Genomic DNA, 941,377 nt, shown 5'->3' with positions numbered 1-941,377 from the left:
GCAGCTCCCACGGCTGAAGAGATCGGAGTCCTGCCGCCCTCAGAGGAGGTTTGGGTCGCGCTCCCAGCTCCTGGCTCAGGTCCCCGCCTGTTGCAGAAGTTTGGAAAGTGAAACAACAGTTTGGAGCTCACTCTCTCTCTCTGCCTGTGTCTCTGCCTCTCCAATAAATAAAAACAAAATAAAAATTTTGCTTTTTACTATCTTTCATCATAAATATAGATGATTTCAACTAATTGTGGGTTAAATTATCTTTCTTAAGATTATTTGTGAATATAATTACTATTAACAAAACCATTTTTAGAGAAAACTTATTCTGATTTCAAACAAGTAGCTTAAAAGCCTTTGAAATGCAGTTCAATTTCAACACAAGAATTTTCTGCAATTGAAAAACAGATAGATACATTAGAGGCTATTTTGTTTATAATAGAAAAAGATTTGTTACTTAATAGAATAATTTATCATGGAATCTCTAAATAACACAATCTTCCCAATGCATTTACTTTATGATTCAATTACAAAGCATTTAGGCACAGGAGTAGTTACAAATGGATTGGGGATAAACACAGATAAAGCCTGAGTAAATCAAAGAGTTTGGAAGAACTACACACCTTCAGAATTATGTTAATTCCACTAAGTGCACATCTATCTGAAATATCCCTACTTGCAATCAAAATGACTGTGAAGACTAATTACAATGAGAAATATGTAACCTTCAAGTAAGTTCCTAGAATTCTTCAATAATTATGAAAATGAACAAAGTTTGAGGTCTCAAAATCCTGATAAACACAATGGTGTGGGACTGGCATTAAGCCAACATATAGGCAAATGGTATAAAAAAGAGAGCCCAGAAATCCTCACACACATGGTCAAATGAAATCTAATTATTTGTATGGAAAGACCATTCAATGAGGAGAAATAACAGTCTTTTTAATAAACAATGTTGGGAAAAGTGCAAAAGAATGAACATGGATCCTTATCTTATTCCACCTACAAAAATGAACTCAAAATTTATCAAAGACTTAAATAAAGACCTAAAACTGTAAAACTCTTGGAAAAATAAGGGTGAAAATCTCCATCCCATTGCACTTGACAATGAGTTCTTGGATATGACTCTAAAAGCAGAGACAAAAAAAGAAAAATTAGGTAAATGAGACTACATTAAATTTACAACTTCTGCACATCAAAGGACAAACTGACAAAGTGAAAAGACAACCTATGGAAAGTAGAAACATTTTCTAATCAAATGTCTGTTAGGGGATTAATATCCATAATTTATAAAGAATTCCTAACACACAACAACAAAAACAAACAATATGACTAAACAAATGAGTGAAGAAAAAAAAAGACATTCCTCTAAAGAAGATACACAAATGGCCAATAAATACATGAAAAGATGCTCAACATCGCTAATCTTTTTTTTTTTTTTTTTTGACAGGCAGAGTGGACAGTGAGAGAGAGAGACAGAGAGAAAGGTCTTCCTTTGCCGTTGGTTCACCCTCCAATGGCCGCTGCGGCCGGCGCACCGCGCTGATCCGATGGCAGGAGCCAGGAGTCAGGTGCTTTTCCTGGTCTCCCATGGGGTGCAGGGCCCAAGCACCTGGGCCATCCTCCACTGCACTCCCTGGCCACAGCAGAGGGCTGGCCTGGAAGAGGGGCAACCGGGACAGAATCCGGCGCCCCGACCGGGACTAGAACCCGGTGTGCCGGCGCCGCTAGGCGGAGGATTAGCCTAGTGAGCCGCGGCGCCGGCAACATCGCTAATCTTTAAGGAAAAGCCAGTGAGACACATCTTGAACTCACTAGGCTGGCTATTGTTAAAACATCAGATAATAACTGTTGGCAATAACAGAGAGAGATTGGAACACCTGCAAACTGTTAATGGAATGTAAAATGTGCAACTACTAAGGAGAACATGAAGATTCCTCAAAAAATTAAAAATAGAGCTGCCATATGATCCAGCAATTCCACTCCTGGGCATATACTCAAAAGAGCTGAAAGCAGAGACCTGAAGAGGTATTTGCATAGCTATGATCATAGCAGCATTGTTTACAGTGGCCAGAAGGTGGAAACCATCCAAGATCCTTCAGGGGTAATGAGTGAAGAAAATGTGATGCACACACTGGAATATCACTCAGCTTCCAACAAAGGAGATTCTGACACAGGCTGCACCATGGAAGAATCTGAGGGCATTATGCTAAGTGAAATAAGCCAGTCACAAAAGGACAAATACTGTGAGAGGCTAAATCCAGAGACAGGAAGTAGAGTGGTGATTGTCTGCCAGGGGTGGGAGGGAGGAGGAACGGGGAGTTATTGTTTAATTGGCTGCAGAATTTTAGTTTTGCTAAAGGAAGAGTTCTATGGCTGGATGGTGGTGCTGACAGCTTAATGTGACTGTACTTAATGTTACTTTACTGTGCATTTCAAAATGATTAAGATGCTAATTTTTATGTTATGTGTATTGTACCACAATTTTAAAAAGGAAGCATGTCACGAAATAATACACACAATAAAATTCCACTTATAGAAAATTTAAAAGGCAGGCAAAACTATGCATTCATAGATAGTCGAACTGCAAAGAAAATCTTGGAAATAATTCTTACAAATTTAAATTTTGTGCAGTATACAGAAGCTCTAAGACTCATGCCTAGGTAATATTGTAGACCTAACATGTAGAAAATTCTCCTCCGAAGAACTTCTAGCCATGCTGGTAAGAATAGAGCAAATATTCTCTAAAAGGCAGAGCTGAGTGCTCATGGAAACACTACCTAGAGAGGAACCCAGAAGTACAAACCAGAGCTGTGGGCATAGGGCATGAGGAAGCAGCCACCCAGTGCCCCAGTGTGGCTTGCACTGCAAGGACTTGGGTTGAACTGTACTGCAGGCAAAACAGGTGGCTCTGGGGCCTGCTGCCGCCTGGAGGTAAAAATTGATATTCCCTTGTGAATCTGAGACCCTGGTAAGACAGGAACCTTAGTGAAAAACATTAGGAAAACACCATGGTCCCAGCTCAGTGGCACCTTTCTTAGCTTGGGGATATCTGGACCATAGAATATGTTTACCTTAACAGACTCTCACTGAAAGAATCAGATGATTTTCCTCTTCAAGAAGAAGAAAATTATGCTCAGAAGGAAAGACCAATTTACAAGAATAAATAGGGAGGCCTGCACTGTGGCACAGAGAGTAAAGCCACTGCCTGCAGTGCTGGCATTCCAGATGGGCGCCAGTTGAGTCCCGGCTGCCTCACTTCCGATCCAGCTCTCTGCTGTGGCCTGGGAAAGCAGTAGAAGATGGCCCAAGTCCTTGGGCCCCTGCACCCACATGGGAGACCTGGAAGAAGCTCCTGGTTCCTGGCTTCGGATTGGTGCAGCTCCGGCCATTGCAGCCATCTGGGGAGTGAACTAGCAGATGGAAGACACCTCTCTCTCTGTCTCTCTCTCTCTCTCTGCCTCTGCCTCTACCTCTCTGTAACTCTACCTTCAAACAAATAAATAAATCTTAAAATAGAAAAAGAATAAATAGAAAGCAATGTTTAAATTTTGGCCAAATCTATGGTGCTGTGGCATAGAAGGTTAATCCTCCGCCTGCAGCGCTGGCATCCCATATGGGCACCGGTTTGTGTCCTGGCTGCTCCTTTTCTGATCCAGCTCTCTGCTAATGCATCTGGGAAAACAGCAGAAGATGCCCCAAGTACCAGGGCCCATGCTGCCCAGGTGGGAGGCTCAGATGGAGCTCCTGGCTCCTGGCTTCAGCCCGGTCCATCCCTGGCCATCGTGGCCATTTGGAGAGCTAACCGGTGGATGGAAGATTCTCTGTCCCTCCATCTCTGTCACTCTACCCTTCAAGTATATAAAATAAATCATAAAAAATTAGGATGGTAAAAATAAATCCAATATACTGGTAGTTATAACAAATATAACTGAGCTTAGCATCAGTCAAAACTTATAAAATTCTTGTTATATTCTGTTAGAGACATTTATTGAAAGCAAATATATACAAAGAGTCCTCAAAAAGTTCATGGAAAATGTGTATGAAACAACTATGTGTGGATTTCAAAATTTTTTCATGAACTTTTGGAGATATTCTCATACTATGTAAAAACAGACAAAACCTCGTGGGCTATACCATTCCCAGGCCACCAGAAGTTAAAGACAAAGGTGTTATTGGAGACAAGGAAAATAGAAATTACCAGCAAGAAGGAATTTGCCTAAAAATGCAATTCTGAAATCATATGCACCTAATAACACAGCCTCAAATATAAAATGCAAACGTTGAAGGAAATGTGTGAGAAATAAACAAAACAACCACTATAATAAAAGGATTTTAGGCACAACACTTTGTGTAATTGATAGGTCAAGAAAATAAAAGTTTAGTTAAGATATTTAATGTTTTAATAACACAACAGCCAGGAAACAATGGCAATATAAAAAATTCTATGCCACACAATTAGAAAATAGATGTAATTTTTAGGCATTCATCCTACAGGTTAAGGTCACAAAGGAAATACTAAAAAAAATCAAAACATTTTTTGGCAATAATATTTTAATTGAAAAATCATAATAAATAAAATCAGAAATAAAAATATAATATTGAACAATGATGTTTCAATAAATGTATACAATGTGGAATCATTGAATCAGTCTAATTAAGATACCTGTCACTTCACTTACTTTGCATTTTCTTGTGGGGATACATTTGAAATGTACTCTATTATTTTTAGATATGTAATAACATTGTTATTGAGTGCAGTCATCCACCTGTGCAACGACCTCAGAACGTAGTCCTTAGTGACTTTGTGCACTTCAACCAGCACCTCCCCATCCCGCCCCTCTTCCCACTTCCCCAGCCTCTGGTGACCACTGGTCTCCACACTTCTGTGAATTCACTTCTTAAAGACTTCCACCTGTAAGTGTTATCATGATTTTTTTGTCTGCCTCTGCCTGGCATAGTGTCCTCTAGATTCACTCGTGTTGTCACAAATCACACATTTTTGTTCTATTATTTCAAGGCTGAATAATATCCCACGGTGTATATATGCCACATTTTCTTTATCCTTTCCTCCACTGATGGTCTGATTTCATTTCGTGCCTATTGTGAGTAATGTTGCAACAAACATGGGAGTGCCGATACCCCTTCTACATACTGAGCTCCATGAACTTTTGAGACTGATGGATCAAATAGTGGTTCTATTTTTAGTTTTTTGAGGAATCCACATACCATTTTCCATAATGGCTGTACTGATCCACATTCTCCACATCCTTGCCAGCACTGGCTATCTTTCATCTCCTTGATAAAAAGTTATCCTATCAAGTGTAAGGTCATAGCTCACTGTGGCTTTAATTTGTATTTCCCTAATGGTTAGTGGTGCTGAGCATTTTTTCACGAACCTGTTGGCCATTGGTGTATGAATTATCTTTCTGGGTCCTATATATCCATTTTTAAGTTGGGTCATTTGTTTTCTTGTTATTGAGTTCCTTATGCATTTTGGATAATAACCACATACCAAGTATATTATTTGCAAATATTCCATTCCACTTTATGAATTGTCTCTTCACTTTTTAAATTGTTTTTTTTGTTGTTGTTGTTGTTGTTTTTTATTTTTATTTTTTGCTGTACAAGATTTTTGGTCTGATGTAATCTCATTTGTCTATTTTTGCTTTTGTTGCCTGAGCATGCAGAGTCATATCCAAAAAAAAAAAATCCTTGCCTGAATCACAATCACCATCATAGAAATTTTCCACTATGTTTTCTCCTAGCAGGTTTAGCTTTTTATTATTATTTAAGTGTCAGGGAGGAAGAGAGACACAGAGAGAGCACCCATCCATTGATTCACTTCCCAAATGCCCACAATGGCTGAGACCAAAATCTGGAGCTGGGAACTAAAGTCAGGTCTTCCACAAGGGTGGCAGCCATCGCTGCTGTCTCCCCGGGTCTGTGTCAGCAGGAAGCTGGAGTCAGGAGGCGGAGCCAGGATGAAGCTCAAGTACTCTGAACTGGAACACAGGCATCTCAGCTGCTAAGAACTCTTGTCCCACTTCTAGCAGTTTTACAGGTTTGGGTCTTATGTTCTAGTCTTCGATCTGTTTTTAATTGATGTTTGTGCATGGTATAAGACAAGGGTGTAAAATGATTCTGCTGCCTGTGGATAAGTAGTTTTCCCAGCACCATTAATCACAGAGATAGTCCTTTATGTACTGTATGATCGTGATACCATTGTCAAAAAAAAAAAAAAAAAAAGGACTATACATGCTTGAGTTTATTTCAGATGTTTTTTACCCTATTTCATTGGATGATGAGTCTGTTTTCATGCCAATATCATACTATTTTGACTACAATTGCTTTGTAGTAGTATACAATTGCTTGAATTTATTTTTATATTGTTTATATTTTGTATTATACTACTTTATAGTAGTATACAATTGCTTTAATATAGTATAAAATTGCTTTTTTGAAATCAGGTAGTGAGATGCTTCCAGTTTTGTTCTTTTTGCTCAAGATTGGTTTTTGCTTTCTCTTTTTCCTTTTGTTTACTATTTGGACCTTCTGTGATCCCACATGAATTCAAGGATTATTTTTTATAGTCCTGTGAAAAATGACGTTGGAGCTTTGCTAGGAATCAAGACATTTTTATCATATTGGCCACATTCTCTTACTTAAATACAATTAATTTTAAATGGATAAAAATGGACAATAAAGTCTTTAACTTTTTAAATTAAAAAAATATTTATTTATTTGAAAGACAGAGTTACAGAGAGAGAGAGAGAGAGAGAGAGAGACAGAGAGATCCTTTATTCACTGGTTCACTCTCCAAGTGGCCACAATAGCCAGGGCTAGACAAGGCTGAAGCAGGAGCCAGCAGCTTCTTCTGGGTCTCCCACGTGGGTGCAGGGCCCAAGCACTTGGGCTACCTTTCGCTGCTTTTCCTAGGCCATTAGCAGGGAGCTGGATCAGAAGTGGAGCTTCGGGGACACAAAGGGGCAACTATATGGGATGCCAGTGTCACAGGCAGTGTCTTAACCTGATATGCCACCAATGCCAGTCCCAAAAGCAAGCTTCTAAGATCTAAGGGATAAAATCTACTCGTCATCAGTAATAACTGCTAGCAGTAATTGAGCATTTACTACGTGCCAGATACTCTTCTGTGCATTTTACATGATTGGCCAATTTAATCCTCATAACAACCCCATCCAGTAAGAACTATTTTTCTATCCAATTTACAGATAATAAAACTGAGGCACAGAATGATTCGACAAGTTGTCTTAAAGGTAGAATACATCCTTTTTATCCCAACCCAAAGCTACTCATTCACTTGGAAAATAAGTAAGTGAATGATTGTGAAAATAACACACATACGGCCGGTGCCGCGGCTCACTGGGCTAATCCTCCGCCTGCGGCGCCGGCACACAGGGTTCTAGTCCCGGTCGGGGCGCCGGATTCTGTCCGGATTGCCCCTCTTCCAGTCCAGCTCTCTGCTGTGGCCAGGGAGTGCAGTGGAGGATGGCCCAAGTGCTTGGGCCCTGCACCCCAAGGGAGACCAGGATAAGTACCTGGCTCCTGGCTTCAGATCAGTGCGAGGCGCCGGCCGCAGCGTGCCGGCCGCGGCAGCCATTGGAGGGTGAACCAACGGCAAAGGAAGACCTTTCTCTCTGTATCTCTCTCTCTCACTGTCCACTCTGCCTGTCAAACAAAACAAAACAAACAAACAAAAAAAAACACACATAAAAATGTGTGGGATACATCAAGAGTGGAGTAAGTGGAAATGTATAATCATACTTGCTTCTGTCTTAGCAAAAAAGAAAAGGTTGAAAACGAATGAGATAATCGCTCAACAGAGTAAACCCTCAAAATGTGGAGGCCAGAAATTAATACGAGAGCATAACTTGATGAAACAGAAAACAAGGCAGTAGAGAAGATCATGAAACCCAAAGATGGCTTCCTATAAAAACTAATAAACTGGAAAGAGCTTCAAGAAAAACTGAGCTGGAAAAAATGAGATAAATCACACACATAACTGAGACTTACTACCAAAGAGAGAGTACAGGTTTTGAAATCCATAAGAGAATACTGTTCACAATTTAATGACAATAAATGAAAGAAAATATAAAATAGGTATTTTTCTAAAATGATATAAGTTACCAAAAGGGGCTTGAAAAGGAGCAGAAATCCTGCCTATATCAATAATCATGGAAAAATTTTATTAGTAGCTAAAAACCAACCCACCAAAAACCCAGTCCTGGGAGTTAAGTGTCTAACAAATGATGTTGAGAGTGATATAAAGCTCTTTTTAAATAGGAAAAGAAGGCATGTTTCTCAACTCATTTAATGAATTAATGCAGTCTTGTACAAGATTGGAAACTGTCAAGAACAGTATGAGAAAGGAAAATTGCAAACCAATATCATTTGTGAATATAACAAAAAAAAAAGATAAATTGTGGCAAATGGAGTTTCAGCAATATATAAATAAAAGAATACATCATGAGCAAGTTGGATTTACTCTAGAGAGCAGAGAGATTTTAAAATTAGAAAATTGTGCTTGTTATTTGTCATATAACAGATTAAAAGAGAAAAAACAAGAGCATCTCGGAAAACACAGAAATAGTTTTTCATAAAATTCAACATCAATTTACATCTTCTAAGAAAAAAACTCTGAAGCACATTTGACAAAATGTCAAATAAAGCCGAGTAGTGTTTGAGATGTTATACAATAAATATATAAAGGACTCAAAGTACTGGGAAATTGAAAAAAGAGGTGAACTCTTACAAGAAATAAAAAAGGAAAAATAATGACAATAAAAAAGGTATATGAAAAGTAGAATGAAACAAAATGATGATTTGAATCTAGTAGAATAGAATTATGGAAAGAATAAAATTAAATGTACTTAAACCCAAGTTAAGCTCTGGTTTTCAATATTCCCACTATGAAAGTGTATTAAAAACCAATACAATATTTCTGATTACCTGATTATGTAAAAGTAAAATAATACCATAAAAGGGTACTATTATTTCTTGCTTTCTTCATACAAGGTTTTGCTCATGTAATGACTGAATATTTGTGAGTAAATATAAATCCTATTTTTGATTCAATGGCACATAATTAATGAACTATACTGATAATTTCCAAATTTTAATATTTATAGACATCTGTCACTTTATATTTTAAGATAGTCTTACCACATGTGCTTTCTATTAATTCTAGTGATTAAAGTTTAGGAATATATATACTCTGAAACTCTGAAAATGTAGCTATAATGCCATCAGATTTGTTTTTGAAAGCTTTCTTGCTTTTTTTTTTTTTTTTTTTTTTGACAGGCAGAGTTAGATAGTGAGAGAGACAGAGAGAAAGGTCTTCCTTCTGTTGGTTCACTCCCCAAGTGGCCACTACGGCCAGCGAGGCAGGCGGAGGATTAGCCCGTTGAGCCGAGGCGCCGGCCTCTTGCTGATAATTTTTAAATTTTTTTAAAGATTTATTTGAGGCTGGCGGCGCAGCTCAATAGGCTAATCCTCTGCCTGTGGCGCCGGCACCCCAGGGTTTTAGTCCCGGTTGGGGCGCCGGATTCTGTTCCGGTTGCTCCTCTTCTAGTCCAGCTCTCTGCTGTGGCCCAGGAGTGCAGTGGAGGATGGTCCAAGTCCTTGGGCCCTACACCCACATGGGAGACCAGGAGAAGCACCTGGCTCCTGGCTTTGGATCAGCGTGGTGCGCTGGCCGCAGCGGCCATTGGGGGGTGAACCAACAGAAAAGGAAGACCTTTCTCTCTGTCTCTCTCTCTCACTGTCCACTCTGCCTGTCAAAACAAAACAAAAACAAAAACAAAATATCAGTTTCTTCCTCTTCAGGCCAGGGTGTTAACCACTGCGCCACAGTGCGGGCCCCAGTTTTTTCTTTCCATGAAGGTGCAGCGTCCACACTGATTATTGTGACGCTGATCTGGCTAGAGTTGTTTTTGTCTTCTTGAGCCTGTCTTGAGTATTACCACAGATTGAATTTGATTCTCTAAATCCAGATTGGATTTTAATCAGCCCTTAAGAGAGTATGAATCCTGCACACTTCTAAAAAAGAGGGTGCAGCAAAGACAGTGGTTCCCCAACTATTCTTGAAAGTCTCTTTCTTGGTGTAAGTTAGGGAAAGGAGACTCAACCAATCCAGAATGGAACGTACAGATAACGGTCAGATCATGTACAAGAAACAGCTCCCACCCACAAGGGCAGCGCCCAGTGCAGGGAGCCCTCCTGCTCTCGGTCAGACTTACAGGAAGTCAGACTACCATGCCCAGTAACAACGCCGGAAGTCAAAGTCACCTCTGTTACAACTGGCCCAAAGTGTCCGGGGCTTGATTAATAACTGACAACTTCCCTAAATTTTGTACCCACTTCCAACCTATGACTAACCAGCGAAATTCAAATGTGTGCCCCTAACCAATCTCTCGGGATGCCCCAATTCTAGTTAGCCTGCAGTTTCCACCGACCGACAGCCTCCAGCCAAGGCGCACCTGAATCCTTCCCTGTTTTCCACTGTAAGTGTTCCCTGCTCCTCTGCCTGCCTCTGCCACAACGCCAGTAACGGAGGCTGAGTCCCTGGCCACTGCACGTTCTGAATAAACAGCCTTCGCTTGTTCTCCTTTGGTTGGTCTGTATTTAATTTCCACACCATCAATACGTTCAGCATATATTAGATGTCCTTTCTGAACGTGCATTCTGGTGAAAGAGACCCGAGGTCTAGACCCAACAGAGCAGATATCCCAGTTGGAAAGTTGGTAACATGGCAAAATGTCATGTGCAGCTAAGCAGTTTTTGAGATGATAGCAGAAAACGAGGCTGACATAAACTGGGACTGATTTTTTGATACGTCATGGACTTCTTTATGGTGGATGTTATAACAAAACCCTCAAACAAACAGAAACGAGAGGCTCTTGTTTCACACAAGTGCTGTGTTTATTTGGGTACGGCTTCCAGCTGGCCAGACTGAGGGGAAACTGCGTCAGCAGCAGTCTCTCCTCTGTAGCACCTGGGTTGGTTCCTTTCCCAGGTGTTTACAGTGGCATCTCCTGACCCCGATTTCCAGAAGCTCTGGACGTCAACATCCCGGTTGTGAGATGCCGCATTGCTAGGCCACGGCAAGTTTCATGGCCTTGGGCACCACACTCAATGCAGAATGCAAGGCTTTCTTTCCCAGAAGCTTTAGCCAAGTGGTCTGAAGTCCTCTTAGCTCCAGCTGGCTTACAGCCCCACCCTTGAACTAATCACGGGGCAAGGGAGGGGAGAAGTGGTGATGGCCGGAGCTGCTGTGAGCTCATTCCTGCACTCAGAGGTCTAACCCGCCCCATGTAAAACTCATGAGTAATCCCAAGACCCCTGTTTTCTACAGGTCATGGCTAACAGGAAATGATGTTCCAGAAATGGGCTCTCTGGTAGCAAGAAGAGCAATGGAAAGAAGCCAGATGGCACATTGCGGTAAGGACAGTGGGTATGGAAAGACAGCCAGGGGAGACCTATGGAGGTTGTCGCTCCCCCTCTTCGCGGAGGAACGACACTGGACCCTGCACTGTTCTTTTGTCTGCTTGGCCCTCCCTGGGTTTGCTGCTGGTCCTTCCTGGGTTGGCTGCCGATCCTTCCATCTCCGTGGAAGGGCAGCTCCCCCTGCCACTTTCCCCACTTCCGCGGGGGAGCGGCACACCACCGGCCGGCTCTCTCGGGGGCTGCTCAGGTGTTCCTTCAGATAGATGTTCCTGGTGCATGTTGTCTCTCTCCTCCTTTATAGTCCTCTTCCACCAATCCCAACTCTGCTACCCACACGCTGAGTACGCTGCTCTCCTCCAATCAGGAGCAGGATCAGCTCCTGGAGGTCATCACTCAAGTTGGTGAGAGGCAGCTGCGTAGAAGTTGTTTACTCCCTTCTCAGCGCCATATTGTGGGAGAGCAGATGTATAGAATAAGTCTTAATTCCAGTAACTTAGTCTAGTCCGAGTTGCTCCCCACAATTCCCCCTTTCTGTTTATTTTTTGGCGTTGATACACGCCTGTCTTCGGTGCCCCGCGGTGCACACTCTGCTCTGCTTGCTAGAGTTGCCCACAGGTGCTTACAAGCCCTACCAATCAGGCAAACCAAAACCGGGTCCTCTCTTCGCCATGTTGTGAGGAGGTTTTTAGGCGCTGATGCATGCCTGTGTTCGGTGCCCTGCAGTGCATGTTCTGCTCGAGCTGCCTGCAAGTGCTTATCGCCTTAATCAGGCAGACTAAATCTGAGCTCTCTCATTGCCGTATTGTGGGGAGACTTATTGGTGTTGATAACGTGCCTGTCTTCGGTGACCTGCGGCGCATAAGCTGCTAGCCGCCCGCAGGTGCTCACCGCCTCCCTAATCAGGCAGACCGAATCCAAGCTCTCTCATTGCCATGTTGTGGGGAGGCCTTATTTTTCTCTATTTCTCTATCTCTGGGCATTCCTATCTCTCCTATTTTACTTCTATCTGCCAGCATTCCTATTTCTCTCATTTTACTTCTAAACTTCTGTTTCTCTTATCTGCGCGGCTTCCCGGCTTCGCGCGCTCGCGGTCTCCATGCCCCTTCGCGCCCGCACCACAGCCTCCGCGCCAGCCCTGCACTTCCTATCTACTCGCGCCCCATGCGCTCTCTCCGCTCGTGCCCTGTGCGCTTTCTCTGCGCGCAGCTGCTTCCGCGAATCACAGCCTAGATCACGTTTCCGCCATCGGTTGGTTTAGTTTTCAGTCTAAGTTCCCCGGGCTAACCTGACGAAATCCAACCTAGCTTACGTCTCCGCTTCTGGTTTTAGTTTTTCACCTTTTGCTCCCCGGGCTGACTTGACAAATCCCAACCTAGCTTACGTCTCCACTTTGGCCTGCCCCCGCGGCTTCATCCTCCCTAACATTTTTATCTACCTGGTATGTTTCCTAACTTTTCTTCCAACAATATTCCCCTCTCATTTCTCCTGGCTTCTCCCCACAGTCCATATCCGACTCTAAGTTTCTTCTAGCTTTCACTTTCGCTTTCAACCATAGATTTCTCCTAACTTCCCCGCCATAGTCCATATCCGAGTCTATGTTTCTTCCAGCTTTCACTTTCACTTTCAATCCTAACTTCTTCCGGCACTTTTTCCGTCCGGCTTTTCCCTAGGCTCTCTCTAATCTCTCTCCAGTATTTTCCCACTTCTTCCCGCTTCTTCCCTCCTAGGTTTCCTATCCGAGTCACGGCACCATTATGCCTCCTAGCTTTCCTATCCAAGTCACGGCACCATTATGTCGCTCCCCCTCTTCACGGAGGAACGACACTAGACCCTGCGCTGTTCTTTCGCCTGCTTGGCCCTTCCCGGGTTTGCTGCTGGTTCTTCCCGGGTTGGCTGCCGATCCCTCCACCTCCGTGGAGGGGCGGGCCCCCCTGCCACTTTCCCCACTTCCATGGGGGAGCGGCACACCGCCGGCCAGCTCTCTTGGGGGCTGCTTAGATGTTATCCGGATGTTCCCCTTAGATGTTCCTGGTGCATGTTGTCTCTCTCCTCCTTTATAGTCCTCTTCCACCAATCCCAACTCTGCTACCCACACGCCGAGTACGCTGCTCTCCTCCAATCAGGAGCAGCTCCTGCAGCTTGTCAAGTTGGCGAGAGGCAGCTGTTTAGAAGTTGTTTACTCCTCTCCCAGCACCATATTGTGGGAGAGCAGATGCATAGAATAAGTCTTAATCCCAGTAACTTAGTCTAGTCCGAGTTGCTCCCCACAGAGGTGGCTAGCAGAACATGGTGATTAAAGGGACAACTTAAATGGGCAGCCAATAAGGGAACTGCTCAGAAGCTGTCCTAAAAATCTTAATGCAACTTTAAGCTTTAAAGAGAGATCAAGAATGAATGATCTGGGCAGCGGGGGGAAGGAGGGGTTTGCTGTGCCAGCATCTCATAATGGTGCCGGTTTGAGTGCTGGCTGCTCCACTTTTTTTTTTTTTTTTTTTTTTACAGGCAGAGTGGACAGTGAGAGAGAGAGAGAGAGAGAGAAAGGTCTTCCTTTTGCTGTTGGTTCACCCTCCAATGGCCGCCGTGGCTGGCACATCACACTGATCTGAAGGCAGGAGCCAGGTGTTTTCTCCTGGTCTTCCATGGGGTGCAGGGCCCAAGCACTTGGGCCATCCTCCTCTGCACTCCCGGGTTACAGCAGAGAGCTGGACTGGAAGAGGGCCAACCGGGACAGAATCCGGCGCCGCAAGGCGGAGGATTAGCCTATTGAGCCACGGCACCGGCTCTTTGATACAGCTCTTTGCTATGGCCTGGGAAAGCAATGGAAGATGGCCCAGGTCCTTGGGCCCCTGCACCCACGTGGGAGACCTGGAGGAAGCTCCTGGCTCCTGGCTTTGGATTGGTGCAGCTCCAGCCATTGAAGCCACCTGGAGAGTGAGCCAGTGGATGGAAGACCCCTCTCTCTCACCCTCTCTCTCTCTCTGTGTCTCTCTCTCCTTCTGCCTCTCTGTAACTCTGCCTTTTAAATAAATATTTTTTTTAAGAATGATCAGGAGGCCAATTCTGCTACCCCCAATAAAAAGTTATAATTTCTTGTCCAATCTCAGGACATCAGCCAGTTCTTCAACCAAGAACTCACTGACTAAAGAATAGGGCAGGTCCTCCTGAAGAAGGACTCAGTGATGTAATGTCTGAAGTAGAATCTACACAGTACTGATCCACCAGGGCTTCCCAGCAGAAACCATGGCATCCACATGGGTGCTGTGCACTGGCCTGAGGGGAACACTCAGGTCTCATATCCAGGTCTCTCAGATATAGTGAAATCCAGGGAACCAAATGCCACTGTGACTTCCCTGTTAGAGTAGGGAACTGTGTGGGAACAAAATGAAGTCCTGGATAAAGTGTCTCACACTAGGCCCATGAATCTTGTCAACCCCCTAACTGGCACCATCCTCTAAGAGTCCTGCCTACCCCTCAGCCCCAGGAACCATTTCCTTGGTTCCAGAATACATAATCAGGATGACCACACTTGGCAGCTGGCAGGTCCTTATGTTAATTCCTGGACTGTAGAGTAAGTTATCATGGGAGAAACGGGCACAGGGAAGCTCCTAAAATGACCCACTTTGATCACGATAGCAAATAGGGCATTCTGAGAACAGTTGAGCTTGGGGCTCCCTTGAAGACTTAAATAACCAAAGGCAGCAGTCCTCCTAAAAACCTTATTAATTTACAAGTCTGATCTCTGCAGAATCTGAATGTCACGTCAGGTGCAGTAGACGATTGCAAACTTAATCACACAGCACTCTGATTCTAGCTGCGGTTCTGGATCTGCTGTCTCTACCAGAACGGATTAACCCTGAGTGGGCATGAGTTAGCAATTACTAACCTGGAAAGCACATTCTTGCAACGTCTGTCAGGAAGGAGGGCTGGTTCCCATGTACGAGGGGTGCAGTAGGGTTCGATCTCACCGACTTGCCCCAGCACTCTCTCACTCTCCCGTTCTAGTTACTTCCAGTGGGTTTCAGGTTTCCAGGAATGACAGCATGTATCTGATGACTTGTCAGCTCATTCAGCATATTAAGATACAGCACAAACTTTGAAAACGTGATGAGCCTTTTAGCTAACATGTACACTCACCACCCTGTTGGATAGTAAGCCGACAAACCTGTCACAGTCAAGCTGTAAGGCTGAGAGTTTCGATCTGCAAGACGATAGCAATTATGTCTCCATTAAATTACTGGCAACAAGTCACTGGAAATCATAGGTCAATTGTGATGGGTGCTAACGATGCCTTGAAACTTGTCTAAAGACTTTGAAACTCACGTGATCACACTTCTTTAAGTAGCCAGCGTACTTCAATGCACGAAAGCTGACTACAGTCCTTGGCCCTTTCTTTACACACTGGGTACTTTGTGGTAACAATCTGATCCTATTGACATATTCCACTATTTTTATTTTATTTTATTTTATTTTATTCTATTTATTTATTTGACAGGTAGAGTTATAGACAATGAGAGAGACCGAGAGAAAAATCTTCTTTCCGTTGGTTCACCCCCCAAATGGCTGCTATGGCTGGCACTGTGCCGATCTGAAGCCAGGAGCCAGGTGCTTCCTCCTGGTCTCCCATGTGGGTGCAGGGCCCAAGCACTTGGGCCATCCTCCACTGCCCTCCAGGGCCACAGCAGAGAGCTGGACTGGAAGAGGAACAGCCGGGACTAGAATCTGGTGCCCATATGGGATGCTGGCACCGCAGGCGGAGGATTAGCCAAGTGAGCCACAGCATCAGCCCTCCTCCAACATTTAATTGACATTGAAAAACATCTTTTCATCTCTGCTAGCTCTTCTCCACAACCAAGTAGCAGATGAGTTAGCATTTAGGTGTAGCCTCTTATTTACGTTCTCTCCCTTCCCTGGTTCATGCACAGCTCTGAGCCTAAAGCCCCTGAGGTGACAGTCCTACGGCTCACAAAATAATCACTAATGAAGCCAGAGAATACCTGTTTATCTCGTGTAGATTTTCAGAGTCAAATAGGATCAAAAGCCATAGATCATTTCTCCCAAGGATGGATCGGGCATATGCCAGGAACACAACTGTGTTCTGTTCTCCTGTCCAAATTTTCTGAGAGACATGTCCCAGCAGGAGGATGTGGTAGTAATTACTCTTCCACTTTGTCTGCCATTGGTCAGCTATGGCATTCACCAGTGGCCTATGACAGGCACTGTGCCATGAACTCGTCTGCCTTCTCTTTATGGACAATATTGACCATTAACTTCAGGGATGGTTTTCTGTTTCTCTCTTCCTTTTTTGAAAGGCAGAGTTACAGAGAGGGGGCGAGAGAGAGAGGGGTGGGGGAGAGAGAGAGAGAGAGAGAGAGAGTCTTCCAACTGCTGGTTCACTCTCCAGATGGCTGCAACTGAGCCGATCCGAAGCCAGGAGTCAGGAACTTCCTCTGGGTCTCCTACTTGGGTGCAGGGGCCCAAGTCCTTGGGCCATCTTCTACTGCTTTCCCAGGCCACAGCAAAGAGCTGGATTGGAAGTGGAGCAGCCAGGTTACGTTATGTTATGGTTAAGTTACCAATCCCTGTTACTGCCACTATTTTTTTTTTTTTTTTTTTTTTTTACAGGCAGAGTGGACAGTGAGAGAGAGAGACAGAGAGAAAGGTCTTCCATTTGCCATTGGTTCACCCTCCAGTGGCCGCCACGGCTGGTGCGCTGCGGCCGGCGCACCGCACTGATCCGAAGGCAGGAGCCAGGTGCTTATCCTGGTCTCCCATGGGGTGCAGGGCCCAAGCACTTGGGCCATCCTCCTCTGCACTCCCGGGTTACAGCAGAGAGCTGGCCTGGAAGAGGGGCAACCGGGAAAAAATCCGGCGCCCCAACTGGGACTAGAACCTGGTGTACCAGCGCCTAGTGAGCCGTGGCGCCGGCACTGCCACTACTTCTTTTCTGCCCTTATTGACACAATCAATAAGCTTCATACTTGAAAGCAGTAGTTTGTTTTTATTGCTGATATGGATGCTAGAAAGTTCATTGCCCTTGTTTGAAAATGATGCAAAAGTTTGGGTGGCTTTGTGCCAGCGTGTGACCAAATGCCATTACAGTCCATGCATCAGAGACAAAAAGTGAATGGTTCATTTGTCAAACGAAATCCAATTTTCAGATATTCATCATCCTACATCCTATTCACACTTGTCTTTTCCGGTGCTTGTGTGAAATCATCGCCCTCACAGAAGCAATTGCCTCAGCATGTACAAATTCTCATTCTGTATTTGCACTGAAGTCTTATTCATTATATATGTGTATGAAGCTATTCTGAGTTGTAGCATGGATGCTGCTGCTTCACGATTTTTATGCCTCAGTAAACCATTCTGAGCCATGAATCTGCTTTTGTGAAATGGAGCTACAGTGCAGCATGAGAGTAAAATAAAAAGGCACATTTAATAAAGAAAACAGTATCATGCAAATGATTTGGAAACACATAAAGCAGAAGGTAGCATATCCTATTTACTGGGTGGTGGCTCCCTCTAAAATGATCAATATGGTTTATAGCTTGTGTGCAGCCTCTAAATCCATAATTGTTTTTAGTACTTTAATGGCATTTCTGTGAAAATCACTGTATATCTTGCATTTTAAATTTATGGCAGGTGTAAGAACAAAATTGACTTACAGCTTTTCTTCTGAAGCTTTAAGCTCGATAGATTTCTAGGGACAACTTGTGGTGTGTGAGCCACACTGCTCTGGGGTTTCTGCCTTTCCCATCCCAGAGATTATAGAAATATTTACCTACATTAAAAAATGTTTTCAAAGCTCCAACTTTTACATTTAATTTTTTTCTGGACTTTATTTTGGCATATCATGTGAGGCCATCACTCCCCACCAGAGTTAACATATTATCATTTGTTGCTTGAATGAAAAATTATTTGACAGGCAGAGAGACAGAAAGAAACAGTGAGCTCCTATCCACTGGTTCACTCTCCAAATGCCCACAATAACTGGGGCTGGGCAGGGGCTAAAGTTGGAAGCCAGATAATTCAATCCAGGTCTGCCATGTGGGTGGCAAGAACTCAACTACTCAAGCTATCACCACTACCTCCCAGGGTCTGCAGGAGCAGGAAATTGGAGCAAGGAGCCGGAGCCAGGAATTGAACCCAGGCACATTGACACAGGACTCAGGTATCTTAATCAGTGTCTTTTTTTTTTTTTTTTGGACAGGCAAAGTTGGCCAGTGAGAGAGACAAAGAGAAAGGCCTTCCTTCCGTTGGTTCACTTCCAAATGGCCTCCATGGCCGGCGCTGTGCTGATCCGAAGCCAGGAGCCAGGTACTTATCCTGGTCTCCCATGGGGTGCAGGCCCCAAGCACTTGGGCCATCCTCCACTGCCTTCCCGGGCCACAGCAGAGAGCTGGACTGGAAGAGGAGCAACTGGGACTAGAACCTGGTGCCCAAATGGGATGCCGGCACTGCAGGTGGAGGATTAACCAAGTGAGCATGGTGCCAGCCCCTTAACCAGCATCTTAACTGCTAGGTCAAATGCCTTCCCTAACATTTCCTAGTATTAGTTATTGAATAATTTAAGTTTTCTTCTCTTACCTCAAATGCCATGTTGATCATGTACACTGTCTTAATGCTTTTGGTACAATTTCAGGGGCTCCATTTATACCAGCTCTGTAGGTGGATCTTTCTTTACTTCTTTCCTACTCATTGATCCTGTCTTCTATACTGTTTCTGCACTATACTATCCTACTTGATATGTTTTAATATTTGGCGGTGCCAGATACACCCAAATTCTCTTTTATTTTCAAAATTTGATTGGCTGTTCTTTTCTGAGAATGTGTGTCCTACTACGTGTTTTGGTTTTATTTTTATGCACAAGGCTTTGGGATAAGTGAAAGACATTCTACAGGTTTGAATATTTTTGGTAGTCTTATTACTACTAACAGGCAGTTTTTTGTTTTGCTATATTTTTGAAAGATTTACTTATTTATTTGAAAGGCAAAGAGAGAGCGAGAGAGAGAGAGAGATCTTCCACCAGCTGGTTCACTCCCCAAATGGCTGTAACAGCCAGAGCTGGGCCAGGCTGCAGCCAGCAACCAGAAATTCCATCTGGAGCTCCCACATGGGTGGCAGGAGACCAAATACATGGCTGTCTTCCACTGCTTTCCCAGGCGCATTAGCAGGAGGCTGGGTGAGACGCAGATATGGGATGTATGCATTGCAAGCTGCATTGAACCCACTGCACCACAAACACCAGACTCATTGGGGGCAGTTTTAATAAACAGAAAAACTCTTTAATTTTTGCCATCTAGGTTTTTACAGTGCTACCAGTATGATACGTTGTAAGAACCCCTTCATGCTGGACACCATGTTTTTTTAGTCTGGATGGCCGAGGAAAAATGAACTAATATGGTTTAATAACGAAGGCAATGGGCCAATTCTTTTCTCCAAAGGATGGTGGAGGCATTGCCACCGTATATGGATGAAAACAATTAGGATCCAGACTACATTTCTAGGATATAAAAATTGCCAGTTGAAAAGTAAGCAGTTTAGTAAGCCACTCTGTTTCTAGGATTTTAAGCAAACAACTTCTCATATTCCACCCCTGAACTGAATTCATTAAGGCAGAAACTTTTGTTAGAGTGTTGGAAAGGTAGGACTTTAAAGTAACATATTATTCAAACACACACACACACACACACACACACACCCCACACACCCCCCTGTGGGTCTTGCTAAGAGTTTACATACTTGAAGCATAGATTGGCAGCACACGTGCACACATCTTAGCAATCCAGATGGTTTGCGAAGCATACTGTGGTTAAGTGATCTGAAGCAAAGGACCCCTTGGTGGCCTTGTATTGTTACTAGGTCAATATGATACGGCTTCTGTAGTCGGAATTCACAAAGTGAAACGGAGCAGGTACTATGCGTGTAATTCTCTTGCCAAGTCAGGCTTCTCGGTGGACCTCAAGACAATTTTTCAAATGTTGTTTTATTATATTTGTAATTAGCCCTTGTGAAGAAAGGCTCTTTTAGTTCCTGCAATAATGCATTGCAGCCCTCATTATAACAAATACCCTGACCCCTGGTGCCTCCCTGTAAACAATGATAGTTACTAGCCTCATTAGGAGAATAGCAGATGGCTTATAAAGTCCTCTTCGGAGTTTCAACCCATTTGTGGCTTGCAGCACAAATGTTTATCTTTCAACAGTGTAAAATATGTCAGAAGGGGTCTGCAGCCTGTTTTCATTAGCATTAATGCATTCTGATCAGAACAAGGACAATTTATTTGATTACACTTTTTTGTTTGTTCACTCACTCTACGTGAACTGATTCTGAGAATCCTTTCTGGCTTCTGACCTTTTAGGACAAAAAGTTTTGTTAACTTCTATTTTGTATCTTTTACTCATTCTATCAAGATGTATTTGAACTCCTACTATGAGCCAGGTTAACATTAAAGATACAGTGATGAATACAATAGACACTCAGTAAATACTTGCCAAAGACTCAAACTAAACACCTGTTTTATGTTATATAATGAGGCTCCCCAGCTAAGCAGTCTTGTAGTACTATTCTTAGAAAATACATCACATTACTTTTGTCTTTAAGTATTTCTTTTGATTTACAAAATGTTGGAAATTGGTGAAAGTATTCTGCACCAGTTTGAGACTTTTCTTAAGCTAGTATAAAGTTTTCAGTGCTAACAGTTACCCAGACAAAATAATATGGAACACTCTTTGAGTGCTTATTCTATGCCTCTGCTTAGCTGTGCTAGAAATTTGGTTACATCATTTAATTCTGTGACGTCTAAACAGTCCACTGGGAAGGTACTATTTTCTCATTTTGATAGGAACTCCAGGGGCCCCTGAAAAGGAAGGAAGAAATATAAATGGAGTAACCCTCCAGGAGGGGAGAAGGGAGAAAATCTGCAACGTAATCTTTAGATGTTGCATCTGCAAAACATCTTGAACCTGATGGAACACTCTGCAAACTTCCGTGCAAAATAGGCTGCTCTGATGTCAGTCCCCTGATTGGTTCACATAGAGTCCCTCATTAGCATATTTCTTCTTCCTCCTCCTCCCCCTCTTCCTCCTCCTTCTTCTCTGCTTCTTTCAATAAACGTCTTTTGCTTTGCTCACTCTTCCTTGTCTGTGTGCCTCATTCTTTGTGGTCATGAGACAGTGAACCTGGCAGAGAAGAGGATCTGCAACACAAAAGGACGCAACACTCTCAAGGAACCTGAGACTGAGGAGAAGCTGTGACCCAATGGGAGAGGAGAGGCTGCGACACAAGGAACCGTGACGTGGGAGTTGTGCCATTTCTCAAGACCCTGGGGAAAGAAGAACTTGCCACATCTCTTGGGGACGAGACACAGACTCCAGTGATTGGAGCTGCAGACTTCTCCTGCCGCCACTCCTGCAGCAATTCACAGACGAGATCAAGGCTGAAAATGTTTAAGATCAAGTTGCCCAAATTCTCCTAAGTGAAATGTGCAGAGTCCTGATTCAAATGGAGATAACCTGGTTCCAGACCCCACACGACTTCTGACTGTTAGGGGTTAATTCCAATACATTTCACACCTAGACACTCACATCCTGCGATGGTTTGTTGCTACCCGGGGTCATTTGGGAGGCTGACTACATTAATTGTATAGGTTGCTTGGCGCCAATCTTGCCTCTGCCAGGTAAAGCTGTGTGTGACTTTGGGCAAGTGCCCTGATCTCACTGTGCCTTGTTTTCCTCATCTAAAGGCGGAAGCTATAATCACAGTTTCCACCTCATAGGACTTCGGTGAGGGCAAAATGATGTAATGTGTGCAGAGCATCTAAAAGGGCCATAGTGTGCACCATTTTATATGACTAGCCATGACTGTTATGACGACCAGTTTGTTAGACAGTCAATTTTGCTCCTATTTGAGTTCAATGGGTCCACATGTTACCACCTCTTCTGATTTTTAGCGAGATGAGAATCTAGAATTGCTGAAATGCAAAGTTTTCCAAAAATGTCAGCACCTACTGAAAAGTTTCAAAACTGTGGAGTGCGGCAGAGAAAGTGTGTCCGGGCACCATATGCAGCCCACCAGAGCCAGCCAGTCTGTGAGCTTTGCAGGAGGAACTGTACTAAAGAGCTATGGGATAGGGAACAGAGAAGGCAGAGTCACCAGTGGGCCGGGGATGTGCCATCGGGGATAGCCCGTGACTAAGGAGACTCTGAGACACAGTCACAGGACCGCCTGGCCTGCGGGTGGGCTTGGTGGCATTGTGCTGCTAGCTGGTAAGAATCCTGTTGGGTACCATGGCCCTCAGGTTGCCTTCTCTTCAATACAAGTCGTTGAGTTGAAGACTTACAACAGACAAGAGGAGTGGGATGATGAGGGGAGGTTGCAAAACGTCCATTTCCAGAAAACAAGCTCCTCAAATTATCCACAGAGCTGTCATCAGAACATGTAAATCAGGGTCTGTTTCCTTAGAAATGTGAGTGGTCGGGGCTGGCGTGGTGGCACAGCAGGTAAAGGTGCCGCCTGAGATGCCAGCATCCTGTGTCAGAACCAATCAGAGTCCCAGCTGCTCCACTTCCAATCCAGCTCCCTGCTAATGGCCTGGGAAGAGCAGCAGCAGATAATCCAAGTGCCTGGACCCCTGCTACCCACAGGGAGGCCTGGTGAAGTGCCTGGATCCTGGCTTTGGCCTGGCCCAGCTCTGGCCATTGCAGCCATCTGAGAGTGAACCAGTGGATGGAATCTCTCTCTCTCTCTCTCTCTGTGTTCTTCCGTCATCCTTGTAACTCTTTAAAATAAATAAATCTTTTTTAAAAAATGTGAATGATACTGTTCTATGATGGTTCTGCAAGTGTACTTAGGCTGTCAGGATAGTCTGTGGCCTATGAAACAACGCTTACGTTTCAGATACGATCAAAAGCAGAAGTTTATGAATTCACCAGGCATTCCACGTCACCTGAGTCCCTCAGGACCTGCTGTCAGCACCCACAGCAGTAATCACCGTGGCCTGGGCACCTGCTCCCAGCACTGACCACACCCCACCCCTCCACGCCTCATTCCAGCTTCTCTGACAGCTGGCCAGGGATGCACTCCAGCAGAGAACAATATTCACACACACACACACACACAGTTTGAAAGACTCATAGTTAACGAGTATGCATGTTATCTTACACAAATTAATACCCGAACCAATTTTAAAGCAGGATTCATAAGAAATCAAGAACACCCAGCGGCCAGAGAGGCCGTGGAAGGGAGTAGAATGGTCTGCGTGTGATCACCAGGCTTCCCACGTGTTGTCCGGGAAGGCTGAATCTTCCTGCCCCTCCACAGAGGAAAGCAGAGCCTGGGCTCCAGTCCCTCTCCTCTCGGCTGAAGGATGCCACACACAGCACTGCGTCTTGATGGGCAGTCACTTGCTCCCCTCAACCACTTGTTAACTCATTTGTGAAATAGTTACTGATGTCCCATCTTGTCCCCGGCACCACAGTGGGGACGCTGAGGAGACAATTGGGAACCGAATTCAGCCCCTGCCGGTGGGCAGCTCGGGAGCTGGTAGGGGAACCCTGTGAGTGAAGAGCTGGGCCCGAGCAATCCAGGAAGGCTTCACAGATGAGGAGGCATCTCTACCTTGCCCTGCAGTCTGTGTCCTCAGTTACTAGTTCCTGTGGTTTGAAGGGAGAAGGGAGCCGGAACCGGAGGGAAGGATCTCCCACGAAGGAACAGAGGAGCGAAACCCGCAGGACTCCCCGTTTCCTGGGGGCCAGGGCTTGTGCCCGTAGCTTCCCGGATGTTCGTCTCCGCCTGTCTCTGGCCCCTGAGCCCCTCCTCTCTCCCTTTGGGCTTCCTCTCCAGCCGCCACTCACGGGGGTGCTCAGGATGGCGCATTTCCCTCCAGGTCTGGGGGTGGCCGGAGGTCCTGAGCGGCTGCGCTGAGCTGCTGGGACTCTGCCATCCTCAGGGGAGGGGCGGCCTTGCAGGTGGCTTGGGTTGGGTCTCTCGCCTTGGAGGGAGGTATGGCAGAGGAAGGGGAGCGGCGGAGCGCTGCGCAGGTTGAGAAACACAGAGTCCAGGCAGTCAACACATCAACTGCGGGCACTGCCCACAGGGGAAAGGCTAATGTGCTTGTCACACTCCGAATACCCTTGTGCCCCGGCCCTGGGAGAAGGGGGCGCGGGCCTGGGCCTGTTTCAGAACAAGTGCCTTGCAGCCCACAGCTTTACCTCTAGGCACCACAACAGGGCCTGGCGGCGAATGACTGGAAGTGGGCTGCTGACCGATGACCGGAGCTGGAGCGAAGACAGCAGCGAGAGGCTTTGTACTCAGTCTCCGTCCCCTTGAAGCATACCCTGTGGGAGCCGTGCATAATGGACAGGACCACGCGGCCGGCGGGCTGCATGGGCACGCCAGCACGGATGAAGACTTTTTCATCTTCATTGCACTTTTCAAGGGTGCCAGGAAGCATTAAAAGTTCATAAAAGGAAATGGCTTGGCACAGGTGCGACTGATCTCAGACCTGAAAAGCTCACAGCCATCTGCGCTTCCTGGGACCGTCCCATTTTTCACTATCTGTGGTCCCAGATGTCCGTGCGTTCCAGATAAGCCCTTGGGTCTGGCTATTGGCTTTTACCAGAAGTAATGTAGTCCTGGGAAACTAAATCCAACTGGGTTCCAGAAATATTTTGCAAGTGAAAGTGCACATTGGTAAATAGGATGCTGACTTTGTCGGCTGATGAGTATTTATTATATCAAGCATTATCGATTGGCATCCTAAGCTTCAAATTTATCCCTCAAATTGCTGCCATAGAGTGGACCACACAGTAGCCAAGCCTTTTCTGAGCTCATAGCTCCTGCCGCTGTAGCCAACTGTGCTGAATTTTTTCTGTTCAAAAGCAAACAGGCACAAATCTGTGCTCACACGATTGGGAGGGAAATAGGTGACTAGCCCTTTAATAAAGAATTCCAGTTAGTCCCGCTTCTTCCTCTCAAGTCCACTGGAGCCAAGTGAGGAGGACACCTCCAGCCAATAGCATTGAAAGTAGGTTTGCTGAAGTTCAGCTGTGCGCGGTTGCACTTAGCCCCCGCAGGTGGGCGGCGGCCAGGGCTAGGGAGAAGTGAGTGGAAAAGCATTGCATCCCGGCTCAAGGGTGGCTCCACGGTGTGGACACAGGCCACCGTCCTGGGGGGTCACCTGCCCGCAGTGAAGCTGGGGAGAGCTGGGAGCGACCCTGCATGGTGTGCAATCACTGTGATTTCAGTGCCCTTGTTACCTTAGCGCATCATTGTCTACACACACTAATGGGCTCTGTTTATCTTTTTCTAAAGCAACAGGAAAGCCACAGGTCAACAGCCCTTTCTTGTGCCGCTATGACATACCAGGGTCACAGCAGGGACCCCTCTCCCAAGGGAGCACTCTTTCTCCGGGAGGTCTGACTCAGCATTCACAGCCCCCTGGGGAGCTGTTACACCCCAAACTCAAGGCTCGTGACAATCCAACTCGGGAATATCTGCCACCCACCACCCACGCTGGTAGAGGAAGCCTTGGCTCAGATGCCAGACACTCAGATTAGCTTTTGATATTTAACGCCATCTAGTCTTGTCTGCTGATTGAGAATGACTGACTTTCTTAGTTTTAAGGACGTACTAACACTAAAGTACATTTTGTACTTCACTGCAAGATGATTATCTCTGGAAACTACACATCTTTTGAAGTCATTTTACATTCATTTTCTTCCCAAATTAGGCTGCCATCACCCCTGCTGCTTCCGTCACCAAACTGCCAAAGCACCCCCAGCCTTGCACCGACTCCACGAACAAGCCACGTTCAAAAACTCCCCTTTCCTTTGGCTGCAGCAGAGCAGAGCGCATTCATCTTCCGCGGAAGTGTCTCTGAGAGGCTTATTGTCTTCTAATTCTCCTGGGCTGTGTGCCTGATGGAGCCCACCCTCAGAGACAAAGAACAGCCTCTGTATCGCTGGTATCCTCCCATGGAACTTAAATAAAGAACAGTGAAACTTGGTTGGCAAAGGAAGTAGAAGAGAGTGATTAATATATTCGGTTTCTCAAGAGCAAAGAAATTTCCGTGAGCTGTAAAGTTTGAGTGTGCGCGTAACTTTTTATTTTCCCTCGACATACCATTAGGTTTCCTCGCTCTTCATATTTAACGTTTACACAGCGGTGGTTGTAGTACATTTTATATTCATTTGCAAATTAGCTTTCAATCCAGTTTATCTCTAGAAAAGGGAACAAAACCCTATGAAGGAATATGAACTAGCTCATATAAACCAGAATCTTCTCTTTTTGATGGAAACTGAAGGGAAGAGGGAGAGATGAGAACTTGAGATTTGCTAAGCCTTGTAGTAGGACGGGCATTTGCTCCCGAGACACATACGTGGTCACTTAATTCCCGCTACGACCTTGAAGGTGGAAATTATCCCCATTTCACAGGTGAAGATACTGAGCCTTGAGAAAGCATTTTAATTAGCCAGCTGATCCTGCTAGGGGAGGGTGGAGTTGGCAAGTAGACCTAGAGCCTCCTGCTGTTTCGCATGGTCTCTGAACATGGTAGCCAGAGAGGGCACAGACCACACTCAGTACGAGGAATCTGTTGCCCGTCTCCCACCCTGGTCTTTGGTTCCTCAGCTGCTCCTTGGGATCTTCACTGGCAAAAAGGCTCCAAGGGCACGTGCAGTAGCGCTTTTCCTACAGCTGATTGGAGCCACCTGGCGTGAGACGCTCTCCAGGGCCAAGCCTCAAAGGCCCTGCCTCTCTCCACTGTGCCCAGCCCGCAGCCCATCCGTGCATTGGTGCCAGCTGAGTGTGCTGGTCACCCACTGCTCTGGAGGCATCGGCACCAAGGGTGAGGAAGGTTGAAGACTTTCCAGAAAACGAAACTAATCTTCTGGTCGACCTGAAGATTCCGGGTGGGATTTGAAACTTCACTCCTGTGAATTCAGGGTTCTGCCCGTGCTTTACCCAGGTAGACTGCAGAGTGGCTGCCATGACTGAATGCCTTGTGTTATTTCCCCACCCTTGACAGAGCACGATTCAAAGCATGTGTCCTCTGGAATATGGATGTGTTCAGTTATCACTTGAAAAATCACATCGGTTGGGGCAGGCGTTTGGCTTAGTGACAGAGACACCTGTGCTCCACGTAGGAGTGCCTGCGTTCAGTCCCCAGCTCTGGCTCCTCGTTCCGCATGCCTGCTGATGTCGACCCTGGGAGGCAACAGGTAGTGGCTCAAGTAATTGGGTCCCTGCCACCCACAAGGGAGACCTGGACTGAATCCCTGGCTCCTAGCTTTGGACCCCTACATCATTATGGATAAGTGGGAAGTAAACCAGCAGGTGAGAAATCTCTTTCCCCGCTCTTTCTCACTCTTTCTCCGTCTCTCCGCCCCACTCTGTATTTCTCTGCCCTTGAAAAACAAATGACATCAACTTTAGTCCTCAGAGCAAAACATTTTTGAAAGCAAAAGCTAAAGAAGAGAGCTTCAATATCCCATGTCTTCCCTGCATTATACCTGACACGGCCGTGTTCTCACTACCTTCTGTCTTTGCCTTGAAGGAGGGAAAGGACTGGTTAAGATTCTAAGGATAAAGGAAGAGCCATGCCCATGGAAGACGGAAAACTGTACATTTAGGTCATTCACTAACACACTTAACAGAAAATGTTTCCAGCGACCATAAATAATTGGATTTCTTACGGGGGCACACAATGCTTCAGATAACTCCCTTCCCCTTTATCTGGGTGTTTGATACCTGGGAGGAGGGAACAGGGGAGAGACACTTCGCAGGGGATGGCGGGAGATAAAAGGGAGAGATCTGACAGTTGCCTTTATTGCTGTGCCGTATCATTTACCTCAGCCAGGAGTCCCCGACACGCCGGGTCACCCCCGGGGTCGAGGGCAAGACAAGGAGCTCGCACAGTTCCGTCGGGTGCCTTGCTGGCCAGGGGCACACATCAAAGTGGGACAACAAACATGAGAGGAAGATTTGTTCAGGGACAGAGATCAAGATCCGGTCGCGGCCAGCACTTTGTGGAAGGGCTGTTTTGGGTTTCAACATGGGTTCTCCCTGAGCTTTGCGAGCGGGAGCTAAACCGTAGAAGGGTGCGGAGAAGCGCCCTCCTCAGACTCGCTGTTTCACTAACGCCTTCTGCTCTACTAACTCCACGTCGGAAACGAACGCGCTAAAGTGTACATTTTTTTTTTTTTGACAGGCAGAGTGGACAGTGAGAGAGAGAGACAGAGAGAAAGGTCTTCCTTTTGCCGTTGGTTCACCCTCCAATGGCCGCCATGGCTGGCGCCCTGCAGCCGGCGCACCGCGCTACTCCGAAGGCAGGAGCCAGGTGCTTTTCCTGGTCTCCCATGGGGTGCAGGGCCCAAGGACTTGGGCCATCCTCCACTGCACTCCCTGGCCACAGCAGAGAGCTGGCCTGAAAGAGGGGCAACCGGGACAGAATCTGGCGCCCCGACCGGGACTAGAACCCGGGGTGCCGGCGCCGCAAGGCGGAGGATTAGCCTAGTGAGCTGTGGCGCCGGCCGCTAAAGTGTACATTCTAGAAAACGTGTCCGTCCCACGGTATTGACATGCACTGTTCAGTGGCATTAAGGACATTTGCAGTGTTGTGTAGCCATCATCGCCACCCCCTCCAGAACTTCTTCATTCTCCCCACCCGAAACCCTGCACCCATTAAATGCTAACTCCCTTTCCTTCCCACCCCCACTGTTCTACTTTGTATCTCTGTAGCCACTGTTTAAGTTCTATTTCTATGAACTTGACTGTTTCTAAGTAGTATCTCACAGTATTTGTGCTATTGTGATCAACTCATTTCTCTTAGTGTAATGTCCTCAAGGTTCATCCATGCTGTAGCCTATGTCAGAATTTCCTTCCTGGAAAATGCTCCATGATGTTATTATTTGTATAGGCCATCTGCCCATTGATGGACACAGGTTGCTTCCAAATTTTAGCTATTGAGAATGATGCTGCCTGGAAATGGGCATACACACATATCTCTTTGAAGTTTACTTTCAGTTCTGTCCACACCCAGAAGTGGAATTGTTGGATCCTAAAACAGTAATCTCTAATTTTTAAATAAGCCAACAATGACTGCACCAGTTTCCATTCCCTTTAACAACACACATCTTTGTCACACTTGCTGTTGTCTGGTTTGTTTTTTTTTTTTTTTTTGATAGTAGCCATGCTGGTGTAGTTTGTATTATAGTTTTTATTTGCATTTCCCTAATACTTATTGATGTTGAGCACATTTTCAGGTGTTTATTGGCCATTTGTAAAAATCTATTTTCTTGGGGCCGATGCTGTGGTGTAGTGGGAAAAGCTGCCCCCTGCAGCGCCAGCATCCCATATGGATTCCAGTTCAAGTCCCGGCTGCTCCACTTCTGATCCAGCTCTCTGCTGTGGCCTGGGAAAGCAGTAGAAGTTGGCCCAAGTCCTTGGGCCCCTGCACCCACGTGGGAGACCTGGAAGAAGCTCCTGGCTCCGGCTTCGCATTGGTGCAACTCCGGCCATTGCAGCCAATTGGGGAGTGAACCAATGGAAGGAAGACCTGTCCCTCTCTCTCTGCCTCTCCTTCTCTCTCTGTAACTCTGACTTCCAACAAATATTTTTTAAAAATCTATTTTCTTTGGAGAAATATCTACTTAAGTCCTTTTCCCAGTTTTTAATTGAGTTGTTTTTTTTTTATTTAGTAAATATAAATTTCCAAAGTACAGTTTATGGATTACAATGGCTTTCCTCCCCCATAATTTCCCTCTCACTCGCATCCCTCCCATCTCCCGCTCCCTCTCCCATTCCATTCACATCAACATTCATTTTCAATTATCTTTATATACAGAAGATCAATTCAGTATATATTAAGTAAAGATTTCATCAGTTTGCACCCACACAGAAACACAAAGTGTAAAATACTGTTTCAGTACTACTTATAGCATTACTTCACATTAGACAACATATTAAGGACAGATCCCATATGAGAAGTAAGTACACAGTGACTCCTGTTGTTGACTTAACAATTTGACACTCTTGTTTATGGTGTCAGTAATCTCCCTAGGCTCTAGTCATGAGTTGCCAAGGCTATGGAAGCCTTTTGAGTTCGCCGACTTCGATCTTATTCCAACAGGGTCATAGTCAAAGTGGAAGTTCTCTCCTCCCTTCAGAGAAAGGTACCTCCTTCTTTGATGGCCCCATTCTTTCCACTGGGATCTCACTTGCAGAGATCTTTCATTTAAGTCTTTTCTTTTTTTTTTTTTCTCCAGGGTGTCTTGGCTTTAAATGCCTAAAATACTCTCATGGGCTCTTCAGCCAGATCCAAATACCTTAAGGGCTGATTCTGAGGCCAGAGTGCTGTTTAGGACATCTGCCATTCTATGAGTCTGCTGTGTATCCCGCTTTCCATGATGGATCGTTTTCTCCCTTTTTGATTCTATCAGCTAGTATTAGCAGACACTAGACTTGTTTGTGTGATCCCTTTGACTCTTAGACCTATCAGTGTGATCAATTGTGAACTGAAATTGATCACTTGGACTAGTGAGATGGCATTGGTAGATGCCACCTTGATGGGATTGTATTGGAATCCCCTGGCATGTTTCTAACTCCACCATTTGGGGTAAGTCCGATTGATCATGTCCCAAATTGTACATCTCCACCCTCTCTTATTCCCACTCTTATATTTAACAGGGATCACTTTTCAGTTACATTTAAACACCTAAGAATAACTGTGTGTTAATCACAGAGTTCAACCAATAGTACTAGAACAAAACAAAGAGAAAATACTAAAATGGATAAAGTATTACATTGTACATCAACAGGACAACAGCTGATCAAGTCACTGTTTCTCATGGTGGCCATTTCACTTCACTTGATCTTAGCCAAAAGGCCGAGAAGCGATGGCCATTTCACTTCAACAGGTTTCCCCTTTGGTGCTCAGTTAGTTGTCATCAATCAGGGAAAACATATGATATTTGTCCCTCTAGGACTGGCTTAATTCACTCAGCATGATGTTTTCCAGATTCCTCCATCTTGTTGCAAATGACTGGATTTCATTGTTTTTGACTGCTGTATAGTATTCTATAGAGTACATGTCCATAATTTCTTTATCCAGTCTACTGTTGATGGGCATTTGGGTTGGTTCCAGGTCTTAGCTATTGTGAATGGAGCTGCAATAAACATTCATGTGCAGACAGCTTTTTTGTTTGCCAATTTAATTTCCTTTGGGTAAATTCCAAGGAGTGGGATGGCTGGGTTGAATGGTAGGGTTATATTCAGGTTTCTAAGGAATCTCCAGACTGACTTCCATAGTGGCTTAACCAGTTTGCATTCCCACCAACAGTGGGTTAGTGTCCCTTTTTCCCACATCCTCTCCAGCATCTGTTGTTGGTAGATTTCTGAATGTGAGCCATTCTAACTGGGGTGAGGTGAAACCTCATTGTGGTTTTGATTTGCATTTCCCTGATTGCTAGTGATCTTGAACATTTTTTCATGTGCCTGTTGGCCATTTGGATTTCCTCTTTTGAAAAATGTCTATTGAGGTCCTTGGCCCATCTCTTAAGTGGGTTGTTTGTTTTGATGTTGTGGAGTTTCTTGATTTCTTTGTAGATTCTGGTTATCAACCCTTTACCTGTTGCATAGTTTGCAAATATTTTTTCCCATTCTGTCAGTTGCCTCTTCACTTTCCTGACTGTTTCTTTTGAAGTACAGAAACTTCTCAATTTGATGCAATTCCAAATGTTAATTTTGGCTTTGACGGCCTGTGCTTCTGGGGTCTTTTCCAAGAAGTCTTTGCCAGTACCTATATCTTGCAGGGTTTCTCCAATGCTCTCTAATAATTTGATGGTGTCAGGTCATATATTTAAGTCTTTAATCCATGTTGAATGAATTTTTGTGTAAGGTGAAAGGTAGGGGTCTTGCTTCATGATTCTGCACGTGGAAATCCAATTTTCCCAGCACCAATTATTGAATAGACTGTCCTTACTCCAGGGATTGGTTTTGGATTCTTGATCAAATATAACCCCATTGGCCCAACTAACTAAAAGAATAAGGGAAAAGACCCAAATCAATAAAATCAGAGATGAAAAAGGAAACGTAACAACAGACACCACAGAAATAAAAAGAATCATCAGAAATTACTACAAAGACTTGTATGCCAACAAATAGGGAAATCTATCAGAAATGGATAGATTCCTGGACACATGCAACCTACCTAAATTGAACCAGGAAGACATCGAAAACCTAAACAGACCCATAACTGAGACAGAAATTGAAACAGTAATAAAGGCCTTCCCAACAAAGAAAAGCCCAGGACCAGATGGATTCACTGCTGAATTCTACCAGACATTTAAAGAAGAACTGACTCCAATTCTTCTCAAACTATTCAGAACAATCGAAAAAAAGGGAGTCCTCCCAAATTCTTTTTATGAAGCCAGTATCACCTTAATTCCTAAGCCGGAAAAAGATGCAGCATTGAAAGAGAATTATAGACCAATATCCCTGATGAACATAGATGCAAAAATCCTCAATAAAATTCTCGCCAATAGAATGCAACAACACATCAGAAAGATCATCCACCCAGACCAAGTGGGATTTATCCCTGGTATGCAGGGATGGTTCAATGTTCGCAAAACAATCAATGTGATACACCGCATTAACAGACTGCATAAGAAAAACCATATGATTATCTCAATAGACGCCGAGAAAGCATTTGATAAAATACAACACCCGTTCATGATGAAAAACCTAAGCAAACTGGGTATGGAAGGAACATTCCTCAATACAATCAAAGCAATTTATGAAAAACCCACGGCCAACATCCTATTGAATGGGGAAAAGTTGGAAGCATTTCCACTGAGATCTGGTACCAGACAGGGATGCCCACTTTCACCACTGCTATTCAATATAGTTCTGGAAGTTTTAGCCAGAGCCATTAGTCAAGAAAAAGAAATTAAAGGGATACAAATTGGAAAGGAAGAAGTCAAACTATCCCTCTTTGCAGTTGATATGATTCTTTATTTAGGGGATCCAAAGAACTCTACTAAGAGACTATTGGAACTCATAGAAGAGTTTGGCAAAGTAGCAGGATATAAAAGCAATGCACAAAAATCAACAGCCTTTGTGTACACAGACAATGCCACGGCTGAGGAAGAACTTCTAAGATCAATCCCATTCACAATAGCTACAAAAACAATCAAATACCTTGGAATAAACTTAACCAAGGACATTAAGGATCTCTACGATGAAAATTACAAAACCTTAAAGAAAGAAATAGAAGAGGATACCAAGAAATGGAAAAATCTTCCATGCTCATGGATTGGAAGAATCAATATCATCAAAATGTCCATTCTCCCAAAAGCAATTTACAGATTCAATGCAATACCAATCAAAATACCAAAGACATTCTTCTCAGATCTAGAAAAAATGATGCTGAAATTCATATGGAGACACAGGAGACCTTGAATAGCTAAAGCAATGTTGTACAACAAAAACAAAGCCGGAGGCATTACAATACCAGATTTCAGGACATACTACAGGGCAGTTGTTATCAAAACAGCATGGTACTGGTGTAGAAACAGATGGATAGACCAATGGAACAGAATAAAAACACCAGAAATCAATCCAAACATCTACAGCCAACTTATATTTGATCAAGGATCCAAAACTAATCCCTGTTGTTGGGTTTTAAGAATTCTTTTTTTTGTTTTGTTATTTTTCAACTTTTATTTAATACAAATTTTCAAAGTACAATTTTTGAATTATAATGGCTTTTCCTCCCATAACCTCCCTCCCACCCGCAACCATCCCACCTCCCCCTCCCTCTGCCATCCCATTCACATCAAGGTTCATTTTCAATTATCTTTATATACAGAAGATCAACTTAGTATACACTAAGTAAAGATTTCAAAAGTTTGCACCCACACAGACACACAAAGTATAGAGTACTGTTTGAGTAGTAGTTTTACCATTAATTCGCCTAGTACACCGCATTAAGGACAGAGATCCTACATGGGACGCGCAGTGATTCCCGTTGTTGATTTAAAATTGACACTCTTATTTATGGAATCAGTAATCACCCAAGGCTCTTGTTATCAGCTACCAAGGCTGTGAAAGCCTCTTGAGTTAATCAACTCCTATCTTATTTAGACAAGGTCATAGTCAAAGTGGAAGTTCTCTCCTCCCTTCAGAGAAAGGTACCTCCTTCTTTGATGGCCTGTTCTTTCCGCTGGGATCTCACTCACAGAGATCTTTCATTTAGGTCATTTTTTTCCCACAGTGTCTTGCCTTTCCATGCCTGTGAAACTCTCATGGGCTTTTTAGCCAGATCTGAATGCCTTAAGGCCTGATTCTGAGGCTAGAGTGCTGTTTAAGGCATTTGCCATTCTATGAGTCTGCTGTGTATCCCACTTCCCAGGTAGGATCATTCTCTCCTTTTAAATTCTATCAATTATTTGCAGGCACTGGTCTTATTTATGTAATTCCTTTGACACTTAATCCTATCTTTTTGATCAATTATTAACTTAAACTGATCACTTTAATGAGAATTCTTATATTTCTGTTTATTAATCCATTATCAGAAATATGATTTACAAATACTTTCTCCATTCTGTGGATTGTCTTTTTACTCTGTTAGTACAGACTTTTTTATTTTTTCATTTTACTTGAAAGGCAGAGAGGAAGAATGAGATTTTTCCATCCTCTGGTCACTTCCCAAATGCCTGTAACAGCCATGGCTGGGTGAGGCTGGAGCCAGGAGCCAGGATCCAGAAACTCAATCTGGGTCTCTCATGTGGATGGCAGGGAACTAGGAATTGAGGCTTCACAGGGTGTTTTTTTCCCCACTGTTGCCTTCCCATGGTGTCCATTAGGAAAAAGCTAAATGAGCAGCAGAACCAGGACTCCTAGTAGGCACTCCAAAATCAGATGCAGGCATCCCAAGTGATGTCTTAACCAATATGCCAAACACCCTCCCATGTTGGTACAGGTTTTTGATGTACAAAATGTTTAGATTTTTGAAGTCTGATTTTTTTTTCTTTGATTGCCTGTGACTTTGGTGTTATAACAAAAACCCAATTCAGTGTCATGGAGTTTTGTTCTGTTTTCCTCTACCAGTTTTATAGTTTTAAGTCTTGCATTTAGGTCTTTGACCTATTTTGGATTAGTTTTTGCATTCAGTGTTAAGTCAGGGTTCAAGTTTTTCTTTTGCATTCAGATACCCAATTCTTCTGGCACCATTTACTAAGAAGACTATCTTTTCCCATTAGGTGGTCTTGGTATCCTAGTCAAAAAATCATTTGACCATAAGTTGTTTATTTCTGGGGTTTCTATTAGATTCCATTGGTCTACAAGAATATTTCTATCTTATTCAAATATTTCCTTGCTTATAATGCTGTATAGTTTTATAGTAAGATTTGAAATCAGAAAGTGTGAATATTTCAGCTTTTCCTCTTTTTTTTGGGGGGGGGTGGTGATTTGGAATCCTTCGAGATTCCATATCAATTCTGGAATGGATTTTTTCTATTTCTAAAAAAACCACCAGGATTTTGGATTTTGATGGGATTTCATTAATCTATAGATTGCTTCAGGTGGTATTAACATCTGTGTATTATTAAATCTTCCAATCCGCAAACATTAGATATTTTTCCATGTTTCTTGTCTTTTAAATTTGTTTCAGTAATATTTGTAGTTTTCATCATAGAAATCTTTTGCTGCCTTCTTTAATTCCCGTTATTTTTTCTTCTGATATTATTGTAAGCAGAGTTGTTTTCATGATTTCCTTCTCAGATTGTTCAGTGTTACTATGCAGAAATGCAACTGAGTTTTGCATGTAGACTTTGTATCCTGATACTTTGCTGACTTTGTTTATTAGTATTAACAGCTTTTTCCTGTGTGGAATCTCCAGGGTTTTTTATATATATATAAGATCATATTATCTATAAGCAGACATAATTTTTTTCTTTCTAATTTAAATGGTTTTTATTTGTTTTCCTTGAATGGGTGCTCTTACTAGAATTTCCACTATTATGTTGACTAGAAGTGGCCAAAGTGGAATCTTTGCCTTGCCTTTGATCTTACAGGGAAGATTTCAGTCTTTCATCATTGAGTTGGATGTTTTCTGACATGACTTTTTTAGTATTGAGGTACTGCTATGTTTCAAATATAGTCTGTTCCCCTTTAAAACTCATGTTGAAATGATTGCCATCGTGGTGGTGTTGGGAGGCTGGGCCTTTGGAGAGAGTTAATGCCCTTCCCTTGGGACTCAGTTACTGCTCTCAGGAGTGAGTTCTGTTCTTGCAGGACTGGATTAATTTCCCTGAGAGAGGGTTGTTGTAAAGCAAGGCTTCCCTTTGTGTCTGGCCGCCTCTGAGTGCTCCTGCTTGCCTTTCCATTTCCCACCATGAGTTGAAGCAACGCTAAGCCCTCGCCAGGTGTGGCTGCCTAAGCTTACACTTCATCGCCTCCGGAATTATGAGCTGAATAATCCTCTTTTCTTTATAAATAACCCAGTCTCAAATGTTCTGGCATAGCAAAGGAAAATAGATAGACAGGTACTTTCCTTCTATTTCTAGCTTGTTGAGTGCTTTTTTTTTTTTTATCATGAAAAGATGTTAAGTTCAGTGATTTTTTTCTGCATCAATTGAAATGATTGCATAGCTTCTTAAAAAAATTCAGGGTGGTGGAGTGGGTAAAACTGCTTTCTGCAGTGCCGGCATCCCACATGGGTGCTGGTTCATGTCCTGGCTGCTCCACTTCTGATCCAGCTCCCTGCTAATGGCTTGGGAAAGCAGCAGAGAATGGCCCAAATCCTTGCACCCACATGGGAGACCTGGAAGAATCTCCTGATCTGCCCCGGCCATTGTAGGCATTTTAAACCAATGGATGAAATCTCTCTCTCTCTCTCTCTCGTTCTCACTCTTCCTCTCTTTCTCTGTAATTCTAGCTTTCAAAGACATCAATAAATCTTTAAGAAAAAAATAAAAAATTCAGAGACAGAACACACACACAGAGAAACAGACTGAGAGCCAAACTCCATCTGTTGGCTCCCTCTCCAAATGACTTCAATGGCCAGGACTGAAGCCAGGAGCTGATAATTCAATCTAGGTCTCTCATGTAGGTCGCAAGAACCCAATTACTTGGGATCATCTGCTGCCTCCCCAGGTCAGCATTGTTAAGAAGATGGAACCAAGAGCCAGAGCTGAGAATTGAACCCAGGCACTCAGGTGAGGGATGTGGAGTCTTAACCAGCATCTTTTTTTTTTTTTTTTTTTTTGACAGGCAGAGTGGACAGTGAGAGAGAGACAGAGAGAGAAAGGTCTTCCTTTGCCGTTGGTTCACCCTCCAATGGCCGCCGCTGCAGCCGGCGCACCGCGCTGATCCTGGCAGGAGCCAGGAGCCAGGTGCTTTTCCTGGTCTCCCATGGGGTGCAGGGCCCAAGCACCTGGGCCATCCTCCACTGCACTCCCTGGCCATAGCAGAGAGCTGGCCTGGAAGAGGGGCAACCGGGACAGAATCCGGCGCCCCAACCGGGACTAGAACCCGGTGTGCCGGCGCCGCAAGGTGGAGGATTAGCCTATTGAGCCACGGCGCCGGCTATTAACCAGCATCTTAACTAATTCGATGTGAGTAAGCAGGCAGCTAGTTAAGTCTTGGTGAGCTGGAAGCCTTGAAGCCCTACAGTATAATGTGTCAGTCAAAGATGCCCTCTTTTCCAAGATTCCCCTTATCTCATTCAGAACCAAGAAAGGGGAGATACCCTACCACGTGAAGGTGCCATACAATTCCAGGATGGCTTCACTCATGCTAAAGCACCATACCCTACCTCATAAAAGAGGCTGAAAATGAAGGCAAACTCTGCTTTTGCCAGAGACCGCAGTTGGGGGTGTTATTCAGGCTTTTCCCTCTCTGCCTCTTTGGGCAATCCTCTGGCACACTTATGAGGGGTATTTCTCCACATGGCATAGGTGAATGTGTGCTTTCTTTACCCACAGGCATAGGTGAATGTGTGCACTGTCAAAGAAATCCTGTTCCTACTTGCACACCTAATGAAGTCTTCACTTAGAATGCTTATCTTTGTGTGAGACAAGAACCTGGAATGGAAGTTAATATGCTTATGCCCACATCATTAACCACTAGATCAACTGCCTGCCCCTATATAACTTTAAAAAAACTTCATTCTGTCAATGTGATATGTTACATTTGATCAGTTTTTGTTTGTTGAATCATCCTTGTATTTCTGGAATAAATCCCACATGGTCATAAACTATAATCCTTTTAATACTCTGCTGAATTCAGTTTGATGTTGTGCTTGGTTGAGGACTTTTTCCATCAATGTTCATAATATCTGTCTGTAGTGTTTGAGTTGTATCTTTGGCTTTGGTGTCAGGGTAGCGCTAGCTTCGTAATAGACAGTGTTTCCTCCTTTTCAGTGTTTTAGGACCAGTTTGAGGAGAGCTGCCATTAGCTCCTCTTTAGATGTTTGGTGGAGTTCACTTGGGAGTTCATCAGATTCAGCACTTCCCTTTGCTGGGAGACTGTTGATACTATGTCAATCTCCTTAGTAGTTCTGTCTATTCAGATTCTCCATTTCTTTCTGATTTAGTCTTGGTAGACTTTGTTTCTAGTGATTTAGAAATGCATCCATTTAATCTGCCCAGTTTTTGTGATTACAATTCTTCACTGCATTCTCTTATACCCCTTTATCTCTGTACTATCAGTAGTAATGTCCCCACATTCACTTCCAAGTTTGTCAGTTGAGTCTTTTCTCTTTTTCCTTTGTCCGTCTAGCTAAACCTTTGTCAATCTTGTTGAAGCAATGATTGATTTCATTGATTTTTTTTCCCTATTGTTTTTCTATCCTTAACTTATCTCTGCCTTAATTTTTATTATTTCCTCCCTTTTGCCAGCTTTGGTTATGGTTCTCCCTTTTCTACTTCTTTGGTTGTAAAATTAAATTAGGTTATTGCTTTGGGATCTTTCTTGATTTGCTTATTGAAATGTTTATTTTAATGTCAAATAATTATATAGATCTTCTAGTATTCTCTTCCACAGTAGGCTGATGTAACTATTTTCAAAAAGCTAGAAAAAAGCATTTGGGATGTTTTCGCCATACAGAAATAATAAATGTTTAAGGAGATGGATATGTTTATCTTGATTTGGACACTACACAATGTTTACATGTATGAAAACATCATGTGGTATCCCATAAATATGCATGATTTTCATGTCTGTTAGAAATAAAAGTAAATGCCAATAAAATTCAAACAGGAAAAAAAATCATATATATTTATGAGGTATAATGTGATGTTTTGAGATATCTCACACACTGTGGAGTGATAATAGCAAGCTAATTTTTAAAATTTTAATTGCTTTATGAATTTGCCTGTCATCCTTACAACAGAGCCATGCTAATATTCTTCGTGTTGTTCCAAATATATATTCCAAGCCTGCTTTCAATTCTGTTGGGTATATACTCAAAAGTGGAATTTTTGGATCCTATGGTGATTCTGTTTAATTTTAAAGAAACCGCGCGATTGTACTTTCTTTTGGCACCTTAAACCAATGCTGCTCTTTTATTGGGCATTACATGAAAATATTTTTGAAGGTAAAATGATTCTGTAAGCTAAATATTTTTGAAGCAGATTATACTTTTCTTTTTTGTTATCTTTTTTTTTTTTTTTTTTTTTTGGACAGGCAGAGTGGACAGTGAGAGAGAGAGACAGAGAGAAAGGTCTTCCTTTGCTGTTGGTTCACACTCCAATGGCCTCCAATGGTGCACCACGTTGAACCGAAGCCAGGAGCCAGGTGCTTCTCCTGGTCTCCCATTGGGTGCAGGGCCCAAGCACTTGGGCCATCCTCCAGTGCACTCCCAGGCCACAGCAGAGAGCTGGCCTGGAAGAGAGGCAACCAGGACAGAATCTGGCGCCCCAACCGGGGCTAGAACCCAGGGTGCCGGTGCCACCGGCGGAGGATTAACCTGTTGAGCTGCAGCGCTGACCAAAGAGCATTTTTTAATTAGCTGAGATCTTGGCTAGGCTCATAGTGGAACAAGTTGGTCCTGGGAAACCTTGACTTGCATTCAGGTCTCTGATGGTTCATTTGTTCAACATTGTGGGCAAGTATTTGTGTTTTGTTTCTGAGGTTGCTTAACTTGATATGATGAGTAGTTTGACTTTAAACACCCTCAATATTCTGGGATTAAGAAAACCAGTGGATAAGCGTGTCCACTGCATTACGGAGGTAAGGACATAGCTGAGTAATAAAACTACAGTGCTCTTGATAGGGAGGGGGTGCTTAATCGTGTTACACCAACATTTAACCCACAAAAAAAATATACAACACATACATATGTACAAAAGACTGACGTGTCAGGGCCGGCGCTGTGGTGTAGCAGGCTAAGCCTCTATCTGCGGCACCAGCATCCCAGATGGGCGCTGGTTCGAGTCCTGGCTGCTCCTCTTCCAATCCAGCTCTCTGCTGGTGGCCTGGGAAAACAGTGGGAGGTGGCCCAGGTGTTTGGGCCCCTGTACCCGTGTGAGAGACCTGGAGGAGGCTGCTAGCTCCTGGCTCTGGATCAGCTCAGCTCCAACCATTGCGACCATCTAGGGAGTGAACCAGTGGATGGACGACCTTTCCCTCTGTCTCTCCCTCTCTCTGTCAGTAAGTCTACCTCTCAAATAAACAAAATAAAAAAAAAAAAAAGGCTGATGTACCATCCATCACCAAAATGAAGCAATTGAACCTCACTGTGTTCCTTGAGAGCCCTTGTGACCTCCTTAAGCACATCGTGTTCCCATTCCCCTTAAGCAGTGGTTTATAACCCTGGCTGCTCATTACATTCACCTGGGTGAAACCTTGTGCCCCCGCCCCCCATGCCAATGCTGGTTACACGTTGCACTGAGGGGAGTCCACAAGTATGTATTATGTATTTGTGTGCGTATAAAATGTGTGTATATATTATATATAATCAGTATATTCAATTTTTTGAGAGGTAGAGGGACAGGGATAGAGAGAGAGGCAGACAGAGCCCTCATTCACTTGTCCACCCCTTAAATACTTGTAATGGTTGGAGGCCAAGGCTGAGAGCCAGGCATGTAATCTAGGTCTCCCATAAAAGTGGAGGAAGCAACAGCTGAGCCATCACTGCTGTCTCTCAGGGTCTGCACAAGTAGGAAGCAAGACTCAGGAACTGGAACAGGGTGCTGACTCAGGCGCCATGATACAGGATTCAGGCATCCCAACCAGTATCCCTATTGCCAGGCAAATGTCTGGCCCTATGATCAGTTTTGATTCCAATATGGAGCTAGGGATAAAACCAATGCACTGTAGAATTATTTGCAAACTTTAGTGCGTATACAAACCACCTAAAGTCTTGTTAAAATGACACCCAGCAAATCTACTCTCAGCAAATTTCTGGCTACAATATCATTAACTGTAGTCCTCACGTTGCAGATTACGCAGCCCACAGAACTGTGGCTTTGAAACCTTTCGCCTCCATCTTCCCGTTCCTTCTGTCTCCGCTAACCACAATTCCAATCTCTGTTTCTTTGTATTAAACTTAAGAAAATGTTTGACATATAAAATGAAATCATGCAGTGCTTCTTTTTTTTTAATGGATGGTTTGTTTCAGCCAGCGTAATGTCCTCCTTTCATGCTATCAAAAATGCCAGGATCTCCTGATTTTTAGAGGATGAACAATATTCCATGTTGTATGTAGACTTGAGGTGCTCACACCACAGAAATGTTACCTATGTGAGATGATGGATCTCTTAGCTTGCTTGATTGTGACACTCATTTCACTATGTATATGTGTTTCAAAACAGACTGTGTACCTACTATTCATTATGGTTATCTATTGTCACCCTCCGGTGCATTAAAACACCACAGCTTCTTTGCCCTATCTAACTATGACTGAGTACCCATTAATCACCCTTCCCCGCTCCCGTTTCCCCCTTACTATTCCCAGTCTCTGGCAACCACCCTTCTGCATTCAACTTCTATGAAATCAATTTTTTAGATTCCACACTTGGGTGAGATCTTGTGGTATCTGTCTTTCTGTGCCTAGCTAATTTCACTTAACAAAGTGACTTTCAGTTGCATTCATATCCTGGCAAATGACAAGATTTCATTCATTTTTAGGGCTGAATGCTATTCCATTGTGTATTACCACATTTTCTTTATTCTTTACTGGATGAACACTGAGGTTGTTTCCATTTCTTGGCTACTGTGAAAGTGCTATAATAATAAACATAGGAGTGCAGATGTCTCTTCACCACATTGGGGTAATGGGCTTGCTGGATCTTAATGGTAGTTCTATTTTTACTTTTTTTTTTTTTTTTGAAACTTCATTCTGTATTCCACAGTGGCTGTATTAATTTACATTCCCACTAATAGTATATGGGTCTCCTTTTCTCCACATTTTTGCCAGCTCTTGTTTTCTTTTATCTTTTTGATAAATGCCATTCTGGCTGGAGTGATGTGATATCTTACGGCAAATTGGATTTTCATTTCCCAGCGACTAGTGATGTTAAGCATTTTTTCATGTACCTGTTGTTCATTTGTATGTCTTCCTTTAAAAAAAGAAACCAGTCTATCCAGATCTATCGCCCATTTTTAAATTGTATTATTCGTTTTTATGCTACTGAATTAAGTTTTTATTTTTAAAGATTTACATATTAATTTGAAAGTCAGAGTTACACAGAGAAGGAGAGGCAGAAAGAGAGAGAGAGAGAGAGAGAAAGTCTTCCATCCGCTGGTTCACTCTCCAAATGACCGAAATGTCTGGAGCTGAGCCAATCTGAAGCCAAGAGTTAGGAGCTTCTCCCAAGCAGGTGCAGGGGCCCAAAGACTTGAGCCATCTTTTACTGCTTTCCCAGGCCACAGCAGAGAGCTGGATCAGAAGTGGAGCAACCAGGACTGAAAAACTGTCGCCCGTATGGGATGCCGGCATCACAGGTGTGGCTTTACCCTCTACGCCACAGTGCCAGTCCCTAAATTAAGTTCTTTATATATTTTGATTATTAACTCCTTGCCAGATGTATAGTTTGCAAATATTTTCTCCTATTCTGTAGTTTGTCTCTTCAATTTGCTGATTGCTTCCCTTGATGCACGGAAGCTTTTTATTTTGATGAAACCCCTTATGTCAATTTTTGGTTTGTAGCCTGTACTTCTGGGGTCTTGTCCATAAAATCCTTGCCTATCACAATGTCCTGAAGCATTTCCTATAAGTTTTGTCTTAATAGGTTCATGGTTTCAGGGCTTACGTTTAGGTATTTAATCCATTTGAGTGTTTTTAATGTGGTAAAAGGTAGGGTTCTCATTTCGTTATTCCACATGTGGATATGTCATTTTCCCAACATCATTTATTGAAAACACTGTCCTTTCTCTAGCGCATGTTCTTAGCACCTTTGTCAAAGGTCAGCTGACTGTAGATATGCATTTATTTCTAGGCTCTCTGCTCCGTGGGTTTTGTATGTTAAGATATTTTCTTTTTACTTACTGACATCTTTTCCTTTGTTGACATCTTTTTCTTTATCTTGAACTCCCTTTAGCATAACCTGAAGGACAGGTCTGGTGGCGATAAATTCTTTCTGTTTTTGTTTGTTTGGGGTGTCTTTACTTCTCCTTCCCATCTAAAGGGGAGCTTTGCTTGGTGCAGTGCTCTTAGATGGCAACTTTTATGCTTCAGTACTGCAAAATCTTCATGTCGCTCTCTCCCAGCCTATAAGATTTCTGCTAAAAAGCCTGCTGTCAGCCAAGTTGGGACATGCTTGTGTGTTAATTGCTTCTTTTCTATTATGACTGTGAGAATCCTTTATTACAGTTAACCTTGAAGAGCTAGGTTATATTATGTCTTGGAGTAGACGTGGTTGAGTGGGCTCTGACAGGTGACCTCTGACCTTTCTAAACCTGGGTAGTTGCATCTTTAGATTTGAGAAGTTTTCTGTAATTATATCTTTGAATATGTTTTTATTCATTTGGCCTTCTCAAGACCCTCCTGAGCCTCCAGTAACTCAGGTATTTGTTTTTTCAATGCTGTCTCAAATTTCCTGTATGTTTTCTTCATTCCTCCTTATTCATTTTCCTTTCGTCTTCTCTGGATGTGTTTTCAAATAACCTTTGAGCTCACTAATTCATTCTTCTGTTTGATCTGTTATGCTTCTGATACCTTCTAAAATGTTTTAAGTTCTGTTCAATAAAGTTTTCAGCTCAAGACTTTGATTTATTTATTTATTTTTTGACAGGCAGAGTTAGAGAGAGAGACAGAGAGAAAGGTCTTCCTTTTTTTGTTGGTTCACCGCCGCCCCCCCCCCCCAATGGCCACTATGGCCAGTGCACTGCACTGATCCGAAAGCAGGAGCCGGGTGCTTCCTCCTAGTCTCCCATGCGGGTGCAGGGCCCAAGCACTTGGGCCATCCTCCACTGCCTTCCCAGCCACAGCAGAGAACTGGACTGGAAGAGGAGCAACCGGGACAGAACCGGCGCCCCAAATGGGACTAGAACTTGGAGTGCTGGCGCCGCAGGTGGAGGATTAGCCTAGTGAGCTGTGGCGCAAGCCCAAGACTGATTTTTTAAAATTACTTCTATCCCTCTGTTCTGATTCTCTGTTCCAGTAGTGAATACTTTCTCCATATTTTCCTGAATCTTTCTGAGTTTTCTTAAGACAGCTATTTAAAATTCTATATCTGAAAATTTGCATATATCAGTTGCTGTCTACTCAGTTTCTTACACCTTGTTTTGTCCATTAGGTGAGTTCATGGTTCCCTGACAAGTCCTCATGCTTGTTGGCATACAACATCATATGAGCACCGAACGGTTGGAAATTCTTTCCTGTCTGGTGTAATCTGATTCTGTGCCTGCCTTCCAGAAGTTCTGAGCAGCCTGCTTGTTTCTCTGAGCCTTTGGAAGCTCCTATTTCCGTATTCCAGAATTGAGGTCTATCTACTCCATCTGCTGTTCATGTGTTGTCTCCGTTTCAGCACTAGAGGGAGCCACTGATCTAAGATATTTGGAAATCTGCAGTTTCTGTGTTCAGAATGAACTGACAGAGGCTCCCTCTGTGAGCGCAGGCCTGGATGTGGAAGCCTCGGGGCTTTCAATGGTGCTGGGTCCCCCACAGCAGGGCTGGACCAGATCCGCCAGGCAAAATCCTATACGACGTTCTCACCCTGCTCCCCAGCGGCTGGAGCCGCGCTCCTCTGGGGAAGGGACTGGGGAAAGGCAGTGGAGGCATCTCTGGCTGCTTGGCCAAGGGAGTTCCACAGGTTCGGGCTGCAAGTAACGGCTTGGGTGCAGGGGCCAGAGTGACCTGTGTGGCACTGGGTATTACTGTGTTGGGTCTGGTGCTGGGTGTCAGGTCTATGGACTGTACTTAACTCCCTTGCTCTCCCACAAGTGGGAGGCACGGAGAAACACCGCTTGGAGTAGGGGTAGGAGGGGACTGTAACACAGCAACTCTTTCCTTCCTGCCTTCTGCAATGTATCTTTTTTTTTTTTTTAATGATCACCCATTTTAATAAAATGTTTCTGTTATGGATAGTAATTTCCTTCTTACACACCCTGACTCAAAATTATGTCACCTAAACCTGATTCTCCTCGATGCTAACCATTGTCCAACAAAGTCACTTTATGTGACAATGGGAATGACAATGCCATTTTTAAAACTTCACATACATCTTCTAGGAGCCAGGAAAAGGATGGGACAGTGCTAGTTCCAGGCGATGAAACTTCGGGTTAATGTATTTGACAAGAAATGAGGCTTCTTAAGTCAGCTCCTGTCATACTCAGACCAGGTGAGAAACATGGTGAGGGCAGAAGGAGGTGGCAGGGTTGATGTGGGAATTCTGAGGAACCATGGGACTTTGCTGGAATCCAACTCACCCACACCACCACTGAACCCCGGGCCCTGCATCCTCCAATGCCTCTTATTATAGTACTAAAACCAGGCACTGTAGTCCGTCAGTTGGCTTCCTTAATTCTGGTACAGGCAGCTTTGTGCATGAATAGCTGTTCAAACTGGTGTCTCTGGGGGCTGTGCTGTGCCATAGTGGATGAAGCCGCCGCCTGCAGTCCCAGCATCCCATATGCCTGCCGGTTTGTGTCCCAGCTGCTCCTCTTCCGATCCAGCTCCCTGCTATGGCCTGGGAAAGTAGAAGATGGCCCAAGTCCTTTTTTTCTGATGGCAGGAGCCAGGTACTTATCCTGGTCTCCCATGGGATGCAGGGCCCAAGCACCTGGGCCATCCTCCACTGCACTCCCGGGCCACAGCAGAGAGCTGGCCTGGAAGAGGGGCAACCGGGACAGAATCCGGCGCCCCAACCGGGACTAGAACCCGGTGTGCCAGCGCTGCAAGGCGGAGGATTAGCCTAGTGAGCCGCGGCGCCGGCCGTGAATGATATCTTAATCAATGTTGCCCATGCATTAAAACATTGCTTTTTTAAAAAAAAAAATACTTTATGTATTTGACAGAGTTACAGAGAGAGGTAGAGATGGAGAGAGATGTCTTCCATCCACTGGTTTAGTCCCCAAATGGCTGCAACAGCTAGAGCTGAGTTGATCCAAAGCCAAGAGCCAGGAGCTGCTTCTGGGTGCAAGGGCACAAAGACTTGGGCCATTTTCCACTGCTTCCCAGGCGCGTTAGCTGGGAGCTGAATCAGAAGTGGAGCAGCTGGGACTCAGATCAGCATCTATATGGGATGCTGGTGCTGCAGGCTGGGGCGTTAAGCCACTATACCACAGCACCAGCCCCCTGAAGTATTGCTTTTTGTAGACTGATATTATTCAACAAATATGCTGTACACTCTTGCTAGGAAGTTGCAGATTATGGAGTTTTCTTCGTAAACAGTTGTATTGCCTTGAAAAGAATAACAATTTTATTTTCTTCTATTCAATCCTCCTATATTTTTCTTTTCTTTTCTCTTTTTTCTTTTTCTTGATTTACTGCAGGGCTAGGCCCTCCAAACAATTTTTTTTTTTTACCAAAAAAAACCCATTATTTATTTATTTGAAAAGTAGGGGGCTGGCACTGTGGCATAGCAGGTAAAGCTGCCACCTGCAGTGCTGGCATCCCATATGGGCACTGGTTTGAGTCCCAGCTGCTCCACTTCCAATCCCACTCTCTGCTATGGCCTGGGAAAGCAACAGAAGATGGCCCAAGTCCTTGGGCCCCTGCACCCATGTCAGAGACCCAGAAGAAGCTCCTGGTTTCTGGCTTCGGATCGGTGCAGCTTCGGCTGTCACGGTCGTCTGGGGAGTGGACCAGCAGCAGGAAGACCTCTGTTTCTCTGCCTCTGCCTCTGTATCTCTGTAACTCCGCCTTTCAAATAAATAAATAAATCTCTAAAAAAAGCAAAAGTAGGAGTGAAGCATAGAGAGAGGGAGACAGAGATAGAAACAGGTTTTCCACTCCCCAAATAGCCATTCCTGCCAGGGCTGGGCCAGGCTGAAGTTGGGTACCAGGACCTCATCTGGGTCTCCCACGTGGGTAGCAGAGGCTCCAGCCCTTGGAACATCTTCCTCTGTCTTCCTGGGTGCATAAGCAGGAAGCTGGAGGAAAAGTGGAGCGGCTGGACTGAAACCAGCACTCCTACATGGAATGCTGGCCCAGCAAGTAGTGGTTTAACCCACTGGGTCCCAACACCTTCCCTACATCGGCCCCCAAACAGTCTTTAAGAAAAGGTTGGGCCAGCGCCGTGGCTCATTAGGCTAATCCTCCACCTTGCGGCGCTGGCACACCGGGTTCTAGTCCCGGTCGGGGCGCCGGATTCTGTCCCGGTTGCCCCTCTTCTAGGCTAGCTCTCTGCTGTGGCCAGGGAGTGCAGTGGAGGATGGCCCAAGTGCTTGGGCCCTGCATCCCATGGGAGACCAGGAGAAGCACCTGGCTCCTGGCTTCGGATCAGCTCAGTGCGCCGGCCGCAGCGCGCCGGCCGTGGCGGCTATTGGAGGGTGAACCAATGGCAAAGGAAGACCTTTCTCTCTGTCTCTCTCTCTCACTGTCTAACTGCCTGTCAAAAAAAAAAAAAAAAGACAAAAAAAGAAAAGGTTGGGCCAGCGTTGTGGTGCACTAGGTTAATCCTCCACCCGCGGTGCCTGCATCCCATATGGGTGCCAGTTCTAGTCCCGGTTGCCCTTCTTCCAGTCCAGCCCTTTGCTGTGGCCCAGGAGGGCAGTGGAGGATGGCCCAAGTGTTTGGGTCCCTGCACCCACATGGGAGACCTAGAAGAAGCACCTGGCTCCTGGCTTCGGATCAGCGCAGCTCTGGCCGTTGTAGCCATTTGGGAGTGAACCAACGGATGGAAGCCCTTTCTCTTTGTCTCTCTCTCACTGTCTGTAACTCTACCTGTCAAATATATAAATAAAAATCTTTTAAAAAAAGTTTAATGGCAGATATTATGTCTTATTTTTTTATTTTAAAGAGAATGCTTTCAACATTTCACAATTATATATCATGTTTTTCTGTGTTGTGTCTTTCTTAGTCTCTTGTAGAAGTTAAGGAAGTTGTTTTCTATTCTCAACTTGCTAATTTTTTCCTTTAAAGATCTGCTATTAGGGTGAATTATGTTTATTGCTTTTGAATTTCTAGGATGAATCAAATAAAGCAATCAGGCATTGTCTTTGTAGTGCATTGCTGCATCTGGTTTGCTGATATTTTGTGCAAGATTTTTATTTCTATGTCAAGCTAGGCTCACAATCTCTTTCCATTCTCTGGAAACAACTGAAATACGTGTTCCTTGAAATATTTGGTAGAACTAGAATGAGCTAGTTGAGCCTGCTGTTTTCTTTGTGATAAGGATTTTAAACTACATATTCAGTTTTGTTAATGGTCGGGATTTTTTATAGCTTCTGTGCTTGTTTGCTAGGGTTGTCGTAAAGAAAGTACCACAGACAGGATGGCTTAAAAATCGACAGCTATTTTCCTAAAATTTTTTTTTATTTTTTATTTATTTATTTTTTTTTGACAGGCAGAGTGGACAGTGAGAGAGAGAGACAGAGAGAAAGGTCTTCCTTTGCCGTTGGTTCACCCTCCAATGGCCGCCGCGGCCGGCGCACCGCGCTGATCCGATGGCAGGAGCCAGGAGCCTGGTGCTTTTCCTGGTCTCCCATGGGGTGCAGGGCCCAAGCACCTGGGCCATCCTCCACTGCACTCCCTGGCCACAGCAGAGAGCTGGCCTGGAAGAGGGGCAACCGGGACAGAATCCGGCGCCCCAACCGGGACTAGAACCCGGTGTGCCGGCGCCGCTAGGTGGAGGATTAGCCTAGTGAGCCGTGGCGCCGGCCTAAAGTTTTGAAAGCTGGAAATCTGAGGTTGGGGTGCTGGCAGGTTTGGTTTCTTCTGAGGCCTCTATCATCCTCTCTGTGTCTGTGTCCCAATCCCTTCCTTTGATAGCATTCCTGTTGAGTTACAGCCCACCCTCATAGTCTCATTTATGTCTAAAGGTTCTATATCCAGGGGCCGGTGCTGTGGCATAGTGGGTAAAGCTGCCGCATGCAGTGCCAACATCCCAAATGGGCACTGGTTCAAGTCCCAGATGCTCCACTTCTGATCCAGCTCTCTGCTATGGCCTGGGAAAGCAGTAGAACATGGCCCAAGTCTCTGCACCCTTGTGGGAGACCTGGAAGAAGCTCCTGGCTCCTGGCTTTGGATCAGCCCAGCTCTGGCCATTGCAGCCACGTGGGGAGTGAACCAGTGGATGGAAGATCTCTCCCCGTCTCCTTCTCTCTGGCTGTAACTCCACTTATCAAATAAAATAAATCTTTAAAAAAAAAAGATGCTATCTCCAAATACAGTCACATTCTGAGGTCCTGGGGGTTAAGACTTCAACACTTATTTTGGGGTCAGCACTATGGCATAGTTAAGCCTCCACCTGCAGTGCCAACTTCCCATATGGGTGCCAGTTCAAGTCCTGGCTGTTCCTCTTCCAATACAGCACCCTACTAATAGCCGGGGTAAGCAGTGGAAGATGGTCCAAGTCTCTGCACCTGCTGAGAGACTCAGAAAAAGCTCCTTGCCCCTGGCTTCAGATGGGCCCAGCTCCGGCTGTTGCAGCCATGTGGGGAATGAACCAGAGGATGGAAGATTTCTCTGTCTCTCCCTCTCTCTGTCTGTAACTCTGCATCTCAAATAAATAAATCTTTAAAGAAAAAAGCCCACAAACTTGGGGGAAACACAGTTCAACCCGTAGTAGGTTGTATGTGTCTCCTGAAGATTTTCAAACTGATTGACCCAGATTTTTCCAAATCTTAGCTTCTTAGCTATACTGGCACTCTTGTCAAAGGTTAGCTGTATACACTTGTGGGTCTTTGTTTTTGCACTCCATACCTGTAGTAATGATCTGCATATCTATGGTTGTACTAAAGGTATGCTGTCTCAGTTACTCTTGTTTTACAGTAAACCTTGAGCAAGTCCTTCAACTTTGTTCGACTTTTTCAAAATAATTTTGGCTCTTCTGGATCTTTTCATGTCCTAGTACATTTTTTTTTTTTTTTTTTTTTTTTTTTGACAGGCAGAGTGGACAGTGAGAGAGAGACAGAGAGAGAAAGGTCTTCCTTTGCCGTTGGTTCACCCTCCAATGGCCGCCGCTGCAGCCGGCGCACCGCGCTGATCCTGGCAGGAGCCAGGAGCCAGGTGCTTTTCCTGGTCTCCCATGGGGTGCAGGGCCCAAGCACCTGGGCCATCCTCCACTGCACTCCCTGGCCATAGCAGAGAGCTGGCCTGGAAGAGGGGCAACCGGGACAGAATCCGGCGCCCCAACCGGGACTAGAACCCGGTGTGCCGGCGCCGCAAGGTGGAGGATTAGCCTATTGAGCCACGGCGCCGGCCTGTCCTAGTACATTTTAGAACCAGTTTGTCAATTTCTACAAAAGAAGAGTTTTCGGGGACTCTGATTGTGCTTATCCTATAGAAACATTTGAGGAGTATTACTACTGTGGGGAGCAACTGGGACTAGACTGTTACTCAAATTAAGACTTATTCTATGCATCTGCTCTCCCACAATATGGCGCTGGGAGAGGAGGAAACAGCTTCTACACAGCTGCCTCCAGTTCAACCAATAAGCAGCAGGACCTGCTCCTGATTGGAGGAGAGCAGCGTACTCAGCGTGCGGGTAGCAGAGTTGGGATTGGTGGAAGAGGACTATAAAGGAGGAGAGAGACAACATGCACGAGGAACATCTATCTGAAGGAACACCTGAGCAGCCCCCGAGAGAGCCGGCCGGCGGTGTGCTGCTCCCCCGCAGAAGTGGGGAAAGTGGCAGGGGGAACTGCCCTTCCACGGAGGTGGAAGGGTCAGTAGCCAACCCGGGAAGAACCAGCAGCAAACCCGGGAAGGGCTGAGCAGACAAAAGAACAGCGCAGGGTCCTGTGTCATTTCTCCATGAAGAGGGGGAGCGACATAATGGTGCCGTGACTCGGATATGAAGCCTAGGCAGGGTTTAGTGTCGTTCCTCCGCGAAGAGGGGGAGCAACAAATACCTCAACCATATCCAGTACATGAACAGGTACACCTCTCCATTGAATAAGATAGATAATTTTTCTTAGTAGTGGTTTATATATTTTAATATGTATAAAATATGCCTTGCATGTGTCTTATTACATTCATCCTGAAGTATTTTATTTTTATGTGATTGTGAATAGCATTATTTTAAAATTCCACTTCCAGCTGTTTGTTGTAGTAATACAGTAATAACAGTAGAAACACAGTTGTTTCTGAGGTATTGATATTTCCCATGACCTTGATACATTAATCATTCACAGATGATATTTTTGTAAATCCTTAGCAGATGATCCTAATACCTGCTAATAAGGACAGTTTTATTTTTCCCACTCCAATTTACATGTTTCTTTTTTGTTCTTGCCTTATTGTACCTTCTAGGACACCCAGAAAAATGTTGACTATGTAAGAGAGGATGTTGAGAAAGGATATATTTGCCTGGTCCCTGATACTGGAGGTAACCTTGAATATTAAACCATCAGCATGATGTCAGTGGTTGATATTTTTGTAGACACGTTAATCAGATTGAGGAAGTTTCCTTCTATTCCTAGTTTGATAAACATTTTTTAAAATCATCAGTTGGTGTTGAATTTTGACAGAGTTTTTAAAAATCTGTTGAGATGATCATATGTTTGTTTTCTTCCATTCCTTGATTACAGTGAATTACATTGATTTTTTTTAAAGATTTATTTATTTGAAAGGCAAAGTGACAGAGAAAGAGGGAGAGACAGAGAAAAAGATCTTCCATGTGCTGGTTCACTCCCCAATTTGCCACAATGGCTGGGGCCGGGGCTGGGCCTAGCCAAAGTCAGGAGCCAGGAGCCAGGAACTCCATCCCAGTCTCTGATGTGGGTGTCAGGGGCCCAATTATTTGGGCCATCTTCTGTTGCCTTCCCAAGTGCAGTAGCAGGAAGCTGGATCGGAAGAAGAAAGGCCAGGGCTTGAACCAGTGCTCTGACATGGGATGCTGGCAGCAGCTTAGTCTGCTGCACCACAATACTGGTCTGTACATTGATTTTTTAAATTAAATCAACCTTGCCTTTCTGGAATAAATCCCATTTGTTCACAGTGCATTATCCAGGTTCTAGTCCCGGTTGGGGCACCGGATTCTGTCCCGGTTGTTCCTCTTCCAGTCCAGCTCTCTGCTGTGGCCCAGGAGTGCAGTGGAGGATGGCCCAAGTCCTTGGGCCCTGCACCCGCATGGGAGACCAGGAGAAGCACCTGGCTCCTGGCTTCGAATCGGCGCAGTGCGCCGGCCATGGAGGCCATTTGGGGGTTGAACCAACGGAAGGAAGACCTTTCTCTCTGTCTCTCTCTCTCTCACTGTCTAACTCTGCCTGTCCAAAAAAAAAAAAAAAAAAAAAAAAAAAATCCCCCTCCTCGAAGGGATTTAAGCTGCTTCCTATCATTGCAGCATACATAGTAAAGTGGATCATTTTATTTATTTATTTATTTATTTTTTATTTTTTGACAGGCAGAGTAGACAGTGAGAGAGAGAGACAGAGAGTAAGGTCTTCCTTTGCCGTTGCTTCACCCTCCAATGGCCGCCGAGGCCGGTGCGCTGCGGCCAGCGCACCGCACTGATCCAATGGCAGGAGCCAGGTGCTTCTCCTGGTCTCCCAAGGGGTGCAGGGCCCAAGTGCTTGGGCCATCCTCAAAGTGGATCATTTTAGAGAGCAATGATGGAATGAAGGATTTGGAAGAGAAAAAGAGAGAAGGTGACTTGGCCAAATAAACAAAAAATCCACTCCAGCAGTGGGTGTTTAGCCCCCTGGTTACCCACGTCCCACTTCAGGGTGTGTGAATTTGATCCCAGCTCCGGCTCCTGACTGCAGCCTCCTGCTAATGCAGCCCCTGGGAGGCAGCCGTGACGGCTCAAGGAATTCTGTCCCTGCCACCCAGATGGGAGACACGAATTGCTCCTGGCCTCAGCCCCACCCTGGTCCTTGCCATTGTTGGCATCTGGCGAGTGACCGTGGATGGGAGCACTCTCTCTCTCTCTCTCTCTCTGTCTCTCTCTGTCTCTCAAATAAATTAAAAAGTTGAAAAGCAAAAAACCATTCTAGGAATTGCTACAAGTTGATAATAGAACTTGACTGAGCCTTCTTCTTAGTTGTACGTATTGAAGTCCTAGTTAATAATAAGTGCATGAAGTTTTCACTTCAAAGTGAGGGTCGTTCTTAGCAAATCTCTGTGAACTGCGTCAGGTCTCAGTTTATAAAACTACTCCAGTATATTGTTATATAAAGACCCCTGGCTGAGAGGAGGGTTAAGATTGTGGTGTTCAGAGTGGGAAGGCTCATGAGCAAGGTCATTTACAAAGCTACTCAGCTGTCACCTCTCATGTTTTGCTCCACAAGTGAGGCTACTTCAAAGAGATAGTGGGAAAATGGAATGAAAAGATAGGTTGAGCTTAATGTAAGGATTTTTGGGAACCTCTGTATAGTTTTTCCACACTGTACGCTAGGAGTTTTTTTTAATATCCCTCATATTAATTTGTTTTTAGTTTTCTCTTTTCCAAGTTAATGATTAGTTTTTTCTCCAAAATGTTTTATTTTTCATTTTTATTTATTTGAAAGGCAAAGTGACAGAGAGAGAGGGAGGGAGAGAACCTGCACCTGCTGGTTCACTTCCCAAATGACCACAGTAGGGTCTGAGCCAGACCAAAGCCAGGAGACTTACTTGGTGCTTGAGCCATCCTCCACTGCTTTGCCAGCTGTGCCAGCTGCGAGTGGGATTGGAAGCATAGCAGCCAGAACTTGAACTGATGGCCTCATATGGGATGCTGCATTGTAGGCAGTGGCCTAACCTGCTGTGCCACGAGGCTGGCCCCATTAATTATTAATTTAACAATGGGTTTCCAGTGTGACTGACTATGGTAAAGAAAATCCATCTTTGCAGTCCATACATTTTCGTAGATCCCACCTTCCACATATATGTCAGACCAGATTCAGATTTTAAAAGAAAATTTCAGCATTGAGAGACCTTATCAAAACTGTTTTTGATATAAATTTTCTTTCAGTTCTTAAAATAAAAACCAGTAAAGCATTTTAAGATACATGATGTTGCCAATTATTTTTCAGTTGTTAAGGAAATTCAGTTGCATTAGAGTTCGGTCAGAATATATGTAGAATGTATGCTTTGGATATAATATCATTTACTTTTATTTTATTCATAGATCTTGGTGAGGGGTAAACAGGATTTATCGAGAGTTACACAGAAGAGAAAATTATTAAATTATTACTTGCCAGGTCTCTTCTTTCATACCTGTTCTGGAGGAAAATTGTCAATTCAGAATTTCTGTTATGGGTCTCTGAAGCCAGTAACTTATTGAACACAGAAAATGTCTTCTTTGAACTTATATGCATGTGAAAAATCTCTTCTTAGAAAGCCTCTGGTGTGCTCTGACACACACCGTATGCAATGGCGATGGGCACACACAACTATATTTATAGGGATGCTTAGGTATATATTCTTGAGCTTCCCCACATGTCTTCAAGAATTTTCCTTCTGAGGCCCATCCCAGGACTTTCAGTTTAGACTAAGGCCAAGAGGACGCCTTGGCTGTCACGAACACTCTTCATTGTTGATGTGTTTCAGTCTCAAACGCTAATCTGAAAAAGCAAAATGTGCCCCTTTCTCGCCCAAGCATTAGAAAGAGCCCCAAGGCATCGCACTGGGGACGGAGACACTGTATTTGTAGATTATTGCTTGAAACTGGTAAATCAAGAGCTTGGTTTTACCTGCATAACCTTGCCATCGTGGGTGCTACAGATACTTGATGGAATTCTACTGTCTTGGATAATGAAATCATGATTCAAGGTTACTGTTTGTTTAGGGCACACAGGAAGAGAAGGTGAGATGAATCTGTGCCGTGTTTTTGATTTGCAGCCACCAGGCTCTGCTGTGAATCTATAGGATCAAGATTCATTTATGTAAAAATGTGCATCTAGCAGGAACTAATCCCTCTGTAATGTCACCTTATTTCACAGAATATTAGTAATAGGAAGTAGAGTTGCATGTGGTTTTATATTGGATTCTGACTATCTAAGCTTTTTTTGTCCATAAACAAATAAAAAGGGTTTTAAGACTGTAATGTAATTTCAGCAACCCCAGAAACTTTCTAGAAATAAGAATACATATTCAAAAGCATTGACCCTTCCTCGCTATGCTCAGACACTTTAAAATAGTCCTCCAGGAGAGTCCTAGACGCTTTCAAAAAGTGTCTCTGCACATGAGCCAAACACTAATGGGAAAACAGGAGTTTCCTCCACTTTTCATGATATGAAAAGGAACACTGGGACTTGTTGTCCGTGAAAGTCGTCACATGTCACAGTGCCAGGGAATTTGCTCGATCAACCTTGTGCACATGGACCACATTGGCCCGTGAAGCAGTGAAAGAACTCCTGAGTGCTAGGATCCAACCAAGGGGAGAATCCCTTATCCAGCATCCTCGGGGCCAGAAGTGTCTTGAATTTCAGATTTGCTTTTCAGATTTTGAAATATTTGATTATATAAGGCATATATAAGGTATATTATATAAGGTATAATATATATAGGTCCCAAGGCTATATACATGTATTTATATTTCATGTGCATCTCATACACATGGAGGCAATTTTGTATAATATTCTTAATAATTTCACACAGGAAACAAAGTCTGTGCACACTGAACCATCAGAAAACAAAGGTGTCGCTATCTTAGCCGCCCATGTGGCAGCACCATCATACATGTGAGCGATCTTCACACTGCAAGGCAGAGACCAAGCTGAGAGCATGGAAATTAGTGTGCGGAGGTCTTGGCCCCTGTGTGTGGCGTCTCTGTCCTGCACCCTAATCCAGGGTGTGTTCACGTGGGGAATCTGGGCATTCGTGGAAATGATGTTTCACAGCTGAGGGAGTGGGAGGGTCTTCTCTGCCTTGCAGGTGCTGAATAAGCTGTGTCTTGCGCACCTGCACCTGGCCTGCAGCCTGCTGCCTGCAGTCAGAGTGGGATTTTTCACTTGTGGCATCATGTTGGTGCTCAAAAATTTTGAATTTTGGAGCATTTTGGATTTTAGATTTTTCAGATTAGGGATGCTGCACCTGTACTCACCTACAGTAGACTTTTTGTGAAAATTAACTTCAGCCTTGTTGTCTCCATTGAGAGAATGGTTCCCAGCTCTTTTTCAATGAGATAACTGATCATAGGGTTGCAAATAACTGGGAAGAATTGTTCCCTGAGAAGTGCGTGTGATGCTGGAGAAGACGGTGCATGGGGCATGGCTGGGCGATGGACAGATGGGCCCTTTCCCTTGTCACGTAACTGCTTTAAATCCTTTTGGCTTCTGAGGGGGATTTTCCTGCTCACTGACCAATACTGCAAGCCATACCTTTGGAGGAAGGATTTACCTCCCTCAACTACACATTGGATGGGACAGTGTAAGAAGAATAAAAAGAGCAGCTTTCTTTCCTTCGTGATTCTAGAGAGCAGTATTTTAGTTAATTAGTACTTCCTGCTGTAGCAAAGGACACAAAACTGTGGTGAGTCCAAGACAGCAGTTTAGAGGCCCGCACTGAGGCACAGTGGGTAAAGCCACCACCTGCAACACTGGCATCCCTTATGAGCAACAGTTCAAGTCCTGGCTGTTCCACTTCCACTCCAGCTCCCAGTGTATGGGAAGCTGGGAAGCAAAAAGAATGGCCCAAGTTCCATATAGAAGACCCAGACAGAATCCTACTCTCCAGACTTTTGCCTGGCCCAGCTCCGACCATTGCAACCATTTGGGGAGTAAACCAGCAGATGGAAGATCTCGCTTCTCTCCCTGTGCCTTTGTAACCCTGCCTTTCAACAAATAAATACATATTTTAAAAAGATAGCAGTTGATTTTTCCATTCCAGTCTCTGCTCGGGGCATGTGTTGTGAGAGGGTCACCAGGTGATTATCCACTGTGTGTCATTCAGGAACTCGGGCTGACAGTGTCCCTTACAAAAGTATTATTACAAATAATACTTACTTGGCCAGCGCCACAGCTCAATAGGCTAATCCTCTGCCTGCGGCACCAGCACACTGGGTTCTAGTCCCAGTTGGGGCACCAGATTCTGTCCCGGTCACTCCTCTTCCAGTTCAGCTCTCTTCTGTGGCCCGGGAAGGCAGTGGAGGATGGCCCAAGTCCTTGGGCCCTGCACCTGCATGGGAGACCAGGAGAAGCACCTGGCTCCTGGCTTCGGATCAGTGCGGTGCACCGGCTGCAGCAGCCATTGGGGAGTGAACCAACGGAAAAAGGAAGACCATTTTCTCTCTCTCTCTCTCTCTCTCTCTCACTGTCCACTCTGCCTGTCAAAAAAAAAAAAAATACTTACTTAAAAAGTATTATCAGCTTTTTAAAATTTGGCCATTTTAGCTGTATGTAATTATATCCCATTGTGGTTTTAATTTGAATTTCCCTGAAAATTAATGAGGTTACATAGCATTTCATAAATTTATTTGTCCTTTAAATATCCTCTTTTGTGAATGGTCCAATTAAAACTCTTGTCTACTTTTGGAATGTTTTGTTAATCTTTTTCTTACTGATCTGCAGGAGTCCTGGAAACAATATCCCAGTTGGTTATGTGTATATATAATCTCCCTTTATTCAGCTTTTTGAAGTCTCTCAATGAGATTGTAAACTGTTTTATATATTTACTTTCATTTTTATTTATTTGAAAGGCAGAAAAAGTGATGCGGGGACATTCAATCTGGGTTTCCCACATGGTGGCCGGAGGCCAACTCTTTCAGCCATCACCAGCTGCCTCTCAAGGTGTGCATTAGCAGGAAGCTGGACTCAGAAGTGGAGCTGGGGGGCCAGTGCTGTGGCATAGCAGGTAAAGCCGCCACCTGCAGTGCTGGTATCCCTTATGGACACTGGTTCGAGTCCCAGATGCTCCACTTCCAATCCAGCTCTCTGCTATGGCCTGGGAAAGCAGTAGAGGATGGCCCAAGTCCTTGGGCCCCTGCACCCATGTGGGAGACCTGAAGGAAGCTCCTGGTTTCTGGCTTCGGATCGGCGCAGCTTGAGCTGTTGCAGCCAATTGGAGAGTAAACCAGCAGATGGAAGACCTCTCTCTTTCTCTCTCTGTGTAACTCTTACTTTCAAAGAAACAAATAAATCTTAAAAAAAAAAAAAAAAAAAAAGTGGAGCTGGGACTCACACCCAGGCCCTCTGATATCTTAACTGCGGGGCCAAATGCTGGCCTCTCAGTAAGATATTTTGATAACCAGAAATTCTTGTTATTAATATCCACTCTCAATCTTTGTTTTTATAATTTTTTGAAAATTTTCATTTATTTCTTTGGGAGACAGAGGGAGAGAAAGAGAGTACTCCCATCCACCACTTCAGTCCCCAAACATCTACAATGGCTGGGACTGGACTTAGGCCAAAGCCAGAAGCTAGGAGTTCAATCAAGGACTCCTGCTTGGTTGCAGGAACTGAATTACTTGAGTCATCACTGCTACTTCCCAGGGTCTACATTAGCAGGGGACCGGAGTTAGGACTCATAGCCAGGTACCCCAATATGGGGTACAGGCATCCCAAGTTTCAGCTTAACCTGCTGTACCAAATACCAGCTCCAGTATGTGGGCATCTTAACAGCTAAGCCATATGCCTGCCTCTGGCTTAGCAATATTTTATCTCATGTTGCTGCCTTCTAGGTACTATCCAAGAAATATTTCCTTACCTACAGGTCATGAAGAAATGCTCACTCTTTCAAATAAATAAAGTGTACAAAAACAAATGAAAATGCATATCCACATGCATCAAGATGCATTAATGTACTTTTTCAAAAAAAAAAAAAAAAACAGAAGAAGAATGACAGGGGCTGGTGCTGTGGCAGAGTAAGTTAAGTCTCTGCCTGTGGCGCCGGCATCCCAAATGAGCTCCAGTTCAAGTCCCAGCTGCTCCACTTCTGATCCAGCTCTCTGCTATGGCCTGGGAAAGTGCTGGAAGATGGCCCAAGTCCTTGGGTCCCTGCACCCGCATGAGAGACCTGGAGGAAGCTCCTGGCTCCTGGCTTTGGAAATGTCCAGCTTCAGAAGTTGTGGCCATTTGGGGAGTGAAGCAGTGGATGGAAGACCTTTCTCTTTGTCTCTTCCTCTCTCTAGCTCTACCTCTCAAATAAATAAAATCTTTAAAACTGATTATAAACATTTTTAAAGATTTATTTTATTTGAAAGGCAGAGTTACACAGAGAGGGAGAGACAGAGAGAAAGAGAGATCTTCCATCTGTTGATTCACTCCTGAAATGGCTTCAATGGCCAGGGCTTCGCCAGGGCTGGGCCAGGCTGAAGCCAAGAGCCAGGAGTTCCATCGGGTTCTCCCACATGGATGCAGGGACCCAAACACTTTGGCAATCCTCCACTGCCCTCCCTGGCACATCAGCAGGGAGCTGGATCAGAAGTGAAGCAAGGGCTGGCGCTGTGGTGTAGCAGGTAAAGCTGCCGCCTGTAGTGCTGGCATCCCATATGGACACCGGTTCGAGTCCTGGCTGCTTCACTTCTGATCCAACCCTCTACTATGGCCTGGGAAAGCAGTAGAAGATGGCTCAAGTCCTTGGGCCCCTGCACCCACGTGGGAGACCTGGAAGAAGCTCCTGGCTCCTGGCTTCAGATGGGCCCAGCTCTAGCCATTGTGGCCATTTGGAGAGTGAAGCAACAGATGAAAGACCTCTCTCTCCCTCTGTCCTTTCTCTCTCTCTCTCTCTCTGCCCCGCCTCTCTGTAATTCTTTCAAGTAAATTTAAAAAAGAGAAACTCTACCCACAAATTGGAGCTCATTTGGGGTACCAGCATTGCAAGCGGTGGCTTTACCCACTATACCACAATGCTGGCTCCTATAAACTTCTTTTAATGATTTGTTTGTTATTTATTTGAAAGGCATAGAACCAGAGAGAGAGAGAGAAAGATCTTCCATCTGCTGGTTTTCACTCACATACCCACTACAGCTGGGGCTGATTCAGGTTGAGGCAAAAAGCCTGGAACCCAACCTGCGTTTCCCACGTGGGTAGCAGGCACCCAGTCGCTTGAGTCCTCACGGCTACGTCCCAGCGTGTGCACCATCAGGAAGCTGGAATCAGAAGCAGAGCTGGGTCTGCAACCCAAGCCCTCTGATGCAGGATGCAGGATGCAGGGGTCCCAGGTGGCCCCCTAACCAGTGTCAAACCCCGACACTGATGTTCTTACACTAGTCAGCTGGAACAAGAAGCAAACAGCCACCTCTGATAGAATGGATGACTAAGTTGTGGATGTATTCACTGGCTGTAATTCAAGTTATAATTCATGAAGCTGAACTTCTACAATCCGCCCACCTTTCTACACAGTGAGTATTGCTATACTTCGTGTTCTCACGTGCTGCCTATGCTGCACGTCAACTTAAAAAATGTACCTTGGGGTTTTCTTTTTTATAAACCCGAGGCTCTGGATGTGAACCCCATTTCAGCTGAAAGACACACATCATTAATACTTTGGGTTAAGTGCTCAAAGCCTCTACTAATTTTATTTTACAGCAGCTTTAAAAAAATTTTGAGATTTTTTAAAGGCACAAACGAACACATTTATAGGTGAATCTGAGTACCTAGAAGTGCAAAACATGGACGAATGTCACAGGGCTGCACCTGTCCTCTCCCATCCAGCCACGGTGATGATTGACAAGATCCCAGAGGAAGTTTCCTCTCTTTCTTACTCAGTTTTTGAACTCTGGGTTACTTTTCAACTTGGCAAATTACTGCGAAGCACATCCCAGCATTAAGTACATTAACATTCCTCAGAACAAATGTCAGAGTGAATACAAAACCTGTCCTCTTACCTAGAACATATGGTTTTAACAACAACAGTGATAATTTTTCATGTACCAGAGATGAACAGTTTGGCTTGTGCCTTTTTTATGAATTCAATCTGTTCCTGGTCCCAAGCTTGTAGTATGCCTCTTTCTTTCTGAATGGCTCTCAGAAACGCAATGACAGTCTGTAGCTGTTTCCCTTCGCCACCAAGGGTACTAATTTTTTGGAAGACGTGGGAACAGATGAAAGTACTTGGTTCTGCAGATGGAAACTGCAGATGGATGACTCCCATTGCGGTGAGCCTCACTGGTATTTTCTATTGAGCCATTAGCCTTTGCCTGGATGGAAAAGCTTCTCACCACGTCCTGAGGGGAACAAGGCAATGTGATGTGGGGTTTTATTTATTCCAACAGGACAACTATTTTGTATTTCCAGTCTCTTCTAATTTCAGGTTGGGGCATTCTTCTGCCAAAGACGATGGTTTTCCACATCCAAGGCTAAGGCTCTGTCTGCCTGCCTATGTCTGTGTCCACACAACTTATATCCCTGATCCTGGGGCTTGAGTACAAACGTGAATACAAGCAACTATGTATTGGGGATGTTTATTTCATTAATTTGTTTTATTAAATATTAAGGCTCCAACTAATTTAATTTTAATGTGACAGAAGCTGCAAACCAGAATATTGCGTGACAAAATGCTATAAAGGATGTAACTCATTTGCAGCCTTACTCTTCGTAAATATATCACACACGCACAATACGAATCACCAGGTGTCTCTTATTTTGGTAGATGCTGTCATTTGTCAAAAGTAAGCAGACATGCAAGTAAAAAATACTAAAAAAGGCTTCTTTGTTTTATGAAATGGACCAAAATATTGACAACACACCTCCTCTCTGTGGATGCTCTCAGACCTTTTAGAATCAAGCAGAGTGAAATACCACCAACTATTCTGTGTCCCTCCGTTGACAGAGTCCTGGCTTGGCCAAACTTTAGTCAGGCTCCTGAACCTTCCTGTAGGGCCACTGTGCACTTTCTTCTAAGATCTGGTTTCAGCAGGCGAACCCTGGAAAGCCGGCTTAGCCAGAGCCGGACACTCTGTAGCTGCCTATTGTTGGTGTCTGTTCAGGTTCCTCCTCTGCCACCGTCCCCCAGGAGGTCACTTGCTAACCTCCTCAGCGAGAAGCTTCTAGTCAGGTCAGCCAGGATCCCCCTGACCTTGCCTGTGACCTCTTGGTAATTTTCCACTCACGACTCCTGGGCTGTAAATGCCCTCTCGCCCACCTGTTTCCAGGTGGAGCCCAATCGCTCCTCCATCATAATGGTCCTGAATTCAGTCTGCCTTATCATGCTTTAACAAGCATAAATGGGTAGGTAGTTGTTCTTCAACACTTTACCTTTAAAAGGCTGTGCACTACTACTCAGACATGCAAACAACACACAGCTTCACAGCTTATTTTCCATCATTGAGATCACTGGTGTTCAGACCTCCGGTCTCTGCACGTGGTACGTTTGTGAGGGGGAGAGAAAAGGCTTCCGAGTAAAGCTATCTTCTAGTTGAAATACTCTGGGCCACGTAAATGCTCAGGTGGTCAGCATTGTTCCGCTCGCCCATCTCCTCCCCAGGATTGTGCTTGTGGTTAGACTGGTCCTCCCTTATCTGAGGGCACATATGCCAGACCCCCAGCAGGTGACTGAGACCGCAGACAATACTGAACCCTACATATACTCAGTTTTTTTTTCCTATACACACATATCCATGGTAAAGTTTGACTTGTAAATTAGATGAGCAAGCAATTAACAATGACTAATAATGAAATAAAATAATTACAACAACATCTGCAATAATAGCTATGTGAACATGTTCTCTCAAAATTTGTTATTTTATTGTACTCACACTTCTTGTGGTGATGTGAAATGCTGTTGTGGTGAGATGGAGTGAGGTGGATTGTGTAGGCATTGGTGTGCAGCAGTAGCTACTAAGTAAGAGTTACTTAAACACAAGGACTGCAATGGTGGATCTGATAACTGAGACAGGTACTAAGTGGCTAACAGGCAGGTAGCACATACAGCATGGATACACTGGACAAAAGGACAATTTGCATCCTGGGCGGGACGGAGCAGGATGGCACAAGATTTCATCCTACTACTCAGAAGTGTGCAATTTGAAAATATGACTTGTTTATTTCTGGAATTTTCCATGTAATGTTTTTGTACTGCAGTTTTCCATGGGTAATAGGACAGAACCACAGAAAATAAAACTAGCTATTGAGTATTACTGTAAAAGGGACCTTAGTGAGGTCCACCTCAGGATGGCCAGGAGAGAAGTCCTCCGTGCTGAAGCTCAGCACCTGTGCTGCCTTCTGGGCCTTTGCTGGCCTCAGTGTTGATGCCCTTGGACACCTGCTTGCTCTGTGCTGCCTGCGTTCACTGTTGACTCCTGAGGCTCACAAATTTGTGGTCTGTTCTCTTGGATGTTCAGGGCCCAAGGGACCTCGCTACATCCCTCAGTCCTAGCTCAGCTCCTGCTGACTTTACTCACAGCTGTGCTATTATTTCCTTTGTCAGAGGGGAAAAAGAGTTGTCTATCTTCACAGCTCTTAACTCTCACTCCTTATAATAAAATACATATTGACAAAAGAAAGAAAAAAACTAGAATACCTCACAGATACATGGGAGAAGACCTGGAGAAATGAAGAAATCTCCAGAGTAAAATTCAAAGAAGGAGTTTACACTCAGGGTTAAATGCTGTCCTTGTCTGAAACAAGAAAAGGATGGTGTGGAGAAAGGAATGGCCAGGAAAAGCCCCTGAAACAGAGGTCAGGTTTGCTCCACAGATTTCAGGCACTGCCTTCTCTATTTGGATTTCTAGAGGGTTCGTCCCTTTCTTCTGTGTGGACAGACAGATGCCCTTGCACGTGGAGATTTCCTTTACCGATGTAACTTACAAATGGTCCACTTTTCAGAGCCTCTTCTGCGTCTGCGGTTTCTCAAGATACCTGGCTCCACGTAAACAACTTGCCAAAAAGGCATATTTTTGGTGTATTGTGATCTCCTGCAGCCGTATTTCGGGGTGATGCGTCCCGAGTGCTGTCACTTCTAACGTTTCTTGCTTCTCCTTCTTTTTCTTTCTCCTTCCTCCAGTTTCCTCTCCTTCCCTTCTTTGTCCTGTTCCGCTAACTTTTATTGACTACCTACTATGTGGAAGACTCTGTATTAGGCACATGGAAATCACCAAGATCCCAGCTCCTTGGAGCTTGTGCTTTAATGGGGGGGGGGGGTGTCACACAATGAGCAAGAAGCAGAAATATCTATTAGAAGGTAATGAATTCTATGAAAATAAAAATAAAGGAAAAATGGAAGCAGGTTCAAGGAGATCAGGAGTGCTGAGCTGGGGGCACAGGGCAGGTTAAAAAGAATGGTTGAGCGGGGCAGCCAGGTTTGGTGGAGCCAAAGGGTTACACAATTTGGGGGCCCCTCCTTCAAGAATACAAATAAAACATTTTGTAATGTATTTTGGGTGAGAGGCAGAGAGAAAGAGACAGAAAGATTTATTTTCTGGTTCAATCAAATGCGTGCAACAGCCAGGATTAAGCTGGGCTGAAGTCAGACCTCCCTGTTGGGTGTAAGAACCCAGCTGTTTGAGCTTCCTAGGGTCTGCATCAGTGGGAAGCGGGAGTCAGGAGTTGGAGCCAGATAGTGATTCCAGGTAATCTGATATGGAAAGTGGGCTTCTTAATGGCTATACACCTGACCTGAAAAAATCAAAATTTTGAATTAAAAAACAAGTCCTGGGGCCAGCGTTGTGGTGTAGCCAGTAGAGCCGCTGCCAGCAACACTGGCATCCTATATGTGTACTGGTTCAAGTCCTGGCTGCTTCACTTCCGACCCAGCTCCCTGCTAATGCACCTGGGAAAGCAGTGGAAGATGGCTCAAGTGCTTGGACCCCTGCACCCACATGGGAGACCTGGAAGAAGCTCGTGGCTCCTGGTTTTGGCCTGGTCCAGCCCCAGTTGTTGTGGCCATCTAGGGTGTGAACCAGCAGATGGAAGATCTCTCTCTCCCTCTCTCATTAATTCTGCCTTTCAAATAAATAAAGCAAAAAAAAGTTTCTAAATTGAATATTCATTCAGTAAAATGTGAAAGATTTATGCCACCTGAAGAGAAACTAAATGAATATGTATGAGGAGGAAACATTGCAAGAAACCACTAGAACGTTGACATTACAGGCCCGCATCTCCTAATGAAGAGGTTTAGCACAAATATTAATAGAAACGCTACCTAATCCTAACTGGCCTCCTTCCTTCAAACCCTACAACTGCCAGCAACCTACAGCACGCAAGGGACGTGGGAGTGACGTTTCCTCAAACTTGAGTCTCACTAGTCTCACAGACACATTTGCCTTTGCAGCTGTGTCTCACAGGGAAACGATTTATCCAGGATTCTAAGACAGAGTTAGCCAAGGGCATGAATAGCAGGAAGCAGAGCATTCCAGATAGAGGGAACCACTAGAGTAAATCCCTCCATCTGTGCCACAATGGCTGCTCTGTTCCCGGGCACACCTGCAAGCCGGGTGTGGGCTAGTTAGTCCCAGCTGGGTGGGGCACCTGCTGCCTCATTGCTGCATCCTCTTCTGCGGCTCCAGCTCTCGACTGGGCGTTTCCATGTGATGCAAAGATCTGCACGTCTCTTTCCCCTGTCCCCTCTTCCCCGTTTTCCAGTCTCCAAGCCCTTCACCAACCAACCCAAAGCCCTGGAAGATGCCACTAAGAGACTATGTATATGTGTACCTTGAACTGCTTTCCTCTCAACAGAGAGGAATCACTGGAACAGGGCCCAGACTTTGCCCAGCTGGAGGATGTCCCCCTCCCTGGTCCTTCAGAGTCCTCCAAAGCAGGTCGCTCGTGCAGCCACCACCCATTTTTTAGCTCATGTCAGCTTAGCGCATTGGCTCATCATAGCATCCGGCCGTATTTCCCTCTGCTAACTGGCCATGGGTGTGAGATGAGGGACAGATGATGGTGTACAGATCAGTTTCCTAGGGCTATCATCACAAAATGCCACAAACGGAGTGGCTCAGAATGACAGAAATGTATCCTCTTGCTGCTGTGGAAACTAAATGCTTGAAGTCAAGGCATCAGCAGGCCCGTGCTCCTCTGAGACTCTGTGCTTGCTCCAGTTGCTGGTGGTTTCTGCTGTGTCGTGGTCTGTTTTGTGCTGCTATAACGTAATACTTGACGCTGGGGAATTCATAAAGTACAGAGATTTATTTCCTGCAGTTCTGGCGTCTGTGATGTCCAAGAGCAAGGGGCCCAGGTCTGGTGAGGACCTTCCTGTTGTGTCGTTACATGGAGGAAGGTGGAAGGGCAAGAAAGCACATACAACAGAGAATGAGAGAGGGCTGAGCTTGCCTTTATAACAAAGCCACTCCCCTGGCAACATTAATCTAATCACATCTTAAGCACTGCTTCCCCCTCCCTCCCTCCCCCATACACCTGTATACACTGTTGAATTGGGAATTAAGTTCCCAGTATGTGAACTTCGGGGCATACACTGAAACCACAGCATAGTGTTCCTTACCTTATGGTAACATGGCTTCCAGTTCCTCCTGCATCGTCACATGGTCTTCTTCTTTTTTTTGACAGAGAGAGACAGAGAGAAAGGTCTTCCTTCCATTGGTTCACTCCCCAAATGGCTGCTACGGCCAGCGCTACACCAATCCGAAGCCAGGAGCCAGGTGCCTCCTCCTGGTCTCCCATGCAGGTGCAGGGCCCAAGGACTTGGGCCATCCTCCACTCCCTCCTGGGTCACAGCAGAGAGTTGGACTGGAAGAGAAGCAACTGGGACTAGAACCTGGTGTGCTGGTGCCACAGGCAGAGGATTAGCCTAGTGAGCCGCGGCTCCGGCCACATATGTTCTTCTTGGAAGGGCATCATTCATGGATGTAGGGCCTACTCTAATCCAATATGACCACATCCTAGCTAATTTCATCTGCAAAGACCCCTATTTCCAAATAAAGTCACATCCTGATGGATACCCATGGATGCGGAAGGAAATTATTCAGCCCATTATAGCCCAGTATGGGTTAAGTAACCTCATGGGCTGTTTCACCATGGTTTTCAGTGCACCATGGCCCCTGTACCGGATCAAGCCCTATCTCAGATGCACTGTTCCTGTCATACGATGGATTCCTGCCAGGATCACCAACCATTTGCCGTGGCAGGTTTGGCAGCTCTGGCTTCGGCAGCACTTGGTGTCTTATCTGAGACACTCAGTTTTTACCAGAGCCTGTTAGCGTGACAGATGCTGCTCTCCGAGTGGCGCACACTTCTATGCTGCAGATGCCATGGCCTTGCTCCAGAACGCCAGGGTTCTGTGCTGACTCTCTTCCATTCGGGATTTCCAGAGACTTCAGATGGCATCTTTATCCACCACAGATAGTTCCAGGACCCAGGGCTCTCCCAGGACATATGGCCCACGCAGCAGGCCTGTTCATACCACAGGCTGAATCAGCTGTACCGCGCTCTCTCCATCCTGACTTCAGCCAGTGAATCTGTCACAGTGGTAATCCCAGGCACGGAGCCTGCCGCCTCTGAAACCAAAGCAGTTACAAAGTGCTGCACTTGTTTTGTAGTGGTCACAGATGCAAGGTGTGATAACTTGAGGGGGGTGTTTCACATGCCCCCAACTGCTGGAAGCCTAGACACTTCATCACTGTTGTGTTAGGCCTTTGACCTTTCATAGTTTATCTCTTACCTCTTATTAGGGCAAACACATCTGAGGTGCTTGGAAAAGTGCCTGGGAAATGGAATTAAATGATGCTCATTTGATGCAAAATATTGTAAAATCCATGTATACAGTTTCCAAGAAGTTCATGGAAATTCATATTATGAAAAAAACCATGGACTTCAAAACACTTCTGCACCAAAATAAACTTATTTTTTACTTCCATTTTTTCCACAAACTATCTGAAGTACCCTTGTCTATGTTACCAGAGCATGTAGAGTATTTATACTTCTAGCATATTGGGTCTGATTGACCTGATGCCATCAATATAGTGGGCCAGTGTGGGGGTGTGTCCTGTGTGATGTCCTGACAAACAGCAGCTCCTCTTACTGTAACATGACAGAGAGCAGGAGAACTAACCTCGCCACGGGACAGGGCCATGAGTATGTACTCTCCTCCCTCGCAGGTGGGTAAACGCTGCTTCTCAGCCTGCTTTCTGATGGGTATTAAAAAGAACACATTGGGCTGGTGCTGCGGCTCACTAGGCTAATCCTCTGCCTGCAGCACTGGCACCCCGGGTTCTAGTCCTGGTTGGGGCGCCGGATTCTGTCCCGGTTGCTCCTCTTCCAGGCCAGCTCTCTGCTGTGGCCCGGGAAGGCAGTGGAGGATGGCCCAAGTGCTTGGACCCTGCACCCCATGGGAGACCAGGAGAAGTACCTGGCTCCTGGCTTCAGATCAGCGCAGCGCGCCGGCAGTAGTGGCCATTTTGGGGGGTGAACCAATGAAAGGAAGACCTTTCTCTCTGTCTCTCTCTCTCTCTCTCTGTCTCTCTCACTCTCACTAACTGCCTGTCAAAAAAAAAAAAAAACAACACACACACACACATTGGAAAACACTCTGTTGACACATTCTGCAGAGATCACTTAGGAGCCATCTGGTGTTTCACAGGCGCTAGACTGGTAATAAAGTGAGGGTATAAGGGAGACCACCATTCTTGTTTCCTTTAAGTCCCTGAAAATTGAGTTCTGATCTCTGCCATTCTGTCTACTATTCAACATAAATTTTTAGTTACCCCATCATGCTACAGTAGTTCTTACTTTGAGCCCCAGAATCGGTGTGTAGACTGTAACACCCATAATCAGGGCCACTCCTGGACCAGGACAGTGACTCCCACTGTGAGATGGACTTGGCCAGCGCTCCATGTCCTCCCCCACCCTGCCCCGCCCCCAGCGTGGCTGCGCCTTGGATACGGGAGCACGATGACACGTTGCACCCTTCACTCAGCTGACGTGGTCCTCTGCTCAGCCATTCCTGATGTGACTGCACGTGTCGAGGAAGCAACACGTCATTGACTGCACTTGTTTCAGACTTCTGGGAACACCAGTCGACCATCTCCTGCGACCCCTGTGGGTCCCACCTTGCAGCTCATTATGGTAATTACATCCACTTTGCCGCTTGCCATTAAGTGCTGCTGCCTGACCGCTTCTCTACAATCCTGTCATTCCCAATGATGAATAGAATCTATTTTCATAACAGTATATTCTACCATCAGCTTGGCAACCGCAAAGAAGGGCAACCACGGTTAAGTGTCTCACCAGGGCATTCCCTGTCACTTCAGTGGTCCCTCAAAGAACAGTGTCAGCTGGTGGTTTCGCCATTCCTTCTGGACTTTTCGGCCCCTCCCTTGATACTCTGCTGTGGCAGTTGTGGCACCACACCTTTTTTTTTTTTTTTAATGGCGGAGTTAGACAGTGAGAGAGAGACAGAGAGAAAGGTCTTCCTTCCATTGGTTCATCCCCCAAAAGGCCGCCATGGCGGTGCACTGCGCTGATCCAAAACCAAAAGCCAGGTGCTGCTTCCTGGTCTCCCATGTGGATGCAGGGGCCAAGCACTTGGGCCATCCTCCACTGCACTCCCGGGCCACAGCAGAGAGCTGGCCTGGAAGAGGAGCAAGCGGGACTAGAACCCAGGGTGCCGGCACCACAGGAGGAGGATTAGCCAAGTGAGCCACCACACCTTGTTTAATAAGGGCTGCAATGTTTTTCTAAGCTTCTAAAGGCTATCTCAGCAGATAAGGGTCCTAGGGATCCTTACCAAAACATCCAATCCTGAGCCACCAGAAAGTGACCCCCTTCTCTGAAAACATCCTTGTTCTGCCTTATATTCTGCGTCATCCCCTGGTTCTGGAAAAGTTGAGACACAGGGTACATCCAAAAGTTTGTGGAAAATAGAATTTAAAAATGCATTTGTTGCAAGAAATTTTCTGAAATGCATGTGCAGTTTTTCCTGATATGCATTTTCCATGAAATCTAATGCGGAAAACTGGTAGCAAGGAGAGGTCTTGTTACTGCTCCTCAGGACGTGGAGGATCTTTGGAGTTGGTTTCCCAGAAAAGGCCGTAAGCATTTGGAGGAGCTGGCTAGAGGAAGCCTGGAGTGCCGTAGGGTGTGCATAAGAGCGATTCCAGCGAGGGCTTAGAAGACCAGAATGCCGATAACAATGTGGACAGTAAAGCCCATGCTGAAAAGGCTTTAGACGGAAATGAAGATGCCACTGGGAACTAGACTAAAGGCCACCCTTGCTAGACTGTGGCCAAGAACCTGGCTTTATGATGCTCACGTCCTGATATTTTGTGGGGAGCTGAGCCTCACTATGGTAGGATGAGTTTGTTAGAGAAGACTTCCGGCAGCACAGCTCAGGCTGTGTCGTGATGTCATTGATTGCCATTAGCAAATTTTACAGTGAGAATCAGGAGTGTAAACAAGTAGAGCAGAAAGATTTGAAAAATTCACAGTCTGGCCAGGGAAGCAAGAAATATAAAGTCAGTTTGGACAGAATATGGTGAAAAACTACTTGCTAAAGAGATTAGGTAAAAGGGAGCCCCCGGCTAATAGGCAAGACAATGGAAGAAAGACCCCGCAGGCATTGTGGAGGTTTTGCAGGTTTCCTTTCTCTTGGCAGGCTGAAAGGTCTGGAAGGGCAGAATTGTTTTGTGCAGCTCCAGGACACTTTCCAAGAGCTCACCCGAGACCATCTTGGGATTGCTTCCGCTGCTTTCTGCCAGAGCAGGGCTCCCCGGGTAGAGCTGTGGTTCAGGTGGGCCCAGGTGAGGCTTGTGCCGGCGGCATTCCTTGGTGTTGGCACCCACACAATGCTGGTTTTGCAGGTGTGCAAAATGCATGAGTTCTGGGGTCATGCCAGCTTCCTAGAGACTTCAGGCAGAGTTGTCCCACAGGGTTAGAGCTGGGATGATGCCTAGTGAAGCCCTCAAAGAGACCCCTGGGAGACAGAGGCTACAGAAAGTTGAGATATGCACCAAGGAAACTGCAAGCAGTGTGCCAGGCAGCCCTGAGCGAGCCTTGGATGGACAGCGGGCAGCCAGGTGACCAACAGAGCTGTGGAGGCATGGAGGCCTCCACCAAGATTTCAGAGAATATCTTGGACAACCTGGGAATCCAAGCAGATACTTTTAGCAGGAGAAGGCTTTCTGAAGAGAGCTCATACCAGGGCAATGGCCAAGCTGAAATGTGGGATTGGAATTGATGCAGAGTCTGCACCAGGCAGCTAGCTAGAGGAGCTGTAGAAACTCTGCCTATGAGAACTGAGGCATGAGCCATGACCAGCAAAACCACAGGAGGAGGCTGCCCAAGGTCATGGAAGGTCATCTTCCACCTCAGTGTGCTTGGATGCTATGTTTCGTATTTTACATTTAGGTCCACAAATCCACTTTCAGTTGATTTTTGTGAATCCTATAAGGTCTACTCTTGATTCACTTTTTGCATGCATATGTCCAGATGTTTAGCACCATTTTCTGAAAAGACTGTCTTTTTTTTTTCCACTATGTTGCCATTGCTCCTTTGCCAAGGATTAGATAGCTACATTTATGTGGGTCTATTTCTGGACGCTTTGTTCCATTGATCTACTTGTCTATTTGTTTGCAAATATCACACTGTGTCAGTGTGTGTAGCTTCATTGTAAGACTTGAGGTTGGGTAGCATCAGTCCTCACCCTTTGTTCTTTACCTTCAATATTATGTGGGCTCTTCGGGGTTATTTGCCTGTACATATAAACTTTAGAATTCATTTGCAGTCTCCACAAGGTAACTTGCTGGAATTTTGATTAAGATTGTATCAAATCCACAAATCAAGTTGGGAAGAACTTATGTCTTATTTTTTTTTTCAAAAAAGATTTTATTTATTTATTTGAGAGGTGGAGTTACAAATAGAGAGAGGGAGAGACAGAGAGAAAAGTCTTCCTTCCATTGGTTCACTCCCCAAATGGCTGCCATGGCCAGAGCTGGGCCAATCCGGAGCTGGGCTGATCTGAAGCCAGGAGCCAGGAGCTTCTTTCGGGTCTCTTGGGCAGGTGCAGGGGCCTATGCACTTGGGTCATCTTTGACTGCTTTCCCAGGCCATAGCAGAGAGCTGGATCGAGGGAGGAGCAGCCAGTACACAAACCAGTGCCTATATGGGATGCCAGTGCCGCAGTTGGCAGCTTAGCCTACTACACCACAGCACCAGCCTCAAAGAATCTGTATCTTGACAACAGTAATTTTTCTATCCATGTTGGATTTTGCCAAATGCTTTTCTAAATTTATTGATACGATCATAAATTATGTCAATTGATTTCAAATGTTGAGCCAGCCTTGTTCATCTGAAATAAATCTGACTTGGTCATAGTGCATAATGCTTTTCAAATTTGTTAGATTTGACTTGCTAACATCCTGTTGAGGATTTTTGTGTCTGCATTCATGAGAGACATTCATCTGTAGTTTCTTTTTTTTTTTTTTTTTTTGACAGGCAGAGTGGACAGTGAGAGAGAGAGACAGAGAGAAAGGTCTTCCTTTGCGGTTGGTTCACCCTCCAATGGCCACCGCGGCTGGCGCGCTGTGGCCGGCGCACCGCGCTGATCCGGAGGCAGGAGCCAGGTGCTTCTCCTGGTCTCCCATGGGGTGCAGGGCCCAAGTACTTGGGCCATCCTCCACTGCACTCCCTGGCCACAGCAGAGAGCTGGCCTGGAAGAGGGGCAACCGGGACAGAATCTGGCGCCCCGACCGGGACTAGAACCTGGTGTGCCGGCGCTGCACGGCGGAGGATTAGCCTAGTGAGCCGCGGTGCTGGCCATCTGTAGTTTCTTATCTTTGCTTTGTCTGGTTTGGTATTGAAGTGATGCCCATAGCATAAATTAGGAAATATTTCCTCTGCTTGCCTCTTCTGAAAGAGTCTGTAGAAAACGGTTCATTTCTTTCTTAAATGTTTGGTGGGATTCACTAGTGAGCCCCTGTGCCTGGTGCTTTCTAATTAGGAGAGTTATTAATTACTGACTCAGCTTCTGTTGTAGAGGTAGCCCTGGTCAGATCATCAATTTATTCTCCTGGGTGTTTTGCCACATTGTGTCTTTTAAGGAAATGGTCAACTTCATACAAGTTATGTGGACAGATTTGTTCACAGTATTTCTTTACTATTCTTTTAGTTTTCATGGCACAGTGATATTTCCTCTTTCATTTTTTATATTAATAATTTTTTCTTAGCCTAACTAGAGGTTTACCAATTTTATTGATCTTTTCAGAGGAGGAAATTTGGTTTCATTGATTTTCTATACTATTTTCCTGTTTTACTTTCATTGATTTCTGCTCTAATTTTTACAATCACTTTTTTTTTTTTTGCTCTTCTTTGTCAGTTTCTTAGGCTGAAAACTTAGATTTTGAATTTAAATCTTTCTTGGGGCTGGCGCTGTGGCACAGCAGGTAAAGCCAATGCCTGCAGTACCGGCATCCCATGTGGGTGCCATTTCAAGTCCCGGATGTTCCACTTCTGATCCAGTTCTCTGCTATGGCCTGGGAAAGCAGTAGAGGATGGCCCAAGTTCTTGGGTCCCTGCACCCGTATGGGAGATCTGGAAGAAACTCCTGGCTCCTGGTTTCGGATCAGCACAGCTCCGGCTGTTGTGGCCATCTGGGGAGTGAACCAGTAGATGGAAGACCTCTCTCTGTCTCTCTCTCTCTCTGCCTCTGCCTCTCTCTAACTCTGCCTTTCAAATAAATAAATAAACCTTTAAAAATTTTTTTCTTACTTTCTAATAAAGTCCTGCATCCCCTGGGATACCTAATCCTCACATGCTTTGAGTTCCTTACGTGAAATGGTGTAGTGTATTTGCATATCGCCTGCACATATCCTTCCATATAATTTCTGTTATCTCTAGATTTCTTCTAATACCTAATACAATGTAAATTCTATGTGAGTAGTTGTTATGCTTCATTGTTTGCAGGAAACTACAGGAAAAAATCTTGTACATGTTCAGTACAGATATAATACACATTCAGTGCTATAAACATACCTCAAAGCACTGCTTTGGCTGTATCTCCCAAATTTTAATAAGTTGTGTTTTTGTTTTTACTTAGTTGAAAATATTTTAAAAATTTCTCATGATTTCTTCTTTAATGAGTTCCTTAGAAGTATCTTGAGTGATTTTTTTTGAGTGTTTCAGAATTTTCCAATTATGTTTCTGTTATTAATTCCTAGTTTAATTGTATTGTGATATGACAGTAGACAGTGTATAACTTCTTTTTTTTTTGAAATGTATTGAGAGAGCTGGGTCTTTTTTTAAGATTTATTTATTTATTTGAAAGGTAGAGTTAGAGGCAGAGGCAGAGAGAGAGAGAGGTCTTCCATCAGCTGGTTCACTCCCCAGATGGCTGCAATGGCCGGAGCTGGGCTGATCCAAAGCCAGGAGCCAGGAACCAGGAACTTTGTCAGGGTTTCCCACATGGTTGCAGGGGCCCAAGTGCTTGGGCCATTTCCCACTGCTTTTCTAGGCCATATCCGAGAGCTGGATTGGAAGTGGAGCAGCTGAGAACGGAACCAGTGCCCATATGGGATGCCAGTACTGCAAGTGGCAGCTTTACCTGCTACATCACAGCACCCGGCCCCTAACTTCTTTTTAAGAGCACTTATTTATTTGAGAGGAAGACAGAGACTGAGACAGATTGAGGTTTCATCTTCTGGTTCACTTTCCAAATGCCCACAATGGCAGTTACTGGCCAGGGCCAGAGCCAGGAGCACAATCAAGGGCTCCCACATGGGTGGCAAGGACCCCATTCCTTGAGCTTCTAAGAGTCTACTTCTAGAGTCTGTGTTAACAGGAAGCTGGAGTCAGGAGCCAGAGCCAGGAATTGAACTCAAGTTCTCCAACATGGAATATGTGTATCTTGATAAGATAAATGCTACCCCAATGTATAACTTCTATTCTTTTAAAATTGTTATGGCCGGGGCTGGTGCTGTGGCTTAGCAAGTTAAAACCACAGCCTGCAGTGCCAACATCCCATATGGGCACCAGTTTCATTCTTGGCTGCTCTACTTCTGATCCAGCTCCCTGCTAATTAGCCTGGGAAAGCGGCAGGGGGTGGGCCCCTGCACCCACATGGGAGACCTGGAAGAAGCTCCTGGCTCCCGGCTTTGGACAGCTCAGCTCTGGCCTTTGTGGCCATTTGGGAAGTGACTCAGTGGATGGAAGACCTTTCTCTCTCTCTGTCTTTATCTCTCTCTGTAACTCTGTCTTTCAAATAAATCAAATGAATTTAAAAAAAGTTGTTATGGTGCATTTTATGGCCTGGAATGTGGTCTATCTTGGTGAATGTTCCATATTAGTTTAAGAAGAATGTATAATTTGCCAGTGTTGGATGAAATAACTTATATCAATTATATCCAGTTGATTGATGGGATTATTGAATGCGACTATGTCTTTACTTTTTTGCCTACTGAATCTGTCCATTTGTGACAGAGGGATATTGACATCTCCAACTACAATAGAGATTTCATCAATTTCTCCTGACAATTTTGTCCATTATTGGACCATTGAGCTGTCCTCATGGGGTCTTCAGCAATTCACCAATTGTAGTTCAGGTTTTCCTATCCCTGCACTATTTCTTGGGGAGGTTTCTTCTCTAAGTTAGGACTCTGGGTATCCACCTCTCTGTCTCTGCAATTCGGGGGCATAAGTTTTTGGATTAAGTAAAGTTGCTGATTTCTTAGTGTGCTCAGTTTTTTTATGTTATGTTGGGACAGCATATCCAAGCTTCCTGCAAGCCCAAGTGGGTGCCATTTGTGTGACTGCTGTTTTTCACCTAATGCTTGTTACTTATTTTATGGCTATAAAACTACTTAGAATTGTTTTAGTATTTTTTGTTTGAACATAAAGTACATAAGATGTATACATATGAAACAGAAGATTCAGGCGAACATTCACAAATTTGGGTACAGCCTTTGATCCACAGCTTGTTTTGTTGCTATGTGGTTTTAAGTTATTCAACTATATATGTCCTACTATTGGTGTTGTCAGGATCCTACCCCTCATGTCTGAGAAGATAATATTATATCTCCCACAACATTTCTGAGATTCTCACACAGATTCAAGTCCAATAACTGACTTCTTTATTCTCCCCAGCTGAAAATTTCCACCCATTCTTTGACATGCTTTTCTTTTCTAACATTCAAGATTCTTCTTTTATGTTATGTTGCACCTGTAGCTTTCTGTTTCTCTGTGCCACTAGCCTGCTTGACATTAGATCCTTGCAAGCGTGTCCTGATTGGTCTTAACTTCAATACCTACTCTTTCCATTTAACCTCTCTATTGCTCTTACACAGTTTTCCCTAAAATTCCCCTTTCATGATGTCATTAACTTGGCCAGGATTGTGGTGCCCTCTCATCTCTAGAAGAAATCTTAAAATATGTTTGATTGTATATATATTAATAAAAGTATTTAAACATGCATCCCTGATTCTTATGTACTTATCTATATATTATACACACACCCTTATTCATTCATACATTTAATATTAGCTAAGCCTAATTTTTTTAAAAAAAGTTTTATTTGTTTGAAAGGCAGAGTCAGAGAGAGAGAGAGAGAGAGAGAGAGGTCTTCTACTTACTGGTTCACTCCCCAAATGGTTTCAAAGACCAGGGCTGGGCCAGACCAAAACCAGATGCCAGAAGCTTCTTCTGGGTTTCTGATGTGGGAGCAGGGTCCCAAATACTTGGACCATCCTCTGCTGCTTTCTCAGGTGCATTAGCAGAGAGCTAGAGCAGAAGTGGAGCAGCTAGATCTTGAACCCATAACCATATGGGATGCTGGCATCACAGGCAGTGGCTTTACCTGCTATACAACAATGTCAGCCCCCAGCTAAGCTTAACTTTATTTTTTTAAAGATACAAGTAATTATAAATGGGAGTTCTAATAATATGGGATATGAAATGTATTTACTGTCCATGGTGCTGAACCATAACTACACACTACCTGATAACTGTGTCTTCTGGCTTTCAAATTCTGGATACTCCTTTTGGACTTTTCCCAAAATTAATGAAACAAAGGAAAATGCTATAGCCTGTAATCTCTGTAGGATTTCAGTTCCTAAAAGGGAATTCCAGAGGATCGAAATGAAGATTCTCCGTGCACCATGCTTGATAATGAAAAGAAATGGAGGATTTAAGAAAGTCTTTGGGACTGGCACTGTGGTGTAAGGGGTAAAATCTCCACCTGTGGCACAGGCATCCCATATGGGTGCTGGTTCAATTCCCAGCTGCTCCACTTCCAATCCAGCTCCTTGCTAATGTGCCTGGGACAGCAGCAGAGGATGGCCCAAGGCCTTGGGTCCCTGCACCTACATGGGAGACCCAGAAGAAGTTCCTGGTTCCTGACTTTGGTCTGGTCCAGCTCCAGCTGTTGTGGGCATCTGGAGAGTGAACCAGTGGATGGATGATTTCTCTTTCTGTCTCTCCTTCTCTCTGTAACTCTGCCTTTCAAATAAAAAATAAATAAATCTTTAGAGAAAAGTCTTTTTATTATTTCCAAGTAATTTCATATTTCTGTTGATAAAACATAGACAAGAAAAATGCTAAAAGTAGTCTGATCTTCATGTTTTTGTACTTTTTTAGCTTCAGAACCAAGAATTATTGAAAACAGGAGAAGGAGTTACTGTCAAACATTGGAGAGTACAACAAAGTTGTACGGTGAATTTCAGGAATATAAATGTTAGCAGGTACATGAATACTTCCGTGACTGTTGGCTCTTGGATGCAAGGCTAAATTTCTGCCTTGAGGAAGATTCTGATGATATATAAAGTGACAACTGGTGCTGTCACAAATCAGTGATTCATATGAATCTCATAAAGATTATAGAACCTGCAGCACTTGTTGATGAAAGTGTATTTCCTCTTTAAATCTCCAGCTCCCTACATTTCAGCTGAATGCAAATTAGAAAGCTTAAGTGATGCCCATAGTGTTGAAAAATAGGTTTCTTGTAAGGTGAAAATATGCTGAGAACCGAGAGAAACAGAGTATTTTTTACTGCTGGTTCTGTCATAAAGCCACTGGGGAATTCACAACCAATGCAGCAACATTCTGTAGATCTTTTGTTTTTAATTTTTTAAAATTATTTTTATTTAAATTGACAATTAAAAGTATATATTTATGGTATATAACAAGTTTTGATATATGTATCTATAATGGAATGACTAAATCAAGCTATTGAACATATTACTTTGCAAACATAGTTTTTGTGTGGTGAGAACATTTAAAACTTACTCTCTTGCAATTTTCAAGTGTTATTAATCCTAGTCACCATGATGTACAATAGATCTCTTGAACTTATCCCTCTTAACTGAAACTTCATGTCCTTTGACCAACATCTCTACAATACCTCACCCCCAGCTTCTGGTAGCCACCTTTGTAGACCATTCTGCAATTTCATTTTCAGGTTTTTTTTTTATTATTATTCGACAGATATAGTTAGACAATAAGAGAGAGACACAGAGAGAAAGGTCTTCCTTCCATTAGTTCACCCTCCAAATGGCTGCTATGGCCAGAGCTATGCTAATCCGAAGTGAGGAGCCAGGTGCTTCCTCCTGGTCTCCCATGCGGTTGCAGGGCCCAAGCACTTGGGCCATCCTCCACTGCCTTCCCGGACCACAGCAGAGAGCTGGACTGGAAGAGGAGCAACTGGGACTAGAACCCAGTGCCCATATGGGATGCAGATGCCACAGGCAGAGGATTAACCAAGTGAGCCACGGCACCGGCCCGCCCTTCCTTCCTTCCTCCCTCCCTCCCTCCCTCCCTCCCTTCCTTCCTTCGATTTATTTATTTGAAAGAGTTACATGGGGTGGGTAGGGGAGGGAGGGAAGGAGAGAGAGAGAGGAGTCTCCCATCTTCTGGTTCACTCCCCAGATGGCCACAACAGCTGGGGCTGGAGCCAGGCTGAAGCCACAAGCCAGGAGCTTCTTCCAGATCTCCCACATGGGTGGCAGGGGCCCAAGCATTTGGGTCATCTTCCGCTGCTTTTCCCAGGCCATTAGCAGGGAGCTGGATCAGAAGTGGAATAGCTGGGACACAAACTGGTAACTATATGGAATGCTGGCATTGCAGGCATCAGCTTGACCTGCTACACCACCACAGAAGCCCCTCATTTTCACTTTCAATGGGAACTAACCTCTGGCCAATTGGTGCTCAGGAAAATGAATATTTAATTGTGGGTGTTACCATTAATGTTAAACTTTAATAATTATAGTTGAATGTTCCAATAGATTGAAAGTTGTCTTCAATATAAATTTTAATATATAGTTCTCTTTAATAAATGTCTGGCACATGTTATATGCCAGGCCTCGTGGTTATGGAGATAAAGACAGAGTCCTAAAACTAATTGAAAATAGATGTTAGTGAAAAATAAGAATGGGAATAGGAGAGGGAGGAGGATAAAGGGTGGGAGGAATCACTATGTTCCTCAAGTTGTATAATAAATAAATAAATACAAACATAACACTACCACCCCCCCCCCAAAAAAAAAGAAGAGTGCTGATACATAGGAATTTCACAATCCAGTGACAAACACAGACAAAAAGACAAGTTGCTATCATTCTATTCTGTTACTTGATGGATACTTAAGCAGAAAAGGATGTCAGCACATAGCGAGACACCTACCCAGGTTGACACAGTGAGCAGTCTTCCCAGATGAGAGGATTGGTGAGCTAACGCTTTCAAGTACAGTAGGCATCAGCTAGCTAGGCAAGTGGAAGGAAGGCAATCCAGAGAATGAAAGCAGTATATGAAAAAGCAAAGAGATTTGGAGATTAAATGTGGTCCATTATGGTGGCACAATGGATGTGAATGGGCAAAGGACAAGACATGTAAGGGCTTTGTAGATCACTGTAAGAAACCTGGATTTTCCCTTGACAGTAAAGGGGGGGGTACTAAAGGAATCTGAGCAGTGAATGGACATAATATTAATTTCACATTAAGAAAATCATTCTTACAGTAAGTTAAAGAGTAGATTCACAAATAGTATACAAAAGAGGGAGACAGTTTTGGAATATTCCTAGAAATACTGAGTCATCATCCAAGTCATTTTCTGTAAAGATGGAGAAAGAAGATTTAAAAGATATTTAAGGATGGGCATTTGATGTAATGGTTAAAGCACCACTTGCGAAGCCCACATCCATACCACAGTGCCCAGATTTGAGTCCTGGCTCTGCTTTTAGTTCCAGCTTCCTGCTAATGTGCTCCCTGACACATAGCACATGGCAGTAGATCAATCAGTTGGGTTCCTGCCACCCTTCTGAAAGACCTGGATAAAGTTCCTGGACCCCATCTTTGGCCTGACCCTGCCCTGCTATTGTGGGTGTTTGGAGAGTGAACCAAGGGTGACAGCTCTTACTGTCTGTCTCTGTCTCTCTGCTTTTCAAATGAATAAGAATAATACAGGAATATAGATATGTAAGAGAATCAATAGGACTCATTACTGAGCAATTGATTTTAGGGTAAGGAAGAGCAAGAAGTCTCAGATATTTTCAAAATTTCATTTTGGGAAAAGGATGCTGCATGCTGATCATGGGACTGCAGAAGCAGGAACGTTTAGGGGAAATGTTGTGCTTGAGGCTTCCCTGGGTGAAACAAGGGAGCTTTGCAACGTTTATGGAAGATGTGCGTTTTCTTCTAATTCCATTTTCCTTTGAATTCTTCGAAGCTCCCTCACAAGAGCAGAGATGTCCAACAGGAAATATACTTGATAGTGAAGTTCTGAGGCACAGTCTTGGCCCAAAGTAGATATTTGGAAGTCATTACTGGTACCTGAAGCAATGGGTGAGGTAGAGTGAGTGAGTGAGCAAGCAAGCGAGAGAGGCGGAGAAGAGTGAAGAGTGGAGATAGAACGAGGTAAAGAATTCAGGGAAAGATAACGTCTGAGTAGTGATGGGAGGAAAAGGGATCATCAACAGAGAGTAAAGTCAAGCAGACGAGTCCAGAAGAAACCTAAGAGAGTGTGTATCACGGCCGCCAGAGGCGGAAGGGTCTTGAAAAGCAAATATAAATCCACAGTGAGCAGGACGACTAAGGAAGTCTGAGGCTTCACCACCCCACTGCCATTTTCGGTCAATTTAATATTTATTTGTATTATATATATATATGTGTGGTATACATATGCAGTTAAATACTATATAAATGCATATAAGCCTAAGTAACTATACAAAATCTACACTGACATTTAATAGATAGTATTGCTAGCAATTATGTCCATATAAAGGGACATCTTTCCTTTCTTTACAGTTGTGCTTGAAGCAGAGCCTGGAAGCACATAAAACACTATTTTTGTTGTTCCCCAAGTATAAAAATTAAATTTTATGTTATGGATGTGAACTCTAATATATGGCTAGATATATGACTGAATCCTTTTGAGAGATACATTATAATGCTATAATATTACTACTTTGAAGTCACAAGTCTAGCTGTTCAGGGTTTTGTATTTGTCATGATGTCAAAAATTACCCTGAGGTGTCCAGAGAGTACTTTGTTGGAAACATATTCTTAGTTTTCAACACTGTCACCTAAACATTGAACCTAAATAATTCAAAGAGAATTCATTTTAAAAGGCTCATTCCATAAATTAAAACCTTAACATTTCATTGGTATGTGGGTGTCCCAAGTGACACCTTAACCTCTACACTAAACTTCTGTCCCCCGTGCTGTGTTTGAATGTTTAAGCGTGTGTGAGAAGTATAGAAATGACTATTTCAAAACTGTTAAAAGCAATTTGGCAAAGAGTAATTATCTGTTGAGCCTAATAATAAAAACTTGGACCTTGTATTTCATCTATCTTTTATTTTTTCTAGAAGTTAAATGTTATTAGATTGACAAAAATAAAGGATTTATCATGTTCTGATTGTGGAGAACACTCTAGTCATTATCCACAGGTTACTTGAGAGCCACTTCTCTAGACCAGTGTCTGTAGTGAATCCATGGCAGAAACATTTCCGGAAGAACACCTGCATCCTATATGGTAGTAGCCGGGTTCGAGTCCTGGCTCTGCTGCTGATTCTAGCTTTCCTGCTAATGTGTATCCCAGGAGGCAGCAGTGATAGCTCAAGTTTCTGGGTCCCTGCCACCCACATGGAAGACCCAGATCAAGTTCCTGGGTTCCATCTTTGACCTGGCCCTAACCTGGCCAATGCAGGCATTTGGGGAGTGAAACAGCAGATCTTGCTCTGTTTTCTCTCGATCTTTCAAATAAATAAATAAATACATACATACATACATACATAAGTAAATAAATAGGCAGCCACTGGTTCATGGACCACACTTTGGTCCAAAAAGTGGTGCAAATTATTTCCTTTATTTCATATTGGTTCTCATCACCTTATTCACAGTCAGCTGAACTTCCTAGGAGAAGTTCTCTCAAACTTTCTCTCTCCTTTTCTGCCTTTCTGTTACAACTGATCCTGCTGGGCTCTCCTGCAAGGTCAAGGCCATGGAAAAGTCGGTTATGCATGGGAAGGTCTTGGGGACACTTCTTGTACTCTGTAAAAGAAGATTTCTCCAATTCTCAGCTTCCTCTGAGGAAGCATCCACAAGATGGATCACTTTCTCTCTTGCTGGATTGACAGCATGCCGTGTTTGACTGTGGCTCACTCTCATGTTTCTACAGCTCTCCCTCCGCTGCTGCTTTCATGTCAGCTGGCCATGGGCATTAACTGGCAGTGTGGGAGATGAGGTTGGAATAACAGCGTTCCGAGTGCAGAAGCTTCTCCACCATGTGGAAGGGCAAGTGGAAGGGCAGAGAGATTGGCAGATTCCAGGAGTGGAGTCATCTTTTGAAGAGCATCAGTCTCAAGATCTAAATAATCTGATGGAATAAACCTTTCCCAGGGAAGCGACTATTGAAAGAGTATGTTTAGTTTATTGCCCAATAATAAATCCAAAATTGAAGGCCAATAATTTTTATGCACTTGCAAACTCAGAGGGTATGGCAAGGAGGATGGCCAGTACTCACAATTTCTCACTGTTACCTGGACAATCATCTTTACCCTCTCACCTATCTCACAAATAATATGTAGCAAGTGGTCCCTGTTTGGAGTCTGTTTTATGAGGCTGGATTTTCCTGATACTAGTCTAAGTGGATTAGAAACAGTATAAGAAGTCAATACGGGGGCCAGCACTGTGGCGCAGTGGGTTAACGCCCTGGCCTGAAGCGCCAGCATCCCATATGGGTGCTGGTTCTAGTCCCGGCTGCTCCACTTCTGATCTGGCTCTCTGCTATGGCCTGGGAAGGCAGTGGAGGATGGTCCAGGTCCTTGGGCCCCTGCACCTGTGTGGGAGACCCAGAGGAGGCTCCTGGCTCCTGGCTTCGGATCAGCACAGTTCCGGCCATTGCGGCCAATTGGGGAGTGAACCATTGGATGGAAGACCTCTCTCTCTGCCTCTCCTCTCTCTGTGTAACTCTGACTCTCAAGCAAAAAAAAAATAAATCTTAAAAAAAAAAAAAAGAAGTCAATATGCCATAGTGGTAATTCCACACCAGCGTGCCCTATTGCAGCGAGGAAGCATCAGTTTGACCGGGGTACCTGGTTCCTGGAAGAGGTGATGAATGTGCCACTCCTATTCTCTTGGGTGACCAGAAAGACAGTGCTCCAGGAACAAAGAGGAATCTTTTGTGTGGTCAGCTGTAACAGATGTAGCAAGTCTTGTATTGGTCTAAAGAGATTACTTTGAAACAGCTGATTCCAGGGAAACATGGTCCCATCAATAATCTGACTTTTGGCTGAGCCCAAAATATGCTGAAGTGTTGGAGGAGGGAAGGTACTGTGTTATTTGGCCACAGGAATTGAGCTAAGGGAACACTGGTATTGCATATGAAAGAAGGGAAAACCAAGGAACAAATTTCCTGAGAAGGGGTGGGACCAAGAGAACGCACAGAGAGACTGGCCTTGGTTAGAAAAGGAAGCTGTTTCCTTCATGGGACAAAATAGACAGTGGCCTAGGTGCAGGGGCGTTTGTAAACCTGCCAGTGAGAAGGAGAGGGAGGGATTCTCTGATGGGGTAATCATGGAGGAGGATGTCTGGAGGTCTGAGAAGAGAAGCAATGGTTTCCTCAGAGGCAGCAACCATGATCGTATTAGCAGAAAAGCCTTGGATTGTTGCGTTATGAGAAAAATCCACTTAGGGTGTGGGATCATGAATTTTAAAGCAAAACCTGTTCAAAGGGAAATGAGTTAAACCTCTGGGTGGGTGTGGACATGGAACTGATGGGTGTCTGGATCTGGGCATCACGTGATGGAGAGGGAGAAGGTCCTGGAGTCTGGTCTGGAGAAGCAACACGAAGAGAAGGAAGGAGCTGGGGAAACCACAGATTTTATATCATGAAAAGGTGAAACGGGGAGGGAGCACTTGCTCGCATCATGCAGTAGAGCAGAGTTGTAGTTAATGCAGTAATGGTACAGAGGTGAGGCGCATTTGTAGATGTGTGTACCATCATGGGAGACAGCAGCAATACAGAGTGGATACAAGGGTCCTTTTTCAGCCATAGGAAGCCAGGGAACTGATTGCCAGGATGTTGGGAAGGTCATCGTGTAGACTTTGAAGCTACCAGGAAAGATGGTGGGAGTGGGAATGAGGGACATGTGAGCAAGAGACCAGGAGGAGAACGTGGTGTTCACAGGTACTGGGGTCTCCAGGGGAGAGATGGTCTGGAGTGGCAATTTCTCCTTCTACAGAGGAGCTCATGTCAGTCTGGTTTCAGCTAGGTCGGAAATGGGGTGAGAATGCAGGGGGCTGAGGCTGGAGGGAGAGGTTTGCACCTCTGCATGGAGCTTCCAGAGGGCCCAGGATATTTGACACAGCAGTATGTTTTTTGTTTGTTTGTTTGTTTTGCCAGGCAGAGTTATACAGTGAGAGAGAGAGAGAGAGAGTCATAGACAGTGAGAGAGAGACAGAGAGAAAGGTCTTACTTCTGTTGGTTCATTCCCCTAATGGCCGCTATGGCCGGCACTGCAGCAATCTGAAGCCAGGAACCGGGTACTTCCTCCCAGTCTCCCATGCGGGTGCAGGGACCCAAGCACTTGGGCCATCCTCACTGCCTACCTGGACCACAGCAGAGAGCTGGACTTGAAGAGGAGCAACTGGGACTAGTACCTGGCGCCCCAACCGGGACTAGAACCCAGGGTGCCGGCGCCACAGGTGGAGGATTAGCCAGCCAAGTGAGCCACGGTGCCTGCCAACACAGCAGTATGTTGGTCCTAGTCTTGACCCCTCTACACGTGTGCATACCTCTATGTGTATGCACGTATATATTACACACATGAACATGACATTGGGAACATAATTTAGTGTCCTGAGTCACAATACAGCATAGTGGTCTATAACGTGAACTCTGAAGTCAAACTGACCAAGGTTCAAATCCTGACTCTGCCATTTGTTAGCTGTGTGATCTTGGCCAAGTAGCTTAAATCTCTGACTCAGTTTCTATGTTTGTAAAATGAAGATAATAATGAATTAATTATGCCATCAGTTAATAAATATTAAATGAGATAGTATGTACACACACATACACACACAGGAATATTTTAAAAATTCATGGAAAATGGAATTAAAACTAGGTTTATTTTGGTGCAAAATGTTTTGAAATCCATGCAGAATTTTTCATAATATACATTTCCATGAACTTTTTGAAGCCGTGTGTGTGTGTGTGTGTGTGTGTGTATAGCAACTTAGTACAAGCTACCCCAACAGGAAGTACTCCATAAAAATGTTTTACTTTTTAGAAACATATTACGAACTTTTCTCATATTATTACATATTCTTAAAATACAGAATTCTTTGTTACTTAATATTAATTACACTGATGTGCTTTATGTCCACCCTTTTTGTTGACAGCATAATATAGAGATGAAGGCAGCATGGTAGAGTGAAAGGCTTGAGTCAAATGGACTGGACTTTCGGCCCCAGCACGTCTCCACGTAACCTGGGTGAGTTACTTTACCTTGATTTTCTAATCTGTGCGTTATGTTTTCCAAGTGGTTTGTCCCCTCCAAAACTCATGAGGCACTTTGGTCCCAGAAGGAATGGTGTTGAGAGGTGGTGGGACTGTTAAGAGGTAATTAAGACATGGGGCTCCACCCTCTTGAAGGGATGAATGGAGTTCACTCAAGAGCACCACATACAAGCAGATGGTTATACAGTGAACTTGGCACCTGCCAAGTCACACACGTGCTCCTCCCACATGCACCTGCTTCCCCTTTCTGCTTCTCCATTGCAGTAGGGCACAGCACAAGGCCCTCACCAGATGCCCAGCAGATGCTGGCACTGTGTTATTGGGCCTCAAGAACTCTGAGATAAACAAGCCTCTTTGGTTTATAAATTACCCAGCCTCAGGTATTTTGTTATAGCCACAGAAAACACTCTAAAACACCAGGAAATGGGGATAATTATGTCTCTTCTGAGATTTTTGATAATTTCTTTAAAGATGTATTTATTTATTTGAAAGTCAGAATTACACAGAGAGAAGGAGAGGCAGAGAGAGGGAGAGAGAGAGAAAGGGAGGGAGGGAAGGAGGGAGGGAGAGAGGGGGGAGAGAGGGAGGGAGAGAGGGGACTTCCATCCGTTCGTTCACTCCCCAATTGGCCACAATGGCCGGAGCTACGCCGATCTGAAGTCAGGAACCAAGAGCTTCTTCCAGGTCTCTCAAATGGGTGCAGGGGCCCAAGGGCTTGGGCCATCTTCCACTGCTTTCCCAGGCTATAGCCGAAAGCTAGATCGGAAGAAGAGCAGCCAGGACTCGAACCAGCGCCCATATGGAATGCTGGCACTGCAGGTGGCAGCTTTACCTGCTACGCCACGCCACAGCGCTGGCCCCAAGATTTTGTGATAATTAACTGATATAACACATGCAAATTGCTCGCTAACTCTAAGTGATGATGACAATGATAGCATTTCCAAGCATTAAAATGTTTCTGATGTATGCCAGCTGTATCCATTGGTTTATAATTTCTATAATGTAGGATTAACTAAAAGTGTAGAATTTAGAGAAGGAAGAGCTCTGGTTGCCTGATACACAAAATATGTTTCAAATTCTGAAAGTGCAAGTAAAATAAGGCTTGTGTGATAACAGTCTTTCATAGTTTTTTGGTAAGACTTTTATAAAATTAATTAATTAATTTTAAAAGCGAAGAGAGAGAGAGAGAGAGAGAGAGATCTTTCATCTGCTGGTTCACTCCCCAAAGGGCCACAAAGCCAGGGATGGGAGAGGTAAAAGCCAGAAGCCAGGAACTCCATTCAGGTCTCCCACATGGGTAGGTGGCAGGGACCCAAGTACTTGGGCCATCTTCTGCTTTTCCAGGTGCATTAGCAGGGAGCTGAGTTGGAAGCAGAGTAGCCAGGACTCTCACCGGCACTCCAAGAATGCAATGTGGGTGTCGCAAGCAGTGGCTTAACTCAGTGCGTCTCAATGCCAATCCCTGGTAAAATGATTCAACGAAGAAAAAAGCAAAACACTTTGTTCAAGAAAGAGGGCATGTAATTTGCTTGTAAAGTAACGAGTCAGACTCCACAACAGTCAATCTTATTATTTTAGAGTCACCCCTAGGATGTTTACTCTCTGCTGTAAATAGGAAGCTTTGCCAAACCCAATGATTATGTCACTAGATGTCAGTTTCTGATAAGCAAAAGTACACATACATTTATTAATATTCTCTATGGCTTCAAGCCCTGATACTAGAAATGTGACCTAGCTTGTGCCACACTGGTTTTCATGGGATCACTAAACTCATTCTTTTCCCCAGATATAATCTTCTGTTTGATAACTCAAGTTCTAATGAATTCAGCACAATATCTATTATTGTCAGAGAAAAATCCTTGTGCATTTTTAGTTATTATCTATGTTGATAATACAGCTCTGAATTCAAACACGCAATCCAAATTCTTTTGAAGCTGGATGAGATATGTTTGCTTCATCTCCTGCGCCATGCATGAAAAATTAGCATTGGTTATGCTAATCAAACCCTTTCCTGTGTTAAGAAAAGTATTCCAACTGTTTTCAAACTAAATTGATTATGTTAAAATCGTAGAGCTGGGACTATAAAAATTAGTAAAAGGTAAAACCTGGCCAAGAGCAGTGTAACAAAGACATTTAAAAATCTGCCTGTCTATCAAGAGTTGGTGCTAAATTAGAGGGTTGGGGGAAGAGATTATAGTCCTTTCTCGCCCTTCTTTTTGATAGGTCTTTTGACAGAATATCAGTGGAAAGGATTTGTGCCTAATGATGAAGCTTGTGTCTATGTGAAAGGAGGAATTTGATGAAATTATTCACATTCTGTAGACTACTGTGTACCACAATCTAGAAAAGTACAAAAAAAAATTTTTAGTGATTTTTAATGATTATAAGAGGACTCTGTAAGAGCTCTCCATGAACTCAACACAGAGTATGTTCTCAGGGAGGAGGAGAGGCAGGCAGAGACATGGGAGTGTGTGGTTATGGGTGAGCAGCTGTTGGGCAGAGGAATGGGAGCTGCGGAGCCAGGGCCCCAGGCCACATCCTAGGTGTGTGCTTCTAGAACTTGTCTCTCTAGAGCCCTTAGGAGGGCTTCATGACTGCAGCTACTGTCTAAGTACATTTTGTTGACTCTCAGGTTTATTTATTTATTTATTTTTAATTTATTTGACAGGTAGAGTTATAGACAGTGAGAGGGAGAGAGAAAGGTCTTCCTTCCGTTGGTTCACTCCCCAAATGGCAGCCATAGCCAGCGCTGCGCCAATCCGAAGCCAGGAGCCAGGTGCTTCCTCCTGGTCTCCCATGCAAGTACAGGGCCCAAGCACTTGGGCCATCCTCCACTGCACTCCCGGGCCACAGCAGAGAGCTGGACTGGAAGAGGAACAACTGGGACTAGAACCTGGCACTCATATGGGATGCCGGCGCCTCAGGCAGAGGATTACAGGTTTATGTTTTTTATCTGATTTCCCGCCTTTGGAAACAAACAAACAAACAAACAAACAAACAAACAAAAACCACACTGGGCCCGGAGCTGTGGTGCAGCGGGTTAACACCCTTGCCTAAGTGCTGGCATCCCATATGGGCGCCGGTTCTAGTTCCGGCTGTTCCTCTTCTGATCCAGCTCTCTGCTCTGGCCTGGGAAAGCAGTAGAAGATGGCCCAAGTCCTTGGGCCCCTGCACCCGCATGGGAGACCCGGAGGAAGCTCCTGGCTCCTGGCTTTGGATCGGCGCAGCTCCAGCCATTGCGGCCAATTGGGGAGTGAACCATTGGATGGAAGACCTCTCTCTCTCTCTCTCTCTCTCTGCCTCTCCTCTCTCTGTGTAACTCTGACTTTTGAATAAATAAATAAATCTTAAACTCTCAGTTTTCCATATTTGCAGGTTGTACTTATTTTTCTCTATTGCCACCACTTAAGGTAGGCTTTATGACATCCCCTTGTGCGGGGAATATGAACAATGCCCTGTTTTTATACAAATATTTGACAAATGTCTGCACCTATAGTCCACGTCAGGCCTGAACCTAGTTAAACTGTGAGTGTCCAATCACCATATATAGATCCAGCACACAGGCTTTCAACACACAGGACTGTAGCAGAGTCCTCCCAGGTGAAGACAGTTCCTTATCCCTGCTATGATCATTGACCACCTGAAAGTTGTTTGCATTTTCCCCAAAGAAAAGTTCCTGTTGGAAATGTGTGTGATATTGACATGTACCTCCTGTGAGGATCACAAGAGCAGACTACTTCAGGGGCCACACGTATATAGGCAGAAGAAAGACATGGCAAGGACAGTGCCTCCTCCTGGATCTAGCATCAGCTTCCATGCCTACGTGAATCCCTTCGCTGACCCAAAGGGAAATGTAATTTGGAGACAGAGACCTTACCTCATTTTTCAGTTGGTTGTGCAAATAATACTCTCCTTTTGCAAATACTGGGGTCTGTACGCTTGGTTTGTGGAGAGCACCAGGCGAAAGGCCCCCTTGAGCTAGTCTGACACCAGTATTTCCCATCTTTCCTGCGCCCCGCACCAGTCCTGCAAAGAAGGCAGCACAAGTCTTACCTCCAAGTTGCACAGGAAGAAAACGGGACAGAAATGCAACATGGGGGCAAGTCGCTGTGGTTGTCAGGAGTAGAACCAGAAGCTGACCTCACTGGCCAGCTTCTCCTCACCCAGGCTCCAGCACAGAGCAGCAAGAGTTTGGAGTACATCCCCTCCTCCCAGGTGCCTTTAAGGTGTTCAGTGCATTGGAACTGAAGTGCACGCCCAGCCTGGGCTTCGAGTCTCCGCAGCATCAGCCCCTGGCCACAAGTCTACGAACCCGTAGGAGAGTGATGGAGTGTGAGAGCTCCCAGTGCACACTGTGCACCTGTGCATGGTTCCGGGGAGTCTTCAGAGCTACCAGCAGCTTCTCAAAGTTCCCCTAAGCACTCTGCCCTACGTCAGTCCTACGTCTAAATCTTTCGGGGGGGTCCAGATTTCCAGGCTTCGCGCTGATACGAGACGCGGGTTATTAGTGAAATCCCATGATTTCAGCTCCATGTGATGTTTCTTTGCACCAGAATTGTATTGCAATAAATGCATGAGCAACTCCTAGTCAACAGAATTGTGAGGATGAACAAAGCCAGTGCTTTGTTTCACAGGGCTATGGCGAGTGTTGCTGTGGATAGCAGAGGAATCAGACCTAAAAGACTGGTGCTCAGTGCAGTCAGTTACCAGTGACAAGCCCCTGGAGAACCTGCTGCAACTTCAGATTCCCAGGCCCCACCCCAGGTCTACTGACTTAGATACTCTGAGGGTAAGACCTTGTCATCTGCATTTTATTTAATTTTTTAAAGGCTTTGCATTTAAAAAATTTTTTTTGACAGGCAGAGTTAGACAGTGAGAGAGAGACAGAGAGAAAGGTCTTCCTTCTGTTGGTTCACCCCCCAAATGGCTGCTACGGCTGGCACTGCACTGATCTGAAGCCAAGAGCCAGGTGCTTCCTCCTAGTCTCCCATGCAGGTGCAGGGGCCCAAGCACTTGGGCCATCCTCCACTGCCTTCCCGGGCCACAGCAGAGAGCTGGACTGGAAGAGGAGCAACCAGGACAGAACCAGCGCCCCAACCGGGACTAGAACCCAGGGTACCGGCGCCGCAGGCAGAGGATTAGCCTAGTGAGCCGTGGTGCCGGCCTTTGCATTTAAATTTTTTTAGGCCTTATTTATTTGAGAGGCAGACAGGCAAAGAGAACTCTCATCTGTTTATTCATTCCTCAAATGTCCACAGCAGCCAGGGCTGAGACAGAACTGGGGAGCCTGGTGGTCAGTCTGCGCATCCCACCCAGGTGGCAGAAACACAGTCACGGGTTATCACTGCTGACCCCCCAAGGTCTGCATTAATAGGCAGCTGGAGGCAGGAACTAGAGCCCCAGCACTCCGACATGGGATGTGGGCAACTTAACCGGTATCTTAACTGCTCACCCAAATGCCTGCTCTGTCACCGCATTTTGTTTTATAAAGATGTATTTATTTGTTTGAAAGGCAGAGTGACAGGGAAGGAGACACACACACACACACACACACACACACAGATCTTCTGTCTACTGATTCACTCTGCAAATGGCTGCAACGACCTGGGGTGGGTCAGGCTGAAGCCAGGAGCCAGGAACTCCATCCAGATCTCCACCGTGGTGGCAGGAACACAGATACTTGAGCCATCATCTGCTGCCTCCCAGGTGCATCAGCGGGAAGATGGATCGGAAGCACAAAGTAGCCAGGACACAAACCACACAGTTTGGTGTGAGTGGTTCCCAAGGTGTTCCAAATGGCAGCTTAACCGGCCATGCCACAATGCCCACCTCTGCATTTAAAATGATGACCTAGAGTAACCCTGATGCTTGCCAGGAGTCTGTATAACAGAGGAAAAAGTACGATGAAGGCAGTGTTCTCATTTCAGGTATCTCTCCCTACACATAAAAAAATTAATTTCAAAGATTGTTATTGAAATAAAACCACACACTGGGAAACGCACAGCATAAACAAATGACTCAATGAATTCCGGGCGGGAAGCCGCTGGGTAATCACCATCCAGGTCAGCAAATAGAATGGTGCTGGCCTCCCAGGGGACACCCACCCCACGCCTCCCAAAGCGCATTCCCTCCTTTCTCTTTAACAGTGCACTGGTTTTGCCCGTTTTCGAATTTTACATAAATTGAATCATACGCTATCATTTTGTGTGGGGTAGCCACACCAGTTATTTTAACAGAGATAATTTAAGGTAATGAATTGCTAACTGGGTATCGGGTAACTGAGAAAGCCAAGAGAGATACTAAGGTATGGTTGAGGCAGAAACCTCAGGATGCAGTTACCGCCTCCAGGGCTGGGGACACAAAGGGAAGAAGTTGGATTATTGAAATTGAGAAGATGAAGAGGGAGGCTGCGAGGAGGCCTGCGGCGACGCTGTGAGCTCAAGCTCTCACCTTGGAGAGGGTGCAGTGGAGCTTTCTCTGGGGTGGAGGAAAAACTGGAAACAGCTGACGTTGCAGAAAGCACCGTGTCCCTTCTCCTCTTCCAGACTTGCTAGCTCCCTCTACTGCCCCCTATTGATAGCACCTAGCAGGGAGCCAGGTAGCAAAGCAAGAGTCCCAGTCCCAGCCTTGCAGCAGGGAAGCCAAGGGCTGGCAGCTGAAAGACAACTAAATAACTGGCAGTTGCCTTAGCCCAATATGATGTCTGTGAGACTCATTCATGTTACGTGAATCAGTAGTGCATTTATTTTGATTGCTACATAGTTTTTGTTGTGTTAACACGCCACCATTTATATTTAGCATTTGTTTTCTCTTTCTTGACTACTATGAATAATAAAAAGAATGAGTGTTCTGAAGCATGCCTTTTGGTGCACGTGTGTGCACGTCTCTGTGGGCACATGCCTAGCAACGGAACTGCTTGGTCACAGGGGACACATATATTCAGTTTAGCACATAAAGGCGACAGTTGTCCAAAGTGATTACAGCACCGTGCACACCTGCCAAGCAGTGTATGACAGTTCCCAGTTCCTACTCACTCAAGTCAGGCCTGGTGCTGTCACTCCTTCACATTTCAACCAATCAAGCCCTGATGACTAATGATACCGAGAGCACTTTATGTATATGTTTACCAGTCATTTTTCTTGTTTTATCTGTAGTAAGCATCCCCAGCTTTTATTTATTTATTTTATGTTGTATTGTTTAATGTTTTAAGGAATGTGATAATACATTTGATTCTCAGGGTCACAGCATTATTAGTCATTTTCATACCATCTTTTGTAAAGTGTCTGCTTAAATCTCTCACACACTTTTTTTTATTTCTGTTAAGCCTGATAGAATTTTATTTTTTAATTTTTAAAAGGTTTATTTAATTGAAAGGCAGAGTTACAGGGAGAGAGAAGGAGGCAGAGAGAGAGAGACATGGTGGGGGGTGGGGCGGGAATCTTTCATCTACTGGTTCACTCCATGAGCGGCCAGTGGCTGGGGCTGGGACAGGCCAAAGCCAGGAGCTAGGAGCTTCTTTGGGGTCTCCCACGTAGGTGCAGGGCCCCAAGCCCTTGGCCATCTTCCAGTGCTTTCCCAGGTGCACTAGCAGGGAGCTGGGTCAGAAGTGGCACAGCCAGAACTTCAACCAGTGTCCACACCTCACGCACTTTTCTATGGGCTTTCTCTTATTGATTTGCAGGAATTCTTTTTATATAGTGAATAGGTCTTTTATAAGCTATTTAAGGTACTTTTTTCTTTGCTATAACTTACCTTTCCTTTAATGAAAAACAAGTTCTTAGTTTTAATGAAACACACGGTATCACTTTCCCCTTAAATATTACCTTAAGTTAATACTCTTTGAATTTTAGGAATCTTTTCCTAAGACAGGTCACAAGAATGTTTTCTTAATTTATCTTCTAGATTTGCACTGTCCAATACAGTAGCCACTGGCCATATAGAACTATTTAACTTTAACTTCCATTTAAAATACAAGGGCCTAGCGCTGTGGTGCAGTGGGTTAAGCAGCCGTCTGCAGCGCCGGCATCCCATATGGGCACTGGTTCGAGTCCTGGCTGCTCCACTTCCGATCCAGCTCTCTGCTAATGGCCTTGGAAATCAGCAGAGGATGGCCCAAGTCCTTGGACCCCTGCACCTCCATGGGAGACACAGAAGCAGCTCTGGCTTCTGGCTTTGGCCTGGTCCAGCCTTGGCTGTTGAGGCCATTTTGGGAGTGAACCAGCAGATAGAAGGTTTCTCTCTAATCTCACCCTCTCTCTCTGTAACTCTGGCTTTCAAATAATAAAAACAAATCTTTAAAAAATAATAACATACAGTTTCTCAGTTGTATAGCCACATTTCAAATGCTCTGTGGTCTTAGGTGAGTTAGTGGCTATTCAGACAATGCAGAGTTGTAGACCAGTTCCACCATCATAGAACGTTCTCTTGGACAGCACCAACCTAGAAGTTTCACTGGTTTCTTTTCACATTTGGATCTGCATTCCACCTGAAATTGATGTGTGTGCATGGGTTTGGTAGTGGTCAGTTGTGATTTGTTCCCTATGGACTGACGACTAACCCAGTACTACTTAATGTTCTCTCCACCGTTCTGCGAGATTGACATGATAATCTGTGACATCTCCATTTATAAGTGGGCCTGTTTATGCTTTCCTCATTCTGTCCCGTCAGTACATTTCTCTACCTTTGGGCCAACAATCACCACATGCTCTTAAGTTTCTTTTAATTATTTTTTATTTATTTAAAAGGGAGGGAGAGAAAGAAAATGAATCCAGGGCTCCCACATAGGTAGTAGGAACACTACTTGAGCCATTACCATCGCCTCCCAGATCTGCATTGGCAGCCAGAGACAGGAGCTGGAATCTGTACTCAAACCCAGGTACTCCAATGTACGATGCAGGCATCTTAACTCTTAGGCTAAACACCTGCTCCCAGTACCACATGGTCTGAATTACTCTACCTTTAAAATGTCTGGTAAAGTAACTGCACTCGGCTTGTTCCTGAGCTGTCTTGGCTATGCATATTATATTTCCATATATGTTTTAATTTTGTTTTTTAATTTTTTTAATTTTTGGGTGAGTGTTCACCACAGGGGTTAAGCTGCTACATGGAACATCCACATCCCATTTTGGTGTCCCTGGGTTTGAGTTCTGATTCTGCTTCCAATTGCAGCTTCCTGCTAATGCACGGCCTGGGAGGCAGCAGGAGATGCCTCAAGTGTTAACGTCCCTGTTACCCACATGGGAGACTTGGATTGAGTTCCTGAACCCTGGCTTTGGGCTGGCCCAGCCCCAAGCTGTTGTGGGCATGTGGAGAGTGAACCAGCAAATGGGAGGCCTCTCTCTCTCTCTCTCTTTTAAACTAAATAAATAAACTAAAAAATTATTAACAATTTCAAAACAACCTCAGATTCAACAGAAGTTTCATTTACAGGACAAAAACCTCTTCTTTCTGAGTCATTTGAGAGCAAGTTGCCCCCTCACGCATGAATACTTGAGTGCATTTGTTTAAATGAGGTCACCCTCCCACGGAACCACACAGCCATCGAAACCAGGGAATTTTTATTTTTTTATTTTAATGTTTTATTTTTTGACAGGCAGAGTGGACAGTGAGAGAGATAGAGAGAAAGGTCTTCCTTTGCCGTTGGTTCACCCCCCAATGGCTGCTTCGGCCGGCGTACTGTGCTGATCCGAAGCCCGGAGCCAGGTACTTCTCCTAGTCTCCCATGCGGGTGCAGGGCCCAAGGACTTGGGCCATCCTCCACTACACTCCCGGGCCACAGCAGAGAGCTGGCCTGGAAGAGGAGCAACAGGGACAGAATCTGGCGCCCCGACCGGGACTAGAACCCGGAAACCAGGGAATTAACAAGGAGCCATTGTTGCCATTCGTCCTAGACTTCCCTGAAGTCTTACCAGTCCCCCTGAGGATTCAATCCAGGGCTGCACATTGCATTCTTCAGCTGTCTCATTAGGGAGTATCAATCTAGGACAGTTCCTCCGTATTTTCTTGAAATTTATGCCCTTGACACTGACAGAACATTGGTTTTGTAGAATGCTCTCCAGTCTGGATTTGGTCACGTTGGATAATGATTAGGTTCAGATGACTCGTCTTTGCAGACAATCACAGAACTGATGCTCGGTTTTCACATTCTCTTCAGTGGCTCACGATTGGGCGTGTGACATCATAGGCCACGTGGACTAGACTGCCCGAGGAAGGGAGTGTCTTCCAGGATTCGCCGCCACTGAGTCACTCTCCGCCCTCTCAGTTTGGATTAAGGATTCTTGGCGAAGGTACTTTGAAGTTAGGAGAATATTACAGTTTCAATGTATTTATTTATATCAGTTTGGACTGATAGTATTCATTTTACCTAGGGGACTGTGGTTGGTGTCGCTCCCCATCTTCGTGGAGGAACGACACAGGACCCTGCGCTGTTCTTTCGTCTGCTCGGCCCTCCCCGGGTTTGCTGCTGGTTCTTCCCGGGTTGGCTACCGTCCCTTCCACCTCCGTGGAAGGGCGGTTCCCCCTGCCACTTTCCCCACTTCCGCGGGGGAGCGGCACACCGCTGGCTGGCTCTCTCGGGGGCTGCACAGGTGTTCCTTCAGATATTCCTGGTGCATGTCGTCTCTCTCCTCCTTTATAGTCCTCTTTCACCAATCCCAACTCTGCTACCCACACGCCGAGTACGCTGCTCTCCTCCAATCAGGAGCAGGTCCTGCTAAGCAGCAGCTGTGTAGAAGCTGTTTCCTCCTCTCCCAGCGCCATATTGTGGGAGAGCAGATGCATAGAATAAGTCTTAATTCCAGTAACAGTCTAGTCCGAGTTGCTCCCCACAGTTGGTTCTTATTTATTGTGATGCTCAACCTGCCCCAGATTTGGCTGAATATAGATAGAGAAGCAAATGGACATGTGTGTGCCTGCGTGTACAGGTATTCGCAAGCTCTGTCATCTGGGAGGTTTTGGGAGTAGGGACATCCCAGTAGCAGTAAGCACCAAATTCTGGGCTCTGGTTTTCCTAATTGCTATGTCGGGTAATTATGTATATTGAAAATAATGAGTTTACATTGATATCTTTAATTGCAATTCAATACCACAGGGTTCATTCTAGTTTCCTGTCTGCACACTTATAACTCGCTTCTCTGACAGTGAGAAAACTGGCTCTCATTATTCTTAATTAATTAATTAGTTTAGATTAATTATCCAGTAAATAATAAATCTCCCATTGTCACGGCCAGCCTCTGTCTCATTCTGTTTGTTGCTGTAACGAAACGCCAATGGTTGAGTGAGATGTACAGAAAACAGGTTTATTTGGCTCACAATCCTGGTGGCTGGAAAGCCCAAACACATGGCTCTCCTGTGGATGAAGGCCCCCAGGCTGCATCCCAACTTGGTGGCCAAGCAGAGTTGTGCAAAAGGAGCACACGCAAAGGAGGGGGCGGATGCAAAGAAGAACCGAGCTTGCTTTATAATAAGCCATGCTTGCAGGAACTAACCCAGTCCCACTAGACCTTGGACCCGGCCCACCCCTGTGAGGATTAAGCCACCGCAGAGGTGGGATCCTCAGGACTCAGTCACCATTGCAGATGCACCACTTCTCACCACGCTTACAAACTTCCAGCACATGGACCTCTGTGGGAGAAATCACCCAACCCACAGCAACCCCTCCTCACAGATTCCTTAGTCTGTCTGGGTTCCAACACATGGTCTGTGCTGGGCACCCCCAACCCCACCCCACTGTCCTCCTCACCCCTTCAGGCCTGTCCTCTGTGCCAGGCCCCCCTCACCTCACACTGGGCCAGGCCTCCTCACCTGTGCCCCTCTCCACGTGCCTTGCTCCCCTGCCCATGGATTCCATGCCCTCCACCAGGCTCCCCTAATCCATGGCTGCCTACCTCATCCTGCAGGGGTTTCAGCACCCGGCGCTGGGCCCACCCCTCTGCCCGATGTGGGGGTTCCCTTCACCCACCCCAGCTCGGCTGCCTCCTTCTGAGGATGTCCTGCTTTCTCCACTTGGGAAGGCTTACTCAGCCTACCTGAAAGCTTATCTGCTACGCTAGGGCAGAAGGGAGGGAGGAAAAGGGGAAGAGAAAGAGAGAGAGGAGCAAGCAGTTTGTCCAAGCCCACAGCAACGCTGTTGGGATTGTGATGGGGATTACATTGGCTCTAATTTCAACTGGGAGAGAACTGACATCTTTATGTTATTGAATCTTCCAGCCCATGAACATGCTATAAATTCTTTCATTTATTTAGGTCTTTTTTAATGTCTCCCAGGAAGGTTTTTTAGTTCTGAGTATAGACGTCTTGTATGCCTTGTATTAGATTTAATTTTTAAGGCATTTGGTGGATTTCTCGTCACTTTATACCATATATTTATACATTATTTTTGCTTTTTATTATAGCACTACAGAAATTCAAATGTTTTTTTGATGTTTGCAAGAACACCTATTGCAATTTTTTAGTTACATAGTAATATCTGCTAATTTTAAAGATTTCATTTTGGACAGTTTTTAACATTTGACTTGCCTAAAGAAATATTCAAATATGGAATATATGGAATAACAGGCTTAAAGAACATCGGCCATAGAAAGGTCTTGGAGGAGAACTTGACTCACAGAAAAATCCAGGTCTGTGCCTAAATACATGGACTCGGTTTTGCAAATGGTCCAGGGGCACAGGAGTTTAGTCTCCCGAAGTGTATCCAGTAGCCATGGTCTCGTCTAGACGGATCCCTGACTTTAGGTTAAAACCTCTGCTGGGTTGGTGTTGTGGCACCAACAATGCCGGCATCCCATCTAGGTACCCATTCAAGTCCTGCTGCTCCACTTCTGATCCAGCTCCCTGTTAACAGCCTGGGAAAGCAGTGGGAAATGGTCCAAGCGCTTGGGACCCTGAGCTCAACGTGGGAGACTCAGATGAAACTCCGGGCTTTGGCCTGGCCCAGCTCTGGCATTGCCGCCATCTGGGGAGCAAACCATCAGATCAAGACCTTTCTCTGTCTCTCTCTCTTTCTCTGTAACTCTGCCTTTCCAATAAGTAAATAAATCTTAAAAAAAAAAAATAAAAATAAAAAGAACCTCTGCCAACAGCTTCCTCTGAAAGGAGAGGAAATGAAGGTGTCCCCTCTCCCTCCCTGAGCAGCTGAGTTCTCTTTCAGAACAGACACCGCAGTGGCGTTTGGTGCCGTGGTTCAGGCAGTGTGTGGGATGCCCGCGTCCCACATCAGAGTGTGTGGGTTTCAGTCCCGGCTCTGCTTCCACCTTCAGCTTCCTGCTAATGAGCACCGTGAGAGGCAGCAGGCAATGTAGGTATGGGGTTCCCCGCCTCCCTGAGGGAGGCTTGAATTGAGTTCCCAACTCCCAACTCTGGCTTGGTCCTGCCTCAGTCGCTGTGGGCATCAGCTAATGGGGGCACATGATTTCTTTGATTCTCCCTGCCTTTCAGATAAATGAGTTTAAAAAGTAAAGATGCGGGGTGTGTTTAGTTGTTTCCATGGATCTATATTTTGTTCCCTGTATTATGTCAAGCCCTTTGCATTTAAGAACTGTGCCATGCAGCCCATTCAGAAATCTCCATCAAGCCTTCTACAGTGGTCTTCCTGGAACCACCTTCATCTTTCTTTTTTTATTTATTTTTTTGACAGGCAGAGTTAGACAGTGAGAGAGACAGACAGAGAGAAAGGTCTTCCTTCTGTTGGTTCACCCCCGAAATGGGCGCTACTGCTGGCACACTGCACCGATCCGAAGCCAGGAGCCAGGTGCTTCCTCCTGATCTCCCATGCAGGTGCAGGGCCCAAGCACTTGGGCCATCCTCCACTCCCTCCCGGGCCACAGCAGAGAGCTGGACTGGAAGAGGAGCAACTGGGACAGAATCTGGTGCCCCAAACGGGACTAGAACCCAGGGTGCCAGTGCCGCAGGTGTAGGATTAGCCTAGTGAGCAGCGGCACCGGCATACCTTCATCTTTCTTTCTCCCTGTTGGCTTCCCCAAGTGTTTTTGTCTTCCTTGCTCCATCTTGGTCTAGGCTCTTCCTAGAGAAGTTCTCTTTTGAATTTTGTTTTTCTTAATCAACAAAATTATGGGGCCAGCACTGTGGTATAGTAGGCTAAGACCTCTGCCTTTGGTGCCGGCATCCCCTATGGGCATTGGTTTGAGTCCCAACTGCTCCACTTCTGATCCACCTCCCTGCTATGGCCTGGGAAAGCAATGGAGGATGGCCAAGTCCTTGGGCCCCTGTACCTGCATGGGAGATCCAGAAGAAGCTTCTGGCTCCTGGCTTCAGATCGGCCCAGCTCCAGCTATTGCAGCCATTAGGAGTGAACCAGATGATGGAAGACTTTTTTTTTTTTCTCTCTCTATCTCTCTGTAACTCTGCCTCTCACATAAATAAATCTTTAACAAAAAAATAAATAAATAAAATGAATGTCAAAGCTAGGAGGAGCTCTGAGGTATGGGAAATGGGGGCAGGGCTAAGGATGCCCTGCAGCCTGGGCCCTGGCTGGCTGGTCTGACTACAGAGGCATCACTTAGACACATGTGTGGGGAGTCAGGCTCCTCATCACAGGACTGGGTACCCTACGGCCCAGGGCCAACGCAGGTCACTGCTTGTGCACAGCCTCCCTGCCTGCTTTTGTGTGACCCTTGACTCAGAATCGTTTTTGCATTTTAAATGGCTAAAATGAAACCAAAAGAAGAACAACATTTTGAGGCATGTGAGAATTCTAGGAAACCCACATTACAGGGGCCATAAAGTTTTTTTTGCAGAAGGCTACTCTCGTTTGTGTTCCTGCTGCCTTGGACTGTCCTCCCACGGCAGCAGCAGAGTCCAACAGGTGACAAATGTTGCAGCAACCACGTGGCTCTCAAAGCCTAAACTATGAGGGCATTTCACAAAGTTCATGGGAAACTGCACATTACGAAAGCACCATGCAGGGATTTCAAATGTTTTTTGAATCACAAGAAAATTATTGCTTTTTTTCTTCTATTTTTTTCTTGGCTAACCTTGTTAGACATGCACTGATTTTATTAGTCTTTAATTAGTTAATTAGTGAACCGTTTGCTGGTTGACTCCTCAGATGCCCACAACAGCCAGGCCTGTGCCCCACCAAAGCTGGGAACTCAGTCACAATCTCCCAGGGACAGAAACTCATGGTTTGAAGTTGTGATCTGCTGTCTCCAGGGTTATAGGATGCTGGAATCTGCAACAAAGCAGGACTCAAATCCAGGCAATACTGTATGGGATGCTGTCATCCCAAGTGGTGTCTTAACCACAGGTTCAAGTACACCCCCCCCCATCTTATCTCTTCATTACATTTTCCACAAGCTTTTTTTTTGTTTGTTTGACAGGCAGAGTGGACAGTGAGAGAGAGAGAGAGAGAAAGGTCTTCCTTTGCCGTTGGTTCACCCTCCAATGGCCGCCGTGGATGGCGCCCTGCGGCCTGTGCATTGCGCTGAGCCAAAGTCAGGAGCCAGGTGCTTCTCCTCGTCTCCCATGGGGCGCAGGGCCCAAGTACTTGGGCCATCCTCCACTGCACTCCCTGGCCACAGCAGAGAGCTGGCCTGGAAGAGGGGCAACTGGGACAGAATCCGGCGCCCCGATCGGGACTAGAACCCTGTATGCCGGCGCCACAAGGCGGAGGATTAGCCTAGTGAGCCACGGCGCCGGCCCCACAAGCTTTTTGAAATGCTCTTGTATGTACCCCTCTGGCCCTTTCCAGGTAAAAGTTGTCAACCTCTATCTTATCTGGCCAAAAAATAAAAATAAATAAAAGCAGTGAAGGACTCATACATTAGTCCTACATTAGGAGGTTTTGGTGAAGATGAAATGAACACTGTAGGTAAAACGGGGATTGCACCTGAAACCCGCAGGAGTTTGAGCAATGGTTTACTTCGCGCAAGCCTGAGAGTTGAACTTTATCACCTTCCCTAAAGCCGTGCTTTTCTCTCCCGTTATCACCTGCGCATAGCACAGAGTATTTGCATAGTCAGATGCAGCAGCTAACTGCAGTCCATGTTCTGCGTGGCGGTCTTTCACCAAGGAACCTCCTAGAATTGTGGGAGGCCTCATTTACACCTACACGCTTCCCCCTGACGCACAGCAGAGAAATGGCGCTTCTGAACCTCACGATGTACAGGTTTCACGAGCACAACAGCTGAGAAACCCACACTTGCACCTAAACCGCTCCCACGGATCCAGGAGAGATGGGTTGCAGAGGGGGAAGAGTCTCTGCCTGGCTTTTCCAAGACAGCTGGAATCCTCATCGCAGCAGCTGCTGCGTGTGGAATCCGCCTGCATTCGCCTGGCCACTAGAGAGCACTTTGAGACTAAGAGAGCGTGGTCTGTGCTCCCAGGCCCCCTGCGACCGCGGGGCTGTGTGTTTGGTCACTGCGCCATCTAGCTACCAGCGGCCGCTGACAAAGGGCTCTGGAGGCTGATGGATGCATTTTGTGAAGCTTAGTGACCTGTGCTAGTGATAATGAAGTATTCTGAAGCTCAGACAACATTTTCTGCTGTCACTGTGGTGTTCCGCCTCTGGTGACATCACTGATTTGTACCGCTTTGCCGCGGGTTTCGGAGGCAGGCATTTTAGCCGGGGTCCCAGTTTCCTTATTGCTCCTACTCTTTTCTGTCAGATTGAATTTCTCTCAAAGAGAAAATATTGCTTGATATTGATTCCAGCGCACGGGATAATTTCAGGTTCTCACTCTGCAGTTCATCCAGAGCCCTGTTTAAAATCTTGAAGAGGTTTTCCAAGGCTAAGAGGCTCAGTTCAAAAGAACAGTTCTTAAATGCGTTTAAAAGACCCTTGGCTACATTTTCTGATGTTTCATCGGCAGTTTGCACTGATACACTCTCCATTGTTATTACAACTGAACCATAGCACAGGGAGTTGTACCAGCAAGACCATCAAGCTTTCTCAAAAGCTATAAAGCTTTTGATGTTTTCTGGCCTATTTCTTACTGTGCTCTTAAAAATGTTTAGCGTCTGCTGAGCCAAATGTGTACCTCCAAAGGCGTATGCGCTTCAACACTCTTCCCGCATCTCAGTTGCCGCTGCAATATCTGTACATGCAGCAGGAGGGTGGGATTCTGCCTGGCTGGAGCAAAGGGGGAGTGCTTCGTGGTGCGCATTGAGAATGAATAATACTGACCTTCAGCTGGGCCCTGGCCCATCAGCACCGGGCTCTAGTTGTGGATAGTGAAGAAAAATCTACTTTCCTGACCACTGCTTACCAGCCCTTCCCAAAGCCATTCGCTTCTGGTAGTATTGTGTGCATCAAAGGGAAATCAAAGGCATCCGTTCCTGCCCTGATTCCTAAACTGATTGAGGCATTTACAGGCTCAGTTTTTCAAGGAATGTCTTTGATTTTTAAAAAAAAAATCCTAAATAATTTCTCCTCTTTTGAATGGCACTTGACTTTCAAGTAAAGAATATTTCTGCATGTGAAATGTCAGTCTGTCTAATAATAACCTGCTTAATGTGCCACTGCGATCACTAATAGAATTTGCCACCATTTTTATAAAATGAAGTTACTTCCTCAGTACAGGCACCCGCACCCTAGAAGCTGGCTAGAACAAACAAAATGGATTACTTCCTAATGAACTTGCACTCTAAATGTAAACTTGCTTCTTCACCTTTCGCCAATACACGCCATTTGTGCTGTGGCATGAGAACAGCAAGACAGCAAATAGGCTATTAACAAAGACTTGCAAGAAATGTACTCGTCTGGGCTTCACAGGGAGCTGGGAACAAGGGAACATAAAGGAGTAGAAGGCAAGATAAGGAGTTTCCGTGGAGGGGGATGCATTGTTGTGGAGATACTGTGGGTTTCCGGCAGCCACACTTCATCTTTCACTATCAGTCTCAAAACCAGATGCAGCCACCTTCTTCTCCAGTCCTGGAGGGGATGCTGCGTGTTCTTGTTGCCTGACTTCATGTGATGCTTTCCGCGTGAGTGACACAATAGAATTTAATATCAAAGATAACGTGATCCTTGGAATTTCAACAAGGATTGCATTAAGTAATACAATGCAGAAAGATCATGCACATGTTTATGTATGTGTATTTATTTGACTGAAACTCTATGGTTCTTGGGGTCTGTGACTGTGCTGAGGACAGGAGAGGGGTCTTTAAAAATGTTATGTTCGCCGGCGCCGCGGCTCACTAGGCTAATCCTCCGCCTTGCAGCGCCAGCACACCGGGTTCTAGTCCTGGTCGGGGCGCTGGATTCTGTCCCGGTTGCCCCTCTTCCAGGCCAGCTCTCTGCTGTGGCCAGGGAGTGCAGTGGAGGATGGCCCAAGTGCTTGGGCCCTGCATCCCATGGGAGACCAGGAGAAGCACCCGGCTCTTGCCATCGGATCAGCGCGGTGCGCCGGCAGCAGCGCACCAGCTATGGCAGCCATTGGAGGGTGAACCAACGACAAAGGAAGACCTTTCTCTCTGTCTCTCTCTCTCTGTGGGGAGCAACTGGGACTAGACTAAGTTACTCGAATTAAGACTTATTCTATGCATCTGCTCTCCCACAATATGGCGCTGGAAGAGGAGGAAACAGCTTCTACACAGCTGCCTCCAGTTCAACCAATAAACTGTAGGACCTGCTCCTGATTGGAGGAGAGCAGCGTACTCGGCGTGTGGGTAGCAGAGTTGGGATTGGTGGAAGAGGACTATAAAGGAGGAGAGAGACAACATGCACCAGGAACATCTATCTGAAGGAACACCTGAGCAGCCCCCGAGAGAGCCGGCCGGTGGTGTGCCGCTCCCCTGCGGAAGTGGGGAAAGTGGCAGGGGGAACCGCCCTTCCACGGAGGTGGAAGGGACGGTAGCCAACCCGGGAAGAACCAGCAGCAAACCCGGGGAGGGCTGAGCAGACAAAAGAACAGCGCAGGGTCCTGTGTCGTTCCTCCACGAGGAGGGGGAGCGACATAATGGTGCCGTGACTTGGATAGGAAACCTAGGCAGGGTTTAGTGTCGTTCCTTCACGAAGACGGGGAGCGACACTCTCACTGTCCACTCTGCCTGTCAAAAAAAATGTTATGGTCAATGTGTCTTGGGAAAAAATTGTGTGATTTTTTTTGTACCACAGTAAATTTATTTAATTTCATTTTTCATGAATTTTTTGAAATTCCCACATTTTAACATTTAATATTTGGTGAACACAAAGAGAGAGCACTCCCTCTTCCTTTTCTGGGCCTTATTCCAGAAACTCACGCTCAGTTGGAATTGTTTCCTTGGGTTGTGCAGGGCTACACATAGAGCAGCTGCTTACATTCAAGGTTGAGATGCGAATGACGCAGTCTGTCCATATCTTTGGATCCATGTTCTTTGGATCCTGCATAACTTGGACTTCTTCCAACTCAGAACCTGGGGTAGAAATACCTGTGCATCTACGATCTACACCATTGGTGGGGCAGAAAGGGTAGACACACAAAATCTATGTTGTGCCCTGGGACAGCTCTTGGATGTTGTCTAACACTGCTGCTTTAGTCACCGGGTGCAGGCAGCACCTGCTCTCGGGCTGTGAGAGAGAGGGCAAGAACTGGCTCAGCTTTCCTGTTGCTCCCTAGCAGACTGCCTTCCACGGTGGCTCTCAGGGAACAGCAGTGGCCCGAGGCATGAACTCTAAGAGTGGGCACGAGTGGCGTGCATGGAGGAAATCTCACCAGCCCGCTGTGTGAACTGGAGCAAGTAGTCTTTCTGGGCCACTCTTTCCTCATCTGGAAAAAGAAGGGGCTGGACTCAGTGATTGCTAAGGTCACTTCCAGCTCTGTAAGTTCTATGCTTTTAAAAAAATGCTCGGCTCCTGAGAGGAGCGCTTCTTCCTGGTTTCCCGACAAAAGAGCCCAGGGCGCATGTGTGTCTGACCTCCTACCACACTCTTTCTACTCTAATGAAGCCGGGTGTATTCTTCGCTGAAATGGCTCAGCTCCAGGAGCCCTTGGTGTGATTCTAACACTGTGTAGATATTGATTTTTTCTTGCAGGATAGCGGTTACTGTAACCACCAAACTATTAAATCTCGCTTCTTCTCTTAGGGATGATCTCACGAGTGCTGTCCCACTCCCTTTCGTTGATATTTAACTCAGTCCAGGGCTAATTTGAAAATGGCGTTACTAGCATCAAAGTATCTTCAAGTGCTTCACGGCTGACAGCTCTCTACCGTCCATCATCTTTGGGTTGTCCATCAAACACAGCAGCAGAGAGAGGTTGGTCAAATGGGACACCTTTGGAGCTCTCTGGCTTGTTAGAGCTGTGTTGTGCTCCATCACCTCTTGTATTCATGCTCGGAATGTCTCACCGCTAACAGTTATTCAAATAGGACAGGCTTCCTACCTTATCTTGTTTGTTCACGCCTCTTCCTCCTGGCATTAATGACAGATGGTTGTTGTGAGGGCAGGGCTGCAGCCATTACTTTCAATACACACAGACATGGTGAGCTGTAAGAGGAAAATATTAATTTGATTCTTGCCTTCTTGTTTGAGAAGCTTTCCAGTTAGCTTGGGGAAGGCACAACATGTCAAGCAGATTATGATAGCCATTAACTTCCAAATGCAAGTTCACAGGGCCTTTCGTTTATACTCAGTCCCAGGCATTCACCTTGCTCCACCAGTTAAAGTACACACTACAACACGAGTGGTGATTGTGATGTCAATAAATAATTCTGTAGCCCACACCATGATACCTTGTTGATTACCCTTCTGGAGGTTCCTGGTGACCCTCGAGTAGAGGATATAATTTAATGACATCGTTAATATTTCTATAAAACCAGCAATCTGATAAATTCTCTTTGGGTAGGCACTTTCACAGAACTAGCGTAAGTGACTGTTCCACACGAAGCATTATCTTTTCTTGTACAACACTGAAAGCTTACATGCTGCTTGACAAATCTGAATTTTAAAAAGTAGGAATGATTGGCACATGGTAACTTACACAGAAATATAAAGTGCTACAAGAAAATTGCCCATTTCTCTTAGATTTACATTTTATGTATTTTTTTCTTTTAAGAAGTGATAAGGCATGTAATTTCCATCAACTTCAACCGGTTATGTATGAAAGAAGCTATGCGTTCAGCTCTGTAGAGGAAAAGCAAGTCATGGAGAGAGCTGACATGCCACAGAGAAACAGAGCACCTTCCCTCTTGCCTTCCATCCTGGTTCCTATGCATGGTCATTTTGGGGAACAAGACCAAAATTCTAAGCATGGGATCCTTACCTCTTTTTTTTTTTCTTAAAGATGTATTTATTTGAAAGACAGAGTTAGAGAAAGGAGGGAGGGAGGGAGGGAGGGAGGGAGAGAGATCTTCCATTTGCTGGTTCACACTTTAAATGGCTGCAATGGTTGGTGCTGGGCCAGGCTGAAGTCAGGAGCCAGGAGCCAAGAGCTTCTTCCAGGTCTCCTACGTGGGTGCAGGGGCCCAAGCAATTGGGCCATCCTCCACTGCTTTCCCAGGCACATTAGCAGGGAGCTGGACTGGAATGGAGCAGCTGGGACTCAACCGGTACCCATATGGGATGCCAGCACTGCAGACAGCAGCTTAACTTGCTCTGGTTGTCTGGACCACCAGCCCCAATGTCTCACTTCACAAAGTTCTCTCCAAGTCTTCAGAAGGCATAGGGAGAAGGGAGGCAGAAAGAGAGGTGTAGCTGGAGTTTGCCATTGAAGACTTCTCTTTAATGGGTTGGATGCTCCAAACAATTTCCATCAAGCAATTATTTCCTATTCATTCATTTTAGTCAATAAAATACTTTCCAATATTTAATAACAAAGCACTCAGCTCTGGCATACTCTGACTTAACATTTCCTTACTGACCTTTATTATAATTTTACAGATGTCTAATGATAAAAATAATTGGCAGCCTCAACTTAGCAAAATAAGCTATTTAGGAATCCTGATTTTGTTTGATAGGAAAAATCTTTTTTATAAGAAAGTATTCATTTATTTGAGAGGCAGACACACACACACACACAGAATACACTCCCATCCATTTGTCTACTCCCCAAATGCCCTCAATGGCTAATGTTGGGCCAGGGCCAAAGACAGGAACAGGGACTGCAATCCAGGTCTCCCCATCAAGGTGGCAGAAACCCAATTACTATTGCCATTCCAAGTGCTTCCTAAAGTCTGCATTAGTGGGAATATGGAATCAGGAATCTAAGACTCTGATGTGGGATGCAGGCAATTTATATGCCCACTCTCTGACAGTAATATTGTCTCCTGGCAGTCTGTGATTTGTATGCCTTTCATTGAACACAAAAAACTGACCTCATGCTCTGATACACCTATAAAAATACATGTGGGGGCCGGCACTGTGGTGTAGCAGGTAAAGCTGCCACCTGCAGTGCTGGCATCCCATATGGGTGCTGATTTGAGTCCCACCTGCTCCCCTTCTAATCCAGCTCTCTGCTATGGCCCGGGAAAGCAGTAGAAGATGGCCCAAGTGCTTGGGCCCCTGCACCCCCATGTAAGACCTAGAAGAAGCTCCTGGCTCCTGGCTTCATATCTGCTCAGCTCTGGTGGTTTCAGCCATCTGGGGAGTGAACCGACAGATGGAAGACCTCTCTCTCTCTCTCTCTCTTTCTCTTTCTGTGTGTTTGTCTCTCTGTCTCTCTCTCTGTCTCTGTCTCTTTGGTGGTTTCAGCCACCTGGGGAGTGAACCAGCAGATGGAAGACACCTCTCTCTCTCTCTCTCACTCACTCTCTCTGCCTCTCTGTAACTCTGCCTTTCAAATAAGTAAATAAATATTTTTTTTAACAATTGGTGTACAAACTGAACTACCACAGTATTGGAACTCAGAAACACACACATTCCCATATTCCGAATCCAGAACCCTCTCCATCCTATGATCTGTTCCTTAAGCAACTGTCAAGTGACATACCTATGATCCCAGAGCACCAGGTAAGCTCCTTTTGAGGAGCACTGGGCTGCTAACTGTGCTGGCTTCAAGCACGTCAGTAACTTTGCTCTTCTCCAACTCCCATCTCCATTTGGACCACCAAGGTCAGCTTCCTGTAAACTTCAATCCAGCTCTCTGCTAATTTTCCTGGGAAAACAGCAGATGATAATCCAAGTGCTTAGGTCCTTGCCACCCAACTAGGAGACCCAAATGGAGTTTCTAGTTCCTGGTTCTGGCCTGGCCCAGCCTGACTACTGTGGCCATTTGGGGTGTAAACCAACAGATAGAAAAAATCTCTCTCTCTCTCTCTCTCTCTCTCTCTCATCTTACCCCAAAAAAGGGAAAAGTTAAGTATTTCCTCTAGTTTGGACTGCAGGATGGAAACATAAACAACTCTTCTTTTGAAAAACATTAGAAATAGTACTTCCCCTCTAATTGCATGTGTTAGCCTATGAAAATAAGTTTTTGGCCTTGTTGGCTGAAATAAAGAACAGAGAAAGAAGACATTCCTGCAGGCGACTTAGAATTACATTTATTATGTTAACTGAACCAGCAACCAGGTTCATTTATTCCGCATTTCTTTGGTGGGGAGGAGTCCTATGGGGACAAGAATGGGTTTATCTTATTCATTGTGATATTTGCAGCGCTGCAAGTGGCAGAGAATTTTAAAGTGGCTGAACGAATGAATGTTGTTGGTTTTACAGAGACCACAGGCATGCTAAGTACCTTCTGAAGGCCACTTGGGTTACAGGAAGTAGACTCAAGATTCGAAGTCTGCTCTGACAACAAGGCTTGTGTGCAGTTTCCAGAGACGATCTTGATGTACTGAGTGGCTGCTCCTCAGACACGCATCTGTCTCAGTTCCCCCAGTGACCGCTCAGTGTCCTGTCTCCACAATGTGAGGAGGTAGGAAAAACAGCAGGTGGTATGTTGGTAGGGCAGAAGAATTTTACTTCGATGCATGGCTTTTAAATTTGAATCTCCCATGCCCAAGACCCTGAAATATTTTCCAAATTTAGCTACACGCTAGACACAGGAAACACACATGCCTGCAGACACAGAAGCCAAGACACAGCCTGTTACAACCATCCTTACAAATGTACTCACAGTTAGGCTAATCCTCCACCTTGCGGCGCTGGCACACCGGGTTCTAGTCCCGGTCGGGGCACCGGATTCTGTCCCGGTTGCCCCTCTTCCAGGCCAGCTCTCTGCTGTGGCCCGGGAGTGCAGTGGAGGATGGCCCAAGTGCTTGGGTCCTGCACCCCATGGGAGACCAGGAGAAGCACCTGGCTCCTGCCTCCGGATCAGCGCGGTGCGCCGGCCACAGCCCACTGGCCGCGGCGGCCATTGGAGGGTGAACCAACGGCAAAGGAAGACCTTTCTCTCGGTCTCTCTCTCTCTCACTGTCCACTCTGCCTGTCAAAACAAAAAAACAAACAAACAAACAAACAAAAAAATGTACTCACAGGGTTTCCCTCATATGAAGTCTCTGCTTCTTGCTCAAGGAAACATGACATAGTTATGGCTGAAGGCACAGCAAACCTGCATATCTGTGGTTAGGTAGGTAAAGATCCTCAATTATAAACCAAAATACAAGGTAGTAACAAGAGAGATTTAACACCTGCAGTCACACTTAAGAGAGTTACAAGGTGTTAATGAGCAAGATATACCAAGGAATGTTTTTTCCCATTGGCCACCTGGTTTTGCTGTTAGTACAGAATATTTGAAACCTCAGTTGTGAAACTATGAATCAGGAGGGTTCCCATCTCTAGGATGAGAGACTTTCAGTGAAACGCAGGAACATTCCGGGTAATGTGTTTGCAGCAAGCAGGATGTTGAATTTATTGCAGAGGGGAGTGTGTGCGTTGACCAAAATGGAGAATGATGAGAAGTAACTAAATTATGTATGACAGTCTTCACGGAGCGGAGGAAGGAAGCAAGCTTAATGATGTTGTGGTTGAAGGACCAGCAGCAATTGGTGATGTATTGGTTGGAAGTTGGTCACAAGAGAAATGGATCTAAGAAGACCCAAAGACTCCAGATGGGTGTGACAAGGACAAGCAGTGGATTTGGGAGGGGAAGAGAAAGCAGGGGCTCGGGATTTAATTCACTTTAGTGGCAACAAGACAGCCAAGTAAAGTCAACTTGACATTAAAAACCATCATCTTAATCTATGTCGCGCTCTCAAGCTTGACTCTTATCACAGCAAAAAAAAAAAAAAAATTATGGCTAACGATGAAGTATTTTCCCCCCTTGCTTTCCCAGCATCTACCAAGAGCAGTACATAATTTAATTATTGAATCTACAGGCTGGACCATGGAGATGAAGAACGATATGTCTGCTGTAGTGAGAAATTAGATAGAACTGCCTGTTTATTCTCATCATTCTTCCCTCCGTTAGGCTAAATTAATATAGTTAACAAGCTTTTGTTTGGATTAGCTGCTCAGATCCAGGATGTGCAGATCAGAATTCATGATTATTACAATAGCCATCCTTTATGGAGGCTGACAGCTCACTCAAGTCCCACGTGCAGAGCAGAAGGGGCTTCTCTCAGTCTCTGTGGTGGAACCAATGTTGCACCGGAGCTAGGGGCTAGCCGTCTGCCCAGACTAATGCATTAATGCAGTTCAAGAAAATCAGATTTAGTACCTTGGGGCATCTGACCTCAAAAACACCTCTTAGAGTCTTTTCCTACTTTGCTGTTTATGTAGCCTTTTTTTTAACAGTTGTAACGAAATGTGCACAATTTTAGTGGGCAAATCTCACCGGAGGAATACCCACTGGAGTGTGAGTGCAGTGATGGGGCTGGTGTGTGTGTGTGCGCGCGTGTGTGTCTCTTTAGCAAACACCTCAGGCTCTTGCACACAGTTTGAGCAGAAACCGTAGATCAGTCATGCAAAGCACAGATGCAAATACAACTTCGAGGCACGTGTGCCTCCAGGCACAGCGCCCCCACTCTACGCCCCCAGTAGGACACTGTGACGCAGGCTGTTGCTGCTCACTGGTCCCCCACAGGGGTACTGCAGGCTCATTCCAGACATCAAAACCGTGTCTGAGTGGCCGGCTTTCGGTGCAGCCCTTGAGACGCCTTTGGGACGCAGGCATCCCATGTCTGAATGCCTGGCTTCCAGTCTGGCTCGCTTCTGATCCAGCTCCCTTCTAATGCGCATCCGGAGAGGCAGCAGGGGTTGGCTCAGACACTGGGGCCCCTGCTACCCATGCGGGACGCCCTGCTGGAGTTCCTGGCTCTTGGCTTGGGCTTTGTGGGCATTTGTGTAGTGGACCAGCGTTTCTCTCTGCCCCTTCTCCCCCCTTCCACTCCCACATGTTATACATGTATAACAGCAGCTTTGCAGAGCTGATGGCAGATTGAGGGCATACATGGTGAGGGGGGGGTTCACCAACAACAAAGGAGCCCGGGCAACCGACTCTCCCCTCAACACAAGCAGACGCGACCCCCACCCCTACCCCTGCCCCCCGAGGAGACACTGAGTGTGCTCCGTCAGGTGCTCCAGCCATGAGCGTCCCCAGCCAGGGCGAGAACTGGGCACCGTAAACAGAAGCGATTACGCAGCAGCCCTCCGCAGGGCGCGCGGCCGGCCGACCCCTCCCCCGCGCGCCACCGCCACCTTCCGGCCGGGCGGCGGTCCCGCCTCCTCCCCGACTTCCTGCCCCGGAGGCGCGCGGCGGCGGCGGCGGCGGCGGCGGGGAGACTGGCGTCCAGGCCGGCGGACGCGGAGCGGAGCGCGCGCAGCGGGTCGGCGGTGCGGGTACGCGGCCCGCGCGCCACGTGGCGCCGCTGGGGCGCGGAGCGGGAGGCCGGGCTGGCGGCCGCCGAGCCCTGAGGAGCCCTCCTCGGAGTGAAAGCTTGCGTGGGGCGGACGGGGGCGGGCGGGGAGCGCCCGCGTGCCTCGCGGTCGCGCCGGGGTCATTTCTCCGAGAGCGCGTGGCGTCGGCGGGACGCGCTCCGTCAGCACGGCCGGAGAGGGTAGTCTGCGGCCCTTCCTGCGCCCACACGTGGGGAGGGGATGCGGGTTGGTCCCTGAGTCGGGGGTGAGGGGTGGCGAGCAGCGTGGGTGACTGGGATGTAGCTTTGGTCGCCTCGCGGTGTCCTAACCCCGCTTCCCCGCCCTGTTTCAGTCCCGGATGGATGCGTGTAACTTTAAGAACTAAAGTTCTGCGCAGAGAAACTGCCCAGGGGAGTGCGCCTCCCTCCTGCATACAGTAGGCGCTTATTTAGCACCCTGCAGCCATTATGGATACCAACAGCTCATCAGCCTCCCAGGATTTGCACTACTGCTGGCCTGCTGTTACCCTCTCAGACTCTGGGCCCAGTGCTGCTCCTCATCTTGGGCGTGAGCTCAAAGTCTGGAGCCCGAAGGGAGAGCTTTGGGAAATCCTCATCTTCCTTTAGGTTGGATGTCTGGCTTTCCCAAGGGGCCGCAGTGGTACCTGCCAGTACTTGGGTTGCCTTCTTTCCTTGCTAAGGATCCCCCTACCTGAAGTTCTAGGCCACCTTTCGTGGTCTGGCCCTATTGGAGACACAGCCTGCACCTGCACCTTGGGAGGACAAGCTTACCTGAGTAATAACGCTTGCTACTCTTCGCAGCCTCTCCTGTGAGTCTGCACTCAGGGCTGATAACTTCTGTCCTGTCCGAAGTAGCCACGAAGAAGGAGCAGGGGCCCATTCTTGGTTCATATCAGAATTGGGAGTGCCTCAGCTGTTTCCTTGGTGACCCAGCTGGGGTAGGTAGTAATCCTGTGCCGTTTAGGGCACGGTCCCTGGCTTCCCTGAGTCACCTTAAGATGGGCTGTTGCTCTGTGCCCTGGCTGACGGTGTCTGGGATCTGTCAGATGGTCCAGAAAGGTTTCTGTTCTCTTCCCGCACCCTCCTCTGCCAGCTTCACTTTGTAAGCGAGGGAGCGAGGTGGAGGACAACAGTTTGTAGGCAGTCGTGTGTCGTCGTAAACCGTGCCATGAGCAAGCTGCAAACAGGTGAAGGATTTAGGAAGGGGAGGTGCTAGTGCCAACTCTGACCTTCTGAAACAGGGAACTTCTTAACTTTTAAAAGATGGGACGGTGTGGAGCCCATGTTTTGTGATTGCTCATTGGTAAATGTGGCTGACGTGGCCTGTGTTTACAGATCCAAAGTTCATTGCGGTTGGGTTGAATTGGAAAGCAGATCTATCAGAGGACTTTTCTTTTTTTTTAAGATTTATTTATTTATTTATTTTTTGAAAGTTACACAGAGAGGAGAGGCGCAGAGAGAGGTCTTCCATCCACTGGCTCACTCCCCAGTTGGCCGTGACAATCTGAAGCCAGGAGCCAGGAGCTTCCTCGGGTCTCCCACGTGGGTGCAGGGGCCCAAGGACTTGGGCCGTCCTATACTGCTTTCTCAGAGGGCTTTTCTTAACAACCATCTTACCATGTTTTCCCTCTAGACCCATCATGAGCGAGGTTTCCTGCAGAAAACGGGAGGACTATTTGGAGTGGCCTGAGTATTTCATGGCAGTGGCCTTCCTATCAGCACAGAGAAGCAAAGATCCGAATTCCCAGGTAAATGAGTTTCAGAGGAGAGCGGTTGGACACCCACAGACAAGGAAATGCCCACCAAGGAGCAAATTAGGAAGGAGGGCCGCCAGACTAATGCAGAGTGAATCTGTGTGCTCCCGTCTTGCTGTGAGGAAGTCACTTGACACATGCCACGGTTACCTGCCTCTTGTGCCCCCTCTGTCTGGGGCCAGGAGTGCGCTTCCCGAGGCTTCTGGGAGCTGTCACTGGAAACCGGCCAGCAGACAGAGCTCTCAGCGCCTCCAGCAGCTGGAAGTCCGTTCGGAGCTCTGCATTCCCTGTGACTTCATTTGCTGCCTCCCCAGGGGCAGGAAAGCCATGTGCAGTCCCCAAGCCTCTGGACGTGTCTCCCTGTAGGTCGGGGCCTGCATCGTGAACGCGGAGAACAAGATTGTCGGGATCGGGTACAATGGCATGCCGAATGGGTGCAGCGACGACCTGTTGCCTTGGAGGAGGACGGCAGAGAACAAGCTGGATACCAAGTACCCTTACGGTGAGGCATGGCCTGGTGATGTTCCTTTCCGCTTAGCTCTGGGCCTGGGGAGTGCTTAGTTAACAGAGTTGCAGGTGCAGAGGGCATCAGTTGCAGAGTTCTGCAGCTCAGTAAGGTGATTATCGTTCATGATAATTTACTGTGTATCTCGGAATACCTAGAAGAGAGGATTTTTAGCATAGCCAACACAAAGAAATGATACGTTTGCAGTGACAGATATGCTAATTATCCTGATTTGATCATCATATGCGTATCAAAATACCACACTGTACCCCACAAATGCTTACAGTTATTATGTATCTGTTTTTAAAAAGGGGAAGTTGGTCAGAGGCTTTGTCTTTTCATTCAAAGAAAGAACCCTTCCTGAACTATCACAGTTTCCTGTGCCCGTCCCTTCAGTCCCAAAGAGGCCCCTCGGTGGAAGCGCGGAGTGGCCACACAGGCTGGTCCTGCCGTCCCGAGCTCTGCTGCCTGTGGTGGGCCTGGCATGCATCCCTGGCGGCCTCTCTTTCTTGTTGGTGGGCATCTCTGCAGCCCCTTGCAGACAGCACACGGGCACGTGCAGGGCTCTGTAGGTTGTTTCTTTACTACTTGGAAGCAGGGTCCGTGAGCCGAGTGCTGCCTGGGGCTTTCTTCTGATGAGAAGCAGGCCTCAGCTCCTGTGCCTGATGAGTTCATCTGTCTGAAGCTCTTCTCTGGGAAGCAGGAATCAAACTGTGAGCTGGACATGAGGATACGGGAGATGCGGTTGCTGCCTTCTGTCCCAGGGGGTGCTGCATTCCACGGCCGCCTGTGATCAGACTCAAAGCCAGAAGAGTGGAACCAAAAACGTTTGGTTTGGCTGTGTCCAGGTTTTTACCTTGAATTAGGGAAGGGTGCTTCTTAAAAAAAAGTTGCCAGGCAGAGCGCCAGGGAGAGTCCCTTGAGAGATTGCCCAGCAGGGGCGGGCACAGCTTCACTTTCCCTTTTATTCCCTGGCCCTTGTGCAACTAATGCCATAAAAGAGGCAAAGTGGGTTGCACGTGCTGGTTGCTGGTTTTTCCTAATGCTCAGCCCTCTATTCACGTCTGAAACGAACAGACTGCTCTCTTGGCGTAAAGTAGATTGAGGCCATCCAGATGGGAGAGATTGTGCCTTCAGGAAACCAAGGTTAAGGCACGATTTAAGACCTTTCTTCTTTGTTGACTCTTCCCTGGTAGGTGTCCCCTGGGGTTTTCTCATGAAGAATTCCACGTCTACGTTTAGTCCCATTTATGTATTTTTACTAATGTTCCTGGGCCCTAATCATGTTAACCATCAGGCTCTTTGTAAGCTGCTTAAGGGCAACTCCTCCATGTTCGAAGGAAAAAGAAAAAAAAGGTTCCTGGAGGAAGAGGAGAGCTGGAGGAAGGCAGGTGGGGAGGGCTGCAGGGCGCGCAGGTCTCTTGGGGTGTTGGTGATTAAGGGGGTGTAACAGGTAGGCAGTGTGACTTCAGCCCTGGTAGCAGTAGCGTCAGCATGGGCAGGATGTAAAAGCTGTCTGCTGAGCCCAGTTTTAGAGTGGATGGTAGTAAGAGGTGAGAATAATGTGCTGACGTATTTTGTAAACTTCTTGCCATCCCAACTTCGATTCTGTAAGCTTTTGATGGTAAGAAGGGAAATTATTAGTTGCTTTTAAATCTATGCAAATATATAATTTTTTAAAAATTACATTTTAGTTATATTTCTATTTTTTTTTTTAGATTTATTTATTTATTTGAGATATAGAGTTACAGGGTGAGACAGAGAGAGAGGTCTTCTGTCTTCTGGTTCACTCCTAGATGGCCACAACAGCTGGAGCTGGGCCATTCCAAAGCCAGGAGCCAGGAGCTTCTTCTAGGTCTCCCACGAGGGTGCAAGGGCCCAAGGACTTGAGCCATCTTCCACTGCTTTCCCAGGCAATAGCAGAGAGCTGCATTGAAAGAGAAGCACCTAGGACTCAAACCGGCACCCATATGGGATGCCAGTGCTGCAGGCGGAGGCTTAGTGCACTATGCCACAGTGCAGGCCCCACAAGTATAAATTTTGACAGTACAGGTCAGTGTACTGTATCAAAACAGAGGGTGTGAGAGAGTTGGTTTGTTACAGATCTCCACTGAAATGAGTGACTGCCCCAGGCAGTATTTCACCAGATCAAAACAGTGAAGTGTTGGTCCTTGAGTTGAACTCTGGTACGGAGGGATTCTTGGAAAATGTGTGTCCTACTCAGGTTGATGTCAGTAAATTCTAGTGGGGCTGGTGTTTGATGGAGCAGGAGGATGCTGCGAGTGTGTGTGTGGGGTGGGGGAGGTGCCTGCATCCCATAATGGAGTGCCTGGTTCGAGTCCTGACTGTTCCACTTGTGCTCCAGTTTCCTGGTAATATGCCCTGGGAAGCCGCAGGTGACGACTCAAGTACTTGGGCCCCTCCCATCCACATGGGAGACCTGGATGGAGTTCCAGGCTCCTGGCTTCAGCCTGACCCAGCCCTGGCTATTACAGGCGCTTGGGGAGTGAACCAGCAAACAGAAAATATCTCTTTGCCTCTCTTTGATTTTCTCTGCCTTTGAAATAAAAATAAATACATGGGCTGGCGCCGTGGCTCACTTGGTTAATCCTCTGCCTGTGGCACCTGCATCCCATATTGGCACTGGGTTCTAGTCCCGGTTGCTTCTCTTCGAGTCCAGCTCTCTGCTGTGGCCCGGGAGGGCAGTGGAGGATGGCCCAAGTGCTTGGGCCCTGCACCCGCATGGGAGACCAGGAGGAAGCACCTGGTTCCTGGCTTCAGATCAGTGGTGCAGCACCAGCCGTAGTGGCCATTTGGGAAGTGAACCAACGGAAGGAAGACCTTTCTCTCTGTCTCTTTCTCTCACTGTCTATCTCTACCTGTTACAAAAAAAAAAAAAAAAAAAAAAAAGGTGCCAGTGACCAGAACAGCAGTAGAGTGGGCTTCAGTGGTCACTGAGCAGCTCTCCCAGTGGGACCTGTACCTCTTTTTTTTTTTTTTTTTTAAGATTTACTTTATTTATTTGAAAGGCGGAATTAGAGAGAATGAGATAGAGAGTTCCTTCATTCACTGATTCACTCCCCAAATGGCCACAACAGCCAGGACCCAGGAGTTTCATCCAGGTCTTCCACATGGTGGTAGGGTCGATCACTTGGGCCATCATTTGCTGCTTCCTGGGGTACATTAACAGGGAACTGGGTTGGAGGTGGAGCAGCTGGGACTGAAGCTGGTGCTCGTGTGGGATGCCCGTGTTGCAGGACACAGCTTAACCTGCTGCACTGCAGCACTGGCCCCTGCCCTGTGTGTACCTTCTTTAATCACAGTGAGCCCCAGGGGAAATGTGTGGTGGTGACTTAGATACCAAAGGCCTTGCAGTACATTTGCAGTCCCCCACCCCTCGTTCCCCAGCGGTCAGTATCTTCTCAAGTAGCTGGTTTTAGGAGACACTGTCCTCGTCCAAGCTGGGAAGAGTCCTTTCAGAGCTGCTTTCTGGAGGAATGAAACACATACACAGACAGGTGTGTGTCCAGCTTCACTGATTGTTTTTGTTGTATAATTTTGCTGAGTTTCTGGGTGCTGGTTGTCTGTCCGGATTGTATTTTTTTTTTATCATCCCTATGATATCTCTAGGTTTTCAAAACTCTTTGCTCTTACTCATCAATTATTCATTTTCTGTGTAGCTAAGGCAGAATATAGGCAATTTTCTTTCATCAGAGTAAGCTTGTAATTTGGTGCACTCCACAAGTTGTAGAAAGTGTTAAATGGTTTTTAAAAGGCATTTAGAACTACAGTCGACTGTGTGTAAAGATTGGCTCTAAGTATTACTTGTGACTGTATAAAGTGTACCCTCATTCTTGTCTTTTCAAGGCTTTTCAGCTCATAGAAATACAAGGGTACTTCAAAAAATTCATGGAAAAATGGAATTAAAAGGTATAAGTTTATTTTGGTGCAAAAGTTTTAAAAATTTGTTCTTTTCATAATACTCCATTCTCCATGAACTTTATAAATTATAGACTCCATGTATGCATGGATTTCAAAAAATTTTTCACCAAAATGAATGTCCTTTTTTTCCCCTCAAAGAAACCTTTTATTTAAGGAATACAAACTTCATGCATTTCATAAGTACATCTTTAGGAGTAGTGCTTCTTCCCACCATACCTGCCCTCCCACACCTCCTCCTCCTCCCTCTCCCATTCCCAGCCTCATTCTCCACTAAGATCCATTTCCAATTAACTTTATACACAGAAGACCAACTCTATACTAAGTAAAGAGTTCAACAGTTTGCACACACACACACACACACGCATACACTGGCAAACTGTTCCTCAACAGTTGAGACAAGGATGAACATCCTTTTAATTCCAATTTCTACAGACTTTTTGATGTGCCCTCATAAATGTTTGGATCGCCTGTGATGCAACAGAAATATTTAGTGACTATTGTCTAAAATGAAAATTCTTTTGCTTCTATTTTTAAAAAATTTGCACAAAAAAGTAAGGCACTGGTGTGTAGAGTTGCATATCTGAGCTATTTCTGTCCACGCCCACACTGGCGGCAGCTGTGCTGCCCTGACAGGTTGGCGATGAGCCACGTACAGGAGCTTTAGAGGCGATCTACCGCGGAGACCGGTGAGTCTCCTCTCTTTGTTTTACAGATTTTTGTTTCGTTTGTTTGGAAGCTAGATAGAGCACACACACTCTCCCCCATCTACTGGTAACTCCCCAAATGGCTACATTGGCCTGGGCACTAATCCCATTCACAAAGGCTCCACTTTCACGGCCTGACCACCTTCCACCCACCTCTCAATCCATCACTTTGAGATTAAGGTTTCAGCATACGAATTGGGCGGCCATGCATTCAAGCCAGTGCTCTCCCCTTTGAAGAAAGGTTCCGTTCAGTCAAGTGTAAGTAGCTTCTGTTGGATGCTCAGGGCAGGCCACCATCCCCACTCTCAAGTCTGACGAGTTACTTCATCTAAGCCTCGGCCCTCGGCTCCAGATGAGATGATCACCATCTCAGAAAAGCTCAAATCCTGGGCTCCACAGGAGATCCACAGTGGGGCCGCAGAAGGAGCACTGATCTTAGAATTAGATGTCCCCCTGCATGTGTCACAACACAGAAGCCTGTTAAAAGAGGGTAGGGGGGCAGGAGGGCGGGGGTTTTTGGTAGCGGTTAAGGTGCTGGCATCCCACACTGGACTACCAGCTCCACTCCTGATTCCAGCTTCTTGCCAATTGAGACTCTGGGAGGCAGTGGTTTTTGGCTCAAGTTGGGCTCTTACCGCCCACACAGGACACTTAGATTGAGTTCCTGGCTCCCTACTTTGGCCCGGCCCAGCACCAGCCATTGCAGGCATTTGGGTTCTCTTTCAGATTTTTAAAAAAATTAAACAGGGTTGGTGGTGTGGGCTTAGATCCTCTGGGCACAGAATCCTGATGCACTACTGATGTGTTAGAAGTAGTCCGAGCATGATCCACAGCTGGATAAATGTCACATCCAGCACACAGAAACATGTTTCTAAATTCATGTAAAAGTTATTTGTTTAAAAAAAGCTCAGATTAATATAAAGTGTTACTGATATGAAGTAGTTGGTTAGCATGGATTTTCTTACTCAAAAGATACTGAGAGTTTAACATTGTGTAGCAGTCCTGAGAGTTCTCTTGACATTTACAAGAAGGCTTTGTAAATCCAAAAGAGTTGAGTGGGCCAGGGTTGTAGCACAGCAGGTCCAGCTGCCGTCTGCAACGCCAGCATCCCATACCAGAGCACCGATTGGAGTCCTGGCTGCTCCACTTCTGAACCAGCTCCCTGCTCATGCACCTGGAAAAGCAGTGGAAGACAGCCCATGTGCTGGGGCCTCTGCTACCATGTGGGAGACCAGATAGAGTCCTGGCTCCTGGCTTCAGCTTGGCCCAGCTCTGGCTATTGTGGCCAACTGGGGAGTGAACCAGCGGATAGAAGAGCTCTCTCTTGCCCTTTCCCTCTCTGTCTCTCCTTCTCTCACTCAGCCTTTCAAATAAGCAAATAAATTAATCTTTAAAAAAAACAAAAGGACCCCAAGGAGGGCGGTTTACAGGAAGTTGGGTCCTCAGCCTGAGCACGCTGGCTGCTGGTCTCCAGCCTCCACCCTGCAGGGCTGTGGGGTGTAAGTAAGTTTCTGCGGAGCAGAGACCACCAGTCTGGTACCTTAGTGCGGCAGCCTCCACCCACCAAGAAAGGGAGCTTGAGGACTGGGTCTGGTGGAGTTTACCAGTGCCGTACAGTGGAGTTCTGCTCTGTCCGTTCTGCAAGTTCGGCCGCCGTCTGTCTTGGTGGACGGCATGGAGGAGGAGGAGGAGGGGAACAGCCTCCCCGGAGCACAGCAGATGGAGCTTCTTCCGGGCTGTGTCTCTGGAGAGGCGTTCTTCAGCAGTGTTTTTGTTCTGACGGCTATAGGATCAAAACGTCATGAAGCTATTTGATTATGTGTGGTATTAATAAGGAAGATGAAAATTCCCTTTGCTAAAGAAACTGCTTTCTATTTCATCCTTTGCCTCAGAAATCCAAGACAGTGTGATGTTGGTGAGGGTAAGTGGCAGGAGGAAGGCAGCGCTACTGTAATGAGAACCTTTTCAGATGAATGACAATTACAACTCAGGGAAGCGGATTTTGTGTAATTTACCATAAAAAAGACGTTGGAAGGTTTTTATTTTTATCGGGGTGGGTTGCTAAAACCCATGACGGAGAGGAGAGTTGACAGTTTTAGTTTCTGAAGCACGTTTAATCAAAATATCAATTTTATCAAATGGAGGTAAAAATACTCATAATTCAGATGTCAGTCTTTGGGGTTCTGTAGCCGGCGTAGGTGGTAGAGCTTACAGACTGGGGCAGGCGCAGCTCCCTCCCACTGTGGCACTTCAGGGGGTTTGGGGTAAGACTCCCTGCATTGTCCTGTGGTGTCCAGGGTTGCACTGCCTGCTGCACCACGCTGCCGCGCCATGCTCTTGCTATCCCCAGGAGCGGCTGTCACTCTCCTGGCTGCTTTGGGCTAAGATGGAGACTGGGGCTCTTGCCAGAGGCAGTTCTTTATCTGTAGAAATGCCCTAAGAATACCAGCGCCGGGGAGGGCTGCTGCAGACCTGGAGTGCGTGAAGTGCGAGTTCGGCCTGCCGGGTGGCCAGCGTGCGGCAGTGCTTCTTTGCATTCCGTGTTGAAACGGAATGGTTACTTTTGAGACTTAGCATGTGTTAAGCATGCACAGGTGTCGTGTTGGTGATCACTGAGCCAGTTGCCTTACCCCCTTGAACACTGACATTTTCCTGACTGCCATGCAGTGATATATTTCTTTGGCATGCAAAAGGTTAGTCTTGAGAAACTAATTTATCAAGAAGTTGGGAGGCTGATCCTCCCTAAGCTGTGCCTTCCTCACAGCTTGTAAGAGGCTCTTCGTGATGAAGATCTAGTCTGCTCTTTCAGCCAGTGATGTTGACTGCCCCCTGGTTTTGTTGGGCAGATATGCGGATTTGATGGCTTGCTCTTTCTCTTTCTGCGGAATTTAATTTCACTTACAGCTTCCTGCCATTCCTCGCCTGCCTGGTCTTCTAGCTCTGATCTGATCGTGGGTCTGATGAGGGACTTTTCCACAGAATAAGTGATGTAATCGGTGGAGAAGACCCTGAGCAGGGGCAGACTTAGGGTTTGGTTGTGGTGGTTTACATAAACAAAGGAATGAAGTGGTGTGTGTTTGAATCCTCTTAACCCTTTACAGCGTAAGAGCATTCCACCTTAAGGGGCAGTTTTTCATAACCAGTCTTCTGGAAAGGATAAATCAGGATCTTTTTGTTAATTTGCCTATGTGCTTTATAGACAAAAGGGTTAATTAATTTTTTAAAAAGACATTTATTTATTTGCAAGGCAGAGTTATAGAGAAGAAGAGGCAGAGAGAGAGAGTCTTCCATCCGCTGGTTCACTCCTTAGATGGCCACAACGGCCAGAGCTGTGTTGATCCGAAGCCAGGAGCCGAGAGCTTCCTCCAGGTCTCCACGAGGGTGCAGGGGTCCATCTTCACTGCTTTCCTAGGCCATTCCAGAGAGCTGGATCTGAAGTGGAGCAGCCGGGACTTGAACCGGCGCCCATGTGGAATGCTGGCACTGCAGGTCACGGCTTTACCCGCTACGCCACAGTGCTGGCCCCGGCTTAATGATTTTTAAAGTGTTGGAGATATGGGGTGGGTGTTATGTCAGTTAAGATCCTGTGTGAGATGCCCACATCCATAATGGAGTATCTGGGTTCAAGTCCCTGCTGTGCTCCCAATTCCAGCTTCCTGCTACTGCATTCCCTGGGTGGCAGCAGATGATGGCTCAAGAACTTGGGCCCTTGCCACCCTTGTGGGACAACTTTATTGAGTTCTGGGCTCTAGGTTTTGGTCTGGCTTAGCCCTGGCTGTGGTGGGCATTTGAGGGGTAACTTAATGAATGGGGGATTGTGTGTATGTGTCTGTCTGTATTTCATTATGAAGAGCTGCACAGGATGGTTAGTAACAAAAATTACCCTGTCCTGAAGAGTAGAAGGCAGGAAAAGCTAAAGTGCTCATCTGCAGGGATCTAACCCACCCACGAAAGTACATCTGTATGTCTCCTTTTTATAAGGCATTTCTCATAGAAGTCTGAAATAAAAAATTCAGGCTTACAGAAGAGGCTGACATGTATCTCTATACTATGTCAGAATGGAAGATTTGTTGAAAAATTAATAGCCTCACGAAAATTTCAGGATGACTGGCATTGTGGTGCAGTGGGGTAAGCCAAGGCTTGCAACACCTGCATCCCCTATTGGAGTGCTGATTCCAGGGCTGGTTGCTAGCTTCCTGCTAATGCACCTGAGAAGGTAGAGGGTGATGACCCCAGTACTTGGGCCCCTGCTGCCCACGGGAGACAAGGATGGGGTTCCTGGCTCCTGGCTTTGGCCTGGCCAGGCATAACTATGGCAGCAATTTGGGGAGTGAACCAGCAGTTGAAGAGTTCTTTCTGACTTTCTTTTTTTTTTTATTTATTTATTTTTTATTTTTATTTATTTATTTATTTTTTTTTGACAGGCAGAGTGGACAGTGAGAGAGAGAGAGACAGAAAGAAAGGTCTTCCTTTCTGCCGTTGGTTCACCCTCCAATGGCCGCCGCGGCCAGCGTGCTGCGGCCGGCGCACCGCGCTGATCCGATGGCAGGAGCCAGGAGCCAGGTGCTTTTCCTGGTCTCCCATGGGGTGCAGGGCCCAAGCACTTGGGCCATCCTCCACTGCACTCCCGGGCCACAGCAGAGAGCTGGCCTGGAAGAGGGGCAACGGGACAGAATCCAGCGTCCCGACCGGGACTAGAACCCGGTGTGCCGGCGTCGCTAGGCGGAGGATTAGCCTAGTGAGCCGCGGCGCCGGCCTCTTTCTGACTTTCCCTTTCTGTCACTCTGCCTTTCAGATAAATAAATTCTTAAAAAAAATTTTTTTTTGGGAGCACATTCAACCTATTGTAGAAAACAGTTGTATTAAGTATTTGAGCACCAAATGGTCTGTAGTGCAAATGGATATGTCTAATGACAAATACAGTTTCTTTAATTCTTTAAGTTTGCTAAGTCTGTCCTGAGAAATGCTAGGTCCATTCAGTATGGTGAAGGTGGGCACCTGACAATAAGTTTAATAGTCTTTATTCACATGTGCCAATTTTGACTCATCTTTTTGAAATTTGTCTGAATTTCTAAGGTTTTATTTTGAGTTTTTTTTTTTTTTTTTTTTAATCTGAATCTCCCTTGCAAAGCTTTGATAATGCTGGTATGTTAAGAGAACATGTATCTTGTTTACTCTGATAAACCTGCGTTAAAACCTAACTCTTAGCAGCCGGTGCCACAGCTCAATAGGCTAATCCTGTGCCTAGTGGCGCCGGCACACCGAGTTCTAGTCCCGGTCGGGACGCCGGATTCTGTCCCGGTTGCCCCTCTTCCAGGCCAGCTCTCTGCTGTGGCCAGGGAGTGCAGTGGAGGATGGCCCAGGTGCTTGGGTCCTGCACCCCATGGGAGACCAGGATAAGTACCTGGCTCCTGCCTTCGGATCAGCACAGCGCGCCGGCTGCGGCGGCCACTGGAGGGTGAACCAACAGCAAAGGAAGACCTTTCTCTCTGTCTCTCTCTCTCTCACTGTCCACTCTGCCTGTCAAAAACAAAACAAAACAAAAAAAAACTAGCTCTTAGAGGTTTTTACAGATGTTTATATTGCTTTTTACTTTTACTTTCTTGTTTTCTTATTTTTTTATCTATATTTTTCTTCCTTCTGTTTTCTTAGAATTCTGTTCTTCCTCTACATGCTTTTTTTAAAAGTTATAAATAAATATATGTACATATATAAATAAATATGTGTGTATATATTTGAAAGGCAGAGTGTCAGAGAGGGAGAGACACAGAGAGATCTTTCATCTGCTGTTTCACTCCCAAAATATCCCCCAAAGCAAGGACTGACCCAGGCTGCAGTTAGGAGCCAGGAACTCCACCCCAGGCTCCACACAGGTGGCAGGAGCCCAAGCACCGTCCCAGGTGTGTTAGCAGGGAGCTGGACTGCCAGCAGAGCAGCCAAGACTTGAACCAGCGCTTGCTCTAATATTGGATGCTGGTGTTGCAGGTGGTACACCCATCGCACCACAGTGCCTGCCCCCTTTTACTTTGATATTTGGATGTGGATAGGTGTGTCTGTAGCACACGTATTAACTAGGTACACGCCCACAGCACTTAAACTGATGATCACCTTCACACGGAAGTGATTAGAGTCCTGGATGGGCAGTTCCAGATCTGGTAGGTTGTATCCAGTGAGGGTGGGGTTTTGAGATTCACCATTTGACATTTATTTCTCAGTGTCTTTATGAGATAAATTATCACTGAGGAGTTCTCCAGTGCTGTAATTCTAAAGCACACACACATACACACTCACACACACATACACACAGATAATCAGTAGCCGTGATTGCACTGGGTTATCATCAGTTTTCCTGCTTAGGGAGTTGTGAAAGCTTCTTGGGCAAAGCTGCAAGGCTGTGAGAAGCTGTTAGTGGCAGTGACAGAGGTTGAGCATGCATAGGTACATGTGAGTAAATTAGGAGACAGGCTTCATCCATTCCTTCTCTTCCGGGATTTAAGTCTGTACATTTCCTCAGTGAATGTAAACCAGATAGGGAGAGCGTGCACAAATGGGAGAGGTAGTTAGAGTGCAGGTTACCCCACAGACATGGAGCTGAAAAGACATGGGATGAAAAAAAAAAGGATAACAGCCATGAAGCAAAGGCTCCCGTGTCCAGTGAAAAACTGAATATACTCAGTATACCTGGAGCTCTTGGGAGACAAAAGGTTCTTGTAAGACTAAATAGACAGAAAGAACAATATTTATTGAAATGCAGATACTTGCATAGCATTGGGCGGCCCTCTGATAAACACTGATATTTATGAAAACAGGAGAGAATTCGAGGGAAGGTACACGCCACTCAGGCCGGCTGAGGGGTTGATGCTGGCCAGTTCTTGGAGGTGTAAATTTTATCTCTTTGCTTCTCTCCAATGATAGATGCTATAGTAAATTTAGAATATTGAGTATGATAACTGAGCATGAATTTTTTAATTCTGCAATTAAAAGACTTAGTTCAGAATGCCATTAATTTCGAGTTTAGGTGAATGAAGGGAAGCAGAATTGCTCTTTGTCGTTTTTCCGTTAGCAAGTGAGTTACCACTTTTTAGGAATTGAAGTAAATGCTAATGAGTCATCTATTCTTTTACCTGCTTCAGTCGTCTGCTGGTGATGAGGGCATTCTCTTGAGTCATCTTGTTTCCTTTTTTAAAAAATTACAACTATATTTTATAATGCATGAAAGAGATTTGGTTTTTAATTGTTTTAAAGGCAGAGTGATGGGGAGAGGAAGAAATAGAGAGGGCTCCCATCTGCTGAGTCACTCCCCAAATGGCCACAACAGCCAGAGCTGGGCCAGGCCAAAACCTGGAGCCAGGAAGTGCGTCTGGGTCTCTCACGTGGGTGACAAAGGCCCAAGCACTTGGACCATCTCCTGCTTTCTCAGGCACATTAGCTGGTGAGGAGTTGGATCGGCGGCAGAGCAATAGCTGCGCTCAGACTGGTGCTCCGATATGGGATGCTGGCGGCAGTCTAGGTGGTGGCAACCTGCTGTGCCACAAGGCTGCACCCACCGAACAGCTCTGGCTGCCACACCTGGGTAGGCATACGGAGGTGAGGGACTGCAGGAGGCCCAGAGTTTGAGGAAGTTCAAGGAAGATTTGGACCTGTGAGAGCTCCCAGGAGAAGTATCAGGTAGTTGCGGGGGGAGGGGCAGGGGTGTATGAGTTCAGGGAGGGATCAAGGCTGGAGGTGCCAGTGCTGGTATGTTGGGCATTTGGATGCATCAGTGCCATGGATATGGGTGAGCCAACCAAGGGAGCACGTCAGACACAGAAGGCCCTGGCCTGACTCCTCAGAACCCCAGCATTTGGAGAGTGGGTGGCGGAAGAAGGGCCTGCAAAGTAGAAGCCTGAGGGGCTGGCATTTGGGCTCGTGGTTAAGATGCCCACATCCCATATCAGAGTCTCTGACTGCCAATGCAGACTGAACCTGATAGGTGGCTCAAGTTATTGGATCTTTGCCACCCATGTGGAAGACCTGGATTGAGTTCCTGGCTCTTCGCTATAGTGCTGGTCCAGCCCCTGCAGTTGCCACGTACTTGAGTAGTGAACCAGTAGATAAGAGTTCTCTCTCTTCTCTCTCTCGCCATCTCTCAAATAAATAAAAATACATCGTTTTAAAAAAACAAACAGAACATGACATCGTGGGGCCCATGGAGCAGTCAGCTGTGTCCAAGGCCAGTAAAAAGGCTGAGGGGGTTAAAAAACACCTGTGGGCCGGCGCCGCAGCTCACTAGGCTAATCCTCCGCCTAGCGGCGCCGGCACACCGAGTTCTAGTCCCGGTCGGGGTGCCGGATTCTGTCCCGGTTGCCCCTCTTCCAGGCCAGCTCTCTGCTGTGGCCCGGGAGTGCAGTGGAGGATGGCCCAAGTGCTTGGGCCCTGCACCCCTTGGGAGACCAGGAAAAGCACCTGGCTCCTGGCTCCTGCCATCGGATCAGTGCGGTGCGCCGGCCGCAGCGCGCCGGCTGCGGCGGCCATTGGAGGGTGACCCAACGGCAAAGGAAGACCTTTCTCTCTGTCTCTCTCTCTCACTGTCCACTCTGCCTGTCAAAAAAAAAAAAAAAAAAAAAAAAAAAACCTGTGACGTTATCAACCTAGAGGTCGCTGTGGACAGGGTCAAGAGCCATTTCAGCAGTGATGAGATTGGAAGCCAAATTGGAAACGGTTGAAGGAAGAAAAGAAAATGAAGAAATGGGAGTGTTGTTTAGACCCAGTTTTGAGGTACGTGGCTGTATAGAGAGCAGAATGATAGAGAAGAAGGCCAGGAGAGGAGATGGGGCCAAGAGAAAGGTTCATATTTGTAAGATAGAAAAATCATCTTTTTAAGTTTTATTTATTTATTTGAAAGACAGAGAGGGAGAGACAGAGATCTTCCATCTGCTGGTTCACTCCCCAAACACCTATATATAACACCCAGGGCTGGGCCAGGCCAAAAGCAGAGGCCAGGAACTCCATCGAGATCTCCCATGTGGGTGGCAGAAGCCCAAGCACTTGGGCCACCTTCTGCCAACTCCCAAGCACATCAGCAAGAAGCTGGATCAGAATTGGAGGCAGGACTTGATCCCTGGCATTCTGCTATGGGATGCAGGTGTAAGACGGGAGAATCATTTTGTTTTTTTGCTTTATCTTGCAAATGTTTGTTATATAATGCAATGATCAGAGAGAGAGAGAGAGAGAGAGAGAGCGCGCGCATAGAGTCAAGAAAGGGAGAAGAAAGGCAAAATGTTTAGGGATGGGAGAGGGGATGGGTGGGGTCAAACTGGTTAGTAACCGGAGGGTGTGCAGAGGACCACAGGGGCTGGAGATGGGATCAGATTTGTGCAGAGTTTTCTCTGAAGGATGCAGCAAGGTTACAGCTGCAGGAGCGGGCAGTGACCAGGGAGAGAGGAAGAGGCGCTTGTTGTACTAGAGAAATGTCCTCTGAATGTAGGGCATTGCCAAGAGCATGCACTTTATCTGAGAATCCTGGTTAATCTCCATCTTCTCCATACCCAAATGGATCAGTGAGTTGCCTGAGGCAGGCCCAGTGGAGCTGGGATTAATTAGAATGCACATACCCTGACTCCTATTCCAGTGCTCAGTGCTCTGGTCCCAGGCCACCCTTTAAAAGCGATTAACGCTGGAGGGAGGTTCCCAAGCTTTGCGTATGTGTTTGCATTACATGTGTCTGGCTCTGGTGCATGTTCCTTCTCCCTGGGTTCCTTTGGAGTGCCTGTACACATCATACATGTATTTCCTATGCATGGGGAGGACTTGGGCATGGCTGACCATGGATGAAAGGCAGTTGTTGCCACATCCTTCCCCTCCTGACATGGAGGGAAGCAGCGTAATTAGAGTTCGGGGGGCTTTATGATCAATAATGGAAGCACTGCATCAGAAATCTCTTTAGCCCCAAGTGCTACCATTGGGGCTAAATGGCTCCCTTGGGTGCTATGAGATGCTGCCAGCAGCTTTAGCAAGGGCAGCAAGGAAGGGGGTAGGATGGGGAACAGTGGGGGAGAGAGAAAAGCAGCCACAGATTCCCGTGGCCAGGCTGAACCTGCAGCCCAGGCCTCCCTGGTGTCAGGCGGCAGCAGGGGAGAGGGTTGGAATCACTGACACCAGTCAGGCTGATCTTCTGAGCCCTATCCTGGATGTACTCCAGTCTCGATGTTCTCAGAGTGAGGGATTCTTCTCCCCATTTCACAGATGGGGAGGCTGAGACTTGAGCAGGTGCGTAAGGAGACAAGCATTGCAGCATAGTGGATAAAGCTGCTGTTTGCATCTCATATTGGAATGCAGTGAAAGATGGCCCAAGTGCTGGCCCCTGCCTCCCACATGAGGGACCAGGATGGGGTTCCTGGCTCCTGGCTTTGGCCTGCCCAAACCCTGGCTGTTGCAGACATTTGAGGATTTCATTAGCTGATGTAAGATCTCTTCCTCTTTGTCTTTCCCCCTCCTTCCCCACTCTTTTCCCTTTCAAATAAATCTTTTTTTTTTTTTTTTTTAAGATTTTGAGGTTATTGAACTGATGGGTGTGGGAAGCCAAGTGCGAGGAGGCAGCCCTTTCCCTTTCCCTTTCCTTTCCTTTTCTTTTCCCATTCCCTCCCCACCCCCCTCTCTTCCCTTCCCTTCCAAGATTTATTTATTTGCAAAGCAAAGTGACAAAGGGGAGACACAGAGAGAGATCGTCCATCTCCTGGTGGCTGCAATGGCAGAGGCTGGGCCAGACTGAAGCCAGTATCCAGGAACTCCATCCGTGTCTCCCGAGTGGGTGCAGGGGTCCATCTTCCGCTGCTTTCCCAGGTGCATAAGCAGGGAGCTGGATAGGAAGTGGAGCAGCCAGGACTTGAACCTGTGCTCTGATATGGGATGTCAGTGACGCAGGGAGTGGCTTAAACTGCTCCGGTATGTTCTGTCTCTGTTTTTACACAGAAACTGATGTTGTGATGTCTCCAGTAGTGTTGTGGGCACCTCAGTGGCAGAGGTAGTATGGCACCCATTCACTTGATTTCAGGATAGAGAAGCCCCTCATGCAGGGGGCTGGGCTGGGCGGGGCAGGGGTTCTCTGTTCTCAGCACAGGTAGAGTCGATTGGTGGGAGCATGGTCAGGTGTGCCCAGGTTGCCTGTTGCCACCATCGCTGGCCCCTGACGTCCCCAGCCCCTCGTCACAGCGAGGGCCAGCTGTGCTTCCTCCGAAGATGTGTCCAGTTCTGAGGAGCGGTAGGCACAACCTCGTCTCATGGTTCTGTGTTGTTCAGAGAGCGTATTCCTGCCACGGACCCCTGTGTGATGGGACAGGGAGGGCATTGTTCCTACTGCAGCTGAGAGAGGCTGGGGCTGAACAAGATGTCACCTCTGTGTGGGCTGCTCCCAGGGTTCAGCCCCTTTGTTCTGGAGAGGCATTTGTAATTCAAATTCATCTTCCGCATATTCAGTCTCCCCTGCAAACTGTGCATCCAACCCCGCGTGTCCTGAGCTTTCCCAGTGCTTCTTCAGGAGCCCTTCTCTTGTGCCTGTGGCTTCTGCTTGGGCGTCTCCCCCTGTAGCCCAGCGCAGTGTTGCCCCTCCCTCAGTGGTGAGAGGTGGGAGGGTGGGGCTGAGGCTGAGAAGCCGTGGAGTGAGGTAGGGTGAGGAGCAGGGAGCAGAGGCTGGGAAGAATGGGCCTTAGAGAGGCGATGTCACTGTTGAAGCCTGAGTTGGTTCTCCCTTCCCACAGGCTCACCTTGATTTCAGGTCACTGGAAAACCCTGATCGCGTGATCTCACTGTGCTATAACAGATACAGGAGCTTCCCATAGAGGAGGTAAAATAGTGGCAGTGTTTGGGACCATTGCTTTGACTTGGGAGGTAGCTGGAAGTGTGAACACTTTGTAACCGGGGATGGGGGTTGGGTGGCACCTGGGGAAGATGCAGGGGGAGCCTCACATTGAAGCTGTTCTGTTGTTAAATTATTGACTTGAAGGGTAGATACTTTGGAGGTTGGCAGTGACATATGAAGCCTTGACAGGGCATCTTTCAATAATTAAGAAATAAGTAGTTGAAATTCCATTTTAGTTCTGGAAGCATTGAAGCAGACCCTTAAATGGATCTGTTAGGGAAGTGAGTGCCACCCTCCCCTCCCCCACCCCACCGTCGCCCTTGCTGGAAGTTTCCATCAAGATTGTACTGGGCAGTGAGGATGGGGCGCGGGTGCCCAGGCTCCAGGAGATGTGCTCGGGTTTCATGATTCTGATACCTGTACCACCCCCAAAATGACACTAAAACCCTAATCTCAAGAAGACAAGAAGCTTTGTCATCAGAGAAGGGGAATATCTTGTAAGTTAGCATCGAGTTATTTTCTTTAAAAGGTGCAGGCCAACCTTGAACTTGGGTGTCCTGTTTCATGTCAGTTACTAACTGCAGGGTGAGAGCCCAGTGCAGAGAATACAGGTGACGCTTCCCACTGTTTCACTCCATAAGGTGGTGAGCAGACGCCTCTTGGCTCTCGAGCCCTGACCCTTGCCTTGTCGGTGAACCCAGCTGTCCATGCCCCCATCGATTCAGTGTGCCGTGGCGGCAGGAGGCCGTGCGGGGCAGTGCTGAGTGGCAACAGGGGCTGTGCATCTGCCTTCTGACCCTGACCCTAATAGGCGCTGCCCACTGCCCCTCAGACCTGAGGAAGGCGTCCTCAAGCAAAATCCTGTATTGCTAGAAATGAGGGTTTTTCAGCAACTCAGAGGGGGTATTCTTTTTGTTTTGTTTAAGAGACTTGGTTTTCCTGTCTACAAATTTGATCAGGCCCCAGGATTTGCCACCATGTCTCAGGAGCAGGTGACGATCAGTTGAGGGTAGAGGGACACTAACTGCTAAATTATTTGTGTGGAAATTAGAATTTGCTTATTAGCATTTTCAGTTTTTTTTTCTTTTTTAGCTTATTTGGGTAACCTTAATATTACTATCTAAAAATAGATATTGTATTAGCCTTACATCAAATGAGATGAAAGTCAAATCTATAAAATGTTGAGTCTCTTAAATCTAACTGAGGATGGAATATATCCTGTTAATTTGTCAAACTTCTGGAGAACCGCCTACATGAGACAGTAGGGATTAATCAAGCTCTAGTATGAGAGAATTTGAAAAATACAGTTTTCTAATTATACAGTCTCTTCTCAGTGGTCCAAGGTTAATGCAGTTCTGAATTCTGACAGTTAGTAATAGAAAAGAAAAAAAAAAAAAGAAACCAAAGCATACGAATTGTCTTATAATTACCTGAAACAGGTTCTCTGGCAATCAAGGCCTTGATAAGCATTAATCTGATGTTTTCGGCGTTGGATTCTTTTTCTTTTGAACAATGTTGGGAATAATTGGAGGGTTTTGTGTTGCTCATGGTGCTTATCAAATGTACACAAAGTATTTGGAGGTTTCTTTTGCTTATTGCCTAGCCATAGATGTGTAACTCTAGGTAAATAGTTGGAAAATTTGTCTTTTTTTTTTTTTTTTGGACATTTAAACTACCTTATGAAACTTCCTGGATGTAGAGTAAGGGTTAAGTGTGCTACTATGAATATAAAAACTGTTCAAATGTAATGTGCCCTTGGCATAGGGGAGCAGTAGCCAGCTGAGGAGTGCCAACACCTGCACCGCAGCTCCTCCTGCACATGGACACACATCCTCCACCCCCGTGCACCGCCAGGCCCCACCTGCTTCCATGCAGACCATAGCGGCTGGCAGTGCCCGCCATGACCTTTAGTTCATTATAATGTCACCATCATAAAATTGCTATGGCTGACACTCCCAGCCCCATCATGCACCTGACACTGGGATACTCCCAAGAATTCCTGAGAACGGCAAGAAAAATGGCGGTACTCCAGTCCTGCCCCAAACTCTGCCTCCTTTGAATATTCAGTTAAGCCCTGCTCTAGACACCACCGTGTCCCCAGACTCTATAAAATGTCGGCTCCGAACCCTGGTGATTGCAGCTCTTTCTCACTTGAGCTTTGCACGGTCATTCCCTGACCTTGCACTTTTACTTTAAGTAAATCTTGTCCTTCTTGTGATGGAGACAGGAGGCTGGGCCAAGCCTGGCCAGAGACCACCCACAATACCCTCTCTGTGATTGGTTTTTACACTCAGGTTTGATTATAGCTCTGCTACAGTTCTTAGGTACCACACAGAATAAAAATGTTAGCACTAGAGAAAATAGAATTTATTCTGTAGCTTATTGCCGTTAAGTATCTGTAGCCTGTTCCTCATAGTGAGAAAAGAAGCCCCAGACTGCCCAAAGAAAAGATGGGCTGGAAACATAGATTTCAGGGTTTTACAAATAGATCTGACATGAGAAGCTGTGAGTAGATGGGTTCTTTTTTTTTTTTTTTTTTTTTTTTAGGATTTATTTTATTTGTTTGAAAGACAGAGTTACAGAGAAATGGAGACAGAGAGAGAGGTCTTCCCATCCACTGGTTCACTCCCTAGATGGCTGCAATGGCCAGAGCTGCGCTGATCTGAAGCCAGGAGCCAGGAGCTTCTTCCGGGTCTCCCATGCGAGTATAGTGGCCCAAGGACTTGGCCCATCTTTTACTGCTTTCCCAGGCCATAGCTGAGAGCTGGATCGGAAGAGGAGCAGCCAGGACTTGAACTAGTGCCTATATGGAATGCCGGTGCTTCAGACCAGGGCTTTAACCCACTGCACCACAGCGCCAGCCCCAGAGTAGATGGGTTCTTAAAGTCAGTGACTAGGAGAAAATGTGTAGACTGGAACTGTGTCTTGGAACATGCCCAGGAAGGTGAGTGAGAGCAAAGGGCCCCAGAAAAGCAGGAGGCAGTGTGGTTCTGCGGGGTCCTGGAGTGGAGAGCAGCCCACTGACCACGGGCCAGCGGGCACGGGAGTCCAGCGATGACAACCACAAAGAGACTTGGGGTTTGGGTAATGATACAGCCACCCGGAGGTGTGAGGGAGCTCGCTCCTGCCCCCTCCCACAACTGATTGTGCAGGCTGAGAACTTCAGATTGGTCATGTGAGAGTATTTACACTGTAGAAATTGGCAGGCACGGCAACTCAGGGCTTTTTAATGAAAGCCCTGACTGTAAAGGTTTGTCAGCTTGCGACAGGCCAGGTGCCCTGGGGTAGTGACTCACAAACCTTTTATGTGATGACCTAGCCAACAGCTTGCACCTGGGATGTAGCTTTTCACAGCAGTACTTAACCTTCCGCGTGGGTGCATCCTGATCTCTGCCCTTCTTAGTTTAACTCAAAAAGAAACAAACAAAAATGTAGTTGTAACTTGACCAAGTGCATGACTTGTAGTTGGAAAAACCTGCTTTGAGAGAAAGCCAGAGGTTACATCTACATTACGAAGTCAGGAGACACTTAAGGAAAGAGTAGGATGGTGGTTGCACACAGGATGATTTCATCTTGAAGAAGAAAAGAGATCTTGGGGCCAGTGCTGTGGCATAGTGGGTAAAGCTGCTGCGTGCAGTGCCGGCATCCCATATGGGTGCTGGTTCGAGTCCAGGCTGCTCCACTTCTGATTTAGCTCCCTGCTAATGGCCTAGGAAAAGCAGAGGAGGATGGCCCAGGTGCTTGGGCCTCTGCACCCACGTGGGAGACCTGGAAGAAGCTCCTGTCTCCTGGCTTTGGCCTGGCCCAGCATAGGCCATCGAGGCTATCTGGGGAGTGAATCAGCAGATGAGAGACCTGTCTCTGTCTCTCCCTCTCTCTCAAGCAAATAAATCTTTTAATAACAGAAAAAGAGACCTCAAATACTGAGGAGTGAAACTAAGAGTGCACATTTGAAGAAGACAAATGCAGCAGGGAGCAGCCAGTGCTGGTGGACAGTGGCAGTGGGAGCCGGGAACGAGGCTCCTGTGTTCTTACTGAGAGCTTGTTTTGGACAAGGTCAGCTGTTCGGGAGGATCGAGGGATGAAACTGGAAACATGAGGAAGAAGCTAGAAATTGGCTGCCGTTGATATCTTAAAGATTGCTTTATTTTGGTTAGGTGGGAGTGCAGACTGAAAGAGCCCTGTGTACCTTGTCGAGGGCCTAGGACTTCCAGGTGGCCCAGTGGGCTTCTGAACCTCAGAGTTGCAGAGCTCTCTCTGTGCTCCCTGCCACATGGAAGTCCAGAGGAGAACGGGCCTGGCCTGGCGTCAGGCTAGCCTGGGCCATGCCACGCCACGCTGGCCTCAGGCTGGACTGGTCAGTGCTCGATGCCCTGGGTGGTCTGTCACAGCACTGTCTGTCCCCTGGTATTGGATCAGTGTGGATGGCTGGTCCCAGTGCAGGAGTTGCCAGGCTCTACTCTGAGCCATTTCAGCAAATTGGATGGACGGTCATCTCGTTGGTCTGCCCCAGTTTCCCATTTGTGGACAGTCTGGGAGGTCCAAGGCCTGAGCCCCAACTGGGGAGCTGGGGCTGCACTGACTGTGAGGGTCCTGGATCTGGCATCAGGCCAGAAGGTGACGGCAGGTCCCAGGTCCGGATGGAGGGGGCCTGGGGAGTTAGAAAAGTCAGAGTGAGGTGTCGACTGCTTGGGAGTTCTGCCCTCCACCCTTTGGGTGCTGACCAGGGAAGCTGGTGTCCATCAGACAGGGTTTGTGCTTTAGGGGACACTGGTGGAGGGGAGTGGGTGTGGAAGGGGTGCAGGAATAAGTCAGTGAGGGCTTGATCTTTACTCTCTAGACGGGCGCTGAAGTTCTGTTTTTGTCATTGATGAGTTTTGCATGTGTGTGATTGTGGTTTGTGCACTGTCTCGGGCATACCTGCACCACACTGCTGTTCAGATCACCAAACACACCTCATCTTTCTTTTAACAAGGAGCTTTCTTCTTTCACCTTGTGGTTTACTTATTTATTTAAGTTGAGAGAAAGGAAGTCTGTTTATAATCCTGGGTGTTATTTCTGTATAAACCACTGTCTATACAAGGATGTCAGGTGCTGCCCAAGAGAATCTTTTTCATATGGTAATTCTCACTAATGAATCCAGGCCTATAATGTGAAATTTTGCCCCAGACTGCCTCGGATGAACTAGAGGAAGGTATCCACAGTCAGTGTGACAATTCCCTGAGATTCAAAGGAGAACCCCGTGATGGTGTTTCATAACAGAATCAGAGATGCTGTACGTCAGAATACTGATACCAGCAGCATCAAAACAAGTAATTGTTAGATGGGAAAGTGTATTTTTGATACTTGAATTGAAGAGGACTCTCGATATGTCCCAGCGTCACCATCAGTAATTGGAATCTGCACTTCCTCCTTTATTCACTCAGTAAATATTTAACACCCATTATGTTCACAGCACTGCATTAGACTCTGGGGGAGTTACAAAGAACCTAGAAGGCTTGCCTCTGCCCCACAGGGGAAGTAAAAGAACAGTGACATCTAATTGTCATTTACACCGGGCGGCATTCACCCCAGCTGCCAAATACCTTGGTCGCCGGGGGACAGAGGCGAGGCAGCTCCCCAGGGCCAGGGCCCATTGGCCCCTTCAGCCCTTCCTGATCTCGGAGCTTTTGCGTCTTGTCTTTTCCCATCTTCCCAGCGAGTTTGAGAGGCTGTGGCTCAGGACCCACTGTGGCCAGCAGGATTATTCTCTGAGGGGCTGTGATCTGTGCAGCCTGTTTGTTTCTTAGCTTTTCCTGTGATGCCATTTCCCACGACCAAGATCCCCTAATGCATGGCGTTCGCAATCGAGAAGGAGGACGTACACACTACTGTGTTTACTGAAAGAGCTCCTCTGCCTGCAGCCCTGCAGAGCTGCTGCAGGGCGCACACACATGCAGGTGGATGGCTGCAGGGCCACCGCAAAACAGGACAGCGGCCGAGGTGCTGGGCCAGGTCGTCGTCCGTCTGACCGAGTAGCATCTCAGTAAATGTGCATTGACTGAGTGAGGCCGTGGTGACAAAAATGTACAAGAGCTGACTTTAGGCTGCTGTTCATTGAAGGCCTCAAAATGCCTGGGAGAAGGTGTTCAGTTTGCAAGGTTGGTGATTGGAGAGGGTAGGGGAGATCTTTGAAGGGCCTCATGTTTATATTCCCAACGTTTTGTGTGATGTGGCCCGCAGCCAGAAATTCATGCATTAATGCAGCCAGTAAACGTTCTCTACCCTTGTGTGCAGAGCAGTGTTGGGGGACCTGGGGGAGCCCAGGGGGCAGTGCTGCCCCAGCTTGGCTGCCCAAGCCCAGAACACACCCCAGATGGTTGCACTTGCCAGATTTAGGACACAGATATTCAGTATTTTGGAAGCTCCTTGGGGCCTTCTGAGATACAGACAACTTTGCAGGTCAACAACCATAGGAGTTTATCATCCAGTTTTTATATAATAACACTTACAGAACCTCCGTGGCAGGGTGAGGGATGCAGGCCAAGTGTGTGCTGTGAGTCCCGTGAGGAGCAGTGCCCACCATGGGTCAGGCAGGAGGGGTGTCTGGCCACAGGAAGCCCAGGACATGGATGAGACAGGCAGTGCCCTCTTTGACCTTGAAGCCAGGTGAATTAGGATGAGCCTGGATCACATTTGGGGGTTATTGGGGAAGCAGGACCGTGTATGAAGACCTTGCCTTTTATTGCCATCAGGAACATGAATGTTTCCTTTTAAAAGTCAGACTAGCGCTATGGCTGGCGTTCTTGTGAATATGCAGGCTGAGAACCGAGACACAGCGGCTCCCTCAGGGAAGGAATGCTCAGCTTCCCTTCTGGGTTCTCTAGCTCTTAAAATTGCTCCCTGCCCTGACGGCCACAGTGAATATCCCTGTGTGTGCATCTCAACAAACAAATGAGCCATTTTATGGGGGCAGTTTAGTGCCCCAGGGTCTAACGGAGCGCTGAGCCAGTGCTGTGCTTAGGATGGGTAAGGGTGCTTGACCTCAGCCGCTCTGGGTGCTGGCAGACTGAGGGTAGCTGTGGTAAATGGGTTCCCTCCTGGTCACCAGCCAATCAGACTACATGGCCCTCCTTTGAAATTCTCAGTACTTGCTGTTTCTAGTCAGTGTTTTGTTTTTAATTGAGTCTGTTCTGTGAGGGTACTTCAAAAAGTTCATGGAAAATGGAATTAAAAGATAACGTTAAAGATGGGCATTTGGCCTTGAGATTAAGACCCTTGCATCCTGAATCAGAGGACCTGAGGTTCATTCCTGGCTCTGGCTCCTCACTCCAGCTTCCTGGTGATGATGGCTCCAGTAACTGGGTCCGTGCCACCCACGTGGGAGGCCTGGTCTGCCTTCGTGGCTCCTAGCTTTCTGCCTCTGCATAGCTGCCAGGCTGTTACAGGCATTGGAGAGTAAACTAAGGATGGGCATGCTCTTTCTCACTGTATCACTCTCTGCCTCTCAAATTTTTACACTGATCTTAGCAAAAAATGTCTATTTTCAGGCAAGCATTGTGGGGAGCAGGTTAGGCTATCACGTGGGACACTTGCGTCCCATTTTAGAGTGCTTGAGATCAGGTCCCACCTCTGCTTCTGATCCAGCTTCCTGCTCATGCACCAGGGAGGCAACAGGTAATGGCTTAAGTACTCGAGTCCCTGCCACCCCATGGAAAACCTGGAGGGAGTTTCTGGCTCCTGACCTTGTCCTGCCCAGCCCTTGCTGTGCAGGTATTTGAAGAGTGAACCAGTAGATGAAAGATAGATTGATCAATCTCTCTCTCTCTGCCTTTCAAATAAGTAAATAAATAAATTTGTTTAAAAATATTTATTTTGGGGGCTACAGCTGTGGCATAGCAGGTTAAGCTATGGCCTGCAGTGCCAGCATCCTATAATGACACCAGTTTGAGTCTGAACTGCTGTGCTTCTGATCCAGCTCCCTGCTAACGCTCTAGGAAGGCAGTGGAAGAAGGTCCAACTGTGTGGGCCCCTGCTTCCTCATGGGAGACCCAAATGAAGCTCTTGGCTCCTGGCTTCAACCTGACCCATCCCCAGCTGTTGTAGCCATTTGAGGAGTGAACCAGCAGGTAGAAGATCTCTCTCTCTCTCTGTCTCTCCCTCTCTCTCTCTCTGTAACTTTGCTTTTTTTTTTTTTTTAAATAAATACAATAAATATTTTAATTAATTTATTTATTTGAAAGAGTTACACAGAGAGAGGAGAGGCAGAGAGAGAGAGAGAGTGAGAGAGAGGTCTTCCATCTGATGGTTCACTCCCCAGTTGGCCGCAACAGCCGGAGCTGCGCTGATCCAAGGCCAGGAGCCAGGAGCTTCCTTCAGTTCTTCCACGTGGGTGCAGGGGCCCAAGCACTTGGGCCATCTTCTGCTGCTTTCCCAGACTATAGCAGAAAGCTGGAATGGAATTGGAGCAGCCGGGTCTTGAACTGGTGCCCATATGGGGTGCTGGCACTTCAGGCCAGGGCTTTAACCTGCTGCACCACAGTGCCGGCCCCTCAATAAATATTTTTAAAAATAGTTATTTGGTGCAAGAAAATTTTGAAATCCATGTATAGTTTTTTTGTAATGTGCATTTTCCATGAACTTTCTGAACATCGCACCTGCACCCCAGAATGTCGTTAGAGGGGTGGATGGAATACCACTTGATACATTCTACGTGAGCATGAGCTGCAGTCCGAGCTTTTCCCTGTCTCTTTCAAACCTGCAGTGTGCCATGCGGAGCTGAATGCCATCATGAACAAAAACTCAGCTGATGTGAAAGGCTGCAGTATGTACGTCGCCTTGTTCCCGTGTAACGAGTGTGCTAAGCTCATCATCCAGGCAGGTAGGAACCAGGCCTTGCCATTTGTCACATTTGCATCGCTGCCTGCTCATCAGTAGCTCATTGCAGATGCGTTTGATCTTAAATTGCTATTGTTTAGATCTAAATTAATTGCACTATCAACTTTGCAAGATATTCCCCGTGTTTTGTTTTTGAATGGTGCCAGGTATGGGAAGACTAATTGCATCCTCTGTGATTCTTAGCATGTTTTTAATTTAGTTTGCAACTTTTTAAACTGCAAGCTGCCAAAAAGCAACACAGGCATTGCATATAATTACTGTCAATTTACTATTCTCTGACATATTGTGCATAGATTAGAGGGGAGGGAGAGAAATGAACTTCTGTCAGAAACAAGGTCAGCTGGGAGTCTGTATATGAAATTTTAATTTGTATCTAATACATGGAAGATATTTGAGGATCTAAACATATTTTTGCATATAAATGTCACAAGACTCAAATGGTTACTTTGAGTTTTTCTTGTTACAGTTGCCATAAATCTACAGCATTGTATTCTGAACGTCTTACCTTTTTCCAACTGTCACATCAAAGATTCAGCTGTCCTTTATCTCCATAAAACTCTCGGTGTGAGATTTAGAGACTTACCCTGTCGAGCCGGATGTGTGGTTTAAAGGGGCTGTTTATCACCCGCCCCACAGCACTCAGCAGGGGCGGGCTGCTGCCGTCCAGGAACAGTGTGGGCTTTGCGTCCTTCTGCTGTGCCGTCCTCGGCCGCCCTCCAGTGTGTGCCTGGGAAGAGCAGTGCGTGCTCTCTGGGCTGGCTTCCTTGTCCCTTGCAAGGCCAGGCCCTCAGGTCAGTGCTGGTGAGTTCGGGAGGAGACAGGTCTGCCGTCCACAGAGCTGGCTGAACTTCTGGAAAGCCACGCACAGCAGCACTTACCTCTGAACTGGCCGCCAGCCTGTGCTCCCCCCATTAGCCTTCTGAGTTTAGAGTAGTTGCCTTGTGAATAAAAACATTTGATTACCTGAAGGAAAGAAAATTTGTTAATCGGATCAAGGCTTGACTACTTGACATGTTTTCACTTTGTAATTGTTAAAAAAAAAAAAAACCATAAAGACTGGAGGGCAGATTAAATATAATCCACCCTCTGCTGTATTAGAAAGCAGCAGATACACAACACCCCCCTATTTCAGTAACTGGACATTGTCTGCAAGCACACTCGGAAAAGGTAATTAATCACAGCCACGACGAGGGCTCCATCTGCCTCTGCGTGTCTTTGACGGGATCTGGATGTGCGGATACTAATGAGGCTCCCATTGTTGCCTTGTAAGGTATAAAAGAAGTTATTTTCATGTCTGACAAATACCACGACAGTGATGAGACCACAGCGGCAAGGCTCATGTTTGATATGGCTGGGGTTGCATTCAGGTAAGCAGGGCAGCCCTAGGGGAACGGGCCATACGAAGGGGCTGATGGAGAAACCTTTTTGACCCTCCCTGCTGATGAATTTCTCCTTGTGAGGCCCGACTTCCACCCTTGGAAGCGTCTGCGGAAATGTGATTGCCTAAGGATCTAAAGATTATTTTAGGGGTAGATTTTAAAGCGCTGTGACAGAAGCCGTCTGAAGACAGTCTGTTTAATGACTGTACTTTAATATCAGGAACTTTCTGGGGCTTAACCTAATGATTCAAGTAGGGAGAAATTTTTTTTTTAACATCTATTTTATTTATTTGAAAGAGTTACAGAGAGAGAGGTCTTCCATCCGCTGGTCCACTCCCCAGATGGCCACAATGGCCAGAGCTACACTGATCTGAAGCCAGTAGCCAGGAGCTTCTTCCAGGTCTCTCACACGGGTGCAGGGGCCCAAGGACCTGGGCCATCCTCCACTGCTATCCCAGGCCACAACAGAGAGCTGGATCGGAAGAGGAGCAGCCGGGTCTTGAACCGGCTCGCATATGGGATGCCGGCGCTCAGGGCCAGGGCTTTAACCCACTGCGCCATAGCACCGGCTTCAAGCAGGGAGAAATTTAAAACCCTCACAAGTTTTGTAATAGTTAACAGCAAACCGTTGTCAATTTTACAAATATAAAAACTGTGCCATAGAAAATTCAGGATGAAAGTAACCTGCCGGGTTGAAACACCAGGAATTCTTTCTCCAGCAACATTTTAAATGGAGATTCAAAATCTTGGCTTTTTACGATTACCTCTGCTGAGCGGATATTGTGATGGTTTGTTTTGCTTGCAAGTAAATTCAGCCACCTTTGATTCATGGCAGAGAATTCTTTTGAGACAGGGAAGCTTTTCCAGGCTCTGCTGTGATCAGCAGTGGAGGACTGTAATACTGGGTAACGTGCCCACCCCGCGGGCTCATCCTTAGGAACGCAGGTCTCTCAAGCTAAACTGAGCCTTGCGAGATTTTACAATCCAAATTATGTACGTGTTCTCTTATTGACTGATTAGAAAAAAAGTGGTTAATCCCCAAATACTGTATTTGTCATAGAAGTAGTAGTGACTGAAAGTTAATGAGTAAAAATAATAATGGGTTTATTTTACGCTTGTATTTTTGGAGCACGATTTTAAGCTATTAAGCTTAACCTCTTAAGCTATATGAGTGGTTTTTGCTGTGGCTAAGCAGCAAAAGGAAATGCACTTTTACTTTCGAGCAGTTCCAGGCTGACTAGAAATTTCCTAGAGAAGAAAGTGAGTGATGGGCAAACTAGCACTTGCATGTCCTGTTGTGTGACTGACTTGTTAGAAGGCCTTTGAGTCTGGGTCAGTCTTGAACTCAGGTAGCTGGAGCACAGACGCGCCAAGCCGCCCTTGCATGCGGGTCGTCTCAGTGTCTCTGTGTGGTGCACATAGAGTGAGCGTCAGCCGAGTCCCGGGACGTTTCTTTTCTCCACACAGAGAATACAGGTTAAGCCAAAGTAAGCAAATTGCTCTACCTACTCACTGGATAATATCTTTCTATTGCTTGTGTATTTTTTTATCTTTAGGAAATTCACACCCAAGTGCAGCAAGATTGTCATCGACTTTGATTCAATTAACAGCAGGCCAAGTAAGACGCTTCAGTGAGTTACGTCTCATGAAAACGCCAGAAGATTGGGACTGTCCCCTTCTAAGGAGCTGCCGATGCCTTCCATCTTGAAGCCAGCACGGCGAGAGCGGATAGAAAGCCTGCAGGACGTGAAGCCTCAAATCTTCCTTCGTCCCTCGCGGCGCACGGACTCTGCCAATGCTACAGAACCCATGGAGGTGGCTTGGAGGGAGCCTGGGGCCAGCCGGCCGGGGCGGGGGCCCTGCACAGGGGCACGGCCATCTGTCCTCCGCCCCACTGTGGCCTGGGCTGAGGGATGGACGGACTGACGGAGGAGTGAGGCTGGCTGTGCGGGATGCACCACACATCGACAAGGACATCTGGCCCAAATGAAGCATGAGCGCCGTGCCCCGGGGGGCCGCCACCGCTCGCACCAGGCCTCAGCCCCAGACCAGGCGCCTCCCCGAGCCGAAGTACCTTCTCCGTGCCTGCTGCCCTGCCACAAGGAAGAGACCCCTCCATGGGGGCCTCGGCAGCTGTGACATTGAGCTGTTCCCAGAGGAGACAGCTCACTTCCCACCAGGCCACGCCCTGCTGTGCTAGCTGAGAGGCGTGGCTGGGGCGGGGCATGCACGCAGGGGCGGGGCCTCCTGCAGGCACACACACTAGCCCGCTTCATTTCCGCGGGGAACACTGGTTTCTGCGCCCCTGGAGGCTGCTGGTGATGGAGCTGCTGGTGGCTGGCACTCCTCCACGCTCCTTGGCTCCTGGCACTGCGCCTTCATCTGCGTGAATATCAGCTTCCTAATCACCGGGGCTTGGGGACTGTGGGCCTGTGCACCTTGTCTTTAATCTCATTTAATTTTTTATTAAGCACGCTCAGGACCTCTGCTGCAAAAATGGTTTCTTTATCCTAAAGATTATTACCTTTTTAAAGTGCTCTTAGACTTTCATGAGTTTTTATTTTGTCTCTGAGGTTTCGTACTCCATATTCTAGGGCATTTTGTAATTTGGCTCCTTACCAATTTTATTAAAATCTTATTAAGATGTGCCGCACGGAAGTGTGTTCGTTTTATGTTGTAATTATATGCTTAACTCTCCATTTCTGTCATTTCTGTGTTGTCTGTGAGGCACACTACCTATGTTCTCATGCTCAGAGAACAGTTTGAGATTGCAAGCTCTGTGCTTTGCCCAGGGCTCATGGGTGGCGGCCTTTGTAGCCCAGTTTCAACATGCTGGGGGGAGGCTCTGCGCGCTGTCCGGTCGGCTCCCCTGCCCCGCCTCTCAGAGGGGCCGTTTGGTAGCTCCCAGGCCTCTTTCACGACCAGACTCTCTCAGTCCCGCTAGCGTCCTCTGCTGCTCTTACCTTATTTTCCAGGTCTCTTTCTCTAGAATTTTTTATTTATTTAAGAGGTGAGAGAGAGACAGATAGAAGACAGTTTTCTATTTGCTGGTTCCTTCCCCAAATAACTGCAACGGCTGGAGCTGGGCTAAAGCCAAAAGCCAGGAACTCCAGGCAGTCTCTCACATGGGTCGCAGTGACACAGTTGAAATATTACCTGCTGCCTCCCAGGATCTGCATTAGTGAGAAGCTGGCGTCAGGAGCCAGACCCAAGTGTGGAAACCCAGAGCTGTTATGGTGTGCAGATGGCGTAACCATTAGCTTAGACCCCCACCCCTAAATACCTCGTCTTTGCTCTCCTCAGTTTCTCTTTCCTCCTCCAAATCCTTTGCCCCTTGTTTGCTCCAGAACACACAAATCAGAAAGCATGTAGAGCAAAGAACCCTGGGGGTTGGCAGGGACTAAATTGCTGCTCGGGTGCCCGCGTGCTGGTGGAGTGTGCAGGTCGAGTCCCAGCTCTTCCACTTCAGGTCCAGCCTTCAGCTGATGCACACGCTGGGAGGCAACACGATGGCTAAGTGCTTGCTTGCATTCTTGCCAACCACCTGGGAGACCCAGATTTAATTCTTGGCTCCTGGCTTTGTCCTAGCTCAGCTGTTTGTGGGCATTTGGGGAGTAAACCAGTGGATGAGCGATCTGTTTCAATCTGTGTCTCTGTTTCTTTGCCTTTCAAATAAATGAAAATAATGTAAAAGAGAGAGAGACATACTTAGTTGCCCACATTATGGCGCAGTGAGTGAAGCAGCAGAAGATGGCCCGAGTGCCTGGGCCCCTGCTGCCCACATTGGTGTGCTGGATGGAGTTTCAGGCTCCTGGCTTCAACCTCTCCCAGCCCTGACCGTTGCATCCATTTGGGGAATGAACCAGTAGATAGACCCCCAACCCCCCAATCTCTCCCTGACTGCCTATCGGATAAGTAAATACGTTTTTTAAAAGACTCCATGCTAGAAACTAGGTTTACAAGTTGTGAGCCCTGTCAGTAAGGAGTGTGTAATTTTTATGTATGTCATATTTATGTCTAGGGGCTGTAACAGTAGTGCATCTAATTTATTTAATTTTTATACTACCTAATATTTTTCTCAGCTTGTTAAATTGAGTTTTAGTGAAAAGTCCCACTTTGGGGGGAGGTGCAGGCACTGACAGCCTGTGGTTGGCTTGCTGGGGGCCGGTGATGCTGTCAGTGTAGGTGGAAGGGGCTCCAACCTGTGAACTGTGCAGAACCTGACTTCCTGATGACTGCAGTGTGAGGAATTACGTCTTGGTCTCTGCTGTCACCGCTGAGTGGCGGAACTGTCCAGTCCGGAGAATTCTGCACATGTCAGGGTTCCCGTTAATAGAGCTTTGCTTTGAACTTTGCCTTGGGGAGAAACATTCCAGAAGGGAGGCGTTTTGAGCAGTCTTTTGCCTTGCAGGCATTACTAGATAATTGTGGTGCAGGGAGCCCGTATCTGAGGGCAGGGTTGCTGCCTGTCATGGCTAATAAATGACAATAAGGAAAGCAGCTTCCCTGACTGCTGGCGGAAGAACGATGTTTAACAGGCAAAATCTGAGAGTGAAATGATAGGAACTGCATTTCCCCAACACATGTTATGCCTTTCTTTTTGTTTGTTTGTTTTAGGAATCTGTCCTTATGACCCCTGAAGCCCCACAAGACCCAGCACTGAGAGTTATCTAGCACATTAGCGCTGTCTTCCCCACTTCAAAATACAGCGAAGTAAGACAGCAAGCGCAAAGCTGAGACGCGCTCCTGAACGCAGCTGTCGGCTTCTATGGCCAGTGATGTGAAGGTCCCCAGGGGCAGGTGCTTGCTGGTCTCCCAAGGCCCACTTCCACTTGAGTGTTGAACATACCTAGGTTAAGAAATAGATTGTTGCAAAAGGGCTGAAGGAAGGCTAGGAGATCATTTTGAATTGATTGATTGATTTATTTTTTTTAATTGGAAAGAACTCTCATCTGCTGGTTCACTTCTACAACAGTCAGGGCTGCATCAGGCTGAAGCCAGGAGCCAGGAACTCAGTTTCCCCTGTGGGTGGCAGGGATCCAAGTACTTGAATCATCACCTGCTGCCCCCCAGAGTCTGCAGTAGCAGGAAGCTGGAATCATAAGTGGAGCAAAGACTTGAACCCAGGCTCTCTGGTGTGAGATGCAGGAATCCCAAGTCACCCCCTGACCATTGCACCGAATGCTTGCCCCATTGTTTTCTGTCTCCACTTTCTTTTACCCCAAATTTTTTTTCAAGGAGTTTTCTTTCCTCCTTAGGACCGGTAAATAGAATATGTTCAGGTGTTGTTTGATTTGGGTTGATATGTCCAAATATATAGTACAGTTTTTTTTTAAAGGTTTATTTATTGTAAGGTTGATTTCTTTGAAAGAGTGTTAGAGGGTGGGCATGGGGGAGAGAGATCTTCTATCTGCTGGTTCACTCCTCAAATGATCAGGGCTGGGCCAGTCCAAAGCTAGGAGCTTGCAACTCCATCCAGTCTCCTGTGGGTGGCAGCGGCCCAAGTGCTTGGGCCATCTTCTGTTGCTTTTGCAGGCACATTAGCAGGAGCTGGATTAGAAGTGGAGCCCTGATAAAACATTTGAATGTTACAGTTAACCTCTTTTTTTTTTTTTTTTTTTTTTTTTTTTTTTTTTTTAAGTAGGGCCATTCTAAACATCGTAGTTTCTGCAAATCGGTTCTTAGGAGGCCTGCCTGAAGGTCAGGGGAAGGACCCTCACTCAGAGGAGGGGCGGAGCCTTTGCAAACGTCCTTCCTGCAGGGGAACCATGCTGACTGGAGCGTGAGTGTTGGCTGTGGGGGTCCAGGCAAAATAACCTGCAGCCCAGGACGTTCCAGAGCCGGGACAACAGGTGAGGGCTGCCCCAGAATTTGCGAAGACCTATGTGTGGCTTGCCTTACAACTGGTGAGGGAGCCTAACGCCATTTCATCATGAGAGTACATCAGTCTCCAAACAGTAGCTGAGGGCCTGCCATGTATTCGCATCTCTGGTGATCCTGGTTCCGGGTTAGCATGGATTTAGATGGCTAAATACCAGAAATGTTAGATCGGCTTTACCAACCCCTTTAGTAAGCTAACTTAACGCGTCCCACGTAGCTGAGCCATGAAGGTGCGACCTACACTTCACTTCCTCTGTGAGCGGGATGCCTGCCTTTTATGTCCACATCCATTGGAGTAAGGCCAGTGGGGAGAAGGTAGGAGCCCGTGTGAACTGCACAGGAGCCTGCTTCTTTTTTATTTTATTTATTTGAAAGGGAAAGGGAGACAGAAAGATCTGTCTTTATTCTCCAAATGCCCACAATAGCCAGGCCTGGCCCAAGCCTGGAGCTATGAACTTAATCTGGGGCTCCCACGTAAATGGCAGGGACCAAACTACTTGAGCCATCACCTGTGACATGGGTATTTCATGCCAAACACCCAGGACCTCACCTGGTTCTTTCAGAGGGAGAAGGAGGACACATTCTGAAGTCCTTCATTTAAAAGTGAGTTCAGGCGGCCGGCGCTGTGGCACAGCAGGTTAAAGCCCTGGCCTGAAGCGTCTGCACCCCACGTGGGGCCGTTTCTAGTCCCGGCTGCTCCTCTTCTGATCCAGCTCTCTGCTATGGCCTGGGATAGCAGTAGAAGATGGCTGAAGTCCTTGGGCCCCTGCACCCGCATGGGAGAACTGGAAGAAGCTTCTGGCTCCTGGCTTTGAATTGAAACAGCTCCTGCCGATGTGGCCATTTGGGGAGTGAACCAAAGGATGGAAGTACCGCTCTCTCCCCTTCTCTCTGTAACTCTGCCTCAAATAAATAAATAAATCTTAAAAAACATTTCCAGAACTCTTTGCATCTTGCAAAACTGACACTTCTACAAGACAACTCCCACTTCCCCCTTGGACTTTCTGTGTGGATTTGACTGCTGCCAAGTACCTTGTACAGGTGGAATCAGAACTGCCTCTTTGTGAGTGGGTATTTCACTTGGCATCATGTCCTCAATGTCCTCGGCTTGTGGCACTTGTCAGAATTGCTTTCCTTTTGAAGGCTAAAGAAGCTGTTCAGACGCTGTCTCCCCCCCCCCCCCCCCCCCCGCTTCCTGTGACCACCCACCGGCTCCCATGCACCTTTCAAGACCAAGCTGGGGCCCCGCCTCTGGGTCAGCCTCCCCAGACCTCCTGGCTGCAAGGGACCTTCTCTCCTTTGAAATCCTGTGCCGGTTATTGTCAGCAACGATCTTTTTGACAGTGAATCCTGTGCTGTTTTATGACATCTTTCCCCTGTCTAGAACCGTTATTGAAACATTTCATTGAACTTTTCACATGTGTCTCTCTCTGCTCTAACTCCATTGTAGACTCCACAGGTGCGTGTATGGCGACTTGTGTGCCTACCCTCCCCGCACTGTTTCCTCGGTGGCTTCTGCAGGGGGATGGAATCCACATTTTAAAAATATTTCTACATAAAAGTTATGCACCTGATTGCACTTTAATTCAGTGAAGTAGCTGATCAGGAGCCAGCTTCCTAAATTATTTTTTTCCATGCCGATTTCCTTGTGAATGGCTTGAAAAAAAATTGTCATTTAGAATGTACAAGAAAGAAATCTTCCTGTTAGCATCCAGGGTTAATGGACACATTTGTCTTTGAGAGAGAAGGGCAATTACTATTTAAATGTCTCATATGTAACTTGTGGGTTTCAGTGGAAGCATTCTTGGGCATGGTTTTGAATTAGGGATTTGGCAACAATGTACACTCCTGGCGGAAGACCCAGTAGAGATGTTGCCACCGAAGCCGATCTGATTACAGGATGTCTGCACTTTGCCTGTCTTAAATCACTACAGAATGCTGGGGCTGGAGGCCTTGATTTTAACTGTTGGTAAGGAAAGCTGTTGCAGCTTGGTGTGGTTAAAAGCTTGTCGGTGCTCCAGGTTGTAAGCGGGAGTTCTGTTTGGGAGGAGGCTCCTCTGCATAGCGCTGCTTTGCCTGGTTCGTGCTCCTGTTTTGTGTTTTTTTCTGCCTTTCCCCCTTTTCCAGGTCAGAAGCCACCCATGGGTTTGCAGCTGTGAGTACCAGACACCTGACTCCCTGGTTAGACAAACAGTGTTTTCCTTTTTGCTCATGTAATAAAAAGTACAGTAGTGGGAATTTGCTGGAGTTGGTTTAGCTGCTGGGGGATAGTAGCAGAGATCCAGGTGTGCTTTATTTCAGTTAGCTACCTTTAGCTTTATGTTTTCAATCACTCTGTCAAGCTCAAGGCACCCTCTCTGTAATGAAAGCAAGAAGGAGACAGACAGCATTTGGGCTGGGAGTAAGACTTGTCCCTTCCTGTGTGCCTTCGATCAGGAAAGCAGAAACTTTCCCAGGAGCCCCAGCAAATAGTCTATTCTGTCTCCCTGGCCACAGGTGCATCACGTGGCCATACCCTAGATACAAGGGAGGCTGCTGGGGTCCTTGGCATCCCAGTGAGGGCTGCAAGGGAAAAAGAGACGAGTAAGGACCATTACCCAAGATGCTGTCCTTAACGTGCTCCTTGCTTGGAAGATGTGTGAAACACTCATGGGCGTTTCTCCTCGCCGCTCTTCACATCCGCAGTTTGTTGAATTGAAACTGAAACTCGTCTCCTGGCAATTTTGTGACCTTGGTGTTGATGGAGTAAGGAAGGACAAATGCATTAGATCTATTTTGGTCCCTTGGCTACATGACTGACACCCTGAGTTGTTGGTCAACCAGCTCAGCCCTGCCTCGATTGTTGGCCACGCCACTATCTTAAGGGTTCAGCCATGAGCCCAAGCCCTGCCTATTTTCTCAAGAGCTCAGCTTTAGCCCAAACCTTCCCAACTCTTAAGTGTCCAGTCTTAGCCCAAGCCCCTGCTCCCCACCATCTTAGGCTGTGTAAGCTTCTGGCTCGTGTGAGAATGTGCTCTGTGCCATGTGCTTGCTGGTAGTGAGCCCCTCTCAGGTTTATCTCTGAATAAGCGTGTTCTGGCTGCGAGTTCACAGTTCCTGGCTCTTCTTTGTCTTGTTCTTCTAACCTTACGGGCATTGACTTTCAACTCCTGTGTAGAAAACTTAGTTTCTTAGTTGGTCAGAGCTGTAAAAGAGTTAACATTTTCATTATTTGAGAGTAAGAAATATCATGGCCTTTGGCCTCTAAAAACTAAAAATAGGAGTATTTTCCTATTTGGCTATAGTGTATTGACTTTATAAATTTACAATACTTTATGTCAATCAGCTCGGTAGTTTTCTGTCTAACGTCTTCAGTTCAGGATCCAGTTCAAGGCTGGGTGTTACCTTTAGTTATCATGTTTCCATAGCTTCTTTAATCCACAGTGGCACTGCTGTCTTACGATGAGCGTCCTTAGAATCAGCAGCTCTCTCAGTGCCCCTTTATTGATATTTTCCATATTCAAAATTAAAACTGAGAAGTTTTAAAAATACTTTAATTCATTTAAAATATGACCTCTTTGCATGTTAACACAAATAGCATGCTTTTGTGAAAAAAATCACTATTTTACAGAAAACAAAATTTAGTGCAAATAGTGAGAAGAGCAGTGACTTACATTTTAATGTGTGGCTTAATAGAAAACTGCTGATTTTTCCTTCTGTATGTGCTTTCTATCTGCTATGTTGTTTTGGCTGAAGTATCGAAAGAAAATCTAGCAATACACAGATATATAGTTGGAAAAGGAAGGCATATTTTAATAGCATTAACAGAAGTAGGGACATTCTCTTTTTAAAGATTTACTTATTTATTTATTTGAAAGCTAGAGTTACAGAGAGAGGTGAGGCGTCTGCTGGTTCACTCCCCAGGTGGCCACAATGGCCAGCACTGGGCCAGGCCAAAGCCAGGGGATCTTCATCTGGGTCCCCCACGTAGATAGTAGGGGCCCAAGTACTTAAGCCATTTTCCACTGCTTTTCCAGGTGTGTTAGCAGAGAGCTGGATTGGACGTGAAGCAGCCAGGACACAAACCAGTACCCATACATGATGCCAGTGTTGCAGGTAGTAGCTTAATCCGCTGTGCCACAATGTCTACCCAGGGGTATTCTTTGATTCCACATCAGAGCTTGATGAGTTGGTATTTTCATAAAGGTTACACTGGGAAATCTGAAACTGTATCAATGAACGGTTGATACTGTCTTACATTAAAATCCATTGGTCTAATTGCTGTTTTCCATGTACACTATACAATAACATGCATTGGTCATTTGGAAAATACTGGCTCCCTGAGTTATGCAGATTGTCCAAACGTTGACAGATTTCATTATACAATATCCAAAAATCAGTCTTGTAAACATCATCATGGGTCTCATCAGAAAAATCTTTTTAAGTGTGGAGAGGCTGTCAAGCTCACAGTGACAGATAACAATCTGTCCAAAGTTCTAATTTTATCTTGAAAGTTTAAATTTTATCTGTCATTTCATGTGCCTTGAAGCGATAGGCTTTGTTCACTTTCAAGAAAATGTCATATATCCAAACCTGAGTACCCATAGTTTGTCAGTCTTTCTTTTAAATGAAAATGGAATTCCATTAATACAGTGGGTAGTTTAGCTTGCAACTCAAACAGCGGTGCAGCTGTCACCCCTGGCTGTGCTGCAGAAGTGCTTTCTGCCTATTTCCCATCTCAGCGCAGGGACTTTTAAAAACATGTCTACTCATGGTACAAATAACACTTCTCCATCATCATTAAGGATATTCTTAGTGAAACTGGCCTTTTTCCTCCCTCCCTCACTCCGTTCCTCCCTTCCTTCCTGAATGGCACTGGAGTACTAGTTAGTGTACTGCCTTCGATGTGTGCCTTGATTCATTCTTCAACATTTTACTCACCATTGATTTTGTTGCAGTGCAAACGTCGACAGTGAAAAAGGCAGGACAGGCCGGCGCCGTGGCTCAATAGGCTAATCCTCCACCTTGCGGCGCCGGCACACCGGGTTCTAGTCCCGGTTGGGGCGCCGGATTCTGTCCCGGTTGCCCCTCTTCCAGGCCAGCTCTCTGCTGTGGCCAGGGAGTGCAGTGGAGGATGGCCCAGGTGCTTGGGCCCTGCACCCCATGGGAGACCAGGAAAAGCACCTGGCTCCTGGCTCCTGCCAGGATCAGCGCGGTGCGCCGGCTGCAGCGGCGGCCATTGGAGGGTGAACCAACGGCAAAGGAAGACCTTTCTCTCTCTGTCTCTCTCTCTCACTGTCCACTCTGCCTGTCAAAAAAAAAAAAAAAAAAAAAAAAAAAAAAAAAAAAAAAAAAGAAAAAGAAAAAGGCAGGACACGCCTGTAAGGATGAGATTGGTGTTGACGATGAGACCCCTTGGAAGAGTCTGCAGAACAGAACCGTGCTTGGCGAGCCAGCTGCCTTAGATGGCAGTGTGCTTCCAGCATGCCGAGAGCCGCTTTGGAAACATTGATTTGCCCCTTTCTCTTTATGCATGTCTTGGCCTTGGTGACCTTATATGAGGAGGGGAAAATAAGATTCTTAGAAATGTTTTTCTTATTTGTTTGAGAGGCAAAGAGACAGACTTTCTGTCTGCTGGTTCACTCTCCAGATGTCTGCAACAGCCAGGCTGGGCCAGACTGAAGCTGGGAGCCATGAACTCCATCTGGGTGTTGCACATGAGTGGCTGGAACCCAAACACTTGGGCCATCCCTGCTTCCTTCTAGGGTGGCAGGGAGCTGGCATAGGGAGCAGAGCTGAATCCAGGCACCCCACTATGAGTGTGGACATCCCAGCAGAGTCAACCACCAGCCCTGAGATTTTTTTAAAGAGCTGATCATTTTTTCCCATCTGTAATTTTTTTAAAGATTTATTTTTAGTTTGAAACAGGGAGAGTTAAAGAGTGGGGCGGCAGGGGTGGGGGGAGGGGAGATACCTTCCGTCCATTGGCATATTCCCCAAATGGTCATGATGCCAAAGGCCAGGAACCTGGAACTCCATCTGGGTCTCCCACATGGGTGGTGGCAGGGGCCCTGGCACTTGGGCAATCTTCTATGCTTTGCGAAGCACATTAGTAGGGAACAGGATTGGAAGTGGAATAGCTGGTCTTAAACTGGTGCCCTTATGGGATGCTGACATTGCAGGTGGTGGCTTAACCCTCTGTGGCACAACCCCAGCCCCTCTCATCTGTGATTTACTGCCTATAATACAGTGACTGTGAGAGGTATGATTAATACTGTTGTTTTAAGAAACAAGTAGGAAAACTTTTGATAAACACTAGACCATCTTGGTTTGTGGCAGCTGCACAAATGAAACAGTTTGCTGTGATTTTATAAATTAGAACATCACAGATGCTTATTTAGTGCCTCTGTGTTTGACTGCTAGGATGAGAGGCTGGCGTTGTGGCATAGTGAGTAAAGCCACCGCCTGCAGCACCCGCATCCCATGTGGGTGCTGGTTCAAGTCCCGGCTGCTCCACTTCCGATCCAGCTCCCTGCTCACAGCCTGGGAAAGCAGGGGAGAATGGCCTGAGTGCTTGGGCCCCTGCCATACACATGGGAGATAACGGCAGAGTTCCAGGCTCCTGGCTTCAGCCTGGCGCAGCCCTGGATACTGTAGCCATTTGCGGGTGGATAAATGGAAGATCTCTCTCTCTTTCTCTCTCTCCCTCTCTGTCCCTACCACCCCCTTCTCTCTGTAACTTGTTTGCTTTTCAAATAATAATTTTTTAAGAAAGTTGAGAGGGCCAATTGAATCCTGGCACAGTGGTCTCTCTCCAGAGGATGACCTGGTCAGTGGAACCAGCAGCCCAGGCAAACTCCTGGGTTCTGATTAACAACTCATCCACGTCCTGGGGGCCTGGTGTTTCTCGCTTCCTTTCTGTTGCGAGGGGGCAATGGCTTTTCTGTCAGATGAGGCTGATTGGCCCTCTTCACAGCAGAAATTTCTTTTTCTTTGAAAGATTTATTTATTTATTTGAGAGGCAGAGTTACAGACAGAGGGAGAGACAGAGAGAGAGAGGTCTTCTATCCACTAGTTTACTCCAAAATGGCCCCAAAGGCTGGAGCTGGGCCAGTCTGAAGCCAGGAGCCAGCAGCTTCTTCCAGGTCTTCCACAAAGGTGCAGGAGCCCAAGCACTTGGGCCACCTTCTGCTGCTTTCACAGACACATTAGCAGGGAGCTGGATTGGAAGTGGAGCAGCCAGGACTGGAACCGGTGCCCATATGGGATGCCGGCACTGCAGACCGAGGATTCACCTGCTATGCACAGTGCCAGTTCCGAGAGCTTTTTGTTATCTGCCAGCTCTAGAAAAGGCAATGAGCGACCCAGCAGCTGACGTGCTCAGCCGTGCTCAGCCGTCGCAGCCCCAACTGAGGAGGCCAAGGTTACCCCAAGGCCCAGGTAGCACAGCCACCATCCAGACGGCTGCGTCCACCAGGCAGCTGCCTCACAGGTGCTGCTGCCCTCTGGAACAGGGGCTGGCAAGGTGGGAGGCTCAAGCCAGCAGCCAGTGTGGGCCTTTTGTGTTTTAAACCAAACAAAATAAAAACAGGCCCTGTGCTGCCCCACCCTCTGTGATCCCTCGCTAGGAATATCAGCCTGCTATGTAATTTGTCAGTCATTTGGTGGTTAACTTATGAAAATGCCTCATGATTTATTAGCATTTTTATAACAAGCAGCATTGAATATCCATTAATGAGAGTTCATGCGGACCCGCTATTTAATTTCTTGGTCAAAATGAAGCAGAAAAGGATCGCTGAGAACAAACTGCACCCAGAGATGTGGGCCCTGTGTCTGGTGACCTTGAGTCTTGAGTGTTATTGGAGGAGTGAGGAACGGAGCTGATTTTAGCCCTGGTACCGGCGGCACTAACTTCCAAGATGGACCAGGAGCAGGGCACAGAGGGGTCTTTCATTTAGTTCCACCAACATCACGAACCAATGACGACTAACTCCCGGCTTCCCTGCCCTTTTCTTGGTCAATTACCCCCAGGGCTGTTTCTAAAGCAGGTCGACCCCCATGCCACACAGCAGCAAGGGTCAACCGGCTTAAGAAAAGTGTGCAAGAAAAAGACATTTAAATAGGTCAGCCCCGTGCTGCCTGCTAGGAACACCGGTTTTCCTTGGCACGCGTTGATTAAGCCGCTACTGATACTTGTGAAGGGGGGAGGAGGGGTGGCTGCCAATGGAAGGTTTTGCAAGGGGTTCCAGCTGACTAAATTGACAGGCTGCAGCCTTGCACCCTGGGACTTCCCCCTCCCCCCAACCCCTCGGGGTCCCTAACCAGACAGCAGCAGCACCTGGGTTTAAAAGCCAATTCTCCAGGCATACAGGAGAGCAGTACAGAAAGGGTCACCCACGGAGCGTGCGGCTCCTTCAAGGAAACATCGGCCGTGGGTGGTACGCAGGGAGGGGCAAATTGAGCAGTCAGTCAGCACCCTGCGCCCCAGTGCCGGGTCCAAGCAGCACCCGTGGGAGGCCTGGGCCTGGGCTCCCAGTTCCCTGGGTTCTCGGCCCTGGCTGTGGGTCTCTGAGCGGCTCCAGGGAGGGCCCAAGAGCTGCCTTGGAAACAGCTGAATTGATTAAAGGATTAGTTGTTTTCAGCCTCGCTGGTGGTGGTGGCGCAAGAGAACTTCAGAACCCTGGAGGTGCTGTGGCCCGATTAGGAAGTCAGCTGGAGGCTCCGGGCGCAGGCGGCCGTGCTACCTGCTGTCTGATGTTGTGCCAACTTGCTTCCATGCAGTCACTCCGCCGCACGGGGATGATGTTTCAATCTAGTCTGCTGCTCAGTCAGGACTCTTAGGAGGCCCATTGTCTTCCAGTGGGCTTCCTGCCTGTTACCGCTCTCCTCCTGCCTCTCCTCTCTTGGACACGACCGTGACATTGCTCACTGGACAAATAAGTTGTCAGTGTCCCCGTGCTGAGGGTTGGCAGGCTTCCCCTCTCGGCAAGACTTGCGGGCGAAAATCTGGCGCTCTTTTAACGGCAAGCTTGGTGCCTCGGCGTCTGGGGTCCCGGAGTTCTTTGTGGGTTCGCTTTCGTGGGTGAGCAGCGTTGCCCGAAATCTGTTTTGAATTGTCTTGTGTCCAGCCTTGGTTCTGTGGCTAGGGACACAGAGTTCAGAGCCTGACCCAGGCTTGTCTGGTTTTCTTCCGGAGCTGGGTGAGAACTCGGGCTTCCTGACTGGGGGGTGCTGCCCTGAGGAAGCTCAGGTCTCGGAGCGAAGGCAGGCAGGTGGGCAGCAGGCTCTGCTCCACCAGAGAGAGAGAGAGAGAGGTGTCTTCCATCCGCTGGTTCACTCTCCAAATGGCCACAACAGCCAGAGCTGGGCTGACCTGAAGCCAGGAGCCAGGAGCTTCTTCTGGGTCTCCCACGTGGGTACAGGGGCCCAAGGACTTGGGCCATCTTCTGCTTTCCCAGGCCATAGCAGAGAGCTGGATCAGAAGTGGAACAGCCAGGACTCGAACCGGTGCCCATATGGGATGCCAGCACTGCAGACGGCGGCTTTACCCACTACACCACTGCAGCAGCCCCGACCGGCCTGTTCTGCTTCTTGACCGTTCCTTGTGAGACTGCAGCCGCTGTGCTCACTGTTCCTCCTTCCCGGGTGAGGCTTGCCTCCCCCCACCCCCAGCTCCTCCCCTACTTTACTCTTTGCACCTGCAGGACTGCAGCTCAGGCCTCGCTCTTCAGAGGCGCTTCCCATGGCCCAGCCTGGCTGACACCCAGGGCCCTACCTCCCACTGACTGTTCTGTCACCTCCACTTCTTTCCATCGCAACTGTTTTGCTGATGTATTGGGTTTATTATTTTTCTGGTGTGTCCTCCTTTCTTAGTCTGGGTGACTAATAAACGAAAGGACTTGACTTCTCCCTGTCCTGGAAGCTGGCAAGTCCACTGTCAAGAGGCTGGGTCTGGGAAGTGCGGTCTCCCTGCAGCCCCCCTTGGGGGAGGCACAAGGATATGACAGGGTGGCCAGGGAAGGGGTGACGCTCCCTTTGTGTGAGGAGTTTGGTCCTTTGTGACAGGGCTGAGCCATTCATGGTGGCAGAGCTCTCATGGCCTGATTATCTTTTTTTTTTTTTTTTTTTTTTTTGACAGAGTGGACAGTGAGAGAGAGAGAGAGACAGAGAGAAAGGTCTTCCTTTTGCCACTGGTTCATCCTCCAATGGCCGCCACGACCGGTGCGCTGCGGCTGGCACATCACGCTGATCCGAAGCCAGGAGCCAGGTGCTTCTCCTGGTCTCCCATGGGGTATAGGGCCCAAGCACTTGGGCCATCCCCCACTGCACTCCCGGGCCACAGCAGAGAGCTGGCCTGGAAGAGGGGCAACCGGGACAGAATCCAGCGCCCTGACCGGGACTAGAACCTGGTGTGCCGGCGCCGCAAGGCGGAGGATTAGCCTATTGAGTCACGGCGCCGGCCGGCCTGATTATCTTTGAATTTTTATTTGAAAGGCAGAGTCCCAGAGAGAGAAGAGATAGACAGAGAAAGGTATCTCCCAGCTGCTGGTTCACTTCCCAAGTGGCCGCAATGGCTGGGGGTGGGCCAGGAGCTTTTTCTGGGTCTCCCATGCGGGTGCAGGGACTCAAACACGTGGGCCGACCTCTGCTGCTTTCTCAGGGCCTTTAGCAGGGATCTGGATAGGAAGTGGAGCAGCCAGGCCTCGAAGCGGTGTCCATATGGGATGCCGGCACCGCAGGTGGTGGTTTTACCTGTTTTGCCACAACACTGGCCAGGCCTAATCACCTTTGAGAGGTCCCATCTGCTGGCACTGTTGCACTGGGGCTGATGTTTTTAACGTGTGGACTTCAGGGGATGCATTAAAACCAGGGCACCCATTAAAACCAGGGCACCTTCCCCCGACCCCCACAACAGCAGGCGCCAGGCTTGTCTGATTCCCTGCTGACTCGGGCATTCCTGGAACAGGGCCTGGCCCAGGAGTGGTTTGGCCCAGCGGGTAGTGACTGAGTGAAGAGATGAGCTTGATCTATGGAAGCTTTGGTCACAGAAGCTCTGGGTGAGGCAGCCACACACCAGCTCTGGGCGCCAAAGGGCCACACTGCACCTGGAGGGAAGATAGGCACGGACCCCGCCCGCCCTGCTCAGCGTGCTTCCCAGGGAGAGAGAGAGAGAGAGAGACAGAGGGCTCCTGTGGCCCTCCCTCGCGGGTGCACAATGGAGGCAGCACGCTGTGTAGACACAGTGCACCGCTCAGAAGCTTTCTGACCTTGGAGGGCGGCTGGTGTGCTTGGGCTTGCTGCAAGGAGCAGACTGAAGTTCTGGACGCTGGACTCGGGTCCTCTCCTGGGTACAGGCCCTGTGTCAGAATCAGCGTGCTGTTAGTGACGGGAGAAACTGTGTTGGAGGAAGGGGCTGAGCACGTGATGCGAGAGTGCTTTCCTGTAAGCCTAAGGCCGGGTGACAAACCCTCCGTGTTCTGTGATGCCAATAACGAGTTCTTAGATGCCTGGGGGGTTGGGCCTCCAGACATCTGCGTTCACCCAGGTGGACCCCAGGACCACCTGCAAATTCTGCCGTTGGGTCGGGTGCATCAGTTCCCCTCTGGATGGGGGATAGAGGCTACCTTGCCAGTCTATTGCAAAGAGGATCTTGCAATCGGGGAACATCTGTGAATGGGAAAAGGGCCTGCTTGGCATGACTCAGCCGGAGAGATTGAGGGTGGAAACCAGGGAGGCTGGTGGCAAGTTCCACGGCTGTGGGAGGAACGGAGAAGAGCACTGTTCTTTTTTTTTTTTTTTTTGACAGGCAAAGTGGACAGTGAGAGAGAGACAGAGAGAAAGGTCTTCCTTTGCCGTTGGTTCACCCTCCAATGGCCGCCACAGCCAGCACGCTGCGGCCGACGCACCACGCTGATCCGATGGCAGGAGCCAGGTGCTTCTCCTGGTCTCCCATGGGGTGCAGGGCCCAAGCACTTGGGCCATCCTCCACTGCACTCCCTGGCCACAGCAGAGAGCTGGCCTGGAAGAGGGGCAACCGGGACAGAATCCGGTGCCCTGACTGGGACTAGAACCCGGTGTGCCGGCACCGCAAGGCGGAGGATTAGCCTAGTGAGCCGTGGCGCCGGCCTGAAGAGCGATGTTCTTGAAGGCTCAGCAGGCCAGAGTGCAGAGGATGTGGGGACCCAGGGCAGCCCTGGTCAGGTGTAGGGAGTCAGGCAGCGGGCAGGGACACCTTACGAGTGAAGAATCCCTGTCTGATCTCAGTCCTAATGTCCGCTGTCTCCTTTATGGAACAGCCTGTCCACAGCTACTCTCACAACAGCCCGGAGAGGGAGGCCACCCACGGGTCCATCAGTGGATAAGTGCACACACAAAATGCGGTCCACACAGGCGACGGGATGGGATTCGGTCTGCAGAAGGAAGGGCATGCAGACCCCCGCTGCAGCGGGGATGACCCTTGGGGATGCTATGCTGAGGGAAATGCGCCCGGCACGAAAGCACAGGCGTCCTATGCGTCCACTTGCAGGACGTTCCTGGAGTTGTCAAGCTCGTAGCGACAGGCAGCGAGTGGTGGCTGCCGGGGCTGGGGCGAAAGGCAGATGGGAGTCACGGAACAGACTTAGAGCTTCGGTGTTGTACAGGTATGAGCACTGGCGTTATGGGTTTAATAATGCCAAACTGTGTGCACAGAAATGGTTAATTAAGGTGATCAAATTCCTGTCGCATGTTTTTTACCACAGTTAAAGCTGAAAAACACGTCACCCCTGCCCACCAGGGACCACGTGGGGGTGACTTTCCTCATCAGGTTCCGTACGTTCTGAGCTGCGTCACCTGGCTCCGACCCCACGCCTCGCTCTGTCTCTATAATTGCTCTGTCACCTGTCATCCTGCCTTAGCTCAGGCTGGTACAAAATACCATGGACTGTGTGGCTTAAGCAATGACATTTATTTCTCACTGTTCCACAGGCTGCCAGCAAGGTTGGGTTCTGATGAGAGCCCTCTTCCTGACTTGTAGAGGGCTGCCTTCTCCTTGTGTGTTCACTTGGGAGACAGAGGGACGCCCAAGCTCTCTGGGGTGTCCCTCTCCTCCCCTTCCTCTCTCCCCTCCCTCCCCCCCCTCTATGTCTCCCTCCCTCCCTCTGTCTCTCTCCCCTCACTTTGTTTTATTTGAGAGGCAAAGGGAGAGGCATAGGTAGTGATAGAACTCCCATTCACTGCTCTGTCACTCTCCAAAATGCCTGAGACGGCCTGGGGTGGGTCAGGCCAAAGCCAGAAGTTTGGAACAAGATCCAGGTTTTCCATGAGAGCAGCAGGAACCCAATACCTGAGCCATCACCTGCTGCCTCCCAGGCACTGCACTGCACTGGCAGGAATCTGGTGTTGGAAGCTGGAGCTGGGAATTGAACACAGGTGCTCCAAGATGGGATTCAGGCATCGTAACCTCGAGGTCAAACACCTGCTCCTCTGGTCTCTTCCAATCAGGACACTAATCTCATCACCAAGACCCCACCCTCATGGCCTCATTCAACCCACGTGACTCCCCCCCCCCCCCCCCCGCAAAGCTCCACCTCCAGATGGAGAGTGACATAGATTCTAAGGGGACACACTTCACTCCGAGGCACCCCCTCTCCCCCAGGTCAGGAGTTCTAAGAGGCTTCCAGCATCGTGGCCCTCACGCCTCACGCAGCCCACCTGGGTCTTTGACCTAGAACCTGGCCAGATGTCCCACTCTTGTGGCATACACAGTATTGTAAAAGGCTGCCTGCAGAAGCTGGGCCCGCTCTGGGCCTGTGCTCTGGAAAATTCAAGGCAGAGCAGCGTCTCTGTTACCACTTAGTAATTGGAGTTTTGCAGGCCTGGGATTATTGCTAATACAAAGCAAATGGGCTAAGAATCGGGAAAGAAGCACTTAAATAGCCAGCAGCACTCAGGAAAGCCAAGAAGTTGTTGTGCCACTTAACGTGGCTGGAGATCATCGTTGGTTCTGCCACAGCACCCATTGCTGCCTAAGACCAGGCTGTGCCCCTGGGCAGGAGAGACACTGGGCGTCGCCTTTGCTGCCCGCCGTCTCTCTGGTGCTGGATGCTCGGAGGAGCTCTCGGAGCCCGGAGCACCCGCTGTGTGTTCCCCGCCAGCCTCACTCAGCCCTCTTGCCAACTGGGGCTCGGACAACAGGCAGTGACAGGCCCGGGATGGGGCTTCTGTGGGCGAGGAGCCCAGAACACTGGATCTTGAGGAGAGAGAACTGGCTGCACAGGGTGACGGTTCCCAGGGTTTGCTGACCCGCGGGCCCCCAGCCACTCTGGCTCTTTCTCCTCGGTGGGGTGGTGTCAGCCGGCATGCATTTACATGAGAGGCCTTTTCTGCACGCAGCACACCACCCGCTTCCCAGTGGCTAACAGGCCGTTTAATATGCAGCGGCTCTGCCAGGACCGCGTTAGGTTATGACACGAGGAAAGGGAAAAAAATCCTAAGCCCCAACTCTGCCCTTCAGTTGTCCTCCTGAGAGAGCTGCCGCCGCCAAGGACAGAGCAGGCAGTGCCGCGGCTTCTGGGTGCGGCTAACAGGAGGGAAACTGAGGCAGCTCAGCTGTTCGCAAGAGGCTGTACACTTGCAGGCGTTTTCCTGCCCCAGTTGGTCTGGACTTGAGGGGCTTGGTGCTTTGCTCCCTCTCGCTGGCGGATGCTGGCAAATTCCCAGACAGCGTGTCTCAGAGGTGGGGAGGTGAGACAGGAGAGGAGCCCTGCTCTCTGTCCCCAGGCCCTTGGAAAGGTGCCTCCCTCCACTCACCGGCGACTGCCTCGCTTAGCCATGAAATGTCACCGCAGTCCGCTTGCACAGTTAGAGGAGCTACGTCTCACGGGAAAAAAAAGGGGGGTGAAATGGAAGAGGTTGTGAAGTGACATTTTTTTCCAGCAGGTTTGTCCCATCTCCTGCATGGATGAAAATTGCTTTCTGTAAATTCTGGTCCCATGGAACAAACCACCTATTTCTTTCCAGTTGGGGTGACGAGCCGTTGTCGTCAGCATAATGAAGGGACTGTGAGCTGTGACTTTTAGAAAGTCTGAGGGAAACCAACCTGCAATCTTGGCAGATATGATCTTTCCGGAATGTACTGTTCGTTTACGGCATTGAGAGACCTCAATTAATTTACGAGTGGGGACAGCAGGATGTGACCCCTTGTGTGCAGGCTAGGTGGAGCTGTCCCTGTCTGAATTTATGTTCTGGTAATTTAAAAAGATTTATATTAAGCTTTTCTTTCATTTTGAGAGTAGATTAAAATTCTAATGGAAACCATTTGTATGCATTTGTTGAATTGAATAGTATTTATGGCTGTGTTTAAAAAAATGCTGCAAAATTCTGCCGATAATAAAGTCAGTGAAGCAAGAATAAGTGTAAAAACAGGAAGGAAATACTCAGTAGAAACCATACTGTATTATACAAGCGTAATGAGGGAAGGAAGCCGAGCAGAACCGGGCAGGGATTAGGCCCCCGGATGGGATAGTTTTCCTTATTTAGTGGAAGGTTTTTATAGCCCCTTGATGACTTCAAACCAAATGTAAATTTCGCAAGAGGCCAGCAGGGTCCTCCCAGGCCCCATGGCTACATTGTCCTTTCCCATCATGCCTGGACTCCTGTTGCTGTCCAGGACAAGCGGGCAGGAAAGAAAATGCAAGCTGCATCTCAGAAAATATGCTGACGGCAGGAAAAGCAGACATCCTTCGCAGGAGGGGGCCAGAGGTTAGTGAGCGCAGTAAAACTCTGCGCCCAGGAACGCAGGTGCAAGGGAGGCGGCTCCGGCACTTTCCCTGCCAGACTGAAGTCATAGTGCCAGTCATGGCGACCCTGGCACCCAGTGGCAGCCACCCCATCATCTCCATGGCTGAGGGCAAGGTGCCTGTGCCACGGCCAGCCCTGTCGGTGGCCTTTTGCCAGGCTGGGGAAGAGTGAGCACGGTGGGATGATTGACAAGCACAGCCATCCAGAGTGAGGGTACCCAAGGCTACCCACCATACATGTTGTTGATGGAGAGAAGAGGCCGTGTGGCTGGGGTGTCCCTCTGGGTGCTAAGAGCTTCATGGGGACACCTGTAGGCGCTCAGAAGAGCAGCTGGACCGTGTCCTGCAAACACTGAGCATGCGGGGCAAGGATGCTAAGAGTGGAGAACAGGGAAACTGTGTGTGCCTGTGGCTCTGTGCCTGTGGTGGTGTTGGTGCCCCCCCCCCCCCGTAGGCATGATGTTGAACACGCACCACGCCGCACTGGGGCAGAGCCGATTTCACAGGTGGCAAGTGGTGCCGCAGTCGACACAAACCCGCGTGCTACAGGAGGAAACGGCCCAGAAAGAACCCTGAGATGCGGTTCTGGCCTGGGCGTTTTCTGAGGCCAGTAACTTCCCCATCCCGCCCACGGGCAGGCCCCTTCCCGCCTCCTGAGTCTTATTGGCTCCAACTGCAGGCCCCTGTACTTACTCAGTTGGCGTCGCATCTGTGAGAGTGTGCAATCCGCTTGTACCCTGGCATTTAGCATAGTTCCTAGCACTTGGTAGACATTGAATATATTTTGTTGAGCAAATCACTGTGTTCTAGGGCACATGGGAGATGTAATAAGGGGACAATAGTGCACCTGTTGACTAGGGGAGGAGGAGCTAAGCCAGGCTGGGCAGTGCCTCCATCCAGTAAGCACTTAGCTTGGTGTTCAGCTCAGTTGTTAATTTCTAAGGACAAATTTCAAAACTGTTCTCGACCCCCTAATACCACAGCACAACTTGGTGTAATCTAATGAATTTCTACTATAAGCCAAGCAGTAAATGATTTAGCTATTTTTTTTTTAATCCTTATTGGGCACCCAAATTAATCCTAGGAAGCAAGTGACATTACTAATACCAATCCATTCACAGATGAGAAAAGAGCCATGGAGAGATTTCATAAGCAGCCAAGTGGGAGGGCAGAGCTGGGATTCCTATTTGATGCCGAGGCCGGTTCTCATTCCTGTGTCCATCTGCTCACTGAACATTCACTGAGCATCTGTATTCACTGAACATCCGCTCTGCCTGGCACAGTGCTAGGGAAGGCGGAGGTCACCCTACGCTGGCTCTACCCTTAAACTCTGAAGTTGTTAGGAAAAACCTGTATGTAGACAAAGAGATTACCACTGAGGATGCCACGTGTGGGGACAGTGGGAGCCTCACCCGGGAACGCCACACGATAAATAGCGAATGCGCTAAGACAGCAAGTGGCAGCCTCGAGCCAGGGCCCTGAGGACTGGGAGATCTGAAATGCGAGTGCAGGGGCTACGCAGTGAGCTGAGGTGGGGAAGCAAACGGCGGGGGAGCGGACGCCACAGTATTCCACGCCTTATCCTGCAGGGTGGGAGGCCTCCTGAAGGCTTTGTGTAGTGTCCTACAGGCATAATCTTGGTGGCTTCCTGCTCTTTACATAGTTCAAGAAATTTCCTGATGATTATTAAAGGTTAGCAACATAGGGGCCAGCATTGCGGTGCGAAGCCGGAGTCCTGTACTGCCACCCCTGCCGCTCCGCTTCCAACCCAGATCCCGACAGAGGATGGTGCAAGTGCTTGAGCCCCTGCCACCCATGTGGGAATCCTGATGCAATCCATGGCTCCTAGCTTTGGCCTGGACCAGCCCCAGCCATGGCGGCCGTTTGGGGAGTGAACCAGTAGCTGGAAGATCTCTCTCTCTGTGTCACTCTCCCCTTCAAATAGATAAGTAAATTTTTAAAAGCTAAAGATACATAGGAACATGGACAACAAAAGCTGCTCAATCTCATTTCCTAGATCCAGCCACTGTTAATATTTTGGTGCCAATTATATTTCATATAAACTAGCTTTTTTACCTAATGTGAATTTCTCTACCAACATTACATATTCTCCTAGAAACATGGTATTTAATGTTGACATAGTGTTCTTTTTTAAAAAAGATTTATTTATTTGAAAGAGTTACAGAACAAGAGAAGCAGAGACAGCGCACGTGCACGCCAAAGAGCTCTTCCATCGGCTGGTTCCCTCCCCAGATGGCCACAAAGGCTGGAGCCGGGCCAATCAGGAACCAGAAGCTTCTTTTGGGTCTCCCACATGAGTGCCAGGGCCCAAGGACTCGGGCCATCCTCTGTTGCTTTCCCAGGTGCATTAGCTGGGAGCTAGATCAGAAGTGGAATAGCCGAGACTTGAACTGGCACCCATGTGGGATGCTGGCACTGCAGGCAGTGGCTTAACTGGCTGCACCACAGCGCCGGCCCCTAAATCTCCCTTCTTGACCCTGCTGGGATCCTGCATCAAATGCTTGTTGGCCCTTAGCCCTCTTGTGCCCAGCAACCAGCCTCTACTAGACTCGGGATGGCAGTCAGCCAGCCAATCACCATATTTTATGCTGCCTTATCACACCATGAAATTGCTTCTGGAAGCAGCTGCCCACCAAGAGACAATAGTTCTCAGCTCCACTTGCCCTGGGCGGAAGCCTCGTGGCTGAATCTCACCCAGGAAGAACCTGAGCCAGGATGTTTTAGAGTCAGGTATGGTGGGACCCTGAATCCCCGTAAGGGGAAGCTGTGGCCACCCAGGAACCCCGCATTGGACTGTCGAGTGAGAGCTAGGAAGGTGTCCTGCCCTCGAAACGCTGGGGTTTATTTATCATGACAGCTAGTTAACAACCTCCCAAACACCTCCAGGTGCTTGTTTAATAAAAGCCAAAGAAGAATGAAATGAGTAATGGGTGAGAAGGACTTCAGAGGATTCCAGAGGAACATAATTGCAAAAATGGTAGGAGATAACCCGTTCCTCTCCTAGGTGTGTCTCCAAGAGAAATGAAAAGTTACGGCCACGTGACAACTTGCATGTGAACGCTTACAGCAGCCATAGACACAGTAGCCAAAAAGTGGGTACCCAAGTGTCCATCAAGTGGTGAACAGATAAGCAAAATGCAATCTTTCCATACAACGTTATTTGGCAATGAAAAGGAACGAAGCACTGATCCAGGATCTACTGCGGACAAATCTTGAAAACATGGTGCTAGATGGAAGAATCCAGTCACAAAGGCCACATGTTGCATGATTGCATTTATATGAAATATCCAGAATCGGCAAATCCTAGATTGGTAGCTTCCTGGGGAGTAGGGGACTAGACTAGGAGGAAGTGGGGAGTGATGGCTAATGGGTGTGCAGGTTCTTTTCAGCGTGACAAAAATGTGCTACAGAGCAGGGTGGTGATGGTTGCACAATATTGAGGGTACTAAACACTGCTGAATTGTACGCCTTAAATAGACTAATTGTATGATGTGTGACCGAGAGAGAAAAGCACAGGCGATAACAAGGTGGGATAACGATGGAGTGGCTCCACTTGTGCTAGCAACCCAGCGTCTCACAGGACAAAGAGAAAGCAAAGTGACAGCTCCCAACAAAACAGAGCCTGAAAAACTAAGTCCAAAACTTGCCTTACAGCCAGCGTAAACACTTGCTGGGTTCCAAAACTTGATTTCCAAATAAAGTACAAGTGTAAATATGACAACCAAAGGGCCGTTGACCAAGGGCCAATCCCCAGAAGTTCCAAGAGGCCCTGGATCTTTGCTGGCCACAGTCTTAAAACTGAAAGGAGGCCGGCGCCGCGGCTCACTAGGCTAATCCTCTGCCTTGCGGCGCCGGCACACCAGGTTCTAGACCCGGTCGGGGTGCCGGTTCTGTCCCGGTTGGCCCTCTTCCAGGCCAGCTCTCTGCTGTGGCCCGGGAGTGCAGTGGAGGATGGCCCAAGTGCTTGGGCCCTGCACCCCATGGGAGACCAGGAGAAGCACCTGGCTCCTGGCTTCGGATCAGCGCGGTGCGCCGGCCACAGCACGCTGGCTGCGGCGGCCATTGGAGGGTGAAGCAACGGCAAAGGAAGACCTTTCTCTCTGTCTCTCTCTCTCACTGTCCACTCTGCCTGTCAAAAAAACAAAAAACAAAAAAACTGAAAGGATCAAACTAAAGGTGCGTCACAGGAAGCTGACATGAGGAGCAACACGAGCTGGTCGGTGTGGCGGGGGTGGAGAGGAGATTGCTGTTGGCTGGGAGAAGTCTGCGTGTTAGGAATGCTCGAGGCAAGCGGAACCCAGATGCCCATCAGAGGGAGGCTCAGAGAAAAACCCATACAGTGCTCTCCAGTGGGAGTGTGATTAGATTTGTGAAAATAATTTCCATTTGAAGGGAAAGGGGAAAACAAATGAACAGAAAAAGCCAAAAGGGCCTTTAAATATTCTACTGTGAATTTGTTAAAGAGTTGGCAAGTGCTGGTGACTTGTTCTGGGGAACATTCACCTGCCCCCAGTCGGTGAAGCTGGAGCCTCCTGCCTGCCCACCGCGCACACCGTCCAGGGCCTTGGTGCTGAGCCTCGTGCTCACAAGGTGGGGCTTCTGAACTTTGGAGCAGAACACCGGCTCATTAAATGCAATTCCTGCTTTGTGGTGCGAGCTGCTCACCAAGCTCTGATCGATCCAGATAAGCAATCCTGGAAGATTCTGGCAGAAGACAGAGGCAGGCAGCACTGGTAGCGAGGTTGAGGTTTGGTGAAAGTCAGAAGGAGAAGGAGAAGGACTGGCTTCGTTCCTGACAACTGCGCACTTTTTATGGGTTTTGCAGTTTCTCTGGAGAAGGCATATCTTGTGCCTTTCTGGGTGAAGAATCTCGGTTTTACTGCGAGGGGAGAAAGCACACCACGCCAGCGGCTCTCTGGCCGGTCAGGCATAATTTTATAAACGAGGAGACTGGGACTCAGACATGTTTTTTAACTCTCCCTGGGTCCCCATAGTGAGTGAGTGCCCAGATCTGACTTCCAAGTTCATTGTCTTTCAATCGCTCCCCACGGCCACCTGAGAAAAATGGCTTGCCCTCGAACCCCCCACAACCCCCAAAATGAGTTTCTCGTGTGTCCCCTAGGGAGAATGGTGAGGATAAAATTCCTACAGTATTCCTGTGTTTGAGTGGATTATTCATGCTGCTGGTCGCACTGAATTATCTTGATGGGTCCGGGCGTCTGACATACAGAGACTTTTATTTCTGGATCATTTTTCTGGTGCATGTTGAAGGTGAAGTTGCTGTCAGTTCTCTTTGGTTCCCTCAGATGCTGAGCAGGACGAGAGCTGAAGGGAGGCTGCCTAGGCAGTGGGATTCAGACTTACCATTTGCCGCTGCTGGTCCTTGTGCTGGTGCTCGAGTTGGTGGGAGAAGTCTGGGGCACGGGGATTCGCATTTCTGGGACTTGGGTCTGTGTTAGAAGAAGGTGGAGTGTGGCGTATTTAGGGTGGGAAAGCCTGCCCCCTGCCCTACGCCCCAGGGTGTGACCAACAGTGTCTCCGGCGGTGCCTGCCTCACTCAGCCCGTCTTGTGCTGTTTCTCTGGAGCCAGTGCTTATTGCTTTTCCTCCCTGAGCCTCTGTGGCCCACTTTTGCCATAAACAACAAAAACGTGGTTTCAAATCCAGGAGTCTTAAGGACTGAGCTTGTGGAGCAGTAGTGAAGACGCGGCTTGGGCGCTTGTGTCAGGGCGTCAGTGACTGCTGTAGGTCCTGGCTACCCTGCTTCAGAGTCAGCTTCTTGCTCATGGGCACTGGAGGCTCAGGTGCTGGGTCCCTGATACCCACATGGGTTGAATTTCTGGCTCTTAGCTTTTTTTTTTTTTTACTTATTTGACAGGTGGAGTTAGACAGTGAGAGAGAGAGAGAGAGAGAGAGAGAGAAAGGTCTTCCTTCTGTTGGTTCACCACCCAAATGGCTGCTACAACCGGCGCTGTGCCGATCTGAAGCCAGGAGCCAGGTGCTTCCTCCTGGTCTCCCATGGGGTGCAGGGCCCAAGCACTTGGGCCATCCTCTACTGCACTCCCGGGCCACAGCAGAGAGCTGGACTGGAAGAGGAGCAGTCGGGACTAGAACCTGGGGTGCCGGTGCCACGGGTGGAGGATTAGCCAAGTGAGCCATGGGGCTGGTGCTTACACCATGGTGTTTACAGTGCTTACACCTGGCCAACCCTGGCTGTTGTGAGCTGTTGGAGAGTGAACCAGTAGATGGAAGCTCTCTCTCTCTGTCTCTGCTTTTCAAATAAAATGAAGGGGGGAAAAAGGAATGCAGGGATTCTTGGACTTTTTTTTTTTTTTTTTGCTTGAGGAAACTTTTTGGCTGTATAATGGACCCCTTTTCAGAATATTTTTAAGTGTGTAAATTAAATGAATAGTATTATAATAGAAACCAAAAAAAAGCTTCACTTGCAATCAAGTATATATGTTTGTTTGTTTATTTATTTATTTATTTTGTTTTTTTGACAGGCAGAGTGGACAGTGAGAGAGACAGAGAGAAAGGTCTTCCTTTGTCGTTGGTTCACCCTCCAATGGCTGCCGCGGCCGGCGTGCTGCGGCCTGCGCACCGCACTGATCCGATGGCAGGAGCCAGGTACTTATCCTGGTCTCCCATGGGGTGCAGGGCCCAAGCACTTGGGCCATCCTCCACTGCACTCCCTGGCCACAGCAGAGAGCTGGCCTGGAAGAGGGGCAACCGGGACAGAATCCGGCGTCCCGACCGGGTCTAGAACCCGGTGTGCCGGCACTGCAAGGCGGAGGATTAGCCTAGTGAGCTGGGGCACCTGCCCAAGTATATATGTTTATTATTCATGTGTTAAACAGCAAGACTTGGCACAGTTTTAGTAATCACCATGATATTGAAGTAGTGATCAAAGAGCAGTCATATTTCAAGACAGTTGCAGCACCTGATCATGCCATAGGAAAATATCTGTGATTTCTACTGGAAACAAACCACAGGACCTGCTCATGCTCCTGAGGCTCAGTGCCCACGCTTAGAATTAAAGGAAAGGGCAGTGAAAAAAATGACGGGGTGTCTCTCTGTCCAAGTTTAGAATCCCCAAACTCACAGGTCTCCTGAATTCCTGAAAAGGGAAAGCCAGACTTTCTACCAGCAAGATTTAGGGAAACAATGCATTGATGATGGGCGATCCTGGTGCGTTGCATTTTTCAATTCTTTGAATTTCCCAGTGACTTTGATTCCTTTACTTCATTCTCTCTGCAGTCTCAAATTCCTTCCTTGATCATTTTTTTTTCTTTTTAAAGATTTATTCATTTATTTGAAAGGCAAAGCTCCAGAGAGAGAGAGAGAGAGAGAGAGAGAGAGAGCATTCATCTGCTGCTTCATTCCCCAAATGGCCACAAGTTCAAGTGATGGCTCAAGTATTTGGGTCCCTTCCACCCGTGTGGGAGACTGAATTCTTGGCTCCTGGCTTTCACCTGGTCCAGCCATGGCTGGTACAGGAAACTGATGACTGATTCCATCAAAGCTGCCCATGCCCATGACCAGACGGGCTTGGGTTTCATGGCAGACTCATCCCATGTGGGCTTTGGTTTCGTGCAAGATTCATGACCCTCTTTTGGATTCTTCTCTTCATATGCCATGACCTCCTCATTTTGTGCAGACCTACTGTGCGCCGAACACTGTGCTGGCTGCTGGGGCAGAGACAGCCCCTGTTTCCGTCCCCTATGCAGATGGCAGCAGGGAAGAGAGGGGTCCAGCTCAGGCTGGGCTGGCGGCAGGTGTGGCCAGGGGGATGGCAAGGGCTCCTGTGGACAGGGTGTTCACGCTGATGTCTGAAGAGCAGGCACAAGCAAGCCAGAGGGGGCCCACAGCATGCCCAATCCGCCAACCCAGGCACAGGGCAGGCCACTGCGAGGCAGTGTAAGCCACCTGTCTACATCGCAGAGAAACAGAACTATGCAGGCCACACTCTAAAATGAGTGACTAATGTTGAATTATGGTCCAGACCTCTTAGCTGGAAGGCCAGAGCAGCCACTCCCCTTCACGAGAGGCGCTGTTTATCCTGGCATGTTTCAATTTCAAGGCCTTTAATCACTGTCAATTAATTAAGCTTCGAAAGATGCCTGACTACAAGGTAGAATTATCTCCGGCTTCAGGGGTGGGGCTGGGGTGGGGAGTTAGCCTCTGGTCGGCCAGGGCGGCTCCAGCTCAGGATGCTGCCTTTGGGTGGGTGAGCGCGGTGGCAGCTTCCCACAGGCCTCCCAGGTCCTGCCTAACAGAGCTGCCAGGTCTGGGGCAGCCACTTTTCATGGAGAGAGAGAAAGAGAGAGAGAGAGAGAGAGAGAGAGAGAGAGAGAGAGAGAGAGAGAGAGAACGGCTCTGGCAGAGGTGCAGCCGCCACCAGGGCTGCAGAGGAGTTGCCTGCCCAGCAGCTGGGGCAGCTGAGCCTGGCGCCTTTGTTCTTGAATTGCTTTTCTTGCCTGAACTTGGAACAGCCAGGCCCGGTCCCAGGAGAACTCTTTTCCCAAGAGGGGGCTAAACTTCTTGGCTTTGTTTTCAAATAAGACTTGCTCTGCTTTCACAGAGCTAAGTGGAAACCCCACAGGTAGGATCAGCTCTTTCCAAACGGACAGGAGGGACAAGAGGGCTCAGGCCTGGCAGAGAGGGAGAGGAGAGAGCTGGCGGAGTGGCCAGTCACTGCCTGGGGGGCTGCTGGAGCCAGGGGCCGAGGCCAAGGCAGCAGGGGAGGGCGGTGGATACCTGGGAGGGGGTGCACTTGCATTGAGGGAACATAAGCAGCCAGGGTGGCTTTTGCCATTTTGTCTGATAAAGAGGGTCAGCTGGCACTCAGCATGTGTCTCCTTTAATTTCTGATTTGCTGGATTAGCTGCCTTTTGGAGGAGGAGAGAACTGAGAACGACTCAACTGCCAGTGGCTGTGCAGTCAGAGCCGCCGCTCAGCCAGAAGCCAGTCGCTGGCATGGGGGCCGGGGAGCAGCAGCCTCTGTCTGGTGTCCCAGCTGCGGGGAGCAGGCTGGCTGTGGTGTGCAACCTGCAGGGTCCTAACGTGGCTGCCAACAGATGTGGCTGCAGGTGTGAGCACAGGGCTGGATGGGGGGGGTCTTTCCTGTCTCATCGCCTGCCCATGGCTGATCACCACGATGTGCTTGCAAATGGTCCTCCCCAGGAGATGGGCATGGATTGGGATAAGATGGGACCCCACACGCCCTTGTAGGCTGTTCTTTGCTAATGTTCACAGCGTTGACAAAGCATCTCCCAGCACTCCCTGCAGAGTAGGTGCACTGTCAGTATTCATGAACCAGATAGCAAATTAAAATAGATGGCACTGTGATAGCAATATGTCAGCCTTGGAAATAAGGGCCCCCTCTCTTTAATCTACCCTGTGAGCCCCTGGCATGCCAGAATGGAAATCCTCTAATATTTTTGATGATGGTGATAATGATGATGATGATGGCAAATTCTGTGCCTATGTTCTCTCATCTCAAGAATAATGGCATAGTGGACTGGAAAGGCAAGAGTGGTGTGTCTCCGTCAGGAGAATTGGGACAGAGACTTTGAAACATAGCATCCTGGGAAATGCCCGGCTGAGCCTCGGCCTGCTGCCATGATGGTCTCCCAGCAAAGCAGCCGACGTGGTAAGCCCACAACCTGGGAGTCCCCCAGAGAACACGCGGGCCATTCCTCGATGCCAGGTTATCCCCTGAGTTCCAAGCTGTGAGGGGAGCGTGCATGCGTTTCCTAGGCTGCCATGACAAGGTACCCAGGACTGGGGCTTAAACCACAGGAGGCCACAGGGGCTGATTCAAGACCTGGCTGCTCCACTTCTGATCCAGCTCCCCGTTGGCCTGCTGGTGGCCTGGGAAGGCAGTGGAGGATGGGGGAAGCGCCTGGCCCTCTGCATCCATGAGGGAGCTCCAGAGGAAGCTCTTGGCTCCTGGCTTCAGCCTGGCCCAGCCCTGGTTGGTGTGGTCATTTGGAGAGTGAACCAGTTGAAGGAAGACCTCTCTTTCTTTGTTTCTCCCTCTCTCTCTGTCACTCTGCCTTTCAAATAAATAAAATAAATCTTAAAAAATAAACACCTATATCTTTATAAAAAAAAAGTAAGTTATTTATTTGAAAGGCAGAGAGAAAGAGAGAGTGAGCGAGCTTCCATCTTCTGATTCACTCCCCAAATAGCTGCGATGGCCAGGACTGGGCCAGGCTGAAGCCAGGAGCTCAATAGAGGTTTCCCATGTGGTTGTAGCAGCCCTAGCACTTGAGCTATCTTCCGCTACCTTTCCAGTGACGTGGATTGGAAGTGGAGCAGCCAGGACTCCAACTGGATATGGGATGCCGGCACTGCAGGTGGTGGCTTGTGCCACAACGTGGGTTGCTGCTAGTAACCCCTGCTTGCCTGGGCTTGAGGAAGCCTCACTGCAGACTCCATCCCCATGCTCTCCTCCAGGTCTGTGTCCAATTCCCCTTTCAACAGGGACACCAGTCCTAATGGGTGAGGGACCCACCATCCTCTGCGATGACCTCCTCTAAGCTTCGCCTTACTTCCAGGTCAGGTCATATTCCGAGGCTCTGGAGGTTAGGATTTCAGTGTAAGGAGGGTGAAGGGACACAACCCAGCCTCTGACAGGGCAGGTGCATTCTGACATGAAGGGCACTGAGGGAGGAGGGATAGGGAATGAAGGGAAGGAGGCAGCAGGGGCAGGCACGGTGGGCAGAGAGAGAAGCACAAGGGCCGAAGCTCCGGACACAGTGGGTGTCGTGGGCCTGCCTGCCTCCGTGTGTTCATTCATTCATGCATGCATGCATGCATTCATTCCTGTTTGCCAGGCACTAGATGCACTGCACATAACATGCAGTAGACACACTACACCTGAGTTCACAACACCTGGCTGGTAGATGAAGGGGGGACCCAGAGCTGTGCTGTCTAGTATAGTAGCTGCTGGCCACGTGTGGCCACTTAAACTCAGATTGGGGTGAGCATCTGGCTTGTTGTTATGGAGCTGCCTGGGATACCCACATTGCTTCTCCGAGGGCCTGGGTTCAAGTCCTGGCTCTGCTCCTGATTCCATTTACCTGCTAATGCTGACCCCAGGGAGGCAGTGGCCCAAGTGATTGCACCACACATGTGGGAGACTTGGATTGACTTCCCAGCTCCCTGCTTTGACCTGCCCCAGCCCCAGCTGTTGTAGGCATATGGGGAGTGAACCAGTGGGTGGGAGATCTCTCTCTCCCCACCCCCATCCCTGGCTCTCTGCTTTTCAAATAAATCAACAAATAAGTAAACTTAGGCTGCAGATGAACATCCAGCTTCTCATTTTCACCAGCCTTGTGTCAGGTATGGCTTGTTGTCATATTGGGCAGGGCAGTTAGGGGGCACTGCTGGCCTCACAAAAGAGGCCTATGCCAGCAGCGTGGGTGCAGGAAATTGTGCAAGGTCAACTGGGGATTTGGGGGGCAGGTGCTCGGGGATGGTTAGGAGTAGGAATGTGAGGGAGGAAAGGATGCAACTGGAAGAAAGATCATTGGGCTAAAAGGCAGGAGAATATTCCAGTCAGGGCCATGGCTGGCTCAGAACTCCAGAGGCAGAGTGTGCAGTGTTTGGAGTTCAGGGAGGAAAGCCACCTACCCCGAGAGTGCTTGCCTGGAGTGACAGGCTGGGAGGTGCGTGACCTTGGAGTCGGCCTTTGGCTTAGAGTCCGCTGCTGAGACGTTGTACTCTATCGCTGTTAGTAGTGATGCTCTCCAAAGGCCCCTGTGCCCTGTAGTCTGGGAAACGCTGGCCCAAAGCAGAGCCGGGCAGGAGTGAGTACTGGGAACTGACGGGCTGGCTGTCCCTTGAGGAAGAGGAGGTCTGCATTCTGGGGCTCTCCATGGGGATAGAGGAGGCAGGGCGCCCCCTTTCTCATGTGCCTGCAAATGCCTGCAAGGACAAGAGCAGCCTGGGCTGGTTCCGTTAGATAAACGTCTGAGGACAGCGAGCTGTCTTTCTGTAAGCGCATGGACAGCAGGCTCGTAAGGACGGGATTCTAGCTACTCTATGCACCCCCAGGTGAGAGACGGTGCAGCAGATAAAACCTGGGGCACGACCAGGCCGCCATGCTGCCCGAGGACTGACAGAGCCAGCCGAGTGGCCAGGATGAACCAGGTAGGACACTGGACCACCGGGGAGCAACCTTTGGCTGTGACACTCAGAGGAGGTCAGGCTTGGTGACAGGACGTGGTGCCCTGCTTTGCTCTCTGAATTTTTACAAGCAATAAAGTAAAACAGCAACAAATCAAAAGCAGAATGAGCAAAGGTTACCAAAGTGTTGGAAGTTTAACTCGTAAAGGTGAAATGGAAGAAGCACCCACTGTGGAGCCTTAGTCTGGGGTGTGGAGAGCAGCTCCGGCCAGGAGAGCGGGAGCCCCTTCAACTCCACAGAGGACGGCAGAGGTCAGACAGCACTGCCGTTCCTCATGGAAAGGATGATTGAATGCTGTAAGCCCGAAGATTGTTAACATTTTAATTAATAACCTTCTCCTAGGGAGAGGTTAAGCTGTGGGCTAGCCAGAGGCAGGCGCCTGGGCTAGCCTGCACAATGCCCAGCCACAAACACTTTTGAGTCCTCAAGTGATCAGAGGTTCTCCACTGTGATCACCAGCCTCTTGCACGACCCAGCACCACCTTTTCTCTGCCTGGGGCAAGATGCCTGCTCTCCACTTCTGATGCTGCCTTCCTTGCCAAGGAGGCTCAGTTCATACAAGTTCTGGCCTCTCTCTGCTCCTTTACTCTTTTTTTTAACAGGCAGAGAGAGAGAGAGAGAGAGAGAGATCTTCCTTTGCCGTTGGTTCACCCTTCAATGGCCGCAGCGCGCCTGCTGCACCTAACCGAAGGCAGGAGCCAGGTACTTCTCCTGCTCTCCCATGGGGTGCAGGGCCCAAGCACTTGGGCCATCCTCCACTGCACTCCCTGGCCACAGCAGAGAGCTGGCCTGGAAGAGGGGCAACCGGGACAGAATCCGGCGCCCCAAACGGGACTAGAACCCGGTGTGCTGGCACCACAAGGCGGAGGATTAGCCTACTGAGCCGCGGCGCCGGCCCCCTTTACTCTTGCACCCTGGGCTGGGCTGTTGGTGAGTTTCGGGAGCTCTCACTGGGCCTGTGGCAGCTCAGCCTTGCTCCTCTGCCTCTCAGCAGCACAGCCTGCAGGGAGCTGAGTCCTCTGTGGATGCTCCAAGGGTGCTTCTCCTCCATGGGGCTGGGGGGCTGGGGTGCTGGGGCCTGACCCATGCTAGGGGTCAGGAATTGGAGGACTTCGGCTCTTCTTATCCAACCTGATTGATAAAGTGAATGGTATTTTAACCTCCCACCATTGTTCCTTTGTTTATTCCCAGTGATTTCAAATTCAGGCAAGAAAGAGGAGCAGTATTTTAGGGGACCCCATTCAAGACCCTGGCAACCTGCTGCAATAATGTCACAGCAATTTTTGCATGTTTGCTTCCCTAGAATCCATCCCCAATGCCTGTGGGTGATTTTCAAAATGCAAATTGGATTATGTTGGCTTTTGCTTGAAGTCCTCCTCTGGGTCCCCAGCACACCTGCAATGAGACTGAACTCGTTTTCATGACCACAGTGTTACGGGATGATGAAGGCAACCTCGGTTCTTGTCTCATGTTGAAGAAGAATTTTCATATATACAGGGACAATGAGCGAAGCCCAGGAAACCTGGGGGTACTGGCTCCTTTATGTGCAAAGTGGTGCTCTCGGATTGGCCCTAGATTTAGCCAATCAGGGGGAAAGCAGAATAAAATAGCCAACAGTTATTCAGAGGACTAGAATAACAACCAATCCAGAAGCGGAGAAAAACCCATCAGAGGACTGGAACTAGCAGTCCTGTCTAGCCTGTTTCCATGTAAAAAACCTAAGTGTTGCTAAAGGCAGTCTCTGGGAAGAAGCAAGCATTTTGTCCACTCTTAAAGGGACCCTGCCCCTTTGCTCATTCTGACAGGAACATGACCTAACGCCTATTAGCCCATCTAGCTTCTCACATCCCCCTTAGAAGAATGGACCCTAACTGCTGCTAGGGGTACGTGGCAACTCCTCCCTTGGAGCTTCACTCTTGGCTGCGGTGGCAGGCGGCCTCTCATCTCAATAAATCTTGCTTTGCTCACTGTCCTTGTCTGTGTGGAAATTCTTTGATGTGAGACAAGAACCGAAATCACCTTCCTCATCCTGTGGCACCAGGATACGGCCTTCTCTTTGGCTGTGATTCAGGTCATTCTCATCCATGCAGTCAGGGCCCCTACTGTACTACACTTGCTAGGAAAAGAGGCACAGGACAGAGAGGAGGCAGTGAATGCATTTACAGCCAGAGCGAATTTATTCAGAGAAGATAAATCCGTAGAGGTGGGTGACCAACTGCCCGCGTGCACATGACGGAACACATGGCAGAAGGCCCTGACCCCAAGCGCTGGGGCTGGGGGTGTGGTAGGGGGCAGCAGGCAGAGGAGAATTCCTGGAACTGGTCTTTCAGGTGTTCAGAGTAACTGGTCTTTAAGGTGGCTGTTGGGGGTGAGGTATGAAGGCAATAGGGTGTGAGGCCCAACTGAGATTCAAGGGCAAGGAATACACTCCAATGTTTATCTCCTTGGGGCAATGAGGGAGAATGGCTGAGGCTTATGTCCTTGTTCCATCACTATTCCCGAGGGCCTTGGCTATTGTTGGTAGCTTCCCATGTATGAAATGTTCTTTTTTGTGCTTCTGCTTGCCTCCCCAGGAAGGCTTCCCTTATGTGTTTCAAACTGGCCCCTACCTGCTTCTTTCCCATGACCCATTGTTCTCTGAATAGCTGGAGGAGCTGCTATATAACCCCCAAACCTGGATCTACTGGCCCAGTCATTGACATCAGGATGGTGAAAGAAAGTAGGTGTATATTTTGAAGTGCAGAGCAGGGGCAGGCACCTTTTACTGACTTCCTGGGCTCCGAGGAGATCTGGGTGAAGGTTTGTAAAGGAGATTGGGACTGAGAGGGGCATGATCAGCTTGTGTCCAGGTTGCTGGTGGGTCAGTGGTGTTTGTGACCTCCCTTTGCTTGGTCAGTGATGCTGTGCTCTTCCGGGAATTTGATGGACAGGTGGGCTCCAGGGGGTTACACCAAGGTGGCACTTACATTTTTTCAGGACCTGGAATTGACTTAAACAAACCCCTTCAGACAATATTGGCCATCAAAGTTCTTATCTGTTGGAGAAGAAAATGACTCCTTGAGTCTGGTGATTAGAACCTTGTGGCTGTGTTCCCTCAAGTCAGGGAATTTCTTTTGATAAAGGACAGGCAAGGGCACCTTGGATAAGGGAGACAGACAAGAGGCTGGGTCCTGCTTTTATATTATAGGGGTTTGGTTGCAAAAGAAAATGAGAGTTTATGTGCAATGGAACAAGGAAACAATCCTTGAGAGCAGACCAGCATTTATACATCTTGTCCTTGTTCCATAGCTTTGTTGGGTGGGTCTCTTGTGTGGCTGAACGTAGAAGCAAGCCTAACCAGCTTGGTAGGTCCCAACCTTCTCCCAGGGGCAGCTTAGGGGAATCCTCCCCACCCTAGACCAAGGGGACTGTTAGGTCTGTTACAAAGTTCTGGGCGGAATTTCAGGAACTCTATGTCCACAAAACCCTCCACCCAACAATATTCCAGGAAGAGGGAGGGGGGAGGTGAAACAAGGCCACACCCCTATCCGTGGGAACTCCAGTCGGATGCACACTGGGCTCATAGTTCTCTCTCAGATGCCCCCTGATCTGTTGGATATATTTCTCGTCATTAAACGTCTCACTCTTTTCTTGCTCTTCTGTGTCCCTTCTTTCTAGGACCCACTCGTGCTTCGGCCTTACACGCATGCATCTGTCTCCCCGTGAAAACAGGAAACCTTCCCAAGGGAAGGTCCATCCCTATCCTCGGAGTATACTTGGTGCCTAGTGTGGAGCAGGCATCCGTACACACCTGTGCAGTGAGTGTGGGAGCAACGCGTAGGGGATGCGCAGTGTGGTAAACAGAACAGGCCCTCTGCTGGGACCCACGAGGTGTCAGGGGCTGGACTTGGCTCCCACAGACGAATGGTGTGGCCTGTGCTTGCCATTTCCCACTCATTTCCCCACTGCCTTCACATCTGCAACAGGAGGCTTCATGCCCTCCTGGGTGGACTCTGTTGGGAGACCCTCGGGAAGGCCAGGGTCCCTGGTTCTGCTGTCCCTGCTCAGATGCACGGCCTCTTGGGAAATGTTGCTTCCGGGCCCAGTACTCTTAAACTGGCTCGTCCGTGGTGCTTGGTGCAGCAGCTGAATTCTTGCACCATAGAAGTGTTCAGTGACCAAGTTTGAAGGGAAAATAAGAGAGCAAATGAGGCAGCGCTGTTTGTATCGTTCTTTTCGCTGCTGGCCATCCTAGAGCTTTTATTTTTCTTGGGCATCTTGACTCTACCAACACAAAGAGGAAAACAAATCACACACGCAAATCAAACCCCCAGAGCTGAACAGGAGTGGTTTTAAATGAGAGGATTATAGTGGCAGGTTATAGAGCAGGAGGGAGAAACAGTTGTCCGGATGGCAGTGCCAAATGCCCCTCGTCACCCCGGAAAAGAGTATTATTTTAATGTTAAACACAGTCAATTGCAAACTAGTGGAGTCGCATCCACACGTGCCTCCCCTCTGGTTGTCTCTGGCAGGCACCCGCATTAATAAGTTTCCTCCTTAGAGTGGTGGAGGGTGTGTGCGTGGTGGTGGTGGTTGGCGGGGTCTCACGGCCTTCATCTCCTTTTACTACCTATCCTCAAACCATGCAGTAAAGTCTTTTTTCTCAGGTACAATGAGTTTGCCCCATCCTTATCCTTCTGGTGCTTTTATGGCTCACAACTGACAAAGGCCTCACTAATGGAAATGCAGATTTCCTACCTGTCAAAGTCCCTGCAGAAAGTACCTGCTTCAGAAGTCCCTGCAGAAAGCACATTAGCGGCTGGCGCTGCGGCTCACTAAGCTAATCCTCCGCCTGCGGTGCTGGTACCCCGGGTTCTAGTCCTGGTTGGGGTGCCAGGGTCTGTCCCGGTTGCCCCTCTTCCAGTCCAGCTCTCTGCTGTGGCCCGGGAAGACAGTGAAGGATGGCCCAAGTGCTTGGGCCCCTGCACCCGCACGGGAGACCAGGAGAAGCACCTGGCTCCTGGCTTCGGATCAGCTCGGCGACGGCCATAGCGGCCATTTGGGGGGTGAACCAACAGAAGGAAGACCTTTCTCTCTCTCTCTCTCACTGTCTAACTCTGCCTGTCAAAATAAATAAAATAAAATAAAATAAAATAATAAAAAAAGCACATTAGCGGGCCGACGCCATGGCTCAATAGGTTAATCCTCCACCTTGCGGCGCCGGCATACCGGGTTCTAGTCCTGGTCAGGGCACTGGATTCTGTCCCGGTTGCCCCTCTTCCAGGCCAGCTCTCTGCTGTGGCCAGGGAGTGCAGTGGAGGATGGCCCAAGTACTTGGGTCCTGCACCCCATGGGAGACCAGGAGAAGCACCTGGCTCCTGGCTTCGGATCAGCGCGGTGTGCCAGCCGCAGCACACCGGCCGTGGTGGCCATTGGAGGGTGACCCAATGGCAAAGGAAGACCTTTCTCTCTGTCTCTCTCTCTCACTGTCCACTCTGCCTGTCAAAAATAAATAAATAAATAAAAACACATTAACACCTACATAGGAGAGGAGACATTTGTGGAATAAAAATGTTTATTTGATGCTGGGATAGAAACAAATCTCCCATGCACATGGGACAACACCTTGGGAATTTTGAACTTTTTTTTTTATCTCTTTGGTTGCAGTGCATGAATTATTTGAGTTTAATCACCTGATATTTTTTATTTTTTAAAATATTTATTTGAATGGCAGAGTTAAAGCAGAGAGAGAAAGTCTCCCATCCCCTGGTTCACTCCCCACTTGGCTGCAACGGCCAGAGCTGGGCCAATCCAAAGGCAACAGCCAGGAACTTCTTCCAGGCCTCCCATAGGGATGCAGAGGCCCGAGAACCTGACCATCTTCTGCTTTCCCAGGCCATAGCAGAGAGCTGGATCAGAAGAGGAGCAGCCAGGACTTGAACCAAAACCCGTATGGGATGCCGGCACTGCAGGCGGTGGCTTTACCCACTATGCCACAGTGCCAGCCCCTATTTATTTTAAATTTATTTGAATCGGGGCAGGAAGTTCAGATGCCCTGGGTCTTCCTCCCTTCTCCTTTGTTCTTTGCTGTGTGAAGCTGAGCTGAAGGTCCAACCGCCGCAGCACTGAAGTGGCCACTGTCCTCCTCTTGCACATGGCTGTCCTTGGTCTGCTGCTGTTATGGTTGTGCTACTGTGTGTGTGTGTGTGTGTGTGTGTGAGTGAAGAACAGGGAGCACACACAGCATCTCCCTGGGGCTTCGTGGTGAGCAGCCCTGGATGGATCCCCACGAGCAGCGCTGGCTGCCTGTTTGCTGTCACACAATCCCACAGACCTGTGGCTCAGAGGACAGGAATTTGTCCTCAGCTCTGGAGCCTATGAGTCAACACCGGAAGTTGTTTCTTGTGAGGGCTGTGAGGGAAGGGTCTGCTCTAGGCCATTTTCTCCCTGTGTCTTCACACCACCTTCCCCCCGTGCCCATCTCTGTGCCCGAGTCGCCCCCTTGGGTGAGGATGAGGGCCCCGATGTCCCACTAAAGGGATGCTCCATGGTACTCAGGGTTAGGCCTTGTACAGGGCTGGGAGGAGACAGGTGCAGCCCAGCACACTGCCCATCTGGACATGAGCACAGGGCTCTGACATTCAAGGAGAATGGACAGAGGTGTCCCCTGCCCTTGGCCTCCTGTTCCCTGTCACTGCAGCCTGCCTCTGGGGTGACTGAAGCTTTCCAAGGACCCAATTATGGGCTTCTCCTTAGTGGCTCAGCGCAAGGCCTAATGTTCAACACAACCTTTTAATTACTTTCTAAGTGCACCCTGATCACAGTGACACTGGCAGAGAGCCTGACAAAGTGACTTTCCCTGCACAGGGCCATTCTCTGCAAGAGAAGGCTGCTCTTGGGGATGGAGGAAGAGGCTAAAACTCGGGTCTTTCAAGGGAGGTGAGGGCAGGTCGTCCACACACCACGGGGGCAGCTGCCTCCTTGGGGATTGCTTCTCCCTGGCTTAAAGGGTGCAAAGATGGGGGACACAGCTCAGTGCATGCCATGCCGCCCACAGCCGGGCTGGCTGCGGTGTGCTCAGTGGTACACAGGCCATGTCCGCGCCCCCGAGACAGTGGTCTGTCAACAAGTTAGAGTGATGGAAAATAGGAACTAGATCTCATGTACTTTGCCATGGCCTCATCAATAGTAAGAAAAGAGAGATTGTCCCCTTCCTTCAAAACTGGCTTAACACACTTAATTATATTGTCTCATGGCTGTGCAGTCCGGCTGTCTGAGATTGAGCTGTGAGCAGGGCCATGTCGCCTCTGAAATAAGAGGGGTTTCCTTCCTTGCCTCTCCCTGGCTTCTGGGACTTGCTGGCTGTCTTCCACACTCCTCCATCATCGCCCTCGGCCTCCTCCCGTGGCCTTCTCTGTGTCATAGCTTCACGTGGGCCATTTTTTTTCTAAATGACCCAGGATGTTACTTTAAGATGTCTGAGACCAGAGGCTGAATGCTGGTGACCTACAAGCCAAATTTAGATACTGTTTCTATTTTTATGAAGTAAATGCAAACGCATTTGGGGAATGCATCTGCTCCAGTTTACCACAGAATCCGCTACTCCTTACTGTCCTACTAGCTACCCTCTGGTCCTGGATGTTGAGATTCTAACCTCTAAAGCTGTGGGGGCGGCAATGGCTGATTTAGGTTAGTGAAGAGCAGTGGTTGGTTTGTCCAGGGAAGGCAGCAGCGGTGGGCGGTGGTGATGGCTAGCATCCTAGAGCGCCAGGCCTCAGTGAGCGCTCTGAGAGGTCGTGGCAGCCCCCAGGGAGGTCTGGTGGGAGACTGGGGTATTGGAGACAGGATGCAGGAGCAGAGGAGCCCTGTGCCTGGGGCTCGTCAATGAATCTCTACAAACCCAAAGGGGCTACAGACCAAAGTCATCTTCAAGGTTCCTCAACTGCAGAAACCCTGGAGAATGCATGTACGACACTAAGAAAGGCCTGGGCCCCAGAAAAATGGCTGAGAGATGAGGGACTGGTGAGCCCAGCCAGATCTAGTTAGATGTATTTTATTGATTCCTATCACATATATTTTATAATTAGATTAGTTTATATACAATGTGTTGATTATATAACATTAGAATGTTTATTGTAATATGGCATATTTAGAATTGAATAACAAAGTAAATTTAGCCCTGAGGGATTTTTTGAACAAACGCACAAACAGACAAAGAGAATGATGTGTTCTCAGCACTCATCGATGATGGCAGTTCCTTTGTACTCACTTATCGCCTTGCCTGCCTCCACTGGACTCCAGGCAGGGCGTGACCTGCCCGTGAATTGATGGGGTCTCCTCTTCTGGTGTGGAAGAGCCAGAGAAGACCCTCCCCTGAGTCCCAGGCTGATAGCCCGAGGCCCCCACAGGCCCCCTGTGAGTGAGGGTGGAAGGGAGGCTGTGACCTCTGGCCTCCTCTGTCATCCACAGCCCAGCCAGCCTCTTGGCTGCCCAGCGGGAGTTGCGAGGAACAGGAATGGCCACCTAGTTCATTGGTCTCCAAGCAAAAGGTCTTTTTGCAAAATTGGGCAGAAAAGTAAGGATTTTACTCGAGTCCGTATTTCCAGCGCTCCTTCAACTGTAAGGGGTGAGATCAGCAACGCTGTCCTCGCTCACCCCGTGAATGTTGAGCCACTGGGAGGTGACCAAAGCCAGTTCATCTGTACTTGGGAAGAGTCGCGGCCCCCGGCAGTTGTGGGCAGTGTCTCCTCCCTCAACCTCCCTCCCAGGCGCTGTGTTCTATGGAAGCACGTCTCTCGCTGACTGCTGACTAATGCGTACAAATACACGCCTTGCACCTGTGTGCTCACTGCCTTCCCGGGGAGATGCACTCTGAGACACACTCGCGAGTGTTCAGGCCGCAGGGCTCAGTCAAGCCGCAGACCCTCTGCTGAACGTCTTTGTGGGGGCAGGGGGTGAGGGGTAAGGTTCCAGACTCGTTTCTGCCCCAGGGATCTCAGGGCTCACAACCCCCACGTGTCGTCCCTAAAAGTGCAGGGGGCCTGTCTCTAGGCAACCCCATACCTCCAACACCACCCAGTCACAAGGGGAATATAACTTCTTTGGTTTTTAAAAGATGTATTTTTTTTTTTATTTGAAAGGCAGAGTTACAGATAAAGAGATGAGAGAGAGAGAGAGAATCTTCCATCTGCTGGTTCATTCCCCAAATAGCCATAGCTGCCAGGGCTGGGCCAGGCCAAAGGCAGGAGCCCGGAACTCCCACCCAAGTCTCCCACATAGGTGCAGGGGCCCAAACACTTGGCCATTTTCTGCTGCTTTCCCAAGCCATTTGCAAGGAACTGGATCGGAAGTGGAGCATTCTTCAACTTCCCCGAGAAGAGTGGTCCCCAAGGCTGCCAACCCCCAAACTGCCTCTCCTCCTTCTCTGCCTCCACACCCCGCCCTGCCCCCATTCTCTGCCCTATCCCCACACTCCCCCTGCTCCACTCTTGTCTCCATGGTTACTTGGTTAGAGGGCTAAAGAGTTGAGGTGGGGGGGTTTGCTCCTGACCCCTTGTAGGTGGCTGCCTGGCCTGGCTGGAGCAGAGAGAGGGGATGGAAAGGGAGCCGGGAGCATGTCCTCGCACGTGGCCAGAGCTGGGTGACCTAATTGGCCTTTGGTGTCTCCTATGTCTTTGCTTGTCTGGCTATCGATTTCAGTTTGCAACTGTCACTTATGACTAATGTGGCTCCGGTGATGAACATGTTTTGAAAGGGAAAACAAACAGGGGACAATTGACTTGTTACTGAAAATTAATTAAAACCACATTCCAGCAGTGGGGAGAGGAGAAAGATGTCAGAATAATTTAGAGCCATGGCCCAGGTGAATCATGGAACACTGGGTTTCCCAGCGTGTTCGGTCACCATCATGGGGGCAGGCGGGAAGGGAACGTGACCTTGTCAGAACCCGCCCGGTGCCTCCATGGCAAGCAAGGGGTGTCTCCCCGTGGTGGGCCTGGGTACCACTTCTGCTGACTTCACCTCTGCACCCTGGTCACTTCATCCTAAACTGCATTCGGGCTCAGCCTCAGCTACAGCTGTCGCGTGGATGAACTCTGCCAGCCCTGTAGAGAATTCTGAGGAACGGGCCTCTTGCACGAGTGGGAAATTAAAGGATGTCTCTGCACCCCACAGGAACGGATCAGAGCCTCACCTTTCCTCTCTCCTCCCCTCCACCCTCCTCTCCTTTCCTCCGCTCTCCTCCTCTCCTCCTCTCCTTCCCCTCCCTTCTCTTCCCCCTCCCCTCCCTACCTCTCCCCTCTCCCCACCCCTCCCTATCTCTCCCTTTCCCTCCCCCTCCCCTTCTCCTCCCCTCCCCTCCCCTCTCCTTCCCTCCCCTCTCTTTCCCACTCTCCTTCCTCCCTCCCTCCCTCCTCCCCTCCACCCTCCTCTCCTTTACTCTGCTCTCCTCCTCTCCTTCTCCTCCCTTCCCCCTTCCTCTCCCCTCCCCTCCCCTCTGTCTTTCCCACTCTTCCTCCTCCCTCCCTCCCTCCTTCCCTTCCCTCCTTTTGAAAGGCAGAGGATCAGAGAAAGGGAGAGCATTTGCGGCCAGGTGTTACGACAGCCCTAGGAATCCAGGAAAGTCACGAGAGGGAAGCATGGGCTTTGTGCCCGTGCTGCCCAGCCGCTGTCCAGCTCCCTGTGGGCAGGTCAACACCACAATGAAGGCAGTTCTAGAGTTCTTTGCTCTCGCGTCAGCACCTAAACAGTGCCTAGCTCTACCGTTATAGGCTTCCAAACGTGCCAGAATGAATAAATCAGTAAATAAAAGACGAAATGAACAGTATAACCGTGCTTTGAGGCAGTAGGGTGAAACTGGGGCAGGTGTTTGGTGTAGCGGTTAAGCTGCTGCTTAGAACATCTGTATCCCGTATCAGAGTGCTCGGATCGGTCTCACCTCTGTTTCCTGCTGCTGCACATCCTGGGAAGTGGCACGTGATGGCTCAGATGCTTGTGTTCCGGCCACCCACACGGGGCTCCTGGCTCACCCTGACCCACCCTGGCTGTTACAGGCATTTGGGGAGGGACCCAGAGGATGCACGATCTCCCTCTGTCTCCCTCTGTCTCTTTTTCTGTGTACTCATCCTCTCACAGTTCTGGGGTCTGGAAGTCTGAAGGTCAAGGTGCCCGCAGGACCAGGCAGGCTGGTTCTGAAGGCTCTGGAGGAGTCCTCCTTGCCTCGGCCGGCCTCCAGTGGGAGCCAGCACTCCCTGGCTTTTACTCACGCAGGCACCACTGCCACCTCCGGCCCCTCCTCCCTGTGGAGCACGTCCCTTCCGGTGTGTCTCCTGTTCTCAGGACAGCAGGCACACTGTGGGGAAGCCCCACTAATCCAGCATGCCCTCATGTTCACTTGGACCCTATTTCCAAATAAGACTGCGTTCATGGCTTCTGGGTGGACAAGCCATGTGTGTGTGTGTGTGCACGTGCAATCCGCTGTGAGGACAAGAAAATGAGCTGAGGGACGGTGAGGCAGGGTGTGCTGCTGTTGCTAGGGGATGGATGGAACTGGGGCTGGGGTGAGACTGTGGCCCTGGAGCTCACAGGGAAAGACAATAGGATGTCAGCCCCCAGAGGAGCCTTCACTTCCCGGGGTAAATTGCTTCTCAGACAATTGACTTTCACTCCAAGCTAGGTCAGCTCCACGCAGACAATGGGAAGCTGAGAAAATACGTATGCTGCTTCTCAGACCTCATCAGAGTCCCTGGTATCGGCCCCAACTGGAGCCCCCCCCCCCGCCCCCGGGGGATTCTAGTCTGGAATCAGGACTGGGAGCCCCAGTAAAGCCCACCCCACAAGGGGGTCACATCTCCCAAACGTGGACATTCTCATCTGATCCTTTAATGAAATGTTCCTGACGCTAGGCCCAGGGGTTGGATATTTGGGGTGGGGGTGCAGCCTGGACATCAGGATTTTTTGAGCTCCCCCGGTGACCCTAGCATGTCCTGCCTAGCTCTGGCTGCTTCCTGAAGATGTTCGGGGGCGAGGCATGGGGTTAAGGTAAACATTGGACTTCCGTGGCTCCAGGAGTGTGACGCTTTGGAATCCTGAGGGCCCCTGCCTGGAGAGCTGTAGAGAGAGGGAAGCGGAGGAGACGGGGTGGGAGGGGTGGGGGTGCTCCAAAGTGCAAGGGCTCAGAGCAGGGGCCCTGATGCTGCGCGGCTTGAATCCAAAGTCCAGCTCTTTCCATATGGCGCCGTCTGTGACCTTGAGCAAGCCCTTTAACCTCTTTAGCTTCAGTTTGCTCATCTAGGAAATGAAAATATTAGCAGCACCTGGAACACAGGGTTGTTGTACAGGAAATGCAGGAAACACGGAGAGCATTTGCAGAGAGGCCCAGGGCTCTAAGTGCTTAGTAAACAGGCACCAGGACGTTCAACGGGAAGCACTTGTCAACACCCTGTGCTCTCACTGAGTGCCCTGGAAGCTGCAGAACCTCAGCAGGTCTTGGGCGTCCAGCAGCTGGCGCACTCAGCCTGTCACCATACCAGTTAGGTCGGGGCTGCTCAGTGCTGGACAGTGAGTCCCTCGGAGAGGGGAGCCGGTGCAGGGCCGGGGGGGGATTACCAGAGGAACGTAGACTCCCTGTGGGCCCCAACATGCTCCTCCCCCATTTGCAAGCTAGCAGGATGACTGTGAAAGGAGAAAGGGTAGTTGGTTGGAACAGGTGAGTAGGGGAAGACCGTGGGTCCTGAAACCCTTAGGCATTGTTCCGTCACAGACTGGTAGTTAGCTTTCGTTGGTTAAAATGGGAAAAGAAGGGAAGGGAAGATGTCTTTGTTACAGTTACGAGCTCAGGATGCAGATCCCCTGGGTTTCAGGTTTCGCTGGGGGTGGCCTTTGCAGCCTCACCAACACCTGCGAAGCCTCCAGAGCGGGGACCGGCTGTGCCTTGCAGGACCCTAGAGCTTTAAACTTCAGATGGAGCTTGACCTTGGCCTTGCTGCACTGTCCATGGTGGGGGAATCTGGCCAGCTAGGAGTGATGTGGGCAAGGGTATGTTTATTTTTACTCCAGGGTCTTGTTACAGACATGTAGAAGTGATAGCAAAGTTTATCCAAAAGGTGAGAAAGTGAACACATACACACATGTGAGCATGGCTTTCTCCACACAGAGAAATACCATGAGTGGGGCGGTGGGCCAGAGGGCTACCCTATGGGAGGAGAGGCAGAGAGGGCGCCTGTGCGGCACCTGCAGCTGTGGGCTGTGGGGAAAGAGCTCCCTCCCCCACCAGACGTGCAGCCATCTGGGGATTTTATAGTTCCCGTGTGGAGCTTGATTTCCATATTTTCATGGCATCCCTCACTTAGTCCTGGATGAAGCAGGTGCATCCTGGGAAAGGGGGTGTTTTGATTGACAAGGAGGAGGATGGGAGCACCTGTCAGCACCGGGCCTGGCCAGCAGGGCTCCCTGGGTGGACAGGTGAGTCTCCCTGAGCAGCTCAGTCCCACCCAGCGAGCACGGGTGGCATGAGGGCTGTGGAGACGCCCTGTCCCGAGGCCCGCATACAGGGCTCTGCCTCTGGCCAGGCTCTGGGGCCGAGCTGCCTCTCGGAGCCGGTACCGAGTAACGTTAATAAAGCTGAGCTGTCTCTTCCCTCAGCATGCCGCATCTGTCTTCATTGAAGCATGCTCTCGGTAATTTCATTGTGGGGTTTTCCATTAAAAAGTTTGATTAATTCCATAAATATTAAAATAAGACAGATAATTAGAATCCAGGTACTCACTGTTACACAAAAGCAGTAAAGTCTGCACTAAATTATTATTATTAATAATAAGCACTCATCTAGAGCTGGTAATAAGTGCAGAGGAAAAGAGATTCACAGTCATTGCTATTAATATTGATCCTCCCAAGACAGTCAGGGGTAGCGGTAGCGGCCGCGGCTGCGGCTTGCTCCGTGTCGGCGAGCGAGCTCGGGTGATTGGCTAAGACCAGGGGTCCCATAGCGGGCAGGGCTGTAGCCTCTCGGGCAGCTTTTTGTGCTCACCCACCGAACGGGCTTGCCTGCTTCCGGTCCGGGGAGACTTCGGCTTCTCGGGCTCGCTCCTGCCCCACTCGCTCCGGTGTGGGGAAGCCCTGTTTGCCGCGCTTTGTGTGCTGGCCCAGCTCCCGGGATGATGCGAGAGCCGGGGGGGAAGAGGCGAAGCACTGGGTCCCGCGGGTGTTTGCTGAGGAGCTGAATAATAAGTGCCTCCCGGCCTCTCTATAAATCATGTGGACAAGTTTAAGCCATGAATCACGGGCAGGGGGGTGGGGCACGCGAATCGATAGACAGCAAAGGAAGGGGAAACTGGGCTGCGCTGTGGCCCGTGTGCGGGGTCTGCTGTGCCGGCTGCCGCGCGATCCCCACCGAGAGCTGCAGAGTGGATCCCCGGAGTGGCCGAGGGTCAACTCCGCGAACCATACAGAACGCGTTACCCCTTCCTCTTTTCAAAGATGTTGTTACAAAAAGGTCTTCTCAGCAGCTGACCAGAGAACCCGTGTGCCCCTGTGCCCTGACGTTAGCCACAGATGGCGCAGCCTTGAGGCCAGGCCCAGTGGAGACAGGAGGGCTCCGTATTTGGAGGCAGCTGTGTGCATTTCTTGTGGCAGAAGCAGTGGGGGGCGGGGGGAGGCTAATGTTGCACCTTCTTGGAAGGTTCCAGAACATATGAGGGGAGCTACTGCTGTGAGCCCGCTTGTGCCCAGCGAGAGTGCGATGGACGTGATGGAAAGCTTGGACAAGGTGTCTGTGCTCTGAGAGGCCTGGTGGTCAGCAGGCAGGGCGCTCATGGCCCGAGGAAGGGTTGCAGAAGCAGGAGGCTCCCTTGACGGGCTCCAAGAGGGAAGACGGACAGGAGCAGTGCCAGGGTGGTGGTGCTGGGAGCAACATGAATGTGCACCTTGCCCCTGAGATGTTCAATGAAAAATGACTAAAATGGCCAACTGATGTTATGTGGATTTTACCACTGTTTAAAAAAAAACCATTTTGGGGCATATTGGAGCCTGAGGCAAAAGGAAAAATCAGTAGCACCAAAACAATTTTCTTAGAAGATCAATTTTGTTTATTTGAAAGGCAGTGACAGAGGGAAAGACAGGAAGAGAGAGAGACTGATGCCATCTGCTTATTCACTTCCTGAATGTTCACAATAGCCAAAAGCCTGAAATTCCACTCAGGTCTCCCACATGGGTGACAAGGACACAGGACTTGGGCCATCGTCTGCTGTCTTCCCAGGCTCATTAGCAGGGAGTTGGAGCAGAAGTGGAGCAGCTGGGACTTGAACCAGCACTTTGATATGGGATGCTGGCATCACAAACCCTGGCTTAATGCACTTAACTACAATGCTGGCGCCTAATTAAAAATTTTGGTATTTTGTTCATTAAGAATCCTTTGCCCAAGATTTTTAAAAATTACAGTAGTCCCACCTAAACCACAGTTTTGCTTTCCATGGATTCAGCCACCCAAGGTCAACCGCAGTGTGAAAACATTAAATGGAAAATTCCAGAAGTAAACAATTCACACGTATTTTTTAAAGATATATTTATTTATTTGAGTGGTAGAGTTACAGAGAGGGAGAGACAGAGAAAGAGACAGGTCTTCCATCTGCTGATTCACTCCCCAAATGGCCACAATGACTGGGGCTGGGCCTGTCTGAAGCCAGGAGTCTGGAGCTTCTTCGGGGTCTCCCACATGGATACAGGGGCCCAAGGACTTGGGCCATGTTTCACTGCTTTCCCAGGCTATTAGCAGGGAGCTGGATTGGAAGTGGAGCATCTGGGACTTGAACCGGCATCCACTTTGGATACCAACGCTGCAGACGGAGGTTTAACCTACTACGCCACAGTGCCAGGCCCAATTCACGAGTTTTAAATAACTTTTATTAGAGCATATTGTTAGAGTTGTTCAGTTTTACCATGAGTTATTATTGTTCATCTTTTCCTGTGCCTCATCTGTGAACAAAGCCCTGTTAGAATATGTGGGTATAGGAAAACACAAACGTAGGGTTCCGTTCTACCCACAGTTGCAGGCATCCACTGGGGGCCCTGGATTGTATCCCCCAAAGATAAAGGAAGATGACTGTATTGCAGTCAAACTATTGATTTTGATCCTGCGCCTCGTGGCAGCCCCTTACATTGTGTATTGTAATCCCGGTCGTGTGCAGGGGGGATGGGCGGCTCTCAAAAGCTGACTCTGATGGGTCCTTCGCTGCCTGATTTAGAGGCAGTGGGATGGAGGAGGCATCCGCAGAAGCCGTGAGAACTGCACAGGGGCCTGCAGGAGCAGCTCAGGTTTACAAAGCGCAGGAAGATGGGCCCCTCTCGAAGGTCATTGCCAGCTGGCAGATGAACTTGCACGAGGCCTGCCAGAAGATGGATGAACTGAGGTGGTCCAGAGGGGTTTGAGACCTGCCAAGGGGCCTCAACAGTTGCACACGATGGGGGAGAGAGTGTCTAACGTAGCTGCCTACTTTGAAGGATGTTTGTGCAGTGCAGGGGCTTGTCCACATCTGCTTCTTGTCTAGGGAAGGAACCTGCAGGCGGAAAACGCGGACGATGCCTGGAGAAGAGGAAAATGAGCCTTGAGACAGGGGTGGGGGTTGCAGAGAGTCCTTGATTGCTCTGATGTGCTCTTGCCCTCCGGGGGCTGGCCCTGCGCCATGCTGAGTGTATCCCGCCACACTTAGGTCGGTAGGCCAAGTTGAACATAAATTGATGGCTGTTTAAATGGGTGGGTGTCCAGAGGAGAGTGATTGCATGACGAAAGAGCCAAGGGCTGACCTGGTGGTGGTGGCTGCTGTGGGTAGTGGTGGGAAGACAGGATGACCCAGATGCTTGTAGAAGAGGAACAAGATAATGCCATGTGGCCCCAGGGAGCCAATGAAGACCGGAGGTGGGACGTTACTGGCATGTTTTGGGCCAAGCCAGGCCAGATGCTCCTAACCTAACCTTGGCTACTGGCCAGCAATGAACTGGGAGGTTTAATGAGACTTAGGATGGTGGCTGGTCCCCAGTTGGTACAGAATCAGCAGACCATTGCTAGGTATTATGTTAGGAGTTCCATTAACTGCCACTAGGGGGAGAGCTGGCCCAGTTTCTGTCTTGGGGTCCTGTTGCATTCCAGAAAAAAATGAGTGATGGTGAAAAGAAGCAAAGAGAGGGAAGGTAGATGAGATTCCCTGGGGATTCGAGGCATTTGCAGAACCAGCTGGCAGAGACTGGGGGATGAGTGAGGAAGGCACCTTCGGGACAAGCTGGCCGTAAGCAGGAACCCGTCCCTGGACACTGATTTGCCGGCCCTGTCCAGCCTTCTCCCTGGGTTCCACACACTTCAGTGAGTAGGGATGTTCACGGAGAACGTCTAAAGAAAGAGAATTCTGTGAAAGCTTCAATCTATTGATTTCAATCTATTGATTTGTTGGGAAATACATGCTTGCTATGAAGTCTCTGTGTGTATGACTGTGTTTTGCAAGCCTGGGGCAGAAGGAAGCACTCAGCAGTCTGGTTAGGATGATGCCAAATATTGGAACTGGGAGCCACAGCCAGCAGAGAGAGTTCTCCAGGCATTTACCCCTCTCCGCCCAAACCCCGCTCTCCCGGTCCTGCCTCTGCCTTCACACAGTCCTGCGGGCTCACGACTCAGCAAATTGCATTTCTCCCCAGCCAGCTGACTCAGAGTGGGAGCCAAGGAGGCTGAGGCAGGAGGGGAGAGGCACTTCCTGTTTGTCTGCTGTTCCCGTCATTTTTGCTCCAACCTTGGCATTGTGTCCTGTCCTGGTGACAGCAGCCGTTCATTCTAGCCGCCAGCCTCCATCTAAGCTCCCAGAACAGGAGCCACATCATAGGGACCTTCCCGGTCCCTGTTAGTGGCAGTGGGGAGCTCCCCCGGCCTGCAGTCAGCACGGCTGTGCTGAGAGGCCCAGTTCCTTCCCATCGCTCCCGCAGCTCAAGGGGCTGTGGCTGCCTCCCTATCTTTGTTCTCTGTTGTGCTTCAGTGTCTCTCAAACCCACCCTCTTTGGGACCAATTGCCTATGTTAAATTCTCTCTGTGGAGATACCTGTTTTCCTGACTGGGCTCTGCTACAGTTTTGGACTCTTCTTGATGGAACTGGTTGACACCAGGATTACCTGTGTGAAGTCGCTAACAGGTACTGTGCTTGTGGGGGGAATTGCCCAAGGGCTGGGAGGAAGCAGGTGCAGAGGGGGACCCGGTGCACCCAAACAGATTCTACTGTTTTGTAATTTTGTCGAAGGGAAGGGTGGGCAAGTGGCATCCATGCCCTAGCAGGGGTGCCAGGAGCAGTTTGAAAGATTATGGAATCTACTTCCCAAAAAAGTAGTTCTGTTTCTCACGTGATAACAAAGATGAGAATAAGAACAAGAAGGGGGGGGGGATGGAGATGTACTCTTGCAAACTCTTCTCCTTTTAGTATACTTTAATTTGTAGAGCAGTTTTAAGTTTGCAATGAAACTGAGAGGAAGAAAGTTCCCAATCACCCCTGTCCCCACACAGGCAAAGCCTCTCCAATGTTCAATATGCCCCACCAGAATGGCACATTTGTAACGATCTGTGAATGTGTACTGGTGTGTTATCACTCAAACACAATGGTTTCTCTTTTTGAAAAAAAATCTTATTTAAGTTATACAAGTTTCGTGTATTTTATATATACAGATTTAGGAACATAGTGATGCCCCCCCCTCCAACCCTTCTTCCTCCTCCCTCTCATGTTCCCCCTCTTAATTTTTGCAAAGATCTATGTTCAGTCTACATTATGCTCTGCTCTCGAGTTTGGACAAATGTGTAAATCATGTATCGCCCGTCACTGTATCACATGCAGCTGTCCTGCCTCTGTGCTCTGCTAATTGATCCTTCCATCCCTGCTGACCCTGGGAAATCACTGATCTCCTCAGTGTCTCTGTAGTTTGACTTTTCCAAAATGTCATGTGGCTAACAACCACACAGGAAGTAGCCTTTCAGGTCAACCTCTCTCACTTAGTAACAGGAGTGTAAGGTTCCTCCATGTCTATTCATGCCTTGAAGGCTCATTTCTTTCAAAGGCGGAATAAAATTGCATTGTCTTAATGGACCACATTTTTTTATCCATTCACCTTCTGATGGACATCTTAGTGGTTTCCAAGTTTTTACAAGTAGGAATAAAGCTGCCAGGAACACCTGCGTGCAGGTTTTGTTGGTTGTAAATTTCCAGTTCCTTTGGGAAAATAATAAGGAGGGCAATTGCTGGATCATATGGTAAACATATGCTTAGATTTTTAAGAAGCTGTGACGCCATCTTCCAAAGTGGCTGTGCCATTCTGCATTCTCTGCAGCAATGAATGGGAGTTCCCATTGCTCCACACCCACACCAGCACTTGATGAGGTCTGTGTGCTGCATTTTGGTTATTCTAAGAAGTATAGAGTGGCATCTGTTTGGTTTTTAAGATTTATTTATTTATTTGAAAGGCAGAATTACAAGGAGGCAGAGGGAGGGAGGGAGGGAGGGAGGGAGGAAAGAAGAGAGAGAGAAAGAGAGAGAGAGTGAGTTCTTCCATTCACTGGTTCACTCTCCAAATGGCTGCAATGGCTGGAGCTGGTTGATCCAAAACCAAGAGCCAGGAGCTTTTTAGGGGTTTCCCACGTGGGTTCAGGGGCCCAAAGACTTGGGCCGTATTCTACCACTTTCCCAGGCCGTAGCAGAGAGCTGGATGGAAAGTGGAGCAACTGGAACTCAAACCAGCAGCCATAAGGGATGCTGGCACTGCAGGTGGCGGCTTCATCTGCTTCACCACAGCACTGGCCCCATCTGATTGATGTTTTAACTTGAAGTTCCCTGATGACATGCAATGGGAGAGCCTGTTCTTGTGCTTATTTGTCATCTGTATGGCTTCTTTGGTGCACTATCTTTTAAGGCCTTTATCTCATTTTTTGAATTGAGTAGTTTGTTAATGTTGAATTTTAAGAGTTCTTTATATATTATAGATAATAACAATCATTTGTCAGATATGTCTTCTGCAAATATTTTCTCCTAGTCTGTAGCTTGTCTTTTCATTCTCTTCATCCATTTGGCCTTCTCCACCGTGATACTTTGCTTTCTTTATTATCACCATAGAAAAGCAAAATGTTGTGAGGATTCCTTTCTCAGGTTCACCTTCAGGAGAATAGAGACTTAGAGGAGAGAGAGTAAAAGTTGTCAGGGACCACAGAGCTCTGAGGCCAAGGCTGGGAGTTGGGGGGAGGTCCAGGCAGAGGGCAGCACGGAGGCTCTGGACTCCTGCGAGGCAGAAGGAAGACACCAGGGCTCGAGGGAGGTCTGGGTGCTGGGGAGGAGCCATGCAAGAGCGGTTCTCCTTTGAAATTTTGCTCTGGTGTTGCGTCCTCTCCTTCTGGATATAAGAAATTTAACAACATAATAGATTATTTTTAAAAGACCAGATGTAAAATGACTTCTACCACGTAGTTTCTAAGATACCCAATCTGGAATTCTTCTGCATTTGTATGAACAAAAATAAATGGCGCAGGGAGGAGTTGGGGGGGCTGGTGCTCGCCTCTGGCCATGGTCATCCATGCTAGGTGCTAGGAAAGCAGTCTGATTGAATGGATTTGAAGTGGAGGCCTTGACTGGCGCTCACGTGGCCTTCCCTGCCATCACCGTTGCTGCCTTGGTGTTACAGACATCCTGAAAGAGAAGCGTGGCGAGGAGTGCTCTTGGGTTTAGTGCTGGGGAATCCATCTTCAGAGATCCAGGCCTGGGGTCTGGAGAAGAGCAGCTGGGCCACCGGACTGGGTGGACCCCAGGAATGCTTGTGTGTCTCTGTAAAAGGCACCCTAATTGCAGTCATTTAGGTGAATTGATTACCATTTAGGCCTAAGTGCCAGTAGCTCAGTAATGATTCTGCCTATCATTATGTATGTGCCAGATGAAGTTGACTGTAAGCTTGATTTGATTACCACAATAAATTCTCTCTAGCTCGGTCTCTGTAGACGCAGGCTTTTGCTAAGTGCCTCTTGCGACCAGGGCCTGTCACCCACACCCAGGGTGGCCCTGTGGGGAGGGGTGGGAGAGTTGCTGTCCTGTTCCCTCCCTCCCTCCCCTGGCTGGCCTCTTCTCTGGCTTGTGACAAAGCCCTGAAGCTGGGGTCTCCTGCGCTTGGCCCACCCTCTGGCCAGGCTGAGCTGTTGCTTGGCCATCAGAGGAAGCCTGTCTGTCTCTGAACAAAGCATCCTGACTGAGCACGGGGCCCAGGGGGGATGTGTAGGTAGATTACTCGGAACCGAGTCACTCTGTTTTATATGAAAATATTCTGTTAATTATGTCAGGGCCTGTCATGTTTGTGTCACGGCACTATATAAAAGATACACAAACCTCAGCCCCATAGCGTCTTGGGGCCAAAATGCATACAAGGCCCAGAGTGTTCAGTGGGACCTGGAAAGACCAGAACACCTTAAGGGCATCAAAGGCCCAGCCCTGTGAGTCTCTCGGTGTGAGATGAGGTCACGTAGAGCAGGCCACGAAGGCGCAATGGGCTCATTCACTAACAATTGATTAGTAGGTAGAGATGTGAAGGTTTCTCCACCCAGAGAGGCCTCCAATACAAGTCATAAGTGAATCCCCAGCCTGGGGGTCCACTCTGCAGCCCTGTGGATTTCCCCAACACAGTCCGGGCCCAGAATCCCAGGCTCAGCTCCTGCAGGGGCCTAGGGCCACTGTTGTGCTGCGGCAGGGTGGGGTGGGGGGGGTGGGTCAGATGCTGGGCATCCCAGAGGGCTCCCCAGGGGAGCAGCAACTTATAACCAATCCACTCCCCCATCCCAACCCCTGCCCCGCCAGGGGACAGCTCAGGAGGCTCTGTCGCTAACCCCAAACTGGGCATTTTCATCAGCCTCCAACTCCCTCCCCCGGGCCCCAAGCACTGGTCAGGATGGAGGCTGGGGGGCCAGGGAAGCTGATATTCCATGTCTAGATGGGGGTTTCCTTCCCTCTGTGGGAACCCCACCTGCAGACCTAACTGACAGCTTAGACACCCACACGGCACTCCCACAGCTTCCTCAGGGCAACGCCCTTGGCGTTAGGCTTCCTTCTGGGGTCTGAAGGTGCAGGTGCTCTTGGCGGGAGGGGGTCAGTGGGTGTGAGTGAGTGTGGAGTGAAGTCAGAGTCGGTCCTCGCTGCTTGCTGTTCCGGCAAACTCCTGTCCACCTGAAACCTGAGGGTGTGGTCTTGACTGTCAGGTCTTTGCAGAGGGAGTCAAGATAAGACCAGGTCTTCCTGGATTCGGGTGGGCCCTCCTTCACTGACCGCTGTCCTCATAAGCAGAAGACAGACCCAGAGACACACTGGGGTCAGGTGCAGGTGCAGTGAGTCTACAAGCCAATGGTCTCCGGCCACCGAGAGAACCAGGCAAGGAAAGACCTCTCCTAGGGTCTCTGGGAGGAGCAAGGCCTCTACTCCTGGGAGCTGGTGCATTTCTGTTGCATGAAACCACCTCTGTGGTGGTGCTTTGTCCCGGGCAGCCTAGGGAACTGGTGCCTCTCCGGCACGCCCCTCTTCCCCTCCCCCTGCTGGAGGGGCAGGTGTGCTGAGTGCACAGGCCCCCATCTAGGTCAGGGTTTCCCACAGTCCAAGGGTTGTCCAATTTGGCGCGCACACAAGCAAAGCAAAACAAAGCAGGATGCTTGCTTACATCTGAATTTCAGATCAACATCGAGCCAACTTTTTCTTAGCTTGAATATGTCCCAAATACTGCCTGGGACGCACTAATAAATTATTTGCTGTTGATCTGAAATTCAACTGGACATGAGCCTCCTGCCTTTTATCCTGCGACCTTAGCTCCTGTACTCTGGCCTCTCCCCCATTGTCTCTGGGCTCCTGGCTCACGGAAGGGCCCCTGTGGCGGGTTGGCATGGTGGGTACTGAGCCAGAGCAGGGTCTCTCCTCCACCCAGGAGCACGGCTCCCTCCCGGCTCCCTGCACGCTGCCAGCAGCCGGCGGTCTGAACATCATCTCCAGCAGCTGCGTGCAAGTCTGGCAGGGTCTGAACAGACGGAGAAGCTGCGAGGGCCAGGCGGAGCCGGCCGGGGGAGGCCTTCCAGCAGGAGGAACTGGAGCCTCCTGGTGATGCCTGCTGAGCAGCACTTGGCATCAGCTGCTGCACTTTGATTTCTTCTATTTTAAGCTGACTTCAATTTCCCTCCTGGGGGGAAGCGCGAGGGACGAGGGGAGGTGGGGGTGTGGAGGGCGTCGGAATCGGGGCACTTCGGAGTGGTCGGAAAACCAGAAGCCCCTTGGCAGGGTTGTGTAGCATTCCGTGGAACAGGAATTCCAGAGCAAAAGCCACGAGGCACGAGGTCTTGCAAGGAAGCCAGGGTTAGGAGGCAGCCTGGGGGCCCCAGAGCGCAGAGCGGGAGAAAAATCCCAGGCCAGGCTGGGAGAGGCGGGGGTGGGGTGGGGTGGGGAGCATTGGAAGGCAGCGTAGAGCTGGCTCTGAGGGCCCAGTGCGAAGTGAAGGCGTCCATCCACCTTCAGGGGCTGGGGCTGGCGGTTCCTGCAGCTGCTGGGGTGACCAGGCCACGCTACCGACCTTCAGAGCTGCGGACAGAGGAGCTGGCCCCTTCCCGGCGGGACAAGAACACGCCCCATCCGCAGCAGCGCTCATGAGAGGGTGCCCTCTGTCGGTGGGGGATCAGAGCAAGGGCGCTGGGAAAAGGGCTGCCCGGTTCTGGAAAAAGAGCAACTGGGCAGCTCTCTGCAGGGGCAAGAGCCCTGTGTCCCGGGCCAGTAGGGACAGAGTTTCTGGGGAAGGAGGAGGCTTTGCTGTGTCATCCGGGAAGGTTCAATAATCAGGGAGACAGTTCTTTCATTCATTGCTTATTGACTTCGTTACCCAACATGAGGTCCTATCACGTGCCCACTGCCGTGCTGGGGGCTGCTCGCGCAAACCCCAGTGGTCCCTTGGGGTTCAGAGGCTGGGGTCAGGTGTGGAAACCGACATGCATTGTGTCACCATGGTCATGGGCGGCCACAGAGGGGAAGGTTTCGTGCTTGGGGGCCACACATAGCTGAGTTTGCATCCTGACGCGCTTCTCACTACAGCGCATTTAGCTCCAGTTTCTCATCTGTAAATGGGGAGATGATGGAATCTGCCTGTCAGCATTGTTATCACGGGGTCAGAGACCCTCTAGATTACCCCACACAGCTCACAGCACAGAGTAGGCCCTCGGGGGGGTGGGGGGTGGGGAGGAGCCATGGGGGAGATGTGTGCAGAGCACAGTGAGGACCTTGACAGCACCGGGAGGACCTCGTATTGGAGTTGGATTGTGAAAGCTGGTTGGATTTTATGAGGGTTTTATCTTGACAAAATGAGGGCCTGGAGGTCTCTAGTATTGGGCCTTACTTAGTCCTCACATCAAATGTTGGGGGCAGTTTAGTTGGAGTCAGAGCTGCTTGGGTTCAAACTCCGGCTTTGATATCTGTGCTGTGTGACCATGGACAAGTTACCTCACCCCTCTGTGCCCCAGACTCTGCAGCATTGGGAAGGGGATCCTAATATCTCTGTGGATAGGGATTTGGGGGAGAGGGAGGGGAACTCAGAAATGCAAAGCATTTGGAACACTGGCCAGCACACAATGTGTGCCATAAATGCTTCTGTGATTGCGATGTTATGCACACTGCCCAAGGACGAAACAGCCCAGTGGGATCCCACACCAGGCCCTCAGCCCCAGCAGACCAGGGAGCTGGAATCCCCCTGGGCTCTGCAGCTCAGACACCCACGCTCACCCTTCCTGACTGCCCGGGGGCCTGATCCAGAGCCAGCCCCACTGGAAGAGGCAGTGTGGGGACGTGGTGAGGGGAGGCCATCTCTTTACCGTGTACCTGCTCCCCAAGGGGTGTAATGCAAGCAGAGGGGAGGCTAACGTGGGGTCCCAGGGCAGCAGCTGATGGGGGAGTTCTCCAGGAGAGAGAGGAGGTGGAGAAAGGGGCTGGGTGCCAGAGGGAGGCAGGATTGCAAGGAGAAAGAGCTGGAGGGGAAGCAGCCCTTCAGGAGTGGGACTGGGGCAGGCCCTGTGTTTGGTGACCAGGACGTTAAGCGATCGGGCAGCAGCAGAAGGAAGGCTCAGCCATGAAGGAGCAGGGGTGACCTCATGGAGACGAGAGCAAGCCCTTGTAGGAGACCTGGTGCAGAGAGGGCGGAGGCATGGAGGCTGGCTCGGTAGCACCTGAGGTCAGCTGGAGGAGAGCCGGTCCCACAGGCCACGTGGTCTTGGGCGCTGATGCCTCTGTTTATTTCCTTTTTTTTTTTTTAACATTTATTTTATTTATTTGAAAGGCAGAGTGACAGGGTGATGAAAAAGATCTTCCATCTGCTAGTTCACTTCCCAGATGGCCACAATGGCCATGGTGGGGCCAAGCTAAAGTTAGGATCCCAGAATTCCATCCTGGTCTCCCACGTGGGTGCAGGGGCCCAAGCTCTCGGGCCATCTTGAACCGCTTTCCCAAGGGCAGCAGCAGGGCGCTGGGTCCTGCAGCCAGGGCTCTAACTGGTGCTTCTATGTGGCATGCCAGTGTCACCAGCAGGGGCTTAACCTGCTGCCCCCAGCCCCAGTGCCCTTATTTTGGATAAAGCCAGGTTGGAGAATGTTTTCTGTTCAAGGATTCCCATCTCAGCTGGGAGAATTAAGCAAAGGCCATGGGCACAGCAGGTTGCTTGCGCTGTCTTACAAGCATGTTGGTGGCGCAAGCCTGAATGGGACACTCTCCCTGGACCTGTGTCTGTGCCGCCTCAGTGCTGGCCTGAGGGAATGAGTGAAATTAACAGAGAAAAAAGACCCACAGCTGAAATCCAAGCAAAGCAGGACCAAGGGGGCTCGAGGGGGCCTGAGACCCTGGTCCTCTGCAGGGCCCCATGGGCTTCCTAGCTCTCCGGGATGGAGACGGGGTGACAGCACGTGGGGCTCTGGGACCTCCTCAGCTGTTCCTCCTTGTCCCAGCCCCCCCCCCCCCAGCCGTGAACCAAGACAGGCAGGAAGAAAGGGGGTGCCAGCCCTGGGACCACGCAGGAGCTCACTGGGTCTGGAAGGGAGGCCGATCTCGGGTCAGTTGAGCCCCAGAAGCTTCGAGCGGCAGCACCAGGCACCCTGTCACCCAGTTTTAGAGAGAGAGAGCATTTTTATCTACTGACTTTGGAAAATAAAAAAAGGACACCAAACTCTGGCATGTCGACGGAAACAATAGCCCGCTCCTGCCTCTTGGGACCAACCGGGGAGAGAGGGAGGAGAGGAGAGAGACAAACGGGGAGCAGCCAGGGAGAGAGCCTTCTCCACACTGAAAGCCAGCCCTCAGGAGCCCCAGCACCCGGATGGGGGTGGATGTGTTGGGGTTGGGACCAGCGCAGGCTCCTCACACCCCACTTGCAACAACCTGTGGGCACCACAGGAACCTGTCACCTGCCACAGCTTGGCTTTGAACTTTAATTACCTCTTTAATAATTCAGGCCATTTCTTCCTGTGCCATAAATGGCTGACGTTTTAAAAGCTAAAGTTTATTTTTGAAATAAGGGCCAATTTTCCAGAGGCATTCTGGCTGTTTTGCGGAGTGGAAGCTGCTTAGCATTTTGGAATGTGAATGGAACACAGACCTTGGTGGCACTTTCCAAACCACAGAGCCTGACTGCCCCAGGGCACATGGGTGCCAAACAGCTGTACTTGCTGGCAGCTTGGGCAGCATCCAGTGTACCCACCAGACTCAAACTGGCTATGGCGGCATGAAGCTGGAGTCGGGGACCTGGGTGTGGTGTGACCAGAGGCCCCAGGGCCAGGCAGGCACTGGGAACAGCGGGTGTGTGGGCTCTGGGATGTGAGGGGGGTATTTCTTAGAATAGCCTTTCAGGGTGTGCCCATCACAGCTGCCATTGGAGAGGCCAGAGAGGGACTGGAGTGGGCACCTGAATCTGCTCAAGACCTGTGTGTGGACCTTGGAGCTTGGATGTTGGCTTCCATGGGCTTTGGAGTGGGATGGGTTGGAACGTGAGCCCCAGCCCTCTCTGCACTAGTTGTGCATCTGGGGCAGGTCCCTAACCTGTTGGAGGCAGGAGAGCTGCCCCAGAACCCAGGGGCCACGAGTTGCAGCCAACTGGCCAGGGAGAGCAGCTGGGACCAGAGCAGCTGGATATGGCCCCCGGAGGATGTATTCAGGGGCCCTACCCACATAGGCAATCTGTGCCTGCCTGCTGGTTACACACTTGGGATCTGGGAACGTGGGTGGAGAACCAGCAAGAGTAGTGTTTAGAGGCTGGGTTCCAGGCAGCACGGAACACATTGTGGCCGCGACTGTACCATAAGGAGCCGTACAGGGCAAACCCTTAAGGAGGATTCCAGGGCACTGCCCCAAGAGGTTAGCATGCATTGATTGACTTAATCTACAAGAGCCCTGTAGGGACATGATCCTGCACTTACAAAAAAAGGAAAGCGAGGTACAGAGACTCTGAGTAACTCACCCAGGTTTATGCGGCTCCTGCGTGGCAGAACTGGCTCAGGAGACTCTGCCTTGACCTTGACCTGTACCCAACTCTACGTAGCCTCCCTCTCCTGCCCTTGGCCACTGCTGCCAACCCTTCAAGCCTTAGCTCAGCCTCACCTGCTCCAGGTAGGACTGCTTGGTCTGTGCTGACTGCAGGCATCGCTGTGTTCAGAAAGAACCTGTGACTGCTTCCCAAGGGCACATGGGCTCCTCGAGGCCAGGAGTCTGTCTTTCCTGCACCTCCCACAGCCCATCTCTCCTGCTCGCAGCCCCACACCCACTCTGACTTCAATCCCAGCCGTCAGGCCTTTGTCTGGGTTTCAGGTGGGATTTAATCGGCAAAAACGACCCACGGGGAAAAAGCAGTTGCAAACCGTGGACTGAGGAGGGTCTCGCAGGAGCCTCAGACCTTGCCCTCTTCTGGCTTCCTTCCCCTGTGGCTGAAGTGCCTGGGCTGGTGAAAGGACAGAGGCTCGGGGCCTCCCGGCGGCCTCCTCGGCTCCATCTCCCTCCTGACAGTGGCAGGCCCCAGGGATGGGCTCAGCTTGCAGCGCCTCCACGAGGGTCCCTGTCTCTGGACAACAGAAGACCCACACGTGGAGAAAGCAGGCTGAGACTGCAAGCGGATGTCTCACGTCGGGCAGGCAGGAAGGCGTGTGTGTGTGTGTGTGTGTGTGTGTGTGGGCTGCTGAGACAGAAAGCAGATGTAGCTAAGACAGAGGCGTCTTCTCAGACTCAGGGCAGCCCTTCTGCAGGGCAGAGGGGCACTGGGGGCTATGGCCAGGCCCAGCTGAAAGGCAGCTGGGGGCGGCGGTTGCCAGGGCCAGCCACTCCAGGGGCCTGGGCACTGCCCGTGCAGATTCTAAGCTTTCACTCTCAGCCCTGGGCTGAGTATCTTGGTCTGAGCCCAGAAACTGGGGAAGCTGGGCGCTGGCTGTGTGCCGAGGGGCACATGTGGCTGAGCTGGACCCTCACGGGGCCTTCGTCCCTTCTGTGATCCGTGCTTCCGAAGCGCCTTTGTGAAGCACATGGCACAGGCTGGGGGCCCTCGCTGGGGACTCTCTTGCCCCTGCCTGTGCCTGTTTTTCCCCTATGGAGGTATGTGAGGGCTGTGCCAGGCTTGAAGCCAAGTTAGGGCCTACGCTAGTTACTGCTTCCTTCCCCAGTAAACAGCAGCTGGACAGAAGCGTCTGGATCCCTGTCTTCTCTGGAGCCCTGGGAGATCAGCCTATGCCATAAATGTCTCCTGGTTCTTTTGTCTTTTACATTGTCTTTATTTGAAAGGCAGAGTGACAGAGGCAGACACAGATCTCTTCTATCTACTGGTTGGCTCCGCAAATGCCCATAACAGCTGGGGCCTGGCCAGGCCTACATTGGAAGGCCAGACCTTGATCCAAGTCTCCTCCATGAGTGGCAGGGACCCAAGTTCTGTTCTGTTCTTTACAAAGATTTTATTTATTTATTTGAGAGGTAGAGTTGCAGAGAGAGAGAGGGAGAGACAGAGAGAGAGGTCTTCCACCAGCTGGTTCACTCCCCAAATGGCTGCAACTGCCGGAGCTGGGCTGATCTGAAGCCAGGAGCCAGGCGCTTCTTATGGGTCTCCCATGTGGGTGGGTGCAGGGACCCAAGCACCTGGGCCATCCTCCACTGCTTTCCCAGGCCATAGTAGAGAGCTGGATCGGAAGAGGAGCAACCCATATGGGGTGCCAGTGCCCACTGTGCAGCGGTACCAGCCCCTGGAGACATTGCTTGTTGCCTGCCAGGGCGCACATCTGCAGGAAGCTGAGATCAGGAGCAGAGCCGGGACGCATTTCCAGGTGCTCTGATAGGGGATGCAGGCGTCCCAAGTGCTATCTTTACTGCTGTGCCACACACCCACACCCCGCAGCGCTTGGTGGTCATGTGATGCTGCTAGCAGCCCTGTCCCCTCAGCCCTGGATTCAGGGGCCATGATCATGGGCATGTGAATTGCCAGGAACCTTGAGCGGAATGTTGAGCTGGAGCACCCCATGTGGGGCTCTGGAGAAGCCCCAGGGCAGGTAGGTGAGTCCTCCTGGGTCACTGTTTCTGCTGTTGAAGCCTGCCAGGCAACGGGGACCAAGTTGTGCACCATCAAGCAGGGGGCGTGCACCCAAGGATGCTGTGTCACTGTCTTTAGCCCCTTTCTCTCGCTCACTCAGTCTCCTTTTCTAGAACTGGATCAGGCAGGGGGTGCTGGCCTCGGGCAGTGGTTTGAAGGTGTGTGTATTGTTCTTAGTATTCTACATGGGATTATGAACAGTCATACCCATGTTCAAACAGGGAGCAGTGAGGGCCAGGGTGGGGAGAAGGAGCTGTCATTCTAGGCTCTTCCCTGCAGGAAAGTGTGGCTCTCGGCCAGGAGGCGCCAGGGAGCGCTGCGTGCTGTGTATGGGTTCCTGACCCTGCTGCCACCAGAGCAGCCAGGGGAACTTTCCCCTCCTTCCCTCTCGGGAGGACCCCAGCACTGAGCCGTGAGGCTGCGCTCCCCGGACGTTCGGGAACTTTCTCAGCACATGTTGAGAGAAGTGTGAGCATGAGTCTTCAAACGGCCAGGAGGGGCGGCCACCGCTGCTTTAGGACACCTGTGTCTCATTCCACGGCCCACACAGCACCGGGGGTGGAGGCCTGGCTCTGCTCCTGACTCTAGCTTCCTGCTAGCGCACCGTGGGAGGCAACAGGTGGTGGTTCAAGTACCCTCAAGGGAGGCCTGGATTGCCCTGGTTCCTGGCTTTGCAGGCCTTGCAGGCATCTGGGGGAGTGAACTAGAGGATGGGAGCTCTTTTTGTCTCTCAAATTAAAAAAATTCACCATAGGATCTTTTCCCAGCTTTCTCTCCCTTCCCAACATTTGAGGGTACTTCTAAGAGTTTGTGGAAATATGGAATTTAAAAGATAAGTTTGGTACAAACAAAACTTTGAAAGCCAGGCACAGTGTTTTCATTGTGTGTGTTTTTCATGAATTTTGGAAGGCAGTATGCACACCTGCACACAGCTGTACAAGTGGGCGTGCAAGGGCGGGAAGGAGCAGCTCAGGGGCGGAGGTTTGGGCCCACTCTGAAGATGGAGAAAACCAAAGTACAGAGCCGGCGAGCAGCTGTCCGCCCCGGACAGGCCAGCTGGGACTCCAGCAGTCTCTGCTGCTCTGGGCTTCTCCCAGCTGCACGCCTCCCCAGGGAATGGCTAAGTCTGATTAACTATGGCGCTAATTGGCGGAGGCTGCAGCAAGAGCCCTGCGTGGCGGCCAGAACTGGGCCTGTTTCCCTTTGATTTACACAAGCCCCGCCAAGCCTGCCGTCCACGTCCTAAAGAGCGCAGGGTAACTGGGGCGTAATTGTCTCCACCCACTCCACGCCCTGGCTCCCCTCCCCATGCAGACAAGCCCAGGCCACTCGGGTCTGGCAGTGGGGGTGAAGAGGGGCTCATCCTGGGAGCAGCGGGATGACATGGGACCTTCCAACCCAACCTCGAGGCCACCCGACTGTGCTTGGGAGGTAGGGACTTGTGTTTAGGGACTGAGTACCAACCCGGCTGTCAGAGCAGGAAGGAGGTGCTTGAGGTCACTGGTGGAGACCTACTCCTCCTTGACAAGGCGGGAGGAGGGAGGCAGTGTGGCCTGTGGCAATGTCAGGGGAACCCCAGGGCCCTGAGGCCTGGTGTGATGGTCTCCATCCAGGTCCCACCAGCTCCCCTGTGTCTCTTGGCACACGGGTGTGTGTGTGTGTGTGTGTGTGTGTGAGAAATTTGATGCCTCGTTGTCATTATGGGGACAGAAAGGCAGTGGCCTCAGGTGCTGTTCCTGGTGAGTTAGGAAAGATGAACTAGGCCTTGGGGAGCCCTTCTCTTGGTGACTGGCTGCCCCAAAAGACAGACACTGGCTGGCTGGGTCTGTGAGCCAGGTGCGGGGTGTGGAGCTAACCCTGCATCCGAGTAGTAGGCCGTTTTGGTTTCCTTGTGAAGCCACAACTGTCCAGTCTGGTCTCTAACTCAGGGTGATACTTCCTGGTCTTCTTTCTGTCACTGAGAACTTGGGTAGTAAAAGGGTCTGTGGATTGGGTCCCAGCAGGCCTCCAAAAATGCTAGTTGGGCCGGTTTCTGTAGGCAGACGACTGGCACTGGCCGACATTTTAAATCAGCAGCCCAGGGCCCAGCCCAGGTAAGATAAGTCGGAGCCCCTGATTTTCGCTCCACGTGGAAGAAGAGGGACATTGGATTTCACCCGGCTGTGGGGGACGAGCTGGGGGGGTCTGGGGGCTGGCGGGGAGTCGGGAGGGGGTTCGCTTTCCAGCCTGTGGCTCCAGCACTTTCCGTGAGCGCCTGGCGCCCTCAGAAATACCGCTGCCTCTCTGAATTTAAATGGTGGTCTCCTTCTGGGAAATTCTCGGCCTCGACAGGGCTGTTAACATGAAAAGTAAAAGGGAAACGGTGTGATAGCTCAGAAAGCTCTGTTTTCGGGGGGCTGCACAACTCAAATAGCCCGCGGTCAGTCCCCGGGAGGACGGGCCTCGGTTTGATCTGCCAGGCGCGAGCAGCGCGGCCTGACAAAGGCGCTGCCTGACGTGCGGGGCGCTCTGACGGGAGCGATTTCCGCGAGGCCCGGGCCTCAGTGAGGTGGTGCGTGAAGCAGAAGTAATCGCTTTACGTGTGAAACTCTGTGGGCAGAGCGCCGCCGGGAGAAGAGAGGACGGGTGGACGGAGCTCCGCCGCTGAGAGGGGGCGCGGGGTCGAGGCGGGCGGCCCAGGACGCTGTTTCTGGTCCCGGGCGCCGCGCGCAGCACTAGGGGGCGCTGCAGCCCTTCCGGAAAGGGCCTCACCTGCAGGCATGGCCAGCGACCAGCCCGGAGGCCCAGGCCTCTCTGACCAGCCCTCCTGGGCATTTCAGGAGGCGCAGGCGTCCTACAGACACGGTCCGCTGGGCCTCCAGATGTTCGGGGCCTCTCGTTCCCTCAGAAGCCAGAGAGCCCCAGGAGATCAAGGGGAAGGCAGGAGGGAAGCCCTGAATGGAGGCCACCGGCATGGGCCGCCTGCCCAACTGTCCCTTCCCCTGCCCCGCGGCGTCACCGCTGTGCGGATGCCTCAGGCCTCTCCTCTTCCCTCCTCACCCACCACCCCCTTTTTTGAACTTGGAAATGCCTGTCACAGCTAAAGGGAGGAGAATTGAAACCGTGCTTGTTTAGAACCCCTTGTGGGCAAGTTGGAGACGAGGACACTGGTTCCCTGTGATGCCCTGAGTAATTAGTTGAAGCCCATCTGGTCTACCAGGGGAGCCCTAGGATTTCCCTTCTAAGTCTTAGAAGCCCCCCGCATCACCATCTGACAACATCTGCGTGGGAAATCCAGAGAGAAGGGGCATCATAGATGTAGGGACAGGCGTCCTGGAGACAATTTCTGTAGCACTTCTTTAGGACAGGTAGACTGGAATCTCCCGGGTTTTAATTAGGGGGTAGGGTGGGACTTGGGGTTGGGCAGTTTCTTCACTTAGGCTGCCATTAATCTCTTGGGTGATGGGAGCCCCAGGTGGGAGCCAGCGATTGGCATGCTTTCTCAGGCTTCCGCTGAGTGGTTTCATTTTCAGCCTCTCAGGCCTGTCAAAGAACTTGTCATCTTAACTCCTTGGACATTTGTGCTCCCCTCACACCCCATTGTTCAAGATAACTTGTGAAAATGTTAAAGAACTCATTTTGACCCAGTGGGCCGCTTGCGAATCCTGTCAGTTCTGTGGCTGCGAGTTCTGCCATGTAGCCAATGCCATTGTGGGTGGAATTCAGGGAATCCCTGCGCACGCCTAAGATTTCCCTTCCTAATGCAGGCTGAGTGCCTGTGGCCAGCGTCTGCTAAAGCCCCGCTCACAGTTCACTCTGTAAGCAGGAAGACTGTAACCAAGCCACTCTGCTGCCCAAGAAGTCACAATTTATGCTTCTAATTTTAATTTTCCTCAGCTTAGATCCCAGAAGGATTTATTAAATTTGCTTTGTGGAGCCCATTAACTCTAAACTGAATAATGATGTTACTTACTCTAGGCTTGCAATCAGTTTCTCATAAATTCTCCACACACAAGACTCTAGGAACTCTATATTCCTCCATGACAGACTTTTAAGTTGGTTCATAAATGAAAAGGTTTACTCAATTTACCTAAAAGTTATTCGTAATTAACTGATACCAAGAGACTGTTGCGTGCCATGGTGGTAAGCAGCAAATGAGGTCTGTGGCAGAGACGATATGCATTCGGCGGCTTCACCTGGAAGGCGGAAGACTCGGAAGCTTTAACGGTGCCTCACTGGTGCTCTAGCTTAGCTCTGCTTGAAATGGGTAATAAGGACTTACAGTTCATTGTCATTTCATTCATGGGCGTGGGGGGATGGCCCGAGCCAAATGGATGGCTGTAAAAACCCAGGTAAACAGCCCATTGGTCGGGCTTGTGGAAGTTATGGACAGATATTAACTTTACATGGCAGATTAGCTTATGGGCGATGGTGGCAGGCAGAGGGGAGCTTCAAACACATGCCTTGGTGGTGGGTGGTGGAGGCATCCTTATGTAAGGAAAACTGCATATTATGACTAAGTTACGGCAGCTTTTGGGAAGATTGAGTGTCGTGGCGAGAAGGAGTCTTCTATACTTTTACGGGCAGGTTACCTGGACATGAAGTGATGCAGTGGATAGCACTGACGGCAACTCTCTGCTCACCTTGGCTTGAACCACTTCTGTGAGCCTGGCCACCTCCAGCTTCTAGAACATAGTGCATTTTGTGGACTGGGGTGCTGCCAGCAGTTTACTCCTCTAAAGCAAAATGGGAGAGGGTTTGGGTGTCTGTGGAAGGGGTGAAATCTTGCTAAGTTGCCCTATGAGGCTTCCTGGGGGTGGGCTTGTCCCACTCTGCTGGAGCCCTGATGACAACCTATTCCACTCAAGGTGGGTAAGGCGGTTCTCAGTCTGGCTGGACCTTGTCATTCTCTGCACTACAGCAAGTGAGGTGCTGCGGGCCCTACCCAGGGCTTTACCCTGGACAGAACGTGAAGTGGATTGGTGGTGCCTTCTGGCTGCCTCTTGGGGCTTCCTCCACTCCCCAGAGCACCGTGGACAGCTGATGAGCTGTTCAGGAGCGGAAAGAAGCAACTGCAGTCAGTAGACTGGGATAGGAGGAGACAGGAAAGATGGGGAACAGAGATCAGTGGGCATGGCGAGGGAGTTTGTCCAGCGCAGAATCTTCTCCCTTTTTAAAGTGTTTGTGGACTGGTCTTGGTCTGAGGTGCTTAGATCCAAGTGTTGTACTTGTGATCAGGTCCAGCAGTTAAGCCCCATGCAACCATTAGGTCATGGGTGGAGAATGTAAACAGATGAGGGCGAATTTTGTAGGAAGTGGCGGCAGCCCATCCCGTACCCAGAACAATTATTTCTAAGATAGAATTTTTACCCATACACTTTGTCTTTGTGCGTTCATGATTTTTAAGGAAAGCAGAGGAGCGAGCCTGTTTTTCTGAATTTCTTGTGCATGTTAAACTCTAATCTGAAGAGAAGAAAATGGACCAGTTTGCCAAGTGGAGTGACCCGATTCTTGTTGGATCAACATGTTATCAAGTTGAGGCTGTCACTACAAAGCAAGTGTGAGGCAGCCTGCCTGTTCACACTAAAATCAAAGCCTGGCCTGCCAGCCAGGAATTGCTGAGCTCAGCGTTCCCTAATCAGCCGGTCTATATGTAGATTTAGACATCTCCAGGAGGCTGCCAGCCTATCAGGCCCAACCTGATTATTCTAATCAAGTGTTTTAATTAAGCACACTTATTGCCAGGATCACAGCAAACAGGCCTCCTCTCTAGTAGTAATGGGTGTTTTTGTTGTTTTTTTCCCCTTTCCTTCTTCCTGGTGCGTGTTAGGCTTTGTCAGGGTGTTTAACGGTTCTCTAAAGTAGGCCACGGGGGAGTCCCCGGGGTCAGGGAAGTGCACTCTCCCGAGCTGGCATTCTGGCCAGTGGACCAAAAATCTCGATGAGAGAAAAGGTATGGCCAGGCGGGTCGCCCATGAATCACTACCCCCACAACTGTGTCTCAGCACCCTCCACAGGGTGCACAGACGCAATACCGGCTAGCTCAAGTTTTGAAAAAATGTATAAACACGCACACATTGGGTTGGCTTTTATTGGAATGCCTAGATGCAATCTATAGTCATCAAGTTATGGAAAATTCAGGTCACATATAAAGTTAAGAAGGCAAATTAAAAGAACAATACAAATCAGACAAAAATTACATCTCAAAATATCATGAAAGCATTTTGACTGGCTTTGCCTAAAATACTTTGAATATCAATTTCTTTTTTTTTTTCTGTAAGCGAATTCTTTTCATTTATACAGTCCCCCACCCACACCCCCAACTCTTAGAAAAAGATCTTTTGTTTACATATTACCCAAGGTCACTATTTCTTGTAAAAGCATGTCCAGATCACAAGTCTTTTTAGAAAGAAATAGGCTCATATTACCTACTAACAAGACACTAATTGGGTTGATTTGACTTCAACTAAAATAAGCACCAGGAGATACTCCAAATCTGTGATTTATGGTGCCTGTGGAACGACCAGTCCATGTTAAGAAGAGGTGCAGACTATGGTTATCCCTTCTGTCGTGTGGCACAAGCTTTTCAGGGTCAACACATCAGAAATGCTTCTGAGAACTCAGAGTCAGAGCCTATTTCACCCAAAAGTACTTACAGCATGCTAAACACAGTCCTGTGGAAGTTCCTCTGAACAGAACTGCAAATACCTAAGTTAACAGTTAGAAAAGAAAATGTAAAACAGAGCCATGTTTATGTGGTTTGAAATCTCATGGTTTTCTAAATTTGGGCTTTGTAGTACTTGCCAAAGGATTTCCAGGATAAAAAATATTAATGCTAATCTGTGCTTTCATTCTAATAAAATATCAGCATTCATTAGAAGATTAATTACCTTGGTATGCTCTACCAAATACACAAAGACAGTAATAGCACTGATACTGTAAATTCAGTAGCTATTTTGAAACTTTCCCAGCCAATCTGTTTAATAAACACGCCTACTGTGCAATTTAGAGTATGTGATACATACAAAGCAGTTAGAAAAGTATTTTCAATACATCACTTGAACCTCTCTATTTACGACATGTTCACTTGCTATATTTTATCACCATTATAACATAGAGGAAAACAGTGTGTACTATAGCTCAATGAACTGAGAAATATTTTCTAAAAATATTTTTGTGGCTGAATGTAGTGCTCGAAAGAGATTCGTTAGGGCGGCTGAGCCGGCACGGAAGTGCAGATGGCTGCCACGCGCGCCCAGCGCTCAAGCACACGTGCAGGAGGGCAGGGCTGTCAAGTTCACTTCCAGCTGGGTCTGCCACCCCCCAGAGCGAGCAGAGGCTGCCATTCAAACCAGCTCCCAAGACGGCTGGGTCACTTGGGGTCAGGGAGCTTTTGTTCTCCCCACCTGCCAACTTTTTTCTTTTCTTTTCTTTTTTTCCTTTCTGTCCCTCTGATTGCCCTCAGGGTCCAAAGCCATGATCAGCAGAGTGACCCTGCCAGGTTCCCTCTGGCTTGCTCAGCACTGCCCCGTTTCGGTAATCTTTGCTAGCTCTTAAGACACATGCTTGTGGTCACATCGCCATCGGAACGTTTTCTTCCCACAAATGGTTCCCAGACATCCGATGTGGTCCCGCCTCCATCAGGAAATGGAGCTTCAAGGAACGGTAACAGTAACAGCTCTGCCGCTGATCCTATCAACTCCCCTTTGACTAGGGGCTGAGAGAGGGCCAGAGAACCCCTCCTCCCCAGTTCTTTTCGGCCTTCGTCTACATTCCACCAGCCTTGATGTTGTCCTGTGCCTCTGAGTGGGTCATGTTCGAGGACACTGGCTCAGTGAAAAAGAGAAGAAGGAGAAAGGAGCGGATCTCGGATTGGCCACCCACTTAGGATTGCACTGTCCTACCCATCTAGTGATAGAAAGTTGCACATTTTTTTCAACCTAATACAAAAATATTAACACTTCTGGACATTATAGGCATAAGTTGTTATATCTCTACAATATAATAATTTATACTGTACAGCTATAACAGATAACAAAAGGTGCAATCCTTTTAAAAAAATCACACAGTTCACATGTTTTTATCATTTTATTTTTTAAGTATAAACTTTTTAAACACTTTACATAAATTAACTCCTCTGAGACTAATATTTGATGTACAGTAAATTGTAATTCATATAAAAATCCATAAACAACTTGTCTCACATAATTTACAAAAAAATCAGGGTTTCCTTTGCTTATCAGTGATAAGGATTCTATTTGCCAGTTTTCTCCCCAAGGCAAACCACGTCAGCATTGTAAAATCCATTATTAAATCCCCCGCCGTAGCAGAAGTCACTTGTGCCAATGTCCTTTCACAAAGCAGCACAGAGAGCACAACTGGGTTGTCTATAAACAGCAACTTTGCCCCACATGTTAAAATGAACAGAGATATATATCACATCCTACGCAGAGACTACTTCTTGTAAGCAAAGGTCGACAACGCCATACTATTTGGAAACACTGTATGCATTTTGTACTTGGTTAAATACAGTGCCGCAAAGGAACCCACGGCCCGCAGCGAAACGTGTAGGCCTTTCTTCCTTTACGATTTTGTTTTCTCTTAATACTTTCAGTCCAACTGAGTGCAGCGATATGCATATGTAAACATATTCTTTAAAGCCCATCACCTTGAAGGTCATTCAGAAAAACAAAAAAGTGGTCTTTGTTTCTGTTTTTATTCGTGAGTGTGTGGGTTGTTTTTGTTTTGTTAACGGTATCAGTTCTCCTGGAAGGCTCTTCTGCGTCGGAGAGTCCAGTCGGGATTGTGCTACAGAAAGCTCTGCGCGAGGGTGTGTGGTTTAGGCTCAAGAGAAATGCAGCAAAGCAGTGAGGTCGGCTCCGCGGCGGCCGGCGCGAGGCCCGGCCGTTACCTCTTGCCGATCTCGCTTTGGCGGAGGAACTGGATGTTGTTGGCGCTGTCGGCCAGCTCCGGGTACTGCTCCACCGAGAGTACGTAGTACCCGTCGTAGCCCTGCACCTTGCCGGCGCTCAGCAGCTGCCGCTTCTCGCCCTCCGTCCAGAGGCGCGCGCCCTCCTCGCCGTCGCGCACGCGCTGCTGCTCGCGCGCCCAGGCCCGGGCGAGCGCGCGCTGGCGCGCCTGCTCCAGGATGCGCGCCTTCTCCTCGTCCAGGGTCATGCCGTAGCGCACGTGCAGCGCCAGCGCGCCGAACTGCATCTCGACGTCGGCGAACCTGCGAGTCCTGCCGTTGACCACGGTGGTGGACTGCGACACGGTCACGTTGATGCCGTTCTCCAGCGCCTTGCGGCCGCTTGTCAGGCGCAGCGTGCCCAGGTCGCTCTCGGGCGTGGTGGTCTTGATGAAGTAGTGCGTGTCCTTGCCCTCGATGGTGAAGTGCAGGTTCTCCAGGTAGAAGGCGTTGTTGAGCACGGCCGCCACCTTGATGCAGTCCTCGTTGGCGATGTTGAGCACGTTGGTCTGCACGCGGCCCTGGCTGACGGCCAGCATGACGCCCTTGCCGATGAGCGACTTGACCGTGGCGAACCAGAGCCATGACTGCTCGCCGCCGGCCTTGCGCCTGCTCACCTGCACCTCGGCCATCTTCCCCAGCGACAGGAAGGCCTTGGCTTGCCTCGCCACTTGCTGCTGCACACCGAAAATGGGCTGAAAAGCGAAACACAACAGGGGGGATAGTTGAAAGAACACGTGTGTAGCCCTCAGAGGCCAGCGCGCCAGGCTTCGTGGCCACCATCCTGCTCTTGACCCAGGGCCACGAGGGCGTTGGGGCCTCGGAGGCTGGGTGCCCAGGCCTCCAAGGCCCACTCCCCAGAAGGGGAGCCAAATGGGTATTTCATTTTTTTTTTTTTATTAAGCTCTCACATTTGTTGGATGTTGTTCCCCTGGCCCACCCCAAGAGGACAGCCCAGTTTGCATGGTCCTAGGTCCCAGCAGTTTTGTCCATGGTAGGCAGCCGAGAAGGCACCACACACAGAGATGGGGCTGGTGGTGCTAGGGCCGGATTGCTTGGTCCCTCCTCATAGGCTCTGACATTTAAGTCAACTCTGTACTCTCTCCTGGGCAACAGTTTTGGGTTGAAAATCGCGAGTATTTGCACATCCGAAACGTGCATGGACGAGTGGACAATGGGGCAGTTGGAGATGGGTATTTATTACTTTGGGAAAACAGTTATTTTCCGCAGGCTTAGAGACAGCAGACCATCGACACCGGCCATTTCTTACACCACCAGATGTCTGGCCAGTGTTTCCCAAAGGCACACATCTGTCTCATTTGCTGCGGGAGGAAGAAACGCCTGCTTTTCTGCCCTTGGGGCAGCCTCGGTGTCTTTGCCGTTGATTCCCTTAAGCTGCCTGACGGCCCGCTTCTCTTGACAGAGAAAATGAACCATATTTAAAGGGCCGCCTAGGAAAAAGAGTGGGCCAGTGCATTTGTGCAGTTAGACTCCAGTGTGTTCACACATGTTGGACGGTCATGTAGGATTAGGACGGGTATGTTCAAGTGCATTAGGGAACTTCGGTATGTCTTCATGGTGCTTTATCAGTGTAGATGTATTCCTGATTAGAGCTGCTAAAATGGCTCCCAGATGCTGGAAATCTGATGGGTTTTGACTTTTAAATGTAAAGGTGACATGTGAAGAAAAATGCTTTTATACAAAATATGAAACACATTCCAGAAAACAGAGGTATTGACATTGTATATAGAGTGTGTGTGTGTGTGTATGTGTGTGTCTCTGTGAATCACGCTTGACTTTTTTCTTTGTATTCATTGAAATTATAGGAAATTGCTTGGAGGGGGGAATTAATCTTTCGAAGAAACTCTGCACTCTCTTCTCCTTATCATTATGGGGTAACCCAATTTCTTGATCTCTAATTATTCTTGCTTTAAGCTAGAAATCCTGGGGTTTTGTTGTGCGTTTCTTTCTGATCTCTGAATGGTGGGAATGAAAGGTGCCACTTTCTGAAATGGCAGCTTTGACTTTGCCATTTTCCGTTCTGTTTCTTTTATTTTTCCTAACAGTTACAGGGCTCCTGTTGTTTTCAGGACAATTCCGTGAACACCTGGTTGTAGGTGGGGCCTCCCCAGAAGACAGTTTTATTTTTAATATTTTCCTGGGAAACACTGCTAATGTTTTCAAGAAAATCAAAATCGGTGGCATTGTTTGTGGGCTGCTAATTTGTAATATGAATCCCTGGCCTTCCTGTTTATAGTATCTTTGCCTTCAGGTCCCAAGTGCCATAAATGTGCTTTCATAGGGTTCTCTGCAGAAACTCGGCACTCAAAAATGAGCTTGTGCATTTTATTACCTTTTGAGAATATCTTTCTATGTTTTTATTGGCATCGGTAAAACCTGAGTTAAGCCTGTTTAACAGGCCCTGGTTTGCTGAACAGAAAAGCAGAGAAGGGGGGTGCTTTTCTTCCCTAAAAGGGACAAGAAATTAAAAAACTGTCTCGGTACTGTTTTCACAGAGTAGTTGGATTAGATATGGGTAAAGACAAGTACGCCATGTCTCGCCCTCCCATGGTTTTGTTGCTTTCTTACCGGTATATCATCCCACTGCTGACTCTTTAGAAGTTCATAGGAGGGTTCTGTTAAATCGAATTTGGGAACAGGGAATCCAGGAATAGCATTGTGCAGATGGAAGCCAAATGTCACCAGCCAGCTGTTAACATCTAGGAGAAGAATGTTCAAAATGAAAGGTGTTAGAGTTTATTTTGTGCTTTCATAGATTTAAATTCCTACCTTTGGAAAAAAAAAAAACCACAATCTCAACCAGTAATAACCCGAGAGAAAGCACATGTTGGCTTTATCATGCAATTCAAAACCCACTCTGTTTTTAGCCATGAAGACAATGACCTCGATAGCAGCCCTGTGGTAAATGACACAGAAAACACAGAAAACGCAGAGCAACAGATACTCAGACTGCATAAACTGTCATAGGTGCCAAGTTGCATCCTGTGTGAGGAATACTGATACCAAGTGTAGCAACAATGCTAGGCAGTGTGGCAAAGACACAGTTGTGGGGAGCAAGTGAAATGTGCTTTGTAGTTAGCAAGACTGGCCTTAACTACAAGTCGTGTCTTGTTAGCTTTCTAAAGTGATTGCCCAAGGATACGTGGACGTCCACAACCCATTTTCTATGAACAAAAGCCCTAAATGGAGAGTATTAAAATCAACAACTGACTCCTAATGAAAGATGAATGCCAAAAGCTGGTGAAACTGGCCAAGAGCACAGGAGTTCTGATTACCATCGGTTACAGCTTCAAAGGCTCGCTGTGCACAGGTGGAGACAAACTTTTGGGGAAAAGAACCTGGAAACCTTTAAAATGGAATTTTTAAAATATTGCCATATGACTCCGAAAAGCCATTAAGCCCAGAATAGGGCTTTTATTCTCTTCTGGAGGTTCTAATGTGGCAGCGGTGCTCAGCAGGCTTGCAGCTTTACGAGTACAGTTGGGTGTAGATTATTTTATATATTAAGCGTATTGCTGGAAAATTTGAAATTGCATTGCACCTAATATATTTTATGCCATTCCATCTTTCTTTTGATGTGTTCCAGAAAATGCTGCTACGGCATTCCCCGCAGCCCATGTTGCTAGGAGAGGATGCACCCAGGAGCTGTGGGCCTTCAAGCCTTTCTCAGCGAGCCCCTGTCAACACCCCTTAAATCACCGGTTGTAAGCTGCCTGTCAGGATGATGGAGAGCCACTTGTTTCCTGCTTCCTTCTCTAGGCACCGACGCTCGCCTCATTGCCGGGCCAGTAGGTCCTTCGTCCAGGCATCTTACGGCTATACAACCTGTGATATTCTCCTTCCTTTAAATGGAGCGGTGCCAGTAGTGGTGGGGAGAAAAACAAGTTCCAGGTTGTTCTTGTGGGATGGAGAGGGATTATTTAAGATTATAGGTGGGTCTTTACTTTCTCTCCAAGGTTGCAGTTTTGGGGGCAAAGGTCCTCTTACACCAAACAAGTCTGTGTAACAGTGAAATTGGGACAGTCTTAAATACTGAAAGGCACTGATAGAACAGTGCGATTTGGGTGCAGATGTGTAGTGAAAAAGCCTGGAGTGAGGACAGCATCAGGATGCCGGCGAGTTGGGCTGCTGCAGGAAGGGACTTGAGGTGGTTCACAGCGGAGAGAGGCTTGGAAAGCTTTAGGCAGAGTGGAAAGGTACACCATCTGTGAGGGCAGCCTTTTAAGAGCTGTACTGAGACCAGAGAGAGCAGAGTCTCAGTATGCCTCAAACACTGAGCTGGATGGAGCTCCGGACACCAGCCAAATCAAATCGAAACAGAACAGAAAAACCAATCAAAGAAAACAGGAAAGAACCTTCTTCCTGGAAAAATTAATGTGGGAGGTTCAATTGTGGCAGCCTAGTTAAGGAATGGAAGGTAGAAGCCGAAGGATTCAGAGTTCTTGCAGCTGAGAACGAGGGAAGAATCAGCTCATTAGAGGGGATCATGGTAGTGCCTGCAAGGATTTTGTGGCTGTTTTATATCCTGGTGGTTCTATGGTGGCCAAAGTGGGATCTGGTGTTTTCGGTCTTACAAAACTAAAAGAGTAGGTGCACTGAACTTGGAAAGATCTTAAATCTACAAAGCCAGAAAAAAATCACCCCATAGTGGCAGAGAATCTAGTGGTACATCAGTCCTGTCACTGTGCAAGAACTGCACTAGATGGCAGTGAGAACTGTGTGTGTGAGGATGGAGTGGAAACAGAAAAAGGATCCACTGGCTAAGCAACTGAAGTTGCTCCATTGTGGTCCTAGGGTGATGGTGGTGAAGACAGGGTTAGACATCTCCCAGGGCTGGAGGACACATGTGCCACACTAGATCGTCCCCATTAGAGCTTTATACCTGTATTTTGAAAGTCCAGCATCACACATTTGTCAGCTATTACTTAATGGAGAACTGTATCCATTCTTGTGTTTTATGCCATAAAGTGAGCAGGCACAATTATCCCCATTTTATAGTTGAGATAACTGAGACTCGAAGTCATGTGACTTTCCTGTAAAGCCATGCAACTTGAAGGGGAGACGCTGGGATTAGAACTGCAGTCTGAGGACTCTGAGTTCAGCGTGGTTCCTGCTCTCCCCCTCCACGTCACTTCCCTTCCTTAAATGATGAGACTCCCTGTCATTTCTAAAACCCTACGGCATTGGGCATTGTGATGCAGACTAGGAAGTAACCATGTCTCACTGTGCCTTTGTTGTTTTGTCTATGGTTCCATAGAGAAACAAGTACTCCTAAGGTTACACATGAGGGAAGATAATTCTAGTTATTTTGTGTATTAATCTATTGATTGCAATAATTCAGCACTTGGAAAGAACAACAACAAAAAATCTGCTAACCTGTGATGTAGTCTTTCACATCATGGATTTTGCTTGCAGGGTTGTTATTCCTAAACATGTACAGATTAAAAGGAGCTGGGTCCTTGCCAATTCTTTTCCAGATTTCTATGTCAGGTGTTGTCCATCGCCCTGCCAAAATATCATAATCTCTTTCTCCAAAGTGGATTAATTTGGTGAGTGGGTCATACAAGCCACCATGAAATCCAATTACCAGCTGAAAGTCGATATTGGAGTCAAAGTAGATTTCGCCATACGCAGTGTACTGAATCTGTTTGAGCATCAGCCCATTGCTACTGAAGACAGCCAGTGGCGTCCCTGTGTTATCGGATGCGATGTAGAATTCATCCCCACTGCTGATTTCCATGGCAAAAAGATGTCCTTGGAGATCATAATAAAGGGAGGTGATTTCTGAGCTTGAGTGGTTATAGACATGAGTAATCCTGGTAGGATAAGTGAGGTCAGCGTAAAAAAACTGCAGGTGCTGCCCTAGGCTGGTTTTGCTAGAAACCCGTCTCCCCAGGCCGTCATAGCGATAGATCACTGTCCAGCCACTGCCTTTACTATAGACTCGGGTTAGAAGCCCCTTGGAGCTGTATTCAAAGATTTCTGTGCCTCTTTGACGTAGGAAACCATCCTCATCCAGCCGGTACTGAACATCTCCCAGGCGGGTGATTCTGTCCCGCAGGTCGTAGCGGAGGGGCGTCAGACGTGCGCTGTTGCTCGGGTTCAGTAAGTGCAGGTTTCCATTCAGGTCGTAGTTGTACCGCCACATGATCTTTTCATTGAGGTACACTGTTTGCAGCTGCCCGTCGACATCATACTCGTAAGCATATTTGGTGGTGTTGGCAAAGGGCCCTATTTTAATCTCTCTCTTGGTTACCCGACCCATGTTATCATATTGAATTGTAATCCAGTACATGAGTGACCTGAATATCTCATACTGAATTTCCTTGATGCGGCCGTGAGCGTCGAAGTGCTTTGTGTAAGTCATCACGGCTGTGGATATGATCTGATTAATATCATAGTATATTACTCCAAATTTTCCAAACTGCTCAACTTTGCCAGAAATGTCATCAAACTGATAGAGATCAATGGGCAGTGGGGTTTCATTGATGACGCCCTGCATGCTGGTCACTCGAAAGCTGTTGTCATAGCTGTAGTCAAATCTTGCGTTTACCATCCCATCTTCACTGAAGCGGAAAATCTGTCTGTCAATCAGGGGGCCGATTTGCCTGTATCTAATGGTGCAAATAAAACCATCACTCTGGAGGTTTACTGTTTTGAGGACTCCTGCTGTTTCATCATAGGTAAAGCTGACTCTTGTACTATCATATAAAATTTCCGAGAGCCTCGTCTGCCTTCTGTATTTGAATAAGACCCTGCGGCTGGTCCCCAGGAAAGCGGTTTGCAGGAGCAGCCCTTCCTCGTTGTAGTCGGTGATGATGGAGGCGTTGCTCTCTGGGGGGTTGTATATGTTGCGGTAGTAGCCGATGGAGCGGATGGTCTGCATGGTGTGGCGAGCCACGCTGGGCATGGTGATGGCGGACAGGCGGTCCCACATGTCGTATTCGAAGATGTACTGCCGCTGGCTGTGCAGCAGGAGAACCATGGACTGTAAAGAGGGAACACACGTTGTTACCCAATGCTCGGGAAATGGGGGAAGTGCACACAGGTTTGGTGACCGAGAACACACAAAAATTCTGCTTGAAAAATGATTGTCATTTGCACCGAGTTATCCCTGACCTTCCATGTCCCTAACGATTCCCTGCCCGATCTGCCTGGATGCTTAATTGTGTGGGGTTGTGAGGTTAGTGGCTCAAGATTCATGGTGTGCTACTCGTCATGACTGTACCATTCTCTTCCCAGGCACTCAGAGCCAACCAGCAGATTGTCAATGGATTTGGATAAGTCATAATACAGGCACAAGCAAGCTGCTGCTTTAAAGACAATATTTCAAGGAGAAAATAGCATCTGGGAAATGCAATCCTACCCATAATTAGCGATTATTTAGTAAGGTGGCTTTTCCCCCTCATTTGATTGAAGAGCCACTTAAATCACATTTTAATTTCCAGTGTGTTTGGGGGAGGAGAAAATCATCCAACATATTATTTTATGAAGAAGAGACATAAAATTAGCCAAAAATGGGTAACATGTACATAGAGCGCCAATGTCAACAAACACCGCTAAATTAATCACGTGGCGAATCACGGCTGTAAAGGCCCTTAACAGAAATAGGAGTTTAGATTTCTCTCTCTTTTTTTTTTTTTTTTCTGGTGTGTTCTCACAAGGCATCTGCACTGACAATAAAAATGTACATTTTGGGCTAAATTCTAAGTAAATCTGTAAATGGGAATTGGCTTGGATGTTTTGCAAGGAATTGCAGAAGGAGAGATTTGTTAGGTCCAGCTGAGCGGTCACACAGGGCTTGGGTGGGTCCTCCCTCTGAGCAAGCTTCCTTGGTCCCTGTGAGACCAGCTCCAGCAAGTAGGAAACACCCTAATCACCTGCATTCTTCCAAGGGCGGCTGGGACTAGGCTGAATTCACAGGCATTAGGGTCTCGTGTTGTAGCTCTTTAAAAGCCTAGCTGATGGTAGTATGCTATGACCTGTTTTGTGGTGAACACGCCGGGGCTTCCTGTGCCCGTTCTAGCCAGGAAATGGTGACTGCGTGGATTTTAGGGGCTTGGGAGAGACGGTGAGAAAGGATTCACTGGAGTATTGATGCGTGAAGGTGATCTTGGTTACTGCCGGCATCTGCCCGTGACAGCGGCTTTTATATCAAGATCCACACTTCGGCTCCCTTTAAACCTTTTCAGTCACCTGGTGATCACACTATCATTACATTTCTGACTCTTCCCTGTAACACAATTAGGGAGACTGTTCCAGATTGAAGCGGGGATCTCCTCCTGCTTGAAGAAGTGGCCTTGGGTCTTGTTAGGTTGGGCAGGGCGGGGGTGGGTGGATATTTTCCGTGTGTCAGCAGTCAGCAAAGTGTGGTGTAGGAGACCTAGGCTGGAGTCTGTCGACAGATGACCAGTTGAGTAGCTCACTAGAGGGGAATGGTCAGGCTGGGGCAGGGGCCTTGTTAGCTAACAGCAGGAGTCCGCTGTCCCGAGGGGGAGTCTCTGGGAAGCAGAGCTGGCAGGTGGGTTTGCAAGATGGGGTCCTGGCCGGGGGCAGGGGCGTGTGCTCCTGGAAGCACTCTGGGGCTGGAGGTGCCTGAAGGGAGACAGCATGGCGCAGCGAGCTTGGAGTCTGAAACTGCTGCTTGGGCAGAGAATGCTGGGTGCGAGCCAGCCGGGATGATCTGATGGAGTGGCTCAGGTGTAGGGGTTAGGGGGACACTGAAGCATTCCATGGGGCATGGGTGAGGAAGGAGATTGCGTGAGGTGAGCACAGCAACAACAGGGATGTGATTTTTTGGTGTCTGATGTGTGGGGTGGAGGCTGTTAGCTGTGGCTGCCGTGTAACTGGTGGTGGAATGCTTTGAGGTTTGAGAGACAGCAGAGCTTAAAATGGAAGCATTTTCTAGTGCTAATGTTTGCTTTAAAGGGAAAGGAAACACTTCATGAATATGCTGTTGGTTGCATTACATTTCTTACATAAGGAGAACATCCTTTCTCTTCCTTCTTCTCTTTCACTCCCTCCTGACACCAGTCAATAACCCAAGACACCACCCATCACACAGCATAGCCTTCTGCACGTGCGATACTAAGTCTCCATACCGGTACTGCATGGAGTTCTCAAGATTAGGGCATGCTCACCTTTTACAGTTAGAGGGGAGAGATGCTACCGACTATCTGAAACTGTGGCTTTCTAGGAAAACAACCTCTTTTGGTTAATAATGCATAGATAGGCGCTCCATGCTTTTTATGGTTATGTTGACGCTCTGCCAGGAGCAACACAAAACTGACAGCTTTAACTGTGCTAATGTAAGGCTCTCTCTTAAATGAAAGAGCTAGCCTGGAAATTATTTACAAATGACTTACAAGCTCAAGGTCTAATTTGTGGATGTTGTCAGTGTATAAGCTTGGCAGGTGGACCCAGTGAGGGCTTGTTTGTTTACGACATAAATCACTTAAAGGGTTTCAGATAGAACTTAACTAAGGAGGAACTACTTTGCTAATGTGGAAATTCATCACTGCTGTACCCATGTGACTTTCACATGGCTGCTTAGAATGATGCACAGAACTCCAGTCCTGTGCCTGTTTTTGCCCGCCCACCCCGCGGTGCTCTGGGCGGTTTCCTATGTGTTCCTTTGGGTGCAGGCGTACCTTCTCTAAGTACGTGTAGCTCCATGTTTTACCGTCCGCAAAGACCCGAGACACAATCCGCCCCTGGCCGTCGTAATCGACTTTCTCACTCGTAGTTCCTCTCTGGATGCTGGCAATTTGGCCTGTGGAGGAGTAGGTGACGTTGACGGCCATCAGCTTGCTGCTTGGCAGCCAGAGCGTCGGGTGCCCCGACGAGTCGTAGGCGATCCTCAGGAGGAATTTACGGTGGTCGTCATAGATCTTCTCCGTCTTGGTGGTTCGATCGAAGTCCACCGAGAGGAGGTTCCTGCCGTTAACCTGTTCCAGCACAAGCGAGAGGATCAAATAAATCACGTGACCCCCAGCACCAGTTGCTCATTCCTCTGCAGAGTAATCTTCAGTATTGTTTAAACACCATTTATGATGATTGATTCTCTCTGTCAGTAAATTAATTTAGCAACTTCTTGGGTACAAATGCAAGGCAGTAGATTAACTGCTCTTTTAAAAGGTTTTATTAAGCAGAAAGACAGCCTGGCGTTTGTTCAAAACCTTTCCAATTAAATTTTGTAAACCAAAGCAGCTGATAAGGAGAATACCAAACGTATTTGCTGGGAAGTTTGTTCAGAAGACCCGAAGGTGACAAAATGACATCTATGTAAATTACTCCAGGCTCCTCCCCCAATAAGGTTGAAAATTAACTGCTTAGGAAATTAATCATGGCTATATTCAGTAAGACACAGTGGTAACTGTGACTGCGGCCCTTTGAAGAGCGGTTAAGTACAAGTTGGAACCCATACAACTGTAAATCATTAATGAGTTTAAATAGCAGGAGCTTACAAACACCATCATTGTTCTTGGCCCAGTGCTGAAATGTCACAATTTTTTTCAGGACGCCTTTTCCTTTTGATAACATCTGGTTAGCTGGCAGGGACTTCAGAGGCCTTCACTACCGCATACACACAGTCTGAACATCGGGCTTAATTTACACAGCCAGCACCATGCTGTTGTAATAGGGTTCCGTGTATGGCCACGGGCCACGTCCAGAAACTCTCACTAGATCTGGCTGTTACTGTCTGTGGTCCAAGGCACGCACGGGCAGGCATTCGTGAGAGCAGTGGCGATGTGGCCTTGAGTTACTCCTGCTGTACACACAGCAGGCAGTGTTTGCAGACTGTGAGCCCCTGGCCTGCTTTGTGGGGGCAGCACGTGCTAAAATGCTCATTTACTTGCGGTTTGGATGGCTAAAAATTAAGTAGGAAATATCTTAATTTTACATGAGCAGGTCCTAGCTAGAAACTTCCAAACTGTGATAGCTCCAGGTGATTATGCATAAACATAAAATATACTATTTTGATTTCTAAAAAGTTGAAACCCATATAGTAATTTTCCCCCACCATAATTTGCATTTTTCACGAACTTTTTGAAGACCACCCTTATATGCATGGATTTTCCACCAAAATAGACATCTTTTAATTCCATTTTCCATAAACTTTTAAAGGTATATATGCAAGGATATGTGTATGTACGTATATAACACACTTGTATGCCTGTATAAAATCTGGGATAAGACTAATTTTTGTATTTTATCATCGAATTAAACATGTATCATAGAAAAATACTCCTAAGCTCAAAATTTCCCAGTTTGCTGTTCAAGGGAGTACTGTGAAGTTCATGGAAAGGCAATGACAAAACTCAAAAGCAAGTGATCTGGGGAGGAAATAACTCAGAGATGACTTATAGAAAACAGGAAAAGGCTAGGGCCTTGGATGGAAACAGATTTTTAAACAATTCTAAGACATTTATTTATGGGAGAGAGCGAGTTCCCATCTACTGGTTCATTCCCTAAGTGCCCACAGCTGGTAGGGCTGGGCTGAGGACAAAGTCAGCAGTGGGGAACCCAGTCCAGAACTCCCTTGTGAGTGGCAGCAATTTACTTGAGCCGTCCCCTGCTGCCTGCCAGGGTGCATATTAACGGGAAGCAGGAATCACGACCCCGAGCCAGGGACGGAACCAAGGCCCACATGGGTGTCTTAACCGCTCAGGCCAAACATCCACCCTCCTTGAGGGATCTTAATTTTTCAGATTTATCCTTATAGATTGAACTGAACTGGGAAAGAGTCCAATGCTGCACCACAGGAGAAATTAGTGTGTGCTCCTGTGTGTGTGTGTGCGCATGTGTGAAATAGGGTGGGCAGGATATACCTGACGGGGCCCAGAAGCAGCATGACTTTGGGCTTTCAACCTTTCTGAATCTGTTTTTGTCCATCTGTAAATAAAGAGGTTGGACCAGCTCCCTGAGGCTCTTTCAATGATTTCATCTGATTCTGCCCAGCCAGCTGGAGGCCTTCTGAGCGTATAGGTTCCCATGTGGCAATGTCTGCGTATTCAGACATTTAGTGAATTCTGTGAAACTTAATGAGTTCAGGCTTGTAGTATGCTTTGTGTACCTTGGAAAGAAGCTACCAGCTAGTGTTACAAATATATGTTTTCAAATCTGTGGGGAGCTTGGATAGTCAGTGAACTTGGTAACCGGTGGTCAAGCTCTTCCGCTTGCATTAGCTCTACATTTCTGACGCTCTCTGAAGAGGTCTCGCACGATGTAAATGGCTTCTGTAGGGCTGTTGGGTTTCTCAGAGTGCATTTTGAAAGAAAAACTCCCTGACTGTTCAGGCTTGCCCTCTTTATTCCTCCTGTAGGCTATTCCAGGCTTCAAGTAACCGGGACAGGTGGACTGTGTAGCTTCTGCGGACGACGGTACCCGCGGTACAGCTCCATCTGCCTGTGTCTTACTTTGCATCCAGTTTAGTGTGTGTTTGAAATCTCTACTGCTTAGCCCTCCTTTGCCTTTGCAGTATTTCCTCAGGCTGCTGGGGTGGGAACCTTTTCTCTGCCAGGGGCCATGTGGATATTTATAACATCATTCACAGGCCGTACACTCGTCCACGGAAAACTGAGCCTGCTGTAGACTGAATTTCGCGCCCCTCCTGCAGTTGCCTTGGAAGGGCCGGGACACAGGATTTTGTAGACCCGATACACTCCCCACCCCTGGTAGAGCATCAGGTATGTGGGTTACAGAGCCGGTGGGACTGGATATTGTAGGGAGAGGGCAAAACCTCCAGTCTGAAGCCACCTCTTCTTAGTGTCTGTCCCCTGCTCTCGTGTGTGAGTCTGACCACACCCCCAAAGGCAGAGGTGAAACTCGGATGATGCGTGGCTGCCACTGTGTGAGACGCCACAGCAAACACGTCACCACATGCAAGTGGTGTGCGACCACACCGTGGGATGCAAGTTACAGTTTTGCTTTTCACACAAATGTTTTGTGTGATATCTTTCTTGTCTCCTCAAACGGAAGGGATGAGGAAAGACTTAGAACGCGGCCATGTTTTTTTCCCACATTCCCAGCACCAGCTAAGGCTTCCGCCATTCTCACCATTTCCAGACACCAGCAGCTGTTACTACTCAATATGCAAAATGTCAAAAGATACTAAGGGAGCTCATGTTTTTTCCATCCCTCCCAAACTCGTCCAGGCTTTCTCCTGTGGGTATTAGAAACCAAGTGTGGCTGTCAAGGGACATTCTCTTGCTAGGACATGGTCTTACCTCGCTGCACCTTGCTGAAATCACAGCAGCTTTTCAATCTTATTATTTTTTTTGACAGGCAGAGTGTACAGTGAGAGAGACAGAGAGAAAGGTCTTCCTTTGCCGTTGGTTCACCCTCCAATGGCCACCGCAGCCGGCGCACCGCGCCTATCCGATGGCAGGAGCCAGGTACTTAGCCTGGTCTCCCATGGGGTGCAGGGCCCAAGCACTTGGGCCATCCTCCACTGCACTCCCTGGCCACAGCAGACAGCTGGCCTGGAAGAGGGGCAACCGGGACAGAATCTGGCGCCCAGACCAGGACTAGAACCCGGTGTGCCGGCGCCGCAAGGCGGAGGATTAGCCTAGTGAGCCGTGGTGCCGGCCAATCTTACTAAATAGTCATAAAGCACCAGCGTTACCATGCCCCAGTGGCCTTTTAATACACATTTTTTATTTTTTTTTTTATTTGACAGGCAGAGTTAGTAAGAGAGAGACACAGAAAGGTCTTCCTTCTGTTGGTTCACCCCCCAAATGGCCACTAAGGCTGGCACTGCGCCGATCCAAAGCCAGGAGCCAGGTGCTTCCTCCTGGTCTCCCATGCGGGTGCAGGGCCCAAGCACTTGGGCCATCCTCCACTGCCTTCCCGGGCCACAGCAGAGAGCTGGACTGGAGAGGAACAACTGGGACTAGAACCCAGTGCCCATGTGGGATGCCGGCATCGCAGGCAGAGGATTAACCAAGTGAGCCACGGTGCTGGCCGTTAATACACATTTTTAATTATTATAAAAAATATCAAGCTAAGTCAAATAACCTAAAGATGAAAAGCCTTCTATCAGATTGTTACTGTACTTCCAGCTATATAAAAAAGAATCCAAATGTTGTGTATAGATAAGAGATGTCCATGAATTCCTTTGTGCAGTTCAGTATTTCTTTCAAATAAGCATGGAAAAATCTCCATGTTCAAAGGTCATGTCCACAATGACTGTAATTAATTCCAGTGTCCCTTTGATATTGGGAGGGCAGCAGCTGTAATTTTTCCCTCTGGAATGCTTGAAAAACGAAGTCATGATGCCATTAAGCAACTTCCCAGAGAGGTGCCAGCACCGTCAGATCACCCCCACTTATCTAGACCGTTACGGACAGCCGTGAGGAGCACATGTAGCGGCAACGTCAAGTCTGCCTCGAGTCCTTGTTTGAGCAACAACGTGGCTAAAGTGTTGTGTCCCTGCCCTCGGCTGGCCAGTGCTGGCTGCACAGGCCCACTCAGTGCCACTGGGTGGGAGTGAGGAAGAGGACATCACTCAGGTGTGAGTGGCATGGCACGATTTAAATGTGCCATCATACTTAACGCGTGCCTGTAAACACACTTCCGGCTCTTGCCAGTCTTTCAGAATTTGTGTTTTCAGTTATCCACTGTACTTTTTCCTTAAGCATCTCCGTTCTGAGCAAGTTTCAGGAGATGCGTTCTATTATTAGAACACCAGCTTTCTGTGCCTGGTTCTCAAGTCCAGCATGGATAAAAGGAAGATTTACCGAACCACGCATGTATCTGCCTGAATCAGTCACAAGCAAGCAAGCTGTGGTGTCCTCCTGTCTTTCCTCTGCCAGGCTTTTCCCCACTGCTATCAGGATTTTTTTTTTTTTTTTAATTTATTTGACAGAGAAAGAGAGAAAGGTCTTCGTTCGTTGGTTCACTCCCCAAATGGCCACAACGGCCGGCGCTGCACCCATTCGAAGCCAGGAGCCAGGTGCTTCCTCCTGGTCTCCCATGCGGGTGCAGGGCCCAAGCACTTGGGCCATCCTCCACTGCCTTCCCCAGGCCACAGCAGAGAGCTGGACTGGAAGAGGAGCAACCGGGACTAGAACCCGGTGCCCATGTGGGATGCTGGTACCGCAGGCGGAGGATTAACCAAGTGAGGCACGGCGCCGGCCCTGCTATCAGGATTTCAAGAGCTGACCTTTTCCTGTGGGATCCATACCCCTGTCCCTCAGCGCGTCACTTCTCAGACAGGGCTTGTTTCTTATATTACAAACTTTCTAATTTGTACCCTGGGCCCTTTCATCTGGTATATGCATACATAGAAAACATACGCGCACACTCATGCAGGGTCATGTGCACATATGTAGTTAGCCCGTGGTGTCTGTAGGATCTGGTGGGAGGTTTGTGTACGGCAGTCAGATGTCTGCAGGGATGAGCTGTTCACGCAGCTCCTCTCTCAGGAAGCTCCGGATGTAAGACACACCCGGACCCGTGTTGTGTGAGGCTGGCTTCTCTCATTCTTTCATTCAAACCTGAGCTTGCACCACGTGTCAGGCACAGTGACATCTGGGTCACAAACACAATTTACAATGAACTTTCTGCTAGGAAGTAATGGAAGGGAAGAGGAGAAACCCTCTGCCCCGGCAAGGGGGGCTGGGGCTGGGGCTGGGGCTGGGGCTGGGGCTGGGGCTGGGGCTGGTCCTGGCGGCCTCAGGCCCCCACCCCCCGCACCCCCACCTTCCCTTCCCTTCCCTGTGCTGACTGACTCCAGGTTTAATCCTTACACCAGACTTTGCTGCCATCGCTTTCTCCCTAGAATCCCTCCTCAGATCCCCAAAGGAATGAAGTCAGCAGTCCGGGCTGGCACATCCAGTCTTAGGTTAAAGGTAAGAAGCCAGGCCTTGTGAACCTGGCCCTGTCTCTGGGAGAGCAATCCCACATACGCGCTGGGAGCATGCTCGCATGGGGACTGAATGGTCCTTTGCGCCCGTGTGCAGCATGCCCCCTCCCTCAGGGGAGGCCCTGTCTCCACTCACACACGGGGAGGGGAAAGTCCTGCCCTGCCCTGCCCTGCCCAGGCGAGTCTGGGCGGGGCTTGCAATGCAACTTGTGTTCAGCAGGCTAATTTTTAAATTGCTCATTCTGCATGGCCAGCAAATGATGTTATAAAGATCCATACTAGCTCTGGGCAGAAAAAGGGTTCCCTGCCCCTGACAGGAGGCAGAGAACTAGAAGTTTCTGATTGGGTTTCCTCTCTTCTCCCCAGTCTCTTTGAGAAAGCAGTGTCCCAGAGAAAAACAAGACGGCCTGAGATCGAACTTGCTTCAGAGAACAGCAGGGACTATGTCTCGTGGTCAGCTTCTGGGTGAAGCGTCTCCCACTTCTCCCTCTTTCCACTTCCGGTTTCCTCTCCGGCAAGCTGATGGCGCTTCCGTTCCTCTGCTGTGCATGCAGGAAGGCCCAGGATTGGCTTATGTGCCTGAGGTCAAGGTTAAGGTTGGGGAGCATATAACCCTGCCTTTTATCTTCAAACACCATTGCACGGTTTTGTTTGATTCTGGTGATGATTGTGTGGCACACAGGCAGTGTAGGGTAAATTTTATTTTATCTGCGTCAGGTGTATATAATGTCCAGATCACGGTGCTGTGATGCTGTCCAGATAATATTCTATGCTCTCTGTATCATAGAGATAGGACGACGGAGATAAGGAAACTGAATTTCAGGGACGTTACACTTTTCCCATGAGGTTTGCTCTTGGTCAAAAGTTGAGTCTGATGAGGAACCCGTATGTGTGGGGTGCTACTTAAGTGCCATGTCATCTTTGAGGTGTGCAAACAGTGCCTCTGGGCCTTGTGATGAAGTGTGTGTGCATGTGCGCGTGCACAGTACCCCTGCCTCAGGGATCATTGAACAAGACAGAGCTTGAGAACTAGCTTGCAGCTGGCAATGGTCCATGAAAGCAGGGGCCAGGGAAGCAGTCAGGGGTGGTAGTGGCAGATGGGGATGCAGCCGACCACTGACTCCTAGGTTCAGTATGAGAAAAGGTGGGAGCTCGAGTGGATTCTGGCACAGATCATGCCCTGTGAAAGTGATCCCACAGAAGTCTAGAGCCCTTATCCCTGCCCATTACTTTCCCTTCAACCCTGACCCTGTTTCTCCTTCCAGTGTTTCATTGTGTTTTCTTGCCAATCCTCCGCTGGCCCAGGAGGGACCAGAGGAAAAGCAGGCTGGCTCCTGCAGCATGTCCTGTGGTTGAAGCGCAATCAGAATACAGCCCAGGAGCTGCCCACAGTCTGTTTCATTCACCCATTGGTCCTTTTTTTTTTCCTTTTCTATTTCCTTGGAAATGGCTAGAAACAACATTTAGTAAGAGCTTGTTAAGGTGAAGGATGGCCTAGGTAAATGATATTGGCTTGTGTTGATGATAATATAACATTTGGGGTACAGAAAAAAGGACATGAACAAGAGAAGGTTCCTATTTTGTTCTTCCTCCCTGATTTTAAATAGTTTTTTTTTTTCTAATGGTAAGGGAAGTGATGTTAGCGGGAATTATCTACATTTATCTGAGAAGCTAAAATTTGTTTTCTAATAGAAGGAATGAATCAGGAATCAGGTTCAGTGTCTGGTGGTTGAAGGTGGCTTCTTGCAGCCTGTGTTTCAGTACTTAATCGACTCTGTCTTTACCAAATAGCTGTCATAAATCACGGCTTGCTGTCTGGATATATTTGGCCCATAATGTGAGAGAACATTTTGCAAAGCTCAATTACACCAGCGTCATCAGAAATATCACATTGCTCATAAAGGAATATAAATTGGGGTTTTTCCATCAATAGTGAAGATGTAGCAGTCAGACTGTGAGGTGACCATTGTGACTGTGGCTCCAACCTGTAGCTACAAATACCCTTCAATGGCTGAGCACACACGTGTGATCTGGACAGCGTTCACTGTTTAGACCAGTTCTCTCATCCTGCCCACCACATTAACTGAGTAGGTCAAGCACAAGCACAAGGGCCGGCGCTGTAGCATAGTGGGTTAAGCTGCCACCTGCAGTGCTGGCATCCCATATGGGTGCCAGTTCGAGTCCCAGCTGCTCCACTTCCGCTCTTTGCTGTGGCTTTCTGGCTTTGGATCAGCACAGCTCCAACTGCTGAGGTCAACTGGGGAGGAACCAGTGGATGGAAGACCTTTCTCTCTCTGCCTCTCTGTAACTCTGCCTCTCAAGTAAATAAATCTTTATATATATAAAAAAAAGGACAGCACGAGATTATTAAGATAATAATAGCTAAGTAAGGATCAACTGACATAAGGGACTGTGCTATATGCAATTTCCTAATTTCCCAGGGAAGAATTTATTTTTAATCATAGTTACATTGAGAAAAACATTTTCTCAAATAAGTGGCTTTTATTATGGACAGTCTTAAGGGCTTGGTAGTTCGTTGGGCATGAGTCATCCTCCAAGGTAGGCTGTTACACGTCCCCATGAGTGTGGCACTCACACTTGGAGTTGACGGGTGAGGGTGAAGACAAGATAAATCCTGCCCCAACAGATGGGCTGGCTACATGGCACAGAGGACTGGATAGCCCCATCCTTCCCTCCAATAACTACTTACCCTAAGTTTCCGACCAAAGACATTCACTTTTCCTTGGGCTTGCTCTTTTCGGAATCTCCACTCCACCAAATTTTGGCCATTCTCACCAGGAAGAGTCATATTTCTTTTGGCAACTGTTGGATTGGCTGTGCCAGCCAGAACATGTGGTTCTGTTTGGTAGTGTGAATCCAGACCACTGGCGTAGATTATTCGAAGCGAGCCATCATAACCAATCTGGTAGCTGTTTCTTAATTGATCTGAGAAACAAGAAGTAGAAAACAGGTACTATTAGATATGAATTACATACTTGGCTAGCTGTGCAGTGAGAAGCGTCATACATTCCTAAACTGTCGACTGAACCCCTTGTATAGAGAAAAAGGGTACTTGATGATGTCCCTTTTGAAAATAACAAAACAATTTTGATTTCTAGCCTTTCTTGCTGCCAAAGGCTTGGTTTAATGTTAGGGACAAATTTGATGGGAATCCCAAGTCCTTCCCTACTTCAGGTTTCTCTTCCTCGCTTGATGAAATGAGGGGTCGGCCTCTGTGGCTTGTGCAGTAAACAGTTTGTGAGGAGCTACGGATGTGGGCCTTTAGGAGGCAGATGCACCCAAGTCCAAGGTCTCAGGTGCCTCCTCTCCCCTCCATCCATCCCTGGATCTTTCCTCAAAAATCCTTGGAAAGGGTTAGTGTCTACACCCTGTAGTACCAAAAATAAACCTAAAACTGGCTGCAAAACAGGGAGCCATCTTACATTTTGTGCATATTATACTGCCTCAATTAAAAATTTTAGGAGATAGGACCATTTGGGAAAGAAACAAACTCAAATACCAGTTTTAGATGATTACACAGATTACCAAATGGAACAGGATTAAGAAAAAAAGAATCAAAGAAGTTTAACCCAGATTTTAGCATTTATTCCTATAGCTGTGACCTCAAAATTGTGAGTACCACTGTCAGTAGGTTTTTCCAAGGTTAGTATAATAAAGAATATGGTGAGAGGTTCTTTTATGGAGATACTGGATCTATATGGCCAAAGAGTGAATGAAAAAACCACAAAGTACAAATACTACATAAATGGACACTTGAATAAAACTTCCATGCAATGCACACTGCGATACCACGTCACACACAGCGTCAAAGCACTGCGTCCCAAACTCCCGCACTGAGGGGACAGTGAGGGGGCAGCAGCGTGCTCTGGAGAGCTGTGTCAGACTGACTCGGAAACAGGCTGAGGACGCACGGGCAGAGCTGGAATTCCGGCATGTTATTCAATGGGAATGGGAAAAGACTTTCTAGGTTAACACTATTATGTATGTGATTTTAATATGTAGGCATAGCTATATATTATATGTAGATGCTAGTTTACTCTCTATGTCTCTCCAAATTCCTAGCTCCACCTCCCCTTTCCTGGTCCCTCTTTGAAAGTGAGGGTTGCCCCGTTCTACTTGGGGGCCAGTAGTATTTTAAAATTATCAATTCAAAGTTGGGTTTACCTTGAACCATGGTGTAGAAAGAATCGATTGAGGACAGATTCGAAGTGATGCTGACGTCTTCTTCCCGGCTGGATGACTCAATGTCCACCGTGATGGCCTTGTCCATGTCCCCATGAAGGTTTGTGACCACTCCGGTTGGAAACGTCACATTTGTCAGGCGACCCTCACTGTCATAGCTACAGAAAAGAGGCATTGGCTGTGCATTCAGTAGGAGACTGCGGGCTCTTCTGACTTGTGACTATCACGTGCAGCAGTACTAGCTGCACGTTAATTTGGAAGGGTGTTTGTCTTTGTGCATGAGCTATGCAGAGTGAGGACATCAAACATGCTTTGAAGTAATCAAAAGCCTGTTTAACATAGAAAAACCTCACCGGTGAGAGCAAAAGTAAACAGGGTAGCTCTCCATCTCAGCATATTATTCTTTGAAGTGTGACCAAAATCCTCCCGCACATCTAATTTGCTGTTTCAAAGGGAACATGTTTGCTGATATTAAATTCCTTAGTACGCCTCCATATTTTCTGCAGAGTAGATTTGGCTCACTGTTGTATCAGTTTTTACAGTTTTACTAATTTATGCCCTCTACAGCAATGCAAAATGGATACATACATATACACAGATACATGTATGTAATTTTGTAAAACAGTAAATATACATACACATATGAGGGTGTCTAAGAAAGTTCATGGAAAATATGTACTTTGAAAATACACATGTATTTCAATTTTTTTCCCACCAAAATGAACTTATCTTTTAATTCCATTTTCCGTGAACTTCTTGAAGTTCATATGTGTGTGTATCTGCATATTCTGCATATTTTAAAATATTATTTTAGGATCTTGGGACATCAACAAATTATAGGTATCATTTTTTTAAAAAATTTATTTGACAGGTAGGATTATAGACAGTGAGAGAGAGACAGAGAGAAAGGTCTTCCTTTCATTGGTTCACTCCCCAAATGGCCACAATGGCTGGTGCTGTGCCGATCTGAAGCCAGGAGCCAGGAGCTTCCTTCCGGTATCCCATATGGGTGCAGGGGCCCAAGCACTTGGGCCATCCTCCACTGCCTTCCCGGGCCACAGCAGAGAGCTGGACTGGAAGAGGAGCAACCGGGACTAGAACGTAGTGCCCATATGGGATGCCGGTGCCGCAGGCGGAGGATTAACCAAGTGAGCCATGGCGCCAGCCCTGGGACATCAACAAATTAATAAAAGCCTTTTAAAGACTTGATTTTTCAGAGATTGGCTTACTTTCTGAAGGTAAACTGAGACCCATATGCTGGTGTGAGTGGTGATGACTTACGTTTATCTTAATAACTGAATGATGATTTATTATGTTTCCTGAGATAAGGTGTAGTACTTCCTGACACTTCATGATTATTTTTATTATAAAACTGTTCTGTTTAAGCATATAAATATAAGAGGAACTTAGTACTTCAGTATTAAAATATATTTTCAAGGCTTTCCTGTGCTCAAAGTTTGACTGAAGAGTTTTTATGGCAGCCAACAAGAGAAATTCTGAAAAATGGCAGTATCAGCTGAAGAAAGACAAAACAAAATGCAGAATAAAGGGCGAACGCTGGAGGATCTGGACAGCGACACCTTTAAGGCTGGATTCCAGATGCACACCAAGGCTGCCTCACGGGCGCCAGGTTTCACGTGAAATGGAGATGGGGACCACGTGCTAGCGACATGAGCCCAGAAGCTGAATGAGGAAGAAAGGATGGAATTAGAGAAACAAAAGAAGGAAGAAAGAGGACATACAAGAGGTGTATATGTGGGGAAGCCTGGGAGGAAGGTGTCAAAAGATTTCAGTGATATTGTGGAATAAAAAAGATGAGAGTGGGGGAAAAAACCCACATGGTGAGTAATTAGGATATCGCAGGCAACAATGGCAGAGAGGATTCTGGGAGGGCAATGACGCTCCCAGAGAGGGAAGAGGAGTGTGAGGTCTGTACAGCCGGGGCTCAGCTGATCCGGCTAATTCTGAGGAAACAGTACCAGTCTGATGATGGAGGTGACTGATGAGACCTGCCCACCTGCCCACCTGCCAGGGGGCTCAGCCAGCAGCAGGAATGGGGACTGAGTAAGGGGATGTGAGAGATGGAGGAGAGAAGCAAATGCACCATTACGTGTAATCATTGTTTGGACTCGGAACAGGCGGCTGGGGGAACAAAGCCGATGTCCTTGCCCTCTCCACCAGCCCAAATGCCCTGGAAGATTAAGGCATAAAATGAAGAAATCCAACATAGTTTATTGCTGTCATTGCTTTTCAGAAGAAATCATTGCTCTTGAAGAAACAACATGTGTGGGCTTATTTATATAGCAAACCCGAGTTACAGAACTATCAAGGAAACCAGCCTCAAGTTCACCAATAAACTTGGTATAATTCTTGCATCCCATTACACTTTACCATAGTATAATGTCAAGAATATGCTACTGGGTCTTTAAAAAAAAACTAACATCCTTTTGAATGCACCAATGGAACAGATGGAAAAGTGAAAATAAGCTGTGGCTAGGTGACCTGGTCAGGTTCTCACTGGAGCCCACGACTGGGACCTTTATGCACCTGACCCCGGGTCCATCCGCCCATCTGCGAATCCCAGTGCCTGCCTGAAAGCTTTCTGTACATGATGCCACCTGCCAGCAGCTCGCGGACACGTTCTCACTGCTGGTGCCGACCTGCCCTTTGAGGACCCCTCTGCTGGTTTATGTTTTCCAGCTCCATTCAATCCACAGCAGAGCCTTCACCTTTGTCCTGTGGAAAGCGTTTTCCCAACCTTTGACTTCGCTCTTTCACTGGCCTGCCTCCCGTCCCACTGCCTGCTGAGCAGGTGCTCTGTATCACAGGATGCCGCGCACCGAGATACCGCCCAGGAGGCTGAGCAGTCAGACGCTGACCTGTTAGCCTCGGGTTCTTTGGGAAATGAAAATCTGAGCGACCTCGCAGCGAGGACCATTCAAATGATACAGGGAGAAGCTGGGATCTTCGTGGCTCAGCCTAACCATTCGGCCCTGGAAGTTGGGAGTTTGTGCCTTCTGAGGAGTAGCTGGGTGTAAGTGAAGGAGTGTTTGCACGAGGCCAGGAAAGCTGTGACGGTGTTAGGCCAGTCATTTCCTAGTTCCCGCACAACCTCTAGGTACAACCCGAGGTGTGGGGGGACTGTGAATACAGGGTTTAAGAAGCGTGACTGCAGAGAGAAGTCGTGCCTGTGAAGACGTTAACTACTGAAAAGGAGTGTCCTTGGGAGGGTCACAGACTGGCAAGGCGACCAGGGTGTGGACAGAGAGGTTTTCATGCCGCAGGAGCTGGCGTGGAGGCATATCCAGGCGCCGATCTCAGCCAGGTCTTGAAATAGGCGTGGGACTTTAGCCAGGGATTCATGTGGGCAGCGGGGCACGGAAAGGGCGAGGCTGGGCGGCTGGGAAGGAGGTCGGCGAGCACATGGGCCCGGCCGAGAACAGGGGCTGAGGAGGGCAGTTTCCTGGCAGAGGGAGGCCTTGGGCCGGTTTTGTCAGTGGGGATTACGCAGTGCTGAGGGAGACTTTGAAGCAAAGTAAGGCTTTTGAATAAGGCTTCAGGGACAGCGGCGGCGTGGAAGGAGCCGGAGGCAGGGGTGACAGGTCAGGGAGTGGCTCCCAGCCTTGCTGATTTTATGAGCCAGGAAAAAAACCGTATCAGGGATATTTATTTAAAAGCATCACTGACACCTGCTACCCCCACCATGTCACAAAGGCCATTGAAGTTTACCAAATGTAAGAATGACTTAATTTCAGAGTGAGGGATGTTTCTTTAAAAGGAATACTGGTACAAGGATGAAAAGGTTAGAAGTGGCTGACAATGCAAGACAGGTTAGCAAGAGAAAAGTCAGTAAGAACTCATCAAAGGTTTATGTGCTATGAGAGCCTTCAAAAATAAGGACTCAGGGCAGGGGTCTGTGTTGGGGTCCTGGCTCTGCACCTGATTTCAGCTTCCTGCTGATGCACACCCTGGGATGCACCTGGTGACGGCGCAAGCATTTGGTTCACTGCCTCCCGCGTTGGGAGACCCGGATGGAGTTCTGGGCTCCTGACTTCAGCCTGGCCCAGCCTTGGCTACTGTGGGCATTTGGGAAGTGAATCAGCAGGTGGAAGATCTCTGGTTCTTTCTCTGCCTTTCAAATTAATATAGAATAAATCAATAAAAAGAAGACCCAGAGGCCCTGGGAAAGTGGTGTATTTTTATGCTGAGGTTCGATGGTGGAGGGACAGCCAGGTAGGAATGGGATTTACAGCCAGGGCTGATCTGACTGTAAGCAAGGTGGGCAGCAGGGCCTGCCTGCTAGGTCTTCTTGGCCTTCATATGGAGCATTGCCCACGCCACACCCCCAACACAGTCCGGTTCGAGACTGGGCCCCCTGCAGTGAGGCTGTCAAGGCTACTTGCAGGGGAGGTCTGAGAGCGACCTCTCTAGGAGTTAGGCTTGCTCTGGGGGAGAGAGCTCAAGTTTCTATAGCCCTCCCTGGGGAAGAGGCGCTCTGGTGAGTACGGCTGCTTCTGGGGAGAAAGGGGAGACGGTCACAGAGGCCCCTGGCTTCTGAGGCCCGTCCAGTCTCCTCTAGTAGCAGGTACTCAGCACTCAACCTTGGAGTACCATGTTACAATCTGCAATGAAAGGTTTATGACAAGAAAAAGCTGTTCACCATCCTTAGTTTGTTCACTTTTGCGCAGATTGGTGAAAAAATTCTGAGATCAGCACCTTTGTGAACCAAACTGAAAACAAGATGGATGAGAGACTTCAAAGACCAGGGGACTCTGGATAAGGGAGTGAGGTCCTCAGGCATCAAAGGTGGCTTCTGGGTTCTTCCAGAAACGGTAGGCTTGCTGCCACAAGCGTCTAGCAAATGACCACCATCCTCAGGAATGCACTGAGACCTCTCCATGAGCCACACCTGCCTCTAGAGCCCTGTGGCTCAGCTTCCTGTTGCTAGGCCTGGGTGGTGAAGGAGCCCCACCCAGCTTGTGTATTTGAGATGTGGTTTGCTTTGATAGCTTTTGGAATTCACAATGCAGTTGGCTCTAGGGAATGTGACTGCAGCATCAGCTCTCCATTCTGCTCGCCTGGGCTCAGCCTCCTAGCTTCAGATTCCTCCCGCAGCTGTTCTTCGCTGCTCTCGGCTGACCCCCTTCACAAAGGACTCTGGCTGGAAAAGACAAACCCCTCAGGCCCTCGCTGACCTCCTGCACTTTCGCTGATGGGATGCTCTTACTTGATGTGTATCTATTTGTTCATCTTTAATTTTGATTGCATTTTTTGCCTAGGCTTGCTGTTTTAGCCTTTGTGGTCTATTTTGAAATCTCTTTTTAAGTTGCCTGAGCGGTGGGATTACGGACAAATGCCCCAGAGTGAGTTGCAGCCTGTCATTCTCACTTGAAAATGCCCTATTCATCCTGACGTGAAGTCCTTCTCTTTCTCTCTTACAGAATGGAAAATCTCAGCTCTTCATTTTTCTTTCATAATGCTTCTCGGATATTTATCTTTCTATTCCCACAGTTGCCCTAGATAGTTAAAATGGTATACCTGCCTCTTCCCCATTACTCTCTGATAACCAAATTAATCTTCTGAAACACAATTAGAATCCTTCTCTGCTTAAATATCTTCAGTAGATCCTCAACTGAGAGAAAAATCGATTGACTGAGGCTGTTACCAACCCGATGTCAATACACTATGGAGATTGCAGATTTACTCAAGTGGAAGCAATTTGCATTTCTCAAAAACTTTAAGACTTGACAATGGCATTATTTATTGTCTTCACTGCTTCCTCCCAAAATGGTTTCTTTAATGAGCTTATTTTCTGCTTTTGAGGGAGATAAGTGTCACTCAAGCAGAGAAGCACTTGAGCCATGAAACCGTCACAGTTGTAACTTGGGAGCTGTGGGGCTACTCTGAGGAGTGACATGCCCCGAGTCCCTTCGGCCAATGGTCAGCGTCTAACAGCGATTCAGCTTGATATCAATTTGCTCCAAAGGATGAGCCCAATTGATGTATTTGCCCAAACACTGTTGGCAATGCCTTCCCACAAACTTCTGTCCTCTTCACTGCAGAAAATGTGTGGGAACCACGTGAATGTGTGTTTATCACGTGGACTGGGTTCTTCTGCCAAAGACAGGATACATGTTGGTTTGGGTACAAGTTGGAGGCCTCTGGATGAGATCAGTATTTGAATTTCGCCTTTCCTCATCTTCTCCAGGGCCATTCCAGGATTAGCCTGTTCAGACAACTACTTAGTGGAGTATCAGTTTACCACAGACTTGAATCACAGTGAGGGCGCCCATGGAAGACATACCTGGCCTGGTTTTCACTATCGCTCAGACACCCAGGGACAATCTTTGCTTCTACGTAACAGCTCCTTAGGTTCAAATTTGCTTGCACAATCAACAATAGCAACAAAATTCTCTCAATCTCTCCCTCTGTTATAGCAATGATTTTTGCCCAATGCTAATCCATAACAGCGTGCCATCGTGGTCCAACAGAACAAATTCCCAACCCTAGCATAACTACATACATGTGTATAAATCACTCCACAACCCCGTTTCCTGACGAAGGACGCGTGTGCTAACAGAAAAGACAGAACCGAACCTGATCTGAACTCGTGGCGATGGATCTGGAATCCACGTGATTTGGCACATGTCTACCAAAAGGTCTTACGTGTAAGTACTCTGGGAATGAGCTTGAGGTTTATGTGTTTTAACAGCCATCTCACAGAAAAAGCATACTTTCTGTGGACTCAGTAGCAATGTTTTCAGTAAGAAGTCCTCCAAAATCAGGTTCTAGGTAGAAAATGCAGGTGAGCAGAGCAGTCAGCTTCCTCCCCAGTCAGGGGCCACCTAGCACTCCGTCCACGGCTACCCACGTCCTGTGGGACATGGCACCTTGGAAAGTGCAACATAGGAAAGACAAAGGGAAATACTATTCCACGTGATTTCATCTCTAGTGCTGAAGGGGTCTTGATGAGAAAAGGGATGAGAATCTTATGGGGGGCAGTTAACACCAGTTTAAATTTCTTTGCTGCTGTTGCACTTGGTTGAGAGGTCTTGATGATGGAGCAGATTCTAACTTGTGCGTTGTTCTTTGAAACCAGAGAGGGTCGCGGTGTGCAAGCAAGCTGCTGTTTCTCCCCACCACTGCCCAGACACTCCCGACAGCGTGAGCCCAGAGGACAAGGACTTGGGCAGAGCTTTCCTCCCTCCTCTCCAGGCCGGCCCTTTGAACACTGAGCACGGTGATAGATGGCCACAGAAAGGAGACTTTTTTTTTTTTTTTTCCCCAAGGATCAAATTCAAGAAAAGTGACCCAGTGCCTCTTTCCTTCCATGGTCATTACCCCATCAGGGAGACCTGACCCAGCGATCTTGCTTCTGAAATTCCCAGGCCTGGAGATAAAGGCCCTCCAGAATGAGTCCCCGGGGGATGGATTCTGGGTTAGCCGTCTTGAGAAGGCAGCGCAGAGTAAAGCAGTCTTTGTTAATTGTTCAGTGGCGGCAGAAAGCTGACCTGAGTGGTACCGGTCTTCAGGTCCTGAAATACAGAACTGCTACTTCACTACTGGCCAGCGCCATCTTTGCTCTGTGCGATCTGTGAGCCAGGACTGTGCAGGCGCCACTCCGCCTGCACTGACTCCAGGGGCTCTGGAGAGAACAAACCTCGCCTCCTCTTTTGTCCCCTCCCTGTACTCTGGTGCTCTGCAGCCACACAAAGACCCATGCCCAGGAAATGGCTGCTGAGAGAGGACGAGGGCGGGGTGGGGTGGTGGGGGTTTAGGGGCTCACAGTACGTTGAAGAGAGTAAAAAGCAGGTGGCCCATTTGGAAAGGGCGATTTTCTTTATGAACTGCTGTTGCTACCACACACCCAAGTATTACTGAGGATACTAGGCTGGAGGGAAAGGCAACACAGCCCAGACTGAGCCAAGGGAGTGCCCCAGCTTCTGCTGCTTATTGTCCCTCCTTGGAATAAGCCCTGACGGGGGCCTAGGGGAAGCTGGGAGCAACAGCAGAAGCACAGATTTCTGGAGAGCAGGAAGAAATTTTCAATTGCTAAGGGCCTTTCCCTCTGTAGGTGAGGGCACAGAAGTCCAGAGAGGGGCTGTGACTTGCCCAAGAACACACAGGTAGGCTAAGTGACAAAATTCAGAAATCGGGACAGAGTCCCAGGTTTGCAGTTTAGTTCAGTGCCTTTTCCACCCAGCCTCGGTGCCTCTCAAAAAGAAAAGAGAGAAAGGCGCATCGAGGGATGAATGTCAGTGAGTTGGCCCGCTGAAGAGGATGAGAAAAAAATAAGAGGAAAAACAGCAGGATTGGATAAGAAAATGTAGGATAAGGGAATATTGAGCCCAAAATATTCAAGGCATGAGAAGTAAAGATCTGAGCTCGGGCAGTTGAGGAGCCAAGGCAGTACAGAACAAAAAAAAGTGGCATCACGGCCAAGCCAGAGGCACAGGCGTGGCAGGCCACAGGGTCCAGCAGAAAGGGGTGCCCAGTCTGTGACCACAGCTCTCAGCTTTACCTGTGAGCCACGCGCGACTCCCGGCTGTGATGGAGACATGCACACATTTCCCCACTCACACCCAGTGTGGCTTCCTCCACACTCTCAGCTTCGGTTCTCTCAAAGGCCTCACGTCCGCCTCTCTCAAAGGGTTTCCTCCTAAATCCCAACCGGACGTTGTGGACCACGTGCTGGACTGCTGGATGGTCATTTCCAAGTCGATGTCCTCTTCCCCCTGTATTTCCTCATCTCCTTAGCTCCCTGAACTGGGAAAACGGACACTCATCCGAGTTCCTCTCCCTCCCTCTTTTCCTGCAGTCACGCAGTGCCAGCTTCCCTGCAAATGCAGTGCCCGGCCCTGGTTCAGCCCTTCACTTCTTCACTAGATTTACTAGTTCCTTCCTGTGCTGTTTCCCTAACCGCTCACTCTCCTCCCTTAAATGCAATGCTCCCCCATGCGGCTCCTGGGACCGGGCCCGGCAGGCAGTCCAGCGTTCTGTCTGCCAGTACAAGGCCCGATCTGAGCACAGCTGTGACCCCCTCTTCTCCCTTCCGGTCTCATCTTCCTCATCCCCGCATGCATGCCAGCCCCTCATCACCTGGCCTGCGTGTTCTCCCCAAGCCTGCTGGGCTCTGCCTCCCGAGTAAGCGCTTCCCTCTGGTCTGGAACACTCTGCCTCTTGGAGCCCACTTTCCTTCACATCCTCCGAGACTGAGCCTGCAAACGACCTCCGGGGAAGCCGGCCTGCCTCATCCCTGCCCCCGTGGTCAGCTGCAGCTGCAGCTCTCTCCACAGTCACCATTCTTCCAGCGGGGCTGGGGAACCTTTGTTCTGTCCAGCACCACTTACGTTTTATTCACAGCATTTGTGGGCCACACAACACCATCAACTTGAGATAAGGCCACTGTCGACTGCCTGAACTTCAAGTCCTGCCTGGATAGCCTTGGCAGGGTTAGACCAAACCACTGCCCCTGCGCCCGCCCTTCCCCACCCCTTAGTTACTTCTCTGCCTCCCCTAGGGGACTTCAACCTCCTTGAAAGGACGGAACATGCATCCTCCAGTGTCTAAAGGCCCGTCAGTCCCTGGCCAGTACGACACCCTGAGTGAGAGAATGGATGCAAGAGTGAATGAATGAATTCCAGGAAATGTGTGCGTAAACAGGAAATGTCTGACGACTAAAGGCACAGACAAAATTCCCGCCTTCTCAAAGCCTCACCAGCTTGAAACGATGCAATAATCTGCCAATCTGTTTTCCTTTTTAAGTGCTGCACTTAAAAGATGTGCATTATCGTCTGGGTGGCATAAATGCTCTTGGAAATAGTCCTCCGGGGAAGGGGGAGGGGCTGGCGGTGTGGATCAGTCCCACGTATGTCTACCCTGCCAGTGTGAAGGCCTTGGAGTGAAGGGGATGGGATGTGCTTTACAAATGAAGTTTAACAAAAGAACGCTCTATTAAATTGCGATGAGGGATCCGTCAACGGCTCTTCAGTCGGATGTGCACATGCAGGTATGTGCAGGAAGATGAACTTCTGGGGGTAACCTTTCTCGTTTGCTCTAAATTATAAATAACCACTGTCTCCACTCACTCTGACCTTCCTTAGGTTTTAAAGGGTGAGTCATTCTGAGTATTTGCTGATTTCTCCAGCAGTGGTCTGATGCATTCAGATACTTGGCTGTTTTGCCCCTCCAGACTCTAACAGTCTTGACATCTTTTTTATGATTATTCCTCTATCCCATCTAGCTTAGAAACACTACCTCTGTGTACTTCCTTCTGATTTCACGTGGCGCTCATGCTGCCTTTATTAGAACTTGCTCCCTCTTTTCTAGGTTTGAAATAGAACGTCTTTCTTCTACCTGATGCTTGACTTCAGTTCGTCAATGGCTTAAATGAGTCGATTAATTGTTTCCTTTGAATAGACTACACCTCTTCCAGCCTTGGCTTGTGATACACCGCTTTGTATTAAAGGCCCGGAGATCTTAATTCCTATCAGAGTCACATTCTCAAAACAGATTTTAAAGGGAAGAAAAAAGCTCAAGTTTTCAGACAAAGTGAGGAACTGGTATTTTTGTACCTCCCTGTTTCTCAGAAGCTTGAGATCTCACTGGAAGAATGAGATTCATCAAACGTTGGAATAATCTGAAAGCTGGGGACTCTGTTCTGAAGTGTGTGCGTGTGAGGGGTGGTGGCGGTGAGGGGCGGCGGTCTGCCTGGTGAGGACTGAGAGGCTGTGGTCTGCTGGGGAAGTGCCGCCCCCTACGCCAGCGGGGTGTCCGTTGATGGGTGTCTGGTTGCACGTTTGCAACCGCCAGGACCCTGGAATGCGGACACCGGCCCTTCTGTGTGTTGAGCACCTCCCCAGCAGGCTGAGCACCGAGGGCGGCCAGGAGTGCGGCTGCTGCAGTGGCTTTTATTGTCATATCACAGGGATGAATCAGAGATGCCAAGATGCTCTAGAAAATAGCTCGTCGCCAATCTTCAGTTTGGTGATTGGAAAAAAAAAATTGAAAGTTGTCATGCAGTGGCTGTCAGTGTGCAAATGTCATGCGTTATTACCAATCATTTAAGATGGCTGGTGTCGTAACTCAGTCTTGGGATGACTCATATGAAAATCACTGTGTCGGGCAAGCTGATGACGCATGCAGCTGAGGCCATCAGACCATCTATCTAACTTCGACAGTTACGTAATTAGTTTAAAGAGGGAATCTGACACTTCTGGAAGCTGCATTTACTCCCTTTTTCACAGCCAGAGTGGGGAAAATGCTTGCCTCTGGAACATCCTCTCACTAAATGGAACGCACCGAAAGAGTTAAGGCAGCCTCGAAGCTGTTGATACACTCCAAGGGCAAAGCCGATACACGGAGAAAATGACTGATCTGTTTTCCTATTTTTCTGGGATTCTTCAAGTAAGCTGAATTAACATATGATTTCCCCATTTCCCGTTCTCCTTTGAAACTTGGACAGATCTAATTATTTTTTAAAACTAGGCTGCAGAAGGGAATTGGAATAAATCAAGTATTAATAAAAGTATTGCCTTAATAGTGTTCAGGTTAATGTGTGAAATGTACAGCAGCTACTTTATTCAATTGCCTACACATTTTTTATGGATGTCCCTGGGAATACTCATTCTGTTAAAAATTTAAAGTAAAATTATTAAACAATTAAGCAAAAATGGAAATCAGCCTTAGAATTTTCCCATGCTTTCAAACGATCTGCTGATAAAAATCTCGTATAAATCCTTCTGGATGTCCTTTCTTTCCTCCATGAAGAAAGAAAAAGGAAAATGAAGGAGGGGAGCTGAGCATCTTTGTATGATAGGTATTTATGAAATGGGTTGCTTAGGGATTTTTTTGTCTATTTATTTATTTTTTAAGATTTATTTATGGGACCAACGCTGTGGCATAGCAGGTTAAGTGGCTGCCTGCAGCACTTGTGTCCTATAGGCACATTGGTTCGAATCCCAGCTGCTCCACTTCTGATCCAGCTCCTTGCTAATGCATCTGGGAAAGCAGCGGAAGATGGCCCAAGTTCTTGGGCCCTTGTACCCTCGTGGGAAACCTGGATGAAACTCTTGGCTTTGGCCTGGCCCAGCAGTAGCCGTTGTGGCCATTTGGGGAATGAGCCAGAAGATGGAAGACCTCTCTCTCTGCCTCTGTGTTGCTCTCTGTAACTCTGCCTTTCAAACAGATAAGTAAATCTTTCTAACTAACTGTTGAGTTAGCCTTCTTATCTCTGAACTCCCCTTCTGTTGACTTTCATTCATAACGCTATGAACTGACCACATTCATAGCGGATGCTGGTGCTGTGGGTGGCAGCTTAGTCCCCTGTGCCTCAGAGTCAGCTCTGACTGCATAGTTCTGAAAGCAGGTTAGGGTAGAATAACAATGACGCTGTTTCAGTGCCTGAGTGTTTAGGATTGGGTGTCAGGAGCCTGTCAAAGGAGAGGACAGCCTCTCAGGTCACGAGGAAGATGCCTCCATAAATCTTGGCACATCCGAAGCCATTACAGTGATACCCAGGTGAGAAACCCAGCATAGCACAGCTGTCAGGCCATTTACATGTGATTCAGTGTCGGCAAACACGGACACATCTTTTCTAATTTGGAATAATTACCACTGAGTTTTCCTACAATCTCTGTGCTTCTGGCACACTGCATGGAATTTGACATTTGTCTTAGGTGCAGCGCAAGTAGTATTTAGTCTGCCTGTCTCCCTCCTCTGAGACCCTCTCTCTGATCTTCTCCTAGCTGTATCAGAACGGATGTTAGCGGGAATCATGGGTTTGCCATGGGCGCAGAGTTAAGTTCATTATACAGAAATGGCTCAAAAGCTCATTCTGAAATTGCAAAGCTTGAATGAGGGACAATAAAGCACCCAAATGAGAAGCTAGAGACCCATATACACCTACATAAGTGTGGAAAAGCTGAAACTCATTTATTTGCTCTGTGAATCTGAATATAGCTCACAAAAGATCACAGAGTCAGCTCCACAGATACAGAGCTGTGAATATGCAAAGTCCCAAAAAAAGAAAAACTGCCGTCGCCAGGCTGCCGGTGTGCATGTCCACAGCAGCCGGAGTTCAGAGCTTTTATTCATGTTGTCTTCTTTAACCAGACACAAGAGCCTGTAGATATGCCCAGACGGTTAGCATTTTATGGGGGTAAGTAAGCAGAGAGCTGCGAAATGCCATTTACTATTAAATAATTTATTCTATGGCTCATTCAATACACTGGAGTTGCTTTTGTGTGCATTCAAGTAGAAGAACTGTGGTTTCATTTTGGGTATGAACTTTTTAAATAATACATTTTTAGCAGGTGAGAACTTTTTGGTCTCCCTCGAGTTACTTCAGCTAAGGAATTGTAATGTGTGGCAACTGTTTTCAAGAGGTGGGAAGAGTGGTATAGAAGAGGCCCCAATACTGAGTGAAGAGAGACACTGTCTTTCGGTGTCATCACTCCAGGGGACCCCATTAACTAGCTGCATGGCCTCTCTACTGCCTAGCAAGTCAACAGAAGGGGAGTTCAGAGATAAGAAGGCTAACTCAGCAGTGACACATAACTAGCTCACGAAACATGTTAGTCTACCTTGGTGATTTCAAAGCTGAGTTGAAACTTTCTGATAACCTGCTGTAGTCTTCTTGTTATACCATCCAGGAACATGTCTACTAGTCACTTCGCTAATAGATCATGACAGGTACATAACAATTGCAAGGAGAAAGGAGAAAAATGGCTGCCAAGAAGGTAGTATCTCTAGATTTTGAAATGAAAGTTGTCCAGTGCATGAAAAATCACCCATGTGTCCTAAAGACTCACTCTACCTACTTTGTTTACTTAATGATTTACTTATTTACTGAGAGAGAGGGGGAGAGACAGAATGCAACTGATCTTCCATCTGCTGGTTTATTCCCCAAATGGTTGCAATAGCTAGATCTGGGCCAGGCTGAAGACAGGAGCCAGGAACTCCATTTGGGTCTCCCACATGGGTGGCAGGGGCCCAAGTGCTTGGACTGTAATCCACTGCCCTTCTGGGCACATGAGCAAGGAGCTGGATCAGAAGTGGAGCAGCTGGGACTCAACCAGGCTGCCTGCGTCTCAAGTGGCTGGCTTAACCTGCTCAGCCACACAGCCGGCCTGACCCCGCCTCCTTTGTTGTTGACTGATAAGGACTTCAAGATAGAATCAGGTTTTCTTTTTGTAGATCAACATCTCTGTTTCAGATTTATTTATTTATTTGAAAACGTTACAGAGAGAAGGAGAGACAAAAAATGTGCTTCCATCTGTTGGTTCACCCCCCAAATGACCACAACAGCCAGGGCTGGGCCAGGCTGAAGCCAGGAGCTTCATGGGAGTCTTCTACATGGGTGCAGGCGCCCAAGCACTTGGGCCATTTTCCACTGCTTTCCTGGTGCATTAGCAGGGAGCTGGGGCAGAAGCAGGGCAGCCAGGACTCCAAATGGTGCCTGTAGGGGATGCCAGCATTGCAGGTGGTGGCTTAACCTACTATGCCATAACGCCGACAACGCTGGCCCTGTAGAATCCTCTCTGATATGAGGTACAATACACTTTAAATGTATTTGTGTTTTTCTGTTTTTACTCTTTAATGTCAACATTTCAGAATAAAGTGCTGTTGTGGAATGAGAAGGCCATGCCAAGATGGCTGTTGGCAAGCGAGCGTCAGTTACTCAGGAATGGCTTTGAAACCCGCCTGGCAACAGACTGTGATTGGTTAGGGCCCAGACCACCCCTTGACCGGATTGGCTGTTTTGGCTACATAAGCTGTTGTAGCAACTGACATAAATGAGTCTGCGGGCTGCTCGCCTCAGGCCTTTCACCTGACTCCCGGGGTCTGTGTGGTGACTCCGCGCCTCTTGTCCCCACCATGCTCCTCCTCTCAGGAACGAATCCACAGCAACAAAGTGCTATTAATATGAAGTCACTTTTCTTGGTTTAATTATTTGAGATCAACTGAGGAAGTCTTTATATGTTTGCTCACTTTCCTTTGATTTATAATCTTTGGTAAATATATTAAAATCAACATAAAAATGGGAACTGTTAATATCTTCAGCATGAATTTATTGGTACAGAGGTTTGAATATACCAGAAGGCAAGAGAGCATTTATATGGCATTCTTTCAGTGGAACCTTGGCAAGAGGAGGCTATGGGTTTTATAAGATTGTTTTTTATACATCTTCATCTGTCTACATCTTTGGATTATTCCTCTATTCCTTCATTCAGCAAGTAGTTACTGGGAGCGTTATATGAGAAAGTTCATGGAAAACTAAGAGATAAGCTTATTTTGGTACAAAAAGTTGTGAAATCCATGTATGCGTGGGATCTTTAAAAATTCATGGAAATGCATATTATGAAAAAACTACGCTGGATTTCAAACATTTTTTGCACCCGAATAAACTTACCTTTTCCTTCCATTTTTTTGAAGTGGCCTCGTATAGGTACTGCAACATTCCTGTAGTTAAGGGAGCCCACAAAGATAAGGAAACAGTTTGCATTTTATAGAATATGTTCACATTTCATTTGGTATTCACCCCAATATGGCAACATGCAAACGGTACACTACAGTCTGTAGTAATAAAAAATGAAAAAAGGGGAGGTGTAATTTGAGCTAATTCTCTTTTAAAATTGCTTCAGAAGGAACTCTGGCAACTGTGTTTCTATCAGCATACCAGTTTTTTGTTTTAAGTGTTTTCCCATCTATTTCTATCCCATAAAAGCTTTAATCTCAAGGGTTATTTCACTAGGCTCCTAGGATGCTAGCCACAGATAGATGGGAATTGGGCTGAAAAGTTTAAGTTCTGTGCAAGGCATTTATGCAGAAAGGTGATAACAGAGCCAGTATCAGCTCAAGGGCCTGGTGCCATGGAAGTTAGAGAAAACTGGTGGTTTCTAGTTGGCAATGGTGATTTCTTTTTTTTCCCCACAAGCTCGTATGTTTTCGGCAAAAATCTGGCCACTGTCAAACTTATTAAATTTTCGTTATGAATCTACCACATACCCTTACTAAACCAGACATACAGTGCCACAAAACTATGAAGGGAAAATATTACAGATCCATGCTAATATTATGGGAGTCAGCCAGCTCACCAAGAATACAAAGGTCTGACGGGGATTCAGAGGCCCTGAGGCCACACCCACATCAGGACCCACTGCACAGAGGCTGATGTGCAGATGCTGATGAGCGGGGAAAGCAGTGGAGGTTGCCCAACTTACACGCTGAGACTCGCGCATGAGCTGCTCTGACAGGACAGAGGGCGGCTCTGGAGGCGCTGCCTGACGATGGCCGCCCCCCTCCTCTGGGGCACTTCCTTTCCAATGTGTGTTAACGTTCCTGACCCTTGGAAGAGGCAAACCTGTGCTCTGTCACAGCCACATTCTAAGAATGTGTGCAAAGAAAAGAAAAATGACCATTTGTCATTCTGACATGCTGGTTCTGATCCCCTGGGTTAAGTCCTCTATTTTAATGCATTCTTGCAAAATACATGAATATTCCTTAGACATTTTTGGGAGGTCTTTTCTGAAAATATCTAGAGGAAAATGAATAGAAGCACTGCTTTTTTAAAAAAAAAATAACAATATTTTGGCTAATTTTATTAGAAATTTTTTCAAACACTGGTTTGTTAATCCAGTATATTCATTATATGTTTTATAAAATTGTGTTCTATTTGGAAAAAATATTTTAATTATGGTTTTTGGACTCATCACCTTTAATGTAATGACAGATATACTTTAATGAGTTTGTACTAGTGAATATGATTCTGATTTGTTTCAATTACTTAAGACCTTCCCTTTAAAATGATGCCTTCCAGATGTCCTAAACAGCACTCTGGCCTCAGAATCAGCCCTTAAGGCATTCGGATCTGGCTGAAGACCCCATGAGAGTATTTTAGGCATGGAATGCCAAGACACTCTGGCAAACAACAACAACAACAAAACCCTAAATGAAAGATCTCTGCGAGTGAGATCCCAGTGGAAAGAACGGGCCATCAAAGGAGGTACCTTTCTCTGAAGGGAGGAGAGAACTTCCACTTTGACTATGACCCTGTCTAAATAAGATTGGAGTCAGCAAACTCAAAAGGCTTCCATAGCCTTGGCAACTCATGACAAGAGCCTAGGGTGATTAAACAACAGTGTCAGTTGTTAACAACAGGAGTCACTGTGCACTTACTCCTCATGTAGGATCTCTGTCCTTAATGTGTTGCCCAATGTGAATTAGTGCTATAACTAGTACTCAAACAGTACTCTATACTTTGTGTTTCTGTGTGGGTGCAAACTGTTGAAATCTTTATTTAGTAAGAGTTGATCTTCTGGGGCTGGCGCTGCGGCTCAATAGGCTAATCCTCTGCCTAGCGGTGCCAGCACAACGGGTTCTAGTCCCAGTTGGGGTGACGGATTCTGTCCCAGTTGCCCCTCTTCCAGGCCAGCTGTCTGCTATGGCCCGGGAGTGCAGTGGAGGATGGCCCAAGAGCTTGGGCCCTGCACCCCATGGGAGACCAGGAGAAGCACCTGGCTCCTGCCATCGGATCAGCGCAGTGCGCCGGCCACGGCGGCCATTGGAGGGTGAACCAACGGCAAAAGGAAGACCTTTCTCTCTGTCTCTCTCTCACTGTCCACTCTGCCTGTCAAAAAAAAAAAAAAAAAAAAAAAAAAAGAGTTGATCTTCTGTATATAAAGATAATTGAAAATGAACCTTGATGTGAATGGAATGGGAGAGGGAAGCCATTGTAATCCATAAGCTGTACTTTGGAATTTTATATTTGTTAGATTAAAAAAAAATGATGCCTTCCCATTATATTCAAAAGGTTGGCTTGCCAACCCAACCCTTACTTTAGCCATCCTGCTGATTCCTGTCTGAGTGAGAAAGCCTTGGAAGGTATCTGTTAGAAAAAATAATAGCACACAAAGACCTGTATTTGCAGTAAGAGTAAAAAATCCCAACTAGTTTATGCTATCCCATATCAACTCTACCAAGTAGAGGATCCTTTTCCCTAACTTTCCAAATTTGATTCAAAATTCATCTGTAGGTCGTGAGGAAACCAGTGTATCCGTTGCAAGAAGTTCATGGGTCAGCAGCAGCCTGCACCATGAACTTCGGTGCAGTGTCAATTTCCAAGAACAAATAAGGGCGCATTCAAAAGTGGCCCATGGAGCAGGCCTTCAGTTCTAGACTATTCAGAAAACTTAATTCTCTATTTTCCCCCCTGCTTTCAACTAAACTGAAACCCTACCAATGCCACCATCAATTCCTGAAGATCTTAAAAATCAGAGCAGCTCTCCTGGCCAGTCTCATCTGATGGTGGCACTTTCCCTGTGGTCTTTTTGCCTCTTTGGCAACCTAGCCTGCTATCACTTTGAAAATGGTGCAAAGAAGTGCTTTCCATTAACTTCCAATTTATTCCTTTCCTATTGCGATCCTAAAATGAGCAAAAGGAATGTCAAGAACAGAATTTTAATGTCATACAACTGAAAAGGTTTGTTCCTCCGACAAAATCATGCTGCTGGGTAACATTCATTTTATTAAAAGGGAGTCTGTCAAAGAAGAAAAGCAATTCAAGCCACAGGAGAACTATGCTTTATGTATAAGATCCATTCCAGAAAAGTTGTGCAGAAAATATTTGTATATTGAATCAGTTTTTCTTCTGACTTTCATTATAATTTTAGAGGTGTGCTCCTACAGAAAATACTTTCGCCTCAGCATCTCATTGTAAAAAAATCACACCAAGGAGCTCAATATTCATTTCAAGGACTATTTTGCATTTGTCAACATGCCATCTCTGTTCATCTAATTTCCCCTCATGGCTTGTGCAATGCTAGTCAAGTGAACAAGCAATTAAAAATGATTTTACACATGCACTCCTTGCCAAGCACACACACCATGATCTATACAAAGGCTAATTTTCATTTCATCCCCGCTGACCTCACAAAACGTGACTATTCAGAGCGGGCCTGGCCTGGCCTGGGCCTCCACCCCGCCTATTTGTTAGAAAACCTTTGCTCCATGAGCCTCAGACCTTTCCCATGCTTTCAATGGCGACCAGCAATTCCTGATGTGCACTTGGTTGTAAGGTTCTTTTTAGGGCAGTTGAGCTTCTCCAATAACTGATTATAAAACAGTAAGCCTGTCTTTTTGATAAGAACAGTGTGTCTAGTACCAACGGAATCAGCAGAGTTCACTAAAAATGTTTACAGAGTTTCTCCAATAAAAGCTCCACATCACAGCTTTAGCAAGTGAGCAAATCCAAGCTCAAAGGATTCATGCTTAAAACCAAGGTAACTAGTATGTTACTTGGAGTGGTTGCTGCCGATAAACGAGGTCTGTGTGAAGTAAAAATGTTAATCCTTAGGCAGGGTGGATTTACCATGATGCTAATTCAGATTTCCAGGTTTCTCACCTGTAAGTCTGTCTGAATCTCCTAATTTTGTCATCTTTTTCAGAAAGAGGGACCCAAACAAAAATTACAGGAGCTTTAGGCTCTCAAAAAAAAAAACCTGGACTCTTCTGGCCTTGAAGAGGATACTTTTTACTATAGACTACAGCATTACGCCACAGTATTTTATGACCACAGAATTTTCATGTACTTACTCAAAAAATGTTGTCCATCCAGTTTCGTCACTTTTCGTGGCTAACAGGCCACTGTTGCCATGGTAAGTAAACAAAACTAATTCCAGTCCTTGGGCAGTCATGCTTTTCAAACATCCATTTGTTCCTATTGTCAACCATATCACTTGGTTATCCGGAGACACCACTCGAACAGGCATCCGATTCGGGTCCCTTCTGATTCTAAGAGTATTGCCATTGCTGTCTGTCACAGCGGTGATATCATTGTCGTTGCTGTAGCTGAAATTGTACAGGTAGTCGCCGGTGACTAAGCTTACGGTATACTGGTGAGTACCGTTGATGTCAAAGATGTAGAGCTCCTGATCCGTGGGAGAGGCGACTTCATAGAAGCTCATCGAGTTCAGCAGAGGCTTATTCTTGGACACGGCTCGGATCCGGATGTTCCCCAGGTCGGCGATATACAGTGTGCCGTCCGGGGAAGCTGCTAGGGAGGACGGAGCATTGAGTTTGGCATCTTTGGCATAGCCATCTCCGCTCTGGTAACAGTCACAGTTGGCATCGTTTTTGCAGTCGCACTCTGAAGGTATTCCAGCCACCAAGGAGATTTCCCCATCCGTTGTGACCTGCCGTATTCGGTTAATTTTCTTTTCGTCCGTCTCAGTAATGTACAGGACCCCGCTGTAGGACACAGCAATGGCAGTGGCTGATTCCAGGGTCGTCTGCACAGCATGCTTCCCCACAGGGTATTCCACTCCGGGAACCTGACAGTGCATGGGCCGCCCAGCAGCGATGCGAACTTGACGGTTTTCAGTGATCTGTAACACCACGTTATTATCCAGGACATAAATGGAGTTATCCATAGGGTTAATGGCTAGGTCAGTGGGCCACTCCAGACGCACCTTAGCACAAGGAGAAATGGTCTGGTTAGTCAGTTACTGCACTCCAGTTAATTTGCCAGAAGAGTAAATTAGACCTTTCAAGGAAATGAGCTTTGCTTTGATAAACTGTTTTAAATCTAAATATTTTGAATGGAGACAAATGGCAGAAATAACATTTTATTAGAAAAAAATGCAGCTAACTGAAAGATTTGCTAGTTAAAGCCAAACAGCAAATGAACCTCTAAGTAGCGAGTCAACAGACATCAATGAGATAGGAACACATATGAGAATGTTCTCGATAGCAGTAATAAACACCAAATGTCGGGGTTTCCTAGGTTATGAGCACATTAGTATTCTGTTGTGTTTTTAGTCAAGCCAACAGCAGAGTTCCTAATGCTATGGATGGGTCTCTTGGGACTAATCGTGGCGGGTTCTCTCCACAGCTGAAGGAGCTCATGCAAAGGTTAGAGTGAAGGTGGTGTGGTCTTCTGGAGCATCTGCATGCGGCTGCTTTCCTGGTGTTGAGCTACAAGTGCTTAGGGCTTCTTACGTGTTGATTGTCCTGGATCTCCCTGACTTCACCAAGTACAGGATTACAGGGGAAGGCAACTCTTTCCCAGCAGCTTTGTCCTAACCACTGGCACACACTATCTGTGCGGTTTCATATGGAGCCGTCACAGTGTACTGACATAGTCAGAAGAAAAGCAAACAGTTCAGCTTCGTATTTTCACTACCTGGCTGATGTGCATGCTCGTGTCACATGTTAAAGGTCTGGCTGACGTCAGATCGTTGGAGCCCAGCAGAGTTGATATGATGCCGTTCTGATCCACTTTTCTAATCATGGTTCCGTCAACAAAGTAGATCAGTCCATTCTTATCAATCGCCATTCCTTTTTCCAAGAGAAGGAAGTGTTAGTAATTTTTTAAAACATTAATTTTGATCACACAGTTGGGCCCATCACTAAACGCAACACTGAGGCCTAGCGATCACATGGATTACAGGGAGCGGGTAGGGCTGCCAACTACAAATGCTTTTGGAAAAAATCAGCATAGGCGTTTATAAATACCATTAAATTTAAACTGCACTAAAGAAAGAATCCAGATTTGAAAGACCCTTCAAATAGTGTATGAATCACATCAGTAGTACCTGTATGTTTCAAATTTAAGATTATGTTTATATAATGTTATGGCCTATAAATTATAGAAACAAGCTGAAATTCTGCTACAGTGAACTTTAGTAATGATATTCTTCCAACAAAAGTAGATCCAAGCCAAGGTTAGTGTTTTCTTGACTTTGTTAAAATGAAATTTGCTAATATGAATAATTCAGTACAACAAATGCTTGTTTCCAGTCCTTGTTCATATAAGAGTTACTGGTATGATTAAAAAACATTGTAATAAACAGCATAAACAGGAGCAAGGAGTCAGTCCTGGCTAGTTTAAAAGCCTTTCTCAGACAGAATTTTAGCCCTAGTTACCTCCAAAAATTCCTCCCAGCAAGCATTTTTCTCATGGCACAGAAATAAAAGTATAACAGCAACAAAGTGGGTGAGGGCTAACAGGGTTGCTTAGTTTTAAAGAGGCCTGGGACTCAGTCATGACAAAGAAATTCCAGGACAATGAAAGAATGTGAATACTTCCTTGAAGTTTAACAAGATGTGACCTGAATAATATAGTTTCCTCATTCTTTGCAAAGTTGAAAAATATGATGATGATTAACAAAATGCCAAGAACCTGATATTTACTGTAAAATCAAGTTAGGATTCTAGCACTTTCTTGCTAAATGGCTTTTAAAAAACACTAGATGTAAAACAGCTTTCCAGAACAGAGTTGAAGGGAAAATGTTAGACTCAGCATTAACTACAACTGGATTGCTAACTTTTGTTTGTTTCATAAAAAGAAATACTCAGATTGACAACCATCAGTACCTTTGGGACTCATAAGCGTTGCTTCCACCGCCTTCCCTCCATCCCCACATCTGGCTTCATCAAATGGGAGGCACTGCTCTCCGGTTCCTGCAACCACTTCTGCATTTTTAGTCAAGTCTTTGGCTCCTGTAAGTGACTTTGGGCGATAAATTCTTCGGGTGTTAGTGTCAGAAACGTACAAATCTCCTGTGACTGGATCAGTCGCAAGGTAGTATCTATGGGCTGGGTTACTGCTGTAAAAGGATCAGACATAAGCATCGCATGAGGTGACTGCCAATACCCAGAGGCAAATATACAAGCAAAATAAAACAGATCAGGAGATGCTGGTCCCAACCCACGACCAAAGGTTGGGAGAAAAAAAAGGTGTATTTAATAAGGATTTCAAAGAATATGATCACAGGTAGGAAGTCTCTGATACTGCTGTTTTCCTTTCTTTCTTGATGATTCAACCACCTATTAACAAACATCTTAAAAATAACTGCCACTCGAAGGGAATACACTTAAAGCCTAAAACAAAGTAGCACGGTCTCTCCATCTTTCTGGCTCAATGCAAAGCCACAAGTAAGCTGCCCTTGAGTGACAGACATTTCTATCAGGGGAAGGATGTCTCTACTGCATTCTCTAGAGAGATGTGACAACTACTTGCTGTACTCATACCTCATCTGGGAAATGCTTGTTGCTACAGCATCAAATCAAGCTGAAGACCTCCCTCTGAAAACATGGGGCATCGGGTCCATCTTGGTTGCCCCAGCACAGTCCAGAAAAGTAACTGATGCATTGCCGTGCCTGTTCTGAGCTAGGGGTTTAGTTACTAGAATGAGGTCTAGGAGGTCCTTCAGGGGTAGGAGGCAGTCAGCTGGTTGACTGGCCATAGTGAGTCAGGATGCTCATCTGTCAGTTTCATTGTTCAAGTTTATAAACTGAGCTACACTGAAACCTGTGCATGAACTTGAGATACAGATTTGTTCATAAAGAGTCATTCCTCAATTTCGTAATGATAAAGCAATGCAAATGTAGACCATTTAATATGTCACTACCTGTAAAATAAGACTAAGATTATCAAGGAATGAATGAACTCCTACGTTTAGTTCAAATGCAAAAGCTAATTTCTTTATAAACATGCAGCACCACATTCTTAACAAACACTATAATTTTGTTCCATGTGCCAATATTGCCTCCTGAAAAAAAAAAATCTAAGAAGACTTGAGATGATTTAGTGTCTCAAGAAAGATGTCAGTTGACAGCAACCCATCAGATTTCACGAATCTTTTGATGACAAACTTGGTAATTCATTGTCATTCCTCCCTCTCTCAACAGATACACACACACACCCCTGTATGTATGTTTCCTTCTATTTTATAGGTAAGCATCTGAAATATGTAGTAGACACATGACTGTATGAATGTTTTACTCCTGCTAGAGGTGCAGCAGCTTTCTCACTACTTCATCCTCTTCCTTTCAGGTGTGGCGTGTACGAACCTTACTGCTCTTGTGCGAGAGTCTATGCCTAGACAACAGGTGACGGCTCCCATGAACACTCCTTGCACTGATATGGTCTGTAGGGACTTCGGGAGTGCCACGTGCTCTAAGGTAATCGTGCTGGTCTGATGAACTACTGAGAAATGCAGGTATGTTCCCAGACCCGAGCACCCTCAGTTTTTGGGTCTCCTTTCTTTCTAATTTTTTTTTTAAGAACAGGAGGGCTTGAGTATATAAATACAGTATGTGTAAAGGGGAAAAATGGGAAACTCAGAAAGTAATGCAAGTTATATGGAACTATAGTTATATAATAGGATCAACTTGCCCCAAAGTCTAAATCTTGTTATATCCTAAGCTGATGCCTAAAATTTTAAACGAGCAAGTCATATTATGTTCCTTCATGTGGTAGTTTATTACTTTGTAATGAAGTGAAGAGTTACATCTCAATATAACATTCAGAGCAATTTTACAGTTTTTTTTTTCCTGTAAGCAGTCTGACATTGATGAAGCTGGTGTTGAAAGCACAGTTGGTACAGAGTTGTGCATCAACCAAGGTAGGTCTGTTTTGAAAGACATGATGTTAGAGAGACTTCTCTAGTCTTTGCTATCTCCCTGATTCCACAGTAGTTATTAGTTGTATTATGTGTGTGTACACATACAACCGTTTGTTTTGCCTTGTCATTTGTATACTTATGAGTATGAGCTCTGGACCACGTTGTGAGGGCTTGAATCCCAGTGTCATCACTTACTAAATGAGTATATTGGTTAAGTTACCAACTTATCTGGGCCTCAGATTTCTTAACTGGAAAGTGATGAAAATCATTTAATAGGATGCTGAGAGAATTACCTGAACCAATGCATGTAAAATCCCTAGACCAGAGCCAAGGGGTACCGCATCCTCAGTAACAATCAGCTGTTTTTAGTAATTGCTTCTGTCCTATGTCCTCTCACATTCTAGTCTGTCTTTTGTCTTATGAGTATAAAGTTTAGAATGCAATACTTATCACTGACTAACTGAAGCATGACAATTTCTGACAATGTTAAACACAGAAGAAAATGTTCTAGAACTGGCTAGGCTCAACATTTCTTAATCCTACTGTTGTAAGAACAGTTTATAATATCCAGTCCTATCGAGATTGTGGCCCTCTCTTAAGATATCCACTTTACGTTGTTTCAAGACTACTGATGATATTGGTAAAGGGACCATGCATGTTTCTTCATGCGAGGCACCTGCTTGAGTGGCGATGGCGCACAATTCAGCCGTGGGGCACAAGTTTTCCTGGTACAAACCCAACGGGCATTGAAATCCTAAGCTTTGTCTTTACTGCCACTGGTTTGATTCTAGTGGGACAGTAAAAAGAGAAAGTCCACAGAGTGCTTATATTTGCCTAGTTACTGCCCCCAAACATCTACAAAATTCTAAAGCAAGCAACATACATCAGCGGTTTTAAATACATTTATCAATGAAAGCTCTAATTTTGTGAAAAAATTCTGTTCAGAAGAACAAATGCCAAAGAGTATGTGGCCCTGGAGGAGAGAATTAGCCTCTGGGGATAGTCCCACAGACCGGCAGTAATTGAGAACTGGATAAAATTGCTTGCAGGACAATTTAGGGCTGCGGGTTCTTAGATCCCAGCCCCTCCTAAATGAGAAGAGGGGTCAGGATGGAAGTAAAGAAAAGAGGGCTTGGAAAGTTGTGGCTGCCAGCAGCCTAGAGGCTGAGGCTGAGGCTGTGAGCTGTTTCCGCGCCAGGATGGAATTCAAGGTCGCCTAATTTGAGCAGGGAAACTGCCACTTGTTTTTCAACACATTACAGAGGCTGGTGTGTTGGTGCAAGAGAGTGGCGGGCTTTTAGGTCCGTGAGCTACCCAGAGTGAGAACGGGAGCCTCCACAACCATAAACAGTCTGCAGCTGGAGCACAGGGACTCTCAAAATGCACGGTTTGGGGAACTCTCGGTTCAGCAGAAGCCCCACAGCCTTCCTGTGTGATTGATGATCTGAGATTTTGCCATCAGAGAAGGGTTTTGAATAACATTGCAACTCTAATTGCAGCAAAACCAGAACAACTGAGATCAAGTCAAGAACCCTTGGTCTATACTATGCCCTGATTCGTAATTCTTCCTGAATCGCAATTATCCAGCTATCTTCTCTGCAGTCTTATTCAATTAGACACAGCCCCACTGGTAAGTGCAGGCTGGATTGGCTCATTTACTTTGTCATAATTCAACCTTCTTAGATGAGAGAAATATTTGTAGAGAACAAGCCACAGAATAGACATTATGAGCACTTTTATCTTTTCAGTTGGAAACTGTGCCATAGCCCTTAGCACACAAAGCATTTGAAGAAGCATAACAAATTATATTTATGTATAAAAGTAAAACTGCCTATTTTAGAGTAACCAAGGGACTGTTCAGATTATTGCAAACAGGGACTCGGTGTGTGATATTTCTGTGCCTATTTGACTTTTAAATATTAAGTCAATAAGGAGTGCTGAATCAAGGTTTTACCATTTTGTATCTAAACTTTAATTGACTCAAATTCACAGACCTGTGATTGACACTTTCTTTGATCCTTAAATTGGTAGTATAGTCCTACATGTTTAAGTGCCCCTTAGCTGGTATTAATTAAGTTCTTTTATTTTGGAATTTTAAAAAATTGGAATACGGATGAGCTAAAATTTACTACCTATTAAGGGGTTTGTTAGCAAACTACGACTATAAACATCACAGGGGGAGATGTTTAGCACATCTAAGAGAAATACATTTTTAAAGCACTTTAAAAGCATCTATTTATGTAAAAATTTAATGTTGATTGAGTCGTATTTATATCTACTCATTAAAGTATAGCTAAGGACTTAAATATCCTGGCAGTACTTATTAACTTGATATAACGGAATACTCTCTCAATTTTAAAATAAGACTTTTTATTCAATGTTTTTATGATTTCCCCATTAGCCAGTTAGAGAGACTACTGATAGTATATACAATACAGTATGATAAGAAATACGCTTTTTATGTTTCCCTTTATCACTTACAACTGACAGTGCTGTTCATTTTCATGGATTCAGACCCAGTTTTCTATCTCTTCCTACCACCTACTTTGAAGTCTCTCATGACATTTGTGAGAGAGGAAAGGAGAAAGCGAGGTAGGATCTTTTTAATCAGTAGACGGAAGGTGATAAAAGGCAGGCAAATAGGAAGAAACATCCGAGAAGAATGTAAATCCTTTAAGTTAAATGTAGAAGCACCAATGAATTAAAATGTTATTTTTGCTAGGTTGATTTGAATTAGTTGGTTGTTAAGCAAACAGAATCCCTATTTTTGTCTGTCAGATGACAGATAGAGAACATCAGCCTCTGCCTCCTCTGCCTGTTGGTATCTTGTTGGTTGATTCCCTTCACTGCTAGGCATCCTATTTTTAGGTGCCGATACCTCATGGTCTGGTGTTCACGCTTTCCTAGCAGATCTTTCTTATCTGCTCAGATGCCTCTTGCTCAAGATCCTGAATTGGTTCCCCGCTGCCATCCTGCAGGACACAGCAGTAACTCCTTCGCACACCCAAGGCCCTAAGAGTCTGAGCGGAGCAGGCCTCTCCACCCTGTATTTCTCATCATCATCAGTGCGAGTCCCTTGTTTCCCTCTTCCCCAGACCCCAGTAACTCTAGTTGCACCTTTTCTATGACTGCCTTCCTTTCTTCTTGCTGTTCTGTTGAAGCAAACATCATTTTAGACCTAGTTCAAATCTAGAAAACCTTACCCTACAACACGCCCATCTTCCCATAATGTCTCTACTTCCATGAAGTTACCTTCACAGTACGAGCCATGCATAGGGGTAAGCATCAAAGAATGATACTGAAAATGGCGTTTAGTTTGTCGTTTACTCATATAAACCTTATTTTCCCTACTAGCTTCCAGAGTCCTGAGACTATCTGTCAAAGTGCCTTGCGAGTGATCATTTGACATTCAATTATTTAATGCCGATGGATATCAATATTTTACATGCATAACACAAAGAAATGCAGAAGTCCAAAATTAGATGATACACGCAGGAGAAAGATCCTGAAAGAGGTAAGTGCTACAAGTATCACCGCCAAACACCACCTGTTGTAGAGAACTGTTAATAACAATGTAGCCACAGCTTCACAGGTAATTCCCACCCCCCACCCTGAGAAAGAGATTACAGTTCTAAGTAATTTGCAAAATGACTATAAATCCAGGGAATCACCTCATCATCTGGACACAAAAACTGGCTGGCTGGCGTAGTGGAAAGGACATTCAAACCCTACTTCCCACTTCTTGGTTCTGTATCTCAGGGAAGATACATACCATATTTGGCACGGAGCCTGGAATGGAATAGGCCAGCTTGTGAAAAGGTGGCTGCTTTGACAGTGTTTCCTCTATTGCCTACAGCAGTGTGTTCGCCTGTTTGTCTTTCCTCTTTAGGGCTGCCAGGACAACTGTGATACCCCACTGTGGTTTCCAGTAGGAGAGGTTGCTTTGTGTGCTCAGTATTCTGGGGTAGATGGAGTGTTAACCTTTGCATGTGACTGAGCTATTAGCTGAAAGTGCAAGACTGGTAAGGCTATCTGAGGAAAAGGGCGTGGGACTCTGCCTGGCCAGTGCGATGTGTGACAGCTATACTCCTCTCAGCAGTACTTCGGTTTTCAATCTAATTTTATTAGATATTTTCATGGCCAGACTACACCTAGCATGTCCAATTGGTCTTGCACTTTTGCTAGATTTACTTTCAAATGCTGTAGTGAAGTTTTTCAGTCAAAAGTGTCTATAAAAGTCTACTTTCTCTAGCTAAGATAGTATACACTGCAAATAGATGAACTTGTGAGCCCTTATATCTGCTTCAATTATATTCAACCTTAGTTTTGAAGGACATCTTGTCCTCTATGATATGGCAATGAAAGTACTACCCTCTTAAATCTAGTAACTCTCCCAGCTGAGGAAAAACACAAACTATAAGCAGAGATGAGCTTCACCTGGCAATATGTTCACACAACCATGTGTTTAAAAATTTGCATAAGTAAAGTAATTTTAAATTTTGAGTCTCCCAAATGGAAGAAGATCTAGAGTTCATAAAATCGAGATCTGCCACAATATTGGTCAAACAATGTGCACAACCTTAATCTTGCTTACTGTTTCCAATTTTGTTCTAGTCATATGACTTCAGTTACGGGAGTCCCTAACTGAAGCCTCTTTTTGTGATACAGAGATATTCACCTCTTTGTTTTTGTAACCCAACTTGAAAATGTATTTCTCATTATATTGCATGATGTAATTGGCAAGATACTACATAATAAAAGCTCAATTAAGCAGTTCTAATTCCTTAAATGTTCTGTGATACTAAGTTTCCGCTCTCATGACATTTTACTAGAAAACAATTTGAGTTGGGGTAAAATGTAAAAATGACATTTGAAAATATATAATAACCTTTCGGCAAGATGCTTACCTATGTCTAAAATCTTTATTTCTTGGTGGAAGCAGATAAAAAAGAGGTAAAAAGAGAAAGCACAGTTAGAAAAGCTTTTTAACATAGAATGAGTGGAATACTGAGATTTTAATCATTTGTATGGAAAATTGCCAACTTAAGCAGAAATGACACTGGAAATGAATTTTGCAGGCCAAGGCTTATCAAATAATTTTGATAATCACATTTTAAATAAACATAGCAAAGGAACAAAAATGTTACTTTTGTTACTGCGTTAGGACCAATGGTTTAAACCAATGTGAGGATCCAACACTCTCCCTAGTACAATGAGCTAAGGCTATAGTTTCTATCATGTTCTGATACTGTAGGAGAATATTACAGACCTTAATTTCAAACACTATGAAATAAGAGTGGCAACCACATGACAGCATTATTTTAAAGAAAATGAAAGATTTGGAAATCATAGTTCTAGCTTCACTGGAATCAGTGACATTTTATATATTAGGTGACTTTAAAAAATTATTTGTCGTAAAGATGACAGAGAAAGAAACACACACACCGAGAGAGATACAGATGTACAGAGACAGCTCCCATTTGCTGGTTCACTCTCCAGATGTCCACAATGGCTGGGACCAGGAGCCAGGCACTGAGCTGAGGTACTCTCACATGGGAAGTGCACATCTTAACTGCTGAGCTAAACCAGCTGCACCATTGTATTAGGTGACTTTTTTTTAAAATATATTTGTGGTACTAATATGTGTCATGCTTCTTGTAACTTTAATCACAAACTGACTGCTTTCTAGGGAGCATTTTAAATACTGAGGAGGTATATTTAAATAACTAAGTACATTATATAAAACATTTTTAAAAAGGGATAATTTTCTTTTGGGCAGTGAATAGGATCTCTTTCTAGTTCAAATAAATAAATACATATATACAACCATAAGTGGGCACTAACACTGCCAAATAACCTTTCTCTACGTCTCTGGTAAACTCACAGTTCCACTGTTGAAGAAATCAAGTGTAAGTTGTATTTGGATCAGTTCTTTGGGAGACACCTTGCTGATGGCATTAAATAGATGTTTAAGGGGGGCTGGCACTGTGGTATAGCAGGTAAAGCCACTGCCTGTGGTGCCGGCATCCCACATTGGTACTAGTTCAAGTCCCTGCTGCTCCACTTCTGATCCAGCTCCCTGATAATGCACTTGGGAGAATAGCAGAAGATGGTCTAAGTGCTTGGGCCTCTGCACCCACATGGGAGACCCGGAGGAAGCTCCTAACTTCGGCCTGGCCGGGCCCAGCTCCAACCCTTGCAGCCACCGGGGAGTGAACCAATGGGTGGAAGATCTCTGTAACTCTGCCTTTCAAATCAATCAATCTTGAAAACAATAAGTAAATTAAATAGTTGCTTAGAAAGAATGCCTTTGTGATCTACTTTCTTCCTACCCTCGATAATCATGGTGTATCATCATGGTGCAAATAGAGGAGGCAAAAAAAACCTGTCAGTTGCATTTGTAAACTAAAAAATGCCAAAACAAATAATTTATATTAAAGGAAGACATACCTTAGTTCCAAAACACTTGTTACGTTTCCAGAAGGGAATATGCGCCGAACATAGTTGAAATCTCCTACATACAGACTGCCATCGATCCCACAAGCCAAGGCAACGGGAGCCAAGAGTTTGTTACCATCAGCTTGACCGTTGCAACTTGGGCATGATATGCTGCGTCTTCGTCCATTGCCCATGATACTACTGACAACTGGAGGCTGTTGCGAAATAAACTGATTTTCTCCATTTCCCTTGTATAGTATACCTAGAAGAAAAAATGCATTTTTCTTATGATAAGAAGTATGAAAATAGAGAATGAACATGTTCACTGTACTTGAAACAACAATTCAGTGCCTTTTAGATTCCGATTGGGAAACTGTTATGTGAAAGGTCAATTGGAAAGCATTCTATACAATTATAAAACAGTTTGTGGCCAAGTACATGGGACACATACAAAAAGTGCTTCTGTCATGAATTCAAAGACTGTTTGGTGAGAGGGACTAAGGAGGAAATTTTAAAGCCCAAATTCTCAGCATCAGTGATTCTCACTCTTGTCTACACACTGGAACTGTCTGAGGAGTTATAAAAATATTGATGCCTAGCTCTAACCCCCAAGAGATTCTGATTTAATTGGTCTGGGGTATAGCCTCAGCATCAAAATTTTTTAAAAACTCTCTAGGTGCTCTTAATATGCAACCAAGTTTGTGAACCATGCTCTACCTAATATTCTTTAGGGAAAAACATTTGCTAAATGTTAGTGTTACTCCAAGTAATAAAAGTGTGTACCAGGAATATACATTTCTTAAGAATTTATTGTTAATTTAAAAGGGTTAAAGATACTTTATGGAAAACACAAGTACAAAATGCATATCAAATTTTGGAGGCTCATTTTAAACTACTGCTGGAGAATATTCTGCTTGCTTGCACTCCCATCTTATATGAGAATGTGTATATATGCAAGCATTAAAAAACAGCAAGGCCAACTTAAAGTGAATTTTACGTTACAGCAGCAAAGTGCCAATAATTTTACAAAGACTAAAGCTCTAGTCTAACTCTTAGGATCCATCAAAATCTGAGAAATAATTTCAAGTGGATATTAAATATTTTCAGTTTGAACTCGATGTGCATGGAGATTCAGAGTCTCCCTGTTGTTCTGACACACCCTGGATGGTCAGCTGCTATTATTCTGTGTACATTTTATGATACTTCTCACTGTGCTGTTATCTGTATAAACCACCTGCTGCTTTGACTTTAGAGCTGCATATATTATATTTATTGGGTGCTCTATGCTTCAAAGCAATTCTCAGAGTTAATGACTATACTTCTTCACAGATATACTGGTAAAAAAAAATCTCAAACAGGAAACTTGAGAATGTTTTTCCCCCACTTTGGGATAATTTTAAAGTGAAGAGATCAGAATAATTATGTTCCCCTTATAGCTCAGCATATTTTAGGTGCATTCCATGATTACTTTTTAATGCTTTGGTTTGCTATTTGGGTGATGTAATAATCACAGCGAATTTACATAAAGAAATCAAGAAAGATAAAATAGGTTTACTCAAATTTAAGGAAAAATAATCTAAATAAGGCTGGATCATAACAAGAGATGAAATTCACTTTTGCCCTGAATATTCAAAGAATACATTAATGATACCTAAGATTCCTCTTTCTGTGATTATGTTGTTCGACAATTATGGAACTATAATTTCCTATAAGAGCCAGTTCTGCAATTTTCATCAGAAGAATCCTACAAGTCAGCCTACTGCTCTACTGCATCTGATTTATGCAGTCATTACTTTGAACGATTGGCCCTTCATGATTCTCTTCCATTATGACAGAACAGAAAGATGAACATTAGAATATTTATTTCCATGTTTCAGGGTGCCTGCACAAACACCTGTCACTGTCTATGTTTTTGACTTCTCTTCTTCCATAATATATTTCTATAGCTTATCCACCGTGTCATGATTACAAATCACTTTGCTTATTCAATTAGACACATGTCACTTTGGAGAGCCATTACTTATCAAACTGTTCTGGGATAACATTCAAAACTACAATCAGTTTATCCTGTGACTTAGATAACATGTATTTTATAACAGTTTTTGGAAGACATAATTTTGGGTGGTTCAGTTTTTATATCTGACCTGCTATTTTAACAGTTCTAGTTTAGAATATGTGTGTCTGCATGTATTTATTTATTCATTTATGTTATACATACACAGAGTATCTAGTGATTTCCACATCTACTTGAATATGATACTACATGTTGGGAATTCTGAAGGAATATAGAAATAGGTTCAAACTGTGTGAAATACAATTTTTATTAGTTCAACCAAGAGTAACTTTAGGATGGTTGGCACATGGCTTTGCATTCTAAAAGACTGGGATGAAGCCTTGATTACTAACATATTAGATGGAAACTACCATTGCTTCCTACAGCAACCTCAGATAAGCTCTGAGATAACCTGTGGAGCGTACTCCGTGGTTGGGTGTCCCACGTTTGGAGTATGTGCTGCATGTAGCAATTATTATCCCAACTTCTGGGGTGCAAACCGAACCACATCCTGCTGTCCATGACATAATTGGAAAAGCAGTAGAGCTTAATCTGGATATAGAGAGGTGAAGCTGTAAAGGGCCTCTCTCCCTCCCGCTCTTTGTAGGCATCGTTTATTTTTCTTACTAGTGATTGGCTCAGTAGAATCACCTCTCGGAGATAAGGCAAGAGTATTTTCAAGTTCTGGCTTGGAAACTAGACTGAGCGTATTTGGAAGATTAACAGACATTCTAATATAAAAATTTTTAAAGAAAAAACTAGTATCAAACCATGAGAAAAGGAGGCCATTCATCATGATTTGACATTTAATTATATTATAAGCTCAATTCAACATTCCATACCTTCCAAAAACCTCAGCAAAGTCCAAAGCTAGTTTACTTCATCGAGCTGTGAAATTTTCTTCTGTGGTTATTTGTACATGGAGAGTAGAGTTAGTAGCATGGTATGGGTTAGGATAGAAGCCTAAGATAGGAAAGCAAAACCTTAGGGTAACCTAACAAAGCATCTTTAAATCATCTAAGATGCAGACAGTATGTGGGCAAAATGTTAGAAACAGTGTAGACAGCAGAATCTGTTCAATACAATAAATCCTTGAGATTAAGCTGGTAATATTATGCCAGTAATTCATCCCTTTTAGTTTCTGACATTTGAAACCTGTTTCTTCAGAGCATATTCAATTATATGATTGAGTCTGCTAGAAGAAGTACTTTTAATTTCCCCCTTTTTCTCCAATTATTATTTCTTACTAAGTATTTATAAAATCAAGAAACAGATTATGTAAAATGGGAGAATATTTTGTTTCTTAAATACCATCTAAACAAAAGTGAAAAAATCTAGATACTCAAAACAGATTCTCCAAGAATTAAATATCTTTTATAAATAGTTTGGTAAAATCATATGGATTATTTTTTTCCTTCCTTAACAAAAATGCCACTCCTTCCATTTTTGACGAACTTTTCTAAAGTATTTTGGGTCACACGTATTGACTTATTGTGGAATTTGACACTCCGTGATGAGTTGTAGTGACACCTTCCCCATAAAGATTGCTCATGGCAATATGGCAGTCTCATCTGAATGGGAAAACTATTCTGGTGATGAACCTATGAACCTTTTTAAAGTTCATTAAAAAAGTGTTGTGCAGTTGTCACTTTGGGTTTTTACAGCCTTTAAAAATACACCTTGACTTTTCCTGTATCTCTTGACTAATCCTAATCCCACGGCATGCACAGGATGAAATGCCGCAGTGTCATTTGATGGAAGGTGAGCATGCTCAGCCACCTGTGACCAGATCTTACCATTCTGAACATCCAGGACATGATGCTTATCCAGTGTCCAGCCGCCCATGTTGGAAGCATCTAATTCATAGCCTTGCAGAATGGCAGTTCTCTTTTCCCACAGAGTCAGGTCCAAGCATGACTCATATTCATATCCAACTGACACTGGAATCAAAACAAATCACAGTTCATGTTCTCAACTATAGGCAGGAATGCCATTTATCTTATTTTGGAAAATCTGCTTTTTTCACAATTATTTTTTTAAGATTTATTTATTTATTTGAAAGGGATAGCCAGAGAGAGAGAGAGAGAATGTTTCAGCTGCTTGTTCACTCCCCAAATGGCTGCAACCACCAGGGCTGGGCCAGGCTGAAGCCAGGAACCTGAAACTCCATCTGGGTCTCCTATGTGGGTGACAGGGGCCTAAGCACTATGGGCAATCATCCACTGCTTCCTCAGGTGCACTAGTAGGGGGCTGGATTGGAAGTGGAGCAGTGGGACTTGAAACAGCATTCACATGGGATGCCATTGTTGCAGGCAGTGGCTTAACACACTATGCCACAATGGCAGCCCCCACAGTTATGTTCTGATACTATATTTCCACTGGTGTATATAACTAGTATATTTATTTTATGAGAAGTTTATTTAAAAATTTTATTTGAGAGGCAGAGAGAGTGAGCACCCATTTGCTGATTCACTTTCCAATTGGAAGCTGGAAGCCAGGAACTCAATCCAAGTCTACCAGGTGGGAGAACCCAACTACTTACGCCATCATCACTGCTTCCCAAAGTATACATTGACAGGAAGCTGGTATTAGAAGCCTGTGCCATGGATTAAACCCTGAGACCTTGATATGGGACATGAGCATCCTATCCACTTTTTTTTAACGCAAGACTTGATAATACAAGATTTTTAAAAAAAGCTTATCTTTGAATATTCTTTTCTACTGATTTTATACAAAATGAGTGATTTTTTTCCATTATATTGTCTCACAGGGGATTCACAACACAAATGAAGTCCAGGCTGGGCAACCAGTTGAGTAACTGTCAGATAAGTCAGCCTCAAATGGTGATTAGATGAGAACAACTAAATATAAAGCTTGCTATCTGAATAATTAGAGAAGTTCTGCTCCCAAGAACAGTAAATTATGGAAAATACAATGGGTAAAAAACCAAAAAAGATAGCAATATTATGACACTGTTTACACTTATTATAAGGAATAAACAAAACTTAGTGGAAAATCAATTTGAATTAACCACAGGTGCAAAACTTTGCAGAATTCACAATCAATGTAAAATGTAGAAAAAAGGAAAGGCAGAAGTGGCGGCTATTCTGATTGATTTGAACCAGTTCAGGCCCAAATTACAAATTAATTTCAGAACAGAATCATCTATTTTAGGTTAAAATGACTAAAACAGAATACAAGCTTTCCCTTGGTTTCTGATGTTTTGAACTGTGCTTGAAGCTGTATCTCAGCATGTCAAACTGTGATGGCACTGTCCGTTCAGTGAAATAAGTGACTTGATGTTTTACGATTGTCCTTCCACTGAAATGACTCCTAGTCAAAAGAGTGGAAATAGTTCTTGGACACAAATGTTGTCTGATATCCTGTTAAATATCATTGTGAGTTGCAACAACATTAGTGTCAGCTACAGAAAGCTTAATCAAGAGGATAAGAAAAGCTTTGGAGATAAAGATATAAAGAAAAGGAGGAAATGAAAAAAGGAAGGGACATATTATGGAAAAAAATGAAAAAAAATAAAAGGATATGACAACCTGAAATCCTATTCAGAGCATTTCTCTGCTACAATTTTAGCCAGGAGAAAACCTGCTATTTTTTTCTTCTTGCTGTGTGGCATACATTCCTTTGCCCATGGGAAATCTAAGCCAGCCGGCTTACAACTTCCACAGCGCAACCTGTCTTACCTCATGTGTGCAACTGACGTTCCATAGGTTACAATTAATTCTATGACAGTTCTAACTTCAAGACAATTTTTCAGTGTAGGAGAGATTTATATGGACTTACCAACAGCTTCAGAGAGACCATAGACCTTCTGGTTATACGCATCTGTTTTATCCCATATAAAAGTATATGCCAAGTTTGGTGAGGCAGGAAACCACTTTTGAAAGAGCCTTCCTACGACGGCCACCATAAGATGAACCTTCATTAAATTAAAAGGTATCACGGACTGGGTCATGGTGATCTTGAGAACTGACTTATACCCCGCAGCTCTGGAACTCAGGTAGGAAAGTTTCAGATCTGTTCCTGGAATTGTGGTTTCTTCATGGAGCACCTAGGTTGGAAAAGAATGGAAGCTTCAAAGTGTGATCATGTATAACCATCAGAGGAAAAATCTGGTTTAAAAATCTAATCGAGCATCCAAGACATCAGAGAGTCACTATTCACAAATACACATTTCAGCTATTATTGTATTCGATAATTAAACATAACTCTGCTGTGAGCATAGTTTTCACCTCCTAAAAGCCCTTTGCCATTTGTTCTGAGTGAATCATACCTCGGGTGCTACTCCTCATACAGGAAACACTGTGACAGCTCCATCAGGCTGACATGCACTGACTTGTGAATTTAGTAGTCACAGTGGAGTCTCACTAACCCATCTTTCACCCCAAGCACCCTGGAGGATTAGAGCAGACGTTTGAAAGATGGTTAGCTCAGAACAGGGATGCAATGGAGGCCAAATATCTGGCCTACACCAGCTGGCTCATTTAGGGATTAAACCTATGCCTACAGCCTCATCAGCCTATTTGCAGGTCACAGCCTACAAAGACAGGAATGATAACAGAAAAGAGCAATTCATCTTGGTTCAATTGTGGGAAATGCCATTTCCATGTGGAGAGGGAATGTAGCAACAGCATAGTCTCACACTTAAACACTGAGCTACGACTTAGCACCGATTTCTGATATCATGGTGAATGAGCAAATGTTTTCAAGCTTCATGCCATCTTTCCCAGAGAACAACTAACGCATTACTGAAAGCACACAGAAGACACTCAATGCATGGTTTTGATTTGAAACTGGATTATATAAAGTAGATATAATTACGTAAGGATAATCTCCTCTACCAATTCAAAACATCATATCATGCCAAAAAATTTATACTGACATATGAAATATATATTCTATGTAGCAGCTAAATTTTCCAGAGTTTGGATTTCCTTTGTCAATGCTCCTCTTAGTCTGGGGAATCACAACAGCCCTTTATAAGCTCACTGCATAACCTGTAAAGGACTGCCTGTGTTTAAGTGCCAGGAACTGACCACTCTCTCCTAAGAATTAAACAGCATTCTCAAGGGCTTTCTCATATTTCCTATCAAGATTCATTATTCAGACATAAAGGACAGCCTTTTCATGTGAGAAAAATCCTAGACTAGTGGTTCAGTGTTTAGTTGTGTTTCCCTTCCCCCCAACACCCAGACAGACCACTTAGGGAATAACTCATAGCTGCCTTTTCAAATCTTATTAATTCAAGTAAAATCCTTGACACTGAGGGTATGGTCATCATTTCAGTGTAAACAACCAACCGTTGAATGGACTAAACTTCCATTTTGGTCTGTGAGTCAGTATCGGCATGAAGATGGATGTGACACGATACATGTAGAACGCATTGATGTAACAGATACACCAAGTTATTACGACTGGGATTTTCCTGATCAAATACACAGAATTTGGACACAGGATGTCTTAAGCAAAAATATTTGTAAGCATATAACAACTTTTCAGAATGCTATTAGATCCAGGGAAATCATGGAATTTAACAATGACAGTACTCTAAGGCTGCAGCGTATTAGGGTGAATACAGAGACTTCATCTGTTCAAGGTGAACTATCAGTGGATTAGTCTGACAAATACATTCTGTGACTCCTGAGCCCTAATGTACATATTTTCTATTTTCAAAGTAATTTCCCATAAATTTGGTAGGATTTCTAATTGTAGGTGAATCTTTCACCAAGATGCATTTCCTGTGACCTGACAGGAATTGCTTCTCTGCTTCAAAATATCATGTGTTCCTCCTAATTTTAATAACTGGTTATTGTCTCTGTCATCGTTAACCTACTTCACGGAACAAATATCTGCAATTTAGTTCATTAAAGCACGGCACTTCTCGTATGTAATTTAACTTGACCGTGTTCTTCTGCGTTATTACAAAAAGTAAATCCTGCCAAAATGAGAAAGTGAGCCAGGGAGCCTTCCCTTGCCAGCTGCATGGCCTCATCAGCCCCGTTCCTGACCCCACGAGGCCTCCAGCGAGAGGCCACACTGCCGCCAAGCCCGTGGACCGCCGGTGGGGTGCCCTGGCCCACCGTGGTGCTGCCGGCGCCAGGTCCGGGAGGGAGACAGGGCCATCTGGGTATGGTAACAGCACGAGTCACATCCCTACAGAGTCCCCGGCTGGACGGTCCAGGACTTGCAGCGCTTGGACTCCTTGGCGGCGGTCCTGTGTATTTGCAAACAGAAGCCATTACAGATATTCTAGGCAGGGCGTTGAGCCAGGTAGGGGGAGAGGATTTCATGCAGACGTCGAAGACTCTCTCAGGACTTCTAATTCTTAAGAGGGAACTGGTGAGGCTGGCGGTCGGTAGCTGTTCCTGGCCGGTCCACATCTCTCCCTCCCACAGCTGCAAGTATGAGGCGAAGGCGGGAGAGGTGGGGGTCACGGTCCCGCCATCCGAGGCTTCAAGGAGGAGGCAGCAGTGGCTTGCGCTGACAGACTCCCCTCCTCCCGGCCTTGCTGACCTGGTGGTAAGCAGACAGCCTCTTACCGTCCTAAGGACGCCCCGCTGCTAAATACTGCTCTTGATTTTCCTAACCGGTTGTGTGGTGTGAGCATCCGAATTGTAACACTTTTTGGGGGTTAAAAAAATAGCCTTTACATGGACAGGGTTTTCTTTGTTCAGTGGATTTGCTGTTATTCAGTGTATTTCAGTTCTGTCAAAAAGCATAAATGTCAAAAATATATATATATAACGTTCTGCTGATTCCATCTTCCAAGTCTCTCTGCTCCTGCTCTGCTTTCCTGCCATCGTGTCTGTCAGCCCCTCTCCATGTGAGCTAGGCCTGGGTCTGCAAAGGCAGTTAACAACAGTCCCTTCATGGATTCCTCTGTATCCTTTTACTGTGCATTTTGCCCCTCTCAGTTCCAGAGAAACCGAGTCCATGGGTTCCACCTTGGCTTAAGAGTCAAGGGCTCCATTGCACAGCGTTTCAGGCCCTTTTATCATTCAGCCCCAGCATCCTCTTCTGCCTACCCCCCCCCCCCCCCGGCTCCACAGTTAGACTGTTCTCCAGGTTTTACACAACATGGCTGGTCTTTGCCACTGCACTCTTGGGTGCACATTTTCTTCCATCTGGGCATGTCTTCCTCCCCTTTCTGCCTAATCACTCTTCAAGGTCAACCTCACTATGCCTTTCTTGGTTTACTTAGGAGTCAGCCTCTCCCCTGAACCTCCAGAGTTCTTCATTCAAATCTTTATCACGGTTACAGCAGCAGGATCTGTGTTGTTGTCATCGTCTTATCCTAATGGAGGACCTTGTACACAAGAAGCTCCCAGTAACTTTTTACTGAATATTTGCCTGCTGTATGAATGAATGGAAAGGGGCGCCCTGTGTTCATGAAATCGCTCACTGTTTGCAGCCCATTTCAATGTCCTGCTTTGCTAGAGATTTGCCACTTTTGGAAAGATACTGCCTCCAGGTAAAGTCTGTTTTAAGATGGACTAAGAAGTTCAGAGTTGCTGCAAGAGGGCCCTGGGGAGGAAGTACTAAGAGGAATATGTTTACAATACACTTAAAGCTTCAGCTCGAAGTCTGCTAGTCTGCCATACAGCTGACCATTCTGCTGTCCATTCTGCATTGTATCTGCCTGGGAGTCTTTCTGACTTTTGGAAGCCCACACCTTGGCTCGCCTCTTCTTATCTCTATGTCCATCCGCCCCCCCCGCCCCCAGGTGATCTCATCCCATGCTGATGACTTCCAAATTGGCACCTGCAGTTTCCCCCTCTTCTCTCGGCTCCAGTCCTGTGTGCCCACTTCTTAGCACGTGGAACCCACTCGCCTTTGTCCAAGCCACTGTCACTTCTCCTGTGGATCCTGTTACAGTTGCTTCCTAACCAGCATGTTTTCTGCAACCCTTGCTCAATAGAGAACACTCCCTGCACAGTAACTAGAGTGATCCCTTTAAGAAGGAGACTGGTGTTACTTCTCTGCTTAAACACCTTCAATGACTTCCGGTGACTCAAAGTAGAACGTTCTCTCTGCCACACAGTCTTCCATGATTTGTGTCGTAGCCACCCCTACCTTCCCTGCAGCCACACTGGCTGGCCCCTCCGTCGTTCCTGGAAGAAGCCAAGCACATTCTTCATGGCAGCGTCGAAACTTGCTCTCTGTTCTGCCTGGAATGCCTCTCTATTTTCAGAGCACTCTTGCACTTTTCTTAATGGTGCTGAAGTGGCACCACATCAACGAGATCTTCCTGGACGCCAGAAAAGGGCATCTCTTCCACTCCACCCCACTTCCTTATTTTTAAGTAAGTCTAGCACAGCCTGACAAATATTTGTTGTTTATGTCTCTTTCCACTCATTAGTTGATAAGACAGCGGGTGCTTTATCCAACTGCTTCACTACTTTGTCCCTACATAACAACGCCTGCCACAGAAGAGGTCTGCAATAAATATTTGAAGATTTGGTGTGACAAAGCTGCTCCGTATTGCTGTATCTTAAGACCACATATTTTTATGTAGCTATTTTTAAATGAAGTGTACCTAATGTCCTACCTTTAGATCTGAAAGTTACTTTTAATTGGAAACACATGAGAAGGAAAACAGTTCCTCCCAACCCCCACTATTACAGAAGATAAAATGAACTGTCAAAATATGGCTGTTTCTTAAAAAGGTAGAGACACATGTTTTCCTGTGGGGAAAGGAGACCTTATAAACTAAATTATTAGAGCTTAATGCATGATACCAACTGTTTTAAAAAATAATGTTAAGAAAATTAATCAGTATTTTCTGTCAAAGACTATCTCTGGCCAAAACATGTTTCATTTACAGTAATAACTATAGAGTAAGTTACTCAGAGGAATTAACATGTACAATAGCACTTGGTACAGTATAAATCAGATTATCAGATATGTAGGCGCTAAACATTTTTTGGTTGTGAATGATCAAACGTTTGATTAATGGTTAAACTAAAGTTATTTTCCTATTTGTTTATAAATAAATACAACTATAGCCCAAAGAAAAAAGTATTTTGAATAGATTTTTAAGAAATAACTAGACATCCTACTATAATAGCTTGTTCTGTAGCACATACACACCATATTCTATATTTAGCGCTATAGAATTATTATGATTGCACTGGAATTCTCTAATCCTTTTAAAAGATTCTTTGGCAACCACATGATCTGAAAATCTTTTATTTTACCTGTGTTTCAGGAATAATGGGACTGTCTTCAGGAGAAGATCTGAAAAAGGTGGATAATGGTGATGACACAATGATGGGATTTGGCCTCACAAACCCACTCAGGTCACAGCTGGGGATGTCATTCTCTTCTTTCTTCATGACTAGGGTATCCATCACATAAAAGACATTCCATGGAATCCACACAGTGTGATACTGAGTGAGGAATGGGGATCTTTCAAATACCAAAGTTAGAGAAGCCCCACCATTTGCCACCAAGTCAAACCTAAGAAAAAACAAGATATACCTAGTGAATTGTCTGGATCCCAAAAAACGACCAACATTCACCTCCTTAAATTCACCTGATTTATAAAGAAAATCAACTTTTTTCTCCCAACTTTTATATTAGATATCTTCAAATCTAAGGAATATTAAGAGAATTATACTATGAACCCTCATAGCTTCCCTATCTGTTTAGTGATCAGGTAACATCGTCCCAAATTTGCTTTCTAGCTCTTCTTTCTTTGGAACATCTGAGCTTCAGTTGAAGACATCATGAAATACTGCCTCTAAATATTTCAATATGCATCTTCTGAGACGAAGAACATTTTCCTAGAAAACGCCAGCATTGTATCTTGCCTTAGAAAATGAAATACACTTTCAAAAGAAGTACAGGGACTCATGACTTTAAATCTCCGCCACATGTACTGTCGCAGGTTTCTGGAGTCTCAAGGAGCAATGCAAGAATGTCTAGTCGTCATACTTTACAATACTGCAAACAGACAGATTGTGATGGGACGGACTCACATGCCATCCTGACGGGTAATGGTATATCCATATTCTGGGTAATGGAAAAATGAGACATTGACTCCAATGAGGGGAGTTCCATCAGCAGTCAGCACTTGGCCTCTGATGACGGATGCCAGGCTGTGGGAAAAGTAAAAGTCAGAATGAAGACCTGTTTTCTCAGGCCAGCATTAATATGATTTATAGATAATGCAACCTAAACAGAAAATAACACTATCACGTGCTATTGGTTGTAATTTGCAAAAACCAGACTGGAAATACACCCAAGACAGAAAAGCCCCCTTTTAACTCATTGTAATGTACCTTCTCTAAATGCTTTGTGTTTACCCAGGATTTTTAATTTGTTGCAATCTGATTTTTGGAGCATTATCAAGACCAGTAATTTAGAGATGAAGTATTAAAATTACAAACTGTGCTTTTTTCATAAGTCATATATCTTGGGCCTTACATGAAGAAAAGTATATTTTCCAATTAATTCTGAGCAATCTGTAAATCTGCAGGGACCAGGAAGTACAAGATTTAAGGGGGCAATAAGGAACATTTGTGCAACAACTTTTAATCAACTGCTGGGTCTAACTGCATTAATGCTGTTAAATTACTGCAGACCCAGGAGTTCCAGTGTAAATCATCTTCTTTTGCTCATGCGACATGAGACACCTGCTTTCACTTACTGGTTTATTTTCAGGTCATTACTGCCCTGGAAAGCACCAAACAGCTTATGCAATCTTACTGCCATGCCGTTAGCAGTTCCATTACATTAATTCATAATTTATACTATTTAGTGAGCTCAGCTAAAAAAAGAGTGCACTTCTGTTTTGCCTTTTGGGGTCTTTTCATTGCTTCTTCTGAAACATTTCCAACTGTGCCAACAAAAATCAACTCGTTAAAATGAAGATTTATGGACTCCCTAATGGAATGTCCTGTTATGTCTCAGGTCCTGGAAATTGACGAAGTATGTGAACTGTGTCAAAAATGCTTGAAATGTGAAGTTTGGTGAAGTATTTTCCAAGACAAAAAGCTGTATTGAAAAGGGGCACTTTCCTCACATTCCCAGTCGTCAGCATTGCACCTGTGTAACTGCTGGTACCATCAATGCAGGTCTATGTAAGGAAAAGACGCATTCACCTCTTGTTGAAAGGACTTTCTCCAGGTATAACGTGGGTGCTATCAGATCCTATAAGAAAGCTGATTCGATCATAGAAGGACTTGGCAGCTTGCTGAGACGGTGACTGCAAGCTTTGGCTAATGATATCCTGAGGATCTGGCAAGCCACGGCAGTAGGGCTGATTTTGGCAAGAACTCTGTAGGCAGCAATCAGGATCCATACAGTCGATGAGCCCATCTGTAGAGAGCAGCAAATGTAAACCAGTATGAGAATCCACCTTTTAAAGCCATGATGTAGAATAAATATTGTTTGTTGGTTGGTTTTTATTCACAGCAAACAACTTCTCACTTCCTATCTGATAGTAATTTTTAAAAAAAGATTATTTTATTTGAAAGGCAGAGTTACAGAGATAGAGGGACAGATGGATGGAGATGGAGGGGGAGGGGGAGAGAGAAAGAGGGAGAGTGGGAGACAGGGAGAGAGCCAGGGAGGGAGGGAGGGAGGGAGGGAGGGAGGGAGGGAGTCTTCCATCTGTCAAGTCACTCCCCAAATAGCTGCGATGGCTGGGGCTGGGCCAGGCTGAAGCCAGGAGCCAGGAACCTCTTCTGGGTCTCCCACATGGGTGCAGGGGCTGAGGGATGTGGGTAGTATCTTCTGCTGCTTTCCCAGGCACATTTGCAGGGAGCTGGATCATAAGTGGAGCAGCCAGACACAAACCGGCACCCATATGGGGTGCTGGAGTCACAGGTGATGGCTTAACTCGCTATATCAGAATGCTGGCTCACAGGCCAGAGGAAATACAATATAATGCATGTGACTACTTCCATAGAGGGTAAATATTTGGATTGAATATGGCTGAAAAGAATCATATGATGTTCATTGCAAGATACAAAAACTTACTGATTAGAACAATATTATTAGTAGCACGAAGGAATATGTATTAGTTATAATTACTCACACCTTCTTTATATTAGAGAAACTGCACTAGGAGTGAATAGTATGCACATGACAAATGGAAAAGGACTTCAGAGGTTGAAGCTCGAAAATGAGGGAAAGGCCGTAAAATTAAAGTTCGTGAAGTGAGGCAAATATGGATAAAAAATGTGTGAGACTGGCCAGTCACCTTTCTATGAAACAGCTCTCCCAAGGTAAAGTGTGTTCTGGATAAAATTAAGACATTTCCCTAATTTTAAAGAGGAGCCTGAGGTCCTTGCCCACCTCCCCTAAAATGGACATATTAACAAAAATTGCAGCAAATGTAAATCAGCCATGATACTGAACATTTTAAGAAACTCATCATGAAAAACTAACCTATGGTTTTGGTGACGTACGGGAGTTACGCACAGAACGAATTTACCAGCACCTTTTCCAGGGACATCAACAGGAAAGGACAGTCATGCACATATAAGACACAGCATATACAATGACGTACCATACATAACACCTGCTAATAAATGACTGTTACTGGCTTAGGTAGTCACTATTCTATACTTTTTATCACTGTTTTCAGGTGTTCACCTACTTATTTTTACAAGGAAGTTTACCATAACACTATATACTGTGTCACGCTGGCAGCAGCCCCATACAGCTCATGTTCAGAGTCGACGCACTGTATCAAGAGGCTGTGCCCAGGGAGCACCCTGTGCCACCCCAGATTGTGTAAGTGCACACTGTGATGTGCGCACAGCGACGGGTGGGCCGACAATGCGTTCCTTAGAATGCAGTCCAGTTGTTAAATGATGCACAGCTGTGGTGTCTTGGAAACAGGGCCAGTGCATGAGTGGTGGCTGTGCCGGGTCCCGAGGGCTTGATGACATGTCCTTTACAGCCATTATTTACTGACAGGCTGAACGGATGGATTTTAGTCTGCTTGTATTTATGTTTCTCAGGATAGATTAATAAAAATAGTAGTTTCTGCAGATTTTAATTGCTCTTGGGGAAAACTGAAAAAGGAAACTATATCTTCAAACTTAAGTATCGGGTCTTGACATGGTAAGCTCCGCTGAAATCAACCAGATGATCTCTGTGATTTACTTACACAAGTATTCTTCAGTAATTTTTATTTTTTAAAGACAAGATTAACCATTTATTTGCTTTAGAATATTAGCTTGCCCCTTCACTGTCGGGCAGCAAATTGAGATGAAAGAAAATAGACGGAGTTGAATGAAATCATCCAGCCTGGAAAGTAGGTCAGCAACACGGATAAGCTAAGAACGGAGGGCTGAGGAGGCCGGATCAGTGCTGGGAAGCATTTTGCCAATGCAGTGAACACTGGTGGTTTCTCCTAACACCCATCCCCCTTTCTCTGGGCAAGAGCTCAAATTTGCATTTTAGTGTCCAGGCCTCCCCAATTCTCAGTCCAAGTGCATGTCCCCACTTCGTGGGCCAGCATGTTGAAACAGAGTAAATTTCAGGAAGTAGCTGAAAAAGAGATGCTCTGTCCTCTCTCTGCAGGTACTCTGTCCCCCCTTTCTCCCCTCCTCCAGGCCTGAGCTGAAGGCTGTGAGGCTGGGGTTGCCGCAGCCACCCTGCTGCCACTAAGAACCCATCTTGGCAGTGGAGTAGGCCCAGAAAAAGCAGAGCAAGAGCTGGAAAAAAAAAACCCTCTAGGTCATACACGGGGACATTCTTGGGGTTTTTGCAGTAAGCTGCACTTGACCTCCTCGGCTTTCCAGTTACAGAGGCTAAGGCATTTCTTTTTTTCCTTAAGCCTGTTTGAGTTGGATTTTCTGTCACTTGAATCTGAAAGAGATTTAGCTTATCAGAGACAGCTTACCTAAAAATCTCTTCAGTATTTCCTTTACAGATGGAAGAAAAAAGCTTATTAAGTAAAAAATTACACTAAGCTGGGGGTGGCTCATTAATTGTGACAAATATACTGTTATGAGATGTTAATGATAGAGCAAGTGGGGTGTGCGGTATATGGGAACTCCTTGTTCTGTAAATTTAAAACTATTTTGAAATGTTAATTTGTTTACTTGTTTACTTGTAGAACAGAAAGAGAGAGAGAGAGAGAGTGTATTTCCAACTGCTGGTTCACTCTCCAAGTGCCCACAACAGCTGAGTCTGGGCCTGGACTCAATCCAGATCTCCCGTGTGGTTGTCAACAACTTGCTGTGGTACTCAACAACTTGAGGCATCACTGCCGCCTCCCAGGGTCTGCATTGGCAGGTGGCTGGAGTTGAGAGGTGGATGTTAAACACGGGCACTCAGATGTAGGAATGTGGGTGTCCTAACCAGCATGGTAACCACGAGGCCACATGCCCTCCCCTGCTGGACTCTTTCTATTAATCTTGTAAGTTTTTTGATGCCATAATTTCTCTTCCCATAAGAGTGTATGGATCAGAACTTGATGAGATTTCACTGCATATTTTTTGCTTATGACAGTTCACGTTTCCTTTTTTTTTTTTTTTTTGACAGGCAGAGTGGACAGTGAGAGAGAGAGACAGAGAGAAAGGTCTTCCTTTGCCGTTGCTTCACCCTCCAATGGCCGCCGCGTCTGGCGCACTGCAGCCGGTGCACCACGCTGATCCAATGGCAGGAACCAGGTACTTATCCTGGTCTCCCATGGGGTGCAGGGCCCAAGGACTTGAGCCATCCTCCACTGCACTCCCGGGCCACAGCAGAGAGCTGGCCTGGAAGAGGGGCAACCAGGACAGAATCCGGTGCCCTGACCGAGACTAGAACCTGGTGTGCCGGCGCCGCAAGGCGGAGATTAGCTTAGTGAGCCACGGCGCTGGCTTTTTTTTTTTTTTTTTAATGACAGTTCACATTTTCATGTAGATGACTATTATCCAAAATTATTCCTTAAGAAAACATAACAAAGCTGGATTTGGAATTTCGTAAAATATTACTTTCTTAGCTAAAAGGTCATGAAAATGAAAAATAGTTCTCAACAGTTCCAGTGCAAGAAAGAGGAAATTAAGCTATAGACTTATTTTTCATAAAGTATGCAATCATGGGAACCATTTTTCTCCATCACTCTCAAAGAAATAGCATAGTTTTTAAGACTCAAATTTCAAAAGTGGTTGACTATTGCCCTAGTATTTTTTTTTTTTTTTGACAGGCAGAGTTAGAAAGTGAGAGAGAGAGAGAGAAAGGTCTTCCTTCTGTTGGTTCACCCCCAAATGGCTGCTACAGCTGGTGCGCTGCGCCGATCAGAAGCCAGGAGCCAGGTGCTTCCTCCTGGTCTCCCATGTGGGTGCAGGGCCCAAGCACTTGGGCCATCCTCCACTGCACTCCCGGGCCACAGCAGAGAGCTGGATTGGAAGAGGAGGAACCTGTTCAGAGCCGGTGCTCCAACCAGGACTAGAACCTGGAGTACCGGCGCCGCAGGCAGAGGATTAGCCTAGAGAGCTGCGGCGCCGGCCCATTTTTGATTTCTGAGAAGTAACTCCCTCCCAGTCCTTTCAGTAAGCAGTTCCTGATTATATGCTGAGATTTTATAGAGACTCTTTAATACAAGTTTTGTGACATTTCATTTAGCAGTTCTCACTGGGTGGGTTTAGTATGGATTTACATGCACTTGGGGGAATAATTTCACACAAATATTTGATATTCTTGCAAATTTCCCCCTTATATTCATTAATGTAAGAAGACACTACTATTAGGGGGAAAACTTCCAAATGTTGTATTTCGTCTCTATTAATCTGGTAAATTAAGGGTTAAATTCTCCTCCCCTGTCTTCCTCTCCCTACAACACTCCCTCTGTGTGTACCCTTAGGCAATATATGGTACAGTTGCCAAAGAGGAATGCTCAAATTTAGTCATTCATCTTTGTTAGTTTATAAAAAGCAAATGTACATCTGGCGTGTAGTCTGCAGGTCATAAAACTGCATGAGATTGACACCTTCTGAACTAATCAGTTGGAAATGCATTTTTACAAGCCTCTCTGCTAACATCAATCACAGAAAGAATCTCATTTTCAGCAGCCAAGATGCAGGGACACACTGTTTGTTATTTTTCTGCAGAGTTTATCAGTAACTTGCCCAAGCAAGTGACGGATAGTTATGAATCTGGCTCCCTATCACTTGAGAAAACATTTTTCATTTTTTGTACTCATATAGCAGCTAGGCCTATCCAGTACAACTAAGTTGATTACCCACTTGCCCAAATGTATAGTGTAGTAAAATTGTCTTCATGGAATAGCTTCTCAAAATCACTGAGATTCTATTTTAGTCTCAGGAATATTTTGGCTGGCTTAAATTTATTTTGGCACAGAAGCCCCATCTAATAGCACTAATCATAAAAAACCTAAACAGAATCAGAAATGTTCAAAGGCCATTAAATAACACTTCAATTATCAAGCTTGCTTTCTTCGGTTTAGACATTAACACAGAGTGGTACTGTGATGTAAAGTAGATAACAGAACTTATGCTTCCCTCCACCCAGTCCTTTCTATCACTGTTCCAGCTAGCTTTTCTGTCTATATGTTAAAGTGTCCTTAGGCATTTTATGGTCTTTAATAGCAGTTGGCAAACTTCCTTTGTTAAGGGCCACAGAGTCAGTATTTTAGGCTTTGTGGGCCACAGTGTCTCCATTACACCTATACAGGTGCTAACAGAGTTACAGATAGTACATAAATGAATGGATGTGCCTGCCCCAGTAAAGCTTTACAAACATCTGGCTCGGATCCAGGGTTGTAACTGGCTAACCCCTGGTTTTGCCTCCAGGTTTCTGCATTGCCCTATTTCCTTTATACTGCCCTTGATATTGTTTTCTGGCAAATTTAAAGAGTGTACAATTTGTCAGATTATTAAAACCTTGACTCCACGTCTCTTCTCAGGTTTCCCTCTGAGCTGGCTTTGCTCTGCCTTTCAAAACTCTTTACTTTTTCCTTTCAAGGACTATGCATTTTTTTCAAAACTTTGATTTTCTGAGTATATATAAAGTCATGGACTTTATTTTACACTCCAAAGATAATGAATGTCTACTGCCCACCCCTGCAGTACTTGGAGGCCCCCACCTCAGAGTTCCAGGTAAATTCTGATACAATGTTTTGTTTGTGGATTTTGGGAGTGTTTAAAGAGTATAATACAGGTGTACCTTTTGTTATTCCTTGTTGTCACTATTCTGGATTATGCATGAAATTCATTTATTCGTTATTCAGCAACTGGGATCCTGCTTGTTTTTCTGTGCATTCTCTGTTAGATTATGCCAATGTTCTCTTGGTGGCTTCAGTCCCCATGTTTCTATCATTTCAAGGCTAATGACTTCCCGCGTGATCATCTCCTGAACTACAAACCCATCAGTAACATTCTAGATACTTCCATTTGGATATTACATCAGTATTTCACACTCAACATGTCTAAGCCCCAAGAAATACGATCTTCTCCTCCACACACAGTGTTTCCCCTGTATTTCCCATGTCAACAAACTATCTCCCCACATACCCATCCGGCTTTTCAAAGTAGAAACTGGAACAACACCTTTGACTTCTCCTTCCTTGTAGCTCATCAGTTACCAGTTTGTTCTTCCTTCACTCTAAACATCTTTGGAAACACCTATTTCTTTCCATTTCTTTAATCCTCTCTCTCACCAAGATCTCAACAACAGCAGCGTTTCCTAGACTGCAACTGGGCCCAAACTACCATTGTCTATTAGCCATAATAATTGTTGGAGAAATAGGATGGGATTATTTTACTTCTCCAGCTAAAATACATCCTGGTGCCCACCATCTGCTGAGTGATGCCTGACTCAGCATGGCTGGCAAGACCCTTCATGACTATGGGCTCCTCTGCCTGGAGATCTCTGAGCTTCTCTACTACTTCCAGCCATCACCCTCTTCATATCCTTCAACAATCAGCTGTGACCACTGTCCCATGCAGAACCTGGGGGGCTGACTTAGTTCTCAGCATCTAGTATACTCCTTGGTGCCAAGAAAGCACTGGAGAATGAGTAAGTTCGGAGAGACTGTGAGATCTAAACAAGTCAACATGATTATCTTAGAAGCATCACTAGAGGAGAAGGGGAGTCACTTTGGCACAGCAGGTTAAGCTCTGCTTGGGGTGCCCACATCCCACACTGCAGGCCTAGGATCACATCCCACCTCTGCTTCTGATCCACCTTCCTGGGAGACAATAGATGCTGTCTCAAGGACTTGGGTTCCTGCCACCCACACGAGAGATCTGTACGGAGTTCCTGGCTTCAGCCTGGCTCAACCCCAGCAGTTACAGAAACTTTGGGTGTGAATCAGTGGACTGAATCAAGGACTCTTATCTCCTTGTCTTCCTGTTTCTTGACCTTTCAAATAAAAAAAAACTAGATACTGCCAATAAATTAAAAGGCTATAGTTTTCTGGAAAGATTTATTTATTTACTTGAAAGGCAGAGTTATAGAGAGGAGTAGGAGACAGGGGCTGGGCCAGGCCGAAGTCAGCAGTCAGGAGCTTCTTCTGGGTCTCCCACAGGGGTGCAGGGACCCAAGCACTTGGGACATCCTCCACTGCTATTGTGGGTACACTGGCAGGTAGATGGATTGGAAGTGGAGCAGCTGGGACCTGAACCAGCACTCAGGCCGTAGCTTAACCCACTGCACCACAGCAGTGGCTCCAAAATACTATAAAATTTAAAATACCCTTTAAACCAGAAATTCCACCATTCTTACACAAAGTTTTATGTGCTCTCAATCAATGAGTCTCTGGGACAGGGCTTGAGTCCCAATGCTTCAGGTTTCCATAGGGGAGCTACCCACTGGAGGCCCAGGCAAAGCATTGAAAGACACTGACTCCCTCATGAGAAGAAAGATGGGAACATGATAGCAAGCGCCAGAGATAACACATTTTGGAAAAACCTTGTTAATAAGTAGCTCAGGCTTCTTAAAAGAAAGAATTATCTGTGGCAAGTCATTGCATTTTGATGCTTGAATACTGGGACCACCATATGTGGAGCTACCTAAAGTCATTCCCCCAGTGACAGACTCATAGCGGTAGGCTAGGTAAAAAGTAACGATGCTTACAGAAATACAGAAGGAGAATGAGACAGGTGCCTTGCCAATCTTGGCCATGGAAAGGCCTCATTATTGACTTGCCTGTTAAGTGACAGGACTGTAACGTGGGGGAATGGAGGAGGCAGAGAATTGAAGATTTCTAAGGTATGAAGCTACGTGAAACAGTTATTGGAATATATTGTCTGATTATACTAAGACTAAATGCAATGGAGGGCCACGGATATTCCTCTAATAGAATCTGTTTTTCTTGTCTGCTCAACAACCATATCCCTCTCTCCTGGAGACAGCACTTACATTTCCCTTTTGGTAGGTGACTACTTCAGACCAGTGAGGGTGAGGCCTGGACGCAGGCCTCAGGTTCGCACTGAAGAAAGTGTTCTCTTCATACGGGGGCAGTTATGCTGAGGGAAGGTAAGCCTAGAGCTGCTGGTGGTCATTTTGGGGCTGAGATGGCCTGAGAGTGGTTCTAACAGAAGAAAGCAGAGTCAGCAGAGGAATACATCCAAATTTCTGGTGTTGTGGTTTGAATCCTTGGATATAGCTGTGCCTGAACTTTTCAGTTGCATATGATAGTCATTTTTTTTTAAGCATAAGATTGTATGAGTTGGATGTCTTTTATAAGCAACCAAGTTTCTCCTGGGAAGAATGACTGGGTAGAATCTTTTTTTTTTTTTTTTTTGAAAAGCAGAGTGGACAGTGAGAGAGAGAGACAGAGAGAAAGGTCTTGCTTTGCCGTTGGTTCACCCTCCAATGGCTGCCACGGCCGGTGAGCTGTGGCTGGCGCATTGCGCTGATCCGAAGCCAGGAGCCAGGTGCTTCTCCTGGTCTCCCATGTGAGTGCAGGGCCCAAGCGCTTGGGCCATCCTCCACTGCACTCCCTGGCCACAGCAGAGAGCTGGCCTGGAAGAGGAGCAACCGGGACAGAATCTGGTGCCCCGACTGGGACTAGAACCTGGGGTGCCGGCGCCGCCTGCGGCGTTGGCCTGGATAGAATCTTTTAGAACAGAAAGGATTTTCTTACTGGGAGGAGGTGAGCCTGTGAGACATACTGAACATCATTCCAGATGGCTGGCCAAAGGAAGTGCTCCAGGAACTAAAGGGTAGGGCAGTATAGGGTCACTGTCTTAAATCTCACTTAAACCTCACACATCATTAATAGTGACCAGTCCCTGTCTCTTCATCTTTTTTTTCTCTGATCTTAGCAACTTCATGCTCATAGTCAGGGGGATATGAACAAGAAATGGCTCAATTTAGAGAGGTATTGACCTTTGAAACTGAAGTTGCAGTGGAAGAAAAAGTATTTATCAACCAAGTCTAGGCATGTACTATTGATCATTTGTTCTGAAAGCTTGCTCAACCAGGACAGGATGGCAACTAGTTGCTCCCAAAGTGCCCTGTCTGGAGATGTTATCCACAATTATCTGGTCCAATGACCATTTCTTTCTGACTTCCACTGAGTGATCCAAAAAAATCTATGGTTTCATTCCCTGCCTTTGTTCAAATGATCTGCTCCAACAACCTCTATCTGATACCTGGAGCTGGATTTGAGAATCAGATGGGGGAGGCAGCTTGTCGATTCATATAGAGTGGAGATCTTTGTCTCATGCACCTTAAAGTTATTTGTTTGAACATAAGGACACAAGATCCAACTGGATAGCAAGTTTACTTCTTATGGATTTGGAGGTGTTAAAACAGTAGCTAAAGATGCATTGCTCCTATCTATTTTATTAGTAGACCATTGCATTCCTCCTCCTCTTATGGAATCCCAACCCCCTCCCCCTTTTAAAAAGATTTATTTATTTATTTGAAGGGCAAAGTTAAAGAGAGAGAGAGAGACAGACAGACAGACACGAGAGACAGACAGACAGAGCACACTTCCATCTACTGGTTCACTACCCAAATGACCAGGACAGCCAGGGCTGGGCCAGGCTGAAGCCAGGAGCCAGGAATTTCTTCTGGGTCTCCCACATGGGTGCAGGGGCCCAAGCACTTGGACCATTTTCTGCTGCTTTCCCAGGTGCATTAGCAGGGAGCTGGATCAGAAATGGAACAGCTGGGACTTGAACCAGCACCCATACGGGATGTCAGTGTCACAGACGGTGGCTTCCCCTGCTATGCTACAAAGCCAGCCCTCAGAATTCCCTTCTAAAGCTGCTTTTCCTTAAGCATTTCAGAGATAAATGAGGAGCAGGATCCATCAAGGCAAAGAGAGATTTCTATTTGATAAGATCCAGATACTGGGGATCTGTGGAATTAGACAGTGGTGATGGGGCAAATGTCAAAAGATATTTAACTCTTTCTCAGTATGTAGCTGTCTTTTCTAAAAATTTTAAATCTATTTCCTTCAGTTCTGGGAATGCTAAGCTACGTTCTGCTTAGTTGCTTAAACGGGACTATACCAGCTACTTCTGTGAAATGTTGAATTTTTGATTAGGGCCAAATCACCCTCTCTTCCTTCTTAGATACTTGAGATGCTAATCTAGTAAGTTAGCTATTTTCTGGCTAATTTACCTTTTTGACATAAAACTTAGTTTAGATAATGCATCTATAGCACTATAGTCACCATATGTCTTAGAATTTCAGGCACAGTTTTTATTTCAAATATTGTGTTCTATTGTTCTCATATAATGATAATCTTGATTGTCAGATTGGGGGTTTGGTATGCAAAATACTATCTCCACACACACAGCCCATGCTTAAGAACAAAGAATTTCCTGGTTTAGGTTATATGGCATCCAGGTGACAATCTCAGGGCACAATAAGGCTGGCATTGAGATTCCTTCTTAGAAGATCAACAAAATTAGGTTAGGGACAAGAATACAAATTATGTGAGATAAGTTGAGAATCCACAAGAGGTCTTCTATCAGCTTAGATTTCCCCTTAGAGAGGGAAGCCCAGACATAGCATAGTTTCATGCTAATAAGAATAAACAAAGGGGAATGAGGCCAATTCACAGTTGATAAATTTTGAGGAAAAGGAAAAACCTCCTTCACTGATAACCATACTGAAGAGTTGATTAGCCCCTCAATTACTTTGCAGTGTCTCTGCAGACTTGGCTCTCCAGTCTGCTTCCCTCCGAGAGAGTCTGTAGCCTCCTCAATGTAATCTCCTTTTAGAAGACACAATCTGAACTACATCATCAAGGAGAAAAAGCAGCTCTGCTTCCTCCCCGGGCAACAGAAACAATGGGGTACGGGACTCTTTGGGGGAAGGTAATGAGGGAGGCTGCCATCTGGGCTGTGGTTTAGAGAGAATTAAAGCTGCCATTCCTTTGGGGCGCGTGATGAAGCAGAGAGTCGGGGCAGCAAGGTATTATTAGACAGGAGAAGGAGGGAGCGCTAAGGACAGCCGAAATCTATCAGGAGCAGAAAGCAGAGGCAGCCTGAGCTCGGAATTTGTGGCTCAAGTTTCTTGACAGTACTAGCTAAAAGAAAGGGAGGACGGTGAGCAGTCTGCCTCAGACGGACGGGGAGGACTGCAGCTCCTTGTTGAAGACACAAACAGCATCTGGGCTGGAAAGACTGCAGGTCTGTGTGCCTGTGTGCCTGTGTGCTCTGGGGTGGGCGGCAGGGGGAGGGGCGGGTTCTGGTCACTGTGCTGCCTGGAGAACAGTATTGGGGTGGCTCAGGATGCAGAAGAGGTAGGGCTTCTCTGACAACCTCCTGGGAATCTCAACTGAGAAGAGCACTTCGGAAGGAACACCGGATAATAATAGTGGCCACTTACAGCATGCTATGTGCCCAGCAATAGCCTGTGCACGTTGCATACAATTCCTCTTTTAATCCTTTCAAAGACTTTCATTCTTTTTTTCCAGATGAAGCAACTGAGGTTCAAGGAGATTACAAATCTTGTGTAACATCACATCATCACTACACAGTGGAGCAAAGAGCTCCCTGACTTCAAAACCCTCACTCCCCAACCTCCCATGTGTTGTCGGTGCAGGTGGTACCCAGGAGCAGGTGGAATGGAGGAAGAAGTTGGAAAACACATCACAACCCACAGGGCAGGTGGCCAGAGAGGTCCAAATAGTGACCAGAACCTTTCTGGTAACTCAGTCTTAAAGATAGGCCACAGTTGCACAGCTGGGGCTGGTGTTGTGGCGCAGTGGGTTAAGCTGCTGCCTATCATGCCTATGTCCATATTGAAGCACAGGTTCAAGTCTTGGCTGATCCACTTCCCATCCAGCTCCCTGCAAATGTGCCTGGGAAGGTAGCAGAAGATGGCCCCAAGTGCTACCTGCCACTTACGTGGAGTTACAGGCTCCTGGCTTCAGTCTGGCCCAACCTTCACTATTGTGGCTATTTGGGGAGTGAACCAGCAGAAGGGAGATACCGTTTTCTCTTAGTCTCTCCCTATTATTTGTCACTCTACTTTCCAAATAAAAGATCTTAAAAAAATAGATTGTGGGACTGGTGCTGTGGTATAGTGGATAAAGCCGCCACCTGCAGTGCCAGCATCCCATATGGGCACTGGTTCAAGTCCTGGCTGCTCCACTTCTGATCCAGCTCTCAGCTATGGCCTGGGAAAGCAGTAGAAGATGGCCCAAGTCCTTGGGCCGCTGTGCCCGTGTGGGAGACCAGGGAAGAAGCTCCTGGCTCCTGGCTTCAGATCAGCCCAGCTCTGACCATTGCAGCCATTTGGGGAGTGAACCAGAGGATGGAAGACCTCTCTCTCTTTCTCCTTTCTCTCTCTCTTCCTCAGCCTCTCTGTAACTCTGCCTTTCAAATAAATAAACCTTTTTTTAACTTTTATTTAACAAGTATAAATTTCCAAAGTACTAAATCTTTTTTTTTTTAAGATTTTATTTATTTGAGAGGTAGAGTTATAGACAATGAGAGAAAGACAGAGAGAAAGGTTTTCCTTCCATTGGTTCACTTCCCAAATGGCAGCAATGGCGGGAGCTGCACCGATGCGAAGCCAGGAGCCAGGTGCTTCCTCCTGGTCTCCCATGCGGGTGCAGGGCCCAAGGACTTGGGCCATTCTCCATTGCCCTCCTGGGCCACATCAGAGAGCTGGATTGGAAGAGGAGCAACCAGGACTAGAACCGGTGCCCATATGGGATGCCAGCACCCACAGGCGGAGGATTAACCTAGTGCGCCATGGCACCAGCCCCAGTAAATAAATCTTTAAAAAATAAATTGCACGGCTCTCAGGAGGCACTATTCCATCACTGGAGAAGTGGTCTCCAACTGTCATTCTCATGTCTCTGAAATTAAAAGCTAGTAGCATGGGGGATGTACCCAGTGGGGAAGGTAATTCTTCTTAACCAAATGCTTACATAGGGCGGGATATCACAATCTTTACAGATTGTAGAGTTAAGGATTTAAAAGAAAATAACCAAAAGCCAGAGGTAGGCATTTAGCCCAGTGGTTCAGAGTCCTGTATCCTATATCAGAGTATCTAGGTTTGATTCCCAGCTCTGGTTCCTGATTCCAGCTTCCTGCCAAAGCAGGCTCTGAGAGGCAGCCGTGATGGTGCCTGCCACTCACAGGGCTCTCCTGGACTGAGTCCCTGGCTCCCAGCTTTGGTCTAGAGCAGCCTGGCCATTTGCAGGCATTTGGGGGAATGAACAGTGGATGGAGCTCGCTCGCTCGCTCGCTTGCTCCCTCCCCCCCCCTCCCTCCCCCCCTTCCTCCCCCATCTGTATCTATTTCTCTTTGCTTTTATTTTATTTATTTATTTTTTAAAGATTTATTTGAAAAGCAGAGTTACAGAGAGGTGCAGGCAGAGAGAGGTCTTCCATCTGTCAGTTCACTCTCTAAATGGCCGCAATGGCCAGAGCTTGGCTGATCTGAAGCCAGGAGCCTTGAGCTTCTTCTGGGTCTCTCACGTGGGTGCAGGGGCCCAAGGACTTGGGCCATCCTTGACTGCTCTCCCAGACCACAGAAGAGAGCTGAATTGGAAGTGGAGCAGCCGGGACTCGAACCGGTGCCCATAGGGGATGCCAGCATGGCAGGCGGTGGCTTTATCTGCTATGCCTCAGCACCAGCCCCTCTTTGCTTTTCTAATAAATAAAACAGTAAAAGGGAGTACAGCTTTAAGGGGACTGTTTTGTTACTGGTTTATTTTTTCCATCCATGCCTTTCAACAGAAGAGCTTACAAAAATGCCTCGCATCTTTTGGAATACTTGGCCATTAAAACAGTGCCTTAGAGCTCCCAATTCATCCAATCCTAAACACTGCAGCTGAGGAGGACACTGACCTTGGGGTTGGAAAAAGGAATGGGGAACAATGGACGTCCTGCAGTAGCTTGGTTCCCACGCCTTTTCCTTGAATGATAATAATCTTGCATTTGTTTCAGGATAAACAAGGAGCAAAATCATTCCATCAGCACTCATCCATATTTCAATCAGTCTAATCTGTGGGGATCGTATTTGTTTTTGGCACAGGTAACTATGCGCTCGTGTGACTGACGGACCTGGGCTCTGGTGCGTGCTTGTCTCCACGCTCAGCATTTCTTACCTCCTTCATTGTCCTTGCTATCTGTGCACAGGGTCTCCATGGCTACATCGCAGCCTGCTCCTCTCCACCCTGGCTGGCAAACACAATGCCAGCCGTTTTGGTCCAGTGTACACCTTCCATTGCTGTTGCAGAGACCAGGGCAGCCTTCTGTCAAGACAAAGAAGGAAAACACCAGTGATTTGAGTATTGACGGCTTGTGTACCTAAAATAAACAGATAAGGGACACTTAGTGGGAACAGGCCTTTATAAACAGCACAAAAACTGTAATTGCACATGGATAGAAACAGCAACATTATCTAAGGAATCTAATTCTTATCCAAGTGGCATCTTTGATTGGCCTGATCCTTGAGACACCACTTACCTGCACAGGACAGAAATATATGCAACGATCCACTAAATATCCACAGGCCAGACAAAATTAACTTAATTTTTTTTTCCTTTAGCAAAGCAACAAGGTATACAAGGTATATGGTGTGAAAAAACATCCCAACACAATAGTTTCAGAATCCCTAAATTTTTAATCTGTTGTAAACATTACTGGTCACTTATCAGGACATGCCTTCTTAAAGCACCTTGTTGCTTTAAAAAATTCCCTCTAAATTCAAGAGCATGAACGTGGGTATGAGGATGTGAATGATGTTAAAAGAGAACATTAATTTTATCTGGCCTCAGAGTTGCCGTATATTCATGTGAAATTACAGTGCATTAAATAATTGCACAAAGTATAGGCCAGTATTAATGACTATACTTTATGCCAAGAGTACATTCCTTTTCACAGAATAAGCAAAGCCCAGGAAATAGTGAAGCAGCTTAGCGTCTATTCTAACAAACATTAGGATTCAGGCTGCATACGATGGGACAGGACCGACAGGATTTCCAACTAAATGTAATAGCTGTGCATATTTGATTACTTAGGACGGACAAAATGAAATACCATAAGGACCACAATAAAACATTGATAGACTGAACAAAAACACGGTAGTGACGTGCTTCAAGACAGATAGCGAAGAGTGATATTTTGTGACAATCTCCCTGAGGCTTTTATGCTGTTACCTTTATATCCTATCTTGTCTGCTTTTATGGGCAAGGAGGGAAAATTTGGGAAACAATTAAAATAATTTAATATATCCAAAATCTATAATTGTTTCAGTCTAACATGACATTTTTTTTTAAAAAAACAATTATTTTTTTTTTTTGCCACTTCGTACTGATGATATCTGGCATGCAGCCAACATGATCTGTTTATGAGGATGACACTTAGGTAGATCCTAGAGTTTTGGTTTATGAGTGTGATATGAGGCTGATAGAAGCAAGGCTGTAAAGGCTCTCAAGTTCTCTGAATCGCTGGCTGTTATACTGATCTCTGGACAGAGTCATTTATAATTTGGTATAAAATATAATATTAACGCTTGCTACAGCACTTGGGTTTTGTTACACAGCTTCTTAGAACGCTACTCTTGTTCCAGTGGACAAAATTTAAGGGAATAATGTGCTTAAGAGGTTGAAGTCTGTATTAAAAGAATTATTCATCTATTTGCCTCCCCTCCTCCACTGTGGAACTTGCAAAGGAAATATCTCAGAGAGAGGTTGTGTCTCTTAAGATCAGCGTTAACAGAACCAAGAGTGTTTTGACAGTCCTTGTGGCAGAGGATAAAGAACTGTACTTAAGGTTAAGGATAGCATCAGGTCGGGAAGAGATTGATTTTACTGCTGCTTTTCTTTAGACAATTACCATCTTTATTTATGGCTTATTCAACATCTAAAAGGTGAATTTGCCTTATGGATGAATTTCTTCTTGTTTTAATGAAAAAGACAGACTTAACTGCCCCACTGGTAGAGAGGTGCAGCAGTTGTCTGCATGCACACTGGAATTATTATATGAAAGCCTGGATATTGCCATGAATATTTTCATATTCTAATGAACAGCACAAACAGGGAATAGAAAATAGGTAATCTGAGGAGAAAGGGAAGGGAATTTTCTCTTCTGAAAAAAAAAATCTTCCATCTCTACAACAACTGAAGACCTGAGATCTGCTGTTTTCTGTTGAGCAGTGTATTGGCTCTGTTCTCATGGGATGCACACAGTTTTTAATTTTCAAAAGTAGCAAAGCATAAATGATGATCTCACATATGTTTCTGAAACATCTAGAAAAATCAAAGAAGTTTCCATGAGGATCAATGAGATTTTTTTCAACATATTAACCAGAATCTTCTCTAGAATAAGTTTCTTATTCTGTGATAAGACTATTTATGATTCTTTAACTTAGAATTTGAATCTCATTAGCTGAATTGCCAACAAAGATATTAAAGCAAAAAAAGTAAAACATAAACAAAAAACAGCAAATGTACTGTTATCTTCAGTTTTTGTTCCAGTGAGAACTAATGTTTTTACATAGGAATGATATCTGTGATAACCCAAAATTATAGAAATGAGACACAGACATTTAAGTCTCAATACTTTAAATCCAAGGCATTTCACATAATGTAAGCCTGATTTATAATTTACAAAAATATGCAAGTAAAACAGTCTATTGTCATACCTAGTGCAATCAGATACACGGTCATATAGATAGATATGTAGATATGTCAACAAAGAGCAAGTATACAGTACCTTTAACTATCTTATCCAAATAGTGAGCTTGGGAAATTAAAAAGGAAAAAAGAACAGACAGACATTTCAGAAATGTCACATGGGACAAGGAAATTTTCAGAATTTACATGCAAATCGAGTAGCTGCAGCTGACATAAGACATCACATGACAGAGATGCACTTCGTATCTTTGAAAAATGCAAACTATTCAAATTTTAGCACATATAACCACGATTCCAGGAAATCCTTAGCACTTTCAAGAAAAGTACACAGGTAAACTAACACTACCTTTCACAGATTGTTTGGAATACACTCCACCCTCATCCTTGTGAAGATTTTACTTTATAACAGCTATGAACAACATACGGAATCAATTCTTAACTACTAGAGAATTTTGGAAATTTAAAACGATAAGATCTATCAATAACCAAACTTTAACAGTTAATAAATAAGTACAGAAAGAAAAGAAATGAAGAATCCTTGAGGAAGCGCACTAAGTGTACATATGTATGTGAGCCAGGCCTGAGTGAGTTCTGTGGAAAATGAAGGCTCAGTGGCCAGAGTACAGAATGGATCACACACAAGGTCCATCAGGAAGCAGGGAGTGTTCTACGATCCTGTTTCCCTTCAGGAATCACACCGGAATAGGTTCTGTTTCTCACCAAAGCTTGCAGGAATTAGATGAAGACTGAATTTCTTACTGTTCCTGTCCCTGCTCCTGTCCATTTACCTTTCATGTGGTTACAATTAAGCTACACCTTTCCTCTTGAACAGAGACATAAATGCCTCTTTGCCTTCACTCAACATACAGACCTAATATATTCTTAATAAGTCTCAAATCTCCTTGCTTTGTCAAAATTCATACATCTTTAATGACCTAAAATTGCTTTTCAAAGATGCTCATGTTGATTATTTTTCACTACTGACACAGGCAAGTGGTAGCAGAACTCTCAACAGAATGATTTAAACTGTAACTTTCAGCTGAGCCACTGAGGTCTGGTAGCTTTGTCATGTGCGTAACCAAAACCCTAAGTGGTTCTGACACATCTGGACGGTGCATGTAAAAGGATTCTTCCCTTGGCCACAGAACTCCATTAGAGGCTTCTGAGTTGCACTTAAAAATAAGTGTGTTTACAGCTAATTGGCAGTAGATTGCAGGGGAAGTTAAGGTGAGGAAGGCATAGCACTAGGCACTACTCTGAAATTATAACTTATTAAAAATAATCCACCATTTGAACATTAAAAATGTATGACTGCATATCCTTCATATAATTTCTTAATAATTCCTTCCAAACATTACAGAGTCTAGTAGAGCTTCCTAACAGCTTAGCTGATGATGTGACCATAAATAAAGTGACATTAAAAATTCTAGAGTTTCTGAATCAGGCTAATGTTTCTGTGGAGATTCCTAGTATATAAAATCAGTAGCACTCAGCATAGTTGGAGAGTAGACCCTTTGCTTTAACATTAGGTCCACTTCATCTAGCACAAGAAAAATAAAGAATGCAACTCAATTCTTATCTGGGTTAGTAGTTTCAAGGCAGGACTACAATAATTCGCATTAGCCAATCCAATTATTTTAGCAAACAGAATAAATAATGCAAAAACATGGATCACAGGTAGAGTTAGGTTTGTCACTGGGTCAAGAGGACACTGAAAGTGGAGTTGAAATTAGAAAATACATTTGAGATATACTGCAGGTCAAAATTAACATAACATTTTAAATATTAAAAATATTTGCAAAAATTTTGTGAAAAGATTAAGCCAACCACCTGAAAAAAAAATCTGTGATGATAAAAAGATACTAAAATTTGTCATTTGTATTTATAGAGAATAACACGAGGCTGACGGCTTAAAACCTGGAGATCAGGAGAAAAGCAACAACTTACATTTTAGCACTGAAGAGTAAAATTTCTGATAACACAAAAAGCTGGTTCAAAATGATGAAGTTAAAAGGGGATGTCGAAATAGGAGGTTCAAATACTTATTAAGATGATTGCAACAATGAAACATCATCACATGAGGCACCACAAGAAATAATCAGACACACACAGGCATATTCTAAGAAGCTATTAAGAACAATAAGTGTAAAAATACAATATACTTAAAAATGAATAAACCTAACACTTGCTGAAATGCATATTAAGTTGCAAAAACCTATTGTGAAAACAAACAAGTATGTTCTGACACTAAAGAGAAGTCACTCCTATTAGATCTACCAAGTTTTAAATGTTTCTTAGAGTAGAACTCTTATAAAGATGGTGCTAAACAGAATGGAGTTCCTTAAAAAAGCTATTTCCCAGAAAAATATTGTAATCATAGAATACTTTCCTTGGGACAGTCATTAAGAAGACACACGTGGCATACAGGGTGTGCATATAACCGTCTTTGCTGTAAGATGCTGATTCTCAGCCTACATCTTCACAGACACAAATGCTACCCTTTGGTTCCAGGTCTTCCGTGAACCCAAGTTCTTTGCCTGACAGATTATAAGCACCTGGTTAATGTAGTAATGATTCTCCAATTTCTGGCTCTCACCTAGGCCTCTCTCTTCTTGTTCATAATGATCCAGGGAACACACAGCCCTGCTCCCCAAGGACGAGAAAGGTTCCTTTTCGCCAGTCGCTGTTTTGAGTGCTCTATATAATTCTCTCATTGAGTCCTCAACACAACCTTATGATATAAGGGAGACTGCAGGCACGGATGAAGAAACCGTGAAGAAGACTGGGAATACCTTGCATGGGTCACAAACTAGCAATCAGGGCTGTCTGGCTTCAGAGCTTGCTCTTAACCACTCTGTTGTGATGCCTTCTCTAGGAAATTTAGAAACAAGATTTTTTTTTTTTTTTCAGTAGCAAAAACTGATGAGCAGAGCTCAGAAGTGCTATACAATTGTTCCTGATCTAACAATTTTTTTTTTTTGACAGGCAGATGTAGACAGTGAGAGAGACAGAGAGAAAGATCCTCCTTCCATTGGTTCACCCCCCAAATTGCCGCCATGGCAGGCGCTGTGCTGATCTGAAGCCAGGAGCCAGGTGCTTCTTCCTGGTCTCCCATGTGGGTGCAGGGCCCAAGCACTTGGGCCATCCTCTACTGTACTCCCAGGCCACAGCAGAGAGCTGGACTGGAAGAGGAGCAACTGGGACAGAATCTGGCACCCCAACCAGGACTAGAACCCTGGATGCTGGTGCCGCAGGCGGAGGATTAGCCAAGTGAGCCACAGCACCGGCCAGATCTAACACATTTTAACCAGACGCTTCTTTCCCCAAAGCTGGAGCGTAGTACTGCCACCTCTTAGATGTCTTCTACGTGGCCTCCTTGGGAAAGTGCAAGGTAGACCTACTTTAAGTGCCAGAATTCAGGTGTCTTTTAAATGCTGGAACTAATTCTTGACCTTAGCTGTTTCTCTTCCCGCTCAGATACAAAGCCATCCCTGGTTCATAACCAAGAAACACCTGCTCAAATGTCCCATCTACTCACTGAAGGTCTTTGATCTACCTGCTGGTACAGAAGGGGCAAAGACTCAGGGAAATTTTGGATTTGGAAGAAAAGTTTGGCTCATCGAAATACGTCAATAAATTTTTAATATTAGCAAAACAAATGCCCAGTCCCATGCTCTTTCTAAGCACTTCCCTTCTATTAGCTTCATTTTACAAAGAATTCTTTTTGAGGCCCTCCTTCTCTGTTTGGGGGGAGATGGGTAGAAGCGGGCAAAAAGAATGATTTGCTGTTAACTGTACCTGTTAACAATGGGCCTGGGCTGGCGCCGCGGCTCACTAGGCTAATCCTCCGCCTAGCGGCAACGGCACACCGGGTTCTAGTCCCGGTTGGGGCGCCGGATTCTGTCCCGGTTGCCCCTCTTCCAGGGCAGCTCTCTGCTGTGGCCAGGGAGTGCAGTGGAGGATGGCCCAGGTGCTTGGGCCCTGCACCCCATGGGAGACCAGGAGAAGTACCTGGCTCCTGCCATCGGATCAGCGCGGTGTGCCGGCTGCGGCGGCCATTGGAGGGTGAACCTTTCTTTCTGTCTCTCTCTCTCACTGTCCACTCTGCCTGTCAAAAAAAAAAAAATTAAAAAACAACAACAACAACAACAATGGGCCTGGACTCCACTGGCCCCTAGTTGGCCCTTGCTCATGGGCAGTCTTGCCGTGCCATATTGAATTCCTCACACGTAGAGTGGGGAGAAGTTTATCTTTACAGAAATCCTATCTACAGCTGAGCAGCCTTCCTCCCTCCATAGTCTCTTCTCTCTTTCTCCCTTTTTCCTCCTGAATACATCTCAGAGATGGAGTCTTGGAGGATGGACATTAGGGTACATGTAAGAGAGAAGAATCAAGAACTAGCTGGGATTACCACAGCAAAGAGATGCCACGAAAACAAAGGATTCAATGAACATCACGGACACGTGTGACAAGGTGTAAATCATCTCCATTCAAACCTACGCTCCATGGCCATGCTAATCCCAGCATTTCCACTGCCTGATGAATAGGGTAGGCCGACGGTCTGTTGCACACATGATTAAAGGGACTTATGATGGTAGGCTGAGTATGTCCTACATGTGTTTATGCTTTCTGAAGAAACTGTATGCATAATACAGAGGCTACTTTTTGAGAAAGATGTCAATATGGGAAATACCTCAATTACACCATCCTCCCCCCTTCACCCCTCTGCTCCCCAATATTACTACATACATACAGTACTATTAACAACAACTACCATTTACTGACTCTTACTGTGTGCTTAAAACTATGCTAAGCATTTAATATAAACTGGATGATTTAATTTTACCACCTTATGGGGTAACAGGTAATATTACTATCTTTCCTGTTTCACAAATGAAGAAATTGGGGCATAGGAAATCAAGTAACTTTCCTGTGATCAAAATGCTAGCAAGCGGTAGAGCCAACTTACAACCAGGCAGTCTAATGCTAAAGTTTATACTCTTTATAAATAAGATACATGTCAGAAGAACCAGGATTGTATACTTCTGTAAGGTAGACTAGAAGCATCATCTGTTTATGGACTGGTTGATGAGGTCATTTGAATGAAAAGAATTACAGAAATCCTTACTAAAATGTTGACAATTAAAGGAAGAAAGAAGAATAAAGTACAAACTATTAATCTTCTGATACGGCTTCATAAATGGCAAACTAATGAAAGCTTTATGATAAGAACGGTTGTAAACTGTCCTAAAAACACAACATTTGGAAAACCAGTGGACAAGATGGTAAAACTTGGAAAAAGGAAAACAAAAGAGTTTTAGAAAAAAACAGGGGCTGGCATATCCCATATCCCACATCAGAGCCTCGGGCTGAGGCCTGGCTGCTTGGCTTCTGATTCATGTTCACGCACCTGGGAAGGAGTGACCCAAGTATTTGGGCTCCTGCCACTTGTGTGGGAGACCCAGCGGTAGTTCTGGCCCTGGCTGTAGTGGCCATTTGGGGAGTGAACTAGTGGATGGAAGATTTCTCTCTCTCTGCCTTTCAAACAAATCTTAAAAGATAAACAGAATCAGTTCCGTTGATGTGTAAGTGTTGTACAAGAAATTATCTGCTGAGTAGTAGTTCCAAAGAAGACTGCTCATTTAAAAATGAGGTCACAGGAGTCTGTGTACCTGCATTGGGGAGAAACTGGGCTATCTGAAGGCCTATACAGAATATGATTAATTCTGCATTTGCTTTCCTTTTACCATCAAACTCTCATAAACACAGAGAAGAAACGAAGCAAACCAAGTTGGTTATATATACACATTAGGCAGCTCACAAGGGAAAATAAAAATGGTTTGACCGTGTCCACATAATTGCTGACGTGTATGGTTACGAACTATTCACGCTGTTTTTGCTGTCGACAATGTGCTTGGCTGAAGCATATTAAATAGTACAGTGTTTTCACTGGGCTACTGAACTGACTCTTGGGGATAGTGTAGACACAGGCAAATAACACAGAATCCAGAATGCTGGAATATTTCTCAATTTAATTACAACAATAAAATCTTAGAGACTCATCTTTAGAAGAGGATAATTCAATCAGATGAGTACATAATAAAATATAGGAGCACTCTTTTCTACGGCAATTACTGCAAAGTCCTTGAAGCAGAGGACAGCTTTTTATTTAGCCTTGTGTGTTTCATAATATTTTATAACATGAACTTTAAAAAATGATTCACATTAGTATCTTATTAAAGTTGTAAGTAGGTATCACTCTTAGGTTATTCACGTACCAGTTCCGTTAGGATGACAGAAAAGCTACAGTCTGCAAATAAGTACATATTAAACCCATTTATTCCAATCAGCAACTATTTAAATCAGCATACGAGCTGCATACCCATTGATTTGATGTTCCTTAATTGGTACTCACTGCACTGTTTTATTACTGATTACTACACCATAAAGGATGATGACAGCGACATAATTTTAAATACCATAAAATAATTTTATATTCTTCAGAGTTTACTCAGGCCTCTTATAATGTGTTCTCTCTTACTACAGAATTCTCATCTAAAATTATAATATTCTAAATAGGATACAACTCTATCCTATTTAGTAAAGTCAATTAATTTGAATTGTAACAACCAGGAAGTGAGGTGGCATCAACAGAGAAAAAGAGTTTGTGTGTGTGCATGTGCACATGTTGCTTTAAAAAGCATTTGCTCCCCTATAATTGGCAACACCATTTTAAAAAAAAACCTGCTTCAAATAATTAAAGTTCGCATATTTTTATTTTTATTACTTCTAGTTTGGAAACTAGGTGTAAGATTTAGCTATATAAATACACTGCTTCTTATATGCACCTATCCAACCAAAATACCATACTTCAGTTTGGAGCATTATTTATATCCCAGCATTCCAAAAGAGTTAAATAATATTTTTCCTGATTTAAGTCAGCCCAGAAAAATCCAAGATTCTATGGAAAAGGTGCTTTGAGATAAACCACATTTTATAAAGTCAGGGCGGCTGAAAAAGTGCCATTCTAAGTTACAGAGCTTTATACAGAGTCGTACTGCGTATTTTTCCTCGGTGTGGCATTTCTAGGCTTACCACGGACTACGTAGACGCAGCGGAATTAGCACCAGCCCACTCAGGTGCAGACTCCCTGAGGCCAGCGTGTTCCCTGTGTGGTAGGTGATGCCTGGGTTTTGTGGTACTCTTTGCACATGGCATGGTTTCTACTGGACCACATACATCAACATGTTAGTCACAGGTGTCTTCCATAGGTTTTATTCCTTGTTTGAGTTTATTGAGGGACACAAAAAGAAACATGTTTTAACATTTCCTAGGTTAAAAAAAAGTTGAGCTGGCGCCGCGGCTCCTAGGCTAATCCTCCGCCTGCGGCACCGGCACACCGGGTTCTAGTCCTGGTTGGGGCGCCGGATTCTGTCCCGGTTGCCCCTCTTCCAGGCCAGCTCTCTGCTGTGGCCAGGGAGTGCAGTGGAGGATGGCCCAAGTGCTTGGGCCCTGCACCCCATGGGAGACCAGGATAAGTACCTGGCTCTTGCCATCGGATCAGCGCGGTGCGCCGGCCGCAGCGGCCATTGGAGGGTGAAGCAACGGCAAAGGAAGACCTTTCTCTCTGTCTCTCTCTCTCACTGTCCACTCTGTCAAAAAAAAAAAAAAAAAAGTTGGGTGTATTTTTAGTACTCTAATTTGGCAAAGAATAGAGCCAGAGACACATCTTAATATTAATAAACAAGAATTAGAACATAAATTTCTTGTACTAAGTGAACACCTGAATATTTAAGATTTTGAAATAATGAACTTGGTTGTAATAATTTTTGAGTGGTGCCTGATTAGTGCTAGCAAATTTAAGCACAAGAAACTCTAACCATGATCTACTGATGAGCTCATGTCAATGACTGTAATTCCTGCCAACATTTATTATTTTGTCTATTCAGGAAATTTCATAGTTAACGGAAGTATACAGAATAAGACTTGAAATAGGTAAGTAAAATACAATGGGTCTTTCTCTTGTTGGTTTCCTAGAAAATATCAGGAAAAATAATCAACAAAAGTGAAAAAGTTTAACTCTTCTGGGATAAACTTTAATAGTTTTATCGGAGTAGCTGATAAATGATTCTCTTTTCAAGAGAAAGTCATTTTTTGTATTTGTGAGTGAAGGAGAGTATGCATACGTGTTTTACTGCTTGTTTTTTGGGGCTCACACTTTTCTCCATCTGTGTTCCTGAGTTGATACTGGGGACGTAAGTAGTCTACCTAGTTTCCCTGTTTTCCAGTGGCCAATGTCAATACAGTATTCATTCTACTAATTTCAGTTGACAGGAAAATGAGATACAAACATAAATTTTAGAGGGAGGTATGTATAGTTTTCAAGAGTTTATAGCTTTCTTAAATCCTTCATGATATAAACTGATATAAACTGTTTTGTGTTGTTGTAATTGTTAATTTTGGCAGGCTATCAGTTCTGTCATCAGCTAAAATTTAAATTCTTCTGAATTAAATAAAGTGCCACTTTCTAACTGAAACATCACTGACGTCATTGCTACTGCATCTGTTTCTATGGCAATCTAATCTTTTGTGGGGGGTACATATATATGAATTTATATTTATCATAGAAAAATACAATTTTCCCCCATTCCATTACATATAAATATACAGAAACAATTAAAGAATTTAGGAGGTAGCAGTCCAGTGCTTAAGACCAGGGGCTTGAGGATGGATGGCTCACGTGGTTCTGTGGCTTACTAGTCATGCAACCATGGAAAAGTCAGGTAGCCTCTCCCAGCCTCAGTATCCTGGATGGATACCAGCTTCTATCTGGTCAGACTGCTGTGACGATTAAATAGAATAATGCATGTAGAGAGCTGTGCATTGTACCTTAGAATGAAGTAAACAGTAAATATGTATATTGGGTATCATTAATTCATGCCATTAAGACAGTTTATAATTTAGAAAGAAATATAGACGTAACTGGTATTTTTGAAATTGTGAAGGAAGAAGTCTGACTCTAAGCAAAGGAAGTTGGGACTGACTGCCAATAGCTGTTGTCATTAGCCACGAAGGGCACTCTGCTCCCATAATTCCAAGAGAAGCCCCTTCATGTTCCACTTTCCAGGATATATTCCCTTTAAAAATTAAGAATTTATCTGAAAGGCAGAGTAATAGGGAGAGATAGAGATAAAATGATTTTCCATCCACTGGCTCACTCACCAATGCCCCCAACAGCTGGAGCCAGGTTAGGCCAAAGCCAGGAATCTGAAAGTGGATCTTGGTCTCCCATGTAGGTGGCAGGGAGCCAAGAACTTAGGCCATCATCTGCTAACACCGAAGCCCATCAGCAGGAAGTTGGACAGGAGGTGAAGTATCCAGGACTTGTACAGGCTCTCTGACATGGAATGCAGCCACTCCAAGCACAGGCCTAACCCACTGCACTGTAAGGGCTGCACCAGAAAATGCTCCTTTTGATGGGAACAGTCTTCACATGAACTAGCTACTTCCCGGAGTGGGGACACTTCCATCCCTGTGTCAGCAAGATTTTTCTTCGTTCTTGTCTGTCATAAACCCTGTGCTAGTTTAGACACACAATTCCAAACCAAAGCATGATTTAGCTTTCTGGAATAAGAAACACATCACAACTTATACATTTCGTACTTGAGCAAGGTAAATTAGTATTTTCTCAAGCAGTATAAATATCCACATAAATATCCATATCCTCAGAACTAAATTTTCAGAAATATAAGTTACTTTTACAGTAACTATTGGGAAATAAAAGATATTGAAATGCATGTTACATATGTATCCCCACCCCTATATCGTGATTTTTCTGAAATTTTTTTCCTTTTATTTTTCCTTATGGAAGGTACCGAGCTGATGGAATATGTACCGTCACCTTTTAGGGCCAAATGCGCCAGTCAGTGTTCACAGTTTCTGAAAACAAGAGGGTCCCACCTTCAGCTGGGGTGTCTCCCTGGTTGGCAGCTATGGGTGACCCATGCACATGTCGTCATAACAGCATATTTAGAACTTCACTGTGTGGCTTATGCTCAGCAAAGATGACAGTGCAGAGCACAGCATTTTGGGAGTGCACAGGAAAGAGTTAAGGTGTGTGAAATAACCTCACAGGTAACTTTCTCTTGGCTTTTTATGTCAGCAATATGGTGATCTTCTCCCCTGCATATACCAATATATTTGGAGACAATTACTCACATGCATAATCTTCACTCCTGGGGCTCATGTGAAAAGCCAAGAGTTGGGTGGTATGTGAATAGCAATAGTTTACACCCCATTCTTCACGTGGGGACTAATTAATGAATACCTAATGCCATTAATTCACAATTAGATCACTTATGTTTAACCACATGCTTTCTATGCATACATATATAAATATTAATTTTGGACAGGATGATAATCATTCAGCGCCATAACAATTAAACAGCTGTAACCTGTCTCCCGTGTTAAGTGAGGGAGCTGCAGGCGTGCTCCATAAGCAGATGGTCTTACCCACCCATGCTTAATGTTAAAGACTTTTTTTAAAAACGAGGTGTTGACAAATCAGAACAAGTAGGCATAGTTTTAATGCAAATCGGCCAATTTGCAATGTAGATTACCCTAAAAACTAATTTGGTGTATAGGAAAAAATTAAGCTCTGTTGTTAAAGGAAGACGTTATATCACATTTGGATATAGTCGATTCCCCACCAACATAATTATTTACTAATTTCACTCAACCAACAGAGTTTAATGGAAAAGCAGCTGGCAAAGTATTCATATTTATGGACCTCCTTTGACTGCTCCTTAATTTATCCACGGCACATGCCTGTTAAATCCCAGCAATGATAGTCATATTTCAGACAGCTGTTTTCCAGCTTCATTAAAGAGGCACTCAAACAGGAGAGGGTCATTGAACCCATCATGAAGAAGAGTGATAGAAAAAACACTGGCTCTGGGCACTCCATAGTCTGCGACTTCGCTAACTATGAAAAGGGGGGAAGAGCCGTGGCTTGAGGGAGAGCTGGTACTATAACCAAACCTGAACTGTAAAAACAGTGAGGTGGAAAAGGAGCTGCTCTCAATAAAAAGAGGCCATTTTCAGTTTGTCATATTCAAGACATATTTGTCATATTCAAGATTCTGCCTCTGTAAAAAATATGAATGTACTATTGGGGGAGAAGTAATGCTGTTTCTTATAATGGTGGGCTTATTTCTACTCTTCCATTAGACGAAAGCAAAGTTCTGACTTTTCACTTGTTCCACAAGGATCTCAACATGTAAGAAAAGCTACTTAAAATCCACATTAGCACTTCACTGGCTGCCTGAGACCCTACAGTTACCTGGCTCAAGTTTTAGGAGGAACATGGCAACTTTATAAACCAGCACAAGCTGTCATCTTTCTCTCCCTCATAGTACCATACAACGGCCCACAACGCCTTATTTTGCATCCAATTCCACCCCTAAATGCTGGGGATCTCAACTTTTCAGTAAAAGATGCCTGATGAAAGTAAGAATGAAAGGAAGCACTTTTCATCTTTATTTCTGGATAAATTGTATATCCAGTCAATTGATTTTTAAAACCTCCCATATAAAAGGTTTGGTCCTTAAGAGCATAGACAGTTTTTAAAAGGTGAAACCACTGAGGTGTTCCAGACTGAAAAAGATATTCCAGTATATCAGTAAATGAACAAAAAGTAAGCTTTTTCACAAAACAATATATTTTGACAACTAACCATAATTTGACATCTAACTTCACTGACTTTTATTCAGATAATATGTCTCTCAACTTTTAAGAAACAATTTAAATTGACTTAAGATGAAAATGTAGTTTAAGGAAGAAATATGGATATCCAAAGCATGGGCATATTCAAATTTAAAATTCTGTCATGGTATATAACATTTTAAGTCAAACTAATGGGTGCAAAAATTCCTTATGAGATAATAATTATGATTTATAAGTTGCTTCCCTAAGACACAGGGCACTTGCACAGCAAGTTATTTTTGAGACTTTAAAAAATTATCTAGCAAACCACTACGGTCACAGGGGGGAATAAACATAAGACAGTAAGAAAGGAAGGAATCAAGGCTTGTCAAGCTGTGAGAAATCGGGGCATAATTCAATGACACCCAAGTGATCATAAAACGATACAAATCAGCAGCACTTTCTCATATGCTGCTCCCACTTGAGAAAAATGATAGTGGCTTTAGCCTTCCAGTCTTTCTGAACACAGCTGTTTTTAAAGCTGGTGGGCCTTACAGTAAGCTGGGTAGGAAAAAAGCTTAATTTAACAGAAGCTATTGAAACCCAAGTTATACCACAGGAGGTAGATCTGAGAGAAATTTGTGCACAAATAACCACCCTAGTACAGAATTCATTTATCATATGACTCTAAATAAATATGTGAAGCATATTTTTTCTAAAAGACTCAGATATTCTCATCCTCATAGGCTATGTGTATATTATGTAAGTGGAAAGATGTATGTTCAATCCAGATACACTCATTTTACAAAACAATGACTATATTCAGAATTCAGTTTTGGAAGCCCTTAAAAATGCTCCTTTTCTAAAGTATATAAGAACACATTTAACATTTCCACAAATGATACACCTGCCACAGAAATTTACATTTCAGTAGCACTGTTGCCAATGGATTTGAAACTCTCAAGGCTTTAGCTGATGACTAAGTGCCTCTGTCCTTAGTGAGGATAAATCACAGCATGAAGGACACAACAGAGAGAAAGGGGACTCAAATGCCTGCTGTCAGCAGTGAAAGCTGTTTAGGCCAGGGCCTGTGCTGTGGCATACTGGTGACCAGCAACTCACATCTGGGTGCCGGTTCTAGTCCAGGTTGTTTCACTTCCAATCCAGCTCCCTGCTGATGCACCTGGGAAAGCAGCAGAAGATGGCCTGAATGCGTGGGCCCTACTGCCCGTGGAAGACCCAGATGAAGCTCCTGGCTCCTGGCTTGAATCTGGCCTAGCCCTGGCCATTTGGGGAGTGAACCTGCAGATGGAAGATCTCTCTCTTTCACACACTCACTCACTCTCTTTCTCTCTCTGTCCTCTGCCTCTCCTTCTCTGTAATCCTGACTTTCAAATATATAAATAAATATTTTTTAAAAAAGAAAGTTGTTTATGTCTACATTTATTCCCATTCTTAGGGATAAACTGGTGCCTTGGAGAATTTTTTATTGGGAAATAAATTGTCAACATGATTAGAGAACCTGTCTCATGATGGCTCTTGGGATTAGCATTTCACTGACACACAGCAAGTCAGGTGCAGAGGTAAGTGAAGACTCTATTTCAAGCTCTCGAGAAGACGTGTCTGACTTGAGGATATAAGTCTGATGGGGATTTTGGATATATTTTACAAGGACACTTCAAAAATGTTCATGGAAAAATAAAAAGAGTAAGTGTATTTGTGTACAAATAAATTTCATATGCAGGCATAGTTTTTTTTTTTTTTCACACTATGCCTTTTCATCAAACTTTTTGAAGTTAGGCTTGTATTCCAGAAGTTTTTGGTGCCAAAATACTCTTATCTTTTAATTCCATTTCCACAAACTTTTTAAGTCCTCTCAATTGACTTGAGCAGGCAGGTTAAGAAGATAAAGAAGAGTGTGATATCACAAGGTTAAAGACACACACATCAGAATCCAGACTAGTAACAACTCTGAAACTTTACAGGTAATGGGTTGTAAAAGGTGGAAGGTGAATGATTCCAGAATGACAGAAACCCAGAGTCAGACTTACTCAAGTTTCACATTTAGACCACTAAATTAGTTTTTGTTGCTTGATTACTCTCGCTCAACAGGTTAAATAACATTGAGTGAAAGACTAATTTGACTTAAAGTGCAGATCTGCCATTGCTTGCAACACAGGCTGCAATTAAGCTGAAACCGTGACTTTGTGTCCTTTAATGATGAAATCGGTACATGTGAAGAGGAAAACCACTTGAAGGATAGCCACCGTTACCGTACACAACAAACCATCCATCATCCAAGCCCCTCCTCACAAAAACCCAACCAAACCAAATACTGTTTCAGACTTGGAAACCATTATCTTTGTGGCAGTTTTCAAAACATGGAAAGGGAGAATGGAGCACTGACAACTTAAGAACACAGGGCCTGCATCCTTTGGAAGGATTCAGGAGAGCGAGGTTTGCCATTTGTAGAAAGAGATTAAATGACTTCATTAAAAGAAGACCAATTCTGAAGGGGATTCCAGGGGACAGAGCACTGTCTATAAAACCGTTAACTGAACAAATGAGAGTACAGTGAGAAAAATCATATTGAGCCACCTTGAATGATACTGTTATCTCAATGGAAGAAACAGAGGCTTTAAAATCAACCCGATTTTCAGAACATGGGTGGTACTCAAATGGGCTCTGAAGGGGGCTGTCAGTGGTTCTTTCAGGAATCACAATCTCCTCTGTTGAATCATGTTTTTATTTTTTATTTTTAAAGATTTATTTATTTGAAAGGCAAAGTTACAAAGAGGCAGAGAGAAGTCTTCCATCTGCTGGTTCACTTCCCAGATGGCCAAAATGGCGGGAGCTGTGCTGATCTGAAGCCAGGAGCTTCTTCCGGGTCTCCCATGCAGGTGCAGGGGCTCAAGGACTTGGGCCATCTTCCACTGCTATCCCAGGCCATAGCAGAAAGCTGGATTGGAAGTGGAGCAGCTGGGACTCAAACCGGTGCCAACATGGGATGCTGGCACTGCAGGTGGTGGTTTTACCTGCTATGGCACAGTGCTGCCTGAACCATGGTTCTTAACATATGCTTAGAATCACTAGGACTGTACAGCAGCAGGAGGAATACCCCACACCCTGCCATCACCACCAGTTCTCTTCTGCTTGCTTCCTGGAAGCTGGCTTAGCAGGTCTGGATCTTTACAATCAACACAAGTCAGCTTGGGACAATTTCCTTGTACTGGGCTCCGAGCCTAGTAAGCGCCTGAGGACATGCCCTCCACTGTGTATGACAGCACGTCTGGAGGCGTCTGTCCACACTCTGAATGTGTGGGGAAGCGGGTGGCATTATTTCTCCCTGTACCCAGCATCACTACTGCTTTTATATGTAGAGGCTGATGTTCTCTGCATAAAGAAGGGAAGAATTAATCACAGTTTCTATTAATTTCAGTCCAAATACCCTAGCAACAACAATAGTAATAAGTCACATCTATGGTGTTTACTTTATGCTTAGAACTCTGCTATGTGCTCTTCTATGTGTTCTAACCCATTTAACACCCTCAGCAACTCTATTTTTACTCCCACTTTATGGATGAGGAAACTCAGGTACAGAGGGCACAAGTGACTTCCCATAATCTCACAGATAGCCAGTGACAGAGCTGGGACTAGGTGCAGATCCAGGCTCTGTGGGGCTGGTAACTTACATAATCGGGGAGGGGGGACCTAACAGTATAAATTCCAGGGTGGGCACTGAGGTTCAGTAGCTTAAGCTGCACTGGTTGGAATGCCCGAATCCCATATTTGAGAGTGCTTCGAGTCACAGGCACTCTGCTTCTGATCCAGCTTCCTGCTAATGTGCCTGGGAAGAAAGTGGATGATGCCCAAGTACTTGGGTCCCTGCCACCAACATGGAAGACATGGATGGGGTTCCAGTTTCCTGGCTTTGGCTTAACCCAGCTCTGCCTGCTGTGGGCAGCTTGTTGAAGAAGGTGTTGTGTCCCTGGTACAGACTTCTCTAAGCTGTGACTTGGTGTTCCTGAGCTGCTGGTACTCCCGGGTCTGCTGCTCAGTGTCAACAGCACTTCGCCCAGCTCAACTTCAAAACCACTGGTCAACGTCTGCATCTACAACAGCTGGGATCTGAAGTAGGCCCCTTCCACTGGGCGGCTTTTATGCTGAACTCTAGCTTAAGACCCTGGAGGGCAGGCAGCAGGTCAGTGCCCTTGGACTTGCTCACAGGCAGAGCTACTCCATAGCTGAGGACCTCCAGGTTCAGCTGGTAGACTAGGCTTCAGCCTCCTCCTCAGTGTTCTCAGCCATGACCTCAGATGAGCTTCTCTTGATGCTCAAGATCTTGGCTAGGCCAGTGTCTGGAGTAGAATCCACTTCCACTCTGACCTAGCCACCCATTTAGCCCTTTAGGGCACTGACTACCTCTGGGTAGGTCAGCTCCTTCTTCAAGCCTTCGATCTGAATCTCCAGGTGGGTCCTGGCCTGGGTCAGCTGGTCTAGCACCCTGCTCAAGCCACTGATGCTGGCCTCCATGCTCAGACACAGGGTCTGCTCTATCTCAAATTTAGTTTAGAAGTCATCAGTTCTTGATGGTGCACCTCATCCCACAGGTCCTTCCTTGTGGTCTGGAAGTAGTGGTAGGAATCATGGGAGGGTCCAGGCCCTGGCTTCTGGTACCAGTTTTTTATGGATCTGCATAGCCAGCCCTCCAGTGGCCTGTTCCAGGGCGTACGCCTGGTCTTGGCATAGGCAGGAGGGCGGGTGGTTGGTGATCTCATTGTCCATGGGCAGCTTGTCAGACCCGGCCAGGGCACCTGCACAGCTCCTTCTATAATCCTCTGAGGAGGACAAGGACATGAAGCAGCTGCAACACTGGGTGTGAGTACAGGGAGCCACTGCCTAGGCTCCCACAGGACTAGGTCACTGACGCTGGTAGTTTCTGGGGGAAGTCATGGTCAGGTAAGAGATGTGACACTGGCCTGAGGAACTGCCATCGCAGAAGAAGTCAAACCCTCTGTTTTGATTAATCATTTTCTGTATCTGATGATGAGAAGAATTTTCAACAGACTAGGTTCAGCTTCAGTACAATTCAAACCTGTACTACCCAACCTGCTTGAGTGGGACCAGCTGTGGAAGACCAAGCTGTGCCTCCATACGCTGTCAGAGCCTGTGCCCGCCTGTCTGTCATCAGGCAGGCCAGTGGGTGGCAGGAATACTGCTGGAAGGCCAGCAGCAACAACAACCCACAGAGAAGAATGCCAGCGCATCTCATAGCCGTACCCAAGAACTCCAACGCAGGCCCGCTGCAGCTACTCCAGCATCACCCTGAGCAGGACGGCGTGGTGGAAAGGAGGCCAGAGCAGGAGAGGCAGAGGTGTCAGCTGACCTCGGATTAACCAGGTCAGATGAGCAAGACCAGATGAGCACGTGGTGCCTGCGGGGATCTCAGAAGGGTCTGGTGCAAGTGAAGAACCAAACACTCCCAAGTACGGTGTCTTGGCTCACTAGCACTGAACTAAAGGAAACAGGGAGGCAGTATGCCTCAGAACCAAAGACTTTCTAACTTCCTCTCTTTTCCTCCCTAACAGCAGGGAGGGGCTCACTCTGAAATGCCCTCAATCTGATTGAGGAGACGTCTTCCAAAAGAATGTGTTTTGTTTTCAACACTCTCCCTAGGGATCTCCTTAGAGAAGTGGGAGAGATTAGCTGACAGAGGACAGGAGAGCAGACTAAGTCAGCGCACAGCCTGGCTCGACTTCACCCCTCAGGAGTGGAGGACCACGTCTCTGCCAAGGGCTATTCAGACATTTACATCATCATTCGAGTGCCATACAAAACCATCAACTTAAAAATCACCCCGCTGCAGACTTAACGACTGTTGAGTCCTTCTTGTGTTTGCCTTGGCAGGGCCAGACCCAATGACTTCCCGGGCCTTGCACAGACCCAGGGCTGGACGTTCCCCACCCTGAGACCACCCTGTTGACAGTGATGGTCCACCTGTCACCTTCCCATAATCTGTTCAAGAGCTCTGCCAGATGGTTGTCTATTCTTTGGGCCCATTCATTTTCCCTGAAAATCATTTGCTACCCCGAGTTGTCCACATATGCATTTCCTTCTCCAGCACGAACTTGTGACGCTTCCATGCACACTAATAATGCGTGCAGGCCTTTTTCTCCTTTTAATGAGCTTACTGACGGATCACTTCAGCAAAACTTCCGAGTGTGAAAGGGAAATTTTCCTTGGTTCCTATTTGACCCTGATCCTTAAACTTGAGGCTCACGGTATGTATGTTTCTGGCCTGGTGGAGACCCAGATAGTAGATACTCTAAGTCCTTTCATAGGGTTCCTTTTCCTAGGATACTGACCGATATACCAATAAACTGACTGAGTGACTCCCAGAGCAGTCATTTGTAGGTGTAATGTCATACCCTCTATCTACTTGATATGGGGGAATCATAAATAAAAAGTGAATGAAGATATATTTTTAATAAAGATATTTTTTGGAATTTCATGTTTTATTATGAATATGATTCTCAATTGGGGGAACATTATAAGAGAAACAAATATTGATTTTCCTAATCTAAATGAACCATCTATTATTTTTTATTTGTTTTCAAAATTGTCACCTATTTTATTATTTAACAGTTCAAACAGTATTCCTTCACCATTATCTGGCATAAGAGAACACCTAGCTTAAGCTCTTGCACACTGATACAAGTTTGGCTTTCTACCCCACCCCATGTTGCTTAGTAGACAAGTCCCCAGCTGTGTGCATTTCATTTTCAGTTTCTAATCTCCAGCATGCCAAAACCCAGAGCAACCATGGTATTTAACAGAGGTGTGCTGGGCACTGTATGTCTAAGTTTTGTCTGAGCAAACAAAGCATGTCTTTGTGATCATTAATAATCTTGTTTCCCAACGTACTGAAGAATTAGAATAAAAACAAATAGCTGGTCTTTCGTAGCTTAAAGGAATTAGGATTTCCCTTAGGCCACATTTCCATTTGAATTGCCTGAAAGTACATGAAAATCAATGTAGCTCAATAAACAACTCTGTGTTTGAGACATTACTAGAAGGAAAATACCACAATATACTCTACCTTTCTTTCATCATCATGATTTTAACAAACAATTCTAACCCCAACCCAAATATAGGAGCTTCTTGTTAAGCAATACCCATTCGGAGACTAGGTTGTATTTCATAACAAAGACAAAGAAATCTCATTAACTCTTTAACGTAAATGCCTTGGACAGAATTCTTGTTTTACTTTCTTTTAAGATTAGTATCACAGACATTGTCTAGTTTAATTTTCTCTTACACCAAGTAACAAAAACTAATTTATTGAGCACTACTTGCCTGCCACTTTATTAAGTGCTTTACATTCTAGTACTTCAGTTAATTCTAACAAACCTGTGAGGTATGAAATAGTCACATCTCATGTAAGGGGAGACATACTTAGGTTAAATGACTGGCCCAGGGTCATCAATGGCATAGCAAGGATTCAAATTCTAAAATCTCTTAGAGTATCCTGCTTCAAATCTCACATAAAACTTACTATAGCCATTTTATATCCCATAAAAAAGCATAACTGTGGCCAAGAACAGCTAAGATACAAGGTATAGAAAATAAATCACAGAATAAAAACATAACTTTTTAAAATTTCAAAGCCCACGTTTTTCTCACTATGTTACACTGACTTTTATAAAAATGGTACTCAGTATCATAGAGAAAGTGTTCAATAATTGCATAATGGACAAAGAAATGAATTAATTAGGAAATGAAAAGTAACTGAGGTATGCCAAATGTGGCATCCTACAAAACAGGCCCTAAAGTGATCTGAAAACGTGAAGATTTGTTGCCATTTCTATTGCACAGGAAAAATGAAAATCCATGTTAAATGAAATTGGGAACCAAAAAGTAACCCTATGTTAAAATGTAGTAAAGCATTCAAATAGAGCAGAAATATTAACAGTAAACAAATTGTAGCATAAAATCACTACCCGAGAGACTTAATATTTTGGGACAACTGAAGGGAAGAAGTTAAAAAATATACTTTTGCGAAAAAAAAAAAAAAACACAAGCTAACAATAAGAAAAAAATAAAAACCTCTAAGTAATTATGGTATTATTAAATTAATGAAAGCTTAAACATTTCCTTGGGGAATGGGTGTTGCAGTGCTGTGTTAAGCCACGGCTTGGGTCACCCAAGTTTTTGCTACCCCACACTTTATACAACTTCCTGCTAAGAGACCTGAGAGGCAGCAGATGATGGCCCAACTACTTAGGTTTCTGTCACCCATGTGGGAGAGCCAGCTGGAGTTCCAGGCTCCTGGCCTTGGCCTGGCCCAGCCCCAGCTATTGAAGGTATTTTAGGAGTCAATCAACAGATGAGAGAACCAGTGAGCGAGAGCCAGGCCTTCATTTTCTTCCTAACTCTCAATGGTAGTCAACAATCAAGTGTACATTCAAGCGCTTTCCCCCTTCAGGTCTCAATTTCGACTAACACCTTTGGTACTTTCAGATGAAATGGATGATTTAAGGGGTGAATCTTTTCTTTTTGCTTTAAGATTTATTTATTTACTTATCTGAGAAAGACTGTGTGTGTGTGTGTGTGTGTGTGAGAGAGAGAGAGAGAGACAGACAGACAGACAGAGACAGAGAGCGAGTGAGAGAGAGTATGAACTATCTTCTTTCTGCTTTTCACCCCCAAAATGGCCACAACCGCTAGGGCTGGGCCAGGTTGAAGCCAGGAGGCAGGAAATCCATCTGGATAGCAGAACTCAAGTACTTGAGCCATCCACTGCTACCTCCCAGGCACATTAGCAGGGAGTTGGATTGGAAGCAGAGTAGCCAGGATTTGATCTAGCACTCTGATATGGTAAATCTTTTCAATAAATGCTAACAAGAATGGTTCTTGTGAACATTACAAGTGAACATTAGTGAAAATTTGGTACTTAGGATTCTTCTACACCCAGGACTCATAAGTATATAGTATTACATTTAAAAGTTGCTGATTCTGGGGTTGGCGTTCTGGCACAGCAGGTTAAGCCTGGGATACCTCCAGTACCCCATGCTGCTTCTGATCCACCTTCCTGCTGATGTATCTGAGAAGTAGCAGATGGTGGCCTAAGCACTAGGGGTTCCTGACACCCACTTGGGAGACCCAGATGGAATTTCTGGCTCCTGGGTTTAACCTGGCTTAGCCCTGGCTGTTGCAGGATTTAGGGAAGAAGATCAGGAGATGGAAGATATCGCTTTCTTTCTATCTCTTGATCTCTCCATCTCTCTCTTTTTCTGTCACTCTGTCTTTCAAACAAATAAAATTTAAAAAATACTCTAAATTCATTCTGGGGTAGGTGTTTTGATTTAGCAGTTAAGACACAGGTTAACGTGTCAGCACTGTGGCATAGCTGGTAAAGCCAATGCCTGTGACACTGGCATCCCATATGGGTGCTGGCTTGTGTTCTAGCTGCTCCACTTTTGATTCTGCTCCCTACTAATAGCCTGGGAAAACAGCAGAAGTGTTTGGGTCCCTGATACCCACACAGGAGACCCAGAAGAAGGCTTCAGCCTGGCCCACCTGGCAGTTGTAGCCATCTGGGGGGTAGACCAGTGGATGGTAGATCTCTCTCTGTCTCTCTAACCCTGACTTTCAAATAAATAGATAAATCTAAAAAAGAGACATAAGTTAACATACCTGTAGCCATAATGAAATGTCTGGGTTTGAGCCTGGTTCTGTCTCCTGAGTCAAGCTTTCTGCTACTGCAGGCCCTGGGAGGCAACAGGTGATGGCTGAAGTCAAGTTCCCACCACCCATGGAGGAGACCTAGACTGAGTTCCTGACTTTGCCCTGGCCCAGTCCCAGCCATTATGTGCACCTGGGGAGTGAACCAACAGATAAAAGCTCCTTGTCTCTGTCTCTCCATCTCTCAAATAGGGAAGGGAAGGGAAGGGAAGGGAAGGGGAAGGGAAGGGGAAGGGAGGGGAGGGGAGGGGAGGGGAGGGGAGGGGAGGGGAGGCAAAGGTTACTGATTCTGCCTACAAACATCTCAGCAGAGGCTTGCGTGGTATTTGCATTGCTTCTACGGGCAGTTACCTCCAGCACAGCCTTTCCTCCTCTTTTTTCTAAGCAAAAAGAAAGAGAAGCAAACCAAATGAGTTGCTTTACATCACTACAGATTCTGATTTCAGTTAAATAATTTAATAAGGAGCATACTGAATTAGGTCATGACTAGTAACTCCCAGTAAAAAATCTGATCTGGAGCCACCTCAACTCTTAGAATGCAGACACAGCATTATAATATTCTGTCAACCATTACTTATAAAACATTTAACTATATTCATTTTTTTTTAACTTGCCTCTGGATCCACAAATATCCTTTCATCCTTCCTGCCTCGTGAGAAACAAAGGCAGGCACATGAGGCTGATAATCACTGACCCTGTTTGGAAGGGCCACATGTACAGAAGGTATCACTGTAGCTGAGCATCTCTATCAGTACTATTACTATTAAATGATGTTAGAGGTAAGTACTGGTGCTTATCTAATGTGGTTCAGTCATGTCACTTCTCTTTTATAAAAAATCATAATCATAAAATCTTTCTGGGGAAGAAAGGAGAAAATCTGTTAATCACAAGACTGCTGAAAGTAGATTCCCTCCTGTTTCATTTTCTATCTGCATGCATCACTGGTCAAAGTCTAACTCAAGAAAGTAAAAGGAACTGGGACAATGAAGCTGCAGATGAATACGCCTAATGTGTGGAATACATGATTCACAACAAGAGGAAAATACGAACATACTAATAAAAACATCAGGATGGGATCCTCCCAGGTAACAGAGTGTTCAGTGAACACTCTACATTCATACCTATTTTTACTATCAAAATGCCTATGGTTTTAAGAAAGCATGAGCAGTTTATGAGGACGGTAAGATGACTAATGAAGAATATCTTTGTGCGTTCCATTAGGAACTTTCGTTAGCTTCTGTTTCATGTCTCCTCTCTCTCTTTTAATTAACCTCCCTGTTTGTATTCATTGAGTTGGCATGTAATTTGGTGAAGGAAAAATCTTGCTAATTTATGAGTATTTTGTCATAAAGTGGCAGCTTCTTTCAGCCAGATACGCAACTGTTGAAACTGAGAGGAAATGCTTCGGACAGTAAGCATTCCACATGAGAAAAGTCACCACAGTTCTCTGGGTTGCTGAACCAGTGGCTCACAAATGGCCCCTTACTCTTCATTGTGGACATATATAGAGGTTCTGAGTGGGCAGGGGGAAAGCAACTGGATTTTTGGATGCCAAAATTTGGAATGACTAATTTTAACAATATAAAAGAGCGGGGCCAGTGTTGTGGTGTGCCTGGGAAAGCAGTGGAAGATGGCCCAAGTGCTTTGGCCCCTGTACCTGCATGAGGGATCCAGAGGAAGCTCCTGGCTCCTGGCTTTGGATTGACCTGGCTCTGGCCACTGTGGCCACTTGGGGAGTGAACCAGTGGATGGAAGACCTTTCTCTCTGTCTGTAGCTCTACATCTCAAATAAAAATAAAATCTTTAAAAAAATATAAAAGAGCACAATAATGATTTAAAGGTTCTACAGTCTTTTAAAGGGTTCATGACCTAGCTTTACTTTTAAATGAAGGAGATCCTTTATTTCCCACACTGTGAAAATATGTAGTATAAAACATAAAAACTGAAAAGAATAGAATGTGGAATTGTTGAGAACTACAGCAAGCATTAAATTGAAATAAAAAAGTTTGCTGCTAATAAAAATCTTGTTTCCCAACAATGAGAAAGTTGCTCAAGAACAGCCCATCTACGGGTAGTGATGAACTATGTACTGCTTCAGTGAGAACAATTGAATGATTCATTGGGTAGCTGTTAGAGTAACAACCGCCTACACATAACTTTTTGATATACTTTCTGGTTTTCAAAAGTTTATATAATGTTTGTTTTACTTCCTAAATACAAAGTCATATACATATATTTTTTCTCTCCCAGTTAGAATCAATTCATTTCTTCTGACTAGGTATTGGGAGAATATGGTTAGAAAACATATTTGTTTGTTTGTTTTCCCTTCTTGCCTTACACCTGTGATATGGGAATTCCAAGATTTAAGGCATAGGGCTGTCTGGTCACTGGGGTACTGGACTCTACTTTGTATGTCCACAGGACACACAATTCCTGCTGGTCAACTTTTTTTCTGACTTAATGTAGTTCACATGAATGCCACACCTCCATTTCCTGAGGAGCCTGTCTTCTTAAACAGCAGTGGAGGGGGAAGCCATACCAGAAGTGTGGGGGTGAGTCCTCTGCAGGTGCTGAGTTGGTGCACATTTGCAGTGCTGTCAACGTCAGCAGAAAGCATGCACGCTTCCCAGTTGTAAGCAGTAAGCTCACACTCATCAGAGGAGATCCTCTGGGTGTTGTCCAGTTAAGGGTTCATACAGCAGGCCTGCTCTATAGAAACTTGTAGGGTGGGCCCTTGGCTTCTGGAAATCTGGATATTTCTCCTATGTTGACAAGATTATTTTGGCCACTTGGAGCTCTAAACACTCGTTTTTCTTTTGGGAATCTGGAATGTTGGTAGTAGTGCTCAGGGATACCTCCTTGTACATCCCCGATGAAAACCTTGGATTCCCGAGCCTCCAGTGGGCATCCCTAGGCAGAAATACTGCCTGCACGTTGATGCATTTCTCCGTTGGAGACCCAGGTCCATGTGCTCTCTCCCAGTGGGAGAGATAGCTTGTGCGTGAATTCCTCCAGACTTTGCCTGATGTGTCTTGTTCCCTATCCGATCAATGTAATAAACTGCAACTATGAGCCCAACAACAGGTTGCCAAACATGGGAGTGGCAATGGTACCCTCCAAACAGAGGTCAGGAATGGCCATAAGATTAGAATGAACTTTATAGGAAAATTACAAAGATGCAAGGGTGGCAATTTATAAAGCACATGATTTTAATTTTCCCAAGATGAAATTCCTGGCTCACCAATTCCTGTAAGCAAACAAGTGAAGTATGTCACACTTACAGATATACTGGAAGACTGAAGATGCAAACACTGCCCCCAATGGAAAGCTTTATCAAACTTTACCCTATGGGTACAAAATAATGTGGACAAATACTGTACCTCAAATTCTGAAATGTTTTGGAGGACTCTGCCATTAGTAATTAATGCTGTACACTCTCACTGAAATGAGGTGGAAATTTATTCCTTATTTTTGTTGTATTTTTTAAACTGAAGATTTGAATTTCACAACTCAAATGGTAAAAGCAAAGACACTGATTATCTTGAAAATAAGGGCCTATCCCCTTATATATTCTGAATATTTTATGGTCACATTAAATACCACTTACGTACTAAGATTTTTATCTTAAACACCTATTTGTTTTGTTTATATCATCTCATTCTTTAAAAGTGTTAAGCATATAGATGTAAGAACAGTTGGACTTGTATATTTTATTCTACTTCATTTATCATGATACTACAAAGTAACATCATAAAAAGTCAAACTTCTTTGGAGACTTAATATACTGACAAGTCTATGTGTGACTATGGAATTGATAGAGGCCAACAAGGCCATCTAGTTGAAAAAAATTTCAAACCATGACTGTTATTAAAACATGGCAATATGGAATGCTAATATTCCATAGGCAAAATTCCACGAAAGTTAATTTATAAATGAGAAGTGGCCATCACCAAGAACAATGAATAAGAAAATTCTTATGATGGTTGCTCTATAAAAGAACTGATTTGTCATTAGAAAATGACAACCACAAACAAGGATTCCTTTAAGAAAGATGAGTAAAACGTAACGTAAAGCAAGAAGGTTTGCCCACGTTGACCCCAGCGCCCCTCCCAGCGCCCCTCCCGGCGCCCCTCCCGGCGGGCACAGACACGCAGGCGCAGTGAGCCTACCGATGGTGCAGTGCTCTCCGTTCCAGCCCTGGCTGCACTCGCACTTGCCGTCCTTGCAGGTCCCGTGCTCCGCACAGCGGGGGTGGCAAGCTCTCTGATTACACGCTGGGCCCGTCCAGCCCTCCTCACAGCGACAAGTGCCCCCCATGCACACACCGTGGGAGCCACAGTCCACGGAACAGATTTCTAAATTGAAAAAAACACAGGAGAGAAGGGTAACGGACGGTGAGGTGGGGGGTGAACAAGCAGTGCTCTATCCTCAGGTCAAATGTGGCAAAGTGAAGAACAAAACCACTGGGCATAAATCAGAAGTGTCTGCATCTGACAAGCTCAGCACTGATCACTAGAGGTTATGAACAGGGGAATTTTACTTCTTTACCCGTCATTTAATTTTGTATGCTGCTGGAGTGGTGCATAAAATACACATGACAGTTTTGTTATGAATAATTTCTTTATAGGTAAAATAGTATATATAGGTAAAATATCACATAGGAAGAATATTCATATATATATCAATATGTATCAGTATCTGTTGGCAGCTCAGAAAACACATATACACCAAATTAATGAAATAATTTCAGTAAGCATCTCTAGTATCTGACAGGTCAAATAGCAAGATGTGAAAAGGGATTATTCATAATGCCTCTGTTTAGATTTTTAAAACATTCGGAAACTTTCATTTAAGAAGAATCTATTACAGAAAGTAAATCTAGCTTGCTTCTGACACACACATGCTGGTTAAATAACAGAAATTGTTGTTTTCCTATTCAGTAACCACCGTTGTGTTGACAGATACAAATTGCTCAGCCCACATAGTAGAAAACCAGTTTAATAACATATAGATAAAACTATTCACTCTGTCATTCAAAAAAAAACCGAAGTTTTCAACAGCTGGATTACTGAAGGTAGCACATGTGAACTAGTGACTTCAGAAAGTACAACACCTGGTTAGCTCCTGAAAAATGATACACGTCTACAAGTATTTTTTTTTCTTAAAGCTTTCTTCAAAGCTTTAATTTGATTAAGCTGAGACAGAGCAAGAGAGAGAATAAGAAATTTGGAAGAGCATTTTATTTTTTGTTCTTTACATATAAAGTTAAGTACAGTTTTTTTCCTAAGATCATAATTCTACTATTTAGTTTTGTTTTTCTGGCAAAAATAAAAATGCTGAATAATAAAAACCTGAAATCACATCCAACAAATGGAAAATGGACGGTAGTCCTTTCTGTTTATGTGGTCCCATGCTTCTGTTTTCCCCCATTTCTTTCCCCAATAACATTTCTTGTCATTGTAATTCTCTATCTCACAGGCTCACTTTAAACACCACTGTGGCACTATGAGAGCTGTAACATTTCTAATAAACAATACCCAGAACCATCTACTGGAAGAGAATAGTGTGTGAGCGTGTGCGTGCATGCATGCGTGCCTGTGTGTGTGTGTGTGTATTTAGGTATATTTACCACATTTTCTATCTCCTTTGAATCAGACTTTTGATTAAGAGATCCAAGATGGTTTGATTAACTTCAGAGCAACACAACATCAACTCAGTTCCAGAAAGCAGAGGTTTCTGAGGTACCCTTTTTATTCAATCTAATCAATTTTTCATTAGGGTGAAGGTGTTTATCAGCATTTAGCACACTAGCTTTGAGCAAGGTGCGTCAATCTTTGTAATGAACTTATTAATTAGAGTTAATTTAATTGAAGTGGAATTGAAGGGCTAATTAATGGACAAACTGCTGATGAAGATAGAGGAAAGCCCTGTTGCTTTCAAACCTATAAACTTCCTGATGGAAATAATTCATCTCTTCTCTTTCAGCAGCTTAAGCAAATGTTTCTTCAGGTGTGAAAATGTACTCTTATTGAATTTAGATATCTGAAGGTCACTTCCAAAACAGAAGAGGTAGCTAGTAAAGTGCTTTCTTTGAGAATTCATCTAGTTAGCAATTCAGAATTATCCCACCAGTCTATTTTAAGCCACAGATACAAATTTTTTTATTTATTTTTATTTTTTCATAGGTAGAGTGGACAGTGAGAGAGAGAGACAGAGAGAAAGGTCCTCCCTCCATTGGTTCACTTGCCAAATAGCTGCCACGGCCGGCGCTGCGCTGATCAGAAGCCAGGAGCCAGGTGCTTCTTCCTGGTCTCCCACGTGAGTGCAGGGGCCCAAGCACTTGGGCCATCCTCTACTGCCCTTCCGGGCCACATCAGAGAGCTGGACTGGAAGAGGAGCAGCCAGGACTAGAACCCAGTGCCCATATGGGATGCCGGTGCAGCAGGTGGAGGATTAACCAAGTTGAGCCACGGTGCTGGCCCCAGGCCACAGATATAAATTAACAATAATATTTTTATAAGCTGTACATGAGGATTGTACAACAGTTAGATAAGAGGGAGGCACAAGAGACCAGATAGCTTCACAGGTTGACTGTACGCAAGTCTGAGATCTTTACTATTCATTCTAAGTAAGTTTTCTTTATGCAGTTACTAGAAAAGTTTAATGAATTTTTTTCTGCACTTAATTTTTTCCTCCTAAAGAAGAGCGCTATATATACTGATGGTTAAATGTTAAGTTCTTGGTTTGCATTGGGGATAGAAAGGTAAATAGGATGAATACTCCACTCCCTATTACTAAACATCATTTTGCCTACAGGTGAAATTAGATTTTCAACTAGCAAATTAGATTTTCAACTAGCAAAACAATTATACTAGTATGAAAAATATCTAGTCTGAATATGCAAAATAATACATAATTTTGGCTGCTAATTTCATGTTTTAATTAACATTTATATCTTTCTAAAAAGCTGTTCATAGCAGTATCATTTTATGAAGAGCACTGAATTACCAATTGAGCTATTTAGTATCAATTACAAAATACTCTTTATAAAATAATTCAGGTAAGGTATTATAATAGCTTTATATGGCAAAAAAGAGGGATATTATGCTTGTTCCTACTTGGATAATTGTGGGAAGTAAATCAGAATGCTAATATTTCAAGCCAGCATTATTTTATGGCTAGTACTATATGCCTGTTTTACTGATGGAGGCAGAAGAGACCTGAACCAAGTAGCTTTATTATACAAGTAATCATATCTATAAAACTTAGTTGGAGATTTTTTTTTGGAGAATGCATTTGGTAAAGCCAGAAATATAAATAAAACTCCGAAAGTAACTAAATGCCTGTTTTGACTTTTCTAAATTACAAAATACATTTTTAAGAACAGAGAACGCAAGTTAATATGTTACTGAGACCAATGCTGGAACCTGTGCTTGATGAACACTGGCTGGTGATGATTTCCTGACTCCTCAGCGAGCTATCAAAGCCCTCTCTAAGCTAGACCTCAATTTATATTTTTATTCTGTTTATACTCTACATGTCATTTCCTGTGCAGATACACATTCTCTAACCAGAGTCTCTGGCTCCTCAAGCTATCTGAATCAACCAATGCTCTGATGGAGGAGTAATAAACAAGGTATGCACCTGCTGCCTCCAGAGGCATGTGGCCTGGACTTGGAGGGAGGAAGACTAACAAGGAAGAAGGCAGAGGAGGGAGGGAGGGAGGACCATTGGAAGGAAAGGTGGGAAGGAGGAACGGAAGGGAAGAAGTGGGACTGGGAAGGAGAAGGAAGGAAATTCACCTTGTAAGAAACAAAGAAAGGAAAATATATTGTCTCTTTAAATAACATACAGGTTCAAGAGAAATGTTTCGTCAGCTTTACCAATTAGCCTATAAAATCTTTTCTAGTTTGGGCTTCTAAGATTCAATTTGTAGTAAATAAAGGAGAGCAGATAAATCTGTCATGCTGTTATTGATTCACGGGTGGCAGGGATACAACCCAAGTAGCTCAAAATGCCAGGAAAGAGCAACTTATGAAAACTCTCAGTTTTTTAAAAAAGATTTATTTGTTTACTTGAAAGGCAGAGTTAAAGAGAGAAGATGAGACACAGAAAGCGAGATCTTGCAGCTGCTGGGTCACTCCCCAAATTGTTGTAACAGCCAAGGATGAGCCAGGCAGAAGCCAGGAGCAAGAAACTCTAACCGGGTCTCTACTTGGGTGGCATGCCCAAGTACTTGGGCCATCTTCCAGTGCTTTCCCAGCGCATTAGCAGGGCACTGGATCAGAAGTGGAGCAGCTGAGACTCATATGGGATGTTGGCATCTCACACAGTGGCTTAACCCATTGTGCCACAATGTTGGCTCCATGAAAACTACCAGTTTTTTTTTTTTTTTAAATAAGCATGTGAATTAGATACCAAGCAAGATCTCATTTAGTTTTATGCATTTAGGTCATATTAATAAATGAAACAAATTAAACTTCATAAATTTCACATTTGAGGAACCACATCCAATCAATACTTTTATGTGGAAGTCCTCTGAATCAATGAGGAATTAAGTATGACAAATCACAATTAACTTCCAGAATACTACTTCCACAATATCTATGATCACCACAACCATTACTTTTATTAATGGTTAATACTTATTGAGTACTTATTTTGTATAAGGGACTATTCTAAGTATGTTTCCCATACTAACTCATTTAGTCTTTACTATAATTGCATAAGGGAGTCCAGAGAAGTTAAATAACTGGCCAGTCCAGTTATTTAGTGAATGGCCAGTCCAAAATCTCAACCTAAGCTGTTTGCTCCAGCGTCTACGTTCTTAACCATGTACTGCTGAACAGCAGGTGCAGAGAAGGGGGTCAGCAGCGAGAGCCATCAGGACCAAATGCAGAAGGATCTCGTCCCTGACCCTACACTCCTACACTTAGGCACAGTGATTTCCTGAGTCACCACTGCCAGCCACACTGTCCACTCTCTCCTGCTTCTCCCTCTCTCTTCTCTTCCTGCTCCTCTATTTCTTTTTCTCCTTCTTCTGTTTCTCATTCTGCCTTTTCTTTCTTCTCTTCCTTTGTACTATTTGTCTTTGTTTAGACAGGGTGAGAACCCAACAGAATTCATCATCTTCTCTATTTCTCACTTGTCTGTCTCCTCTTACATCAACCTCCCCCTTTCCCACTTTCTTTGCCTCATTCAGTGACTCACTGACATTAACCCCAATCCTGGTTTCAGACGTACATCTCTTCTCATCAAATTTCGATATTCTGTATTCTCAGGAAACCTTTTCTGTTTTTTCTTTGAAACGTCACTCATATTTATTATTTTTATTTCCACTCACAACAAATTAATTCCAGTCCTCATTACCTCGCATTTCTGGGCAGGTCCTCTAACTTGTCTTTCAGCCATCAAAGTCACACTGTTCCCATCCTCTGACACAGACTCCATGTAACAGTTCTACACTACCTCAGCACGTTAGAGAGTCTACCATTACTATCCGTGAATTCGCCACTGACTAAAACACCAATTTTATTTTTGAAATTTTATTTTGAAAATAAAAAGTTATTTGAAAGGCAGAGTTGCTGAGAGAGAGAGAGAAAGGGAGAGACAGAGAGCGAGCGAGCAAGTGAGAGCGAGAGTGAGAGATAGATCTTCCATCCAGTGGTTCTCTCCCCAAATGGCTGTGATGGCTGAGGCTGGGCCAGGCTTCTACTGAGTCTCCCATGTGGGGGCAGGGACCCTGGCACTTGGGCCATCCTCTGCTGTTTCCCAGGTACATTAGCAGGGAGCTGGATCAGAAGTGGAACAGCCAGAACTCGAACCAGCGCCCATATGGGATCCCAGAGTTGCAGGCGGCAGTTTAACCTGCTGCACCACAGTGTTGGCCCTTAAAATACCATTTTCAAATGACATCCCTCAGAAAGGAGCCTACCTTGATTCTTAATTCCAAATACTCTACCTTTCTGTCACTGTCTCATGTATATGATAATGGTATTTCTTATACTTGGATTTTTGTCAATGGTAGGAGCAGCAGTGACGGTGGTAGTGATAGAAGCTATATTTAGAATTTATTTTGGGACAAACATTGTACTTAACTACTGAATGTGCATTAATTCAGGTAATTTCCATAGCATCTCTATGAAGAATGTCCTATAGTATAGATGGGTGAACTGTGGCATGTAGTAATTTGTCTAAGGCTACATAGCTATGAAGGCACAGAGATAGGATAAGAACCTATGCATCTGACTTCAGTCTATACTTTCTAATACGATTCCCCTACCCAAAAGATACACTTCCTTCCTTTCCCAGATGGCCATGTTTAAATAAAAGCAAGAAATGTTAATAAAAGTCTCCTTGAAAACTTTCAATACTCTTCTAATAGGATCATTCCTCTGAATGTCCCCTGAATTTAGTATATTATTCCATGTACTACTCAATATAATATTAAACTGGAATGCATTGCTATCTAATTATTTCATCTTACTGCCCTAATTAAATGATAATCTAGATGAAAATGACATCTTCTCAAACTGTTGACTATAGAGTGGGTCATGGAATTAATTACTGGGTTGCAACTAGTATTTAAGAAAAAAAAAAATTTGAAAAGAAACCATTAATGTATATAACTCTGTAAAACTGTTTCCCCTGTGCGAGTCCTACATGTATAGGTATATAAAGTCACAATGTACAAATTTAAGACTCAAGGTCACAAAAGCTACAGTTCTACAGGGCAAGCATAATTCATTATTCTTTTATTTCTACAGGGCCTACCACAGGCCATGCACATAGTGGGTGCTCTTAACAACATGGTTGATTGAGTAAAATTACTACCTGCAATTTCTGTTATATTCAAATTACTATAAAAACTCACTGTATAATCATTATACATACTGTAAATGTTTATATATGTATACTCTTTATTTAATCATGTTTGGCCTCGTGTTGCCAAACAAGTTTTTTAATTGAGGCTTTGTTGTTTATCAGATATAATGTACTTATATCCCAAAGCTATGCATAGGCCCATAGGCAGGACAGTTTAAATCAGCAGTTACATAAAATGAGACAAGGTATCTTATGCAAATGAAAAATTTTTCTTCCCAATAATACTGAAAGGTAAATTTCAATGAAAAATTGGCAAAACTTGTTTCCTTTTCACAAGACAGCTGTGTTTCATTATTTCTCATTTATTTCTATAAATAACTTTACTAAAATTTGTATCAAGTTTAAAATGCATTTCTAAAATAAAATTATCATAACTCTTAGCTAAATAACAGTAAGGATGCAATTGTACTGCATTTATTAAGCTCACCATTTGAGCAGTCTGGGCCAGTCCAGTTAGGGTCACACGTACAGGAGCCACTTTCTTGGAGATACGTTCCGTGACCAGAGCACTGGTCTGGGCACATGGTCTTTAGTATTTCACAATTGTTACCACCCCATCCTGGGTTGCAGTGACATTCCCCATGGATACACACACCATGATTAGAACATCCAGGGTCTAGACAGTCAGCTAGCATAAAGGAAGGAGAAGAATTTTATTAGATCTAGATGATAGCATACAAATGTAGAATACAGAAGTACATCCTAATAACACAATAATGCATTAAAAATCAGCCCAATGCCATTTAGGTAACTGAGACTCCGGCAAGGATGTGTGATTTTCCTGAATCACACAAAGTGCTCTAGGGGTTACAGACTACTGCTCTCTGTTCTGCCTATGCCATCCCAAACTCTGCATCAGCTGACCTGCTCCACCAGCACTGGGCACTGACAGCTGCATGGGATCCTCAAACTGTTTGAGAAATAAATGAGTTGCACACTCTCTATCCTTCCTAATTCACTCTAATGTGCTTTAGATGATGAGATTTAATTTAGCAATTTGACTCAATAAAACTTTACACTTGTAGGGTCAATGGCCTGAAAATTTAATTCCAGAGACTTAATTGCATTACTTTGTGAGTGCAGATCAATAAAATCAATTTGATTGAAGAACGGAAATGGTGCTTTTTTTGCTTTTTGAAAAAACAATTCACTGCACTTTATAGTATAGTATCTTGACTCTCATCATTATATACAGTTGTGGAACAAATCCATGATGCCTTACTATTTTCACTAGAATTTTATGCTCAATATTCTTCCTAAAGACACAAAAATGCTTGAATTAGCAGCTGCCACCTATGTGGAAAACTGAAGGGTGGAAAATACCAAAAATAAACAAACAAGCAAAAAACTCTGACAGTTCACAGTTGGTTTCTAGGTACAAACATTTGCTTACTTTTTTTTCAGAATAATTAAAAAAAAAAGAATTATTCATGATACTGAAAAGGAGCGGAGGAGTTCCTTGGTATTTGTTCTTTTTATTAGTTAAAATGTTAATGACACAATGCATTCATAAATATGGAAATCAAAATTACTTTCATAAGGAAGCATAAAAGGATTCACCTGCCAAATTCAAGATTACAGATATAATCTGCTTCTTTATGAAGACAACAATAGACTTCTGCAAATATTGACATGTTTACCTTCTTCACAGTTTTCTCCTTTGTATCCTGAGTTGCAAGCACAAGAGCCCATGATACAAATCCCACGCCCCCCACACTGTGGGTCAATGCACTGGGTAGTTGGCACGTCACACTCGGTCCCCTTCCAGCCGCTGAAACAGAGGCAGCGGCCCTTGGAATACTGCCCATTGCCACTGCATAGCACTGGACAGGCTGCTGTGAAATGGAACACGACAGAAGAATTAATGGCCACATTTGCCACGGAACTTTCGAAAGAAAAGACACATCGCTGAGACAACTAATAAGCTCATTTCTCCCCCTTCTTTCCTGTCTTGGTGCTTTTCTGAATTACTTGTGTTTCTACAGCGTATTTAAATCGGCTTAAGAAAAACATCTGACTTGCATACCTCTTGAACAGTCTGGACCCAGAAAGCCTGGAAAACAATGGCAAGTTCCAGAAACGCACTCTCCGTTGCCATGGCAATTCCGGGGGCACTCCACCACTGACTCTGAAAAGACAAGGAGAGAACACTTGTTGTACAGCCGGCCTCTTGAAGAGGGTGAACCATCATCTGACCATTTTAGCTAGGAGCTGAAGCAAGTAGGGGGTGGCTTAGTCCACAACTGAAACTCAAAGGAGGCATTGCTACCAGATGATTTACAGAGTAAAGCCAAGAACCCCCACTTCACATGCAAATTTTTCAAGTGCTTTCATGATGCACTCTCCTCCCCCAAGGTAATTCCAAATGATGTTTTCTTTGGGTGTTTTGTGGTTTGGCACATATTCACAGATAAATAATTTCAAAATATCTGTTTCATGTTATCTAGGCTTTAACATCCCAAGAATCCCTCAACGCTGGTGAGGACAATTTCACTGCTAATCAACACAGCATTCAGGCTTCAGCTTTGAAGACTGTTCTTACCTATAACAATGGTATTAAAAGACACTTGCTCTGCATTTTTCCCATCATTGTAAAAAGCCAGATGCCAGATTCCAGAATCCAAGTACTGGATAAAGCCAGCCTCATGAAGGCTGATGGATCTTGCCTGCCGCCCTGCTCTTTCAGACTCCAGGAGGTTCCGCTGCTCCCTCGCAATCAGCCTGCTGCCATCCAGGAGCTCCACAAAGTCATACTGGGGACGAGGCAAAGGAACAACGTTTAAGTCAGGAAGATGACAATGCGGCTGCTTCGCTATTGTATTTCTTCAAGCTTTTCTCCTCTGCTCTAATAAATACCAGTGGTGGAGGGAAGTCCCTGATGGACAGGTCCAAACAGCCAAAGTCTCAGAAACTACCACTGAACACTGTTGCTTTTTTCCCTTCATAGGTCACTTTGCTTTCCAACAGTATTCAATTCTCCTGATTGGGTAACAAGTTTGATGACTGTAGGCTGTTTGGGTATAAAAACACAAAATCTGCATGAACTCACATTCCAAACTCAGCAGCCTTATTTAGTGAGGCCATTAGGTAAATCTATTAAGGTCTTTATTTAATACTCATGTAGTAACAAACTGTAGTAACAATGACTGTCCAATACTTACTCTGTGCTTAAATAACTTTTAATCCTGATAGGAACCTTTTTAGGAGGGCATTAATATTTACACTTTAAAGACGAAGGAAACAGAGTCTGGAGGAGCTTCGGCAGGGTCAGACAGCTGGTAGGTAGTGGAGCTGGTATGTAGGCCACTTGCTCTGGGGTGTGGGTCCTTTCTGCCATAGACTCTCCTACATGGGTGGCAGGAACCTAATCTCTTGAGCAATCACAGATGCCTCCCAGGGATTGCACTAGCAGGAAGCTGGAATCAGGACCCGGAGACATTCCAAAATGGGACGTGGGTGTTCCAACTGGTGGTTTAACCACTAGGCTAAATGTCCACTTTTAGTATTTATTTATTTTTTTTTAAAGTTTGGATTAGCATACGCTACTTGTGCAAATCTATAGATCATAGAGATATTTCAACCACATACATAGCATAAACTGATCAGACCAGGCAATGAGCCTCTCCATTTTTTTATCTTAGTGTTTGGAATCTATCAGTTCCTGTCTTCCAATTGTTGGGATTTCTCAGAATCACAGTTAAGTAGGTTGCTGTTGGCTCTACTACTGCTACTGGACAGACGTAGAATATCTGTTTCAGATTTATTAACATTTTTATTTAAATATAAATGCATTTTTGTTCTTTCCTGTAGGAAAGCTGCATTGCAACATAATTCAGCAGTGAGAAATACATACAAAAAAGATTTAATTTGATTAGCACTCAAAACATTTTTTATATTTATATCTTAAAAGAATGGAAATAATGACTGGTGTGAATATATAACCTGCAAACATTTCACTGTACTCCATACTTGTCAGAGGAAAACTAATTCAGCAGTTTTGAAGACTGTCGCAATCTCAAAAAAGTTCATTCATTTCCTCATCAGATTTAAATATTAAAATAGCATGGCAAAATGACAGGGAAAAGTTCTTTTTTAGGTCTGAGGTGTATAACTATTTTCTTCCCCTAATATTAAACAAAGTAACTGAAAAAGTTAAAGGGAGGAAATTTTGAGTTTTAATGGGCTTTTAAAGCCTGTAATCAAAGTCATCATCTTTACCACAGAAATCACCATTCACATCACACTATGAACACTACAGTATGGCTGGTGGGAGGTAAGGTGGGGCTGGGGGCATACCTGGCAAGGTTTGGGTATTTATCCAGTTCTAGGTTCTTCTGTAAGGGGTTTCCTATTTAACACTAAAAACCATCTCTTTCCAAAATTACCAAATTAAATGGGATGGAAATATTTAATAACCTCTGTTCTATGGGCATAATGTGACCACCTAGGGACAAACCTAAATTTTACTTTGGTATACCTACTCATAAGATACTCAAAGATAGATTTTTTTTCCTTTGGCAGGAAGGGGTGGCAGTCTTAGGATCTTACACTATTTTAGGATAAAAGTCAATGAACTAACTCTTCACTCTCACTACTCTGGGGGAGTTATCACGACACAAAGCTTATATTTGACAAAGATCTCATATAAATTGGAACCGCCTCAGTGTAAAAGCTCCCTTTAAAGGTAGTTTTTCTTTTGTTCAAAGGTTCACTGGGAATGTTTTTAAGTTTATTTTTATTTGAAAGGAAGCAGGATGGTGAGGGAGGAAAGGGAGATATATATAGAGAGATCTTTCATCCATAGGTTTGCTCCCCAAATGCCTATGTAACAGCCCGGGTTGGGCCAGGCTGAAGCCAGGAGTCAAGAACTCTATCTGGGTCTCCCATGTGGATGTCAAGGACCCAGGTACTTGAGCCATCAACTGCTGTTCCCAGGGTACACTGCAGCAGGAAGCTGAATGGGAAGCAGAGGTGGGACTAAAATGGTGTCTTTTCAGGTGATTTTCATGTGATGTGATTTATATTAACTTTAAAAATTCTTTGTATTTAAAGATGCTTTAAATGTATTTACAAAGTCCTTCGTAAAATTAATATAAGAAGTTTGTCCATGTTAAGTACTTTTATTGATTATCTAATACGTGATTTAAAAATGCAAATAGACCCTTTTTCAAGTATCTTGATAGTTCATTTGTGAACAGTTAGGATCATCCATGTTTAACTCAGTTGTTATTAAATTGATGACAACCCAGTCTATGACTGCATAACTGTGTCCTCCGATCAAGCTTCTGGTAGTAGCATAGTCTTGTTATATCTCACTGGAAGACAGTGAAGGAAGAGATTTTAGAGATCAGCTCATCTAATTCACTCATTTTGTCAGCTCAGAGAAGTTATGTGACTTCTGTGGGTCACAAAGTCAGAAAGTAGCAACAGTGTGCACAGAACCTAGGTTCCTAACTCCTTTTCTAAGACAGCTTTCATGTAAATGTGCTAAGATGCCAAAGCACACTTAACTGTAAAATCTTGACTGGCTTCTTTAGGCTTCTATCTGTCCAGGAAAAAGAATTGGGCACCAGGGAGAAGAAAGTCATTGATTCCTTGGCAACAATCAAATGAATGGTTTTATAAAGGGTCACAAAGACTTTCAAAACTCAAGTGACTATTCTGAATGGCTGGCCAATTTTAATTATTTCAGGTTGACTTATTTAATGCTCCCCAGGAACAGAGAAATGTTCAATTTGGGCTGCTTTATAGCATATTTCATGTTTAAACACTGAACTCAGAAACAGTTGTTTGCTCTACTGATCTTGAATAAACCAGAGATAGGAATTCTAATAACTGTGAAGCTCTAAGAAGTGCATAACCTACTTAAATCCATTTATTGTAGCAGAAAAGAAAAGTAGATATCATGTGTATTATATTTAAATATTAGAATTATGAGAAAACCTGACACTGCCCCTTTTATTTCCTTAATCTTTTATGTTATACATAACTTTCAAAAAGTCAACCATCTATCTTTAAAGAAACCTTTCAAGTGTACAACACAAAAGACGATTTTTAACTGAAATTGTTTTCTGGAATTTACTCTAAGTTGCACACTCATGGTTGTGTTTAGCTCAGAGGTATACTTCTTGAACTGCAGAAAATTAATTCTGCATGTGGTTTCAGTGTAAAACTATTTTTTCATATAGTATTGGACCACTGCTACAAATGCAATCTATCTGCTATAACTGAAGTTACTGAAACACAATGCATTTAAGAAAATCTAGTTATTACATCTGAGTGTTACCTATCAGAATAACTGGAATCAAACCTAATTTAAAATTGGACACTAGTACATAAGAAGTACTTGATGGGGAAGGATCCAAGGCATTTTCTTTAATAAGACAGATATTAAAATTAAGAAAAGTGAACCCACTAAAGCGTGCTTTTTAAACATTTCATAGTCAGAAAATGTATGTATGTCTATGAACCCAACCCCCCATGATGACATTACAGAAAGATGCTGAAATTATCTCTTTCTTTAGAGTGATTTCTTTTTTAAAAAAATAGTTGGGCCAGGATGAAGCCAGGAGCTGGGCGCTCTATCTGGGTCTCCCATGTAGGTGGCAGAAATCCAAGTACTGGAGCCACCACAGGGTGCACATTGGTCAAAGGCAGGCACTTTGATATGGGACACAGGCATCCAAAGCAGTGTCTCAACTGCTTTCAATTGCCCACCCAAGATGTGATTTCTTTATTAGCATGTAATCAACTTTTCTTTGTAATTTATGTTCCTAGGTTACAGAAAAAAGCATTTCTTGTAAATTATTAAACATGAGTACACACAAAAATTCTGTAGTACTTATTAAAACTAAAATCAGGATGAAGTTCCATGGGTAAAGAAACTTATTAGACACAACTCAAAGCTCATGTAATTGCCAGTTTTACCTAACCAGTTATTACTGATTTGAAATTCCTCTGTTTATTAACATAACAGCTGATTCTGGGAAAAGTCTAAATTCCTATTTTTTTTTTTTTTTTGACAGGCAGAGTGGACAGTGAGAGAGAGAGACAGAGAGAAAGGTCTTCCTTTGCCGTTGGTTCACCCTCCAATGGCCACCGCGCCCGGCGCGCTGCGGCCGGCGCACCACGCTGATCCGACGGCAGGAGCCAGGAGCCAGGTGCTTATCCTGGTCTCCCATGGGTTGCAGGGCCCAAGCACCTGGGCCATCCTCCACTGCACTCCCGGGCCACAGCAGAGAGCTGGCCTGGAAGAGGGGCAACCGGGACAGAATCCGCCGCCCTGACCGGGACTAGAACCCAGTGTGCCGGCGCCGCTAGGCGGAGGATTAGCCTAGTGAGCCGTGGCACCGGCCTAAATTCCTATTTTTATGGCAGGTAATTTAAATAAAATTATTTCTTCTAGAGATCATTGAGCTTAGTTTATATTGTTTATTTATTTTAAATCTTCTTTCTTTACTTGAGAGGCAGAGAGTCAGAGAGTCAGAGAGAGTTCCCATTTGACAATTCACTCCTCAAATGCTTGGAATGGCCAGAGATATGGAATTAGGAGCCAGAAACTGAATTCAGGTCACCCACATGGGAGGCAGGGACCCAATCATTTTGAGGCATTACTGTTGCCTCTCAAGGTCTGCATTAGCAGGAAGCTGGAGTCAGGAACCAGAAATGGGAATTGAACTCAGGCACTCCAGTGTGCGATGCAGCCATCCTAACTACCAGGCTAAACACCTGCTTCCCATGACCCGGCAGTAGATTATGAGGTCATCTATGGAGTTAATGACAGCAGTTTGCTACACATGGTTGTTACTGTTACAGTGAGGGGGTTTTTACACAAGAGAAGGGACTTAAAGCTCCTCAGTCTGTGATACAGGTATCTGAATGATGTTGAATACCACACTAATGTGATCTTACTTGCAGGCTCTTTTGCCTCTTTAGCTTATCACTTTGCTTTTTATCTCTTTGTCTCATCATTTTAGAAGAGGAATAGTAGCTTGAGTTGATGATAAAGTTCATACTACCATATGCATGGTAATGGTAATTTCTTTAAAATTTTAAAAACGTATTTTCAACAGAATGAATACATGTTGGAGATGACCAGGTTATGCATCTATTATAAGAAGGAATACGATCATCCAAAATTGCCACAAAATCCTTGTGAAACATTTGGAAAATGCAAGGTCAAATGATGCTCAAGTTACAACATTTAGCAAATTGTATTCAATCAGTGATCAAAACAAGTCAGGAAGAAAATATACTTCCTGCTGCTGATTCAAGCCTTCAAAACAAGTGTAACCTACCTTCAAAATTCTTTCTACTGTAATGGATGAATTTAAAAGTGGTCAGTTAACCAAACAGCTGCATGTAAGTAACAGATAACATTCAGAAAGGCCACCTAGCCATTTTCCTGTGATTGACAGCATAGCCAGCTCTTACCTGAGTATGGGAAGGTGGTAAGCCTTTTCGGCCGTATACTCCAATCAATGCATCCTTCTGAAGAGAGATATTGAATTTAAGAAACTGTGGCTGATCAATAAAGAGCTGTGATCTCCAGAAGATCCCGGGAGGAACTTCTTGAATTGCTCTTCGGCCAATATCAAGTTCTCCGGAATCTATGGTGTTATTTTCTTGTGTAAATCCACCTAATTTTCCTGAATGTAAGAGATCCGTTGATGAACGATGAAAAAGTAAAACAAAACAGTTTTCCTTTCAAAAGGCACTTTTTTTTTTCCACTAAATGCTCAATTCATCTGCTTCTGATAAACGAAATGCTCTCATGTATTTTTTTAAAGCTTTAATTGTAAGATGTTGTTATTTTCACCAGTTTTGATTTCACATATTCTTTTAAGATATTTAGATCAAAATCCTTTCACTTCCCCCAAGGTATGCCTATTACTGAAGCTGTTTTCACACCTACAGTCTTTCTTGATCACTTGAAATATAATTATCTTACAAATTATATGTCTTGTTATTTCTTGGGAGAGATTAAGTCTGATACTTATCAGTTATTTGAAACATACTATAACACTGCAAAGTGTACATTAAGGCAGAATGGATTATGAAGATTTTGAAATCAATCCTTAAGCAAATAACAACGAAATCAGTCAATGGCACTGATTCATGAAGTTCTCTCTAAAGTATATACCAGAATGAATGGAGAATCAGATAAGCGAGGCAGAGAAGGAGTAACAGGGCTATGTGAGGGAAAGGGAAGGATGGCTAAATTTAAGTTCTCACAAAGCTTCTTGTTTTTAAGGTGGGAGTGGGGAAGTGTGTGTGCGTGGAGTGGGCGGGAGAGAGAGTAAAGGAGTGCACAGGCTCCTGCCCACTTGCTCACTGCCTCCAATGACCTGGGCAAGGAGGGGACAGGGCCAAAGCTGGGAGCTGAGAACTTCCAGGTCTGCCATGTGGGTGGCAGGCACCCAATCTTTTGAGATGTTACAGCTGCTTCCCAGGGTCTGTATTAGCAGGAAGCTGGAATGGGGAGCCAGAGCTGGGCACGGAATCCAGGTACTGGTATGAGACACAGACATCTCAATGGTTGTCTTTACTCCAGGCTAATGGACCACCCTTCAAACAGTTTTGGATACAGGCTGTCACAACTTTCCTCTGAGTTTCAGTCATGGACAGCACACCGTGTCACTTCTCCCAGTGATCTTTAATGTGTAGCAACAAAAATTCTCTGCTCTTTCTACACGGCCTGGTTCTAGAAAACTTTCTTTCTGATATGGTGTTTTCCTTTTCCCTCTTTGCCAAGGTTCCTTCTCAATTACTCCAAGGGGGTAACTGATAGGAAAAGTTTATATTGTGTCATTAATTAGGTAATATAATCCCATTATCTTTTATGCACAAAAAGTTCTTCAAGGCTGAAAAACAGAATGAAATTGGGTAAATTATCCTTTATCAATTCAATCCTATCCAAGTGATAACAGAGTCGACCCACTACCGATTCTGTCTTAAAAAAAAAAAAAAAACTAAATCTGTCCTCCAGAGAAGTTGTTACTTCAAATTTGAGGGGACTTAACTTCGAACCTGAGAGCTGTACACTCTATAGAACAGAGGAGTCGTCTATCTTTGAAGAGTTATTAACTTAACACTGAGTTCACTTTTATTGAGTGTCTGCTAGGGACACAGAACTGAGAGAGAATAATAGAAATCATCCTATAAACCAAAGAGTAGAATCATAGAGATTATCTAGTCTGACTAGCAGAGCTTCTACCATCTGACTAGGGAGACAACATCCACAACTGAGAAATTAAATGATGCCCTAAAGCAATGCATGATTAAGGGACAGAGAAAGGCAAAACCATGCAGGCTGGAGGTTGAAGGGTTTCATAGCAGCGTTAAGTTTGGAGGTAGATTTTGAAGGACAAGTAGGAGAAGGTTTCTGAGTTGAGATAAACATCATGATAAACATGACAGCGGAACTGGGTGCTAGTGAGCAGACATATCCTTCTGGCTAGAAAAGGAATTCAGAAAACTGATTTGGGACCCCGAGAAACCTGGGTTGGAATCCTGGATTTGTCACTAAGCAGCTGAATGACCTCAAGGAAGATGCTAAGCTGTATGTGGGGAATGGGGAGAGTTCCGCAACCACTGGGCTACTGTAATGAAGACGCGAGGAATGATGAAGTGCTTGTTGCAGTGCTTGGCCTTTAGTAGGTACTGAATGAGTGGAAGACCCATTATGTCCCATGTCCTATATATATATATATATATATATACACACACACACACACACACATATACATATATATATATATAGTGCACCTATAAAGACATAAATTGAGCAATCAAAATGCCACTTATGGTAACTGGGAAATAAATATTGCATGGCTGAAATATTTGCAGAATTAAAAACTTGGCACTTAATGCATTTGTCTTGAGAGTAAAGGGATAAAAGGTGGGAAAGGAAAATGAGGTGAGTTTGTAGAGGGCCTTAAATACCAGGTTGAAAAATATGGTCTTTATACCCTGTGCTGGTAATCTGTTTTCAATTTGGTAAAACATTTGCTTTACCAAGAGGAGTCATAACGCCCTTTCCCTGGAAGATGTATATATTTATCAGCAACAGGTTACTGTGCAAGTCATTTACGGTATACTTTCAATAGAAACTTGAAGACGACTTATAGGTAATGCATTTCAGTGGCACAAAGGCAAGTGTTCTTTGTGTTGTGTGTGTATGTAATCAAGAGAGACAGAATTCAAGATTGCTGAGGAACCTGCCCTGTATCACGGGTGAGTAAGGCAGACGCCCAGTTTCTGGCTGACACAGTCTGGTGCACATCACAACACATTCACACCTACAGATACAGGTAAGGTTTGAGGGAGAGTATCCTGCAGTGAATGTCAGGAATGCCTTCCACCTGGGCTGCTGTATCCTACCAGGACACATGTGCTGAAGGTTGCAAAGGAAAGCCAAAGCTAAATGGACACCCATTACAGGTTCTGAGCAGGCTAAAGGTGAAGTGAAATCGCTGTTTCAAGACCTCCAAAATGCAGTCTTGTGGGAAGCCTGAAACAACGGATGCTATAGCTGCAGTAACGCAGGGATGAGGCAGACGGGGGCTGCACAGGAACTGTTAATAAAAAGTTGTTCTTTACATTGTCACTGCTCTCTCCTTTCTTAATGTCCATAATCACGGCAGTTAACTCTTCTGCTATCAGATCTATTTTTCTTGAGCCAATTTAACTATATAAAATGCTCCAAGGAATAACATTACAAAATTGGGTGATAGTAATCATTATAATGTTCCATGCGTCAACTCAGATTATAACCTGCTCATCCTTCATGAAAATTTTAAATATTTATAGTATTAACACAAATTCATTTAGAAAGTTGGAAAAAAATATATAATCCAATCACCCAGAGATTTTTTACTTTCTATCTAAAAAGACCTTTGTTTTACTCATAGAAATTTCTAAATATAAGAGATCAAGTTCTAGTTTGCATTTAGGATGAAGTATAAAACTACTGTTTTAAATTTGCCCCTTTCCTTTTATTTATTTATTTGAAAGGCAGAATGACAGAAAGAGAGAGAGAGATATCTCCATCTGCTGGTTCACTTCCCAAATGCTGTCAACAAGGTTGGACCAGGCCAAAACTGGGAGCCTAGAACTTAGTCCGTATCTCCCATGTGTATGGCAGGGACCCAAGAACTCAATCCATATTGCCCACATGCATGGCAGGGACCCAAGTACTTGATCCATCGCCTGCCAACTCCCAAGAGCAACATTAGCACAAAACTGGATCGGAAGCAGTGTAGCCCAGACTTGAACCAGGCACTCCGATTTGGGATGCGGATGTCCCAAGCAGTGGCTTAACTACTGTACCACAATGCCTGCCACCCCCCATTAGTCTATTTCAAATAAATAAGATGAACTAACTCACTGAAGCAAAAGAAAAAAGAATCTAGTGAGTTTATACTTTTAGGAAGTAAAGTTATACTTAATAATTAGGAATAATTAGGACCAATTTCCAGAAAATAAAAACAGTATTCTCCACATCAATTCATAATACATTCCTAGTAAGTTTTTGTCTTCTGGCTGACTTTCACATGAAAGAATTTTTAAAATGCTGATTACAGAAGTAGTCCTTTTCCACACTCAGAACAGTTAGTACACAGGTCCTACTTAAAATATGGATATAGTTCATATTTGGACTCGCTCAACCAGTGCACACATTTTTACATATGGTTATTAGTGTGTGAAGCTTCTGTAATCTAATCTCTCTGATGCTGATCCTATCTATTGTTGCTTTAAATGACTTTTGGTTTTAACAGCATACTTGTGCTTTGAAAATAAGCATAAAGCCCAGAATTTGTTTTCACCAAAAACATCATGTTTACCAAAAACATCAGCTTTGTTAACAGGTGATCAAGTTCTGACTTTTAGGAGTTAAGGTTTCATTATCTCAAAGTGTTTGACAGCTAGGCATGTTTTACTTTGTTCCTTTCTCCACATACTGATTTTGAGGGGTTATGATCTTTCTCACTGAAATGACAGGGGGACTCGTTGTGTCAGGAAGTGTGCCACCTTACAAAACAACCGATTTATAGTTTTTTTTTTTTTTCTCAGAAGAGTTCTTTCATTTGAAAAAAAAAATCACCAACAACCAACTTTGGATATGCTTGAATGGGATGGTACTAATTGTGATAATTTTTTCTCCCCTTAATGAAAAAGCCTAATTAAACCATGTGATCATAGAATCTAGGAGTTTAGTGTCCATGTAGGTCATCTAGTCCAGGGATCTTCAAACAGGGGTGGCCATACCCCCAGGGTTTATCTAGACCCTGGATCATGTTAAGGGGATTGATTTCCAGAAATGCAAGAACTTCAATGTGTATAATTCAAAGAAAATTTATTTATTTATTTACTTAATTAAATGGGGTGAAGGGCGAGAGAATATTCCACCTGTGAGTTCACTGCCCAAAGACCCATAACAATTTGGCTGGGCCAGCCCAATGCCAGGAGCCCTGAGTTCAACTGGTACTACCATTTGGGTGGCAGGAACTGAACTACTTGGGCCATCACCTGCTGCCTCCCAGAGTATACACGAGCAGGAAGATGGATGGGAAGCAGAGCAAGAGTCATACCCAGGGACTCCCGATGTGGGCTGCAGGCATCCCCAGCAGCGTCTCAACTGTTGCAGCAAACACCTGCTCTATCCATGTGTGGGCGTTTATAGTGGAGAGGCACACTTTCCACATGTCCAAAATCTTACTATGACACCCTATCTTGGAGCAGAAAGCTTCCAGTGTGCCAAGCAAAAGCAAAATTCACAGCACTTCTGTTGGCAAAGCATCTTTTATTCAAGACACCATTAGTCCAAGGTAGGGCTCCAGTGTCTTTCCCTTCTTTAGATGTATCTCCATCACAGGCAAAGGGTGGAGGTAACCATGGACACACAGGACTCTCGCCACACTTTGACATCAGACTTATCAAAGGGAGGGGGAACCGTTTTGTTTAGTGACCTGACCACAGATTTCCAACCACTGTCACAGAATACTTTTGTCCTGTAGAATTATGTCATAATGACAAAGAAAGCATCAGTAAAGTAAGAAACATTAAATGCAGCGATCCTTACTTATTCTAATTGTCAATGCTATGGCAAAGATTACTGCTTCATCTCTCTCCCTCTCTCCCTACAGCAGGAATCCAGGATTGAGATGGTTGTGACAAAATGGAGATTAATCTATTTGAACTGAAAAAGCTCAGACTTTCTTTGACAGAAGGTTTGATGCTAATGAGTGCTGCTTCTTCCAGTTAAATTATATAGCCAGTTTCCCCCGTAATTTAAATGGGCCAATGAAATAAACCTGAGGCATATGTAAGATGAGAGCATTCAAAAAATACTATAGTAGCAAAGGTGAATTAAAGTGAATAGTCCCATTTTCTACCCAATTCTGAGTGGACAAGATTAATCAAAGTGTTACTAAGTAAAACAACAGGTCTAATTAGTATTTGGCTAAACCTTGGCAAAGCCTTTTCTGGATACAGAAACTGAGGAGTGCATTGACTGAGTAATCTGCGTAAAAAATCCTTCTCAGAGTGGGTAGCTGCCCACCATTTGTGTTCAATAGAACCGAAGGAGAAATGTGATAGAACTGGCGGCGTGTAAATTACTAAACAGACTTTATGAGAAACAGATCACGATGTGATTTCTGTCACATAAATAAGGATCTCAAAGAACTGAAAAGTATTACTCTAACAAAACTCCTCCCATTCTCATGTATTTCACAGCCAAATTTCTACGTCACGTTTGTAAAAAAAAAAAAAAGGAATAGAAATGATACTGAACTTTGCTTTATTCTTATAAGTAATATTTATCTATAAATATATAAACAATTTGCATTTGTCTAATTCAGAGAGGGATGTTCAAAACATTTTCACATCTTGTTTCATAATTATCAAAATGTTTAACGTATTTATGTGATAAATAGGTTGTTTTCAGTGAACTGTGTAAACATAAGTCCACATAGAAGAAATCAAGTTTTTAACTACATTATTATATGATCTCAGGAAGGAAAAGAAACTTAAATTTGTATTTGCTTAGTGTGGAAGAACAGACAAGTGAAGATCACTAATCCACTCTGGTTTTACCGATGAAATACGAATCCCACCTCTAAGTGCCTGTCAACTTCTATTTGCTTCAAATCATTACTTTATTTAGAACGAGTTTACTTTGAATTAAAGTCTAAGAATGTGTCTCTTCTCCAAGGTAGACGCAGACCCGACCGCTTGCTGTCCTCGGTGACGCAGAGATGTCGGGACACGGCTGGTTTTTCTCTGCCTAAATCCACTGAAGCCACAGTGTGCCTTAGTGCAGCGTTCCCGCCTAACGCTCCGCCCTGAATGCCCAGGGACTAGGGATTCGTGAAGCGCTCTTGTCCTTTTAAATTCTGGACCGCTGCTTTCCTAGGGTCAGGGATCTTCTCTAATTTAGCCAAGGCAAGTGTGGTCATTCTTGCTAGTGTTTTCCAATGCTCTTTATTGACAGTAAGCATCCCTGGAAGTCAGCGAGCCACTGACATGGTTTGATAAACGTGTAAATGCCTGTGCAACCCCTTCCTCTGCCGCTCATCAGGACTCTTGGGTAAAAGCCTGGAGACCCAAGTCTTTCACCAGGTTTGAAACTGCAGAAAACCTTGGCTTCAGAGGGGATAAAAGGAGGGCCAGTTCCAGCGCTCCCATCCTCCCTCACTCAGCTCACCGTGTTCATACAGCCCGCCTCCCCCTCCCGCCTCGGCCTGTACTTGGGAACCATCACAGGAAACAAACACTAAGGTTGTCGCTAGGTCCTACCAAGAAAAAGTGGAGGGCAGGAGACAGGAGAACACAGGGCACTGTAGTCACCGCAGACACAAAGCTGGCCGCTTAGGAATACAACCCCTTAAAGAGTGAGATGCACAAACACAATAGGGTGTCATCTTGGAGGCTTTGTTTCAGCTCATCCTGTTGTGCCAGATGTGGGAGTCACTATCCGGCTGTTGACCTACTAACTGAGTTTTTCTTTCATCCCTAAGCATGTGTCACAACAATCTAAATGTCTTAAAACACAGCTGTCAGAGTGTGAGAGCATAAAGAGGCCCTGGACACAAGCAATTGTTTTTCCTTTCCCTAGGTGAGACCCAGTTCCTAAGAAAACACCCATTAAAGGAGCATCTCTGAGAAAGGAAAGTTCTTTGAATTCTAAGATGTATTTTATAAAAATGCTAACCAACCAGAACCGTTATAAGGACAAAACAGTATTTGCAATCATAGTGTTAAGTACCAGGTTCGATATCTGTTTGAAAAATACTTTATGACACCAGCAAATCACTGAGAGTTACAAAATACTAAATATTGTGCCATATATATTATGTATTTGTCACTTGCATGTGATGTCAGCAAACAAGCCTATTACGAAAATGGAAAGGCAGAAAAAAAAATACCATTGCAATAGTTTCAGTGCAGTTGCTGAGGATGGTAAATGAGAATGTGATTTTGAGTCCTACAGAGGCACTAACAATTAAGACATCAGGAAGCAAGGTTAGGCATTTATAGACGATCAATAGGCCAACCTCCAAATCCTCCAATGCTCTGACCTCCCCTTGGATCCATGCTCTGACTCTGAGACAACTGCATGCCACAGCTTACCCCTGTGGATGCAGGTGTGACAGCATACGGGAAAGAAAGCATGGCTACGTCGCAAAGTTTAATGGGCAAAATCAATATTGCATCTCATTAAGGAACTATCATATACTACAACACAAATGTTATAAATAAAACTGAGTGAAACTCAATGCTCTTGCAGACTGGGTAATCTCATTTCTTCATTCCCAGGTAATCTTTAATCTGCTATAAAATCTAACTTCCCTGAAGTTGTTTCGTAGTTGAAAAAACTGGTACATGGAGACCAATCTTGTTAAATTTAAAAAGCAACTGCGATTATTTTCTTTAAATGGGATGAGTTATGATTTTGCATACATACACATGCCTAGACTTTTGACATTTACTGATACAAAAGGAGTTTTTAAAAAAATTTTTTAATTGGAAAAATCATTTGCCATAGCATGAGCATTTGTCTCACTGGCTCTTTCAAATAAAGTTGGTGTTGAAGTATCTTGCTGTGGTGCTCCCTACTTTTCTTTACTGCACATTTTCTAATTCCTTGCACTGCTGGCTGGATTCCTGTCTTGCCTAGCAATTCACATGCTTTGGGAACTACTATGACTGCTCTTCTTTTTTTTTTCATTACTGTTATATTCCCAGAACCTTACTCACTGCATAGCACATAATACATGCTATTATTTATTGAAACATATGTAAAATGAATGAATATGATGCATTTAAAACAGATTAAGGATAAGATTCCTTTTACAATATCCACATAGTTAAAATAAAAATAACAAATGATGGGGATTTCTATTGTGCAGGAATGGGGAATCCTTCTTCTGCCAAGGGCCATTTGGATATGTATAACATCGTTCACGGGCCACACAAAATTATCAATTTAAAAATCAGCCTGCTGTAGATTTATTTATTTTTATTTTTTAAGCTGGCTGGATTTATTTTTTTTATTATTTTATTTAATGAACATAAATTTCCAAAGTACAGCTTATGGATTACAATAGCTTCCCCCCCCCGCCCATAACTTCCCTCCCACCCACAACACTCCCCTCTCCCACTCCCTCTCCCCTTCCATTCACATCAAGATTAATTTTCAATTATCTTTATATACAGAAGATCAATTTAGCATATATTAAGTAAAGATTTCAACAGTTTGCACCCACACAGAAACACAAAGTGTAAAATACTATTTGAGTACTAGTTATAGCATTAATTAAACACCTAAGAGTAATTGTGTATTAATTACAGAGTTCAACCAGTAGTTTTAAGTAGAACATAAAAAATACTAAAAGGGTAAAGTATTAAGTTCTTTTTTCTTTTTCTTTTTTTGTTATATAGTTTTTTTTTGTTTAATAAATGTGAATTTACAAAGTGCAACTTTTGTATTGTTGTTGCTGTAGATTTATTAAATTTCACATCCTACTCATGATTACCTCCGGAAGGCCAGACCAAATGATTTTTGCAGGCCTTATAATAATGGTCTGCAGCTTGGACATGCCCTACCACTGCTTTAGAGGATATTATTAATGCTAATTTAAGGCTCTATTTTTAAGAATTTCACTATAAACAATAAATATATAATCTTACATTGCAGAATAAGAACAAACTAATTACTGATACACACTGAATATATGTGTTTCCACCCTGGCTTCATACCGTACATGCATTACCTGATTTAAACCTCACTACTACCTTATGAAGAGACAGGAAGTTAGAGAGGGTAATTTGCTTAAAAGCAGCCAGCCTGCTGGTGGCAGAGCTTTCACTTTTTCTTTCTTTTTTTTTTTTTTTTTACAGGCAAAGTGGACAGTGAGAGAGAGAGAGAGAAAGGTCTTCCTTTTCCGTTGGTTCATCCCCCAAGCAGCCGCTACGGCGGCGCCCCGACCGAGACTAGAACCCGGTGTGCCGGCACCGCAGGCGGAGGATTAGCCTAGTGAACCGCAGCGCCGGCCAGAGCTTTCGTTTTCAACCATTGCTCTATACCAACATCTGCTTTGCATATGCTTTATGTAAGGCACTGTGCTGGCCCTATACATTCTCTGTATATCATATCATATCATTTAGGGGTACTTTTTTCATACATTTGGAAAAACACTTCATGAGCTGCTGCTGTAGGCCAATATTCGTGCTAAGAACTTAAGAGTAGTGGGAACACAGAAACAATCCTTAATCCTTGCCTTATACTTTGGCAAAGAAGGCATATAATAAACAGTAATAGTGATAACCACTATCATTTCCTAGGAATTTACTCTGTACTAGATATGATTTAAAATACTTACATTGAATACTCAAACCATTCTATGAGGTGAATACTATTAGTGCCTTTAAAAATTTTATTTATTTATTTGAGAGGCAGAGAGACAGAGATAGACATAGCAAGCATGCTCCTACCTGCTGGTTCACCCCCAGAGTGACCACAAAGGAAGGGGATGGGCCAAGGTTGAAGTCAGGAACCGGGCACTCAACCCAGGTCTCTCATGTGGGTGGCAAGAAGCCAACTCAATTACTTGAAGCATAACCACTGCCTACCATCTGCATTAGCAGGAAACTAGAGCCAAGAATGAAACCCACGTACTCTGACGTGAGACAAGTGTCTTGACTGGTAGGCTATGTCTGCCCCAGTGGAGAAAACTTAAGCACAAAGACTATTCCACATTGGGGTGCCTGGGTTCGATATCCAGCTTTAGCTCCTCACTTTACCTTCCTGCTAGTGCAGACCCTAAAAGGCAGGTGATGGCTCAAGTAACTGGGTTTCTGCCACTCACGTGGGAGACCTGGATTGAGTTCTCAGGCCTGGCTTTGAACCTGTTCCAGTATTGGCCACTGAAGGCATTTAGAGAGTGAACCAGCAGATGGAAGCAAACACACATGCACACACACACTCTCTCTTTCTCTCCATCCCTATCTCCCTTCCTCTCGAATAATTTCAGAAAAAAATCATAACTTGCCCCAAGTAACATAGGCATTCATGATCAGAATGAGGCTCAAGAGTTTATACTCTTTTTCTCTGTGCTATATTGTCATTGTATTATGTATGCTGTGATGAACAGACTGTGGAGCGTCACTTAAAGGGATGCAACTAGAATCGAGATCACTGAAGGAAGGGGTCAGGTAATGTATTGCTATCTCAAATCTGTGTGTGAAAAATAGATGAGAAAGACTGGAGACGGCCCAGACAGAAAGGAGCTGCTATCACCTAGGTGGGAGATGATGGAATTCAAAATAGATTGCAGGGGCTGGCATCTCGTGTGGGTGCCAGTTTGTGTCCACTTCTGAATCAGATCCCTGCTAATGGCCTGGGAAAAGCAGTGGACGATGGTCCAAGTGCTTGAGCCTCTGCTATCCATGTGGGAGACCTGGATGAAGCTCCTGGCTACTGGCTTTGGATGGCCCGGCCTGACTCTGGCAATTGCAGCCATCTGAGAGTGAACCAGTGGATGGAATCTCTCTCTCTCTCTCTTGCTCTCGTTCTCTCACTCCCTCTCTCAGTGTAACTCTGACTTTCAAATAAATAAACAAACCTTTAAAAACAAAAGACATTATGGAGGTGGAATTGACTGGGAGGTGGAAGGGTGGGAGGGTCAAACATGATGACATTTCCTTATGAGAACTCCCTGAAAGAGGCAAATTTTGAAAGAAAGATGATGTGGCAAAAAAATCTATCTTCCATGTCAGGTGTCCTTGTGCAAGACGGCCTTGTCATTTTCTTGGGAGTTTAATTCCCCTTCCCATGAATCTAAACTACTTAGTGACTTTTTGACCAAAGGAAGGAAACTGACATCCTAGACTGTCCAATACTGGGTTATAAGAAGTTCTAGAATCTCCTGTCTGGGTCTCTTGGAACATTTCGCCTGGCGACACTTCTATGTAGAATCCAATGACATATTCTGGGATGCCAAAGTCTCATGGAAGGCCATGTTTAGGTGCCCTCAATGACAGCCACAGTTGAGGTTCAAGAACTATAAGGGATAATAAACTCTTTTCTGGACGCTGAGTTTTGTTATGGTTTATTTTCCACAATAGATAATTGAAGCAGTTTTAGACTCGTGCGGTTTCAGATGCTTGGAAGACACCCAAGTGGAGATGTTCCAAAGCAACTTGGACAGATTTTATGTAGTTGGTGTCCGGAGCGGAAAAGAGAGATCTATGTTGGGCTTATTGATTTGGGAGTCAACAGCACAGAGAATGTAACTGACACAAGAAGAGTCAGGACAGAACACAGAGGGATTATATTGTGAGAGGACAAAGAACTAAGAGACACCAACGTTTAGGGATCCAATAGATGGGGATGGGCCAAGTAAGCAAAGACATCACTGCCGAAATAATCAGGAAGAAAATCAAGGTGAATGTGCTGTCACAGAAGCTAGGGAAAGATTATTTTAATTAGGAAGGAGAGGTTAACTATTCAAGCTCCCAAGAACTCAACTATGATAAAGAGTGAAAAGTATTCACTGACATACTAATAGACAACTCTGGAAGACATCGGTTTCAGTGAGTGGTGTCACCAGAGCACAGTTCTGAGAAAGGAGTATGGCAGAAGCCAGACTGCAACAGGGGCAAGTGGAAGGTAAAGAAATAAACACAGTTCATGGAGGTTTCTGTTCCAGAGGGCTGGGTACAGGAAGGAAGAACGGGTAGAGCTGCAGTAGAAGGCCCAGTGTGGGGATTTTTTTTTTCACCCCAAGATGTGAGAAACCTTGGAATGCTCAAATGTTGACTGGAAAGTGCCAGTAGAGTGGAGACATTCTCAAGATGCAGCATGGGGTCAGGAATAACCATGGGGCAGGTGTTCGGCACAACAGTCAAGTTGCTACTGGCGATGCCTACACTGCACTATCAGAGTGCGTGGTTCACAACCTGGCTTCTCCACTTTCAAGTCAACTACTGCTAATACACACACTGTGAGGGAACAAGTGATGGCTCAAGTACTTGGGTCACTGCTACCCAGGTGGGAGACTTGGACTGAGTTCTGGACTTCTGGCCTCATCCTGGTCTAGTCTTGGCTGTTGTGGATATTTGGGGAGTAAACCAGCAGAGAGATGGATCTCTGTATTTCTCTCTTTCTCTCAAAGCATGGTGGGGCAGAGTGGGTGGGAAGAATACCCATGGAATGATTAAGTTTGAATAAGGGGAGAAAATGGTGAAAGAATGCATACACACAGAGGAAATTAGAGTTCCTTCTGTAGCTTTCTGTATTTTTGTTGAATAGGATGCAACATAATCTGCTAATAAAGAGGTGTTTTTTAATACACTAGGAACATTTGAAATAAATGTTGAGAGTATAGGGGAGAGAAGTTTGCAAAGGGAATAAGATCCCCAGACTGCTGAAGCTGGTGAGCAAATAGATGTGTATTATTATTATTATTATTATTATTATTAATTTATTTGACAGGTAGAGTTACAGACAGTGAGAGAGAGACATAAAGGTCTTCCTTTACGTAGGTTCACCCTGCAATGGCCGCAGCGGCCGGCGCAATGCGCTGATCCGAAACCAGGAGCCAGGTGCTTCTCCTGGTCTCCCATGCGGATGCAGGGCCCAAGCACTTGGGCCATCCTCCACTGCCTTCCCGGGCCACAGCAGAGAGCTGGACTGGAAGAGGAGCAACCGGGACTAGAACCCAGCGCCCATATGGGATGCCAGAGCCGCAGGCGCAGGATTAACCTAGTGCGCCATGGCACCGGCCCCAAAGATGCGCATTATTATGACTTCCTCTCTGTACATGAGAAAATTGGGGTCAAAGAGGTTGAACAATTTGCTCAAAGTTACAAAGTCAACAAATGAAGGAGCCAGGATTTGAGTACAGGCGTGAGTCCTTCTTTTCAGAATGCAAAGCTAAACGAATGCTTTGTTCCTGGGGAATAATTTTCATTTCTGAAATGAGACTGATGTTTGAGTTACAAACCTCATTCTTCCCTCCTCCTTCATTTTGTCACATTCCATGAGTTTTGCCTGAGACCCCTAGACTTCTGCTATATTATCTTTCTAAAATTTTTAGTCAAAGAAGATTTCAAGTGCAGTCAGTAAAGTATTCTGGCATTTAATAGAAATTCTTCTTTTAGCTATGAAATATCATTTAGAGACTTTAATTGAGATTACTTTAAAGGTAAGAGGAGAGTTTACCGAACCCTTTTAATCCTTAGAATTCTATTTACAAAATTAGAAAATAGAACTGCATAAATAAGAATTTTGCATTTGAGGCTGTGAAGTCATATCCTCATTACGCTCAGCATAGTTAATTCCCCTAGTGAGCTTTCTTCAGAATTCTAAACCTTTCTTAAGGGTTGCAATCTCCTGGAATTTCTAAAGAAATGATGTGATCTGTTTCTCTGAAGAGCTCACAAAACCGAAGTATGTAGTGGGTGATGGGGCATGGATACTGCATGTTCATCATGGGCCCTAAAATCAGTGGTTTTTAGGTACCTCTCTTCTTGCAAAAAGACTCTCCTCAAGCCTCCCTGTATCCTAAGTCTGCAAGTATTTAGGAAACAGGTAGTAAGAACCTTTATGTGGAAAAACGGAAATAAGAATTTCTTGCAATTCAGGAGTTCATGGGCTACTGGAAAAATAATACAGAAGAGGGGCCGGCGCTGTGGCATAATGGGTTAATGCCCTGGCCTGAAGTGTCACCATCCCATATGAGCGCCAGCTCTAGTCCTGGCTGCTCCTCTTCCAAATCAGCTCTCTGCTATGGTCTGGGAAAGCAGTAAAAGATGGCCCAATTCCTTGGGCCCCTGCACCCGTGTGGGAGACCTGGAAGAAGCTCCTGGCTCCTGGCTTTGCTAATAGGCGCAGCTCCGGCCATTGCGGTCATCTGGGGAGTGAACCATCAGATGGAAGATCTCTCTCTGCCTCTCCTCTCTCTGTGTAACTCTGCCTTTCAAATAAATAAATCTTTAAAAAAATAAAAAATAAAAATAAAAATAATACACAAGAAATGTTTAGGTCATATTTTGGATAAGGGCTGAGCCCAGAAAGAGCTTTCCCCCAAATCCCCAGCCCCTTTTTAATGACAGGTTCTGCCTACAAATCCCCTAGTGCAGGCTGGAGAGAACCCCTTCTCCTCTGGTGCAACTGAATGATGCTGGGGCATTTGGCAACCGTCCTCCACGTGGGATATTCCTTCCATGGCTGGGAAGATGGTGGTTTGAATGCACGGGGACACAGTTACTCTATAGGCACACATCAACTGCATGCAATGCTCTTTAAGATCATGTGGAGGCCTTCAGTCCCGCTTAGAGAACCAGTCTATCAGAGCTGTGGTTCTGAAATGCAGGCCACAATCCTTTGCAAACTATCAAGTTATTTTAGTAGGTTATGACTAGCATTTGTTAAAAATGGGCACAACTGGGAGTGGGTTAAGCTGCAGTCTACAGTGCCAACATCCCATATGGGCCTCAGTTTGAGTCCCAGCTGCTCCACTTCTGACCCAGCTCCCTGCTTATGGCCTAGGAAAGCAGTACAAGATGGCCCAAGTGCTTGGGCCCCTGTATCCATGTGGGAGACCCAGAAGAAGCTCCTGGCTCTTGGCTTCAGATTGCCCCAGTTTGGCCACCGCAGTCATTTGGGGAGTGAACCAGAGGATGGAAGACCTCTCTGTTTCTAACTTTGCCTTTCAAATAAAAAAAAAAAAAACTTAAAAAAAATGGACACAGCAATAAAATGGGAAATGAAATATTAGGGTGCATTTAACAAAATAAGGACAATATTCTGTGAAATATTTCAGATAGATGTATGTGTATGGTGGTTTGATATAAAATGTTTTCCTTATTGCAGTCATGGTCAATAAGTTTCTGTTTTAGAGGACTCCATTCCATAGGATTTCTGTTTTAGAGGACTCCATTCCATAGGATTTCTTAAAAAAAAAAAAAATGACTTATTTGAAAGGCAGAGTTGGGGGTGGGGGAGAGAGGGAGAGAGAGAGAGAGAGAGGGAGGGAGGGAGAGAGGGAGGGAGGGAAAGAGAGAGAAGGAGGGAGGGAGGGAGGGGGGAGGGAGAGAGGGAGGGAGGGAGAGAGGGAGATTGATTGATCTTCTATCTGCTGATTCACTCCCCAGATGGCTGCAACAGCTAGGTCTGGGCCAGACTGAAGTGAAGAGTTTCTCCTCAGTCTCCTGCAGGGGTGGCAGGGGCCCAAGCCCTTGGGCCATCTTCTACTGCTTTTCCAGGCACATTAGCAGGGAGCTGGATCAGAACTGCAGCAGAGGGATACCCACTCTGCAGGCAGTGGCTTTACTGCTACTGCACAAGTTAGCTCCTCCTTAGAGATTTCTGAAGCCACATTCATGTGATATTCTTCTAAATTTCTGAAGTTGATGTGATCCTAGACAGTGTATTCCAGGGATCCTAAACTGTTTTCACAGATCTTAATGTCTGTGCACTTTGCCCTGAGTTACCAATAAATAGGTAGGAGCTAGCATTTTAATATGGGCTTGTGTGAGCTGAGGAATGCTGATGAGAGTGATGGCATTCCCTGGCAAAACTCAAGGAGCAACCAGGAGGCTGCGGGAATACCTCTCAGTCCACAGCTTTCACAGGGTCATGCTTTTCAAGTACTGTGAAACCGATCGGCCACGCTGTACTTTCACTTTGATCGTAATAAAAGGTTGGGATGTTGTAAAATAAATAAAACATCCCTAAGACACATTTATTTCTTCAGTATAATTAAATTCTCTACATGTGTGGTTAATAAGGACAACAGGAACTTCACTGTAAGAGACAGTCTAAATTTAAATCAACAAAAAAACTAAAAAGAAGTACTGATGATTTCTGATCATGGTTAATTGACCTTTTATATGCATGCTATCAATATATATAAAAAATAAAAATACTTGTTTAAGGCAATTAAAATTTAGTTAATTAGAATTTCTGACCTACAGTTTCAACTAGAAAAACTTTTCTTTGCTTCACTTTAATCCATGGCACAGTGACCGCCACTGTCTGCTTCTGACATGCTGACACATCACTCATCAGCTCCTAGCTCTTGGGAAACATGTGGGTCTTTGTTATGAAAAGGCTTTTATGGGAGAGGAGGGCCTTCATTATTATTATGAAAATCTAAGGTCTTGGGAAATTCCTTAACCTCCCTGAGGAAGAAGAGATGTACTAAAGGATTGCTGTTAAATAAAAGAAAAGAAGATGGGAAGGCAAAGAACAAAACAGCATTAAAAAGAGTTAGTCACAGTAAATGGAAAGATGTAAAATAGCAGCTTATAAGAGGGCAGTTCCGTTGGTACAGACAAATGGAATTAAAAGGTAAGTTTATCCTGGTTTGAAAAGATGTTTTAAAATAATTATTTATTGGGGCCCATGCTGTGGCGTAGTGGGTAAAGCCGCCACCTGCAGTACCAACATCCCATATGGGCACTGGTTTGAGTTCTGGCTGCTCCACTTCTGATCCAGCTCTCTGCTATGGCCTGGGAAAGCAGTGGAAGATGGCCCAAGTCCTTGGGCCCCTGCACCTGTGTGGGAGACCCTGAAGAAGCTCCTGGGTCCTGGCTTTGGACTGTCTCAGCTCCGGCCACTGTGGCCGTCTGGGGAGTGAATTAGCGGATGGAAGACCTTTTTCTCTCTCTGCCTCTCTGTAACTCTGCCTTTCAAATAATAAATAAATCTTTGAAAAATATTTACTTATTTGAACAGGAGAGAGAGAGAGACAGGCAGGCAGGCAGGCAGATATCATCTTCCATCTGCTGGTTCACTCCCCAAATGGCTACAACCACCAGGTCTGGGCCAGGCTGAAACCAGCAGTGAGGATGTGAGGATTCCATCCAGGTCTCCCACAGGGTGGCAAGGGCCCAAGTACTTGGATCATTTTCTGATAACTACACACACCAGCAGGAAACTGGAAGTAGAGCAGCTGGGACTTGGACTGGCACTCTTTTTGGGGTGCTGGCATTGTAGATGGCAGCCTAATCTGCTTTAAAATGTTGGTCCCTGGTACAAAATTTTTTGAAATCTAGGGGTATTTTCTTTATAATGTCTGCTTTCCATGAACTTTAAAAAATTTATTTGAAAAGCATGTAGACAGAGACAGATAAAGTGAGATCACTCCCCAAACACCTGCTACAGCCAAAGCTGTGCCAGGATGGAGCCAGGAGCCTGGAACTGAATCTAGGTCACCCCTGTGGGTGGCAGGGATCCAGGCAGGGACCCAAGTATTTGAGCTACTACCTGTTGCCTACCAGGGCACACATTAGCAAGAAGCTGATTTGGAAGCAGAGGCAGGACTCAAACCCCAGCACTTCTGATATGGAACTTGGATGTTCCAAGCAGCATTTTAACCACAGATAAATGCTCATTACTCTATGAACTTTTTGAATACCTCCTAGTACATATGCATGCATTTCAAATGTTCTTTGCACCAAAATAAACTTACCTTTTAATTTGATTTCCTATGAATTTTTTCAAGTACACTTATTAAATGTACAATAGCTTCTTTCTAGTCTTGCAAAGAAACCAGGGGCGGGCTGGCACGGTGGCTTAGCAAGTAAAGCCACCACTTGCAGTGTGCCGGTATCCCATATGGGTGCTGGTTCAAGTCCTAGCTGTTCCAATTTTGATCTAGTGCTCTGCTATGGTCTGAGAAATCAAGAGAAGAGGGCCCAAGTCCTTGGGCCTCTGCACCCATGTGGGTAACCTGGAAGAAGCTCCTGGCTCCTAGCCTTGGATTGGCCCGCTCTGACCACTGTAGCTGTTTATGGAGTGAACCAGCTGATGGAAGACTTTCTATCTCTCTCTTTTTCTGCCTCTCTGTAACTTTGGCCTTCAAATAAATCAAATAAATAAGTCTTAAAAACAAAAAAAGAAACCGATGACAACAAGATAGACATAATTGGTACCCAAATAGAATATAAATCTACTACATAAAAAGAAACAAGGAGGAAGAAGAGGTAGGAAAATGTTTAGAGGCAAACTATTTATCAGGAGAAAGCAGTGTCTTGATCAGGCTGCCTTGAGATATAAAATATTGTGATATTTTGCAAAAAGTGAGAGGACAACAGTGCCAAAATCTCTATGTATATGTGTGTGTATATATAATGTACATAATACATAATATATATTTTATATATACACATATACAGATATGCATATAATATAAATATACATGTGAACGTATACATTTTTCTGAGTGTTTATGTTGAAAAAATGAAATACAGCATTCTACAACCACTTGAATTTCATTCTTAATTTAAAACCAGTAGATTTCAAAGACTGACAGCTTAAAGAACAAACTCCCAAAGTTTTAAAGAAAGGGCAACCGGAAGGTCAACAAATTATTCTGTTCTCATGTATTTTGTATTTAAAAGGTTGTATAAGAAAATTAATATAGTACTCCAATTTCATACACAAGTTGACTGAAGAAAAATATATTCAAGGTGATATATGATATATATAAGAGATGAATTATAATCTACTTGTAGAGTAAAAATGAAACAATGTATACTTGTAAGAAGGAACGGCAGGCATAAAAATCTAGCTATCAAATCATAAGGCAGAAAGTCATATTATTCTTATAGAAATGTGAATTTTCAACATTTCAAGTAAGTTAATAACAAAACTCTCACAAAAAGATGTTATGTGTAATTTCAAAGCCTTTCTTTCTCCCATATAAATCAGATATAAGCATCAATAAAAATAAATTTATGGAAAAAGGACGTTAAAAGTAAAGCACAGGATACATAATCATTTCTCTTACCACTGTCGCCAGAAGGTAATGATACTGTGTTTGTTGGCATGGTATCAGAATTCACTTTTCCATTTTCAAATGTATCATTTTCAGTCTGCTGTAACTGCCAGTTGAGGCCAAATAGATGCATTGCTAGGGATAAAGAATACAAGTTGTTTAAAGGTCTGCTACTTTTAGCTGCAAGAGCAAATGTAAGCATGTTTTTAACAGGAGTCACACATAAAATTAAAGTTTTCATTTTTGGAAATGCCAAAGATAATTGCACAATAAAAAATCGTGACACAGAATGCTTTTCAAACAAATGCAATTTATAAGGAATACAGTGCTGTATGGCAGCATTTAATAATGACTTGACATCACTCAGTTAATCGATACCAGAAAACTTAAGAACAAATCATTAGTTGCTCTAATTCGCCTGCGTTCCACTTCTTACCATCATCTCGGGAAGTGTCAGGATGCTCTGTAATAGTATTTGTCAAACTTGCTTGACCACAGATTACTTGGAAATTTACAACACTGTGGTGCAATACCTACAGGCTCTCAGGAGACCCCACTGTATTGAGATGAAGGTGAAAGCAAACAGTGATTCACAGATGAATCTGTGAGGAAATGAAATGAGCAGAATGGGTCCAGATACGCAAAGCACAATAGAATTTAAACATCCTAAATTTGGCATGAATCATTTTTGAATTTATAACATATAACAGTAATTGCAAGCATCAAATAACATGTATCTGTGTCAGGTAATTTCATGTGAGCTCTGATGTGGGGACAATATTTTCATATATATTAAAAAACCCAAAAAGCTTTATTAATTTTATTTAAAACATTTAGAAAACATAAATTTAACTACACATTCATAAATGTAATCTAGTTTAAACATATTACCTATTTTTTAATTTAAAATATCTAGAATATGTTACTGTGATATGAACCATCAACACTTACTAAGCATCAACACAGAATACAATTTAGAAATCCATCCATGAGGAAGGCTGAATATCCACAGTGAACACAAGCAATGAATTATACTATCACAAAGAGAGACTTGTGTTGCCAGGTTTTGCCATTACTTTACTCATTATTACATGCTGGAATTTACCAGAGAGATAAGGAAAGAGAGAACTGCTATGCAAGTACTGCTGGTGGCAGCGTGCCTTTATTAAATATCCAACCAATCTAGGAATACAATTAAATTGGCACCATAGAAAGAGCAAGGACTTTGGATGAAGTTAGATTTTGGTTCAATGCTTAGTGTAAGATTCAACCATGCACAAATTATGTAACACTGCTTAAAACACTAGGTTCAAGTGAAAAAAATGAGGCTTGTTAAGTCAATCTTTGTAAGGCATCTGAGGATGGCTGGCACTTAGCAAGACAACTCTGACCAGATGGACACTTTATTCATTCTGGACTCCAGATGACTGACCTATTTGGAGTCACCTGACCAGATCAAGGCACCTCTCAATAGTCCATTCTGTCCGCAAAGTTCCCCCACCCACTGTAAAATGCCCATTAGTCTCTCAGATAGTAGCTGTTAACTTCTTGGAGAAATCTACTCTGTGACTGCATTGAGGCATCTTTCCTATGACTGTTCCAGCTCACTTTGGCATCCCCATTTGTATTATCTGCATAAATATGTAGGAGGATACAGTGCCTGAGACCTGCCGGGCCTCAGTAAGTACCTGCAAAGTCAACCAAAGTTTGACAACTTCTATTTTCTCAGATTTAAAAATGCATGAGATCACCACTGTGGATAAAAATACTGTAACTTAAAGGATAAGGTAATAAATATAAAATATGTAAATAGCTATGAATGGATAACATACTTGGATTACTAATAATTAATGACAGGTTGGCACTGTCACCTGCAGGACCAATATCCCATCTGAGTGCTGGTTCAAGACCCAGCTGCTCCACTTTCGATCCAGCTCTCTTCTATGGCCTGGGAAAGCAGTAGAAGACGGCTGAAGTGCTTGGGCCCCTAAACCAGAGTGGGAGATCAGGAAGAAGCTCCTGGCTCCTGGCTTCAGATTGGCCCAGCTCTGGCCATTGCAGCCATTTGGGGAGTGAACCAGCAGATGGAAGAGCTCTAGCTTTCTGTAACTCTGCCTTCCAAATAAATAAATAAATAAATCTTTAAAAAAAAATCAATGACTCCTTTAAGTATATTGCTGTACAAAAAACAGTTCAGTGAAATTCCACTATTACTATATATAACTGGTGTCATTTTTAAAATTCAAGAGTTTTTGGGTTTTCTATTATCAGCCCCACATTCTTTTGTTAGTAATACCTGACTGACAAAAAAGGATGTTTTAGTAAGCAAGATAGTATAGATAACAAAATACATAAGTAGCTCCATCTACCTTGCACATCCGTAAGTTTTATATATATGCAAACTTCTTGCTTAAATTATATTCTATTAGAAATTCATTCTAAACTCTGATTTTTCATGGATTAAAATACAGGTTATTGAATTCTTGAATTTACAGGTTGTCATCTTGTAAAGAGCCATAATTTCATATGCCATTTGCATTAAATTATGTAGCTTTTTTTTTTTTTTTTAGTTTATTTGAAAGGCAGAGTTACAGGGAGGTAGGGAGAGACAGAGAGAAAGATCTTCTGTCTGCTGATTCACTCCCCAGTTGGCCACAAGGTCACAGGTGAGTCAATCTGAAGCCAGGAGCTTCTTCTGGGTCTCCCATGTGGGTGCCGGGGCCCAAGCAGTAGGGCCATCTGCTACTGCTTTCCCAGGCACATTAGCAAGGAGGTGGAGCAGCCAAGACTCGAACTGGCACCCATAAGGGATGCTGGTACTGCAGACAGTGGCTTTACCTGCTATGCCACAGCGCAGGGCCCCCAGGAGCTTTCTATGCATTTCTTGCTTCATACATTTTTCAAGGTTTCATATATGTCAGCAATGTTTAAAGAAACTAATTGAGATAGTTCTGCATTCAGAAGTTTGAAAGACATACTTTGGCGTAGCAACAATAAATACGAACAATCGCTAACTTGCAATGGTTCATTTTAGGACGTCAACTTTATGATGCTACGAAAGCAACAGACATTCAGCAGTAACCTTCCCTCAAATTCTGAATCGTGATCTTTTCATGGGCTATTGGTATGCAGTATGATCCTCTCTTGTGACACTGTGCAGTGGCAATGAGCCCCCAGCAGGTCTGCCATCACAGGGGAACAACCCATTCTCTACAGTGCACTGCGCTGCTAGGCTGTGAGGTGGGGGTTAGGTGGATTACGTGCATTTTCAACTTACGAGTGGTTTAGCCTCATAGTCAGTTGAGAAGCATGTGTACTCCACACAGGGTCAAGTTCCCATGGAAAATAATTTATCATCATCCTGATCTTTCAGCAGAAAGTTTTCTTGAATGATAGATTTGCTCCTATTATTGGGTTTCATACAATTTAAAGAGAAGAGACAATCCATGGGACTGCACACAGATGTTAAATATTTAAAATGAAGAATGCGATGTTTGTATTAGAACAATTTTATTTTTTTTCCAGATGGGCAACAGCTTTGTTATAGGTATATTTTTATATTTATTTATTATAGAAAACCTCAGTAAAATGGAATTCTGTTTCTATTTAAGATGCTATATAATGAGAACCGCAAAATTACATCTTGTTTAATACTGCATTGAAAACAGACCAATAAGTTGTTTGGGCTTAGGACATTATCTACTTTGAAATCATGGTATTTGGTGTATAGGGAAAGTCTTGATGCTCATTGTATGTAATTTAAGATTTTCATATAAATGTAGGGTGTTATTGCAACTGATTCCAAAGTTAACAAGGGAGAAGGACAGGCAGCAAAGTGAAAAACAAAAAACAAAAAACCAAGAATGCTAAGAAATTACTAAGCAGTGGTATAATAAAACTACATGGGGCATCTTGGCAGACAAATAAAGGGGAAATTTGCTAAATAAAATACATATGCAAATAAAGTAGGACAAACCCAATTCTTCAATGCCTGAGCTGGAAAGCAGACTTGAACCCACGTGAAAGTATTCAGTGCCACTACTTGTGGATGGTACATTGGAGCCATAGTTTTATGCATGTCCCAGATGGGGAGTAGAAGTAGAGGAGTGAGAGTGGCTGGAAGCTTTGTGCTCCTTTGTGACCTTCGTTTGGGGATCAGCCTAGGTGAGAAGGAACACACGAGGGGCCACCTGGAGCAACCTCAGCCATATGTAGTAAGCTGTTCAAACGTCATGACACTTTTTTTTTTTTGTTTTTTTATTCACTGAACAGACACTTGCCTTGTGCCGGGGACTGTGCTAGTGGTTCACTCTCATCTTTTAAGCTTTGCAAAGATTCTCCTGAATAGTCACTATTTTTTTCTTTCTCTGTCTTCATTTTAATTTTGAGAAGTGGAAGCTTTTTAAAATTTAAGCTTCCAAGCCAGTAAGCAGTGGACCTTGGCCTTATACCTAGACCTTCTGCTGTCAAAAGGCACACTTCTCTATCATTGAGAGGGTGGGAAGTGGGGTGTGAAAGTTCATACAGAGGGAGGTAGGATAGAACCTCCATGAGGCTTCTTTATCATCTCCAGGAAACTGAAGGCAGAGACATTATTAGAGTGAGGGGAGGGCACAGGGCAGGCAGGGTATTAGTAACCTAATATTAGTTAAAATTAATTAAGAAGTGTTCCAGGCACTGTTCTTCTATGCAAAAAATTTACAAGTACTTTACCACTAAATTATGATGTCTTCAATATTCACAGTAACATCATGATGATGATGAAGAAATTGAGAACAAGCTATTTTACTGAGATTCTTAAAAAATAATTTAAAAATTATGTAAGTAAACATTACCCTTGTGAGTTTTGAAATCAAACAAACAGTAGTTGCATAGATTTAATATTTCAAAAATTTCTATTGGTGATCCTTGTTTCATGGCTGCATAATGTCATTTCAATATATTTGGTGATTTTAATGAGGAGAGGTGGACTGAATTCAAATCCAAAATGTTACCCAAGGCAGAATGGAATTTGCAGAGGACAGCAATAAATGTATTTCTGTTCAGTGTGTTTTTCACATTTTAAAATACTTTGATGTCTATTATCGTCTAATAATGTAGTATGTGACAAGGATCATTATCTCTGCTGCATAGGGAAGAAATAGAAGCAGAGAGAGGGTCAGTGACCCACCTAATCAATGTCTTTTAAAAAGTTAGTCTATAAAGAGGACTCAGGATATCAGATTTCCTGACCTTACCTTAGGATTCCTTTACCTACACTGTGCCATTTTGCTACTTATCTCAAATGTTCCAAATTAAAACTGTGCACTCACATTAAATAAATTTTTAAAAAATTTAACACAAATTGTTAATTTATCTATTTACAGTGGGAAATATAACCAGAAGTTGTCCATATGTTAAAATTGGCTTCTAAATGTGAAAATATATTTTGCAAGACCATTTGTAAGTTGGTTATTTGAAACTGAAATGAATTTTCTCATATTAAAAATCTTAGAAACAGTGGTTAAGTCTCCAGTTGGTATACAAAAGTCTGTGGTTAAGCCTCCAGTTGGCATACAAACGTCTGTTTATATATATATTCAATAGAAATATGTATACACGTAGCACCAAAAGGCATTAAAAAGAATGTCCACAGAAGTCGTACTTCCAGCATCCCCAAACCATAAACTACACCAAAGTCTGCCAGCAGTACACTGGATAAACCAATGGCAGTACAGATTCACAATGAAATCCTATACAGCAATGTAAGTGAATGAGTCACTGCAAGATACAACCATACAGATGGCTGTCTCAAACACAGTATTGAGTAGAAGAACCCTGTCATGAAGAACACATGGGTGCTGCATAAGCCCACATGTATAAAATTCACAGGAAGGCAAAATCAGCGGTGAGGAAGGTGCAGGTACTGACTAGAAGAGTCCACTGGAGTTTGTGGAGTCCAGATAATATTCTGTATGGGAATTGGTTCCGCTAGCATGTTCACCATGGGCTGTATACTTTTCTAAATGTATATACTGGGGCCGGCGCTGTGGTGTAGTGGGCGAAGCTGCTGCCTGCAGTGCTGGCATCACATATGGGCGCCTGTTCGAGTTTCTGCTGCTCCACTTCTGATCCAGCTCTCTTCTATGGCCTGAGAAAGCAGCAGAAGATGGCCCAAGTCCTTGGGCTCCTGTACCCATGTGGGAGATCCAGAAGAAGCTCCTGGCTTTGGATCAGTGCAGCTCTAGCTGTTGCGGCCAATTGGGGAGTGAACCAGTGGGTGGAGGATCTCTCTCTCTTTCAAATAAATAAATAAATAAATAATTTTAAAAAAATGTATATACTTGAATTAAATCACTGAAAAGTAATCCATCTGACACCTAGCATAGCTAAAGGATGTGTGCTTTTTACCCTTCCTGGAAGTGCTTTTCTTTACAAGGCTACCAGACTTTCCTCCACAAGACAGCAAGTGAAGCAGTTCCTATGTCACAGTCCCATGAGATAACTAACATAGGTAAGTACACAGAGGTACAGAGGATGGTCAATGACTCCATCAGGTTGGGGTAAAAGGTCAGAGAACAGGCTTCCTTAGTGAGAATCTCAGGTGTTGGGAGGAAAGCACTATGATCCAATAAATGCCATGTAGCTGTCAGTGACTGTCAGCCCATGGTCTTCTCAGATTGATGTGCAGGGTAAACAGTGCGGCCTGTCCTAGAACAAGAACCTGAAACCCTTGTATTCTGTTGGTGAGGTGGTTGCATGGTTCAAGCACAATGAAAAACATTATGGCAATTCCTCCTCCAACATTAGAACTGGAACTACCATACAATCTAGCAATGCCACTGCTGGCTAGATACTCAAAAGAATGGGAACTAAGGTCTCAAATGCCATTTGCATACTCATGTTAATAACAGCACTGTTTACAACAGTCACAGGTGGAAGCAACCCAAATGTCCATCAGTGAAAGAATGGATAAACCCAGTGCGGTATGTACACACTGTGGCATCTTAGCCTTAAAAAGGAAGGAAATCCTGCCATGTGCTACAGCATGGATGCATCTTGAGGACATTACATTTAGTGAAATAAGCTAGCCACAGAAAGACACTCTATGATTCTGCTTATATGGACTGTCCTGAGTGGTCACACTCCTGGAAACAGCACAGTGGTTACCATGGCTCGCGTGAGGGAGGCATGGGGAGCAGCTATTTGGTCTGTATGGAGTTTCAGGTTTTATTTCTGCACAACGATGTGAATACACCTAGAGGTACTGAACTTAAAAATGGTTACGATGATATATTTTGGGTACTTAATACCACAATTTAAAAATACGTATTGTGACTCATAGCCCTGCAGAAAATCCCTGCTGTCAAGATGAAGAAATATGGCTCTGTCAGAAACAACGACTTAATCCAGAGATCACTGAGTCATCTGCATCTGACTGTCCACAGAAGGTTTCTGAGTGAGGCCCTTCTACTGAAACAAGCTCACCAATGATTTGGATAAAGACGGAAAAACCAATGTTACCAAAGCATGCAGGTTACACAGAACTTTGGGGGAAGATTTAAATATCATGTTATGTTACACCATCAGAATGTTAAAATATCTTTTAATAAATGCACAGCTTTACAAAGCTTGTCATGCAAAATCTGAGTAGTCAACTGGCTCATCTCATGGTTCCACTCCTCAGACAAAACCAGTCTTGATTCTTTGCTCTGGTTCATACTCCTTGTATTGGAGTAACATTCTTGTAATGTCTTCCAGTTTGAGGTACTCTGCCGAATTTGAGCTTGGAAGAAGCCTTCCTTACCTGCAGCTACTTTCCCTGTTCCACTTTCTGTCCATTCCACACACAGTTGCTGGAGTTATTGTCCCAAAGGATATCTCAGATAATCTGATACTGATCTTCTTACTGGTAGTCATTAATGTATTTTCTGCTGCCTCCTCTCACAGACTCTGTGAGCTGGTCATATTTATCTTTCCACCACTTAAATCATGTCCTGAGTTTTCTTGCTTCTGTGTCTTTGTTCTTTCAATCCATCCAAAGCTCTGGCTGATGAAATCTCACTAATATCTAAGTCAGGTTCAAATGACATTTCTGTTATGTAGACTTTCTGGAATTAATAACTATTCTGCACTTCCACAGTACTTTGTATTATTTTACTTAAAACATCTCATATTTGAATTTCTTCCACAACCTAGGGTATAAGGAGTGGAGGTTGTTCAAAAAATAGAAATTTTTTTTTTTTTGCAGTTAGGGGGTAAAAATAGGTTCTTTGATGGCAGAGAGAAAGATGAGGTTGGGAGGAAAGGGAATAAATGTACAGAATTTCAGCTGTGGGAAATGAGAGAAAATAAAGGCAAAATTTAATATATAACTAAGAGTTTTCAATGTTTTGATTAGAGTTGATCTTGGAAGCCTGGATCTCCAGCTGAACTGATTTCAGTGAACTTTCAGTGATAAAGAGAAAAACTTAGACTCTTAACAGTTTGAAGGAGCCTTAGATGGCCCCTCATATAATAGCTCCCTTTTTTTCCAGGGCAGGAACACACAGATTTTTGAGATGAGTCCTAAATAGTCAACACTTCTTTTAAATAAGTTGTAACATCTGACATTGGTCATTGACAAAATTAGTGAGTATTTTTTTAATATTATCATCCAAGTTGGGGCTGGTGCTATGGCACCATGGGTTATCGCCCAGGCCTGAAGCGCCAGTATCCCATATTGGGCGCTGGTTCAAGACCCAGCTGCTCCACTTCCGATCCAACTCTCTGCTATGGCCTGGGAAAGCAGTAAAAGATGGCTCAAGTCCTTGGCCCCCTGCACCCATGTGGGAGACCCGGAAGAAGCTCCCGGCTCCACGCTTTGGATCAGTGCAGCTCTGGCTGTTGCAGCCATCTTGGGAGTGAACCAGCAAATGGAAGACATCTCTTTCTCTCTGTATCTCCTTCTCTAACTTTCAAATAAATAAATAAATCTTTAAAAATATATCATCCAAGTCAATGATTAAACATTTATGCTATCAGCTCTGGGAGCGGTACACACAGGTGTTCAGTTGCTGACTCCTCCTGAACCCTGCCACTTCCAGCCAAGTACTTCCAGATTCTGCTTTCTCAGGTGTCCTACACTGTTCTTGGACTGTTACTAATTTTAAGATGTTGAAAATTAAAACTTTTGAAATATATTTTAAAAGCATTCATTCTGTAACCTTTTGGTTTTCCATAGATCTTTCTAATAAATGTTAAGAAATAAACCTCATTTCAAAGAATTCCGAGACAATACTGCTGTAAAGATGCAAGTAAAACCGCTGAAGGAACTTTCGTTCAGATTCGAAGACCATTCAGGCAAGAGGAACTAGAGCACCTGTGTCTTTTACTTTGCAAGGCTGATGGAGAGGAAGGTGATCCATAGTATTAGAGTTATTTCACTCCCTCTCCATAAAATTGGGAGACTTGCCACTGTTTTTGACCAGTAGATGTTGGGTCGACATTAAGTGTGGAACACTTGAAACTGAAAACGTGTAATTAAAGAAAATTATATACAACCAAGTAGTGAATTCGGCGCCATTTTTTAGTTCTGTGTTGAGGAAAAAAAGGTGCCAAACTTGGATCTTGTCTCTGGGGACCATGCCACTGAAGTTGTTACCACAGCTACTATTATTTCTACTGGCATGCCTGAGTTCTCAGACGCTGCCAAGTATGGCTGGGAAGGCGGGGTGGTGACAGCTGGTGACAGCGTCCAGCAATCTGCCAGAACCTTGGAGCAAATTACAGGAGATGTTGTGAAGGGAACGCAGAAGCAAGCACCCTTGCCATCAGTAACCTGAATGCAGCTTGTGCCACCAGAATCCTGAAGGGAACGCTCTGAGCTTCTGGCAGCATGCAGCACAGTTCTTAGCAGGCATGCCATTATTGGCTAAATGCTGCTTAATATTACAAGGGCAAATGAACCCCCTCACAAAGACAGAAGTACGAGATACTATGGGAACCAGGGCCTGGTAAGAAGAACTGACTTTAAAAATATAAACCTGAAAACATCTGCAATTGCATTTTGCTTATCCTCCAGAACCTGGAGTGTTCACCTAAGCAAGCGGAGGTCTGCAGTTTCCTCTGCTTATCATATCCCCCAGGATCCATCACGGTATTCTTTCCCCCAAATAGTCTTTTTTGAGAAAGATTCATGAAGAACATGCTATCAAAAGTTGCAGGAAAACAAAGATCAGAATGGGCATTTTTTCAAGTCAAGGGTTCTGCTTTTATCTCAAGTCATCTGTGGCATCCCTTGCAGATCGCTTTTTCTATTAAGAGACCTGAGCGCCATCTGGGTTCGGCTCTAGTGAGCCATGGAACTTTGGGAAATCTCTGGGCCTTCCTGAAGCTCAGCAACAGGATCTCTACCCCCTCTTCCACATCTATAACATCTATGTCAATATATTTTAAAGCATAAATATTTAGGTTAAATCACTGAGCACTGAAAATCATGTCTGGCATCAGTAAGATAGCAACATATTAGAAGACCAATGTTGTTATTCCTTTGTTTCATTTAAAAAAACTTTTGCATAGGATCATACTATCTTTTAATACATATGATTCCTTGGGTCGCTTGGGTTTTGAAAGCAGTTTTTGTCATTTTATGTTTCAATTTTATGAATATATAAATAAATGTGATGCACATGTGGCATGATTAGATTTTATAGGAAAAAATTTAAAAATGCTCTTAAATACAGAGCAATGATTTGATTTGATACTCGCTTCCAGAGTGCAACCAAATTCTCAATGTAAAATGAAAGTATCTCATGTAAAGACTGCAGTTTGTAACTTGGACCCCTACTGGTCTAAACTGTCATTAGGAATACATAGTTTTCCATAAATTAGCTTTTGTTTTGGATTTCCTGCTGTGTTCATATACATATTGAATGAATGTGTTAGGCAATATTTTGGCATTATAATTCATTATTACTTGTTATTAACTTTTAAGGGTAATGTTATTTCAACAATCTGTACCTTGCTGACCCAAATATGGTTAAGTTAAAATGCATATTTCTTTTGAAAGTTTTCATATTAATATGGATTCTACTGTCATTAAGACAAAGAGCATTATGCTTTGATAACTATAGGACCTTTTGATATCCAAAGGAACTAACACTTGACACAAGACACCATTCTGAAACAAAAGTACTACAGAGTTTTCTGAGGGGAGAGACCAGGTAAAGAACGGCTGTCAATATGCTATATTTTGATGCTGTTTTTCCTTTCCACCCTTTTTTTCTCCCCAAATAATATCAATAATATCATTAACAGGAATGGGTTTGTTTCTGCCAGAATATGTGACTCATATTCTTTTATAAATGTTAATATTTAAAACATTTGACTTTTAAGTTTCATTGCATGTTTTTCTTTTATTATCCCAGCAGATGCGGGGTAAGACATCTATGGATGCAGCTTAGGAAACAGTAATTCCAGCTGTTCCACTGACAGCCAGCGCTGAAGCTGACAACGGCTTGCAAAAATCAAGCTGTTGTTTCTGAGGAAATTCAGTTAGGATGTCGCAAGCGTGCTGCTTTCCTAATGTTTCATTAGTTTTCTCTTGTCTCTGTAGTTTGTTCTCCAAATAAGGAAGCATTCCCTCCAATCTACTGGAAAGGAGGATGCCTTAACCATCACCGCCAGTCATTACCATTAGCTAGAGAATCTTCAAGGTGACAGCTATCAACATCAAAGAACATAGGAAGAGGAATTATTTCATGAACACTCACAATGCAGAATGAAGTCATTTATATGATTTGTATACTATTCTGTGCATGCCAAAATGCCAAGTCTGCTATGAGAGATACATGCACAGGATTCATTAGTGGCAGATAGCTGAGGCTTTGCCAGTGAAAGCCTGTGGATGTGGCTTATTATTCAGACTTGTAGCACTGAATCAGTTTTCATGTGGCTTCCTTAGGCTTAGGAACTAACTACACACTACCTTTTTTTCCTTTTGTCATTTGACAGGCAAAGAGACAGTGAGAGAGAAAGATGCAGAGAGAGATAAGTCTCTTTCATCAGCTAGTTCACTCTCCTAATGCCTCTAACAGCCACCACCAGGCTTAAGCTAGGAGTTTGGAACTCCTTCTGGATCTCCCACATGGGTGACCGGGGTATAACTTCTCGAGACATCACCTCCTGCCTCCCAAGATGCTCATGAGCAGGAAGCTAGATTGGAAGTGTAGTAGCCAGGACTCAAACCAGGCACTCTGAAAACGGGATGCGGCCATCCCAAGGGGCAACGTACACCGTTCAGCAAATGCCTGCCCTATATACTATTTTTATGTAATAAATGTTTTTGTATGCTAGTGACCTGCTTAAGCACATTGTTTTTCTTGTTTTGGCTTTCTAAAGAAAGTAGCAGAACACAGGACCTGAAAAACTATTCCTTGAAATCCTGATACTTTAATCCCTATTTAAAAAAAGATTCAACCAATCACATCATGGAAATTTTTAGATGAACGTGAGTATATCAAAACATGGCAAAACTCAGAAAAAACAGACCCTTCACAATAGTGCAGTCTTCCTGTAGGAGATAATATGTGAGAGTATATGACTTGTGAGGGTTTGTGTGTGTGTGTGTGTGTCTGTGGTATGTGCCTGTGGTTGTCAAGTGGAAACTTTTAACAAAATCAATGACCAAGGACTTGCTCACCCTGTTCTTGCTTCTGCGTTGCGTGGTCTCAGTTTCCTTTCCTAAAAATAAATGGCCCACTTTCCCACTTTAAACATCCACTGCTTCTCTAGATGTGATTCTTTTCTAAGATCAGAAAGGATTTTTTTGAAGAAGTAAAAAGCATCTAAAAATACTATTACCCTAAAAATAGACAACAATGATAAAATTTGTGATTACTTGAATGGCTACAATAATTTGCTTGGGTTTATTTTATAAATTCTATGTAACTCATATAGGCTCAGTAACTACACCATGCAGTTAGTTTGTTAAAACAAGAAATGTAGTTAAATGAAAAGATTAAGGATCTAGAATGAGACTAAGAAACCCAAGGGGAAAGACCTACAGGGTTTTCAGACTGCTTGGCAGTGATCCCACCACATTTTATTAAAGTGTGATCACTTCTATGATATAATTTGAGACTCCTATAATGTTATTCTATAAATAAGTGCATGTACCTATTTAATTTTTTCTGTGCAATGACTGAGTTAAAAAATTCAATATGTTTTAATTTTAAAAGAAAATTTTATAACATTATCTTAAAGGAAAATCAGTATCTCTGATACAAACAGAAGACAACAGTAAGAACAAATGGAGTGAAACATAAGCTAAGTTATTAAAAGAAGGTTCAAACTGTTGTCAGGAAAATTATTCTTTTTTGAGAAAGAAGTTTTAGTAGGCTGGTGTCAGAAGCATTCTACTATCTACTGAGACTTTCCTCATGGCATAACCAGATATAACAGAGGAGGATTCATTTTTTTTTTTTTTTTTTTTGACAGGCAGAGTGGACAGTGAGAGAGAGAGACAGAGAGAAAGGTCTTCCTTTGCCGTTGGTTCACCCTCCAATGGCCGCCATGGCTGGCATGCTGTGGCCGGCGCACCGCGCTGATCCGATGGCAGGAGCCAGGTGCTTATCCTGGTCTCCCATGGGGTGCAGGGCCGAAGCACTTGGGCCATCCTCCACTGCACTCCCTGGCCACAGCAGAGAGCTGGCCTGGAAGAGGGGCAACCGGGACAGAATCCGGCGCCCTGACCGGGACTAGAACCCGGTGTGCTGGCGCCGCAAGGCAGAGGGTTAGCTTAGTGAGCTGTGGCGCCGGCCTAGAAGGATTCAAAAGGGAGTAAATTCTCCTTTTGCCATCCAACTTTATTTATTATCCTATCCATGGACCATCTTTAAATTAATAAATCTTACAAGAAATTCCCTGTACTGTAGTTGGGGAAAGCTACAGACTCAAAATAAGGTCTGGATTATGGATCACTTTAAAATATCTACTGGACACAATACTGAAAAACAACTCACTGATTCTTTGGGCTTAAGATTTTTTTTAAAGCTTTTTATTTATTTATTTGAAAGTCAGAGTTACACAGAGAGAGGAGAGGCAGAGAGAGAGAAGGAGAGAGGGAGGGAGAGAGAGAGAGGGGGGTCTTCCATCCAATGGTTCACTCCCCAATTCCCCAATTTTTTTGGCCGCAATGGCTGGAGCTGTGCTGATCCAAAGCAAGGAGCCAGGAGCTTCTTCTGGGTCTCCCACGTGGGTGCAGGAGCCCAAGGACTTGAGCCATCTTCTTCTGCACTCCCAGGCCATAGCAGAGAGCTGGATTGGAAGTGGAGCAGCCGGGACTCGAACCAGCACCCACATGGGATGCCGGCACTTCAGGCCAGGGTGTTAACCTGCTGCGCCACAGCGCCGGCCCCTTAAGATTTTTCTTTCTAAAAATTATGGATAACAATATTTGCTTTACCAAGTGGTGAAGAGGAACACTACTGATAGCAGGGTCAAAGGATTGATATCCAGAATATGCAATGAGCTCAAGAAACTCAACAATAACAAAACGCACGATCCTGTTAAGAAATGGGCAAAGGATATGAAAAGGCAGTTTTCAAAGGATGAAATGCAATGGTAAACACACACATGAAAAATTGCTCAGGATCACTCGTCATCAGGGAAATGTAAAACAAACAAACAAACAACCAAAAAAGCAACCCACAAAAAGGTTTTACCTCACCCCAGTTAGAATGATTATTATCCAAAAATCAAGAAGTAACAAATGCTGGTGAGGATGTGGAGAAAAAAATACCATAATATGCTGTTGGTGGGAATGTAAATTAGTACAACCATTATGAAAACAGTATGGAGATTCCTCAGAAATCTGAAAATTGATCTACCATATGACCCAGCCATCCCACTCCTGGGAATTTACCCAAAGGAAATGAATCAGCACATGGAAGAGTTATCTGCACCCCTGTGTTTCTAGCAGCTCAAAACACAATAGCTAAGATATGGAATCAACCCAGATGTCATCTGCTGATGACTAGATAAAGAAAATGTGACAAATACACACAATGGAACACTACTCAGCCATAAAAGAGAATGAAATCCTGCCTTTTCGAGTAAAATGGATGCAACTGGAGAGCGTTATGGCTAGTGAAGTAAGCCAGACTCCAAAAAGACAAATATTATATGTTTTCTCTGATTTATGGTAGCTAACATAAAGTTAAAAAAAAAGCCCTTAATGTATATGAATGAAATTGACATCTTGTGATCCAATTATTCTTTTTTTTGGATCCGATTATTCTTTATAGTCCTTGTCAATATTCCTGCAATATTTTTGCAGAACAGTGGTCTGTTTTTACTTTAGTGAAGCATTAGCTTGTGATTATAAAGTAAATTGAAAGTATGTCATCACAAAAATTAACAGAAAAAAGAAAAGGAAGGAGAAGGTAAGATGGGAGGGAAGGAAGGAGGGGAGTATCATTATAGTCTTAGAATTGTACCTATGAAATACATGAAATCTGTTCTCTTTATATTAATAAAAAAATAAGATTAATTGAGCACTGACATTTTGCTAGACTAAAACTGTTCATATGAGGGGACATCAACAAGTTCAAAGAAAAGCACAACTGAAAGAGAAGTTATTTTTGTTGCAACCAAGTTTTGAAATCCATGCATGGTTCTTTCACATTATGCATTTTCCACGAACATTCTGAAGACTTCACATATTGTTGAGCGCACTCAGGATTACTAAGGTTAAGTGAGATAGGTGTGATACAAACTCAGATGTTGGTGCTTTGAGAGTCTGTCCTTAAAAACAGTATTCTAAAAATACCCTGGGGTGTGATATGCAAATCTGACATTATATTCTGTCGTAGAAGATTGTGAGATCATGGGGTAAAGACGGCATCTTACTACATTTTGCAAATGCAGTGCTTAGGAGAGCTACTCAATAAGAGTTACGTTTAATGGAATGAAATTGACTGTGATATTGGAAGTTAGGAGAAGATACACAGGGAAAACAAATGAAAATCTGAAAGCTGCATAACTACTTGTATCACTTCAGGTAGAAATTACACGCTCTGCAGTTCCTAGCTCGGTAGCCACAGAGCCCTTCCATCATCCTAGGAAATGCAGGACAATAAGCGAAAGGCCTTCTCCCTTCAAGGGCAGAGCAGGCTCACCGAAAGTGATCATGGGGTGAAAGAACGCCCTAGCAGATAAGGAGACAGAAAGGATCTGTCTGTAGCTGAAATTTAGGGTAAAGAGACACTCCCAGGAGACAGCCCCCCAACATCAGGCCAGGGCTGCCGACAGAGAAAGCCACCCGGTAAGGAGCAAGAACTCTCTCTTGGGAAACCTGGTTGAATCACAAGTATGAAATTTAACAGGTTTGGGAAAGACGGGGAGTTCTCAGAATTAACAAAACTGAGTATTTTCTCAGAAAACACCTTAGTACAATGTAGACGGCATCTAGCTAAAAATTAGAACTGTGCTTTGATTCACCGTATGATATGTGACTGAAACACACAATGAGAAGGTCTCAAAGTAGTATTATTTCTACGTTTAGACCCAACTCCATAATAAAAATCAGATATTCTCACCTATTTTGTTTAGCAAATACAGAACAAAATGACAATCATTTCCAAGTAGCTTTTGAAATACAGGAAACACACTTATACACAGGGGTACTCCAGAAAGTTAATGGGAAAATGCAATTAAAATATAATTTTATTTTGGTGCAAAACTGCTGCACATCCATACATGGTTCTTTTCATGGTATGCATCCCCATGTAACTTTTGAGGACCTTCTGTACTTACTTTCATCAGAACAGACTAACAGAGTACTCATAAATGTTTGGAAAGAGCTCAGATATTTTTGGACAATTTTTAAAACCATTTATGAGGATACTTTATAAACCAAATTCTTACAGCATGTGTCATCTGAAATGAAGACTATAAATCCTTATGGAGAATTTCTAAAATAGCATGCGTTTCACTTCTTTCCACTGGACTTTTAACTGTAACGAAGTGCACTAGTTAAGTCAACAAAGGAAATCAATAAGTAGTGTAACTTTTTTTCTGAGACACATTTAGACTTTTTATTATATCAAAGTATTTTAGTTTTAATATTACTGGCCATTGATTTTTCAAGTCACACTTAGGTTTATGTGGTAACATTTAAAATATATTCCTAGGTCAGCATTTGTCAAAATGTATAATCCTCATAATTATTCAGGTCTTAGCAGGAAAACCTTATTGTAATGCTCACTCAGTTCTGTCTTATGCATCCTCCTTATTTTTACACTTCTTTTTAGTATCATGATTGAAATTAATTGTGCAGTGCTTGCATTCTCTGAAAGATGTAATTGCTAAGAGGACTAGGACTGTACTAGCTTGTTCACTTCTGTCTCTAGTATAGTATCTCACCAAGAGTAGTCACTCAATAAGTCAGTGTCAAACGAATGACGGATTGATGGCTAGATGGTCACTTCCTTTCGATTAGCAAAGTCACGAAAGAAGAAGCCATAAGATCTTATTTTAAGGAGGAAGTACAAGGTGAGCAGTCTATAGACATTCTAAGAAGACGTAGGAACAACAAAGATTTTACAGATGTATGAATTTTATTGTATCTGTTAAAAGCCAGAATGAGATCTTTGCTTGAATACAGAGTCAAAGGAACTTACAGGTTTTATGCTGAATTCACTCTTAAAGTTTTCAGCAATCCATCCAGGTTTTTAAAAAACTTTATCTATGCTAACTACTTTTCCTTTCATTCTTCTGTATGTAGCTACTTCTCTGTGAACACACTGCTCTCAGTACCACCAATGTAAAAGCAAGTGACATACGCAATGCCAATTAAATATTTATGCAACGTAGCACTGAAATGGTAAATATTGTATTATGCTTTCCACTTGTCATTAGTCAGGAGACGCTGCTACATTCTGCAAAAATGATAGCCTGAAACAGAGGAAACATCACTGTATTTCACAGATTGGTTTTTATGTCTGGCACAAGCTGGAATTCAGGTGACTGTAATGGTGTTTCTTATTGGTGTCTTTAAATGCTTCTCAATGAGGGAAGATCTCAGTATCTAAGAGGTAAAAGCAGTCTGTTTAAATGTAACAGTTTTAATATGTTATTTACTTTACCCTAAAGCCTTTAACCTATTGAGTTAAAGAGTAAAGTAAGTTACTTCTGTGGTGAGAGGAGGAGCGTATTTTCTACACGTGCAGAATTTCTTGAATTTGGAAATGACTTTTTTATGTATGAGAAGTAACAGGACAAACTCAAAGCTAAATATTTTTAATCCTATGCTAATACAAAGCACCAAAAACACTGCATATAAATCTTAGCTTTCCTCCACTTCAGGTTCAATTTAAAAGTCATGGACATGATTATACAAAGTTGACTGCAGAATAAACTGAATTTTAAGTGACCTTTCAATCTTTTTGAAGTTTTTATCTGATATGTTAGACACAGAAACTACAAACTGATGGATAGAGCTCACATTTAAAAGTCAGGACAGAGTCCAAACATGCCAAAATAGCCAAAATTTCAGTGGGTGCTGGAAGAGTGTATAAACTTGAAAGCATTTCATACATAAAAAGTGCTGGTTTGGGGGCTGGTGCTGTGGCATGGTAGGTTGAGCTTCTGCCTGCAGTGCCTACATCCCATATGGATGCCGGTTAATGCCCTGGCTGCTCCTCTTCTGATCCAGCTCTCTGCTGATGGCCTGGGAAAGCAGTGGAAGATGGCCCAAGTGCTTGGGCCTCTGCAGCCATGTGGGAGACCAGGAAGAAGCTCCTGGCTCCTGGCTTCGGATCGGCCTGGCTCCAGCCATTGCAGCCATCTGGAGAGTGAACCAGCAGATGGAGGACTTCTCTGTCTCTCCCTCTCTCTCTCTGAGTCTGCCCCTCAAATGAGCAAACAGATTTAAAAAGTGCTGATTTTGAGAAAAAAAAATCACGACTATCTAGAATGGGTTTTTACTCAATATTCTCCTTTCTGATCGCTACACAGTATGCTTTATCAAATTAGCATTTTCTCCTCTCCCAGATGTAAACTATTTTATTATGAATTATACTCACCATTAATTCAGGTTTAAATATGTCCTTAATTTCACATACCCAAATATAACATAAAATATTAATATATATCAATTTCAAATTTTAGTTTTATAATTTTTCAGCCTGTAAAAATAGCAATACTTTTTTCCTGCAACATGATGAAATGACATTAGTATTAAAATGAAATCATTCTATCTCAGACAAAATGCATTTTCTGAATGTAATGCATCTAAGAGTGAAGGGAAGAAGCGGAAGTAAAAAATGGTATGTACTTCATTGCTTGGCTGTGTTGTATAACCTAATAAAACAGCTCTTCTATCACAAAGACATGTCCAACAAGAAAAAAAGAATATCACAACACATTTTATCTTGCCATATACATTTAAATAGTTGATCTTTCATGAAGCATAAAAGGCTGGCATAGTTTTCCTTCTGACCCTGAGTTGCATATATATAGCTAATACTATAATCAATTTCAAGGTACACAGGGAGGTAAAAATGTTCATAAAATGCAAATAGACACAGAAGTGCAACGGATGACTGCTAAGGAATCATAACTGCAATGAACCTGGATTCGACAGATTATGTTTTTCCAGATCTAGAGAATGCTTATATTGTTAAATAGCCTTTTTAGCACACAGATGACAACATCTATTGTAGGAATCAGCTGGGAGCAGCTGCTCAAAGGAAATAAATAACTATGTATGCTTTTTTTTTAAATGAAAAGGAATATTGAAAATTTCAGTAGTTCCTGGGCTAGCAACATATATCAGGAGATTATATGAAAAACAATGCCAAATCATTTGTCAGTGGAAAATGACTTAACAAAACACTCCCTAAAAATGGCAGATTTCTGGGGTGTGGGGGAACTTTGTAGGGTCTTGAATGGAAATGGGAAGTAACTTAGAAGATAAAAGGTTTCTGATTTTGGAGATGATGGATATATCTGAAAACCGATTGTGACAGTAGTTGCAAAAGTATAAATAAACTGAACACCATTGTCCTGCACACTTTAAACAGGGGAGCTACACTGTACACACCTGTGTGGATTGTAGCTGTGTGGTGTGTATTTGGTTGAAAGAGAAAAAAATTGAGAAAATATGCTAGCATAATATAGTCTAATATAGTTTTTGTTGTCTCTAGTGTTCCTAAAAGTTAAGAAGTATGTTCAAGCACTTTCAGAGTTGCTCTACTTACAAGAAGAAGTTCTGGACTCTGATTAACAGTATACGTAAGTGCTCATGAGGGTCAATGTCCATCTTGGTGTTATTTCAAAGGCTGACTTGAGTGTCTTTTGTTGCAGCTTTAGTGTAATTCCCACATTTATTTTTAACTTACATTTAATAATGATTGAGTAATTTTTATGCTTCCTGAGGGTTCTGGCATTTTTCTATGTGTACAAGATCAAAACGTCAGGTTGTCTCCCACTCTTCTTGAGTAAAGGACAACAGTGCAGAGCACCTCCTTCCCTAAAGGAACAGCAGAAGCCCCAGCAAGGAGTGGACGGTCTCTCTCACCCACTATCTGCTGAGTAACTTCTGGTTATTGCTCATCATAAAAATGTTAACATTTTACAGTACGAAAAAAAGGACAAATACATTACAACCAAGAAAGTGAGACATCTTTTTAGAAAAATTTATTTGAGAAGTAAACAGAGACAGACATTCTCTCTCATTCACTCACTCACACACACACACACACACAGCTCCCATTTTCTGGATCACCTCACCAATGCCCTTCAATGGTCTCTGGCTGGAGCTGAAGCTAGGCACAGAGAATTCAAACTAAGGCTCCCATGTTGGTGGCAAGGACCTAACTACTAGAGCCATCTGCTGCTTTTCAAAGTCTGCATTAGGAAGAAGCCAGAGTCATAAGTGAAGCTGGCCGTCAAAACTAGGCACTCTGATGTGGGCTGCGGGCATTGTGATTGGCATCACTTAATTGCAATGCCAAATGCCTGCCAAACGTATCTTAAAAAAAGGTTTACTTATTTGAAAGGTAGAGTGATAGAGAAAGAGGGAGAGAGATAGAGAGAAAGTGGGGGGCGGATTTCATCTGCTGGTTCACTCACCTAATGGCTGCAACAACCAAGGCTGGCCTAGGATGAAGCCAGGAGCCTGGAGCCAAGTCTCCCACATTGTGGCAGGGAACCAAGTACTTGGCCAAACTCCACTGCCTTCTTAGGTGCATTAGCAGGAAGCTGTATTGGAAGTGGAGCAGCCGAGACTCAAATGGCACTCTGATATGGGATGCTGGAGTCCCAAATGGCAGCTTAACCTGCTGTGCTACAATGCCTGGCCCAAAGGAATCTTTCTTGATAGGTCTGTATCACTAACTATTATCACATAATCCAATATTTGAGGTTAAGAAACAGTAGGATGTTCATGTAAGGACACACCAACTTAAAGGCTAAAGCCTTAGAGAAAGATTCTAATTGGAGCAATCATAACATGGCTGCTGAAAAGAAGTTTGCCATTTGTACATCTGAGTTTTGTGAACTGGAATATACAAAATCATGGTATATCTATTTTGTATTGTTTAAGGCTTCTCAATTCTGCTCACTCCTCCATCCCAAAGGACAGGACTTACCACCAGTTTTCTAACAGGTTGCATAGAGTTGCAATGTCCCAGTGGTAGCCACTAGCCACAGACAGCTGTTTTGAGTCTTTACACTGATGAAAAATAAAACAAAAATTTCAGTTCTTCAGTCACTAAGCACATGTGCAGTGTTCAACAGCTGCTGTGTTTAGTGACTACTGAATTAGACAGTGCAGGAGGAGAATATTCCCGGGATCAAACAGAACATCTGGCAGGACCCTTGCTACTTAAGTGTGGTCCATGAGTGCAGGGGCATCACCTGGGAGCCTGCTGGAAACACAGAGTTCCAGTTCCCATCAGATCCACTTAATCAGAATATGCATTCTAACAAGAGTCCCAGGGAATTCAAGGCACAGAAAATTTTGAAAGGCACAGCCTGGACCTCTTATTATCAAATTGTATGTTTTTGAGTCCCACTAATGCAATCTTTTAAAACATTTATGTGGTTCTTTTTTCACTCCTATGCTTAAATTTCTTCAATGTCTTCCCCATTTCCAGTTCTTCAAAAGCCTCACAGGAGACAGCACAGTGTAAGGGGGGGGGGTCCCTTGATAGTTTCCAGGCTGGTGTCCATTTACCAGCTGTGTGACTACACAGGGTTCTAGTCTAAGTGATAGATTTCTTATTTGTTAGATGGAGATTATTCTTAGAGCTGTGAAAATTAAACGAGGTAATTCATACTCTGCCTCCCAGATGAAGTTTGGCACACATGCACCAGTGTAGAGATTTCACAGGCTTCTCTTCCTTACTACTTACTTTAGGGATGTCCTCTCCTTGGGCAATCTCTCTTTAACCATTTAGGCACAAGGCAAATTCCTCCTCTTCATCTTTCAAGCTGCAGGTTATCACTTGCTAAAGTCTTTCCCTATCATGTTCAGCTAGTGATGGATGGTCCTTATTTTCATTTCTATCATTTTGATCAGGATGCTCTGAAAGCATGGACTGTTCTAAGTGTGTCTGCACACACATCCTTATCTCTTGACTATGAACTTCTGGAATGAAGAGTTCAGGTGCACCTGTGACATCTGTCAGAGCACCTGGGAAAATGGTGACCTAAAAATGCTTATTGAAAAACCATGTAGTTACCAAAATACCAAAATGATTTTTTTAAAATTTTACTTCTAAGTCAGAGTTTTGATGGGACAGGAGTGGGGGATCTTCCACCAACTGGTACACTCCCCAAATGGCTGGAATGGCCAGGGCTGGTCTAGGCCAAAGCCAGGAGCCTAGAACTCCAGCTAGGTCTCCCATGTGGGTGGCAGGGGCATCTTCTGCTGCTTTCAGGTGCATTAGCAAGGAGCCAGAGAGGAAATGGAGCAGTGGTGCCAACATGGGATGCTAGTGTTGCAGACAACAGCTTAACCCGCTGTGCCACAATGTCAGCCCCATTACCAGAATAAATTTAAGTCTATTTTAAAAATAACACACTAATTAAAGATTTTATACAAACAGTATCAGAGCCAGAAATTCTCAACAAAAAATAATGGATAAACTTGACTAGTTAAAAAATTCCATATGTAGTATGACAAAAATGACTGCTTAACCTTAATAGTAAGTTGGGAAAATATGCAACATACATGAATATATTGAAAATTAATGTCCTTAATAAATAAATACATTTGCAAATCAAAAAGAAAGGAGAAAAATCTCAATGGAAAAACTGAGGAAAACTAGGTTATTCACATTCACACGAACACAAAAGGAATACAAATGGCTAATATGACAAGTTATTCAGCACTACTAGAATACAATAAAACAATAAAATGTTTTAACCTGCAAGATTGGCAAAGGTTGAAAATATTGAGAATGAAATAAACATATATATATACACATATATATATAAAATTTGCAGTTATAAAAACTGATGGTAATGGGACTATGGCTTACAAAATTTGTTTTATGTGTAGCCTTTGGCACAGAAAATTTCTTTCAAAGAAATTACACTAACTAAAATATTTAGCCAAATAAACACACAAACATACATTAGTCATGTGCATAAGAAACCAGTTACTTTTGGGGGATTGGTTAATTAAAAATAGTCCCTAAATAAAATTTTACCAATGACTTGTAATGAAAAAACCTTATCATGAAATTCATTTAAAAATATAAACCTGTAGGGGCTGGTGTTGTGGCACATTGGGTTAAGTTCCCATGGGTGATGCCAGCAACTCATATGGGCTCCAGTTTGAGTCCCAGATACTCCATTTCTGATCCAACTCCCTGATAATGCACCTAGGAAAACAGGGGAAGATGGCCCAGGTGCTTGGGCCCTTTTTACGCACGTGGGAGACCCAGATGGAGCTCCTGACTCCTGGTTTTGGCTTGACCAAGTCCTGGCTGTTGTAGTCATTTTGGAGAGTAACCTGGCAGCTGGAAAGTCTCTCTCTCTCTCCCTCCCTCTCTCTCTCTCTCTCTCTCTGGGTGGGTGGGTATCTTCCCCTTTGTCACCCTGCCCTTCACATAAATAAGTCTTACGTGTAGCTGTGTATATGCATGGAAAAAAATACCTGGAAGGATATACACCAAAATGTTTACAATGGTTACCAATGTGCTGTGGGGATGCAAGTACTTCTTGCTTTTTTCTTAGGCCTCTCTCTACTCCCTGAAATTCTGATAGGAGAAGAAAAGGCAAACAGCAAACCAGAGAACCTCTCTCACCCCATTTGTCCTGAGATAATTTTATCTTAGTGAAGAGACCTGTTAAAGACACATTCTCATAACATCTATTCATCTTACTCTAAGGTGAGAAAGAATATTCCAGGACAAAATCATTTCTCAAGCTGTTTTTTAAAAACCTATTTATCAGGCTTTCACTGTAGATGAAAGGTCAGTATGAGGGAAGACCAGTAAGGGAGTGGAAAAAGTGGGTAAGGAAAGAAGCTTCAGGCTGCTACCCCTCTGCGAAAGGCGGAGATCAGCCTGGTGACATCGGCCTCCTGATTGACTGCGGCTTTATCACACTGATCTGGCCGGACAGGCCAGTGTCCCTTGTCTCTGTCTCTGTGTGACATGCACACTTAATGGGAAAAGACAACCTTCGTGAGAGAGGTGCTCTATTCTTTCTTCTCAAGGATGATGGCAACATCTTTAGTCACGAAAAAATTTATCATGAGAACTGTTGAGGAAACGAAATTCTTTAATGATTTGTAAAAGACCCTGTGTTAGTGCCTTACCTGCAGGAAGGCCAGTGAAAATTCTAAGCATACCTGTGCTTCATTAAAGCAACAAAATGAAGAGACAATTCTTTAATGATAAAAGAATTTGCTGGGGATTATAGTTCCTTACTAGCACAATAACTAGATCAAAACAAATGTCTGTAAGTATCTGTTGAAGTGAACAGAGTACATAAGTATACTTCCTATGCAATAACTTCCAAGAAGAAAATATACATAAAAGGCAAAGTTTATGACAGTGGAACAAGTAGGAAGAAAGTAGTTTGGTTACTACTAAGCAATAAAACCAGGCAATCAGGGGCCAGCATTGTGGTGCAGTGGGTTAATCTGCCACTTGGGATATCTATATCCCCTATCAGGGTACAGGTTCAAGTCTTAGCTGTTCAGCTTCCAATCCAGTTTCCCGCTACTGGGCCTGGGAAGCCAGCAGATTTTGCTCAAGTGCATGTATCTTTGCCACCTATGTGGGAGACCTGGATAGAGTTCCAGGCTCCTGGCTTTGGATGAGCTCAGACATGGCTATTGGTGGCATCTGGAAAGTGAACCAGCAATGGAAGATCTCTCTATTGTGATGTCTTTCAAACAAATAAACAAACAAACAAATCTGAAAAAAAAAAAAAAAAACCCAGACAATATAAAGGGAAAAATTTGAGTTTTCACTTAGAAGAATGATACTCTGGTATATTCACCAAAGGATCTTTGGAAGGAGAACAAGTCTCACAATTAACTGTGATTCACTATCACACCAAATATGAGTTTTCTTGATAGTAAAATTATCAAAAATAAAACTGAATGGCAACAGAACCTCTGTTCAAAATATTTAGCAGCTAGAGAGACACAGGCACTTACAAGTCAGAAAGGGCACCTGATCAATCATCCTGACACTGAATTTCAGCCCTGCAAATTATGTATCTATCTGGTATACACTATAAAAAAAAAAAACTCCTACAAACACATATGCCTAATTTATTGATTATATTTATGACTGGTGCATTTCAGAACTACTTAAAATCTTTGGCCACACATTTCTGACAAGTACAAATAATTTATACACCTAACCAGAACAGGTTCTGTTAATAGCTAGAACACTCTCCAACTGCATACTAGAAATCTGTCTCTGAGTATTAATTTCTACTACTGTAAGAATTAATTTCTACCTTTTCCCTCGAGAGTTTTGAAACAGCAAAGTGCTGATCCCCTAGATTGTAACCTTGGTCAAGTGACAATCCCTTCTAAATAAGGAGCACGCTGACAGTTTAAGAAATGACTGAAAGGTCTCCTTCTGCTTTGCTCTGACTGATAGGTAGAGACTGGGTGTGGTGCTGTAGGAAGCACCCTGACGAAGCTACGCAGGTGTGTCCAGGTGCCATGGAGAAGAGGGCTCTGAATCATCAGCAATGCCTTCCAGCTCAAAGAATGAGAAGAAGAATGGAATGCGTCAGGTAACTGCTCTGATCAAGTTCCCACATGTTCTACAATTCAGTCTTCCCATCCAACGTTGTGACTCAAATGCTTACTTCACACTTCCCAGGTATCTAATGTCTATGCAAGAAGTGCTGCGGCTAATGGGAGATACTGATTCATGGCGAAAGCATAGTGCAAGTCTACACACAGCTCCGTAAACTCTCGCTCAGTTATAGCATGTCATGGAGGAATCATGAACTCCCCTGTAAACTCGAGGATGTGTCCCTGGCCACTCCTAAGGTGAACCACATGGACTGTGACTGATCTCAGTAGAGATCCACCAGGTAGCCTTTTCCTACGCTTACATGCAGATAAAAGAGGATGTGGTCATTTCTGGCATTAAAAAAGCCATTTCCAGTTGCTTGAATGCTCACATTTGCTATGAAACAGTTGAATAAACAGAATATTTATAACTTTTAAGTTTCTATTATTTGGGTTGTAAGTAGATAAAAATGAATGATCAATACTGTATCAGAAAAGGTCTAAATTCCATGCATGTGAATGACTATGAAGTCCCTTCACTGTTTCACAGACCTAGCAATATGGGCAGTGCTCCCGAGCAAACATGATGGCCCCACTTAGAACTCAGATAGCCGAGTTAGCTGGAAGCCGTTGACTACGAGCTGAAGGGGCTTCCTGCCCAGCGTCAGTCCAGCAAGCGCATGCATAACTTTGTGTACATGAAGCATCACAGGCTGTCCATGTTTCACAAGGACTAGCCAAACACGAAGCTACACTATGATCAGTGTCCAAGAAAATACCCCCCTCGACAGAAATGAACAACTCTCCTATTTTTCCAAATCTGCCGACAATTACTTAAACCATTCTGTGATTTTATAATGTATGATTACTGACTCCTTCTCCACAAAATGTAGCCTCATAATATGCTTCCTGACATATATATAACATATATATATATAACATGTATATATGTTTTATATACATGTATATAATATATATATAACTAATAACAAGACAAGACAACACAACACCCTGATTAACAGATGACCCAACTCCAAAGAATTCTTACCTATAAAATATGACAGGAGCACTGCCAGGAGCACGGAGACCCCTACAGCACACAGCGCGGTGCATTTCCAGCTACAGTACTTTGAAGACTTCTTGAATTTAAAAGCACTTCTTGATAGGGTGTTTCTAGGCAGTGGCCGAGTAGGCGGCGAATAAACAGAGCCAGATGCCATTGTGTATCCTGGGGTTGCAGTGCTGAACAGTGGCGTCGTCCCTGTTCCTGTTTTGAATAGGAAATGCCTGTGGAAGAGAATATCATTATAAGCTACGAGTACGGGTATGTTAAAATAGAAGAGACAGCTATGCGTTAACTCTCCTCTGTCTTGTCTCATGCGATTTTAAAAAAATTAATAGTTAGTCCAGACAATTCAACTCTTAAAATGACCCCAATGAAAAAGATTTTTAAATGTATACAGCAGGGTGTATGCATACAAATGAGTACTATCCCTTCAAGTAGGCATCTTGAAAGACAATAAAGTTCTTCTAATCAGAGCATTTCCCAAGAGAGACCATTTTGGAACTTCGCTTGAATTGCCTTAACAGCATCTTCACAATTCCCCTAAGAAACCAGTCTTGTTAGTTTACAGCTACACGGGTACTTACTACCATATGAGAACACGTACTCATAGCAACACAACTATGCATGATCATGCCAGTGTTCTGCAGAACGGTTTATGTCCTGGACGGCCATGGAAACGTCTGCATCCCAGGCTGCTGCCCACTAATGAGTACTATCAGGTTTGGCCACAGGCAGCTGGCCAGCTCTCAAGGGATCCCAACTACTTTATTTTAGCTCTTGTCAAACATAATCAAGAAAGCAAATCTGCTGGGGGCTGGGGAAGGCAAGGAATTAAAAACACTTTCTAAAACCAAATCTAAATACATCAAGGGGACAGAGACGCGAGTTTTAGATCAAATACAGAAATACCCTCTAACAGCAGAGCTACACCACAGTGGAGCAAACCGCCTCCAAAACCTGTATGGCCCCTAACCTCAAAAATGATTCTGCAGAAATTGATGCCGTGACGAGAGCACCATAAAAGGGACTCTCTAGGAAAAGTGACCAATTTTAAGGTTCCTGTTAACAATGAAAGTCTCCAAATTTGAAAAAAAAAAAGTTCAATGGGTTTCATGGTTTATATTTACTTTATGCTTGCAACACAGCGTTCTCAGTTTGTGTCCTTCGAACACACCCTGGGAAGCCAAAAGACTGTCTCCTCCTCCATATTTAGGAGCTTATAGGTGTTCTTGACTATTCGACCATTATGTGGCAAGATCTTCCTGCAAAATGATTAATACTCATTCACTTAATTTCAATGTGTATTAGAGAAAGATGGGATAGCTCAAACAAGTCAAGGCTATGTCAATACGACAAAACTGGGACGCTAGACAGCCAAGATCTCACCCTGGCCTTTCTACTTCCTAGATGTGTGTCCTAGGACAAGTTACTTAACGCCTATCTGTATTTTAGATTTTTAACCTGAAAAACAAGGATAGTGGTGGTACCTACCTCACAGGGTTGTGTGAGTCTTAAATGAGTTTAATATTCATTGTAACGTGCTTGGAATATGAGCATGGTAAGCACTACACATAATTACTTGAGAAATAAAAGCAGAACCAAACTCTTGATTTTATGAATATTATAATTTTAGGAAAGGCTAAGCAAATATTTAAGTTATAAAGAGTCAATCTTCAAAAAATTAGTAAGTGAAATAATAGTGTAGCTGGTATAAAGATATGGTAACTCATGAAGACTTGTCCAAAACAGGTATAGTAAAAAGAATTCTGGATTAGAAATTCAAAGACGTGAGTTTTTAAGTTCCTGTCCAATGATTTCCTGGTAACATGATCCGAGAAAGCCTCAGAATGGTTTGGGTTTTTTCCATCTATACTATGGAGCTGATGACTCATTTATCCTACAGGATTGAAATTAGTCATTGTAGCTAAAAATGCTTTGTCAACCACAAAAATACAAAAGCTGCAAATACTAAGTCTACACTACTTCTACAAGTGTATTAGCGACTATACTATGAGCTCATTTTTGAACTATAAAATTAATTTAAAATTTTGTAGGCTGAATAAACATGTTGGAGCAGCGTTTTTTAGTACTTCTATAATATTCATATTCAGCATGAATATTAATGAGGATTCTGGAACTAGATTGTCCAGGTTTAAATACAGGTATTACCTATAATTAGGCAGATGTTGTTTGGTAAGTTTCTCATTTTCTGAATCCTGGTTTCATCATTTATAAAATGGACATCACAACGCTGTCTCCTTAATAGGCTTTTTAAGTGACGTTTCAGTGAAGTCATACAAATAAAGCTTTATGTTAGTATCAAGCACAGGTAAATGCTCAACAAGCAGTGGCTGTTCATTATTTTGCCCCAATACACATATCAGAAACTCCAAAAAGACAAAAAATTCTAAAGGTGTATTTTTAAGTCTTTAAATTCTAGTTAAAAGTATAACATCATTAACACCAGTGTCTACAAAATGAATCCCTTGGTTTACAAATTTGATCCTGGCTGTTCTACACGGTGGCATGTGGCCCAGATGGGAAAATGGACTGCCTCATGCCAAATAGCAGCCATTAAGATCTGGGAACATGGGGTTGGCGCTGTGACGCAGCGAGTAAAGCCGCTGCCTGCAGTGCTGGCATCCCACTTGGGTGCCTATTTGAGTCCCGGCTGCTCCACTTCCGATCCAGCTCTCTGCTAAGGCCTGGGAAGGCAGTGGAAGATGGCCCAAGTCCTTAGGCCCCTGAATCCACATGGGAGACCCTGAGAAGGCTTTTGGTTCCTGGCTTCGGATCAGCGCAGCTCTGGCCATTGCGGCCATCTGGGGAGTGAACCAGTGGATGGAAGTCCTCTCTCTCTCTCTTTCTGTCTCTCTGCCTCTCTGTAACTCCACCTTTTAAATAAATAAATAAATAAAATATTTTTTAAAAAGGCTTAAAAACAGATCAGGGAAGAGCAAATTTTTCTGTGAAAGATCACTGAGTAAATATTTTAGGCTTTTCTCACTATACCTTCAAACTCTGCTCTTATGTCATAGAAGCAGCCGACATGCCCAAGTGACTGGGACTGTGTTCCAAGTAAAACTTTACTTGAGGATATTGAAATTGTAATTTCATGGAACTTTCCTGTGTCATGAAATCTTTTTATGTTATTATTTGATGATATAAAAACCATTCTTAGCATAAGACAAGCAGCAGGGCTAGATTTGGCCTATGCACTGCAGTTGGCCCCATGATCCAGATTCTCCATTTTTTTTTAATCATGTAAAGAGTGAGCAAGAGGCTCTGCAGCCCAGACTCCTTCCTCAACATCAACACCACTGGAGAGGATTAAAAAACAAACAAACAAACAAACAAAAAAAAAACCACACACACTCTAAGGATGCATATGCACACCTTCGGGAGAAGGTTGGATGGAGACCCTACTATTATCTTCCCAAAAGTTCCATTCTAAGACATCCTGACATAGACTAGATGATGCCTTTCAAAGGGCCAAATGATCTGCTTTGCCAAGAAAAGGAAGCAGGTGGATGTTACCTATGACTGGGGAGCAACTTTGCTGTACAGATATCAGCTTTTCGTCACTCATCTCTGAAAACCCCTCCTGCCATCACTATGACTTGAGACAGCTATCTGTTCTGTCAGCTCACAATGACAAGCATGGGAACTGTCACGTCCTGAGTGCATACTAGGGGCCAGGTCCTGTTATTTCATTACGTGATCACCATAACACAGTGCAGGACAAATGCCAGTAAGTACTGCCATCCTTCATCCTCCAACTCCCAGCCCAGAAGTTACCCCGACTGCCCAACCCAAAGCCCTGCTCCCTTCACTCCCCATCAGATCACATCACATCTTTCTTCAAAGAGCTCATTACATCCGTTATTATATTGCTATTTGTTTGCTTGCATGGTAGGTTCCATTTTTGAAATAATGAAATGTCTTTGTAGTTTTTCTCCCTCACATTTTCTCCCTTTCTGTGTGTGTTTGGTCTGCCTCACTTCTCTGAGATAAGATGAAAAGTAGAAACGGCCAGGGGTCTTGTGCTGGTTTTCTAAAGCCTGGACTGCGGAGTGAACTGCAGTGAACTGGAATATAACACACTTGCCTGTGCTAATATATGGGAAGAAGCTAGTGGGAGGAAAAACAAAGGGTTTCCCTCCACACTAGGAGAATATCTTCAGGCTGGGAGCAGGCAGAGAGCCAGAGGGGAGCAGAGAGATCGGTGGGTTCAAGCAGAGAAACCTTCCTGCCAATTTATGGGCAGCATCCTGGGGAGGGAGCAAGAATTAGTACAAATTAGTAAAAACTAAAATAAAAATAAAAAATAGAAACCCGAGACTCTTCCTACTATTTCCATGTCACTGTTGAGGGTACAGAAACAGCAGAGTTACTTGACAAAACTATGCACACAGAAATAAGCAACATGAGTAGCAACTATTACACAAGGTGTCATGTAAGAGGACTAATGTAATAGTGGGAGGAGCCTAAAATTTCTTGAGTTTCTTGGAATGAGGGCTTAAAATTAATTATTAAATTTTAAATTAAGTTTCAATATTAAAAATTCTTATATGTTGGTAGAATAAGAAAGATATACCCACTATACAAATCTATTATTTGGGGGCCAGCACTGTGGCATAGTGGGTAAAGTCACTGCCTGCAGTTCCATCATCATATATGGGTGCCGTTCAAGTCCTGGTTGCTCCACTTCTGATCCAGCTCTCTGCTACAGCCTGGGAAAGCATGGAAAATGGCCCAAGTCCTTGGGCTCCTGCACCTGCATGGGAGACCGGAAGAAGCTCCTGGCTTCAGATTGGACCAGCTCCAGCGTTGTGGCCATTTGAGGAGTGAACCAGTAGATGGGAAACCTCTGTCTCTTTCTGCCTCTAACTCTGGCTTTCAAATAAATAAATAAATTTTAAAAAACCTCAAATCTATTATTTGTCTTTTCCCACTAGTCTACAAATTCACAAAGTCTCACTTCCATACTTCTAGGACTTCAAAAGTTTCTGGTATATCCTGGTTGCTTAATAAATACATGTAAAATAAATAGAATGATGCCATTGTGTCAAAATATATACAATAAAAATGCATAATTACAAGTGGGAATTTACAGGGACCAAAATGAAAAAGCATCCCTGGAAAACATATTACAGCTTTATTCAAAGCAGTTGAAGGCATTATCTCAATGGGAAATGGGATTCTGAGCTATGTCTATGGCCCCTAAAGATCGTGATCAATACTAAAAATGAGTAAACCTCTATCATGTGTGAAACAATGAGTTTGATAGATGCTGACTTCAAATTAGAGATCCCTGTCTCAATTTTCAAAACTGGAGCTATCAACACATGAGGTGATAGGTGATGCTGGTGAGGAACTCTTTTAAAGCATTTGGCTTTGTTGCTGGTGTTGCAGTACAATGAGTTAAACCACTGCTCCCAAAACCAGCATCCAATATTGGGGTGCCAGTCAGAGTCCTAGTTGCTCTTCTACCAAAAGCAGTGATACATGGTCTGGGTGCTTGGTTCCTGCTGTCCTTATGGGAGACCCAGATGGCGTTCCTGGCTTGTGGGTTCAGCCTGGCCCAGCCCTGGGCCACTGAGGACATTGTCCCTCTCTCTCTCTCTCCCCTTGCTTTTCAAATCAATCAACAGATTTTTTTAAAAGAATTATTCTTGAACTGCTATGAAATTATTATTTTTTTCTTATAGGAAAATGCAACTCTGACACTGCTGAAAACAAATATGTAATATTTTACAATGTATCAATCATCAATATTAGTAAAACTGAAAGTCTATTTAGCTTGAGACAGTTTCTAATTTATTTAATATATGAATTTACTTTTGTTGTTACAAGATAGACCAGAATTAAACTGAACTGTTCTGATCACTGACTTTGAATTTTAGAAGTACAACATTTGTTTCTCTTCCGAATGACCACCCTTATCAGGAGAATATCAGATTAGGGCTTGGGCGCTATATGTGCTTAATAAATATAGAAACACAAACACTGAGAGAAGAGCCAAGTTTCCAGGGCATCCTATTTTAAAATTACTGCTCTCTAGTATGTTCAAATGGCTCTCCAGTATGTAAACAAAGCATGAATTTGTGCAGATTGTTTAAACTGATATATTGGAAATCAATGGTACTGGGGCTGGTGCTGAGGCATAGAAGGTTAAGTCTATACCTGCAGTGCCTGCATCCCATGCACACACTGGTTTAAGTTCTGGCTGCTATATTTCCGATCTGGCTCCCTGCTAATGGCCTGAGAAAACAGTGTAAGATGGCTCAAGGGCTTGGGCCCATGCACCCACGTGGGAGACCCAGAAGAAGCTCCTGGCTCCTGGCTTTGGTCCGGCCCAGCCAGGCCTTAGCAGACACTGGAAAGTGAACAAGCAGACGGAAGATCTCTCTCTCTGCCTTTAAAATAAATAAATATATCCTTTAAAAATGGTATCATTTGTGATTGCTTTAGGTACAGTAGGCCTCAAAATAGATATGGTAAGAAATTCATGTAAAAACCTTTTAGACATGGTAGGTATAGTCTCTGTCAACACATTTTCTGTAGCAGAGAAACGCTGGGTGCAGATTGGGTAGAGCACTCTTCATTTTGGGCATGTGCTTCCCTTCCAAGGACAACAACGTCCTGAGCATCACTGTACATAAAATATAAAACCTGAGAAAATGTGTGGCACTTCATGTTTTGAACTCGCCAGCCAGTGAGTGAATAGGTAAGTGAATATTGAAATTCAGCTTTAAGAAAGCACACAAGGACTTTCCCTCAGGGAAAATGATTCTGTCACCTAATTCTCTATGAGATAGCCGTTTCTGCATGACATGGGTCTCTCCCATCCTGTGACTCTCTGGCAGGTCATGCGGCTTGGGGAATTTGCTTCTTGTGTATAAAAAATTCTGCAAAAATTACTATCAAAAACATATAGGTCTGACCTGGCAGCCACATGAGGTTTGAAGAATAAAGGCAGAAATTTTCTTTACTTCTTGGACCATATTTGGCAATGAAAAAAGTGAATCCTGTGAGAATATTCCCCATTGTATTCAGCAATGAGGCCGCAGCGGCAGCGGCTCCTTTTCAACACAGAGCACACAGGCGCGGGCTGATTCTGTTCTGATGTTTCCGACGGCGCCCTGCGTGATGCCTGCCTCCAGCTCCTCAGCTATTTGTGCCGCTGTTTTCACTCCGGTGATGAACTAGAGAGGCACACTTGAAGAGAGACTATCAGAGACTGAGATGAGGAAAATCAATTTCAAAGCCCCAAAGACGGCTGGTGCAGAAGGTCACTGAACACTAACAGTTGCTTTGTGGCTTCGGAATCTTGAGGGGGATTCTATTTAACAACAACAACAACAAGGAGACGAGAACTGTGCAACGGCACTGCCTCATTAACTTGTGAGGCTGAGCAACAGCTCACACATACATGGAAGGGATTCCTCTATGGCAAGCACAACTAATGGCTGTTCTTTTGTCCTTTAAGGCAGAAGACCTGTTTCTTTGTTGATCTGCCCTCCGACCAACCTTTTCATTCCAATGTCCACCCTCTGCGCTGGCTTATATTTTTAACCAGTTCCATGATGTATCTATCTACGGGTCATGTCACAAATTTGAAGTCAGTAAGGACAAAGACGGATTTTCTTCATCTTTCTTGCTGTCCTCATTTCCTCTTTCTTGGTCACTGCTTAGTAACTCCATCCTGTAGGTCTCTCTACCTGATGGACTTGGGGTTCTTTTGAATTACTGCTCTTTCCTGTCCCCTCCACCTCACCCGGGAGCCAGCCTGTCAGGGAATCCTGCATTCTCCCCTTCACTGCAGTCCTTCCGCCCTCTCTCTGGGTTTCCTTCCTGCCGCGTTTTCATACTCTACTTGTCAGAAAAAGAAGAGGCCAAAGTAACATTTCCATGTCAATTTTCTTCTACCCTCAAATGAAATGTCGTGTCTTATACAGTGAACCTGTACAGTCTACCCAATTACTTCTGTATTTCGAGTCTTCATTTCTGTCTTTTTTAAATTTTTGACAGAGTTAGACAGTGAGAGAGAGAGAGACAGAGAGGAAGGTCTTCCTTCCGTTGGTTCACCCCCCAAATGGCCGCTACAGCCGGTGCTACGCAGATCCAAAGCCAGGAGCCAGGCGCTTCCTCCTGGTCTCCCATGCGGGTGCAGGGCCCAAGCACTTGGGCCATCCTCCACTACCTTCCAGACCACAGCAGAGAGCTGGGCTGGAAGAGGAACAACCGGGACAGAATCTGGCTCCCCAACCGGAACTAGAACCTGAGGTGCCGGCACCCCAGGCGGAGGATTAGCCTAGTGAGCTGTGGCGCTGGCCCCCATTTCTGTCTACTCTTAATTCAGGCCACTTAGAACAACTTCTTATAGTTCGTTTTACTTCTTTTTACTGCATCTCTAAGCAGATATATTTTGTTCCTTAGTATCTCTTCATTTTCAACTCTCAAAATAACAACCAAAAAATGCACTATCTTTAAATTAAGAAGCACCTGGCTCCTGGCTTCAGATTGGCGCAGCACCGGCATCCATTTGGGGAGTGAACCAACGGAAGGAAGACCTTTCTCTCTGTCTCTCTCTCACTGTCTATAACTCTACCTGTCAAATAATAATAATAAAAAAAATTTACTATCATTAGATTTTCAGTAGCAAGATAATCAAATTTTTCATATAACTTTAAATGTGCCTTCTATAATATATTACATATATTATAAATGCAACAATGCATATTTATAAAGTCCTAACATCAAATACAAAATTAGGGGCTGACACTGTGATGCAGCTGTTTAAGCCTCTGCCTGTGATGCCAGCCTCCTATATGGGGACAGGTTTGAGTTCGGGATGCACCACTTCCAATCCAGCTCCCTGCCAAAACAGCAGAAGATGGCTCAAGCATGTGGGCTCCTGTACCCTCGTGGGAGACCAGGAAGAAGCTCCAGGTTCCTGGCTTCGGACAGGCCCAGCCCCAGCCATTGCGTCTGTTTGGCGATTGAGCCAGATTATGAAAGATATCTCTGTCTCTCTCTCCTTCTCTCTCTGTAACTCTTTCAAATAAATAAAAAACAAATCTTTAAAAATATACAAAAATAAGTTATATATGTTGTAAGCATAGAAAAGTTACTAAGAAAAAAACGAGTTAGTACTAGTCTTTTGTTCAGGGATTAATATAATCATGTTATTCCTTTAATTTTAAGTACATGGTTTAATAAGTGGGAAATTATACAGTCCCTACTGAAAGGCATTCCTGGAAATGTGTTACTCAATATGGTTGACTCATTTCCTCCATGGGAGATTAGGACAAAAAATAAAAGTCAAAAAGAAAGTGTGCAACTATTGAATGAAATTTTTGTTAGCTTTATAAGTGGTTATCTTCGTTAAAAAATCGTGCTTTCTTCAATGTTTTGTACAGTGTTGAAAATCTTTTTTAGAGATTAACAAACAAAGCAATGGATAGAATAAAAAGAACATAGTAGTTAGTGTTCAACTTCTTTCCATAAGGCACAGTTGAGACCTTATTAAAAACACGTAGAAAAATATTTCTTTTGTACATGATATCTGTTACATCATAGAGGGAGGAAGGCACTACTGCAGAGGAAGTGTTGAGGCTTTCTTCCTTGGCTTTCTCTCTTTGTTGGACAAAAAGTAATTTGTTAAAATAAATGAGAACTCAAGTAAAAGTCGTGATTTCTTGCTTCCTACTAATGTTTGCAGGCAAATCACTAAAAAGCTGGCAAAATATGGACTGTTTTCTTCAAACTAGATGCCCTGATTTCAAAGACAATGTGCCAATCAGAGGAAAGATGGGCTATATTTGGCTACATTTACAACCTTTTCAATATCCAAAGTTCTCACTTAAGAGCTAAAGAAATTTTAAGGTATGGGTTCCTTTTCCCTCTGGCAAAATATAACTTTCTGGATTTAAGAGGCTTATTAAATGTCTCACAAGATTTCCTCAACATCAAACGACTTTTCCAAAATGACATTTTCAGATCTAAAGCAAATGAATCCCACACTTGTGGATTAAATTTACCTGGAAATATATGAAGGTTAAAATTAACTACTGAGTTCAAAATAGTTTTAGTCATATGATGATGTGAAAACAATAAATGGTTTGTCTAGAACTCATTTTAAGATCATATTCTTTAAAAATATTTTAATATATAGAACATTTAATTGTTATAGTGCTTAATTTTCTGTACTGCCTGTTATCACTCATTTAATTACTTATTAAAATACTACAGAAAGCAAATAAGCTAAAAATATTTGTCAGTATAAATTTGAAAGTGAGGATGTACTTGAAAGATGATATTAACTACTTCACTTAAAACGTATGCTTATTATAGTCTTCAGAATTCTTAGAACCAAAGTTTCAACTTCAAGCTCCAAAGCCAACTATTTTATTTGCTAAGTGTATATTTAGCATTGTGTTTGAAACTGGTTAAAAGGCTGAAAAAAAAATCTGTTTACTTAAATAATGTGCTTTTGGGGCTGGCACTGTGGTGCAGTGGGCTAAACTACCCCCTGGGTGACTGGCATCCCATATGAGCACTGCTCTGAGTCCTAGCTGCTCTGCTTCCCATCAGCCTTCTTGCTAATCTCCTTGGGAAGGCAGTGGAAGTTCAAGGATTTGGGCCCCTGCCACCCATGAGGGAGATATGGATGGGGTTCTGGCATCCTGGCTTCCACCTGGACTAGCTCGGGCCTTTGTGGCCATGTGGGGAGTGAGCCAGATGATGGAAGATTTGTCTGTCTGTCCATCTCTCTCTGTGTCACTTTGCTTTTCAAATAAATACATAACTCTTAAAAAAAATAAAATGATGTGCTTTAGAAAATAACAATGAAGGCAGGGCATTTGGTACAGCAGTTATATCTAAGCAAGTATATCTAATTAATATATCAAAGAAGAAATGGCTACCGCAAATCCTTCTGTCTACTAGAACATACTCTTCCAGAAAGCTCAGTTCTAGACACGCTCACTAATAATCTCCCTACCCCTTTATATATGTTATTTTGAGAAGAAGAAAATGAAATAAAAAATTATGTCCTGCACAATGTGCCTTCTCCCTAACTTTCCCCCATTTTTGAAACTGATGAGGAAAGAGCACTGGCAACCAAGGCGACATGCCCACTGCTGGCCGCATGACCGACACTACAGGCTCTGGCGAAGGTGGCGGCAGGAGTAGCTCCTGTTCTGTGAAACAACAGGACGAGAAACAAACTCTCCTACTGTGGTACAGGAGAGCAGAACACCAACATAAATGGAAAAAAAAATCCCGCTCTGCATTCTTACTACAGTTACACAGCAAATGTTGCCATACCCCCAGAATTGTTTGAAAACATGGGAGCCAGTGTTGTGGTGCAGCAGGTTAAGCTGCTGCCTGCAACGCCTGCATTGTGGGTGTGGCTTCAAGTCCCACTTCCTCCACTTCTGATTTAGCTCCCTGCTAATGCACTTGGGACAGCAGTACAAGATGACCCAAGTGCTTGGACCCCTGCACCCGGCTGGGAGACCCGCTGGAGTTCCTGGATCCTGCCTTCGGCCTGCCCAGCTATGCCTTTGCAGACATTTGCAAACTGAACCAGCAGATGAAAAATCTGTCTCTGCCTCTCTTTCTCTATCAATCTGCCTTGCAAGTAAATAAATAAAACTTAAACAAAACTTACTTGAAAATGTGAGCAAAGGAACCAAAAGAGTATTTAACTGGTGAGAGAAAAGTTAAAAGGTATTAGAAAATCTAATGTTTAACCACATTCTTCAATAACCAGTGAAGTAGGATAGTACCTGACAAAAGATGTAACTAAGAATAAAAATTAGCAAGCAGGATCTAAAAGCTGAAAAGGCTCTTCTCAAGGCTTGGTTACAAACATGAAATGGATATGGGCGCCCGGTTGTAGTCCTGGTTGCCCCTCTTCCAGGCCAGCTCTCTGCTGTGGCCTGGGAGTGCAGTGTAGGATGGCCCAAGTGCTTGGGCCCTGCACCCCATGGGAGAAGCCAGGAGAAGCACCTGGCTCCTGGTTTCAGATTGGCGCAGTGTGCCGGCTGCAGCAGCCATTTGGGGGGTGAACCAACGGAAGGAAGACCTTTCTCTCAGTCTCTCTCTCTCAATATCTAACTCTATCAAATAAATAAAAAAAAATAAAAATAAACAAACATGAAATGGTAGAAATAATAAAGCATAATAGTAGTGAGTCAATGATACACTAAAATTTATTATTTTTCTCTTTGTATTTTGGTCATCTAATTTCTGTTCATTTTGAAAGAGGCTGATCCCAAAAATGTGCCTATGTGTGCGAATTTTCAAAAATTTGGGCAGAGTTCAAAATGAATTGATTCATTTGTTTCTGATAGAATCATCACTACCAATTTAATTATAAATATCTTACAGTAAGTCATATACTATACATAAGATGCAATAAAAGGAATATTTTAGATGCCCAATTATAGTGTATTTTTATAATTACATAAAATTTTAATATGTATTAAAATATACTTTAAGTAAGAAAATTAAACACGCCCCCCAAGTAAGCAATCAACATTAGAATTGAAATATCTTTTGATGTGAAAACAAAAGAACAAATATGTACTAATTCTCACTGTGACACAGTGAGTTAGTGAGACTGATAAACGGCTTCTTCATGCTGATAGCATGTTGGGGTCTCAAATCTATTACACTTTGGAATTGATGTGCTATTATCTTTGGACAACTTTCACACTAGGAGGTGATCCCAGCAAGAAAAGTGTCTAAATGAAAAGCTTATAAACAAGATACATTTCACTGCTGCAACCTGAATTAATATGCGCTATTAGTAATTGTACAAAAAATGGTTCGAGACAAAAACTATTTTAATATTTTACATAAAAACTATAATAATATGAATCTTAGTAGGCATACATTTCAGCAACTGCTGCTGTATCAATTTGTAATTATACTAAATAGGAAAACACGTTCGTAGTGCAATGTCATGTGTTAACTAATCTCTGAGGACTGAGAGGTAAAATTCTACACTGTTAAGGTGACGGGGAGCATTCCACTACGTCTTCACCATCTTTTATACTGCCTTTCCACAGTCTCAAGTAAGTGAGGGTCTTACCTAAATCCCGAGTACAACCACAGCTCTGTGAAATGTATACAGCTACACCCTGAAGCAACATACTTCCACAGTGACTAGTTTTAACTGAGCATATCTATAGTCAAGCACCAAATCATGTAATGGTTTTGATTTGGGAATGGTAAGAACTGAACAACTAGATTAAATATATAATATTTATTTTTACCATTATTAAGAAGGCTAAAAATAGTTTAACAGTCTTTGTTACATTTTCTATTAGTTTAATGGTATAGCCATGGCATCAAAATATGCAGCGATATTAGTTATTTTCTTACATATTTTAATATATCAATGACACTGATTGTTAGTAGTTATTACATACTAAAAATGTTAAATTAAAATGGAAATAACAAAGAACATCTTAAAGTTATTATATGCTATTTGGACAAGAAGTTAATCTATTTAATTATTAATTCTATTAATTACTGTTGGCCAGTAAAGTCCTGAGCTAGATAAAGAGAACAAGTTCAGATACCAGTGAAAGTTTATGGAGAATAAGAGAATCACTGTGCTGAGGGTCTCCCACCTAATCACTAAGCTGATGTCTATGTGGTAGCCAACAAGTAGTAGATGATTAAATAATACAGAAAACATCAGTCTGAAGAATGGAAAGGGTTTTGAATAAAGTTTATTGAGCCCCTACTTAACATGTATCCTACCAAAACATAATTGAATTTAAATTTCACAAAACTCCTGCAGTATGTGTGTATGTTATAAATCTAATTGTGGGCACTGTGGTGTAGCAGGAAAAGCTGCTGCCTACAGGGCCAGCATCCCATATGGGTGCTGGTTCGAATTCCCACTTCTGATCTAACTCTCTGCTCTCTGCTATAGCCCAGTAAAGCAGCAGAAGGGGCCCTACTGCTTGAGCCCTTGCATCTGCATGGGAGTCCCAGAAGAAGCTCTTAGGCTCCCAACTTCGGATTGGCTCAGCTCTGGCTGGTGCTGCCATCTGGGGAGTGAACCAGTGAATGGAAGACCTCTCTCTCTCTCTCTGCTTCTGTCTCTCTGTAACTCTGCCTTTCACATAAATAAATCAATCTTTTCCAAAAAATCTACTTGTTTAAAGATAAGAAAAATTAAGACTTAATCAACTTGCTAAAGGTTATATGGAGGGAAAACCAGGTTTTCTGGCTCCAAACTTATATAGTTCCCACTTGAGGAATGTACCTTCACTCCTACAGAGTTAAAACCAGTCATAGGAAGTATTCAAACTTTTATTTCTCTGTCTTGAAAGCTGCACTGACATGACATTTTCACAGTCTTGAGTACACTGGTGACAGTGAAGGCCACACTCAGCTCTCCTGCTGGAAAGTCACCAATGGCAAATAAGTCATGGGAGAGAAGGGTGAGAATTCCACCCAGTACAGGAGCTGACGGTAACACCTGACCTTTTGCCTAGTTTGGAAGTTTGTATGTGCTTCAAGATTTTCACATATTCTGGAATGAGCTGTGTCATGATCTTGAAAATTTAGATAGGACTGAAAAATGTTCACAGCATAATGAATATATGCATAAAGTTCACATATGTTTAATAATTATACATTATGTTTAATGCTTAAATTTTAGATGAATTAAGGGAAGTACAATCAAACTGTAAAAATGCTTATTGCATCCTTTCAATTTTTCATTTATAGATGCATAAGATGCACAAATTTATGCACAAAATGATACAAGTGTAGCATTTAAAATGTATGAAATACATATATTTTGGGGTTGAGTTTCTTTTCTTCTGTCATAAAAAAACAAATTCTGGTATCATTCCTAGAAAAAAGGTCATTTAGAATTTGGGACCTGAGATCAGACTGAGTGTTGCCCCTAACTAGTCATATGACTGAAGGCAGATTCCCAAATTTCAAAAAAGAAGGCAATATTATGGGCCGGTGTTGTGGTACAGTGGGTTGGGCTGCTGTATGGATCACCGGCACCCCATTTAGGTGCCACATGGAATTCTGGGTTCCTGGCTTCAGCCTGGCCTGGCCCCACTATTGTGGCCATTTGAGGAATGAATAGGAGATGGAAGATATCTCTCTCTCTCAGTATTTTTCAAATGAACAAGTAAGTAAATCTTTATAAAAAATTTAAAAAGAAGGAACTATTAGATGATTTTTAAGATTAATTTGATTTCCAAGATTTTTTCTAGAATACAGTACATTTTTGTCAAAAGCAGTCATCATATTTCTAGGTCCTCTATAATAGAACTGAATTTTTCATCTTGGCCTACTGTAAAACTTTAGTAGTATCTGGTAACAGAGGAACTCATGCATTCAAGCTTGGTTTTATGAATTACTACTACGCTCCCACCACCTCAGTTAATTTCTTCCCCATCTTATCAATGCTATATTTTCAAAAATAAATCCTTTCTTTAAAAGGTATTTTTTCCCATTTTTTCTACTTTATTTGAAAGGGAGAGAGAGATAGAAAGATATTCCACTCACTGGCTCATTCTCCAAATATCCCCAACAGCCAGGCTTGGGCCAGGCTGAAGCCAGGAGCACAGAACTCAATCCAGGTCTCTCCCATGGGTGGCAGGGACCCAAGTACTTGACCCATCATCAACTGCCTCCTAGGGTACACTTTAGCAGGAAGCTAGAACCAAAAGTAGAACCAAGACTTGAACTACTCATCCGAATATGAGAAACAGGTGTCCCAAGTGAAATTTAACATGCCTGATCTCGATCTCTAAATTTTTTAACTCACAGTGTTTCTCCTCCAGGAAGTCACTGTAACTAACTTTAGGATTTAGTGACTAAGCTTACTAATAAAATATCTCCAAAGTTGCAAAATATACCCAATTGTTCACAAACTGAACCAAAACTGAAACTCTTAGCAGCTGTCACTGTCTTAAGCAAGTGTTTATTGCTTGAGCAGTTGTCATTTTCCACTGTAAAGTATAAATTAACCATTTTTTCTCTTAAACACATAGTATAAGAAATTTTACATATGATATTTCAATGAATCCTTATAAAATCCTTGTGCAGGATTATCCATCCCATTTTGTGAAAGAGGCTAAGAATGTATGAGCACCATGGCAAAGGTTACACAGCCAGTAGGATGCTGAGATTTTTAACTGACAGCTGTCTCCCAAACCAGTGCATCTTCCAGTACTCCATGACCAGAAAGCAGCAACACTGTACTTGTGCAGGCTGCACCTGGAACAAGGTAAGCCCCCGCAGTAGCACTTACAAGGGTCCAAACAGGAGGTAAGATGCTGAGAACTCACAAAGAGGGTCCTGGCAGAATCAGGGAGGTTATCAAATAGAATTTATTAAGCTTAGTTGGCTGATTGCATGTTCAAGAATTTAAGCCTACAGGCTAAGAAGAAAGTTCTGAGAGTGGTGTAACAGAAAACATACTTTACCTGAGGTTTGAAATTAAAGGAGAAAGAAAGAAAATGGGAAAAGGTATGTCAAAAAAAAAAATGAAGAATTGCAGGAAAAGCTAAGTTATCATCTTAGACAGGGCATATATCAATTGGTGACAAAACCACAATATGAGAGTCCAGAGAAAAACCTAATTTTAAAATTGAACAAAAATTAATTTCACAAAAAGATAAAAAGTCACAGATAGCAGTAATGAATACAGATAAAAGATCCATGTGTACATATGTTCTAATGTAGGCAGACACACATATTATGTAAAGGGGACTGAGACGTATTTTCCCAGGCAATATTAGTGAGAGATAAAATGATTTCTAATTAAAGTCCCACAAAACAGCTGCTGAGGAACAGGCAGAGAGGTGCTTCCAAGTGAAGAGGTCACGTTCAGAAGATACTGATTAAATCACAGCCATTAACTATGACCAGGGTAAAGGCACAGACGACCTTCTGCTTTGATCATACTCACAGAAAAATGACTAGAAACGTGTTAGAATTATGGATTCACTTTCCTAGGGATCATGGAAATTAAGGTGACCCCATATGTATATTTATACAGATTACTGGTTATACAAAACCAAAGATTATGAGAATACACAGTATTTGCAATTTATTGAAATTACACTTTTAAAAATCACTGAAAGTCTATGACAAATGATTTTTTTTTCACAAATGATTAATGCCTATTGTGTTGGTGTCTTAACTGCTCACTCCAGTTAAACAAAGTAACAGTGCTACTCTATTGTAAATCTCTTCCTCAAGCACAAATGATGCCTAAAACTTTCACTACATTATATAAAACAGGCACTTAACTTCTGACTGATGTGGAGACAATGCATCTGTGAAGACTTCTACTGATTCATTCCAAACATTTACCTCTTCAGTGTTAACTAAAGGTTTCACGCATTGAACAGTTACTATTTAATTACTATCTGAAGAAGTCTTTTTTTTCTTTCAAGAACAAAAAATTAATGGACTTGGAGTTCCTATTTACAAAGACCCACCTTCTTTCTCTTCAGTGGCAAGAATAGAAAAAAAAAACAAGAAATTTTTTTCTGGTAAAATTAATCACAGTTTAAGTTTATGCTTGGCCTATTCAAAACATACAAATAAATTATATACATTTATTTATGTATTAGTGTATTATAAATTTACTTATATACACAATAAATGCTTTTCTTATTATTTGGAAAGAAAAGAGCTCTGTTCCAGTCCCAGGTGCTCTGCTTAAGATCCAGCTCATCCATGGGGCTGGCGCTATGGTGTAGAGGGTAAAGCTGCCGCTGAAGTGCTGGCATCCCATATGGGCGCTGGTTTGAGACGTGGCTGCTCCACTTCCGATCCAGCTCTCTGCTATGGCCTGGGAAAGCAGTAGAAGATGGCCCAAGTGCTTGGGCCCCTGCACCCATGTGGGAGACCCAGAAGAAGCTCCTGGCTCCTGGCTTCAGACTGGCACAGCCCCAGCCGATGTGGCTATCTGGGGAGTGAACCAGCAGAGAGAAGACCTCTCTCTCTCTACCTCTCCTTCTCTCTTTGTGTAACTCTGACTTTCAAGTAAATTTCTGTAATTAATACACAGTTATTCTTAAGTGTTGAAATTTAACTGAAATGTGATCCCTGTTAAACATAAGAGTAGGAATAAGAGAGGGAAGAGATATATAATTTGGGACATGCTCAAGCTGACTTGCCCCAAATGGTAGAGTTAGAAACATACCAGGGGACTCCAATTTAATCCCATCAAGGTGGCATGTACCAATGCCATCTCACTAGTCCAAGTGATCAATTTCAGTTCGCAATTGATCATAATGAAAGGACTAAGAGTCAAAGGGAGCACATAAGCAAGTCTAGTACCTGCTAACACTAACCGATAGAATAAATAAAGGGGAGAGTGATCCAACATGGGAAGTGAGATACTCAGCAGACTCATAGAATGGCAGATGCCCTAAATAGCACTCTGGCCTCAGAATCAGCCCTAAACGCATTCAGATCTGGCTGAAAAGCCCATGAGAGTATTTCAGGCATGGAAAGCCAAGACACTCTGGCAAAAGATCTCTGTGAGTGAGATCTCAGTGGAAAGAACAGGTCTTCAAAGAAGGAGGTACCTTTCTCTGAAGGGAGGAGAGAACCTCCACTTTGACTATGACCTTGTCTAAACAAGATAAGAGTCGGAGAACTCAAGGGCTTCCATAGCCTTGGAAACTCATGACTGGAGCATAGGGAGATTACTGATGCCATAGACAGGAGTGTCAATTGGTAAAGTCAACAACAGGAGTCACTGTGCACTTACTCCTCATGTAGGATCTCTGTCCTTAATGTGCTGTGCATTGAGATTTAATGCTATAACGAGTACTCAAATAATATATTTCACTTTGTGTTTCTATGGGGGTGCAAACTGTTGAAATCTTTACTTAATGCATACTAAACTGATCCTCTGTAAAAAAAAAAAAAAAAAAAAAAAAAAAAAAAAAAAAAAAAAAGAAAGAAAAGAAAAGAAACTATCAACTCCCAACTTGACTCTCACTGGGATTAAACATGACAATAGGTCTGATCTGATTTCATCATCATTAAAAAAAATCATCTATTATTTTTCACTTTATGTTTCTGTGTGGGAGCAAACTGTTGAAATCCTTACTTAATGTATACTAAGCTGATCTTCTGTATATTAAGATAATCGAAAATGAATCTTGATGTGAATGGAAGGGGAGAGGGAGTGGGAAAGGGGAGGGTTGTGGGTGGGAGGGACGGTATGGGGGGGAAGCCATAGTAATCCATTATTCGTACTTTGGAAACGTATATTCATTAAATAAAAGTTAAAAAAAAAAAAAAAAAAGAGACAGAGATCCAGCTTCTGCCAGGGAAGGCAGTGGAAGACGGCCCAAGTGTTTGGGCTGCTGCCACCCAAGTGGGAAACTGGACAGAGTTCTGGGCTCCTGGCTTCAGCTTGGCCATTTTGGCCACATGGTTAGTGAATCAGAAGATGGAAGATCTCTCTCTTTCACTCTGACTTCCAAATACAGATAAATGTTTTATAAAGAAATCATGATTTTGCTTTCATTTATCTTAATAACTATCTCTGAATCTTTATGTCAAAATTTCTTATAAAGGGGCTTCTACATCAGTGTGAGAGAATGGTCTTGTAAACCCAAATTATAATGTTCAATTTTTGAGTAATGTATGATGAGATTTTATCTTTGTTTCACATTTTTATGAATATATGTTTTACATTTCAATACTTAAATCTCTTGAATAGAATTTCATTCACTTTTCTGTCTTCAATTTATGTTCCCTCTTTTTTCACCTGGAAAACTACTCCTATGGTGACCAAGGCCACAGTGTGTGGAAGGCTACCTATACTTCTTGCAGGCAAGGTTGACTCAGACCTTGTGTTTGTATGATCTTCTTGCCTTTCCCTACCTAAACCGAGTAAGGATAATAGCTTAATAAACAATACTTCTGTTTAAGTATTCTATTTTTTAAAAGATGTAGCAATAGATCTCATATTAAAGCAACCCAGGACATCTTGATATTTAAATTTAAAATGCACTAATAAAGAGGTAATTCAATACGCAATTTCATACATTAATAATTAGCAAAACATTACTGAACTGCAAGGTAAAAGCTATGGGAACATAACTAATGAACTATCAATGCCAAAGTAGACTTCATAATAAAACAAGTCTTTAATAAATCATTTATTAAATGGCTACAAATGAACCATTTTGTTAACATCTAATAGGTAACTACTGAGCTACTTAATTCACATATATAAATGAGAAATCTGCAGGCAATTAACTTTACAATTGCTGAAGGTCAGGGCTTCTCAATGGGAGCTACTGTACTATTACCTTTCAATGCTGCTGCTGTAATAGGTCAATTCTAAGCTTTGCTTCAGCTGCTCGGTATTCTTGCAGCAAGTGTTATACACACTGAAACAGCTGAAGTATAAAACAAACAAAGGACCACTTAGGCTATCAAATGCCCTAAAAGCAAATTACCTGAAGTATAAGAAATAATGAGCTCAAAGAAAAGGAATTGTAAGAAAAGTTGTAAGCAGGTACTTGGCTTATAGGCACTAACTTTGTAGAAAATGATAAGATAGTAAGAATATATTTACAAGCTGCAAATACTTATTTGGGTCTTGATGTGACTCCAAAAGATCCAAAGCTCACTGGATGGACCACAACTATTCTATTTACTGAGTAGGAATGGAGAGTATACAATATTGATTGTTTGCAGCAGTAGCAAATGTTAAATTCATTAGAGAGAGGAAATAAACACCTTTATGAAAGCAGGTAACTGCCTCATGAAAACAATGCTTTCCAATAAATAAAAATCAAAGTTATACTGAAATGTCTAGGACAAGATAGAAAGCTTTAATGCCTTCTCCAGTGATTCAGTTACTACTGAGATTTTCATGGGTTATTACAAGGCCATTTTGTAACTTATCAGTATGTGTTGAAAGGGGAAGAGACAAAAAATCTAGAATCTCATCTACACATAAATTCATTTTATACTTTATAGCTAATAACTTCTAAATGACAGTTTCAGAAAAGTGAGAATTAGTAAAGAGAGAATATGCATAAATTTAAATAATTGCCAAGAGTGAAACCATACACTAGAGTAAAAAATAGTTAAAGGCAGACACAAGTCTGGATAAAGTTGTTAATATAGCTGAAACTGAGTCTGAGAATCATACTCAACAGGGAGTCTTAACTAAAAAAGGAAAAATCAATGATAAATAAGACTGGTTCTTCACCTCAAGAGTTCCAGCCAAGTGAGACTATTAAAGAAACCACAGTAGTACAGTGTGAAATTTTCACATCACCGCTTAGGTGGAAACACTGGGTATCTGCAAGTTGAAATACCATTTCTTTTGATCAGCAGCTCTGTTAAGATGTGAACACTGGATAGGGAGAAAGCAATGAGAAAACTATACTACAGATTAAATTTGTTAGCATGATTCATTATTGTTTGCATCTATTACTGAGATAATATCAACTGGTTGATTTTCTTCCTATGTCAATTCTTTAAACTATGGAATGTAGTTCCAGTGATGGTTCATGAATGGTTCTGCTTTGAAATGGAAGAAAATCTCAGGAACTACTCTCCCTGGGAGTGATCTCTCATATGGTCTGAATACAGAGAAAGCAGCCATAATTTCACAGATGCCTATAACAGATTATGTTCTAACTAGCCTCTTTCTTTTCTTACCCTCTCACCAACCAAACAAAAAGAGGAATAGCAAGGACACATCTTTTTCAGAATCATTCTAAATTCTTTAACACAAGACATGGCTTCATAGAACACTAACTCTCCGGAGTGTTGACAGTATTTGAAGCTTTTGTGCTACACATCTCTAAAATTAAACACATTTCTGATGATTTAACATGACATATTTCATAAATATTTGTCAAAACAATTAATGTTAACTACAATGCAATTATCCATATTCAATTTGATGACTCAACTGGAAAATTACTTTTTTCCTAATAAAATTTTTCCAAGTGACAATAGTGAATCAGTGTTGATTAGTTGTTCAGGGGCTGCTAATTAATTACATAGGGTAAATTTAGCTCTGTGCTAATAACCTCAGGCGGAAGAATCTGATACATGAATTTTGTCTTAAGTGAAGAGAAATCTGCTGTTTGCCTACTTTTTCTGTTCTTTCTCTTTCTAATCTCTCTCACAAGAGTGTTCAATAATACAAAATAAACAATAAAACTCAACTGCTCTTGGCTGACACTATAGATAAAAAGCTAAGAGTTCTCTGGACCCTTGTTCTTAGGTCAAGAATGAAAAAAAAGACAGAAAGATTTTTATTGTTGACAACTAACTGTGAGGACCTCCTGCTAGCTAATCCTCAGGGCAGAACTGGTTTAGATCATACATCTAATGGCAAGAAACAGCAATTTATTCATTGTGAGACATTCCTTCATCCAGCAGCCAATTTAAATGCTGGAGCCAGGCAGAGGCTCGAAAAGGTAGGACACTGCAGGGACACATTTTCTCAGGGGGTTCAGAGGCCTCTATTTGCAGGGTTTTCTAAGATAATGATCCTTCCCAGAACTTAATGGAAGCTTAGGGCAGTGAAGAAATAAATAACAGGAGTATAGGGAAAACTTCGCTGTAAAGTCTCTATTAACACGAGACCAATAAGTTATTATTACTCTTTGCTTTTGCAATTCATAGTATTAAGCGACACTGACTGTTGAAGTTCAGTACAGAGAAATGCTATGTACCAGTAGACACTTAATAGTGAAATGCATAAGCTCAGGATAGACTTTTCTTATCTACACTTCAGTATGAGCAGATTACCACCTGTGAGCTAGCCTATGCTATAAGCCACAAGTTAAGCACCTCACTGAAACACTCCACATACAGAGAAGACCATCAGCTGTTGAGAACCCTGCAAGACTGAGAAGCCTGGGGACCATCACACGGAAGTAGGGACAAAACTGCTTTGCACAGCTCCGGATTGCTAGCACTACAGGTCATCATCACACAATGGAAATTTCAGTACATTGTCAGGATGAATTTCCTAAAAGAATTGCCTGAGCATGGACAGAGTATCTTGGAAAGAATCCTGGAAGGAATGGTCCCATCTCCCTCATATTGCAAGAGATTAAAATATTCTTAACAAATGGTCGTCTGACTTGGGCTAAAGCATTATACTTGGGAGACCACTGATTTTTTGACATAAGGGACAAAATACAATCTGAGAAAGTATGGAAAATCTAACACAAGTAGTAGCTAAACACGTTCACTGAATCAAGCTACATGGGACTGAGAATCCCATTTTCACCTCCTTCCTTTTCTTCCATGTTGCTGCTAAATTGTAGAAAAGTTAAAAAAAAAAAAAAAAACAGTAGTAAGTAAAAGTTTAACTAAAGTTACTTACTCTCATTTTCCATAGGGAACAAGTTGTGTGAAAAGAATGGGAAAGTTCATTGGCTCAGTAAACTAAAAAATTATCAACAATCTGTAACTGATCTTAGAGAAGACAAAATGCAGAAGTATGGCAAATCTCTTAGTAAGAAAAGGGTTGGACACTTTTATTTTTAAATTTTAGGTATTAAAAAATTATGGTTTGTTGACTGCTGCAAAATACGCAGTCTCTGTGCAGGTACAATGATCTGAAAGCCACATCTATATAAAACTTACCTGCTTTCCAGTGGTACATTACTGCCAAGGACCCAGCTGTCCTGCAGCTGGACGGACTCGGGTGTGGTTTGCAGCTCGGCGGGCAAAGCAGCCGGCGGGGCCGGACTCTGGTTCCTTCTATTGGTCAGGGAGTTCCTATTGAGAGAAGTGATGGATGGATGGTGCTGTGCAGAGTGCTGCTTATGGGAAGGTGGCAAAGGCTGCAGGGTAGACTGGCCTTGGTTGTTTGCAGGTTGCTCTGGAAAAAAAGAAAAGAAAGAAAACTCATTATATATATTTACGTGTATGTGCATGTCTATATATACTACCAATTTCTTGGGGGTCTGCTGGAGATGAATTAGAATTAAAAACTGTATATAACCCATAAACTAATAAATTTGCATATTATTCTATTAAGCGGGTGTTCAGTGACATTCTCTAAAAGCAAGTTTACCCTTGATACACAAAGTTCTAATTAATATACAACAGATGGCAAAATTGCTTTCGGTTTTAATTTGTTTCAGTTTTTTTTTTTTCATCTGGTTTTATTAACACCTACAGAAAACAGCATCTGACAGCTCCCCTAATGCGCCTTTAGATTTCAGCTTTTTTTAACAAACCAACCCTGAAATTAAATGGGTAATTTCAGTAGAACACAAAGGTTTTAGAAATGCATATAATCCCTATAATTATTTAATGGAGTTTTTTTAAGCTTTATTTAACTGCAATAAATTATTACAAGCTAGTTGCTAAACAGCAGTAGACTACTCCAGTTTAGTGCATTTCAAATAAGGCAGATCTGCACTATGATCTACTAATAGACGCTAAGTATTCTCTAGCAGAAGGTCACTCTGTGAAGCAGATGTTGTTTCATGGATACTTAACAGACTGAATCACATCTGATTACAACGTCAGAAGACTCATATACTTAATGACCGTTACATCCATTAGAACACACACAGAACAGATTTTCCAATTTCACAGTAAGCAGTATATAACTACATTTTGAAGGAAGTCATAGGTGACCAGAGAAACTCATGCCACTATGTCAGTGCTACAAATATTTTGTTCTAAACTGCAATCATACAGGATCCAGCAACTTCAAGATGTGACCATGGCACTATGCTGTAACCACAGAAAATCCCCTAAAGCTAGTAAGCTATAAGTTAAAATTCACAAACTAATGCAACATCTGAGATCTACTTTTCAATCTTAGTGCCTATATTTGGATATGCTAAAATTTACAAATATTACATTCTATCAAACAGAGAGATGACTCCTTCATTTAATCCTAAATGTATTATGGCCATACACACATAAGATGTCAACTTTTGACTAAATGTAGTTCAAAATGCAATATAATTTAAAGTGATATATTAAATCATGCTATTAATACAAATGCACATATTAAAAGAAAAAGAGCCGGCAGGCGCCGCGGCTCACTAGGCTAATCCTCCGCCTTATGGTGCTGGCACACCGGGTTCTAGTCCCGGTCGGGGCGCCGGATTCTGTCCCAGTTGCCCCTCTTCCAGGCCAGCTCTCTGCTGTGGCCTGGGAGTGCAGTGGAGGATGGCCCAAGTGCTTGGGCCCTGCACCCCATGGGAGACCAGGAAAAGTACCTGGCTCCTGCCATCGGTTCAGCGCGGTGTGCCGGCTGCAGTGCGCTGGCCGCGGCGGCCATTGGAGGGTGAACCAATGGCAAAAGGAAGACCTTCCTCTCTGACTCTCTCTCTCACTCTCCACTCTGCCTGTCAAAAAAAAAAAAAAAAAAAAGAGAGAGAGAGAGAGAGATAAGAGCCATAGAATGGCAGATGTCCTAAACAGCACTCTGGCCTCAGAATCAGCCCTTAAGGCACGCGGATCTGGCTGAAAAGCCCATGAGAGTATTACAGGCATGGAAAGCCAAAACACTCTGGCAAAAACAAACAAACAAACAAACAAAAAACACCTCAATGAAAGATCTCCCGAGTGAGATCCCAGTGAAAAGAACAGGTCATCAAAGAAGGAGGTACCTTTCTCTGAAGGAAGGAGAGAACTTCCACTCTGACTACGACCTTGTCTAAATATAATCAGAGTTGGTGAACTCAAAAGGCTTCCATGGCCATGGCAACTCATGACAAGAGCCTAGGGTGATTACTGATGCCATAAACAAGAGTGTCAATTTGTTAAGTCAACAAGGATCTCTGTTCTTAATGTGCTGTACATTGTGATTTAATGCTATAACTAGTACTCAAACAGTATTTTTCATTTTGTGTCTATATGGGTGCAAACTGTTGAAATTTTTACTTAATATATGCTAAACTGATCTTCTATATATAAAGAGAAACGAAAATGAATCTTGATGTGAATGGAAGGGGAGAGGGAGTGGGAAAGGGGAGAGGGAGTGGGAAAGGGGAGGGTTGCCGGTGGGAGGGACGTTATGGGGAGGAAGCCATTGTAATCCATAAGCTGTACTTTGGAAATTTATATTCATTAAATAAAAGTTAAAAAAAAAAAGAGAGAATAAGAGGGGACGGTGCTGTGGCATAGTGGGTAAAGCCACTGCCTGCAGTGCTGGCATCTCATATGGATGCCAGTTCAAGTCTCGGCAGCTCCACTTCCAATCAAGCTCTCTGCTTGTAGAGGCTGGCCCAAGTCCTTGGGACCCTGCACCTGTGTGGTGGCTTGAGATCCGTGATGTTCCAGCCATTGCAGCCACTTGGGGAGTGAACCAGCAGATGGAAGACCTCTCTTTCTCTGCCTCTCCTTCTCTGTCTGTGTAACTCTGATTTTTAAATAAATAAATTAAATCTTTTAAAAAAGAGAGAATAGGAAACATAGGAAGTATCTTTCATCTACAATGTGAACTCCAGCAGTGATTATTTAGCCAAATAACACAGCCTAACACAGTCATGGTATGTAACAGTTTGAATATATATTATTAAGCTTCTTCACAGGGTATGATAATAATAATAAAAAAAAAACTCCTCCCCTTTCATGACATCAGTAATTATTGGATGTTTCTAATGGACTCTAGTGGTCATATCATATTGTTTACCAACTAATAACTTCTCTCTGGAAATGGGGAGGAGCAGAGATAACCCTTTAGCATATGAAAACAGCTACTCCTTGTTCAGCCTCTAGTCTTGCACTTACCCATACCAGAAACTGCAGAAAACCTCTTTGGTTCACTGCTTTGTCTGTGATAAATTATGAATGCTTAAATCTCAGGTACACTGATGTAAGCTTTTGAGGAAATGGCAATGTTGACATACAACACATGAAGGGTCTTCAAAAAGTTCACTGAAAATGTAAAATATGAAAAAACAAAAAAACTATGCATGGATTTCCCAAAGTTTCTGCACCAAGATAAATACCATTTTCCACGAAATTTGGAAGTGCCCTCAACAGTTCTAACTGTGTTAGGAGAAAGACACTCACAGCACAAAAGCCATCTAAGATTTATTATTCAGGTATCATATAATTAATTGGTGCTGTCTTCTTCAGCACCAATGTATATGATTAGAATCTCTAAGAATGTCTTTCAAGAAACTGCTGATAGTTAAGACACAAATTTGCAGTTACGAGGGCCTGGATGAGGTCGGTGCTAATAGAAGGGAACCAGAAATGGCAGAAACATTTCAAAAGTAAAAATAACAAGACTATGCCTAAAAAGAAGTAGAAGGATGGGCCAGATGACTCTATGCTTTTAGGTATGATGCCATTAAAGAATGATTTTATATTCTATATATAGAAGAAATTAAACAATTAGATGTTATACTACAGAGAGGAAACAGCAGTATATTAGAAGTCAGAATAATAAATTTTTAAAAATTGATCTGAAAAGCAGAGAGAAAGAGAGGGAGTGAGCAGGCAAGCACGCTATCTTCCATTAGCTGGTTTATTCCCTGAATGCCTAGGATAGCTGGAGTTGAGTTAGGCTGAAGCCAAGAGCTAGAACTTCAGTCTGGTTCTCCAATGTGAGTGGCAGACACACAACTCCTGGAACCACCACCTGCTGCTTCCCAGCACGTGCCATCAGCAGGAAGCTGGAATGAGAAGCAGACCTGGGGTTCAAACCTAGGCTCTGTTATAGGATGTGAGTGTCGCAAGTGGTGTCTTACCACAGCACCAAGGGCCTATCTGCAGAATACTCAATTTGAATCCTCACTCTGGTCAGCCATCACGGCAGTGAGCCTCAGATTTTTCATTTCCAATGTGGGAAATATTGCCCCGAGTGGGTCTTAGTCTAATTCTAAGGATTCAATGAAATCCACTACTCATGCATTCATTCATTCATTCATGTATTTAGCCAGTCACTCCATATTTATCTAAACTTTATGGTCCAGGGATATGCTAAGGTGACCAAGTACTGTATTCATGATGAAAGAAAGCATTATGGAAATACAGATTATTATGGAAAATTAAATGATTTTTGAAGGCTCATTATCATCAATTTCAGGTTGATGAACTTAGAGAACTTCTCCTCAAAACCAATGAAAAGACAAATCCTGGGAAAAATTTTTATGTAAGGGTTCAAAATGTGTAGCTGTGGCTTTCCGTAGGTTCACTCTTTTCTTTGGCAGGTATTTATAGAGAACCTCCAAAGTATGAGACACATGCAAAGATCCATGCTCTTCTCAGTAGTCTACCCAAGCTGCTTCATCAGCATAGTCTGTCTTCTGAAACCTCTTTTAATTTGACTACAGAGTCAAGAAGCCTACCAATAAAACAAAGCCCGATGATGAGAGTTAGGTGCAATCTAAAATTTAGTGAAATAGAAACACTGCAGAATGAAATAGGGTAGCTGGCAAGAAATCTAAATTCTGAAGGATTTAGTTAGGGGTTTGCACTAGTTCTAGACATCTGGGTTTTAGGACATAGGAAGTGGGTAGCATACGTATCTACAATAATTTATTAGAGATATTATAATATATGAAGTCTAACAAGGTAAAATAAAATTAAATACAGCCAGAAGATTGTGTTAAAGCAAAACAAAGGTAGGGATGATTAAAAAAAAAAAAGCCAAGTTTAAGGTTAGTAGACCCAATACCTGCTGTATAGTTTCATACATTTTTCTTTCAAAGGCAAAGAAAGAGGTCTTCCATGTATCAGTTTATTTCTGAAATGATCACAACAGCCAGCGCAAAGCCAGGAGCTAGGGGTTTCCCAGATGGGTGACAGGAACCCAAGTAGCAGTAAGCTAGGATTCAGAGTGGAGCCAGGACTCAAACCTAGGCACTCTGTTACAGGATGTACGTGTCTTAAGCAGCATCTTGACTGTGCCGAATGCTCACCCCATTTTTATATACTTTTAAAGACAGATACAAATTTGGCTGCACTTTCCAGTTTTCATTACAAAAAGGAGAACATGAGCTGTTCCATGATTCAGAGTATTTTTAAAGTCAGAAAGTCTACTTAAGAAAACTGGAACTATTAACTGGCATGGAGAATCCTCATGTGAAGAACAACTGAATGTCCAAGGCAATTTTTATAACCAAGGTTCAAAATGGACACAAGGAAACAAAGGACAAGGTACGGATTTGAAGCCTATAAATGTTTAAGAACCTAACACAGAGGCCGGAGCTGTGGTGTAGTGGGTAAAGCCACTCACTGCCTGCAGTGCCAGCATCCCATATAGGCACTGGTTAGAATCCTGGATGCTCCACTTATGATGCAGCTCCCGGCTAATGTGCCTGGGAAAGCAGCAGCAGATGGCTCAAGGTGGGCCCCTACACTTCATGGGAGACCCAGAAGAAGCTCCAGGCTCCTGGTTTGGGATCAGCCCAGCACTGGCCATTGTGGCCATTTGAGGAATGAACCAGTGAATGGAAGATCCCCCTTTGTCTCTGTCTCTCTGTAACTCTTTGAAATGAACAAATAAATCTTAAAAAAAAAAAAAAAAAAAAAAAAAAGAATCTAACACAGGTGGGCAGGTCCATGCAAGAACACCTGCAACAGCAACTCTGGCCTTACTGCTTTAAGCTAATCCACTGAGACGAGCTTTGCACAGATGTGAGAAAAAGTTTTGGATAAAATGACTTTGAGTGACGGGACAATCAGACCTCACATAGTCTTCAGGTTTAATGTTCCTGCCACAATAGTTCTGAACATGTCTTTCTCCAAGAAACTTATGGCTTCCTGGCGCCTATGAAGCATAACATGAACTCAAAAGGTAAATATTACAAATACATACTTTTGCAAAATATTCCACATACATCATCTTCACAGCTTCTTTGTCCCGGTCAAGCTTGTTATGGCTGGGACATGCCCTACAGATTTCTACTTCGTGGCTCCTATCTGGAAAGAATTTCCTCCTTTCTATATTCAACTGCTACTGATTTCCATCTCTAAGAAAGAGGACACCTCTTCTGTTCCCTTCGGGTAAAACCATTTTCTCTTTTCTGAGTCTTCTCCAACCATTTTCTCTGTTGAGCTTTCACGGCTCTATTCAAGTTCTTTCTTTACCACATGCATACAGTTAATTTTGTAGGTCTGCATCTCCTACTAAGATTTCTATGGGCAGGATCCAATCCAATTCACCTTTGACTCCTAAGGATCATGCAAGAATAGATATTCAATAAATGTGCTGAATGAGTGAAGATTTGTGAAAAATTCAATGAGAGCTTGTTGAAGAAGCAGAAAGTGTAGTTTGCCCATATGGCCTTTAACTGTAAGGTAATTTGCAAACATGTCATTTCACCAAGGAAATTCTTAATCCTGAAAGGCAGGAAATCACTAGAATTTCTTATTATCTTCACTAAGCACCATACTTCGAAGACTCTTAAGTTGTACTGATTGACAGATGCCATTTCTGTAACTGCGGGGTCACTTCAGTCAGACAAGGTACCATGTCATCCACCCCAGGTATTTGTTTTTAGGAACATTTTTTGGAACAGTAGCAAATGTTCTGATATTTTAAACTTACCTTTTCTAAATGTTTATATGTTTTCATTTGAGTTGAAAAGCAGAGAGGGAGAGGGAGAGGGAGAGGGAGAGAGACAGAGAGAACGAGTGAGCAAGCATTCGAGAGAGCATGTGGGGTATCTTCCATCTGCATGCTCTCTCGCCAAATGCCCACAATGGCCAGGGCTGGGCGAGGGCTGGGCGAGGGCTGGGCCAGGACAAAGACAGGAGGCTGAGAATTACACCCTGTTTGGCAGGGACCCCATTACCTGAGCCATCACCTGCTGCCTCTTGAGATGCTTTAGCAGGAAGCTCGATGGAAGCAGAGCAGCTGAGACTTGAACTTATGTAAGATGTGGGCATCCTAAATGGGACCTTAACCTGCTGTGTGACAATTTCTGCCCCTAAAATTCACCATTTTAAGATGCACAAATAATAAAATACAACCTATAAGACATGAAACAATATATTAAAATATTATTATATATTCCACCATAGCATGGTTTTCTTGTGATTTAAAGATCACAATGAGAAATGCTCCTAATTAGATATTTTGGAAAAGATACAGGTTATGAAAAGTAAAATTCCTGGTACCATATTTACTAGAAATGACTACTCACAATCAATGCCTTTCCTCAGTTTGCTCTTGCCTTCAGGTTCCTACTGCTGATACAGTTTTAATGAAAGCCTTACAGCTGTTGGCTTATTGTGACAAGGTAAACAACATTTATAGTGAGTATTTGTTTCAGCTCACATCATATGTTGTATTAATCACATTCATCAGATAAACAAAAGTCTGGTTATTTTGCTGCACCTTTTGCCATCAAAGCCCTCAGCTCCTCAACAGTGTCACTGAAGGGTGTCAGTTCTCAAGGTAAACCCATTAGTGCGAGTTAATAACCTGCATGGAGGGATGCACTGAAGAAGGCGTGTTGACTGCTAGACCATGGAAGGACGAGGAACGACGGAAGCTCATGGGTAACAGGGCAGCTTCCACTTTAAGCAGCTTACAGATTCCCAGTTCCACATAAAAGGCAGGCACGTGAACGGAGCTCTGCAAGGGGAAGAGCAGCAACTTCGGATAGCTTGTCCTGGATGGCAGCTCGGCTGCACGAATCCGGGAACTGAAAGGCGCCACAGGGACAAATGACAGCAAATAGGGGATATTTATTTTGCACGGGGTATTTTCTGGAATAAGCTGTGGAATCGCTCTGAGCCTCATTTATTTTACGGTACTTATTTAAAGGTTCTAAAAGACAATGTGCCTAACGTAACAGGCGGTGTGAAACGGCAACGGTTATTCGCGTAGGGAAGAAAAACTCCCTCCAGGGCAGAACATCCGAGGAAAGACAAAGTAATTGCAGAGGCCTGTTGCCAGCTAACACCATCATCACAAGAAATAAGCAAACACAATCACATATGGGCACGATTTGCTTTTAACAGTTAAGAAATCTACAATTAGATGAGGTGGGTGTTTGGTGCCCTGGTTAAGCCACTGCCTAGGATGCTCGCATCTGATATCCAGAGTCCCTGGGTTCAAGCCTCAGCTCCAATTCTCAACCCAGTTTTCTGCTCATGCATGTGGTAAGAGGCAGGAGTTACTGAGGTAACTGAGCACCTGTCACTTATGTGAGAGACCCAGATGGAGTTACGGGTTCCTGACTTCAGCCTGGCCTAGCCCCAGTTGTTGGGGCATTTAGGGAGTGGACCACTGGATGGAAGATCTCCCTCTGTGTCTGTCTCTTTCTCTCTCTGCCTTTCAAAAAATAATTAAAAATAAATTTGCAATTTGATTCATAGGAATCAAAAATAAATGAATCTCTTGCCAGTTCTCACATAAGAAGGGATCTGATTTCATTCGTAGTCATGAAGTTAGGTTCAATGACTTTACGACTTTTCCCAACTTGCATGACCACAGAATGTCAAGGCGAAAAAAAAAAAAAAAAAGAAAAGAAAAGAAGAACATCTGGCATTTAAACAAATATGGGTTTCTTTGCTGGTTTACTTTGTTTCTTTAAATTAAAAGCTACTACTGGCAGCTCCCAGACTGCTGTGTGCAATGCAGTTCCAGCTCCTCAATGGCTTGCAGCCTTGGGTTGTGGCCTTTGGGGAGCAGAGTGGAAATGGACTTTCAAACAAGAAAGCTGGGAGAGAAAATAACACCTGCTGGGAGATGGAAACACCTCTGAGTGTGTCTGTGTGGATGTGTGTGTGTGCTCTGTTCATGTGGGAGGAAGTGAAGGCTGAGTGTGAGATGAGCAGGGAGGAGGAGCGTTGGTCTGGCACTTGCTTTGAGCAGGTGTGCACAGTGGGAAAGGGTGTCCCCACACTGCTGCACCTGCTGTGTCCTACCCACTTCCATCACTGCCCTGTCTCCCTCTTCCTTCCCTGGATTTCAGTTGTGAACTGGCTGCAAAGGTCCCCAGTGCAGAAGCACCCCAGTTCAGAAGGGCGATAAAACCTAGAGGCTGATGGCTCTGCTGCTGTAGAGTAAGTGCAGTTTTGGTAAAGTCTGCTGACAAAAGACAAGTGGAAGGGTGGAAGGGGGGTGAGAGGGGGAGAAAAAGGCAGAACAGAACAAACTTTTAATTTTCAAAACACTGGAGAATCCTGAGAAGTGTGGGGAGCAACTCGGACTAGACTAAGTTACTGGAATTAAGATTTATTCTATGCATCTGCTCTCCCACAATATGGCGCTGAGAAGGGAGAAACAGCTTCTACACAGCTGCCTCCAGTTCCACCAATAAACTGTAGGACCTGTTCCTGATTGGAGGAGAGCAGCGTACTTGGCGTGTGGGTAGCAGAGTTGGGATTGGTGGAAGGACTATAAAGGAGGAGAGAGACAACATGCACCAGGAACATCTAAAGGGAACATCTGAAGGAACACCTGTGCAGCCCCCAAGAGAGCCGGCCGGCGGTGTGCCGCTCCCCCGCGGAAGTGGGGAAAGTGGCCAGGGGGAACAGCCCTTCCACGGAGGTGGAAGGGTCGGTAGCCAACCCGGGAAGAACCAGCAGCAAACCCGGGGAGGGCCGAGCAGACAAAAGAACAGCGCAGGGTCCTGTGTCGTTCCTCCACGAAGACGGGGAGCGACAAGAAGCACATGATGCAAACACCTACTGGGGTGCATTCATTGTGTGTGGCTTACTGGCCTTGGGATACTAATAATGGCAAGCTGAGCAAAGAAACAAGCTCTGATCTTACCCTTTTAAGAGTCTGCAATATGATACACAGACCATGCTAAACCAGACAAACTGCTAAAAGGACCCAAGCTTGGTTACTGGTGCTTAGCAAAAGGTAGGATGAAAGCTTTTGTTTCTGCATCCTGGTAGTATTCCTTCCCCTCCACTCCCAAGCTGGGTCTTTTCGTAAAATAAAATAAAATAAAATTGCTTTGTTTATTTGAAAAAGTTACAGGGGGGTGGGGAGGGTATTGATTGACCTTCCATCCACTGGTTCATTCCCCAAATGGCTGCAACAGCTAGAGCTGAGCTGATCTGAAGCCAGGAGCAAGGGGCTTCATCTAGGTCTCCCACTTGGGTGCAGGGACCCAAGGACTTGGGCCATCCTGTGCTGCTTTCCCAGGCACATTAGCAAGGAGCTGGATCGAAAGTGGAGCAGCTGGGACTCAAACCCCTGGCACCCATAGGAGATGCCTGCGCTGGAGGCTGGAGCTTTAACCCACTGTGCCACCGTACCAGGCCACTTGGCTGGATGTTTACCTACTCCTCCTGCCTTCAACCAAATTGAAGTTTTCTTTAAAATTGACCGCTTCCTCTAAACAAGTTACCAAAACACACAAGAGGATTTTCAAATAACAATGAGGAAAAAAATGGAATTAAAAGATAAATTTATTTTGGTGCAAGAGAATTTTTGAAATCTGGGCACAGAGCATTCCAGCACAAATGTTTTGAAGGTCCCCTCATACAAAATTTTGTTTTTCTATATTTCATTTCCATATTATTTTAAACTAGTAACCAGAACTTCAAGTTCATCTTCCAAGTGCACAAGGACCAAATCACCATTAGCCTTTTGATTTTCAAACTCCCAATTTAATTCTTGGTTTAGCTTCATTTTTCTGGTCCATTATCAACTAATACTGTGACCTTAAAGAAATTGCTTTCCCTTGATTTTCTAATGAAAATTTAAGTAATAACACTTTGCTCCTTTGGAAAGATATCAGGAGCTATGAGGAAGAGGGTATTATAAATTTAAAATTTTCATGACATTCTGCACAGAAAAATCTCAAATATATTTCAGATATTTAATAGTCATTATTACCATTTAAAAAATTGCATAGCAAGACCTTTCCATCCACATAAATGGGGAAAACCTGAACTAAGGGTACATGTGTTGATAGGCAAACCACAAACCCAGAGGAGCTCATATAAGTATTAAAACAAAAACTGATACACAGGTGGCTTTTTTCTACTTTCCTTTTCCATCCCCCAGCCCCAGATAGTATGATAGTAAGAGCACTGCCTAAAATAGTACAATGGAAACTAGAAAAGAAAGACTTCACCTCACCCTGAAAACCACTTTCACAGAAGCCTGGTTCTTTGGATCATTATTTCATCTGGAATCTTTCACAAGCCAAGGGTTTGAAAGGGAATTGTCCACTTATTTATTTTTTTATTTATATTTTAAAGATTGACTTATTTGAAAGTCAGAATTTGAAGGAGGGAGGGGGGGAGGGGGAAGTGGGGAGAGGGGGAGGGAGAGAGAGAATATTTCATCTGCTAGGTTACTCCCCAGATGGTCTCAACAGCCCAGCCAGGGCTGGGCAAGCCAGGAACCAGGAGCCAGGAGCCAGGAGCCAGGAGCCAGGAGCCAGGAGATTCTTCCAGGTCTCCCATATGGGTGCAAAGGCTCAAGCACTTGGGCCATCTGCTGCTGCTTTTGCCAACAGCAAGGAGCTAGATGGGAAGTGGAGCAGCCAGGACACGAACTGGTGCCCATATGGGATGCTGATGTCACAGGCCCCGCATTGTCCACTTAAATACCTCTGTAAGCCCTTGGTTAAAATATAGCATTGTGTAAAAATCCCAACTACCACAAATTTTCTGTCAGACAGTTGCTTACAAATTAAATGAAAACTAAAAATGTGTTTTAAAAATCATAAGGTGCTACGGGACTGATGCTGTGGCATAGTAGGCTGAACCTCCACCTATAGCACCTGCATCCCATTAAGAGCGCTGGTTCGAGTCCCAGATACTCCACTTCCAATCCAGCTCTCTGCTATGGCCTGGGAAAGCAGTAGAAGATGCCCCAAAAGCTTGGGCCCCTACACCCGCGTGGGAGAACCCAAAGAAGCTTCTGGCTCCTGGCTTCGGATCCACCCAGCTCTGGCCGCTGTGGCCATTTGGGGAGTGAACCAGCGGAGAGAAGACCTTTCTTTCTGTCTCTCCCCCTATCTGTAACTCTACCTCTCAAATAAATAAATCTCAAAAAAAATCGTAAGATACAGTATTAGTGAACAATGTTTTTATTACCATCATTGGACAACTGATTATAAGGCTATTTATATAAAACATGTGAGTGTGAAAAACATCAGAGATAAATACGAGGTAAAAGAAAGTCATGTGCTCACCAGAAGCTATCACATCAGTGCGTGCAAATGAACTAATTTAGTGTACGTTTTAGGTTGGTGAGAATTTGGTTTTGTTTCTTTTAGGGTCATTCTTTGAACTGAAGATTATAAGAATTAAACACAATGAGTTTTTTTAATCTTTGCATTCTCATTTTTCCTTTGTGAGTCCATCACGCCTTCTATTCCAGGCACTGTGGCAACCTATATTCCCTGCCAAGTCCTTTGCTACAACATCTAGAACTGTGGGTAAAATATAGTAAACACCTTTTTGATGATCTGATTTAGCGTATCTATGGTGTGTCTACTACTGACCAGGCTCTTTTCTAGGCTTTGAGATCTATGAATGAATAAACAGGCACCAGTTTCATCTCAGCATTGGAATACACTTCAGGTTAATATAACTAAATTGGGAAGAAGAGATGAGCCAAAAACAGAGCAGAGAGAAAAATGTTCAGAGCATGCAAACTGACACCGTAGCTACCCTGGAGAGGTTGCCAGTCTCTATAAGCTTTTAATGCACAAGGAGGAGACAAGACACACTGCCTCAATTGTATCTGAGACCCTAGTCTGAACCCAGGAAGAGCTACTCCCTCAGTAAAAGAGTAGACTTCAGTCTTGTCATTGCAAAGGCATCAATAGGGAATCTTGCTGCGTTGACTTGAGTTCTGTATGGGGAAGAAAACAACTCTGGAAATTTAACTGCTGGCCTGCACTTCCCTGGGGTATGGGGTTGAAGCTTTTACCATCAACATAGTTCTGGAACCCTAATACAAAAAATTAACATTAAAACTGTTTCTGCCCAGCTGTGCTCCTGCCTGGGGCACCCAGCAGAAGCAAATTCAACACTTCTGAAAAAGCATATGCTCTCAGTCCAAATCACCAAGGACTTTCACAGATAAAACCCTGCTTTCTGTGAGCTGAGTCTAAAAATTACAAAAGTGGAGAGGAAGTAATTTGCCTTGAGCTAAAGTTTATAGAAAAAACAAATGGGAGGAATTATCTCCCCAAAACTCCAGATAGTATAACCATCAGATAAAAACATTAAGCCATTGCTTGCAACACCAGCATCCCGTATTGGGGTGTCGGTTCAAGTCCTACCTTTTTCATTTCTGATCCAGCTCCTTGCTAATGCTCCTGGGAAAGCCGCAGAGGAAGTGCAGGTGCTTAGGCCACTGCCTAAGTATGCCTTTGGCCTGGCCTAGCCCTGGCTGTTGTGGCCATGTGGGAAGTGAAACAACAGACGGAAGATCTTTCGCCCTCCCTTTCTCTCTGTAACTCTGCCTTTCAAATAAATAAATCTCTAAAAAACACAGTTCAAGGACTTAAAATAAATTAAAATCATAAGGACAAAAGTAGAACATCTGTAAGTGGAAAACATGCAGCCACTGAAGTTAAAAATCGCATCAGATAGTTTAAAAAAATCAGAGCGAGGGGCCAGCACTGTGGTACAGCAGGTAAAGCTGCCACCTGTGAAACTGGCATCCAACATGGATGCCATTCAATTCCCAGCTGCTCCACTTCCGATATAGCTCCCTACTAATGGCCTGGGAAAGCAGGGGAGGATGGCCCAAGTGTTGGAGCCCCTGCCACCCATGTGGAGACCCATATGAAAGTTCTGGCCCCTGGCTTTGGCCGGCCCAGCCCTGGTGATTGTGGCCATTTGGGGAGCGAGTCAGTAGACGGAGGATCTCTCGCTCTCGCTCTCTTTCCCATTCTGCCTGTAGCTATTTCAAATCAATAGAAACAAAAATAAAACGAAAACAAAACAAAAACAGAGAGCACCAGAGACTTAGAAAACAGACCTGAGAAAATCACTTATGTGTGAGTAGTTCAAGATGAAAAGGGAGAATGAAAGGGATCAGTGTACACCCCAGGAGAGTTCCGGGAGGCAGCAATGGAACTTGAGAGCTAAGGATGAGACCATCCTTAGGGCTGTTCAATTTCACAGAACGTGTTCTTCTTCACCTCTTTGTCATTACACAGAAATCAAATTGCCTCTTATTTTTTTGTTTTTGTTTCTGGGTAACAGCATCTTTGGGTCATCTTTCATTTAAAAGGCAACTTCTCTTGAACAGCAATAACTCCTGTTTGATGATATTCTGGTTTCTATAAAATATCTTCAAAAAGTTCATGGAAAGTGCATATTCTAAAAATATACAAGGCTTTCAAAATATTTTTGCACTGATACAAACTTTTCTTTAAATTCCACTTTTCCACAAACTTTTTGAAATGCCCACATTTGGTTGCTGCTCAAAAGTATGCAGTTAATTTAAATATCAAGCACTGTGAACTCATTCTGTGGGTGGAAACAAGTGTCAAAGACCATCAGAGCAGCTTTTTTTTTTTTTTTTTAAATTTTTTTGCCAGGCAGAGTTAGACAGTGAGAGAGAGAGAGACAGAGAGTTATAGACAGTGAGAGAGAGACAGAGAGAAAGGTCTTCCCTTCCGTTGGCTCACTCCCCTTAATGGCTGCCACGGCCGGCGCTGCGCCGATCTGAAGCCGGGAGCCGGGTGCTATCTCCTGGTCTCCCATGGGGTGCAGGGCCCAAGCACTTGGGCCATCCTCCACTGCCCTCCTGGGCCACAGCAGAGAGCTGGACTGGAAGAGGAGCAACCGGGACTAGTACCCGGCGCCCCAACCGGGACTAGAACCCAGAATGCTGGCACTGCAGGTGGAGGATTAGCCAAGTGAGCCATGGCACCAGTCCATCAGAGCAGTTCTTTTCATCGCATAATTCACACTGATGCCACACATTATTCTCTTTGAAATTCTTACTTTTGCAGAATTTCTAACTGAAACTTACATAAAAACATGCCTATTATACACACGGAAAACTGGATGAAAATACCTGTAAAATGTCTCAGTGTGGGGCTGATGTTGTGGCATTGGAGGTGAAGTCACCCCTAGCGCCAGCATCCCATATGGGAGTAAGTTCAAATCCCAGCTGCTTCACTTACGATCCAGCTCCCTGCTAATGCGCCTGGGAAAGCAGCAGAAGATGGCCAAAGTGCTTGGGCCCCTGCACCCATATGGGAGACCTAGCTCCTGGCTTTGGATCAGCTCAGCTCCAGCTGTTACATCCATTTGGGGAATGAACCAGCAGATGGAAAATCTCTCTGTCTCTAACTCTGCCTTTCAAATAAATAAATCTCTCAAAAAAAAAGTCTCAGTGTATGTTTCCAGAGATTCTTCTACCCAATTTAAAAATATTTACCTCAGTGAGTAAGCAAAAAGGAAGAAGCTGTCCTAATCTTGACAATAAATAAGCACTATACAATCAATAAAACAATCTTCTCTCCTTATTACATAATGAAAGCTAGATTTTAGCACAATTAAATTTTATTCACCTTCAAATGGAGTAATGGTATGATAGCAATACTGTAATATGGACAATAAGGAGAGCAGGTGGGAAGGCAATTAAAAGATATATTTCTATGTGACAAGTGTCTTTTAAAGAAAACGAAAAGTAAATCAAGGATTCCCAACAATGCGTAACCTGCTAGGCTTTTCAGATAAGATTGTATTTATCACAAAGAGCATGTCTGGTACTGAAGAAAGAGTTCTAGAACATGAAACTGGAAAGAGACTTGAGCACTTGCTCTAAGGAACTGCATTTAAATAACTAAGTTCTGTCCTCATTTAAAAAAAAGTGGGAGTACACCTGGATGGAAGTCACACAACAAATTCTGAAGCTTTTGTTTTAAAATTCTCTTTCCTTTAGATAATACATAATAAAACCTTAAAACACATACTTATGTTATAAATATCAAAAATTTAAGGTAATTAAAAGCCCCATTATCTTGTCTTCATTGTAGACATAACATATTTAAGGGACATATAGTTAAAAATCACTTTACTTCAAATGTTTATGAAGCCTTATCGAATTAAGGCATGTCATCTTATTTTAAATTTCTCTATATTACAACTATTAACTTCTTAAAGTAGTACATTTAATGAAATTAAGGTACATTTAATAAAAATCACTTTGTATCAAATTTCTTTTGTTTTAGATTTCAATGTTAAAATTAAACGCACAGTATGAACAACTGTCGGGGGGCCAGCGCTGTGACAATTGCATTCCATATGGCCACCGGTTCCAGTCCTGGCTGTTCCACTTCCAATCCAGCTCCCTACTAATGTGTATGGGAAAGCAGTGGAAGATGGCCCAAGTGCTTGGGCCCCTGCACCTACATGGGAGACCTGGTTGAAGTTGTTGGCTCCAGGCTTCAGCCTGGCCCAGCCTGAACCCGTGGATGGAAGATCTCACTTTCTCCCTGTCTCTGTAACTCTGACTTTCAAGTAAACAAAAAAGTGAATGTTAAAAAAAAATCAAAACACTAATTTGTTTTATAAAAGTTACAATGACAATTACAGTACATTATCAAAATTAATTTTAGAAAGAGATCCAATGTACTATATTTGTCTCACTGATTTTTTATTTCTTAAATACTCCAGCAACTACAAGAAAAACAAATGATCAGAGAACATACGGCAAGCACCTCAAAACCTTGCTGATCTTGTTTCCTTCAACTTTGTCATTAGTTTCCCTAGTCACCAGTGTTATCTGCAGTTTATTGAGTCCATACTATCCATTAATGTTTTACATTGAAACAGAATCAATGTTTTCAAGTTTCCTTGTAATCATATTATGGCCTCTAGGCAGAGCTCTGTTATCACAAACATTAAACATCATGTGGATGCCACAAACTTTAATGGAACCGACTGTATCCCTTCTGTTTCTGGCATGTGCAATGAGGGCAATCTATTAAATGGAAACCATGCAATGACGTTCTGTGGTTACAAAGCACAGAGTCACAGTTTAAGCCAACACAAGCCTACTTACAGAATTCCCTTCTCTGTCAATAATTCTGGGATCTTTTTTTAAATAAATTAAATGTTATAAAATCATTTATAACTTTTTTGGTACATTAAAAGCCTCTTCCCCATTACATAAAATATTATGTATTCTTCTGCCAGGATGGCACAATGAAAAGAAAGCTAAATTTCAGAGATATTATGAAGAACAATATCCAAATAAGAACGTGTGTAAGATGGTGTTCCACAAAGTGCAAGAACTATAGAAAAGCGGGGTAACATTATTGTTTGGGAGATTAATGACCTGTGTGCCTTTTAAACAGCGGTATGTATGACTTACTGTCAGGAGAAGCCTATGTCTTTTTTTAGGCTGCTTACTGCTACTAGAAACCTTCCAATCAAGAGATTCAAATAGAAGCAAACAACTAAGCTCTTCCTTTGCAGATCTTCTGATCTCTCATCTCCTGCATGTGTGAAGAGTTCAGTGCCAGCTGATTACAATTTCCCAAGTAAGAGGTAAATGAACAGTTGGCTTACAGCGAGAAGATTACAGGAGCTGTGTAGTACTCCCGTACAGTACGATATGGCAGAGTCCACTGTCACTCCACTCAGGCTTCCCTAACAGAACACCACAGGCTGAGGGGCTTCAGTAGTACAGACTCCCTTTCTCAGTGTTCTGGAGGCAGGAAGTCCCGGAGCAAGGTTCTGGGTGTCTGTCTGGTGAAGGCTCTCTTCCTCGCTGGCAGATGGCTGCCTTCTTGTCGTGGGCTCTCACTGCAGGGTGGGAGGTGGTGGAGGCCTGTGCAGGGGAACTCTCTGGTATCTCTTCTTCAGGGGTGCTAAGCCTGTAAGATCGGGGCTATCCCTGTCTCATTTCACCTTCATTTCTTCCTTAGAGACTCCCATCTCCAACACTTAGTCCATAATATCTGAAGTTCAAGCTTCCTGTTCCTGTCCAAAATTTATTAACTGTTTAAATTTCTTATCTAAATTCTCCAATTTCTCACCTGCAAAATGAGGTAATAACTATTCCTATATGGAACTGTTTGGAGGAATAAAAGGGATAACATATATTAACATTTTTATACACTATGAAGCACTGTTTTAACCTAAGGTCTTAATTTTCAGGCTTTTCCCATTTATTCAAATGAACTAATAAAAGTGTTTTCCTTTTTTTTTTTAAAGGAAAGGATGTGTTAATATGCTCATTAGATAATCTTTCTACAAAGAGGTTGATAAAAACATTCTATTTTCAGGTCCAAATTTATAAAGGCAAATATACACATATTTACATTTTAAAAAATCTCTTATTTAGAGTATTTAGTAACATAATGCATCACTAGCATAAAATTTGCTTCAATTCTATATAGCAAACTCATACTTTAAAATACTGAATATGTACTCCTTGCAGATACAGCAACACACTAGAAAACAATGCTCCCACCAAAACGTGACAATGTAAAGATGAATAAAACAACTTCATGTTTTATGGCATTTACTTCAAAAATCTGATTAAGATAGATGTCTTTAGCTCATAATTCTTCAATGTCACGTTGTCATAGTTCCCATCAGCAAGATGTTTTAAAGGCTTTCGATTAATATTGCATGCCAGAACTGAAATTACATCCTTTGTCGTTTAGTTCTTAATGGTGCAAGTGATATCTATCAAGTAGTGTTTTATGAAGCGTGTGTGATTTTTATTGCAGGCTGTTTGCACAAATCTTTTTCACGTTTCAGAAAGACTGCTTAGGGTTTACAATAAATACACTCTTTGGCTGAAAACCATGATAATTCTTAAAACCAAAGGGAAACTTATATTATTCTAATTTATTTATCAGCTAGAGAATCATCTACTTGAATCTGCTGCATTCCATTTGCACATAGCCTCGAATATATTTGGTTTAACCCAAATATTTCAGATAATCATATACAGGTACAATACATGCCAAATATACATAGCTCACCAAGCTTTCATTAGTAAGCATGTACCCTATCAGGGGTTATGCTGCAAAAGTGTAGGCTGTATTTTAAAAACAGAATTCCTAATTCACTTTAAGAGGAATCTAGTATTCTGATATTAATTTCAAAAATTCTGAACCTCAAACACTTCAAACAAGATATTTTCATATTTTAAAACTCAGAATCATAAGAGAATCTCACATATAAGGGAGATACAAATGAAAAAAAGCCACTTCTTGTATTTGATATTTTTTTCTTTACTTTGAACATAAACCAATGTATTTAGGTCCTGGTTCTATCACTAATGTATTCTACTCTTCTAGTCTTGGTTTCTTTTATCTATAATAGTAAGGAGACAGATTATGATTTATAAAGGTCTTTTTTTTTCAGTTTTTTTTTTTAATCCTGTAATTCTAGATTGCTTAAAAAAATACACACATTTTAAAGCTCCAGTTGCTAACTACAAGTCTCAAATGCTGTCAAGTTTTATCAGTTCGTATTTGATGAAATAGGAATCTAGTCAAGATAAAATAACTGATCAAAAACATTATAAAGGACAATGGCAAGAGGCTTATTCTGGCATGTGTCTCCCTTGGGCTGTATCTCCCCAGCTGATGTCAGATAAAGCTGACTGCATCTCTCCTGAGTTAGCAAGGCCTTTAGGGATCCCACAGACATGTGCTTTCACCAACTAAGTGTCTATTATAAAAAAGAATAAAAATATTAAGATCGACATCTGCATCTCACTTTGCTCTGCATATTTCATCTTATCTGGGATAATGGCACATTTAAAATTAGTCTACTGATCTGGTCCCGGTTGTTCGGGAATAACACACAAGGAAAAGGTTCTTCCAGTTCTAATTCCTGTGGCAGATCGCAGTGTCTCACCAGTCCTATAAGGAAGAGCTGGTCTCTCCTTCAATGTCTACTTGAATTTTTTCAGCGGAATGTGGTTCACTGAAGGAATCGCAAGAGTTCACTTCAAAAGCATTCCCTCCATTAGCTAGAATTGATTTTTTAAAGATTCCAACACACCCATATCCAGTCTATCACAATTCCTTTAACCCTTGGTACTCCAAGATACTATATACTTAGAAGCAAATCCTATTTAAAAAAAAAACTTACCACATTTTCCAGTATTTTATATTTTTTGCTGACTATAAGTAAATAAATTACTCAGTAACTCCAAGAAAGAATTATGAAAAATAAAAAATAAAAATCAAGGCTCAATGTAACTATAAAGTAACCTTGTACAAAATGTTGGCTGGGGGTAGGGGTGGAGGCAAGGGGGATGCGAGGGGCAGAGGAGAGGAAGCTGGACAAAGGAGTTTACAACCATTAAAGCTTAGGAAAACATTATGGTGGGTGCTCAACATACATGTTTTTTTCTACTTTCATGGCCACCTTCGACTGTAGGTACTCATTCCTGCTTCATTAAGCGGGAGAAAAGTCCAGACAAACCAGGAAATCCGATGGTGGTCACGGACTGTGCCTCTGAAGCTTTCCATAGTCATTGAGATGGGAGGAATTATTTTTGTTTCAGGTGTGTTGTCAAGAAGTGAAGAGGAAACGTTAGCTCTCAGACAGCGCTGGAGAAGTTCAATTTTACATGGAAGAAACGCCTGCTTTCTGTTGAGTTTGAGGTCAGAGTGCTATCTAGTAAAGGCCTGTGGAGAGCCCGACACAACGTTGGTCTCTTGTAGAAAACCTGCATTGCACTTTAAATAGGAGACATGGATAGAAAAATAACTTGGATGTTACTGTCCAGCTTTATAGAATAGAAAGAATGCTTTTTAGTATGTGGGCAGTGTTCTGTCTCATTCTGAAGCCACGCAAGAAACAAAAATACATTAGGTTAAAAAAATCTCTACGAGTAATGGTGACAAAAGAACACCACATTTGATGTTCCTTTTTCTCCCTTGTCTTTATAGTATAGTACAGCTTGAGTTTGGCAGGTTATTTTACAAACTTTCAGTCATTGCTAATGTAAGCAGAAGATATTTTTCCTAACAATCTTAAGGGATTATTAGAGTTATCACATCAAACAGTACCACGAGGCACAATCCCATAGGCTCAACTTTGAGTACCATCACGATTTATGGGCAAATATTTGAGGCAGCATTATTAAAAGTTAATGGACTTCTGGTTTACAGAAAACCATTAACTCTTTAAATTCTTACTTTGATCAAATACTACCATGTTTACACTTTTGTGAGGTCATCAGAATAGAAGTAATTTTCAAATATTATGTTCAAAACAATATCTGCTTCCTTTATGATCGTTTACTTGTCTGTTACATTGAAATACTAGGTAATTTAAATTTTCTAAATGAAGTATGTTATAAAAGTAGAGTACCAAAAAAGATTTATATAAAGATGTTCAATAATCTCCTCTTTTATATTAGTGTAATTAGAAGTAGCACACCTTAACTGCATCATTTAACCTTAAAAATATTTACCTAGGTGAAAGACAAATGTAATTATTATTCAAGCAAGACAGACGTTACTCTAAAAAACCCCGAAACATCTGTATTAATTAACTTACTCCGAATTTTGTGAAATCCACATTATACACATTAAGAACACATAAAGATGAAAAGTGGCCTCAGAAACAGTCGTTAAATTCAAACAAGGGCCATACATAATAAGCAATCCAAGGGGAAGCACCACGTTTAGCAGTAAGTGCTCTTCCCTGCCCTGAGTTATAACAGTCAAGTCTGTCTGAGGGCTCTGCTGTCGGCCAGGCCTTCACTCATGGTTGTTGCTCAGAAAGACCAGCACATGGAAAACACTTTCTGATTTCAAGGCAAGTCAGACATATGAAGATTTATAAAAGGCATATCTAATCGAGCTGTCAAAAAGGGAAGTTACACTCACGATGAAAATTCTCACATCATGATCTAGTTTTTACCCTAATTAAAAAAAAAAAAAATTCTTTGTGAAGAACCCTGCAAATGTTGTTGGTAAAAGACTCACAACAAAAGGAGAGGAAGAAAAAAACTAGAACTTGGATGGGTATTTCTTCAAAGAATTACTGCTGAGGTCAGAAATAATGTAGAATGCAGTTGATTTTGTGTGGTACCTGTCTTTACGTACTTTATTTCCCCTTTCATTTAGAATATAGAAAAGAGTTAGAACGAGACAAAAGACAAGGGAAAAAAACCAAACTTCCAAAATAGCATTATACTACATTATTAATAGTGTCACACTAAGAGAAATGACAGCTCTCAAAAGAGTTCTTCTGGCTCCACTTACTTTAATTAAACTCCCTAGGCTATAAAGTGATTTGAACCTCTTTTTTAAAACATAAAAAAAGACTGATTGAGATTCGATTTCTGTCCTCTAATGGTCCTCCAGCACGGGCCTATCCTATTTAGCAAAGAGAAGCAGCAGCAGCAACAAAACAGCATCATGCCGTTTTCGCCAAAGAAGGCAGATTTCCTCCTCTGCCTCTTTGGCTTCTCAGAGGGAAGTGAGTTCCCAGTGTGTTCCTCCCTACAGGAGCAGGCATCCATCCATTAATCTGAAATGAGAATTGTAACAAAACCATAATAGTATGAATGTTTCAATTAGCTTCCCTTTCCTCATAACAAAGTACCCTGACAACTGTGCTGTAAAATAAACTTAGGCGATTTTTAAAGTTTGGTGTAAAACATGATTCCTGAAAATTAATCTAGATAGTACATCCACACAGAGGAAACAAAGACAAGCTTTCCATTCTGTGAACAAAATTAAAAAAAAAAATTCTCCTTGCAAATGTAATGTCATTTTTCTTACTCCAAAAATCTTAAAGGAAAACATATTTCTCATCTTCTCTATGTACATTGTCAATATGGGCACAACTAAATTTATCATCTTCCTTTTATGTACTCAGCCCAACCCGTCTCTTCTTTCTCAACTATATCATTTTTCACTGAAATCATCGTTTTCTACTCAAAGTCTGGTGATGGTTTTGACTCTTAGTTCCTTTGATCCTTTTTATTCATTCTTCTACAAGTTTGGTATTAGTTTACTCAAAACATCCTTCATTTTTATGTTCCTTCCTCTGTATTTTCACTGCATTAGCCTATCGGGATCCACACCAACCCTCCCTCCCTACTTCTCACGGATTAAATAAAAATCACTGTCGACTGAGCATGAACCCTGTAAAAACTATTTGCTGCCATCTCTGCCTATCAACCATCTTCACTCCTACCTGCCCTGCACTCAGGCGAAATCTCCTTTTCATAGCTTTATTCTCTTTCTCAAACCAACAATGATTTACTGCTGCCAAACCACAGTCCCGATTTTATTCACCCAATAATGTTTAAGTGCTATGGAGATACAAAGGCTGCAGGTTTATTGGCCTAAAGAAGCTTATCCCCCGGACCTGGACACACCTGTAGAAGCCACAGCCCATCGCAGGCACTCACAAAATAACCTTCACATTCTCTCTAAGGAAGAGAAATGAGGAAATCTTTGTTCTGTGCTGGGCTTAGTTTGAGAGGCTAAAATGCAGGAAAAGTGTTCGGCTGAACTTGGAAGGGAGAAGCAGAATAAGCAAAATCCAAGTGGTGATCATAAAGGAGTTGGGCTGGGAGGCATCTTACAGGGAAGCCAGCTGATGCCTTGTGACCTCAATCCCCAGCTGGATGAATGTGTACCATGTTGGTAGGCCACTTAGAGGTTCCTTGGAAGGGATTTATTCTGAGCAAAGAAGTCAGAGGAAGATAAACCAGGGTGCTCTTCCAGGACTAGGTGGCAGCAATCTGGCAACTCTGTTTCTAAGTAGACTCATTTGTTAAGGGTTCATTTTCTCCCTCCACAAATACATACTGAGCACCCACCACAGCATGAGGGCTGCATTAGTTAAAAACAAACACAGACACATTAAAAATCTGTAGTGCCTACAATGTAGCATGGAGGAGGCGGTGGCAGTACACAGTAAACAGAACAAAGAAGCAAATGGCACAGAGGGTGATACAGACACAACACAAAGCAAACAAGCCAGGGTGATTAGAACTGTTCAGGAAGGGCTGCAAAGGTTAAGTTGGGTCATTAGAACTGGCATTTCTGGGAAGATGACATTCAAGCCTTTAAAGATATGAAAACAGAAATCAGCACTTATTTATTTATTCATTTGAAAGAGTTACAAAGGAGGGAGAGATACACAGAGGAAGAGAGGAGGGAGAGAGAGCTAGCGAAACACCAGCAACGGCCAGGGTTGGCCAGTCTGAAGCAAGGAGGTTTCATCCAGATCTCCCCAAACACTTGGGCCATCTTCCACTGCTTTTGCAGGTCATGAACAGGGAGCTGGATCGGAAGTGGAACAGCCAGGACCTGAACTGGAGCCGATTTGGGACACTAGCACTGCAGGTAGTGGCTTTAACCGCTATGCTACAATGTTGGCCCCATGAGTGGGTACCTTTTTAAAAAGAAAAGATAATAAACTAGGATTTAGATGTGTTGATAATGGCTTATAAATATTTTCATGTTAGGATATTTGTTATCTTTCTCATAGGTTTCTGAGTATTTGAGGAATTGAAAAGACAGATGAAATTGGATAATAGAAACATTATTACTTATATGCATGAGAACATATATTAACGTTAATAAAATATATTCCAATTTTGGGGTTTTCTTCCAGATTCACTGAATTTTCTACAGTAACACTGTGGATCCACTTGATTTGTCAATGATTCCATTACTATTTCTGAAATCATCATTATAACTTTCTATTTAACCACTGGATGGTTAGAAATTCCTTCTAGGGACTGGCACTGTGGGGTAGTTGTTTAAGCTGGCAACTGCAAAGTCAGCATCCTATATGAGTGCGGGTTCAGGTCCCAACCTCTCCATTTCTGATCCAGCTCCATGCTAATGTGCCTGGCAAAGCAGCAGAAGATGGCCTGAGTGGATGGGCCCCTGCCAGGCATGTGGGAGCCTGGATGGAATTCCTAGATCCTGGTTTTGGTTCCGGCTCAGTTGCTGTGTCCATTTGGGGAGTGGACCAGCAAATGGAAGATCTCTCTGTCTTTCTCTCCTTTGCTCTCTCTCTGTAACTCTGTCTTTCAAATAAATAAATCTTTTTTAAAAAGTTTTTTAACAAAAGAAATTCCCTTTAGATATTCATCCCTTCCATATTGCATAAGGGGAGTCATAATTTAAGTCTTTTTTTTTATTTTTTTGGTTAATTTAAGTCTTTAATATGGTTTGAAATGCATCCTGGACTAATAAATCAATCCAATTCCAAGGATTGACATAAACTTATCTTCTTCAGTTACTCAGTATTAATGCACTCATTACCTTATACAACACATATACACTGGATACCTACAGTTGTTTCAGGTACTTTCCAGGGAACACTGATTCAAGTATGAGTGAAACGGATACGTTCCTTTCCTGTAGAGCTTTCACTGTGTCTGATTTGAAGGCTTTTCCCGGCTATACTGCCTTCCCAGGTTTGAGCATACGAACATAGAAAGATATGAAGTATTATCTGGCAGATCATCTAAGAGGTGAAATACGCTGAGTTCTCAGAGGCTCTCAGAAGACATTTCCGAAAAGATAATGAAGGAAGCCTACCACAGGCAGAGAAGCCTTTGGGACAAGTAGGAAAGAGGTAACAGCAGGACAGAGAAAGTAATCACAAGGAAGCAATTTCTGGGACTGACCGGTGCATCAAAGGTGTGAGAGGGTGTCAGGACAGGGTGGGAGAAAGGCAGGTGAAGCAGGAGAGAAGGTGGAAAGATCCGCAGAGTGAAGACTTGGCTGCATCTTGCCTTGTTCTGCTACTGCATTCATGTACCATCCTGTGAGCAACGTCAGCTGCTGAATGGTCCACAGGAAACGAACAAGGTCGGAGATTGGTTTTAGGAAGATTATCCTAGCGGCAGTTTGGAGGATGGGCGGGCATGTGTGCATGACTGTGCTGAGTGTCGGTGGATGGTAGGTGATGTTAGGAGATATTTACGATACTGTAAAGAATATATAAACAAAAGCCCTGGAAATGGGGATGAAGATGTAGGGTCAGATTCAAGAGAGAATTAAGACACAAAAAAAGTGAACTAGTTTTAGTGACAAATTAAATGACAGGTAGTATGGGGAAAAAAAAAAAAAAGAGGACCAAAAATGAAAGTATAAAATTTTCAAAAAATGTTTCTTCTTTTAAAGACTGCTTAAAGCCACAAGACCTCATCATATTAACACTGTTTAGCTCTATCCACTCTAATCATTCTGGAAATCCACACAAAATTGGTTTCTATTTTGCTACACTGTAGTTACTGGAAATTCTTTTTTTCTCACCAGTGTATTCTGGTGTTTGCACTGTCTCCTCTTTTAAATAACAGAGTCCATTTTTGTCTGTAACACTCCACAACACTCAGTGAAGACTTAACACATGTGTCTCTCCAAGGCAAATTCTTTTCTTTCTCAGCCCACATTCAAGATGTTTTTCCACATAAGCCACTCACATTAAAAACAGATGAAGCAGCAGAAGGAAAAAAAAGCATTCTTAGGGGAAAAAAAATTTGTTATTGATTGGGAACTGAACCTGATTTCCAAAAATTATGCTCATGATGTGGCAGAATAAAGAGAAAACAAAAATTAACAAGAAAAATCTATTGAATAAATATGAAAATATTGTGGGGTGGATTTTCTTAACATTGTCTAAACATAAGCCAGAGCAAGCACTCGTATTTAAAGCTGAATTCTGCCTTAGGTAGTGCTTTATTACACTCTGAAAATGAGAGTAATTGAACACAGCCTAAACTGTTTCACAGTATGTTCAACTCTAGGACAGAATGAAACGACAAAATAAGAGGAAAGGCACAGAAAATAGCTATTTCAATTTAGAGCCTTACTCTTTAAGTGATTACTATTTGTGTTTAAGGATGAGAATCTTAGGGACAGAAATACCACATTGTTTCTTCATTTAATATAGGACTCCTTCTCAAAAGAATCAAGGAAACTTTAATATATTTTGATTTGACAAAACAGAGAAGCATGATACCAAAGCAGTGCTTTCTGGAATATTTAAAATAAGCAAAAGTGTTATCATTTATGTACAAAAACTCATGCGAGTTAAGAAAATCAAGAGTATAGAAGATATGCTGTTAATCACACCATTATTAATAGAAAATCAGCTTTTGCTAACACTTTTTTCCATGAAGAGTAGCAGATAGAATATTAAAAGCCTGGCTCTCCTTTTAAACAAGAGATACACAGCCTATCGCAGTTTGTTTTTTGTTTTTGTTTTTTAACAAGCAGAGTTAGAGAGAGACAGAGAGAGAGAAAGGTCTTCCTTCCTTTGGTTCACCCCCCCCCCCCCCAAATGGCCGCTACGCTGGGCTGATCTGAAGCCAGGAGCCAGGTGCTTCCTCCTGGTCTCCCATGCGGGTGCAGGGCCTAAGCACCTGGACCATCCTCCACTGACTTCCTGGGCCACAGCAGAGAGCTGGACTGGAAGAGGAGCAACCGGGACAGAACTGGCACCCCAACCAGGACTAGAACCCGGAGTACCGGCGCCACAGGCGGAGGATTAGCCAAGTGACCCACGGCGCCGGGCTGCTGTTTGTTTTTATAAATTGTTTCATGGAAACACAGACTTGTCCATTCATTTATATTCACTGCTTTGGTGCTACAACAAATGAATGGAGTACTCCTCATCTCATGACCTCTGAAAAGCCTAAAATATTTACTATTTGGCCCTTCAGAGAAAAGTTTCCCAACTACAATTTTCTTTCAATACAAATTTCACTGAGACATCTGTAGACTCAGATGCACTTTGAATGAATAAATACAGAGATCTGTGTACCTTTTATCTGATTTTCCCCTAAGGTAATATATTACAAAATACCAGGAAAATGCACTTAATCCAATCCACAGATCTTATTCAGATTTGCCCACTTTTACTTGTATTCATGAGTATGTGTGTCCATCTGTTCTATACAATTTAATCCATATCTTTGATGATTAGTTGTTTTTAAAAAATTGTTAATTATTTCTTCCATAATAAGGTCTTTTTTGATCTTTTGTTTAGAAGGCTAAACAAAAGCAAAGATATGGGGCACAACTGGTTATAGAACTAAAAATTACAAATTTCATACTAGCTTCAAGTTTAAGAAAAGTTAGGAGAAAACTTGGGTAGAGATAGCCAGATTTAAAGCTTATCTCTAAAAGTCATTTATATAAAAGGAAACACATGGTTCTGTGTCTGTCAGAAGAATAAAATGTAGTTTTTTGAGAAGAATAAACCATCTGTAATTACATTGTAAAGATTTTTCTTTTTCAAACAAATTTTGAGAAAACTACCATCTTACTCCCAAATTTTGTGGGGTGGAAAGGTTTGCAAGGAAGTGGCATCACAGGAAGAGAAAAAAGAATGAAAATGTAATCAATTTTAGGTATATTAAAAGGTAATATGTCATTTAAAATTAAAGCCTTATTTATATATAACCAGTCGAAATTACTATCAGAAAGGCAAAAATAATATATTTAAAACTGAATTAAAATATACAGTAGCTAGCATCTACAAATGGCTCAATGAAATGCTTTTGCATTTTACTTAATTCTTTAAATAGTGGCTCAGGAGAATTCATTTGCTTAAAAGATGCTTCCTTCATTTCCAAAGCAAGGAACTAATAAAGTTTCATAAATACGATTTGGTAGAGATGGAAATAAATAAATGCATGAAGTAATGCATACCAAATGACAACAATCCATAAGTAAACCCTTCTTAGGAGTATCCATTCTGGAATAGAGAATAAATTAATGAATAAATAAATAATAAATAATAAAGCCATGGTAAATTGCAATTCTGATAAAAGTAGAAATCCATGAGTTAGGAGAATCAATTTGACATGACTAGTCATTTTAAAGGACTGAAAAAAGACATATGAAAGCCTATAAATTAATAGCTTCAACCAAACTAAATTGCCAAGTCTATTATGATAAAAAATTATGGCATTTCAGATAAATTATGAGAAAACATTTTGAGCCATGAATGGAGATGAAAGAAATGTTCAAGAACTAAGTCTCTTTAGAATTAAAATACTCCTCAGTGTTTGAAATGAAACAGAAAACACTTGGAGCTGAATGCCTGAAAGAATTCATTGTAATTTTCACATTTTATTATAATCTATTTTTATTCCTGAAAGATAGAATGCTTTCTGCTCCAAAAAATAACTAGTAATAAATAATTACATATGTGAAAAGTATTTCTGCTTAACTACAAATAATTTCAATGAGGTATGAAATCTCAATATTTTCCTTATTAATAAATAAAACATAACATTTGGGAATAACTGGAAACAAGCTATAAATAAACTCTCTTTTAAATACTAAATCACACAAAAATCTAATTCTGATATAAAGCTTCAGTACTGTGTTTCCTAAATCTGTTTCCTTGAAATCCAGCTTCAAGTCCTTGAGAAAATATGCAGAAGTGCTCTGAAGTCTTAACTCTTTGGGGCATTCATTCAATATTGAAACTAAGTAAAAACCAAGTACACTTGATTGTGAACATGTCTCTTCTATTACATTCATTCTTCTTTTCATAAACAGTTGTTTCTGATGGAACCACTTACACAGAATTTCACCACTCTAATAAAGGGAGATGCTCTCCTAAAAATGTGACTGAGATCTGATTCTTATGTCAAAAGCTCTCTTTAATGTTTGTTCAAAGGCATATACTTGAAAACTTGTCAAAACACTTTTTACAGAATTAATATTTTAAATTCGTTTGATACTCTATTCCAAAAAGTATCATTATTCAGATGAATCATACCTAAAACCCGATAATACTGAGACACAAAAACTAAGCAGTCTTTGGAGTCTGGCAGACTTGGTTTTGAATCTCTGAGTTTTATTTTTCTAATAAAGAAAATGTGGGTTAACAGTTGCTACCCCTAGAGGTTAAAGAAGAATGAAATTCATTGAAATAATATCTGGCACAATTTGTAACAGATAGGAGATGACTAACAAATGAGAGTTTTCTAAAAAGCTGGTGTCTTGACCTCTGCAGAATCAGCACAGTCATGCCCTAGAATAGGGATGGAGGACCCAAAACTTGTATTACTTCTCTGCCCACAGCACTGGTCTGTGTCCTTAACAGGTACCAGTAATCTTTATCGTACTCTTGACCTCCAACAAGATGCTCACAAGTACCGAGTTAGACAGTGAACAACAGCGATTGAGTTGGTATGTGAATTCAAATCACTTTATCAAATCCAGGGGCATTTACTTCTATTAGCTGGTAAAGCCAATAAAAAAGTTTGTAGGGACCAGTGTTGTGGCATAGCTCATTAAACTGCCATCTACAATGCCAGCATCCCCTACAGGCACTGGTTCAAGTCCTGGCTGCTCCACTTGGGAGAACTGATTCAAGTTCCTAGCTTCGGCTGGGCCAAGTATTAGCAGTTGCAGTCATCAGGGGAGTGAACCAGTGGATAGAGTTTCTCTCTCTTCTCTCTGTCTCCCTATTGCTCCCTCCTTCCCTCTGTAACTCTGACTCTCAAAATAAATAAGTCTTTATAAAAAAAAAGTAACTCAAATGCCTGCTTTTTTATGCTTCACTCTAAAACTGATTGATGGTGTGTATTTGACATCATTTAGGAAGAGCAACAGGTCCCTGAAAATAGGTAAAGCCATCTGCAAATGAGCAGGTTTCTCAATACTAATTCTTGTCATTAAGGTCAGCTCTTTTGCCAAATTTATTCAAAGGGCATTTAATTTTTTTTAAAATTTTATCTAAAAGGCAGAATTTTGAGCTGGGGGAAGAGAGAGAGACAAAGACATCTTCTGTCTGCTGGTTCACTCTCCAGAAGGCTGCCTGAGCTGGGCTAGGTGGGCCAGCAGATTCTTCTAGGTCCTCCATCTGGGTAGCAGGGGCCCACACACTTGCCATCTGCTGCTGCTTTACCCAGGCCATTAGCAGGAAGTTGGATCAGAAATGGAGCAGCTGGGACTCAAAACTGTGCCAGAGGCATTTATTTCATTTCTGAAGGTACTACTAATTAAATGCCAGAGATAACCATGATGGTACTCTAACAAGTGACTCAGTACACTGAAGTATTAAACTGCTATCTTTTTTAATTATTATTTGACAGGTAGAATTACAGACAGTGAGAGAGATAGAGACAGAGAGAAAGGTCTTCCTTCCGTTGGTTCACTCCCTAAATGGCTGCTACAGCCGGCGCTGCGCCAATCCAAAGCCAGGAGCCAGGTGCTTCTTCCTGGTCTCCCATGCAGGTGCAGGGCCCAAGCACTTGGGCCATCCTCCACTGCCCTCCCGGGCCACAGCAGAGAGCTGGACTGGAAGAGGAGCAACCGGGACTAGAACCTGGCACCCATATGGGATGCTGGTGCTGCAGGTGGAGGATTAACCAAGTGAGCCACGGCGTCGGCCCCTAAACTGCTATCTTTAACATTTAACTATGTTCCTCTAGATCCATAGCTACTTAGGTGTGGCTTGAAAGACCAATATGTAGGCAAGTGACTTTACCACAGTCTGTAAAACAATGTTCTCATTTTAAGACCAATCTTTGGTTTGTGGTTGTTTATAAAATATGCTGTTGTGTGCAACTCTTCCACTCATTCCACAGTTAGTCCAAAGTCTGTTTTAAAAAGGGTCATATCATTCGTAATTGCCATGTGCCAAAGTGGTCTTTGTTCCATAGCAATTTATAATTATGCCACTTGTTTGAAATTTTGCAATGTGTGTTAAATATATGTACTTTTCCTCACACATTGGAGAAAAACACACATTCTTTAAAAGCTCCTGTTGGGGCTGGCATTGTGGCATTGCAGGTTAAGCTGCCACTTGCGATGTCTGCACTTGTTTTGGGCACTGGCTGGTGTCATGGCTGCTCAACTTTAGATTCAGTTCCCTGCTAATGTGCCTTGGAAAGCAGTGGAAGATGGTCCAGATACTTGGGCCTTTTTTACCCCAACATTAGAGACGTGGATGGAATTTGAGGCTCCTGGCTTTGGCCATTTGGGGAGTGTATCAGTGGATGGAAGGGCTCTTTTCTCTCTCAATCTCTCTCTTTCTCTCTCTCACTGTGACTGTCTTTCAAATAAATAACACTAATTTTTTTTTCATTAAAATGGTCATGCCAATTGTTTCTTACAGAATTACGTTTCAGTGGAAATTTATAGTATCTGAAGTACAGACCTTATTATTCAAATGAATTACCAGGAAGATCTAACTCAATTAACTAGAATTCTCAGTTAACTACCATTTTCCTACTGTTCACATTTTAGAAGAGAAGAAAGTACAAAGAAAACAAACTATAGTCTACAAGAATTCTCCTTAAACACTAACAGGGCCTCTCCTTGTGATAACAGATTTAAAAATAGACAAGGACCACGCAGCAACTGTTATTTCTTGAGTATTGTCTCTAGGCTCTGACTTCTACTTATATTTGTTTGGAACTGTTTTCATAGCAATCTTTTATTAAGATCCATCCTTCTCTCCTCTCCCTACAAAAGAATCCTGCCACTTCTGATCATTGTACATCAGCCTAAACTGGCCTCTTTTTTTGATTTTTTTTTCACCATAAACTGTCTTTATGGCACATTGCATTCTTAGAATATAATTCAGGATAAGCACACTCATTACCAACCACAGAACCCTAAATACCACTTGCTTGTCTGCCCTCTTCTTAGACACAGCTAAATATCCTCTCTAGGTCTTCATTTCTTACATGTTTGCAGAGATGAAACTGAATTAATGTGACAAGTGCCTAGGAGTCATTCATGGCATTATTCCTCTTTCTTCCTATATCCTTTGCAAATATGCTTCTTTTCCTGTGTTTTCTCTAATGTGCTATACATCATCCTCTCTTAATCAAATTATCCAAGTTAGAAAACTTAGAGCAATCTTTGATTTGTCCTGATCTACTTTAACCCTTGCCCCACTAAATAAAATCACTAACTCAGATCATTCAATTCTTTTTTTTTTTTTTTAAGATTTAGTTATATGTTTGAAAGGCAGAGTTACAGAGAGGCAGAGAGAGAGAGAGAGATATCTTCTATCTGCTGGTTTACTCCCCAAATAGTTGCAATGGCTGGAGCTGGGCCGACAAGAAGCCAGGAGCCAGGAGCTTCTTCCTGGTCTCCCACATGGGTGCAGGGACCAAAGGACTTGGGCCATCTTTACTGCTTTCCCAGGCCATAGCACAGAGCTGGATCATAAGTGGAGCAGCCAGGACTCTAACAGGTACACATATGGGATGCCCGCACCACAGGCGGTGGGTTTACCTGCTACACCACAATGTTGACCCCAAAGATAATTCAATTCTATCCTAAAAGTATCTCTTGGATTTTACTGTCCTTTTTTTAAAAAAATGTTTATTTTCATTTACTTGAAAGGTAGAGACAGGAGAGCTTCCATCGGCTGGTTCATTCCTCAAACGGCCCAACACCTAAGTCTAAGGCAAAGTTAAGAGTCAGGAACTCCATCCCGGTCTCCTACATGGATGGTAGGGGCTCAAATATTCGACCATCATCCACTGCCTTCCCAAGCACATTAGCAGGGAGAATGATGGGAAGCATAACAGCTAGGGCTTGAAATCAGCGCTCCAAGATGGGAGGCTGGCATCACAAGAAGCAATTCAAGCAGCTGCAGCCCCACCCTGGGCCTGGCTACTAGGCTTATGATCCAGCTTTCCGCTCATGCACGCCCTGTGAGGCAGCAGATGGCTCCAGTACTTGGGAACCTGAGTCCCTGTCACCAACTTGGGACGTCCAGATTAAGTTCTGGGTTCCAGACATCAGCCTGGTCCAGCTCTGGCTGTTCCCCTCAGTGGCTCAGTCACACTCTGCTGGGTCCTAGTTTCTGCTAATTAATATTTGAGTTTTCTCGTTTGACTTCTTTTCACAGTCCTTAAAGTAGCTGCTCTCCGAATTTTCTAATCTTCCAATGTATCCACTCATGTATCAAGCTCAGGAAATGATTTCAGTATTTCAGCATCCTACTTTAGCTAAGAGGATTTGACCCACTGCATTTGAGTCATCACATTTTCCATTCTGTTTATCTTAAAATTTCACAATATACGTTCACAGATTTTCATAACATTTGCTTTTATTAAATTATAATTAACATACAGTACAGATTAGACTGTTACTGTTGAGTTGGGCAGTCTGATAATTGCATACATCTATCTAACAACCATCCAAAGTAAGACATAAAACATCTCCTTCATCCAGATAGCTCCCTGTGCCTATTTCCTCCCCACCGCCTGCTCCAGGAAACTATTCTCTGATGCCTTTTTACCATATACACACATACATATAGATAGGCATACAGACATAGACACAGATGATTTTTGTGTAGTCTTAGGTTTTATATACTCATGTAGCTGGAATTACACAGTACGCAATCTTTTGTGCCTGGCTTCTTTTGCTTCACACAATGTTTGTGAGATGCATTCACACATTGTTGTGTGTATCACTGCTTTGTTCTTTTTTATTGCTTAATCATATTCTTTCATGTGACTATACCACAATCTAGTCTTTTGTTGATGGACTAATTGCAGTTGTATCCAGTTTTAAGTGATTATGAGTAACAATTCCACACGGTTTTTTGCATGCGTTTGAGATCTTCTTGGTAAAAATGTAAGGGTGACACTACACTTGATCTTAGCCAAAATGCCGAGAAGCGATTCTAAGGGTGACAATTACTGGCTCATAGGGTAAATGTTTAATTGTATACACAACTATCAGAGAGTTCTCCAACGTGTTTCCATCATAGCGAATCCTCATCAGCAGTGTGTGAAAGCCCTAGTGCCTTGCCTCTTCCCTGGTCTTTGGAATTGTGTCTCTGTGATTTCAGTCAGTGTGATGGGAGGAGAATGATTCACACCTCCTTCATTATCTTAAGCTACTTCCCAGGCAACTCCAAAGTAAAGGCAGCTTTGCTCTTTCTCATTGTACATTTTATTCATGCTCTGGGTTTCCCAAACCTTCTTTCAGATCCCTTCTCATTAATTAATGCTTCTCTTCTGCTGCTCTTGGATCCTTGCCTTCCAACTCACAGGGTGACAGCAGAATCAGATGACTAGTTACGGCATGCTACATCATGCAGGTAAGACAGAATGGTGGTTTGTGTGAGAGACAGTGGCAGAAGTGGCGAAAAGCAGTGAATTGGGAACACTGTTTTAAGTTAAAGGTGGTAGCATTTGCTGATGCACAGGAGGCACAGAACTCCTATCAGTGTCTACAGTCCAATTCTCTGTTCACTGCCCTACTGTCCACTCCTAATTAATGCAGTAACACTGAATTTCTGTCTTCCCTGAAAACCCAATCTCCAGCTTTGCCAGCCATTTCGATTCCATTCATTCTCTCAAGAAGCATATCGGAACACCCCCTAGGTAAGTGTCAGGCACTGGTCGAAGCCTCTGGGTTACCTCTATGAGCCAAACACAGTATTGTCTGTTTCTTCTGAGGACTACTTTACATTCTTTTGAACACAGAGAGCAAACAGTAAATATAGCTGCAAAGTAGTAGGGAAAAAGAGTGGGGAGTCTCTTGAGGATTCTGAGTGTGGAGTGGGAGCATGAGTTGCAATTTTAAACTGGGACCTCAAAGTGACACTTTTTGAGCAAAGACTGAACGGAGAAAAGAAATACTCAAGAAGAAGTCTGGCTGAAAAGTATTCCAGGTAAGGTGCCAAATGGCACAAAGGTCTGGGGCAGACTGTGTCTGGCGTATGCCAGGATGAGGAAGTGGAAGGAAAGAGAGGTGGTTGGGAGATGACAGCAGTCAGAACACAAGGAACTGGAAAGGCCATTATTCAGTTTTTCCCTTTTACTCTGAGTGAGACGGGGGAACTAGTGGAGAATTTTGAGGCGGTAAGATAACAGATTTTAGAGGACTTGCTCTGCCACTGTACTGAGAACAGATACGGTGGCGACCAAGGGTGAAAGCAGAAAGGCTTCCGCAGAAAGGAGAGCCAGTGAAGGCTAAGGCTGCCAGGTGAGCGCTGGCCCCACTGCACGGGGTTGGCTTCTGGACCTACTCTTAACACCGCAAGACTGTACTCAAAACCTTACATGTGGTGTTCCAGCACAGAAAAGAAAACAAGTTTTCAAAAGCATCTCAGTGTTGAGCTCCACTACTTAAATTCATATTTCTGGGGCACAAAATAGATTGTATTTCACCCCTTTATATAAAAATTGATTTTTTTTTTGGCTTATCTTTCCACATCCCCTTTGTGGTACAGAATATCAAAGATTTTATTTCTTTAATATCACCTTAGGGCAAAAAAAATCTTCCTCATAATAAAAAAGAATTTGGATTTCTTTAAATTACAATACACACACGTGTATATGCATACACATGTGTGTGTATATATATATATATATATCACTATTTTACAAATAACTTTAAAAGTAGTGAGATACTACAAAACCCCCAAACACAGTGGCCAGGTACATAGTGTATTCTGCATGTGCTATGAAGAGATTTTAAAGAAATTCTGACAGCCACTATTTGGGAAAGCAGCTTTAGATCCGAAGCTTGTCAAGTGTGCAGACGTGGGGGCGCATTGCAAACAGAATATGTCTTTGTAAATTTGCACTGACATTCAATTGCTAGGCCAAGTAGAAAGGCAAAGCAGCCCATTTTGCCAAATATAAGAACTTTGCCATGGCTGCGCAGTTTGTGAATTTGACACAGTACATTCTGGTCTGGAAGGAAGAAACAATAAACATAACACTAGCAGAATTCCCAGCATTGTGATCTATTTGGAAGTAGTTAAAATCTGATTTTTACACTCAGTCATTCCTATGGTGTTTCCTATGGAAGGCCCGATGTTCTGTGCACTGAACTGTTGTTCATTTGCTGGGCTGTGTATTACACCACGTTAAGACTTCATTCCATGGTTACAAAAATAGTCATGATGTCAACAAGGAAGTCCTCAAAATAAATTAAAGTCTTTTGATTAGGATTCACAACTCAGGGCAAATGTGTCTCTGGCAACACCACCAACTGAAGTTACAAACACAGAAAATACGTTCATTCTTCTGAATTTGCTTTTCATGGATGCCAGATATCATAGGGACACTGCAATACCTCGGGCTCAGCAATATAAAGGCCAAGGGAAAGACGCCTAGGGGTATCTTAGCACCCATGCAAGAAAACACATAATTGGTAGCAGAGTTTATTCTCAGAGGCATGATGATATCAGAGAAAAGGCACCCTGTCTGACCTTTTATAAAGAATATTTCAGAAGCAAAACAATCAAATGAGGAATGCTTTCAATAACAATGGTGTACAAAAGCAAATGAGTTCTCTTTGATCAGAGTGGTGGAACTAGGTAACTGAATCCTCAGCAAGCTATTGAAATATGCAATAATTAAGGGGCCCTTCAAGTTTACTTCAACAGCTGGTCTTCCGTTGAAAAAGAAGACAGAATTCAATCCTACATGCTAATGATTATTTAACAGATGTGGAGTTCCCTCTCTTCTTTCTCTCCCCTCCTTCTTAAAGAATGTCACGAAGAATTTTCTTTAAAGCAGAACATCCACATGTCTAATCCACTTATGGCTGCATGCAGAAAATGTGTTTTCCCAGTGTTTTACTTAATAGAGAGTAATCTGGATACTTTAAAAGGCACTGTAAAAATAGACACTGTGATTTAATATATAAAGTTTGAAAACGTACTGATTAATGACAATTGGAATGCAAGATGCTGCTTTTGGAAACACAGAATAATTTATGAGTATTTCTTGATATATATGGCTTTATACTTGTATATTTCTTTTAAAATGTTATTGTTTAACAACCAATATAGTTGGGATACTACATTTTATACCTTTAGAGAAGACTTAAGATAGTTGTTTTTGAATCATAATTGCAAGAAATTCAACTAAGGAAAATTCATTATTTGTGATAATCGAGTGCGAATATGACTAAAACTCATATATAATTCAGTTTGTGTCTTTATCTTCAATCTTCACAGCCAATATGCCTGCTTCAGAGAACTGATATATTACTTTTTAAATCTTTTTTGGTTTTATTATCTTGGAGGCTGAGAAAAAATTTAGACAGGACAAATAAGCCAAAGTAGAGCAATCAAAAACTGTGATTTCACCAAAGTATCTCTTAAACTTCAGTCTGTTTTAGTAGAACGCACACTTTATAAATGGTACATCATGTAGTATCCTTGTTAATGATACGAGTGAACTGCTTAATAAAGCCTTGTTGCTCTTCAGGAATGGCCTCCGTATGTATGACTATCAATGGACAGCAGAACTTCCCACCTTCTGAGTGGAAGCTCAGCTGAATGAGAAAGGTTTCAGTTAAGAGACAGACTGAAGATATCTACCAGCATACTATGATGCTGGAATGTGTTGTTCAGAAACAACAGCTTTCAAAGCATGGAGAAGGAATACACTTATATATTCAAAAATTACCCTGGCATAGAAATATTTGACATTTCTGGGAAGCTAAAAGAAGAGAAAAGCAGATGTTGTACCATCGCACGAGTTACAACAGATCACCCAGCAGATGGAGGGCGTGAATTGCCGCCTGCTTTTCCAGAGTGTAAAGCTAGAACCAAGACACTGCTGAACGTTAGGGCACTTTACCCAGTCATTAACATTAACTCACGAGGCAAACGTGTGTTAACTATGAACCATGTGTCCCTAAGGGTGGTCGTCTCGGGGATCCTGGAACCAGTGAGACAAGGACGGACCTGGGGATGTGCGGCTTGGCAGCTAGCTGAAGAGAATGGATTCTTAGGATTGCTGAAAGGTTGTCACTTAAAAGAAAGATGAGGAAGGGAGGCATTCAGTGAGGCAACACTTCAAGCTGGCTGGAAAACAGAACAAGCTACCTCAGGAGGAGCTGACCCTCACCCAGTGGTTCAAAAAAAAAGGGGGGGGGGCAGAAAATCATTTGCCAGGGATCCTCCAGAAAATTAAATATTCCTGAGCCATGCAAGTGAGTGCATTTGAGGATCTTTCCATCCTAGAGCTCTTATGATTATACAATCCAAACAGTGTTGTAATGAGAACCAGGTGGTGCGAAGCGTGTACTGAGCAGGAACGAACAGCAGCAGGGACACAGTGGCAGAGGAAAGAAAAGTGAGGAAGACCTGAATGAAGGAGGAAGCTCCGGGAATGAAAGGACAGACACACACGACTTCACAGGACAAATCAATGAAAACTGTAACTTTGGGAATGCTTTTTAATGAGGGTTTACAGAAACATTAGGCAGTATTTAAGACATTTTTAATAGCTTTCTTTTCCTAGTGCATGTCTTACACATCAAAGGCTCTCATTCTATGTTTGTCCTACCCCGCCTTTTTTTTTCTTATCTATCCCAGGATCAGAAGATAATGATAACTTATATGAATTACTTCATTTCTTCATTTGTTAAAATACAGATCATAGTCACTGCCTGTAGCTACCTCATAGTACTGTTACAAGGATCAAATGTCATGAAACTTAAGGAAATAGTTGGTTTTTAGGTAAAGTGATGATTATTTAAAACTATTATAAAATTATATAAAATAATAAGTGAAAAAGCGCACCTTTTCCTGTGTAATTCTAAATTCTAATCAGAAAGGTCCTGTGTAGTTCTAAATTGTACCAGAATAGTATTTTGAAATATTCAGCGAGGTTCCCTACCACCACCACAGCCTCTTCCATGGTACCTTTCTCCATATTCTGCAAGAAAAAAGTTGCTTAAAACAGGAACATGGTATAAATAACTACTTATTTTTGAGCTTCAAAGTTTAGACTTATGCAAAAACCAAAACCAAAAAGAGGTGTGGAAGAATTCCTGAGTATTCAGAGCTATTTTTTTTTTTCTTTTTAGCATCCAGCCCCTTAACTTCCACACTACATGGTTGGGGAACAGAAGTAAGCAAGCAAGCAAAGGGTAGCTGCCTGAGGAGGAGTCCTGACCCATGCTCCAAACTGGATAGAATACTAGAACAAAGAGTGGCAGCATTTTATGCTTTTCTCCCAAATGGGCTGAGTAGCTTAAGAGGAAAGATGGCTGTGTAGGGTGCTGAGGGAGATGGAACCCACATGGCCTCGGGGCTAACCTAGGCCTAACCCTATCCCCTGGCATGTCTAGTGTCATGATGGATAGTCATGTGTTTGCGGTGACACAATGGGGCATGGAAATGACTGAGAGAGGGACAGGATTTAGAAAGGCCTCATGATTGGCGTGTGCTTAAATGGCAAGAGTGTCTGGCAAGGAGTCATGGGCAGAGACACTGACTGGTCCTTCCTTGTGGGTACAGTGTAAAGAGAAGACCAGACGCTGCTCACTGGATTCCTTAGGGAGGGCTGCTATAACGAAAGACCAGAGTGGGTGGCTCAAACCATACACATCTAACTCTCACAATTCTGGGGCCTGGAAGTCCACAATCAAGGTTTCTGGTTTGCTCATGGCCATTTTCTCACTATGTCCTCATGTGACAGAGCTCTTATATCCTTTCTTGTAAGTACACTAATCACATCATGATTACCTAATTATCTCCTAAAGGCTACATTTCTATCAAGGATTAGGGCTTCACACCGAAGTTTGGGGAGGACAGAATAGCACTTTTACCATTTGGTGACATTTTCATAATCCTGTTCTTAGAACAGGATTAGAAGTAGATACGGAACTCTGAGTTGACTATGTCTGCCTGAAAAGTTTCTATGACCTGGTAGAATGGGGGTTCAAAATGAAAACTTAGTTTACTTAAAATCATAAATATTGAGGCTGTTTTGATAGATACATTCACATACACACACCACACACACACACACACACACACATTTTTGAAAATGTCATAGATTTTTATTTAGTTTGGCAAACTGCTTTTCTATCTATTCCACAATAGAGCATTTACATCTACATACACGTGTCATATATTCTTTTAAAAGTTCATTATTTCTAACTAAGCATTTATATGTACATGCACATATGTCATATATACTGTAAAAATTCATTATTTATAACAACTAAGTAGTATTACATAGCATGAATGCCTTCTCAATGAGTATTTAGGTTGTCCCTAATGTCCACTTAATAGTCTACATTTTTAGTCACTTAAAACACTATTTCTACAGGATAAACTACAAGAGTTGAGATACTGAGTTATAGCTTATCTACACAAATTTGATAGGTACTCACAAAAACTTTCTCATTAAAACATTTTGATTGTAAATATGTTACATATTAAATATAAAACCTCAGAAATATAAAACTTTAAAAAACAAAGTAGGGAAGGAAGAAAAATCATTTGTAATTCACATGCCAATAGGCAGTTTGGTTTGTTTCTTTTTTTCCCTTAACAAATATAGTCACAACTAAGCTTACACTGTATAGTTTTGTTTTGCTATTCTCCCTGCATTATATCATGAGAATTTTACATCAAATATAAACTGTACAGAGCTATAAATGAGTTAATTTAAAGCACTTTCATTTAGTGATAATTATATACTATAAAATTTATAGTTTTGTTATTTGAGTTTGTAAATTCAACAACTTTTAATAAATCTATATAGTTGCAGGAGCATTACTCAGCCTGATTTTAGAACATCTCAATCAATGCTGTTTTGAGTCCCTTTATCATCAACTTTTCCAACTGTTAGAATTTTTGAAACATCTTTGTGTCTGAAATTTGCCCACAATATTTTTTTCACCATTCATAGACAACCAGAGCAAAGGCCAGAAGTTACAACCAGCTGGAAGTGTCCCTTGAATTCAACCATGATCAGTGAGAGATGGATGAACACTATATTATAGCACTCTTAAAATATGCACATGTATCAACACTCAGATTTTATGACAAATGGAGGGACTATGTCTAAAACACTGTGTTCTCTGAGAAGTTATATTTTCCTCCATTTGCTCTTCCTCTGCAATAGCATTTGCTATATTGTTATTTAATGTTTTCTTTTAGCCTCCTCTTTCACTCTAGAAGGATAAGTTCAATTATGGTGCCCTATTGCCTTGTTCCCCCCTTCTGGTCCCATCAGGACTGTGCACGCACACACACACACACACACACACGCACATGCACACACACATGGCCCATGGGAATTGGCGAAGCAGCATGAAGCAGATGTGATACTTCTCAGTTTTATTCCTGCTGCTCCTGGGAAGGAAGTCCTTTGTTCAAGAACAGAGCAGGCATGACCACCCACGGAGGGCATTAACCAGTAGGAGAGAACAAGGGAAACCATGCCTGTGCCTCACTTCCCTAGAAAATCTCTCGTGGCTGGCAGAGTGACTGCATTAGCTTCCCTAGGTTGCTTCTGCTGGTATTGCTAGGAAATCACTGTAGAAGCAGCAAAGGTGGAATTGAACTCCAGGGAATAACCAAAGTTTTGAAATATTAAATGGCTGAATAACCTATGAAAAAAATCCATTCTCAATTTAATGTTAAAGAAGAAATTTGAGAAAAAAAAAACTGGTAAATGTATTATTATTCCAATTGTCCTTTATACTGTTCAGTTTTAATAGAATTTTTAAATGAAGAGTATGTGAGTTATAGATAGTGTGTGTGTTTGCATTAAACTACTTTTACAACTTTAATTCAAATAACTTCTGTGTACTGCAGTATTGACAGAACTGAATGGTGTGTGTGTGTGTGTGTGTGTGTGTTGTGTACTACACTGTGGGAACAGCTACAGTTTACTCTTGGCAGAATGTAGGAGGGCATTTACAAAAAAGTTCAGAAAAATGCATACTATGAAAAATCTATATATGGATTTAAAATTTATGTACCAAAATAAACCTATCTTTTAATACCATTTTTTCATAAACTTCTTCTTGAGGTCCCCCAAGCATTTCCAATTTCTAATTTCTCAAATTAGATTTCAATAAAAGCATGTACTTTCATTCTAAATGAAATAATGCTTAAAATGACCCACAGAGCAGAAAAACTTTACCAAAAGAATACATAAAATCTTGGGCATAAAAAAATAGAAAAATCTTTAAGTTTATTATATGGTACTTGCAAAAACTACACAATTTTCTTCTGAATTCAGGCTATCACGTTGCCAGTTTTCTGCATTAGCTGTCAGAAAGTAATCTTAGAAGGCAGGTAAACATGTTCAGGAGAATAAAAGTTTTGAATTCTACATAGAGTAAAAGATCTTTTGAGACTATTTTGTTATAAATAAACAAAAATAGCAGGACCTGAGTAAGGACTAATGAAGCAGGAACACCTCATTTCTATGGGAACAAGAGAAATTATTCCTTTCAGGGGCTTTAGGAAAGTCTTTGCATTATACTTCCTTTGACAAATTTAATTTAAGTCATTTTCTTCTGTGTGCTGCATTATTCCTAGGATTAACTAATATATAAAATTAAAAAGTGCTCTTAGGATGAACGTTAACGTAAGCAGTACAAAATCTTTTCACCGGGTTGACACTATGAGGCTGACTTTCAAGAAAGAAAACTAGGCATGAAGAAGAAAAAAAAGGAAAGAGAAGTGAAAGAAAGAGAACAAAACAAAATGTCATGAGTGATGTTCAAGAACAGCCTAACTGGTGTGGAAACTCGGCTGAGAGATACCTTGGAGAATTAGGATGCACACACTGAGTTGCATTAAGCTCCAAGCTTCAATGATTATGCCTTAAATAACCATAAGGATGAATCAGTATGGGCATTTAGATTATTCTTTAATGTTATAATTTCGGATATGATATTTTTCTCTAGTGAAACTATCAATTTCACCTTCTTTAGAATTACAGCATCTCAAATAAGGAAACATTGGGCTTTAAAGCGACTCTGGAAGAGGCATAAAAACTGATTTATATCTTATGACAAACCAGGACCAGGGGTCTGAGCACTGATGCTGCAGAAATACTGAGTTACTGTTTACATTTAGAGAAATACTTTAGTGTGTGCCATTTTGTACTACCTTGTAATGATTAAAACTGTGATCTTTTTGGGTTTGTTGCCCTGATGAAATTAAAACCAACTGTCTTCACTAAAGAATAGCTACAGGGGCGCTTCGCGCATTTACATCCCCAACCTACTTCCTCTTACTCAATTGATGTACAGGATCTTTTAGGAAACAACATCTTTCAGCTTTGCCATTTTTATCACCTTCATCTAGAGTGCCTGCTGGCAAATCAGTGGCATGTCAGAAATGGGTGAGGAACATGGAGATATACAAGTGTGAATTTCATGAAGCCTGATGCTCCTACCATGCCATATATTTTTGGCCACTAAAACACTGTAAGTACTTAGCTTCAACACCCCATGTTGTGCATCTCATCCCAGTAGCAATTACAGCTAGAGTCCAGCTGTAAAAACCTGATGGAGACGCTGTGCAGATTCAGAGAACCAAAAGCACAATTCATTAGGAGCGCTTCACTTGTTTTCTGAAGTGTTTTCGCTACAGGCATGTACTGACAGGGCAGGGTCATTCCCATTCTTTTCTCTCCTACACTTCATCGAGGGCAGCTACTGAAAAGTAACCCAGAAACTCGAGATTACCTCAGATGCCATTTAAACCCTTCTTTAATACATTAAAGGGAAATCAGATGGTCGCAATAGTTGAAAGCATGAGAAGGGAACTGGCCAAGCCTACTTTAGCCTCTTCTGCCAAGTTCTCTCCCCTCCCAGTGCTCCGAAGAAACCAAATCAGCCAGATCTAGCCAGAAGCAGCAACTAGGATCGCAACAGGCAGGTTAGACACTGTGAGAGTCACATGCATTTACTCAGAAAGAAAGAAGTAGGAATGGTGCTGGCTTCTTGTGAAAAGTGTTTTTGGTGTGCATAAAGCCTTTTGTGCCCAAGCACACCTGAGGGATGCCAAACACTCAGAAGTGATTCTGGTTCTCAGCCTGGGTGGTGACAGAGCAGCAGCTGCTGGTTGGTGGGGAGAACAGAGGTGGGTGCAGGGGCAGGGAGTCTGCACCTGTCTACCCTAGGGTGCTGATTAGTGTGTAGAGGGGCAGAAAAGGAGACTGTGTGATTTGAACTCTGGCACCCCTGTCTCATTGTGCCCCGCAGCCTCTCTTTGAGCACCACTGGATAGAGACAAATGCAGATTAAACGGAGCAGGAGCCAAATGCATCAGCAAGGAAGCCCATGGACACAGAGATTAATAGGGTCTTGCTCAGGGTTCTCTGTGAATGATGGCTCACATGCTAGCTTCTGTAGGACCCTGGTCCTTTTTAAAAATAAGTGAGTCTTTTTACAGTGTTAAGAGCTGGTACACAGTTCACACAATCAAGTGATTAGAGTTGGCATAGGAACAATAAATAGTTAATAAAACATGCTAATCATTTTCTACAGTTTTGATAACATCCCTTTGAAATCTGCAGTGTGATTTGACTACTATACACAGGATTGATTCATAAACACTCATTAGATACAACTGAGCAGACATGAGAAAAGTCATTTCATTTTGTATTTTATATGAGATGAAGTAATTCTGTTTTAAGGTTCTCCAAAGGAAAACCCCCACAAAAAGATAGATACACAACCCAGGATGGTTCCGTAGAAAGGAGATAATGTCTGGTAACCGAATTTAGTAACGTATCTTAGCACATATTAGATGTATGAATTGAAAATTGGCTGGTGGAATGAAAGAATCTGATTCCCTGATTAAATGGAGGCTCAGGAGGGGTGGGGGTGTTTAAATGTCTGTGGATGTCTACCAGTTGTGCCTCTCTCTGCTTTCTCTACGGACAGTAACATGGGGTTAGTGTGGCCAACACATTATCCTACAGGAGTGGGACACTTTCCTTCCAGCATTTGAACTACAATGTGCTATGGATGTTCCCTTATGATTCCCAAATCAACCACGTGTTGGCCACATGGGACAGGAAGGAGAAGACATGCATAAATGACAAACTTTCAGGACCTGAATACGTAAAACTAAGTTACCATTCTCTAATATAAGGTTGAGGTTTTAAGTGTTTCTTCTGCAAAGAAAATTTTAACTTTTCAAATGGGACAATTCATGCTTATGAATTCTAATGACCAAATGATTTCACTAATTGCTTTGTGGTATTCTAGTTTGCATAGTTGAGTTTGTAATGCAATAAACTATGCCTGAATGGTCTGTTTACTCCATGCAAGTTACAAGGAAAACACTTTCTCCTTAAAGGACTTGTCTCTTTGAAATGCACAAAGTGGCAAAAAGCCAAGGGAAGCTGGTGCTTAAGCAACCAAGACTGAGCAGTGCCTGTGTGCATTTCAATCTCAGCCAACCGAAGTAAATGTTATTGGAGCTTTTGTGCTGTAAAATTGCTGCTTTCATGCCCACTGCATCTGACAATAGGAATCCTTGGTCTAGTAGAAAGGAGGGAGGCTATTGTGCCTTCTAGCCAGATTTCTACATTCTTAAGAAAAGAGAGGGAAGTAGGGTAAAGCTGTTGCTGCTCCTAATGGTCTAGAGACAATGAGACTCAAACTGGTGGTGCATCTGGAGAGACAAGGAGTCTCAGCAGAAAAAAAAAAGTATAACCATTATTTTTTTCCATTCAGCATGAGGACCTAGGAAGTTATTTTTCCAGAATAACTGAGAAGTGCGTGTAAAGAAAAAGTTAAATTCTAGAGAGTAAAGGATGATGACTGAAGTTTTTAAATTTAATTTTGAGAAAATTACAAAATATACTTTGAAAATCATAAAATCAAGGTCAAATAAATGCATTTTGAGGGGTAACCATATAAGACTCATATAATGCGTTTATGTTAACATCTGCATCTGTTTTTCTGGAGATACTGAATTTTCCTTCAAATGGCAGTTAATGTATGACTGCTTACATTAACAGGTTATTTATTAGTACATTCATTCAATGATCATTTATTAAGCACTGACTGCAAACCAGGCACAAAATTTCCCACCTAAAGTTGCCATTTCAAATGTATTTTAATCCCCAAACAAGTAAGTTTTGTCTTTAAATACACTGAAAATAATTCTTTAAAGCATCTACTGCTGCTTTTTTAAAAGAATTCTACTAACATAATATCTATCATCTGAGCATACTATTGCAAGTGAGACTTAAATAACATTACAGTTAATGGGGTCCAAGACTCAAATAATATTTCTTGAATAAAAAACCAAAAAAACCCAAATCTTTATAATAGGTTGTCAGTGGTTACAACATATAGTTAAATTTACACCTAGTATCCAAAAAAGCTGAACTGAACAATAGAGAATGATGTGGCCTTACTTGCCTCTGTTAGAGACTAATTCTATCAGAATGGTTTGTTATGTTAATTATGCCCTTATTTCCACTTACCACATCTCCAGCATGCTCTCACATGGCCATTACAGTGAGCTAAGTAAGTAACCACAGTCACTGCCCTTTTTTTTTTTTTTTTTTTTTTTGAATACAGGGGACCTTACTGCATTGTTGGCTTTTGCACAAAAAATAGGGAGACCACAATAGTTCCACCTCTCTATTCCGTCTTTTCCTTAAACTCTCAAGCTGCTCACTCTTTTTTGATTTAGACAGTGAAGAAAAAGAGAAATGTGAATCATGCAAAATGAAAAAAGAAGCTTAAAAGGAAAACCAAAGAAGTGGAGATAGAAAATTAAAGCTGCAGAGGACAAACTAAATACCACCCTCGCACCCAAGTCCTCAGGAAGTGGGCTCTGCTTAACAAGTCTTCTGATTATTTCTTCTCTGTGGCTTTTAAGTAGATCTGCATTTGACCTGCCCATTAATAATGCTATGACCTTGGACACATTATGTAACCTCTCTCAGCTACACATTTTTCATCTATTTAACAGGGTTAATGACACCAAATCCTCAGGGCTATGAACATTACATTAAATATTATATATTTAAAAATACACACATACACACAGAAACAGCCTGGCATGCAGACTTGTTCACAGTAGGCACCTGATAAATGTTAATTTCATTGCCCTCTTTTTCTGATGCATTTACAATATCAACACGTAAGCAAAGTCACCCAAGCTAAATAAAAACACACACATAGGCATATAAAATAATAGGGATTGTATTTCTGAAAGCAACATTTTAAAAATAACTTATTTGGGAGAACAGAAACGTTAACAGTGTTCATCATCTTGACTGTCTAAATGTGACATTAAGGATTAGGTTGGCCTTTGTTTAACCACTCTAATTATCAAGGTTTTTGAATTTTATTTATTACACCTGTGGGGTTTTTTGCTGCATATTTTAGAATATCTCAAATAAAACATGAATGGGTAGCAAGCATAGTACACATATGTAATTAGCTGCAACTACTCTGTGTAGAACTCTGGGACCAAGTTTCTGGATTCTAAGCTGGCGGTGTTTCGTGACAGTGCTGCCCTTTAGTTTAAGTGCTGTTTTTTTTTAACTATACTACACAATCAATTGTGCTTTCCAGGTTCTGCTGGAGCTCACACTTCCTCACCACGTGATACAAGTTTGGTAAGCAGCACGTCTGTAGGGTGGCACATGTGTGCCAGGTCAGCCCATCTGGGAGACAGTCTCCCTCCAGAAGGAATTCTGTCATTCCAAACCTCCAGATCCGTGAACAGTTCAAAATCTTTCTTAGAAAAAATTAGGCCGTTAATGAAAACGGTAGACAGGAGATTTTCTCTGAAAGGCAGGAAGCCCATATTCAGATGGGATATAAAGGGGCCTGTCTCTGCCATTAGGAGAATTGCAAGAGTAACATAGTTTAACTATTATAGTTGTTCAGTCATACTAGAGAACTTGATTTTAAGATGTCAATGATCAGATGGGGATGAAGACAGTTGTTATCTCCTGGCAAAAACTGGGATCCTTAACCTGCGTAATTGTGTATTTTTCACGTTAGGGGAAGAGTACCAACAGAACTCTGGCGTTGCATCTCAGACATGAAAACATAAAGGAAACGATTTAATCAAAATCCAGAAATGAAGAAGAGGCAAAAATTAGCTGTTCATGAGAAAACATTTGTTATATTTAAAATGCTTCTCTACTCTGCCAAAGAGAGAGAAGAAAATGAAAGGCTTTTTTTTTTTTTTTTTACATTTAAGGGATATTTATCCACCTTCCCAGTCTAATTTCTTTGTCAGATACTACAGATGTACATAAATTAGTGTCTCAGATTGACCACAAGTAAGAAAACACAGAAGGTTTTCATGAGGGAAAAATGGAGACACCTTCCTAAGCATACTATTGAATATTAAATTTCAGGGGCTATATGGTAAGAGAGTGGACATAAAATCATTAGTTTGGTGAAGAGGAAAGACTGAGTTCAGGGGTTTTGTGCTTTGAGGAAATTTGACACCTTAAATAAACGGGCTTAAAAGTCAGAGATTTTGAAGTGAGTTGAATCACGAAGCACATGGACCCTAACTCTCCATTTTCTCAAAAGGTTTACATTCCAATCCAAGTTATCAAGCTGTGGTGGCTGGGATAAGTGCTGTGAAAGCTAACAGCAAGAATGCCTCTTAAATCTAAATGAGAGGCAGCATTAACTCCTAACAGACATCTTTGTTAGAAATCTGCAGTTGGGCAAAAGGAAAGACACTGTTAAAATGAACTTTAATAATCATTAGGAGGGCAAAAATCTTGCTCTTAAGTTCATCCACAGTAAATGAGGTTTAATGTTTTCCATAACTTATTAAGATCATAAGAGCAAATTAAGCTATGCTAAAACAGCACTGCTCTGTCACTATTTGTTTTTTTTGTTAAGTATTATGGATGTCCTGGATCCACAGATCAGCTCTCTCTGGTCAAGCTCTCTAATTTTCTGAAGAACTTGAGACAGCATTGAACACACAGTCAACATTTAAGCTGCGGGAAAGATGCTTTATATAATTTTTAAACACCTTTTAAAGATGTTATGAGTACATTAACAGAACCCGTATTAAAATGATCTGTGTGATCCTGCCTACACAGCTCATTCTTCAGTTTAATGCACTTTTTTCCTTCCCATCACTGGTCAACACTAGGACCAGATGCTCATCATCTATTATATGTTCAAGAATGATTAAAACATCTCCCCTTAGCTTTCTCTCCCCTTCACTAAATAATTCAATTCTTCTTGAGGTTTTTTTTTTTTTTTTTTTTTTTTTTTTGGCACGTGAGTCTGATTTTCTAGCCCTTTAATTAGCTTGGTGGCTCTCAGAACACTCTTCAAGTTTCAGATTGGTACAGCAAAACTGAATTCTGATAAAGGCCCAACCAACGCGAAGTAAAACAATTTAACTACCAGTAGGTAGTCTGAGAGCACCTTGAGGAAAGCAGCCAAGTCTTGAATACCTTTGTAGTATCTGAAATACAAGCAGGTGTTCAATAAATGATGAATTAATGGGTCACAATCACTGGAACTCCACATGTCATATACTACTGGAAAGCACTTCAAGAGTTACTTTCTTTGTTGTTATTTTTAAAATGATGGTATGGGAAAGGAAAAAAGCTAACACTGGAAAAACTGCTGCTAAGGCCCAAGCTGATGAACAGTTTTGTCACTCCCAAATGTCACATACCATTTAACTAAAAATACAGAAGACACAATCTTAGAATATTACCATGCGACTATCAAACATTACTACACTGTGTAATGAACAAAGGGTCACATTAAGTCAAGAAAAATAGCAATCATCTTTTGGTTGAGTTTTATTAAATTATATTTACATTTTAAAATTTATCCTCATATTATTATTATTATCCTGTAAAATTTATAACAGATTCACTGCACTTTTATTGGTCATTTCTAATCACAGGTTGAAATTTTGTTTCATGCAAATTCACTTACTTGAGCACTTATTTGTTTAGACAATTTATATAGCTTTCCTGCAACCACTGTTGTTATGTTTTGATTAAAATGATTATTAGCACGAATTGAACATTAGGTGTGGATTTAAAAAGAAAGAATCAGAATAGGTCAGCTGAGAGCTCTATGTAAAGGGGATAGTTTTATTTTTTTGCACTTGGTGGTGGTGGTGGGGGGACAACTATATATCTACAGTTGTTTTTTTTTTTAACAGAAACTACTTTAACCATATCACAATTGGCATACTCCCTGAAGCAGTGCCTACCTACTCTAGTTAAGTTGAAATGAACATCTTTCCTTCCCAGTTCTACCACCTCAGGACCTGTTTTTTTTCCAACAAACATTTACTCAATGACTACTGTGTCAAGCACTACGTTAAGTATTGGGGTTACAAAAATAGGCACCATTCTGTTTTAACCTCAAACAGTTTACATTAAGGAAGGACAGACAGATTTATAGTGATAGAGAAGCCACTGTATATCCCTGGTGTAAGATGTATTAAATTTCTGTCTAGGGATAAAAGCCTGGAAAATCTGGAAGCAAAAACTAAAAAATTGGAGTTTCAAAGGCTAACAAAATCAGAATAAGGCTTTACAGAGCAAAATCAAGAATGAGTCCACCAGATGTTGAAATTAATATCAGCAAAAGATGCTACTGCTTAAGAAAAAAGACAGATTCATTAGAGAAGGAAAGAGAATAAGGAAACAGGAATGACTTCAGGGACTGTGACCCTAGTGTGTAGTAATAGTAAACAGAGCTGCTACAGTATACCAACATGAAACTATTCTGTGGACTAGTTCTCAATTAATAGCTCCATAAGTATAACTACTTTTCATTTATTTTATGAATCAACATATACTTGAGTTCTTAAATTCTATATTTAAATTATAAAGCCATTTACATACATATATATGTACATATGTCGACAAGCGCTATTTTAGGAATTGCTATTTTCTGTTCTCATGTTAACAGTTTATGGTTTTTTTTAACTTAAAATTTCCCAGTAATTTTGATTAAAAATTTTTTCCTGTAAATTAACAGACATTATAGTTGAGTAGAATTTTCATAAGACTTTTTAACTATTTTCATATACAAGTAAGATTCCAATACATAATTACAATGCCAAAGAAAGGTTTCCATTTTGATTTTCTGTCACATATAACTTGCAATTCCTAAATGAAATCAAAATTCCTTACTTTCTTTCTCTCTATATATTTTCTCTATAGTCCAAATTCTCTAAATTAAAAGGAAGAAAAAGCTGATTTCTAATCAGTCTGCAATGCTTCTTCTCTCAAACCCTCTGTGTCCTTAATGCCCTTATTTTTTAGCCATACTTGACAGATTACAAATACCCAATGTTCCTTTGTATTATCTGAAAAAACGAATTCTTCAAGACAAAGTGCATGATATTTTAAAAGAAGGTATTTCTGAAAAGCTCTCCAAAGTGGAGGAAATTAAGCAAAGAAAATACTTCAAAAGCAGGCTCTTCAGTGAAAAGTGCTGAGCCCAGGAAGCATGACTCAAAGAATGGGCAGATGCCCCTGTGGGTCTCAGAGGCTGACAGGCCTAACATTTGCTTTCCTATTCAGTGCAAGAACTCGACCAACACACGTTCCTAATCCGAACAACACTAGAAGCTAAGCATGTAAAGAGTTCTGAAATCCCGCAAGACGAGCTGAAACTCCAACACCAGCCTCCTTCTTATCCAGAGCGATCTGATGCTATCAGGGACCTCATCTCAGAATGGTTAACTACTCCCTCCCTCTTTTATTGGAAAAGAACTAAAAGAAAATGTGTTTTTTTTTTTTTATTTTTACTTTTAGAACTATTTTCATTTTCTTTGAAAGGCAGAGTGATAGACAGGGAAAGAGAGAAGGAAATCTTCCACCTGCTGGTTCATTCCCCAAATGGCTACAGCAGCTAGGGCTGGGACAGGTGGAAGCCAGGAGCCAGAAACTCCATCCTGGTCTTCCACATGGATGGCAGGACATCGGGTACATGGGCCCTCATCTGTAGCCTCCAAGGCACACTTTTGGTCCCCTGTTACTGATGTGGGAGATGGAGATGGAGTTCTGGGCTCCTGGCTTTTTGTGTAATCTTGTAGGCACTTGCGGGGAGTGAATTAGCAGATGGAAGATCTTTCTCTTGCCTGTCTCTCCTTTTCTGTGTCATTCTGCATTTAAAATAAATAATAAAATGGATAAATGATTTAAAATAAGAATTATAAGGATTGTAGAGAATGCTGATGTTGCCTTTTTAAATAAAAGTTGGCAGCTGATACAGACAGTTGTGTTTAGAAGGATTCCAAGGGGCTATCCTTGGGCTCAGTAAGCAAATACTGCCAAGATGGGAGGGTTAATATTTGCCATCTGTGGAAAGCATGTAAATCAGGTGACCAAGCAGAGAACACCAAAACTAACAGGCCTCCCTGCCCTTGGGTGGTCACGGACAAGTCCCCTTTTCCCAACAGTTCCTGAAGCACGGGCAGTCTGCCTCTTTTTCACTCTGAAGTTTTAGCAATCTGTGTTGGACCTGTTAGAGTCTCTGTTCTAAACACATTTTTCAAGGTCCTAAGACCTGTGTATCTACTGTGCAACTATTCTGTCTTTGAGCATCTCAATTTTCCTAATACAAGAGGAAAATCTAGCTTTATGTTGGAAGAATTCCAAATTGTGGGTGATGTTTGGTCTCGCTTTCTATTCCAACCAAATATAGAGAAATTTTTTTTGAGGGAGATTGCAAATGACTGGGTTAGAAAAAGAAAACTGTGCATGTATCACATTTATTTATTGTCGCTCCCCGTCTTCGTGGAGGAACGACACAGGACCCTGCGCTGTTCTTTCGTCTGCTCGGCCCTCCCCGGGTTTGCTGCTGGTTCTTCCCGGGTTGGCTACTGTCCCTTCCACCTCCGTGGAAGGGCGGTTCCCCCTGGCCACTTTCCCCACTTCTGCAGGGGAGCGGCACACTGCCGGCCGGCTCTCTCGGGGGCTGCTCAGATGTTCCCTCAGATGTTCCCCTTAGATGTTCCTGGTGCATGCCGTCTCTCTCCTCCTTTATAGTCCTCCTCTGCCAATCCCAACTCGGCTGCCCACACGCCGAGTACGCTGCTCTCCTCCAATCAGGAGCAAGTCCTACAGTTTACTGGCTGAACTGGAGGCAGCTGTGTAGAAGCTGTTTTCTTCTCTCCCAGCGCCATATTGTGGGAGAGCAGATGCATAGAACAAGTCTTAATTCCAGCAACTCAGTCTAGTCCGGGCTGCTCCCCACAGATCCCCCTTTCTTTTTATTTTTTGGTGTTGATACGCGCCTGTCTTCGGTGTCCCGCGGCACACACTCTGCTCTACTTGCTAGAGTTGCCCGCAGGTTCTTACAAGTCCTATCAATCAGGCAAACCGAATCCGGGTCCTCTCTTCGCCATATTGTGAGGAGGTTTTTAGGCGCTGATGCATGCCTGTGTTTGGTGCCCTGCAGCGCATGCTCTGCTCTGCCTGCAGGTGCTTACAAGCCCTATCAGGCAAACCGAATCCAAGCCTTCTCATTGCCATATTGTGGGGAGGCCTATTGGTGTTGATTCGTGCCTATCTTCGGTGACCTGCGGCTCATACTCTGGTCGAGCCGCCTGCTGGTGCTTACCGCCTTACTAATCAGGCAGACCGAATCCAAGCCTTCTCATTGCGGTATTGTGGGGAGACTATTGATGTTAATAACGTGCCTGTCTTCGGTGACCTGCGGTGCATAAGCTGCTAGCCGCCCGCAGGTGCTCATCGCCTCACTAATCAGGCAGACCGAATCCAAGCTCTCTCATTGCCATGTTGATGGGAGGCCTTATTTTTCTGTTTCTCTATCTCCGGGCATTCCTACCTCTCCCATTTTACTTCTATCTACCAGCATTCCTTTTTCTCTCATTTTACTTCTAAACTTCTGTTTCTCCTATCCCTGCGGCTTCCCGGCGCCCGCCCCGAGGCTGCTTCTCGGCGGCTTCCCGGCTCTGAGCCACTTCAGCCCGCGCCTCTCTCATCTGCGCGGCTTCCCAGCTTCACGCCTGCACCACGGCATCGCACCAGCCCAGCGTTCCCTATCTACTTGTGCCCCGCATGCTCTCTCTGCGCGCGGCAACCTCCGTGAGTCACACAGCGTACCTTACGTCTCCGCCACTAGCATTCAATCTAAGTTCCCCGGGCTAACCTGGCGAATTCAACCCAGCTCACGTTTCCGCCCCACGATTTGGCTTCCTGTCCTTTGCTCCCCGGGCTAATCAGACGGATTCCAACCTGGCTTACGTTTCCGCTTCTGGTTTTAACTTTTCGCCTTTTGCCCCCCGGGCTGACTTAAAGAATTCCAAACTGGCTTACGTTTCCACCTCGGCCTGCCCCACCGCGGCTTCAATTTCCCTAACATTTTTCTCTACCCGGTATGTTTCCCCAAGCTTTCTTCCAACAATATTTCTCCTGGCTTCTCCCCACAGTCCGTATCCGAGTCTGTTTGTTCTAGCTTTCACTCTCGCTTTCGACCTTAGAGATTTCTCCCAGCTTCCCCCCGTAGTCCGTATCTGAGTCTATGCCTAGGCTTTCAATAGCTTCTTCCGGCACCTTTTTCGTCCGGCTTTTCCCTAGGCTGTTTGCTAGTCTCTCTCTCTCCGATATTTTCTACTTCTTCCCGTTTCTTCCCTCCTAAGTTTCCTATCCGAGTCACAGCACCATTATGTCGCTCCCCCTCTTCATGGAGGAACGACACAAGACCCTGCCTAGGCTTCATATCCGAGTCACGGCACCATTATGTCGCTCCCCGTCTTCGTGGAGGAACGACACAGGACCCTGCGCTGTTCTTTCGTCTGCTCGGCCCTCCCCGGGTTTGCTGCTGGTTCTTCCCGGGTTGGCTACTGTCCCTTCCACCTCCGTGGAAGGGCGGTTCCCCCTGGCCACTTTCCCCACTTCTGCAGGGGAGCGGCACACTGCCGGCCGGCTCTCTCGGGGGCTGCTCAGATGTTCCCTCAGATGTTCCCCTTAGATGTTCCTGGTGCATGCCGTCTCTCTCCTCCTTTATAGTCCTCCTCTGCCAATCCCAACTCGGCTGCCCACACGCCGAGTACGCTGCTCTCCTCCAATCAGGAGCAAGTCCTACAGTTTACTGGCTGAACTGGAGGCAGCTGTGTAGAAGCTGTTTTCTTCTCTCCCAGCGCCATATTGTGGGAGAGCAGATGCATAGAACAAGTCTTAATTCCAGCAACTCAGTCTAGTCCGGGCTGCTCCCCACAATTTATTCTCAATGCCTTACTATCAGAAGTTATAATATATTCCTAGGAATTTGAAAATAAAGAGATAACTGGTAGCAAGTTTAAAATACAATTTTGGTTGCTTACATAATGTGGAAAAATAGAGAATTTAGGCAAACTATGGAAGCTGAGAGCTGCTGTCTTTCCATGGAATGGAACTCAAATGGAAACTGTACCCATGTACATTAGGTAGGAGCCAGAAGTGAACTCAGCAATTTGCTTCAAAGTGGCCTACATGAGACCAGCACTTAGCAACCACCTCTGGTTGTCATGGAGATTGGATGGGGTGGAGGGGAATGTATATGTTCAATAACTGATGGGCCAGATAAAGACAGTGCCATGGAAAGAAATAGAGGGAAAGAACTAAAATATTAAAATATGAGTTAGGATATTATCCCAGGGAAAATGTACAGGCTCACCATGTTATTCTGAAGGAATATGACTCATTATCATTTGATAGTGATAAATCCATATTTATGATAGCATATAAACAATTTATCACAGAGCAAAAATGCACAATGAGGAAAAGTGTAACATAGTTTGAAATTAATCTATAAAGCATCATTCTGTTAACAACAAACCCAAGAAAATCTAAAATTAAGAGCTTGCAGTATTATAAGTAGCTACAGATCAAGATCCACACTTGCTCATGAGAATTAACCATATGATGCACACCAAGAAATGGAAAACTAGATACTTATTTGGAAAAAAATACACATATTCAGGATTTAGAAAGCACATAGGATTCACTCAGTGGTGATCATGCAGATCATATTCTACAAATACAAAAAGGTTGCAAAACAATAACTAGAGACCTTCAGTCACATGTATTCAGATATATAGACTGCAATATACAAACCTTTTGAAGTAAACTCTGCTAACAGGAGGAAGGGTACATGTACAGCCTTTTCAAAATGCAAATTAACTCTTGATCTTTCATTTGAATATCATAGGTTACTCATCCTTTTCCAGGATGCCCTGTGGTCAAATTCACTAGACCTCTTTCTTTGCCAATTTCTAGGCTATGTTACTTGCTTCGGCAGTATGGGCTTTCAGAAAATAAGAACTTAATTAAATGAAGGAAAACACAAATAGGAAAGTAAACGCTAAGACTTCAATAAAGATTTGTAAAACACCCACAGTGTGCCTGGTATGACACCAGGTACTAGGTGTACAGTGGTAAGCAATACAGACACGACCCCTGCTATCAAGCAACTTTCAATTTTTCTAGAAAAAAATAATAAAAAGGAAACAAATAACAAATTAATACAACTGCTATGGAAAGAGGCAAACAGGACAAAGAAAGAGTAAAAATGGTGGGCCCTACGCAGGGTGGTAAGGAATGGTTCCTCTATACAGCTAACATTAAATTCAGATCTGAGGACAGAAACAGGCTGCCATAGCAGGTAAGCTAGGTGGTATTCCAGGAAGAAGGAACTGATGAGGGGGGAGGCCTTGGTAAGTTTTAAAACTAAGATGCCAGAGTATTGGGTAAAGGAAGGACAAGATCAGACCAGAATGGGAGGCCAAGGCCAAAAATCTGGAGGCCATGGGAGGTTTAAGTACAACAGAACTGGGAATTACCTTTGACTTAAAAAATATTCTAGGGGGCGGGCACTGTGGCTTAGCAGGTAAAGCCGTCACCTGCTGTGCCGACATCCCATAACGGCACCAGTGCGGGTCCTGGCCGCTCCACTTCTGATCCAGCTGCTGTGGCCTGAGAAAGCAGTAGAAGATGGCCCAAGTCCTTGGGCCCCTGCACCTGTGTGGGAGACCTAGAAGAACCTCCTGGTTCCTGGCTTCAGATCAGTTCAGCTCTGGTCATTGTGTCCATTTGAGGAATGAACCAGTGAATGGAAGACTCTGATTCTCTTTCTGTTTCTCTCTCTCTCTTTCTCTGACACACACACACACACACACACACACACAGAGCCTTTCAAATAATGAATAAATAAATCTTTAAAAATAATTCTGGCTGCCAGAAACCAAGCCAGGAGGCAATTTTAGTGGACCAGGCAAGAGACAGCAGGAAATGGCTTAGACTTGGAGTCTGAAGACAAGTTGCTAGATTTGAGATACATTGCAGAGATACTAAAAGCAATTTGCTGATGTAGACTTAACCCCCAAATACGCAACAGTTAATGAATTCTTATAAATCAAAGAGAGATATTTCCATGCAAACCACAGGCACATCCAAAAATAGTTTTTTAGTTGTTGTCTGATTTTTCTGAATTTTATTTTAGCCATCTGATAGAATCACCCATTTGTAATTGTAGAACTGGAATTCTATCATCTAGGCTGAAAACCATGATTCATTTATGAGGAGTAACAACTTGCTACAACTTTTTATTTTCTTAGAGATATGGAGCAAGACTAAACCACTGAGGGTGCCTTGGTTCAAAGAGATTTTGCATGTAAGTCTTCACTCTGCTGTTCAAGACGGAGGTACTGGCAGGGAGCTCCTAAGCTACTCCATCTCTTCTTTGGGTAACAAAATTGATACCAAGTGTTAACAGATTTGCTCAAATTCACCCAGGTAAGAGTTAATTATATAGTAAGTTAAAGACACTGTCCTTAACTGGGTGGGGCATAGATTTAACTCCAAGTCTGTTTTCACAGACTCAGAGTGTGGCAAGCAATCCCCCAGTTCTTTTTGAAAAGGATCTCTCCTTAATGTATACTAAGCTGATCTTCTGTATATTAAGATAATCGAAAATGAATCTTGATGTGAATGGAAGGGGAGAGGGAGTGGGAAAGGGGAGGGTAGTGGGTGGGAGGGACGGTATGGGGGGGAAGCCATTGTAATCCATAAATCGTACTTTGGAAATTTATATTCATTAAATAAAAGTTAAAAAAAAAAAAAGAAAAGGATCTCTCTTTCTCATTAACCCTGTGCTTTTGGCAGAGATGAGACTTTAATTTGCTAGTGCAGAGAAAGGAAAAAAGGGAAAGAGGATAAAGATATGGTTCAGGAGAGTTAAAAAAAAAACAAAAAACTGAGAGGTCCACTGCCTACTTAGAAATCCACAGTGCTGTGCTGGAAGGGCCTGGGCAAATGTGTTGTGGGGGAATCTGAGCTGGAACTCGAAAGGCAAGTAGAAACTGGAAGGGTGATTAAAACCAGAACAGGGTGGGACACAGTTCTCGTATGAGCAATTAAGAACTTACATGCATGTCACATTCTTTTTAAGAATGTTTATTTACTTATTTATTTTCATCTACTTGAAAGGCAGAGCAACAGAGAGAATGAGACATTCATTCCCCAAATGCCTGCATGTGCCAGGGCTGCCTCTGGACAAAGCCAGGAGCCTGAACTCCATTCAGGTCTCCCATGTGGGTGGCAGGGGCCCAAAGCCTTTGGGCCATCATCTGCTGCCTCTCAGGATGAATCAGCAGGGAGCTGGATTGGGAGTAGAGTAGCCAGGCCTGGAACTGGCACTCCTATTTGGGACGTGGGCAATCTCAGGTGGCGGCTTAACCTGGTGCACCACAACACCTGTCCCCATATGCAACCATCTAATACAATATTTGCTAGCAACAATATAGACCTATATATTAAGCTATAAATGTAATTTTGCATCTCATTAATTTACTTAGAAAAATGTGGGGAGCAACTGAGACTAGACTAAGTTACTGGAATTAAGACTTATTCTATGCATCTGCTCTCCCACAATATGGTGCTGGGAGAGGAGGAAACAGCTTCTACACAGCTGCCTCCAGTTCAACCAATAAACTGTAGGACTTGCTCCTGATTGGAGGAGAGCAGCGTACTCGGCGTGTGGGTAGCAGAGTTGGGATTGGTGGAAGAGGACTATAAAGGAGGAGAGAGAGAACATGCACCAGGAACATCTGAAGAACATCTGAGCAGCCCCTGAGAGAGCCGGCTGGCGGTGTGCCGCCCCTCCGCAGAGGCGGGCAGGGCGGCAGCTAACCCGGGACAGCGTCGTTCCTCCGCGAGTGAGGGACCGGAAGCTAACCCGGGAAGGGGCCGGGCAGAAAGAACAGCTCAGGGTCTAGTGTCGTTCCTCCGCGAATGGGGGAGCGACAGATAAATGGGAACATTCAGGGTAAAATTGGCAGCATACTACGTTTCCCTTAATTTTAGTTTTGTGAAATAGCCTCACTTCAAACAAAAGACACTAGATATTTTGGTTTCTTTCTTTTTAATGTTTATGTATTGAAAAGCAAACAGAGGGAGAACGTAGGGTGGGGGAAGAGGGAGATGGAGAGAGAGGGCAAGGGCAAAGACTAGAGAGAGGGAGAGAGAGAGAAAAAAAAAAAAACCAAACCACTCCCCACTCCCATCTGCTGGTTTATTCCCCAAGTGCTCCCAACAGTCTGACAAGGAGGGCCAGGCTGACGTGGGGTGCTGGGAACTCAGTCCAGGTCCCCACATGGGTGGTAGGGACCCAATCACAGGGAATCCCCAGCATGGTCATTAGCAGAAAGACAATTCTTTTGGGTAGAAGCCTAATACCATTTACCAACTGTTTAAATTTGAACAAGTCGTTTAAGTTCTCTTGGTTTTAGTCTTCATGTCTGTAAAATGGGAATAGTATTATGATCTACTTCACCAGCACAAAGAAAGTACTTAAAGCTATACCAGGCACAGAGATACTCGGTAAATATTAATCTGATTATCTATTCTCTTTGCCTTAAATGATCTATGATCTTTCTCAAGGAAATCCTTCCTGCTTCTCTAAACTAGGAGTTCTGTTAGCATCTGCAGTTCCTCACAGCCCTTTGCAAAATTATTAGGTTCTATTATTCCAGGGTACTTTAAAAATTTCAGGAAAAAAGAGGGATTAAAGATACTTATTTTGGAGGCAGACATTTGGCACAGTGGTTAAAACACTGCTTAAGGGGCCCATGCTGTGGTGTAGGAGGTGAGCCCACCACCTGCAGTACCAGCATCCCATATGGCCGTTGGTTCAAGTCCCAGCTGCTCTGCTTCAGATCCAGCTTTATGCTATGGCCTGGCAGGGTCCTTAGGTCCCTGCACCCCCGTGGGAGACCTGGAAGAGGCTTCTGGTTCCTGGCTCTGGATCAGCACAGCTCCAGCCCTTGCAGCCATCTGGGGAGTGGACCAGTGAATGAAGACACCCCCCCCCCCCGCCTCTGCCTCTCTGATGGAAAACCTTTTTTTCTCTCTTTGTCTGCCACTGCCTGAGGTTCTGCCTTTCAGATAAATAAATAAGTCTTAAAAAAAATCCAACAAAACACAGGGACACCCACATCCTATACCTGAGTCTCTGAGTTCAAGTTCTGGCTCTGCTTACAACTCTAGCTTCCTGCTAATATGCACCATGGGAAGCACCAGGTGATGGCTCAGGTAACCAGGATCCCTGCTCCCAAAGTGGAAAGCACAGGACGAGCTCCTGGCTCCTGTCTTTGGCCTGGCCCAGCCCTAGGTGTTGTAGGCACTGGAGAATGAACCAACAGATGGTAGACTGTTCTCTCTCTCTGTTTCTATTTCCCACTCTGTATTTTTCCGCTTTGCAAAACAAAAAAAATTTTCACTTTGGTGCAAAAATATGTTGAAATCATCTATATAAAGTGTCCTCAAAAAGTTCAGAGAAAGGGGTTGGTGCTGTGGCACAGTGGGTTAAGTCACCTGCTACAATGCTGGCACACCATATGAGCACGAATTTGAGTTTTGCTGCTCTACTTCCCAGCTAGCTCCCTGTTAATGCACCTGGAAAAGCAGCTGAAGATGGCCCCAGTACTTGGGCTCCTGCCACCCATGTGGGAGAACTGGATGGAGTTCCACGCTCCTGCTTTCAGCCTGGCCCAGCCCTGGACATTGTGGCCATTTGGGAAGTGAAGCAGCAGATAGTTCTGTCAAATTGACATTCAAATAAATAAATAAATCTTTAAAAAAAAAAAAAAGTTCATGCAGGGGCCGCACTGCTGCATAACGGGTAAAGCCACCACCTGTGGTGCCGGCATCCCATGTGGGCGCCGGTTCAAGTCCTGGTTGCTCCTCTTCCAAACCAGCTCTCTGCTATGGCTGGGAAAGCAGTAGAAAATGGCCCAGGTCCTTGGTCCATGCACCCATATGGGAGACCCGAAAGATGCTCCTAGCTCTTAGCTTTGGACTGGCACAGCTTCAGCCATTGCAGTCATTTGGGGAGTGACCCAGCGGATGGAAGACTCACTCACTCTCTCTCTCTCTGCATTTGCATAACTCTGTCCTTCAAATAAAAATAAGTAAATCTTTAAAAAAGTGTTCTATATTATCCTCATCTCGGGGTCCTACTCACATGCATTAAGGAAGCACCCATTACCTGAAGGGGAAAAATTTCTACATGTCTTACAACAGTGTTCAAAAAACAAGTACTGTCTAAAAACAAGTAAGCAGAGGTCAATGTGCAGTTTATTAAGAGCCTCAACACTAAACAAAATTCCTGTTATTGCATTAGGCAGATCTTAAAATGCCTTCATTAATGTTTTCCATATTTGTACACATTTTTGGTTTTACAAATTCCTTATTTAAGGTTACCTACTTTCTTGATAAAATTTTATTCACTAACTTTAAGATTTATTTATTTATGTGAAAGTTACACACACACACAGAGAGAGAGAGAGAGAGAGACAAAGAGAGACAAAGAGAGAGAGGTCTTCCATCCAATGGTTCACTCCCCAAATGGCCGCAATGGCCTGAGCTGTGCCATTCCGAAGCCAGGAGCCAGGAGCTTCCTCCAACTCTCCCACATGGGTGCAGGGGCCCAAGGACTTGGGCCATCTTCCACTGCTTTCTCAGCCATAGCAGAGAGCTGGAACGGAAGTAGAGCAGCCAGGTCTCAAACCGCCGCCCATACGGAATGCTGGCACTTCAGGCCAGGGCTTTAACCCACTGCACCACACCTCTGGCCCCTCACTAACTTTTTTTAATTTTTTTTTTTTTTTTAATTTAACAGGTAGAGTTATAGACAGACAGTGAGAGAGACAGAGAGAAAGGTCTTCCTTCCATTGGTTCACTCCCCAATTGGCTGCTATGGCCGGAGCCACGCTGATCCGATGGCAGGAGCCAGGTGCTTATCCTGGTCTCCCATGGGGTGCAGGGGCCCAAGCAAGTGGGCCATCCTCCACTGCACTCCCGGGCCACAGTAGAGAGCTGGACTGGAAGAGGAGCAGCCAGGACTAGAACCCGGCATCCAAATGGGATGCCAGTTCTGCAGGTGGAGGATTAACCAAGTGAGCCATGGCACCAACCTCTAACTTTCAAACACTGACTGAATACCTACTGTGTTCTAGATCTTGGTCAAGAGACTCCGGCCCCTGTCCTCATGGATGCTTGCTTGACCATACGCTTCCCCAGCAGCATATGAGAGAGCTCCACACAGATGTCTGGAAGACACCTCACACTCCATAGAGCCAAAACAGAAGGCTCGATTCCTCCCCAACAATAATCTCACCCATCCCACACCTTTTCCATCTCAGTCAATAATCACATTTGTATTCCCAGGACCTAGAATAGTGCAGGACACATAGAATGCCCTCTAAATATGAGTTTAAAAAGTGAATAAATACTGTTAAAAGTTAAATATATATAATGTCTTCAATATTCTGGGAGAAACTTTAATGCTGTGAAATACCATTTTAATGATCTTAAACTGATGTAAATGGTTGTTGGTGATCATGAACTTGGATCGCATTATCCCGCATCTTCCTCTATACTTCTGGTTAACATTTAAACATGCTCAATTATCTATCATCTTAAAAAAATTTAAGACTCCCTGGGACCACACATGCAATTACATTATTCCTCTCTTACTCATTCATAATCAAACTTCTTGGAAGAATTATCTGTTCTCCTGTCTTCTTTTCCTCACTGGTTACTCACTCCTTTAATCCATTCTAATTTGGCTGCCATTCCCGTTCCTCTGGAGAAGCATCTGCTAAGATCATCAATGGTCTCCATGTAAATCAATCAGGTAGACAAGTTTTTAAATTTCCTCTTTCTTGACAGGTTGATAGCCTTCTTACACTAATTACGTCCCTCTTCAAATGCTCTTTTCTCATGCCTTCTGTGGCACCACATTCTTCATTTCTCAGGACATCCTCCTCGCCTTTCTGCTTGTACCTCCTCATTTTATTTTGTAGGCTCCTGGTTCTCATCTCTTCTCACTTCATGCTTTTTTTCTTAGGCACTCTCCTCTACATCCACAACTTCAATTATCATCTATATAGCCATCATTTTAAAATTTATATCTATAGCCCTCACATTTCCTATGAGTGTCTCTGTTCTATATTTAACTGCTTATTTGATATCTCCACATGGATGTTGCAAGTGCCTCAATCTCAGTATGTTTGGAACAGAACTCATGATCTCTCTCACTCCCAAACTTTGTTCTCTTTTAGGATACCCCATTTCAGAAATCATCCATCTTGTCATGCAAATCATAAATATATCTGTCATGTTGGAAACCTCCTTTTCCTTCACTCTTATATTCAATCTATATTAGTGTCTTCTCATAAATATCTTCCAACACCCACCCATTTCTCTTTACCACCTCCTCACTGTTTCCAATTTACTCTATGTTTAATCCAGGTAATAATTCAATCTACCAATCTGGTCACATTCTCCTAACCCCCAGCACTTTGTATTGCTTGTTGGCTAAAATCCAAATCCTTGTACAGTTTGCTGTATGTGCCGTATTTTGTTGCTTTCTGTGTTCCAGCAATAATTATCTTCTTTCAGTCCCTCAAACACATCATAATTCCTCCTGCTACTTTTCCATATGCTCTACCACCTTTTAAAAATTTTTATTTCTTTGCAGGGCAGGGAGGGAGAGAGAGAGAGAAACAAGAATGAAGTAGTGAGAGAGGGTGTTCCCATTCATTGGTTAACTCCCCAAATGCCTACAAGAGTCAGAACTGGGCCAAGCCAAAGCCAAGAGTCCAGAACTCAATCCAGGTCTCCCATGTGAATGGCAGAAACCCAAGCTTGATTCATCATCTGCTGCTTCCCAGGTGCATTAGTAGGAAGCTGGATTGGAAGTGGAGTTGGGACTCAATCCCAAGGACTCCAAAATGGGATTAAGTATTGCAAGTGACTCATCCTGCTGTGCCACAAAATCTGCATCTGCTCTACCACTTGCTACCTGTAATTCCCTTCTCTCTCTCATTCTTCTGTCCCCAGTTTTATCCCACTCACCCTTCAAATATCAGCTTAAGTTATAGTTTCTTGACTAAATCCCCATCTTAGTGATGACTTGACATTTATTTGTGTGATCATTTCACTAATGAGCATTGGTGGATTATAAACTTCCTAAGGTATGAGACCTTGCTTACTTAGCAAAATGTTGTGTGCCTCTAGGTACTTTATAATTAATTATTAATTAAGTTGTTTCATCAACTCTTCCTGGGTATATCTATAGAAAAATAGCTGTGTTTCTGCCCACTGTGGTCCACTGTTTTCATCTGCTAAATAAGAGATGTGCTTCTACCTGTCTGGAAAGTGAATTAAAAAAAAATACTACCTAAAAGTTTATACTGGAACAATGAATTTCTATACTTAAACATTCAAATGATAGGTACTACCAGCATTTCTACTCCTATCCATTCAAAAGCAATTGGAAAGTGCCTTAGAAGCCTCAATTAATGAAAAATGATTAAATCACTGGGAATGTGATAAAAGACATACTTCACGAAGTAGTGGTCAATGAGCAGCAAGATGAGCCAATTTCCCTATGCACACAATATTTGAGTTTGCACTGCGTATTAACATAGAACACTGTCTTGGACACTGGGAATCCTTGAAGATGCTGCCACACAGAATATAATAGGAGAAAAGCACACAAATGTATCCACAGATATCCAATAAAAAATTAACATCTAGTAACTAGTCACAGATGTATAAATTAAACACAGGTGGAAAATGTAGAATTAAGAGGCAACATGATTATGCAGGGAGAATGTCACAGAGAATAAACTTTTTTTTTTTTATTAAAGATGTGGTTGTTTATTTGAAAGTCAGAGTTACATAGAGAGAGAAGGAGAGGCAGAGAGCGAGCGAGTGAGCGGGTGAGAGCGAGCGAGCGAATGAGAAAGAGAGGTCCTCCATCCACTGGCTCACTCCCCAACTGGCCGCAACGGCCAGAGCTGCGCCAATGTGAAGCCAGGAGCCTCCTCCAGTCTCCCACGCCAGTACAAAGGCCCAAGGACTTAGGCCACCCTCCACTGCCTTCCCAGACCACAGCAGAGAGCTGGATTGGAAGTGGAGCAGCAGGGTCTCGAACTGGTGCCCATATGGGATGCTGGCACTGCAGGTGGCAGCTTAACCTGCCATGCCACAGTGCTGGCCCCGAGAATAAACATTTTAAGAAAAGGCAAAAAACACTTCAGTGGTGAGGAGAAAGGAGGGCATTCTACATGTGATTGGAAAGGTTTGTAAGTGCAAAGGCCAAGAAGTAGGAGAAAGCAAATTGCCGGAGTTGGGAATGGTAAATAAGTAGTTTATTTGACTGAAGCTGAGACTTTGGTTTGCAGAGTGATGGAACATGAAACAGAAAGATAAAGTTGCTGGTGCAAGCACCTGAAGAAAGACCTCAAAGTGCATATTCTGAAGACAGAACTGGCTAAGAAAGAGATGCCATACAGTAGAGCAGGACATGGATGGTATGCATGAAGTGAGGAATTACAACCTGCAAGTACAGATTGGCGTCATGATGAACTAATGGTATGGGCTAGTCTTTTTGAAAACTGATTCAAGAACCCACCACTGACACAGTATGGCTTATGTAAGAGTCCACAGGGTGCCGAGAATGCAGAAAAGGAGGAAACTGGAGAAGATACTCCCAGAGTGAAGCAATGGTGGCTACCTGATGAGAATTTCCCAAGCCTGTCCTTTCTTAGAATCCTTATTTCTTCCTAACTGAAGCACACAGTTAACTGTACGTATGTCATTCATCTGGACACTCCTTCAAGGTACCTGGCATATCAATATGTAGCCAACTGTTAGGCTTTTAGTGAATAATCACCAAATGTACAAAAAGCAAATAAGTAAGGGAAAACACACAGTGAAAAGGTACTTAGGATACTCCACCTGACAAATGCATGAACAGTGACGGCAGCAGAGGCAGCAGGTGAAATTTTCAAGGATATGGGATAAGCAGCAGTGACTCCCCGGAAATTCTAACCACAAGCTAGTGGGAATGGGCTCTGCAGGGATGAATGAAGCCTAAAATAACAGAAAATGTTTTTGTTTGCCCAGGCTTCTTCCAAGTCATCAGGGCGGGACAACACAGGAGCCCGGCCTTGAAGAGGAGCAGTAGTCACTTCTGCTTATTTTCTCCAGCAAATCGGTGTTTTCCTTGGCTGTAGGGAAGGAAAAAGTGTGTACTTTTCCTGACAGCCAAGATGTAAGATGTGATCCTCTGACCCACTTGTGAGCTGTCATCAGCCACTAAGAAACCCTACAAGATTTCTAACCGGAATTCCACTGAAGCTAAAAAGCATGGCACGCATATTGGCAGCTATTTTGCTCGGGTGCCCAGTAGAGGCATTACTTGTGACATTCCTATTCAGTGGGCTTGTAGCCCCATGGTCAGAACAAGGCCATGCTAACAGAAGAAGGACTAGAGGAGCTATTTGAATGTTAATTCTCTAAGAATGCCTTACAGACCTCAAATGATTCTCCCCAGCAGTGCCAGTGGATGCCGGATGCCCCACCAAAATTACCCGTTACAAACTTGATCTGTTCAGAAGGCAGAGTTTGTTATGAACAAAAAAGAAAAAGTCCTAGTAGTGATAACAACTGAAACAACAATATAGCTAATGCATGCAAATGCAATGTAAATTAAGATATACCACATATGTCTATAGCATTTACCTTTAACTCCCATTGGGAGTTTCTCCATAGTGGACAAAATTCTTCACCACTGTGAGGTGAAAATGCTATTTTTGAAAAAGAAACAGACATTTGTGTAGAGGTGAATACACATCTGTGTCTGTTCTAAGTGTTTTTTTTTTTGTTTTTGTTTTGTTTTGTTTTTTTTTTTCCCTCACAGGCAGAGTGGACAGTGAGAGAGAGAGACAGAGAGAAAGGTCTTCCTTTGCCATTGGTTCACCCTCAAATGGCTGCCGCGGCCGGCGCACCGCACTGATCCGATGGCAGGAGCCAGGTACTTCTCCTGGTCTCCCATGGGGTGCAGGGCCCAAGCACTTGGGCCATCCTCCACTGCACTCCCTGGCCACAGCAGAAGCTGGCCTGGAAGAGGGGCAACCGGGACAGAATCTGGCGCCCCGACCGGGACTAGAACCCGGTGTGCCGGCGCCGCAAGGCAGAGGATTAGCCTAGTGAGCCGAGGCGCTGGCCCCAAGTGTTTTGCATATGTTAACAGAGCTTTACTATTTCGTGTTCACACTAACTCTGAGAGGCAGGGACTGTTATTATCAGCATAATGAACAACACAACTCATTATGGATTAAATGACATTACAATGAAAATTCTTGGTGGGAAAAAAATGAAGGTTTAGAAGCATAAATATTTGGCCTATGTGCTGACAAAATATTTGCTAAAATAAAATAAAACAACAATAAATTAAGAGTCAGTTGGGAGACTGCTGAAAAGAGATAACATTCTATGTTCTCTGTCCAAGTCCTGGTCTAGCAAGTATTCTGTCTTTTGCAAAGCGTCAATGAGAAAAACACCACAATCATATTAGGTTTTTTTAAACAAAAATTTCAGAATAAATATCAAAATTCACCAAACATGTATGAGGGATAAGGGTTTGAAAATAAGTACTTAGTCCCGCTGAAATTTACTTTCCATAGGAAAGGTGAATGCTTGTTAGTTTGAAATTCTCTACAGGATTTCCCACGGTAGGGCCAAATAATCTAAGGAAAATGTACAGCTTGGTCGTTGTTTTCCTGTTACACTCCACATTGTCTTTCCCAGGTCCATGTAATAAGAGACTATGAATCTGCACTGGGCAGAGATTGGAGGAGGAGTGTGCAAGTTACCACGGCACAGAAAGACATAACTATTAATATATCAGGAAAGTTTGCTATAAAGCAAAAATCAACCACCAAATTCCAGTTTGCTTGGACAAGTGAAAAACAGAATATTCCTAGGCACTTCACAGTAGCAGAGGGAAAAAAGATCAATTTCTGTGACCTATCACATCTCTAAGTGAAAGGTGACATCTGATTGTGACATCAGTGATTGTGCTCGGTTTCTTTTTTAAATTTAATTACAAGTAAAAAAAATACATACCTCAGTCTCACTTTCCATGTCACCATTTCTAAGTATGCCCCCAAACTTTACCCTCAACTGCATTCAGTATTAAAACTGACTTTCGTATCCTATTCTAGACCTGGGTGGGCCACATCACTCACTGTCTAAGCTGGAAAACTTCTGAGAGTGAAAGATGGTGCTGCTAATACTGCTTCTGGTGTCCCGTGGTGACCACAGGCCCTGTGTGGGCACAGCTCTCATGCACGCTTATGCTCTGTCCCTGAGGTGCTAAGGCAACACCATCCTTCTCCAACATTCCATGTTTACTCAGAACTTTCACTGGTCCCACTCTGTCTTCTATTTTAATCAAACCCATTTTCAACACTGCCTTCATGGAAGGAAGTTAGGTTTGAACTGAATACCTACTAAGCCACTTCGAATGGAATCCTGTGCCATCTGTATCAGCCTCTTGAGTTAGGGTTTTGGAGTTCAAGAGAACTGAATTCCGTCTCCAGCACTCATTTTCTCTGCATCTCTGGGTGGTGAGCAGGGTTTCTAAATAAAGGGCTCTGCATCTGTAAAGTGGGACAAAGGCTACTACTTCACTCACAGGTTTTGGAGCAGAATCCTTGAAACAATTAACTTCAGCGACCAAATGTTTGCTAGAGTTTCCTATCTCCATCGTATACCTACATGACTTGTCTTTTTTCTATTAGCTTTAAAAACTCAGCAAATTTAGACCGTGGCTTTATGGCTTCCTACTCAGCCAGCCTTACTTTCTGCTTTGTACATGACATCAGTGACAACAAAGCCCTCTGCCCTCACTGTTTTTCTCAGCTTTGTGCCTTTATGTTGTCCTTACCCATTTTCCCAACTCGACTCCTGTTTATCCTCTAAGATTCAGCTCAGCTTTATCTGCTGGAGGTAGGTTTCCCTGACTCCTTCCCACCTGGATAGGAGTCCTTTTCTGACCTTCCAAAGGTGCTAAGAACAATACAGTTCTTGTACTTTTATAGATGCAAGGGTATTATATTATGTTGTCATCATTAATCATCCCCAACCAGACTCCATGTTCTTTGATTTATTTTAAATTCATCTTTATGTTCTTAGAGTACATAGCCCAGCTTTCTCAGTAAGCATCTGCTGAATAAATGACTGGGAGAGCCAGTTGTACATTAGTTTTATATCACTTAAAGCCCTTAACACAATGTTACGCATAGAGTACAGTGACAAGTTAGTAAACACTAAGTGGCTCACAGGTTATCACACTACAACACAGCAATGAAAAGACAGCCTTTTGTATTACAAAAACTAGTACTTGAGGAGTCAAGTATTCTTTCCAAGTGACTGGCAACAATTTTCCCAAGCTCCTTGGAAAAATGTTTGAATTAGAGATGTATTTTTAAGAATAGACTGCTGGCCTCTATTCATTAGAAAGCAAGGGTCACTCTTGAGTAATTAAAAGCTACACTAGATTTAGCAGTAAGAATATATGCACAGGAGGATGAATAATGTATAGATTACGAAAAGGCAGAATTCTGGCTCATGGAAACGTTCACCTGCTACAGTACCATGACTCCCAACTCCCCTGAGTGATCACACATTAGGGAAGCATATTAATACAACTCCCAATGACTCTCATTGTCCTCAGGGAATCTCTTGTGCCCTTGAAAATAATGTCTTTCTTGTGCGCTCTACAGATGCTTTTATTATCCCCAGATATATTTTCTATATTATAGAGTTAACACCAATATTTTAAATCACATTCAAAGGCCTGTGAGTGATGTCAGCACACTTTTTAGTGAGCTTATAAAGTCTACTGAAAATAAATAACCATATCCAATATTTCTTTTTTTAAGAAAATGACAATTATAGGAAGGGAAACACTTACTATGATGAGACTGATCTGATAGCAAGAAGGGAGTAAACTGCTCAGTCTGTTGGTGCATTATTAACTCTTTCTGATCACTTGGGTATCATTTGTAGAACTGTACTAAAAGAGGTAATTTACCAAATGGTACCCTAATGGCCAGAAAGAGTTAATGTGGTAATCAAAAATGAGCAATTTACTCCTCATCAACTAATCAAGCTCACTAAAATTTTTTTTATTAAAATGCCTTTGATACTGTTCAACTGAAATTTTAATTGAAAAACTGAAAGCCATTTAGCTGAAAATATGGTAGGGTGGATATTACAACCAATTAATCTCAGAAAAGTAACGGGATGTCTAACTGAAGAAAGACAATTATAAAACAACGATTACTGCAATAATTAACAGCAACACCAATGCCACCTCAAGTTCTGAATGTCTATTATGTGCCAGCCCCTATCCTAGGTACGGTAGATTGGTGGATTTTATTACCAGAGACAGAGGTACACACAGTAAGCGAGCCATGACAACAACCCAGATTTGCCAGATATCATAGTCTATGACATGCTACACCATATCTCAATACTGAGACAAACATTTTCGCTTACTAGCTACCCAAATAATCTGGAATATGCTGGAAAGTTAATCAAATGCCCATTCCAGAGAAATCCTGACTTAGTCCTATTGCCAACACTTCTTGAATTTTTCCTGGGATTTGGCCTGTAACCAAGAGTTAACACACCTGGCCTGAGATGGCACAGAAAGGTCTACTTGGAAGGCTCACTCTTGTCTGGTGTCTAGTAACTAGATTTCAGGAGGATTTCCACACTTAAGACTAACAATGGTTCACTGTGTTTAAATTGTTCATACAAATAATGTGCTTTATGCTGTACCTCCTTCCCTCTGTAGTCTGGAATTTGGGTATAAGCTGGGCAGAAGGTGCCTACACGACCAGCTTCCAATAAACAAGCAAACAAAAAACCCTGGGCAGAGTCTCTACTTAGTTTCCCTGGCCAATTACATTTCACACATGTTGTCCTAACTCAAGTGCTATAGAAATTAAGTCTGTGTGTCTCTCCTGGGAGTGGACTCTGAGAAGTTTGTGCCTGGTTTCCTCTGGATTTACTTTTTTTTCCTTTGCTGATTTTTCTTTGGTTCGTCACACTGCAATAAATCTTCATATGAATATGACAATATACTGAGTCCTAGGAACCCTCCCAGCAAATCAGCTAACTGGGAATAGATTTGATGATGCCTGACAATGTCTGTTTTTATATTAAAGTCATTGTAAACGACTAACACTGACTTTTATGAAGGATTTTGGAATGTAGAGAGTGAAGATTTGTAGTACACTTAGGGTAAAGGCTTAGTTCTTTAGGATTTGCAAATTTACTGATTTTAACTTCACTGTATAGAGTACTATATTTCATTATATCTGTTGGAGCTAAAATAGCTTTAGTTATTTTTAATAAAACAGTATCATTTCTCAGTGAATACTGTAGAAGTATTTAACATAAGGGAATATTCTACCTCCACATACTTCCCTGTCTTGGTTTTGTGATACCACAGCCTCCTTGACTTCTCATCCAGCCCCCTTCATTGCTCCATCCCCATGGCTGCTTTCTAGAACACTCTTTCCTATCTACACTCTCTAGACTGGTGTTCCCATCAAGTCTGACTGCTTTAAAAAATTCTCCCTGGAGCAACAAACTCAAATATACCTGTCCATTTGACATCTCTTTTAGACTTAAACTTGGTATATCCAAATCAGTAAGAACTCTGATTCCCAAGTACCCCATCTCCACATCAGCTTATGTTCCCCTAGTCTTCTCCATCCCAGTCAATGGCCCCGACTGCCCGAGTTTATGATTAAAATATGGAATCTATTTTTGACTTTTCCTTCTTCCTCAACTTCCACAGGAAAACCAATAGCAAGTCCTACCAATTCTACCACCAAAACATAGTCACTTCTCTACATCTACAGTCTAGAGCAGTGATGGTGGTTGTTGTTTTAAAAATTGTTTATTTGAAAGGCAAGAAGAAAGCAATAGATGGAGAAAAAGGGTTCCTGTCTGCTGGTTCACTCCCAAATTGCCCTTAATAGGTGGGGCCAATGTCAGGACCTAGGCATTCAATACAGATCTCGCACATGGGTGGCAGGGGTCCAAGCACTTGAGCCATCCTCTGTTGATTTTTCCAGGACATTAGCAGGGAGCTGAACGGGAAGTGGAGCACTGGGACACAAACCAGCACCCAAAAGGGATGCTGGTGTCACAAACCAGGGCTCTACTTGCCAGCCACAATGCAGTCCCTCTAGCGTTTCTTAGAAGCAATATTCCTACGTTACAGAGGTAGACTGTTGAAAACTGTGCTTAGTATAAAATTTAGTTATAGTTTTGATGACGAAAAGAAAATGTGAGGCTGCTATTCTTGTTTCATTAATATTTTTTCTTTATGAACCATAAAAAAACATAAAAAAATCAAAACATACAAGAAGTCACTGAATCTGATGTGAACAAATTTGTGAACAGGCTGAGATTCTGGCCATATCTGTTATCTAATTTTTAAATGGATGAACTTCCTCACTGACCAGTGTGAAATTCCTAGTTACCTCAAAAATAATTTTCCTCTACTAGTTGATATCAGAGTATCTTGCTTGCACATATACTCAAACCAAGTAACTACACGAAAACCTACTTCACAAAAGACAGAGCAAAAGCTTAAAAAAGGCTTCTCCTTACTGCAGCAGAGTTTTCATCATTTGGCACCTGTATAACTGTCTACTTGCTTTGTAACTGTCACACGGTATGTTGTCGCCTTGTTTTTCTGTGTACTATAAGACATGAGAGTGAGGCCAACAGCTCACTGTTCATATCCAGAACACTATGGCTCTAAATAAATGTTTGCTTAATGAATAAAAGCTTTAGTGAACAAATGAATGAATGATAGATGGACAGTGGCAGGGACCACTCACTGGTCCTGACAGAGAAAAGGTTCTGGGATGCCTTCGGTATTACCTGGGCTCCTGAAGCAAATGGTGCAGGGTGGGAAAAATTTACAGGACTGCAGTAGAAAGAGGAATGTAATGAGACCTAAAAACTTGTCCTGCATACACAACCTTAAGTAAACATTAAAAGTTGTGGAGCATAGCAGAGAAGAGGCTGTATTTTCAAAAAGACTGTCTCTATGATGCCCTCCCAAAGCCTTTAGTGATAAGAAAGTTAATACTTAAAGAAAAATCGATGTTGAGCAATTTTTATGTACTTCGAAGTCTACCACCATCTGGTCATAAAACACAAAATTAGTCATAAAGATAATCTTTATGAGACCAAGGGGTAGTTAAATTTTGATTAATTTCAGGGTTCCTCTCTATAGAGCACTAACCTCCCTAGAGGTCACCTCCATTCCTCAGAACTCCTTTCAAGTTCAGTTACTGAACTGACCCCAATATGCCATGTGTTTCTCCTCTCAACATGAAAATACTGGAAACCAGAATCTACCCTGAAATTGTCTCATAATTATAAGAACAGAACTTTGGCAAGCTCAGGAGCCACTGAGATTTAGTTGCAAGTGTAGCAATCAGGGCAATTTGTTACTAAAGTTAAACAATGATAAAGTTCAGCAATGCACAAGTACTTAAGGGTGCAGGGTAAGTATGAACACTGGACATCTATAATCAAAGTACAATCTTTTAAGTAATCTCAATTCACAATACTGAGTGATTCATATTGCTACAAAATTGTTTTGTGTTAGAATGAATACATACTTTGCCACAGTAAATCATTTTAATACAGGAAATACCATTACGATAAATGGAACCCCCTTCTGTCCTAAGTTTCTTGGTTACAGACTTTGCTCATAAATAAATAATTACTTTCCCCAAAATACTTATACAGATCATCTTATCATATTTCTAAAGCTTCCTTTACTGAAACAACTCTAGGAGCAGGCAACAAACCACTGAGCCACAAAGAATGTGATATTAAATGGTAAATACAAGCTTTTAAATCTTGCTAAGTTTTTAAATTTTTATTTATTTGAAAGGAAGAGTAACAGGGATGGAAGGGGAGAGACGGAAAGAGATAACTTCCATCCACTGGTTCATTCCCCAAATGCCTGCAACAGACAGGGCTGGGCCAGGTTGAAGCCAAGAACTCAGATCCCCAACTGGGTCTCCCACATGGATGGCAGGGACCCATGAATTTGTTATCATTCATTACCTTCTCAGGTTCATTGGCGGGAAGCCTGATCAGAAGTGGAGCAGCTGGGACTTAAACAGTCATTATGACATGGGATGCAGGTATCCTGAGTGGTGGCTTAACCTGCTGTGCCAAAATGCCTCTCTCTAAGTTTTGAAGACTTATTTTCAACACTGGAATAATATTAGGATTGGAAAGGATCTTGAAAAATTCTTGGCTTAACTCCTCATATGCAGGTGAAAAAAATAAATGTTTACAGTGTAATTGACCTACCTATATTCACATAACCCCTGTATTTTCTGTGTGTGACATCATGGGTTGTAAAATTAATCATCCACTTAATTACATGGTTTGTAGATAGCATCAGATACTACATTACCTCATATACGGCTTTTTTAAACCAACAGGTAATAAGTTTCCTGAATAAGTAAATACCATTTTTTGCTTTAATAACACAATCATAATCTTTCCCTTCATTTAAAGACTAATGATTCTCTGAATCACTTTTGATCATCTCTAATTAGGCACAGCACCACAGTGACAACCATATCATAATTTATTCCTCTTACCTAGCAGCAAGCAAGCTTCTTGTAACATCAATTTAAAAATACATCCTAATTTCAGCATGTTAAAACAAAAGTATATTTTGAAATTAAAGGAAACAGGTAATGAATAGCAAAGACATGACAAGGACTGGCTTTCTAAGTTTCCATTCTACAGTATTTCCTCCTCTGTTAACTGCTTTTGACATCTTTAATTGAAATATTTGCTCTCAAATCTAATGCTACAGAAAACACATTGTATCTCTAAAGAAAAATCATGTAATTATCCACATTTCAATTGTCAGAATTTATTACACATAACAGCAGAATTCGTAATTATTAGGAGCTTAGAAAATGTTATTTTCAGAAAGGAGGAAAAGGTCTGATTGGCTTCAAGGGAGAAGAGAAAGACTACTGACCGCTTTGACAACATCACACAGAGTACGGACAACCCTGGACTACTATCACACATTCACAATGTGAAGATCAATCAATCATGGCTCAACAAGGCAGCACAAGGATGGTTATGTGTGCTATGGAAAGTAAAGGTGTGCTGAAAGTAGTTAAGAGAAATGAGCAGCTGTTGAGGCTATGTTGTAAAATAATGTCAGTCATTCATTCATTCAGTAAAGGCATTCACTGTTGGAGGTTCATGAGACAGAGAGGTGAGTAAGACAATTACAGCTCTGCCTTCACTGAGTTTGTCATCTAGTGAGCTTGAGGATGCTAAACAAAGTAATGATCTTTCCACTACTTCTTTTACCTGTCTCATTTGCTGTGACTCCAAATGTGTTAACAACTGTGTCAATTATGCGGTCCTACTGGAGGAATAAGAGTTATGTATTTGATTTGGGCAAAGGAAAAGTGAAGAGAGATGGGGCAACGCTATACACTCGGGCTAAGTATGCAGAGCTACCCAGAGGGCTGTTCAACTACAGTGGAGTAGAAAAGGTGGTTGTCCAGTTTAAAAGGGACGGCTACATCTACCAAATGTAGAGGTGCATCAGACACAGGCATTAAGAAAAAGCATGTCTAGTGTTGGCAACTGGAAAATGAGCAAAATCAATACTGAATCATTCAGTGTTTTCTGAGTATGTCCTCTCGCTCAGCTTGAACATTTCCATGTTCCTTATTAAAATGCCTTTCATTTATCTGAAAATGTTGCCAGCTTCACGTTGAACACATTCCACCCAGGCAAACAACAGTATTAACTGACAGTCGAGTGATTTGGGACCTTTAAGCTTCTACAGGAAGATGGGAAGGAAGTAGGCAACAGCATGGCAGTGTGGAGATTGGCATGACACAGAACTCATATGGACAAGAGAAATCCCTCTGATATCAGGAAGAGTGGGATGGCTGGACATCAATATGATTCTGGACTACTGTAGAGCAGCCTCACATTCATATTCAAACAGATACGCTTTGTTTTATAGGAAACTGACTTTCCTGAAAAAAACTAAGGGGAAAAACCATAATGTAAGGGAAAGTGTGAGTATCTGGTCTTTGAGGTCAAAGAGCTTCTAAATTCCATGTTTTAGCAGTAACTAGTGTAGGATCTTGGGCAAATCATCTAAGTAACCTCTTTAAGCCTCCATTTAATCTGTTAGTTTGGAGAAAAGATAATGCACATTCAACAGCATGGCTCTGAGCAATAAACATATCTGGAATCAGCAGCTACTAGAATTTGCTTTTGTTTTTAATTTTAAAAACTACATTTTTAATACACTATGAGTATCTGTTGCATAAAGTAAAACTATGGTTAACTTTTCTTCATGAATTTCATGACTGCCACATGTGTTCTTCATTTAAGACAGAGGCAGACTGGGTTAGCCCAAAGTGTAGTTAAGATATAGCAAAAATGGATATGAGTCTCATGACTGCCAGGATCTAGTTACATGACTGTGTAAATTGTAGTGCACCTCCCAGGTTTTCATTGTCTTGCACATGATTCTATTCCCTTTACTCTGACTCCACATCTAGATTTACAAATACTAGTTTGGCTTTTAAATATTTTCTTCAGGGGCCAGAGTGCTGGTGCAGCAGGTTAAGCTGCTGCCCCGCAATGCCAGCATTCCATATCAGAGTGCCAGTTCAAGTCTTGGCTATTCTGCTTCTGATCCAGTTCTTTGCTAATGCACCTGAGACAGCCCAAATATTTGGGGCCCTGCTATCAATGTGGGAAACTGGGATGGAGTTCCTGGTGCCTGCTGTGGCTGACTCCATATGGCCATTTGGGGAGTGAACCAGTGAACATATGTTCCCTTTGTCCCTTTCTGTCACTCTTTCAAATAAATAAATAAATGTTTTTTAAACAAAGTTTCATCAGAATGGAGGTGTATTAAATAATCTTTCTGAATTAACTAAAAGATGTTATTCTGGTTCTCAATGTAAGATATCAGACAGGGCACCATTTGAAATAACAACATGTTCCAGTGTTGACAAAATAATAAATTGCATTAACTTGACTTCTGATGTTGTGAACATATTCTTCATTATCTTGTACAAATGAAACTAAGTAGATATTGTCCTTAACAGTCTGCTCATGAGACAAAAAGTATGACTTCTTGCAAATTATAGGAAAATGATGGACAATGGACAACAGAAATATTGGGAAAGAAAGGAGGTTAGGAAGGGGACTGCTTGAAGTTAGATTTTTAGATTTTCTGTTGTTTTCTTTTTTTCCCTGTGGCAAATTCTTCCCTATAAGGAGGAAAGTATGAGAAAAATAAGTATCTACAGGTATTTATATGACATCATAAAAGAAAGTAATAAAGTAAAATGCTTGGTTCCTATCCTCTTCAATTATCCTATTTGATTATCACTACAAGGATAATTTTTAGAATGTGAAAATACGAGGGATTGGCTCAAATCCTGCCTCTTTCAACCCAGGTATGCTGTAAGTGTTATATACAGGAAGCTTTCAACCCAAAACCAAAGATAATCATAAAAGACATCAGAATCTATACTGTTACAAACAGTTTTTTTTTTTTTTTTTGACAGGCAGAGTGGACAGTGAGAGAGAGAGACAGAGAGAAAGGTCTTCCTTTGCCGTTGGTTCACCCTCCAATGGCCGCCGCGGCCAGCACACCACGCTGATCCTAAGGCAGGAGCCAGGTACTTCTCCTGGTCTCCCATGGGGTGCAGGGCCCAAGCACTTGGGCCATCCTCCACTGCACTCCCTGGCCACAGCAGAGAGCTGGCCTGGAAGAGGGGCAACCGGGACAGAATCCGGCGCCCCGACCGGGACTAGAACCCGGTGTGCCGGCGCCGCTAGGTGGAGGATTAGCCTAGTGAGCCGCGGCGCCGGCCTACAAACAGTTTCAAATTGTCCAAGACCTCTTCTCCAGAAGTAAAAGTTACCATAATTTTTAATGCTTTAATCAAGAGATGGCTGATATGCTACATTATGTTATTGCATGGCCATTATTTTCTCATCACTACCTGCTAATATACTGTAAGAACAGCAAACAGAAGGCTGTCCCAACCCACTGTATTGTTCATGAGGGAAACTTAACTGTTCCAAAAAGCTTATAATTGGCAAAGATAACTGAAGACAGAGAGAAATCATTAGCTGGCTGACAGGGTGAGAACAGACAAGAGAAATGTTGAGTCTAGATTAGAATTACAGCCTTGTAGTTAGAGAATTATCCTTTGGTCTGTGAGTAGAACTCAACTGAGTCCTACTTAAAATGCACCCAAAAGTGGGATAACAGGCTTAAAGAATAAATAATACAGAACTACTTAAGCTTCACTTTTTCATAAGATATTCCTAGCCAATACTTCTTAATAGGTAAACTGAGTTAGAATTTCATGAGATTCTCTTTTGAGTGATTGCTTTTCTAGAATTTCGCCATTTAGAAAACAAAGTGCTAAAATTTAGGGGGAAATGCTATTGGAGCAATGACATTCAGGATACTTTTAAGAGAATTTAAGAATAAGAGGTAATTATTTTAAAATAAGTGAATACATTTAAATAGTTTTTATTACTGCTGAAAGTAGAAAAAGATGACTCTTACGCTTCTACTTCCAAGCCCATTTCATATTACTGACCCCCATTTGTTACCCAGCCTGCAGGGCCTGGCACTGGCATTTCTCTCTCTGCTGGAGATTGCAGCCTTCTGAAGTCAACCTGTGGTGACAGTTATCTCTTAATTAAAACTCCACAAGCAAATACAGTAGTATGAAAAAGTACCATTGCAGAAGCACATACAAAGCATGATAATTAATAACTGTATGGCCCTTTTCATCTAATGCTTTAATACCACAGGCAACTACTAGCATCAGTGTGAAACTTTCCCTCAGGGAAAATCTGCATAGACAGTTCTTTAGACACATATGAAAGGAAGAGACAGTAGAGATCTCCCTATCGTCATGTCACTCTTCTGCAGAGGAGTGCGGAGCTGGGGTCTCCCGAAGAGATAACATTTAGAACGATGGGCAACGTTCTGCAGAGTGCACGATATTTCCTCTCATAACTGATGGTGACCCATTTAACCTTGAACTGTGAAAAATAGTTTCCCAAGTTTTAGCTACTCCAAGTGCTAGTGAACTGTCATTACCTTTCTGATGCAAATCTAAAATAAAAAAATGAAAGCCACCTTTAACAGGTTTCTGTACAAAGTTATTATTTATGTACAGAAGGAGCACATCACTCTGACACAGATTTGAACTTGGAGGTTTTCGATTATTCCCAAGAAAGAGCAAGAAAAAAAATTCTATAAAGCTGCCATAGCAAGGGAATTCACCTGGTTATCAATTACCATTAGAAAAAATAATTAGAACTATGGCCCATGAGAAAAGGAAAGAGCTGATGTACGAATTTCATGGTACTATAATTATTTTCATTTAAAGCCATTTTGTTATAAAAATAATAAATCATCCACCCTCTAAAAGACTCAAGCCTATATTAGCTTGTCCAACACTGATTCATAAGGAAGGAAAATCACTTCGAGGGAAAAAAAAGTTTGTGTTTATTTTGAAATGCCAACATCTGCTGTGCAGTAAAAAGCAGCAGCAAACTGTCATGCCGGCTCATCCACTTAGCAAGAATGATTTAATGCATAACTTAGCAGGAATAATCCACTGCATAACTTTTTGGTATTTGCTTTTAGAAAAGGCTAATATGTGAAACAAGCTTCTCTCAGCTAAAGTCCGAAATGAATACTTAAACTTATATGTATATACACATACACACACAATTATTCTTACCAAAGCAATATGAAATATTTTGAGGGTAAAATACCCTTAAAACATATCTACGGAATTGTTTATGCACCAAAGAATTGTACTCACTGGTATAGAACTGAACCTGCTAATCCACAGGTTGAATTACTATTGATTACTTCCTCAATCTTGTTTTCAGACTGCTTGTTGCTAGAATATAGAAACACAATCGATTTTTGCATATTGGTCTTCTATCTTGTAACTTTGCTCAACTCTATCGGTTCTAGATAATTTTTTAAAATCCTTTAGCATTTTCTATGCATAATATCATACAGTCTGCAGAGATAGCTTGCTTTTCCTTTTCTATCTATGTGCCTTTAATTGCTTGCTCTTGCCTACTTTGTTTTGAAAATAGTATCTAATGCAGTTACTTGGTAAATTATGCACCTGCCTAGTAATAATTCCTGGCATTAACTTCCAAAATCAACTATCCAACATGCCCTGCCCATTAACACTCAGATATAGTCTAGAAAAAAAAGTACATTCAATCCTTGAAACAATGATGAATACTTAGAAATTCTAAAATATAAGCCAACCCCCCCATCACTATTGATAAAAATGTTAGCACTTGAGACTCTGTTGATTTTTTCTTTTTTCTGTTTAATACTTTCCATGATACAACACTATACATAGTCTTTTAATTTTTCTGTGAGGACTTTTCATGAGAAGGCTTATGGTAGAGTAGAAAGAATACAGGTTTTAAAGGCAAACAAATTTGGAGTTTGAAAGACATGGGATTGGATTTCAGTCCTTCACATAACAAATGTAGCATCTCAGGTAAACATTTTAAGTTCTGCTGGAAGTTCTTTATATAGCCCCTACTAATGTTTCTTGACATACTGAAATAAACTGTGGAGGTGAAAAAAAACTTATACTATGAAAACAACAGAAGGGTATTATATTAACAAGTATTAACAATGGTTATTTCTATGCGGTGAGATGGTAGCATTGTTTTCTTTGTTGTTTTTCAAGTTCTCTTTAATCCAACAGAAAGACAAATGTGGGGAAGCCACACATATAATTTCCTAATAACCACATTTAAAAACTAAAAAGAAGGTGAAAATAATTTGAATAAAATGGATTTCTTCATCTAATATATAGAAAATATCTTTCCAGTATGGTGTTGATGCATAAAAGTATTTGATATTTTTTACATTCTTTTGATTTGGCTACTTCAAAATTCAGGGTTTATTTCACATGAAAAGTTCAGTTCAACTCAACCTAGCCAATTTCAATGCAAGAAGGCCAAGAGGAAAGAAATGATTATGAAGAAATCAATCTGTTACAACCCAGATATCCATGTGTTGCTCTCTCTTCTTTATTTTTATTTATTTTTTTGACAGAGTAGACAGAGAGAGAGAGAGACAGAGAGAAAGGTCTTCCTTTACCGTTGGTTCACCCTCCAATGGCTGCCGCGGCCAGCCCACTGCGCTGATCCAAAGCCAGGAGCCAGGTGCTTCTCCTGGTCTTGGGCCATCCTCCACTGCACTCCTGGGCCAAAGCAAAGAGCTGGCCTGGAAGAGGAGTCACTGGGACAGAATCCAGCGCCCCAACCGGGACTAGAACCCAGTGTGCCGGCGCCACAGGCGGAGGATTAGCTTAGTGAGCCGCAGCGCCAGCTCTCTTTTCAAATATTACCATCTCTAGGATACCTTCCTTAACTCCACTCTATGTAAAATTTTTAATGTATTTATTTTCATTTTATTTGAAAGGCAGATTAAAGATTAACACAGAGACACACAAAAATCTTCCATTCACTGGTTCAGTTCCCAAATGCTCACAACAGCCAGGGCTGGGCTGGGCTGAAGCTGGGAGCCTAAAACTCAACTTAGGTCTACCACATGGGTAGCAGGGACCCGAGTATTTGAGCCATCCTCCACTGCTTCCTAGGGTTCACACTAACAGCAAGCTGGACTGGAAGCAGAGAAGCCAGTATTTGAATGAAGCACTGTGACATGAAATGTGGGAGTCACTTGCAGGGACTCTAATGCACCAAATGCCAGCCCTGCTATTGAAAGTTCCAGTATAGGGCTCAGTATACTAAATCAATGGTAGTTACTATTAGTTGTTTTTCTGAACAGATTTAGAACTCTTATATGGTTTATTCTATTTTCTTTGTCACTACAGTATTTTGTATAGCTGAGTAAGAAATTACCATTTAATCTTAGCTGTTTACCAATTTTTTTATCTTATAATTTTCAGGAATCCAGGATGGGTTGGTTTGGCCCTGTATTCAGAATCTTCCCAGTTTGAAGTCAATATATGAGCTGAGATGTGGTTCTCATCTGAAACTCGGGGTCCTCTTCCAAGATCACTGTGGCCATTGGCAGAATTCATTTATTTGTAGCTACAGGCCTGGGGATCTTAGTCCCTGGAGGTTGCCTCTTGTAGGCAGTTTTACAAAATGCTACTTTGTTATTTTTCCTTGAGGCTAACTGGAGAGTACCTGCTGCTGTCTTAGTCCTTTTAAGGCCTTTTTAAATTAGGTCAGGCCCACCCAAGATAACCTCCCATGGCTAGTCAACTAATTAGGGACCTTAATAATACCCACAAAACCTTTTTGCCCCCAAATGAAGATAATCACAGGAGTGATATTTCATAATAGAGATTCCACTCATACTCATTAGCTGATACAGAAATGGAGCACCACGGGTTGGGAGTCTTGGGGGCCATCCCAGACTGAGGCTAACCAGTCACCTTCTGGTATGCTGGCTCACGACCTGAGAGTGTTTCCAGGATGTAACTGATCCTAGTATTTTCTTTTTTTAAATTTCTTTTTTTTTTTTTTTTTTTTTTTTTGGACAGGCAGAGTGGACAGTGAGAGAGACAGAGAGAAGAAAGGTCTTCCTTTTTCCATTGGTTCACCTCCCAGTGGCTGCTGCGGCCTACGTGCTGCGCCAATCCGAAGCCAGGAGCCAGGTGCTTCTCCTGGTCTCCCATGCGGGTGCAGGGCCCAAGCACTTGGGCCATCCTCCACTGCCTTCCCGGGCCACAGCAGAGAGCTGGCCTGGAAGAGGAGCAACCAGAACAGAATCCAGCGCCCCAACCGGGACTAGAACCCGGGGTGCTGGCGCCGCAGGTGGAGGATTAGCCTAGTGAGCCACAGGCCTGGCCATGATCCTAATATTTTCACAGACTTATTACTATGAGGCACCAGGACCACAAGAGACCCTCTCTTTCCCTGCCTTTTCTTTGTTTGAATCTATGCCTACGCATGTGAACTGGAGGCTGCCAAGGCTTTGGGAAAGGGAAAAGGTTAAGGGAAAAAGGACTGGGGACCTCTTCCTCAAGCCGGTGCTGCTGGACGCAGCAGAGGCGGGTCCCCAGTCCAGACACTCATGTTGGTTCCCAGGTAGATTTGCATGTACTTTCTTTCATGAGTCATAAACTCTTATATTTGTGCTATGAGTGTTGATAGAATTTCAAATTTTCAGTATACTTTGAATTTATAGCTAACAACTTTAAGTAACTGAAGACAAATGTTCAGTTTAGCTAAGCAAATACAGTACAAAAAGTGGCTAACCTTTAATCGCTTCTAGACCTGTCTGGCGTTGACTACTAGCCCGTTAGGTCAGTACTTGGTGTTTTCAGAGTAATGACTATAGACAAGAAGAGGAAGCAGAAGTGGAAGAGGAGGAGGGGGAGTGGAGGGGGGAAGGGAGGGAGGAAGACTCCACTGGATCCAAGTGTTACTATGAAATCCTGAGATTTCCAACAATCCTAGCATCCTCAAAGCCTTTTTCCTACTTTGAAGTCATAGTTTGGGAGGTCCCACAGTTTGTTCAACTTGTATTTTTTGACATTCTTCTTGGCTGGGTTTGGACCTATATCTGCTTCTGGCTGAATGTTAAAAATGAAGACAGAAGTTCTTTAAAAATGCAGTTTCTATTCCTTTATCTTTTTTCTTCTAAAAATCAAGAAACTGTTAGCTGCCTCACATTTTAAAATCTAATAGGAATTACCTGTGATTTTTTTTTGTTATAAAATGCATTCATTCTTCCCACTCTGTAAAGGATAAATCCAGAGAAAACATGAACTATTCACTTCCCTGTGGTACACACTAGCCCTACATAACAGTTTTCATAACAGAGATTTTATGAAGTAAAGCTCAAAAAACCCTGTAAACTCTTCTATCATTAATACACAGTAGGGAAAGTATACCACCTCCCACCTCCAAGTAAGTTCATAACAACTTTGCAAAAGAATTCTAGTAAAGAGTCCACTTGGCTGTGACTCAGGGAGCTAACACAAGGGCTGGGATTCAAGCAGGGCGTGAGCTCAAGAGCCCTGCAACTTGCAGTTTTTCAGACTATCCTGACAGTAGTGCTCTGAAGAGTTCTAATCATGATAATCACAATACTAACACCTTAGTGCTTCTTCTATTTTTCTACTTACATAACTATTTCCATATTCACTATCTCACTGAATAATAATCACAAACTTGTGAGACAGGAAGCAGTTATTTTCATCCCAATTTAAAGATGAGGCTGACTTGCTTCAGGTTTTACAGAATGAATAGTTCCTGACTCACACTCCAGTGCTGCTTTCAACCAACTCTCAATTCTACACTGCAGGGAATTGGGGGCGGGATTTTTTGTTGATTCTGTGCCGATCACAGTGGACCAGTGGTGTATTTCCAGTTGCGCTGAAATGCATAACATCACATTAGACTTTTGCAGTGACCCACTTTCCTCCCTGATGCAACCACACACCTTCTGCTCTAGCATAACCTCCGTAAACCTTTCAATTGGAGTTTAATGCAGGGTGCAAGTGCAGTCAACTATACAATCCCTTCTCTTGGCACTGTGTGTGGAATCACAATTTTTTATTTGTTTAAAATGAGAAGTTTACACAGCAGGTTCTATTTAAACCTTTTAAACCAGTATTAGATCAGACTTTCACAGTAACACAGATAAGAGTATCACAAACCCATAAAATTGTAAAAATCTTTGTGGCAGTGGTTAACTTCATTTTTGCATAGGTGAGTCATTCGAAACTGTCCAAAATACACATTAAAAATACGTATTTCAGAATCTACTGTCCCTCTGCTAAACCTTGTTCCTATGCTTAGCAAGGGTAATGGTCTCACCAAACTGATTTATATCTAAAGAATTTTAGATATACTAATTTTTAATAAAATTAAAATTGTGAGGTCTGCACAGATATATTCATATACATATATTTATATATTAATATAATTATACTACTTTTTCATTGTTCTTAATTTAGGGCCATAGCTATGATTCTTGCCATTAGTTTCTATGTTATCATCTCTAAATTAAATAATTGAAATAACTGTAATCTTAATCTAATTGCTACTACTATTTTTCTACCCATTGGTAGAAAATCTACCAATCTATTTCCTCTTAAGTTCTCTAAATTTCTTTCTCAAAAAAATTTCAGCGAACATTTATTGAGTCTCTAGCAGGCCTCCCTGACATACAACCCAGCCCATTACAGAAGATAGCGCATGTATTCCTTTCCTGCCCTTTCAGTTATAGCCATTCACATCTGTATTTTGCCTTCAAGACCAAACTCGAAAAAGAAGTGTACGCACTCTACCTCACTTTCCTCATCTGCCCTTCATCTCCTCCTCTCCCCAGAAAGCTGCTGAAGGTGCTTGCTTTCTTACCACCAGCGACGTCCAGCGTGACCAACTCACTCTTGTTATTCTTCCCCTAATGTGCATCACGGCCATCTGCCACTGCCGACTGTTCCTTCCTTGAAATGTTCTCCTTTCTCAATTTCTCAACATTGCTGACTCTGCTGTTAAGAGTCACTCTTCCTTCACACTTTCTTCAGATACCTGCTCTCCCTCTATCAACCTTAAAGATTTCAAATGTCTGCTATTTATAGAGAGCTATAATCTGGCACCTTCCCTTGCTCTTCATGTTGGCCCTCCAAATATGCCCTATAGCTTCCAATAACATCAGTGTATTTGTGACCCCTAAATCTCTTTAAGTCTGATTTTTTGCTTCTTTTTGTTTAAATGCTCCAGACCAGTGTTTACCTGAGTGTGATTTTGTCAAGTAGGTCATGAATTCACCTTACTGACTTACACCACACATTTTTTAAAAGACGAAAAAAAAAGTGAATGGCACAGGCAGATGCTTGCAGGGTATATCACAAAGAAAGGGTTCTATTCAGCAAAAATTTGAAATTATATCTTTGTCAGGGTCAGATGTAAAATGTATCCATTACCATGTGTCATGGCCATAAAAGTTTCAAAACCATAACACATCACTGTAACTCTCCCCAAGACACATCCACAAGAATGTCTTTCAGGCACCTAAACTGTAAGTTCCAGACCAAAATCAACATCTTTCCTCCTCTAAACCTCTTCTTCCCAGTTTATTTTTCCCAGTTAAGTTAGAAGACCGTCAGCAATCATCTACTCCTTCCACTTCCTTATTCCTCCAACCTATCACCATCACGAACATGAAACTCTGACTCCTAAACACTGCTTAATCTTCCATTCACTTCACTTCTCACTGCTCCCATGGGGTCCCACAATGTACTGTTTTAAAATGGGATGTACTTGTAGAAAATGTGAGGCACAGTAAGACCAACAGAGCAGAAGATGGCTGCTACCAACAGGACACCTGGGCAGTCACAGCTCCCAAGAGGAGGGGGTGTGTCCTACCATAGAGGGCCACCCATGAAGGCACCAGCATTGGTTAGGAGTTGTCTGTGACCAGTAGCCACTACTGTGGTTTCCATGGGGAAAAGTGAGTAAGGCAAGGTAGGCAGGGTAGAATCGAGTAGCCCGAGTAATTTTAGTGGGCTCTAGTGCACAGCAGCTACATCTGGATGTCTGGGATCCGGCCTGGTGGATACTAGGTCAGCGTGAAAGTCCAATAAAGCAAATGGTAAGGTGTGGACTCTGATAGGTTGGTCTGAATTTGAAAAGCACCCTTGTGGGAAAGTTTATCATCTCCAGGAGTAGAAATCAGTAGTTCCAGGGTAAAAGACAGTTGTCACACTACTTATAATAAGACTCTAATGCATCTCTCTATTACTTCACTCTCTTTACTATAAATTATCTTTCTAAAAGCCAAATGTAGGGGTGAACATTTGTTGCAGCAATGGAGATACCACTTGGGATGCCCATAATCCATACCATGAGTGCCTAGGTTTGAGTCTCAGCTCTTTTCCTGATTCAGCTTCCTGCTAATGTATACTTTGGAGGACAGCGGATGATGGCTCAAGTACTTGGGTCCCTGCCATCCACATGTACTGTGCTACTGATTTATGACTGTCCTAGCCCTGGTCACTGCAGGCATATGGGGTGGGAACTAACAGGAGCTCTTTTTATCTCTCTGCTTCTCAAAGAAATAAAATTAAAAGTAAAATAAACACCAGATCTAACCATAGATCTATGCAAAAATCTTGAGTGGCTCCCCTAGTACCTTCAGAGTGAAATTCAAAGGAAATTTCCCCATTCAAGATCCTTAAATAGTTACCCTATATTCTTTTCCAGCCTCTTCTCCCATCCTACCCTGCAAATCAAACTGAAAGAAGACACATTCATTCCATAATTCTATTACTAACAGATTAAACACTTTCCCATTTTTGTGTAGGTTCCCTTCTTTTTCTTCACTGTATACATTTAATTTTTCCATACTTTTAATAAAGACATGGTGATGTTTTACATTTTATGTTTCAGTTAATTTTCTAGATAAAACTTTCATAATGCAAATATGGTTTTTGCTATTTGCCTTTTAATAGCTGGAAAATTCAGCAGCAAGTGATTTTACCACATGCTACTGAATCTCTCCTTATAGTGAGATACTGAGATTGCTTCCAGAGGTTGAAATAAAGCTTTTGTGATCCTCTTTTCTCTCACTTGGATTATTCATAAATAATCCTAAATGTTAATACTGGTCCAGCTAGAAGAAATACATTCATGGCTTTTGCCCCAAATGTTGAAGTGTTTTCCAAAAGGAGATCATGTTCTATTCCACCAGAATTGAATATTTATGAACATGTCCTATGTGGAAAACAGTGCTACCAGTGCAGATGCATGGTTAAACTGGACACTACTTTTGCCCTCAAGGACTATCAGTTTACAATTTCACTACAACCCTAGAGAGGTTAGATTTTCTTTTTTCAGGTCACATATGAGGAAACAGAGGCTAACAGGAATTAAATCACCTGCCCAGATCAAACAGAGGCAGGCCAAGAGCTGGGTTATCATTGTCTTGATATCACTGTCTCCCATGTTCATATTTTCAGTGTTTTTTTGTCTGTTTGTAAAGGCAATAGCAATATTTGCTTATCCATATACTCAATGCAATAGCAAATCCTGAGAAATCTCAAAAACAACTAATATATTATGATTTCACCAAATATTTAAAACTGTCTAATGCTCCCAGCTGCAAGGGAGTAGGGGAGGAGAGGCAGGCAATATAGTTTTGCAAAGAAACATGTAAGGACAGATTCTCAAGAACATAAAATAGTATTTGTCACATGTTCCTTTAACTTGCAGAAGAGGAGAGATCAAGGTTAAGTGCCTTTGGTATTGATGACTGATGCACTAGGGCTGGAACTTTCTTTTACCAATTACAATATGAACCGAGCTGGTTATATAGATCCACTTGGTTTCATTTTTCAATTGTTCATTCTTCTAATAATACTTAACTGTTAAAGTTATTGGGAAACTTGATGAAACAATGCATGTAAAACACTTTGAAAGGAACTAGCACTTGCTTACTGATCAATAAATGCTAACTTTTTCTCCACTCTGCTTCAGAGGTCATATGTCATTTATTTCTATGCTCAAAACTTCCTTTTATCTTTTAAGGTTTGAGTTAAAAGCAAACCTAAACAATTTAAAACGATATTTTACTGCTTCTTCTCCACATCTAGAAGTGCTACATTCTCAAAATGCAGTGAGAATGAATACCAAAAAACGAAAATGAAAAGCAACAAAGAGGATAAAGAGAGGTAGATACATAAATAAACCTCCGACATTCTCTTCAGAGTCCCCCAAGGAGAAAGCTGAACTTAAATGCATTCCCTATTCATCTTTTCAGTTGAAACAGGAAAGTCCAACCAATTTTATAATCTTAAGTCTTCTCAACATAATTCTAAAAAATTACCAATTATTGTTACTGCACTGCTGCCATGATTACATGAAAAATAAGCTCTGCAAAGCATAATAACTATATCCTTATAGCTAATAACATATTCAGCAAGTTCAGTACAGTGCTATGCACAATGGGTTGGTTTAAAAGGCTCAAAACACAGTTATTTATATTAACTTGTGGAATAATTTGTATCTTTCTGTTAGGGTTTGGATAATAGTCTAGGTGTTCCCCAAAGAACCATATATTACAGGCTTGGTCCCCAAAGTCTTATGTTAATTGTTAATGATTAATGTTAATGGATTAAGGTTGGAACTTAATCCAATTATGGTTTCTAAAGGTAGGGACCTGGAAAGTGATTAGAGTGAGCTGGGTGCCAGGATGGAGTCTGTGACTGAATCACAGTGGCACTATAATGAGAGACCACGTGGACAGCAGAAGAAGAGTGGGCCCATTGCATCCCTCTGCTTCCTGGCTCACTAGATGAGTGTCCTGTCATTACCCTCTAGCCTCGCCAGATGCCTAAACCGGTGAGGCATCCCAATCTTACACTGTGAACCTCCAAAACTGTAAGCTGAAAAAAAAATCTTCCTCGGTAGCTCTTCTCAGGTATTTGAATTAAAGTAACAAAAACCTGGCTACTGCTTCCTGAAAAAGGATTCCTTGGTCCAGGATTTGATTTTATTCTAACCATAACTTATTAAGTTAGCCTGTTGCTGTCATGAATGCTAACAGAAGACATAAGACTCCTGGGTCACAGGTAAAAATCTATGATGCAGCAAACAGCCGAAGTATCATTAGTATGTGTGTTGGTTCCTTTGGCCCCACTAAGTGCCAGGGGCCCAAATGGAGGTTTCACACACAATGGGTTTGTCCCAGCTGAGGACCACCAAATATGGGAAATCCACTGTTTTATAATAAGCAGTAACAAGCCTGGTCATGGCTAATACCTCATTATTCAAGGTTTCTTTTGATAAACATAACCCTGAGAAATGGCCTAGGTAAAGAGCAGGCTGGGTTTACACATTTGGCAAAAACAGCAAAGGTGTGCAAGCATGCTCTCAGGGACCATGAGGTTTGCTTTTCCTAATATGGATTTGTACAAGAATACAGAATGTACAGTGGGATTAAGAAAATTAGAAGAAATTACTGAATAAGAAAAGCTTTATAGTTATAACAATTATGAGGAAAATTAATTCAGGGAAATGCATGTAAAAGATTCTGTACAATTACTGAAGGATAACTCCACCCTGCACTTTCCAGCAGCTGAGAACAAACAGGGAAATGACATTGATTTTTAAGACTCACATTATCCATAAGTTAAATATAATTAAGTGCTAAATTGATGCTACAAATGGATAAGAGAATTTAACAATATATGATTATTACTGAGAACTAGAATAACCAAAAAATTAATCAATCTTTGAGGCTGATCCTTAAAGGATAAAGAGGATTTCAAAATTGAAGATTACAGTGAAAATTCTTTTAGTCAAGTGGGATATGATATAATCATATTGGGAAAGGGACTCACTGCTTCAAAGGGGTTTGTTTTCAGAGTAAAAAAGGCTGCCAAGCTAGAGTGGCACAAAATCCAAAAAGGCCGGTGTTGAGGGAAACATTCAATATTGGTGGAGAAGATTAAAAGGCTACTTTTATAATTTTCTAGACTACATAGTGATTGATACAACAATATAAACTATATAAATCTGAACCTTTTATTAGAAAATACAAACACAATCCAACTGGAGGGACTGGACTATAGTGGTAGCACTGAACTAGGGATTTAAAAACGCTTTGCAAAGATATTATGAAGAAAATTTTACAGGATTTGGTAAAAACACAGCTGAGATCTTAACTGGCAGATCAGCAATTTTGTTTCAAATGTTTACCTTCTGGTTTGGGTTTAGAAATAAATTATCTTAGATCTGAAAAACAAATAATACATCTGTATCTCCCTAAGTATTTTATTTTTCCAGCCCTCATTGATTTAATTCTATGCTTTTTATTTTTAGACACGGTATTTGTTCAAGTGAGATATTCCATTGACAGCAATTATTAGAATGAATTACAAATGTGAATGTAACATTCTATATACTATTTTTCTCAAGCTATCTTAGAAAACAGGGAATAATTAGTTACATGTGTACATGTTATCACTTGAATGTCAAATAAATATGCAAGACAGTCAATAAGGAAGAACAATCAATGAAATAAGGCAAGCACTATATAATGCTTATTACAGTATTTTTGTTAAGAAAGGCACAACAGCTTAAAACAGATCTTGTCCTTCCACAAGATCTTATATCCAGAAATTATTAACAAAAAAGATGGCATGACTGCAATGGATTTAGCACATTTGAGGATACTACACTGATGATCTGATTCTCAGGCTAGCTGTCAGCAAAGGTAATTTTCATTAAATCAGTGAGAGATGCATCTGTACTAGACTGCAGGATGGGTACCTACATGCTTCACTAAAACACAAAGGATTCCTGCTAGATTATTACAGTCATTTTCATCCATGTGCATTAGCGTGAATATGTTAAATAACTGATAATTCTGTTCAATTTAGTCACATCACAATTTGCATGTGCATCAGAAGCCAACATTAGGGAATTAACAATAAATAATTATCGACTCGTACTTCATGCAGCCACATTTTTACAAGCAAAAGAAAATTTCCTGGACGTTGATGTCTCATTATAGCTGGCATGTAATTTATTTCTCTGTAGGAGTAGAGTTTATCAACTGTTTCTGTCCATGCAGAGAAAATGTTCCTACCTAAAAAACCAATACAAGAACACAGGTAGGAAGCTGGAAAGCTTAATTGAAAGTCTAAGTTAGGTTGTCACTTTGATTCAAAGAAAAGAAGAAAGGACCTCATTTCATCATTTCTTATTCAACTGCCCAAGATCTGACAGCTAATTATGTACTGATTATTACATAGCAAAGCAATATTTGGTCTATAAGTATCCTAATACACAATATATCAGAAGAAGAGGATCCTGATACATCATTTGTTGTTTAATTACATGATATCTGAAAGTAAACTATATGATTTGTGATAAACAAAGATAAATATTTCATGAAGTTTAATAACGGAGTTGATAATTACTACAAAATAGTCTTTCATTAGTTGTTTGGAGCAGGTCTACTCAGGGAGCAAGGCCTATCATATCTCTATCATATTATGGGTACTTAATTAATTGTCAAGTGAGATTCAGAGCACCATGAACACAATGGAGCAAACTCTTAGAGGAATACTTACTTTAATGAAAGCTATATACTATTTTGTAAACCCCCAAATGAAAGGAACCACTCCTTGTGCATATCTAGTAAGACCGTCAATGACAACAATAATAATGATGGCTAACATTTATTGAGCATTTACTCTGAGCCAGTCATGGGCAAAATTACATGTGATGTCCCATTTTCAGAACAAGTAAACAGTACCGATCCTCACTTCACAGAGAAAACAGACTTACCAGGGTTGAACAAACTATTTCTTCTCAGAGGTGATCTCATCCCACTAATTAGTGATAGACCCAGCATTTCAACCCAAGAAATCTGAAGTAAGAGCTTAAGTGTTAGACAGAATCCATCTGCTGCAGGACACACAAATGCCTAATTCTCCATGACCAAACTGGAATTTAAGATAGTAATATGTTTACAATTTCAGCACATGAAATAATTAATGGTACTATTTAAGGATATAACTAAGATATTACCATGTAAGAATGCAACATAAAAGATTTTAACATTAAAAAATTATGTTTCCAGGATATATCTGTCTCAATTTGCCAAAGGAAATACAATTAAGAATAGACATTTGAAGAAACGACTTAGAAGCCCTATATTTCAAAAGTAGCTTCCTAGATATTTGAGTAAATCTTTGTAAATATTCCCTTTCCCAAACTGAACATTTATAAAACTCTGCTTCCAAACTTTCATAGTGAAAAAGAGTACATACTGGGGCCGGGGCTGTGGAGAAGCGAGCAAAGCCCCTGTCTGTAGTTCCAGATCCCAGATGGGTGCCGGTTTCAGTCCCGGCTGCTCCACTTCCAATCCAGCTCTCTGCTATGGCCTGGGAAAGCAGCAGAAGATGGCCCAAGTCCTTGGGCTCCTGTACCCACAAGGGAAGACCCGAAGGAACCTCCTGGCTCCCGGCTTCAGATTGGCACAGCACCAGCCATTGCGGCCAATTGGGGAGTGAACCAGCAGATGGAAGACCTCTCTCTCTGCCTTTACTTCTGCCTCTGTGTAACTCTTTCAAATAAATAAATAAATCTTTAAAAAGAGAGAGTATGTATTGGTAATTTATGGTGTTATCCTTTCTATGTAAAAACAGATTTTTAATTTTGTAATGGATTTTACTGCCAGTCATAAAACATGTAGTGTTAATTACACAATAATTAAGTATTATAAAAGAGGTGTGAGGAAAATGGTTTGGTAAAAACCAAGGAGGTAGGAGCTAATTCAGTCAACAGTCAAGGAGCAAGCTAGATCTATGCTTTGTGAATGGCATGTCAAACACATTACTAATAGCGTTTGTGTTTTTTTCTTCACATTACGTGTTGAACTCTTTACTTGGTGCAGGGTTAACCTTACAATCAATAAGTATATTGATCTTTGTAAAAATTAAGAGTGGGAATAGGAGAGGAGGAGGAAGAAGGGGTAGAGCATGGACAGGAGGAAGGCTAAGGTGGGAAGTATCACCAGGTTCCTGAATCTGTATTTATGAAATACCTGAAACTTGTATAACTTAAATAAAATTTAAAAACCATACAATTTTAATTTTGACCTGTATGCTTCTCCTCTTGTGATGCATGTGGGGAAGTTACAGCAGCACCACCAAGGACAGCTGCAATCACAAGAAATACAAAGTTGATCAAGCTAACTTGTTTCTTGATTAATGAAATTTGTTTCTTTCTATTGTTAAAACAAGTTAACATCACACTTCTCCTGTTTCTGATCTCCATGGCTTTTTTTTTTTTACATAATAGACATTAAAGATACTCTAACATCATGCTTTAACAGCAAACTGGACAAAACTGAATTAATACAACTCAGTGCCTAAACACTGATTGATAGAAAAAAACTGATGCAACTGTCATGAAACAGTGACTCCTGAAAAGTTTCAAACTGAGGGATTGATTCAGTTTCTGAAATACATAAATTCACAGTAACTGATTTTTTAAAGACATTTGGCAATGAGTTTTCAGCAACAGAAAGAAGGCACAAGGGTACAAGTACTAGAAAGAAAACAGAAAAGTGATCAATTCTCAGAGATCATGAGACCTATTATTTAGGCTGACTTCAATTTTTGAACATAAAGACTGAAAAAAAAGGCAAAATTTTAGCATTCATTCTGTGGTCTTTATACTTTGAATAACTCAGGCTTCCTTTATTTCATCTAATTTTAGTGTGCTTTTTTTTCTTAGTGATAACCTAAAAACTTAATACGAATGGAGAATAGCTTTTCAATTTCAGATGTTGATTCCAGTGTCTCTCTTAGGACTGTGACCTACTTTAGAGCTCTACTTTTTGCAATATGCAACCTGACTTCAAAAGAGGCTTTATGGATCATGAATATGACAGATAAAGATGTTCCACAGTATTTGCTTATGAAGATTAAACAAAGATAACCTCAGCAAGCCTATATTCATTACTATAAAGATAATAAACGCCAGTGATCTAAAGGTACCCAAGAACCATCAACTACCAATTAAGCACTGTCAAATGAAGTTACAGAAGTTGAAAAAGAAGTCATAGAGCTCTTCCACAGAAGGTTCTCCTATCAAGCTCCAAAGTGACCTGTTCCATTCTCCTTAAAACCGTACCACTCTTTTAATTTTTTTTCATATGAAGTACCTACTAGTTCATTTACTAAAAATTCATAAACTAAAAGTACCTACTAGTTCATTTACTACTTTGTAAATATACTGGGAATACATGTACTTGTGTTCTATCCCAAGCAGAATTCAAAACTTTTGAGTCTAGACATTTGGCTTTTGATGTTTTTTTTTTATTTTAACACAGCATATAGTATAGAAATTCATTAATTCTCACACATACGCACATACCAGAAAAATCTTACTTAATAATAAAGAAGGCAGGGAGGAATAGAATATTTGTTTAAGTACCCAACATATGCCAGATGCAGTGCTGGAATTTTTAAAATCTTTACATATATTATTTATACTTACTATCTGTCTCTATTACTTATATGTTACCCCCATTTTACAGATGGGGAAATTTCCCTTGAGGTAAAGACATTATTAAGCTCCAAGTTTTCTGGCTCCTGAACTATGCCAGACAATCTTTAAATACTAGAATGGTTTCTACAGCAGTAGTCATCTTAAAAACAAAAACAACTGAAGGGTCATACAGGTCATCAACATGATTTCAGGGTCACAGGCATCGGGCTAAAGTGAAGCTAACGCTAGCTGACTGCTAAGCATGCACTGATAATGCTCAGTCAAAGCTGTCCCTGGACTGCCTTTTTGAGGTCCTCACAATTTCTGCCCCTTTCAACATCAGAGCTGTTCCATTTATCTTAGGTCCCTCCTGTTTATAAAATTCTGTTATTTTACTATGTGAGATAATCATCATTTAAGATTCTCTCATATTCAACACCTGTTTCCTTAAAGAAGATCAACGCTTTGGTTTAATAAGAAGAAACCTGCAACCTACAACCTGTATCCTTCTACCTTGTATATAAGGCATGTTTCAGTAAGCAAATGATGACAATATCAATGATTTATGCAGAGTCATGAGGAAACTACAAGTAAGATATAGGGTACAAGAATTAAGGCTTCACAAGGCAAAGGAGATATAAAATAACTTGGACATATAAGTATTTTCCTTTCAAAGGAAGCACTTTAGAAGGCTCTCTGCCATTTCTGAATTCTATGTCACCATAATTATAGGTGTGATACAAATTTTCATCTTTGAAATATTAAATTTTTAGAAATAACACATTATTTTGAGTAAAAATTGCTAGTGTGTGTAGACATTTATATGAGTTAACTTTGCTTAATTAGAAGAGTCTTGATAACAAGACCTTTTTTAATGTGGTCTGTAAGCTGATCCAAAACTAACTCTACAGGATGTGTTCCAAAGTGTTTTGTAGAATATTGATGATACTAAACTAAGTTTCTGTCTCCCTGAGGGCCCTGTTGTGTTTTTCAAAAAGTATCATGTTGTTATAAGAAGCTGAAAACAAGTTTTATCAACCTCATATATATATGGAACAGGAAAAAGATCACCTTCACAACAATACCATTCTGTGATGGAAAAGATTATGTACCACTATGATACCCAAGTATCTGCTATCTAGAGACCTGGGCTGGAGAGACCACAGGTAATGATGGAAGAAAACAAGGCACCAACAGTTCACCAAAACGCCATGTAAGGCAGTGATGAACAACTAATGGGAAATAACTGTGGCTGACAGAGCAGGCTGGCATACAGCTACAAGAAGTACAGTTGTTTTTTGCATTTATAAGACTAAAAGCCATTCCAAAAAATAGCAAACAAGTCCTTCAAATAAAAATTACAAGTGTCATATATATTCAGTATCAAACAGGCTTGCGATCCCATGTAGGTCCCCGCATTCACATCTGCACAAGAACTAACTCCCTTTCAAGCAGGCTATCATGCAACTTCTTAAAACAAAGGACAACCAAGATCACCTATTCACAGGTGGCTGCATCACCAACCAAAACATATCTTGTCGTACTTTCCATGCTAAGTGATTTATTTATTCCAACATTTATAGAAAACGTATCTCTGTGTGACTTTCAGTTCCTAAAAAATGTGCATTTGGTAGGTAGGTTGCATGAAAGCCAGCGTATTAAATCATGAGCTTTCCCTACTTAATAAATATTTAAAAGTCACATTTCTAGTTAAGAATGGCCAATTTGATCAAAGTATTTTCTTCCTTTCTCTCCACAGACCTTTTGAAATAATAGAGAAGGTGTAATTCACAGAGTCAAAGATAATGGAAGCAGATACAGCTGTATAGGAGTGATTACAACAAACTCTAGACCAGTGGAAATCAGCTCGAGATGTGGCAGCAGAATTAAAGGATGGAAGAAATTCCAACTTCAAGAAGAGAACTTTAGATGTCTCTGAGGAGATCCCATAGTGGGGGCACTACTTCTGAGTAAGGATCAATGGGCAAAGCAGAATATTCCTACCACCATGGAGCTCACAGATAATCTAGTCAGGGAGGACAATCAACTAAAAAGTAAGTTAGTAAAGTCTATAACATGTCAGATACTATGAAGTGCCATTGGGAAAATCAAGCTGAGGAAGAGGAACTAGGTGAGTAATAAAACTTGAAATATGGGGACTGGTGTGTGGCACCGTGGTTGTCATTTCTGGGAGGCCTGCATCCCATATTGGAGTGCCTGGTTTGTATCTAGGCTACCTTGTTTCTGATCCAGCTTCCTGCTCATGTGCCTGGGAGGCAGCGGATTATGTATTCAAGCACTTGGTTTCCTGGCACCCAGGTAGGTGAGCCAGACTCAGTTCCAGGCTCTTGGCTTGGCACAGGCCCGACGGGCATTTGGGGAGTGAAACAGTGGGTAGTTTTTTTTTTTCTTCTCACTGCCTTTCAAATAAAATGCAAATAAAAAATTTGGCAAAACTGTAAATATGTGGCATTAATGAAGTTAACACAGAAATGGTGATATCTGAAAGAAGGAAGGAAGCGCCTGCGCCGCGGCTCACTAGGCTAATCCTCCGCCTTGCGGCGCCAGCACACCGGGTTCTAGTTCCGGTCGGGGCGCCGGATTCTGTCCCGGTTGCCCCTCTTCCAGGCCAGCTCTCTGCTGTGGCCAGGGAGTGCAGCGGAGGATGGCTCAAGTACTTGGGCCCTGCACCCCATGGGAGACCAGGATAAGTACCTGGCTCCTGCCATCGGATCAGCGTGGTGCACCGGCCGTAGCGTGCCGGCAGCGGCCATTGGAGGAAGACCTTTCTCTCTCTCTCTCTCTCTCTCTCTCTCTCTCACTGTCCACTCTGCCTGTAAAAAAAAGAATGGAGGGAGCAAGTCATGTCGCTATCTAGGATGCAGCAGACTGATTTTTTTTCTTACAATGATTTCTTTCCTCCGGGCCTCATCACCTTTCCCTGAAAGACTGGTTTTGGATTTGTCAGTGATGTGTTTGACTGACAGAATGTGAGCCTATGTGAGATCAGTCACACTTAAAGAGAAGCTTTCGTCCGTGTCCCTCCCCACACACCCTGAGCTTTCGCCCTCTCACTGCTACTGCCAACCTAAAACCCTGAAGTAGTACAGGTTCTTCAGATTTCAGGGAGGATTGTTGGGAAGGGAGGGAAGGGAAGGGAAGGGGAGGGGAGGGGAGGGGAGGGGAGGGGAGGGGAGGGGGGAGGGGAGGGAGGGGACGGGAGGGGATGGGAGGGGACGGGAGGGGACCGGAGGGAGGGGAGGAAGGAAGGAAGGAAGGAAGGAAGGAAGGAAGGAAGGAAGGAAGGAAGGAAGGAGGGAAGGGGAGGGAAGGGGAGGGGAGGGGAGAGGAGGGGAGAGGAGGGGAGGGGAGGGAGGGGACGGGAGGGGACGGGAGGGGACGGGAGGGAGGGGAGGAAGGAAGGAGGGAAGGAAGGAGGGAAGGAGGGAAGGAAGGAGGGGGGATGGGGGATGAGGAGGAAAGGGAAGGGGAGGAAGGGAGGGAGGAAGGAAGGAAGGAGGGAGGGAAGGAGGGAGGGAGGCAGGGGGAGGGGAGGGGAGGGAGGAAGGAAGGAAGGAAGGGAGAGAGGGAGGGGAGGGGAGGGGAGGGGAGGGGAGGGAGAAAGGGAGGAAGGGAGGAAGGAAGGAAGGAAGGAGGGGAGGGGGAGGGGAGGGAAGAAAGGAAGGAAGAAAGGAAGGAAGGAAGGAGGGAGGGAAGGAAGAAAAAAAGACCACGTGCAGTAAGTACAATGTAGGCAGAGGGAATAAGAACTGGGAAGGTCCAGAAGTGAGCCTAACCTATACAGCAAATGGCAAGGGACCAGCAAAGCTGGAGAGGGTAAATGCGGGACAGAGTGCCCAGTGAAGTCAGGGAGGCAATGAGAAGAAAGCTGAAAGCACCTTGGAGAAGTTAAATACTGGAGTCCCAGGCAAGACACACAGCAGAAACAAAGTTTGACAGAAAACTGGGGGACCAGGTTGAAGATCTAAATATAGGCTCACTCACACCCAAAGTGCAGAATTCCCTGAAACCATGGGGAAACACTCTCTTCAGTTCACACCCTCGGCAAGAAACTAATGGAACAGTTTCTGGAGAAACAGAATGGGCAATAGTTGGAGACTTGAAGGCACCAGGCATCACAGAATGTAGAGGCGAGATGGAGAGTCAAACAAAAATGAATTGTAGGTGCCGGCGCTGTGGTGTAGCGGGTAAAGCTGCCACCTGCAGTGCTGGCATCCCATATGGGCACCAGTTCGTGTCCCGGAACTCCACTTCCAATGCAGCTCTCTGATATGGTCTGGGAAAGCAGTGGAAGATGGCCCAAGCCCTTGAACCAGTGGATGGAAGACCTCTCTCTCTCTCTGCCTCTACTTCCCTCTGTGTAACTCTGACTTTCAAATAAATAAATAAATCTTTTAAAAAAAATGAATTGAGCCTCAGGTGATTACTGATGTAATAAATAAGACTGTCAATTGTTAAATCAACAATGGGAGTCACTGTGCATCTCTTCCCCATGTAGGGCCTCTGTCCTTAATGTGGTGTACTATGTGAATTAACGGTAAAACTACTACCCAAACAGTACTCTATACTTTGTGTGTCTGTGTGGGTGCAGTCTGTTGACATCTTTACTTAGTATATACTAAGATTATCTTCTGTATATAAAGATAATTGAAAATGAATCATGATGAAGAATGGGATGGGAGAGGAAGTGGGAGATGGGATGGTTGCAGGTGGGAGGGAGGTTATGGGGGGGAGCCACTATAATTCAAAAGTTGTACTTTGGAAATTTATATTTATTAAACAAAAGTTAAAAAATGAATTGTAGCTCTAAATAAGGAACTGCTGGATTAATAACCCCCTCTCTCAATGTCTATACGGAAACATTAGAAGCTTATATGTCTACCGTACGGACAAGGGAGCAGAAGACTCTTTTAAGAAGAAATAACGCCATTTTAGATAAAAGATACACTCAGATATATGCAGGTAAGCAAAAAATATTTAGAAGCTTGCTTTTACCCTAAATAGTGAAGGCAGCCCACCCATGCTCAGAGAGCTCGAGCTCCTGATTAATCTGTAGCATATGAGGAAAGAAAATGCTAGCATCAAAGAGACCAAAATGGAGACAATGCAGGGAATAGAGAAAATTTAAATGAAGAACACAAATTACACAATCTTGCTACATTACAAGTTGCTGCATCCAAATACAAAACCATGGAGTTATAACAAACTAAACATAAAAAAAAAGAAAGAACACTTGGAAATTAAAATCATAGCATCAAAATAAACTTCAATGGGACAGTTAGAAGAAAAATCTGAGAAATCTCCAAGAATGTAAAAAAAAAAATGTTGAGCAGATGCTGCAATGAAAGCAGCAGGGGGTCCAATAGCCAAGGAACATGAGGTCCAGACAGAGAAAACTTAAAATGGAAAATTCCCAGAGAAATTCCCTAACAAAATTTACCAGAACCAAGGACCCACTGGGCAGCCTGGCACACAATGAGCAAAGCGCTCTCGCTCTCTCTCTCATACACACACACACACACACACACAAAAGAACATCACTAAGAGATACCATCACTCCTGGAAGCTGCCATCCTAAAGGCTTCTTTACAGTGCTGAGTGGCACTGGTTTTCTCAGCAACAATAGCAGGTAACAGAAGAGAATGGAGTGATGCCTTCACGATTCTGAGAGCAACCAATTTTCAACTGAGAAGTCCATGCAAACCACCACACACATGAAATAGAATAAAGGACATGTTTATGTATGTAAGGAGCCACAGAATGTACTTCCTTTGTATTTTAGGACTGTAAACTCTGTTGTAGCAAAAGAAGAGAAAACAAAGAGATGTGTAGGAGAAAAAAATACAGTCAGAGCACAATCCGTGGTCCTAAAATAACAATATATACTCAACAACTAAAGTGAAAATTGTCATTTAACTAGATTGGAAAACCAGAGAGATGCAGACAAATTACAAGATGTACTTTTTTTTTTTTTTTCATTTGACAGGTAGAGTTATAGACAGAGACAGAGAAAAAGGTCTTCTTTCCATTGGTTCACCCCCCAAATGGCTGCTACAGCCGGCGCTGTGCTGATCCAAAGCCAGGAGCCAGGTGCTTCTTCCTGGTCTCCCATGCGGGTGCAGGGCCCAAGCACTTAGGCCATCCTCCACTGCCCTCCTGGGCCACAGCAGAGAGCTGGACTGGAAGAGGAGCAACCGGGACTAGAACCCGTGCCCATATGGGATGCTGGTGCTGCAGGTGGAGGATTAGCCAAGTGAGCCACAGCGCTGGCCCCATGAGATGCACCTTTATGCAATAAAATGTCAAGAGTCATATCTAAAATTGATAAATTAAGAAATAATGAGGATTGATTATTTTGCATAGTGGTTAAGATGCTACTTGGAATGCCTGCATCTTATATGGGAGTGCCTGAGTTCGAGTCCTGGCTCTGCTACCACAGCTTCTTGCTAATGCACACCTTGGGAGGCAACAGGTAATGTCTTCAGTAGTTAGGTCCCCATCACCTGTGTGGGAGGCTTAGACTACATTCCTGGTGCCTGGCTTTGGCTTGGCTTAGCCATGGTTATTGCAGACATTTGTGGAATGAACCAATGGATGGGAGATATCTCTCCCCACACGCCCATAAAAACAAACAAAAACACATAATCAGCCTTTTTTTTTTTTTAAAGAGTGGATGATATATAATAATATGGATTGATACAACTACCAAGTAAACAGCAAAAGGTTTTAATAGTAGCTGCTTTTGGGTAGACAAGTAGGATGGGGTGAGGGATTACTCATCATTCTATAGGACAGGCCTTTCAGTACTATTTGATTTACTGTGACTCTAAACTACTTTAATATAGAAAATTAAAAAAAAAATTTATGAAAGAGCAATTACTCTAAAACATGAACCAATTCACTCTTGCAAAAGCCCCACATATTACCTGGTGGATATTTATTGTCTCGGTAAAATATCCTGCTAATACACCTAAGGAATAATATAATAATAAAATTAACAGCAAAGGTTAATTATGTAATATAGTGTTCAATGAAAATTTTCTCCTTGTAGATCCAATTTTAAGATTTTTATCTCAAAAGCACTCAATTCTGAAATTTTTCTATCTTTTTATGTTTTTCATTGCCCATGTCTTCTGATAAAAAGTATATTATGTGATATTTTAATAAATGTAAATATAACATAATATCCAAATTAGGGTAAACACACCTATCTTCTCAAGCATTTATCATTTCTTTAGTATGAAAACAATCAAAATCTTCTCTTTGAGATTTATTTTTAGAAAAAAAATACTGTCTTATCAATTGACCTAATACTGATTATGAGTGTGCTAAGCACTCTGTATTAAACACAGCAGGTACAATATCACTCTTGAACTAAAGACACCTGTATTATTTGGTTCTTACTATCCAAGCAAGACAAATATTTGTGTAATATTCTTTTTTTGAGTTAATAAAAATGTTAAATCATCTGACAACCAACGTCGTATAGCATTCTCTTAACAATTTACAGACACAAATAATGTATGCTCATCACTCTGGAAAAAGTTGACAGAGTCAAAGAAACCAAAAGATTAAATCAATCAATCAGTCAATAAAATCTCAACTGCATCCGCCCAGAAATTAAAATGGTACATTAGTGTGCTGTTCCAGACGGTCTCATTCAAATACACACTGTATATGTGTATTAGGTGGGAATATACCACACGTGCTCTGCTATAGCCCACTTTCCCATTTAGTATATCCTCAAATTTTAACAATTACTAGAGAGCAAATAGATCTAAATCAGCACTTTCAAGGATTTTGTTTAACAGTATACTTTATTTGCTAAATACTCCACTGTATTGGCCACAGATTTTTTTTCAATCACAAAAGCTGAAAATATTCTGTGTTGTATATATGCATTTCTCTCCCTCCACATACCACTGTCTCTTCTCTTTCTCAAATACACACACACACACACACACACACATTTTTCCAATTATGGACTTGAATTTCAAATATAAATTTATAAATCATATAATATGTTTTTTAAAAATTTTAAGATTCATTTACTTATTTGGCAGTAGCAGTTAGAGAGGAGAGACACAGAGATCTTCTATCCACTGGTTCACTCCCCACAGGGCCACAATGGCCAGGGATGGGCCAGGAGCTTCATCAGGATCTCCCACGTGGGAGATCATCCTCTGCTGCTTTCCGCAGGCCATTAGCAGGGAGCTTAATGGGAAGTGGAGCAGGGGGGACTCAAACAAGCCCCGGTATGGGATGCCCACATTGCAGGCAGCAGCAGTCCCCATTACAGCACAACTCCACCCCCCTCCAATCTTAAACTTGTATGATTAAAGTATGTTCCTTAAAGTGATCACCAGTTAACAATCCTGCTACAAGTACATGGCAGGGATGTTATAAACCTTTAAAAAGCACTGCCAATGTGAGAAATAAAACATACCTCACTACTACTTCATTTCGTCACTGGTCACTAATAATGCTGCACATTTTTTCATAGTGCTTAGCTATCCGTATCTCTTTTACAAATAATTCATTTTTATGATTGTGTCTTTTTTTAATTTGTTGATTTCAAGACCTCTGTTTATTAAGAATATCAACCTACTATCATGCAATTAACTCATTCATTTGCATGTCTCTAAACTTCTTTTTTATGCTTAGTCTGGATTGGGAAATTGTGATGAAAACTTAATGCTTTCTTGTCAGTAGAGGAAGCTATTTTGAATAGTGTAAATTTAGATACCACTGGCTTGTGCCTTTGATGATTAGCAAGTGAAATACGCAAGTGAGTATGGCTGATGTATGTATGCAGACTGGGTCTGCTGATAAATTTAGAACAAGGTGGCAGGAAGATAACATCAGTCAATCACAATCACTTCTCTTCCATCTGCTGTCCATATTTTCCTAGTCCACAAAGTTACTTGGCACGTGCAATAAACTCGAATTCAAAGATCCAAAAGGGGAAAAGGGAAAAAAATAGAATCTAAGTCTACCTCCAAGAATTGAAAATTACTGCTAGGATTACTACTATAAAAATTATTTAAGGTTGTATTAGCTTCCTATTTTCCCTCTAGTTTAAAGACAAGGAATACAATTGCAGGCAAGAAGGGGAGATGAGAAGTAAAGGTCAATATAAGCACACCCAATTCATATTAGAAATGAAATACAAGAAATATTCATGTGAAAATCTCCTTTAATTTTTATTTATTCACTCAGGGGGCACAGAGACAGAATGACAGTCGAGATCTCCTATCCACTGGTTACTTCTCAAATGCCCAATGACTGGGACTAGGCTGCTCAAAGATGGAACTGAGAAATCAATTCTGGTCCCCTACGTGGATGGCAGGAATCCAAGTAATTCCAGCCATCACCTGCTGCCTTCCAGGGTGCATATTAGTAGGAAGCCAGAATTGGGAGCAGAGCCATGACTTAAACCTGGGCGCTACAACATGGGATGAGGGTACCTGAACCAGTGGGCTTAACACCCACCAGCCCTTTAACTTGTAATACACATTTTAGTATACATTTCAAAGATGGCCTTTGGAACATGATCCTATTATGTTCCTTTTTGGAATTTACTCAATTAATAATTCACTGATCAACCCCAGAAATTCACTCAACTCATCTGATTATATTTCAGCTCCTCAAGTATTTACTTCCTGGATCCCATGCTTCTGGTAGCACCTTCAGACACAGACCAGAACAACTCGTGACACTTAGGAACAATATTTTGATGGTTATGTAAACCAGAAGTCACAGAAGTGCCTTGTTAAAAAAAATTATTTTTCACTCCTTTGGATTCCAGCCCTGTTGCTATTTCAAGAGGTACATGATAGAAAAAGCTTTTCTAAGTTCCCCTTTAAAACACACAGATATTTTATCATGACATTTGCTACTCAGTTTACACACACAGCATTATGATAGTCTGTAAAGGTTCTAAAGAAAGAAATACATGTATCTCGGGGGAAAGGCAGTGGGTATTGTAGGAGTTGGGAATGTGGACTGTGGTTGGGTTTACACCATTTTCTGTTGGCCAATAAACCCTATTAGCCAGCACACCCCATCATTATTTTTATCAGTTTCTTACAGCTCCTAGAGGTGGTGAGCAATTAGAGTCCTGCACCTTCCTAACAGCCGGAGCCTCACGAGTCGCTGTGAAGATGCATTTGCACGGCAAGTGCAGTTTTTACATGTAATTATTTGTTATGACTTTGGGACAAGTAATGAAGATTGTGGGAAAAGAACACAGTGATGAGCTGTGATGAGGACTCAGAGAAAGGTAATAAAAGAGAAGGGCAGAGGCTTCCTGTGCTTACTTACAGCCAAATCCAAGGGCCATAATAAAGTGTGATAGGCAATTTTTCACTGAAAGACTCTGGAGTGACACAGACCTGGGTTCAAATACCCATCTTCATTATTAGTTCTGTGATGCTGGGAAGGTCACTGTTGGCTGGAATGCCTGTGACTCTTGTGCCACCTGATAAGTGGAACCAATACCTCAGAGGATGCTTTTGAAAATTAAATGTTCAGGGGCCGGTGCTGTGGTACAGTGGGTTAACGCCCTAGCCTGAAGTGCCAGCATCCCTTATGGGTGCTGGTTCGAGACCCAGTTGCTCAGCTTCCAAGCCAGCTCTCTGCTTTGGCCTGGGAAAGCAGTAGAAGATGGCCCAAGTCCATGGGCCCCTGCACCCGTGTGGGACACCCGGAAGAAGCTCCTGGCTCCTGGCTTCAGATCGGCGCAGCTCCGGCTGTTGCAGCTAACTGGGGAGTGAACCATTGGATGGAAGACTTTCTCTCTCTCTTTCTGTAACTCTTTCAAATACATAAATAAATCTTAAAAAAAATGTTGAGCTAAATTAAAAAAAAAATTAAATGTTCATATATGTGTGGCAGTGTTTGTCACAGAAGTTAAGACACCATTTGGGATGCCCACAATCAAAATCAGAGTGCTAGGTTCGATTCTTGCTTGCTGTTAGTGCAGACCCTGGGAGGCAGTGGCTGATGGCTAGAGTAGTTAGGTCCCTGCCACCCATGTGGGAGATGCAGACTAAGTTCCTGGCTCCTGGCTTCAGCTTGGCTCAGTCCTGGCTGCCACAAGCATTTGGGGAGAGAATCAGCAGATGGGAGAATTCTCACGCATGCACGTACATAGACAATATCACTCTGCTTCTGACAAAAATTAAAATGTTCAAGTATCTTTTGCAAGTGAAGTTCTAATTAATTTATGTTCTTCTTTATTAACCTACACATTAAGATTGAATTATTTAACCCCCAATTTAATGACATTGTTCAGATCACCCTGGTTTAAATAACCTCATTCTACCACTTACTTCTTTATTACCAGAGGGCTTTTTTATTACCAAGTCAAATAACTTTGCAGTGCTCACACTGTTTATGTACACTGAGTGACCAGAGATAGTGCAAAGTATCTTTCTATCTTTGTTTTCAGACTCCTATCTGAATCATATGACCCAGCACACCTCAAGTTGTAGAAAATATTTAATATTACCGGCAAAATTACTTAGTTCCTTGAGGAGGTTCTTCTAGTGGCCAAGTTTATAAAGATGTTGCTATATAAGCTATCCCACCTATTTTATTGAAATCTAGAGTTTTAAAAAATGTCTTTTAACATGATAAATAAGGTTAACAGAATTTGAGAGTGCATAGGAAATTACTGAAAAACCTAACAGGAGAAAAGTTTTATCAAGATTTTTCCCATTATGGTATCACCTCAGTGAAGCCTAATTAGAGTGATCAAAGGAGACCATGATACTACTAACTGGGCATGGAGAACTGTACAAATATTCCACAATGTGGAAAAAATTCTCAAAAAAGTGAGGATAAGTGAGGAGGAAGAGTTGTCCTGACGGGCCTTAATGTCTGCACTGCAGTTAGTGTGTGTCAATTCTCATTAGCAAGCTCAGAAACACAGCCTGGGTGCTTCACAACCTGTTACAGAAAGGCACTGCATGAGCCCGGTCTTCCTTTCAGGAAACGTGCATCTCACGTGTATTTCGATCCCACCGGCTCTAGAACTGAGAACCAGGGGTTATGAGCTAGTGAAGATACAGCCTCCACATACACAAACAAAAACAAAAATAAACCCTCTTTCAATTTGAGCAGGAAAGCAAGCATCCAAGCCACCCAGGCGATCGGTGTCTAACCACTCCTTTTATTTTCTGAATCATACATTCTCATTACTCAAAAAAATGATCTATGATATCCCTTCCAAGATTAGTTTTCTGGGGAAATTATATGGTCAGTGCTCTTTGAAATGACTATCTAATCTATAAACATCTATGCTGAAACATCTACACTGATTGCTTTTTATGAAGAAGAATAAAACTTGGCTGCTAATGGACCAGTACAACTGGCACTGTGTCTAATTGTGTCAGAAGTATAAAATTGCTGCCTGTTTCTTTAAAGTTAGGTTGCCAGTGGACAGTCCTCTAATATTAGAAATCTAATTCCAGCATTCAGTGCCTGCTTGAATTGATTAGGGAAATTGCCACTTGTAAGAACATTCAATTTCATACCTTTAGCAACTAAAATCCTATGTGAGGTTCCATATTTTTAAGAAACTAATTTTAAAGGTATTAAGAGAAATAAATTCAAATTCTCTAGAATCTTTATATTACTTAATATATCATGCTAACAGTAAACTTCTAAATATACTTTTGGAATTGCTATTGGAAAACCCAGAGCCCAAAACACTTGTAAACTGTTTAGTGTTACTAAGGCTACATTTTTTTTCTTGTTATTCTGCAATTTATCTCATTAGAAAAGTCAGAAAGCATTCAGGATCTATTTTGATGCAAGTCTCAAACTCGGCTATTATTCTTTAATGATTTTAGCTACTTATTCTGCATAAATAAAAATTTGTTTTAGTGATTCCAGGAATTGCTTCACATCCTAACACACATACTTTCAATTTGTCCTATCCTACAGGTTTTTATGACAAATCACAAAGCACACTCAGCAGGAGCTACTCTGTGAAAATAAGTAGTCATGTACATTTTTAAGAGTTTCAGCTGTGAATAGACAGATTTTTAATGAAGCTACAATTGAGAAAGAAAACGAAGTAAATAAAAGCAAGTAGCTATGCATAGCACTAAAATTTACAATGACTAACAAGCAGAAATCAATCAAATCTCTTACTAAAACAACCTCTGCTATATTACAAAGCACAAAATCAGTTGAGCTGAACAGACAGCTAACACTAACCCAACATACACAGCAACTAATTAAAGGCTGATTTTCCCTAACAAGAAGAAACTGTTCCTGTTTATAGGTGTCTAAAGGCTTTTTTTCTCCTTGTTAGAAATACGCAGTCTTTAAGTAGCTTGAATAAATTCCTGTATATCATTTATGTAAAAGGGAGGGTGGGGGAGGCAGGCAAAATAACATTACCAATCCCTAAATAAATTAGCTCTGTTTAAAAGGGCAAGACTAATTCGCTCCTTTAATGGTGGCTTCCATTAAGTTGGAATAGTAATATCAAACCACTTCAAACAACTGGCAGAATATGAGTAAACCAAGAACTCTGTGGTTGGCCCCTTTAAAAAAAAAAAGGGTCTGGACATACAAACTTTAATTCCGTCATGCAATAAGGAAATGCTGAATAAATTAACTTTTTCAAAAGGCCATTATACCTTAGTTCCTCATTACAGATCTCATTACAGACTGTCTTTATAATGCTCACCTGACAATATCATGTAAAATGCTTAGCTGCTAAGGTCAGTCTAAATAAGAGAACAATTCTCCTATTTATAGCAAAGGATGAACTTTTCTCATTTAGATGTTTAAGCAGCTAACCTCTGAGTTTAATGTAATTAGGGAAGGGATATTCAATTTACAGTATCCACAAGTAATGATAATTAAATTGATCCAAAAAAGCTGTTGGTAAGCATAAGATACCTTTGTAATTACATCCCGTTTACAGAATGACTTTAGTACTGTGAACTTGAAGCATTTCGGCAAATGAAGGCCAATACACATAAAACGAAAACTACAGTAGCTTAAAAGCTAGGCTGTTTAACATAATGAGCAGCACCACCAGAGGGAAATCTCAAAAACACTCTATAACTCACCAAGACAGCCTGTTTTCTCCTTTCCTCTCACAAACATCCATTAAAAATATGCAAGATAGTCTTCATTTTTCACCAAATAAATTCTTCATTAAGATAGTCATGTCTCTCCACTTGTAAAGGAAAGGACCAGTTCCCCTTAGTTTTCTGTTATTAAAGGAGATGATCACAAGCTTCAGTTTTGTGTTTATTTGAAAGAACGGATCACAGCTATGAATATGAAACCATTTTCCCTGTGAGTCCTCAAGATTAGCTAGGTCAGCATTCCACCAGGACCAAGGTGAAAAATAAACAAATAACCATGTTCACAGCAGCTGCAGCGATCAGTCTCTGGAAAATTATTCAGGCATTATGAGAAAGACGATATTAAATGCTGCCACTTGCAGCTTCACGGCTCTCTGAATACTCGCATCAGAAAAGGATGAGCACTTAAGGGGTATCATCAGAGAGCTCGCCCATCTGAGCATCTTCCATTAAGTTTTTGTCTTAAAGGAGGAAGGCGGGAACCTCTGCCTGACAGGCAAAAGGCTTGTCATAATTCATTAACATCACAGCTTTGCTCGGGTTTCCTTCAATGAGCCAGGCAAGGAGCCTACGAAAAACTGCTGAGCATGCAACTTCTCCAAAGATGCTGCTGTAATAAACTTGGTACCACTTGGTCCTACTGCAGCAGAGGCTAAAGACCTTCAGTAGCAAGTACTTGCCATGAGAAAAGTGGTCCCTATTGCGTAAACCAGTAACTTCTGCAACAGATTCCAAAATGGTGGGTGAAAGAAATAATTTAAAAGATGTCCAAATCTAAAAGTGAAAAAGTTTTTGCTATTATGAAGTCATACCTACAGGGGAAACACAAATGTAAGGTATTCAATTAAGGAAATGATTACAGGTCTTAGAAAAATGACAGAAATTTGAGACAGAATTCTCTGTTGTTTCTTTCAACAAATAAGAAGTAGGGTATAGAAACATCCATATAGGGTATATTTCGAAGTAGGGTATAGAAGCACCCATTTTACATGATTTTATTTAAATGAGTAATTTAACATAAAATGCATACAACACAAAACACAGTCATTACTATTCTTCTGTGTTTCCAGAACAGAATACCATGTGCCAACGGCTTCATTTCCGTCTCCCAGCTTCCTGCTTCACACACTGAAGAACACTAATCTGCTTAGGGACTTATTCTTTGTTTTCATTTACATGGCAAAAAACAGATTTTGAAGTATAAAAGTAACAGACCCATCTGCAAATCAGCAGAAAGTAGCACAACTAGTTACAAAAATAATAGCAGTAAAAGAGGACTATTATAGTAACCTGCATTCTAGTTGTATTAGCTTTACTTTATTAATTTAAAAAACAGATTAAAAATTAGAACAGATGTTCTAATTAGCAAACAATACACTGAGGACCAGTGGGTCCACATTTTTAAACATCAATATAATTTTTACAATTCTAGGTAAACATGACCTTGGGTTAGTGAACCAATTATAGAATTTCTTTTCCCTAATTGTTAACTTTAAAAACTCTAACTTTAACCATGGTTGTATCTACTGTTTAAAGTGCCTGAAACCAAGACTTAGCATAAACGTACATAGTGATTATAAAACAAGGGTTCAGTCTGACTGACTGAACAGAAATCAATAATGGTATTTAATGACCTCATGAGGAAAATAAATGACCCTCGCACCCTTAATGGATTAATGTCAGTTATGAGCAACACAACATCACATAATGCTGACACAGTCTCACTCAAAGTGGTATCACTTTTCATATGAGTGCCTTAAAGCCTTATCAAAGGAAATTGTGTTTTAATGCTATTTCGGATGTCATTTTTGAGAGGATTTTTACAATCCCATTTCATAAAGCATAAAGCATGCTCTGAATTGTTACAAGGAGCTTTTGTCATTGGCACATGTACTAGGTCACCCTTTGAAAGCTTTCCAACATAATGAAATCCTAAATATATAAAAAGGATAACAATTTACATTCTCAAACAACTAGTTTATTGTAGCTCGTCTTCTTTGAAAACACATTCCCTTAATGTTACTCTCAGAATGTTCCTTTTCCCACCCCCTAGATAAGCAAAGAAGCCCATGCTACACATACACATTATGGCCGATTTCACAACATAAAACACATGTGCTTCAAATACACTTTTAAATTGCTTGATGATCAAAGCATACCCAAAGAAGGCCTCAGCAGTAAGTTAATACACAGCTATTAATTTGTGAAGTCATTAAATTTCCTAGGAACTTTCTACAAGGATAAATTCTTCTTTCCATATAATAATTAACTATGCTTGCTAAGAAGGATAAAGGTCTTCTCTCTTCTGATATAAAATTTTAGAAAAATACAAACCCCTCCCTTCCTTTTACTTATTGAAAAGATGCTAAAATGCTTAGCCTGGTAGTATCATCTTCAGATAGTACAGATTTTGCCCGATTAAAAATAAATTCTGACCATCATGAAACAAAAAGTTAGTAGCTATGCAATACTTTGGATGTTTAATTCCTACCAGGTATTTGAAATCAGTATTCGGATATAGGAATAGGAGTAACAGTAATATGGTGATGCTATAACTCAGTTTATTATTTTCTCCAGCATAATTTCAAACTCATTTCTGACTGATTCAGCAGTCACTGAACAAAACTTCCAGTAACCTCTCTGAAGAGTTGGCACAGATACGTAGTTCAGGATAGGAGCCAATGTGTCGTGATGTACAGAAGCTACTACAGTTATTTCTAAAAATAGCAGGGTTCCAGGCTTTCAGCGGCTTAGGATTCTCACAAAAAGAAACTGCAAAATTCTTAACATAGAACCAGGAAGCTGTAGCTAAAGATTCCTGACTGACATGAATATTACTTCCTTCATCCCAAAGGATAGAATAACTTCTCAAGCAAATGTAGCATCATAATTAGTTATAATTGACTTTGTCTTCTAATTTTTAAGGCAATCTATAAATTATGGATTGTTGTGTCAACTGGAAGACAGTTTTTGACACCACACCATATATCTCATTACTGTAATCAATTCCAAGTTCCTTATCAGGGTAATTTCACAGTCTACTAGATTTGAAAATCATCTCAGGAAATGTTAGCTTATGTTACTGAACCACATTACATGATTTTAACATATGCTGTCATGATTCTAACATGGCTTCAAATACTACAAAAACATAGTACCAATGGGAATGAAAGGAGGGTTATTGAAAGTGCATAAATAAAAGGAGAGTTATAAAAAAGTTTATATAAAGAGCAATCCTACCCTTATTAGCTCTTGTTTTGAGACTCATGCTATCTGGGCTACTTCTTTTCTGCTCTGTACTCTGCCCCCAGTCCATCTTCTTCCTTGAGCTCAGCACACCTGCTGGGTAGATGCAGTCCACTGCCATTCTTGGAAGTTAATAGAACGCTACTATGTACCTGTTCTTCTCAGCCCCTCAGCAGGTGCACTTTACCTGGAACATTGGGAATCAGTGAAGCAGCTGAAAGGGAAGGATTTATTTCTCTCTTTCCAATTACTGTTGTGCATCCCAATCCCTTCCTGCTCACTTTACACCAATGTCCACGGCAGCACCTGCTGGCAGTGTAATGCAATCCTACTGCAGCCTTCCTCACGTCAAATGTAGGTGTCCCACATTAAAATCTATGGTGAAGAGTTTAAGGTCACTAAGAAGTGCTCCCTTGAGACTGCTTACAATCAATTGAATATAATTCACCTTTAGAAGAAAAGATTGGGGGGAAAAACAAGACAATTCTTACTGAAGTGTTTCACAAACATTCACTCCAAACTAAACCAAGATATGCAAACATCTTCCAAACTCTAACATATTGGTCCTGTAATGAATTTTTATTTGAATAGCAGTGTGACAGAGACAGGAAGGAGACAAAGATTAAAGAAATTCCTGTTGCTGGTTCACTCTCCACATGTCCACATTGGCCAGGGCCGGGCCAGGCTGCAGCTGAGAGCTGAGAACTCAATACAAGTCTTCCATGTGGGTGGCAAGAATCCAATTTCTTGAGACATCACCTGCTGCCTCCCAGCTTCTGAACTGGCAGCAGGCTGAAATTGAAAGGCAGAGTTGGAAATGGGACTCAAATCCAAACATCTGATGTGGGACATGGGCATCTTAACCACTAGATTGCCTTGTAAAGTTTTTTTTTTTTTTTTAATTTACTTATTTATTTGACAGGCAGAGAGAGAGGGAGAGAGTGAGCAAGCGAGCTCTTCTATCTGCTGGTTCACTTCCCAAAGGCCACAATGGTTGAATTTTTGCCAGGCCAAATCCAGGAACTTATTTTGGGTCTCCCAAGTGGGTGCAGGGACCCAAGGACTTTGGGCCATCATCTGCTGCTTTCCTAGGCACATTACCAGGGATCAGAAATGGAGCAGCAAGGACTTGAACTGGCACCCATATGGGATGCTTGCATTGCAGGCAGAGGCTAACCTTCTACTCCACAGTGCCAGCCCCTGTAAAGGTTCTTTTGAAGATAGCTTTTTTTCCCTTAAAGTTTAAACTTCAAGGCCGGCGTCGTGGCTCAATAGGCTAATCCTCTGTCTGCGGCGCTGGCACACCGGGTTCTAGTCCCGGTCGGGGCGCCGGATTCTGTCCCGGTTGCCCCTCTTCCAGGCCAGCTCTGCTATGGCCTGGGAGTGCAGTGGAGGATGGCCCAAGTCCTTGGGCCCTGCACCTGCATGGGAGACCAGGAGAAGCACCTGGCTCCTGGCTTCGGATCATCACGATGCGCTGGCTGCAGCGCGCTGGCCAGAGCAGCCATTGGAGGGTGAACCAACGGCAAAAGGAAGACCTTTCGCTCTGTCTCTCTCTGTCCACTCTGCCTGTCAAAAAAAAAAAAAAAAAAAGTTTAAGCTTCAAAATATATATTGACTACATTGCACTCAAGGAAAAACCTTACTATATGCCTTTATTTGAAAACCAGTATTTAAAAAGCAGGAGCAGGCTTACCAGCCTCAAAACTGAGATCAGTAAACTAAAGTTCTTGATTTGTTTCTGAAGTAGCAGAATAAAGTATGACATACAATTGTATATGTTAAATTCTCTCCCGTTCCCCCCCAATTGTTCCTATATCTATAATGTGCACTACATTGCCAGGTCAAGAGGGAAAGGAGAAAAACGCCAGCAGGTACAAAGTATAAACTGCAGTGGATTTAAAAGGTTCCTGAAATTATTTTAAGAGATTATTTATTTATTTGAAAAGCAGGGGGAGGGAAGAGAGAGACAGAGAGAGAGAATCTTCTATCTGATTTCACTCCCCAAATGGCCACAGCAGACAGGACTGGGCCAGGCAGAAGTCCTGAGCATGTAACTTCATCTGGGTCTCCGGCACAGGGGCTGGGGCGTGAGCACTTGAGCAATCTCCTGCTGCTTTCCCAGGCCCATGAGCAGGGTTCAGGAAATTTTAAGTTTGCCGTTCAGCATGAATTTCAAGAGTGTCGGTGCTCCAAGACAGCTAGCAGGTTGAAGCTTTCCGTGATGCCTGAGACACCACCAGAATTTCCAAGGAGTCCCTTCATTTTGTTAATGTACACAGGAACAACCTCAGAAAGCAAAACTTTCACAAAATCATTTCAAATGCATTTTTCAAGCCATTTTTTGTATAACTAACTATAGGAGGTATTTAACCTGACATGGTATTTTGCTACAATCATCTGGAGTAAGCCAGCTGTTTTTCTAACATCTGACATCTTTGCACACCTGACTCACAGGGCGCAGGGGAGGAGAGCACCAAGGATGTTTGCAGCTAGCCAGTACTGTCCCTCACAAGGCAAAAGGGGAAAAGGACAGAATACTCAAGATAATACAAGGGTATTTCAAAAAGTTCCTGGAAAATGTAACCAAAAAGTAAAGTCAGTGGTGGGTATTTGGCCTAGTGGCTAAGATACTGATTAAGACATCCATGACTCTACTGAGGAGCCTGGGTTTGCTATCCAGCTCTGGCTCCTGCCTCTAGCTTCATGCTAACACAGACCCTGTGGGACAGTGCTGACAGTTTCAGAAATCGGTTCCTGCTACCGCGTGGGAGTTCCAAAGCCTGACTCCTAGCTTTGGCCCAGCCCAACCCTGGCCACTGCAGGCCATCTGGAGAGTAAACAAGAGAATGTGAGTTACCTGTCACCTGTTTCTACATCTCTTTTTCTCTCTCAAATAAATAAAAGCTAACTGATAAGCTTATTTTGGTGAAAACAATTTTAAATCCATGCACCGTTTTTTTCATAATACGCATTTAATTTCTAGAAATCTCAGGTGGTTACCACAGCTATTTACACATAACAGAAACTAACCTACACATCTTTGAGGAATATTCTTACAAATGAAACATTTAAATATTTACATTTATTCAAAAGGTCAAGTATTTGGGGTAACAATATAATAGTTACAAAGATACAGCCCCAGTATTAACAATTCATAATACTGCACTGTCAGTCTGACAATCAATAATTTCTAGTGGAACACAGTGAGCATTAAAGAACGGTACTTGTGCTAGGTGGTGGCTTCATGATGCTCATCATCAGTTCACAGTCTGTGTCTAACAATGGAAGTGAGGCAATGGTCTATCAGTTTCTAAACAGGGGGAGGGCCACATTCAGTAGCTTCCAAATAACAGTATGAGAAGCAACAGAAAAACCCAGCAACCCCAGAATCGTGAGCTTTGACACGAGTGCATGGGTTAGTAAACATCTTCTAAACATGTCTTAGGTAATGCAACAGAAAAAAAAATGTTATTTGTGTTCACTGTATTCTGCAGTGGGAAAGAGTATTTAGAATCTTCTTCCAGCCTGCCTTATAGATTTGCTGTTTGGAAAGTACAGCAACCAAACAGGCCACACAAAACGGGCAATGAGGCTAACACTGTGGTACAGTGGATAAGCTGCCCATTAGGACACCAGCATTCTATACTGGAGTGCCAGTTCAGATCCCGCTGTGCCACTTCCGATGCAGCTCCCTGCTAACGTGCTTGGGAAAGCAGCAGATGGCACAAGTGCCTGAGACCCTGTACCCATGTGGGAGACCCAGATGGAATTCCTGGCTCTTGGCTTTCCCCTGGTCCTGCCCTGGCTATTTTGACCCAGCAGAGGGAAGATGTGACTTGAACCACTGGGCTTGGCTCCTCCCGCTCAAGCTCCACCCATCACGAGTGGCTCTTCCCAAGCTCCTTCCAGTAGCCCTGGCCACTTCCCTTAATCTCCGCCCAGCAGCTTAGGCTTCTTCCCTCTAGCTCCACCCACCAGGTCTAGCCCCTCCCCACCAGCTCCTTCAAGCTGACTGGACTCCTTCCTTCAAGCTCCTCCTACCACATCTGGTCCCTCCCTCTAATGGTGCTCCTTCGGATTTGAGACCTAGCCTATGCCTGAGCCATCATGGCTTATCCAAGATCCCTAGCCAGGTTCGTTCCTTCAAAGCCCCACCCACTAACCATGGCCATACCCTTCAAATCCCTCCCACCCATCGGGCGGGCAACCTGGACTTGAACTGGCACCTAATATGGGATGCTGGCATCACACGGTGGCTTAACCCTGGTACCCACCAAGCCACCCCATGATTCAGTCCTTCAATGACATTGCCTACAGGAAAGTTTAAATGCTTAATAGAGAGTTCTAAGTCCTCCACGAGCTGTTCTGGAATTTATTTTCAACCTTTTTTCTGCTTCACTCTTTTTCTGGAACAACCTTCCCCCTTTCCTCAATGTCCGGATCATTCACACCTTTGAAACAGGTCTACTAAAGGCCCTCCTGATCTTCCCAGCTAGAGTTACCTCTCTCTCAAGTGGAATTTAGTTTCTACTCTTAAACATTTTATCAATTTCTACCTTATGGTAGAATATTCTCCATGTTTTGAGCTTCCCTACGAAGTAACTTCTGTAAAAGCAGTCTCTTCCTACTAGTCGGTGATCTCTTAAAAAGATAAATCAGATCATATTAACAATACTAAGTTTTCTCCTCATAATAGGCTCTTACATGTAACTTGTTCCTATTCCAAATAACCTCTTCCCATCTCTTGGCCTGGCTGGCCCATTCTCATTGTTCAGGTCAAGGGTCATGTCCTCAGAGAGGCGTTCCCTGATCACACTATCCAAAGGTGACTCTTCCAGCTGCTGTCTACCTCCTTCACTGCCATCAAGTCCCTCCATTGTCATGATTTATTATTTCTCATATAATTACTTCTTTATTTTCTGATTCCAGCACTAGAATATAATGTCTGCTATGGCTGAAACTTGCCCATCTTCTTCATAGATAAATTACCAAATAACCAGTACAGGGTAGGCACTCAAGACACTGTGAAATAAATGAATTTGTGAATTTTTCTCACTTACTCTCACCACTCTTGGCATTGCATTCCATACATATCAGAGTTCAAAATAAATGTTTGTGTAAGGAAGTGGGAACAAAAGAGAAAAGAAGTATGACAATCAGTCTAGTTTCTCATCTTCCATCATAGTGCATTTTCATTATGTACATTTTCTTTCCTGTAAAATAAGTAATGACTAAAACACTTGTCAAATGTATTCTGAAAGGATTTGTACAAAGAAAGAAACCAGTTAAAAACAACAACAACAACAAATAAACCCCAAAACTCCAAAACAAAGAAGGAAAGAAGGAAAAAGAAAAACGGGCAATGTTGTGCTTAGGGAACCTAAACTGTTATCTCTACTGCAGAAGAATTTTGGTTGATTTGTAAGTGGTAAGGAAAGGATTGGTGAAATTATGTTAGTCTGTTACATGCTACCAGAAAGCTATCAATCATTCCAACAGTATGGCGTTCTTACTTACACTTAACTCAATCAAGGTTGGCTTTTCTTTCTATTAAAGTCTAAATATTTTATACATGCCCACTACGAGGCTTGGCATGTTTTCCCACATGCAGTAAATCCACATAAACCCTGAATGTTTAATTTACTAATAAAACATCTGAAAGTTATTCTACAGTTCTTTTCAAAATTTTATTTATTTAGAGAGAGAGAGAGAGAGAGAGAGACACTCCCATCCATCGGTTTATTCCTCATATGCCCACAATGGCCAAAATCAGGAGCTGGGAACTCCATCCAAGTCTCCCACGTTGGTGGCAGGGACTCCACTACTGGAGCTATCACCTGCTTTCTTCCATGGTGCCCATTAGTAGGAAGCCAGAATTGGGAGCCCAGCCAGGGACCCAGGCATTCCAATACGGAATGCAACAGCTCCAATGGTGTCTTAATGGCTGCACCAAATGTTGACCCCTTTACAGTTCTTCAAAACACACGATACCAGTTAGGAAATTTCTATTCTACACCACTTTAGGTCATAATAATACTTACCTGGTAAAAATAACAAAAATGTAACTTTGGAAGATCACATACACATAAAAATTAGAGAATGAATTATTTCCAAAGAATACATTTTCCCTGTGTTTATAAGAGAACATTTTAAAACGTATTATCTTTTATAAGTTTTCACTCTATCAAAATGCAATCATGGCTCCAAAATTCAATTTAACATGTTTACTTATCAATCTTAAGAGGTTCCTTTTACCTTAAAGATGAAATTCTTTACACTGTATAAACCAGAAATGGTCAATTCCAAATTTATTCTGTCTGTAAAAGCATGTATCCTTTTAAAGAGTATATAATTATTTTTGAAAAGGTAATGCATTTAAAAATGAAATGAAGAATACAAAATAATCTTAACTGTTGAATAACATTTATGCAATTAGAGTCATGTAAAAGTGAAAATGAATCATTTTTTTCAGCAGTCGCAAATTACTGTTAGGCCCCATTCCTTTATTTCTTCACCTTTTTCTCTCCCCCCACGTCCCCTACCAACATTGGCTTCTGTGCCAGCATTCTTCTAGAACATAAAAAATTTTTAAAGTTTTCTGGTTTCATACATGTAAGTTACATTACCTATTACATAACTTTATATAGTCTCCATTTTAGATCTCTCAACTAAAATGGAAACTTTCATCTTGGAACAGTTCCTATCTTAGTACTCTGCCACTATTCTTTAACTTTTATTTAATAAATACAAATTGTGAAAGTACAACTTTTGGATTATAGCGATTTTTTCCCCCCATAACCACCCTCCCACCCATAAACCATCCCATTTCCTACTGCCACTATTCTAATCACTTCAAGTATGGATTCTTCTGTCTACCTTTTATCTCTCTAACCAAACTGTTTCATCAATGACACCCTTTCCAGTTGCAAGTTCTTTGTCCTCATCAACATGTTCTCTCCTTTCATTATAAAGGTGTGTTTTAAATCTGTCATCACCTTAAAGCTATGAATCATGGTTATTTTAGGTCTTTGCTTTTGCTATCTTACTCAAAACATACATACTTCCTCATCATCTGCAAAAGTCTGTATCTCCCTCCCTTCCCTGCAGAGTTGAGCTTAACACTCAACACTGCCATATAGAGCTCCCCATTTGAACCCACTGTATTCTAGAATGCATATTTTGCCCAGCCTTCTAAAGGTACTATTTGTACTGCAATAAACTGCATCATTGCATCATTTAGTAAGTATTTATGGAACACCTACTATGTGTACCTCCTATACTTGAAAATAAATATTTGAATGAATCCCCTTAGGTCTCATTTTAAAAACATCTCAAGTCTTCATTATGTGAATGTGTTATGTAACTATATTCTACTCCCGGAGCACAGAGAAAAAAAATCTTATTTTACAAGATGTAAAATAAGATGAACATCCAGTCAGCATGCTTAGCATAAGAAGAGTGCTTAATAAACTGTACCGGCCTACTGTTTTTTTTTTTTTTTCCAGTGGAGTACTTAATGAGGGCATCAAGACTCCAAACAAACACTCTATTAATTTTACTGCCCTCACTACACATACATGATTTTGTATTATGAAAGTGAAATTATCTATATATTAGTCCTTCTCAAAAACTGTAGTTTTTAAACTGCACAACCTTCATACATGATCATTAGTTAACTAATTATCTATGGAAATTCAAAATAAAGATAAAGAGGTAAGTATACAAAATATCACCACCACCTACAAATTAAAAGATACATTTTATCAGGGGATTTTAGTACAGATACTCTGGCACATGATGGGAGTACATGAAACTATTTCACAAGCTGGTCTCTAGCAGACACAGAAATGACTTTCTATGACTGTATTTTTTTCCACAATGTATCCCATATCCCAGTGATTCTCCGAATTCTAGAATGCATTTGCAGGAATTAGGGAGTTAAAGGAAATGTCATGATGGATTTCCTTTACCAACGCTGACATTCAGAACAAAGTTATGTTACAGGGTAAGGGGTGGTACTCGATGAATTTATATAGAGGAAGAGAGGAAGAGAACATAGGGCACGAGCCTGATTGTGGAATGCTGTGTTTTCATTTTGTTTCTGCCTGGAACTGGGTCTCTTCCTAGCTTAAATAACTAACACCATCTGGAAGACCTCAAGAGACTAGATTTGTCATAAAAGCATTCTAGAAATTTCAATTTCCTTAAGGACAAGGCAATGCACGTCAAGGGCCATCTATATTAAGGTTAACCTTTTACAAAAAGACAAGCCTGTGACTCCACTGCACCACCCTCATGTACTTGGCCGAGAAGGTAAGACACAATCCAGGGTGAAGCTGCTTGGGCTTTCCTGAAATAAAAGTGCATCATATGGGAATTTTCCTAACATTGCAATTTTTTAGCAGGTTTTGTGATCCTAGACCCCTACATAATATTTTTATTACCAAGATTCTTGCTGATCTGCTTTGATCAATCTGATTCTTTTTGAGAGTAACTGTTCACTGAATACAACATATAACTCTCCTGGATTGAACAGTATTAGTGTTTTAAGTCACTGATGGCATCACAGACTAGTAGCTCTGATCCACAAACTTCATATACCCCTTCCTAGCATGGAGGTGCCATTGTGCAAGCCACCCAGCTAGTTAGTTAACACAGTCCCTGGCTTACAATTTCAACTGAAGATTCTCTAGCCTTCCTGGGATTTTCTTCATATTTTGGAGTCTGATCTTTTCTTGAGCTACTAATATGCAGTACCATATTCTCCTGGGACGCTGGGCAACTCCCAGGAAGCCCCACAATCATGAGGAAAAACAGCCCACACTCCACTCCACAGTGTCTGTGTGGCTAAATTGTGAGGTTAGACGGATTAGATGCATTTTCCATTTATGATATTTTCAATGGGTTTATCAGGACATAACACCATTAAAACCTAGGGGTGCTCATAGTTCTGTGCTCTCTTGCATTTCCAATAGAGACATCCCACAAAAAATAAATTAACATAATCCCTAAGAATAAAATCCAATAAAGTATACTGTTTTCTTTCTTAAAAATTTTTTTGTTTATTTTTTAAAGATTATTTTAGGGTAGGTGCTGTAGCACAAAAGGTTAAGACACCTCTTGGGATTCCCACATCCCATATCTGAGAGTCTGGTTCAAATCCCAGCTTCTCTCCTTCCAATCTAGCTCCTTGCTAATGCACACCCTGGAAGGCAGCAGATGATGGCTCAAGTACTTGGATCCCTGCCACACACGTAGGAGAACCAGATGGAGTTCCTGGCTCCTGGCTTCAGCCTAGCCTAGTCCTAGCTATTACGCGTTTGGAGAGAGAACCAGCAGATGGAAGATCTCTCTCTCTCTTTCTGTCACTCTGCCTTTTAAATAAACATAAACCTTAAAAGTATTTTAAAAGCTTTAAATGGCTGCTTAAAAATCTCCCAGCGGCTTTCCCTCAAGAAAGCTCAAATATCTCTATCTGGCTTACAAGGGCTTTTATGACTGTTTTGGTACACCTTGCACATTAATGATTTAACCAGTGTGCAATTTCCCTGTGCTCACATCAGGCTCCAGCTCTGTACATGCTACCTTCTCTGCAAAACCAACACCACACCCCCACCCCATCCCCACCCCTGCCCAGCTTCTCTTCATTGCTCCAGCCTCAGCTTCAACAGGACTTCCTTCAGTAAGTCTCCTGGCAGCCCCCAAGGCAGGGGATTTTGCCCATCTTCTGTGTTCCCATTGAATTCTATATTTAAGGGTGTTAACTCTGGTGCCAACCTTAACATTTTTTGATTACTTGACTATATTTATGAATAGATTCAAAGCATCTTGAGAACAGGAGTTTATCCCAGAGGCTCATACAGCATATTTAATACTAGCAGATGCTTAATAAAACTTTTGCTAAAATATTATTTTAAATTTAATCAGAAAACCACAAAAGACGTCACATAATTTTATCTCATTATCTCTTTTCCTTTTTAGATTTATTTTACTTATCTGAAAAGCAGAGTTACAGAGAGAGAGCGAGTGAGCGAGCGAGATCTTCCATCTGCTGGTTTACTCCCTAGATGGCCACAACAGCCAAGGCTGGGCCAGGCCAAAGCCAGGAACCAGGAGCTTCTGCTGGGGCCCAAACACTCGGGCCATCTTCCACTTTCCAAGGCGCATCAGTGTGGAACTGGATCGGAAGTGGAGCAGCAGGGCCTTAAACCAGCACCCATATGCGATGTTAGCATTGCAGGAGGTAGCTTAACCCACTACACTAGAATAGCTGGTCTCTTCATCTCTCTTTTTAACCTCTAAGTTCACTGTTCACCTCTACAGCAAATTATCAAACACTGAAAAATTTAGTAAGACTCTAGTGACACAACTTTTTTTTTACAGTTACTTGATTAAACCTACTGATTGCTTGGTCGGGACTGAAACTGGGTGTAATTTTATGTTACTGGATAAGATTGCTGGATCCACTTCTGATCCAGCTCTTTGCTAATGTGCCTGGGAAGGTAGCAGAAGATGACCCAGGTACTTGTCCCTGTACCCACATAGGAGAAGAGAGGAAGCTCTTGGCTCCTGGTTTTGGTCTGACCCAGCCCTGGCTATTGTGGGCATTTGGGGAGTGAACCAGCAGATGGAATACCTCTCTTTCTCTGCCACTCTCTCACTCTAGCTCTACCTTCCAAATAAATAAAATAAATCTTTTTAAAAATATTTTGTATAAGCAACTGGAAAGTTCATTTCCACAAAGTTGTCATTAGGCAAAGGGCTCTATCATATTTACATATTTACTTTTAAAATCAGCTAGTGTTATTTAGGAGACAAGTGGGCCATTAAGGAGCAGTGTTTCTTATATGTCCAGTATCAGTTTTGGTGATGCATTTGTAATTAAGGGGAAAAGATACCGTGTGTGTGTGTGTGCTGCTCTTAAAAATAAGGACAGTGTTAATGAAAGTCATTTGCCAATCTATTATGAGAAAATACCGACATATAGACCATACTACAATTTTTTCAGTATCTGCAACACAGCTAACTTTATAATATATGTAAAATAAAATATGCTCTAAGTATCTGAATGATCAAAAAAAGAAAATTACGACAAAACAGTACTTAAAATGGATGTTTAAAATTTTTTCTAAGTTAAAATGCAGCATTACAGGGAAAGGCATGTGGCCCAGCAGTTCAGATGCCCCTCAGGATGCCTGCATACCCTAGCAGAGTACCTGGGTTTCTGTCTTGGATCTGCTTCCGATTTCAGCTTCCTTCTAATGCATACCCTGGGAGACAGCAAAGATTGCCTAGGTATGTGGATTCCTGTCATCCAAGTGGGAAACCTGGATTGAGTTACAGGCTTCTGGCTTTGGTCTGGCCCAATCCCAACTGTTGCAGGCATTTGGGGAATCAACCAGCAGAAGGAGGATTCATTCATTCATTCATTCTCTCTCTCTCTCTCTCTCTGCCTTTCAAATAAGTAGAAAAGAAGGAAGGGAGATTATAAAACTTCTAACTTATGGCTTAAAATGGGTTCTTATGATTATACAACTATTGATTTTATTAAACATATTAAATGATACTTGATTATTGGCTGTACTAAATCTTTTAGAAATTAATTTCATCTTATAATTCTTGAAATACATAATTAAACTAATACCAACTTAAGAAGTTTTCAAGTTCATTAACAGTCACACAATTATCAATAACTCTAATAAGGACCAAATCTTTTAAAGGTTGCATTTTATTTGGAGGGCTGAGAGACAGAAAGATGCAGAGACAGATGGAAAGAGCTCTCTCATCCAGTAGTTTATTCCCCAAATGCTGACAAAATCCAGGGACAAGCCAGGAAGAAGTCAGGAGCTCAGAACTCCTTCTGGGTCTCCCCATGCACGGCAGGGACCCAAATATTCGAGACATCAACTGCTTCTCTCAGGGTGTGCATTAGCAGGGAGCTGGACTGGAAACAGAGTAGTCAGCACTTGAGCTTGGTAATATCTGATTTGGATTTAGTGTCCCAAGTGCCAATATAACTCTTTTTTTTTTTTTTCATTTTATTTGATAGGCAGAAAGACAGAAACAGATTAAGAGAAAGATGAAGAATACATTTTAAATGGTTACCAAACCCAAAAATAACACATGGTAGATTTCTTTTAAAAGCTGATATTTCCCAAATTTTTTGAGACCTATACAGTTTTAACAAATATTCTCATATGGCAGGCACCCAATAAGTTAAAATTAAGCCTTTTAAAAAGCATTTATATAAGCTCAAACTAATTCTCCCTATGCATTAAAAATAAGCACATAGAACAAATGAGGCAAAATACTGTCAACTATTTAACCAGTTATGAAATGGGAAACAAGTAAACAAAGCCCACAAAATTCTGTGATAATGGTTCACTCCATAAAAAGCAGAAATGGTATGGTAGTAATTAAGAGCATAAACTCTAAACTGTACTGCCTGGGTTCAAACTCCAGGTCCATACTTGGCTAGCTGTGTCACCTCAGACCATTTACTTAATCTTTTTTTTTTCTTTCTGCTTCTGTTTCTAGTAAAATGCATAGTAAAAATAGTGCCTATTTTATAGGGTTGTCGTAAGGATTAAATACACTAATCTACGCAGAGTACTTAGAACACTACCTGGCACTTAAGTTTCCTGTTAGCATCACTTATTTTCAGTTGTGTGTTAGGCATTGTGATAAATGCAAGAAATAAACCTATTCTACTCTACTCTTATAAACTTGTTATCAGGCGTACAAATAGAGATCAATATCTTTCTTTAAGGCTATGCCTTTTCACTGTCAAAGTATACAGAATGGCATGCTGCTCCTTATTATTGGTAGTTCCAGCTCTAATTTCTACAAACAATGGTCAGGTTACCTCCAGGAGAACTGGAGACAAAATGGTCCTAATAGCAGACAAACTGAATTGCTTCATCATTTAACTTCCTTATATGTTATCTACGTGACTACAAAACAGCACCAAGTACATGATTTGCAAAAGTATGGCATAAAGAGTTGGTGTTAAATAGGAGCTCTGGGAAACTGTACTGTTATCTAAGAATATTAGTGCACGTCTATTCCCACCACCTGCTATTTCCACGGCGGAGACGTGTCTATAATGCAGCACAGAGACAACCACCTGCTGTTTATCATTTCAGCTACAAACGCCATCACTAGATAAAGCATGTAAACAATTTTGTATTTGGGGCTATGGATATATAACATGCATTAATGAGAAATATTTTAATGTTTGAATATGAAATTGTGGTGACATACTCTTCACAAAGGAAAAAAAACTCTGAATAAACAAGTTCCTTTTCAGTATGTATTCCTGAAGGAATAAAACAATATGCATAATATTCTTAGTTTTGGTGAAAACTTTTAGTATTGACATAGAGAAAACCAAAACCTATCTAAAAATAGTGACTTAAGAGATGGGTCTAAAACCCTCAATTAATTCATATATTGAAGATCTGCCCTCGTAATTGCTTCCTTGGATCTTTTTTTATTTTACTATAATGACCTCTTTGCAGTACACTGCAGTATGTTACAAAGAAAGCATCCTATGGGAGAAGACCATAAAAACAGATCATATTTCTGTGTCATAGCTACTTATAGTTTCTAAAAAGGACATGAACATATCCTTCTCAAATAATGCAAATGTCTCAGAGTTACATGCAAAATAAGCCTGCCATGTATAAGATAATGCTAAATGCAGACATTTTCACAAGTTAGTGATAAAAATCACACCAAAATTACAAAAGGTTAAGGGATAAAAGAACTTTTATTTTCTATTCTGAACTAAACTGCAGTTAAAATTCCACTCCATGATGCCAACAATTTAATCATATTGATATATCCAATAATATTTGCAGAGTTAGACTGAAGGGCAATTTTATTCTATTTTACAATCACAGTTAGTAGTGGTAGCTTTCATATTACATTATGCCCACGTTACTGGCAGAAAAAAAATCAATATATCTATTATGTTCATAAGAACATACAATAAATCTATAATATGGATACAAGCACATTAATAACTGGGTTTACCTCATCATTATTTTCAAAGAAGCCATAAGCTAAAAAAATTATTGTAATTAAACAATATATATTTGTGGCAAAACAATTATCCTCCAAAACCTGTTTTTCAGTGAGTACTTCTAGTTCAGTATATCCAAGTGAAATTTACATTGTTTGTATTATATTTTATAACATTTGTCATAAATTGTGGACATATTCTGCTAATTCAAGTAAAATTTTTAATAAAATCTGGTGTGTAAGACTACTTCAAAAAGTTTGGGGAAAATGTTCAGTAAAGGATAAGCTTATTTTGGTGCAAAAATATGTAAAATCCAGGTTTTTTTCTCCAATAGTACACATTTTCCATTAACCTTTTAAAGATATCTCTTATGCATGGATTTCTGGTTTTCTGCACTAAAATAAAACTAACCTTTTAATTCCATTTTTAATGAACTTTCTGAAATAGCCTTGTGTAATTGATGGCTTTGTCTTTAGGTTAATAGATACGTATTTTATGGATAAGTTTAATTTGCACTGTATTTAAATGTACTCAATTAAGAATAACATTACCTGCATGTACTACAGTGTTGTGCACTGTTCTTGAGAAATTTGCTTCCTTGGTATTTCAAATTCTCCCTCCCCTTACAATTCGTGGGGAGGGAAGAAAGTGAATAACAAAAGCAGGTATCACCTCTTAAATTTTGAGACAAAGCATAAACAATCACAGAAGTATGGTTAGAAGTGAACTATAATTGCATTTTTAAGCAGAAAAAAGTGTCATTTAAAATGTATCTCAACATAAGAAGCTGAGTTCTCACCTACAATGATTATCAGCAAAATAATTCTAAAGACTACAGACAACAAAAGGGAACTAAATTTAATTTGTAAAAATTCAGAAAAGTTGAGGAAAAAGAAAAAACAAGATACCTTTTTTGAGAGTACCACTAAAAAGTCTAAGAGAAAGAAAAGCTAGTTACATTTTTGGTTTACACAAGGCTCTTATTTGTCTCCCTGTTTATTGTCACACTTAAAGCTTGTTTGTTTCTTTAGTTTCTAGTTTATTTAAAATACATTTAAATCTTGATTTAGAATATGGCAGTCTTTCCTTGAATTACCTTTCAGAGTTTCATTATACATTCTCTTTCACTTTGGCAAAATGAAATTCCTCAATTTCAAACACCAAGAAATGAATAAGGTGATTATATTTTTAAAAACAAATGAAAACAACTCTTCAAACAGATCAGTACTGAGCAGGAAGAAAGGGAAATTCTCTTAACTACTAAGGGCCTTTCAAAAAAATCAATAAAATGACAGGGTACACATCTAGAAATCACTCCCTGAATACCCAATTATGTCTCCCTTGAAACATTACTAAAAATATGTCAGCTGAGATTCAACATATTAAAACCATACTTTAGTCACTGATCAAAAACGCATTTTGCACCTGGAAACCCACCATATAAATTCAAAACTAAAATAAGAAGCCTCAGAAATTTTCACCATTTATGTGCTTCGATTTTTCAAAAATATAAAGAAAACTTAAATAATACAACCAATTTTGTATGATATAGCTTACTGATGTTTCCAAGGTTACAAACTTCCAAATGCACTTAGAACTCAAATTTTTAACTTTTCATCTTTACCAACAAACTCTTTTAAATTATATATACTCACACACACATATATATTTAAAGCAAATCTGATAATATGTTGTTACATATGGCCTACAGAAATACTCAAATATTGTATTCAAAAATCCTTTCCATTCTAGCCAAAGGAATTGGGATTTTTAAAAATATTAGGAAATTGGCCTGCTGTATTTCCAGAAAATTTTAGTAAATAATTAACTGTGCCAACAGATTCCTGTAGCTTTGATTGCAAAAAGTTTTACCTGAGACCAAGAGGGTGAAATTAGGCTGTTTTGTTAAAACTCTGGCTTCCACATAATATTTTATTTGTTGAATTAAGTTATTACTGTTGGGTGTTGATTTAAAATTTTTAATGTCAATTTCACTAAATATGGTTAGCATGACTAAATAAGTAAATTTTCTACATAGCTCACAGAGAATTAAAAATATAGTTCTTAAACACCACTTAAAAATTCTTTAATACTACAGATCACAGCTTCTCAAAATGGAGTAATTGCTTATGTAATTCTTGAAAATGTCAAGATACTTCCTGTTGCTCTCAATCATAACCAAAGAACAATGTAGTACAGATTCCAAATTTTTTAATCACTTTTATCTTTCCTCTTTATAATTTTTTGCAAACATGCAGGCAAAATTTCAGAGGAAAATACATTCTTTATAATTCCATCCATTTACTTATTTTTAAAGGATTCATATCAATAACACCATAAAAACTTTTCCTCTGTATTGGAAATCCTAAATCAGTATGTTGGTATCACACACACAAAAAGGATGGATATGCCATTTGAGATAAAAAAAAAAAAGTGTTTACTTATTATTTTGAAGTTATAGGGAACTCTCCATAGAATTGAAAATGACAAAAAACAATTTATCAGTAGACACATAAAGTAAATAAATTTCTTTCAAGCATGAACTCCTCTGTTATTTATAAAGAATGAGAGTCCTATAAAAATAATATTTTCAACACTACAAATGAGGATTATTACCTCAATTTGTGAAGAAATGCCTCCCTCAATGATTTCTTCAAACACTCAAATCCCAGCTTAATAAAAACAAATGGCATTCCTCATTTCTTCAAAATTGCACATTTGATATCACAAGCCTGGCTTTTTCAACAAGACACTAACACTTCCAAATTAGTAATTAAGCATTCATAAGCCTGAATTCAGGCTACAGTGTTCTGGGGAATGATGGGATGTCTGTGATAAATTCACGTATACCTTTCAAAAGAATGAATTTAATTATCTAAAAATAAAATAAAAGTTAAAATAATTCAAAAGCATAAGCTGATTAACTCCTAAAGGTTGCATTCTGTATTTCATTACAGGACTAAATAAATTAAAAATGTGTAAAGTCATTAGAAAATGTTAACATTTCTATCCTCTAATAATTCTATCCACTTCTGAAAATTACAGACTTTTAAGTTGCTAAGCTAAAAGAGTATACTTTTGTGTCTAACAGGAAACTAAACTGAACATTTATTAAGTTACTAAAAAATATGTATAAGTATTGGGCTCCACATTATTTTACTTACTGAGCCTTTTGGTTTCCCACTCTGGTTTTCAGTAAAATTGGCAAACATATTAAAAGACAAATATTCCTTCGAGTAAAATATGCTAGGAAATAAAATGTGCCAAATAGGAAACTATCCAATAAAGTTTAGCCAACAACTATCAGCCATAAAAGTCTTCCATTCCCAAAATAATCCCCAACTTAATAAAAACAAAGAATGTATTTGAATCACACATTCTGCGTGACTAAATAACATTTTTCTAGCAAAAGTAGTTTAATACTACTAAAAAAAAGGATTTTAAATTATAATCTCCAAAGATAAAGAGTTACATTTTACTCAGGTTTGTATATTTCCTTTCTGGAACAATGGTACAAAAGCCTAAGAAAAAATGCTGTAATGTTACATTTATTAACATACCAACTTTGTTACTGCCCTCTAGTGGCAATGAGTCAAGTCACTGCGTGGAAATGAAAGGCTGTGATTAGGAAGACACATGATGGGGCTATAAAAAGATCTTGAAAGAACGAATAGTACAATTTAACACCGTATGTCATATTTCCTTACAGGAAATTAATTGTTAAACAAAAGAAAACTCTGTACAGGAAACTCAAAATTTAATTTACTAAAAAAACGAGAAATAGCATGACTAGAATGAGTAAGAGCAAAACACTGGACCATTAAATATAGTGCTTAAATGACACTAACATAACCAATCAAAAAATGAAAATTCAGTAAAATTTACACACATAAAATTAGACAGCATTTGACTAGCTCTTGAATTTTTCTGGACTGATTATTTTTGGTGTTTACTTGAGAATATTTTGAAAATAATATTTTCAATACTGAAAACGAAGATCATTATTACACAACCATTACACATTAATTTTAGTGGTCTCTAAGATTCAAAACTCTAAGCAAATAAAAATGTCGACTGTTTGAATTCCACAGAAACAAGTTAACTAAGTAAATATTTAGGTCTGTTCACAAAAGACATTTTTACAAAACAGATTTTCAGAAACAGTTATTACCATAAATAAAATTTACAATTGGTATAAAAATATTTATAATTTCCATCTAAATTAAGTTCTGTTCTGCTTTCTAACAAATTAGTCATATGCCTTTTCCAGCTATTTTCCAAAGTATTCACCTAATTTTATTCATTATTTTGTAATATTTTCCATAGTCGGAAATGACGACTTGAGAACATCTGTGAGCATGAAGCTGGACACTGAGAATACAGACTCAGATGAATGGTGGTTTGCCTGTGCGTCTCAGGTGTGATTTGTTCCATCTCCCAGAAAATCTGCTAAGCAGCCGATATCATATTTTCAAGAAGCATAATCTTGGAAATTAACTAACACATTCACAATGCTTGTGTTAGAGAAAAACATTTATAGAATGCAATAGAAAAGTGACCCAAATAAAGAAAAGGCTTTCTAAATCCTTCCGGAAAAGCTGTCGTAGGAGGGATTCTACAGGCAGGGAGAAGGCCTGACCCACACCCAGTCTTCTCTGGAGCCGTCAGAACTCCGTGCTCAGCAGAAGCACGCTGCCGCTGGGTGTTTGGTTTAGTTTTACACAGTGTGCACAGTGCCTGCACACCGTGGCCAGGAAGTCTTCCTTTGGGGAAGCCCTCTTCCGACCACAGTGGAAGGTGGTATCTTCGCACTTCCTTCTGGGGTGAAGCTGGCTTGCTAAAGGTCCCTCTGCACAAGACGTGGCCAATTCAAAGGCCCTCCAGAGTACGGTGCTTTAAAGTCTTCATCAGCGTGAAGATTTAAGGAACATGGACATTATCAGCACTGCCTTTAACAATGGTACCACAAAGCAGACAAGGTCGTTACTAAAAACACAATTCTAGAAATTAGGATCTGAAGCCAACTGTATCTCACGGCAACACTTCTCTGTCATGTCCTCTTTGTAATAGACAGTGGCTACCCTTCAGTACGGAGAGCTTTATAAAGTGTCGAACACAGTCATTCCAACGGGATGCGGACACGTGTTCAGAAATGGAACAAGCATGTTTTTAAAAAACAGCATTTTCTGGCTGCAGACTTTGTAAGAAATTTGTCAGCAATAAGAAATAAAGGCAGTTACAGTTCTATAGCAACTAACTTATTTATAGTTGGACACTGGGAAGAAACATTAGAAATCAACTGTCAATCATCTGGATTACAAAGCAAGATTAATGAAAGGAAATGATATTAAGAATGAGTAAGTGAAAGAGCAAAGGCCTATTACAGACAATTTAAATTTTAACCATAAATTCCCTTCCTAAGATGCAGTATAAATTAAATTTAAAAAACAATGTTAAGAGTAACAAAGAAAAGTGAGTGCTCAAACTATCATGTTAATGGTTTTATCAATTCTAGCCTTAAGTATGCCTCCATCAGAAACAAAGAGAATAAATTTTCCACATGTAAGTTTTTCCCTAAGTCTTATCCTGATTAACCACAAAAACTCATAAATGTGATGTTTGAAGAAAAGTGGCTTTAGAAACAGTATCTATACGAAACAGATTAAACTTTAAAAACTGGACATTAGTAACCTTTCTGAAGATTCAAGTGTCAAAACCAGTGTCAGCAGTGACCTACTGTGAGACAACACAAGAGAGCTGGTACTCTTCAGCTTCTCCCATCAATAATACATGCCTGTAACATTTACAACAGCTGATGCTCCACACGGCCTGTTTCATCCTTGGAGCTGCTCATCTCCTTATCAGACCTCAAAGTTCGCTTCCACAGCTGACATAGAGGTGCTTAAGAAAAGTATGAGAAAACTCAGAGAGTTAAATCAGCCTAATGAAAACTTGACAAATATGTGTGTGGGTTTGTATTATACATATAATATATAGATAGGTAATACAATGTGTGCTTCTGTATACAGTTTATAAATCTTGAGAAAATTATAATGAGCTGCTGCAATTTGGAGCTGTTAATGCCACCCTTCACTTTAAAAAGTAACACTTCCTGGGCAGGTCACTACTTGAGATGCCTGTATCCCACACTGGAGTGCCCGAAGTCTTGGCTCCTCTGCTTCCAGTCCAGCTTCCTGCCGATGCTCGCCTTGGGAGGCAGCACAGCAGGTGCTCTAGTAGTTAGGTCTCTGTCACCTGTGCAGGAGACGAGGCTCCTGACTTCAACAGGGCCTGGTCAGGGCTATTGTGAGTATCTGGGGAGTGAACTGACAGATGGAAGAGTTCTCTGTTTCTCTGCCTTTCAAATAAAATAAAAATGTTTCAAAAATTAATGTTTCCTAACTATAAGAAAATTTAATAAAAATATATATTCCTCCCATATCAAAGAAATCATCAAGAAAGTCATAATTTTCAAAAAATGCCTAATATTTATATTATTTATTTTAAAGATTTATTTATTTGAAAGGCAGAGTGGCAGAGAGACAGGAAGATGGAGAAATAAAGAAATCTTCTATCCTTTGGTTCATTCCCCAAATGGCCACAATGGCCCGGACTGAGCCAGGTTGAAGCCAGGAGCCCAGAACTCCATCCGGCTCTCTCATGTGGGTGGTAGGGGACCAAGCTCTTGGGCCATCATTTGTTATTCTCCCTGGTACATTATCAGGGAGCTGAATCCAGAGACCAGCAGTTGGCACTCAAACCAGTACTCGGATACGGGATGCTGACATTGAAAGGGATGCTTCCTCTAAGCCACAACACAGACCACCCTTAAAAATTTTACTTCATCAGTTTCCTTTCTCATCACCAACATCAAATAGTTAAAATTATATATATGAACCACTGCTGCATCTTATATCTGTTTTTACTGATGGCAGATTGAAAAACAAAATACAACTGTTTTCTAAATTTGAAAATAGAGGAAATGCAAAGGCTTGATATGAACTAAAATGGCTTTAGATAAAGACATTCATCTTAAACACCCATTAAAAATCTCTGGAGGGCTTCAGCTAATAGATGAGACTTGACTTAATCAAGTGTGGGTCAGTTTGCATGAGACAAGTAATACCACCAGGGACTTATTTTGGAATGCTAAATGCCATTTTTAGAAAGCCAAGAGGTTACATTTAGGGCTTCCTCATACAAGTGATTTCTAAGTAATTTATACAAAATAGTGTCAGCCTATGCATTCCACTTAGGCTGAAATATATCTGAACGTACTAGACAGACTGGAACACAGAGATCAAATTTTGAATAGGACATTACCTACAAAGCTTGAATTCTCTTCTGGAATCCAATTATCACAGCCACTTGAGGGATACTGAATTATTATTTATCCAATAAAGATGGAGATGGACACATCTGAGTGATTGTTCAATAGAGACAGACATTAAAACCATCTGTGACTACAGAAAGGTAAAACGTCTGATAAATTAGTCAGTGAAGATTAAATCCCCGGGTGTGGGCTTGCTACTACTTGTCGTTTTCACAAGTTAAATTTATGAACTGAATAGAGAAGTATCTGGATGTAGAGAGATGCAAGGGTTTCTAATAATGTAAGCCATGAAAGAATTAATCTTCTTCAGAATTGCAAAATGCTTTCTAAATTTCCTCTAGCACCATGGAATTTCAGTCTAGTATTATGCATACAGAAACATATCTCCTATCATAAGTGATATGGTTTGTTCATGAAAATGCTCATCAAGTAATTCTGCTGAATGTTAAATGTTCATACCCGACCAGTTTTAAATAAGCAGTGTGTAAGAGCACTTCAGAAAGTCTGTGGAAAATGTACTTTATCTTTTAACTCCATTTTCCACCAGCTTTCTGAAGTACCCTCATACATTAGCAGTAAATAAACCCATTCTCCATCCCACTTGCTAAGGTTTGAATAAATTTAATTGTCAAGGTGATGGTATTAAGTACCAGGGCCTGGAGGAGGTGATAAGATCAAGCAGACAGTGTACTCATGAATGGATTGAGGCCTCTGTTATGGGAGTTGGTCAGTTATAAAATGGGAGAGGGGCCAGCACTGCGGAATAATGGGTAAAGCTGCCGCTTGCACTGCCAGCATCCCATATGGGCGCCAGTTGAGTCCCAGCTGCTCCACTTCCAATCCAGCTTTCTGCTCTGGCCTGGAAAAGCAGTACAAGATGGCCCAAGTCCTTGGGCCCCTGCACCCATGTGGGAGACCCAAAGGAAGCTCCTGGCTCCTGCCTTCAGGTTGGCACAGCTCTGGCCATTGTGTCCACCTGGGGAGTGAACCAGCAAATGGAAGACCTCTCTCTCTTTCTATGCCTCTGACTCTCTGTAACACTGCCTTTCAAATAAATAAATAAATCTTAAAACAAAAAACAGGAGAGTTTTACTACTATTCCCACGCCCCTTTTGGGTTCTTCCCAGGTGATGCCTTCTCTGCCTTATTATGAAACAGCAAGAAGCCTCTCACCAGACACTGCCTTTCAATCTTGGCCTTTCCAACCTCCACAACTGTGAGCCAAATAAACTACTGTTCATAATTTATCAAGGTTGTGGTAGTCTGTTATAGCGGCAAAAATAATCAATCAAGACACCCACATCCAGGATTTTTTATTTAGCCAACTTGGAAAAAAAAAAAGAAAGAAAAACACAATTTTAAAAAATTACTTTCAAATAAGTTGGCAACTTAAGGACACGCATTTAATGGTCTTCTCCTCTCTTAATACTAAGTGACTAAAGGATATAAAACTAACGGATAACCTGCCACCAAAGGAGTCCATCACATTCCAAAATTAGTGGAGTTATTTCTGCTAAATCCATTGTAATTGGCACCAGATGGAAGGTGCCACCAATGAACATTTTTGTCCATCTGGAGAAGCCTATGCAGTGTTTGGGGATTACACAGGGGAAAAGCTGCGGAAACACAACTAACACCACCTCTTTTGAAGAGCTGAAGTGTGTAGATGGAGACAGATCTAAGAGAGATGGGATGACATAACTTGTAACCCATTATGCACAGGGGACATTTGATACAATGGTTGAGATGCCTCTCGGAATACTGGCATCCCATGATGAAGTGCCTGGGTTTGAGGCCTGGCTCTGCTTCTTCTAATTCCAGCTTCCTGTGACTCTGCATCTTGGGAGGCAGGAAATTATGGCCCAAGTACTTGGGCCCCTGCCACCTGCATGAGACCTGGACTGAGTTCCATGCTCCTTAATACAGGCTGCTGAGGGCACGTGAGGAGTAAGAGAGATGATCTCTGTATCTGTCTCCCTGCTGCCTGCCATTCAAATATAAAATATTAAACAAAAATAAATGTAGGCCGGTGCCGCAGCTCAATAGGTGAATCCTCCGCCTGTGGCGCCGGCACACCGGGTTCTAGTCCCGGTCGGGGCGCTGGATTCTGTCCCAGTTGCTCCTCTTCCAGTCCAGCTCTCTGCTGTGGCCTGGGAAGGCAGTGAAGGATGGCCCAAGTGCTTGGGTCCTGCACCCCATGGAGACCAGGAGAAGTACCTGGCTCCTGGCTTCGGATCAACACGGTGCACCGTTGTAGTGCACCGGCTGCAGCGGCCATTAGAGGGTGAACCAACGGAAAAGGAAGACCTTTCCCTCTGTCTCTCACTGTCCACTCTGTCAAAAAAATAAAAATTAAAAAAAATTAAAAATAATTAAAAATAAATGTAAAGCTAAAGGCACTTAATTAACCAGGCAAGTTCAATTTAAAAGAAAGTAGGTGATAACATCAAATAAAGTAGAATTACAATATAAAAAGGCATTAATTTGCATAAAAAGGAATGTTAAGGTCATAGGCTACAATGAAGATATAACAGGTACAAATAAAGTCAAACAGTAAGAAACACACAGAAAATCAAGAGAAGCAAAACAACAGTGGAAAATATTAATAATATAGCATAACAGATCTTCCAATTTTGAAAAAGGCAAATAGGCTTAAAAAGGGATACTGGAAAATTAATCATTGATTCTCAATCAAGGAAAGTTTCACTTGCTTGCAAATGTTTGGAAATAGGGTGTGTAGAAGGGTAGGTGTCTGGCTGTCACAGCTTCTGTGCAGGATCTATCCATACTTTTACCATTTAAGTGGCAAGAGTCATACATACTAAGTATCCTAAAATACAAAGGAAAGTCCCTAAAAAAGAGGAATTATCCCATCCAAAATGTTAAACAGCATCCCAGATGAATTATACTCACTTATCTAAATAGTATTAATTTGAGTTTGGCTTAGTGGACATGGAGCAAATGCCTATGCCTAAAAATAAGAATATACTTCAAAAATATACTAATGGTCATAATATGATCACTAATAAAAACATATCATCACCAGTGGTCTTCTAACTGGAATCTGTAATCCTAAGAGCAAGGAAAAACTTCAAAGGGATATGCAAACAAATCTATTTGATACTGATTTACCTTCTCCTTTCTTAATGAGAAAAAAATGGAATTGACAGACAAGTTTATTTTGGGTAAAAATCTTCTTATTTGACAGAGTTATAGACAGTGAGAGAAAGAGAGAGAAAGGTCTTCCTTCCGCTGGTTCACTCCCCAAATGGCCACTACGGCCGGAGCTGCTCCGATCTGAAGCCAGGAGCCAGGTGCTTCCTCCTGGTCTCCCATGCCAGTGCAGGGGCCCAAGCACTTGGGCCATCCTCCACTGCCCTCCCGGGCCACAGCAGAGAGCTGGACTAGAAAAGGGAGTAACCGGGACTAGAACCCGGTGCCCAAATGGGATGCTGGCGCCGCAGGCGAAGGATTAACCAAGCGAGCCACGGCGCTGACCCTGTAAAAATCTTTTTAAAATCAGTTTATAGTTTGTGCACAATGTGCATTTTCCATGACCTTTTCACTATAAAAAAGAAAATTGAGAAACATACTGTGAGACAATGCCCAACTCAACAAGTAGATCAGAATAACAAACTGTTCCCCGATTAATCCAGGCATGATAAATATCACTTAATCTCACTGAGACACATTTTCAGAATTTCATTTCTTAGTGGACAATGATTTTTTATAAGCATGTGAATATTTGTTGTTGGATCAAGTGTGCATTGATTCTAATTGTATTTAAAATTGTATTCAAAGTAGAGCATTTGTTTCTATATCTTAGAATCCTAAACCATGGGACATTTAAAAACGTAGCTGTGTGGGGCCAGTGCTGTGGTGCAGCAGGTAAAGTGGCTGCCTGCAGTGCCAGTGTCCCATACGGGTACCAGTTCAAGTCCTGGTTGCTCCGCTTGTGATCCAGCTCCCTGTTAATGGCCTGGGAATGCAGCAGAAGATGGCCTAAGTCCTTGGGCCCCTGCACCTGGAAGAAGCTCCAGGACACTAGCTTTGGATCAGCCCACCTCCTGCCATTGCAGCCACTTGGGGAATGAACCAGGGGATGGAAGACCTCTCTCTCTCTCTCTTTTTCTCTGCCTCTGCCTCTCTGTAACTGTCTTTCGAATAAATAAATACATCTTTTTTTTTTAAATGTAGTTGTGTTAGGTATAAAATAATGCAGTAAATAGAGTAATAAAGGACTTTGAGGAATAACAGTGTATTACACTAAAATAAAACATTCTAGAAAAATGGAATGAATGTAAATTTCCAGAAGAATGAGAAATTACGTAAAATATTATACTGTCAGAGTTTCTTAATTTATTTGTAAATATATGGTGAACATCAAATTCTTAGGGCATTTATTCTTATTTATGATTATTAATGGAATTTAAAAGTTAAAATGTTATCCTAAATGTCAACATTTGTCATATATTGGAAGTGAATCCTTCACAATATTTTCACTTGAATTAAAGGTATGAGATTTAACTTAAAAATGTGTAAGAGGGTGTTAAATCAAGATTCTTTCAGTGAGTATATAATAAAAAAATTTGAAGACCACTGATATTAGAAACAAAGAAAACGTCAAGAAATCCTAAAAGCTAACATTTTCAAGACACTTTTTTTTATTTCAATGTATTAAACCTATACATTTTTTAAAATTTATAAAAAAATATAAAAATAAAAATGCCCAGAAAATGAAAACATGCAGTCACAAAATGTGCCTAAAGATTAACAAAATACCCACACACGGGATGGGGACAAAGCTGTATTCAGCAGTATATTAATAGCCATAATTATGTTCAAGAAAAAAATAGTGCATTAATAAAGAGTAGAGATTATGAGTTTAAAAAGAGGAAAAAGAAGTGAAAGATATGAGTAAAAGTAAACACAGGTGAGACCAGCATTTTGGCACAGCAGGTTAACTGCCCCTGATAGATCAGAGAGCTGGTTCCAGCTGCTCCACTTTTGATCTAGCTCTCTACTAACATGCCTGGGAAAGCAGCAAATGAGGATAGCCCCAGTGCTTTGGCCCCTGATACCCATGTGGAAGACTCAGATGGAGTTCCTGGCTCTTGGCTTCAGCCTGGCCCCTTCCTTTGTGACTATTTAGGTAGTGAATCAGCAGATAAAAGATCCCTTTCTCTTTGTCAATCACTCTTTCAAATAAAAATAAAATAAATATTAAGGGAAAAAAACTTAGATCTCTTGTTACCTAAATCAAGAAAAAAATGTAGTAGCTATAAATAGGCAAACTTTGGAATGATAAAAGGCCATTACAGATCCCTTTAGGCAGAATACTACAAAAAATGCTAGCTACTACAAAGAATGGGGAATGAGGTTACAGCCTCTACTCTACAGATTACTCAGAAGACAAAAATCCCCTGAAATCCCAGAGTCCACTAAGGAATTCCCCCCTGGGTATCTTTAGTAATTAAAATGTAGCACTCTTCTAACTTTTAGAGAAAGTTTAATTGGAAATAGTGATAGAGAGGGAAAGCGAAATTTATTTCACTAAAATGAATTATCTTAATTATCTCTGGTTAAAATAATAATTTGATGAGGTTTTAAAAGAAAGCCAATGTCTGAATTCAGTTTTTAAGAAAATGGGTTAATAAGACATGACTGACTGTGATATAAGGAATATTACTTAAATGATCTAGTCACCTATGATCTTCTCTTGACTACACTATTTTGTAAGACACTTATTCTTTATAAGTAGCAATGTACTCATAGGTAACTTTGTACACTACATATGTAAATATCTTATATGAAAGATAATCATTTATATATAGTATATACCATATTTACACTCCTAACAGAAGACTACTTTAGTCTGTTCTTAGATATTGAATGTTCCTGCATTATTTCTGTTACAGTGAAGTTGTCCTTATATCGAGGATAATTAAGCATTTTTTAGATTATATTTATTTTCTTCCCCCTAGCTGTCCAGCCTTTGGTCATTTCACTGCTCATTAAAATTTCCACAAGAAATTAGGCAGGGAAACAAATCCAAATAAAATTGAAGGCAAACATAATTTTATTCATCTTGACAGACATAGTAAATTCACTGGAAGATTTCTATACTGGCAAAACAACAGCAATCTTAATTTAAATCACTTTAAATACTGCCCCAAATCTAATTTACTTCAAGTCCTATAATTGCTTTATTCAAATGGAAAAGGTTCAGGCCATGAAATCTCCCTGAGGAGGACAGAGCTCTGGTTTGAAGCTCTTCCCTAATGACGACAACCTTCAGAAATTCTGGAACAGACCCATTCTTACAGTGAAGAGCTTTGCTTTCTGTTGTTTAAGATTTATTTATTGAGGGGCTGGTGCTATGGCGTGGTGGGCTGGGCTTCCGCCTGCAGCACCGGCATCCCATGTGGGTGCCAGTTCTAGTCCAGGCTGCTCCTCTTCCAATCCAGCTCTCTGCTGACAGCCTGGGAAAATGGTGGAGGACGGCCCAGGTGCTTGTGCCTGTGCACCCACTTGGGAGACCTGGAAGAGGCTCCTGGCTCCTGGCTTCAGATCAGCTCAGCTCCAGCTGTTGCAGCCATTTGGGGAGTGGACCACTGGATGGAAGAGCTGTGTGTGGCTCCCTTAAATAAATAAATAAATCTTTAAAAAAAATTTATTTATTGGAAAGCCAGAGAGCAACAGAGAGGGTTGAGACACACAGATCTTCCATCTGCTAGTTCACTCCCCAAATGGCTGCAACAGTCAAGGTTGAGCCAAGCTGAAGCCACTAGTCAGGAACTCTGTCCTGGTTTCCAGATGGCTGGCTGGGACCCAAGCACTTCAGTCATCCTCTACTGCCTTCCCAGGTGCCTTAGCAGGGGAGATGGACCGCAGGTGGAACAGCTGGAACTTCGGCAGGCATCCATGATGGCTTATGCTCCTGTGCCACAATGCAGTCCAGCCATGATGAGCTTTAAGAGCCTCTAAAATAAGGAATAATGTAAAAACAAAACAAAACAAAACAACTCTAACAGGAAAGCCTGGGCCTGGTGCTTGCATAAACTCTAAAGCACAGTAGTCCTTACAGTATGTCTTGTTGCACTCCAACCAGGTTAACCAAGGATCCTTTTCCTATCTTTTCATTACAGTTTGTTTTCCCTGTTCCTTTCCCTATTGCGAATTAGTTATCTACGTTCACTCTATTCTGTGGTCTCATGCAGCAAATGGTCAGACTGAAGTCTGATTCTTGGTACTCATAACTGGAATTGAGAACAAAAATTATAAGACTGGTCTTACATACATAGAGTTGATGATATATTGTGGATTAAACAGGATTTGACAGCTTACTCTGGGAAATTACTGATAAGAAATACCTCTGGAGCTCTAAACAAAATGTTTAAATATTGATTTACAAAATTTGGGGGTTGCTTTTGTTTGCTTTCAACAGTTTTTTATAATAGAAAACACAAAAAATCATTTACATATCATTCTCACTAGTTAATAAATGATTCACTTAGGACAGAACTGCCAAATAAAAGACTTTAAGAGCCCAGCATTAAGCCAGTTCCTCCAGTACATAAAAAACTTCCACACTTTTTAATAATGACCTTACCCTAGGGACCTTAGTATTCATGGCCACTTGAGATTCTTCCAACTCTATGATTCTATTACTCAGTTCTAAAAATGGCCCTGTCCCTGCTGGATATTTTGTAATTAAAAAATTCAGATTTATAGGAATGTTTCCAAATGTCCTGGGATATTTGAGACAAGAGAAGAAACATTATCAAAATCATTTCTTTATATTTATGTTATAGAAAGATTCTACATACATATAAATCACACAGATTAGAAAGATAGCTATTTTATTTTCTCTAACGCAGATGCTATTTTTTTAAATAGAACATTGCTATAATGGAGAGAATACTGGGTAAGAACCCAAAAAACTAGTTTTCTTTCTATTAATGCCTTTGTCCACTGTCAAATTTCATAAATTATCTGGGTCTTGACTACCTCATGGTCTTCATAAGCGCTACTCAATCTAGAGTTAGATAATTCTTTTGAATGTAAACAAGCAAAATACAAATTGATTGAGATGAAATAGTGGCAACTAATGCTTATACTTTTACTTTACCACCATAAAAATAGGAAATTGGGGCATATGCTAGCAGAGATTAGAACATACACACAGAGATGTGAAATCTCAACTTACTTATTATGGTTTTTCAATTTCATTCATGTAGAAATTCAAGAATGAAAATGATATCATAAACAGTACTTGCATGGAAGTTCTGCAGAAATAAGGATAAGCCAAAAAAATCAGTTGATGATCCTTTCTAACTGTAAAAGAAATGTGAAAATCAACCCATTGTTGGGGCTGGTGCTGTGGTATAGTGGCAAAAATTCACTACCTGCCATGCCAGCATCCCATATGGGTGTCGGTTCAAGTCCCCGGGTGCTCCACTTCTGATCCAGGTCCCTACTAATGCACCTGGAAAAGCAGTGGAGAATGGCCCAAGACCTTGGACCCCTGCACCCATGTGGGAGTCCTGGAAGAAGTTCCTGGCTTCTGACTTTGCATACGGCCACTTGGGGAGTGAACAGTGCATGGAAGATCTTTCTCTGTCTCTTCCTCTCTTTCTTTCTCTGTAATTACTTTTTTTTTTTAATTTTTTTTTCACAGGCAGAGTGGACAGTGAGAGAGAGAGACAGAGAAAAAGGTCTTCCTTTGCCGTTGGTTCACCCTTCAATGGCCGCCGTGGCTGGCGCGCTGCGCTGATCCGATGGCAGGAGCCAGGTACTTCTCCTGGTCTCCCATGTGGGTGCAGGGCCCAAGCACTTGGGCCATCCTCCACGGCACTCCCTGGCCACAGCAGAGAGTTGGCCTGGAAGAGGGGCAACCGGGACAGAATCTGGCGCCCCGACCGGGACTAGAACCCGGTGTGCTGGCACCGCAAGGCAGAGGATTAGCCTAGTGAGCCGCGGCGCCGGCCTGTAATTACCTTTCAAATAAATAAATAAATCTTTAAAAACATTATCACATCATGAATTGACTAATCTTTGTCTTAAATTCTTTACCCATACATCCACACTGAAATTAGTTTTTTTAAACTCACAGTAATTGGCCAATGATTCAAAATATCAAATTAGTGATTATTAGTATTGGAAAAAAAGGAGATAGAATGTTAATAACTTTGCTAAAGGTCATATGCACATACATAGGATTTTCTGCATATTTTCAACTAAATTAAAGACTCCAAGCAAATAAAGAACTTGCACATACAAAAGGTACTCAAGGGGAATTGAAGGAGAATCTCCTAAAAGTAAGATGAGGCCAAGTTGTGTTATTTACTCCTCAACAAATCAACACAGCTCACTAAGTAGATCACAAAAAGAATGTTTTGTTTTCATCATAAGGAAAACGTCCACAACACCACAGACAAAATACAGTTCTGATCAGTCATGACACATTTGAAAATGGGGGTGTGTGTTTAGGCAGTGTCATGAAAGAACTTCAGACCTAAAAACTCAGATCTTTTAGTCTAAACCTTTGCCCTAGTCAGGGAAACATCAGCCTAGCAGACACCACACCTCCTATCTCCTCTCATCAGCACAGGAGCACAGACACCTTGTCCTTTTACGTGCCCTCAAGTGACACAGAAGTATGACCACTGGGTGCCCTAATTCTGTAGGAAAGCAGGGTAACCAAGTAACTTTTATTTCTGAAGGCAGTGTCAGAAAGCCTTGTATCTGTTGCCTCAGCTTAACTAAACCGTAAGGTTTTTCAAAAATGTAGTGACTGACAGGGCCGTTGCTGTGGTATAGTGGGTAAAACTGCTGCCTGCATCACGCAGGGTGATGGTTTTCGAGTCCTGGCTGTTCCACTTCCAATCCAGCTCTCTGCTATGGCCTGGGAAAGCAGAACATGGCCCAAGTGCTTGGGCCTCTGCATCCACATGGGGGACTTGGAAGAAGCTCCAGGCTCCTGGCTTTGGACTGGCACAGCTCCAGTCATTGTGTCCATTTGGGAAGTAAACCAGTGGATGAAAGACCTCTCTGTCTCTGCCTCTCTATAACTCCACCTTTTGAATAAATAAATAAATCTTTTAAAAAATTGAATGACTTATTATAAATTTTAGTTTTATAGATAAAATCATCACTCCCTCCACTCCTCTTCCTGTGACTCTAAGGAATTCTGGAGCTAAGGGAAAGTTCTCTTTACGCCTGAATAAGAAATCTCAGTTGATGAGCCCCATCTCTAAACATCCCAGAACACCCGACTGGGAGACATTCCTGATTCTGAACCCCTTCCCATTCTCCACCTCCACCCACTGCCAAAAAAACAAGACAAGAGTTATTCTAACTCTAAAGTCAAGACTGGCTCTTGGAGCCAGCACTATGCCACAGCGGGTAAAGCCACCACCTGCAGTGCTGACATCCCATGTGGGTGCAGGCTGAGTCCCAACTGCTGCACTTCAGATTCAGCTCCCTGCTAATGTGCCTGGGAAAGCAGCAGCAGATGGCCCAAGTTTTTGGGCCCCTGCACCCATGTAGGAGACCTGGAAGAAGCTTCTGGCTTTGGGTAGGCCCAGCTCCAGCCATTGGGGCCATTTTGGGGAGTGAGCCAGCATATGGAAGACCTCTCTAGCTCTTTCTCTCCCTGCCTCTGCCTTTCAAATTATCTTTAAAAAAAAAAAAAAAATCTTTGCTGGGTGTGTTCCCAGAAAGGGGTTTAAGTTACATTGCGCAGTATTGTAACTTCACATATGGACTTTCCTACTGGCCGGGTTAACTCAAAGTAGAATTATAAAGCAGGTACAGCCTGGGGCTTTTCTCTCGTCTGTAGCTTCCTTAGCCTACTCCCCTGCAAGGCCTTTCCCATATCTAATTTACCAATAGCTGCTCTCAGAAAAGCATCTCTCTCATCCATCACCCCTTGAGAATATAACACTTCAGACTTCAGTGTATCATTTATTGTCTTGAAAAATGATGACAAACCTCTTGAAATTCCTGACCTAGATAACTAATCATTCTCATAGAGAAACAGTTCATGTATTTATTAAAATACAGTTGATTGTTAAAAACTATTTTTTGGTGTGTGTGGGTATTTCAGTTTTTCTGTTTGAAGTTAAAAGCCAAGGACAATTTCTAAAATAATTTACAAATAGGCTTTGTTGATAATCACAGAGTTCACTTATTACAGCATTTCTTTTTTCATTAACAAAAGTTTGCAAGTTTAGGGGCTGGCACTGTGGCGCAGCGGGTTAAAGCCCTGGCCTGAGGCGCCGGCATCCCATATGGGTGCCAATTCTAGTCCCAGTTGCTCCTCCTCCGATCCAGCTCTCTGCTATGGCCTGGAATAGTGATGGAAGATGGCCCATGTTCTTGGGCCCCTGCACCCACTTGGGAGACCTGTAGGAAGCTCCTGACTCCAGGCTTCGGATTGGCGCAGCTCTGGCCCTTGTGGCCATCTGGGGAGTGAACCAGTGGATGGAAGACCTCTCTCTCTGTCTCTACCTCTCTCTGTAACTCTGTCTTTTAAATAAATAAAATAAAATATTTATAAAAAAAAGTTTGCAAGTTTAAAACTTAAACAGATTAGGACAGGCAGCAATTCATACTTACAAAGTGTATCATAACTGATATCTACAACATACTTTAAGATGCTCAATTCATAATGTACCCGTAGGTACAGCACTCTCAATAATTTTAGTTTCTATTTCTTCAAATTCTGAAATATAAGAGAAGTATAAAAAGTAAATTTTAATTTCCCCTATGATTGAAGAGCAAACAGCCAAAATTTGATGGCTCTTACTAGAATTTCCTATAATATGAGACTCTTGGGGAAAAAGGAACAAAAGTCATTTTTGGTAGATGAAATACCTTAAACTGAGCAGAAACGTGAAGCCATGAATGTTCAATTCTAACTTATTTAATCCCACTGAGGAAAAGGAAAGCAAAGAATGGGGATAGCAAAGAAAAACATTCTTTAATTTTCTTCTGTGCTACTTCCTTCTGAGAATTATGTCTACTTAGAACTTCCCCCAAAACTCATGTCTGCCCAGAACTTCAGAATATAACCTTGTTTGTCAGTAGGGCTTTCGCAGATGCTAGCAGGAAGAGAAGCGGGCCATGTGAAGATGAGAGTAAAGACTGGAGTGACCCAGGTTCAAGCCAAATGGCTGGGCCCCCAAAAGCTGGAGGTGCCAAGGAAAGATTCCTCCCTAGACTTCTGCAGATGCAAGGCCCTGAGGACACCTTGAGTGTGGACACCCTGCTGCCAAAACTGCAAGAGAAGAAACTTGGCATTTTTTAAGTCACTCGGGGCGTGGTAACTTGCTCCAGCAGCCCTGGAAAACTAACATACCTCGATGCCGGAGAAACTAGTAAGGAAGAATCACACTTTTCTTGGGCCCCTACAGGGTTTTAGGTTTTAAATCTCAAAATTCAGGTAGTATACAAACATTAACACTCTCAAAACATTTTAGTGTTTTACCTTAGCAGTTTGCATAAAATGACTGTAAACATTTACTTTATTGTGCTCAAACTCTTTCCTCAAGAAAGAATTAACTATTAGGAAATGCCTTTCATGGGTTCAGTAGATATTTTCTGAGAGCTGGTATTCAATATACCCATGCCCTGCCCCGCCCCACTCCCCAGAACCTCAGTGACATCATCACAGACACTCTGCCCCTGTAGCATGCCAAGCCTTGCATAGGGCAAAACTTAGTTAATAGAGGGAATAAGCATCAAGAGAAAAAGCACGGTTGGGCTGAGAAATTATAATTTAGGGAATGAAGAAGAGCATATTTAAAAGCACCTAATTCAATAAACAAAACAGCATATTAATACTAATTATTATATATAAAATAACATTAAGCCTTTATGAGGTAAACAGAAAAAGTAGCACAATTCTGAGCTGTGACTCTGACAGACTGACCAAAACCATTACAGTATTTCTCTGATAGCATCTCTTTCTACGACATGATAAACCTAAAAGTGTTTATTTCATAATTTCATAACATAAAATACTAAATACTTTGTAGAACTATGTATTACTGTCAAAGTTAGCATAATCCTGGTTTATTCTATAGTATTTTGAATTCATTTTGAGAGTAAATGAATTAAATAAGATTTTTATATTTTAAATTTGGAAAGTTATAGCAATATCAGGACTTCTTTGATGCATAGATGAGTACTTCATACTTTGGAGAACTTCATTATTTCATGAATGAATTATTTCTAGCTTTTCTTCTTTCAACTATAAGGAAAACAGGTCTAAATTTAATGAAGTCAATGATCAACTAAAAATCATGCATATTTATAAAAGTGTGGCAATTTCTTGGTTTACTTAAGAAAATTTATTCCTTAATATTTTATTAATCTTAATAAGAATCTGTTACATAAAATGAGTAATTGTCTTCTACAAGGAAAGAAATTACTACAAAATACACACAATAGAGATAGCACTTGGACTAAAGTATTTCACCAACTGCACTAGTCTACTAAAACAGAGCAAGATATAGACAGCAGATTCAAGGACCAATGTTCTTACTGAGTAGAATGCAGACAATGATAATAATGGGCAATCTCAGCATCTGCAAGGGCTTCACAAACCTGCAAGGGTTTCTACAAGGCATCTTATTTCAGTGAGTGGTCTCAGAAGCAAAGTAACACTTTTTGTCTTTTTGCATTTAAATTGCAACATGATAAAATTATCATTTAAATTCACAAAACTATTATTCCAAGAGCTAGAAAAACCTTAAACTGTTTATTTTCTTACTTGTTTCAACTATTACAGAAATATTAAGTAAATTTTCAATGGTTCTTGGCGAATCTGACAATAATTTTAGCATGTTTGTAGCCTCTTCTTATTTGTGAGACAGGAGGCGGGGGTGGGGGGGGAGAAGAGAGGGAAAGAGGCTGCTTGACGGATTGGTTAACTTTCCATCCACTGGTTCATTCCCAAATGCCTGCAAACAGCCAGGGCTTGAGTGGACCAAAGTCAAGAGTGAAGAACTCAATCTTGGTTTCTCAGTATGGGTGGCAGGGAATGCAAATCTTCTGCCATCACCACTACCTCCCACGGTCCACATCAGCAGGAAGCTGGAGTCTGGAGCTGGAGCTGGAGCCAGGGATCAAATCCAAGTAATTCAATGTGGGACATGGGCATCTTAACTGCTAGGCTAAATGCTCACCCCGCAAAGTTAAGAACATGAACTAAAAGTTGGATTTACAGGCTGGGTATTCAGTCACAAGCTTCTCAACTCAAACAAGATGCCCTGAATACAGCTGTTCTAAGAGAGGAGGGCAGCTAACAAATAAAACAAGCAAACACCATCCCATACAGAAGACTTATTCTTTGACATTGGATTTGCTATCCCAAAAAATGGGCAGAGAAAATGATTCAGTCCATTGTATCTGTATGTGAAAACAACCTGGTAAGAGCTCAGAGGAGGCTATAATGAGCATGAAAGTAGTCTGCATTCACTCACTAAGGGGAATTGAGATTTTAGGAAGAGTTGACAAGGGGAAAAGAAAAAGGCACACTAATAGAAATAACCTGTATGAAAGCTTACCACATCAAAAAAGAACACCAACCTGGAAGTCAGCTGCAATTTTTTAGTCCTACATCTGACATTACTTTATCTGTATAAATTTTAAAAGGTCATTTGATCTTTTTGGGTCTTGGTGAGATCATTTATTCAATCTGACAAATACTGAACACCAATGATGGCCAGGTACTGTTCTGGATTCCTGTGGGTATCAGGGAAGTCCCAGTGCCTTTGTGAAGTTCACATTGATAAACTGTAAATTTTATGAGATTTAAGAGGAAATCATGAACTGAAAACTATAGTAGGAAAACTCCATCACTGTTTTTTCTACTTCTACCATTTCTCTTTTGTAATTTATCCAGAGAAATCTTCTCTGTGTTCTATACCAAATCCCTGGTGAATCCCCAAATGAACACCTCAACCCTTTAATCTGAGATTCAATGTATTCCATGTCCTGCACTTATCTTCTGAAATCCTCCTTCAGGAACTTCAAGCTCCAGGTAGGTTATTTGATATTTTCCAAATAAACTTCATCACTCCTACTTTTACAACTTGCTTCCGTACCTCTTTGTGCCTGAGATGCCTTTGTTCTGTCATTTATCCATAACCCAACCCCTTGTTTTTAAAAAAAATATTTATTTATTTGAAAGGGAGTGTGACAGAAAGAGATGGAGATGCAGAGAGATCTTCCCTCTGCGGTTTACTCTCCAAATAGCCACAAAGCCAGGTCTAGGCCAGGCTGAAGCCAAGAGACAGGAGCTCCATCTTGGGTCTACTACATGGGCAGTAGGGCCCTAAGTCCTTGGGCCACCTTTTGCTGCCTTCTAAGGTGCCTTCCAAAGAGCTGGACTAGAAGCTGAGCAGCCCCAACTCAAACCGGCACTCCAATATGGGATGCCACTGCAAGCAGTGGCTCCATCTGCTATGCCACAACACAAGCTACCTTTTATTATGCTTAAGTATTTTCTTGCTGTGACACTGTGATTTTCTGAGCAGGAGAAAGATAAGGCCAAGGTGATATCTAAGAAAGATAATTGCCTTTTTGGGTTGAAGAAGAAAGTCTGAGTTAGGAAAGCTAGTAAGAAAGATATAAGATTTGATTGTGATTACATGATAATAAGTTGATCCAAAAAAACCTCATCTGGTTTGTAGAATCAGCAGTTTTTGATTACTGATTGAGTACACAGATAAATGGGAAGAAATTAGTCTAAATGGACTCAAAATTGTATGATTATGAATAAGATGATAAAGAGTCCACCAAGTGGCACATAGTAGGGTCTAAATGAATACTGAGAAGATTCACTTTAAAAATTCATGAACTGATTTTAAGAATAAATTCTTAAAATATACTGTAGTTAAATTATATATCAACTTCTAATTCTACAGGAAGATTTAAAAATTGCTATATTAATGAATAATTATACTGTAAAACATGCTCAGTTAAAAAGCATCATTTAAAAAAGAAATCAGGTTCAATACTATTTATCAACCTCACAAAAATACACAGAATGGGTCTGTTACTATATTTAAGAGAAGCAGGGGTTGTGTGATGCATAGCATGTACAGAATATTATAAATGGCTGTTAATATTAAATATTTTGCTTTATTGAAAATTAAATGCTACAGACAGCTAAACACCTCTATGATTTTTCCCTTTCCAAGAAACCACTAACATGTAGGTTGTATAAATCCTTCTCACACACAGAACTCTAGTTTTTTCATCCATGAAAGAAATAGGCACATTTGTAAGACTGACATATCAGTCAGTCTTGACATACTTTCAAAGGTCTGAGGGACATGGAATTTAACGATGAGTGCAAAAAATTTTTTAAATCCAGGCACAGTATTTTCATAATACACATTCTCCTTGAATTTTTTGAGGATCCCCCTCTACAAATAAATTTCAAAAATTTTTTGCACCAAAATAGGCTTAGCTATTAATTACACTTCTCTATGGACTTTCTGAAGTACCCTTGTGTTTGTGCAATATGAATCAGATTCTGGGATAACAATATTTCATTAGAGTATAGTTGAATAAATCATGTTGTTAAAAAGTGAACAGAATTGCCCTAAACAGAAAAGGTAAATTCACTTGAAATTTTACTCTTGAAGAACTTAAGAAATAAAAAAAAATCTCAGTATATTTTTACCTCTCTTCAAGTTAAAGGTGCTGTGCTCAAGGGTCATGGTGATCGCCTACAGTTTCATCAAAATTTAGAACTAGTTATCTCTGTTTCACAGTATTCCATGTGCACACCACAGAAAACAATGATATCTTCAGGTGGTCTCCTTCCAATGAGGTACCTATTTAGAGTGTGAAGCATACCCTAAGCATTTAGAAGTAGGCATCTTGTTATTGCTATATGAGATAGTCCTACAAACAGGGACAATGGAAAAATTTTAGAAAATACACAGGAGATATCTTCCTTACTAAAAAGACACTAATTTTTCTTCTTCACACACAGACATTTAAAACCTTGACTATTGGGGCCAGCACTGTGGTAAAGGCAGTTTAAGCAGCAACAATGCCAACATCCCATACTGTAGCACTGGTTCAAGTCCTGGCTGCTATGCTTCCAATTCAGATTCCTGCTCATGGACCTGGGAAGGCATCAGAAGATGGCCCAAGTATTCAGGCCCCTGTCACCCACATGGGAGACCTAGATTAAGTTCCAGGCTCCTGGCTTTGGCCTGGATGAGCCCTCGCCATAAAGGAGTGAACCAGGCAATAGAAGATTTCTATCTGTTTTTCCCTCTCTCTGTCACTCTGCTTTTAAAATGAATGAAACTTTAAAAAGTGAAATCTAGACTATTTAATTCTACATATGTTCTGCTTCAACTAAGGTGCAAAGAAAAATTGTTAGTTTACAATTCTAATGACCAGCTCTTGAGAAACTGAAATATTAATCAGTATTAATATCTAATATTAATTAATAAGCATTTTAATAAATGAGGTGTTTACATTGCTAACTAAGCATGAAAGCAGATAGTTTTTTTTTTTCAATATATGAAGCCCTTGGACTTTGAATTTCTTCCTTAACTGGAAGCATAAAAAAGTGAGCTTTGCTTTTTGTATAAAATGTAATATGCATGAAATTTAAGTATACTTTAAGGAAATCAAAGATTTTATTATATACTCACAGACCTGAGTAGTTTACAAGGCCTACTACTCATTTAGGACAATTTTAAATGTTTAGTTATTCATTTTTATTCATTTGAAAAGTAGAGCAAAAGAGGGGCGGAGAAAGAAAGAGGGAGAGAGAAAAATTTTCCATATATGACTCACTCCCAAAATGCCTAAAACACCTAGAACTGGGCCAGGCTGAAGCCAGGAATCTGCACTCCATCTGGGTCTCCCACATGGGTAGTAGAAGCCCAAATGCTTGAGCCACCATCTGCTAACTCCAACAATCAGAGGCTGTGGGCCAGCATTGTGGGGTAGTGGGTTAAGCCATGGCTTGGGAAGTCCACATGCTATTATTGTGGAGTGTCTAGCTTTTAGTACTGACTCCCCTGATTCTAGTTTCCTGCTAATGCACACCCTGGAAGGTAGCTGTGTTGGCTCAAGTACCTGGGTTTCTGTCGCCCATGTAGGAGACCAGGATTAAGATCCAGGTTCCAAGCAGCTACTGGATAATGAACCAGCAGACGGAAGATATCCGGTGTATGTCTGTATCTCTCTTTCTCTCTCTGCCCTTCAAAATAAATATTGTTTTTAAAATCCAAGCAATTATACACTAAAAATTACAAAGTTTTAGTTTCTGAAGTCATAAATCTAACCGTTCTGCTTATTACTGATACCTTAGTAGCAACATACAAATTGGGCTTTATTGTATGGTCACCCAATTCTTAAAAATACTAGAATTGATCTAGGTGAATATTGTCTTCATAGTAGCCAACTTAGTTGGACAGTTGAATGCCTTTTTCAGATGGTTTTGTCATCTGTCAACATAATACTGACATTTCTCTTTTGAGAAGTCCTTGTGGGATTTTAGCATTATGTTTTCTGAACACAACTGATATGAATACTATCCCTTAAAAACTGATCACATTTTCTATTTTATTTATTTATTTGAAAGGCAAAGAGACCGAGAGAGAGAGAGAGAGAGAGAGAGAGAGAGAGAGAGAGGCAGGCTGAGGGAGGGAAAGATCTTCTGCTGGTTCATTCCCCAATTACCAGCAACAACTGGTCTGGGCCAGGGCAAAATCCAGAGCCAGGAACTCATTCCAAGTATTTCACTTCAGTGGCAGATACCCAAGTACTTGAGCCATCACAGCTGCCTCCAGGATGTACATTAGCAGGATGCTGTATCAGAAGTGCAGCCACAGGGGCCAGTGTTTTGGCACAGTGGGTTAAGCAACCACCTGCTGATACCGCATCCTATATGCCTTTCAAATAAGTAAATAAATGGGGAAGAGGAGGAGAAGAAGGGAAGAAGAGGGAAAAGGAGGAGGATGGAGGGAGGATGTGAGGGAAGGAGGAAGAAAAAGGGGGGAGGAGGAGGAAGAGAAAGAGGAGGAAGAGGAAGAGAAAGAGGAGGAGGAGGAGGAGGTGGAGGAGGAGGAGGAGGTGGAGGAGGAGGAGGAGGAGGAGGAGGTGGAGGAGGAGGAGGAGGTGGAGGAGGAGGAGGAGGAGGTGCAGCAGCAGCAGCAGCAGCAGGGCCTGGAATCCAGGCTTTCCAATACGGAATGTGGGAAACCCAACCTCTGTGCCAAATGCTAGCCTGTAATCCAATTTTTGATAGTCAAGTTTGTATGGTCTGTGAAAAAGGTAAGTAATGAAACTAGTTAAACTGGTATTTGATCAAAATGAGGCATATGCATATAACAAGAACTATTTTTGCATCCTGCAAATAAACTCAATTTCAAAAGAGTAGTTTCAAAAACGTTTTGGTTAATGGCAGAGTAATGAAACATGGGAACAGGAATAATGGACTCATAATGAGGATAACCCCTTCATTTTCATTATCTCTGTTACAATCAAAGCCCAATGCAGCAAGCATATACAGTCCTCAGCACACTAAACTGGGAGTGAGGGCACTCCTTACCCAGGGTCCCTCTACAGCAGGTGTTTTCTCTTTAAGCAAGTGATAGAACCGAATGCCAGCACAGAGCTCCAACTTCCCTAACCAATAATACCTTCACAAGAAGTACAAAACAGGAGTGGGGCTGTGGTGCAGTGGATTAAGCTGCCATCTACAGTGATAGCATCCTATGTGGGTGCTGGTTTAAGTCCCCACTGCTCTACTTAGGATCCAGCTTCTTGCTTACGTGCCTGGGAAAGCACAGGAAGGTGGCCCAAGTGCTTGGGCCCCTACATTCATGTGGGATACCCAGAAGAAGCTCATGGCTCCTGGGTTGCTGCCACCTAGGGAGTGGCAGTGGATGGAAGATCTATCTCTCCTTCAAATAATTTAAATATTTTTTAAAAAGTGCAAAACATGCACAGAAAAAGGACATATGTGTAAAAATACGCTTGACCCAGAACAAAATGTAAAAATGTATCACGTATTTCACTTGCTCATGCTGTTTCATTATCATTTTGATAAAGAACTGAAGAAACTCTATGGAATGTCCACAAGAAACCACAGTGGTGGAAGCCACTGATCTGATGATACTTCTGTCCTTTTACAGTGCAATCCAGAAAAGCCAAGCAACTTTTTCAAGATCACACCACCAAATAATAGCTGGCTAATTTACTTGACTTCCTAAGCAGAGGGTCTCAGCAGACCAAAACCATAAAAACAAGACCACTGACAGAGTAGCCTCAGACACAAAGGAGTAAATACAAGCATAATTTATCATTTTGCCTGGTTCAATAAATACCATTTTGATGTGTTAATAGCCTTTAACAGTAAAAACATTAGCCATCAATTAAATAAACAAGCCATTAAATGGGAAATAGAAGTGTCAATAAAGGCATAATCTACTAATTTTCTAATCAATGATGCTAATCATTGCTGGATATTAATCAGGCAGTGGACATTAGCCATAGCAGAGATGATCATTTATGATCATGCCTCACTAAAGAAGATCTAAAGAAAGGTTCCAGTGTTGTGGCACAACCGGTTATACTGCTGCTTCCAACATCAGCATTCCATATGGGAGCATGGGTTCAAGTCCCAGCTGCTCTCCTTCCAATCCCTGCTAATGAGCCTGAGAAGGTAGCAGATGATGGCCCAAGTATTTGGGCCTCTACCACGCATATGGGAGACCAAGGTGGAGTTCCTTGCTCCTAGCATCAGCCTGGCCCAGATCTGGCTGTTGTAGCCATTTGGGGAGTGAACCAGTAGATGGAAGAGATCCCCCTCCCCTCTCTCTCTTGTTCTGCCATTCAGATAAAACATAAATGAACTGTTAAAAAAATTTTTAAGTATAAAAAAGATTAAAAGCATAACAGAGTACAAAATACATATGCCATCAACAGATACTTGCTGATAAATGATCTGACTGGAGCAAATATGAAACTCTTTCTAACATTCAATGGTTACAATGTCTATGAATAGCTGCATTTACAGGCACCATATTTCTGGTAGACAATAGCAAAGAGAATTTACACACACAGCAAAGTCAAAACTAAAATCAAAACCCAACTGGACAACTACATTGGATTTCTTCTGTAATGAAGGAGATGGATTTGAGATTAGGACAAGCCTGAGTCATTTTGAAAGTTAGTCCTTCAATAACTTTATGCAAATTATTTAACCTCATTAAGCCTCGATTTTCTCATTCACAAAATGATATTTACTTCATAAATAGCCTGCTACATACTGGATGTTTTATTATCCGGTCATAATAATTGTTTTTAATACAAAAAATGAACTCAAGTCAGAGGCTCTGGGACACTCTGTTAACAGAGTGATGGGGCAGCTTCAGTCATTCCCAAATGAGAAAGGAGCATGCACGTCACTGTTCAAACCCTGCTTTCCCTCCAACTAGCAAACTACTTGATTTTTCTGTGTCTCAGCTTACAGTGGTGATCGCAAGGAGCGCTTTCCTCCATGACTTGTTCTGGAAATGAAATAATCTCCACACAGAAGGGTTAACACAGAGACAAGCTCTTAGAAACACCTGATAAATGTCAGCTCTACTATATCTCGGCTTCTCTTACTAAATGTGGAGTCTGGATTATGGGATTTTGAAGATTCTCTTCAGGTCCAAAAGTTTTAAAAATTCTATGCATTTTCATAGAAGTTAGTTTTAAAAACTGGCTTTTAAAATTCCGTGGGTTTTTGTTAAGATTGATGAAGATGGGGCAAGAGAGTAGAAAAAATTTATTTTCCCCTTCTTTTAGTATTCTAAACTTGTAAATCTTTTGGTGGTAAAAAACATTTCTTTTCTGTCCTTTTAGTGATTCTTATCTATTCATTTTCTTGTAACAAAAACATGGAAGGTATACTGGCTCTTGTTCCAAACTGGCATCCTAAAAAATGTGTCTTCCCTGCTTTAGTCACTCAATTAAGAACTCTGTTACAAGTATCTTAATCAGTGTCCTTAAGTTTCAAATGAATTGTCCATGCAATTTTAGCAGTGTTTTTCTTACTTCAATCTACTGATACATGATTCACTGAATTTCTGACAGTCCTGAATCATGGAAATTAACATTTGGCTTCAGCTAAACACCTAACTAGAACTCAACTACCCCCAAATCTCACCTGAACAAAAGCACAATGAATAGAAGTAATAGGCTAAAGAGGCATCTCAAGAAACAAAACTAATAAAGGTAATAAAATTAGCTTGGAGAGGAATATTTACTCAGTAACATTCCATTCCTATTTCATGCATAATTACAACAGTAAAAGATAATGTTGGTTGTTTGATCAATAAGAAGTCTAAGTTCAGAGGTAGCATTGTGGCATAGTGGATAAAGCTGCCATCTGAGACACTGGCATCCTATATGGATTCTAGTTTGAGCCCAGGCTGCTCCACTTCTGACCCAGCTCCCTGCAAATGTGCTTGGAAAAGCAGTGGCATATGGTCCAAGTACTTGGGACCGCACCACCCACTTGGAGGACCAGAATGAAGATCCTGGTTACTTGCTTCAGTTGTAACCATGTGGGGAGTGAACCAGCAAATGGAAGATTTCTCTCTCCCTCTTTCTCTCTAACCCAGACTCTCAAATAAATGAAGAGGAAAAGAAGAAGTTCATAGCATGAAAAGGGAAGAAAATGGAAAACCAATCTTAAAATTTATACCTGTACTTGAACTATACAAGTAATACTTACAAGGAGTGTGATGATTAGGAGAACAAGTTTGGAATCACATAGGACTATACTCAATTACTGTTTACCATTTAATATCTGCATAACCTTGAACTTGACCTCTATAAGTAACAATTTCCACATCTATAAAATGGGTAAAAAAAATCCCTCTGCAAAGCAACATTGTGAAAATAGGAAATTATGTCTATTAAACATTCAACACAGTAAAAGCTCTAAAATGAGAGATAACAGAATATTAGGCATTGTCATACAGTGTCATTTTAGACTGGGGACACCTAGCCCTCAACAATTTGAGTAAGATTATTGTATTTTAACACTCACCAACAACATAACTGATGTTCATACTGGTGACCTTCAGTAGTCAAAAAATTAAATTACATTTAGTATATGTCCTCACTAAGCATTTAAAGAACATGTATTATAGTGCTGGTTAGCAAAGAATACCAGACCTGAAAGAACTTAGCCCCTGGAGGGGAGAGAGAAATATAAACAAATGATTACACTCTAATGTGTTAAGTGCTGTAATAGAAATATGTATCAGGAACTATGGAAACTTAGAGAAAGGAGAAGTCAGCTTTGCCCTGGGCAGTTAGGAGGGGCTAACAGAGGACAAATGGCATGCAAGTAGGCATTTAAAAGATCTGTGAGATGGTAGGAACCAGCACCTAGAACACAGCGTGAAAATGCAGATGCATATGTGCAAAGGTATGAGTGAAAAAGTGGGACTGGCAACCAGGATGACCGTGTGGACGCTGGGGAATGAGAGAGAGAGAGAGAGAGACAGACAGACAGACAGACAGAGACCGACTGACCTCCAGACAGCAGGGCAACCATATTGGAAAGCTATGTAAGAGATGAGGAGTCTGAATGTGTAAGCCCAGATGGTAGGAATACAGTGAGGTATGGGAGAGTCTATAATTCATTTTAAACATATTTCAATCTAATGCATTTGTTTTTCAAATAAAAGGTTCTCAAAAGTATAAATCCTTTCAAATTAAAAAAATGTGACTCTCCTGAAGGAACTATTTTTGGTGACTTCCAGTTCCTGACATTTTAGTGTTACATAATTCACAGCATGATGATAAGGTGATAACTGCTAGGTTTAAAATAATATCTTAGGTATTTTGATAACCATCCAATTTTTTTTTCTTGCTTATGATAAGATCTGTACTTCAGTTTTATTAATTGCAATAAAGAAGGCATTCAATAAAAAGGAAAGCATAAGCTAAACTCCAATCAGTAACGTTTGACAGCTTCGCCTAGGAAAACAAAATAGTATGCGGCACTTAATTGCTTTAACCGGAGTTTCCAAAAAAGGCTAGATCTTGTACGGTGTTTAATAAGACTCTTCTTCTTACTTAACAATGCTTGTTCAAATATTTAAGCAAGAATTCCATTTTATTGGAGTTGATATAAAATACATCACAAGTAAAATACTGCCCATAAAGTTGAGAAATATAAACTATAAATCGTATGGTTCTTGTTTTAACTTCTTAAGGGAAGTGACGGCTCTCGAACAGCAGCAACAGCACCACTAAAACTCGCATAACCTTCAAGTAAACATACTTAGGCACTTGTTAAAACAAACATTATTCCCACTGCTAAAATTGAAGTTGGCAAGTCTCTCCTCTTAATAGCTTAAAAAACAATTTGAAAAGTAAAAGAATAGCAGCTTCTTTGCAAAGGGCTAATCGTGATCATTAAAAGACCCTTAAGAGCAAATACAGAATGGTCAGCCAGCCTGAGTACCTTAATTTTTAATGAAGGGATATTTCCATATATATTGACAGAGAGAATGCAACTTCTGCAGGAAAATCCACTGTCACGGAAAGGGAACTAATTTTAATTCTCACTGTTACGGTGATGATCTACAATGGAAGGCAATGGTATTTGAAAACAAAAAAGAAGGAAATATGATAAGGTGGTATGCAAAAATCTGCCAGTGATAAAACAAGCAGGGGTGGCTGTCATAAAATAGCCACATGGCTTTTTCCACCTCCATCAAGGTCACTTTGCTGATGATGGGCTCAATAAGAAGATAATGCATTTAACCACTTTCCTTGCATCTGACTTCGACCTCACAAATCCAAATGGTCTTGTTTAACTACCCTGGCCTTTCAGCATTTCCCTGAACAAAGATAATTAAGGAGATGTACTGCCCCCTACTATCACAGGAATTGAAAGACAAATAAACTTTTAAGAGCACAGCCAGGTGTCTACTCCACTAATGTACAACTTATAAGCAGGAGGTAAAATGAAATAATGGTTAAATAATTATAAAAGGTTAACAATGTTAAATTTGTTCTATAAGGTAATTTTGTTTTACTTAAAAGAAAAGGCATAAAAAGAGTTCCAGATGACATTTCTGTGTCTCTAGATGGCAAATCCTCTTTTTCTGCAGGAAACAGTTTAAGACTAAGGGGAAAACAGAAGCTGTGCATAAACAGGGAAAAAAATGTATTGAAACTTTCAAGCACATTTTAATTTTTAAAAACTTTTATGATAATATATACATGTAACTAGAGAAGTCTTATGCCCTTTTTGGTTAGCATATCTGTCACTCTGGAACACTTTACAATACCTTTTGTAGAAAATGAGCTGTTGATGTGAGACAGTACTTAATATTAAGGGAGGAGAATAATAACACTCAAGAAAACTTTTTCTTTTAAAAACTATAGCACATATTTCCCCAAACCTAACTGTTATTTAAATGTAAGCTGCCCTCAAATAGTTGTTGTTATTTCAATTATTATTCTATCCTTGTGAAATAAACTTACCATTACTAACATCTATGGCATACATTGTTTCTGGAATACTGACTTGAAATAGTAAAAATTAAGACTACATACTTGGAAACTTAAATGTAGGCTTTGTAATTGAACAGTAAAGTCAGTAACTCAAATTAACATACAAACATCAATTTCAAAACAACTGACTTCTTAAATATTAAAATAAGTACCATTTCAAACCTGCCAAATACATACAATCAAATAATCTCTACATCATGTTATTATTCTCTATGGGAACAAAACAGACTCATACATCAAAAAACAACACATTCCAGACACCTAAAGTGAGATCTCAATTCAGGTTAAGGAGCCTAGACATAAATAAGTATAACAATCACACATATTTTATTTATTTTACACTATCTTTTGCGAGGGAAATCTGCAATACCAAACAACCTGATAAATCTAAACATAATGAATTTCAAATGTACAATCTCTTGTATAAGATACATGAAGTGTTACTTTGGCTTTACATATTCAATTTATAGGGATATGTCATCATATTACGTAAGATTACTGCCAAAACAACACTTAGGACTAGTAACTCAAAATCTCTGTGCATGTGCTTGGGACTCGCCTAGATCAATGTGACAGAGCAGAAACCTTGCTAATCATCCTGCTTTCAGCATTTGGGAACCTTCTCCCTCCTCTCCCTACACCTTTACACCCCTAACACCCGTTACCTTCCATTCCTTTCTCTCTGCCGGGAAGTTCCACAGCTTGTGTTTGTGACTGTGGCTGCATTAGCTAGGAGCCAGGTCACTGGAAGATCTAACTTACTGAACACTCTTCTAGTTGTTGCTTAGGTTTTTAGCCCCAACTATTTATAAGTTCTGGTCTAACCCAGAAGGGCAGTTTACTGTAAGGTCCAAAAACAAAAAACAAAAACAGAACCACACAAACTATTGCTCTTTACTTACTTTCTTTACTTCAACATAACACTCCTATCTTCCTCATGGCACCATTTTCCTAACATCCAAATATCCTTAAGGAAGTCAGCTATTTCTCAAGTGCTAGGTGTTGCGGACTCTTTTCTATGGTTAAACAGAATAATTATAGCCATATTTAAAGGTACATATGTATATATGTCTATGTATATATATTTTTTCAGAGTAAGCAATTCATAATGAACCAGTAACATATCATACTAATAGAAAGTTTAAACTTCTTTAAAATAAAGAAAAGTTAATACAGAAATAACTCATTTGGATAAAAATTCCTAAAAATTTTCTCCTCTATTCAACATTTACATCTGGACTGCTAGAAAGGTGGTTTGCTACAAATCTTTACTCATAACTGTTTAAAGTAAAGCCTAGGAAACAAAATAAATTACAAACATAAAGAATTGATGTTCTAAAGCCCCACCTCTTAATTGTATATCAGAGCTGAAAATAGATCTTTCTTTCCTCCACTAATTGAATGAGTCTTGTTAAACCTCTGGAAATGCACTTTAGAAAACACAAGAATACAGCTTAGAACAGGTTCTTTAATTTGGGTCATTTTCTGTTACTTGCAGTAGTGAAGGGTGCTTAGCAACGCTATTCTGGTGGCTCTTTTAAGGAAATGAATACCTGGAATACAGCATTTTAATCTATTTTATGGCGTTAATTATCAAGATCACTGTATTTAGACAGTGCCTCCTTTGCCACTTTTGTACATTATGAAAGACAAGAGTCCCACGATAAATTGAACATATTATTTCAGATGACAGAAGATTCTGTATACCTCTAACCAAGTTTTTTTTTTTTTTAAATAGGACATAAAAATGTAACATTAAACAGCAGCATCCAAAAGGGCTGGTTTAAGTATTTAGACAAGATCATGATCTGAAAATCAGTGTTCAGACATCTGCAAAAGAATCCAGGTTCAGTCGTCTTTCTTTCCCTAAATCTTTGAGAATTACATCGTATTATGCCAAACACTAGGCCACTGATAACTACAGAATGTGACGCAACACATCCAAAATTTAGCAAAGGTTTTATTTGGCAGCTAAAGATTTGAAATGCCAACTTCTTAAAAAGATAACTTTAGAGCAGAAAGAACAAGAAGGATATCATTGAAATCATGACGGAGGTGTGTACTTCCTCAGGATGAGAACGTGCTCCAATGCTTATCAAGACCACAAGGAAACAAGACAAAATACAGAGCTACCAAGTAGTTCCTAAGAAATCAAACTGCCATGTTATAGTCCATAAATGCCCATTAACCTCCTATTAGTAACCTCTAGCACAGTTTAAGAAACTAGTCTTTAAAAGCACTCAAGACACTGGTTTGTTTTTTATTTTTTTCCTGATCTCGACTGTCACTGTTACAACTCTTTGAACTTTTCCTCAAAATTTCACAATTCATTTTGGATTTCACCTCCTTTAGACCGAGGGTGAGGCTCTCTATACATCACCATTCTTCCCTATCTTCACAGCTAATAAGAGATCAAATGACTCCTCTTTGTCTGCAATACATCCTTCCTAATTTCAGTTTTTAAAGGCCAGCGTTTTGAGGCATTTAACACTGAGACCCCAAAGACGAACAAGGAACCAGGTTACACAATCTGCAGTCGCATCACTTAAGTTTCAGCCCATCTATTAATGTCTCATCAGCATCTCTTTAAATTAATCATACTTTATCCTGGATTTCCAAGGCATCATCAAATTGAGTCAATCACAGCCTAAAATGGGGTAACACCAAGGTTTCTCAAGTTTTTTAACCTCTTGAAAACACATGGACTTGGCTTGAGGTTTTGGGGTTTTGAACATCACAGCTGCATTTTAATGCCTGGGAATCCGCTGAAAACAGAAAACGTGGGGCACAGACAGTATACATTGCACCAGAATATTCCCCTGCTCAGAGGGAGGCTTAGGAAGTTCCCAGTCTTTCCAAAATGCCTTCTCTGGCTATTTTCAATCCCTTCTTAAGAACAACCTTAACAATTAGCACACAGAAGTCTCTGGATGGCTCTCTGAAACATTTAAAACCAGAGAACAAAAGGCTTATTTTAAAAATGAAAACCTTGGCTTGTCCAACTCCAGACGTGAATCTGCTTTCAATTACCGAAAGTATTTCCACTTTAGTGGAAGGGGATCAAATCTTCAACTACACCATCGCAAGGCACTGCATTTGATTATACCAGGCTTTCAGAAGACAGAATGACTTTGTGACACAGGCTCCATCTCTGTACACAGCGTCTGCACGACATTCCAGCGAGACAGAGCCGCGAGCACCCGAGAGCGAGGAAACCTGACTTCGCACTCATCTTTGTTGTCTTTTATTACAATGCACACAGACTCGCGAAGCGGCAGATCGCTGCTTTTACTCTAACACAAAATCGCGCCAAGTTTTTTCCTAGCAATTCCCAACTATTTTTTTTCCACAGGAGTAACCTGCGCCGAAGCACAGCTGCAAAGTTGAATTCTGGGGGCGCCTCGGCTCTCCACAACCTTCTCCTGACACAAATCACACTCTGCAAAGCACGGCTCTTTTAACGAGCGAGATTGTTTTCAACCTTTTCCCCACACGAAGCAATTAGTGTGATGGATTTTAGGTAACGGAACCAAGGGGCTGATTTATGTAAGACCTCTGCAGATCTCTGAACATCCCAGGCAGAAATGATCCAAAATCATTATTGCTGAGATTTGCTCGCAACGAATTCGATAAGCTAAATCACAAAAGTCACAAAACGCAGGGAAAAAAAGAAAAACCCACAGCTTTACCTCAAAGATTAGGGCAGTATACTACTCATTAAAAAAAAAATCCGTCTAATTAAAAACACCGGGAACAAAAGACTCCATTCTCCCCGCGGCTACCTGCACCACTCGGGTGACGAAGAGTAACCGAGAAAGTTGAGCTTTCGCCTCTTTAAATCTTAAATTTGGTCCCTCAGGGGTTAAAAAGCCACCTCATTTCAGATGCTAATGTTGCTTCTGCACCGATTCAAACCCGCGCGGAGCCGCCTCCCATTCCGACACCACCCGGGAAAAAAGCGGAGCCACCGGCCCCGGAGCGAAGCCGCCGCCGCCGTCCCCGTCCCCGACCCCGTCCCCGAGAGCGAGCGAGCGACCCCGCCGCGCGAGGAGCCGCGCTGCACCCCGCCGCCCCAGGCCCCGGCAGCCGCCGCCGCCGCCGCTCACCCACCTTGCCGCGGCGCGCCCTCGCTGTGGCCGTGCGGAGCCGAGCCCGGCGCTGCCAAGTTGCTTCGGTCTGGAGCGTATCATGTTACAGCGCCGGGCTCGGGGCTCGGGCTGCGAGCGGCAGCTAGACATGATAGGCTGAGGCTCCTCTGTTTACACCCGGCCGCCGAGGGGGCGGCGGCGACGATTAACCCCTTCGCGCCGGGCCGGGCCGCTTGCCGCCGCCCCGCCGGCCCCGCGCCCGGCCGCCGCCGCCGCCGCCGCCTCCTCAGATTCTCCCGGCCCCCACGCACACTCCCACCCGCCACGGGTCGGGACGTTTTAACGGCCATGCCCCCAAACGAAGACCTGAAAACAGTACCGAGAACTGCTTGCAGGCATGCTTTCAAGACCGTCATAGGTTTACACACACACACACACACACACTCTCTCTCTCTCTCGCTCTCCTGAAACATCAGTATTCTAGAATGTGGTTTTGCAGTCTGCTGTGGATTTTTCAAAATAGGTTTTCTCTCTCACCACTACTTTCCCGTGCTCACAAAAGCAGCTCTTCCCAACCCATGAATGAAGCCCGACCCTTGGTCTGCCACCATTCATGCCTCCTCGCACATCCGAGGTGTTTACTTAATCCGGGCGGCAGTGCAGGCCCGCGCCCCACGCGGCCGCGGGACGCGGTCCTCGAGGCGGCGGCCCGCGGGGCCGGGAACAAGTGGGCAGCCGGGGCCCCCGGGGGCGGGCTCTCGACGCCGGGGCTCTCCCGTGGAGCGCCAGCATGCGGGTGGCTGTCGCCTTGCAGCGCCGCGGGGACCGGCGCAGCCCGCGCTCGCCCACGCCTCGGCCGCTTCACGTGCTCCCGGGCGGACCGGAGCGTGGCGGGGGACGCCGTGCGCCCGGTCCTCGCCGCCGTCGCGGACCCCCATGAACGCTAACGAGAGTCGGGCTCGCGGCCCGGGAAGCTGAGGCGCGGGTCTTCTGGGCTGGGGGCTCGGGTTCCTCTCCGTGACGCGGCAGGGCCGGACAGCCGTGCTCCGGAATGGCTAATGTGCTGTTCTACCTAGCTTTACTTTTAAATAAAAGATGCTTCTGTATTAAATTTTTCTTTTAAAAAAATTGTCTTTTTCTTTCTCTAGATTCCCCTTGTGTCATTAGTTGTGCGTTGCCTCCAGTCTAACGTCCCTCCGTCCTTTAATTTCTTTCTTCCAGAATATTCCATGCCCTTCAACCCCTTTCGCCATTAAACTGAGGATTGAATGACTCAAATGTTCGGTAATTTTCAGATTCACCGGTGTTTCCTTTCAATCCCTCCAAACCCCCGCAAGCATTTTTATAAATAAACAAGAAAGACAACAAGAAGTACTTTACATCCCAATACTGATAGCAATCAACATCTTTTATCAGCTCTCATTCCACATCTTAACTACCTTCTAAATGCAGACTTAAACCAGAAAATTAATAGTTTAAGAAAGGAAGGCTCAGCGTTCTCCCTTCGTTTATCAATGAGATGAGATGATTACCTTCGGGATTGCTCTTCTCTCACCCCCTCTTTCCTCTGGTAATGACTAAACCTTTTCCTCCGTCCCACAATCCAACAGCGAGTTCTTTATCGTTAGTGTGTTATCTTTATCTAGACTTTTGTCACTTTTTCTTGTGTCTAATGCTACGGAATGTGAATACAGCTCCTCCATCTCTTTGTGGGGGTTTTACTGTCTCAATTTCCAGTACTAGCACGTCCATCGTCAAACATGCAAATGTTTCATGTTACCCTGTGTAACATGTCCATCGTCAAACATGCAAGTATTTCACGTTACCCCGTGTGACATGTCCATCGTCAAACATGCAAATATTTCACGTTACCCCGTGTAACATGTCCATCATCAAACATGCAAATATTTCATGTTACCCTGTGTAACATGTCCATCGTCAAACATGCAAATATTTCATGCTACCCGGTGTTTAAGCCAGGTCTACACCTTGGCGTTTTCTTTCATTAACTCTGGCTCTTCTGAAACCTCGACTCACAAATGCATTCTATTATAACTTGATGAGCACAGTCATCCTATCCATTCTTCCCTTAATGATCAAAATAACTTACTTGTGAATTGGGGCGTTTACATTATTAAGATATCATGAATATTGTTTACACACAGCACAGCAATTATTTTAAAAATGTAAACATTCTTTTGATACAGTCTAAATTTCAAAGTTAAGTCAGGGTTTTGAAATTCTTCCTCTCTTCAGTAAAATTGGGTCAAAAAAGAGAACAATAGATATTTTGTAGGGCACCCAAAGACTTGTATGCTTTCTTAAATAAATATCTTCCTAAGACATAATATTGTGAAAAGGGTCTTCACACAGACTTTGTAATGAATACGACTCTTCTTGGGGTGGGAAGGGCCTCAGATAAACACTGCAACTCCTTAAGACTATCAGGAAGGGTTGTTCAACTGCAATTTCAGATGTATTAAAAGGCAGCAAACAGCACATTTAAAATTTGCCAGGAACCAAGTCTTATCTACACATCACAAATGCATCCCTTGAGTTTTGACAAACACAAGTTAGCAGATCTGGACTGGGGCTAGAACATGAGAACACATTCTAATGGGAGAATGACAAATTTAAGATCTTAAATAAATCATCATTTGGGTCAAGACCGAATCTCAAGAAGACTGATATCTGGCATGCTTGTTTCCTCGGATGAATGCTATGTAAATTGGTCACTGATTGATAGCATTTATTAAAATTCCAATTTAAAATGCTAATTAAGCAATGCCCATCTATGAATATCAGATGCAGGTTACACCGATTTTCATATTGGACTCTATTGGAATATTCTTTATGGATATTGACTTCTATCCTTTCTTAATACAAAGTTAATTATTTTCATTTGAACAAAGAAAATATCCCTTGAGAATGATTAAGAATTTACTTTGAACAAAGCTGAGCAGCAACAGCAGGCATGGGGGAGGACAAAGGGACAGATGGGTTCAAGTAGTTTCTAATACTGAGAAGTAAAGGATGGCTTCTGTGTACGTTAAAGGACCTCACAAAGTTTATAGAGAGCTGTGTAATATGAAAAACCAGCATGCAGAGATTTCAATATTTTTTACATCAAAATGAACTCCTACTTTAATTCCATTTTCCGTGATTTTTTTTGAAGGACCCTCAGATCTTACCAAGAAAAGACACATGGTTTTATGGCCACGCCCATTCACACATTAAATCCCTGACATCTTTTAAATACAAAGAATCCACCAAAGAGTTCCTCAGAGACATGTAATAAGGCATAACACGTGTTCGATTTCTACTTCCTTCTACTACAGCTTGCCATATCAATGATGTCAGGAATAATTAGCATTATAGATACTGCCTTCTATAACTTAAGCATTCCTTGTCTAAGATGTGCAGAATTCCCCGCAGTTCCATGAGCAGATACTATTAAATATGTTGAATTATGTGGCTATTTTATGTTGTGAATAAATAACCACATGAAATCATACTTGCAATATTAAATGAATTTTACTTATAACTGAATTTAGTTCTTTAGGCATAAAACCCTAATGACTGCACACCACAAGGAAGATTTTTAAAAATGCATGAACCAAACTAAATCAAAGCAAATTGTATTAAAAAAAAAAAAAAAAGTCCATGCATGAGCTGTTTCAAACCAGCACCAACTTAGCTTCAGAGTAGGAGTGTTAAGAGTGCTTCTGACCTCTCTGAACTTAGGCCAAAAACCTTCCAGAAAAAAATCAGAGTACACACAAAACTGGGATGATTACCCTTCCTGCTAATTATAAACCAATAAATCCCTACTGTCAGAGGTGCTGATACAACATCAAAATCAAACTTGTATAGCTATACTAAATAAGTGGCTATGATAAAAGCTAACACTGAGCACTTCATTTTATGACTGGCATTACCCTGAGCATTTGACACTTACCACTTTGATTTAATTCTCTGAGCCCCTATGAGAAAGCAGTGTTATTATTCCCTTCTACAGATGAGGAAACTGGAACTCTAGCAGGGAAGGGTATGCTCATATATCCCAGGTTTGATGGACTCCCAGACTGACACCTATTTCGCTAGACATTTAAACAATATTGATTCCATACTTTAAACTGGTATTATGCAGTTCATGAACCAAAGCAAATTTATCAGGATAGTCCACATAAAAAAAAAAAAAAGACATTTGATTTTTTTTAAAATGAGTAATAAGTAGATATGAGAGGTACCTGATTTTCTCCTGTATTTTGAAGTTACCCCCAAGAGGTAAGGTGACAAATAGGGTCAATATTAGTATTCTCTGAAAACTAGAATCTTAATGAGTGATGAAATGGTTAGCAGACATTTCCAAATACCTGATTTAGGGATTCACATAGGATGATATGTAGGTGCCTCTCTAGAATGTACTTTGTCTGGGTGAACTTTATAAAACAAAATAACTCTGTACTTTTACTTACAAATTTTTCCTTCTTAAATATGTCAAAGAAACTGTTTATATCATGAAAATTACAGAGCATTGACATCAACTGGTACATAATAATTGTACAATTACTTTGGTTATATGCCATGAATAAAATTCTAGATTTTATCTTATGTCTTGTGAAGTGTTATTTTGTTAGTAGGACATAACTTTCTAACAGCATGTGGACTCTGTTACGAGCTGACATAAAACTATACTGAAAACCATAATTCCCAGGTCCTTTCTCCAGTAAAGTTCAATTATCATTTACACTGGAAGAAAAATAAAGACTTGAAAACAAAGGCTTATAATAAATATAATCATTTATGTTTTCAAGGGCTAGTATAATATCTAGGCAATTTTTTGGTTTATCACACAGAAAAATCCACCAACAATATATGTATTTGTCTCAAAATGATCTGAAATGACTCACATCTGAAATCATTTCTAAAAGGTGAGTTTTATTCTTTATTTTTAAAGGTGTTGAATTGTGAATTACTTCACCAAAACAAAAATAAACCAAAAACCTAATGCTTGCTGTAATCCGAAACAAGATGAAGACCTAGGACTCTTTAGATACGCAATCACATTTGTTGCGTGCCCACAGAACTGATCCTCATTTTTTTGTTAATTCAGATGGCTTTAGGCAGGAACCTACTGGGCAGGCTGGGAAGAAGAGGAAGCAAGATCTGGGTGTGTGTGTCTGCACTTCTCACAGGGGACCATCAAGCAAAGCAAAAAGGCTTAGTGAGTGTCAACCCTGTGTTGGCGAGCATCCAAGATGGAGGAAAGACTATGAGGAGAGGAGCTCATTCCTACCTGGTGGTGAGAGGCAGAACAGGGCCAGGAGGGGCCAGGAGGGCAGAGCTTCAACAGAAACCTGGATGGCCAACAAGAGTTAGCTGAGGGTATGGATGGCAGGAACTGAGTACATAGCAAGAGCCAAGGCCCAAGTCAAGTCACCAGCTGTTCAAAGGCTATGGCAGAAGGCAGCCTATAGCACAGAGAAGTATACAGAAAGCCAGTGCCACGAGTAAATCTCTTCCTTGAGGAGGACCAGGGGTGGTCACTATGGAGAGTGTGCTGCTCCACCCTGACACATTGACAGGGGGTCTGCAGCCAGCAGGACTAATTCCCAGGCCCACCCTGGGATGTTTTTATTTATTTTATTTTTTTTTTTTTTGACAGGCAGAGTGGACAGTGAGAGAGAGAGACAGAGAGAAAGGTCTTCCTTTGCCGTTGGTTCACCCTCCAATGGCCGCCGCAGCCAGCGCGCTGATCCGATGGCAGGAGCCAGGAGCCAGGAGCCAGGAGCTTTTCCTGGTCTCCCATGGGGTGCAGGGCCCAAGCACCTGGGCCATCCTCCACTGCACTCCCTGGCCACAGCAGAGGGCTGGCCTGGAAGAGGGGCAACCGGGACAGAATCCGGCGCCCCGACCGGGACTAGAACCCGGTGTGCCGGCGCCGCTAGGCGGAGGATTAGCCCAGTGAGCCGCGGCGCCGGCTGGATGTTTCTATGCTTGGTAACTTGATGGGGGATTCACCTTATTTTTTCAGTTTTGAAAATAAGAATATATTGTTGGTGCGCATAATCTGAATGCATTCTTTGATAGTCCAAGTTTAAGAAATGCACAGGTGATAATACAGAGGACTGCATTATTTTATTTATGGGCAAGTTCTTCAATCTGGACTATTTCTTTCTAACCATCAGTCCATTTACCTTTCTCCGAAACACTAATGTTGGTTCTCAAAAACCAATTTTAATGAAACATCAACAAATTAGACGAAATATTTTTTAAATTAAATATATTACTCTAATGATTTTGTTTCATTTGGGCATAAGAATTGGTTGCTCAATAATGACTAGGGATGAACTGATGCTATCAGATGGGCAGTTATCTACAGTGACAATAGCCATGCACAGGTCAAAGCTTTATGCAGCAGCCAGAACACAGAAATCACACAAGCTTCCATATTTACCATTTACAATCTGTAATATCAAAAAATCTAAAAGGAATCCATATGTCTTAAGATCATTTTTTGCAAGTGGTTTATTTAACATGTCTTTGTGGACAAATGAATGCAGACAATTAATGAGCTATTAGTTTCAGGTGCTTTCATGACAGTCTCACATAAAATATTTTTTTGTTTCACAAATTTTATATATATATATATACGCCCAAATTCTTATCTTAAAATGATGAGAGACAGAACACAAGACATCTATTGAGAGAGAGTGATTCTCATCAGTTGGTTCACTCCCCAAATGCCCACAACAGCCAAGGGCAGAGAAGGAGGGCTACAGAAGCTACGAGCCAGGAACTCAATCCAGGTCTCCCAAGTGGGAGGCAGGAACCCAATTACTTGAGACATCACTGCTGCCTCCCAGGGTCTGCACTGGCAGCAAGCTAGAGTCAGGAGTCAAACTCAGGAACTCTAAAGTGAGATGCAGACGTCCAAAGAAATGTTTTAAATGCCAAGGCAAAACTCTGCCCCAAAGCATATTTTTACGGTATTTTGTATGTAGGTATATGCTTCATAACTCTGCTTTTGATATGGCCAATTTTTGCTTACTCATAACCTGACTCAGAAGTCAGTTCCAGGGTAAGTGTTTGATGCAACAGTTAAGAAGCCCCGTAGGATGCCCACATCCCTTATGGGAGATCCAGATTAAGTTCCTGACTCCTGGCTTTGTCTTGGCTCAGCCCTGGCTATTGCAGGATGTTGGGGAGTAAGCCAGCAGATAGATTTTTCTCTTTCAAACACAATGAAAAGATAGTAATTAATTAAAAACTTTTTAAAAGAGGTCAGTTTCTCCATGCAGCCTTTCCTGGTTTACCAAGAATAGTATAAGGGTTCCCCTTTCGTGTTCCCTTTGAAATCTGCAAATATCTTTTGTCACATTCATCGTACTATATTCTGCTTCCTGTTTTCTCATCAGGCACTCCTTCCAGACCACAAATATATAAAGCTAGGGATCAGTTTTTTGCTGATTCTCCAGCATTTAGTACAGTGTCTTACAGAAAGCAGATACATGCTGGTTTGGGATGAGTACATGAATGGAACACTGGCAACAAAAAGCCCAGATTGAAGAAACTGCTTGTTAACTAAATCAATACAATCACGTGTATTTATCACACATTCTATAACCACTGGCTCATTTGTGTGCACTCTCTCTCTTACTTGCTCGCTCTCATCCATACACATACACACACAACCCTAAGTTCACATTAACCTTTTGAAGGTAGAGGCTGTGGAATAGGACATCTTGCACTACTTTTTTTTTCTTTTAAAATCTCCAGATATATACTTTTCATTTTAAAACCATAGATTTATAAAACTGGACATAATCTTAACCTATGACCTAATTTGGGGATACCCTCTGAGATCCATCTCAGATAAAATTCCATCTAAATTACACCACACACACATGAAGTTTTTAAAAAACCCTACTGTGCCATACCTATCCCAAGTAACACACAATAACAGTTCACAGGGTTTTCTGAGGCTCCCTAAACTTAAATCTCTAAAGCCACAATGTATTCCCAGATGCCCTTGCTCAGTGTAAGCAGAAAGAGGAGCAGCTGGTCAGCATTTCCTCAATAAGGGCCCTTCATATACTTGAAGATGATTATTCCTAAATCTTCCCTTAAAATCCACATTGTCATGCTAAACTCAATTATTATTATTTTACCATTTCCTCATGCGGCTAATTTTCATCCCTTTCATCATCTTAATGGCTGCTCTCTGGGCTTCCTCTGTAGGTGTGGAGGTGGAGCTCGTGGAGAACCACAACCTCTTGGTATCATTTGCTGGATTTAGAGACCTCGGCCCAGGAAGAGAAAGTTCTATCAGAAGACAAATGGTTTAGAGCAGTGAAACAGATCTCTTTACATGCACCAGTAGGAAGTCTGGAGGTGGCAAGAGGGAATTTAGTGCTCTGTTGTAGACTTGCTAAGCCAATACCACACACTGGTATTTGAGTAGGTGAGAGCTCAGAGGCAATGAGTAAAACCAAGACAGCAAAGGGCCACACCTGAATCTGGGGGGATGCCTACACAAAGGGGTCACGACGGCAGGTCAACGCTAGGGAGAGTGAAGGAGATATCCACGTTGATGTTGGGTGAAGGGGTCCTGGAGGAGAGATTTCAACAACTGGGACAGGGAACCCGGTGCGTGATGGTCAACAAAACTGCATGCCAACGATTAATGCTTACGGGGACCGAGGAAAAGTTCTTCCAAGTGACAAGAAGAAGCAGTTTGTGACCTAACGGAAAATAATTTTTAGCAGAGTAATGGGGTGAATGTCAGATTTAATGGTTGTTGACAAGCAAGTGGGTGGTGGAGAAAAGGAGACAGTTAGTGTGCAAACCAGTTTTTTTCCTTCAAAGCTTCTGGATGTGAATTCCATTCACCTTTATTGAAAGCCTCGTATGTGCCTCAAACACCTTAGATACTTTCACCTGAAATGCTTCCTTTAATCCTCGCAGGGAAAGGCTACTTTAAAACCAGGAGAGAGAACTCCATTTCCATTATTTAAAATAACTCTGTTGGGAAAAATATACTGTTTTTTTTTTTTTTTTCAGAAAAAAATCCAGCTCAGGTCTGTATCAGTTTGCAGGAAGCAAATGTGCTGGGGTCTTGCTGAGAGCCACGAGGCAGCAGCTTAAGGGAAACCATACAAAGATACACAGGAAACACCATGAGAAGAAATGTGTTCTCTAAAAGGAACGAGGAAGGAAGGCACAGAGTGGTAACAGGTGCAGGCAGAGGCTGTCAGGTAAAGAACACGCCTGCTGTGGACCTGGTCCTGGGGGCTTTCAGCTTCTGAGTGACAGTAAACTTCAGGGGCTGTCTCTTTCTCTTAGGAGAACTGCTGCAGAGGGCATCAGATCTTTCCGAAGCTCTACAGTCATTAAAAGGCAAAATAAGGCATCTGTTTAATTGATGCTAACCAAGGTGAACGTAACTCTTGAGGCCACAGCTAACAGAGATTTTGATCACTGAGATGAATGTCCAAGTCAACACTCTGACTCCAGACCATGTTACAGAGCCTGCCATCCTTGGGAGCAACTTAAACCAAAGGGAAAATATGGAGAATTATGTTATTTTTGGCTGAAGGCCTTTGTAAGGTTTTCAACAAAAGGTTTGTACAATGTGATCATTCAAATGAATTTTAAAGATTAAGGGAGAAGAAGTTAGAGTATTTTAGAATTAATTTCATAATATTACTCATTAGGTCAATATATCACTATGTCACTTTAACTACAGAGCCTAAGATAGCTGTAGTTTCAGGTGAAATAAGCAGCCAGAATAAGCAGAATGGCTCTCAGAGTTAGGTATAAATCTGTTTAGAGTGACTGTACCTTTTCTGGTCGTATTCTACAGTGGATATTGGGTAAATTTAGCTTCAAGGAATTTCTGGCAGAGTTTCAGAAAGATGGTTAGCATGAGGAATTTTCGAAATGGAAAAGAGCAGTCAGATTACACTGTGATTAATAGAAATTTATGATTAGTGGGAAAGATCCTAATTATAGCCAGGCATTTATACCACAAAAAGCTTATTCCACTGCTTGGTGATTTTATCTAGCAATGTTAACAAAAACATGTCATCTCATAATCAGTGCAGGAAACTCCGTGGCTGAAATTTAGATAAGCAGGTATCTCTTTATCTATACCTTAGGTTGCATGTATAAGTTTCACTGCAAGAGGATAAAATAAACACACTGCAAAATACACAGAGACTAACAGAAATGAGCATTTAGCAAAGCAGCTGAGACACCTGTGTCCCACATCACAGCACTGGGGTTTGATTTCTGGGTTTGGCTCCTGACTCCAGCATCCTGCTAATGCAGACCTGGGGAGGTAGCTCAAGTGGTCAGTCTCCTACCTCCCAGCTAGGAGACCTGAATGAGTTCCTGGCTCCTGGGTTTGGCCTGCACCCAATCCCATCTATTGTGTGAGCATTTGGGGAGAGAACCAGCAGATAGGAGGTCTCTCTCCATCTCTCAAGAACAGACATTATACATGCACACATACAGGTATATATATACACACATTTATACTTAACATATATATACATTATACATTTAACATATGTACACTCTATATATGTGTGTGTATATATATACGTCTATCTAACACAAAGTAGTTTTAATCATTTGTACATTGAAACCAAAGGAGTAAGATAGCATCATAGGTCACCCTTCATGAATTTCTCTACTTCTCTAGAAATCAGGAAATCTGGGTTCCAGACATTGCTCTTGTAATGAGTTGTGTGGCTCATTTGGACAATAATTTTTTGCTCTGTAAAAACAATCTCTCAGGGTGGATGTTGTGATGTGAACAGCGGGTTAAGTCCCACTTGGGATGCCTGCATCCCGCACTAGAGTGCTTGTTCGACTCCCAGCTATTCCACGCTTCCCATCCAGATCCTGGCTAATGCACATGAGGTGAAGTAGATGATGGCCCAAGTGCTTGGACTCCTGCCACCCATGAGGGAGACCCAGAGAGAGTTCATGGCTCCTGGTTGCAGCCTGGTCTACTTCTGGCTGTTGCAGGCATTTAGGGAGCAAACCAGCAGAAGGAAGATTCATTCTCTTTCTCTCTCTTTCTCTCTCTCTCTTTCTCTTTCTTTCTCTCTTTCCTCTCCTCTCCTCTCCTCTCTCTCTCCTCCCCTCCACTCCCCTCTCTCTCTCTCTCCTCTCCCCTCCCCTCTCCTCTCCTCCTCCTCTCTCTCTCTCTCTTCTTCCCACCTTTCAAATTAGACATCTTAAAAAGAAATCTCTCAGGTCTTCAGCATCTTTTGAAGGGCCATGCAAGAGTTTGTCACAGTGTCTTTAATGTCTTAGGGTAACAGTTTTCTGTTGCTGTTACTGTTTGCTCAGTTTACTAAGGTTTTTCCTTTCCCACCTTTGTTTCCCACTGTCCTGAATGTTTTGCTGCTTGTCTATCCAATATAAGTGTACAGATCAAGTTTTGTTTATTTTGAAAAACAAATTAAAGGACCCAGTCAGGCATTTCACAGCTGTTTTTGTGTTTATTTTAGGCTGACATTCCATGTGTTAAGATAGTGGCCAGCAATCCAACGCATAAAAGAGGTGAAAAGTTCTTTCTATCATTTGAATAGTAATGGTGATTTTTCAGAAGCCAGGGCAGGCCACAAGGTAAGTGTGAACTATCATACTCTCTTTGTTGTTACACTGCTTGTGGCAAGGATTTAACCGCAGGGCCCCATCATGTATTTATCCTTCTACCAAAGTTTTATGTACAGTCATGTGTTGCTTAATGATGGGTAAATCTTTTGAGAAATGCCTCATTAAGCAATTTCATTGTGTGAACAAATAGCATAGAGTGTACTTACACAAATGTATAAGCTGTAGCTCAATCACTCAACATGGTCTCAATGCAATCAAGGGATGGGTAAGCACGAGGTATCTGTGGCTGCAGCTGGTATAATAGGGCATTTTGTTTTATATGAAACTTTGTTTTTAATAAGTAGTAATACACTCTAAAAGAATGATTAAAAAGTATAGTATGGTTGAGAGTTTGGCCTGGAAGTTAAGACACCTGCATCCCACTTCAAAGTACCTGGATTTGATTACTGGCTCCAGTTTCTGATTCCAGCTTCCTGCTAACACAGGGCTGGGAGGGAGCAGTGATGGCTCAGGTAATTGGGTCCCTGCCACCTGCATGGGGTTCCTGGATTAAGTTTCCTACTCCTAGCTTTGGTCCCCGGCCAAGGCCGATGCAGGCATTGGGCAGGGAACCAGCAGATGGGAACTGTCTTTCTCTCCTTCTGCCTCTGCCTCTCAAGTAAGTTTAAAAAACATTTCCATCGTGTAGTAAATGTCTAAAGCAGTAACATATTCATTTGTTACCAAGTATTACACATCATACAGAAGCAAATGCTCTATTTTATGTGACTAACAGTGCACTTGGTAGTTTACGCCAGCATCACCAGAGAACGTGAGTACTATGTTGTGCTAGAACATTCCAGCAGCTACGTCATCTTCAGGCAATGAGGACTTCTCTGCTCTGTCCTAACTTTCTGGGACTGCAACCATAAAATGTGATCTAACAGTGACTGCAATGTCATGATGCAGCACATGGCAGTGTTCGGCAAAATAGGAGATTCTTGGTAAGTGTAGTTAGAGATGACACCTCTACTTTCCTACCTACAGAGATCACACAGCATCACCAAGTGTTAGAACCTAAGGGAAAGTTCAAGTTCCCTGCTCAACCCTTTTCTTTCTTACACGGCTACTCCTGTATGGGCAAGCACTGTCCAAAAGGCAGACAAAACTGCATTCTCTGTGGATCTGGCCCCTTTTCTGATGTTCTCCCAGGAGCTCATGATCGCAGTGTTACACACCTGGAAGTGTAGGTATAAGGGAAACATCTCTCCTACCTATTAGTGATCCTAAATACTGTTAGCATGATCCCCTAACCCCTTGGAGCAAAGAAGTGGAAAGTGACATTATGGTGTGCCTGAAGGCATCTATTAAAGTGAAAGAACTGCTGTCAATAGAAAATTAGAATCCCTGCGACCTTCACAGTCAAACATAAAACTGCCCAGCCCCTGCTGGTTAATGTGAAATTTAATTAATATAATTGTATCTAGCAAGAAAAATATCTGCTTCCCCTGTGCCTAGAATTTGAATGTCTATACTATTCCACTTCTGTTTTTATTGATTTCTAAAGCATTAAGAAGACTTTCTAAAAAGTAAAACACAAATCTATAATCACTCTTCTCCCTATTATGAAGAAATAAACCAACTTCAGGTCTGTCTGACGTATGTACTGACTGCGAGTTCATTGCCTTTTTACTCTCATGGGAAAACTAAAGATCTCATTCTTCTGCAGACGCAGCAACTACATATGCCTACAAAGGGAATATTTGAAAATTTGTAAGTTAATTCCTGTGTCTTTTTCCCTATCCTATTTCAAATCAATTTCCTATTTTCTCACATTCTTCTTGGCTGGCAGCTGCTCCTTCTGGGTCTTTATCTGGCCTGAGGAAGGCAGGCCGGCAAGCAGTTGCTTGTTCGACTGATGCCAGCCCTGCTCCATGTTCGAGACGGAGTGTCTAATCTCCATATGACAAGCAGCTTCCAATTGCCTCTGTCTTGAAAAGCATCTTAACACGTGGCTCTACAGGCTGGGGTTTCCTTTCTCTTTTTATTGGGAATTTAAAGCATTTTTTCTTGGAACAAAGACTATGTAAAGGGGAAACAATAGCAATCAACTCACAAGTCAGATCTCCAAAGGGAAAAAAACCTACCTGCAGAGTAAACACTGCGGACAGAAGAAGTCACGTAATAAGCACTGTGTTTGAAGACTGTCGGAGGCAAGACAATAGAAGGACAGTAGCTTTCTGGAGTGGTCTGACAGGCAGAATTGACTCTCTCAAATAAAACAGTAACTTCCATAAAAGCACGGAATCAGCCAAGACCACCAGCAAAGACCATGCCGGGCGCCCCCCTCAGCCCTCAGAACAGACACTACTTAAGTGGAAATGGCATCCAGCAGGCTTGATGTGTGTGACTTTGCATCAGACTCTTCTTGGGATAAATCCAGAATGATATTTTTACAGACTTCAAAGATGCCAGCAAAAGAACAACTTGTGTCCTAGCAATTCCCATGGAAATGTTCCACATCTTTTCAGTATCCACTGTTTGCTGATCCTTGCAGAAGCTGTGGCTGTTTTTAAGCTCCCCATGCTGGGCCACACAGTGGAGAAGACCACCCGTCACCCTTGGCCAGGATTACTGAGTCCTCTCATTCGAGTTTCTTTCCAAATGGGTTTCTTACCCTCCTCCCCGCCCTCTTTGCAGTGTATACTAAAGTGAAAATATCATCTGGTCCAATCTCTGGAATATAATTTGACAAGCTCAAAGAAAACAGGAAAAAAAAAAAAGAACTTAGAAATAAAATACAAGGGCATTTCAACAAGTTTCAACAAGTTCAAGGAAAAAGGAATGAAAAGGTAAGTTTATTTGGGTGCAAAAAATTTTGAAATCCATGCATATAGGGGTTCTTCAAAAGATTCATGAACATTTTACGAGAAAACTATGCGTGGAGCTAAAAAAAATGTCTTCCATGAGAATGAACTTATCTTTTAATTGCATTTTTCCATTAACATTTTGACATACCCTCATATGCCGATAGGCTATCTTTTAATATTAATTCTATAAGGTATAATCATGGAGTTGTCCCAACACCAGGCCTTTCTTCTGATCTTCCCTCTTTACTCAAAATTATCCTCATTCTCTGAGTCGTCTCCTTTCTCAGCCCACACCATGATCTGACAGAAGCAGCACTTCTGTTCTCACAATTACCTCTGCCATCATGTTGTCTTTTCATTTCTTCTAAAACCATCCTACTTCTAAATCTTGTCATATCTATCTAAGATACCTCAATAACCTACGGCCTGGTCTCTGCATTCCCACTCCAATCCATATTCTAGTTAAATCTTCCTAATGACTGATTGACAAATGTTCCTCTCTTGCTCAAATCCTCATTGAGTCCTATTGACTACAGCATCAATCCAATTGCTCAGCCTATTATTTAAGGGGCTACTCTAGTCTTATCTTACACTGGGCAAACTGATTTTTCTCAAATATGCCCATGGCCTTTTTCTGCCACTCTGTTACATCACTCCCGCTGCCTTGATGCCCTTCCTCACTTCTCTCTGACTGTTATAGTCACTGCCACCTCCCCAGGCCTAACTCACAAATTATCTTACACCCTGACTTCAATTCCCAGCCAGGCTCACATCTTCAGTGGGATGTCCCACAGTTACCTTCAAAGCAATGGGTTCAAAGCTAAAAGAATCATCTTCCACAAACTTCCATGTCTTCCTACATTTCCTGTGTCAACTAAATGAAATCTCTCTATCCATCCAAATGCCCAAGAAAGAAGCCTGGATGTCATTCTTGAACCACCTCTCCTACCATCACAATCTTCCCTGCTGTCCATGGCAAATCAATTCACAGACTTCCCAGTGCAGTCACTACTTCCCATCATCATTTCTCAATTAGTGCAATATCACACCTGCCTCTCTTCTCGCCTTCCTCCAACACATTCTTTACACTGCACTTAGAAAAATCTTTCAAACAAATATGCTTGTTTCTACTCCCTCACTGAAGAAATGGCTCCCCACTGCCATTAGGATAACATCCCAACTATTTAGTAGGGCTTATAAGATACTTGGTGACCTGGGCTCTCCTCAAAAGTCTGACTCCAGCCATGGTTTCCGCACTTTGTGTGAGATTTTGCTTTTCTTTTTCTGGAACAGTCTCCTGCCCTGGGCTAGTCCTTATTTGTCCTCTGTATCTCAGCTTATTCTCCTTTTCCTGTCCTGAAATATTTCCTGTCTTCTCATGGTGGGATGCCACTTGGTTATTGCACAGATTGACTTTATTAAGAAAACATAAAAATCCCAGCACAAATTACATTGTACATACTGTCTTTAAAATAATTCATACTATTAAACATGACTGGTTTAACACTGGTTGAATGAATATAAAACCCTTAAACTAACTATATATAACATGCTAAAAGACTTTCACATGTTGGAAAAAATTAGAACAAAAATATATGAGATTAGGTAAATGTCCAACAAAACAGTAAACAGAAAGTATATTCTGAGTCCAAACCTATATTATGTGCAGAAGTGTTATTTATTGTTTGGCATTTGATGTCATCTTCTTCTCAGAGCTTTCTTTGATGAGTTAGTCAATATTAATCTCTTCCTCTCTGTATTTGTTGGTTCTTCATTTCTGATTGTATTACAACCTAATTTCCAGGGCTGACTGTGGCTCTTCATAAACGATTCTAATGTAACAAGTCCACAGTCAAATACATTACGTCACACTCCAACTCCTCCTTGCCCTAGGTATCTCAATTCATGTAACTTTCTACCTTGTTGACTACAGTAAAAATTTCAATGGTTTTTACTTCAACTCCTATATAACATCCGTTGCCATATCATATTGCTGCTATTCCTTTAACAGGTGTCGAATTTCACCTCTCTTTTTCTATTCATGAAACCACTGTCCAGGCTTAGACTCTCATCTCAGCATCCCTTTCCCACTGCTACCAGAGTTATCTGTTAAAAACACAAACTTGTTCCTATCTCCACTTTGTATCTACTCTCCTTGGAAGGACATGTCAGCAGTTCTACACTAAGGCTTTGGACTTCATTAACTTTCATACATTGCCTTTCTTTAACCCACCCTACAATCCTGCTTTATAAATGAACTACCTACTACTCTTCAAACATACTTTGCTACTTTGTAGGGGAAGTGGCCTAATAACATTTTTCTTACATTGATTAAATAACAAATTCAAATAAATAAATAAATAAATAGTTTCCTTCACCTGCTACCATTACGTCTTACTGACTGAAAGGCATAGCTGCATCAAATACCTCTACAATAGCACTGCACCAGGCATGATGAAAAGTAACTATCACGGAAACAGGAATCAGTCATACCTGCCTCTTTGACAGATGCATGATTTTGGAGAAATTACTAGCGTTTTTTTAATGTCTAGTATATACATCAAATAGGAATAATTTAATACTTATGCCATTGGATTGTTTTAGATAGAATTAAATAAGGTAATTTATGAAACATACCTATTATAGTGCTGAAATATAGTAGGACCTCAAAGACAGAGTTCACATTTTTAATTATTTAATCTCACTTGGTAGGTTTACCACTCAGGTAATGTTGGTAACTGAACATAATGCATGGCACATTCTAAATTGCTATGGTTAGTACAACTCTAGATGATCACTTGATTCCATAGGAACAAAGATCTAGAAAGTTTCCAAACTTCAAAACTAATAATTTGAATTTATTTGAACTGTTAAAGCAAACAGTATTACTTTTTAGCACTAATGAAAATGTTAAATTCAACTAATCACTTTAGGCAATAAATTATTAAAAAATACTGGATCTAAAGAACCTAAAATATGGGTGTGAAATAAGTAATAATTAGTACTTAAGTATTCATATTTTTATCATGCTCATCAGTATTACCATATCAAAGAAATTTAATAATAAATGCAATTTATATATGTGAATGCAAATAAATTTTATAATCAAATGTGGTAACTTAAGCATTGATTTAAAAATTGAGCAATTCTGATGAATACAAATAAAATTTATTTTTAATATATAATATCAAATAATGCTTTACAGTCCTAAAGAATTGAAGAAGGATTTAGGAACAAGACAGTTTCATTGTTGTTGTCACATATTAGCTGTATGTGAATTGGTAAACAACATTTTTTACCCCAAAAGACACAAAATTTACACTCATTTTTGGAATATCAACACTCATAAAAATTCCAAAATACATTTTACCAATGAAGATAACAAAGGTGCTGGGAGTCTTTGGGAAGAAGATTCCTCAGAATCTGTTAGGCCAACAGACAGGAGAGACTATATTCCCTAGCACTGGTAATTACTGGACCTTGCTCCCTGTATGTTGCACATATTTGCAAAATCATGAAATTGTATTTATTCATTGTGCTTACTATACCAGAGAAGAACTTAGACAAACAAAATTCTCTTAATAAGAATTATTTACCATAAAAGATAAGAAAAAAAGCAACTGAAATTATGCCCATTTTAATTTTTCTTGGTATTAATTATTTATTCTTGGATAAATTAAAGTACTGTGCAAAGGAAAGTTAGTAAAATAAAGTATTCTTGATGGCATCATATAATTTAAGAATTTTATTTTATTATTATAGTGCACATATTTATGGTGAGATATAGGGGCTGCACAAGTCACAGAGCCTTCCAGAGATCTCTGCTTTTGACTTTTGTTGACTACATGGCTTCATGGAATCACTCCTGATATTCTCAAGGAGTGAAGGAAGCAGTAGTGGACCCAACAGAAACCAACTACTGACATTAAATGGTTTGGTATAATGTCACTTCCCAACACCAGCACATTGTTATCTTGGTGAAAATCAGTCAAAGTGATAAAATCCTATCTTGGAGCACCTAGGCCTTCAAATAAAACGTGAGAACACTGGCCAGCACTGATGGGAGAAGTGGGAGAAGAAGCCGTTTCAAAACTGACATTCATTTCTTCCAGGTCTACAGAATGGATTTCTGATTTTCTCTTTCTTTGTGAAGTATCTTTCTAATAACTCCTTATCTCCTAGGTAACCTTGTACCTCTTAATCTCTAGTTTCAAGAAACACTTAATTCAATGTCCATTAATTCTCTGCATCTGAATTGGCTTTCTTCATACCATTGGCTAATTACTATTTACTCACAAAAACTAAGCTTATGAGATGTGTCTCTTTTAGAATGTGTTGTATTTATAACACACATTAGCATGCATTTTCTATTGCCAAAATGTTTTGAATAATCATCTGTCAATCATATTTTCCTTTTGTAGGAACAGAAAGGTCAGCAAGTTGGCAAAAAAAAAAAAAAGTGACAGCACTGGATAGGGTTTTGGTAGGTGGGATAAAAAGTCACTTCTCATGTACACAGCTGCGAATAATGAATGCAACATGTTTGAGGCCTATTCTTGGATCGGTTCCCCTACATTTTAAACTCAACTTTTCTTGGCAAGATTTCTGGGGCCATACTGTGTATGTGTCTGAATTCCTTCAGCCAAAAACCTCTTAATATGAAAATTCAGCAGTACTGCATTTTGTGTAGATGTCATGACTCAAAATCCAGTCTGTTTTATGTACCATATGACTCAAGGCTGACCTCTGTACTACTATAGGATTATTTTTAGCACAAAGTGATATTTATCTATGTCATTTTCTATAGCCATAGATAAAGTTGAACACATATATTATCTTTAGACTTAGAGTTTACAAGGAATATATATGGAAGGAAAGCGTTTTTAAGTGAATTAACAGAAAATACATATAGCCCAAACCACAGCCTGTCTTTTACCTTAATGAGTAATAATTCTGTAGCAGAAAAGACAGCCAAGAAGTTCCATTCTGGGGAATCCAGCTTCCTTTCTCTCCCAAAGGAAAAGTTCCTCTCAAAATAAGTTTTCCCTCCCTAATACAAACAAAAGCTGCCCCTTGGTTGTATTGAGTTTTCTCTTTGTACCCTGGAATTAAAGTGAAATTTAAGAAAGAAATTTTCAGAAAGACTACAAATGTAATCTCAATCATTAACATTTACTGAAAACCTAAGTGTAAAACCAAAACAAGGGTTGGAATCGTGGTGTAGCAGGTATAGCTGCAGCCTGTGACGCTGGTATCCCATATGGGTGCCATTTTAGATATGGCTGCTCCACTTCCGATCTAGCTCCCTGCTGTTGTGCCTGAACAGGGAATGAAGGATGGCTCAAGTCCTTGGGCCCCTGTACCCACATGAGAGATCCAGAGGAAGCTCCTGGCTTTGGTCTGGCCCAGCTCTGGCCGTTCTGATCATTTGGGTTGTGAATCAGCAGATGGAAGATATCTCTCTTTCTCTCACTCTCTTTCTCTCCCCCCATCTCTCTCTGTGTGTCTCTATAACTCTGCCTTTCAAATAAATAAATAAATCTTTAAACAAAAAAGTAAAAACACAAACTTGACTTAATAAGTAAAAAGTTGAATATTTTTCCAACTGGGAAAAAGTACCAATTATATTTTGAATTGAATGTACAAATCCAAAAAAATCTTACTGAGTAGGTCCCTCCAGATGTCACTCAGCACATAAAGAATTTGAATATCAAATCTAAACATGAGGACAAAAAGACTTGAAAATAAGCTGGATATCATGAACAGATGCCTCAGTATGGAAGAAAATGAGAAATAGAAAACTGAAAGGCAAATATTTTGGAAACATTTTTTGGAAATTCAATATTTTCAATAGATAACAAAATGGGGTTTATATTTTCTATCTAAAACATTTTGAGTAATTTTATAAATGATAATGGTTCATATTATTTTTAATTACACTTGTCAAGATACTGATTCTGGGTTCAGAATCATGTAAAGTTTAAAAACACTTGTCAGATCAGATAATAAAATAATTACAGGTCTTTATACATTAATGATCTGGTTCCTAGAAATATTAAATCAGTGAAATAAAGGTTAAATATTCTGACATGCAACTAGTTTACCAAAAAACATATTAATGACTGAAGTCATTCCAATTTGGTTTTAACTTCTGATTAAAGTATGGTGCTAGCTGTACAGGGTGATTTGACAACACAATCAAGATGATTAAAAAATAATTCACTCATGTTTTTCTTCATGTTTATGCAAAGAAGCTTGTATTAGCATCAAGGATGGGAGGACTGTCCTCAGTCACTGTCTTGCAGACTGTCTTCAAGTTGTTTCTTTCATTTTATAATTTTTTAGGATAGCTTACCTGTTCCTCAATGTCAAAGACTCACAACTAGGTAGAATAGTACATTCTCAGTGGTTCTTCAATATGGGTTTATAAAAGAAGCTACCTATCCAATCAGTTATTTTCTATAGTAAATCCATTTATTTGTCACTGTAGAATATTATGAAATATCCACAAGAACAGAACTTACAGTTCACATGTAAATACTGGCACTCTTCAGATTTAAAAGAGACATATACACCCAAATCAAACTATGTTTGAAACATTTTGGAAAAAAATGCATAGTAAGCCATTACAGAAATTCTAATATGTTCATTTTCCACCTTGAATGCTTTGTCTTTTGCAAACTCAGTTGAATTCACTCAGCAAAAGAAAGCAATACATTTTGATAGAAGGAATGGAAGCACAGGTTTTGGAGATTAACAGGGGATCAGTGTGATCTTGACTAACCATCCTTGTGGGCACTCTGAGACATCTGTGTTTCATCAGGAACTCCAGAAAATGCAGTGCATTCCACAATGGAAAAATGTTCTCCAACCCTTCTCCCTTCCTAATGGAATGTTTTACCAAGATTTGCTTTATATGTTTGACAGAAAATAAATTACTAAAATAGAGGAGATTATCTGAAGATTGGTGATCCTTACAGAGTAGGTTAATATGAGTTAGAGAAGATCAGCATTTAGAATACACAAGACATACAAATGCTTCCAGCAGTTGTCTTAAGCAACCAGAATTTGAGTTGTTCGACTTTTTTTTTGGGAGAAAATAACAACAGAAATATATTACTTCAGAGACTGTACTTGAGTTCAATATAATTCCTCAAATCTCATAAACGTTACTTTTTTCAGAAGGCGTTCTTTAAATAGTTCGACAGCTAGCATGAAGTCAAAGATAAAGAGTTAATGATTCATATGTTTCTTTTCTTGGACTATTTCCTTATTTATAAAAGTCATGTAATATAAAAAGTAGACTTTCTCACAAAATCTGAAAATAAGGGTCAATGTACAACTACTAAATTTTGAGATGACATTTCAGAAATCTTTATCTATATTATGCCGAGTCATCAAAGAGAACAATCAGTTTTTACATAAAATTTCTATATTTATTTGGGCTGTATTTAATGAGGTTAAATATAATTTTATTATATAATAACATCAGAAAAAAATTCAGTATCTCAAAAAAGGCATTTTTCTCTACATTATTCTTCCCCATTTTTAATTCATTGTAACATCAGTTGTTAAAAAAGGCCAAAAAAATGGGTGGCTAGGAGGGAAGAAGATGGTGATAGCCTACCTTGCCCCTAGCAATCACAATCGCTTTTCAGTTATTTTAGGCATAGTATATGATTTTGCCCAGGCCTTTATACGTCATTTCTTTTAAGGGTGACAACTTGGCAAGATTGGTATAAAGTCCTCACAAAACATGTGCTTTAATCACTCTTATGTTAAATTGTTTTGCTCATGAACATTCTTTAAAAATTAGGCCCAAGCTAGAGTGGTAGCAATTAAATAATCAAGATGCAGAAAAAAAGTATAAAAACAACATAGAAAATAATTTTCTTCACTATTTGCTTTCTAAAGGGTATTTCCTGGAAAGACTGATTTAACTGAGAACCTCAAATCTGGGAGAGATGAAATGCAAATTGTCATTTAAGATTTATTAAGATATTTTATCATTAAGTTTATAATAAACACTCCATTTTGATTTTTGATTTTTGATTCATTCAAAAAGAGCTCTTGGGGCTGGTGTTGTGGTGGAGTAGGTTAAGCCAGCACGTAGGATGCCTGCATGCAACGTTGGAGTGCTGATTTGAATCCCAGCTACTCTGCACTTGTGATCCCTGCTAACGCTCCTGGGAGGCAGATGGTACAAGTACCCGGGCTCCTGACACCCACAAGGGAGACTGGGATGAATAAAGTTCCTGGCTCCTGACTGTGGCCTGGCTCAGTAAACCAGAGGATCAGAGTTCTCTCCCTGTTTCTCCCTCTCTCTTTGCCTTTCAAATAAATAAGTAAATATTTTTTTAAAAAGAGCCCCTAATTGATTTTTTTTTACTTTTAATGTGTTTTTTAGCTAGTTTTTAAAATTTAACTGTAAATGACCTTCATATTGCAACCAAAAAAAAAAAAAAAAAGAAAAAATTGATCCAGTCAACTATGCAAGGCAGAACTAAACTGAATACTATTCTTAGCTTGTTTACCTATGAGGTTTCTTTCTTTCCCACATGTTTTATTTTACACTCATATACTATTACAAGTGAAAATTGCCTTTTCAAAAATATATTGTATTTGTGGGTCACTGATAATCCTGCCTTAATTTTTTTTCTTGAGCAATAGAGCACAGTAAGATAAAGTGGTAGAATTGTTTAATTTGCTTTTTTTCATTAATTAGAATCTGGTAAAATAATGACTAAAGTTAATGTGAGGCATATGTTTAATATTCACTGAACGTCAGTGAAAGCTGAGAACATCTAAATATATTTCCTTATGTCTTGTAAGAAGCCCATTAGAATACATTAAAACTATTTTAGTTCTTAAAATATGGCTTATTATTAACTGCCAAAAAGATTCTCTAAAAATTAAGCATTTTATTTATTATTCGGCCAGATAATAAACAGGTGTTTCTTGTTTTAAAAATAAATTGGCCAACATGGAGTTTGGGGTATTAACATATGAAGCTTTGCACATATTTTGGAAAACAGGAGTATTTTATTGTGGCATTGTTCTCTCACTTATTGCTGATTTCTAACTTTCAGTTTCCTATTTCACTGGGCTTTGTTGAGTCCATTTTTAAAGTTTGAGGAGTGAGCACAATTTTTCCAAACATACAACCTTAATACAGGACATTACCAAACAGCCTGAAAGAATAATGCAGCCATATTGACCACAGCTGTGAAAACTTTTATAATATGGATTTCATACATTCAGAGGTATTTGGGATTCAGCTTTAACTTGTACAAATATAAGGTGATCTGAAAGAAAGAGTTTTAAAGATGTGAAGGAATGACCAATATTTTCTTTTCTTCCCTGGTCCCATCTATCTTCCCAAGACCAATTGAGAAAATACACAACCTGAGCAGAATTCTGTAAAGAAAATGATACTCAGGATATTCTTAAAACATTCACACATACGTGTGTGCACACACATATACACACACAGACAAGGTGAGCAAGAAAGGCCTTAAAGCTCGGATGAGGTGCGGACACATTTTGGGAGGTAGAAAACACACGAACAGTGATAACTGTCTGGGCAGACTGCAGCTGAAGCCCAGTGCCAGCAGGAAGGAAAACTCACCACGGCAAGTCCACTGCTGTGCCAGGGCCATGGTAAACCTTGAGAAACAGAGACCTCTGTGCTCCCAAAGACTGATGGGTGCTTGACAGATTTTTAATGTAAATTCGTGGAGTGTACTTTAAAAACCATCTACCTCCCATCTGTTTGGTGATCCTAAGAAAGCAGCACTCAGGAACTGACTCAAATGCTGAGGGCAGTGTCATTTCCCGGTTAGGAACAAGGACGCCGCGTGCAGACTGCCTGCCACCTTCTAGCTTCATGACCTCCACAACTGAACTTTCTCTGCTTCAACAGCCTCATCGGTATAATGGGGGCAACCACCACAGTACTCACTTCATAGAATGGCTTATTAAATGACTTAATACACAAGCAGCATGCTTACCAACACGCCTGGCAACTGCAGGTCACTACATTATCAAAAACTATGAGAATCGTACAATAAGCAGTTGAAATTTAAAAAAAAAAATCTTTTTTGGACTTATATATATTTAGCACACTCTATCCCAAAGGTTGATCCCGAAATGCAGTGGAATTGAATGACAAGTCGATTCTAATTTCAAGTTCTCCCTCCAGAAGGGACTATTTCCAGGTCCCCACTAAATCCGGAGAGAATTCTTAAATTGGTTCCTTGGGATCTCTCCTGCTCTGCGATGCCCTAATTTACACTTCATAATTTGCAGCCTGTACGTGAGGCATTCTTGAGCAGTCTGAACTGCAAAGAAATTCTTATAATTAATTTTTAAGGCAGCAGGGACTTGGTTACGAGGTGACTCGAAGCCAGCAACAGAAGCAGCAATGTCAATGTGACAACAGGTCAAAACAATGCAATCACGCCTTCTGTGTCACCAACGAGTTAGCATGCACGGTCTCACAAACTGCAACTTCATTTCATGATGCCATTTTCAAAGGACTACAGCCCTTTGCTTGTTTGGTTTTTGTATCTTCTAACACTACACTACACTCTTTTTAAAGGAGTTTAAAAAAAGTATACTTATCCATTGATAAATAAGCACCTCTATTGGATTATAAAAATGTGTATGGCTGCAGAGGTGTTTCATGACAGATGAACACATTTGCATTACAAATAGTTTTTACACAGACAAAAAGGAAGACGGAGCTCAGAGATGAGAGGTATTTTACCAGAAGCATTTAAGAAGCCATCTCAAAACACTTTACTTCTAACCACAGTGGGATTCATCCCCCAGGGCAATTGCCCATCGGAGAAGCAGAGTTGTAAAGCTGGCGGTAGATGTGACCTTCCACCACTGGTAATCTAGCAGGAAGGCGGGAATTCTGCAGGGTCCTCACAGGGCCTGGGGTCACGGCGGGAGGACTCTGGCTAGCTCTAAGTGGAGAACTGAATATTCCCTGCTGATTAGAAAGAGCTTTGCTTGGGTTTTCTTTCTTTTGTTATAGTTCATTTTCTTTTGTTTTAAAAGAATCCTAATAAGCATAAAAAGAGATCTGATCCACATGAATATGAGAGCAGAAATCTGAGTTTCCTTTGATTCTCTTTGTCCCGTTTTGCTTTCTTGCTTGCCTCATTGCACAAAACAGGAAGAGAGTTATGGCCAGAGGCTAAACACTCACTGACAGAAATCCTCTCTTCTAGATTCTTTAGGAATTCTCAGAGAATATACAGCAGCAAATAGGAATTTAGATTATACAACTCTCACTTATTTTGTCTTTCAAAATAATAAATCAAGCAAGAAATTATGGAAGAAACTTTGATCTAGAGGGAAGAAGGGTTTGAGATTATTCCTAGTGTTGCCATTAGCTTAGGTAAGTGACACTGGATAAACACGAACCTCTCGAAGCTGTCACTTGCTTTGGGGCTAATATTCTATCTATCTTTTTCAGTGTGATTGGCAGTGAGAACATGAAATAATAAACGATGATCAAAGTTAATGTGAAGATGAAGATGGGGTGAGGGGTGGTATCAATAAAATACAACGGCTCAAAGAAATTTGGATTTTAACTAATCTAAAAATAAAACTATTTTAAAATGTGACATTGCATACATCATGGAAATGACTTGTGACATTGCATACATCATGAAAATGACTTTCTGAAGATTGTTCCGCAAGCTGCCCAGTGATGAATCCTCCCCAATCTCTGCTTTAACTGGATTTACTTTTATGGCACCTAATTTTTCATTATTTGAACTTATATCACTTCTTGGCCTTCAAGACAATATGTAGCCTAAGCGAATAGTTTCCAAGATACAGTAATTTAGAAGACCCCAGAAAACTCCCTGTCTCCACACATTGAAATCTGTCTTCTTTTTTTGTAAGATTTATTTTTTATTTATTTGAAAGACAGAATTACAAAGAGAGATAGCAACAGAGACAGAGACAGAGAGAGAGATCTTCCATGCACTGATTCATTCCCCAAATGGCCACAATGGCCTAAAGTGAGCCAAAGGCAGGTGCTTCTTCCGGGTCTCCCATGTGGGTGCAGGGGCCCATGGACTTGGGCCATCCTCTGCTGATTTCCCAGGTGCATTAGCAGGGAGCTGGATCAGAAGTGGAGCAGCCAGGACTCGAATCAGCACCCATATGGGATGCCAGCATTGCAGGCCAGGGCTTTAACCTGCTATGCCCCAGCATCAGCCCCAGAATCTGTCTTCTAAGAAGATCAAACAAAAACCGGAACTTCAAAGTGTTGATTGATTGGTTTGCTCTGATGGCTGTAACCTAGCACATCTTTATAGCCAAGCCATTACTTTGACATACCTATAGTCTGAACATAGCCATTTATCAATCCTCATCTTCATGCTAATGATGTACAATCATATCCACAGGATTCTGCCCCCATGGCAGCCATAGTTGAAATAAAGTTTTCCTTTAATTGCTCTGAGCCTAATCTCTTTCAAATGATTTATCTGAGTTAAGTATTACAGTGGAATAATTGTAGCTATGCTCTACTTTTTAATTTTACAAAGGCTCTGGAAACTTCTAGACAAAACTCATTTCACAAGAAGAGTCCCGGAGGCCAGGCCTTTCAAATTAGTGGCCATAGGTGGCACTAATAAATCTGCCTCAGCACAGTACACCTCTCTCTCTCTCTCTGTGTGTGTGTGGTATCTGAGAGAAAGATAAAGAGATACAAATGGATTATTTCCTGTGGGTGACAGGTCAGACATGTAGTAATCCAAGCCACAGTGCTTGTACCAGGTGACTACAGTCCGGTAGTGAATTCTTTCCATGGATAAGAAACAGAAACATTAAATCAAGTGTTCACCTATCTTGTAACCATAGAAATTTGCCTCCTAAGAAGCCAAATTCATTTTCATGAGAATGTAGGAGACTGCAATACAGGGCAAGATTACAACAGTCAGACATTTTACGCAAATCCCACTTTTACCACCTACTAGACATAAATGAGATATATAGGTACACTTCCTAAAACTTTCTTATCCTCAGTTTTCTCACCTGAAAAGTAGAAATAATGATGGTATTTACTTCATAAGATTTATGTAAAAATAAGTGAGTTCATGTATAGCATACGAGGGAACTTCAAAAATTTTCATGAGAATCAGAATTCAAAGATACTTATTTTGGTACAAAGATGTTGAAATCCATGCACACATAGGGTTTTCAAAAACTTTATGAAAATATTACAAAAAAAACTGTGTATGGATTTCAAAACGTTCTTGCACTAAAATAAGCTTACCTCTTCTTTTTGTTTAGATTTATTTATTTATTTGAAAGGCAGAATTACAGAGAGAGAGAGAGAAAGACACACAGAGAGATCTTCCATCTGCTGGCATACTCCCTAAATGGCCCCTACAGCTGGGGCTGGGCCAGGCTGAAGCCAGGAGCCAGGAGCTTCATCTGTGTCTCCCATGTGGGGGCAGGGACCCAAGCACTTGGGCCATCCTTCACTGCCTTCCTAGGCACATTAGCAAGGAGCCAGATAGGAAGTGGAGCAGCCAGGACTGGAACCAGTGCCCACATGGGATGCTGGTGCTTCAGGCTGCCACTTAACCTGCTATGCCATAGTGCCGACCTCTAAACTTATCTTTAAAATCCATTTTCCATGACCACTCTGAAGTCTCTCATACATTCAGCATAGGAAAAACACAACATATTCAGAAAGTATTTACTTAGCATAATGCTCATTAATAAAAAATATTAAATAGTTTCATGGGGGCCAGTGCTGTGGCATAGTGGGGAAACCCGCCATCTGCAATGCCAGCATCCCATATGGGCACTGATTGGAGACCGGCTGTTTCACTTCTGATCCAGCTCCCTGATAATGCATCTGGGAAAGCAGCAGAGGTTGGCCCAGTGCTTGGGCCCCTGAACGCATGTGGCAAACCAGAAGGAAGCTCCTGGTTCCTGGCTTCAGTCTGGCCTAGCCCTAGCCATTGTGGCTTTTGGGAAGTGAACCAGCAGGTGGAAGATATTCTCTCTCTCTCTCTCTCTCTCTCTCTCTCACTCTCACTCTCACTCTCACTCTCATTCCCACTATCACTCTGCCTTTCAAATAAATAAATTTTAAAACACTTCATATAAAAAGGTCTCTGTAACTCAGAATTATCAATGTTGAAATGAAGACTTAATTTTCCAAAAGCAGTTTTTAAATCATCTTCTGCTTATAACCTTGTGATTTCCATGCATAACTATAAGGACATAGGTGAGGCAGACGTGAGGGCTGATGAAGGAGAGGCACTGTCCTCGTCCAGAACACAGTTAGGATGTGTGTCAAATTTCTGTTTTTCCGATTCTTACAGTCTCAGTTCTGATCTTTCCCATGGGCCCCCAACACTGGAATGAGGCTGTGGAATCCTATCACTCCCCCCACAGTCATGCAGGTTGGGTAACTGCTGGTGTCTCTGACCTCCTAGAAAAGTCTAGAAATCCTTTTGCCAAATAAGCAAAGAAATTTACAGATTCTGAGGTTAAATAAATGACGCTTCCTGAAGATCCACTTGGAGATGGCTATTTTCTAACTCCCATGACTCGTTACCCTGAGTTCTTTCTGAAAACAAAAATGAACATGCACCAAAAAAATTGTTAGCTTTCTCTAGCAGCTTCACTGTCGTCAGAGATCCTAACATACAATACATTTGGACTGAAATGTTCTCCCACTTTTTTGGCCTGCTTTTTCGTCACCAATATTTTCAGAAACATCTTGTTCCAAGGCAAATCTTAAAGTCTGTTTTCATTTTCATTCTGCTTGCACTAGCACAGATAAATGCTTTGGAAATAATATTATAATGATTCATTTTTGTTACCATCTATTACAATTTAGGGCCAAATTACAGATTATTTTTCAAAATTAAAAATATTAAGAAACCATGTACACACAAATCTTCAGGCATAACTTCAATTTTCAAAATGTAAATCTTCATTTTGGAGAGATATACAGATATCACATATTCAAAGAAAACATGAAAATTTGCTCAAAAATCAGTATTTCCAAAGATTTATGTTAAAAATATAAAATATCAAAATGATTGACTCTGGCTTTTCCTTTGACTTTGTCCAAGAGTGTGGATTTTAATTTATCAACTTAAATCTATGTGGAAATATGACAGTCACTTAGGGAAAGCAAATCTATCTTTTTTTTGTCATGATGCCTATTTTTGTCTTTGCTTCTTGACCCTTGAGGATGCTAATCTGATTTTTTTTCCCTCAAACTGATTTTTAGGCATTTATTGGAAAATAAGTCTTTTCTGGCATTCATTATTTTTAGTTCTCTAAGACTGTATTTAATGATTGTTTTTTCTATGATTCTTGAACACACCTATGTTAGCAAATCAGAAAAGAAATGCAAGAAAGAAAACAACTATGTAATAGCAGGAGATACCATTTACAGTAAGAGAAAGGATTGGATAACTTCCTGCTCCAATGGTGACATAATTTTTATATTTGAGAAGCTAATACATGTTAAAATGTTACATATTACAGATTGTTGACAAACAAAATCAAAGTTAGATTTGCTACTATTTTCCACGCAGCAGTGTGCTATGTTGGAAATACAGATTCACTATCTTAAAATCCTGTATTTTTTTCATTCATAACAATATGCTGAGTGACAAAATTTTGATCAAAACATAATATTGATGTAGACAGTAATGCAGACAATGTATTACCAGAAGACAGCTTGTTTTTTTAAAGAACTGTATTGCAGGCTTGGATATTTCTTTATCAGTGAAATCTTTTCATGTTGTTAATGTGAAAGAATACTTACTAGAGCATGCTTTGCCTAACTCTATAGACAAGTTTATTATTTTATAACAAATTCTATCTAGAAAAACTGTGCACTTAGGGAAATCAGTTGAGACCTAGGAGTGGCACTTCTTTGGTCACATGCATATATTCAATGATTGGATTTAAATCATGAGTTATTAACCTCAATTGAACTCAGAAATAAAATCTTATAAATACCTTGAAAAAATGTAGTGAACCAAAATAAATGTTAAACTGAAATAAAAACAATCACAAGACAGCCAGATCATGAAAAATTGCTTGACTCAAAGAACTTTTAAAGGTTAGAGCTCTATTAGAGGTTAAAAAAAAAAAAAGAGCAATATGAGAGGGAAAACACAAGGAAGAAAAAAGATTAATACACTCACTGCCTACTTTTTGTTTTATTATGCTCATTTTTTTCTAAGAGGTTACCATTTTTGCAGCTGGTCAGAAATATCACATTCCTTGATGTCTCAAAAGGTTTTATATGACCAAGCTTAACCATACTTTAGCTTGAATAACATATTAAGCAGCTGTTGAAAATAAAATGCATTATGGATATCTGAACGGAGACACCAATGAGAGGAAAGCAACTTCTCTTGGGATGTGAATTAAGACTACCCATTTCCTATATTATTCAAAATTTTCACAAATATTATAGCAACTAACCATAGGGATTCTAAAACATAGGCTCCAGGTGCTTTTTAGTTGAGACAATTTCTTGGTACTTTTACAAGAACAGTTAAAAGTTTTCTTTTTAATTAATTTAACATATGGTATGTTGCAGAAGTAAGGGACTGGGTTTATTATAAGGTGTCCCAGGGTGATAAGAGTGTCAAGCAACTCTTAAATGACTATGTGCAGTTTAGTATAACTGCACTACATCAGGTGAAAACAAAGCAAGCACTACAAAACCAAACAAAAGCATATCAGCTCACGAATGAAAAACCTATCAAATTTATATGTCAACTTTCATGCTGAAGTAATTTTTAAAATTTCAATACATAATAATAATAATCTGGTTCATGTTTCAGGCTCTTCTGTCACTGGACATATTGGCCATTTAGGGGTACCTGAAGTACTTGCACATGATTGCTTACCCACTGCCATATATGAAAACAGGTAAGCGAGCCCTCCACACTCACAAACCCAATATTAATTCAAAAATTTTATGTGTGATTTCTCCCCTTCCTCGTCTGTTTCTTTTATCAAGCCAAATGAATAAATGAATATATGAAAGCTGATTTCTAGTAAAAAGAAATGTTCAAACCTGGCTGCCAGTCAAAGGGTTCATATATAACATGATAGATGTATATTAGTTCTTTCCAATTTCAGAGCAAAATAATTTCAGAGAACTAATTTTGGTCATAACATTATATATTTCTTAAAGACATGAAAGTCAAACTGACTTCCTTCCTGCTGCCAAAAAATCTATAGCACATTTCCGACATTTGAAATGCTACATTCACTTTTGGAATCAAAGACAACAGTGCCAGATGATGAGACAACCAAGCATTCAAATGTTCCGTGAGGCTTAAAAATCACTGGTCAGGAGCACAGTTAACACAGCAAGGAAAAGCTGACCTTTCTTCTCTCACCCGTTAAAGGCCCATCTGAAATCCATAGGCTTATCTTGGGCCAGGGGGAGGGGGAAGCTTAATGAGTATTAAAATATTTGAAAGTGGTATGCTGATTAATGGTGTGTCACCAATTAGTGTTCAAGGCAAGGAATTCACCCACCAGTTTAGACAATGACAAAAGTTGACATTTAGTGAAGTGGCGCAAATGAAATCAGCTGAAAAGCTAACTGTTTTACTCAACACTAAATGTGAAGCTGATACCTATTTTGTACCTTGATTCCCTCTGTGTGAATGTGGCCTCTGCATTTTTGTGTGTAGCTATGTGAGATTTCTAAGTAGTTACTTCATATATTATGTAAACTGCAACACTTTTCAAGAATCTCTGAAATAATTTATAAGGATCTAGTTCACACATTGTGTCAGGTTCATTTAATGCTATACACATGCCAAGTGAATTATATTCCCATGCAAGTTCAAAATCAGAATCACCTTTAAAAAACTTTTTTCTTTTGAGAGGCAGAGCAGCAGGGAGGGCAGCAGGGAGACAGAATGAGAGAAAAAGAGTGAGCGAGTGAGCAAGAGAGAGTAAGTGCCAACAGAGACAGTGCTAGGGCAAAGCCAGGACCCAGGAACTGAATCCAGGTCTCTCACACGGGTGGCAGAGACCCAATTACTTGAGCCACTACTGCTGCCTCTCAGGGTCTGCATTAGCAGGAAGCTGGAAAGGAAACAGAGAAAGGAACAGAATCAAGCTAATCCAAGTGGGACTTGGGTGTCTTCGCTGCTAGGCTAACTGCCAACACCAGAACTGCTGTTCAAAGATGTACTACAAACCATGGTCTCAAGTCCACACAGCTATGATAGTTTTTGGAAAAGTAAATGTATGTTTTTAAAAATAAACATGGAAAAAAATAAAAACAAGCAAATAAACATGCACACACATGATGAGAGTAGATTTTTAGAAACTAAGTTCCTGGAAAGCACAGTATTTTTTCTATACCAATTATTAAAACAGATTTCACTTAACTTTCCTTTTGAAAGTAACTTATCACAGTATCTACTTCCAAATAGTTTGAGTACTTTGCAAATTCAACAGAGATAAATTTTGACAGAACCAGAGTACAGGGTGCAGAGAGCATGGACAAAATAAACCCAGGTTTGGCCTGGTCTGGTGACAAAAATGTCTGATCACCACAGTTTGGCACGAAATTTGACATAGAGTTACCTAGTGAATATAGCAAAAATAAAAATTTTGATTTATATAGTTCTCAGTTTCTAGGAAGAAATAAAATTTATTTGTAAAAGTATGTTTTCCCAGGAACTAAGCTCAGGATGGAATATATTGTATGAGCTCTGTGTATTTAAAATAATAAGCAAAATCTTCAACTACAATCTTGTAATGTGAACAATTATCTTACTATACTAATGTATTCCAACACTGGCATGCTTTTGCACTAATGAACTAAATTACATCTTCATTGATATTATTTTCTATCGAATTTAAGAGAATTATCATAATTAGTGTTTCCAGGACTGTGTCCCCAGGTAAGGTGAAAGTTCTTTAGGATAAGACCTGCCTTGAATAGATACCCTTGCACTATTTGTTAAGTGAAAGACTATTTACCCCCTTCCATTAGGATCTTGAATTAAACACCTGAAATGGCAGTTTAGCTGGGAATAGAAATCCAGGTTGGCACTTATTTTTCTCTCTGTATTTTAAAAGCATTTTGGAAAAATCTGTTTTCCATTATGTTCATGAGAGAAACTTTTCTTCAGACAATTTTAATATTTTTCTTAGTATATTTAATGTTCTATGCTTTCTTACTATAAGGGTAAGGCTGTGTGTCTCATGCTTCAGTTCTAAAAAAACCCTTAATGAATATTTCTTTGAATACTGCTTTTGCTATATTTTATTATCTTTCTGTTATTCATATTCTATTTCATAGGCTATCATTTTATCCTCCATGTCGCCTTTCATTTTTTTATAATCTGTTTTTATTCATCCATATTCTATTCTGGCTAAGATTTCTCAATACCACTTTTCAAATAATTTTTTCCAATTATGTTAACTTTAGAGTTTATCTTTTTTATTAATGTTTTTAATTTCAATGACCATGTCTTTTTAATTAATTATTTTTAAACTGATGGACAGAGAGACAGATAAACAAGAGTTCTCTTCTGCTGAGTCAGTTCTCAGTTGGCCACAACAGTGGCCAGAACTAGGTCAGGCTGAAACTTAGAGGCTAGAACTCAACTCAGGTCCCCAACATGAGTGGCAGGAATTCAAATACTTGAGTCATCACTGCTGCCTGCCATGGTCTGCCCCCTCAGGAGGCTGGAGTCTGCAGTGGGTGCTGAGTACTGAATCCAGGTACTCCTGTATGAAATATGGGTATTTTAACCACTAGGCCAAACACTCATCCTTTTTTTTTCTTAATTTTTAATGATTCCTTTACATATACTCTGCAGCTTCTTTTCTGTGTTGCTTACATAATTCTTTAGTGTATATGATTCCTTCCCTTACCCCTTGGAGCTAACAGACTTATTTAAAACTAATTATTTTCATTCCCAATGCAGTAAACTTATCTCTAGCACACGGATTTCACTGCCTTTCTTAGCATTACATTTATTTATTTTAGAATTCTGACTTGCATATCAATAGCATTTCATATATTCTCTGTCTCTATCTCTCTTTCTTCGTTTGCCTCCTCCTGATTGGTGGTATTTTCATGGTCTCCATTCAGCTCCCTGTACCTCCAGGATAGAACTAATCTTGCATTGTCACCTTGGAGCTCTTGTTCTGTCACAAAACTGGAGTATGGAACAGTCAGCCTCCGTGCCAGTGAGTAACCAGTCTCAGGTCTTGGCTGGGAGGCTGCACCTACTCCACCCAGCCAACGCCAGATACTCAGCTTTCTAAAGAGCTGTCTACAGGCTTCTCCCCCAGCAACGCTGTACTACTTTCTCTACTCCAGTCCAGTCCCTGATTTCAGACACAGGGCCTGACTCAGGCCCAGGTGTCAGGTTGCGAGGGGCAACTTGGCCACAGTCCTAATGATGGCATGCCTGCCTGGTTCTGAATGTTTCCCTGCCCACAGTCCAGCAGGCCTCTATGCACTTCACTTACTGGTACATTTCTGTGATTTTCTTCATGGACACATGTGTCTTGTTTTTACATTTTCCCTCTTTCACATTTCATCTATCACTGTTTGGTATTTGGAACCAAGGAGAAGGTAAAGGGTATGTGAGCGTGGTGGGAGGCGGGGTTGAGAGGATGAACTTAAATGGCATCTTCACTGGACTCCTCCATTGTGTCAACTACGTGTTTTTTTTTTTTTAAGATTTATTTTACTTATTTGAAAGACAGAGTTGCAAAGAAAGATAGAGCCAGAGAAAGAGAAAGAGAAAGAGAAAGAGAAAGAGAAAGAGAAAGAGAGAGAGAGAGAGAGAGAGAGAGAGAGGTCCTCCATCTGCTTGTTCACTCCCTAGATGGCTGCAATGGCCAGAGCTGAGCTTATCCAAAGCCAGGAGCCAGGAGCCTCCCTCCTCCAGGTCTCCCAAGCGGGTGCAGGGGTCCAAGCACTTGGGTCATCCTCCACTGCTTTCCCAGGCCAGAGCAGAGAGCTGGATGGGAAGTGGAGCAGCCAGGACCCATGTCCACATGGGATGCCAGTGCTGCAGGCCAGGGCCCTAACCCACTGTGCCACAGCACCAGCCCCCTATTGTGCCAACTACTAATATGATGCACAGTAAGGACAACGTCTCCTTCTCACAGACCCCAGAGCACTTACACTGGGATCCTCAGAGAACCCCATCTAGAATGCAAACTCTTGGGGGTCCCTCTCCACATTTTACCCATATGCTAATAAACTGAGTGTGGGAACCCAGGAGTTTTGATTTTTAATTGCACTTTAGCTGTTCCTTTCTCAGACTCCAGTTTCGAGAACCACTGCATAACCAGCAAAATCCTCCTAACTGTAGAATCCTGTTTCTAAGAATCTTGTATTTATTTATTTGAAATGTAGAATGACAGAGAGGAGAGACAAAGAGATCTTCCATCTGCTGGTTCATTTCCCAAATGGCTACAACAGCTGGTGCTGGGCCAGGCTGAAGCCAAAAGCCAGGAAACTCAAGTATCCCACACAAGCAGCAGGGGTCCAAGAGCTTGGACTATCTCCTGCTGCTTTCCCAGGTGCGCTAGCAGGGAGCTGGATCAGAAGTGGAGTAGACAGGACTACAACCAACACTCCAACATGGGGTACCAGCATTGAAAGCTGCAGCTTAACCTGCTGTGCCACAGTGCTGGCCCCTTGCAAGTATGCTCTTGTTTGGTCCCAGGACTGATGGTGAGAGCACTGAATCCAACAATCTGCTAGGCTTTTGACTTTACACAGGAAAGCAAACACTTTTCGTCAGAAGTCCTGCATTGAAGTACGGGAAAAGCAAGATAGTATGCTTTACTAGTTCTGTTTTTACTTTACTATCAAGAAATTACATCCTGTGTAATCACCATGTGGTGCCTCCCTGGTGACTGACAAGCCATCACCAGGCTTGAGAGGGAGGGAAGCTTTGAGGGACAGGCTTTAGATAACGGCTCTTGACCACTGGAGCAGGGCTTAGGGATAAGACCATGTATCAAACCACTCCAGCTGATGGGGATGCCCAGCAGGTGAAAGTCGGGTTTTCATTCCCTCCCGTGCAGCTGCCTTTGAACACAGGGAAGCGGTGACAAGGGAGGAGATGTGAGGCAAATGGTAACAAATGATGGTGCATGCTTATCTCATGCACATTGATGGACAACTAGAATGCATTTTAAAAGGGGAAAAAAAGGAGAAAATAATTCAAAATATACTTGTGTTCAAGCAGAATGACTGAATGATTTTTTTCACTTCTCCCACTAGTAATAAAATACGGTCTATCAAAAGTCAAAGGTGATGCTTATAACCAAATATTTCCATAATCTGGGAAAACTTAATTTTCTCATGTGTTCATGTGCTTTTCATTTGTAGTCTTTAGTTTTAAGACAAGTTCTCATCTTTGTCCTTGCTCTGCTGTTACTCTTTCATCTCTTCCTAATTTTCTTATGGCACTGATGCAGGTAAAACTTCTATGTAGGAAGTGAATACAATTAACTACACCAATGTGTTGTAACTGGAAAGTCGTAAGATGATTTTACATGAAGAAAAAAAAATGCCTTTTAAAGTAATATCTGGGGAGTAAATTGCAAAGTGGCCCAGCAAAGGGAAGTGGGAAGACTGGGGTGACTCAACAGGGCAGTGGAGTCCCTCTGCTCAGGGCACTGCTGCCCGCCTTCCCATCTGCCACTGTGTCCAGGTGCACAAAGAGTACAAACCACTAGGCTGGGTGTGCCATGCCATTTTTAGAACAAGAAAATCCAGTGTTGCCTGATTAGTTATTATACACACAACCACATCCCCATTATTCTCCTCTGCACTGCTGCATTCTCCCGGCACCCCTGGTTTCTAGGGTTGTGCACTGGACACTGCGGGGATTTAAAATAAAAGGACATGATCCTTGTGCACTTGGCACAAACTCTAAAAAAGCAATACGGTAACGTTCCACATGCTGTTGATCACATGCCATTAACTAAAGGAAACACTTTCCTTTTTTGTGTCTGTGTTAATACTCTCATCAAGGTGTGTGTCCTCAGGGTGCATTTAAACACTCAGGGAAACAAGGGCCCCTGTTGGCAATATCTGTCTAAGGTATCATCCAGGTGAGTAGAGGGCTGGACCAGTGTCCTCATCATCCAGTGCTGAGGAGCCATAAGTGAACACTGAGGGCCCAGGTCACCACAAACGCAGAAAGGAATGCAATGCGGTCACTTGTGACATGGAGCATCTGGCCCAGATCCTGGAGCTGCCCAACAGGGAGGCTCCTGGGGCTGTTACAGTTAAAACGAGACCGGGCGGCCTCTGTTTGGGCTGCTGGGATGAAAGGAAATGTGCTCTGTGAAACTCACCCTGGAATACGAACTGCAATTTCTCATGGAAACTGTGTTGAAACAGGAGGACTGCAATGCCCAGTTTCCTAGGGCCCTGACGATTTCCTGGGAGAGGATTCCAGGGTGATGGAAGGTGCTTTGTGGCCAGGAGGTAGCATGAAAAAATGTCTGAGTGGTGCAATTCTGCACGGCCCTTACCTGGACTCCAGGCCTGGCTGTTGCTAGGAGCCGTAGTTATTCGCTGGGCTCCCTCCTTGTTGTCTTCCTCTCATTGGGTGTGTTTACTCCATTTGTCAGCGTGCCACGGCACGGATGAAGTAATTTTTAGTTATCTGAAACCTCTGCTTGCCATGTTTATCTGAACCCTCGACTGGCCTTGGTTATCTGGAAGCTGCCTCTTAGACTGCTTTGTTGCCTCAATGCTACTAAGCCTGAGATTCTCCCTTTGTAAAATAATGCCCACACCGATAATGGCACAGGAAAGCAGACGCTAAGAGACGTGACACATAGGTCACCTCGTGTGATTTTTTTTTTTTTTTTTTTTTTTGAGTAAGGAAGGCATCACCAATGAGATGGACCGGGGACTTGGATCTTTGGGAGAAGAATGCTTCTTGAATGAATAAATGAATTCTATTTCATCAGCACTGAAACCATCAAACTTTAATGAGAAAAGAGTGTACTAATAAAGGATGATTCTGTATTTCAAACTCCTCAATCAGGCAATCTCAATTTGATTGTTTTATAAAGAGCCACAGGGTTATGAGATATTAACCAAACATAGCTGGCAGCCTTCTCACTAATTCTGCCATCATACCTCTTACCAAGCCCTCACATCAAGAATTCTTGTGCTTCCCCCGCTTCAGGGATGGGAGTCCTTTTAGGTCACAGGAGACACATGTCTGCAGCTGGTCCCGAGGACTGTTCTTGAGGAGGCACACCCTCTGCGGACAGTGAGCTTTCCAAGCTTCATCCCCCACTCTCCAGAATACGGTACACATGTCTGCCTGCATTTCATGTCTGACTGCCACACAAGGAAGTGCCTACAAAGGAATCTGGATGAAAAGGCCCCTGGGAGGAATGGTTGATAAATGGGTGTCCATCTGTGTGTGTGTGGAATTTGGAAGAAAAAGTTTAAATACACTAAGTTAATATTTATCTCTATCCTTGCAATGATTTACTGATAATGAGACCTGAAAAGGAAAACTCCCTAGCCCTTGCTGCACACTGGGGTGTTAGGTTACAGCACTGCCTGCCTTCTTTTCATGGGTAGTTCTGGACAACACTTCTCCATGGCTTGTACTATGAGAGTTTGGAGTAAAGAGGAGACAATTATCTGAAGAAGGGAAGGACAGGTACATGTGAACTCAATAGTTCAGGTTTATGAAAATGGGCAGGAGTTTGCCAAAAACACTTGAAAAAAAATCTCAAGGTTGTTATTTTTTATTTTTTTATTTTTGACAGGCAGAGTGGACAGTGAGAGAGAGAGAGACAGAGAGAAAGGTCTTCCTTTTTGCCGTTGGTTCACCCTCCAATGGCCGCCACGGCCGGCGTATCGCACTGATCCGAAGGCAGGAGCCAGGTGCTTCTCCTGGTCTCCCATGGGGTGCAGGGCCCAAGGACTTGGGCCATCCTCTACCTCATTCCCGGGCCACAGCAGAGAGCTGGCCTGGAAGAGGGGCAACCGGGACAGAATCCGGCGCCCCGACCGGGACTAGAACCTGGTGTGCCGGTGCCACTAGGTGGAGGATTAGCCTATTGAGCCATGGCGCCTGCCCTCAAGGTTGTTATACATACAGTTATGTTCATGTCAATTCAGAAAGGGATTTCCAATGCACACGTATCATCATTCCAGAGCCTTAATATACCTTTGACAAAAATAGAAGGGAGATTAGGGAATGAAGGATGAATTTCTGAAGGTAGCATAAAGAGGCAAAAGTATTATGGAAAACCAGGTCATTTGCTAATGATTTATTGAGATGTCTTTTTTAAATGATTCAATATATTTTGAACAAATGTCAATTTCATTATTGCAACTTTTAAAATTCAGAGTCATTCTTTATAGCTTTAACATGTTCAGTCCCCAAGCCTTTCTTGCGCTTGAAGGTCAGAATGTAACAACATTCATTCATTCATTCACTCAACAAATGCTTAAGGTCCCAGGTTCCAGTGCCAATGTCAGTCAGGTTACAGTGTTATGAAAAGTAACAAACAATGTGACATTTTCTTTCTTGTTAGAATGACATTATTTAAAAGATCTGAACTACTTACTACTAGCTTTTTCTTTATAGAGGTTTTAAGGGTCACACTTCCCCATAATATGTTATTTTGACATATTTTGATAAATTTAGTTGCTGTGAAATGAAGCAGCTGACCCTGAGAATCGCTATTCATCTTTAAATGAATGCATCTTGCTTGCATTAAAATTCAACCCAAAAGGGTAAGAGCCAACCTAGAAGTGAAAAATCAGTTTTCTAAAAGTATAACCAAAAGTTTATTTATTCACTCTCCTATTATTGAATTTATTTTATGGGAGATGGGTTTTTACATTAAAACTGTGCCCACCAGAACCGGATTGAGATATCCATGGAATGAGTTTCAAGTAATGAAACTGATTTCCACAGGCCATAGCACATCAAAGATCAGTCCTCTTCTTTTATAGTCACACCATAGTTAGAAAGTTTCCCAAATCACCTCTTTGTAATTCTAATCAGCACAAATGAAAGGAAAGCAAACAACATTCCGCATGGAGAAGCTCTCACTCTTTACATCCAAGTTTGTGTCACTGCTTTCCTGTAGTCTAAAAAAAATTAAAGATGGCAAATCTGCTGTCATGAACAGGACAAGAATGAAAACATCTGAAACCATAATTAATCAAGTTTCATTTCAATCTATTTTTGTTACTGGAGATAGAGGCAAATTTTGAAATTGTGTTTTTGCAGATTTACTTCTTAATATTCAAATGCCATCTTCGACATTTCTATTTCCATAGGCTCTTGAGAAGTCACCAGGCATATGGTGCAGAGAAAACTATATCAAAAGATCTTTAAAAATATCATTATTTTAAGACTAAGAATGAACCTTATTAATCACCTGAACAGTCTTACATGTGCAGAAACTGAGGGAAGAAAATCATGACCCAGGACAGCTTCACTGGCTGCCGATATGTTACGACTTTAACAGCTGGGTCTCCCTTTCCATCCTGAAGGATAGAAATACATTTGCAACTGAGAAACCATTGACTGTCCAATGGGTACCTAAGAATCAACATACTCAAAGTTATTTCAGAGATCTAAAACAATTAGAGGGTATGTATGAATTAGTGCATTCTTAAGGCAGAAACTATAGTGAATACAGTTCATTTTGAATCCACTGCTATTCAGATCCATAAAAAAATCATTTTCTGATTTATCCACAATCAGTTTACTGTCACTTAAGCTGAGTTAAGCTCCTGTAGAGTTTTCAGTAATGCATAAAGACCTGTTGCTGGTTATAAATGTTATAGAGAGCCAGATACCCATATAAAAGTTAGAAATATAATTTAAAAAAAAAGAAAGAAGGCAGATACACATGAATAAGTTGTGAGAATCATGAGTTAACTGAGTGTGAACAGTGGGGAGGGTAGCTTTTCCAGGACTGCAGACCCAGAGAAAGACATTCATTGCAAACAGCAACCTGAGAAACGTTTTCTCCCAAGCCTCCCCTCCCCATTTCTGTCATCATCCCCAGTGTGTTACATCAGAGATCTTTTTTGCTTTTTCTTCTTTGGTATTTACAATCAGCTACCAGGGCTTATTAATTCTTCTTTTGAAATATTTTATCCTCTGTCCCTTATATCGAATATCTACTGTCACAAATACAGCTTTGATCAATGCATGCGTAGGCTTATGCCAAAGCCTTCTAATTGGATCGAGTTGCTTTTTTGCAGTCCAATTCCTCCTGCACAATACTGCCAGATGCAGCCTCCTAACATTCTGCTCTTCACAGCGCTGTCTGCGGCCAACGTCTCCACTGACTCCTTTCTGACCCAAGCCTACTTTCTTGCCTGCCCAAGGCAAATATGCTTCCCCTTCATTCTCTCCAAACCCTGCCATATTTGTCAGCATTTCACTTTCTTCAAGGCCTAATGCAAACTTGTTTTGCTCCTACGGCATAACTGGTCCACCCTGCTCCCCTGGGAGTCCAAAATTACAAAGCGAATGGGGGCTCTGTCCTGTTCCCCCTGCCATCCCAACACCTAGCACCTAGCTTGGCACATCTCACATTCTCACTGAACATTTGGTAAATGAAGGATAGGCAAACATCACCCCAAATTCAGACTGGATTCTTTCTTTGGTGTACATGATGTGCCTCAAGGATGGGGGCCTTTGCCATCTTTGTTAGGTGCCTGGCATAGTTCCATATTCCTCTCATCCATTCAACTTTTTTCTGTTAAACCACAACCTCAGATGCATTCCTATTAGCATACAAAGGAGAAGGGCTGACAGATGTAAAGACCACATCAGCCCTTGGGTTGGGTTCCCTCTCTTGGTTGGGCTCTGCGGTATCTACCGTGGGTATAGTAAGAGGCATTCAGGAGAAGTGACAGAAGTGTGGGAGGGAAATGCGGCATGTTCCACAAAAAAGGCTGGAGCTGATTGTACTTAGGGGAGATTAGGTAGAAATGCCCAGGAAACAGCAGTCAATGACACCTTTTAGTTGAGAGAAGTAACTACACCAATTTCCTTTTCCAGGCTCTGGGTACTGGGTTTGATTTCTCATACACTGACAAAAAGCTAAGACAGCAGTTAGTCCAAGTATTGCCTCAGTGCAACAAAGTCCTCCTGCCTTCCTGAGACTTTCTGCTCCCTTTCTGAAGACAACAGCTTCCCCTGGGAAAGACGAAGAGCGTCCAAGGAGAATCCAGTGATCACACACCTCCACCCTGGCCTTGTCCTAGCTCAGAGCACTGGTGACATTTCTCAGGCTCCTTGGATTCGAATCCACAGTAAGCTTACCCGGATGGGACTTCCTGTGTGTCATCTGTTTGAATCCCATAGAACAGGGAGCATTAATGAATGAAGGTACTTTATTTACATGCTGCGGTTGGGGGCCTCTTGAACTCAGAAATCAGACCTCGAAGGCATGTGCTTCACAGTAGCAAAGGTTTGACATTTTTCATCAGCCTGGCTGTGCTGCCTGCGCACACGATGTGTCAACAGGAGAAAGTGGAAATACTGTCTTTCAGCTTCCAGTTCTCAGCACTGATTAGGCATACACTGTCAACTTCATTTGTACGAGGGATGCATAAAAAGTTACATCGTGATATTCTCTTCAAACGCTGGCAAGATTAATTGATGGCTTAGATGTCTGAGCTAGTTTGGCTTCTATTAAAAACTCCAAATTTGTTTTTTAAAGTGATGAATTACTTTACTTTGGAGGTACAGTTTTTCATATTCCAAAATAATATTTCTGACCTTGGGGAAGATTTAGATCGAATGTTCTGTTAACCTTCCATGGATTTTTCAACATCTAGGTTATACACGGAAAACCTGTTCAGAACTTTTATAGTTCTCATGTCCCCTTACTGCTCTAGATAAAGTAAGGATTCTGATTATTCTTGTTTTACCAGGAGAGAATGGGAAGCAAATTTTCAGGAGTTTTTTAATCAGACTGTATTGATGGAGATTTAAAAAATAGCAAATTTGAAAGCACAATGAGAATAAGCTGATATTTTTGTCACTGATAAAGAAAATAATTTTCACACAAAAAGAACATACTTTGAAACTACATGCTATCTGGCAACGGCATTCTACTGTCCCAAGAAGGTGCCTGTCTCAGGACAGATCCACCATTGCTTCTAGAAAGGCAGACAAAAGCTAACTTTTTCAGGGCAGACTAAACCTAAATATAATTTAGTCTGAGTCACAACTTGATTTCACTCTCCTAATCACCAGACAGTGGGTCTAAATTCAACACAAAACACAGTGGGGATATCTTGCATTTACCCCTAACAGGGAAGTCAGAGTGCATCAAGCCTGCGGCAAGGTGCAAGGTATAGCAGTCAGAGGTCTTCTGAAACAGATGCACAAGCTTTTATTTATTACAGACCCTTTTACTGGTACAGCTGTACCATCATTATATTTCAAAATAATTCCGTACGCTCTGTCTGTTTGAACCATCAAAGTATAGTCACTGTGCCTTTGCAAAAACGTCTTACTGGAGAAATCTTATTTGTGACCAATCAACCCTAGGACTCAACGTACATTTCACCTGACTGAACTGCCATCTTTGCAAACTGTGTCTGAACGACAGGAATATCGAATAGCTTGACTTGAGAAATGCCGGGGATGCTACTTGTGCCATACCTTTGGACTAAAGCAAGAATCTTTAACTATTCTGAAATAATTAAATTGTGACAAAAAAATATCTGTGGGACAAAAATACATTACCACCATGGTTATATGTTTTCTTTTATTCTCAAATTGAATCTGTCAGAGAAACAACAAAGGATCCTTTCATTAATGGTTGAGTTTTAAATGGATTTCTTATTTTAGGGCTTAGCTGTCTTTGGATTTATATTCAAACATCACATAGCTTGCTGCAATCTGAGTTGTCTCATGAAACACTCATTTGATCCACCACATTTATAATTTCTCTCCCACCTCTTTATTCACATCATAATTGTGGGAAGAGGTACAATCCTAGGCAAGTACAGCAAACAGGAAGTTTTGTCTACATCATTCCAGCAAAAATCAAACCAACTCCCTCATCTTTTTTTTTTTTTTTAAAGGTGAGTCATATTAAATTTTCTTTTAAGCTCACTGGAAAATTTTCAATATGTCCACTTGGGTTTATTTTGGGCCATGGATGGTCATGTGTTTATTTTTATGACAGGTTAAGCCTACCATGGCCCAGAAAAACCTATTGCTACACGAAGAGCAGTAGAAACACACAGTGCTTTGAAGAACTCTACTGAGCCTGGTTTTGCTGCAACAGTAGTCAGCAACTGTGCAAGATTTTGAGGCATGTATACAAAAGTAATTGAGGAAGTATACATTTTCCCAAATATGGCATTTTACCCATCAAGTTAGAAATAATGAAAATGGACTTTCCCTCCATAATTTTCAATGACATACTCAAGAAAAGCAAAGGATAGCACCCGTGCATTTTGATGTTCCAATGATGTGAGTGATATAGGCAGAAAGCCAACAGGTGAATGAGAACTGGCTGTCCACACTGTCACATGGTTCCAGCATCTCCTCCATTTATGACCTCAGACCATTTGTCTTTGATTTCCAGTATCTTTAGGTCTGTTGGTCACAGATGAGAAGACTTACATGAAGTGGGCTGATATGCAAAGTGGTTTCAACGTGGAAATGGCAGTACCAGGTCACACCTTACCCTTCCTATGCACGTCCTTACCCTCCCTTATTAAGTTTTCATCTATTTTTGGAACTCTTCTGGGTAACAGGACAAAGAAAACAGTAGGTGTAAATGTTAAATAAATAAATGCCTTTAAAACTTTTGTGCCAAAATACAAACCAACTTTTTTATGTCACTAAAGGACATCTTCAGGTCTACAGCAATTTGTAACAGATAAATGCATGAAAAATTCACATATGAAATAATATGTGACTCAGTGTCTCATTTAATATTCTTACTCATCTGTAGCCCTGGAAAAAATATTGAAAACCATTTTGATAAAACAGATGTTGAACGGTCTCAGTGGAAAATGATTGACGGCTTGTACCATGTAATTATTATAAAATACCACACATCTGGTACAAAGTTTGGCCTTATATCAAAAGTCATTTAGGACAAAGTGAGCAAGGAGACTTTACGCCACATGAATGTATTAGCTTCTATTCTACAGAATGGCTTCAACTTTACTCTCCAAGTGTTTGCTTTATGAAACATAATTTATTTTAGAAAGGACTGGTAAGTTTCTCCGAATCACCAAATAATTAAGACATTAGAACTGGACAATTATGATCTATAAATTCAAAGCAAATACAGTAATGTAACATTGTACAAAGCAATTTGGGTCCATGGGAAAAAATAATGAAAGAATGCAGAAAATTTACAAATGACCTTTTCATTCACGAAAAGCTAAGGTCTCCAAGGAACTGTGGAATAACTTGCATACGAGTTTATCACTAATCCATCATCAGAAAAAAACTCCAAGCTGAGAGAGGACTCTGCTAATGTATTCTGAGTCCACTGGAGCAGAAGCAGGAATGTTCAGCTTTGCTATTTCTCTCCATCGCTACAGCCATCTGCCCGTCATGGGTCACATCCACTACGTACCATCAACAGAGGATGGCTCTGCATTTATATTCATCAAGTCAAATCTTGAAGCTTGTAATGCCTTGCTTGCTTGCTACCCCCAAAGTGTAATATGAGTCCTAAATTAACCTGATAAATAAAAATAACAGGATACTACTACATAATCTCTTCTACGTAAACTCTCAGAGGAAGCAGTGATTTTTTACATGGAGGGGGGAAAGCTTTCAGGAACGAAATCACTCTAGTAAGGAGAATGAATAAGCACTCTCGGAGCTCCCTTAATTAGAAAAACAGAGCTTAAAGACTATGTTTGCATTGTGAATTTTTAAGAGATTCATTTCAAATACATGATTTTGCTATTTATTATACTTTGTTAGACTGCTAAATTGTTACAAGTTTATCCGTCTTCTGAATTTTATTTTTCTCATCCACAAAGATGTTGTATCTTAAAAATAACTTTAATGTTATATGTAATATGCTAGCTTTACAATATCAACAGTACTTGGAAATAAATGAAATGAGCCTTATTTAGCCAACATACAGTCTTTTATCGATATACAAACAGAAAAATGTCATGTAATGAGATGATTAAGAAAAACATGAGCTTTGTGTCTTAAAGGTTATCCATTTTAGGTTACAGTAATTGCTCCCAGTCACTTCAAATGTTTAAAACATTCCAAACCCTCAGCCAAATGTTGAAGAAATAACTCTGCCAGAATTTCAGTAGAGAAAATTTTAGAAGGCTGTTCAAATCCAAAGAAAAGGAAAAATATATATTATTGCTGAAAGTTGTACGTGTGTTCTGCTTTCCAATGAAAACCATAGCCAAATAAGCTTTCATTAAATTGGAACAAGATGACAAATACTGAAGCTGAAAATGCATATAGTAAATGGAAACGTTGAACATTACATAAAGTCTCTAATGTATAACAAAAAAATTGAGACAGAAAATGAAAGAAAATATTTTCAATATCTTAACAGCTGTCTCCTCATTCTCCCAAGACACACAGTAAAATAGGTAATGATCTCTGAAACTAAACTTTTTAAAACAGTGAGGAAGGAATGCTGGATGATCCATAAATTTCATTACCAAGATGCTACAAATGGAGGAATATTTACAGCAGCTGCAAACTCGGCCTATTCAGAGACCCCTCTTACTAAGAGTCAGGTGAAGTGACAGACTGCCAGAGACTCACCTGCCATAAACTTCACTCTCACCGAAAACATGTCACACATAAAACTGCAAACTAGCAGGCAAGCCATGATCCTACTGTATACCACTCTGGGTTACATTTCCCATCTTCTATGAAGGTTGCAACAAAAATTGAACAAACGGTATATTATATAGCACAAATAGGTGCTGGCATAATACAGAGATTATGGGTGGAATCTTGCTTTGTCTTAATAGACAGGAAAAAGCAAAATGGACTTTTTTTTTTTTCTGACGAGGTAGTTGAAGTATCACCAATCACTGACACAAAGAAAATTCACAGCTAATTTCCACACAAAAAATATGTACTTGTAAAACAAATTTTACCAATTATGGTATACACTATCAACTGTTCCAGCACAGAGCGAATTCTAAGGAAACCTGTATTACCATCTTCTTTCACTATAAGGAATTTAGTTGGGCAGTTCTCTGTATGAAGAAAATAATCTTAGATACCTTAAAAATGAAAAAAAAAAAATCACTTAAGTATTCCAATACAGTATCTGCAGTCATTTCTGTTCAAATATTTTACCAGAAATACTTATCCTTATAACTCATATTTTAACCAAGGTGTGAAGTGGAATTTGAGATCTACTAATTTCTTTAGGTACCGCTTAGCTATTAGAGGTAGTATGCAGTGATTTATGTGCTTATCAGTCAATGCATCTGAATGCTGAAATGGTTTTCGTAAAGTGCACAGGGTAGGCAGCCCACTAGCCTGATGGAGGCTGTACTTATCCATCACGAGACCAGCTTCAAGACGGAGTATAGTATAAGCAGAAGTATGCAATCAATAAATACTTGCTGGATTATGCTGAGTGAACAGAATGTAATGGAACTGAACTGAATCAGAGTTGGTAATTATCCATTTTCCTAAACAAGAGATCAAGTCTTCTGACTCACCCTGTACGGGACCCAACATGTAGACAAGTTCAAAGAGACCTTAGCAAATACTTTATTTGTTTTAGAAAGATTTACTTATTCATTTCAAAGAGTTAGAAAGAGAGCGAGCCTTTCAACTGCTGGTTCACTCCCAGATGGCCACAACTGCAAGGCTGGGCGGGGCTGAAGCCAGGAGCTTCATCCTGTCTCCTACACGGGTAACGGGGGCCCAAACACTTGAGTCATCCTCTGATGCTTTTCCCAGGCCATTGGCAGGGATCTGGATCAGAAGTGGAGCAGCTAGGACATGAACCAGCACCCATATGGGATGTGGCTTCACCCTCTATGCCACAATGCCAGCCCCAGGAAATACTTTCTGATACTAAAGTAGAGAATTGTTTTTACCTAAAGAAATAAATCCTGCTCTCACCACAACTCTATCCAGTTGGCCAAAATTAACATTTTACCTTTCCTCCACCTTGTGATAACCACATTTTAAGCGATCATCAGTGCAGTGTACAGACAGATTTTGTTCAACTCCTACATATTTCCATTTGGCTGATTCCTACGAACTTACTAGAGAGAGTCAGAAAGTTATAACTTTTCATTTTGCTTTGATCTGCCTGTCATATGAAGTCCACCAATATAAGCTGGGCTATTCGATTTCTACTGTGCAATTTCAACAGTAACACCACTGACAGAGAGGAACAGAAAAACTGTGATCCTCCTCCAACAACCACAGTGACGCCAGGAGGGGGACGTGTGCTCCTTCGTCCAGTCCCAGTCCCTGCTCCTGTTTTCTGTTTCTCTTGCCTGTCAAAGATTGGGAGCCGCCTGACCTTAGTGGAAAGGAGCTTAAGTAATTCACATTTGGCACATAAAGGATTCAGCACCAAGTACCCCGCGCACTAGATTCAACCTTGGGTTTTGTTTTATAGTCACTGTGTCCCTGCTTTGCTCCTGAAACAGAATCCTTATAGCTGGAGCCCCCTTCCCGGAATTTCGATTCCTGGGCTGTCTAGGGCACCAGTTTTTCTGGAGCTGAATGTCTTTCTGGCACTGAAACCCAGACCTTCTGAAGACAGAGGATGAAGCGTGCCATGTGGACTGCCTCATGAAGGCACCTAAATGAAGTCTCAGTTTGGTGTAGCCTAAAGCTCCACCACTTGATCAATGGAACCCATAAAACCAAAGTCATGCAGTACTAGTTCTCAAGTGTGGTGCTCAGGGGGGCCACATCTGTATTCAGAACATCTCAGGCCTACTAAATCAGAGACTTGGGGGACAGGTCTCAGCAAACTGCTGAAGCCCCCTCCAGGTAACTTGATCTGCACTAAAGTTTCATCACCACTGGTTCAGAGCCTGTGCTTGAATACCAGCTCCACTACTCGTTACTGTAGTAACCTGGCTAAGTGTTACCCTAACCTGTCTCAGCCTGAGATAACTCATCTATAAAGTAGAGATCAAAGGAACATCACAGGCTGGTGCCACGTGCGGCTCACTAGGCTCGTCCTCTGCCTGCAGCACTGGCACCCTGGGGTTCTAGTCCTGGTTGGAGCACTGGGGTCCGTCCTGGTTGCTCCTCTTCCAGTCCAGCTCTCTGCTGTGGCCCGGGAAGGCAGTGGAGGATGGCCCAAGTGCTTGGGCCCTGCACCTACATGGGAGACCAGGAGAAGTACCTGGCTCCTGGCTTCAGATCGGTGCAGCGTGCCAGCCGTAGTGAACCAACGGAAGGAAGACCTTTCTCTTTCTCTAACTGCCTGTCCTAAAAAAAAAAAAAAAAAAAAAAAAAAAAAAAAAGGTACATCACAGTTTGTACACACGTCATCTGATCTCTGGAAGACAGCAAATGCTCGGTTATGTTGTTTACTCCTAGATTCTCCATTGTCGTCTTCTCCTGCCCATTACCTAGCTTGATTGTTTTTTCTTTTACGCCAAAAACTTCCTATGACCTGCCTTCATACTGTGTTTACACTTTCTTTCCTGGATTGGGTCTCTGTGGGTTATTTCCAGGCCAGGTTCACATAGGTTTCTCGCTTTTTCACACAGTTAACTATTAGTTCTTAACTCATAGCATAATGATGTATGCAACTGTATGTGATTTCAAGACTCCAGTATTAGGAAGCTCGTGGGCTTTCCATTTGTAAGTTGACAGATTTGTTTATCTCATAAAACCCAAGGTACACTGGGCTGAATTCAAAAGAAGTGGTAGACAAATAAAAATTATCTTTCATTTAAAAAAGATTGAAGTAGAGACCGGCACTATGGTATAGCCGGTAAAGGACGCCACCTGCAGTGCTGGCATCTCATATGGGTGCTGGTTCGAGTCCCGGCTGCTCCACTTCTGATCCAGCTCTCTGCTATGGCCTGGGAAAGCAGTGGAAGATGGCCCAAGTCCTCGGGCCCCTGCACCTGTGTGGAAGACCCAGGAGCTCCTGGTTCCTGCCTTCAGATCTGCAAAGCTCTGGTTGTTGGGGCCATCTGGGGAGTGAACCAGCAGACAGAAGATCTCTCTCTCTCTCTTTCTCTGCCTCTGCCTTGGCCTCTCTGTAACTCTGCCTTTCAAATAAAGTAAATCATTTTTTTTTTAAAAAAGATGAAGTAAAAGATTTCTACAGCAATCTAAAATATTTTATAGTATCTCAGTTAAGAAATGCACCACAATGACAATAAGAGATTTTTACCAGCTTCTCTTGTGCCAGCCAGTCGTTTTATTTAAGAACCACAACTGTTCTGTGAAGTAGATATTGTTAGCTCCATTCCATTTTATAGGAAAAGAAACTGAGGCACAGAGGATTTTAATAAGTAGAAGGAAGTCTCACAGCTGCAAGCGGCAGGCACAGGATTCAAACTCAGAGCTATATGATCCCAAAGATTATTCTTCCCCAGCCTCCGGAAATACCTGTCTTCATCCTAGGAGAGAATTCCCCGCACTCCACTAAGATGCAGACAAATTGGAAGGGAGCCAGAGATAAATCCAGCTGATGAAAGGAAGAGAAAGAATGACTTATGAGAAAATGAGAAAAATCCAAATATGCTTAGGTGGAGGCAGAAAAAAAGAAATATGACAACCATTATAGTGCAAACTAGAATTTATTATAATGATTTAAAATAACATTCTGGGGGAATGACTGGGCTGGTTCTAAGAAAAGAAAATTTTAGGCAAAAATCTTCCCCTCTCCTAATCACCCCAAAACACTTTTACCTTGAAGACCTTCAGGATTTTAGCAACTTCAGAAAGGCGTGAAAAATTATCATCTGGAGCATTTCAGACGATCTAGACAAATGTGAAATGAAATAATTCTTCAAAGGCAGAGAGGGGGAGAAATGAATGACCTCTTGGTCCTTGTCAAACTTTAATTTTTATGTTTTATAAATAAAACATTTTTATTTTTAAAAAGCAGATCCATTAATCCTTCAAGTCTCTGGGGTTTCTTAGCTAAATAATGCATTTTTAACCTTTACCGTTTTCATTTCCCTTTTAACGGGCTTAGTATGTAAGCAAGCCCCTAAATCCATAAGGAGGGCAACAATTAAACTAAGTATTTTAAGTATAAGATCTCGAGTTAAAAGGGAGGTTTGAACATTCCTGGTCTAATTAGACTTATCAGACAATGGATTCATTTAGTACTTTCATTCTGCATATTTAGCCATGAGGGCAAAGTTTTACCCAAAGTGATTTTTATTTTTAAATCCTCTATTAATTAATACTTCCCAAAAGCATTTTGAGTCTTTTAAAATTTATTCTTGTGGTAATAAACATTGGTGATGGTAATGGGCTGGAAATCTCTAGCCAAGTTTCCTAACAGGTTAATTTTCAAAAGAGCAGGGCTGTGTATGAAGCTCAACATGATTCCTAAAATGGCTGGTCTACCCATTTGTTTCAGAAGTGTCATATCAGGGACAATCAATGTGTTAAGAATTGTCTGATAATATTGTTGAGGGATTAATCTCACAGTCTAGATCATCAGCACGATTATCTTTGGCATTCTGTGTGTGCACAGTTCCATTTTAAGCATGAAAAGCCTTCTAACGCCAAACTATGAGCGCCTATATATTGAATGATCTGCCACCATTCAATATTTAATCCTGCAATTGAAGCCACTAAAGGGATATAGCGAAGTAACAAGATGAATGAATCGTGACCTCAAACTTGCAAAAAGACAACCCAAACAATTTATCTTTCTGGCCTGTACGGCATTTTTTATCCAATATTCCTATCACTTCTCCTCAGTCTGGGAATTGTAGATTGATCAATGCCACATTAGCAAATACTTGAAATGAGAGCTGGGAATTTAGGCAATCCATTGTTTATGCTTTAAGAATATTCTGGTTCAATTTAGTTTATCTGAAGCCTAAAATCAAGAACTCATAATTAAAAATCAATTTGATTCTCCAGACATTTTCAAGCAACTGTGAAAAGGGTGACATAAAATAATGCAGTGTATATGGAAAAATAAAATATGTAAACGATTAAAACAAAAACTTGGAGTTCTGTGCCTCAAGGCTTATGCAGGCTTCTTCGAATAGCTCAAAATGCAATAAAACCACACTTCTCTTATTAAGAGGATACATTCCACCCTGATTCATTGGTTAATTGCTCATTATCACATCACTTCAGTGTTCGCGTTGATTTTTTTCACAAGCTAAGTGGGTTCAACCTGACGGATCTGTGGCCAATACCAACTTGTATAACATTTGCCTCTGTATGCATACAATGTCAATAAGGAGAGGTTAGTTTCGCTTTCATAATTGAGAGTGAGGGGTGGGTTGAAAAATTTGGCTCTTTTCCTCCTGATAGTAAAGTTTCTACAATAATAAAAACAAGTCTCAGATTTCTTCCCTAGGGAAACGCATATAAATACAAATTAGGCAGCAAGAGCAACAGGCAGGTTCTTCCACAGGAAGAGGCCGGGGTGGGCGTGTGGCACAGTGGTCAGGATGCCACCTAGGACTCGTCCACTCCACTATGGTAGTGGAGCACCCAGGTTCCAGTCCTAGCTCTGGACAATGATTCTAGCATTTCTGCTAATGTGCATGCCAGGAAGCAGCAGGTAATGGTTCAAGTACTTGGGTCCCTGCCACCCATGGGAGACTCATACTGAGCTCTGGTCTCCTGGCTTTGGCCTGGTCCAATTCCAGCTACTGAAGCCATCTGGGGGAGTGAATCAGCAGATGGAAGATTATCCCTCTCTGCCTTTCAAATAAAAATGAATAAAGTTGACAATATTCTAAAAAAGAAGTCATAGGCCATGCACACTGTTGTAGATACTTTACGTGTATCAGTGATCTTCCAAATCAGCACACTACTGGATTCTTTTTGCTTTTTTGAAAATATATTTGTGAGGCAAAGAGACAAGACAGAGAGCACCCATTCACTGGTTCACTCTCCAAATGCACACAATGGCTGAGCATGGGCCAGGGCTAAAACTGCCATCCAGGAACTGAGTTCAGGTCTCCCACGTCAGTGGCAGAAACCCAACAGCTTGAGCCATCACCTGCTGCCTCCCAGAGTCTGCTTCAGCAGGAAGCTGGAGTCAGGAGGCAGAGCCAGGAATCCAACTCAGGTCTTGTGGTGTGGAATGAGGGTGTCTTAAGCACTAGGCTAAACACCTGTCCTCACTGTCGACTGAAATAGCCCAGGGTGATGTTTATTTTGTTCTATTACTGAGTTTTATTTTGAATCACCATGTTTCCTACAAACAATCCTTCCCTGGGATGACAACTGTAGCATCTAATCATTGCCTGACCTGCTGCATGGTTTCTGGTCACTGAGTGAGAGCTCTAAGGGACTGCTATGTCCTAATGTCAAACTGGCCACACTTCAGCTGGCTTAGAAGCCACTAGTTGTTCCACAGTTCTGAAATATGGAAGGGAAACTGTTAATGCATATCAGAGGCATCATTATTACGATGAACATGCCAGCAACCCTCTGTGATAAAGTATCATTGACTTCCTGCCAACTCTCATGGACTGGTGACATTTTGTTAACCAGTCTACTAAAAAAATCCATAACAAGATATTAGATGGTATTTAAAAATAATATCAAAGTAAAGGATCCTGTAAGAGGTATCCTGTATCTTAAAAATGATAATACCAAAGTCCATTAGCTATGTTTGTCAATGCCTACACTGTGTAATTTAATTATTATGCTTACTATGAAATTCTAGATAAAAAAAATTATGTTTTGGCAGCACCTATATATTAAATAGACTTACAAACGCTCATTTCCATGTTCTGATCATACACTATTTGCATTTCGTAGCTATCTCATTTTCTTTATCTAACGCTACGTCCTCCCTCTCTTGCTTCTGATTTTGCTGCCGTATATGTCTAAAGACACCTGCATGGTTGTGAATAGAGGCAGGACCATTCACTGCATTCTGATTTTGGTTTTTTAACCCGTATTAATCCATCACATTTTGATTTAAGCTATACAAGTCTCTTAGATGACAGGCATATTGAATGAAACACTCTTTTTTCTAATGACTTGTCAACAAGTGCAAGAAAATAAGGAGAAACAGGGTTCAGATGTAAAGATTTAAATAAAATAATGTGTCATTTAAAGAATACGCTTTCCGTTAGTTGTTTTTAATGATGCGCTACATGCGGGGCATGGGAAATGGATCTCATTAAGAGGAAATACTCTGATAGTATTTTTTCTCCCACGAAGACAAACTGCCATTTATTATTCTTTATTCTTTCTTTCCCCATTGGATCTGTTACTTCAGTCTACAGTCACAAATCTTTCCAATTCTTAAAAATATAAATTTCTAGCCTTATTTAGTTCCTCTCCCTTCCATTTTGCACCCCAAATAGCTCTTCTCATTCACCATTAAAGTGCATTTAAAAATAGACTAGGCAGCTTCTTACAGTTTCTCACTGCTTTCTCACTCATACGCTGCAATCTGAAATCCCAAGAAACTAATTTCACCCTTACTTTGTGTTAACGATGGCCTCACTTGAGCCTGTCCCTGCCTCCTGAATGCTCCTCACCTATCTCTTTTTCTATTTCCAGCCCCTCCCCAGCTGAAGGTGCTTGGTGGCTTCATCCTCTGTCTCCCTTCTGCTCTCAGTGATCCCCCTCTGGGCAATAATTTGTGGCTCCACAGCTTCATCTTTCATCCAAGTCTGCATTTCTAACTCCCATTTCTCTCCTGTGCACTGGCTCTGCTTTTCCAAAAATGCTGGTTATGGATCAGTGGCTAGATGTACCACGTGACTGAGCACATATTTCAAGTTACATGTAATTAAGCCCAGAAAAGTGACATTGGGTGTGGGTTTACCTTTTATTTATTCTTGCAGAAATGATTGCAAGTTGGGTGGTAAAGTGAAAGATGGTGAGTGAATCAACATTTACAGTTTCCCAGTTAAAGCTATGCAACAGATTTCGGTTTCCCCTTTCCCTGGTGATGCCAGACACGTTAATGCCTCTTATTAATTACCTCAGCTCTGTACAGTAAAGCAGGTGGCTGTAAGGACAACGAAAAACAGCCTTGAGGAAGAATTAGCCTTAACTGTTTAAATCCCATAGCCCATACACTAAAAGTGTGATTTTTTTCCATGTGAGATAGAAGAACATAAAACAGCCATTCACTTTGGTCTATCAGTAACTTGAGAATGCTAGTAGTTTAATTTTAAGTAAAGTTAAATGAAAACAGAAAACTTGACTCATATTCTCAGGAGTATCCCTTTTAAAATCAAGGAACAAAAAAATTTAAGCAATTCATTCAACTTATGTCTGAAACAACTTAGGTCTAAGTATTCCAAGGGCTGCCACTGTGGCAGACCATATAAAATCACTGCTTGCATTGCCAGCATCCCATATGGGCACAGGTTCAAGTCCCGGCTGCTCTACTTCTGACCCAGCTCCCTGTTAATGTGCCTGGAAAAGCAGTGGAAGATGGTCCAGGTTTTTGGGCCCCTGCACATATGTGGGAGACCCAGAAGAATCTCCTGGCTACTGACTTTGGATTGGCCCAACTCCGGCCATTATGGCCATTTGGAGATTGAACTAGCAGATGGAAGATCTCTCTCTCTGTCTCTTTTTGCATCATCTGCCGCTCTGTAACTCTGCCTTTCAAATAAATAAATAAATCTTTTAAAATTAAATATCACATTATATTCCCCCAATTGTACCAAAGTCAGTTCTTTTTGTCCATTTTATAGAGGAACAATCAATTATGGAAAAGGACAGGTTTAACAGCAAGGGTGTTAATCCACCAGTTAAGCCACCAGCTAAGCAACCCACATTCCATATCTGCATACCTGGTTTCCATCCTGGCTCTGGCTCCTGACTCCAGCTTCTTGCTAACACAAACCCTGGAAGGCAGCAGTGATGGCCCAAGTGACTGAGTTCCTGCCAGCCACATGAGAAACCAGCTCCCACTGTGTTCTCAGCTGCCAGTTTCCCTTCAGCAAGCCAGTGGCCCATTTAGGGCTTTTGGAAGTGAGCCAGGAGATGGGAGCTCTCTCTCTGTCTGCCTCTCTCTGTCTTCCTTTTGACTCGCAAATACTTTCTTTTAAAAAGAGAGAGAGAAAATAAGTTCAGAAACATAGAAGGAATTGCTATGGAGTCAATGAACATTTATTAGGTGCCAACTGTATATATGGAAGAATCATTTACTTCTTCAACATAGAAAGTTTCCTAATCTATTGTCCCTGTCATCTATAAACAAAGTAAGTAGCCTATACAAAATGTTGGAAGTGACCTTTGAGTAAAATATGCTACAAGCTGAATAATTACTAAATGCCATGAAATTTATTGACTCTGCTCAGCTACTGAAAATGAACATCACCTTTTAATTACGTATTAGTGTAGGTAGTGAGGCCACCAGGCTGTAGCACCATTCCTAACTGCCCCTGTGTGATTATGATGGCGATCTCCAAAGAGCAGGGGCCATGCGGTGCCTGACTTGACTGCACTACAGAAGGCCTAACAATGCACACTAAACAAAAATTGGATAAAAAATATTTTTTGAAACTGTTTTGTAAAGATTTATTTATTTACTTGAGAGGCAAGAGTTGCATACAGAGAGAGGGAGAGAAAGAGAGTTACAGACAGAGGGGTCCATCCGCTGGTTCACTCCCCAAATAGCTGCAATGGCCGGAACTGGTCTGATCTGAAGCCAGGAACTTCTTCTGGGTCTCCCACATGGATGGCAGAGGCCTAAGGACTTGGGCCATCTTCCACTGCTTTCCCAGACGCATTAGCAGGGAGCTGGATCAGAAGAGGAGCAGGGCTGGGACTCGAACCAGCACCCATACGGGGTGCCAGCACCACAAGCAGATGCTCAGCCTATTACGTCACAGCATCGGCCCCTAAGAAGATGTTTTTGTAAGTAGAATGAGTCCTACTGGAATCTTTAGGACACTTGGGTTTTCTTTTTAACCTTAGACATTTATTAGACAGGCAACTTTATACAAATGAGTTAACTTGTAATCTGTAAAAGCAGACTTTTGCCTTTTCCTCAGTCATGGGCTTGGTCATAGGCTTCAAATGATGGCATAACATACAAGCAATACTCCATGAACTGAACAGCCCACAAAGGTAGATATTATTTTAAAAAATATTAGTCTAACACACAAGTCGCCAAAAGTAATTGCTTTCCCATGTAAAAATAAGGTTTACGAAAGGCTGAAAAAGTCATTAAATAATTCTATGCAATTAGGAAAGGAAAAACACACATGGAAAAGAGAGATTAGGGCACAGAGCTAACTTCTGCTCCATTCAATGAATCTGCTCTACCATGTGCACTGGGCTACTGGGGATTGCCAGTACAATTATCACACAAATAGGATGTGTGAGTATCCTAAACAAGACAAAACGCATAAGCAACATCCGTGATGAAGGAGATCAATGAAAGTCTGGTGGGTGGGGTGGGGTTGGGGAGAAGTCCCTTTTGAGATCCTAGAAGCTTGTCAAAGTGGGGAGCTGGGGGCCAGCTGAGTGTTTCAGGCTAGAGGGGCGACAAGGGAGAAGGCCCAGTGGCAAGAGAGTGTAAGTCGCACCACACCACTGGAGTTTGCAGACAAGTCTGGAGTGTCTCCAAACACTGCAACCACACTTGACTGTCATTCCATTGCTAACTGTGCTGCAGAACAGGGCACAATCTTAGCGAACTCCAAACTGCTAGTGCACTCCCACTTTACAAAGCTGAACATCTTCTGCTGCTTTCCAACCAGGTAAACCAACAAGAGCTCTCAAAGGAGTCTTTGGCAACAACAACAACGACAACAAGAAAAAGGCCATCGCTCTCTTAAAGAATGTGCTTCTGCTAAGTTCTTCATATTTATAATGTTCTGTGACTCAATAGCATCACACAGATAAAGCCCAGAGGAAATGTTGCAGTTAATAAATTATTAAGCTGCTTTCCTTTAAAACATCAGGACTGGGCAGTACAAAGACTTGCCATGGTCTGTCAAATGCAAACGGATCTGTAAATCTCAAAAAGAAGAATTATCTGAGCTAAGGAACAGCTGGCCCTGCAGATCCTGGGGCCCACCTGGGATCCCCTTCCTGCAGCCTGTCACTCTCAAAGAGTTTAATGCTAATACAGTCAATGAAACATAAAACCAGACCGAGGGAGGTGGGCCATGGGTACCCTCAGAGGATCTATCTTACGCTTCGTAAAATGACCTTTAAAGAGTCATCTACTGAAATGCAGCTTTGAAACCACAGCTCTGTGCTCGCGCAGAAATAACTTAATTGATATTGGTGACTTGTTTATAATACGAGGCATAATTAAACAAATGTGTCCTCTGTGATCGTGCCTGGAAGATAGCTAAATTTCAGCTTTCTTTGTGCCATCTCCACTGAGCTAAAATGACTAATTATTAGCCTTATTACATGGAATTTTTTTCCCCAACAGGTAAAATGGCTTCAAAATTACTTCAGCTCTATTTTGAAGTCTAATTTCCATGGCCTGGCCATGGTTCCTTAACCTCTCTTTTCCATCTACCAAACCTAAATTGGCTCATTTTGCTGAAATGGCTACCACAGGGGTCTGGCTTTGATAAACTGTGTGAACGTGTAGTTTCTGAGCACGGAGTTTGCGGGGCAGGTGGGAAGGGCAGCTGCTCGAGGGGATCAGATTAGTGGAAACACAAAACTAGTGCTTTCATCTGCGCCTCTCCTCCCTCTTCAACACAGGCAACTGCACTCAGAGTCAGGGGGAAAAGTTGGAAAGCATCCCACTGTCATTTAGACGGGAAAACGCATTTGACATGTTAATGACGTGGGATGCATTGAGAACAGCATCTCCCGTCCTTCTTCATTTATGACTTCAGACATTTCCAAAGGACTGTTACACGATAATTTATGTTTGAAACTTGAGTCATGAAAGGGACCAGATTCAATGCCACCGACTAGGGGCTGGCAACACAAAGGAAGGTTTTCCAGCCACTTGTACCTGGTGCCTCATCTTCATCCAGCTCGCTGCCAGCTATCAGTCTGCTCTTGCAGGGCCAACAACTCCTGGTCAGAGACTGCTCACCCTTTCAAACGGGTTCACGAGTTGGTGATACAGATAAATGTTCTCAAGAAATTGGGGTGGCTGGAGAGTTCCACATTCAATTTCCTTTATGATCTAAACTTTAGATTCAAAAGCATGATAATCCACCAAAGTAATAGCTCATTTCCAGATGTTCTATACAGTTAATCTTCTACCAAATGTCCCTGAAAAAAAAATGCACTTAGAACAATGTGTTGCTAAGTAGGATGGTTGTAGATTTCATAAATGCTTGAAAGGCAGAGAATTTCTGACTTAGAGTGTGGGAGAACAAGGAATAGTTTTAAGTCACTGTGTGACCTCCTGCCAAACACCTAACCCACGTAAGCCTCAGATCTTTACCTATTAGTGTGGTTAATGCTCAAACTTCACAGGCTTGCTTTAAGGATTAAACGAGATAACACATCAAGAGATTTAGCACTGCCTACTGCATAAAAACCACTCAATAAGTGTTTATACTTTAAAGAAATGTTTATTACATTATTATCATCATAAGAAGACTGGTTTCCAGGAAAAAAAAATGTAATAGAAAGAGGCATGAGGATGCTTGCTGTGGCCATGGCTGTAGCTTGAGAGGGATCACAAAGTTAGGGAGCCCAGGGAGGAAGTGGTCCCTGGGTTGCAGAGGTGATGATGAGACTGGGAACTGGAGGGGAGCCATGGGAAGGGAGAAGAAGAGAGAGCTGTGGAGAAACGAAAAAGTTACCTAAGAAACCAAGTTGTTTGGAAATAATTTCCAAGACTTAAGAAATTTCTCACAATTGGTGAATGTCCATTCTCCATTTGGGCAAACCATTGTGTGTTTCTGTATGTGCTTACCACAGAAAAAAAAAAAAAAACAAAAAAAAACAAAAAACCTCCAAAACGAGACTGAATTATTGTGTTTGCTTCTTTGCTTGGCTTTTTAAATGATTATCTCTTAGAACTCAAGGTCCTATTTTATATATCATTCTTTCTCTTCAAAACACAAACACTCCAATAATATTACAAAGTATAATTTCTATCATGTCAGTGGTAATAATACCCAAACCTTCTTGTAAGAATTTTTTCTTTTCTAGGAACCTATTCTTAGGATAAGCTGTTTCTAATTCACAATCACAAATACTAGGGTTCTAAGTCACCATGTGCAATGTTTACTAACATTTTTAAATAAAAAGTACAGCGATACTTTGCGAAGACTCTGAATGCATGATTGATTTTCTCCGAATGGTAACTCATTGTTGTGTTTAGTATCCACCTCCCCTTTCTTACAGCCAAAGTCAACAAACAGTGTGTTTACCACCTACAACATAGTAATGTTGATTCGTTATATATTTTTTCCTTTTTAAGAAAGATTTGTTTTAAAGAGAAGCGGGGAGGGAAACAGAGAAAGGAAAAAAAAAGGGAGACAGAGACACCATCCGCTGGTTCACTCACCAAATGTTCTCAACAGTCAGATCCGGGCCAGGCCAAAGCCAGGAGCCGGGAACTCCATCCTGGACTCCCACATGGGTGGCAGGGGCCCAGCTTCTTGGACCACCTTCACAGGGACATTCGCAGGATAGGCTGCTTAGCAGCTGAGACTGGAAGTGGCACTCCCACATGGGATGCCAGCCTCACAAGCAGTGACTGTGCCACAACGCTGGCCCCAACCTGTACTATTCTTGTCAGAGTTCTCTCTTTTTTTTTTTTTTTTTTTTTTTTTTTTACAGGCAGAGTGGTCAGTGAGAGAGAGAGACAGAGAGAAAGGTCTTCCTTTGCCCTTGGTTCACCCTCCAATGGCCGCTGCGGCCGGCTCACTGCGGCTGGCACACCACGCTGATCCGATGGCAGGAGCCAGGTACTTCTCCTGGTCTCCCATGGGGTGCAGGGTCCAAGCACTTGGGCCATCCTCCACTGCACTCCCTGGCCACAGCAGAGAGCTGGCCTGGAAGAGGGGCAACTGGGACAGAATCCGGCGCCCCGACCAGGACTAGAACCCAGTGTGCTGGCGCCGCAAGGCAGAGGATTAGCCTAGTGAGCCGCGGCGCTGGCAGAGTTCTCATTCTTTCAGGGTAAATATTTTCCCTAGATATAAAACTAAAGGTGACACACTGTTTTGAAGAAAACTATTTACTTGAAAGGCATAGTGCCACATGGGGAGGGGGAGGGGGAGGGGGAGGGGGAGGGAGAGAGAGAGGAATCTTTTGTCCACTGGTTCACTAGTGAAATGCCCACAGCAGCTGGGGCTGGGCCAGGCTGAAGCCAGGAGCCAGTAACTCCAACCAAGTCTCCCATGTGGGTGGCAGAAACACAAGCCATTGCTTGGGCCATCATCTGCTGTCTCTTAGGCACAGTAGCAGGAAGCTAGGAGCCACACTGAGGAGCCAGGACTTTATCCCAGGCACTCTGAGACACAAGCACCCAAAGGAGCAGCTTAACCCCCTGTAACACAATGGCTACCCCAAGATGACACAATTTGAAAAGTACAGTCTGGGTACCAGTTTACTTTATCAGAATGCCATCTAGGGGCAGTCTTTTGTGTAGTTGTTAGGATGCTGCCTGGAGTACCTGGATTTGATTCTCAATTCCATTTCTAATTTTACTTCCTGCTAATGCACACCCTAGGAGGCAGCATGTAATGGCTCAAGAAGCTGGATCTGTGCCACCATTTGGGAGACTCAGATTGTGTTACTGGGTTCTTGCCTCAGCCCATTCCAGCCCCAGCTGTTTCCAGCTTTGCGGACTGAACCAGAGATCTCTGTCTCTATCCCTCTTTGAATCCCTCCCTTTCAAATAAACATGAATAAATAAGAATTTTTAAAAAGAATACCACTGAAATTAATAACAGGAAGAATAGAAATTTACCCATTGAAGGGGAAAAAAGAGCCTATTTCCCAAATTAATTCAAAAACACAATTTCCAGGTGGGGACTGCAGCACTGTAGGTTAAGTAATTGCTTGGGATACCTGCATCTCACATCAGTGTTGGTTCAAGTCTTGACTGCTCGGATTTCAATCCAGCTTCCTGCTAGGGTGCATCCTGGGAGGCAGCTATTCCCTCTACCTCATGTAGGGGAATCCAATGGAGTTCCAGGCTCCTGGCTTCAGTTGGACACAGCCCTGGTCATTTGAGCAATCGGGGAGCCTACCAGAGGATAGAAGATCTCTATCATTCAGCCTCTCAAATATTTAAAAAATCTATCACCTACCTACAGCTTTCAGAAATTCCTAATTTACATCAGTTTCTTGTTGAAATAATTTGTCTCAGTCACAGAGAAAAGGATCAATAGACAAATTCATAAAAATTTGGAGGGGCCAGCATTGAGGCATAGTGGATTAAGCTGATGCTTGCAACTCAGGCATCCCATATGAACACTACTTAAAGTCCAGCTGCTCTGCTTCTTAGCACCCTGCTAACGTGCCTGGGAAGGCAGCAGAGGATGGCCCAAGTGCTTGGTCCCCTGCCACACAGGTAGGAGAATCAGATAAAGTTCTACGGTCCTGGCTTTGGCAGGGACCAGCTATGGCAATTGTGGCCAATTGGGTAGTAAACCAGCAGACAGAAGAGCTATCTCTTTCTTTCTTTCTCTCTTCTTTCCCTGTCATGCTTCCTTTCAAATAAATAAATAAATCTTTAAAAAAATTTTGAATTTTTCCCACTTTACTTCCCATTCATGCATTTTATTTTTATTTACCTTTAAAAGACTTTTCACAAAAGCCCCACCATATACTGTAATGGATTTTTGTGGAATACAGTAGCAGTTATTGATAAAACACACAATAAAACTTTTATTTTGCTGGCTTTACCTTAAATGATTCCTTGCCTGTATAATTACACATTCTCAACTGAACATTCTGTCCATTGAAGTGTGGATGAATTCTGAATTTAATTTTGACAAGCAGAGGTGTTTTCTTTCCGCCATGCCCTACGATGTGTTTGTGCTTTCAACAATGGAGGACACTCTTTAATGTATGTAAAAATGAATCTAAGCAGGGTCTGAAGCCACAGAAGAGTGCGCTGCACTCATCATGAAGCAGTCTTTGGGGCTGTTGATTACCTTTTAAATTCCCCAGCACTGGGGCCAGAAGGCTAACTTTTCTCAATAGAAAATCTGTAAAACTGTTTTGTATGGGATGAGGCTCATTCAAGCCTAGAGACTTAATACTGGTTTTAAGCACTTGTAGCCAAATAGAGAGGGGGGTTGAAAAGGAACGTGGAATGTGGGCAAGAGGGAATAAAGGGGAACAAGAAAAGAGAAGTCATGAAAAGCGTCTGAAAGAAAGGAAGAGTAATTAGAGGAGGGAGCGAGCAGGAAATCGCAGAGACACGGGGAGGCTCACGTTGCAGGCAGAGGCAAAGCTGTGTTTTTGGAGAATGGTGAATATCCACCCTCTTCTCATCTATTATGTCGCTGGCACTGCAGCAAAGGAAACACAAATATTTCAATATCGGTGGTGTTTTTAAAGGCCAATGGAAAGGAACTAAGGCAGCACATTTATCCTCCTCACTCACTGGCTCGTTCAAGGGCTACTTCAGGACAAATCGTTTCGGGGGGACAATAAATACAGCAAATGCATTTCTCTGTGTATGCTCTCTGTTTGTAAACACACATCCTAAACTTCTTCGGCAACACTTACCTGCACGTACTCTGCAAGTTTCTCTCAAAACAGTGGTACTAAATGAAGAACGGTTTACACTTTCAAGAAAAAAAAAAAAAAAACTGAACTGCCTAAGACATTTTCAAAGAAAACTTTGCCAATTTTTCTGAGTATATACACATTAACTCCTTTCCCTTGTAATTTTGGCTCGGGATGAAATGTCACATGTGAGCAGTTTATGTAACTTCATTTGATCAAATCTACTTCCTGGGGTGAGTGTGAAAGATATGAGCATCATTACTGAGGCGTTCGTCCAAGGGCTTTTCTCAAACCACTTCCCCTGCACAGGATCTATCCTGAGTGACACCTGAAGGCCGGACTTCTCAGGCCCAAGGAGGACGAGGGACAGAGTGTGCCAAAGTGACACTGGCAGACGGAGCAGACACGGAGCAGGCTCCAAGTGCGATCTTCAAAAAGCTGACGCAGAGGCGTTTTATGAAACAATATGGATGCTTCAAAATTTTTTGCACCAAAATGAACTTCTTTGGGGAGTAGGAGTTTAGCTTAGCGGTTAAGATGCTGCGTGAGTCATCATGTCTCACGTTGAAATGCCCGGATTCAGGTCTGGCTCCAGCCCCCAACTGCAGCTTCTTGCAAATGCAGACCTTGGTGGTTACTGTGACTGCCCCAAGTGACCAGGTTCCTGCCACCCACGGTGCAGACCTAAATGTAATTCCTGCCTGCTGGCTTTGTCCTCTGCCCAGTCTAAGTAGTCATTGACACTGGGGGAAGAACTAGTGGATGTGAGCACTGTCTCTCTCCCTCTCAAATAATAAATAAATAAATAAATTTTAAAAGGTTTCTTTTCATCTACATGAAAGGTACAGCAATGGGGCGGGGTCAGGGGCCCGGGACTCCATCCCAGCCTCCCACGTGGATGACAGAGGCCCGAGCACTTGAGCCTTCATTTGCTGCCTCCCAGGAAGCATTAGCAGGAAGTTGACCTGGAAGCAGAGTAACTGTGACACAAGCTGGCACTTCGGTATGGGATGGAGGCCTCCTAAGCAGCAGCTAACTCACTGCACTACGACACCCACCCCATAAATATTTTTTTAAAGAATAATCTTTTTGTTTCATTTTTCCATGAACATTTTGAACTATTCATTTATGGACAGAAATACAGTCCTGCCTCTGACAGAGCCATGGTTTTTGGAATATACACACACACATTTTATTTATTTATATATATATATATATATTTTTTTTTTCTTTGCACAAAACTGCTGCTTGTCACAATGACAAAGATCTCCTTGACCAAATCTCAGTCAGGCACTTCTAACTCACTTTTTGACAAGACCTTGACCTTGTTCACCATTTCCCCATGCCGTGCCTGCATAACCAGGATTTGCCAAGAATCCTGCTCAATCAGTTTAGAATCTTCTACCCTTGATATCAGATCCAATTCCTCATCTCCTGCCTTTGATGGATAAGCCCTTGGGCTGCCAACATCAAGAATGCCACCCTACCCTGTATGTGTCTTCTCTCAGTTTTCCATCTACTGCCCCTCAACCTGCTCCCTGGCTATAAATACACACTGGCTCTTGTTGCATTCAGAGTCCAGCCCAGCCTCTCTCCCATGTTGCAACAGATTTGACACCCAAGGCAATAAACAACCTTGAATAAAGTCTTGTTTACTGTTTCAACAGTGTGGTCCCAAACCATAGATTCCCCGTAAGGAACTGGGACAAATGGTGAGGACCACAGAAAGGGTGGTCAGCATGACACAGGGCGAGGCCTGTAAAGCAGAGGCCAATGCATCACTGGGTATGTACCGAGTAATGCTAGGGGAAGAGCTCATCTACCAGAAGCTTGAAGAAGATTTTTAAGACCAGAGGAATTTGGGGCGTACAGTCTCAAGCTCTGCCTGCCGTTTGACACCCAGAGTTGACCCAGCTGAAGGATCAGGCCAGTGTCCAGGACACTCTGGAGTCTGGGAGACAGCCTTAGCACCAGGGACTGAAAGGAGGGAGGCAGCAGCAGGAGGCAGCACTCTGATTACAGAGTTTGGAAAATGGATAGAGAACAAAGAACAGAGTGCTTGAGGGAAAGGCTCTTCAGCCCACTGGTCCCTAAACACTTCTTGGAAATGTGCTTCATCCTCAATGTGAATAAAAAAGGGACTGAGGTAGGCTGGGAATGACACTGCTCAGCTGAGCTCTTCTGAATGGGAGATATGCAACAAAATAATATCCAAATTAGGTATAATTTGAAAATATCCAAAAAACATGAAGAAGTGAATAAATATCAATCAAAGTCAGTGTAATGAATCATCCATCCAGTCTAATGTGACTAAAATCAAGGGAAACTACTAATCATAGCTTCTTTGAGAATTAGCTCCTTTTTTCTTATAAATGATGAAGAAAATGGTCTACGCAAACAAGAACCAATTCAGATTCCATTCTCTATTTGCATCTCAATATGATCTTATCTTTAACAGTAAAATTCTTTGGCTCTCTTAATGGTAGGGACAGTCAATCAAATCCACAGATTTAACAAACTACCAAACAATTCCCACTTTAATACACTCTATCAGAGCATTTTCCTAGGAGATTTCTCTATCACTGCTCCCAAAGTAGAAAGCAAAATGCATACTCTAATTTTTGCAACATCAAAAACATTCACTCAACACCTTTACTTCATAGCAAGAAATAAGAAAATTATGAGCAAGATTATTTCTTCCCTTTGGATAAATAATACCCAGCCTCCACTACAAAAACAGCAGCAGGGCAGGCATTTGGAGCGGAGATTAAGACATTGCTCTGGATGCCCACGTTCCATCTGAGTGCCTGGTTTCATGTCCCAGCTCCACCTTCAATTCTAGCTTCCTGCTAACGTGTACCCTGAGAGGTAGTGGTGATGGCCCAGTGGTTTGGTTCCTGTCACCCATGTGGGAGACTTAGACTGAGTTCCAGGTTTGTGGCCCTGGTCTTGCCCACTTGTGGCTGTTGCAGGAATTTGGGGAGTGAGCCAATGGATGCAAGGGCTCTTTTGCTCTATTTCTGTCTTTCAAATAAGATAACAGTAACAATAATAATACATTAAAAACAAAACAAAACTAGAGAAAACAGTAGCCACTGAATCTTTCCTAGAGTTTCTCTATCCATATCTTCAATACTGGCAAAAGAAAAATAGAAACAGAGTCTACTGTCCTTATTCCTCTCCAAAGTCCTGTTTTTTTTTTTTTTTTTTGTTTTGTTTTTGTTGTTGTTGTTGTTGTTTTGACAGGCAGAGTGGACAGTGAGAGAGAGACAGAAAGGTCTTCCTTTGCCGTTGGTTCACCCTCCAATGGCCGCCGCGGCCCGCGCGCTGTGGCCGGTGCACCGCGCTGATCCGATGGCAGGAGCCAGGTGCTTCTCCTGGTCTCCCATGGGGTGCAGGGCCCAAGCACTTGGGCCATCCTCCACTGCACTCCTTGGCCACAGCAGATCCTTGGCCACAGCAGAGAGCTGGCTTGGAAGAGGGGCAACCGGGACAGAATCCGGCACCCAGACCAGGACTAGAACCCGGTGTGCTGGCACCGCAAGGCAGAGGATTAGCCTAGTGAGCCGCAGCGCCGGTCTGTTTTTTTTTGTGGCTGTAATCTCTTCTTCGCAGCACCTAAGCCATCGTGGTGTCCCGAGTCTTATTTTCTACATCCCTTGGGTTCTCCTCCTTACCCATTGACAGAGATATAACTGGAGTGGACAGGGAGGAAGGAATACACCCCAGGGATCAATTTATCTTTGGAAAGGGAATTGACTAATAGGCTTTTTTCTGTCTCTAATTTCTGCGACCCCACACCCCCACCCCCCAGTCAGGGGGATTCCTAGACCAATTCTTTCCCAGCTGTCAAAAGCACCTGCTCTCAGTCCTCGGCTCAGCCCTGGCCAGGGCCCTCGTGCAGCTGTCTGCTCTCATCCATGGTCGGGGTACACACCTCCCTCCGGGGGGGCCAAAGCACAGGGAGACTTCTGGTCAACATCAGCCCTTTGCCGGCACTCTGGCAGAAAGAGCACCACAAGACGGGCCACCCACTCATCACCTTCTTCCGTGTCTGGGGCCAAACCAGGAAAGGTTCAATAGGAGGTCAGAAGGCAAAGAGGGCATGCAGGGAAGACGTTCAGGAGGATCTTGCTGAATTTTTCTGGGATGCCAGCCAAAGCCTGGGTTAACCTTGTTTGCGTCACTGGTAAACTAATCACCCCCTTGCTGGAATGGGAAAGTGAGATGTGGCCTTGGTTAAATTTGGGAAATTCAAGGACCTGAGTTTTGTGAGCTGAATACATTCCTATGGCTGGGAGACACTGTAAATGATTACCTTTCTTTCTGTTCTTGTATCTGCAGCTCAAAGTGTCTGGTATGGTACCACTGAAACTGATCAACAACATCAGTAGTTTATGTGTAATTCTAGGAGTGAATACAATGTATACAGAGTAGGACACAAATAAGCTCTGCACATCATATAGTAGTTCAATCCAAATCCACAAATATTTATTGCATGCTTATGTATTGTCAGGCATGGTCCTGGCCACGGGAGATGTAGCAGCAGGTCAAGTAGACGTACCAACTGCCTTCATGGAGTTTCAGATCTAAAGGATTCTTTCTTACTGCTCCTTCTTTCCTTTCTCTTTGCCTCACTCTAGTTGATCTTAAACTATCTCTTGGGTGAACAATGGGCACCAGTTCTTTGTCTGAAATAGCTGACATGCATCAACTCCAGACTGAAGACCAAGCACTCCAGTGAACACTTGGCTCATTGCATTTTCTCTGATGAGTAACCCTGTGAAGACAGCACTATGATGAAGAGGAAATGGAGGGACCAAGAGACACAGAAAACTGTGTAAGGCCACAGTGCTGTTTAGTGGTGGTTTTGGAACATGGGGCCAGGCGGTCTGGCTCCATAGCTGTAGTTCACTAGTCTACTCCTCAACCATACCAATTTCTTCCAGATGTCTCTTTCATTCAGGCTCTCCTTGCTTAACCACTACAGTCCACATTCTCAGATTATGATTTTATTCTATTCAGGAGGCAGAGAGAGCTTGAGAGCAGCCATCAGCTAGTTCACTCCCTAAATGCCTACAATGGCTGGAACTGGAGCTGGATCAGAGCCAGGAGCTGGCAACTCAAGCCAAGTCTCCCTCGTGGGAAGCAGGGACCCAATTACTTGAGTTATCACTGCAGCCTCCCAGTATCTGCATTAGCAGGAAGCTGGAGGCAGGTAGGAAACCCAGGTACTCTGCTGTGGGACAAGTGCACCTCAATTGACATCTGAATAGCTAGGCCAAAAGCCCACCCCATAGAAGTGTGATTGGCTTCTTGGAACTACACTTATGGAATGCATAAAATCTCTTCTCTTTATATATTTTTTTTTTAAAGTCCACCCCACAAACCTTTTTAAAGCCTATCTCTGATCATGTTATTCTCCTCCTTAGACACTTTCGTGACTCTGTACTAATTGCTGAATTATATACAAAGGCTTCAGCCTAGCACAAAAAGCCTTGTTCAATCTTTCTTCAACATACGTTTGCAATTTTCTGGCCGCTTCCTGTGGGTGGTACACATCAAGGGACTTAGACTACTCACGTTCCCCCAAACCTAGCTAATTCCTCTTGCCCTACTTTTATCCCTTCCATTTCCCCAAACGCGTTTCCAAAGCCATCTCTTCCTTGGTGCTCTATTTTCCTGCTTGGAATCACCAAATGCTTTATGTGGCACACACCCACAGCCATGTCTGAGATTGTTTGCATAGCCTCAGGGGAAACTGGATTAGAACCTGAAGCTGAGCTCTGAATTCAGATTGGCATGAGTTCAAATTTCTGGTTGTGGAGTCTTGGACAAGTTGGATCATCCCCTTCATGGCTTCCCATTGCAATTTTTGTGGGGAGGAAAAAAAAAAAAAAGACTTCAGGAATCCAAAATAATTTTGTAAAAATAAAATTCCTTTAAAATCCAAATTCTACTAAGCCCAGCCTTCCTCTCCACTCGGATTTCCTAAGTGAGGCCAGCTTCTGCTTGACCACGGAGTTCCCCTTGAGAGGCCCATCTCCAGTTCATCAAGGCCCCCGCAGGCAACCACACTCCTACCTGAAACTTCCTGTGCTGCGTCATCTGCCCGGCTCTTGGGGTCCCCTCACACGTCAGTTTTATTTTATTTTTTATTTTTTTGACAGGCAGAGTGGACAGTGAGAGACAGAGACAGAGAGAAAGCTCTTCCTTTTTCCTTTGGTTCACCCCTCAATGGCCGCTGCAGCCGGCGCACTATGCTGATCTGAAGCCAGGAGCCAGGTGCTTCCTCCTGGTCTCCCATGGGGTGCAGGGCCCAAGCACCTGGGCCATCCTCCACTGCACTCCCGGGCCACAACAGAGAGCTGGACTGGAAGAGGAGTAGCCGGGACAGAATCCGGTGCCCCGACAGGGACTAGAACCCGGGGTGCTGGCGCTGCAGGCGGAGGATTAGCCTAGTGAGCCGCGGCGCCAGCCCCATGTCAGTTATAAACCTGTCCCTGTTTCAGAAAAGAATTCCATGATTATCCTATTCCAAAGTAAATGCCCCCTTCTCCCGCCCACCCTGCAACTAGTTCCTTTCCTTGTATGAGGGGACTTCAAAAAGTTTGTGGAAAGTGGAATGAAAAGATGAAAAAAAAATTAAAATTCATGCATAACATATGCGACATATACTTTGTATGCATTTTTTGAAGATCCACTGTTACACAGGGATTTAAAAAATATTTTGCGCCAAAATAAACATCTAATTCCGGTTTCCATGAAGTTTTGGGAGTATCTTCATATGGATTGTGATTAGATATTTTTGTGGCTTGCTTGTAGGTCTGCTGCTCCCACTAGATTTATAAGCTCCTGTCTTAGCTTGTTTTTCTGTTACTCTAACCAGAGACTTGATAATTTATTTAAAAAAAGTTTATTTGGCTCATGGTACTGGAGCTTGGCCCCGACATCTGGCTGTCATCTGGGGAAGACCCACTTGCTGCATCATACGGCACGGTGGAGGGCATCAGAGACTGCCAGCAGGCTCATTGGCTCCCTCTTCTTGCCACCATGGGAGCCCCTCTCTCCTGACCTCGGTTTATTCTAATGACCTCCCCTAGCCCCCACCTCCAAATCCCATTCACATAGGACACTGGGGTAAGGACACATTCAACCCCTGGCAGCTCCCTTACAAGCAGGAAAGATGTCTGGCGATGGCACACGCAGATGCTCAGGAGGACAAAGAAAGAAATCCCTGTGTACCCCAGTTCCCACATTTAGGAGCTGGGAATAGCAACCATGCAAGCCCATCGCTTTCAAGAAGCAGAGCACAAAGTCCACACAGGACAGGTGCTCAGTAAACAGTTACTTCCACTTCTGCTCTGCAGTCCCCGCAGGGGAACCATCTCTTCCCTGCATCCTCCGCACGCCTAGCCAGTGCTTGGAGTACCGTGAGCATCCATCAATACTTGCTTGAACTAAATTAAGCATGCCATCTAAAAATCACAATTTTTCATTTCTGCCAAATTTACTTGATTTCATTCACTGCAGAGATTCGCTTCCCTAGGATCATACAATAAAGCATCCACTGCACCTTTGCTATTGTGATTAACCAAGTGAGCACACACACAGGAGTCCACAGCAATAAGCTAGCAATACTAAGCCGCCTTGTGTGAAACACTAGGAAGAATTCTCCCTGGGCAATTTTCTTCCTAATTAAAACTTAAGATCCTATATCTATTATCTATCTATCTATATATGTACATACATACATATAAGATATCTACACATGATTTAACATGTACATGACTTGCTTTATATATACTATGTCAAAAACAAGAAAACCAAATATTTGGATAAACAAGTAATTTGCTTCAATGTGCTTATTCAAGATTTAATTGTTAAACAGAGAAGAGTTTGAGAATTTTTGCAAAGTCAGTCAAGATTTCTGAAAAGAAACACAACTGTTTTAATCCTACTGTACAGACCATTAGCAAGCTGTCAGGGGAATAAAGAAGGCAGTAAACTGAAAATGTGTTCAGGTTTGGGTGACCACTTAATTTAATGCCCAAACAGACATCTGTAAGAGTAAAAGGAGGCAGCTTTGATGAAACTGAGACCACAGACTAAAACCTGGATTCTTCCAGGATGGATATCTTGTGTTCTGCATTTGAGAATAGCTTAATTCTAATGATACTATGCCAATAAAAACAAAGATTTTTCTATTTTCCATATATGTGCCTATGTCTTGCACTGTTAACTAAGATTGTCTTTATTTTAGATAATACAACTTTAGAATTCTGTTCATTATGATATGAGCACAATGTCTGATTCACTCCAGGAAAGGGTCACACGAAAAAGGTGGTCGAAAACAGCCCCAATTCAGTGGAAAGGAGGGTGCGAGGGCCACCCCAGTGGATTCCAATGCGCACTGATTCCGGTGCAGCCCATGCCTGCCCCTCCATGTGTCTTCCCAGTGTGGGGGTACTCCCAGCGTGAATGTCTTTCTCTTCCATCCAAACAAATCTTCATTTACGTCTGAATTTGATTTTCAAACCATGTCACCTCATTACACTTACTGCATTTTAAATTATATTTAAAATTGAGGTAAATAATTTAAAGAGAAAGTATCAAGGGCTTGAAATGAATATCCTTAAATATAAGCAATCAGATATTTTTGTGGTGTGTGGTGACATTAATGGGGTGACACAGAGTAACTGCTGACAATTATCAGAAGATGGAGCAGAGGTCTTGCAGGAAAATCACTCCCAGGTGACAAAATATTGAAAATTCAATTATACTCTGTTTATTACAGGCTTACACTAGCAACTATATTCCTAATAAAGACTTTGATAATAAACAAATTAATGGAAACACAGGGGAGTACTTTTAGGAATATCTTTTTCTCCTTGCAGTATTCCATAATATTGATTCCTAATGTGCTCCAAATGACAGTGTAAACCTTGCTAAAGAAATTCTTAATATAAATTATATGCATAAGAACAAATGATATATTAAAGTACCAGAGATTATGAAAATAACTTTAATATATAATGACAATGTGCAATAAATTTAATGTTTAAAATTTCAAGGTATACGAGTATATAAATCACTTCAGAAAGAAAATCCAGTAAATGCAAATGAGGAGACACCATAGTAAGGGAGGCACAAATGGTCTGAATTCTAATTAAAACCGTATGTCATGGAAGTCAATGCATTTACTCTCTTACAAATGCGAGGTTTTTTTTTCTTTTAAAACACCCACAACATGAAACTTTTAACAAAATATTTTTACAAAAGTCAGAGTAAAAGACTCCTATTTTTCAACCATGGGAATTAAGATATTTATCTGCATAGGGCTACATTTTTCTATTGATTCCTTCTGTCATTTTCCTGATATTATGCCAAGTTCAATGGCTATTTCACTCATTCACTCAATCAATGACTAGAAAAATATCACTGGTCACGTATTTTGTGTGTGGCGCCTACTGCTACACAATCCATGGGGTAGGCTTAGAAGCCTAGTTCCCCCGCCTCACCACCACCTTTAGACAATTAGGGAACATCAAGAAGGTACCCGACAACTTCAGGAGAATGTAGTAAATGCTAAATGCCCAGACACCACGGGGAGCATGCACACTGTGGGCCGTTAGAGGCCAGCCGGCTTAATCACCCTTTGGGTTATGAAGATGATTAAAAGGATGAGGCACTTCAGCTGAGCCTTGAAGGACTGGAGGGTTTTGATCAGTGCAGAGCAGCTGTGAGGACGCTGCAGACTGTCAGCATGGCAGCTCCGTGGCAGAGTCGAGAAAGCACGCGGTTTACTCACAGGATGGCAGACAACACACACGAGGCCGGGCTAATGCCCTCACAAGGAATGAAGAGGGACGGGAGACTATTAGGTGTTTAAATAGCAGGAAAGAAAAGCTTAGAGAATTTGTCTTCCTAAGAAGGCTGAATCTACTTCTGTCCTGTCTTAGTGAGCAGCATTTATGAAGCCAGCATCAGGAGAATGAGAAGAAAGAAATTAATTTCCACGTGAAAGGGCCAAAAAAGTGCAGAAATCTGGAAGAAGGAATACACGAGGGGGTCTTCAAAGAAGTTCACGGAAAGCGTGTATTATGAAAAAAACTATGCATGGGTTTCATATATATATAATATATATATATACTGAGTTGACACCACAATCTATCTTTTTTTTTTTTTTGCCATGTGAAAAGCTGAGGGACAGAGCAAGCAAGAGAGTACTCCCATCCACCGGCTCACTTCCCAAAGGCCTGCAACAGGTGGAACTGGCAGATGTGGGAGTCAGGAGCTGGAACTCAATCCAGGTCTTCCAATGGGTGGTGGGGACTCAACCACTCAAGCTATCACCTAAGGCCCCACAGCGTCTGCCCTGGCAGGAAGCTAGAACCAGGAGCCAGAGCCAAGAATCAAACTCTGATGCTCTGATGTGGGATGCAGCTGTCTTATCCAGGCACCTCACTGCAGGGCCAAATGCCCATCCTAAATTTTTCTTTTAACTCCAATTTTTTCTGAAACTTTTTGAGGTACCCTCATATATATTTTTATACATCGAGGACTAAAAGTCATTTTAAAATACATAGTTTGAACGTGAGGTAAGTTTATAGCAGTGGAAAGATTTCCAAAAGTTAAGGAGGACAAAGTAATACGCTTAAAAGTTTGGAAATGGTAGGTGGGTAGAAAAAACAGAAAACTGAGCTCCACTTTATTAAATCATTTGATTGCAACAATGAAAAACATACAAGTTGTCATGTGATTTCATATTTTAAAACTTACAGCAGTTTGTGTTTGAAAAACTTCTTTTAAAATTTTCCCTTGTGTGGGTCCGGCACTGTGGCAAAGCGAGTAAAGCCACCACCTACACTGCCGGCATCCCAGATGGGCACCAGTTTGAGTCCCAGGTGCTCCACTTCTGATCCAGCTCTCTGTTGTGGCCTGGGAAAGCAGTACAAGATGGCCCAAGTCCTTGGGCCCCTGCACCCGTGTGGGGGACCCAGAAGAAGCTCCAGGCTCTTGGCTTTGGATTGGCACTGCTCCGGCCATTGTGGCCAATTAGGGTGTGAACCATTGAATGGAAGACCTCTCTGCCTCTTCTCTGTGTAACTCTGCCTTTCAAATAAAAATCTTTCAAAAAAATTTTTCCCCTTGTGAAAGAGAAAGACTACCTTTAGTTTACAACTCATATTCGCAGCTTTCTATGACAATATGATTTTTTTTCTATGACAATATGATTTTTTTTTTTTGACAGGCAGAGTGGACAGTGAGAGAGAGAGAGACAGAGAGAAAGGTCTTCCTTTGCCGTTGGTTCACCCTCCAATGGCTGCTGTGGCCGGCGCGCTGATCCAAAGGCAGGAGCCAGGTGCTTATCCTGGTCTCCCATGGGGTGCAGGGCCCAAGCACTTGGGCCATCCTCCACTGCACTCCCTGGCCACAGCAGAGAGTTGGCCTGGAAGAGGGGCAAGAGGGACAGAATCCGGTGCCCCCACTGGGACTAGAACTCGGTGTGCTGGCACCGCAAGGCAGAGGATTAGCCTAGTGAGCTGCGGCGCTGGCTCAACAATATGATTATAACTAGGAAGAGGAATGGAAAAGACAGCAGCCAAAGTAACAAACGCTGGTGAGGATCTGAAGGGAGCTCGCTTAGACTCTTCATGGGAATGCAAATTAGTGTAGTCATTATGGAGAACAGAATGGAAGTTTCTAAAAAATAAAAATAGACCTAGCATATAACCCAGCTATCCCACTGCTGGTATACATCTGAAGGAAATGAAATCAGTGTGTCAGAGAAACCTGCAATTCCAAATGCACTGTAGCACTGTTCACAGAAGTCAAGATGCAGAAGCAACCTAGATATTCATCAATTGATGAATGGATCAAAAAAAGACATATACACAGGGGAATAGTATTTGGCCATAAAAAGGATTTTTGGGGGCCAGTGCTGTGGTGTAGTGGGTTAAGCTGCTGCCTGCAGTGCCAGCATTCCATATGGGCACCAGTTCAAGTCCCGGCTGCTCCACTTTCCAATCCAGCTCTTTGCTACAGCCTGGGAAAGCAGTAGAAGTTGGCCCAAGTCCTTGGGTCCCTGCGCCAGCATGGGAGACATGCAGGAAGCTCCTGGCTTGATTTTCACAGCTCCGGCCATTGTAGCCAACTGGGGAGTGAACCAGCGGATGGAAGACCCCTCTCCCTCTCTCTCTGCCTCTACTTCTCTCTCTATGTAACTCTTCCAAATAGATAGATAACACTTTAAAAAATATTTTGACATTTGCAGAAAACCTGATAGAATCAAAATCATTGTTATGTGAAATAAGCCAGACACAGAAAGAAAGAAAAATATTGCATGTTATTTCCATATGTGTCTCTTAAAAAAAAAAAGTAGATCTGGACTTCAGACAGTGATTACGAAAAGTGAGAAAGGGTAAGGGGAGGGGAAAGGAAGAGGTTAGGTAATGGGCACGCACACACTGGTTAAGGGATGGGTTCTAGTATTGGGCACTGCAGTGAGGTGCTGCATTCTGTATGAAGAACCAAAACAGATAAGGCGGTAAGCTTCAGACAAAGGACCAGAAAATGGAACAGCTAATTGCCTGGTAGGACTGGCTTGCCCTGTGTATATGTTTTCAAATACTGCACTGCTCCCCACAAAAGGTAGAAGTATTACATGTCAACCCATAATAAAAAAATTATTTAAAAAAAATGAAAAAGATTATCAAAGAAGTTCAGGTGCCAACAGCAAAAGCAGAATCCAAAATCAAACACAAGGGGGCTTCAGAAAGTTCCTAGAAAGTGCATAGATTGTGATGACTCCATTAGTAACAAAGCACTTTGCTACAGGCTAATCTTTAATGGAAAAAACAGGTATTCAAATGATGCATTGCCCAAAATAATGAGAAAGTCATGCAAAAATACTAAAACAAAATATGTGGCTGAAGTGGTCAGAAATGCACAAGTGGTAATTCCTATTAGAGTTATTTCTAAAATACTGTATAAGACGCACTATGGTGGGTACTGTTTTTCAGCTTTGCAGCCCTTGAAAGAAGAGTCATTGAGCAATGCCTTGACTGTGTTTGCTGAATGAATAAATATAAAACAGTCAGGAAATCTTGGATGACAAGGTTTGACCAGGTGGGGAAATCTGAAATGAAGTTCAAAAGCTATTAAAAAAAAAAAAAAAAAGAAAAGAAAAGAAAAGAAAAAGCTGGAACAGGAGAGCCAGAGAGAAGCTTACACAACATCCTCTCAGTAGGGAACTCGCGATACCAAAACCTCCCAAAAGGATCGGAACGCACAGTAGAGAAGCTCAGCTGGGAGACCTGTAGGGAAAGGCTGGGCAACTCGCTGTGAAGACAGGGACAAACACGAGCTGCTGAGGGCTTACATCTTGGGGTCTCTCCACCATCTAGTGGGAACTCTCTTGTCTTAGGTCTGAAGGCACAAAGAAAAGAAAACTGCCTAAGGAACAATGGAGGCTACTGGCAGTGGAGAAGTTACCTTTCTCTCGGCATAAGGCAAGGAGGTGACAGGGGATGTAACATGGCCAGGACATTCAAACTGGAAATCCACATCCTAAGTTAATACTCAATGCGGCAGAAAATTATGAGATTTTGTCCATGTTAATGTTACTTCCAAATGGATTAGTATTTTCCTTTAGTGTCTGACAGGTCATCACTCTACTATGTGAACAGACCTCTTTGAGGACTGAATATTTATAATTACAGCTACAACTGGAGCTGTGATTAGATGCATCACAACTGCTTTGTGTCTTACATGTTCCACTACTGTAAACGACTATCTGCTTAATTGACCAATGATCAGAAGTCTGCACACAAAACACTCTTTGAAAAACATATTTTCCAGGTGAACTACCAAAGAATTAGAAAGTTAAAATACATTTTAAAGACAAGAAAGACAATTAGAAGTTGTTAACCACAAAAACTGCTCTGTCGGGTATTTTAAAAAAATTGGTAGAGATGTCAGTGTCATCCTTAATATGGAAAATATGCAAAATATAGTAAAAGAAAGAGTCTACTGGTGTATGTTTTTCATAACATAATGAATCTGTTGACAGTACATATATTGCTGTTATTTATAATCCCACAGTGACAAGAAAATGTCACCAATTACTGGCTACAATGACAGAACACAGTTTATTCCTAATGATTTATACCCGTTAGGAAAAAAAAAGTAGGCTACTAAAAAACAGCTATCATTCTATTCCCCAGTAGTAGTTTTCTAACTGGAAGTATATTTGCAAAGGATAACAAGTTATTTTTGTTAATGAGCCTTTGCATAATTTACCTATATAAGACCTCAAGGTAGAGACTAAAATAAGCTATTCTAAGGCATACTTTAAAAACTGATAGAAACTGAAATATCACGTTCCTGGAGCAGCCTCTCACCAACCTCCCTGCCGTGTTCCCTCTTACGCTCAGGTCTCTTTAAAGCTGCACTGACTTTTAGGGTGTGCGAAATAAAATTTGAAAAGCTACTAAATCAACCCATCCAGTAGAGAGTTATTGCCCAGCCTGGCTTAGGAAGAACTGCAGATTGAACCAAACATGAATTTGACGACCTCTGTTACAAAGAAATTCAGAATGATGACAGGAGAGGGGAAAAGGAGCAAAAGGGCCTGCAAAGCAGGAAACTCAGTGTCCACAATCGTTTCAGAAGGGCAACACTGCAGGGTGAGGAGAGCGGGAAGAAGACTGGGACGGAATCATTCACAGTGGACCTCAGGAATGAAGATTCTATGGGAAATTCTGAAAATTCCAACGTCAGAATTACAAAGAAATTCATGAAGAAGCAGGAGAAAGAAAAAGACAACAAAGAATGGGTTCCCAAGGGTTACAGTAAAATCACAGCACGGCCTGGGTCAGAGTTGAATAAAGGGGCCATAAACAGAGATGTAGCCACAGAGAACATGTTTTGGAGTCAAACAGCATGTTGCACTTGAAAGGCAGAGGCACAGAGACAGATGGACAAAGACACCTGTTCATCTGTTGGTTCATTCCCCAAATGCAGGGTCAGGCGGAAACTAGGAGCATAGCGCACCATCCAGGTCTCCATGTGGGTGGCAGGAACCCCAAATACTTGGGCCATCACTGCTGCCTCCCAGGATGTGCGTTAGCAGGAAGCTGGAATTGGAAATGGAGCCAGAACTCAAACCCAGACCCTCAAATATGGGATGCGGGCATCCCAAGCAGCTTCCCAATTGCTGTGCCAAATGCCTGCTCTAGGCAGCACCATGCTTTATAGCATGGTGCTGAGACACCTCACGGACATTAAAAATGACTGTGAGTGGAAATGTGGAGTTACTGTTATTAAAACGGTAAGAGGGATGTTGGTACATGCACAAGAATGCGTGTGTACATTGTGGGGGGAGGGAGGAGAGAGAGAAAGGAGAGAATTTTGAGGTGCTCACAAATGAAGAGGACATGGTGAATGGGGGAAAGCTCAGTGAAGAGTAAAAATGATTAGAGCTAGCAGGTAGGACTGACTTATCAAGAAATGAATATTGGAGCTAATTAGCTTTGAGAGAAAAAGAATAACAGTCTTGTTCTTCAAGTACAAGAATGACTATGACACGAAGCCAAGGCCCAACATCTTTCTACTTCATACCAAGACTTTGGGATAAAAAGCAGGGGAAAAATGCTAATGAAACCCAGATACAAGTGAATTCAGAAAAAACACAAAATCTAGTTCAGTTGTGTCTCTCTAGGCTTCCTTACAGAGAACAGAACTAGTGTCTCACAAGGTCTGTGCCAGGCGTATGATGAAGATGTTCAATTATCTGGCAGGTCTACTAGAAATATAAAGCAGAATTGATTTGAAGAGATCATTTTCCCTAGAAACAAGCTGATAATCACATGAATGTTCTTCCACTGAAACAATAAACTGAACCAGACTGTGTTTTAAGAGCCTGTAGTATCTCAAGAAAGACACAGACATTGATACGTGGAAATCAAATATGACCACAGTTTAACCAAAGTGTATGTTCCATGTCAAATCTTTCTCTCTGAAAACTCTGTGACTGGAAGAAAATACATTAACTCTTGTTTGTTTGTCAAAACTGACTTAATTATATATTTTCTAAAAGGATTGAGGGATGGGTGTTTGGCCTGGTGGTTAAGACACCAGTTAGGACACCCACATCCCACAGTGGAGTTCCTGGGTTCAACTCCCAGCTCTGGCTCCCAATTACAACCTCCTGCTTATGTGCAGGCAACAATGAAGGCTCAAGTACCTGCATTCCTGCTACCTACCTGGGAGACCTGGACTGAGTTCCAAGTATCCAGCTTCAGGCCCCAGCTTCAGCCACCACCACCCACTCAACTGATAGGGCATCTGGGGAATGAACCAGCACAAGCTTACGCTCTCTATGTGTGGGTCAAATAAATAAATAAGCACAATTAAAAAAAATTATTTGAAAGGCAGAGTTACAGAGAGGGAGAGACAAAGGCCTTCCATCTGCTGATTTACTCCCCAGATGGCTGCAATGGCCAGGGTTGGACCAGGCCGAAGTCAGGAGCTGGGAGCTTCATCTGAGTCTCCTATATGGGTACAGGGGCCCAAGGACTTGGGCCATCTTCTGCTGCTTTCCCAGGTGCATTAGCAGGGAGCTGGATCGAAGTGGAGCAGCCAGGACCCGAACCTATGGCCATACAGGATGCTGGTGATATGGGCAGCAGCTTAACTGGCTACGCCACTACACCAGCCCCCAATAAATTAAAAAAAAAAAAAAAAAAAAACAGATTGAAATGTTTAAAAGGTAATCTTAGTTATCTTTTTATTCATCTATTTAATGTAGTACCTGCTTGCCAGGTATGGTAAGGAATTCACCAAACAATTTCTAAGCAAATTTTATAAGCTTATTTAATAAAATATCATAGAATTTAATTTTTACATACATAAAACTCTTAGCACTGAAACAAATCTATTTTAGGAAACTGAAATGACATAAAAATATAGATGGAAAAGTCAAAACAAAATGAAAGCTACAAAACTGTGTAGCAATAGTTTATGTTGTGTTAGTTCAAGGATCACAGGTCCAGTCTTCACACACTTAGACACACACAGACACAAGGGAAACTTGGATTAGGTTTCACTGTTGCAAAAAAAAAGAATCAAATTTTCCCTGCCACTTTAAGAGGATTATTAGATTTTCATGCTTCACATCTTCAGTTGGCTGGACCTACCCTGACCCAATACGACTTCATATTTTGAGGGAAATCCTTGAGAGAGAATTTTGCAAAATTAGCTTTGTAATCTTAATCATAGATAAAACAATGAATAATTAAAAAATAGCAATTCATATTTAAATTTTCTTCAATAAAAAAGACACAGTTTGAAGAAACTCAGACTCAAGACACTGGGTGAACTGGTCAAGGTAAAACAATGAATTAATGATAGAACCAGGAGAAGACACTGAGTCTTAGAACTTTTAATTAAGTACTTTACCACTGCACCTGCGAAGCTCTCGTAATACAGAAATTTTTTTTAAGTTTTTATTTATTTGAGAGGTAGAGTTACAGACAGAGAGAGAGACACAGAGTAAAATGTCTTTCATCCACTGGCTCACTCCCCAAATGGCCACAACAGCCAGAGCTGGACCAACCCAAAGCTAGGAGCCAGAAGCTTCTTCCAGGTCTCCCATATGGGTGTAGGAGCCCCAGCACTTAAGCCATCTTCCACTTTCCCAGGCCATTAGCAGACAGCTGGATAGGCAGAGGAGCAGCGGGGACACAAACCATTGCCCATAACGGATGCCGGCGCCACAGGCGGAGGCTTAGCCTACTATACCACAGCGCCTGCCCCAGAATTATATCTTAAACCAAGGTGTGTTGAACAAATTCCACTGCAGAGAAGTTCATGGTGATGTGGCAGCATTCACATTTATAAGGCTCTTTGCATCTCCTTGAAAAAGATAAGTTTTCTCAGGGGATCTCTCTCTGCTATTGTCAGGACACCAACAGATTCTATGCAAGAACAGGCAGTGTATTACAGGGGATTCTGGAATTAGACTGTACCTTTAAATCCTGGCTTTGTCCTTTAACATTTGTGTGTCCTAAGCACTAGCCTCCAAGGGTGACTGTAAAGATTTATGTAAGTGCTCAATAAAATCCAAGTATCACTGCCTCTGTCTCTAATAACTTCTCCTCTGCCATTTGGATTCTCATATAATGATTTTTCTGAAAACAATAAATACAACCTTCACATCCCAAATCCTTAACAATTATCATTGGAAAGGTCAGTGTTACAAAATAACTGTTTTCAAAATGCTACTCTACAGTAATGACACTTTCTATGGGAAGTCAAAGGACTTCAGAGAGAACCCAAATTGTCCCCTAAGGGAACGATGTCTGAAGAGCAGAATCAGCATTGGCTGAAGTTAAAGAGTTTTTGTGGTGAAAATTTCTAATTAAAGTAGGATAAGAAACCTATCTCATGGAAAGGGTCAGCCTAAGCTCTCATTTGTTTCTGATGTTTCTTCAGGGAAAGAAATCCTGCCTGACAGCTGTCAACTATCAATGAACTATACATCCGTACACAGTACTTACAATATGGGCAAGTCACGAGGACTCACAAGTATATGCGGGCAATGTTCTTGTTCCTAAAGTACAAACTGTCACTTCCAAATATTCTTCTCAACCATTTTTACCCCATTTAGAGATCAATCTGGGGATGGCTCTAGCTGAAGATATGAAACACCCTAAGCAAACCTTGTAACCTGTTCCTCCTTTCTGACCTTCTGCACTAATCTCTTGAAACTTTGGGATAAAATAATAAATGCACCCATTCTATGAATGGCGAAACCAGGAAGTTAACAGAGACCATCAAAAGATGTAAATGCTGACAGTAAGAGAGCTACTGCACTTGCAGTTCTTTATCTTTGAGAAGGGCCCAGTGCTGGGGCATCTGCTGTGCTTTTAACAAGCCATCTACATAGCTCAATTATCTTGACTTAAAATCTTCATCAGGACAGAAACTCAGGGGTAGAAGACGAACATGATTTATTACTAATCTTGTACAGGAAATCTACTTTATGGTGTGATTGTTTTGAGATCTGACAGAGCATGACTAAAATGCGTGGGGACAAAATACTCTCAGACTCTACATTTCAACCCTTAAGGTCTTACTCTTGTAGCAAACGAGTGCACCTTAGGGCACCGGAGTATGTGGGAGTTAACCGGAATATTGTGATGCAGCACTTGTGTTGGGTACTAAGTGATCAATGAACACCCTTTCTAAGGGATGACTCAGGAAACTTGGAGAAACAACTTTTCTCTTTCAAGTCCAAATTCAATCTGCTACTGTTCACTATCTATCTTGTTCTCTAATACGATCATTACATTTGCTTCAGTCCACATTTATTTTTGAGTTTTGACCAAATCTTCACATTTCGTATGCTAGCCCACAAGCCATACGGTGAACTCTCCTGGCCTACGACATGCAACCCTGCAGGAGCAGATATTGTATTTTAACTGTTTTTCCGTGATCTTTCCTTTTCTCTTCCTACAGCAATGTTTTCACAGGTTCTGTGCTCCAAAGATCAGAGCCATCTGTGACTGCTCAGTCTTCTTGCCTCACATCACCACACCCCACCACTTCCTCCTCTATTCCCTGAAACACCTTCCTGGTTCATTCACGATCTTGGTCCATACATTTTGAGTTCTTTTTGCTAATCCATCAACATTCCCCATGTCTCAACTCTGCTGTCAGACATGGGCTGGACAGCCATTACCCACAGAGACCATCTTATCCCTTTTGCCCTGACACTTACAGGTCTTCCTAAGTGGATTCCAGTGAACTATCAACTTCCATTGTGTCACCAGAGAATTCTTCCACCAGGGATGCTACAATTAGAATGTTACAATTGTTTCCCTTTACTGTTTGCAAGTATTTCCTACTTGTTCCATTATAAGCAAGCACTGTTCTTCTACACTTAAATATATTTTGCTAGCTTTCCAATCCCTGCTCAAACTCTACAAATTCTGCAGCAGGTTTCCTTTTCTGAAGCCCATTGCCTTTCTCTGCTCAGTGTGCAGTTCCCCAACTTGTTTCATCTAGTTGCTTTGTCTTCTAAATGTTTCCTTTTTGTAAAGCCCTGTATTTCCAAGCCTCTAAGCTTGACAGCAAAGGATCTATTCTATTCCCTAAAATAGCTCTAAAAATATTTATTATGAGGATAGTCACAAAGTATGCACTTCTTGCCTTCTGACTTTTGCAGGATTAATGCTTTACGTTTTAAATGAAAAAAAAATCTCAATAATTGCCACTGACATTACACATGACTTTCATGAACTATTTAAATCTATTTTTCTACTACTATTCTTTTTACAATGCCTACAGGTTACATATTGCTATTGCTTGTGGCTAATTGTGTATTCCTAAAAATATTTATCTTTAGCTGGCATTCTAAATCCATCAGAAAACGTCAAACTTGAATTTAGTGGTACCTGAAAAATAATATTTATATAAGATATCTCACAAATCTTTCCCCTCTTCTTTGCAAAGATTTAACAGCAGTTTTTTTATGGATGTCTTACTGCTGAAATTTAAGTAGATTAGTATGTATTAAACATGTGAAGCATGCCCTAAAAACTCAGTGACACTGACAAAAGTGGATTGTGTCAAGAAAATAAATTTAAATTCTTACACTACACACCACATTTAAGAAATTCAGATGGAGGGATTGGTGTAGCAGGTAAAGCCACCGCCTGCTCCAGGGGTAAGCATTTCTAGGCACAAACAACCATAAGTAATTTATATCACTTATTTGACTGTATACTACAAAAACTGTTTATATAAAAAAATTCTTTAAACAGAATCAAACAGAAAAATATTTGCAAATGATTAAGTTCTAAAAACTTACAAAAAGACAATGGGTTAATGAGACCACACTATATTCACACCTATGTATAACTCTATGCATATATTTGTTTATTTCTTGTTCCTTTTCCAAACAGGCTATGGACTAATAGAAATAAATCTAACCCCTAGTGTTACTATCAGTTGCAATAGGCTTTTTTAAAAAAATTATTTAATAAGGATACAGAAACTTAGTGAAATGAGTTTGGAATTTCTAGCTGGAGTAAATGGAGATTTTATTGGACCTAGAATTTCCAGTCAAACCTGTGCAAGTGCTGAAGGCAGGCAGTGTCCTGCTGAACTTGGGGCCACACTTTCGTGCGGGGGCAGAAGGCACACATCTGAGGAACTCTGTATACACACTGGGTCCTCCTGCCACAAAATCTGTCTCATCAAGGCTGCGTGTACACAGGGGAATTAAGGCGAGGTCAATGCCCGCTGTCCCTGGATTGCATCTTCACCTTCAGTTTTCCTGATCATTTCTTCACATACTCCAAAGAAGAACGCACAGATGAGTCAGCAATTCAGAGACGAAATACAAATGGCACCCACATACATGAAAACACATTCCATCCACTGATCAAATGAACATAAATTACAGCAGTAAGACACTACATTTTATCAATCAAATTGCCTAAAACTTGAAAGCCTCGCAACACCATTGTAAATGCCTCCTGGGAAAAGGCACTTTTTTACACTGTTGGTGACAGTATAAACTGATATAAGTTTATTTTTGCAAGGCATTGTGAAAGGTAGATCAATAACCTTAAATTCTACATACCTTTGGCTCTTAAATTCCAGCTCTAAGAACTTATGCTAAGGTAATATGGCAAAAATTTAGCTACTAGGATAGCTACTGCAACACAGTTGGTCATTTTCAGTGTATTTATTATTGTAAATTGATAAATTAAAATCATCAACAATTATCATATGCAAGTATAACACAATATTTTTAAACATCTATACATGGTTGAATGACTACATTAAGCTAATCAATATTTATTACCTTAAATTCATTTTTATGGCCAGAAACTTAAAATCTACTTTCTCAGCAATTTTCAAGAGTATACTACATTGCTTTTAACTACAGTCACCATATTGTATTCTTAAACTTATCTAACCTAAATTTTTTATTCACTGACCCCATCAAAATAATTTATAACAAAAATTATTTTTTATTTATTTTTTTTTACAGGCAGAGTGGACAGTGAGAGAGAGAGAGAGAAAGGCAGAGAGAAAGGTCTTCCTTTGCCATTGGTTCACCCTCCAATGGCCGCCGCGGCCAGCGCGCTGTGGCCGGCGGACCACGCTGATCTGAAGGGAGGAGCCAGGTGCTTCTCCTGGTCTCCCGCGGGGTGCAGGGCCCAAGCACTTGGGCCATCCTCCACTGTACTCCCTGGCCACAGCAGAGAGCTGGCCTGAAGAGAGGCAACCGGGACAGAATCCGGCGCCCCGACCAGGACTAGAACCCGGTGTGCCGGCGCTGCTAACAAAAATTCAAATAGCTTACATGTCCCAAAGTAGTAGATACACCAAATTACAATAAACCACACACAATGGAAAAAACAGTATGTTGTGGAAAAATATCAAATAAAATCCAAAATTTCATTTAAAAAATACATACTCCCATAAAGAGAAAAAACATAAATGCCAATATGGAAACAAGTTAATATTATGCATCTACTTTTCCGTGTTCAATGAGCATGTAATGCTGAGTAATTAAAATATATAAACTAAGGGTATGAATGTAAACACTCATGTTCTAGTCTTAAGTTGGCTTGATTTGAAGGTCTGCTTTTATCATGTCTTTCATATGCTATCACTTTACCTGAGTATAAGACAATAATTACAAATAACACTTAAATTCTTAAAAAAAACTATAGCAATTATGTGAAACTACACTCTTCAAATAGGCTCATTTAAACCATTTGGTTCACCTAAAAGCTCACTCTATACCCTGCCATCTATACAATGGTACTCTAGTCACAGGAAATGAGACACAGTCCATTATAAGGAAATGTTTCATACTTGTTTTCAGCAGCAACTGACATTTCATTCAAGCACTTTCAAATCCCCTAGGATTCTCCATCTGCTGTATGTCAAAATTTTAAGATCCCTCTTTGTGAACTTTAACACTCCTGTACAAACCAGTTGGAAGCCTTCTTCATACCGACTACTTTGATATTAACCAGTTTAGTCTGAATAAGTGTTTCACAATGTCACAATTTCCCAAATTTTTAACATGCGAATAGTAATTACCACTCTGGATTTTTATAACCTATTTCTATGTCTATTGAACATTACAGCAAGGTTTCTTTGGCCTACTTTTGAATATTTTTTGAAAAAAAAATCTTTTATAGTACTTGACAGTTCATGAAAAAATAAAAAGTGATGATATAATGTTAAGTCTATAAACATGCATTTTGTTATTAAGCAAAAAAATCATTCCATATAACATAGTTACTAAGGTGAAAAAGCATTTTCTAGCTATTAATTTAACCCCTAGTGCATAGATTATGGACATCTATGAGAGAACTTCAAGAAGTTTATGAAAAATGAAATTAAAAGATGTTTACTTTAATAAAAAATTGAAAGTCAATGCATTCAAGGGGTCTTCATGAAAATAAGTATTATGTAAAAACTATGCGTGGATCCCTGTTTGCACCAAAATATACTTTATTCAATTTCTTCATGAACTTGAAGTGTCCTTGTGTGTGCAACACACACACACACACACATATGTATAAACATATCACAGACACACACCAAGAATCAAGGAAAGGAAATAAAATGTTCTCTGTCCCTGGAACACTGCGAGCAATGCTGCTCTTCCGTCCATTGCTTCACTCCCCAAATGCCCTCAATAGTTGGGACTGGACCAAACCAAAGCCAGCAGCCAGAAACTCCATCCAGGTCTCCCATGTAGGTGACACAGACCCAACTACTGGAGTCATCATCTGCTGCCTTCCAGGGTGTGTGATGGCAAGCAGCTGTATGGGAGGTGGAGCTGGGACTTGAAACTAGCACCCTGATGTGGGATGCAGGAATCCTAAGAGGCAGCTTAACCTCTGAGCCTCAATGCCTGCCATGTCCATTAAACTGTAGATACACGACTGTAGTTTTACAGTTTTATAAAACTATTTAAAATAAACTAGCACGTTTGGATAAGAATCTACTTTCTCTTGGCTGGTGCTGCAGCTCACTAGGCTAATCCTCCGCCTGCGGCACCGGCACCTGGGATTCTAGTCCCTGTTGGGGCGCCGAATTCTGTCCCGGTTGCTCCTCTTCCAGTCCAGCTCTCTGCTGTGGCCCAGGAGGGCAGTAGAGGACGGCCCAAGTGCTTGGGCCCTGCACCTGCATGGGAGAACAGTAGGAAGCACCTGGCTCCCGGCTTCGGATCAGTGCAGTGCTGGCCGTCGTGGCCATTTGGTGGGTGAACCAATGGAGGGAAGACCTTTCTCTCTCTCTCTCTAACTCTGCCTGTCAAAAAAATTAATAAAATAAAATAAAAAAGTAAAAAAGAATCTACTTCCTCCCCAAACCTTCTGCTGACATGGGTTCTTGATTTCACCAAACATTTCACCAGTTTTCACTACATCTGCCTGTCTAGTCTAAAGGATATCTTTGGCATGTCACTGGAGACTTCTAACTGCGCTGATCACACCTTGAGCTGTCTTCTGTGAACTAGTCTTTTCCACCATTGTTGCCTCCGTGCGAGATTCTCTTTGTTGCTTTCATTGGTGCATCTTCACACCCTTCTGCTCAACAGTCTCAGGTTTCTATTTTTAGCTCTCTTCTTCTCTCATTTCTATTTGCTTTTGGGGAGAGGTTTAATTGTGTCCCACAGCTTTAACTGTAGTCACATAGATTAAAAAGTGAATATTCCTAAATAAAACCTAACTGAATTTTTCCCTATATGTGTGTGTATATATAAAAATTGCCCAACTGTTGAATTTCAAAGCCTCACAGACACTTCAAAATCCCTGTCTCAACCACTGACTTTACCACAAACAATACACTTTACCCTCCATCTTGGATTACAGTATCACTCGCCCACGTTGGAGAAGTTTTTTTCAATATCTTGCTTCCTTCCTGACCTCATGCAACCTATTAGTCACCCTCTGTTTGAATGGGTTTTCCTTTCCCACCTTGATAATTACAATACTACCTAACTGGCCATTTTGCTTCTTATTTGTTCCTTCAACAAAACCTCATTTATTTCCAGCTTCACATACTGGGTGAGGCTGAGTGAGCTCAGACACAACGGTGAGCAAGACCATGTCCTCACTGAGCTTAAACAGTCAACATTTTCCATTGCTTTCTGAATTGTACATACGACCGCGCTGTTGTTCTAACATGAACCTTCTCTAATTCTTCCCTACTATCTCCAGGAAACCATGAATTCCACGAAGATCCACGGATGCGTTCTGGGGCTACTCGGGCAACCTCAAACATCATGGGTTTGGGGCGCCAAACGACTTGTGGTTTCTGGAACAGTTCCTGGTATCCTACACACCATCCTTTGCTGCTTTGTCTCTGTCTTCTATTTTTATGCATGCTTTAAGCTTCTGTTCCAGTGCCACATTCTTTTTCCTTCATGAAACGTTCTTTCCTCTCCGTCCCCCACTCTACTGGCAATAATCTGCCTTGTGCTGACGCTGACTTTGCATATTCTGTTGTAATAACATTTACCATATTAAGTTCTAACTTCATGCGCACTTACCGGTTTGCCTAACCAGCCTATAAGCTTATAGAGGTCAGAAATTACATCTCAAACCATTTTCTATTTTTCCGGCACCAGCTACAATGTTTGGCATTTATTATTCATCAAATGAGGATGTAGCTGATATACTAAATAAGGAATCAATTTAATAAGTCACATGTAAACCTTATTCAGTTTTTACTTTCTGTGTGTTTTAAAATAATATTTAAAGTCAAGGCAATAATCATCAGATGTTCTTAATTGCCTTTTTCTCAATTTTATATGTGTTTGCATTCATTTTAATATTCATTCAAATATATTTTACATTCACTCTAAGTACAGTCTATTCTTGATGGAAAGCTATCTCAATTCAACCAATTCACATAAGAAAACCTCAATATAGTGAAACTATCACTCAAACTACTCAGTACATAATGCATCAGGTTTTCACGCAGAAAATTATATATGTATGCAATGTTAATAAACAGAATTGCTATGGAAAGAATATTCTTTAAATAGCACACACAAAAAATCAGTGAGTTGTTCTTCAAACACTTGACTACCCTCAGAATGGCAAATAAACTAAGGTAGTATGACTAACACTTATTTTTTCTATTTCAGTGATAATTACATCAATAAGCCTGATTCAGCATTCACTGCTGTTCAATTCATTAATTAAAACAATTTTACTGCTACCGCTGTGATTTTTCAAGGCTATCAAAAACACATTCAAAAATCAAAATAGCACACATCATCAGTTTTGATATGTGCATAGTATGCTTCACTTTGATTTCACTTTACAACTAAAAGAACATTAGAATTTAAATGGAGATACCACAGATGCTATACACTTTGAACAAAAATACTTAAAATGCAAGTTGAGTTTAGTAGAAAAGGCAGTATCTATGTGAAGAATAGTCAAGTGCCAAGTTTTCTGAGAATCCTCTTAGAATGGAAGAAATAAAAACATGTACACATACTGAGGAATAACAATAATGGCAGTAAAATCTTTACGTCTTAATTCTAGTTTCATAAAACTATGTATTATTTTAAATTTTATTTAAATTAGAACTTAACTCTGCTCAAGGGTGATTTATACATATCTGTGAAGTGAATGTATTTCAACCTTAAATGAAACATGGATGCTTTTGCGCAAGGAATCAGAAGTCACAACTGAAACTGTAAATGTACATATATCAAGGCAATATAATTATTTTCATATATTAGAAACTACTTGACTATATTTTGCAAAGCAACCCTTTAATTCAGAGTTTGATTTAGTAAGCACATGAAAATATTACTTTTGCTATTTTTGACATGCCACAGCAACTAAAACATAAAATGTAATTTATTACAGCAGACCATGCCAGAATTGACCGTTACATGCCAGAAGAGGGCCCATAATGGAATTTATATGCAAGTTATAATTTAGTGTGTGTAATAGAATCTCATAAAATCAGAATAACATTGAAATGGCATTTATTTCTTAAAGCAGTGGAATTCCATCATTTCCAAAGTAGGCTGAAAGAAAGGCTCATGGAGAAGGCTGAAGGGATGAAATTAGGCTACTGAGGCAAAGAAGTATGCCTTTCCTCAAATTATCTTCAGCAAATCCAAAGACTATTCCCTTTGTGGAAAGAGCCAGCAGAGAAATGCCATCCGTGTCACTGCTGGAAGCATCACAAGTGTGTCACCTAACAGGGTCTCCAGTGCCATTAGCGGTTTCTCCCAACTCTTCTACAGTTTAATTGGTAATGCAGTAGCTGCAAGTCCTTCCATTTCCTCTCTCTACCTATACACAGTCACTCAGAGAGAGAAGACCTTGTACTGTCCACACTCCCAGAGAACAATACTTCACCTGACATGGAAATTCAGACTGCAAAACAGCCAAAGTTCTCTGTTGAGAGGTTCATGTAAACAGTGTAGTTTACCAAACTGGCTTATGGAGTATCTTTTTCCTTTTAAAGTACAGTAACTCAACTTTTAGACATCTCTCCATCCAGAAACTGGATTATTAAAATGCTATTTCAAAGGACAAGAAAAATTGGCTCCAAGAAATGTACTTCAGTTGAGCAAAGCAGTATCTACTATATTAGAATGAGTGCACTTTCTTCTCCCCTTTTTGTTAACTAAATTAGCCCTGAATACCTAAGTATCTTTCACAATTAGTGTGGCAGGAGTGGAATCCTACAACAGGTGCAAGGCTAAGACCCCAGGTGAGAAATAAAGTCTTCCAGGAATGATTTATTTTATTGTGTGAACTGATGAGCATCAGTTAAATTGTCTTTTAATTGACTGGCTGTCTAAGGAACATGCCTTTGAGGGAAATGCTACCTGGGAAATTTCCCTTGGCCAGGAGGGGAAGGAGCAGGCTAAAGTCTTTGAAGTTTATAGCCATCAGACTAATTGTCGGCACCTTCCAGTCTACATCCATTTAATTACAGTAAATTAAAAAGGATGTGGGGTTTTCGAGGCAAATAAGTGAGTCCATAATGGTGACAGAAATTCCAGACTATGCAAATTACTAGCGCCTTTTCTGGAGGAAACCTTTAGTTCTCTCTCATCTTGCCCAGTGACAAGCCCTTGACAACTGCAGAGGGAGGGAGGGTAAACAAGGGGGGGGGGGGACAGGCAGGGGAGAAGGGGCATTTATTGTGGTCCAAACCCATGCAGGCACTTGATACTGTCATCTCCATAACTGCCTAAGCTGGAGAGACTTCCCACCTTGTACAAACAGTCATAATCAGAGCACACACTTACATGTATCTCACTAGATAGGAGGCACTACTGTAAGGACACTTGAACTGATTTATTCCTCTTAATAGCTCTTCTTACTAGTATCTCCAGAGCTCAAGAAGACCAAGTGACATAGCCAGCAGGTGGTTACGTCCATACAAAAGCAAGTAGGTTGGCTCTACCTGTTCCCAACCACTGCCCTCAGTGAACTCTCCAGCAATGTCCGATTTTCTTTCCCCCAAGTGGCATCAAAAGGTCAAGGAGAACAGGAGAAGGAGCAAGCTGAGGGAGTCCCACAGGAGACCACTACAGACAAAGTATCAGAAGAGATGGAAGAGTCTGCGAGTTATGTTCTGGGTGAGTCAGGTCGGGCGAGTGAGTAAAACAATGTGCACCCTGTCAGGTGCTTTCTGAATCAAGGCCACACTGCTGGATGGTGAGGACGACTTCACGCTTGGCAGAAACAAACGCACATGGTGACATTCTTAAAGACTGATACTTCGAAAAAAGGAAAAAGTCCACTGTGACATTTAAATAGGTATTTGAAAAGATCACATGACATGCAAAGCTGGATAGTCAGAATTCACGTGGGGGACTTTTAACAATGAATCAGACAGGAAAGATATCTGAAATAATCCAAAGCATACTGATAACTTTGCCTTTGATTAGGGTGTCCCACCACGTTGACAGTGTAACCTTTCAACAGCTTCCCAGAACTGCTGTTGATAGGTGGACACAAATGACTGTCCCACTTTGCATTGCCCGGGAGCTGACTCCCAACAGCACAGTGACCGCCGTGTCAGCATGTGTCAAGACAGGACTGCTCCCACATTCTTAAGCAGGAATGAGATTAACATCTGGAATTCCATAAGAAACTCAATTTACTACAATTGTTTCTCCTCGAGATTCTTTCTAACTTCACACTGCCATGGTTGGTGACGAGTTAGTTTTGCCAAAGAAACACTCTTACCACTTGTTGTGACTCTGCTAACACGGGAGACGCTTGACAGGGTCCAAATGTTCTTTCACTCTCATGGGATTGCTCAGGCCATCAAAATTTCATTAGCCTCACAGCCATTCTAGCACCTTCTTAACTTGAACTGTTGGCCTCTTTATCAATAAATAAACGAAATCTAACCTCTTTTAGTGACCAAACTCTTCTTTAAAGCTATAACTAGAACATCATGCATTCTACTTGCATAACTTTACAAATATTGGATAACATCTTTTCCCCAGGGAAAACAGCCTCATTCACAGTTATTTCAAAAAACATCAACAAAAACTCACATGTTAAACCAGATGAAAATAAACCAGTGTCTGCTGCCTAAAATTAGTTTCATTTTGGTGAATTATTTTGTTCATGTCTTTCATGTTTCAATTTTTGGTGATGACAGATAGACCTTCCATAGACACATCTCAAGCCATCTCACATCTCAAAATGAACACAATCAGACAACAAAAATAATTGAAGTCAACAGAAAATGCAATTGGAAAATCAACAGTTTTTCAAAGCTAGAGCAACTGAGAATACCCAAAGAGCAAATCAAATTCTTTTAGTAATTTTACATTAGAAATATTTGACTGGAAGTAGTAATGAAAGTGAAAATACGTATTAGTTTTGGAACTTTATAAAGGTGTTGGATGTTTATAAAGATGCTAGAACTTTCATTGGATGGCAAATTTTAGTTCTTCCTATAACCCAGCTTAGGAAACTTTTATAAAGCATAATATTTTTATATTAGAAAAAATCCTCACTGCTCATTTTATTCCAGAATTCAAAATTATAAGGTCTGCTAAGTATCTGATGAATACAGCCAGTATTCATTAAGAGAATTTATCTATTTTATTTTCTCTTTTGTTTTGCCTGCTTAAACTGACCTCACTAGTAATTCTTGGACCATCAAAATGTTGTTTCACAAAGCAACCACAACTAAACATCAGGAAAAAAGAATAAACACAAATTTAAGTCATCACTTTGCCAAAATCAACAAACACTGCCTTTGACACGTTACACTCTTAACTGACCTGCATACTCTCAACAAATGCTGCCAAATGTTCTGAGCTTCAAGGCAAGGCCCTTGACCGCTCTCCTCGTCTCTCACCATTCGGCTTCACAGCCACGGCTTGAAGAAATGAAAGCAGCTTTCCTTGCCCTGACTTCCCCCTAAGAACAAGGTTTCTGTGATTCCCTCAGAAAAAAATTCCTCCTTCTAGTTAGTAATAATCCATGCAAATGAAGAAGGGCAGTGGTGTGGAAAACTCTCCTCCCAACAATTTGGATACTATATACTGTCAATTACAATTAAGAAATATGCAGTTCCACACTTTCAAAAAGAAGTACCATGCACTTGGGAATTCACCATGGGATAGTTATAGTAGAAACATAAGAGTAATTTTAAAAATATTAAAATTAATTTATATTTTACCAATTTACATCTGTAACAAGATGCATTTGCTAACCGAGAGAAAGAAATTCCACCAAGGATCTGGGTGCAAAGGACAAGCTGATCCAATGTGAAAATTACTTAATAGAGGTAGATAAGGACTTTCCACGATGCAGATAATCAGAATTGAATGCATAATACTGCTGTGTCCTCCTCTTTCTTGTAACAGCACACATATTATTGTATATTTAAGGAAAATCAAATGCCAAATGCTACTTTTGAATATAATGAGTGTACCTGCTCAAGGAGTTTCATGTGAAGTACAAATGCACAGGAAGCAATATTTATATCAAATCATACACTTAAGGTTAGCGACTTCCGATTCTATAAAAATTGATATAAACACAGGATTTACTAAGGTGAATAGATTAGCAGAAGAAAATGTTGGTAGCTGGATTCTAAGACTCATTTAAAAAAAAGAAAGTCCTTCCTTCTTGTTTTGGGTTAGAATAAAGCCAGCCTCCACCAAGAAACAAAATCCAAAATGAAGAATCGGAGTGTATATTATTAATCAATCTTGATGTGGTTTAATGAACTAAAGAGTTCTACATAAGAAGTTGTTTCTGATGGTTTAAATTAGACTTACTTTTTCATGACTAGAGAGGAAATGAGTAACATGCAGAGGGAGACACAAGGTACAACGCCACACTGCGTGGTACCCAGCTGAAAGTCAAAGCTAATCATGGATATGCGTTTCTATTACAAAGAAAAACTGACAAAGTTGCTCAATAAATAAGATGAAGCATCAATGAAAAAACAACTTTCTTTTCAAATGCCATGTGATTCTTCTATTTTAATTTTCTCTTTGCTCTTTGATATACTGGAAATGCATAGCATTAATAACTCGACGGAAGTAGCGAGTGCACTGTTAATGTCAAAAGCTGAAGGAGAAAAGTGTTTGTTGTCCGATTCTTCCTTAGAAGCAGCACTGACTAAAAAATTAAGTTTCTTCTTAAATTTGCTTTTGCATATAAATTAACTCTTTTAAAATTATCTCGCACTGGTAATAAATAGGAAAGGAGTCCTGATAATTTATAAAGATGTTTTTTCTTACAATATGGAAAGCCGATGTTTTCCTAAAATCCAAGTTCTGTGGGTGGATTTAATTGCACAGTAATCCCGTCCCCAAGGCACATCAAAGGCCACACTCCCCCTCTTTACCAAGATTTCAATTGCTCTCATCAACTAGTAAGTTTAAAGCATGATCAAATGTGTTCTTCAATCACTCGAGCCCTGTTAATAAACTATTCTGTGTGCTCACTCATCCATTCTGATTCTGCAACTTCTTTAAGGTATCTTCAAGAGGAATCTACAAAGACATCTTTGATTGTAAGCAGGCTCTGGGGTAAACTTTATCAACACTTGCTTTGCTACTCCTCAGAGGATAACAGGTGACATGGTCCAGAAAGGTAATCTTTTTTTTTTCCCTGTACACAACTGTTTTTCAAAACTCCAACGAACACATCATAAACTGCTTGCATAATTTACCAATATGATGTTGAATATTGATTTTTTTTCCGGGAAAAATAAAATGCATTATTCAAGGGCAACTTTTCTGCGGGGGGGGGGGGGGGGGAGACTCTGCTACAGTAAAAGATAAAGAAAGAGATAAGAGGAAGAAAGGAAGGAAAACATGTCGCCATAGTCAACCAAAACACACAGAAGCACTGAATGCCATCGTAAAGCCAAAAGTGTGACTTACCGGTCTCACTGTCGGACTTGTTCTCGTGCTCCGTGTCCGTCAGGGTGAGCGCTGAGTTGGACCGGCTGGACAGGCAGGAGCTGCGGCCTGATTTGACCCCCCTGCCCCAAAGTCTCATGGCATGCTCTGGGGACATCACTGCTTCGTTTTCAGTATCAGCATCTGACCCTGCACTGATAGAGTAACCTCTGTGGGGGAGCCCCATTTCCGCACAAAATGCCAGTCCTCTTCGAGTTGTTGGTTCGCAAACTCCTAACTGCCTTAGGGTAAAATTCTGTCCTAATTAGGGGGAAAAAAAGATATAACAGCTAGTGAGTACATGATTAACATTCTTTTTTATTTTTTCTTAAAGACTATTTCCCTGAAACAAACAGTCAAGCATGCAGGCTTTTCAGCTGTCAGCCCCAGGTGTTTACATTCGCCCTGCACAGCACATGGTCACATGGCATATGGCACATGGGAGCGCGGGGGCTGCACGACTGCCCTGCCTACCCTGGGCTTCGAGCATCTTCGGCACCTGTGAAAGCCCATAAGCACCTCTGGTGAAACGGGCACGTTAAGGAGCACAGGTGTGAAAACCAAGCCCAGAGAAAGCAATGGCTACTAACGACAGGATCGAACTTAGCTGATGTGGAAAGCCACCAGGATTGTCCTGAGTTGGACTGAATAGGACTAAACCAAAGTCACTCCTCTCCCTACCCATATGTCCGTTCTTTGGAAGACAAGGCCTTCCCCCAGGAATAAGTTACTTGATAAGTAGAAACAGAGCTAGCTCAGTGGTCTCCTGTCTTCCTACTTTAACTTAGCAACCACTAGGAACTTGCGTCCTGTGTAGTATGCATGTGTGTTTGCATGCTTAAGTTTGGAGCATGGAGTGTAACATCTGCAGCCCATCTGGGACATCTATGCCTACTTAAACTTTCTGCTTTTAAAACCACCCCTGGAAACATCTGTATTGATCAGAATATACCTATTTTTGCAAATAAAGTGCATTCTAAAAATACAGTGGGAGTGGGAGTATTATGTATTTAAAAATTAATGATAAAGTCAACTTCCCTGAAAAATAAATGGCTGTGAACTCTGCAGGCCTTTACTAATAAATTGAGCATAATAAAACTCATGACACTGCAATAACTTAAAGCAAAAGTGTTTAAATTAGGTGACACTTTAAAATGACCGCTATTATTAATGGCTTTCCCAATCCTGTTTTTATTCTTGAAATTTCACACACATTTTATGATACTGTGGATATGAAGAGTGAGAAAAATATTTGCTTGTAGGATGCACATATGGCTTTTCCATTTCTTGTCTTATTGACATGGTAGAATATGAGATTTAGATACTAACTACAATCAAAATACATGTAAAGAATAGTAGGATACAAGACCGATTTAAGTGTTCCCACCTAATACCCAGACCTTTTAAGAATAATAAGCATTTATATTACTGCTACTTTTAATTTTCTTACTCCTATTTCTGAAATGCATGAACATTTTAAAGTTAATTAGCTGGTGTGAGAAATATACATTACATTTTTAAAAGAGTATCATAAATGATTTGTGATAAAATATGTTCAATCTTCTAGGAAATAAATCAAATATAGTGCACAACACAGTAAATATTTGGTTGTAAAGATATCAGCACCCTTTGGGTCTCAGCACATTTTAACTAGTGTGGTTAATTGCTTTATTGCTGTGGTCATATCAGAAGTTGGGGTCAGCTTTATCTCAGTCAAATTTCCAAATGCATTCTGACAAAGACATTCATAAATAAAGAAAATCAGTTACTACAATTAGCTGCAAATCAAACTGCACTTATCAGAGAGCTGTGAGTAAGGATCTGAACCAACAAGTATGTCCAGCAAAGAGAATCAAGGAAAAAGTGAGTGAATGTTGAACAACAAAAAAGCAGACAAGCTCTCCAAGGTACTGCCAGTGCTTTCAAAGAATCAGTGTGGACTATGCTGATGAAAGCACAGGCAAACAAGCAGTGTCACTGTGGATAGTTCATGGGAATACTGGGGAAAAGCTTGCTCACTGTTAGTGATATCTCATGTTTAAAACAGGGTAAGGGTTCTAGAACATCTAACTTTTGCCATCAAGTAGGTTGATTTTTCAAAATAAGAATACAGAATCGTTCTTCAAGAGGAAAAACATAAGACCCTGTGCATTTGTCCTCCATGTGGGGTGGTTCCTGCGTGGGAGAACAAAGAGAAGAGAGAAGTGAAGAGACAGCACAACTCCCTTTCTAACCTCTGAACTGGAACTGGAAACATTTCCCAAGTTACCGACTTTTCACACTATTTGCCAGCTTGATGCACGCATCTCTGAGGTGAAGGAAGCAGAATACGAGAGTCTTGATTTGCTCTCCGAGTTTGTAAACTCAGTCCCTTCTGCAATTAAATATCCCAGGCATCATCCCTAGGCGCTGAATGTGTGTCCCAAACTCTATCGACAGCCGCGCCTAGTGTCTCACAATGATTCCCAGCTATGGAAGGCTGCTTCTGAAAGCAAGCACCACAGCAGGAATCCCTGTCAGATCTCTTGGCCGAATTAAAAAGTTTGTTTTCTTTCCCATGAAGGAAGAACACTGAACTGCACCTTGCACAACCCTGGTTGAATCCACTCACCACCTCCATCAAAATTGCGTTACCACTCTATTTTATCTTCTTTCAGGTCTGTCCTAACTTGGTTTATGTAAATATGACGACCATAAAGAAAAGCTAAATTTAAAAAAAGGCTTAAAATAAATGCTTTGACAAGGGTAATTAACAATCAAAGAAAGCGTGTCATGTGAGTGTTGGGGAGTGGATCACGTTAAAATAAGTTTCGAAAGTCACAACATCAAAGTTGACTTTTGCTCCTGTCATTGGCTTCATTCAACAACATCCACACCCTAGACCTGTCTTGGTGTTTCAGTCTATTGTTGCCCATTTTCCTCTTTGGTGGAGGCCTTTTGCTTTTAGGATCCCTTGTTTTAATGCAAATACCTTTGGGGGGAAATCTAACTGTTGAACTAGAATACATTAGTCAATTCAAGTTATTCCCACCAGCTAGTAATGTTTAGCTACATAGGCTATGTTTACAGAAAACACAGGGAAGATGGTGAGAAAGTTCCCAACTGGAAGAGGAGACAGCTGGGGAGGCATGGGGCGGGTGGGGTGGCTGTGGGGAGGTCTTGAAGGCAGAGTAGGAAAGAGGAGGGCAGGCCAAGGCAGCTCAGATCCACTGGGGCCAAGCTAAACACTTGACAGTCCTGCTTAGGGTCAGCTTTGCTTCAAGGAAGGAACAATTCATTCTTACTTTCTATGGTTTCTTCAGATTGCAAAAGTGTGTGTTCCTTGCAATAATTCTAACAGCTTCTTAGAACTATACCCATGAAATACATGAAATCTCTTCTTTCAACTAATAAAAATTAAAAATAAAAAAGAGATTATTTTTCATCTTGGGTGGAGAGCCAATTTACATACTTGGAATAGTTTCAATAAACAGACTGTGTCCTCCTTAAAAAAATAATTCTAACATAATTGCCTTAGTTTTTCCTCTCTGTTATTTACAGTCTTGATATTATTCTATTTGACTATAACTGGCAATGTTATCTCCTGCACTTTGGATTTTGTTAACCCTGATCAGCAGAGCCAACAACAGTTTCCCATTACAATCTGAAACAGGACCAAAACAGTAAATTACAGCAAGAACAAAGTCTACCTGGGGGTGGAATTCATTGTGATTAAAACCCAAGGTTGGCTTGGATCAGATTAGGCATGCTTGCTTTAGGACACTCGTAAATTTGGAAATCTATATAAAGAACTGAATAAACACCACCTACACAGGTTGTATCTTTAAAAAACAAAACTTCATATTTAAAAAAAAGTGAGTGAGGGTACCTGACAGAACGGAAAGGATGCCCTAAGAACAGATACTTCAGATGAGCTTGGCACCTAACACAACTACCCCTTTAAGAAAAGAAGGGGATGAGAAAAACACTGCGCTATTTGGTCGTGTTCTCACATGGTATTTACAGCCTGGTCTGAGCAGAAGGGATTCCTCAAAGCTGCTATTAGCGATGCTCACCAGCAGGCAAGACATGTACTGTCTCCTGGATGAGCTGAAAACAGACTGCATGGAGACTGGATCCAGAGGCACAGGGTGACAGCAGCCTGTCGGGAGGGCTTCTCCCTGCTCCAATGTTTACATTTGGTTCCCTCCCTCCCTCTCTCCCTCTCTCTCCCTCTCTTTCTCCCCCACCCCCTGCTTTTTTAAAAATAAACAGTTCAGAAATAGAGCTCACTACTATAGAACATGCCCATTCAAAGAACACAGCTCAATGGTTTTTAGCAGATTCGTAGATTTCTGCACCCACGGCCACAATCAATTTTACAACATTTTAATCACTTCCTACCAGTTATCAGCCAGCTCCCCTCCCCGCTCTGACCCCTCCTTCTCACAGCTCCAGGCCACCACTAACCTACTTCTCTGTAACTCTGCCTGTTGGAGGCATGTCAAGTAAAGGAGAACCTACTGTATACTCTTTTGTGAGGGCCTCCTCCCACTAAGCATACTATTTAAAAAGTTCTTCCATGCTGCAGCGTGAGCTAGCACAGCCTTCTTTTTTGCATGGCTGAATAATATGCCATTTTATGGATATACCATATTTTATTTATCATTCATCAGTCAATGGACACTTTTTTGCTACTACAGAAATGCAGCCAGGTACACCCATGTACAAGTGTTTGCCTGTCTACATATGTTCATTTTTATGTTAGCTCTACATATAACCTTTTGAGAAACTGCCAGACTGTCATAATGGCTGTCCTATTCTATATTGCCATGAGCAGTGCATGAAGAGTCCAATTTCTATGCGTCCTAACCAACAGTTGTTACTCATTGCTTGTCTTTTATACCAGACTGCAATAAGAACCCAGTGTTTGCAATGAGGGGTTGGGACAGAGGTCACGGATACTGAATTTAGGGGGCAAATAAGAATCAATGTTCTCTTAAAAAACAGTTGGTTCTGTGGGCCTTCTCTAAAATTCATTCTTCCTTTTTCTTTTCTTTGCCTTCTATTATGCTACTTTTATTCCTTATAAAATATTTTTCCCATTAAAATTAGAAATACTCTTTGGTTCATAAATTTTATTTTTAGAATTATATCTTGTGGAAATAAAATCACTTAGCTTTATCTATTTTTAAGATTTATTTTATTTATTTGAAAGACAGAGTTAGAGAGAGAGAGGAAAGACACACAGAAAGAGATGTCTTCGATCTGCTGGTTAACTCCCTAAATGGCCACAATGGCCGGAGCTGAGCTGATCCGAAGCCAGGACCCAGGAGCTTCTTCTGGGTCTCCCATGTGGGTTCGGGGGCCCAAGTACCTGGGCCATCCTCCACTGCTTTCCCAGGCACATTAGCAGGGAGCTGGATCAGAAGTGAAGAAGCTGGTACCTGACCTGCTGCCCATATGGGGTGCCAGCACTGCAGGGCTTGAATCTGCTGCACCACAGTGCTAGCCCCAAATCACTTAACTTTAAACATATATATACAGGCGCCTGCGCTGTGGCATACCAGGGAAAGCCGCCGCCTGCAGTGCTGGCAACCCATATGGGTGCCAGTTCAAGTCCTAGCTGCTCCATTTCCAATCCATCTCTCTGCTATGGCTTGGGAAAGCAGTGGAAGATGGTACAATTCCTTAAGTCCCTGCCCCCACATGGGAGACCTGATGGAAGCTCCTGTCTCCTGACTTCAGATTGGTGCAGCTGTTGCTGTTGTGGCCAATTAGGGTGTGGACCAGCAGATGGAAGACCTCTTTCTCTCTCTACCTTTGCCTTTCAAATAAATAAATAAATCTTTTAAACACATACACACAAATATATAAGTACTTACTATGCAATTGTCACAAAATTTTAATAATCCAAATATTTATCATAAAAGGTAAATATTAATAAGTTATGCAGCCATGCTATGAGACATCCTGTGGTTAGCATACAGAAAAAGTTCGAATCTATCTTCAAATCTGGAGGGAAGTCCATTACATATATTTTAAGCTAAAAAATGTGCGTTGCAGAACATTGTGTATAAGGTGACTCCACTTTTTGAAACAAAGCAAAGAGCACCAACAGATGACATAAATCCTGATCCCAAAGGTGAGGAGGGACATATAATTGCTACCATGGGTTGTTTAGAAGGGGTTACAAAGAAAATTGGTAATTTTCTATTTTATGTATTTTAAGTTTTTTTATTTACTTGAAGATGCAGAGGGAGAATGAGAAAGCACTTCCATTTGCTGGTTTACTCCTCAAAGGCCCACACTAGCTGAGGCCGTGCGGAGCTGAAGCCAGGATGGGCTGAAGCCAGGAACTGGGAACGCGATCCAAGTCTCCCACGTGGATGGCAGGAACCCAGATGCTTGAGCCATCACCACTGTCTCCCAGGATTTGAATTAGCAGGAAGCCAGAGTCAGAAATCAGAGCTGGGAGTTAAGCCCAGGCACTGCCTGCTCCCTGGTTTACAATTTTGGATTTTTACTTTGCATGATAATTATTTCAAGAATTTTAATTTTAAAATTAAAGAAAAATTAAAGCCTATTTTTTTTTTCAAAATGCATTTTCCTGCTTTGGAGTTCCATAGTTCCTATTTAAGAATCAGAAATTTAATTTATTACCTACTGTTGGGAAAGCTGGGTTTTAAAATTCTTTCCTCATTTAAAGAAAGGAAGTATGAGAGACAGATGAGAGTATTGTTTTCCCCCATTTCAGTTCTTCATTTTTCCTTCATGATATATGGATTATTTGAAAGGGAAATAACCATCTATTTCTTCTACAGTAGCAACCCCCAAAACAGTCTGAGAAGTGGATCGATGATACATGCAATACACAGAAATAAAATAATCTCTGCCTTACTTTCCTTGGTTGCCGTGAGTGTAAATGGAGTTATTTATTTTCAGGCATAGAATGACATTTCTTCATGGGTAGAACACAACACAAAACCACCAGGTGGGCAAACATTTCTTCCCAGGCACTGTGGACTCAGCACCACCCGCCACCATATCTAAAGTGCCCCTCCCCTCCTACTTCTTTGCTGTGTTTGCAAAATGGTATGGACACCACAGAGCAATAAAGATACGTGCAGCTTTATTTCCTAGTACATATTTTCTGGGACAGTCCAAACTCTTTAACCCTGCATTACATTTTCAATATTTAAATAGACTACCCATACTAGGCATGCAGTGGAAATCTCAATAAAGGTACAAATCTTTACTTCTAAGTCCCTTCACAAAACTCTATTTTAAAAAAAATTAACTTAAAGTTGCACTAAACACCCTGAATATCCCTAGTCCATTTCAGTGTGCACTAAAATGTAAATGTCTTCCACAAAACGTTTAATTTATCTATTAATTTTTTAAAAGATGTATTTATTTGTTTGAAAAGCAGGGTTGGTTCATTCCCCAGATGACCATAACAGTCATGGCTGGGCCAGGCCAAAGCCAAGAGCCAGGAGCCAGAAGCTTCTTTTAGCTCTCCCATGTGAGTGCAGGGGCCCAAGCACTTGGGTCATCTTTTGCTGCTTTCCCAGGTGCATTAGCAGGGAGCTGGATCAGAGTGGAGCAGCTGGTACTTGGACCAGCACGCATATGGGATGCCAGCGTTGCAGACAGAAGCTTAACCTGCTATGCCACAGCACCCACCCTCTCCATTAATAAGTTTTAAACATCTAAATGTACATACTGACCTTGGGGGTCAGAAAATAATATTGGAAAGTACAGTGCTTGGATAGACAGTTCTTTGAACCAAGAGAAACTGGAAGCAGTCTCCCTGTGTCTGCCCTCCTGCTCCTTCTCCCTCAAAACAAGTCACAGAAATCAGACTCCCCCTTCCACAGGGGAGTCATAAAGAAAGGTCAGTTGATGATTCTCATTCCAGAGCAGTCCTGCCTCATTTTCCTGGGAGGAAGAAAATCTACAGCAAGGCCAAGAAGAATCTGCATAGCTCGGGCTTGCTGGCTTTCTCCATCAGCTCTGTTCCCATTAGGTTCTACCCTTTTGATCAATCACTTTTCTACAAAGCTGTCTGTTCACTGAACCTAAGCATGAAAACAGACAGCTTTCTCTGGGTCTTTGGGTTTTCATTTCTGAAGGTTCCCATGTCATGTACAACTGTGATGAGATAAATTTCTTATGCTTTTCTCTTTTAACCTGTCTTTTGATAGGAGTGTTATCTGTGGTGGGTGAGGAGAGGCATCACACCTTGCTGCCCCTGCATTAATAACCCCAAATTTCCTGGGGACATGGAGAATGACGACTGAGAGCCACACACATCATCTAACTTATTACTTGAAATACAAGTCGCTGTTGCAGGATGCCCCTTAGCAACTGTCTCATGTGCAGCAGTAGAGCACTCGGCCAACAGAAATCCAAGGTGGGCAGTAAGGTGAACTTGATGGGGTTGGTGTGCTTGAAAGCAGAGAAAAGCAGGGTTAGAATGAATGGACCTGGGGAATATTCATTTTCCTTCAAGATTCGGGGAGCCTCTAGGGGAGCGTGCACATGTGGATACTAAGTGGACAGTCTGGTGGCCCAAAGGAGAAAAGCCAGGATGTATGTCTTATGATTCCTAAAGAAAGAGCATCTCATATGCCTGTATCAGGAAAGGTTTACACGCCCAACCTCAAAAACAGGATTTAAGCAACCATTTGTAATTACAGAAATAACTCTAAAATGTTTTTTTTAATCAAAGGCATCCCCAAAATGAATTCACTTCTTGGTTGTACTTAGCGTTTCATCAGAACAATCCAAATCCTAGTGATGATAATATGCCCACAACATATCTGTTGGTATCTGATAGTCAAACTGCAGTAGGTATTGGTATAAATATGCGTATGGTTTGGCAGAAAGCAGCAGGTGTTTAATAATCGTGACTGAAGCAGCGCCACAGTGATTCACAATGTGGATCCAAAATTGGCAACATGGCAAGGAACTGGATACAAGTTTAGCAGTAAGCTGGGCGCTCAAGACATGAGACCAATAAAGACCAAGGCAGGGGGACAGGATTACCCCCACTGTGTCCCGAGGAGGGCTCTAAGCTACATCTATCTACTCACACCTTCTGGTAGGTAATCTACAAAGCAGGTGGGCAGCCCAGCCTGAAAGGAGCACTTGCCTACTTAACAGCCAAAATTAGTTAACAATCAGTTAGGCAGGGGAGCTGAAAGAGGGAGCTGAGCGGAAAACAGGAACATGAAACAATGATAAACTGCAGCTATTTAACTTGTGTCTTTAAGTACAGAAATTTAAGGTTGAGTAAACATGACCATCTAAATCCTTTAATCCTGCCGCTGACATTTATAGTGACTGAGAAGGATTAATCATTTTGATCTCCAAATGAATCATTTCAAGCAGTTAATATTTAAAAGTAATAAACTTTGGAGTTGCAGTAATTAGCCTAGTAGACCTGATTAATGTTTCGGGGTTTTGTCTCTTTTTATAAAACCCTATTCGCACAAAAAAATAAGTTTTCTGAGCACCAGAAAGTATCTCAGAAAATATGAAAAAGGGCCTCAGATTCTTTTCATTTTTATGCGATGACAGAGGTGAGGGGAAATGTGGGGGAAATGAGAAGTTTGGGGTCTAACTGGAAATTCATAGTGGCATTAAGTGCTGAATGGGAAGACCATATGGTCGTATTTCTTCTGAAGTCTAGGATCAGTTCCCATTATTCACTATAATGGCATCCAAGACTAAATCTCAGTCTTAAAATTAAACGCATTTTCCTTTTGGCTCCCAAATCTTCCTCTTTCAGGATTTCTAACATGTCTGAATGTTTAATATATTTTCATAATGAAAAAAACAAACAAAAAGAAAAATAAGAAAAACCATTATTCCATTTTACTTCCAAAGCAGGATAAAACAGCACAGATACATAATTAGTATCTTAAAGCAGTTATTAATAGTATTTTTATATATGCCCAATGCTGTGACATTCTAAAATTATATGCATCACCTTCATGTTCTACATTTAAGAAACACAAATTCTTTTGACATATCTGGAACATATTGTATAGATAAACATTTAAAATTACTTATTTTTATAATATTCTAGTAATAAAGCTGCCCCAAAAAGAGTAATCTATATCTAAGAGCTTAAAATGGGCCTTTTTCTATTTTGAAATTGATGAAAACATTAGAAAGACGTGGACCCATCTATTTGTCACCAACTCTTTGCTCCCTCACGTAGGCCTGGCTACCTTGTGCATGCTATTATCTTAATGGGGAAAACGTCTCTATCCAGCAAAATGCTGCAGTGCCACCGCAACAGAGGTGGTTGTGAAGAGAAGATTGTGGTTAGGGTTCAGTAGAGACAATGTGACTATGCCCTCAGCACCAAATCAATTCTCACCCTAGCTGAAGCTGGATGAGCAGAAAAATACAAGCCCTAAACGTCACATTCAATTACAGTTGTTTGAACACGCCTACCTTTATTTGTGTTTTAATTATAAATGTAGATATTAATTTTATCTGCAGCGAATTACACAGATCTGAAGTGGAAGCTTCCATGAGTTTTAATACATGCATCCACCACAACCCCAAGCAACGGACAGCGAATCCCTATCACATCCACAAAGCTCTCCCCAGCCGCACAGGCCACCAATCACTGTTCTGATTCTTTTAACATAGGTTACTTTCTGTCTATTCTTGAACTTCATATATAGTCACACAGTTTGTGGTGAGTCCCTTTGCTTAATGGAATGTGTCTCAAGGTTTGCCCACATTACTATGCGTACCAGTAGCTCATTCCTTTATATTGCCAAGTTGTATTCTACTGTGTGAATATACTACAATTTGTTACACCCACCCATTTGGTGAGGCCACTTTGGGCCTGTTGTGATTAAAGCTGCCACGAACATTATGTTTTTTCATTTATTCAGGGCACATACTTAGGAGATGATTTTCAGGGTTGAGAGGATGATGCTATTTTTTTACCTTATATAAGAAATTGCCAGTTTTCAAAACAGTTGCACTCAAAAGTAAAATATGCTAAAAGGCAACAAATATATTTAGCTTGTCATTGTGGGGCTTTAGTTAAAATCGGAAAGATGACCAAGTATAGATTAGAAAAATGAGTGGACTGGATTTGTCTCCAGTTATTCCTACCTCCAGTAGTCACCAGTTCTTGACTGTGTGAGCATTTTGACCAATCTGTTTTCCTCATCGAGAAAGATCTCAAAAATTTCTCAACTGGGGCCGGCGCTATGGCATAATGGGCTAAGCCTCTGTCTGTGACACTAGCATCTTATATGGGTGCCAGCTGCTCTTCTTCCAACCCAGCTCTCTGGTAGGGCCTGGGAAAGCAGTGGAAGATGGCCCAAGTCCTTGGGCCCCTTGCACCCATGTGGGAGACTCTGAAAAAGCTCCTGGCTCCTGGTTTTGGATTGGCCCAGCTCGAGCTGTTGCAGCCATTTGGGGAGTGAACCAGCAGATGGAAGACCTTTCTCTCTGCATGTCTATCTCTCCCTCTCTGAAACTCTGCTTTTCAAATAAATAATTCTTTTTAAAAAATCCCCAACCACCTAAGTCTGTGCAGAGGAAGAGAGAAGGTAGCACATTGGACCAGGAAACCAAACTGAAAACAGCAGCATCATGAGTCCAGGGAGGATGAATGGGAGAGAAAAGGTCATGAGTGAGAGTCCCAGGGATCCCCTTTAGCACTGGGGACTTTTGGTCTATACTTCATTCCTAATGGAAGTCAAGAGCACCATGCCATTTCTCACTGGGTTCCTCCCAAACACCATACTTGAAGTTCATCCTGAATTGAAAACCAACCATCATGATAGCCTGGCCATTAACAAGCAGGGTATTCTACCCAGCTGCCTGGAGAGGTGCTTTTCCCCCTCCAACTCCTCACGTACAGAATCTGTCTGCTGCAGTTCCATGCAGATGTTATTTCTTGCCTTGGATCTTTGGTGATTTCAAATTGGAAGACTAGGAGCTGGCACTGTGGTTCAGAAGATTAAGCAGTTGCTTGATGCTGGCATCCCAAATCACAGCACGGGTTCGAGTCCCGGCTGTTCCACCTTCCTGCCAGTGTATCTGAGAAAGCAACGGAAGATGGTCCAAATACTTGGACCATTGCCTTCCACCCACATGGGAGACCAGGACGGACTTCCTGGCTTCAGGCTTTGGCCTGAACCAACTTAGCCATAGCAGCCATTTGGGAAGTGAACCAGAGGATGGAAACACTGTGTCTGTGTGTGTGTGTGTGTGTGACTGTCTTTGAAACAAATAAATCTTAAAGTGAAATTTGAAGAGTTTCCTTCATAGACCCACTCTCCAAATAAAACCTCTATTAATATTTTACCACTCTTTTACTTTGTTTCAGTTTTTTGATAATTCTATAGATTTTTGTTTTTTAAAAAATTATTTATTTGAGAGGTAGAATTACAGACAATGAGAGGGAGAGACAGAGAGAAAGGTCTTCCTTCCACTGGTTCACTCCCCAAATGGACACAACAGCCAGAACTGTGCTGATCCAAAACCAGAAGCCAGGAGCTTCTGTCTGGTCTCCTACGTGGCTACAGGGTCCCAAGCACTTGGGCCAGACTCTACTGTTTTCCTAGACCATAGCAGAGAGCTGGATTGGAAAAGGAGCAGCCGGGACTCGAACCAGCGCCCATTTGGGATGTTGGCGCTGCAAGTAGAGGATTAACCTATTCTGCCACAGCACCAGCCCGCTTATCTTTATATATATAAAGATTTATCGGCCGGCGCCGCGGCTCACTAGGCTAATCCTCCGCCTTGCGGCGCTGGCACACCAGGTTCTAGTCCCGCTCGGGGCACCGGATTCTGTCCCGGTTGTTCCTCTTCCAGGCCAGCTCTCTGCTGTGGCCAGGGAGTGCAGTGGAGGATGGCCCAAGTGCTTGGGCCCTGCACCCCATGGGAGACCAGGAGAAGCACCTGGCTCCTGCCTTCAGATAGGCGCGGTGCGCTGGCCGCAGTGGCCATTGGAGGGTGAACCAACGGCAAAGGAAGACCTTTCTCTCTGTCTCTCTCACTGTCCACTCTGCCTGTCAAAAAAAAAAAAAAAAAAGATTTATCTATTAGAAAGGCAGAGTTACAGAGAGGCAGAGGCAGAGACGCAGAGACAGAGAGAGAGAGAGAGAGAGAGTGAGAGAGAGAGAGAGAGAGAGTTTTCCATTCACTGATTCACTCCCAAATGGCTGGAACTGGGCTGATCCAAAGCCAGGAGATAGGAGTTTCTTCTGGGTCTCCCACATGGGTGCAGGGGCCCAAGGACTTGGGCCATCTTCTACTGCTTTCCCCGGCCATAGCAGAGAGCTGAATGAGAAGTGGAGCCACTAGGACTCAAACTGGCACCCAAAAGGGATGCTGGCACTGCAGGCAGTGGCTTTACCCCCTAAGTCACAGCACCGGCCTCCCATTTCATATATTTTTATGAAGAATGTTGAGTAAAGCTATTCATGAATTATTATTTTTTTTGTGCTTCTTAACCCAAAACTTCACCAGAGTGCAGAAAGCGCTCACATTGGAAATACATGTTGAGAAGCAGATAAGTGCGGAACGCGGTTTTGCATGAAAACAATGCAAGGGCCAGTGCTGCGGCTCACTAGGCTAATCCTCTGCCTGCGGTGCCGGCACACCGGGTTCTAGTCCCGGCTGGGGCACCGGATTCTGTCCTGGTTGTTCCTCTTCCAGTCCAGCTCTCTGCTGTGGCCCAGGAGTACAGTGGAAGATGGCCAAGGTCCTTGGGCCCTGCACCCGCATGGGAGACCAGGAGGAAGCACTTGGCTCCTAGCTTTGGATCAGTGCGGTGCACCAGCCGCAGCAGCCATTGCGGGGTGAACCAATGGAAAAAGGAAGACCTTTCTCTTTGTCTCTCTAACTCTGCCTGTCCAAAAAAAAAAAAAAAAAAAGAAAAAGAAAAAAGAAAAAAGAAAACAATGCAAGGGATGGCACGACGGAATGAATGGGCAGATCTACTACGGTCCAGACATTTGGAGAACTGGGTTAACACAGGAGCACATGGCTTCTCCGAAAAGCATGTGCTCCAAGTTCCAACTGGAAGACCTCTCCTCTGGGCGTCTTTTCCATGAGCTCTGCTTCTCCAGCTGGGAAGACTCCCTGGGCAGATCAGTGGCAAGCACTTGACTACATGGGGGTCAGCGAGGCATGCCAGGAGAGGAGCCATGCAATGGGGATGTCAGACATAGGATTAGCTACTGCCTCTCCCATCTTTACTGACATGGATCCCAGATTTTCTTTCATGATTTGTGGCATTTTCCCACCAGGTTGTTAAGTATTTCCATTTTCATGTTGTAAAAGTCAGGGGGCCGGTGCTGTGGCATAGTGGGTTAAACCACTGCCTGAAGCGCCGGCACCCCATGTGGGCACCAGTTGAAGCCCCAGCTGCTTCACTTTTGATCCAGCTCTATTCTATGGTCTGGGAGAGCAGTACAAGATGGCCCAAGTTCTTGGGCCCCTGTACCCACATGAGAGATCTGGAGGAAACTCCTGGCTTTGGATTGTCACAACTCTGGCTGTTGCGGCCAATTGGGGAGTAAACCAGTGGATGGAAGACTGACTCACTCACTCTCACTCTCTCTCTCTCTCTCTCTCTCTCTACCTCTTCTTCTCTGTGTAACTCTTTCAAATAAATAATTTTTTTTTTTTAAAAGAAAGAGCCGGCGCCGCGGCTCACAAGGCTAATCTTCCGCCTTGCAGCGCTGGCACACCGGGTTCTAGTCCCGGTCGGGGTGCCGGATTCTGTCCCGGTTGCCCCTCTTCCAGGCCAGCTCTCTGCTGTGGCCAGGGAGTGCAGTGGAGGATGGCCCAAGTGCTTGGGTCCTGCACCCCATGGGAGACCAGGATAAGTACCTGGCTCCTGCCATTGGATCAGCGCGGTGTGCTGGCCGCAGTGTGCTGGCCGCGGGGGCCATTGGAGGGTGAACCAATGGCAAAGGAAGACCTTTCTCTCTCTCTCTCTCTGTCCACTCTGTCAAAAAAATAAAATAAAATAAAAGAATTTGGGGCTGGCACTTTGGCGTAGTGGGTAAAGCTGCTGCCTGCAGTGCCAGCATCCCATATTGGCACCAGTTCGAATCCTGGCTGCTCCACTTCTGATCCAGCTCTCTGCTATGGCCTGGGAAAGCAGTACAACATGGCCCAAGTCCTTGGGTAACTGCCCCTGTATAGGAGACCTGGAGTAGGCTCTTGGCTCCTGGCTTCAGATTGGCACAGCTCCGGCCATTGTAGCCAATTGGGGAGTAAACCAGAAGACGGAAGACCTCTCTCTCTCTCTCTCTCTGCCTCTCCTTTTCTCTCTGTGTAACTGACTTTCAAATAAATAAATCTTTAAAAAAAAGTCACACAGTATATTACCAGTATAAATTATATATAGAGATAGTATATTGGTAAAAATTATAATATATAATTATATATATGTATATGTATATATATATACATAAATATATCACGTGAAGTATATTTTCCAAGATAATGATTTTGTTGGAGCAGCTTTTCAGCCTAGTGGCTAATATGCTCATACCCATATGGGAATGCCTGGATCTGATACCCAGCTCTGGCTCCTGACCCTAATTTCCGGCTAATGCAGTCCCTGTGAGGCAGTTGCTGATGCCTCAAGCAGTTGGGGTCCTGCCACCTAAACAGGAGAGCTGGACTGACTTCCTGGCTTATCCCAGCCCAGCTCCAGCCACTGCAGGCTTTTGGGGAGTGAACTGGTAGATGACTGGTTCGAAGATATCTTTCTTTCTCTTCCCCCTTTCAAAAAAACAAATAATTTTTTAAAATAATGATTTTGTTTCTGGTTACTTTAACTTCATACAAAAGACCTGAAAGAAAGAAAGAAAAATCTAAATCTAGCTTTTCTGGAGTTTTCTTTGTTCATTAGAATGGTCTCCCCAACATGCGGCAGCCTGTGTGGACTCACAACCACTTTCTCCTTGCCACCTTCTGCTGTAAGGACTGCAAAGCAAAAATAGTAAATGTTTCTTCTTCCCGCGCAGCTAAGTATGGCCATGTATAGCAGTTTTGGGAAAAGGAGATGCAGGAGCAAGTCTCACAGCAGCAAAAAGAATCACCCAACACAGAGTCGGCCTCCTGCTTTGTACCTGCACTCATTCCAAAAGGACTATGAAACAACACCTGGGATGACCTGGGGATCCACCACCAAGAGCCACACACCACAGACGGCAGAGCAAGCACCTCATAGAAGGAACCTGGGTCCTTGATGGCAGCACTAAACCCTGGCCCATCTACCCTGCGATTTCTTGTTTTGTAAGGAAATAAATCTTTGGGGTTCAAGTCCTTGTTCTTGGAGCTCTGTCTGCTCCTCATGGCTCAAGGCCTTCCTGTCTAATTCGGTCTCCCAAATTAACTCACAGATTGCTTACGGCTTTATTTTTTACATTTGTCTTTAATCCATCTCAATGTATTTTTGAATACGCTGAGCGATATGGGTCCAATTTTACATTCTTCCAGATGGATAACCAGTTGTGCCAGCACCATTTATCAAATCCCACCGAACAGAAAAACCATTTTTTGTTTTATGTTATATTATCCTATATACTAGGATCTATTTCTGAAATTTTAGTTTATTCCACTAATCTAATCTGCTTGTCTTTATTTATGCAAATAAAATAGAAGAAGTGATTACAGCAGCTTCAGGGTATTTTAGAAAACAGTCATTTGTTCCCATTTGCCTTTTAAATCTGTTTGTGGCTATTTTCAGATGTTTACTCTTCCACAAGAGTTTTAAAATCACTTACCTCAATTAAAATTAACCCCCCCCCCCACTGGAATCTTAGCTGATAGCCTTGACTTCCACACAATCAAGAGCTGACATTTTTATAACATCAGCCTTCCTATCTCAAAACACTGTCCATTTGCTGACATATTGCTTTTATGTCTTGCAATGATATCTTATAGATCCTCTACATTAAGACCCTTAATATGCTTGCAAAATATATTCTGAAGAATTTTATGGTGCTTATTGCTTTTGTTACAGGATTTCTTCTCTACTTCCAAATTTAGCCAATTATTACTTAATAATTACTATAATTATTTAATAACAGTATATAACATTCATCAAGCATTATTCCAGATTACTGGTACTTGTATTGACTCATTTATCCTCAAAAATGACAGCATGATTTATGTACAAGAAAATCAAAGCACAGAGAAATTAAAGAATTAGTCCAAGCCAGTTACTAGGCCATGACTGGGTAAGTGAATGCTCAACTGATGAATGGCAGAGCTGGGATTCAAATACAAGGGATCCAGAATTGATAGCCTTAACTATGATGCTACACTACCTATGACATCCGTGCATCTCATATCCATCTACATACCAAATTCACTCTAAATCCTTTTTATTTCTAGAGACACACAGACCCATGTAGTTGACAAAAATGCTGATTTCCTCCTAAGATATGTATAGCCTAATTTTGTTCCCTTATTATAGTTGCTAAAATATGAAAAATAAATTTAAATGGTGACAGTAGGTGCATGAATTATATTCCTGAATTTTACTGAAATGTTCAGTCTTTAACATTATAATGCTGTTTACTTTTTTGATTGATCATCTTAAATCCTTAACTGTTTTTCTTCTTTTTTTCATTTATTTGCTATTATTTTAATAAAGAATGGTTTCTAAATTTTATCTAAGACCTTTTCATCATCTATTGATAAAATCATGTTTTCTACTTTGATTTATTGATCTAATTATGCTATAAGAGTTCCTAACATTGAAAAATCCTTCGTTATCTCCAAAGATTAGTAACCATGTGGTTATTAATTTGGTATAGCATATTCTTTTCATTCATTGCAGGATTCTTAAATACAAATAGGTGTTTAGCATTTTTACACACACTTTGGGAAGCAATTTTGGTCTAAATAGCTTCTTTTTTATACCATTTTAAATTTTTTCCTTTTTTTTTTAAACTAAGATTATTCTGACTTCATAATGTGAATTTTGAAACTTTCCACTTGTCATTTTTGGAGCTGGAAGGTTGTGCATAGGGTTGCCTAGTTTTTTTGGAGGTTTTTTTTTTTTTTTTTTTTTGAGAGAGCGAGAAAGATAGACAGAACTCCCATCTGCTGGATCACCTCCAAACGCCTATGACAACAGGTGGGACTGGGGAGGGCCAAAGTCAGGAGCAAGGAACTCAATCCAAGTTTCCCATGCCTTTGACAAGAACCCAATTCCTGGGGCCGGCGCCGTGGCTCACTTGGGTAATCCTCCGCCTTCGGTGCCAGCATCCCATATAGGTGCTGCGTTCTTTTTTTTTTTTTTTTTTTTTTTTTTTGACAGGCAGAGTGGACAGTGAGAGAGAGAGACAGAGAGAAAGGTCTTCCTTTGCCGTTGGTTCACCCTCCAATGGCCCCCGCGGCCGGCGCGCTGCGGCCGGCGCACCGCGCTGATCCGATGGCAGGAGCCAGGTACTTCTCCTGGTCTCCCATGGGGTGCAAGGCCCAAGCACCTGGGCCATCCTCCACTGCCTTCCCGGGCCACAGCAGAGAGCTGGCCTGGAAGAGGGGCAACCGGGACAGAATCCGGCGCCCCAACCGGGACTAGAACCCGGTGTGCCGGCGCCACTAGGCGGAGGATTAGCCTAGTGAGCCGCGGCGCCGGCCCAGGTGCTGCGTTCTAGTCCCGGCTGCTCCTCTTCCAGTCCAGCTCTCTGCTGTGGCCCGGGAAGGCAGTGGAGGATGGCCCAAGTCCTTGGGCCCTGCACCCGCATGGGAGACCAGGAGGAAGCACCTGGCTCCTGGCTTCAGATCAGTGCAGTGCGCCGGCTGTAGCGGCCATTTGGGGGGTGAACCAACGGAAGGAAGACCTTTCTGTCACTGTCTAACTCTACCTGTCAAATAATTAAAAAAAAAAAAAAAGAACCCAATTCCTTTAGTCATCTCTGCTGTCTTCCAGGTCCACATTAGCAGGAAACCAGAGTCAGGAACTGGAGCTGGGAATCAGACCTGGTTATCCTAAAGGAAGTTATGAGTATCTTAACCTTGAGCTTAACCTAGGCTCTACTGATAAGCTTTTTGAACATAGTTTGCAAACTATGTAAAATGCATCTAGGAACGCTTTTGGCCCTTATAATGGTGCCTTTTAAATCATCTTTCTAATTCTTTCTAAGATAACTGGCTTTAACAAGCTTTCTCCATGTTCTGAAATCATTTGAGGTTAATTATGTTTTCTGAGAAATAATAAATTCCTCTAGATTGTTTTATATTTATTGGTTGGAATAATCCCATTTAGTTTTCACAATCTTTCCAATATATCTTTATTTTTTAATTAGGATCATGAGGTGTTATGTGTTTAATTAGTCTTTTCACAGAATCAACTTATCTTTTTGCTGTTGTTGTTGTTCATTTTTGTTATTTGGAAAGGCAGAGAGACAGAAAAAGACAGAAAGAGAAAGAACGAGAAGATCCCATCCATTGGTTCACTCCCCAAATGACTGTAGGGCTGCGATAAAGACAGGAGCTGGGAATTCAAGCCAGGACTCTATGTGGGCAGCAGAAATCCAGTTACATGAGCCATCACCACTGCTTCCTAGAGTGTGCATTAGTAGGATGCTGGAGACAGTACCAAACCCAGGTACTCTGATATGGGATGCAGGTATCCTAATTCTAGACTTGTCTGTTTTTAATCTCACTTTTATTCTTTTTATCTACCTGGGATTATTTAGTTTTCTCACTAAACTCATTTCTTAATTTGTATTGTAAATTCCTATCCTGTCACTCTTTGTTCTTTTTTTTATTTTTTATTTAGTAAATATAAATTTCCATAGTACAGTTAATGGATTACAATGGCTTCCCCCCCCCCCCCCCGGATAATTTCCCTCCCACTCACACCCCTCCCATCTCCCGCTCCCTCTCCCATTCCATTCACATCAAGATTCATTTTCAATTATCTTTAAATACAGAAGATCAATTCAGTATATATTAAATAAAGATTTCATCAGTTTGCACCCACAAAGAAACACAAAGTGTAAAATACTGTTTCAGTACTAGTTATAGCATTACTTCACATTGGACAACACACTAAGAACAGACCCCACATGAGAAGTAAGTACACAGTGACTCCTGTTGTTGACTTAACAATTTGACACTCTTGTTTATGGCGTCAGTAATCTCCCTAGGCTCTAGTCAGGAGTTGCCAAGGCTATGGAAGCCTTTTGAGTTCGCCGACTTCGATCTTATTCCGACAGGGTGATAGTCAAAGTGGAAGTTCTCTCCTCCCTTCAGAGAAAGGTACCTCCTTCTTTGATGGCCCTGTTCTTTCCACTGGGATCTCACTCACAGAAATCTTTCATTTAAGTCTTTTTTTTTTTTTTTTCCAGGGTGTCTTGGCTTTCCATGCCTAAAATACTCTCATGGGCTCTTCAGCCATATCCGAATGCCTTAAGGCTGATTCTGAGGCCAGAGTGCTATTTAGGACATCTGCCATTCTATGAGTCTACTGTGTATCCCGCTTCCCATGATGGATCCTTCTCTCCCTTTTTGATTCTATCAGCTAGTATTAGCAGACACTAGTCTTGTTTGTGTGATCCCTTTGACTCTTAGACCTCTCAGTGTGATCAATTGTGAACTGAAATTGATCACTTGGACTAGTGCGATGGCATTGGTACATGCCACCTTGATGGGATTGTATTGGGATCCCCTGGCACGATTCTAACTCTTTGTTTTATAAACATATTTATTCTTTACATAGTTTTCCAATGATTATGCTTTCACTAACTCCCATAAATTTTGGAAGTAGAATTTTCTTTTTATTGCTTCTTATAATAGTCAAGGAATGTCATAATCCATAGGGGGAAAAGTATTTGTTTACCTTTTAATTCTAATTTTCTGAATTTTATGATCTAGGGGCCTGGCGCTGTGGCACAGCGAGTAAAACCACCACCTGCAGTGCTGGCATCCCATGTGGGCACCAGTTTGAGTCCTAGCTGTCCCACTTCTGATCCAGCTCTCTGCTATGACCTGGGAAAGCAACAGAAGATAGCCCAAGTCCTCGGGCCTCTGTAACCGTGTGGGAGACCCGAAGGAAGCTCTTGGCTCCTTCCTTCAGAACGGTGCACCTCCAGATATTGTGGCCAATTGGGGAGTGAACCAGCAGATGAAAGCCCTCTCTCTCTGCCTCTCCTCTCTTTGTATAACTCTGACTTTCAAATAAATAAATAAATATAAATAAATCTTTAAAAAAATTTTATGATCTAAAGTTTTGTCTAATAAAATATCTTCTAAATTTTTTCTTTTTGTGACCAAATTCAAAATTGGTTTCTGCAACTCTTTCAACAGAAACAGCAACATGGAAACTACCATTTCTGACATATACATCTCTGTAGCTTCAAGTTTTATTTATGTAAATTATATATATAATATTTACCTTAGCTAAAAATTTTGCTTGATGTTATATAATTGCTATCTTATTTTTATCTTCTAGCTCTGCTTGATTTTGAAGGAGATGAGTCAAATTAGTATAGCATAAATATGCCTTAACAAGTGGCTGGCATTTGTCACAGCGGTTAAGATGCTACTTGGGATGCCTGCATCCCATGACAGAGAACTTGGGTTCAAGTTCCAATTTTGTTGGTGATTCCAGCTTCCCGCAAGTGTGTACCCTGAGAAACAGCATGTGATTGCTCCAGTTGTTGGGTTGCTGCCACCCACAGGGGTGCCCCAAATTGAGTTCCTGCCTCTGGCATTGGCCTGACCCAGCCTCAGCTGTTGCAGGCTTTTGATTAGGAGATGGGAGACCTGTCAATCTCTCCTTCTAATAAAAATAAGTAAATCTTGACCTTCACTGCTCATTTTTTAAAAAATTTTTTTTACTCTTTTTTATTTGACAAGTACAGTTTAGACAGTGAGAGAGAGAGAGAGAGAGAGAGAGAGAGAGAGAAAGGTCTTCCTCCCCCTGGTTCACTCCCCAAATGGCCGCTACAGCCGGTGCTGCGCCTATCAGAAGCCAGGAGCCAGGTGCTTCTTCCTGGTCTCCCATGCGGGTGCAGGGGCCCAAGCACTTGGGCCATCCTCCACTGCCTTCCTGGACCACAGCAGAGAGCTGGACTGGAAGAGGAGCAACTGGGACTAGAACCCAGTGCCCATATGGGATGCCGGTGCCACAGGCAGAGGATTAACTAAGTGAGCCATGGCGCCGGCCCCTGCTCATTTTCACCCAGTGCTTTCTGATCTGCTTCATTGGCACCCTGTACCACTTTCTGTGTCCCACTGCCATTCAGCATGTAATTTTCCTAGGGTATCTTAGGGAACAATGGAAAGACCTGTTGCATTCTAAGGGTAAGCCTTTCCATGGCCTGGTTTCCCCAGCCGGCACTCTCATACCATCAAGAGTGGAGAAATGTCCCTGTTTAGATTCCCCCAGCTCCTGAGGAGCAAGGAAACCAGCTGCTCGTAGAAGGCAACTGTCACCCAAGTGGGGCCGTCAGAGGTGAGTCACACCAGAAATCAGGGAGTGGGGCCCACGCTGTGGCATAGCTGCTTAAGCCATGGCCTGCAATGCCGCCATCCCATATGGGCACCGCTTCCAATCTTGGCCGCTCCACTTCCGATCCAGCTCCCTGCTAATGTGCGGGGGAAAGCAGCCAAAGATGGCCCAGGTGCTTGGGCCCCTGCATCCACATGGGAGAGCCAGAAGAAGCTCCTGGCTCTTGGCTTCGGCCTGGCACAGCCCTGGTCATTGCAGCCGTTTGCAGAGTGAAACAGCAGGTGGAAGACCTCTCCCTCTCTCTCTCCTCTCTCCCTCTTTCAAATAAATAAATCTTAAAAAAAGAAAGTCAGGGAGTGCCTGTGTTGTCCACCTGCCTTGGTCCTTCCCTTCTCTTTTTTGCAATTGTATTTTCCATTGGAATTTCAGTTACCTGTGAACACAGACATTTTATGCTACTTATTTTTCCAATTTAAAAGAGACAGTTTTCCTCCTGTTGCCATTCTTAAATGAAGAATACACGACAGTCTCTTCATTGTAAAATTCAGACTCACAACACCTACACTGATTGCTGAGGGTTAAACGCTTCGGGTGGGCACTGCCTCCAGGGTGGTTCTTTTGAGCCTTCTGCGGCTGTGGAACAAAAGTGTTCTCATTTCCAGACGTCACCCTTACGGCCAGCACCCCTGCTGGAGTTGATAAGCTTTCTTATTTGGTCAGGAGTACGACAGGCAATGTGCAGAACACAAGGAACTGAGGCGGAGGGGAAGAAAAGATCTTTTCTTTTATCGCGTCTCTGAAGCCGTGGGCTGATCTTACACAGCTGTTCCCTAAGACGGGTGTCTCTGACCCGACGGGATAAATTCTCTTCAAAGAAAATACTATCCAAGAATGCAAAACCAGTTACATTAGCGGGTCCCCGTCACACCTACAGAGAGCTCCACGGCTGCCAGCAGAGCAACTATTTCCACCATCAGCGAACCACACGGAAGGCAGGGGTGCACGGGAGCAGGCCCACCCGAGAGCCACACACACCGCACGTGACTGAGAAAAGGAAAACACCCCCGCTCTATCGTGTCTAAAACCACACGTGTGATCAGCAGTAGTCCCCTGCCAGGCAAGAAAGCCACGCGACATGATTAGCAGTAAGCTTCGTACAAGGCCAGAAAATCGGTTGATAAAAATAAAAACTTTCCATTTCTAGATTCAAATCCGCTGTGCAACTGCACGAACAGGGTCTCTCCTTAGCTCTTCCTCTGGAAGAAGCTGCCTGTTCCTGTGTCATTCGAGGAGCCGGGGGGGGGGGGGGGGGGATCTGGGACTGGGTGGGCAGCTTGAACGGTTCATGGGCAAGTGACACATGCATGACGCTTTGGAATTATTTCAAGGCTTTCTGGCTATTAGTAATAGTTTGAATCTTTCATTTTTATTATGTGTATGTGATGTCAGGAGCTGTGGCAGGAAGCACATTTTGTCAATTAAATAATTAATCCCACAGCACAATACTCAGTGAGGAAAAATTGACATTTGTCAGGCTCAAAGAAAATGAAAGCCTGGGAGGATTTTTCATGATGCTTGCTCAAGAAAAACATAATCTGATGGCAGACTTTCCATAGTCGTTTCTTCCCTCAACCTACCGCTCCCGCTATGAACACTCCCGTATCAAACCGCAGAACAGAAAAGGTATTTGCAATGCCTCCTTCGCTCGCGGCCTCATCCACCCCACTGCAAAATCCTATCGATTTCATTTGCTAAGCATGTCTCCGGTTTGCTCACTTCTCACTGTCTGCACCAGCACCATTTTAATCCCACACTGCCTGACGGCGACTCCGAGAAAGCAAAGGGCAATTCTTACACTGAACTGCTCTCCGCTTTGGCAACTGCAGAGATGAGAAGCATGAGTGCCAGAGGCAGGCTGGCCTGGGTTCAAGTCCCAGCTGGCCCTCACTAACTAGCCTTGGGAGTGTAGGCCTCTCAGAGCCAAAAATGTCTCAATCTATGAAAGGCAGAAGCTGGGTGGACATCCCTCACCAGGCGATCGCTTGCATACCCTGCTTGGCGGGTAGACTGGCGTGCGATAAGGCATCGGTGCACAGGAGCTGGAATTCGCGGTCCAGTCCATTGATGCTTTGAAGAAAGTCTAATTTAGGAATGTCAAGTGTCTGCCAGCACCCTCACTTGCCGCACTTCTGCTCTTCCTTTCAGCTCTGCTCTTAGACCTCCGTCCGTCCACCACCACCACAAGCTCCCCCATGGGCTGCCTCCCATCCTTCGTCTCTCTCCTTCCTTCCCCTTCTCCCAGGCGGGCGTGACTTTCGAGGAGCTGAGGGATAGCACTATTTGGTCTCCTAAGAACGTGGGATCCAGGGTTTCCACAGATGGTATCGCCAACGTCGTCAACGACAGCCTGCGCTGGATGAACACTGCTTAGGAGGGCGAAATTTCAGTGCGCTATTTTTAACCTGTTTAAGCACTCTCGGCTCTGCCAAAAGTCAACGCTTGCCCGGGGGGAGGAGACAGCCTCGCACTGCACCCCACGAGCTGCTGCTGTTCTCCTAATACTATTCCACCGCGGAGGGTTTCTTCCCCAGTAGGGTACATGCCAGTCATTTTTGTTGCAAAAAGCAAGACAGCACACTGGGTTCAGAGTGCACGCCTTTCTACAGCCCCTCCCCTTTTTAAACTGGTGAAAAATGCACACTGATAATGGATGCCAGCTGTGTACACAATGTGGCAGAGCAACTGAGGCACAGACCTCTAAGACGCTCTGTGCTCACTGACCACCTCTGTGCACCTCAAATATGCATTCTCCATCTTCTCCCCTTAAACATGGATTGAGGACGTTAGGCTGGTTTGTCCCAGTTCATAAATGTCGATAGCAGTAATTAGTAAGGCAGGCTGCAGGAGGAAGGAGAGCTCTCCTGAGCAAGCCAAGTGAGTTTTCTTTGATGTAAACTGGCTTGGGTGAGTGCATGCTACTTCCATCTAGTAAGGATGGCTCTCTCCACAGTGCAGAGAGGGAAAGAACCACAGGACAGATTTCAAACTTTTGAACAAGTGATTGTGTCATCAGCTTTTCTTAATTTTGGTCCTGCCCGATATCAGAGTGCGATCACACTGCCTGTAAGATGACTGGAAAAGAATGAATGCATTCTTTACGGCTGCGTTTACTCCATTTTTCCTTCCCTCCTGATTAAGTTAACCAAGAGATGCTATGTTTGATGTGAATTGTGTCTCCAAGACAAATACAAGAGGATTTCCTTTTTCATAAGTAGGAAACTCGCCCTGGTCTCAAGACTGTGTTAGAAGACACAAAGCTGAGCTCCATATTAATCTAAAAATTAATTAAGATAAGGTTCCACCTTAAGTGTGGAACTGGGTAAGTACAGGATAATGAAGTACAGCTACAGAGGTCCTTATCCTGACGATGGGCTACATAGGCAGAGCACATGGTAAAACTGTTCAACCCAACTGTGCTGTGTTATATTATGGGAACCTAGGATGTTTTAAGGTGTACCTTTAATGTTCTCAGTGGTCCAGCAGAAACAAGGGGGCACCTTTCTGTGTTAGGTTCTCATGTACACGAGCAGATGCAAACACAGCTGGGCTGACAGTCCTGAACCACCTGAGATAGTAATTCTTACTTTCTTCTGAGGCAGAGGCAGGTTTCCTCAGCAGCTCCTGCTCCCCTTGCACCAGTTCTAACTCTAAAGACAACATCTGCGAGCTCCTTCAGTCAGCTCAAAGGCAGCCCCGGGACTTGCATTGCGCGCTGATGCACACTTTGGCCATGTGTAGAATCGGAAACCTCACATAAACACCTGGGGCTGCACAATGGCTTTCTTCTCCTGACCACACCTATGTCTGGGGGCCAATGTGACAGCTGGTGGCTTTCTTCCTGTAATCTGGAATACTGTGTGATCATGCAATAGTGCAGAATCACCTTCAGTGGCTAGGGCATCGAAATCAGAAAACCCTCAAGTCCCTCGGCTTGAAGTGTGGCACCTTAGCCACGTGTGAGCGTGCTTGGTGGACTAGAACAATCACCTACCTTGTCTAGTGTACTCGTCTGCTTCTCTGTGAACCAAATCCTTTACTCTGTTTCCATAAAGCAGTCGAGAAGAATCATGATCAAAAGCTTTCAAGGTTTCACTGGAACTGTAAGACTTCTGCGTAGGGACCCTACACTCCTCATTGTCTGCCGAGGAATTCGTATACCGCCGCTCTTTCTCTCGTCGGCTCTTAGTCAGGGAGCAGTAAGGCCTACGTTCTTTCACATCCATACTTCATTCCTTCTGGGTGCACATCAGTCCTGCTTGTTACAAATTATGCTCCGAGTTCAATTTTCATTGGCCTCTCTGTAAAGATAAAAGGTTTGATGATTTGAGCATAATGATCATCTATAAACTGACAACCCCCTATCCTCAACCTAAAGAACAGTGGAACACTATAGTATTTTCTGTGCAGGAAACACACTTTCAACAGGAAATCAGTATTTGGAAACTTGACCTAGACTATTCGGTGACAAAAGTGAGGCACACTTTCTGCCGATGAGAGCTCTGGGTGTTCTTTTAGGCTACTGTGAGCAGACCAAAAAGTTCATGGAAAATGAACTTTTTCAAAATACAAAAGTGAGTTTATTTTGGTGCAAAAGAACTGTGAAATCCATGCATACTGAGATCTTTCAAAACTTCATGGAAAATGTAATGCTGAAAACTATGCAGGATTTCAAAGTTTTTGCACCAAAATAAACATCTTTTAATTTCATTTTCCCCAAACTTTGTGAACTACCCTTGCATACCTGATTTTTCACACCAGGAAAATAATAATAATAATAATAAGCACCAGCTCCAATGGTACTGCAGAAGCCAGCTAAAAACTGGCTTCAATAGTTAAATTTTCCACAATGGAAAAGTTTTTTTCCTGTAGTCATTTCTCCATTCACAAATAAATTCCCTTTCTTTTCCTTACAAAACTAGGCTTCCTCCCTCCCCGCCTTTTTCCATTTAAGAGCAGGAGCAAATTGGGAGCTTCTTACAACTGAAACTGACAAAAGCGTGGAACATTTGATTAGTTTCCACAAAGAACTTTTCCTTCCAAGAGCACAATTTTCATGTTTTAAGAACCTAAATGTCTTGAACTGTGGGAAAAGTTGGTCCCCCTCACAGACCCCTCTCCTTAAAATGCATTTTCCTCTGCAGCAAATGAATTTAATCAGCGCTATTCTGATATTTAAGGCAATTCAAGTGGCTAATTTGATGGGGTCGTTTCCTGCAACTGCCGGCAGCAAGAATCAGTTAGGAGGAGCAAGGCAAATTGTTTCTTTGCTTAGCAACTCTTTGTCCTGCTTCTGCTGACCTGACAGCAGAAAGAGTGGGTGCAACCTGCTCTGCCACGCAAGAGCCTGCAAGAGGGAAAGGAGCCCTGGGCTACTCTGCATTTTAAATGGTTCTGTTCTGTCTTTATTCTTCCTCATTTTGTCCTTCCCTTTAATCTCAAGGTCCCGGAAGGCTCCCTCTCCAGCCCTCCGAGTTTTCCCTACACACCACTCCTTCTTTCCTAAGTTCACTTTTTATTTGAGCGATTCCATATAATCAACTTGAAATAAATGATTCCCGCTGGCCCCAGGGTCTTCTCTTTCGTTCCACACGCTTAGGGCTGTGACTTGTATTTAGATCTTTTTTTTTCCGAGAGGAGTCCCGCTCCCAGATTCTCTCCCCCTCCCCCTCTTCATGGCTCACTATCATTAGACACATCACACAGCTCTTTCATGTGCTCCTGCCTGGCTCTGACTCTCCCACGACAACTCAGTTTACAGGGAAGTTGTCAGCAAGGCTTCATTCTTCCTGCACAACACTACTGCTCCTACACCTTGCAAGATATGTGCCAGCTACACAAAGTGGCAAAACTCTGGGTGGCAGGGATGTCAGAGCTCCATCCTAAGCTTGGAAATGTCCAGGTTGCTTCCTTTTTAAACAAATACCCCCCACCTCAGCCCAAACCACCAATAAAGCGCTCCCTCACTCCAATTCTGCATTTCTCCGCTTTGAGCTGAGCCTTACCATTCAAAGCAGCTGTTATACGAGGAGTTAGAAAAAGTTCATGGAATTAAGTGTACTTGAGTGCAAGACATTTTAAAATCCATGCATAGATTTCTCATAATACATATTTTCCATGAACTTTCAAGATGCTGTCATAATTCAGCCTGGGGTTAAAATGTATCTTGATTTCTCTAGCTTTTTCTTATTTCTCATGAATTTGATTTCACCAACAAACAAACAAACAAACAAAAACCAGCATTTTTTTCACTGACCTGTTCTGAGTCATTACTCCATTATTCTCTATGGATTTTTCAAATACCTTTTTTTCTTAACATTTATTTATTTAGGAAGTCAGAGTTACAGAGAGAGAGAGGGAGGGGTGGTGAGAAAGACAGAGATTGAGGGATCCTCCACCTCCTGGTTCACTCCCCATAGGACCACAACAGCCAGGGCTGGGCCAGGCCAAAGCCAGGAGGCTGGAACTCTATCCCCATCTCCCACGTAGGTGGCAGGAGTCCAAACACAAGATGGTTACCTTCCACTGTCTTTCCTAGGTATATTAGCAGGGAACTGGATAGGAAGCGGAGCAGCCAGAACACGAACAAATGCCCATGAGGGACACCTGTGTTGAAAGTGGCAGCTTTAGTGGTCACACCACAATGCTGACCTCTCTAATGGCACTTCATAGGAATCAAATTTCTCCTATTGTAGTCTCTTTTCAATTTAGGGTAATAAATAATTGCAAAGTATGGTAAGAACGACTTTTTATACAACCAGATTAAATCAACACACAAATTCACTCTATTTCAACAAACAGAAGTTACATCCAGTGAATATATATACTGAATATGGAGTGTTAGGCTCTCTTCCAAGCACTGTGGGCTCAGAAGTGAATAGAGTAGTGTTCCTGCCCCCATGAAGCGTCAGCTCAGTCAGGGAAGCAGGAACGTTCACTCTAATAGAGTTGTTACACAAAAATTACAGGAGATCTTTATTTTGGACTAGGCTCCTGCACTGAGTCCCAAAGACCAGAGCAAAAATCAAAATAAAGTCTCTCCTGCTGAGGTTCCATGTCAGCCAAGAGAAAACAGGTTGTTATCTGACCTTCTGAGAAATCTGGGAGAGAGAGATAGCAGCCACGCTCCCTAGGCAGGCCAGTGTCAATCCGCATGATAATGAGGCTCCCTGGGATTTCATCCTCACACAAAGGTAACCTGAGGTAACCCCGGGGTACCCACTGGTTGTTTCTCCATTGTTCTATCTCCCAGTCATTGCCTTACAGGGAAAGTAACTTTGAAATGACCAATTTGCTTTTTGTTCTTTGTTTCTGCTTTGTCCAACCCTTCTCTAGCTATAAAACCAACTCTACCGCTCAGCCCATGGAAACACTTATTCTGTCTTATGGAATGAAATGTTGCCCAATTCAATTAAATAATAAAGCCAATTAAGATCTTCAATTGTTATAATTTCATCTTTTTTAATAACTGGATAAAGTTGTCTGAATTCAAAGGAAATTTTATTTCCAAAGCAGTCTTGATCTCTTTGGATAGATTCTTAAAAGCTAAACGATCATCAAAAAGCTTTTAATTGACCAGAAAAACAAAACTTAAGCATTTTCAGTAATAGAAATTTGAAAATTGAAAATCATAGAAGTTTTATTTCCTGACTTAAATTGATATCTATTTTAAAAACAAGTGTTGTGTTGTAATGTTGGGGCTGAGAAAATCTTACTGCAACTATGATGTCTGGCGTGCTGAATGCTTTCACTTTTCAATGTGAGAAGAATTCTCTTAACTGAAAAGTTTTAATGTTACAATTTCATAATCTTGCACACTAGATAATCATAAAGTTCTTTAATATGGTAATATGAATATATATCATCATAATTAAAGATGCAACTTTGTGATAATGCTGCCAAGGTTTATAAATCAATAGCAACTAAAAGTCAATAAATTGGTATTAAGAGATAATTTCAGATGAGCTTTACAGAACATCTCTAGACCAAAGAGCTGAGTTTTCTTTATTTATAAGGCAATTCTACAGTGCTGTGATAAATCCAGATATAGTATTCAAATATACCATCAAAGGCAGAGGCAATTTTGATCTTAGAGACACCAAACAATAAAAAGTGCTTTGTATCTGTCATCCCAATTTTGAACATAGTTCAAACTCCTCAAGTATTTAATCTACACTGTAATGTTTGCAACTGCTGATACGCTTCTGATGAGAGTCAATGAGTTCAATACCACTTCAAAAGGCAGTCTTCTGTGTTATCTCCTCCACTCAAGGCTGAAGACGAGGAGGTTAAGAAATGTAGCTGCATAAGTAGAGCTGAACTGCTGAGGCCCTTCACTGGTGACTGCACAGTCCTAAACAAGGAAGAGGGTCACATACACAGCAAAAAGCACTCAAGGACCAGGGCATTAGCTGCCTCAGTAGGCAGACCCCTGGAAGAAACAGGGAAAGCTAACGGGAAGTTAGCCAAAACCCTTGATTAAACTGGCTACAGCAAGTAGACGACAGTATCCAACCGATCCTGTTGATTTTCATCAGCTCCTTGAAGAACAACTCACTCACTACAGCACTCCTGTGGAAACCACAGCTGGGCTGAAAGCAGACTGCATGACTTGTTTTTTCTCAGTACAGATGGTCACGACATATGATGGTGTGGCTTATGATATCTGAAGTTTAATGACAGGCATTCAGTAGGAAATGTACTTCTCATTTTGAATTTTGGTCTTGGAGAGCATATATGGTAGGTGCTCCCTTGCATTTGCTGAGGGCCATGGCTCCCAGTCAGCCCTTGGTTGCTGAGCTGTGACATCTGGTGGCTTGAGGGTGTTAAATGTACCTTCAGCTTATGATGGGTTTATCAGGTCCTGACCCCTTTAAAAGGTCAAGACATCTGCGCTTCGCAAAATATTTAACTGAAGGGGCCAGCACTGTGGCACAGCAAGTTAAAACTTTGGCCTGCAGCGCCACACTGGTTAGAGTCCCGGCTGCTCCACTTCTGATGCAGCTCCCTGCTAGTGCACCAGGGAAAGCAGAGGAGGATGGCCCCTGCACCTATATAGGAGACCCACAGGAAGCAACAGGCTCTTCAATGGCTCAGCTCCGCCCATTGAAGTCATTTGGGGAAGTGAACCAGTGGATGACAGACCTTTCTCTTTCCCTGTCTATACCTCTCTCTGTAACTGTTTCAAATAAATAAAATAAATTAAAAAAAATCAACTTTAAAAAAATATTTGAAGGAATGAATGAATGGGCAGTTTTGGTTCATAGACACTATGTTTACAGTTGATCACATCCTATATTATTTAAAAATACTTAAACACTTGGCAAGAGAATTTAACATTATTGCATTGCTTCATAATGTATTTCTAACCTTAAAAACATTTTTAATTGCACCTTTAGAAATTCACCTCACTTTGAATTTATGTCTAAGACCCTTCATGGCAATGATTACAATTTATCAGGCCTGTAACAATCTTAACATCATTTTAATTTAAAGTTCCATTTAGCTATGCAGTGACTTAAACAAAAACAAATATCCAAACCCAAAATATTAAATAAGCTGTTGGTTACACTCACTCATGCTTCAATTGTTATCTATTTTCTGTAAGAATTACTAATCCGTGAATGCTAACTTGAGTATCTTCCACATAGACTGTCCTGCTAACTTTATCACAGTTTGCAAAAGCTCACCCAAACGAATAAGGACACTTCGGAGAAGCATGAATTTATCTCAACACATGTTAGATTAAAGATTGAAATTAAATGCTTTGTATGAAATACCAACAAGTGTTTACCTTTTGTTACTTATAATTCATATTTTCTCTAATAAGTTAGCTCTTATGCCTAATTACCAGTTATGTTAATCAAGCAGTAAACATGACATTGTATACTATAAGAATTTCAAGGTATTTCCTTTACTGAGTTGCTAGAGAAATGTCAATTGAACACAAGAGGAAATCAATTGCTATTGTTCATTTTAAAGAGAATTGTATTTCCTGAGGCAAATTTACAAATCAAAGAAATAATTAAGTACAAAAATGAAATCATATTAGGATTTTTTGTAATGCTAAATGCAAACATAATTAGAATTTGAGCTTACAGTTTCAAATAGCAGAATGCAGCGGAATCTAACTCCTCTTCATGGTACAAAGTTAAAACACAGAACCCTGAAAAGAAATCTGGGTAAAGAGGAGTCTATATGATTAATAAAAGTGATGCTTGTGGAGAAGATACTGGTACAAGAAAACTATAGTAAATGGTAATGGTTGTGCAGTATATACCTAGGCAGATTTCCTTCTTTAAACATGGCAGGAAATAAACAAACCATGCAAGAACAGTAATATATAAAGAGTCAGTATCTGCATCCAGTCAAGATGAAGCAACCATCCTGTCTGAAACAAGAACAACAAAAAGGACAAAGGATCCGAATCAACAGTTTTCAAGCCCTTGACATCCATCAATGAAGGACCATGGGCCCCGAGAGGAAACAAACCCGAGGAGCCCGTACGACCCCGGCTCATCGCCTGGAGAATTTCCAGGCTGTAGCGCAAGCAGAGGGAATCCAGAAAAGCCCCGCAGATTTCCACCATGAAAGAGACACAACCAACAGAGCGTTGGACAAGAAGGAGCTGCTTGTGGGGGAAAGAACCCTGCACGACTGCAGAGGGTCCCTCTTGAGTACTGAGGAGCACGTGTTTGTGAGGGACCACTGGAGGCTGAAAAAGATCCATCAGGATCACAGCAGGGTTTCCCTGACATTCTGAAAGGCTCAAGTCCGTTTTGTCGGTGCTATCCTGCAGTAGGACACTCTGCAACGTTAGCAGCATCTACCCATCGGGTGCCAACAGCACCCCGTCATGACGATGACAAATGCCCCCAGAGCTGGGTCGGTTTGGTGCCCACATCCCCTGTCAGAGTGCCTGGGTTACAGTCCTGGCTCTGCTTCCTTGATCAGCTTCCTGCTAAAGTACACCCGGGAAGCAGCCAGCGATGGCTCCAGTACTTGGGCCCCTATCCCTGACATGGGAGACCAAGACTGAGTTCCTGACACCTGGTTTTGGCCTGGTCCAGCTCTTGCTGTTGCAAGCATTGGGGGAGTGAACCAGCAGATGGGCAACCTCTCTGTGTGTGTCTGTGTCTATGTCTTCTATCCCTCTGCCTCTCAAATAAAATGAAAATACATATTCTTAAACATCAAGATTTATAGCCTCATGAATCAGTAGAGAGCCTTTAAAAAAAATGTTTCTAGATATTATCAAATATCCTTGGGGGTAACATATCCTCTCTTGAGGCCCACTGAGTCACAGATGGAATACTGCAAGTATGTGTGGCACAGGGAAGGAGCTGCCAGTGCTAGGGGCCAGGCTGAGAATAACGCATTCAAGCAAACATTATGAGGCTGAGAAGAGCTTGGTGAACAAATGTCATTGGGGCTGGGCAGAGTCAGCAGGGGTAGGGACATGAGATGACTCTGGAAAGAACTTAAAGGAGAGACAAAGGGCTTCACAGAACAGGTGAAGCAGATTCACCCGCTGTGCACCAGTGCTGTGTGACGAATGGAGGTTTTTAAGTAGGCAAGTAACATAACCAGTCAGGTTTTCAGTTTAGAAAGATCTCTCTGGGGACTGGTGGTGTGGCTTAGCGAGTTGAGCTGCCCTCTGCAATGCCAGCATTCCAAATAGGCACCAGCTCAAGTCCCAGCTGCTCCCCACTTCTGATCCAGCTCCCTGTTAATGCCCCTGGGAAAGCAGTGGAAGATGGCCTAAGTACTTGTACCCCTGCACCCACATGGGACATCTGGAAGAAGATGCTGGCTTCTGGCTTTGGCCTGGCCCAACCCTGTCTGTTGTGACCATTTGGGGAATGAGCCAGGGCTTAGAAGATCTCTCTCTCTCTCTCATTCTCTCTCTCTCTCCTTCTCTAACTCTGCCTTTCAAATTAATTAATTATTAATAATAGAAAGATCTCCCTGGTTGAAGCATGGGGAAGAGAGGAGAGGCAGACTCGCCAGCAGGGTTGTACAGTGGTGCAGGCAAGAGAATGGACTAGGGAGCCTGAATGGACATGGAGACTTGGAGAAGTGGACTGATTTGAGAAACGATTAGAGGTGGCACCTGCATGACTGTGATGAGCTAAGAGTGAGGAAGAGGAAAGAGTGGAGAATGCGAGCAGGTTTCTGGCCTGAGCTTGTGAGTGAAGAGGGACTTCTCCCAAGACAGAATAGGAAGCCAGCCCTAACCACAGGTTCACACTCCCAGTTCTTGATCTTCTTTAATTCAGAATGTGCACTGAGCAGGTAATATTTGTTCTTTGTGGAAACTAGAAAAAAAGGTAAGTGGGAAAAAAAATCACACTTTTTTGGTGTTCACATTTTTATACTTTCCTATGCATATGAATACATGTGGGCATTGTGCAAATTATATATGAAGCAGCTTCAAAAAGTCTATGGAAAATGGAACTAAAAATAAGTTTATTTTGGTGCAAAAAATTTGAAATCCAAGCATTTTTTTCTATTATATGCATTTTCCATAAACATTTTAAAGATCCCTTGCATATATTTAATATGGATCATCTTATTGTCGCTCCCCCTCTTCGTGGAGGAACGACACTAAACCCTGCCTAGGTTTCCTATCCGAGTCACGGCACCATTATGTCGCTCCCCCTCTTCGTGGAGGAACGACACCAAGCCCTGCCTAGGCTTCATATCCGAGTCACGGCACCATTATGTCGCTCCCCCTCTTCGTGGAGGAACGACACAGGACCCTGCGCTGTTCTTTCTGTCTGCTCGGCCCTCCCCGGGTTTGCTGCTGGTTCTTCCCGGGTTGGCTACTATCCCTTCCACCTCCGTGGAAGGGCAGTTCCCCCTGGCCACATTCCCCACTTCCGCAGGGGAGCGGCACACCGCCGGCCGGCTTTCTCGGGGGCTGCACAGATGTTCCTTCAGCTAGATGTTCCCCTTAGATGTTCCTGGTGCATGCCGTCTCTCTCCTCCTTTATAGTCCTCCTCCGCCAATCCCAACTCGGCTGCCCACACGCCGAGTACGCTGCTCTCCTCCAATCAGGAGCAAGTCCTACAGTTTATTGGTTGAACTGGAGGCAGCTGTGCGGAAGCTGTTTACTTCTCTCCCAGCGCCATATTGTGGGAGAGCAGATGCATAGAATAAGTCTTAATTCCAGTAACTCAGTCTAGTCCGGATTGCTCCCCACACTTATAACCTATTCTTTTTTTTTTTAAAGATTTATTTATTTATTTGAAAGTCAGAGTTACATAGAGAGAAGAGAAGCAGCGAGAGAGAGAGAGAGAAAGTCTTCTATCCGATGGTTCACTCCCCAATTGGCCATAATGGCCAGAGCTGTGCCGAGCTGAAGTCAGGAGCCAGGAGCTTCTTCTGGGTCTCCCATGCGGGTGCAGGGGCCCGAGGACTTGGGCCATCTTCTACTGCTTTCCCGGGCCATAGCAGAGAGCTGGATCGGAAGTGGAGCAGCCGGGTCTCTAACCAGCATCCATAAGGGATGCTGGCGCTTCAGGCCAAGGTGTTAACTTGCTGTGCCACAGCGCTGGCCCCATCTTATAACCTATTCTTTAATATATTGTAAACATTTTCATGTAAGTAAAGACATTTATGTCTTCATTTTCAAAATAGTATGAAAGTTATTATTTTAAAATTCAAAACTATTCTTTGTGATTTTTCAGACAGCAATACGTAAACATAATGAAATAAGTAGGAACAGTATACTAAAATAGTTACTGAATAAATGTGAAGAAATATTTCAATTGGAAAATAGAGAATAGTGCCTTTGGCTATAAGAAAAGTGGCTTAAATCTCATCACATCATTAAAAATTATTTTAAAATATTTATATGTAGTAGAAAATTGACACTGGAAATGACCACAAAGATAATGAGGCTAATTTATTCACAAAAGTGAGAAAATATTCTAAGATTTTAAAACAAATAAGGGGCCAGCGCCGTGGATGCTGATTTGAGTCTTGGTTGCCCCACTTCTGATCCAGCTCTCTGCTATGGCCTGAGAAAGCAGTGGAAGATGGCACAGGTCCCTGGGCCTCTGCACCCACATTGGAGACCTGGAAGAAGCTGCTGGCTCTTGACTTAGGATCAGCTCAGCACTCGCCATTGCAGCCATTTGGAAAGTGAATCAGCAGATGGAAGACCTCTCTCTCTCTCTCTCTCTCTCTCTCTCTCTCTACCTCTCTCTGTAACTCTTTCAAATAAATAAAATAAATCTTTAAAAAATAAAATAATTCACTTGCATAATTTGAAATTAGAAGTGATTCTGTTCTTGCTAAAAATATGGAAAGGGATATTTAATAAACAACAGTATTATTATGTTCACATAATTACATAGTCTATGATTGCAAAGGCATGATTAGCCACAAGAAGGCCATAATCTCTATACTTAGAATAGATGGGAAAAGGCACTCAAGAATCCAAAACAGCTGAGACAAAGGCAGCTTTCCTAGCTTACAGATCTTTGGTGTACACAGTATAAATAATCTCTCTCAGTTTGTTTGCCTGCCTGGATCAACCAATATCCATCAGATCTATTTAAGAATATATAATGGCCTAAACCAGCACCCCGAATACAGAGGCCACCACTGTATTCATCTGTGCTTCAGCATGAGCCAGCCTTTGAAACAATTTGGGCAGTAATAATATCTGGTTCAGATGGAGAAGCAAGAAACAAGGCACTGTGGTATCCAAATGGCCTCTAGTATACACTAAATAAACAACAACTGAACAGACAACATTGATATTCCTTACCAACTGTTCCAACTGAATTAAGCAATTCCATCCTCAACTGAACATGCCCACCTCAGTGGACAGGTGAGCCACAATTAAATACAGTGTAATAATAATGACCTCCATTTATTAAACGCTTTTCCACATCAGCTATTTTATAAATTGCATTTCCATTCCTGACAGAAGGCCAGGAAGTAGATGCTATTTACCACTTTTACAGGTGAGGAGATTGGAGAATGAACAGAAAATTTCAAGTCATACAAGATGCTCACACTCCTTTCTGGTGTTCTTCCACCAATTTGTTTAAAAACTTGCCTGTGAGATCTGTGTAACATCAACTCCACATTAATGCTTCAGCCATAACTAGAGTAAACTAAGCAGAGCTTCTAGAGAACACAAAAACACCAAAGCTTGCTACATCATAAACATCATCTCCAGATGCCACTCACTGACCTGGTGACAGTAGCAATGTTGTATGCCACCGGGGGAACTTCTTAAATGAAGACCTAATAGTCTTTCTCTAAGTGCTGGGTTCATTTCTCTCTTTAAGAGTAGACATAAAAGCTCCTTGATGAATTATTAATTTCAATCTTGATTATTTATTGACTGCCTAAAATATGCCAGGTGCTTTACATATATGACCTCACTTAATCCTCACAACAACCTTCCTAAGGCGGAATTACAAACCCCATTTTCACATAAGAGAACTAAAGACCACAGAGATTAACGGACTTGTTCTTGGTCACAGAATCGTGAAGTAGCCGAGTGGAATCTGAACACATTTCAGTCTGATTCCAAATCTGTACTCTCAACTAGTGGATTGTACTTCCAAACCTTAGAACAAAAAAGGGATTCAATGAAAATTCAAAAATGGATCCCACAGGGTGGGGGAAGAGATAAATGTGTCAGCAAAGACTGTAACAAACTGTCAGGATGTCAACAGATCTAGTAATAACAAAGTTAATGAAGGCTGTCATATTGAAAATGCCGTGGCAACTGAATTTCTAGAGCTCATGGCAGTGTTGGTATGGGCCGAGGGATCAAAAATAAAGACCAAGTGAAATTCAAATGACAAGAAGGGCACAACATTCAAGACCAAGAGATAAAATAGTTTAAAAACAGGTTCAGCTTGCTTCTTTGGGAGAATGACAATTAGGGAGGCAGTGAACCCTGTTGAGTATCACATGTTTCAGAGGGCTTCCCAGTCCTAAGAGCTTTTGCTTTGCTCCCATCCTGTGTGGGTGAGGCACCAAAGGAGAGGCTTTCCTTACACAGTTGTTATGTATTTAAAGAGAAAGTTACCAAAGGAGAGAGCCATTGTAGTCATATTTTTTCCTCCAGTTTTCTGGATAGCCCAAAGGGGTTCCAGTAGAGGAAACGCCAATCCTGCATCCAGAAACTGCCCGCACACGACCTCTGTGACTGGCTCAGGACTGGACATGTGATTTAATGCAGGCCAGTAAGGTCAATCTCATGACCTCTGGGGAATGAGATGTCAGCTTGGAGCTTTTTCCCACCTTTGCTTGGAGAGTCTGCCTGCCATTGAAGTCTATTTATCAGACTTTGAAGAATATGATTCTTAACAAGTTTTGATGTGGGATTGTTGAATGACAAAATCTGGGAGGGACTATGGCACAGAGCTCTGATCAGACAATCCCATGTGTGAAGTCTAGCTCCACTGTGTATCATGTGTGTGACATACGAACTTGGGCAGGCTACTTGAACTCTCTGAGGCTTCGTTTCCTATATTCAATTACCCAAAAGGCTAGGCCAATACCATTCTTATTGAGATGCTAAGAAGATTAAATGAGATAAAGCACCTTTAGCACAGCGACTGGCACACAGCATAATGAGTACTCAATAAAGTCCAGCTATTTATAATCACACCAAGAACACTGTCCAGTATCCAAGAATAATGCCCACTGTCATTGGCTTAAACTTCATGAAACTGAGGAAGATGGGCTGAGAAAAATACATCATAGTTCAGACCTACAAGGTTGAGAGGAAGAGATTATACGTTCATAATTAAGTTGATTTTCTGCTAAGCTATTTGAATGAAATTTGAGTTCTGACTTATTTTACTTGAAAATACCATGTCAGCAAACAAGGAAAAAAAATAGTCTCCAAGACCGATAATTTCAAAATGATTTCAAGTATAGTGTTAACCAAATATTTATGTCTTGGTAGCAGTCAGCAGTAGGCAAACACTGGCAGGACTTTCAAGAGGAGCAATAAAACTGATTAAGAGTCTGTAAGATTGAACGAACTGTGTTGGGTTTATTCTAGTAACAACTAGGTGGTGCCCCCGTAACCACCCACAAGTACTTGGAGAATAAAGGCTAACTGCAGTTATTCATGCCTCTTGAGCCCACAGGCAAAATTACTATAATAAACATATACTCTGTCTACTGCCCACCAGACAGTTTTCATCGTGGTCTGAAAAGCACCAAGCCAGCCAAGAGGCACCTCCCTCCTGGAGCCCTAGAGAGCGGGCAATACCAGGTCCAAGCCGCAGGTGTGTGTCCCTCACATGGGCTCCCCTGTGCGGTGAGGAGACCTAGGCAGACAGGCAGACCCCCAAACCCACTTTCTCCGGGCGGTGAGGAGACCCCTAAACCTGCTTTCTCTGGGAGGTGCACAAGCTGGAGGAGGACTGGCTGAGGCCGGCAATGTGCCAGGATTTCAAAACGCCTTCTGGTGCACACAGAGGCATCGGGTGGGTCCCATGAACTGGGTAAACTCTCAGCTTGCTCTGCTGGCTGCACTTACTCCAGACTACTCCACTCTCTTTCCTTCTCCGGCGCATATTGTTTGTTTTTACACACATTTTAATGAAGCAGTATCAGGGAATATATAAATATGCTCGGCGAGGTATAGGATCCCATAGAAGTAGCATGTTTTGACATCTCGCGCTGCATCACACACCTTAAAGTGCATATGTACAATATACACAAATATTATGAGTTTTTATAAATGCTGCCAAATAGTCAGGTAAAAATAGGAACCACGTATCCAATTACCTAGTGGCTTGGGATTTCCTGGCTGTTGTCTATCACAAAGGCAAAAATGTATAAAACTTGTAATTTTCAAAAAAAAGTTTTTACGGGTCAGGCAGACATGGCCCAACGCAGGTGTCAGGGGCTCCTGCTGAGGGTAAGTGGGGGCCATGGAGCAGGCTGCTCTGTCGTCACTCAGGCCAGCACCGGGGCAAGGGGGGTGGCAGCTGGTGCCCAAAGGAGGGATGCCTCCCAGTGATGAGCAGGAAGGCAAGAGAGAAGTGGCCCAAGTAAACACTTTCTCAGGCTGCCACTAATGGCAGTTATAAACCAAGGCCAGGATAAAAATGGGCCTTCTCAGATGTCTGCTGAAGTAGGATTCCTTCTCCCTCTTCCTGACCACAAAAGGGCAGTGAAAGCAAGAGCGTTCCTAGAGGCACAGGGGGAAATTCGGCTTCCTTGCTTTCCCGTTGACTGCCTGCCAAGTGGGAAAGCTGGACTTTTGCCACTGTGTTTCATACCTTGGTGATGCATTCTAGACAATTGTTAAAAACCACACTTTCAAGGTAAGCTAGTAAATTGTGGCTACTCAATAAATATTAAACCGCAGCAACAATTTGGAGTAAGTCAGTTTGGTCTACGCTTCTTCAAAGACAGACACGACTATGCTGCAGTAGTCACTGTTGAGAAAATATGATCTAATTTTGGCCACTGTGGCTTTGCTGTAGTCATTTAATTTGCTATTCGTCTCATTACAAAATAGTTATGATATCAGTTAATAGTTACAGTCAGAACCCATATGCTGGGGTGACTTTAATTTAATTTGGATGCAACACTAAGGAAAGGACTCTCTCATTTATGAAAATACCTTCCTCGGGTAGGTGCCACTATACTTACCCATCACCTTCCCAACTGCGTGGTGGAATTACTGTCCTAGGCTGCAGGTAGCATTTCCACAACCAGGAGCTGTATTAACACTCATTTAATTTTTGGTCCCTTTACTTTCTAACTACCAGTGGGGGGCTAATTAGCACTGATTACAATAATAGTTTTGTATAATGGACACCTGTCACCTATGAACCAGACTGAGCCCACTAACCTGATTTCATGTGGGTCACCACATTGTACTGATTACTAGTTATTATTAGTCTAGATTGTAATCTCTTCCCCCTTCACAGTCATCATTTTCCTCTAGGTACTTGTAGGCAAGGGTGAAACCACTCTGGGAAGGCACAATCATGAATATAAAGAGTTCCATGATTATTTTTGGAAAACAGCCACATCACATTGGATCATTTCTACAGTATGTAGTAGTAAACATGTAATGTGGAATATATTTTAATTGCTGTGATGTAAATGAGACTTTGGGGTCATGTTACCGAGTGTTAACTGAAAGATCCAGCTATGACTTTAGCATGCCTGCAGGCCTTTTAAATTGTTATGGGAAATTGCTGCATTCAATTGAGTAGTTTCAACACTGAGCTCCCCTAAGGCTTATTACAGTTTGGCAACATGATGCCAATTTCAACTAATGTACCTAATGCCTTTTTCCTCTCATACTTTATCTGCAGAATCTTTCTCGTATGTACAACCTGAAAACCATGAAACACTGGGCACATGAAGCACTACACACTTGATGAGATTTACCAGTGTGCAATTGGCAGAAATTCTTGGGTATCACAGGGCTTCACTTAAATTGGCTTTGGAATGCCATAAGTATCAACATATTAGTCTAATAATAAATAGAAATAAATATAAAATATTCAAATTATCATCATGTAACTTCCCATTAGCTCTCCTTAAGCAATGCATTCAAGAGAACTCAAAAGATTTAGAGGCGATTAACTTACGATGACACACTTATAAAATATATTACAATTTATAAACATTTTCTTGCCTGCTCTTATAATGAGTTGCCTCTACAAACTTGGCTGAGTAAATGTATTTCAAATGTGAAGCATGGCTCACTGCTCTACTAGGAGCACACAAGGGGACCCTCCTTCTCTCTGGGGGCATGATGTACAGTTCTGTGTAATTTACTGATGCCAAAGGAACAAAGACCAGCCAGATTCCCCATCGCTCTGCCAGACAGAGCCTGGCCCAGCCAGCCCTTCTTCTCAGGTTGACAGTGGTGCTGCCTTAGCCATTTCCCAAGAGGCCTGGCTCATACCATCTTTGGTCAGATATGCAGAACTTTGGGAGTTAGGATTCTAAAAATTCCTTTGCCTCCTACCATTACTAAACTGCAAAAGATCATCTAAGGTGGCAATCACTGCCTTCAAAACCTAACGAAAGCAAGTAACAGGCTTCTGTGAATTAAGCACCACACATCACTCCGGTATTGGATGCTGCTACAAGGACACATTCACAGGACCTCACTGAACATTCTGCCCCTTGATGGGAGCTATTCTTCCATCGAAGGCCAAGGCAGAGAAGAGCAGCTCTGCTGCAGCAAAGAAGTGTAGGAGGAAAAGAGAGCTAGGATACAAATCTCGAGTTGCTAGTTAAAAATCTGTAGTACAAGGTGATAAATTATGCCTAAAGTATCAGTAAATCGAATACCATCAGAACACAGAGTAAAATCTCTTCCGCATTGCTGTGCATGGCTCACTGCAAGAACATTTTATTAATCTGATCACATCTAATTTTCTAGTTCAACAAATTCTCCACAATCCTGTTCATAACATCGTTTGAAATACTAAACAGTTTGGTGACACATTGAAAGGAGTAAGACTCAAAACAACACAGAAAAGTCACACACGATTATAATGCAATTATCTCTACAGTAAATCAATGCTTTATAGTGTCAACAGAAGAACGAAACAGTCTCTGTTAATCACACTCTCCACTCGCTGGCCTTTAGGACTGGTTATTCATTAACAATCTGCTGCTTTTTTGAGGTCAGCATGTATTGCCCGCACCATAGCCTCTTCTACACATGCGCTTTCTGCCCTGCAAGTGTATCAGAGAAATACGGAGGTATTTCTGGAGATGGCGGCGAGACACTCAGCAGCAGGCAAGGTCCCACGTTCACACCCAGCCCAGCCCAGCTTTCTCAAAGCTAGATACCACCTGCAACCTGAGTCTTCAGATGGAAAAAAGAGCGGGGAGAGAAAAAGAGGAGACAAGAGAAGAGGGGGCGGGTATTGTAGCCCAGCAGGTAAGATACTGCTTGGGACACCTGCGTAACAAACTAGAGTGCCTGAGATGAAGTCCTACCTTCACTTCCCATAATGAGCACCCAGGGACGCAGCAGATCATGACTCAAGTCCTTGGATCCCTGCACTCCGTGTGGGAGACCTACGCTGAGTTCTGGGCTCTTGGTATGGGCCTGACCCTGCTCTGGCTGTTGCACAATCTTTCTCTCTGTCTCTCTCAGTCACTCCGCCATTCAAATAAATAAATATAAGTAAGTCAACCTCCAGAGGAAAAAACAAGAGGAGAAAAAGAAAAGGACAAAGGTGTTTGGCTTAGAGAAAAGGCTGCCAATCACAACACACATGCACACACACACACCGCCCACATTGGAGGGTTTGAATTCAATTCCTCGCACTGCCTCCTGACTCCAGCTTCCTGCTAATGCAGACCTGAGGAGGCAACAGGTAATACTCAAGTCACTGGATTCCCGCCACTCAGTAGGAAACCCGAGTTGCCTTCCTAGCTCCTGGCTGTGAACCAGTCCAGTCTCAGCCATGGTGGGCATGGGGGGAGTAAACCAGAGAATCATTCTGCATCTCTGCTAGTCAGATGAATACATAAAACTAAAATTCAAAAGAATAAAAATGGGACAGGCATTGTGACACACCAGGTAGAACCGTTACCTGAGACATGGGATCCCATATTGGAGCGCTGGTTTGAGTCCTGGCTACTCCTCTTCCAATCCAGCTCCTTGCTAACTTGCTTGGCTGGGACAGCAGCAGAAGATGGCCCAAGTGCTTGGACCCCTGTTGCCCATGTGGGAGACCTGGATGGAGCTCCTGGCTCCAACAGATGGAAGATCTTTTTGTCTCTCCCTCTCTGTCATTCTGCCTTTCCAATAAGTACATCTTTATAAAAAATAAAAAGAAAAAAGAAAACCTTCTGACAGATTGATTTCACTTTCATAGCACCTCTCATTCATGTGCAGTGCATGAATAAGCCAAGCCACAGTGGTTGAAAATGAATGCAGGACAATAAAAGATCTACACAACCCCACAAGGTCTCCCATCTGTAGCCACGCAAAGCAGTTTTTAGCGGCACCATTCCTCTTTCAGATGGAATGCTATTTTGAGTACAACAGCTGAGAAGCAGGAGGAGTACTGAGTGTAACTGAAGCTTTATTGTGCTATCATCGTCGTTTCAGCTACTGTACACGTGTCTGTATTTCAAAATTCACAGTCACCCAACAGGAAAATCTACTCTGGTATCATCATGCACCTTTCTGCCTTGCACACTGTGGGTGTTCAGTGATCACTAATGTTTCCTGAACTTCAATGTTCCAAACAAACCCAAATGAGACAAGAGCTCATTTTCTTGAAAGGCAAAAGAAAATATTGTCTACAGGCCATCTCCTACTTGGCATGACTAGATTCGGTTCATTGGCTTTGTGCATTTTTTTTTTACTTGCCAATCCGCTATAGAATCTTCATACTCTATTTCAGATTTTCCTTTTGAATAATGAGAACATGATGATCTAGCCAGGAACCTATTACAACAAATCATGCTAGGTCATTTATATGTCTCCTTGCCTTTTACTGTGATAAAATTTACTTCTGGAAAAAATAATAATTGACAAAAATACTTTAATTATAATCATGCAATATGAAAACAAAAGGAGAAACCTTCAAATTCAAAATTAAACCATCAAAAATGACCATATACACTAATCTGAGGATTCTAAAGCCATGGCATAACTAGAAAGTTGCTGAACAGACACTAAAAGAAATTTAATGTCCACAGCTAAAATTTATTGAGCACTTACTAAATGTTCATCTTATAGGCCTTATCTCACTTATTTCTATAACAAATCTGTGAGATGAGCTCTTTATCAAGCCCTTTTTACACATCAGGAAAGCTAAACTCAAAGAAATTAAGTAGTTCACTCAAGGTCACACACCCACTAAGTAGCACAGCTAGGGCTGGAGACCAGCTCTGTATCACATCGGTGTGTGCACTGGTTGATGGCACTCTGTTGACTGCAAGGGCAGGTACATGCAGTCACATTAGGTAAAATGAAATGATGGGTAATATCAACTCTCATGGGAAAGCTTTTAAGGCAGAGATGATCACCCGATGAAGTAAAGAAATATTACTCTTATGTCATAATATTGTTCAGTGGGGCTTTAGTAAAATCCTGACATCTGATATTGCCTAGTGGAGCAATCCATCCGTGGCGTGCCCCAGCATAGCAACCAATGTGTGAAATTACAGAGTTGAAAAGGCCAGTGTTCATACGTTGGAGCTAATGCAAATAATTTCAGCTATTAATTTTCACACTAAGTTGTGGTGAAAAGCACACAGACTAATTTCAACAAGGTATTTTTAAACAAAAACAATTCAGTCCTTGGTCTATGGTGCAGTTATGAGAGAAGCTGGTTTCATGAGTGAAATTAAGATAGGTTCCCATCACCGAGAATGCCGCAATCCACATAACTAATCACCCATAAAACCTATTACAAACAAACACTAAGAAAAACTCAAAAAGCATATAAGAGTGATGAAATTTCTACCTCAATGACTGATAAAGTGAGATATATCAAAAATCAACTGAGCTGGAAAAATGACACACTGTGAAGAGGTGCTTAGGATAAAATGTGGTCAGGATCCTCCATTAGTCAAAGTGATGACTCTCAACACATGGGTATTTTAGGTCCTCATACCTGGAAGCTCAGTTCTTAATGACAGAAGTCTGTCTTCTCACATGGAAATGAGAAAGAATGCCTCCAAAGCCAGCCCGCTCAAGGGAAAATGACTTGTCGGATGAACAGTTCTCAGTCTGAATTTTAAGAAAGCCCTGGCTATCTTTCTATTTTAGAATTATACAAAACACAAATTTATCATATGTTCTTTAAATATTGTTTTCAGAACCAGTCTCTTGGCTTCACATTTTCTATCTTCTTTGACCATTGCTTTGGGCCAACCATAATTCATGACATTTTCTTTGTAACTTCTTAAGGAAAAGACATTCAGTTGTCTTAAGGAAAACATTGCAGCTATAAAAAAGAGAATCAAGTGTCACAGATAATCACATATCCTGCATTATATAACTTACTTTAAAAACAGCAAAGTTGGTTTGGGCCTGTCCTCTGAACACTGGTGGAAGCTCTACAAAAGTTGGCTGAATAAACACATGACCGACAAAGGACCCCACAAAGGATGCAGGAGCCACAGCTTCCTGAGGAACTATCATTCCCGTGACTTTCACCTTGCAAAGGCATCAACGGAAAACTAAAACGCTAACTCTCATTTTACAAACAAGAGGGCAGTCCATGACGTGCAGGAAAATAGTAGGAGGGAGCCATTAATGGGTAGCAATCTGTGCAAGAGTTCTAAGGAAGATTTCTCTTTTTGGATGGTTTTTTCTTTGTTAAATTTTTGGCAAAATAGTCAATTTTTTCCAGTACAAGAAATTAATGAATCCAGACACCCTAAGACAATTGGCTAGTGGGGTCACCACAAAAACTTACCAGTCCTTAAGAGAAAATGTATCAGTTGAGTGAGTTCTTTTAGGCTAGTGATTGCTTTTGGTTGGGTTTTGTTTTGGAGCCTATATTATATCGAAGTCCAAAAGGCACATCAACGACGTGCTGAGAGCCCCATGATTTGAAGTCTGTCCCGGGACAGAACTGCCCCTTTTGGCAGCTGATCTTTTTTGGGACAGGCCCCCGACATCCCTGTCTTTATAGTTGGGCCCTATTAGTTATTTCAGGTGTGACAGCACAGCTAGGTTTTCACTGGAAAGGTAGACTGCCTTTTACGGCTGTCTATGTTCAGCTTCCTCTTTCCGGTGTATTCATTCTGCTACTTCAAAAGGAAGCATCGTTATTTTAAAAAACTATGTCATCTGCAAAAAGCCAGTGGTGTGTTCTACTGTAGATAGTGTCACAGGAGACTCCTTGCCTCTGATGCTTCCAGGAGTGGGAATTTTCAGGATGCTCTTAAGTGTGCATTTCTTTTCCATGGAATTGATTATTCATGAGTTTAAAACAATTAAAGAAAAAAAATCTGAAACTGACAGTAATATTTTTCTTGCTAACCTCAATTAACTTCAGCCCGTCTTGTAAATCTCATCATGCTGCTTGGCAAAAGGGTACCATGTGCTGATTTTGGGGTAGGGGAGCGGATGGAAGCTAAGTGGATGGAAGCTTACAACACAGGGAAAAGTAGACATTATTTTATACATCTTATTTTTAAAAGACATTTCATAGATAAACTTAGACGCAAAGTTTGGCTACAATTTTCCATAAAAGAAAGAAGAAATTCGGGGGCACGTAGAGGAGTGATGGAAGGGCGTAAGCATTGGTTGGCACATGACGCCCCTTGATTGAAAGGTCCTGCCAAAGGGAAGCGTTTTCATGAAAAGCAAAGGAAATGCAGGAAATGGTGAAAGGAAGCATGACTGTGTCTTATTAATCATCCTTGCTACTGAAGTTGAATATGCACAAGACGCACTGCTCTTCATTTTTCTTTCAAATGTATATATTATTTTCCTTGATAAAGAATAGCTTCATAATTCCAAAGCAACAGAAAACCAATGAATCAAAGGAATACTTTTTTTCCACCCCCTAAAACCCATAGCTAGCTTGGAAATGAGATCAAAGGTCATTTCAACACCAAAGGAAGTCAATTATGAAATTGAATTGTTTATGAGATGGAAAGTCAGTCATCATTTTCCTATCTTTATTTCAAAAATTTATTGTTTTGCAGAAATATTGAGAGCCTGGGTCTGTAGAGAAACCTCAGGCTTCCAATTTGCGCTTGTAGAATGGAAGCTCCAGAAGTCATGCAGGACAAATCCACAAAACTAGCTGGAGAATTCCACGGCTGAGAAGGTAAAATATAGAGTTTCTTTTCAAATGCAGACACATCCACAGAAACTAAAAATATGTAATTAATAAAAGCAAACATGAGTCTGGAGAAAATTTATCTCATCTTCACCAGAGGTGATCCTTACACCTCCTACTGTAAACACCTGAAGGCAGGCGTAGGCCATCACTGTGTGTCCACTTCCCTGTCAGTATGAAAATTCTTGAGATGGTTAACTCTGCTGTTGTATCTGTGACCCAGTAAAATGTATTCGACATTTTAATGTGTTTGTTAACACGTGGGGCATCGGATTCTGTAATTCAAAATGTAGAAAGGAACAGATGGGTAGTTTCTGTCCCCTTACATCTACATGGATCTAAAAGTCAACTGGCACTTTGAGTAGAGGTTGCATTAACCCCTCCCTCCCTACCTTCATCCTTTCTTTCGTTCAGAAGGAGAAGAAACTATTTTGGTAAATAATGGCCTACCTGAATATAGCAGGTCTTTTACTCTGTCCATATCAAAATGGAAAATAATCACTGTGCTTGCAGCGTAATGGAAGGCACACCCTAATAGCCTACTGGGGCCTGGCTTTTCACAGGTCTCCCTGCCACCCCACCAGCCCTTGCATTCTCAGCCATCAGTCATTTCTCCGTCATGTGACCACAGCAGGTAATTTAATTTATTTGTCTCATCTCTACAATGGGGGATAATAACACCTTGCCTTTCTGGAAGTAAAGGGTTGCTCTAAATTATCCGGAGGTGCCGCTAACTCTAAGATCTATAATTTAGAGATTTCTCCAAGATAGTGAGTGGTAGTTCCTAATTTCTGTGACCTTGATACACAGTAACATGTCAAGCTTCCTGTGTAACATGAGCAACAATAAGTAGCATCATGTGTCACTTACTGTGTATTTAAAAAATAGTTAATTGCTTATTTTATACTAAATTCCAAGTCTATATTCTTCAATTAGAATAACACAGGCCTCATTTTCTTTCACCTTGCTTGCTCTGTATTGATTTAATAAAGATGTTAGAGTTTGTAAAGTTGCACTTGCATGCATTTCAAAAAGTAGATAATACAGCAGGCTCTCTGAATGGCAAGCCTGGTTTTATACAAGGCTGAACAAATGCCTTTGAATCTTTTTTTCATTTTTCAACAAACTGGATGTTAATAACTAGCAGCAACCAGTGCAACTGAACATTTCTCACAGATTATGAGATAATCCAGTGTTTTTAATGCCATGTTATTCTTCAGTTCTGAAAAAGCCCCAGCCAGCGGTTTCCAGCCATTCCTATTTCGCAGCTTCACTTCTCAAATCTCCAAAATTGTCTATTCTGCAGCCGACCAGTCTGTTATCTCCCTCTTTAATGTGATTTAATCACTGCCACATCATTTTTTCCAATCTTCACTTTGATATCTTTCCCTTTCAATTCTTTGATTCCCATATATGCGTTTCTACCTTGCCATTTAATTCTGAGACCGCACTTTCCCAAACAGTCTTTAAATCTCTCCATCTGGGGTCCATTTTTATTTAATGTCATACTCAAGGTTTCCTTTCTGCTTACCAGTAATTTCCTCGTAACAGCACAGTAAAAGCCAGCACATGAAAATGCACATCCGACCTTAATGGAAAGAAGTGCGACTAAAGAACACATGATGGCCAAACATGCCTCACTTTAACAGGAATCAGTCTACCACAGCTCAAATATTTTTATATGAAGTGAGAATCTAGTGAACAATTCTTCCTCCTGAGAAGTCTCAATGTGTGCCACGGAGTCACAAGCCCATCTGGGCACTTTCCTGCTCATGTGTTCATTTACTCACTCAAAAACCATCTGTCAAGGACCTGTCATGTACAAGGGACGGTGCCCGGTTCTGAGGCTGCAGTGCTGGACAACACAGATACCCTGTCTTCATGGAGCTTTCAGTCCAGTGTGTGCGGGGGTGGTGTTGGTAAACAAATAAATGAGCATATACAAGAAATAATTACCAAAAATGACAGGTGCTATGAAAACATCAGGCAGTTTAAGTGTAGAACAGAAAGGTGCTTACGTGTGCTGGGACTGGTGGTATTTAGTGTGAGACTGATAAGTTACATCCTGCATACAGGCTGAGAGGAGGTGCACTGGTACCCAGAGGCCCTTGGAGACCCCCAGGTCACAGGCCAAGTCGGGGAGCAGACAAGGCTGTAGTCCTGCAGTGTGAATAGGAGGGAGCAAAAGATGCAGAGAGAAGAACTAAGACATTCAAACTGAGTCCCAGGCCTGGGACAGAGGAACCAAGATTATGCTCAAATCCTGGATATTCACAAATGCCCTAGCTTTCCCTGGGCTTTAGCTGCCCCAAGGCTTTTTTTCTGTACTCCCTTTGTATCTACAATAAAGCACAACTAATGAGGCAATCAACTCTACAGGGACTTGCCATCTAAAAGAGCAGGAACAAGGCAAACCGGGGGCTTCCACACCAGGAGGGGGGATTATGAAGTGTGTGGTTAACAGAGGGTCCTGGGAATCCACCAGCCAAAGCACCCTGACGTAGGGTGTGCTGGGATCGGGCTGGGACGCTAGGGGTCAAGGGACACTCTAACTATAACGTGGAACAAGTACTGGGAATGGATCTGAAACCACAGCAGGATAAATTGCTATTTTCATCCTGTCTTACGGAAATAACCACAGAGATAAAGTAATCTATTAATTTGAAAGCAACACCTTTGCTTCAAAGAACAAGACAATTCTGTGAAAGAGTTCACCCATATTATCTGAATAATTGTCAGTGCTGGTTAAATAGATATTGCCACTATTCTACTGCTTTTGGCCTGTGACAGAGATGTCACATGGTTGGGAAATGCATGCATAATCAAAGGGATAATCTTTGATGACTATGACTTGGTTTTTAGTTGTGACTTCAATTAAATCATGTGAATTTGAGTTCTTCACCCGGAGAGGGGTGGAAAGAAAGACACGTTTCAGACCATGACTGCTACCACAGGCCGTGTGTGCGTGGTTAGCTGGGTCTCCCCCATATGCTATGCCCATTTACTCCTCATGATGTGGTAAGTAAGATTACTGGCATCTTATAGCTGAGAAAACAGAAGATGAAAGAAATTAACTATCAATACTGTACAGTGAGAACTATATAGAATCTCTCTGTCCTCCTTTGCTTACTTACAGCCTGGTTTCTTCTCTCTCCCGTGTCCTTTTTCCCTTGCAAACAAACAGAACTCTCCCAGAAGGCTATTCCATCAAAATCAGAAATAAACAACTACACAAGAAATTAAGAGCAAATTAGCACAAGCAATTTGTTTTTTTTTTTTTTTTTTTAATTAGATAGAGTCAGCCCTCTATATCTAAAGGTTCCGCATCCACAGATTGAGCTAACCACAAACTGGAAATATTTAGGGAAAAAAAGTAATTGTATGTGTACTGAACATATACTTTGTCATTATTCCCTAAACAATATGGCACAATTATTCACATGGCATTTACTCTGAATTAGGTATTATAAATAATCCAGCCATGATTTAAAGTACACAGGAGAATGTGCACAGGTTATATGCAAAGACTATGCCTTTTTATAGAACAGATTGAAGGACAACTGTATTTATTGTAGTCCCAAAATACTTTTTAATGTTTTTGGTAAAGAGTAAGGGAGACAATCTAATGAAAGGCAGAAATCTAAATATGTAGACCATTTGGGCACACTTCAGTGCTAAGTACATTAATTGATCTGCAAAAAAAGATTTTCAAACTCAAACTGGAAGTCTACGCAATCTAGAAACTGTAATGTCTCCTGCTTGTCCGACAAACTCCATTAGTTACAACCAAGTAGCAACCAGTAAATCTTTTGTTAGATCACAGACTGCCTTGATTATAAACATTTCTGGTTTGAAGTTCAACGTACAACTTGCAGGTATATCAAAATCACCCATGGGCCTAAAGCACAACTGAATAAAAATCCCTTAATGATTTATTTTACATCCTCATAAAGAAAAGTAAACTTTGATCATATACTCATGGAGAGCTTTCATGTATTTAACAGTGAAACAAAAACTTAGATGCAAAAAGGACAGTAATAATTTCACAATTTTTAAAATTATTATGTGCTTATATGAACCCAGATCACTTAAGTATAACTCAATTTTTGTTGCCCCCAGCTGGTCAGGTCTCCTAGTTTAATTTTCAGGCCCTCAGAGAAAAAATACACAGAGTAAACAGTTATATCCTCTTTTCTGAATGCCTAGTGTGGATGTCATATTTATTTCTTGCATGAAGCAAAACATAAAGATAAAAACTCAAATAGCATATGAAATGAAAAATAATCGGATGAAAGGTTTAATCACAATTTTTACTGCATCCCGTTATGTTATTTGTTTTGCTTTTGCATATGAGCTCTGCTTTTTGAAGCCTTACGGTGTTAATATTGCTGTTTTTGCTACAAAGCTTGCAATCTTAAAATATAAGGACTAAAAAAGCATATTCATCACTTGTTTCCATATGTATTCCTAAATGAATATAACACTATTCCTTATCTTGTCAATAATATATATACCTTTTTCTTGTCATTCCAAGAAATCTACTTTATATATTATAGGAATGAATTTACTCAGAATCATTTAGCACTCACATAAAATAATTCATTTAACCCATCACTCAAAGTCAACTGGAAAATGCCAATTGTTTGTCACTAATATCAAACGATGGGAGTCAGTGCTTTGGCATAGTGGCTCAAGCCGCCATCCGAAGCACCAGCATCCCATATGGGCGCCAGTTCAATTCTCAGCTGCTCCATTTCTGATCCAGTTACCTGATAATGCACCTGGGAAAGCAGCAAAACATGGCCCAAGTACTTGGGCCTCTGCACCCACATGGGAGACCCAGCTGAAGCTCCTGGCTTCCATCTGGCCCAGCTCCAGACATTGCAGACATTTGGAGAGTGAACCAGCAGATAGAAGACCTGCATGTGTGTGTGTGCGTGTTTGTGTGTGTGTTTCCCTCTCTCTTTGTAACTGTGCCTTCAAATAAAACAAAACATATATATAATAAAACATATATAATAAAACATGTATATATTACATTATTTATGTATATTTATATAAATATAAACCATGGGTCAGGCTTTTCGTGCAGCAGTTAAATCGCCATTTGCATTCTGTATCAGAGCGCCTGGGCTCAAATCCCAGCTCCACTGCTAATTCCAGCTTCCTACTATTGCACACCCTAGAAGTAGCAGGTGATATCTCTGTGCCTTTCAAATATATAAAAATAAATTAGAAAATTAAAAACAAAATAAAATTTTTGAATATTGTTTTAAAACTATTACTTTATTTTTTGAAAGGTGGAGCAACAGAGAGATCAAGAACATGAGAGAGAGAGAGAAAAAGAGAGAGAGAGAAAGTCTTCCATGTGGTAGTTCATTCCTCTCACTCCTCAAATACAGGAGCAGCGAGAACAGGGTTGGAACAGGCAGAATCCAGGAGCTGTGAACTCAATCCAGGTTTCCCATGTGGGTGGCAGGGACCTAAGGACTTGAGCCAGCATTTGCTGCCTCCCAGAGTCTACATTAGCAGGAAGCTAGATTAGAGGTGGAACAGGTACTCAAACATAGGCACAGCAATATGGCATGTGAATGTCCTAACCACTACACTGAATGCCCATCCCCTCTAAAACTGGTTTTTCGTTTTTTTGAAATATCAAACTATAGCTCTTGCCTCCATCCCATCTCTAAACATTTTAAGAACATGAGGCCATTAAATTTATTTAAAAAATAAAATATGCACAGAGTATGAATAAGCATAGTAAATGTTATATCAAGAAGCTACATTAAGAAAATAATTAGCATATAAATTATGCTTGTCCATATTCATATTTCCAGGAATTCTGAATCACATCTTTAAAACAACAGAGCAGCCCATACATTTTTTGGTTGTGCCTAAACATGGGAATCTGAAGTTTGCTAGGAAATGGTAACACTTGGCTGCCTTGGAGAAGGCAGGGCTGTGGTCTTTTTAAGGACTTCCAGAGCATTTCCAAGTCTGGATCTTGCTGGAATGTTCTACATCATTTCTTATTTGCAGGCTCTGGAGAACAAAACCGCCTCTCTATTTCCTCGCAGAGGGCACAGTAGGATATGACCACAAAGACTTTCAAAGCAGTTTCCTACCCAGGCCCTCTCACTTTGGTCAACTTCCACCCACATCAACTCAAGGCTGGCATACAAATGCTTCTACCCTTCCTATTTGAAAAATATGTTTAGTGATTAAAAACTGACACAAGGGGCTGGTGCTGTGGCATAGTAGGCTAAGCCAACACCTGCAACGCCGGCATCCTGTATGGCAACGGTTCAAGTCCCAGTTGCTCTACTTCTCATCCAGCTCTCTGCTTATCGCCCGGGAAAGCAGTAGAAGACGGCCCAAATGCTTGCCCCCCTGTACCCAGATGGGAGATCCAGAAGAAGCTCCTGGATCCTGGCTTCAGATTGGCCAAGATCAACCAGTGGATGGAAGACCTTTCTTTCTGTCTCTCCCTCCCTCTCTAATTCTACCTCTCAAAAAAAAAAAAAAAAAAAAAAAAAAAAAAAAAAAAAAAATCAATCAACATGAAAAAAACCCGGAAGGGAATGTTCAATGTTTTAAGATAGCCATAGTAGCTGCTGTGGGGTAGACCTGGAAATTGCAAATCTAGAATGTAGATCTTAAAATCTGGAGACCTTACATCCAGAAATCTTCAGCTTTGCCAACAGGAATCCTTAGGCCTGGACACCATGAGCCACAGGCTGATTCTAAGAAAAGAAAGCACCTCACCATCACGACATCACGACTGAAGTTTGCTGTCAGTAGAAATCCTCTTTTTGGGCGTGACTTTTTTTTTTTTTTTTTTTAACTCTGCCAACTGTCAAAGGAGAAGGGGATGGGAGAGGGAGACAGGGGGCCTCTGCTGCACTGAATCCAAAGATTCTGACTCCCTGCTGAAGGAAACCCCGAGGTGAACCCAAGCCTGTGATGGCATCTGAAGCAGGGAGCACAGGAAAGTCCGGCTCCCACCTCCACCCCCATCCTCTCCCTGTACAACCCACTAATTGTCATTGTGGAGGCATTTGGGTTAACAAGCTCCTCTTTTAAAATGCAAATGTCCCCTGGGAGGGTTAAGCCTCATTCATACCTCAGTGCGAATTAGTTTAATTAGATAATCAGATCTAATTAATTGAGGGCTCAGGGAAACAGAGTTTTGATTGAGGTGGGCCGAAGGGAGAAAAAATTTGGAAGGGATTTGGGCTGGGTGCCTCTGAAGAACACGGAGGATGCCTAAGGATGCCAGGTTACAGGTGTGGGAAAGGTAGAGGAAGCTAAAAGCAAGAGTGTCCAAGACCATCTCTGTCTACCCTTCTGTGCAGAGTCTTAGGGTACCAGGTCATCACTGGAATCATGAAGGTGTAAATTCATTGGAAGGTTGCGAAGCTCCTGTCTCACTTGTTCCAACTCTGAGTCTGGCCAACTTTCACATTTCAAGAAAGGCAGAAAGACAAGAGGATGACAGAGTAGAAGAGAAATGCATCCTTCCTCCTCTACTAAAAGAGGGCCCATACTATGGTCTCCAGAGGCCTCTACGTGAAAGGTACGTTTCATCCAGTCAGCTCATGAAGCTACATAGACTCAGGTAATGGAAAGCCTTCTTTGTTGCTTCTACTGTTTAAGAACTCTGGTTTGGAGGGAGGCTGCTTCAGATCCCCCTGAGTCTCCCCAAAGAGGCCCATGGGCTGTACATTGTGACCGGTATCACATCAGATTCACATTCTGATAAACCAAAACACACAGATGGGGGAAGCATTTGGTGCAGTGGTGAAAATGCCAGGTGGGACATCTGTATCCCATATATGCATGTATATATGAATCCATATATGGAACTTCCTGGGATTGAATCCCAGCTCCACTTCTGATTCCAGCTTTCTGCTAATGCACACCGCGGCAGGAAGCAGGAGACTGTTTGAATGCTTGAGTTCCTGCCACCCATGTGAGTGACTCAGATTGAGTTCTGGGCTCCAGGCTCTGGCCTGGGCCCAGGCCCAGCTGTTATGGGCATTTGGGTAACAGACCAGCAGATGAAAGATCTATCTCTCTGCCTTTCAAATCAATAACAATAAAAATTTAAAAACACATAGAGAATAAATGCCTAGCTTACAGGGTTGAAGCAAGGCTAAAATGAGACATGGTAGTGAAGAATATTCTAATAAGGTAACTGGCCAAAGCCAGCATTCAAAACAGGAACTAGCACTGGTGAGCGCTCCTACCAGGAAGCCCAGCTTATCCTGCATATGGGTCTCTAAGCATGTGGCACCATGATTTGGAGTATTTTGTCTTACCTCTGCCCATAGTGAACTCCTCTTCAATCCTCTCAGCTCTTGGCTGTAATGCCTCTTTTGAGGGGAAACCTTTGAGCAACACCCCAGACCCAGCTGGGCCTTCAGTGTGCTGCTCCAGTGTGTGTGATGTCACAGTCACCCACGTGGCCCTTGTTTAAAACATCATCTGTATCCTCAAGTCTATGGTGCACTTTTTTGAGGGCCCTGTGCACTATGTCCCCTAAGCAAGTGCATAGCAGGGCTCAAGGCCCATTTTCAGAGGGAGAGAAAAGGAAAAAAATAAAAGCATGCAGCCCTTACTCACAGGGCTGTGCAGATCTGTCATCTCAAAGGAATGACAACAAAAACATGTGTCTTTCTGAGTGGTGGCTGATGTAGACACATCGTTTTCTAACAGTACAGGTGATGGCCACAGAATGCTAACAATTTCTAACGCTGGAAAAATACAACAAAAAATATTGCAAGGAAGCAACTCTGCTACTTGACTAGGTCTTTTTTTTTTTTTTTTTTTGGACAGGCAGAGTGGACAGTGAGAGAGAGAGACAGAGAGAAAGGTCTTCCTTTGCCGTTGGTTCACCCTCCAATGGCTGCGGCAGTCGGTGCATCGCGCTGATCCGATGGCAGGAGCCAGGTACTTATCCTGGTCTCCCATGGGGTGCAGGGCCCAAGTACTTGGGCCATCCTCCACTGCACTCCCTGGCCACAGCAGAGAACTGGCCTGGAAGAGGGGCAACCGGGACAGAATCCGGCGCCCCGACCGGGACTAGAACCCGGTGTGCCGGCGCCGCAAGGTGGAGGATTAGCCTAGTGAGCCGCGGCGCCGGCCTTGACTAGGTCTTAAGGGACCAAAACCTAACTGTGTGGGACAGATAGTTCTCTCTCTTTTTTTTTTTTTTAATGTTCATTTATTTCCATCCACCTGAAAGGCAGATAAGAGAGAGAGAGAACATGTGTGCAAAAGAGAGAGAAAGAGAGAGAAACACACATATACACACACGCAACAGAAAGAAAGAGATCCCACTGGTTTACTCCCCAAATACCCGCAACAGTCAGCACTGAGCCAGTTTAAGCCAGGAGCATGGAACCCCATCCAGGTGTCCCACGTGGGTGACAGGGGCCCAAATGGCTGAGCCATCTGCTGCTGCCTCCCAGGATGCATTCACAGGAAGCTGTACAGAAAGCACAGTAGCTGAGATTTGACCAACACTCCGATACGGGACACAGCTATTGCAAGCGGTGGCCAACCCACTGTGCCACAACCTCCACACACAGCAAACAATTCTAAGATACACACTGCTCATGTTTTTAAAGGTGAATTTGACAGAGAGAGTCTTTCGGAATATGTGGAAGCGGGGAGTACTACAGGCAGGTCTACGCGGTGCACTGTGGCTATGTTGCCTCTTAGCAATGGCTTTCTTCCTGCTTCTCTGTGAGCCCAGTGGCAGGTACCAACAGTCCCACCTTCAAGTACCCTACATCCTTACAATAAATCTTTATAGCCTCTTATTTTCCACATTAAGAGGAATATAACAGTGCCAAATTGTTCTTGAGCATTATAGTTTGTTCCATAAACAACAGAAGGCAATCATATGGCAAAAACAGCTGTTTCATGGGCTGAGAAAGGAAAAAGACAAGCAGAAAAGATGTTTGGGGAAAACTTTTTTAAGGACCCTTATTGGAGACGTCCAAGTTTTAATAAGATTACTAAGAAAATCATTCTAGGGAAGAATAATCTAAACATGACTCACGGAATATAATTAGAGTCTCCCCATCTCCTGTGAGCCCCACATAAATAGCTGAGTTTGGGACCAAAGAGTGTCTGAGGAACATGCTGGCTGATCACGACTTCTCTAGGCTGTCTCAACGTCAGCATCTCTGCCTCCCTAGCTCTGCTGGCACCTGGGGTCTGTGTTCATCCATCGCATCCTCAAGGAGACACCACCATGAGGGGTGGGTGAATATTCTCATGCCAGACTGGTTGGTTTCAACCATGGCTCTGATCTTGAATGAGCTGAGTGACCTGGAGTGTGTCACACAATCTCACTGGAGCTGCTTCCTCAACCTCCACTAACAAACCTCAAGGTAGACAGTGAGGATTAAATGATGAAGCAGCCAGCCCTGACTCTGACACCCAGCAAACACTCGCAACTCAAGCCTGCATCTACTTCCAAGCCTGTCCTGTGTTGCCTGGGATGGTATCTCCATTCTGCTCGGCTTTCTTACAATGACTTGCTCTCCAGTGTGACAAGCTCTTCCCTGCTTTGTCTCCTGGAGACCCTTTCAGCAAGCTGTGTGAAGTGACCTGGAGTCAGGGGCACACAAGCTCAGGCTCATCTGTACAGACTGTCAGAGAGCAGCCAGTGTAAGGGCCCATTCCTCCACTGTTCAGTGATCATCTATTCACCTTTATATTGTTGGTCAATCTGAGAATCTATACAGTTCCCCATTTAAAGGGCATTTTTGGGTGTAAAACTGAAAAAAGAGAGGCCAGGTTCAGTCTGATTTGACGAACTCGTTACTTCACATAATGGTTCTGGAAACTCTGGAGGCAAAGCCATGCCATGGTTTTCCAATGCACAGGGAAAATCTAGGAAACTGCCCAAAGTTTAGGCCCTGGTGTCCACAGCTGCCCTGGGAAGCAGCAGGAGGGGAGGAAGTGGGTGATGGGCCCGCTGACTGTTCATTCACTCACCCATCATTCACCCAGACAACAAGCAAGGACTCCAAACAAACCACCAGCGGGACACTGTAACTATGGTCTGGGGACACAGTGAAAGAAATGCTGCCCCTACGGTTCAGATCCTGGCCAAGTAGGCAGTCAGTGAGCAGCCCATCCCAAAGCCCTGTCCGGAGCTCAGTCCCAGAGGGCGTCTTTGGGACTGGGTAGGACTTAGCACTGCGAAAAGGATATCCCCAGCAGAGGCACAGTGCAGCCAAGGGCAGGGACAGAACTGTGGTGTTCAGGAGTGCAGCCTGCAGGGTGGAGAGACAATGTGGAGATGGATGCAGACGACACAGAAACAACTCGGTCGCCTTGCTGGGGAGTTTGGATTTTAGTCTGAAAACAGTGGGGCGGCGCCGCAGCTCACTAGGCTAATCCTCCACCTTGCGGCGCCGGCACACCGGGTTGTAGTCCCGGTTGGGGCGCCGGATTCTGTCCCGGTTGCTCCTCTTCCAGGCCAGTTCTCTGCTGTGGCCAGGGAGTGCAGTGGAGGATGGCCCAAGTCCTTGGGCCCTGCACCCCATGGGAGACCAGGATAAGTACCTGGCTCCTGCCATCGGATCAGCACGGTGCGCTGGCCACAGCGCGCCAGCCGTGGCGGCCATTGGAGGGTGAACCAACGGCAAAGGAAGACCTTTCTCTCTGTCTCTCTCTCTCACTGTCCACTCTGCCTGTCAAAAAAAAAAATAAATAAATAAAAAAAATAAAAAAAAAAAAACAGTGGGAACCGAAACCATTCCCCTACACTAGGCTTCTGCGAGGCCAGGCTTCTGCTGGATCCACCCCAGTACACCTCCAAGCCTCACAGAGAAGAGTCCCAAATAATGTTTACTAAGCTAAACTGCTGAAAGGGCTGGGTTCTAAATTGACTCCACTGGCTGCTAAAAGAGAAATCATAGGTACATGATCTTCCTTTTTTATAAGCTGAAACTTTAATTTTTCAATGCACTTTTCTCTTGATAGGATTTTAGTGATATTATAGTATATTGCATTACATAAATCAAATTGTGGCTGCTACATTGAGCCATGGTGTCCAAGATGACTCCAACATGTATATGAGGGTAATGGAACTAAAAGACATTTATTTTGGTGTATCACAGTATTGAGCTACATGCATAGTTTTTTCAATAATATGCTTCCTTCCATGAACTTTTTTGAAGATTCCCTTATACGCAGAGATTTCAAAAAATTGCTTTAAAATAAAATTTCATTTTACTTTCTTTTCCTTAAACTTTTTGAAACACGCTCTGACTTGGAGGGAGCCAGTAGGCCTTCTTCACACAGTGGGACAGGCACCATGCTAATGCTCACCAACCTGAACATCGAGAGAGCAGGGCCATGAGACAGACCAAGTGTCTGAAATCTAGCCAGTCAAACTGGACATGGAGCAGATATTTGACATCACATTTAGGATGCTGCTTGGGACACCCCTATCCCTATACTGGAGTACCTGGTTTCAAATCCCGGCCCCATTTCCGATTCTGGCTTCCTGATAATATGTACTCTGAGAGGCAGCAGGTGAGACAGCTCAAGTAAGTGGCTCCTGGCCACCCATGTGGGAGACTGCGATTGAGTTCCAGTCTGCTTACTTTGGCCTGATCCAGTTCATGCTTTTGCAGACAGCCGGGGAGTGAATCAGCAGACGAGAGCTCTCTGGCTATTGGTTTCCCTGTTTGCCTCCCAACTTAAATGAACCAGCTAATCAGACTGGATCACTTTACAACAAAACATCTATATCTTGTCTTAGTCTGTTTTCTGTTGCAAATACACAATGCCACAGACTGGGTGAGTTTCAAGAAGAGAGGTTTACTTTGGCTCATGGCTCTGGTTCAAGGTCAAGGGGATGCATTTGGTAATGGCCTTCCTGCTGGCAGAATCTGAGGTATTCCAGACATCACATAGTGAGAAACAGGGAACACTCACGTACATGGGCACTCCATGTGTGTGTGTACACATGTATGTGTGTATATCTTCTGGTTTCTCTCTTCTTATAAAGCCACCAGTATTCCATTGGGGGGCCCCACCCTGCTAATATCATCCAATCCTAACAACTACAGTAGGATTATGTTTCCACCCTCTTAATACATCATATTGGGGATTAAACTCCAACATGAGTTTGGGAGCAAGCAAACATTATTCAGCCACAGCAAGTTTTTAATAAGAATCTCTGACAACTAGTTGCCAGTTAAATATCATCTCACTCCCACCACCACCTCAATTTTTCCATCTCTGAGTGTACCTGATGGATATGAGGGACTGATTTTGTACACCACGATCTACTTCTCCATACTTTGTACATGATGGCGTACCTCCCTATACTCCATGAGTTGCTCCCAGCTGATGGAAGAAACACTCAGTCCTTTGGAGGTAGACTATATTGTGTTTAATTGCAATTTCTGGCTTTTCTATTGAATCGCTTTATGAACTTGGAGAAGCCACTCATCTCCAAGGTCCTTCTTCACCTACAACACAGAAATAGCAGTATCTACTCGGTTTAATAATTCTACATGGTGCTCGTCATGTAGCTGTGGGCACTAACTGCTGTAGAAATCTATGCATCTGGGGCTGGCGCTGTGGCTCAGTGGGTTAAAGCCCTGGCCTGAAGTGCCAGCATCCCATATGGGCACCAGTTCAAGACCCGGCTGTTCTACTTCCAATACAGCTCCCTGCTATGGCCTGGGAAAGCAGTAGAAGATGTCCCAAGTCCTTGGGCCCCCACGCCTTCGTGGGAGACCCGGAAGAAGCTCCTGGCTCCCAGCTTCGGATCAGCCCAGCTCTGGCCATTGCAGCCTATTGGGGAGTGAACCATTGTATGGAAGACCCCTCTCTCTCTCTCTCTCTCTCTCTCTCTCTCTCTCTCTGCCTCTCCTCTCTCTGTGTAACTCTGACTTTCAAATAAACAAACAAATCTTAAAAAAAAAAAAAAAGAAATCTACGCATCCACTCACTCACAGCTCTATCTTGAGAACTCACCATGTGCAAGGCATAGAGCACAGTATGAACAGACAGACCAAATCTCCGTTTTCACAGAACTCAGTGAGAAAACCAGTAAACATGTAAACAAGTAAGAGAGTGTAATAATTTCAGAAGTGATGAGTACTTCGAGGAAAATAAGAAATAATAATAAGCAATCAAAGGATTGATGGGGGCGAGCAATGACTTGTCTTAGGCTGCTCAGGAAAAGCATTTCTTTAGAAGTGACATCTGAACTGATCAATCAATCCATTTGTTAGGAATGAGAAGGAAGAGGCAGCCAAGGAGATCTGGAGAAAGGGCACTGCAGCTGGAAGGAACAACAAATGTGAAATCTCCAAAGCAGAAAAAGCTTGGCACACTGCAGACACCACCCAGAAGTCTGTGTGGTCAAAGCAGTGGGGGAGTGGAGGGTGCAGAGGATGGAGGGTCAGGCAGGGGCCAGAACACGCTGGACCCTTGGTGGCAATGGGAAGTCACTGGAGAGTTTCAGGCTGGAATATGACTGGACTTGATCTGAGTTACATTTCAAAGACTGCTCTGGATGCTGAGTGCAGAGTAGAACTTAGGACTGGGGAGAACGGAGAGTCAGCAAGACAGGGAGTGAGGAGGCCCTTTGAGAGCCTTTTGATGTAGTCCAGGGTAGAGAGAATTGTGGTTAGTTAGCAACATGAATGGAGTTTTCCTCATGGTCTGAAATAATCACGGGGGACCAAAACAGGACAAATGGCTTGAGTGTCCCACAGTCGAAGAAGAACAGCCGGCAACTGGGGCCAAACACTGACTCCAGGGCTTACCAAGAAGGGAGCCCATGGCAACTGTCACCACCCACAACCTGCTGCACCTACAGAAAGGGCTGGGTCAGGGGAATGCTGGGATCCATCAGCTTTGCAGCAATGCACTTTGTGGTGAGAATGTTCTCCCTCTCACATGACAACCAAAGAAGGGGCAAGCTCTGGTCTTGACAAGGGTGCTAGCAAGAAGTGGAACAGAGAGTTCCAAACTCCAGGTGAACAGCTAGCTAATCAGGACCTCATCTGATTTGTGGCTCTACACTGAACTTAAATGTAAGAATTGTAAAAGAGAATTGTGGAGTGTAGCAAGTTCAAGTGAAAGGCAGAGATGTGCCCAGGCTGTATCTCCACTGTTTCCTGTGGCTGAGATACAGTCTTTATGGTTACCAGATTGTGATGGAAGATAGCCAGTCTCAAGCTATGCTGCCAGAACTCTTGGAAACCTAGCAAGAGAAACCATTAAGAAACTCAACTTCCACTTGGGGGAACCCAGAAGCAAGAAGCTGAGGCCAACTGGCAGTCAGAAGAATTGAGATGGGGTCCTGGGTGAACAGTTGAAGTGAGATCCTTGACAAAGGAATCCATAGGGATGCCCCATGGAAGAATCAGTAAAGTCCTAGGAAATGTCCCCCAAAGAGACACCTGCTAGAGAAAGATTGTCAGCTGTCAATGTCCAATTTTAACCTCTACAAACTGGTATTCAAAGATCTATTCAAAGCATCAGTGGCTTTACTCTAGCCTTGGTTGACCCCTGAAGAGTTCAGGGTCCCCTGAGGACACAGATTGGGCTCCTCTGCTGGTCTGATGGACACACCCTTTCACAATGCCACACTTCTGCCTGGGCTGTCCACTCATTTGCCTCTACCTATCCAGATCTTCCCTTTCTCCAAAATCCGCTCTGTTGCTCTCCACTTTTGATATCCTTTCCTAACTACGTTGGCTTAAAATGACCAGTTCCCTCATTAACCTTTTAGAGGGTATACATTCCATAATATCCATCAACCTGTAATCACATGTTGCTTTGAAATGGTTTCATCTCCCCAAGTAGCTGATAACTTCATAAGAGCAGGAACCTGACCTTCTACTTTCAATTATGGACCCCACAGTACCCAACACATAGCAGAATCTAAACAAATACAAATGGAATGGAAATTCTGAGCATTTAGCTTATTCCAAAACAAACAGGAAGAGACATACTCAGAAACCAAATTATGGCTAAAATTGATAAGAACTAAATCCCTATACAATATTCTATCTAGCATACTCATCAAAACCCAAACATTTACAAACAAGTATTAACCTAGTTATAATGAATTTTTCTCTAATGAGCAATCAGACACCACCTAGGCAAAGCTTGTAAGAATTTAAACTACAAGGAAGAAGTATAACAACAGGAGAGTTGGAAACAGAACCTAAGACTAACCCTTAACCCTGATAGAAACTGAGCATGCATCTGCATTTCCTTAGACACCCCTCAACATAAGCATTCAAATGCATTAAAGTCATGTTGAAGATCTATTGGGAGCCTTATTTGGGTCAAGGGAGTGGGGTGCCCACCCCAGCTCTAACACACCCTAAAATCAGAGTGCAGGAACAGAGAAGAAACTATTTTCTACCAAAAACTACTCACCTCCTTGCTCATCTTTTCTGTGTGATACAAAAACTGGTCTTCAGTAAGTTCATGAAGTTTTTGCTGTTGTATTTTGTTTGCTTGGTTTTGATTAGAATTTATCTCGAAACAACAAGTGGTAACCTTTTTCTGAAGCTAAATTTAGCAATTGGAATCTAATATAGAGAACAATAAAGATTACATGTTGGATCCAGAGAATAAGGAAATAACTATTATGGAAACAGATAGAAATAGCGATCACCATTACTTTGTAAGGGAAGGTTGATGTGTTCTTCTCTAGGAAAACTAACATTGTAAACCTGCTTCTACTCAGGCTAATGAAAGAATTTGTGGAGAGAAGGATACAGGCTTTAAAATGGTCTTTGCATAGAAACCATGCTAATTCTAAATTTAGAAAATAATTTGGAACAAAGAGGCAGGATATAATTTATTGAAATGCTTATTCTGATGATTATTGGAAGAGATATGAGATTTGGGACCAACCACGTGATAGTGTTTGAGGAGTACTGAGGCAATGCATAAATATTTTAGCCGTTTATTCCATAAGTAAAATTATTTTTGACATTATAAGTCAATCTTTATGAAATGCATTAAAATAGAAAAAATGACATTTTATAATATGCAGTAAATATTATTAAAATGTCTTTCTTCAAGTCTTGACATTTAAAAGTAATTCTGATGTTAAATTTTAATTCTACACACAGGCACCACACAGTTCTTTAGATATGTCATGGAAATTCTGAAATGCCATCAATATTATGATTTTTGAGAGAGAGAAATATAAATATTTTTCACTTTGGAAAGAAAATGCAAAATAAACTTCTAAAAAAATACTGCTTAAGTCTATAAAGTTAAAATTCCTACTAAACTTAAATAGTCAAAATCTTAATACAACAGCTAGTTTTCATTTTTTATTCACTATTTATTTTCATCATATTTGAAAGGCAGAGACAGAGAGACCTCCCTTCTGCTTGTTCATTTCCTCAAACAGCTGCAACAACCACGGCTGTGCCATTCCAAAATCAAGAGCCTGGAACTCAATCCGGATCTCCCTATCTGGGCAGCAGGGACCTAAGCACTCAAGTCATCAACTTCAGTCAACCACCTACGGTGCGCGTTAACAGGAAAATGGGTTGAAAGTGGAGGAGCCAGGACTTGAACCACACATTTGAATATGAGATGCAAGTGTCCCAAGCAGTGACTTACCTGATTTAACCACTGTGCCAAGTGCTCACTCAAATGCTAGTTTTAAGAAAAGTACACTTCGTAAATTTCAGGTAAGTAAAAAAAATACTAGAAAAGCAAACCAGTATTCATCTATAACTGTTAAGAATACAAAATGGCACAGGACTATTATCTCACAAATCTCACGTTTAAAAAAATGCAATAAATAAGTACGTGGAGAATGCTTTCTTGTGGGCCTGACATCCTACCCAACTTGTTATTAATAAGACAAGATCATTTACATAGAATGAATGACCCCCTCGGAGTTCAGAGGTTCTGTTTTGTCACGTGGGGACCAGGCTGTCCTGCTGAAACAGCAAATCCTCTCCCAATAGTGTCTTTGTTCTTTCCCTCTGTATTTAAAAAAAGGAAAAAAAAAAAAACCCTATGCTAAATACTAACTTGTGCCTCTTTGACCCAGATTCCCAGAAAGGTATCAAGTAAGGGGAAAGGATTCTTCAAGGGGGCCACACCACCCAAATTCCCCAAGATAGTTTTCAGAAAAGATCCCTTTGATGTTTAATAGAATCAGACATTTGGACTCACACAGTCCTGTCTCTCTCCTCTGTCGCCTCTACCACTGCTAACAATTATAAGCTTTCAGTGCTCTGAATAATTCACAATCTCATCTGTTCTACTCAGTGTAAAGACAATGTTGAGAGTACAAGGTCACTTTTTTTCCTTCCCAACTACTGCCTTTTCCAACCCGACACCAGTCTGATTGCATGATACACCTAGGGTTTGACACGCTTCCTCTGACAGCCTCTCACCAGCCGTTAGTCTATTTAGCTTAGGGTATGAAAAATAATAAGGGTGCAATGGAGTGTCAGGTTTCTTCCAGAGTAATAAACACAGGTGCAGCGGTTCCCCCTTGGTCTCACCTCAGTGCACTTGAAACAACCCAGCATTACTGCTTACTGTAATGTGGAGCAGGATCAATCTACAAATATACTTAAAATAACAGACAGTCTGCACATTCGTGGTATTTTACGTTTAACCCACTTTAAAAAAAAACTCAGAATTAGCATAAGCTGTTTATGAGAGATATATTCACATGTGTGAATATACCCCTCTGGGGTCATCCGGAAAATCTTGCAAACTTAAGAGTCATAGAACCTATAATCTTGGAGTAACACAGAAACTGGAAAGCTGGCAATGCTCCGATTTCCTTCATTCATTTTCATCTGAGAGTGACACCAGCCAGAGGAAAGAGGCAAGTTTTTGTAACCCCGGAATAAAATTCTAACCTGAAGTGTTCAAACTTTTTTTTATAAATGTGTTATAAACCCAGACTTTATAAAGGGGAAATACTTTTAACATTTTAAGACGATAAAAAGTCACATAATAAACACTTTCTTCAGGAGAAAAACTGTATCTCCAAGCTGTGCTAAGCTAATGCACAAATCTCTCACCAAGACCATATTCCATAAACAATGTCACAGACCTGCCTTCAGATATCTCTGGGTTAATATTTCTTAAATGCTTCTTGAAAATCATTCCTCTCAGTATTCATTTGTATTGTGCAAATTTTCAAGTGTATTTAAAAAAAAGATAAAAATAGGACAAGGAACCACTGTATACCCATCACCTACATTAAAAAATGATCAGCACAGCTGTTTCATCCTCCCATTCTTCCTGCCTTTTTTTTCTCAAGTATTTCAACGTACATTTAAACAGGCTTTCACTCTGCCAAACACAGCTCGGTATCAAAGCCTTCACTTGCTTTTCTCTGGTCTTGGTAACTCTGGAGAACCCAAATTAGCTATGCAATCTTGCACTCCTGATCGTCCTGGAGCTAAGAAGGAACTCTACGCACTAGTTCTAACACATGCTCCACCTTGCGAGCAGAGGATGACCTGATTAGGTCTACTGTGTCTACAGTAATCCAGAAAAGTATGTTTATTACGTACAACCTTCACCGTTTCAATGTCATCTCACCCAAGACCGGGCAGAAAGACTCAAAGGGTCTCAAGAAGACACATAACAAGCACTTGCAAAAAAGCAAGGTACACAGGGACAGGAAAAACAAGCGTACCCTTTCCTATTTCCACCACCTCAAGTTCACCGTGTTACAAAGAAAAGTATAGCTAAAAGAGATATGCTTTACCTAGACACCTGATATTTCTATGAGGACAGGTTTGGGTAACCATTTTATAATTAAAAATAAACTTTGGGGGCAGGTGTTTGGTCAAGTGGTTAACACAATGGTTGGGCTGCTGGCATCCTGTGTTGGAGTACCTCAGTTCAACTTCTGACTCCAGCTTCTTGGTGCTGATCCTGGGAGGGAGTGGTGATCTCTCAAGTGATGGAGTTTCTGTCACCTACATGGGAGACCTGGACTGAATTCCTCATTCACAGCTTTGGATTCAGCCTGACCTGACCATTGCAGGCATCTGGGGAATGAACCAAAGCATGAGAGCTAGCTGGCTGGCTGGCATGTGCTCGCTCGCTCTCTCGCTCTTTCTCTGTGTCTCTATGTGCTTCTCAAATATTTTCTTAAAAAATAAGCTTTTTAAAAGAAACAAAAGGGAAAACAAACTGCTGAGTCTGAGCTAAAAAAAAAAAGAAAAAAAATCCAAATCAGTCAAAATGTGAAACCCACAGCTTCTTGTATATCAAAACACAAGGCAGTATTTTCACTGTTATAAATTATTAGTAGACTGTTAGTAGAGGGTTTCAATAGCAATTCTATTTTAGTCTTTGTTTAAATAATTGTTCATGATATATATTATTGATGTAAGCCCAGACAAGGAGATAATTTGACTATTAATTTTTATCTAGTTTCTTTGATAATTTTAGGACAACAAATTTCTGGTGCTATCTACACAAAGAAGGGAATACTGGAAATCCATATCTACTTTCACTTCTTGGTGAAACATAAGACCTTTCAACTTTAATACCTACATGTTATTAACAAACAAACTACTCTTGAAGAAAACCATGCCAACTTAAGCATGGAAAGGTAATGGAAATGTAATCTTTGCTTTTTAAACACAGTACCTAAAGACAAAGCACATACTAACATAATGGAGAAGCCAGAGAATTTAATACAACCACAGGGGTGGTTGGCCAGGGTCCAATTCTGTAGGCCATGCCTACTCGAAGCCCAATCAGGTTACTGAAATACAGCTTTTAAGGTACAACAAGAAGGTAAGGAAAAAGGTTTGTTTTAATGCAACGAGTCAGGTTCATACCTTGTAAAAATAGATTTTCCATTAAAACAGATCTTTTCCAAAATTTTGGTCGGCAAACATTCCATTCTATGCAAGATAAAAATGGCCAGAATTTCTTTTTTCATTCATGAATATAAAAGCTCAGTGAGTTGAACTTTTACTGAACATGACAGAGTGAGCAGAAGCAGCACCACCCTCCATGCCAAAAAAGAAACCCACTTTAAGCATTTAGAAATGCTGAGTGGCCAGCACTGTGGCACAGTGGGTAAAGCCGCCGCCTGAGTGCTGGCATCCCATATGGGCGCTGGTTCAAGTCCCAGCTGCTCCACCCCAATCCAGCTCTCTGCTGTGGCCTTAGAAAGCAATGGAAGATGGCCCTAGTCCTTGGGCCCCTGTACCTGCGTGGAAAACCCCGAAGAAGCTCCTGACTCCTGGCTTCAGATTGGCGCAGCTCTGGCCATTGAGGCCAATTGGGGAGTGAACCAGCAGAGAGAAGACCTCTCTCTCTGCCTCTCCTTCTCTCTCTGTGTAACTCTGACTTTCAAATAAATAAATCTTTAAAAAAAAGAGAAATTTTGAATAAAATATATTTTTCAAAGAGTAAGAACAAAATATATATTTATATACATTTTATACATATATACATTATACACACATGTGTGTGTATACATATGTATGTATATGTATATGTATATGTATATGTATATGGTGTACCTAAAAATCAAAAAGAGAAGAATCTCAGGGGCTAGCTAGGTACACAGAGGAAAAGCAAAGACCAAATGAGGGACAGCACTAAGTTTGACTGTCATAAAGATGCCTCCTCTGCCCCTACTGCCCTGGGGATTTGCTGAATGGATGGAGGTTCGGGAGCTAGGGAAGCTGGATTTGGTCTTTGTACAAACTCCATAATGAAAAAGACTGTTCCACCTCTGGCAAAGTGGCTGGGAAAAATTCTGCCATGGGCCCATGACATGAGCATAGAGGTGGTCCAATCAACAGTGAAAAAAAGTCTCCTTGAGAGAGAAGCCGAAGTCACGGAACTGCGTGCGTGTCAAAGCTGTATTTTTTTTTTTTTACTCCCCTTATGAACTCTTGCCTGAGACATTAAATAACAAATGATATGAAACCCCAATGCCCAGGAGATGGACATGCAAAAGCATTCCACAGGGATGCCACAGGTAATACCAAGTTCTTGGGGATTCAGCCGAAGATGAGTTCACAGCAAAAAAAGTATAAAGCATATGGGCAAAACGACTGCCATGAGGCTGCACAATCAGCAGAAACTACACTCCAACAACTATAGAAAAACAAAAGTATCTAAAAGGGAATTTGAGGAGAAAGAAAAGAAGACAGAGGCTGCATAAATGGCTCATAAGCATGACATACATTCTTTTTTCCTACATGCCTTTTCTTTCATACATTTACTTATCATGCACACTGTTTTTATAGATTGCTAACTTTTTAAAGCTAGGCTTCAAAATGGCTTATTCATTTATCTAGTCTCACGGCACAGTGCCCCTGCCTTGCACAAGGAAAGAACTGGCAATGCTATCAAAATACCATCTACCCATAATGTTTTATTGCCAGGATATGAAGAGAACTGATTCATATTTTATCCTAAAGATGATATGATACTAATAACAGTTCTAAATAATCACATTACAAGCAATCACTCACTATACATGCATATACTTGTGTAGGTATACACATAGATACACAAACATATATGTGTGTCATATGCAACAGAAATATTTTAAAGTCCACCCAAAAGGGCCAGCATTGTGGCATAAAAAAGTTAAGCTGTGGCCCACAGTGCCAGCATCTCATATGAGCGCCAGTTGGAGTTCTGGCTGCTCCACTTCCTGTCAAGGCACCTGGGAATAGCAGCAGAGGGTGCACCCCCATGGGAGATCCAGAAGAATCTCCAGGCTCCTGGCTTCAGCCTGGCCTAGTCCAGCAGCCACTTAGGGAGGAAACCAAGGGATCAAAGATCTCTCTCTCCCTCTCTCTCTGCAACTCTGCCTTTCAAGTAATATAAAATAAATCTTAGAAGTCCACACAGAAAAAAAAAAAACAAATACATCTCTCTGATGAAAGCATTAAAGCAAATAAGGAAACTGCAGATTATTAAGGGCAAGGCAGTAATTTTAGTAACTGATACAGGTTCCTTATGCGAGCTAAGCCTCTTTCAATAGTTGGTCCGTACAAGGCGCCGAGAGATTCTTCCTTGTTCCAAGGTCTATGCACCAATGCATGCATCGGACCTGCCAGACGGATGCACGCTCCCCTTTCCCCCCTGCATACGCAGTCTCCCGAATGTGACTGCTCACAAGGCATGTTCATCACCTCCTTCTCCGTGGCACTTACCGACTGTGCTGCTCCTTTTAGCACAAAACATTGAGCACGCATGCCACGACACAGGGGTTGGCTTCAAATCTCTTCTTGTCCCCAAACCTACACTAGCACCATGCTGCACCCAGTTGGTGCTCAAACAATTTCCACTTCTATTGATGGCAAGCCAGTTGCCCTGGATGAGCCCATTGCATTAATCAAAGCATGACATGTCACAGAGGGATCAGAGCTCATTCCAGCTCCTTCTGTGGGCACACTAGGGACGTCTGGCTCTGAGAAGGGTCATATAAGCAGTCAATGGACCAGGTAGGCTCAGAACACTTGACTTGCACACACTTCCTAGTTTATTCATAACAGCCACCTGCACCAGCATAACAAATGCTAACATGTATTGGGTCTCATACACATCACCCCCAAGAGTGTTCTTAGCATCACCCCATTTTATCAGTGAGGAAACAAACTCAAGGAGACTCAGTTGTACAGGAGTTTCTTCTTAGTAGTTAGTCATGCCTCAGTCCTAGTCTACCTGGGAAAATATAAATGTCAGAAGAGAACCAACAAGATTGAGGCTGAGCAGAAGGAAAGCACAGAAATAGGGTTGGGGCAGAGGGGGTTCTTGCCAGCTACCTGTTTGCCCACTCCTCTAAGTCGTATGCATTTCTGATGCCATGTTCCACTACTCTTCAAGGGTTTCACCTAAAGATTTCCTCTGGTGCCTGGAATTTAAATTTTCATGCTGAGGAGTAGTTACTGATAGTGCTGGATTGCTTAGCAAAACAATGAAAAAATAAGGATTTTACTTCTAACCAGCAGAGTTTAGCTTTCAGTGGGTGGACATGTTATAGAACTAGAACTTGATCCCATTTTGCCATCCCCTCATAAGGCAATGCCATACTGCTTAGATAACTTGTTTGTCCCCAGGGGATGTCTAGCCAAATGGGTCTGTACTATTATGAGGGAAGAGTAGCTATAAAAATAAACAATAACAACACTCCTTTTTCTGAGCAGGAAGCTTATTATTTTATCTACCTTCAAGCAACCCACAGCCCAAAATGTGGTGTATAATTTTGCTTTTTAACAGTTGTCATATTAAAGAGTGCTTGAAAATACCCAATTTCCCCACAACAGATGGAAAAGAAAACAATAAAAAAATTTTTAAAAGATACAAAAAAAAAAAAAAAAAACAACCCCACCCCTAACTCTACCTCTTCAGAACATACTTGCCTAACATAAGGTTTCTCTGAAATGAGATATTTTCACCCCAGGAAAATCTGTGGATTTGGTTAACATTGCTATCTAATCTTGCTCTGAATATTCAACATAAACTATTCTACCAAATTCGAGCTCATTCTGACCACATTGCAGAATTTCTGATTCTATTATTGCCTACTTTATGCTTTTTCTTTAAACATTCCCAAGTAACAGAACCTGACCTCACACAATAGCTATGGTTTAGTGTTTCCATTTTATTTTCAAATCAGGACATTTTGTTCAGACACGACGTACTAGGCCACTGCCAAGTAAGCCTTTTATGCATTCTCCTTGCTCTTTCCATACTACTCTTCATAATAATGAAAATAAAATGAACACAGCTCTTTCTGTTTAACCAGGTAAGGCTGTAAACAACACAGTTGAGCTGAGTTCATTTCAGACATTATGCATCATAGAGAGATATCAAAATTTGCCAAGTGGAAAGGTCTATATATACTTACAGCTTAAATATACCCAAAACGTTGCTGCGAAAGATAATAAGCACAAGAAAAACAACGGAAAATCAGATAACCTAAGAAAATTTAGCTGACAATTTTCATTATTTTCTCTAGGCAAATAACATAGTTAAGTGCTGTGCATTATTTAAAATAATTGGACAGCAGTGTTTGAAAACCTGGCAATGATTAATTCACTTTTGGTGGGAAAATGCCTTTGACGATTTCATTGAGGACTTGTTTGTAACCGTATTTACTGATTCTTGGCATTTAAACAAGTGGCACGGCTGCGAGTCCTTTACGGAGAGGGGAGCGTTCTAGGCGGAGGATCCACTGAAACCTTATGCTCTTTCCCACACACTTATCGCAAATGTTTATCTCAGAAAGGGCTAGAGGGCAAACACCCTGAAGAGTGTTCTACCCTTTAAGAGCCAGAACTTGATGTCACATATGGTTACCGGATAACTATGCTTACTTGAATTCTACTCTTTTCCTTTGATAAGGGGTCAAGGAGAGACATCTGGTTTTGCACATAAAGGGCAAAAGGCTCTCGTGCCCGTCCTTAAAGGGGAAATGATGGGCTTGCTCGCCTTTCTGTTCCAGGAACACACCACAGACCCTCTTTTGGGGGGACCTGTAAGTGATGTGGTTTCTCTACTTGGAAGGCCCCTTTCTGAACCCCTGCAGAGCTGAGATTCCTTGTGACGCAGCCCTTAGTGCAAAGTGACTCCTCAGAGAGATGTTGCTTCATCAACCCATTTCAGTAGCTCTTTCCTCCCAGGAACACAGAACCCCTTTTTACAAAAGAACACAACCCATTGACATTATCTTGCTTTCTTCTTACCCCAGTAAAACCAGTTTCAGAATAATGTCCTTGTTTCCTCTTTAGGCTGAGGTCCTAGAATTGGGCTTATCACATCATAGGTGTCCAGTTAAAACACGCTGAATGGAAAGCATGTGTGCTACTAAAAGAGTCTAGCAATAATTCCACAATCTTTTTTTTTTATTATTTTTTGACAGGCAGAGTGGACAGTGAGAGAGAGAGAGAGAGAAGGGTCTTCCTTTGCCATTGGTTTACCCTCCAATGGCCGCCACGGCCGGCACGCTGCCGCCAGCACACTGCGCTGATCCGATGGCAGGAGCCAGGTGCTTCTCCTGGTCTCCCACGGGGTGCAGGGCCCAAGCACTTGGGCCATCCTCCACTGCACTCCCTGGCCACAGCAGAGAGCTGGCCTGGAAGAGGGGCAACCGGGACAGAATCCGGCGCCCCGACCGGGACTAGAACCCGGTGTACCGGCGCCGCAAGGCGGAGGATTAGCCTAGTGAGTCGCGGCACCGGCTTCCACAATCTTGAAGGGGGTGCAGCTATAGTATCGCGGGTGTAGGGAACAAAGTGAGAAGGAGACACACTCTCTGCTCTTGAAGATCTTCCAGGCTGTGAGATGGACAGTGCATGCCGAGAGGCAGGGCCTGCAGCTGTTCCTACTGAATGGGGAAGCTGTCCAGCAGTGATCTTCATAGAGTTTTGGGGAGCTGCTGCACAGCAGGAAACTCTCTGCCATTATAAAACCTGACAATGAGAACTAACTAATCAACAACCCCATAAATAACCCCATAAATCACAAAGCCACTCCAACATGAGAAGCTATACCAACATGTAAGCAAGGGATCATTTTAACTCTGAAACATCTCAAAGCATCCTGCTGCACTCTAAAAGTCCTTCTTCTCTCTCGAGTTTCAAAATCCACAGTGCCAAAGAATTTTGTCCTTAATTTCATAGAATTTTTATGTTTTAAAGTTTTACTTGCATTTCAAAAGCAAAGGCTCCAAGCACACGATGCTACAGTTAACAGGCCTATTTGGGTGGCCTCAGAGGTAGGATAGCAACCAGAGACTCCAGTCAACCTCACCCTCCTAATCTGCCTTCTTTCCCTATCAAAACTCTCAGCTTTACCTCTAAACAAGCATCACTGGAGGAGGCAGATTTATCAAGGGCATCTTTTTGGTTGCCATGTCAAGCAGGATGTCACTTCTCAGGATTGGCAAATGCAAGGTCCCTGCATGTCTTGGGAATTTCTTCTTATTCCTCTCTGAGGAGGTCTTTGGCACAAATTATGCCTCTTTGTCCTTGCTTTCTTTATGACACTGAGTAAGTAGAAAACTGCAATTTAAAAATCCAACACCAGCTTGTATGAGTTACATAGCCACCAACAGTTCAACGCCTTAGCCTAGCTGACACTAGCAGTGTCTTCTCATGCTGCTTCCACAATTATATTAGCCTTTTCTGCTTTCCAAGGGGCCTGTTTCTCTATTCTGCTTCACCTTCAGCTCTCCCTTCTCACACACTCTGGCCTCTAGCAACACTGGCCTGTAGACGTTTCCTTGGCATTGTGGCTGATTCTTTCTCTTGCTGTAACAGGTCCATCATTGGGCAAAAAAAACACCTGCATGTATACCTGAGAAGACGCTATTCTTATTTAAGGCATTAACAGGAGAAACATCCTTCCTAGAAAGATAACTATTTCCATGCTTTAATCTTTAGAATACAAAGCTCTTTAATTAAATTTAAACCAAAATATTTTTGCAAGGCTCAAATTTCCAAACTGGCATTCCTTCCCATTTCTCAATTTACACAGTCCCTTTGTCAATGGAAAACAGGGTATTCACTGCTTTAAATTGCCTTCTGCTCAACGTGGCCTGCTCCTCCAGTCTGAATAGAGTAAGCCAAGCACTTGCAGTGTTTTTGTCTCAATTTTTCTCTAATTGTTTTGCACCTGCCTTCTAACAGAATGTACACATTTTCCCCCTTACAATCAACATGTACTACTGAAATGCAGTACAATCAATAACACCTTCCTGGAAGATGTTTAAGAGAATAAGGAAATTTGGTAAAAAAGAAACAAAGCAGGGACTTGTACTCTTATCATGTTATCGATTCATTCACAAGAGTAAACAATGGTTCCCCACGATCACACTTCTTGGGGTTAGTTCCCCCAACGGAATTATCTGTAGTTCAGCAATCTGTTGTGTATTTGGGGAACAGAAAATATGTATTTTCTAGAAATGACCTCAAGTCTAGGAACATGAACTCGGGAGCCACAAGAGTGGATTTAAATTCCAGCAATGCCTTTTATTAGCAGTGAAATCACTGGCAGCTGTCTTAACCTCCTCCAGTCATCCTTTCCTCTATTGCACTCTGGAGGTGTTGATAGTACCTATCTCCCACAGGGCTGCCATGGAGAACAAGCGAGAAAGCAGTGTCCAGCACCTGGTCTGTACTCAGGAACTGCTAATTATTTTGTTCTTATTATGTCTGGAAGATGGTGTTGTTTTCATCAGAAGATACTGAACCACACACGGTCTTCTCCATCTCCCTCCTGATAATGCCACCATCATGGATCACTCACTTAACACCCCTCTGCTTAACCATTTGTCTCTTACAGGTTTCAGACTTTGTCACTCCCCAGTTAAAAATCCTTCCAACCCCTAGAGAAGCCAGGCCCCAGGAACTTACAAGTCCCTGCCTCTTTCTACTCCTGCATCTGCAGGAGTATATCCCACACAGCTGCTAGCTCTCTGGTGCTGTTTAATTCATTCACAGAACTTAGCACCAGCTAAATCACTTAGTTAACTGTATCCTTGTGCTTCTCCCTGGATTATAAACTGTAAAGGCAGAGACCACTTCTCTCTTGCTTACTTTCTGAGTCCTAGGAGATCTTACACCAAATGTAAATAAATGAATACCCAGGTCTATTTTATGAATAACCAGTACATTAGTCATAACATAATGTTGTCATTATGGAATACCTATGGTAACAAACAACTTGCAGGGGCTGGCACTGTGGTGCAGTGGGTTAAAGCCCTGATCTGCAGTGCCAGCTTCTCATATGGGCGCTGGTTTCAGTCCCAGCTGCTCCACTTCCAATCCAGCTTTCTACTGATGTGCCCAGGATAGTGGAAGATGGTCTAAATGCTTGGGCCCCTGCACCTACGTGGGTGACCCAGAAGAAGCTCCTGGCTTTGGACTGGCCCAGCTCTGGCCATTGTGGCTATTTGGGGAGTGAACCAGCAGATGGAAGATCTTTTGATCTCTCTCTCTCTCTCTCTGCCTCTCTATAACTCTGCCTTTCAAATAAATAAATCTTAAAAAAAAAAAAAACTTGCTTCTACAGGAGAATGGTGGCCTAAAAGGGGCAAACTTTTGAGTTAAAAAATAAAAACAAACAGGAACTGTGGCAAATACATTAAAGATTTATTTATTTACTTGAAAGAGTTACGCACAGAGAGAAGGAGAGATTGAGAGAGAGAGAGAGAGAGAGAGAGGTCTTCCATCTGCTGGTTCACTCCCTAGATGGCTGCAATGGCCAGAGCTGCGCCCATCTGAAGCCAGGAGCCAGGAGCTTCCTCTGGGTCTCCCACACGGGTGCAGGGGCCCAAGGACTTGGACCATCTTCTACTGCTTTCCCAGGCCATAACAGAGAGCTGGATTGGAAGCGGAGCAGCCAGGACTAAAACCAGTGCCCATATGGGATGCTGGCACTGCAGGCAGCACTTTACCCGCTATGCTACAATGCCAGCCCCAAGTTCCTGTTTTTACTCTTCCTATCCCAGGGGTTCAGCCTTAGCTCTCTGTGATAGCCTCTAGAAGTCATGCTCAAGTCTCCTCTGATTTGTTTCTTTACCTGTGATTCTAGTACAAGTCTGTTATCACCAAGTCTAGGCCTGTGGTAAATCCAATGAGTACAGCTCACTGGCACTGTGTTACTGGTTTATAGACTTTGGGGAAATATTTTTAGACTTCTGGGACACTTCTTTTGTTTAATTCCTGATCCTTGGCTCAACTGTGGTGGTGAAAGCTGAGATTAATGTGCTACAATTAAGTGATTTGTTATTATGGAGAACAATATGATCTAAATAACAGTCTACCCAATCTTTGCAAAAACAAGTCTATTCAATAAATAAGAAAATTGTACCTGGACTGAGTTTATGTGCCATTGACTAGATCAAAATTTTTGGTGCTCACCAAGCAATATTTTATCCTATATTTTCATATCTCCATTGAAAGAATTCTGTGAAAACAAACTACATATAATCATTTAAACAGGCCTATTGGTCACAAAGACTCGGCGAGGGCAGAACAGTCCTTCCATGTTCACATACCCTTAGTGAATTTACCTGGTATATCCACACTGCAGTTGTTCCTACCGAAAAAAATTAAGAAAACATCTCAGAGCTGAGATTAGACTTCTAGACCCTCCTGAGCGATAATCCTTACTCCGACATTGACTTTCTTTGTGGGGTTTGGCAAATCAGTTTTCTCCTCTATAATAGAGGGATAATAATGCTTTAGTCAAATGGATGCTGTGAGAATTAATTACTGTGATACAATTTATTGAAGATGGGAAGCCCTGTAAAAATATTGCTACTGCTTATAGGATTGAGGTCTGAAGACAAAGGCACCACACATAGCAAAGAAATCAAAACATCTCAAAATCCCTACTGTTTCCCTCGCTCTCAGTGTCCTCCTTCTTAACTCAGGTGAAAACTAGGCAAAACAATTTTCAAGGACATGTCCCTTTCTTCTGTGACAAGAATTCAAATGCACCACTGGACCCACCTGTTCCTGATGCACTGTGCTCCACCTCTGCACAATGGAAGGATGCAAAGGCCTTATTTATGAGGACTGCAAGGGAGGCAAGAAGAAGAGCCTTTGTTTCCTATGCAATTCTTTTGACCCTGAACCAGGGTCTTTCTAAATCAATGGATGCCCTAAAGACTAAATTTCAGGGAAAGGTCTTTTTAGCAGCACTTACGAAGGGGGTGGTTAGACTTTGAACTGTCAAGAAAGAAGAATGAGTCCTGCTGTAAGGTGATAACTAACTGGTTATAAAGATTGAGCCCTGTTCTAAAGGAAATATGATCGGTTATAATAAACACTAAGAGCCCTCAAGACAATGGTTGTCTTAGCAGGAGGAATTTCTATATCCTGAACTATCCTTTTAAAATGAAGAGATAAGGAAGCCTAGGTCCCACAGAGATTAAAGAAGGTTTTTTGTTCCAAAAACAAAATAAAGCAACCGAATGCACAATACTACTTATGATCACTTGTTTGTGTTAAGCTTATATTTTACAGATGTGTCAATCAACCTAGGATCTACCACTTAGCTGAATGCAGGGATAACACAATTTCAGAGAAGTTTCATGGCACTATAGGAGACTGCAATTTTGAAACAGCCTCTAAGAACATGAAGAAATAAAACTATTCTGAATACAGAAAGTCTACCTTAAGAGAGTCCTGACTGTAAGCAGAATTCAGTTTAGCCTATTGGGTTCTCTGTGCACATTTTATGAAAGTGGTGATCCTGAGTGTGAGGCTTGGTCTACTGGAGATGTTCTTCCATCTTAGTCCCCCAGGTTACTGTCTCATGATATTTCAACTTAAATTAAGATAACGAGGGTGTGCATATCCTGAGACAGAAGCTATGGATTCACCTTCAGGATTCCCTCCAGTGCTATTTTTCAAGAATCAATCCTCCTTAGTTTGAAGCCTTAGGGAAGATGGCCCCCCGTGAAGGCCGAGAGAGAAGGCAATCCCACAGCCTGCTCAGTTTTACAGGAAGTGCGAGATGCCCTCCACTGTGGGGCTCGTGTTCCCTGTCACCACAGATGTCATTCCTTCTCCGCGATCTTCTCCTACACTTGCCCATTCCTTCCTTCCGTCACTCAAAAGCATTTATGGAGCACACCAACTCTTCAATTTTCCCATGGCTGTCTCGAGACTTGCACGTTTATATTTTGCAGACAATAAACCATTTTGCTGTGACTTCTCTCCCCTCTAGCTTTTCTCCTTCCCCTCTTCTTGCCCCTGCAGATGACTGAGTGACCTTTAGGATTTAGTGGCCGGGGCTGTGCCATGCCCATTCCATGGTGCCCCACTCCGCAGTACTCTGCTTCCTTACAGAAACACATCTGTCAATCAAAAGAAATAAAACCATATATTTACACTGATATAAAAGGAAAGATAATCTCTCAGACCTGTAAAATGAATTGGCATTACCAAACACTCTACTTCAAGATCTCTGCATTAATATTGTGAGGCTTTCAATAATAAAAAAGATAGTAAAGTTTGAACATATCCACCGTCTCTGAAGAGTAAATAGCTCGTGACATTTTAATAAAATGTCCTAATTAAGCCCTTTAAATTTCATTTAGTTGTGTCATTTAGTTATTACAAATGCCATGTAGCCATGAGATTATCAGGTATGGCACTTAATTGCTGTACAAAAATGCAGTTCTTCATTATTTATCTTTATACATCCCAGTCGCCTGCACACAGAGCGTTCATGTCTCCCTCCCTTCCTTACAAAGGAAGTACTGATTGCAAAATAATATCAGGTTGTTGACTTGTGATACTGGCAATTTTAATTCAGCAAAGATTAAGTTTTAAGAGCAAGATGTGGATCCTGAAAATCCACTGCGGAGATTCTGAAATGAGCATTTTCCTCTGGCCTTAGTGGAAAGGTAGTTAAAACCACCCCTCTGGTGACCTGAAGGTATGCCTGCAGTTCTAATACTCCTAAGTGATACGGCCGCATAGACTATGTAACACACAAGTGCACATGTCTGACAATGGTCCAACGTTTAAAACAGCCCACCAGCAACCTCAGAAAAGGCTGAGCGGGCTTGCGGGGGCTGCCCTTGACTTGGACAGTGCTGCTTTTGCCTTAAGCTTCTTGGGAACAAATCTTTGCAAATGGTTTTCAAAGCTAATATTAAAGTGCCCGAAATTTCCCTATTCTTTCTGCTAAAGACCATCATTCTTTCAAAGCCGATCTGCTTTTCAAAAACATAGAGTCATGTTCACATAAATAAGGAGCACAGCACTGAAAACACTGAGGTATGAACAAACCCTGGCTTTGCACAGCACCCAGACCACGCCCCGGCAGGTCACCTAGCCGGCCTGCTGCAGAGGAGCCCAGCTCTGTCTGCACGCTGCAGTGGCTGTGGGCCCTGCGGTGCTAACCCTCTGACGGATAATGTTCACTTTAGTGCTGGATGGTTTTGTTTTTAAAATATTCAGACTTCTAGAACCACTGCTTGCTAGCCAATAATACTGAATGTCCAAATCAATGTCTAGAACTAGATTTAGTGTATGACCAATAAATACAGAATGAGTGATTGTTTTTAAAAATAATGACCTAAGCTCTAAACACATATTTACTATTTCTTGGCATTAGGATAACCATGATGATTTTTTTCATTTTTGAGAATCATCAATACTACTTTTTGTTCAGCATCTTGATTTGTTTTCTATGTTGTAGACAACGTGTAAGAATAATTCATGGGTCGGCATTGTGTTGGGGCACGTAGAGACTGTCTGCAAAGCTGGCATCCCATATGAGCACGGGTTGGAGTCCTGGCTACTCCACTTGTAGTCTAACTCCCTGCTGATGCGCCTGAGAGGGTGGTGGAGGATGGCCCAAGTGCTTGGGCCCCTGCACCTAGGTGGGAGACTCAGAAGAGGCTCCTGGCTTCAGCCTGGTCCAGCCTGGCCATTGTGGCCATTTAGGGATTAGGCCAGCAATTGGAAGACATCTCTTTCTCTGTCTCTCCCTCTCTCTGTGGTTCTGCATTTGAAATAAAATAAATCTAAGAAAAAAAAAAAAGAATACTTCACTCATTTGTCAGTGAAAACTACACTTACTTATAAAGTAACCCTGAGAATAAGAAACAATCTTTATTTGAAAAGTCTGGTTTTTTTTTCTTTTTATTTATTTATTTGAAAGGCAGAGTAATAGAGAGAGAGATAGACAAATCTTCCGTCCCAGGGTGCATTCCCCAAACCCACATGTCTGCAACAGCCAAGGTTGGGCCAAGATGAAGCCAGGAGCCAGGAACTCAACCTGTGTCTCCCACATAGGTGGCAGAACTCAAGTACTTGCGCCATTGTTTGCTGCCTTCCAAGCACATTAACAGGAACCTAATAGATGGAAAGCTGAGGAAGTGTGTTTCGATCCCAGGCACCCCGATGTGGGATACAAGGGTCCTAGGCAGGAGCACAGCCAGGTATAGCACAACACTTGCCCCTGTTTTTTCTTTTTGAAGCAGAATCATTTCAGATTTGGGTAAATTGTCAAAAACAAACAAAAGTATTAACAAAAGCTAAGCTATTATTATAAACTATCCTCCCAATTACTTAATTTCCACTATCTTAGTATTATTTATTAGGCAATAAATGTGTCACATTAGGACATCCAGTTGGCTAGGTGGCGCTGCCTGTTTTGGTGCCTACTTTCCTATTCCTTTTTACATTACAAGTCAACTGTAGAAAAAAGAACTCATAAAAATTAACTTGTTTAAAATACTTAAAAAATAACTTTTTAAAATTTGACATGGGCTCTTTGAAGCACCCCATTAATTATCTGTGGAAAGCCAAGCTGTAAATTACAGTCAGATTTGACTACCTTACTTCTCATAGAAAATGAAATTAAATTCAAATTTAATTTAAATTTAATTCCATTCTTCATGAAATTTTTTAAAATTTGTTTATTTAAAGATTGATTTATTTGAAAAGCATAGTTAGAGAGAGGGAGAAACAGAGAATAAGAGAACGCCTCCATCTACTGGTTTACCTCTCAAATGGTTGCAATGGCCAGGGCTAAGCCAGGCGCCAAAAGCTTCTTCCATGTCTCCCAGGTGGGTGCCATCCTCCGCTGCTTTCCCAGGTACCAGGACTTGACCCGGCACCCATATGGATTGCCGGCATCACAGGCTGTGGCTTAACCCACTACACCATGACACTGGCCCCTCCATGAATGTTTTGAAGTGTACACTGCCTCCTAGACAGCCCCATTCTGTTCCCTGGCTTTATTCTCAAATACACCTTCACTATCCTTTAACTTGAGGTGCCACTGAAATGTGCACAGTTTAATAGCTTTAGAAACAAAGGTATCTGACTAAACCATTTCAAAGAAGTCTTTTATTCTCTAAAACAAGCCCCAAACCAACCAAACTAAAAGCACAGCGCTCAAACCAAGACATACTTTTCAATACAAATCAAAGTGTTTAAATGTTAAGTTTCTGGAGCCATTTCCCAACAACTGAAGCTTTGTCCTTCACAGATTGATGTTTATGTAACAAATGTCAGTTGAGCAAAGGAGAAGGGTGGGTGCGTTGTCAGACTACCGCTCGCTCTAAAATCCTGACATTAGTTTAATAGGTAGTCACCGCATGGTCTTTTACAAAAATGATTTTGTAAGATAGCTGTACTACTCAAAAGATTTGCTTTTTACACTGAGGGATTGAAGTCTATAACACATGCATAGTTACAAGTAACAAGCTAAAACTCAGAAAGCAATGAAAATATCTTATTCTGACTTCTTACATAACAATACCTTTTTCTTTGAATTGCAAATTAGCCCTTGTCCAGTTTTGTTTTCTTTTTAGCTGTATTTTTCTTCTTTGAGGGGGAAAATGGCTTTCCTACAAACACCAAGCAATTCAAAGTATGTGGTCACTGAATGTCTGGAAGAAAAATTCAGTGAGCATTTGTACTGACATTGTGCTTTTTACACAGTGTAAGATACAAAAATTCAAAGTGCTCTCCCCCCTGATACATTTAACTTATTGTCTAATGAAGCCATTACAAATCACTTAAAGTATTTCTCATAAATTGTTTGATGAGGTTCAGCAAGCAACCTATTTACCATCAGATTCAGTAATAAGCTCAGAACTGAGAAAAATACATGTAGCAGGAATTCAGAGATTAAAACACACACACACACACACACACACATTTGCACTGGGTGTGCAGCCGGCCTTGTACTTACTAGGCAAAAGCTGCCACCTGCAACACCAGCATCTCATATAGGCACTGGTTCATGTCCCGGCTGCTCCACTTCTGATCCAGCTTCCTGTTAATGGCCTAAGCAAAGCAGAAGATGACCCAAGTGCTCGGGCCCCTTCTACCAACTTGGGAGACCTGGATGAAGCTCCTGGCTCCCAGCTTCAGCCTCGCTCAGCTCTGGCGACTATGGCCACTTGGGGAGTGAACCAGCAGATGAAAGATCTCTCTGTCCAGCCTCCAGCCCCAACCCTTTCTAACTCTGACTTTCAAAGAAATAAATAAATCAAAAAAAAGACTAGATGTATACACTATACGCCATATACAATATTTTACAGACTTCATTTTATAGACTTTAGGTTATGTAGTATACATATACAATGTTCATTTCTTCTGTATACATTTATACTCTGCATTTCTCAATTCTGAGAACATTTTAAAACCAGGATATATTAACACTGCTAATCCAGTAACAACAAGAAGATAAAGCTGGTAATCAGCTATGGTGGTGGGTAGGGGAATAGAGCACAACATAAATGACAAAAGTCATGTTCCTTTTCTGCTAGACATGGCATTGTATAAAGGGCAATCTAGGGAATAGACAGACAGGCTTAAATCTCAATTCTATTGTAGAATAGTTTCATGATCTTACACAAGTTCTATATTTTGTCGGAACCGAAATTTCTCATCAGAAAACTGAGGGTGGTAATATTCATCTCAAAGGAGTATAATCAAAGAAGGCAATGCCCACAGTAACCAACCCAGTGCTGCCCCTTTGGGGCTGGGTGGTCACTGCTCCTCTCCTTCACCAACCACAACGCAAGCAAGTTGGAGACTTCGATTCCTCGGTTGGGAAGCGTTGATGCATAGCACACTATGTCCTCCAGACAGTCACACCTCTGTGACCTTAAGTGCCATGTTCTCTGAATTTACTTCCACTATTCTGCTTCTTCCCCAGCTGACTAATCATTTTAGAGACATTACTTGGGAAGAGTAATTCTCTACATGTCCTCTACAGGTTGGAGGACAGTCACAATCGCATCTGTAGGTGTGCCTTGCACTGCACCATTGGGGAACTTGCAAAAAGCATGTATGTAGGAATGTAATACACACACATTTGCCTGCATGTGCGGATGGGTTCCGTGCAGCAGTAGGTCTCATTGTGTGGTCTAGATCAGTAGCATCGACACTTCCCGGGAACTTATTAGAAATGGAAATTCTTGAGCCTCATCCCAGAGCTACTACATCAGTCTGAGCTGGGACCCAGTGCCCTTAATGAGACCTTCAAGTGCCTGCGCAAGCTCAAGTGTGAGAGCCACGGCCAAATGTAATAACCATTACACGCCGTGGTTGCTGCAAACTGCACATACCCCTTGTCTATGTTCAGAGCCTTTCCTGACACCAGTCCTGCTCTAAGGGAGTGCTGTGTGAAGCCCAGAGAGGAAAATGGCACTCAGAGGTAGCTTTCTTTTTTTTTAAATAGTTATTTTTAAAGCAGTGTTTGAAAGAAGAAAAGAGTAAGCTAAAAATAATAATCCAGCAGAATTTGGCCCACAACTACTTCCATCTAATTTGGCATTAGATTGGGCTATTTTACAAATGGAAATGCTCCAACAGAGCTAAAATCTCGTTCTATGTGGAAACAAGAATCTCAAAATTCATTAAAATTTTTAAATAAACAGTTGAAATAAAATCTATAATTGCAATGCTGTAGGCTTTCTTAGCACAGGTGAATCACAGACCCAGGACTAGTTTATAACAGAAATACAGAAAGGCAAAATTACAAGGATGACTTTACTAATTCTCCAGAACTGGTGGTGAGATTTTTCTTAGGCAATAGATTAAAATTCCGAGAACAGTGGGATCTTAAGGGACAGATGAATACACTTTCAGTTTCATCTGTAATATATAGCAGCCACTGTATACATAAACAGTTTTAACTGCTAATATATGTACTTGGTGGTGTGGCCATCAGCTTTCTTTTTTTTAAAGCTTTATTTTACTTATTTGAAAGAAAGAGTTGCAGAGAGAGGTTGGTCTTCCATCTATTGGTTCACTCCCTAAATGGCTGCAATGGCCAGAGCTAAACTGATCTGAAGCCAGGAGCCAGGAGCTTCTTCCGGACCTTCCACACAGGTGCAGGGGCCCAAGGACTTGGGCCATCTGCTGCTACTTTTCCAGGCCACAGCAGAGAGCTGGATTGGAAGTGGAGCAGCCAGGACTTGAACAGGCATGCATATGAGATGCCGGTGCTGCAGGCCGCTGGCCCTGTGGCCATCAGCTTTATTAAGATTTGGCAATTGTGTTAATTCTGAAGAAACTCTAAATATTATTAAATTGTTCATGAGTAGCGCCCCATCTGCCACTCATACCACATGTGGAAGTAGCCCCACACTTAAAGATAGGGCCAAATGGAACCTATATTTATTCTAATTCGATCCATTCTTCTCTTTAGTTTTGGCCAAAGGAGAAAAAGATAATTACCCCACGCATTTTATTCTAGTAACTCTTGGGTAGAAATAATTTAGAATCATCAGAATAACCTCCAGAAGCCCTAGAAGAGAAGACCATTGGTTTCTCCCTTGACTTGCACAACAGCGAGAACCTCCGTGGGTACCCAAGGAATAGCACAAGGTGGGCAGGGCCCCAGGCAGAGAGTTCCAGAATGCCAGCTCCTCCTTGAAATGGTACTTCAGGAAGACAGAAACATGGGTGCTTGAGCGGAATAAACTAAATAACAGAACAATGTCAAAAGAAAAAGCAGGGGCCCGCACTGTAGTGTGGCGGGTTAAAGCCATGGCCTGCAGCACAGGCAACCCATATGGGCACGCATTCCAGTCCTGGCTGCTCCACTTCCGATCCAGCTCCCTGCTAACGCACCTGGGAAAGCAGCAAAGGATGGCTCCAGTGTTTGGGCCCATGCTAAGCTTGTGGGAGACCTGGAAGAAGCTTCTGGCTCCTGGCTTTGGCCTGACCCAGCCCTGTCTGCTGCAGCCATTTGGGGAATGAACCAGCGGATGGAAGGTCTCTTTCTGTCTCTCCTTCTCTCTCTCTGTAACTGTGTTTGAAATAAATTAAAAATCTTTAAAAAATAAGAAAAAGGAGCAAGGAATTTATAAAAGCTTTAAGGAGATGTGACCTTAACACAAGGGCAAGGTGTGGGACCAAACAGACCTACTACTTTCAGTGCTTCAGTGTTAGCATTCAGAAAAACAGTCTCAACGAAGGACACAGGTGTACACCAGCTATGAAAGAGGCAGTCTTGATGAGCTAATTCTCCAAACTCCCCCTCTCCTCCACACAAAGAGGCCCAAGGCTGACAGGCTGGGCAACCTGGAAGGCCACAATCCCTGTAACTGCTGGCACCAGGCAGAGCGATGAACCTGCTGGCCTCCTGCTGGTCCCCGAGTCAGACCCAGGCCTGATGACCAGCAGAGACTCGAGAATAGATGCTCACGGAGCCAGAGCAAAAGGCCAGCATTACTGGAGTCTCGGAATCTCTACTGTGTCTGATTCTAGGTGAGTGAACAAGTCAGGGAACAGACCCTGGAGCAAGTCCGAGGTTAATTACCTTATCATAAGCTCTTTCCTTCTATCGTTGATCGGCTTTTTTCCTAAACACAGTTAATGATCTCTTCTATTACACGTAAAATGTTTATGAGTTTTGTGCTTTGGGGGTACATTATAATGACGGGCTTACAGAGCTCCGATAGAATCAAACTGTCTTCAGAGATTTCCCCAATAAAAGAGATACAGATCTGTCTAACAGCACGTGGAAGGGAAAAGCCTACACCGTCCCAGAGGGCTGTCATCCTTGCCAAATGACACAAAAATTAACCTCTAAGATTTAAATCGTATACAACTCCTGAGGTGCAGGGCACACGCTGGCTCCTGGGTGCTGAACTTCAACTCGCCAATTTCTAATTTCCTGCAAGTACTCAGTGTTTCACTAAAGAGTACTGACAGAACTGCCATAAGCGTCACCCTTGTTCATATTCACATACACACAATGTGTAAACACAATGCTGACTTTGCCAGCCTCACTTGTATTTCTTCAGAGTAGTGGACAACAATGCATTTGATAAATTATCTGGACTACTTTAGCTCCCTGTCTCTGGAAATCTGAAACCAAGAATATAAACATGATCTAACTGGAATCCAAAAGTTGAAGAAAATAATAGGTTATGACCAAAGAAATAAAAGACTTTTTACATAGGTCTGAATTCCTCCAGCTTAATATGTTTAAATGAAAAAAATTTGCACTTCAAAAGGATTACCACTTTGAGTGTAACATCCACCCAAATAAGGCAAATTCTGCTCTGTTAACCAAAGCTTTCTGCTGCTTATAAAGACCTGAAAGGATAAGAAATAGTCTAGCCTTCCTTAAGGCATCCCTACCTGAACAGTGCTAAATACCGGAAGAATGAGTTTCCAATTCATTTTTTAAAGTCGACTGATATTCTTGTGAAATATTCTTATCTTTTTCTCTTTTAAAATTTTTAAATGAGAATTTCTTCTCTATCACGTTTTAGAGCTTCAATAACCACAAAAAAGGTAGAAAAGTTCCTTAGCAAAGGGGGGCAGCTGGCCTGGCCAGCAGGGTCACCTGAGCACAGCAACAAGGCGGCCAGGGGCAGGCATTCGGTGCGGCAGGTGAGATGTTGCTCAGGATGTGAGATGGTGCTCAGGATGTCTGTAGCCTGGGGTGGAGTGTCTGGGTCTGAGTCCTGGCTCTGCTCCCAATTCCAGCTTCCTGCTAACGTGCACCCTGGGTGGCAACAAATGATGGTCCCTGCTACCTACAAAGGAGATCTGGATTCCAGGCTCCTGGCTTTGGCCTGGCCTGGCTCTGGCTGTTGTAGGCATCTGGGGAGTGAACTAACAGATGGGACATCTCTCTCTCTCTGTTTATCTCTTTGCCTTTCAAATAAATCTAACAAATTAATATTTTTTAAAGAAGCCACTCAAAACCCCTGATTATCCTAGTACAGCCTGGACACTCCAGTGATTCCCAACACTTAGCACAATCCTTTGACAACACACAAGCAAATTTTACATAGTGGTATGCAAGTTTTGGGTTTTTATCTCATGAGAAAAATGATGCTCCTCCCCTGACATGTTTTAGCATCAAGAAACTGATGTCTACATCAGTTTAACAATTAAAACTTTCTTTTGTACAGGAAAAGGATTAGCATCAGAATGAATGCTTCCAGGAGGAATGACCGGAGGATCCTAGAACGGAGATTATAATCTGATGGAACTGGAGCTGCAGTGGCGCAATCGGTTAGCGCACAGTACTTACAATCTGATGGAACAAAACGCAGATCAACTAAAGAAAAACAAAATGTTCAAAATGTAGGGATGAGCGTTTGACCTGGTGGTTAAAACACTTGCTGGGACACTGGCATCCTCCAGTGCAGTGCCTGGGCTCAAGTCCCAACTCTGCTCTTGGGAGGTAGCGGCGATGGCTCAATACTTGGGTCCCTGCCATCCATGTAAGAGATGCAGACTGAGTCCCTGGCTCCTGGCTTTGTTCTGGCTCAGCCCTGGCCATTGCAGGCATCTGGGGAGTGAACCAGCACATGGATACTCCCTTGTTTTCTTTCACTTTCTTGACCCTCAACCTTCCCTTTTTGTCAAAAAAAAAAAAAAAAGTACAAAATTTAAACATGGATTTTAAAGCTGACCAAGTGAATTGTTACTTCCATAAAACTGTTTTCTTTTAGAAAGTTTACTTTTTGCTGTAAGCTATATTTTTCTAAAAGCTATTTATTGGGTTTGTGACATCCACTATCTCAAATTAGAGGCAAATGTTACTTCATCCTCAAGCTCTCTTATAAATATTAATTCTGTTTAAGCACAGGAGATTAGATAATGGAAATTAATCTTAAAAAATTAAAAGTATGCTTCCATTAAAAAGATAGTATCTGTTTTTCAGAGACGCTGAAGTTTGTGAGGAGGAAAGGAAGAGAGGCAGTTTAAGAAAACAAATATTTTAAGGAGAGTTTTAATATTTTTTAATAAAAGAAAACACTTCTTTGTCTAAGATACTAGAATTATGTTTCCACATAAAAGTTGTCTGTTTAGCCTGGAGCCTGGGAAATTTCGAACAATCCCATCAGCTCTGGATGAGTCTTACTGAGAAGAGCGGATCAACAAGAAGGTGGTGTTTGGGGATGTCCATAGGCCTGCATTAAACCTTAAAGCAAAACGTGACAGACAAAAGATCAAAGGCTTTACTGTTTTTTAGAAAACCATTTTCTGTTATCTTCCCAAAGGTAGTTTGATGTCTGCAGGCAGTTTTGATGAGAAAATCTGGCCAAGGTTTTGATACAGAGAAATCTGGATCCAAATCCTTGTTCTACAAACTCTGATCCTGGGTAGATATTTAACCTACACGAACTAGGGTTTCCTTGTCTGCCAAACAAAGAGTGACACTGTGCCAGACTGAAAGGATTGCTGTGATGTGATTAAATGAGACACGCGGTAAAGCTCCCGCACCTAATAGACGCTGAATCAAGGCACCTCGCTTCCTTTTATTAGCCAGGTGTCACTTTATGTATAAATTTCTCAACTAAAGTATGGAGCCCAAAAGGTATCCCAGAGCCTCTTTATGGTAATGATGTCCAATTAAACATGCAGGTGAGTTCTCTAAGTAAGATAAGCCTCTATATAATAGTGACCCGGAAAAATAACAATAGAAGGAACTTTGAAAGTCTATGAAGCGAATTTTGGTGGAAAAACATCCTACCGAAGTCAGTTGCTCAACAAATAGTAAATCAGTAGTTAAGTTCATTGCATCTTTTATATTAATATTCATGTATTTTAAGTATGCTGATTTGCCAACTGCACACTAAATCACATCGTTATTTCATTTTCTTCCTTCCAAATTTCCATGAAAGCAATTTCTACTTTCACAGCAGTATATATCTGATGGAGAGATTTTAGAGGTCTTAAAAGCTTTGCACTTCATATTTGTTTGACTTCCAAGGAGGATCCATAAAATAAAGTTATGTCTATTTAAACAATAAAGATCAATTTATTAGGGCATGAGACATTATCTGCAACCACATATTAATTCAAATGCAGATATTCAAATTAATGTACTGAAATGAATAAAATTCATAATTACAACTGACAGATCTCATTCACGGAGACCATTGTGTGTACGGCACATGTTGTAACTCAAAGTCTGGAAGATTACCTTTCCATGGAAGATACAAGCTGTCATGAAACTCAAGCTGATTCCTCCCATTGAAGAAGATGAAACTAACATGGGGGGACTTAGTGATCATCTTATTAAGGCAACTCTAATGATACTAAAAAGATGGCCCTCCTATCACGGGCCTGCTCAGCCCCACGGGCATGGCACTGTTTTCATTCCCCATCCCCATGCTTCTACTGCTACAGGAAAGGACAGCTTCCCAGGGTGACTTTCTGAGTGGAAGGGATTTTTCAGTGCTCCGAAGGAATAACCTGGGAACTCAGACCTCGCTTAGGTAAGGCCCGATCCCTTCAGATGAAAACGTCCTAGTGACTGTGGACGTGGAGAAGAAACTGCTGAGTTGCTGAAAAGGATCTCAGCACTCTGTAACACACCTCTCCATCTGTTTTAGGGACTTCAGTTATTTCAGAAAATCAAATGTGAACGCACCAACAAACCTGTTTGCATAAGATACTATTACGTCCATCTGAAAATGCCACACCATTAAGTAAACATCCAATTAGGCGGGAATTGATGCAGGAAATCTTACCAATTAATTGTCCTATGTTTAATATGCTGTGCACTGCATGAGAATTCCTACAAATGCGAACAGTTTTCAGTCAACAGAAATACAAAAGTTCTTACTTTAAAAGATTAAATCCTCAACAGCCTGGAAGACCTCAGTCAGAATGACTAATTGCCTGAAGATTATGGAAAGTTTGGGTTTCACTTTACTAGCGGGAAATCACTCACATCCACAAATTCTTAAGCTTTACAAAAAAAGTCACTGATCTGTCCAAACATGAACCAAATTCATTAGCAATTTCCCTACCAACAGGGAGCGTACTGAAGTGGGAAACCCGGAGGTTAGGAAAGGAAAACAGAGGTTTGAAACCCGATTCCATCCTTTTAAAGTTGTGTCACTGTTACATAACTTCTCTGATGTTCTTTCTCTTCCGTTTTTCTCATCTGTCAAATGGGAATAATGAGACCAAGAGGGTCAGGCAAAATAAAAGATGTAACATTTGAAAAATGATAAAAACAGTGCCAGCCACATGTTTGTTTTCAAGTAAATCAGGTTAAAAAGCTAACTAAACATACTCAAGATAAAAAACCAATCACTACTGCTCAAACATGTACAATTCCACCCTGTCACACCTATCCCCCCAAGACTCCTCCCTGGCGCTCTCAATGTGACAGGTGTACAGTTCCTACCCGATGGGTTGGCTTCTCCCTCTGGAATGAACACAACACGGAATACAGACACATTCAATCCATATCACTCTTGTTATATGAGTGAAAAAATAAAGCTTCATTCTAAGATTTGGGGGTTGCTAGTTACAACACAACTCTGCAAAAGCTGATGAATCCCTCCAAGAACGTCATTGCTTGTAGTACACTGAAAAAAAACACAGGCTTTGGAGTCAGAAAATCTAAATTTAACTTTCTTCTGGCTGTGTGGCCTGGGCCACCGCATCATCTCACGTTTCCCACGTACACAGCTAAGTGTAGTGGGTGAGAGCAGGTACTCTACCACTTATTAGCTATGCAGTTATAGTGAGTTAAACTTCCTATGTCTCCATCTGCAAAATGGGAATAATAACTTACACCTCATAGAACTGTTCTGAACATTAGAGGACCTTATGCATGTGAAGTTTTTAGAGGAGTTCCTGGCATATGGTAAACAATCCATGCTGTGTTACTTTCATTACTAGGATCATACTTTTTCATAGGTTTGGGAGGGGACTGAAAGTAATAATGTTTTGCAAGAGCTCTGTAAATTCCACAGTGCAATGCAGATGTATGTGGTTATAACAAACATTCATCATCTCATTTGCAAGTCTTTACTGGCTATGAGGAACTCTGTGAAAGGAGGGTTCTTTGCGGTGTTCCCCCTTATATACCAAGCCCTAAAGCACTTCCTGACATGTAGCAAGCTGGTAAATATTTGTTGAGTGAATGAAGGAAAACCACAATCTCTGTGATCCATTCAAAGCAGATGCTATAGTTAAAATTATATTCTTACGGATTGAATCTCAGTTTCATAAATCAAAACTTCATAAATGTAACTTATTTCAGGTGCTGAGTATATTTAACTATCCACTTAAATTATCCAACTTACTAGATCTATGTTAAATAAAATACAATATGTCATCCCTTCTCAGAAGAGATCAGAATAATCAGTGCTAAACATTAGAAGAATCACCTAGAAGAATGTACTGTAATAATGTCTTCGATCAATGTACAATAGAGTACATGTCAACTTTTTTATACTCTGAATTATGAAAGTAGTCTAAGAATTTCAATAATTTTTTTCTTTGACATTAAGGGTAAGACTATTAAAATGATACACTTTAAAAAGAGCTACTGTATTTTAAAAGCAAATTTTCACTGAAATGTAATGAATAAAATAATGAAGTATTTTCATATATGTTCAGTTAAAAGCCTAAAAGCAATTACAAAGGATATGCTTCAGATCAAGTTTCAAAACCCCTCATTTGAAGGTCATACTATTTGAAAACTCTAACTTAATAATACTAACTGTTAAAGACAAACAGCAATGTCATCACTATACTTGGTGGTTCAGGAGACACTGGAGAGACTGCCCTGGGAGCACCGAGGGCTGTGCGTTTGCTCTACTTTGAGAAGTTATTTTAAAGACTTTCCACCAAATTGTTTCTTTCAAATGATTTGAGTATTGAAAATAATTCTTTTATTCATATTAGATAATTGCAAAGTCCTAGAATTAGCTGTGTTCTTAGAGGACACTTGATCAATCCTTGGTCCAGCTCCTATTATCTCATTCATTCAGTATTGTTTGCAAACACCAAGCCAGCATTCACCTGGCAGATACTGTGATAGAGTGTTAACACATCGTAAAACACAGTCACTGGTCTTAAAAACCTTAAACTCTTGCCTGGTAATACTTTGTGAGTAGAAACTAATGGTCTTGCGAAGCTGCTTGTTCCATTTTGGACAAGGCCAAGGATTCAGGTTCTTCTTTCTACGCAGTGTGTGTTCTGTTTCACCAGTCCCTACCCAAAGGCCTGAAAGCTACTATATGGAGCCTTCAAAGTTTTTCTACTCAAATGTTTCTATTTACCATGGCTCTTCCTTCCTCCAAAGTATTCTCTTCAAGAGAATGACCTCTAGTTCCAATTATTATCTTCATGTGTTTTTCTTTTTCTAAAAACTTCTCACTATTTCTGTGTTCACCTGTATGTATCAATTTCTTGTGGAAGTAACTTGTGGGGAGCAACTGAGACTAGACTAAGTTACTGGAACTAGGACTAATTGTATGCATCTGCTCTCCCACAATATGGCGCTGAGAGACAGCAAACAACTTCTACACAGCTGCCTCCAGTTCAACCAATAAACTGCAGGAGCTGATCCTGCTCCTGATTGGAGGAGAGCAGCATGCTTGGTGTGTGGGCAGCAGAGTTGGGATTGGTGGAGGAGGACTATAAAGGAGGAGAGAGACAACATGCACCAGGAACATCTAAGGGGAACATCTGAAGGAACATCTGAGCAGCCCCCGAGAGAGCCGGCCGGCAGTGTGCCGCTCCTCCGTGGAAGCGGGGAAAGTGGCCGGGGGAGCCGCCCCTCCATGGAGGTGGAGGGGTTGGTAGCCAACCCGGGAAGGACCAGCAGCAAACCCGGGGAGGGCCGAGCAGACAAAAGAACAGCGCAGGGTCCAGTGTCGTTCCTCCGCAAATGGGGGAGCGACATAACTGAGGCCCAACCAGCACACAATAAAATGCATTATCTTCCCTTTCCAAAGTCATATCTAGCCATTTCTCACTACTCGCTAGATTCTATCTACACTGATACTTCTCTTTAACACTTCTATCTGAGACAGAGAGCAAACTTGAATCTGCTAGTCTACTCCCCAAACGGCCACAGCGACTGGGACTACTAGGCCAGGTCAAGGTGGGGCCCAGGAACTGAATCCAGGTTCCCACCTGGGTGTCAGGAACCCAATTACTTCACTACACCACTTTCTCCCAGGGTCTGCATAAACAGGAGGCTGGAATCGGGAACAGAGCTGGGTATCAAACCCAGGCACTGGGAGGTGAGACACAAGCATCTGCACTATTGCCTAAATGCCTACCTTTGATACTTTCCTGGTCTTCACAAACACCACGTTTTAAATCTCCAAGTCTTTATGCTTCCCATCTGCATCTTCCCACAGCTTCTCACGTTGCTGGTTTCTTCCCATCCTTCAAGAGTCAAGGTAGATCTCACCTCTTCAGAGAGATGTCCCTCATAATTCTACTGACATCAACCTCTCCTTCACGCCTACTCACCGCCCTAACCTTCATCTGCAATTTAATGCTTAACATTATATGAACTTATCTCGTTTATTCATTTGTGTACTTATTTATTGTGCATTTATCTCCTCTTTCCTAGCAAGTAAGTCCATCTCTACATTGTCAGCACCTAGAAGAGTGCATGGCAAATGAAAGCAAGGGGAGGATAGATGGAAAGAGGGAACTGGACCCAACATGGATTCGTTTCATTCTATTCTTTATGAATCCTTGTACAGTCAAAGTTGCACAAGTATTTCCTGCAGAATTCCATCTTCACTTCAAATCAATAACACTGTCCCTTTTTCACATAGGCATGATACACATTTTTACACAACAGGATTATGCTGCTATGTTTTAGAAGGAAAGCTACAATCCCTGGATTTAGCCCTCTAGTCTACCTCCACCCTGATTTTCTCACCTAACACTTTAATGTTACCTATTTCCTATCAACAATGATGTTGATACCTGTTCCATGTATGTCCTGGAAAATGAACACATTTCCAGCTAATGTACTCTTTCACAAGCTAGGCTTGCACGGCATCTACTCTATACCTAAAATGTTATTCTTGGGGGTTACAACAGTTATAATGTTAGTGATCCACAAGCAATGCTTTGTTTTTCTTTTTCTTTTGTTTTTACATCTTTTTAAAACCTTTTCCCATTATGTCCTGGGCTGCTGACAGTGGTGTAGTACCCCCTGCTGATGAGTTGTGGTTATATAATTAGTTGATCCCTAAATTACTGTGCACTACATCAATAAGACAACTTCTAGAAGCCTCCTTCCAGGCCACAGCTCTCTGCAGTAGCTGATATTGCTTCTGTGTTCAATGGAAGAGACAGGTTAGGTCTTATGGGACCTGCCATGTTTTGTATAACCAGGCAGTGAGTGTAAGGACAGGGATCCCTGGCAACAACAGTCTCCTGTCGCTCCCCCTCTTCGTGGAGGAACGACACAGGACCCTGCGCTGTTCTTTCGTCTGCTCGGCCCTCCCCGGGTTTGCTGCTGGTTCTTCCCGGGTTGGCTACTATCCCTTCCACCTCCGTGGAAGGGCAGTTCCCCCTGGCCACATTCCCCACTTCCTCAGGGGAGCGGCACACCGCCGGCCGGCTTTCTCGGGGGCTGCACAGGTGTTCCTTCAGCTAGATGTTCCCCTTAGATGTTCCTGGTGCATGCCGTCTCTCTCCTCCTTTATAGTCCTCCTCTACCAACCCCAACTCGGCTGCCCACACGCCGAGTACGCTGCTCTCCTCCAATCAGGAGCAAGTCCTACAGTTTATTGGTTGAACTGGAGGCAGCTGTGCAGAAGCTGTTTACTTCTCTCCCAGCGCCATATTGTGGGAGAGCAGATGCATAGAATAAGTCTTAATTCCAGTAACTCAGTCTAGTCCGGATTGCTCCCCACAGTCTCCTACAGTAGCTCCCTCCAAAACATGGTATATTGGCATTGGATAAGAATTAGAAACTATTTTCCCAAAGTTTTTTTATTTATTAACTAGCACAATCAATAAAATCTGATGACAGTTATTCTTCTACTGGTTTGATTTATCAGTGATGGAGAAAGCTAAGAAAGCAGCTCAGAGTGCTTTAGCAAGCTGTGGTGTTGAAGTCATAATCGCTTCTTAATCCCTTTCTCCCATGTAGGTTTTCAGTACCATGCCTGTATCCCTTCTCGACATTCCTGGTCCCAACAGTTTCTAGCAGGGACTATGCTTGTCACATCAATAGAGAGTCGAAGTAACATTTGGATTTGCCACAGTTCAACAACTAAAGACTAAATAGAAAAACAAACTGGGCCATTATACTGCCTCCACTTTGGCGATACAATGGAACTTAAAAGTACTGCATGCTGGAAAAGCAATGGAAATCCAAAATAAAATTTACAGCTTCAACAGGAATGTGTGATTCATTCTTGGGGCCACCAAAAACCAGTATGTGACACAAACACACAACAAAGAAATGCAGATCAGATAAATTCCTCTCCACTTGCTTTTTCTGAATGAAGCTGGAAGATCCTGGATCACAAGAGACACAGCAAAGAGGCTGAAGCCCAGGCTCTCCAGAGGGTCTGCTAAGAACAACTGTGTCTGGTTCCTTGGAACATTCTCAACGAACAAGGGTCACAGATTAAGTAAACCCATCCAATGACCCTTTTCTGGACAAAAAGAGAAGGATTCGTAGGCCACAGACCATCAATATCTCCATAGCAATTGGCTTCTGCTCATTAACAAACAATAGCACAGCACAGAATTGATGGATTTTTAAAAAACAGTTCTGAAATCGCTCCTTCATTCTCAAATGCTTGAAAGTACCATATTATTTAAGGATATCACTGATATTTTTTGGTGATAGGATGTAGATATTAAAACAAGATTCTAGAAATTTAATTTTGTGAAAAAAAGCAAGATGCTCATTAATTTAATCAGAACATAATGACTCTGAGCATAGTTAACAAGGTTCAACACGGTTTGATTTACATGAAGATATATGAGTGTGAAAAGTAAAGTGATATTTACAACCTCGGAGATATTGTGAAGTTGTAAAAGTTTCTTAAACAGTTACAGATTAGGCTGCACAAAAACTGATGGTCTCTCTGTACATTACCCACCGTGAGAATGAAACAAATCCACGCCAGGCACAATGGAGTTCCTGGCTCATCAGAGGGAAGAGCTTGTAAATGGAGACTCCAGGAGATTAGGTCTTCCTTATATTTTGCTTTTCTCCATCAATTTAGGAGACAAGCCAATTGCCAAAGCTTACATATTTTATAATCACAGAAGGAGAAGGGAATATAATATTAGCTAAGTTGTAGGTCATATAAATAAACATATCTGAATATAAAGGACATTGATTTGCACACTACCCAAGTTCGAAAAAAAACCTATAATAGGAGCAGGCATTTTGCACATCAGTTAATAAGTTGCTTGGGACCCTGCATTTCATAATGGAGAGCCTGGGTTTGGTTCCAGTTATGCTCCTGTTTCTAGTCTTCTGCTAATGTGCCCAGCCCCAACTGTTGCAGGAATGAACCAGTGTTTGGGGCTCTGGTTTGTCTCTCTGCCTTTAAAATAAATAAAATACATCATTTAAACAATTTTGTAAATTTCACTTAAAAAGTAGTCTCAATTAAAATCTCTATATGAGTATCTGTGAATTATTCCAACAAGTGCAGCTGGTAAAAAAAATTCCACTGGTCAAAATAATATAATTTGAAAATTAAATCAGCCCCCAGCACACCCCTTAAAATGATTTTTGATTTTACCACATAACTCGACAACCACATAACTCTCACATCCTTGGTTATATAACAGAAATGACAAATGACTCCATCCACAGAAAGAGCTTTTAATTCATACTTAGAGAAGACCGTCAGCATTGGGTGGCCTTCTTTCTTTGATTTCCTTACTTAAGTACTAGAATCTCACTCATTAAAGTAAAACAGCATTTTGAGGTCAGCAGCCATCTATTTTCAGTTATTTTGTTGATATAACTATCAGAACCAGGACCTGTTGAGTTAGGTAGCGGTGCTTTTACTGTGGACCTCGTTTCACACATCTTGAGCAACTCTGTTCCTTGGTGCCCGCGGCTCAGCACTACTCAGGTCTGCCATCTTTGATTACTTCTCTGTCTCCTTTGCAGACGTGGCTGGCCCTCCCCTGCATTCCCATAGACTTGTCACTCTCTTCTCCTACTCTGCACTATCTCATCTCTGTCCTCCACTCACACCTGTAGACATGAAGGACTCTGCAATTTATCATCAGTTTATCCTTAGTTCAGACTTCTCCAAGTTCTAGACCTGTCTAAAGACCTACTTGACATATGCTTCCAGACACACCAAAGGCATATCTAACTCTGCACACCACAGTTAAACTCATGGTACCTCCCTACCACATCACTGTATCTTTTACCTCAGTGAATGACACAACCACTGCCCAGTTATGCAAGTCCGGAACCTAGGGGTTATTTTGAATACCTCCTTCTCTTCAGCTCCCTTCCAGTACATCATCAACTCATGACAATTTTTTATCTTTTTCTTAGAACCTCTACCCGAACGCAAGCTACCATCATCTCTGATCTGAACTATGAAGGTGGGAAGATCCAGGGTAGCATTCAGAGAAAGAAATCAGGTAGGAGAATCAAGAAATTTTAAGAATAAAAATTGGTGGAAATGGCATGTGCCCAACAGTGAAAGAAAAATATTAAGGCTAAAAAAAGACTACTACATTTGGGAATTAAAGAGTCACTGCCGACCACCAAGAGTCGTTTCAGAGACAACGTGTTTCCAGATTCCCAGTGGACGCCTGAAACCCTGGACAGTTCTGAACCCCCCACACTCGCACAGCAATGTCATGTCAGTCAACCTGATAAGAGAAATGGCCACATGCGACCAAAGGGCAGGAGGCATATACAGCATGTGTACAGTGGATGGAGGGATCAGGCACAACTCAGTTGTGTTGGAGAATAGCAGATTTCACCACACTACTGTGAATGCCACATAATTGAACATTTACAAACTGTTTATTTCTGGACTTTTCCATGTAACGGTTTTGGAGTATGGTTGACTACAGGTAACTGAATCCACAGCAAGGGAAACTGTGGATAAAGGAGAACTACTGTAGAGGTATTCTTTCGCTCCTGGCCCGTATGGAGGGAATAAGGCAATGAGACAGTTTCAGGGAGAGGCAGTACTGGAGGCGTGTTTGCAAAAGAATGGTAAAGATTTGTGCATTTTATAAGTGACTGGGAAAATAAATGGAAAAGGAAGCTATTGAAAATGAAAGCAGGGGAACAAATTAATGGAACGAGGACCCACAAAAGCAGAGAGAATCCCAACTTAGCCACAGGCAGATGAGATATCACTAAACAGAAGAATGGATGAACAGATACTTTTGGGGGATAAAGAAGCGAGAAATAGATGGAGTACATGCATGATGATTTCTTGGTTCATGAACTATTATCAGAAATCAAGAAGGAAGCTGTTAAAAAGGATCAAAGAATTGGGTTATTAACTGATTTAGTGAGTAGTTATTGAGTTGTCTGCTGTGAACTGAGCACTGGCTTACCCAGTGGTAAACCAAAGAGAAGTCAACATTGTTCACACCAAGCCTCAACTCTCCAGCAGATGGGATTCAACCTGCGTATTAAATTGCCAAGGATTAGGGGAATCGGGGAAAGGAAATCTTCAAAGCAGGTTTTGAAAGTCTCAAAGACGCAAGGAGAAAACGTTGAGGTTGGTGGTGACGATGGGGAGTGATCTTCAAAGGAGGAGGAAATACTGAATGAAGGCAGTAGAACAATAGTGTCAAAGAGAAAGTTGAAGCGCCTAAGAGCCATACTGTCCAGAAGGCTCACAGGCCACATGGGAGTGGTTTCAAAGCCAACTGACGTGGTAATCGTAGAACAGGGAAACTGGGAGCTTCTTGAGTTGCATTCTTTATAAGGTGCTTAGTGTACCTCCACTCAAGGTTCTGAGTGCACAAGGTGACCCACGAGGCTGCCCCCTTGGGGAATGCCACAAAGGAAGCACACCCTGCTGGAGAATGGCTAGGATCTGATGGCAAGCACCCACCTGCTCCAAGTTCATGCAAAAGAACTTGAAGAAAAGCAGAGGCATTTTCACTCTGAGATCAGCATGTTGATGACACATGGTCTACATCTCCTCTTTCATCTTTAATCCCGACACCACAGTTCCACAATTTATTCAGCATCCGAGGGGCCTAACAGGGAACTGGGATCAAAGTGAACCAGAAAAAGGATTAATCCAGATAAGACAGAGGTTATGATGATAGCCGGGAGAAACTATTTCAAGAATGTGGTGAGGCAGCTTCTGTGTTTCTCACATAAATACATCTTTCTCCTACGTTCACGGTCACTTCTGGCGTCTCACTTGTTCGCAGTGCATGTCCGTGGGACAGCAGGCCCGACCCAAGCCGGATTATTTACAGTTTCCAAACTCAGAATTGGGGAAGAGACTAAGTATGAAGTGACTCTTGCTTTGGAATTTCTTGCTGGCTGTGGCTGACCAAGGTCTTGATAAATAATGAATTTAAGGCAAGGGCCAAGATCCACATTGCTCCTTATAGAAGCCCCTCACTACAATTATCAGTAAAGCAGGGGCTGCTACTCTGTACAACTGTTATTATAGTATTTTTACCCAACCATGTTAATTAATGTTGTTTTCTGAAATTTATTCTGAATCTATCTCAGAAAAAGTTTAATTTTAGAAAGCCAGAATGTGTCAAGTGATCTAAAATTAATTGCCCTGCTTTTATACTTTGAAAATAGCAAACTATTCATCAATTTTGGAGATTTTTCTTTACAATTAGAAAAGTGACAATTTTCCCATTAAAGTCTTTTCATGATTATTTGAGATATAATATTACTACAAGGAATAATCATCAGATAAGCATCCTTCCATTTTTATTTCATTTAAAACATCAGCCATCCTACTTTCTTCTTCTGGCTGTCTCTCTGTTTGGTTGAAATCTTAAATTTTCATCCAGTTCCCTTTCAAGGAGAAAGTTCCATAAAGCAAATAATTTTTTTCCTTCAAGTCAAACTTAACTCTTAAAGAAACTACTTATTTATATGACAAATTTGAAGTTTTTTCAATATGCTCAATGTTATACTCTAGTATTGTAATAAACTGTCATTTTTAAGAAACTAACAAAATATAAATCACTAATAATGGCAAGAATTCAAGAAATTAAATATCTGAATGGAGTAGTTTTAATAATAGTGGGAATATAATCAAGATTTAAAACTACATATAATAGAATATTCTCAGGTGAAATTTATAAAAAGACATTTCCTTATCTTTTATTTTCATTTTTCTTGAAAGGTAAAGTGAAAGAGAGTAAGAGAAGGAGAGGGAGAGAGGGAGAGAGGGAGGGGTAGGGGGAGGGAGACCGAGAGTTTCCATCTACTGGTCCACTCCCCAAATGCCTCCAACAACCAAGGCTTGGCCAATTTGAAGTCAGAAGCTAAGAACTGGACCCAGGGCTCTCACATGGCAGCAAGGACACAGTACTTAGGCCATCACCTGCTGCCTCCCAGGGTGCGCACTAGCAGGAAGCTGGAATTAGAAGCAGAGCCAGGACTGGAACCAGGGACTCTGCTATGGGAGGCAGACATCCCAAGCGGTGTCTTAACCACTGGATCAAACACCTGCTCCAGATTTTTGTTTTATTAATAGAACATTTATCTAGAAAAAAAGAAAGATTCAAAAATTATGACTTCAGTTCTTTGTCTCTCTTCTCTCTTGTTTGTTTCTGACACAGAAAGACTATGAGTCACTAGGAAGGTAAGTGAATAGAAAAGGAGAGAAAAATTACTTGTATTCATATTTCTATAAAATTGTAACAATTCTCACCAGGCTGTCACCAGCACTAAGTCAGAACAGTTCAAAGTTATAAATGAAAGACATGGGCCAGGTCTGTATCATGCCAGCAACCGTGAACACGTTCATTCGCTTACTCATCTGTTTAACACACACTCATGGAGTGCTGTCTGCCAGTCACTGTCGTAGGTCCAAAGTGATTCAGCAGAGAAAAAGCCGCTGTCCGGTGGAGCACACATGTGAGGGAGGGATTCAGATCAACAGGGCATAGACAGATACAAGAATCTGCAAGAGGCCTAAGGCAAGGGGGGAGTAGCTGCTGGCATAGGAAGGCCCCCAGGGGGATTGCACTTGAGCTGAGATCTGCAAGTAAGGAGCCAGTCAGGGGAAAGTGGGGGAAAGGACTCTAGCCAGAGGGAAGAACAAGTTCAAAGGCCTCCAGAAGGAAGGAGCTTGACTTGTTCTAGCTCTTAAAATTCTCCTGTGACTGACTCAGAAAGTCCTCCTGACCTAAAACCCACTGTAGCTCAGGGAGGGTCTGGGGATCACCTGATCCCAGACTCCTGTTTTGAGAATACAGCAGCAAGAAACAGAGAAGGGAAGGGTGACATTTACCATCTGACATGCATCACGGTTCCTTCACCCCACCTTCATTCACCTGTTCATTTACTCACTTCCTCACCTTATTTGAAAGTAACAGGACTGGGGCCGGCACCCTGGCTCACTAGGTTAATCCTCCGCCTGCGGCGCCGGCATCCCATATGGGTGCCGGGTTCTAGTCCCGGTTGCTCCTCTTCCAGTCCAGCTCTCTACTGTGGCCTGGGAGTGCAGTGGAGGATGGCCCAAGTGCTTGGCCCTGCACCTGCATGGGATACCAGGAGGAAGCACCTGGCTCCTGGCTTTGGATCGGCGCAGTGCGTTGGCCATGACAGCCATTTGGGGGGTGAACCAACGGAAGGAAGACCTTTCTCTCCATCTCTCTCACTGTCTAACTCTGCCTGTCAAAAAAAAAAAAAAACAAACAAAAACAAACAAACAAAAAAAACAAGTAACAGGACTAATCAAGCTACCTACAGTCCTATAAAGTGGGAAGCAAAAGGAACTTATATATCCCACATGAGATAACAAGTACTTCCAGACATATTTCTCATTTGTTGGTTTACACAGCACAGGCCAGTCTAGCAAACTTTCTAAAATTCTTTTGGGATTCTATTACTGATTCATGATCTCTTATTTGTATATTTGTATCCTAAAACCTACAAAGCTATAAAAAAACAGAATGAAGAAAATCCATTTAGTAGTAAAACTTAACTTTTATTTACTTAACTATTTATTTACCCCCCTATGGTAAAATATTCACAAGTATGATGAAAGAAATGTTAATATGTTTAATTGCAGGTACAGCCCTAGACTTTGTTAACTGTATTACAGATAACAGATCCACCATTACTTTTCCAAACTCCAAAAAACTGATTTCCAAGTGAGTTTTGGCTAACGGATGCTACAAGGATCCATGGGGCCTTGGTACTATACACAGAATACAGAGCAAAGGGGATGGACATTTTTGCACAGTAGTAAAGACACCACTCAGGATGTTTGCATCCCAAATCAGAGTGCTGGGTTCAAGACTCTGCTCCATTCCTTATTCCGGGTTCCTATTAATATATGCACATTCTAGAAGGCAGTGGATGGCGGCTCAAGTACATGGATCTCTGCCATCCATGTGGGACACAGGTTGGAGTTCCCAGCTCCTGACTTCAGCCTGGCCTAGCTCAACTGTTTGAGGGCATTTGGGGATTTGAACCAGTAGATGTGCCTGCTCTCGCTCGCTCTCTCGCTCTCTCTCTCTCTCTGCATAAATCTATGAATAAATAACTTTTTTAAAAGAGGACATAGAGCAAGGTCAGTACACACGAACACTTGTATTTACGACTATTCAAATTCTGTTGCTTCCCGTCCCGCTGCCTGTGATCGTCTGCTACAAAATCAAACCCATGTGGATCCCAAGTTTTACTTCATCAAAAAAAGTTCCTTACTTCTCATACCAGAATGACCTTGTTGAAACATTTTCACATATAAATAATGTAACTAACATGGAAGCATTTTATGTATAAATTTCACATTAAATTATTTAAAGTCTATACCGAGAAAAACAAGTTTGTGTGGTCCATTGTAAAAATACGGGAAACAGGAGTATCTGCTTGTGGATAAGCAGATCATGAAAGGAAACTGGGTATTTCACAGGGCTGAAGCAACTGTCTATGAGAAATTAATGTCCACGTTATGAACAGGCAGATGGACTACTTAACCAAATGTGTCACAGCTTGCCATTTCTTATCAACCACTCGGATTCAGGCAGGTTTACAGGAAGCTGTCTCTCAGGAAGCATGCCCTTAACATGTTATTCCAGAAGAATTAATTTCAGAAATATGACATCTTCAGTGTAAAGCCCAAGGCCTGAGGTCATCGCACATCACTTGTTTGGTATCTTTAAACAATAGTGACAAAATCTCAGTAAATTCTTGTTCTGGAAGAAAACAGCATGTAACATGTTGAAGCTTATGGGCTGGTTGAAGACTTGTCGTTAAGAGAGATGCTGCTATTGTTCCTTCCTTCGCTAGACCCACCAGCAATCCTCTGCTCAGATTTATGAACTCCACTGAGCCAAGGCAGAGGAATCATGTCACTCATATCAAACTCTGCAGTGCTTCTCTGAGCCCCTGGGAGAAAGTTCTCCTGAAAAGTGAGCTCCAGCAGGCTGGGGGATGTTCTAGACTGTTTGGTTCACTACTCTGTACTCAGGGACAGGAACACTGCTTGCACACTGTAGACACTCAGCAATGATTTCCTAAATGTCCCCTTCCTGAAACAGGCCAAGGCTCCGTCCTCGCCGGCTTCTCTGATTCTTGGTAGGGCCCTGACATTGTCTTTTTTACCTGGAACACAGTTCTCACAACCCACTGCCCTACTCATTCTTCAGGTCTTGCTCCTGTGCCACCCGCTGAGGTCTCCCCTGAAACTCAGATCAGATTAACTTCCTGCATTACCACTGCCTGCTGTACTCCTCACCTCCCCTTTGGAAACACTCATGATACTCAGTACCTACAAAACTGTCAGCTTAATGCGGACATGGACCAGGCCTATCTTGCTGGCCATTGTATCTCAGCACACAGTAGGTGCTCAGCAACCATGCTGAATGAATGAAAGTAGAGATAAACCTTCATTCTCCCTCCTAGCACCAGGCTGCGTGCCTCGCTGGGTTAAGCCCCCGAGAGACGGCTCCTGTGTCCGTGTGGCAACAGGTCAGGGGAACCAGTCCCTCTTGGCAAGGTGCTGCTTGCTTTCTGCTCTTCCTGTGCCAAATCCTGGGCACGCCGAGGCCAGTTTCCTCGCCCTTCAGAAACGAGAATGCGTAGCATTGAGGATTTTGGCACACAAGGGGGTACAGCATTTCCCCACGAGCACTGGCCGCGTGCACTTCACAGTCCTCCCCCAAAACCACCACCTAGCAAGGGAGTATTTGCTGCAAGGTGCACAGAAAGAGCGTGCCTAACCACATACATTTTGAGATATTTGAGATCACGGATACAGGGAACAGTGCTAAACTACTAGTATTTGTTTCCTGCAAATGTCCATCTGCTTTCAATTCAGAACCATTACTAAGCCCCAGAGGCATTTTAGAGCTATAATAGGCACAAGCGTTTGGTGTGCCAAAAAGTATGGCAGTTGCCCCCAGACACAGTGAGAAAAATGCAGGCCCCTGGATTGCAGGGAATCTCTGGGGTGGTGCGAGCAGGGTGTAGGGGCACTAAGGAGAGATCTGGCACATCAGCAGGTGAAGTGCGTTCACGGCCATCCACTCCTGCACCCCCTGCTTTGCTCACCCTGACCTCTCGGCATACAATGACCTGCCTGGGTGTCCCCGCATCTTTCCAGAGGGAGGCCAAGCTTGGATGCCCTCCTCCAGGAAGACTTCCCTGTTCCATCTTCCTGCAAGTTAGTTGCTCCTACCCGGTTTCTGCCACACTCTGGGTATCTGTCTTCATCTGTACACTCAGCAGGCTGCATCGTCATCTGTTGGTTCCAGTCTCACACTTTCCTCAGCAGGAAGACTGGGCTCTAACTCACACAAATAGCGCAGCGCTGGTCACACAGTAGGTCTGTGGGTGGAGAGAATGAAGGGATACTCTGCTGACCTGACCTCTCATGCAGGTACCTGTGAGCGGTGAGCCCTGGGGCTGCAAGTGGCGCAGTGGTTAAGGAGGGGCTGTTGCTTCAGGGCTGTCCCCTCGCAAACCTTTGTGTACAGCTAGCCTGTATTCTCACTTCTTCTAAAAACTAATTATTTAAAAATTAGTTGGTTAATTAACGTTAATTGTAAGAGACAGGGACAGATCTTCCAACCACTGGCTCCCTCCCCCGAATGTGTGCAATAGCCAGGGCTGGACCAGGCTGAAGCTGGGAGCTAGGGACTCAGTCAGGGTTTCTCACATGGGTCACAGGGACCCAAGTACTTCAGATATCATCTGCCACCTCCCAGGGTGTGCATTAGCAGGAAGCTGGAATCAGAAGCAGAGCCAGGACTCACACCCAGGCCCTCTGATATGACATGTGGGCATCCCAAGCAGCATCTTAACTGTAGTGCCACATGCCCACCCCAGTATTATCACTTCCATCCCAGAGGATGGAGAGAAAGGCTGTCAGGAAGTCCAAGGTTAACGCAGAAAGAAATGACCAGGGAGGAGGCAGGCTTTCATAGTGAACCTACCAGAGACTCTGAACCCGTAAATGAATTCTGTCCCTGTGGCTACTCCAGCCCACAAAAGGGATTTTTGTAGCTATTGTTTGAAGATACCAAGCTCCTCGTGTTGAAAAGGAAGCATAGCAATAACAAAAACAGAGGCCTGGAAAGCTAGAAAAGCCGAAATGTGTGTGCAAAGCGACTTATCTGAGATAAAGCATCCCAGAGAGTTGGAGCAAAAGCCTGCGCCTGTGTCCAAGAGAATCTGAGGGATTTGTACCAGACGCTGCATACCTGCAGCTGCTTCCAGGGTGGGAGGGCATGGCTCCTCCGAAAGCAGATCTTTGTTCAATGGAAAGCACTGGAGGCATCCTGTCACCTAGGTATTGACTCTTGTTTGGTAAAAGAATTTTCCCAGAAGCATCTCTGTACGTGGGGAAGACAGCAGCAGTGCAGGAGTATCTACTTGAAGATAAACTGTCACAGTGACCTAAGCATGTGTCAAATATACAGCCAAAAATAAATGAAATATATGCTGGAGAAAGAATCCAAACTTTTGTGAATTTTAAACAGTTTCCAGAATGTCCTTTTCCATAAGAAGCATAAAATTTTGAAAGTAGATCGTACTGCCAAGAAAGTATTAAATACAGGCGGTCCACAACTTATGAACAGGTTGTATTTCCAAAGTTTGTTTTTGAGGCAGTCATGTACTAGTCTGGAATGCACACTTCCCACTGAAATTGTAACATATAGGCCAGTCAGCTTCTTGAGCAAATTAACCCAGGAAGCAGAGAGAGCATAGCGTGACTGGCAAGCCAGACACCTGCCACTGTGCAGGACAAAGTCACTGTGGAAACGTGTGGGTGGCTGCTGAGTTACTTGGGTGATTGGAGGAGGCGCTGAAACAGTATTTGGAGACCCTGCTGCTGCACACTGCTGAGGCTATAACATTTAAATGTGTCTTCGATGACTGGACAGTCAACAGCCTACAAAGTATACACAACAGGTATGAAATGGACATTTTACTAAGGTTCCTTTAAATCTGATCTGGTCATAGTGGTGACAGGTGCTGGGGGTACTTCCCTTTCCACCTAAACTTGGCTCCATCTGCAATGAGGGAGACCCAACAGAACAAACCAGCTACAGCTACCTGTAGTGTAGGGAATAGAAATCCAGAATTGGAGGTATTTAATTGTACCTCTAGTTAGAGGGAAATTCAGGCAAATGATTTGAAATGCATATCACAGGCACATGCAAAAAATATGCAAACCAGGCAAGATTGTGGCCAATTTACTCTAAGGTGCTTTCCAGCTACTATTTTCTCGGCTGCAGCTTCATCTCACACCCTGATCTTTAGAAAAGGTTGACAGATATCACTCAGTTAATTCTTCACAGGTCTGCTGGTGCTCTGAGCTCCCACTGTACCCAAAGCTTGGAATGTGGGTGCTAAACACACACACCAGCTGTCCCAGGAGTCCAGTGCTGGAACAAAGAGCGCAGGGTTGCTGGTAAGCATCAGCTGCATGTAATTGCTATTCTAGGAGGGAAGCCGCTCCTGGAACAGCTGAGAGGGCCTTAATGGAGTGAAAGGCAAGAACATTCCTGCCCTGGGCATCACCCTCTGGCCAGACCCTCCCTCTACTGCTTGCCAGGCTTCCTTCTAGTTTCTAGGGTTGTAAGCGGCTGCCCATGAAACACCGATAGGAACAAATGGACACAGAGGTGCAGAGTTCAACACCCTCCAGGAAAGACTTACCCATATCAGGGCAGGACAGGACAGGGAGTGCTAGATGAGATGGTGGGGCCAAAGAGGACCACACCACTGTGCTTTCTCCTTTCCCTGCTAAGGTTATGGCAGTGGATACAGCTAATCTGTCCAACCTGCAGCTCTCAAGTCCAACAGCTTTGGATCCAGAAGCAGTGGATCAGAAGGAGTCAAGCCCTCCTCCGGGGTACCGGTCTGGGGGACTCTTATAGTCAGTGAGCAGAAACCAATACTGAGGGGAACAAAGAGGATGAAGCTTGGGGAACTGAAATCAGAAAAAAAAAATTCTGGCATCTTCTGGGAAGACAGACATGAGAGAAGACAAACAAGAAGCTGTTCAAAGGCTCTCCTGATCCTGATCTCTCCTGGGAGTCAATTTTCCCTGCCGCCAGCATAGATCAGCCTTGGGCCTCAGCCCTGGGAGCCACTGAGTCCTAGAGCCCCTCAGGTCTGGTCCGAGGAAGGGCACTCATTGGTCAGGCCGATCCTAAGGTGGGCCAGGTCCCTCCCCACTACTGAGAAAAAGGCCTCTTCACATGCTGGGATTAGGGGAGAACAGGAGGTAGAAGTGGGCAGTACAGAGTGTTTGAGAAACCATGTTTAAGGCAGTTATTGTTTTCATAACACCCATTTCAAAAACTAAAATAACAAACTACAGAAAATAGCACTCAGGAATATGTCCCGGAGTCCGATCAGGATGCGCCAGGTGGGAGAGCTTTTGTGGAGGAAGGTGGGCCGCCCTTCTTTGCAGAGCATGGGCACAGATGGGATCCAGAAAGCTGTGAGGAGGAGGAGGAAGTGCGGCACAAATCAGCCCTCTTTCCTGAAATCACAGCCAACACTGTTTCAACCACTGCTCTACTAGCACTCAGAAAAGAGTGCGCCACACAGGGGGTGTCCAGTAAGTATTTCCCTGGTAAGGAGGTTCATGGGAATTCAGAAGGAAGTCGCGGCCAGCGCCGCGGCTCACTAGGCTAATCCTCCGCCTTGCGGCGCCGGCACACTGGGTTCTAGTCCTGGTCGGGGAGCCGGACTCTGTCCCGGTTGCTCCTCTTCCAGGCCAGCTTTCTGCTGTGGTCAGGGAGTGCAGTGGAGGATGGCCCAGGTGCTTGGGCCCTGCACCCCATGGGAGACCAGGATAAGTACCTGGCTCCTGCCATTGGATCAGCGCGGTGCGCCAGCCACAGCGCGCCGGCCGCAGCGGCCATTGGAGGGTGAACCAATGGCATGCAATGTGCAGGGAACACGGTAGCCCTCTTTGGCTCCCTGGTTGGATGCCAGGGGGAGTTAACTTGGACTCCGGCGTGATCCCGGAAGTCTTTTCTGCCAGATTCGCTAGAATGCTTTTGGGGAGCAGCTTGGGGGACCAGGTGTGCAGGGGCATTTGGTGTTCCATGGTGTTTCACGGCCCCCAAATGGTAGTTATTTAAAGATCAGGTACATTGTGTTCTTTATCCCAGTTTCTAGAAGAATTTTTTTAGTAGCTCTAAGCAAGCAGGGGACATGAAATTTCCCTGTCTGCTTATATCTAATTAACGTTCAGTGAGTCTCTGGCTATTTAAAATAGGGAAATAATGCATATTTATTCACACATGCTTTGAGATCTGTGGATAAAAATGCTATATTACTACCAACCACAATGAATGCACATACTTTAAATATAATTATCAATTACCAGCTACCACCTGTTGAGACAACTAACTACAGTGCTTTTAAACACCACCCTTCCAAATTTCAGAACTGGAAACATTCTTCAACGTTATATACACCATGTTCAACCAGTTCATTAAGGAAATTCTTTGTTGCTCTTATTATGACTTATGTCAGCAAGAGAAATGGAAATGAGGCTATATGAGTTACTAAAATGTCCAAGGGCCTGCTGTCAGGGTCTGATCTTCTCACAAAGTCATGTCTCCAAACTCATTTAAGATGCACTTAATGGTACATATAGATAGTATAAGGTCATACTGCTGCATCGGAAAAGCAAAATTTGGCCCTCTTGGCAAATCAAACGTTAAATGGTTAAGAAGCATACAAAGTGAGATGCATTTTTATAAATGCAAAGCCCCTTGTGCAAATCAGTTCACAAACCATGCATAAATAAAAGGTATTATGTTACTCTTTCCCCATTTGGGACCATAGATTGCAGCTAAAACCATAAGATTCTCCTTATAGATGGGCAATTATTATGGAGTTTTTATTCTTCAGAAGCTATTAACATTTTTACAGCATAAGCAAAGTTATTATACACAACCTCTAAAATGTGAGGAATGATTTTCCTGAAACTCCTCCCAAATCCTTGCCTCAACAGAAGGCAGTATATTTATTTACCGAAAGAGAGGAGGGAGGAAAAAAGTAGGTTAAGCTGAAATGACAATGCTGCTGGTGTTAAGGAAGTTTAACTGAAACTCCCCCGAATGGTTCTCCCCAGCACATTCTCTGAAGGGCAAGGAAACAGAATATAAAGCAAATAAACTTGGGTGCTGCAGCCACCATCAACATCACTGAAGTCTATTTCCACAGCCTGAACCATGAGGCCGCAAGTCTCCAAGCAAGCAGGAGCTCAGGACAGACACAGGACCACCCACCGGCCCAACCCGAGTGTAGCTTGGCTATGACCACTGACATATGCACCCACACAGCAGAACTCCATATGACACTAGGCTTCTAAACTGCAAAGGAAAAGACACTGGTCCCTTTGTGCTTAAAGCTACCAAGGCATTTTGCACAGAGCTTTAGTCATCAGACAAAAATTCATCATTTTACAGAATGAGACAAAAACAGAAATCCTACAGAAGGCTAAGGGTGAAGGATGAAGGTCCGAATTGAGCTCCTGCCCCTCCACACTGGAGAGTTCATCCCACAAAATATCTGAGTGTTAACAACACATTCTCTGAGCATTCTTAACGCATGTTGTCACAAAGTGAAAAGACACCTGATAAGTAGATGATTTATCTATGTGAGACACCAATTAGCACGGACAAGGCTGACTTCACTTCTCATAGTCCTCTTTGAACTGGCAGGCCTTAACATGTCGTGTGAAGAGGCACCAGGAGAGAAATCAACAGGGTGGTATGTGAAGGGACGTATCCATTCTTAAAGATGTGGTTGTCCAGTTTCCAACATGCGAGCTCTGAGTTAAAATTTTTAAGGATAGGGATGGATTTTTTTTTCCAATGTGTATAAATTGTATTGTATATAAGTAAGGTATAAGAAATAGAGAAGCTCATTACCTTATCCATCACCTCACATAACCACCTTTTGTTTTGCATGTATGGCAAAAGCAGCTATAATCTACTCTGACAGCAAAAAATCTCCAGTACAATACAATACACTGCAATACTATTAACTACAGTCCTCAGTATGTACATTGGCTCTCTGGACCTGTTCATTCTAAATATCTGCTAGTTTCTATTATTTGACCCACATCTCTCCACTTCTATCCTGCATCCTGTGTCCCCAGAAACCACTGTGAAAGTCCGCAGCCATCTGACTCCACCCATTCTCACAGAATACTGAGATATTCACCTTACCCTTAATCTGCTGTCTTCTAAGGATAATTTCAAAAGCTGCGAACGTCAGGGCTAATGTAAGAAAAAGATTTACAAGTGCTTAAAAGGGGGGGCCAGTGCTGTGCTACAGGGTGTTCAAGCCCCGGCCTGCAGTGCCAGCATCCCATGTGGGCACTGGTTCCAGTCCTGGCTGCTCCACTTCTGATCCTGCTCCCTGCTAATGCTGTTGGGAAAGCAGTGGAGGATGGCCCAAGGCCTTGGGCCCTTGAACCCATGTAGGAGACCAGGAGGAAGCTCTAGGCTCTTGGCTTTGGACTGGCTCAGCTCCGACTGTTGTGGCCATTTAGGGAGTGAACCAGAGAATGGAAGACCCCTCTCTGTCTGTCTCTACCCCTCTCTGTAGCTCTTTCAAATAAATAAAATAAATCTTTTTTAAAAAGTGCTGAAAAGGAGTTTTCTATTGGGATAGGAGTGGTTTGGATGCATGACTGTTTTCTTTTTTGCCTGGAGCCACAAAAAAAATGAATATTTGAAAGAGCAAGTTTGGAAAGGAAAAAAAACTAACTCCCTGGACATAGACACAAAGAAATAAAAATAGACTTAACTGAGGCTTCTTAATAGCTGGCTAGTTTCATGGAAACTATAAATCCTCACTCCTGGACAACAAACCATGCGCTGAGAGTAGAAACTGTAAAAACCTCGTGACACCTAATTTCAGGAAAGATCACAGAATTCTGTGTGTTCACTCTCCTGAGAGCAGACATGGTCAACAATCAGGTGGCCATCATGAACAGCACTTAAGACCTGGAATGCCCAGGTGGAAGGACCATGAAGTCTCAGGGACTCTTAGACCATTTGACTGTGAGTGAGCCTCTAGGGTAACAGGACAATGCAGACAGACCTCACTAGGGACCAGGAACAAGAAGCCTGGAGGAATCAAAGTGGAAACCAGACAAAGAGGACTACACTGTCCACTCCTTGGGGTTGAGAAACCGAGCTCATCAAAGGCAAAGTGTGATAGTTTAAAGAAAAAGTCATTATGCCTTGATTCCATGGAATGAAGAATCCATTTGAACTGTTTTCTATAATAACTGATTTTACAAATGTAAGAGATTGATAGGAAATAGGAACAGCAGGAGTTATGGTGGAAAGGATGAGTTAAGATAGAAAGCTTTCAACTGCCCTGAAGGAACTTCAGGAAGACGGTGGCACTCCTGCAGTCCTAAAGCCTTTGGAGAGATATACTACAATGCAAGACCATACTCAGCTAACAGAGCAATCCAGCCCCAAGGTAGAGAGAATCTTAATTCAACAGAAAAGGCTGGGCACTCAACTTCCAGTCCCTTAGCCACCAATTGGGCCTTGATACTTCTCAGGAGCCACAGCTATACCTAACACGATGCAGTTACTTGTGTGTGTGTGTGTGAGTGTGTGTGTGTGCGCGCGTGTGCGTGTATGTGTAAAGTTCATCGACTTGATTCCAGCGTATTTTAGTTTTTCTCAATTAATATCTTTGTTCTTAACAAACCAAGTTAAAGAAATTTATCTGGGCTTTGTTGAAATAGAAACTCATTAAATTCCTTTAGTCATCTCTCTCGTACAGCTTTGGTGCCTAGATTGAGGCAATCAAGAATAAATAGATCCTTGCCCTTGGACTCATGTCTCCTTCAAGGGCTAGCTCTATATGCATTCATTTTCTCTTCAGCAAGACTCCTAGGAGTGCAGCCTTCTCTCTCTCTCTCCACTCTCCTTTAATGGCCTGCCACTTTCTCTACTTTTCCAATTTCCTTTCTCTCAGTTCAGCTATGGCATAGGACACCCTACCTAGCTTTTCTGTCTTTGCGGTCTCCAAAAATACACACAATCTTTTCCGCTTAAGGACTGTATTCTCTAACAAGGAAATGGATGGTATAACAAATGCACAAACAGGGGAAGTTATCATGGTTCTAGCCATATTACAAATACTCAGAGTAATTTTCCTTGGTCTACATTTCCTTATGGTTCCTTTCTTAGATGATAGTTCAAGGTCCCTATTAAATGGTTCCTGTCGCTGAGCTGAGATGTAAGGCTGGGATGACAGAATAAAACATTGCCACTGCTGCTAGATTGGATCCGATTCTGAGCCCTGTGAGCCTCTGCATTCTAACCTTCACTCCAGGCAGGACCTAGCCCTTTGTCATATTCCAGGATGCCTTAGGTAAGAAAGCCATCTCTTCCCCGACCCTTGAAGCTTTTTCCTTTGGGCTACAGGCAGCTCTTCATTGACACTGGAGGCTCCTCCTCTCCCTGGCTGGCCCTTTGAAATACATGATTATCTTTGGTCCCTTCTTTATGGAAGGAAGCTCTTTCTCTCAAAGAACCCCCAAACTCCTCCCCTGGGCCTCAGATCATTTTGTGTTAATCCTCAGTTTAATGCCCTAGTTCCTGCCACAGGAGGTCCTAACCATTCCCTATACAATAGCCCTGGTTCTCTATGTACCACAGACTGTTACTTTTGAAAGATTCAGGGACCAGCTGCTGGGGCAGGTGCAATCACTCAGGGAACCTTGGCTATTTTGCCGGTGGCCCTCTGCAGACATCATGATCGCTGCATTTTGAAAGCAAAACTTCCAAGGACCTCATGCCTCCAGCTAAAGTTCTGGCAGTCAGAGACAAGGCTCCATCTCAGCTCCCAGCACCTTGATGTTTCCATCTTTAGAAGCCTCCATCTCAACAATAATCCCAAGAAGACCCTTTCTCAGTGACCACTGCAAATCTCACACACTGCACAGATCCTGAGACCAAAACCAACCATCATCGCTGCCAGGTCCTGAGTATGCAAAGACTGTATACCAAGTACTGAGCTGCAGGTTTTTTGGAGTTGGTTTTATTTAACCCACAAAACAATGCTATCAAGTGGGCATTTTTAACCCCATCATTAGGTGAAGAAAGTCGAGGCAGAAAAGTGAAAGCACTCGCAATCGGATATGTGCAACCTGCACGCTCCAGTGCAGAAATAAACAAGCCCAGCATGGCATGGATTACTATGAGCTATGCACACATCTCCTAACGCTCCACTCCCTGCCTCACCTGGGGCCAGGAAGTGGTTTGCTTATATATCCAATTTTACAGTATACAAATGCTACAATTTAAATATATGTTCTAAATAGAAATAATTTTCTATTTTAAAACTCCTTTTGTAAAACTTGCTATACACAATTTTCACCTTTGAAAGCAGAGGATTATTCCCCTGGAGGACTACCTTTGAGAGAGTCTGCTAAGCTACAAGGTACACAAACAACTGTTACACAATGCATGCCAGGAAAAGCATTTTCTCTCATCTGAGAACTCCAGCCAAAAATATAGGGCCTGGATACTCTCCCTGGGAGAGCTAGCAAAGCCAGGACTTCCTTTTCCATACGTTAGTCTAATTTGGCTGCCTTTATTCTTATTCAGGAAAACATTCAGCAAGAAAAAGAACGGATACACTAATTAAAGGACCTCATATGCCTACCAGAAATAAAAATCCTGAGGAGTGGTTGCCTCATATTTCAATTAAAATATTAAAGAAATTTATCCAAAGACACTTAGAATCACTGAGCAAGCAGCCTGATTTATGACTTGGTAATATATATTGTGGAGTACATAAAATAAGTCACCCTCTAATCATTTTTCAGAAATTCTCTCAAGTTTTGGATTCTAAAAGAGGATAATCTTGGAAGGACATTTTAGCCATCTTTCTTCCATTGCCTCCAGTCAAATACAGTCACAACAGATCACTTTAATTGGATTGAAACTATCTGTTGGACATTCCACTGCTTATATTAACACACTGAGGGCAATCCCTGAGCTGCCAAGTGGTATTTCTAAGTACTAATAATTTACCAGTCAATTCAATTCCTTTTTAAAAAACTAATCTATCTCGATTTGCGCAGGGTTCTATGATTACATTCACACACACACACACACACGCGCGCGCGCTCAATATTAGAGAAGCACCTAGCACAAGAGCAACAGTGGGGATTTACTCACAGTACTTCCTATCTCCTGGTCTCAATTTTCTCGTGTATATAAGAGAGGTACTACTTCATAAAGTTTTTCCTTTCTAGAAGAAGTAAAGGAGCTCCTGCCAGGCATAATTACGCATGTCATCAACTATCAGGTGTGAGCATTTATTAAAATTATTATCAACTGTTTCACCGGTGTTTTCTATGCCGAGATTAGGTTGGGCATTAAGACCTTTAGCAAATAATACTCTCAAAGAAAGAAAGATAGCATTGAAAGTACTTTTGCTATATTCTAAACTGAGTATCAGTTTCGTGCCTACATTTTCTTTCTTGTTGTATTCTTCTGGCACCCGAATCATCTGTAAAGAGAAACTATGTGATTCACGGTGGAGGGAGGACAGGAGGGCCAGCATACACCAGCAGCAAGAGGGACCACACAGTGATTAGCTTCTCCTCCTCGAGATAAAGAAGGCAGGGCAGCTACTCTTTCCATCTCACTTTCACCCACTGTCCTCTCATACGTCTTTCTCTCTCTCTCTCTCTCTCTCTCTCTCTCTCTCTCTCCCCCTTCCCACCTCCCCTCCCCTCCCCCCAGGTGCTGAATGCATGAAAAGACTGCTCAGAGAGTTCTATTCTGCTGCCCACTTAGGAACCCAAGCTGTTCTGGAACAACCATGGAGGCGAGTTCCAGAAGACACACGCTTGCCCCTCTCCAAGGGATGGGTCAGGCCAGAGAATCTCTGACGTGCACACTTGTGTCACTGTGGCCCCTTTTCTGAGGCTGGCAGCAAACCCAAGTTCCTATTTCAAGAACCTTCTCCAGAACAGAGACATCCTCCCATCCCACCACACACGAAAACCTATTAATAAAAACAGCAAGCTAGAAAATACATAGAAATAAGAGACATTCTGAACAAATAGAAATAAAATACATTACCTGTCCCTGACAACAAAAGCACATCTTGATGTGGGATTTTAATTTCCTCTTTAGGGGAAAAGCAACTGTTTTGCAGCAATGAGGTACAGCTCTTCTCCTTCAGTCTCCATTCATGATGTGGATAAACACATTTCTACCCACGTAAGACTGGGAAAAGGAAAATCAAATTGGCGAGACAACACACACACACACACACACACACACAGAATCACCTGACCAATTCCCAGGGTACAAATTTTGGTGTTAGATTGGAACGTGGGGAGGAAGGAGTTAAGAGATTTGTTGATAGCATATGTACAGATAATTTTCCACATTTTAATGAGTTTTAAAGACCAGCATGCTTCACTGATATTGTTAAAAACAGACTGAATTGGTTATGACAACCTGTGGGTTGGTTTACACCACAGTCTAAAAATTGGGAAATTCAGTTTAGAAATTTGATCAATAATCATGCCATCTCACATCAGAATTCAATTGGCCAAAATGCAGTAGAAAGCTCCCCAGGGCAATCCTGAAGAACAGTTCACATTCCGGAGGGTTAACATGTATAAACCCCCTGCATGGAATCCCTGATGGGGGTTATGGAAGCCTTGAACTTTAACAAGGACTTCCAGGTGATTTGATGGAAGGGTTAACTGTGATTAAAGAGACGTGATCAAATTAAAACGAATATGCCAAGGCAAAAAACTCAGGATGCTTTTTTTTTTTTTTTAACTCTCCACAAGAACTCTCCCCCAAAAGCATAAAGAACTGTCAAAATAGGATCTTGCTTAAAATGCAAAAGGTATTTTCAAAGAGAGGATGACATTTGCATACAATATGTGCCGAAGACTGATGATATGCTGAAAATGTCTTACTTGTAGACTGAGTGTATATGACATCAAATGCCAGGATGAAAACAAAAAAGGATTTAAATTTTCAGATTGAAAAATATTTCCTGGTGCCTTGCACTAATTAAATATTCAAATATTAGCCAATATCTGATTTGCTAAGGGAATGATGACCTCTGAAAGTGGCTGGAGTACATATTGAAAAGAGCAGAGTGTGTATTAGTTAGTTTCTCAAGACTGCATTAAAAAGATGGAAACTAATAGAGCTTCGAGTGTTAAGCTGCCAGCATCATCATGATTTTAGAGCTGATATTTTTATTCTGAAATTTCTCCCATGTAGCCTACCACCAGAGTTTGGGTTGTGGCCACTTTATATCAATTCCTAGATTATTTCTTCATTTTGGGGCAGCCACTTTTCTAAGGTTCAATTTCAATAAAGTTCCTGGTCTTTACAAAATAAATGTCATGGCAAATCCTTAAAAAGATCAAATATTTTAATATTATTCACCTGAGTCCCTGAGCTTACAGTGGCTAACTTTTAGCAGGGCGCCCAGACAGACAAAATCACTTGTTTACCCATGTAACAAAGACACAGCATCCTTTTTTCTCTTTCTTATTTTGATAAAATCAGCACAAATGAAATCAAGAACTGTTTTAAATGTGAACATATCTCTGCAGCAACGAAACTGGATTTGAGCTAAGGTACTTAAGCACACAGAGAACAATCACACCTTTCATCAAGAATCCTAAGTAACTTGACATACAGAAATCTTCGTTATTTATGATTAAGTGAAGGGGCAAAAACAAAATTCTGCTAAAAGATCTGCTGATGCAGAGCTAAAGCAGTCCTTGAAGCCCTATTGTGCTGGTGGATAAAATCCACTGACATGATTCTCCTAATCAGCAGAGAGGTCTGTCTTAGTCTCTTATGCTGGGGCTTAAAATTTCTTCTAAACACTTGCACTGTAATAATAATAGCTTTGTGAGAAAAATATTCTTCATATGCTATAGATTACTGTTTCATATCACACACCATTCATGACCAGTTCCAGAAGGTAGCCTAAAAAAGGGAGAAAACTGTCATCTCAGTAAACACACACACTCTACATCTGCTGGCTATTTGGTACCTATAAAACACCACGTAACAGAATCCCAAAAACGACTATTTTGACCTAACTTCCGATTTGCAGGTATGTTCATCTACCTGTCAGGGGACGCCTGGCTAGCAGGAAGCTGTGCCTTCTCGGGTGCAGCACTCTCTGCACGGATGCTGATGCTGGCTTTGGGGTGGCGCTCCCGCATTGGGACAGTACTTGGAACAGCAGCTCGCTGCGTGATCCCAGAAGAGATGGCAGGAAGAAGAGAAGGGTGAGGAGAAGATCCAGCTGCCAGGGTGTGAACAGCTCCGCACGGGAGAGCTGAGACTGAGGCTGCTCTTCTTCCACAGGCAGACTTTTCACCAGCCCCAAACCCAAGACGCCCCTCAGGGCCGCAGCACACGGATTCTGAGCTCTGAACACGGCCAAGTTTAAAGTTGAGCTGTGCAAAATGTTTTCCAGGAAACTGAAATACTCAACACATACCAAGGCAGATTAAACATTGAATCGGAATTAGAAAAGCCATCTTGACAAATAATACAAAAAAGATTTTCCAAAACAGAGGTTTGTTTTTGTTTTTTTCCTTTGGAGAGTGTGCAGACTTCAGCATTACATGGACTGACAGCAACACTTTATAAATGTCAATTTGCATGAGTTTGTGATGTAAATCAAAAGAACTATTTTAAGCCATCACTTGGATATTTTAAAAATGGATTTTAAACAAGTTTGATTGTACGTGTTTTCTGAGGTTGGATTTCAACTGCCATTATAATCAAAATTTTCAGGTTTTAATTCTACGTGGTTTTGAACAAATGTATGTGTTGACTATATCCAAACTAACAGAAATAGACATTTTCCTCATTTTCAATTAATTTCCTTCAAAATACAGCATAGTTTAAAGGGGAAAAAAATACCTGCCTTAAATATATGTGGAAAAAAAAGAATTGTAACAGAATCTTTGGTCACCTTCTTATTGAAATCAAATACTTTCCCACTTATGAAGGCAAGGCACTGGTACTGTCAAATTTTCATGATATTCCTTTTTATGCATTACCTTCAAGTATATTAGGTATTACCTTTTAATATACTTAGAAATTGAAAGCAGGGGATGGCTAAATTAACATTCATTGATCAGTTACATAGTATAATATGGAATTGCCAAGATCTGACCATTTTTCGTCCTATCAAAATGCCCATGTCATTCGGCTTAACCCACTCTGGTAGAATGCTATGCATGCAACAGTAAAGCTCCACGTACTGATGTGAAGCAGTTTTCTGTGGACCCCTTTCAGCCACGGGGCCACAGTCCCAGACCCTACAGGGTGCCTGAAACTATAGCTGGTACCAATTCCTATATGTGAGAGTCCGTAGAGTGTTTGTAGAAACAAATGAATGAAAAGATAGGTTTAATATGGTGCAAAAACGTTTGAAATTCAGGCATAGTTTTTTCATAGCATGCATTTTTATTAACTGTTTGAAGACCCCTTATATGCACTGATTTCCTGGCATACTGTGTTTCTTATACACAGATACCTATAATAAACTTTCATTCATCAATTAAGCACAGTAAAAGATTAATAATACATACAACAATTATAACAAAGTTTATACTAAAATAAAATTTTATATGAATGTGGTCTCTTAAAATTTTTTAATTCCATATTGATTAGAATAGTATTTTCAGACCACAGGTGCCCGTGGTTTACAGAACCTGCAGGAAACAATATCATCGATAAGGGGTATTATCCATTATTATTATCCATTATTCATTATTTTCTTCAAAGATACACAGATATATGCCATAATCACATTTTATTCAAACCTCAGGTACTTTTATCTTACAGGGTGAATCACACAGGCCACTAGCTTTGTTGTGCTCGTAACATCCAGTTAATCACTTACAGGAAAGTATGGATGGAAATGATGACGCAATTTTTAAAATATGTGGTGTTTATGCCAGAACTAGTTTGGATTGCACCTATATTCATTCTGTAAACACTTTGGTCACTAAGATAGTCATTGGAATTTTTTTTTAATTTTATTATTTTTTTTTTTTTGACAGGCAGAGTGGACAGTGAGAGAGTGAGAGAGAGAGAGAGAGAAACAGAGAGAGAGAGAAAGGTCTCCCTTTGCCATTGGTTCACCCTCCAATGGCCGCCGTGGCCGGCGCACTGCGCTGATCCAATGGCAGGAGCCAGGTACTTATCCTGGTCTCCCATGGGGTGTAGGGCCCAAGCACTTGGGCCATCCTCCACTGCACTCCCTGGCCACAGCAGAGAGCTGGCCTGGAAGAGGGGCAACCGGGACAGAATCCGGCGCCCCAACCGGAACTAGAACCCAGTGCGCTGGCGCCACAAGCCACCATTGGAATTCTTTACTAGGATGCAAACCTTCCATTGTTCCAGAGAAGACCAAAGTCACTCATGGGATTTAAAATGTGTCAGCACTGTCTAAACACAGAGACTGTAAGTCAAGTGAGTGAGGAACCATCAATTGGAAAGGTCAACATTTGTTGAACACCAACTACATACCAAGCACAGAACCCGGAGTTAGGAGTTCAATGGGGAGTAAGATAGATATGGATCCTCTCAGAAAACTTCTAATAACTGATGTCTGAAATAGAACACCACATTGATGGTTACCCCTTCCTTTCAAACAGTATGCCTGCAGCTTTTCCCTAATCTCCTAGGGCTGAGGATGGAGGAGGAGCCACCAAACTGACAGGTAAATAATTCACCAGGCTGCTGCTGATGCCAGGATGACTGGAGCTTCTCAGGAAGGGCCAGGCTCTGAGAGATAGCACAACAGACCCTGAATTTGGTGACCTAATGCAGGGGAACTGCCAGGACAGGTGGCAAGAGCATGTGGGAACTGAACAAGCTGAAATGAGGTGACATTACCTGGAAGGCAACTGCGTGTTCACCTGGTAATCGCTAAGTAACTTGTACCATGTGCAGTAATTTGAACCCACCGCATCAGTCATCAGAGATCTGTCTCCTTGTGGGTGTAGCCTGACCTGGCTGCAAACCACACATTCCGAGGCCTGTGTGCGGGCCATTGCTGCCTACAGATTGTATGTATTGGTGCATACAGATATGCGGAGGAATTTCCAATGGTTTCTAATCATTCCGTGTGGGCAATTCACGAGTCTTTGGAAAAATAAAACAGGAAAGAAAAAAAAGAATAAAGGATTTTTAGCAGAGAAGAGGAAGTTCTCCATAAACTCTGAGAGCACTGTGGGTGGGAGGGGCATCCTTTTCTCCAACCCTCACCTGGCATCCCTAATTCACCGTTGGGTGTTCATATCCAGCTGATGTTTGATCATTTCCAAGTTTTGTTTTTTTTTTAAGATTTATTCGTTTGTAAGGTAGAGGTACAGAGTTTTAAGAGGGGAGTTCCTCCGACAGGAGAGCCCTTACCTTAGATATCTACAGGATCAGTGCAAATTGAGACCTGATTGTAAATCAGAAGAGAAAACCAGAGAAATAATGTCCTTTGCCATCAGAGATTATTCTGTTCAAATGTGCAAAGTTTCCTGTGTAAACAACATTTGCTGCAGGAATTCAAGGAGAAAACCTGTTGCCACCTTGGTACCTTAGGCCTAAAATGCCTATAGAATCTGTAGATTTCTGAGATCCATTCTCTATAGTCTACGAATAATTTATGTGAATTTGCCATTACATGACTGCATCTACAGTGAAAAGAACATAAATATCTTTTAAACATTCTTATTGGTTATAAGAAGCCATAGAAATCTTCCTTTAAAAAATCATGCAGGGACAGGTATTGTGGTGTAGGGGTTAAGGTGTGGCTTGGAACGCCCACATTCCGTATGAGAATGCCCAGGTTCAAGGCTGGCTCTGTTTCAAATTCCAGCTTCCTGCTAATGCACTCCAGGGAGCTAGCAGACGACGGCTCAAATACTTGGGTCCTTGCCATCCACATGGGAGACCTGGATGGAGTTCCAGGTTCCTGGATTCCACCTGGCTCAGCCCCAGCTGTTGGAAGCATCTGGGGGGAGTGAACCAGAGGACAGAAGATTGTGTGCACGCGCGCTCGCTCGCTCTCTCTCTCTCTGTGTGTGTGTGTGACCCTGCATTTGAAATGAATTAAAAAAAACACTTTGAGAGGCTATTTAAAAAATGTCATGTAGACTGAAAAACAGTACCATTTTAAAAGGAAAACAACACACGTGAGACTCCACAGAACACCTCTATCTGAACTCTGCTGCATCGTTTTTCAAAACCAGTCCAGTGAAGTGGTAATTTAGTCAGTGAAGATAGAGCTTGCCACAATTCAACCCTAACTGCCTCATTTTGGAGGCATCATATTTTCTTTTTTTTTTCATTAATAAAGATCGAGTCAGTTGCACCACACTTTTGCTTTAATGACATTTGTTCTAAGGAGTCAACCAGACTAACTGCTTGTCCTTGTCCACTATTAAAGCTCTCAAAAATACATTTACAACCTTGCTGCCCTGGCGACAGTGCTGGCTCGTTGCACTTCATTTGCACTCTAGTTCAGAGCCATTTCTTCAAAAGTTTCTGATGTGTTCTTTAACTGTGGAGTTTCAGGCCTGTAATCACGACAAACGATTACGGTCTGGCAGACACCTTCCTTATCTCTAACTGGAATTTCATTTGTGTGCCATGATTTAGCTTAGAAAAAAAATTAATGTATTTGTTCCCATCTCAAGAATGTAGATAAACTAGCAAAATCCACAATGCATTCTTATGTACTAATAATGTCTATAACCCTTATCTACTCTAAGTCTACAGAATTAATTTGTGAAAAATAGACCAGTCTTCAGTCATAAGCATGCTTCTGCTAACAATATAATCACCGTCAAAATCGAAGTGCTTTATTTACATCATTTCTTCTAACACTTTTAAATTTATGGCTAAGAAGAAATTTTAGAAGAGTTAGCCAGACTTTATGAAGGGGGTGTATAAAAGAGAAATATGTTACACAGAACAAAAGCTCCTGAAATGAAGGTTAATTATAAGCATCACATAATATTACATGAATGCTTCTGATCAAGAATGCAAAATAAGGTCTTCAAATCTTAAGTCATGATGTCCATTTAACTTCCCAAATTTTCCAAGGATTCAGCTCCACTACAGATCAGATGTCATGCCAACAAAATCCACTGGTTATGTTACAGTGAACTTTATCATACTTTCTTGAACATCACAAGCTAGGTACATAATTAAGATATGTGCTGGGGCCAGTGCCATGGTTAATCCTCCGCCTGCGGCCCATATGAACACTGGGTTCTAATCCCAGTTGCTCCTCTTCGACTCCAGGTCTCTGCTGTGGCCCGGGAAGGCAGTAGAGGATGGTCCAAGTGCTTGGGCCCCTGCACACGGATGGGAGACCAGGAGGAGGCACCTGGCTCCTGGCTTTGGAATGGCATAGTTCCAGAGGTAGTGGCCATTTGGGGGGTGAACCAACGGAAGGAAGACCTTTCTCTCTGTCTCTCTCTCACTGTCTATCTGTCAAAAAAAAAAAAAAAAAAGATATGTGCTAATTGTACAGAAAACTAGAGTCATCTTTTATCTCAAATTTCCATGTAGATTTAAACCCCAGTTCCCTAAACTGCATTTTTCTTTCTCTCATTTAAGGAAAGCTGCATTTCTTATCCCTAGACAATAGCCAAAAAATATAGACTAATTTTTGAATTCTATTATCGTAGTGGGGTTTGTTTGTTGCTCAGATTTTTTGGCATGCAAATGGAGCTTAAGAAGCAGTGTTGTCATTACTGAGCTGACAGTAAATATGCCTTCATAGGGATTGCAATGGATTCCTTAGTAGCTCTTCCTAATGAGACATTCACAAGCAGCTCTCAAAAGGCAATAAATCACCATTGTATTGACTTGAATCGAGATAATAATTAAACACATTCAAAACAACCACGTGTGTTATGAATTATGGAAAGGCTATCTTAATTTCTTTATACCTTTTGGCATATAATAGCTTTATTCCAAAGGTAAAAACAATTGCAACCAAATCTGTAACAGTATGATTATGAAAAAGGCTGGTGAAATAACTATGCAACGTACTAGTGGGTAATGTGGGAATGCATATAATTTTTCACTATTGCTTTTTATCCCATGTTTCATCACATACATGTAACATCTGAACTGACCTAGGTTATATGATAGCCCAAAATATGGTGCGACTCTAAGACAAAATGCATCTGCTTTTTTCAGTTACTTAGAAGTTCTAAGAAGCTTAACAGAATATCCACTCATAATAGGACTGCCAATTACAGGGAAGATCTGGTTTTCCTGAAGTAAGAAACAGTCATCCAAACTTACAAATGCTTTTAACTCCTAATCAATGTGTAAATCCTCTGGTGGAATGCTAGAGTGCTTAGAATCTGTAACATCAAGCACAATCACAAGGAACAGGACAGACAGGGTGTTGATGTCCATGATGTGGTCCCAACATCAGACTTCCTTTCTTTTCTTCTTGAAGAAAAAAAAAAAGCTTCCGTTGTCTGGATCACATTGCACCTCTTAGGCACTTGCAGTCACCCAGGACAACCAGAGAGGACACGTATTTGTGATTGGTGATCTTTTGCACCACGAGTTCTATCTTTGGGAAGTCAAAATTGATTTTCTTCCACTTGTCACACTAAAAATCTCAACTCTGTCCTTTTTGCTACACTCTCTAAGAGTTCACTGGTATGAGGATCAAAGGATTAGGAAGCGGCCGCTTTCAGGGAAGTAATCAGCAGGAGCAGACTTTGTGGAAGCAGTCCTGTGCGTTTTCTGTAAGCAATCCATTTTAGCTTCAGCGGGAACACTGGCTACGTGGGTGAACAACATGTAAAGTGTTCACTTGACATAAGTTTTTTTTTAAGTAACTGAGATTAAGAGAGCCTCCAAATGCTGACCTTTTATTAGTAGTCAGAGCCCTGAGAATGAGACTTCGGCAGAGACAGCCCACGGCGCACCCAAGCGTGTGCTTAGCTGCTGGTGCAATATTTGTGGCTGTGGCACTCTCCTTCAAGTTGTTTGTTCCCCTCGCTGGCTGAAGCTGTGCAGATCTGATTCCTATCTCTGGGAACCATGCACACACCACGCAGTAGTCAAGGTGGGACTTGAACTGCAAAGGCATACTTCATAACACATTCCCTGGGAGCCAGGCACACTCAGGATTAGTCTTGGTTTCGCTTGCCAAATGGACAAAGCTTTTATAAATTCTGGGAAAGAGATAAGGGAATCCCTCACATTCACTTTCCTTTACCCTGTCTTCACCTACTAGTGAGGTGAAAAAATAAATCCCATTTATGCATAGCAGCAGGTATATGGACAGGAGTGGGCATTTAGCCTACTGATGTACAGTGGAGTGCCTGGGTTCAGGTTCTGGCTCCAGCTCCTGACTGTAGTTTCCTGTCTATGTAGACTTGAGTGAAAGCTCAATAATTGGGTTCCTGCCACCCATGTGAGAGACAGGGACTGCATCCCCAGCTCCCAGCTTCATCGGCTACTGCAAGCATTTGGAGAGTGAACCAGCAGATGGGAGCACACTGTGCGTGTGCATGCACATTGGTGCATGTCTCCCTCTCTGCCCCTGCCTCTTCCTCAAATAAAAAAGGGAAGAGATGGATGGAGTTTGGCTAATTATCTATTTAACTGATTTACTAAATATATAGCAGTCATTTCCTGTATTTCACATGAGCTAAGTGCCATATCACATATTTACATTTAATAAGCCATTAACCCTAACAACAAATCTTACACCAAGTGCTCTGTGTCCTATTAACAGGTGAATAATCGAGACTCTGCAGGAATTAAGGAATCTGTGCAAAGTCACACGATAAATAAAGGATTATCTTACAAAGAATGGAAGAGAAAAACAACTAAATATATTCAATGTAAAATAAATTCTTTTGAAAAACAGAAAGCCATTCAATAGTATATATTGTTTCTGCCTCATTGTGATGAAATTCAATGTTTTCAGCATCACAAAAAATTGATCTTAGCACAGATTCTTGATGCAAGAATTTTGTATCTTTAAGAAAATTAAGCTGAATTTGACAATGATTTTTTTAAAATAGCAACAAATTTGATTTCTGGATAATCTATCATCTTTAGTGGTTACCATCTAGAGTTTATGTTCATTTATACACGAAATTTCTCTTCAAATTCAGCCTTTGACTATAGCCTATTTATTAGGCATATTTCTGTATATAATTAAGTAATTTTCAAATAGAAAAGGGAGCCACTGCTTAAATACAAGACATACTGTAGTAGTTAATATTTTATTATGGCATAATTAATCAGATGCACTCATCTGAATCTAATTTATTAGCGTTCTCCCCAAAAAACACCATCTTTGATTTCTACCAGGAAAAAAATGAACATAAAAAACAATGCATGTAATATTTTATTCTTCTTGTAAATAAGAGCCACATCTTTGGCTCATGGGTTCAAAATGCTTTATGAATACTGTCCTTAATCTTAAAGAGAGAGAGAGAGCGAGCGAGCGAGAGCAAGCGAGAGCCCTTGTCCTCATTCCAGGGAGAGAAAGTAACTTGAAGAGAATATTATGCCTTCTCCCCTGTTGTGGCAACAACTCCTCTGAGGACTGGATTAAAATTCAGGACAGAGGAAGGACATTGACCAGGGGAGAGGCCAGTTGACTCTGGTTTGTCTCAACTGAGTCACTGCACATCACCCCACTTACTGGAGGTCATCTAGAGAAGAAGGGGTGGCTTAAGGACAAACAGGAATGACCATGCTCCTGTGGTCATCTAGAGTTGAACACATCTGAGAATGAGTCAGGTGAAATATCCTAGGGAAAAACATCCTCCTTCTCTCCCTGGGCGGGTCATCCTCTTTGCTAGAAACACACCCTACGATGAGAGCAGAGGGGACCAGACTGCGCCAAGAGCACAGGAGATGAGTGTGGAATAGGAGGGAGGAGAGTGAGAAGACTTGCTTGGCAGCATGGAATGCCCCTGGGGAGCAGTGGCAAGGTGCTCCTGACACAGGCTCTGTTACCCACCAGGACACAGGGAGCCTTAGTAGGTACTACAGCCTGATGGCCACAGAATTCCAAGACTGGAATGACCACAACACATAAAATAAAGTTGGAGAGAAAATGGAGGCAGCCAAAGGACTTTAAATAATTATGCATAAAGTTAGGGCACCTTATAAATTAGATGAACCTCAGGAAACATAATTACAAACATAATTCTAATACTCCATAACATAATAAACCCAGAATCCTTAAGCTCATTCGATCACAATAATTTGTAAAATATTTGAAGGACTGGGATACCAGCCATGAAATGAGAAAAGCATAAGAAGTAAGGGCTTCAGCACTTCAAGTGAGAGTGACAGAAAAGTCACCGACTGGATCTGTTAGATGAGAGATGTGTATTTCGGAGTGATTTTTTTCAATTTTGAAATATCGAGTTAAAGAGAGCTGTGTGGAATCCCAGGGAAGTTCTCTTTAGCATTTCAGACCATTGCAAACACAACCTTCCTAAGGGTGAGCGGTCAGGGCTGAGGGTGTAGGTAGAGTCGTCACATCCAAAAGGTGACAATTGAGGGCACGAGTGCAGGTGGGGAAAGCTAGAGGGAAGGGGCAGGTGCACTGCAGAGTGTTGGTAGCATCCACAGTTTTGGAAAGAAAAAAATCTGGAGGAAACAGAAGCATTTGTTGGAGAGGCTGGAGCAGAAGGGAGCTGGGAGAGCCGAGGATGGGTGAGGGGGCTGAACTCCTCATGCTGTGCCGTTTCTGGAGGAGCCATGGGCTGAGACACGAAGGAGTTCATTCTGCCCCACTTGCTCCCTGGTGGCTTTATGCACCCAGGTCTCATCCACGGAGACAGAACTACCTGGTCTCGGATCTCACACTCTCTCAAGGACTGAACACCCCTCAGTGTGGCTGGTATGTCGGCATGCTCCAGGTAACAGACACTGCACAATCCCAGACTCTTGTCCACTAACAAGGTCCTTGCAGCTACCCGGTAGATACCCCCATCAAATGGTAACACATGCATGTGCAAAATGACTAAGGACCCAGAAGAATCATCCACAGAACTAGGTCATGTTCTTGCAAGGACCTTACCCAGCTATGCTGTGAGAGTATCCAGAGATTTTCTGGGGCTGAGGGGGTGGTCAGGAGTATCCAATGACAAGTATGGGCTTAGGACAACAAAGACTAGGACTGAGGAGCCATTGCCTTGGTAATTCTGGGACGAGGCTTTGAAAAGAGCGGGAAGACAGGAACTCCACTGTTAGAAGAAGGTAGACAGCAAGCTGAGGGTGAGGGCCATGAGCCAGGAGGGCGCATATGAAACATTCAGCTTTTAATGGGGTGAGGGGAGAGTAATCAAAGCACAGAAGGGTCTTTAAAGGAGGAAATCTGAGCCCATGGGAAGCAAATTTCCTGAAGACAGAGGCTGTCCCCTAGCCACCAAACCAAGGTTGCCATAGAAGCAGGGAGAGGCTTGAGGCAGTGTGGGAAGTGGTGGTGAGGCAGGGGAAGCTGCAGGTGTAATAAACCACCCCAGTAATAAGTCCACCCTTTGGACAAAGCCACCTTATACAAGCCGCACCACAGGTCTCCGGGGCAAACACAGTCTGCTGCCTGCTTCTGCATCATCCCTGGGCTAAAATGGACTTTGATGTTTTTAAAATTTATTTATTTATTTGAAAGGCAGGGTTACAGAAGAGAGAGCGGACAAAGAGAGAGAAAGAGAAAGAGAGAGAGAGAAAGAGAAAGAGATTGATCTTCCACCCACTGGTTTAACTCCCCAAATGATCACACTGGCCAGAGCTCGGTCAGGCCAAAGCCAGGAGCTTCTTCTGGGTCTCCCACGTGGACAGCAGGGGCCCACACACTTGGACCATCTTCCATTGCTTTCCCAGGAGCATTAGTATGGAGCTAGACCGGAGGTGGAGCAGCAGGGACATGAACTGGCACCCATATGGTATGCCGGCATCACAGTTGGAGGCTTAACCAGCTGCACCACAACACCAGCTCCAAGAATGGGTTTACAGCCAGACACTGCGATGTTTTTGAGCATAAGGGAACATCAACTTTGAACTCCAACAGAGCAGAACATTAATTCTCCATCCCAAAAGAATCTAATCTTCTCAATAATAAACCTATATTACAAAAAATGATGCTCTATTATTAATATATTTTGAATCTTATCATTAAGATATCTGTGGGAATTTCTCTCTTGATATTTGAGTATTTACATACGAGTCCAGGTTTAGACTCCTGGACTGCAAAGCTCCCAGACACTGATTATCTGACCCTGTCCAGAAATAGTCTGCTGACTCCAGCCCTAAAGCCTGGAGGAGAAACAGCTGCCGCTCCCGAGGCCAGAGACACACAGGCAGAGTCACAGCACAGGAACACTCAGAAGGACGTGTGAGGGGCACTCAGCTGCGGCACCTGATTTCTCAGTGGTGTGATGGCTGCAGTGTTTTCTCTTACTGCTTTTCAAAAAATATTTATTTATTTATTTGAAAGTCAGAGTTACAGAGAGAGAGAAGGAGAGGCAGAGAAAGAAAAAGAAAGGTCTCCTACTGCTGGTTCACTCCCAGGTTGGCTGCAACGGCCAGAGCTGCACCTATCTGAAGCCAGGAGCCAGGAGCTTCCTCCCGGTCTCTGCGGGGGCCCAAGGGCCATCTTCTACTGCTTTCCCAGGCCATAACAGAGAGCTGGATCGGAAGTGGAGCTGCTGGGACTTGAACCGGCGCCCACAAGGGATGCCGGCACTGCAGGCAGTGTCTTTACCTACTACACCACAGCGCCGGCCCCTCCTTTACTTCTTACAAATATTGAACATCATAAAGCATTTATAAAGTACAAAGTCTGTTGCTAGAAAAAGACATGTTGGACATTAACTCTGTGCATAAGCAGCTTGCATTATTTAAAAATACCTATAGCAGAAAGGGAAAGACCAACTCTCTCTTGCAACACTTACATCTGGAAGGCTTCTACAATTGACTGAAAAGTTTTGGGGAAACACACTAATATCTCACATCAACAATATCCTTTCCCCCAAAGGATGGCAGCATCAGCCTTTGTAACCAGACGAACATTTCACCTGGCATTAAAGCAACCAATTAACCTGGTAGGAAGTATTTTCAGTGTGTCGCAATCCTAAAAGCAGGTGCCCCAGGCAACGCTTTGAGTAGAAGTTTTAAAATGACAACATTAATAAATTTCTGGGTTTTTAGACAATCAATTTAGGGACCCTAAAGTTAATGTACTTGAAAATACCTTTGTTCATATTTTCCTAAGATTTAACATGGTGAGAAAATTTTCAGATACCCCAAATCTGCATTATAAGTGATTCTTAGGCTAAAACTAATGTACTCAAAGTTGGTGTGTAAGTTACTCACACAATGGCTTGGTGTTTATAATACATACTTCTGAGAAAAGCAAGAGGAACATCACTTACAAGTTTTTAACACCTCTACCATTCCCAGTAGCCCTGGGTGTTAGCTGAGAACACTATATATTCCACCCTGCAGTGGAAACGGAAATGTTGCAGTGTTGTTTATATAAAGCACTAAATTAAAAATGAGGTAAATAACTTAATTTGTAAGTATAAAAAGCCCCCAGCTTAGTTACAAAATATGACACAAGTGACCCTAGAGCTGCCTCAATAAGTGTTTTCTCTTCTCCAGCAGGCTGAGCTATGAAAAGCAACAAGAGGACATTTTCCCCCTTGAAGATAATCACTTCCATTGTTGCCAGGTCAAAGATTGAGACTCCGGGCAGCCACCTCTGACTACAGAACAGCCAGTCCTTCCAGGTCAGAAGGTCCAATATGAAGCCCCTCAGAAGCATAGCATAATAGCCCTAAAATAACAAGCAAACATGGAGCTTTCTTAATTTGCCCTGCTGGATTCCTGTAATAAGTACTTAACAACTGTAGGCTCTGAGCAGCTCAGCAGACATCAACAAGGCCATTTGCCAGATGATTTAGCAAACAAATTTCCAAGAGTCTCACACTTACGTTGAGTGCATAACATATGAAAACGTGCAGGGACTTCGAGATAATAATAGTCGAAAGGAGTTTTACAAATCAAGGAGAGAAGGAAAGATTGGGAATTTTAAGTTGACGGAATTTAGCACATTCTCTCTCTAGAAAGAAGTTCCCTAGATGAACACTCAGTAACTCCTGTTAGTTTTTTACTCTGGGAGCCAACTCCCTGAAATTGACTTATTAGACAGGGAAACGGGATCAGGAATTGACTTCCAGAGGAGGAAAAAAGGAGCAAAAGCCACGATCTTTCTGAGCGCTCGTAACCAGCATTCAGCAAGGGCTACACTCACCGGAGGAAGGAAGCCATGTCTAGGCAGCACATGGGGAGGAGCTCTGGGGGAGTTCTCAGTGGGTGACAGAGGCGAGGTGTGTGTGGGGGGGGGGAGGTCAGGAATTCAAGGCTTGGAGGAGGGGAGAGGGAGACTTTTTTGGATCAGCAAGCATCCCCTCGGCTTGTTTTCTCCCAGGTCTGGGGGGGGGGGGGGGGGGCGGGTAACAGAGTCTTGCAGAGACTTCCAAGTGTGAAGAGCACTTGCCAGGTGAAGAGTGCTGCGCTCCTGAGGCCCTGTGGGGGAAGCAGTGGTCACCAGCAGAGGGAAACAGAACTCGTCTACAGAGCCGAGTCTTCAGGGGTCTTCAGTCACGGGCACCACGTGTCCAGGACACTGTTCCCCGGAGGGAGGGCATGACCCTGGCACTGCAGGTTATGGTGAAACTGTATTCTGTCTTCTGAGGCAAACATTTTTTAACACTCACGAGGACATTTTATTTTTGGATCTTTTTCCTAAAGTATTTTTAAAAATTTTGATTGACAAGTAACACTTTCTGGCATGATTACGTTATTCAGGGGTATGGTGCAATAGTTCAACACACAGACACAGCATAAACCACCAAACCAGACAGCAAGCCTTTCCATTTGCTTTGTGTTTGGAGTCTATCAGCTCCACTCTTGCACTTCTTCATACCAGATGTAATTTATGGCTCTGAACTGCAGTTGGCCCATTGTGCTATGGAACACCACACTTTGTTACTTCCATCTGACTGTGTTTTGGTACCTGTTAGCCAATATTTAAACATGAAAAATTAAAGCAACCATTTTTATTAGATCTTGTGTTACTGTTTAGTCAATTTCCCTTTTCCCCCTAGTTTACAGATTCCTTCTTTCAGTGCATTATTTAAATTAATGAATTGCTTTTACATATTTGGCCCACATCAGAGAAGACTAAACAACCCAGTGGCTGGTAAGAAGCAGTCTACATTTGGATAAATAAATAGTTGGTTTAACTTTTTAATATTCTGCCTACCACACTTTAACTCTGTACAAGTGTACAAAGCAACTTCCTTTTCTGACATGAGTTGAGAGCATCCACATCCACTCCACTGGGACTCCAAGACCAAAATTTACACTGGGGGGAGATAGCAGTCAAATGGGCGAAGAAGAATCTGCAAATAAATAAATACACAAATAAATAAAACTGTCCATGGAGTTTTCTCACTTGGAAGCGATGCGCCAAGGGCACAATGAAGGCAAGCGAAGCTTTAGAATGAGCTAGCTTGCCAGATGTAGGATGGTGATTTGGGGAGACCCAGGGGAGCACCCATGAGGAGAACGGCTGGGTGTAAATCAGTCACGGGAACGCTCCACTGCACTGGGGGTCCCCTCGGGAAATAGACTCATGGTGAATCAGGAGCCGGGTACCCAGGCCTGGGACCAGCCAAACTAAGACAGGGCATGTCAGATGCACCTGCCAGAGGTGGACCTGGAGAGGCAGAGAAGCTGAGTCATGCAGAAGCCCAGATTTCTGTGACTGATAAACCAAATAGCTGAGGTTAGCAGATTCAATTACTTCCTCATTAAATGCAAAGAACTATTTTGCTCCTGTGAACTATTTCAGTGAGGAGAGCCAAGATTCACCAAGGAAGGCGCAGTTGTGAAATTTATATGGGTTGGCAGGGGATATGGGCAAAGGAAAAGTGTGACTTTGCTTTAAGCCATGGCCATTGTGTGCTTTGAGAGTCGGAAGCCTAAGTTGGAATTAAATTATCCAATGAGAATATTAGAAAATTATTTGCTAACTGTATTTTGCCATAGATGGGGTTATTTTAAATTCAGAAAAGCTAAAGAGCATGAATATGAGTGCAAATCTTCCGGGACTACGAATCAGCTGGGCCACAGCTGCTGAAACTAAAAAGTCACAAAGCTTGCTGGGAAACAGAGAACAATACAGACTGCGCTTTCATGAATATCTCATGTGAAGTCACTTTTTAAAGAAATCTCTAAATGCAATCTGTTTGCAAATATGTATATTTGTATACAGAAGGGGTAAATACATAATTTTAATGGAAGAGAGATGTGCTTTTTTGTTTTAAAAACATACTTTAAATTTGCATTTCATTACTATTTTTCATAAAAGTGAATTGAACACTTGAATTCTATGTAAGCAGTGGAAGGAAAAGGCAAAAATGGCAAAAGCCATTAATGTGTGTCTTATTAAAATCATGGCTAGGATAAAATGAAATAAAAATAAAAAACTTCAGCAATATAAAAGTCTGGGGAAAAAATAGTGGCTGGTGTGGCATAGCAAGTTAAGCCGCAGCCTGCAACACTAGCATACCATATGAGCACTGCTTTGAGTCCCAGCTGTTCCACTTCCAATCCAGTTCCCTGTTAATGTACCTGGGAAAACAGAAGCAGATGGCCCAAGTGCTTGGGTCCCTGACACTTAACATAGGAGACCTGGATGGAGTTCCAGGCTTCTGCTTCAGTCTGGCCCATCTCTGGCTGTTGTGGCCATTTTGAGAGGCAACCAGAGGAGAGAAGATCTGTCTCTCTTTCTCTTCTTCCCTTTCTCTCGCTCTCTCTCTCTGCAACTATGCTTTGCAAATAAATAACCATTTTTTAAAAAAGGAAAAAGATAATGGCCAGAAAAGTAAATGTGTGAATGGACAAGTTATAATGTGTTGACTATGTTAAGGTGCTAAGAACAGATTTTGTGACACAATTAGATAAGCAGAATTGAAAAGGCATGGTGGCTTAAAAAGAGATATATTTATATTGTCTAAAGATATTCTGCAATGGGGAAGGGGCATTTGGTCTAGCAGTTCAGATACCCAGACTCTAGCTTCCTGCTAATGCAGACCCTGAGACACAGCAGGGGCTGGCTCAAGTGACTGGGTCATTGCCACCCATGGGGAGCTCTGGATTGAGTTCCTGGCTTCTGGCCTCAGCCATGGCCCAGTTTCAGCAGTTGTGGGCATATGGGGAGGGAACCAATGGATGGAAACTCTCCTCTGTTTTCTCTCTCTCCCTCTCAAATTAAAAAAAAAAATCTTCAAGTAGGTCACACATGACCACGTTTTTATTACAAGCATATTTTCAAGGTACATTTTGAAATAGACTTTCCTAAAAATAAAAAAAATAAAACCTACCATGAGGAAACTTGGAGTAAAAGTTTTCACAGGTTTTTAAGTCTATACCACAAACACTTTAAATAATGATCTCTTACATTCTGAAAATATTTTAACTCTTTTATGAGCCTGAAGATAACAAGGCTTCCATCAGTATTCTAAGCAGTAACACCATAGGGAATCCGTACTTCACTTAACCCCAATATGCAGCCATGTTTGGATTCCTTATTTTGTGTAATCACAATGAGTCTGAAAACCTCATCAGAATCGGTCACTCTTTCTATTGTCCCCAGAGCTAACTATGCACTGATTTCTGTTGATTTTACTGTTCCAGTCTCCAGCGTCTCTAACCATTTTTATTGTCAGCTTTACGTGGTTTGATGCATGTTCACCCTTGACAGTGACAACTTCTGAACCATCTCCCCTTCTGGAATCCAGTTTGTACCTAGGACGACACTAACTTTCTTGAGCTCTTTTTTCCTGTCATTTCTCTGCTCTCAAACTTGTACTGACTCCAGGAGGCCTTCTGTGCTCCCACCACGTGCAGGAGGAAGGCCTAAGGCCATACAGCCAGGCAATGGGGAGATTCAGCAACAAAGGTCCTGCCAGAGCGGCTGGGCGGCTGTTCATGAGACAGGAGGCCGCCTGACAAATACTCCACTGGAGCAAGAACTGCAGAAAACCCACCAGTGCAGCCCCCAAAAATTCTCCTTCTCGGACCAGAGAGAAGGTAGTTAGGGAGGAGAGAGGCACAGCAGCGCCTGGGAAAATGAGTTCTGAAGGGCCACCTCTGCTCACAGCCAGATCTGTTGGCTTAGACTCTTGGCTCAAGTCTCCCAACTGCCTTTGCCATTCACTCAGTTCTCAGAGCTCCGGCTATCAGGATGCATTCTCTGTCCTCCATTCTTGGACAATTTCTTCCTACCATTTGGGAAGGAGAGGGGGTCGGGAAGCAGGTGGTGGGAGGAAGCCAACATTGAATCTCTCTCTCCTTTATGCCCTAAACATTTGCCAAGCCTAGACAAACCTACCTGCCAACAAGCAGAGATGTGAAGTTAGGATTATGAGTCTATGCTCTAGGAAGGCTGGGTGGAGAGGGGACGAGGGAATTTATTTGCTCCTTCTGTAATAGGGATGCCATTATTTCCCAAGGTTAATTAAATCAGGGAGGTGTTCTACATTCCCTCTTCCTCAACCCATCTTGATCTTCGTGTCATGGACTACACTGTATATGCCCAGTCTCTCTAGCTTGTCATGGATACTTCCTGTCCCCTGGCTCTGGGTTTGGTGTAGTCCTTTCTCTGGGTGCCCTTCAGCATCTGGCAGTGCCCAGAAGCCTCAGGCAAAGTCCGGGGCTTAAAGAACAAAAGCAAAATTAGTAATTGGATTAAAAAGTGTAGTGCAAGGGCCTGCATTGTGGCATAGCTGGTAAAGCCACCACCTGCAGTGCCAGCATCCCATATGGGCACCAGTTTGAGTCCCGGCTGCTCCACTTCCTATCCAGCTCTCTGCTATGGCCTGGGAAAGCAGTAGATGATGGCCCAAACCCCTGGGCCCCCGCACCTGCGTGAGAGACCCAGAGGAAGCTCCTGGCTCCTGGCTCTGGATCAGCATAGCTCCGGCTGTTGCGGCCTATTGAGGAGTGAACCAGCGGATGGAAGACTTCTCTCTCTGCATCTTCCTCTCTTTCAAGTAAAATAAAATAAATCTTTAAAAAAAAAAGTGCAGTGCATCAGGGCCGGGCCTACAGCGTAGTAGGTTGAGACTCTACCTATGGCACCTGCATCCCATATGGGTACTGGTTTGTGTCCTGGCTGCTCCACTTCTGATCCTGCTCCCTGTCAACACACCTGGGAAAGCAGCTGAGGATGGCCCAATTGCTTGAGCCCCAGAAACCACATGGGGGACCTGGATACAATTCTAGGCCTTTTGGGGAGTAAACCAGCAGATGTAAGTCCTATCTCTAACTCTGACTTACAAATTTTATATACACACACACACACACTTAAAAAGTGCAGTTCATACACCTTGGTTGTGCATTCATAAACCATCAGGAACTTCAACCCCCTTTCTAAAATTTTAGTTCCTTCTTTGCCTTCTCATACACCCAAGTTCCTATTAAATAGAGCTCTCAACACCCCCATGCTTTCAAATTCAACTGGCACTGGCTCTGGGTCAGCCTCTGAAACTACCTCATCAGGCCCAGGGACAAACAGACACTGGTCTCTTGTTGAATGAAAAGACAGTGTCTGAGTGAGTGAGGGAGTCTCCACACATCCAGTGTTCTTGTGTGCATACTATGAGCAGGGGTAAACTTTGTCTTCAGTAGTTGTGAAAGACCTTCGGAGACTGAGCAGGGAAAAGTGTTCCAGGCTGGAATTTCTACCAAAACTCCTTAAAATGCAGAGTTACTTCTCTTTTTCCCAAAAGCCCCTTGAGCATGTTCACAAAACTTCAGCTCTTATGTTAATAACACAGCGTGTCTCACGCTGACAAACCTTATTCCTTGTTTTATTCTTCAGAGGCAGTGGGCTGGGAAAAGAGCTGACAGAGGCCTGTGCCGATGTCCAGGTGGCACTGCATGGTTTCTGGGCGGCCAGAGAGGCTTCACAGCCTGTCCCAGGCTTGCTCTCAGCCCACCTTCCTACAACTCGCTCAGCTCCCTCCTTTGGTCTCCGCTTGGCCCCACATTTCAGCTCCCCCTGCCCCCATGCCCTGTATTGAATCCCATCTCTGGCTGACCTCAGCGTGCTCTCTGGCCCGCGGTTCTGGGTTGCTGACGCCCCTCTCAAGGATCCTGCTCTGTCAAACAGCATCAGTCAGGCCCATGTCTCTGGAATGTCAATCTTAATTGAAAATGTGTCACTTTTACTAACATAAACACTGACATAGCTTAATTCAGCCCCTTGGTGCTCGGTGAACTGTTTGTTTTTCCTTAGAAACTGGAGATGCTTTTTACTCCAAGAGAAAAAAAAAGTTGACATAATTATAGATGGAAGATGTGCTGTGGGGGAAGACTCTAGTCTCCAAATGAGGGAGCATGTGATCCACCTTGTCTGATGGATGATTTGGTTATTTAAGGTCGTGGTGGTCTCTTCGTTAACTGTAGAAAGAGGGGATTCTTCTCCTTGGCTGGTTTTGTATAGGCTGCTCATTACATAGTAATTGACAGCACTATATGAATTCAGGATATTGGAAGGCACAGTCTGCATCTTTAATTGTTCTCCATCAGTCTGCCTGTATGCTTCTAATCTTCCATGCCAGGAGCAAATTCTCTATAATCTGTGTTCCTCCTTATAGGCGAAGCATAGAGTACAAAAAAAGAGCATCCTTCTGTAGAGAATAACTTAGCCAAGGACACTCTGCTCCATCTTTATGATGAAATACATATTTCCCATTAAAAGGCAAATCTGTCATTTTAAAAGGTTGAATTGGATGTACTTTAAAAATAATTCCAGCTGGTTAAATTGAGAGCATTGAAAAAAAGCTCAATAAGAATGTTCTCTTGGTCTGTAGTATTTTCATTTTCCTGAAGTGTGAATTGGATATATTTTCTTTTACTTTAAACTCTTTATTCTCAGTGTTTGATTCTGAGTTAGTGGGATAAGTTTCAAAGATGAATTGCGTTGAATAGTACTACTTCTAATCCTTCAAGTTTCTGCTGCAGTACTAACATTGCTAACATCAACAACAAAAAAAGGTGCATTTGAACTGATCCCTTTTCACTGCTTATGCAAGAAACGTTGACATTTTCCTATTTGTTCTGTACCATATGCATCAGCTACAGCCCTTTTAGAGCTCTTTCTTTGAGACTACTGTCTTTTTAATGATGAATTACACCCTGGTAAAACAAGCAAAGTATACCTAAAAACACACCATTATGTCCAATGAAAACCATCTAAATTTTTGTTATGTACATTAGTTAAAATCCATTCTCAGTTTTTAGTTTAATGCTCTAAAATACACTTTAATTAAAAATATTTTTTAAGGGGCAGGCCTTGTGGTGCAGTGACTGTAAGAGACACCTGTACCAGAGGGCCTGAGATAGAGTGCTAGCTAGTTACCCTGCTTCTGATCCAGCTCCCTGCTAATGTGCCCAGAGGCAGCATACAAGGCCTACGCACATACTTGGGTTCCTGCCACCTATTTGGGAGACTCAAATGCCTTTCTTCTCTTCCAAGTGGACAAATACCAGCAACCACCTTTCACAGTTCTCAGTAAAACATGCTAGTTGGTTGGCTCCTCAAGTCAGTCTGGTGCCTCCCCTTAGCCTGCTTCACCTGCTTTGAGACCCAATGCAGGTTCACACATTGCCTCTCCCTTTCCCCAATGAGTCTCTAGTCAGTAATCTGATCACCTGATTACAGTAATACACAGGAAGGTGTAAATGGCTGACAAAGGAAGCCCTCTGCATGGGAATTCCTTCTGGGAGGGAAGCTTATAATGCAAATGAATCTCTAATCTATAGAACCTGCAGGGAAGGTATTGTGGTACCCGGTAAACATCCTGGGGTCAGGAGCCCACCCGACCCCTTTGACCCCTTTCCTGTGATTCCTGATCTCCATGCTGGTGGGAGAACAGGGTTAACAAAACCAGTGCTACCTTTCTGAGAACCTGTGAACCCCTGCAGAAAGGACAGGGCAGATTATATACCACTAGGTAGCTGCTCTAAATCTGTTGGATTAAATAATTAAACTGAAGTTACTGTCACAATTTAAACTATTTACATGCAAAAGACACTCTTACCAGAGTACCCATTCAGGGTCTTTCACACATTTTTCTTTTTCTGGTATTATTGAGCTGCAACTTATTATTTCTCCTTGCAATACCATGATGGGATAATTATTTGAGTATTTATTAAGTAATAAAAGCAGTGGCTTGGAACTTTTCTTTATCCTCTGAATATTCTCTGTGGTGAAATGAACTCTTCACAGGGGAAGACACGGAACAGCTTTTGTTGAACTGGGAGTGCAGCACTCAGAACTCAACAGGCTCACCCTATTCCAGATCTTTTTATGGGCAAGGCAGGGTCACAGTTTTCTTTTTTTCTTTCTTATTTGACAGATAGTTAGTGAGAGAGAGAGAGAGAAAGGTCTTCCTTCCGTTTGTTCCCCCTCCAAATGGCCATTACAGCCGGAACTATGCCGATCCGAAGCCAGGAGCCAGGTGCTTCCTCCTGGTCTCCCATGCAGGTGCAGGGGCCCAAGCACTTGGGCCATCCTCCACTGCCCTCCCGGGCCACAGCAGAGAGCTGGACTGAAAGAGGAGCAACCGGGACTAGAACCCAGCTCCCATCTGGGATACCAGCACCACAGGCAGTGGATCAACCAAGTGAGCCACGGCGCCGGCCCCAGTGGCACAGTTTTCAATCTGCTGCTTTACAGGATAGTAAGTGGCAGGAATACTAATCCCAAGGCTTGCCTTCACGTGTGAACGACTTACTCAGGAAAAACCAACCACTAAATGTTAAACATGGAGTGTCTATTTCATTACAATTCTGTTAAAAAAAAAAAAAACTGTAGAAAACAAAAAGAGTAAGAGAGCCTACCATTTACACAGCGAATAGATCCATAAATAAAACAGATCCATAAATAAAGTAGGTAGAAGCAGAAAACTACTAGCAAGAGTTTAAATTGTTTAACATGCTGACATTAAGTGAAACAGCAGTTTGCAGGATGGAAAATGGGAATGAAGGTAGAGAAGGGAAAAAAGAAAAAAGACTTTGAGAAGCCAGGTCTTAAGTTCCTTCGCACCTGGAAGAAAGACCGGTTCCAAAGTGTAGCATATTAGGAGGAGAGAAGACAGACCCTGATGGCCTGGACAAGCAGATTTCATTTGAAAGGAGAGATGCTCTATGAGTTTTCAGTTTTGGTGCAGAGATGTGAGAGTAACAAGATGTGACTATCTTAAAAATGTCATTGTTCCTTTCACATGTGTAGAACACAATATCCCGTCAAATTTCCCTTAATGATTGCAATTTTTCTTAAAGTCACAGTAGAGCTGAACTACTAGAAATCTTCAAGCGAATGAAGCACAAGTCCCCTGTTCTGCCTCCACAGTCAAGCCCCATCACTGCACTGCACCGTGGACACAGGCCACATGCAGTTTTCTGACCAGGTACTATGCTGACAGTGGCCACAGCGCCAACAAGCTGAGGAACCTTGTACCGAGGGCCAGGTTCCTTCCTGCCACCGCAGGCCTTGCCCATGGGGACTCTGCAGAAGAGGCTTGTGCTTCGTTTTTGGCTTATTTCGTGCCCCCAGATGAGTGGAGGGTGGCCACGGCCAATCACCCCACACTGCTGGCTGCTCCACGGCCACGCTGTCCCGAGTCTGGACCTGCTGCCCTTCTTCCTGAACATCTGCTGCAGCATCTAGTACGAAGATGAGCTCCAGCACATCTATGAAAAGACAATTTTCCTGTGGCTCTGGTCCTCCAGGGGAAGACACGTGGGGCAAACAGCGGTGTGACACCTCCCACAGCCCAAGGTAACTGCCTCCTCCTGGGGGGAGGCGGGATGCAAGCACTCTGGCCTGGTGGCTTCTTTCAGGGGAGAATTCTTAGGAGACTCCACACAGGACACCAGGGAAAGAGAATCCAAGACAACTGTTACTTCCTGTCTGGCGTTCAACCCAAGGTAACTTCTCTTTCCAAGGCCATTAATCTCAGCCCTGAAAAGAAGTTACCAGAAGGGTTACTGATTTCAAAGCTACCAGCAGCTTGCAGGAGTTGAGTCCTAGCCAGCCAGGGCCTTGGGTAGGTTTTCAAGGTTAGAGTCTTTTCTGCGGCCACAATGGAAGGCCATGATTTCCCTCATAAATAGTAGTAATTAATGCTTAAAGTTGAGTTAACGTTCATAACAAATGCAAATCTTTTTCTTCTTAGCATTTGCATTTCTTTTTACATGTCTTTACACACAGCATAATGACAAATTAATTTAGGGTTCTAATTAGTAATTAATATCCAGAGTGCAGTGAAGCTGTATTTATACTGTTATTTGAAAATTTTTTGAAATTTTTTTAAAGCCATTCTTCTTGTGCAGTGTGGAACATTCAAACAGCCTGCCTCAGTCATGTCAAAGGGTCACGTTGCCCGGCTGAGCCTGAGGCTCCCGAGCAACATAGGCAGAGCCGTCAGAAGCAGCCATCTTAGACTCGTGGTATCTGGAGGAAGTGTGCATGCCTGCAAAACAAACTCCTTCCAGGCTGCCAAAGCCCATAAAAAGGGATGCCTTGTAGACTGCCTTATAGTGACCCTCTAAGAAAGGAACAAAACTCTCCTATGTGACTTGTCTGAATCAAACTAATATCAAGAAGTAGTTCTGCATATATAAATGCATGTGTATGTGTGTGGGGAGGAGGTGTTGGTCATTTATTGCTTCTGCCTTGCAGTTATAATTGCTGCCTAAAGTCACCCAAACTATTGTGTCTGAATCCTCCCGCGGTAAAAAACACATTCCATCACAACAAAAAACTTTTAGAAAAAACCACGCATAACCAGTCTAACCTTTAAAGGTCACTCAGGAACTAAAATCTTTATTTGAATTCATTATGAAATCAATGAAACCTTTGGTTAAGATTCATGTAATTATAAATAACACACAAGACCATGAGGAGAAAAAAATGCTTGTCATAAATCTTTCATAACTTCTGAAACTTCACTGCTCACCATCACATGGTCACATTTTCCACACCCAAGAAGGACTATTGTACCACTGCAAAGTATTTAGTCTGGCTGGCTGGCATACTGCCAGAGCTTTTATGAGTTAAAAAAAGATAATATAATCTGTCTTTTGATATTTTGGTGCATGTTTTTCAGCATGCTTGTATCTTTGCCAAGGAACTCATACTGAGTCAAAATCCCATCTTAACAAGCACCGGGGAAGAAGTTATAGGTAAACTAAGAGTATGGGGGTGGAAAGACCTCTTTTCTCTCAGAAGAGACACTGTGTCCTGGTGTCAGGTTATATTCTGGGGCCCCCATAATCCCATCAGTGTAAACACTGATGGTTTGGCACAGCACCTGCGTCGGGGCACGCCAGCACGAATGCCACCGTGATTTTCAGTGGCATTCAGTTTAGTCACCAATCAGAAGGATCACTTAACAATTCTGCTCAGAAACAACGAGGACAAGCAGCAGCTCGCATCAAGGATACCGTTTGATTTGCCTGCACTAATAAGGGCCATAAATTATTTAAGGGACTTCAAAGTCTTGAAACTGGTGAAGTACACCAGGGCAAAAGTAGAATTTGTTTGTTTATTATCAATTATTTACACAGTGTGTTTTACAACATCAGATGTGTAGAAAAGGCATAATACTGAGGAATGGTATACAATAAAAAGTATCTTATGTTAATTCCATGAAAGCAAAACACAGGCCATCAAGTTGTGGAGGCCATTTGATGCAGTATTTATAAATGTTCCAGTAACAAGCTCAATAATACAGAAATCTAAAAAGCATTCTGAAATACATACCTATTTATAATATCTGAGTAAGTGAGAACACACACACACAATTTCTTGTGGACCTATGATAAGAAGGATTTTAAGTCTATGATAAAATAGTGACTTCAAAATAAAGCATGCATGGTTCTTGCTCTGCTAATAAAAGACTTGTAACACAGGGTCACATACAATAGATGAAGCAAACCCACATCTACCCAAATAGGTCAGCCAAAAAATAAACATGTCAATCTTTTTAATCAAGCCAGCACTTCAAATCAAATGTCGTAATTATAGATGAAAATGTTGCTCAGATTAAGAGCTATACCCCTTGGCTGAATGGAACGTATACCAGGATGCTATTGTTTTTTAATGTGCCTCGGTCAAACGTGGTAAACTTCACACTTTTAACCAGTGCTGCTTGTAATAGATTGAATGAAACAGGTCTACAAAAGAATCAATAAATGTAAAGACTGGAAAGAATTAGAGAGGCTCGCAGCCTTGTACCTATTGTCTGGGGGAATTAGATGTCAGTTTGAGTATTACAACTCTGACAAAGGTTTCCCAGCTTTAATTTACTAGAACATATAATGGGCACAGAGAGGCTGGGAAACACAGCCCGTGTGAATACATTATTTAACAAACACTTTAATGAATGTAACCCTCGTTTTTACACTCCTGACATATTCTCCCCATTCATTTTTCAGAACTGTGTTTATCAATGAAGCACGCTTCTTTACAACAGTCTCTTCCTAGGTTCCTTAAATTCCAAACCCATGATGGTATACTTAATGCTGAATAACACACTCATGGGGACACACAACGCTTACCTTAACGTCATGATGAAAGGAAAATTGGAAACCCTAGTACTAAAGTTTAGCAAGCAAACGAAACCCGATAATGATAGGAGGATTAGGTGAGTGATTCCTGGCTCAACACATAGACCTAAAGAGCGAACAAGATTTCACAGGAATTCTCATTCAGTCTTTGTTTTTGTAGCCACAGAGAGAAGCTGAGGAAAGCTTTGTGGTTGGCATACAGAAGAAACATCCAGTACCTTTCTATTTATTTACTAATTTTTTACTCAAATCCATGGACTTAACTGTGCTTAACTCACAAAGCAATTGTTCAGTCCTTATACACACACCAGATGCAATTTAGATAGTCTGCAGCCCCCACACTTATCTGGAGAAAGGAGAAAACATTCCATTAATCAAAAACTAATGCTGAAACACACTTGGGAATAAATGGCAACCACATTGCAAAGTGAGAATTAGTGTCTTCTGTAAAACATCAAAGAATGGCATGTCAGAAAACCAGCCAAAGCATCCAAATAATAGTCAACATGTTGCAGGCCCAAAATTACTTGGTCTCTGCTGACTTTCATTGTATGCCCGTAAGTAATGAAAGGCACAAATCTTACTCAAGTAAACAACCCTGTCTGATAGTCCACAGTGCTTAAACCTGGTTTCCAGCAAACAGATCAACCAACCACTAAATAAGCAAATACTTAAAGTGCCCCAAAGCCATACATTTGAAAGGGAAGTGGACACAGAGAGGTTCCTGTCTTCAAAGAGTTTACAATCTAGCAAAATATTTTTCAGGTACTCTAAAGTGGCATCAATACTTCTGTTATAAAGAGCTGGAAAGTGATTACGCTCTGTGGGCTATGTGGTCTCCATCACAAGGATTTGACCCGGTCAAGACGGCACAAAAACTGTCAGAGACATGACGTAAAGAAATGGGCTTGGCTGGGCTCCAAGAGAACTCTACATACACAAACTTAAATTTCATATAATTTCCCCATGTCGTGAAGTATTAGAGTTTTTTTTTCCATCTATTCAAAAATGTAGAAGTCATTCTCAGTTTGCAGACCATATAAAAACAGGTGGTGGACCTGATTTGACCTATGAGCTGCAGGCTGCTGGATCTTTCTAAAACAATAACCATGATAAACACTAGAATGATGTGTTGGCGCATACAATCATAAAATTAAAACCGCAACCAATTGAGGATGCAAAAGTAAATTAGATATAGTCTCTAACCTACAGCAGTTACAATCCAGTGGAGGACAAACCAGTTATTCCAGCTGCTATTCTGAAATGAATTCCCCCTACAAAAATGGCTTTGGATGTCCAGTTTTTACTCACAGCAAAGTCCCTGGCACACGGTAAGGGAATTCAGGGTAAACATCAGCATGGGAGGCTGGAAATCCACATTGACTCCAACCAAAATTTTGAAGCAATTACTCTCAATTGTGATGGAAAGCATTTATTTATAACGAGAAGGCACATTTCCTAATATCTAGGCTCCAGCCACCCTAGAAAGATAGACTATATCATTGCAGATAAAATGAACTGCACTCAGTTTAGAACCGATACACAACACGTGCTTTGCAAAGAGAGGGAGAGAGAATGTCCAATGGGATGGATGATCTGTCATGACATTTTAAGGGAGGCAGCATCTGAGACTATCTGGTAATCACTGGTGTGCACTTGACTGGAACTTGCAAAAAGGGGCATTCCAAAAAGCAGAGGCAAGAGCTTGAGAAAAGGCAAAGAAGTGGGAAGCACACAGTTTCCACAGGTCATGGAGAATCTGAGTAACTCCAAGGATGAGCTGGTAAAAGGACAGAGTCATATGAAAGACAGCTTTGGATGCTACTCTGAAAAACTGGAACTCAATATCTATGCAAATAAATGCCAAAAAATTTAAAGTTCTTATTATACAAACTAAACTTCATTAATTTAAAATTTGAAATTTGAAATTAAAGCTGAGATCTTTATCACTCAAGTTCAATAATACTTGAATCACAAAATGAAAATGTTCATAAAATGACTTAAAAATCATATACTTATTCTGGGGCTGGTGTGTGGTGTTGTGGGTAAAGCTGCCACCTGGGATGCCAGCATCCCATATAGGCACCAGTTCAAGTCTTGGCCACTTCACTTCCAATTCAGCTTCCTGCTGATGGCCTGGGAAAGGTAGCAGAAGATGGCCCAAGATGGCCTGAGGGATGGCTGGAAGAAGCTCCTGTATCCTGGCTTTGGCCTGGCCCAGCCCCAGCTGTTGCAGCCATCTGGGGAGTGAACCAGCAGATGGAAGACCTCTGTCTCTTCCTTTTGCCGTTTAACTCTTTCAAATAAACAAATTTTTTTTTTTTTTTTGACAGGCAGAGTGGACAGTGAGAGAGACAAACAGAAAGGTCTTCCTTTGCCATTGGTTCACCCTCCAATGGCTGCTGCGGCCGGCGCCCTGCGGCCGGCACGCCGCGCTGATCTGATGGCAGGAGCCAGGTGCTTCTCCTGGTCTCCCATGGGGTGCAGGGCCCAAGCACTTGGGCCATCCTCCTCTGCACTCCCTGGCCACAGCAGAGAGCTGGCCTGGAAGAGGGGCAACCGGGACAGAATCCGGTGCCCCAACTGGGACTAGAACCTGGTGTGCCAGCGCCGCAAGGCAGAGGATTAGCCTAGTGAGGCACGGTGCTGGCCCAAATAAACAAATCTTGATAAAAATGTACTTATTCTTAAAATCCTTCTGTCACTTTTCTGAATAAAAATCACCTTGATTTGTGTAACGCTAAGCTAAACTGCATGAGTAGGAAACCTGTTGATTTTAGAATTATATCCAACATAGAGTAGGTGCTCAATAAATAGGCAAGTATATTTAAATTCTTATGGGGACCTACACCAATGTCAAGCAGATGAAATAAAGTATAAATCTGATGTTTAAGAGGCATTTTTGAATTCAATGTAACATGAATATATGAGGTTCCCAAATGTCCCCGTTTTAAGTGTGTTTCTTCATATGGGCAAAATGTGAATTATACCAAGGTTATTTCATTGATGCTAAATCACTCTTAATTCTTTTTCAATGAAAAATTTTATTTAGTAAGACAAAGTTCGTGAGAAAGTTAGGGCCTGGATATAATCCCGACATTATAACTTGATCCCCCTCCCCCTGTAAATTCCATTCTCAAATATCCACTGTCTGTGAATTGTCTTTAGAGTAAAATTATGAGAGGGGCTGCTGGCTGCAGCTGCCCTGCAGGCCTCGTTGCAGCACTGTGCTATCAGCGGCCACAGGAAACCAGGTCCTCACGGCTGTGCAATCACGGCCTCACCCAAGGAGGGGCCAGCTTTCAGCTGGTGCTTGGGTATGAAGCAAGGTTTTAGAAGTGAGGCAGACAGACATAAAACATACCGTGTGCTAGATTCAAATACTTTGTGTGCGGACTTTTTGATACTGTTTTCTATTCTTATCTGAGTTACTTTTATGTACAGAGTCACACCAGAAATCCTTAAAAATGGTTGTAGCCATCAGAGACAAAACAAATTTTGTGTTTACTGAGTCCTTTCTAGTCTGAAATTTTATTATTTAGGGATATAACATTACAGACAAAAATAGAGGAATGATGTTTCCTTTTCATTAATTTGCAACTGAACTCAAATTTATTCATAAATGTAATAATGTATATGTTAATATATTTGTGGAAAATGAGAAAATGTAATGCCAAACTCAAAATATCAGAATTGCACTGTAAATATAATTGTATTGATCTTCTCATCTTATTCATCACTTTAGAGATCTTCCAAAGGAAAAACACACTTTCTAAGAAAATTAGAATTCTAAAAACTTTCCAGACAAAAACTACCTTAAGGGCAAAACCTACAAAATTGTACTTGAAAAGATGCAGAGGCCTGCCTTACCACTCGTAAATTTGGCTCCAAGTAGGTGAGATAATTCTGGCTAGAGAGGGCTCTGGCACTGCTCAGTTCTGGGTAAGGCACCCTTGTGCACTGCTCATGGGTAGGCTATAAGCAGCCCGTTCCCCGCCAGGAGCTTGCTGGCATGTACCCTCTCTCTCTTCCCTCCCCCTCTTCTCATACACACACACACACACACACACACAGTGATTTATGGGCATGACTAATTATGCTTCTAACTGCAGCCCACACCCTTTGGAAATCTTCCAGACCACCAACTTTTGAGATGTTGAGGGGGTGAACTGAAACCAGGCTCTCCCAGACACATGCCGAGAAAAGCCTCAGAAATGAGCCCCTGAGTTGGTGCCATGCACAAAAATCAGTCTTCTCACCTCAAGGTCACATGCTATACTGTCTCATGTCTGATTTCCCAGTGGGTCCTACCCCAATTTCTGACTTTCTTATGTGTGCACATCTGAAAAAGTGTGCTATCTTTGGTATTTCTCGTTGTGCTACAGTACTATGGGTATAGTAGGGAGTTAAACCTCCCACTTATTGTGGAGTCTATACTTCATAGATTTTTTTTTAAATGAATGAAATGAAAACGTAAAGCATTGATGGACTGGTGATTTTTGAGCAATCTCACTCACTTAATCCAGTAAATCTCACTGAGCTAGAGTAACAGTCTTCCAAGCACAAAAAGGAAGCCCACAAGGAATCACACATCCAAGTCATCTGTTATCCTCTATCAAGTGAAAACAACAAATTTTGCTGAGTGCAAAGCATACATAACAAAATTGTGTTGAATTTAATATTCTAATTTTCTACTATGTGATACTTTCAACTTATTTCCATTCACTCTAAGTCTTACAGCTTTCACTTGAATGTTTTATTGTATAAATATTTTTAACAAAAATCTTAATTATAATTATAAAATTGTAAGCAATCAAATTAGTGATTATGATTAGCATGGCACATAAAGATGACAAGCAAAGTGGATGTGAGTCCATCAGTAAACACGCCCTGGACATCTAAAGCATCCAGCAGGGTCAGAAACTCTGGAGAGAACCGAGGGCCGGCTTTGCTGCAGGGAGCTCTAATTATTAGAGGACTCGTGTTGTACCACACCGCGCTACCCCCTGTGCAATTACTTAGCGTTCTGACACCCCAACCGTTTGATACTGTCAGATCATTATCCATTTCTTGTCACTTTTACTTTTATTCACTCATTTAATAATATGCAAAATAGAACCGTTCCCCAAGTCATACCCAACCCACTTCAAAAGATCCACTTCCAGTCACTCTTTGCAACAGCAGTAGGTTAGACAACTCTGGTGGACAGGCACAAGACTTCATTAGGACCCTGTCTTGAGAGATGTGGAACCACTTCTGAGCATCCAATTTAATGTCAAACAATGACTGGGATACTAACAGGAATTTTCAGAAACACTAAAAGACTTCAGCAGAGGCATCCAACTTTCTTATCTGCAGATATGGAGGCTGGGGCTCTGGGACTTCACTGGATTTGACCAAGGCCACATAAGTGACGATTAATTTTGGGTGGGATGTAATTTTCTTAACTTTGAAAAGCATTCATTTTATTTATCCAAGTTTTAAAATTCTTTAAGCGAAGCAAAATTTTATATATATATATGTGTGTGTGTATGTGTGTGTGTGTATATATATATAAAATGTGTAATATGTAACATCTACCACATACGATATGTGCTTATATTTGGTTATATCTCATACTATGAAGACCTTCAAAATTGCATTTTAAGATACATTTTCAGTCTTAAGTGTTTAAGTATGCATTATTGTACCAAAAATTCTGGGAAACTTAAGCTTAATTTTTGGTGCTGTTTCATACAGACTGTTGTGAACACGCCACAAGCTGTAGACACTTAAAAATACTGTTTAATTTTCTTTAATCCATTTCGTTTTATGGATCTAAAATGGCCATCAGACAATAATACAGCAGTTTCCATAAGGAATAAATTGTTACTGCTTGACAAAAAACTCTTTTTATGCTAGAAGAGGGAAATATAAAAATGTCTTTTTCATATAATTATATTAAAAAATGTGTTAGTATGTTCTCTCATATTACAGCTGTTAGAACATTTTTTTAAGCCCCTGACTTAAGAGCTTTTCTTTCTTTCCTCATTTTTTCCTAATTAATTTCTGTTCAAGCAAAGAATCCGTTCCCTTTATGGCTTCTGCTATCCTAGCAGTGCATTCATAAAATGGGCAAGCCCATTTCTGAGCTCTGCCCTTCAAGACACAAGCAGAGGGTGGGAGGGAGACACACGTAAGGGACCAGCTCATTTGGGTGTTGTTCCTCATTTGGGGGGTGCAGAGTTATTGTCACCGTGAAAACTGCCGTCTGCACCGCCAGGGGCAGTGCTTCTACGCTGAGGGGTACAAGTTTTCTGAGATAGTAACGGCTTCACCAACATCTGCTATTAATAAATGTACCACATGCGTTCTGATAACAGTCTTGCTTTTGTTGATGATTTTTCACTAGCTGTATTTTTAAAAAAGAGAACTAGAATAAATTTAGATGTTGCTTTTCTTCAAAAGGTTTGCTATCTTATTTTCTCATACTTATTTTAGATTTTGTTTATACTTCAAATATCCAGAATTAATGAGGTTTCCTTATTTACTCTGCGAAGTTTACAGCCCATTATTTTTAATCTCATTTGTCTTTTATGTTTTGAATACTGCTTTTCTTTGTAAAGAATAGGGAAGGAAAGTCTGTTTAATTAAATAATATAGTCAAACAACTGCTCTTTTTACACTACAATTGCTTCACTATTAAAAAAAGGCAAGGCATAAAACTCAACTAATTACATTTATTAAAGATCTGAAGAAGCACTGCTATCTGCCAATTCCTCCCTCCTCCACCCTCATACCAACTGCCTGAATTTTTAAAAATCTGGAGAAATAAGATGCCTAACACAAATTATTCAACAGGGTAGACTTCTATATAAATATATATAATATTTATGAGATACATTAGTGTATTTCTTACCCAAGGTAGCTAAGCTCATAGAAACAGAATTTTCTAAAAAAAACAAAAAAAAAAAAAAAAAAAAACATCTCAGTGATAAGACTAAGCACTCAATTAGGAAACTGCAGTGATCAAAAAGTCAATAAATTGGTAGAATCAATTCATCCCGTGCATATGGACATAACTGAGCATTATTTTCTAAGAAATATAAGGTTCCAGTAAAATGATTGTTATTTAAAAAGCAACTGTCAATTATTAAAAACAAAAATGTGTTTTCTATCAGTATGAATTCAATGTTTCAGTTCAATACACAATATATATTAGGAGGCATTGTTTAAAGCAGGCTAATTCTGTGAAAGCGATAATTTAAACAATGGATATATCTTAAATGTGACTATAAATCTATTTTATCCAAATACTTTCCCATCTTGCTTTCTTAAACCTGCTAACTTCTGCTGCGTTCTAATGAATACTGATAAAAACTTAGCATGACTCTATTTCTTTTCCCATGGACTATCCACCCCCAAATAGGCACGGGTGTGCACATGTGCAGGGCACTGAGGACACAGAACTTGATCCTTGAGGTCACACACACCATTTAACAAAGGGAGTTTTTAATTCATTGCATAATTTTCCAAATCTATAAAAGGAAGATGAGCTGTGTGTTTACAGTTATAGTTCAGGCTGGAATCCATTAATTATCCTGCAATGAGCAGAAAAATGTAATGTTTTCGGAAATGTAGTTGGCTTAATACAAAAGCAGATCTTAAAGGCATTTTCATTTTCAAAATAAGCTGGACATACTGTAGTCGGATTTTGTATTCTCTATATACAAGTGGTATTTCATTCTGAATGACTTGAGCACATCGCAAAGTGTATGTACTTTTATAACAAGGGTCAAGTTTCACTCAGTGAATCGATTCAATATGAGAACAGAAATTTCCACAGAGGGAAGGAAATTGCCTGAAAGTCAGTTGGCATCATTTCGTTTCAGCTGCTTGCTCTGAGTGGTGGGACCAAACACACAGGGCGCTGCGCTCACCTCTGAGCTACTCTGAAGAGCGCAAGGGTTGAAGGGCTGTTAGAAAGAGTAATGACGGAATTATAACTGACGAGCTCTCTGTCTGGTGAGACTACTCAGAAAAGACTCACAAGATAGTAATGGCTACAAGACCTTTGTTGTTTAGGTAAGAATGAACTTTTTTTCCCCTCCTTTTTGAGGTCTTTACTCAAATGCTGACCTTAAAATCAGAAAAGATTCAGTGTGACTAACACTGCCTTTGATCAGATTCCCAATACAGTCTAAATAACAGATCATTGTAAAGAGTATGTAAAACAGCTTCTGTTCAAATAGTGATAAGTATTTGAAAAGAACGCTCTGTTTATGCTACAGTGCCATCAACTTAAAACTTTGTTCAATGGCTGATCAGAAGGCAAAGATGGCACTAAAGTTAATGGAACTGAGAAAATAGGTTATGTTGCTTGGATGACTAGATGGATAAGAGCGTAAATGAGACGATTTTAAGACTGACGGAAGATACCCCAAGCTATATTTGCAATCTTTCTTTGGCAGTGTCTGTTCTCCTTCCAAAAGTCAGAACAAAATAGATGTTTTTCACATGATTATAACTAAATAATTTTAGCTCAGCAATAAACTAATCTCTAGTTGTCAACACGCAATCATTTCTTCTCTGTGCAGATTAGCTAGGTAGTTCAAGTAGTTCAATCTGCAGGTCTTCCCAAATATAAAAAAAAATAAAAATACTGGCTTATATTAGACAAACAACAGAAACAGGCTGTGTTTGACTTGAAAAGACTTGGTTAAATTTTTTTAAAAAACTTTTTTTTCAGACACTAAAAATTGCATTATACTGATAAAACATCCATTCCTTAATACAATAATGTGTCCACTTACAATTGTGATATTTTTAGCATCATCGAACATGTAGCTTTTATTAAGTGTTTACATCTGTGATGCAATGGTAATTTTCAGAGATTATTGGTGCTTTCATATGGTTTTATCTTGTTTCTACATCAACTTGTAAACTCTTCAAAGAAATATCCTATGTAACTCTCAGAGGCCCAGTAGACTGATAAGCATACCAATAAAAGGATTTGATTGACTTCTGTGCCAGAAATTTCAGTCTAAGGAACCTAACAGATCTACTGGGAATGGACTTGTAATAACCTTCTAACACAGCTGCTAAAAAATCTTTGTCATGTGAAGCTATTCTACTTGTCTAACCTGAAGTACACTTGCTGTGATTTCAGAACAGCTCATAATATTGAGCTTTTTGAGTGAGAAGTCAAATTGCTGGTCACCATTTTATAAAACTTTGGAGTATTTACTGTGGAATAATAAAACAGAATGACCCTATCCATATCAAGATTAACACATGGAACTACTGGCTTTTTATATGCTGTAGCAAATACCATTTGTAGTTTTAATATAGAAAATATTTTAACTTTACTAAAATCAGACATAAACTCATTTGTTTGCTATTTATTTCCCACTAGAAACATGAATGTAAAAAATGTAAACTAGGAAATCTGAACTAAAAAATAGAAACTATGTAGAATAAATGTATATTATATTAATATAATATGATCTAGATAAGTTTTGCTGCTTTCTCAGAAATAACCCCACAATCTTGGCATGCCTCTACGTGGGACAATTTAATACATATGCACTTAGCTCAGGATGTGGTACAAATGATACTGCTGATAAAAACTAAGACACATGCTATCTAGTCCCTCAGTATGTTGGCCTTCAGCTGAAATAATGAGAAAAGAAGGGAAGGGATTTATCCCTTCCCAATCCATTCCTTTTCATTCCTGGAGACCTCCCTTGAGTTCATGGGAATAGAAATTATTTCTACCAAGGTAGGCCTTTGGTTCCACAACTGCATATTAATGAATCCTAATCAAGGTCCTTTCTTCAAGTAAGAAATATGGACAAGGACCTCGATTCCACCCTTTTGAAGCATGAAAGCACAGAATCCTTGAAGTAACTGCTACAAAACAGAGCAACATCTTCTGGGCGAGTTTTGTGTTAAGGCACCTTCAATGTTTCCTAGAAAATTCTAAAATTCTTCTAAAATGCAGTTGTAGTCTTTGAAAATCCAATTCCACCCTTAATTTTTCTACAACTCCATATGCCTCACTTGTTAATATGACAGTTCAAGTTTTATCTAACATTCTCATCAAGTTGGTGGACATTTCTCCTAGTCAGAATAAAGATGTTCTTCTGTAAATATATTCTTTTTTTACTCACTTTATTTTTCAGTATACCACAAAATTAGCCAGTCAGTATTTAATTCAAATTCTGTATTTTCTTCAACATTTCCTTCTGTAACTAACTTCTTTTTTCAGGTGTCTTCAAGTAAAACTACTTTGGAGGAAAAAGTCACAAATCCAGAGCAAAATTGCTTATGATAGGGTTTAAAGTCAACATGTCACATTTGTAAATATGACCATATCACTAATTTCTTTTTTATAATATTAAGTCATTTTCCTCCTCAATTCTTTCTGTGAAAGAATTGTATTTGAAAGAAAACACTTAGATGGAATATAATTAGTGACGCTGCATAATATAAAAGACTATCTTTGCAATGAATTCAGGTTCGCATGGGAATAAAAGAAATGCTACAAAGTCAAATAAAGTTAATCGATTGTACTAACATCTAGTTAGAAACCAAAGAAGGTTAAAATCAGTTAGTTTGCCCATTAATGTATTATGAAACCTAATATTTTAGCATGATAATCACAATACAGGGAGTTTAAGTTATTCTTTCTGAGTTACACTTATTTGATTACTTTTTGAGTTTCATCTTTTTTCTAATTAAAATTTTATTAATAAAGGAAGCTGCATGCATGGAAGGAGAGCTGTCCTGCATCTTTAGATAATAATAATAATAATATTGGTACATTGTGCTAAAATTACATTGCCTTTTTCTCTGAAAGACCTGGATAGTTATAAAAGTCAGTGATATAGGGCCAGCCCTGGAATCACATATGGGAGCTAGTTCAAGTCCTGGCTGCTCCTATTCTGATCCAGCTCTCTTCCATGGTCTGGGAAGACACTGGAAAATGGCCCAAGTGCTTGGGCTCCTGTACCTGTGTGGAGACCTGGAAGAAGCTCCTGGCTACTGGCTTTGGATTAGCCCAGCTCTGGCCGTTGCAGCCGTTTAGGTAGTGAACCAGCAGATGGAAGACCTTTCTATCTCCCCCCGCCTCTCTGTAACTCTGCCTCTCAAATAAATAAATAAAATCTTAAAAAACAAAATCAGTGATATTTAAAATAACCAACCATGTGCCTTGGGGGTTCAGTTAGAAATGCATTGAGCCTGCACCTGAACCATGGTAAGGCTTTCCCACAACAAAATGTTCTATCAGGGTCATCTTATTTTGGATGATCATCCATTTTTGCACATAATACTCTTCTTATCTTACCTCCTAGATCTTAGTACTGACACCAAAAAATCCTTGCCTTCATGGTTTCTGTACTTTATCACCCTGAAGATACGAAACTTGGTATTTAAAAGTTCAAGCTTAGAAATAAATAGCTAAGAGACATTAACATTTTAATAGGGAGTACTTCATTCACCCAAAATAGGAATGAAATTTTACTGATATAATTTAGACATCACAGAATATTAGAAGGAGTCTTGGAGGAAGGGATTATCCTGCAAATGATATTCTATCCATAAACACACACACACACACAAAATCACTTTTTTTTTAGAACCACAAAAGAAACTTTTCTTACCTTTCTCATTGCTGACCTAGGACAGTAGGACCATCCAAACTGGACAGTGCAATTATTTTCCATTAGCAATAAGTCTCCAAAAGGAGAAAGTGGATTTTAGAAATGTAAGCTAAGATTTCCTTATCTACAACAGAAAAGTGTTAACATTATGAGCATGTGTGTGCTGATTTCTGTTGTAAAACCAAAGGTCATGATACCTTACTAATTCTTTCATCAACAAAACAAGGAACAAATTAAAAAGGAACAACCCAGGGGTAGCATTCCGTCTAGTGGCTGAGATGTCCATATGCCATATACCTGGATCTCAGCTCCAGCTTCCTGGAAGGCAGTGGGTTAGGGCTCAAGTACTTGGGTCCCTGCTACACACAGAGGGGACCTGGCTTGAATTCTAGGCTTCAGTTTGGCCCAAACCTGGTTGTTGCAGGAATCTGGGCAATGAGCCAATGGACTGGAGTTTTCTCAGCCCCTCTGCCTCTCAAAATAATCAGCCAGTCAGCCAGACACATAGTGCAATATTTACAACTATTTTTTCATGAAATGTTATTGGTAATTGATTAGGCACTATACTATAGTTTCACATTTATAAATGTGTTCCAAAAATAAAACAATGTAGAAAATAAACTGACATGATACGGCACACATATTACAATTACCTTGAGTTTATAAAGAGATCTACTCATAAATGAAGTCTTAACTGAACTGACCAACTAACTCTGCTGAAAATTAGTTCACTTTAAGTAAACGCCTACCAAAGGGTCAAACTGTTTGAATTTTATATTATATTCTAGAAGTTCCTTCTAGAATATTACATTCTGCTACTTTACATTTCCCTTAACAAGTTTGATTAGCTTTATAAAAAGATGGTCAAATACTGAGCATATTAGAGGTTTGGTTTTGATCTCCTCACTAATACTGGTTTTGTTAAGAAACTGAGTTCTGTGGCTCCTGCAGAGAAAAAAGAGGAAAACAATTAAAGACTCCCCCAGGGGGCCCCATCTTTCAGCAGAAGATTTGGGGAACATTCTCATTCATATTGAGGCACAGTCAAATGCCTTTTAAGGGTGTTAGTTTAGTGAGCCATGGCAGGACTTTAGTTTTCTATTATTTCTTATTGTTAGGTTCAAGGTTCAAGGGGTTTAGTAAAAGGGGAAATGAAACAGTCCTGATTAGTTTATGTACACAGAATACTCGATTGCAATTCCTAAGAAAGCTGTTTCATTTTTCCCCCCTCTTTGGAAGTCTTAGTGTCTGGTTGGTTTATTTAGTGGCTGGGTTTTGATGTAACACCACAAAGCAAGCTCATACATCCCAGTAGATAAGAACTAGGTTATCTCTATACAAAGTTAAAAGAATGCATTAAGAAGTCTTTTTGAAAGCAGGTGATAGGGAAAAAATTAAAGTAAAACAAAATAAACATAATTGAATTGATGTCATTTGTTAGTGGGAGGAAAAATGAGATTAAAATGAAAGAAAGTAAAATTGTCATTTAACAAACATAGCCCCTGCTAAAAACAATTCTGGAAAAATGATCTATTTTATACTTTATATCCATGCTGATTAATACTGAAATTAAAATCCTGGCTATTAATTCACAGATTGACTTTATGAAAATTACCTCATGTTTAGTTGTATAAAAATGCTCTCTTTACTACAGCATCAGTAAATGCTATAAAGGAAGATGGGAAGATTTAATCACTACATAAATTTATGCTAAGCAAAGATGTCAAAGTAGGATTCCAAGAAGATAACTAAAATGTAATACCAATTAAACATCACATTAACCCTACTCTTGGGGAAAAGCAGAGGCGAGCAGTACAAACAGATGAGTGTGGCTGGGTTTCAAGATTCTAGGGTTCCAAGCAGGTGGGACCTTAGAGGTTCTAGCAAGTGCAATTATCATCCTCAAACTATGTAACAAAATATCAACACCTTCTGAACCCCCATTACTGTGAAGTGGGATCCCAGCATCTCATATGCTGCTACTCCACTTCTGATCCAGCTCCCTGCTAATGGCCTGGGAAAGCAGGAGGTGGCTCAAGGGTTTGGGCCCCTGCCGCCCACATAGAAAACCAAGAGGAAGCTCCTGGCTCCTGTCTTGGCGTGGCCCAGCCCCAGCTGTTGCAGCCATCTGGGGAGTGAACTAAAGGATGTAAGATTTCTCTCTCTCTGTCTCTCCATCTAACTCTGTATTTCAAATAAATAAAATATATCTTTAAAAAAGAAAGAAAAAGAACGAGCCCATATGGTCAACCACTACAAAAAAATTAACATGTTCAAGTCATTTGGAAAAAAAAGAAAGAAATAAGCATTAAAATGTTACCAATAAAAGCAAACTTTCCAAAGTAACACATTCCTAATTCAAAGCCCACATTATTTTAGGAAGAAAATCCTTTCACTTTTCTTTAGCCTTAATGAAAGTAGTTTTATTTAAATCTTTCCTGTGTGTGCAAGTCCAACTATTAAGGACTTCAGTCCCACAAACAGGTAAGTAAAACAAGCTGTCATTTAGAGAAGTGCACTCCTGCACAGAATGCAAACCTGACACGTCTAACCTCTTGGGGGGAAGAACACAAAGGGGATCTGAATGTGAAGTCTGCAAAAATGGCAAAGGTTCCGGTTCCTTGACTAAGCCATACACACTCAAAATTCATGTAAAACTTAACATTAAAAGAAGTGATTTATCCCGTAACATGCACTTTGACGTACTGTATTTTAAAAATTCACAATATTGGAAAGGCAAAAACCATACTGAAAAACTTCAGATTTCATAAACACACGTACAAAGATGCTTTTTGAACTTGAAAGTTGAACCAAAGGATTAAGTCAATGTATTCTGTGAGAGGGAAATGACAGTTTCAGAGAAGGGATTACTTTGTGGTTTGCAGTATGTTTTGTTATTCTGCTACATAAATTATCATAATATATTTCATAATACTGAAATGTTCAATAAGAGATCTTGTTTTTTAAAAATCTCTATCCCATTGAAAAACTGTTAGCAAGTAAACAGTAGTTATTCCTCATTGCCTATAGTGGTACAGCAGTTGAAATAAGAAATACCTCCACAGTCCGTTTTTCATCCCAGTTGTGGGAGAGAGGGATATTTTTAAATTAATTCCATGAAAAAACAAGACCATGCACTGCTGACCCACTCTGGTTTAGGTTCATCTTGGCCATAAATTCCAAGTGAGTTTAAATGAACGGGCATTATGTAAATAGGCATTGCTAAATAAAAGGCAGTCCTGGGTATTAATCCAAAGCCTGGGGTGCTTTTAGCGCAGGCTGGAGACAATCCCAGACACCTGGCTTCTGAAAGACCACCAAGGGAATAAGTAGAACAAGTAGAAGGGGTCCTTAAAAGCATTTGAAATTAAATCTAACTTAAATACGAGATCGAGGTATGTTTTTGCTCAGCAATTTTTTAAGTTTCTTTCTGATACTGAATACAAACATTCACACCTTGAAGATACTACACTGTTCTTCAGTCAGTGAACACTTAAGAATCTGGATTGTGAAAAGAACTCAGTGGAAAAAGACTGATTTTATTTTGTTTCTGAAATACATGCTCTGGTTCCTTTCCTTTGTTCCCTGTTCCCACACTGATTTTTGCTTCTAAATGTTTGGAACTGAAAATGTACAGGTGTATATGGTGACACAGCAGAGCTGCATCACCTGGTTTGTTTTTTTTTTTTTTTCCTTGACTTACTTTATTTCGAAGGAAGGTGTTATTTTACTAACAACTGCACGAAATAGACGCTGTTCTCACCGCACATAAGACTGAGGTGCAGGGAGGCATCTTCCACACAGCCCAGTGCAAAGGCAACTCTCAAACCCAGCTCTGGCGCCCCTGCCCCCAGCCCCAGGCTCCTCGGAGAGGCTCAGGATGGCCGAGGGCGACAGCCAGGAAGGCATATTGAGATCTGCTCCTGGTGCCAACCCCTGGCCCCCAGCCTTGCGCCTGCAGTCTGATGTCCCTGGCTTTGCCAACCCCTCCCCCACCCCGTGCAGCCCCCAGTAGGGCGGCGTGGCTTCCCGGGTGGCAGTGAAGGGACAGGCTCACACAGTCACTGCCCTCAGCCGGGTGAGTACCCTTGGAGCAGCCTCCGCAGGTCCTCAGTGCGGTCCGGCCCAGTCCTCAGCCCAGCAAGGGCTCCAGCACGATTCCAGTCGGGGTTCTGGGGGGAGGTAAGGGCCTGTGTTTTGAAGAGGCTGCGCTTGGCGGGTGTTGGGAACCTACTTTACGTGTTTGGCTGCTTCCATGGGCCTGATCACCTGTTTAAGAAGCTGATCTACAGCAATTAACTAGAAAAATTATAGAATGTCTACTTGACCCCAGGACAAAATACCTAGTTATAAATGTTTGAGAAAAGTTGGAATGGAAGCCTCCAACACACCACAGAACAATGATTATCACGTTGTTGTAGTATTTTTGAGGAATAATTAGGTGATGAGTTCAACTTGATGTTTTAAACCACTTAGTGAAAATATCCCATAGCTAACAAAATTACTGTCAACTAAATTTAGAAGGGAAATACATATATTATGACAACTTCTAGGACCTAAAACCAGAGAATCCCTGAACATGCCAGACACGGATTTTATGCAGTGCTAGTATGTATATTTGTAGGTTCATATTTCTTGAATTCTATTAACCTTGTCCACGGGGGATGGCTACTGTCACATTGTTTGAATCAAAAGCCACAGAGAAGATCAACAGTGTTGCAGAGGTAATGATCTTTCACTGGCCTCTCAGGAGCTGGCTGTAAAATTTATAAGGAAAGTTCTATCCGTGGCCTACATAATTTTTGGTGAGGCAGTAGAAATTGATGCCATCTATCTAAAAGAATAAAAGTGGGCAATTTAGTTATCTGAATGTTCTCAGCTGCCACAAATCTTGGCGACATTTGGGGTTATTAAAGGCACAGAAGTTTGAGTTATGAATGTCCAATTCAACCGTGTATCCATTGAATAGCTGACAGGTATTAAACATGGTACTCTGTTTTGTAGGAGACATAATTACAGAATGCCTATCCTGTCTGTGGAGTGTTTATAATCTATAAGGATGATGCATATACATTCCGCACACTTAAGACACTTAAAGAGCTATTGTAACAGGAATTGTCAGAGCAAAATGTATAAAATATTGGATAAAAGTCCATGTCCTAGGCCCACGGATTAAATTCCTTGACTTCTCTCGAATTATTTGTCAACTCATCTGAATTTCAAAACTTTCCACCAGCAATGGCAATGTTAAGTGGGTCAGGGTACAGCAAAAGGAAACATGATGCCAGATGTGTTTATTTCAAATAAAAGAAAAATCTTTTTCTGCTTTCATCATGATTCAGAGGTAACTTTGTAGTCACCTAATCTGAGAAGTTTGGGGTGGTTTTCTAACAGAAAGGTCCTCACATCGGCAGGACCCAGGGGCAGTGGGTAGAGGCAGGGCCTGCAGGCCGATTCCCTGTGTGGCTGCGGCACGGATGCCGAGCCGGAACTCCAGACACAGCTGGGCAGCAGGAGTTCCAAGATCATTTTGAGAATGAGAAAAGTCAAGGTGTCTGGGCCCACTTCATCTGCATGAACCCTGGATCGCCTGCACATTAAAAAGAATCACATTTACATCAGGTCTCGAGGTCTTAACCAGACCATGGGGATGGCAGTGCCGAGTCCAAGGCACAGGCCAGCTACAAGTAAGCTTTATGGAGCACCACCTGACCGCAACAGCTGTCGCCCTGGACCAACATGGCACCTCACCTCATTCACAACCACTCACACAGGACAGCTTTTCTGGAAAATAACTTGACTTGTCTCTAAAACAGTAGCATCTCTCCCACCCATCTCAAAGGGCTTGAATAAAACAGAAAGTCAAGTTTTATCAGCTGATATGTGAAAAGAGTTCTCCCAACCATAAAACATTCTGTAAACATAGTGATGGTTTTAACAAATGACAACAGTGTATTTTAAAACTGTGATTCTGAAAGAACACTTATTTTCAAACCAATGATAAGCCATATATTTTAGCACTTACTGCTTGTGAATTATGTACCTGCATGAGTCTCTTACCTGTAGAAACTCTTTCAGCTTTGCTAAAAACCTATGAGGTCAGTACCATTTATTATCTCCACTATGATTTCCCTTTTGAGGATGATGGTGATGTGTCCAAAGTCACACAGGCAGACCGTGGTGGGGCTGTATTGTTAGGCAAGTTTTGTTTTGAAGCCCATGCTCCTAATCACCATGCTATCCTGCCTCTCCAATGTGCCACTCTATTTCCATTCATTCTCTTAGCATCATTTATTACATGCCTGCTGTTAAACCAGGCCCTACACTAAGCATTGCATTTTTCTGGGCACACAGATGTTAATCCAATAGCATGTGATCTTAGAGAATGAAATTTATAAGATCTAACTCAGTAAATAAAACATCAGTAACTCTTACAACTGTAAACTATAACTAAAACCATCATTAAATAAAACAGTTAATTGTGATCACAGGAGTCATCCACTTCACAGCATGCAATGACTGGTACTACCTTGTAGCAATTTTAAACCCTGTACAGAGCACCTACTTCCAGTCACCGCAGCCTCATCCCAGAGTTCCACAAGCACCCACGTGCATAAAGGAGCAAAATCACACTGGCTTTCTCTGGGAGGTGATTAGCTGACTTTTCAAACATAGTGCTCAGCAAACACACTACACTGGCTCTTCCTAAAATGCCCTCACGGGGGCTGGCGTGAGCACCAGTTCAAGTCGCAGCTGCTCCACTTCCTATCCAGCTCTCAGTCGATGTGCTTGGGAAAGCAGCAGAAGCAAGCACAAGTCCCTGGGCCACTGCCACCACGTGGAACACCCACATGGAGGTCCAGGCTCCCGGCTTCAATAGGGCCCAACCCTGGCTGTTGTGGCCTTTAGGGACGTGAATCTGCAGATGGAAGATTTTTCTCTTTCTCTGTAATTCTGCCTTTCAAATAAACAAACACATCTTTTAAAAAGATAAAATGTCCTCATGAAATAAAAGCAAAATAAGCTTGACAGAAGTACTCCTCTCCAACAGATAAATCATTCTAGGATCATACATGTCCTTCTATCAGGAGAAACTTGGTCATGAAAAGGTACCAGCTTGCCTGGCTGTCAGTGACTCTTTGGCAGAGGAAGAAGTGGGAGGGTCTTCTCGTAAGTTCTGTTCAGATGTTTTATATAGGCCACACTCCTAACCGCCTGCCTTTCACTCTGCCAGAAGTTCTGGGCATGCCTTCAAAGGGATTCTGTCTGGATTTCAGAACTGTGCACTAGAGTAATAATTTTAAAAATAGGCTATAAATATTTCTCTCCAAACATAAACACCAAGGAAATGGAAATACTAATTACCATGATTTGATCAGTACATGCTGTATAAATGTCTTGAATTATCACTCTGCAGAGTATAAAAATATAAAAGCATTACATGTAAACCAATAAAAATACATAGAATCCCTGTGGAATGTTACAAAAATTAATTAAAAGATTTTGGTGTGTTCACTAGTATATAGATTTTTTTGTGGTCCACAAATTTTATACATACATTACACACACACACACACACATACACACACACACAAGGGTACTTCAGAAAGTTCATGGAAAAATTTATTTAAAAGAAAAGTTTATTTTGGTGGCACAAAATCTTAAATCCATTTTTTGAATGTGCATTTTCATGAACTTTTTGAAGATACCCTATATACATGGATTTCAAAACTGTTTTGCACCAAAATTAATTCTTTTTTCCACAATGTTTCTGAACTACCTTCATAAATATATATATCTATACACACATACCATAATCTGACACCTGAGGTAACAAAAGCAAAAAATAAATCAATTTCAAACATAAGCATCAGTCACTCAGTACAGTACTAGGGCTTGGGCAGTAGCCAAAAAAATTTTTTTTAAATAAGAGATTGTGGGGGCCGTGGCGTAGCGGGTAAAAGCCACTGCCTGCAGTGTCAGCATCCCATATGGGCGCTGGTTCAAGTCCCAGCTGCTCCACTTCTGATCCGGCTCACTGCTAAGGCCTGAGAAAGCAGTAGAAGATGGCCCAAGTCCTTGGGCCCCTCACCCATGTGGGAGACCCGGAAAAAGCTCCTGGCTCCTGGGTGCAGCTCCAGCTGTTGTGGCTAGTTGGGGAGTGAACCAGCAGATGGAAGACACCTCCCTCCCTCCCTCCCTCCCTCCCTCCCTCCCTCTCTCTCTCTGCCTCTCCTGTGTGTATCTCTGCCTCTCCTTCTGTGTGTAACTCTTTCAAATAAATAAAGTTTTAAACAGTAGATTGTGAAGGGTCACTAATAAAATTAATTTCCAACATAGTGAAAAGATAAGTGCATTATGATATTATCTGCCTTAGAATATATTTTCTGATACATTGTCACGTGCCAGGTTCTTCCGGGGCCAATTTGATCCTCACACCTGCAAAGAGACTGCAAGCTCATTCAACTCTTCGCTGTCTTTAAACGTTTTTCTTTTTTACCACTTAGAGATAGCGAGTAACCAATTAAATATTCCAATTGGAATAATGAAAATGTCAATACTTGTAATAAAACTTTTCTAAAAAAAAGAAATTAAGAAATGAAAATGAGTGGGATGAAAATGTTTTTTTCCCTCCCTTTAGACATTCTTTCAATTAGAGAGGAGACCAAACTTAAATTATAGCTACCAATTAATTTTTCTGCTCTGGAAAGTAAAATAAGCATCTTTCATTAAATTGGATATTAAAGCTCATTGGTTATACAAGGAGTCTCCAGATTAATGGACTAGGGTTCTCCAGTTTCAATTATTTTTGTGATTTGCTACTATCAGTTCAACTGCCTTTCTCTGCCTGCTGGGGTTCAATCTGGCCCCGGCTGCCCACCCCCTCCTCCCGAATATTTAGCTGACTGATTCTGCTACTGTGGATCACTCAGGTAATCTGAGCTGGAGGGCTACAACCTCCTTGTTGTGTGTGTGTGTGTCTGTGTCTGTGGTGTGAATTAGTAGCGGAGGTCGCTTTCTTTAGATGAAATTAGGAAAAATAAAAAAGAAAGAACACCACACTGAAACGCAAGCAGGCTTTTGTTGTGCAGCTAGATTTGTGTTTCAAGAGTCTCAAAAAGATGAGGAAGAAAAATAAGGAATAGGTTTTGAGCTAACACATCATATATAAATTAAATTTCTAATAGATTATCATAAGTGTATTTTCATGAACCTACTGATTTAGCAAGGAATTTCTATTCTTACAAATATTACTGTCAGTATCTAATTTACTTACTGAACAAAGAAAAAGTCCTGAAACATAATTTGGTCATCAAAATAAACCAGACACAGAGATCACCGTGTTTGTGAAAATTAATCTTAGTTTCTGAGAATAATTTTTTAGTTATCCATTTGCATAAAGTTTGCTTTTCAAATGATGCTTTACCAAGAAAGTTACTAAACATTCTTCATACAAAATAGCAACTTTTTTCTATTGGTATCAGCAAAGAAGCAATCCAAAAGTCAAAATTTTTATAAGATATAAAGATAAAATGTAAGATATAAAATATGATAATTAAAAATAAGATAAAATATAAGATAAAATAAAAAATAAAAGATATAAAACAAAATCACCATTAGTTTCCAGGCATAGATACAGAAAAGTTACACACAAGAGGAACTGTTCACATACGATTTTCCTGCATTTTCCACATCCCACATCTGATTTTTACCTACAGTGCCCTCGAGTCCATAGGCAGAGGAAACCCATTTTTTTCCTAATCTAGAAGAAGCTCACTCAAGCTGCATTCTTCAGAGCTTTCTAACAGTCTCTGTCATTTTGGCTATTATGAAACTTTCCAGGTCACTCAGGCCAAAGTCTGTTCAATGACCTTGACCTTCTTCCAAACCCCATAAACATGACTTTCATTCCCATTATTGGCTCCTCATCATTTTAATGCTTCCTAATTGAAAGCTTTACTCAAATTCTAGTCCTTAAGCCCTTTCTCTTTTATCTCTGTCTGGAGACACATTTATTCTTGGAGTTCAATCACAACTTACATCCAGATGCATAGTCCCCAAAATGTATGTTCCCCCCAAGTCTCACCATAAACCTTCACGTGCTACTGGGTCTTTGTTCTGACCTCAGACTGTCATCTCAAATGCACAGGGCAAGAGCTAGATCTGTCTTGATCATTTCAGAGCTACAATGCCCAAGTGCTAGTTCTTAGGTGCTGGGCACATAATAAAGATTTATTGACTAATTAAGTATTTCAAAACTCGTTATTCTCCACTGCCATTTGGTGGAAACAAGAGAAATAGTTAAGAGAATCAGCCTGAAAATAGAAAATAGCTTCTTTTCTTAAACATTTATTTTCAGAACCCAGGACAAAAGTCTTAAGAGTCTTCTCTGGATCTTTTCCATTCGCATGGTCACCATGTCTACTTAGCTGTTCACATTTATTTATGTTGATGGATGGGGAAGAATGACTACATTTATTCCATGTTAGATATATCTATTTCATAATATTGCAGTAAGGATTTTCTAGGTTCCTTTTGAAAAGTTAATTTTACTTGAATGGGGAAGAGAGAGAAATGAGAATATGAATCTCCTCCATCTGCTAGTTCCCTACTTCCCAAGTGCCCACAACCATTGGACCTGGGACAGGTTGAAGCCAGGAGTTTCATCCAGGTTTCCCTTGTGGGTGGTCCAGAGTGCAACCTATTTGGGCCATCATCTGATACCTCCCAGGGTGTGCATCAGCAGGAAGCTGGATGGCAAGGGGACCTGGGACTCTATCCCAGCCACTACTATGGAGTTCAGGAATCTCAAGACCTGTGGCATAGCCAGTTGCATCAAAAAGCTCACCCTGGTTTTGAGAAAAATATTCAAAACACTACATTACTTTTAATATGGACTCTGTAAACATGCATATATATGAGTGTATGTGTATATATATGTGTGTGTGTGTGTGTGTGTGTTTTAATTTAGAAGGCAGAGAGAGAGGAGAGAGGCAGAGGGGCAGAGATAGGAGAGGGGAGAGAAGTGCGCTCCCTTCTGCTGACTCACTCTCCAAATGCCTGCAATGGCTGGGACAGGCCAGCAATGAAGCTGGGAACCTAGAACTCAATCCAGCTCTCTCATGGGTGGCAGGTATCCACTTACCTGGGCCATTGCCACTGCATCCCCAGGTCTACATTAGCAGGAAGTTGGAGGACGCTGGAGTCAGGAACCCAAGCCAGGAATTGAACCCAGGCACTCTGATGTGGAGCGTGGGTGTCTCAAATACTAGGCCAAATGCCCACCCTTGCTACTATTTTTAATACAAGATATCTACCAGACTGCATGTTTCTGCCAGGCAGTATCCAACAACATATTCTACTTCCCATTGTCCCTAATATTCTTTTGGCACATATTGGACTCAGTAGCTCATTGAATTTAAAAATAAATATTTTTAAATATACCCAATATGTGTATAATTATAGTTTGTCAGGTTTTTTGGTGACTTGATTACCAATGCCCAAGGTATTAAAAAAAATCCTGGACACAAGGTTATTTCTCAATAAAATTTTTCAAAAACTGTTAACTGATTTTTTAAGCACTATCTTGTTCATTTGATGAATAAAAGTCTTAGCACAGCCAGGATACTGATGAACTCAAGTTTTTTTTTTTTTTAAGATTGAATGCCAAACTAAGAACGTATGGTAACTCTACTCAGAAATAACCTAAAGCAACAAACCAATCTCATCTCATATTAAATATCTCATTTGATGCCTAATTACACGTTGTGTACGTCGTATTGCTAACCTCAATGGGCACGTCTCGTCTCACTTGGAAGACTCCTGAGCATTTCCCTCTTAGCCATCTCTCCATCCTACCCCACCCCCAGTCCAGTCCTATGTACCCACTGGGCTTACAGTGCACACTTCTAGAATCCTCAATACTGATGCCAGATTAACATGTACTAACAATTACAAATGTATTAAAACTGGATGCTATATGCTATGTAAGACATGTATACAACAGACTTTTCACAAAGACCTAAATAAATATTTATAACAGTATATTGTAAAAGCCAATTTAGATGTCTTGGTTAATATTTTTAATTATGTCAGCTCATGAATATTTTATTTCAAATCACTTCTTTCTCCTTGCCAAATGGAAATGATCATAACATAAGACCTCCTTTGAAGTCAAAACAGACCCTTTACTAATAAAGTCAAATAAAGAAGGGAAAAATATTATCAAAGAAATAAAAATTTAAATATTCTCTATATATTTGTAGTAAACCAAAGCTTAGCTTATAAAATTGCGTTATTAAGCTATGAAAATTCCCTTTAAGCTATTTAATGGCCTTGTGACATCACTTACTCACTTTGACTAAGGTTTCACCATTTACAACACACACTACTGATCAACTTTTTGGTTTTTGTCTAAATGCCACGAAGTCCAACAGCCCAATGATGAGAAACACAAGCCTTGCTGCAGAAAACACCCTTGGTGCTGAACAGTGTTGTGGATTACTGCCCATCTATCCAGGCTATAACTTTTAAGTTAGAAGTAACAATAAATTTTGGGAAAATAAAAACCCTGCTAAACATACTTTTTTAAAAGTAGAAATGAGACAGCATTTGGCTCACACAAGGGGAAAAAAAATAGATTCCTGTTACAGAGATTGAAAGCAGCAGGAAAATGCTGAAAGTCAACATTACTCTCTCCAGAGCAGCCTTGGACTCAGATAGGCTAGTTACAGTGTCTATCTCAGAGAGACACTATACGTTTTAGTTATTAAATTCACTAATTTAAAAGTTTAACGATTTACTTAGAATACTTTTGTGTAACTGCTTTGTTAGCCAAAAGTTACCTCTCATCCTGTTGGAGGCATCCAATACTTACATGCTAATATTTTCTTAAATGGTCAGAATTCAATGAATTAAAGGTAATTTTCAAGCTCATTAATAAACTCTCCTTGATTTGGAAAGCACATATTGACCCCAATGATCATTTCATAATAGTTTTTATGAGAGTAACAAGAAGTATCTAAAGTCTCATTAAATTGCTTTAATAAAGAAAAACCATTGCAAAATATTTTAAGTACTTATACCAGATCAACAATACACAGACATATCATGATTTATATTTTAATTTGCTGCTGTAAATTTTCCATGATTTGTCAAATGAAATCAGAAATTAGCCAATGGGATTTTTTTTATTGCTGTTTCTGTCAAAGTCTGACCGAGGCTTTCTTTTCCTTTTTCCCCCCAGTACTTAGAAAATGATCAAAATGCTTGTGGATTTTAAACTGCCACCAGATGTAATAATTATACTCTAAACTAATCACCACTAAACCAAAACCTGACTCACAACTAATTAAATTTTATTACATCAACACAGAGCATAGACTTTCAATTTAATACAGAGTACAACTATAAACACAAGAGCCCTTCAGCCTGTATATCCATTTCAAGTAAAATGTTTAGGTCACATTTATAAAGTTTTAACTTGGCAGGGTTTGTAGATCAATTTGGCAATTTCACAATTCTGCTAATTTGCCAACTTCTAAAGATGGGAAAAGGTGTTATTTGCAGAGGTGAACACAATGGATTATGCCACAATAATTCACACAATCGCTAACTGTACAGTATATAAAGACTATGATGTTATCAGAAAAAAATATGGAGTGCAATAAAAGATTCATTTAAGTTCAGGTGTGTGTTTTATTTGACATCACTTATTCTAAGATTCTTGACATACAACACCGCAGAGTCTTTATCTTTTGTGTAAAAATGAAATAATAAAAACATGCATGTTATCACACAGGAATGCAAGAAGCATGCAATGCAGTATCCCTAGCTGAAAGTGTCGAGTCGTTTGCTGTAGAGGGAACCAACGCAGATTAAGCAGCAGCAATTGCCACCCAGTTTTCAAGTGGAGACAGTGGAAGAAATTCCTTTTATTCTTCAATGAAATTGCCGTTAAATTTGTCATTTGCAACAATTGGAAAGTGTAAGTGATTCACTTTATAAACTTTAATTTTATAAAAAATGTTTACTTTCTACCAGATGGTAAGATTAAATTACATAAACACTGTCAGCAAGTTGAATCCTCAGATGTATTCATTCCCACCACAGAAGCTTCAAAACCTGTCTATAATTTTGTTACTGATGTTTAGAAACAGCTGTAGCTGACATAGCTACATGTTATATATGTTGGCTTTAAAGGATTAAATATTCTTAACCCCCAATGGAGAGGTGGTTTGCTGTTAACAAATGCCAGTGTAAATTACACTGGAAGTTATTGCTCCAGTAGAGATACCTCGCTCTACATATTTGGGAAACAAAATGGGCAGGAATCACATTTTTCATTACTAGTGGAAATTCTGTTTGAGTGCAGCAAAAGGAGGATTTCAAATGCACAGCACTTTCTGATAATAAATATAAGATAAATTATCCTCTAAAAAGCCCCTCACATATATCTTCATTAATATTTTAGGCACTAGTAAATTATATATTTTTCTCTTCAGAAGAATTCAACCCATCTCAAGAGACTTTTTTTTTTCCTGGTGCACATTTTGACTTGAATTTTTGGGCAAATCCTGCTGTCTCTTCCATTACAGTTTAAATGTATCATTACAATAATGTTAAAACTGACAGTAGGAACAGCAGGATCTTCTGAAATGCTATATCCCAAATTTTGTACTCAGTTAATGTATCTAAGGGAAGAGAATTAACTAATCTCACTAGCCAGGCTGTAGGCTTTCAAGATTATTTGATTTATGAATTAATCTCATTAATTTTCAAGAACCATTGATTAATAGCAGTCAAATGTACAGATCTTTGGAGATAATTCATCAACAGAAATGTGTGTGTACATGCATTTGTGCATCTTTAGACATATGTATCACAACCACATATCATAATGCACACACACACACATTTTTTGGTATGTATTTATGACGTTAAAATATCAAACACTTTGGACTGTGTGTTTTTAAGCCTGTCAATATACATATAAACAAATGTGCTGAAAAACTGAGCACATATAATAATTACAGAAGATGTATTTTTCACAATATAAAAATAATAAACACCAACAAAAGTGAAAAAAAAAAACAAAAATGTGAAAGTGATCAGGACTAAAAGAGAAATCATCTTAAGGAAATTCCAACACAAAGTTTGAAAATTATAACAATTTTTCAGACCTATAATTCATGTTACATTTAAAGTTACATTTTAAAAATTTTAAACATTTTAAAGGCTTAGTGCTTTTCCAAAGATAACATCTTTTCTTTGGCAAGTCATAACAATCTGTTCATAACAAAGAGAACCAAAGGTGATAAAATTAATTCCATCCATTGCTTTTGGGTCTAGTCCCTTCAGTTTATAATTATATGTAACTCACCTCATTCTAACAAATAGATATAAGAGCATAAACAGATATTCAACCTTACATTAAATATCATTACAGTAGTATCCAAATTCAATGCAGTGACTAATATTCTGTATCAGTTATAGTTCTACAAAGGAAACATGATCCCTTTGAAAGACAGATCTGCACAAGAATTTGTCTTTAAAATATTTATTTACAGGGCTGGGGCTGGCATTGTGGTTTAAGGGATTAAGCTGTAGCCTGCGTTGTGCCAGTTTAAGTCCTGGCTGCTCTACTTCTGATCCAGCTCCCTGCTAATACATCTAGGGAAGCAGCAGAGGATGGCCCAAGTTGGATCCCTGCACCTACTTGGGAGACCTGGAAGAAGCACCTGGCTCCTAGCATCCAATTGGCCCAGCTCCAGTCATCATGGCCATTTGGGGAGTGAACCAGTAGATGGAAGATCTCCCTCCCTCTGACTCACTCTCTAACTCTGCCTTTCAAATAAAATAAATAAAACTTAAAAAAATAAAAATTAAAAAATGTTTGTTTACCTATTTATTTTATTTGAAGGTTAGAGACAGAGACACAGAGAGCATGCACTCCCATCCTTTGTTACACTCTCCAAATGCCTGCAACACAAAGGGCTGGGCTAGGCTGAAGCTAGAAGTTGGGAACTCAACACAAGTCTCCCACGTGGATGGCAATAACTTAAGTACTTGAGCCATCACCTGCTGCCCCCCAGGGTGCATGGTAGCAGGAAGCTGGAATCAGAATTGGAAACAAGACTCAAACTCAGGCACTCCAATATAGGATGTGTCCCAAAGACATCTTAATCGCAATATTAAATGCCTGCCCCAGAACTCTTTGTCCTCAGTTAAGTCACTCTCATTCTTAAATTCTCCCACTGCAATATGGCTCCTGAGTCTAATTACACATTTTCATTCTAAATTAGCATAATCAATATACTAAGGTCAAACACAAAAATAAAATTACTTCAATACAAGAAACACTTATTTCAATTTTTTGTTATGCATTCAACACTTTACTAATTCTAAGAGTTTTACACTATTTTTTAAAGAATTTTCTTTGGGTGAGTGTTGTGACATGGCAGGTTAAGCTGCCACTTGGAGTCCCAGCTACTCTACTTCCAATCCAGTGCCTTGCTAATGCACCTGGGAGACAGCAAATGATGGCTCAAGTATTTGAATCCCTGCCACCACGTGGGAGATCCAGGTGGAGTTCCTGGCTCCTAGTTTCAGCCTGGCCCAGCTCAGGCTGCTGAGCCATTCTGGGGAGTAAATCAGCAGATGGAGGTCGATCTCTCCCCCACCTCCCTGAGCTCCCCATGACCTTGCCTTGCAAATACATAAACAAACATTTTTTAGAGGAATTTTCTTTGTTAAGAGGCAGGATAGCATGACAGGTTTGGTTTCTTATTTTTTAATTTGAAATGCAGAGAGAGCGAGAGAGAGAGAGCCAATCTGCAGGTTCACTCCTCAAATGCCTACAATATCCAGGACTGGGCCAGGGACAAAACCAGGAACCAGTAAGTCAATCCAGGTCTCTCATATGGACCCAATTACTTGAGCCATCATTGCTGCCTCCCAGGACCATATTATAAGAGGCTAGAGTACAGAACCAGAGCTAGGTATCAAGCCCAGATACTCTAATGAAGGATGTGGGTCTCTTACCTCACATCTGAACCACTAGACTGAAAGCCTACTCCCTGAAATTTATACTTTTAAGCATGATGGGATGAAACAAACTTTTGTAGTTTGTAAAAGGGAAAAAGGCATCCCTTTTGATAAATGTCTTCATTTTGTACTACCAGATGTCTTTCTGTATCCTCTCATGCTTTCTGATTTTATTTTTGTAAGTGTGAGAACAGTGAAAATGCCAGCCATTGTAGTCAGCCAGCTCAAGCCCCAGCAAACATCACATGGTAAGATGTTATCTTCGTGGCTTTACATAAACACTGAACTTGAAGTCTGCTGGGCTGCTCAGGACCCCAGTTAACTGTACAGCTCACCAAAACCCACATCTGATTAGCTACATTTGATAGGGAGCTTACTTCAATAATCCCATTTTAAATCTAACACAGAAAATCACACACAAAACAAACTGAGCTAAAGTTCTAAACATAGCTGCTTTTTCTTTTTACCTTCATGATAAAGACAAGTCTTAGGATTGTTAAACTAGTTTCCTAACAAGGACAAGTCAACATCTGGATTTTTTTTTTTTTTTTCAAAAGGCAGCAGGCAGCATGAATTCAGTTAGAAACAAAATCTATCACAAAATTACTCAAAATATCACTTCCATACTATGGGCATTTTTGCTTAATGTTTTGTGGTTTGGGGTGGACTGCCACAAAGATTCCCAGCAGCTGCAAAAAATGATGCCGAAATTGACTCCAATCAATGATGCCACTGAAAAGGACATTTCCAGATTCCTCTGGGCCAGATGGCAGGATTCGAGGGTGCCAAGCTTCTGTCTAAAGGCAGAGGCACGGGGCCTCCATTCACACCAGGCTTCCCTCTGGGTTTCCTTGTATCCTCAAGGTGGAAGCCATAGGAAAGACTTCAGGAAAAGTTGCTGTGAAATTACCTGCCCTTTTAGTTTCACAATGAAAGTTGCGACCATGCCTAAAGAAACAATTTTAAAACCTGATACTTGACTCTGCACAAGGGAAAATATGCTTCCAAACAAGCATACTAAATTTGTGGTCTTCACCAATGGGACACTTGAGTAACCTTGGCCCATAGAAGTATGCATACACTTAAACTGCTTTTGTACCTAAATCTGCCTCACCCCCACACCCCGAAGAAAAGTTAAAGAGGAATTAGTACGCATTTTAGGTTTCTACTCAATTTGCTGCATGCCACACCAGAACAACTTAAGGCTCCCATGGCAGCTATACAAATAGTTCCAAAAAGTCCCAGAGATTCTGATGCAAAGGTGATTTTTCTAAGCGCTATGTGGAGACACTTGCTTAGCTTGCTCCTCCCAGTTGAAGACTGCTGGCTTCAGTTGATCATGTACCTCGAGACAGCTCACCAGCAGGTCAAGAATAAGATGGAACAGATAAGAACAATTTTCCGGGAAGTTAAGCCATACGGGTGATCAAAAATCCAGAGTCCATGGATAAAAACTGATCTTGCTCATCAACCCCAAGTCTTTGCAAAGTGACAAGTGGCCATTTGTCAATTACGAGGAAATCATAAAGTAACTTTCTGGTTCTCAGCGACTTCCTAAATATAATGCATAATCTCAGCCCTAATGGCTCTTACCACGCAGCTGGAATAACGAAATAAGTATTGATCGTATAATCGCTTCACTACATGCTACTAAGTCCAAAGAAAAAAATGAGGGATCTCTGAGTTTCCCTGGAGACACTACTTGACATGGCCATGAAGGAGGATTCAACTTAAAGCAGTGGTTTCTAAACCCTGACTGTGCCTTACAAGCACCTGGGAGGCTCTTAAGTCACCGATTAGGACCAGATCCTACCCCCTCAGCGATTCAGAGTTAACTAACCTGGGGTGAAACCCTGGTTTTGTTTGCTTTTGTTTGTTTTGTTTTGTTGTTAGAGCTCCCTAAGTGATTCTGAGGTGTGGCCACTGCTGAGAAGCACTGAATAGACAAGGGTTACACAGGAATATCTCATTCCCAAAACTAGAAAAATAAAATACTCAATAACAGAATGGTACAGCCCTTACCTAAAAGATTAAAATCTTTCAGGAAAAAAAAAATACAGAGACTTGAGGTCTTTTTAGAATTCCAGATCTTTCACTTACTTGCTCATTCCAGTAATACGTGTTTATAAAGGAGGAAGCATGAACTTCTTTGTCATGTGACTAGATGAACAAAGAACAAACGCTAACAAGGCCCCTCACTTTATGGGTGCCATGACTAAGTAGGAAAGAAAGGAGCAATATGGCGGTTTGTGTTACATATTGTTCAATAAGGAATGTGATGATTGTCTTTGCGTTCTTCAGAGAACTCTCTGTTGGAGACGTGGACACTGACGCCAAGGAATATCCACACAGAATACCAGTGAACCAACCGGGAAGCCGCTGCAGCTCCCAGAAGCCTGGACTAGAACAGCAGAGGTAGAAACAAAAGAAGTACACTTGAATGATTCTGAGAGATCTGGGTGCAAACTGCCAATGAATCAATGTTGAAGCCGTGGGAAATGATGACACCCCTGAGTCGGGAAAGTGGGCTCCTTCCCGAGGACCTGCAGCATCTGCAGACCAAGCAGACGAGACACTGAGGAACCGGAGCACCACTTGCTGAGATGCAGGACGCGAGGTGTGAGTGCCGGCAGAGCAAAGAGAATCCAGCTCTTCTTGGGGAATGCTACTGCATTAAAATGCAAGGACAACTGAAAAGTAGAAACTGGGGAAAGCTACAGACGTTTCCAAGCCTCAGTTTTACATCATTGGCAAATGAGAGGCTTCTCACCTGTATGATTTCTAAATTCCTTTCTACTGTTAAGACACTTTAACTCTCCTCTCCTCTTCTTTCATTCTCATTCTTATTCCTATTTGAAAGATAGAGAGACAAAGATCTTCCATCAACTGATTCACTCCCCAAATGCCTGCAACAGCCAAGGCTGGGCCAGGTGGAAACCAGGAGCAGAGAATTCCATCTGGGGGACAAGGATTCAGGTACTTGACGCATCATTGACTGCCGGCCCAGGCACATTAGCAGAGAGCAAGATCGGAAGCAGAGTAGCTGCAACTTGAACCAGGCACTCCCACAACAGGTGATCCAACCAGATACCCACCTCAAAACCCTTTAATTCTAATAAACTAAAAAATAGCATGGAATGAGGTTGATGTTAACAGATTAAAGCTGTTTGAAAACAGACAGACAGACATGAAAAGTAATGTCACTGAGAGAGTCAAGAACAATTTCGCAGCGAATGTTTAACCTGACACAGAAGTAGAAGGACTCATCCTGTGCCTGGGAAACAGCAAGTAAAGCCAACTGGGTGAAGCTTGCCATGCATGAGACCACTGGGAGCTGGTTAAAAGGGTGGGGCTAGAGCATAAGGTAAACACCTTGAGCACCAAGCTAAAGAGGTTGGGCTTCATCCTATTAAGGGAGTCACTGCGAGTCCAGGAGGAGGATGACACGATCAGATCAGGATATTAGGAAAAGTACTCTCTAGGGACAACCTAGAAAAATGGATTGCAAAGACTAAAGACGGGTGGCAGGAAGCCCAGTTCCAAGACATTCTGCAGTAATCAAGATGAGGGATGATGAAAGCTTAAATGAAGAAACTGGCAGTGAGGATGAAAAGGTGGGGTGGGTACAGAATCTGGGCAAAGTGAGAAACAGCAGGCTCAGATGGCTGATCAGACCCGAATGGTGAGCAATTGCCTGTCTGGCAGATGGCTCTTAAGCATCAAGACCGTGTGACCAAAGAGGATGATGAAGCAAATACAGGACAGAGGGCAGGCAGCACTGCTCCTAAGCCTGGGAGAAAAGTGACTGCTGTGGTTTGCATGCTGCGTCCCTCCAGAAAACACAGTGAAACTGAATCCCCAGTGCAACAGCAGTAAGAGGTGAATCCTTTAGCAGGTGTTGAGGCCGTCAAGACTTTGCCCTTGTGCATGGTATTCGTGCCTTGCAAAAGGGCTGGAAGGAACTAGCTCGATGCTCTGGGGGCTTGCATGCCTTCTATCACACAGGGAAGCTCCGTACATTCTCCTCTGGAGGCTGCAACATCCAAGGCAGCATTCTGGAAATAGAGACCACACCCTCACCACACCCCAAACCTGCTGAAGCCTCGATCTCCAGCCTCTGTAACTGCGAGAAATAGATTTACATTGTGTGTAAGTGACTCAGTCTCAGGTGTCTTCTTACAGAAGCAGAACAGACCAAGACAGCGCCCAAAAATACTGTCCCAGGGTGCTGGGTGCAGGTGACAAAGTCATCCCACTCTGCATGGTTCCCTCTCCCCCTGGAGTTTCCATGGCATGGACAGCTTGTGTCACCCATCTTCAGAGGTAACTCTAGCTCCACACTGTTAGCACTGCTCTCTATTTGGAGCTTCTGGTATATACATCTTCTTTTATTTTTGCACCCCTCTGTTAAAGAGCCTAAGGCAATGCTGGACTCCGAACAGATATTTAGTGAAGGATAAATTACTAAGATATTGGAGTTGAAAAACACAAGAGAGCATCTCTCATTCAAACCAACTCACATTTGATATGTTTCAAATTTGCTTTTCAGCAAAACATTAAGAAATCTACTGAGCTAATGTATATGCTACTGGATATCTTGCTTACACCATAAACTTTTAAAAGAATAAGAATATCCAAATGCTAAGTAGCCCCATTAATGAAACAGGAACATTTCTTACTATATACAAGTTTGCCTTAGAATTGTATTTCCATCGGCCGGCGCCACGGCTCACTTGGCTAATCCTCTGCTTGCAGTGTCGGCACCCCGGGTTCTAGTCCTGGTTGGGGCGCCGGATTCTGTCCTGGTTGTTCCTCTTCCAGTCTAGCTCTCTGCTGTGGCCCGGGAGGTCAGTGGAGGATGGCCCAAGTGCTTGGGCTCTGCACCAGCATGGGAGACCAGGAGGAAGCACCTGGCTCCTGGCTTCGGATCGGTGCAGCATGCCCGCTGTAGCGGCCATTTGGGGGGTGAACCAACAGAAAGGAAGACCTTTCTCTCTGTTTCTCTGTCTAAATCTGCCTGTCAAAAAAAAAAAGTAAAAAAAAAATTATATTTCCATCACAAAATTGGGCACAAAATAGCCATAAAAATTTTCTTGAAATCCCTAAATATTACAAATGAAGTGGTTTCTACTTAGGTCCTTCCAAAAGGACTGAGTGGAAAGTGTCCATTTGTTTCACTTTTTAAACAAAGTAATAAGAATATAAAGGCGCTGACACCATCAAGACAGATTTTTTTCCATCAAATATTCCAGTTTATCAGCCATCTCAAGATATTTCTAGGTTAATTTTAGAGACAAATTTTATGTCCTTTGAAACATCAAAAGTTGTTCCTTCTTTCCCATATAACTGTTTGCAAAAAGCCTCCCACACATCCACTCTTCTCTTCCTCTGGGACTCTGGACATTCATCATGCGTGCTCGTTACTCTAATGAGTGCTCCTGCCTACGCTGCCTCCTGGCTCAGACATCACAGCCACACTGCCACGGGCCTGGCCCTCCACAGCCAGGCTACAACAAGGCACCTCCACTCCTGCTCCCCTTGAACTGGCCGCTTCCAATGGCGATAACTCGGCAAGTCAAGGAATCAGTGTCGTTAAGAATTACTCATTCAGGACAGCCATCTGGCATGGCCAGTAAGGTGCCACTTGCGAGACTCAACAGCACCTTGAGTCCTGGTTTACGTCCTGGTTCCCCTTCCGATTACAGTTTCCCATTCATGCACATCTGGAAGGTAGAAGATGGTGGCTCAAGTACTTGGGTCCCTACTACCCACACAGGAGATCTGACTTAAAATCTGGGCTTGGGCTATACCTTGGCCCAACGCCAGCTGTTGCAGGCATTTGGGTAGTCAATCAGAAGATGAGAGATTTTCTGTCTTGTTCTTTTTCTGTTTCTCTCATTAAAATGAAAATAATGTTAAAGAATTTTCTTAAGGGGCCAGCATTGTGATATAGTGAGTGAAGCCACAGCCTTTGATGCCAGCATCCCACATGGGTGCCAGTTCATGTTCCGGCTGCTCCACTTCCAACCCAGCTCCCTGTTGATGGCCCGGAGAAAACAGAGAAAGGCGGCCCAGGTGTTTGGGCCCCTGCACCCATGTGGGAGACCTGGAAGAAGATCCTGGCTCCTGACTTTGACCTGCCCCACTGCTGGCAGATGTGGCCATCTGGGGAGTAAAGCAGTGGATAGAAGATGGATCGATCTCTCTCTGTCTCTCCCTCTGTAACTCTTTGAAAATAAATCTTTAAAAAATAGCTCTTAAAATTCTCTAATTAAAAGTAAGTTTCTAGGTGATAACCTAGTAAACAACAGAAGCTCCATGACAACTTTTACCTAAATTAGAGAGCTAGCATAACCAGAAGTCTCACCACTGGAAGGCAGGTGTCACCATTCCTACACACGTGCACCTGTGCTCACACACATGATCAATCAGGCATTCACCACACACCTCAGCCCCCATGTTAAGGTCCCAACAAGCATTAGCTCATTTTATCTTTGCAACAGCCCAAATAAGCACATCAGCACAGTAACTTTATGGAGGTTAACCTAACCACAGGGTACACTATGGGACCTGAATTTCAGTCTCCAAAATACACAGAGAACTACACTGGTAAGCACAACATTACTAAAGGATGCTACTCACAATGACCAAGGTCACCACTGCCATCACCACCACCAGTATATCTACAGCATGCCAGGTGTCCCACATCACGTCCACAGGTTGTAACCAATCCCATAATTCAGAAGAAATGAGGCTCAGAGATGAAGTGTCTTTAACCAAGGGTCACACAGCAGGAAAATGACAAAAATGTCATGGATTTCTCTAGGTCCAGTGGCCAACTGGGCTACCACAAAATAATGGAAACCAGTTATACCAGTGGGATTTTATTGTTCTTTGCATGCAATTAGTGTAAAGGTTATGACTTAGTATGTCATATTTGAGTTTTTCTGTCTGGAAGAATCGATTATTTGGATTCAGGCACCAATCTAGCACTAGCAAAATACATATTTTAGTTATAGCTTGCTGTTGGAGTTCCCCCAAAATGATAGGTGTATTAAGGGTGTCAAGAGCCTAGTACTCAGTCCCTGGGGGACAGGAGGAGGAGATAAGGAGGGAGAGACCCAAAGCAGTTAGATGACAGGGCAAAAGGAAAGGCCTTAACAGCTACTGTCACTTAACCCTTTAATGCCTTGGCAAGAATAATGCTTACAGAAGGCTTGCTGGCAGCCTGGGTTTCTGTTTTAAAGCAAGAAAAAGTGTACTGCAAACTGAAAACATTTTCTTCTCCAAAATGGGTAGAGGAGGATGACATTTAAGATAATCCACAATCTGGACCCACGCTCTCTATCCAAGCTCATCACAGATTTCTCCATGGGGGATCCTCTCTGCTCCAGTCCTACTGCTCATCCACAGTCTCCCAAATACATAATGCAGATCTCTGCATCTCTATCACAGGTTGCAAACTGGTGGCCCAACTGCCAAACCCAGGCTGCCGACGTGTTTTGTTTTATCTGTGTGTTTTGTGTGTTGTGTGTTTTTTTGCAATGAGCCAACATTTTAAAATCTAGAGATTTCACATAATTCATATTCTGGCATTTCTCAAAAAAAAAAATCTCACAATCTGGCACCATTAGGTTTTACCCTCCCATGGCAACAACTCGTCGAGGTGCCATGTGCTGGCTCCTGCTGGATGAAGCATGCGCCCCTGAGTGCACAGACCCCACCACTCCCTCCATCTCTCAAATGCTGAGACACTGTCAACACCATTTTATCATCAAACTTGCTCTGTTGTTTCCTAACAGTAAAGACCTATTTCTCTATACCAAAGTTTTTCTTTTCGATAAAGGACAAATCAAAGACAAAATAAACTATATATTCCAAGAAATATGAAAACACGTGTATCTATAGATGTGAAGATTCAATACACATATATCCCATCTCATTCATCAAGGACACCTGCTAGCATTAGGAACTGTCCATGAATTAAGATTCACACTGTTGAGCTCTTTGTTGCTCACTGTTTCCCTCCCTTGGAGTCCCTCTACCTTTTCTGGTCAAACCCCTGTCTTTCTGCAGAGATCCACAGTATACAGCCATATCCTCTGTCCTCGTCTAAACATTGCCAGTTCTTGGTTGGAACTACATACAGGCTGAGCAAACCTAACCCAACAAATCCTACATCTGAAATGCTCTGAAATCAGAACCTTTTTGACCATTGACATGACTATCAAACAACTTAAGGGGCAGGGTTCAGCTTAGTGGCTAAGATGCTGCTTGGGATGTCCACATTCCATATTGGAGTGCCGGGGTTTGAGTCCCTGCTCCACTCTCGATTCCAGCTTCCTGCTAATGTGCACTCTGGGAGGTAGCAGGAAACAGCTCAAGTGAGTGAGTGCCTGCTTCCCTGGACTAAGTAACTGGCTCCTGGCTCTGGCCTTGCCGCTCAATTGGAGAAGTCTATGCTTATACACCAAACTCTGTGAAGCTCCAAATTCAGAAATACCTCTGGTCTCAAGCATTCCAGGTAAGAGGTACACAGCCTGTACATCTATCAGGTGAACCACACTTCTACAACTTGAGCAGTGCCAGGTGTTGACCCAAATCTAGAGGCCACAGACCCTTTTATGGAGAGGAGCTCTGATACTGATGTAGAGTGAGGGAAGATTTCACTCCCACATCAATCATTTACGGATGGACTCCTCAGGGCCAGGCACTGTGCTAGCAGCTGGGGCCGAGGGCAGAAGGGTCTCTGCTTTCACAGGGGCTGTGGGCAAGTGCGGCACATTTTGCTGCATGATTCTACAGGAAAGGAGGCAAAATGGTAAGTCTTTGCTTTCCCAGGTCTTTGGCTTCCAACACACCATTCTGTGGGGTGTTCACGGCCACGGGTGGGTGGGGAAGGCAGGTTAAAGACTGTGCTCCAATTCCCGCCACTCGCTATGCTGTTCCACAGCAGCATGGCTGTCCTGTGCGATCAGTGCCTCGGGACCTTCTCGAAGTCTCACGGTGGTTCAAGGCACTGCTAAAGTCTGTATGTTTCAGGAAGGGTATGCTGGAAGCATTAGTTTCAGCATCACCCGCTGCATCCATTCTCTGGCACTCCCAAAATCCATAAGCCATGAGAGTGAGATCTGATCAAAGTAGTAATTCTTCCATTCTCTCTCCTTTCTTAATAACCTTAATGACTGTTATGTCTTTACATTGAGCCTCAACTCCAAATGAAAACTTCCTAGGGGTCTGAGTTCATGTCTTCTATCTCCTAATCTTCCCCAGGATGCAGCTGCTTGGACACATGAGTGCTAACAAAGCACACGGGGTTTGATTTAAATGTACAGGGAGAGGAAAAATGGCTGCAGAAATAAATAAGGCAAACATTAAAGCTGCATGTTCAAATCAGGGTAGAGTCTTACTATATTTATACAGTCTCATATTTTATAAGTTCATTGGCAGGGGTTCATTAATTTCTAATATAGTAAATATAAAAGGTAAATAATTCAAGCTTTGACTCACAGTATGTTTCTCACCCTGAACAATTTTCAAAAGTTTCCCCAAAGCCATTGTTTTTCCTACCTGGCCTTACATTTTGGATGCATTTTCCCATTGCCATTATGTTCCCATGAGAAGTACTAGAAAAATGAAGGACCATGACGGGTCTTCCTTTTTCAAAACAGCCCGATTCCTCCCACCCCTCAGCCTGCCCTCCGTATACTCCCAAGAATTTTCATCAGCAACAGATATTCTCTAGAAACCCTCCCCCCCCCCAAAAAAAAGACAAAGAAAACAAAAATATGTTTACACATTGTGCTTCTGACAACTAAAAATAGTAAGTACTGAACTTGATCATTTTCTACACTCCTCTAATCTCAAAATATCTTTACTTGTGACCATTTTGTTGTGTAAATAATAATGCAAGTAAGTGTGCAGAATTTTCTCTAAAAAGCACTTTCTCTAATGTCTACAAAGTTAAACCACCATACATGTGGGTGTCTGTGTGACAGCAATCATTCTCCAACTTGGCCCATCAAATTAAATGGAAGTGTCTTGCCAGAATATAACATTTTAATAGCTTTGTAAAAAGTGGAAAATTATATTTTGTTTAGAGTTTAAGGTTTGATAACATTTATGAAAATGACCTAGGGTAACCACTTGATTCACTGATTCTCAGCTGCATAAAAATGAACTTGCCTTAGAAAAATTATTAAATATTTGTGAGGTTTTTTTTTTTTTTTTTTTTTTTTTTTTTTTTTTGCTTAACATCAAGTAAGACAGATTTCTGTGTTTTAATACTTGCAATTCTTCCTAATAACCACTGGCATAACATTTTTACAACTAATAGATTTGTCTGTGGATCAACACACAACACAGATCTGCTCTCCTTTTTAACCTTCCTTCAACATTGATAGAAAGCGAGTTGCACAAAACACATATAATTACATCTGCAAAAACAAAAAAAATTCTCAAACAGCTGTGGAAACAGCAAAGATTAGAATCTGATAGTGGCTTAGCATAATGAAGAAAGGGATTGTAAGGGTTCAGCTACAGAGCTGATGAAAGACGGAAGGAAACCCTGCTCTTCAAAATCCTTAATCTGTATTCCTTCTAAACACTAAATTAAAACACAAATATTCTAAGAACTGTAAACAGTCACTGCATAAATAATGTGTTTCAATCAGACAATCATATAAAGTTATGTATCAACATGTGTGTTCTACTAGCAATAGCCTGGAAATCTGGACATCATTTACCTAAAATACTGAAAGTTTTAATTAAATTCATTTTCTTTTAAAAAAATCGCAAAAGAATTGAATTTTAGTTAAATCTACCTAGTTTCTAGGTCACAGTGTTTATTTTTTTAACCTATTTATACCAGTTATCACAGTACACAATCCTTTATTAGTCTTTGAATTAATCATTATCAGTGATTGTATCTTTTAAAATAGTTTTCTTAATATAAATACTTTCAATTTAAGAACAGAAAACAATTTTTAAATTTATATAAATTTAAAAACATAACTCAGAACAGAAATATGATCATTCTGAAGAAAATCTTTTAAAGTTGATAATATGCTTCAAAAAGCATAGAAATATCAGAAATACTTAAACTGTAATGAAAATTTACTGTACTTCCTCACTTTGCAATTTTTACAAGAAACTTTACTGCTGTTTTTAAACTTCTAGAAGCTGGTAGACTAATAGGAGCCATCTATTAAGATAAATTAATTATCCATAATAAATTATTCTTTCTTATGCAGCATTACTTGTGTTTTACAACTAAAATGTCTCAACCGACTTTTTTCAGTTTTTAATTATCTTCTATTTCACTGACACTGTCTAAATGAAAACTGACACAATTATAAGCACAGTCTGGCCATTTAATTTTTCATATATTTCTTTGACCAAAAAGGGTCTAATTAGAACATGACATTTGTAGCAAACACTCTTTGCAAGAGATTGTTCATTCTAAGTGGGAATATGCTCACATATCACATTCTCACTTTCTTTAAAAATAAGGAAGCATGCTCACTATTTTACGAACATGTTCCTAGAAAATTAAATATGCTATCTTACGTACGTGTCCATGGGAAATTAACCCTCACACTGGTAGATTCAATGGCTTCATTTTTATATGTCACTGTTTTCTTTCTCAAGTTGCTTTCAGTATTACTAATAAGGGGAAAGCGTACAGAGAACTTCCAGGTCATCAGCTCGGCAGATGGTACTGATACACGTGCTACTGAAATGACTCGGCACTCCACAAAAATCAACGCGCTGGTCATGTGGAGGGAGTGGAGAGGCGCCCTTCAAAACTTTTCGGGCTTTGTGATCTTCAGACAAAATATTAATGGCAGGATTTCCAGAGCGCAATCTATTCATACTTCTAAACTAAAATTCTACATAAGTATTAGATTTAGGAAAGGAACCAATTAACTTTTTAGAGGAAATGAAATCATGGCCAGCTACTCTAGTGCTACTTGATAAAACTATTGCACAATAGATTCTGGGATCACAGATTTAAGGGAGAGTGTATAATCCTTCATCAAAGAGTGGCAGCTTATCCACAAAGCTTCCTATTCCTGATGGGCTATTCTTTTAAAAGTAATAACGAGGACTTAAAAACTATGTAACACTCTTCTACCAAAATTAGCCATTTATAACAATGATTCTTAATCCTAAAAGGACCAGAACCTCACCCAGAAAATCTTGAGATACTTTCTGCTGGGACGAAAAAAAAGCATAATGTGCAGTCATAATTTACATTTAGTCCTAACTCAAGTGGTTATGTTCTAGACTTAAAATTAAATGATAAAAAAATACCTAGAAGGTATAACCTTTTTAAGAGAGAAAAATAATTAAAAGACCCCTAGAAGGCTTACATTAATAACATTTTCCCAAGACTGAGAACTATTTATACTTTGCTTTCTTCAACATTTAAAATTTTCAAAGTGAATTATATTATATAGCTTTTTCTAAGCTCAAGTGGTAATTATACAACCAATTCACATACCTGATATCATATTTAAATGAAATACATGATACATTAATGATTTGTTTTAAGTTAATTCACATTAGCTTTTGCTGATAGCTAAATATAAAATCCACCAAACTTAATATGTTAAAATTCCCACCTGCAGTACAATACAGCTTTAAAAGCTACTTTGATCAGATGATGTGAGTGCAATCAACTGATGGCATCTCGTAGCACAAGCTCCCATTCCTCTCCTTCTGATCTCTCAAACTCCTGCATAGGGACACCAAACTATTGTATTTGAAGGTGTGGATTCTACCTTGAAGAAAAAGAGATTAGACCTCTGTCATGGCTATCCTGACTGCTAATGTCATACTTAAATGAAACCCAAGATTAGACTAACTTTACTGAAATCAAACCAGCATGCCAAGAACTGATGCATCTATAATTTTAACATTAATTTTACAAATGCATTCATGTTGTGTGACTTTATAATAGGAATATATCATTCACTGTCCATATTTATAATAAATAACTTCTCGGTTATACATGTGCATTTAACATACATATGTCTTGCTGACATTTCTCCAACTGTTTAAATTATGTAAAATGTGATATCAATTAAGATATTTTTATGATGTTTTAGAACACTAGTGCATCATAGATATCTGATCATCTTTTTTGGCTTCATTACAAAGATAAATTTGAGTTGGTGTATGTTTTAATTACTAATATTTTTTAATTCCTAAATTACAGACCCTAGAGCATGCTATCCATATAAAGAAAAAAATATGACCTTCCATAATTAGTGGAAAAGCATAAAAGACAGAAGCAGTAACTGTAAATAATTCAAATAATTGAGCTTATTTAGAAACATCTTTAGTAAAACAATATTTGAATTTGAAAATATATTTAAGTAGATATTTTCTGCTTCAGAGTACATTTTTAACTCAAAGGTATGCTTTAAATCCTTACATGTAGGATGTATAAACTAAATTTAATTTTAAAGTGATGTGTTTTGAGTTGATATTTTCCCTTAAGTTACAATACCATGTAAATACTATGCCATCTACTACCACAGGAATGAAAAAGAATGCAGAAAATTACATTATGATCAAAACACGGGATAAGAAACAGTGTAAAAAGTACTTCATCTTTAGTAAAGAATCAAAGATCCTGCTATATATGTAAATTTTTAAATTAGTAACACTTAAAACAATCATATTGGGAAATCAACTCAGTAAACCAATATAGTTTATAAAACATTTTGTAACAGCAGAATTTTCCCATTCAGAGATTGTATATCCCTAGGACAAAAGCAGTCACTGAGGAGAAATTTTGCTTCCATGTTCCAACCACAGAAATCATGATATTCTGTCCATATTAGACAAGAAAAAGTTAAGGAAGCATAAAAATTACTCTGAAAGTGGGGTTCATTTCTCAGTTGACAGGTGTATCTTACCTCTGAGGAGTAACTTTAATTTCTGCCTAAATTAAAGTTTATCTTAAACGTTAAATCCGCTCACCCATTCATGGGAGAAAAAACAAGTTGAGAGTCAAGTTCAAGTAGAAGTCTCTTACAAGTATGGCACAGATGGACAGCGTCTGTTCTCATCACTGGAGGACAGCACCCTGGCAGGAGCTCTCGAAACTTCACACCTTTCTGAACGCAAATTTATGGACAGCTGTCTAAGGCTAGAAGGTCTGATGATTTTCAAGTGCTTTCCTGATTTTTCTGGAATGTTTCTTAAAGTATTAGCTAAGAAGAACTGGGTTAACATTTCAGCTATTTTGATGGTGCCAAGTTGTTTCTCCAATTATTACTATCCTACTATCCCTGTCAAGAAGAATACCTTATTTTTCTGACAATCAAGACACAAAATATACTATCTGCAATAGCACAGTGAGTCGCATATCTAAAATTATTAAGTTATTACTTACTTGTAATATTTTAACCTACATGAGCATTATTCTCCTAACATAAAATTTATAACTTTCATTTTTTGCATATAGACATAGGAAAACAAAGTAACACTGTTCAAGATATGTTGCTAGTTTTTTTGGTTTTTTTTGGTTCCATTCCTAAGAGGAAAAAAAAAAATCACAGATTTGTTCTTCAGGAACTATAGAACTGACAGTTTTCCTTTGCTGGAAGTTATTATAAATTTGGAAGGAAATAAAATTTACAGCTGTCTTCTCCTGGTCTGTGATTAGTTTAACTGACAAGCCCTATCTCAGTTTTTATTTTTTTAAAAAAGCCATTTAAAAGATTCGGTCTCTTGCCAATATTTTCCATCTACATGTTGACAAATTCCAAATTCTCCAATAGAAGCATCAGCATAGATGTTACACTTCAAAACAGTATTTGGTACACTGAACATAAAGAACAGACATACTTTGCAATACACCTACTTTTATAATTATCCAAATAAACACATCCCAATATTAATACATTCACATGTGCTTTGTGCAAACCCATTAAAATACTTTACACATTTCCTTTATAAATAAAATTAAAACGAGTCCATCTTGTCGTCTTGCTCTGTGCACAACATACCTTGCAGTGTGTAGTCCAAGTACAGTAGCTCTCCTAACAGGGTTCTGGGGTGCAGGAGCCAAAGCTGCACACAATAGGAGCACTGGAATGGCTCCTCAGTGAGGACTTCTTTGGAAACGCCCCTGTTAGCAAAGAGACACCTCCTCACGCTAGTGAGGGGTCCACAGAGCTAATCACCAAGCATTAGCAGAGCTGAATTTATGAGGATACCACCCACTCTAATTTTACGAAGTACCTTCTCTTTCTTTGCTAGGGCAGAAACCACCAATCCCCGTCACCCTCCTAGCTCAGAGGGGCTTCACTAGATCCAAATACAGTAACGGTAGCGTGAGGCGCCTCAGGAAGATGGTCATTCCCAAGCTGCGATTTCTTTCTAAATTACGGCAATCTGAAGAGGGATGAGCACAAGAATTCTGGCAAGTACAACCAAGAACTGAGGGAATGACAGGGGGACTACAACATACACTGATTAAAAGTCCCATCGTTGAAGAGAGGTGACTTTTGGAAGTCACTTTCCAAGTGGTCTTTGTAACTCATCAGACTGAGATCTTTGCCAAGTCTCTATATAGAAAATCAGAACTTGGCATTCAGCCCATATATAAGACAGTGCATTTATAAAATAAAGTTATTAATACATTTTCTTTTTCCATTCATTTAAAGAATTCCATATTATTCAGAATTTCTTGGAATTTTATAAACTGATATTCTAATTCTAGTGTCAGGATTTAAAATGCATATTCTTAAAAGTGGAAAAATTGATAAGTTAATTTTCTTCTGTACTTACCCAATTAACTTAAACGACAAAATCTGCCCTCTAGACTGTGCTTCTTGTCAAACACACTTCTGCACACAGAAAACACTCAAAGGAACACTGCTCTTTATAAAAGACGTTCTATTCACATTCTCTCTTCTACCTCTTCTCTCTTATCTCCCTCTCCTTCCCTTCCTTCTCTTCCTCCTTTCCCCATCTCCTTTTGGTTTTGAGGCAGAGACCCAGCAGACCCATTTATAAAACAGCTGGTTATTATTAAATAATATGATTCTGCCCCAGGGCAACTAAATCCCATCATCCTAACTCTAGCTCATCCACTAGCAGAAGCAAACCATTCCACAATATTTGAACATACCTTCTCAATACACAGAACCCACAATGACTTTTACAGACTATATAAGTTGTACAGTTTTACATCATTGAATTCAAGTGTGAATATACACACTGATTTTCCGTAACATTTCATTTTCAAAAGGTATTATCTATTTTGTTTTTGTTGCTGTTTTGTGTTATATATATATATATACACATATACACCCTAAACTAGAGGACTATAGATGTGGGGAAAAATGTTTTTTTTAAAAAAAAAAAAAAGCCACATGTCCACTAGTGATAATCAAATCCTAAACTGAAAAGAGTATAACCACAGTTTGGTGCTACATTACATATTACACATGCTCCTAAACGTATTAGAACCACCCATTATCTGAAGGAAGTCAGACAACTCAGTTAAGACTGCCACCTATCACAAAACTGTTTGAAAAGTCAGTGCAACCCGATCTCCAGCTCATCTGATTCCAAGAAACTATCAACACATCAGTACAACCTCCTTCACTATTTTTATTATTATTATCAATTATTATTCTATGATGCAGTTTCAAACATCTACTCATACAATGTGCCAGCACATTCTGTGACACTGACATGAATTTCCACAGTGGTTCAAGTAGAAACAGACAGGTTTGAGAAGATTACTATCATTGGCAAATTCTATGTAGCAGGTCTAGCTACCTCAACACCTGAGTTATTTAATCAAAATCGTAGAAAAAAGGAACAAAATCCTTTCAAGTAAATGAGTACTACTGTGGCTTAGGTCTATAAAAAATTTCTGATAGCATGCTTCTGCATTTTAATTGTTCATATTCTAATACTTTGTAAAAGGGATTTTAAGTGCTTTACTTTAGCATTTAAAACTGTTTTGAATGAAAGCTTTAAACCAAGAAAAATACCAATCCAGTGCCAATAATATATCATTACAGAGAAGAAAATTCAAATGTAACAAGAGAAACAGTGGCTACCAACTCTTTTATTCCCTGAAAGTAAATAACAATGTCAGTGGTGGAAACTTTACACACAGTATAAAGCTGTTACATTTCTTCAGAAATCCTATACAGTACAAATATGCTAAGAATACTTATCTATTTTAAGTCTTATAATCCATGCATTCCGTATTTTATTATATGGAACTACAATGCAATATATGGACCAAGAAAATTTTAACATGGTCCTTCAGAGGAGAATAAAAAGCTGACACTGACCAGATACAAGTAAGAAATAAATGCAAGTAAATCAGCAGGGTCCATAATATTCCCCATCTTTCCACGTTTCCAATAAGGAATTGCCTCCATATGCATTACCTTTCATTGTCAGGATTATACCTTTCATTGTCAGGATTATACCTCCCATCTGACAAAATAAATTTATAATACATGCACAGGATATGCATCTGTAAGTCTAAGAAATCCCTGGAAAACTCAACTAGAATGTTGAAGTAAACAAAGAATAAGCTTAGATGGGTAACGAAGACCATTTATGACTCAAAGGCCATAAAATCCTTTGATGAGAACAAAGTATACCTCCAAATATATTGTATTTGGGGGTAAAGACAATTTTAGTTGAAAATGTATTAATGAACTGCTTCTTCCTGCTGTTTGTGATTGCTTGAAAAACTTCAAATTAGGAACTTTTCCAAAAGGATATTTTAATTATGAGAAGTAACATTTTCAAACTCATACAAGGCATCACACTTGTTTGGAAACAAATGACTTCTCAAGATGGAGACGTATTACTATCAATCACCAACAAGTTAATTCCACATAATAAGGCAGGTTTGGATGCAAACTGATCCATTGTGGAATACTGTATCTAAAATTGATTACAACAGCACTCAAAATGAATGCAGCCCTCCAAACCACGTCTTTGCTCAGAAACATTAATCTCAATTAGAAGGAGAGCTTCATAATGATAATGCTTGGTATAAAAAAGTATAAAATAAATCAGGTTTTATAAGACACAACAATTAATCAGTTTTCAGACTAAAATGATTTTCTTTTTTTTTTTTTTAAGCACAAAATTTACATCAAGGCTCTTCAAACCAGCTGATATCTCCAAAATTAGTTTTAAATGTGTTCTAAAAGAAATTTACATGAAATAAATTTTAAAACTTGGTCATTGCAACTTTTAAATCTCATTGCATTATCGTGGATAATGTAATATGTCTTTTCAGTACACTTCTTTATCCCAAATGCTGTGTTCAATTTTTCTCTGGACTACCACTCTATGAAAAAAATGAACACTGATTTCAACTGAAAATTCAAAGGAATGGATAACTAGTTGTGGATCAGAGAAAGAAGTTTGCTGGCAAATCATTATATTCCATGTTCATAGCCTCAATATAAGTATAGAAATCAGCCCTTAAAGTCAAAATGGACATCTGACTATCAAATAAAACCCTAGGTCATGAGCAAGGTGTGACTGAACCTGCTTCACAGCTCAGCCGTCAGACAAGGGCTGCTGCTGTATACACTAATTCACAGAAGTGTAATACGTGGGTGACATTCATCTGCCACCCAGAAACCAAAATGTTAAAGAGTACAATAAAGCTTAATAACAAGCACGATACATGTAGGTATTGAAATAATCAATGTTAATAAACTAACAAAGTCGACTTTACGGCACTTGTATCTCAGACGATGATCATGCTTCGGACTTACTTCTTAATATCATAGCAAGTAGGATCAACTTGAGCATTTCCAAACACACTTTCGCTGCTACTGCAAATGTCTCATTTCTTGTACATCCAGCCCAACACTGATTCCGTGTCCCTGACAGGTCACTCTGCTCATAGGGCTCGCCACACCATACACTTTCCTCTGGTTTCTCATTTGCTTGACTCTTTACAAAAAGAATAATTACTCTTGGCTCTCAGAAGCTAAGTAAGAAAGATTAGCATGAACTTACTAACTGGATCAGCATTGTTCAGTTAGGTTTCCTTTCTGAATAAATTTAAAACTTTTCACTCTATTTAGGAGCTTTCCTCTATTCAAAGATAAGCACCCTTATCTTTCTTTGTCTTCTCCCTAATAAAGCTAGTTCCCTTTTCTCACCGAAAGACTGATGACACGCCTTCAAGATCATAGTAAGAAAAGCCTCTATAATTTATCTAAAGCAGCATTGCTTTCTAGAAAATAAACAGCCATATAAAATGATTCCATTTATAAAAATAACCAATCACCACCCTACTACAAACCTATCTGCTTTATTTCAAATAATAAAGCAATCCTCATTTAGGGTTGATATTCTCTGCCTGATTTAATGCTGTTGGCATAGGTACTCACATGGTTCTCAAAATACATAAACACCAGCATAGTTATTAGTATAATTGCATTTCTTATAAAAACTGCACAGTGTATACAAAACACTTATCTGTCTTATTCGAAGGAACTTTTTCTAATACTATCTGTTCTTTTTAAAAGTTCTCTAAAATCAGATAGTTTTACTATTAGAAAAAAACAGTACCTTTAAGTGAGAGGAATATTAAAATTCGTGCTAAAAAAAAAGAGGCAAGATTAAGGAAAATACAACAGGAAGAGAGATACACACAATCCTGAAATACACAATAGAATAACTAACCTCATTATAAACCCCTATCTTTGAAGTATTTAAGAATAATTTGTGAATGCCATGACATTTTAAAGTGGGATTAGCAAGTCTTATTACTGAACTAACCTCTCAGTTAGATCAAGAATTAAATATTTGCTCTGCATTTAGAATCACAAATCGAAACTTTCAAGGCTCATACAAGAATTTCATATATTAAGAAATCCAAGCCAAAAGTTGTAGATTATTAAAATTGTATTAAGGAAAGTGCAAAGCGAGATTGCTGGGGTATTTACAAAATCTTGTGTTTTAACTGAAATATTAAAATGCATAATGAATTACAATTATACAGGTACTCCGCATTCCAAACTCTTCCTGTTATACTAGAAAGACTACAAACACCTCTCCAACTAGGCACCCGGGGAAAGGGGTGTGCATTGTATTTTAAACACATTCAACAAGGAATTCAAATCACCAAGTTCTGTTCATTGGCAATCCCATCTTTTGGCGGTGCTCTTCCAAGATTTCCAAAGATGGTACCCCTGCTTTCTTTCTTTTTTCTTTTGACAACAGACGGGAAAGGGAAAGCCTGAATATATTTCTACTTTTAGGGGAAAGACCACCCAGCGGATTCTGCCAGAGTCTAAAATGTGTGACAAGTACACTGTCAGAAGAGAAGGAGAGCCTGATGAAGCGACTCCTGTTCTCCAGTATACCAGCTGTCCAGGGCCCCGTACAACGTGGGGGACGGCTCTCACCCATTCATTGCCACGGTTACCTACTCAAAAGTACCTGCAAACTTTTCTCGTGCTGGAAATTGACTTCAGATGTATTTGCTGTCTCACTCGGGGAGATTACTGTTACCCTTTCTGCACAACAAAAAATTAACAAGTCATCATTATAACTACCTTAAAAGTGAGACAGTGAGAGGGGAATCCAAACCGCATCCTAAGATGCTCAGCCAAGATCAAGCTGGACCATCCCGGCTCAACCCTAACCTCCGCGCCACAGGCACTTGGGCTGAGTTGCAGACTCCCACGTCTGTTACTTTTTTTTCTTTTTTTTTTTTTTTTAAATGCCAGTTCCGAGCATTCCTGCTGTTGTTGCTTCCAGCCCCATCCCGAGTTTCCAGATCAAGTTTCAGTGGCGATCCACCACTCCCCACACCATCCCTGAGCCTACTCCTTCCCTCGCTCCGGTCCAACTCAGAAGCTTCTCTGCACTTGCCCTGAGGGGCTCACAGCTCCGGGAAGCCCTCACGGGATCCACTCACACCCGCTCTCGGAGTGTGCAGGGCCCGGTATCATCACGCGGGGGCGGGGGGCAAGACCGCCAGGACTCCCTGCCCCGCGGGAGCGCCCGGCCGCTGGGCTGCCTGCCTCCGGGAAGGAGCCCGGGAGCCCCGCTGCCCGGTTTGTGGGCAGCGGCTCGGGACAAGTTCCCACCTGAGGTGTCAGCGGCGAGGGAGGGGCGGGGACGCGGAGGCCGGCCCCGCGGCCAGCCCGCACTCTCAGGGGATGCTCCTCCGCCCCACTGGGCTGGCCGGCGGGCGGCCGCCTCGCCGAGCAGCCGGGAGACTGCGCCGTCCCAGCCAGCCCGCCAGCCCGCCCGGCCGCTCCCGGCGCCGCGGCCCGGGCACTAGGACCCCAGAAAGGAAAGAGGGCGCGCCGGCGGCGGCGCCGCACTTACCGCGCTCCGCTCGCCCGCGCCGCCGGTCGCTCCCCGGCCGCAGCCGCCGCGTCCACCGGAGCAGCGCGCACACCCAGCGCCGGGCCAGATTCAAAGACCGGGGCCCGGCGGGTGGGCGCGGGGGGCCGGGGCCGAGGGGAGGGGAGAACAGCAAGTGTTACAACTTCCTCCCTGCCCTGCGCCGGCCGCGGGGCCCGGGGCCGCGGCGAGGGGAGGGCAGCGCGCGCCGAGCGCCAATGAGTTCACTTTCTTTTTCTCCCCCGCGCTCCCCCTCTCCCTTCCCGCCGGCCCCCTCCAGCCTCCTCCGCGCCCGACCGGGCCGGCCCGGAGTTTGCGGTGCCCGGCCCGGGGGGGCGGGAAAGGTGGAGGAGAAGGAAGAGGAGGGAGAGGTGAGGCGGCGCGTGGGGCGCTGTGCCAGGGAGCGGCATCCAGGACCGTAATTGTGCGCCGGGGGACGAGCCAGGCCGAGTGTGCCCGAGACCAGGCGCGTCCACGTGTCCGCGTGTGTGTGTATGTGTGTGTGTGTGTGTGTGTGTGCGCGCACGAGCGAGCAGGAGAGCGAGCGAGCGAGGAGAGGGGAGCCTACCATGCCTTCCCCCGGTGCGGATCGCGGGAGAGCCCAATCACAGGGCGACCGGCCCGGCGCTGATCATTTATAATCCTTGACTCCTCCGCTCCGCCACTTGTCAAGATGACAGGTACTTTATTTCTTCTTCTTCTTTATTCAAAAAAAAAAAAAAAAAAAAAAAGGAGAGAGAGAGATTCCCTGTTTAACGGCCTTTTTCTGTCAAATGGGATTTGCCGGACTGAACCACGTCCGCCGCCCCTCCCTCTCCCGCTCCCTCCCTCCCCGCGGCCGCGTCGGGCCCGGGAGAGCGCCCAGGCTCCCATGCTGTGGCCAATCAGGGCCTCCACGACTCTCGCCGGGGCTTAGGGGTCATCCGTGAATAACACTTGGCGCTGAGGAATGGCTCCGGCCGGCCGGCCCGCCGGCCCGCCGAGGGCAGGCTCTGAGGAACTTAGCGGCCCGGGTGTGCGAGCCGCACGCTCCCGGGGCCCGGTGCGGGGTACGTGCGCGGTCCGCGCCTCTGGGCGGGGGAGCAGGGGACACTGCCCGGGACGTCTGTGGCAAACACTCCTCTGTGTGAAGCGAACGTCTCACCTGCTTAGAACACTACTTTCCTTCATCTTCCCGAGGGTGGGCATTGCGAGTCAGCCGACGAGGGGGAGTGCCGGACGCCGGCGGGAAGACGGACGCCGAGGCAGGAGGGGGTCCTGCGCGGTGTCCACCCGCGGCGGGCAGCCCGGCCTTTGCAGAGCGCCTCCGAGTGACCTATGCCTGCCCTCCCACAGATTCCTCTCTAGCGTCCGGGACTGAAAAGCGCAAGTGACCTTCGGACCGGGGAGGGGAACCCCTAAGCGCTCAGGCGCACATACCCCCTCAGCGCGTGCGAATGAGCGTGGGCCCCGGGTTCAAGTACTGCGAGCCCCACGCACGCACGCCCTGGCCGGGGGCGGGCTCTAAGTCCTCCACGGGCTCCACGCCCCCTCCTAATTACTCTCTGTCAGTTCTGCCCCTGACCCTGCCTCAACTTTGTTTGCCGGGGTGGCTGGATGGGGCGGGGGGGTGTTGGGGTGTTGACTGCTCTCCACTGGTCACAGCCACTTTCTACTCGCTCAGGTTCCCACCAAAACGCTAGCTCCCGGCTCGGCGGCTGCAGCCCCCCGGAGCGCACGAAGCCCCTCTGGGAGCTGTCTCAAGCGCGGGAAGTTCCCGCTGCAACAGTTTTCCTAACAAGCACCCAAGGAGCGCCCTGCGCGAAGCCGCTCTTTGGCTTGTGGGTTCTTTGCCACCTGCAGGCGCTTTTTTTTTTTTTTTTTTTTTTTTTTTTGGTCCACGAGCCGGCGGAGGCCCGAGAGGGGCGTGCGCGCGCCTGAGACTGCTGCGCGCTGGAGGCCCCTGTCCTCCCCTGGGACCCGCCGCCTACCCTGGGGGCGCGCAGAGCCGGTGCACCTGTGCTCGACGCGTGCTGGCGGGACAGGTGCGCTCTGAGCGTTCCCGCCCCACCTTCCACCTTCCACCTTCGAGCCTAGAGTTGCGCCCACCTGCAGCTAACTTGGCCGCAAAGAAATGGGCTTGTTTTATGGGGATCTACGCCCAGAACCAGAGGCGATCCGGCGTCCTGAACACTGGGATACCGCCTTCTAGGAGAGCCCGGACCTCTACGATAGCCTTTCAACAAGAAGTTTGGAGAGGAACAGATCAGGTTAAGAACCGGGACGCTCACATCCACAGCCTGAACCCCTCACCCCAGTTGCCCAGTGACCGAGCGCACCGCGGCTCGCCCAGCCAGCTCCCTCACGCGCCGACCCGGCCGGGCTCCTGGGGCGCTGGTGACGCAAAGCTCAGCGCGCGCTCCTTTCCTGGAACAATTTAGAGTTGCCCTGGGGTAGACTCGTCCCTCTCCTGCCACGGGAATTTAACACTTCATAAAGTATAAGGTGGTGGGGCCAGATAAATAATACACCCCCCCCCCGCTGAGCTGCTCTGAGTATCTTAAGAAAAGTTGTCAGTTATGAAGAGAAGCCCCCAGATAGTACATGATCATCACGCAACCTGCTTAAAACGTGCACCCTGACATAATCGGAAGGAAACGACCAGTGTGTTTCATAAAGCACTCTGTGGCCCAGTTCCCACAAAACCATTTGAGGATCCCTCTTCTTTCCTGCACCTTGCGATCTGGGGACACACGATGGAAAGGCTGCTCTAGCCCTCAAGCGGCCACAACTCAAGAGCTACACTGTGGGGCTGGGAACGGGCTGGGGGACAAGGCTTTCTGTTCTAGACCCCTCATTCTAGCTAATGCTGGTAACGAAGCAAACAATGGAACTCCCGTAAAACTTGGAAATGGTAATAAATCTTGCAGCTTGTCTCCAGCCCGATATCCTGGTCCGGGTGCTCAAAGTTTTCCAGCGTGTGGTGCTGAACATCGCACTCGGTGGATGCGGTTCAGAGAAAAAGCCTCCGGAACTCTTACTGCGGCCCCGTGCACTCTCGTGCAGGGCGGCGCTGGAAGACAAAGCGTGCAGGTGTCTCAACGTCTGCGAGGCGTAGCCTGTAATCCTCGCAGCTTATGTGTTTTGTTAACTTTGGGTCTTCACGGGGTGTTTTGCCTTTTTTTTCTTTCCTAACAAAGAAGTCCCATCATTTGAGGCCGTTAGGAAAAGCTGACGTCGTGCGGTGCCAAACTACACCCCACGGCTCCCTCCTCCAAATGCATCCCTGGAAAGCAGAGCAGCAGCTCGCTACGTGACCGTCAGGCATTCTGCCTCACTGCACTGGCGTCTGGGGAGCGCGGAGAGGGCGGGGAGTTCACGCCGTGCCCTCCGCAGCAATAAAAACTGGAGCAGGAAAAGAAATGCAAGATGTCGATTTCTCTTTTTTGCAAACCTCTGGCCGCTCACCGCACACTCCTACACCCGGTGTGGTTGGTGACTTGGCGGTGTTCGGGCAGCCAGTCGCGAACCGGATAACGCGACCGCGCTGGCAGCATCGCCCTCCCGTGGGCCCCCCTTGTCACAAACATATGGCAGCTCTTGGAAAAGACAATATGACTGAGCTTCCTTCGCACTCCCTGCCCCCTTCCCTGGAAATGCACGCCTGCGGCCTTTATCAGCCTTCAACAATTGGGCCGAACCTATAGGTACACTTCGAGGCAGGGGAGGACGCGCCGGCGCCTTCGGGCCAGGCTCTCACCTCCCTGCTGAGGCAGGGCCCGCGGCACCCAGCTTTGCAATGCCACCGACTCCCCCGGGAGCCAAACCTCAGCCCTGTCGCTCGGCACTCGAATGCGAGGCTTGTCCATTGGGGGCTCTCTGTCTTCCCTCCCTGTCCTAAAGATCCAGCCGGAGCTGAAGGGCCTGGTTGCCTCTGCGCGCGTGCACACACACACACACACACATACTCACACACACCTGGAGCTGAAGGGTCTGGTAGCCTCTGTACACACACACACACACACACACACACCCGAGGGCCTGGTAGCCACTGTCCACCCCACCTGTTCCCCCTGGAGGAAGCAGTCCATCTCTGTAAACACACCTCTTCTGATTTCTGAGACTTTCAGATGAGAAGAAGGGGAGCACCTGACATGCTGTCAAAGGAGACTTTCGGATGTCCCTGGACTCTGTAGGCATACTTTGGGCATATTCCATGTGCTCTAACAAATTGAGGTGGCACTGCTCCCACCCAAGGGACTCCAGGCACTGATGAATTGGAGGAAATGACCTTGGGAGCCAAGGCTCAGGCACCTAGAACCCCTGGATCATCCCTGGGAAGGATCAGGAAAGCCAATCATGGTAATACGTTCAACCTGAAAACTACATACATATAAGGGACCCCCTGAAATGAAGGCTAGAGGCTGGTAGTCCTTAAGAAAGGCTTGAGTTCCAGGCACCTGAAGGGTTTGGGTTCAAACACTTTGCATGTTGCAAGCAATTAACCTGGAGCAATTTGCACGCTTAAAACCTGCACCATACACAGCAATGTCCCAAATAGTCCTAAAGTTACTATCAGATTGTTGTTTTTCTCTTGCCAAAAATAACTTATTTCCCTTGGCTGTTAGATTGAGGGAAACTGTAAAACAAATATACTAATTTGATCACTGCCAAAGTCATAAAATTAAATGACTATTTGTAGTGGAAAATATGCTTTCATTATCTTAATTAAAGCAAGATAGGCCTCTCTCAATGCATACACATTTTGGAATCACTGAATGGGCTGGTGGTCAGACAAATCAACCTTTAAATGGGGCTCAACTTTTCCAGTACATTACTTTCAGTTCCGTTGCATAAACTGAGCTGGCACATGGCTCTGACCTTTGGGGATAAGGCAATTGTGGAACACAAACCAACTGCTGACTTGGCTTTGCCAGATCAACAAGGACCCCAAGTTTTGTAAAGGAGTTTGCATATGGGTGTGTTTCACATGTGGTGCTCTCAGTGTCAGTTGAGCTCCATCTTAGTGTTTAAAACTTCAATTATTTCACACTAAAAGATAGAACCTTTATCATTGTGATCATGGAGTGCCTTTTAAAACATGTTGTATTTTCTATAAATCACCTTTTAATAAGTCATATAGATTCATAGAGTGTATTTAACGCAGGCGCTTAGCTGTTGGCAAGGTTTATTGTAAATTAGTGACACATAGGTTTGGATAATATACAGCATCTTTAGATCATTCAGAGTCCAGGTGATAAATTAACTTGTAAATACAGTTAAGAATGTAGGCATCAAGGGGTAGCCTTCTAGCATAGTGGTTAAGACACTGCCTGGGACACCTGCCTCCCATATTGGATGGAGGATGTGCGTTCCAGTCTTGGCTCCACTCCTAATTCCAACTTCTGAGCAATGCAGATCCTGGGAGGCAGTATCAGTGTTGTCTCAAGTAGCTGGGTGTCTGCTACCATGTGGGAGACTCAGAATTCCTGGTTTCATCTTGGCCCAGCCCTACGGTTGTGGGCATTTGGGAAGTAAACCAGTAGATGGAAGATCTCTCTAGGTCTGTCCCTCTGTATGCCTCTCTTGCCTTGCAAATAAATAAATAAATAAGTAAATTTTAAATGTGGGTATTAAGTGACTAACTCTTTTCAGACAAATTGAGCATCTTCTCCATAACACCCTGTTCCTTCTCCTGTCTTCATTGACCCTAGTCTGGACTATCCTGTACTCTGGATCACAGAGTAAAAGTACCTCGCATTGACACTCTCTCCTTTAACTGTGTTCCCACTGCAATTTTTGCATTTAATAAATGGTGGCACTGTTTTGGGCATGGGTCTGTTCCAAGAGCTGAGAGTACCTGGAACATAGGGACTTGACCTTATCTCTCTTTTGAACTTATGGGGCCAAGCTCATGTGCTAGCACACAGAAGATGCTCAAGAAATGTTTATTGAATGAATGAGTGGACACACAAATATTTATTTGTATTTAGTCATTGTTTCTTTTTGAAAGTGGGTAAGTCAGAAACAGAATTTATTTATTAAGTGCATTTTCCTAATTCTCTGACCATCAGTTTCCTAATGGGATATAGTTTTAAAATTAGAGCAAACCACCTTTGAACTTGGTTGACTTTTCTCAGAAATATAATTTGAGGTAAAGGCAAAAATAATGGGAAAAGGCAAAGAGATCAAATTTGGTCTTTCTCTTCTTCAGGAAGATGTAGTGTTTCCTGAAATTTGGGCAAAAAATTATTGCAAGTACCTTTTAAATGTAGATACCCTGAGCATTTTATAGTAAATAGGACATTATTTATAAAACCTTTATTGTCTTCCAAATTGCCTTTGGATTTTGAATGGTAAGAAGGGTAGAGCCTAAGATGACTGCTTTTCATTTCTTCAAGACAAGGGTTCAGCTGGTATTGGGGAAACAATCTCTGTTTGTTCCTGCCTGCTCGGGAGGACTGTTTCTAATTGATCTGGCATGGAATTTAGCAGGAGATGTGTATGTTGCAACCGAAGCACACAGCCTGTATGCTTTGTAAAGTGATAACCATATGGGCCTTATTTGAAACATTTGAGGATTTTCGACATTAACCTGGGTTAAATCGAGCTATAAATTCAACTCAAATGTATACGTCCTGACAAATTCATCATCACTTTGGATAGATTCAATCCATGCTCTCCCCAGATTAATAGCGATGATGACCGCTTATCACAAATGCAAAGGTTCGTCGTGATGAAGTGCCATAATGTTGTACTTTGCACTGTTTAAATGCAAATTGCCCATATTAAGCAGACATTTTCCACTGTTATCACTTTCAGTAGAATGGAAATGTTTAAAAATGATCTCTGGGTAAAGAAAAGGATATATAGTCAAATCTATTTCCTCTTACACTATTTTCAAGTGCACTTCGCTATCATGAAGATTTAATTAAGCAAGCTCAGCTAAGCTGAAAAGCAAAGAGGCTGGAAGTTACTACTTATAGCAACATGTTCAGGACTTCTACAAAATCATTTATTTACTATTCTTCATTTAGGGATCTGAGCAACCACTGAAGGTGGAAAATACAACAGAATCCTAGAGCTCCTTCCCCTATTTCTGAATATCAAATTTAGAGCTTACATTTTGTTACAGATAATAGTACTAAGTTATGGATGTTGATGGTCCTTTCCTTGCAGCTTGAAATTGCCTTGAAAAAGATACAGTTTCTTTAATTAAAAAAGCTGCACAGAACTAATCCCTCTAGCTGAAAAAAGAAAAGTTTTAAGCAATCTCTTTCTGCTCCGAGAGAGAAAGGCAGACAATACCATAACAGATCAGAAACATAAGCTATAGTGTGCAGCCAGGAGCACAGCAGGGAACTGAATGCTGCTCCGACTGTGTCATTTTTTAATCCCCCATCCCCGTTTTCCCCGTCTGACCTCATGCTGAGATGAAGTTATCACAGAAGACAGCTTTACTCTCACCAATGAATCCAACCCTGGATCTGTATTATCCTCAGCAGATCAAAACACCGCTTTCATCAAATAGCATTATCTGCATAAAAGGCATGCAATTGCCCGATAATTTCACCCAAACTATGCTATTCATTTAAAGGACAAGAAGAGAAATGTAATTCATTCCTTTTGGGGGGTGGTGGAGAAACGTGAGACTTGGGGAGAGGCTGGAAAAGCTAACTTATCCCCCTTCACTCATGGGAACTTTTCAGTTTTTAACACAAAATCCCAAGAAGGGGTCCATTTAAAAGTCCCCCTACTCCTGTGCTTTAAGATTAATTGTTGGAGCAATTTGGTGCAGTTTGAGTGACAAAAGTGTAAGTTGTGTAGAAAACTGGCAGTGAGAAATTACAAAGCTTGCTGATGTCATTAGCCATGCTTCCATGAACCCCAATAAAAACATCATATCCAGTAAAATTGGAGAAGCATAAGAATTAGCTGAACAATTGCATGAAGTTTAACACAACGTTGCGTGGGGGGGGGGTGCAGTTCATACTTGAAGATTTGTCTGTGCATTTTGAGAAGTTTGAATCCTTACTGTAGGAAGACAAAGGCTTATTCAATGGTTTTGAGTTGATACTTTGAAGAATATTTGGGAAATCTTAGGAGTAAAGACTGGTGTTTATTTTGATTTAGAAAATGCTTTAGCCTCCTTCAGGTTTTCCTTTCCATTCTGTTTAAACAGTATTCTTATTTGCATTGTAATTGCAATTGCAAAAAAATGCAAAAACTCATTGCATAAGTTGTTATAACAGGCTTCTCTTTAATGGTTCCTACCTCTTCACTGAAGGACCTCAGTTATTTTGCTCAAGGTATCATGATAGGCTAGACACAAACAAAAAACTGTGTCAAGTAACTGGAATTCCTAAGAAGTACAAACACTACTGTGTGGATGTGGCTGACCTACTAGGTATATGTTAGTATCCTTATTATATGTATTACTCACCATAATTTTAATGATGTAGCTTGAAAATGTAAATCTTATGCTCAGCCCTTTCAGAATTTACTGTGTAAACTGACCCTGCAAGAAATCCAGCTTAATCCATATCCGTCTATCACCCAGACAACATCTACACACAAAAATGTGTAGGACAAACAATCAGAACTGTTTGGAAGAGAGAACAACATTAACATGATTCACATAAGTCAGAGGCTAGGAATACTTCTGGAAATCCGTGAGACAGGTGAAAGGGCAAGAACTTTTCCCTTGAAAAAGACATTGGTTCTAGAAGAAATGAATCATGCCACAATTATCTGTTGCCATCAGTGTTTTAATTACGTGTATAAATTCTCTAAAGCACTTACGTAATTAATCAATAGATTTTTTTTTACATACCAGTTTCTTGAAAATACAACTTAATTTTGAAATGCGCTGAGGCTAAACATCTAGGTAGATGTACAATCTTCTCAGTAGTAAAGTTCAAATTCGTGTTTCTAAAATACAGCCTCATGACATACAAATTATCCTAAATTTAATGTGATTAAGCATTAAACTCTGGTATTTCCTTGAATTTGATGACAGTACTATTTTCATGTCAAACTTGATTACAAGAACCAGCTTTCAGAGTGAACTGTTTAAAATCCCAGATCATTTAGGGTTCAGTCTCACAAAATTTCTTGTCTGTGAAATATCAACTAAAGATATGCAAGCAGAGGTGAGTTTCACATTCTGTCCACATATGTGTATTGTAACTCATTTTAGAAGTACTTTTTTTTTCTAAATATGCCAGGGGGGAAAAGATGTTTGTATCAGTACTAATTTGAGTTGAAAGCCCATATATTTATGGTGTAATTCATGCTCATATGCTGTTTTCTCATAATATGTTATCAAACTGCATCATGAACCATTATACCCACTTGCAATAGAGATAGTGAAACAAATAACTTACTGAAGACTTTAGGGATTTTAAATACAACACTAGTATTTTAATATTTGGTTTCTTCTTGACTTTCCCTCCAAGCCTGTGTTTGACACATAACGGATTTCCCTAAGGAGGCCAACCATGTGTCATCCATAAATCCTGCATTCAGAAGTAAATGAGGTCACAGTCACATGAGTTTCTCTAAAAGGCTAAGCACCCATCTTCATAAGTCATGTAATTGTTTGTTTGTTTAAAGATGACACCAGAAACATCACTTCTCTCTGAATAAAAGCTTCCAAAATAGGACAGGGAGAGGTTCTTCTGACATCTTAGGTAAAGCTACTCTCTTACCCAAAACTTACGTGCACTTTTGGTCCATTAAGACAGCAAAACTTGGTTTGCTCTGTAGTGTGATAAATTTCTGGGAGAGGAGAGGTGGAGAGTAAGGCCATGAAATGGCTAAAGGATTCATACTGGAAGAAAAGAAGCTCTCACTGGCCATGTGCTCTGGTTTGTAGTTTCTCTGATGAATGTATAGCTCTGGGTTTTGTTTGGTTGAGGAGAAAAAAAAAAAAAAAAAAAAAAACAAAAAAACACAAGAAGCCAGGCAAATCTAGAGCAGATTGGGAGAAAGGAGAAATCTTGCCTGGGCAGTATAAGCATCCAAATTTCTCTTTCAGTGTTTACCTAACACTTCTTTCCTAGCCCTATCCTCCACATCCAGTACTTTTAATCCAAAAAAAATCTATGAAAGACCAGGATTCACCTTCCCCCCCTTTTATCCTTGGATAAGATATCTAGGAAAAAAAAAAAAAAGTAGGCCATGAGAAGATTATGAGCTAAGAGTCTGCAAAGAGAGAGGAAATTGGCAGAGAGAATCTGAGTTAGGGGAAAGAGAAGGAAGAACAAGCTTAAACTGAAGATAAACTAAGAAGCTGCTGGAAGGGACAGAGAGTGCATGCAAGCTTCCTAGCTTGCAGTCCTGGTTTAATGGACTTCCGCAGTTATCTCAAGTCTATTTACACTGATCAGTGACTACTGGAATCTTGCCTCAGGAGTTTAGTGTTACTTAGAAACTAGATGGAAATCAAGCCAGGATACTAGTAATATGTATTTTCAAACTTATTAGAAATCAACCTTATTCATTTTGAAGATTTGAAAATGAGGTTCTTTATTAAAATCTGAAGATGATCTTGATAACAGGCTATAAAATCTAGACCTTTTTTTTTTTAATTGTGACATTTTACACACCACCAATATCAGAATCACCTGGGAGTTGCTAAGGGCATATGCACTCCAGACCTCTACCTCAGCTATACAGAATCAGAATCTTCAAGGATGGAACCAGTAAATTGGCATTTTTAACAAGTCTTCTAGAATATTCTCAGGCACAGGCAAGTCTGAGAAATACCAACCTGGGCTACATATTTCGCATGAAGTAAATTTTTTTTCCAGCTTTTATCATTCCTCTATAAAATAGAAGATGTTGCAAAAGATCTGGTTTGATTATTTTAAAAAATGACACATTCCCATTTAAGGGAGAAACCAAAATTCACAAATGAAGAAGGTGAGAACATCTATCTGAAGCAATTCCAGCTGAAAATCCTGTGACACTTCAAAATTAGACTGTGAATTATTCTAAGAGCAGGCAAGTCAGAAAGTGATATACCAAGACAGCGTTTTCTATGTATTGTAATAGTTGGAGCACTGTATGCAGATTTTTGCTGACTATATCATTGACTTATATTTTTTTTCCAAAATTGTAGAATGAACTTTTAAGTGTGCATTAGTTCTCTTTACTGTCAAAAACTAAAGAACTCTGTGTGAAATGGAATAGGAACTAACTTAACATGTATGGCTTTTCAAAGAAATCCAGAATAAATATTTTTAAAAAATTAAGAGTTTTATCAGGCTATTTCTCAGATGTTTTTCAGAAGTATTGCTCATGTTGAAAGCCTTTACATTTTTAACATAAAGCATTGTCATCACCTACCTACCATTACTTCATTCTTTTGCAATTTTTACTTGTCTCTTTTAACAAAGCACTGTTATGGAACTTAAATCTGTGACCCTGTTTTCCTTTACATCAGGTATTTAAAGTCCTTTTCATGGGCAGGCATTTTACCTCATAGTTACTGCACCCTCATCCCGCCTCAGTGTACCTGGGTTCCAACCCCGGCTTTAGCTCCTGATTCCAGCATCCTGAGAAGGCAGCAGTGATGCCCAAGCACTTGGCTTCCGATCTCCTGTGGGAGACCCCCACTGAGTTTCCCCAGTTCCTAGCTCAGACCCTTAGCCTTAGCAGGCATTTGAGGGGTGAACTAGCAGATGGGAACTATCATTTTTCTATCTCTGCCTCTCTGACTCTCAAATAAATAATTTTTAAAAATATATAGAAGACAGAATTAAAAGATACAATTATGACTTTCCTTAGTATGACAATGGGAAAAGTATTCATACATCCTTTTTTTTTAAGATTTATTTTATTCAAAAGGCAGAGTTACAGAGAGGGAGAGACAAAGGCTGAAAGCTCTTCCATCCGCTGGTTTACTCCCCAAGTGGCTGCAGGGGCCCAAGCACTTGGGCCATCCTCCACTGCCCTTCTAGGCCATTAGCACAGAGCTGGATCAGAAGTGGAGCACCCAGGACTTGAACCGGTATCCACATGGGATGCCGATACTGCAGGCAGAGACTTAGCCCATTACATCACAGCACCAGCCCCAGTACATTAGCCTTATGAGGGTGTCTTGAGTATTACAATAACTACCACCATCTCCAGTCCTCATTCTACTTTCTCTGCTCTGAGTCTCATCTTGCCCATGAGTCCTTCCTTGCACACAGTATGCCCAGAACATAATATGCAGCATCTCTTGTAATCCTCAGAACTTCAAAAATAGTCACTCCTCATGCTTTAAAGATGGGTACACTGAAAAGTGAATAATTTGTCTAGGAGAGCCAGGATGAATGACTAATTTCAGCACTCAAACAGTTAAAAATGCCACACATTTCCTGGAAGAATAGGGCTTCTGATCATAAGTTAGTTTACAGTGATATACAACCATCCACGCACAGAAATACAAGCTAGAGTTCAATGAAAGAGTGATGCCTCTTTATAAAAACCACACACCTAATGAGAATCCCACAAAGGAAGCCCTAGCATTGCTTGGGTCTGTTTTTGTGAAAAAAATTACAATATAAAAACATTGAACTTGACAAAATTTTAGGTCCTGTTCTATAAGACTATTCATCTCTTTTTATGTGTTGTACAGATTAATAATAAAATGTACCCTCTCTAACATTTTATAATTCCTTTATTTCTGTAAAAAAAAAAAGCTACTGCAAACCTCAGCATGTATTTTTTAAATGATAGCTTCTGCCTAGATTTGCAGATTCCAACTCCAGAATGATGGTTCTTTCTTCAATGATGAATCAGTCTATGCAGGCTCAAGTCACTGTTTTAAGGACTGGGGATAGTTTAGGAATGATAACCATTTTGTATTCTCATTAAAAAGTTTCTAGGAAGCCTGTAAGTGCTCCAAGGGCCTTTAGCTTGTAGCAGTTGGTAATCCTCTTTAAGGAACCAAGGTAGTGAGACAGAGTGAATTGTAAGCTTGCTGCTACTAGAAATTACAAATCATTGAAAAACTGTCCATGAGAACACCTTAGGGAGTAAATGTGGATAATAATGGTTTATGTGTGGTTGCAAAACAATAATGAACCTGCCTAATCAATTGTCCTGAATAGCAATAGATCACCGTGGAAGGAAAAATACACATCTGTATTGACCCCTTGTGCATTCTGTTACATTTCATTCTTGTGACTTTTGAATAGTGTCTTCTTACATTTAGTCATGCAATGACAGGTCAACCCTAAAATGATGACCCATAGCTCATCCTAAACACAGAATTTAGTATAAATAACTGAAACAAGAGCAGAAAAGCAACTCGTTATCTTTGTTTCTTTAGGGATACGTTATATTAACGATAAAAATGCTAATCTCCAGTCTAAATGAACAGAAAATAAATCTTAATGAGGAGTCTCTTAATGGGAGAGTTTTTACCTTAAGAAAAGACTTGTATTACATTTATAAGGAGGAAGAGAACTAAATATGGCCTTGTTCATTTAGGTTTACCTTCCTAATAGATGCATAGTAGCATGGCCAAATGTATTTTGCTGTGTTCTTCAATGACTAATAAACTCTTAAATGATTGATTGTGCTGGGCACATTAATTTTACATGTATGGACATGCCATATGTTCAGGGTTAAATTGTGGAAAGCAATTGCTTTGTCTGCTCTTGCTGCCCCAGCCCCCACTACCTTTAGATTTTACATTTACACAACCACAGTTCATATAATAGAGAGCTATAAAAATAATCGGATTAGATTTATTTATGCAGATGATCTAGCCAAAAGTCTACTTGATCCATCAAGGATCACTATCATCACCAACAAAGCAAACTTGTTTGTCAAGTAATAATTTCATCCTGGGGTTAGATCTGCCTGATGAGCAGTTAATCAAAAGTTACCTCTGTACCTCCTTGTCAATAAGATATGGTGAGACTCAAATGAGATAGAATTTTTAAACTTTAAAAGGTTAGAGCTACTTTAATTTTTAAACTTTAAAGGGTTACTAATATCTGTCAATGAATCCATCACTGTTCTTCCAGTTCAGCTCATGTTGTAAAAATAAAAATAAATGAAGTATTTTAGTCATGGGCTTAATCTGATGACTTGTAGGAAGTGATACCGTAGAACTTTTCAGCTTTGTTTTAGACATTTATTTAATGCCAACTGTACAGGTCTTTAAAAAGCATGCAGCATTGATAAACTGGTTTTCTGTTCTCACTGTGACATATATGTCGAGCTGTCTGGGCCTGCAGCAACTACTTTTAATTGGTGATAAAAACATGCAAGCACAATGAACTTTATGCCTCCAACTAAGGAAGTAGATTTTTTCAAAAAAGTGGTTAAAATGGAGCTTCATGTGAAGACTTAATTTATGACACCCCTGCTTAAATGCACTGTATGACATTTTGGTGACTCTTAATACTATATGCCGGAGTATTAGTCAGCTGGAAAAGAAATGTGATTTGTATGTGTGAAATTTTGATCCATTTCATCTTGCTAGATGGATTATCTTTTCTGTTACCAAATTTTGGTGAGAATGCCACCAAAGGATTTTTTTTTTTGCATTTATGTATAAAACTGATTTGTAGAATGGTATTTAACTCAGGGAAATCCTTATTTAGAAATGTCATCATCTCTTTAATTTTTGATAATTAGATTTCAAACAAATTGTACATCACTATGTGATTATGATTACTGAGATCACTCCCTTTCTGAAGTATATTTATGAAAAATGTTTAGGGTTTTTATTTTTGCCTAGGATTTGATTAAAGAATGCAGTCTAACTTGGAGTGATGAGCTGTTCTAATATGCTTTCTTTGCAATTTTATGTCTAGATTAGGAACTTTACAATAGGAGCTATAGAAGTCAGCTCACTATATATTTGTATATTTGGGTATACATACATACACAAGCATACGTCAAAAAATTTATAGAAAGAGGAATGAAAAGTTTATTTGGTGTATAATTTTTCAAAGTCCATAGAAATAAGGGATCATCAGAAAGTTTATGAAAAATGTATATTAGAAAAAATTTATACATGGATTTCAAAATATTTTGGCACAAAAATAAACTTTTAAATCCATTTTCCATGAACTTTTTGAAGTACTCTTATATATCTGTGTATCTATAGTGCATGTTTATTCTGTATATCTGCAGGTATAGATCTTATTATGCTTTTTAGTTAAATAAGCTTAAGCTAACACAGTGTTTCGGTAGCACATAATATGATGCTTTTAAAATACAGCAGTTCAAAATCTACACTCTTCTTTTAATTTATTGTTTACCTAATATAAATTTACATCTATACAAGAAACAGTGTAACATAGAAGATTTTCAATCTGATGACTTATATATCAACTATTAAGAGGATTATTTAAATAACACAAAGTGAACTATTAACCTTTAGGTAGGATCCACTTTTTGATTATCTTTTTCCAGTTACATATCCTTTTTAAACCTGAAGCTTTCGATTTCTGTTTTGTTTTTCTTGATGATGTGTTCTTTCAAACAAGGTGGTTGTGCTGATGTGTTTGATAATTTCAGTTAGTAGGTTTTGTAACTTTTTGATCATATAAAATGCTGTACCTTTTAAATTTTTGATTCTTCTTCATTCAGGAGCCAAGACTTCTGAAGAGTGAATTCTGATTAATATTTGATAAAACAGATTTGTGATACCTTAAAATACTTATTTCCATGTTTTCTTCTTTTTTATATCGTGCATGTGTGTAGCATAAATATTCTAGGCTAAATATACCTAGCTGCTAATTCAAATTGTTTATACTTGCAATTTACTGCTTACTGCTTTTTCAGATCATGTGCATTTGTAACATTTTTGTATGATATTTATGATGTGAACTCGAAATGACTTAATTTATGTACTCTGTGCAGTGCTCTTCCTGTCATTGGGGAATGGGACTATTCCTGCCTTTTCTGCATGCTTTTTTGCCACAGATCTTTCTGAATGGCCTTCAAATTAAGGCATTTTCCCCCACTTTATGGCCTGCTGGAATTTTTTTGTAATGTGGATAATTGTGATGACAGAATTAATTTGAGTATGAAAATAAGAGGGAAAAAGTCAATTACACTTTCCTCAAATTAATTGCCAATTTTGTGAAACTGGGTAGTAAGAGCAAGCCAAATTTTATAATGTCAAATCAAAGCTAATTTCTTGAGTGGCTTTCTTGAGTTTTTCAAGTATTTAATATAGTACCAGGAATGAAATGAAAAGTAACAATTATTATTTGATGATAGAATTACAAGAAAAAATATTCAATTCACAGTATATATTTTAAATTAAGAATTCCAAAATTCTCAAATTTACCAAATTGGTTTTTAATGTAATGCCACACGGTGATGTCTCATTTTGGTTCCACAAGAACACAACAATAAGTTAATAATGAATTGTTCTCCCCAAGGAAAACTTGATCTCAATTGAGGAAAAAAAAATGAAAGGGATAGTAAAAGTTGTTGAAAAAGAAATAAGGATATCAAACCTCAAATTTTATTAATAGTTCTTATACTTATAGCATAGCTACAGATTACACTTAAAAATGCTTACAAAGAAAAAAACTAGTATTCATTATAATAGCGAAATTAATTGTCATATAAAATAGTGTTTCCGGGGTTTTCTTCCACAGTGTTTATCCAATGGTTTTTATGACCGAAATGTAAAAATATGTAAAGTATTAGTACTACTTGGTAATGTGGACCAATGAACTATGCTTGCATTATAAAACGTTACCACAATGCTAAACAAACCTGTAATTCTTCATACTATATATTAGTTGTTTCTCAGCCACCACAGTATCAACTAACTTTCTGCCCAAAGCTGCTTAAACTTCTGAAAACAAATTAATGCTTCTACCTAAAAATATCCATTTACTAGCTTATATTTGATTTATTTGTTATGCATAGCCTACTTAATTTATATTTAATTCCTTGCTATCCAAATGTAGTCACAGCAAAATATACTTGAACACAAGAAAATTGACAAAGTAAAACAAGAGTATTGCAATTTTCATTCCAAATTAATATCCTTTTCCGAGTAGCCTACTTTGCATGCTATACTGAATAAAATTTATTTAAAACAAAATTCAAAACCATGCTTCCTTGGTAACTCTGCTTTTGAAAAAGAGTATTTCAGTAAACTTTGTCCTGCTACAGGCGAACAGAGTGCCTTTTAAAAAATGTAGCAAATAGTTTCAGCATGATCTTCTCCTTTATGTTTTATTTAAAATGTTAATGGAGTAAATCCACAATTCACATAATTTATTTTGAAACACTTTTGTTGAGAATAATGCATTGTAAGAACAGTGATATACAGGCAAGTTCCCTTAAAGAACATGCATCAATTCAGTTCTCTTTTGAAGCATATTGCAAATGCCCTCTAACAGGGCACAGCAACATTACATAAATCATCTTATATGAAAAATTAACATGACATCAAATATTTATAAATATTAATGTGTATGTTAATATAACCAAAGCTGTAACAAACAATCATAACCTTGCCAAGTTTCCTGGGACAGGCGCCGCTGATAATGATATCCATTATCTCTGGAGGAACGCACAATTATGAAAGTTATACACAGGATGCTATGTTCTTAGCTGCTTTTAAATTTATCCATTAAATGTCTACCATACATAGAATATTAACCCTTTACACACACATTCTTAAGAAATATCAAGGCAGCTCTTGTGAATAAATATTTTGAACATCATTTTTGTTGAATCATTTACATGGAAAGTTCCTGATTTTTAATGCAACTTTATGCATAATTGGAGTGTATGATATCCTACAAATAAATTCACTTGGGATCGATCTCATTAACATACATTAAATATCACATATGCATTTATACTTGGGTATGCTGCACTTCCTTTAAGAAAGCCACACTTCTAAAAGGTAGGTTGATGATTTGTGGCTATGAAATGTAATATGCTATGCTATATCCCGTCTCCTCCCCCCCAAAAAAAAAACTTTTCAAAGGGGTCTGTGTTGAGGACAGGGTTGGGGTGAGGAGTTCTTAGGCTTGCATAGACTCAGCAGCATCAAGTCTATAGTTTTTGATCTGATGTTCAGGGATTCAGAAATCAAAGGCATGGTCAACCAAGCAGTTTTGCTTGGAGTTCTTTTTTCAGTAGGTATGGTTAATTTAGTTAATGATATTAAAGCATTGTGGCTCATTTTAAAGAAGATATGTGTGTGTGTATGTGTGTATATATATATATTTCTTTTTTTTGAAATTCAAGGTGGCAGAGAGATCTTCCATCCACTGGTTTCCTCCCCAAATGTGCATAACAGCCAGGAAAGGGCCAGGCCAAAGCCAAGAGCCAGGAACTGCATCCAGGTCTCCCCTGTGGATGGCAGGAACCCAGGCACTTGAGTCATCATCTGCCATATCCCTAGTGCACAAGCAGGAAGCTGGATCAGAAGTGGAGCAGCCAGGATGCAGCCTACACTCCACTATGGGATGAAGGTATCCCAAGTGGCAGCTTAACCCAGTGTGCAGCCATTCCCAAAGCAATGTGGTTCAGACAGGTGGAGAAAAAGACCATTGAATATATGTGCATATATGCAGGCTCAGGTATATCTGGTTCAGAATTCAACAAGTGTTCATGCGTAAAGCAAGAAGATAATATGACCAGTGGACTTACTTCCGGATTGGAAGTGTTTCTCTTCACCAGGGCAGAGCACCGTACAGAGCTTCCTAAGTCTGCTCCTACGCTGGACTCCATTATAAAGTACCTCACCTCCATTTCTAGTCAGATTCATCCGTGTTCCTAATAGACCGTTCTTTTATGTTACAGTAGTACCTCCTTATCTGCAGGGGTTATGTTTTAAGACCCCCAGTGCATGCCTGAAACCAGATAGCACTGAACCTTAAATATACTATATACTTGTGCATATACACCTATGATAAAATTTATAAGTTAGGCACAGTAAGAGATTAATAATATAGTTAATAATAAGATAGAACACTTATAAGAGCTTACTGAAATACAGGTTAGGTGAACGCGGTTTCTCTCTCTCCTCTCAAAGTATCTGTACGGCCCTCCCCCTTGTGATGACATGAGATGATACAACAGGTGCGTGGAGCTTTGAAGTGAGGTCAGTCAGACAGGCAGTGTGGCACAGTGTTAGGCTGGCAACCATCAAGCCTCTGTCCACACATCAAGAGGAGGATCATCTGCTCCAGGTGACTGCATCATCCAGCTGTGCTGACAACCACGGTCCCGTGGCAACAGCATTTCCACTGAGTGCACTTGACCATTAATTAAAGAAACCTCAGAAAGCAAAACCATTCATCATGGGTGACTATTCCACTTCCATCCAGCTCCTTACTACTCCTTGCTAATGGCCTGGGAAAAGCACAGGAAGATGGCTCAGGTACTTGGGCCCCTGCCACCCACATGGTAGACCTGAATGAAACTCTTGGCTCTTGGCTCTGGCCTGGTGCAGCCCTGGCCATTGTAGCCATCTGAGGAGTGAACCAGCAGACAGCAGATTCTCTCTCTTCCCACCCCCTACCCCCAATTTATATAACACCAACTTTCAAATAAATAAATAAATCTTTTTTTAAAAAATGCCACTCAAGAATATCTTCTGGGGCCAGTGCTGTGGTACAGCAGATTAAGCCTCTCTGCCTGCAACACTGGCACCCCATATGGGTGCTAGTTTGAGTCCTATCTGCTCCATTTCCTATCCAGCTCCCTGATAATGCACCTGGGAAAACAGCAGGGGATGATGATCCAAGTGCTTGGGCCTCTGCACCCATGTGGGAGATGCAGAAGCTCCTGCTTCTGGCTTTGGCCTGGCCCAGCCCCAGCCATTGTAGCCATTTGGGGAGTGAATCAGTGGATGGAAGATCTCTCTTTCTCTCTCTCTCTCTCTCCCCCTGCCTCTCTCCCTCTTTCTGTAACTCTGACTTTCAAATACATATGTAAATCTTAAAAATAATTTTCCAATCAGAGACTCATTTTATAGCAAATCTTTAAAAATCTAAGGACTTCAGTTGGGATATAGGATGAATCATTTTAATCTAATAAGTGATCAATATTCAACAGATATCATTCTAAGTGAGTCAGAATATTTTTTAAAGATTTATTTTTTAAAATTTATTTGAAAGGCAGAGTTACAGAGAGAGGAAGAATCCAAACAGAGAGAGATCTTTTGTCTACTGGTTCACTCCTCAAATGACCAAAATGGCTGGGGCTGACCAGGCCAAAGTTGGAAGCCAGGAGATTTTCCTGGTCTCCCACATGGGTACAGGGGCCTAAGCACTTGGGTCATCACTCCATGCCCTTCCCAGGTGCCTTAGTAGCCAGTTGGAATAGAAATGAAGCTGCTGGGACAGGAACCGACTCCCATTTGGGGTGCTAGTGTTGCAGGTGGAGGCTTAACCTGCTATGCCAGAACACTGGCCTCCTTTATTTATTTATTTTAAAGATTCATTTTTTTATTTACTTGAAAGTTGGGGTTGTAGCAAAAGAGAGAGAGAGGGAGAGAGAGAGTCAGAATTTTGAATAAGAAGCACAAAGAATTTGTAGACTAGACATTACTACGGAGTAGACATTACTTTTTTTATCCATTTAAATATGTATTTTATACAGAGCTTTCAAGTGTCCCAAAATATGTCATCATATTTTGGTATCAGAAATTTTAACTTCATTTTATTTGAAAGACATGGAAAAAGGGAAAGAGAGAGAGAAATACAGAGAGAGATATCTTCTATCCTCCACTTCACTCCCCAAATGACTGCAACAGCTGGGGCTGAGCCAGGACAAAGCCAGGGGCCCAGAACTCCATCTGTGTCCCCCATGTGGGTGGCAGGGACCAAAGCCCTTGAGCCATCATCTCCTGCTTCCCTGAAATGCACATTAGCAGGAAGCTGGATCAGAAGCAGAGGAGCCAGGACTCACACCAGGCCCTCCAATGTGGGATATGGGCATCCTAAGTGGTGGCTTCACCCCTGCACCCAGTGCGTGCCTTCTCATTTATATTAACACTTATTTTGGCATCCAGTGACTCATTCCCGTGACTCCAAACATGTAGTTATTTCTTTACTGTTTAAAAAAGAAAAGAAGAAAAAAATATCCTTCTTTTGATTTCCCTGTCAGGTGCAGCTTCAATTTTACTTTGTTTTACTGTAATTGCTCTGTTTAGGAAAACTTCAAGGTTGCCTTTACTTGTCTCTCAATTCCCTACTCCCGTCTGCATTCAATCCACTGAAGCTTTCACCTCCACCACTGCATGGAAACCTTTCCTGTCAAGATAGCCAAAGACATCCCTGCTGCTGAATCCCAAGGTCAAGTGTCTGTCTCCATTGTACTTGAAGCCATCAGCAGAACGTCCCTGCCCCTCCTTGATGTCCTTTCCTTCTGTTGGCTCTCGGGACACCTTCCCTGCTGACTTCTTGCACTTCACTCCTCAGCCCCCTTCCTGAGTCTTATACCCACCCTCTAATGTTGGCGTGCCCATGGCTCAACCTCTGCTCCTCTTCATCTTCTAGATCATACTCTGAGTGAACTCTTCAGTCTCATGGGTTTAAGCACCAGTCATGTGCAAATGCAGAGCTCTGTCTTAACTTCAGATTCATGTATGCACTCATCTACTTGATGTTTCCACTTGGTTCTTTAAATGGGTAATTTCAAATCCTGGGGGCCAGCTTGTTGGCATCCTATATGAATGCCAGTTCTAGTCCTAGCTGCTCCTCTTCCAATCCAGCTCTCTGCTATGGCCTGGGAAAGCAGCGGAAGATAGCCCAAGTGCATGGAACCCTGCACCCATGTGGGAGACCTGGAAGAAGCTCCTGGTTCCTGGCTTCATATCAGCTCAGCTCCAGCTGCTGTGTCTATTTGGGGAGTGAAACAGCAGATGGAAGACCTTTCTCTTTCTCTCTCTCTCTATCTGTAACTCTACCTCTCAAATAAATAAGTAAAATCTTTAAAGGAAAATTTCCAATCCTAAACTCTGAAATCTACTCCTTTTGCAGTCTTTCCCACCTCAGTCAGTGGCAGCTGTGATGTTGTCAGATCCTGGAGCTAGAATCCCTGGTGGTCACGTTGGACTCCTCTCTCTCACTGCCTGCCTCCAAGTGATCAGGAAGTACATTTTTGCACTGTGTGAAAAGCATATCCAGAATCTAACCTGGTTTTACTGCCCACAGTTACTCTCCTGAGCTACCCTCATCTTTCCTCTATATTATTGCAGTAGCTTTCTGGCTGTTCTTACTGTGTCTGCACTTGCACCCCTTGCTGCCTGTATTTCTCAACCTGGCAGCTAGAGTGAGCCTTCCAAAATGTACATGAGATTGCATCACACCTTTTGTACAAAGTCCTGCATGCCTCTACCATGGCATTTCCAGCCAAAGCCCTGGGCCTGCAATTACACGCCAGACCCTGCACGGTCGGATCCTCGTCACCTGTTCACCCAGAGTTTGAGAATCTTCCTCTCGTTCACTATGCTCCAGGCACCCTGTTCTCCTTGCCCTTCCGTGGACACATCAGACTTGCTTGGCACCAGGCACTGGCTACTCACTGGTTTAGAACACTTTCGGTCAACTCTCACTTTTGTTTATCACTTCCTTTTTCTTGGAGTCAACGCAGTGGCACAGTGAGTAAAGCTGCCACCTGCAGTACCAGCATCCATATGGGCCAGCTAATGGCCTCGGAAATCTGCAGAAGATGGCTCAAGTCCTTGGGCCCTTACATCCACATGGGAGATCCAGAGGCGGTCCTGGGCCTGGCTTCAGCCTGGCCCAGTCCTGGCTATTGCGGCCATTTGGGAAGTGAACCAGCAGGTGGACGATCTATTTCTGCCTCTCCCTCTAACTTTACCTTTCAAATAAATAAATATTTGTAATATATATATATATACACACACACACATATATATATATATGTATATATTTGACAGGCAGAGTGGACAGTGAGAGAAAGAGACAGAGAGAAAGGTCTTCCCTTTCCATTGGTTCACCCCCAAAATGGCTGCTACAGCCGGTGCTGTGCTGATCCGAAGCCAGGAGCCAGGTGCTTTCTCCTGGTCTCCCATGCAGGTGCAGGGCCCAAGCACTTGGGCCATCCTCCACTGCCTTCCCCGGGCCACAGCAGAGAGCTGGACTGGAAGAAGAGCAACCGGGACAGTACTGGTGCCCCAACTGGGACTAGAACCCGGACTGCCGGTGCCGCAGGCGGAGGATTAGCCTAGTGAGCCGCAGCACCAGTGTATTGTTCTTAATGTGGTCTCATGTAAGCACTTTAATGAAAATTGAAAACGACCCTTTTCAGAACCACTGCTACGCCTGATCCCACTTACTCTGCTTGGTTATTTAAATGTTTTCACAGCCCTCATTGCTTTTTATTTATTTATTTTTTTAACTTTTATTTAATGGATATAAATTTCCAAAGTATCATTGCTTTATAACATTCTAGATACCTTACCCATTTGTGAGTTGCATAGACAGATGGTCCCTAAGATGCTTTAGATTTTTCAACTTTATCCTGATGCAAAAGTGGTAAGCATGTAATAGAAACTATACCTTATATTTTGACTTTTGTTCTTTTCCTAGGCCAGTGAAATCTTGTACAATCTCCTGCGATACTGGGCAGCAGGGAGTGCAGTTCCCAGTGAGGCCCGAGGACAGGGAGCAGAAGCAGCAGAAACAACCACCGCTGTACAGTGAGCTGGGCTGCGAGCTATGTTGTTCTGAAGGGCAGGTGGATTAAACGCATTTTCAAGTCGGAGTGGGTTTATAGACATAACTCCACCAAAAATTGAAGAGCATCTGTCTATATACATAAACACACATATATGCACACATATCTATGCACAGATCCATTTCTATACATGCATATACACACCGACACAAATGTATTTATTTTAAGTCACCTCTATCTGCATGTGAGGGTTAGGAGGGTGAAGTCTTTGTAATGTTTGCTGATGTATCCCAAACACCCATAACTGAACCTGGCACGAAGCAGGCACACACTGAGTATTTGTTGAATGAATCAATTATTGTTGTAAGAACTAAAAAGGATAGTAATGATGAAGAACTTAACAAAGTTAGAGTTTGGAAAGGGAGGTAAGAGTGGAACATACAAAAATTACTGCTCCTTTCCATTGTGAACACAGTGAAAATCCTGCCACTAGTGGCCCTTCTCAGAGTGAAGACTTAAGAATGTCTTTGAAAAGGATCAATAGCCTTAATGTCCCACTATGATGTCTCCTAAAGAGGACAAACCTTACATAGCCTTCCACGCTCAGCTCCATGCTTCAGTGTCTGGAGTGTGTGCACGTTTGTACATGTGTGTGTGGCAAGGAAAAAACTATCGCTGGCTCACAAGCTTGGCTTTTTTGGCTTCTTTTTTTAATGTTTAATTTTTTAAACAAAGATTTATATATTTATTTTTAAAGAGTTACAGAGAGAGAGAGAGGAGAATCAGAGAGTGAGAGAGAGAGAGAAAGTATGCTTCCAATCCTCTGGTTCACTCCCCAAATGGACACAGCAACCAGGGCTGGGTTGGGCCAAAACCAGGAGCTTCCTCCCGGTCTCCCATGTGGATGGCAGGGGGCCAAACACTTGGGCCATCCTCCGCTGCCTTTTCCTGGCATCAGCAGGGAGCTGGATGGGAAATGGAGCAGCCGGGACTTGAACTGGTATCCCTATGGGATGTCTGTGTCACAGGTGGTGGCTTTACCAGCTATGCCACCAGCCAGCCACCACCATTTGTTTATTTTTTTTTAAATTTATCTATATGGGGCCTGCACTGTGGCACAGTGGGCTAATGTCCTGGTTTGAAGCATCGGAATCCCATATGGGCACCAATTCGAGACCCAGCTGCTCCACTTCTGATCCAGCTCTCTGCCATGGCCTGGGAAAGCAGTAGAAGATGGCCCAAGTCCTTGGGCCCTTGCACCCATGTGGGAGACCTGGAAGAAGCTCCTGGCTCCTGGCTTCGGATTGGCGCAGCTCTGGCTGTTGTGGCCAATTGGGGAGTGAACCAGTGGATAGAAGACCTTTCTCTCTTTTTCTGCCTCTCCTCTCTCTCTGTGTAACTCTGACTTCCAAATAAATAAATAAATATTTTAAAAAATCTATCTATCTATCTATCTATCTATCTATTGATCTATCGATCTATCGATCTATCTATCTGAAATGCAGTAGCTAGAGGTGGCCCAGGCCAAATCTGGTAATCTTAAACTCCATCTGGGTCTGCTATTTGAGGCATACATCTGCTGCCTGCTACAGGATAAATTAGCAGGGAGCTGGAGCTGGAAGGGGCTGTCCTAGGCACCTCGATACAGGATGCAGGCACTCCCAACAGCGACTCAACTGCTGCACCAACCTCCCACCCGAGACTACGTTTACCTAAAAGCTAAATGGTGACTCACAGTCTGATCTGGCATGCAGCCTAGAAGTCCTCACTCTGTCCTAGCAACAAGTGACAATTATATAATCATCAACTCTTACATCCATCAGAGAATTGAGGTTACAGGGCAAGCCATTGTCCCCAAATTGGGAGAGACAGGCAGGTACAGAGAATAACAATTTAAATAAATAAAATGTAAAAGAGAAGGATAATAAAAAGACAGATAAGCCAGAAGCACAGAAACCTCTGCTGAGACCAGTGCCAGTGTAGGGAAAGCTGACCTGAAACTGATGAATTGCTGCAGGCTCAGTGTAGATGTCTGACTTCAACTCAGTCATGGAGACCCCCACAGGTCTCTTCTACATCCAGGAGCTCCTCAGATCCTCATGGTGAAACAGGAGAAATGTCTCCTCCTGCTTCTGGCAAGAAAAGGTGTTGGTGGGGAATGGAAGAACCATTTTGTGCTATTCTAGAACATTCTATGATTTTTCAATTTTTTTTTAATTTAAAAAGGCATAGCAATAGAGAAAGAGGGGGAGACACAGAGAGAAAGAGAGATCTTCCATGCACTGGTTCTCCTCCCAAATGCCAGGGCTAGGCCAGGCCAAAGGCTGGAGCTGGGAACTCCATCTTCCTCAGGCATTCGGTGATCCTTAGTAAGGTCTGCCCTCCGCAAAAGCTACCTTATCTGAGCTTCTCCTGCTGGAGTTTTACCAGAGCCTCAACTGCGTAGGGGAAGGGTAATACCATCTCCAGCCCCTGCCAGTCACCCCACTTCCACCTAAACAGAAGGAGGGCGAAGTTCATAGTCCAGGGCACAGATTCCTCAAAAGACTGGGACCTAATCCTAGAGTTCCTTTGTATTCAGTATATCTTGTCTGCCTTCCAACAAATCCACAGAACATTGTTTCTCATAAATGTACTGCAAAAATCCTCAACAAAATGTTAACAATATATATAACAAGGTATATAAAGAATTACCCACCATAACCAAATGGGGCTTATTCCAAGTTTGCACTACTGGTTCAAAAATCAGTGTAACCCATCACGTCAATAGGCAAAAGAAGAAAAATCACAAATTCATTTCAATAGTTGCTGAAAAGACATCTGACAAAATCCAACACCCACTGATAATTTGAATTTCTCAGTGAACTAGGCACAGTGGGGAACTTGCTCAACTTGATAAAGAGTAGCTACAGTTAACATGACAGTTAGTGGTGAAAATTTTGGGGTAGGTAATGTGCAGCAGATTAAGCTGCCACACAGGTTGCCCGCCAGTTCCAATCTGGGCTGCTTTGCTTCTGATCCAGCTTCCTGCTAATGCATCCTTAGAGGCAATGGCTGAGGGCTCAAGTGCTTGTGTCCCTGACCCCTACATGGTAGACACAGAGGGAGACTTGGTTCCTGATTTCAGCCTGGCCCAGTCCTGGCAGTTGTGGGCATTTTAGAGAGCAAATCAGTAGGTGAAAGACCTCTCTATCTCCCACCCTACCCCCTCACTGTATCCCTCTTTCCCTCTGTCACTCTTTCAAGTGGATGAAAATAAATAAAACTTTTTAATGATAAAAATTTGAAGCTTTCTCTCTAATTTGAAGAAGACAAGCTTGTCCCCTCTCTACTGCTTTACATGTGAAGTAACTAATACAATAAGACACCTAAAATACATACATATTAGGAATAAAGGCATTTTGCTCACAGATGACATGCTTGATTATGTAGAATATCTGAAAGAACTGACCAAAAAAAAAAAAAAATCTCCTGGGACTAATAATTGATTATAGCAAGGATACAGAAAATAAGATTAATATACAAAATGGATAGTTTTCATATATGTCAGCAATAAACAAGTGGAATCAGAAATTAAAAGCACATGATGGTTTACATGAGCACGCCAAAACTGAAGTATTTTGGTTTATAGGTAACAAAATATATACAAATTGATATCAGAAAACTATAGAACTCTGATGAAAGATGTCAAAGAACTAAATGGAGACCTATTTCATGTTTGTGATAGGAAGATTCAATATTTTCAAGTGAATTTATAGATTCAATGTAACCCTAATTAAAATCCCAGCAAGTCATGTTACAGACAAACTGATTCTGAAGTTCCTATGAAGAGACAAAGAGCCAGAACAGCCAACTTAATTTTACAAAGCAACAACAAAGTTGGAGGACTGACACTACCTGACTTCAAGACTTACTGTGGGGGCTGCCACTGTGGCACAGTGGGTTAAACTGCTGCCTGTGATACTGGCATCCTATACGTGTGCCTGTTTGAGTCCTAGATGCTCCATTTCCAAACCAGCTCCGTGATAATTTACCTGGGAAATCCCTGGAAGATGACCCAAGTGCTTGGGTCCCTGAAATCCATGTGGGAGACTTGTATGGAGTTTCAGGCCCCTGGCTTCAGCCTGGCCCAGCCCTGACTGTTGTGGCCATTTGGAGAGTGAACCAGTGAATGATGGAAGACATCTCCTCTTTCTCTTCTCTCTCTCTCCCTCTCCCCTCCCCTACCCCCAGAACTCTTTCAAAATAAATAAAAATAAATCTTTTAAGACACTATGAAACCACTGTAACCAATGCAGTGTGGTGTTCCTGAAAGAATAGACAAGCAGATTAGCAAAACAGAGAGCCCAGAAATAGACTCATAAAAGACAGACAGCTGCTTTTGAACAAAGGAGCAAGGGCAGTCTTTTCAGTAAGTGGTGCTGGAACAACTAGACACCCAAAGAAATGACTCTACATACACATTTCATACCCGTACAAAAATTATCCCCAAATGCATCAGAGGCCTAAATGTAAAATTCAAAATATGAAATTCTGGAAGATGACATGGGTTTGGCAGACTTTTTTAAGTACAATACCAAAGTCATGATCTATGCCTATACCCAAGAATATTTTCAAGAAATAATATATAAGCAGAAAGTCATTAAAATTACAAATGTCTGGGGCAGGTATTGGTGTAGCAGTTAAGATGCCACTTGGGATGCTCACATTTCATACTGAAGGGCCTGGGTTCAAGTCCTCACTCTGCTCTCAATTCCTGCTAATGTGCAACCAGAGAGGCAGCAGGTGATGAGGCAGTTGGGTTACTGCCATCGATGTGCGAGGCCTACATTGCGTTCCTGGCTCCTGGCTTCAGCCTGTCCCAGCCCTGGCTGTGGGGGCATGTAGAGAGTGAATGAGTATATGGAAACTTGCTTTCTCCCTCCCTCCACCCCCCCGCCTGTCTGCATGTCTCTCTCTGCTTTTTGAATAAATAAAACAAAAAATTTAATTGAAAATCTCTGTATGCAAAAGACAATGACAAAAAAAAAAAATGAGAAGACAAGCCACAGCCTGGGAGCTGATATTTGCAAAGGACATATTTGATAAAGGACTATCATCTAAAATATGCAAAGAACACTTAAAACCAGATAATAGGAAAATGAACAACTCTATTAAAAAACAGACCAAATATCTTGACAGATACTTCACTAATGGAGATATACACATGCCACATGAGCATGTGAAAGATGTTCAGTATCATATTTAATTAAGAAATTGCAAATTGAAAACTATGACAAAACACCACCACATCTCTATTAGAATGGCCAAAATCCAAAATACAAGATGCTAGTGAGGATGTAGAATAAGAGGTACTCTAATTTATTGCTAGTAGGAATGCAACCTGCAGCACACAATGCCTCATCTGTTTTACTTGTTACATTGGGCCTACTGCATAAAGGATACCCAATGAATGAACTTTGGAAAACATTTTGCCAGTTTCTCACAAAAGTAAATACACTCCTCCATATGATCTCACAATCACAAATATCATCTCCCTGGCATTTATCTAAGTGAACTGAGAACAGACAGACATACAAATACCTGTGTGCAGATGCTTATTGTAGCTTTACTCACAGATGCCCAAACTTGGAAATCACTAAGATGTCCTTCAGCAGGACAGCAAACAATTAGTTGTGGTACATTTAGACAATGAGGTATTATTCAGTGCTAAAACAAATAATCAAGCCATGGAAAGACATGAATACATGGAGAAAACCTAAATGCCTAATGCCAAGTGAAAGAAGCCAATCTAATAAGGCTACATACTATATGATTCCAAGTGTATGACATTCTTGGAAAAGGCAGAATTGTGGAGACTATGAAAATATTAGTGGTGGCCAAGGCTAAGGGGAGGATCAATAAACAAGCAGGGTACACATGAATTTCAGGGCAGTGAATTTATTCTGTATGATATGACAATGATAGATACATGTCATTATACATTTGTCCAAATGCATAGAATGTACAACACCAAAAAGAAACCCTAGAGGCTGGCGTTGTGATGTAGTGGGAAAAGTCACCATCTGTGATGCTGGCATCCCACATAGGCACCGCACCGGTTTGAGTCCCAGCTGCTCCACTTCCAGTGCAGCTTCCTGCTAATGTACTTGGGAAAGCAGTGGAAGATGGCCCAAGTGCTTGGGCCCCTGAACCCACATGGGAGACTCAGAAGAAGCTCCTGGCTCCTGGCTTCAGCATGGCTCAGTCCTGGCCATTGCAGGCATTTGGGGAGTGAACCAGCAGATGGAAAATTTCTCTCTCTCTGTCTCTCTCTTTCTCTTTCTATCTGTGTCTCCCTCTCTCTGACTGAAAGTGCTGACTTTCAAATAAATAAATATTTAAAAGAGAAAAAAGAACACCTAATGGAAATTTTGGACTGCAGGGGACATGATGTGTCAATGTAGATTTATCAATTTTAACAGATGTCCCACTGAATTATGGGATGTTGATTGTGTGAAGTTGTGTGTGTGTGGGGGGGGGCACAAAGAGTATGGGATTCTTTCTTTGTCTTGTACTTAATTTTGCTGTAAATCTAAAACTTCTCTTAAAAATAAACTAAAAGAATTTAAAAATATCAACTTGGTGACCTTGGATAAATCTTTTACTTTTCTGGTCCTCAGCTTGATGATAAAATAAATGTTGGATTAGGTCAATGTGTTTTACTCGAAATGATACTATAGACCACAGTAGTAACAGAAAGAGAATGGAGTCCAGAAACCCATTGCTGCCAGGAGCGGCATGAGACAAAATATGAGTGAGAGAACATACAAAGTTGCCTTGCTAGCCTGAAAATTTTAGAAACACTAAATCAGGTGTGCTTTGAAATTCTGCTGAATTATCAAAGTCTGCCAAGCCTGTTCTTGGACTCCAGTTCTCCCTGCCTCCCTCGTTCTGGTTGCTAAAGCCTACTTCTCATTGAGTAGAAGATCGGGGCAACCTGCAGCTCTTACCCAATGCCTCATCTATTTTACTTGTTGTATTGGGCCTACTGCATAAAGGACACCCAAAGAATGAACATAGAATGAATAGCTATTTTATGAATGTAAATTTCTACTACAAGTTTGTGAGTTTTTCAAGGGTAGAGACCCTACATCTGTAGTAATTTTTATATTTTTAACATCTATGACAGTGTTGTAAATCACAATCATTCAACCATTGTTTCTTGCATAAATACAATATCAATCAGGGATAGATGTTTCGTCTAGCAATTAAGACATCTGTTGGGATATTTGAGTGACTAGGTTCAAGTCCTGGATCTGCTCCCAATTCCAGTTTCCTACTAATGTGCACACTGGCAGGCAGCAGGTGACGGCTAAAGTGGTTGGGTCTCTACCATCCATGTGGGAGACCTGGATTGAATTCCTGGCCCCTGGCTTCACCCTGGCCTAGTTCAGGCTGTTGTGGCAGTGGGGAGTAAACTGGTGGATAGGAGTGCTCTTTCCTGCTCACCCCTGCCTTGCCTCTCACATAAAAAATTAAAAAGAGAAAGAAAAAAATATAATCACAGAGTAAATTAGTAACAATGACTGCCTTTAAGGGGAGAGCTAGAGGGCTGATAGATTTTGTTCATGTATCACATATCTAAACATAAACCAGTGTACTGTATACATACACACATAAAGCATATTTTCATTTGTTAATGATGCATATATCATGTAAATATCTATTGTACAGTAGTCTATTGTATATCCTTATCTCTATATCTATATCTATATCTATCATGTCTCTCTTTACATATATTTCTATGCTTTTAGTTACCTGTGGTCAACTGCAGTCCAAAAATAAGAAATGGAAAATTCTGAAATAAGTAACTCATATGGTTTAAACTACACACTCTTCTGACTAGTGTGATGAAATCTCCTTCTGTCGTGCTCCATCCCACCTGGGATGTGACTCATGTCTTTTTCCAGTGTATCCATGCTGTATACTCTGCCCATTTGTTAGTCATCCAGTAGCCGTCTCTGGGAGCAGCTCAGCTGTTGTGTTATCAGTGCTTGTGTGGAAGTGAACCTTATTTTACTTAATAATGGCCCCAAAGAATAACAGTAATGATCCTGGCAATTTGGATATGTCAAAGAGAAGCTGTAAAGTGATTTCTTTAAGTGAAAAGATGAAAATTTTCCAGTTAAGAGGGGAAAATCTTATGCTGAGTTTGCTAAGATCTATAGTAAATTATTGTTGTTAATCTCCTATGGTGCCTAATTTAAAAAATAAAATTTATCATAGATACTCTGTACAGAAAAAAATTCCACAGTATATAGAGATAAGTAGGATTCAGGACTATCTGTGGTTTCAGGCATCCACTGGGGATCTTGGAACATAGCCCTACAGATAAGGGGGGGGGGGGCTACTATGTACTCATATAATTATAAATGATTTTTTACAAACCTAGGGTTATAGAGATTTAGTCTTTTTTAAAAAAGATTTATTTTATTTATTTGAAAGACAGTTACAGAGAGAGAGGTCTTCCATCCGCTGCCTCACTCCCCAGATGGCCTCTAGGGCTGGAGCTATGCCGATCCGAAATGAGGAGCCAGGAGCTTCTTCTGGGTCTCCCATATGGGTACAGGGGCCCAAGCACTTGGGTCATCTTCTACTGCTATCCCAGGCCAGAGCAGAGAGCTGGACTGGAAGAGGAGCAGCCGGGTCTAGAACCAGTGCCCATATGGGATGCCAGCACTTCAGGCCAGGGCTTTAACCCGCTGAGCCACAGCGCTGGCCCTGAGATTTAGTCTTAAAAAGGCCCATCCAGCTCTGAATATACTAAAGAAAATCCATGTTCATCTCAATTTTCCTTAATAGAAAATCTTTATTATTTATAGTTGATTACATACTATATATGGTATATACATACTCAAATATATGTTTTCTTAGAAAATTTGTGTGTGAGCGCTCTTTCATGTTAACTCATTAGAAGTTATACCTTCAGATCTGGAATTGAATGGTATAGCAATCTGGACTGCAGTCAAGACAAAAGAAAGGAAGAAGGAAAAAGATGATTAAGAGTAGGAGGTAGAGAATTTTTGTTCTGAGAGTTTTAAATTACTATCCAGGGGCAGGTGTTTGATGCAGTGGTTAAGGTGTTACTTGGGATGCCCATACCCCATATCAATGTGCCTAGGTTCAAGTCCTGTCTTCACTCCCAATTCTAGCTACCTGCTACCGCAGACTCCTGGAGGCAGCAAGTGATGGGCTCAAGTACTTGAGTCCCTGCTACCCACGTGGGAAACCTGAATAGAGTTCCTGCTTCTGTTGCAGGCACTTGGGGAGTAAAACAGCAGATGGGAGATCTCTGTTGTCTTTCTCTGTGCCTTAGTCTTTCAAACAAACAATATACATAGAAATTAAAAGGGGGCTGGTGCTGTGGCATAGCAGGTAAAGCCACCGACTATGGCACTGTCAGCATTCCATATGAGTGCCAGTTCCAGTCCCACCTGCTTCACTTCGATCCAGCTCCCTGTCAATGCACATGGGAAACTAGCAGAGGATGGCCCAAGTACTTGGGTCCCTCTATCTACATCGGGGACCTGGAAGAAGCTCCTGGCTCCTGGTTTCAGAGCAGCCCAGCTCCAGCCATTGTGGCCATTTAGGGAGTGAACCAGTGGATGGAAGATCTCTCTCTCTATATCTCTCCCTCTGTCTCCCTGTAACTTTGCAGAAAGTTAAATCTTTTTAAAAAATAAATTAAAACATGAGTTGAGGTCCAAATATTTTAGGTTAAGTTCTATGTATATCGTTCAAAGGAATTTAACAAAATTCTGTCTCAGTAACTGCTTTCACTTTGTACCTAATTCTAATAAGCTGATTCCATGATTTTAAAAAGTATAGAGGTTAGATCCAGAACATCAGAGTCTACCTACTGAAAAGAAGTCATAAAAAGAGGGAGGATGACAGAGAAAATATTCAAAGTAGACAGTTACTCAAAAAAGCTGGGCAGTTTGATTTTAATTAATATAAAGGTATGTATCTGGGCAGTACCTTTAAAGAACTTCGTTGTGTAATATTCACGAGGCTGTCTTGGCATCACTAGGAAAGGTTGAATTATGTGTATATCTCAGCATATTCTGGCTAAGGAATTTGGAAACTGTTTATTTAGATAGAGTCTAATCAAAATGATTAAGAGTGACAAGCGGAGCACTTCCTAAGATTTCCAGAGTACAAAAATCTTACTTTGATTCCTTCTCTCTCAACTTCCTTTTCTTTCATCCTTCCTCCTTCCCTCCCTCCCTCTCCCATACTTCCTTTCCCACTACACACACATTTGATATTATTTATAATACTTAATTGGTATTTGCCTTGTTTTAGACTGATTTTGCTAGCATGGTGGGCTTAGATTTTAAGAAAATACAGATGTAATAAGATTTTAGTATTTGAAAATGATCTAACATTTTCATTTCATATATTAAAAAATGCATTGGTAGATATTCATTATTCATTTAAGTCCAGCCAACCCTCAATTATTTCTGGTAATAGAGAGTAAGGATAGAATGAACAGGTGAAATCCATTCCTAGTCCCCAAACACAACTTTCAATCTCCTCTCCATGAGGTCTTTACAAGAGGCAATACCTCCTTTCTCCTTCTTTGTAGAGTCATTTCAATTGTGGAATGACCTTAAGAAAAACAACCCAAGAGAAAAAAGAAGCAAAGCACATGGATGGTCTCAAAATCCTTTCCTAAAATTAAGATAACAGCTGAAATCTTTAGCTCTCATAAAAGAAAACAAACTGGGATGGTTTTTCAGATATTGTCTCTGCAATCATGGGTCGCTTCCAGATAAAACAGTTGATTGGCCTTCATTAAATTGCACTCTTTTTCAAGCTATTTAGTCATTTTAAAAGCCAGCCTCTTTACAATAAGTGTAAATGTATCTTAACCTTCAGAACAGCGGATAGATTTTTAAGCATGAATATCTTCATACATTGTGTAATCTGAATATGAGGAGGACAAGTAAGTCTTTGTTTGATAACATTATTAAATGCAGCATTAACAGTCTGACAAGCTTGCCATCCACACTGTTAGCACTGGAACAGGCTCCTGTGCTGTTCCTTAACTGGCAATAATATTGACCTTTTTACTAAGTGTGAACAGCACTTATCCACGAAGGAATCAATATCGAGCTGAAACTCCGGGGTCTTAACAACTCATCCTAAAGAACATCACTCACCGGAGTCTGGGGTGGCAATTAGCATAGATGCAAAAATCAGAAGATCGTGTACACAGATGTGCTCACATGTGTATACAGTTCTTACATTTGGTATGTATTGGACATTGAGGAAAAGGGAAAACAGAACTTTGAAAGTGCTTTTTGTCTTCCCTAGAAAAGCTGCATTAAAAAAGGAACAAAATAAAAATCCTTTAGACACATAGAAAAGTACATTATAATTTAACACCTATTGTGCTGAGGGCTGTCGATAGTCATTGATTACTTTCTCTGTGAAGACCCAATGAAATCCTATAAACCAGCGTTAACTTTGATGATGCAGAGGGTCAGAATATTTTAAAACACAATTAGTGATGCTGCTTTTTACAATCGGTGTGAAGACCCTAGTGGGAGCAGTGCTGTATACAAAAACCCGTGTGGCCCACAAGCTGACGGCGAGGGGGTTGGTCAGTGAGCAGTTCTGAGAAACAGCGTCACCAAGGAGGACGACAGCTCCCCTGGGAACTGGGCAGCTCAACTCTATCTGGCGCACTGATGCCAGAAAAATGGAAGAAGAAATGCATAATCATTTTTAAAATATAAAATTAGAAGGAAGAAAACAGTTACACCACTGTATACCATGGATGCGATTTTCCCACTATTATAGTCAAAACTTGTAGAACTGAAAGAAAGGTGTTACTTCTGACCAAGGACAGGGTCTTTTTTTTTTTTTTTTTAAGATTTATATTTTTGGGTCGCTGCTGTGGCTCAATGGATTAAACTACTGTCTGCAGTGCTGGCATCCCGTATGGGCAACAATTTGAGTTCTGGCTGCTCCACTTCTGATCCAGCTCCCTGCTGGGAAAGTGGCAGAAGCAGAAGCTGGGAAAGTGGCAGAAGCAGCAGCAGCAGCAGCAGAAGCTCCTGGTTCCTGGCTTTGGCCTGGCCCAGCCCTGGACATGGTGGCCATTTGGGGAGTGAACCAGTGAATGGAAGCTCTCTCTATTTGAAAGGCAGAGTTACAGAGAGAAATAGAGAAAGAGAGGGAGAGAGAGCAAGCGAGTTATCTTCCATCTGTTGATTTACTCCCCAGATGGCTCCGAAGCTAGGAGCCTAGCCTGGAGCTTCTTCCTGGTCTCCCATGTGGGTGGTAGGGGCCCAAGCACTTGGACCAACTTCTGTTGCTTTCCCCGGGCCATTAGCAGAGAGCTGGATTGGAGTCAGAGTGGAGTAGCTGGGTCTTAAACTGGTGCCCATATGGGCTGCTGGCATTGCAGGTGGAGGACTGACCTACTATGCCACAATGCTGGCCTCCAGGCAGGGGTCTTTATGCACTGGGACATAAGCTGAATGAAATCTTAACTCTACAATAGGTTGTTTACTCATCATTCCACCTTCCCGAGTCTGTTAATGGAGAGAGAACTTGGATCCCCTGGCTTAACTTATGCCATGACATCTTCCTTCATGAAAAGGAAATGAACTCCCTGGGACTGCCTCCTTTGCAGCAGAGAAATTGGCCTTCCAAGATGGTAGAGGCATCCTAAAGGGATGTCAGAAAATAAGGGTCATAAAGAAAAAGCTTCTTTGTCATGTATCCTCAGAAGTAGACCTATTTGGAGGTCAACATCTGTCTCAAAGCATATTATATTCCCATTACACATGCATCCATAAACACGTTCTCCTTGTTCTTGAATGTGAATATCTTTATTCAATGGGGTGGATGCCCTTTAAAAAGGTGTTCTGCATTTGGCTCACAAGAATCTGGCTATTTTAGACAAAGAGGCACCAGAGGTGTTCGTCTGATTTATGATGTGTATGATCCATGAATTAAAAGGCCTCAGTGAGTGAGACCATTATGGTTGCTTGCTTCTAGGAGCTGAGCATTCCAAAGTGTGTGGAGAGAAGCTGGCATTAATGCCTGAAGCATAGAAGTCCCTAAATGCTGATTTACCTGTCAGACTAAATTGGCTCTGAAAGAATGCTAATTAAAAAGAGAAAATTTGTAAATGTAGCTTTAGAGTCATTTTACTAGACAAGTTTTAATAGAAAGAGAAAATTGTACATCACTATTTGTATTCCTTTACTGGTTGACATACTTTAGTTTTAAAAATTGGAGACTATCCAACAACAACAAAAGATGGAAGCATTGAACATACTCACAAAATCACTTTCACTTCTTAGTTGGTATAAAGGCATTGAAATTGTAGATTTTCACAAGATCATACTCTACAAATTATTCTATACTAATTGTAATGGTCTTAGAGTTGCTAAAAGTTTGGACCATTCATTTGTTCCTGATATTCAGTCCAAAGCTTTGGTGTTTATTAAATCTTTATTCACATCTTTAGTCCACTATTTTAGTTTTAAAGCACATCAGGAATCATACTAATATCACATATGGGAAGATTTTTCTTATGATTACCATCAATCCCCCTGTCAAAATTGAAAAGCCCACTCCCTAATTGTGGATCAAGCTTTCAAGATCCTGTAAGAGCTGCTCAAGTATCTATATTTTGGAGCAAGGATCAGCAAGCTTTTTCTCTAATGGGCCAGAGGGTAAATATGCTTTGGCTTTGCAGACATTAGGGTTTCTGTTGTGACTTCAATTCTGCCAAGGAAGATGAAAGCAGTCAAAGAAGAGACATACGTGCGTGAGCATGGCTGTGTGCCAGTAACATTTTATCCATGGACAAGAAAATTTGAACTTAATTTACTTTTTACATCATGAAATATTCTTCTGTTCCCCTTCCCCGACTATTTATAAATGTAAAATCCATTTTTATCTCACGGGATATATAAGAAACAGGTGGTAGGCTGGGTGTGTCACATAGGTCATAGTTTGCCTACTTCTGTTCTTGAATATGCAATTACATGATTTCTAAGCTTTATCCATTTATAATAACTTAGGGGTGAGCATCCTTAGTTTTACTTCACTTCATAAACAATCAACATATTTCATAGGACACTTGCTGTAAAAACTTCTGGAGGACAAGAGGAGAAATTGAAAATCAGATCTCACTATGCTGTCCCAACTTCAGTCAAGTAACCAAGGTGTCTGGGAGCTGTAGCTGTGTGCCTGTCCTGGGCTATGTTACAGTAGACACATCTGGGTAACAGTATGTATTCTTCCTCCCATTGTCGTTATGCTGAAGTGCATCCATTCTCTTATTGGTTCTAATTTCCAACATTTTAATTAGTTAGGCAGCTTTCATAGTTTGCGAGGGTATGTTGTTTTTCTTTCTGTCATGCTAAGTCAGTATCTAAAACTTCTGTTTGTATTGTCCAAATCCCACTGATCCTATATAAATAGAGTGTATGTGTGTGTACATATATATACTATAATTGCTATATATGATTATAAATTATAAATTATAGGGTATGTTATACTCTATAAATATAATTTTATACAATATAGCAAAACCACAATATAAATATAAATAATAAAGAGCATGGTGTGATATATAAATTATACTTATAAATTATATAAAATGTTTAAAAAATCAAAAAACAAAAATAATAAACAAGTGCCTATATCAGTATTGCTGCTAAACTTTTACATCTCTGTCAAACCAATGGTTTGCACTACTATAGTTTTAATGATGTGAAGTTTACTGTGCATTGGTGAAATGGTCATCTTTCCATCTGATAATTGTTTAATAACCCTTGCCTACATTACTGCTTAACTGGGGTCTTTCTACTTTTCACTTGTTGATCTCTTTATCTGGTGAATCATTAAGCCTTTGACTGTAATGTTAATTAAAAATGCTATCTCAAAAACTAAAAAGGAAGACAGAGTAGGGGGGGGGAGGGAGGAAGGGAAGATTAAATTGCAAGGGAGGAAAGGTCTTTTTCCCAGAATTATATCTATGGGGGCTGGTGCTGAGGTGTAGTGGGTAAAGCCGCAGCCTGTAGCACTGGCATTCCATATGGATGCCAGCTCAAGTCCGGGCTGTTTCACTTCTGATCCAGCTCCCTGCTAATGTGCCTGGGAAAGCAGCGGAAGATGGCCCAAGTCCTTGGGTCCCTGCACCCACAAGTGAGACTCAGAAGAAGCGCCTGGCTCCTGGCTTCTGACCAGCCCAGCCTGGCCATTGCAGCCATTTGGGGAATGAACCAGAGGATGGAAACTCTCTCTGTAACTTTGACTTTCAAATAAATAAGTAAATCTTTTTAAAAATTTGCTTTAAAAAAGAATTGTATCTATGAACTACACTGACTCTGTTCTGTTTGTATTAATATTACATTAACTTGAAAATACAAAGTATCAGAGAAAGTGAATAAACAGTTAATGTGTAGAAAAATAAATTATAATATAATGAGGACATCTGGATCAATATTATGTGCAATTCTTCTTTATCAGGGTACTGGTATAATCATCCAAAATTATATTTTCTAAATAGATGTTTTATAGAATTGGGCCTACTATATTGGCTATCTAAACTAACTTCAGATCTAAAACTAGTATAGTTGGTATGTTGTTGATTTAGATAGTAGATAACAAAATATTTCAGGTGTAAGAAATTAAGCTAAATATGATTATTCAGATACTTTCCTTGACAGTAAATTTTCTATTGTATCATGCTAATATAAAAATAGACTAAGAATATTCCTTGGTTAATAAGACAATAATGAAAGTCTTGAGGTTGTTTAATAAAGGGAGAAGAAAGAAGACCTCAGAAATCATATTTTGAGTTTTGTGATGACAGTCTCTATTCTGCATGCTTGCTTGGTTTTCTCTTTTACTCTTTTTTATACAATTATATTTAGAATTTTCAAAAGATTTAATTATCTGTTTTAAAGGCAGGGTTCAAGGGGAGAGAGGGAGAGAGAGAGACAGACACAATCTATCCATTCATTCATTCACTCCCTAAATGCTCTCAACTGCTAGGCCAAGCCAGGCCAAAGCCAGGACCTAGGACTTCATCGGGGTCTCCCACATTGGTGGCAGGAAACTAAGTATTTGGGCCATTATCTGCTGCCTCCCAAATATATTAGCAGGAGGCTGGACTGCAAGCTTGGACTAGCCAAGCTTAACCTACTGTGCCACAAAGTGCCCACCACCAGAATTAGTATCTTTTGAATTTGGAGGAATTATTTGCTTCTATGATTGTACTTACCCATCCCTGTCTTAGCCTGTAAACTCTTGGAGAGGAGAGGATGTATTATTTCATATTCCTAGGACTTAGTGAAATACCTTGATTAATGTAGATACTTAATATATTTTTGTAACTCTGATATATCACTTGTATATACTTTTTTTATATATACTTTTGCACTCTCTTATATATCAACTTGTTTGGATTTATCACAACAAGACCATCGTACATTTCTGTACTGTACCTGTACACAAAAGGAAAGTATTCCTGATTCAGTTGTCTTGAATTCAGGAGCTTTCATAAAACAAGGGAAAGGTCTCATATATATCAAGTCTTCTTATTGGAGCTATACCACCAAACCTTCATAACACAGACTTTTTAAAGATCTAAAGGTAATTGCCACAGCTGTAGGTATTTTATCAGCACATGAATGTTTCCTGTAACTTCCAATATAAACAGAGACAGGTATGCACCCATGGCTGAGGGCTTGTGGTAGTAGTGGGAGTATCATGCAGGCTGACATTTGCAGATGCTGCAAACAGCGTGAGAAACTGGCAGGTCTCCAACACTCAAGGTATTGCAGGGGTTAACAGAGGCCATTGAAAGTTCTGTCACTTGTTTTACTAGTACTATGACGGGTTTCCAAAAAGTTCATGGAAAATGGATTTTCTGAAAGAACTATGGTTGGGTTTCAACAAAATTTTGCACCAAAATAAACTCATCTTTTAATTCCCCTTTCCCATGAACTTGTTGAAGGATCTTTGTATATATGAGGTGCTTCTCTGATTGTGATAAAGTACAGAAAAATGTCAAAACAAATTTAAAGTGACTTTAAGAACCTTAATTTATACTCCTTGAAAATGCTAAGCATTTTATTGTATTGCACCTACCTATCTAAAAAATGGGTAAATTAACAATTTGAATATTCTAAGAGCTGTGTAACTATTTGGAAAGAAGTCCTTTAGTTATACAGTGGTTCTGACTGAACCTCTCTCTTGAGATGAAGCATCATAAAGAAAAATCTAAGCCTACTCAGTAAATCACGAAACTTCCTATCAGATTTCCTTCAACTCACTCAGCAAGGTGATTAACAGAAAAAAATGGAACATCTTTTTAAGGGCTCGCCCTCATTGAAAAGGTTGTGACTTTGCTGGCTCTGTGGACAGATTTACCCTTGATTGGAATCACAAGCTCCGTTACTCCAGAGGGGCAATGCCACTTGCAGGACAGTTCTCCAGGTGGCCTGAATCAAGTTGGCCCTGCCCACTCTCTTGTAGGATGTTCAACCTCTGCCCCTGTACCAGGACCCCCCAGTGCATACCTGAAACTGAGCTCTGTGTGGGATGTTTTTTCCTGTGAATACACATCCTTACAATAAAGTTTAATGTATAAATTAGGCACAGTAAGAAGTCAAGAGCAGTGATTACTAGAACAATTATAATAACAATCTAATGTAAGAGGAGTTATTCAAAACTGATAAATTATTTACTTTGGAATATTCCATTTACTGCATTTCTAGCACAGTTGACATGACTATCTCAAAACCACGGGAAGTCAAATCAGGAATAAAGGGGAGATTATTGCAGTTCTCCAGAAAAACTGGAGAATCTGCTGGCCTTGCAGCATCCTAGGATAAGGAGGAACGGATCAGAACAGCTGGGGACTGAAACAGGACGCCAGTCAGGGCTTTAGCCCAGTGAGCCCTGTGACCCTGTGGTATATAACCAGAGGTCAGCTGCTGTTTGGGGTCCCTTACCTGAGATGCAACTGGGGCAGGTACAGACGAGCCTCCATCCACCAAGGGCAGCTTTCCTGAGCCTAGGGGGACTGGTTTACCGTGATTCTTAGGCTTCTACTGTCCCTTGCTGCCCATCTGTGGGTGATAAATCTGCTGTGTGTAATTGGTGTGGGAAGGCTCAGTCAAATAAGTAGGACTCCATACAGAAGACTACTCATATATCACAGAACAAGCACAGTCTAGATGGAGGGGGCCAAAAGTTCAAGCCAAGCTGAGATGGAGGTCTGGAAGCAAATCTCAGCTTAATCCTTGCTGCTGCTATGTGGCAGGGTCCTCCACTTCTTCCTACTCCCAGTGTTCCTACAAAGCTCTCTCGCCCATGGTGCTCAAGAGCTGAAGTACAATTCTGTTTTTATTTCTGCACACAGTAGGGCAACTATGACAGCTTTCCACAGGTAAAAACACATGCTAATACCAACATTGATATTCATACTAGCAATCTTTTACACAGCACTTACGATGCTCCAGTCTTCCAAGGTGCTCAGATTTGGATCTGATAGTCAGTATTTTTCTTAAACAATTCTGAAGACTCTGAAAGACCTACTTGCAGACTTCACTTTTGGATTGGTATTTATGAATACATAAAATCTGAGCAGGCCTCTCAGCTTCAAGCAGAAGACTCCGCAGCAGCAGATTGATTTGTGATAGACAAGACAGTGTTTCCACATGGGAGTGCTTTGGGAGGGTGCGTTAGAGGGTGGGTGTGGATTCAAGAATATAACCTTGCCCCAGCAGAAGTGTGTCCTTTGATCTGGAAGTGGTCTTTGTCTGCCTGGTGGCCTTGGGCTAGCCAGATAGTAACTATGGTTTGTGGTGGGAGTTGGGGCCAAGCATCCTGGATACTGAGATCAACCATGTGGGCAATCAATCAATCATATCCATGTAATGATAAAAAAATAGCTGAAAAAACAAAAAAACACCACTGAATACTGAGGCTTGGGCAACCTGTCCTGGGTGGCAATACTCTGTGTGTATTGCCACACTGCAATAGTGGGAAAGTGATGACTCTCTGGGGTAAGGACACTGGCAGCTTCCTGTGTGGTTACTCCCCTGGCCCAGACCCTCTATTTCTTTGATTGCTTTTGGTCTGTATCCTTTCCCTGTAATAAACCACAACTGTGAGTATTACAGCTTTCAGGGAACTCTGTCAGTCACTCTAGCACATATTTGAAGCTGGTGGTGGCTTAGGGAGCCCCCCTAAACTTTTAATTGGTGTCAGAAGGAAGTGCTGTCTTCTGTGGAATGTTCCATTCAGACTTTATCTTTGGCTCAAACTCTTTGCATAGGCCTCAAGGCAACTTCCAGCAACTGGGGTGACTGTAAATGCAGCAAAGATGGGGAGGATTGGAAAGATGCATTGCTAACAATTTTCCCAGGTGATTCTTACACATTCTGAAGTTGACTTCCACCGTCTGAGAATAGGAATCTAATCTCAAAGAAATGAACATCTCTACCAAAAAATATTCCAGAGAATATTGAGAATAATCACCCCAGTATCTTTACTTGTTCTGCTTTCTGGGTAACATCAGGGATTGGAAAATAACCCAATGTCTTAAGACAAGAGTTGAAAGGAATGACCCTGGAAGATTTGTTAAGAAGACTCTGTGGCTTTTCACAGCAAAGGTGGCAGTTACTATCCAGGTCCCTGGACAGGATGACCCATGAGGTGTGATGGTGGGATTCACCAAAGAAGAACAGAAATGGCTGGGCTCTATTAGAGGGAATTGTGGTAAATAGCAATCATTGGTTCTACTTGGATTTCTGGTTTTCCAGTCCGAAGCCATGTTTTTCAATGGAACACACTGGTACCCAGCATGTTTGGGAACTGATTGCATTTCTTCCCAATTCCATGTTTGATGCTGCTGCACTGGCAGGTTGAAACTGGTCATGGTGGGATCATTTATACCACAGACACTGGCAAACTGCACAAATCAAAACTCAAAAACTCGACCTCATTGATTGCCAAACATTTACTAACTTGGTATAAACCTAGATTAGTGCCAAAGGGAGGCATTGTGTTTTCTCATCCTTTTACCTACAATGAACAAGAGAGCTGTGATCTACACTAAAAAATCTGAGATGCCTCTAGGAGAATACAGAATACAGTGTCTGCAAACAGAAAGAACATCTGATACAGTATATATCTGTGCCAATCCATGAAAGATAGGGCTCATCTTCATTTCTTGAGAGACATTACAGAGAGCTTGAAAGGGACCATTTGTATATCAAGTGTTATTTGTCACTCAGTATTCATACTCATGTTACCATTATTGTAATGGCATGGCCATAATGGTTTAAAAAGCACCTTTGGAGCCAAGCTTTGATGTCAAAAGAGAGTGTTGTGCTGATGTTGAATGAGGGGAATTCCTTTCCGTTGGCTGCTGTCAGCAGAGAAAAGGGACTTCTATGGGCAAAGGGATGAGTGATGGGTGGCCCTGGATGGCAGACCTTGTGACTTGGGCTTTGCCTAGTAGGGAAGATATAAGTGAAGCATGACTTGTATGCAGGTACTTTGAAAAGTTTATGAAAATATGGAATTAAAACATGAGTTTATTTTTGTGCATACCAAATTTTGAGATCCATGCTTACGTTTCTCAAAATACATATTTTCCATGTATTATGAAAAAAAAAATTTTGCACTCAAAAAATCCTCATTCCCTTCCTTCATTTTCCCCTTGGACTTTTCAAGGTACTCTTGTATGTTCGCTGGTATTCTTTTCTACTTTACTCTTCATTGTAATTTAAAAATTAGAGCTAGGAAATGTCATTATAAAGGGCAATTGATTGAACTAACACAGTCAAATGAATGGAAACTCCTTTTTCTCAACTTAAATATTAAGCTTTTACAGGTGAAACAAAAGAATAATTGATTTCTGTTTTTATTTTTTTATTTGAAAGTCAGTTACAGAGAGAGAAAGGAGAGACACAGAGAGAGATCTTTCATCTGCTGGTTCACTCCCCAAATGGCTGCAACAGCTGGGGCTGGACCAGGCTAAAGCCGGAAGACAGAAGCTTCTTCCAGGTCTCCCACGTGGGTGAGGTGGCCCAAGTACTTGGGCCATCTTCTGCTGCTTTCCCAAGCATGTTAGCAGGGAGCTAGATTGGAAGTGGAGCAGCCAGGGCACAAACTGGCATCCTCTGTCTTTAGTTTGACAGGATTTTAGTATTTAAAATATTTTTTCTAGTGTCTCAGGCAATATTAAAGTGTGTCTTTGTTGGTTTTCCATTGTAATTCTCTATAATGCATTCACTAGGCATATTTACATGTTCAAGGACTTTTTAGATGCTTAGTCTACTTCTAAAATGGACAGGTTAATATGTGTATTCACGAGGTGGCCATTTAGCTTAGGAGTTAAGAGGCCACTCGGGACACCACATCCCATATCGTGGTGTGGGGTTTGTGTACTCGCTCTGGCCCTGAATCCAGCTCTCTGCTAATGTGCACCCTGGGAGGCAGCAGTTGATAGCTCAGGTACTTGGGACCCTGTCATCCACATGGAAGACCCAGATTGTGTTCCAGGCTCCTGTCTTCAGTTGTCAAAGGCATTTGACAGCTCCTGACTTTGGCTGTTAAAGGCATTTGAGGAGTTAACCAGCAGATAGGAGATCTCTCCTTTTCCCTCTGGCTTTCAAATAAATATGTATTTTAAAATAAAGACAAATAAAATGATGAACTTTATATATATATATATATGTAGATATATATTTAGAGACATTTTATAAATACCAGCTGAGTATGATTCTATGTTAGCCTCTTATTTTTCATGAAACTTTTTTTAAGGATGTCAACCTTTAGACTTGTAAAAAGAGATTTATTTTGGAAATTCTTTAGCTGAAAGAATAAAAACAGTCAATTTTTTATAAAGCTAATTCACTTGAATATCACCTTCTTCAGTTGCTACTCTCACTACAATATTCTAGTGCACAAGATAATGCAGTTCAGAGGATAGGGAACATTTATTGAGCACTTACTGAGTGCCAGATGCTTGCCTGAGTACTTGATGTAGCTTATCTCATTTAATCCTCCCACTAACCCCAGCAGATAAGCACAATCCTGATCCCAGTTTATAGATAAGAAGACAGAAGCTTAAAGAGGCTAAGAAACTGGCCGAGGTCAGACGGATTCTGGGAGGCAGAAGCAGACCCGACCTAGATGGTCTGATACCCACCGCTGGGCTCTTCACTCCCCTCCTCTCTCGTCTCTTACTGCAGACACTACAGAGCAAGGGAACACCCCAGTGTTCACTCACCACATGTGTGCGATTCTGAAACAATTTTAGCCTTGCTTGAGGAGTTCCCAAGAAAGAGTTCTTCTATGCATTTCTTGTGAGATTAACTTTCTTTTTTTTTTTTTTTTTGACAGGCAGAGTGGACAGTGAGAGAGAGACAGAGAGAGAAAGGTCTTCCTTTTTGCCGCTGGTTCACCCTCCAATGGCCGCCGCTGCAGCCGGCGCACCGCGCTGATCCTGGCAGGAGCCAGGAGCCAGGTGCTTTTCCTGGTCTCCCATGGGGTGCAGGGCCCAAGCACCTGGGCCATCCTCCACTGCACTCCCTGGCCATAGCAGAGAGCTGGCCTGGAAGAGGGGCAACCGGGACAGAATCCGGCGCCCCAACCGGGACTAGAACCCGGTTTGCCGGCGCCGCAAGGTGGAGGATTAGCCTATTGAGCCACGGCGCCGGCTCGAGATTAACTTTCTAAAAGCATGATTCTATTATATTGGACAAGGAATCCCAAATACTTACATATCAAGCATTGTCTTCTACTTATTGCTAGCCATTGATCAGTTATTGTGTCAGTTCCATGAGTCTAGTAAATGAAATCATCCTCAAGGAGTTTCTAGTCTCAGGCAGATCCAGGAAAGCCTTTCTCCTAACACAAACCAGTCTGATTGCTACCATCATGCCACGTTTTGCCACTCTGCAGCATCAATAGGCTACGGCTCTTCCAATTTTAAAATAAATCGCTGAAACCGCTCATGCCCTTCCTCTCTGGCAGTTCTGTGTCTCCTTTCTCAGCCCACCCCTAGTGATTCTCTAATACACTTGAGCTCCTGCATATGCCTCAGCTACCTCCCACTGAGTTGCAGCCAACTTTGTTCATGCTCACGTGTTCAGTGTGAGATATCATCCCTGGGTGAATGGGCCATCCCGGGCTCTCTGATCGCTAGCTTTCACCCAGAAAAGCTTAGGGCCCAGAGGTGAGCACGGGGCTTAGCCAAGTTTTCCTTTGAAAAATATATTTTTAAAAAATTTACACATAATAATCTTATGGGATTATACTACAATTTTTGGATATATGTATGCATTATGGAATGATCATATAAACCTAATTAACATATCTATCACCTCACATACTTAATGTGTTTTAAAAATTAGAACATTTAAAAGGTATTCTTTTAGCAATCTGATAGTACGCATTATAATTAACTATGATCATACTGTTGGGCAGCAGATCTTCAGCATTTATCTCTAATTGCTGGCTGGGACTTTGCACCTTTGGGCCCACTTCTCCTAGTTCCCCACCACCATCACTCCCTCCATTCTGCCTCGGGTAACCAATATGCTATTCTCTACTGCCATAAGTTCAGCTTTAGATTTCATATATTGAAATTGTGTAATCTTGTAGGCTTCACCCTATAAGGAATAGGTGTAGCCTTTGAAGATTCTGTAGAGAGACAAGAGGAAATGGCTGACTCAGGTGGGAGCAGTGGAATAGAAAAGAAAAAGATAGCTTATTAAACTTACATTTTAGACAACTTGTAAGCATTTTGCCTAGCTCTGCAATCACAGACTCAATCAGACATTTTATTAGTGGTCTTGGTGGCAGATTCAGAGGAAACTGGAGTCAAAGAAGATAATTAAAGCCAAGTGTGTGTTGGACTTTTGTGTGATATCAGAAGCAGAGATGTGCTTATCTTACCTGCAGCTGATTTGGAGTTTATTATATGGATACCTAAAGAGATAAGGCTGAACACTAACTGTCTCAACCACTACAAAGCAAGTCTCATGGGACAACAGGGTTTGAAGTATTGTGAGCTCCTCTGAAGTTTTGGTAAGTTAGTGTACTAGACAGCTTTTTGCCACTATAATGAAGTACCCGAAACAAGCCACTTACGAAGGAAAAGGTGTATTTTGACTCATGGTGCTGGAGGTTCACAGTCCAAAATCAGGCTGCCCCCTTGGTTGGGAAGGCGTTCTTGCTAGCCGAGTCCCAGGGTGGCACAGAGTATCACATGAAGGATCACAGGGTGAGGCAGGAGAGAGAGTGGGTAGGCCCGAGTCGGCTTTCCTGATCAGTCTTCTGAGGGTACTCCCCCAGAGATCTGAGGGCTTCCACTAAACCCACCCCCTGTAATTCATACCTGAATGAAGCTTTCACTCTCTTAGTGCAATTTACTTACTGCCTCAGAGTTTAAATGCCTGCATGAGTTCAGGAGCCAAATCCTGCTCAAACCATAGCACTCGTCTACTCTTGCTTCCTCTTCTGTCCCTACTGTGCCTAGGCAACCGTGCCTCTGCTCTTCTCTGTGACTCAGTACTTACGTTTGCTAATGGATTCTGGCTAGTTTTTCTTCTCTCTCTTTAGGTACACCCATCTATTCTCTTGATCAGAAGTCACCAAGTTTTTTTCTCTAAAAACCCAGACAGTAAGTATTCTTTCTAGGGTATATGGCTTCTGATAGAACTTCTCAGTGCTGCCATTGTAGCCCACAAGCAGCCACAGGCAGCCCATAAATGGGTCCTCATGACTGCGTTCCAATAAAACACTATTTACAGACAATGAAATTTGAATTTCATATGTTTCAGATGTCATAAAATTTTGTTCTTTCATATTTTGTCAACCACTTAAAAATGTAAAAGCCATTGCTCTGGTTTGAATATGTTCCATAAATTCTTGTGTTGGAATCTTCATCCCCATGCAGAAGTAATAAGAGGTATTAACTGATAACTAGATCATGGGGACTCTGCCCTCATGAAAGCATTAATGCCAGCATTATGGGAATGGGTTCCTGATGAAAAGGATGAGTTTGGAACTCTTCCTCTCCCATGAATGCTTTTTACTCTTCTGCCTTCTACCGTCGGATGTTGCAGCAAGAAGGTCCTTATAAAAGGCAGGCCCTTCAGTATTGGACTTTTTAATCTACAGAACTGTAGGATATAAATATTTCCTTCTTATAAATTACCTGGTCTGTGTTATCTTGTTATAGAAGCACAAAATAGGATAAAACAGAAAACTGGTATTGAGAATGGGTTGTTGCTATAATAAATACCTGAAAATGTGGAAGCAACTTTGGATTGAAGAATTCACTGGAAGAATTTGGAGGAACAGGCTTGAAAAGATTAGATTGCTATGGATGGATCATTAAAGATGATTCTGGTGAGGGCTCAAAAATGAGCTGTAGGCAAAGCCTAAATCTTCTTCAGGATAGCTTAAGTGGTTGTTCTCAGAATGTTGTAGAAATACGGATGGTAAACACAATTCTGATGAGGTCTTAGATTGAAATGAGGAAAAGGTATTGGAAACTTGAGGGAAGGACATCTTTATATGAAGTGGTAGAGAATTTGGCTGAATCACACCCATGCCTTAGGACTTTATGGAAGGCAGAACTTTAGAGAGATGATGTAGGGCCGGCGCCGCGGCTCACTAGGCTAATCCTTCGCCTTGCGGCACCAGCACACCGGGTTCTAGTCCTGGTCGGGGCGCCGGATTCTGTCCCGGTTGCCCCTCTTCCAGGCCAGCTCTCTGCTGTGGCCAGGGAGTGCAGTGGAGGATGGCCCAAGTACTTGGGCCCTGCACCCCATGAGAGACCAGGAGAAGCACCTGGCTCCTGCCATCGGATCAGCGCGGTGTGCCAGCCATGGCGGCCATTGGAGGGTGAACCAACGGCAAAGGAAGACCTTTCTCTCTGTCTCTCTCTCTCACTGTCCACTCTGCCTGTCAAAAAAAAAAAAAAAAAGAGAGATGATGTAGTTCATCTGATAGAAGAAATACCTAACCATCAAAGCATATAGGCAGCTGTGTGGCTACTTATAAGTACATTCATTATGATATGAGAGTAGAGAAATTTATCTAAAGACAGAGTTTATAATGAAAGGGAAGCACTGTGGAAGTATTTAGAAGATTCAGTCTGGCCACATAAAGAATGAAAATGTATATTTAGGACAGCAAACCAAGGGTGTGACCAAGTGACTGTTGGATAAAGAGATGACCATGGATATAAGGGAGCCAGGTCTTCCTGATCATGAAAGTGAAAGAAAGACCCCAAAGACTTTTCAGGGATTTTTGAAGCTGCCCCACCAATCGCAGGCCCAGAGCAGGACCCAGAGGACAAGTTTTCCAGAGAAGCACCCTTGGTACCTAAGTACTCCCTGCTGTACACGTCCTCTCGTGTCTGCTCCCTGCATGCCCAGCATGCCCAGCCTGAGCTATTCAGCCATCCCAGCTGAGGCTCAAGTGGGATCCACTTGGGCTTCTGCTCCAGAGGCTGCCAATGACAAGTCCAGGCAGGGTTCACGTGGTGCTAATTATGCATATACACAGACGGTGCCAGCTATGGGGCCAAGAGATGATATAGCTGGATATGGCTTATGCGTACAGTTTGTCTGCTCATAGTTTACATCCTACAGTAATTCACATTTTCCAATGGAAAAGATTATTGCTGGGTTTTCCAGGGATCATGTTTAATGTCTTGAAGTTTGAACTTTCTTGAGTTGAATTCCAGATCCACCACTGATTAGCAGTATAAATTAAACTGAATTATTCACATTTTCTGGGCTTCACTATTTTTTCTTCTGAAAAATGATGCTAGGGTTAAAAACTAACTCTTTGGGTTAGTGTCAGGACCAGACAAGAAACAATGATGTTCAAATGTTTAGCTCAGTCCTTGGAATGTAGTAAGCAAACACTGATAAGGGTTAGAAGTGATGATCATGACCATTTGGTCCTCAAATGTATCATCGCCAAAGGATCAACCATGGCAATGCTGACCCAGGAGACAAGGGCCTTTATCTATTCTCTTCACTGCTATAATACATGGTACAATGTACTTAGTAAATATATGTTGGATAAATCTATACCTTTACTTCTCTTAGCTGTGGGCAGGGTACCAAAAACTCATACAACTAAGCATAGTGACCTATAAATATGGAATCTCAGGTTACTGCTCTCTCAGAAGGGGTCTGTGGGCAGGGAAAACATGCAGGGCATCGTGTTCTAAGCTACAGTGATGATCATTGTAGAAATGACAATATAACAAGGAAGAAAGAGGGAGCCCCTCAGAGGACAGAGCCTCTGGAGATGTAGAAGGGCTAGAGTTGGCCTTCAGGTAAGGAAGTTGCTTTAGGGATGGTCATTTGGCCTAGCAATTAAGACCCTGGTTTGGGACACCTGCATTCCTAGTGGAGTATGTGGGTTCAAGTCCCTGCTCTGCTCTAAATTCCAGCAGATGAGATCTGCTCTCTCTCTCTCTCTCCCTCTCTCTCTAATATATATATATATATGTATATATGTATGTATGTGTGTGTGTATATATATATATATATATATATATATATATATATCTGTCCTCCTTTCAGTCTCTCTGCCTCACAAACAAATAAAAGGTTTTAAAAAGGAAGCTGCTTTAGGAAATGTAGAATTAGGAGAGTGAAACAGAAGCTGCTCCAAGGACTTTTCCAGTTTCAAAATCTGTTCAATGTATAGTAAAACAGACACATAAAACACAGAACTCAAATGCATGGCTCGAAAAATTCTTATAAGGCAAATGCCACCAAGGTCAAGGAATAGAACATTGTCAGCTGCACCAGAAAGAAGCCGCTGCCATGCTTCACGTCCCAATCACAAACCCTCTCTCCCACATAAGTAACTATTATCTTGACTTTGATAGTAATAACTTTCTTGACTTTTTCTTTTTATAGTTTTATCACTCAACTGTGAATTCCTAGAGATTATAGTTGAGTCTTGCCCATTAAAAATGGATTCTTAAAAGTTTCCTTTAATCTATAGGTTTCTCCTCTATCCCTTTCATTTTCTTACATTAGATTGAAGAACTTAGGCTATTTCACTTGCAGAGTTCCCATCACCTGCATTTTGCTGAGTGATACTTTTGATGCAGTTCAGAATATTCCTCTGTCTTTTGAGTATTCTGCAAATTGGCAGTTGAGTGGAGAGACTGGATTGGACTTGTATTCAATCCATTTGCCCAGAATAAAGGAAGCCTTCATATACTTTGCTACTCTTTTTGGATTCATCATCATCATTTTTTAAAAAGATTTATTAGTTTGTTGGAAGGCAGAGTTGAGAAAAAGAGAGAGAGAGATAGAGAGAGAGAAATGTTCCATCTGCTGGTTCACCCCCCAAATAACTGCAATGACAGGAGCTGGGCCGAACAGAGCAAGGAGCCAAGGGCTTCCTCCGGGTCTCCTACGTGGTTGCAGGGGCCCAAGGACCAGGCCCATCTTCTACTGTTTGCCCAGGCCACAGCAAAGAGTTGGAATGGAAGTGGAGCAGCCAGGACTTGAACCGATGCTCATATGGGATACTGGTGCTGCATGTGGTGGCTTAATCAGCTATGCCACAGCACAGGGCCTCATAATCATTTTCATAATGATTTTTGACAAGACTACCCGAGACACACTATGTCTGATTATCTTAATTTTTGTGACCATTGTTAATGTACTTATCTGCATTCATCAGAGGCTACAAAAATAGTGATGTCCTGTGTTGTTAATTGTTCATTTATTACCTGCAATGTTTATATAAATGGACACTTTCCTTCTACTTGGCTCATTAGTGCTATATTTATTTATTATTACTTACCAGTTTTCAAGATAATGAGTTGATTCCTTCCAAAAGATTTAAAAGTATATGTGTGTAATTATGTACTCGGGAGTATAAACAAATTTAATGGACTTAAAGCCATAATATGGATTTATGATGATCAGATTAGCTCTATTTGTGCAGGCTTTCACTTCTTCATTCACTCTTGAATCTTTTTGGCACCACCCTCATAGTGGCTGTTGGCTCCTTGTTATCTCCTATTTTAAACAGTTCTATCTTCATTATATATATGGACTAATAAGTGCATACAGACATTTAAAGACTAAAGACTTTGGGGCTGGTGCTGTACCACATTAGGTTAAGCCGCCACCTGCAGCACCAGCATCCCATATGGGTGCTGGTTTGAGTCCCAGCTGCTCCTCTTCCGATCCAGCATCTCTGCTGTAGGACAATAGTCGAAGATGGTCCAAGTGGTTGGTCTCCTGCTCCCAGAAAGACCCAGAAGAAGCTCTTGGCTCCTGGCTTTGGATTGCCCCGGCTCTGGCCACTGTGGCCATTTGGGGAGTGAACCAGTGGATGGGAGACCTTTCTCTCTCTTTCCCTCTCTCTTTCTGTAATTGTGCCTCTCAAATATATAAAATCTTAAAAAAAAAAGACTATAAAGACTATGAGTTTAAATATATATATACATATATAGGAATTTTGTTTTTATAAGGAATTTATGAATACATCAGATTCTTACAGCAAATGCATGATAATCAATGCAACTCTCATATTAATGTTATATTAATACAAATAGAACAGATTCAATGTAGTTCACTGATAAATTTATATTTTTATTCAAATTTGAGATTACAGAGATTCTACATAACATCTTTATTCCGTGGGTTATCCATTTTCTTCTTCCATCATTGCCTTGCTATTATATCCTTCTTTTTTCATACCTAGAATTCTGATTTTTAAGGATGTAAGAAATGACAGAATTAGAAAATCCAATAATTACTCATTTGTTTTATCTCCTATCACATACAACAATCTTGGAATAACAATACAAATATTTTCAACAACATAGTTATTAAGTTTTTTGAGAAAGTAGTATTTATTGCATATCTTTCTCCTTTATCTGTCCCTTTTAAAATAATTGTGTTATAGCTACACTGTCAGAGCATATAACCATTACTTACAATACTCTCTGCCTTTTACCACTGATTTAGCTTTACCTTTATGGGTAAATATATATTTAATGCTCACCACCAGCCCTTAAGTTAATGTGTCTCTAGGCGTTTTGGTTGTCTGAGACACAGTCTCTCCAGTAGATTCTTCAAGAAGGGCCCATGGGAACAACATCCCTAGACTTCTTAGTGTGATAACAGTTTAACTGTGCCCTTTATAGTAAGCAACTTCAGAAAGCCCATGGAAGAATGGAATGTAAAGGTGTTTATTTTGGTGCAAAAAAGGTTGAAATCCATACATAGTGTTTTTATAATACACCTTTTCCATGAACTTTTTAAATACCCTTGTAGGTTAAAAAAAAGTCATTTTTTCTGGATGTCAAATATGTGGCTAGCATTTTCTTTCCTTATTTTAAATGTTATTCTATTCTCTTCTGGCATAAAGCACTGCTATTGCGAAGTCTGATGATAATTTAATTTTCTTTTCCTTATAGACAATACTTTTATCCCCAAGATGCCAAAAGGATTCTTCAAGAGTTCTTTAAAAATTTATTTGAGAGGGAGGGAGGGAGAAACAGAGAGAGAGAGAGAGCGAGCAAGCGAGCGAGCACATGCTCAATCTCCCATCTGCTGGTTCACTTCCCAAATGCCCACAATTGTTAGAGCTAAGCCAAGCTGCAGCCAGGAGCCTAGAACTCCACCCAGGTCTCCCATGTGGGTGACAGGGACCCAAGCACTTGAGCCATCACCTGCTCCCTCCCAGGGTGCACATTAGCAGGAAGGTGGACAGCAGGAAGAGAGCACGAACCTGAACGTAGGCACTCCAGTATGGGATGCAGACATCCCAAGTTGCCGCTTAACCACTGAGCTAAATACCTACCCCAAAAGGATTTTTGAAAAGTATAGAGTTGAAAAATTTTACTCAACTATGCTACGCTATTAGTCACTTTAGATTTGCAGGAGTGCAGTGTGTACTTTCAATATAGACTTCTGTCATTATGTGAGGGAAGTATTAGTTTTTTTTTTTAAGATTTATTTACTTATTTGAAAGGCAGAATTGCAGAGAGGCAGAAGCAGAGAGAGGGAGAGGGAGAGGGAGAGGGAGAGGGAGAGGGAGGGAGGGAGGGAGGGGGAGAGAGAGAGAGAGGTCTTTCGTCTGCTGGTTCACTCCCCAAATGGCCGCAATGGCCGGAGCTTTGCCGATCTGAAGCCAGGAGCCAGGAGCTTCTTCCAGGTCTCCCACATGTGTGCAGGGACCCAAGGACTTGGGCCATCTTCTACTGCTATCCCAGGCCATAGCAGAGAGCTGGATTGGAAGTGGAGCAGCCGGGACTAGAACCGGCGCCCATGTGGGATGCCAGCACTGCAGGCGGAGGCTTTACCTGCTATGCCATAGCGTCAGCCCCCACAGTCTAATTCTTCATTTCTTCTTGATGTTAAAAATGTTTCTTGGGCTGGGTGTTAAGCTTAGTAGTTGATGCCAGTTAGGGTGCCAGTGTCCCACATCAGAGTACCTGGGTTCAAGTTCTGGCTCCCGTTCCTGACTCCAGTTTGCCATGAATGCAGACCCTGAGAGGCAGCAGTGATGGTGGGAGCAGTTGGGTTGTGCCACCCACATGGGAGATCTGGATTGCCTTTCTGGTTTAGCCTTGGCCCTAACCCAGTACTGACTTTTGTGGGTGTTTGGGGCAGTAAATCAGGGAATGGGAGTTCTACTGCCTCTCAAAAGAAAAATTACTTTATTTCTATTTCAGCCTTCTATTTCTTATAAACATTATCTATTGTGTTTATAAACCCCAGTGTTCCTTTGGTTTAGTTTTCATTTCCAAAATGATTTTCTTATTTCATTTCTAATTTTTCCCTCAAGTCTGTCACCTTTTTTCTTAGTCTTCTCTAATTCTGATTCATGGTGTTCTTTCATGTATTGTTATCATTTTCTTAATGTCTTGGCTTGTTTTGAAATAGCAAGTTACTGTTTTGATCTCTTTTGAGGACATATCTTTCTAGTGTGCTTTCATTGTCTGTTGGGGTGTTATTCTGCTACCTGTTCTTTTCTTACCGTAACAGTGTAAGGGATTTGACCTCAATACTTTTGTGTTGTGAAATTAGTTTTCGTGAGCTTTAAGAATGAGGCTGGATTCAGGGTGGCTTTTGCGATTTCACAGAGCTCCCTCTTCTGTTGCTTTCCTGTAGCGTTCAAACATCAGGTGTCCCACCTGGCTCTCCCCTCTTCTTACTGGTGGTCTGTTCTAAGCCTCCACTTATCTCCATTGTCCCTGTCCTGTTCAAGGTCAACTCCACTCCCAGCTGCTGCACCTCTCAGTGGGATCCAGGGCTGCGCTGTGACTCCAGTGGACCCTTGGGCTTCGTGGGTCCCTTCTTCCACTAAAAGTGTGAAATTTTATATTTTTACAGTGTGTAGCTATAAAGGTGAGTATATTATTACACATGTTAAAATATTTGATTTGATCTAAAAGTGCATTTATTTCCTTCTGATTTTAAAAGTGATGGAAACAACCCATTGGTCCCTAAAAGTCCAGCAGGTCTCAGCTGGGTTCATGATGCTGAACGGATAACTTGGCTCTGGAGGGATCGAGTCGTGGATGAGTGCTCCAGTGGACAGCTGTGTGCATTCCCAAAGGCTAGGCTGTTTCAACCCCTTCTTAGTCTGTACAAGCCCCTCACACTCATCTGGTACTGGATTGTGCAAAACTTTCCCTGTCTCAACTACTCTTCTCAAATTGGCCTGACATACTTTCCAGTGAATAAAATTTGGTATGTTGGATTATAGGCCATACACATCACATTGTCATTTTACACTCCACCCTCCTACACTGATGTCCCTACCATGCCATTATTCTGGCTGCTGGTGGTTTGTCACCACCTGCCTGTACTTTATTGTGTATGGGGATACATTATTATCTAGCTTTGTTGTAAATATTGGGAGCTGGCCCTGTGTTGTAGAAAGCTAAGCCTCTACCTGCCATGCTGGCATCCCATATGGGTGCCAGTTTGGGTCCCAGCTGCTCCACTTCCAATCTAGCTCTCTGCTAATGCACTTGGGAAATCAGTGGAAGATGGCCCAAGTGCTTGGGCCCCTGCACCCATGTGGGAGACCTGGAAGAAGCTCTTGGTTCCTGGCTTCAGCCTGGCCTAGCCCTGGACGTTGTGGCTACTTGGCTACTCTCTCTCTCTTTCTTCTCCCTTTGTGTTTCTTTCAAATAAATAAATATATAAAATATTTTAAAAGAATAGTAAGTAAATTTCAGGGACTTTTGGTTTTGTGACCAGTTGTTCTGCTGCTTTTATGTGTGGATTTAGACTGCAAACCAGTATTGCTAAAGCTGCCACCTTCCTTTTGAGAAGCTTTCAATAAACTCCCAGTCAACAATTCAGGAAAACCTCCTCATTCACCCTCTCAGTTCAATTAAGTTCCTATTGTTTGCATATATGCTTTCTTTCCTAGAGTTCTAACAATCAAGGATTGATTTGGAAGCAACTAGTAGACTCTAAGACACAAAAATCTTTGAAATGGTTAATGGGGAGTAATCAGTTATTTACATATTGAGGTGAATTCTTTTAACAGTTTGGTTTCTCTAATGCATTGCCAAGTGGCACTAACAGATGAAGGTTGGGGGTGATTAGAGATCATTTTTGTATTGGGACACAGGCAGAGATCCAACTTCTAGGTGCTCAGTGGACCAGGAGCGAGATTCTAGGTAGGCAAGGAGGACCCAGGCACACTTGATGTATGTTGAATTTTGCCTATCATCAGCCAAACCTGGAAATGCTATGCATGTAGATGAGAGATTTCACTTCCTCCCTGAGTTGGAGAGAATTATGTTAACACATTTTTGTACTGACTGCAGATTGCATTTCTACCCTTGAGAATTAGGATTATGGTCACCTAAAACACCAGGCAGGCAGAAAAGTTCCCACAGTGTCACAAGTAGTTTGTCTTTAGTGTTCTAATTTTAGAAATGTTACTTATTTATTTTCAATTTATTTGAAGGGGTGGGGATGGGTATAAATCTTCCATCTACTGATCACTCCCTAAATTCTTGCAATTGCAAGAGCTGGGTCAGGCTGAAGCCAAGTGCACAGAATTCTATCTAGGACACCCCCTGGGAGACAGGGACTTAAGTTCCCAAAGCTACACTCTGCTGTCTCTCAGGATACACACAAGCAGAAGTCAAGCTAGAATCAAGCATGGGACTTGAACTCCCACCAGGCACTCTGAGGTGGGACGCAGTGTCCCAAGCAGTGCTTTAACTGTTGTGCCAAATGCCTGCCCCTCCTTTGTGTTCTTGTGTTTCTTCAACAGTGCATCAATGTATTAACTCTACTGCCTACCAATCCTGATGATTGAAGCACAACCTGTCATTGTATTTATTTATTATTTAGGTTATTTATTTGAAAGGCAGAGGTACAGAGAGAGAGAGAGAGGGAGAGACATACAGAGAGATTTTTGATCTGCCGATTCATTCCTCAAATAACCACAGTGGTGAGAGCTAGGCCAGACCAAAGCCAGGAACCTGGAACACTACCTGGGTCTTCCACGTGGGTGCAGGAGCCCAAATACTTGGGCCATCTTTTGCTGCTGCTTTCCCAGGATCATTAGCAAGAAGCTGGATTGGAAGTGGAACAGCTGGAAGTCAAACCAGTATCCATCTGGGACACTGGCATCATAGGCAGTGGCTTAACCCACAGTGCCCCAATGCAAGCCCTACAAGCTGTCTTTTACAGAACAAAATCCAGTCTGGGGAATTTATTTCAGGCATAAATGTGCACAGGCTTCCTACTGACTGTCTCTCAAGGTTCATGCCTACCCTTCTATGTTTTGCTTTGGTAATGCCAGGGCTGGAAGTCTGAAAACTACGTTTCCCACACTCCCGTGCACCTGGCTTACTGTAAAGTTCCGGAAATGGTAGACAGGTGGAAGGATGAGAGAACTTGATGCTTACAGATCTTGTTAGCAATGCCCCAGTGTTAGAAGGGAGCTAAAGCTCCTGCCTGTGGTCTCCTTATGACTGTCAGCATGAGCTGTGTGTGTCCTCAGTGGTGCCATCACCACTCCCCCTGCTCTGGGCTGGTCAGCACACCTCTGCCTTGTCCACTCCAGAGGTCTGAGTCCCATGGATGCGGGGCTCCTCTGAGCTCCTAGGTCATGAACGCCTCACCTCTTTCCTTTTGTTCCCTTGGCCTAGGGGTGCCTGGTACTTTCTGCACTAGTGAGCTCCCTCGGCCCTCTGGGTTGAATTTGCTTCCAGTGAGGATTGATATTGAGGTTACCTCAGCATTCTTCTGCTCTTTCACCTTTTCAACAAATTCCTGGTAGTAAATTCCTTCTAGAATAGTTTTTATTTTCCTAAATGGTTCTTTGAATTTCTCTTTTTTAAAATTTTTTATTTAGTAAATATAAATTTTCAAAGTACAGTTAATGGATTACAATGGCTTCCCCCCCATAATTTCCCTCCCACTCACACCCCTCCCATCTCCCACTCCCTCTTCCATTCCATTCACATCAAGATTCATTTTCAATTCTCTTTATATACAGAAGATCAATTAAGTATATATTAAGTAAAGATTTCATCAGTTTGCACCCACACAGGAACACAAAGTGTAAAATACTGTTTCAGTACTAGTTATAGCATTACTTCACATTGGACAACACACTAAGGACAGATCCCACATGAGAAGTAAGTACACAGTGACTCCTGTTCTTGACTGAACAATTTGACACTCTTGTTTATGGTGTCAGTAATCTTCCTAGGCTCTAGTCATGAGTTGCCAAGGCTATGGAAGCCTTTTGAGTTCGCCGACTTCGATCTTATTCTGACAGGGTGATAGTCAAAGTGGAAGTTCTCTCCTCCCTTCAGAGAAAGTTACCTCCTTCTTTGATGGCCCCGTTCTTTCCACTGGGATCTCACTCACAGAGATCTTCCATTTAGGTCTTTTTTTTTCCCCCCAGGGTGTCTTGGCTTTCCATGCCTAAAATACTCTCATGGGCTCTTCAGCCATATCCGAATGCCTTAAGGGCTGATTCTGAGGCCAGAGTGTTATTTAGGACGTCTGCCATTCTATGAGTCTACTGTGTATCCTGCTTCCCATGATGGATCGTTCTCTCCCTTTTTGATTCTATCAGCTAGTATTAGCAGACACTAGACTTGTTTGTGTGATCCCTTTGACTCTTAGACATATCAGTGTGATCAATTGTGAACTGAAATTGATCACTTGGACTAGTGCAATGGCATTGGTACATGCCACCTTGATGGGATTGTATTGGGATCCCCTGGCAAGTTTCTAACTCCACCATTTGGGGCAAGTCCGACTGAGCATGTTCCAAATTGTACATCTCCTCCCTCTCTTATTCCCATTCTTATATTTAACAGAGATCACTTTTCAGTTAAAATTTAAACACCTAAGAATAATTGTGTGTTAATCACAGAGTTCAATCAATAGTACTAGAACAAAACAAAGAGAAAATACTAAAATGGATAAAGTATTACATTGTATATCAACAGTCAGAACAAGAACTGATCAAGTCACTGTTTCTCATAGTGTCCATTTCACTTCAACAGGTTTCATCTGAATTTCTCTTGAAAGAACTACTTTGTCTCAGCTGCTCTTCCCAAGTTGGTCTGCCATGCTTTCCACTGAATACTTGTTGGCATGTTGGCAAGAAGGAAGGGCTGTGCCTTTCCTTTGATTGAATGGGAATCACATTTTCCACTTTCCTTCATTCTAAAACTTAGCTTTTATGTGTTTAAGGAGAGCTTTTACCTCCACATGTCCAAATACTCCCATCTGTTATTACAAGGGGCAATAATAGTTGTACAACAATATTGTTAAAGCATCTGATATATATGGATCACTATGCCAAGAAAAGTAGATTTAGGATAACACTGCTACTTTGGAAATAGGACAAAAGAATTAGAAGATAAATACTAAGAAGAAGGATCAAATAAATTGCTATTATTTCTCTAAAGAACAAATAAAAGATGTTGCCTACTAGAATTATGAATGATTTTATGGAAGATATTTAATACTTCTTCTACATATCCATGTTTGCCACACATTTTTGGGGCTGAATGTAGAACAGAGGCTGGATTACAGTGAATTTCTGGTAACAAGGGTTGTTAGTGAAAAGTGCTGGTGAGAAAGAATAGGGAGTCTCATTCTTTGAATACACAAGCATACTAAAATACATATATATACACATAAACGTATATATACTGAACAGGAAGTGTATCTGCCTGGGGGAGTGAGTGGAGTCCTGCCAAGGGCATGGTCTGACCTACTAACCTCTGGGTGGCTTTCTCAGGTTTTAGGACTGTGCTTCTACAAATTTATGATTTCTTGAGCTTTATTCACCCCTATCTCTTGTTTGTTGGTGAAAAGCATACCCAGGGATCTTTATTCAGCTGGAGGGACTGCTAATTGATTTTTTTTAAAATGCATTTTGTCCCCGGTCACTAATTGACTGATGGAACAGCTGCTGGTCTGACAAAAACCAGGCTGAAAAGCAGTTCCCACTATGGGGTCGTCTGTTACTAAACATGACTGCTTTTCCTTATCAATCGCAAGAGTATACCCGGAGATCACAGTTGTGTTTTAAGAGTATTCTTCAGGGTCTTTAAAATAATGCTAACTTGGGCAACCATTAGGTAAAGGTGAATTCACCTCAGTATATTATGTAAAGTCCGTTATTACTGAGTAGTTCTCAGGAGTTCAAAACTGTCAGCTTGATTATTAATAATTCTTTAGATACTGAAAATTCCTAATTTGAATGAGATGTGGGATGCCAGCTGAATAATAACAAAAATGACTATTTTTGTTATAGCCCAGGAATCAGATGGACTGAGTTGACATTGCTCTTATGATACTATATATTTGACTACAGGGTAAGAAATTGTATCTTTTTCTAAAAGAAATTTATAGTTAATAGTATATGGTAATAATCAACAATTTGGTAACACTGGCTAAAAACAATAGTTAGCATGACACTAGTAAATAAAAAAATGACAGTGATTTATAAAAATAAAATCTCATATATAAATATCAAATTCAAGTACATAATTATAAATTCAGCAAATATTATGTCTATTTTGTACATGATAGAATGAAATGAAACCAGGATTCCAGCATTCTGAAACAACCAACTGATTGGGCATATGTCTTGGTAGCCATAGGAGTAAGAAACAGAAAAATATTGTCTTCAGCAACATGAGACAGAGAGAGAGAGAGAGAGAGAGAGAGAGAGCGAGCAATAGGTGTATTTTTTATTTTTTAGTCAGCCAAACCTCACTAGACGTAGCTTCCTGCAAATTATCATGGCTAGCAGGGCGTGCAAGTCAATGTCAGTGTCTTCATTGATTTTTAGTTGATTTTCAGTTCTTTCTGAGTTCCTGTGGTTCTAGCTATAGAGATTAGTTTGGGGTATATCCAGACCAATCTATAAAAGTCTGCTTTTCTCTTATCTTTTCTCTGCTACCTAGGTAACCTGTAACTGGACTGGAAATCAGGAGACCTGATTTTAGGCTTCATTTCTAATTCTGTTGCTATGTGATGTAACCTTGACAGAGCTATCTAAAATCGCTGTGCCTAAGTTGACCTGTTTGTAAAATGGTTGTAGTAGTTTATTTGGGCTGACATGATAAAATACCATGGAATTGGTGGCTTATTCATGACAGAAATTTATTTCTCTCAATTCTTGAATCTGGGAAGTCCGAGATTAAACCACTCCCTGGTTTGTAGTTGGTGGTCTGCTCGCTGTGTCCTCAGAGGATGGTGGGGGCCAGAAACTCTCTGGGGTGTCTTTTACAGGGGCATTAACCCCATTCAGGGATGCTCCACCATCATGATGTAGTTACCCCCAGGAGGCCCCACTTAAAATGAACTGGAGGGTTATGATTTCTATATACAAATTTTGGAGAGACAAAAACATTCAGTCTATTTTATTGGTTCTCTTTTTTAAAAAAATTAAAAATTAGTGGCTTTATTATGAAAGTAGTAAACAGTGTCATTCATCTTTATAATCAGTTCAGAATTTGATAGTGTAATTCAATTTGGTACCATTCAGGGAGCATTTATGGAGTACCTGCTGTACACAAGCTACTGCACAAAACTATATACAAACAACACATTCAAATGCATGCATACAGAGAAGCCTTATATACTACCATATGAGCTAAATTAAAGTAAATTTTCCCAGTTGAAGGGATGGGGGGGAGGCTTGAGCATCCAGTACCTTTGTCTGCTTTCTTGTATCTTGACTGCCTTTGGGGTACTTGATGAAACCCCTGAGTGACAGGGATAACCTTTGAAGACCAAAGATTTGATGGTCTACATGCTACCTGCCAACCTCAAGATACAGTCAAGTTAGCTAAAAGTTCCCTTATGATCCAGAAAGCATTGTGCTTATTTTCATACCCAGAACAAAAGCCATCTGCAAAATCAGCTGGAACATATTAAGAATCAACCCAGCACACAAAAGTCACTCTATGTTTTATCTGGATTCACTGGAGCAAAGTTATTTGTAGGTATGTGTATGTGCATTTTTCAGGTATGTGTCTTTAACTAGATGGTAACAGGAAAATGCGAAGAAGACCACATGGAACAATTCAGAATTTGATAGTGCAATTCAATTTGGTTTCATTCAGGGAGCATTTATGGAATACCTGCTGTACACAAGCTACTGCACAAAACTATATACAGATAAAACAACTCAGGATGATAAAGATGAATGGCATACCCTAGTCTCTGTTTCTGAAACACTTCCTGTCAGAGATTTTAAACTTTTTTTTATATTTTAATTATAAGGTACCCAGGGGAAAACTGGGTTGAAGTTCACAGAATCAATCAAGCAAGCACTAACTGTCATTGAATAGGTCACATGTCTTATGGCCACGTGTAGGCAATGTGTACCACAGGGCAGCTAGAGCTGTGCCTGAATGGAGAACTGTTTTGCCCTCCTTGTTGACGAATGTCGATCCATCTATACTAATGGATTTAGCATGAGAGGAAGGAAGGTGGGGGTCGGGAAGTGAGAGTCACTCAATCTCAGACTTCCATCCTTTATAAATATTAATGCTGTCTTCAACCAGTGCAAGTTGGCACAATATAGCCTAAAAGCTTAATACAAGAAAAATAGTTCAGATGCTTCCTTATGATATATTCATTGACATCAAGCACCTAATGGTCTCATATTACATCATGTGTCTGTTTTTATCCAATAAGGAAGAATTTCCTTTTAGTGTGAATTAGTCACAGTGTGTGTTCCCCCACAGTGTATAATTTTAATTTTAAAATATTTTTTCTATTTATTGATCCACATTAATCCTGAATGAAAACAGACTTAGTTTGTTTGTAGGAATTAATTTATTTTATGAATTTTTAAAAAATGAGCATTTCTTTTAATAGTAAATATTCCTTTGTATTTTTAATTAAATCACGGAACTTGTATTCTTATAGCCAACAATGTACAGTGGGAACTCAGAAGCTTTGTGACCATTTCTTTGTCTGGTTAGCAGTTTCATTCCGAATTTCTGTGTGACACAAGAGTTACAAGTTCAAGAAAAAAACAAAAAACAAAAAAGTGTGTTCTTATACTTCCTCCTGGATCAAGCACACTTTGGTAGAACTCAAAATATTCACTTAAAATATTAGGTTTATCTTAAAGAATCAACACCCAGGGAGGTTATGCAACTTGAGAAAAAGTACTTGGTGAAAAATTGGCCAAATTTGCAACTTCCAAGCCCTGCTGCCTCTGAGTGTAGTATTCTTTACATTCAAAAGATGTCTTTTACATTCCCCAGAGCCATAATCTGTGAGTTAGAGCCCCATTTTATCTCTTAGAGCGCTCCAACCAAAAATAAAACAAAAGATTAAGCAAGTTTTTGCAACTATAACCTAATTCTACTGCAGTTTGCCAGTGCATTTCGCCTTTCATTTGCCCTTCAATCTTCCTTACTCAAAAGCAAACTCAAACAGAGCTGATGCCAGGAATAAAGTAAAAATCCAAGAGAAAACATTTTCCTAGAAAAGCCCCTAAAACAAATTTAAATGAAAACAATTGAATATGCTTCAGTTCTGCTCACCTCTCTTCCTCAATCAGAGCTTGCTCTCCTGTTCTCTCCTGCAATATTAAAGGATCTGAACATGATGGCAGATACACGATGCATCAAGAAGAGACACAGAGGGTAGGAAATTTCTTCTTTTCTCCCACTCCGTCCCTCTTGTTAATCTGAAGAGATTTTAGAATTTGTGAATGCAGTGCATCAGGTAAGAGTCTTCACTGTGTTCGTGCAGTGGGCAGGAGTTTCAGGAGTGGCATGTTAACTTGTGCAGCCTCTGGGGAGATGCCAAGTGCATGGCATACTGTGTAGGATGCCAGGGTGGGCTTCTCTGGGAGACCTATGTCAAGGTCAGACCCCAGCTGGGAGGTGAATAGTAATTCTTGCTCAAAGTCTCATTTTTTAATAGTGTACTATTTACATCTAGATACATTCAACAAACAAAACCTCCAACCACTCTAACTTTAAATGCCAACTAGTTCAAAGGAGTAACTAGTTATATTCTGCTATGATGTCTAATTTTACAAGATATTATTAAGACTACAGTTCAGTTTTTAGTAAGTTCTCAAAGTTAGAGAGAAGAGTTTGCTAAGATAAACATTTAGAAGGTTTAGTGGATGATTTTCAGGATGCAGATTTCTCTTTTTGGGGGCAAAAGGAAGCAAAGCATAAAGAGAAATGGTTTTTAATACTGGGTAGAAGAATGCAATATATATGAACAAAATAGATGCTTCATTTGAGTTAGTATTTACATGTTTTGTTAGCTCAAATAATATATGTTTTTCATTATTACAGTAAAATTAAAGAATGGGCACTCAGCTATCTTTAAATTTTCATATTGCTCACGCTAGTTTAGGCATGCCAAATCACTTTGGTATAATAAATTCCTACATGAGGATTGCATGGATACTAAAAGACATTATAATATTTTTCTTTTAAATATGAATTGAAGAAAAATATTAATAGGTAGTTACATTTTTATGTTAGTCATTATTAGAATTTACTAATGAGAAATGTGACATGCTATTTCCTACTGCTTTAATATGTTATATATTATAAAGTGTTTTTCTACATTATAGGCGTTAATTGCATAAGGTTAAAAAAATCCCTCACAATTTCTTGTGATTTATGGGCCTGCGATGGTGACGAGGTGTGGGAGAACTTGGGTTTTTGTGGACTTGTGCGGGGAAAAGATGTGTGAAAAGTAGAGGAAGCCCAATTAGAGAAAGGTGCTAAGAAAAAATTTTCAAAATCTCTCCTTCTGGGAGGCAGGCATCTCTTCTGGATGACAAATGCCTGGAGTTCTCAGTTCTATGAAAATAGAGTGCTTACTCCTGGCCTCTTCTCCTTGCATCACGTAGGTAGCCTAAGCTGTGGAAGGAACCCATCTGGAGAGAAGGCTGTGGTTTCACACAGCCAACAACATTCTCTGCCTCCCTTTCCTCTTCCTCTCTCTTTCTGGATGGCAAACAGTGTTCAGATGACAGATTTTGGAGAACTGTCTTTCGGGGGTCAATCCTCGAGCAGTGACAGGGTACCGGTGTTCCGGATGCTTCTGTGCGCGGCGCCATTCGGTTCAGGAGGTTGCTTGGCTGTCAGTGCATCGCTGAGCTCCAAGAAGGCTTTTATTGTTCACTCAGTTTTAATGGAGAAACTTAGAGGATTTTGCCACCTTGCGAGGTAAATTTGACATAAATGCCTCGTGATTGAGATGTGAGAGATATTTCCCTTGGGAATTGACATAAATCTCATTAGTAGGCTGCTCCTCTCAGGTATCACGGTCAAACAACGCAAATCTTCACCAGGCGTCTTTGTAAATGAGAAAGTAAGTGCATTCTTAATGTGATTCATGACATTAGATACAGGAGGGCCCTTCAACATGTTCGTGGGAAAACGAAAGTGAAAGAAGTTGATTTGGGTACAAAAATTTCTGAAATTCATATGCAGGTTTTTTAGAATGTGCGTTTTCCAGGAATTTTTGAAGACCTTGTATTTATACTTTATTGTGTCATCCCTCATTAGACTTGTTAACTTTAACAGCATCCTTTTAATTGTTTCAAGATGAGCAAATAAGGTTAAATAAGGAGAAATGGGGAAAAATTGCAGCTTAAATGAACCAAAGAGAGGTACAATATTTTAGCCCAGTTAATGGGAGTGGAAAAACCATCTTGAGAAACCAATCTGTGAGTGGTTGCTGCTGATTTTGAAAAGCAGCTCCTTGACAAGAACCAAATCAATGCTATCTCTAAAAAATCTAATCTGAAGGCAAAACAGATTTGTTAGTGATTATTAAAACAATTGCCACCTTCTGGTGCAAAGTGATGTCAACAGTGAACAATCAAGTAATGCCCTTTGCTTTGGTACAGTCAAGCACTCAAAGCTACCGTGAAATAGGATTGGACGGGACCTTTCATTTCATATGAGAATTAATTCTCTAAATGCAGTGGAGAGGAGGCAGCTTATTTTTTCTCCCCAGCAAGCAGCTAGAGATGAGTCGGTGGGAAGCCACATGTATGTATCTGTTTTACTTATTTCTTGGTGTGTGCATGTACATGCTACCAAGTATCAGGGAAATTTGTTAATACAGCTTCATCAAAAAAGAAAAAATTGGCCAATTTCCCCAAAGGTTTATGGTTTTAAAAAATTACAATTTTACATCTAAGTTGTTTGATAAGGATTGAGCTAAAGGTCATGTTTGTCCAATTGCAGCAAAAGCTTTCCAGCTGCTTTGGTATTCTCTATGAGAGAGATGATCTATCCTGGGCTTACTGAGCTCTCTCTAGGAAGAGTCTGTTCACATGCAATTTGTGGCAAACTTCACTTATGAAGAACGTCTACTCTCCTCAGCAAAGTCAAGTTAGTAGCCTCACAGAAGAGAAATGCCAGATACATCCAATTCTTGAATACCCTGCACTGTCTACTATCTATTCTGAAATGAATAATCCTATAACTTAGTATCTTGTATTTAAGTATTTATTGCCCTTAAGTGGATTTGAAGTAGAGAGACAAATATTAATTCCATGACTTGTCCATAAATTTCTGCCTTGGCATCCCACAAAATTATCCTTTGTGCAAAACCCATTACCAATGCTTCTAATTGAAAAAATTCTGCACATTCAGTGTTCCATGAGCTTCTACAATTGATAAAGCAAATACAAGACTTAAAAAAAATCGAAGATTAGGTGTTCAATAACATTTCTTCTCCATCAGATTGCTTTTTTCCTATGTACAAAATTCTGATTTGATTTTTCAATTATTCAGAATGTCAAAATGATAGATATAAGAGAAAAACCAACTAACCAGGGAAATCTCTGCATAATAATATTCAATATAAAGATTCAGAATGATACTTTGTGATGGAATAAACTTTCCCTTGTTCTGCCTCATTAGGGTTCTCCCAATTTGACCCAATCCAAACCTATTACTTAATATATATCTAACAGTAAAACTGCATCAATGTTCACTAGTACAATAGAAGCTAAATGAGCAATTTCAGATAATTTAATTAAGTTGTAGGTCTTCTAATATGATTCCATAAGTATGTGAACTTTTAACTTGTGTTAACTCAATTTCCTTATGCTTTCATTTACCATTTGTTGGGGACATTACAGTGATTAGCCAAAGTCCTTCCAGCTCCTAATGTTCTCCATAAATTTTGATTTAAATTGACTGTCACTTTCTCACTATAATAAAGTAGATAGTTGACATCTCAAAAAAGAGAACCGATCTAGTATATTATGTTGTCAAAGAGTGGAATTTTTTCCCTTTCGCACAAAGTCCACATAAAATACACCTTAGTAAAAACCATTGGAAGTAGTGAGAATGAAGTGAGTCAATTACCACAGATCCTTAGACATGCCCACACTTTAGCATGTCTTGAGAAAACTAGAATCTCATCAACCCTCATTATTGAAAACACACATGCTATCAAATTCCCATCTAATTGTGTATTTGGTAGCTACCGATGTCTAGTTATTTGTTTTGTCCACATCCGAGAACTCTTTATTAAGATAGGAAAGTAGCAGCTAGTATACTTTAGGTCAGAGATAAAACTTGGCCAAGTGAACTAAGACTCAGATACATCATTTTCTAAGTTCAGATATCTGAAGGAGCAAATTATAAAATTGTGCTTTGAAATTTTTCAATAAATATACTTCTTTTTGAAGATAGCCCCAAGAGAGTAAAAATATATTCCCATGAATATAATATTTAACTCAATAAAATGATTAGTACCAATAGAATCTCTCCATCAATAAAAGTTTGTTATCACCAGTTACTGTCCTCAAAGCAATCCAGACCATCCAAAAATGAGACTTCAGTTCAATGTCCACATTGACCTAAAAAAACCTGAGGAATGTGAACAGATATTTTTTTTCTGGGATCAACAATAGAATTTCTGCACTGGGTAGGTCAACAAACCCATGGGAATTCAAGTATCAAAAAAGTTGTGCGATAGGCACCTGCAAGGGGCAAGACGTGTGTGTACCCCCAGTTAATGGCTTTCCCATTAGACCACTGCATTTGCAATGTGTTTGGCTCTAGCCTTCTCAGCAGTGATAGCTTTCTCTAAGGTACCTTTTGTCCACAAAATGCAGCACTCCATTCCAGGCCCTTCTCAGCACCTACTCAAGGTGGATATGACTTTAGGCAATAGTAAGATTCACGTATTTTTCAGGAGCTTACTATATACTAAGGAATTTGAATGTACTTTTTTCATTTATTGGTACAGTTATAGAATTAACAGTCATCACAATTCCCCTTTTACAACTGAGGCAGCTAAGGCACAGTGAAATCAATTAAACCACCAAAGCTGGCAAAGCAAGGAAGCCCAACTTTGGAATCAATGTTCTTAGTGGTTATACTACATTCGCCTGGCTACAGCCATGGTTCACCTGCTGGTCTGTCTTATAGTAAGGCTGTCACACTTTTTATGAATAATGAATATTTGAACATAAATCTTTTCTTGTTATACAAACAGTATGTGACTGACGATATAGAAAATACAAACCATACAAAAGAAGAAAATAAAAACCAAAATCTCACTATTTAGAGATTTACTACTTTTAGGATTTTCCTTTATACTCAAGTCCTTTTCCTATGTGTTTTAAAAATAAAAATTTAAATATACTAAGCATTTTCTTTTGAATTCAGTATTTGATTTAATAATTTAACATGGACACCTTCTGATATCTTTCTATAATGTCATTTTTAATGATTGTATAGTTGAGTGTTTTGATTTTGAAAGTAGCCATTTTGCAGCACCATGTCTCAATATGAATTTCTCATTTGATCTTGGGTGGAACTATTTCCATGTCCTCATTTCTAGAGAGTTGTAAAATGTGGATTATGCAGAGATGGGAGGTGATTAATACATTGCAAGGACACACACAGGATGTACACATATCTGAGGCTCACTATTCATGCTTCTTCCCCCTTTTTCTCCAGCAGTATCTCCGCATGGTGAAGACAGTTGAATAGCTTTACATGGAAGAATTTTGTAAATGGCTACCCCTGGGGAAAGGGGTACAATAATTGGCTGGTAGTGAAAGACAGTGAGGCTTGGGAGGAAGGGGCAAGCGGTTCTTGACCTTTCGTGGAGAGCCTTGGCCTCTGGAGTTTCTTCTGCTTTCCTCGCTAGCTGTGCCTGAGGGTAAAGGGTGAATGTGACATCTTCACCAGGGCCTCCCTGGTCAAGTGCAATCAGATTGACTGAAAGCTCTGAGAACTGAACAAAATTTCCCGACATGGGCAGCACCTGCTGGCCACAGAAATGACTGATGAAGAGTCACTCTGCACTATTACTGGACAATTGTTTCAACATCTCATTTAAAACTGCAGTAAGTTAAGGTGGTTTTTGAATTATGCATTAAACTCAACTTCTAAATATAGCTTTGGTTGAATTTTTCAGCTAAATGTCTCTAAAACATCAATGTCCACAAGTCATAGCTCTTGCTCTCTTATTTTGCTGGTCTAGTTGTCACTTCCTATAACTTTTTACCCTTGACACTGGCATTCTGGCACCCAATATTGAACCTTCAATATTAAACCACCTTGTACCTCCTTGCTCTTCATTTTTTGTCTTGAGTCATGAAAACCACCCAGATCTCCAATTTTCCTTAAAGTACATGAACTCTGCCTGCAATTTTGACGAAGCACAAATTGTTACTCATTGTCCAGTGGGGAACACTTAGCTCTATCAACATTTCTCTAGTATCAAAGCCTCAGTTATACTCTCACTAATAATCACTAATGGAAGTTGTGGTGTTCACTGCAATCTTCAGATTCATCAAGACCAGTGCTCAAAATACTCCCTGGGGGCTTAGCTGCTGGTGCCAAGAGGAGGTCCTGATGCCTGAATCTATCCTCCTTTCCACAAAATCTCCCCATTCTTCCCTGCCCCATCTGCTCATCCATTCATTTCTAAGACAAATAATCAATTTCAAACATGTTTTGCTAAACTTGCCTCCAAATATTTAAAAAAAAATCTTCTTCTCTATGTCTTTTCTCTGCTCCTCATTCGCAAGCTCAGATCTTATGCATCTATCACTTGGATTTCTGCAGTAGCATAGCAACCAGGCTCCTTATTTTGACAGTTCCTCCTCAAGTCAGTTTTCCATAACAACCAGAGAGATAATTTTGCAAGCATGAAAGAGATTATTTTATAAAACATAAAAGTAGTCATGTGAAATATTTTTAAAATATATATTTATATATTTAAGTTAATTAGAGGCAGAGAAAGAGAAAGAGGGAGAGAGACACACAGAGAGAGGAGGGGGAATGACAACATCTGCTGGTTTACTCCCTAAATACTCACAACAGCTGGGACTGGGCCAGGGTCAAAGCCTGGAGAGGAGAAGTCAATTTAGGTTTGCCAAGGAGGTGACAGAATCCCAACTACCTGAGCCATCACTGCCACCCCTGGGGTCTGCATTCACAGGACAGTGGATCAGAAGCTGGAGGTGGGTATTCAACCCAGGTATTCTGATATGGGACACGAGAGTCTTAACAGCTAGGTTAAATAGCCAGTTCTCCTGTGAAATCTTTATGTGGCCTATGAATAGGGAGCCGATACATTCCAGTTGGCTTGAACTGCACCAGTTTTTGCTTGTTGTAATGATTAATAATACATCTTCTGCTCTCCAGAGTGTTCTCCTTTAGAAAATAAATGATATGGTCCTATTACTTATGGGACCATAACCAAAACCTAACTAGCCCTTATCTAGCTGAATAGCTGTGTTAAAGTCATGTTGCCCTTGCAATGTCTCCTCCCACCCAGGATCTTTGCTCATGGTGTTCTCTCTTTGTGGAATGTGATTTAAATTGTTTCTCCCTTCTATCTAGTTTTCATTCATTCTTCAACTCCCAATAGCATACAAGCTCCAAGAAGGCAAGGACTTCTGTTTGTTTAGACTGTTACCATCTTCAAGTACCTGGCAGGCAACAGATGGGGAGTTCACAGTGAAAGCTCTTGAATGGGGCCAGGAAGCTGTACAGAGGACTTCAGTGTAAGGTTGAAATATTTGTAGTTCACTAACTAGGCAGTGGGGAAACCTTGAAGTGTCTTGTCCAGGGCAATATCATGAAAAAAGGAAACAGAATGTTCGAGTTGGAGTCTGATGATCTGGAATGGGAGAAAATCTGGGAGATCACAGAGATAGTCAATTGAAAAAGACAAGAGAATTGGAGATGCCAGTGCAAATGTAGCCTGTAGTCAAACACATGGTATTTGAACATATAAAACAATTAGTTGTTCACAATTATGAAAAAAGATGTTGTACATAACAGTCCAGGTTTTTGTCAATTCTTAAAGAATCAGAATCCTGGTAGCGTAGGGCCTGTATTCCTGAATGGTGAGCCATGGGTTGCAGCAAAGTTATGCTGTGTAGAGCTGGCCAGAGCAGGCCCCATTCTGGCCATCTTCAATCATGCAACATAACCCTGGCAGACATCAGGGATCTATGGCCTGCTACACCATAATCTGCATGTAGAGTCTTGAACAGTCTTTAATTGGAATGGAGACACCACAGTCAGCTTGCTTTTCCTGTCCTCAACTTTCATCTATGGGCTGTTCTCTCTGAAGCTTTCTGAAGACCCACCTCTTTCATTTTTAAGCACTCGGGAATTCTTTTGTGTGTGTTAGATACTCTTAATTGGAGGATGACAGATCTTGCAGGTGAATATGTGACTTGAGGTCGTGATCTCTGATTTAATCCTATTGTGGCATATCTTTCTCTTTTCTCCCTCATTAATTTCTCACAGACCACATCTTACCTGCACACCGAACGTTCTGACCCTACCTGTCCCATTGCCTAATATTGTAGCTCCTGTCTACCTTTCTTGCTTAAACAATCACAACAGTTTTCATGCGTGCTTTTCATTAGAAACAAAAGTGTGTCTCACAAGAACATTTTTTTAGAGGGCAGCAGGTATTATGTTCCCAAGGGGATTGTTTAAATTTCTTCACACAAAGTTCTTCTGTCTTTGCCTTGCTGTTAAAAATAGGTTACACTGTCTTTCAGTTTAATTCTTGATGATATGTGATTCAAAGTGGGGGGAAGGGTTCAATCCTGTAAAAGAGCAGTTAATCTGTTGTCACTCCTTTTGAGCTGGGCTACTTCTCCCTGTCCCAGCCTGGGACACTGAGCTTACTCTTGACCCAGTGCTCCATAAACAGGGAGCAGACCTCACAAAGATTCTGCTGAGCAAGCATTATAGACACATGTCTATGGCTAAAGCCTGTCTGTGATCTGGTTACATGTGTTTTATGCTTCCAGGAAAACAATTTGGCTCTTGAAAGATAGTTTAGGCTGGAATTTTGTGTCATAAGCAAGCAGAGCTGGGATCATGCCAGAAGACAATAACTAATGTTTAGTATTTTATAAAAAATGCATATTATAGCATTTTGGGGCTGTTGAGTCTCCAAAATTTAGGGGAAAATCTTATCATAATTGGAAAAGACCCACCACAAACCTAACTTCATGACCTTAACATCTTCCTGCATTGCCTGCAAAGTGGAGGGGTTAAAATAGATGACCGTAAGGTGCTTTGGTGCCAACTGTGTGAATGAAAAGATGAATGGTGGGGTTGGGCGTGCCATAGGGAATCTAGGTTTTCATGATGTCTGAGCCAGATTGCCTGGACCAAGAAGCTGCTGAAAGCCTCACTTTCTTCCCAGGGTAAGGACTGAGATGGGGCAAAACTGAGCCGTTATGCAGGGAGCCTATGTGATAAAATGAATAAAAGCATGGGCTTGATACAGACAGGCTACAGTTCCAATTTGAGCTCTTTAACTTTTTGGTTGTATATCTACTTCTTTGCCTTTTGGTTTTCTCTCCTGTTGCATGATGCTGATAGCTACTGCGCTGGTCTGTTTGAGCTGTGATAACAAAATGCCAGGGCTGAGTGGCTTCAACAGTATGAATGTATTTTCTCACAGTTCTGAAGGTTGAAAGTCCAAGACTAAAGCGCTCCATCAGGCTTGGTTCCTGGTGGAGTTCTTGCACCAGCTTGCGGATGGTCACCTCTCTGTATCCCACACGGCCTTTCCTCTGTGCATCACACACACTCACACACATGTCTGGTACCTCTTCCTCTCCTTGTATGGATACAAATCTTAGTCAGTTAGGAATGCATCCTTAAGACCTTGTTTAACCTTAATTATCTCTCTAAAGATCCTATCTCAAATTACAGTGGTGTTGGAGTTAGGGCTTCAACATACGAACTTTGGGAGGACACAGTTCAGTCCCTAACACTGGACTCAGAGGGTGGATATAAACATGAGACCAAGTAAGATGTGGTGACATGTGCAAAGCATCTCACAAAATTCCTTGCTTATCACAGAGTCCTGTCTGGAACCACATATACAACCCAAAGAATACATCGCCTTTGGAAAGAGGTCAGGCCTCATGATGAGCTTAAGAAAAGAAAAAGGTTAAGCAGTAAGTGTTAACTTTGAAGTTTATTATGCAAGACTTCTGATTATGTCTACAATAAGGGTGCATATTTCTTGAAATATTATTTTGAACTCTTTATTGTTAAATGACCAAATGCTTAGAAATTTATTGGGTTGCTAGATTTAGTTAGTTTATATGGTTTTGTGATTGAGACCATTTTTCTAGGTCAAGCATGATTGACTGGGTAGTGAGGTACAGCCCACTGCCTATATCTGTACTTCTAAAGCTGGGGTCCTGCAGGAATGCACTGACTGGCAGGTGTCCATGTGACCTGGAGGCATAGTACTATCTCCAGCTCATCCAAGGCCTACTATTACACTTTATGAACAATGTTTATGCTATTGTTTCCCAGGAGAATTAATGGATAGCCAGCTTAAATATATAAGGCTGATAGTTAAAAAGAATTCCCCATAGTATTTGATAGTTGACAAGGACTCCAAAGGAAGACAAACAATAAGGAATATTTCATAGAAGAAGGACATACAGATTAGACAACTGCATAGCCATGTATGGAAGCCAGACATTGATGGAATTATATATAATTTTTACTGAAATGAGCCCCTAACACTGGCTCAGAGATGATTTTTTGTTGTCTTATAACATTTGAAAAATCTTTGGAATAAATTTCCATAGCCATCCAGTCAGATTTGAGACATACTGAAGAAGAGTAATTGCCCCCTCTCCCACCCAATGAGAAATGATTAAGAAGAAATATCAAGAATGTCAGCATCCACAGGCATGAAGAAGTATTGCTATTTGAGTTCAGAATAACGGGAATGGTCACAGAGCGGACCTAGCAAACTCTGACTGCTGCAGGGTTGCATGATTAAGAGGCATCCTGGAGGCAGCTGAGCAGGTGTTCTGATAATTACAATCGTTCACATCTGGAGATGTGTTGGGATGTTCCTTAGATAACTTAGACACGGCAACCCCGAGTGTGGGCTAGGTAATACTAAGCACCGTGTTAGGCACTGGACCAAATGAGGATGTTTGAATAATAAAATTCATGCACATTATTACTGGTATTGTAGCTCAATGGCTTTAACTGCTGCCTATGACACTGGCATTCCGTATGGGCACCGTTTCAGATCCTGGCTGTTCCACTTTCCATCTATGTCCCTGATAACATGCCTGGGAAAGCTGTGGAAGATGGCTCAAGTGCTTGGACCCCTGCATCCACTTGGGAGACCCAGATGGAGTTCCAGGCTTCTGGCTTCAGACTGACCCTACCCTGTCTGTGGAGGCTATTTGGGGAGTGATCTGGAAGATCTATGTGTCTCTTTCTCTTTGTCTGTCTCTCCCTCTCTGTAACTCTGCCTTTTAAATAAATAAATAAATAAATAAGTCTTTGAAAAAATAGTTTGTGCTTCCTGAATTTATTTTTGTAGTTTTTGTTTGTTTGTTTTTTTACTCTTGAGAAAAAGGGACCAATGCTTTGCCTGACTGAAGCTCTAGTGGCCGCAGATGGCTGTGAAGGTGGGGCCTTGGGTTTTTGGCCTCCCTGGCAAGAGAGAAGCTCAGGGCACTGACTGGAAAGGAAGTGAAAGGAAGCCTGATGTTCCAGGACTCTGGGAGGGCAGAGAGCCAACCATGCCAACAGAAGCACTGGATGGAGAAGTGCCCTAAAGGAGCCCAGAGTGGATTCAGAAGGTGAATGGGTAGAGTCCCAGAACAGGAGCATGGCCAGAGGTAATGTTTTGGAGTATACATTCCTCCATTATTGCAATTAAGAGAAACAAGCATCCTATCTCTGAAGGTAATTGAAACTAGTGACATTGTATCAACTTGGCTTCTTCTTCTCCTTTGTTGGATCTTAGATTTTTATATGGCTGATTTATCTGGTAGTGTTTTATCTTCATCTATATTTTTATTCAGTGTATACATGTATTCTTAATCTTCAATTCAAAACCTTTTATTTAGAAGGTATTATCTGAGCCTGTAGAGCTAAGCAAAAATAACTAAGATGCTTATTCTATGCATAAAGCATTT

At 42.5% G+C, this 941,377-nt stretch overlaps 2 protein-coding genes, 4 long non-coding RNA genes and 1 pseudogene across 21 annotated transcripts; 4 read left to right on the top strand and 3 right to left on the bottom strand.

The window, feature by feature from the left end:
- Nucleotides 1-39,798: 39,798 nt before the first annotated feature.
- LOC149127775 (U6 spliceosomal RNA) lies at nucleotides 39,799-39,896 on the bottom strand (annotated as a pseudogene).
- Nucleotides 39,897-105,816: 65,920 nt separating this feature from the next.
- On the bottom strand, nucleotides 105,817-115,061 carry LOC103345552 (uncharacterized). Its single transcript, XR_001792443.4, has 5 exons — nucleotides 114,209-115,061; nucleotides 111,096-111,179; nucleotides 110,356-110,514; nucleotides 107,068-107,171; nucleotides 105,817-106,452 (listed from the first exon to the last, which is right to left on the bottom strand). It is a non-coding gene; the product is annotated as an uncharacterized LOC103345552 (long non-coding RNA).
- Nucleotides 113,238-145,087, top strand: DCTD (dCMP deaminase). 4 transcript variants are annotated; one of them, XM_051832607.3, is made up of 6 exons: nucleotides 113,238-113,399; nucleotides 115,071-115,185; nucleotides 115,558-115,693; nucleotides 140,922-141,038; nucleotides 142,326-142,422; nucleotides 143,991-145,087. In XM_051832607.3, exons 2-6 carry the CDS (start codon nucleotides 115,078-115,080, stop codon nucleotides 144,067-144,069), a joined length of 537 nt encoding a protein of 178 aa, XP_051688567.1. In that variant the 5' UTR covers nucleotides 113,238-113,399; nucleotides 115,071-115,077; the 3' UTR covers nucleotides 144,070-145,087. The 4 variants fall into 4 exon arrangements, with proteins under 4 accessions (XP_051688567.1, XP_051688570.1, XP_051688586.1 ...); XM_051832610.3 differs by having other exon boundaries at nucleotides 113,390-113,617; XM_051832626.2 differs by lacking the exon at nucleotides 113,238-113,399 and adding an exon at nucleotides 113,642-113,663.
- A 68,836-nt stretch (nucleotides 145,088-213,923) lies between these two features.
- Nucleotides 213,924-865,403, bottom strand: TENM3 (teneurin transmembrane protein 3). 13 transcript variants are annotated; one of them, XM_070068313.2, is made up of 31 exons: nucleotides 865,275-865,403; nucleotides 695,654-695,960; nucleotides 669,123-669,401; nucleotides 407,448-407,685; nucleotides 383,766-384,004; nucleotides 356,488-356,610; nucleotides 336,617-336,831; nucleotides 330,726-330,936; nucleotides 330,210-330,311; nucleotides 329,824-330,018; nucleotides 328,611-328,811; nucleotides 321,469-321,654; nucleotides 295,932-295,958; nucleotides 294,374-294,391; nucleotides 293,321-293,467; nucleotides 278,932-279,148; nucleotides 277,807-277,926; nucleotides 277,024-277,285; nucleotides 271,610-271,877; nucleotides 269,605-269,748; nucleotides 265,768-266,017; nucleotides 264,225-264,245; nucleotides 257,285-257,517; nucleotides 256,092-256,246; nucleotides 254,504-255,378; nucleotides 234,893-235,068; nucleotides 233,418-233,653; nucleotides 224,490-224,786; nucleotides 220,216-221,827; nucleotides 217,408-217,538; nucleotides 213,924-215,513 (listed from the first exon to the last, which is right to left on the bottom strand). In XM_070068313.2, exons 2-31 carry the CDS (start codon nucleotides 695,883-695,885, stop codon nucleotides 214,758-214,760), a joined length of 8,166 nt encoding a protein of 2,721 aa, XP_069924414.1. In that variant the 5' UTR covers nucleotides 695,886-695,960; nucleotides 865,275-865,403; the 3' UTR covers nucleotides 213,924-214,757. The 13 variants fall into 13 exon arrangements, with proteins under 13 accessions (XP_069924414.1, XP_089181640.1, XP_089181641.1 ...); XM_089325514.1 differs by lacking the exon at nucleotides 865,275-865,403 and adding an exon at nucleotides 864,689-864,824; XM_089325515.1 differs by lacking the exon at nucleotides 264,225-264,245.
- LOC108175782 (uncharacterized) lies at nucleotides 258,747-262,831 on the top strand. Its single transcript, XR_016228922.1, has 3 exons — nucleotides 258,747-259,317; nucleotides 260,817-260,947; nucleotides 262,672-262,831. It is a non-coding gene; the product is annotated as an uncharacterized LOC108175782 (long non-coding RNA).
- On the top strand, nucleotides 822,425-847,482 carry LOC149127774 (uncharacterized). The gene is made up of 3 exons (XR_016228921.1): nucleotides 822,425-822,698; nucleotides 840,081-840,266; nucleotides 845,627-847,482. It is a non-coding gene; the product is annotated as an uncharacterized LOC149127774 (long non-coding RNA).
- LOC138848473 (uncharacterized) lies at nucleotides 865,249-940,745 on the top strand. Its single transcript, XR_011386291.2, has 3 exons — nucleotides 865,249-865,386; nucleotides 939,276-939,373; nucleotides 940,477-940,745. It is a non-coding gene; the product is annotated as an uncharacterized LOC138848473 (long non-coding RNA).
- The last annotated feature ends 632 nt before the right edge of the window (nucleotides 940,746-941,377 follow it).

Source organism: Oryctolagus cuniculus, chromosome 2 (genome assembly GCF_051225735.1).
Source record: "Oryctolagus cuniculus isolate XC-2025 breed Fujian yellow rabbit chromosome 2, ASM5122573v1, whole genome shotgun sequence".
Taxonomy (NCBI): domain Eukaryota; kingdom Metazoa; phylum Chordata; class Mammalia; order Lagomorpha; family Leporidae; genus Oryctolagus; species Oryctolagus cuniculus.
The sequence above is the reverse complement of the archived record's forward strand: the minus strand, read 5'-3'. Positions and strand labels throughout refer to the sequence as shown.

Bases quoted from the DNA above. Each gene is read 5' to 3' on its own strand.
- TENM3 (XM_070068313.2), bottom strand. From the start codon at position 695,885: ATGGATGTGAAAGAACGTAGGCCTTACTGCTCCCTGACTAAGAGCCGA. The intron at 336,832-356,487 runs GTAAGAGAAATG...TCTTACATTCAG, and splicing joins ATTACCTTCTGGCGACAGTG to GAAAATTAGGTGGATTTACA. The intron at 321,655-328,610 runs GTGAGCTTAATA...TTTTCAATTTAG, and splicing joins TGGCCCAGACTGCTCAAATG to AAATCTGTTCCGTGGACTGT.
- DCTD (XM_051832607.3), top strand. From the start codon at position 115,078: ATGAGCGAGGTTTCCTGCAGAAAACGGGAGGACTATTTGGAGTGGCCT. The intron at 141,039-142,325 runs GTAGGAACCAGG...TTGCCTTGTAAG, and splicing joins TAAGCTCATCATCCAGGCAG to GTATAAAAGAAGTTATTTTC. The intron at 142,423-143,990 runs GTAAGCAGGGCA...TTTTATCTTTAG, and splicing joins ATGGCTGGGGTTGCATTCAG to GAAATTCACACCCAAGTGCA.